The sequence below is a fragment of the Symphalangus syndactylus genome, chromosome 21 (genome assembly GCF_028878055.3).
Source record: "Symphalangus syndactylus isolate Jambi chromosome 21, NHGRI_mSymSyn1-v2.1_pri, whole genome shotgun sequence".
NCBI lineage: Eukaryota > Metazoa > Chordata > Mammalia > Primates > Hylobatidae > Symphalangus > Symphalangus syndactylus.
Window position 1 is genome coordinate 74,811,555 of NC_072443.2, and position 1,153,433 is coordinate 75,964,987.

The 1,153,433-nt window shown below is 38.8% G+C and overlaps 2 protein-coding genes, 2 long non-coding RNA genes and 3 pseudogenes across 7 annotated transcripts; 2 read left to right on the forward strand and 5 right to left on the reverse strand.

Annotated features, from left to right (window-relative positions):
- Positions 1–6,063: 6,063 nt before the first annotated feature.
- TAFA4 (TAFA chemokine like family member 4) lies at positions 6,064–215,328 on the forward strand. 3 transcript variants are annotated; one of them, XM_063630775.1, is made up of 7 exons: positions 49,800–49,912; positions 51,258–51,323; positions 58,941–59,076; positions 63,379–63,494; positions 192,871–193,026; positions 206,762–206,886; positions 212,753–215,328. In XM_063630775.1, exons 3-7 carry the CDS (start codon positions 59,063–59,065, stop codon positions 212,762–212,764), a joined length of 423 nt encoding a protein of 140 aa, XP_063486845.1. In that variant the 5' UTR covers positions 49,800–49,912; positions 51,258–51,323; positions 58,941–59,062; the 3' UTR covers positions 212,765–215,328. The 3 variants fall into 3 exon arrangements, with proteins under 3 accessions (XP_063486844.1, XP_063486847.1, XP_063486845.1); XM_063630774.1 differs by lacking the exons at positions 49,800–49,912; positions 51,258–51,323 and adding an exon at positions 6,064–6,275 and having other exon boundaries at positions 212,753–215,320; XM_063630777.1 differs by lacking the exons at positions 49,800–49,912; positions 51,258–51,323 and adding an exon at positions 12,335–12,446 and having other exon boundaries at positions 212,753–215,320.
- A 93,043-nt stretch (positions 215,329–308,371) lies between these two features.
- On the reverse strand, positions 308,372–309,264 carry LOC129471417 (large ribosomal subunit protein uL6-like; annotated as a pseudogene).
- Positions 309,265–327,860: 18,596 nt separating this feature from the next.
- On the forward strand, positions 327,861–330,159 carry LOC129471230 (large ribosomal subunit protein uL10-like; annotated as a pseudogene).
- Positions 330,160–417,008: 86,849 nt separating this feature from the next.
- TAFA1 (TAFA chemokine like family member 1) lies at positions 417,009–959,338 on the reverse strand. Of its 2 annotated transcripts, none has more exons than XM_055259744.1 (5): positions 958,883–959,338; positions 956,844–956,964; positions 545,954–546,094; positions 423,732–423,856; positions 417,009–418,144 (listed from the first exon to the last, which is right to left on the reverse strand). In XM_055259744.1, the coding sequence occupies exons 2-5, from the start codon at positions 956,959–956,961 to the stop codon at positions 418,127–418,129; spliced, it is 402 nt and encodes a 133-aa protein (XP_055115719.1). In that variant the 5' UTR covers positions 956,962–956,964; positions 958,883–959,338; the 3' UTR covers positions 417,009–418,126. The 2 variants fall into 2 exon arrangements, with proteins under 2 accessions (XP_055115719.1, XP_055115721.1); XM_055259746.2 differs by having other exon boundaries at positions 545,954–546,091; positions 958,883–959,330.
- LOC129471305 (uncharacterized) lies at positions 718,282–719,733 on the reverse strand. Its single transcript, XR_008653548.2, has 2 exons — positions 718,591–719,733; positions 718,282–718,355 (listed from the first exon to the last, which is right to left on the reverse strand). It is a non-coding gene; the product is annotated as an uncharacterized lncRNA (long non-coding RNA).
- Positions 821,230–824,494, reverse strand: LOC129471300 (COP9 signalosome complex subunit 8-like; annotated as a pseudogene).
- Positions 959,339–1,133,527: 174,189 nt separating the features above from the next.
- Positions 1,133,528–1,138,188, reverse strand: LOC129471304 (uncharacterized). The gene is made up of 3 exons (XR_008653547.2): positions 1,137,949–1,138,188; positions 1,137,278–1,137,743; positions 1,133,528–1,133,914 (listed from the first exon to the last, which is right to left on the reverse strand). It is a non-coding gene; the product is annotated as an uncharacterized lncRNA (long non-coding RNA).
- Between the last annotated feature and the right edge of the window lie 15,245 nt (positions 1,138,189–1,153,433).

Below are 1,153,433 nucleotides of genomic sequence, written 5' to 3' on the forward strand. Positions count from 1 at the left end.
TCTAATCCAAACTCATCCAACCCATGGCCTATGGGCTGCATATGGCCCAGGATGGCTTTGAATGTGGCCCAACACAAATTTGTTAACTTTCTTAAAACATTATGAGATGTTTCTGTGATTTTTTAAAAAGCCCATCAGCTATCATTAGTGTTAGCGTATTTTATGGGTGGCCCAAGACAATTCTTCTTCTTCCAGTGTGGCTCAGGGAAGCCAAGATTGGACACCCCTGCTCTAGTCCCTGGCAACCACCATTATACTTTCTTTTTTCTTTTTTGAGACAAGGTCTCACTGTCACCCAGGCTGTAGTACAGTAGCATGATCATGGCTCACTGCAGCCTCCACCTCCTGGGCTCAAACAATACTCCCACCTCAGCCTCCCAAGTAGCTGGAAATATAGATGAGCACCGTCATGCCTGGCTAAGTTTTTAAATTGTTTTTTGTAGAGATGAGGTCCCACTATGTTACCCAGGCTAGTTTAGAGCTCCAGGGCTCAAGTGATCCTCCTGCGTTGGCTTCGTCATTGGCATGAGTCACACGATTCCACTTTCTGTCTTTATACATTTGACTAGTGTCAGTACCTCACATAAATGAAATCATACAGTATTTGTCTTTTTGTGAATGGCATATCTCACTTAGCATGATGTCTCCAAGTTCATCCATTTTGCATCATGTGTCAGAATAGCCCTCCTTTTAAAGGTTGAATTATATTCCATTGCATGCATGTATATATCACATTTTATTTGTTCATCTATTGATGGACACTTGGGTTGCTTCTATCCAAAAAGTAATGTTGCTATGAATGTGGGTGTACAAATATCTCTTTAACAAACATAATGTTTAAACAAATTAGCAAAAGAATCAATGAAAATGAATTAATGAATGACATCACCAGCCTTCTGTATAGCTGAGTGTTATATTATCATATTGGGAGACTCTCGAGTGGAAGGGATGGACAGAAGAGAGGGTACCAAAAGGAGCATTATTTCTTTGATGATTCTATCTGGGGTTGGTCCTGCTTGGAACCTAGCTTGTATTGCTCTGTGCAGCAGCTCTTGTATGATTTCTAAAAGTGCCCTCCCACTGTGGTTTCATAAATCCTTCTTATGCTAATTTGCCCTGAAGTGCTGATCTTTTCCAGGGCGTAAATTATTGAAGCAGTTGTGGTCAGCGAAGGGAATGATAGTGAAACCCACCTGAGCCTTCCAAAGCAAATATCCCGACACCTTGTCTGAGTTCCAGAAGTCTAAAACAAGTCTGACCAAGCCATCCAAGGCAGGAAGTCATTTAATGGCTAAAACGGTTACCCACTTCCGGGGCAAGGTGGGGGAATCCAGGATGCAACAAGAGAAGCCTCACATCTTTTCACTGTTGCAAGTTCTCTGGGCTTTTTCCCTGATCAGGACTGTGGGGAAGCCAGGAGAATAGAAAGTTATTCACAAAGACTGGCCGAAGCCATTTTTAGATGTTCACTCTCAGGCAGGAGGATCTATTAGTATCTGTGTAAAGCGGGCCAGAGCTGGCATTACAAAATTGTGTATAGCATTTGGTCTGGCAAGGGACGTGATGTTCTTTACTATTTGAATAAGGGGAGGGACCCGTTAGTGTTGGGGCACTGTCAATGTGTGAGATAGGATGTCTGTCAAAGTAGGCTGAGTGCTAAGAAGCTGGACTTACATTTCCTTAGAGGGTGTTGAAGAACAGACAGGCTGAAAACAAAAAAAAACTGTATATATCAGTTGTTTCATTTGTAAAGTCCCTGCAGTTCCTAGTTTGAAGCAAGGGAAAACAAAGCAAATATCCGGCTAGAAAAGTGTACTTGAAAGCTAGAAGACTGGGGTAAATGAAAAGTTAGAAAACGGTGCTTTGAAAATTTCAAAGACAAATGTAAAGGAATGGACAGATGCTTTTAAAACATTTAAATTTATTTTTATATATTTAGGAGGCACAAGGGCAGGTTTCTTACATGGACATGTTGCATGGTGGTGAAATCTGGGCTTGTCATGTACCTATCACTTGAATAGTGAACACTGTACCCAACGGGGAATTTTTTAGCCCTCACCCCGCGCCCACCCTCCCACATTTTGTAGTCTTCAATGCCTATTATTCTACATAGTATGTCCATGTGTACCCAGACAGATGCTTTTGCTTTTTCTCTGTTCTTTCTTCACTTGTTTCACTGTTCAACCACTCGAGCACAGAGCTGACAGTAAGCGAGACTGTGTCAAGGCATAAGTTGGCCGTTTAAAGGTGGTTTCAACCATGGGCATATTAGCCTTGTTTGAGCGTCAGTTTTCTCATCTGTAACGTGGAGATTATAATAAGAGAATTTACCTTGTATTTACCTTTACTTATATTTACGCGGATTATAAAGATGATAATCCGTGTGAAGTACTTAGTATAGTGAGCCACACACAAGCCTCCAATTAAGTTAGCTATCATACTTATTAGTCTCCTCAGAAAAATTAGTAAGTGCAAAATTGTGTTGCAAAATTTTAAAACTGAAGCTTCGCTAGAAACAAGAGGATTTTTTAAACAGGCCCAGGAGAGTCAGGACGTTCCTTTCAGGCATAGTCAGTCATCAGCACGTATTGATTAAGCACCAGGACATGCCAGTAGTGTTCTGGATGTTATACAAATGAGGAAAGTAAACACAGTGTCCAAGTCACGTGGTGTCACTACCTACAAATACAGAGGCACGTCCAGGGGTGTTTTGTGAATGTGTGGTGTGTGCAAAATACTGTTGGCGTGACCTTCACAGGTTCTTCCATAAGAAAATAAATCATTTGACCCCATTTTTAGGAAACAGATGTTGATTGATTTTATACAACCTCAAAGGACCCAAAATGAGTTGCAAAGAGAGAGAGAAAGAATGTTACCGAATGAATGACAGGAATGTTTTCTTATAAGAGGAACTGCTATCTCTGCCTGCAACAATTTTTGCGCAGATATTCGCTTGGATGGCTTTTTGTCAGTTAGGTCTTGACTCACATGTCACTACCTCATAGGGACTTTCCCTAGGCAGCCAATCAAATTAAACCCATCCTCATATCCTTCTAACACTATAGCCTTCTTTTATTTTCTTTTAGCACTTATTCTGCTCTGAAATTACCTTATTCATATGTTTGTTGAATTATTTACTGTCCAACCTTCCCCACAAGAATACACGCAAGTCACATGTGCCTTGTTTGTCACCATATTCTAGAGCCTGGCTCACGGCGGGCACTTGATAAATAGCTGAATGAGGAAACAATTGGATAATTGGGGCTTAGTGGCTATTTTTTTTTTAATATAGCTTGCCTTTTTTGTGGTGATTTGGTTAGTAAATCTCAATTTATCAGATCATTCTGGCTGCTTGCTACTGCACAAGAGACATCAGGTCATTGGAAACTTACAGATGAGTCCCTTAACTGTACTACCTTACTTTAGAAACAAATGCACTTTTATGCTTGTATGAATTTGCCAGGGCTGCCATACAAATACCACAAACCAGGTGGCTTAAACAACAGAAGTTTCTTGTCTTACAGTTCTGGAGGCTAGAAGTCCAAGGTTAAGGTGTTAGCAGGGTTGGTTCCTTCTGAGGGCTGCAAAGAATTTGTTCCATGCCTCTCTTCTCCCTAGGTGGTTTGCTGGCAATCTTTGGCATTCCTTAGCTTGTGGAAGTATCACTCCATCTCTGCCCTGATTTTTACATGGTGTTCTTCCTGTGTGCATGTCTGTCTCCGAATTTCCCCTTTTTATAAGGACACAGTCATACTGGATTTGGGCTCATTCTAAAGATCTCATTTAATTCCATAAAGACCATATCTCCAAATAATGTCACATTCTGTGGTACTGGGGGTTAAGACTTAAACATATAAATTTTAGGGAGACAAAGTTGAACCCCTAACAGTACTGAACATCCAGGATGGAAGAACATGGTATTAGGTTGAGCCAAACACAGTTGCTTACGTTTTGGTTTTCCTCACCAGGACAAGAAACCTCCAGTGAAGGAAAATTGGAGATATGAAAAACAGGGCTTAAGTAAACACACAGATCTTTGCCAGAACCATGTTTGTCAACACAATATGGAAGCAACAAATATTTGGTGAACGAATGAATGTGGACTTGTTCTTCTGAATGACTTGCTCCCTCACTTCTTCCAAGTCTTGGTTCAGATATTACCTTCTCAGTGGGAACTAGCCTAACTACTATTCTTAAAACCACCATCTCCCCAGTACTCACCTTCTTTTCTCTTACTTTCTTTCTCTCTATAACACTGACCACTTTCTATCAAACTCTGTAATTCACTTATTTGTCATGTTAATTGCCCATCTCTCCCTACTAGAAGATAAGTTCCATGAACTCAGGAACTTTTCACTGTTGTGTTTCCTTCTGTATGTACCAGCACTTGTTACAGCGCCTGACACAGAGTAGGCCCTCAGTTTTGCTGAGTGAATGAATGAATGAATGCTGTTGAGAAAGAGCTCTGGAATCTCCTGGCATGCTATTTCAGGTTTTGCTTGGATCTCCCCTTGGCCATCACAGAATTTCAATGCTCGTCTTTAAAGGAAATCTCAAAGATCAAGCCCCTATCTCCAAAGCTTGAATTCTCTCTTAAACTGGTGACATCTTGATAACAAATTGCCTTTGAATTTAGAACCCCCATTTTAATAACAGAGTAAGAGATTGAAACTGTTTAACAAGTAAAATGTGCTATGGTATGTGTGGTACGGGGAACAGAAGCAGAAAGCCTGCCATAGGTTAGTTCAAGGGGTAGACTCAGAGAAGGGCGAATACACTTTGGAGTGCAGCAGGGGCAGGATGGCACATAATTGTATGTCAATTCAGAGTAAAAGGACCAGAAGATGATAAGCCAAGCCAATGACAGTGAGCAGCATAGTGGTACAGAGCAACGTTTTCTAACTTTATGCATGTACCAGCCACTTGGGCATCTTGTTAAAATGAAGATTCTAGTTCTGGGGTGGGGCCTGAAAGTCCACAGTTCTAACGTGTTCTCAAGGGAAGGCTCTACGAAGCCATGCTTTGAATACTAAAGAGCACGGATTTACTAGTTACCTGTGTAATCTTCAGTAAACGATTTAACTTCTCTGTGCTTCAGTTATCTCATCTATAAAATTGAGATCAGATGAAGTAATCCCAGTAAAATGAATACCATTAAGTGTCACTGATTGATATCAGTTACTTCACTTGCGGAAGAGTGGAGGGCATGACTGGGGATGGGGTGGGAGGAGGGAGTCAAAGAAGTCTTAGCTGTATTTTTTTTTTTTTTTTTTTTTGAGAGGGAGTCTTCGCTCTGTCGCCCAGGCTGGAGCGCAGTGGTGCGATCTCGGCTCACTGCAAGCTCCGCCTCCCGGGTTCAGGCCACTCTCCTGCCTCAGCCTCCCGAGTAGCTGGGACTACAGGCGTGCACCACCACACCTGGCTAATTTTTGTGTTTTTAGTAGAGACGTGGTTTCACCGTGTTAGCCAGGATGGTCTCGATCTCCCGACCTCATGATCCACCTGCTTCAGCCTTCCAAAGTGTTGGGATTACAGGCGTGAGCCACCGCGCCCGGCCCCAGCTGTATTTTATACATTAAATAAGAAAAGTATTTAGGTATTGATACGTGGGCCGACTTTTCTCCTCTCTCATATAAGCACATTACACGCGAAGCCAGATTAGTTCATGAATGTGCTACGGCACAGGGTGGCTAAGAAATCCTGCTTGCAAACTGCTTTGGGTCCTGCGTGGAGAATGGTTTCGACTGAGAGCCGAACCCTAAATCCCTCTTCCTTATGCGGAGCTCAACGCGACTCTCAGGTGTTCAGGAAGAATACCTTTTGCTCAGCACCTGCGGAGTGGTGGCCACAGTGAGGCGCTCGGGAGAGGCGCCTGGAGGCCGGCAGTGGGGACGCGCCGGCTGAGCAGGGGTGCGGGGCGGGGAGAGGGCCGGCCCACGTGGACCGCGGGGCCAGGCAGGGGCAGGAGCAGCCGGCCGGCCCGGCCAATCGGCGCGTTCCGTGGCGGGCCCGGCCCCTTCTGGTCAGCGCGCTCGCTGGGCTCGGCCCCGCACTGCTAGCCGCGCGCCGCCCTGGACGGGGCGCACCGACTGCGCGCGCGGCTGCGGGCGAACATCGGGAGTCCTGCCTCAGCCGCCGCTTCTCCAGCAGCAGCTTCGGGCTTCTCCCGCAGGAGTTTCGGGCTTCTCCTGGTAGAGACGTGGGAACTTTTCTTCTCCTGGCGAGGCCGCAGAGGTGATGGGCCGCTCCCGGGGCTCCCGCGGGGAGGCGGCAAGGTGAGCGTCCTCGGGCTCCGGTGCGGCAATCAGTGCCTAGTTCCGGACGCGCCGGTCCGACTTGGATGCCGGCTCTAGTCGAGTAAGGAGGGTTGGAAAGGATAAGCAGGGGCGAGAGGATGGAGTGGGGGTGGATTTGGACCCTGTATTTTGGTGTTGTCTCGTGGGCAGCCGCTGCCTCTCGGGCTGGTACCGACTTAACTCAGCTCGGTGCAGCTCCCCTCATCCCGGCTCTCTGGGGCGCTGGGGAGACTGCCTGTGCTGAGGTCGGCGTGCAACCTGAAGTTGGAAGCGGCGCTCCGAAGTAAGGATGTCTGGCTGGAGAGAGGCAGCGGCCGCTTCCAGTTTCGGGGTTCGTGTCTGACAGAATCCCCGGGGGTGTTCTCCTGATGCGGAGGAGGCCACTCGATGAATTGGTATAGGGGGTTGTGAACTCACCGTGAGCTGTTTTCTGGACGAGCCGATCTTAGCTCTTCATCCCTTTAATGTGAGCTAGGATCTTTCTAGGAGCAAGCAGGTGGGAGCCGGTCAGCGTCACCCCGCCCCCACCCTGAAGCTCTGGTTGCTAGGATCTTGCTTGAAGGGCGCCGCGAGCGTTCGGGACGCGTCTTCCAGCTGGGAGCGCAAAGCTTCCCGCCCAAGTGGAGAACTGGAACGGGTCTGGAAGTTGCGTCTCTTTCCGCGGGAGGCACGTCAGATTTGCCCACCAAGGCGGCATCTCTACATTTCTTTCGCTCGTTTTCCCTTTTAGCCCTGTTAATCCGCTCCTAGAAGAGAGGGTATCCTTGACCCTAAGCAAGGAGCTCGGGGAGGATTGGAACTGGAAAGCATGATCTCCTGCACCTGGGGAGGCTGCCCAAGCCAGACACAGTGCCGCTGGTGCGTTTTCTTCTCGAATCAGCATCATTTAACATTTAGGGGCTCCACGGAGCCTTAGTAAAGCTGTGAATCAGCTCCTAAGCGGTATGTACATGCAGGGGTTCACGGACTCGCGGAGACCTAGCCTGGTGCCCATCCCCCCTCACCGAGATTCAGGGACCCCCTTTGGTGTAACGTCTTTATCCCTGAACTCTTTTCCCTTTTAACTTTTCAATGGTCTTCCCTTTGAGACAAGCAAGGTTGATGTGATGTGACAGGCGATTCCCGTGTGTGGGGATGGGCGCCTTCGAAGCCTTGGTCTGTTTCTGTCTCTAATATCCTTGGCATAAATCTTGTCCACCATAACCCGGAGCTGCCACCTGCAGGCTCGGTCACCGGCAGACTCGGTCACCCAAACTTGTGCACATTGATGGCCTAGCTTCCTAATCACACGCATCTTCGTTTGGCCCGCTCTAGAACACTCGCTGAGGAGGGAAGAGGTGGGGGCAGTTTGTGTCTGAGCCCAGTTCAGGAAGGCCTTGGATTTTTTTTAAAGGCTAAAATAATTTAGGAACAGCCATTTTGCAATATAATTAGTGTTTCTACTCAGTCACTGAGAACAAATGTATGACTTGAAGAATTCTTCAATAGCTCGCGTGGGTTTTATAGTGAGAAGAATTTCTGCTAAGTTTATAGTCGTATCAGTGTGAAAGCCCAACACTTTAAATGGGAAATACAGGCCTTAATAAGGTAGTGTGAGAGCAGTTTTCAGAATCATTATGACTAATGATGACTTGTGTCCTCCCAAAATGACCGAGTGAGTTGGCATGGCTCGTTTGTGGGAGAAGCTTTCTTCATATGCGTGGACATTTCTTAATCAATATTCTCATAGCAGAAAGCCATATTTCAAGGTCCCCTTCCTAAGTTCTTCTGTCTTATTGTTCTGCTTTGCGTGACTTCGCTTTCATCCCTCAGTACCATCTTAACTGCCCTTTGACACTTTAAAATTTATTATAAGGCTTCAAGTCACAATTTGACTTGGCCAGTTTTCCCTGCTGAAGATAAGTAAGTTGCCCTGTCCAGAAAAGCAGTGGCTGCCAATTTATCTATCTTTGAATGACTTTAATTGTATTACTTGTTCCCTTAGCACACACAAAAACCCCTACAAATATCTCTGCTCGATTACTGGATATTTTTCATTGAAGGCAACCATTTTTATATTTCTAGTACTAGAATGTTCTAGGTCACTTGAATTTCAATATTCATTTTCTGATCTTTTTAGACATGTGTGTTGTTTGATGACCTAGTTCCATTTAGTAATCAAAAAAGAAAAAGAAGAAACTCCTTTGCTCCCCACCACCACCTCCTTTTCAGTGGTACATAGCCTTTTCCTAATAGCTGCTTTTTTCTGCACCACTCATTTATTGTTACACTTAATATAATACTTTGCTATGTAAGTGGCGTGTTGATGCATGTGATATTAAAACTGCATTCACTGGGGATTAACCATTGGATATGACATCATCAGCAGCCAATCCTTGATCTGATTTGAAAATGCATTGACAAAAGTCACATTATCATATTGAGCAAGTGATTCTGTATTGCCTGTGATGAATGAGGGAAAGAAGGAAGTCTTTTTGGCGCTTTCTAACTTTCCATTAGCTGCCCAGTTTGAGAGTTTTGGGTATTTCTATACTAAGAGGCTTAGCTTAATAATGAAATTCTCAGATTGCAGTTTTATAGATCTCTTTAGAATTTGCATAAGTAGATTTTCCCCCTTATGCTTTCTTCCTCTTTGGGAGTTTTTCACCCTGTGTTCTGGCTCTGTTTCTTTACAAATATGTAAAGACATCATAGTAAATGGACTAATCTTTTGCTTTTGTTTTTTGTTGTAGAGATAGCTATGTAGGTGATGGGCTAATTTGTTTGAGTATGTGCGTTCATTTCTTCAGGTGTTGGCTATAAATCCGTCAGGCTTAGCAAGATGACTTAAAGTCCTGAAGCCAATCAATCATAAATGATTGGGAGGCCATATAGTGTATTTATCCTAATTTGTCAAGATTCAGGATTGAGGGTGGGGGATTGAGGCAATAGGAAACAAAGATATCCACAAAGGTATTGTTGAAGTGATCTTGGCCACATTAATCACGTCATAATTATTTGTTTTGAAAATGTTATTTCTAAAAGCCATGTCAGAACCTAGGCAGCCCTGACTTAGAGACTTAAGCTGTAGTATGGCATTGCGTTTTGTAATGCCTCACTCAATTTGTGATCTCCTGCAACCCACCTCTCATAAGATAAAATTGACCTTGACTTCCCATCTATTTGATATCTGCTGAAATATAAGAGAAATTCTTCCTGTTTTATAGTCGCTATTCAATTCATTTCCCTTCAGTCAGTCAAAAGGGCTCTTTTTTTTTTTTTTTTAAATAAACTTAATTGTAAAATCTGGTTTAAGGAAACGCTCAAAGAATTTTAAATCTAGGAAAAAGTACCTCAGATTTCACCTTTCTAGAAGATCAGGGGTAGGAGGTGTTGCGTACCTCGGATCTAGTATGTTATTTAAAAAACCTGGGATTAGAATCCCGGAGTCCTAATTCCTAGCCCAGTGCGCTTTCCAGTGAAGACTGGGAGAGATGACTCCTGTGATGTGGTGGGACCCCTTCCCTTGGCTGTCTCTGCAGAGGAGGGCCACATTGGCTTCTTGCACCATCGGTTTGCTGGGCTACCATGCTAGTTGAGCCCAGCTCAAGGATTGGACAGCTGTATGCACCAGCTAGCTTGGGTTACTTCCTAGTAGCCGTGGCAGTATCCACAGTTATAAACGAAAAGTTTAAAGGGGAGCTGGAGATGGAAGAGGATTGGGCAGGGTGACTCAATTTGAACCTAACTGAACACATGGAAAGACATGGATGTTAAAATGATGGTCAGGCAGTTTAAGATGATTTATGGTTTATTTGTGAAAGAACTCAGAATATTAATCTATTAAGTGATAGGCTGCCCTTTCATACTTAGTGCCTTTTAGTTGCTATAAAAGCCAGTACTAGCCAATAATTTGGTATAACATTATTTTCTGGCATGGTTGTGAACAATGATAATGGTACCCTACATTTGTTGAACACTCAGTATGTGCCAGCTGTAGAGTGTTGATGTTATGGAAACATTCTGGTTAGTAGATGGCTTTCTCTGTATGGATGAACTACTGATTTTCAGAGTTATGAATCTAAGGCAACATTGAATCTTTTTTAGTCATTCTTTTTAATTCAAAAGCTGTGAGGATCTTAGAGTAGCAAATCATTAACACAAGCATAAATAATTTTAATTCAGAAGTATGGTAGCATCAACTATTAGGGAGTTCTTGCTAATAGAATGACAAATAAGACACCATTTAGGAAGATAATAAAGACATGGGTAATTTGTTTCCTTTTATGAGATTGTGGTATTGTTAGTCCAGAAGAGTAAAATATCCTTATTGGAAAAATAGCAAGATATCATTGTATTTTTTTTTTTTTTTTTTTTTTTGTGAGATGGAGTCTCTGTTACCCAGGCTGGAGTGCAGTGGTGTGATCATAGCTCTCTGCAAACTTGACCTCCTGGGCTAAAGCAATCCTTCTGCCTCAGCCTCCTGAGTAGCTAGAACTACAGGTGTGTACCACCACGCCCAGCTAATTTTTTATTTTTTCTAGAGACAGAGTCTCAGCATGTTCCCCAGGCTGGTGTCGAACTCCTGGGCTAAAGCATCCCTCCTGTCTCAGCCTCTCAAAGTGTTGACATTACAGGCATAAGCTACTGTGCCTGGCTATCCTTGTATTTCTTATGAAGTAAAGAGAAAACACTAAGCTTTTTTTAAAAAGATAAAAATATGGCAGTACACACAAACTACTCTGTTGGCTTTGCTAGTGCTATAAGTCATTTTAAACTAGAAAGCAATGGAACATTCTACAGTATTTCAGTTACCTTAACAAAAGGTGGGGCTGTCAAAAGCTAGTTATTATTTATTCGTTTTTTTTTTAATGACCACTGTGTCTGCTTGGATTCTTTTAGTTTCACATCTGTGCCATGTGTTCTAAAGTTTTCTCTGAAAATTAGTAGTTTTATTTCTTGATTTTCTTCATTTCCATTTCATCTTTCTCTCTAGTGTGATGAAAATATTGATGAGTCTGCGGTACACTGTAGTTACTAACCTGGGAGTCACTGGGCCTAAAACCACAGACTTTAAATACAGCTTCTAAAAATTAACAAAGGTTTTCAGCAAGGAAGAAACTTACAGACCACGAAGTGCAGGGGAAACTTAAAATTGCTCCAATGTGGGGCAATTTTGCTCCCCAGAGGAGTTTTGGCAATGTCTGGAGACATTTTTTTGATTGTTACAATTTGGGTCAGGATGGTAAGGGAGAGCAGTCTCTCATGGGTAGAGGGCAGGAATACTGGCTAAATAAACATCCTGTGGTGCACAGGGCAGCTCCCACAGCAAAGAATTATTATTTTTTATTTATTTTTTTTTGAGACGGATTCTTGCTGTCACCCAGGCTAGAGTGCAATGGCGGAATCTTGGCTCACTGCAACCTCCGCCTTCCGGGTTCAAGCAATTCTCTCACCTCAGACTCCTCAGTAGCTGGGATTACAGGCACCTGCCACCATGTCCGGCTAATTTTTGCATTTTTGTAGAGACGGGTTTCAACACGTTGGCCAGGCTAGTCTCAAACTTCTGACCTCAGGTGATGTGCCCGCTTCAGCCTCCCAAGGTGCTGGGATTACAGGCCTGAGCCACCACGCCCGGCCACAAAGAATTATTTGATTCAAAATGTCAGGAATGCTGCAGTTGAGAAACTCTGCTCTAATGGTAACATTTAAGGTCCAGAGTAGTGAAAAATGTCATATCCAATGTCCACAGCCCTTTATTTCTGTCAGGGAACCCAAGTATCTTGATGCACAGGCCACAGTTCTTTTCATCACCCTAGGCTTCCGTTTTGAAAATTTCTTTTCTTAATTTATAAAAATAGTACATACCTGGGGTAGAAAAATTCAAACATTGCAGAAAAATATAAAAAGGAAAGTTAAAAAAAAAAAAAACCCATCCAATTTTGCCACCCAGAGACAATTCCTTTTGAAACTTTGGTAAACCTATTTCCAATTCCCTCCTGCTGCTTTCATTCACATATATTTAGACCTGATTTTTTTTTTTTTTTTTTTTGGAGACAGAGTCTTTGTCACCCAGGCTGGAGTGAAGTGGCATGATCTCAGCTCACTGCAACCTCCCGCTCCTGGGTTCAAGCAATTCTACCTCAGCCTCCTGAGTAGCTGGGAGTACAGGTGAGCGCCACCATGCCTGGCTAATTTTTGTATTTCTAGTAGAGACGGGGTTTCACCATGTTGACCAGGCTGGTCTCGAACTCCTGACCTCAGGTAATGTGGCTGCCTCCGCCTCCCGAAGTACTGGGATTACAGGCATGAGCCACTGTACCTGGTTTAGACCTGACAATTTTGAATAACGGGGTTCATACATCATATGATCTGTGTCCTGCTTTGTTTACTCAGCAAAGGCCCATTAGAGGGCTTTTGATGAACCCGTGGCTAGGGAAGGAGGCCGACATTCCTTGCCTGTAGAGACCTCCTACGTTGTGGTGATCGTTTTACATAAGACCCAGATGTGCTCTGGGGTGATTCCAGGAAAGATGACACATCAGTGAAGAGAGCTATATGTCATTCTTTTTCATGGCTATATGTTATTCTACCTAAAAATTTACCTTAATATTAGTCATAAAACATCTAAAAGTTAAAAGGGATTTTGAGTTGCTTTGTAATGCATCCTGTTTACCAGACATCAAGTTTCGTATGTCAGTAATGGAGTAAGTCCTTCAATTCTACCTTTTAATGTGGTGTCTAGTTTAAGATTTTAAGTAGTTTGAAAGCCATAAATATTTTGTACAGTGTGATGTTTAATTAAGGCCATCCAAAGAAAAAATTACTGGGGTGAATTCTTCTCTGTATGTATCGTTGGGGGCAACAAATCACTGGAATAGTAATCTTTGTTACTATTTAAATCATTTGGCAGCTCTTCCAGTAGGAGCCAGATTGTAATGTAAACATCTGTTACCTTTTCTCTGCCTTCAGAACTGATTATGCAACTCGGCTTCACATCAGAGACGCAGCTTTCTTCATCTATATTTTTGGATTAATTCCTTCTCAACACACACTCACACGCACGCACACACAGAGATATCCATGGACGCAAATCAAGAGAGCCATAAAATTGGTTACCGTGGGCTCAGTCCTCCCAGGATAAAAAACTCACATCTTCTTTGCACTCTGTCCTGCTCTTTGCAGACTCTAGGTCTGCTTAGAAGCACGAAACTCCATTAAGCAAGCCAGAGGATGGCTGTGAGTCTGCCCCTTGGTACCAATCTCATTCTCCTTGTATGCGGAATTTCCCCCACCTCAAAGCTTAGGTGCTGATATGCAGCTGAGGAGATTTAGAAAACTCATTGGTTAACATTTAAACATCCCCATTAAGGTCAAGGAATACCTACCAGTGGGGGTTAGAGAGGCAGTGGGAAGTGGGTAAGGAGATGTTTAAATGGAATTGAACCTTACTTAGCAAGTCTCTTTCATCAGAGCTTTCTCTGGATGCTGGCCATTTTTACGTTAGAGAATGTTTGTTAATATTTGCCTTGTTGAGCTTTAAAAAAATTATAGTGACAATAGTTATCATTTGTTGAGTAAGGATGTTGCTGGGTGCTATACTAAGCATTTTTGTTTTAGTTTGGGTAAAAAACATAAAATGTATCATTTTAACCGTTTTTAAGTGTCCATTTCAGTGGCATTAAGTACATTCACATTGTTAAGCTACCATTGCCCATTCCATCCACAGAACCCTTTTCATGGTGCAAAACTGAACTCTGTACCCATGAAACATGAATTTCGCATTTCCCCCTTCTAGTTCCTGACAACCACCTGTCTACTTCCTGTCTCTCTGATTTTCACTCCTCTAGGTACCTTACATAAATGGAGACATACATTATTTGTTCTTTTGTGTCTGTCTTATCTCACTTAGCATAATGTCTTCAAGGTTCATCCATGTTGTAGCATGTGTCACAATTTCCTTTTTAAGGCGGAATAATCCATTGCATGTATAGCCCACACTTTATTTTTTATTTGTCCTTCAATGGACATTTGTTTTTTTCCACTTTTTGGCTATTGCACGTCATGCTGCTATGAACATAGGTATACAAACATCTGTTCAAGATGCTTTTAGTTCTGCCTTTAGTTCTTTTGAGTCTATACCCAGAAGCGGAGTTCCTGGATTGGATGATAATTCTGTGTTTAATTTTTTGAGGAACCACCATGCTGTTTTTCTAGGGTGGCTGTGCCATTTTATTATAATAAGAATATTTTTGTGCTATCTGATTTAATTCCCCCGAAGTCCTAAAAGGTAGACACCATCATCATCTCCCTTCCTTGCATGAGAAAAATGAAGCACTCAGGGTGGAAGCCGCACTGGTAGTTTGTGGCAGAGATGCAGTCTGAACCCAAGCAGTGTGGTCCAGAGACAGAACTCTTAGTAGATTATTCATTCTTTGAACTCAGGAAACGTTGGACAAACTCCTCATGCATATGGCCCAGGCACGGTTGGGAAGAAGAGGTAAATAACAAGTGTGTTTACCGTAAGGAGAAGCTCTAACAGTCCTCCTCCTGCCACACAAAGGAATTTCAGTGAGATTTGGAGTTCCTGTGGGTCAGATGTTCATTGTGAAATTGGTATTTTATCAAAATAATAGGCAATAAATACACACTGTGGATATTGAGGCTGTTCATATTAGTGCTGCCTCAAATCCTTTGGCAATTAATCATGCAGCCCATGATTTTTTAAATGCCATGACAATTTTTGCTTGTCGTTGGAGTTGGCGGGGAGAGGTGGGTTGAGACAATATGAGGAAATAATCAAGATTAAGACAAGCCTTAGGTAGGATCTGACCGATGATTGCATTTTTGTTTTACAGAGACAGTAGGCAGAGGACATGGGCATCCTTCCCACCCAAAACACGCTTGATGGAGTCATTGCAAAGGAAGGCACGTTTAGTCACTTTATAGAATTAACAATGGATCAGTTTTGTGGTGCCTCAGTCCTTTCTAAGCACCCCATGTTTATTCATTATTGTGATTACACAGTGGAAGCGGCTCTGCTTGATGTGATGAGCAATAGCAAGATGTGAAGACATTTAAATACACTTGAAATTAATGTTTGCACAAATAGGTGTCTGACAGGGTGTTCTAATTTGATTCTAAAGACCCAGAAATAAGCCTGTATGGGGAAGGGGAGTGGGAGGGCTGGGTCTCATGGAATCCTGAGTCAGATGTGTGTGGTTTATTTGCCAGGTTTCTTTGCTATTTTAAAGGAAAATGGCAATGGTTAGAACCATGTTCCTCATGGGTGAGTCGGGGAGCAGACAGTGCCAGTAAGCTCTCCATTGATACTGGCCTAGCATGTTAGTTAATCCTTTTACAATGGAGCACCAAGCTCTGGTGTTCTCAATAGTAGGGGAAAAGTCACGAGCCAGCTTGTCCTGATGTACACATTTACACAATATACTAATCATCCTATGAAGTATTAATCAGGAAAGGAAAAAATTCCTCAAGACTGAAAGTTAAGGTCCTCCTGAGAAAAAGGACTGGCAGGATTCCTAGAAAACTGTTTCTTCAAGACATTCTGATTCCAAATTTACTCTTTTCACATTTACAAAAGACTCAGGATCCCAAGTGTAAACTCAGATTCTGGTTTGATGTGCAAATATTTCTGAACCACAGCATAAATAGACATGAACTTACAAACGATTGACGATATCCATATGTAAGTTTCATGATCCTCATTTACTTAGAAGTAAGGAAGGAAGGGAGATGAATATAGGGTTTATGCTGATTGCAATTTTTTTTTTTTTTTTTTTTTTTTTTTTTGAGACGGAGTCTTGCTCTGTCCCCCAGGCTTGAGTGCAGTGGTGCAATCTCGGCTCACTACAAGCTCCGCCTCCCGAGTTCACGCCATTCTCCTGCCTCAGCCTCCCGAGTAGCTGGGACTACAGGCGATTGCAAATTTTTTTTGTCCTCTGCAAATTCTGAATTTTGTTGGATTTTAAAAATTGATTTTACATGATCAATCTTGTTTGGTATACCAGTCCCCAAATTCCAGTATTCTTGACATTCCTAGTATTATCCTTTAGACCAGTGCTGGAGCACCTGGAAGCCTTATTAAAACAGATTCCCTGGCCTCACCTCCAGAGTTTGTGATTCAGTAAGTCTGGAATGAGGCCTGTGAATTTCTTTTTCCAGCAGGCCCCCATGAGGTGGTGATGCTTCCAAGCTTTGGACCACACTTTGTATAACACTTTCTTACACAATACATTTTTCAGAGTTTAAAAGTTTTAATACAGAGATTTTTATAAAAATAAGGTTGTTTTGATTAGGTTGAGAGTTTCCCATTTTGTCATATGTTGGTAAGCTTGTCTAAATAGTATGATTCAGAAGGTTAATTTAAATTACTGAACCAAAAGTACAAATTAAATGTTCGTTGGATCAGTGTTGTGCCTGAGAAACTGATTTTGATAATGTCTTGACGTTTCTTTTAGATCATAAGATGCATTTTCTGTAGTTGAGGCCTTTTAAAATGAATGTTGTTTAAATGAATGTTGAGGCAGGTTTGCTGTATGTAGCATGTAACCAGGCTGTTGCCAACTTCCGTCATCTGTCTGATGCCTACATTGGACTGGGAAAAAACATGGCTTCCATTTCCACATATTTTGAGTCTGATTTAAATTGTAATCCTATTGGCAGGTGACATACAGGAATTTCGTTTTTGTTCCTGTATAGTTAAGACTCAGCAGATGTTAAAAGCTGATGTGGGTTTAAGATTTCATCCGTTCTGGGAATAATCGAAGATTTAGTCAGGACCAGAAGATGGAGTTGTAGACAGAGTTATAGGACTTGAGGGGGTATGGAAAGTTTTTGCACAGATGCCTGGCTTATTGCTTTCTCCTGCCACTTGGAGGAATAAATTATCTTCTGCGTTTGCTTAAATGAAAAGCCTTCAGTGGATTTTACTTTGTCTTGCACTGTCTAAAAAAATTAAAAGTTTTCAAACTGAAGTCTCTTTTGAATAAGAAAACACATGTGAAGAGCTTGCTTTTTTTTTCTTCACTTGTTTAAAAAAATTGGAAGTTTGTGAAATATTTTGGAGATAATCTGAGTTATAGAAATGTGTGGGTGTTGGCAGGAAGGTTAGAATTGGCAACCAACAAGCAGAGCGGATGGACTGGGTCAGAGTCCATTTAACCTCCTTCGTCTCCAGAGCTGTGTTTTAATTACGTAGCTGGTTTGTGGAACTGTGATCCCGTCTTGCGGGCAGCAGGGTGTTGCATGTGACTAGGTTTGTACTAACACTTCCTTAGGACCCATCAGTCACTGTTGTCCCCTCGGCAGGTTTTCACGTTGGTCATCTCTGCCCAACTGTCAAGATGCTACAGTTCTCCTCCCTGGCTGCCGAGCCTTTTGGCCTTTGTCCCCACAGCACTCAACCCCAGACAGTTAGAAGATGAGGTTTCCAAGTTGAGTGGCAGACGAAGGCCCTGCTGGAGATGGCTTCTGTGGAAGACTAAACAGCAGAAGCATCCAAACAACAAAATTGTCCTAATTTTTTTTAAGAACAATATCTACTTTTAGAAACCCGTGGTCTTTGATTTACTGTAGAACATGGCATGTGTGGGTGGTACTCTCTGCTGGCTGGGAATGGCTGCTTAGTGTTATTACAGCTACTCAGGCTGCATTGTAGAGGATAGTGGTGCCACTGGTCATAATACAGGGTCACAGTGACTTTGTAGAACACCTGCAGGGAATACACAAGTTGTAAAAAAAAAAAAAAAAAAAAAAAAAAAAAAAATTAGAGAAAAAGTAAAAATCACCTCTAACTCTCTCTACAACCCATTTCTATCTCTCCCTTCTCAGATACTATGAAGAGTTTGGGCTGTATCCTTCTGCACATATTTAAAATATTTAGTATACATTATGTTTCAAAGAAATCCAAACATAAACAGGAAGAATGGACTGATGAAGACCTGGTAGATTCTCTCTTATCATTTGAAGTTGATTTGTATCAATGCCAACTAATCAACAGAAATAGGAAGCATATTTGGCATTTAACTTTATTTAAAAAGTATAATGTGAAAATATCAAAATATATTAAACTTTGCTATTTATGTTAGTTATGTATGGTTACTAAATATACAGTCTTGTGTGTGAATTGTTTCACTTAAATAGTGTCATTTTGTACATCTGACTCTATAGTTTGTATTTTTTTGCTTGCTGGTGTCTTGGAGACTATCCACATCTATACATACACAGGTCTCACTCATTCCTTTGACTACCATGTAGTGTTCCACTATGAATGTACTGCATTTTATTTAGCTGTTTCCCTACAGATGGGCGTTCAGATTTTTCCCAGTTTTTTCTGCTATAGAGAGTATGATGATACCATTCTTGAACAAAGTCATATATGGTGTTAACTGACATGCAGTGTTTACTGTTTAAAGCCTTCTCATAATTACAGTCTGTTGGTACCCATGTGTTTGCATTTTTCTAGGGTAGAAGTGTAATTGCCTGGTCAGAGGGTGTGTTTTAGGGCATTAAAAACACCAATGCACCAGTGGCTTGGGAATGTGTCTGGAAAACGTGGGTACTGCAGAAAGTCTCTTATCATTATATTCTGTTGGAATTAAGATATGTTAACTCCAGAACAGGTCAAGTCCTAGACATTATCAATAAAATCTGTAAGTAGAATCTTACAGATTCCTGTATGTTTCAATAGAACTTCCCCATGATGGTGGAAATGTTCCAAACTTCTTGCTGTTCACTGCGAGAGCCACTAAGCGACATGTCACTTTTGAGTACTTGAAATGTGGTTAATGTGACTCAAGAAGCAAGTTTTAAATTTTCTTTAATTTTAATTAATTTAGCTTTAAACTTAAATAGCCACGTATGTGTAGTGGCTGTCTGATCGGACGGCGCTGGTGCAAGGTATGCGTCATCATAAAAGGTAAGGCCATTGTAATTTACTACAGTCCCAAAAAGTTTTAGAGAGTGACTCATGGAGAAATGGAAGTGTAGTCTATTTTGTTCAATCAGGGGCTCAAGACTCTTGAGCGGAAAATAAGGTGATAAGTAAGTGAATGAAAACAAGACGATGTCATTAAGATTTATCAGGCATTTTCCTCCTTGTTTAGAGACTGCTGTCTGCTCTGTCCTGACGGGGCCCGCCTGCTGGAGCTGCACAGTCCTACTGGGGCAGTTCTTTGTAAAGTGAATTGATGGCTATGTAAATACAGCCATTAACCTTAAGCACCTCAGACAGCTCCTTGGGCGCCGCTGTTTTCTTGCCCTTGAAAATGCTGGTTGATGGATGCCAAGATGTTTTTTTTAAAAATTGTTTTTCCTAGCTGGTTGAAGCAGTGGACTTGGGAAGCTGCAGGGAAGCTGACAGAATTGAAGGCCTACTAAGTGTGAATCCTATGGCAGGGGTTTGGAATTTCGTTCTTACAGAGGGATATTTTGAAGGTTTACTCTTGGTATGCAGGAAATAGGACACTGTATATGTCTGTGTATATGGTATTTTTTAAAAACACACAAAGTGAATTGCAATTTGAAAGTGCTGGTTACAGAAAGTTTGTAGAAAACCTGGTTTCAAAGCAAATGGAAGAGGCTGGGCATGGTGGCTCACACCTGTGATCCCAGCACTTTGGGAGGCCAAAGTGGGCAGATTTCTTGAGCCCAGGAGTTTGAGACCAATCGGGGCAACATGGTGAAACCCTGTCTGTACAAAAAAACACAAAAATTAAGCAGGCATCGTTAGATGCATGCATGTAGTGCCAGCTACTTAGGTGGCTGAGATGGGAGGATTACTTGAACCAAGGAGTTCAAGGCTGCAGTGACCCGTGATTGCACCAGTGCATTCCCACTTGGGTGACAGAGCAAGACCCTGTCTGGAGAAAACAAAAATCAAGTGAAGTTTTATAATTCAGGAATTTTGTATATATTTTAAAGTTAGACATAGCTTGCAATGAAAACAACAGCTTCTTTTTCGTTTCTTGAAAGACATTTTTAGAGGTAGATTGAGTGAGGATGACAGAGGCAGAAGATGGATAAGATTCCCATGTTGAAAATCTATCTGGAGGTAGGACAAGCAAAAGTTATATTAGAAGTAGGATCAGAGGATGATGGTTGCCGGTGCGCTGATTTTTTCTCCAGTGTCATTTGCGACCTCTCCCCCTTCCTCTGAGGTAACCACACTGACCATCTCTCATTTCTTACCATACAGTGAATGTGTTCCTTCCTTGTTCAGTGGCTCTGTACCTTATTTCCTTTCCCTGGAATGTGAAGTGTGTGTGTGTGTGTGTGTGTGTGTGCGTGTGTGTATGTATGTGTGTCTGACTTCCTCTCATTATTTAAGTCTCAAATGTTGTCTCATAGGAGAAAACCTTGAGTAATAAATCCCTAACCTACTCAAAGCTGCAATGATCTGGCCTGCTATAAAGTACTGGTGGGAGTTTCCAACTGATGACTATGTGAAAATGCTTCGAAAACTACAGCTCATTGTATAAATGCACATTATCATTATTCCTAAAGATCTGCCTGAAGCCACGTTGGCATCTACCAACTTGTCCTGATTGTCCATAAACTGGATGTCAGAGTGAAAACTCAGAAGTGTTGAATTCAGAGCGTAGGTTTCTACCTTCCCACTTGGTCCTAGGTAAATACCATTGTTCCTGGGAACTTTTTTTTTTTTTTTTTTGAGACAGAGTCTCACTCTGTCGCCCAGGCTGAAGTGCACTGGCGCGATCTTGGCTCACTGCAAGCGCTCTGCCTCTCGAGTTCAAGTGATTCTCCTGCCTCAGCCTCCCAGGTAGCTGGGATTACAGGAATGCGCCACCACGCCGGGCTAATTTTTTGTATTTGTAGTAGAGACGGGGTTTCACCATATTGGTCAGGCTGGTCTCGAACTCCTGACCTCGTGATCCGCCTGCCTCGGCCTCCCAAAGTGCTGTGATTACAGGTGTGAGCTACCATGCCCAGTCGTTCCTGGGAACTTTCAGTCTGTTCCACACTGACACACAGGGGCGGAGGTCTCTGATTCTGCTCTTGGGCTTGGATGATGTAGAAACACCTGTGAGATTTTAAAGCCCTAAAAACTCAAACTGTAGAACCACCGCAGTCTCATAGTAAGTGCAGTTGAGGTGCTGTTTATATCTGAAATCTGTCATTACATTAACCTGATGAGGAAGTATGAAATACACCCCCGTGTCCAATCTGAGAAGTACATCAGTGTTTCCTCACTAGTGGTGAAAGTTGCCCTCCAAGAGGATGGGGTGGAATCTTCTGGAAGGTTCCCTTAGGTGATGAAAGGGCCCATGCTGGAGACATTTCTACATTTCTTTCAATTATTTAATTGTTGGTGGTCCATCTATACAAAATGGATATATGCAATACAGGGTGGAAGAGATGCTAGCTGCGTACATCACATCTATTCTTCCCCCTTCCTTGGTAATGGAACTCTGATTTCTAGTAAGACACAAGCTGTACAGAATCAGGACCATGTTTTACAGACTCTCTTGCACCAGGGTAGCCATAGGACATATATGTAGAAGTTTTGGGCGGTTATTTCTGGTGAGTCTTCCAAAATCCGGGGGTAGAGCCCTTTCTGGATCTTCCTCCTTTCTAAGTCCTAGAATGTGGTATAATGTTTCTCCAACAGCTATTTTGGGCTATGAAATAACCTTGAGGATAAGAGGCAGAAGGGAAAAAGGCAGAACAGAAAGCCAGAAGCTGCCTGAGGCCCTGTGACTCTGTGGTGCCGAAGTACCTGCCTTGACCGTTCTACCACTGGGCTTAATTTTTGCAAAAAGAACAACATTTTGTATCAAAGCTTTTATTTTCTAGGGCATTGTTACATGTGGGGTGAAATGATACCGGCAGAATGCAGTGATAAATGAAGTTTGGACCTTAGTTTTAATGAGGTAATAATCTGTAAATCCAGAATACTTCGAGTTACATGTAGATCTAACTTGAGTTCTGTAAAATCTGAGTGATGGGAAAGAAAACCACATAACGGATTTGGAATTGGAGGGATGGATACTACGAAGATAGATAGTGAGGGCCATTTCTGGGAAGGATCAAATGGAGAGATGCTCAGTGGTTTGGGGGCAAGAGAAGAAAACTGTCAAGGCTATTAAAAGCCATCAGAGAATCCTCCAAATTGCCAATAATGAAGTGAGTTACAACTTATTCTCAAATAAATTGAAGTCTTATCCATTTGATATGTTTTGACAGGAAATGTATATTTACTGCCTGAAATGACTTCAGTTGCTGAGCTCTGAACCACAGTATTTCATAAATGATTAACATTAGATGGAGTCAGTGGGAACCTCACAAGTTTTCTTAAACAGCATTCCACAAGAAAGAATTTCTCACAATTGTAAGGTATTTACCCTATTTCCAAAAGTACACATTCACGCTGGTAGATTTTGAACTTGTCTGTCAAAAATAGTTATTGCCTTTGCAGATAGAAAAATAGTCACTTAAAGTCTAAGGAGATGAGCAGATAAATTCAGCATATCTTGGTCAATTCAATATTTACTGAATGGAGATAGAAATTTCTCTTATAAATTTTTCTTCACTTCATATGTATCTTAAGTGCCCGTTTTGCACAGTGGTGGGATGGGTATGATTATTAATTCTAATATGTATTTCATATTCAGTGAACTATCAGTTTAGTAAGGGAGATTTAGCTACAATGGAGACAGGAGGAAGGATATTCTCATGTGGAGGAAAAAATGCGGTCCCATAAAGTCACCTCCTTGTTCTAATTCTTTCTTACTAAGAGGCTATTCTCAAATACCCACCATGATTAACTCCTTGGCTCCAAATTCTGAAGCCTCTTGAAAGTTCAGAGGTGGGAAAATTCATCTTCCATTGCCATTTCGAGAGTTAAATTTTCTTATCACCTAATTAGCAGCCCAATTATTTTCTATCTGTACATTTCCAACAATGACCCTAAATGTTTCTACTTTAAAGATGTAGTAATGACTTGAAAACATAGAAGAGGACTCTACAGTTGGTTGGTTTTAATGCAAGAACTAACTTGAGGGCACAGTAAAAATTCCAGAAAAAAAGGACACTTTTTCAATGTGATACAAGAGACTAACTCATAATGTTTGCTTGTGATAGTTTGTAATTGTATTGTCTTTTTTGGCAAAGATCTTGTAATAGTGTTCTAGTTGCCATTGGGCCAGAGGTTGTCGTAAGAACTCAGAGCTTGGACATTAACTGGGCTTCAGAATTTGGAGCCAAGGAGTTAATCATGGTGGGTATTTGCAAATAGCCTCTTAACACGAAAGAATTAGAACAGGGAGGTGACTTTATGGGACCGCATCACTGACAATGATGAAAGGTATCCACTTGAGCAGCAGGGGTTGACAAACTTTTTCTATAAATGGCTATGTAGTAAATATTTATACTTTGTGGCCCCATGAACTCTGTTACAGCTACTGTTATGGTGGGAAACAGCCTGGGATGGTATGTAAATGAATGTTGCATGACCATGTTCTAATAGCATTTTATGAGTACTGAAATTTGAATTTTAGTTAACTTTCATGTATCAATAAATACTGTTTTTCCCCCAACCATTTGGGAAGGTCAACACGATTCTCAGTTTACAGGGTGTACAAAACCATGCAGTGGGCTGGATTTGGCCCATGGACAAAGTTTGTTGATCCCTGCTGGAATAAAGGACTGTGTGCCCCCTTCTCCATAGTCTAGTGAAGTCCAAACGTCACTAATTTGCACACTGCTTCCATGGTTTTTTTACTGCATTATTTATTAAATATGCTTATTGAAGTAGACATATTTGGTCTTAATGAGTTTGATGTTCTGGCTTAATTGATGAAATGCATCACTAATGCATCACAATTTAAATAAACTTTAAAACTCTTAGTTACTAACTTTACACATAAGGTCACATCACATATACTGATTTAATACATTTTGCTTATTAAAAAAATTGAGGTGCAATTTACAATAAAGTGTCCAAATCTTAATTACTAGAGCTTAGTGAATGTTCACATAGGTACACAGTCATGAAACCACAACTCATATAGGATGCAGAATTTCCAGCACCCAGATGGGTCCTCTGTAACCCTCCTAGTCATACACACCACTACCAGTAGAACTTAGTTTTTTCTCTTTGACAGCTTCTTATAAATGGAAATATACAGTTTATATTCTTCCCTAAGTTTTTTGCCCAACGCTATGTCTGCCGTTACCTGTAATAGTAGTTCTTCTTCATTGTTGCGTAGTATTTCATTGTAAGAATAGGCTACTTTATTCTAGTGTTGAACATCTATTTTTTTTCCCGAGGTTTTGGCTACTGTGAATAAAGCTTCTATGAACATTCTCATACATGTTTTTGGCAGATGCAAGCACTCATTTTTGTTGCACATCCTTGTTTTTTTCAGACTGTTGGAGTCAGGACTACTTCTTGCCAGAATTGGTAATTAAAAGAAAACGCAGCTACCACATATATAGCACTTATTTTATGCCAAGCACTATTTAAAATCCTTTAGATATATTAACACACTTAATTGGGATGGGTAGGATTATTGTCTTCATTTTATAGGTGAGGAAACTGAGGTAAAGAATGATGAGGTATTTTGCCAGGGTCACACCTAGTGAGTTCTAGAGCTCAAATTTCTTTCTCTCTCTGTCTCTAATTGAGACTGTCTTTCAGACGTTGATCAGATTAGTAACAGATAATTTCTCCAAATGCTTCTCATTCTGTAGGACTGCATGCTGGAGAGAGGGCAAGCAAGGAACAAACAGCACTGTAAATTGAATCCCAGCAGCTCACGACTCCAACTGCCATTGGAACCCAGGTGGTCCGGCTTCAAAAGCTCTGCTTTTAACCATTCTGCTAAATAAAACACACTTTGTCTTTGGCAGCCTTTCCCTGCCCCTTCCATCACATCTTTCCCCTTCTTCTTGGGCACTTTGCTGCCCTAGCTGGCGGTGCCACCTCCTCCATGCCCTCCTTTCTGTTCCCTGATGGCCAGCTTTATTTTGCAACTCCGCCCAGCCACCGGGTATACAAGGAGATGGAACTGGGTGGCCTTTAGGAAACTGGCTCTGGAGTCATTCTCCTGGATTGAAATCTTGGCTTGAGTCCTATCTGTGCAACCCTGGACAAATAATGTTAGCTCTTTCAGGTATCCTCTGTAAAAGGAAGAAAATAACAGGTGAGGATTAGATGGAAGATGCATGTACAGTACACAGCACAGTGTTTTGACACAGGAAGTTTTCATTAGGTAGAAGCAGCCATTGCATTCATTATTTATTTTGGTGGTTATTCACATAAGTAATTAGGGCAGTTTAAATGAATTAGCAGCTGAAAGTCTTTTCATGTCAATTCCTCTAGGACAGGCATTTCCTAAATAACCCCAAAGAATTGATCTCTAATAGTATAACCCAGTTGGGGAAATATTTTGGGGCAGAATTCCTATCCCCTCATCACCTTCAGTAACACTTCTTCCAGCAGCCACCTTCTGTTCAGGAACCTGGGTAAACACCTTGAGCCTTAGAGTAAAATCTGTATCTTACTTTTTATTAACATCCACCAAGAGGAAAATACTAGAAAACTCAGTTTTTTCTTTCGACTTTGTTGCTCTCCAGTGGCTTTCTGAAGCCCCAGAGAGGGTATTCTTGGGGCTTTGCAATTTTCAAGCTATCACAGAAGTAAAACTGAGTTTGATCTCTTGGGGCTTAAAAGAACAGCCACGAATCTGGGAGCATTTGAACCGGAGCCAGCAGCACCTTGGTCCTCCCGGTTTTCAGCTAAGCCGGTTATTAATTCTCTTTGAATGCAGCGGCACACACAGATGAGTAAGACTTGATTAACGGCATGCCGCTCGCTCACTCGTCTGGTCCCTAACACTTCGAAAACACGGCAGGATCGGGGAGGGAGCCAAGGGGGGGGCTCATTTTGCAGCAAAAAATAAAAACCCAATATAGTGTGGCTCATCCCATTTCAAATTAATGCTCCTGTTTTGCATTTAATTAGCGGCCAGTAGTGAAGTCAGGCTTCTAACATTTTGGTTCTGTCCTTGAGCTGCAGCGGTCTTTTAATCATGGCTATTTCCCCCTTCTCCCCAATCTTTCTTTTGATGTACTATTCTGCAAGCAAATAAAAAGACCCAGATTAGATGAGACTGGTAAAAGTGGAAGGGGGATTTTGGTTTTCAGGTCTTCCCTGTGGTTTCATGATTAAAGGGGCCCCGGCAGGTGTAGAAAAGCAAAACTGGCTCATATTCCCCTTTAGGAGTTGGCTCCTCCTTCGTGGGATACAGACAATGGGGAAAATAACAGAATGACTCTCCCAGTGAGTTGGGGGTGGTGTCAGGTGAAAAACAGAACGAAAGTACGGGAAATATTCTGTGAGCTCGGACCCAAAGAATGGAGAAGGGTCAGTGATTCACTGGAATGCAGAGGATGAAGCATTGATCCAAGGGGGCTTATGAGGGGAGTGATGATTTGGAGGTGAGGTGTGGAGAACTGAAATGATTTCCCAGTGCTTGGGCTGATGATCTGGGCATTAGAGCCCTCTGTGTGGGTTGGAAACATATTACCACTAATAAGAGCTTTGATCCCAGGCAGCCCCACTGGCTGACACACACCCAAACATATGCACACCCTCCCTAGGAAGGTTTGTGGCATTTTATTTTTGTTTTACTTTTTCTGACCTACCGACTTAAATTAAGCAGTTTTCCCTCCTTATCCCCTCCCTGCTAACTCAAGGTTACAGGTGAACTTGTATTTTTGTGTCTCCCTTCTTGATTTGTTCTCTGATTTAGGTATAAGCCATGCAGTGGCTGGTGGTGCCCAGCCCATAGAAGACTCAAATATTTTTTGAACAAATGATTGGTTTGGGGGATTTGTGTGGCCTTGAGCAAATCATTTAACCTCTCTCACAGCTTCTGTTTCTGTATCTGAGTTGATCATACCCATCACCTGGGGTGTGTGAGGTGTAAATGAGCTAGCATGGGACCTTGTTGAGCACAGTGCTTGACACATAAGTCTTTGTTAGTGTCCCTTCCATCAAAATACACAGGGAATGTAAATCTCTTGGAAAAGTACATTTGATTCTAATTGGACAGTACCTTTCTGTGGTTGATGTTTTGTCTTTGCCTTATGAGAAGAGGATAGAAACATGGGGGAAATCTGTTAAATCTCCAAATGCAGTCTTTTATAGGAAAAAAATGGATTATGGAGGATTCATCTTTACAGTTCATTTTATCGGTTGGCTTGGCATAATTGCTCTCCTCCCAAACGTCAGCAGTGTCTTTGCTTTCAGCAGCGAGCTGTTTGAATGTGAACAGTGCCCTTAACGTGTTTTGGGGCTGCAGTTATTGAAATGTAAATTCAGCAGAAGAGAAAAATTCAAAATTTGACCCTCTTTTGGAGAATGCAAAATTAAAATGAGCTAATATTTCAGGCAAAATCTATCATATCTTTTTTACATGCTTTGTAGTTTAATAGGAGGTAAGAGTTAATATATATCAAGCAGTTAACTACAAAGCATTGTGTTAACCTTTTATTGATGTTTTATTAGAACAAATCTATGAGGTTGGTACAATGGAATTTGATTGCATATGAGATCTGGTGCTGAACTGTGCAAAGGAAAATCATATATAGTCAGAATAACTCCCTGCAAAATCCCATAAAATATTTTTGTGTACAACCCTGTAGAAGAATTCTTAGCCCTAAAGTTTGAGAATTGCTGAGCTTGTCCACGGGAAGGAACAAAAGGAATGTCTACGTGCAGAAGTCTGGGCGTTCAAATTTGTTGAATAAATGAATGTTGAATGAATTCTGCTTCTATCAAAGTTCTATAGGGTGGATGATGGCTTGAGAATTCTTAAGTATATCTCTGGCTTAAAGAGTTGGCTCGCCTCTCTTTTAATCTTAAGCCTCTTTAACCTAAATCTATCTTACTATATTTATTGTTGTGAGGTTTCAATGCTGTTGTGGAGGCAGACCTCACTCTGGTTACATCCTAAAGTGAGTTTGCATATTAAGAGTGCCTGTCATGATTCCACTGTACTATTAGTTGCCTCATTTTTATAGATGAGAAGCTGGAGTGTGTTAAGTGACTTGCTAAGGTAACTGTCACAGACAGATACCAGGGTGGGCCTGTATGATCCCCACATCTTAGTGTTCTCACATTTGTATAATCGCATCCCCTTGAGATGGCTGGAACCTGACTTGCTTCTAACCAATAGAATACAGCAAAGGTGATAGGATGTCACTTCTATGGTTATGTTATATAAAACTCTGCCTTGCTAGCTGCCTAGCTCTAGAGACTCTATGATGGCTTGAAGAAGTGAGTGTGTGTGTTGGGGATGCCCATGTAGGAAAGGACTGCAGGTGACCTTTAGGAACAGCTTAACCTCTGGCTTAGAGCCGCAAAAACCCCTGAAGCACTCCGTCCTACAGTTACAAGGGTGAAGGACTGAATACTGCCGACAACCCTGGGAGTATGGAAGTCTTACTCCAGCAAGCCTCCAGGTGAGAAAGCAGGCCTTCCCGGTGCCTTGAGTGCAGGTTCTTGAGACCCTAAACAAAGCATCTAGATAAGCCATGCCCAGACTTCCGACCCAAAGAAACTGTGAGATAACAAATGTGTATTACTTGAAGTCTCTAAGTGCATATAATCCATTATGCAGCATTAGATAAGTAACACAGTCATGTGAATTACATGTTAGGATTTGAACCCAGTCCCATCTGATAGTAGAGGCAAGAGGCTTTTAGCAGATCTGGAAAGCACTTAAAGGCCATTTAGTCCAGCTACCTTTTGGTAGAGCCTGGATCGTCCGTAGTATCCCTAGCAAGTTGTCAGCCAGCTCCTTGGGGCTCCTCCAGATTGGGGAGGGGGGGAGTTTGTAGTCTTTTGAGGTATTTATGTTCCATTTGGACAGTTTCCTATTTCATGGGTTGATTGAGCCATTCACTCATTCAGTAGATATATTTACTGAGAGCCTTCTTGGTGCCAGACACTGTGCTAGGTGCTAGGTGGTGAATATGGTGACGACAGCTCTGCCCTCATAGAATTGACATTGTTGTAACTGTTAAGCAGTTACTTCTTCAGTGCCATGAATATTATCTTACTGTGATTTCTCTAAGTCCTAATTCTGCCCGATGGGTTGCAAACAATATTTCTAGTTCCTCTTCCACAAGACAGAACTTCAGATACTAAATTCTGTTGTCATTTTGTCCCCAAATCCCTTTTTTTTTTTTTTGAGTTTGCCATCCTTTGAGTTACTTCCACCATTTGGCATATGGCGTTGTCTAGAGCTATGCAGCCCTACTTGGTAGCCCCAAGCTACAGCAGATACATAAATTTAAATGAATTAGAATTAAACAAAACTAAAAATTCAGTTCCTCAGCTAAACTAGTTACATATCAAGAGCTCAGCAGCTACATGTGGGTAGTGACTACTGCACTGGAGATAGAGAATGTTTCATTGTGCTTTGAAGTGCTGTCAGATGGGGCTGGTCTGGCTCTTTGACCATCTGGGCCATGGATGCTGAATGAACCCTGGATTGTTGTCATGCTTATTAAATGGAACTGAAAAATAGGACATTGTTGATTCTGGTCTAGCTACTTCAGAGTATAACTGAACTATCCCTTCTCTAGTTTGGAGTAGTATTACTTTTGTTAATGAAACATAAGATGAATGTTTTTAACAGCCATATTGTATGACTTACTTATCTTGAATTTACCATCAAGACATTTTATGTGCAGTCCTTTTCCATGCAGAGAGCAGTGTTTCTTCTCTCCACAGTTTGTCCACTTATAGTTTTAAACTCATGCTTAATGTTTTGCATTTACCTCTGGAGAATTCCATCTTACTTTCAGTGAATTGGTCACCTTGATGGATTTTTTTTTTTTTTTTTTTCAGTTTGCTTCTGATTTTTTAGAGTGGCTGTTTCCCTTCTTAGCTTCAGGTCATTTCCAAATTTAGTGGAATGATGGCAACATCGCCATCCAAGTTATTGATAAGAAGGTGAATAGCACAGGCTCTGGATAGAGCCTAGTGGCTTCCCACTAGAGATTAAGACTGATTTAACAAAGCCCTAGAGCTGTTGTTAAGAGAAGGACTCTGGAGGCAGACCCTCACAGGTTTAAATCCCAGCTTCCTTGCTTATCAGCTTTGTAACCTTCCCCAAATTATTAACCTTTCTGTCTCTTAGGGAGTCCCTAAGAGGGACATTCTAAATTGAGGTAGATATGGTTAATCAGTACTTTTAGAGGGTTATTTAGTCTACCTATTTTCATTACTTCCAGTTTACATTTTAAAATATTTTTGCATTGGAGTTAGTTGTATGAAAAACTTAGTCAAAATGCCTTGCTGAATTCCAGATTTTATAACCATAGTAATCTCTTGATCACCAGCTTCAGTGAGTATGAAAAAATGGAATGAACATTGCCTGGTATGAATTATTTTTAGCGAATCCATGCTGATTCCAAGTAATCATTGCTGCATTGAGTGTTCACCCTGTTCCCCTTGTTAATAATGCATTACAGAAGTCCGTCTGGGTTTGGCATGATGCTTACTGATACATGATTGGCACAACTTGTATTTTTATTCTTTTTTATTTGCTGGTACATCTCCTATTCTCCGGGATTCTTCAGAGTTTACCACCGATGTTGTGGCTACTTCAGACTTCATGCCATGAGTAGCCTGGGCTTTAATTCATCAGGGCCAGGAGCCTCAGACTTACTTAGAGAGGGCAGGCACTCTGACAATCGTGGCACCTTATTTTGGATCTCAATTCCCTGAAACAGTGTCCCCCCTCCCCTCTATGGAAAGCATCTCCTCTATCTTGAGGGAACACAGATGCAGACTGGAGGCTGAGTAATTGCACTTGCTGTCACTGTTAGTATCACACCACCCTCTCCGGGCAGCAGACCTATGTTGTCTTGTTGTTCTCCTTGCCCTGAGCATAACAAAAATAGCCCTTTTGTAGCTCTTTGCATTTTCTGCCGGGCTCAGCTCATTCTAGCCTTTTGCCTTCCTGACACTTGTATCAGCAGCTGAAGAGTTTTCATATGAGGATCGAGGCATTCTCCAAAGCAGAGGACTTTAAAGAGCTGGCTAGAAGGAAAGCTATTTTACTGAGAATGACAGTTGGTGCATATCTTTGCCTCCACCTTCTCTTTGGACAACGAGCATTAATTTCTTGGCTACTTTGGATATTAGCAGACAATCAATTTCTCTAAATCTTCTCTCCCTTGCTTTTTTGCTTCCCTCCCTCTTGGCTAAAATCACTTTATTGAAACCTTTTCATGATGTCAGGATGGCTGTAATGTACTGTGGAAACTGATTTTTATACAGCAATGAGTTCTTTCTCCCCTCCCACCCCCGGTTTTTTTTTTTTTTTTTTTTTTTTGAGACGGACTCTCACTCTTGTCACTCAGGTTGGAGTGCAGTGGCGCAATCTTGGCTCACTGCAGCCTCCACCCAGGCTCAAGTGATCCTCCCACCTCAGTCTCCCAAGTAACTGAGACCACAGTTATGCACCACCATGCCCAGCTAATATTTTGTATTTTTGGAAGAGATGGGGTTTCTCCATGTTGTCTAGGCTGCTCTGAAACTCCCGCACCCAGGTGATCCACCAGCCTTGGCCTCCCAAAGTGCTGAGATTACAGGAGTGAGCCACCATGCCCGGCCCAGATGACAGTGAGTTCTGTACAAGATAAAGGGTGCTGTCTACATACAGGTGGGTTTTAAAGGCAGCACCTTTAAAACACCAGCGCCATGGAAAGTCCACTCTCTGGTTGACACTGGTTTAACAAAGCCCTAGAGCTGTTGTTAAGAGAAGGACTCTGGAGCCAGACCCTCACAGGTTAAAATCCCAGCTTCCCTACTTATCAGCTTTGCAACCTTTCCCAAATTATTAATCTCTCTGTCTCTCAGGGAGTCCCTGTCTCAGAAGGCTGTTGCAAGATTTAAATGAACTAATGTTAAAAAGTTTTCAACATAGTATTTGGTACATCGTTAGTGCTAAATAAAAGCTGTCTCATAGCAGCTCTTATTATTTGCATACCAAGTCCCTCAAGGTTAAAAGACCCCAAATAATTGAAATTAAAGAGCAGTCAACTGGCAAGATCTTCAGTTCTAATGCCCAGGGAGGGACATGTGAAATCAATACCTGATTTTCTGTTACGCCAATCAATGTATCATCGCCCAGAACGTGAACAAGGGACAGAGAAGCAGTGCCAGCTTTGCCATTTTGAGGAAGGACACTTGTTCCTGTGAAGAATGTCTACTCCACATGTACATACGACATTATTTCACTTCATGTCTATGCATTCCCACTTGCTCCTTTTCTTCCTCAGATGTGAATTTACTTTATTTTTTACTATTGCTTTTTGCTTTCCCAAATGCCCTGGGACCCAGTCAGTTTGGGATTTTCACTTCAGTTTAGGCCCAGTTAACACAGTGGAACTTCGAGTTCAGTGATCCATGGATGGCAACTTAGCAAGAAACAGTCTTGATCATGCATTCTTGTGTTAAGTCCTTGTCCCAGGCTCTGCTTTGGGGAAAACTTACCCTAAGACCCCATTCATATTGATAATTTCACTTCCTTGTTGCCTGTCCTTTGTCATAGCCTGCATAGACACTTGCAATATAAATTGGGAAACTTTTATGAACCTCTTTACTATTATTTGCCTGCTTACACATTTTATCTTTTTTTTTTTTTTTTTTTGAGACGGAGTCTCGCTCTGTCACCCAGGCTGGAGTGCAGTGGCGCGATCTCGGCTCACTGCAAGCTCCGCCTCCCGGGTTCACGCCATTCTCCTGCCTCAGCCTCTCCGAGTAGCTGGGACTACAGGCGCCCGCCACCACGCCCGGCTAATTTTTTTTTTGTATTTTTAGTAGAGACGGGGTTTCACCGTGGTCTTGATCTCCTGACCTCGTGATCCGCCCGCCTCGGCCTCCCAAAGTGCTGGGATTACAAGCGTGAGCCACCGCGCCCGGCCTATTTTATCTTTCATAATGACAAAGATCTCTTTATCTGTGGACTTCTGACACCTGTCATCCTAAATATCTTAGAAACGTCATCTCCTTTTTCTCACAGCTGTTTACTGAGCAACTCGCTGGCCTACGGCTCTCCCAGTTTCCTTCTTAAAGATGCAATCATGGAATCAAGCTTGCTGTTGCCTTCCCAGGGCATGCGTATTTATAGCACAGGCTTTTAGATTGTGGGCTAACTTTCAGAGGTGCTTGCTTTGAAATAGGCTTTCTGAAGGACCTCTGTGGGGATAATGAGGCCATTTCTACAGTAGCAAGTTGGAATACATTATAGGATAGTGGTTGCAAGAGGCACTTGAAACGATGGAGCTTTCTATACATGACAAATTGTTTCTTTTTTTTTTTTTTAACTTTCTAAAAACCATTCTGCAACAGTTTTCTGGTGCTTTTGTGACTGGTGTATGCCTTATACAGAAGTCATTACATCATCTGTCAGTTTTCTTTCCAACTTCTGGAAGAATGAATAGGTTATAGGTTAGACTCACATGGGATGGAAAGGAGGAAAGAGGGAGGAGGCAGCTGTGATATTGCACATCAAAGGTATAGTTTTGTCACCTCCAAGGATGGAGAGTCCTGAACCTTTTCTGTGCCATCGGTCCCTTTGGGAGTTTGGTGAAGCCAGTGGATCCTGTCTCATAATAATTTTTAAAAACATATAAAACAGGGTGGTGAAATAATGTGTCCACCAAACCCCTGTGACGCACAATCTACCTATATAACAAACCCGTGCATACACCTCTGAACTTAAAATGAAAGTTTAAAAAACCCACATTAAACAGAATTCATTGGATTTCACTGGAAGCCATTATATGGAAATGTAGTGATCAAAACATTAAAACATTTTATGCTATAGAATATGTGTGCTTCTGTATTCACTTAATAACATGATCTTCAAGCAAGCCCATTAACTACATACAATTATGAGGTTGTTGATGGACACACATTTTGAGGTCTTGCTGATAAACTTTAATGAGATTTGCAAATACCTATGATTTCTATTTGTGGCCAAGTCATAGGAACTGCTAAATGGTTTGTTGCTGACATTTATAATTGAAGGAACAGATGAATTTCAAATAGAGGCTCATAAATATTAAGATGTCATTTTTTATTGTCATCCCAGTTTATGGACCCCTGATTCTGTGCAAGGACCCCAGGTTCAGAATCCCATTCTCAAGGTTGGCAGTTGCATTATAGCCTGTGCTGAAGCTCCTGTTTTCTAGGTGGGTGGGTGACCCTTTGCTCCAGCTTCTGGCTACCAAGAGATGCTAGGAAAGAAGACGTTGGTTGAGTAAAAGCATTGGCTAGCATTGTGCCTGCCATTGTTACAGGACAGATAAATGTTAACAAGAAGAGCCAGGGTGCTGGGATGCTCTCCAGAGCCCTGTCCCTGATTATTTTTTTTAATTTTTTCGGTTCCTTTCATCTATTATAGAAATGGCCATTGATTGGGAGAACCAATGATGTCTGAAATTACTTATTAGATTGAAAATACTTTGGAAAGTGATTTTACTAACTTGGGTTGTCAGGTTTTCTCAAGCAGGATCTGTTTGCTGATTGCTACTTTGCATAATGTTGTAGGATGAACAGGCCTGCTTCTTGTTTGGATGTCAAGTGTTTTCATGTCCGGTAAGGTTCTGGTTGTTTCTCATACCCATGTACAAAAATATATACATATAAGGGAAACATGTTAAAAGAGGATGACCAAAAGACACGGTTGTAACTAGAGTGTGCTTACAAAATACGAGGGAGGCTGGACACAGTGGCTCACGTCTGTAATCCTAGCACTTTGGGAGCCTGTGGTAGGCGGATTGCTTGAGCCCAGGAATTCGGGACCAGCCCGGGAAACATGGTGAAACCCTGTCTTTACAAAAAATACAAAAATTTCTCAGGCATGGTAGCATGTGCCTGTAGTCTCAGCTATTCTGGAGGCTGAGATGGGAGGATCACTTGGTCCTGGGAGTTCAAGGCTGCAGTGAGCCATGATCATGCCACTGCACTCCAGCCTGAGCAACAGAACAAGACCCTGTCTCCAAAAAAAAAAGCGAATGATATAGGTATTGTCTGAAAGAAAATGGTGGTATGGGTAAAAGCGAGGCAGGAGTGAATGCATTGATTGTGGAATACCCGCTTTGAGATCTTAGAAAGACCGAGTTGCCTGATGGTTAAGAGGGCAGACTTGGGAACCTGGGTTCAGATTCCAGCTTTGTCACTTGGGAGCTGACCTTGGACAAATCACATCACCTCTCTGCCTCCAAATATCCTTCTTTGTAAAATGGGGATACTGAGAGCAACTGCCTCAAAGTATATTAGGGGGATTAAATGAGTTAATGCACTGAAAGTTCTTATAGCAGAGTTCTTATATAGGCTCTAGAAATGATTTTAGCTGCTGCTATTATTAATGATAACAACTATTGTTAGTACAGGTGCAATTTACAGAGCCCTTCCCTGTACCATGCCTCATTTGAACATTGGAGTGACCCAGGTAGTTATTTCCAAATCCATTTTCGGATAAAGAGCTTGAGGTTCAGAGTGGTCTAATGATTTGCCCACTCAAAGGATGTAAAGAGTGAGGACAAGAACCCAAGCCTTGGGGTGACAAGATCTGCCCTCCTTCCAGTGTGTTCCACTGTGTTTGGTATCAGCCAAAGTCAGCTTTTGCAGTTTGTTTCAGATTTTACAAATAGAGAGGGCTTATCCTTCAAGGATCTAGTGCTATTCAATATAACTTTCTGCAATAGTAGAAATAGATGTTCTAGAACGGTACTGTCCAATATGACAATATCACCATATGGAGCTATTGAGCACTTGATATATGGTTCCTGGAACTGATGAACTTGATTTTAAATTTTACCTCATTAAATGTAAATTTAAATAGTCACATGTGGTTAGTAGCTACTAATTGAGTAGCGTAGACAGAGCTTCCCTTGTCTCAGAAGGCTTGGGTATAAAGCGCAGCTCTACAACTAATTAGCTTTGTAACTTTGGGAAGGTAATTTCTGGGGGCTTATTTCTTCCAATCTATGAAATGGGCTAATTCTATTTAGATCAATACAGAACTCCAGCGAGGCCAAGCAAAGATAAGAATTTTTTTTTTTTTAAAGTGAAATAGCTGTAGGAGTTCTTGAGGAATTCAAGGGAAGGCGCAAAGGCAGGCCAAGGAAAGTCTTGGAACTAAAAATAGAATGACCTTCAGGGACCTGGATCATCCTCTTCTAGTCTCATTTCTGTTTCGTGTGCATCTGTGTCACTCTTGTCTCTGTGAAGTCTGGCTTTCTTTGTATCCCCTGCATGGATGAGGGAAAGCTGGCCACCTCATACCTCCTAAATTTATATATTTCTCCCTTGACAGCTAATTCTGGAATTATTAGCTGTTTGTCAATCTCAATTCTAAGTTGCAGGAAGAGGAAACTTCCTTGGCTTGGCTTGAATTAGCCATGGGTGGCTGAACTACATAGCAAACTATGCTGCCTTGCCCTTTCTTAGAAGGTTCGATGGGGGCTGGGGATGTTCCTTAGTGAAAGCAATAGTTGTGAACTGGGTCAATGTCTAGGAAAGTATCTTTGGTTAAAAATTTCACTGCAAGGTGGAAACTGATTGCAAAACCAAATTTATTAGGTAAAGGAAATGGGATAGCCTGATTAAATTTAGGTGTTCAAATTCATTCATTGATTCAGCAAGTATTTGTTGAGTGCTTTGAACTTGCTCTGTTAAGGGCTAGAGATGAGAAACAATACTGAGAGAAGAGGCCTGATCTTTGCCCTCATAGAGCTCCAGTCTGATAGGGAATTCTCGCGTGAGTATAAAAAGGCAGTTCTAGAGAGTACCAAGAAGAAAAGACTAAAATTTGGGATTTTAGCTAGTGAGTAGAGAGTGCTTCTCTGAGGCAGTAATATTTGCCCTGAGATATGAAGGATGAGTAGGAGTTAACTTAGTGGAGGACAGAAGAATGTGTTTGCCTCTGAACAGAAGGACTGCCATGTGCAATGACCCTGTGGCAGGAAGGCTGGAAAAAGCTGGATACTATTGGAGTTATATTGCTTCTGTTCCTTCTGGCCCCAGTTACCAAAGTTACTTTGGAATTAATGGTTTCCAGGCAGCTTTATTATTATTTTTATTATTATTAAGAGAGAGTCTCGCTCTGTCACCCTGGCTGAAGTACAGTGGTGCAATCTTGGCTTACTGCAACCTGTGCTTCCCAGGTTCAAGTGATTCTCATGTCTCAGCCTCCCCAGTACCTGGGATCACCACACCCAGCTAATTTTTGTGTTTTGTGTGTGTGTGTGTGTGTGTGTGTGTGTGTAGAGATGGGGTTTTGCCGTGTTGCCCAGGCTAGTCTTGAACTCCTGAGCTCAGGCAATTCCCTGCCTCAGCCTCTAAAAGTGCTAGGATTACAGGTGTGAGCTACCATGCCAGGCCTATTATTTTAATTAAAGGTTAAATGTCTTTTAGGTGGTGAAAATAAATTTGCTTTCCAGATATTAATTTTTATGTTACACTGCATATTATGGTGATCTGAGTTTTTATATGCATTTCTTCTTTTGGGGATGAACAGTACATTTAATACCTTGAAGGCATAAACTAGGAAGAGAGGTCATTCTCCCTAGTCTCTTGTGTTTTTCTGCTTTAGAAGTCTCCTAAAGCGTGTGGTGCATCTCTTGTGTGTTGGAGTTATGGGATCATGACCTAATATTTCCTGATGTAGGCATACTTCTGCCAGGATGTTTCCCTGATGCCTGAACAAAGCCTTGATGAGTGAATTTGTGTTTGAAACTATGGACTCGACATAGAAATTGCTTAGGCCTCAGGTTCTGGTTGTAATGCATTATAAATGTGAGCTGCTGCTTTTTTAGATCTTGAATAAGAGGAATGGCTTCCTAGGCCTTTATCTGAGTCAATGATGTCAAACCATGGAAGAAGTTTAAGAAGCCTTCCACGAATGCCAAAACCTTCTTTTGAAATGAAAAACAAAAAAAATCCAGGGTATATTATTGTCTGTGGAAAACCACTTTTGGTTATACGAGTGTGTCTGAATTTTATGTTTAATTTTCATTTTGTATTTTATTTAGCTGGCTATGTCTAAAATAATGTTTCTACATGGAATATTAAAAATTATTAATGAGGTAGTTCTTTTTTCTACTAAGGCTTTAAGATTTGGTGTGTATTTTACACTTAGTATCTCAGTTTGGATGCTAAATTTTCATTGGAAATATTTTAAAGGTATTTCGTTTATTTCATAAAGTTTACACATGAAAAAGTAGGTATGTGGCTGAAATTTATGTGACGTATTTCCTACACAACTACGGCCAGTGTTGGGAAGACTCCATCTTTAACAACTGCATCCTCAACCCGAGAAATATTCTGAGTTGGGCTTTCTGTAGTGTCCAGACTTCAGTCTTCAGAAGGTCTTGGCTGACCACTTACTACCCTACTTCAATCCCCCCTCTTGTTTTCTCAAGCTTTTTTTCTGGTCGACACTCCCTTTTCTTCCCAGGTAGCGGAATCTCCCAGCCTAGTTTGGAATCCTGAGTCTACCACTTATGTTGTATACTTGGGTAAGTAAATGGGTTTACTTATTTTCTCCCATGTTAAACAGAGATGTAAGCAAAACAAAACAGACTTCCTTATAGAAAGTCAGAAACGGGGAGTCTACTGCAGCCATCCAAGCAAGAGATGGTGATGGCTTGGAGCAGGATGGTGACAACACAGCCCAAGAAAAACTGATCTTCCAAGGCCAAACGTAGCACCGAGCACACAACAGGTTCTCAATAAATCTGTGAATGAATGAATGCTTGAGTAAGTGAGCAAAATGTTATTACCAGTCTTGCAATATGCCACTCGGTTTTTTAACCACTCTCTAGAGCTGGTGTCTGTCTCATGGGCAAATACAACAAATCCTTATATTCTAAGGATTCTAAGGATTCAGTAAGATGAGAGATAAAGTGCTTGACTGGTCCAATATTTGACCCAGAGTACACATCTGCTAAATTATTATTTTTTATTTTTTTGAGATGGAATCTCATTCTGTCACCCAGGTTTGAGTGCAGTGGCATGATCTTGGTTCACTGCAACCTCTGCCTCCCAGGTTCAAGCCATTCTCCTGCCTCGGCTTCCCTAGTAGCTGGAACTATAGGCACGTGCCACTATGCCTGGCTAATTTTGTATTTTTGGTAGAGATGGGTTTTCACCATGTTGGCCAGGCTGGTCTCCTGACCTCAGGTGATCCGCCCACCTTGGCCTCCCAAAATGCTGGGATTACAGGCATGAGCCACAGGGCCTGGCCCACATATGCTAAATCATTATCATGATAACAGATTCTTTGATTCTCTTCTCTTGACTTAAACACCAGGGCAAAACAATCAGATATGCCTTTCAATATTTTCTAGGGCCTGTGAAAACTTTTCTGGATTCTTGGATCACACATAACATGTTGATTTTAATCTCAGATAAAGCGACTGGTTCTGAATCACTGCTGGTGACGACTGACCTTTGCTCAAGCTGTAACATGTGTCTCCTTGGGGTCCCTTCCCATCTCACCCCCTTTTCACATTGTCCTTCTCCAGCTCTCCTGATTGTACTCACTTCCCTGTGCCACATGTCCTGGACCTTGTTTCTCCCATTCCTATTTACCTTAAATCAAACCTGACCAGTCCTTTATCTCATTCCCTCACAACCTTACTATCTACCAGGAAATCGGTCAATGAATTCCAATGTGATCTGTTGTCTGTGACTTCCTGTGATGCACAGTCTGGGTAACATTTTTCATTTGGAAAGAATGCTTTCACCTGAGGTAACCATGTCAAGGGGGAAATTTTGAGTTTTGTTCTGGCAAGTAAGATGGGTAGAGAAAAGGAGAGTCAATGAAGAGGCTCAGGACAATCTGAACTTTGGACCGGTTACAGCGTGTGGTGTCTTGTTGATATATTCATTTATTTGTGTATGTCTTCATCAAAACAGATTTGAGAGCGACTTTAAGAATAATCATTGAAATGAGAGATAAAGGGAAAAATAAGTATTTTTTTTTTTTTTTGAGATGGAGTTTCACTCTTGTTGCCCAGAATGGAGTGCAATGGCATGATCTCAGCTCACTGCAACCTCTGCCTCCTGGGTTCAAGCAATTCTTCTGCCTCATCCTCCCAAGTAGCTGGGATTACAGGCATGCACCACCATGCCCGGCAAATTTTTGTATTTTTAGTAGAGATGGGATTTCACCATGTTGGTCAGACTGGTCTCGATCTCCTGATCTCAGGTGATCTGCCCTCGGCCTCCCAAAGTGCTGGGATTATAGGCATGAGCCACTGTACCTGGCCAAAAATAAGGATATGCAAAATTAAGCATAAGATTAGCATATAAAAGGCATGATGAAAAGTCCTGTTCACTTACTGAAGACGAACTATAGATTTGGCTGTCAGCTTCCTAGCAGCCAAAGTGAAGAGTGAAAAACAATAGATTAGGCTGGGCGTGGTGGCTCACACCTGTAATCCCAGCACTTTGGGAGGTCAAGGCGGGTGGATCACTTGAAGTCATGAGTTTGAGACCAGCCTGGCCAACATGGCAAAACCCCATCTCTACTAAAATACAAAAATTAGCCAGGCATGGTGGCGTGTGCCTGTAGTCCCAGCTACTTGGGAAGCTGAGGCAGGAGAATCACTTAAACCCGGGAGGCGGAGGTTGCAGGGAGCCGAGATCACGCCACTGCACTCCAGCCTGGGTGACAGACTGAGACTTCGTGTCAGTAAAAACAAAACTAAACAAAAACAACAGATCGTATGAAGTACAGTGTCCATAAGATAAAAATGAGTATTATTGAAACTTGGACCTTATAGTTAGTTCGGTAGTTTGCTCCCACATGGAGTGTCTGAGATACCCAGCAGGGATGTGAGAGGACCCCATTTAGAGGCCTGGGCTTCTTAGGTACCCTACTCTCCAGATAGCTGGCCAAATTCATTCTCTTGTACTTCTCGTCAAAACCTTAGTCTGTGAACAAGCAGTCAATAAGGTGTTTTGCCACTTTTTTCTTCTTTTGAGGCCATCTATTTCACTATTTGTTGTATTTGCCCATGAGACAGACACCAGCTCTAGAGAGTGGTTAAAAAACCAAGTGGCATATTGCAAGACTGGTAATAACATTTTGCTCACTTACTCAAGCATTCATTCATTCACAGATTTATTGAGAACCTGTTGTGTGCTTGGTGCTACGTTTGGCCTTGGAAGATCAGTTTTTCTTGGGCTGTGTTGTCACCATCCTGCTCCAAGCCATCACCATCTCTTGCTTGGACGGCTGCAGTAGACTCCCTGTTTCTGATCCTGTCCCCACATAGGGACATTCTCTACCCAGCAGCTGGAGGGCTCTTGTGAAAACCTAGACCATCTCCTGTTTCTCTCCTGCTTACAACTCTCATACCAGATTTGGAATAAAATTCTAACGGCACACTATGGCCTACAAGCTTCTGCCTGGTCTGTCCCTGGATACCTCTCTGCCATCACCTGCTACCTAACATTACCTCCTACCTCTCTTTGCCTTGCTTACTCCCCTCTGGCCGCCCTAGCTACCTCTCCGCTCCTGAACACACCAAGCTTATTTTAGCTTCAGGCCCTTTGTGCTGTCTGTTTACCTGGAATATGCTTCCCTTGGAAGGTCACATTATGTAATTCACCATGATGTCACAGTCACCTCAGTGAGGCCAGGCCATCCCTGAACACCCGCTCCAAGTAGCTAACCTCTTTTCCTCCAAGCTCAGCTCGTCTCCATCACATTGTTCACTTTTGTTTTCTCTGTAATGCTTCTCTCAGTCCACAGGTACCTTATTTATGCTTGCTTACCTTTTTGTCCCCACATACTATAATGCAAGCTCCAGGACACTGGGGACCTTGTTTACCCTCTGTGTCCAGTACTCAGCACAGGCTCTGGTACAGAGAGTTGATAAAAAAAAAAAAAATCCTTGTTGAATGAATCATGCAGAGGTGACCCATTGAACACAGAAATAGAGCATGGAGGCTGTGCTAGCTCTTCTAACTTCCCTGTTTATAGCTAATTACCCCCACCCACTGTATCTCTCCTCCTCTTTTCTCTATGTGAGTTCTGTGGTTTCCTTTAGTGTATCTTCCACTTCCCCCACCTAATCAAATCAAAACAAAACAAACCCACGCACGTAGACAGACCTTTCCCGTCCTAAAGAACAACAAACAAAACCAAAAACAGCTGGGCACAGTGGCTCACACTTGTAATTCCAGCACTTTGGGAGGCCAAGGTGGGTGGATCACCTGAGGTCAGGAGTTCGAGACCAGCTTGGCAAACATGGTGAAACCTCGTCTCTACTAAAAATACAAAAATTAAGGCTAGGCCCAGTGGCTCACGCCTGTAATCCCAGCACTTTTGGAGGCTGAGGCAGGTGGATCACCTGAGGTCAGAAGTTTGAGACCAGCTTGGCCAACATGGGGAAACCCCGTCTGTACTAAAAATACAAAAATTAGCTGGGCATGGTGGTGGGCGCCTGTAATCCCAGCTACTTAGGAGGCTGAGGCAGGAGAATTGCTTGAACCCGGGAGGCTGAGGTTGCAGTGAGCTGAGCCTGGGCGATAGAGTGAGACTCCATCTAAAAAAAAAAAAAAAATTAGCCCAGCATGGTGGTACGCCCCTGTAATCTCAGCTACTTGGCAGGAGGATTGCTTGAACCCGGTACGTGGATGTTGCAGTGAGTGGAGACCACACCATTGCACTCTAGCCTGGGCAACAAGAGTGAAACTCCATTACAAAAGACAAACAACAAAACAAAACCAAAAACACCCTCAAACTTCTCTTTACTCCTTTCCATCTTTACTTTTACTGTTCTGTGCTGTTGCCTCTTCCAGGAAGGTTTCCTGGATTACAGCAGTCCCCAGTGATCTTACCCTTTTCCATATGGTTAAAGTCTTTGTTTTCATTATGCTAAAACACACTGCCAAATATTGAATGGCCTACTCTGTTGGCTGCTCCTTGTGTGTTTTTGTCTTTTCCGGTTAGATTTGTCTTGAATTGACAAGAATCAGTCTTCTTAATTTCCCCCAGCATGTCCCAGTATAATGCCAGTGCTGAGTCTGCTTTCAGTACACACAGGTTGGGTGTTTGAACGTCTTTAAATAGCTTAGGACCTTTGATAGTTCATAGCATAGACTTGTGTTACAGAAGTAACAGGGCCAGGCGTGGTGGCTCACGCCAGTACTTTGGGAGCCCAAGGCAGGAGGATCGCTTGAGCCCAGGAGTTTGAGACCAGCCTGGGCAACAGGGCAAAACCCTGTCTCTACTAAAAATACAAAAAATGACCCAGGCATGGGGATGTGCGCCTATTATCCCAGCTACCCAGGAAGCTGAGGTGGGAGGATCACATGAGTCCCAGAGATTGAAGGACGCAGTGACCCCTGATTGTGCCACTGCATTCCCACCTGGGTGACAGAGCGAGACTCTGTCTCAAAAAAAAATTAGTCGGGCGTGGTGGCGGGCGCCTGTAGTCCCAGCTACTCGGAGAGGCTGAGGCAGGAGAATGGCGTGAACCCGGGAGGCGGAGCTTGCAGTGAGCAGAGATGGCGCCATTGCACTCCAGCCTGGGCGACAGAGTGAGACTCCGTCTCAAAAAAAAAAAAAAAAAAAAAAAGAGTAACTGGTAGAACCAACAAATACTGAATCTCATTAAGCCTGCATTTATTAGTATTCCATAGAAATAATTACCATTTTTTTTTTTTATTATACTTTAGGGTTTTAGGGTACATGTGCACAATGTGCAGGTTTGTTACATATGTATCCATGTGCCATGTTGATTTCCTGCACCCATTAACTCGTCGTTTAGCATTAGGTGTATCTCCTAATGCTGTCCCTCCCCCCCCCCCCACAACAGTCCCTGGAGCGTGATGTTCCCCTTCCTGTGTCCATGAGTTCTCATTGTTCAATTCCCACCTATGAGTGAGAACATGCAGTGTTTGGTTTTTTGTCCTTGCGATAGTTTACTGAGAATGATGTTTTCCAGTTTCATCCATGTCCCTACAAAGGACACGAACTCATCATTTTTTATGGCTGCATAGTATTCCATGGTGTATATGTGCCACATTTTCTTAATCCAGTCTATCGTTGTTGGACATTTGGGTTGGTTCCAACTCTTTGCTATTGTGAATAGTGCCGCAATAAACATACGTGTGCATGTGTCTTTATAGCAGCATGATTTATAGTCCTTTGGGTATATACCCAGTAATGGGATGGCTGGGTCAAATGGTATTTCTAGTTCGAGATCCCTGAGGAATCGCCACACTGACTTCCACAATGGTTGAACTAGTTTACAGTCCCACCAACAGTGTAAAAGTGTTCCTATTTCTCCACATCCTCTCCAGCACCTGTTGTTTCCTGATTTTTTAATGATGGCCATTCTAACTGGTGTGAGATGGTATCTCACTGTGGTTTTGATTTGCATTTCTCTGATGGCCAGTGATGAGGAGCATTTCTTCATGTGTTTTTTGGCTGCATAAATGTCTTCTTTTGAGAAGTGTCTGTTCATGTCCTCTGCCCACTTTTTGATGGGGTTGTTTGTTTTTTTCTTGTAAATTTGTTTGAGTTCATTGTAGATTCTGGATATTAGCCCTTTGTCAGATGAGTAGGTTGCAAAAATGTTCTCCCATTGTGTAGGTTGCCTGTTCACTCTGATGATAGTTTCTTTTGCTGTGCAGAAGCTCTTTAGTTTAATGAGATCCCATTTGTCGATTTTGGCTTTTGTTGCCATTGCTTTTGGTGTTTTAGACATGAAGTCCTTGCCCACGCCTATGTCCTGAATGGTATTGCCTAGGTTTTCTTGTAGGATTTTAATGGTTTTAGGTCTAACATATAAGTCTTTAATCCATCTTGAATTAATTTTTGTATAAGGTGTAAGGAAGGGATCCAGTTGCAGCTTTCTACATATGGCTAGCCAGTTTTCCCAGCACCATTTATTAAATAGGGAATCCTTTCCCCATTGCTTGTTTTTGTCAGGTTTGTCAAAGATCAGATAGTTGTAGCTATGCGGCATCATTTCTGAGGGCTCTGTTCTGTTCCATTGATCTATGTCTCTGTTGTGGTACCAGTACCATGCTGTTTTGGTTACTGTAGCCTTGTAGTATAGTTTAAAGTCAGGTAGCGTGATGCCTCCAGCTTTGTTCTTTTGGCTTAGGATTGACTTGGCGATGCGGGCTCTTTTTTGGTTCCATATGAACTTTAAAGTAGTTTTTTCCAATTCTGTGAAGAAAGTCATTGGTAGCTTGATGGGGATGGCATTGAATCTATAAATTACCTTGGGCAGTATGGCCATTTTCACGATATTGATTCTTCCAACCCATGAGCATGGAATGTTCTTCCATTTGTTTGTATCCTCTTTTATTTCATTGAGCAGTGGTTTGTAGTTCTCCTTGAAGAGGTCCTTCACATCCCTTGTAAGTTGGATTCCTAGGTATTTTATTCTCTTTGAAGCAATTGTGAATGGGAGTTCACTCATGATTTGGCTCTCTGTTTGTCTGTGATTGGTGTACAAGAATGCTTGTGATTTTTGTACATTAATTTTGTATCCTGAGAGTTTGCTGAAGTTGTTAATCAGCTTAAGGAGATTTTGGGCTGAGACAATGGGGTTTTCTAGATATACAATCATGTCATCTGCAAACAGGGACAATTTGACTTCCTCTTTTCCTAATTGAATACCCTTTATTTCCTTCTCCTGTCTGACTGCTCTGGCCAGAACTTCCAGCACTATGTTGAATAGGAGCGGTGAGAGAGGGCATCCCTGTCTTGTGCCAGTTTTCAGAGGGAATGCTTCCAGTTTTTGTCCATTCAGTATGATATTGGCTGTGGGTTTGTTGTAGATAGCTCTTATTGTTTTGAGATACGTCCCATCAGTACCTAATTTATTGAGAGTTTTTAGCATGAAGGGTTGTTGAATTTTGTCAAAGGCCTTTTCTGCATCTATTGAGATAATCATGTGGTTTTTGTCTTTGGTTCTGTTTATATGCTGGATTACATTTATTGATTTGCATATGTTGAACCAGCCTTGCATCCCAGGGATGAAGCCCACTTGATCATGGTGGATAAGCTTTTTGATGTGCTGCTGGATTCGGTTTGCCAGTATTTTATTGAGGATTTTTGCATCAATGTTCATCAAGGATATTGGTCTGAAATTCTCTTTTTTGGTTATGTCTCTGCCAGGTTTTGGTATCAGGACGATGCTGGCTTTGTAAAATGTGTTAGGGAGGATTCCCTCTTTTTCTATCGATTGGAATAGTTTCAGAAGGAATGGTACCAGTTCCTCCTTGTACCTCTGGTAGAATTCAGCTGTGAATCCATCAGGTCCTGGACTCTTTTTGGTTGGTAAGCTATTGATTATTGCCACAATTTCAGAACCTGTTATTGGTCTATTCAGAGATTCAACTTCTTCCTGGTTTAGTCTTGGGAGGGTGTATTTGTCGAGGAATTTATCCATTTCTTCCAGATTTTCTAGTTTATTTGCATAGAGGTGTTTGTAGTATTCTCTGATGGTAGATTGTATTTCTGTGGGATCGGTGGTGATATCCCCTTTTTCGTTTTTTATTGCATCTATTTGATTCTTCTCTCTTTTCTTCTTTATTAGTCTTGCTAGCGGTCCATCAATTTTGTTGATCTTTTCAAAAAACCAGCTCCTGGATTCATTAATTTTTTGAAGGGTTTCTTGTGTCTCTATTTCCTTCAGTTCTGCTCTGATTTTAGTTATTTCTAGCCTTCTGCTAGCTTTTGAATGTGTTTGCTCTTGCTTTTCTAGTTCTTTTAATTGTGATGTTAGGGTGTCAATTTTGGATCTTTCCTGCTTTCTCTTGTGGGCATTTAGTGCTACAAATTTCCCTCTACACACTGCTTTGAACGTGTCCCAGAGATTCTGGTATGTTGTGTCTTTGTTCTCGTTGGTTTCAAAGAACATCTTTATTTCTGCCTTCATTTCATTATGTACACAATAGTCATTCAGGAGCAGGTTGTTCAGTTTCCATGTAGTTGAGCGGTTTTGACTGAGTTTCTTAATCCTGAGTTCTAGTTTGATTGCACTGTGGTCTGAGAGACAGTTTGTTATAATCTCTGTTCTTTTACATTTGCTGAGAAGAGCTTTACTTCCAACTATGTGGTCAATTTTGGAATAGGTGTGGTGTGGTGCTGAAAAAAATGTATATTCTGTTGATTTGGGGTGGAGAGTTCTGTAGATGTCTATTAGGTCCACTTTATGTAGAGCTGAGTTCAATTCCTGGATATCCTTGTTAACTTTCTGTCTCGTTGATCTGTCTAATGCTGACAGTGGGGTGTTAAAATCTCCCATTATTATTGTGTGGGAGTTTAAGTCCCTTTGTAGGTCACTGAGGACTTGCTTTATGAATCTGGGTGCTCCTGTGTTGGGTGCATATATATTTAGGATAGTTAGCTCTTCTTGTTGAATTGATCCCTTTACCATTATGTAATGGCCTTCTTTGTCTCTTTTGATCTTTGTTGGTTTAAAGTCTATTTTATCAGAGACTAGGATTGCAACCCCTGCCTTTTTTTGTTTTCCAGTTGCTTGATAGATCTTCCTCCATCCCTTTATTTTGAGTCTATGTGTGTCTCTGCATGTGAGATGGGTTTCCTGAATACAGCACACTGATGGGTCCTGACTCCTTATCCAGTTTGCCAGTCTGTGTCTTTTGATTGGAGCATTTAGCCCATTTACATTTAACGTGAATATTGTTATGTGTGAATCTGATCCTGTCATTATGATGTTAGTTGGTTATTTTGCTCGTTAGTTGCTATAGTTTCTTCCTAGCCTCGATGGTCTTTACAATTTGGCATGTTTTTGCAGGGGCTGGTACCGGTTGTTCCTTTCCATGTTTAGTGCTTCCTTCAGGAGCTCTTTTAGGGCAGGCCTGGTGGTGACAAAATCTCTCAGCATTTGCTTGTCTGTAAAGTATTTTATTTCTCCTTCACTTATGAAGCTTAGTTTGGCGGGATAGGAAATTCTGGGTTGAAAATTCTTTTCTTTAAGAATGTTGAATATCAGCCCCCACTCTCTTCTGGCTTGTAGAGTTTCTGCTGAGAGATCAGCTGTTAGTCTGATGGGCTTCCCTTTGTGGGTAACCCGACCTTTCTCTCTGGCTGCCCTTAACATTTTTTCCTTCATTTCAACTTTGGTGAATCTGACAATTATGTGTCTTGGAGTTGCCCTTCTCGAGGAGTATCTTTGTGGCGTTCTCTGTATTTCCTGAATATGAATGCTGGCCTGCCTTGCTAGATTGGGGAAGTTCTCCTGGATAATATCTTGCAGAGTGTTTTCCAACTTGGTTCCATTCTCCCCATCATTTTCAGGTACACCAATCAGACGTAGGTTTGGTCTTTTCACATAGTCCCAAATTTCTTGGAGGCTTTGTTCATTTCTTTTTATTCTTTTTTCTCTAAACTTCCCTTCTCTCTTCATTTCATTCATTTCATCTTCTATCAGTGATACCCTTTCTTCCAGTTGATCGCATCTGCTACTGAGGCTTCTGCATTCTTTACGTAGTTCTCGAAACTTGGCTTTCAGCTCCATCATCTCCTTTAAGCCCTTCTCTCCATTGGTTATTCTAGTTATCCATTCTTCTAATTTTTTTTCAAAGTTTTTAACTTCTTTGCTATTGTTTTGAATTTCCTCTCGTAGCTCAGAGTAGTTTGATCGTCTGAAGCCTTCTTCTCTCAACTCATCAAAGTCATCCTCCATCCAGCTTTGTTCCGTTGCTGGTGAGGAACTGCATTCCTTTGGAGGAGGAGAGGTGCTCTGTTTTTTAGAGTTTCCAGTTTTTTTGGTCTGTTTTTTCCCCATCTTTGTGGTTTTGTCTACTTTTTGTCTTCGATGATGGTGATGTACAGATGGGTTTTTGGTGTGGATGTCCTTTCTGTTTGTTAATTTTCCTTCTACCAGACAAGACCCTCAGCTGCAGGTCTGTTGGAGTTTACTAGAGGTCCACTCCAGACCCTGTTTGGCTGGGTGTCAGCACCGGTGGCTGCAGAACAGCGGAGTTTCGTGAGACCACAAATTCAGCTGTCTGATAGTTCCTCTGAAAGTTTTGTCTCAGAGGAGTACCCGGTTGAATGAGGTGTCAGTCTGTCCCTACTGGGGGGGTGCCTCCCAGTTAGGCTGCTCAGGGGTGAGGGACCCACTTTAGGAGGCAGTCTGTCCTTTCTCAGATCTCCAGCTGCGTGCTGGGAGAACCACTACTCTCTTCAAAGCTGTCAGTCAGACAGGGACATTTAAGGCTGTGGAGGTTCTCGCTGAGTTTTTGGTTGTCTGTGCCCTGCCCCCAGAGGTGGAGCCTACAGAGGCAGGCAGGCCTCCTTGAGCTGTGGTGGGCTCCACCCAGTTCGAGCTTCCTGGCTGCTTTGTTTACCTAAGCAAGCCTGGGCAATGGCGGGCGCCCCTCCCCCAGCCTCGTTGCCGCCTTGCAGCGTGATCTCAGACTGCCGTGCTAGCAATCAGCAAGACTCTGTGGGCATAGGACCCTCCGAGCCAGGTGCGGGACACAATCTCCTAGTGTGCCGTTTTCCAGGCCCGTTGGAAAAGCGCAGTATTAGGACGGGACTGACCCGATATTCCAGGTGCCATCTGTTTCCCCTTTCTTTGACTAGGAAAGGGAACTCCCTGACCCCTTGCGCTTCCCGAGTGAGGCAATGCCTCGCCCTGCTTCGGCTCGCGCACAGTGCGCTTCACCGACTGTCCTGAACCCACTGTTAGGCACTCCCTAGTGAGATGAAACGGGTACCTCAAGCAGAAATGCAGAAATCACCCGTCTTCTGTGTCGCTGGGGCTGGGAGCTGGAGACCGGAGCTGTTCCTATTCGGCCATCTTGGCTCCACGACCAATAATTACCATTTTATTTAGAAGCTGTTAGTATATTTTGATTTAACTTTTTCTTTTGGTAATACTATTTAGTGTGATAGTGTTATTTAAATTATATCTTTTGTTTATTTAATGATAGTTTGCATTCTATTTATAAATATGGTTTTATTAAAAATTTAAATACGTAATTATAATAATAAAAACATGCATATTGTAAACCAGTTAAAGTGTTAGCACGGTCAAAGATTTCCTTGTTTTGCCCACAGGAGGGCACCATTGTCAAACAAAAGATGATTTTAAGGTTGAAATGTAATTACAGGTTTAGATTAAGCTTTTAAGAAGCCTTTATCCCACTAATAGATTAGAATGGCCAATATTGTCTGCGATGGGCTTTGTCTTGCCATGTAATCCACTCATGGCTGAATTTACTGTGTATATATGTCCGTGAGCTGTTTGTTAACGGTAGCTAAATCACACTGTACTTTTCCTAAAATGCTCTGCGAGTTATTGTTACAGCTGGAAGGCACCTTGGAGATCATCCAGTTAAACTATATTTGTTTACTGATGAGGAATTTGGGAAGCATAGAGGTTAAATGACCATTAATTTGGGAGTGAAACTGGGGGCTTACATGTATTAATTTATTAACAAAACATATTTAACTTCCACGGTATGCAAGGTATTATACTAGCAGTTGGGGTAGAAGAGAAATAAGACATTATCCTCCCCTGAAGAACTTTACATTCTGATTATAAGTAAATAGACTCCCACCTGCCCATAGTAATGATGATAATATTAGAAGACCCGTAATTTAATGTTTACGAATATTTTTTATGTAGGAGTTAGATCCTATCATGTAAAAACTTTTCAGATAAAATTCAAGTACTTGGCAACTTGTAGATAATCTCCAAAATTTATGTTGTCTATTGATTATGTTAAATAAAATCCTTAGACATTCTGTTTTGAATATTTGAAAAATGAGAAATGAGAGGAAAATTTCCAATTAAAAACTGGTCTAATGAAAAGAAATAAACCCTCTGCAGTAAGGATAATTGGGCCTTGAGAGATTTATGGCTAAATTGTCATTACCGTTTACATTTGTTCAGCCCCAGACCTGGGCAATTTCACTTGGACAACAAGCTGTGGAGCCATGCTGGGTGCTGCTGATTTTGGTGAGCGCATTTTATTTTATGTAACTTGCCAGCTAAGTTTTCAGTTTTATGTATACCGGATCTCAATTACCCTTTGTTACTTAGCAATGATTGCTTTCGTACTTCTTACCTCACAGTCACTTGAAGGCTAGAGTTTTTCTTCGTTAACAAAATGCGTGGTTTGACCATATATCCATTAGGAAGGAATTTATCAGTGCACTTAAATGAAGATGCTGTGTGGTTTTAAGGAATTTCTCAGTTCTTAAAGTGACAGAGTGTAAACCATATATAAACATAGTATGTCTGTTTATTTAAATCATTTCTGACTAGAAGGGCCTTTTTTAAAAATGGGAGAAGAATCTTATTTCTGTCTTTGTACATATTTATGGGCACATGTACAGTTTTGTTACATGTATAGATTGTGTAGTGGTCAAGGCAGGGCTTTTAGTGTATCCATCACCTGATTAATGTGCATTGTACCCATTAACTGATTTGTCATCATCCACCCTCCTCCAACCTTCTCACTCTTCTGAAACAACTCTCTACCCCCTAATGTAGATGAGATGGTATTGGTAACACTTGAAATTGAAATGCCGTTTATAAAATTCTTTAATATGTAATAGACAGTTATTGTCTTTAATGGCTCATTTACGACAGGCTTTAGCACATTGTAAAATGGTTCAGTAGTAAGTTCTTCACTGATGTTTTTAAGGAAGCAATAAAAAGCAATTTATGACAGGTGTATACCACATATTGGTGGAAAAACATGTCTGCTTTAACATATGACAATGAATATTCTCTAAATTACAAAAGTAATTCCACATATGTGGTAATTATAAATGATGGCTCAGCGGAGGTTCTGCCATGTATCAGTGCTTGAAATATATTCACATAAACATTGGTAACTTATTAAGTACATTTACTTTCATCAGCACACTCTTTAATATAAGAAGGTCATTAATACCTGCCTTATTTCAAGATATATTTGTCAAGAGAGAAGTTACATTTCATTTTGCATGCTTTGGTGGAAAAGCTGTTTGCAGATTTCTAAAGACAATTCAGTGTGATTGTGTTATTTAAGCAACTGGAAATGGAAACATCTTACCTCATTTCTGTCTAGAGAAATGATGAATGGTTTTATGTAGGCAAGTTCTGCTTCGAGATTTCTATTGATTATCCCAGAATGGAGAGACATCACTTAGTGGGATAGTCTCCCCGCATCCCTACCCTTCCGCTCATAAAACCCTCTAGTTACTCCCCAAACCCAGACTGCTGATTTCTGAAACATTTCTCCCTTCCATCATCTTCTGTCTGGGTGGAAATTAGTGTGGAAAAATGATTTACCACAATGTCTAAACTCTTTAGGGTGTCACTTCTTACATCATTAGCTGAAAAAATCATTCCTACTTGTGCCCCAGTACCCAAGGGGCTGAGTACAGAAGGCACCAGGCTATCCCGGTAGATCCCAGCCCGGGAGGTCAGAGATGAACTGATGGTGAGTCTGGAAATAGCTAATTATCCAAACCTCCTCACTCTGGAGGTGATGCAAGATGCGCTTGGAGATTTCCCTGGTGAGTGGGCAGGCGGGAAAGGGCAGTGTGGTTTAGTAGCACTTGGGCTATTTTTTTGTTATTAAGCACATTTTGTTTTGCTGTGTATTGTTGCAAAAATGCTTCTGAATTCAAATGTGTTAGGAGATGAGTTTGAGTGGATGCACAGACAAAAATCCATTTTTAATGTTTTGATGCTGAATTCCTTCATAGAAATCAACCGAAGTAATTTAGCCTTCATGTATGATGTTCTGGCTCTGGTATATCTTCACTGAAACGTTTTAGAGAGTTCTATTCAGAAGTGCAGCTGTTTTCCATGTTTAAAAAGATGGTGGCGAAGGCATTCAAGCTGTATATAATTCTTGCATACTTGGTCTTAATTTGGGAAATGACATTAGTTAACCTTTAATAAATCTGTAGCAAATGAGAAGCCTGTGCCACTGTTTTTCACTAGCTTTTCAGAGATGAGGCAATATTTATTTAGGCATTAATGTAAACCATCATAGGCACAATCCGAGGATCTGCTAACAAATTCAGTCCAATTGTCTACACAAATTCAGCCACAGACAGAATTTTTAATGTCAGATTAATGACCAATGTCTTCAAGTCCTGAAGAAAGACAGATTTATTTTCCTCCTGTTTACTAAAGCATGAAAAGGGACTGATATTTTTTAGAAATACTTTTACTAGAACTGAAACTGTAGGTACCTTGGTAGAAATTAGAATCTTGGCTCAGTCACTTACTAGCTAAGTGAGCTTGGACAAGCCACTTCTACCTATGCCATATCGTGATGTAAATAAATCCTTCTTTTAAAGTCAGTGTATATTTTAAGATGACTAACAAGTGCATGGTTCCTAGCAGGCGCTATGTAAGTGTTTTTAAAATAAAAACAAATAAACCTTCTCTGGAGGCTTGGGTGAATGCTCAGAGAGTTGAATTAACCAGAACATTCAAACTTTCACTTTCGTTATTGTTTAGAATTGGCAATAAGCTCTCAATCATTTTAGTATGTTTGATAAACTGAAGCCTTTTAAATATGTATGTAATGTCTTAATTTAGTATAATTTCCAACTTAATGAAAAGTTCATAGAATAGTACAAAGAATTCCCATATACCTTGTGCCCCTATTCACCAACTGCTTACTTTTTGGTTATTAGTTTTTGCATTCATTAATTCCCTCTCTCTTCTTCGTTCCCTCTATCCTGCTCTTCTTTCTCTCTCTTTCCTCTTGGCTTCTTCCTGCCCATGTTTTCTTAAAGTCATTTGAAAATAAATGGGAGGCATTTGCCTCTTTATTCTTAAATATTTCAGGGTGTATTTAATAACAAGGGCATTTTCTTTCTTAACTACAGTATGAGGATCAAAATCAGGAAATTTAATGTTCATAGAACACTGTAATGCAATTTACAGGCTACATTCAGATACTGTTGATTTTCTCAATAATGTCCTTTATGGCTACGTATATGTGTCCTTGTTTTTGTGTGGGCGTACAGTTCATTCTGTGAATGACTATTTTTTCCTGGTCCAAGATCCAATGTAAGATCACAGTTGCATTTGGTTGCCATGTTTCTTGCCTTTATTTGAGACAATTCTCATGGTTATTTTAATTTTTTTTGTCTTTCATGACCTTGATACTATTTAAGAATGCAGAGAAATTATGTTGCAGGATGTTTCTCAAATTTGAGTTCATCTGGTTTTCCTCATAGTTAGATCCAGGTTTAAGGTGAGTGTGTCTTTCAGTTTTAAGAGGAACTGGTATTTCATCATCGTAGAGTTTTAGAGGGAAAGATGGGGGAAATGTGATGCCCTGCAGATTCACATGTGGAGTGAGGTGGGTGTAGCAGACAGAAGAGGTATTCTGAAGGTGTTCATCTACAAGCGAATGACTGTATTCTGGAATAATAGTTCTCTGAGGGAATTCACCCCACCAATAATGGAGGCAAGTAGATCAAGAGACGAGGAAGGCACAGCCTCTCTATTTTCCTTGATAAGAAATGAAGTGTAGGTAGAATTCTTTCTTGTGTAACATAGAAATAAATTAAACATCTGAAGAATGGTCTCTTCTGCCTGGGAACCTCAAAGTTTCTTGGTACCAGGAGACATAAATAGGCTTTCTGCTCTTTTGTAGTAAGTCAGTAACTGTCTCCACATAATACCCACACATCAGGCAGAAGATGAAAAATGCAGCCCAGCATCCACCATCTTTTTAGTTCATTCCGAGAATGACCGGACATGTTCTAAAAAAATTTTCTTAGTCTAGATATGGGCAATGTCTTTCATCATTGAAAACACTGAGACTCTTTAAAAACAAATGACTTTTGAAGCAGACTGATAGAAAGGAGTGTGTTATAGTTGGGAACAACAGAGGAATAAAATGATTGCAAGTAAATGCTTTCTTTTGGTGCCATGCACAAAGCTGTTGATCTTGAATGTACTGAAGTTTAGAAGTGACACAGTTTGGTTTAAGTGTCCCTTCCAAAACTCATGTTGAAATTTAATTGTCATTGTGATGGTATTAAGAGGTAGGATTATTAAGAGGTGGATTAGGTCATAAGGCCTCCACCCTCATGAATAGATTAATGTCATTATCTCGGGGGCTGCATTCCTTATTGTGAGAGTGGATTGTTATACAAGCAAGTTCAGCCCTTTCTCACTCTCTTGAGCACTCTTTCCCTTCCATCTTCTGCCATGGGATAAGGTAGCAAGAAGGCCCTCACCAGATGCTGGCACCTTGATATTAGACTTCCCAGTTCTGGAACTATGAGAAATAGATTTTTTTAAAGGTATTCTGTTTCAGTTTCAGGTATTGTGTTACAGCAGCAGAAAACAGACTAAGGCAAAAAATTGGTACAGAGAGTGGGGTTATTGCTATAACAAATACTTGAAAATGTGGAAGCAGCTTTGGAGTTGGGTAATGGGTAGAGGCTGGAACAGTTTTGAAGTAAATGCTGAAAAACTGTATTGCTGTGAATGGAGTGTTAAGGGTGGCTCTGGTGAGGTCTCAAAAGAGAATAGCTGTAGGGAAAGTCTGAGACTTCTTAGAGATCACTTAAGAGGTTGTGATCAGAATGTTGTTAGAAATATGGATGGTAAAGGCCGTTCTGATGAAGTCTCAAACAGAAATGAGAAACATGTATTGGAAACCAGAGTAAAGGCAATCCTTGTTTTAACATGGTAAAGAATTTGGCTGAATTGTATCCATGCATTAAGGTTTTAGAAGATGGAAGTGTTTTAGAAGATTCCATTAGAAGATGGAATTTAAGAGCAGTGATCTAGGATATGTGGCAGGAGAGTGTTCAAGGTGCTGCATGGCTTCTTTTGGGTACTTACAGTAAAATGAGTGAATAGAGAAAGTATTTAAAGACAGAATTTACAATTAAAGGGGAAGCAGAACAGAAAGATTTGGAAGACTCTCTGCCTGGCCATGTGAAGAATAAAACAGCATATTTGGGAGAGAATACTAAGGGTGCGGTCAGACAAAAGAGATTGCTAAAGTGATTGATACAGCTGGAATGGAGCCAGGTGCTGTTCAAGACAATGAGAAAATTACCCTGACGATATTTCAGAGATCTTTTCAGGCAAGCTAGCACCTTGAGGGCAAGATTTCAAGAGGGGTACCTGCAGGACCTCAGCATTCAATGCCCTATGCAGCCTTGGAATTCTCCCCAAATTCCAATGCAGCACTCCTTAAGCAGGCCCAGGTACAGCTAGTGCCAGAGCTTCAGAGGGCACAAGTGGTATGCCTTGATGGTGTCCACATGGTGATGATCCTGTGGAAGTACAGAGTGCATGAGCCTTGGGGCCATGGTCACCTCCACATAGATTCCAAAGGATGTATCAGACAGTCTGGGTTCCTGGCAGAAACTTCTTACAAGGGAGGAGCCACCACAGAGAGCACGTATGAGGGGGCAGTCCTTAGGTGGAGCCATGCGAGCGAGGCTACCTCAGAGACTCCCGAAATGTAGAGCTGCCAGTGTACAGCTCCAGCCTGGGAGAGCTGCAGCCATAAGACTCCAACCCAAGAGAGCTGCTGAGTGGATGGGGTCCAGCAAAGCCACAGGGCAGGGCTGCCCATGGCATTGGCAACGTAATTCCTGCTGTAGCATGTCCAGGATGCAGGACATACAGAGCCAAAGGACATTATTCTCCAGCTTTAAGACTTAATGTTGTTTTACCTGTTGGGTTTTGGACATACTGGGAACCAGTCACTTCTTTTCTTTTCCTATTTCTCCCTTTTGGAATGGGAATGTCTGTTTTATGCCTGTTCCATCATTGTGTTTTGGAAGTAGATAACTTGTTTTGATTTTATAGGCTTACAGCTGGAGGACATTTGAGGTGGGATGAATCTTGAGTCTCATATGTGATTTAGATGGAACTCTGGACATTGGGCTTTTGAATTGATGCTTTTGGGCTATTGAGATGGAATGAATATATTTTGTATGTGAGAAGAACACGAGTTTTGGGAGGCCAGAGGTGGAATGTTATGGCTTGAATGTCTCCTCCAAAACTCATGTTGAAATTTAATTGCCTTTGTGCTATTGGACTTCCTAGCCCCTAGAACTGTGAGAAATAAATTTCTTTGTAAATTACTCAATTTCTATTCTGTTATAGCAGCAGAAAACACACTAAGACATGACAAGAAAGAGTTAATTCTTTCAAGTAAGTGCCTCAGGTACACTCTGGGAAAATATGACTGAATGAGTTACTGCTCAACCTAAAATTAAACTCCTGGCTTCTTGTCTGGTGTATGAACTATTAGATCACATTACTTTCCACTGATGGATCTATTTTTTTAATGAATTGAAGAAAGAATACCCAGTGGTTCCTTTTGTGTGAAGAAAATAAGATAAATATTAGCCAGGAAAGGTCATTTTGGTTTCCAATATGTGGGGAGTTCATTATGATGGGTTCTGATAAATTATACTGTGTAGTTCTTTCTGCTAGCAGAAGGTCACATCATGCCGTTGGGTGGACATAAGGACAAACATACTTAATAAAGTTGGAGGATCTGGGAGATGAACATTTTCAAGTTGTTTTTTTTCTGAGCAACTGTTATTTATACAGTTATTTAAAGCCATTTCCCTCTTGTTGAACTAATTTCTCAAGGCCTATACTCTCTTATGTGCAGCCCCAAAGTGGCGAGTCTTCAAATTTATCACCGGAAGTGTTCTCTAATCAAACTTGTGGAATTATCTTTGGGTTCTCTAAGAGAAAAATCTCAGTTGTGCTTGGTGGTAGATTCTTAATTGGTTCTACAGGATTCTAAAGTAATTAGACTGCATTTCAAAAATCATTTTTATGTTATATTTGTAACTTGAATATTTATTAACACATATAATTTTTCTCTGATCTCTACCACTGAGAGGGATGTATTTCACTTACCATCATTACAAATGGTATAGTTTCATGTTCTATTTTTTCTTAACATGTCTTTTCTTTAGGGTCATCTCAGTCCTTTTACAAATGTGTTCACTAAGTAGAAAAATCCTTTTAGGTTTATGCATTGAGGGAGTGTCAACTACAGTATTCACAAATGTTCTTTATATTTTGGTATGGTGGATTATATTGGAAACACTTTTTCTCTTGGTGTCGTATTAATATTTTTTCAAAAAGCAACCTTGTAGATTGTCTAGCATAATCTTCAGGCTTATGTCACACAAATCTAAGAATTTAGATCTTCGTGTTGGCTTTTCCACTGCTCTATGGGCTTGGGCAAATTGCATGTCTTGAGAATGCATTATCTCCAACTTCCATTTTTGCCTGATGGTCAATGAAATGGGAGAGTGAAATTTGTGCATTTCAAATGATTTGGGGCCCTCTGTTAAATTTTGAATACCCTTCCTGCTGCAGGAAGTTCTTTAAAACTATATCGTGTTAACTAATATGTGGCTAGTTAATGACTGTAGAATTCTGTATCTTTTCCTCCCTAATAGTAGGACACCTCACAACTATGGATATATTTGGCTTTCTGCCACTTGCCTGAAACTGCAGGTGTCATGGTTAAAAGCCATTATTTTGCTACTGGAAATTAATTTCATTTTAACATTAAAATGCTAATTGATCCTTTTTTTGGCCTTTTTAACATAGGTCTTCTGAGCTACAATAATTTTTTGGAACGGCAGAAATGATTGGTTCTAGCAACAGATGGGAATTTGGAGTCACTCTGAAATATATCCTGGAATAATTGTGTTTGACTAGAACCAAATCGTATGAGGTCCCCAAGGTAAGATTATTTTAACGTTCACCTGGACATAATATCTTTACAGAGTATTGAGAATTTAGCAAAAGTGAGTATCCTGGAGTTGATGATCCTTTTTAGAAGCCTGCTTTTACACTTTTTGGGAATTTGGGGAAATGTTGATCTTTTCATTTTAGCTTTCATCTGTGAAAGGAAAATTATTTCAGTTTGCAAAATAGTACTTTGGTTTATTCAGTAGGGGAAAAGATGAGGAAATACAAATCTATTGCTGAATAGCTTTCTGGCCCCACCCCTACCACTCTGACCTGGCATTTCTCTGTGGGAATTGTTGTTGAGCTATTGTTAAGTGAATCCTTGTTTTAGGGACTGGGAACTTATTGCTGCTCACCCAGCAACTTGTTACATAGAATTGTCCATGTAAGAAGAAGATAGATTAGGGATCATTGTCCAGGATTTGGAATGTGTGCCCTTGAGACTTTTGATTTAAGGCATTTGTTGTTGGAATCCAACCAGGAAAACAAACCATTCTGCTGGCTTTTTCACTGCTCCGTGAGCTTGGGTAAATTGCATGTCTTGGGAATGAATTATCTCCGACTTCTATTTTTGTCCAATGGGAAGTGAATTCAGGAGACTGGTTATACATATGATGGGAGAGTCAGAGAAACTGAGCAGAAGATACACAGGAAGTCACTGCCGTCTCCTGGCTGGGGACCGTGGAAGTAGTTAGTCCGTGCGGAAGCAGTGCCTAGAAGAAGGAAACTAGAGTGGAAGCTAGAACCACAGTGGGCCCTTCTGGCAGGAACTGGAGCCATGGTGGAGAAATGGCCACCCCACAGATCCTGCCAAAGACAGAGAAGGCAGGGAGAAATGTCCTGGCCTATCCCTTTTCCTAGTTTCCAGGCTCCACCTGTTGCCTTTCCTTGACTGAACCCAGCCAGTAACCAGCTGACCTGGGAGCCTGGGAAATGCAGCCTAGAGGGCCCTCCAGCCCTCATTACAGGGGAAGGGGGAAGAATGGATCTGAAGGCAAAACAGGCCCAGGCTGTTATATAATTCATATATTTAAAATAAACTTTTGTTTCTTTTTAATAAACTTTTATTTTCATTTTATAATGTAACTTTCATTACTGAAGAGCATCCCATCTCATGGCTGTGTCATAATTTGTTTAACCAGTCTCATACTGTTAAATATTTGGATCATCATTTTTTTTTGTCTTTCCCTCCCTGCCTCCCTGCCTTCTTTTTTTGAGACAGGCTGTCACTCTTTGCTCAGGCTGGAGTGTGGTGGTATAATCATAGCTCACTCCTGCCTTGAATTCCTGGCCTCAAGCAATCCTTCCACCTCGGTCTCCCAGTGTGCTGGGATTACAGGCATGAGGCACCATGCATGGCCAGATCATTTTCAGTGGTATAAGCAACAAAAAAAGTCCCATACATTGCTGGTTATTTCTTTAGGGTTAAATCCCATAAGTGATCTGTTGGATTGTAAATGTTTGACACATATGATCAAATTATCAATCAATTTATGGTTTTATCGAGTTAAACCCTTTCTTTTTGTATTAGAGATATTTCAATCAATTATTGCCAACGGTGGGACATTATTTTAAATATTTTAATTGCTTTCCTTTGAGTGTGGGTGGCATTGTGGTTTTGATGAGTTTCACATCTTTGATTAAATTACACCTGTAAGGCATAGATGAAGGGATTTCACAGGTGTTTTTAAGGTTCCACTTACACTGAATTTAGTTAATCAAAGGAGAGACTATCTTGGGTGGGACTGACCTAATCAGATAAGCCCTAAAAAGGGACTGAGACTTTCCTGGAGGAAGAGATTCAAACCATGAAGGAGCATATGCAGGGGCCGTGTGGCAAAGACGTGAAGGGCTTGAGAGCAGTTCCTGGTCGATAGCAAGAATATGCGGAATACAGAGAGTCCCAAGAAAATGGCTTTTGCCAACAACCTGAGAGCGCTTGGAAGTGATCCTTCCCCACTTGAGCCTCCAGATGAGGACACACCCAGCTGACACCTTGATTTTAGCCTGTGAGTTTCTGAGCAGAAGACCCAGCCAGAACATGCCAGACTCCTGACTTTCTACAGAAACTATGAGATAATATATTGGTGTTGTTTCAAACTGCTCCTTTCCAAGCACAAAGTAGGCCCGACCCTGCTTAGCTTCTGAGATCAGGTGGGTTGAGGGTAGTATGGCTATAGATTGTTGTTTTAAACTTCTAAGTTTGGTAATTTGCTTCAGACATTGCTAACATTCTAAACTTACACAGAAACATGGGGCCTTTCTGCTTTGAAGGGCCTTTAGTTTCTCAAAGCATGCCTTCCATCTCCACCTCAGTGTACTCACATGAAGGGGACAGAAACTCTAGAAGCAGCTTGAAAGGTGGCAAAGAAAATAATATGTGGATCTTACATGAGTTCTAGATGCTATTATCAATCACATAATTTGGGGGAAGTCCAGAGGCTCAAATTCCGGTATTTGATGATTTTTTTTTTTGTTAATGGAACACTCTGTCTCACACATAATGTTTTAAAATTCCAGTTACTACCCCAGTATCAGCTATCGATCTATTTGTTACAAAGGCTTATTCCTCTTACCCAAGGATCAGAAGTTCAAATGGCCACATGTAAATGAGTCGGGCTGGTTGGGCCCAAGGTACTGACTAGTGGGAGGGACTGTGGAGCCCCATCTAGGGGCAGTGGCAACCACTCCAGCCTCTTACTCCCATGTGGAAATGTGAGCCCAGGGATGCCAGGAATAATTTTTCAAGAGAATCTGGATTCTGATATGCAATCTGGACATTTTATGTGTTGGCAACCAATTCAATTTATTTATTTTTTTAAAAGCACCGATCAAACAAAACACATTTGCAGGCTGGATCAGATACCCTGGCTTCCAGTTTGTCATAATTAGTGGCCCCAAAAGGGACAATTTCAAGGCATCACATAAATGAAAGATGAGTTTTCTATTGCTGCATTGCAAATTACCCAACATAGCCGTTTAAAACCATTTTGAAACAGTTTAAAAGGGCAAAAAGAAGCCAGTGCTTTTTGTTACTTTTAACACCAAGTTCTTCAAAGATGATTGGCCTGGCTACTTAAAAAGCAGACCAAATCTCAAATCAATAAGCAATACACCCTTTAACAAGATCTATTTAACTGAATTGTGAGAGGTCACGGAGAGAGAAGGTTGGCAGCAGAACATGTGTGTGCCTCGGGGTATGGCGTGGGCATGCAGTTACCCTGAGGCTTTGATGTGTTTTCCTGGAACAGGGAACTGGGACTTTGGTAGAGGCACTGCTAGGTTGCTGGCAGCTGGAGGTGCTTCCTTATAGGACTTCCTTAGGGGTCTTGCCTATAGTGTGACTCAGACAAGAAACCAAACTCAGGTACCATGTTTTTATTGTCGGCCCATAAGTGTGTATATATTTGCATATATTAAACGGGGGTTTCTTTGATCCACTGTGGTAATAATAGATGCCATGAGGCATGTGTGAGGAAGAACCTAATATCACCGGAATTTCAGATGCCAAATGCAGTGACTTTTGCTTCAAAAGTTAATATCAAAAAAGCAAACAAAAAAAGTTAGTCAAGTTCTATCTACTTAATTCCCTTGTGATGTTATAAAACGGTAGAAAATTAGGCAGCTGGGAATAATGTTTTTGATATCTTCCTTTTTTTACTCTTTTGTTTTAGAATAGACCATGCAACCATAATGTAAACTGAATTGTCTTTGAGCAACTGTTTTCATACTGTCCATCATACGAAGTTAAATTCATTTTATATTCACTTGTATTTGTCCATACTCCTCCCCAAAGGAGGAGCTGAGATTGGTTTAATCAACTATGAACCTAGTCTTCCAGACCAGAAAGTCTTAGTGTACAGTCAGAGAAACCAGGAGAAAGTTCTTGGACCACATGTGCAAAATCTCCATGGATTCTTTCAGATCCAGAAACCATATATATTTTATTTGGATCTGGCTCTAAGTGTGTTGCTTTTACATCTCATGGTATAAAATAGAATAAAATCCCCATGCTCTATTAGGGTAACTCAAGCAACAACTTGCAGATTCATAAATAAGCTTCTCACTGATGCATAGTGCTAACTTGGAAAACTCTTAATTATCAAAGTTTTTATTGAAAATTTAGTTAGTGCTCAGTGCAAATAAGGTTCGATTGGTCTTCTGTTTTCTTGGGAGAAAGGAATTCCAGCTCCAGGGATCTGCCCCTGCTTTCTCCCGCCTTCCTAGGATGGTGCTTGCCAGGGAGTCTGGCCTTCCTCAGCCCTCACTGACTCCAGCCCTGCTTTTCCTCCAGGATGAGAGTCTGTGCTAAGTCAGTGTTGCTGTCGCACTGGCTCTTTCTAGCCTACGTGTTAATGGTGTGCTGTAAGCTGATGTCCGCCTCAAGCCAGCACCTCCGGGGACATGCAGGTAAGCCCTTTAAGCTCATTATGCACTGCTGAGATAACAAAACCCCTCCAAACGTCAGAGTCCACATTAGACACAGATAACGGATGTGAGCTTCTGATGGGGTGTAAATAACTAGAGGAAGCATGAAATATGGCGGAGTAACACAGTTTAATGGTTTAGTGCTTTAAGAGTCCTTTAAAAATATTTTTCAGGCTTTTAAAAACTTTTGTTTTCTTGGGCACACTTTTATTTTTATAGCAGTTTTTCTCAAGGAATCCCAGAAAACCAGCAGCAATTTGTGTGGTTGGCGTGTGTGTGTGTGTGCATACATGTCAGTCCATCTGCCCATCCATCCATCCATCGACTCCTGCAGCTTCCTTAGAAGTAGAATATCTTTATGATAAACTTAAACTAACACTTATAGGGCTGTAGTGAAGGGAATAGTCAGATAATTTAAGATCTTTTTGAGAGATGTGGAGAAAATATGCTACATGATTTTTTTAAAAAAGAAAAGAGAAAAAGCTGTGTTAACTTTCGTAAGGGACTTAAAATGGGTGTTGTCTAAAGATTTAGAGGCAGTCATTCTGATAACTTCTAGTGAAACTCATATCTCTGCATTGCTGATTTTTAAAGGCGAGATCAAAACCATCAGCTGCTGATCAGTTTGCTTTTTTTTTGTGTGTGTGTGTTTCTGTCCTTTCTTACATCAACATTTAAAGTGACACAGTGGAAACTGCCCAGTAAATTATGTTTTCCTGAATAATTCATATGTGTCAATGGACTTGTTGTCAATTAATTTGCTCTCTCAGCTTTCGTAATCTGAGACATGGCAGTGCCAGAAATGTTTTGACTTCTTTGGGAAAGAGTGATGCCTGAACCCTAAATCACGTATGGGTCAGAATTATAAATTCTGTCTCCAAAGGTCTTGTGTGTGGAAACTTCATGAGATATTCTTACCAACAAATATATAACATGTCATACTTTCCACTTTGTTATTCTGATATTTTAAGGTTAGTCATAATTTAAGGCTCAAGATAATTTTTAAAATCTCACACAACTCAATTTTCCCTCCTCAAGTGACAGTTCCAAGAAGATGAGAAAAATAATGATTGAAGTTTCAGCAAATCAGCATAAAATCAATACCATCTGGCTGCTGTGAAGTGCCCACAGCTAGTTGGTTATTGTGCTGTGCCTATTTTTATGAGTTTGTTCATGAGGATAGTGTTTGAGGTCCTCAATCTTATCTCTTTTCTTGAGTGGAGTTTAAGAGTCAGATTAGTTGACAGGTGAAGCATTGCAGTGGGATTACCACCCGCTCCCATTCATGCTGTAAATTTTCTCTAGTGATCTTCAGGGAATGAAAGTCCATGATCCTTGCAATGTCCATGTGGCATTTTTGTCCCAATTTAGTGCATAGCTGATGGAGAACTTAGGATCACCAGAATTAACTGGGGCAGTGCACCGAGATCCTGAGAAACTCTGGTCAGATTTTCACTCTACTGTGGGTATATTATAGGAGGTCTGACAGCGGGAGCAAGTTGCAGAGGGTTACCTGCAGACGGCTGTGTCTGAGTGTCCAGAGAGGCTCCTGGCACTGTCCCATGGGCTTCATGGTTAGTGCTGGCCAATTAAAGAAATGGTGGCACTAGGAAACCCTAGTTAGAAGTTGGATGCTTTTTATGGCTTGGATTAGAAGAGTGGATGTTGATTGCTGTGTGTAAACAAGGAGGTATTTTACAACCCTATCTCCACCTACCTGGCTAAGAGACACAGAAGAAGGCGGGAATCTCCCCCCAGTTTTGGGAGATGGGTGTTATGGTAGGTGTGTATTGAAGATTTAACTTTAGTTTAAGCATTAAACCATATAAAAACCCACCTAATTTTCACAGGTTGGGTGGTGAGACTCTTGAAGACAAATGGCATTAATACATTTCCACAGAGTCCAGAGGTAGTATTTTTAATCAACTAAAAAACACAAGAGACTGCTTTTGTTGTTTTTAAAGTCTATTTTCCATCATAATTGAGCAGGAGATCACATATACATATAGGACTGTGTAGCTTCAAGCTGTAGAAAAGGTGAAGGGGCCAATTGGCAGGTTCGTTTCTTTTAAAAGGAGGCCAGGGCTAACTCTTGTTATTTCTTCAACTAGCAATGTCCTTTTGTTCCCTTTTTTTTTTTTTTTTTGGCTGTAAGCAGTGCATCATTTTCCCACAAGAGGGCAGCAAATATGTTTTGTGCAGTGGAAAGATGCCATCTGGAAGGAAGTTTTGGAAACTCGACTCCTGTGGAATTAAAGATTTAGGGATCTTCCTAGAAATTTCATCTGGTGTAGACACGAGTGTTTGGGACAGAAAGCACATTACAACTTTAAGATTTATTCCTGGGAATACTAGGAGACTTCAAAAATTCAGATTTTTGTACTTTAAAGATGAAATCATAGCTAGTTTTCTGATGGAGCTGAGAGAGTTGAGAACTTGGGTGCTATTGATTTATATGTTCACTTTAATAGTTCCATTTCCCTAGAGAACTTTGAATATAACCTGGACTGCACTATTTCAATTCCACAAAATGCTGGGGTGTTTATTTAATATAATGTGTTGGCATAAAGTCCCTGGAAAAACTGGGGCACACCTGGACATGAGGCAGGAGAGGAAATCAAATGTTGGGGGGTCTAAAGTCAAACCTAATTCTGGTTCTGGTACATCCTGGCTGTGTGGCCTTATCCAGGCCACTTAACCTCTCTGAACCTGTTTTATCATCTGTAAAGATGGAATGATATCCATGCCTATTTTATTTGGAGTTACTGGAATAACTAAATAAGGAAAAGTAGGTGAAGGGATTAGCACATAGTCAACATTCCATAAATGGCAGATATTTTCACACTTGGAGGCATCTAGAATGAGTGTGGAAAGGTTTGCATTCCAGGAACGGCTGAAGACTATAAGCATGGGTAGGTAGATGTGATCAGAGCCTTCAGGGTTTGAAGATTTCTCATGTATAAGAGAAAAAGGCTTGTTTTTTCATCGTTCTAGAAAACTGACTATGGCCAAGAAAGTCGCTTTATGAAGACTGAGGTTTCAGCTCAACCTTAAGGAGAGAAAGGCTTCAACAAGCTGGGGAACAGAGTGAACCAGAAGGGTGTTGAGAGCCCTTTTATTTGCTGGCCTTGAGCTAAATCTGCTGTAGAGAGGATGTCTCACTGATTGGGAAGTAGTTAGATGTCAAGAATTGTGAAGGGTCTGAGCTTTTACCCTCCTCGCAAGCTAGTAGTTTAGCTGGTCATAGTTTCGTGAATGCTGGGCAGAAGGCATGAGATGATTGCGTCAGAGACAAAAGATTTTATTTTAATTAATCAATTTTTTTGAGGTGGAGTCTCCCTCTGTCACTTACGCTGGAGTGCAGTGGCGCAGTCTCGGCTCACTGCATCCTCTGCGTCCCAGGTTCAAGTGATTGTCCTGCCTCAGCCTCCTGAGTAGCTGGGATTATAGGCGCCTGCCACAATGCCCAGCTAATTTTTGTATTTTTAGTAGAGATGGGCTTTCACCATGTTATCCCCCAGGCTGGTCTCAAACTCCTGACCTCAAGTGATCTACCCACTTCGGCCTCCCAAAGTGCTGGCATTACAGGCCTGAGCCACTGTGCCCGGCCCGAGACAAAAGACTTTATTACTCATGGCACAGGAAGCAGCGTGAGCTTCAGGTTTGCTTCAGTTCTTCTTTCATTCTTGGGCAAGTTATGAAACCTCTTCGGGACTCAGCCTCTTTCTGTGTAAAATGAGAATAATAAAAATAATAAAAAATAAACCTCAGAGTTATAATAAGGAATCAATTAATACCTGGGAAATGCTGACAACTGTGTTTGCTTAGTGAGTGCTCAAATGCTAGTTATCCTTATTTAGACCTGTCTTCTTCTTTTGAATGTTATCTGTTTTGTATAGGTTCTGTACTGTTTAAATTTATGGAAATTTAGGTTTTCTGTTTTTTTTCTGTTATAAATGATTATGCAAAATATGCATGTTGTGATTGTGTGTTTTGGTGGTTTATGTTGTTTTTAACTTACGGTAAATTTTTTGAAGAGCAGTTGTTGTAATCCAAGTTTGAGCCCATGTTTTCTGTCCCCTATCATGGCTGAAATTTATAGGAACCCTGCAAATACTCTTGACTGTATGGACTGTTTTAGTTCTAATTTTCTACAATAAACCTGGTAATTTCAAAACTACTAATTGAGTGGGGCATATAACATCTACTACAGGAGTCTCTCTGAGGCTTAAATTTGAGATAACATTTGTGAAAATGATAAAATCGTATGTACAAGCGGCTATTTGTACTTTGCCGGCAGAAATGAATTGTACTTACACAGATGTGTTTGAAAAATGATTTGCCTGCATTGCCTAAGTTCTGACACTAGGGGGTAGGCAAGGCTTATCATAGCTAAATAGAGCCACGTAATTTTGCATGTTATAAAAAACGCGCTGAAAAAAATCAAAGGAAACAGAGGAAATTAATTTTACTAACACATTTTATTTAACCCATTATATTAAAAATATTATCATTTTAACATGTGAACCTAGCCACATTTCAAGTGCTCAATAGCTACATGTGATTAGAGCCTACTATAATAAGTACCATGAACTAATAATGAGTTAGGTCTTAATGTTGCTTTTTTAAAGATTAGAATTATGGGTTATTTTAATTTTCATGGGTCAGTCATAGAGCACATTGTTTTATCTCTCTTTATTTCACTTAATTTCTTTTATGTTTTATTTAATTATTTAGTTCTCTCTTTTTTTTTTAACAAATGACTACTAAATTCAAAAAAGTACCAGGTAAGTGGGATTTGTAACATCAAGTAATAAAGAAAGGGGAAGAGTTCTGTTTCCTGATGAATTGCTTATGCTATTATTCTCTGCAAGAGCATATTTTTAGGGAGAGGGAAGTGGCAAAAGTAATTTGACAGTGTGTGTGTGTGTGTTTATGCATGTGATATCAACCATTAAGTCTTAAAGTTACCCACTAGCAAACTTATTTTGATCAATAATGAGCACTTACTCACTGGGGTAAGTGAAACTTGATGATACTGTTTTAATATGGTTTCTCCTGTACTTTTCTCTGTCTTCCTTCTTCCTGTCCCACTTCCAATGAATGGTTATTTCAGTAAATCTATGGATGTATTGCTATGTAGGCAACTGCACAATAACATACTCTATTTTATGAGCAAGAAAAAGAAAAGGCTGTGGAATGGTTTAAAGGGCCTATGTTTTGGTAGCGATGAAAAAAGGCATCTATAAGATAGTGGTTACTTTATTCTTTCCCTGGGGAGTTTTTGCACTAAAAACACAGAGGGCCCACAGCAGCTATATTCCATCTGAACCTTACAAAGTAGAGTGCAGGCACCTGTATTATTTACCAACTGAACTAGTGATTACTCAGACCTGCAGCTAAAGATGGGAACCACTGATTCAGAAGAAAAAAAAAAAACAACTGGAAGTTTGACTCTAGCTCCTATCAAGGTACAGTTTGATCTGAGTGGTGATGAGTCTCCATTTCAGTCTTGATATGACATGGTTAGGCTGAGGAGAGATGTATTTCACCCATCAAGGTGACCTACATCTCCACTTCTTGGGAAAGACTGTGACAGTACTTACTCATTTTGTACCAGCTAGGCTTTCTGGATGCTAAAAGCTTCCATCGTGAGGGATTCCATTGACCTCCCTTGTACCCCATATTATATTTCTTCAGTGCCATCTTGATGGGCTCATCATAATCTTGGCTTTTAATAAGAAGGGAAAAGAGCGCATTATATGAGGTGTTAAGATTCGGCTTCTTCTCACCTCCTCAGCTGCAAGTTCAAGTCCCAGTGCCACCGGCAAGGTCAGCTTTGTGAAATGTCTAACAAATGAGCATGCTTTACATCCTTTTTTGTGTCTGTGTGTGGGAAGAAAGGATTGTATTACCGATGGGAGTAAAGAATTTCCGTTCCTCAAGTGAGCTTGTGAGCCACCCTACTTGGCAGAGCAGGCTTTTTCACCCTTCCCTCTTTGAGTCCTTAAGGCAGAACAGGCAACCGTCTTTGAAGAGTTCTCTGGGTAGTCTGGGAAAAGATTCTCCTTACCCTTGAGAAGAAACTTCCCTTTTTCTTCTTTCAAGCTACAACCTTAGACTTCTCTAAACAAAGCCTGCAATTTGGGGTTTAAATTAAAATGCTACAGGTCAATACCTCATCTGTATGCCAGTGCTATACGAGGAAATTGGAATCATTCGTTCCATATAAGGAAAATAAAATCATTGGTAAAAAGAAACAGCAGGGCTGTAGAGATGGGGCAGGAAGAAAAATGACGTTTTGTGTTTTCCTAGGTGTTGCTTGGATACTTTAAATATTTTGGTCCATATGGTAGTCTCAGAATAGAACTCTGGAAATAATATTATTGAAGGGACATTTAAAAACCCATTACAAAGGATTGATTGTGAGAAGACTGTGTTTGCAAGAGTTAAAAACAATTTGACTACTAAGGCCAATTACCATCAATGCTTATATTTTAGGGTATGTCTGGAATCAGATAAGAATGATAACTAAGTCCGACAGGGTGAGAAGGTCCTGAGGTGGTTGGGTGTCTCCAACTGGGCTCTGTTTTTTTCTTACCTGTTGGGGATTGGGTAATGGGATCCTAGAAGCAGAGAGGGAACAATAGAGAAATTTGTTTCAGGAAAAATATAATATAGGCATGAAATGAAATAAGTGAATAGCAACAGTGTTGTTAGCAGCAGGCAATTTTTCAGTAGCTCATCACCGACGTTGCACAGCTACCTGTGAAAGGGTTGGGAATAAATAGCAGCCATCCAAGGGTGTGGGAGATTTGAGCAATCTGAACTTGGTTGTGCATAAAGGAGTCAAGAGGTGTGTCTTCTTCCTCAAAGTCAAACAGTTACAGATTTTGGAAAAGTCTCCTTTGCTCTGGAAAGTCTTATTTGTTATTTAGAAAGCATTTGCAAGAGATGGTGGAAGGCTTGTCTTTCAAGCAGAACTTTCAAAGCCTGGTTGGATTTGAGCTAGAGGAATGAACATGTGAACATGTTGCTGTTTTCTGCCCTCTCTGCAAGTGTCCTGTGATCATTTTACAGGCTTTTCAAGTAAGTGTTGCCCCGTGGAGGACAGTGATTTCTAACTAGGCATAGTCTCTGTGTTTGAGCTGTTGCCGGCTAAACATATCCAACAGGAAATATTGCCGACATTGAAAGGGAGAGGGCAGCTATTAATATGTATTACTTGTCTAGTTAGTTGCTTTCAGGATACCATCTAGAAATTGGAAACATTCACAGAATGGCTAGGTCAGCATTTTTCTAGCCCAGAGTGTGTGTGTGTGTGTGTGGTGTGTGTATGTCTGTGTGTGTCTGTCTGTTGTATGTGTGTCTGTGTCTGTTTCTGTTTGTCTTCTCCTGGAAAACACGTATGACATTGTCTGATCTCTCCAGGCGAGAGCAGGGTTGTTAGCGTCTCTTACCTTATGTTGTACTGATCTGGAATTTGTTTTCTAATGAGCCTGATTCATGCCTTATACGTGTGTGATGCATCAGAACCTGGATTGTTTCTATAAGTCACTGAGACCTGAACTTGAACCCTACTAATTTTAGAATTTGTAATGGAACGTGTGATGAAAGATCAGCCTTGAAATGATAGGGCTGATATTTACCCACGCTGTCTATGAAAAGGGATTTGCTAAGCAAATAAATGGTGTAAATACATTTACCCAGGAGCTGTTCCTGTTATCTTAAAAAATTGTCAAGTGCTTTGGGAAGCATTTGTTTAACATGAAGTCAAAATGCTTGTGCCTTCTCTTTGCAAAGTCCTACCTATGTGACCCTGGGCAAAGTTGTTTAATCTCTCTGAGCCTCAGTTTCTTCTTCCTGGAAGAAGAAATACTTAAAAGTATTTTTGTGACATGAAATGAGACAATTTATCTAAAGGGCTTGGTATTATGTCTGGAATTTAATGCATTTTCTTATTTATTATTGCTATATAATAGTTGTACATATCTTTGGGGTACTTGTGATATTTTGATACATATATACAATGTGTAATGATCAAACCAGGACAATTGCAACATCGATCACCCCAAACATTCACCCTTTCTTTATGTTGGGAATATTATGATTCCTCTTCTCTAGCTATTTTGAACTAAAACCAAATTCTTGTTAACTATAGTTGCTGTACCGTACTATTGAACACTACGTCATATTTCTTCTCTCTAACTGTATTTTTTTATCTGTTAACGTCTGTTCATCTCTCCCTCCTCCCAACCCTTCCTAGCCCCTGGTAACCACCAATCAACTTTCTACCAGTATGAAATCTACTTTTGTAAGCTCTCATATATGAGTGAGAGCATGCAGTATTTATTCTGTGCCTGGCTTATTTCACTTAAAATAATGACCTCCAGTTACATCCATATTGCTGCAAATGACAGGATTTTATTCTTTTTTATGACTGAATAATATTCCATCGTATATATGTACCACATTTGCTTTATCCATTTGTCCACTGACGGACACTTACGTTGTTCCCATATCTTGGCTGTTGTAAATAGTGCTGCAATAAACATGGAAGTATAGTTGTCTCCTTGATATTCTGGTTTCCTTTCTTTTGGATAGATAGCCAGCAGTGGGATTGCTGGATCATTTGGTCCTTTTATTTTTAGTTTTTGAAGGACCGCTATACTGTTTTCCACAGTGGCTGTACTAATCTACATTCCCCCCAACGATGTATGAGTGTTCTCCTTTCTCCACATCCTTGCCAGCATCCATTTTTTTTTGTCTTTTTGATAAAAACCATTTTGGCTGGGGTGAGATGATATCTCATTGTGGTTTTGACTTGCATTTCCCTGTTGATTAGTGATATTGAGCATTTTTTCACATACCTGTTGGTCATTTGTATGTCTTCTTTTGAGAAATGTTTACTCAACTCTTTTGCCCATTTTAAAACTGGATTGTTTTTATTTTTTGCTGTTGAGTTGTTTGAGTTCCTTATATATGCTGCTTATTAATTGATTGTTGGATGGATAGTTTGCAAATATTTTTGGCCTTTTCATAGGTTATCTTTTCACTTTGCCGATTGCTTCCTTTGCAATGCAGAAAACTTTTGCTTTTGTGACCTGTGCTTTTGAAGTCTTACTAAAAAATATTTGCCCAGACCAATATCTTGAAGCATTTCCCCAGTTTTTGCTTCTAATAGTTTTATAGTTACAGGTATTAGATTTAAGTCTTTACTCCATTTTGATTTGATTTTTGTATATAGTGAGCAATAGGGATCTAGCTTTGTTCTTCTGTATATGGTTTTTCAGTTTTCCCAGCACCATTTTTTGAAGAGACTGTCCTTTCCCCAATATAGGTTCTTGGTGTCTTTGTCAAAAATGAGTTGGTATTGTAAATAGTGCTGCAATAAACATTCGTGTGCATGTGTCTTTATAGTAGAATTATTTATCATCATTTGGGTATATACTCAGTAATGGAATTGCTGGGTCAAATGGTATTTCTGGTTCTAGATCCTTGAGGAATTGCCACACTGTCTTCCACAATAGTTGAACTAATTTACACTCCCACCAACAGTTTAAAAGCGTTCCTATTTCTCCACATTCTCACCAGCATCTGTTGTTTCCTGACTTTTTAATGATCGCCATTCTAACTGGCGTGAGATTTTGGAACCAACCCAAATACCCATCAGTGATAGACTGGATAAAGAAAATGTGGCATGTATACACCACGGAATACTACGCAGCTGTAAAAAAGAATGAGTTCATGTCCTTTGCAGGGATATGGATGAAGCTGGAAACTATCATCCTCAGCAAACTAACACAGGAACAGAAAACCAAACACTGCATGTTCTCACTCATAATTGGGAGTTGAACAATGAGAACACATGGATACAGGAAGGGAAACATCACACATCAGGGCCTTTTGGGTGGGGAGCAAGGGGAGGGAGAGTATTAGGACAAATACCTAATGCATGCAGGTCTTAAAACCTAGATGATCAGCTGATAGATGCAGCAAACCACCATGGCACATGTATACCTATGTAACAAACCTGCACATTGTGTACATGTATCCCAGAACTTAAAAGTAAAATAAAAATAAAAAAAATGAGTTGGCTGTAAATGTGTGGATTTATTTCTGGGTTCTGTATGCTGTTCCACTGCTCTATGTGTCTGTTTTTATGCTAATACCATGCTGTTTTAATTACTATGGCTTTGTAGTACATTTTGAAGTCAAGTAGTGTGATGCCTCCAGCTTTGTTCTTTTTGTCCAATTCGGATTGTTTTGGTTATTTTGGGTCTTTTATGGTTCCACATGAATTTTAGCATTGTTTTTTCTATTTTTGTGAAGAATGTTATTGGTTTTTCGTAGAGATTGCATTGAATCTGTAGACCACTTTGGATAGTATTGATATTTTAACAATATTAATTCTTCTAACCCATGAGTATAGGCATGTTTCCTTTTTTGTGTGTCTTCTTCATTGACTTTCATCAATGTTTAATAGTTTTCTTTGTAGAGATTTGTTGCATCTCTGGTTTAATTTATTTCTAGGTATTTTATATTCTTTGTGTCTATTGTAAATGGTATTGGTGCCTCGATTACTTTTTCAGATTCTTTGCATATAAATGCTATGGATTTTTGTATGTTAATTTTGTATCCTGCAACTTTACTGAATTCACTTATCAGTTCTAAGTGTTTTTTGTTGGAATCTTTAGGTTTTTCTAAATGTAATGTCATGTCATCTATGAACAAGAATGATTTGTCTTCTTCCTTTCCAATTTAGATGCCCTTTATTTCTTTCTCTTGTCTAATTGCTGTGGCTAGAACTTCAAATGTTATGTTGAAAAAAAGTGGTAAATTTGGGCATCCTTGTCTTATTCCAGATCTTAGAGAAATGTCTTTCAGTTTTCCCCCAAGCAGTATGTTAGCTATGGGTTTGTTACGTATGGCCTTTTTTGTTTTGAGGTGTGTTCCTTCTGTACCCAATTTGTTGAGAGTTTTTATCATAAAAGAATGTTGAATTGTGTTGAATGCTTTTTAAACATCTGTGGAAATGATCATATGGTTTTTGTCCTTGATTCTGTTAATCTGATTTATCATGTTTATTGATTTGCATATGTTGAACCATCTTTGCATCTCTGGGATGACATTGATTATTTGATCATGGTGAATGATCTTTTTATTGTGTCATTGAATTTGTTTTCTAGTGTTTTGTTGAGGACGTTTACATCTGTGTTCATCAGGGATATTGGCTTGTAGTTTTCTTTTCATTGTGTGCTTATCTGGTTTTGGTGTAAGGGCAGTACTGGCCTTGTAGAGTGAATTTGCACATAATACATCTTCTTCATTTTTTTTGAATAGTTAGAGTATAATTGGTGTTATAAATAGTTCTTTAAATATTTGGTAGAATTCAGCAGTGAAGCCATCATGTCCTGGGCTTTTCTTTGATGGGCGATGCTTTATGACTGCCTTAATCTCATTATTTGTTATTGATCTGTTTGCGTTTTCTATTTCTTCCTGGTTTAATCTTGGTAGGTTGTATGTGTCCAGGAATTTATTCATTTCTTTTAGCTTTTCCAGTTTGTTGGCATTTAGCTGTTGATGATCCTTTGAATTTCTGTGGTATCAGTTGTTATGTCTTCTTTTTGTTTTTCTTTCTGATTATATTTATTTGGGTCTTCCCTCTTTTTATTCTTAGTCCAGCTGAAGGTTTTTCAATTTTTTTATCTTTTCAAAAAAACCGTTTGTTAATCTTTTGTATTTTTTAAAGTTTCAATTTCATTGTTTCTGCTCTGGTATTATTTCATTCCTTCTACTAATTTTGGATTTGGTTGGTTCTCTTCTAATTTCCTGAGATGTATCATTGTTTATTTGAAATTGTTCTACTTTTTTGAAGTAGGCATTTATTGCTATAATCTTCCCTTTTAATGCTGCTTTTTCTGTATCCCATAGATTTTGGGATGTTTGTTTACATTTTCATTCCTTTCATGAACTTTTAAATTTTCTTCTTAATTGCTTCGTTTTCCCATTGATCATTTAAGAACATGTTGTTTAATTTCCATGTGCTTGTATAGTTTCCAAAGTTCTTATTACTGATTTCTACTTGTATTCCAATGTGATCAGAAAAAAATACTTGATATCATTTTTAGTTTTTTGAATTTGTTGAGACTTGTTTTGTCACCCCACATGTGACCTGTCCTGGAGAATATTCCATATGCTGATGAGAAGGTGTATTTTGCAGCAGCTGGATGAAATGTTCTGTAAATATCAGGTCCATTTTGTCTAGAGTGTAGTTTAACTCTGATGTTTCTTTGTTGATTTTTCTGTCTGGATGATCTGTACATTACTGAGAGGGGGGTGTTGAAGTCCTCTACTATTATCATAATAGTCTCTCTCTCTTTAGATGTCAATGTTTGCTCTATGTGTTTGGGTGCTATGGTGTTTGGTGCATATATATTTACAGTTGTTTTATCCTCTTGCTGAATTCACCCCTTTATCATTTTTTTTTTTTTTTTTTTTTTTTTTTTTATTATACTTTAGGGTTTTAGGGTACATGTGCACAATGTGCAGGTTTGTTACATATGTATCCATGTGCCATGTTGATTTCCTGCACCCATTAATTCGTCATTTAGCATTAGGTGTATCTCCTAATGCTGTCCCTCCCCCCTCCCCCCACCCCACAACAGTCCCCGGAGCGTGATGTTCCCCTTCCTGTGTCCATGAGTTCTCATTGTTCAATTCCCACCTATGAGTGAGAACATGCGGTGTTTGGTTTTTTGTCCTTGCGATAGTTTACTGAGAATGATGTTTTCCAGTTTCATCCATGTCCCTACAAAGGACACGAACTCATCATTTTTTATGGCTGCATAGTATTCCATGGTGTATATGTGCCACATTTTCTTAATCCAGTCTATCGTTGTTGGACATTTGGGTTGGTTCCAACTCTTTGCTATTGTGAATAGTGCCGCAATAAACATACGTGTGCATGTGTCTTTATAGCAGCATGATTTATAGTCCTTTGGGTATATACCCAGTAATGGGATGGCTGGGTCAAATGGTATTTCTAGTTCTAGATCCCTGAGGAATCGCCACACTGACTTCCACAATGGTTGAACTAGTTTACAGTCCCACCAACAGTGTAAAAGTGTTCCTATTTCTCCACATCCTCTCCAGCACCTGTTGTTTCCTGATTTTTTAATGATGGCCATTCTAACTGGTGTGAGATGGTATCTCACTGTGGTTTTGATTTGCATTTCTCTGATGGCCAGTGATGAGGAGCATTTCTTCATGTGTTTTTTGGCTGCATAAATGTCTTCTTTTGAGAAGTGTCTGTTCATGTCCTCTGCCCACTTTTTGATGGGGTTGTTTGTTTTTTTCTTGTAAATTTGTTTGAGTTCATTGTAGATTCTGGATATTAGCCCTTTGTCAGATGAGTAGGTTGCAAAAATGTTCTCCCATTGTGTAGGTTGCCTGTTCACTCTGATGATAGTTTCTTTTGCTGTGCAGAAGCTCTTTAGTTTAATGAGATCCCATTTGTCGATTTTGGCTTTTGTTGCCATTGCTTTTGGTGTTTTAGACATGAAGTCCTTGCCCACGCCTATGTCCTGAATGGTATTGCCTAGGTTTTCTTGTAGGATTTTAATGGTTTTAGGTCTAACATATAAGTCTTTAATCCATCTTGAATTAATTTTTGTATAAGGTGTAAGGAAGGGATCCAGTTGCAGCTTTCTACATATGGATAGCCAGTTTTCCCAGCACCATTTATTAAATAGGGAATCCTTTCCCCATTTCTTGTTTTTGTCAGGTTTGTCAAAGATCAGATAGTTGTAGCTATGCGGCATCATTTCTGAGGGCTCTGTTCTGTTCCATTGATCTATGTCTCTGTTGTGGTACCAGTACCATGCTGTTTTGGTTACTGTAGCCTTGTAGTATAGTTTAAAGTCAGGTAGCGTGATGCCTCCAGCTTTGTTCTTTTGGCTTAGGATTGACTTGGCGATGCGGGCTCTTTTTTGGTTCCATATGAACTTTAAAGTAGTTTTTTCCAATTCCGTGAAGAAAGTCATTGGTAGCTTGATGGGGATGGCATTGAATCTATAAATTACCTTGGGCAGTATGGCCATTTTCACGATGTTGATTCTTCCAACCCATGAGCATGGAATGTTCTTCCATTTGTTTGTATCCTCTTTTATTTCATTGAGCAGTGGTTTGTAGTTCTCCTTGAAGAGGTCCTTCACATCCCTGGTAAGTTGGATTCCTAGGTATTTTATTCTCTTTGAAGCAATTGTGAATGGGAGTTCACTCATGATTTGGCTCTCTGTTTGTCTGTTATTGGTGTACAAGAATGCTTGTGATTTTTGTACATTAATTTTGTATCCTGAGACTTTGCTGAAGTTGCTAATCAGCTTAAGGAGATTTTGGGCTGAGACAATGGGGTTTTCTAGATATACAATCATGTCATCTGCAAACAGGGACAATTTGACTTCCTCTTTTCCTAATTGAATACCCTTTATTTCCTTCTCCTGCCTGATTGCTCTGGCCAGAACTTCCAGCACTATGTTGAATAGTAGCGGTGAGAGAGGGCATCCCTGTCTTGTGCCAGTTTTCAGAGGGAATGCTTCCAGTTTTTGCCCATTCAGTATGATATTGGCTGTGGGTTTGTTGTAGATAGCTCTTATTATTTTGAGATACGTCCCATCAATACCTAATTTATTGAGAGTTTTTAGCATGAAGGTTGTTGAATTTTGTCAAAGGCCTTTTCTGCATCTATTGAGATAATCATGTGGTTTTTGTCTTTGGTTCTGTTTATATGCTGGATTACATTTATTGATTTGCGTATGTTGAACCAGCCTTGCATCCCAGGGATGAAGCCCACTTGATCATGGTGGATAAGCTTTTTGATGTGCTGCTGGATTCGGTTTGCCAGTATTTTATTGAGGATTTTTGCATCAATGTTCATCAAGGATATTGGTCTGAAATTCTCTTTTTTGGTTATGTCTCTGCCAGGTTTTGGTATCAGGACGATGCTGGCTTTGTAAAATGTGTTAGGGAGGATTCCCTCTTTTTCTATCGATTGGAATAGTTTCAGAAGGAATGGTACCAGTTCCTCCTTGTACCTCTGGTAGAATTCAGCTGTGAATCCATCAGGTCCTGGACTCTTTTTGGTTGGTAAGCTGTTGATTATTGCCACAATTTCAGAACCTGTTATTGGTCTATTCAGAGATTCAACTTCTTCCTGGTTTAGTCTTGGGAGGGTGTATTTGTCGAGGAATTTATCCATTTCTTCCAGATTTTCTAGTTTATTTGCATAGAGGTGTTTGTAGTATTCTCTGATGGTAGACTGTATTTCTGTGGGATCGGTGGTGATATCCCCTTTTTCGTTTTTTATTGCATCTATTTGATTCTTCTCTCTTTTCTTCTTTATTAGTCTTGCTAGCGGTCCATCAATTTTGTTGATCTTTTCAAAAAACCAGCTCCTAGATTCATTAATTTTTTGAAGGGTTTTTTGTGTCTCTATTTCCTTCAGTTCTGCTCTGATTTTAGTTATTTCTAGCCTTCTGCTAGCTTTTGAATGTGTTTGCTCTTGCTTTTCTAGTTCTTTTAATTGTGATGTTAGGGTGTCAATTTTGGATCTTTCCTGCTTTCTCTTGTGGGCATTTAGTGCTATAAATTTCCCTCTACACACTGCTTTGAACGTGTCCCAGAGATTCTGGTACGTTGTGTCTTTGTTCTCGTTGGTTTCAAAGAACATCTTTATTTCTGCCTTCATTTCATTATGTACCCAATAGTCATTCAGGAGCAGGTTGTTCAGTTTCCATGTAGTTGAGCGGTTTTGACTGAGTTTCTTAATCCTGAGTTCTAGTTTGATTGCACTGTGGTCTGAGAGACAGTTTGTTATAATCTCTGTTCTTTTACATTTGCTGAGAAGAGCTTTACTTCCAACTATGTGGTCAATTTTGGAATAGGTGTGGTGTGGTGCTGAAAAAAATGTATATTCTGTTGATTTGGGGTGGAGAGTTCTGTAGATGTCTATTAGGTCCACTTTATGTAGAGCTGAGTTCAATTCCTGGATATCCTTGTTAACTTTCTGTCTCGTTGATCTGTCTAATGCTGACAGTGGGGTGTTAAAATCTCCCATTATTATTGTGTGGGAGTTTAAGTCCCTTTGTAGGTCACTGAGGACTTGCTTTATGAATCTGGGTGCTCCTGTGTTGGGTGCATATATATTTAGGATAGTCAGCTCTTCTTGTTGAATTGATCCCTTTACCATTATGTAATGGCCTTCTTTGTCTCTTTTGATCTTTGTTGGTTTAAAGTCTATTTTATCAGAGACTAGGATTGCAACCCCTGCCTTTTTTTGTTTTCCAGTTGCTTGATAGATCTTCCTCCATCCCTTTATTTTGAGTCTATGTGTGTCTCTGCACGTGAGATGGGTTTCCTGAATACAGCACACTGATGGGTCCTGACTCCTTATCCAGTTTGCCAGTCTGTGTCTTTTGATTGGAGCATTTAGCCCATTTACATTTAACGTGAATATTGTTATGTGTGAATCTGATCCTGTCATTATGATGTTAGTTGGTTATTTTGCTCGTTAGTTGCCATAGTTTCTTCCTAGCCTCGATGGTCTTTACAATTTGGCATGTTTTTGCAGGGGCTGGTACCGGTTGTTCCTTTCCATGTTTAGTGCTTCCTTCAGGAGCTCTTTTAGGGCAGGCCTGGTGGTGACAGAATCACTCAGCGTTTGCTTGTCTGTAAAGTATTTTATTTCTCCTTCACTTATGAAGCTTAGTTTGGCGGGATAGGAAATTCTGGGTTGAAAATTCTTTTCTTTAAGAATGTTGAATATCGGCCCCCACTCTCTTCTGGCTTGTAGAGTTTCTGCTGAGAGATCAGCTGTTAGTCTGATGGGCTTCCCTTTGTGGGTAACCCGACCTTTCTCTCTGGCTGCCCTTAACATTTTTTCCTTCATTTCCACTTTGGTGAATCTGACAATTATGTGTCTTGGAGTTGCCCTTCTTGAGGAGTATCTTTGTGGCGTTCTCTGTATTTCCTGAATCTGAATGCTGGCCTGCCTTGCTAGATTGGGGAAGTTCTCCTGGATAATATCTTGCAGAGTGTTTTCCAACTTGGTTCCATTCTCCCCATCATTTTCAGGTACACCAATCAGACGTAGGTTTGGTCTTTTCACATAGTCCCAAATTTCTTGGAGGCTTTGTTCATTTCTTTTTATTCTTTTTTCTCTAAACTTCCCTTCTCTCTTCATTTCATTCATTTCATCTTCTATCAGCGATACCCTTTCTTCCAGTTGATCGCATCTGCTACTGAGGCTTCTGCATTCTTCGCGTAGTTCTCGAAACTTGGCTTTCAGCTCCATCATCTCCTTTAAGCCCTTCTCTCCATTGGTTATTCTAGTTATCCATTCTTCTAATTTTTTTTCAAAGTTTTTAACTTCTTTGCTATTGTTTTGAATTTCCTCTCGTAGCTCAGAGTAGTTTGATCGTCTGAAGCCTTCTTCTCTCAACTCATCAAAGTCATCCTCCATCCAGCTTTGTTCCGTTGCTGGTGAGGAACTGCGTTCCTTTGGAGGAGGAGAGGTGCTCTGTTTTTTAGAGTTTCCAGTTTTTTTGGTCTGTTTTTTCCCCATCTTTGTGGTTTTGTCTACTTTTTGTCTTCAATGATGGTGATGTACAGATGGGTTTTTGGTGTGGATGTCCTTTCTGTTTGTTAATTTTCCTTCTACCAGACAAGACCCTCAGCTGCAGGTCTGTTGGAGTTTACTAGAGGTCCACTCCAGACCCTGTTTGGCTGGGTGTCAGCACCAGTGGCTGCAGAACAGCGGATTTTCGTGAGACCACAAATTCAGCTGTCTGATAGTTCCTCTGAAAGTTTTGTCTCAGAGGAGTACCCGGTTGAATGAGGTGTCAGTCTGTCCCACTGGGGGGGTGCCTCCCAGTTAGGCTGCTCAGGGGTGAGGGACCCACTTTAGGAGGCAGTCTGTCCGTTCTCAGATCACCAGCTGCGTGCTGGGAGAACCACTACTCTCTTCAAAGCTGTCAGTCAGACAGGGACATTTAAGGCTGTGGAGGTTCTCGCTGAGTTTTTGGTTGTCTGTGCCCTGCCCCCAGAGGTGGAGCCTACAGAGGCAGGCAGGCCTCCTTGAGCTGTGGTGGGCTCCACCCAGTTCGAGCTTCCTGGCTGCTTTGTTTACCTAAGCAAGCCTGGGCAATGGCGGGCGCCCCTCCCCCAGCCTCGCTGCCGCCTTGCAGCTTGATCTCAGACTGCTGTGCTAGCAATCAGCAAGACTCTGTGGGCATAGGACCCTCCGAGCCAGGTGCGGGACACAATCTCCTAGTGTGCCGTTTTCCAGGCCCGTTGGAAAAGCGCAGTATTAGGACGGGACTGACCCGATATTCCAGGTGCCGTCTGTTTTCCCTTTCTTTGACTAGGAAAGGGAACTCCCTGACCCCTTGCGCTTCCCGAGTGAGGCAATGCCTCGCCCTGCTTCGGCTCGCGCACAGTGCGCTTCACCGACTGTCCTGAACCCACTGTTAGGCACTCCCTAGTGAGATGAAACCGGTACCTCAAGCAGAAATGCAGAAATCACCCGTCTTCTGTGTCGCTGGGGCTGGGAGCTGGAGACCGGAGCTGTTCCTATTCGGCCATCTTGGCTCCACCCTACCCCTTTATCATTATATAGTGAACTCCTTTGTCTCTTTTACAGCCTTTGACTTGAAGCCTATGTCTGGTATAAGTTTAGCTACTCTTGCTCTTTTCTCATTTCCATTTGCATGGAATAGCTTTCCTTCTTTTCACTTTCAGTCTATGTGTGTCTTTATAGGTGAAGTGAATTTCTTGTAGGCAGCATATAGTTGGGTTGTGTTTTTAAAAAATCTACTCGGCCACTCTATGTCTTTTAATTGGAGAATTTAGTCAATTTACATTCAAGGTTGTTATTGGATGTGTAACTACTGACCACTGTCATATTGTTATTTTCTGGTTGTTTTGTAACTCCTCTCTTTCTTCCTTTGTTACTGTCTTCTTCCTCTCTGGCTATGTGATTTTTTTCTCTGGTAGTATGTTTTAATTTGTTGCTTTTCATTGTTATTGTATCTATTATAGGTTTTTGCCTCGCAGGGGTTACCATGAGGCTTACGGAAAACATCTTATAGATATAACAAGTTATTTTAAATAAACAATAAGTGATCACAAAGAAAAGAAACCAACAAATGAAAAACAAAAACCCTGCACTTTAAGTTCATCCCTTCCACATTTTGACTTTTTTGTTGTCTCCATTTACATCTTTTAATATTGCCTATCCCTAATAAGTTGCTGTTGTCATTATTATTTTTGATAGATTTGTCTTTTAGTTGTCTTTTTTTTTTTTTTTTTTTTTGAGACGGAGTCTCACTCTGTCGCCCAGGCTGGAGTGCAATGGCGCAATCTTGGCTCACTGCAAGCTCTGCCTCCCGGGTTCACGCCGTTCTCCTGCCTCAGCCTCTCCGAGTAGCTGGGACTACAGGCGCCCACCACCACGCCCGGCTAATTTTTTGCATTTTTAGTAGAGACGGGGTTTCACCGTGGTCTCGATCTCCTGATCTCATGATCCGCCCGCCTCAGCCTCCCAAAGTGCTGAGATTACAAGCATGAGCCACCACGCCCGGCCTGTCTTTTAGTTTTCATATTAGTGACATGAGTGGGTTACACACTATAATTACAGTATTAGGATATTTTGAATTTATCTGTGTACTTACTTTAGCAGTTAGTTTTTTACCTTCAAATGTTTTCTTTTTGCACATTACTGTTATTTTCTTTCAGATTGAAGAACTCCATTTAGCATTTCTTGTAAAGAGAAGTATAGTGGTGCTGAATTCCCCCAGCTCTTGTTTGTCTGGGAAAGACTTTGTCTGTCCTTCATGTTTGAAAGAAAGCTTTTCTGGGTGCAGTATTCTTGGCTTATGGTTTTTTTCTTTAGCAGTTTGAATATGTTATCCCATGTTTCCTGGCCTGCGTGGTTTCCATTGAGAAGTCTGTTGCCAGACAATTTAGAGCTCCTCAATATGTTATTAGCTGCTTTTCTCATGTTGCTTTTAGGATCCTCTCCTTTTCCTTGACCTTCGAGAGCTTTTTTCTTAGTCTTATTTGGGTTGGTTATATTTGGTGATCTCTGACCTCTTTGTACCTGGATATTTGTATCTTTTTTTTTTTTTTTTTTTTTTTTTTTTACATATTTTAAGATTGTATTTATTTGACATTCTGGAAAAGGGGAAACTGCAGGAATGATGAACAGGTCAGTAGTTGTCAGAGTTTGGGGTGGGAGGGGAAAGAAAAATAGGATAGATAAGTAATTGAATAAAAAAGAAAAAAGCACAAAGCGAAGGGCATGGGGAAGAATAAACAACTTTACAGACTATTTCAAACAACAGGGAAACCACAGAATTATGAGGAGGGCAGATTTACCTGGTCATGAATACCTAGTGTGAATTACTCATGTAATAATACATCAGTTCTTGGCCACCATATGCAGTGTAAATTAAGAAATTCCTGTTGCTCAGTGGATGGAAGACTAAGAATGTGAGGGTGTGTTTACAATTCTTTCATTTGCCCTTTACTGAAATGGTGATAGATGCTATAACATATTTCACAGAGAGAATAAGCCTGGATTAGTTGTAGACTACATGATGTTTAAGTTTAGCTATCAAGGTTCAAGAACGGTAGGGATATAAAACAGACTGGCAGAGTGCTAGATATGATGCAGAGTAAACAAGTGAAGGATTCAAAAACTGAGAGGTAGATAGAGAATGGCTACCTAAGATACTCTTGATTCTCCCTCACTAAGCAAATAGAGAAATGTTAACCATATTACCCTCCATAAAATCTATCTCTATTACAACATTTTCTAAAGCTTAAGTTTTTTTGTTTGTTTGTTTGTTTTTTTGTTTTTTACTTGAGGTGGAGTCTCACTCTGTCACCAAGGCTGAAGTTCAGTGGCAGGATCTCGGCTCACTGCAACCTCAACCTCCCAGTACCTGGATATTTATATCTTGCTCTAGGTTTGGAAAATTTTCTGTTATTTTCTCTCTGAATAAGGTTTCTACTATCCCTTGCTCTTTCTCAATTCCCTCTTAGACACCAGTGATTCTTAGATTTGTTCTTTTGAGTTAATTCCTCATATTCTGTAGGTGTTCTTTGTTCCTTTTCATTCTTTTTTTATTTTTTGTATTCTGACTGTGTATTTTCAAATAGCCTGCCTTTGAGCTCACATACTTTTTTCTGATTTTATTCATTCTGCTATTGAGAACTTCTAATGCATTTTGCAGTCCAACACATGTATTTCTCAGTTCCAGGATTTGTTTTTTTTGTTTTTGTTGTTCATCTGATACATTTCTGAGTTTTTTTTTGTGAGTTTGCAGAGTTGGTTTTTTTGTTTTCTTTTTTTTTTTTTTAGAACTGCTGTTTTGAATTCTTGATCTGAGAGCTCACACATCACCATCTCATTAGGTTTCATCCCTGGCTGCTTGTTTTGTGTGCTTAGGGAGTTCATGATTCCTTGTTCGCGGTTGTTTCTTGTGAATATATGTCTATTGCTTTGTATGGAAGGTTAATTATTTATTTCCATCTTTGCTCCCTGGCTTGTTTTGGTCTTTCTGGGGTATGTTTTTTTACAGGTTCTTTGCAGTTGCCAGTTGAACTCCCTTAATCCTAGATTGCTGTTTCCTTTTTGGCACTAGATGGTGCCTTAAACCCAGATTTGCCTCTACTCTCACTAAGGTTCAGAGCTCTGCCAGTCCTGAAATGGGAGTGTGGGTCCCACTGGGGATATCCTGCCATGTGAGAAGTATAGCTAGGGGTTCATGCCCAGAAGAACCGTGGAATGTGCCTTCTACAGTGTGGTGCTGCTGAACAGCCACTCTAGTTTGGCATCTTTTTTGACTAAGATAAAGGGCTGAGTTTTGTGAGCTGAGGTTGCTAGTCTTACATCCTGTATTTGTTTCTAGCACCCTCAGGGGATTTTCTCCCTACAGGGACTTGCTGTGTTTCCTGTGGGTTGAAGCAGGAATGGTTTCCCTGCGCAAGAACCCAAGATGGTTTGGAAGCTGGCTGTCCACCTCAGTCTCACTTTTTTCCAGTGTAGAAATCATAAATCTGGGTGAATTTTTTTGCACATGGTGCTTGGCACATTTGAGGGAGGTGCACTGCAGATAGAAAAGTCCATTTCTCTTACCATCTGTCTGGAGTTTTTCACCTCTCTGTGGTTTCAGGGAACATCTCAGCCTCAAATTTGAGCTCTAGGTGGTGTGGTATGTGCCTATAGTTCCAGCTACTTTGGAAGCTGAGGCAGGAAGATCACTTGAGGACCGGAGTTTGAACCAGCAGCACACTATGATTGTGTCTATGTATAGCCACTGCATTCCAGATTGAGTGTATTCATCCATTTTCATACTGCTATGAAGAAATACCCATGACTGGGTAATTTATAAAGAAAAAGAGGCTTAATGGATTCACAGTTCCACATGACTGGGGAGGCCCCAGAATCATGGCAGAAGGCAAAGGAGGAGAAAAGGCGTGTTTTACATGGCAGCAGGCAAAAGAGATGTGCCAGGAAACAGCCCCTTACAAAGCCGTCAGATCTCGTGAGACTTACTCACTATTGTGAAAACAGTACAGGGAGAAACCTGGCCCCATGATTCAATTACCTTCCATCAGGTCCTTCCCAGGACACATTGGGATTATGGGAGCTACAATTCAAGATGAGATTTGGGTGGTGACAAAGCCAAACCATATCAGCGGGCAACATAGAGAAAGCCAGTGTTTAAAGAAAAATGAAAAAAACACATAAGTTGTGGGATATTACTGGTGATAATCTGAGTGCTGAATATTTGTTTTTGGTTTCTTGTGGAGTAGAGTGAAGCCAGATTGCTTCTGCCACTGTCAATGCACATATTTTATTTTTGTTTTTTAACAGCTCTATTATATACCTAATGCTAAATGAGGAGTTAATGGGTGCAGCAAAACAACATGGCACATGGATACATATGTAACAAACCTGCACATTGTGCACATGTACCCTAAAACCTAAAGTAAAATAAAAAAAAAACAGCTCTCTTAAGGTATAGCTGACATACAATAAACTGCACAAATTTGAAAGTGTACATTTTGTTAAATTTTAACCTATTTACACCCATGAAACCATCTGAATGATAAAAGTAATAAACCCTTCACCCCCAAAAGTTTCCTTATACTCTTTTTGTAATCAGCTCCTCTTTCCTTCCCACCATCCCTAGGCAACCGCAGTTTTGTTTTGTTTTGTTTTTTGGTCACTGTAGATGAGTTTGCATTTTCTAGAATTTTGTTTGTGGGATCATCTTCTCTTTCATCTGGTTTCTTTCTGCATAATTGTTCTGTGATTCTTCCATGTTGCTGCAGGTATATAGGTTCTTTTTTTAACTAAAACATTTTAAATTGACACACAAGCTCATTTCTTTTTATTGCTGAGTAGTATTCCATTATATGCCACACATTGTTTATCCATTCACTTGTTGATAGACACTTGGAATTTTTCTAACTTTGTCTATTACAAGTAAAGCTGCTGTGAACATTTTGTACAAGTGTTATACAGACATATGGTTTCATTTTTCTTTGGTAACTACCTTGGGAGAAGAATGGCTGGTTCATATGGTAGGTATATGATTGATTTTTAAGAAACTGTTAAATATTTTTAAAGTGGTGTACCAACGCGTGCTCACCAGCAGTGAATGAGAGTTTCAGTTCCTTCATATTCTTGCTAGCACTAAGTATTGTCTGTATCTTTAATTTTAGCCATTTTTAATAGGTGTGTGGTGATATCATATTGCAGATATAATTTGCATCAACCTAATGGCTAATAATGTTGCACATCTTTTCATTTTCTTGTCACCTGTCTATTTTCTTTGGTGAAGTGTGTTCAAATTATTTGGCCACTTTTAAAAGTCACGTTGTTTGTTTTTTCAATATTGAGTTTTGAGAGATCTTTATTTATTCTTGATACAATTCCTTTATCAAATAACCAAATTGCAAATATTTTCTCCTGGTATGTGGCTTATCTTTTTATTCTCTTAACAATGTTTTTTGAGGAGCAGAAGTTTTTGTTTTGATGAAGTCCAATATACTAGTTTGTTCTTTTACATATTTTACTTTCGGTGTCTTAGAAATATTTGTCCCAATCCAAGATCACACGGTTTGTTTTGTATATTTTCTTTGAGATGGTTTTTAGTTTTTGGCTTTATATTTAGGACTGTGATTCATTTTGAGTTAATTTTTGTGTATAACACATTTAATGCATTTTTAGTAGGTAAAAAATTGCTCATTTTAAATTCTTGTTACTTAGGTGAAGTTGCTGCGAATACTTGAAAGTAATAGATTTATTATAAAATGCCTTAGGCATTTTAATAAGTCAGATTGGTATTCCTAGACTACTTAGTTTGAATTAGTGAATTAAAATAAAGGATGTGATAATTTCAGCCATAGAGCTTTTCAGATAATATTTTAAACAGATCACATCTGTGCAGCTCTGAATAATAAGAATATCAACCCAGAAGCTGGAAGACTGGCATTTCTTCCACAATAGTTGGGTAGACTGTGAAAAATTACTACAGCAAATTGTTTACTCTCTTGGTCTCAGTTTTTACAGCTGTAAAACACAGAAGTTATGTGAGTTTTTAAGTTCACAGCATGTAGACTTTGGACTATTTGGGATGGGGCAGATTCTTAAGAGTCCTCATGTCCATCTTGGGATGAATAATTGACTGGATTGGATAGTGTCTCTTGTCTATACATTTCTCATTTTCCAAGCATGTGTTGATGGCATTTTGATGGAAAAAATACAAATAGACTTAAAAGGACTTATGACTTCCTATCAATGCTGTATCATTCATCCATTTTTGAAATCATTGTTTAAGAATGCAACTACTGTCTTATTGGAAATATACTGTGAACTTTATTCTTATTTTTCTATCTACTTTTTTGAGACAGGGTCTCACTCTGTAACCTAGGAGGCTGGAGTGCAGTGGTACAATCATAGCTCACTGCAACCTCCACCTTCCCGTGCTCAAGTGGTCCTCCCACCTGAGCCTGTTGTGTAGCTAGCTGGGACTATGGGCACGTACCACCATGCCTGGCTAATTTTTTTTTTTTTTTTTTGTAGAGATGGGGTTTTGCTATGTTCCCCAGTCTGGTTTTGAACTCCTGCCGTCAAGCGACTGGTCAGCCTTGGACTCCCATAGTGCTGGGATTACAGGCATGAGCTGCTGCGCCTGGCTCGTGAACTTTATTCTTACTAGTAAAATGTACTCTTACTCATTTTAGCTGGGGAACCTTCAGCAAAATGAGTGTTTTGTGTGTGTGTGTGTGTGTGTGTGTGTGAAAATTCTTTTAAGCTTGGAGGCTGAATGAGGCCATGATGTAACAAATTGCTCAGCAGTTGTGGCTAGTGGTGGTTTTACTAGCACTGAGATAGATGTCAGTTTCCAGACATCTCAGACGGTTCCAGCCCAAGGGGGTTTAAATGGCTTGACTCTGCTTCCAGGCCCTTGACAGTGGTCCTCACCCTGCTCAATCATGCTGTTGATAGCTCAGAAGGTGGCAAGGGTGGTAGAGTGGTGCACATCACTATTGGAAATACATTTGTAGTTCAGGCCTTCCTGAAGGGGTAGAAGAGATATCTCTGTCTATGACTACCCTATGTTATGTGCTAAACTGGAAATGCTCATGAACGTGTTAATAAGCAGGTTAATTAGGCTAAAAAGAGACATCCTGTGAGAACAATTATGTGGTATGCTGCTAAATGCTTGTTGGCACGAACAGCAACACATCTGCCTACCCACAATCACCCTATAAATGGCATTTATAAATTGCTTAGATTCTTAACTTGGAGTGTTTTAATGTAACCAGTTTCCTTTTCAGTCCTCTGAATTTTGTTTTATGCACTTACAATATGTGTTTTGAGAAGTTCATAGGTTTCATCATGGCATAAAAAAATGAAGAATTACTGTGAGTGTTTACAGGAAATCTTAGCCTACTTGCCTTTAGCAAGTCCCCTAACTTGTTAAGTATCAGTGGTGGCCCAGACATCTAGTGGCATCATCGGATAAACGATTTCCCCACAGGGAAAGCATGTGGTGGTCACTTGGGAAGCTGTCCTGTCATAACCTCAAGTTTGCCAGCTAACCTATGTGGCTGGAAAAAAGGGAGAAGAGGAAAATATGGTCAGCAGGAGGCAGCTGTGGAACAAATTGCGTAATATTGCAGTGTGGGGACCTGGAGCTTGCATGTGAATGATTTGGGGATACGTTAGTGAAGGTTTTGTGGCAATATCCCCTTTCCCCAACACTATGTCTAGTAAATCACATGTCCATTCACCACATTCGTCTTCTCAGTGTGCATTTCCAGCCAGTGAGAATCCAATGACAGGTCACGGGAGGCTTGATTTTCCACTGTCTTCTACTGCCCTTTTCTCCCTGCTTGTGGAGTGAGAAGTAAGTGAGTGTTTGAAGACTTCTGGGGCTGTTGTATTTTTCTCTGAGGGTGTTGAGCTGGGATGGGGGGGTTGGCTCACTCTGCTCTGGGGTGAATTCAACCATGTCATCCTTTGTTTGTGTCCTCTGGCACAGGCAGCACCTTGGGTGCTTTGACTGCATGGGTCCATGCATCTTTTGTGGTCTTTATTATAATATTATGTGAAAATCATTTGTGTCTGTCTCCCTTCCTGGACAAGAGTTTCTAAAGGTTAGGGGCAAGTGTCTTAGTTTTGTTTCATAAGATGAGTGGCAAAAGAAGATTAAAAAAATGAAAACTAACTGAAAGAGAGAATATTGAATCAAACAGGACGTTTTCTTTCCTAAATTAATTTTTCCTGCGGCTTGTCATCTCAGGTTTTCGTATACAAGTGGGAAGGTTTTTCCAAGTTAGTTTTTGGTAGTGAAGGATATGCTAAGATTCCAATTGCTGCAGAATATTCCACAGTGAACACTCATCGCGGGTAACTTCTGGATTTCCTTAGCAATGGACACTTAGGTTGCTTCAGCTCCCGACTACCCCTGAGAGAAAGACAACTGGAAACCATGGCACCAACAAAAATGCTTTGGTGATCATCCATGTAAGTGTCCCTTTAGGAAACTGTTCAGGAATTTTCCTGGGATGTACAGATGGGAAGGATTGCTGAGTCCTGGGGAGGGTGCATATTTAACATGACAAAATGCTAACTGATGGCTGACCACAGTGACCATTCCACTTTACAGTCCCAGAAACTGTATGTGATATTTCTTCTTTGAAAGGAAGAAATTTAAAGGCAAATATTTTAGAAAATAATTTCTCTGCTTCACTTAGTTTTAGGGTCACAGCCCAATGATGATGTGATTTAGCTTATTGGGTTAGAGACCTACGTGTTAAAGAAGTACTGTGGACTTGAACTTTTATTTTTATTTTAAAATTTTCATTTAATTTTATTTTTAGCTTTGAAATGCATTTTTTTTATTCTTGGAATTCATCTTTCATGAAATTTTTGAGTAGTGTATTTTAAATTAAGCTCAAAAACATAACTGCAACCCAGTAGCAATACATGTAAGTGGTTTCCATTCAAATTTACAAAATCATTATTTGTTAGTAACAAAAATGTAGAAGGGATTCAGTTTTCCTTTTAATCCACAGTTTTTATTTTTAAAAGACCACTTACCAACATCCTACTATAGATCGTTCAACAGAGAGAGGAAAAGGAGCATTACCTAACGAAGATTATTATAGGTGCATCATCCAAGTTACCCAGTAGCTTGGTGGTTGGATATTTCGAGAGTCCACTGTGGTTTTAAATGTTTTATTAGCAAATACATTCATTTGTATACTAGATTTTTAATGTTTTATAGGTGAAAACCTAAAAAGTGACAATAGTACACTTGATATTCATAACTAATAATTAAATGAATAAACCCTTCTGTTCATTAGGTAGGTGCCATGTGGAGCAAGTTTTTGCCTCATGAACTTATTTTGTTTTCAGAGAAATAGATTCACTAATGACACAATAATGGGAGCATTTCAGCAGGTTACCAGGAACTATTTCAAGGGAAAAGGAAATCGATAAACAATTACAAATTGACTCTGTCAAATTCTAATTTGACAGTTATAATTAACAATATCTTAGGTTAAAAAGCTCCAACACTAAGGTGGGACCTTACGTCCTAAGGCCAACTCCCCAGTCTAAGATGTTCAGGAAAGGTCCTACTTCCTAAAAGTCATGGGTACAATGGAGTACATGTTACTGAGAGTTGAACTATCTTGCAGAAAATTCTTTAAAACCACAGGATTCAAGGATCTTACCTAAATACTAGGCATACAATTTTTAATTTTGTAGTATTCTAAGAAAACCTCTTGCTAGGCATGCAGTTGGTGGATATTTACTATTTGTGTTTGAAACACTGGATCCTGCTTTTATTAGCATTCTGGGTGTCCATCCTGGTTGGTGAGCTCTCCTTGCTAAACCCAGGCTGCAGCCTTAGCGCTGCTTTGCCTGCATGGCATTCCATTCAAGGTTGATGCATGGCTGAGAAGTTCTCCGCCTAAATTATTTCCCAAGTCTCAGTCCATTAACCAACTTGGTCAAAAGGCCAGAAGAGAAACGGCATTCTCGGAATATTATTAGCATTTTGTGGTGAATGCTAACTACTGTACATTTACAGCTGATTAAGTTTTGCTCTCTGTTTTATTATGGATTATGACAGGGATTTTGAGACTGAGTTCTGTTAAACAATAAACAGAACTAGCAAGGTCATTTTCTACCTGATCAAAGGAAAACTTTACAGCAAGAAGACATGAATTAAGAAACAGGTTAAATGTCTCGGGGAGCAAGGGATTCAAGTTTTTCAGAGCTGCTCAAGCAGATATTTGCAATGAAATGTGAATATTACCAATTATTTATTGTCAGTGATACATAATTTTTCCACAAAAAATTGGTTCAAGGCCTGGTTTAAAGCAAAGCTCTCAAAGTGGTGGCCGATAGGTAATGTAGGCCCACAAATATGTTTTGTTTGGCTCAGATTATGTTTAATAACTGTTTTTTGAATTGGTTGCATTGTTTGAAAATCACAAGATTTGACATAATAATCCTAATTTGGTACAACACTGAAATAATAACAGATTATTTCTTTTTTTGTAGCAGTCCGCTGCAGCTGGCTTCTGGCTGCCCCCCAGCTCCCCACCCCAACTCTTGCAGATGGGATATTTTTCATTCTCTATGTCACCCTCAGGCCTGTCTCATTTACACTGACCCCTTGAACCTGCAGTATAAGCAAGTGAGTTTGAGACCTTTGACTCAGATATTCCAGAATGAAGATAAAAATAATTAGATTATATTCCAAATTTCAAGTTTCTTTGTCACCTTAGAACACAGTGGTTAAGAGTTTGGGCCCTAGGGTCAAAATAGCCAGGGATCAAGTGCTGGTTCTGCACAGACTAGCTGTGTGACCTTACACAGGTTACTTAACCTCTCTGAACACTAGTTTCCTCAGTTAAAAGGAGACAACAGTTGTACCTACATTTTTATGTGGTTGCTGTGAGAATTCCACTTGCATCTATGTGAATGCATATGCCTGAAACACACACACACACACACGCACACACACACACACACACACACATCACTTGGAATGGTACCTAGTACATGCTAACCTGTCAAATATTTTTATATTTGGTTGAAAACAATTTTCTCTTGGTCAAAAAAGAAAATTGGTAAGTAAAATGATGATTTCTCTTCCTTTTCCCATCATTTGGGAAAAGCAAGTAACATTTTGCTTTACATAGACATTCATTAAAATAGGAGGTACACTGGGTTAATGGTGTTATTAATTTGCATTCCAGCATTAATAACTACAAAAGAGAAGTTGTGTAAGCTGATGGATACTATTCTGTTCTTGATGTTTCTCATAGCAGAGAGACTTGAGGGGGTGGTGCATGTAGAATGGATGCCATGCATTTCCACGATGGATTTGCTCACGAGTGAGCCTTCTTTCTTACTAGTGAATCACATGACTTCACTTGATCTTAGCCAAAAGGTGGAGAAGCAATGAATCGGATGACTTAAGTGCTGGCTCCCTGGCTCCGCCTGGAAAGATGGCGACACTGCCACACTGACTGCTGAAGTGAGTGGCATCTGACGGTCCAAAGAGGGGAGGAAAAGCAGGGCCACTCTTGTTGGAGACTTGATGTTTGATAAGCAGATGGAGAACCAGAAATCAGATTTAAGTTACTGAATGATGGGATGAGATGGAGGTCAATTGGCCTGCTGTAGGCATTACAACCTGTCTTAACTACAATCAGACCTTAATATGTTGTATTTCATCAGGTAATATGGCTTTCTCCCACCTCCTCTTTTCTTTTTCTTCTTTTTTTTTTTGTTTTGAATGATGTTAGTTTCCAAAGCTATTGAGTGCTAAAGCCATGTCCAGTGAAATCTGCTTACATTCATTGGTCCGAACGGTCTTGAACACTTTGGAACAAATTAGGTTTCTGATGACCAGTGCTATGGCAGAGTGGTCTTCATCTCAGCAGTTGTAACATTCAAGGAAAATTAATAACACTTTAATATATGTATATGTATTTACATTTCACCATGTATTTCTACACGTATCTTTAGATAATGATAAATTAGTAAAGTATTCATAGTTTTAAAAAGCTGATTGTAATTTCAATGATTTCTAATCATATTGATGGCAATTGAGAGCATTTTCTGAGTTATCAAAAGTTGCCATCTATTGGTCCTCATTACCTAACACCTAACATTATTTCCTGTTTATCTTCTTTTCAAATTATCTCCATCCTCTAGGGTACAGGCATTGTTTTTCCATGTTTGCAGTGCTCCATATGTGCTTAATGTACTTAGCAAATCAACAGGCCCTGATAGTCCCTTATTAAGAGGAATTATTGTCCTTTAGACATGCTATATTATTTAACATTTGTGCCACCTGGATAGCTGCATGTTTTCAGAAAGCCTACGTGACAACATTTGGCAGTTTGCACAAATTGGGAGAAATCGTTAAATGCTATTGTGAAAGGGAATCTGATTGCCACATTTCGAACATACAAGGATAACAAGAATGCTCAGGATATTTAATTCAATAAAAGTGTTTTAAACATGACAAGTTTAATAGTAATTATTATTTTAGTATTATTAACAGGCACTGGGTCAAATCCTCTACCCTGCGTGTTGTCCCATTTGACTTTATCCTTGATCCTGGAGGTCTGTTCTATTATCCTGTCATGTTTATGTTGAGGCTCAGACACATTCTGTGTGTAGCTCAAGGTCACCCAGCCAGCAGATGGTGGAGCTTGGATTCCAGGTGTACCCATTTTCTTCCAAAGCTTTATCCTTCCCCTCCATACAACAGTGCTGCTCCAGCGATAGGTTTTGATTCTGTGTTGTGGTTCCTACCTGCGTGTCCCTGAACAGGAGTGAGGTATAATTCTTGTTGTTACTCCTTGCATATGAATGTGGAAGCTATAACTTGGGTTGAGTGACTTTCCATGTAATCATTAGTGCTAGGAGTGAAAGTGGAACCTGTAATATCTGCTTTTTAGCTCAAGGTTCCTGCCTCATTATCACTATTATGGAGCTAATTTAAAGATCACATGAAGGTTATTGTACATATGGAGCCTGATGAAGTTACCCCAAGAGGCTGCCTAATGGGTTGAAAATATAGGCCAAGATGAAGACTGAAAGACTCTGGAAGTCTTTTCTAAGAGGGAATAGGTAAAATGTTTGGGAATATAATCTTTGGAGAGTAATGTTGTATAAGGCAACTGTGGTGCCTGTCTACACTTTTGTGCCATTTAGACATGGAATTTCAGAATGACATGCCTATTTTATTAATTTTAAAATGACACAAATAGTAAAGCATTCTTATTTTAAAACATTTTAGAGAGTAGATAAAGCTGCCTTAGACCTCTCAATCTTCCTCTCCCACCATCCTCCTACCTAGTTTTCTCCTCAGGGGTAACCACCACCCTGTTTGGATTGTTAGTCAGTTAGGGTTGTGTTCATCTGCGTGGAATCAACTGAGTAGTTTGACCAAATCAGCATGTTTTTTCCTTACACCAAGGAGTCTGGGTGAGGGTAGTTGTACCAGCTCTGGATGGGTAGTCCAGAACTGGTACAAATATTAAGGATCCACACTCAATCTTCGTTTCTGCCTCACCATCTTAGTTTCGGACTGTTGTTCTCGTGGTGGGAAGGCAGCTCTCTAGTTTTAAATATTGTGTCTGCATTCCAGGAAGAAAGACAGGAAAGGGCAAAGGAAAACAGGTACACGGCAGTGAGCTTGGCCCTTTCTGTCAAGAGAACGGTAGCTTTGTGGAAGTCATGCCCAGTGAAAGCTGACGGCATTCAGTGGTCAGAACAGGGTTACTTGACCACTTTGGAACGAATAATGTTTCTGCTTGCAGGGAAGATGGGGAGAAGGGATGTTGGGTTGGCATTTACCTGTGTCTGTTTATCTACTCAGTCGTTTTCAGTGAATTTATATACATGTATATATACATATAGAAGTCTCTCTGTCTTTTAAGATACATGACGTCACTCTAGATGTTGTTTTGCAACTTTTTTTTCCCCCTACTTATCAGTTTGTCTTAGGGATCAAATGCTACGTCAGTACATGTTTATCAGTTTCATTCTTTTCAGCAGCGGCTGTTTTTCTATAGTATGTGTGTACTGTAGTGCATTTAACCCTTATTCTCTTGATGGGCATTTTGGGTTTGCTAAATTTTTACTATTATATAGAATGTTTGAAAGTACATTCTTATAACAGTTGTGGAATTAAATGAAAAGTTGACTCCCTGACATATGTTCTATGTTAGCAGTTTATTGGGCTTCATTATCGAAACCAAATTATCTTCCCATTGTGTATAAAGTACAAGAATAAATCAAGGTGTTCTTACTATATACCAAAACTTTGCTGATTTTATCCACTTTGCATAGAAGTAATCTAGATTGTATTTTTTCTTTTTTGTAAATTAGAAGATAGAGAACATAATTGAACTCTTTGGTGTTGGTTACTTTAGAAACATTTAATTTTGAGTTGAGTTGTATAAGCCAGCATAGTTCTGTTGTGACTTACATTTTTTATTTCTTACTTAGCTTTCATATAGTCATTTGTTATTTATCATTGTCATTGTTCTGGCCCCTAAGAGTTCCACTGTCCCTTATTATGATTTTTACTCTGCTGTGGGTTTGGAACCAAGGGTGTTAGAATTATATGTTAACTAAGAGTGAACTGCTGTGTATCCAGACAGGTGCAAGTAAAATATAGAGGCTTTGTGTTAGGAAGTTGTGATTGATTTTTGGAGAGCTCAGTAAAATGTTTCTTTTCTGTTTTTCAAGTCTGTTTTCCAGAAGCCTAAGGTTGTTGGAAAGCACACCTCTGTGAAGGTAGAATTACTGTTCAACTGTCTTTGCAAATTGGTTAGGTAAAGAAACAAACAAATAAAAAAAACTAATAAAATACACAACCAGAGAGAAGAATGTATTAGAGGGTACTTGGTGATTTAAAAAAAAATTAACAAAAACAAAACCAAGTCAAATAAGAGGCTAAGGCCACTCATCCAATTTGTAAGGCTTTAACCATATATTTGTTCTTTATTCTGTGGAACTGTATGACATTGCAAGACTCTTAAGACTTGGTGCCTGCCCAAAAAGGAGCTCAGATAACTCACAAGAGCAGCTGTGAACACACGGCCTTTTGACCATTAGTGAAAATGTACATGAATCTAGAATATTTTCCACACAGCTGATCATGTCACCTCCCCTGCTTGCAATCCTCTAGTGGCTCCCATAGTCCTTAGAATAAAGTCTGTAGTCATTTCCATGACCTCTAAGGCCCTGTGCAGCCTGAGTCCTGGCTCTGTGCCTGATGTCGTTTGCCATTCTCTTCTTGTTCACCTCGTTTCAGCCACACTAGCCTTCTCGCTGTTCCTCAGAGAACATTCTTGTCTCAGGCCTGTGTTCCCTCCACCTGGAGCCCTCTTTCATGGTCATTCTTCCATTCCATTGAGAACTTGGCTTAAATGTAAATGTCATCTCTTCAGGTGTCTCCTCTTCCACCAAGTCATTCTCCCATATTCCTGCTTTATAATTCTTGATATAAATCATAATTATATGACATCCTATTATATTTTCATTTATTTTTCCAATGACAATAATTATATTTTCATTTATTAGTTTCTCATTGAAAGAGGATTTTCCTAATTATATTTCCTGTGCCTCATACATAATAGGTGTTCAGTAAATATTTGCTAAATCACTGAATGAGTTTGAAAATATGACAGGCATCATGCCCTGTTTCTGTATGCTCTGAGCCTAGGAATATGCTTAGCAATAATAATAACAGTAACAGCTGATGTTGATTGAGGCTTGCTATATTCTAGACCCTGTTCTAAGTGCTTTGCAAGTATTCATTTGTTTAAAAAGCCTTTGAGGTGGGTCTTGCTATCATCTCTGTGTGCACAGACGAGGAAATGAGACACAGCAGTTGAACAGCTAGCCGAAAGTCACACAGATAGTAAGTGGAGGATCCAGAATGCCTCCAACTTGGGGCCTTCTTACCTGCCATTAGCTACCTTGTTGTGCCTTTCTTTGCCTCTAGCAGACAATCAGTAAATATTTATTACATTGAAATGGACAATTAATAAAGGGGGCATATTATGGGAAACAGATGGTAAGACACTGGAGGAAAATGTAGAAGGGTGCTAACTGTATTGTATAAATAAGAAGTAGGTTAGGAATTAGCAAAGAGAGTGACCCAGGGAAGGTAGAGACCCATCCTCTCCTCGTTCCCAGACCTTCTTCAAAAGAGACATGGGACTTGCCTGGGTTTTAAGAACAAGTCTCTACCAGTAGGCAGAGAGGAGGAAAAGTAGGCATTTTGGGGAAAATTAATCATAAATGATAAACCATGCATTTAAAATATTACTTAAAATAAATTTGAAGGTAAGGGAAGGAAGATAGATATTACAGAGTCACACTTTCCCATATTCAAAACACAACTGACTCATGTCTATTAACACTTGAAGATTTATTTTTAGAATACTAGCAGAGAAAGAAAAGTTTTTTTTCTTGACTCTACAGTAGATAATAATAGCAATTAAAGCTAATAAAGATATAAGCATTGTGACACTCTGTTTATATCTATCTGACATCATAAAGTATAATTTACTTATTCAGGAATCATTGCTTTGTACTTTATTCCTCTGTTCTTGCAAATGATTCAAGTGAATCACAATTGAACCTTTGCATTTCTTGTTTAAGAACCCTCAGTTTTCCTGAGAAGGGAGAAGAGTTTATTAAGGAGGAATTATTTCAGAACACTATTGGGAAACGTAGGATTTTAAGTCCAAAAGGATTAACTCGTCTGATCTTGAATATGAGATGAGGTAGATGAGGTAGGTTTTCTTTTTCTTTTTTCCAGTGCTCACAGGATCCCAGGGTTTCAGTCTCATTGGTTTGCTTTATTTACATATTATTTTATTTTTAGTAGGTGACAATACTAAGATAAGGGTGACATAATAATGTTGGGAACTTTGTTAGTGAATTTCAGTGACTAAGGATTTAAGGCTAATAAATTGGAAAAGAAATTGATCTTGGGTGTGTGTTGACTTTTATGCTGAAGCTAAACTTGGCCAATTCAACTCAAAACTTTTAATTGAGGTTTTGGGAGGCCTGGTAAATTACACCCCCTACCCTGGGTTCTCCATCCCCTGAGTTGGTTGAGACAGTCACGGAGTCAGGCAGGTGGAGGTGAGTACATCACCTTAGGCACTGTTGAAACAGGCTGCCTTTAGGTTTGCAGCCAAGGAGCCTCACTAATGCTTCTCTCTGGAATTTGATGGACTTTTATACCCAGTTGCTGGCAGAGATAGGCAGCCACAGGCCTCCACACAGGAATAGGCCCCAGTTGGCTCAGAACTGACCAAATACGAGTATGCTCTGGGAATGCAAGCGCCAAAGAGGGAGAAGAAAGTCCTAGGCTCAGTTTATCCTCCAAACTCATTAATTCTGTCAGTCATTCCTCCTTTAGATGCATGGTCCCTCCTAGCATTATATGGCACAAAAGAGTCCTCTCTCTCCAAACTTTGCTCCTACAGATCTCCTTCTTTCTGTATTGGCCTCCCTCAGTCTTGAGATGCAAGAGTCATTTCTTCTCATCTTCATCACCTATCAGTTGTTAAGACTTCAGGTAGGGACTCTTAAAGTGTGGTCTTTGGCCACTTGCATCAGAATTGCTGGGGAGCTGTTAAAACACATATTCCTGGGCTCCCACCCAGACAGATAGAGTCAGAGTCTCATGGTGGGAGCCCGGGAATCTGTACTTTTAAGGAGCCCTCCTGGTCATCTGAGGCATGCTAACCTTTGCTCACCCTTTTCCTATAGATCTGATCTCAGTATTGTCTCCACAGTTTGTTTCCCTACATTTCTGGTACCACCATCCCAGGGTACAGCCTCATTGATCTCTCTCCCATTTTGTTTCCTCCTCTGGTCTTGTCTTCCTTTGATTCTTTCCCGCTTACTATAACCTTTCAATGAGTTTTGAAATTCCAGTTTCTAATCTTGTTAGCTACCAGGTAATGGCAAGTTGTGCAATCTATGGCTGGGAGAGTGTGCATATTGATAGATTTGAGATGATAATATTTGCCTAGCAAGTATATAAAAACTTCATTTTCCTTAGGGAGGCTTTTCCTGGCTAAAATCTCTCTCTCTCTTCACCCAGTTTCTATGGTCACCATGCTCTGTCCTTTATAGTAGCATAATTTGAATTTATGTTTATTATTTTTATTTTAAGTTCTGAGGTACATGTGCAGGCATAGGTAAATGTGTGCCACGGTGGTTTGCTGCACCTATGAACCCATCACCTAGATATTAAGCCCAGCATGCATTAGCTATTTTTCCTAATGTTCTCCCTTCGTACACTGCACCCCCCAACAGGTTCTAGTGTGTGTTTTTCCCCTCCCTATGTCCATGTAATTTCATTGTTTAGCTTCCGCATATAAGTGAGAACATGTGTTTGGTTTTCTGTTCTTGCATTAGTTTGCTGAGGATAGTGGCTTCCAGCTCCATCCATGTCCCTGTAAAGGACATGATCTCTCCTTTTTATGGCTGCATAGTATTCCATGGCGTATATATACCACATTTTCTTTATCCAGTCTATCACTGGTGGACGTTTGTGTTGATTCCATGTTTTTGCTATTGTGAATACTGCTGCAGTGAACATATGGGTACATATATCTTTGTAATAGAATAATTTATATTCTCTTGGGCATATACCCAGTCTACACAATACCATTCAGTACATAGGCATGGGCAAAGATTTCACGACAAAATTGCCAAAAGCAATTGCTACAAAAGCAAAAATTGTCAAATGGAATCTATTTAAACTAAAAAGCTCCTGCACAGAAAAAGAAACGATCATCAGAGTGAACAGGCAACCTACAGAGTGGGAGAAAATTTTTGCAATCTGTCCATCTGACACAGGTCTGATAACCAGAATCTATAAGGAACTTAAATAAATATATAAGAAAAAAAACCTGTTAAGAATGGGCAAAGGACATGAACACTTCTCAAAAGAAGGCATTCATGCAGCTAACAAACATGAAAAAAAGCTTGACGTCACTGATCATTAGAGAAGTGCAAATCAAAACTGTAACGAGATAATATCTCGCACCAGTCAGAATGGCAATTATTAAAAAGTCAAGAAACAGATGCCGGTGAGGTTGCAGAGATACAGGAACGCTTTTACACTGTTGGTGGGAGTGTAAATTAGTTCAACCACTGTGGAAGACAGTACTGTGATTGCTCTAAGATCTAGAACCAGAAATACCATAATTTGAATTTTTCATGTTTTTATTTTACTTATTGTCTGTTTTGTCCCTCACTAAGACATATACTGCATGGGGATAGGGGCTATATTTTATTTACCTGCTGTGTCCCTTGTCCTGAGAGCAGTGATGGGTACATTGTGGATGCTTGGTAGTTATTGTTGAATGAATGAAAAGAAATGAGCAACAGAAGCAATGCATGGAGTCCTCAATTCCCTACCTTAGGCAATATTATTGTTGTATGATACCTACCCCTGAGTGTTGAGTATAAATGAGTTGCATTTATTTGAAGGTTTAAGAGTGCTTTGTGAGTCAGATAGAATTTGAAGAAGAGGAGGGTATAGATTCCGGTTGTTTCACGGGGAAAGAGGCAATTTTGCAACTCAATGGTAAATGGCAACTGGCAAGCCAAAAACCCTGACTGTGGTAATCATTTCTCAGTGTGTACCTTTATCAAATCATCATGTTGTACATCTCAAATTTATAGTTTTACTTGTCAATTACACCTCGTAAAACTGCAAGAAAAAAATCCTTTGAAGGACTGAAGAATGGGGCTGGCATGAGATTAGAGGAACCTGTTGAGGGCTGTTGAACTTGAGTGAACTGTTCAGTAATGGATCCTTTGTGAGAGAAGAAACTCAGTAAGATACAATGTGAATGAAGGCTGCGGTTTTGTGAAAGGGCTGGTGTTCAGTGTTTCATTGCTATGTAAGCAACCACTCCAAAACTTCATGACTTAATGTTGTATTATATGTCATGATTATAGATTGGGAATTCTGGCAGACCTGGTTAGGTGGTTCTCCACAAGGACTGGATTGCTTGGTGATAGTCAGCTGACAACTGGGCTAGTCCGAAGGGTCCAAGATGGCTTTACTCATACTTCTGCTACCTTGTCAAGGACAGCTGGAATGCTGGGCTCAGCTGGGTGCCTCTGCTGATCTGTGTAGTCTCAGGGCCTCTCAAAGAGTCTTTCTAGCAGGGTGACTGTACTTCTTGTTAGTAGCTCAAGATTCAAGAACAAGCATTCCAGAGCCAAGAAGTGGAACCTGTTCTCTCATGCAGCCTGGGCACAGTGTCATGTCTGCCATATTCTATTAATCAAACCTTTCACAGAGCCCATTCACATTCAAAGGAAGGGGGTATAGACCTCATGTCTTCATCAGAGAAGCATAGAAAAATTTGTGTCGATCTTAAATACGGCACAATGAGTTACTACCTTTTACATCAATCTACTGGACAAAAAGAGTTTAAGAGATCTAAGAAGAAAATATGTGTTATTGGGCAAGAATCTTACTGCTAGAAGAGCCAAAGAAAAATAGATCATGGAAAACTCTATATTTATCATTATATTTTTATCAGCAAGAATTTTTTATTCCATTCTAGAAGGATAGCTTATGCTAGGTGTAGGAAATCTATTTATTTTAGGGAGAAATTTCAGAGGAGTGTGTTTATTTTTCTCGCTAGGTACATTTTTTTTTTTTTTTTTAAAGTTAGCATTCTCCTTGGTGAAGCATTCCAAAGAATCAAGTTGATTTTTTTTGGGTGACCTAATGAGGTGGAAAGGAGACAGCCTGTCACTTTGCATGCACCATGAGCTGTGCATGTTCCCACCCCAAGATGGTCATGCCGGAGGACATGGCAGAGGGTCTAGGGACTTTATTTTGGGGTAGGAAGTGGTGCAGGATAGATTTCTATTGCTCTGGAGTTGGCAACAGAAATTACTGTCTGAGCCACTGGTACTGGGTGTGGGAAATATTAAAAGGGCGTGGGGACTACTGGGAAGAAAGTAATGATATTAAATATGCTTGTCCATTTATACTTTTAATCCAAGTGCATGGTATCATTGCCACCAAGGTAAGTTGATCAATCATGGTCCATGGAAAGGCTGTAAAGTAGGTTGAAAAGGCTGCTGAAAGTTTTTACTGTATTGATTTAAGATACCTCCTTCCTGGGGAAAAAGGCATATAGGTCACAGGAAAGTCCAGTTATATCTTGTGTCTAAAGAACTAAAAAATAAAAGCAAGACCATCGTTTTTTATTTGTTGATACATAGCTATCTGAGAGCAGAGAAGACTCTCAGTGATTCATTGTCTCTCATCCCTTGCCTAGCCTTAGAGCCATGTGTGAGGTAGGACATCAGGAAATGCTGGACAGGCTAATTTCGTGTGTGTTCTACTTAAGTATGGAGAAGACAGATTCTCACAGGTATTGCCAGGCGGTATAGTGTGACAGTTAATGTTGCAGGCACTGGAGTCAGACTCTGTGTTCCAAGCTTGGTTCTGCTATTTAAAAGCTGTGGAAACTCCTCAACTATAAAACAAAGATAATAATAGCATCTACCTTTTAGTACAGTTATGAGGATTGAATGCATTATTGTATGTAAAGTGGATATAGTAAATGCTACAAAAGTGATAGCTGTTAGCAGCAGTAATATTTATCTTTTTGAGAGCTGTTCCTAGCATTAGGTCTTGACACAAAGTAGAAACTTGAAAATGTTTGATGAATGAATTCTGCTTGGATTTATTTCACTTAAACTTTGGATAGCATGTTCAAAGCAGGGATTGTCCACAAGGGTGGTAAATGTTTCTAAAACATGCTACACACCTGAGAAATTTCCATGGATTTTATGACCAAGTGGTTTCACACCTTACTGTGTTCATATCTGCTAATTTGTAACTGGTGGCCTTTAAAAAAAGTTCCTCTTGGATAGTGCAATCTGGCCCAGATACCGTGCTTTTCCCATGGTCTTCTCAACCTGCAGACCAGGAGATTCCCTCGGGTGCCTACGCCACCAGGGCCCTGGGTTTCAAGCACAAAACTGGGCAGCCCTTTGGGTAGACACCGAGCTAACTGCAGGAGTTTTTTTTTTTTCCCATACCCCAGTGGTACCTGGAACATCAGTGAGAGAGAACCATTCACTACCCTGGAAAGGGGACTAAAGCCATGGAGCCAAGTGGTCTAGTTCAGCGGATCCCACCCTGACAGAGCCCAGCAAGCTAAGATCCACTGGCTTGAAATTCTCGCTGCCAGCACAGCAGTCTGAAGTTGAGCTGGGTGGGATGCTCAAGCTTGGTGGCAGGAGGGGCATCTGTCATTACTGAGGCTTGAGTAGGCCGTTTTCCCCTAACAGTGTAAACAAAGTGGCCTGGGTGTTCGAACTGGGCGGAGCCCACCGCAGCTCAGAAAAGCCACTGTAACCAGACTGCCTCTCTAGATTGCTCCTCCCTGGGCAGGGCATCTCTGAAAGAAAGGCAGCAGCCCCAGTCAGGGGCTTATAGATAAAACTCCCATCTTCCAGGGACAGATCACCTGGGGGAAGGGGCGGCTGTTGGCACAGCTTCAGCAGATTTAAATGTTCCTGCCTGCTGGCTCTAAAGAGGGCAGCGGATCTACCAGCACAGCACTTGAGCTCTGCTAAGGGACAGACTGCCTCCTCAACTGGGTCCCTGACCCCCATGCCTCCTGACTGGGAGACACCTCCCAGCAGGGGTTGACAGACATCTCATTCAGGAGAGCTCGGGCTGGCATCTGGCGAGTGTCCCTTTGGGATGGAGCTTCCAGAGGAAGTTACAGGCAGCAATCTTTGCTGTTCTGCGGCCTCTGCTGGTGATACCCAGGCAAACAGGGTCTGGAGTGGACCTCCAGCAAATTCCAGCAGACCTGCAGCAGAGGGGCCTGACTGTCAGAAGGAAAACTAACAAACAGAAAGGGATAGCATCAACATCAACAAAAAGGACGTCCACACAGAAAGCCCATCCGAAGTTCACGAACATCAAATACCAAAGGTAGATAAATCCACGAAGATGAGGAAAAACAGTGCAAAAAGGCTGAAAATTCCAAAACCAGAATGCCTCTTCTCCTTCAAAGGATCACAACTTCTTGCCAGCATTGGAACAAAACTGGATGGAGAATGAGTTTGATGAATTGACAGAAGTAGGCCTCAGAAGATTGGCAACAACAGACTCCTCTGAGCTAAAGGAGCATGTTCTAACACAATGCAAGGAAGACTAAGAACCTTGAAAAAAGGTTAGATGAATTACTAACTAGAATACCCAGTTTAGAGAAGAACATAAATGACCTGATGGAGCTGAAAAACACAGCACAAGAACTTCCTGAAGCATACACAAGTCTCAATAGCTGAATCAATCAAGCAGAAGAAAGGATATCAGAGATTGAGATCAACTTAATGAAATAGGTGTGAAGACAAGATTAGAGAAAAAAGAATGAAAAGGAATGAACAAAGCCTCCAAGAAATCTGGGACTATGTGAAAAGACCAAACCTATGTTTCATTGGTATACCTGAAAGTGACAGGGAGAATGGAACCAAGTTGGAAAACACTCTTCGGGGTATTATCCAGGAGAACTTCCCCAACCTAGCAAGACAGGCCACATTCAAATTCAGGAAATACAGAGAACACCACAAAGATATTCCTCAAGAAGAGCAATCCTAAGACACATAATTGCCAGATTCACTAAGGTTGAAATGAAGGAAAAAATGTTAAGGGCAGACAGAAAGGTCAGGTTACCCACAAAGGGAAGCCCATCAGACTAACAGCAGATCTAACTGCAGAAACCCTACAATCCAGAAGAGAGTTGGGGCCAATATTCAACATTTTTAAAAGAATTTTCAACCCAGAATTTCATATCCAGCCAAACTAACCTTCATAAGTGAAGGAGAAATAAAATCCTTTACAGACAAAGAAATGCTGAGAGATTTTGTCACCACCAGGCCTGCCTTACAAGAACACCTGAAGGAAGCACTAAACATGGAAGGGAAAAACTGGTACCAGCCACTGCATAAACATGCCAAATTGTAAAGACCATTGACACTATGAAGAAACTGCAACAACTAATGGGCAAAATAACCAGCTAGCTCATAATGACAGGATCAAATTCACACATAACAATATGAACCTTAAATGTAAATGGGCTTAATGCCCCAATTAAAAGACACAGACTGGCAAATTGGATTAAGAGTCAAGACCCATTGGTGTGCTGTATTCAGGAGGCCTATCTCATGTGCAAAGATTCGAAGGCTCAAAATAGGCTCAAAATAAAGGAATGGAGGAATATTTACCAAGCAAATGGAAAGCAAAAAAAGGTAGGGGTTGCAATACTAGTCTCTGATAAAACAGACTTTAAAGCAACAAAGATAAAAAAAAAGACAAGGGTGTTACATAATGGTAAAAGGATCAATGCAGCAAGAAGAGCTAACTATCCTGAATATATATGAACCCACTGCAGGAACACCCAGATCCATAAAGCAAGTTCTTAGAGACCTACAAAGAGACTTAGACTTCCACACAATAATAGTGGAGACTTTAACACCCCACTGTCAATATTAGATTAACGAGACAGAAAATTAACCAGGATATTCAGAACTTGAACTCAGCTCTGGAGCAAGCAGACCTAGTAGACCTCTGCAGAACTCTCCTCCCCAAATCAACAGAATACACATTCTTCTCAGCCCCACATTGTACTTATTCTAAAATCAGTCACATAATTGGAAGCAAAACACTCCTCAGTAAATGCAAAAGAATGGAAATCATAACAAACAGTCTCTCAGACCACAGCGCAATCAAATTAGAACTCAGGATTAAGAAACTCACTCAAAACCACGCAAATGCATGGAAACTGAACAGCCTGCTCCTGAATCACTACTGGGTGAATAACAAAATTAAGGCAGAAGTAAACAAGTTCTTTGAAACCAATAAGAACAAAGACACAACATACCAGAATCTCTGGGACACAGCTAAAGGAGTGTTTAGAGGGAAATTTATACCACTAAGTGCCCACAGAAGAAAGTAGGAAAGATCTAAAATCAACACCTAACATCACAATTAAAAGAACTAGAGAAGTAAGAGCAAACTCAAAAACTAGCGTAAGACAAGAAATAACTAAGATCAGAGCAGAACTGAAGGAGATAGAGACATGAAAAAACCTTCAAAAAATTAATGAATCCAGGAGCTGTTTTTTTTAAAAAGATTAACAAAATAGGTAGACTACTAGCCAGACTAATGAAGAAAAGAGGGAAGAATCAAATAGACATAATAAAAAGTGATAAAGGGGATATCACCGCTGATCCCACAGAAATATAAACTACAATCAGAGAATACTATAAACACTTCTATGCAAATAAACTAGAAAATCTAGAAGAAATGGATAAATTCCTAGACACATACACCCTCCCAAGACTAAACCAGGAAGAAGTCGAATCCCTGAATAGAGCAATAATAAGTTCTGAAATTGAGGCAGGAATTAATAGCTTACCAACCGAAAAAAGCCCAGGACTAGATGGATTCACTGCCAAATTCTACCAGACGTACAAAGAGGAGCTGGTACCATTCCTTCTGAACCTATTCCAAAAAATAGAAAAAGAGGCACTCCTCCCTAAGTCATTTTATGATGCCAGTATCATCCTGATACCAAAACCCGGCAGAGACACAACAACAAACAAAAGAAAATTTCAGGCCATTATCCCTGATGAACATTGATGCAAAAATCCTCAATAAAATACTGGTAAACCAAATCCAACAGCACATCAAAAAGCTTACTCACCACAATCAAGTTAGCTTCATCCCTGGGATGCAAGGCTGGTTCAACATATGCAAATCAATAACTATAATCCATCACTTAAACAGAACCAATGACAAAACCATATGATTATCTCAATAGATGCAGAAAAGGCCTTTGATAAAATTCAACAGCCCTTCGTTCTAAAAACTCTCAATAAACTAGGTGTTGATGAAACATATCTTAAAATAATAAGAGCTATTTATGACAAACCCACAGCCAATATCATAGTGAATGGGCAAAATGTGGAAGCATTCCCCTTGAAATCCGGCACAAGACAAGGATGCCCTCTCTCACCACTCCTATTTAACATAGTACTGGAAGTTCTGGCCAGGGCAATCTGGCAAGAGAAAGAAATAAAGGGTATTCAAATAGGGAGAAAGAAAGTCAGATTGTCTCTGTTTGCAGATGACATGATTGTCTACTTAGAAAACCCCATTGTCGGCCAGGTGCAGTGGCTCACGCCTGTAATCCCAGCACTTTGGGAGGCTGAGGCGGGTGGATCACGAAGTCAGGAGATCGAGACCATCCTGGCTAACATGGTGAAACACTGTCTCTACCAAAAACACAAAAAATGAATTGGGCATGGTGGCAGGTGGCTGTAGTCCCAGCTACTCGGGAGACTGAGTCAGGAGAATGGCCTGAACCCAGGAGGCAGAGCGTGCAGTGAGCTGAGATCACACCACTGCACTCTGGCTTGGGAGACAGACTCCGTCTCAAAAAACAAAAACAAAAACAAAAAAAACCCATTGTCTCAACCCAAAATCTCCTTAAGCTGATAATTCAGTAAAGTCTCAGGATACAAAATCAATGTGGAAAAATCACAAGCATTCCTATACACCAATAACAGACAAATAGAGAGCCAAATCATGAGTGAACTCTCATTCACAATTGCCTCAAAGAGAATAAGATACCTAGGAATATAACTTACAAGGGATGTGGAGGACCTCTTCATGGAGAACTACAAACCACTGCTCAAGGAAATAAGAGAAGACACAAAGAAATGGCAAAACATTCCATGATCATGGATAGGAAGAATCAATATTGTGAAAATGGCCATACTGCCCAAAGTAATTATAGATTCAACGCTATCCCCATCAAGCCACCATTGACTTTCTTCAGAGAATTAGAAAAAAGTACTTAAAATTTTATACGGAACTGAAAAAGAGCCCATATAGCCAAGACAATCCTAAGCAAAAAGAACAAAGCTGGAGGCATCATGCTACCTGACTTCAAACTACACTGCAAGGGTACAGTAATCAAAACAGCATGGTATTGGTACCAAAACAGATGTATAGACCAATGAAACAGAACAGAGGCCTCAGAAATAATGCCAGACCATCTGATCTTTGACAAACCTGACAAAAATAAGCAGTGGGGAAAGGATTCCCTATTTAATAAATGGTTTTCGGAGAACTGGCTAGCCATATGGAGAAAACTGAAACTGGACCCCTTCCTTACATCTTATACAAAAATTAACTCAATGGATTAAAGACTTAAATGTAAGACCTAAAATCATAAAAACACTAGAAGAAAACCTAGGCAATACCATTCAGGACATAGGCATGGACAAAGACTTCATAGCTAAAACACCAAGAGCAATGGCAACAAAAGCCAAAATTGACAAATCGGATCTAGAAAGAGCTAGACTAAAGAGCTTCTGCACAGGAAAAGAAACTATCATCAGAGTGAACAGGAAACCTACAGAATGGGAGACAATTTTTGCAATACATCCATCTGACAAAGGGCTAATATCCAGAATCTACAAAGAACTTAAACAGATTTACAAGAATAAAACAACTCCATCAAAGAATGGGTGAAGGATATGTACAGACAGTTCTCTAAAGAAGAGATTGATGCGGCCAACAAACATATGAAAAAAAGCTCATCATCACTGGCCATTAGAGAAATGCAAATGAAAACCACAATGAGATACCATCTCCTATCAGTTAGAATGGCGATCATTAAAAAGTCAAGAAACAACAGATACTGGAGAGGATGTGGAGAAATAGGAAGGCTTTTAGACTGTTGGGAGTGTAAATTAGTTCAACCATTGTGGAAGACAGTGTGGCAATTCCTCAAGGATCTAGAACCAGAAATACCATTTGACCCAGCAATCCCATTACTGTGTATATACCCAAAGGATTATAAATAATTCTACTATAAAAACACATGCACACGTATGTTTATTGTGGCACTATTCACAATAGCAAAGACTTGGAACCAACCCAAATGCTCATCAGTGATAGACTGGATTAAGAAAATGTGGCACATGTACACCATGGAATACTATGCAGCCATAAAAATGGATGAGTTCATGTCCTTTGCAGGGATATGGATGAAGCTGGAAACCATCATTCTCAGCAAAGTAACACAGGAACGGAAAACCAAACACTGCATGTTCTCACTCATGAGTGGGAGTTGAACAATGAGAACACATGGACACAGGGAGGGGAACAGCACATACTAGGGCCTGTCAGGGGTTGGGGGGTAGGGAAGGGATAGTATTGGAGAAATATGTAGATGATGGGTTCATGGGTGCAGCAAACCACCATGGCATGTGTATACTTATGTAACATATCTGCACATGCATCCTAGAACTTAAAGTATAACAAAAAAAATGAGAAAAATAGTTCCTCTTAAACCCCTCTAGTAAATCAATTGGAGGTGACAGTGTATGGATTGTGTAGGGTGATAGTCATGCATTGTGATTTAGCTCTGGGTCAGGTGGCCTTGTCCTGTCAGGAAAGAAGGTAAGAACAGTACCAGCCAATTGTGAAACCACAGGGACTTAACGCAAATTAAAAGTTTTGTGGAGAATGCGTGTGGGTTTTACTCTTTAATATCACCTTCCGTTTAGCCTTGTAGAGGAAAGATGGAAGCCTTTTAATGATGTTAGATTTTTGCACAGATTATAGTGCTATCGTATTGGTAGCAGAGGTACAGAATGTGAGATAGGGTAAGTCCAGGGTTAAAAAGAAACTCCATTTAGTTCCGTATTACAGGAAATAATAGTAGCTGAAGCAAGAGCAGTTGGTTGGTCTAGCCATGGGCAAGTGCAGTAAGCCCAGTGTGGTCTTTGGCAGACACGGTGCCACCCAAGGACAAATCACTAAGTGTTCTCCATGCATGAAGAGCGTTTACTCCTAAACTAGGTGTGGAACTGTACTTTTTCCATATGGGAGGGGCCAGGGCTTTATTCCTTCTCCATGGCTATATTCTATATGTGTGAAGGTCATCAGCCAGCTTCTGTCTTTGGGTATTGAAGGAAACAACCTAAGAGTTTTTATTTACCTTTTAAAGGCACGTGTTTGTATTTCTTAAGTATTTCTCAGGGAGACTACTTACAAATGATTTTTCTAAAACTAATAAGTGGGCCGGGCATGGTGGCTCACGCTTGCAGTCCCAGCACTTTGGGAGGCTGAGGTGGGTAGATTGCTTGAGCTCAGAAGTTCGAGACTAGCCTGGGCAACATGGTGAAACGTATCTCTACAAAAAATACAAAAATTAGCTGGGCATGGTGGCACGTGCCTGTGGTCCCAGCTACATGCGGAGCCTGAGGTGGGGGGATCACTTAAACCCAGGAGGTTGGGGCTGCAGTGAGCTGTGTTTGCACCACTGCACTACAGCCTGGGCAACAATGTGTGACCCTGTCATAAATCAATCAGTCATTCAATCATTCAACCAACCAACCAACCAAAAGTGCCAACACCTTGATTTCTGCCCAGGGAATACTCACTGACATAGCTCACATTTGCCATGGGGTCCTTGAGTCTCACCATCTCCATCTTTTCTGGTGACTTCAGCCTGACGGAACAAAGGCATCTCTTTGGAGAGAAGACAGTGGCATAGACAACTTCTCCTTGGAACCCAAGGGAGGTTAAGAGGAGGGTGTAAGACAGCCACGTTTCTCTCTAAAGCTTTCTGCCTGTGTATTAAATCTGTCTGTGGCTAGTGCTTCATTTCCATGATAGACCCAGCAAAGGTCTCTCCCATTTTCTTCTTAGCCCAGTGCCTCTGTTCCTACTCCAGCAGCTGCTCTCTCCTACCTAGGAAATCTCTAGCCAGTTTACCAAGTTGCTCTCGTTATGCTTTCCCCTTTAGCTGTATCCTCAGAGACCCAGCACCTCCTCTGCAACAAACTTCTGTAGTGAGGATCAACTCATGTCAAAGTTAACTCCTCTTATGGATTAAGAAGAGGTTGGAAAGCAGATCTCCAGGCCATATGTCAGGGAAAAGAGGAATTCAAATGATTTTTTCAGAGACAGGTTTACGTTTCTCAATGTGAAAAAGTTGTGAATCGCATCTGGGTGTTAATGAAGTTTGAGAAGATGCTGACTTTTCCAGTAGCTGTTGGAATCTTTCCCATTTACATCATGTGGTCAGAGGGCCATACCTGCCTTTACTACAATATTTGGGGGACTGCAGGCCATTTTATTGTGAATTACTTTTGTTTGTTCGTTGTTGTTGTTTTGGACATTATTTCTAATGTGCTCAAATGGTGTTAACACTATTCCCCATGTAATAATGTAACTTGAGAAGTCTTGCTGTATCTGAAACCAGAGTGCTCATTTACTCACTTCGTTCAGGTCTTTGCTTAAATGTCACCTTCTTTGGCTACCCTCTATTAAAAGTTCTCTCCTATCGTTTTTTATGCCCTTACTATTTTCCTTTGTAGGACACAATTGCTCCCCATTTTATAGCATTTATTTGCTTATTATATGTGTCACGCTGCTATAATATAATCTCCACATGGGCAGGGAATTTTTGTTGTTGTTGTTTGTCTTTGAGACAGGGTCTCGCTCTGTCTCCCAGGCTGGAGTGCAGTGGCATAATCATGGCTCATTGAAGCCTCCACCTCCTAGGCTCAAGTGATTCTCCCACCTCAGCCTCCTGGGTAGCTGGGACTACAGGTGTGCATCACCATACCTGGCTGATTTTTGTCTTTTTTTTTGTGGAGACAGGGTTTCACCATGTTGCCCAGGCTAGTCTCAAACTCTTGGGCTCAAGCAATCTACCTGCCTTGGCCTCCCAAAGTGCTGGGATTAGAGGCGTGAGCCACTGCGCCTGGCAGGCAGGGACTTTTGTCTGTTTCATTTCCTGCTGTGTCCCTGTCACCGTGAATAGGGGTTGGCAAACTATGACCCACAGGCTTAATCTGGCCTATCGTTTGTCTTTGTACTAACTGAGAATGAAGAATGATTTTTACATTTTTAAAGGGTTAACAAAGGGGTAAAAAACCTGAAAGAATAATATGTGACAAAAACTATACATGGCCTGCAAACTCAAAAATATTTACTGTCTGGCCCTTCACAGAAAATGTCTGCTGACCCCTGACCTAGAACAGCGCCTGGCTGTTGAGCAGGTCCTCACCAAATACTTGTCAAATGAATGAGAATGCTGCTTGGGTCGCTCAGTTTTGTATTCTACAAGGGTTATTTTTCATTTCTTAGATCCTTGCTCTGCCTAGAAGGATGCTTCAAAAACATTTGGTGTTCAATAATTTCTTGAATAAGGAAATGAAAACATAAAAATGTATTCTTGACATTAAAAATCGTAATTGTGGTAAAGTATTTTTGGTAGCTCAGTTAGTGCACTTAATATCTAGCCATGGAGGCACCATGAATCATTACTGTACAAAATTTCAGTTAGACAGGAAGAATGAGTTCAATAGAGCTATTTTATTAGGTTGGTGCAAAAGTTATGGGGTTTTTTGCTGTTACTTTCTATGGTAAACACTGCAATACTTTTAAACCAACCTAATACAACGCAGTTGTGACTATATTAACTATAGTCATACAGTGATTATAGGTATTAACAATATATTGTATACTTGAAAATTGCTGAGAGTAGATTTTAAGTGTTCTCATCACAAAATGATAAGTATGTGAGGCAATGCATATGTTAATTAGCTTGATTTAGAGATTCCACAATGTATACATTTTTTAAAACATAATGTTGTATACCACAGATATAGGTGAATTTTTCAATTAAAAAAGAAATAATAAAAAACAGATCTTGAACTAAAAAAAACACAAAACAAAAAAGTCATTAATATAAACTATTGCTGACAAATCTCACATTGGTATTTTATATATCCAAAAGAAAAACATTAATAATGATGAACATGGAGGATATTTCTTAATTTTTGTCCCAATCCTAGAGTATATATAAGTGTACTTTTTAAAAATAATATTTCTAAAGTGATATCCTAGGGTCACTTGTGTTTGAATTTCCTTTGGGTATTTGTTTTAAAAATGTGGAATCTTTGACCCCCACCTCTGATTCCTTGAATCAGAATCACTGGAGTGGGGGGGTGCCAGGAGTTTGTATTTTTAGAACTCTCCATATGTGATTCTGATGTTTACTAAGTTGGAAAACAATCATTATTCTGAACTTAGCTATTGGCTGAAATGGAAGGAAGGGGAGGGTTGAAATTGACCATATTGGTGTAGAGCAAGATCACTTTCGTCCTCATGGGCACACTTCCTGGCAGTGTTTCTTGGGCTTCCAGAGATCATATGGATCACACCTGGGTATCTTGTTAAAATGTTGATTCTGATTCAGGTCCGGAGTGGGGCCTCAGATTCTGCAGTTCCAACAGGCCAGCTGGGTGATAGTGATGATGCTTTTTCTTGGACATCATTTAGCACAGCAAGTGATTAGAGCCAGAGCTGGTAAATTTTATTTCTTCAAGGGGTCACATAGTAAAATTTTTAGGCTTTGAGGGCCATACAGCTTCTGTTGCAACTACTCAACTCTGCCGCTGTAGTGCGACAGCAGCCGCAGATGATACATAAATGAATGGGTGTGCTTGTGTCCCAGTCACACTTTATTTATTCAAACAAATGGCCAGTCGAATTTGGCCTGTGGGCCATAATTTGTCAATTCCTGTGTTAGAGAACCATACTGATTGTCATCACTGTTCTCAGAGTTATCAATCATTTTCCACACGACAGGTAATTTTCTGGGTACTTTATTTCATTCATTCGAATCCTAGTATAGCCACAAACACCTGTCGAAAATGCCAAAGACAAAACTAAAGATCTGGGAGCAAGCATAGTCAAGACTTGAACCCTGACCCCTGGACTCCAATCTGAGTGTTTTCTCGCTATACAAAGTGGGTTCCAAATTAGTAATAAATCTTACTATTGTAAATAAATTTTCTATTGAAGGACTACTAAAATGTAACTTCCATGAGAACAAGGATTTTTATGTTTCGTTCTCTCTGGATTTCTACGGCCTATAAGAATTCCTGGAATATAGTTGGTACTTAATAAACATATATTGAATGAATGGTTATTTTATGATTTCTGACTTCTAGTAATAGCATTTTTCTACAAAAAGATTTCAGAGTAAAGTAATATAACCAATGATACAGTTTAGTGACCCTTAGAGGAAGTTCTAGAAGCCAGACTTTCCTACACACAGCTTTCGTCATAGTCAGCAGTTCACTTAACTGTTTGATAAGTACCGTTTGTAGGGACATAAATGTTACTTGTGGTTTCAAACAGCTATTATCCCCTGTTAATTTTGAGCCACCACTCTCTTCTCAGCATTTGGAGTAAAGCTGTGGTTTGGCAAACAATCCTGGTGACTGGCGGAACTGAGGATTATTCCCGAGGCAAGAGAATCCAGCAAAAACCCCATCTCCTCGTGATGGGGGGTTCCTCCAAAACAGAAGCAATATTCAGTTCTTAAATCACCCACCAGAAAACATAAGGGGCCCGAAGAGGGAGATTGGGTATTATGCCTTCTTCTTTCTTCTCTGTAGTTTCTCATTTTAGAATACTTCATGAGATTTAAAAACTGAAATCAACAGACCTAGCTGGGGTGGGTTTCTTCGTAATAATATTGCATATAATGAGAAAATATTCTGTAATTTGCACACAGTTCTTCGACACAAAGTGAAAGGGCAATTTGGTAGGTGTGTTTGAAACATCACACATAATTTTAAAGAGGGATATGTGAAGATGACAAGTAAAATGGCAGCCCTGAAGTGAAATTATCTAGAGGAAGGAGGCTGCAGAAAGGCTGAAGTTGGCATTTGATGCTTAGGAACTAAGAAGGCACATCTGCTGCAGCTACACAAAGACTCATTTGAGAAATCATACAGATTTCTTTATCATTTCTAAGCATTCTTGCCCCCAGTGACCTAATTATGTCACCTGTAAGCTGCACAACTTTGTACTTTACTTTGTATGCATGTTAGACAGCCACATGGCATCTGGGCTTTGTAGTGAAGTTTTTCACAAAAACATCTGTCTCTGTTCCACTTGAGCAACTAACCCAACTAGTTTACCTTAGATGGAGAAATCATAACTTTACAATTTTGGGGTTTATTTATTCATGGCATGTATTACTTATTATGCCTTCTAGAAGCCAGCTAGCAAGGAAGAAATGCATTTGTTCTTATCATATACTCCTACCTCATTCATTCATTCAGCAAATATTTGAATACTGACTGTGCATCACGTACATACTGTTCTTTTTCTGTGGAAACATTTTGCCCTCAAGGAGCTCTTAGTGATAGTGAGTGGAGGCAGACAGTGAACAAACAGAAAAAAGTAAATGTCAGATGGTGATTAGTTCTAAGGAGAAAAATAACACAGAGTCAAGGAATTGAGGGAGCAAGATGGGTGTGGGGGAGTTTGCTATTTCAAATAAGGTCGCCAGGGAAGGCCTTACTAAGCAGATGCTATCTGGATAAAGACTAAAGGTAACTGGGGGCCAGGTGTTCCAGGTGGAGGACACAGCAGGTGCAGAGGCCATGAGGGAGGAGGGAAAGGAGTAGGTGATAAGGCCAGACTGTAAAGTAGAGGGAATACTGCACTTCCCACCCCCGCAAGTGTAGGCCATTGTGAAGATTTTGGCTTCTATCCTGAGTAGGATGACCATCTATTAGAGAGTTTTGAGCAGGGGGAGACATAATCTGACCTACACTTTACATAGGAGGGCAAGAGCAGAAGGAGACTCACTGGGAGGCTTTGAAAGTAATCCTGTCAGGAAGCAAGGGTGGGTTGGAAAAAGGGAATAGCAGCAGAGGTAGTAAGAATGGAGTAGACTGTGAAAATGTTGTGAAATACAGCCAGTGCCATTCTGCTGACAGATGGGAATGGAGAGTGTAAGAGAAAGAGGGGAATCAAGGAGGATGCCAGTCTTTTTGGCTTGAGCAGCCAGAAAGAAGGGGTTGTTGTTTCTGAGACGAGGTGGTATATGGGAGGAATAGGTGTGGGAGGTGAAAGAGGAACTCAGAAGTTTCATTTGGGATATGTTAAGTTGAAATGCCTATTAGCTATCCAAATAGAGATGTCAAAAAAGATAAAAGATGGTAAAGATCAAGTAGGAGGATACAGAAGAAGATGATGATGATAATGATAGTAATAGCTGTTAGTATTTTGTATTGATTGTTTCGGTTGTATGAGCACAGTAAATGACACTCTTTTCTATATCTGAGTTTACAACCAACAGATAAGAAAAAAGTTATATAGATAGTTGAAATTTCAGCTGTATAATTGATAATAGGAGGAGTAGAGACCATGGCTTTGGGTATGTGGGAAAGTGGACTTGGTCATTCTACCAGGCATGGCTAAAGCAGTTATTTTCAGGCATGGCTAAAGCAGGGTAGGTTCTTTACTACATGGAACTGAACAGATCAAAATGTTAGCCTCTGCTCAAGTAGGCAGACCCTAAAAGGGATCCTACCAGGGAATGATCTTTGAATGCTAGGTTCCTTTTCTCCAAACTTGCCAATTAACCAATTATGTAAGTCATTCCTCTTACTCTACGGAGGGGCTCCTGAGGTTTGGGGAGAGAAGTCAGGGTGAGCATCAACTCTGGCTAATGGAGCACAAAGAGTTGGGAATATGTGTCTGCCTCTCCCCTCCAACTGAGTGTTAGGGGCTTTACACTGTTTCACTGAATCTTCACATTTTGGCCAACATTTTACAGTTGAGGCAACTGAAACTTAAAGAGAGCAATTTCCTAAGATCTTCTAACTTGGAGTGATAAGAGCATAGTATGCCTTTGACACTGGCCTCATGTTCCTCTGCTATATTTTATGAAACAATAAACTGAAAGGGGTGATCAGTTCATGTATTCATTTTTAAAACTTATCCATGAAAGTGTTTGTTGTGGATCAGGTGCTAAGAGTGGATGTCAGTTAAAAACTTTAAAGTTATAAAAAGAAAATGATTCTTCCAACCAAATTAACTATTTACATGCTATTTAAGTTAAAAAAGACTATTGACTATTCATTCTTATTGGACTTATTTTTAGAAAAACTTCTTTTTACCTTTTATCCCTAAGTGCCTAAATGCTTTAGGTAGTCAAAATAATCTTTATATTGGTCCTTTTATTGGAGCTTCTCAGACATACTACAATAAAGTTAAGTGTTGTATTTCACATAAACTCCATTTTCATGCATGGAAGATTCTAGACTCTGGCTGTACGTTCACTGAATCTGCATTCTGTGTTGCTTTGAGGAATAGGTAACTTTCTTTAAAATAGAAATTTTTTATAGTCGCTTCCGAGATGGCTGAATAGGAACAGCTCCAGTCTACAGCTTCCAGCGAGATCGACACAGAAGATGGGTGATTTCTGCATTTCCAGTTGAGGTATCAGTGGGACTGGTTGGACAGTGGATGCAGCCCACAGAGGGCGAGCTGAAGCAGGGCGGGGCGTCGCCTCACCCAGGTGCAAGGGGTTGGGGGATTTCCCTTTCCTAGCCAAGGGAAACTGTGAGTGACTATACCTGGAGGAACGGTACACTCTGCCCAAATGCTAAGCTTTTCCCATGGTCTTTGCAACAGGCAGACCAGGGGATTCCCTCCTGTGCCTGGCTTGGCAGGTCCCACGCCCTTGGAGCCTTGCTTGCTGGTAGCGCAGCAGTCTGAGATTGACCTGGGATGCTGGAGATGGGTGGGGGAAGGGGCATCCACCATTGCTGAGGCTTGAGTAGGAGGTTCTATGCTCACAGAGTAAACAAAGTGGCAGGGAAGCTTGAACTGGGCAGAGCCCACGACAACTCAGCAAGGCCTACTGCCCCTCTAGATTCCATCTCTGGGGGCAGGGCGTATCTGAACAAAAGGCAGCAGACAGCTTCTGCAGACTTAAATATCATGGCCTGACAGCTCTGAAGAGAGCAGTGTTTCTCCCAGCTTGGCATTCAAGCTCTGATAATGGACAGACTGCCTCCTCAAGTGGGTCCCTGACCCCTCTGTAGCCTGACTGGGAGACACCTCCCAGTAGGGGCTGACAGACCCTCGTACGTTGGGTGCCCCTCTGGGATGAAGCTTCCAGAGGAAAGATCAGGCAGCAATATTTGCTTTTCTGTAGCCTCTGCTGGTGATACCCAGGCAAACACAGTCTGGAGTGGACCTCCAGCAAACTCCAACAGACCTGCAGTTGAGGGGCCTGTCTCTTAGAAGGAAAATGAACGAACAGAAAGGAATAGCATCAACATCAACAAAAAGGACATCCACACCAAAATCCCATCTGTAGGTCACCAACATCAAAGACCAAAGGTAGATAAAACCACAAAGATTGGGAGAAACCAGAGCAGAAAGGCTGAAAATTCCAAAAACCAGAACACCTCTTCTCCTCCAAAGGACCACAACTCCTCACCAGCAGGGAATAAAACTGGATGGAGAATGAGTTTGACGAGTTGACAGAAGTAGGCTTCAGAAGGTGGATAATAACAAACTCCTCCAAGCTAAAGGAGCATGTTCTAACCCATTGCAAGGAAGCTAAAACCCTTGAAAAAAGGTTAGACAAATGGCTAACTGGAATAACCAGTGCAGAGAAGAACTTAAATGACCTGATGGAGGTGAAAACTACAGTATGAGAACTTCGTGAAGCATACACAAGCTTCAATAGCCGATTTGATCAAGCAGAAGAAAGGATATCGGTGATTGAAGATCAAATTAATGAAATAAAGTGAGAAGACAAGATTAAAGAAGAAAGAGTGAAAAGAAACAAAGACTCCAAGAAATATGGGACTATGTAAGAAGAACAAATCTACGTTTGATTGGTGTACCTGAAAGTGATGGGGAGAATGGAACCAAGTTAGAAAGCACTCTTCAGGATATTATCCAGGAGAACTTCCCCAATCTAGCAAGGCAGGCCAACATTCAAATTCAGGAAATATAGAGAACACCACAAAGATACTCCTTAAGAAGAGCAACCCCAAGACACATAATTGTCAGATTTACCATGGTTGAAATGAAGGAAAAAATGTTAAGGGCAGCCAGAGAGAGAAAGATCGGGTTACCCACAAAGGGAAGCCCATCAGACTAACAGCGGATCTCCCAGCAGAAACCCTACAAGCCAGAAGAGAGTGGGGGCAAATATTCAACATTCTTAAAAAAACAATTTTCAACCCAGAATTTCATATCCAGCCAAACTAACCTTCATAAGTGAAGGAGAAATAAAATCCTTTACAGACAAGCAAATGCTGAGAGATTTTATCACCACCAGGCCTGCCTTACAAGAGCTCCTGAAGGAAGCACTAAACATGGAAAGGGACAGCCGGTACCAGCCACTGCAAAAACATGCCAAATAGTAAAGACCATCGACACTGTGCAGAAACTGCATCAATTAATGGGTGAAATTACCAGCTAGCATCATAATGACAGGATCAAATTCACACATAACAATATTAACCTTAAATGTAAATGGGCTAAATGCCCCAATTAAAAGACACAGACTGGCAAATTGGATAAAGAGTCAAGACCCATTGGTGTGTTGTATTCAGGAGACCCATCTCACGTGTAAAGACACACATAGGCTCAAAATAAAGAGGTGGAGGAAGATCTACCAAGTAAATGGAAAGCAGAAAAAAACAGGGGTTGCAATCCTGGTCTCTGATAAAACAGACTTTAAACCAACAAAGATAAGAAGAGACAAAGAAGGCCATTACATGATGGTAAAGGGATTCAAAAAGACAAGCTGACTATCTTAAATATATATGCACCCAATACAGGAACACCCAGATTCATAAAGCAAGTCCTTAGAGACCTACAAAGAGACTTAGACTCCCACACAATAATAATGGGAGACTTTAACACCTCACTGTCAGTATTAGATGGATCAACGAGACAGAAAATTAACAAGGATATTCAGGACTTGAACTCAGCTCTGGACCAAGCAGACCTAGTAGACCTCTACAGAACTCTCCACCCCAAATCAACAGAATATACATTCTTCTCAGCACTACATCTCACTTATTCTAAAAGTGACCACATAATTGGAAGCAAAACACTCTTCAGCAAATGTAAAAGAACAGAAATCACAACAAACTGTCTCTCAGACCACAGTGCAATCAAATTAGAACTCAGGATTAAGAAACTCACTCAGAACTGCACAACTACATGGAAACTGAACAACCTTCTCCTGAATGACTACTGGGTAAATAACGAAATGAAGGCAGAAATAAAGATGTTCTTTGAAACCAATGAGAACAAAGACACAATGTAGCAGAATCTCTGGGACACATTTAAAGCAGTGTGTAGAGGCAAATTCATAGCACTAAATGCCCACAAGAGAAAGCAGGAAAGATCTAAAATTGACACCCTAACATCACAGTTAAAAGAACTAGAGAAGGAAGAGCAAACACATTCAAAAGCTAGCAGAAGACAGGAAATAACTAAGATCAGAACAGAACTGAAGGAGATAGAGACACAAAAAACCCTTCAAATAATCAATGAATCCAGGAGCTGGTTTTTTGAAAAGATCAACAAAATTGACAGACCACTAGCAAGACTAATAAGAAAAGAGAGAAGAATCAAGTAGATGCAATAAAACATGACAAAAGGGATATCACCACTGATCCCACAGAAATACAAACTACCATCAGAGAATACTATAAACACTTCTATGCAAATAAACTAGAAAATCTAGAAGAAATGGATAAATTCCTCAGCACATACCCCCTCCCAAGACTAAACCAGGAAGAAGTTGAATCTCTGAATAGACCAATAACAGGCTCTGAAATTGAGGCAATAATTAATAGCCTACCAACCAAAAAAAGTCCAGGACCAGACGGATTCAAGCTGAATTCTACCAGAGGTACAAAGATGACCAGGTACCATTCCTTCTGAAACTATTTCAATCAGTAGAAAAAGAGGGAATCCTCCCTAACTAATTTTTTTCAGGCCAGCGTCATCCTGATACCAAAGCCTGGCAGAGACACAACAGAAAAAGAGAACTTTAGGCCAATATCCCTGATGAACATCAATGCGAAAATCCTCCATAAAATACTGGCATACCGAATCCAGCAGCACTTCAAGAAACTTATCCACCAGATCAAGTTGGCTTCATCCCTGGGATGCAAGGCTGCTTCAACATACGCAAATCAATAAGCATAATCCATCACATAAACAGAACCAATGACAAAAACCACATGATTATTTCAGTAGATGCAGAAAAGGCCTTCGACAAAATTCAACAGCCTTTCATGCTAAAAACTCTCAATAAACCAGATATTGATGGAACGTATCTCAAAATAAGAGCTATTTATGACAAACCCACAGCCAATATCATACTGAATGGGCAAAAATGGGAAGCATTCCCTTTGAAAACCGGCACGGGACACGGATGCCCTCTCATACCACTCCTAGTCAACATAGTATGGGAGGTTCTGGCCAGGGTAATCAGGCAAGAGAAAGAAATAAAGCATATTCAGTTAGGAAAAGAGGAAGTCAAATTGTCTCTGTTTGCAGATGACATGATTGTATATTTAGAAAACCCCATAGTCTCAGCCCAAAATCTCCTTAAGCTGGTAAGCAACTTCAGCAGAGTCTCAGGATACAAAATCAATGTGCAAAAATCACAAGCATTCCTATAAACCAATAACAGACAAACAGAGAGCCAAATCATGAGTGAACTCCCATTCACAATTGCCTCAAAGAGAGTAAAATACCTAGGAATCCAAATTACAAGGGATGTGAAGGACCTCTTCAAAGATAACTATAAACCATTGCTCAATGAAATGAAAGAGGACACAAACAAATGGAAGAACGTTCCGTGCTCACAGATAGGAAGAATCGTTATCGTGGAAATGGCCATACTGCCCAAGGTAATTTATAGATTCAGTGCTATCCCCATCAAGCTACCACTGACTTACTTCACCGAATTGGAAAAAACTACTTTAAAATTCATATGAAACCAAAAAAGAGCCTGCATAGCCAAGACAATTCTAAGCAAAAAGAACAAAGCTGGAGGCATCACGCTACCTGACTTCAAACTATACTACTGCAAGGCTACAGTAACCAAAACAGCATGATACTGGTACCAAAACAGATGTATAGACCAATGGAACAGAACAGAGGCCTCAGAAATAACACCACACATCCACAACCATCTGATCTTTGACAAACCTGACAAAAAACAAGCAATGGGGAAAGAATTCCCTATTTAATAAATGGTGCTGGGAAAACTGGCTAGCCATATGTAGAAAGCTGACACTGGATCCCGTTCTTACACCTTACACAAAAATTAACTCAAGATGGATTAAAGACTTAAATGTAAGACCTAAAACCATAAAAACCCTAGAAGAAAACCTAGGCAATACCATTCAGGACATAGGCATGGGCAAGGACTTCATGACTAAAACACCAAAAGCAATGGCAACAAAAGCCAAAATTGACAAATGGGATCTAATTAAACTAAAGAGCTTCTGCACAGGAAAAGAAGCTATCATCAGAGTGAACAGGCAACCTACAGAATGGGAGACAATTTTTGCAATGTATCCATCTGACAAAGGGCTAATATCCAGAATCTACAAAGAACTTAAATTTAAAGGAAAAAAACAACCCCATTAAAAAGTGGGCAAAGGATATGAACAGACACTTCAGAAAAGAAGAGATTGATGTGGCCAACAAACATGAAAAAAAGCTCATCATCACTGGCCGTTAGAGAAATGCAAATCAAAACCACAATGAGATACCATCTCCTACCAGTTAGAATGGCAATCATTAAAAAGTCAGGAAAAACAGATGCTGGAGACGATATGGAGAAATAGGAAGGCTTTTAGACTGTTGGTGGGAGTGTAAATTAGTTCAATCATTGTGGAAGACAGTGTGGCAATTCCTCAGGGATCTAGAACCAGAAATACCATTTGACCCAGCAATCCCATTACTGTGTATATACCCAAAGGATTATAAATAATTCTACTATAAAGACACATGCACATGTATGTTTATTGTGGCACTATTCACAATAGCGAAGACTTGGAACCAACCCAAATGTCTGTCAATAATAGACTGGGTAAAGAAAATTTGGCACATATACACCATGGAATACTATGCAGCCATAAAAAAGGATGAGTTCATGTTTTTTGCAGGGACATGGATGAAGCTGGAAACCATCATCCTCAGCAAAATATCACAAGGACAGAAAACCAAACACCACATGTTCTCAGTTATAAGTGGGAGTTGAATAATGAGAACACATGGACACAGAGAGACGAACATCACACACAGGGGCCTGTTGCGGGGTGGGGGTCTGGGGGAGGGATAGCATTAGGAGAAATACCTAATGTAAATGAGGAGTTGATGGGTGCAGCAAACCAACATGGCACATGTATACCTGTGTAAAAAGCCTGCATGTTGTGCACATGTACCCTAGAACTTAAAGTATAATAAAAATATAGAAATTTTTTGAAATTATACAAGACCTGTTATTTCTTCTCATATCTGATTGCTCTCATAGTATTCCTGAGTAAGAAAGAGGTTGGAGTAGAAAGGTATTAAAGTTTCAGAAGGAATATGGGTTCTCCTGATTCTTGAGCCTCCTTCCATTGTTTATAATACTATTTTGTGCCTCCTCTTCCCCTTCCTTGCCAGGTAATCCTTTCTGCCTACTGTTCTACCCTCAAATTCAGAGGAACATTTCTGCATGCTCACTTACATTATTTTACTTATTTTGCATAATATCCTTCTGAGTTAACCTTCTTCTTCTTTTTTTTTTTTTTTTTTTTTTTTTGAGGCAGAGTCTCGCTCTGTTGCCCAGGCTGGAGTGCAGTGGTGTGATCTCGGCTCACTGCAAGCTCTGCCTCCTGGGTTCACACCATTCTCCTGCCTCAGCCTCCCAAGCAGCTGGGACTACAGGCTCCCGCCACCATGCCTGGCCAATTTTTTTGTATTTTTAGTAGAGACAGGGTTTCACCGGGTTAGCCAGGATGGTCTCGATCTGCTGACCTCATGGTCCGCCTGCCTCGGCCTCCCAAAGTGTTGGGATTACAGGCGTGAGCCACGGTGCCTGGCCCTGAGTAAAACTTCTTATTATCCCTTTTTATGCATGAGAAATCTTGGTGTAATCAAATACCTATGGTTACATAGGTAGTGGCTGAGGTGGCTTCTCAAATCTGGGCCTTCCGACTGCAGGTCCAGTGTTCTTATGGCACCTTCTCCCTTTGGTGCAAATAAAACTTTCCTGCCCTATGCCATGATTTCCAGCCTCTGTGCTTTTTAATTTTTATTTAATGCTCAACAGCCCTCCCTCACCTTGCAAAACTCACTTCGTTCTCTAGAGCTCTGCAGCATCCTTGCTGGTTCTGAGGGTCCTCCTAGTTTGGCTTCTTTTATTATGAAAAACCTGGTTGTGATGTTGACCTTTGGCCTGGGTAACTGACAGTGTTGCTTTCTGCCTGAATCATGTTTGAACTGATGAAGTTTTACTTATTCCCTCTTCACATCCCTTAGGTTATAAACTGTTTGAGAGGAGGAATAGACACCTCTTTGTGTCTTCAATGGAATCTAAGATGGAGCCTTGCATAGAAGGGCAGAATGGTCACAGATTTGACCTGAGATACGCTTTGGAAGGCCTCAGAGATAGGGAAAAGCTGTCCTTTCAAAGGTTTCATTTTCATTCTTATGAGTTATGCTGGAGACTAGGTTTATTAAAGAGTAAAGAAGCTGCTCAGTGAGCCTCTCCTTTTTATTCTCCCTGTCCCGAAATGTGTTCATTAAGGTAAGGTTAATACTGGATAAATAAAAATAAAATTTGGTGACTGCATACACTCTAGTGAAGGCCCCAGAAAGCCATTACAGAAAGTGTTACTTTGCTTTTGTAATAGTGCTGTAATGAACATACACGTGCATGTATCTTTATAATAGAACGCATTCCTTTGGGTATATACCCAGTAATGAGATTGGAGTCAACCCAAATGTCCATCAGTGATAGACTGGATAAAGAAAATGTAGTACATATACATTATGGAATACTTTGCAGCATAAAAAGGACTGAGATCATGTCCTTTGCAGTGATGTGGATGGAGCTGGAGGTCGTTATCCTCAGCAAACTAACACAGGAACAGAAAACCAAACACTGCATGTTCTCACTTATAAGTGGGAGCTGAACAATGAGAAGAGATGGACACAGGGAGGGGAACATCACATGCTAGGGCCTGTCAGGCAGCAGGGAGAGGGAGAGCCTCAAGAAAGATAGCTAATGCATACTGGGCTTAATACTTAGGTGATGGGATGATCTGTGCAGCAAACCACCATGGCACATGTTTACCTGTGTAACAAACCTGCATGTCCTGTACATGTACCCCAGAACTTAATAAAAATTAAAAAAGCATTAAACTTTGTCCCCAAGAGGTAAGTGAGAGTTGACCATGCAAGCATCAGACAGCGAGTTTAGAAATTAAAGGGTAAGAAAATCCTGTACGCTTAAAATGCCTGATTCATAGTAGGTGCTTAAAAGTAGCTGCCGTTAGAGTCGGGCGGCTAAAATGACTGAATCCTAGTTCTGCCCCTTGCTGCCTGCATGACCTTGAATACTGAAGTCGGAGCTTCAAAATTGTTATCTGTAAGCCTGAAGATATTTCCAAAAAGATTGCATTCTGTGTCACATAAAGCATAATTTCTGGTATTTAGTGTGTGGTAGGCAGAATAATGGTCCCTTAAGGAGATGCATATTTGAATCCTTGGAACCTATGAGCATGTTTACCTTACATGGTGAAAAGGGCTTTGCAGATGTAATGAAGGATCTTGAGATGGGGAATGATCCTAGATGATGTAAATGGACACACTGTCATCACCAAGGTCCTTTTACATGAAAGGAAGGGGCAGGAGAGGTGGAATCAGAGAGGAGATATGATGACAGAAACAGAGGTTGGAGTGATGTACTTTTAAGATGGAATGGGGCCACAGCCAGGCAACATGGGCAACCTGTTTCAGAAGCTTGGAAAGGCAAAGAAATAATTTTACCTTAGGGCCTCCAGAAGGCATGCAGCCCTGTGGACACCTTGAGGTTAGTCCAGTTAAACCCATTTTGGACTTGTGACATGCAGAACCATCATAAATTTACATCATTTTAAGCGACTAAATTTGTGGTAACTTGTTACAGCAGTAATAGAAAAAATTATAGGAAGTATTCACAAATGATTTATGTTGTTGTTACAATTTTTTTTAAAAAATAACTTAGGGCAGTTATTTAGCCTCTCCAGCTTTCAGCTTCCTTCCCGGTATTTGGGCATGGTCACTGTGGCATACCACTGGTTCTTTCTCTGAGTCATGGATCCCTTTGGCAGGATGGTGAAACTGATGGACCCTTCTCATAATTATGTTTATAAAATAAAATCAGAAATAGGACAAAAGAGACCAATGATATTGAAATAAAATGATCAGATATTAAATACAAGTGTGAGAGTAATATTTGTACTTTATTAACACATTTAAAAAGATCTTGTATATGTACCACATTTTCCTTATCCGGTCTATCATTGATGGGCATACATGCAGCCATAAAAAGGAACGAGATAATGTCCTTTGTAGGGACACGAATGAAGCTGGAAGCCATTATCTTCAGCAAACTAACACAGGAACAGAAAACCAAACACTGCACGTCCTCACTTATAAGTGGGAGCTGAACAATGAGAACACATGGACACAGGGAGGGGAACAGCATACACTGGGGCCTGTTGGAGGGTGGGGTTTGGGGAGTGATAGCATTAGGAAAATTAGCTAATGCATACTGGGCTTAATACCTAGGTGATGGGTTGATAGGTGTAGTGAACCACCAGGGCACATGTTTACCTATGTAACAAATCTGTACGTCCTGCACATGTACCCCAGAAATAAAAATAAAAATTAAAAAAAAGATCTTGTAGCAGGCTTCAAAACTACCATAATTTGAAGTAGTGATGATCATTCAATGACACTTCAACGTATCTGCAATAACCGAGATGTGAGATGAAGAATGTGTTTGATTTCTTTTGATGACAAGTTTGCGGGTACTGCTAATACTACTGCATTTTAGTGCTTGTACTCATCGTTGAAAGAAATGTTAGATTTTTGTTGGAGTTTAATGGAATAAAGATGTAATTTTTTGTCTCATTCAAGTTCAGCACCCCATTTCCCCAAATTCTTTCGACCCCTTAAAGCCTGAAGACCTCAGGTTTGAATCACGGGCAGGGGCATTGTCAAAAGACCACCAGAAATCATGGCGAAACCTGAAGATCTTGATACTTACTGGTATCTTGATACTTATTGGTTGGTATTCTGTAAATCATTAGGGGTTGAAGGGGCAATAGGACTGTAGGAAGAGGAAATGACTGCTCCTATTCATTTGGGAAATGCCAAAGCCATTCTTACAAACCCAACTGAGTTTATTTGGGCTTCATAGTTTGGAATGTTATTTGTAAAGCAGACTTACCAGAATAGAGGAGTTAGCAAATTAACAGTTTTAGAGTAGAATTGAGAGTGGTGAAGATAAAATTAATTCCATCTTAGAAAGCATTAACACAATGAAAGAAATGGCATGATAAGAATTTTAGCAGCCAGGTGCAGTGGCTCATGCCTACAGTCCTGGTACTTTGGGAGGCTGAGGCAGGCGGATGGGTTGAGTTCAGGAGTTGGAAACCAGCCTCCCTGAAACATGGTTAAACTCCATCTCTACAAAAGACAAAAATTAACTGGGCATGGTGGCACTCATCGGTGGTCCGAGCTACTCGGGAGGCTGAGGTGGGAGGATGGCTTGAGCCCAGGGAGGTCAAGGCTGCAGTGAGCTATGATTGCACCTCTGCACTTTAGCCTGGGTGACAAAGTGTGACTTTATTTCGGAGAGAGAAAAAAAAAGAATTTTAGCAATGTTGCCTCTTGGAGGTAATTTTGGATAAAAAAGAGTGGATAAGACAAATTTCTTGTCCAGGAGTGAATAAGAAAAAAGGCCAAGTAGATTGTGCTGGCCATTGTCACTCAGCAGGACACACAACTGAGCTTCAATCAGAGTTCATAATAGAGTAGCTTATTGGAGAGCATATCAAATAGCTCATTTGGTGAAAGTTTTAGGCTTATATCTGGCTTATGGCATTGCACATAGTAGGCATCCAAATGCTCGTTAAATTGTTTTGACTCAATAACATTTTGTATCCCATTCAATGTTTGGGTTACATTTTTTTTTTAAAAGTCAATATTTGTTTTCACTGGATAATTTAGAAAGACAGCTGTGGCAGCCACAAGTAAAGAAGTAGCTTTTCAAAGCTGTCCACACCTGCCATATAAAAAGAGCAAGCATAATACATTTTTATTTTGTTAACATGAGGCTTGATAGGATTGCAAAATTAATACCAGTAGAGATTTTCTACAGGCGGTTTCCATCGCAGAATTACTGGAGAAGCATTCGCAAATACCTTTTTAAGTGATGGATTTGGCAGCACAGTCTTTAAATAGAAGACAGAGAGCTGTTAGGTACTTACCATGGTTTAGATACGTCAATATTTTCTCATTTTTCTTTGAATAAAAAGTAAATAAGGATAAAATACCTGAAAGAAGTATAGTAATTGGGAATGCGCCCTTCAGACTTCACTCTTTATGGCGAGGTTGAAAATTCAGGGTAGCAGTGGTGTTTATTGCCAAGGTAGTGCCTTGAAGAACTCATATAATTCACAAAGCATATCATTCAGGACTTGTTTTCTCTTTTAAAAAAAAAAAAAAGCAGGGAGGTTGTCTACATAGTGTATAAATCTACAGCCATCATATCTTATTGTTGTTTTGATGCTGTGTTTATATCTTAGGATTATCTCTAATAGCTGTGAGTCTGCACTTAAATTAACAGCATGGTATATTTTGGCAGTGGTTCAAAAGTTATTGATTTTTGGTTATGTTTTTCAGCATCACTGAATGTATGGATGACATTATTATAGAATTTGTAAAAGGTTTTAACCTGGGAGTATTGGCTATTAAAACACACAGCACAATAGTGACTAAAATGATTTACAGAATCCATTTCCATACTACTAAGTCCGTGGGTATTTGTACACTACATCATTTGGTACCACCTTGTAGTACAGCATAAACACAGTTTGTGATTCCTTTGGTTTACAAATTTTGAAATAAAATTCTTTGCATTTTTAAAAATTATGGTGTTTTTACATTTTTAAAATTCTGTGCATAACGTGAGACTTTAATAATTTGTTTAACTGACAACTAAAAGTCATATGTATTTTTGGTGTACAAATGATGTTTTGATATAGCTATACATTGTGGAGTGGCTCAATCAAGCTATGTAACATAGGTATTCCCTCACATACTTACCATTTTTTTGTGATGAGAACACTTAACATCATTTCCCTTAGCAATTTTCTTTTTCTTTTTTGAAACAGGGTTTTTTTTTTTTTTTGAGACGGAGTCTTGCTCTGTCGCCCAGGCTGGAGTGCAGTGGCGCAGTCTCGGCTCACTGCAAGCTCCGCCTCCCGGGTTCAAGCCATTCTCCTGCCTCAGCGTCTCCGAATAGCTGGGACTACAGGCGCCTGCCACCACGCCCGGCTAATTTTTTGTATTTTTAGTAGAGACGGGGTTTCACCGTGGTCTCGATCTCCTGACCTCGTGATCCGCCCGCCTCGGCCTCCCAAAGTGCTAGGATTACAAGCGTGAGCCACCGCGCCCAGCCAGGGTTTTTTAAAAATAATAGTAAGAGGCATATTTTATTCAGTTTCCCAGTAAGTCAATTAGAAACATGCACTATTAAAACACAAGTTACAATTCAAATGGTACCATAAATAATTAGAATATACACTGAGCATTTTCAGAAATCAGCTTCCATGTCTTGATTACTAAATGGAAAGATTCTTTAGAAAAGTCCCTTACCCTATATACAGAAGGAGGAGAAAAATTAAGGATGCCATAATGACATCTATCAGAATTACTGGAAAACATTTTAATTTAGCATACATTATTTTTTATTTTTATTTTTTATTATACTTTAAGTTTTAGGGTACATGTGCACAACGTGCAGGTTTGTTACATATGTATACATGTGCCATGTTGGTGTACTGCACCCATTAACTCGTCATTTAGCATTAGGTATATCTCCTAATGCTATCCCTCCCCCACCCCCCACCCCACCACAGGCCCCAGTGTGTGATGTTCCCCTTTCTGTGTCCGTGTGTTCTCATTGGTCAATTCCCACCTATGAGTGAGAACATGCGGTGTTTGGTTTTTTGTCCTTGTGATAGTTTGCTGAGAATGATGGTTTCCAGCTTCATCCATGTCCCTACAAAGGACATGAACTCATCATTTTTATGGCTGCATAGTATTCCATGGTGTATATGTGCCACATTTTCTTAATCCAGTCTATCGTTGTTGGACATTTGGCTTGGTTCCACGTCTTTGCTATTGTGAATAGTGCTGCAGTAAACATACGTGTGCATGCGTCTTTATAGTAGCATGATTTATTATCCTTTGGGTATATACCCAGTAATGGGATGGCTGGGTCAAATGGTATTTCTAGTTCTAGATCCCTGAAACAGGGTTTTGTTCTGTTGCCCAGGTTGGAGTACAGTGGTGCTATCATGGCTCACTGCAGCCTTGACCTCCTATGTTCAAGTAATCCTTCCAAGTAGATGGGATTATAGGCACATGCCATCATGCCCAGCTAATTTTTTAATTTTTGTGGCAGGATGAGTTTTCACTATGTTGTTCAGGCTGATCTCAAACTCCTGATCTCAAATTCCCCTGCCACAACTTCCCAAAGTGCTGAGATTGCAGGTGTGAGGTACCGTGCCCAGCCTAACAATTTTCAAGTCTGTAATATATTGTTATTAACTGTAGCCACCATGATGTGCAGTAGATATCTTGAAATTATTCTCCCTGAAATTTTATGTCATTTGACAAATAACTTATCCCCCAACCTCTGGCAAGCTCCATTTTACTCTCTGTTTCTATGAGTTCAACATTTTTAGATTCCACAAATAAGTGAAGTCATACAATATTTGTCTTTTTGTGCCTGACTTATTTCACTTAACATAATGTCTTCCAGGTTCATCTGTGTTGTTTCAAATGACATGATTTTCTTCTTTTGTAAGGCTGAATAGTATTGCATTGTGTATAGATGCCACATTTTCTTTATTCCTTCATTCATTTATGTACACTTTTAGGTTAATTTCATATCTTGGCTATTGTGACTAGTGCTGCAATGAATGTGGGAGTACAGGTATCTCTTTGACATATTGATTTCATATTCTTTGGATGTATATCTGATAGTGGGATGGCTAAATCATGGTAGTTCTATTTTTAATTTTGTCAAAGGAATGTTGTACTATTTTCCATAATGGCTTTATTAATTTACATCCCCACCAACAATGTGCAAGGGTTCCCTTTTCTCTGCATCCTCACCAACGCTTAGCCTTTGTCTTTTTGATAATAGCCATCCTAACTGGTATGAAGGGATATCTCATTGTGATTTTAATTTACATTTCTGTGATGATTAATGATGGTGAGAATGACTTGTCAGCCATTTATATGAGAAATATCTATTCAGGTCCTTTGCCTATTTAAAAAAATCAGGCTTATAGGTTTTCTTACTATTGAGTTGTTTGAGTTCTTTATATATTTTGGTTATTAGCTCCCTGTCTGGTTTTTGGTTTGCAAATACAATCCATTAGTTGTCTCTTCCCTCAGAACAATAGAGGCCATAGATGACAAATACCCAAACTCAATGGTGAAAGGTTGAAAGCTTTTCCTATAAGATTAGGAACAAGATAAGGATGCCCACACTTACTGCTTTCACTCAACATAATACTGGAGTTGTAGACAGAGCAGTTAGACAAGACAAAGAAACACAGGCATCCTTGTTTTATTGCACTTTGCTTTGTTGTGCTTTGCAGATGCTTTTTTTTTTTTTTTTTTTTTTTTTCAAATATAGGGTCTCACTGTGTCACCCAGGCAGGTGTGCAGTAGTGCAGTTTCAGCTCACTGCAACCTCCGCCTCCAGGCTCAAGTGGTTCTCCCACGTCAGCCTTCAGATAGCTGGGACTGCAGGTTTGTGTCACCATGCCCAGCTGATTTTTGCAGTTTTTGTAGAGACGGGGTTTCACTATGTTGCCCAGGCTGGCCTTGAGCTCCTGAGCTTGAGTGATCCACCTGCCTTGGCCTCCCAAAATGCTGGGATTATAGGCATGAGCCACTGCACCCAGCCTAGATATTGCAGTTTTTACAAATTAAAGTTTTGTGGTAACCCTAAATCCAGCAAGTCTATCAGTGCCATTTTTCCAGCAGCATGTGCTTATTTCATGTATCTATGTCCCATTTGGGTAATTGTCATAATACTTCAAACTTTTCATTATTATGATTATCTGTTATGGTGATCTGTGATCAGTGATCTGTGACATTACTACTGTAATTGTTTTGGGGAACACCATGCACTGTGCCCAGGTAAGATGGTGAACTTATTTGATAAGTATTGTGTGTATTCTGACTACTCCACCGACCAGCCATTCTCCCATCTCTCTCACCCTCCTTAGGACTTCCTATTCCCTGAGACACAAGAATATTACAGTTAGGCCAATTGATAACCCTACTTTGGCTCCTAAGTGTTCAAGTGAAAGGAAGAGTCACATGTGTCTCCTTTTGAATCAAAAGCTACAGATGATTAAGCTTAGTGGGGAAGGGATATTGAAATATGCTGGGATATGCTGAAAGCTAAGCCTCTTGCACCAAACAGTGAAGTTGTGGATGGAAGGGAAAAATTCTTGAAGGAAATTAACAGTGCCATACCAGTGAACATATGAATGATTTCTTTTTGAAGCAAAACGGCCTTATTGAAGATATGGAGAAAGTTTAATCTGGATAGATCAAACCAGCCTCAGCACTCTTGTAACATGCCTAATCCAAAGCAAACCCCTAACGCTCAAGTTCTGTGAAGGCTGAAGGTAGGTGAGGAAGCTCCAGAAGAGAAGTTGGAAGGTAGCAGAGGTTTGAGGATTAAAGAAAGAAGCCATTTCCATAACATGAAAACTGCAGGATGAAGTAGCAAGTGCTGATATAGAAGCTGCAGGAAGTTATCCAGGAGATCTAGCTAAGATCATTGATGAAAGTGGCTACACTACACAACAGATTTTCAAGGGAGACAAAACAGATTCCTGTTGGAAGAAAATGCCATCTAGGACTTCCCTAGCTAGAAAGTAGTCAATGCCAGGCTCCAAAGCTTCAAAGAACAGGCCGACTCTCTTGTTACAGGCAAATGCAGCTGGTGACTTTAAGTTGAACCCAGTGCTCATTTACAACCTGAAAATCCTAGGACCCTCAGAATTATGCTAAATCTACCCTGCCTATGAGTAAAGCCAGGATGACAGCACATATATTTATAGCATGGTTTTCTGAGTATTTTAAGCCCGTTGTTGAGAACTACTGCCCAGAAAAAAAAGAGATTCCTTTTCAAATATTGCTGCTCATTGATAATGCACTTGGTCACTCAACAGGCCTGATGGAGATGTCCAGGGAGATTAATGTGTTTTCATGCCTGCTGACACAACAACCATTCTGCAGTCCATGGACCAAGGAATAATTTCAACTTACAAGTCTTATTACTTAAGAAATACATTTCATAGCATTATAGCTGCTTTATATAGTTATTTTCTCTGATGGATCTAGCCAAAGGAAATTGAAAACCTTCTGGAAATGATTCACCATTCTAGATACCACTAAGAACATTTGTGATTTATGGGAGGAGGTCAAAAGATCAACATTAACAGGAGTTTGCAGGAAGTTGACTCCAGCTCTCACGGATGACTATGAGGAATTTGAGACTTCAGTGGAGGAAGTAACTGCAAATGTAGTAGAAATAGCAAGAGAATTAGAAGACGAGTCTGAAGATGTTACTGAATTTCTGTAACCTTATGATAAAACTAGTGGATGAGGGGTTGCTTCTTATGGATGAACAAAGAAAATAGTTTCCTGAGATGGAATTTTGTGAAGATTCTGTGAACATTGTTGAAATGACAATAAAGGATTTAGCACGTTACACAAATTTATGTGATAAAACGCAGGGTTTGAGAGAATTGACTTCAATTTTGAAAGAAGTTCTGTGGATAAGATGTTTTCAAACAGCATCACATGCTACAGAGAAATCTTTCATGAAAGAAAAAATTAATTGATGTATCAAACCTCATTATTGTCTTATTTTAAGAAATTGCCACAGCCACCCCAGCCTTTGGCAACCACAACTTTGATCAGTCAGTAGCCACCAATATTAAGGCAAGACCTTCCACCAGCATAAAGATTATGACATATTGAAGGCTCAAATGATTGTTAGCATTTTTTAGCAATAATATATTTTTCAATTAAGTTTTTTAGACATAAAGTTATTGAATAGACTGCAGTAGAGTATAAATATAACTTTTATATACACTGGGAAATAAAAATTGTGTGACTTGCTTTCTCGCTACATTTGCTGTATTCTGGTGGTCTGAAACTGAACTTGCAATATCTCAGAGATATGCCTGTAAAAGGTGCCCAAGTCAGAAAGGAAGAAGTTAAATGGTCTCTGTTGGCAGATCATATGATGTTATATGTGAAAAACCCTGAGGATTCCATAAAAACTATTAGAACTAATAAATAAATTCAGTAAAGTTGCATAATAAAAATCAACATACAAAAATCAGCATTTCTGTACAGTAGCAACACATCTGAAAAGAAATCAAGAAAACAATCCCATTTATAGTAGCTACAAAAAATATATAAGAATAAATTTACTCAAGTACATAAAATATTTTTAAACTGGAAACTACAAAACACTGATGAAAGAATTTGAAGAAGTGGCAAATAAATGGAAAGATATCCCATGCTCATGGATTGGAAGAATTACTATTGTTTAAATGTCCACATTACCCAAAGCAATGTGCAGATTCCATGCATTCCTTATCAAAATTCCAATTACATTTTTTATAGAGATAGAAAAAAAAAGAATTCTAAAATTCATGTGGAACCACAAAAGACCCTGAATAGTCAAAGCAATCTTGAACAAAAAGAACAAAGCCAGAGGCATCATGATTAGAAAATCTGTTACCCGATTTGAAAATCTGCTACAAACAAGTAATTAAACAACCTGGTACTGGCATAAAAACAGATACATAGACCAAGGGAACAGAATAAAGTGCCCAGAAATAAATCCACACATTTACAGACCATTGATTTTTGACAAAGGTGCCAAAAGACAATGCCAACACACGGTGGGGAAAGGGCAGTCTCTCAATAAATGGTGCTGGGAGAACTGGATATACACATGCAGAAGGATGAAATTAGATTATTATCTCACACCATGTACAAAAATCAACTCAAAATGGAGTTAAACATAAGACTATGAAACCAGAAAACTGCTAGAAGAAAAAACAGGGAAAAGCTTTATGACATTGATCTGGGCAATGATTTTTTTTGGCTATGATCCCAGAGCACTGGCAACAAAAGCAAAATTAGAAAAAGGAGATTACATCAAACTAGATAACTTCTGCACAGCAAAAAAAAATCAACATAGTGGAGACATTAATAATATTTTAGATTTCACTATTTAAAATTTGCATATTTCAAAACTACAAGAAATTGCAAACAAATCATATTGGCAACAAATTATATTTCTAGACAAATAACTATTCCCATACTGTTATAGTGAACTTTAATGTTCAAGTTATTTTGTTATACTGGAATTTCATTGCATTGGTAAACCAAATTTAAAAACTGGTGGCTTCAATGAAACATTTATTTTGATTCATTCTGTGCTTTCAGTGTTTTGATCTTTACTTTAAAATGTGTAAGCTCACTTCTATCATCATATTTGAGTAGAATACCTGTAAATGGATTGTAGCTAACCAGGAAACTTGCACTGTTTTCTAGGGTATACGGGCATTCCTTGGAAGCAGTTGTTAACTATGAAGTTGATTTGATTATTATAGATTTTAATTTTGTTTGAAAATATTTGTTGCTCCTCCCTTCTCTGCCTCATTGACATGTTTGATCATATGAGTTGCTTTAACCAATGAAATCTGAGTGGAAGTGACATATGTACCTCCTGGACAAAAGTGTAAAGTTAGTGGGGGTTTCTATGTTCTTTTCCTACTATCATGATAAGCAGCAATGTTCCAGGTAAAGCCTACTCCCTTGATTTGTGTACTAGAATGAAGATGACATGGAGCCAGAAGCATGGCTCATTTTCAGTAGACATTTGACATTAAGTCAGAAGTAAACCCTTGTTGTGAGCCACTGATATTTTGGGCTTTTTTGTTATTGCAGTGTAACTTAACCTATTCTGACTGCTATGCCACACTTAATTGTTATCTCTAGGTTTTTAGAGGAAGAAATGCTCACTAAGGGTGTGTGTATGTGGAAATTGAATTGAACCATAAAGGAAAGTCTAGAGTTTAGAGTATTAGAGATGAGAGTGGAATTTGTCATGGGGAGATCAAAGAAGTCAAAGATATGAAGATAGAATTTGGGACTGCTCATAACCTATTAGGAAAAAAGTAGGCTATGGTAGCTCATTCAGAGGGTTTAAGAAGGCAGTAGATTATTTTTTTAAGGTAGGTTGGGTCTAGATTATCAATACTTGAAGATAATTTGGAAATTTGGAAAGCTTTTGCATAAGATGAAGACATTAGTACTGCTTCATTTTAGGACAACTGTTATGATAGAAGGATGGATTAGAGAGGTGATGAGACAGGAGACAAAGGATGCTTTCCAATGGCTGGACTCAGGTGGGAGGGTTGAGGGCCCAGGACCAGCTGGAAGCTGCGAATGGAAAGGTCATTTTTAGGGGCTTGCTCATGTATGTGAACAATTCTGTCTTGTGAGACTCTGCTTTCCTGTGTGTTCCTTCTTCTCTATTGTAGCACTTCCTTTACTGTTCTGTGCTAAATTTTACACATAATATAATCTATATGCATATGTTAAACATCCTTCCAATATAATGCTCTACTGTATTATAAGGGAGACACAAAAGAAGACACATACAAGAATCTGTAGTTCAATATGTAGATGCTCTGGCATGACAACGTCAGAGGACATATTGTTGTTACCAGATACTTGCAATTATATGTCAAATCTTTGTGAATGACACAGCTTCAAATGCAGCTCAGCAAAAGTGTGTTAGGTTGGTGAACCTAATACAAAGCAATCTTATGTAGGTGATGCAGCTACATGAATTGGTGAGTGTCTCTTGATAAAGCTCTGAACAAAACAACTCTCTCTGGATTGACATAATTGCACTCCTAACTTTAATAGACAGTGATTTCTAACACTGTATAAACATACTTTGTATTCAGGGGCAAAGTCAAGCCAGGCTCTCAGCTCTTACAATTACGAACGTGTTTTTGCCTATGTGAATGCCCTGCAGGTCATTAAGAATAGTGAAGATTTTGGGATGATTCTTCATTTTGCAGGACTCCAGGATCATTGTAAGATATCAAATGTCATTGTCTACCCAATTCTTGTGACAAGCTGCAATGCCCTATGTTTCAAAAATGTCTACTTGTGGGCAGTCTGGCTTGGATTTGGGAATTATCGTTCTTCATCATTGCTTCCACTGCATGGTAATATCAGCTTGTATATGCCTTAACAAGGCCTCACTGTCCTCCCTAGAGATAGACAGACAGGAACTATCAGCTTCGGCTTCTATTGCTAATTGCCTTGTCTTTTGGTAATCTTTGTTCAAATTCTAAGCACTGGAAGAGGATAAACCCAACATGGCGGGTTTTTGTTTTGATTTTGTTTTTGAAATTTCAGGCACATGATCCAAGTCACTAGCCAGCTTGTCTATTAGCTGCCCTAGACCGATCAGCTGAGGCAAACAAGGGGCAGGATTGCAGAGAAAAGGAGTTAGCATGCTTCCTGCTGGACATGTCTGATATGCCTAGTTATTCATGTTCATCAGTAAAGTAGAAGTGCATTGGCAGGACTTCATTTGGTTCATTCTCCTATTTCCAGCTCCTAGACTAGTTTCTGGTACATGTTAGCACTCAGCAAATGTCTTAGTCCTTTCAGGCTGCTGTAACAGAAAACCATGTACTGAGCGGCTTGACAGAAATTCATTTCTCACAGTTCTGGAGGCTGGAAGCCAAGATTAGGGTCCTAGCATGATCAGATTCTAGGTTGCAGACTGCAGACTTCTTGTTTTTTCTCATGGTAGACAGTAGAGAAGGGAAACTACAATCATGACTCCTATAAGGGCACTGATCACATTCATGAGGACTCTATCCTCATGACCTCATCTAATTCTAATTACCTCCCGGAAGTCCTACCTTCTACCACCATCATATTGCAGGGGGTAGGGTTTCAACATATGAATTGTGGGGGATGTAAAGATTTAGTCCATAACAGTAAACAACTATTGAATGAATGTTGATGACATTTGTATATCATTGCTATCTTATATACTCTTGGCCAACTCTTGTACATAAAGGAGTTAGGGTAAAAACTTTTATTACAAAAAGCTTAACAACAGAGTATGTAATATGTGACATAAATATATAACATAGAATGATGAACCAAATGGCTTAGGCTTACTTGTACTTCCTTAGAAATATCATTTGAATTAAAACATTTTTCTTGTTTGTTGCTTTTGACAATTTTTAAAGCAGGCAATTAGAATGTGTGGAAACTGCTAGAAGAGTGTCTTCTACGTACTAGTAAATTTGAGGAAAACTATTTTTTCTCCTTACTTAACAAGAAAATGCCATGTCACAAACTTCAGGGAAAGTATTATTGTTTTTTCTGTTTCCTGACTACGGAGGCATAAACTATAAAATGAAATACTGCCCAAGTCCTTGGCATATTGCTTTTTACAGTGTTCACAATGTTGTCAGGTACTTAAAGTCACCCAAATTCAAGACCCAACTTTTGTACTCAATTTGTTGTTTTTGAGTTATTTTCCAATAATTTATAATGTTGTTTTATGTGTAACTGATACCTTTTATATAATGATTTATTCAGAGATGCTTTAAAAGTGTGGATTCGTGATTTTCTTTTATGTTTTCCTTAAAAAGTTGAATTGAATTCATGTTTCCTGGAGCAATGGGCTACACCTTGTTTCTTACTTACGGTTTAATTATATAAAGTTTGAAAAATAGACCAGGCATGATGGCTCACGCCTATAATCCTAGCACTTTGGGAGGCTGAGGCAGGCGGATCACCTGAGGTCAGGAGTTCGAGACCAGCCTAGCCAACATGGAGAAACCCCATCTCTACTAAAAATACAAAAATTAGCCAGGTGTGGTGGCACATGCTTGTAATCCCAGGCAGGAAAATCACTTGAACCTGGGAGGTGCAGGTTGCAATGAGCTGAGATCACACCACTGCCCTCCAGCCTAGGTGACAGAGCAAGACTCTGTCTCAAAAAAAAAAAAAAAAAAGAATCAGAGATGTAGAGACCCTTGAACGCCCCGAGCCTCTTGAGGGCGGGAATCTTATTTGGTAGGGCTTTAGGAAGACAATGAGTCGGATCCCTCTTTTTTTTTCCCACTTACTGAAGCTATTGAAAGCAAACACAGGGTCAGAGAGGAATCAAAACTTCAGTTTTACCACTGGTAAAACTGGGTTAGAGAACGAGAATCAACCCTTGAGCCTAGATGGACTTCTTGGTACTTCCCTCCCTGCCTTGAGTTTTCTCCTTGGGACTTACACATGGCAAAACAGGCCCCTATGAACGATCATGTCTGATCATGGCTTTCATCATGTCCCTTGAGCAAAGCAAGGCCACATAAACACAGCCACTGGGAATGAATCAGCCTTGCCCAGGACAGAATTAAGGACCAGTGGATGTTGGACTCTTGTCATTTCACCAATCAAATCAAATCTCCCTCTTCCCATTTGGAGGAGCAAGTGCAACCAGGCAGCAGTTTCAAACACATTCTGTAGAAACACACGGAAGGAGGAACTGTTCTCTTTAAATTACTCATCTGTTTATTTCTCATCTAGCAAAGAACATAATAAGCATTAACAAATAGATAGATGGCTCTCACATGTATTTATTTACTGAAGCCTGGTAACTACAAAATATTATAACTGGCTGCAGTAGATAGGAAATGAGCTACGTTTGTAATTTGGCAATGAAGGACATTTTCAATAGCGATCATTTTGGATGGCATTTCAGATACTCAATTACGAAGAAGGGAACAAGGGAAAAAAAGCTAGAACAAACCGTCTTCTTAGAGTTCTCTCTTGCATTGTACAGCTCAGCATCCCGGTAAGCTTGAATTTTGACAGCAAATTGCCCAACAAGAAAGCACTCGAAGCTCCACTTCAGGTTCTATATTGTGAAAATGTGGTAATTTAATTAAAAGGCCAACTTCCTAACCATGTAACCTTTAAAAAACGGGGTTGCAATATGCATTAATTCTACATGGAGAAGCTAAGGTGATTTCTCGGATGTTCTATGCTTAGAAATGCTACTGTGCGGTGGGAAGATTCTCATTTCTCTATATGTGTCAGACAGTTCTCTGTGTGCTCTGTGTTGTTCAGCACTATTGTGTTTTGGCTGCTCTTCAATGCAGAGTACTTCTAGGGCTTACATATTTATGATAACTTCAGGCCATCTGCCGCTCAACTACTATCAGAGAATGAAGAACAATTTTCAACTTCAACAAAGCCATACTCACCACACCAAAGCACTTCTCATAGTATTTATCTTCTAGTGCACTAAATTTTGGTGTTCTAAACTCATGTTGAAACTTGGTACTTTTTTTTTTTTTTTTTTGAAACAATTATCCTTCCTGCCAACCCCCCCCCCCGCTCCCTAAAGAAATCAACATGTGCCGGGCGCGGTGGCTCACGCTTGTAATCCCAGCACTTTGGGAGGCCGAGGCGGGCGGATCACGAGGTCAGGAGATCGAGACCACGGTGAAACCCCGTCTCTACCAAAAATACAAAAAATTAGCCGGGCGTGGTGGCAGGCGCCTGTAGTCCCAGCTACTCGGAGAGGCTGAAGCAGGAGAATGGCGTGAACCCGGGAGGCGGAGCTTGCAGTGAGCCGAGATCGCGCCACTGCACTCCAGCCTGGGTGACAGAGCAAGACTCCGTCTCAAAAAAAAAAAAAAGAAATCAACATGCTACCTTTTATTTCTGGGCCAATGATCAAGGTTCTAAACATGACAGATTGATTTTGACCTTCTGATTTAGCATGTAAATTAGGATACTTGAATTAGAATGCTCCATATTTTCTTCCAGTTTGTGTGTAATGCCAACAGATTGGTATGAATCAAAATGGAACACTTAGAAAAAGATACCATTTTTAAAATGTCAATTAGAGATGGCAAAACTGCATATGAAAGTTAGCTAACTGGTGATATCAATTAGAATAGTTTTTCCTATTGCTTAATACCACCATTATTATTTTGTAACAGAGTAAAAATTTAATGTAACCTCCACTTTGTTATTCTGAAAAACTTAGTGAACATAGATGTGTATTAATATTCCTTTGCTGCATTTACTTGGAAGAAAAATCTGAAGATACCAGTGGCTGGCTTGCATCTTGTACCACACTGTAGATTTCTAGATTCTGGAAAAAAAATACATCGAATTTTATGTAAATTATTTGAATGATTAGGGGACAAGTTCAAAATTCAAATTAATGGATTTTTTTTTCCACCTATAAATAGGCTTTCTTAATTATCTTGATCAGAGGTAGGTAAACTTTGGACAAATCTGGCCCAGTGTATCTTTTTGTAGGGCACGTGAGCTAAGAATAATCTTGATATTTTTAAGTGGTCATTTTTAAAATGATTGTACCAATATAACAGCCTTGATTTTGCAGTTTGGCCTCTAAAGCCTAAAATATTTACTGTTCGGTCTTTTAAGAGAAGGTTCACTAACCCTTGAGCTAGATTATGGTGATAAGACCTAAATGAATTGCCACGATAGATGTGTAGTGGTAAAAATGTCTTTCTGAGTCACATTCATGTTGTGTCAACAGATATTTGTAGTAAGAAAAGCACCACTGCAATTTGTACTGTGTGTGGAAATGCTTTAAGAACTGAGAAGCTACTTAATCCCAGCTTTTTATGTAAGCCACTGAACAGCCATCCAGTGGAAAAGAGATTTGGGTGGTTCTTAACCTGGACCTATATATTTCCCCCCAAGGCCTGTAGCAAAATTCACAGGGATTCTAGAGCTAGTTCAAAGCTATGATGGCCAGTTAGACAAAGACAGAATAAAACAGGAATGCATCAGCAAAACAATAATCCATTTCGATATTTTGGCAGGGGGACATGGATGAGAGTTTCACGTGGAAACCTACATGTCTATGACCATCAGAAAAGCAATATTTATTAAATCTTCTATCTCTATAAAAATAAAACAAATAGCCCTGGCGTGGTGGGTGAACTTTCTTGGGATTTAAATCCAGAAGAAGTCTGGCTGTGAAATTCTGGAGTCTGGAGGGAGTTATGCAAGTTAATGATGGGCTTTTTCATCCAGGCAGCTATTGGCCATTCAACACTTGAAAGCCCAATTAGCTTTGCAACAGTCAAAGGGGTGGCATCTTCTGTCTTCTCAAATTTCTGCCTCTTGCCCACAGCTTTGGTACAAAGCTGATGTCCCATCATTTTGATCTCATAGCTTTGCCTTTTCCTTAGCCTCATTTTCAGTTCCCTGTCTTGTTAATAAAGATTCCAGCTTAGTTCTTCAAGTGCTTCGGTTCTCATTAAATATGTGGAATATGCACCCGTAGAAGAACTTGACTTTCTTTACTCCCGAGTTTTGACAAGCTTTCAAACGTGCCTTAATGAAATTCTTCAAGAGTGATCTCCCCGTTCTGGTGCCAGTCCCTGGCGAGCTGAGAAGCAAGTGTGGAGCAGACCAGTTAGGGAGGTCAGTGTGGACAGGAAGGCAGAGAACTCACACTCTCTAAGTTGGGGCAGTTGCTTGGCCACTGTGTGGCTCAGTTTTCTTCATAAGCAAAATTGAGGGGCTGGGTAAGGTCCTCTCCATGTTTCTATCTGTTTCGACAAGTTTGATTCTGTAAGTGACTGGGATAGAATCCCTGTAAGAAAATGTGTTTTATACTCAGATTGCTGTTGTGCTCACTGGGGTTCAGGGTCAGCCCTGTTATTCTGTATTAATTTCCTACTGCTGTTGTAACAGATGATCACAAACTGAGTTGCTCAAAACAACACAAATTTGTTTTGAGTGCTGGAGTATTGGCAGGGCTGGTTCCTTCTGGATGCTCTAGGGCAGTGGTTCCCAACATTTTTGGCACCAGAGACTAGTTTTGTGAAAGACATTTTTTTCATGGACTGGGGAATGGAAGGATGGTTTTGGGATAATTCAAGTGCATTACATTTATTGTGCATGTTATTTCTGTTATTATGTTGTAATATATAATGAAATAATTATACAACTCACCATAATGCAGAATCAGTAAGAGTCTTGAGCTTGTCTTCCTGCAATTAGTCCCATTTGGGGGCAATGGGAGATAATGACAAATCATTAGGCATTAGATTCTCATAAGGAGTGGGCAACCTAGATCCCCCACGTGTGCAGTTCACAATAGGATTCACACTTCCATGAGAATCTAATGCTGCTGCTCATCTGACAGGAGGCAGAGCTCAGGCTGTAATGTGAGTGATGGGGAGTGGCTGTAAATACAGATGAAGCTTTGCTCACTCACTGGCTACTTACCTCCTGCTGTGCAGCCTGGTTCCTAACAAGCGACAGACAGGCACCGGTCCATGGCCTGGGGGTTGGAGACACCTGCTCTAGGGGAGACATGATCTCTTTGCCCCTTTTAGCTTCTAGAGGCTATCTTCGTTCCTTGGCACGTGGCCTCTCATCACTTTGCCTTTTCTCCTTCTGCTTCCTTTGTCACATTGCCTTCTTCCTGACTGATTCTCCTGCCTCTTCCTATAAGGAGCCATGGGATTAAATTGGGACCACGTGGCTAACCAGGGATAGCTTTCCCATTTTTGTCTCCTTGATTTAATCACAACTGCAAAGCCTCTTTTACCAGGTGCTATGGTCTGAATGTTTGTGGCCCCCTCAAAATTCATGTGTTGAAATCCTAACCCCCAAGGTGATGGTATTAAGAGGTGGAGTCTTTGGGAGGTGATTCGATCATGAGGGCAGGAGCCTCATCAGTGGGATAAGTACCCTTATGAAAGAGACTGCAGAGCTAGTCTCTTCCACCATATGAGGACACAGAGAGGGCTTTGTTCCAGGGCCAGGAATCAGGCCCTCTGAAGACACGTTGATCTTGGACTTCCCAGCCTCCAGAACTGTAAGAAATAAATGTACGTTGTTTATAAGCCACTCAAATTATGATATGTTGTTACAGCAGCCTGAGTGAACTAAGATACCAGGTAAGGCAACACATTCATAAGATTCTGGGAATTAGGATGTGAATATCTTGAAGGAGGGGGGACATTATTCTGTCTACCACAAACTCCTGATACTTTGCTGCTCAAAAACTCTTCAGTGGCTCCCTGTTGCCTAGAAAGTAAAGCATTTTTCAAGGTATGTCTTTCTTTTACATAAACCAGGACTGCAATAAAACAGATTGCAGTTTCCTTTTCATCTTAATTTACCAGTGACATATTTAAACTTAATTGCAATGACCATGCTGAAATTTAAATTTGCATATTTTATTTTTTTCTTGTTCCTTTTAAATTTTGTATGACTCAATTTTACTAGTTCAGCTTCTCTTAAAAAAGTTAGTTGATGGTTTTTTCTTGTATGTAGTTTTATTTTAGTAAAAAACAGTTTTACAAGTTTTAACAAGAATTCAAACATAGCCCAACTCCGAATATATCATAAACCACTGAATTGTACACTTTGACTTAATTGTATGGTATATGAATTATATCCCAAGCTGTTATTCACACATTTATATGAATCTAAACAACAAATGATTTTATATTTTTGTGCTCTTGGCGGTGTGCATACCCCAAATGAGCAATGTCCCTTGAATGCAACTAAATGTTCAACAGCTGCCATGCATGAAGCTGGAATATATCCCTCTTATAAAAATTAAGTCCAGATTCCAGATACATTTCTAATAGGTTCTACTTATTACTTCTGGTTATTTTGATTTTGTTTGCACTTATATTGTCAAAACACCATACTTTTGAAAAAATTGATGGCTCATAATTTTGCTGAAGAGAGGAAGCCGTTTTCTTTGCTGCATAATTACAAGACATTTATATATTTAGATTTATAAACACCAATTAACATGACAAATTGGGTGAATATTTTTTCATTTCTGCATTATCTCTTCCCTTCCATTCACCTTCGTACACACCACCTGCCTTCAGCATATCTCCATTTACCAATTGCATCAAGTAAATTTCGGTTCCTAGGTATCATAAAAGAGGAAAGAATATTGCCATGCCACTTTTTAATAAAAACGGGATGGTCTATGTTTTTCTTGTGAGATACTGTGTGATGAAATCCCTAATGCTGAATGACAACTGGATGAAGATATACCTATATTATATCCTTTTTGAGAAATATGTTGTTCATTCATCAACTATTTCTTTAAACATTTAAAAAATTGTAGTGAAATGCACAAAGCATAGAATTTACCATTTTACCAATTTTTAAGTGTATAGTTGGGTGGCATTATGTATACTCACATCGCTGTGCTACGGATCTATCCGTGGAGTGCTCTTCATTTTACAAAGCTGAAACTCTGTACCCATTAAACAATAACTGAGGGTGATGGTATTCTTCACCTTCAGCCTCTGACAACCACCATTCTACTTTCTGTCTTTATAAATTTGACTCCTCTAGGTACCTCATATGGTATTTTTCTTTTTGTGACCAGCTCATTTCACTTAGATAATATTCTCATGTTCTTCCATGTTGTAGCATGTGTCAGAACTGCCTTGCTTTTTTTTTTTTTTTTTTTTTTTTTTTTTTTTTTTTTTTTTTTTTTTTTTGAGATGGAGTCTCACTCTGTTGCCCAGGCTGGAGTGCAGTGGCATGATCTCAGCTCACTGCAACCTCTGTCTCCCAGGTTCAAGCAATTCTCCTGCCTCAGCCTCCCAAGTAGCTGGGACTACAGGTGTGTGCCACCATGCCCAGCTAATTTTTTGTATTTTTAGTTGAGACGGGGTTTCACCGTGTTAGCCAGGATGGTCTCGATCTCCTGACCTCGTGATCCACCCACCTCAGCCTCCCAAAGTGCTGGGATTACAGGCGTGAGCCACCATGCCTGGCCCTGTCTTCCTTTTTAAGCCTGAATGACATTCCATTGTATGTAGATACCACATTTTGTTTATTCATTCATTGGTTGATGGGCATTTGGGTTGCTTCCGTCTTTTGGCTATTGCAATAATATCACTATAAATATGGCTGTACAAATATCTGTTCAGGTCGTTGCCTTCAAATCTTTTGGATATATCCAGAAGTGGGATTACCAGATCATGTGGTAATTCTGTTTTTACATTTTAAGGAAATGCCATATTGTTTTCTACAGTAGTTGTACCATTTCTGCCAGCAGTGCACAAAGGTTCTGTTTTCTCCACATCCTCAATGACACTTGTTATTTTCTATTTTATTTATTTACTTTTTTTGATAGTAGTCATTGTAATGAAAGGGAGCAGGTTTTTCTTTGTGGTATTGACTTGCATTTCCCTTGTGATTAGTGATGTTGAGCATCTTTTCATGGGCTTGTTGGCCACTTGTATATATTTGGAGAAATGTCTATTCTAGTCCTTTGGCCATATTTATTTATTTATTTATTTATTTATTTATTTATTTATTTATTTTTTTGAGATGAGTCTCACTCTGTCGCCCAGGCTGGAGTGCAGTGGCGCAATCTCGGCTCACTGCACGCTACGCCTCCCGGGTTCACGCCATTCTCCTGCCTCAGCCTCTCCGAGTAGCTGGGACTACAGGTGCCCGCCACCACGCCCGGCTAATTTTTTTGTATTTTTAGTAGAGATGGGGTTTCACCATGGTCTCGATCTCCTGACCTCGTGATCCACCCGCCTCGGCCTCCCAAAGTGCTGGGATTACAAGCGTGAGCCACCGCGCCCGGCCCCTTTGGCCATTTTTAAATTGGGGTGTTTGATTCCTTGTCTTTGAGTTATAGGGATTCTTTATATATTCTGGATATTAACCTCTTATCAGAGACATGATTTGCAAATACTTCCTCTCATCCTGTGGGTTGCTTTTTCAAGCTGTTATGTCTTTTGATGCATGGAAATCTTAAACTTTGATGTAGTTCAATTTATTTTTTCTTTTGTCGCTTATGCTTTTGGTCATATCCAAGAAATCACTGCCAAATCTAATGTCATGAAGCTTTTCCCTGTTTCTTCTAAGAGTTTATAGTTTTAGGTCTTACATTTAGGTTTTTGATCCATTTAGAGTTACATATATAGATTTTAAAAATAGTGGGTAGCAACCCTGCCACATTCTTTTGGAATGTATAATTCCAGTATATATATAGTTGCACCGTGTCTTTTTGGTTCCTAAGGCCAAAGGATTTCTTCTGTCCTTTAAAAGTTGAGAGATATCGTCTATATTAGAATTATATATACTGTGGTAGTTTATGATTTCTTTAAATCTGAACCTTATAATCAGGTGTTTGTTATTCTACAGTTTATCACTAATTTTTCATTTATTTCTTTATTTTCTAATTATTGTTATATATGCCCACTGCAACCAGCAAGTGGTTTATTTAGGGTCTGTAGAACTCACCCTGAGTTTTTAGCAACCCAGTGCAGTCCAGTGGTGATGGCCACAGGGGTGCTTGTGTCACCCCACCCCTAGCTCCAAGCAGCTCAGCACACAGAGAGACTCCATTTATTTGGGAGAAAGTAAGGGAAGAGAACAACAGTCTCCGCTTGGTAATCCAGAGAATTCTTCCAGCTCTTCTCTAAGACCACCAAGGTGGTACTTTACAAGTGTGCAAGGATCACAGTGTTACTGGACTTGGGGTGCCCCATAATACAGATACGGCTTAGATCACAACACTCGCATCTGTTTGAATACCTGGAAAGCCTTCCCAAAAGAGGACAGGTACAAACAAACTCAGACAGCAAAGACTACATTAAATAACTAACCCTTCAATGCTCAGACACCAACGAACATCCGCAAGCACCAACACCGTCCAGGAAAACATGGCCTCACCAAATGGGCTTGAGCTTCAAACAGTAGCTCGAGGATTCAGTTTTTCTTTATCTTTTGCCTCTACTTTCCTCTGGATTTTGTATTTATTTTTGGGTTCCATGTGGGGGCAAGATGATGACAGTAGCTCAAGCATGACATCCTTGTAAATTTTGGTTTAGCAGGATAGAGCAATGAACTGTGGTCATTATGGCAGAACACTCTGAGTTAGCCCTAACTGGGGTCTTGCTTGGGTAAGCTTGAGTCAGTAACTCATGACTAAATCAGTGGTTGTGGCTAGGGGTAAGTGCAAGGCGTTGGCCATCTTAGGTTGGGGTCATATGATCTGTAGCTGAAGCTGGAAGGTAGGGTCTCATGTAAACCAGAAGATTGAGAATGGGGGAAGGGTGTTTTACTAAAGGGAAATTGGAGGTGTTACTAGCATTGAGGGTAATGGATACTGAATGGCCCCAAACTAACAATTGTCAAATCTCTCTCCATCTAGAATGTGTTGTACCCTGTTATCAGTATCTGAAGCTCTTTAAGATCTAGCTAAGATCTTCACCTCTTTGAGTCTTTCCTGCTGAACTCCCAGCACAAAATAATCTCTAATTTATCTGAATAACTGTGGAATCTGTCCTTTATTTTACAAACATCTGAAGTATTATTTATCTCTCAGACCGTGTATGCTGAGTACAAAGACTGTGTGTGTGTGTATGTTTATTGAGACACAAATGTGATTCAGAAACAGGCTTAGTTTAGGCTTTCTAACACTTGGTAGGGTATGTTTCTTCACCTATATCTACTCTTGGTTCTGCAACAGCTATATTTTTTTTTTCTGTTTGTCTTTTTGACGGGAGCAATTCCTATGACTTACCTCTCTGCATTAGTGGTATTAATAGGATGGCTATTAAAAATAATAAAGGGAATCAGAATTGTTGGGTCATATTAAATAATGGTGCTGCATCATGCTTTCTGAGGTATGGAGTGTATATATTTTACCCCACCAAAATGATTGATAGAGATGTCTTCTTGGCTTATTGGGCTGCAGTCAGGGATGCCAACTGTGGCATCTGCAGGTAGGCATAGCCGTTCACTAGTGAGATCACTACACAGTGTGGAATTTTGAAAGCAATGTGATGAAAAGAGGGAGTCACAGAAAATAGAAGCAATATGAAAGTGCTAAGGAGAGGGGAGAGCTGAGCAGCTGTGAATGGTGCGGGGGAGGAGAGAAAGTCATCTGAAGGCTAGAGCTGTCCCTGTTGTTTATATTTATTTGAAAGTAAGGGACTTTAAAGCCAGGTGTTAGATTACTTTGTAATAATGCAGCATGTATTTAACATGAGTGAAATACAATGATCTTTATTTACCCTGTGGCTTTTGAAATTATGACAGGAGAAATGAAAGTGGCCAGAGTAGAAAACAAACCTCCGCATGTTAATGATTAGTTCTTCAGGAAGGGTAAGTAGACGGGAAAAAAGTGACACAAATTAATTGGTGTAATCTTTCCTTAGCTTGGGTTCATGGACAGTGACTCCTTAAAACATGAATTCTATGTTCTCATCGATGGCAAAATAAATTCTCATGTATCTACCAAAGCTTGGCAAAAAGATATTAGAATTTTCAAGAATACCTTTTATTCTAAAGAGAGGAGTTTGAAAAAAAATCAGGGTTTATACAGGTCAGGATCCTCGAAGCTCCTCAGGGAATAGAAGATGTTTATGTCCCATTGATTCTGACAACCTGCCCACTTGTAAATGAGTCATTAGGGATGGGTTGTACGTGGAACAGCTTCAAAATTCCAGTGTCTTAACACATTTTTTGATTACACCATTAAACACAGTAAGGTTACATCTTGAGTTATTATATAGACCGGCAGGTAAAGGGATGGCATTTTCTGAATTTCGCTTTATCTCTATGTAATTCCTCTTTCTGCACCTACATTTGATTCATTGTTACAGGGTGAATTAAACTTGCATGAATGAAGCAGTTTTTAAAGTCCGTAACTGAAGCACAGCAATAAAAATGGCAGCTCCATTTTAAAAAAAACCAGCTCAAAGTTTCACTCGTTCCTTTCACGAAAGATCGTAATTGTTACTCTTCATGAAGTTCAGTTAACTGTTACAGGAGAGAGCATTGATTCATACTAAATGTTTTTAATGTTCTGTTGCTCAAATATAAGCTCAAAGTTAAAATGCCATTTTTGCAATTTGGCTTTCTGACTAATTATTGCATAAGTGGCAATTGGATTTCCAAATTGGGCTGCCTAGCTATGAACCACCAAATAGGATTGCTTATCTGAAGCAGTTTTCTGCAAAACCAAACCCTGAAATGAATTACAAGCAAACAATTAAAACGGAGGGTGTTTTCAATAGAGCAATAGCCATCTGAGTGCAGTTATTGGCCATATATTCTTTTAATTTTTCAGTCTGCTTGGTGGAATTTAAAAACAATATTACATTCTCCTTTTCTATTTAGGAAATGTTGGGCTCATGCCAGTGAACCATCTTCTTTTTTTCTGAATGGAATCAGACGATCTCACTCAAAGATCGATCTCCCAGGGTACATTTGGATAAATCAGTTTCTATGTCCCTGAAATCAGAGAGTGATTAACTGCCTGTATTTGCCTGCCAAAATTGAGATGCTTTGCGAACTCAAGAATAATAAAAGCAGAAATATAGGAAAAATGTAATCCCGCCATTAAGAGACAACATAACTCCTTGATCTCACAGAAGCAGTAGCACAGCTGTATAAGGATCATGAAGAGAATAAGAGGGCTTTTTACCTTTGTGTAGATGGCCATCAATTTAATAGAAATATGAAAGTATCAAACTGATTTTAGTGCTTGAGATTTTGCTTGAATTTAAGATGAAAGGTCTGAGTTTCATTAGGAATGGAAGCAAAGTTGTTTCTATCTTCAGAATGTATTTTGTTCATAAGTGGCATTCTTTTAATCTAGCTAATTTGAAAAATCTTAGATGAAGATTATTGCTGCATGAACACTAATTACAAAATTACATGTACAACTGCAGACCAATTTAGGAACACAGAAGATTTTTGTCAACGAACAGCAGGGCAAGAGATAGAATAAATCAATCTGTTCTGAAACTTTGAGAGCTTTGAGGGGATTATCTTTGGAGTATGTGTGTGTCATATTTTGTATCTGAAATAGAGAAAGAATACTATCCTAATGTTAGAAAAATTTCCTTTTTTGTCTACTGTGGAGGTTTGCATACTGTGCGGCATGCTAAGATACTGGGGAAGCTTTTAAAAATCTGAACACCTAGGTCATATCCCAGCCTATGAAATCATAGTATGTCCCTCCAAGTTTGAGACGTCACCTCTCTTTCTTCCAAAAATTTTCGTTGACTCATTGAGGGAGAACATGATTGTCAATGGGTGAGTCCATATGTATAATCGTAGCTAATTTTCTCAACCAAAAAATAGAAATAAGATTAATAATTGATGATTTCCCTCCACTAACGATGAAAGGACTTTTTAGTCTGCTAACCTCTTATTCTTGATAAGTACTATTTAATAACACGGTATTAGTTCAGCCTTTCATTTTGCGAATGAGTGAAATGGGCTTGCAAAGATGGGTGTCGATGGCACGTTTCTAAGAACAATTAGATTGTTTAATAATTTGAGAAAATCTAGAAAACTAATGAAATCCATTATTGGCCATTACATATTGACAGTCCTCTGAATTTTCTGACCGTCTCAGAGATGTTTTTTAGGATCTAAATCTCTGCCTTAGGGTGCAGGAGTATGATTGAGAGCAGGGATTATACACTGGTGGCCTGTGGGCCAGGTTTGGCCCCCTGTGTTGTGTTTTAGATTCTGGAAATACCGCATCATAATTTAACAAAATAAATGGGGAAAAAGGACCATACTGAGGATACTCAAATGAGTAATGTTATACAGTAAATTCTCAGGTAGAAGGTCAGCATCATATTCATACGGATATGAGAATCCCCTGAATTAATAGTGCAAATGACCTCAAATCAGACATTTGTGCAGAGGCATCCCAACCAGGGAACAAAATGGTACAATGGCATAGTAACAAAGGAAAATGTGCCAAGTGGGGAGAACACAGGAGCAGTGAAGTTTAGTTTCTAGTTTCTAACAAAAGTTTAGCATATCTAGAGCTGAAAAGCTGCTGCTCCTCTGCGACAGGGCTCCCTTTTGCTTCTGTGTCCCACTAGGTTACATCGCTGCCTTTCTTATTTACCTTGTAGTCTTTGAAGTTTGAGATCTCTGCTTCATGACAAGAGAGTGAGACACAGTATGGTTTATTTCTTGGGCTTCCTGACAGAAACAAAGTCATTTATTTTCTTATTTTCTTTGCCTTTAAGTGATGATACATTATAAAGAGAAATATAGTCCTCTGCTGCATTAGCTTCCTAAGGATGCCATAACAAAGTGCTACAGCTGGGTGGCTTAAGACGATAAACATTTATTCTCTTACAGTTCTGGAGACTGGAAGTCTAAAATCAAGGTGTTGGCAGGGCTACACTCCCTCAGAATCCTTTAGAGGAGGATCTTTGTTGCGTCTCCCAGCGTTTGGTAGCCACAGGCATTCCTTGGCTTGCGGGTGGAGCACTTCAATCTCAGCCCCCATTGTCTTACTCTCTTTGTCTCTGTCTTCACATGACATTTTCCTCTTCTTACAAAGACACCAGCATGTTAGATTAGACTTCATCTTAACTTGATTACACATGGAAAGACCTTATTTCCAAACAAGGTCACATTTACAGGGATTAGGACTTAAACATATCTTCTGATGGGACACAATTCAACTTCTAATACTTGTGCAGACAGCATGGACAGTGTGACTAGTGCCCTAGGGCCATGTGTGGTCAGATAGTTAAGGTGGTTCCCTTTTGTGGACCAGGTGGCCTGAGATCAGTCCATAGGAGAAAGATGACTCTATCTTCCATGACTTTGTTTTAGTTCTTTACCATGTTTCTTCCTGTTTGGTCACATGTGCTTATAAGAGTTTGCATCCATCCATGTTTGCCTTATCCTTCCACTGACCTACTACACACATTGGGGGTTGCCATAAATACTTTGAAAGGAAATAAGTATGTTGAGGAAGTGGGCCAGAGAGCAAAAATGGCCAAAGTAGGGTTCCTGAGACTTGCTTCCTTCCTTCATTAGTGCTAAGGGTGGTACAAAAGGTAGGAGAGTTCCTTTCACTCTTCACTGCTCCTGTGTTCTCCCCACTTGGCACATTTTCCTTTGTTACTATGCCATTGTACCATTTTGTTCCCTGGTTGGGATGCCTCTGCACAAATGTCTGATTTGAGGTCATTTGCACTATTAATTCAGGGGATTCTCATATCCGTATGAATATGATGCTGACCTTCTACCTGAGAATTTACTGTATAACATTACTCATTTGAGTATCCTCAGTATGGTCCTTTTTCCCCATTTATTTTGTTAAATTATGAGTATTCTCACTTTAATCTGATAATCTCTCTTTTAATTTGTATGCATAGATCATTTACATTTAATGTAATTATTGAAATATTTTGACTTAGGCTTACCATTTTATTGTTTTGTTTATCACCTTTGCCTTTTGCTTCTTTGTTCCCATTTCCTGCTTTCTTTTACTTGAGTAATTTTTAGTATTTAATTTCATTTATTGACTTTTTTATACTTCTTTTTTTTCTTTTTTAGTGATTGCTCTAGGGCTTAAAATGTACATATCTGATCTTTCAAAGTCTACATTACAGTTAATATTTTGACACTGAGCAAAACGTAGAAGCCTCACAAGCATATAGATCTCTTTATCCTCCTCCCTTTATATGATAATTATATATATTACATCTACCGGCACTGAAAACTCTATTAAAAAATGTTATAATTTTTGCTTTCAACGGTTATACATATTTTTAAGAACCTGAGACGAAAAATAGACTACATTTACCCAGATATTAACGATTTTTGTTGTTCTTCCTTCATTGATTTTCTTCCTTCAGGTTTCCCTCTGATGTGGTTTCCCTTCAGCCTGAAGAATATCCTTTAGCATTTCTTGTAGGGCAAGTCTATTGCCGGTGAATTATATCCTCATTTTAGAGGTGAGAGGTTACCACGGTTTTATTGATGTGTGTGGATATGTGTTAAATGTGTGCATTTCTTTTGTTTTCTGATGAGAAACAAAGTTAATTCATCCAATGGATATTTTTACAGTGCTTACTGCATGTCAGGCACTAGTTGAAACTAATTATATGGCAGTGAATGAATCAGAAATTTTTTTTTGCCCTCTTGAGCATCATGTGTAGGGGGATAGACAGTAAATAAGCAAATAAAGCATAATATGTCATGAATTCTATGGGGAAAAATAAAGTTGGGGTCAGAGATGTGCTCCCCCAGCTTTATTAAGGCACAATTGACAAATAAAAATTACATATATTTAAGATGTCTAATGTGATATTTTGGTATACATATACGTTGTGAAATGATTACCACAATTGAGCTAATTAACATATCTGTCACTTCACATTGTTACCTTTGTGTGTAAGTGTGTGGTAAGAATAAGATCTACTCTCTTAGCAAACTTTGTCATTAAAACAGTATGATACAGGCTTAAAAAGAAGTGCATAGGCCAGCAGACTAGAAAGCCCAGAAATAAACCCTGGAATATATGGTCAACTAGTGCTTGACAAAAATCAACTCCAAATGGATTAAAGGTTTTTTTTTTTTTTTTTTTTTTTTGAGACGGAGTCTCACTCTGTCGCCCAGGCTGGAGTGCAGTGGCACGATCCCAGCTCACTGCAAGCTCTGCCTCCCAGGTTCACACCATTCTCCTGCCTCAGCCTCCCCAGTAGCTAGGACTACAGGCACCTGCCACCACGCCTGGCTAATTTTTTGTATTTTTAGTAGAGATGGGGTTTCACCATGTTAACCAGGATGGCCTCAATCTCCTGACCTCGTGATCCACCCACCTCAGCCTCCCAACGTGCTGGGATTACACGAGTGAGCCACCACACCAGGGCCAAATGGATTAAAGATTTAAACATGGCTGGGTGTGATGGCTCCCATCTATATATAATCCCAGGGCCTTGGAAGGCCAGGGCAGGAGGATAGCTTGAGCCCAGGAGTTTAAGACCAGCTGAGTGATGTAGTGAGATCCTGTCTCTACAAAAATAAAAAAAAAAATTTAGCCAGGTATGGTGGCATGTGCCTGTAGTCCCAGCTACTTGGGAAGCTGAACTAGGAGCATGGCTTGAGCCCAGGAGTTGGAGGCTGCAGTGATCTATGATCATGCCACTGCACTCCAGCTTGGGTGACAAAGTGAGACCCTGTCTCTTAAAAAAAAATATGTAAACACAAGGCCTAAAACTGTAAAACTCCTAGAGGAAAACGTAGGTGAAAAGCTCAGTGCTTTTCACCAAAAACACTGGCAACAAAAGCAAAAAGTAAATGAGTGGAGACTGCATCAAACTAAAAGTTTCTGCACAGCAAAGACTTGTGCTTTTAAATAGCATAGTCAGAGATGACCTCTCCGAAAAAGACAATGTTGGAGTAAAGATTCAAAGAAGATGAAGGAGCCAGTCCTGATGATATCTGGGGTAAGAATGTTCCAAGTGAGGGGACAATGCGGGCAGCTGTCATGAGGCAGAGGTGATTGGCATGTTTGAGGAGCAGCAGTAGTGTGGGCAGGGTAGTGATGGAGGTGGTGGTAAGGAATACAGTCAGATGACTGAGGCTGGAGCTATAGAGATACTGCCATGAAAATGAGGTGAGAAAGTGTAGCCACTTGTTACACAGCACTGCGCAAGATTTACGTAGAGAAAGCTCTATTTTATTTTTAAATGTTTACTCTTCTGGGGTTATAATGGATCAAAACCCTCAAATACCTAAAGGAACTAGTCTTATCTCTTTCAGAAATATGCAAATGCACATCTAGCATTGCAGTCTTCCAATTTTGCCGGACACACTGGAGAGAGATGATTGAGTTACATCTCTTGATTTTTAAGTACTAACAACTAAAACATTTTCAGAGCCTTGAGCCAAATGAAACACCTGTGGGTTGGAATCGGGTTACAAGTTGCTAGTTTTGAGTGCTCGTCTAGAAGTTTTATTACACAACATGCAGCTCCAATCCATCATTCTTTAAGGAAAATAATGGTTTGTGCATAGATTGCTTTAAATTTGATTTGTATACTTTATGCCTTCTTTTGTTTAATTTGCTGCAGTCAGGGACTGTGTACCATAGTGAACGACTAGGAGAAAATAATTTTATTTGCAAGTGTTGCTGCTTGTGGTGTAGATCAGATGTGACCTGGTGAGATGAGCCAAAGGGCTCCGATTTGTAAGTGGCTCAAGGACAAGTCCCATGATGCTGATGGACATTCGCCCTCCTCCCTTCTTTCCTCTTTACAATGGCAGACTTTGGACATGCATCTGACTTTATTGCCTGAGAGGCTTATTATATTTAGCACAGCTTTCTCCACAGCCTGGTGATATAATTATGATTGTTATCTTCTCCTTATCTCCCCTCTTTTTCCCCTTTATGAGATGAAAACCTCTGGTATAAATATGTGACAGCGAGGGCATGTGCTTTTTCTTCTTCTCAGCCTAATGGATGAACAGCTGGGAGTTAATGAGCTTTTAATAGTGAGTGTAGGGGGTTAGTTTGTTGCAATTTCAGTCTCAGCTGAATACTCTGAGGTCTCGTTGTTTTTCTGTTTCCCCTTAACATTAGCTTTATTGATACCTGCAAACACCTGTTTGAAATTCACTCAGCATGGAGGAGACATATTTCTCTTTGGATCACCTTGGCCTCAACTGACTCTTTAATTATGAGGCTCCTGTGGAACTTCATGTGAGGTTTTATATCTTCATTTTTAAGGAACTAAAAATGTTACATAGGATTACATTTTTATTTAGCACAGAAATAACTTTCTGCATGAGCTTTGTATATTTTTTCCTGACTCTTTTTATTTTTTCTCCTCTGTCCTTAAAGGCAAAACAAGACAAAAACCTTCTTCCACAAATACATTTTGTAGCAATGTTCTTAGCCTTTATTTCTCATTTATCCTTCCCCAGTAAATTAAAATTTTCTCAGACCTACCCATTGTAAATCCTGAGTCATAAAATGATTTCTTGTAGATGAAAAAATAATCATGATTAGCAATAATACCTAACTTATATGCAGTTTGTGGATCACCCATATAAAGCTTACAAATCACTTTCATGCATCTGTATTTTCTCATTTGGTATTCACAATTACCTTCTGAGATGAGCTAGACAATTATTACCATTTTACAAAGTAGAAAACCAAGATACAGTACATTATTAAGATTAAGTGATTATAAAAGCTGATACTTATATGTGGTAAGATTTCAAACAGTACAAAGTGTATAAAAAAATTTACCTACTTAGAGGTAACCATAGTTAACTCTTTCCTTCTTTGAAGAGATGGAGTATCACTATGTTGCCCAGTCTGGTATGCAGTGGCTATTTTGCAGTGTTTACTCATAGGTGTGATTGTAGCACACTGCAGCCTCGAACTCTTGGGCTCACCTCATCCCCCCATCTCAGCCTCCTGGGTAGCTGGTACTGTAAGCACATGCCACCTCACCTGGCCTCATAGTTAACTATTTTCTTGTGTTTCCTCCAGTAATTTTCTTTTTTTTTTAATTTAAGTTCCAGGATACATGTGCAGGATGTGCAGGTTTGTTATCTATATAACGTGTGCCCTGCTGTCCTCCAGTACTTTTCTAAACATATCTACTTTTTTTTAAAAAACACAAAGTAGAGAATGCTCTCCCTGTCATCCAGCAACTTGCTTTATTAATTTAATTCTATAGAATGGAGAGTAAACATATCTGATACCAAGTCATATAGATCACCTTCCTGCATTGTGGGGACTTAACGTAGTTTATTTTTAACCCCTATTGATGGACATATTGTGTCCGGAATTGGTGGGTTCTTGGTCTCACTGACTTCAAGAATGCAGCCGCGGACCCTCACGGTGAGTGTTACAGCTCTTAAGGCGGCGCGTCTGGAGTTGTTCGTTCCTCCCGGTTGGCTCATGGTCTTGCTGGCTTCAGGAGTGAAGCTGCAGACCTTCGCGGTGAGTGTTACAGCTCATAAAAGCAGTGTGGACCCAAAGAGTGAGCAGTGGCAAGATTTATTGCAAAGAGCAAAAGAACAAAGCTTCCACAGTGTGGAAGGGGACCTGAGTGGGTTGCCACTGCTGGCTTGGTAGGCCTGCTTTTATTCTCTTATATGGCCCCACCCACATCCTGCTGATTGGTAGAGCCGAGTGGTCTGTTTTGACAGGGTGCTGATTGGTGCGTTTACAATCCCTGAGCTAGACATAAAGGTTCTCCACATTCCCATCAGATCAGTTAGATACAGAGTATGGACACTAAGGTTCTCCAAGGCCCCACCAGCGCAGCTAGATACACAGTGTCGATTGGTGCATTCACAAACCCTGAGCTAGACATAGGGTGCTGATTGGTGTGTTTACAAACCTTGAGCTAGATACAGAGTGCCGACTGGTGTATTTACAATCCCTGAGCTAGACATAAAGGTTCTCCACATCTCCACCAGACTCAGGAGCCCAGCTGGCTTCACCCAGTGGATCCTGCACCAGGGCTGCAGGTGGAGCTGCCTGCCAGTCCCGCGCCGTGCACTCGCGCTCCTCAGCCCTTGGGTGGTCGATGGGACTGGGCGCCATGGGGCAGGGGGTGGCGCTCGTCGGGGAGGCTCGGGCTGCACAGGAGCCCATGGAGGGGGTGGGAGGCTCAGGCATGGTGGGCTGCAGGTCCCGAGCCCTGCCCCACGGGAAGGCAGCTAAGGCCCGGTGAGAAATCGAGCACAGCGCCGGTGGGCTGGCACTGCTGGAGGACCCAGTACACCCTCCGCAGCCGCTGGCCCAGGTGCTAAGCCCCTCATTGCCCGGGGCCGGCAGGGCCAGCCGGCTGCTCTGAGTGCGAGCCTGCCAAGCCCATGCCCACCCGGAACTCCAGCTGGCCCACCAGCGCCGTGCTCAGCCTCAGTTCCTGCTGGCGCCTCTCCCTCCACACCTCCCTGCAAGCAGAGGGAGCTGGCTCTAGCCTTGGCCAGCCCAGAAAGGGGTTCCCAAAGTGCAGCAGTGGGCTGAAGGGCTCCTCAAGTGCCGCGAAAGTGGGAGCCCAGGCAGAGGAGGTGCCGAGAGCGAGCGAGGGCTGTGAGGACTGCCAGCACACTGTCACCTCTCAATATGGGTTGTTTCCAGTTGTTGGTATTTTGAAAGAGTACTGAACAGCCTTGTACATGGTCATTGTGTATGTTTGCAAATACATCTGTAGAACGAATGCCTAGAAGTGGAATTGCTAAGTTAAAGAGCATGCGCATTTAACATTTAGGTGCCTCTTAAGAAAAGTGCCCTAGTATTTTATTGCAATATTTTCACAACGTGGCCATTTACATGAAAAGTTGTGCCTTCCCCTCATAATCTCTCTTAATACTTTGAATCATAAAGCTTTTCAAAATTGCCAGTCAGAATTATTTTAATTTTTGCTTCTTTAATTATTAGTGAGGTTGAGCATCTTTTCATATGATGACAAGCAATTTGTGTTTCTGTTCACGTGTGACCCTTTGGTTTCTTAACCTTTTCTTAATTGATTTTTAAAAGTCTTTATGTATTGAAGAACATAGCTGCATCTGTCTTGCTGCACATCTTTTCCCTAATTTGTCATTTGTGTTTTGACCTTTTTTTTCCATTTAAGACAAATGTTTATTGCAAGAGTAAACAGGGTCATTATAAAAATAAACTTGGGAAAATCTGAAAAGCAAAAAGAAGAAAACTGAAGTCTCAACAATCTTTTTGTTTAGTGACAATCACATCTGTTATTTTGGTATCCAGTCTCTCTCTCTCTGTGTGTGTGTGTGTGTGTGTGTGTGTCTGTGATTTTTCTTTGAAGTTTATCTTGAAAACTCTGGAGCCATCTGGAGAGTCAAACAAACTAGGTGGGAAACTCTGAAACAGATAGATCCATCATTTTTTGGATCACTGTCCCCTTTCCATTTTCTTTGAGAGAAGTCCTCAGTGTTTACAAATATCTTTTTCTTGTTTTCCTAAATTTATTCTTGGAAGGCCTCTCCCCATCTCAGTTTGGTCTTTGGTCACAGTGCCGAGGCCCCCAGGCTGGATGAAGCTCCTCTGTGCTTGTCTATCTAGTTCTGAGACTGTCTGCCTTTGTTGTGGATTTTCTACATGAATGGCCATGTAATCTGCAAATAAAAATAGTTTTATTTGCTTTTTATTTCTTTTTCTTGCCTAATTTTCACTGGCTAGGACCTCTAGTTCAATGATGAATGGAAGTGGTGAGAGCAAATATTCCTGCTTTGTTCCCTGTCTTAGGGGGAATGCATTTGATCTTCATAGTTGTGTATGTTTGCTATAGGTTTTCTGTATGTGCCTTTTATCAGGTTGAAGAGATTTCCTTCTATTTCTAGTTTTCTGAGAACTTTATTTCTTATGAATGGATGTTGAATTTTGTCAAATATTTTTTCTGCATCTACTGACATGGTCATATTGGTGAGTTACATTGATCTATTTTTAACATTAAATCAACTGCATTCCTTGGATAAACCTTACTTGGTCATTACATATTATTATTTTTATATACTGCTGGAATTTATTTGCTTTTCTATTGTAAAATACACATTTTTAAAACAACTTTAAGGTGTTCAATTCAGTGGTACTTAGTACAGTCACAATGTTGTACAACCATCATGACTGTCTAGTTCCAGACTGTCTTCATGACCCCAAAGGGAAGTCTCATATGTTTTAAACTGCTACTCCTCATTCCCCCACCCTCTATTTAGCCCTGGCAATCACTAGTTTGCTCTCTGCTCTGTGGAATTTCCTGTCTTGGTCATTTCATATAAATGGAATTGTACAATATGTGGCCTTTTTGTCCATCTTTTTTCTTTTTTCACTTAGCATCATGTTTTTAAGGTTCATTTATGTTGCAGCATGTATCAGTACTCATTTTTTTTCAATCACTGGATAATTTATTGTATGAATATATCACATTTTATTTATTCATTCATCCATTGATAGACATTTTAGTTGTATTCACCTTTTGGCTGTTTTGAGTAATGTCACCATAAACATTCATGTATAAGTTTTTGTTTGAACATCTGTTTTGCACCATTTTACATCCTCATCAGAAATGTATGAAGATTCAATTTCTCCATGTCTTTGCCAACACTTAGGTTTTCCTGCTTACAGCCATTCTCCTGGGTGTGAAGTGGTATCTCATTGTGGTTTTGATTTGCATTTTCCTAAAGACTGATGATGTTGAGCATCTTTTCATATGCTTCTGGACCATTTGGTATCTTCTTTGGAGAAATATCTATTCAAGCCCTTTATAAGTTGGGTTGTTTGTCCTTTTTTCTTGTTGAGATGTAAGAGTTTTTGATGTATTCTGGATACTAGACCCTTATCAGATATAGAATTTCTAGATATTTTCTCCCATTTTCTCTGTTGTTTTTCTACTCTTGAAAGTATCCTTTGATACTTAAAGTTTTAAATTTTGATGAAGTCCAATTTACTTATTAGTTTTGTTTGTTTGCTTGTGTTTTTGGTGTAACATCTAAGAATTCATTGCCAAATTCAAAGTCATGAAGATTGACCCCCATACTTTTTTCTAAGACTTTCATGGTTTTAGTTCTTACTGATTTGCTTGTGTTTAAAAGGATTTTTGCATCCATTTTATGAGAGATACTGGTCTGTAATTTTCTTTATTTTTAATGTCTTTGGTTTTCATATCAGAGTAATGCTGGCCACATAAAATGCGGTTGTAAATGTTCCCTCCTATTCTTTTTTCTGGAAGAGTTTGTGTAGAATTGATAATTCTTCTTTAAATGTTAGGAACAATTCAGCAGTGAAGTCTTTAGACATGTGGTTTTCTTTGTGGGAAGGTTTTAAAGTATAATTTTAATTTATTGACATAGAGATACTCATGCTGTCAATATCTTTTGGAATGAGCTTTGGTAGTTTGTTTTTCAGGAATTTTTCAAATAAGTTATCAAACTTACTGGCATGAAGTTGCTCATAATATACCATTTTTCTTTTATTATCAACATAATCTGTAGTGATGTTTCCCTTTGTTTATTAATATTGGTAATACATATTTTTTCTCTTTTGTTCTTGATTAATTTGGGGCAGTTTATCAATTTGGCCTTTTCAAAGAGCAGACTTGTTTCATTACTTGTTTTTAATTATTTTTCTCTTTCATTGTTTCATGCTGATGTTATTTTTTTCCATTTTTTGCTTTGAATTTAATTTGTTCTTTATATAGTTTTAAGTTATATGGAATCTTAAGTTTTTGACTTAAGGCCTTTCTTGTTTTTAAATATAAGGATCTATTTTTGTATATTTCCCTTGGTCACTGCTTTAGATGTGTCTCACACATTTTGATATGTTCTATTTTTATTTTCATTGTATTAAAACATATTCTAAAACTTTTATGATTTCTCCTTTGAGCCATGAATTATTTAGGAATACATTGTTTACTTTTCAATAGTTTGGATTTTTCCAAATACTGTTCTTTTATTTACTTTTAGTGTAAATCCTTTGCAGTTAAAGAACCTGCCAGGTATGCCCTCTAGGTTTCTAAGATTTTCTTTTTTAATGTCCTAGAATATGATCTGTCATGATGAATATTCCATATTGTACTAAAAATATGTATTCTGATGCTTTTGGGCATACTTGTTCCATAAATACCAGCCAGTTGCTGATTGTTTACTTGTTTTATCAATTACTGAGAGTCAAGTTTTATGGTCTCTGTATTAGTCTGTTTTCATGCTGCTGATAAAGACATACCTGAGAATGGGCAATTTACAAAAGAAAGAGTTTGTATTAGATTTACAGTTCCATGTGGCTGAGGAAGCCTCATAATCATGGTGGAAGGCAAGGATGAGCAAGTCCCATTTTACATTGATGGCAGCAGGCAAAGAGAGAATGAGAGAGCTCGTGCAGGGAATGCCTCTTTTTAAAACCATCAGATTTCATGAGACTTATTCACTGTCACAAGAACAGCATAGGAAAGACCTGTCCCCATGATTCAGTTACCTCCCACGGGGTCCCTCCCACAATACATGGGAATTCAATATGAGATATGGGTGGGAAACAACCAAACTATATCATTCCACCTCTGGCCCCCTGGCAATTCTCATGTCCTCACATTTCAAAACCAATCATGCCTTCCCAATAGTCTCCCAAAGTCTTAACTCATTTCAGCATTAACTCAAAAGTTCACAGTCCAATGTCTCATCTGAGACAAGGCAAGTCCCTTCTGCCTATGAGCCTGTAAAATCAAAAGCAAATTAGTTACTTCCTGTATACAATGGGGGTACATGCATTGGGTAAATATCATCATTCCAAATGGGAGAAATTGGCCAAAACAAAGTGGCTACAGGCCCCATGCAAGTCCTAAATTCAGTGGGGCAGTCAAATCTTAAAGCTCCAAAATGATATCCTTTGACCCCATGTCTCACATCAAGGTCATGCTGATGCAAGAGGTGGGCTCCCACAGCCTTGGGCAGCTGCTCCCCTGTGGCTTTTTAGGGTGTAGCCCCCGTCCCAGCTGCTTTCATGGGCTGGCATTGAGTGTCTGCAGCTTTTCCAGGAGCACGTTGCAAGCCGTTGTTGGATCTACCATTCTGAGGTCCTCTTCTCATAGCTCCACTAGGTGGTGCCCCAGTAGAGACTCTGTGTGGGGGCTCCAACCCCACATTTCTCTTCTTCACTGTCCTAGCAGAGGTTCTCCATGAGGGCCCTGCACCTGCAGCAAACTTCTGCCTGGGCCTCCAGGCATTTCCATACATCCTCTGAAATCTAGGCAGAAGTTCTCAAACCTCAATTCTTGACTTCTGTGCACCTGCAGGCTCAACATCACATGGAAGCCACCAAGGCTTGGGGCTTCAACCCCTTGAAGCAACAGCCCGAGCTGTACCTTGGCCCCTTTTAGTCATGGCTGGAGCAGTTGGGATGCAGGGCACTAAGTCCCTAGACTGCACACAGCAGAGGGACCCTGGGCCCAGCCCATGAAACCATTTTTTCCTCCTAAACCTGCAGGCCTGTGATAGGAGGGGCTGCCACAAAGGTCTCTGACATGTCCTGGAGACATTTTCCCATTGTCTTGGTGATTAACATTTGGTTCCTCATTACTTATGCAAATTTCTATAGCTGGCTTGAATTTCTCCTCAGAAAATGAAAATGGGATTTTCTTTTCTATGTCATTGTCAGGCTACAAATTTTCCAAACTTTTGTGCTGTTTTCCTTTTAAACCTGAATGCCTTTCAGAACACCCAAGTCACCTCTTGAATGCTTTGGTTCTTAGAAATTTCTTCCAGTAGATACACTAAATCATCTCTCTCAAGTTCGAAGTTCCACAAATTTCTAGGGCAGGGGCAAAACGCTGCCACTCTTTTTGCTAAAACATAACAAAAGTGACTTTTCCTCTAGTTCCTGACAAGTTCCTCATCTCCATCTGAAACCACCTCAGCCTGGACTTTATTATCCATATCGCTATCAGCATTTTGGGCAAAGCCATTCAACAAGTCTTTAGGAAGTTCCAAACTTTCCCACATTTTCCTGTCTTCTTCTGAGCCCTCCAAACTGTTCCAACCTCTGCCTGTTACCTAGTTCCAACATCACTTCCACATTTTTGGGTATCTTTTCAGCAACACCCACTCTACTGGTACCAATTTATTGTATTAGCCTGTTTCCATTCTGCTGCTAAAGACATAACCGAGACTGGGCAATTTATAAAAGCAAGAGGTTCAATTGGATTTACAGTTCCACGTGGCTGGGGAAGCCTCACAATCATGGCGGAAGGCAAGAAGGAGCAAGTCCTGTCTTTCTTGGATGGCAGCAGGCAAAGAGAGAATGAGAGAGAGCTTGTTCAGGGGGACATCTCTTTTTAAAACCATCAGATCTCGTAAAACGTATTCACTGTCATGAGAACAGCATGGGAAAGACCTACCCCCATGATTCAATTACCTCCCACTGGAACCCTCCCATAATATGTTGGAATTCATGATGAGATTTGGGTGGGGGCACAGCCAAACCATATCAGTCTCCAACTGTAATTGTGTGCTTGTCTTTTTGTTCCATGTGTTTTGAAACTCTGGTACTAGATACATACCCATTTAGGATTATGTTTTTATCTTGATAGATATTCACCTCTTTATGAAGTTCCTGTTTTTACTTCTAGTAATAATCCTTTTTTCTGAAGTTTACTTTGTAATTTAATATTAATGTTGCCATTCAAAGTTACCTGTATGAGTGATTCAGTGGTGTATATTTTTCATTCTTTTGCTTTTAATTAATGTATATCTTTATAAAGTGGGTTTCTTATAGACAGCAAGTAGTTGGGTTTTGTTGCTTATTCATTCCAAAATCTCTGCCTTTCTAATTAGTGCGTGTAGATGATTTACATTTAACATAATTTTTGATATGGTTAAATTGAAATCTACAGTCATGTGTTGCTTAACAATGGAGATGCTTTCTAAGAAAGATATTGTTAGGTAATTTTGTCATTGTGCACATATCATAGAGTATAGTTACATAAACCTAGATGTTATAGACTACTACACACTTAGGTTGTATGGTATGGGCTATTGCTTCTAAGTTACAAACCTGGACAGCATGTTATAGTACTGATTACTGTAGGCAGTTGTACACAATGGTAAGTATTTGTATGTCTAAACATAGAAAAGATACAGTATTATAACCTTATACTTCCACCATTGTATATGTGGTCTGTCATTGACAGAAACATCATTATATAGCACATGACTGTTGCATATTACTATTTGTTTTCTACTTCTTTTATATATTCCTTATTTGTTTTTCTGCCTTCTTTTGAATTGAGTAGTTTTTATGATTCCATTTTCCCACCATTATTACTAATTATCGATACCTTCTAATTGTGCTTTTTAAAAAATGGTTATGCTTGGGCTTTACTATCCAGTAAGGCTGCCACTATCCCTATGTAGCTGCTTAAATTTAAATTTTTAATTAATTTACAATTAATGCTTGAAATTTCATATGCTTAGGTAAACTAATGACATTTCAAGTGTGCAGTATCCACGTTTGGCTAATGGCTACCATATTGGACAGTATAAATATAGCACATTTTTATCTACACAGAATGTTTTCTTGGACAGTGCTACCCTGAAGCTTAAAATATGTCACTTTGTCTCACAGTCTACCTTCAAATAATATACTGCCTTATGTATATCATAAATATGTTCCCGCAGTGTGCTTTTGTTTCATGCCTCTATCTACTGTTTTAAATTCCATAGTGTATTACTATTTTGCTTTAGACAGTGAATTATAGTATGAAGATATAAAAATAAAAAAAAATCTTTCATATTTGTATAATTTCCAGCACTCATTATTTCCATATATATATATAGAAATGTCCATGCAGTGTCATATTCCTTCTGCTCTGCCTGAAGAAACGCATTTATTATTTCTTATTGTGCTGAGTTGCTGACAGTAATTTATTTTAGCTTTTGTTGGTCCAAGAATGTTTTCATTTTGCCTTTTAAAAAATTATCACACACACCAAAATATAATTTGTTTTGCTATTTCTTCTTTGACTTGATGATTATTTAGTAATTTGTTGCTTAATTTCCAAATGGTTTTTCTGATTTTCTTATTATTGGTTTCTAATTTAATTAAATTGTGTTTAGATATCATGTTCTTTGTGATTTTGATAGTTTTAAATTCACTGAGACTTAGGAAGTGGTCCACAATATGGTCTATTCTGATAAACTTACCACATGTGCTGAAAATAATGTGTATTCTGATGTTGTCAGTTGTACTGTTCCATAAATAGTAATTAAATCCAGCTGGTTGATAGTTCTGCTGTGATTGATGGTGGTGGTGTTAATATTGTCTAGTTACTCTATTAGTTGCAGAGAGAAGGGGGGAATCTCAAACTATGGATGTAGAATGGTCTCTTTGTCCATTTAGTTCCAACACGTTTGCTTCACATATTTTAAAGCTTTACAGCATACGCTTTCAGGGCTTTCTATATCTTTCTGTTAAACTGACCCTTTTGTTATAATGAAATGTTCCTCTTTATCCATGATAATGCCTTTTGTTTGGAACTGTGTTTTATCTACTACTAATATAGTGATTCCAGTCATTTTATGCTTGCTTTTTGTATGGTGTATCTTTCTTTCATCCATTTACTTTTAATTTTCCTGTTTCTCAAAGTGAACCTATTATAGATAGCATATATTTGGGTCTTGTTTTTGTCTATTCTGACAGTCTCTACCTTTTAATTGAATTATTTAGTTTGTTACCCTGGATTATAATTATTATTATGTTTAGGTTTGAGTCTACCAGCTTATGTTTTTGTTTTCTGCTTGCTGCCTCTCTTTTTATGTCCCTCCATTCCTCTGTTACTCTGCCATTTTTGAATACTTTTTGAAACTCTACTTTAATTTTTGTACTATATTTGGCCTTCATTTTTAAACATAAAATTTTGAGTGGACAGTTTTTTGCTTTTTCCCTCTTAGTACTTCAAAGATCTTGCTCCATTGTCTTCTGGGTCATTTTTTCTTGCTTTCTTGTGTGAGTCTCATCATTTTTTATTGAATGCTGGACAGTATGTGTGGGACAGGAGACTGAAGTAAATATTATTTATGATTTATGATAGGAAACAGGCCTATCTCTTCTGCTATGGGGCCAGGAGTTGGGTCAATCTAGCCAGCAGTTAAGCTGGATTTGTTTTTGGTTGTTGCTATCTTTGCCCGGGTCTCCTACAGCCTTCCCTTGCCTTCAGCTCTGGAGTGTTGCTACTTGTGGTCAATATGGGACCTGTGTTACCAGAGCACATTTTTAAGGTTTCCTGCTTCACCCTCAGCTTTGAGCAAACCCTGAACACCCTGCAACATGGAAGAAGTCTCTCTCTTTGCTCTTGTCCCCTCTCCAAAGGTAGGCTGGAGTTGCTTGTGCATAAGTTCAGTACTTGAGTTGGGAACAGGGGTACTATTTCTTGGCTCTTCTGCTTCCAAGGGTGTGGCTTTCTCAATGCTCCTGGTACTCTCTCCATGGCAGCTGAATTTTCCCTTGTATGAGTAGCAGTAAGGTGGTTTAGGGAGGGAACAGGTTTCCTGCCACATTACTCTCCCCAGCATTGTGTTTTGTGCCTATGTCACAGTGACAGCTTATCCCCAGTCTAAACCTACACTGCCTAGTGAGTCTCTCTCTCTCTTCTCTTGCCCTGTCTCCAAGCTTTCTCATGAGCACCTAGTGGAGGAAATTGGAAAAGAGTGAGTACAAATTCCCCCAAATCCTGTTGTGTCAGAGGCTCCCAGCTTACATAAGGCCTTTAACAAATAGCTAAAATCTGAGTTGTTTTCTGATTATCTGCCTGTATAGCAGCTACCGTTTCTTCCCCTGGTCTGACAAATGTCAGTTAACATCCTCACATCCTTTGGAATTTAGTTCACTCATTCTTTGTTACTTTCTGAGGGTCTCAAGACAGTTAAGATTTTGTGCATTATCTAGCTTTTGTTGTTATGATGGGAATAGCTTTCTTTTTTGCAGCTTTTTAATATCCCGAGAACAAATGTAGAGCCTCCTCCTATGTTTTGACTTTATTTTTATTTTTATAAATTTTAGCTACACAATTTCCTTTTCACAGAGTCACTTAGTTTTCTTCCCCTATGCCTCTGATTTCATGTTTTGATTAGAAAGGGCTTTCTTACTACTAAATGAAAGAATGAAAAGAGGATCTCTCATGTTTTCTCATAGTGCATTTACAGTTTATTATTTTACATTAAAATTCTTGATTCACCTGGAGTGTATTTTGATATATAGCATTTTATATAAATTCAAATTTATTTCTTTCCAAGTGGCTACTAGTTAACCCAATACCATTTGTTGATTAATTCATCTTTGCTCTACTGTTTTTCTCATATGTGCTATTAGAAAGTAAAAGGCAAGATTCAGGCGGAATGCTCAACCTTTACTGATATTCCATTTAATTGTTTTTCTTGGTTTTCTTTCTGATGTTGCTTGAGAGTAGACAGTGTGGAGAGAATTTTCCTTTCCACAAGCAGCGCCTCTGTGTTCATGGTCTTATCTTTCTTTCCCTCTGGTTCAGGAGCCATTTCAAAGGAGATAATGTGTATTAAATAGTCAATGAAATGTAGTCTCTTACAGAAGTGTGGGGTAATTTCCATCTATCTAACACTTGCAACAGAATGAAATAATTCAGTAGTATTAACATTATACTATAAACATTTGGCCTTGTTTATAAATTCCAGGGTTTTGTTGCTATTGATTTTAGCAGGTATTTCCAGGAGTAAACTACTTCTTCCAGAGGCTACCTTTCCAAGTATTGCCACCTCTCCTAGGACTGGAGCTTGGGAGTAGATCCCTATTTCTATTGTTAGCCTCTCTAATGTCTACCCCCAGGCCTAGCTTGACTGCTGTAGTTCATCTCCTGGATGAAGAAGGAAGGTCCATTTCTGTTTGGTCTCTCGCTCCAGAGGCTTTGTTTCTGAATGAAAACTACTCTTTTGACAGACGTGTTGACAATATGGTTCTAATCTTAGGCTGTTGGTTACTGCTTGAGTAAGTCTCACGCTTGCTTTAAGTTTTTTTTATTGCTGTTTTCATCACACCTTATTCCTTGTTTCCCTGTCCTTCTCATGTCTTCTTAAGAGCCTCTGCTCTTAATCTTCATCTGTCAAACCAAAATTTTATTAGAAACTTAACTAAATTGTCGCCATTCCACCATTTTAATTTACCTGATATGGCATAATAAATAATGTATCTGGTTCCTGGGACAGAGCTTTGAAAACCCTTGGAATTTGCTGAGTGACAGGAGTGTCTTTGATATGCCACTGAGGTGACTCAGTGAGTCATATCCTTACATAGCTTCAGGTGGGGGCAGGTCATCAGAAAGACCAAGCACAGGATTGGAGGGATGGAACTTCCAGTGTCTGCATGGGTAGAGGAGGGGAGCTGGAGATTGGGTTTAGTCACATGGCCAGTGATATAATCAATCATGCCTAAGTATTGAAATCCTGATAAAAACTTCGGACACCAAAGCTTGGTGGAACTTCCTGATTGGTGAACACATTGATGTTTCAGGGGGGTGTTGTACCCTGAATCCAAGGGGAGAGGGCATGGACACTCCACATCTAGGACCCTTCCAGACCTTGCCTGATGTGTATCTTTTATAATAAAATTGCAACTATACATAGGGAGCTTTGCTGAGTTCGGTGAGTCATTCTAGTGAATTATCAAAGCTGAGGGACTTGTGGGAACCCCTGAATTTGTAGTCAAGTTGGTCAGAGGTGCAGATGGCCTGACACCTAAAGTGGGCTTAGTCTTGAATATTTACACAATATGCAGTTAGGTTGCATAATTCCAGCTGCTTATAATATCCCTTATTATAGGGGACCTTTTTGAGAATGACTAAGCTGGAGTTAATCATGACTTTTAATTTTAATAGATGCTCTCTCATATAGATGATTGGGATCAATAGTTGTCTGGTTAACAGAGAAAGTCATTTGGAGAAGGAGTTACTGTTTTAAAAAGGTGAAACATGCAGTATTATTCAGAGTTCTCCAGAGAGACAGAACCAATAGGATAAGTGAATGGATGGATGGATGGATGGATGAGAGGGGATTATTAGGGGAACTGGCTCATGTGATGATGGAGGCTAAGAAATGACAGGCAGTCTGCAAGCTGGAAACCCTGGGATGCTGGTAGCATGCCTCAGTCTAAGTCCAGCTCCCCTCCCTCTACCCATCCAGACACTGGAAGCTCCAACCCTCTAATCCTGTGCTTGGTCTTTCTGATGGCCTGCCCCAACGCGAAGCTATGTCTTGGAACCAGGGAAGCCAATGGTGTAACTCTCAGTGCAAGGCTGAAGGCTGCTAATGTTAAGTCCCCAGAGTCCAAAGACCAGACAGCCTGGAGTTCTGATGTCTATAGGCAGGAGAAGATGAGTATCCCAGATCCAGGAGAGTGAGGGAGAGAATTCACCTTTCTTTTGCCTTTTTGTTCTATCTGGGCCTCCAGCTAATTGGATGGCACTCACCCACATTAATGATGGCTCTTCCCTACTCAGTCCACTGACTCACGTGCCAGGTCCCTCTGGAAATGTCCTCACAGAAACACCCAGAAGTAATAATTTATCAACTAAGTATTCCTTAATATCCAGTTGACACCTAAAATTAACCATCACACATGCCTTAATATTTTATTTGAACTTAATGCCCATAAATGAACTTATTTACCATCATTTGATGTAAGATCAAGGATCTTCGCTGAACGTGGATCGAAAATCTGAATTCCATATGGTCTTGCTTCCATAAAGCTCATCTATTTTATGTCATCCCTGAATTTCAAGTTTTCTGGTTAAAATGAGGTATAGGCCTTAGACACTTGTGAAGCCTTACAGAATTAAAAAAAATCTTTCTCCCTCCCTTTTATACTTATTTTGCCCATTCCTCATTTGGTTGCATGTTTTTTTACAATTTGCTTTTGGGTCTTACCAAGCATTTGGATTTCTTTTTGAAGAAGCAATTCTCTTGGTTACACAATATTCAATTAGGTTGCATAATTCCACCTACTACAAATGATGTAAGCAAGTTTGGTAACACACAATTTTGGTGAATGTGAAGCTCACGTCTTGCTCTTCCTATGTGAGAGCATTCATTATGCTGTGTCATTCTATTAGAATATTCTAGAAAGGCGTTGGGTGGTTAGTGGTCTTCACACCTCTGAATCCGTTTGCACATTTTAAGTTGACATCTAAACTTCTTCTGCATTAGTAAAATTTTACTGGAGTTTCATCTTTTAATGAAATAACTTTGGAGGGGTGGTTCTTTTGATAATATGAATTTTTAAACTGTTTTTGTTGGGTTTTAATCTGGAAATGTTTACTCCTAGTTCCATAGTAATGAGATGGGAGTGTTTCCTTATTCCCCTCGCAGGAAGTGCGACAGGGGTGTGGCTCATATTTTCAGTGCCTCACTGCTCAAACCCCAAAGGGGAGCATGCAGATGGGCAGGTACAGAGCCCATGGGGAGCACTTTTTGGGCTCCAGTCCTATGGCAGTGTCTAGGGGTGTCACGTCTGCGATTCCCGAAGCCCCAGTGGATGTGTGTTACAGTGTGTTCTTTCAGCTTTTCTGTCTGCAGGTGGCTTGTGTTAATCAGCTCAATTAGACATTCTGCCTTATCACAAGGACAGAGGGCTTTCTGTATCCCAGGGTTCTTGCCCTAGTGTACCAGAAAAATCGGGTCACATGCGGGCTTGGAGGATGAGTGCAAGGTTTTATTGAGTAGTGGAGGTAGCTCTCAGTGAGATGGATGGGGAGCCAGAAGGGGGATGGAGTGAGAAGGTGATTTTTCCCTGGAGACAGGCCACCCAAGGGCTGAACTCTTCTTCAACCACCCCCAGCCAAACTCACCTTGGCGTCCGAGTCGTTCTGCTGTTGTTGGTCTGCCGGTGTCTGCTGGTGTGTTCTGCTCCTCTTGATGTCCAGCCGCTTGTGTGTGTGCCCTCTAGGTCTCAGGCTTTTATGGGAACAGGATGGGAGTATGGCAGGCCAAAAGGCAACTTTTTGGGCACAAAAACAGAAATGCCTGTCTTCATTTAGGCCTGTGGGCACAAGCCCGAGGGTGGAGCCCTCGCCGGGGACCCCCCCTTCTCTACCCGGCACTTCCCTGCCCTCCTCCTGTACCAGTAAGAGATGGGTTGTTGCACAAAAAAAATTTTCTTTATAAAGTGGAAGAAGGTGAGGTGGGTCTTGAGAGCAGGCATGTGCCTCCATCATCATCCCAACTTTTAAAAATGTATGAAGGATAATCTGGAGGTTGATTCCTTAAAAACTGTCTGTGGATCTATCCCTTGGAAATTCCTTGTATATTTCTAGGGGTTCATATACCCTAGTTTGAAAACTGGTGTTTTAGAGCATTGGTTAAGAGAGCTTCTGCTTTGTTTATTTCCATTTTTATAATTGCTTTTATTTTTATAAAGCCAGCCTTTGCTTATTTCAGAAATTTTCTCCTCAGTCTCATTCCTCATAGATAATCACTGTTATCAGCAATGGTATTTCCTGCTAGACTCTTTCTGGGCATTTCAAAACATGCTATCATCAACCTGTCCTGAGCTGTGACAAACTTTTCTACCCTTATAACAGCATGTAAAATGCATAACCCCTACAACTGACCCAATTTTGGCATCATTCCTAAAGCAGTCATGTTTTTAGGAGGGAGATATTTTTGACAAAGTGTTTTTCCCAAGAATTGTATTAAAAACAAACAGAAAACAAAAATGAACCCACAACCCAAAATCTGGGATGTAACAAATTTAGCATTTCAATGGGATTATATTTAGATTTTTTTTTTTTCATGAATCTGATTTCCTGACTAGCTTGGAGGTTGGGCACAGTCCTATGCAAGGATATTTTTTCCTGGGGTTTCATCATAGTAAGGTAGCCCTGGCGGTTCTGTGGCCATTGATAGAGGTTTTACATGGCAGTTGTTTTCTGTGTTAGTGTAAGCCATGTATGAAAAAGAGGATTAAAAAGATTAATTCCTGAATTTGAAAAGAATTTACTGACTGTTTACTACAGGGATCCATCCACAAATAAAGGAGTTGTGTTCCCTGCCCTTGTAGAGCTTAGAGCCTAAGAGATGGTGTTCAAGAAAAGATTGTTAATCAATTAAATATTATGAAGATGCTACTCGGTGGGATTTCTGCATTTGTTTTTGGGAATTTTTTGGTTTTTACTAACACACAATAATTGTACATATTTATGGGGTATAGTGTGATGTTTCGATACATGTATGCATTGTGTAAAAATCAAATCAGGTTATGGTAGCGTTTCCACCACCTCATGCATTTATTATTTCCTTGTAGTAAAAATGCTCAAAATCTTTTCTTCCAGCTATTTTGAAATATACACTACTGTTAATCATAGTCACCCTACTGTGCAGTAGAACAGTGGTCCCCAAGCTTTTTGGCACCAGGGACTGGCTTCATCAAACTTGATGTTTCCATGGACTGGGGTGGGAGAATAGTTTGGGGATGCCTGAAGCACATTACATTTATTGTGGACTTTATTTCTATTATTATTACATTGTACTATATAATGAAATAATTATATAACTCACCATAATGTAGAATCAGTGGGAGCCCTGAGCTTGTTTTCCAGCAACTAGCTGGTCCCATCTGGGAGTGATTGGAGACAGTGTCAGATCATCAGGCATTAGATTCTCATAAGGAGCGTGCAACTTAGATCCCTCCCATGTGCAATTTACAGTAGGATTCATGTGCTCCTATAGAATCTAATGCTGCTGCTGATCTGACAGGAGGCAGAGCTCAGGCAGTAATGCAAGCAATGGGGAGCAGCTGTAAATACAGATGAAGCACTTGTCTGCCACTTACCTCCTGCTGTGCAGCCCAGTTCCTCACAGGCCACAAACTGGTACCTGTTCATGGCCCGAAGGCTGGGGACCCCTGCAATAGAACACCAGAATTTATTCCTCATCTCTAACTGTAACTTTCTAGCCATTGACCAATCTCTTCCCCATCTCCTCCTCCCCTCTCCTATTCTTAGCTCTGGTTCCCACTGTTCTACTGTTATGGGTTCAACATGGTTAGATTGCACATATGAGTCAGATCATGCAGGATTTGTCTTTCTGTGCCTGGTTTATTTCATTTAACGTAATGTCTTCCAGATTAGTCCATGTTGTCACCAATGACAGGATTTCACTTTTTTAAACGACCCAATAGTATGCCATTGTGTGTATATACGATATTTTATTTACCCATTCATCCACTGATGGACACTTAGGTTGATTTTGTATCTTGGTTCTACATGCTGTTGCAATAAACACTGCAGCTATTTTTTTTGGCATATAATTTTATTTCTTTTGGATACGTACCAGGTAGTGAGATTGCTAGAACTTGAGATAATTTTTTGAGAAACCTCCATACGGGTTTCCATAATGGCTGTACTAGTTTGCATTCCCACTGCAGTGTATAACCACTCCATTTTCTCTACATCCGTGCATTTGTTATTTTTTGTCTTTTTGATAATAGGCATTCTAACTGGAGTGAGGTGATGTCTCATTGTGGCTTTGATTTACATTTCCCTGATGATGAGTGATGTTGAGCATTTTTTCATGTACCTGTTGGCCATTTGTATGTCATCTTTTGAGAAATGTCTGTTTTGGTCTTTTGCCCATTTTTCAATGGATTGTTTGCCTTTTTTACTATTGAGTTGAGTTTCTTATATATTCTGGATCTTACCCATTATCAGATGTATGGTTTGCAAATATTTTCTCCCATTCTGTGGTCATCTCTTCACTCTGATTGTTTCCTTCGTTACATAGAAGCCTTTTAGTTTGATGTAATCCTATTTATCTATTTTTGCTTTTCTTGCCTGTGCTTTGGGGATCTTATATTTTGGAGGTTTTAACAATTGTTAGTCAGTATTCTTATAACAAGTGGTGTGTGCATGTGGGTGTTTGGCTGCTTAAGTAAATCTGAAAAATGTAGCAAATAAAGATTTGATTTTTTTTAACCTGAAAATAACCTTAGCAGTATAGGAAAAAAAGTACTAAGGATAGAAAATGTACAGATTTTTAGAAATATTTATCAAATGCAAAGGAATCAATTCTTGTGCGTGTATGCATATATGTATGTGCACATATGTATGTGTGATATGTGGAAATATATATATATGTATGTATACATATAAGGACTAACCTATGAATGTAAGATAGTATGGCTTGAAAATCATCTGTCTGGTTAGATTTTGAAATATATAATCAGATTTATCAAAATTATGCTGGTATATATTTGAAGAATTAACTCCCTCATCTTTCTGTGTCCCATATTCCACTGTTCAGTTGCAATTACTGCTCTCTTTTTATATATTGTATATTAACACCATATTTCTCATCAATATTTATACATTGCAATTTATTGATACATCAACTTTAGATTTTACTTATAACCTCTTGTTAATATATAGTGTTTCCTTTCTTGGATAGTTTTTCTGTTTCTAACTGCTTTATTTGCATGTTTAAATGTTTGTAGCTTATGCATTTTATGAAATTTCCTATTGTTCCTGAGATCATTTCCATTCTGGCTTTGTTTTCTATTCTGGCTTTCTCTTCTATACTGGCTAGTTGAAAAACTGAGTCTGGGGCTTCTTTTCACCACTCTTTTGAATTGGATTCCTTGATTCCTGGGTCCCATATCTCTCTCTAACTCTACCCTTTTATTTTGCTATAGCATATCCTCTGGTAAATTCTTAAATAATTGTGTTACTGAAAATAAAAGTTTTGAGTACAGTACTTGGGTGACAGGTGCACTAAAATCTTAGACTTCACCACTATACAATTCATCCGTGAAACCAAAAACCATTTGTACTCCAAAAGCTATTGCAATAAATAAAATATTAAAAACAAAAAAAAAAGTTTTTAGGCAGGATCTAATATATTTGCTAAGTCTCATGCTTTATTGATAGTTTTGTTGGGTGTGGAAATCTTTTTCACACTTTTAAAAGCATGAGTGCATTGTTTTTTAGCATACAGTGTTACTTTTCGTAAGTATAATAAAATTATTTTATTTCTTTTTCACATGTTAATATTTGTTTCCCTTGGCTTTTCAAAGCTCTCACAATTTTCTTTTTATTATCCCAAAAAATTTGAATTCCATAAGGAAACACCTTGGTGTAGGTCTGCTCTTCATGCCATGTTTCTGGGCACTAACTGAATTCAAGTCTTTCTGATCTTGGATATGTATTCCTTCTTTGGTGGCATCTTTACTCTGCTTTTTATAGTTGTTCTTTATCTCTGAAATAGGATTCGGGGTCATCTGGATTGTTTCTCTAAGTATGTTCTGTTCGCTTTCATAATTTTCATCTCTTTGCTTTTGGAATTTTCTGAGTTTTTTTTTAGGAAAAATTTATTTTAGCTATTAAAAATTTAAGAATGCTTTTGTATTATTGTCTGATTTTTTTTATCATAGCATTTGTAGTATCTGTACATACATCTCTCTCAGAAGTATCATAGAAGAAAGGTTAAGAGCATTGTTTGAGAATCCTTATTACCTGGATTTGATGTGTGGGATTTTTTTTTAAGAGTATTTGACGATGACCTTATGAAACTTTGTCTTGTTCCCTTACCGTCCCTATTATCAAAGACTTAATGAGATTATATATGTGTGTGTATGTGTGCAGGTGAGTGTATTCATTCTCTATTTGATTTCACATATATAGAACTCATGAGGAAGTATATATAAACTTTAGGTACCTGGCATATTGTAAGTGCTAGTTATTATCTCTTTCTCCTTCTCTTTCTCTCCTTTTTGAGTAGTACTACTATTATTGGTATGCTTAGGTGCTTTTCTGTTCCTTGTCATTGATTCTCCGTTCTCTAGTTCTATCTTTTCTGTTTACTTATTTTCGTCTCTTTCATATTGGAGACTTTCTCCCAGCATTGTACCTTTTTTATGGAAGCATGGACTCTCTGAATATGGACGGGAATGGTGACTAATGGACTTATTTTTGAGTACACTGATGGTCAGCCAGGCTTCTTGCTGTCCGCCCCATGCATTGAAGCACCTATTGAGGTCCTTTAACGTCAGTCAGGCTCTTCCCCTCAGTATCCACTTCTGCCTATCTCAGTAGTCACTCCTAATCCACCTGCTTTCCATCCTCCAAAAGGATATTAAATGTCTGTCAATAGCTGATGTATCCACTTCTGTACTTTGCTCTTCTGAGTTTGGATCTTATGTGTTCCTTTTCTTTGGTTTTAGTAGGGTCTTAGGAAAGAGAGAAGATACTCACAGGTGGTTACTCCGCCATCTTTAACTGGAATTAGAAATTTAAAAATAAATTGAAATCTGGTTCTGCTAAGTGCTATTAAGGAGAGATTCATGGTGCCACATGAGAGTAGCATTCTCATATTTTAATTCTGGACTTAGATACTTAATGACATGTATAGTGTGTAAACAAAAATAGTATTTGTAAGAGAGAGTTTAACACCTAAAATATTGTTTAGGTTATGATAAAAAAAATGCAGCTTATTGCTGGAGACTATTTTACTTAGGGCTAAAATAGAACAAAATTTCCTAAGGGAAAATGTTAACAATACAAATATACTTTTTATATTTAAAATGTACAAGTGGAAACTTATCACCAATTTCTACATTATACGTACAGAGATTTATTTATTTTTGTTCACTGAGATGGTCCTGCATACAAATTTAGTAGAAGAACAAATAAGAAGTCTATCCAACTGTGGATGAAATGTTGCTGAAATCACAAGTGCACATATTGAAAAGGACTTATAAGGACTAAAACAAGTCCTTTTGTTTATTTTTATCTTCTAACTCTCCATTTGGCTTTATTCTAAATATGATATATATAGTTTTTTAACAGTTCTTTAAAACTGAACACAAGCAATTTCACTGCTCCTTCTGGCTTCTTTGTCTTTTGGTTAACCACACACTTGGCTGTCACTCTGCTTTTGCAGGGATGCTGGGAAAGGGGGATGATTAGGGTAGAGGGAGGATGCCAGTGAAGGGCAGTGTCAGTGCGCTGCTTGTCAACTGCCTCCAAATGGAGAGTTTTTTGCAGTCTTTTCTATGTCTCTGCAACTATCCTCTCTCGGAAGCAAGGTACTCACTGTGATGGACTGAGCATGGGAGCCACTTCATTTGATTTCCTCTCCACTAGTGGCCCTGCTGAGTTTGAAACCTTTACAAGCACTAGGCAATAGTAAAACCAGAGCCAGACAAACAGGAAGTGGAGTGTCCAGTACAGTCCATTGCAACAGGGATGAGAGTCATGATGTTTCCTAGTGATCTACAATGAATTGGACTAAAAAGCCAATTTACTACATATATAAGCACACAGAGAGAGACTTTTCAGAAACATGAGTGATTTGTTTTGCTCAATTATTTTTCCAGGGTGATACTCCCTAATAAGAAGCATTTCACCTTTTTTCAGCCTATGAAGTTATAATTACTAAGTGACAGTGTATTAGTCAGTGGGGGCTTCCATAAATACCATAGTCTGGACATATCATATCATTGGAGATACCCTAAATTTGGCATGAGTTGGCTCCTGGTGAGAGAGCTGAGGGATTAATTCATTGACTGAATACCTGGGAGGGAAATAAAGGAAGTAATGCACCAGGTGGGGAAAAAAATTAAAGATTGCCACTATCTCAAATCTTAAATTCAATGAACAGCAGTTGGGTAAGGGGGCCATTGTAATTTTGATTTTTTTTTTTCTGCTAGAAGGCATTTACTTTTCTTTATTCTGAGAAATATAAACAACCACCAATTTAATCAAATTCTTTTTATACTTATTTCCAGATCTTACCAGTTTAGTAGTTTAAATAGCTTCTAATAATAATGTGATATTTTTATTACTAATTTTATTACTATTCTACTATTTATTGTGCACTTACTACATACCAAGTGCCATTTCAGCATATTATCTATATTAGTCTTTACCCTCACATCAGACCTGTAAGGTTTATTATTTTGCAGCTATGGAAACCAAGGCAAAGAGAAATGAAGCCACTTGTTGAAAATCTTGTAGAAGTACAGAGATAGCAGAGCAGCTATTTAAACAGAAGAGCCTGGGGGTTTTATTTTTATAATGGCTTCTAGGTATATTTTGTAATGTTAACTTTTCTCCCCCAACTCCTTATTTGGAAATTTCTCAAATTTAAAGAAACATTAAAAGTACAATGAACATCTTTATATTCCTTACTAGATTTGCCACTTGTTTACATTCCACCATATTAGAACTACTAATTACATATCTGCCTATCTAGCTTTCTTTTTTTCCTGAATTTTTTGAAAGTAAGTGACAAACCACATAAGTTTTTCAAGAATAAGACCATTCTCTAATACAACTTGCTATGGTGATAATCTATGTTGATACAGACTGAGGCAGACTTGGTTTAAACAAAGATTATATCTTATTGATATTTTCCAGTGATCTACAATGAATTGGGCTAAAAAGCCAGTTTACTACATATACAAGCACACAGAGAGAGACTTCTCAGAAACATGAGTGATTTGTTTTGCTCAATTATTTTTCCAGTGTGATACTCCCTAATACGAAGCATTTCACCTTTTTTTAGCCTATGAAGTTATAATTACTAAGTGACAGTGTATTAGTCAGTGGGGGCTTCCATAAATACCACAGTCTGGACAGCTTAAACAAAATAAATTTATTTTATTATAGTTCTAGAGGCTAGAAGTCTGACAGCTTCAAGAAGTTGTTGATCTTGGACCTCTGGCAATTCAGTTTCTGGTGGGGGCTCTCTTCCTGGCTTGCGGATGGTTGTCTTTTTGCTATGTTTTCACGTAGCCTCTTTCTCTATGTGGGCATGGGGAAGAATGAGCTCTCTGATGTCTCTTCGCCTGAGGACACTTGTGCTGTCAGATTAGGACCCCACCTTTATAACCTATTTAACCTTAATTACCCCCCTAAAGCTCTATCTCCAAATACAGTCCTACTGAGGGCTAGGGTTTCAACACATGAATTTGTAGGGGATAAATTCAGTACCGTTCATAACATAGTTTGATGGAACATTTACAAAATATGAGTGGATTAGGTTCACTAAGAAGTAAGTTGTATCTCAGTATAACATTTGAAAGTATATGTTATTTATTTAAATCAACTCATAAAGAGGGAGCTATTTCTAGTTCATGTGTATGCATACTTGTGTGTGTGTGTGTAGTCTGTCATACATACTAAAGACCAAGGTTTACCTAATGATGAGATCCCGTCAGAGCATTTATTCCGTGGTGTCTATTATCTTGAGATACTATGAACCTTCAAATCTATGATATTATTAGCAAAAAAGTGGTAAACACATAGTAGATTTCTGATTAAGAAAACTGACAAAGTCCTTAGAAAAGATAGTGTTTTGGGTAGTAAGAGAAGATGAATTTTAAGACTTCTTAGAAGTGATGAGCTTGGGAGGTTTTTAGATATCTTAAAAAGTAAGGTAAGCGACTGAGGAATGTTGGTTAGAATATAGTATTTTTTTGTGTTGATTTTTGACCCACTGAATAACTTTTCTTGTAATATCTATTAGAATCAAACAATAATAGTTAATCTCACAAAGACAGAGTGTTCCAAGCAGTTGAGAAATTTTCCTTGAAATATATTAAAGTTAGGAAATATATTATTTCTTTTGGGTATAGGAAGAAGGCTCTGAGTGGAAAAGGGAAAGAGAGCTGGGATGTAATTCTTAGACTGGATTTTGCTACGTGGCTTTTCAGGGGAAAGAATGTAATACAGTCTAATATATCATCCTCCGTTTTACAATTATCTTTTGCCACATGATCACAGATGTTCACAAAAGCATTCAAGAGCTTCACTGATTTTCCTAAAGTTCTCTCTTTAGGCCTTTGCTACTTAAATCACTCTCTTTTGAATATTTCAGTTGACTTTCTCATCTTCAGTTGTTGACCTAAATCTGCCAAATTCTCAGTTAATAGCTATGAATGGTGTTCAAGCAGCTCTCAAACATTACTCTGTCTCGAAAAGAAAAAGGAAAAAAAAGGAATCTCGCTCTGTTGGCCAGGCAAGGAGTGCAGTGGCACGATCTCAGCTCCCTGCGACCTCCACCTCCTGGGTTGAAGTGATTCTCATGCCTTAGCCACCTGAGTAGCTAGGATTTCAGGCATGTGCCACCATGCCTGGCTAATTTTCATATTTTTAGTAGGGACGGGTTTTGCCATGTTGGCCAGGCTTGTCTTGAATCCCTGGCCTCAAGTGATCTGCCTGCCTCAGTCTCCCACAGTGCTGAGATTACAGGCGTGAGCCACTGTGCCCGGCCCCAACATCACTTTTATTGACTTTATGAGATTCTTCATCTTTTGTAATATTTGCATCATAGGATATTTTAGACAGTCACTGAGATAGACAGACTTAACAGGACAGCACCTGGTGTTGAGTGGGGACTAGTTTTATGTGGGCAAGGCGTACTTCATTTTGATGAATTTAAGAAGTACATGGCAAAAACCATACTCTGCAAATAGACCATCCGCTGCAAGTGTAATGTATCAAAAACTGGGGAGAGGAAGATTGTAAATGAGCCATCTATGCTCCTATAAAGCCTTTCCTTTGATGCTCTACCCGTTTCCTTTTACCTATTCAGACATGTCTATGAGATTTTCCCCTATAGCGTACACATATGCTGTAATTTCCCACATCTTAAAAATGTCGGCTAACATCTGTATATCCTATTGGTGGCATTCTCATTTCTCTCCTTCCCTTGATAACACCATTTCTCAAATAGTCACTCTAGTTAATGTCTACAATTTCTCAATTCTGCTGTCTCTTAAACCCATTCCAATCAAGATTTACCTCCATTCTTCTGCCACTTTTTTTTTTTTTTTTAATTAAGGCCACCAGTGGCTTTCCCAGCCTCTTAACATAGAGGTAATCTTTTTCTTTATCCTCCAGCTACAGTTTTTCCCTCTGGGATTTTATCTAGTCTCATGGCTTTAATACTAGATACATATGCCAATAATGAGCAAATGTCTTTCCTAAAGCCAGACTTCTCTCTTGAACTCCAGACTTAAATGTCTGGACTTCTCTCAGTTAGGTGTCTAATTAAAATATGAAATATAACAACCAAGCTCCTAGTTTTCTCTGGTTTAAGGGACGACCCCATTTTTCTTGTTCAAACCTGGAACTTTGGAGTTAGCCTCTTAACATCCAGAATCTCCATATCTAGAAGCCTCTACATCCACAATCTAACCTCTTCTTCCTACCTCCACTGCTACCACATTGGTCCAAGCCACCACCAGCTTTCCAGGGATTACTGTGGCAGGAGCTGCCTGTGCTTCTTTCATCCTTGCCCCTGTTTAATCTGCTCTGATCACAGTAGATTCTTTTAAAATATATGTCACATTAAGTCATTATAAGCTCAAAATATCCAGTGGCTTCTCACCCCACTTTGAGTAAAAGCCCAAGCCTCTATAGTGATCCATGGGGCCCATGTAATCACCCACACACTTTTCATTATCTTTCTGGCATCATCTCCTTATTGTTTCTTCTCTGACACAGCTCTAGTCACAAGGGCATTTCCCCTCAGATTTTACAAGGCTTTTTTCTTTTCAACAGCTTTAATGTCTCACTCAGTACTCAAATGTTAGTTTCCTAGGCTCTTCCTATTTTAAATTGCACCTTTCTTGCTTTGTGTTTTTTCTATCACTAAAATATGAAAGATCTTCAAAGAAGATTTTTTTTTGCTCATTTTGTTCAGTGTTATATTAGCAGGTGCTTGTCAAAGAGTAAATTTTTAGCAAATAATTATTGAATAAATATGTAATAAAAGCCAAAAGGCATTTATTCAGTATCTACAGTGTTTCAAGTAGTTCACTGTGTTCATTAAGCACTTTTTTTAAACTTCATAATTGTCATATACTACTTACATATGCGAAATACAAGATTGAGAGGCTTAATCAAATTACCTAAGTCTGGAAGCCAGTATTCCAGCTCAGTTCTTTTGACTCTTAAGTTCAATACCCTGTCTTTTGTTACCAGCAGGTAAAGATAAATCCACTTCCATCTTAGGAGAACAGTCAGATAATTCCATTTGGCATCTCTACTTGTTGGGACCACAGGTGTCTCTCTTTTCTACTGTCCTATCCTCAGCACCTGGCAGAGGCCCTGGCACATAGTAAGGGCTCAGTGGATATTTGTCTTCACAACTAACCTACCAAGTTTGTCTATCAAATGGCTACTATCGTCTTCTACACTGCGATGTCTTCCTTCTTGATTAAAAGCCAAGTTGGGATAGGGATACGAGAAGAAAGTTGAGAATTACGAGAGAACTGCAACTAGGAATACTGGGCATGTTTGCCAAGGGAAGCCACTATCCGTGGCCTCATTTTCTGCTTTCATTTCATGAAATCTTGTATTTAGCCTTCTCTTTCCTCTGTTCTGCTCCCGTAGAGAGATAGGCTGAAAATGCCATACAGAAAACCACACTCAAATCAAACAAATGCCTTCTAAGAAGATCAGTGGAGTGTGAGACTTCTGTTTGAGGGTGTATTTTCTAGTGCTGGGCAGGAGGAGGAAGGGGAAAAAGGATTTGAACAAAAGGAGAAGGATGCAAGGGAAATAATAGCGTAAAGAAAGTCTCCCTAATCTGATGCTTTCTGTGTCTCTATTAGCTTTCAAGTAGTTTCAGCTGAAGAGCTTCTATTGCAGATGTGGTTTTGTATTTTATCCCTTTCACGATGGAAAAGCCCTGTCTGCACTGGGACAAATGGGTAGTTTTTCTATTGTTTGAAACTTTTCTTAAAAGTATATTTAATAAGAAAAAAATGATATTTATTTAAGCTATTTACTCTTCAGATAAAATTAATCCATCCTCTATAGCAGTCCTGAAGCTATCAATTTTTGTTGTAAGGATTATGATAACACTTTTAATGGTGTCTACATCAACTATTCTGGTGAATGAGGAAACAGGCATCTCACATGTTACAGCCCTGCCAGTATTTTAAGTCTTCATTTTTGAACAGAAAATATGCAACCCGATTGCAATTTCAGAAGTGTGGAAAGGAATCGAGTAACAGTTTCAAGTTTCCCCACTTAAAAAATATGTCTCAAAGAGCACCAAGAACAGTCTCTGGCACGTAGTATGCTGTACGTAAGAGTTGGTAAAATAAATAGAAATAAGTACCTACCCATCTACCCCCCATCTGCCCACCCAGACAAAGCCAGAAGGGAAGTAGCTTAGCCACTGAAAGGATTAACAGCATGAAGGGGACAGTGTTTTATTTTTTGCTTTGTCCAGTTTCTCTCCTAGGAGCAGCCCCATTTCTGGATAACGCACTCTTGCCTGCTCCAATTCACACTTCAAAACTTAAAGTAAACTCCATATGAGAAGTTTCATCTGCAACTTCTCACTTATTGCATGGGCCTCATGTTATGTTCTCAATATTTAGCTTCAGTTTTCAAGATGGATCACCACACCATTATGTTCCCCTGCTGTTGCAGAGGAAAAATTCATCTTTGTTCTAAGTGAATTTACTTGAAGTGGCCACTTTCTGGTACCAGGCTTATTGAACAAGGCATCCCCCCTGTACCTTTTCAGAGAATTAAGTTTATAACAAGAGCTTCTAGTTTCTTGTCTGTTTCAGCTTTCATTTTTCTCCCATCCTACAATAGTATATGTCATACATGGTTGTAAGATATCTGTGATGGTTACTTTTCTGTGTTATCTTGACTGGGCCATGAGGTACCCAGATACTTGGTAACAATTATTCCCAGTGTATCTGGGAGGATGTTTCTGGATGAGATTAACATTTGAATCAATGGATTGAGTAAAACAGATGGCCCTTTCAAATGTGGGTGGGCCTCATCCAATCTGCTGAGGACCTGAATAGAATAAAAAGGCTGCTCTACCCCTAAGTAAGAGAGAATTCTTCCTGCCTGACTGCCTTTGAGCTGGGATATAAGTCTTTTCCTGCCTTCAGACTTGAGCTGAAACATCAGCTTTTGCTAGGTCTTAAGACTGCTGACCTTCAGATGGGAATGACACCGTTGGCTCTCCTGATTCTCAGGCCTTTGGACTTGGACTGAAACTAGACAGGTGGCTCTCCTGAGTCCCCATCTTGCAGACTGCAGATCTTAGGACTTGCCTACTACCATAATTGCATGGGACAATTCCTTAAAATACTACTCTTTTTCTCCATGTGTACATCCAATTGGTCCTGTTTCTCTGGAGAACCTTAACTAATACAACGTTATAACATGAGCTGCTCAAACAATTATAAGCAGCAATTTCTATGTGCCATTCACACGGGATCCTTATTTTCTGCCATCAGGCTTTGAGCAACTTTAAGGACCTGTTGCTGAGTACCTACCGCCTGTGCCAGGAAATTACAAAGAAATAAAAATATGTCCTTATTCAAAGATAATAGTTGTATTAGTTCATTCTCATGCTGCTAATAAAGACATACCCAAAACTAGGTAATTTATAAAGGAAAAGATGTTTAATGGACTCACAGTTCCACAAGGCTGGGGAGGCCTCACAATCATGGCAGAAGGCGAAGGAGGAGCAAAGTCACGTCTTATGTGGCAGCAGGCAAGAGAGTGTGTGCAGGGGAACTCCCCTTTATAAAACCATCAGATCTCGTGAGACTTATTCACTCTTGTGATCAAGAACAACATGGGAAAGACATATGCCCATGAGTCAATTACCTCCCATCAGGTCCCTCCCACGACACGTGGGAATCGTGGGAGCTTCGATTCAAGATGAGATTTGGGTGGGGACACAGTCAAACCACATCAGTTGTCCACTGTCACCAATACACAAATTTCTAAAAAGACTGTATGGAATCACACAAACACTCTCTTCAAATAGAAAAAGATGTTGTCAGTGGGAAACTGAGCTATGTCCCATGACTTGCTGAAGTGGCGATGCCATTTTTGGCTCTACTTGGTAAAATACAAGCTATAAAGCAAGAGGGGAACCTTTCCTTCAGCTTTTGGTTTGAATCTCACCTCTTCTCAATCTCTAGTTATGAGGCCCGGGCTGAATTAGTTAATTTCTGTATATTTTCTTAAAGATAAAATCGGAGTAAAAAATACTACCTACCCCACAGCATTTTTATAAGATTGCACAGAATATTTGTAAAAAAAAAAAAAAAAATTCAAACAGTACCTAAAACCTATATTTATCAAATCTAAGATGCCATCGGTTGTGAAATATGCCACTATTATGCGTATTCCTAAGAAGGAAAAGCAGTGTCAATTATAATTGTAAGGTGCTATTAGTTATGTCACCTCCTGATGTATTAAAAGGTGAAAAAAATATGTATCTTAAAATCAGTGAAATACAATAGTTGGTGCTGTATAAATAATTAAAATTCTGGATCAGGCAAGCTGATAATTCAGGGCACTGTGGCCCAGTTCTAAGTTTGAATAGAAAATAATCCATTTGTACTTGTGGATGGTTATATAGCAACAGAGTTCTAAGTAAATCATGGCATTACTGAACATCCAGATCATTTCTTGACTGCTCCAAGAAGTTACTGACACATGTATTTTTCATTTTCTTAGTGGGGTTTAAAGCTGCTTTCATTACAGACTCTCAAGGGTCATTTAGTAATCTAACCAAGGCATGATGGTTTGTTATGGACTGAGTGTATCCTCTCAAAATTCATATGCTGAAGTCCTACCTCCAAATGTGATTATATTTGGAGAGAGGGCCTGTGAGGTGGTGATAAAGAGTAAATGAGGTCATTTAAGGGCATGGCCTTAATCTGACAGGACTGGTGTCCTTATAAAAAGAGGAAGAGACACCAGAGCTTGTTCTGGACACAGCAAGAAGGTGACTGCAAGCCAGGAAGAGAGCTCTCATCAAGAATTGAACAGGCTGACATTTTAAGTTTGGACTCTGTCTCCAGAGCTGTGAGAAAATACATTTCTGTTGTTTAAGCCACCAAGTCTATGGTATTTTGTTATGGCAGCCCAAGCAGACTGAGACAGTGACCAATGGGAGGACATTTCCTGAGAGGGAACTGTAAAAGAATCATCCTGGCCCCTGCTCATGGCTAGTTATTAGCTGTCAGGGAATGTTTGACTGAAAGTTGCTGATTTGCATTTGCAAACCAAAGACAGGCTCTCCCTTCCAACCTTTCCCAGCCCTTACTTTTCTGCTCACTCAGTGCTAAAGTTTCATCCTACTTTACTGACGTTATAATTACTATTTATTTAATTTTACAATTGTATACAACTACCTATGGGAAATCAATGCTCTTGTTATGAACATTTAATTAGGTTTATCATTTAAATCACTTCTCCATATTCATGCTTTCCTAAGTAGTAGATTGAAAACTTTCTCTCTTGCTGGTAGTTTGATTCTCTGGGTACTGGTTCTGTCTGTGTGCATTTTACAAATGAAACTTTGCCTTAGCATTTGTTCTCACCAGTAATTGAATTTTCCTGCCATCAGCGTTGAAGATGGCATGACAAGGATGGTCCAGAAAACATTCAGAATAATATTGAGGTTATTGTTTGGAAAGCCTGTCTTTATGGATTAAAAAGTCTGAATCATGGAATATTTTTAAATTGGTTTTATTTTGAAACACATGCACCAACAGAAACCAAGCAAAGCATTATCCAGTGGGAGTCCTCGGGGAAACCTCTTTTAATGAGTAGATGAAATTGCTTACAATTCACATAACAATTTATATGTAAATGGATGTATCTGAAAATCATGAACACACTTGAGGGTACTTGAAAAAGTTGTCTTTCCTTAGTAATTTCTGAACAGAACCTCTACAATCTTGTTTATGTTATTTTTATCAGAGCAAAGGTAAGTCTCCCCAGCCTGGTATAGCTAGAGTTGGTGTATTAGTTATCTACTGCTAACAAATTACCCCAAATCTTGGAAACCTAAAACAATCAACAGACATTATTATCTCACACACAGCTTCTGCGCATCAGGAATCTGGGAGTGGTTTAGCTGGGTGGTTCTGGCTCAGGATTTCCCATGAGAGTGTAGTTATGCTGTTGGCTGGGGCTGTAGGATCCACTTCCACACTTATCCACGTGACCAATGGCAGTAGACTGTGGTTCCTGGCTATGTAGGCCTCTGCATAGGGCTGCTGACAACATGGTTTCCCCAGGACGGATGATGAACACGTGAGTGAGCATGCCATTGTCTTATCACCTAATCGTGTACATGGCAAACCATCACTTCTGCTGTGGTATGCCGTTGTCACACAGACCAACTCTGGTTTAATGTGGGAGGGGCCTGCGCAAGGAGTCTGTTTGCAGGTTTACTGACTCGGCTGTTGTCGGGACACTTCAGTTTCTTCCCACCTGGGCCTGTCTGTAGGCTCATGACAGGGTTTCCCCCGAGTGAGTGATCTGAGGGCCTGGAGAAGACAGCCACCTAATTTTGAACTTGACAAACCAGCACATCTGCTGCATGCTTTTGGTCATATAGACCAACCCTGGTACCATGTGGGAAGGGACTGCACAAACGTGTGAATACTTGATGGTGGGGATGACAGGGGAGCATCTTAGAGGGTGGCAGCCACAGTTGACATGTGACCTAAGCCAAGCCAGTCAGATGCACCCTTTCCTAGAACTGACACGTGGAGCAGAATGACAGATTCAGAGTGGAATTACTCACTCAGGTTGAGCCATGAGAGTAGTTCCACTTATGGTTAGCTACATTCACTCTTTCTTCTACAAACTCCTGATCTTCCAGTAAAGTCTCTTTGCATTAAGTTAGCTCAAATCAGTTTCTGTTGTTCTAACAAAAGACTCCTAACTGGTAAATGGATTCCATTGTAAATTACCCTTAAGTACATGTGCAATACAGAAACTATTTTATCACAGGATGATGGAATTCAGGTGGTTGGTGATGGGAGTTATAGAGAGTTCCTGGGAGAGTAGCAAGAAACTGTGGTGCTAGATTGGAATTGGAGATGCCAGTGTGTACTTATGCTGTACCCACACACATATTTCATTGACCTATTTGCTGAAAGGGCCTGAGTCACTTCCTAGTTGTGATGAGTAAACCTATACATTGAGATTCGGGTTTCTAAGTCTGATGCCCCACGAAAAGTAATCAAGGATTCTTGAAGAAATTATGGGGGCAGGGAAAATACCAGGTAAGTCTGGAACATCTTGAGGGTCAGAAGGTTAGTAAGTTCTCAAAGAATGATGAGAATATGACACAGCTCCTCCTGCCTAGATCTGGGACAGTTTGAAGGGTCTCCTCCTGCCCAGATCTGGGACAATTTGAACATTAACATAGAATCAGTCTTACAACTATCATATTGATAATTGATTCAGGTGGAAATCATCAATGGGTACTAAAACTAGTAGGTGAAAGTTTGATAAAGAATGAGATATATTCATAGTCTCACTAATATATCTCCCTCAAAATGCTTACTAATATAAAGGGAAAAATAATACCTTTACAATGGAGAAGGCTGACAGATACCATCCTAACCATTTAATTAAAGGTAAAAGCACTGATAATGGGATGAGAGGACATTGGGTGTTTCCTGATACGATGCACTAAGAATATAGAATCACTTCTGGGACAATCTGCCAAAAATGCATTGCTTGAATCTAATCAAGAGGAAGCATCACGCAAATCCATACTGAGGGACATTCTGCAAAATAAATGGCATGTAACTCTTGAAAAATGTCAAGGTCAAGAAAGAAAGACTGAGGAGGAGTTTCTGAATAAAGGAGGCTAATGAAATGTGACAATTGAATGCAATGCATGCACCTTGGTTGGATTCTGAGCAGGGGGAAAATAGCTATAAAAGGCATTAATGGGACATTAGCAAAATTTGAATGTAGATAGTACGTTACATAGTAGCATTGTATCATGTCAAATTTTCTATTTTTAATCATTATGTAACCTTATGTCTTTGTTTTTAGAAAATACACAGTGAAGTAGTTAGGGGTAAAGGGGCACCATGTCTGAAATTTACTCTCAAATGGCTTAGAAAAACGAGAGAGTGAATGATAAAGCAAATGGGGCCACGTATTAACTGGTGAACCTCGGTGAAGTCTGTTACAGCAGCAATTGCCAACTAATAACAAAGTACCACACATTTAGCACCATGTTTCTGCATGTCAGAAGTCTAGCACTGCCTGGCTGGATTTTCTGCTCAGCGTCTCACCATGAGGTTAAATTCAAGGTATCAGCAGGCTGCATTCCTTTATAGGGAGGCTCTGGGGAAGAATCAGCATCCAGGCTCACTCTGGTTATTGGCAGTCCTTGAGGTTGTAGGACTGAGATCTCCATTTCCTTGACATGTGGCCCCTCCATCTTCAAGCCAGCCATGGCACCTGGAGCTGTTCATCTGTCTGCTTTTCAGGGCTCATTTGAGACCTGAAAGGCCCGACCTGGATAATCCAGGCTACGCTCCCTCTCTTAAAAATCAACCAGTTGGCCAGTCACGGTGGCTCACATCTATAATCCCAGCACTTTGGGAGGCCGAGGCAGGCAGATCACTTGAGGTCAGGAGTTCGAGACCAGCCTGGCCAACATTGTGAAACCCTGTGTGTACTAAAAATACAAAAATTACCTGGGCATGGTGGCACACACCTGTAATCCCAGTTACTCGGGAGGCTGAGGCAGGAAAATCGCTTGAATCCAGGAGATAGAGGTTGCAATGAGCTGAGATCGTGCCACTGCACTCCAATCTCATTGACAGAGTGAGATTCCCTCTCAAAAAAAAAAAAAAGTCTATCAATCTCAGTCACATCTGCAAAATATCTTTTATCATGTAATTAATGTGACATAACCATGAGTGTGACCCCAGGGGTTGAGGATCCTGGAGGCCTCATTTCTGCCTAGCACAGGTTCACAGAAGCTTTTTGCACTCTTCTCACCACCTTTATATAAATTTGAAATAATATGTTATCAAAATAAAATGTTACAAAGACTCATAAGCATAGCACAGGAAGTTGGAAAATGTCATCATGGCATCATTTTGGTTTTGGTGGTGTCATTTCCTTCTAACAGCACTGGGTTTGTTTTTCTCCCCCATTACCTACTAGGTCACCACCAAATCAAGCAAGGGACCTGTGAGGTGGTCGCTGTGCACAGGTGCTGCAATAAGAACCGCATAGAAGAGCGGTCACAAACGGTCAAGTGCTCTTGCTTCCCGGGACAGGTGGCCGGCACAACTCGGGCTCAGCCTTCTTGTGTTGAAGGTAAGACCTCTCTGGTCAGTATCTCTGGTATTTCAAAAAGGCCAAAACCCACCAGGAATTTCCCTACTTCACTGTCTTTGCAACCCAAAGAAACCTAGGGTTGCTTTGAGATCAGTGTCAATCGAAAAGTGAACATAAATACAACTCCAAAAATGTCTTGATGGTAAGATAAGTCTTCAATAATGTCCCACAAGGGGTACCAATGGGGAGTTGTATTATAGGGCAGTTGGGAAGATATGCTTCAATTCCTTTTGCCCACCTGTCTCCAAACCTCACTCACCAAAGCAATTGTTTCCACTGATGCCCTGTTCTCCTTCCTCTTATACTCTGTACTCAAAATTAGCAGCATGACTTTCTCACTTCATGCTTGGTGTTATAGGTTAGTATCCTCTCTTTTATTTCTAGTTGATCATTTTAACAGACATTTATAGGACAGTCTCTTTGGAACAACTTCCCTGGGAATAGTTTGGAATCATGTATCATTCATTTGTAATCTCCAAATCCCCTAGCAGAGTGCTGTGCCAATAGTTAAAAAATATATATGAATGTTGATGGTTGTAGGTGGAGGCCTGGGATTGATTTCTTTTGATACCCCTGGCTTCTTCCAGCAGACACCGTGTTAGAAACAAGTGTCAGTCCCCAGGGGAACAGATACACGGGGTTAGTCCTGTAGCAGTTGCTCTGCAGTGTCACGAAACCTCCCTGAAAATGAACATTTCCAGTCTCATTTGATGCATGTCTAAAGGTCAGCAGTTAAAACACACACACATTCTTAACTCCAGATCATATTGCACAGCGAACAAGAATGGCTGATTTACCTGCATCCCATTCCCCCTACCAAACACACATATAGACATACACAACTATATGGGCTCTGTGGTTACAGTGGTATATATTAGCACCATCTCAGCCACCTTTAAAACAGGAAAGTGAAAGTGGAAATTTTCCACCTACAGTTCTTTATCAGAAACTTTGGGGGCCAAATGTGTTTCTGAATTCAGACTTTGCTCATATTTTATGTGGGTAACATAGTAAATATACCATCTATTACCTTACAGACTTACTGGACTCTCCACTTGCACCCCATAATCACAGAAATATTACTATATCTGCAGTGAAATGTATGAATATTCATGCAGGATGGGATAAGGCTGGATAAAGAACTTCATGTTAATTCAAGTCAGGTTTTGCTGTCATCTTACAGAAAACCTGTCAATTTCCAGAGCTTTTTGGATTTGGGGATTATTGATAAAGGATTGTCAACCCATAAAAAAAAGATGAAGATCTTTAACATTTAAAAAATGGCATTTAAAAGAGATATGCTGAGTTTCTGTATCTCCAGCTGGGGAAGTCTAATGTATTTATCATCTCTATTAATTGAATCCAAATCACATCACAAACATTCTTTCTCCTGGCTGTCTCTCAAATCAGCCCACTTTTTTCCATCCCCACTGCTACCTCCACAGTCTAGGGGCCACCCTTAGATCTTGCTGAGTGTGCCACACCTCTCCTTCCACTTTCAGTCCTGTACCCAGAATGATCTACACAAACAGAATGGATTATGTCACTCCCATACTGAAAACCATATTTTAGTGGCTTCCCACTGTCTTTAAGATAAACTCCAGGAGTTCTTTACCGTGGCTTGCAGAGCCCTGCAAGATCTGTGTCTCAGCTCTCTTTCAGGTACTCTACCCTAGGCAATCCAGAGTTCTTCCCATTTCTTTTCATTTCTGCACATTACTAATTTATATCCCTTGCCTGAATCATTGCCCTCCTCCCCATGACACACACCTGGTCTGCTTAATTCTTCTTATTCTCCTTTCAAATCTCTTGTAAGTTCTTGCATCACCCTGGACTTCCAGTTCATGATATTCATCCCATGTTATTGTAAAAACGTGTGCCTTCCAGTTAGTTGAAGGTAAGACCTCTCTGGTCAGTATCTCTGGTATTTCAAAAAGCTTGTGGATAGGGATGTGGTCTCTTACTTTCATCTTTCCCCATTGGCTGGCCCACAAACAAGTTTTAGTACAGTGGAGAATGGACTTTGCTAATCACAGATTGCTCTCTACAGACAATGTGTTTGCTTGCCTCTGTAGGCCTTAAACGTCTTCCAAGAAACTCTTTTTATATTCTGTCTAACCCAGAATAATGTTTTACAATATTCAAAGCACTTTTATTGGTACCTAAAAAGTACTGATAGGGCAGTTATGACTATTAGTATCTTTATCTTAGTAAAGAAAATATGAATACCTTACCCCAAACTATCTTGTTTTAAATTTTATGTATGGGCAAATCCCCTTTGACCACGACCTTAGGAGTAACTATGTGTATCTGGTCAATATATTTTTCTGTATATTTGTGTATTTGCAGATAGGTTTAGTAGAAAACAGTGGTAGATTTCAATATGAGTGTGTGTTTTACACAAATGCTATCACATTGGATATTTCACTCATCCTGCTTTATTCCTATCAGTATTAGGTTGCAGAAGTCTTTGTGTGCTGGTACATACTGATCTAACTGGGTGTTTTCAGTTGCTCCATAGCATTCCATGTATGGATAGGCCACAATTATTTAGCCATTCGTCTTCCTTTTTAAAAATAATGATAAGGTCTTGCTCTGTCATCTAGGTTGGAGTGCAGTGGCATGATCATAACTCGCTGCTGCCTTGAACTCCTGGGCTCAAGCAATCCTCCTACCTCTGCCTCCCAGAGTGTTGGGATTACAGGTGTGAGCCATTATACCTGGCCACCACTCCTTTATTAATGGACATTTTGGTTGTGTTTATGGCAAAACAAACAGACTCTCAGGTTAATTAAATGGTTTCCCTTGTGTCACAGGATCAGTGATACGGACCAGTCATGGAGCATCTGAGCAGAGTCTATGCAGTGCTGTCTACTAAAATGTTCTGTGACGATGCACATGTTCCCTCTCTATATATTTATGGAGATAACCTGTGTAGATAGATATCTTATAGCTATATGTGATGATATATATGTCCAGTGTGGCTAGTAGCCATTAGCCACCCGTGGCTATGGAGCATTTGAAATGTGGCTAGTGTAAATTTAGATTTAATAGGGACTTGTGGCTTAAAGCTTCACATTGGACAGTGCAGGTTATGCTTGATGTAAACATGTAACTCGAGTGTAACATTTGTTGTCACAGAGTGCCAATACCCTGGAAGGTGAGATTGTGTCTTTCAACTTGTGTCTCCTATACCTAACATTGTCTGGCAAACAGTTGGTGTTCAGTAAATGTTTATTGGATCAAAGTCACTGAGAAGTGTAGGAAGTTTAAGCTTTGGTTGGGATGTATGTCTGATTTCCTCTCTCTTTGATCTCTTCCTTATCTGAATATGTTTCCATTAGGGCTTTTTAGCTTTACCTGCTTAATCTTTATCCCATAATAATTATGCAGTATCATGCCCTAATTGGAATGTGAGAAGACCTATTCTCTGCTGATATGTTCCTCTTATCTTATTTGTCAATAAGAATAGAAAGGATCTAAAATATAAAATTTACCTGAATTTACATTTAAATTAAAACAAAGGCAAGAAGATGTTGGCATGGGGCACTAATTAATGCTGACATAGAAACTGGAATATCCTTTTGCATTTCTGTTAATCCACACCACAGATACTTATCTACTGTTTTCATTGCTTTTTGGTAAAGCCATAGATTATATTATATAAACAGGGAAAATAATTATCTGTTCCCCTTCTACCAAACTTTAACTTATGAAACCTCCCCTGAGTTATTGAAGTGGGTCTTTAATATACATTGGGGATTTGGGAGACAGTACAGGGAATTATTTGATTGTAAGACTGTGGTTACTTGGGTCCTAAAACAGACAGCTATTCAGCTGGTAAGCATTCTTCTTTTTGAATCTTCGGCTGGCATATACAGGTCTGTTTTATGGTGGAAACTATATTCTACACATTTATCAAAATACTGCTCTATAGAGATAATGCTGAATGGTTTTATGATAACATGAGACAAATGTGTAGTACAAGGAAGTTTATTTTGTGAAAATGGTTTCTAAATATTGGGTTTAAAAGATTAATAAAACAAAAGCTCAGAAATGGAAAGTAGTTACTTTTCAAAGCTATTTTAAAATTTTTTTTGATGTCCCAATTTCTACCACTTTTTTTTTTTTTTTTTTTTTTGAGACGGAGTCTCGCTTTTTCACCCAGGCTGGAGTGCAGTGGTGTGATCTCTGCTCACGGCAACCTCCACCTCCCGGGTTCAAGCGATTCTCCTGTCTCAGTCTCCTGAGTAGCTGGGACTACAGGTGCGTGCCACCACGCCTGGCTAATTTTTTTGCATTTTTAGTAGAGACGGGGTTTCACCATGTTAGCCAGGATGGTCTCAATCTCCTGACCTCGTGATCCGCCCGCCTTGGCCTCCCAAAGTGCTGGGATTACAGGCATGAGCCACTGCACCCGGCCCACTTTTTCAAGATGTCACTTCATTTAGTTAAGACGGAGAGTTACTGTGTGGACTGCAGACAACTTTCATGGCTTCATGGGCTGTGTGATGAGACGTAGGGTCTGTCTTTACAATGTGTTTTCATTCAGCATGTTCTCCCTCCACTTAAAACGTATTTTTCTCAGTGCAGACACATGAATGACAGAGAGGATGGGAGTTGGGAGGATATGTATGTTGTATATGTTGGTTCGTTCATCATTTTAATTTGGCACCTTTGTGCCTGATCTGCCCTAGATGCCAGATGGAAGCATGATAAGGAGACTCAGGTCCTGGTTTCAAGGAACTCAGTTTACTAGTTCAGAGAAAGAAACTTTTATTAATGAAGGACTCAAAGGGAGAACAGAGAGGTGGTCAGGGATGCTGCCCCTTGAGAAGCAATGGGTCTGAATTTAGTAGGTAGAAGGATATGATGGTGGAGAGAGTTAGGGAACCACGCAGCACAAAGCATATGAGAGTGAGTGGGGCTAACTCGGGAACTAGAAGTAGCCTGGTCTGGCTTGGAAACAGTAGAAAACAAAACTGGAAAGGTAAACAGAACCCTTGATATGAGAGGCCTTAGAATAAGTCAAATTTTAGGATTTAATTCCTGCTTTCTGGGAATTTGCATTTTAAGAGAGTGTGCCAATGAGCAAGAGTACGAAGTATTATAAACAAAGTTTATATAAAGCACTGTAAGAAAGATTCCTGAGAAGGAAAAATCTGATGCCTAAATTTGACAGGTCACCTCGTCAGCATAGGTTTCATGGTGAGTTCATAATCAGTCAGGATTTGTGTGTGCGAGCATGCGTGTGTGTGTATTAGTCTCACACTGCTAATAACGACATACCCGAGAACGGGTAATTTATAAAGCAAAAGAGGTTTAATGGACTCACAGTTCCACGTGGCTGGGGAGGCCTCGCAATCGTGGTGTAAGGTGAAGGAGGAACAAAGGCATGTCTTACCTGGCAGCAGGCAGGAGAGTGTGTGCAGGGGAACCGCTCTTGGTAAAACCATCAGATCTTCTGAGATTTATTCACTATCACAAGAACAGCATGGGAAAAAAAAACCCACCCCCATGATTCAAATACCTTGCACCAGGTCCTCCCATGAAACATGGGGCTTGTATGAGCTACAATTCAAGATGAGATTTGGGTGGGGGCACAGCCAAACCATATCAGTGTGTGTGTTTGAGAGAGAGAAAAAACTCACAAGTGGGTGTGCAAAAACTTTAAATTCATGGAATTGCCCATGGTAGGGGCAGGAAGGAAGACATAAAATAGAGGTGGCATGGTGTTTATGATGGATTAGAATTATTTTCATAAGTAAGAGCTTTGAGCAGGTCTGATGAACTAGCACAACGTCTCATTTTGAGTTAGTATGCCTTCAAACTGTAGATCAATGTTTCTCAACCAGGGGCAATTTTGCCCCCTTGGGGATATTTGACATTGTCTCAAGACAGCTGGGAGAGGGTGCTACTGGTGTCTAGCACGTAGAGGCCGGGAAGTGCTGCCTTACATCTTACAATGCACAGGATTGACCGCCACGATAAAGAATTAACCAGGTTCAAATGTCAATGACATTGAGGTTGACAAACCCTGACTTAGAGGTTCCCAATATATGTGGATATGCTTGTGTGGGGCTGCATTTAGTAGAGAGGACAAACGTAGATCACAAAAGATCAGTGTATGTGTACTCATGCACTGACTCAGTACTCTGTGTACGTTGTGGAACTAACAATGTTGTGTTATTTGCAGAATGTGTGAACAAGTAAGATTCTTTGAAAAAATGGCTAGTGCTCTAACTACTGCTCTTATGCCTGTTAGCTGGGTCAAGTTGGTATGGCTTCTCTTCTTAACAAGAAATATAAAAGTTAATGGCTTATTTTTAAAGAACACAGAGTCTTGAAATAATAATATGATTGAAATAACTGAAGACACAAAGTGTTAAAATCTTGGAGCATATGCTATAAAGCATATATTCTAGGAAGATGTTTTCTTAATTTTTCTGTTCATAGTTGCAGTAGAAACATACATTTTTCTTTAGAATATCTTTCACCACGTGTATTAGGGTTCTCTAGAGGGACAGGACTAACAGGATAGATGTATATATAAAGGGGAGTTTATTAGGAGTATTAACTCACACAGTAACAAAGTGAATTCCCACAGTTGGCTGTCTGCAAGCTGAGGAGCTGGGAAGGCAGTCCTAGACCCAAAACCTCAAAAGTAGGGAGGCCAACAGTGCAAGCCTAAGAGCCCAGAGCCCCTGGGAAACCACTGGTGTAACTCTAAGAGTCCAAAAGCTGAAGAACTTGGAGTCTAATGTTTGAGGGCAGGAAGCATCCAGCACGGGAGAAAGATCTGTTCTTCTGCCTGCTTTTATCCTAGCTGTGCTGGCAGCTGATTAGATAGTGCCCACCCAGATTAAGGATGGGTCTGCATTTCTTTGTCTACTAATGCAAATGTTAATGTCCTTTGTCAACACCCTCACAGGCATACCCGGGAACAATACTTTGCATCCTTTAATCCAATCAAGTTGACACTTAATATTAACCATCACACCATGTAAATACAGCTAAACTAAATCAACAAGTGTCCAACTCATGAAAAGTGAGCGTGTTCTTGGTTATTATAATTTGAAGTCTGGCTTATCTAAGTAACTGTATGAATACATAATTGTGTTCTGTTTAACCGAGTGATGTTTACTTGGGAAAAGAATATAAAATAAAACTCATTTTATACATCAGAGAGTAAGGAAAATGTACCAGAAGCAAAACAGCTAATTATCACATGAAATTTTCACCTCGACAACAGCATTATAGAATATATATCAGTTGCTACCACAAAACCAGGAAGGGCTTCACTGTCTTTTTATTTTTTTCTTTCTTTCTACATAAAACTGGAAATTCATTACAGGTTGGCAGCTTGAAGATAGGGGTATTATGTGTTTTCATAAGTCAGGAAGCATGGGGCTTTTAAACAAATTTTACTTTAAAAATAGAAGTGACAAGACACTTTCTCATTTAAAGTGTATTATGATATTTTGTAACAGGAAAAAAATATCTATGCCTCCTACAAACCTATTTTCCTGTGGAGACAAGGCTCAGTAAAGTGGGCAGATCTTCTCACCAGTAACTTTAATAAAATCCTACTTCTGAGTCCTTTGTCCCTGCTAGTGAGGCTGAAGGTGCACTCGAAGGTTAAATTTCCTGGCTGCTTAATCACCATATTCTCTGTCAGGTTGGGTTCTCACCTTTGCTGTCAGTTTCTTAGTCAATGCTTAACTCATAACGGAATTTGCAATGTGTCTTGATTTACTGTGGTATTTCCTTCTACATCTGTCATTTCTGAGAGAGCACTTGCCATAAAGCCTTTCACAAAGAAACTCCATCATGGGTAACACATTGACGAATAGGGGCACCTCACAATGTGTTCTTCTGTGAGATGGGAAAATATATATTTGCAAATAGGACTCCTTTACATTTCAGGGCAGCTTGCTATTTTAAGGAATTTGAAGCAAATCTGTTTTTAGAAGAAAGCATCACTCCATATTTTCCAATTAAACGAAAAACCTGGTAGATAATCTCATAAGAGTTTTGTCTTGGTCTTTCAGGCTTCCTTTTTAAATGTTTTAATTTAAATCCCTAAACACTAGGTAAATGCTGATTTTTTTTCCTGTAGTTAAGAAGTGGCATAGTGTTCTGTGATACACATCCGGATCTGTCATTTTTATTTCCCCCTCCAGCTCCTTTTGTAGGTTTTGGCATCAGAAGTACCTTGTGCCCCCATGGGTTCAGTAAGTAAGTGCTGGCTGGCATTTATCTGCCGAAAGGTTGATATTATCTGATTCATTCTTTTTCTCTGCAGGGAATTTATTCCACAGTTTCTCACTTCACTCCCACCTCAGTTGCTCTTCTGTTTTAGAGTTTGTTCTTCCCAAACTCTTCTGGCACCCAGTTTTCTCTACCTTATTGCACTACTTGGCTCAGGTTCCTTCCCTGGCTGTCTACTGCTGAGAGACCCAAGTCTAATCTTGAATTTTCCTCGAGAGCCCCTAATGGTTCCTTCCCAGACACCCTCCTAATCTGGGTGTCCAGGGCTTCACTGACGATCTCTCACTTCAGCCACATGCGTCTGCTGGCTGCCAGGTGCACCCGTCACTGTTGCTCCTGTCTTCAGTCGTGGACCTCTGGCCACCTGTCAAGACTGCTTTTGAATCTTTCATGAAGCTCTGATACCTTTGCAAAGTACATGGGTTCTCACTCCTGAGTGGAAGAAAGTTAGTCTAAGGAAGAGTTTTGAAGACAAAGTATTTTAAATTCAGCTCTAATTCTATGTAAATACAACTAAGCTCTGTCAACATTTAAGAAACTTTTCTAGTCCTGCAGATGGTATTTTAAATTGAGGTCTGGGGACCATCTCTTATTTATTTTTATATCCACTTGGAACCAATCTGTGGTATTCAGACAAGAATGAATGGTCAACACTATGAGTATAGTAAAACTCTATGTAGTACTTCCTAATCTAAAATATTATTGTAAATTGTGATAAAGTAGAGACTACTGGATAGAGAAGAAGAAATTCTAGATTCTAGTACCACCCTCCACCCCTTTACTAACTCTGAGGGAAGCTCTGGTTTTTATTTGTGATACCATCTGGCTCCCCTTTCTGGCTTCTGAAGGTTGTTGGGACAATCAAAAGAGGAACAGTAAGTAAAAGTGCTTTGAAAGTGACACAGCTCCATGAAGTTGCAAGGGGAAATTGTTATGATATGAGGCTGCAAAGAATCTTTTTTTTTTTTTTTTTGAGACAGAGTCTTGCTCTGTCACCCAGGCTGGAGTGCAGTGGCGCGATCTCGGCTCACTGCAACCTCTGCTGCCCGGGCTCAAGTGATTCTTCTGCCTCAGCCTCCTGAGTAGCTGAAACTACAGGTGTGCACCACCATGCCCGGTGAATTTTTGCATTTTTAGTAGAGGCGGGGTTTCACTATGTTGGCCAGGCTGGTCTCGAACTCTTGACCTCAAGTGATCTGCCCGCCTAGGCCTTCCAAAGTGCTGGGATTACAGGTGTGAGGCATCATGCCTGGCCAAGAATATAATTTTATTAGGCTTTACCTGCTATGTACATCCATCTCAGTTTAGTGGCAGTCTCTGGCACAATAAATAACCAATTTGGCTAGGTTCCTTTCTTGGTATTGGCAATGCCTGATTTAAATAACAAGTGGTTACCCTAGATCACAAATCCACCTGACTTAGGTCCTATTTATTTGTTTTGATGGATATCACTAGATAGTAGCTCAGTATATTCGGCCAGAATCAGGGACAATGTCTGGCCCCTTCAGTGAATAATGAAATTGTCCTGTGCTCTCATCAGGCCACATAGTGTTTGTCTGACTGGGGAACTGTTTGAATGCACTGGCTGCCTCCTTCCGTACAAGGATTCCATATAAGGGCACTGGCTGCCTCCTTCCATAAAAGGATTTGTTTCTAGTAGATGCATAAGGGAGGGAGGTATGAATATAAGCGTTAGCACCTGGGCTCTAGCATTAGACTGCCTCTCTTCAAAAGCTTGTTTGACGGTTTTCAGACTCTGTGACCTTGCCCTAGTCACTTGAGGCCTCTGGACCTCAGCTTTTTCATTTCAATGAAGTACAGGAAAACGTTTTTAAAAATATTTTTTATTTCAAAAGTTTTTGGGGAAAAAAAGTGGTTTTCTATTACATGAGTAAGTTCTTTAGTGGTAATTTGAGATATTGGTGCACCCCTCACCTGAGCAGGATACACTGTACCTCATGCGTAGTCTTTTATCCCTCACCTCCCTGCCCTGAGAAATAATTTTTAACCTCCGGTTTGTAGTGAGGTTTACATTAGAAAATGCAGGAAGGAAATTAGAAGGGTGCCTGGCCCTCAATAAAAAGTACCTGTTAGGATTTGTAAAGCTTTGTTTGAACTAGAGTTTCTGACTTCACAGGCAGCATAGTTTGAGTCAAACCTATCAGGAAAGCCTTCAGGGCTTCCTATATATAAGACCATGTTGTCTGCAGAGAAAACTTAACTTCTTCCTTTCTAATTTAAGTACCTTTTATATTTTTTTCTTGCCTGCTTGCTCTGGCTAAGACTTTTGGTACTCTATGGAATAGAAATGGTGAGCGTAGATATCCATGTCTTGTCGTATATGACCTTTATTATGTTGAAGGTACATTCCTTCGGTATAAAATTATCTTTGTTGAGAGTTTTTATCAAGTATACTACTTCTGTATCAAATTATCTTTGTTGAGAGTTTTTATCATAAAGGGATATTGAATTTTGTCAAATGATTTTTCTGCAGGAGATGACCATATGATTTTTATCCTTCATTCTGTTAATGTGGTATATCACATTTATTGATTTACTTATGTTTAAGCATTCTTGCAGCCCAAGGATACATCCCACCTGATCATAGTGGAGGTGGAGGATGCTCTTAATGTGCCGTTCAATTCATTTTGCTAGTGTTTTGTTGAGGAATTTTGATCTATGTTTATCAAGGATATTGGCCTGTACTTTTCTTTTTTGTAGTGTCCTAATCTGGCTTTGGCATGAAGGTAATGCTGGCGTTGTTAAATGAGTCTGGAAGTGTTCTCTCTTCTTCGATTCTTTGGAAGAGAAAGTGGAGAGTTAGTTACTTCTTTTTTTTGAGACGGAGTCTTGCTCTGTCGCCCAGGCTGGAGTACACTGGCGTGATCTAGGCTCACTGCAAGCTCCAACTCCCGGGTTCACGCCATTCTCCTGCCTCAGCCTCCTAAGTAGCAGGGACTACAGGCGCCTGCCACCATGCCTGGCTTTTTTTAATTTTTAGTAGAGATGGGGTTTCACCTTGTTATCCAGGATGGTCTCGATCTCCTGACCTCATGATCTGCCTGCCTTGGCCTCCCAAAGTGCTGGGATTACAGGCATGAGTCACTGCACCCAGCCTAGTTCTTCTTTAAATGCCAGGTACTAATAAATTCAGTAAAGCTGCAGAATGCAAAATCAACATCCAAAACTCAGTTGCATTTCGCTAACAATGAACTGTCCAAGAAATTAAGGAAACAATCCTATTTTTATAATACCATCAAAAAATAAAATACTTAAGAATCAATTTAATGAAGGAGGTAAATCTGTACACTAAAAACTGTAAGACATTAATGAAAGAAATGGAACAATATCCTGTGTTCATGGATTGGAAAAACATTGTTAAAATGTCCATACTCTCCAAAGCAATCTACAGCTACAATCCCTAACAAAATTCCAGTGGCATTTTCCATAAAGATAGAAAAAAAGTCCTAAAATTCATATAGAACCACAGAAAACCCCAAATAGCTAAAGCAATTTTGAAAAAGAACAGAGTTGGAGGCACACAGTCCGATTCAAATTATATTACAAAGCTATAGTTATCAAAACAGTATGGCACTGGCATAAAAATAGACATGTAGACCCATGGAACAGAATAGACAACTCAGAAATAAATCCATGCATTTATAGTTGACTAGTCTTTGACAGGGTGACAAGACTACACAATGGGGAAAGGATAGTCTCTTCAATAAAGGGTGCTGGGAAAATTAGATATTCCCATGCAAAAGAATGAAGTTAGGCCTGTGACTTAAACCATATGGAAAAGTTAACTTGAAAAGGATGTAAATGTAATCTGTGAAATGAAACTCCTAGAAGAAAACATAGGGAAAAAGGTCCTTGATATTGATCTTAGACATTTTGGTTATGACACCAAAAGTACAGGCAACAAAAGCAAAAATAAACAATTGGGACTACATCATATGAAAAAGCAGCCTAGAGAATGGTAGAAAATATTTGCAAGCCATATATCTGATAATGAGTTAAGATCCAAAATATAAAAGAAACCTACCTGCTCAATTGCCAAAAATTAGTACCCTAATTAAAAAGTAGGAAAAGGAACTGAATTGATATTTTTCCAATGAAGACATACAAATGACCAACAAGCATATGAAAAGGTGAAGGAATGCCAGGCCCTCCCACTTTCCCATGGCTTCTTGTAATTGACTTTAAGTGGTTGCTGGCCACTCACTAGAATGGCATGGAGAGATGAATACCATGTATGATGGAAATTTTTAGTGCTTTTAGTTTTTGCTATTGACAGAGACCATCAAACATAAGAACCAGTTGCAATACCATTGTAACCTGCAATCAAAGATGATGACCATATTAACAGCTGACATTTTCTGAGACTATTGTGACTGACTGGCTCAAAGTCAGCAAAGACTTTCACACATGGATTAACTTTATCCTCTTAACATCCTGGGGTGAGGATCTACTTTTCACATGAAGAAATTGACACTAAGAGAAGTCCGAGAATTAGTCTAATCTAGACAATGGCACAGTCAGATTCATACCCAGGCAAGCCCACCACAAAGCCTGAGATCTCGCCAGCTATGTTTTACAATTGGGCAGTCCACTGCAAAAGTGATCTGTTTTATATTTGTATAAATTTAAGGGTACATAGTGGTGAAGTCTGGGCTTTTAGTGTAGCCGTCACCCAAATAGTGTACCTTGTACCCCTTAAGTATCTTCTTGTCCTTCCCACCCTTCCAAGTCTCCAATTTCTGTTGTTCCATGACTCTATGTCTCTGTGTTCACATTATTCAGCTCTCATTTATAAGTGAGAAAATGACTGACTTTTGACTTTGACTTTGTTTCTGGGTTATTTCACTTAAGATAATGACCTCCAGTTCCATCCACGCTGCTGTAAAAGACAGGATATCATTCTCTTCTGTGGCTCAGGTAGTATTTGATAGCGTATCTATACCACATTTTCTTTATCCAGTCCTGCATTGATGGACACATGTTGATTCCATGACTTTCCTATTTATTACTAGTGCGGTGATAAACATATGAGTGCAGGTGTCTTTTTGATGTAACAGTCTCTTTTCCTTTGAGTAGATAGCCAGGGATGGGATTGCTGGATTGAATGGTTGATTTTTAGTTCTTTGAGAAATCTCCATACTGTTTTCCATAGAGGTTGTACTAATTTACCTTCACACCAACAGTGTATAAGCATTCCCTTTTCTCTGCGTTGTCACCAACATCTGTTGCTTTTAAAATGTTTAATAAAAAAATGAAACATTTTGTAGAGTATATGCCTGATTGGATTCCTTAAATTTACTAACAGTAAACTTAATAGCAGTCTTTGAACTCAGTGTACTACTCTGTATTGAGTTTTATTTTGTCCATCTTTGGAGGAAGAAACAAACAGTGTCATAAATATTATTTGGCCTTTGTTTTCCAGCTTCCATTGTGATTCAGAAATGGTGGTGTCACATGAATCCGTGTTTGGAGGGAGAGGATTGTAAAGTGCTGCCAGATTACTCAGGTTGGTCCTGTAGCAGTGGCAATAAAGTCAAAACTACGAAGGCAAGTATAGACTAAATGCAACAACTTATCAACTGTGGGGCTTTCTCCCCTTGATTTTATTCTGCCATCAAGAACACATTATTATATGTTGATAAACCTTCTTGGGCAGTGCTACCTTAAGGCTTTGGCCTTTTTGAAAAGTGCATTTCCCAGCATCATTCTGTGTGTCAGATTTTATAGAGCAGTGATTTGGTGGGAGAATTCATTATTTTAGGCAGGGCCACTAAATTCATTTCAGCTAAAGTAAAAGTTTCAGAGTTGACAGGCCAATGTATCAAAACACCATGGCAAGAATCCACATCCAGATGATTTACTCAAGTAGAAATACCTATCGCTTTAAAGGAGATTTAATGGTTGGAGATTCTTATTCAAGAGTTAGAAGCCAACACTTTTCTCCCCAAATGGTCCTCTTTTCAATTCTCACTGTCGCTGAAGAACATCACTGTCTACCCAGTTCTCCAGCCAGAAACCTACCTTCTTCCTATGTTCAGTTGGTTACCTTGTCCTTAGGATTTTTACTACCCAACTTTTCCATGATTCTTCAGCACTGTGCTTACTCCTCTTGTCCACTCTGCCATCTCATATGGAGATGCATCTAGACTGCTACATTGCTGCCCTCCAGTCTGGTCCCTACACAGTGGCTACAATAATTTTGTAAAATGCACATCCTCTAAGCTAGTCCACCTCAAAATATTCCACTGGCACCCTCTGCTGATTGGTCCAGTAGCCTCTGCCTGGTCCTTAATGAGTAACATGGCCAAACCACCTCTGCTTCCTTCTTGCTACTCTAAACATCCTGGCCTTTTGTCAGTCCCTCTTACCCTGGTCCTTTTGCACGGGCTGTTCCCTCTTCGTAGAATATGTTTCCCTCCTTTCTTTTCTGGTTCATCATCATTTTTTCCGGGACTTCTTTCCTGACTGAAGTCATGCTCCCTGGATCTCTGAGCATTTATTATGGTTACATTTTACATAGATTGCTATCCATATTTTGCTTAATACCTAGAGCTTTCTGTCTGGTGGGAGAACTTTGATGTTGGGCCGTGGCTTTGTTTTTGCTTTCCCTGCTAGTCCCAGAGGCAGCTGAATGCCTTGGTAACTATTTCTTGAATGAAAAATGACATGACCAAGGTCATTCTAAGATCATTAGAGTTGGACATACTGGAATGGAGTGACTCTTTGGTTCTCATTGCTATTGAGCTTTGATCCCTTAGGAAGTACATACAGGGAATGGTTTCCTGCCTTTCTTATGTCGTCCCCTTTATGAATGCTTTGAATGAGAACTCTTGAGTGTTTAGTAATTCATCTTCAGCCATGGAGGTCAAAAACAGGCCAGTTCTCCTTCTAAGTGTGAACATGAACTTTTACATTAAGATTTTGTAAAATATATTAAAATATAAAGATATTAAGTCTAAAACAAAATATTAGAAAATATGATTCTACAATACTTTTTAAATGGGAACTTTAGCTGATATTATACCCCAGATTATCAGTGGAATAGTTGTCAGTTGATTGTCTAGGTAGAACCAGACTGTTTTCAATGTTAATTGCGATTGTCAACTAACTTATCCTTGTTAGTGATACTGAGATGACTGGGATAACGACCTGATATCTGCTTTTATATCCAGAGCAGCAGAAGTCCATGGAGTCATTTACTGGTGGTGCAAGGAGGTCAACACTCTAAGCCATTCCCCGTAAACTTCCATGCTATATAGACCCAGTGCGCTTGTTAAGCAAACCCTGCCTTAAGATAATTTCCCTATCCTTCCCTTGGCCCATTTCAGCTATTTTTTCCTAATTCCTTCCTAAGTGAAAATCTTGGAGTAACCCGTGAATTAGGTTATTACATCCATCAGTGATAAAAATTTTCTTTCATCATATTTCTTGTAGGCTAAGGAATAACATTTTGGAAGATTATATTTGTATTGATTTTTATATACAAATATAAAACAAGATCATGAGCAAAAGCCAACTGTTGTTCTCTTGGTAGAACGGCTCTCTATTTATGTGTAGTTAGAGAAGGCATTTGCAGGAAGCAAACCTTTAGGGGCATTTTGGCTCTGTGCTGGGAATGTAAGTTTGCTCTAGCTAAATCCTCAATGGTAGTGACATTTCATTTAGCACTTTGAAAAGTTGTAGAAAGATGATAATACAGTTCCCCAAGCCATCATGATACTTGGGCTGCCTTTTTAGTGATATGTCACTTGAGAATAATCTTGAAGTCATAAAACTTTGTTTCCTTTATTAATCTAAGTCAATGTGACTTGAACTGCATAAAACATTTTATGTCTTTTATGGATCTTATGCACATAGAGTAAATTCATTTGTGGATCTGTGACTAGCTTCCAGTAGTATCTTTTTCTTAAAATTGTTACTGACCATACACCACAGGTAAGACAGAGGTCCTAGAAAAGCAGAGCAATTGTCTCCCTAGAGAATGTATTAACTAAACTGTATAACAAAATAGTTTCCATTTTCTTTAAACAGTTCATGCACAGCAACATCAAAACACAGAAAGGCTAAAGTAAGATGGTCTCCAGTAAGCCAGCTATGTCAGAATTTTATTTTCCATTTAAATGCAAATATGAAAATAGTTGGCAGTTAACTTGAATATTAATAGCTTCAGATGAAGATACGAAAAGAGAGAGGATAATTCCCTAACTAGTCATCTTTTCTAGGTATAAAATATTGCCATTGAGTTTACTCTGCCGACATAGTTTTCAGTGTCTCTAGAAGGGATGCAGCTACTGCTTCTTGTGGGAAAATATGACTTTCTCTGTGGACCTGCCTGAATTTTTTTTTTCTTATTTGAAATCTGGTTTTTGCTGCATTCTCTGAGCTAAAGAGTTTTTTACTATCTGGGGTTGCCATTTTAAGCCTTCTAACAAAGGTATGATGTCTTCTTAGCATGGAAGCCAAGCATTTGCCATATCTTGTTTGTGAGCAGAAGCAAATCACTTTGAATCTTGAGACTTTTTAATGTTCTTATTTTTGAATCCTCTACTAAGGGTGAAAAGCTATGTCTTTAGAGTAGCAGTTCTCAACCAGAGGCATTTTTGTCCCTGAGTAGACATTTAGCAATGTCTTGGCTATTTCTGGTCATCACACATTGTGAGGATGCTACTGGCATCTTGTGGGTAGAGGCCAGGGATGCTTCTAAACATCCTGCAAAGCACAGACAGCCTCTACAACAATTATTTGACCCCAAATGTCAATAGTATGAAGGTTGAAAAGCTGCTTTGGAGAATAGTGTATTTTTTTCAGTAGCTCTTGGCAAACTTCCTACTTGATTCTTTTACTTCATTTTGTTTTTCAGAGTTTCTATTGTCTAAATATTTCCGATATTTCATATTGGAAAATTTCTACAGAATGGAAGCAACAGTTTTGTCTTCAGTATCTTCCTCAAATGGCTCTCTAATCTGCCTGTCTCTTGGGCCATCACCATGGGTCATTGTCAATATAATAATAATTTAATGCTATCATGGGAACGTGTGAAAAACACGGTTTTGAACTCTACCTCTAGGATATTCTGGTATAGTAAGTCTGGGATAGGGCTTAGAAAACCATGCTTTTAAAAAAGTTATTCTTAGGGTGATTGTGATCAACAGGCAGTATGAGGGAACCATTATAGTCTAACTGAGCTCTCTACCTGTTCTCACCTTTAATTGGCTTATACCTTGCTTTCTCTGAATCAAAGGTAAACTCCCTGCCTAGGTTCCCTCCCTGTTGAGAGATCATCAATGGATCCCCATTGGAAACTGGTGCAAAATACAGATTATAAGCATCTTAAATGGGCCTTCACTGCCAATCATTGTACAGGCCATGTATTTCCCCATACCATTGCTGCCTCCTTTTTCCACTTCCGCTTCTAAAAGTCCACTTGTCTTTTAATATCCAACTCAGACGACTCCTTTACCCTCAAGTTTTGTCTTCCCTGATCTCTATAGTCGGACTTGAAATGCCTCAGGGTACCCTGATGAATGGGAGTAGAGCTAATATCCATCAAAATTCAGAAGTAGCAATGAATCTTCCACGTGTAATCAGTACAATAATAATTTTAAAGGAAAATAAGTCTGAGAGCATTTTATCATCCAACTTCAGTGAAGTTGTCCAAAATGAACTGGGCATGGGGAATAAGTTGCCTCAAAGAAGATGCTTTTGACAATTACATCCTGGATGTAGACTGATCCAGAAAGAGCTAACATCACAATAGCCACCATTCCCTGAGTACAAACCATGTGTCAACCACTGGGCTGTGTCATTCAAGTCACATATTTTATTTACTCTTTGCTACAACTGACGGGGGCAGGTACTATTATCTCTGTTTTGCAGATGAAGAAACTAAGGCAGAGAGAGACAATCTACCCCATCACAGAACATGGCCAACTCCATCATTCAGTGGCTCAAGCCAAAGATCTTGGAATTGTCCTTGATTCCTCTTTTTCTTACATGTTTGTTCTATTTGTCACAACTCTTTGACAGTTCAGTCTTGCCATGCATTCCTCATCTCTTCCTTGAACCTCAGAAAAAGGCCAAAGTCTTTGCATTTACCTCTTTCTCTCTTCCTTCAACCTTCCTTGACATCCTGTATAGAAGAGCAGCCCTCTACCCTCCCTGCCCCAGCCTTTCTTTCCTCTATTATACTCCCTTACTTTTCTCCATTGCCCATATTATTAATTTTACCTGTTTGTCCAACCTCTTCCTCTGGAATAGGGATCGGCAAACTGTGGCTTACAGGCCAAATCCAGCCCTTGGCCTGCTTTTGTATGGCTCATGAGCTAAGACTGGGTTTTACATTTTTAAGTAGTTGGAAAAAATCAAAAGCAGAATATTTCAGAATGCATGCAGATTATATGAAATTCACATTTCACCATCTATACATAAACTCTGGAACAAAGCAATGCCCATTCATTTATTTATTGTCTATGGCTACTTTTTTGAATGAAATAAAGGCAGAGTTAAGTAGTTGCTATTGTGACTGTATGGCCTGCAAAGCTGAAAATATTTACCATATTTAGTCCTTTCCAGTAAAAGTTTTCCAGCCCCTTCACTAGAAGGTAAGCTCCATGGGGGCAGGGTTTTTGTTTAGTTTGCTGTAGTTACCCAGCACAAACAAAAGGGGAGTAACATTGTTGAATACATAAAGGCCATATGTCAGTTAATAGCAAGGCTGAGGTTTGCATATACGGCTGATTGGGTCTAAAGCCCGGGTATGGTGACTATACTATCAAACAATTTGCTTTGAAAAAATATTTTTGTGGTGTAGGCATGTTAAAGTCTTATGCTTTTTTTTCCACCTGAGCTGGTATATTGACTAACACGTAAAATTTCTTACATGACCAATCAACTATAGAAACTGCTGTTCTATTTTCTTAGATCATAAGCAATGAGCCTGGATGTCTGAAAAATACAACCACTGCCTTTTTAATGGATAATATAGCAGTTTTACAAAATAACCTATTTTCAAAAGTGAAAGTTAACTGCATAAAAAATAACATTACAAAGGCAATATTTTTATCTTGACATGCGCTGATTTTAGTCAACCATTTATTTGAAAAAATTTTACTGCCATTAACAAAGCATGCTCAGCATGCATGAATTGATGGGCGATGAGTGTACCTAATCAGATGGGATTTTTATAACCTCACAAATACAAAGCCAGACTGCGTAATACCCTCTTATGGAAGTCTTTGCGCATGTATTCTTTATATTTCTTGCTTTTAGGCTGCAAAGCAGAATTTGAACAGTTGATTTGGTGAGGTCAGTTAAAGTCTTCACAGTCAGTACCTTACTGGTCTCGGGGGCAGGAATGGTTATTTTGGTGCGCATGGAGTGTTGAATATTCCCTTATTTATTTTGATTTGTTTAGGTAACGCGGTAGCGAAGAGAGAGGTGTGCTTCAATCCTGGAGGGGCAGCAGGATGCGGAGCGCTTTTGCTGGGATTCCCATCCTGGCCCCTTTGCAGAAAATTGTCTAGGATTTCAGCAACTTCATATTTGTATATGTGAGCTGTGAGAGGTGGCATTCACTTAACTGGCCGAGCCCTCTCTGCTTCGTGATTTTATTTCATTGAATTATAACCAGAAGCCGCCACACATTTGACATCCTATCTATCTGGATTCCCAAGGAACATACCTCCAAAATCCGAGAAGAGCAAATCAGAGTCTTCAGAATGGTTCACCACTAAGGGCATGTTCATTCTTCACTTTCTTTCTGCTTTTACAAAAGAACTTGGATGTATGTTCCAAGGGGTCCTCATTCTGTTCCTTCTGTTCCTCTTTTGAATTTTTCCTTTTGAACTTGTATTAAAGTGGTTTTAAAGGGGGTCTAAAAAGATTATTAACTGGTAAAGAACGTTTATTTTATAACCCTTGAAGAAGGACATAGTTGGATTATTGTGTGTGCATTGTATTTTTACTATTAATTTTTTTGCTTTCCATTGTCCAGTTAGCAGAGATAAAATGAGAGCGTTTTAACTTCAATGTACCATTTTACTGAGTGCTAAGGAAGTATATCAATTCCAATATTTTATAACCAAAGCTCTGTCAGAACGCATTTATAAAACTTGTTGGAATTTTTACGGCTTTTGTGTAGTCATGTAGGTAAATCATTTAAAATATAAAACTCAAATTAGATTAAGGGTTATTTCTTAGATCAAATTTATGCCAATTATATGAAAATATTTTAAGACAGGAGTCTTTCAGTGCTGAATTTTTAGACTGTAAATGAGTTCTTCTTAACTTAGCTGTTTCCCTACTTCTGTGTTAGCCATCTTATTTCTTTAAAATCTGAGTCCTGATTGGCTTAATAATGATTTTGCAGCAGACATGTCTGCACATATTCTCAGAGGCTGTCATGCAGAAATGTACGAAGCAGATGAAGAATGACTGACCCAGATTTTAAATGTATAATGTTATTAAAGTACGTACTACTGTAAAAATATGGGATGAATTTTATATATTAAGAAATGCCAAAAACATAGTTTCTGCACCAAGTTAATTAATTATCCGTGTCCTTTCACATTTATGGGGGGAAAATAAATCAATACTTTGATTTTATTCTTGCAGAAGGAATGGAAAGATTTGTTGGCTAAATTTTTGAATTTGACTAGATGCTTACTGAATTTGTTATGATCGCATGAATAAGTAAAAAAAATTCATCCAAAAACATACATGTTTTTGTGATTATATGCCTTAAGACTTTGTGTTAACATCCTACCTAGGCTTGCACATTTTAATTAACATCCTACCTAGGCTTGCACATTTTAAACATGAAAAACTCACTCCTTTAAAAAATAAATAACACATAACTTTGGGGATGTGAACTATATGGCAAAGTTGGCACATACATTTGGGTGGCTTAGTTTCTTCTCCCAAACCTATGGAGCATTAAGCTTAGGCACACTCATGATATTTTATGCATACTTTGCTCCCTTTAGTATTGAGAGGTATGCTTCTTTATATATAAATATATAATGGAAATTTTATGATACATGAGAAATTTTATGATACATGAAACAGTGACTTAATTTTTTAGCCTATGTGTCTGATCTCATACCCCAAATAAGATCAAGTAACTATGACAGTACTTCACCTTAAGGTACATCTCTGGTGAGTAAACCACTTCCAGGGAATCAGTGGTCCATTTGGGAAATAATTGGGGTATTTTTACAGAATTTAAAACAAACATACCAGGATAGTTTAGTTTTGAGGCTGCTAGTCACAGCGTGTTAGGACTCTGACTGCCACAGGTAGTCTCAACATCTAAGAAACATTTGCTGCTTGTATCTGTGTGGACACAGCCGAAGTCTCTGTAAAGGAACAGTACCTAGATTTTTCTCTCTCTCTCTCCCTCATATCTGGATGTGCTGCTCTAAACCATATACCCCTTTGCCTTCATTTCCACATTGGAAAGCTGGAACTCTGTTAATAAATTACATTTAAGGAGCCTCTACAAGACCATTCAGAGTTATTGGCAAAATTCTCTATCCCTCTACAAACCTATTTTTCTACTCAGTTTGGGAGATATTTATGAGTATTATTTCCATCTCACAGAGGAGAATTTAAGACCTACAAGATATCACACCGACCCAAACTCACACAGGGAAATTATACAATGAAGGTCATGATAAGATACAGAAAATCCTAGATTTATTTTTCTTTGAGAGTACTTTTAAAATACTATTTTGTATTCTAGGTGTCCGGGTGATGGGCTAGCCTTAAATCTGTAGCCAGATTCTGTTTGCATCCAGCACCTGCGCTCTTTGCCACTATCCCCGTGTCAACAAACTGATGAAGAATATCATGTTGCTACACATTTTTTAAAAATGGGTAAAATAATCATAACTGAATTTCTGCTTGAGTGTAAAAGAATATTTGTATTTTAAAAAATTCATTTAAAGGAAACCTGGCCAGGAACAATATTAAAAATATTGAACTGCTGTGTAGTTGGTCTTGGACTATAAGCTGCCTGTAAGTTACATATACCACTGTGCTCATTGATAGATCACCAGCCCCTCCTCATGCCAGAGGCTACCTGAGAGTGTAACAACTGAGCAGTCTAGCTTGAAAATGCATTTTTAAACTTTTTTCCCCTCCTTTTTTCTCAGTCTCAAGATGTAACCCCAAAACAAACTGTAGAAACTTTTCCTTAGTCTTAAAATACAGCCTCAAGACATACTTTCAAACTCCATTCCCTTCCCTCTCCCACTATGTACTCCTTCTTTCCCCCATGCTCATTTATCTAACTGTATGCTTTTATCTAATTATGTGCTTAATTAGAAGTTCCAGGGGCTAATACTGAGACAGACCAAGCATGGAGACCCAGCTGCAAAATTCTAGACATTACCTCAAGGTGGTTAGTCCACACCCCAGCCATTTTAAGATGACAGCTGCCCATGCTCTTGGTAGACAACAGTTCGAGATAGCCACCAGAAGAAGACACGTGGACCTTGTATTCAGCACCATTCCCCCATGCCTTCCATTCCAAGTTCCCCCTTTAAGCCCTTCTCCCCAGCCGAAAGTTTGAAGTGGTTCTGGAAAGGGTGAGCTGGCTGTTTCCCCAAGGCTAGCTCTGGAAATAGAATCAGTTTCCTTTCACTACACTTCGTCCTTGTTACTGGTTTTATAAGTGGTAAACAGCTAAGCCTGCACTTGATTACAAGAGCAGATACAATCTAGCATATGTTTTGTGGATTTCCAAGGTTGCTTAAACAAGCAGATGTGGCAATTTTGAACAGCCTATGTTATCTCACATCAACACTATTGGATGCAGAGGAGAAGCTGCCCCTTTTATGGGTCTATACACACTCCTCGTCCACCACCATCACTACTTGGCCAGCTTCTTTCATTTGAATTTTTGCAAGAACTTGGTGTGTATATAAGGTTGAGCATCGACTCCTGAAGTGGCAATGGAAACACCGTATCAAAAGTGCCTATTTCACAGGTAAACTGGAAAATGCTTCTGTGAAAAATTCTTTGTGCACTATTAGGGACACATTGACCAAGGATAAATCCAATGCTAGTCTGTTGATTAACTTCACCATTGAGTGAAGCAGTCTAGCCTCAACAAACTGGCGTAGTATCTGCATATAACCTAAGCACATCCTCCTATAAACTTTAAGTCATCCCTAGGTTACTTATACTACCGAATACAATGCACATCCTATATAAATAGTCATCATACTGTATTTAGGGAATAATGACAGGAAAAAAGGTTTATACATGTTCAGTATAGACACAACCATCTTTTTTCCCCCCAAGTATTTTTGATCCACAGTTGGTTGAATTTACAAATGCCCATGGACTGTAATCAGCTCTTAAGAAAGTTGTGTATTATTTATGAATAACCTGTAGTCCAACTACTCATTTCATGCCAAAAGAAAACCCAAAAAGCCTTGCCTGAAAACTGGGGCTTAAGGTTTAAGTGTATGCAGCTGATAGAAAATTCTGAACAGGTAAGACCAAATCTTTTCATGTTTTTTCCTTGTTTCCAAGTCAGTGAGAAATTTGAGCAAGTAAAGAAAGGACAAACTCACTCAAGAAGCATTGCTTCCTGTTGCCCTTAGCTGTCAATTTGGCAGAATGTTGAAAAACCCTTGTGCTTTCTTCATGGACAAGTAAATGCCTTGGCCTGTAATACCTATCTAGTGGACATCAGAGCACCACTGGAAAGAAAGATGCAGAACACAGGTTATCCCGATTTAATCTGAAACATGAGATGACAGACACACACACACACACACACACACACACACACACACACATTCTTTCAGGTTCGTCTTGTAAAAAACTCAAGCCCCATTCAGCAGCCATATGAGCGGAAACAATCATTTCAAGTTACAAAGTAATCTTGTAAACAGAAACTTAGAACAAAAGAGCCCAGTAAATAATTGATGAACAGTTACTGAAGCATGTTGGGCGTCTTTGTAGTATTCATTTTTGGCTATGAAGAAAGCAGGGCTCTGCAAGCTCATACTTTCGTTTCTTCTATTCGGTACTATCAATATTCATAGCCCACTTACATGTTAGGAATGTAAAATTATGCATCTTCTATGTTGTTCATTTGGGCCCTTGCTCTCTGTGGATGAGGTCTCTGACTCATTCCTTAATTATCAGCTTTGATTCTCTTAATGAGAAGTTATCAAAATAGTTCAGGACACTGAATTATTAATTGGATAACTGTAATTAATGATCAAGAAATGGAAGCAAGCAAATAAACTTTGGTCTTCTACTTCCAAGTCTGAAATACTATTCTCAGAAGTTCTGTTGGGTCTCTGAACTTCTCTGCCTTCTCTTTGAATTGCATCTTCACCATTGCTTTGTTACATGTATTAAGTTCAGTGCTCAGTGTTTTATAGGCCATTCACAGACAGCACAGAAAAATAAAATCATGACCTTGCTATTTTAGCATTGCAATAACTGAAAAGAAAACATAAAAAATAATCCATAGTTTCTGTCTCACACACAAGTCAATAGAGTGGAATGCTTAGGTCAGCTCAGTGGGGGCATAGGTTGAATTAGGAATCAGGACAATACTTTGGAATATTTAAATCTTTATGAGTGCTATATATCTGACAGAGGACCAAAACTGATTCTGAGTGTTACAGCAAAGAAACTAAGGTAAAACCACGAGGTTTCAGCTTGAGAAAGAGTTAGTGACAACTCTTGAAACTGTCAAAGTCCGAAAAACTGGTATTTGATGCTGCCATATGCTATTTCAATCACTGTCTTTCCTGATTCACTACTAGAGCACAGACAAGGAGTAGGAACCGAGGAGGAAATCTGTGAAAGATGCTGTGTCTGACGTTCCCAAGGGAAATGGATTTTGCCTGTGGAAAGTCAGTGCAGATGGCTCTGATTTGGCCATGTATGCATTTGGCTTAGGTCAGAGTGAGCGAAGTAGTGAGGGATTTGCATGGGTTTTTGGGGGGCTCTTATTTTACAAAAAAGATTGGGAAAAAGTAACCTTAAAGACCTTTCTCATGTGTTACTCCATTCCTCTTCTTTAAAAAGAGCTATGTTGGTTTTTCTCTTCCCTCTTGATATCTCAAACACAAAAAGGGGAGAGAAGAGAGTAGGGAGCTATTCGGGTTCAGAATAGGGCTTCGAAGAAAGATCTGCCCAATAGCTAATTTGTAAAAATTGATAGATTTGACTACATAAAAAAACAAAACGTTGTATATGGCACAACCACATAAACCAAACTAAACTCAAACTGGGAATAGTATTAATAGCCTATATGGCAGACAAAATACTGATATTCATATATGGAAAGCTTTTACACACCAGTAAGCAAAAGATGAACATCTCAATAGAAAAGTGAACAGGAGAGAGGCCGAGATGGCTGATTAGAAGCAGCTGCAATCTCCGGCTCTCACAAAATGGTGAGTGAATTCTGCACCTGAGGTATCTAGGGTCTCACATTGGGACTGACTAGGAGGATGGCTCAACCCATGGAGAGTGAGGAAAAGCAGGGTGGGGTGATGGTCCACCCATAAGTGGCAAAGAGCCAGGGAAACCTCCACCCCCAGCCAAAGAAGGTGGTTAGTAACTGCGTGACCCTTACTGGGAAACCATGCTTTTCCTATGGATCTTTGGAACCAGTGGATCAGGACATCCTTTCATGAGCCCACATCACCAGAGCCTTGGGTCCAAAGCACAGAGCTATGCAGAGTCTTGGTGGAGTGGCTGCCTACCTGCTCACTGGGGTATTTAGGGAAACCCAGGAGTTTTGCGTAGTCCAGCCCCAGGAATTCCAGCAAGGCAGGAGATCCTGTGCATTTGCCTAGGAAAGGGGCTGAATCCAGGGAGCCAAGCAGCCTCATTCTGTGGGCGCCACACCCATGGCACCTCATAAGACTCACTGGCTTGAAATTCCAGCTGGCCAGCAGCGGCAGGCTGGAAATGGCCTGAGATGGATGGATTTCCCAGGGGGAGGGGCAGGTGCCATATCTGCTGTTCCAGTTGGCTGCTGTAGCCTGCCAGTACTGGGGACCAGGAGGAAATCCCCACAACACAGCACAGCTACTGTGTCTGATCATGGCCAGTCTGCTTCTTTAAGTGGGACACCAATCCATCTCTCCTCACTGGCAGGGGCGTCCCGGTGGGAATTTCAACAACTGCAGCCAGGGTTCCAGGGACAGAACTCTCATCATTCCCTGGTGCCGCTGATCCCAGTGGACAGGGGCAGCCGCTATGTCTGTGGTTAGCAGACTTAATCTTTCTAGGCTCCTATCTCTGAGAAGGCCAGGTGGTCAGTGCAATGCACCTGCTCTGCCAAGGAGCAGCCAGACTGCTTCTTTAAGTGAGTCTCTGATCCCATGTCTCCTATCTGGGTGAGACATCCCAACGGGGTCTCCACACACCTCCTACAGGAATGTTCTGGCTGGCTTCAGGTCGGTGCCCCCCTGGGATGGTGCTCCTAGGGGAAGGAACAGGCTACCATCTTTGCCGTTTCGCAGCCTTCACTGGTGATACCTCCAGGTATGGGAGGGATGAAGGCAACTACGGTCTGAAGTGAACCCCCAGCAAACTGCAGCAGCCCTATAGAAGAGTGGCTTGACTGTTAAAACAAACAAGCAACAACATTAACAAAAAAGACCTCACAAAACCCCATTTGAAGTTTGGCGACCTCAAAGATCGAAGGTAGATAAGCCCACAAAGATGAGAAAGAATGCAAAAATGCTGAAAACTCAAAAAGCTAGACTACCTCTCCTCCAAATGACTGCAACACCTCTCCAGCAAGGGCAATGAACTGGGCTGAGGCTGCTGAAATGAATGAATTGACAAGTAGGCTTAACGAGGTAGGTAATAATGAACTTCACTGAGCTAAAGGAACATGTTCTAGCCCAATGCAAAGAAGCTAAGAATTATGATGATAAAACATTACAGGAGCCGATAACAATAGCCAGTTTAGAGAGAAGCATAAATGACCTGATGGAGCTGAAAAACACAATATGAGAACTTCACAATGCAACCACAACTATTAACAGCTGAATAGACCAAGTGGAGGAAAGAATCTCAGAGCCTGAAGACTGTCTTTCTGGAATAAGACAGGCAGGCAAGAATAGAGAAAAAAGAATGAAAAGGAATTAACAAAACCTCAAAGAAATATGGGATTATGTAAAAAGACTGAACCTATGACTGACTGGGCTACCTGAAAGAGATGGGGAGAATGGGGCCAAGTTGGAAAACATACTTCAGTATATCATCCAAGAGAACTTCCCCAACCTAGCAAGATAGGCCAACATTCAAATTCAGGAAATCCAGAGAACTCCAGTAAGATACTCAATGAGAAGATCAATCCCAAGACACATAATCTTCAGATTCTCCAATATCAAAATGAAGGAAAAAACGTTAAGGGCAGCCAGAGAGAAAGGTCAGGTCAACTACAAAGGGAAACCCATCAGACTAACAATGGACCTCCCAGCAGAAACCCTTCAAGTCAGATGAGATTGGGGATCAATATTCAACATTCTTAAAGAAAAGGATTTCTAACCCAGAACTTAATATCCAGCCAAACTAAACTTCATAAGCGAAGGAGAAATAAGATCCTTTTCAGACAAGCAAATCCTAAGGGAATATGTTACCAGCAGGCCTGCCTTGCAAGAGCTCCCGAAGGAAGCACTAAATATGGAAAGAAAAAACCATCACCAGCCACTATAAAAGCATACTGAAGTACACAGACCAGTGACACTATGAAGCAACCACATAAACAAGCCTGCAGAATAACCAGCTAGCATCATGATGAGAGGATCAAATTCACACATAACATTATGAACCTTAAATATAAATGGACTAAATGCCCCAATTAAAAGACCCAGAATGGCAAGCTGGATAGTGTCAAGCCCCATTGGTAACCTGTCTTCAAGAGACTCATCTCATATGCAGACACACATAGGCCCAAAATAAAGGGATGGAGGAAAATTCACCAAGCAAATGGAAAACAGAAAAAAGCAGGAGTTACAATTCTAGTTTCTAATAAAACAGACTGTAAACCAACAAAAATCAAAAAAGACAAGAAAGGGCATTATTATAATGGTACAGGGTTTAATTCAACAAGAGCAGCTAACTATGCTAAATACATATGCACCCAATACAGGAGCAACCAGATTCATAAAATAGGTCTTAGAGACCTTTAAGAGACTTAGTCTCCCACACAGTGGCAGACTTTGACACCCCATTGACAATCTTAGACAGATCGAGAAAAGAAAATTAACAGATATTCAGGACCTGAACTCAGCTCTGGATCAAGCAGACCTGATAGATATCTACAGAACTCTCCACCCCCGGACAACAGAATATACATTCTTCTCATCACCACACGGCACTTACTCTAAAACTGATCACATAATCATAAGTGAAACACTCCTCAGCAAATGCAAAAGAACTGAAATCATAACAAATAGTCTCTCAGACCACACAGCACAATCAACTTAAAACCCAAGATTAAGAAACTCACTCGAAACCACACCACTACATGGAAATTGAACAACCTGCTCCTGAATAACTCCTGGGTACATAATAAAATAAAGGCAAATATCCAGAAGTTATTTGAAGCCAATGAGAACAAAGAGACGATGTACCAGTCTTTTTGGGATGCAGCTAAAGCAGTGTTGAGTGAAATTTATAGCATTAAATGCACACATCAAAAAGCTAGAAAGATCTCAAATTGACACCCTAACATCACAACTAAAAGAATGGGAGAACCAAGAGCAAACAGACTCCAAAGCTAGCAGAAGACAAGAAATAACCAAGATCAGAGTGGAACTGAAGGAGACAGGGACATGAAAAACCCTTCAAAAAAGAAAAATCAATGAATCCAGGAGCTGGTTTTTTGAAAAAATAAAATAGACTGCTAGCTGGATTAATAGAAAAGAAGGAAAAATCAAAGTGACTCAATCAGAAATGATAAGGAGGATATCACTATTGACCCCACAGAAATACAAACAACCATCAGAGAATACTATAAACATGTCAAGCACATAAACTAAAAAATCTAGGGGGAGTGGAGCCAAGATGGCCGAATAGGAACAGCTCTGGTCTACAGCTCCCAGTGTGAGCGATGCAGAAGACGGGTGATTTCTGCATTTCCGTTTGAGGTACCGGGTTCATCTCACTAGGGAGTGCCAAACAGTAGGTGCAGGACAGTCAGTGCAGCACACTGTGCACGAGCTGAAGCAGGGCCAGGCATTGCCTCACTCGGGAAGTGCAAAGGGGTCAGGGAGCTCCCTTTCCTAGTCAAAGAAAGGGGTAACAGATGGCACCTGGAAAATCAGGTCACTCCCACCCTAATACTGCGCTTTTCCAACGGGCTTGGAAAACAGCACACCAGGAGATTGTGTCCGGTACGTGGCTTAGAGGGTCCTATGCCCACGGAGTCTCACTGATTGCTAGCACAGCAGTCTGAGATCAAACTGCAAGGCGGCAGCGAGGCTGGGGGAGGGGCGCCCGCCATTACCCAGGCTTACTTAGGTAAACAAAGCAGCCAGGAAGCTCGAACTGGGTGGAGCCCACCACAGCTCAAGGAGGCCTGCCTGCCTCTGTAGGCTCCACCACTGGAGGCAGGGCACAGACAAACAAAAAGACAGCAGGAATCTCTGCAGTCTTAAATGTCCCTGTCTGACAGCTTTGAAGAGAGTAGTGGTTCTCCCAGCATGCAGGTGGAGATCTGAGAATGGGCAGACTGCCTCCTAAAGTGGGTCCCTGACCCCTGAGCAGCCTAACTGGGAGGCACCCCCCAGTAGGGACAGACTGACACCTCACTCGGCCAGGTACTCCTCTGAGACAAAACTTCCAGAGGAATAATCAGACAGCTGAAATTACGGTCCACAAAAATCCGCTGTTCTGCAGCCACCGCTGCTGACACCCAGCAAAACAGGGTCTGGAGTGGACCTCTAGCAAACTCCAGCAGATGTGCAGGTGACAGTCCTGTCTGGTAGAAGGAAAACTAACAAACAGAAAGGACACCCACACCAAAAACCCATCTGTACATCACCATCATCAAAGACCAAAAGTAGATAAAACCACAAAGATGGGGAAAAAACGGAGCAGAAAAACTGGAAATTCTAAAAAGCAGAGCACTTCCTCTCCTTCAAAGGAATGCAGTTCCTCACCAGCAACGGAACAAAGCTGGATGGAGAATGACTTTGACGAGTTGAGAGAAGAAGGCTTCAGACGATCAAGCTACTCCGAGCTACGGGAGGAAATTCAAACCAATAGCAAAGAAGTTAAAAACCTTGAAAAAAAAAAAAGATGAATGTGTAACTAAGATAATCAATGCAGAGAAGGGCTTAAAGGAGCTGATGGAGCTGAAAACCAAGCTTAGAGAACTACGTGAAAATTGCAGAAGCCTCAGTAGCCAATGCGATCAACTGGAAGAAAGGGTATCAGCGATGGAAGATGAATGAAATGAAGCAAGAAGAGAAGTTTAGAGAAAAAAGAAAAAGAAACAAAGCTTCCAAGAAATATGGGACTATGTGAAAAGACCAAACCTACATCTGATTGGTGTACCTGAAGGTGATTGGGAGAATGGAACCAAGTTGGAAAACACTCTGCAAGATATTATCCAGGAGAACTTCCCCAATCTAGCAAGGCAGGCCAACATTCAGATTCAGGAAATACAGAGAACGCCACAAAGATACTCCTTGAGAAGGGCAACTCCAAGACACATAATTGTCAGATTCACCAAAGTTGAAATGAAGGAAAAAATGTTAAGGGCGACCAGAGAGAAAGGTTGGCTTACCCACAAAGGGAAGCCCATCAGACTAATGGCTGATCTCTCGGCAGAAAGTCTACAAGCCAGAAGAGAGTGGGGGCTGATATTCAACATTCTTAAAGGAAAGAATTTTCAACCCAGAATCTCATATCCAGCCACACTAAGCTTCATAAGTGAAGGAGAAATAAAATACTTTACAGACAAGCAAATGCTGAGTGATTTTGTCACCACCAGGCCTGCCCTAAAAGAGCTCCTGAAGGAAGCACTAAACATGGAAAGGAACAACCGGTACCAGCCACTGCAAAAACATGCCAAATTGTAAAGACCATCGAGGCTAGGAAGAAACTGCATCAACTAACGAGCAAAATAACCAACTAACATCATAATGACAGGATCAAATTCACACATAACAATATTAACTTTAAATGTAAATGGGCTAAATGCTCCAATTAAAAGACACAGACTGGCAAACTGGATAAGGAGTCAAGACCCATCAGTGTGCTGTATTCAGGAAACCCATCTCACATGCAGAGACACACATAGACTCAAAATAAAGGGATGGAGGAAGATCTACCAAGCAAATGGAAAACAAAAAAAGGCAGGGGTTGCAATCCTCGTCTCTGATAAAATAGACTTTAAACCAACAAAGATCAAAAGAGACAAAGAAGGCCATTACATAATGGTAAAGGGATCAATTCAACAAGAAGAGCTAACTATCCTAAATATATATGCACCCAACACAGGAGCACCCAGATTCATAAAGCAAGTCCTGAGTGACCTACAAAGGGACTTAAACTCCCACACAATAATAATGGGAGACTTTAACAGCCCACTGTCAACATTAGACAGATCAACAAGACAGAAAGTTAACAACGATACCCAGGAATTGAACTCAGCTCTGCACTAAGCAGACCTAATAGACAGCTACAGAACTCTCCACCCCAAATCAACAGAATATCCATTTTCTTCAGCACCACACCACACCTATTCCAAAATTGACCACATAGTTGGAAGTAAAGCTCTCCTCAGCAAACGTAAAAGAACAGAAATTATAACAAACTGTCTCTCAGACCACAGTGCAATCAAACTAGAACTCAGGATCCAGAAACTTACTCAAAACCACTCAACTACATGGAAACTGAACAACCTGCTCCTGGATGACTACTGGGTACATAATGAAATGAAGGCAGAAATAAAGATGTTCTTTGAAACCAACAAGAACAAAGACACAACATACCAGAATCTCTGGGACACGTTCAAAGCAGTGTGTAGAGGGAAATTTATAGCACTAAATGCCCACAAGAGAAAGCAGGAAAGATCCAAAATTGACACCCTAACATCACAATTAAAAGAACTAGAAAAGCAAGAGCAAACACATTCAAAAGCTAGCAGAAGGCTAGAAATAACTAAAATCAGAGCAGAACTGAAGGAAATAGAGACACAAAAAACCCTTCAAAAAATTAATGAATCCAGGAGCTGGTTTTTTGAAAAGATCAACAAAATTGATAGACTGCTAGCAAGACTAATAAAGAAGAAAAGAGGGAAGAATCAAATAGATGCAATAAAAATGATAAAGGGGATATCACCACCGATCCCACAGAAATACAATCTACCATCAGAGAATACTGCAAACACCTCTACGCAAATAAACTAGAAAATCTAGAAGAAATGGATAAATTTCTCGACAAATACACCCTCCCAAGACTAAACCAGGAAGAAGTTGAATCTCTGAATAGACCAATAACAGGCTCTGAAATTGTGGCAATAATCAATAGCTTACCAACCAAAAAGAGTCCAGGACCTGATGGATTCACAGCCAAATTCTACCAGAGGTACAAGGAGGAACTGGTACCATCCCTTCTGAAACTATTCCAATCAATAGAAAAAGAGGGAATCCTCCCTAACTTATTTTATGAGGCCAACATCATCCTGATACCAAAGCCTGGCAGAGACACAACCAAAAAAGAGAATTTCAGACCAATATCCTTGATGAACATTGATGCAAAAATCCTCAATAAAATACTGGCAAACCGAATCCAGCAGCACATCAAAAAGCTTACCCACCATGATCAAGTGGGCTTCATCCCTGGGATGCAAGGCTGGTTCAACATACGCAAATCAATAAATGTAATCCAGCATATAAACAGAACCAAAGACAAAAACCAAATAATTATCTCAATAGATGCAGAAAAGGCCTTTGACAAAATTCAACAACGCTTCATGCTAAAAACTCTCAATAAATTAGGTATTGATGGGACGTATCTCAAAATAATAAGAGCTATCTATGACAAACCCACAGCCAATATCATACTGAATGGGCAAAAGCTGGAAGCATTCCCTTTGAAAACTGGCACAAGACAGGGATGCTCTCTCTCACCACTCCTATTCAACATAGTGCTGGAAGTTCTGGCCAGGGCAATCAGGCAGGAGAAAGAAATAAAGGGTATTCAATTAGGAAAAGTGGAAGTCAAATTGTCCCTGTTTGCAAATGTCATGACTGTATATCTAGAAAACCCTATGTCTCAGCCCAAAATCTCCTTAAGCTGATAAGCAACTTCAGCAAAGTCTCAGGATACAAAATTAATGTACAAAAATCACAAGCATTCTTGTACACCAATAAGAGACAAACAGAAAGCCAAATCATGAGTGAACTCCCATTCACAATTGCTTCAAAGAGAATAAAATACCTAGGAATCCAACTTACAAGGGATGTGAAGGACCTCTTCAAGGAGAACTACAAACCACTGCTCAATGAAATAAAAGAGGATACAAACAAATGGAAGAACATTCCATGCTCATGGGTTGGAAGAATCAATATCGTGAAAATGGCCATACTGCCCAAGGTAATTTATAGATTCAATGCCATCTCCATCAAGCTACCAATGACTTTCTTCACAGAACTGGAAAAAACTACTTTAAAGTTCATATGGAACCAAAAAAGAGCCCACATCGCCAAGTCAATCCCAAGCCAAAAGAACAAAGCTGGAGGCATCACGCTACCTGACTTCAAACTATACTACAAGGCTACAGTAACCAAAACAGCATGGTAGTGGTACCACAAGAGAGACATAGATCAATGGATCAGAACAGAGCCCTCAGAAATGATGCCGCATATCTACAACTGTCTGATCTTTCACAAACCTGACAAAAACAAGAAATGGGGAAAGGATTCCCTATTTAATAAATGGTGCTGGGAAAACTGGCTAGCCATATGTAGAAAGCTGAAACTGGATCCCTTCCTTACACCTTATACAAAAATTAATTCAAGATGGATTAAAGACTTACATGTTAGACCGAAAACCATAAAAACCCTAGAAGAAAACCTAGGCAATACCATCCAGGACATAGGCATGGGCAAGCACTTCATGTCTAAAACACCAAAAGCAATGGCAACAAAAGCCAAAATTGACAAATGGGATCTAATTAAACTAAAGAGCTTCTGCACAGCAAAAGAAACTACCATCAGAGTGAACAGGCAACCTACAAAATGGGAGAAAATTTTTGCAACCTACTCATCTGACACAGGGCTAATATCTAGAATCTACAATGAACTCAAACAAATTTACAAGAAAAAAACAAACCACCCCATCAAAAAGTGGGCGAAGGACATGAACAGACATTTCTCAAAAGAAGACATTTATGCAGCCAAAAAACACATGAAAAAATGCTCATCATCACTGGCCATCAGAGAAATGCAAATCAAAACCACAATGAGATACTGTCTCGCACCAGTAAGAATGGCGACCATTAAAAAGTCAGGAAACAACAGGTGCTGGAGAGGATGTGGAGAAATAGGAACACTTCTACACTGTTGGTGGGACTGTAAACTAGTTCAACCATTGTGGAAGTCAGTGTGGTGATTCCTCAGGGATCTAGAACGAGAAATACCATTTGACTCAGCCATCCCATTACTGGGTATATACCCAAAGGACTATAAATCATGTTGCTATAAAGACACATGCACACGTATGTTTATTGCGGTGCTATTCACAATAGCAAAGAGTTGGAACCAACCCAAATGTCCAACAACGATAGACTAGATTAAGAAAATGTGGCACATATACACCATGGAATACTATGCAGCCATAAAACATGATGAGTTCATGTACTTTGTAGGGACATGGATGAAACTGGAAACCATCATTCTCAGTAAACTATCGCAAGGAGAAAAAACCAAACACTGCATGTTCTCACTCATAGGTGGGAATTGAACAATGAGAACACATGGACACAGGAAGGGGAACATCACCCTCTGGGGACTGTTGTGGGGTGGGGGGAAGGGGCAGGGACAGCATTAGGAGATATACCTAATGCTAAATGACGAGTTAATGAGTGTAGCACACCAACATGGCACATGGATACATATGTAACAAACCTGCATATTGTGCACGTGTACCCCAAAACTTAAAGTATAATAATAATAATAATAATAAAGTAATATTAACTAAAAAAAACCCTAAAAAATCTAGAAGAAATGGATAAATTCCTGGACACCTACACCCTCTAAGACTGAACCAGAAAGGAATAGAACACCTAAATTGACCAATAAAAAGTTCTGAAATTGAGGCAGTAATAAATAGCCTACCAACCAAAAAACAGCCCAGGACCAGACAGATTCACAGCTGAATTCTACCAGAGGTACAAAGAAGAGCTAGTACTATTCCTCCTAAAACTATTCCAAAAAATTGAAAAGGAGGCACCCCTCCCTAACTCGTTTTATGAGGCCAGCATTATCCTGAGACCAAAACCTGGCAGAGATACAACAAAAAAACACTTCAGGCCAGTATCCGTGATGAACATCAATGCAAAAATCTTCAATAAAATTTTGCAAATCAAATCTAGCAGTCCACCAAAAGGCTTATCGACTACAATCAAGTTGGCTCCATCCCTGGGATGCAAGGTTGGTTCAACATATGCAAATCAATAAGTGTGATTCATCATATAAACAGAACTAAGGGCAAAAATGACATAATTATCTCAATAGATACAGAAAAGGCCTTTGACAAAATTCAACATCCCTTTATGTTAAAAACTCTCAATAAAATAGGTATTGAGGGAACATACCTCAAAATAACAAATCCATATATGACAAACCCATGGCCGATATCATACTGAATGGACAAACCTGGAAGCATTTCCCTTGAGAACCAGCACAAGACAAGGATGCCCTCTCTCACCACCCCTATTCAACATAGTATTGGAAGTTCTGGCCAGAGCAATCAGGAAAGAGAAAGAGATAATGGGTATTTAAATAGGAAGAGAGGAAGTCAAAATGTCTCTGTTTGCAGATGACATGATCCTCTATCTAGAAAACCCCATCATCTCAGCCCAAAAGATTCTTAAGCTGATAAGCAACTTCAGGAAAGTCTAGGTATAAAAAATCAATGTGCAAAAAATTGCTAGCCTTCCTATACACCACCAACAGGCAAGCACAGTGCCAAATCATGAATGAACTCCCATTCGCAATTGCCACAAAAACAATAAAATACCTAGGAATACAACTAACAAGGGAAGTGAAGGACCTCTTCAAGGAGAACTACAAACCACTCTCAAAGAAATCAGAGAGAACACAAAAGGAGAAACATTCCATACTCATGGATAGGAAGAATCAATATTGTGAAAATGGTCATATTGCCCAAAGTAATTTATAGATTCAATGCTATTCCCATTAAACTACCATTGACATTTTTCACAGAATTAGAAGAAACTATTTTAAAATCCTAAGGAAAAAAAAAGCTGGAGGCATCCTGCTACCCAATTTCAAACTATACTACAAGGCTACAGTAACCAAAACGGCATGGTACCGGTACAAAAATAGACACACAGACCAATGGAACAGAATAGAGAACTCAGAAATAAGACTGCACACCTACAACCATCTCATCTTTGACAAACCTGACAAAAACATGCAATGGGAAAAGAATTCTCTATTTAATAAATGGTGCTGGGAGAACTGACTAGCCATATGCAGAAAACTGAAAGTGGACCCCTTCCTTACGCCTTACACAAAAGTTAACTCAAGATGGATTAAAGACTTACATGTAAAACACAAAACTATAAAAACCCTAGAAGAAAATCTAGGCAATAACCTTCAGGACATAGGCACAGGCAAAGATTTCACGATGAAAACATGAAAGGCAATTGCAACAAAAGAAAAAATTGACAAATGGGATCTAATTAAACTAAAGAATTTTGCACAGCAAAAGAAACTATCAGAGTTAACAGACGACCTACAGAATGGGAAAAAATTTTGCAACCTATTCATTTGAAAAATGTCTAATATCCCAAGTCTACAAGAAACTTAAAAGAAAAAAACAACCTCATTAAACAAAGTGGGCAAAGGACATGAATAGACACTTCTCAAAAGAAGACTTCATGCAGGCAACAAACATATGAAAAAAAAGCTCAATATCCCTGATCATTAGAGAAATGGAAATCAAAAACCACAATGAGATACCATCTCACACCATTCAGCATGGCGATTGTTAAAAAGTCAAGAAACAACAGATGCTGGTGTAAAGAAAAAGGAACATTTTTACACTGTTGGTGGGAGTGTAAATTAGTTCAATCATTGTGAAAGACAGTGTGGCAATTCCTCAAAGACTTAGAGGCAGAAATACCATTTGACCCAGCAATCCTATTACTGGTTACATAACCAAAGGAATATAAATCATTTTATTATAAAGATACACACATTCATATGTTCATTGCAGCACTTTTCACAATAGCAAAGACATGAAATAAACCCAAATGCTTATCAACGATAGACTGAATAAAGAAAATGTGATACATATACACCATGGAATACTATGCAGCCATAAAAAAGAATGAGATCATGTCTTTTGCAGGGACATGGATGGAGCTGGAAGGTCTTATCCTCAGGAAACAAACACAGGAACAGAAAATCAAATACTGCATGTTCTCATGTATAAGTGGTAGCTGAACAATGAGAACACATGGACACATGGAAGGGGGAACAACACACACTGGGGCCTGTTGGGGGTGGGGCAGTGGGAAAGAGTACATTAGGAAGAATAGTTAATGGATGCTGGGCTTAATACCTAGGTGATGGGTTGATCTGTGCAGCAAACCACCATGGCACATGTTTATGTATATAACAAACCTGCACATCCTGCCCATGTATTCCAGAACTTTAAAGCTGAAGAAAGAAGAGTGAAAAAATGTTATTAATAATTCACACAAGGAATAGAAAAAGGCTAGAGGTTTGCCATTCTTGATGAGTAATCCAGACTGAACATTCTTTCATGTATCAGCTTAGCCAGTATTAAACAGAAAGATAATATCTAGCAAGAATTACAGGGGTACAGTGTTACATGACACATATTATGTATCAAGAGCTGTAACCGTGTATTACCTCTTGACTTCAAGATTTCTACCTGCAAGAATTTATCTCAAGGAGTTAAGAGGCCAAGTGGTATGTGCAAGAATATGAATCACAGTATTGTTCATAAGAAAAAAAATCAGAAATCCTTAATAGCCATCCCAAAGGAATTGGTTGTACTTCCAGTTCCAGGCAAAGTGAATTCTATTTTACACCTTCTGCTAATCAAAACCAAGGTCCCCGAACGAAATACATAAGTTACCCAGCAGAGGACTCTAAAAGGTGGAGGAAAAGCAGACTGCCTTGGGTTGTTGGAACTGAATGAGGCCCTGGGTTTTGTTTTGTTTTCTCTTTTTTTCTTATCTCCTGTATATCTCAGATTGGGCACTAGAGAAATCTGAAACTCAGCAATATCAATAGATGCAGACAAAAAAATACCCCCAAGAAAACCCTGTTTTCTCTTGCCCAAAGAACTGGGAAAAGTGCAACACAATAGTCCAGAAGCCTTTAATGAACATCTATCTGTTCTTGAGGTAAACACCATGAAAAAAAACTACACCTACCCTCCGCCACAACAGGTGTTGCAGCAGTAGTGTTTGTGGGTGGAACACTTTCTTTCTTCCATCTCTTTGCTCTGCATGTGAGGCTGTATCCTTCCTACGTAGAGCCTGTAAGTCAACTCTGACTTCCACCTTCTTGTTACTCACCTCCCAGACACCACAGATATGAGGAAGCACCCTTGCTCTCTGGAGCTGGTGGGAAGAATTGTACATCCATCTGCTCTGCAGGACGAAGATGACTCCCCCTCCCCAGCTGTGTCAGTGCATAAAACCCTGTCTTCTGTCTCCTGCAGTAATGAGTGCCCCTGCCTTCCCCACTCTAGCCATTGCTAAAGAGACGACAGGGTATACTCCTGTCATCTAAGTTGGTACACAAGTGTGACTAACCAGAACAGCAGAACTGCAGACTTATGACTAGATTGACATTTGAATCATGAGCCACAAAAGTGAGCTGGACGTGCATTTTGAATTTACATGGTTGACTAGCTGCCAAAATAGCTTTACATAGGAATCAATCTGACAAAATAATATTCAAAATATCTAGAATACAGCCCAAAATTACTCATTATATTAAGAAATAGGACAAGCCAAAATCATATAAAAATGTGACTGACAGATGCCAGAACTGAGATGACACAGATGTTGGGGTGTTTATATAAAAATTTTAAAGCAGCTATCATAAAAATGCTCCAGAAAGCAATTACAAATGCTCTTGAAACAAATGTAAAAATAGACTGAGCAATAAAATAAAAATACAAAGAACCAAATGAAATTTTTGAAATGAAAAATACAATAAATAAAAACAAAATTAAAAGCCTCACTGGATGGGTTTAATAGCAGAAGTGAGATGAAATAGGAAGGAATCCATGAATTTAAAGATAGACCAATAGAATACATCCAGTCTGAACAATTGAGGAAAAAAAATAGATGGAAATAAAATGAACTGAACCTCTGGGACTTGTGAGACAATAACAAAAGATCTAACATTCATGTCCTTTGAGTCCCACAAGAAGAAATAGAATATGAACCTGGAAAAAAAAATGGCCCCAAACTTCCCAAATTTAGCAACAAGACAGAAACCTACCATTTAAAGAGCACATGTAAGTAAGTTTTCGTGTCTCTGGGGGTAAATACCCCAAAGTGCAATCATTGGCTTGTATGGTAAATCTAACTTGATAAAATGAGTTGCCAAACTTTTTCAGAGTGGTTATACCATTCTACATTCCCACCTGCAATGTGTGAGAGATCCAGTTACTCTGCATCCTCACCAGAATTGTACAATCAATTCTTGTTATGTTTTATAATGTTGCCACAAACACTAAATTAATGAATACTGAATCAAGGCTCCTAGGGGAAATACAGGGTAAGTTTCCTACCAGCCTCTGGTCAGAATATTTTCAACCAATCGATACACAACCTTGTTTTATGTGTGTTTCTGTTTAAAGGCACCTTATTTCATACATTATTGTTGATTCATTAGCATTGTACTCATGGCCAATAGTACTATAACTCACGTCTGAACAAAGCTTGTCTAACAGACTTTTTTTTTTCTCTAAGCCTGTTTGTTATTCAAACTAGCCAATACTAAACTATTTACCCTGGCTTGCCTTGCTGTTGAAGAAATCCCAATAAAGGCTCTGGTCTTGTTTTTTTCTCATTCCTGCTTCTGTCTCCTGACCAAAGCTTGATGCTCCCACTGTGGCCTTGTGTGGCATGGTATGCTCTCTTCTCTTGGGAAATGTAAGTAATCAATTCTTCAGTGGCATTAAGGTCCTCATGTCAGGCATCTCTGTAAATTACAGTCTCTCTGGTACAAACGAAACGGGTTTAACTTCCTTGTTTAAACTGTCTCTCTTTGAAACACGTTCACCAGTATATTTAACCTCCAACTGAACTCCCTTGAGATACTCCCGTGGCATACCCGGTCATCCTAACTTGGACTGAAGTATTTCTCTTGAGGAGGAAGAACAACCCAGAGAGCTAGAAATGCCATTCCGTTTGACTGTCAAAACTCTGAGATTATAACTCGCTCTTTCCACTTGATCTCTCATACATAATAAGTCTTGCCAACCCAGAGATTCCATGTATCAGAATGTGTGGAAAGAGATTTGTGTATTCATCAGAATTTATCTATTACCTTTTCCTCTGATCTCCCACATTCCAGGTTTTAGTGTAAGCCTGAGACATCTTTGACTTCACTGTGCAGAAATCATGACAGAGAGAAAAGCAATGTTTACTGAGCACCCACTGTAAGTAAGGCACAACACAGTATTTCACCAGTACTTCCCAGACGAAAATCTGAGTCTTAGAAAAATTCAAAAGCCATGCTGAAGACACAGATAGTAAGTGTTAGAGTTGGAATTCATACCACTTGGCATGTTTCTACTTTGTCTCTCTCAGAGATTTGCAATTTGAGAGTAAATGTTAGTAAATAGTAATGTCAGCAACCACAATTCATTTTCAAGGCCTTACAGATTGAGCAAACAACCCCAGAGAAGGCATTGTAAAAATAAAGCCTTATCAGGCTAGTGATAGTGGAAGTCAAAAGGAGATTTAGACTCTAATGATATAATAAAATTTGTAATTATACAAGACTGTCCAGAACTGGGAATTAGAGTTCTTAGAAAGTAAACAGATTTAAATGAGAATTACTTAACTAAAAATTTGATAAGACACTAATTGATTTCAGCAGTGAGACATTATGTAAAGTAGTCAGCAAGACTGCTAAAATGAGGAAGTACGTGTCTTGGAGTTTAATGGAACATTATCCCAATTGCCAAGACATCCTCTCAGCAGAAAACAGGAGGCAACAGGATGCTATTAGATAGGAGAAGGTTGGTTTTTTTTTTATAGCTAAAAGGAGGGGCAAGCAGCCCCTGATGCAATACTTCTTCTGGTTTTGGCTATGCATGTGATAACTATTTTCTGATCTGACTTCCAAATGCAGAGTTTTGTTGGTTGGTCCAAAGTTTCCCTGGGTTACAGACTCATGTCTCTTAATACTGGACCAGTACTCCAGGCAATGCTCCAGAGATGCAATGACAAAATCAAAGGCTGAGAGGAAAAAAAGGAGTATCTTCCATTTGATCTCCTAAGGAGGCTTGAAGCCATATGGATTTTTCAATAAATGTCTTCATTCTACTTTCTTACAATCTTTCTCTGACAAAGGAGAACTCCCTTTAAGTTTCCGTCCGAAAAGGTATGTTTGTCAGAAATACAGTAAGAATTGGGCTATCATGAGCATTATCAAATCAGTTCTAATGACTGTATTTTGAATAAAATATGGATATTAAAAGGACAAATTATAAAACCAAGCTCATTTTATGGCATCCCTTTGGGAGAACCCTAGGGGATGTTGATTTACTGAATCAAAGTAAAGCCTTTGTTGTTAAAAGTGCCTAATGATATAATTAGACATTTGATCAATTGCAGTATTAGAGCTGTTTTAGTCTTTCAATGAACAAGTGGAAGAAATATTAACCCTTTAGTTCACATTAAAAAATAGGAAGGGCCAGGAAACAAAAAAGTTTCTCTTTGTTTCCTTTTGTTTTCTTCTGCTCTTTGGGATATCTGTGATTTGGTGCAGATCAATTGCTAGAGATGCCTTTATAAATCAGATATATTCAACAGGTAAATTGATCCAGTCATTGAGAATATATCTGTGCTCATCTAATGGGAGGTTAAGATACTCCAGGGCATCAGGTTCCATTTTCCTGTTTTCATCCTTCAACTGTATCTGAACTATCATTGCCTAGATAGCCCCAAGACACTGAAAGAAACATACATTTTGTCTATTGGAATCTGAGGTATTTTGAAGGGTAGGCAGATTATCCTCAGGAAAGTTGACTTTTTAAATAATAGACTTGTTAATAAAATAGCATGTTTAAAATCTGTTCCCAACAGGATGAATGGTTTTCCCTTGGATTTAACTTTTTAATTTGAAATAATTATAGGAAGTTACAAAGATGGTACAGAGAAATAGATCTCTGTACCTTTCACCCAGCTAACTGGTTACATCCAACATAACAGTAGCATAATATCAAAACCAGGAATTTGGCCTTGATACAATGTGAGTATATAGTTTTACATCTAGAACTATTCCATTACTACAAAATTCTCCCTTATATTAAGCCCTTTACAGTCACACCGCCTTCCCTGCCACCCACCACTGCTAACCAACCCTTAACAACCACTATTCTATTTTCCATCTCCCTAAAAACTCAGCAAAATGCCCTGAGATTCATCTAAGTGGCACATGTCAATAGTTCATTCCTCTTGATTGCTAAGTAGCATTCCATGGTATGTATGTGCCACGGAGTTTTTGCTTACCCATTTACCTACTGAGGCACATTTTCATTGCTTCCAGTTTTGGCTATTATAAGCAAGGTTGCTGTGAACAATCGTGTCCAGGTTTTGGGCAAACATGGTTTTCATTTCTCTGGGATAAATGCCCAGAAGTACAACTGCTGTGACATCTAAGTGTATTTTCATTTTGTTTATTTGTGTTTTTAGCGGCCAAGTTTTTTAGGAGTGGCTGGGCCATTTTTCATTACACTAACAAAGTATATGTGATCTTTTTCCTCCACATCCTTAGAAGTCCTTTACCAGTGTATGTTTTTGATTTTGAGTTCTGAGAGCTTTTATATATTCTAGTTATGAATCATTTGTGAGCTATGTGGTTTGCATTTTTTCCCCAGATGCATCTTATCTTTACTGATCTTTCACAGAGCAAAAGTTTTAAATTTTGATGAGGTCTAATTTATCTATGTTTTTCTTTGATAGATTATGCTTTTTGTGTCATGTCTAACAACTTTTCATCAAGCCCCTGGTCCTGAAGACATTATCCCGTTTTATTCCTGCAAATTTTATAGTTTTACATTTAAATCTATTTGTATAATATGTCAGGTTTAAGTTGAAGTTCATTTTTTGCCTATGGATGTCCAATTGCTCCAGTACTATCTCTTGAAAACAGTACCCTTCCTTCGTCGAATCGCTTTTATTCCATGGTCAAAAATCAGTTTGCCATGCTTGTTTGTGGCTCTGAGTTCTCTATTCTGTTCCATTTATCTATGTGTCTACCCCTCTATCAAACATGCAGACATGATTACTATATATTAAATACTGAAAGTGATAGTGATTCCTTCATTTTTTAAGAATTATTTTTGTGATTCTATTTTGCCTTTCCAAATAAGTTTTAAAATAGTCTTGCCTATGTCTACAAAATTTATTGCTAGGATTTTGATATAAATTGTGTTAAACCTTATTTAGGTTGAGTAATCCTAGAATAATTTTAAGATAATTAATGTTTACTAAGTTGTATTTTCTAATCCGTGATCATGGAGTATTTCTCCATTTATTTAGATATTTGATTGCTTTCACCCAGCATTGTGTAGTTTTCAGCATACAAATCTACATAGATTGGATAGATTTATACCTGAGTATTTAATATTTTTGGAGTAATTTTAAGTGGTATCTTATTTTTAATTTTTTTATGTGCTCACTGCTAGTGTATAGACATACAATTGATTTTGTATGTGTAGCATGTACCTTGAGACTTTATTGAACTCATTTGTAAGTTCTAGGAGGTTGCTTTTTATACGTTCCCTGGGATTTTCTATATATGAATTAGGAAAAAAGCAGTTTTATTTCTTCCTTTCTGATACGTGTGCCTTTTCTTTTCTTTCCTTATTACACTGGCTAAAACTTTTACTTTCATTTTAAATAAGGCTGGCGAGAGCAGTCATTCTTGCCTTGTTTCTGATTTGGGGGAAAGCACTTTATCTTTTACCATTATGTTTAATGTGAGCTGTAGGGTTTTTTTTTATAGGTGCTCTTTATCCATTGAAAAAGTCCACCTCTATTTCTATACTTCTGAGTATTTTTAGTTAGAATAGGTGTTGAATGTTGTCCAGTGCTTTTTCCTGCAATAATTAAATGATCCTGTCATGTTTCTTCTTTAACTTGTAAATGGGATGACTCATATTACTGATATTTGAATATTCCAAGAATCTTGCATCCCTGGCATAAAGTCCATTTTGTCATGATGTATATTTCTTTTTATATTTTACCGATTTTTGTTTTTTTGGGATACAATCTCCCTCTGTCACCCAGTCTGGGGTGCAGCGGCACGTTCTCAGCTCACTGCAGCCTCCACCTCCTGGGTTCAGGTGATTCTCCTGCCTCAGCCTCCCAAGTATCTGGGATTACAGGTGTGTACCACCACGCCCAGCTATTTTTTTTTTTTTTTTTTTTTTTTTTTATGTAGAGACGGGGTTTCACCATGTTGGCCAGGTTGGTCTCGAACTCCTGACCTCAAATGATTCACCCACCTCGGCCTCCCAAAGTGCTGGGATTACAGGCGTGATCTATAATATAGTTACACTTGGCCTATATTACTGAATTCTGTTTGTAAATATCTAGTTAAGGACTTTTTTGTGTATATACTGGTGTGTAGTTTCCCTTTTTTGTGTTGTCTTAGTCTGGTTTGTTATTAAAGAATACTAGCTTTATAGAATGAATTGAAAAGTGTTCCCTTCTACGTTGCTCTCTGGAGAGATTGTTTAGAGTTGGTGTTAATTCTTCTTTAAACAATTCTTTTGGTAGGCTTCTCTAGTGAAACCACATGGGCCTAGAGATTTCCCTGTTTATGACCATTGGTGTTCCTGGGTTGCCAGTTTCTTCAGCACCCAGAAAGCACCCCTGGGTTTGCTGAGGCAGAAAGCAAACCCAGGGAATTCACTATCAAGTTGTTCCCTGGATCCTGAGCTTCCTTGCTAGTCTGCCTTCTTCTACCTCTCAGACTTTTATCGTATTTGTTTAGAGTTTTTATTTGTACTTATTGGGAGAAATAAGGAAAAGTACGTATGTTCCAACTTCCCAGGAGTGGAAGTTTTCCACAGGATTTTAACATGTTGCCTAGTGAGTAGCCAAGAAGAAAAATGTTTAGGAGAAAGGGGAAAGGAGATCAAATTCTTGAAATGGAATTCTTGGAAAAATGATCAGTGAGGATTTGGGTTCTGATAAACAACCTACTTTTGTTTTCCTTTCTATTGTGATGTAATTCCAATACCATAAAATTTATTCTTTTAAAATACACCATTCAGTGTTTTTTTTTTTAATATATTCAGAAATTTCTGTAACCACCACCACTATCTAATTACGGAACATTTTGGTAATTCTAGGATGAAACCCCACGCCCACTTAGAGTCATGCCACATTCCCCACTAATATACTTTCTTACTAATATACTTTCTGCCTCTGTAGGTTTGCCTATTCTGAACAATTTATATAAGTGGGATCATACAATTTATGCTCCTTTGTGTTAAGTTTCTTTGAGTTAGCAATATTTTCTAGGTTCATCCATGTTGCAGAATGTATTAGTGCTTCATTCTTTTTATGGCTGATTTATTAGTATATTCCATTGTATGGCTATACCAGACTTTGTTTATCCATCCATTAGCCGACAGACTTTTGGGTTGTTTCCAGTTTTTGACTATTATAAATGATGCTGCTATGAATGGGTATTCACACAAATTTTTGTGTGAACCTCTGTTTTCAGTTCTCTTGGGCATATCCCTAATATTTAAATGGCTAAATGATATGCTAATTCTATTTTTAACTTTTTGAGAAATTGTCAAATGTTTTCCAAAATACCTGCACCATTTTACATTCTCGCTAGCAATGTATTAGGCTTCCAATTTCTCCATGTCCTCATTTTAATTTTTTAAAATCACAGCTCTCCTAGGGAGTGTGAAGTGGTATCTCACTGATTTTATTTGCATTTCTCTAATGACTAAGGATGTAAGTACATTTTCATATGTCTATTGGAAATTTGTATATTTTCTTTGGAGAAATGTCTGTTCAAATAGTTTGTCTATTTTAAAATTTTGTTGTCTTTTTATTGTTGACATGTAAGTTTCTTTATATATTCTGGATATTAAAGTCTTATCAGATATATGATTTGCAAATATTTTCTCCCATTTTGTGGGTTGTCCTTGCACTGTCTCAATATTGTCTTTTGATGTGTAAAATTTTTAATTTTGGTAAAGTTCAACTTATCTATTTTTTGTTGTTGATGTTTGGCTTTAGGTGTCATATCTAAGAAACCACTGCCTAATTGAAGGTGATCAAATTTACACTTTTTTTTAAGTTTAATTTCTGCTTGACACAAAGTGCTATTGTACATATTTATGAAGCATACTGTGATGTTTTGATACATGTATATATTGTGTAATGATCAAATCAGCATATTTAACATCTCTATCACCTCAAATATTTATCTTTTTGTGTGTGTGGTATAAACATGGAAAATCCTCTCTTCTAGCTAGTTTGAAATACACAATATTAACTCTAGTCACTCTACTGTGCAATAGAAACCCAAAATTTATCTTTCCTAATTAACTGTAACACTGTCCCTGTTAACCAATGCCTCCCTATGCTCCCCAAACCTTCCACTCCCAGTCTCTGGTAACCACCATTCTACTTTCTATTTCTATTAGATCAATTTTTTTAGATTCCATGTATGAGTAAGATCATATGGTGTTTCACTTTCTGTGCCTGGCTTACTTCACTTAACATAATGTCCTCTGGGTTGATTCATGTTGCTGCAAGTTAAAGGATTTTATTCTTTTTTATCCTGAATAATATTTCACCATACACACACACACACACACACACACATTTTTCTTATCCATTAATTTGTTGATGTACACTTAAGTTGATTCCATATCTTTGTTATTGTGAATAGTGCTGTAAGATAAGTGTGGATGCTTAAAAAAAACAGTATGACTGTTCCTCAAAATATTAAAAAGAAAACATATGATATGGCAATCTCACTACTGGGTATATATTGAAAGGAAATCAGTATGTCAAATAGATATCTTCCAGAAAATTGAAGAGAAGGGAATTCTTCCAAATCCATTCTATAAGGTCAGCATTGTTTGACACCCAAACCAGACAAGGACACAACAAAAAAGAAATTGTCAGGCCAATATGTCTGATGAACACAGATGCAAAAATTCTTAATAAAATATGAGCAAATGAGATCTAGCAGCACATTAAAAATATCATTCACCATGGTCAAGTGGGATTTATCCCTGGAATGCAAGGATGGTTCGACATATGTAAATCACTAAATGTGATTCATCGCATAAACAGAATGAAAAACAAAAACCCCATGATCCCCTCAATGGATGCAGAAAAAGCATTGGATAAAATGCAACATCCCTTTATGATAAAAGCTCTCAAGAAGCTAGGTATAGAAGGAATATTAAATGCCATATATGACAGACCACTGCCAACATCATACTAAATGGGGAAAAGTTGAAAGCTTTTCCTCTAAGATCTGGAACAAGAAAAGGATGCCTACTCTTGCCATTTATATTTAACAGAGTACTGAAACCCCAGCCAGAGCAGTTTCACAAGAGAAAGAAATAAAATACATTCAAATAGGAAAGGAGAAAGTCAAATGGTCTCTGTCTGTAAATGACATGATCTTAAATATAGAAACCCCAGAGACCTCACCAAAAACTCTAAGAACTGATTTTTAAAAAATGCAATAAAGTTGCAGGATACAAAATCAACAAGCAAAATTTAGTAGCGTTTCTCTATACCAACAATGAACTAGTGGAAAATGAAATGAAAAGAGCAGTGCCATTTACAATAGCTACAAAAAATATTAAAATACCTAGGAATTCTCTGAGGAGAAAGATTTCTATGAGGAAAACTATAAAATGCTGACAAAAGAAATTGAAGAGGACACAAAAAATGGAAAGACATCCCATGTTCATAAATGGGAAGAATATTGTGAAAATGACCATGCTACCAAAAGCAATCTAAAGACTCAACGCAATCTGATGAAAATACCAATTAGATTCTTCACAGAAATAGAAAAACAATCCTAAAATTTGTATGGCACCGCAAAAGGTCCTTAATAGCCAAAGCAATCCTGAGCAAAAAGAGAACAAAGCTAGAGACATCACATAACAAACTTCAAAATATACTAAGGTAACCGAAACAGCATGGTACTTGCATAGAAATAGGCACATAGACCAATGGAACAGATTTCAGAACTCAGAAATAAATCTACATATTTATAGCCCACTGATTGTTGACAGTGGCACCAAGAAAATTCATTGGAGAAATGATGGTCTCTTCAATAAATATTGCTGGGAAAACTGGATATCCATGTGCAGAAAAATTAAACTAGGCTCCTATCACTTACCATATACAAAAATCAACTCCAAATGGGTTAAAGACTTAAACATAGGACTTGAAACTCTGAAATTACTAGAAGAAAACAGGAGAAATGTTTCAGGATGTTGGTGTGGGCAAAGATTTTATGGAGAATACCTCAAAACCACAGCAATAAAAGTAAAAATAGATAAATGAGATTATATTAAACCAAATAAGTTTGATAAAACCCTTTACCTTTTTACTTCTGTAAGTTTCATAGTAACAGTCCCTATTTCAGTCACGATTTCAATAAGTTGAGTCTTTTTTTTTTTTGTTAAACCACGTGTTTTTCAATGTTGTAGTTAATCTTTTCCGAGAACCAACTTTTGATTTTGTTAAATGCCTCTATATTTTTTCTATTTTCTATTTCAATTATTTTAGCTTTAATCATGATTCTTTCTTTGGTTGCACTGAGTTTAGCTTGATCTTTTTTCTTAGCATCTTAAGTTGTAACATTAAGTTTATTGATTTGAGAACTTTAAAAAACTTATTGTTATTTGTTGCTATAAATTTCCCTTTGAGCACTACATTAGTTGTAGCCCATAAGTTTTGGTATGCTGTGTTTTCATTTCTTTCTTCTCAAAGTATTTTCTAATTTCCCTTGCGATTTTTTTAACCTTCTGGTTAGTTAGAAGTATACTGTTGAAGGTCCGCATATTTGCGAATTCCCCAAATTTCCTTCTGTTAATTTTATATATAGATAAGAGAGAGAGAGAGAGAGAGAGTATTGCTCTGTCACCAGGCTAAAGTTCAATAGCATGATCATGACTCACTGCAGGCTCAATTTCCTGGGCTCAAGAAATTCTCCTACTTCAGCCTCCCAAGTAGCTGAGACCACAGGCACATACTACAATGCCCAACTAATTATTTACTTTTATGTAGAGATGGGGTCTCCTCTATGTTTCCCAGGCTGGACTCGAGCTGCTGGGCTCATGAGATTCTTCTGCCTTGGTGTCACAAAGTGCTGGGACTACAGGTATGAGCCAATGTGCCTGGCATACAGCAATATTCTAAATGTATGTTGTATGCGTCTTTAAAAGGATAATTTAAAAACTAATGTTCTAGATCAGGGACCAGGAAAGTTAATTGGCAAAACACCAAATAATACTTTAGGCTTTGTGGGTCATATATATAGTCTCTATCACAATGGCTCAACTCTCCACTTACAGTGAAAAAACAGCCATGGCTCATGTGTAGACAATTGAGTGTGACAGTGAGCCAGTAAAACTTTATTTACAAAAATAGGCAGTGGCCTGGACCATATTTGCCAACCTCTGGTCCACATTAATGTTTTTTGTCAGTGTGATTTATTAAGAGAGTTGTTTTATCAATATTATCCTCTGTGCTCTTTTGGGATATTTCCTCTGCATAATTTCAGCAATGTAATTTGATTTTATAAACTTTACTCATATTACAGAGATTCTAATCGACCAATCCATGATGTGTTTATTTTCAAGAAATAATTCTTTCTTTTTTAATGTCTTCAGTTCTGAAACACAGATACGAAAATACCTTCCCATTTTCTTTACCAGTCATGTCTGTGTTACTGGAAACTTTAATATTGACATTCGACATATAATGAAACAGACACAGCATAATATTCTCATCCCAAACACAAACTATCTGATAACAGACTCAAATGAGTCACATCTGTGTTCAGAGCAAATCCCTGCAAATCAATTATAAAAGAGCATCGTAAGATATATCATATTTGGCTGAGAATACATGAAACTATGCGTTAGAAAGTATTTGGCAAGTACCAAGGCTTCAAGATTCCAAGAATGCTCCTGAGATTTCAGTGGTCCAGGACAGGGAAACTGTGGCCATTCCAACATACAGGTGTGACAACAGAAAAAACTGAGCATTAATTGATTAGCAGCTGCTCAGTGGTATGAAGCAGTCTGTAGCAGAGTCTAAATGAATAAATAACCAAATCCAGGCTATAAAGTAATGGAATGATAGATTGCTCAGGAAGTTTCTGTTACCAAGACATCTTAGTAAGAGCTGCAAGAACACCTTTATGCCCTGGGAGGAGATGAGAGATGTGGATGTAAGGTATTTATCACTATATTATTACCCTGTGGCACGTTTCTTCTAAGAGCCTTGAATTGCTGCCACAAACTTCCCCAGTAAGGGAAAGCAGATGGGGAGGTTATCTCAGTTTAACAGACTCAGAAATGATGGCCCAGAGTGGCTTAGTGACACACTGGTGAGCTTGTTTTCTTCAGCTCTGGAGCCCTCTTGGGAGAAAATCTGGACAGCTTACCAAGCTGCCTGCCTTCAGCTGTGTTACAGCAAGTATTTACCTAGCTCTGGCTGGGCCTGGTGAGGAGGATAAGAATAATAGCAGTTTCTGTTGTTGCAAGCATATTAGGTACCAGACTCTGTGTTAATGGTTTGACATATGTTATCTCATTTATTCCTCACAAATAACACTGTGCAGATAATTAAAATGATCTCCAATTTAAAGATGAAGAAACTGAGGCTGTGAATGGTTAAGGGACTCAACCATACTGAACCCTGTCCCTGATTCCAAAACCCTCTATAAATATTTCCTGTAGTTTCCTCCGTCAACACAATGGTTCTGGTCTGCCTGGCAGCTATACTTTGTGCCAAAAAATAGTGATGCTCCTCTGGCTCCCTGACCAGTCTTTTGTGAATCTGGGCAGCCTGAAGTAGGCTCTCAGAACTGAATACATTCCCAAATTAAATTGTCAGAAAATGATAGATTGTGGCTCACACGAATCAACTGGTTCTTAAGGGCAAGAGTTGCCTACTTCTGGTTCATTCTTCCCTGGAGTACAGATAATAACTGCTGTGGAAGGTTCTAGGAGGTCAAATGCTATGTGAGCTGGGAAAGCCAAAAAAGCTGTGGCATGCAGAATTCTTTTTTTTGAGATGGGGTATCCGTCTGTTGCCCAGGCTGGAGTGCAGTGGCACAATCTCGGCTCACTGCAACCTGCGCCTCCCAGGTTCAAGCAAAGGCAGAATTCTTTTTTTTTTTTTTTCTAGCTTTTAAATTCAGGGGTATATGTGCAGGATGTGCAGGCAGCTTTGCTACATAGGTAAACATGTACCATGGTAATTAGCTGCATAGATCATCCCATCATCTCAGTATTAAGCCCAGCATCCATTAGCCATTCTTCCTGATGCTCTTCCTCCTCCCACCACCCACTCTCCAAAAGGCCCCAGTGTGTGTTGTTCCCCTCCCTGTGTCCATATATTCTCACCGTTCAGCTCCCACTTATCAGTGACAACATACTGTGTTTGATTTTCTGTTGCTGTGTTAGTTTGCTGAGGATAATGGCTTCCATCTCCATCTATGTCCCTGCAAAGGACATGATCTCATTTCTTTTTATGGCTGCATAGTATTCCATGGTGTATATGTACTACATTTCTTTAGTCTATCATTGATTGACTTTCAGGTTGATTCCGGGTCTTTCCTATTGTGAATAGTGCTGCAGTGAACACACGTGTGCATGGATTTTTATAATAGAATGATTTATGTTCCTTTGGGTATATACTCAATAATAGGATTCCTTGGTCAAATGATATTTCTGCCTCTAGGCCTTGGACGCACACTGTCTTTCACAATGGTTGAACTAATTTATACTCCCAGAAACCGCATAAAAGTGTGTCTTTTTCTCCATAACCTCGCCAGCATCTGTTGCTTTTTTGGTTTTTTAAAAATGGCCATTCTGATTGGTGTGAGGTGGTATCTCATTGTGGTTTTGACTTGCATTTCTCTAATGATCAGTGATGTTGAGCTTTTTTTCATATGTTTGTTGGCTGCATGATCTATCTCCTGGGCTGGAATGCAGTGGTGTGATTTTGGCTCACGGCAACCTCCACCCCCCGGGTTCAAGTGATTTTCCTGCCTCAGCCTCCCAAGTAACTGGAACTACAGGTGCCTGCCACCACGCCTGGCTTTTTTTTTGTTTTTGTTTTGTATTTTTAGTAGAGACAGGGTTTTACAATGTTGGCCAGGCTGGTATCAAACTCCTGACCTCGTGATCTGCCCACCTTCGTCTCCCAAAGTGCTGCGATTACAGGCATAAGCCACCATGCCCGGCCGAATGTGTTCTTTTGAGAAGTGTCTGTTCATGTCTTTTGAATACTTTTTAATGGATTTTCTGCTTGTAAATTTAAGTTCTTTATAGATGCTGAATATCAGACCTTTGTCAGATGGCCAGATTGCAAACATGGTTTCCCATTCTGTAGGTTGTCTGTTCACTCTGTTGATAGTTTATTTTGCTCCGCAGAAGCTCTTTAATAAGATCCCATTTGTCAATTTTTGCTTTTGTTGCAATTGCTTTTGATGTCTTCATGAAATCCTTGCCTGTGCCTATGTCTTGAATGGTATTGGGTAGGCAGAATTCTAAGGTGGTCCCTGAATTTCCTGCCCCTTGGTGCTCAGGCTTTGTAATCTCCTCCCCTTGGGCAGGAGCAGGACCTGTAAATAAAACATCACTCCCATGATCAGGTTATATGGCAAAGGTGAGGGGATTTTGCAAATGTGATTAATGTCTCCATTCAGTTTTTCGTTTTTTTTTTTGAGAAAGGGCCTTGCTCTGTCACCCAGGTGAGAGTGCAGTGGCATGATCTTGGCTCTGAGCTCAAGCAATCCTTCTGCCTCAACCTCCTGAGTAGCAGGCACTACAAGCACATACCACCATGCCTTGCTAATTTTTGTATTTTTTTGTAGAGACAGGGTTTTACTCTTTTGCCTAGGCTGGTATTGAATTCCTGGGCTCAGGCAATCTGTCCAGCTTGACCTCCAAAGTGCTGGTTTTATGGGCACTAGCCACCCTGGCTGCCCTCAATTCAGTTTGTCTTGAGTTAATCAAAAGGGAGATCATCCTAGGTGGGCCTAAATAATCAGATGAAAACCCTTAAAAGCAGATCAACTCATTCGGAAGAGACTGATTTTCTTGCTGATCTCAAAGAACTGCCATGCTGCAAGAGGGCCACACAGCAAGAAACTGGGGGCACTGAGAATGACCCCCAGCTGACACCTATTAAGAAAACCGGGATCTCAATCCCATAACCAGAAAGAACTGAATCCTGCCAAAAGCCACATGTGGTTGGAAGAAAACCCTGAGCTCCAGGAAAGTGTGCAGCTTGGCCAACACCTGAATTGCAGCCTAGTGAGACCCTGAGCAGAGGACTTAGTGACACTATACTAGGACTCCCCACCCATGGAAACTGGGAGGTAATAAATGGGTGCTGTTTCAAGTCACGAAGATTGTAGTAGTAGCAGCAATAGAATATAGGAGACTTCCCAGAGGAAAGCCTTTCCCACTTCTCTTTTATCCTCTCCAAACCCTTGTCCAAGCAGCAGCTGGGGTGATTTTTCAACACTGTGCATGAAATGATGTCTCTCCTTGCATCAAACTTTCTAATGGCTTCCCTTTGATGAGAGCCATCTCTACACTCCCACCAGAGCTCACAGGGTTGCATATGACTTGGCCCTTGCTCTGCCTGCATTCACTGTGCCATTCTTCTCCCTAGGTCTACACTCCATCCAGCAGGGCCTTCCTTTACTTCCCAGAAGACATGACCAGGTGCTTCCCAAATCTGGAGCCTTCACACATGCTTTTGTCTGGAATATCCTTTACCTCACTCTATACTACTTCATTCTCATTATTTAGATCACATTTTCATAGAAGTCTTTCCTAATTCCCTATTTAAACTACAAGCCTTGATTTCCAAAAGAGTTATTCTGCCTTAAAGGTTTGCAGTCATATATTTGTGTATTTTTAATGATCGTCTCCATCCTTCCTTCCGTATTAGACCCTAAGATCCTTGAGGGCAGGATGCAAGTCTATTTTATTTCATACTTAATATGTAGAACCCTGAACAGTCGGTGGTGTGTAATTCATTAAAGCTGCTTACTGAGAGTTTTTATTCTCCTTCTGTGAGATCAAGGTAGGACTGCTCTACTTGACCTGTGGAAGCTCGACGTGGACACATGATTTACTTTCACCCATTGAATGTGAAAGGGCATGATGACTATTACTTCTGGGTAGAAGATTTTTAGCATCAGTATATAAATGTCCATGCTTCTCTGTCCCTGGCCTAGCAACACATGATGTTTTGAATCTGCCTTGTTCAGTATAGTAGCCAGTGGCCAAATTTTGATTATTGATATTTATACTAATTAAAATTAAATAAAGTAAAAATTCAGTTCCTCAGTCACATTAGCTGCATTTGAAATACTCAATTGCCACCTGTGACTAGTGGGTACCATTTCGGGCAGTGCAGATATAGGCCATTTCCATCATTACAGAAAGACCTATTGGCCAGAACTGCTGTGGATGCTGGAGGCTTGTGTTTCTGAGTAAGGAAGACATAGAAGAGAGCCACCAGTTGCTTTAAGAGGCATATTATTTGAGTGTGAAATAACCTGTGTGTCAGCAACTTACATTTCAGGTTTGTTTGCTACTGCAGCAAAATCCAGGCTATCCTCACTGTTGAATGTAGTCACTAAATAATTACTTGCTAAATACCTTAAGGATTAAATTTCATAAGGGAGATTTGCATAAAGGATGAGGAAGGAAGAGCTTTTAAGGGGGCTGAGCAACCTCAGCAAAGGCTTGGATCTGGGAAATTAACAGGACCTCTGGGAGTCCTAGGGTTTATGTGAGGAAGCTTTAGACATGAGAGAGGCCTGGAAGGAAGCGGACAATACAGAGTTAAGAATCAGTGCACAGAGCATGAGGGAAGGTCAGTGGTAGACCAAACCCACATCTGACTCCTGAATCTCTTGAGCAGTTGTGATTTTCAGAGCCTACAACCTGAACTCATGTCTGATGCTGCTTTGCCCGTTTAACTGCTATGATATGCTACCTCCCCAAAAGTCACAGCTGTCAAATGGGGTATATTAGTCTACTCTCACATTGCTGTAAACAAATAGTGAGACTGGGTAATTGATAAATAAAAGAGGTTTAATTGGCTCATGGTTCTGCAGGCTGTACAGGTAGCATGGCTGGGGAGGCCTCTGGAAACTTTCAATCATGGCAGAAGACAAAGGGGAAGCAGGCATGTCTTCACATGGCCAAAGCAGGAGGGAGAGAGAGAAGGGGGAAGTGTTACACACTTTTAAACAACCAGATCTCATGAGAACTCACTCACTGTTACTAGAACAGCAAGGGGGAAATCCACTTCCATGATCCAATCACCTCCCACCAGGCCACGCTTCCAATGCTGGGGATTACAATTCAACATGAGATTTGGGTGGGGACAAAAATTCAAACCATATCATTGAGATGACAAGCTTAGTTCAGAGCATTACTAATTTGCTAAGCAGAGCATACATGAAGAACCTGGAGGGTGGTCAGTAGCCAGGAGGCTGTCCTTGTTGTCCCAGAATTGGGACATTAATTGTCTCAGAATTGTCCCAGAATTGTGGGTAACAGCCACAGCCAAGGAAGAACCTGGAAATACACTATGTTCTAGTCAGAGTGAAAATGGCAGTCATTTCTGGCAACGCTTGCTTAAAGGTACCATTGAAGAAGGACTAGTCCCTTCTCTCCAACTTGACCTTGCCACCCTATTAATAAGAAGAATGTGCAAGAAGAGCTATGACCTCTACTTCCCCAAGGGGCATGAGGTCACAGGTACTCCCTCTCCCTGGAGTCTGGAGACAGTCCTCCAGGAAACTTACTCCTAAAACTGGTGAGTGGCGCTACTACTCCCCTCACGCACCTGCCAGGTAGCGGACAGGAGATTGACTCCCTCTTAATGGTGGTGAGATTTAGGACTGGGCATTAACATGGTAGAGAGGGAGAAAGAATGACATTTAAAAGCAAACAGGATTGAATCTCAAAATCTAAAAAGAAACAATTGGAATAAGTAGAAAGCACCCAAACTTCATGGAATTGGGCTAAAATACAAACGGGGCTGTTCCTTGGCTGGGAAAGAGTGGGGGAGGCTTGACATGTGCTCCTTGAATGATATTATTAGGAAAATGTTTTTCTTGTTTCTATTCCAATAACTTGGAACTTCTCCATGAGCCAGTTATCCTAAGGTCATGGCTGGGACATAACAAGCCCCTGATGACCTTCCCAGGTGCCACAGCTTATGAGATGTTTCAAGAATGGGCTCTTGAGTGCCCTTCAATTCCCCGTTTTGAGCTCCAAGTTGATGAAACATAAAGTAATCTTTAAAAGAAAGTATGGGGGATACAACTTGATATTCTTAGAGTATTTCTAGTTTTATAATTAATTCACGGATAAGAGAGCCATTATCTGATAGCATCCAGAAATGTGGAAATTATTCATTTCAGACAAGCAACCCTGGTCCTGTTACAGTTTTTGATTAAAATGAAAACTTACCAAGTTTTATTTCTCAAAATATGATAGCTTCACGGGCAATTGAAATCAGCTAGTTCCATTGTTGGGTTTCTAATTGCAGGGCTTATAATAATATTTTTTGGAGTCAAACATGACATAATGCTAGGACTCCTGGAGCTAGCAAAGATGATAAAGTATTTCTGCCACAGCAGGTACTCTGCAAAATCCTTTATTAAAAAGAGCTGCCATACACACGCTCAGAGTGTGATGGATTGTATAGAAATGAAGAGTGACATGCTACGAATTTACAACATTAATTTTTTCCCCCTAATTAAAGCAATGGGAATGGCCTCCAAACAGAATCTGGCTGGAGCTGGACAGGAATGATTGTATTCCCTAGCACTCCACAGGATGGATTCTTGACCCAGTGTTCTTACAAGAGTGTTTGAATTAAACTATCAGTTGATGGCAAAAGGTAACTGACATTATTTAATTAAAAAGCTTCTCTACCCTGTTATACCTGACTTCTACTTCCACTTGATATGTGGACATTTTTCTTTTTTTTAAAAAAATGTATAATTAGGCTTGGTAATGTAGCTGTCCTTTTGACAGAGTAAACTCTCCTAACAGTAAGAGTGGCTGACTTCTAGACATCAGAAAGTTTCACGGAGTAATTCAAACTGTGATGATGTGTGTGTTAGCAGCAATGAAGAAAATCTTGACAAACAATATCTACTAACAACTCTGACTGCCAGGGAAGGTGTGAATGACTTTGCTTTTTCTGCATGTTTCTTGCACCGAGGGAGATGAAGGCATACATATGTCTCCAGTAGGAGGTATTTAATGAGTCACAACGATGGTGCAGGAACAGACTGACATATTTTTCAAGGCTTTTGGAAGAGAAAGGGTGAGTGGCCATGTATTCGTGACAAGTGGATCACATCTGGAACAAAGAGTTATTCAGAAACAATAATGTGCCCCAAACAAACAGTAGACTCTGTGGCTGCACCAGCCCATTGGTCCCCAGCTGTTTACTCATCTCCTGTCAGTCAAGTCTTTCCCACACTGATCCATACAGGACAATGGGAGTGTTCCTTTCATCTAGCAAATTTATAGCTTTCCTCCTTCTCCCAGAACCGACGACATGACTAGGAAAATACACAAATTCCTCCACCTCTTTCCATGGCCTCCTCCCACATTAGACTTTAATTTCTCAGTGTTCTTTAAATACCAGTATTTCTCATCCCAATAAATTGGTTTTATTCTAATATTTTTCTGTATAGGGTGAGTAGCATCATTATTAACAACATGAACTTCAGAGCCTAGCAGCTGCATGACTTCCTAACTGAATGATCTTGGGCAAGTTCCATAATTCTCTTCTGCAAAAGGGAACACTAATGGTATCTATCATCAAAGAGTTGTTCCGAAGTTCTGAAGATGAATTGAAGTTATGTATATGTGCCTACCATATGGGGTGCACTCACTAAATGTTAGCTATGAATATTTACCATCATTATAATTATTATCAATACACTAAGACCTGATATCACTCAAGCCCATTAAAAATTGCATTTGCAGAATGCTGGAATTGATAATAAATTATAGAAACATAAGGGGGTTCAAATTGTTTTAGCAAGAAGAGGAGAGGCCTCTTTATTATTAAATTCCTCTTGTCAACAGTCTTAGTGAGGAATGATATCAGAAAGGCAGAGTTAAAAAAGTGAGAGGAAAGAAAAGGGGAAAAAGAAGATGAAGAGGAAGAGAATTTCAGAATGCTGAGAATAAGAAAGAAGGGGTGAAGATACATAATTCTAAAACTACATTCTTACCTTTTCCCCCCAAAACAAGTGGTGTGACAGTTCTACTTCATGAGACCTCAAATCCCTGCTCACATGCCTTTGTAATCTTCTCCAAATACTTTCCTATCACTATGATTTAACTGTGTCCCTGCTGTACTAGAAATCTCCTTCTTGCCATGAAAATCCCATCCACTTATTTGTACGTTCTCTTCAAACCACTGTGACTTCTTAGAGTCCACAGCCCAAAGATGACAAACAGAGTTCACCTCAGGTACCATCTTCCATGGACTGGTTATGATCACTTGCTAAGCTATGTTAAAAAGATTATAAGTCCATGTCTGAGTTCACTTACTCATGACTTTCCTCCTGCCTTGAGTTCACTCTTGTGCAAGATCAATTCACTATCTCCCAAACTTTCTGAGGAATTCAATCACAAGAAGTTATTTTGTGTTCTTCCTTCTATTAAAAGTTCCACATGAATGCTTTGCATGCTGTAAATACTTGGTAATTATATATCGAATGATTGACATCCAGGAGTAGAAATTAAGGTATTTGAGTGAATAGAGACAGGCCCCATGACATCTCTTTCTTTCCTCTTGAAATTTGGCTCTCTGAACACCTACAATGTAAAACCTCATCAGCTCCTTTAAGCTTTTCAAAGGAAAATACTCATACATTTCCATACCTATAAAGGAAGATGTGTCTGGCACAGTCTGCAGAATTAGTCTCTGGAACACAGAATTACTGGATTTGTATTATTCAGTATCATTTTCTCTGTCCCGCAAACCCCTGGGAATGGCAGGCCAAAACAGCAGGCCTATTGAAAGTAAACACATATCCACTCATCTCCACAGGAACTACTTTGAAAAGGGTGTTCAAAGCCAGGGCACACAAGAGCTTAGACTTGGCAAAAATCACAGCTAGCTTGGAAAGAAAGTGACTACTCACAGTGGTGCCAGTGAACTTTCCCTATTCACTATTGCTTCTCTCATTGGGTTCATGAAAAAGCCACAAAGAACCAACATGGCAGGGCATGCTGTCTACAAGTCAGAATAACTATTGCAATTTTGGGGCTGCCTAGATGTATGTGAGAGAGACAGGTTCTATGTTGGGGTACACAGAGTGAGGGGATGTATGCGTGTGTGCATGTGTGCCTGTGATGGTGCAGATGGGATTAGCTCAGTCAACTCAATTTTTCAGGACCATTGCTAATTTATTTAGTTTAAGCTAGAGAAGTATTGAGGTATTCACTTACCAATTAAGCAGGAGAGATGTTGCTTGGGTAGCTGTAACAAGGGCTAATATAGCTACAGAAACATAGATGTCCACACCAAAGGATATGAAAGGGCTTTACATTCACCAGATTAGACCAAGGTTTCCCAATCTTGGCAATATTGACATTTTGGGTCAGATAATTCTCTGTTAGAGAAGGGGGCTGCCCTGTGTACTGTAGAATGTTTAGCAGCATCCCTGGCCTCTACCCACTAGTGGCACCCACTCCTAGCTGTAACTACCAAATTGTCACCATATATTGCCAAATGTTACCTGGAGGAAAATGCACCCTTTCTTGAAAAGTACTGGACCAGACCTTTCTTTTAGTTTCATGAAGATGAGAGAGACATCAAATCAACACAGAATCCCTTGGTGATATAGTTTCACAAATTATACACAAGTACCTTATGTTTTATCACTCAGCACTGCCTTAAGAGAAATTTGTGTGTTCCAATCAGCAATTGTGTTAAAAGTTTCTTCAAAGTATTAAATAATTTTAAAGAACATAGATTTTTAATTTGAAACATATTAGCCTACATTAATCATCATATTTTATGCAGATAGAATTATATATCCAAAGACAAACTAGCTATAATCATACATAAATCGTGGCAAAGCAGGGAGTATAATTAAATTGGAAATGAATCTACAAATAAAATACAAGCACAAAAACATATAGAATAAGTATGTCCCTTGCTGCATCATTTTTGGTATTGCTACAAATTTGGGGAAAAAAGAAATAGGTAGAGTGGGAGTTGGATATACATTTTGCTTGTCAAAATACACTAGCACAAATAGATTTGTGAGCAGGTATAGTTCACTGCTATCATCACTAATCTGGATTTACAAACATCTTGGCTTCCCAATGAGAAGGTGAAGGAAAACAAATAAAACCTCATTGGCATTAATTGAATGACAAAACAATTGGAAAGATACACTGTATTACAAGTGTTGACTAAAAATCTTCATGCCATTCATTCATACGCATTCATTCTATTTAAGGTTGGCTACTACTCATTAACTTATTAGACAGACATGGTGTGAAGAAAGGAAAACCACGGACAAGTGACTTTTTTTTTTTTTTTTTTTTTGAGATGGAGTCTCACTCTGTCACCCAGGCTGGGGTGCAGTGGCATGATCTCGGCTCATGGCAACCTCTGCCTCCTGGGTTCAAGTGATTCTCCTACCTCAGCCTCTCAAGTAGCTGGGACTACAGGTGCCCACCACCAGGCCTGGCTAATTTTTGTATTTTTAGTAGAGATAGGGTTTAACTAAATTGGCCAGACTGTTCTCGAACTCCTGACCTCAGGTCATCAGCCGGCCTCGGCCTCCCAAAGTGCTAGGATTACAGGCATGAGCCATCATGCCCAGCCAACAAATGACTTTAGGCAAACTTTCCAATTCGATATTTTTTCCAGCACAAAGAGAAGCATTTAATCAAATTGTTTCTGCCAAGCAAATTGACTATTAATTTATCAGATCCAAGACTTGATTGAATAAAGGCAGTTTTAAGTGTAGTCCTTATCACTAGGAAAAAGAGTTAGAAACACATAAAGTCACCTCAGCATTATACTTAAGATTGGATAATTTAACTAAGTAGTATTTTCATGAAGTTCAGTCATTATATTATCATTTTCCATTTTAAAAGCAAAGAAATTTTAAAATCAAACTTATTTTTAAACTCCTGACAGCTCTCTCTTGCTCACCGTTTACATCTTTTAGTTTAAGGGAAAGGCTTCCTACTTCATTTGATAAAATGTGGCATCTTTTATTCTTAGTGTATTTTGTATTTTGCTTGGTAACCAGGCATCTTCAAAAGAAGAAAGTCATTCCTGAACTGTATTGGCATTCTGTGCACACTTCTATTGTGAAAGACATTCCTTTGTTTGCTGAAATACCTCTGTGTCTCCATTCTAAGAATCACCACATGAAAATACTGATGGAATCTACTCTCTGTATAAAATGTAGCCAGCTGGTGCAAATCAGCTCCTAATATACTTATGAAAACATGAAGCATTTTATTTTGCAGACTGATATTAACATCTTCTATGAATCTACACATGTATTCAAATGACTGGAGTTAAAAGCAAAAGCCAATCCTCCAAACTCAGCCCAGAGAATACTGCCTCTAGAAGCCACCAGGAGCAGCCAGCCCCTCCTCCCTATTGCTACAGTAGTTTGAACACAGTTCCTGTTAGCATTCAGCCTGCTGTATTAGGATGATTTATTTTCATGTCTTTCTCCCCTAGCAGACTGAACTACTTGAGAGCAATGAACACTTCTTATTCATTGGTCTAACTTTCAGAGATTGTCCTTTCATGATACTGAGCATATTTACAGTAACTTATCTAGTGCCTGCCTTCCCTGCTGGACTGTTAGTAGGTGGCAAACACTGATAATAATGTACATGGAACTGAAGATGTGCTAGGCCTTGTTCAAAATGTGTTGATAAAATCCTTTTTATTACTTACAACTTCATGTGAAGTAACTACGACTATTATTGGTGCAAATGTAATTGCAGCTTCTTTCATTACTTTCAACGGCAAAAACTGCAATTATTTTTGCACCAACCTAATATAATCTTTACATCGTCACTGAGAAACTCAATAACTGAGAGGTTAAGTAACCTGCCTGAAGTAATAGAGCTGCTAAGTCAAGAGCAAGGATTTGAACCCAGACAGTCTGGTCAGAGGCAATTATGCTAAATCATTATGTTATACTACCTATACACAATATTTGGTAAATGGATAAAAGGAGGAAGAGAAAAAAACGACGAAATGAGGAAAGAAACAAATGAACAAGGAACATATAGTCATCAAATTTTTGCTGAATAACTGAGGAGTAGAATCTAATTTTTACAGCAAGAAAAACTAAGTATTAGTCAGCATGATGGCTCATGCCTGTAGTCTCAGAACTTTGGGAGGCTGAGGTGGGCAGATCATTTGAGGCCAGGAGATTGAGACCAGCCTGGTCAACATGGTGAAACCTAAAAGCAATGGCAACAAAAGCCAAAATTGACAAATGGGATCTAATTAAACTAAAGAGCTTCTGCACAGCAAAAGAAACTACCATCAGAGTGAACAGGCAACCTACAAAATGGGAGAAAATTTTCACAACCTACTCATCTGACAAAGGGCTAATATCCAGAATCTACAATGAACTCAAACAAATTTACAAGAAAAAAACAAACCACCCCATCAAAAAGCGGGCAAAGGACATGAACAGACACTTCTCAAAAGAAGACATTTATGCAGCCAAAAAACACATGAAAAAATGCTCATCATCACTGGCCATCAGAGAAATGCAAATCAAAACCACGATGAGATACTGTCTCACACCAGTTAGAGTGGCCATCATTAAAAAGTCAGGAAACAACAGGTGCTGGAGAGGATGTGGAGAAATAGGAACACTTCTACACTGTTGGTGGGACTGTAAACTAGTTCAACCATTGTGGAAGTCAGTGTGGCGATTCCTCAGGGATCTTGAATGAGAAATACCATTTGACCCAGCCATCCCATTACTGGGTATATAACCAAAGGACTATAAATCATGCTGCTATAAAGACACATGCACACGTATGTTTATTGCGGCACTATTCACAATAGCAAAGACTTGGAACCAACCCAAATGTCCAACAACGATAGACTGGATTAAGAAAATGTGGCACATATACACCATGGAATACTATGCAGCCATAAAAAATGATGAGTTCATGTCCCTTGTAGGGTCATGGATGAAACTGGAAATCATCATTCTCAGTAAACTATCGCAAGCACAAAAAACCAAACACCACATGTTCTCACTCATAGTAGGGAATTGAACAATGAGAACACATGGACACAGGAAGGGGAACATCACACTCTGGGGACTGTTGTGGGGTAGGGGGAGGGGGGAGGGATAGCATTAGGAGATACACCTAATGCTAAATGACGAGTTAATGGGTGCAGCACACCAACGTGGCACATGGATACATATGTAACAAACCTGCACATCGTGCGTGCACACATACCCTAAAACTTAAAGTACAATAATAAAAAAAATTGTTTTTAAAAAATCATAATTTCAGTATAAATAAATAAGGGTATACTATCAAAAAAAAAAAGCAAAACAAAACTTATCTGGTGGGGGAGGTGCACACCTGCAATCCCAGCTACTAGGGAGGCTGAAGCATGAGAATCACTTGAAGCATAACAATCAACTTTTTGTCTCAACAACAACAATAAAAAAAAGGAAAACTAAGTGTCTCATACACACACACACACGCGTACACACAAAGTTTCTAGATGCTACAATGTATAGTATCCCTAAATGATTTAAGTTGAATAGCTATTAAAATAGTAATCTTGAAAAATTATTTGTGGTATGCACAAAGCGCCTGTGCTAATGTTGGCTGAAAAAAGAATATAAAATAGCATATATCAGCACTATCTAATACAAATATTATGAGAGACACAGACGTGAGTCACATATGTAATTTTTTTTTTTTTTTTGAGACGGAGTCCTGCTGTTGCCCAGACTGTAACCCAGTGGTGTGATCTCCACTCACCGCAAGCTCTGCTTTCTGGGTTCACGCCATTCTCCTGCCTCAGCCTCCCAAGTAGCCAGGATTACAGGTGCCCACCACCACGCCCGGCTAATTTTCTGTATTTTTAGTAGAGATGAGGTTACACTGTATTAGCCAGAAGGGCCTTGATCTCCTGACCTCATGATCTGCCCGCCTTGGCCTGCCAAAGTGCTGGGATTACAGGAGTGAGCCACCGTGCCAGGCCCACATATGTAATATTAAATGTGCTAGAAGCCACATTTAGAGTTAATAGGTGATGTTAACTTTAATAATTTATTTTGTTTAACCCAATAGAGACAAAATTTTATTTCAGTAATCAACATAAAAATTATGAGGTATTTTATAGTTTTTAATAATAAATCTTATAAATCTACAGTATATCTTCCTCTCATAGCTCATCTCAAAAAAGACTATATTTTAAAGGCTCAATAGCTATATGTGGCTAGCAGCCACCATCTTGGACAGTGCAGTTACATAATATTATTTCTTTTAAACAAAGTCACTTGGTTAGCCCTTCTGTCTATGCCTATTTACATGGAAAACTGTTGGCAGAGAATACGGCAACTTATTCATTGCAGTTATCTTTAGGTTGAAGAGATATAGGTACCAGTTTTTTTTTTTTTTTTTTTTTTTGTTAAGACAGTCTCACTCTGTTACACAGGCTGGAGTGCAGTGGCACAATCTCAGCTCATTGCAACATCCACCTCCTGGGTTCAAGTGATTCTCCTGCCTCAGCCTCCTGAGGAGCTGGGATTACAGGCACCTGCCATGATGCCCAGAAAATTTTGTATTTTTAGTAGAGACAGGGTTTTGCCATGTTGGCCAGGCTGGTCTCGAACTCCTGACCTCAAGTGATCTGCCCACCTCGGCCTCCCAAAGTGCTTGGATTACAAGCATGAACCACCGTGCCTTTCTCTTCATTCTTTAAAAAGTATGTTCTTTTAGAATCAAAGAAACAAAATAAAATATTACAGTCTCTACTTACAGTCTCTCAAGAAATACAAATATTATTAAAAGGAGTAAAATGAATATGTAAGACATGGGAGTGAATTCAACATGGGATTCTTCTATGTTCTGAAACTAGCACAATGGTCAACGTTCTGGTGGAATATGAGAAGAGAATGAAAAAGACACCAATGGCTTTGAGACAATGGCCCTACAAAATGGAAATGCTACTAGAGACTCCAGCTTTTGTAATGGGAAGCTAGCTTTTACATACAAATCCTCCTATGGAAAACAACAAGTGCTAGATAAACGATCCAATAAGTCTTCTTAAAAACAACAAACAGAATAGTAAGACATTAGTAAGCCAAAAATGGAAGAAAAGCTGAAAAGGCAGAGAATTAAACATGGAATAGAAGCTATACTCTGAGGGTATTTGCTGGTCTTTTCAAATTTAACTTTAAAAGGCTCTCAGGGAGAAGTCAGAGCCCACGGAAACATACACATTGGAGATTCTGATAGGAGACTCTCCATGACAATCTAGAACTCTAAAGGCCTCCATCACCAGGGAAAGTGTAAAGTGAAGATTAAATAAAACCCAAAATAAGTAGAATGAAGAGAGTAATTAAGATAAAAGGGGACACCAATTATGTAGAAAACCAGCAAACAATAGACAAGAAGCAATGAAATCAAAGACTGTTCTTTGAATGAAATAATAAAATTGATAAACCTCTAGTCAGACTGACGCTGATGAAAGAAAGCATGAATTACCCATAGCAGGAATTACAAATCCTACATTATTAAATGAATAGCAATGCAATGTTATAAACCATTTTATTTCAATAAACTTGTTAACATAGAAGAAATGGACAAATACTTTGAAAGATGCAAACTACCAAAACTAACTTAACATGAAATATACAACTTGAAATAATTCTCTATTAGAGATATTCTATAAACATACTGCAGGCCCAGTTTTATTGTTTAGTGTTATCATGAAATTAATGAAGAATTAATACCAACCCTACGAAGACTCCATCAGAAGATAAAGGAATAATGAACACTTCCCACCCTGAGTCCAGTACCAGCCTAATAATAAAACCAGAAAAAGACCTTAAAAGAAAACTAGAGTTGAATACTCTCTAAGATAAAAGACACAAAAATCTTCAACAAAATGTTAATAAATCCAGACATATGTAAAAAATCATATATTTTGACCAATATTATGAGAGACACAGACATGAGTCACATATGTAAGTGTAAATGTGCTAGAAGCCACATTTAGAGTTTAATAGGTGATGTTAACTTTAATAATTTTGTTTAACCCAATACAGCCAAAATTTTACTTCAGTAATCAACATAAAAATTATGAGGTATTTTATATTTTTAAACAATAAATCTTATAAATCTAGAGTATATCTTCCTCTTATAGCACATCTCAAAAAAGACTGTATTTTAAACGCTCAATAGCTATATGTGGCTAGCAGCCACCATCTTGGATTGACCCCAGGAACTCAAGATTGGTTTAATCCCAGGAACTCCAGATTGGTTTAACATTTAAAAATCAATTAATGTAAATCGTTGTATTACTAGTATACAGAAGAATGGTCATCTTGATATGCATGCAAAAATATATCTGGACATGATTCGATGCCCATCAATTATAAAAACTCTTAGCAAGCTAGCTAGTGAAAAAAATTCCTTCAACCTGGTAAAGGGAATTATGAAAAAAAAGAAGCTCTTAAATAACCACTGGGTCAAAGAAGAAATCAAAAGGGAAATTAGAAAATACTAAGAGATGAATTTAAATGAAACCCAATAAACCAAAGCTAACAGGATGCAGCAAAAGCAACACCAAGAGGGATGTTTAGAGCTGCGAATGTATACTTTAAAAAAAATCTCAAATCAATAAACTGTATACCTTAGGACTAGAAAAAGAAGAGCAAAGTAGACCTAAAGGTAGCAAAAGGAAAAAAAATAAAAAGATTAGAGTGGACATAAACTAGAGAAGAGAAAAACAACAGGAAAATCAAGGAAACAAAGTGTTAGTTACCTGAAAAGATCAACAAAATTGAAAAACCTTTAACTAGACTGACAGAAAAAAGAGAAGAATCTTAGAATTACTAAAATCAGAAATGAAAGCAGAGGCATTCTTACCGATTTTACAGAAATAAAAAGGATTAGGCTAGCCTGGGCAACATGGCAAGACTCTACCTCTAATTTTTTTTTTTTTAATTACCTGGGCATGGTGTCATGTGCCAAGAGTCCCAGCTACTTGAAAGTCTGAGGTGGGAGGATGCTCGAGCTCAGGAGTTTGAGGCTACAGTGACCTATGGTTGCACCACTGCACTCCACCTGCAGTGACAGAGTGAGACTCTTTAAAAAAAAAGGATGGAAAGAGAATACAATGAACAATTGTACACCAAAAAATTAAATAATCTATATGAGATGAGCATATTCCTGGAAAGACACAAACTACCAAAACTGACTAATAAAGAAATAGAAAATCTGAATAGATATGTAACCTTTAAAATAATTGAATAAAAATCTTCTCAGCAAAGAAAAACCCAAGACTGGATGGCTTCACTCTTGACTTCTAGCAACAATTAAGAAAGAACTAATGCCAATCTTTCTTAAACTCTCCCCCACAAAAAGTGAAAGAGGAGAAAACACTTTCTAGTTCTTTTTGTGAGGCCAGAAATACCCTGATATCAATACAGCACAAAAATACTACAAGAAGAAAAAAACTCCACAGACTAATATCTCTTAATATCTCTTAATGTAAAAATCCTCAAAAATACTAGCAACCTGAATTCAGCAGGATGTCAAGAGTGAGATTCATTTCTGGGATACATGGATAATTCAGCATACAAAAAATGATAAATGTAATACATCACATGAACAGAATGAAGAAAAAAATAACAGGCCAGGCGCAGTGGCTCATGCCCAGCACTTTGGGAGGCCGAGGCAGGTGGAACACGAGGTCAGGAGATCAAGACCATACTGGCTAACATGGTGAAACCCCGTCTCTACTAAAAAATACAAAAAAACAATTAGTTGGGCATGATGGTGGGCGCCTGTAGCCCCAGCTACTTGGTAGGCAGAGGCAGGAGAATGGCGTGAACCCGGGAGGTGGAGCTTGCAGTGAGCCGAGATTGCACCACTGCACTCCAGCCTGGGTGACAGAGCAAGATTCCGTTAAAAAACAAAAAACAACAACAACAACAACAACAACAACAAAAAAAAAAACAGAATCATCTCCATTGACAGAAAAATCATTTGACAAAATTTAACACCCTTTCATGATAAAAATACTCAATAAACTAGAAATAGAACGGAATTTCCTCAACATGTTAAGGGCCATATATGAAAAATATTACACCTAACATTATACTCAATGTTGAAAGCATGAGAAATTTTCCTCTAAGATAAGGAGGAAAAGAAGGGTAGCTTTTGCCACTTCTATTCAGTATAGCACAAGAAGTTTAGTCAAAGCAATTAGATAAAAGGGCATACATATTGAAAAGGAAATAGTAAAATTATCTCTGCTTTCAGATGACATGATTTTATCAATGGGAAACCCTAAGGATTCCACAAAAAACTTTTAGAACCATTAAATGAATTCAGGATTGTTGCAGGGTACAAAATCAATTCACACAAATCAGTTGCATTTCTATACACTAGCAATGAACAATCCAAATAAGAAACTAAGAAAACAATATTTTTACAGTAGCATCAAGAAGAATAAAATACTTAGGAATAAGTTAACTGTGGAGACAAAAGATCTGTACACTGACAATTATAAACTGCTAAAAAAAATTAAAGCTGACATAATTAGGTGGAAAGACATTCTATGTTTATGATTTGGAAGAATATTGTTAAGATGACAATATTACCCAAAGAAATCTACCAATTCAATGTAAGTCTTATCAAAATCACAATGGAGTTTTTTACAGAAAAGAAAAAAAAATCATACTAAAATTCATATGTAATCTCTAGAAACTCCAAATGACCAAAACAATCTTGAAAAAGAACAAAGTTGGAGACATCATACTCCCTGATCTTAAACGATACCACAAAACTATACTAACCAAAACAGTGTGGTATTGGCATAAGGCACAGACTAAAGGGAAAAAACAGCCCAGCAATAAACCCTCATAATTATGGCTCATCGATTTTTTTTTTTTGAGACAGAGTCTCTATCACCCAGGCTGGAGTGCAGTGGTGCGATCTCAGCTCACTGCAACTTCTGCGTCTGAGGTTCAAGCGATTCTCCTGCCTCAGCCTCACAAGTAGATAGGGTTTTGCCATGTTGGCTAGGCTGGTCCTGAACTCCTGGTCTCAAGTGATCCACCCGCCTTGGCCTCCCCAAAGTGCTGGGATTACAGGTGTGAGCCACCATGCCCAGCCCAGGACTTGTCTTTTCAACAAACAATACTGGGAAAACTGGATATCTGCATACAAAATAATAAAGTTGGACATTTATGCCATATACAAAAATGAACTCAAAAGGAATCAAAGATAATAGCTACAATTATAAAACTCTTAGGAGAATACAAAGCAGAAAATCTTCATCACATGAGATTTGGCACTGATTTTTAAAAATGTGACACCAAAAGCACAAATAGATAAATAAATAGCAACAAAAAAGCAAATAAATAAATAGGACTTCATCAAAATGTAATGCTTCTGTGCATCAAAGAACACCAACAAGAATGTGAAAAAGGAATTCAAAGAATGGGAGAAAATACTTGCAAATATTACCTGATAAGTGATTAATATCCAGAATATTCTATGACTCAAAAACCACACAATTAAAAAAACGAGCAGAAGACTTCAATATGTACCTCTCCAAATAATCTATACAAATAACTAATAAGACATAATATGCTCAACATTATTGATCATTAGGGAATGTCAAAATCAAAATCACAGTGAGATATCACTTCACACTCATTATGAAGGCTATTATAAAAACTGGAAAATAAGTATTGGTGAGATACAGGGAAACTGGAACCCCTGAGCATTGCTGTTGAGAGTGTAAAATGGTGCTACTGCTTAGTGGCAGTTTGGCGGTTCCACAAAACCTTAAATAAAGAATTACCATTCTATTCCCATACAACTATCATATGATCCAGCAATTCTACTCCAGGTATATACACAAAAGAAATGAAAGCAGGTACTCGAACAGATATTTGTACATAAATGCTCATAGCAGGATTATCCACAATAGCCAAAAGGTGGTACCAACTCAAATATCCATCAACAGATGAATGGATAAACAAAATGTGGTATATCTATACAATGGAACAGTATTCATCCATAACAAGGAAACAAATTCTGATTTGTGCTACTACATGAATGAAGCTTGAAATTATCATGTTCAGTGAAATAAGCTAAACACAGAAGGACAAATATTTTATGATTCCACTTATTTGAGACACTTACAACAGGCAAATCCAAAGACACAGAAAGTTAGAATTTACCAGGGTCTGGGGGGAGGGACAGATGGGGAATTATTATTTGATGGGTGCAGAGTTTATGTTTGGGATAGTAAAAAAAGTTCTGGATAGAGATAGTGGTAATGGTTATACAATATTGTGACTATATCTAATGCCACTGGGCTGTACACATAAAGAGTTAAAGAGGTAACTTTTATATTAAATATGTATTTTACATGGCAAAAATAAATTTAAAAAATACTAGCACAAACATAATAAAGATAAAAAACTAAATGCTCACAGAAGGATGTCCAATATCAAACATGGTACTGGAGGTCCTAGCCAGGGGAAAAAAATCCATAAAGCCTTTTTGGAGACCTGATGTACAGTGTGATGACAATAGTTAATAAAAACTTATTAAATCTCTGAGGCTGGCAAGATGGCTGAATAGGAACAGCTCCAGTCTGCAGCTCCCAGCATGATCAATGCAGAAGGTGGGTAATTTCTGCATTTCCAACTGAGGTACCTGGCTCATCTCACTGGTAGTGGTTAGACAGTGGGTACAGCAGCCCAGGGAGGGTGAGCAGAAGCAAGGCGGGGCGTTGCCTCACCTGGGAAATGTAAGGGGTTGGGGAACTCCCTCCGCTAGCCAAGGGAAGTTGCAAGGGACTGTGTTGTGAGGAACAGTGCATTCTGGCCCAGATGCTATGCTTTTCCCATGGTCTTCACAACCCACATACCAGGAGATTCCCTCGGGTGCCTACACCCTGGGTTTCAAGCACAAAAGCGAGCAGTCATTTGGGCCAACACCAAGCTTGCTGCAGGAGTTTTTTTTTTCATACCCCAGTGGCACCTGGAATGCCAGTGAGACAGAACCATTCACTCCCCTGGAAAGGGGGCTGAAGCCAGGGAGCCAAGTGGTCTAGCTCAGTGGATCTTACCCCCATGGAGCCCAGCAAGCTATGATCCACTGTTGTGAAATTCTCACTGCCAGTACAGCAGTCTGAAGTTGACCTAGGATGCTGGAGCTTGGTGTGGGGAGGGGTGTCCACCATTACTGAGGTTTGAGTACGTGGTTTTCCCCTCACAGTGTAAACAAACAGGCTGGGATGTTCAAACTGGGCGGAGCCCACCACAGCTAGGCAAAGCCACTGTAGCCAGACTACCTCTCTGGATTCCTCCTCTCTGGGCAGGCCATCCCTGAAAGAAAGGCAGCAGCCCCAGTCAGGCGCTTATAGATAAAACTCCCATCACCCTGGGACAGGGCATCTGGGGGAAAGGATGGCGGTGGGCACAGCTTCAGCAGACTTAAATGTTCCTGCCTGCTGACTCTGAAGAGGACAGTGGATCTCCCAGCACAGTGCTCGAGCTCTGCTAAGGGATAGACAGCCGCCTCAAGTGGGTCCCTGACCCCCATGCTTCCTGACAGGGAGAAACATTCCCAGCAGGGGTTGACAGACACCTCATACAGGAGAGTTCTGGCTGGCATCTGGCAGGTGCCCCTCTGGGATGAAGCTTCCAGAGGAAGGAACAGGCAGCAATCTTTGCTGTTCTGCAGTCTCTGCTGGGGATACCCAGGCAAAAAGGGTCTGGAGGGTCCTCCAGCAAGCTGCAGCAAACCTGCAGCCGAGGGGCCTGACTATTAGAAGGAAAACTACCAAACAGAGAGGAATATCATTATCATCAACAAAAAGGACATCCACACAAAAACCCCATCTGAAGGACACCAACATCAAAGACCAAATGTAGACAAATCCATGAAGATGAAAAAAAAAAAAAGAAAAAAGAAAAAACAAAACAGTGCAAAAAGGCTGAAAATTCCAAAAACCAGAATGCTTCTTCTCCTCCAAAGGATCACAACTCATCGCCAGCAAGGTAACAAAACTGGATGGAGAATAAGTTTGACAAATTGACAGAAGTAGGCTTCAGAAGGTGGATAATAACCACAAACTCCTCTGAGCTAAAGGAGAATGTTTTAACCCAATGTAAGGAAGCTAAGAACCTTGAAAAAAGGCTAGAGGAATTGCTAACTAGAATAATCAGTTTAAAAAAGAACATAAATGACCTGATGGAGCTGAAAAACACAGCATAAGTATTTCATGAGGCATACACAAGTATCAATAGCTGAATTGATAAAGCAGAGGAAAGGATATCAGAGATCAAAGATCAACTTACAGAAATAAAGTGTGAAGACAATATTAGAGAAAAAAGAATGAAAAGGAAGGAACAAAGCCTCCAAGAAATATGGGACTATGTGAAAAGACCAAATACACGTTTGAATGGTGTACCAGCAAGTGACAAGGAGAATGGAATCAAGTTGGAAAGCACTCTTCAGGGTATTATCCACGAGAACTTCCCTAACCTAGCAAGGCAGACCAACATTCAAATTCAGGAAATACAGAAAACACCACAAAGATACTCCTTGAGAAGAGCAACCCCAAGACACATAATCATCAGATTCACCAAGGTCAAAATGAAGGAAAAAATGTTAAGGACATCCAGAGAGAAAGGTCGGGTTACCCACAAAGGGAAGGCCATCAGAATAACAGCAGATATCTCTGCAGAAAACCTACAAGCCAGAGGAGAGTGAAGGCCAATATTCAACATTCTTAAAAGAACTTTCAACCCAGGATTTCATATCCAGCCAAACTGAGATTCATAAGTGAAGGAAAAATAAAGTCCTTTACAGACAAGCAAATGCTGGAGGATTTTGTCACCACTAGGCCTGCCTTACAAGAGCTCCTGAAGAAAGCACTAAATATGGAAAGGAAAAACCAGTACCAGCCACTGCAAAACATACCAAATTGTAAACACCATCAACACTATGAAGAAACTGCATATACTAATGGGCAAAATAACCAGCTAGCATCATAATGACAGGATCAAATTCACACATCATAGTATTAACCTTATATATAAATGGACTAAATGCTCAAAGTCTGAGGATACAGAATCAATGTGCCAAAATTGCAAGCATTTCTATATACCAATAACAGACAGAGAGCCAAATCATGAGTGAACTCCCATTCACAAATGCTACAAAGAGAATAAAATACCTAGGAATACAACTTACAAGGGATGTGAAGGACCTCTTCAAGGAGAACTACAAACCACTGCCCAAGGAAATAAGAGAGGACACAAACAAATAGAAAAACATTCCATGCTCATGGATAGGAAGAATCAGTATCATGAAAATCATCATACTGCCAAAAGTAATTTACAAATTCATCACTATCCCCATCAAGCTGCCATTGACTTTCCTCACAGAATTAGAAAAAACAACTTTAAATTTCATATGGAACCAAAAAAGAGCCCGCATTGCCAAGTCAATCCTAAGCCAAAAGAACAAAGCTGGAGGCATCACGCTACCTGACTTCAAACTATACTACAAGGCTACAGTAACCAAAACAGCATGGTACTGGTACCAAAACAGAGATATAGACCAATGGAACAGAACAGAGGCCTCAGAAATAACACATATCTACAACCATCTGATCTTTGAGAAACCTGACAGAAACAAGCAACGGGGAAAGGATTCCCTATTTAATAAATGGTGTTGGGAAAACTGGCTAGCTATATGCAGAAAACTGAAACTGGACCCCTTCCTTACACCTTACACAAAAATTAACTCAAGATGGATTAAAGACTTAAACATAAGACTTAAGCCATAATAACCCTAGAAGAAATCCTAGGCAATCATTCAGGACACAGTCATGGGCAAAAACTTCATGACTAAAACACCAGAAGCAACGGCAACAAAAGTGAAAATTGACAAATTGGATGTAACGAAACTAAAGAGCTTCTGCACAGCAAAAGAAACTATCATCAGAGTGAACAGGCAACCTACAGAATGGGAGAAAATTTTTACAATCTATCCATCTGTCAAAAGGCTAATATCCAGAATCTACAAGGAACTTAAACAAATTTACCAGAAGAAAAAACCAGAAAAAAAAACCCCATCGAAAAGTGGGCAACAGATATAAACAGACACTTCTCAAAAGACATTGACGCAGCCAACAAACGTTTATAAAAAGAAAGCTCATCATCCCTGGTCATTAGAGAAATGCAAATCAAAACCACAATGAGATACCATCTCACACCAGTTAGAATGGCCATGATTAAAAGATCAGGAAACAACAGATGCTGGGGAGGTTGTGGAGAAATGGGAATGCTTTTAAACTGTCGATGGGAGTGTAAATTACTTCAACCATTGTGGAAGACAGTGTGGTGATTCCTCAAGGATCTAGAACCAGAAATATTATTTGACCCAGCAATTCCATTACTGGGTATATACCCAAATAATTATAAATCATTCTACTATAAAGACACATGCACACGTATGTTTATTGCAACTGTTCACAATACAATACGTATGTTTATTGCAACTGTTCACAATAGCAAAGACTTAGAACCAACCCAAATGCCCATCAATGATAGACTGGATAAAGAAAATGTGGCACATATACACCATGGAATACTATGCAGCCATAAAAAAGGATGATTTTGTGTCCCTTGCAGGGACATGGATGAAGCTGGAAACCATCATTCTCAGCAAACTAACACAAGAACAGAACACCAAACACCACATGTTCTCACTCATAAGTGGGAGCTGAACAATGAGAAGAGATGGACACAGAGAGGGAAACATCACACAGCAGAGCCTGTCGGTGGGTAGGGAGCTAGGGGAGGGATAGTATTAGGAGAAATACCTAATGTAGATGACAGGTTGATGGGTGCAGCAAACCACTATGGCATGTGTATACCTATGTAACAACTCTGTACGTTCTGCACATGTATCTGAGATCTTTAAGTTTAATTAAAAAAAGTATTCAATCTTTGTAATTTGCTGAGAATAAATTTTAAGTATTCTTACTGCCAAAAAAGAGATGATTGTGAGGTGATTAATATTTTGATAGCTTAATTTTGTTAATCATTTCTCAGTGTATATGTATATCAAAATATTATGTTGCAAACCTTAAATACACACTATTTTTATTTGTCAATTATACCTCAATAAATGTGGAAAAAAAATAACATTCTAAAATAAGTGGTAAATTTCTTTTTGAAAAAATATAAGACCTTATAGGAAAAGTGAGAAAATAGTGAGATGATGCCAAGAAAATTGCCAAATATTTTCAATGGTGGGAAAGCAGCAGAAGCCAGGAGCACAGCTGATATTTGACCAAGTAGAGAGTTTCACCAAACACTCACGTGTGTATATATTCCATTCTCAGCTGCCCTTGAAATGGCCCATGCTTTGTGATAATGATAACATTTTAAGAAAATTCACAGCAAGTTATGTAGAAAAGAAATCAAAACCAGAATGAATCAAATTCTTATTGCCAGTAATTAGAGGTTGAGTAACTCACACATTGAGATAAGTTGGGGAGGTCTTTGGGCTGCATACAAAGAACTTGAATTTATAGAGAGGTTATATTAAGTCTGTGTATCTGAGTATTGCTGGTTATTTCACATATGTTTCCCCTGCACTGGCTCAATTACAACCAGAGATAAAGTGTTAAGTAGCTATAAAGACATTCTGTTATATTCCTACAAACAACCATCACTGCAAGGAAGCATTTGGATGGAGAATGAGAAGAGTCATTGTCTTGGTGGTCTGTAGAGACCTGCCCCTTGAGTCTGCACAGAGAAAAATAGGGATACTATACTCAAAGAAGACAGTAGAAAATTTCCAAATAGTCCCTGAAGCAGAAGCAGTACAAGACACACCTAAGGGTAACATAGTAAAAGTTTAACCTATTGGAAATGAAACCTTCTAATGAACCTTGAAATCTTCTAATGAATCTTATGTCAAAGAGTCATCATTTATAGGTAACATGAGAGGTACAGCCATTTCAACAGTGAAATCACAGACCTTTGGAAAGTATTGTTAATGAGACTTGTACTTAAAGTGTATAGTATGCAGGAATAGAAATCTTCAAAAGAAAAAAATATTCTAGTCTTCAACAGTTCCACTGAGAAGCAAAAAATAGCAACAAATAAACATTCAGTTCAGTAATATAAAAAGAATAAAACTGACAAGGAGTTTGAAAGAATTAAGATTAAAGAACTAATTAAAAATCAAAAATGGAGATTTGAGAGAAAACTGTGAGAGCTGCATATATGTAAAAGGACAAAAAAAATAGATTTTTGCTAGTTTGAATTACAAAAAAGACAAGACAACTTTGGAATGAGAAGGAACTTATTAGTATATCTGGAAAAGATTTTTAAATTATAAAAAATGCTGTATAAAGCTCATGTCTATTTAAAAATCTAAATTAAGTGATTATTGAGATAAATATTTAAAATAGATTCATGATCAGCATACTCACGAAGTAAGTTGAAAATGGTAGAACAGATCTATGCCCTACAAAGGAGCAGGAGAAAAATATTATGTTGCTGAGTCTACAAAACTACTTAATATGTTTTAGAGCATGTGTGAGGATGATGCTGTCGACTAATTTTGTTTTTCTCCCACTTCATATGTTGAAGTCCTAATCTTCAGTTTTCGTGTATTTGGAGACCGGATCTTTCAGAGGTAATTAAGATTAAATCAAGTCCTAAGGGTATGGCCCTAATCCAGTAGGATTGGTGACTTTAAATAAGAGACAGAGGGCTCTCTTTTTCTCACTGCCACATGAAGATACAATAAAGAAGGAGCCATCTACAAGCTGGGAAGAAAGCCTTCACGGGAAACGGAATCAGCCTGCACCCAGACCTTGGACTTCCCAGCCTCCAGATGTGTGAGAAATAAATTTGTTGTTTAAGCCACCCAGTCTGTGGCAATTTGTTATGGCAACCTGAGCTAACCAATTACAGATGGGAACCTTCCCAATTTATTTTCATTAAAGTAACAAAACTAATTCCAAAACCTATAAATAGTACTGAAAAATTATGGACCAGTCTCCTAATAGTTTAAAAATCCCAAAGAAAATATTGAATGAATTCAGCAAAGTATTCAAAGAATTAACTTTTTCTACAATTAACATTGTAGTTTTACACTAAAGCAGGATCAGAATAGTTGAACATTTGTAGTTTTATTAATCTCATATGTATATAAATAGGCTAAAAGAAGGGTCAAAAAACTTTTTTCTGTAAAGGGCCAGTGAATATGTTAGGCCCTGTGCAAAAGCAATCTCTGTTGTAAGTACTCAATTCTTTCATTGTGGCCCCAAAGTAGTGTGAGGTAATATGTAAATAAATGGGTGAGGCTGTGCTTCAATATAACATTATTAAAACAAGAGTGGGTTTTGCTAACCTCTGGGACAAGGAAGAAAAAAAAGATTTTATATATCTAGAGGCTAGAAAGGGATTTGATAGAATTCCACATATAGTACTTTAAATAGAATTCTCAGTAAAACGATGAATAAAATCAATTTTATGAGCATAGATAATCTTTTATAAGGAAACATGAGAAATGCAGCTTTTACAGTCAGGAAAAAAGTTACTGATGCCTCGTATTTTATTGCTATTATTCAGTGTTGCACTAGATGTCTTAGTCAATGCAACAACACAAAAAATAAATGGCAGTCTAGCAGAAAAGATAATTTCTATATATTTTTTTATCCTAAAATGCAAGAAAATCAACTGAAAAATTATTAGAACAGATGCAGATTTGAATTGTGTGGTTAGATAAAAGATAAATATACGGAAAGATCAATAGTGTTCTTTATTAAAACTGAAAGAGACTCCCAAATAATATTATTCTCCTGAACAGTGACACATCCTGCTAAGTGATTAGGCCCTGCTGAAGGGAAACATGGCTGTTGTGAGCCACTGTTAGGGATGGGAGTTGATGGCATCATTGGAGTGCCACCATATATATAAAGATATATAAAGAACATATATATATATATATCAGATATATAACGAAGTAACTATTGAGTCTCACTGAAGAATGTAAAGAAGTCATGAATCAAGGGAAATCTATCTGGTCCCCCTGGATGAAAAAGTTGGTCATTGTCTGAATACTTAATCTCCAATAAAATCAGAAAAGCATGAATTTTAACTAGAAAAGTCATTCACTCATTCACCAAGTAAGTAGTCTAGGCACCCTTCTAAGGGCTTGGTTTCACCAAAGAATAAAATGCAAAAGTTCTTGTCCTTGTAACTTCTTTCTGGCCCTTATCGAGATTACATTCTAGCCAGGCAACATAGGCCATAAGCTATAAGCCTAATTACATATCTTAGAAGGTGGTTAAAGAGGCATAAAAGCGAGAGAAGGAAGATCAAAAGTTTAGTAGCAGTCAATTTTAAAAAGTGGGGTTAGGTGTGCCCTTACTGATGAGGAGACATTTAAGCAAAAGCCCAGAGGTCCAACAGGATTCCTATAAGGCTATCTGGGGGAGAAACATCTCAGGTTGAAGTTAGTGCCAAGGCTCTAAGACATAGATAAGAATTAGAAGGAATACAGGTAAGAGCAAGGAGCCAGCCTGACTGGAGTTGAATGAACATATGAGGTGGTAAAAAGTAAGACATGATGTCTGACAGGTGCAGGAAGAGGTCATGTAGATGCAGCATTCATTGTGTGAAACTATAGTAAAATGCTAATTATTAAATAGTACAATGTTAGTATTACTGGAATAGGTTTCTTCAATTATATAATAATTGAACCTGCTATGTAGCAGGTCAATAAAAGAGCCTCAATAAAATAGAAAAAATCATTTAGAAGAGCTAAATATTTGATAATTCACATAAGATAGGTTTGGTGTTCCAAATTTAGAATAGTCATCTTTGCAGGGAGGAGGGTTGGTAAGGGAGGGGAATGATCTAGTTGAATCATGCCATGGAAGAGAGGCAGGAGATTTGGATGGCAAGACGGACTTGGCCTGTTATTGCTAGCTTTGAATACAGAGGAAGCAGTCCCCGGCAGGAGTCAGAAGGCTGGTATCAGTCTTCGTGTTGTCACTGGTTGGTCCTGTGAAAGTTATGCAGCCTCTCTGGGCCCTGATTTCCTCAGTCCCTGTCACTGTTTCCTTTCCAGAGTGCCACTGAACACGTATCAGTGCACAATAGTGAATAAGATCCTAGGGGTGCGGGGTCCAAACTTTAGTTCAAATCCTGACTTGAGTAGAGAGTAGCTGTGAGACCATGGCATTTATCTAACCTCTGCTTTTCATTGTTCCCATCTGCAAAGAGGACCACGACGCCTATTATACAGGCATGAATGGAATAGATATATAATACATATTATGTAATTTGATACTTAGGTGCTCAGTAACTTTGTCCCCTTTTCTTTAACAGAAGTAAAATATTCTTGAAATAGGAGAACAACAGTAATAAAAGTTTACTTATTTGTGTGCTAGGCACTTTTTATTACCTACAACTTCATAAAATCAGTGTTATTATTCCCATGTTACTGATCAGAAAACTGAGGCTCCAAGGGATACAAAACTTGCTGAAATAGTAAATAGACTAGTAAATAAAATAAGTCTTATAGTAAATAGAATAAGTCTAACTTATTCTAGAGCTCAGCTTTCAATTGCTACCATTTAATGCCTTAATAATTACCCATATATGTAAGACATTTTGCATACATTACATATTTTACCTAAAAATGACCCTGTTAAGATAAAGCCTTGATTTTCCTTTTTGATCTTAAATTGAGGCAAATAGTTTGCTGGCACATAAAGCTGGTTCCTTAGAGAATTAGAACAATTATAAGCTTCTCAGGAATCAGTAAATGGTGACGTCTGTCAAAAAGTGAAATATTGCAAAGGCAGTTGCTATTAATTTTTAAATAACTGCTGGAGCCTAGTCCCGACAGCAAGAAGCTCCATATATATATTCTGCCTAATTTGATGGGGATGAACTTCAAAAAACAGATTAAATCTTTTCAGCTTTTTACCTCAAACAAAGATAATTAGCTTGAAATAGATGAGAATAAATCACAAATACTGTTATTTCAAAGACATTTCCTTCCACTTAATCCTGATTTGCTTGATGCCTTGATTCATAAAAAGTAATATTCCATCTGTATATAAGTTTTGCATTTTGTTCAGAAATACCAGTCTTGTATTTTAGCCCCTAGATGGTAATTTCCAAGATTTCAGCTCCTCTCTTTTGACAGCTATTCACAAACTGCTTGAAATCTCATGAGTATAAACAACAAATAAAGAAATATGGTAAAACTGAGAAATATCAGGAGGTCAAAGATAAAGTGAGGACATTTTTCTTTACAAGCCTGAAAGAAGTAGTTCGTTCAATTCTCCTTGCTGCTTTGAAAGATCAAGAGTCATTCCTAAGTCCTTTTCCTATAGCTTGCTTATATCAGCTGGAGCTCTCATTAGCCTGGAAGGGACCTCAGGAAGACATATATGCCTGCCTGATAGTTTCAAGCAAGGTTTTACCCAATATAGCAACGCAGGCATCTGGGCAGTGCTTGTAAAACTGAAATAAACATTTGTCGATCAAACCCGAAGTTTGCCCTAAAGGACTACATTTTTTAGTATTATTTCATTTCCAGCAAAACCTCTACCTTGGGATCATGTCTAGAGGCCTAAACGAGGGCCAAGTCAATTTCCTTTTGTAACTTTGGCCGACGTGCCTCATGCATCATGTCTTCTCCTAAGCTGTTTACCCCGAGTTATCATTTATTTTAACCATCTACAAAATTACTCCTAATGCTACCCAGGTATTTGGTTCTACTGACCAATATCAAAAACAAAATTCTGAATGGAATAATTTTCTTATTTTGTCATTCCAATTGGATCCACCAGCCACAGGGGCAAAGTGTTGGTATTTGGGCGCCGGAGTAGACAAGAAAGGGAAAGAACCTGTATTTGCTTTGGAAAATTATTCGTCCTTTTACAGATCATGGACTCTGGCTGCATATCTCTTAATGAAATGTTTCTAAACCTAACCAAACTGCCAGGAAGTAATTTGTAATAAATTACTGGCCTTTTGTATCACTTTCTGTTTTCTTTTTTTCACCTCATTACTATGACAAAAAGTGTATTAGTGTCTGAACATTTCAACAGTTCCAAGAACTGTAGCTGTAGGCACTTCATAAAATGGAAATGGGTGACTTGGTTGGGTTCTTTATTGCATGTGTACCACACCCATAATTGTTTAGTTTGCATTGCATTTGCACACTCAAATCTTATACATGGGGTACCAGGCAGGGCTGGGGAGCTCGGTTGGTGATAGCAGAAGTTGTTGTCTTAAAATGGTTTGAGAGGTGATTTAGTGATTTGTGTTGTGCAATAGGTAAAAAACTAAAACGTAGTAAAATATTGAATTATTCTAAAATAATATCTTAGATATCCTCTTCCAATGTCACTGGTATTTGTATTCTACGGTTCCGGAACCATTTGAGTAACCAGAGCCAATTCTCCAAAACTGACCCCACAAAACGACTGACTGGGGCAGACACAAAAATCCATGTATTCCCTAGGGAGCAAGCCACCTCTGCTTCTAAAGCAGTCTAGGAAGGTTCATTTTTGGGCCACATATGACAGTGATGGAGAATTTTGTCAGAGGGGGAGTTCTGAGCAGCTGGGATCTTCATCACGGCAGATGAAAACAGGATTGATACGCCAGTAATAAATCTTCTATCACTGAAGAAATTGGTGATCTGTTCTGCTATTTTTTGCTTTGACAAACTCTCAAAAGGGGGAAAATCCACCTTAATAAAAGGACTTTTTAAATACTAGGATTGGACTAACAGATTTAAGGGAAGAGAGCCAGGGTCCACCTGGGACGCATGTTTAGACAGACACCAACACACTGTTTATCTTAGTGTTGAGAAAAAATGATTTTTTTTTTTCAAAGATTCTGTGTTGCTTCCCTGCCCCGTGCCATTCAATAGTCAGGCCACAATCCTGGCTGACTGAGCCTTTGGTAGACCCCAGAGACACACTAGGAAATACGAAGCCATGGTACTCTAAGGGATTACATCTAGATGGAAAAGGAAAACTCTATTCTCAGAAACAATTAGTGAACAATTATGTTTTATGAATATTTTAAGAGATCGTTGCATTGTGGGGTAGCCAAAGAAATTTCACATAGTGGAAGGATTAAGCTTTAACGCTAAATTGAATTTAAATAGCACTTTATCTATTTGAATATTTGACTGGTTATGTTGTGATTTATATGATTTCTCTTACCTCCCGAAAAAGTGAGCCTCAAACTTTGCGAGTGTTAGGATCACCTGGGGAATGCATTAGAGGAACAGTTGTGGGTGCTCTCTCATACACACACGTGCCTTCAGACATTCAGAACTGAGCCTTTCCTTAGGTTACATCCTTTTTAGAACAGAGTCAGGTATAGTTTGTAAATTGTAGCAATTTCTCCTCTTGTGAACATTTAGAAATATTAATTTATCTCCACTTCTAACAAATGAATTGGAAATCTAATTAGGATCCAAATAAAGAGCCCGACTCAAGGCTGGCCATCTTGGGCAGCTGGCATAGGGCTGGGGAGGGGTCTCTGGGTGGGTATCTGCTGAGAACAAGAGGAGATGGGCTAACTGTGGACAGCGGGATCTGGGAGAGATGAAAGGGACAGAGAAATTTGGCAGGTTTCCCATTATGTTGGGAAGTGTGGATACTGCAGTTTCTTTGGGCTTTGGGTCCTGATTCTGCCACATCCCAGCCATGTGAACCTGCACAAGTTCCTCAGCCCCTGTAAATGGTAGGTCTTCAGCTAACTTGGATATCAGTGCTGCTTATCTGAATTGGTAATAATATGAGCAATATGAGCAATATTTATTTACTTAAGAAGGTTGTTGTGTGTGTTAAATAATTTAACATCTGTGAAACTTGGTAGAATAAAAGTCAATTAAATATTCTTTGTGCATTTAGTTTAAAATTTTCAAATATTCCATATCATTGTTTATATTGTCTTATTAAAATAGCCTATATGGTATGTCATAAATATGTTGCATTTTTAATAGTTCAGACTTTCTAAATTTTAAAATGAAGAAAAATTGAGTACCATTTCTTGGGCCTTATCCTGAGAGGTTTTTAGCTCAGGAGCTGTGGGGTGGGACCGAAGAATCTGCATTTTTGAAGCACTCCTGGGGATTGTATTATAGATAACACCTGAGCTACCTTTTGAAAAATAGTGTATACACCCAGAGTTCCTTATTGCAAAGAGAAATATTCTGTATATTCTCTATATATATGTGGGGAAATCACACATTTTTGGGTGCTCAGTAAATGTGTGATAAATGAAGGAATGAACAGTTAAATGAAAAGGAAGACTCATTCTACATTTCTCACCTTCAGTACTGTTGACATGTTGGGCCGAATAATTCTTTATTGTGGGAGCGTCCTGAGCACGGTAGGGTGTTTAGGAGCATCCCTGATTTCCACCCACCAGATGCCAATGGTACCCTCTATAATCATGACTGAATTGTCACCAGAGATGACCGAATGTCCCCTGTAGGCCAAGTCATCCTGTTTGAATCAGTCTCATAGGTTGATGCAACAGCATAAGGGAAGACCCCTAGCACTGTGTGGAGCACATAACATGCATTAAACACTCACACCATCGTGTAAATCATGGCTATTTCTTAAGACCATTTTGGATGTTGAATTTTTAAAATGACCTTCAGATGAATTGAAGGAAGCACAGACTAGATAGAACATTCCAACAGAAAGGGTTGCTTGCTGGTTCTGCAGGCCTTCTTGTAAGGTTAGATAATTATTTTCTTTTTCAGAATATCTGAATATGAACATAGGAAAAAAATTAATTTGATTTTGAGCATCCCTAGTGGATGTCTGGCCCTTAATTTGAAAAAAATGTTATGGGTTGTAATTTATCAGTGTGATTCCCATTAATCCCATAGGGAGTCAATGAATAAATCCATACACAAGATTTGAAAATATAACCTTGGATAGGATCCACTTGTTATATTCATGAGAATTATGATTGCCTACACATAGACACATTTCTCCCTCTCCATTAAAATTTTAAAGCCACACACTTAGCGAAAGGAGCTCATTTTGTCAAGAAAGTAGAAAAATTAAAAACGTTACTGCGATAAACATTGTATTTACTTCATTATTTAAACATTTGGCCACTCCTATAGCTTTAACCAAACAATTGAGTTTCCCTGGGGTCAGAGGCAAGTGAGGCTGTGGTGTGAACTAGAACTAGGTGACTTTGTGCTTTCTTGCATCGCAGGAAACAGTGAGGATTAGTATCCTCATAGAAGCACACAAGGATGTGTACACCTCAGACTGAATTCTGCCTTTTACCTGGGGTTCAAAATAATGAATTAGGAGCTTTAGTAAGATAGGTAAAATAAAAGAAATACTCATCTTGCCTTCCTTCTGCCTGAATTCTACCATGTCAGCAGCTATCGCTGTAACAGCTATGGCAACTACAACACCAACACCACCACAAAACAATGCCTATTTCTACTACAAGAACTGCTACTATCACTACAAACCTCTTCTCTACAACTGCTCTTACAATGCAGTAACAACTACCATTGCTACCACATAGCCACAATGGTAACAGCTACAATGACAACAATAACATTACTACTATTACTATGCTACTCTTTTACTAATTCTGGAAAATAACTCTGTTGAAAACTTACTGTTTCATGGATTTCACCACCATCCTCTGACATAGGTATTATGACCCCATTTTGAATAATTAGTTTGACTCACGTGCTCATAGAATGCAGTTTCAGGGTCCCAGAAGGTCCACTCAAGGTGTAACTCTGGATCTCCTGTTCAATGATGTGGGGCTTTACATTGTCTCCCAGGTGGCCATTCAACCTTGGGCAGGCAACTTCACCTTCCCAGAACTTGGCCATCATGCTTACAGAATGCAGAGGATGGATTAGATAATTCATAAATAGATCCCTCTATTCCCTCTCAGACTATCACCATATTATGTGAGCTGAGAGCACTGTGGCATCACACAGTGCCCTATAACTGAATGTTCATTTTGTCCTCTGGGTTCCCATGGGGATGGCTGCCTAGTGCTGTGGTGTAGCCAACAGGTGATAATTGATTATGTCCTCTCCGGGCCAAGAGAACATTAAGATCAGGATCCCCAGCATCTACATCAGGAATGGTGACGGAGTAGAACATTCTTATTTGAACTTTGCCTTTCTTTGCGGTTCAAAAAATGATGACCATGGAAACCCCATAAGTTAGACGTCCTTCAAAAGCATATTAACTCAAGAGAAAGACTGAGGGAGGATTAGGAAGTGGGAAGAACAAGTTCAGGCCTTTTTGTAAATAAGAGAATTGTGAATGACAACCACATGCATAGTTTTGTTATTCATAATAGCAAAAAAGTGAATGTCACATATACGCCCATAAGGAGGGGGCTGGTTAAATGAATTATGAAACCCTTCTACAATATGATACCCAGCAGCCATTAAAAATGATTCCATATTTGATACAGAATGATACCCATTTAAGTAAATGACAAAATAAAATTGTTATATAGCATAATCCCATTCCTCCTCAAATTCTCAACATTTCAAACTCTACAAATAGAAGCAAACTTTAAAAAAATATACAAAAATATCAGTCATAGGTACTTCTTGGCAGTGGGATTAAGTACAATTTTTGTCTCTATAAATTGTTAATAAGTAGAAAAATATAAAGCTATTTCTAATTAGGGAAAATTTAGATGTAGGGGGTTACAAGTATATTCTAGTGATAGAGCCCTTCTTTGAAATGATTTTCCTCTCATCTCAACTTTGCAAATTGTCTGTAAATTTACATGCCACACTGGAGTATCAGGCCTCTTCTTGTTAGAAACCCAAATCCCCTATCTGATCAGCCATGTTATTTGGGAGCTTTGATTCTAAACAACTTGTGGCTTCTTATGAAAGTTAAATCCTCCCAGATGGAAATGGGTTAATACTGGCATGTGCAAAAGGATGCTCCATGAGTTCTGACAGCACCTCCTGTGAACATTGCTAGAACAAGTGCCAAACTTCAAAGACAACTATTTTGAAGGAAACAATGCTTATTTAGACATATACATTATAAGGTGTGAACTAAGAAAAGTACTTTTTAAAAAGCACATAAGTGAACACACAGAAAGGCAGCCCTCTTTTTAGCATAAGTTTATGCTAAAATTGTATACAATTTTCAAATTAAGTCCTTTCAACCTCTAGTCTTGCCTCTCAGATTCAATTTCATTTGCTAATCTATTTTCCTCCATCAGTTTTCTCTTTGTGCACAGTGCATTCTGGGCTCATTTTTTTTTTTCCTACAGGCCTGGAGGCATTTTAATAGGCTGTGTCAACAAATGAGCTTAATTGATCCTGTTGGGCCTTCATTCATGCAAGGATGGTGAGGAGCGGATGGCTCAGTGCTCTTTTGAAAATTATAGTTTTGGAAAAATGCATTTCCATCTGATTTTATTTGCTGAAGGAAATATTCGCTTCTGTGTTATTCAACATATATTAATCACTATATTACAAGCATCCCCACTTTATTTTTTTGAGATACTCTATCACCCCGGCTGGAGCGCAGTGGCGCGATTTTGGCTCACTGCAACCTCTGCCTCCTGGGCTCAAGCCACCCTCCCACCTCAACCTCCTGAGTAGCTAGGACCACAGGCACGCACTACCATGCCTGGGTAATTTCTTGTATTTTTGGTAGAGACACGGTTTTGCCATGTTGGGTTGGTCTCAAACTCCTGAGCTCAAGTGATCTGCCTGCCTCAGCCTCCAAAAGTGCTGGGATTACAGGTGTGAGCCACTAGGCCCAGCCTATCTCAACTTTAATAGACATGTTTCCCCAACTCTGCTGGTATGAATGCTAGACCACCATTTGGAATTTATGGTAGCTGTTCTTCAAAGAGGTTCAATGGCTATCAAAGACCTTCTCGCAGTCTTCCCCCCAGAAAACCCTGGTGGGGTGAGAATGAGAAGTAAAAGACCTATTTACCAGAGGACTAAGAACTAGCCCAAGAGCCATATCAAACTTGGGTCAAACATTTTTCTCGAGTGCCTCTTAACTCTCCCAGCCTAGGTTTGTCCTCTCCACTATTCTCTTAGGCTGCCAAAGACTTTCCTGTCTGTCTGTCTGTCTGTCCTAAACACATTCCTTAAAACAATCTCCAGTGCTGGCAACTTCATTCTGCCGGTAGTCTCCCAACACACACACTGCAGAAAATGCTTTGATCACATCATTTTTCTATCCTCTGACCCACCTTCTGGTGTTCAGCCGTGCTGCTTGGCATTATTAACACATCGGTTCAGTCTCCCACATGCTTCCTGACACCTCCTCCCTTCTCAAAATGCTAACATCTCCTTCTGCTCATCATTCTTTGATGACTTAGCTGTTTCCTTCAGAGACAATTAAAGCAATAACAAGAGAACTTCCACAAACTCCCATCTCCACAACCACTTACCTTTCAGCAGGTGTGTCTATATGCTGTGTCTTCCTTCTTGTCACCGTAGGTGAACCAGCCACGTTTCTCCCCAAAAGCAACACTTTCCCTTCTGTACAAGAGCCCATCCTCTCTGCTGAAAAACCCTGCTCCTGCAGTTAATTCCCTGCTTTCTTCCCCCTACGTCATCAATTCTGGCTCCTCTACTAGATTGTTCCCAGCTGTGTAGAACACGCTGCACTGTCTGCCACCTTTAAACAATCCTCCTTGATTCCATTGCTCCCTCCAGCTAAAGCTTCCTTTATCTGCTCTGCTTTTACAAACCTCCTCTAAGAATGATCTGTGCTAATGGTCTCCACATTCTCCCTGAACTTATTCAACCAGTTTTTTCAGGTGTTCCTTCAGACCTCACTGAAACTACTTTCAGCAATGTCACCAATGAATTCCTTGTTGCCAATTCTAATAATCACCTAACTGGTCTCTCTTTTCTCATTTTCTCCCATTGAGTATTCTAAATACAGCAACCAGACATCAGTTAAATCATGTCGTGCCTCTGCTCAAAACTCTTTCCTGGCTCCTTATTGTATGAAGTCCTGATAATTTTAGATAACATCTTGCATGACATGGCCCTCATTACCTCTCAGCTCTCAACTCATCTTCCTCTTCCTCTTGCTCACTCTACCTCACTCAGTCATGTCATCTTCTTGCTACTCCTTGAATATGTCAGGCGGACATCCATCTCAGGGCCTTTTCGTGGGCTATTTTCTCTCTGACATTCTCTTCCCCCAGTTACATGCATGGCACACTTCCTCAAAGCCTCCATGTATCTGCTCATATGTGACTCCATCATTGAGATTAATTCTGTCTACTCTATTTACAAATTTACTTTATCCCTGCTCTTGACAATCCCTTCTTCCAATTAGGTTTGTCACTTATTTGCTATTTATTATGTTTCTTGTCTGTCTTCTCCAGTATGAAAGCTCTTTGAAGGATGTGATTTTGTGTACCAGCTTTGAGGACCACTCTTGGCACAGTACACACTCAGTAAATCATGTCTCGAATGAAGGAGCTAATGAGATAATGACCAATATTACTTTTTGAAGCTTGTTTTCAAAAGACTTATAAAAATGCATATTTTTTGGCTTCACATATGACTCCTTAATTATAGTCTCTGGAATTGGGCCCTGAGAATCTAGTTTATTCTTATGCACAATAATTCCTTGTAGTAGGAATCACAGCGACAGAATACTGAATGGCTAGTTTGTAGTAAACCAATAATAGATAAGACACTCAAATAACTAGGCCAATGGTTTTGAAACTAGGGCTATTTTGCTCCCCAGGTGACATTTGGCAATGTCTGGAGACATTTTTGATTGTTCACACTTGGGGAGAGTGGGTGTGGAAAGGGTGTGCTGCTAGCATCTGGTGGGTAGGACGCTGCCAAACAACTTACAATGCATGGCACATCTCCCAAGAATAAAGATTTGTCTGGCCCTAAAACACCAAGAGGAATAAAGTTGAGAACCTTGGACTAGGCTCATTTTCTGTCCTGGACAGCTTCTGATCCCTAGCTCCAAACAAGAAGCTTGTCAAAGATTTACAGAAGGAGATCAAAAGGTAATAAGGCAAAGAGAACATTGTTTTAGGAGTTATGATGTGATTTCCAGCCTCAGCCCTGCTTTTAATTATTATCTGGATTATATCACTTATTTATTCTATTTAATTTTATGACCTTAATTGTTGTATCACTTATTCATTCTATTGATGAACTTAATTTTGTCCCCTAAGGTGCATAAGTTGAAGCCATAACCTGTAACAGGACTGTATTTGAAGATGGGGCCTTGAAGGAGGTAATTAAAGTTAAATGAGGTCATAAGGGTGGGGTCCTAGCTGATAGTACTGTTTTCCTGATAAGAAAGAAGAAGAGACCTCAAGAGTGTGTGCACACAGGAAAGAGGCCACGTGAGGACACAATGAGAAAGGAGCCATCTGCAAACTAGGAACAGAGACCTCCTTGAAAACGAAGCACCCTGTCACCTTGATCTTCTTGCCTCAAATTGTGGGAAAGTAAATTTCCTTTGCTTAAGCCACCAGTCTGCAGTATTTTGTTATGGCAGCTTAAGCAGACCAACACATATTGCAAATTGGCTTTGCTGTTCATGCTGCCCTTTATTTTCATGACAGCATCTTGCTTTTCCTTTGGAGAAGACCTTATCTCTTGCATCGCACACTGTAGTTCAGGTAGGTTGACTTCACTTTCTGGCTCTAATGACCTATGAGCTAGGTTTGGCCAATCAGAGTGCCTTGGTCTTTTCACCCCAGTGACTGAAACTAAGCCTGTAGAAATTATGGGATTTTATTGGATCTACTGGAGGAGATCTTCCTTTCTCCTAGCTTAATGTTTGGAAAATGTGATCCTGTAGCTGCAAGGCATCTTTGCTGGCTATGGGAAGCTGCCTGAGAGTGAAGCCAGCACTAAGGAAAACAGAACCAAGTGGTGGAGAGAAACTGAGTCCCAGTGATACTCAAATCTTTAGCTCTAACTTTGCATGGGGGCAGATGGGAGGGAGGAGCTGGAATTTTCATTCATAGAAGTCAACAAATTCTTATTTCCTTAAGTCTGTTTGAGTGGATTGTAAAACTTCCAACAAACTATGTCCTGTTTCAAATTTCCTTGAATATAACACAAGGAGCTGGATTTGCCTTATAGCTAAGAATGTGTGGTATGCACAAAATGGTCTCAAAGAGCCAATTTTTTTTTACATCTGATAATAACCAATAATGATGAAAACATGCACAACTTAAACCTTTGCCCATAAAGAAATGTTGCCTGTGAATCGAGTTTGAGGAATACAGTGGGGATCAGAATCCATCCTAGAGTTCCTCCCTTTGGTAAAAGTTAAATTGGAAACAGCAGGGGTCTTATCACATTTGGGAGAAACTGAAGTTCTGGTGGTGAGGCAGGCCAACTCTGGCCTAGGGGAAGAAGAGAAGTAGAGGAAGAAGTACAACTGTAAATCAGTTTTTTTTTTTTTTTTTTTTTTTTCAGACAGAGTCTCGCTGTCGCCCAGACTGGAGTACAGTGGCGCCATCTCGGCTCACTGAGGGCTCCGCCCCCTAGGGTTCATGCCATTCTCTTGCCTCAGCCTCCCGAGTAGCTGGGACTACAGGCACCCGCCACCTCACCCAGCTAATTTTTTGTATTTTTAGTAGAGACGGGGTTTCACTGTGTTAGCCAGGATGGTCTCGATCTCCTGACCTCGTGACCCGCCCGCCTCGGCCTCCCAAAGTGCTGGGATTACAGGCGTGAGCTGTAAATCACTTTTTAATGTGTGCAGGCCACTTGGCTTTGCTGGTAAGGAATCATGTATTACATACATTCCGTGATGCACCCAATGTGGAAATGGGGTTTATCATTCCTAGGAGGAGACAGTCATAATTCAGAGCTATTAACAAAAATAACAGGGCTGAGGCCCCGAGCAGCTTTTCTTAGAACGCAGGCGCACATTCCACCTAACCCAATTTATGCAATGTCATGAGTCAGAACAGATCCCCATCAAGTCTGTCATGCTTGTCATAACATAGCATTTGAATAGAAGACATTCCTTCCCAAGAGAAATTCCTGCTAAGGAACTGTGTTATTTAATGGGGTTTAAAGATATCCTTTTAAGATTCAGGGCCTGTTTGTATGAAATTTACATGAGAACAAGCAACTGTTGGCTGAGCTCCATTTAAAGGGAAACAAGCTTTCTCCAGGCAAGGATTCAGCGGGGTAGACTCTGTGGCTATAATTAGCTAATGATGGCAATGGAGCATAGAAGAGAAAGAAGGTGGGGAGTGGGCTTTGGTTTGAATTTGGAATCACAAATACTTTTTTTTATAAGCTGCCATCTGTGAATTTGAGTTACCTCCAAATTAACCCTGTGGCTATTAATGACAATGTTCTCATCCATAGTGTCACTGTTCTGGCTGAGCTAATTGGACCAGAGGTGGACCCCTGGCTCAACACTGGCCATCACATTCTCTTGGGATTTGAAAGTGGGGCACAGAGACATTCTATGGTTTATGGTTGCCGTTGATTGTTTTTTCTTGAACTTGGGACATGTACGTTTCAAGAGACATAGGCTGATAGGACAGGACTGTCCCAGTCCTACATTTTTATTTAGCTTGGAGGAAGGAACAGAGCTAGCTTTGAATCCTTTGGAGGAAGCCTTGGGAAAAACAGCAAGTGATTTAGAAAAAAAGGATCCGGTGAGGTCTATTGTTTCTAGACACATGGCAGATGCCTTAACAGGTTATTAATTTCAAAACTAGGTGATGTTAAGAAAGAATATAGCTCATTATCTAATCCACTTTATGTTTTTATTTCAAAAGTAGCATTCCAAACTTTCTGAGCTCCTACAAGTTTAACAGTGAGAGAGTAATAATGTTGCTGGAATTATTTAAGCAGAAAATTATTAAGGCATTGAGAATATTAGAATAAAAACCAAACCAAAGTGCTTTTCCCATTATCTCAACAATCAACACAGAAGACTTCTGTGGCCAGATGTGTGGGCTTTTTTTTTCCCTACACACCAAGCAAGCAAGCAAGCAAGCAAGCAAGCAAGCAATTTTGCAGCAGACACTAGCTGGGTGTTCTCTAATTCAATTCAGTTCTGACACTATCTCCAGGTAGACAGTGTTAGAATATCACAAGCTGAGGACTTAGTCCCCAAGACGGCCCCGCACTTCTTCTGATGCCAATCACAAGCTCCAGGTTGTTTAACCTGTGCTTCTAACCAACTGATTATAAATCAAAGTTCTTTCCTTGGGCTTAATTAGTTTCCTAGAGCAGCTCACAGAATTCGGGGAAACAGTTAAACTAACTCGTTTATTATAAAGGGTATTACAAAGGATACAGATGAGGAGTGCATCCGGTGAGGTATGAGGGAAGAGGTGCCAAGCTTTCAGGTCCTCGCTGGGCTCACCACCCTCAAGCAGCCTCCATGTGTTAAGCCATCCAGAAGCTCTCTGAACCTAGTCCTTTTGGGCTTTCATGGAGGCTTCATTACATAGGCATGATTGGTTAAACCATTGCCCGTTGGTGATCAACTTAACCTTGGGGCCCCGTTCCCTTCCCCCTACTCTTGCTTTGGTCTTTTGGTGACCAGCTCCCATCCTAAAGCTACCTAGGGGGCTGCAACCCATCATTCAACACATTAGCAAATGAAAAAACACATCAGTTTGAAGACTCCAAAAATTTTAGGAGTTGTATGCCAGGAGATGGGGACAAAGACTACATATATTTTACAATATTACAGGCATCTTGGTCTTACCCATCTTTAAATTATTTCCTTCTTCATTGTAGACATTTTCAAATAATAGTTACACACTTGCGGAATATTTTTTAATTGAAATGTAGAGAAATTAACAAAAGGTATACCCAAATAAGACATATTGCCAAAATGGCACAATATGATTTACTGTATATAATTCATAGAGAAGGAGATCATCTCACAGGAAAGTAGACATATAAAAAGGCAAGATTGGTGTGTCAATCATGTATCCAAATATATTGCTAATTCCTAAATATCTGCACTGATCTCGATGCCATGGGTTAGGTCAGTATCCAAGTGATTGATTCATTATTCCTATGAATATGTTTTCCAAAGTTTATTTTGCAGTTAACTAGCAAAAGAAAGTCACAGTTTTTCACATCAGGAAACAATTTGTGAATAAAAAGAAACCTCTCCTTAGTGACATTCCTTTCTAAATGCTGTGTTGCCACAAATAATGACAGCAGATCATTCGGACCCCTCATTTATACTTCAGTCTCCCTTGCTTTCTTTTCCTGCCTACTGTTACCTCTTTTACTTCTCTGATTAGAAAAACTTGTCCAGTGCTATTTTAGTAAAAGTGCTGGCTGAGCCTTTTGGAAAAGAACATGGCTAGGGTAGAAGGGACAGAATGAGTTAGCCCTGAATGTTTCACGTTTGGGGGACTTCAAGCAGCAAGTAACAGCTGGAAATTTTGTAGCTGGATAAAATTAGATTCTCCCTGAATTCCTCACTCAGTATCACAAGAAATGGGGAAGGATTATCCCTGTCTATTATGAAGGGATGGCTTAGTTCTAATAGTATCAGGAGGACTGAGGCGTTGTTCCTTTTTTGGCTGACAGTGAAACAACTTTACAGTTAGCTCTAAGACAATGGCTGTGGTCAGGCTCCTAGATGTATGCAAATAATGGTGGCAGCTTGGCCTTCCCTACACACCTACCCAACAAATTAGTCCTGGGATGGTTCAGATGGCATTTGACAGCAGCTACAGAATCTCTGGCTGGGAAATCTAATTCATACACACAGGTAATTTCACCCCAAGGCAATTTTCAGAAAGACTTAAGGGAGGGTATGTTTATCAGGAGTCTGTCTGTAGGGAGTAAGAGACACCTCATCATTCTGCCTTAAACATAAAGGGGTTTATGACTCACATCCCTAAGAAGTCAAGGGATCTACTAGCTTCAGGAATAGCTGAATCCAGGGGAATTGTACTGTCTGTCTCCATCTCTTACCTCTGCTTTCTTCTGCAGTGACTTTTAGTTTCATACAGGCCTTCTCATCCTGGTGGTCCCTGAGAGCTCTGGGATTATACTACATGTGCAACCACAAATACCAGCAGAAAGTGAGCTTCTCCCTCCCCATTAGTTCTAACTATTGCTGAGATTTCTGACATGGATTCACTTCAGTCTGGGGCGGGTATTGTTTAAGAAATTCATTGGCCAGACCCAAGGAAGTATTCTCTCCAGGAGTCAGGTGTGTGTACATGTATGAGATGGGGTATCAATGGCCCCCACTGGCATAGAAAAGAGGTGATTTCTCAAAGGAGAACCAAGATGATCTTACTAGAAGAATGAGGGCTGGAAGGTGGGTTTACAAAACCAGTGTTTGTAGATATTTACCACAAGGAGACACCTGCAAAGACTAGTCTTCATACTTGAGTACGTAAGGGCTGGTGATTTATCTAGATGAGGCATAAATGTTCACATGTCTTCATTTATGCTCACGGACTAGTTAAACCTGGAACGTTCAGATTTGACTTATTTTAAACTGACCAGGGTGAGGTTAGATGGGAGTGGACTTGGGAATAGGAGGGGAACTTCCCTTTACACCTAGTACTTTCATATATGTCATATATGTACGATTTATTCTTTTCTTATATTATTTCAAGGCAGGTATTATTATTGCCATTTTAATATGGAAACAAACAAAAAATAACACAACAAAGAAACCTGTCTATGGTCACATAGCTAGTAAGAATCTAGCTCCTGTCTTCAACCTAGCACATTATTTTCATGTTTATATAACTCAAAAAACTGATTTTATATAGAGGTCTTGTGTTTGTGGTGCTGATGAAGGAGGTCACTCCCTGATACTCAAAATGCGTTAGTATCTTTCTACCTTTTGATATAATTTCTGTGGTTTGGTTGCTCAGCTCTTGGTTTGTGTTGCTGATGAAGGAGGTCACTCCCTGATACTCAAAATGCGTTAGTATCTTTCTACCTTTTGATATAATTTCTGTGGTTTGGTTGCTCATCTCTTGGTTTGTGTTGCTATAAGAGCATACCATAGACAGGTTGCCTTTAAGCCACACACATTTATGTCTCACAGTTCTGGAGGCTGGGAAGTCCAAGGTTAAGGTACTAGCATGGTTGGGGTCTGGGAGAGGGCTCTCTTCCTGGTTTGCAGATAGCCACCTTCTTACTATGTCTTTGAACGGCAGAGAGTGAGTGTGCTCTGTCTGGTCTGTTCCTTCTCTTACAAGAACACTAATCCCATCATGGAGGACCCGCCCTCATGATCTCATTTAAATTTAATTACCTCCCAAAGGTCCCACCTTCAAATAACACACTGGCGGTTAGGGTAGCAAGATATGCATTTTGGGGCCTACAAATATTCAGTCTATAACACCATCCTAGCCTTCCATCCTGGATAATCTTAACTCATGGTCATTTATTCTCTTATCCTTTCCTCCGTTCTGCCTGCCTTCCTGCCTGCAATGTCTCTCTTTGCCAAACCTATTCATGCCAAAATAAGAGTTTCTTTTGGAAAATGAGCTGGAATCTCTCTCTCTTTCTCATTCTTTTGAATGTAGGCATCCTTTGGCTGGCACATTAACTCAGAGAAGGAAAAACTTGGCTTATAGAGGCTGCTTTTGTGCCCATGCCCAATAACACCCATATCTTAGAACCAGGGAAGGCACAGAACTCATCCTTCCCTTCTATCCATGCTTCACTGCATTTCCTTCTAAAACACCTTGCAATTTTTGATGCAGCAATAATTACGAATAGGATCCCCGGTTAAATTATCCAAGTAAGGAAGGGGGGCAAGAAGCTATCCCACTCAATTTGATATAATGTTTTATTTGGTATCTACTGAGAGTAACAGGCATGAGGTGCTAGCTGGCTGGGCTGAGCAGATTAATAACTTGCCTTGGGTTATCAGCTGAGTTTCATCCAGAAATAAATCCTGTCTGATCTCTTGGTACAAGCCATGAGATTATTCCATCTAGTCTCGAGGCAAGGATTTTTTGCCTCATAATTGAGCAGCAGAATGACACTGACTAAAGCATAGTTTGTGTATCTCAGGGTTTGGCTAATTTATGAATTAGGATCGTGGGAGAAAGATGGCTTGCTCACTGTCATCAGAAATTTTATAATCAAGGAGGATATGATCATACTGGAGCAATGGTTCTCAGCCTGGGAGCAATTTTGCTGCCCTTCCTTCAAACAGAGGACATTTGGCAATATCTGGAGACAATTTTGGTTATCACAGCTGTTGGGGGTGGGGGAGGTGCTCCTGGTATCTAGTGGGCAGAGGCCAGAGGTGCTGCTGAATATCCTACAATGCACAGAACAGCCGCACGATAAAGAATTATCTGACCCAAAATGTTAATAGTGCTGAGGCTGAAAGACCTTAAAGTAAATCACAAGTAGCCAAAGGTAATACTCAGACTTCTAAGCAGGTAGAATATCTTCTTAGACTCATATAAGAAATATTTCTCTCTCTGGCAGAAGCTGCTGCTCAGGAACTTAGTCCTTGTGTTAGTTTCCTATTGCTACTATGACAAATGACCACAAACTGGATGGCTTAAACAATACAAATTTATTATCTTACATTTCCAGAGGTGAGACGTGTCACGACATCCCTTCTCTGGACTCTAGGGGAACATCTGTTACCCACAATTCTCAGCTTCTAGAAAGCTGAGGAATCTAGTTGCCTGCATTTCTTGGCTTGTAGATCTCTTCCATTTTTTCAGAGGAGCCATTTCATCACTCACCTCTGTTTCCATCACATTTCCTTCTCCAACTCTCTAGAACAGGAGTCCCCAGTCCCCAGGCCATGGACTGGTACTGGTTCATGGTTTGTTAGGAACCAGGCCACATAGCAGGAGGTGAGGGGTGGGTGAGGGAGTGAAGCGTCATTTCTATTTACAATCACTCCCCATTGCTTGCATTACCGCCTGAACTCTGCCTCCTGTCATATCAGTGGCGGCATTAAATTCTCAGAGGAGTGTGACCACTATTGTTAACTGTGTATGTGATGGATCTAGGTTTTGTCCTCCTTATGAGAACCTAATGCCTGACAATTTGTCGCTGTCTCCCATCACCTCTAGATGGGACCCTCTAGTTGCAGGAAAACAAGCTCAGGGCTCCCATTCATTCTACATTATGGTGAGTTTATAACTATTTCATTATATATTACTGCTTAATAATAATAGAATTAAAGTGCACAATACATGTAATGTGCTTGAATCATCCCCAAACCATCCCCCTACCCAGGCCCATGGAAAAATTGCCTTCCATGAAACTGGCCCCTGGTGCCAAAAAGGTTGAGGACTGCTGCTGTAGAACATGACTACCTCTCTCTTACAAGGATCCTTGCGATGACATTGGGCCCACCCAAATAATCCAGGATGTGCTTAACAGAATCACACTTGCAAAATCCCCTTTGCCATCTAAAGATAACATATTTACAGGTTTCAGGGGTTAGAACATGAACATCTTTGGGGAATCATTATTTTCCCTACCAGAGTGCCCTTTCCCTGCTAGAAGAATCTATTGCCTATCCCTGTTTTCTGAGATACTTTCTCCCCAAACTCCTTTGTATTACTAGAACTCTGTGACCAAAGAAAAATAAAAATCAGTTCTGGAAAATCAAAACAAAATAACATCCCCAATCTCAAAGAAAGATAGTTCTCTTAAAAAAGCTTCTGGCCACTTGGTCAAGCTTCTAAGCTAATTCCATGTAAAGGTGAATACAACAATTATAATAATCTCAAGATTCCAAGAAGACTGGAGAGTTGAGCTATTTTGATGGGCTTTCATTATTTTTTCTTTCCGTATATGGATTAGAACTCAGTGGGGTCTTGCTTTAAGAATATGAATCTGTAATCTTTATTCCCTCAATTCTGCTCAGTCAAAATTTCCAGGAATACAGCTACCATTGTGGTCTAGATCCTTGTCAACGTCCAGCTTTGTTCTTCACAGTCCCCCAAAATGCTGATGCTGAACTTGAAGGTCACTATAACAGATTCTCTGTGAGGGATGTGTTTATTGCACTATTTGAGCACCTACATGGTTACCATTGTGTTTTGGAGGGTAAAGTGGGTACCAAAAACTACCAGACACTCTACCAGCGTTCAATGAACTTAAAATGCATTTGGCTCCACCTAAGTGATTTGGGAACTAGAAGAAAAAAATTCAAGCCAATTGAGTGAACATCTATGGAGCATGTACTTTGTACCAGGTTGGCATAAAACACTACCATATAAAGATAAATAAGCAAACACTTCCACTTAGTACCTAGGAGGGATTTGCCATAATCTACCTTTTTATAAGTATTTCCATAATAGCAAGACTTCAATTTGTTCCCACCTCTAAAAAACTTACATCCCTACCTATATGTGACATTGTAGAAAGAAAATAAAAGTTATTTCTTCATAACTGAGCTGTATTTTTTCACTTGTGTTTTTAGAGTGTCAACATGACACAGTGAAAAGCACATTGGCTTTCCAGTACACAGACCTCAGTATGAACCCCACAGTTTAGCCCCCTTCCCAAGAAATAGGAACTCTGGGCAAATTGCTTACTATCTCCTTGGTTCAGTTTTCTCATTTGTAAAATGAGATTAATAAGGGTCCAACTAAATCACTTTACCAAGAACCAGAAAAAAACATAAGGGCTTTACACAGGTGCAGCGGATGGGCCGGTGGGTGATGAGTGGTGGTCATGATCATCACCCTCCTCCAGTGACCTGGTTACCAAACATGCTGCTCCGAGTTGGAAGTACTGTTTCAGATGGGATGCATGCTTATCCTTTATAGCTCCTTCGCCTCCCTCATGGGCTCGGAAAGAGCTTAATATGAGGACAAATTAAAGTTGATAACACTCTTCAGTTCATATTTGGAATATTTTTTTCAATGCCTTTAAATGTAACTCACTTGTCATATAATTGGATGTCATAAAAGTCTCCATTTTCTAAAAAAATTACCCAGTTGAGTATCTTCTGCAAGATGTTGACTCTGTAGTTTTTAAAACCTATTGCTATTACAGCTTTTCACTTTGGAAATAATCCCTCATTTTCAAAGAGCACATAGGGCTGGCCATACAGCCAATTGTGAGCTTTTAAAACTCTCCATACAGGCTGGGCGTGGTGGCTCATGCCTGTAATCCCAGCACTTTGGGAGGCTGAGGCAGGCAGATCACAAGGTCAGGAGATCGAGACCATCCTGGCTAACATGGTGAAACCCTGTCTCTACTAAAAATACAAAAATTAGCTGGGTGTGGTGGCGGGTGCCTGTAGTCCCACCTACTTGGGAGGTTGAGGCAGGAGAATGGTGTGAACCTGGGAGGCGGAGCTTGCAGTGAGCTGAGATCGTGCCACTGCACTCCAGCCTGGGTGACAGAGCAGGACTCTGTCTCTTAAAAAAACAAAAAACAAACAACAACGACAACAACAAAAAAACAAAAAAACCAAAACCCTCCATTGATATAGCTCCCATTTGGAATCATTTTTCTGAGAGGAAGAAACGATATCAATGTTTTGGATCTATCCTATGATTCTTGAAAATTTGAACACTGACATCTTTCTTTTATGTGATTTTGAGTTGGTGGGCAGTTGAGAGGTTGGGACATGGCATCAGAGACGACTGGATATGAATCCCAGCTCTGTCACTTACTTGCTTTCGCAGGAGACTTAACTTGTTGTGCCTCAGTTTATCCATCTGCAAAATGGGGATTATAATAGAACCTCCCTAATAAGGATGTTGTGAGATTTGACAGAATACTTATATACTGCCTGTTGCATATATTATTATTGCCATCATTAATATTAGCAATACTATTTATTCTCATACTACTGTACTTCACTGATTTATGGGTGGAATAAATTTAGCTGTTACATGTAAAGTGCTTAGCGTAAAGTCTGGCACAAAGTTCTTAGTAAATGGCAAATATTATTCATTATCATTCATATTTAAGGGTTTTATAAACATTAACTCATTTAATAATTATAATAATTCTATGTGTTGATTCCATTACTTTATTTTATAAATGGATAAACTAAAGCACTGAAGGACCAGAAAAAAATATATAAGGGCTTTTATACAGGCACAGTGGGTGGATGGGTGACTGATGAGTGGGGTGGGTGAAGAGTGGGTGGCTGAGGAGTGATGATCATAATCATCACCCTCCCCCAGTGCCCAGGTTACCAGATGTGCTGCTCCCAAGCATAAGTATTAATTTTCAGACAGGTTGCACATTTATTCTTTACGGCCCTTTCACCTCCCTCATGGGCTGGGAAAGAGCTTAAGGGCTAAATATCTTGCACAAATCACACAGGTATTAAGTGGCAAAGCTGGGGTTTGAACCCAAGAGCCATTTTATATCATTTGGCTGTAAGATTCTGTTCCTGGACCAAACTGAGGGTTGGGCTGCTATTTCCTGTGGCCCAGTAATAAGATGCTGATGAACTGAGGAGGAAGAGAGTTTTTATTTCTGTAACCGGTTACAGGGAGAAGGCCTGGAAATTATCACCAGGCCAACTCAAAATTATAAAGTTTTCCAGAGCTTATATACCTTCTAAGCTATACATCTACATGTAAGTGTGCATTTATCTCAAGACGTAAGTGATTGACTTCTTTTAATCTATAACTAAGGTCTGAGTCCTGAAGACCTTCCTCTGAAGCCTCAGTAAATTTACTTACTCTAAATAGGCCCAGGTGCTGGGGTAATTATCCTTATCTTGTATCCTGCTAAATACAGAGGTTTGGGGAATTCCTTCAGACCCCCAATAAACTTGTTTGTGGAGGCTTGGGGAGTTTCTTCAGACCCACAATAAAACTTGTTTACTCCTAAATGGGTCCTGTTAAGAATTCCTTTGTTATTTTGTCATGCTTTAAGGCCCAGGAACGGCCTAGGCAAAACTCTTGGTGGGCTTTTGTTACATTCCAGCCTTTGTATACGGGCACTGGCTTTCAATATTTAACTTAACCACTCAGTCAGTACTGAAACAGTTGTTATGGAGGCCCACATGAGTGAGACCTGGCCTGCAACAATTCTACTCCATTTAACATCTATCACAAAAGTGCCACTGGTGTATCACTCAAGTCATGGCCATGCTGAAAGAGCAGTTACATTATCTAGAGCAAGGCCAGATAATTGAGACTGCAAAAATTTTGCTGGACTTTGTATGGTGGTTCTCCTTCCAAGGTAGCATACCACCCACCTGGATGCCTGAGAGAAGGTAGGAAGTCAAATTTTTTTATTAAATGGCTAAGTGGGAACAGCCAAAAATTAAGCAAGGTTGGAAATGAATGAGACACCCACTGATTCTAGAAGAGCTGTTCTTATAGTAAGAATGACTAAACCTTTTCATTGTTCTGGTGGTGATTAAAACAACTTAGCAACAGCAGCATCACCCTCTTAAGAAGAAAGAAGGCCTTAACAGGGAAGATGTGGCTGAGAAATACGGCTTCTCATAGGAAGCTGAAGTGTGAGATTACCTTATAACGCTGACCCTATAATAAGATGCTCTAGTTCAGGTGTGAGGCTAAGGTGATTCAGAGGGTCCTTGGAAATAAGCAGGCTGGATTCAGTGCATAACTGAGATACTGCTTCTCCTAAATAACATGCTCAATGAGATCTTCTTTGTGTCGATTGCATTTTACAGGCAGTAGGGCAGAGGCAATGATGTGATGAATTTGACAATATTCTTACTATACAATTTATTGAGCATTTACCAAGCCCTTCATTCTTTCCATACACATTTTCACTGGAATGATGTGAATTCTTACATCAGCCACCTAAAGTAAGTAGTGCTGTTTCACCATTTTACAAATAAGGAAACTGAGGCAAACAGGCTTGAAATGACATGCCCTGTGTCTTACAGGGAGAGTGTAGTAGAGTCAGGGTTCAAACCCAGGTTTGCCCACCTGTTTCACCTGCTGGTCTAATCACTCAGCCTCATGGGCTGCCAAGAATGGGAGAAAGAACCAGACCAGAAGCATTTTAGCCAGTCAGAAGACCTACAGGAAGGCACTTGGTTTCCTCATCTCCACAATGAGGAGTTTGTATACAAAATATCCTTGCTCAGTTTGTGTCCTTCATAAAGATGTCCTAAGGAACAGATCTCCTCATCAGATAAGCCAGCGTGATGTAGGGAAGGATTATAATTAAGATAACTCATCTAATTTTCTATCAAGTGTTAGAACAAAAAGATTGAAGCTGGTAAGAGAAACACACAAACCAAGTTCAGACTGGTTTTACTAAGAAAGAAATGGACACATGGTACTAAAAACTCTAGAATAGTGATACTTAAAACAGCTGATTTTCTGTCAATTTACCGTATAGTTAACGCGGTTCTCAAACTTTAGTGCAACCATAATCACCCGGAGAGCTTATTACAATGCAGATTGCTGAGTCCTGTTGGGCCAACCCCCTATTAACCTCAGTAGGGAGGCACGAGGTGCAAGAGGCTAAAGAAGAGACTCAGAGCCAGCAAATGAGACCTGGTTTCTTATTAGGGGTTTCCATACCAGGAAGAGAGTCCAGTGCCAGTGGGCTGGACAGGAGAACTGCCTTAATTACGTGTCCAGCGGTGGCAGGCTGGATCACATGACCTCACAGCCCAGTGGCGACGGGCTCAGCAGGAAAATCACAACCACCTACAAATATCATGCAGTTTATATAGGATTTTCACTTAGCACCTTCTCACAAACAACCTCCACCTGGCTACCTTCATTTACCCCAAAACTCAGGGCCTCTATCCCGTGTATGGTCCATGTTCCATGGGACAGGCTAGAGGCTCAGATCTTCCTCATAGACAAGGAACAAATCTCCAGGTTGGCCACTCCTGGATTCCCTAGCTTGGAACACACATTTAGGTGCCTCTGACATACAGGGTCATTCTAAGGGTATGCTTAAGTTATTACTGTCAAGGGCGTTTACTCTACAGACCTGATGCACAGAGTTCTGTTTCAGGAAGTCTAGAGTGGGGACCAAAAAATTTGCATTTCTGATGAGTTCTCAGGTAAAGCTGACTCTGCTGGTCCTCACATGGGAAACCACTGGCCCAGAGAATAGGATATGTCAGGTGAGGCTTGATTCAAAGGTATATATGTTACCTATGTCCAAACTGCCCTCCATCTCTTTGTTCTGACATCTGTAGAGTTTTCTTCAGCTTTGGGCTCTGCATTTGCCTTGTCCTCTAGAATGGCTGCAGTATTTCAGTAGCAGCACTATATTCCATTTCCCCACACCACATGTTTTAGGGGCTGGGAAAGCAAGGGTCCCTCTTTACCTGGGAACACAGCTTTTCTGCTAGGCTGTTTTCAGTATCTTACTGGTTCTGATTGGTCAGGTGCTCTCTGTGACCCAAGGCCTGGGGAGGAATGGCTTAAGCCAATCAGAAACTCTGGAAATAAAGATGTGTGGTTAAAATACATGGCTAAGAAGGGCTGAGGGATAAATTCCGCATACAGAAATCAGAAACCTGATTTTGGGTGGGATTAAATACGTATTGGAGAGAGAAACAACATATTCTCCCAATTTTATAACATGATGAGATGTCTTGTTACAGCCAGTGCTGTGGCCAGAGCTGGCTTTTGCCTGAACAGTTATTTCAGGACAGGAATTATTCCAGGAGACATGTCTGACTCCTCTCAGAATCCTAGCTGTGCTCTAGTGGGGTTCTGTTCCATTCTTCTCACTTATTAAGTGAATATCATATGCTCAAGATAAATTTTCTCTCTTCCTGCTTACATGGCTACAGAGCACTATGAAAAATAGAGACTTTAAAAAAACCATGGCAGTGCAACCAATCTTTATGCAAAATAATCTCAGAGTCTTAAAGCAGTAGCCATAGCCCTAATGATGACTGGGTATAAAGGGAACTCATTGCTGAATTCCAGGTAATTGTTTAGGCAACAGGCATCCTTACCATGCAGCGCAGGAGTGTCCACAAATCTCCAATTCACTGTCACAGCAAGGAGAAAAAATGCTTCCCTGCAGACAGGACCTTGGGTAAAAGGAAGGATTGCAGTTTGCTTTCTGTATACATTGCACCTGAGGTGAGCCCCTCGGGGAGGAGGCCCTGGGTGGGAACAGCTCAAGCCAGCAAGGGCTGATTTTTGCTCCATTTAGAGGGCACCTGAGTTAAACAGGTGGAAGGCCTTTACTGTAAAAGGCCTCAGGGTCAGGAAACAAATAGCTGAGACATATCACTGTGTGTGAGTGAAATGGGAGCAAATAAATGAAGGAGGTGATGTGAGAGTGGAGATACATATAACTTGCCCAGTCTCCCAGTCTCTTGGGCTGACCCTGCCTGGTGCTGGGAATTCTTGTTATATACCTGATCCCCCAGCACCTAACACGCTGCTGGATACAAGCAAGAACTCAAAATAAAAAAGTACTTGCAATGTTTGGCCATTTGGGCTGGACTTGTGTTTCTGGTTAATACTCTTGTGGGCTTGTCATACATTTTGATATGTAAAGTGCTCATCAATCTGGCGGCTGCTGGTGTCATTGACCGCCAGAACTTAGGAAGCATTCTTGGGGCTTTAGTGTGATTAGTAGGAGGAACAACCTCAGGGAGGGGAAGGAAGGCATTCTCTCAGTAGGAACCACTGTGTGTCACAATTATTCATTGGCATATCAAAGACATAACCTCATATTAGACCACAAACTGGTGAAATCACGTTAGGAAGATAAAGATAACAACAATAGCAACACTATCTAGGATTTTATTTTTTTTGAGTGCTCACCATATGCCAGGCACTTTTAAGGGCACTTAACACCTTTTAGCACTTGCTCATCTAACAAATAGTATGACTTTCCCTGTTTCCCAGATGAAGAAATTAAGGCAAAGAATTTAGGTTACTCGTTCGAAGTTACACAGCTAGTAAGTGACATATGCTGCTTTCAGTCTTCAGATTGGTGGTTCTCAGACGTTAGCAAGCAATAAACTCCCCTGCAGGGATTGTTAAGAAGCACAAGGCTGGGCCCCAACCCCAGGGTCTCTAATCATATAGCTCTGGGATGGGGCCTAAGAATTTGTATTTCCAAGTTCCCAGGTGATGCTGATGGTGTTGGTCCAAGGGCCACACTTAAAGAACCAAACTCAGCCTCTAGAGTTTACACACGACACATTTTGAGTTAAAAGAATATTCATTGAGAAATTGTGGCACATGTCATTTTGACTTTTACACTTCACAGTCTTGTCATAGGATCCAATTTTTGTGCCCAGATATGGGACATTTTCTCTCTCATCTCCAAAACCATGAGCATCTGAATGGTGTATGATGAGCATTTTGTGTAGATTTCCTACAGCTGTGGTGTGGAGGTTGACTTTTCTTCTCCTTATTCCTTCCCAGAGTAATTTGTTACCATGGCTTAAGGAGCCCTATATCTAGTAGCCATCATTTAGTGATTGGCTAAATAAAGTATATACATTGAAACAAAAGAATACTTACAAATTTATGGGGAAAAATGGTGGTCCTCATAAAATTTATTTTCCCCTTTTTATTGGGTATATGGCTGGCCAGTTACATAAGTTATTTCCCAGCTCTCTATGCAGCTAGGATGTTGTATGAGTCCATTCTCACACTGCTAATAAAGACATACCTGAGACTGGGTAATTTATAAAGGAAAAAGGTTTAATGGGTTCACAGTTCCACATGGCCAGGGAGGCAAATCATAGCGGAAGACTAATGAAGAGCAAAGTCACCTCTTACGTGGCGGCAGGCAAAAGAGCATGTACAGAAGAACTCCCCTTTATAAAACCATCAGATTTCATGGAATCATTCAATACCATAAGAACAATATGGGAGAAACTGCCCCCATGATCCAATTATCTAATACCTGGCCCTGCCCTTGACATATGGGGATTATTACAATTTGAGGTGAGATTTGGGTGGGGACACAGCCAAACCATATCAGGTAATGATGTGATTAATGTTTCCCTAAATGAAATGGATGCATTTTTCATTTTACTTTCTTCATAAGAAAGTTTCTTGCCTTGAATTTCCTTGTTTTCTCCTTTTTGCTAGCTGGAATACAGACAGCATAGCAACCTAGCTTTGATCTTACAGATGATGACAATACCTTAGAGGATAGTGAACAAGATGGGAGGAAACTGGGTCCCTGAAAGACTGCATGGAGCAGAGCTTCCCTGCCATCCTGAACCTCACATCGCTAAACTATTTTATGGGAAAGAATCTTATTTAAATCTGTAAATTTTTAGATTGTTCTTTGCTACAGCATCTTAGCCCTGGCAATAAATAATACAAATAACATATGATGGTATACATATATTGGTTATCTAAAATTACTCCCCCCCCCCCCCAAACTTAGTGGCTTAGAGCAATTAACATTTACTATCTCTTTTTCTGGTCAGGAATTGGGAGCAAGTTAGCTGAGTGGATCTTGATTGAGGTCTCTCATAATGCTGCAGATAAGATGTTGGTTGGGGCTGCAGTAGTCTGAAAACCTTATTGGAGCTGGAAGATGAATTTCCAAAATGTCTCCCTCACATAGTCATTGATAGGAGGCCCCAGTTCCTTGCCTTTCCATGGAGCTACTTAAGTGTCCTTAAAACATGGCAGGTGATTTTGTAAGTGACCTGAGGAAGAGGAAGGAGGAAGCCACAGTGCCTTTTATGACTTCACCTTGGCAATCACGCTGTCATTCCTATAGCATTCTGTTGGTGTGCTGAGCAGCCCTATTAATGTGGGAGGGGACTACATAGAAGCATGAATACCAGGAAGAAGTCAGCCAGATGGCTGGGGGCCATCTTGGAAGACTGCCACCACATGATATGAAAGTAGCTCCAAGGTGAACTCGGTCGGGAATGGCAGGCACAGGATGCTTTAGATTGTTAAGGTTTTATGGATATATATACATACCTATGCACACATACACATGTATATGCTGAGAGTCTTTCTAAAAGGACACCTAACAAACTGATAGCAGAGAGGGTGAGTTAGGGTACTAGGGTGTGAAGAGTAACGCCTTTTATGATATATCCTTTTGTATAGTTTGACATGTATATTTGTTTTTAGCTAATGTTTAGTCAAAACATGATTTTTTTTCCTTTCCAACTTTCATTTGAGGTTCAAGGGGTGACATATGCAGACTTGTTACATGGGCAAGTTGTGTGTCACTGGGGTTTGCTGTACAGATAACTTTGCCACCCAGGTAGTCATCAGTACCTGGATGGCAAAGGTAGTTTTCCAATCCTCACTCTACTTTCACCCTCAACCCTCAAATAGGCCCCTGTGTCTACTGATCCGTTTTTTGTGTTCATATATACTCAAAAAACATTACTTTTGTTAAAAAGCCAAATAAAATTGAAAACTAAAACCAAAACAAAATGACAAAAGAAACCCAAACAATTGTTGTACAAACTTGAGTCCAATATACAACCAATCCAAAAAAAGCAAGCTTGCATCAGAATTTGATATTGCTTTTGCTTCTTAGACTGATAACTGACTATGAGTTAAACAGTGTTTTTTTTCCTTTGTAAAAAGAAATTTTCCAAAGCAACAGTTTTCGTGAATAGTTAATATCTTTTCTGAGATGCACAAAAATTTGGAGGTTTAAGTGGGAAGTTCAGGAAAGTACACAGTGTCATCAATAGCAAATGTATTCAGTAGGCAGAAATAACAAAGCAACGTAATGAACTCAATTTTTCTCTTTTAGAAGAACAACTTCTTTTACGTAACCAAAGGCAATTAAAATACTAATAGATATGGCTTGTGTCTTGAAACAAGGCAGTCAATGACTACAGAATTGCAAAGTTGTTTGCAAACAATGAACAAATCCTGTTCCCTGAAATATTTTACTCAATATCTAGACTGTGTTCTTCAAAAGGAAATGGGAGAATTTTTATGTTAGCTAGAACAATTGTTTAACAGAAGTAATAACATTTCTTTGTTTAGGACCCAAAGATTGGAGCAGTAAACTACTAAAAAAATGGGAGGTGGCAAACTTTTTCTCCATTTTTGACCATTCACAGCCGGTCAGCCACATCAGTGCATCTCAGATGATGCGTGGTGACCAAAGTTTCAAAACTTTACAATCTATGATATGACCAATATGCAGCCCATGCCACATGTGACTCATCAGATGAGTTAGAAAACATCCAAAGCAGTCTTTTCCCTTTTAAACAAGGTAAGTCAATGGAATACACGCTTGGATATTATGGCAATTTCAAATTGCAATGGAAGTTTCTAAAAACTTACTTTCCATTTTTTTACTAATTCCATCCCAGACCTATTGAGACAGTTCACAAAAGGCATTAGTCACCAAGTCAGACAAATAATACTACAGTAGATTATAGTTAATGGGGAGGAAGTGATTTGAGACAAATAAAGTATGATTGGAGGTATTTGTTTTGTTTCTTTCTTTTTTATCTTTTTTTTTTGTTTGTTTTGTTTTTTTGAGATGAAGTCTTGCTCTGTTGCCCAGGCTGGAGTGCAGTGGTGTGATCCCAGCTCACTGCAACCTCTGCCTCCCAGGTTCAAGTGATTCTCCTGCCTCAGCCTCCTGAGTAGCTGGGACTGTAGGTACCTGCCACCATGCCTGGCTAATTTTTGTACTTTTAGTAGAGATGGAGTTTTACCATGTTGGCCAGCCTGGTCTCAAACTCCTGACCTTAAGTGATCTTCCTACCTCAGCTTCCCAAAGTTCTGGGATTACCGGCATGAGCCACCACACCTGGACCAGTGTTTGTTTCATATGCACTGTTGTGGGTTGAACTGTGTCCCCAAAAAAGATATATTTCAATCCTAATCCTTGGTACCTGTGAATACGACTGTATTAGTCCATTCTCACATTGCTATAAATACCTGGGACTGGGTAATTTATAAAGAAAAAGGGTTTGCTTGGCTCACGGTTCCACAGGCTGTACAGGAAGAATGGCAGCATTTGCTCAGCTTCTGGAGAGTCTGCAGGAAACATATAATCATGGCAGAAGGTGAAGGAGGAGCCAGCACTTCATATGGCCAGAGCAGGAGGAAGAGAGAGAGAGGGGGTAGACGCTACACACTTTTAAACAACCAGATCTTGTGCTAACTCATTCACTATACAGTACCAAGGGGGGATGGTACTAAACCATTCATGAGAACTCTGCCCCCATGATTCAATCACCTCCCGCCAGGCCCACCTCCAACACTGTGGATCACAAGTAAACATGAGATTTGGGTGGGGACACAGATCCAAACAGTATCAGCAACCTTATTTGGAAATATGGTCTTTGCAGATGTAAGCAGGTTGAAATGAGATCATACTGCATTAGGGCAGGTCCTAAATCCAACAACTGGTATCTCTATAAGGTGAGAAAGAGTTGAAGACCAAAGGAGACATGGGGAAGAAGGCCATTTGAAGATGGAGGCAGAGATTGGAGTGATGCAAATCTGTAGCTGCAAATCAAAGGAACACCAAAAATTGCTGGCAACTACAACAGGGTAGGAAGAGACAAGAAGGATCCTCCACTTCTAGAGCCTTCAGAGAGAGATAGCCCTGCCATTACCTTTTTTTTTAAAAGATGGGATCTTGCTCTGTTGCCCAGGCTGGAGGGCAGTGGTATGATTACAGCTCATTGCGGCTTTGTCCTCCTGGGCTCAGATGATCTTCCTTCCTCCCCTGAGTAGCTGGGACCACAGGCAGATACCACCACATCTGGCTAATTTTTGTATTTTTTGTAGAGATAGGGTTTCTCTATGTACCCAAGGCTAGTCTTGAACTCCTCAGCTCAAGTGATCTGCAGGCCTTGGCTTCCCAAAGTGCTGGGATGACAGGTGTGAGCCGCTGCACCTGGCCAACACCTTGATTTTAAACTTCCAGCTTCCAGAACTATGAGAGGTTAGATTTTCATTGTTTTGGCAGTTTGTGGTACTTTTTTTAAAACAGCAGCCCTAGGAAACTATACCAGCAGTGGTGTATTAGTCCATTTTCACACTGCTATAAAGAACCGCCCGAGACTGGGTAATTTATAAAGAAAGGAGATTTAATTGACTCACAGTTCCATATGGCTGGGGAGGCCTCAGGAAACTTCCAATCATGGCAGAAGGGGAAGCAGGCATGGCTTACATGCTGGCAGGTAAGAGAGAGTGGAGTGTGAAGGAGAAACTATCAAACACTTAGGAAACCATCAGATTTTGTGAGAACTCACTATCACGAGAACTGCACAGGGGAAACCACCCCCATGATCCAATCACCTCCCACCACACCTCTCCCTTGACATGTGGAGATTATGGGGATTACAATTCAAAATGAGATTTGGGTGGGGACACAGAGCCAAACCATATCAAGTGGACTCTGTGGAACAACTATATTAAGAATTAATATGTACTAGGTAACAAGTGGTTTTTATAGCCCAATAAGTTTAACATGAATAAAGTTAAGTATTTTATCCCTATAAAATTTTCTTACAGCTTTTGACCTAAAATTAGCAGCTACCACTCACTAAACACTACCCTTCCTTCCAGAAAGTATGTTGAAGACATCAGGCACATTAATGCAGTTGATTATCACAGCAACTCTATGAGGCTGGAGAATATTACTCTCCCCATTTCAGAGATAATAAAACTGAGGCACGGAATGGTTAAATACTTGCACAATGGGCAGAGAATAGTGGAGCCAAGATTCAAAGTCACACAGTTGAGTCCAGAGCCTGGGCTGTCCTGTCATGTAAGGAGCCCTGGGGATCTCCAAGTTTTCCCATCATGATGGTGAATCTATTTTTCGTGTGTGCAGAGAATTCATGGGATGAATGTTCAATGGAAGATGACTGCTGACCTGTCACTGGACACACATTCTACTGCTTAGAGTGGTATTTCAGGATTCAAGCAGTTTAGGATTCCTGGAAACATTAACTGAAACAATTATCAGTGTCCTCCAGTGGTGGCAGACATATTCGAAGAGCTGAACAAATTATTTTTCTAACTTAATAGTCTCACTTGGAATCACCTTTTTTTCCCTGCAGAACTCGGGATTTGAACAGGAAGGCACACATTAGTTAGTGACAAAAACAGCCTGACAAAAGCAGAAGAAAAAAAACCCACCCCAGCAAGTGGAAAAAGGAGCTAAATCAATGGGCTGTGAGAATTGAAGGAAAGCTGATTAGGGTGTGAAGAAATGGTGTGGTTGTGAGGCATGCCACGTTGCTGAGAGGATGAGCTTGTTTAAAAAATGAACAACCCAGAAGAAGTCAGGGAGACCTAGACACAGAACCAGCGGGATGCAACTATTGGCAAAGGGAAGGAAAGCGGGAAATGGTCAATCTCAAGCATTTAAAAATCCACACATTCAGAGAATGGAGTGGGTGGCTGACTGCAGAGGAGTAAACGATGGTGGTTCTGGTGTTAGAAGGTCAAGATCTGTTTTCCCACTCTCAGAAGACGACTCGCTTCTTACTTTATTGAAAATAGTGGAGCCGTCAGAAAACACTTCCCTCCTATTTTCACCACCAAATCAACCACCCACCTGCATCTGTGCCCATTGATTTTCCTTCCCACCTGGCACATGGAATAAATGGCCCCTTCTCATATCTGCCCCTCATCTAGGCCCTGGAGGGTGTTCCCTCTCACCCTCCCTAGGACTTTCCTTCTGTAATCTTCCACTTTTCTTTTTGTGTCATTGTTTTTTCACTCTTTACAGGATCATCCAATCAGTTTATAATCATGCTAAAATTATTTCCCTCTCTGAAATGTTTTCCCTCAAAGCTACAATCTTCAAGCTACAACCTTATATTTTCCCCGCCCCTCCTTTAGAGCAAAACTGAAGAATTCCTCATATTCTCTTTTTCCACTTCTTTACTTCCTGTTTATCTGGAAAGCGCTCTAATCAGGCTTTTATCTGGACTGTTCCACCGAGTTATTCTCTGTGTCTTTGTTGTCATCATTAGAACGACTTTGGGTCACCCAACACTTTTCTAGAACGTATCATCTCTAGAGCATTGTATCTTAGTTTAACATGCAGTCCTTTGGGAATCCAGGTATTTTGCTTGTTTTGGATATTTTATCCTACAAGCTACAAGTATTTACTATGTAACATTAGGACATTTCCCCCTCTCCCAAATCTGCAATGATTACATTTATGATTTCTCCAGCGCCACTGCCTACTTTATTTTATTTCAAAGAGACCTTTAAAAGACCCATTTATAACACTGAACTTTTGTAATTGTGATGATCATCTCTCCAGAAATAAATACTCCATCTGTATATAAAGAAAAGCAAAAAATAAATGTAAGAAATCAATTATGTTTAGGAGCCTCTCTCTACACGTATCTTAAACTAGAATTGACTGAGTATCTTTCAGGTGAGGTTTTCCCTAAATTACATTTGGTTTTTCAAAGTAAAGTAATTGAAAAACTTTGTAAAGACTTGCACGTAAGATGATTCCCTATTCTCTGAATGGTGAGTTTTGGAGAAAACAACTTACCTCATATTCAGGCACGTATGTTGTTTAAGGCTACATAAAAACTAGACAGATTGGTCTGTCACAGTGGTTGAAGTAAACCTTGTGAGTATACTCACAACAATTTCTCATAGGCCCAAACAACTAAACCACTTTTCTGCGAAGCAACACATCTTGATGAAATCCTGCATTCCCTGTCTCATCTCTTTCATTTTCTATATAAAGCGCCTCTTGAACACACAAGTGCCCCACAGAAAAAGTGTCAGAACTTTAATTCCAGGTGCAAACTTTAGTATTCCATAACTCATGGGCTCATGAGACTCATTTCATATTTGTAACCTGTTTTTAGAAAATTTGGCCTGTCCCCTCTTTCTGAGGTTGGTTTCCTCATCCAGGACGTTCAGGTTGTCGTCTCAAATCAGAAATAATAATGAGAGTGCCTGGAGGTATGTTTCCGTTAGCACAGGTCTCTGAAGCCCACACATAGTATGTTCTCATTCCATTGGAATTTGTGGATATTTCTGCCATCTCATTCTGCTACCTCACAATTTTTCAAGAGTTCAGAAATGGATGAATATAGATTTGAGAAGTGAACATGTAGAGTAGACATGTTCCTGATTAGTAATTTTCATTTTAAAGAAGTTCAACACATGAAAACCTTTTAGGTGATTTATAAATCTTTCTGTCAATAGAGATAAGATTTTTTTTTAAATGTTTAATTCCTGCTGTGTTTCCGACATCACTTTGCCTTCCATTACTAAAAACATAAAAAGTACTGCCACAGAGAAGAATAAGTAATATGGTCTACCTATATTCCATGATTTATAGAGTTGGCCCAAGGTCATATAAACCACCATGTGGCATGACTTCAGTTCACCAATACATAGCCTTCTTTCTATGTAACTGGCCTCCTACTTAAATTCTCCCTATAACATCTTTTGGCTTAAAACATTTAAAACCACAGCTATTATTGCAAAACAACAATAGCAACACAAAGAATATCAGCTATTATTTATTGGATATATATTACCTTTTAGGATATATCTAAGTGATCTACCCAAATTATCTCCTTGCAAGTTGGACACTATAATTAACTCAATTTTTCAGATAAGAAAACTGAGGCTTAAAGAAGCTAAGAACTTCCTAGACAAAGCTATTTAAGTGGAGGGCTTGATGAAAATCCATGCTCTTCCCCTCTTTGTATATCACCCCATTCTCAGAGCTAAAATGCACCCAGTAGATTCTCTCATCCAACTGCCTCATTTTCAGAATACACAATGGATGCCAAGAGAGGTAGAGTGACTCATTGGAGGTTACACAATAGCTGACTCAAGATCATAGCCTGGATCCTTTTCATTTAAGTCTGATGGTCCAGGTGCAATATGATACTGCATCCAACATGATTACGATTCTGGAAGACAAGGGACTCATACTGATTTTCCCTGGCCTCAAACCCCAAGATGAATAGAGGCATTTTATTGCATCATTAAAATATTGCAAATAGGTCTTAGGAATTATCTAGTATCTTGTTTCTGTAGCTGGATGACTTTAGATCTTATTCACCAGACTGCAAAACTGTTCTGTTTTCAGTGACATAGATACCATCCCCAAATTTTGTGATAGCCTTGTTTTTAACTGTTGTGATTTGTTCAATCAAAACAATTGAATTTGAAACAAGTTAAATGTTTACTTCAAGGATTAACTCACCTAGCCTGGCCCAGTGGCTCATGCCTGTAATCCCAGCACTTTGGGAGGCCGAGGTAGGCAGATCATGAGGTCAGGAGATCCAGACCATCCTGGTTAACACGGTGAAACCCTGTCTCTACTAAAAATACAAAAAATTGGCCAGGCGTGGTGGGGGGCACCTGTAGTCCCAGCTACTCAGGAGCCTGAGGCAGGAGAATGGCATGAAACCTGGAGGTGGAGCTGGCAGTGAGCTGAGATCCTGCCACTGCACTCCAGCCTGGGTGACAGAGCAAGATTCCATCTCAAAAACAAAAATAAAATAAAATAAGGATTAACTAATCTTTCTGGGCTTGAGATACTGAACAAGCAACACTTGGCCTCATCCAGACCCTGCAGATATGTTTTTCACCCAAGAAAGTTTGGATTTCAACAACAGACCCATTCTCCTGGATAAAAACATTGATGGGGGAGTGAGTATACACAGACACCTTTTAATGAATGCCCAGTATAACACCCTTGATCATGTTTTGTACCTGACTACAAATAGTGCAAATGGTAGCCAGTTCCTTTCTATTTCCCCACTATTTGCCAACCTGGAGCTGCTTCTCTTGCTCTCTGAGGAGACTGAGTTCTACACCGATGTGACTGAAGTTCCTTTGCAGGGTTTCTCTGAAGCTCTTCATAGTTAACTGTGCATCCCTTCAGAGTGATGTCCATGTTTTCTGGAATGTCAGCAGGCAGATTGCTGAGAATGGCCTTCATTCTTGTAATAGATGCAGCAAAGAGACACACTGGCTTTTGACTCAAAGGAAACAGACTTGAAATTGTAGTAGGGTTATGTACAGGCACACACTTAGGAGAGAGAGTAGTGAATTCTTAGTTCCAGTTACTTTTCAGCTTGTTTTAGTTCATTCCCAACATGCTAAGTGGCAACCTTCAGCCTACACAAAGTGCTCCCATTGATTAAGTGTCTAACCACGTGGTTGTTTGGATAAGACTCAGGAGGAAATCCCTTTTGTTCATCTCATCTTCCTGAACTTTGCTCTAACTTCAATCATCATGTTCATATGGAAAGTGAGACCAATAGACTAAGACATATTTAGAGATATTTTGTATACTGCATTTTCATGTTAGTTATTCAAAGACAAATAGAACATTTTCTCTTTTCAAGCTTCACTTCTCTATCCAATGTCTATCATACATGTATCTATCCATCCATCTATCCATCTATCTAATCTCTAATTAAATTTTTATTTCTATATCGATCAGATGAAAAGACATACACCAAACCAAACATGATAAAATAACTGTTTATCTCAAACAGCTAACAGCTGACTTTCTATACACTCTGATTCCAACTATGCTTTTGTTAGGGTTTTGTGAAAACATTTCTCTGAGCCTGAGGTAGGATTTTAGAACCAGTCCTGAGGTTGACTGCCAAACCTACAAATGAATAAAATTAACGGGGACATTGACTTCATGCAGTGGTGGCACAAAAGAGTCAATTGCACAAAGTATGCCAGAGATTTTGATCAACAAATTTCTTCTAACAGATTGCCTGGCTGGAGTTTCAGTCCTTATTTGCCATGGTACTAAAGCATACTATTTTTCATGGATGAAAACAAATGATAGTTTTGAAGAATAATTTGCCACCTCTTCTAGTGGTGTTTGATGGAACTATTCAAAGCCAAGTGATCAATGAATTATTTATAAACTACAGTACTAATGTCTCATAGCAGTGCTATTATTAAGGATATGTCAAGCTTTCCAATAGATCCTGGCCTTTTTTTTTTCCTTCCTGAGCATGGATCTTTTGCCCATTTTAAATTGTAAAAAGTAGAAACTTGGTAGAGAGAATGACATTTTATAACAAAAATCACCAATGGCCCAGTAGACAGCAAAGAAAATTGCCCTTTCCCCAGTTACATTTAATCTCCAGGGACAAAAATTTGGAGGTAAGGGAATTGGAATAAGCATACATTCTCTCAACATAAAGCCAAGATGGCTTAGTATCAATAAGAATGATACAATATGTTTTTATGTAAGATTTAAGGTAAGATTAACATATGAATAAAGTTCTGGGCAAGCTAATGGTTTTATCAGCTCACTTTCACACTATCTTTTTCACATTTATGGGGGTCTTTGTCCTGTCAGAGTCAGACCTACCCCGCAAGTCCTCTCAAGACAGCATTTCCTAATATCCCTCTATCTGAACAGACTAAATCGTCCAGCTTAAGGATGGGGAATATGTGGTGCTCATGGCTGTAACAGACATCACTAATGAACTGCAGCACTATTACAGCACTCTGCTGCTGAACCTTCTTGGCCAAAGCATACTTAAGTTTTGTTAGTTATTTATGCACTGGTATTCTCGGAGAATGCATTTTACTACCCTCATTTTATAGGAAGGGCAAACAAGTTTTCAAAAGTTACATAGCCAGGACTGGAAGCAGGGTCTAAATTCTACTTTAAAACAGTATAACAACTGTTCCAGGCATTGTGGGGATAGTGGTAGAAAAACAAAATACTACCTAACCGTCAATTAACTCACAAGGCCACCACTAAATAGATATATATATATATAATTATATTTTATATATAAATTATATATAATTATATTACACGTAATATTATATTACATATAATATAGCTATATGATATATATAATATGATATAATATATAATTATATTACATAAGGTTATTCAGGACTAAATAGGATTTGGACAGAGAATCTATGTCTTGGGAATTTGATTTTTTGAAAAAGTAGCCACTGTACATTAGAATGAATTGGATTTCCCTCACTGCTCCCTAAATCACATTAAGCCTACCATATCTAAGCCATGAAACATCTCCTACCTGGAATATTGCAATAGCATTCTAACTCACGGGTCTATAACCTGGGTCCATGCATAAAATTCAGGGGGTCCTTTGAACTTGGCTGAAAAAAGCACTTCATTTTTACTAGCTTGTAACTAAAATTGAGCATTTTCTCCAATTATGCCTACCTGTGGCAAACCACGGTGCTATAAGTAGAATGTATGACTTGTTACCAATAAAAATCATAAAAAAATTATACATTACAGATATTGAAAGTATCTTGAAAATATTTGTGCTCATCATGTTTTGGAAATTATGGTGGATTTACCACTAGATTCTGTTATTTAATAAATTCATGAAGAGACATATATTTTCCTAAATGGCAGTTTTCTTTTAACATTTTGCTAACTGCATTTTGTATAACTGTTTCCTTCACAGTCCTGTGTATTTTTTCTCCACTTGAAAACACTTTCCTGAGGAGGGGGTCAGATGACAAAGGAACACAAAAAGCTCAAACTCTTGTTCTTACTTTTTTCCTTGCTTTCACCTGTGCTCTCCATAGTGTGTCCTCCGTGCAACATCTCAGTAATTCTTGACAAAGATAAGTTTTATCATGTCTCTCTCCTGCTTTTGTCCTCCGATGGTTTCTAATGAAATCTAGAGTCCTTGCCATAAGGACCTATGCAACCTGTCCCCACCTTCCCCATGTTCTCAGATCTCATCTGCTCTATCTCCCCCTCACTAATCACTTCATGTGGGACCTCCAAGCTGAACTCTTTGCTCTTGCCTTGCACTTACACTTCCCTCTGGCTGAAAACCTTGTTCCTGGTTATTCTCATGGCTCTCTCCTGACTTCCTTCAGGTCTCTGCTCAAGTGTCACTTTATCAAAAGGACCTTCTCTATTGTCTTAGTCCATTTAGTGTCGCTATAAAGGAATACCTAAGGCTGGTAATTTACAAAGAAAAGAGATTTATTTTAGTCATGGTTCTGTAGGCTGTACAAGAAGCATGGCACTAATATCAGCTCCAGGTGGGAGTTTCAGAGAAAGGGGAGCCAGCGTGTGCAGAGATCACAGGGTGAGAGAGGAGGCAAGAGAGCAAGCAGGGAGGCTCCAGGCTCTATTTAACCCTTTTCCTGTTTAGAAAAATAAAATGTGCAGCTCACTGCCAGCACTCATTTAATTTTACATAAACACATTCTTTGTGGCTGAAGTAAATCTGACTGATTTTCAAGGTGAAAATAAAATATAGAAACTGTTCTTGGAGTTATGTATAATAACTAACATCAGGATCATCTGAATGATCAGAATTGTCTGTTTCAGAAACATTGGATTCATGCAATGAATCTTCAGCCAACAACTGTCCAAGAATGATGTTAACATCATTGGCATGCTGTGTTTTCTAGGATTTGACATTTTCAGCCATCGAGAATTACTGTATTTTGTAAATGGAAATACCACTACTAAAAACAGAATGCTATAAATAGAATGATGTCTTTTGTTTCCAAAGTCTATTTGCTAAAGTGATGTGAACATAATAACAAATGTGAAATATTTTGTGGCAAAGTTATTTTGGGGTAAATGCGGCAGCCGCAAGCACCACCTGCAAGTATTCTCGGGGCAAACGGGAAAAGCATTAACAACCAGTTCTTGCAGGAACTAACAGAGTGAGAACTCACTCATCCCCTCCCGACCTCGCCAAGGAGGATATTCATCTCTTCATGAGGGCTTCAGCCCATGAGCCAAATACCTCCCATTAAGCCCCTCTTCCGATATTGGGGATCAAATTTCAACATGAGGTTTGGAGAGTCAGATATCCAAACCATTGCACCTATCTTATTTCAAATGTTACTGCCAAACTCAACACTCTCTTTTTCCTAAACTTGCCTAATTTTCCTCATTGCTCTTATCACCGTGAATGTATTGTATACTGGTGGTCACCCCATTGGACACTGGAGACTCAATTTTGTGTTAAAATAATGAACAGGTAAATAGTAAATAGTGTGCAGGAAAATGAACAGATAAGCAATGCACACGTAAGACATGGCCACGAGATGCCCATGGGTCAAGCCAAAGAGTATTCAAGGCTACTGATTATTTCTCCGGAGTCCCCTTCTTTCAGGGGAAAAGTTAAGGTGATCTGTATGGTTTGACAATAGGCCAGGTAATTTTACTTTAGTCTTCAGCAAGGGGAACTCTAAGAGGTGTGAGCAAAATCAGCATGTGGCCTGAGAGAAAGAGGTTATTGAACTGGGGCTAGCTATATGGCCTCTCAAAGGCTTGTGTTTCCCAACCATAAAATGGAGTTAATAATGATACCTACTCCTCAGAGCAGTACAAGGGTGAAATGAGATAAAGCAGGTAAGAAGTTTAGACCAGTGCCTGGCATGTGGTAAGTGCTCAGTAAATGTTAGTTATCACTTTATTATTGTTTTCATTATAGAAATGAATCATCTAGCTACACTACTGTAAACTTTAAACTAAGGCCTCCTCACCTAGGAGCCCTCAAAATGCTTCACAGGAGTTGTGAGGCCCCCAAAAGTAAATACCAAGTACTTTTTGAATGAGCATATCTAGATTTCTCTGGAAAAGAGACTCTGATGAACTCCTTCCCATGTGTCCCCTCCTCAACACCAGAGTGATCCAGCATCAGGGTGAAGACATAGAAGGCTGTGAAGAATGGCATGGTGAGCAATGCACAAAGCTGCTGCCTCAGCAAAACCATTAAGCCTCAATTTAACCAAAAGTTTAGGGGAAGATATTTGTCTTAAATGGAGCAAACACGTTGTAGAATAGAAGGTTAATATTCATGAACTTGAGAGAGAAAACACTAGAGTTGAAGGAAATTTCCCACCACAGAGACTTAGAATGGTGAACCCATATTCCCAGAAAGTACAGGATCACTCACATCTGCTAATGGGTGCTGGTGATATATACAAAATAGTGTAAAACTTTGAGAAACAACAGTGATGTTTAAATTAGTGTGCATCAAAATTCTCTGAGATGTCTGTTAAAATTGCCAGAGATTCTGATTCAGGGGGTGAGCAGTAGATTGAAAAACTTGCATTTGTAAGAAGCACCCTGTATTAGTCCATTTTCATGATACTAATAAAGACATGCTTGAGACTGGGTAATTTATAAAGAAAAAGAGGTTTAATAGACTCACAGTTCCACGTGCCTGGGGAGGCCTCACAATCATGGCAGAAGGCAAGAGGCACATCTTTTTTTTTTTTTTTTTTTTTGAGACGGAGTCTCGCTCTGGCCCACAGGCTGAAGTGTAGTGGCATGATCTCTGCTCACTGCAAGCTCTGCCTCCTGAGTTGATGCCATTCTCCTGCCTCAGCCTCCCGAGTAGCTGGGACTACAGGTGCCTGCCACCATGCCCGGCTAATTTTTTTTTTTGTATTTTTAGTAGAGACAGGATTTCACTGTGTTAGCCAGGATGATCTCGATCTCCTGACCTCGTGATCTGCCCAACTTGGCCTCCCAAAGTGCTGACATTACAGACATGAGCCACTGCGCCTGGCCGAGGCACATCTTATATGGCAGCAGTCAAGAAAGAATAAGGGCCAAGTGAAAGGGATTTCCCCTTATAAAACCATCAGATCTCATGAGACTTATTCACTACCATGAGAACGGTAGGAGAGAAACTACCCCCACGATTCAATTATCTCCCACCAGGTCCCTCCAACAACATGTGGGAATTATGGGAGCTACAAAACAAGATGAGATTTTGGTGGGGACACAGCCAAACCATATCACATCCTAAGTAATTCCAATACAGGTGGTCCAAGGCCCATTCTAAAAAACATGAGTCAAAAGGAAAGAGGTTAGAAAACAGTCCTCTCAGCAACTTTCAGCTCAGCTCACCAGGATCAAAGAGCATAGCATTCAGGACCAATGCTTTAGGAGAGGTGTATATGCATGGTGTATCTTTTGTATCTAAAGTGTTGGAGATCTGTGCAGTGACCGGAGGCTAGTTGAGGCTTAGAGATCCTTACCATTTCCTCTTTGGGAACTTGGCTCATATCCTCTGAACTTCCTATGATTCATCCATCATGCTTTTATCTTAGAACACTGGTTTCTATGTCCAGAAATCCCCAGGTAAGTTCTGAGTTGTCTTCTGGAATCCTAGATTTGGAAGGAAGACCTAGTGAGCGAATGCTACCAAAGAAACAAAACAAAGTGTGGTAGATTATTATTCAACAAAAAATCACTTGCTTTCACTCCTCCCTGACCTCCATAGGAGTAGTGTACATCCCAGCTGCATGGGTACTGGGCTTGTCCTGGTGACAGGTTTTGGCTAATGGAAGGTAGGTGGAAGGGACAATGTCTGGATTCCAAGCTTATGTTGTATGATCTTCATATGTTTCTATTCATCCCTCTGTGTATTGGTTTTCTGTGGTTGCTGTAACAAATTACTGCAAACTTGATGGTATAAAATAACTGAAATTCTTTCACTGTTCTGGAGGCCAGAATTCCAAATTCAAGAGGTCAACAAAGCTGTTCTCCCTGCAAAGTGTGTTCCTTGGCTTCTGCTTGCCTAATTCTAATCTCTGTCTTTATCTTTCCACAGCCTCCTTGTACCATCTTCTCTTCTGTATCTTATAAGAACACTTACTTGGTCATTGGATATAGTACCCACATAGATTGCAAATGATTATCTCATCTTAAGATCCTGGACTTAATTACATTTACAAAGACACTGTCTTAGTTAGCTTGGGCTGCTATAATGAAATACCATAGACTTGGTGACTTTAACAACAGATATTTATTTTTCACACTTCTGGGGGCTGAAAAGTTCAAGATCAAGGTGCTAGCAGATGCCATGTCTTATGAAGACCGTCTTCCTGGTTTGCAGATGGCCACCTTCTTGCCACAGCCTCACATAGTTGAAGAGAGAGAGAGAGAGAGAGTGCTCATGTCTCTCCCTCTTCTTAAAAGGGAACCAATACCATCATGGATGCTCCACCCTCATTTAAACCTAATTACCTCCCAGAGGCCCTACCTCCAAATACTATCATATTGAGGATTAGGGCTTCAAAATATGAATTTGGGGGGAAACAAACATTCAACTTATAGAAGACTTTTTTTCCTAAATAAGATCACATTTACAGGTTCAAAAAGTGTATTAGTCCATATTCACGCTACTGATAAAGACATACCCAAGGCTGGGTAATTTACAAAGAAAAGAGGTTTAATTGACTCATAGTTCTTCATGTCTGGGGAGGCCTCACAATCACGGTGGAAGGCAAGGAGGAGCAAGTCACATCTTACACAGTGGCAGGGAACAGAGAGCATGTGCAGGGGAATTCCTCCTTATCAAACCATCAGATTTCGTGAGACTTATTCACTATCACAAGAACAGCATAGGAAAGACCCACCCCTGTGATTCAATTATCTCCCACCGGGTCCATCCCACCACACTTGGGAATTGTGGGAGCTAAAATGCAAGATGAGATTTGGGTGGGGACACAGCCAAACCATATCAAGGGGTTAGAACACGGACATATCATTTTGTCGGGTGTGGGGACACCTTTCAACTCACTATACTGGGAGCTTCTAATGTCTAAAGTGAGAGGAACATGCTCCAGTTCTTCAGTCTTGGCCTCAGTAGATTTGAGCACAACCCACACCCTGAAGCAGAGACACCAGCTCAACTGCCCAACTTGAACAGAGATAATTGCTGATTACTGTGTGCTGCTGAGACTTAGTGATAGCTTGCTATAGAGCAAAAGCTGACTAATAACCTGGGTATGAAGAGCATGCCCACTTAGTCCCCTCTTGGCAAAAGGGAATTTTGTAAATTATGTCACAGACACAGTAACAGTAAGAAGTGACTTTGTGTTATGGAAGTTATTAGGGAGGCTGGTTTTGGTTTCTTTTACCAGATAATTTACCCCCAAATTGGCCTGAGAACATTCATTCTGCCTCAAGATTCACATATAGTGATTTAATTGCCAACTTGGAGAGAGTGGAGAGGGGAAGTGGAAATGATTTTAGCATTCCTTACTTGCATGCTCCTCAATAAAGCAACCCACAGTTGCAAATGATCATAAGATTCCTTTGGATAATTTGCATTTCTCTTTACAGAGAGAACTTGGCTTTTTGAAATCTGATGAAATACATTTTGAAACAAAACACTTTAACTTGAATATATACCAGCCTTGATTTAGCCATAAGAAAGAAATTATTAGGGGAAAATAATGGATGAGGCTGTGAAAAATGGGCTTGGCACCAAGAAAACAGAAGGCAATATATGGGAATGGTTGAGGCACTCAGCAGTGGAATAAAACTATAGCCTCACTCACTCACAACCCATGGTCCTTGCCCATGTACTGAATTAAATAAGACATTTAACTCATTTTCACAGCAACCTGTATAAATAGCTGCAGCAGATTCCATGAACTGAAAGAAAAAGCCAAATTTTGTTTAACTTTGTGTCCCCAATTCCTGGCGTCAAGCTTGATGCTAAGTATATGCTCAATAAGTGTTTGTTACATGAACACATGGGCGCAAGAGTGATTCTCTTAAAATTAAGACAGACCATGTAATTCCTCCACTCAAATCTTTGAGTAGTTCACATCTCATCCAGACACAAACTCAAAGACTTTTTGATGCCTGTCAGAACTTTACGTGGTATGATCCTGAGCTCCACGCTGACCTCATCTGTCCACTACTGCTCTACAACACACTGATTCCTCCCCAGCCACTTCATCGTCTTCTCCTTGTTTGTAAAACTCACCAAGCATTCTCTAGCCTCAGGAACTTTGCACTGCCTAACTTCTCTGCCTGGATTGCTCTTTCCCTACATATCTGTATGTCTTTTCAGTCTTTGCTCACACGATTTCCTTCTCCATTTGGCCTCCCATGACCATCATATATAAAATTGCAATTCCCATCCTCACTGTCCAACACTTCCTGCTTCCAGTCACTGCTTTATTTAGTCATTTATTCCTACTCCAATTTAACAATGAATATTGATATATTTATCTCTCTCTCCAGCTAGACTATAAACCCTTCCAAAGGAAGAGTTTATATATATAAATTTATAAAGAAAAAGAGGTTTAATAGACACACATACACACACACACACAAACATATATATATATAATCTATCTATCTATCTTAAAACAGTGCCTGGCACAGAGTAGTCACACAGTAAAGATTTGTTAAATGAGTGAAAAAATGGCAGTTTGTGCCGTGCATTGAGTGATTCCATGAACAAGAAAATGCACTTTGGTAATGAATGCTGTTGCTACAGCTTTGTACCAGAACCGTCTCTTTAAAATTTACCTGAAAGGGCCCTTGTTTCTGCTACTCTGTCTTCTGACCACACTGAGGCTTCCTGAGGTTTCCTTACATGGCCTGCTTGGCATGCCATGCCTCCTATTTCTAGGTCATAACACTTAAAATCCACTCTCTTATAAATTTTCAGGAAGAAGAACCAAGATGGCCAACTATATGCAGGCAGGAAGAACATCTCCCACAAAAAGACCAGATAGAGAAGACTGGCACACTCTGAGCAGACCTTCAGAAGGAGGCATTGAGAATAGACGGAGGGAGGATGCAAACCCTGAGCTGCACGGGGAGTAAGGTAGGAACCCTGCACAGGGCTGCTGAGTACCAGGACTTATTCCTGGTCTTCAGTGGCTCTTGGGGAAGGAGTGAGTTAAATAGGCAAGGAGTGGCCTACTCTCACCATGGATCTTCAGAATCCTAGCTGTAGGAGACCATATGACCCCCATGAACATTTGAGCTGACAGGGACAGCTGCTTGGAGAGGTGGCAGGGACAGAACTCTAGCCTATGTGGAGCCCAGAGGGTTTGGCTTGAGAATGGCTACAGTGGAGCATGGCCAGGGATGTCATACCCCAAGGCTTGCCATGCTCCTCTAGGTGGCTTTGGCTTTTGTTGACTCTTGGACCTAGACAAAGCAGGGTGGTCTTGCCTGTGGGACAGGACCAGTCTGATCTGAGCAGCCCCCTGTTTGTTGGTCTCTCCTGTGGTCCCTGCCTGGCTGTATCTGCTTGCAGCGCAGCCTTGGATGCACTTTCTGGCAGCCATCACCATAGATTCTTTGCTGGTAGTCCCCGCCTAACTGTCAGAGAGCTTCAGTAGTTGGACCCCAGAGGATGTGCACTTGCCCACAGCCTCCTCCCACTGCTTTGCCAGCATGTGTGGACCTCACCATGCTATTGCCACCAGTGCACATGTGAACCTCGCCACTGCTGCCCTGCCCCTGCCAGTGTAAGTGTACAGTACATGTGTGCGTATGGATGCCACCACCCCGCATTTGCTGGTGTGTGCACACCCTCCTACACCACTGTTACCACCAGCATATGCACACAGACACCACCACATCAATGCTATTGGAGGGAGCACACACATGTGGTCTCTACCACCCCACTACTGCCGGCATACATGCACAAGAGCATGGACCCTGCTGCCACCACCCCAATGAAGCGCTTTTGCCAGCACCCCATCAGGGCATTTTTACCAGTGGAGTGGGAACACCTCAGCCCCTCCAACACAGCAGGTGCTTAACCTCAAGGGGCCAGAGAGTAAAGCTATAGGCTTGGTCCCAGCCCTCCAGGGTTAGAGCACACAGCCTAGGAGTGCTGAGCTGAGTCTTGGCACCCTGAAATAATCCAGGAACAAAGCCAGTCAACTGGGTCAAACCCTCAAGGGCACTGAAGAATACAAAAGCAAAAAAATCCTATCCGAAGAACAGCAACGTCAAATATTAAAGGAACATCAGCCCACACAGATGAGAAAGAACCAGCTCAAGAACTCCGGCAACTCAAAAAGCCAGAGTGTCTTCTTACCTCCAAACAATCACACTAGCTCTTCAGCAATGGTTCCTAACCAGGCTGAAATGACAGACATAGAATTCAGTATCTAGATAGTAACAAAGATCATTGAGATTCAGGAGAAAGTTGAAACCCAATCCAAGGAATCTAAGGAATCCAATAAAATGATACAAGAGCTCAACCAAACTGATCTGATAGAGCTAAATAACTCACTATAAGAATTTCACAATATAGTCAGACACTGGATCACCTAGATTCATAAAACAAGTTCTTGCATACCTATGAGGTAACTTAAATAACCACACAATAATAGTGGGGGACCTCAACATTGCAATGACAGTATTAGATCATGGAAGCAGAAAACTAACAAATATATTTGGGACTTAAACTCGACACTTGACCAAATGGGTGTAAAAGACATCTATACAATATATGTTCTTCTCTTCTACATGTGGCATGCACTCTAAAATCAACCAGACAATCACCCATAAAACAATTCTCAACAAACTAAAAAATACTCCAAATCATAAGAAACACATTCTTGGACCACAGCACAATAAAAACAGAAATTAATACTAAGATGATCTCTTAAAACCATACAATTACATGGAAATTAAACAGCCTGCTCCTGAATGACTTTTGTGTAAACAATGAAATTAGGGGGGAAATCAAGAAATTCTTTGAAACTAACGAGAACAAAGCTATAATATACCAGAATCTCTGAGACACATGTAAAGCAATCTTAAGAGGAAACTTTATAGCATTAAATGCTCACATCAAAAATTAGAAATATCTCAAATTAACAACCTAATATGACACCTAGAGGAACTAGAAAAACAAGAGCAAACCAACCCCAAAGATAGCAGAAGAAAAGAAATAAGAAAAATCGAAGCTGAACTGAATGAAATTGAGATGCAAAAATGACACCAATGATCAGTGAAACCAAGAATTTGTTTTTTGAAAGAAGAGGACTAATAGGCTGCTAGCTAGACTAATAAAGAAAAAAGAGAGAAGATCCAAATAAACACAATTAGAAATGACAAAGGGGACATTACTACTGACCTCACAGAAATACAAAAACTACTCAGAGACTACTACAAACACCTTTCTGCAGACAAACTAGAAAACCTACAAGAGATGGGTAAATTCCTGGAAACATACAACCTCCAAAGATTGAAACAGGAAGAAACTGAAAAGCCTGAAGAGACCAATAATGAGTTCTGAAATCGAATCAGTAATAAAAAGCCTACCAACCAGGAAAAGCCCCGGACCAGACAGATTCACAGCTGAATTATACCAGATGTGTAAAGAAGAGCTGGTACAAATCCTATTAAAACTCATCCAACAAATTGAGAAAGAGGAACTCCACCCCAACTCATTCTGTTCTATGAGGCCAGCATCATTCTGATACCAAAACCTGGCAGGGACATAACAAAAATAGAAAACTTCAGGTCAATATCCCTCATGAACATGGATGCAAAAATCCTCAACAAAACACTAGCAAACCGAATCCAGCAGCACATCAAAAAGCAAATCAAACACAATCAAGTCGGTTTTATTCCTGGGATGCAAGGTTGGCTCAGCATGTGTAAATCAATAAATGTGATTCATCACATAAACAGAACTAAAAACAAAATCATACGATCATCTCAATAGAGACAAAGAAAGGCTTTCTGATAAAATTCAACATCCCTTCTTGTTAAAAATCCTCAACAAACTAGGCATCAAAGGAAACTACTTCAAAATAATGAATCATCTGTTATAAATTCACAGTCAAGAGCATACTGAATGGGCAAAAGCTAGAAGCATTCTCCTTGAGAACTGTAACAAGACAAGGATGCCTGTTCTCACCACTCCTATTCAACATACTACTGGAAATCCTAGCCAGAGCAATCAGGCAAGAGAAAGAAATAAAAGGCATCAAAATAGGAAGAAAGGAAGTCAAATTATCTCTCCTCATGAACAATATGAATTTATACCTAGAAAACCCCATAGTTTCTGCCCCAAAGCAGAGACTTTCAAAAGTTGGAAAGGAAAAAAAAAATAAACATATAATATATTGCTTTTATCTACAGTCACCATAATTTTAAAAAAATCTGTAACTTAAGAAAATTCACCTGAAAGGAATACTAGTCTTGAGATAGGTGGAAGATTTGTAGGAGGTAATTCTTTAAGTTGTTTGTGATTATCTTTGACAGCTGGAATAATAAACCAAAATAGTGCTAATGTGCAATATAGAGGTAGCAATTGTGTCTTAGCTCTATATTACATATAGTCTGCAACTGTGTATTGGTCAATAGAAAAGAACCAGATGATCATTGTGATTTATTAAATGTGTCTTCTTAATTAAGATGAAACAATTGATTCATTACTATTATCTGCTGACTGGAAAAAAATCCAGTGAGAGATAAACCCTTCAGGTTCTGGTAAAATGATTTGGGTTGGGACTTATGAAAAGCTAGTTCTTTTCCAATGGAGAGAAGTAGGGAGAGATACCTTAAATTCTGAGCCCTGGAATAGACTGTGGCTGCATCTTTGGCTTTATAACCAGCCATTAGAGTAGGGCCCTAAGAACCAATGATACACCTTTGGCTTTCCCTTGGATGGAAAATATAGGGAACCAAGTCAATGGTTCAGGAAGTGCCATTAACATGGCATTATCCATAAGTCAAACCGCTCCCTAGGTGAAGGAACTCCAGAGTGAGAGCCTTGTCTATCTTGAGTGTGTTCTATCTTGGGGTCATGATAAGAGGGGAGAGGAGTGGTTGAGATATGGGTTTCATGTACACATCCATATGTCCCTTAAATAGGCTTTCATGAATATTTGGATTAAAGAATGTTTAAATCTGGTCAATCAAAGGGTGGCTAAAGAGAACTCAAATATACTGTAAACCAAAAAATTCTGAAATAATTCAAATGAGGGCGCTATGGTTTAAATGTGTTCCTCAAATTTCATGTGTAGAAAACATAATCCTGGCCAGGCATGGTGGCTCACGCCTGTAATCCCAGCACTTTGGAAGGCCGATGCAGGTAGATCACTTGAGGTTAGGAGTTCAAGATCAGCTTGCCCAACATGGCAAAACCCCATCTCTACTAAAAATACAAAAAATTAGCTGGGCATGGTGGCAGGCATCTGTAATCCCAGCTACTCAGGAGGCTGAGGAAGGAGAATCACTTGAACCCGGAAGCCAGAGGTTGCAGTGAGCCGAGATCAGTAAAATTGTCTCAAAAAAATAAAATAAAAATAAAGAAAACATAATCCCCACACTCATATGTTGATTGGTTGTGGAGCCTTTGTGAGGTAATTGGGATTAGACAAAGTCTTTAGGGTAGGGCCCTCATGATAGGACTGTTGACTTTATGAAAAGAGGTCACTTAAGCTGAACTGCACTCACTTGCTTTCTCACCATGTGATGCCCTATGCCATGTTATGACACAGCAAGAAGGACTTCACAGATGCTGGTGCCATGCTTTTGGATTTCCCAGTCTCCAGAATCATGAGCCAAATAAATTTCTATTCATTATAAATTACCCAGTCTCAGGTATTCTGTTATAGCCACAGAAAAGGACTAAGACAGAAAATTGGTACCAAGAAGTGTGGTTGTTTGTACAGCAGATACTTGAAAATGTAGAATTAGCTTGAGAACTAGGTAACTGGTAGAGGCTGAAAGACTTTGGAAGAACAAGCTAGAAAAAGCCTGAACTTTCATAAACAGAATGTTAAGAGTGATTCTGGTGAGGACTCAGGAGAAGGATAGACTAGGAAAAGTCTGAAACTTCTTAGAGATTACTTAATTTGTGTGACAAGAAGGTTGACAGAAATATGAACAGTAAAGGCCATTCTGATGAGTTCTTAGATGGAAATGAAGATCAAGACATTGGAAACCGGACTAAAGGCCATCCTTGTTATTCTGTTGTAAAGAACTTAGCCGCATTGTGTCCATGCCCTAGGGCTTTATGGAAGGCAGAATTTAAGAATGAGGAAGAGGAATATTTGGTGGAAGAAATACATAGGCAGGAAAACATTCAGGCTGCTGCATGGCTACTTTTAACTGCCTATAGTAAAAGAAGGAGATTAGTATTGACAGAACAAAGTTAGAGGCTATTCATCAGGACAATGGGACACCAATACATGATATGGAATTCAGAGAAATGCTCTTTTCCTAGAAGCAGATGAGGCAATTTTGTATTATAAAACTGAATAATAGGTGTAAGAGTCAGGAGGCCTGGATTATAGTTCCAGATATACTACTCTGGGCACATCGCTTAACTTCACTGAGCCTCAATGTCCTCACCTATAAACAAAATCAATTGTATTTTGTCTGTCTACTTTGGGGGGTAATTCTTAAAATCATATAAGGACACATATGTCTGATCACTATATAAGCATAGCTTAAAAACATTTTTTTTAATAAAAAAAACTCATAGCTTTTGTTAAAACAATCTTAATCCCATAAACCCCAGTATGGACTGACCAATCAACCCAACAGACAGCTGGGATGGTGTGGGCAGAGGACACTTAAGTCTATCAAAAATCAGATTTCTTTTGAAACAAGTCATTGTCTTATTTCTGAAGTTGCCCATATGCTAGCAATACCATGAGATTAAAATTCACAAAAGTTCTTTTTTTTTCCTTTTTTTCAGGATTTAAATATTTCACAGTTGAATTTTGAGGAAAAACAACTCCATGTTTAATGCTTTTACTGCTCCTTAAGGCTCCAAGTCAGGATTTAAGACCCTGCCTTGAAAACCTGAATGGAAGATGAAACCATGCTAACTAGGACAATGGAAATTTATGTATCTATGTGGAAGGATCCTTTGCGTGTGTGTGTGTTGGTGGGAATCTCTACTGGGTAGCTCCTCACTGTAGTGGGAGAAAAAAATACATTAAAAATAATAAAGAGGCCAGGTGCGGTGGCTCATGCCTGTAATCCCACCACTTTGGAAGGCTAAGACAGGCGGACCATGAGATCAGGAGATCGAGACCATCCTGGCCAACATAGTAAAACACCATCTCTACTAAAAATACAAAAATTAGCTGGGCATGGTGGCACGCACTTGTAGTCCCAGCTACTCGGGAGGCTGAGGCAGGAGAATCACTTGAACCCGGGAGGTGGAGGTTGCAATGAGCCGAGATTGTGCCACTGCATTCCAGCCTGGTGACAGAACAAGACTCCACCTCAAAAAACAAAAATATTAAAATAATAATAATAATAATAAAGGATGCTACTCTGTGAAAATATATTTAAAAGACACTATTTTCTCCTCTGCTTGGGGAGCAGAGTTAAAGCTGTTCTGAGGACTCTGAAAAATTTCTCAGAGGTCTGAAGTCAACAGGCACTCCCCTATGGCCTCAGTCTCACATGTAATTTTTCTTTTCCATGCACACATGTCCCTCTGCAATGCCCTTTGAGACTCAGTTTCCCTTATAAGCCTGCCTGCATGAGGCTGCATTTCATACAGAAATTGTTACCTCTCTTTATCACTCTGTTACTCTTCCCAGAAAAAGGGAATACTAATTTTATTGGTCAGATTTTGGTATAATTTACAGAAAATTTACTACTGTATGGGGTCACTGCAAATTAAGAGGTTAAACATATGATATTGAGGTATAGCATTGAAACTCTTAAAGTTCAATGTTAAAACAGACTTTGAATGAATGAAATAAAACAGGTTCTAAATCTACAGTTCTTTCCCTAATATTCATCTCAAGTCTTCAAAACTAGATTCCATGTAATAGTCAGACAATGGCATGGTGAATTTTCTTGTTTTTCTTTTCTTCCCAGATAACTAAGTTTTATTTTCTCTGTCATTCATATCTTCAGCCCAGAAACCCAGTTCCAGACCACTGTAAGCAAGGCTATAGGTATAGATAAAATAAACTTTTTTCTTGTCTAGGAATTTATATTGTTGTTTTTATTATAGGTTACCAAAGAGTTTATTCTTATATCTTTTGACATATTAAATGCTAAGCTTTCTCAGTTCTCTGCCTCCAGCCATTCTGTCTTAGGGATGTGAGTATTTACGGCTTTTGGCTGAAATTAGCGAGAGCAAGTTTGTTACTTGTTGTCATTTTGGAGTTCATGAAATTCTTGCGAAAGTCTTTCTCTCTGAGTCAGCCAGGACCTGGGACTTTGCTTGACTCTCATGACATGGGGTATACCACATGGGAAGATAAAATACCTTAAAGTTCTGCCATGATAATGGTCTCTTTCTAAAGGATACTGACTAGAAGGCAAAGGGTGCTGCATAGGATTCATTAGACATAACAGTTGGCTGTAGCTCTCGCTCTGCTCCTCTCTCTTCTTTATCTTGCTTCCAAAATAAATGTGCATACAATCACTGAGGGGTTTTTGTTGAAATAGAGATTCTGACTCAGTAGATTTGGAAGCCACAGATTCTGCATTTTTAACAAGTTCTCAGGTGATACAGATGTTGCTGGTCTATGGCCCACACCCAAAGACCGACCCATGGGAGGACACTTCAGCTCAGCTGGCCAGAGAGTGCAATCCACTAGTAGTGTAGCAGGCACAAATCTACCTAATAGTCCGTTGGTATTTTGATTCATTCAGCTTCAATCCATTGTATGCACTACTTCCTCAAGCTCTTTTTGTAGAGAGGTCATTGAGAAAGCAGGTAGGATCTCCTAGTACAAAAACGATACCAATTCCTTCAGGATATTACCACTCTTCCTACCAACAACCCATTTATATTTCTAGATTTAAAACTGCAGTAGCAAAGTTATCCTCCAGAGGATAAAGACTAGTGGCCAGAAGGATGATTACTGGTGGCCAGAAGGTCACTTTTATTCCCTTTTCCTCCTTGATTTATGTTTAATTTAACAGTCTTAAGCTATCCAGTCTCCATGGATGGCATCATCAGTTAGGCTGCCGATATTTTTCAAGACATCTGTGAAGGGGCTAAGTAAGAGCTTTTTCAAACTAATGATACCTGCATTAAAATAACATTCACCAACACAGCTTTAAACAAGTGGAAACTCAACAAAGCTGCAAAGGCACATTAGCCTGTTCAACAAGGCAGGTGGGCAGGATGGTAGAGAATTTTTCTAGTTGGACTGAGGATGCTTACAGCCTCTGTTGATGATCTGTTCCTGGGGATCAGCAATAATATTGAATTGTATTCCTTCATGAGATGATTCTTCTATAAACACTACTAAACATTTGCTTTGTATTGGGGACCACATGAGGTACTGTGGGAATGGCAAAGATAAATAAGACAAGTGTTGGCTTTCCAGAGATCTAAACACAGGCCAGAACAGACATGTTAATGACTAGATTTTAAAGGATTCACTAGATGCCATTAATGTATGCATCCAATAAATATTTACTAAGCCACTACCACGTGCCAGGCAAAGTGGTGAAAATAATAGACATAGTCCCTTCTTTCATCGGAGCTCATTAAATAGCCAATTACACAAATAAATATGTGATGACAAATTCATATAAGTGTCATGAAAGGTAGATGGGCTATAAGGAAGAAAAAAGAGACACCTGGTTGAGAATGGAATTAGAGAGAGCCTCTCTGAAGAAGGGACATTTCTCCTGAGACTCTGAAGGATAAGGAGGAGTTTGCTAAGTAAAGAGATGGGAAGACCCGTACAAAGGACAGCACAGCATGTACTAAGGCAGGAAAGAACTTGAGACATTCCAGAACTAAAAGCAGACCAGCATGGCCAAATGGTCATGAGGGCGAGAGAGAGGGGAACAAGATGAGGCTGGACAAGCAGGCAAAGAAGCTCACATTGAAGCACCCTGCAGGACCAGACGCAGCATTTTCTTCTAAATGCAGTGGGAAACCACCAACACAATTTGTATTTTGAGAAGCTGACTATGCCTTCAGACGGGAGAGAGGCAAAATTCTTAGTTGAGGGACCAGTTGGAGCTGTCAGTTGGGTCATGTTCATTATGTTCTGAGTTCAGGGACACACTGCTGGCCAATAAGGTGCCAGCTACCACCAATGCTGGTGCCACTGCCCCATGTGAAGTCTCTGTGCCCAGAACACCATGCTGGGGCCAGAGAAGACTTCCTTCTTCCAGGCATTAGGCATCACCACTAAAATCTCCAGGGGCATCACTGAAATTTTAAGGGATGTGCAGCTCAATGAGACTGGAGACAAAGTGGGAGCCAGTGAAGCCATACGGCTGAACATCTTCCCTATTCCTTGGTGGATCATCAAGCGTCTGACAATGGCAGGATCTACATCCCTGAAGTGCTTTACATCACAGGGGACACTCTGCATCCTCGCTTCCAGGGTGTCTGCATGGTGCCAGTGTGTCTGCATGGTGCCAGTGTTTGCAGATTGGTTACCAGCTGTTGCATCAGTACCCCATTTTATCATCAATGAGTACAAAGAAGTCCTGGCTTTGTCTGTGGAGACTGATTGCACCTTCCCACTTGCTGAAAAGGTCAAGACCTTCTTGGCTGATCTACCTGCCTTGTGGCTGCTGCCCGTGTGACCTCTGCTATCACTGTTGCTCCTACAGTGGCCACAGCTACAGCCAAGGTTAAACCAATGAGGAATCGAGAGTTGGACAAGGATATGGAGTTTGGTCTCACTGATCACCAAAAAGCAACCAACTTAGCCAGCTTTTTTTTTTCAAAACAAGTAAATAAAGACTTCTCTTAAAAAAAGAAAAAGAAGTTTCAACACAGAATAAAGTGCCTGAGGTCAAGATGGAGACAAATTTGGTCAGAATGTTTCTCTTATATTCTAAGGTGCCCTGAGGGGATGTACTTGGAGAAGAAATTTTGGAGCATGTACTTCAGAGAAGAAAGTAGACTTCAGAGATGACCTAAAAATATACAATAAGTTAATCTTAATGTATCCTTTTGTGTAAGACAATACACTAAGTGTTGTGGGACTTGAGTTCCCCTCCCCATTTCACTATGTGTACATGTGTATACACAGTACACATGTGTAAACTTGGGCCGAATGCTTATTTTTCTCATATACAAAGTAAAAACATTGATATGATCTCTAAAGCTCCTTTTAGCTATATGTTTATTCTGTGGAAATGAACATGGGATTTGAATCAGAGGAACTGGGTTTTTTGCTCACTCCTGTGATCTTGGCCAAGTCACTTCATCTTGCTGAAACCAGGTTCCTCATTTAAAAATAGAGAAATGATGCTATCTAGAATTGCAGACACAACATTGAACACAATGCCTGGAACTTTGTAGGAAGTATTTGTAATGAATGAATACTTTGCTACCTCGTGAAGATTAAACGAGATCTGACTAAGTTTGGAAACTATATAGCTCTGTTTCAATACTCACTAAGAACTCAAATTTACATTATTAAAAAACTTTACTGTGTCGGGGGCTGAGCATGGCTCTTTATCCTGCATTATTTGTTCAAATGAGGGTACATCTCCAAATTCCTCAGCACATATGAAAACAGCAGAAAGTGAGGCTGGATAAAAATGAGAGGGTATGCCATTTAATGAGCTATTAAACTTCCCACGAGAAAGCCAGAAACTCAGAAGGAGTTCAAAATAGCAACTGCTACATAACCAGCCAAATAATCAGTTACATTTATGAGCCAGCAATCCATTCTTAACACGCCTACAAGATAAACAGGAGAAACAAAATAAAATTAAAAAGCTGGCTTTGGCTCAGACTTCCCTGTAAGGTAACTTTATCGATCATCTTCAACACTTCCAATTTCCAGGCAACAGTTTCTTAATATGGACTTGCAGGTTTCATATGAGAATGACAAGTAAAGTATAAAAAGTTGCCTCTGCAGAAGAGTCAACTTTTTACATTTTAAACCACTTCACCTTATGTTGGAATTTTCTTTAAATGATTGCTTGAGTTTAAGCTGTCAATGTTATTTAAATGCCAGAGTGGTTGTTCATCCTCACCCCCACCCCACAGCCCTCCATTCTAGATTTTCCGACTGCTGCTTTCCTATTCTTGAGAGTTGCAGGGGGTACCAGCTGCGATTCAGTTTGGCTTTGAAGTTCAGCAGCCTTCCCCTGTTTCCCATGAATGATTTCTCTCATTGAGAGTTACTTTGAGCTAGAGGTAGAATTTAATGTTCTCAGAAGACTAAAAAAAAATCCCTTAGGTGTGCGATACGAAGAAAGAACACTGCCTCCTTATTTCTGCTCCAGTTCATCCATCTACAAGGCAGGCCAGTGGGAAGGCTGGAACAAAGTCTAGGCTAAATTAATACTCTGGTTCCAATATTTGCTATTTATATATTGCATGAGGAAACCTGCTGGTGGCCCCATGGAGTGATCAGAAGAGGATAGGAGACAAAGACGGCTATGAGTACAAAGGGCATTGTGGACAAGAGCTAATGTTTCCTCAGAGGGAGTATGAGCGAGTAAGAACGTTAGTAAGAATATCAGCAAAAGTAGCAGCAATACCAGTAACACTAAGGTGCTACCATTTAATTGAGTGCTCCAATGTGTCAGGCATAAAAGGTCCATCATATACATTGACTCTTGCACAGATGACGAAATGAAGGTAAAGAGAAGGTCAGTGATTTGGCCAAATTTATTTAACTAGAATGATGAGGGAGTGGGATTCAAACCCAGGTACATCTCAGTCTACAGTCTTTTCATTTCATCAAGCTAGGGTGTCAAGAAGGATCTCAATAACTCTTTCATGGTGGCCTTATTTTTCTGTCCTCCCTGATTTCCAGGACTTATGTGAGGGTAGATGGAGCTTGCTCAGGGCAAACGGAATGACCATGTTTTGCTAAGAGAGTGAGGGAGCTTTGATTTTGTTTCTTGTTTAAAGCTAAAATGAATCTGAATTGTGATGTGTTGGCAAAAGGAAAGAGGAATGGTACTAAAAGTAGAAAATATCGTGGGATGTTTGCAATCTACTAGTAGGTGCATAGAGACCCAGCACCTACATGCCCCAAGAGGAAACACCAAGCCCAATGGGGCATTCAGATCACAAATAAATTATATCTGTTTGGGTGGAAGAGACGGACTCAGAAAAGGCTTCATGGAGATGGTGGCTTTTGGTCTATGCTTCGAAAGGCAGAATTCTAGAAGGCAGAGATGGTATTCTAAAAAGCCTAACAGTGGAATTTTAATTAGTTGCATCTCAGACTACGGAGTGATTTTTAGGGCAGGAGAAACTTAAGCAATCTTCTTGGTCAACAAAGAAGGTCTGACTTAGCAGTTTGCTAAAGTAGATATTATAATACTCTAGTAGAAAGAGATTTGAGCCTGGAGTAGAGGGCCTGGTTTCAAATTCTAATTCTGGCACTGAGGTGGGACTTAATCACTCTGAGACTTCATCCAGCAACTATAAAATTCTAATAACTTATACCCTGCCTTTCTCCTAGCTTGTGAAAAAGTTTAAAGTAGATGACAGGGTTGTAAATGTGAGAAATTATCATTTCTTTTGGAAAGTTTACCCCTCCATTCTGGGGACAGGGGTTCCCAGTTGAAAGTTTTTGAGTTCCATTGGCTAACCAATTTGCTGCAGGCCGGTTAACTGTCTAAGTGAAATCTCTCATGAAATCTCTCACGGTGTTTGAGTTTCGTGAACTAGTAAATGATCAAGATAGAATTTAGACATCCAACTTTCTACATGTCACAATAGGTCATAAAAAATCCATCACACTTGCACACCAAGCACACACACGCACACCAAGCACACACTCACACACCTGCCTTCATTTGTCTTCTAGTTTTAAAAAATAGTTTGAACAACCAAAAAAGTAGAAAGAACATAACCTCAGTAAAAATTCAGGTTTTTAAATGGAATAAATACAGCTTTAAGAGAAATTTAATTGCACTGTGCGTCTGCCACAGAAGGTGAAAGCATCATACTGTGATGGCATAAGATCACATGGGACCTAATTTCCCTCCCACAGATACTTGCTAGGGACAGGTTGTTTTTTAATTAATTTATTTATTTTAGTTGTTCTTCCACAGACTAGAGGATATAATTTCTCAGTATGGTTATTCTGTAGGCTGAGGCAAAGTTTAAGTCTCTTACGATATATTTTTCATGTGTCTACCTTCCTAGCCCGCAGCTTAGTATCTGAGATGGCACACTGAGGACAATGTGGGAGTATAGGAAATACAAAGGAGAATTATTTTGCGTATTATTTGAAGTTGTTCTGGGTTTAGCAGGTAAAGTAGGAACTATGGTGGTCATTACAAAGATACAAAACCAACCTAAGTGTCCATCAGTTGGTGAGTGGATAAAGACAATATTATGTATATATAATACACATATTATATATATAATTATATATAATACACATATTATATATAATTATATATAATACACATATTATATATAATTATATATAATACACATATTATATATAATTATATATAATACACATATTATATATAATTATATATAATACACATATTATATATAATTATATATAATACACATATTATATATAATTATATATAATACACATATTATATATATAATTATATATAATACACATATTATATATATAATTATATATAATACACATATTATATATATAATTATATATAATACACATATTATATATATAATTATATATAATACACATATTATATATAATTATATATAATACACATATTATATATATAATTATATATAATACACATATTATATATTTAATTATATATAATACACATATTATATATAATACACATATTATATATATAATTATATATAATACACATATTATATATATAATTATATATAATACACATATTATATATACTTATATATAATACACATATTATATATAATTATATATAATACACATATTTATATAATTATATATGATACACATATTTATATAATTATATATGATACACATATTTATATAATTATATATAATGCACATATTATCTATATAATTATATATAATACACACATATATAATACATATATATATATATAATGTATACATATATACACACATACCATGGAATACTCCTCAGCCATAACAAAGAATAAAATAATGCCTTTTGCAGCAACTTGGATGGAGCTAGAGGCCCTTTTTCTAAGTGAAGTAACTCAAGAATGGAAAACTAAATACCATATGTTCTCACTTATAAGTGGGGGCTAAGCTATGGGTACGCAAAGGCATATAGAGTGATATAATGGACTTTGGAGATTCAGAGGATAGGAGGGTGGCCGAGGAGTGAAGGATAATAAAACTACATATTGGGTACAATGTACTCTAGTCAAGTGATGGGTACACGAAAATTTTAGTCTAAAATTTAACCAAAAACCACTTGTACCCCTACAACTATTGAAAAAATGTTTTAAAAAATTAATTATGGTAAAGGTGGCCATGAACACGTTTAACCTACAAACTGAATTTAGACCTAAGATTTTCCCAGACCTGTTCTCTGCAATCAGATCCTGCTCTATCAAATCCTCAAACAGGTTAAGGTTAGAGATCATAATGGAAAAATGGCACAAACTCTGAGCACGTAGAGAATGTTTAGAGTTTTCACATATTTCTGACTCACTGCTAGGGATTTTCTAATTATGTTAAAAGCAGAAGAGTTTGAAAGTCCAGGTATCTGCATAGCAACCCTGTTTTTGTTTCTTTCTTTGGGGTTTCTTAAACTGGGATCAGCATACATTTGCAGAGCTGTAAACACAAAATCATGACTCTGAACTTTGGGGATAATTTGCAAGCTCTTCAAGAGTGTTTTTGATCAGTCATAACTTCTACATTACACACTGACTCTAACACCTGTCTTTTCTCTTCCAACCAAATGAAGGGTCTGTACCAAGAATCATTGAGCTAAACAGTCTAGGACTTGAAACTTTGCTGGCAAGTAGAGGAACTGTTGATTCTATGTTAGGTGACCCAGCAAGTTCAGGAGGAGAGGACTGAGATACAACCATACAGTTTACACAGAAACTGAAAAAGAACCTCTAGTTTGTGTTTGTCACAGTGTACTGGTTAGCAATAGCCACAATAATGCCATGTAACAAATTACCTCTAAGCTTAGTGGCTTCAAATAACAACCACTTGTTATCATGCACTTGGGTCAGTGACTTAGCTGATGTAGGCTATGATCACCTGGGCAGCTCTGCTTCTACCTGTGGGTCAGCTGGGTTTGGCTCTAGCCTTTTGGTTGGGCTCGGAACATTCTATTGCTCAAGCTGAAAGGGCAGAAGCTACCTTGAGCATGCCCTTTTCATGCAAGAGGGCAAGCCCAACCCTGAAAGCACAATTCAACTGTATGCTCATATCATGTTCACTAACAGCCCACTGTTAAAACAGGTTGTATGTCCAAACACACAGTCAAGGGCTGGAAAATATATCACGACTACCAGAAGGCCACAGAAGAGGTGTGGACATATAATTCCACTGCAGAGGGCTAAAGAAATTGGGATCAATAGTTTATGCTACCCCAGTGAGGAAGTCCAGACACACCACGGGAGAGTTTTAGAGGACAAAAGGACAAAACTCTGTTTAGCCAGTTAAGTTCTTTTCCAGGCTGCTAAATAAGCATCCTTTCCCAAGGCAGTGACTTGATGTTTTTCTATTAAGTTTACTTTTGTTGCCAGATCTGGGCGCTGCTGGCCACAGTTGATTTCTCTAGAGCCAACACATGACACATAGGCAAATGCAGAATAAACGTTAACCATCAGAATGTGAAAAACTTAACACTTCTTCATTTCTGTGACTGAATTCCTAGCTCCGAAACAGAGCACTGATAACTTGAGATAAGTTGCTTAACCTCTCTATGCCTCAGTTTCCGTATTGATAAAACTGGTTTAATAATGGTATTTACTGAAAAACATATTTGAGGGACTAATCAAGGAAAACGTCCTCAGCCTTGCTAGAAATCTAGACATCCATATAAAAGAAGCTCAAAGAACACCTCAGAAATGTTTCACAAAAAGATCATCACCTAGGCACATAGTCATCAGGTTATCTAAAGTCAAAACAAAGGAGAGAATCTTAAGAGCTATGAGGCAAAAGCACCAGGTAACCTATAAAGGAAAACCTATCAGATTAACAGCAGATTTCTCAGTAGAAACCCTACAAGCTAGAAGGCATTGGGGTCCTATCTTCAGCCTCCTTAAACAAAACAATTACCAGCCAAGAATTTTGTATCCAGTGAAACTAAGCTTCATAAATCAAGGAAAGATAGTTTTTTTCAGATAAACAAATGCTGATAGAATTCGCCAGTACCATGCCAGCCCTACAAGAACTGCTAAAAGGAGCTCTAAATCTTGAAAAAATCCTTGAAATACACCAAAATAGAACCTGTTTAAAGCATAAATCTCGCAGGACCTATAAAACAAAAATGCAATAAAAAAAATCCTCAAGGTTTTCAGGCAACAAGTAGCATGATGAATAGAACAGTACCTCACATCTCAATACCAACATTGAATGTAAATAAACGAAATGTTCCACTTAAAAGATACAGAATGGCAGAATGGATAAAAATTCACCAACTAAGTATCTGCTGTCTTCAAAAGAATCACCTAACACATAAGGACTCACATAAACTTAAAGAGTGGAAAAAAGATATTCCGTGCAAAGGGACACCAAAAAGCAGGCAGAAGTAGCTATTCTTATATAAGACAAAACAAACTTTAAAGCAACATCAGTTAAAAAAGACAAAGAGGGACATTATATAATGATAAAAGGACTAGTCCAACAGGAAAAACATCACAAACCTAAATATATATACACCTAACATCGGAGCTTCCAGATTTATAAAACAGTTACTATTAGACTTAAGAAATGGGATAGATGTCAACACAATATTAGTGGGAAACTTCAATATTCCACTGACAACACTGGACAGGTCATAAAGACAAAAACTCAACAGAGAAACAATTGATTTAAACTATACCCTAGAACAAATGGACTTAACACATATTTACAGAACATTCTACCCAACAAATGAAGAATATACACTCTATTCACCAGCACATGGAACTTTCTCCAAGATAGACCACATGATAGGCCACAAAACAAGTCTCAATACATTTAAGAAAACTGAAATTATATCAAGTACTCTCTCAGACAACAGTGGAATAAAATTTGGAATCAATTCTAAAAGGAATCCTCAAAACCATGCAAATACATGGAAATTAAATAACATGCTCCTGAATGATTATTGGGAATTTAAAAATTCTTTGAACTGAACAATAACAGCGACAAAACCTATCAAAACCTCTGGGATACAGCAAAGGTGGTGTTAAAAGGAAAGTTCAAAGCCTTAAATGCCTAAATCAAAGTCTGGAAGAGCACAGACAGACAATCTAAGGTCAAACCTCAAGGAACTAGAGAAACAAAAACAAACCACACCCAAACCCAGCAGAAGAAAAGAAATAACAAATATCAGAGCAGAATTAAATGAAATTAAAACAAAAAAAGCACAAAGAGTAAATGAAACAAAAACCTTTTTCTTTGAAAAGGTAAATAAAATTGATCGACCATTAGCAAGATTAACCAAAAAAAGAAGAGAGAAGATCCAAATAAGCTCAATTAGAAACAAAACAGGCAATATCACAACTGAAACCACAGAAATACAAAAGATCATTCAAGTCTATGAACACCTTTGCATGCACAAACTAGAAAACCTAGAGGAGATGGATAAATTCCTGGAAATATACACCCCTCTTAGATTAAACCAGGAAGAAATAGAAACTTTGAATGGACAAATAACCTGCAGCAAGATTGAAATGGTAATTTAAAAAATTGCCAAACCCCCCCCCCAAAAAAAATCCAGGGTCAGATGGATTCACAGCTGAATTCTATCAGACATACAAAGAATTGGCAGCAATACTATTGACACTATTTCCCAATATAGAAAAGAGAAAATCCTCCCAAAATTATTCTATGAAGTCAGTATCACCCTAATCCCCAAACCACGAAAGAACATAATAAAAAAGAAAACTACAGACCAATATCCCTGATGAATGTAGATGCAAATATCCTCAACAAAATACTAGCAAATTGAATCCAACAGCATATCAAAAAGATAATCCACCACGGTCAAGTGGATTTTATACCAGGGATGCAGCGATGGTTTAACATACACACGTCAATAAATGTGATAGACCACATAAACAGAATTAAAAATAAAAATCACATAATCATCTCAACAGATGCAGAAAAAGCATTGGACAAAATCCAGTCCTTTATGGTTAAAACCCTCAGCAAAATTGGCATAAAAGGGACATACCTTAATGTAATAAAACCCATCTATGACAAACCCACAGCCAATATAATACTGAATGGGGAAAAGTTGAAAGCATTCCCCCTAAGAACTGGAACAAGACAAGAATGTCCACTCTTACCACTTCTATAGAACATAGTACTAGAAATCCTAGCCAGAGCAATCAGACAAGAGAAAAAAATAAAGAGCATCCAAACTGGTATAGAAGAAGTCAAACTGTTGCTGTTTGCTGATGATATGATTGTATTCGCAGAAAACTCTAAAGGCTCCTCCAAAAAGCTCCTAGAACTGTTGAATAAATTCAGCAAAATTTCAGAATACAAAATTAATCTACACAAACCAGTAGCTCTGCTATACACCAACAGCGGCCAAACTGAGAATCAAATTAAGAACTCAACCCCTTTTACAATAGCTGCAAAATAAAAAAAGCAAAAAACAAACAAACAAACAAAAAACTTAGAAATATACCTAACCAAGAAGGTGAAAGACCTCTACAAGGAAAACTACGAAACACTGCTGAAAGAAATCATAGATGACACAAATGGAAGCATATTCCATGCTCATGGATGGCTAGAATCAATATTGTGAAAATGGCCATATTGACAAAAGCAATCTACAAATTCAGTGCAATTCATCAAAGTGCCAACATCATTCTTCACAGAACTAGAAAATACAATCTTAAAATTCATGTGGAACCAGAAAAGAGCCCACATAGCCAAAGCAAGACTAAGCGAAAAGAACAAATCTGGAGGCATCACATTACTTGACTTCAAACTATACTATAAACTCATGGTCACCATAACAGCATGGCACTGGCATAAAAATAGGCACGTAGACCAATGGAACAGAATAGAGAACACAGAAATAAAGTCAACTGATCTTTGACAAAGAAAACAAAAACACAACATAAGGAAAGAATACCCTATTCAACAAATGGTGCTGGGATAATTGGCAAGCCACATGTAGGAAAATGAAACTGGATCCTCATCTGTAACCTTATACAAAAAACACCTCAAGATGGATTAAGGACTTAAATCTAATACCTGAAAGCATAAAAATTCTAGAAGATAATATCAGAAAAATCCTTCTAGACATAGACCTAGACAAAGACTTCATGACCAAGAACCCAAAAGGAAATGCAATGAAAACAAAGATAAATAGATGGCACTTAATTAAAGAAAAAAGCTTCTGCACAGCAACAGAAATAATCAGCTGACTAAACAGACAACCTACTCAGTAGAAGAAAATCTTTGCAGTCTATATATCTGACAAAGGACTAATATACAGAATGTACAAGGAACTCAAACAAATCAGCAAGAAAAAAACAAATAATCCCATAAAAAAGTGGTCTAAGGCCATGAATAGACAATTCTCAAAAGAAGATACACAAATAGCCAAGAAACATATGAAAAAAATGCTCAACATCATTAATGATCAGGGAAATGCAAATGAAAGCCACAGCGTGATACCACCTTACTCCTGCAAGAATGGCCATAATAAAAAAATAAAAAAATAATAGATATTGGTGTGGATACAGTGAAAAGGGAACACTTTTACACTGCTAGAAGGAATGTAAACTAGTACAACCACTATGGAAAGCAGTGTGAGGATTCCTTAAAGAACTAAAAATAGAACTGCCATCTATTTGATCCAGCAGTCTCACTACAAGGTATCTAGCCAGAGGAAAGTAAGTCATTATACGAAAAAGGTGCATGAATGTTTATAGCAGCACAATTCACAACTGCAAAAATATGGAACTAGCCCAAATGCCCATTAATCAACGAATGGATAAAGAAATTGAAACAGCCCAAATGCTCATTAATCAAAGAATGGATAAAGAAAATATATACTTTTATATGTATGTACATATATACATACAGATATACATATATATGTGTGTATATATATATACACACACACACACACACACACACACACACCCCATGGAATATTACTCAGCCACAAAAAGAAATGAAATAATGGCATTCACAGCAACCTGGATGGAATTGGAGACCATTATCCTAAGTGAAGTAACTCAGGAATGGAAAACCAAACATCGTGTGTTCTCACTCATAAGTGGGAGCTAAGCTATGAGGATGATGTAAAGGCATAAGAATGATACAATGGACTTTGGGGACTCAAGGGACTAAGGGTGGGGCAAGTGAGGGATAAAAGACTACAAATTGGGTACAGCATATACTGCTTGGGTGATGGGTGCACCAAAATCTCACAAATCACCACTAAAGAACTTATTCATGTGGCCGGGCATGGTGGCTCACACCTGTAATCCCAGCACTTTGGGAGGTCATGCAGGCAGATCACTTGGGGTCAGGAGTTCAAGACCAGCCTAGAGTTTCCTAGTAGGGAAACTCTGTCCCTACTAAAAATACAAAAAATTAGCCAGGCATGGTGGTGCACTCCTGTAGTTCCTGCTACTTGGGAGGCTGAGGCATGAGAATTGCTTGAACCCAGGAGGCAGAGGTTGCAGTGAGCTGAGATTGTGCCACTGCACTCCAGCCTGGGTGACAGAGCAAGACTGTCTTAAAAAAAAAAGAACTTATTCACGTAACCAAACACCACCTGTTTCCCAAAAGCCTATTGTAATAAAAAAAATTAATTTAAAAAATTTTAAAAAACTAAAAATAGAAAAATATAAAGAAGACATTTTTCGTACAACTATGCATTTTTTGTGTATTAAGCTAAATGTTATTACAAAAAAGGCAAAAACTTAAAAAAATGAAAAATCAATAAAGGAAAAAAGTTAGAAATAAAGGTTGATTTATTATTGAACAAATGAAACAGTTTTAAAATTAAAAAATAATGGTATTTACTTCACAGAATCGTTGAGAAAAAATAAGAGAATTCAGGTGAAGCACTGGCTATAATTTCTCAACAAATGCTTTTTTTTTTTGCTACAAATATTAGAACAACTCTTAGAAAGTTTAACCAATAGATGGACAAAGGAGGATGCCCCTGAACATGCCATATCAGTCTCCTCAAGACGACTGAAGAAGGAATATGTGAATGGTACTTTCAAGCGATATTTTCTGAGAATAGAGCAAAAAGGATATCAAAATACAGGGTCTCAGTTCAGCCTGGCTGCTACATATCAGCAGCTTCCCATTTCCGCACTGCATTGCTATTTCACATGTTGGCCTCATGGTCACTTCAGGGAACATTTGCCGAACATGCTGTCAGGAATTTCACTGAAAGAACAGAGTGGCATCTGGAAGTACTGTTCACAGGAGTTCTCAACTTCATACTTTATTTTGTCAGGCTCTGAGCTGCCATTAGAGCTCTAGAAGGTGTTCATTAGTTTATATTTGCAAGAAGTCTTATTTTGGGAGATCTTTCTGTAAGTCACAAACCTGTCTGGACACAATTACTTAGGACATAGACAGTTCTCAGGAAATATCAGAGTGTCTTTTGACTTTGCAAAATTTTGACCAAATACTAGGCTGGGGATTTTGTGCAGTAACAATATCACAGTCTATGTGGTACTATTCCAGGAGCAATTATTGCTGTTTGAAATAAACGTCAGATGTCTGGTGACACTCCTTACTTTAGTGGTTCTCAAAAGGGATGTCTCAATTTTACTGGTGTGCCATGTATCCTTCGAATGTATTTAAATACTGATTGATGTGTACAATTTTTTTGTTTTTGTTTGTTTGTTTTTTTTGAGACGGATTTTATTATGATGATTTCTGTCAGGTAACAGGTTGTGCTGAGTGAGGCTCATGAAACCGTGCAGAGCAGAGAAACCATGCTGACAGGGAGAAGAGGCTAATCATGATATCAAGTTATCATCAAGGAAAAAAGCCTGTTTTGTGGAATATTTAAGAACTTTGCCTTACAAGTATTAGAGAGCTTAGTCAGGGAAGTAAACTCTTCTAAAAAGGTCTGCATTTGCTTGAAGGACAATCAACGCGTTTAAAACTACGATTATTTTGGTAGACACTGTGAAGTATTATCCTCTTGTAATAGAATTGTACTGTAATTTTTAGTCTTGTTTATTGGCTTCAATCTCTTCATTGCTTTAATGTATGGTCAACATTTCTGGTATTTTAGATATTGAGAACAACTAATTTAGCATCATAAAACCTTATCCTTCACATGCTGTGGGGAGAGAAGGTCAGTATTCACCAAATGAATGAGAATCTAGGATTTATGTGCTCATTTCAGGTTCTCAGGAGGGTTTAGGGATTCAAGGAAGCACAAAAATATCTGAGAAATAGCAAACTGGGAACATCCTCATATTAAAAAGTTGTGGGGTCAGGGCACGGTGGCTCACACTTGTAATCCCAGCACTTGGGGAGGCCCATGTTGGCGGATCACCTGAGGTCAGGAGTTCAAGACCAGCCTGGCCAATATGGCGAAACCTCGTCTCTACTAAAAATACAAAAATTAGCCGGGCATGGGTGTCTGTACTCCCAGCTACTTGGGAGGCAGAGGTAGGAGGACCCCTTGAACCTGGGAGGTGGAGGTTGCAGCGAGCCGAGATTGAGCCATTGCACTTCAGCCTGGGCAACAGAGTAAGACTCTGTCTCAAATAAATAAATAGAATAAAATGTTTTGGGGGCATTACAGGAGTTAATAAAAAATATTAGACGGATAGAGTGGGTAAAATAGTCCTCTCTAAAGCTTTTTCTTTTAATAAAAAGCCCCCACGAAAACATTTCTTTTCTAACAGAAAGAGTCTTGAAAAACCAGACCAGCAAGCATTGATATGCAAATACTGGTGGCTAACAGCCCGGTCCACCCAATATGGAGGTTCCTACCACTTTTTCTTTGTTGCCACTAGTGGAAGACATCATGGCCACCAGCCAGGTACAGGCCAACTGGGTAGGACAACATGGCGGCCAGCCAGGCATGTTAAAAGGCTAGGGTGGGAGGGCCAGTTTGCTCTCAGGCTACGTGAATGACACGCCTGGTCAAACCAATCCTCTAGGCCCTATGCAAATCAGACATCATGTCTTCTAGCCTCCCAATAGAACCTACTGATTTCCGCTGCATGTGGGATTTTCCATTTGGAGCCCTCTTCCCTCTGTATCGGGGAGCTGTTTTCTTCTTTCTTTCCTATTAAACTTTCCGCTCCTTAAACCACTCCACTTGTGTCCGTGTTGCTAATTTTCTTGGGGTGAGACCAAGGACCCTGGGTGTTTCTCCAGACAATAGAGCCATATTGGAGGAGTGATGATAACAAATCAAATGCTCCAAAATAATGAAGAATAATATGCAGCTAACGAAAGAAGGCGAAAAAAGTGCTGCATGCTGGACTTTGAAGGGGCAGAATACAGTGGTTGAATACACATCTGTTGAATAGACAAACATGTAAAAAAAATAAAACAATGAGTCAATGAATAAATAACCTTACCATATATTGTGGATTTACTATGTGTCACACATGTATAGGACCTGACTTAAGAAGGCAGGTATTTTCATGCCCATTTGGCCACTGTAAGTTATAAGGCTAGAAATTAAATAACTTGCCCAGGGTGAGCTACTAAATGGTAGAGCTGGGATTTAGACTGAGAACTATCTAATCACCATAACCCAATTCTCTAAAGTGATTATATTTTAGACAAAAAGTTATAGATCTATTCACTACAGAGTAGCCAAAATATAACCTTTAAGAAAGTTAAACCAGGTCACATCCTTCTTCTACTAAAGCCTTGTGATAATTTCCCATCACTCAGAAAATAAAACCCCAACTCCTGACCTGGACTGATCAAGAATGTCCCACAGAATCTTGCCCTGTCTATTCCTTAGTCCTTATCTTTTTATGCTGGACTCTCTGTTTTTCTAACCAACCACGTTTATTCCTGCTTCAGAGGCTTACATTTGCTGTTCCATGTGTCTGGAATATTCTTCCCCCAAGTCTTTTCAGATCTCTGTACAAATGTCACCTCTTGAAAAGATATTCAATGGTTACCCTGTCTAATTGTATGTCCTATTTCCTTACTTCCTTCATTGCTGTATTCACTCTCTGAAATTAGGTGTTTTCGTTTACTTGTTTCTTGTGTCTGAGCTCCAGTAGCAGGTGGGCTCTAAAGATCCCCTCAGGATTATCACAGTAGCCCAGTCCCTAAAACAATACCTGACACATAGTAGACACTCAACTGATACTAAATGAATGAACAAATTCATCCTTTGAAGCAAAGACTGAGTGCTACTTGTCATCGTGAAAACATTTCATTTGTCTGTAAGACAGATGATACCTTGAAGGGTAGGGAGGTAAAAAATAATGTCTGGGTAAGATGTTGTCACTTTAGGAAAGCACAAGATTGATCATGGAACATAACCCCCCAGCCTGTACGAACAAAGCAGCAGAAAGATGAAGGTGAAACAGAATCGAACGGGTTGAGAATTTGTGGTCATATTCTCACTGGTCAGGTTAAACTTCATCACCACAAAATGGTGCAGGTAAATATGAATTTTGGTCAAAGTTAGCCGATGACAAATTTGGCCACAGGGTCACAAGGCAGTCATAATTTTAATGTAAACAACCTTCCACAGTGAGAGCAGTATCCTATTTGTGCATGTGATTCCAAAGTAATATTTTAAAGGGCTGCAGCAATTTTGGCCAGGCACAGAACTGTACAAGTCTGTAGCTAACTTTAAACCACTATCGAATTCAGAATATGTTTGTGTGAGTGTCAGTTTGTGAACTCTTAGCTCTAGCAAGTTTTAGAAGATGACAAATTGATTCCCATTCAGCTACCTGTCCCAAGGTTAAGGTATCTCTGAGGAATGATCTCCAAGACTAAGATGTAGTTTGGAATTTAACAGTTCTTGTTTCAGGTTAGAAGTATAATCTAATGAAGTGTGCAGTAATATCCTGTGGTGAGCAGCTGAACGTTAAGCTGCTTGGGATGAGGCAGTGGATCTCATCCGACCTTGTCATCTATATTGAATTTAACACTCCCAGTGAACGCATTTGGAACAGCCCACCTCAAACGGATGCGATCTATTTCGATTTTCATTCTTCCTCCTAATAGTTTAATACAGCTGAGTAACTCCAGGGACCTTGGTACAAATCAGAAGTGTTGCTCCCTGCTGCCAGTTAAGGGCTGGTGCCTGAGGTAACTAGAAATTGACCTTCATAAAACACCTCTCTGTTTCTACCACTGATTCTAATTCCAGGAGGTGATTGAGAAACCCAATGGCCAATTCTCTCCTGAGAATCTCCCTGCTCTAACTCATGGAGGGCCTTGACAGATGTGGGAATTGTGAGAGATGAGAACTGGCAACATCTGTTTCCTTTTATAATTAGAGCTTAACTGCTCTGAGAAGTGGTTTAATGCTGTGGGGTAACATTACACAGTAGTTTCTGGTTTCCATATTTTATAGACCATAGCAAGTATGACATAACTCAATGCTGATCAATTCCATTTTCCTAGATGAGCTGGTTACTGCCAAATGGTAAGAAATGGCATTTCTAGGATATTTGCATGAATTTTATTTTGACAGTCCATTGCATTCCCCATCTAAGGTGTGAGAAGACTGGCAGCAGTTTCTTATACTCCACCCAAGTAAATACTACACAATTATTTAACATTATTACAGAGGCAACTGGATAATCTAGGTCTTGGGAAGGGGGCTCAACTTCAAGCTCCGTTGAGAATGAATGCATTAATATAGAAAATAGAATGGGTAACTTTGGGCAAAATATCCCATTTGGATTTTAAGGTATACATAGTCTCTTTGTAGAAATCAGACTAAACTAGGTTAACTAAAAACCTCTATTTCTTCCTAATATAGTTCACATAGCTTTGGTCTCTCAGGAAAACAACTGAAAAAACCAACAAAAATGGGGCAAACGTCACCTTAAACATTTATGGAGAGCCTGAAATGTGCTGGGCTCTGGGCTAGATTTTACAGCCAAGTGTCATAACATAAGGCATTTTAAAGATGAAAAGACTGAGGCTCAGAGAGGCTAAGTGACTTTGGCAAAGTCCCACAGCTTGTCAGTGGCAGAATAAGGATTTGAAGCCAAGTTCTGCCACTAAATTTCCAGCTGTTTCCCAGCATCTATCTGCAATCAGGCTTTGGGATTCCATCCTTTCTAAATGGATAAGTTGCCCGAGGTAGGGGCTCCAAGACCTCCTTCTGAGATAATGCCATTTGGTGCATCAAGCACTGGAATGCTTTAAGGATCATCTCTGTACTCTCTAAATTCCAAGAGGATGGGACTTATACCTGTATTAAGTACCACTACTTCACTATTTTATTCCTAGTGCCTGGGAGGAAGTAGGTGCTTAATAAATGAGTGCATGAATGCATAAACTGATGAATGAATGGTCCATGCAGTTAGAGTCTAAAATACTTCCCTAAATAGAAAGAAAATTATCTGGATAAGGTACACAAAAGTCAACAGCAAGAAGCCATCAAGAGAATCCCCAGTTCAGGAACTTTGCACTGGCTTCTGTCACTGCTTGGATGATACTTTCCACAGATTATTGCACGTTTGGCTCCGTCTCTACCTTTATCATCTCCAATGCCATCTCCTCAAAGATGCTTACCTCACTATCTCCGCTTCGTGTAGCGTTGACCTTAAATCTAGTAACTTTCTGTTCCCTGACTCTACTTGATTTTCTTTATAGTGCTCATCATTGAGGCTATCTTGTTTATTCATTTGTTTGTTTATTTCTTTGTTTCCTACCTTTAGAAGGCCAGCTGGCTTGTTTCACCACTGCATCCCTACTGCCTAGACACATAGTAGGCACTTAATAATTATTTCTTGAATGAATGAATGAAGCCAAGAAAAGTGAGATCAAGTCAGGACTTCAGAGGTCAAGGTCCAAGGGGAAAGGTCAAGGTCTAAGAAGCCAGAGATTAATATAGCAGCACATAGCTGATCCCCTGAAGCCTTATAAGTCTGTCTGTCTTGGGGTTGGGGGTCTACATTCCACCCAAACGCTCTCCTGGAGTTCAGCCGCTTTCCGGCAACCCTTCCCACAAAGATTGCTTGGACTGAACTGTTCTCAACACTTGGCCCTTCAAATTAGTCGTCAGTAACTGAATGCAGGGGTATGATAGAACAGATTCTACTTTTCTCCTGACTTCAGTTCCAAGGGGATAAGGCAGCAGTCCCCAACCTTTTTGGGAATAGGGACTGGCTTTGTGCAAGACAATTTTTTCCATGGAAGGCGAAGGGAGGGGATGTGATGGTGGTTTCAGGATGAAACTGTTCCACCTCAGGTCATCAGGCATTAGTTAGATTCTCATAAGGAGTGCACAGCCTAGATCCCTCACATGCACAGTTCAAAGTAAGGTTTGTGAACCACTATTGTCCACGGCCCGGGAGTTGGGGAATCCCCGGGATAAGGTATCCATTTGGTCCCTGGTTGGTGTTCTCATGTCTCAAGCAAAACAAAAGAAAACCTCCAAAAACTTACAATGTTATCTCTCAATTTTAAAAAAAAAGTATATATATTATATAATTTTATGGTGGCATTTTGCATTTTCCTTTAGCCCTAACTCCCTAAAAGCAGAGGTCTTTATATCTAGTCAGCTGTGAGGCCTGGCTGCTGTAAAGTAGGGGGTTAAATGACTAAAAAGCCCCAATATCAAACAGACAAAGGGTAGTTTGGAAACTTTTCCCAGGCATGATTCACTACAAATGATCCAGCATCAGCGGCTGACTCCTCATGGAACAAAGCCCACTCTTGTGACTTCCCTGACCCTTGTTTCCTACCCAGACAGATGGCTTCATCTTCCACTTCTGCCATCGCACTGCCTTCCTCACCATGGGATTCAATCAATGAGCCTAACCAGAGTAGATGTGATGTAGGCCGGCTTGGCTGTCTCATCTCAGTGCAGTAAATGCCACCGTCGATCATTGTTTGGGCTTTTCCTGGAAAGGCCACAGGTTCTGGGACAGTCTGTCATTTTCTAAAAGGCACATTCTGTTCTTCAAGGTAAGAAGAGACATTTGTCTAAACTGAAAGTGCCCGGGAAATATATATATTTTTTCTGGGGCCTGACAGGATAGGAACAACTGAGAATGTGTCCGCAGCGCATCATTCATGCAAAGTGAATTAATACTAATAATTACCGTGGATAGAGTTACCATGGCTGCCATTTATTGAGTGCTTTTTAAGTGCCAGTCTGCACTTTACATTATGTCACTGAATCCTCACACCAATCCTCTGTGGTAGGCCTTATTATTCTTTCCATTTCCCAGAGGCTCAGAGATATTATGGAATTTGTCTAAGGCCACACAGGAAAAAAAGCAGTAGAAGTGAGACTTGAACCCAGATATTCTACAGCAGTCGTTCTCAACTGTGGGTAATTTTGCTTCCCAGGGGACATTTGGCGGTATCTGGAGACAATTTTTAAATTAGCTTTTTATTTTAGTATAGTTTTAGATTTACAGAGAAGTTGTGAAGATATTACAGACAGTTTCCATATATCTCACCCTATGTTTGCCCTACTATTAACATCTCTCCTGGGAAGCATTAGTATGGTACGTTTGTAACAATGAACCGATATTCATACACTATTTTTAAATACATTTTCTTCTTTATTCAAGTTTCTTTAGGTTTTACTTGATGTCCCTTTTCTAGGATCCCATGCAGGACATACACAGTGTTCATCAGTCTCCATAGGCTCCTCTTAGCCATGACAGTTTCTCAGAATTTCCTTGTTCGTTTCTGTTTTTTGTTTTTGAGACAGAGTCTAGCTCTGTTGCCTAGGCTGGGGTGCAGTGACAGGATCTCGGCTCACTGCAACGTCTGCCTCCTGGGTTCAAGTGATTCTCATGTCTCAGCCTCCTGAGTAGCTGGGATTATAGGCATGCACCAAAGCGCCTGGCTAATTTTTGTATTTTGTAGAGATGGGATTTCACCATGTTGGTCAGGCTGGTCTCGAACTCCTGACCTCAAGGGATTCGCCTGCCTTGGCTTCCCAAAGTGCTGGGATTACAGGTGTGAGCCACCATACCCGGCCTTTCCTTTTCTTTTTTTTTTTTTTTTTGATGACCTTGGCAGTTTTGAGGAGTACTAGTCAAATATTTTGGAGAACGTCCCTTGATTTGGATTTGTCTGATGCTTTTCTCATGATTAGACTATGGCTATGGTCTTGGAAAAAAGACCACAGAGATAAAGTGCCATTCTCATCCCGTCATTTCAAGGGTACATATTGTCGAATATGACCTATCACTGTTGATGTTGACCTTGATCATGTTGCTGAGATCGTGTTTGTCAAGTTTCTCCGTGGTAAAGTTCCTCTTTTGATTCCTTTCCGTACTGTACTCTTTGGATAGAAGTCACTCTGCACAGCCCACACTTAAAGAGTAGAGAATTCCACACCATCTCCTTGAAGGCTGAATATCTACATACATTATTTGGAATTTGTCTGCACGGGAGATTTGTCTGTTGTCCCTATTTAATTAATTACTCATTTATTTATATCCTCATGAATATTTACTTTATACTTTGGATTATAATTCGATCCTACCTTACTAATTTTATTGCTCAAATTATTTTAGATTTGGCCACTGGGAATGCTTTCAGTTGGCTCCCGTGTGCCTTTGACATAGGCCTACCATTTGTGTGTGTGTATGTGTGTGTGTGTGTGTGCGTGTTTTGATAACTTCCTTTCTTTCCAACACCACAAGATGCACTAGGCTCATTTTGCATATTCCTTCCCCAGCCATAGAATCAGCTCTTTCCCTGGAAATATTGTTGATTATTATGACTGGGGGAGGGTCCTCCTGGCATCTAGGGGGTAGAGGCCAGAGATGCTGCTAAACATCTTGCAATACACAGAACAGACCCCACAATGAAGAATTATCCCGTGGAAAATGTCAACAGTACCAAGGCTGAGAAATCTCACTCTATTATCATGTAGAAGTTGAAATATGCCATGTTGACAATTACTGCCTATTCTTTATCCAAAGTTTCTAAGTGAAAATGTAGCAAAGGTGAGGGCACAACCAATGAATGCCACACAATGTTTCAACCAAAATGAAAACACCAGGCTAACGGATTCAAAGATTCTTTTTTTTTATTTGCATGCATTTTCCTTGCTTTTCTGCTTGCCTTGAAGAAGGAAGTATATTTGCCAATAGGAGGGAAGGTTTTTTTAAGTACAGCGCACAAGACAGAAGGAGCAATGAGTGAACACATGAATCTAGCATCTGCTAAACTAAAAATAAAAGTCTGTGTCCCTGGGTAGCTCCATTACCAATCCATATTTTCCTTCTAGCAAATTATCCTTGGTATGAAGGTAAAACTCCTTTCCCAATCCTCTGTAGAAGGATATTTTAGAATTCAGTTTAAATAAATTATATGCCTGGAAAATATAACACAGTAACTGGTAAGAGAAGCAGATCTGTCGTTTGTGTCTTCCCTTGATTAAGCATAGTTAGTTTATCTTACACTGGGACACAATGACTGCTTTGTATGCTTGTCACAAGTTCCTGACACTTGTTCATGTCAAATTTCTGTTTGTAATTGATTTTTATGTTGTAATAGTTTTGGCTAGTAGAGTTTGCATACTCTTTCCCCACGTGTGATTTTTGTCTCTCTTGTTTTGAGGTGGGATGGGTATTTTATCCGTCTTACTTCCACCACTGCTCCCACTTGGGACTATAGAACACACAAATTCTTGAACAAAGGAAATGAAATAACCAGCCTATGAATGAAGACAAAGCCAGGTCATTCAGAGAAAGTCAGTGCTTATGAAGTATGCCAGTTCAGTCTCTGGGATAGCCAAGCATGTCCTCAGCAGACCAAAACAGATTCAGAGAATGAATTACCACTTAATGTGGATCTTCCTGAACCCTGACCCTCACTTCAACACACATAATTTTTCATTAGAGAGAGGTAGCCATGTACAGGGAAGGGCACTAGACTTAGATAATTTTTAATCCTGGCTCAGTCATTGCCTAGCTGTGTGACCCAGGGCCACTCTTTTAATCTCTCTGAGCCCCCTGGATACTCGTTCATAAAAGTGGACCAATTTTGGCTACCTCATAGAGTTGAGGATTCAGTGAAATAGTGAATATAAAGCACTTTTTATAGTGCTACATATCGTAGATGTTCCACAAATTAGTCTGATTAGACATACCTCTATACACCCCATGACATTGATATGTTGATTAGCAGAGAATCCTGAAATTACTGGAAAAAAGTGAAGCTCAGACAAATTAGTTCACTGCTATTGATCTTGTTTTCTTTTTTCATATTTAAGTGATAGGGTGGGACAAGATGATCTTTAAACTTTCAGAGTTGTTAAGATTCTAAAATTCTAGGGTTCTCTTAAATAGGCATTGAAATATGAATTTTAGCCCCCCAAATTGACATACATACATATATACATTATTATTATGGCTATTATTTACCATAACGGAATCTATAGGCTTCACCCAGCCTCATAGGATCCCAAGAGAATGCATAATTTCCTGCCCCAATTCTCTTCTCCTCCCCTCTCCTAGTAATCCACTGCTTGCTCTCACTCAGCCAGTGGGCCCAGGGGTGCAGATCTGGCAAAGGGCAAAGAAGGGCAGACCCAGGGGGGTCAGATGGGGAAGAGGGACAAGGTGAGAGGTTCAGTTGGTCTCCACGATGAAGACATGGAGAAGACAGAGGATGGGTGTATAGAGAATAAAAAGGGGATGGGTCATGGCAAGAAAGAGCAACAGCAATGTGCTGGTGTAGAGAAGAGCAACGGAAATACAGTAAACGTTGAAACTCTTGAGTTGGATCTCTTGAATTATCTAATGAATTTAAGTAAAGAATAGACCACTCCCTTTGAGTTTCAGACAAGTATATGCAACTGCCTGCTCTACACTGCCACTTTGATAGCATTTTAACACAATCCATCCGAGACTGAATTCCTAAACTTTGCCCAAATCAGCTTTACTCAACATCTTTCCTATCTCAGCTGGGGCAACTTGATCCTTTAAGTTGCTCAGGACAAAATGTTAGAGTCCACTTTACTGGAATTTTTCTCCCACAGTCATATCTACATAATCGGAAAATTTAGTCAATTGCTATTGTCAAATAAACAAGCAGAATCTGATCATTTCTCATCACTCTTATTGCTATTACCTTGCTGAAATCACCATTATCTTTTGCCTGCAATATTGAAATAGGTACTTGCTGGTTTTTCTGCCTCTGCCTTCGTACTCATGCCACAGTGTTATAGTTAACATGTAAAGCAGATTATGTCATTTCACTGCTCAAACCCTTCAATAGCTCCCAATCCTGTGCAAAATGTGATGCTTAATTTTATGTGTCAAGATAGACAAATGGGATTACATTAGACCAAAAAGCTGCATAGCAAAGGAAATAGTGGCAAGTGAAGAGACAACCTGTGGATTGGGAAGCATATATTTGTAAAATGTACATCTGATAAGGGGTTAACATCCTATATCTATATCTATACATTTATTTTTATTTTAAGTTCCAGGATACATGTGAAGGATGTGCAGGTTCGCTACATAGGTAAACATGTGCCATGATGTGCCATGATGGTTTGCTGCACCTATCAACTCATCACCTAGGTAGCAAGCCCAGTATGCATTAAATATTTATCCTGATACTCTCCCTCCCTCTGTCCCCCACTCCTGACAGGCCCTAGTGTGAGTTGTTCCCCTCCCTGTGTCCATGTGTTCTCATTGTTCAGCTCCCAATTATAAGTTAGAATATGCGGTGTTTGATTTTCTCTTCCTGTGCTGCTTTGCTGAGGATATTGGCTTCCAGCTCCACCCATGTCCCTATGATGGACATGATCTCATTCCTTTTCATGGCTGCATAGCATTCCATGTTGTATATGTACCACCGTTTCTTAATTCAGTCTATCACTGATGGGCATTTGGGTTGATTCCATATCTTTGCTATCATGAATAGTGCTGCAATGAACATACACGTGTGTATCTTTAGAATGGAATAATTTATATTCCTTTGGATATATGTCTTGTAATGGGATTGCTGGGTGATATGGTTTGGCTGTGTCCCCACACAAATCTCATCTTTAATTGTAGCTTTCACAATTCCCATGTGTTATGGGAGACAACTGGTGGGAGGTAATTGAATCATGGAGGCAGGTCTTTCCTGTGCTGTTCTCATGGGAGTAAATAAGTCTCATGAGATCTGATGGTTTTATAATGGGGAGTTCCCCTACAGAAGCTCTCTTGACTACTGCCGTCCATGTAAGATGTGGCTTTGCTCCTTCTTGCTTTCCACCGTGATTGTGAGGCCTCCCCAGCCATATGGAACTGTGAGTCAATTAAACCTCTTTCCTTTATAAACTACCCCATGTCAGGTATGTCTTTATTAGCAGTGTGAGAACAGACTAATACAGTAAATTGTTACTGGTAGAGTGGGGTGCTGCTGTAAAGATACCCAAAAATGTGGAAGCGACTTTGGAACTGGGTAGCAGGCAGAGGTTGGAAGAGTTTGGAAGGCTCAGAAGAAGAGTGAAAAATGTGGGAAAGTTTGGAACTTCCTAGAGACTAGTTGAATGGCTTTGACCAAAATGCTGATAATGATATGGACAATGAAATCCAGGCTGAGGTAGTCTCAGATGAAGATGACGAACTTGTTGGGAACTGGAGTAATGATGACTGACTCTTGCTATGTTTAAGCAAAGAGACTGGTGGGATTTTGCCCCTGCCCTAGAGACTTGTGAAACTTTGAACCTGAGGGAGATGATCTATGGTACCTGGTAGAAGAAATTTCTAAGCAGCAAAGCATTCAAGAGGTGACTTGGGTGCTGTTAAAAGCATTCAGTTTTAAAAGGGAAACAGAGCATAAACGTTTGGAAAATTTGCAGCCTGATGATGTGATAGAAAAGGAAAAACCCATTTTCTGAGGAGAAATTTAAGCCAGCTGCATAAATTTGCATAAGTAATGAGGAGCCAAATGTTAATCACCAAGACAATGGGGAAATGTCTCTAGGGCATGTCAAAGATCTTTGCAGTAGCCCCTCCCACACAGGCCTAGAGGCCTAGGAGGAAAAAATGGTTTTGTGGGCCAGACCCAAGGCCTCCATGCTGTGTGCAGCCTAGGGACTTGGTGCCCTGCATCCCAGCTGCTCTAGCCATGTCTAAAAGGGGCCAAAGTACAGCTTGGGCTGTTGCTTCAGAGGGGTCAAGCCCCAAGCCTTAGCAGTTTCCACATGGTGTTGAGCCTGCTGGTGCACAGAACTCAATAATTGAGATTTGGGAACCTCCACCTTGATTTCAGAGGACGTATGGGAATGCCTGGATGGCCAGGCAGAATTTTGCTGCAGGGACAGGTCTCTCATGGAGAAACTCTGCTAGGGCAGTGTGGAAGGGATATGTTGGGTTGAAGTCCTCACACAGAGTCCCCACTGGAGCATTGTCTAGTGGAGCTCTGAAAAGAGAGCCACCACCCTCCAGACCCCAGAATGGTAGATCCACCAACAGCTTGCACCATGCACCTGGAAAAGCTACAGACACTCAATGCCAGCTCATGAAAGCAGCTGGGAGGGAGGTTGTACCCTGCAAAGCCACAGGAGCAGAGCTGCCCAAGACCATGGGAACCCACCTCTTGCATCATCATGACCTGAATGTGAGACATGCAGTCAAAAGAGATTATTATGGAACTTTAAGATTTAACTGCTCCGCTGGATTTTGGATTTGCACAGGGCCTGCAGCCCTTTTGTTTTGGCGAATTTCTCCCATTTAGAATGTCTGTATTTACTCAATGCCTATGCCCCCATTTTATCTAGGAAGTAACTGAATTGATTTTGATTTTACAGGCTCATAGGTGGAAGGGACTTGACTTGTCTCAAATGAGACTTTGGACTATGGACTTTTGAGTAAATGCTGAAATGAGTTAATAATTTGGGGGATTGTTGGGAAGGCATGATTGGTTTTGAAATGTGAGGACATAAGATTTGGGGGGGACAGGGGCAGAATGTTATGGTTTGGTTGTGTCCCCACACAAATCTCATCTTGAATTGTAGTTCCCACAATTCCTACATGTTGTGGGAGGGACCTTGTGGGAGGTAATTGAATCATGGGGCCGGGTCTTTCTCATGCTGTTCTCATGAGAGTGAATAAGTCTCATGAGATCGTATGGTTTTATAAGGGGGAGTTCCCCTACACAAACTCTCTTGAGTGCCACCATCCATGTAAGATGTGACTTTGCTCCTCCTTGCCTTCCACCATGATTGTGAGGCCACCCCAGCCATATGAAACTGTGATTCAATTAAAACTCTTTCCTTCATAAATTGCCCAGTCTTAGGTATGTCTTTATCAGCAGTGTGAGAGCAGACTAATATTCTGGATCAAATGGTATTTCTGGTTCCAGGTCTTTGAGGAATTCACTGTCTTCCACAATGGTTGAACTAATTTGCATTCTCACCAACAGTGTCAAAACATTCCTATTTCTCCACAGCCTTGCCAGCATCTGTTGTTTCTTGACTTTTTAATAATCACCATTGTGACTGGTGTGAGATGGTATCTCATTGTGGTTTTGATTTGCATTTCTCTAATGATCAGTGATGTTAAGCTTTTTTCATGTTTCTTGGCCACATAAACGTCTTCTTTTGATAAGTGGCCATTCATGTCCTTTTACCACTAATGGGTTTTTTTTTCTTGTAAATTTGTTTAAGTTCTTTGTAGATTCTGGATACTAGACTTCTGTCAGATGGATAGACTGCAAAAATTTTCTCCAATTTTGTAGGTTATCTGCTTACTCTGATAGTTTCTTTTGTTGTGCAGAAGCTCTTTAGATTAATTAGATCGCATTTGTCAATTTTTGCTTTTGACATTTACAATTGCTTTTGACATTTTCATCAGGAAACCTTTGCCTGTGCCCATGTCCTGAAAGGTATTGCCTAGATTTTCTTTTAGGGTTTTTGTAGTTTTGGGTTTTACATTTAAATCTTTAATCCATCTTGAGTTAATTTTTGTAAGAGGTGTAAGGAAGAAGTCCACTTTCAATTTTCTGCCTATGGCTAGCCAGTTTTCCCAGCACCATTTATTAAATAAGGAATCCTTTCCCCATTGCTTACTTTTGTCAGGTTTGCCAAATATCAGATGGTTGCAGATGTGCAGTTTCATTTCTGAGTTCTCTGTTCTGTTCCATTGGTCTATGTGTCTGCTTTTGTGCCAGTACCACACTGTTTTGGTTACTGTAGCCTTGTAGTATAGTTTGAAGTTGGGTAGCATGATGCCTTCAACTTTGTTCTTTTTTCTTAGTATTGTCTTGGCTATATGGGCTCCTTTTTTGCTTCCATATGAATTTTAAAATAGTTTTTTCTAATTCTGTAAAGAATGTGAATGGTAGTTTAAGGGGAATAGTGTTGAATCTATAAATTACTTTGGTCAGTATGGCCATTTTCATGATATTGTTTCTTCCTATCCATGATCATGGAATGTTTTTCCATTTGTTTGTGTCCCCTCTGATTTCCTTGAGCAGTGGTTTGTAGTTCTCCTTGAAGAGGCCCTTCACTTCTCTTGTTAGCTGTATTCCTTGGTATTTTATTCTCTTTGTAGCAATTGTGAATGGGAGTTCATTTATGATTTGGCTCTCTGCTTGTCTGTTGTTGGTATATGGGAGTGATTGTGATTTTTGCACATTGATTTTGTATCCTGAGACTGTTGAATTTGCTTATCAGCTTAAGAAGCTTTTGCGCTGAGATGATGGAGTTTTCTAAAGGATTATATCATCAGCAGATACAGACAGTTTGACTTCTCTCTTCCTATTTGAATACCCTTTATTTTTTTATTTTGCCGGATTGACTTGGACACTGTAATCCCAGCACTTTGGGAGGCTGAGGTGGGCAGATCATGAGGTCAGGAGTTCGAGACCAACCTGACCAACATGTTGAAATTCCATGTCTACTAAAAATACAAAAAATTAGCCAGGCATGGTGGTGTGCAACTGTAATCCCAGCTACTTGGGAGGCTGAGGTAGGAGAATTGCTTGAACCCAGGAGGCGGAGGTTGCAGTGAGCCTAGATTGCACATTGCACTCCAGCCTGAGTGACAGAGCAAGACTCCATCTTGAAAAAAAAAAAAAAAAGAACAGGAATGGTGAGAGAGGGCTTCCTTGTCTTGTGCCAGTTTTCAAGGGGAATGCTTCTATTTTTTGCCCATTCGGTATGATATTGGTTGTGGGTATGTCATAAATGACTCATTATTTTAAGGTATGTTCCATCAATACTTAGTTTATTGAGAGTTTTTAACAGGAAGGGATGTTGAATTTTATCAAAGGCCTTCTCTGTGTCTGTTGAGATAATTAAGTGGGTTTTGTCTTTAGCTCTGTTATATGAATTATGTTTCTAGATTTGCATATGTTGAACCAGCCTTGCATCCTGGGAATAAAGCTGAGTTGATCATGGTGGATATACTTTTTGATGTGCTGCTGGATTTGGTTTGCCAGTATTTTACTGAGAACTTTTCATCAATGTTCATCAGGGATATTGGCCTGAAGTTTTCTTCTCTCTCTCTCTCTCTTTTTTTTTTTGTAGCTCTGCCAGGTGTTGGTATCAGGATGATGCTGGTTTCATAAAATGAGTTAGGGATGAGTCCCTCCTTTTGAATTGTTTGGAATAGTTCCAGAAGAAATGTTATCAGCTCCTTTTAATATCTCTGGTAGAATTCAGCCGAAAATATCTCTGGTCCTGGGCTTTTCTTGGATGGCAGGCTATTTATTACTGCCTCAATTTCAGAACTTGTTTTATTGGTCTATTCAGGGATTCAACTTCTTCCCAATTCAGTCTTGGGAGGGTGTGTGTGTCCAGGAATTTGTCCATTTCTTCTAGATTTTCTAGTTTATTTGTGTAGAGGTGTTTACAGTATTCTCTTATGGTTGCTTGTATTTCTGTAGTATCAGTGGTGATATCCCCTTTATCATTTCTTATTGTGTCTATTTGATTCTTCTCTCTTTTCTTCTTTATTAACCTAGCTAGTGGTCTAGATTTTATAAATTTTTTCAAAAAATGGGCTCCTGGATTTACTGATTTTTTGAAGGGTTTGTTGTGTCTCTGTTGTTGTCTCTTTGTTCTCACTGGTTTCAAAGAACTTGATATCTGCCTTAATTTTATTATTGACCCAGGAGTAATTCATGATCAAGTTGTTCAATTTCCATGTAGTTGTGTGGTTTTGAGTGAGTTTTTTGATCTTGAGTTCTAATTTGATTGCATTGTTGTCTGTGAGACTGTTTGTTATAATATCAGTGTTTTTTTGCATTTGTTCAGGAGTGTTTTACATCCAATTATGTGACCTATTTTAGAGTAAGTGTTGTGTATTGCTGAGAAGAATGTATACTCTATTGTTTTTGGGTCAAGAGTTCTGTAGATATCTATTAGGTCCACTTGATCTAGAGCTGAGTTCAAGTCCTGAATATCCTTGCTGATTTTCTGTCTCAATGATCCGTTTAATATTGACGGTGGGGTGTTAGAGTCTCCCACTATTATTGTGTAGGAGTGTACATCTCTTTTTAGGTCTTTAAGAACTTGTTTTATGAATCTGGGTGCTCCTCTATTGGGTGCATATATATTTAGGATAGTTAGCTCTCCTTTTGGAAGGAACTCCTTTACCATTATGTAATGCCCTTCCGTGTCTTTTTTTAAATCTTTGTTGGTTTAAAATCTGTTTTGTCAGAAACTAGGATTACAACCCCTGCTTTTTTCTACTTTCCATTTGCTTGGTAAATTTTCTTCCATCCCTTTATTTTGAGCCTATGTGTGTCTTTGCATGTGAGATGGGCTTCTTGAATACAGCACACTAATGGGTCTTGATTCTTTATCCAGCTTGCCATTCTGTGTCTTTTAATTGGGGGCATTTAGCTCATTTACATTTAAGGTTAATATTGTTATGTATGAATTTGATCCTGTCATCATGCTTTTAGCTGATTATTTTGCTGACTTGATGTAGTTGCTTCATAGTGTCATTGGTCTTTGTACTTCAGCGTGTTTTTGTAGTGACTGGTAATGGTTTTTCCTTTTCATATTTAGTGCTTCCTTTGTGATCTTTTGCAAGGCAGGCCTGGTGGTGACGAATTCCCTCAGCATTTGATTATCTGAAAAGAATTTTGTTTCTCCTTTGCCTGTGAAGCTTAGTTTGGCCAGAAATGAAATCCTGGATTGGAAATTCTTTTCTTTAAGAATGTTGAATATTGGCCCCTAATCTCTTCTGGCTTGTAGGTTTTCTGGTGACCTCTGTGGGGGAGTCTCACCCAGTCACGATGCATGGGGTCAGGAACCTGCTTAATGAAGCACTCTTGCTGCCCCTCGATGTAGGGGGAGCACTGTGCTGGGAGTAATCCCACTGGTTCAGAATTCCCAGATTCCTCAGGGCCATCAGTGGGAAAGACTAAGTCCACTGATCCATGAAGACTGCGGCTGCCCTGCTTCCAATGACTCCATCCCAGGGAGAACAGAGTTCTGTCTGTAAACCCCTGGCTGGACTTGCTGAAATTACCACAGGGAGGCCCCATCCAGTGAGGAGGGATGGGTCCAGGTCCAGCTTAAAGAGGCAGTCTGGCCACAATCTGCCACAGCCACTGTGCTGTGCTGTGGGAAGTTCCTCCTGGGTCCAAACTGCTCAGTCTCTCCAGCACCAGCAGGGGAAAACTGGATACTGGAGCAGCTGTAATGGTGGCCGCCCCTTCCCCCAGGAACTTGGTAGTCTTAGGCAGTCTCCAGTCAAGCGGTCACCGAGAATCTGCACAGCTCTGTGCTTGGGACCCAAGACAGCAGTGGTGTGGGTTCATGAGGGGATCTGATCCATAGGTTGCACAGATCCATGGAAAAAAGCATAGTTTCCTGCGTGGGGTAGCACAATCACTCACCACCTCCCTTGGCTGGGGATGGGAGTTCTCCTTGTGCTGTGTGGCTCCCAGGTGGCCTTCGCTGCACCTTGTTTTACCTTGATCTCTGTGGGTCACGCCAACTGCCTAGTCAGTTCCAGTGACAGAACCTGGATACTTCAGTTGCTGATGCAGGATTCACTCGCTGTTTTCATTCTTCTTGTTGGGAGCCTCTGACTGTGGCTGTTTCCATTCAGCCATCCTGGCTCCTCCCAGGCTTCTTTCTATAACAATTTTTCTTCCTAGCCTCTATTCCATTCTTGGGATTCTCTCTCTCCACATGCCACTCTAATACTGCTACAGTTATTATAAGACTTCAAGGCCCTGGAGTAGCAGGTTTCATTCAGATGGCCATCGTCCTTGTAGGCATGACTCCTTCAGGTCTGATGATATCCAAATTATATAAGGAACTCAAACAACTCAATAGTAAGAAAACAAATCAGCCAATTAAAAAACGGGTGAAGGATCTGAATAGACCTTCCTCAGAAGACATACAAATGGCCAGCAGGTATATTTAAAAAATGCTCAATATCACTAATCATCAGATATATGCAAATTAAAACAATGAGATGTCAACTCATACTTGTTAGAATAGCTATTATAAAAAAAGATGAAAGATGACAAGTGTTGGCGAGGTTGGGGAGAAAAGGGAACCTTTGTACACTATTAGTGCAAATGTAAATTCTTGCAGCTATTATGGAAAACCATCTGGAGGATCCTCAAAAGTTAAAAATAGAACTATCATATAATCCAGCAATACTGCTACTGGGAATATATCCTAAGTATATGAAATCAGTTTGTCAAGTTGATATCTGAATTCCAGTGGTCACTGCAGTATTATTCACAACAGCCAAGATAGGTGATATTGTTTGCATGTTTGTCACCTCCAAATCTCATGTTGAAATGTGATTTTCAATGTTGAAGATGAGGCTTGATGGGAGGTGATTGGATCATGGGGCAGTTCTCTCATGAATGATGTAGCACCATCGCCTCAGCAATAAGTGGGTTCTTGCTCAGTTAGTTCACAGGAGAGCTGGCTGCTTGAAAGTCTAGGACCTCCTCCTTCTCTCTTGCTCTGTCTTTTGCCATGTGACGTGCATGCTCCCATTTCACCTTCTGCCAGGATCGTAAACTTCGTGAGGCCCTCGCCAAAAGCTGAGCAGATGTTGTTGCTATGCTTGTACAGCCTACAGAACTGTGAGCCTCTTTTGTTGATAAATTACCCAGCCTCAGGTATTTCTTTATAACAATGCAAAAATGATCTAACACAATAGGAAATCGACTGTCCATCAATGGATGAATGGATAAACAACATGTGGCACACACATACAACAGAGTACTTATTCAGCCTTTAAAAAGAAGGAAATCCTGTCATTTGAGACAACATGGATGAACCTGGAGGACATTATGTTAAGTGAAATGAGCCAGGCACAAAAAGACAAATATCCACTACCTCAGTTATATGTGGAATCTAAAAAGTCAAACTAATTGAAACAGAGTACAATGGTGGTCATCGGAGGCTAGGAGGTGGGGAAATTGGAGAGATGTTGACCGAAGGACACAAAGTTTCCATTAGAAGGAATAAGGAAGATCTATCGTGCATCATGGTGACTACAGTTAATAACAATGCATTGCATACGAAAATTGCTAAGAGAGTAGATGTTAAGTGTTCTCATTGCCAATTTACACACTTACAACCACATATCTTTCACCAAAAATAAGCATGTGAGGGAATGCATATATTAAATAGCTTGATTTAGTCATTCAACAATGTATATATATATCAAAACGTTATGCTGTACACAACAAATACAAACAATGTTTACTTGTTGGTGAAAAAATAATTATGTATTACCTTGACTGGCCCATGGGGTACCTAGATATTTGGTCAAATATTAGACTGGATGTGTCTGTGAGGACATTTTTGGCTAGGTTTAACCTTTAAATCAGTAGACCGAGTAAAGTAGATTGCCCTTGCTAATGTGGGTGGGCCTCATCCAATCAGTTTTGAAGGCCTGAATGGGCCAAAAAGGCTAACCCTCCCAGAAAGAAGAGACATTTCCTCCTTTCTGACTATCTCTGAGCTGGGACATTTGTGTTTTCCTGGCTTAAAAGACTTAAACTGAAACATCAGCTTTTCTTGGCTTTTGGCTTTTGGAGTGGAGCTTTCCTGGTTTTCAGGACTTGGACTAGAACTACATGGTGAACTCTTTTGGTTCTCTAGCTTGCTGACTGCAGATTTCTGGACTTGTTGGCCCCAATCACCTGAGCCAATTTCTCATTTTACGCACACACTCACACACACACACACACACACCATTCTGGTTGTGTTTCTCTGGAGAACCCAGACTAATACACAAAGTCATTGGGCATGGTGGCTCTTGCCTGTAATCCCAGCACTTTGGGCATCGAAGGCTGGAGGATTGCTTGAGCCCAGGAGTTTGGAACTAGCCTGGCAACAAACTAAGACCCTATCTTTGCCAAAAAAAAAAAATAGCTGGGTGTGGTAGCATGTACCTGTGGACCCAGTTACTCAGGAGGCTGAGGTGGGAGGATCGCTTGAACCTGGGAGTTTGTGGCTGTAGTGAGCTGTGATTGTGCCACTGCATTCCAATCTGAGTGACAGAGCAAGACCCTGTCTTCAAAACAAAACAAAACCAAGGTGGTTACAAAGATGTATAACGCCCTGCATCTTCAGGCCTTATTATTCCCTGTTCATTCCTTTAGTCCAGGGGGTCTACAAACTATGGCCCATAGGCATACAGCCTGATTTTGTAAATAAAGTTTGATTGGAGCAGTCTCGCCCATTCATTTACGTATTGTCCAGCTGCTTTCATATCCCACTGGTAGAGCTGAGTGGTTGTGATGGAGACCATATTGCCCTTAAAGCTGAAAATCTTGTACTATGTGGTCCTTTACAGAAAACGTTTGCTGACCCCTGCTTGAGACCCATACCGGCCTTTTTGCAGTTCTAAGCACACCCCAGGCATAGCACCCTCCCACCTTAGGGCTTTAGCACTTCCTGTTCCCTCTGTCTGACATATTCTGCCCTCAGATATCTGCACGACTCATTCCCTTACCTCCTTCAGGTTTTTGATCAAAAGTCACCATCTCAAAGAAGCTGCCCCTCCCAAGTATTCTTTCCTGCTGTTTTCCTCCATATCAGCGATCACTATCTTAGTTATCATACATTTTATTTATTCTGTTTATCATCTGTGCTTCCCCACTCAATGTAAACTCTGTGAGGTCATGCTTTTGTTTCATTTGTTCATTATTGAATCACTAGTGCCTAGAATAGTGGCTGGCACAGAAAATGTTCAACGGAAATGTTCAGTGAATGCAAGGAATTCATCTTAATCTATTTCTAGACTGTTGAACTGTGCCTCTTGAATAAGACGCCATAGACTGAACTACATGGATCCAAGATTCACAAGGGTTTCATATGTTTACCTAGCCCATGTAATCATGTATCAGCGTAGAATGGCATTGATTGAAATAGCCTTCTGAACAAAACTATAATAGAAATATGTTTTATTTCCTTAGAGGACAAAAAAGGGGGAACATATGCTTTAGGCATTGAAATTTTTTCTTTTAATCTTTTTATCGACACTGTCCCATTCTTACAAGCATATGCCACCCTTTGCTCACTCCTTTGACTCTTTGACTTTCTCTGAAATGACTACATTTGATTTTCCTCGTCTTATTATCTTCTGATCCCCTTATATTTGTCCAGACCATTTCAACTCTAATCCTTTAATTCATTTTAGCAAGTAAGAGTGGGAAGAATGAAAAAAGAGATAAACCTCAAGCACAGAGGTTGTGGACAAAAAGAAGTTCTCATGAGAAATAGACATTTGTCTTTTTTATTAAACAGCTTCTGAGAGTCTGCTGGGCAATGCACAATTGCTTTGCTTCACCAAAGCAGATATTCATGGCTTGCATGTTGTGGATGAATGGAAAGATTGTGGGGATCTGATTACCTTTTCTTGAGACCTTCCTTTATATTCTTATTTAACTATCTGTGCATGATTAAGAACAAACATATTTTTGTACCTCTTTCCACATGCCTATATACAGATACAGGTGTAGACAGAGATATGGATGATATAGATGTAAGATGTTGATCAAATACATTTTATATATGAGCTCCTATATACATACAGAAATTGTATATATTCTAAAACATTTATCAGATTGTATGATGAATCAATGCCAGTAGAAAATAAATTCCAATTTCGTATGTGCTTTATTTAGTCTCTGTGGATCTGTAAGGTAAGAAACTTGACTCAAACTGGTTTAAACAAAAATAAAATTTGTTGGTGCATATAACAAAATGTCTATGGGATTACTTCAGTCACAGTATGATTCAGAGGCTCAACCTGAGTCAAATAAGCCCTTAGTTTCTTCTGAGCTCCAATAGGGAGACTAACCAAACTCAGCATAGCAAATGCTATAGCTATCCCACCCACATCCCCTTTTGGACTCTTCTTTAGTGCAATGGGCCCTGACTCTCAAAACCTAACATCTGTATCTCTTTGCCTGAAGTCATCCTTCAGTGGCTAAAACATTTACTCTGTTAATGCTCAGGGCAGACCAGAAGTATCAGGGAATTAACACCCCTAGGATCAGCCCTCTACCAATGACTGACAAGAGTTAGTTTCCACTCGTGTGTCAAGTTAACTCTGAGGCTCCTGTTCTACATGGGTTCCCAGAGTTTCCCAGAAGGATTAAGCTACAATTCCCTCAGTGGTAACTTACTTGATGGTGACACATGCTTTATTGGCTGGCCTTTCTTCTTCCTTCTCTACCACATTTCCTGGGATCATTTCTCGAATAAACCATTTACACTGAAATATTTATCTCTGGGTCTACTGCTGGGAGATTCTTCCTGGTTGAACTCGATGCACACTTTATCCTGATTGGACAAGTTGGGACCACTTCCTATCTCTGCACCAGTAACTGTGGCTAGGGGGATTAGGGTGACCATTGGTTAGATTTTGATCCCACTGTCTTCCCATAGGGCCCAGAGTCCAGCTCAAGAAAAAGCATGTGGACCAAAGGATGTCAAGAGAAATAGATCCCAAGTAGCCCAGAAAACAAAACCAACAATGCCACGATTACTCATCTCTGCCACATTGTCATCAGGCAAGTATATTTGCATACCCAAAGTTTGGGCACCAGATGTTATGTCTAATGAACAGACAGAGCTTCTTTAGTGCAGACGAGCTAGAGCAGAGGTTGGGAAACTATGGCCCCATGGGTCAAATCCAGTTGCTGACTGTTTTTTGTAAGAAAAGTTTTGATAGAACCTGGCCATGCTCCTTTATGTATTGTACATGGCCATTTTCATGCTCTAACATTGAAGTAAAGTAGTTGCAGCAAAGACCTTATGGCTCACAAAGCCGAAAATATTTACTATCTGGTCCTCTACAGACAAACTTTGCCAGCTCTTGTATGACAGTAACCACTTTTATTTCCAGAAGCTGTCTCCTAGATCCCAAGTCAGCACACGAAGAATTATTATTCTCAACTCCTCATTCTCCTTTTCTGTTCCTTCATAGTTCCCCCCATCTGAGGGGTATCACCTGAGCAAATGGCAATTAATTTAGCAGATTCAACTTGTCATACTTCCCTAAGCAAGAACTATATATTAAATCACACAACCCTGCAGCTAATCTTTTCAGTAACTCAGTACCCATGGCCCCGCTAATTGAATAAACTTAATACAAAATGCAGCTCAAGCGCTTCTAAACACAGTTGTCACAAGTGTGAGTAATTCAGTGAAATTGCCTATACACAGCTGGAGAGAATGAGAAAGGCAAATGTTGATGGGTTCTGAACCTTAAGTGACAATCTCAGTTGTGCAAAAATTAACTTTACTTCTACAAAACTCTTTGATTTTTTGACTCATCAGTCCCCTCTGAGAGAAGAGTTAATTCAGTTTTTTTTTGAGAATTTTTTCAGTCCAGTCTAGAGATTTTCATGAAGCTACTTCTGGGTTTAAACTCATTACCATTCAGAAGATGACACAAGGCATCTTGAGATTTTCTTCTTCCCTCTAATTCAGTCTTGATTTTAAATGCCTCAGGACTAAGACAATTTCTGCAATGCCACTGGGGAGCCAAATCCAGATCTTGGTCCTTTGCTAGAGTTTGTAAATATGTAATTTGTCTTGTGTGAGTCTTGACTATGCTACCCTTTCCATGCTGGCACTTGACCTTCATGGCTTATGGCCATTGACTTTTAGCTGCTCTGCCCTCTGAGATGTTCAAGATTTTGCCCTAGCTTTGATCATCAGGTCCTCAGGTTATTCTCCACCCTCCAGGTCCTTCTTCAGTCCTTCCAGGTCTTTCCTATAGGGTTGATTGTTGTCCCTCATCTTTAGGAGCACCACAGGAGTTGCAGAATTACTCTTCCCTCACCTCTTACTCCCATCTCTGTATGACTACCAATGACCACAGTTTGAAACAGAATGGACAGAGGTCCAATCCTCTCTATTACCAGGTTCCCAAATTAAAAGCCATTGTGAGGCAGTTTTCCCTCTCCATCACAGGATTTATTCCAGGAGAGATGATAGAATAAGTCTCCCTGGTACTGGGTTTTTTCTATTCTAATCTAAATTCTTTTGTCCATCTACAGCTCAGAGGATCTTTTCTTGAGTCTTGGGGCAGGAAGAAAACATTATTTTTTTTTTTTTACTTGTTTGTCCGTTTGGAGGCTAAGGATGTCACATTTTTTCTCAACTGCGGACTGTCTCTTCTGCAATAGGTGTTCATCCATCCGGGTGTCAAAGATGGATGGTGAGCAGCTACACTGGGAGGTAGTAAGTAGTACTTCAGTTAACACTTTGAAATATTATTACGTCACATTAAGGAATAGGTTGTTGCTGATATCCAGAAAGGCAAATAGTTGTCATAAATAATAATTATAGTTAGCATTTCTTGGATGCAAAGAATACGTTAGGTGTTATACTGAGCTCTTTTAAAACATTTTCTCATCTAATTCTTACAAATCTCTATAGGATAGGCAAGCTCATAATCCCTGGGGAAGAGTTTGAGATTGAGTTAGGTCATTTAAACAAGACCATATGACCTCTGTATGGCAGAGATGGGGCTTCATCCCAAGTCTCTGGCTTTCTAATGAGTGTCTTTAATCACTAAGAGACTCTGCCTCCTCAGAAACACTAACAACATAGGTTTCTCTCTCTCCCTCCCTTCCCCACCCCACTCTGTATCCTCTCTCTCTCTGTCTTTAACAGAAGCACAGTTTTGAAAAGAGTCTGTGTGGCTTCCAGCAAGACCTGACAAATGGTTCTCCCAGATGTGAGAGTAGCATATATTACTATTGTATAATTGTTGAGTTCATATATGTCGGCACTTAAAAATGTCAGTTACTTAGTGGTAAGACTGTAATTTACCTTTATGACCCTGGGGCCCAGCAGTTAGTAGGCAGATAGCATGCGAGTCTTGCCTGAATTAAGAAATCAAGCATCAACAGCAAAAGGCACGCTCACTTCTTGCAGAACAGTGTTTACTCCTGACATGTATAAACTTTGGTAACATCCTTTTGGCTAAATTAATGTATTTGTTTAAAATGGCTATTAAGGCCATCATCTTAGGATAGGGATGACCATGATTTTTACACATTTCATCCTTCCATCCATCCACCTGTCTACCCAGCTTTCAGTAAATGCTCCCTGTGAATTCCTGTTCTAGGCTGGGTGCTGAAGAGTTTTGCCCCACAGGAGCACCCATTCAACTGGGGGGAGCCAGAAATATGAAGTATTAATTTCAGTACAATATGGTGAGTACAAAAGAAATACGAATAAAGAGCTATGGGAGGAATCCAAGGAAACGGGTGGCTACTTGTCTGTGGAAATTTTCATGGAAAAGTTAGAGAAGGCAACTTTCCCAGAGAAAGTTGACAAAATAATATAGAAGTCAAGAGAATTACTATAGTAGGCTCCTCAAAGAGATCTGTGTCCCAATCCCAGGAATTTGTGAATATGTTACCTTACATGGTGAAAAGGACTTTGCAGATGTAAATACATTAAGAACACTGGGATTATCTTGAATTATCCAGGTGGGCCCAAGGTAATAACCCACATCCTTATAAGAGGGAGGCAAGAAGGTCAAAGTCAGAGAAGGAGATGTGATGATGGAAGCAAAGTCTTAGAGAGGAAGGGAAAGGAAGAGGGTAGGAGAAGGGAAAGAGAAAGAAAAAGAAACATTTGAGATGCAATGCAGCTAGCTTTGGAAGTAGAGGAAAGGGCCATGAGTGAAGGAATGTGGGAAGCCTCTAAGAGCTGGAAAAGTCAAGAAAACAGATTATCCCCTAGAACTCCAGAAGGAAGGCAGCCCTGCCAGCACCCTTATTATAGCCCAGTATAATTCATTTTGGACTTCTGACTTTTAGAACTGAGAGATAATAGGTTTGTGTTGTTTTAGGGTACTACATTTGTGATGATTTGTCACAGCTTGATAGGAAATGAATACAGCAATTTTGGAGCCAGAACATCTTGATTTCTCTGCCACTTCGTGGACATAAATCCTTGAGAGTGCATCACTTTGTTGAGCTCCATTTTGCCAAGCCTTAGATTTCTTCTTGTGCTGAATAATACTACATCATAGAGTGTTGATCATCACCATGCTGGGCATACAACATGCACTTAATAAATGTAAGCTAATAAGGTGACCCTTGGCCAGAGCCTTGAGGGCTCCACAGGAACGTTCCAGGCAAAGGGAAGAGTATATTCAAGGCATAATATTATGACCAGGTGGTGTACAGTGAAAATTTTGCTCTGGCGGCAGTAAGACATGCAGGATGCGAAGAAGCCAGATATGAGTCTGAAGAGGTGAGACTGGAACAAGTTGTGAATACCTTATATAGTATCTTAAGGAGTTTAAGCTCTACTCTGTTAACTAGACAGGCAGGAGCAATCTTGAAAAGAGTGACGGCCACAATGAACTTGGGTATTTACAGACATGGCTGTTTTGTTCATAAAGAGTCTAGGGATGGAGAAGCTTGTTTGAGGGAAATAATGTAAAATACCCATTGGTCTTGCAAATGATCATCAAAATTCCATGATCAAAATTAATGTATTGGGCTAGGTGCAGTGGTTCCTGTCTTTCGTCCCAGCTACATGGGAGGCTGAGGCAGAAGGATCAGTGGAGCCTGGGGTTTCTAGGCTACAATGAGCTATGATCATGCCACTGCACTACAACCTGAGTGATGGAGAAAGACCCTATCTTCAGAAATAAAATAGGACCCTATCTTCAGAAACAATGCATTTCCACCAAACTATTTTCTCCTTTATGCTAGCCTATATAGCTGTTTTTGAACACAGGAAACACTTTTCAACCTTATGAGAAGAAATGTAATACTACCACATAATTCATCAAGCTGTACACTGATAAATGTGCAGTTATCTGTGTGTATGTATATATATTACATTTCAATAAGAAGTTTAAAATATTAGCTTGAAAGTGATGCTACCAATATGTATACATGTATAGTTTGGAAACACAAAAATAAGGGTATTCTAAGAAGATATGTTCCTCCTAGAATTTAGAAATATGATTATAGCAGACATATATTTCAGACCCTAGCTTCAGAAACAAAATGCAAGTATTTCTTGAGTGCTTAGTTTGTGTCTGGCACTGTAATAACTGCTTTTCAAAGGTTATCTAATTTAATGACCCCAAGAATATTATACCTCGGTATATTATTAGACCCAAGAGACAGAAGAGAATGTGTACTTAAAAAGGTTAAGTGGCTAGCCCAAGGTCAACTAACTAGCAAGGAGCAGAGGGAGGATTCAAGTCCAAGTCTTTCTGATGCCAGGGGTTATTGTTTTACCTACCGTGTAATTTTTCACTTCTGTCTTTTCCAAGCAATTTCATAAGTGAAGTCATATACTAATGAGGTCTTTGGGTCCTTAGAGACTAAATTAGGTCTCCATAAAGTACTCTCATTCTATCTATTAATGTTATTTCTTCTTGAACTGTACCAGAGCAAGTTTCCAGTATAATAGTTTCTCTGTGAGTTCATTCTTCAATCTAGCAGTCACATATACTAGAGACTATTTAACCACCGAATGTCTTTATTACTATGAATTTATGCCCTCCTCTCCATTTGGCAGATGAAATAATAGCCGATGATGACCCAGTGAAGCACTGCTGATGTTGGCATTCTAAAAGTACAGCCAATTAAGTTTGTTGGGTAGAAATGAACCTTATCATAACTGTTGCTGATGTCAAAGATCTGTTTGTCTTGGTATCAGAAATAAATATAATAAGCTTTTGCTTTCTAAAATGGCATCAGAGATAACACATGCCTTGCTGGGTGCAGAAGATGTTGTGATATCAACTCTGGTACTTTTCTTTTTGTGGAGTGGATGAGATAGGAGATTGAAGGAAGACTTCAGGTTGCGATAATCATATGAAACATCCCTTGTAAGAGATTATTAAGGAGATTGGCACACCTTCAGTTATACACCCTTGAATATAAAAAGTATCCACATCCCAGATATCAGAACAAGAAAAGACATTCTAGAATCTGAGGTTGATTACATACTGGGGCCACTCAGGGAGTAAGGTGGTGGGAGGGAGAGAATTGGGAAAAATAGATAACGTATGCTGGGCTTAATACCTAGGTGATGGGTTGACAGGTGCAGCAAACCACCATGACATATGTTTACCTATGTAACAAACCTGCACATCCTGCACATGTACCACAGAACTTAAAAATAAAAATAAAAAGGAATATGAGGTTGATAACATGAGACCAAGAGAAATTGAGGGGTGACTTCAAAGGCAAGGGAAGACACTTGTGATGCCTAAAACTGAAACACGTAGGATAAGATGAAAAAATAAGTAAATACGGGAAAAAAGGAGAAATATGGAATTATGGACTTCGAGAGCTGGGAAATATTAGCTTATCTAGTCAGGAGTTAGCTAATAGACAGCATTTGGTCCATTATATCTCAAGGTAGCCCTATAGGAGGGACCTGGGAAATTAATACCTTGACTTCCCTTGTCTCCCTCCTTCTAATTTCCTACACACGCTCTCCATTGGCTGAACCCAAATGACAACCAGAAAGTAAGGAAACCTGATGATGTCATACATACAAGTCAGTCTTGAGGCAGAGATGGGTGGTAAGTAGATAGAGGGGCAAAAGTGAGATATCCACCACATTGGGGTGGGAAATTAATCTCTAGACTAACAGTAAGAAAGAGCTCCTAAGATCCTAGTTAATAGTAAAAGAACGGGATGAAGCCATCCAATGATATGTATATATTAATCCCCCCTAACCTGCTGGGGATGCATTTCAACATCCCTAGTGGATTCCTGAAATCACATATCGTACAAAACCCAGATATACTATATTTTTTCCTATACATACATACCTATGATAAAGTTTAATTTAAAAATTAGGCCCACTAAGAGACTAACAACAATAAATAATAATAAAATAGAACAATTATAACAATATACTGTAATAAAAGCTATGTGAATATGGTCTCTCTCCCAAAATATCTTATTGTACTATAGTCACCCTTCTTGTGATGATGTGAGATAACACAATACCTATGTGATGAGATGAAGTGAGGTGAATGAAGTGAGGCATTATGATGGAGCGTTAGGCTGCTATTGACCTTCTGATGATATGTCAGAAGGAAGATCATCTGTTTTGGGTGATCCTGGATCACTGAGCCATGACGATGTCAACTGTTGGATGTTGGGAGTGAATGTCAATGACTAATGAGCAGCTAGGGATATAGCATGGAGAAACTGGACAAAGGGGACCTCATGTCCCAGGAAGGACAGAGTGAGACAATGAGATTTCATCATGCTACTCAGGGTGGTACATGATTGAAAACTTACGAATTGTTTATTTCTGGAATTTTTCATTTAATATTTTTAAAACATAGAAAGCAAAACCACAGGTATGTAGGTACTACTATATGATGGATATGTAAGCTGGCCACACCAGAACATGGACTTATCTTCTTGGTAGCATTTCCCCATACACCTGTAGATAACCAGTTGCCTGGAGATTTTCTATTATTAAGCCAATGGTTCATCTCAATAAATACTTGGTGACCAGGATGGTCATAAATGAGCTAGACCCAAAGCCAAACACAACTGGAGGAAAACCATGCTTGGTAAGTTACAGGGCCAGCTTGCCTTTAAGCTTTGATAGTCCATGAGCTGCAGACATTTAGTTCCCATTGTCTTGCTCCTCAAATCTACTTTCTTGAATATTTCATCCATACATTTCCACCAAACAATTGTCTCCTTTAAGCTATAGTCTGTATAGCTGTTTTTGAACATAGGAAACGCTTCTCAATCTTATGAGAAGAAATGTAATACTACTACATAATTCATCAAGCTGTACACTGATAAATGTGGAGTTATCTTTACGTATGTATGCATATTACACTTCAGTAAGAAGTTTAAAATATTAGCTTGAAAGTGATATGACTAATACGTAAACATACATTGTTTGGAAACACAAAAATGTAGGTATTCTAAGAAGATATGTTCCTTCTAGAAACAAGAAATATGATTATAGCAGACATATACTTTTATCTCCTCAATTCTACTTTATCTGGAGAATTATCCCTCCCACTTTCTGTATGGTTTTGTGGGTGGCTGCCCTTGCTCCCTGAGCCCAAAGATGAGCATGTAATCCAGTTCTGGCTAACATACCCCACCCCTCTGGCTGCAGTGACTGATGTGGCAATAGATATTTAACCTAGATAAGCCAAAGTTCTCCTTGGAACTTTCTGCTGGAACTATGGAGATGTATCCTCTTAAGTTTGGATAACAAATTATAAGAAAAATGATGTATACATGGGACTTCTCGTTGTCATCTTTCCAATTACATGACAGGAGAATAAAATGAGTCCAACACATACTGGAAGTAGAATGGAAAATTAGAGAAAGAAAGGCAACCGCTATCATCTGAGCTTCCTGGAATCTGCTATGCCCAGCGTGTAAATGTCTTGATTATGCCATGGGTCCATTTTTAGATTTTACAGCTAGATGAGCCAATACATTCTATTTTGAGTCAGTTTGTGTCATTTTCCTGCCATTTGTCATCAAAGGAACCAATCAATATAACAGTATTAGTAGTAGATTTTTTTTCTCCCAAAGGTTGAAACATATCTTGGGCTTCTTCTTTTCCTTGGAGCCAGGAATTAAACAACATTGTCCTGACATCTTCCAAACTCACTGTGTGTCTCATTAAAGAAATAATGATTTTATATACCTTAGCATATGCAAATCCCCGTTTGCATATCCAACATAATTATGATGTAAAGTTAGGGAAAGCTTTAACAAAGTCATAAGACCATCTGGGTTTTAGATTCTCTCCTCTTCCTTTCCATCCCCTGTCTCACTGTCCCTGAGACTCTTGAGTTAGAACTAATCCCTGGCACTATGCCTCTGAGAAGGCATTTCAACTCTCTAGACCTCACCTCAATTTTCTGGGATTTGCAGGGATAAAGAAAAGAACAATGCTTCTCTCATTTGAGAAGCAGAGAGATACTGATACATGGCCTCCGTTGATGGCTGCAGGGAGCCAACAAGACTCCTGAGTGACCAGCAGAGCTGTCCCAGCCTGCTGAAAATCAGCCCCCAGGGGACTGGCCAAGAGCCTGGTATGACCACAGCTGGCTGTTTCCTTAGGGTCTGTTCTCACTCACCTCACGTCTGCTGCCAAAAATCCCTGCTCTCTGAAAACTTCTTTGTTCTTTGGCCTAGACTCAGACTCTCTATTTTTCTGTTTAAAAACGCAGGTACTGGCTGGGAGCGGTGGCTCACGCCTGTGATCCTAGCACTTTGGGAGGCCAAGGCAGGCAGATCACGAGGTCAGAAGATCGAGACTATCCTGGCTAACACGGTGAAACCCCGTCTCTACTAAAAATACAAAAAATTAGCCGGGCGAGGTGGCGGGCACCTGTAGTCCCAGCTACTCATGAGGTTGAGGCAAGAGAATGGCGTGAACCCCAGGGGGCGGAGCCTGCAGTGAGCCGAGATCGTGCCACTGCACTCCAGCCTGGGTGACAGCGAGACTCCGTCTCAAAAAAAAAAAAAAAAAAAAAAAAAAATGCAGATACGATTGGACTCTTCCTTGGAGCAGTTGCAAAGAGAAACGTAATTGTCTTCTCCCAGCTTGACTGGTTGTACAGTGAGACCTACAACTAAACTTCTAAGATGACACTTCCTGAGAATATGGCCTTGATCTTAAAATAATGAATGAACACTTACCTTAAGGGTGTTTGTTCCATGTAAGATGTGATCTTAGACACTAAGATTTATTTGCTAACCTGACCTCGGCCTTTCCCTGAGACCTGAAGGTTCTACTTGTAACAATTTTCATTATTTTTGAAACAAGAGGGAGTTACGTATTGATCAGTATGCCTCAGTCTCAAAAGTGGCTTTTCCCTTTTGTGTACTTTTATAGTGTCCATTTCTTACTCGTTCTATGTCCACCCCTGTCTTCTGGGCCACCATCATGTCTCGCCTGGATTGCCATCACAACTTCCTAACTTGTCTAGCTGCATCTACTTCTGTCCATCTGCCCTTTTGATCTATTTTCAACAAAGCAGCCAGAGTGATTTTATTGAAAGGAAATCAGATCACATCACTCTTCTACTCAGTATCCTCCGATGGTGCTCATCCCTTACTTGGAGTAAAAACCAAAGTCCTTAATGTAACCCACTGGTCCCATAAACTATGGGTCCTCCTTCCCTTTCTAACTTCCCTTTTCACTACTCTTTTCCTCATTCACTCTGCTTCTGCCATATGGATCTTCCTGCTGTCTTTTGCCTTCCTCAGGTTCACCAGGCATGCATGTACCTTGGGGCCTTTGCACATGTCCATAGTGTTCTCCCTCAGATATTCTCATGGCTAGCACCCTCATTTCCTCAGGATCTTTTCTCAGAAGTCACTTTCTCACTGTGGCTATGTATAACACCTGACCTAAAATTTCAACCCTTACTACCTGTCACTTCATACTGCCTTTCTTTGCCTCCAATTACATTTCATGTATTATTAATAATTCTTTTTGTCATCTGTTTCTCCTACTAGAAAGTAAGCTCTACAAGGGCAGGAATTTTGGTCTTTTTTTTTTAAAACCACTGAATCCTCAGGGTCTAGAAGAGTACCTGGCACATAGTATGTGCCAATAAACATTTTTAGAAAGAATAAATGAATGGATGAATATTTAAAATGGAAGACAGAGGCACACAGCTGAGAACTAAACTGAAAATATGTGTGGAAGATTTTTCAGAGAAGATGTTGCTCCAAAGTGGGGAGAGGCAATGGCTTTATAGAGGCAGGAAACATAAAATATGTATAAACTGCTACTTACGAGGCAAAAAATAAGCAGTTGATGTAAAAATACATGAGGCCAGTCGCGGTGGCTCATGCCTGTAATCCCAGCACTTTGGGAGGCCGAGGTGGGCAGATTATGAGGTCAGGAGATTGAAACCAGCCTGGCCAACATGGTGAAACCCCATCTCTACTAAAAATAACAAAAATTAGCTGAACATGGTGGCACACAACCGTAATCCTAGCTACTTGGGAGGCTGAGGCAGGATAATCACTTGAACCAGAGAGTCGGAGGTTGCAGTGAGCCAAAATTGTGCCACTGCACTCCAGTCTGGTGACAGTGAGACTCCATCTCAAAAAAAAAAAAAAAATACTGACATGAGACTATCTACAAATATCCTATATACATATATACAAATACACTATTAAGTAAAGCACCTCACAGAATAATGAACAAATAAAATCTTATATCTATAAACAAATCAGAAAACAAACTACAGACTTCTGTATATGTGTGTGTATGTATAGATGCATACCTAGAAAAGGGTCTAGAAGTCTACACCAGTGGTCAAAATTGTTTTCTGTAAAGGGCCAGACTATAAATACTTTAGGCTTCGTAGGCCACACGTTGGTCTCTGTTGAATACCTTATTTTTCTTCTTTTAAAAACAACCCTTTTAAATGTAAAAAGAAAAATTTATTTTACATAATGTGCAAAAACAAAATCCAGCCTTTGGTCCTTCAGATTATTGACTCCTGATTTAGATTTTTTTTTAGTTATGGCAAAGGCAGTGACATTGGGAAGAATGAGGAAGACTAGTTTTTGCCTTTAGATGCTTTAGAACTATTTTGAATTTTTAAAAAATTATTGAATTATTTTGAATTTCAAATGAATTATGTTTTCAGGATGTGTATTCCTTAAATTTATGGGTAAAAAGAAATTAGGAGTTATTTTTTTCATTCTAAGATGGCTGAATATTAACAGCTCTGAGTTGTAGCTCCTAGCATGATCGAAGCAGAAGATGGGTGATTTCTGCATTTCCAACTGAGGTACCTGGTTCATCTCACTGGGACTGGTTGGGCAGTGGGTGCAGCCCATGCAGGGTGAGCTGAAGCAAGGCGGGGCATCACCTCACCCAGGAAGCATAAGGGGTTGGGGGACTTCCCTTTCCTAGCAAAGGGAAGCCGTGACAGACTGTACCTGGGAAACTGGTACACTTCTGCCCAAATACTGCACTTTTCCCATGGTCTTAGCAACCGGCAGGCCAGGAGATTCTCTCCTGTGCCTAGCTTGGCAGGTCCCACACCCATGGAGCCTTGCTCACTGACAGTGCAGCAGTCTGAGATTGACCTGCAAAGCTGCAGCCTGGCAGGAGGAAGGGCGTCCACCATTGCCAAGGCTTAAGTAGGTAAACAAAGCATCTGGGAAGCTCAAACTGGGTGGAGCCCACCTCAGCTCAGCAAGGCCTACTGCCTCTATAGACTCCACCTCTGTGGGCAGGGCTTAGCTGAACAAAAAGCAGCAGATAACTTCTGCAGACTTAAATGTCCCTGTCTGACAGCTTGGAATAGAGCAGTGGTTCTCCCAGCATGGCGTTTGAGCTCTGAGAATGGACAGACTACCTCCTCAAGTGGGTCCCTGACCCCTGTGTATTCTAACTGGGAGACATCTCGCAGTAGGGGCTGACAGACTCCTCGTACAGGTGGGTGCCCCATGGGACGTAGCTTCCAGAGGAAGGATCAGGCAGCAATATTTGCTGTTCTGCAATATTTGCTGTTCTGCAGCCTCCACTGGTAATACCCAGGCAAACAGAGTCTGGAGTGGACCTCTAGCAAACTCCAACAGACCTGCAGCTGAGGGACCTGACTGTTAGAAGAAAAACTAACAAACAGAAAGAAATAGCTTCGACATCAACAAAAAGGACATCCACATCAAAACCTCATCTTTAGGTCACCAACATCAAAGACCAAAGGTAGATAAAACCAGAAAGATGGGGAGAAACCAGAGCAGAAAAGCTGATAATTGTAGAAACCAGAGCACCTCTTCTCCTCCAAAGGATTGCAGCTCCTCACCAGCAATGGAACAAAACTGGATGAAGAATGACTTTGATGAGTTGACAGAAGTATCAGAAGGTTGGTAATATTAAACTTTCCTGAGCTAAAGGAGCATGTTCTAACTCATCACAAGGAAGCTAAAAACCTTGAAAAAAAGTTAGATGAATGGCTAACTAGAATAAACAGTGTAGAGAAGACCTTAAATGACCTGATGGAGCTGAAAACCATGGCAAGAGAACTTCGTGACGCATGCAAAAGCTTCAATAGCCGATTCGATCAAGTGGAAGAACAGATATCAGTGATTGAAGATCAAATAATGATATAAAGTGAGAAGACAAGATTAGAGAAAAAAGGATAAAAAGAAACCAACAAAGCATCCAAGAAATATGGGACTATGTGAAAAGAGCAAATGTACATTTGACTGGTATACCTGAAAGTGACAGGAAGAACGGAACCAAGTTGGAAAACACTCTGCAGGATATTATTCAGGAGAACTTCCCCAATCTAGCAAGGCAGTCCAACATTCAAATTCGGGAAATACAGAGAACACCACAAAGATACTCCTTAAGAAGAGTAACCCCAAGACAAATAATTATCAGATTCACCAAGGTTGAAATGAAGGAAAAAATGTTAAGGGCAGCCAGAGAGAAAGGTCGGGTTACTCACAAAGGGAAGCCCAACAGACTAACAGCGGATCTTTCAGCAGAAATCTTACAATCCAGAAGAGAGTGGCGGTCAATATTCAACATTCTTAAAGAAAAGAATTTTCAACCCAGAATTTCATATCCAGCCGAACTAAGCTTCATAAGTGAAGGAGAAATAAAATTCTTTACAGACAAGCAAATGCTGAGAGATTTTATCACCACCAGGCCTGCCCTACAAGAGCTCCTGAAGGAAGCACTAAACATGGAAAGGAACAACCGGTAGAAGCCACTGCAAAAACATGCCAAATTGTAAAGACCATTGATGCTAGGAAGAAACTGCATCAATTAATGGGCAAAATAACCAGCAAACATCATAATGCCGGGATTAAGTTCACACATAACAATATTAACCTTAAATGTAAATGGGCTAAATGCCCCAATTAAAAGACACAAGACTGGCAAATGGGATGAGTCAAGACCCATCAGTGTGCTATATTCAGGATACCCATCTCAAGTGCAGAGACCCATATAGGCTCAAAATAAAGGGATGGAGGAAGATCTATCAAGCAAATGGAAAGCAAAAAAAAAAAAAAAAAAAAAGCAGGGGTTGCAGTCCTAGGCTCTGATAAAACAGACTTTAAACCAACAAGATCAAAAGAGACAAAGAAGGCCATTACATAATAGTAAAGGGATCAATTAAACAAGAAGAGCTAACTATCCTAAATATATATGCACCCAATAGAGGAGCAACCAGATTCATAAAGCAAGTCCTTAGAGACCTACAAAGACACTTAGACTCCCACACAATAATAATGGGAGACTTTAACACTCCACTGTCAATATTAGACAGATCAATGAGACAGAAGATTAACAAAGATATCCAGAACTTGAAGTCAGCTCTGCACCAAGCAGACCTAATAGACATCTACAGAACTCTCCACCCCAAATCAACAGAATATACATTCTTCTCAGCACCACATCACATTTGTTCTAAAATGGACCACATAATTGGAAGTAAAGCACTCCTCGGAAAATGTAAAAGAACAGAAATCACAACAAACTGTTTCTCAGACCACAGTGCAATCAATTAGAGCTCAGGATTAAGTAACTTACTCAAAACTGCACAACTGCATGGAAACTGAACAACCTGCTCCTGAATGACTACAAGGTAAATAACAAAATGAAGGAAGAAATAAAGATGTTCTTTGAAACCAATGAGAACAAAGACACAACATACTAAAATCTCTGGGACACATTTAAAGCAGTGTGTAGAGGGAAATTTATAGCACTAATTGCGCACAAGAGAAAGCAGGAAGATCTAAAATTGACACTCTAACATCACAATTAAAACGACTCGACAAGCAAGAGCAAACAAATTCAAAAGCTAGCAGAAGGCAAGAGATAACTAAGATCAGAGCAGAACTGAAGGACATAGAGACACAAAAAACCTTTCAAAATATCGATGAAGCTAGGAGCTGGTTTTTTGAAAAGATAACAAAACAGACCGCTAGAAAGACTAATAAAGAAGAAAACACAGAAGAATCAAATAGATACAATAAAAAATGATAAAGGGTATATCACCACTGATCTCACAGAAATACAAATTACTATCAGAGAATATTATAAACACCTCTACACAAATAAATTAGAAAATCTAGAAGAAACGGATAAATTCCTGCACACATACACCCTCCCAAGACTAAACCAGAAAGAAGTTGAATCTCTGAATAGACCAATAACAGGCTCTGAAATTGAGGCAATAATTAATAACCTACTAACCAAAAAAAGTCCAGGACCAGATGGATTCACAGCTGAATTCTACCAGAGGTACAAAGAGGAGCTGATCCCCTTCCTTCTGAAACTATTCCGATCAATAGAAAAACAGGGAATCCTCCCTAACTCATTTTATGAGGCCAGCATCATCCTGATACCAAAACCTGGCAGAGACACAACAAAAAAAGAAAACTTCAGGCCAATATCCCTGATGAACATTGATGCGAAAATCCTTAATAAAATACTGGCAAACCGAATCCAGCAGCACATCAAAAAGCTTATCCACCATGTTCAAGTCAGCTTCATCTCTGGGATGCAGGGCTGGTTCAACACATGCAAATCAAAAAATGTAATCCATCACATAAACAGAACCAATGACAAAAACCACATGATTATCTCAATAGATGCAGAAAAGGCCTTTGAAAAAATTCAACAGCCCTTCATGCTAAAAACTCTCAATAAACTAGGTATTGATGGAACATATCTCAAAATAATAAGAGTTATTTATGACAAACCCACAGCCAATATTATACTGAATGGGCAAAAACTGGAAGTATTCCCTTTGAAAACTGGCACAAGACAAGGAGGCCCTCTCTTACCACTCCTATTCACCATAGTGTTGTTGGAAGTTCTGGCCAGGGCAATCTAGAAGGGGAAAGAAATAAAGGGTATTCAATTAGGAAAAGAGGAAATCAAATTGTCTCTGTTTGCAGATGACATGATTATCTATTTAGAAAACCCCATCGTCTCAGCCCAAAATCTCCTTAAGCTGATAAGCAACTTCAGCAAAGTCTCAGGATACAAAATCAATGTGCAAAAATCACAAGCATTCCTACATACCATTAACAGACAAACAGAGAGCCAAATCATGAGTGAATTTCCATTCACAATTGCTTCAAAGAGAATAAAATACCTAGGAATCTAACTAAGAAGGGATGTGAAAAACTCTTCAAGGAGAACTACAAACCACTGCTCAACAAAATAAAAGAGGACACGAACAAATGAAAGAACATTCCATGCTCATGGATAGGAAGAATCAATATTGTGAAAATGGCCATACTGCCCAAGGTAATTTATAGATTTGATGCCATCCCCATCAAGCTACCAATGACTTTCTTCACAGAATTGGAAAAAGCTACTTTAAAGTTCATATGGAAACAAAAAAGAGCCCACATAACCAACACAATCCTAAGCAAAAAGAACAAAGCTGGAGGCATCATGCTACCTGACTTCAAACTATACTATAAAGCTACAGTAACCAAAACAGCAATGTACTGGTACCAAAACAGATATATATATACCAATGGAACAGAACAGAGGCCTCAGAAATACCACCACACATCTACAACCATCTCATCTTTGACAAACCTGAAAAAAATCAAGAAATGGGGAAAGAATTCCCTATTTAACAAATGGTACAGGGAAAACTGGCTAGCCACATGTAGAAAGCTGAAACTGTGTCCCTTCCTTACACCTTATACAAAAATTAATTCAAGATTGATTAAAGACTTAAATGTAAGACCTACAACCCTAAAAACCCTAGAAGAAAACTTAAGCAATGCCATTCAGGACATAGGTATTGGCAAAGACTTCATGACTAAAACACCAAAAGCAACGGCAACAAAAGCCAAAATAGACAATGAGATCTAATTAAACTAAAGAGCTTCTGCACAGCAAAAGAAACTACCAACAGAGTGAACAGGCAACCTACAGAATGGGTGAAAATTTTTGCAATCTACCCATCTGACAAAGGGCTAATATCCAGAATCTACAAAGAACTCAAATTTATAAGAAAAAATAAACAGCCCCATAAAAAAGTGAGCAAAGGATATGAACAGACACTTCTCAAAAGAAGACATTTATGCAGCAAACAGAAATAAAATGAAGGGAAAAAATGCTCATCGTCATGGGTCATCAAAGAAATGCAAATCAAAACCATAATGAGATACCGTCTCATGCCAGTTAGAATGGCGATCATTAAAAAGTCAGGAAACAACAGATGCTGGAGAGGAGGTGGAGAAATAGGAAGGCTTTTACACTGTTGGTGGGACTGTAAATTAGTTCAAGCATTGTGGAAGACAGTGTGGTGACTCCTCAAGGATCTAGAATGAGAAGTACCATTTGACTCAGACATCCCATTACTGTGTATATACCCAAAGGATTATAAATCATGCTACTATAAAGACACATGCTCATGTATGTTTATTGTGGCACTATTCACAATAGCAAAGACTTGGAACCCACCCGAATGTCCATCAATGATAGACTGGATTAAGAAAATGTGGCACATATACACCATGGAATACTATGCAGCCATAAAAACGTTGGGTTCATGTCCTTTTCAGGGACATGGATGAAGCTGGAAACCATCATTCTCAGCAAAGTATCACAAGGACAGAAAACCAAACACTGTATGTTCTCACTCATAGGTGGGAATTGAACAATGAGAAAGAACACTTGGACACAGGGTGAGGAATATCACACACAGGGGCATGTCATGGGGTGGGGTGCAGGGGGAGGGATAGCATTAAGAGAAATACCTAAGGTAAATGATGAGTTTATGGGTGCAGCAAACCAACATGGCATATGTATACCTACGTAACAAACCTGCACTTTGTGCACATGTACCCTAGAACTTAAAGTATAATAATAAAAAAAAGAAATTAGCAAAATAATAAACAAATTTGGAAAAAACCTGATATGTAGGACGTATTCAAGAAATATTTGTTGAATGAATGGATTTTTTTTTTTTTTTGAGACAGGAAATCTCGCCCTGTTGCCCAGACTGGAGTGCAGTGGCATGATCTCAGCTCACTGCAACCTCCACCTCCTGGGTTCAAATGATTCTTCTGCCTCAGCCTCCCGAGCAGCTGAGATTACAGGCACCCACCCATATGCCCAGCTAATTTTTTTGTATTTTTAGTAGATGGGGTTTCACCATGTTAGCCAGGATGCTCTCGATCTCCTGACCTCGTGATCCTCCTATATGCTACTATAAAGGCACATGCACATGTATGTTTATTGTGGCACTATTCACAATAGCAAAGACTTGGAACCAAGCCAAATGTCCATCAATGGTAGACTAGATTAAGAAAATGTGGCACATATACACCATGGAGGCCTCAGCCTCCCAAAGTGCTGGGATTACAGGCATGAGCCACTGCACCCAGCCATGAATGGATTTTAAATAAATAAATAACTGAATGTTCAAATGAATGAATGAATACATGGACTCACATGTTTCCAATTCTTTTGCTATGTTTTGTGTAGAGGCAAGTAAGTAGTTTGCGAAATCTCAGAGCTAACAGAACAAGCCCTAAGGCATGTCCTATAAGATTCAAAGTCCAAGGTACTGACTTCATATTTTTCATTATTATCAATTTTCATAATATTAGTACTGAAAAACTTGTTAATAAAATCAATTTCATGGACTTGAAATTATTTTACCTAATGCATTCATCTTTGGTTTTCATGAGGCTTTACTGGAATACAGCACAGCAAAACTTGCAATAATATTTAGTTACTTCCACATTTTGTAACAAGTTTAAGTGGGCATTGAGCCACAAATATGTATTCATATTAAACCCACTTGTCTAGGAATTAGCTGCTTTTCAGGCTCAATATGTCAAACTTTTTTGTAGAATAAGCATTTTAAACCTTTTTGGAGTTTGCAAAAATCTATTGTTTAATGACCTCTTTACAAAGAAGCAAAAGAAAACACATGCACATCTGTGTCCTTGTAGAGAGATGATACCGTCTTCACTTTTGCCTTTAAATCCTTTTTATACAATAACAAAAACATAAATTTTAAATTGTCCTTGAGATTACTGTCTAAATTGCTAATAATTGTTTAAAACACCCCTTGCCACGCTTTAGTACCTATCCCATGTGTTTTCACAAAATAGCATATTTATCATCATCAATATAAATCTCATTAAAAACACACATTAGGCACTCATCTGTACATTCTATTCTGGTCCTATACCAAAGGGTTTTAGAGAAAAGAAAAGCAACAATTTAAGTCTGAGAAGTCCTTTAAAAGTTACTATTGAAATTTATTTTAATTCTTGCAAGATTTCATTCTCTTAAATATCTAGATTCTTCTCCCTCTCTGCCCCATGTATGTAGAAGATTTCACTTTCTACCAAATTTATTACCTAATCTGATTTTCAAAAAAGTATTTGAAAGGGCAGCAATCATTGTCCTGCAGAAGCATCCACTTAAACAACTCTCCACGCAAAAAAATACCTTTTGTAAAGAGCTATATGGCTATAGCATAATAATAAGAAAAGACACACTGAAGAGGGTAGAAGGAACAGCTTTATATTACCTGTGTCATCTTTTCCCCAATCCCACGCAACACAGCACACAGAGAGATATCATTCCCTTAGGAGAAAGAGAGGAAAGTGAGCATCAAACTTTGCCTTGGTCCCCAACACTGAGACTACCACAGAAAAACCCAGCACCAGGCAGACCCTCATCATCCCTAAATGCAGTCTTATACCCATGGACTGAGCCCCAGGGTCAGGTGGAAACCCATAGTCCCCATGAAACTGATTCAATCTCTGGCCTGTACCACAGCCGGCTGACTACAATGGCCTTGGATCTCAGAAAGACTTCGGCAGCAGGCAGGCCTCAGCAGCTGTAGACTTTGGCTGTGCTGCATGCTATGCCAGCCTCAGCAGCCAGACAATTCCAACTCAGCATTGTGCCAACCACAGCAGTTCTGGGCTTAGGGTACTACTAGCACTGCAACAGTTGCAGTGATCACAGACTTAGCAAACATGCTAGAGACCTACCCAGAATCTCTGCAATCACAGGCATTCTGTGAAGGGCATTCCCAGACAAAGCCAAACTGTGAAGACAGAAATAAGTACTTCTTCAGTGTGCAGACACCTATCCATGACCACAAGAATCAAGAACAATCAGAGAAACATGAAAAAACAAAACAAAACAAAGACCAATATCAAAGTGACAAAATAAAGTTCCAGTGACCAACCCCAAAAAGATGGAAACGTATGAACCACTTGAAAAAGATTAAAAATACTATTTTAATGAAGCCCAGCAAACTTCAATAAACTACACAGAAACAATTAGACAAAATTAGGAAAACAGTAAATGACCACACTGAACAATTTAACAGAGACACTGAAATAATAAAAAATATTAAACTGAAATTCTGGAGCTTAAAGATACAATAAACAAAATGAAAAATGCAGTAGAAAGCATCTAGAGCAGAATTAATTAAGCAGAAGAATCTGTGAACTTGTAGACAGGTTGTTGAAAATACATAGTTATAGGAGAAAAAAGAAAAATGAATGAAAGCGAATAAAGAAAGCTTACAGGATTTATGTGGCAGCATCAAAAAAGCAAAGGTCTGAGTTATTTTGAGTTAAAAAGGGAATAGAGAAAGACAAAGGGGGTAGAAAATTTATTTAAAGAAGTTATAGCAGAAAACCTTCAAAACCTGGAGAAAAATAAATGTTCAGGTAAAGAAAGGTCAAAAACCTGATTCAAATCTAACAAGACTACTCCTACCCAAAGGCATATTGTACCCCATGACATATTACAATCAAACCATCGAAGCTTGAAGACCAAAAGAGGAGCCTGAAAGCAGGAAGATAAATGAAGAAAATAACACATAAGGGACATCCAATATGCCTAGAAGCAGACTACATAGCAGAAATCTTACAGGCCAGTGGGATGATATATTCAAAGTGTTGAAGAGAAATAAATGCCAAGCAAGGATTCTGTATCCTGCAAAGCGATCCTCCAGAAATGAAGGGGAGATAAAGACTTTCCCAGACAAACAAAAGATGAGAGATTTCACTACCACCACACCTGTCTTAAAAGAAATGCCAAAAGAAGTTATTCGAGCTGTAAGAAAAGGACACTATTAACATAAAAACATCTGAAAGTATAAAACCTACTGGCAAAAGTAAGTAGACAGTCAAATTTAGAATACTCTAATATTATAACAGTGATCTGTAATTTATTTATATCTCTAGTATAAAGGTTAAAAGAGGAAACTATTAAAAACGATAACTACAATAATTTTAGAGATATGCAATATTAAAATGTGTAAATTATGACATCAAAAATTCAAAATATAGGGGGAGAGTAAAAAAGAGAGAGGGTTTTTTTTTTAGATAATTGGGCTTTTAAAAAAAAAACTTTTATTTTAGGTTCAGGGGTACATGTATAGGTTTGTTATATAAACTCATGTCATGGGGGTTTGTTGTATGGATTATTTTATTACCCGGATACTAAGCCCAGTACTCAATATTTATTTTTTCTGATCCTCTCCATCCCTCCACCCTCCACCCTCAAGTAGGCCCCAGTGTCTGCTGTTCCCCTCTTGTGTCTGTGTGTTCTTATCATTTAGCTCACATTTGTAAGTGAGAACATGTGGTATTTGGTTTTCTATTCCTGCATTAGTTTGCTGAGGATAATGGTCTCCAGCTTCGACCATGTTCCCGTAAAAGACATGATCTCATTTTTTTTTATGCTGCACAGTATTCTATGGTGTACATGTATCACATTTTCTATATCCAGTCTACCATTGATGGGCATTTAGGTTGATTCAATGCCCTTGCTCTTGTGAATAGTGCTGCAATGAACATACGCTTGCATGCATCTTTATGATAGAATGGTTTATATTCTTTTAGGTATATACCTAGGAGTGGGATTTCTGGGTCAAATTGTAGTTCTGTTTTAGCACTTTGAGGAACTGCCACATTGCTTTTTACAATGGTTGAACTAATTTATACTCCCACCAACAGTGTATAAGCATACCTTTTTCTCTGCAACCTTGCCAGCATCTGTTATTTTTTGACTTTTTAACAGTAGCCATTCTGACTGATGTGACATAGTATTTCACTGTGGTTTTGATTTGCATTTCTCTAATGATCAGTGATATTGAGCTTTTCTTTTTTCATATGCTTGTTGGCCATATGTATGTCTTCTTTTGATAAGTGGCTGTTCATGTCCTTTGGCCACTTTTTAATGGGTTGTTTTATTCTTATAAATTTGTTTAAGTTTCTTGTAGATTCTGGATATTAGACCTTTGTCAGATGAATAGACTGCAAAATGTTTTCCCATTCTGTAGGTTGTCTGTTCACTCCAATGATAGTTTCTTTTGCTGTGCAGAGCTGTTTAGTTTAATTGGATCCCATTTGTCAATTTTTTGCTTTTGTTGCTATTGTTTTTGATGTTTTCATCATGAAATCTTTGCTCATGCTTACATCCTGACTAGTATTGCCTAGATTTTCTTCTAGGGTTTTTATAGTTTTGGGTTTTACATTTAAGTCTTTAATCCATCTTGAGTTAATTTTTGTATATGGTGAAAAGAAAGAGTTCAGTTTTAATCTTCTTCATATGGGTAGCCAGTTACCCCAGCACCATTTATTGAATAGGGACTCCTTTCCTTATTGCTTATTTTTGCCAGCTTTGTTGAAGATCAAATAATTGTAAGTGTGTGTCCTTATTTCTGGGTTCTCTGTTCTGTTTTGTTTCATTGGTCTATGTATCTGTTTCTGTTGTCTATTTACCACTGTTTCAGTTACTATAGTTCTGTAGTATAGTTTGAAGTCTGGTAACATGATGCCCCTATCTTTTTTCCTTTTGCTTAGGATTGCCTTGGCTATTTGGGCTCTATTCAGGTTCCATATAAATTTTAAATATTTTTCATAGTTCTGTGAAGAATGTCATTAATAATTTGATAGGATAGCATTGGTTTGGGCAGTATGACCATTTTAATGATACTGATTCTTCCTATCCACAAGCATGGAATGTTTTTTCATTTGTTTGTGTCATCTCTGATTTCTTTGAGTAGTGTTTTGTAATTCTCATTGTAGAGGTCTTTCACCTCCCTGGTTAGCTATATTCCTAGGCATTTTCTTCTTTTTGTGGCAACTATGAATGGGATTGAATTCCTGATTTGGCTCTCAGCTTGGCTGTTGTTGGTGTACAGGAATGCTAGTGTTTTTTTATGTTGATTTTGTATCCTGAAACTGTTGAAGTTGCTTATTAGCAGAAGGAGCTCTTGGATCGAGGCTATGGGTTTTTCTAGATATAAAATAATGCTGTCTGCAAACAGAAATAGTTCAACACCCTCTCTTACTATTGGATGCCTTTATTTCTTTCTTTTTCCTGATTGCCCTGGCCAGGACTTCCAATACTATGTTGGATAAGAGTGGTGAGAGTGGGAACCCTTGTCTTGTGCTAGTTTTCAAGGGGAATGATTGTAGCTTTTGTCCATTCAGTATGATGTTGGCTGTAGGTTTGTAATAGATGGATCTCATTATTTTAAGGTATGTTCCATCAATACTTAGTTTATTGAGAGTTTTTAGCATGAAGGGATGTTGAATTTTATTAAAAGCCATTTCTTCACCTATTAAGATAATCATGTGGTTTTTGTCTTTAGTTCTGTTTATATGATGAATCACATTTATGATTTGCACATGTTGAAAAAGCATCCCAGAAATGAAGCCTACTTGATCATGTTGGATTATCTTTTTGATGTGCTGCTGGATTCAGTTTGTCAGTATATTGTTGTGTATTTTTGCAATGTTCATCAGGATTATTGGCCTGAAGTTTTCTTTTTTTGTTGTGTCTCTGCCAGGTTTTGATATCAGGATGATGCTGGCCTCATAAAATGAGTTAGGGAGGAGTCCCTCCTCAATATTTTTGCTTAGTTTCAGTAGGAATGGTACCAAGTCCTTCTTTATACATCTGGTAGAATTTGGCTGTGAATTCATCCTGAGCTTTTTTTGGTTGATAGACTGATTCAATTTTGCATGTCATTATTGGTCTATTCATGGATTCAGTTTCTTCCTGGATTAGTCTTGGGAAGGTGTACGTGTCCATTTCTTATAGATTTTCTAGTTTGTGTTCATAGAGGTGTTCATAGTAGCTTCTGATGGTTATTTGTATTTCTATGGGGTCACGGGTAACCTTCCCTTTACCAGTTATAATTGTGTTTATTTGAATCTTCTCTCTTTTGTCCTTTGTTAGTCTAGCTAGTGGTCTATTTTATGTTATTTTATTTTTCAAAAAAACAGCTCCTGAATTTGTTGATCTTTTGAATGGTTTTCATATGTCTCAGTCTCTTTCCTTTCAGCTCTGATGTTCATTATTTCTTGTCTTCTGCTAGCTTTGGGGTTGGATGGCTCTTGCATCACTAGTTCTTTCAGTTTTAATATCAGGTTGTTATTTTGAGATCTTATTGGGTTTTTTTTTTGTTTTTTTGTTTTTGTTTTTGTTTTTGACAGAGTTTTGCTTTATAGTCCAGGCTGGAGTGTAGTGGCATGATCTCGGCTCACTGCAACTTCCACCTCCCAGGTCCTGGTTCAAGCAATTCCACTGCCTCATTCTCCTGAGTAGCTGGGAATACAGGAATGCACCATCATTCCCAGCTAATTTTTGTATTTTTAGTAGAGACAGGGTTTCACTGTGTTAGCCGGATGGTCTCGATCTCCTGACCTCATGATCTGCCTGCCTCGGCCTCCTAAAGTGCTGGGATTATAGGCATGAGCCACTGTGCCTGGCCAAGATCCTTTTCAGACAAACAAATGCTAAGGGAATTTGTTACCAACAGACCTGCCTTAAAAGAGCTCCTGAAAGAAGCACTACATATATAAAGGAAACATCATTAGCAGCCACTACAAAAACACACTGAACTACACAGACCAATGACACTATAAAGTAACCACACAAGCAAGTCTGCATAATAACCAGCTAACAACATGACAACAGGATCAATTCCACACATATCAATACTAACCTTGACTCTAAATGAGCTAAATGCCCTCAGTTAAAAGGCAAAGAGTGGCAAGTTGCATAAAGAAGCACAACCCATTGGTATGCTATTTTCAAGAGGCCCATCTTACATGAAGTGACATACATAGCATCAAAATAAAGGGGTGAAGAAAAATGTATCAAGAAAATGGAAAACAGAAAAAAACAGGAGTCGTAATCCCAGTTTTTGATGTAACAGACCTTAAACCAACAAAGGTGAAAAAAGACAAAGAAGGGCATTACATAATTGTAGACGGTTCAATTCAACAAGATCTAACTATCCTAAATACATAAATACACCCAACACAGGAGCACTCAGATTCATAAACAAGTTTTTAGCGACCTTCAAAGAGACTTAGACTCTCACACTATAATAGTAGGAGGCTTCAACACCCCACTTACACTATTAAATACATCATCAATGCAGAAAATTAATAAGACATTTAGGACCTGAACTCAGCACTGGACCAAATGAATGTGACAGACATCTACAAAACACTCCACTAGAAAAACAACAGAATATATATTCTCATCGCCACATGGCACATAATCTAAAATCAGCCACACAATTGGAGATTAAAAACATCTTCAGCAGAGACAAAATAAATGAAATCATACCAATCATTCTCTCAGTCCACAGTGCAATAAAATTAGAAATCAAGACTAAGAAAATGACTCAAAACCATGCATTTATATGCAAATTAAACAACCTGCTCCTGAATGGCTTTTGGGTAAATAATGAAATCAAGGCAGAAATCAATTTCTTTGAAACTAGTAAGAGCAAAGATCCAAAATACCAGAATCTCTGGAACACAGCTAACACAATGTTAAAGTGGGCATTTACAGTACTAAATGTCCACATTGGGCAAATCATGAGGTCAGGAATTCAAGACCAGCCTGGTCAACATGTTTAAAATATACAAAAAAAAATGAGCTGGGCGTGGTGGCGGGCACCTGTAGTTCCAGCTACTTGGGAGGCTGAGGCAGGAGAAGTGGTGTGAACCCAGAAGGCAGAGCTTGCAGTGAGCTGAGATCATGCCACTGCACTCCAGCCTGGGCAACAGAGCGAGACTCCATCTCCAAAAAAAAAAAAAAGATCTTATTTCTCCTTCACTTATGAAACTTAGTTTGGCTGGATATGAAATTCTTGGCTGGAATTTCTTTTCTTTAAGAAGGGTTGAATATAGGCCTCCAATCTCTTCTGGCTTGCAGGGTTTCTGCTGAGAGGCCTGCTGTTAGTGTGCTGGGCTTCCCTTTGTAGGTGACCTGTCTGTTTTCTCTAGCTGCTTTCAACATTTTTTCTTTCATTTTGACCTTGGAGAATCTGAAGATTATGTGTCTTGAGGTGATCTTCTTGTGAATTATCTTGTAGGGGTTCTCTGCATTTCCTGAATTTGAATGTTGGTCTCTTAGCTAGGTTGGTGAAGTTCCCATGGATGATATCCTGAAATACATTTTCCACATTTCTTCCATTCTCCCCATCTCTTTCAGGGATACCAGTGAGTCATAGATTTGGTCTTTTAAATAATCTCGTATTTTTTGGAGATTTTGTTCATTCTTTTATTTCTTTTATACTCTATTCTTGTCTAATGTCTTATTTCATATAGGTAGTCTTCAAGCTCTGAGATTCTTTCCTCAACTTGGTCGATTTTTCTATTAATACTTGCAACTGCATTATTAAATTCTTGTAGTGTGTTTTGCAGCTCTGTCAGGTTTGTTACATTCTTTTCTATACTGGCTATTTTGTCTGTCAGCTCCTGTATTACTTTATTGTGTTTCTTAGCTTCTTTGGATTGAGTTTTGATGTTCTCCTGAAATTCGATAATCTTCCTTCCTATCCATATTCTGAAATCTATTTCTGTCATTTCAGACACTGCAGCCTGGTTAAGAACCCTTGCTGGAGAACTATGTCATCATTTGAAGGAAAGAAGGCACTCTGGCTTTTTGAGTTGGCAGAGTTCTTGTCCTGGTCCTTTCTCATCTCTGTGGGCTGATGTTCCTTCAGTCTTTGAAGTTGTTGTCCTTTGGATAGGTTATTTTTCTTTTATCCTATTTGGTGACCTTGGAGGTTTGATTGTGGTATAAGATGGTTTCAGTTGACTGGCTTCATTTCTGGAAGATTTTAGGGGACCAAGGCTCAGCTTAGGATTCCTGGAATGCATGCTGTAACTCTGGGGGACTGGTATTGGGCCCCAGCTTTGTTCTCTGGTTCCTTGAGGTTAGGAACCTGTTAGACTGGAAGGGCTGAGGTGCTCCCAGCCTGCCAGTCACAATACTCCAATGGGTGGTGCCAGCCAAAGTGTTTCATAGTGTGGTGGCCGTGGAATCTATCCTCATTTGTATGTGTCAGCAGCAGTGGCAGTGGCAGCATGGCAGGGTGCACACTTGTCAGCTGTGGCAGGGCGCTAGCAGGTGCTGGGGTGCTGGCCTCCATGTAGGCATTCACAGCAGTGGTGGTGGCAGTACAGCATGGGGTGACAGGGGCCTCCAATGGTGTCTGTGTGTTCATGCTGATGGTGGTGCTAACACAGTGGTGGGGTACTGGTGGATGCAGGATTGTGTGAGCCCTCTGTGTGCATTTATGCAGGTGGCAGTGGCTTCTCAGGGTGGGGGTGGGTCTACTGTTCTCCACGACTAGTTTTGGGCAGGCAGTAGTGTCACTGTGGGGTTGGGGGCTGGCAGTTGTGGGGTGCTGGTGTGTGTGGGGCTGCTGAGCTCTGGACACCAACACTCTAATAGCAATTGTGATGTGTGGCCGGTGGGAGTATGCACTCACACCAGCAGCAGTGGTGTGTCAGGGAGCATGTGCCATGCATGCTAGTGGGAAAGGGGAGGCAAGGTCTGCCTGTGCACATACTCACCATCAAAGAAATTTGGGGCATGGCTGTGGGTGAGTATATGCAGGTAAAGTAGCATGAGGGGCACTGCAGTTGGGGGAGGGAATGGGCAAGCTGGTGTGTGTCTGTAGGGGCCACTCTGCTGCAGCTCTCTGTTGTAAGGTGTGATCTACCAGCACAAGAGCTATAATGTGGGCCCCTAGGAAGTATTTCCTTGACAACTGAGACTGTACTGCAAGCAAAAATGGCCAGGCTGAGGCCAGTAAATTGAGGGTTGCTTGGGTTGGAGCGGCCCCATCTCCGAGGCAAGACCATCCTGCAGAGTTCAGGTCTGACAGCTCCCCCTAGGGCTAAAGTCTCTTATGGGGCAAGTTAAGCCTAGTGGGTTGGCCGTTCCTGGCTGTGCTCCACTACAGATGTTCCTGCACCAAACCCTCTGGGCTCCACTCTGGCTGGAGTTCTGCTCCTACCATTTCTCTAAGCAGGTCTCCCTGCCAACTCAAGTGTCTGCGGTGGTCATGGGGTCTCCTCCTGCCTATATTCCAGAGGCCTTTGGTGAGAGTGGGTTGCTTCTTGCCTGTTCAACTCACCCTTTCCCCAGGAGTTACTGGTGGCCACGAATAAGTCTGGGGGGATGGTAGCTTCATGTATGGTTTCCAGCTTTGTCCCCCTTCAGCCCAGCATCTGTGTCTTCCTTCTGTCCAGTCTCAATGCCTTCCATCTGAGACCTGCTCAGAGTGTACCAGTCCTTCTGATGTTCAAGTCCTTCAGTGGCACAGAATCCCTCTGGCTGTGTCTAGTTGGCCATCTTGCCCCAGAGGGGCTTTTTGCAATTAAAATTAAGTTGTTTTCAGCTTAAAGCAATCTGTTAAAAGACGTTTTTGTAAGACTCATGATAATCACAAAGCAAAATCCTATAATAGATACACAAAAAATAGAAAGCAAGGCATCAAAACATACTACTACAGAAAATCACTGAACTATAAAGAGAGGAAGAGAGGTGGAAAGTATCTGCAAAACAACTAGAAAACAATGAATAAAATGGCAATACTAAGTCCTTACCTACAAATAATTACCTTGAATATAAATGGATTAATTTATCCAATTAAAAGACAAAGCATGGCTGGATAAATTTTACAAAATGAGACTCAAGTATATGCTGCCTACATAAGGAAGGACACACATAGACTAAAAGTAAAGGGATAGAGAAAGATATTCCATGTAAATGGAAACCAACAGAGAGGAGAAATAGTTATACTTAAACTGGATATAAAATAGACCTTAAGCCAAAAACTATAAGAGACAAAGAAGGTCATTATATAATGATAAAGGGGTCAACTTAACAAGAAGATATAACAATTGTACATATATAAGTATCCAACATTAGAGTACTGAAATAGAGGAAGCAAATATTAATAGATCTGAAGGAAGAAGTGGACTCCCATACAGTAATACCAGGGCATTTCAACACCTCACTTTTATCAATGATAGATCACCCAGACAGAAAATCAACAAGAAAACATTGGACTTAAATTACAGTATAGACCAAGTGAACTTAACAGACATGTACGGAACACTCTATCTAACAGCAGCAGAATACACATTCTTTTCAACTGCACATGGAATGTTCTCAAGGACAGATCATATGTTACGCCACAAAACAGATCATAATAAACCTAAAAAGACTGAAATCATGTTACTATCAAGTATATTTTCTGACCACAATGGAATAGAACTAGAAATCAATAAAAGAAAGAGTTTAAATAATTCATACATACATGGAAATTAAACAACATGCTACTGAACAGCAAATGGGGCAATTAAAAAATTTAAAAATTTATTGAAACAAATGAAAATGGAAACATAACATACCAAAACCAATGGAATACAGCAAAAGCAGTTCTAAGAGGTAAGTTTACAGCAATAAATGCCTACATCAAAAAAGTAGAAAGATCTTAAATAAACAACCTAATGATAAACCTCAAGGAACAAGGAAAGCAAAAACAAATCAAAACCAAAATTAGTAGAAGGAAAGAAATAATAAAGAACAGAGCAGAAGTAAACTGAAGAGACCAGAAAAACAATAGAAAATATCAATGACACAAAGAGTTGGTGTTTTGAAAAAATACACAAAATTGACAACACTTTGGCTAGACTAAGAAAAAAGACTCAAATAAATCAAATAGATAAAAAGGAGACATTATAATTGATACCACAGAAATACAAAGGATAAGAGAATACTATGAACAATTATATGCCAAAAATTAGATAATCTAAAAGAAATAGATAAATTTCTGACATGTGTAATCTACAAAGATTGAATTATGAAGAAATAGAAAATCTGAACAAACCAATAATGAGTAAGGACATCGAATCAGTAATAAAAAGTCTCCCAACAAGAAAAGCCCAAGACTTGATGGCTTCACTACTGATTTCTACCAAACATTTAAAGATGTACCAATTTTTCTAAAACTCTTCAAAAAATGGAAGAGGTAGGAATACTACCAAACTCATTTTGCAAGGCCATCATTACCCTGATACCAAAACCAGACTAAGACATAACAACAACTACAACAAAACTATAGTCTAAAATCCCTAATGAACATATACGTAAAAATCCTAAACAAAATACTAGCGAACAGAATTCAATAGTGCATTGGAAAGATCATTCACCATGATGAAGTGAGATTCCTTTCAAGGATGCAAGGCTGGTTCAACATACACAAATCTGTAAACATGATACGTCACATTAAAAGAAGGAAGAACAAAAACCACACGATCATTTCAATAGGTGTAAAAAATGATTTCACAAAATATAACATTCCTTCATTATAGAAACTCTCAACAAATTAAGTATAGAAAGAATGCGTCTCAACACAAATAAAGGCCATATTTGACAAACTCATGGCCAACATTTTACAGAACAGGGAAAAGTTGAAAGTTTTCCTCTAAAATCTGAAACAAGAAAAGGATGCCACTCTTGCCACTTATATTCATTATAATACTGGAAGTTTTAGCTAAAGCAATTAAGAAAATGAAAGAAATAAAAGGCACCCAAATTGGAAGGAGGAAGTTAAATTGTCCATATTTGGAGATGACTTGATCTATACACAGAAAACGTAAAAGATTCTATTAAGAAACTGTGAGAACAAAAAACAAATTCAGTGAACTTACAGGATACAAAGTCAACATACACAAATCAACATTTCTATACACTAACAGTAAACTCTCTAAAAAAGAAGTCAAGGTAAGGCATGGTGACTCATGCCTGTAATCCCAGTGCTTTGAAAGGCCGAGGTGGGAGGATCACTTGAGCTCAGGAGTTCAAGACCAAACTGGGTAAGACGGTGAGGCCCTATATCTACAAAAAATTAAAAAAAATTTAGTCAAGCATGGTGGTGTGCACCCGTAGTCTCAGCTACTTGGTAGGCTGATGTAGGAGGATCCTTGAGCCCCAAAGTGCAAGGCAGTAGTGAACTATGATTGCGCTACTGCCCTCCAGCCTGGGTTACAAAGTAAGACACCATCAAAAAAAAAAAAAAAAAAAAAGTCAAGAAAACATTTATAATAGTTACAAAAATAAAATTCTTAGGAATAAGTTATCAAAGGATGAGAAAGAGCTCTAAACTGAAAATTATAAAACATTGATGAAAGAAATTAAAGACATAAATAAATGGAAAGATATCACATACTTATAGATTGCATGAATTAACATTGTTAAAATGTCTATACTATCAAAAGCAATGTACAGAGCTAATGCCATCCCTATTAAAATACCAATGACATTCTTCACAGAAATAGAAAAAACAATTCTAAAATTTATATGGAACAACAACAACAAAAGACTCTGAATAGCAAAAGCAATCTTGAGCAAAAAGAACAAAGCTGGAGACATTATACTACCTAACTTCAAAATATACTGCAAACCTATAGTAACCAAAACAACATGGCACTTGCATAAAAACAGACACATAGGCAAGTGGAACATAATAGTGATCCCAGAAATAAACTAATACATTCACAGCCAACAGATTTTTGACAAAGGTGCCAAGAACACATCATGGCGAAGAGACAGTCATGTCAGTAAATTGTGTTGGGAAAACTGGATATCTACATATAGAAGAATGAAATTAGACCTTTATCTCTTACCATATACAAAAATCAATTCAAAGTGGGTTAAAGATTTCAATTTAAGTCCTGAATCTATGAAACTACTCAAAGAAAACATAGGATAAAATCTCCATGACACTTGTGGGCAATTATTTTCTGGTTATGACCTAAAAATCACAGGCAACAAAAGCAAAATTAGATAAATGGGATTACATAAAAAAACACCATTAGAAAAATTAAAAACACAAAAAAATCAAACCTAAATAAATTTAAAATCCTTTGTTGTGCAGAAACACAACAAAGGAAATAATCAACAGAGACAACTTACAGAATGGGGGAGAATACTTAGAATCTATACATCTGGTATGGAGTTAGTAATATCCAGAATCTAAAAGGAACTCAAACAACTCAATAGCAAGAAAAAACCTGATTTGAAAAGGAGAAAAAAAATGAATAGACATTTCTCAAAAGAAGACATACAAATGGCCAACAGTTATATGAAAAAATGCTCCACATCAGCCATCATCAGGGAAATGCAAACCAAAACAACAGTGAGATATTCCCTCACTCCTGAAAAATGGCTATTATAAAAAAGATAGAAGACAACTGGTGTTGACAAGGATGTGGAAAAAAGGGAACACTTGTGCACTGTTGGTGAGAATGTACCGCCATTATGGAAAACAGTATAGAGGTTCCTCAAAAAATTAAAAATAGAACTACTGTGTAATCCAGCAGTCCTACTACTGGGTATGTATCCAAAGGATATGAAATCAGTATGTTGAAGAGATAGCTGAACTCCCATGTTTATTGCAGCACTATTCACAATAGCCAAGATTTGGAATCAACTTAAGTGTCCAACAACAGACAAATGGTTAAATAAAATATGTTGTATACATACATAATGGGGTACTATTCAGCCATTTAAAGAGAAGGCAATTCTATCATTTGTGACAACATGGATGAACCTTGAGGACATAGTATGAAGTGAATTAAGCCAGGTACAGAGGGATAAATACTGCATGATTTCATTCATAAGCAGAATCTGAAATAGTTGATCTCATAGAAGTAGAGAGCAAAATGGTGTCTACCAGTGGCTGGGGTGGTTAGGAGGAAGTGGGGTAGGGAAATGTTGGTCAAAGGCTATACACTTACAGCTAGATAGGAGGAATAAGTTTGGACATCTGTTGTATAACGTAGTGACTAGAGTTAATGATAATATATTGTATTCTTGAAAAGTGCTAAGAAAGTGGATTTTAAGAGTTCTCACCACAAAAATAATGATAAGAAGTAATTCATTTGTTAATTAGGTAGATTTAGCCATTCCACAATGTGTATATAGATACTCCAATACCTCATGTTGTACACAATATGTATACATAATTTTTATGTCAATTAAAAAATAAATTTGAAAAAAGTATGTGAAGCCCACATTTCACTGTTTTCGGCTAGAGTTGTTATTGTTACGTGGTTGTTTATTTTGACTTTATTTAACGCTATCACATTTAACTGCATTGAATGCCATTCACAATAAATGCTAAAACACAACTCTAACTATGAGCAAATATCCTACTACAATATGTGAACCACTCAATATTTTCTTATCATACTAAAAAGTGTGAATTAAATTATAATATAACGAGAAACTAGTAGTTTGAAGTCATTCCAAATGTGGTGAATCTTCACCAGTGCATAAAATTTTTCACTGATTGTGAAAAACATCAGAGAGATTTAAGCCTTGAAGCTTTCACCCAATAACCAAAAAAGGGCCCAAAACAAACAAGCACAGCTAAGCATTTCATCCTGGAAGCAGCTTATTGAATTAATAAGACAAGTCAATTAATGTAATGCTCTGTTGCTTCAGGATAAAACATGAAAATGGAAAAATGTGAGCTGTTTACCACATTGGGATCAAGCAACTAGGAAGAATGAACAAAACATCTTCCCTTCTCTAATTATTAAAGAAGTACTTAACATGGCTTCTGCCATGGATTGAATTGTATTTCCCCCAAATTCATACATTGAAGACCAAGCCCCCAGGGTGACTGTGTGTGCTCTTTCTCTCTCTTTCTCTCTTTCTCTGCCACATGAGGACAGAATGAGAAGGCAGCCATCCACCAGCCAGGAAGAAAGCCCTTGAGAGGTAACAAATTGGCCAGCACCTTAATCTTGGACTTCCCAGCCTCTGGAATTGTGAGAAAATAAATGTCTGTTGCTTAAGCTACTTAGGCTTTGGTGTTCTTATTGGCAGCTTGAGCCAACTTATATGGCTTCCCATAGCTTTCTGGAGAAGAGTACCCTGGAGAGGAGGTTATAGTGGGCACTGAATGGGCATTCAGCAAGCTATCTCTTTTTCTTCCTACGTGTACAATTGGACTTTTTTTTTTTAAACCAGTTTTCCCTATAGTTAGGTGGGGCCATAAGCCAGAGTTCTGCTTAGTGGAATGTGGGCAGTTGTATTTTATACCACTTCCAAGCCTGTCCTTTAACATCTCTGGAGTGGTCCTCTGAGCTTGCTCTCTCTTCTTTGCTTGCTGATAGGAAGCAGAGGCTCCATGGAAGGTTTCATAGGCTCTGAAATGTAGAAACCTCTCAAGTATTTTTAGCTTGGAATCCAAGGACCCCTTTATCTATGGATAAAATTCAAGGAGTTCAACCATTTTCTAAGCTTGGTTAGAAAATTCTGCATCTGTATTTTCAGGAGACACTAACTTGAATTTTGCACTTCCTTCTATTATGAATGTAGGCAAATCACCATGATGCTGTTACAAGTACCTATGACTTTGTCACCTAGAGAAATTACAGATTTTTCATATCACATTATAGTTGTTGCAGATATTTCGAAGTATTTTTACCCTCAAGACTCCTTAAAAATTATGATAGTTATGAAACTTGCTTCTAGGTTTTGTTATTTAATACTTTAATAATGAAGCATGTATATTACTATATATTAAATTTGTTTTTAAATAGTTTGATCACTGAGTTTTAATATAATTTTCTTTAAATCCCATGAATTTTATTTTACGCATTTTAAAACTACTACTGTGGAAAAGCATTGACAGACTACACCAGACTGCCCAGTATCCAAGGCAGAAAGAGGTTAAGAATTTTGGAGCCAGATGGAAGGAACCTGTGTCAGTGTTACATGGCGGGTGGAAATAAACATTTGTTGGGTTAACCTACTGAGATATCAAAGTTGTTTGTTATATTTGTTAGTCTTCCCTCTAAAACATGGGTTGGCAAAACTTTTCTGTAAAAAAAAAAAGATAGTAAATATTTGGGGCTTTGTGGGACTCACAGTCCCTGTTGTAATTATTTAACTCTGCCATTGTAGAGTGAAGGCAACCATAGATAATACACAAATGAGTGCACTTGGCAGTGTTCCAGTAAAGCTTTATGTATAGACACTGAAATTACGATTTTATAGAATTTTGACATGTCACTAACTGTATTCTTAAAAAAAATGTTTCCCAATCATTTAAACATATAAAAAATATTCTTACCTCAGAGGCCATACAAAAGCAGGCAGTTGCCAACCTCTGATCTGAGACATGGGTCAGGTGATCCTTTGGGGAAGGGTTAGGGAGCGTCATTGTCGTTGACTGTTGAACTTCCTGGATGATTCAATTCCAAAACATATCCTTACTAGCTATGTCACTTAATAGCAATCTGAAGCAATTCTGTGTTGTCTACTCTTCCTAAATCCAAATCCTAACACTATGTATGTTTAGTTTAGAATAGTGGTTCTCTGGCCTGGCTGTGCTTTAGAATAACATATGATACTTTAAAAAGAAATATTGAAGTCTGGGCCTCACACTGTATCCATTAAGTCAGAATCTCTGGAGTTTGGGACTCGGGCATTTTTACAAAGCTCCCCAGCTGATCTCATGCAAAAGAATGTTAGTATAGATGTGCTGAGGGCAAAGATAAACACTTGTCCTGTGTCTCACAGTGGGGGCAATGAACAAAAATAGAGATTTCTTCTTTCACCATCTTGGACTTCAATTTATTTCATTTCTATTAGATTGAAAACAGCACTTATCATTTTGGTTAAACAAATATAAAACATCTCCTCTCTTCTAACACATACCATGTCATCAGGCTAGAGCTGTTACCAAATATGAATGACTAGCGTGTAACCTCTTGCCCAGAATTTAAAAACTGTTGTTTAGGGAATGGTTTTGGCTGTCTGTCTCCTTTTCTTTTTTCTTTTTCCCTTTTTTCCTTCTCAGCCTCATTCCCTCCCTTTCTTGTTCCTTCCCACCCATATTCCCTTCCAACATACTCAGAACCTACTATGTGTCTCCTAGGTACTTTTCTGGATGTCCTGAGATTTGTTTCAGTTTGTCTGTACATTGTTTTAAAAATTTTCCATTATTTTCCAGCATCTAAAAATAGGAAGATTTCATAGAAAAATTGGAGGAGATGGTGATCCTGTACATTTCCACATGGTGACAATCAGGTGCATCTGAGTAACAGGATTCTTTGACACTGGGTTCTTTCTGCTTAGATGCAATTCTGCCCCTTCCGAATGTCTCATATGCACCTACATTTCTCATGGAACTAAAATTCTTCAGCCTTTAGAAATTTGAGCTGTGGCCCCTTAGGTAGCCCAGTTCTTTAAAAAAATATTCTATAGTCTGCACCTTTACTCTCACCCTGCAACTAAGTGCCAAATTCTCAGATGAAAGTACACTCTTCTGCTATCATCCATATCGGAGGTCTGCAAACTATGGCTCCTACACCAAATCTGGCTTGCTGCTTGTTTTTGTAAACAATTTTGTAATTAAGTTGTATCAGAATACAGCCCTGTCCATTTGTTTTTGTATTGTGTATGGCTCTTTCACATATTGATGGCAGAGTTCAGTAGTTTCCTGCGAAGTCTAAAATAATTACTATCTGTTCCTTTGCAGAAAATGCTTTCTAACCTATGATCCAGACTTTTGGTGGAAGACATTTGTGCATCAAGACATCTGTTACAACCTGGCTGATTTCAATTTTAGCTTTTCATTCAGATATTTCATATTGTTGTGGTATCCACTTAATTTCTTGTAGCACAAACCAGAGGCCCCTTTCTATTAGAAGAGACCAGCTTTAGTAAGAGGAAACAAACGTGGAAATAGGTTATTGACATCTGTTATTCTTTTGCTAAAATACTTTTGCCTGGATGTTAATTTGAATCATGCTTATTATTTTTTTAGTCAATTGTTTCTTTAAACAGTCATTAGGCGGAATGTTTTATTTCATCTTATTATGTAAATGTTGTCAGCTTGCTTGGAGAACAAAATCACTGCTTTACTCTTCAGCAAATTCCCACTTACTCCCAATCGCATTGAACCCTACAGTGTAATAGGAATGGTGATGGAAGAAAGAAGCTAATTATTTCAGAGCATTTGACCATTTTGAACACTACAATTGCAGCTAATCTACTTGAAATATGCTTAAGATATTATGCTCATTTTATGTCTCCAGCCAGCAGGAAAAAGATCCAGTTTATTGGGTTAGAGCCAAATGTACAACAGTGGTAAGACACATATCAAAGTTGCTAATCTTTTTCCGGAAAAGATTGTCTGAAAAAAGAATAATTTAAAAACTCTTTTCTTTCACCTTCTCTGTACATTTGCTCAAACAACTGACTAGAGTTTTTTAAAATAAAATTTTCTCTATGTAAAATGCTGACTTGCAACACTTTCTTAATCTTGCTCTGTCCTGGAGAATGGACTTTTTGTTGAGCTTTATGTACTGGGTTCCAAACAAGAGAAAATATAACGTAATGTATAATTCACCATGGTAGCCTGTAGCATGAAAATGTTCTACAGAAAGGGGTATCAATGTTCTTGTCATTCCACATGTGTTTTGTCAAGTACCTAGCAAGTGCCTAAGATTGTTCTCAAGTATAAAGGAATAATAAAAAATAATAAGCGTGAGGAAAATGTGGCTTAGCTTTATTAAGATACAATGTTAAGAGCCCTGAAATTGGACCTGATAGCTCATCACAGCTTTACTATCAAGAAGCCCTGGTGACACAGGCAGAATGGCTTCAATTATCTGGGCTGTGTGTACTCTTCTACATAATGTGGACACCACCATCGCCCGAAAGCTGACCGCCAATGTTATTTTTACTTTGGAGATGACCAAATAAAATGATAGAGCATTTGTGCTCTGTAAAGGACTCTACAAAAGAAGGGAGTTTTTAATGTGCTGCTCAGGAAGACCTTGACATTTCTACCAGAATTTCTTCTGTAGTTTTCTTTTAAAAGTCCTTGTCAAGACCTCAGTAAGTTTCAGTTGGCTGAAGATGGGGCCATTTGAGCATCAGTAAAGATAATACGTGCAAATGAGAGAAACACATCAAATATGTTTACTTCCATAAAGTCATTATAATACTAAAAAATTCATTAGCTTCTTTGAAGGTTGCTGGTGGAAGAATTCCATATTTTGAAAGCTGATAAACCAAGAGAATCAAGCATTTATCACGCCTTCTTATAAAATCTGTACCTCTGGATAACGATGTGAGAAAATTTCTCTTTAGAGAAGTATTCAGCTAACAAACAAAGGAAGAACGATAAAATTTAAAATACCACCCTTTGTAACTGCTAAAATACTAGTGTATCTGAGAAGATGTCATCAATGGCTGATAATGTCATGAAAAGAGACAACCAGACATTATGTGCCTCTACAAGGAAACACACATCTCCACCTATGAAGTCTTGCCCGAAAAAACAAAGAACAAGAAAATCCAACGTAAATCTGATCAAGCCTTTAGATTTAACTACTAATTTATAGAAAATTCAAGAGACAAAGCAACATTTTAAACAACACCATGGAGATGTTATCAACAAAATGCAGACTTTGGGAAAACTTCACAGAACAGAGATAATTCACTTCTTCAAAATTTTTTCAAAGAAGAAGAAAAGAAAGGCAGAAAGGAAACATGTCCGTTAAAATGGACATTAAGAGACATCTCAATCAATTATAATATATGGAACTTATTTGGACTCAAGCAATTTACTGAAAAATTGTAAGACAGTAGAACGTGGGAAATATCACTGACTTGGTAGTTGATAGTATTAATAATGTGTTTATTTGTTTTGATAATTGTATTATGGTTAAGTTTGAGGAAAATGGCTTATTTTTTAAAGATACAGTGTGGTATATTTACAGAAGATATGACTTGCTTTAAAATAATCTGGGGTTGGGAAGTGGTTGGGTATATGGATGAAGCAAGATGGGCCATTACTAGCACTTGTTGAAACTGAGTGATGAGTACAGAAGAGTTATTACACAATTCTATCTACTTTTAAGTTTGAAAATTTGGATTGTCTCTGTTCTGTAAAGTTTTCCTGAAGTCTGCATTTTGTTGATAATATCTCTGTGGTGTTGTCTAAAATGTTCCTCTGTCTCTTGATTTTCTGTAAGTTAGTAGTTAGATCTAAAGGCTTGATCAGATTTACATTGTATTTTATCTGTTCTTTGTTTTTTTTAGGCAAGACTTCTTTATAGGTGGAGATGTGTATTTCCATCAAGAAGCACATAATGTCTGGTTGACTTTTTTCATGACATTGTCATGCTGACTACTTTTATGTTTGAAATTTTCCATAATTAAAAGTTAAAAAACATGAAGCAAAAGAGTTCCAACATGAAATGATGGTAATGAACCTCCTGCATGTTCAGGGGTTTTGGCCTGGGAGCTGGCAGTTCTAATAGCAGATAGGGCAGAGTGAAGGCCTAAATGAGTCACTTTTCTACAGATTATTAAATTATGTTGGGATCAGTCAACTTTGAAACCCACAGAACTTTAAAGCTGACTCACTAAAATCCATCTCTCTCTCTCTTTCTCTCTCTCTCTCTCACACACATTTCAAATGTCATTAAAATCTGTTAAAAATCTCAGAAGTTATAAAAACCAACATAATACCACCAATTCTATCCCCACTGAAAGACTATCCCCAAAATAGACTTTTAGTCTATCTTGAGTTTCTTTAATAGTGTGCTCAATCTGACCCGAATCTATTATTCTTTTTAGATACAAGCTTAAACCAGTGTGAAAAGCTGAGTGGTCAACTTGAAGGCTAGACTTCATTTTATTCAAAGAGAGAATTAATTGTACGTTAAGATTAAAATATTCAACAAAAAGGAGTTTTTATTTCCAGTTGTAGAATTCATAGTGCTTCTGTTAAGAGGTCAAATGGAATTATCATAGAAAAATACAAGACATGTCTCTAATCCTACTATGGGATTTTAAAATCTTCACTTGATGTTTAGAATAAAGAATGACATTTTTGAATAAAATACATTCCTTTCCTCTCTCTTTGGGACTATGGTCAATGTTTAAACTTAATGATTGTTTCATTAAAATCCCATTTCACAAGTAAAAGTGATTTGCAGGAGGTTACAGAAGGCATTCTTGCAGTGATATCAGCCAGTGGCCAGCAGGCTGGGATATCAACTTTGTGAAGGTCTACGCTGCATTACCCACGTCTTCTAGAATGCTCTGGGGGGATATTTTATTTTGGAAAAAAGAAATGAAGTATTTTAAGAATTTTAGATTTTCCTTGAAACCATTAGAGACATCCCTGTGTATGCCAAAACTTGGTTGCAGAATCACTGACTTAGATCCTTGTTTTAAGTCTTCAGTACTTGGAAGGGGCCAATTACTGAAAATAAAAACTGGAAAGATTGTTTGCTGTTTTTGGTGACACCAGTAGCCCATAGTGCTTCTATAATTCTGCAAGCACTCTGCTACTAGGTTTTGCATTTGAAGCCCTTCCCATGCCTTGAGGCCCTCTTAGCTGCTATTTGTTTGTGTGAGACAAAGTTTCAATCTCGCTGCCCAGGCTGGAGTGCAATGGAGCCATCTGGCTAACTGCAACCTCCGCCTCTGGGGTTCAAGTGATTCTCCTGCCTCAGCTTCCAGAGTAGCTGGGATTACAGGTGCTCGCCACCAAGCCTGGATAATTTTTGTATTTTTGGTAGAGACGGGGTTTCACCATGTTGACCAGGCTGGTCTTGAACTGACCTCAGGTGATCCACCCACCTTGGCCTCCCAAAGTGCTGGGATTACAGGCGTGAGCCACCATGGCTGCTGGCCCTTACCTACTGTTTTAAATGAAAAATAAAAAATTAAATATTTGAGAAACAGGAAAACATCTAGCTTGGAACCTTTTTTGTGTTTTTATCCTCTGCCTTGAAGCACATTGCTGAACTTTTCCTCTTTGAGAAACATATTTTTGAACCTTAAGGGATATTGCAAATTCTCAAAAATACTGCACATCCTTGTCATATTTATTTAGGAAAATAACCCAGAATCCTGCAAATATTACATAGATTACTGCACAAGAAAACATGCCACACTGCTATCTTAAAAGTTGGGATGAAATATGACAGATAGACAGGTGAGGGGACCAAATCACACAACTAGGACAGCCCTTGAAGTGCTCTCTAAGGGGTGAAAAGTCGTGGCTATTTGTCAATTTAGAAATCCAGGGAATTGCACTACAAACTATTTATACATTTTGGTTATATTTGCATGCTGCTAGGGCCATGGTTCTCAACAAGCACAATACCTAAATCTAAAAATACCTTTGAGGGCCACATGGAAATTTGTGCAATGATTTCTTGGTTGTTACAGCAGTTGTGGGATGCTGCTACTATGTGGTAGGCTGGGAGAAGTGCTATATGTCCTGAAGTGTACGATGTATTTCTGCTCAAGGAAGAGTTGTTGTCCCACTGAATTGTTAATGTCTCACTGAACATTAACATAAGTGAAAAACCTGCTCATAATGATATAAGCCCAGAAATGAACTCAGTTTATAAAAAGTAATTTTTAAAACTTCAGACATAATTAACATTCCATAAAATTTACTCTTTTTAAGTGGTCTATAATTTGGTGGTTTTCAGTATATTCATAAGATTGTACAACGATTACCAGTATCTAATTCCAGAACATTTTAATCTCCAATTAGCAGTCACTCCATCATGTCCCCCTTCTTTCTAGCCCTCAGAAATTAAATTACTTCTGTCTTTATAGATTTACCTATTCCAGACATTTCATAGAAATGGAATCATATAATATGTGACCTTTTGAGTCTAGCTTCTTTCACTTAGCATAAGGTTTTCAAGATTCATCCATGTTGTAATACGTGTCAATATTTCATCCCTTTGTATGCTTGAGTAATATTTTATCATATGAATATGCCCTAGTGTCTTTTATCTATTTGTCAATTGATGGATGCTTGCATTGGCATTATTTTGATTTATGTTAAAATTACCCAGGAAGGCAACTACCATGTAAATGGGGGAAAGATTGTACTCTTTTGTTCTAAATTTTACTAAGAATCAGTTATCATTTTAGAAAAATCATGTCAGCAACAGTAGCCTGGCTTGTGGATTTGAATCATCAATAAAACAACTTGTTTTTATTTACAATGTTGTATTCTAGAGTTTATATCTACACACTTACACCCATGTGCACACATATTTTTACTTAGCTTGTGTTTTCAAATATAAAACATAATATGGCAACTGTATCTAGGTAAATTTACTTCCCTTAAATCTAATACTTATTCATTATAAATATGTGCACAACTCTATATCATTATGTCTTCTGGCATTATGTGCCGTACTATTTACAAATTAAAACAAACATTTTTAAACAGATTTTCTTATACTTCTCCTTTATCTCACATTTGAGAGTTACACTGATTTTTCTGAATTACATATATAGGGATATTATACTATTCATGAATTTCATTTCGAGAGAGTAAGGTGATATCAGAAAATATCTGTTATCAAAAGGCAGTATTAGATCTTGTAAAGTTGACAATCACTGTATTAGGGCAAGACTGTGATGAGATATCTTTGTGAGAACTGTCCCTCTGACATAGGCTACACATTTCTTCAGTAGTATTTGTACACACATAGGCATTGTTTAGCTCCTCAGGGTATTTGAGACAAGTGATTTGCATATTTCTGTTCAATTCTGCAAATTTGCCACAATGACAAATTAATTAACAATGGACATTGCACCTTTGAGTTAGAGGTGACTATTCCTATTTAAAAATTTTCCCTGACGTAAGAAACACAAAACTTGTAATGAGACAAAAAAAAATCTGGTGTCTTCTTTTTCGACATTGCTGAAAAGATTGTTGAGATTTTAAATAGCATGTTAAAGCTAGAATGCAAAATAGAGTTGAGAGATTTTTGTCTAGATGAATTTTCATTAATTGCATATCCGATAACTCATACGTTATTGCTTTATAAACCTAGTATATAATTAGATGATATCTATAAATCTGATAAAGCATTATCTGTAAAGGTAGTGGTGAGATCTCTGGCTAAAATATTAAGTTACTTATTCAATTTTACATTTTTTAACCAATTCATGCCTTCAACCATTTTATAGTTTTGGCCAATTTACGTCTCACCTATTTGTATTTGGTCTGCTTCCCTGTTATCAAACTCTTGGCAGGTTCATCTTTGCAGTTATAGTTGTATCCGATTGAATATCTCTGAAGTCTTTCTGCCAGTCTCCATGAAATAGGCCATTGGTTTATTATAAAATTCCTATGACTCCAAGTCATTTCCATTATCATCCTGTTACTGATGTAACTGACTAATTAGAGATGGAGCTGGCTTGCCTCAAGAGTGGCTTATTTACTCTGAAGAAACAGATGCCATTGAAATTGGTTAAAAAAAAAAAAGAAAAAAGAAATAGAAAAGAAAAAAAGAAAAAAAACCACCCCGTTTTTGCCAGGAAGCAATGCTGTTAGACAGTTAAGGGATATCTGTATCTCTGAACAAAGCAACCTCCTTATAGATGGTATGAGCTGCTCTTCTGAATCTAGAATTCATTGTGTCAAAAGAATCTGGCATTAGAGAGTATCTCTAATTTCATCTTCATTATACAGATAATGAAACAGGCTCAGAGAACCACAAATTCTGGGAAAGAAAAGACTGTATAGGAATTAATCCTTCTACAACGTTCATAACGGTTCTTCCAGTTTATGTTTGAACACCATCAATAACAAGAAACTCACTACCCACCAAAGAAAGTCTGCTGGGTGGTTCATTCTTATATTAAACTGAAATGTGTTTGGCTATAAATTCCATGCACTCTTTAAAAACTAATTAAATTCCTTTTCTAAATGACAGACCTTTAATTACTTAAGTGCAGCTCTCGTTCTTGATCCAATTATTGCTTTTCCATGAATCTGAACACTGTGTTCTTAGACCATTTCTAATCATCACAGCTGCTTTTATCTGCTTGTCTAATTTACTTGAACTTGCTTCAACCATGCAAGGTAGTCAATGGCCATTTTGAATGTAGATCACCTGCAAAATTGGTCTGCATGCCACGCCAATGCCCTCTTTCACATAGTTGGTAGTAAAACATTGCATAAGACCTAGTCAGGACAGAACCCAGGATTCTGCTATGAGAAATCTTTCTCTAGCATGTGATTAGTCCACGAATTAAAAACATTTAAATATGGCTATTCATTAAGATTATGAACCTACCCAATGTTTTACTAACATCCAGCCTTCTCCATAATAGGCCAGGTGTCAGCAAACTTTTTTTTATAATGGATCAGATAGTAAATATTTTATGCTTTCAGAGCGTTAAAGTCTCCGTTGCAGCCGTTCTACTACCATTGTTGTGCAAAAGCAGCTAGAGTCAGTATGTAACAAATGGTTGTGTTAGAATAAAACTTTATTTTTAAAAAGTCAGCAGCCCAGATTTAGTGTAAGAGCCAGTTTCCCAATCTCTGGTCTGGACTTGAACTTTCCTAAATTCTAGATGTATTATGTCCATCATTTAAAAACTTAATCCCTCAGACTAAAAAATGAGGCCAATGGAAAAGGTGTCTGACATGATTTTTTTCTCAGTGAACTCAAGCTGGCCTCTAGTGATTACTGTTTCCTTAATTATTCATAAAAATTCCCTTAAAGATACATTCTAGAATATATCTCAGGGTCACTAGTCTACAGTTTTCAGAACCTACTTATTTTTTAAAATAATTATAACTATACTTAACTGATTCTAACTTCTGACACCTCTCCTTGGTGCCTCAAAATTCCTTAGCATTGGTGTGGCAATATTTCGATAGTTTTTTTTTTTTTTTTTCCTTCTGGTTTTAGGAATGTAGTTCTTATGCAGGGAGTGATATACAGGACCTGGCTCTTACCAGCTTGTGAGAGCCGGCTGTGTACATCTCTTCCCATCTCCACACTGGTATCTTGAAATCAGCTGTAGTGAAAGGATTTACACCACAGGAATCAATAGATGGTACAAATCAGGGCTTTCCCTTTCCCTCTGTCATGCATCCTGGGTAATTCAATCATTGAGGAGAGCAAGATGCTGTCTTACAAATCTCTTCCCCTGTCTTGGGTTTATTTTTCTCTTGACACTATTTCTTCTAGGCATTTTAGCAAAAACAACATAGTTGCTTGAGAAAAATCTGAATTCTCTATCACCTACACATTATTGGATTCAGGCAGTAGGTTTGTCCCTTCCTTGTTTTTCTTGCTTTGAACTTAACTACAAAAAGCTGTTTAGGTTGCTCTTAGCATTTTTGGGAAGCCATAAGTCACTGGGGGAATTTAACTTTCCTTAGTATGTCCTTCCAGGTTTCTGTCATTCTTATATATAGTCTTTCTTGATGGTTTGCTTTTGCTAAATCTTTTGCCAATGTCTTTTAAAATTCCAAACTGTTTCTTTAGCTAGCTTACCATATTTCCTCATTGTTCTCATTTGCTCTTGCCTGCATAGGATGCCAGTTCTAAGAACTGATTTGAGAAATTTAAGTGACTCCCTCAGTGAGGACTAAAAATTAGGACTCTTTTAACCCAATGCATTTACTGGGATGCTGTGCTTTCTTTAACATTCAGTAAAAGAAGATACTGGGATTAAGAGACAAATTTGAAACCTTCTCATTCATAATTCAATTTGAACTTTGTTCACTGACAATGAGGCTAGGTCTCATGGGAGTAGACCGAATCAGATGAAATTAAAGCTTTCTCTCTACGAATAACCTCTAAAAGACTCAGCATAGTCTTAGGCTTGTTTATCAAGATGGCCTTAGATAATTCAGTCCACTGAATGGCAATTGATTGATATAGCTGAGGCTTGAATCTAAGTCATCATCTCCTCCATGAAAGGAATAGTATTATTCACTGCTCTGTCCTTAGGCTTTGACATGGTAAGTCTTCCATGTGCATTACTAAATAGCACAAAAACATCCTTACTGGTCCTTTCAGTTTACTTGGGTGCCCTTCAATCTGTTCTCCATTTTGAAACGAGAGTTGTCATCTTAAAAGCTGCCTTAGGATTTTATTTGAAAGATGAAGCCAGGAAGCACTGATAAAGAAGTAAGGAAATAAGACAGGAAATTAAGGGAAGCCAATAAAGTGTGTGTTTATGGGCAGGCTGCAGCTTTGGGTAACTTGGGATCAGTCTTATTTGGGAATTCTTAAATGCCGAAGAGAACTGTGCAGTACGATATGATGGCCGCTGGCTGAATGTGGCTTTCTAAATATAATTTTAGGTTAAACATTTAAAATTAAATAAAACTAAAAATCAGTTTCTGCATTGCAACTGCCACATTTCGAGTGCTCAGTAGTTCCACGTGCCAATTGGCTAAAACACTGGATAGCTCAGATACAGAATATCTTCACATTGCAGAAAGTTCCACTGGGTAGCACTGATGTAGAGCATACCTCAGTGTTGCCCATCTGGGAGCAAGGAAGCTGGAAATTGATATATCAGTCTTATTTGTCAATGGTTGCTCTCCTAATTCCCTGACATGTCTGGTTTGCCCTGCATGTATAAGGGAACAAGGACAGAATGTGGATAGACACCAATAGTATCTGCTGTAAGTATAAATCAGATTGTGTCACTCTTGGCTTAAAATTCCTTTTTCATGGCTTCCTGCTACAATTCAGATAAAACCCACACTCTTTATCATGCCCTACATGCCCCCATAATCTGACTTCAAGGTTACTTCCCCAATCTCATGCCACTTTGCTATCAATTACTCTGCTTTCAAATCAAACTGAAAGAGACTTTCTGTAAGTTTCACAAACACATTGAGTTCTTCCTTGGCTAGGGCAGTGGCACATGCTAATTTGTCCACTTGAAACACCCCCACTGGTTCACTCCCACTCCCCCTCAGCTCTCTGCATGGCTGTATCTTGCTATCCTCTAGTTCTCAGCTAAATGCCACCTCCTCCAGGAGATGTTCCATGGTCATCTTACCTAAAGTTAGCATTTCCCTCCCATTGTTTACTTCCTTGGCTTGTTTTGAATTTCTTTCATATCATGATTTTTAATTATTTGTTTACTTTTGTTTTTGTCTGTTTCCTCTAGAACAATGTAAGCTCTGAAGTCTCCCCCAGTATCTAGTAGTGTACCTGACACATACTAAGAACTCAACAGATATTTGTTTATTGAGTGAATAAGTGAATTAATGAACAAAAAAAGTCTTTACCAGTGAGGTGGGTGTAAGAGAGGCATGCAAGGTCACACCTCTGCAGTATGCAGGGTTATGTGTGAATCTGCTTGGACAGTTAGCCTGAATGACAAACGGGCTGAGTGTGAGGGAAAGAGTGGCCTGGCCATGGCATTGTGTATAGTTGCTGATCAGGGTCTCACACACCAGATGGCGCAAGTCATTAGCAACTCAACTTCTGAATTAACACTCTGGACACCAGCAGGGTGCATTCTCCAACATGCTATTACTTGCTTGTGTCAATGGCATCACTCAAGTGTGGGTTATACTGGCATTTTACAGTGGCTTAAAAACACTGTCTAGCAGATGGAGAATTCTACAAAGTTGAGCAAGCATCTGTCTAGTCTTCCAGCTTTCTAGAAAAGGAATATGAAAAAAAAATTTGGTTGTTTTTGCTAAGTTTGTCTGTCTTGAGTGGAGCTAGCAGAGACACAGGGAGCACCTAGGTGACACGTTAGTAATTTGAGAATAACACAGTAACAGTTATCTGGGAATAACCATTGCTTATGTACTGCTTTATATTTGTATAACATTCCCACTTGATCCATTTCTCTAATCCTCCCATAACCTTTAAGTTTTGTATAATGATTTCCATTTTACATGCAAAAACTCTGGGAGAGAGGTTGCAAGCTTTTCTGGGTTGAATTTTTAAATGGAAGGCAGGGACTTGAAACTTTGAGGAGTTCTTTTCAATACACACAGTGCCTTTTAGGCATGAGATGTAAAGGGAAGAAGAGAGGAGAAAATGTGATAGTGGTGAGATGAGCGGTGGGCAGGGGGTGGTGGTGAGAAACCTTGAAAGCTTCTCGGTATAGCCATCTCGGGAGGAGTCAGATCAGGATCCAAACACAGCGAGAACTCACATGGAGTCCAGGTATGAATGTAGACAGCAGCAGGAGTCATGAAATGATTTTATGTGACTCAACATAGAATCAGAGGGGGAGGCCATTTTTATTGGGGAGCCAGTACCTAGCATTGAGTAGATGTACAAGCATCTCGGGACTTTTTGCACTAACTGGTAGGCTCTGCCAACCTTATACTGCTTCCTTTTGGTCCCCAGTGTTTGCTCCTGCACTAACTTGGTTACCCCAAAGTTGGAGCCCATGGAAATGCAATAATTTTACTTCATTCTAGCAGAGAGTTTGGCTCCTTTTTGCAACCTTGACATTTCACCCAGCAGATGACAACTGATGTGCCCATAGCATTCTCGGTGGCATAGGTAAGACAGGCTGTAGGTTACGTGTAATGGCCTGCAAACTAGCCTTTTCTGCCACTTTTTCTACCACCAGAGGAATCACATGAAAATGCAAATATATGAGAATAATATAATTTTGGGCCAGATTTAACAAAATTTCAATGGGTTATAAATATGTGAGATTTGGACATTTCATATTGTGATATTGTGAAATATATTTTTGGTTTTCAACATGGTTCCCTGGCATACAACTCTTAAACTCCTTAGAATTTCCAAGTGATGTCTTTTTATATGCTAACGAGCTGACTGATGATGGCTGGCTGCTTCTAGTTAGCTTTAGGATAGGGGTTGGTCTCTGGAAGGACCATTTATCCTAAAGGATTAGATCCAAGGCAGGATTAGAGGGTCAGGACTTCAGCCCCACCCAAAACATCTAGGGAGAGGACAGGAGCTGAAGGTTGACTTGATTACCAATGGCCAATGATTTTGTCAGTCACGCCTATGTAAAGAAGCCTCCATAAAAACCCAGAAGGACAGGGTTTGGAGAGATCCTGGACAGCCGAACACGTGGAGGTCCTGGAGGGTAGTGTGCTCAGGGAGGGCATGGAAGCTCAGTACCCATTCCTATATTTCATACTACGCATCTTTTCATCTATATCTTCTGTACTATCCTTTGTTATTAATTGGTAAATATAAGTAAGTGTTTCCCTGCATTCTATCAGTCGCTTTAGCAAATTAATAGAACCCAAGTAGGGGGTTGTGGGATCCTCAGTTTGTAGCCAGTCAGTCAGAAGCACAGGTAAAACAACCTGGGGCTGTGACTGGCATCAGAAATGGAGGCCAGTCCTGTGGGACTGAGCCTTCAACCTGTGGGATGCGACATTATCTCCAGGTAGATGCGTCAGAATGGAATTGAATTAGAGGACATCCAGCTGGTATTCACTGTAGAATTGCTTGCTTGGTGTGCAGGGAAAAACTCTCACACATCTGGTCACAGAAGTCTTCTGTGTTGATTATCGTATGATGTGGGAGCAGAGGAAAAATATTTTGAATTTGTTTTTGTCCACACTCATATACCAGCATGTGAATTTCTGGATAGTCCTAAAAATAAGTCAGAAGAATATGGACATATGGCTCCTTAATGAGCAGCATTAAGCATGGTGCCATGCATGGCAACAATAGGCTGAGATCAAATTCTGGCTACTAGTGCCCTGCAATGTGCCAGGGTTTCTACCTTCATCTTGGTATTTTAGGCACTGTATGTGGCACTGCTTAACTAACTTTTGTTATCTGGCTAGCTTCTGTAGGCTTATGTGCCTTTTAGGTCATGTTTGAGAACTACCCTTGAACCAATTATAATGCCTTTAAAAATTTATTCACAGTCAGCTGGGCATGGTGGCTTATGCCTGTAATTCCAGCACTTTGAGAGGCCAAGGCAGGCAGATCACAAGGTCAAGAGATCGAGACCATCCTGGCCAACATGGTGAAATCCTGTCTCTACAAAGTACAACAATTAGCTGGGCGTTGTGTGGCACACCTGTAGTCCCAGCTACTCAGGAGGTTGAGGCAGGAGAATCACTTGAACCCAGGAGGTGGAGGGTGCAGTGAGCCGAGATTGCACCACCACACTTCAGCCTGGGGACAGAACAAGACTCTGTCTCAAAAAAAAAAAAAAAAAAAAAAAAAAATTATTCAGAGTTTTTCTGAAGAAGCCATTTCCAACCCATTCCATGATCTATGGCCACATATCCATGTGCCATGGCCTCAAGGCTGCAATACACTGTCTTATGGGAAATTTGGCTGCAAGTTTTCTTCATAGCATGTCAGCCTATTCTTGGGTTATAGCATCTCTAAGCAGGTGGGAATCAGGGCTAGACAAACATTGCCTGGTATATCAAAGTCAGTTAGGGCTGGGATCCTGGCTTTCATATTTGGTAACCAATTATTATTTCTTTTAATGATGTAACTAGCTACCAGAATGAGAGCTTAAACTTTTTGAAAATGAAGCAAACTACCTAAGTAAATAAACAAATGAGAGCCACTTGTGGACCAATGATGTGAGCATGTCATGACATCCATTGATATGCCCTGAGCTCTTTTACAAGGAAAAAAAATCCTGACCTATTCAACCTCAAATCTCTAAACCTTTAATAGGGGATATAGTAAGAGGCGTGTATGTACAATTAGTGGCCTCATCTTTAATTTAAAGTGTGAACCTGATTCTATTTCATCACTTTTGTATTATTCCCATGGGTAGTATGAAATTAGATTCCATTACTGCTCCCACTAGTCCTGAGTTCTCACATTCCACAGTAGTGCCTTTTATCATGTTTCCTTGTATTTATAAACTAGCTGGAGATGGCTCGAGCCCTACAATTCACTAAACACGCTGTCTTTTATTTAGCAGGTAGACAGCTCACAAAAAGACATGACACACTTCTTTGTCAAGCAAACTCTAATAGCTTTTGAAGTGGGGTTGTCAAGCTTAATTAAAAGAAAAAGCCATATTATGACATGATATTTAACCTCCCAGGGAAGCAGTGTATGCCCCGTGCAGGTGAAGAATGTGGTGGATCTCCTCAGATAAACAATTTTTATGCCTTCCATAACTTACCGTATCAGTGACAATGGCAAGGTGACGTAATATACTGTACTATAAAACTACTGTATTGCTTTGTGAAAGTTATACTCAATTTGATCGAAAAAACATGTTGAATTCTGTCTTGGTGAAAACATTCTTCATCATTCTACAATGGAAAAAAGCCAAGTAGTAAACTTCTCAATGTGCTTGCCTAGTCCATTAATAGATTAATCTAATCACCCCAAAATGTGAACAAATAAGATTTACACTATTTGAAAATCTTCATCTTATGAAATAAGCTACATTTTCACTTTTTTACTAAGAGAAGGGCTCTGGATAAAATTCTTTGCATTTACTCAGTTATGTTATAACATTATTCATCGTCCTGGATGCACAAGCTCAAAATCAATATTAGTCATACCACACTGAGCTCTTTATTACCAGAAATACGTGATATAAGTTTTTACACCATAAATGTGCAGATTCAATAGGCAGATGGTAGCTACTGAATTCCCCAAACTGGAGCAAGTTAAATTTAAACACAATTTGATGGTTCACACATTTGTGTAAGGGACTTGGATAAATCCAAATTGAATTTGACGACATTTACAAATATTTGCACTGTCTTATTGGATGGTTTCCTGATTCTGTTGTGATTTTTTTCTCCAGGTCTTTTCATGAAAGACTAGCATGAATTGACCGATGGGAAATGAATGAACAGAGGTGGACCTCTAGACCAGCCCCTTCATTGACTTAAAGGCTCTGGTTACAGAAAAGGAAAAGCTGTGACCATGATATCTTGGGAGTTATGAGAAGTGTCTGCATGTATGAGGCCATACAAAAGAGAATAGCCTTCTTTCTTCACATTGGATTTTCATTTAGGATCAATGCTTTTAAAAGAGTATCCTAGGGAACACTAATAGTAAAGTCCACATGTTCAGAGAATTTGGGGCAATACTAATGCTGGCATCGTTTAAAACGTCGAATTAGTTCATCTCACTTTAGGCATGATAGAAACTTTTATGTAAAATCTAGATTTCTGGTTCTTTTGAAAAAGTGAAGATGTAACACTGCAGTCATTAAATCCTCACATAGAAGCAATTTCTTAGTTTCCCATTATGCAGGGCATGTGTGCTCCATTAGCCATGTGACCAGCTAGAGGTTTCTTACTTGACTTCCCCTCCTCTAGTCTTTCTTAAAGACACACAGTGCCTTTTGGTTTATTAAAGTCTCTGACAATTCCCCCAGTAAATATCTCTATTTTGTTTAAAAAACTTTCCCAAATATATTTGATTATAGAAGTTTTTTCCTTCACATTTTGCATCTGGATCATAAATTCAAAATATTTTTATTTTCTGGTGTGAACTTTGTGCTACCTTCTGGCAAATATTTTGTGAAAGCATTTGAGAAGCCTAGATTTTGCAGTCAGGATTCTATTTCTGTCTCTGGATGCTTTTATAGGCCTTCAAGATGCAGAATCAGTTTATCTGGTTAGAGTGTTTGTATGTTCAATCAGACTTCAGGCTATCTTGGTAGAGATGGGGGAGCCTCTGAATTTGACCTGAGACTTAAATTTAAAAGTTGAGACTATGGGACCCAATGTGCTACTAACCTAATAAGAAGCCATAACAATATTTATTCCAGAGAATATATTTTGCAGAAAAAGGGATACACTTACAAGATGACTGGAATGGAAAGTATGATTATGCTATCTCCAGGAAAACTAGAACTTAAGTAGTTATTTCCTTCTTATAAACATTAGCTGAGTAACTCTCAAAAAAAGAAGAAGATCATTTTTTGGTGGGGTTAGCCCCATATCTATTACTCCAGTAACCACGACGAAAGCCCAGTAATGGGATCTGACATTTCGGCTTGCTGACTGAGGACAGTGCAGTTATAGTAATGGATTTCTGATTTTCAAAATATTAACATTGGAAATAGTAGCTACAATGGAAACAAAGACCTTATGGGAGAAGTTCTGGCTGACTATGAGTCTCTGAGCAGGGCATTCTCTGGATTTGGTTAAGGTTGATTCAGTAAAAATAAATGGCAAAATAAAGAAGACAAGTAGGTTTAGAAAGAAATTGTTTACCACTTTAATAGGGCTGTCCAACATTTGGTCACATAGATCATCCTGAAATCTAATTGTTTTCATAGCCTTCCTATCTCACAAGAGGAGATCTGAATACTCTTGGAAAAAGCAAACCAAACATAGAAAGAGATGCCATGATAAGACTTGTTGCTACAGCACTATGTAGTTAACGATGCCAGACTTTGGATTTAATCAGAGGACATTTCTGCAGTCTAGGACAGCTATACAAAGCCCTAAGACATTGTATTTACAGGACTTATTCATGTAGGGATCCATATCCTACCCATAACTCTGCCAGAGTCTTTATAGCATGGTGGAATGGCTCCCTTAAGAATCCTCATTTTCTTATATGTGGAAAAGCTAGTAGTTCTAAAAATATTTTCCTGGAAGAGGTTAGAACGGTTATTATATATCAATTGAATATAAAGTATGATTATGTAAGCCAAGCTTGCATGCTAATATTGCACACGGTAGAAAGCAATAAAACAGGACGATGTGCTTCCTTGGGCCATCTGGTAGAAGCAGAAGGAAGTTCTTGATTCAGTATCATTATGATGCCTCAAATTCCAGGAGTCCACCTGTAGCTGGCCTTCCTGTGTCAGTGCCATCTTGAATTCTCAAAAGGGCACATGTCTTCCTTGCCGTTAGGAAAAGAAATGACTAAGAAAACAAAGCAAAACAGACAAAACATCCAAAACTCAAAGGGGTACACCAGCCGTCTCAAACTGTGGTACTGTTCATTTCTTGAAGAGAATAGATAATATTTCAAAATATTATATATATATATATACATATATTTCAAATGGTACAAAGTAACTATAGATTCAAATTAGAAGATAGTTGATCGTTCTTCACGATGCCCAAAAACTTCACTGAGAAAACCCTTTTTTAAGCCCACTTTCCATGGTGTTGCCAAAACGCTGCGTCTTCTCACTGTAGGATATTTCGTTACACACAGTAAATGCACTGTGATTATCTGGTAGCCAGTCAAAGTGCAAGTAAGAAATCCACTTGGCTTGTATATATGTGAGATGTTTGAGATTCTCAAAATGTATTTTCCAGAGGGTTGGTTTTCCTTTGCTACCACAAATGCTTCTGTTAGGTTCTTGGGTGAATCTGAAACCAAAGAAAGACAGACATTTCAGGGAGAACAGTGCAAAATGAGGGCACAAAGAAATGTGATTACGTAGAAAACGAGGACGCCTTGAATCTTTAGGTTGTTGCTTTTTTTCAGGTGATCTGAAGTCAAAAATCTCAAAGTTTAGAGCCGTCATTTTCAAATGGTGATCAAAGCATATTGATAGGCCACTGTATTTTTATCAATGCAATAAATTAATGATGTCACTCCTGAGGACTGAGACTCCTGGAGCAATGCCTATCCAAGATTGGTTTCCTAGGCATGTGACCTATGAAGTTGCACAAGGCCCTATCCTAGAAAGAGCCTCCTACTTGGTTTAATGTTCTTCTGTTGCCATCTTGAGAGTATTAATAATTTTTAAACAAGGGCCCTGCACTTTCATTTTGCACCTGGCCTTGCATGTTATGCAATCAGTCCTGTGTCTATCTGATGAGAATTTGAACGGAGTAAGTTATTCCGTGGTCTTGTGAAGTTGGCCTGTTGTAAGATGTAGAGGGCTGGCATGAGGTGAGGTCATTGCCAAGGTTAGACCATATCTGTGTAGGAACACACAGATGAGAAACTGTTCCTGTGCAAGGTGAGAAACTGTTGCACTCAATGACACAGTGTTCAAGGGCAATCCAGATTACATTTCTGTTGCTGTAGTTGTCTTTTAATCCACTTGAATAGGGTCTCAAAGGCTCAAATATTCAAAGGGACACATGTACAGAGAACCATTAGCTTCAAGCATAAATAAAAATTCTAATAGAGTTGAAGCCTCTACTCTAGAGTTCTAGGAAATATGGCATTTTTTATTATCTCTTCTTTATAGTTTTAGAAGTTGAGTGTTCTGAGGCTAGAGGTAGAAGTCCATTTACGGATTTTAGAGTTAGGCAGGTGGATTTGTGTTGGGCCAGTTACAGAAAACACTGATTTGACAAGATGGCTATCGTGGTTAATTGTGCAATCTGGGGTCTTCTACCTCCTTGTTTTACGGAATAAAACTTGACTTTACATTGTGTACTGTTGATTTTCTCACTAGTCTGAGAGACGTTCACGTACTGGAATGAAGCAAATCCAGCATGGTTTGCTACTTCCCAAGATATTACACCAGATTATGTTCTGCTATTTTAACCTGTTAATTTGTCTTTTCCAGGGACTGGTTTTCTCCTCATTTCCTCCTCTTCCTCTTCCTGCCTCCAAATAACTGACATTCAGTTTTTAGCTGAAATTATTCTATCATTGTCAAATAACTTATTTTGTCTTTGAAAGGCAAGTAAATCTAGGGACTCCAAAATCACTAAGCCAAAGGGAAATTCAAGCTGAGAATGACGTCAGGCAAACCTGCCTCTCATTTTATTCCTAAATAATATAGCTACAAAGATTTTTCAAAAGCCACATACCTCCCTCACAATTTTACCACAAGGAAATTCCTTGTGGATCCCAGATCTTTACCCTAAAACCTTTCTGTTGAATTTTATCCTGGCAATGTAAATTGATAGCTTATTTTTTCAGGTGCAGGACAAAGGACAGAACTCTAAGTCATCCCTCTGCTCACCTGAGACAAATGTATATCTGATGGCATCCTCTGACATAAAAATATAGATTCACTGAGCTACATGAAGGTCTAAGTGGCTCTTCCTCTACCCCCTTCCCACATGTAAATGGTGTATTTGGTAAAAGGCTGGTCAAAGACCAAAAGAATGCAACCATCATTTGTCTCTTATCTACCCACACCTTTAAAAATTTGCTTCTTTCCCCAATATCCACGCTTTTCCCTTTAAATATTGAAACCCTCAAAATCATCTCTGGAGAAGGGCACAGACCTACCTCTAGGTCATGCATTCATAACCTTGGCCAAATAAACTTTCTAAATTGAGTAAGACCTATCTCAGATACTTTTCATTTTTACATCTCTAAGGGGAAGCCTGTCTTTCTAAATTAAGCCATTGTTCCTGAATATACAAGGTATAGACATGTATCTGAATACATGGGATAGAGCCTCCACAACTTTCAGACTTATGTATTTGATATAGTTTAAAGAAAAGACATAAATAAATAGGTGTCTAAAACTGCAAGAATAAAATCTCTAGTCAATATTTTGGTTGGTTAGTCTTGCTCCTAAGTACCAACAAAGCGATTTAATAAAGCAATTGAAGCAATGATCATGCAGACACAGGGAATAATTTGGCCATGAAACTTCACCCACATGTACTGAGATTCTCACCAGAAGTGTGTGTGTTGCCAGATTTATTCTACTCCAGGCTGGGTCTTGGAAAACCTCCCAAGGTGAATACTTCCTTTCTATAGGGTGGCAGCCAGGAGTCTTCCTCTCTTAAAAAGTTATTCCACATCTCCTGAAAGAAAAGCCTTTGCCTAATTCCACCTATATTTTCTCCTTCCTTCTGGGGTAATAATGTCACTCAGATCCATTGTTCCTGAGGTTTTTCTTTAGACTGTGGCCTGTTACCTGGGCTACTCCAGACGTTCTAGGGTGTCTGGTAGTTTAGATGAACCACCACATTTCTACTCTTCACAATCCTTAAAACATGCATACCATAAAGTTTTAAATTAGATCAGACTTTGAAACATTATTTATCCACATTTCGAAGAGAATTTTGTTCAGGATGATTATTTTGGAAGTAACCTACAAAAGATGAAGGTTTGGAACAGTCTTTTATAGGAAAGAGAATGAAGTCCCAGGAAACTTTCCTGTGATTGTCGTTATATTGAAGTTACTTTTAAAATAATAGTATGAAAGAAACTCTCATTTGCTATTAACAATCTGAGTGTGTTTCTCCAACTTTTTTTTTATCCTGAGTGAACTCTCTTTGAATTATTCTTACACAAAAAAGAACAAAAGAGGTAGTTTTGTTTTTTTTATCCCATTGATAACAGCAGAACGATGAAAACATTTGACTCATAATAATTAAAGAACATCTGTGAATTAAACCATTTTTAAAGTTAAATTGTTAGAATCAGTATTTGAAGTGAGTAAGCATATTTGTGCTCTGATGGAGAAGAATACATAAGGTGTAGGAGAAAAATTAATACAAAATATATTTTCAGAGCACATGATCTAAGGACTGGCGTTGACACACCATTTACACAGAATAGATGGTTCCTATATCTATCATCTGGACTTAATTGCTGCCTTTTGTGTTTAAAAGTGCTTATTTCATTGCAAATTTCCTGAGAATGAGCGGGGAGGGAGGACGTATGTCAGTAGGAGCATTTGAGTCCTCTGAAGGTTTAAAAAGTACAGCTTTTCCAGGGTCTTCTTTTTCATTTTCTAAGGACAGACTTGAGAATTCTCAGCTGACTGATGTGCAGCTCACATGGCTGTAGAGTAGCCTCCTATTTCCTTGCTTGAAATGGATGTACACGTCAGAACAGGTACATCCTCTGCTTTCAAACCGACTGCAATGGCAATTTATTGATCTCATCCATTCAACTGCTTGGGTTGAATTCAGCCCACCCAGGGAGGCAGCAGATGGTGTGCTCCAGTCTCTGTTACTGTGATCAGATCCTGCACGATACTCCTGTGTTGTTGGAAAATGTCTAGGGTGCATCTGCAACATGCCTGATGGTTTTAAAATGTACTCTACAGAGGCCAAATAAAAGAAAGTTACGTTGGTCTCAAAAAAGTAGCATTAACAATTTATGTTTCTGCTCTCGTTTTGTTTAACTTATATTCTATCTTCCAAAGAGTCTCCTACTTGGTACTCTTGGAATTTCACTTATTTAAATCCTGACCTGAATTATTTTTCTTTGCTGTGTTTCAGGTCTGGAGACTCCATGAGAGTAAGGCTTGCCTTCAATAAAAGGCAATCAGTTATTTAGAACAGAGAAAAGAGATATGGCAGGAAATATATCAGTAATGTGTTTAAAACAAAGGTGGTTAGATTCCAATCATACTGCCCATAATTCAGAATAGCTTAAAACAAACCAATTTGTGAGGGCAACTCCAAATTATTGGGAAGAATCATTTTTAGGCAAAAGGTAACTAAAGGGAAACCTAATTTCCCACCTTCCACTAGTTAATTAAAATGGTTTCTGTGGATAAGTTGCATGAACCAGGTTCATTTCTGAATAATGTCTTTTGCAGGTGTTTCATTAAAATGAAACAGGATAATCCACATTAAGCTACTCAGGCACAGACAGATGTACGTTAGCAAGCTAGGGTGCTTCAGAGGTTCCTCCTGGTTGCAAGCCGGAAATGTATGGCCATTTACTACTGGTCAACGGGGTACAAAAACGCAAGGAAATTTGATACACAAAATGTTTTCACCTATTTTATATGTGAAAAATAAGTTTTATATAGTATTATGTAGCATTAGTTTTGTCTTCTGCATCACAAAGACACAAGAACCAATTTTATTTATTGAAAAGGTGAGGCTGAGAAGAAAGAGTAAGTCAAGATTAATAACAAGGGGTGGGAAACAGAGACATCCTTTCAAATACATCAGACCTTTGGTAGAATAAAACTTCAGCATACTAGGATTTGTAACTGATGGAGCTTGCTTTAACAAATACTCCATAGGCTGGGTATGGTGGATCAGTCCTGTAATCCCCGTGCTTTGGGAGGCTGAAGCAGGAGGATAGCTTGAGGCTAGGAGTTAGATGCTGCAGTGAGCTATAATCACACCACTTCACTCCAGCCTGGGCAACAGAGACTCTCCCTCTCTCAAAAAACATACCCGTAAATTAAAACACACACAGGCATGCACAACCCCCACCCCCACACATGCATACACACACCTACCCACCCACCCCCACACACACACGGAGAGAGAGAGAAACAAAGAGAGAGAGAAATGGGGCTGATACTCAATTGGTACACATACATATGACCACACTTGTTGTCAAATTGACATACTTTGTTATTAGTGGATATATAATTAGTATCTTAAGCATCTGGAGCATCTCCCACCCCTGGCCCCTTTAGGATTCCAAGGCTGTCCAGTAACTACAGGGTTAATATCTAGCTAGCTGGGCCTTTCTGCCCTGTTCCAGCATCAGGGCACCAATTCTGATGGGTTGGATTAACCCACCCTGAAGGTTGTTATTTATTTAGAAGATCACTCCTGATTTAACCAGAGAAATCAAAGAATGATGTATTCACTCCCCAAAACCCTTTTCAGTTCTCTGAAGGATCATCACAGAACTCTTTTAAAGAACATTAGAAAATAGCTTCTGTAGGTATACTTAAATGCAGACCCTTTCAGCAAACCTTCTGGATGAATTAGGGAGGAACTTTATTTGATTATTATTCTGAGCACTATAGATGTTGGATGAATTATCTGAATAATTACCTCACAATTCCTCTCCCCTCTGGCTGGAAACTCAGCTTAATTCATGAGTCTGTGACAGAAACACTAAACTGCTCAGTGTGGAAAAGTCAAGTTCAATCTCTAACATCTCATTCATTGATGGACACTGATCTACATAGTTAAGAATGCTTTCTGTCACAGGAGAATCTTTCTTCTTTCCTGTGCAAAGCTTCTGTGGATGCTGTTTGCACAGCACAAACTCAAATAGTACAGTCTGTAACATGCAAAATACATTTGAAATAAGTGCACTTACTCTCGTGGTCTTAATTTTGTTGCCTGTTGCGCACATCCATCCAGAATTGTCAGGGAGTGTCTTACATTCTTCTCCTTCTAGGCAAGGCTCCATCTCACACCACCATTTCCCAATCACTATGGAGGCTGTGCAGAAACAGGAAACAATCGTGTTTGCAATTCATCCAAACAACCTGAACACTGACGTGTCCCTCTGCAGATTTTCATGTTCTTGGAAGCACACTAAGTCCTCTTTAATCCTCCAAGACTAGCTAAGAAAACTCTATTAAGAAAAATAAGACTTTAATTTATATGTCTTATAATGCAAATATAATTATGTGTATTGGTTTCATCAAGCAGCATTTTTGTTGGGGATTGAGACTGCCTTTTCAAAATTATGACAGTAAGAGAAACCTAACGTAGCTGACTCCATCTTGCTTCTAACATCCAAGCTATCTTTGGTCATTCCTGGGCATAGACCAAGCTAACTTTGGGAGGAAGTTAGTTTAAACTTACAGCAAGGATAATAATAACCCTTCCCAAAAGTAAACTGCCTTTGTAAAACTAGTGAAGGGCCACAAAGTTAGGACTACAAGAGGGGGCTGAATTCTCTTAAGATATAGAAGTAGTTAAATGATAATCAGCTATTGTTCTGGAGGCTGAGAGATTTGTAACTTTTCCAATTATTCCTGTAGATAATATCACTATTGTAGAACCGAAAATTGACTGAGATGTTTTTCAGACTTTTGCATTCTAGCAACCGACTCCACTGAGACCCACACACTCAGGACCCAACCAGTCCTGTGGCCCCCACCTGGAGGCTGACTTAGCACATGAGAACCATTTGCCACACCTGTATCATTGCAACCCCAAACAATCAACATTCCCCATTCCCTAGCCCCCTGCCCACCTAACTACCCTTGAAAAATCCTAACCTCTAAGACTTCAGGGAGACTAATTTGAGTAATAACTCCAGGTTTTCCATGTGACCAGCCTTGTGTTAATTAAACTCTTTCTTTACTGCAGTATCATGGTCTCAGTGAATTCGTTTCTGTCTGTGCAGTGGACAGGAAGAACCCACAGGCAATTAAAACGATCTTTTTGTTTTTATGTTGAATGCATATGGAAGAGGAAGACTTATGAAGGAAATAAAAATATTTTGCTCAAAAATACACTTCTTTGACATAGTGTGAGATGGCTGTTCAGAGAGCCGGCAAACAGAAGTAGCCCAGCAAAGTTTTCTTTCACGGGGGAGATTTGTATCTATAAAAAAAATCTGCACTGATACAACCAGGCTTTCTCTGAAGCCCCCATTGTCCAGTCTAGGAAAAATTAACTGAGAGTCTGACACTTTTAAAGGCCTAAAAGAAATATTTACCATCTATTTTCTCTGAGGGCTGCTACCTGTGAGACTAACGTTGCTAGCCAGGCCTCCTTTTCTCTCCCTTCCCTAACCTGTCTTGCCATATAACCTGATTTACCATCATAACTTGTTTTGGGCCATGCACTGAGTCCCCATTCTTTACGTAACTTCAAGATGGTATATAAGCTTTTACACGCCGTTAGGGGGTTAGTGTACTCACTGTGATTCTCCCTCATGTACACATTAATAAATTTGTATGTCTTTTCTCTTATTAATCTGCCTCTTGCCCATTGATTTTTCATCAAAATTTCAGAAGATGAAGGGGAAGTTTTTCTTTGCCCCCTACACTTAATTTTTGGGTCTTGAGCAACTTTCGTGCTGTTAGCTTTTGTAGAGCACAGATCTTGCACTATTTCTGTTCAATGAATGGGACAAAATGCCTCAGTACTCTTCAGAATGACTGAGGCATTCTTCCCAGAAAGGCAAATTTATCCACCAAGCATTAGGGTTTATCCCCTAGCCTAGGACCTTGAAGAATTTCAAAGGCCTGGCAAAAGAAAAAATGAATTGACTGAAAGTACAAAAGAAAAGTTGCAAAATAAAAGTCAAGAGTAATATTAGATGAAAATATATCCTTCCTGTCACGCCTCTGAGCCCAAGCTAACCCATCATATCCCCTGTGACCTACACGTACACATCCAGATGGCTGGTTCCTGCCTTAACTGATGACATTCTACCACAAAAGAAGTGAAAATGGCCGGTCCTTGCCTTAAATGATGACATTATCTTGTGAAATTCCTTCTCTTTGCTCATCCTGGCTCAAAAGCTCCCCTACTGAGCATCTTGTGATCCCCACTCCTGCCTGCCAGAGAACAACCCCCCTTTGACTGTAATTTTCCTTTACTTACCCAAATCTTATAAAATGGCCCTACCCTTATCTCCCTTCGCTGACTCTCTTTTTGGACTCAGCCCGCCTGCACCCAGGTGAAATAAGCAGCCTTGTTGCTCACACAAAGCCTATTTGGGGGTCTCTTCACACGGACGCGAGTGAAACTTACCATCAAGAGTATAGTTGATATGAGTTGTGGTTACCTTTTAATATGTTTAATATGATATGGGGGGAACTATCAAAAGTTCAGCCTCTGATAAAACAGCCCTAATTTTCAGGGGGATATCAAGAATGACCACAATAGGAAGCTGGCAATGAATTTACTTTATGTATTACATATTTACAGCACATGTTTTCTGATAACAAAATTTTATAAAACCAGTGACTAGATTCACTCAATGCAAATCAAGAAACTCTAAATTTCCCTTAATGCCTTGATTGAAAAATGATTTCTACACAAGCACCAGTCATTTCTGTAGCTCCTCCCTGTATCAGCTCTTCCCAAATCCACCTGGGCATTTCCCATTCAGAATCCTCAAAATGTCAGCCAAGTGTTTGTCTCACGATGCTTTCTGGTTGGCTGTTTGTACACGGGACCAGAACCCTCGTTCTTTACTCACTCCCCTCCATCCCCCATGTCCCAAAGATGCTCTCCACCATGATGTTTAAGTCTCACAACAACAAAGAAGCCAAATGACATATGATAACATCACAGAGGATTAACATTAAAACGGGATGGAGTAAACCCTGAAGCAAAGCAGGAGCACATTAAAATTCTCTCTCTATCCAGTATTCACTAGAGGGATGAGACTGCTGACTTAAAGGCAGAATGGTTTAACCATCCAGACATCTCTCTGCACTTAGTCTTTCCTTCTATGCTTTTCTTACTTCGGTCTTCCCCTTCTTTAGAATTCAGTGTTCCTCAATCTTTACTTTGAATAAAATTATTATGTAGTGAGGAAAGAAAAGAACTTTTATGTGACGAATGTGAGCCTTTTGAAATTATTAGGCCCAGGGAGGTATAAAATGAGATAGCAATCACACCCTGCTTCCTCTCTTTTGAGGCACACATTCATCTAAGGAGATGGCTTGCAATTGCTGCAAACAGCTATGCAGCAATACCTAATAATGCCTCAGTGGACACCATATCACATGCCCTATAGCTTAACAATGGATAGCCAATCATTAATTAATGTTATTTCTGTAAATCAATGAGAATTCCTAATAAAAACTTTGCCCCCATCCCCATTTTTTCCCCTTTAAAAATCTGCTTTTAACTATGGCCAGTGGAGCTCAAATCAAAGGTTACTCTGGTCTGAGTCTTCCGGGCAGTTATACTTATTTTGGCTCAAATAAACTAATCAAATTACATTTTGTGCTTCAGGCTTTTCCCTTTAGGTCGACAGTAGGATTCTATATGCAAAGTCATATCTACTCTATTATATTGTCAATTTAAGAAACTTCTCAAGGGTAATTTTGCCATATTTATTTTTTGCCTTATATGTGGACCAGACCAAAGTATGTATGATGAAATTCCACTGGATATGGCCAGCAAGCATAGGTGGTAAAATCTTCTAAATAGCTGTATTCATGTGTAAGACAATGTAATATTATGGTAAAACATAGAGTTCAAATAGAAGACACAAATCCTCCACAGGGTATAGAAAGATTGAGAGTTTAAAGGTGTTTTTTATTTTTTTTCTTTTTGATGGCAGTGCTCTGTATCTGGGCATGAAGTGAAGGAAGCAAAGGAAGATTCTTGCCATGGGTAAACATACTTATTTATGTGAATGAACAGATGACAACATTACATAAGAGAAGCAAGAAAAACATACACTATTGAAAGGGAACAAAAATAAATTGTAAAACTTCCAGGTACATAAGATACAAATCAAGTTTTGCCAGTGTTTATTGAAAATCTATAATCTGAAGTTTCCTTTGGGTGAGTACTCAATCAGAAACAGTCCAGGCACATTTACTACCATTTCTGATGCTTATCCACTTAAAGCCCACCTAATATTTCAATATTGTTGCCCTGAATCTAAACCATCAAGAACGGAAACCTTTTGATCTTAGCATGAGAAGAAATTGCCTTTCCCAACAATCCTTCAACTTAGCATTTTGCCACCCTTTTTTCACAGAAGCTAGTGAATAATGCACATCCGCCAGTGGGGTCAGCTTTTTGCATTTTTTTTTGTTGCCTCCTTCTAAGCCCTGTTCCTTCTCCTCCTTCAGGCTGCTCTCTGCCCTCTTGGAGCTCATCTACTTTGTTGCAAGCTAACAAAGCAGTTTCCTTTTGTCTTAAGCATTAATATCTCCTAAATGAAAATGTAGACATTAGGGAAAAAATAAATCTCCAAACCCATGCATCACCTTTAATTCAAGGTTGTAAAGATCCACTGGCTCATAGGGGGAAAAGAAGAGGCTTTCTAAGAAGAAAAATGTCTTCAGACCTGTTACGACATCTAAAAATTCACATTAGAGTTGCTTCTTCTAAATAGAGTTGAGCTTCTCTAAATAATGCCTCAGTGGACACCATATCACTTACCCTATAGCTTAACAATGGATAGCCAATCATTAATTAATGTTATTTCTGTAAATCAATGAGAAGTAGAGCTCTACCCTTTGGCTTATTAGAATCCAATTCATTCCTCCAGTTGTAGAGAAGTTTAAACCTGAAGATTTGCTAATTTGAGTCTATAAAACAAAATAAAAATAAACAGATTAACAGGAAAAAAAGGCATACAAATTATGTGCACACGTGCAAAAGAGTCATTCAAAACATAAAAATTCAAAGAAAGGCAAGATGATCGATGTTTTTATGCCATCTTGAGCTTACAGAAAGAATAGGGGCTTGGAACAGGTTATGGAAGAAGACGAAGAGAAATTTGGCTAGCAAAGGTAGTCCTGTTACGCAGATGAAACTTCTCAGGTAGCAGCCCTCAGAGAGAACAGCCGGGTGTCAGACTCTCAGTCAATCTTTTCTAAATACTGACAAGGTGGGGGCTTCAGAGAAAAGCTGTTTGCATCTGTTGTTTCCTTCACTTTTTTTTTCCTCTACAGATGTAAATCCTCTCCATTAGAGACAGATTTGCGGGGCTACTTCTGTCTATAAGCCCTCTGAACAACCATCTCAAAATATGTCAAAGACACATATATATATAGGGGTGAAATATTTTAGTTTTCTTCACGGTGTTGCTTTTCTGAAGATGTCATTAGACCAATTTTATTTCTGATTGACACGTTACATGGCCATCTTCATATATATCCTTTTATACTCCAGGTCAAGGTGTGAAAGGAAAATAAAATCTCAGGACCACAAACTCACTATGCCAAAGGGAAAAGTTAAGTTTGCAAAGTGAATCACACACACACAAATCCTTCGTTTCTAAACAGATAGCTGCAAGATAGAAGGCCACAGGTCTCTCTGCATGGTCTCGCTCATCTGACAATGTAAATTAACAGCTTATCTTCACAGGTACAGGACAAAGGCAGGAGAGAAATCATCCCTCTCCCCACCCCAAGAAAAATGCGTATTAGACTTCTTCCTCTACTCTGTTTACTTTATCTCCTGTAAAATGCAGATTTACTGAACGCACAAGATGAATCCATAATTTACTGTTCCTCTGCCTGCTCCTTTCACATGCAACATGTAGATTTAGTTATCACTCATTAAAGCCTCTGATATGGTTTGGCTGTGTCTCCACCCAAATCTCATTTGGAATCACAGGTCCCATAATTCCCATGTGTTATGGGAGGGACCCTGTGGGAGATAATTGAATCATGTGGGTGGCTTCCCCCATACTGTTCTCATGGAAGTAAGTCTCATGAGATCTCATGGTTTTATAAGGGGTTTCCCCTTTTGCTTGATTCTCATTCTTTCTTGTCTAGCACCATGTAAGATGTGCTTTTCACCTTCTGCCATGATTATGAGGCCTCTCCAGCCCCATGGAACTGTGAGTCCATTAAACCTCTTCTTCTTTATAAATTACCCAGTCTTATGTATGTCTTTATCAGCAGCATGAAAACAGACAAATACAGCCTCATAAGGATGCGACCGCTCACCTTACTACATAACTTCCTTCTTTTTTTTTTTGTTCTCCTTACCACTCTGCCCACTTTTCCCCTTTAAATACTGAAGCCCTCAAAACCCTCTTTGGAAAAAGTGCAGGCCACAGTACTATGGTGACTGGTGTCTCTTTTTCCCAGGTGTGTTCTCATCATTGGCAAAATAAACCTCCAAATTGATTGAGACCTATCTCAGACTTTTATTATTATTATTATTATTTTGGTTTACAAAGCTACATTCTCTAATCATAATTTTCTCATAAACTCATTTTTTTCCGCAGTTTAAAAAAAATTTACAATGAGAGAATTTCAAAATTGCCTCCTTTTCACCCAAACTGAAAGCTACCTAAAAACCTTCAGGTTATTGAAAGAGAATTGATCCACTAGATTTAATAAAATGAGCTAATATGAATGCTAGTTAACTGTTTTAACATTTTTGTCTCATGGAGACACTTACGATGTGATGGAAACCCAAATATGCACCCTCCCCAACTACTTCTTTGGTATATTTTGAGATGGCTATTCAGGGGGGCTGTAGACACAGAACTAGCTCTGAAATGCCGTGTTTTATGGTGATGATTTGTAGCTAAACAAGAAATCTACATTAGTGAAGAGTGGATGCAAATGGGCTTTCTCTGAGCACTGCCCACCCTCTATATCCCCCCTTCAAAAAAAAAAGACTCAACGTCTGACACTTTTAAAGTCTGACAGAGAAACTTTTACCACAGGCTTCCATTTATTCTTTCTGAGAGTGCTCCCAGATACCTGAGGGGCTTTTATCTGCATCAGAAGGCAGTCAGGTTTTGCCTCTGCCGTTCTCCCATAACCAGTGACACCACCTCCCCCTCCTCCTCCTGAGAAGCCCCAAGCCCCTATTCTTTCTGTAACCTCAGGGTGGTATAAAAATTTCAGTCATCCAGCTCTTTTGGGGTCTCACATTTGTGGGACTCCCATGTCTATGTACATGTTAATAAATTTGCATGCTTCCCCTCTGTGGATCTATTGTCCATTCATTTTAACATACAGATTTGAACGTTCAGAGAGAAGAAAATTCTCCTCACCCCTACGTAAGAAAAATATAAATAATTCTTAAATATTTTGAATTAAGAGAGTCAATGCAATAATAAAAAGGATAATTAACATTTATTGAGTGTTCCTATGTGTTTCTCCGTTAGGTATTTTAAATGTATTACCTCAGTCTTTGGAGTAACTCTGTTAGAGTAGGTAGTTAGGTTGACATTAGCAGGGCAGGAGAGGGCCCCCATCAAGAATGCCTGGCAACCATCAGGTGATAGTCAGGTGGTTGTTAAACTGTCTCTTTAAAATAATAATTGGTCACAGCCAGTGCCAGGAAAAGGCAGTCTCCTAACAGATAGAAAACACCTGAAGCTGGTGATCTGCAGCTTCCCCATAAGATATCAGGGGTTGGATGAGTGGGCACAAGCACGTGCACTAAGAAGCAAAATGATGGAATTTAACGGACCTTTCTCCAGGAACACTCAACTGATAAGGGAAAAATGCCTCAAATGAGCATGTGCACAACTTCCCAAGGGCTGGCGGGTCACTACACATGTGGACAGCCCCCCAAAGGAAGAATCAGGGGAGACGGGACACAACCCCCGAGAAGTAAGCCAACTTATAAAACCCCAAGTCAAAGGTCAAACTGTGCGCTTGGATCTCTCAAGTCACCCGCTTGTCCCTCTTTCAAGTGTACTTTATTTTCTTTCATTCCTCCTTTAAACTTTTAAATAAACTTTCACCTCTGCTCTAAAACTTGCCTTGTTCTCTCCCTCTGCCTTAAGGCATTCGGTCAAATTCTTTGTTCTGAGGAGGCAGAATCTGAGGTTGCTGCAGACCCAAATGGATATGCTGCTGTTAACAACCCTATAAAGTAGGTATTATCACTAACCCATTTTAAAAGTGATGAAACTGAAGCCCGAAGAGACTAAGTAACTTTCCCAAGCTTACACAGGTAGGAAGTGCAGAAATTAACACTGACACCCAGGCTTGCTGCACCACCAAATCCATGTTTTTTTGTTTTGTTTTGTTTTGTTGTTGTTGTTGTTGTTGCGAATCATTATAATGCTAATTCAGTGCCTTCTAGTTTTGGATTCAGCATTCATAGAATTAAAAAAATATATTGACTTTTGAGTCCATGAGTCCATGAATTCTCTATGTTGTATTACTATCGAAAATAAATTTCATATCAAACACAAATACTTGCAGAAAACAAAAACGTTTAGTTTCTTGTAAAATTGTTAGCTTTAAAAAAAATTTCAAGCAAGAGCCAACTCATCATACTTGCTTTTTTTTTATCTGAGCTACAAATTACTTGATTTCACTAGTTATAGCATTTTAATAGAAATTCCCACAAGGGAATCATTTTTGAAGCCACGAGAAACTTGTGAGGTAGATGCGTAACTGCTCCGAGGACTTTTTATCCCCTAGAACTGAGTTAATTAAATATCAGCCACCAAAACCAACTTCTCTTATCTGAAGTGATTATGAAAGAAGATCTTTAAGGTCCCTTTTAACCCTGGGGTTCTAGGACTTGCTCTGTGAATTTGCCATGCTTAGGAAAATATTTGGTCTTCGACTCTTTCCAGAATGTTCATCTTTCTTTGAGAGATTCTTAAAATCACTAAAGCTTCTTTAATCATGAGTCTTGATGTCTCCCTTATACTAGGTCATATTGCTATAGAGCAAAAGAGAGGCTGTAAAAGGAGAATCAATCCTTTATTTCAGTATAATTCCTAAACAGAGCAGAAATCTGTTTTTCATTATGGTGGTTGTTCACTCATGAGGCATTTTGCCATGGAACTATAGCAAGATACTAAAAAGCAATGGGCTTAATAAAAACAATAAATAAACATTATATTGACTAAGAACTGCACTCCCTTGCTATTGTTTCAGTAGATAATCAAATTCAGCAAATGTTTATCAAAACATTACCTGCTTTACCAAGAGTGACAAAATAAAGAAGATGACATAGTCCTGTCCTCAAAGCTGACAGTTTAGATCAGAGTTTCTCAATACAGGTTATTGGCATTTTGTCATAAATTACAGGAAAGAGGTATAGATGAGCAAAGTGCTCTTCCCCTAGTAAATATGTTGGGTTAAAAGAGCAGGCTCAGTTTGGGGAATAAAAGGAGAAAACCTGCTGTAGTTTGGATGTTTGTCCTCTCCAGAGTTCATGTAGAAATTTGATCCTCAATGTTAGAAATGGGGCCTAATGGGAGGCGTTTGAGTTATGGGGTGGATCTCTCATGAACAGGTCAATTCCCCTACAGGAGAGGGTGAGTGAATTCTCACCGTCTTAGTTCCCACGAGAGCTGGTTGTTTAAAGGAGCCTGGCATCTCTCCTGTCTCCCTTGCTTCCTCTCTGCCATGTGGTCTCTGCACACACAGCTCCCCTTCACCTTCCGCCATGAGTGGTGGCAGCCTGAAGCTTTCACCAGATGCCCAGTCTTCCAGCCAGCAGAACTGTGAGCCAAATAAATATTTTTTATTTATAAATTACCCAGCCTGAAGTATTCTTTTATAGTAACACAAGCAGACTAAGACAAAGGCTTAATAAGACTATGGAAGTTCTTGAAAGCAAGCAGCTTGTGCTATTTTTTTTTTTTTTTTAAGAGAATGGTGAATCTAGATTCCACGAGCAAAGGGAAGATATGATTAAAGGGTTGGTAGGGGAATATGCATTGGTGTAGTGTGTAAGATGGAAGAAGAGGCAGACGAAATGCTAGTTAAGTGTCACTAAACTCCAAGAGAAAAGATAAACTCTTAATTTTAGATGCTTGCACTAGAATTGTGAAGAAGGGCAGGGTTGAAGGCAATGTTAGGAATAACAGAGGAACACTTTAACCAGTAACTCGGTCATCTTAGCTTTCACTCCAATCACACTGGACTCATCTGCTTGCCTACTTATACTAGGCAGTGAACTCCTTAATGGTAGGATTAATACTGTACGAATCTTTGAGTGGCATGAGGTAGCTCAAGATGGATTTCCAACTTACGAATGAATAAAGAAAATGAAACAAAAAGAGAAAAAAAATAGTGCCTATATCAAAGGGTTGTGAGGATTACATGAGAAAGTACATTTGAAGTACTTAGCAGAGTACTGGGCATTCAGTAAATCTTCAATAAATATTAGCTATCATTATCTTCATTGGCATCATCAATTTTATTACTCTAAAGAATAAAATCATGCCAAACCAAAAAGGCAATTCTTCACTGTTAGAGTAAAACATTATTCTTCGATATGCCAAACTCTCAGCTTGCTTCTATGACTTATGAGAGTTTGAGCATAAATTAAATGGTTGAACATATGATTGCATTCGTGTTCCCAGAAGTAGGTTATAAGTACATCAATCAAGACAAATCTCCAGCCTTACTTTTGTGCAACCTGTCATGCAATTTAAAGCAATGGCTAGAACTCCACCGGAGGGATGGGACAGCTCTCCAGTCTCCCTTTTTGCACAGGTTCTTGGAACAGCTGTTACAACCCTTTTCTTCAAAAGACCTGCAGTGACTCCCTGTGTTATTGTCTTTATCAAAGCAAACAGGAAATTAAAGGCATTGGATAACCTTCCCTGCAGTTATTTCAAACTTCTGCTTTTCTATGAGCACACATTTAAGGATAGGATCCAATTTTGAGACATTATGTATTGGTTAAGACTCTAAACTCTTGGGTATGTGATAGAGGGACCTGGGTTTGAATTTTAGTTCTACCACTTTGTAGTAGTATGACTTTGGAAAATTGCTTAGTTCAAGATTAAGTTTTCTCAGTTGTAGATGAAGTTAAAAGTCACAACTGGTTATTGTGAATTTTAGATAAGGCACTTACCATAATGCCTAATAAATTTCATACTCAGCATGTGGCAGTTATCACTATTATTTATCCATGTGTTTATTATCCAGCTCTGTATGCATCCATCCCCTCACCTTCATACAGGGTTAATGCCTTATCCTTAATGCAAGATTATACTAATACTGAAACGCATATGATCATTTTTTACAGGTCAAATTGTATTTCTTTAGAGGATCTACATTATATTTCAAAGACATACATGAAGTTAAGGGCTGATGATAAGATTGATTAGGATTGCATTCCCTCTACAAATTCTATTCTAGTGCTTTTCAAACAGACAATCTTATCTTGGTGAGGGTAGAGGGGAGGATATGGATTGTGAAATGGGCAGGACTGAAAGTCACAAGTTAAATGTGGTATAATTTCCTTCAGTCGGTAGATTTTTTTAAAGGCATTTGAGACAAAAGTTATCTTTTATTCATTCAAAAGCTAATCATTTACTGCAGTGCTGGACATAAAATCAAGACACACAGTTCCCACTCTAAAGCAGCACACAGTCCTTTTTTGGAACTCTGCGCCAAATATAAAGACCAGACATAAATATTGACAAGTTGTGATGCATAAAAGGATACAGTGTGCTATCAGAGAAAAGAACAAGTGGATATAATTTAGATTCTCAGAGTGTGACCATAAGAAGACTCCTCATTGATGAAGTAATTTAACCATTAAGTAATTAACAAAATTGTTTTTGTATTAAAACAAGTAAGCATATATATTATGATATAACAGGCTACCTTGACATGAATTTTAAAATACAACACAAAACAGTTAGAAATCTTTTACTTGTTATGGGCTACTCTAAGCTGTCTTATTGGAACACGGGTACATGTCCTATGAAAAAAGCTGTATGCTCTGGTGACAAGGAATTTTCAGAGACCTTTTGCAACTGAAGGAAGCTCTCCTAATTCCTGCCACTAATAATACTCTTTGTCTTAGGCTGAATACCAGTCCTGGAGTCCCCGGCCTATTCGATACTTTTAATTTGTGATAACTTTATCCTTGATTCTATTTGTAAATCAAATCCCAAATGTTGGTCTTGCTTTCACTAAATACATGGTTTTATTTTAGAATTCAGCTTTATGTGACTTTGCATTTGTGTAGAAAATAATTTTTAATAAATGGTTAGCCAGGAACACAAGGAATCATGCTTATTAAATACATTTCTTACTGTATATACCTTGTATCTTAAAATTTAACATTCTACCTTCAAATTATTTAAGAGCAACCCTAAAGTTTATTTATAGTAGATAGTAATTTGCAATTTTGTTGAACAACAAATGTTTTTTATGTATCTTATTTTGCCAACTTAAAAAACCTTTTTTTTTCTAATTCTGAAAGTAACACATATTCTTTTCTAACATTTAAAGCATATGGATAATTATAAAAAAATAATTATCACTCATGATTCCATTTGGCAGAGGCGTACTTCTACATTTTGGTATTTTTCTTAAACTTTAGAAATGGCTCCTTGAAGGAATATGTTTATATACAAACATTTCCCCAATTTTAAAAAGTACTTTATGAGAGTACTATTAGACTGTATAATATAGTTTTTGCTGGAATTGCTACAAATTTACCATAATCAAATAATGTCAGTTAAGTACTCTTTCCTCTTTTTATATGTAATCATTTTTAAATTTATTGAGGTATTAAAATATCACTTTTGGTTGATTCCACTGTGCAGTTGATCCCAAATATTAAATTATGCTCAGAAAATTCCTGGTATTGAGTTCATTTGCAAAACTAGTGCTCACAATTTTGGCAGTAATGGGAAAGTTGTACACTGATTGTAAGGTCTTTCATTTTAATCCTACTCCCACTAGAGAAGACTGATATAAATAAAATTTAAATAGAGAACACATTTTACATGCCAGCACTGAAAAAGACTTTGTCAGACTAATGAAAAGGTATCAATTTTCTCTACTTTATTCAATGAATTGTGAGGCATTTTCTAAATGGATTAGATTAAAGGGAAGTTCAAACTCCCAGGGAGATGCTCTTGGCATTGATGGAAACTTTAGACAAAGGAGAAAGCACAGAGCATGCAAAACCTCTTAGGCCACTTCAGATCTATACAAATGGATACCAACTAGGAGAGAAGTGTCTCTAAGTCTGAACTCACCTATTGCCTTAGGAGCCAAATCCTAGGGAATCGAATGAGATACATTTTTTCTCTTATTTTATTAAGATGTCATAGGTGGCTGAGTGAATCACAACTGAGAACGTGGAAAACTCAGGAGGACTAAGGTCTGGATGAAAAGCCTGTGGTTCTCAGCACTATTTGCCTTGCTCACAGACACTTGAGAATGTGTTAATACAGGTGTTTGATTAAAAAAAAGAGAGAGAATAACATGATATAATACCATTGTGCTCTTGCAGTCTCTAGGGGAGACTGATATCTTCAGGTTTGCTGTAATTAACTTCAAAAAACATAACTTGACTCTCAAGTGAAGATGAAATATGGACTCCTTAATCATAGAGCACTCTTGAAACTAATTTGATGAGTGTCTGTATTTGAAATGGCAAAATAATTTGATAGTTGATTACTTCAGTCATTTGGCAAGAACTTCCCAATATCTCTGGAACATGCCTTTGACCCTCACCTCTTAAAAAGTGGAAAACAACAACCAACAGCGTTGTTTGCCTATACAATACTGCACAACTAGCATGGTTATTTTTGTGGAATTGTCTGGACTATTTGGAAGAGTTTAGCTTTACTTATCAGAAAAAATATTTATAGACCATCTGCTATATGCTCGGCACTACTTAAAATAGGCAGACTGAACTACATAAAAACATAGCAGAGCCTTCACCTACGAGTTTTAAAGCAGATGAGAAAAATGAAGGATGATATAAGGATTCTTATATTTTGAAATACATAATTTCACTAATACCAAACCCGCTAAACCACAATGAATCTGCCAACTGCCAACAAACATGGGTAAAAAAAAAATTTCCATACTGACGCTTCGAAATTCATTTTGTTGGTGTCAGTGATGGCATTAAGAAAGCTAAAAAAATAATCAAAGGAGACCAGGAATAAACATGCAGCAATGTTTCAGATGGATCTGTTTGCAAAAAGTTCAACATCTTAGTTCTACTGCCTTGAGCCACACATCCCCTACACTTCTGACTGTATTTATGGCTACACATTTAGCTAAATTGAAAGTCGAGTGGAACACATACCCAAAGTTCAACAATAAAACCTAGAAACGGCCGGGCGCAGTGGCTCACGCCTGTAATCCCAGCACATTGGGAGGCTGAGGCAGGAGGATCACGAGGTCAGGAGATCCAGATCATCCTGGCTAACACGGTGACACCCGTCTCTACTAAAAATACAAAAAATTAGCTGGGCGTGGTGGCGGGTGCCTGTAGTCCCAGCTACTCGGGAGGCTGAGGCAGGAGAATGGCGTGAACCCGGGAGGCAGAGCTTGCAGTGAGCCGAGATCGCGCCACTGCACTCCAGCCTGGGCGACAGAGCAAGACTCCGTCTCAAAAAAAAAAAAAAACCTACAAACATAGAAAAGAACTTCCCAATCTGAGGGCTCAGGATCCTGGGAGGTGGGGAATCTTGTGGTAGCTTAAAACCTTACTTTTCTAGCAATAGTGGTTTAATAATGCTGATTCATTTTATTTTCTAAATGTACTGCCTCTTTATGTCAGGTAATACTAAATTTCTATTTTCTGATTGTAAGAACAATTACGAATGCTTCCTCTTCTACACCTGCCTCTGTGCACTGACTTTGCCTGTCCTTGCATTAAGTAGAGTCTATTTTGCTGGCCCTTCTATCTGGGTTTGGTTATATGATTTTTTCACCCAATAAAAGGTTAGCAAACAAGAGACAAGAAGAGATTTGAAGGTGCTTGTATTGGGGCTTACTGCTCTTTAGAAACCTGTCATCACCATGCTGAAAAGTCATGCGGAGCAGAGAGTAGCTACCCCAGCTGAGGTCCTCCTGGCATCATCAACTTGCCAATCATCAGATATGTGACAGAGGCAATCCTGACTCTAGGTCCAATGGAGCCAGCCCAGACCAGAAGAAACCACCCAGGCAACACACAGAATTGTGTGAAATGGTACATTTTTGTTCCTTTAAATCATTCAGTGTGTGGAGATTTGTTATACAACAAAAGGCAATGGGAAAGTAGTCAGAAAATATCTTGTTAAGATGAATACATTTAGGTAAATTTAAAGAAAAGCACCAAGCAAGAAATGATAAAGACAATGTACTGGTATAGCAAGAAACAGGAAGATGGTATGAGACTGACAGAAGTTTGGGAAAAAATGACATAAAATATTGGGTATTCTGCACCTAAATCCAAAACAACAAACCCCAATCTATAAATGCATTTTCCCCTTGGATTTACTGGGAAGCAAGAGTACGGGCAAAGAAAACCTAGGCCTTTGAAAAGAAAAATAAAAACAATCTTATCCATAATGCACTTAAATAGCAAAACACTAGGAACATGAAAATAATCTGTTCTACTGAATAATTATTAAGAGTGTTATTTTAGTATTTATATTTTGGGGGATATTTTATTTTAATCAAATTCAGATACTGTATTTATGGGTTTTTGCTTCTAAAAGCACGGATGTAAGAATCAAGCAATTGATGACAGTGCATTTTTTCATGGCTTCTTGATCATTGACTACTCATTTTCCTGATTAAAGGAGATGTCCTGTTCTCCAGTCAAACTGATCCTGAGAAATTACAAAACATTTATTTAACACAAAGGTCAAAAATTGGCAGCTTATGTGCTAAAACTGAAGTGTGGATTCTTTTTTTCTCCCTACACAGTACTTTTAATAATTGAAATGAATCACCAATATTCAAATTAGGAGATTTTACATTAAAGTTCAAATGTTAGGTTTCTGGGAAAAATAGGAAGACTAGCAACACTGGGGCTGCATGTTTATAAAAACAACTGAGCAGTGTTTTCTCCTTTGGGTGCGGTTCATGTTCTCCAGTTTGCCATAGTCCCTGCCACTCCCTATCATGCCTGGCATTCCATTCACTCATCCCATAGACACACATACACTTCTTTCAAGTGCTTTTTTTTTTTTTTTTTTTTTTTAATGAGACGGAGCCTCGCTCTTTTTGCCCAGGCTGGAGTGCAATGGCATGATCTCAGTTCAGTGCAACCTCTGCCTCCTGGGTTCAAGCAATTCTCCTGCCTCAGCCTCCTGAGTAGCTGAGATCACAGGTGCATGCCACACACCTGGCCAATTTTTGTATTTTTAGTAGAGATGGGGTTTCACCATGTTGGCCATGCTGGTCTTGAACTCCTGACCTCAAGTGACCTGCCCACCTCAGCCTCCCAAAGTTGCCCAGGCTGGAGTGCAGTGGTATGATCTCGGCTCACTGCAAACTCCACCTCCTGAGTTCAAGCAGTCCTCCTGCCTCAGACTCCAAAGTAACTGGGATTACAGGCACACACTGCCATGCCTGGCTAAATTTTGTATTTTTAGTAGAAATAGAGTTTCACCATGTTGCCCAGGCTGGTCTCGAACTCCTGGTCTCAAGTGATCTGCCCACCTAGGCTTCCCAAAGTGTTGGGATTATAGGCATGAGCCTCTGTACCTGACCTCAAGTGCCTTTTATGTACTCAGATCCTGACTTAGGTGCTGCCTCTGAAGCACCGGTCCAATTGACTAGAAAAAGACCTGGAAGCCTTTCTTTTTCTGCTTCAGCAAATCGGAATGGCCATCTAGTTCCCTGAACCATTCCCCATCATTTCTCTGCACATTTATGTATGTTGCTAACACCACTGGAACTGCTCTCCTTCCACTGGCCCATCGAGTAGAGACTTTTGACATCTTACAATCTCAGTCCAAATACATGTTCTCACTGAGAATTTGTAGTGAGGAAATGATTTATATCAGATCTCACCAAGTTAGACGGAAAGACACTGGAAGACATTACACAAAATCAGCCTATCATATTCAATCCACAGCTAAAATCTCAGGATATTCTAGAAAAATCTATAAATAACTGAAAACTTTTTGATATTTTGGTGGCTCACACCTGGAATCCAAGTACTTTGGGAAGCTGAGGTGGGAGGATTGCTTGAAGCCAGGAGTTGGAGACCACCCTGAGCACCCATCTGTGAAAAATAGAAAATAAAAAAATTAGCTGGGCTTGGTGGTGTGCTCCTGTCATTGCTACACAGGAGGCTGAGGCAGGAGGATCATTTGAGGCTGCAGTGAGTCATGATCATGCCACTGCACTCCGGCCTACATAACAGAGTGAGACCCTGTCTCAAAAAAAAAAAGACAGAAAAGCCCAGACTCACTTCTATGTTTCTGCCACAACAGAAGCAAATTTCACTTTTCCCACACTGTCTATAGGTTTTTTCCTTCCCTATCCCTTATGAGTTCTGTGTCATTGTTACTTGATTTAGTCTACCACTGACTTTCTCAAATACAAGAAAATCATTTGCATGAGAAATAAATAAACCACATGCCAAATAACTGTCTCTAAGGTATTCTTTGATACTGTACAAATTTCTTGATCAATTCCACACTCAACCAAACTGAAGTCTTCCTTCTTTTAGGCTTCTATTGTATTGTGCTCCTATTTCCTCATGTATTTTAAGTGTTTCTTCATCTGTCTCTCCACTAAGCTGCACACTTTGTGAGGCCAGTGATTGTACATTTCCAGTTGTGTGTTTAATGCACCAAGCAGAGTGCCTGGCACATAGAAATTGTGACCAGTGCTGTAAATTGGCTACAGAAAAGCCATTCCCAACTCCTTCTCCCTTGATACTTCCCAATCCAGCAGTGGAACTTAAAAATAATTACTTTACTAGCTTTCCTGGTAGCTGAGTTTGGGCATATGATACGATTCTGGTCTATGAGAGCAAGCAAAGGTCTGCCGGGGAGGGCGCTCTGGAAAAGTCTTGATTTCCTGTTGAAAAGACAAAGTCACTGCTGGCCTAGTCCTTAAGTCACCTACTTACACAGTGTGAAATACGTATATGACAGCTGCAGCTACTATAGCCATCATAAAAGACAGTTCAGGAAAATTGATGCAATGCTGGCACTTATGTCAACAACCAATACCTCCATACTTTCTGTTATGCAGGAAAAAATCAATTCTTATTGTCAAAGCTGCTTCAGTTGGGCATTCTGCTACTTGCCACCTAACACAATCCTATGTTACACTGAAGGTGCTCAATAAATATTTGTGGAATAACTAAATGATTGAATGAATCCAGGTGTTTGACTGCACCAAAGCCAGATTGCTGCTATTTTCTAGCCATTTAGTACTGAATATTAACTATTACTGAAGAATGAGATTTTGCATTAATATTAAAAAATTTAGTTGACTAATAGATAATCCTGAGAGTAGATTTCTGTCCTTATTATGTGTCTCTCCACTTTACATGCACAATCACGCTGTCCCTCAGAGCATGCCAGATGCAGAAGTTACAGAACTGGCATAGATCTAAGTAAATTAGTCATTTTCCTAGCATACTTCCGTGTCAGTGGTAATGTTGGGTTTTCTTAATTATAATGCAGATCTGCTCACAATGCAGTAATACTAACTGTTATGGCCTAGAGAAGCCAAATTCAATTTTACTCAACTATTAAGATTCATTTGGATGTTTCTGACATGATTTCTGCAAGAGGACGAGAGCATATAGAAATTGCTCTTATAGTGAAGTATTTTTCGAGGCTTGCTGTAGCACAATAAAGAAATTGGGAGAAAACTGAACATCAGCCATCAAAAGAAAAAGGGAAAAAATAGCAACTAAAGAAAAGGCTTCTAATATTTATTTATTGTTCTTTTAAAATCATTTTCTGTCCTACCTGTGGCAGGCTGAAATCTATCTCTACCTGAGCCTGAGCCACAGGGACAGAGTCTGAAAATCTTCGTAAATACGATTTGTGGAGAAGACAGGTCTAAAGAAAAAAATTTTTTCTCATGCTCTGAATTTTCAAGTTGGCTCTAGCCCAAATGCCAAGCTCAAAAACCATTTTCATTTCACTTTCTGAGACGACAACTTTTCCCAAACAAAAAAAAACAATCACCAGTGCAACATTCTGAGTATAGGAAAACTGATTTGTATTTTAGGATTTTGTTGGTCATACGATCCCCTTCCTACAAGAAGGAATGCACCCAAATTACTTCCTTTCATTTCATCTCATTATGAGACTCTTCTTGAATAACATTCCCCCTCAATTCAGAAAGGTAATATATAAGCTCATGTTATGAACTAAATGTTTGTGTCCTCCCAAAATCATATGTTGAAATCCTAACCTGCAACATGATGGTGTTAGGAGATAGAGTGTTTGGGAGGTAATTTGGTCCTGAAAGTGGAGCCCTCATGGATGGAATTAGTGCCCATATAAAAGGGTCCCGCAGAAACTCACTCTGCTTTCTGCCATGTGAGGATACAATTAGAAGCCAAGAATATGCAACCCAGAAGGGGGCCCTCACCAGAACCTGGCCATGCTGGCAACCTGGTCTCAGACTTCTAGCCTCCAGAACTGTCAGAAATATGTTTCTGTTGTTTATAAGCCCACCCAGTCTATAGTAATTTGTTACAGCAGCCTGAACTAGATAAGGTAGCCTATAGCACATATATATGAATTTATTTATGAAATGCGTCATACTAGGCAATATAGTTGATGCAAAACAATGAGGTAATCTTTAACAATTGGCTTTGTCCATTTGGGCTATTATAACAAAATAATATAAACTAGGTACCTTATATAGGACAGAAATTTATTTTTCACAATTCTGGAGGCTGGGAATTCCAAGATCAAGGCAATGGCCAGTTCTTTGTCTTGTGAGGGCCCGCCTCCTTGTTTACAGATGATGTCTTCTCATTGTATCCTTACATGGCAGAAAGAGACAAGGTAGTTCACTGGAGTCTCTTTTATAGGGACACTAATTTCATTCATGAGGATTCCACTCACATGAGGCCCCCATCTTCTAATATCATCATATTGGTGATTAGGTTTTAACATACGAATTGAGGGTGGGAGAGACACACACATTCAGACCATAGTAGCAATACTCTAATTAGCCTTTTATATATTGTATTATAGACCAACAAGCTCAAACACCTTGATATAGATAAACTAATGTATCAACTCATTCTATTTGGGAATGGAGGAAGGATCATTGATACTTAAAATAAACTTTAATCTTATCACTTAAATTAACTGCTAAGTTGTTGCCCTGGAATGATCCAAGAGGCAGACTTTATGGACCAATAAAAATTACTCTGAAACCAGCGTTGTACTCATCTGACATTTTGGTCTCCCCAGCAGTAATCCCAATTTTTTTCCCTCTGGTTGTGGTATTTGAGTTTATCTTTGGGGAAACAACCTTCACTCACTCTCTCAAACCATGTGGTCATGGGACCTTGTCTTAACCCCTCTGCATGTTCCTTTCCCCTTATCTCAGTGATTAGTTTAGATGTGAATGAAACAGCCAATTAGTTGGTTTGGGGACTTTGATTCCCTGAATGCCTAGTACAAAGTAAGTGCTCAATAAACTTGCTGCTGTTATTGTTATTATGAAAGTAATCATCAGTAATTAGTAATTAGTAACCATCAGTTGCCCTCATCCAGATGCAATTCAATGCAGTTCAATTAAATATAAATATGTTATATTCCTAAATATGTTGAGGCTGAGGACAAATTTAATAAATTTCAGTGCATATCCTTAAAGAACTATCAGCTTAATAAAGGACACTATTTAATTGCAATCAGTGTAGTGAGGGCAATGACAAAATAAATAATACTTTGAAATCACAGGGAGAATTTAGGGAGAATTGACTGTGGATCAGACACTGCACCAAAAAAATTGTATTTATTCCATAATTTAATCCTCATAATAATCTTGGATGTGGGCACTACTATTATCTCATTTTAGAAAGGAGGAAACCAATCAAAAGGAGGCTACATAACATGCCCACGCTCACACAGCTAGTAAGATGCAGGATCTAATCCAGAGCTGAGAGGAGGTTGAAAAAGGGATGTCTGCAATGAGTGCTAAAGGATCAGTAGGAATTTGCAAAGGCAGTAAGGTAGAGAAGGGGAATCTCAGTGGAAGTAATGCTTGTGCATGACCCAGAGGTATGAGTTAGAATGTTGTATTCTGGCAACTATTCAGCATTTCTGGAGCAAAAGTGTGCGAGTGTGTGTGAGTGTGTGTGTGTGTGTGTATGTATGTGTGTGTGTTTATCAGCAAGTGGGAGCAGCTAAGGCTGGGTATATTTTAGGAACTGTGCTGCTTAAATTTGATCACAGTCCACAGTCTTAATTAACTAGGCTTTATACAAATGCAATTGCTGTGACAAATCAAAGATACCATGAGAATAATAGAAATGATCACTTTGGATCCAGAGCAAGTTCTGTCTCATCTCAGCAATGCTGTTTCTCTGCCAGATGAATGTCTCCTCCTGGGCCATAGTTCTGCTTTTGTGGAGTATAATTTCATAGAGGGAACTGAAAATGAATTAGTTCATTTGACAGGATTAAGGGGTCTGTCCTCATCAAATATTTTCTTCAGTACAGATCTCCATCAGATGCTGCCCAGAGGAGGCTTATTCAGCATTTGTATCGCTCATCTTATTACAGACCACTTGACTACACATTTGCACGGCTTTCCCTGCACCCAGGTCACAAAACAGACTGGGTAGTCTTGGTTTATAAAGAAGCAGCCAGGGCGAAAGGCACTACATAAGGCCATGACTAAAAGAGCTCCATCTGAGTTTTAAAACAAAGGGTGTCACTTTTAGGAATTCATTCTTTTAATTCAATGAATTTATGTAAAAAGGAAACATTATTACCTGACTATAAGTGGAAAACTGGTATTACATGCTCTGAAGTCAACATAAAAATAAATACAACAACACAAAGGTTACTGATTGTAGTTAGACACTATTGTCTTCCTAAGGTGAAATCCTCAGTTTCTTTTAAAAAGTTGGAGATGAACATATTTTTGAGAGGTGTTAAAGACATGATAATACTAAATTGAGATTTTCTCCTTTAATGTAGCAAAAGGATAGAAGGAAATGGAAAGGGAAACAATTGGCCAGGCGCGGTGGCTCACGTCTGTAATCCCAGCACTTTGGTAGGCCGAGGTGGGCGGATCCCTTGAGGTCAGGAGTTTGAGACCAGTCTGGTCAGCATGGTGAAACCCTATCTCTACTAAAAATATGAAAATTAGCCAGGCATGGTGGCGCATGCCTGTAGTCCCAGCTACTCGGGAGGCTGAGGCAGAATGGCTTGAACCCAGGAGGTGGAGGGTGCAGTGAGCCAAGATGCTTCATTGCACTCCAGCCTGGGTGACAGAGCAAGACTCCACTCAAAAAAAAAGGAACACTTTATTTACTCTGTACTTCAGTTGCTATTTGGTGTCACCTGTACTATTATCTCAAATGATTTTATTTAGCAGTGGTATGACCCCTATACACTGAATACAATGAAACATTCCCCTTCCTCTCTTGTTCTTTTATTGCCTCTTGTAGCAGCAGGAGAGAGAAAGAACCAGTGCTCTCCTTAATGCCACACAATATCCTGATAGCTTTCAATCCAAGATCACTTTTATTTAGATCTGATTCAAGAACTAAGCACACTAATTGAAAATATACACAAAGGAAACTATAGAATATGAAGGAACTGTAACATATGTAGCCTAACTTTTTCAGTTGGCATTCACATTAAAAAATGTACAAACCTAGGCAATACCATTCAGGACATAGGCGTGGGCAAGGACTTCATGTCTGAAACACCAAAAGCAATGGCAACAAAAGCCAAAATTGACAAATGGGATCTAATTAAACTAAAGAGCTTCTGCACAGCAAAAGAAACTACCATCAGAGTGAACAGGCAACCTACAGAATGGGAGAAAACTTTTGCAACCTACTCATCTGACAAAGGGCTAGTATCCAGAATCTACAATGAACTCAAAGAAATTTACAAGAAAAAAACAAACAATCCCATCAAAAAGTGGGCAAAGGACATGAACAGACACTTCTCAAAAGAAGACATTTATGCAGCCAAAAAACACATGAAAAAATGCTCATCGTCACTGGCCATCAGAGAAATGCAAATCAAAACCACAATGATATACCACCTCACACAGTTAGAACGGCCATCATTAAAAAGTAAGGAAACAACAGGTGCTGGAGAGGATGTGGAGAAATAGGAACACTTTTACACTGTTAGTGGGACTGTAAACTAGTTCAGCCATTGTGGAAGTCAGTGTGTCGATTCCTCAGGGATCTAGAACTAGAAATACCATTTGACCCAGCCATCCCATTACTGGGTATATACCCAAAGGACTATAAATCATGCTGCTATAAAGACACATGCACACGTATGTTTGTTGTGGCACTATTCACAATAGCAAAGACTTGGAACCAACCCAAATGTCCAACAACAATAGACTGGATTAAGAAAATGTGGCACATATACACCATGGAATACTATGCAGCCATAAAAAATGATGAGTTCATGTCCTTTGTAGGGACATGGATGAAACCGGAAAACATCATTCTCAGTAAACTTTCACAAGGACAAAAAACCAAACACCGCATCTTCTCACTCATAGGTGGGAATTGAATAATGAGAACTCATGGACACAGGAAGGGGAACATCACACTCCGGGGACTGTTGTGGGGTGGGGGGAGGGGGGAGGGACAGCATTAGGAGATACACCTAATGCTAAATGATGAGTTAATGGGTGCAGCAAAACAACATGGCACATGGATACATATGTAACAAACCTGCACATTGTGCACACGTACCCTAAAACCTAAAGTATAATAATAAAAAATAAAAACAAAACAAAACAAAACAAAACAAAACAAAATGTACAAACCAAGGCTAACATTTCTTGAAGGACAGCTCAGTTTCTACACTGTCCCCTTGATGAAAAGCACCAGACTGAGAAGTCATCAGTCTAGTATCTTAAGACACAGTTAATCGCTGAATTTGGAACACAGCTTTCAGCACCTGGATGCTCAGGAAAAAATATTAAGCAATCAAGTTTCATCAGTGATGACCAATAAAAGAGAAAAAGCTAAATTCAGCCCTAAGTTTCATTATCAAGATGGGTTGAGCAACCTCCAATATTATTAAAGGACCAATGACCTTGACTGCTTTGGATTGCGAGAGAAATGAATTTCAAAGATGAAATAGGAAAGTATGTCACTGCAAAGATGCATAGATGTACTCTCTCATGTGAACAGAGACCAATATATCTGCTTTTACTGATCAAAGTGAAAATGTAAATTGCCTTTGGGCAGTAAGGGCCAGTGCAGCCTGCAAATAACGCTTGGTTTCTACACACTTGAAACTTCTTAGGCTACTAGGCTTCAGGTGGCTCTAAGAGGGGGTGCTAATTTCAAGAGGAGCTCGTGCTCACAGTTTAAGAGGTTTCATAAGGAAAAGAGGGGGATAATTTTTGAGTAAACCCTAAGTGTATAGCATTCCATCTAATGCTTGTGGCAATCCTGGGAAGAAGATCATTATTATCCACATTTTACAGATAAGGAAGGGAAGGTTCAGATTTTAATTAGCCCAAGCTAGTGAATGGCAAGGTTTAAGGTTCAGGCTTTACGGATGCCACATTTTGATATCTTTTTTGATTTCATAATGCTTGCTAGAATTATTATATGAGGCTTGATGATGTCAATATCAATTTGTCACATAGCTCTTATTTCTACATACCTAGCATCTGCTCCCTTCTCTTCTGGGAACAATACTTTAATTTTCCTTTGGGGAGCTACTCTCCCTACAGTGTTAGTCAGATGCTTCAGGTGGAGCTAACCATACTCCCTGGAAACAGAGGTGGCCACATGACCAGGCTGGTCCAATCAGATCACTCCATCTCTTTGTAGCTTAAACACTGTTGGAAAAAACAAATAGCTATGCCTCTCCTTGAGAAGTATGATTCCTCTCCTGCTGAAGCTGGGCTGGCTCTAGTTACTTGCTTGAACAAATGAATGTAACCCAAGGAACGCTCTAGGATTTCTTAAGGTAAGTCATAAAATGTCTTGCAGCTTCCACCCATGCTTTTTAGACTCTTATTTCTGGGAGTCCTGAGCCAGCCTACAAAAAAATCCAACAGCCCTGAGACTACGATCCTGGGAAGTGCACATGCAGATGCTACAGTCGATCATCCCAGCTGATCCCAGCCTTCCAGCTGTCTCCTTCAAGCCAAGGTAAATGAGTCATTTTGAACTTTCACAACCAATCCAGTCACCAGCTGAACACCATGGACCTCTGTCCATGAGTAGTTTGAAACAATAGCCATTTTATGACATCTCATGTTTATTCTGAAGAATCATCCTGCCAAACCTTATCCAAATTGCTACCAATAAAAACATGAGATGTTATAAAATGGCTATTGTTTCAAACTACTAATTTTGGGGCTGTCATATACAACTAAAAACTGGAACAATTTCTGGCCACAGTGACTCAGAAATAGGCTTGTAACCTAAGCCAACCAATAATTTTCAATTCCAGGATTTTTTCTAATGATATTGGGAAAAAAGATGTTTTTTTTTTTTTCATTGCTGGGTGGTACCCTGGTGTGATATAAAACTAGGCCTGTTGGTAGCATTTTTATTACTACTGAGGCACAGCTTGTTTGAGATGGAACCCAATGTAGAAGAAAATAGAATAGAAAGATGGAGAGAGAGATCGTGATGTCTGAAGTAAGTCATTGCCTTGGCCTTATGTTTCATGGCCAGAAAACTTTTTGTTTAAATCAGTTGAATGGTGTTTCTTGCTCCTGAAAGAATTTAAACCAAGAAAAGCCATACTGGGGGAGAAAAGTAAAATGAGAAGTAAATGGTTGCAAACAATGAAAGGAAGGCTCTCTACACATATATATTTATATACCTATGCATATTTGTAATTCATGTCAAAGGCACTGTTTCAAAGTTGGAGGTATGCAAAAAGAACAAGATAAGCTTAAGGACCACATTTAAAAATATTTTGCCATATCTATATAAAAGGGCTCTCAGTTCAAAGGCCATTTTAATCTTTCCAAATATACTTCTGCAATGGACTGATGTTTATGTCCCCCCAGAATTCATACCTTGAATTCCTAACCTCCAAAGTGATAGTGTTAGGAGGAGGGCCTTTTGGCAGAAGGATGGAGCCCTCGCAAATGGGATTAGTGCTCTTATAAAAGAGATCCCAGAGAGATTCCTCACCCCTTTTGCCATGTGAAGTTAGAAAAGACAGCCACCTGTGGGGAAGTAGCCCTCACCAGACACTAAATCTGCAAAGCACCTTGATCTTTAACTTTCCAGCTTCCACAACTGTGAGAAATAGACGTTATTTATAAGCCACTTCGTTTGGTATTTTGTTATAGCACCCTGAAAAAACTAAGACAATTCTTAAACAGAAAGAAAAACTGTACAGTTTGATCAAAAGCTACTTGAGAAAAAATAAATAAGCAGAATAGTATGGTAGTCAAAACTACCAGCTTATGTCTCAGTGGGCAAGTTACTCTGATGACCTGAGTTTTACTTTCTTTATCTGTAAAATGGAAGTAATAACTGTCCTGCTTTATAATCATTTTTGTTTTTTAAATTAAATGAGTTAGTGTTTCTTGAGGCAATAGGAAATAGGCAAGTAAAACCATGTTAGGGCTCACATTTTGGAGGGACTTATTTGGATGCATCAGGCTTTATGAAATAGGTAGTGGTCTGCATCCACAGAAAAGATATGGATGTGAATTCTGAGGTTGATGCTAAAAAAACTAACACTATTGCTTTCAAATAAGATAACTACTAGCCACATATGGATATTTAAATTTAAATTAATTAAAACTAAATAAAATTAAAAGTTCCTTCTCAGTCATACCAGCTACATTTCAAGTGCAAAACAGCCACATATAGCTAGTGGCTACCATATTGAATTGTACAGAATGGAACATTTCCATCTCTACAGAAAGCACTATTGGACAGTGGTGATCTGGTATACCAGATCATTCTATCTGCGTGGCATTTGTTAGCCATCACTTGGCACAAACCCACTACTCCTTCACTCCCAGCACTCCTAAAAAAGTTAGAAGATCTGACTTTCACTTCTTTTCATGTCTTATGTTCACCACTCTGGAGGCACCTGTGGATGAAAAGTGGAATGGAATCATAAAAAAACCTGGGCATTGATACCATGTTTGCCATCGATATTGGTGAGAACTCCAGATAATCCCATCATGTTAATGAGCCTCAGATTCTCATCTGTAAAGTGAGTCTACAACACACAACGTGGACCTCCATCCATGACATGTAGAACCACCCACTTTGCAAGGTTGTTGAAATTGCCTGAGAGAACACTGGTGCTTTGAAAAATGTACAAAGATGGAGATGGACTAAGTTCTCCAAAGGTGAATTATTTTCTAAAGAGGAATTTCTCAAGGTTTAAATTAATGGTTCATGTAACAACATAATCAAGATCATGAGTTCTGACACCAGAAGAAACAGGTTTTTTTTGTTTACTTAAATCCTAATTTTAGTCACTTACTAGTTATAAGGAATAAAGTTTTAAGGAATAAAATCCACCTAGCAGCAATGTTGTGCTGATTAAGTAAGACAACATGCTCTTTCTATTGTATCTGGAGCACAGAATGAAGTAAAAATTGTTAGCTAATTCTCCTGGCCCTGAACCTTCCACAGGCCATTGCATGAACTTCAATCAGTACATATGCAAGATGGTAACAGGAGTGTATCTGTACTTTTTGCGGCAGGTAGAGAAAACTGCAGACAGCTAATAATACCAGCATCTATTTTCTTTTAAAAGTACATTATTTTAAAAGGCTCATTATTCTTTGTGTTGAAAAAAAACAGTTTCTACTTTTAAGTTAATGCATACTATTTTTTAGAGTAATATTTTGGAAGCATCTCAGTTCTACATTGTGGGAAGCAAATACAAAAGTCCACTAAATGATGAAAGACACAGATTGAACTTAGTAAGTAAATCGATAAGTGTAGTTATTGATGCACTCCTCTATGCGTCACGTGAAGCACTTAAGCGAGTGAAGTGGTTAAGAACTTCATCACTGGAGTTGGTGAGATCTAGGTTTAAGGGACCTTGATCAAGTGATTTAACTTCTGTAAACCTTGCTGCCCTTTTTATTAGATAGGGATAATCATAATGTTCTTACTTCATTGAGTTGTTGAGGTAATGATATATGAAATGAGTTAATATAGAAAGACCTTAGAAGAGGACTTATCATATGTAAGCGCTATCTATGTTATTGGTGATGATAATGATGGCCATTATCATCACTTATATTATGCAGAACAATTCCAGATATGCAACAAGTGTTCAATTAAATATTGTGTATTACTTACATTTATCTACTATAATTTTAAAATAACATATTTGATTTTAGTTTGAATAAGTAAATGATGTTGACAGTTGTAATAAAGAGGTTTACAATCAGGAAATTAAGTTTATCTGTGGTAACTAAGACTACCAGGAAAACGTTCAACTATCATAAGCCTGGTGACTATTAATCTATATTTAATTATATTATGTTAAAATTTTAAACTACTTTTCAACCAAATTGCTTTTAATATGTAGTTATTTAAAGTAAGATATACCTTAGAATCATTTTAAGGCATGAAAACCTCACGGTGTTTACCCAGTTCACACCAGATTGTCTCAATTCAATACAGTTTAGGTTTTTATCATTTTGATATAAGAAAAATAGTTATCTTCTCCAGTGTAATTCTAACCAAGATCTAGAGGAAATAAGTTATTTCAACTTGTCTGCTAGTAGAAATATATGATGAGAAATCTACTGAAGCTATGAAAATAATTAAGTTAATAACATTTATGGCAACTACATCTGCTAATAGTAGTATTTGCACATTTGTTTTCATACCTATTACTTCATGTTTAAATTCATCACACCAAGGCTGAGCCTTATTTCCATATTTATTGCTACTCAGATATTTATACTATATATTTGTTTAAAAAACAGCAATGGTTGTAATCTTGAATGGGCAAAGCAAATAAAATACGATTGCAAAAGTTCTAACGAGTTTTTTCCCCTTTCAGGGACAAGAAAATAGCTAGCATAGTTGAGAGGCGCATTTGCATTTGTGTCTTCTTAATATATACTCTGGAAAATCAATACAATAGATACCTGACCTTCCTCCTGTGCTTTTGAATAAGCAAGAACAGACAGAAATCAAAACGTGTAAAATCTTTAGGAATGTAATGAGCTGGTTTATAGCAGAGGACACATTTCTAACTTACATTTACCTGGTAGCCAAAGAAGAAAATCAACTTGCCTATGTCTTCCTGTTACATTTTTTTGTAGAACCCAATAAACCTGTCACCTTCTTGCATTTTTACTTTTGTTTTATTCATTTTACTCTTTACTATGCAAAATGATACAGTGGGAAGAAATTGAATTGGGAGTCAAAATTCTCCAGTGTACATCTGCCCTCTGTTGTCGATTAACTGTGTCACCCATTTGACTCACTCAACTTTTTCGTCTCAGTTTATCCTAAAAAGTGTGCAAATTCTAAGTTCTAGATGCAATATAACCTATTAGCAATATTGTGTGGACTGTTGACTACATAGGCAGCCGAGGCTTACAGCTCAGGCTTTTGCCCCAAAATATGCAAATGGGAAATGTGATACTGTACCCAGTCAAGCATGCACAGTGGTTCTACTCTTCAGGAGATGGGAGAGTTAACATTGTGCTTCCTGTAGTTCAAGATGATATGATAGGGCCTGAATCCTCACCTCTGAGATGTCCATTTTCTGTCCTTTAAGCAATGGACATACAATGATGGCCAAAGCACTGTCCATTCCTTTCTCTTGAGCTGCTCTAATGGGGAGACGGCCAAGTTAACAGGCGATTATGGTTGAGTACAATACGTCCTATTGCAAAGACAGCAATGGATACTAAGATAGCAGAGGTGAGGGGTAACAGACTCTGCCTAGGAGAGTGTTGAAGGAAGATTTATGTTAGTGGACAGTGATGCAAAGCAGGACAGGAAAGAGCACTGCAGGGAGAGGGATGAGCCTTTGCAAATGCCTGAACCCGGGAGGCAGCATGGAGCAAGGAGATGGGGACAGACCGTTAAGGATCTGATAAGCCATGATAATGGCATCGAACTTTATCCTGAGACAATGGGGACTCAAAGTTGGGAAGTTACACACAACATGCGTCTTTCTTAGCTTCAGTCGAGAGGGCATAAACTAGTTGTAATAGCCCACTCTGAAGCCGTTGCCTCAGCAAAATGGATCCAGTTCCCTTCGGCCCCTTTTCATTCTCCCTTTCAGGAGCCTATTTCCCTGTGAGGCATTTCCCATCCTCTGCTCCCTGGCAGTGTCTGTTCTGGGAACCTTCCTCTGCTCTTCTTGTGTAATTCCTTCCAAACAGAGAGAGTTCTGATATCTGAAGAGGATCAAACTAATAAATTACCTTTACATAGCTGGTAATGGCTGGTAATGACAGGATATGTTACCCTTTCAGGAGGCTTTGGGTTTTAAAAATAATTGGGATTATAACAGTGATGCTTAAAAAAGTCTTCTATTTTTTTCATGGCTTCTACTAGTCCTTGCCCATAAGCATATCTATTTTCACACTGATTTACATGAAAATCCAGATAGTATTTTGAATCTTTTTTGTTGTTCCTATAAAATTAAGAATTAGTTTTGTCTTGATAATGGCCTAACCTAGTGGAAGAGTGGAATTTTGCATTTCAGGAGACAGGCCTGCAAAGGAAATACACACAGACAAGACCAGGAGGGAAATCTTGTCAGTGTCCTTCAACGAACTCCACAGCTGCTTTTTTCTCTACCTCGACACAGGGTAGGATGGACAGGAAATGAACTCTAATGAGGCCACATGTGCTAATGACATTTCATTAATTAACTTGATACATTCTTTCTTTTCCCATGGGACCAACCCACACAGAATTTCCCCAGTCAACTTTGCTAATTCATGACAATCAATAATACATATAAAGTACCTAGCACTGTGCCTGACACTTACCAAGTGGTCAATGAATATTAATTTTCCTTCTTTATCATAGAGATTGACAATGGTGCATCAACACTTGGAGGCCGATGTGACAGAAATTACCAAGTTGGACTCTTGGGTTAGACAGAACGGAATTTGACTCTTGGCCTCATTGCTGTTTCTCAAACACACCCACACCATGATGCTATCTTTGGGCCTCTGCTCTTCTTCCTTCTGTTGTCTCGATTCTCTTCCCTCATGCATTTACTTGGCCAGCCTTCTCATCTTCTTCTAGTGACCATTGAACTCTTACTTGCTCTATGAACTCTATCTATGCCACTTTATTTAATGTTGTTACTTGCCTCTACTTCTTCCAACACTATGAATCTACCTTAATCTACTATATTTTTCCATGCGCCTATAATTTCCTGATTTTATATGTATTATGTCTATTGGTGTTATTTTTGTCTGATTTCCCCCATAAGAATCTAAGTTTCTCAAGGGTGAAGATCTTTTTCTGCCTTATTTATGCATGCATCTCAGATATCTAGGATTGTTTTTAGCACAGAGAAGGAGCCAAAAATCTTTGTCGAACGAGTTAATGGTTACTTCATGAGTTGTGTGATCACTGGACAAGATGCTTGACCTTCCTAAACATCTAGAAAGTAGGAAAACTAACAGTATCCACAACATAGAGTTGCTAAGAAGCATAAATAAGATAACGAAGAATTTGACACCCAGTGAAAGTTCAATAACTGTTGTAAAAGATTTAAGGCAAACTTAAGATGTCTTTCCGAACACTAAGATTTTTTTCAGGTAGTTATGGACTGCATGTTTATGTCCCCTTGAAATTCACATGTCAAAGCCCTAATCACCAATCTGGCAGCATTTGGAGTAAGCAAGTAATTAAGGTTAAATAAAAGATCATATGGATGGGGCCCTGATCTGACAGGATAAGTGTCCTTATAAGAAAACACATCAGAAAGCTCCACTTCCACCTTACTGCATACACCAAGGAAAGGCCATGTGAAGCCATAGTGAGAAGATGGACATCTGCAAGCCAAGAAGAGAGCCCTCATCATAAATGGAATGGGCTGGGATCTTAACTTGGACTTCTAACCTCCAGAACTGTGACAAAATAATTTCTGTGTTTAAGCTGCCCAGTCTATGGTTATTTTGTTATGGCAGCATAGGCTGGCAAATACACCTGTTTAGATTTTTTGGTGTATCTTGCAAAGGAGAACTGACATCTAAATAAATACTACTTTGTAATAACATGACATCATGTTTCTTGTGAGGCCAAAACACTTTCTCATTACTTAGGTTATATACCATCACCATCATCCCAAGCACAATAGGGGTTGTGCAGTTTTTGTTTTTTATCTTCTTTGCCATTTTGCATGTAGAGAAATGGGTCTGGGTTGGTTAACAGGTGTACATAAAATCATACAGTAAGATATGCTAAGAATCTAAGTGTCTGACTCAAAGATGTCTTTATCACACTACGATGCTTCCCAAGACCAAGTCTTATTGAAAATATAACAATTTTAGAGCCTAAAAATCTTGTGAGCTCCATAATCATTTAATAGAACAATACCTGTTTCTTCATTGCAAACACAACTTAAGTATAGGTAGAGGGTACTTCAAAGGGGAGAAGGGGTGAAGAATTCTAGCTGCTAGTTTTAATCAACTGTTTTTGCCCTGATCTGACAACCCAGTAATCATGTTATATAGTTTAAAAAGCATGCTAATATATTTCATTGTTTCCATATAAATAAATAATATTTTAATATAACCTTTTAAAATTTTTGTCTCAATAGTAGGGATCTCTTTCCCTATCCTGTCTCACCATGGTTCTCCATTAGCCTATGTTTTCTATTTGCTTTTGAGCAGATAATTTCATCTTTAGTTTAGTTTTGGGGCCCAGTGGTGGCTCTATGGTAAGATAAGTTAATTGGTTATCCAAGGGCTGGCCAACAGGCTTTAATTCAAGTTCTAATCCAGCCATTGCTAGTGGCTGCCTAAGGCATGGTGTTTAAGGTTCTGAAGCTCTGTCTAGATTTCACGAGCAAGAGTACTGTGATTGATTATCAATGTCTGCCCTGGTGAGAAGGACAGAATGGCAGCAGGAAAGCTATGAATTTGCTATGCATGGCCCAGAACTTAAAATATCGAAGACCCTTCCTGCATCACAGGCCTTGCATGAGGCCATAATAAACACCCTTCCAGCCCAGAAAAATAACGTAGAATATTCTATTGCCATGGAATATGTATTTCTGATTCATTTGCACTGTGGCTGCCTTTGAGAATAATTTAAATGAAATGAAAGGGTATGTTTTAGTCATTTTGAAAAGAAGGGCATTTTGGGGAACATTTCACCTGACAAATGTGTTGAAATGGTCACTGTTAGGTACTAAGCTAGAGCACCCAGGAAAAATGCCTTCTATGAAATATGTTAAAATATATTTAACATTTTCTCAATGTTAGAGCAGTTATTTCACCTTGAGTTATGGGGCTTCGATGACTAATATTTCAACCAATCAGACCATAACAAATGCATACTCGTGGAGCACAGCAATGGTCTGATTTTGCCCACACAGTGTTTCCACCAGCTTTCATATCCTGGTAACAAACCTGTAGTGTAAATTGATAAAGCATATTTGCTATGTGTGTGTGTGTGTGTGTGTCTGTGTGTGTGTGTGTGTGTTGAACACACCCTAAGGTGACCCCTAATGATTTATGTCCTTGGGTCATCTCTGCTTAAGTGTGGGCAGGACCTGTGAGTCAGTTTTAAGAAATACAATGTGGCACTGCTGATGGGAATGCCACTGTGTTCACAATAGCAAAGATTTGGAGCCAACCCAAATGTCCATCAGTGATAGACTGGATAAAGAAAATGCGGCACATATACACCATGGAATACAATGCAGCTATAAAAAAGGATGAGTTCATGTCCTTCGCAGGTACATGGATGAAGCTGGAAACTATCATTCTCAGCAAACTAACACAAGAACAGAAAACCAAACACTGCATGTTTTCACTCAAAAATGGGAGTTGAACAATGAGAACACATGGACACAGAGGGGGGAACATTATGCACTGGGGCCTATTGGGAGGTGGGGAGGTAGGGGAGGGATAGCATTAGGAGACATAACCTAATGTAGATGACGGGTTGAAGGGTGCAGCAAACCACCATGGCACGTGTATATCTATGTAACAAACCTGCATGCTCTGTACAAGTATCCCAGAACTTAAAGTCTAATAATAATAAAAAAAGAAATGAATGTGACAGTAGTGATGAGAATGCCACTCCCATGATTATGTTTTATTGTATAAGACTCCTTCTTGGTAGACTGCAGAGATTTTCTTGCTGGCCTTGAAGAAGCAAACCACCATGTTGCAAACTGCCTGTGGGAGGGGTCATGTGGCAGGGAATTGCAAGTAGCTTCTAGGACCTTGAGCAGGCTCCATCTGGCAGCTAGAAATAAGCTGGGCCCCCAGTCATACATCTGCAAGGAAATAATTACTGCCAACAGCCTGAAGGAGCTTGGAAATGGAATCTTCCATAGTTAAGCCTCCAGATGAGAACACAGCCCACCTGGCACTGATTGCACTCTGGTAAGACACTGAGAGGAGGACTCAGCTAGGGCATTCCTGAACTTGTGACACACAAACATTTTGAGTTACTAATGTGTGTTGTTTTAAGTGCTAGATTTGTGTAATTTGGTTTGCAGAAATAGAAAAGTAATATAAAGTGACAGAAATGAATTTAAAATGTGACCCTTAAACTTGCACAATGTGATTGTAAGGTTACAACCATGCTCAACATGTCAATGAGTGTGAGAGAAACTGTTAAAAGAGAAAAGCTAAAGACTTTCGAAGAATACAGCTTGCATCATATGTGACTATTCCCAGGACAGTAGTTTGTAACTTTTTGTGTTTGGTTGAACACTTGAAAAGTGTAAAATATTTCTCTCTCCGCAGTTACTTATTATTATCCACCTGGTTATCCTCCAAAGGATATCCTCCTTGTCCTTGTTTGAGTAGAACCATTTACTGACCTGGCTGCAGTTTTACATACTCAGGAGGTAGCTCTTGCACATTTCAGCAAACATGCTTTGATCTTTGGTGTCTGCTTAATAGGCTGCCATACTTCTCACCTCCTACTCGCAAAAAGACACACTCTGTTCTTACCATTCTGCATGCCCACAAATATTACAATCTGACAAACTTTTCTTATAAACTTGTTTTTGAGTAGATATCCTCCTCACTTTTAGCAGCAATAACTTGCATTCTTGATCATACTTTGATCCCTTTGAAAGGGTCATGGTACGCCTGTGTACCATAGCACAGGTTGAAACCTGGCCCCACTACTTTTGGAGTGACTTTTACTTTTACTGACCATGGATATTTTTGTTGCGCAGATGGAGAAATTTTAAAGCTCATTAGCTTAACTGTTAAGAGGTTGGATGGTAAATTTGTGGTGAGGGGATAAGAAAAAGATGAGGTACAATTTTGATTTGGTAAAGGATTCCTTTTCTATATTAAGGGGCTGAGTCAGATACGAGGACACTTGATACATAGTGACATGACAGGGATAACTGCAGATCTCTTACAATTGTGCACCTGTGTGGACCAGGTGAAACTAATCAAATCAATTAAAAGCCCCAGTGGCAGACAATGCAGGAACAATGTGGCTGTCATGCTTGGATCATGGTATCAGCCCTAGTTAAGCTCCAGGAATGCATGCCAGAGTCTAGGGAGACCCCTCATGGTGCAGTGGCAGGCAAATGCATACTGCTTGCTCTGGGAACAATTTGTGCTTGGAGCAATTCATGTTAGGATGGCAGCTAAGGGGCCCGGCTGGCTTTCAACACAAAGGCCTAGCGAGCAGTTTCTCTGTGGCTCAACTCAGAGAGCTGGACAAGAGGGACTAGGTTTTATGGGAAAGAAAGATCCTTATGGAATAATGTTTATGACAGACTAAGGGGACATACAAACTCCAAGGCTGGAAATATTTACTGTTTGCTTTATATTTGGTTATACATAAATGAGACTAAAATGTGATTATTAACATTTTTCTTGTCCCTTCACCACATATATTATGCTTTAAAAAGATATAATCCTCCAAAAAAGCAGTCAATTAGGTATGCACTAAAACTCAGTTTCTGTACATTGGATTAATTATTTCTGTGGTTCCCAAGTTTATCCAAATTATATGATTATGATAATATAATGATGATGATCACGGTAACTGTCATCATAATTATCATCTTTTTACTTAATCATTCTCTTAGCATTAAGCAATTTGTTCAAATATAAAAATAAATCTATGAATGCTGTTCCATTAACTCTCTTTCCAAAATATTATTAGAAAATGATGCCCTTTCCTGGAGAAATGGAATCTTATTAGGTTTTCATCAGAAAGGCCTCCTTTCTAGGAATGATTTTTCAAAAAACGATTTGGTAAAATTCCCGTAACTAAAACTCATGACTTCAAGTATTTTAAAGCGTACAAATCCAGTGGCTTTGAGTATATTCAGAATGTCAAATCATTGCCACAAGTTAATTCCAGAACATTTTCAGGATCCCAAAAGGAAACCCTCTTCCAATTAAGCATCATCATTTTCCTCTCCTCACAGCCCCTAGTGACCTCTAGTTTGCTTTCTATCTCTATGGATTTACCTATTCTGGACATTTCATATCAGTGGAATCATACAATATGTGGCCTTTGCACCTAGCTTCATTCACATAGCAGGATTTTCAAGTTCATTCATTTTAGTGCAGGCTAAGTATCCCTTATTTGAAATGCTTGTGACAAGAAGTGTTACAGATTTCAGGTTGTTTGGGTTTTGCAATACTTGCACATACATAATGAGATACTGTGGGGATGGGACCTAAATCCAAACACAAAATTTATGCATGTTTTATGTGCACCTTATACACAGCCTGAAGGTAATTTTATTTTTCCCTTGGGGACACTGAATAATCTATGTGTGTTGTTCATCTGTATTTTGACTCGCTTGACCTGTCATATGAGATCAGGTATGGAACTTCCCATTTGTGCTGTCATGCTGGCACTCAAAACACTTCAAACTTCAAAGTAGGTCAGATTATGGATTTTTGGATTAGGGATACTTGGGCTATACATCATTCCTTTTTATGGCAGAATAATATTCCATTGCATGGATACATCACATTTTGTTTGCCTATTCCCCCGCTGATGGGCATTTGGGCTGTTTCCACCATTTGGGGATTATGAACAGTGCTGCTGTGAACATTTGTGTAAGAGTGTTGGTCTGAATACATGTCTTCAATACTTTAGAATCTTAGAATAATGCTTGGTTTTGTGTCTTTTGTGGGGAAAAACTTCAGACCTGGTCAAAACTGTTATAGATGATGCCATAGCTCTTTGCATATTGTGTTCCAGAGTATTAAGAAAGAGTTGTTTTACTTGGGAGGGTGAAGGTGAATGTGGCAGATCAAAGTACATGGGGCTGGGGAGAATTAGGGAAGGAGAGGCAAGCAGAAAGAATAACTGGGTCCTCTCTGAAATAACTCTAATTTCTCATAATCTGCTATATTGGTAGTATTGACATGGTGTCTATTGTCTGTGATTATTGGTATGACTGTCTACTTTCATCTGTGTTTCCAGAAGCATAATCAGTTTCTACCCAGTTAGTCAATCTTTAGTAATCCATCAACGGTCTGAAATAATTAGGATATTAATGCCCAAAATAGTATATTGGGGCATGGTAGCTGAGGTTTCATAAATAACTATTTTGTGTTTGGTGAAAGTCTTTTTTTTTTCTCTGTGTGTTCCAAAGCACAAGAAGGCTCAAATTTATTTTTCCGAGTAAGCAATAAAAAGAATGATTATAAACCTTATCTGTAAATAGAATTAATTATAGGGTTGCTATGAAGATTAAGTAACTTAATATGTTTAAATTGCTTAGAATGATGCCCTTGCTATGAGCAACCATTATATCATGATTATTACTCATTTAATATAAGAGAGCAAAAATGGTACTGTAAAAAGTAAATCAAACTACGTCCTCCACTTGCTTAAAAGCCCTTCAAGGTTTTCCCACTTTGCCAAATCAGTAAAGAATTTCCACGCACTAAAGCCCAGCTTGAATGACTGGGTTTCTAACCTCCCAAATAGTTTTGGATTATTTTTCTTCTAGCTTACTTTGATTTTCTTTCCTGGAGGAGACCAAGATTTTCCTGCCACAGGGCCTCGCCACCTGCATTTCCTATGCATGGCCACACTACACCTCTCTACACTGTGTCCAAACTACACTTCTGTTGGCTAGTTGCTCCTTCTCTTTCTTATGGGACATGGCTTCAATATCACTTTCTCCTGGATACTTTCCTTGCTAAAAGAGATTCATTCTCTCATTACTAATTTCTATTTCTTCTCCTTTTGGCTATAGTCAAATAATAGCCTAATTATAACCTGCAGTTTGTAAATTATCCACTGACTACAGTTTTGTCTATCCTTCCAACTCTCTACAACTTACCTGTCCACTCTCATCACTCTTGTGGTTCCTGTATTTAGCACAGTGTTTAGATATTCATGGTATATATTGATTAAATATTTGTTAAACAAACATAATTTCTAAATAGTTTTCATTTCCATTTCTGGAAAGTAAAGTAAGTATTTTATAAGTATGATTATTTTATACACTCTCATGGTAGGTATTATCAATTCTCTTATTTTAATAACATTTTCAAATTATTTATTTATTGCTTTGCATATTTCGTGGCTTTTTTCCTCAAAGGATTTGAGATGACAAATTCTGTCAAGCCTTGGTTATGACCTGTATTCACTTACGGCATGTTTTGACTTTGCAGTATTCATTTTATACAGTAATTCAATTTTAAATAGAGTCAGCAAAAGATGAGAGAATTAAGAGTAAAAAGATCTAAGTTTGGAACTAGGTATGTACAGATTTTTGGCTCCCTAAAACATTTTCCCTTTCTTTTTTTTTTGAGACAGGATCTCACTCTGCTACCCAGGCTGGGGTGCAGTGGCATGATCTCAGCTCACTGTGACCTCTTCCTCCTGGATTCAAGCGATTCTTGTGCCTCAGCCTTCCGAGTAGCTGAGACTATAGGCGCTTGCCACCATGCCCGGCTAATTTCTTTTGTATTTTTAGTAAAGACAGGATTTCAACATGTTGGCCAGGTTGGTCTCAAGTGATTCACCCACCTCAGGCTCCCAAAGTGCTGTGATTACAGGTGTGAGCCACAAAGCCTGGTCCATTTTCCCCCTCTTTTGATAGCTGAATCTCAATTTCCTTTGGAGAATCATCTAGTTTCTACTCTCTATTCATGAGCTTCTGAGCTTCTGACGTGGGGGTGTGCTCATCTTGATTAATCATAAATCATGATCTTCTGATCACAGTGATTGCTTAGGGTAGGAATTGGCAAACTTTTTTTTTTTTTTCCATAAAAGACCAGATAATAAATATTTCAGCCTTGTAGGTCACATACTCGTTGTCACAGCTACTCAATTCTGTCATGACATCACAAAAGCAGCGTAAATGCTATATAAACAAATGGGTGTGACTATGTTACAATAAAACTTTATTAAAAACTAGTGGTGGACCAGACTTAGTCAGTGGATTGTTGCTTGCTGACTCCTAGTTTAGAGTACTGCTCCTCAAAGGGTGATTATCTGTTTGTTATTGCTGGTCTGTAACAAGTCCAGAAATTAAGAAGCTTTTATAACAATTGGGCAGGGCAATTTTATGTCTGAGAAGTCTAATAACAAAGAATTTGGGCTTATATTTTATGTCCTTTCATTTTATTTTCATGCTAATTCATTTTTATTATATTTTATAGAAGTATTGGCCCATGACAGATTGGGTATTTTTTAAAAAGAATAAAAAGCACTGGTTTAGAACACAACATAACTTAAGCCAAGCCCATTAACCCAAACCAAGCTGATTCTACGACTTACCTAAAGAGACAGATTTCCTCCATTGGCACTCAAACCCAGAAAAAATGTGAGCTTGGAGCTGTTTAGAGCCATGTCAAAGAGCCTAGGAAGGAAGCCAACATAGTAGAAGGCACAACCAAAAGATGGGATGGAATGGGATGGAAACTGAGCACGGATGGCATCACTTGAGGCCATGCCTTAAGAAAACCTATAGTTTATTATTGTGTACTTGCAGTCTGCTTCCCTCACTAATAAGCTTTATCCCTGGACTTTGCTTGAATATAAGACTACAATTCCTTCCTGCTTCTTAAAAAAAAAAAAAAGGAGAAGAAAAAAAATCCAGTTTGAATTGGGTTTTCTGTCACTGATAACCAAGAGAATCTTGACAGACATACATTTTCAAAACTGCCCTTTGCTTCTAATAACTACCTATGAGATATTAGAAAAATCACCTCCATTATTCATACGTTTATTTCCACCACTATAAAACTAATGGGGTTTTATCAAATAATAGCTTAGTTCTACTAGAACTTTAAAATGTGTTTTTGGTGGGGTTCACTCACCGCACACTGGCTCACAGCCTGGCCCTCGCCCATAAGATAAATAAATACATCAAATAAAGTGAATCTTAGCTTAACTTTTCATGGTTAAATTGAAGATATTTATGATCTACATTTAAAATGTGAATTCAGAAATTTCAGTTTGTAGCATGTTTTCTCAAAAAAAAAAAAAAAAAAGAAACGAAGACAGACAGAAAGAAAGAAAACAAACAAGCAAGCTAGCTCCAAACAATAAACAAAAACAAAAAGCAAAAATACCCTCTCTACTAAGAATTCAAGGTTCGGTTCAGTCTGCCATTTTGGTAATGGCAGGCTTAAGAATGATTTGAATGCATCAATAAGCACTAAGTAATTTTTTTTCTTTTAAGTTAACATATAAAGAGTTTCTATCTACCTTAGATATTTGTTATTCATATTAGTTTGTCCCTGACAAACAAAATGAGTTGTTTAGTATAAATGAAAATTCTGCACAGATCTCAGAAGATATTTTAATACCTAGGCTGCTTTAAAAGAGTAAGGAGAAAACGTATCTCTCCGATGATTTCTCCAGTTCCATTTTAATGACAAGAAGTTGACTACTTTAGCTTCTACCAGGATAAAGGGAAAAGACTGTTGCAAAAGTAGGAGAGAGAAAATTTACTTCTAGGCCCCAGCCTATACATGTCAAAAATCCCTTTTGCCGGAGACAGGCTTTCAAAGCTCCATTTCCCAGTAAGTGTTAAAAAAATATCTCCTTTACTCATGAAAGTCCCGAAAGACCATTTTAGTCAATCACGCTAGCAGCCAACAATCTATACACAAGAATTACTTAAAATGTTTCTTTCTACGTGGTGGCCACTAAAATAGTTTTCTCTCTCTCTCTCTCAAAAAAAAAAAAACAAAAGCCACCAAACAGCTTTAGGAGGAATTTTTATAATCCCAAATAGGCTTTTTCTAATCCTCTACTTGAATCAACCTTCGAAGGAAAACTATCTTTGTGCCCTCAAGCTGTCTTGCATTTTCAGTGACATCTTGGGCTCTGTAATTACCATGTTTTCAGACAAGGTCAGACATGGTCTTTTTTCCTTAAAATAATAAATTTCTCTGCTTTAGGGAAATGCAGCTACTTAGACCCACTTAGCCACAATATGCTTTTCTAATTTGGTATTCATATTTTGCACGGCTGTGGCATTGTACTCAGCCCCCAGCTTACGTTTAATCTCCGTGATTTATAACCCTGCCTCCTAGATGTATCTTTGAGAGTGGGGACATTGACTAATTCATCTTTGCATCCCCAGTGCCTGGCTCAATACATATGGGTGGCTTAAACGATTACAAAATAATATAATAATTATTGAGGACTTTCTCCATTCCAGGTGCTATTGTAAATACTTTTCATAATTCTCATCCTCATTGCAACTTCATGAGGCAGACACTACCCTTATGCCCATTTGACAGATGAGGAAACAGAAGCAAAAGTTTATACAACAACCGGTAATAGCCCAGCTAGGATCAAACTCTGATCTGGAATCTCTTAACTATTTGACAATACCAAGTGCCTCAAGCTACGTTGGTAAAGAACATACTTAGTATCAAGCAAGGGTTTGGTAATGGAAGTCACCTATTCTCCCCAGAGTAGCATCAGATTCAAGTAGATCCTTTGGAAAAAGTTCAATTAGTGGGTTACCAGGTGGAGATAATTTTCCTGTAGCAATGACTGCTGAGCATTTTTCTCTATCCATGCCATCACTCCCAAGGAGAAGCTATTATCCTCTTCCTCCTGGGCTACAGCTATTTCTATGCACAGCAGTCAAAGCTGTCCAAAAAAACAAATGAACAAACAAAAAACCATTCTGCCTGTATCATACCCCTACTGCAAAGACTTTATTATATATCCAAATAGGATAAAATCAGGATCCTCCTCTGATTGTGGAAGGTCCTTTGTGAGTACTCCACTTGTCATTTCAGGCTCCTTGCAAGCTCATTTCCCATTCAGCACACTCTGTCTACCTTTGTTTCCTGGAAGGAACCAGGCTGTTTCCTAGCTTAGGACATTTGCTCAGGCTGATGCTTCTGCCAGGCACATTACCAACCTCCCACCCTTCCACCCTCCCAACTGATATATTTCTACTCATCCTTCCTTTAGGTCTTAGCTTGGCTAGGAAACACTTTCTTGATACCTCTCAATCTCAGACCACATTAGATTATTCTAATGTGCACAGTCATAGGTGTGTCTTGCTCTTCTAATAATTACTTTTTAAAAATCTTCCTACCAGCCTTGCCATACTGCTAGTATCTATCATAATGTCTGCCATGTTGCTGACATTCCAGTGGCCTACTAACCAGAATGCATTAATGAATGAGTGGACATGTTAAAGCTGGGTTAATTCTTAGAACCACTGCCTTAGAGATGATAAAGCGTCTAGAACATATCTTGAAAACACGATTAGCTGGTAGAGTACTGAAACAGTTTAGCCAAGGACATTGACAATCAGAAAAAAAGGTGGTATTATAATCATGTCTAATACATGCCAAACACTGACAATGTACAAGGCATCATTCTAAGCACTGTACCAAGTGGCAATTTTCGTTTTTCCACTGGGCTTTTTCATGAAGTCAATTCAGAGGTCAATCTCTCTCTACTAAAAGCTGACAAGAAGTAACAACAACAGTAGTAGTAGTGTTGATGGTAATAGTAATGATGATGATGATGGTGTTGTGGGGATAGAATCTTACTGTATGCTATATTATTTACATGCAGTATAATCAGATGTGGTCCTAAGGACCACCCCATGAGATAGGTAATGGCATCACCCCCACCATAGATAAGAAAATGACACAGAAGGGTTAAGGAACTGTCTAAATTTACGTTCATAATAAGGACAGAGCCAGGACTCACATCAACCCAGTCTTGACACTCAGGGCCCATATTCTTAACCACTGTGCTTGACAACATCTGCTCCAGTTATCTTTCACTCGAAATTAGATAGCTCAAAACAACATAGTATCTTGATTTCATGGGTTGAGTGGGCTTAGTTTGTGGTTCTTGCTTGGAATCTCTCATGAGGCTGTACTGAAATGTTGATTGGGGCCTTTGGTCATCTAAAGGTTCCACGGGGTTGGATGGACACATCCAAGATGGCTTACTTGTAGGACTGGCAGTTGACACTGCTGTTGCCTGGGAGCCCATTATGTTTGTCAACTGGAGAACCTACACGTAACCTCTCCAGGTAGCTTGGGCTTCTCAGAGCATTGAGACTAGCTTTTGACAAGAAACAGCCCATAGGGACCATTGCAAGATACTAAAAGAAGCTGCAAGATTTCATACGACCTAGTCTTGGAAGTTCAGACTTCACTAACATTTTATCGGTCAAGGAAGGACTCAGGACAGCCCAGGTTGAAGGGGAGAGGAATTAAACTCAACCACTCAATATTAGAAACAGCATCTTCTGGAAGGTATTGATAAAGGCCATCTTGGCAACTATCTACCACAACATCCTGGCTCTTTTCCTAATTTATTCACATTTACAACTGATTCTCGTTAACGCTGATCTTCCTGGGTAAAAGGGTAGGCCTTGCTACCCTCCTTGAATGTCTCACTGGGGAACTACTTTTGGTATGCTTTAGCCAAACCACATACACAGTGATATTTGATTTGAGAAGGTCTGTTGTTGTTTTTTTTTGCTTCAGGGAAAGAAGGTTCACTATCATTGATATTTCAAAAGGCAAGTGGGAAAATCCTGCAGAATAAACAGAAGCACTTCAAAGGACGCTTCTTAAATCACTATCTGCACACATCGCTTTTCCTTTTAAGCCTGTGAAGGAAGTTTGTTTGGCACTGCCTAACTTGCTTTGATGTAAATTCCTTCCTCGGTTTCCTTTCTTTCTTGATCCACATGTGAGCCTGGAGAGCATGTGTCTTTCTGCACCCTCACAATCAAACCTGAGTGGCTTTAGATACCTGTCCTCGGGCCATGCCTGCAGCAGTGTGGACTGTGGATCATTCAAAATGATCAAGAAAGGTAGTTGGTAGGGTAGTTGGAAAACTCGGTGGAAGCAATAAATGACAAGTTGATCCACGCACCTTGTATACATTTCAGTCTAACTAAAAGCAATGAAACGTACACTTATCTGCCGATTTTTAAATGTTAAGGCCAAGGACTTTCCTTGGATTAAGAATTCATATATTGAGGTCCCAAGCAGTCATTCTTGCATACACTAAATATATTATGCATCATCTTTGATGCCTAGTTTTTATGTAAAATGACAACTTAATGCAGAACATATAATACTTCCAATTGTTTTTAAATGATTTTGTAAACCTGCAAAACAGAGAAAAGAAGTTGCTCTTTTTATCTAACCTTCAGATTTAACTCTTTTTCTTCTCCAACTCATATTCCATTCATTTGTATAATATTTAATTAAATTATGTATTTCAATAGTAAGTGCTACAGGCACAAATGGGTTTGGAAACACCAAATGTTGCTAAGTACACAGCTCAACTGCTGAGAACAGAAGTGGTCAGATGAACTAGAAAGTGTCCTACAAGCCTGAAGCCTGTGTTGTGGGTGTCCACTGGGATTTTTATACATAGAATGGAGAACATCAGTTAACCTGTTGTATTGGTTAGAGGTCAGTTAATAGAGCTTCTGTTGTTTTCTTTTTCTTTTTCTTTTTTTTTTTTTTTTTTACTGTAGTTGTCTCTTAATCTCATTGATAACCATGTTGTCCACAGTACCGAGAAGAATCTAGACTTTCAGCCTGATCTTTTTGTTAAAGTCCTATGGAATCCAAGACAAGTTTAAACAAAATTGATCATTTTTAAAGCACATTATTTGTGCCAGGCACTATTTTAAGTGCATTGTGTGTTTTATCTAATCTTATCCTTATAATAACCCTATGAGGTAGTGTGTCAGTTAGGAATTGCATTAAGCTGTTAGTGCAGAAATAACAGGGGCTTAAAAATAGTTTAATTTTCTTGTAAAGAAAATGATAAAAAGTAATCAGCCCAGAGCTTGTGAGGTATCATTAGGAATTAATTCATCATGTGTGACTTCCATTTTCGAGAGTGCTACATGATCCAAGATGATTATTGGAGTCTTCACATCTGTATTTTTACCAGCAAATGATAGGCAGAAGGAAAGTTCTCTGGGAGACTTATTAAGATCTAGAACTTTCAGGCCACACCTGCCTGTGAGGGAGATTGGGATATATATTTTTCAGCTGTGAAGTCTGATACTCAGCATAACATCTGGGTTATCCTACACAGAAAAAAGAGGAGAATGATACTGGATATCAACTAGCAGACTAGGAACCAGACAGTTCTTGTTACTATCCCTATTTTACAGAGAAGAAAATGGGCTTACCAATGTTAAGATCCTGATCACCAAGGTTGTAAGTGACAGGTCTAAAACTTATACCAATTAGCCAGGCGTGGTGACGTGCACCTGTAATCCCAGCTACTCAGGAGGCTGAGGCAGGAGAATCACTTGAGTCCAGGAGGTGGAGGTTGCAGTGAGCCGAGATTGTGCCACTGCACGCCAGCCTGGGTGACAGAGCTAGACTCTGTCTCAAAAAAAATTAAATAAACAAACTTCAGGTGTGGTGTTATGTTTAACCCTTACAAACAACCCTGGGAAATTGATATCATTAGTCCTAATTTTCAAGAAACTCAAACTTAGAAAGGTTAAGACCATGATTATACAGCAAGCACAGCAAATAAGATCAGAGACTGAATAAAATCCTGGTTATCAGATTCCGAAGTGGAAACTCCAAATCAACACACCATTTGGCACTTCTGGGAAACAGTCAATACAAATTCCAGATGCTGTCTCACCCCGCTGTGCATGAAGCCTCCAGGGAATGGGGCAGGAAAATATCATGAACTTATAAAAGTAATGTTTCATCAGCCTTCAATTTCTTTTTAAATTTTCTGATCATTCATTGTCTAAAATTTGCTTGACTGTAGAAGTCACCTAAGTTATTTGTTTAAAAAACCAAATTTCCTCTTACATCCATTAGGATGGCTACTATAAAAAATAAATAACAAGTGTTGGTGAGGATGTACAGAAATTGAAACCCTTGTTCACTGTTGGTGGGAATGTAAAATAGGACAACTGCAACAGTGATGGAGGTTCCTCAAAGAATTAAAATTACTGTATGATCCAGCAATTTCAATTCTGGGAATACATCCAAACAAATTTAAATCAGGGATTCTAAGAGATATTTGTACACCCATGTTCATAGCAGCATTATTTACAGTAGCCACAAGGTAGTAGCAACTCAAGTGTCCATCAACAATGAATGGAAAAACAAAATGTAGGGTATACATAAAATAAAATATTATTTAACTTTAAAAAGGAAATTCCAACCCATGCCACAACAGAGATGTACCTTGAGGACTCTATGCTAAGTGGAATAAGCCAGACATACAAAGATAAATACGGTATGATTCTGCTTATATTTGACTGCCTTCAGTAGTCAAGTTCACGGAGACAGAAGTAGAATGGTGGTTGCTGAGACGAGGAAGAGGGAGAAAGGGGGAGTTGTTGTTTAATAATTATGGAGATTTAATATTACAAGATGAGAAGAGTTCTGGAGACGATTTGCACAACAGTATGAATGTACTTAACGCTACTAAACTGTACACTTAAAAATGGCTAAGATGGTAAGTTTTATGGTATGTGTATTTTACAATAAAAAACAAGAAAAAAGAATTTTCTGGCTCTTTTCCCTAAAGATTATATTTAGTACATCTTGGATGGAGCCAAGAAATCTGGATAATCAAAAACCACCCCAGCTCATCCTTCTGATCAGACTAATGTAGCAAACAGACCATTTACATGGCTTAATCAAGTGCTTTCTCCTTTAATGCTGAACTCACAGAGATTTTGAAAGTGAAAATGTCTTCCCACAGTAGTTTTTTTAAAGCTTTTCCTTCCAAGAAGAAGAAGAAAAAACTACAAAACCTTGCTTATTCTTGATCTTCCGTTTTTTCTACAAAATAAATACAGAAACACTGCAAGCAAACTATCAAACTCCAAAGATACTTATCTTGAAACTTCAGCATTAAAAACTCATCCATAAAGTCAAGAATCAAAGACTACAATAAAACAACAGAGAAGTTGGGCAAGCAGTCCTTTCTGATTCATTCATTGGTTTCTTCTTTCACTCATGGAGAGATCAGATGAATTCAGGGAGAAATGAGGGAATGGAGAATATCAGAGAAGCAGCTCACTCAGAAATTCTCTCTGAAGTCCGGTTTCCCTAGGCTTTGCTGCCTTAACTTTTATAAAAGACAGTCTCAGTGATATAGAAGCCTCCATTGAGTATTTTGGAAAGTACTTGATGCAAAAAAAAAAAAACAAAAAACAAAAAAACCACTGGTTGAAATAGATTGGGTCCATAAGAAGGCAATGCTGCTTAATTTATCAAGACTTAATCACAGTGGGAAAGGGAGTTTCCACAGAGTTTTTAATCCTTTTATGGAGCAATGCAATTGTAACCAGGGACCCACATGGACCAGTCTCCATATAGAGGTGCATTGCACACAACAGCAAATATCTTATCTACTAATTTCTATTTTTTGTGCATGTTTTAATTTTTTGTGTACTGATCATAATATATAAGTACAGAACTGCTTGTATGTAGACTAAGTAAATAAGTACACATAAATCGAGGGCATATTCTTAAATGTTTTTTACTATTGAGGTAGGTGATTGATACAGTTTGAGGTAGAACAGAGCTCCTCTATCTTTGGTGGGCTTCAGAATTATCTGGAAGTCTTGTTAAGATGCAGATTTCTGGGACACACAGGCAGAGATTCTGATTTGGTAGGTCTAGAGGAGGGCCTGAGAAATTATATTTTTAACTATTTCCCATGTCGTGCTGACAGTGCCCATCCATAAACATGACATTGGGTAGCACTATTCCAGAGTAGTGGTTATCATACGATTTGGTCTCAGGATCCCTTTCTACTCTTTTTATTTATTTATTATTTATTTATTTATTATACTTTAAGTTTTAGGGTACATGTGCACAACGTGCAGGTTTGTTACATGTATACATGTGCCATGTTGGTGTGCTGCACCCATTAACTCGTCATTTACATTAGGTATATCTCCTAATGCTGTCCCTCCCCCTTCCCCCCACCCCACGACAGGCCCCAGTGTGTGATGTTCCCCTTCCTGTGTCCATGTGTTCTCATTGTTCAATTCCCACCTATGAGTGAGAACATGCGGTGTTTGGTTTTTTGTCCTTGCGATAGTTTGCTGAGAATGATGGTTTCCAGCTTCATCCATGTCCCTACAAAGCACATGAACTCATCATTTCTTATGGCTGCATAGTATTCCATGGTGTATATGTGCCACATTTTCTTAATCCAGTCTATCATTGTTGGACATTTGGGTTGGTTCCAAGTCTTTGCTATTGTGAATAGTGCTGCAATAAACACACGTGTGCATGTGTCTTTATAGCAGCATGTTTTATAATCCTTTGGGTATATACCCAGTAATGGGATGGCTGGATCCCTTTCTACTCTTAAAAATTGTGGAGGAGGCCAGCTGCAGTGGGTCATGCCTGTAATCCTAGCACTTTAGAAGGCCGAGGCAGGAGCATCGCTTGAGCCTGGGAGTTTAAAACCAGCCTGGGCAAGAGGATAAAATCCCATCTCTATAAAAAGTACAAAAGTTAGCTGGGTGTGGCAGTGTGCAGCCATAGTTCCAGCAACTCCAGGGGCTGAGGTGGGAGGATTGCTTTAGCCTGGGAAGTCAGGCTCTAGTGATCTGTAATTGCATTAGTGCACTCCAGCCTGGGTTGACAGAGTAAGACCCTGTCCCCCCAAAAAAAAGAAAAAAAAGAAAAAATTGTAGAGGATTCTAAATAACTTTGTTCATCTATTGATATCTATTGATATTCTAAATAACTTTGTTCATCTATTGATATCTATTGATATTTACTGCATTAGAAATTAAAAGTGAAAAATTAAAAATATTTTAAAATTTATTTAACAATAAACCTCTCATGTTAATATAAATGGCATATTTTAAAGAAAAATAACTATATTTTCCAAAACAAAAAAAATCAGCAAGAAGAGTGGCTTATTTTATGATTTTTAAATCTCTTAAATGTCTAGCTTAAAAGAAGAAAGTTTTAGTTTCACTATATTCTTCTGTATCCAAACTTTTATGATATGTTGTCTTGCTTGAAGTATATAAAGAAAATTTTCCCTTACATAGATACACAGCTGGAAAACGGGGAAATGTTATATTATATGATAATATTATAGTATTATAACAGTCTTTTAAGATAATCATGGATATTTTTCTTTGGTATTAAAATCTCAAAATATAGTAGTTTCTTAAAATTTAGTTGCACTATTTCTCTGAAACCTTATCAATGGCTACCTGAAAATCCACTGGTCTATCTTCCACTGTGAGTGGTCTTATATCCTTGCAAGATTTTGTAATATCATGAACTATTCACTGGAAAATATTGGTTCACTGAATTAAGCAGACTTTTGAAATGTTCAAATATTTCACTGTCTAATAAAAGTAGTGGTTTTTAAATATCACTACCAATAACAGCAGAAAAGTTCATAAGTATTGGAAATCTGTCAAGCTAAAGTTTCCCAAAATTTTAATTTTTCACTTGAAAGCTTGAGCTCTATCATTGGCAACAAATGCTATTGCTTATTTTCCTTGGAAGTGATACTCTCACTTTTTATTTTGTTTTGTTTACAAAAGGGTTGCAAAATACCAAATCTGAATAACCATAGTTTGTCAATTTTTCATTTAAGTAAAAAAGGTGGCTCATCCAGCTTGCCATTTGATTCACAATCACAATATATGTACTTTCCGTTTTGTCACATGAAATATTACATGTGCTCAAGAGTTTAGATTAAATAAAATTAATAACTTTTCACTGGTTTCTTAATAACATTTTTAAGAAAATGGCCATTCTTTTATTTTACCATGTGCACATGGCAGCAAATAAAACAATGGCTACTAGTATATTTTGGTGCCACTGCCTTGATTTTGTGCTAAGGAAACAGCAGTACTACTTATCATAGCTTTTGTAGCATTAATGCAAATGTCAACACAGTGAAAAAGAAGAATGTTTTATTATTTTCTGAAAATAATTTTGAACACGACCCTAAATGAGTCATAGAAAAACACCAGGGGTCTACGGACCACAGTATGGGAAATGCTTTCCTAGAGAACAATACAGAGTAGACACTGAAAATCAATTTGCAAATAGAGTTTGGCCTACAGATATATTTTATTTGACCATCACAGTGCTTAAAAATTAAATTGAATTAACTGTAAACATTTAATAATGAAAAGATTTCATATCAAAATATGGCTTTCAGACTTTTCTTGGTAGATCATAGAACTGGTAGCATTGGCTCCTCATTCCTTCATGGTGATGATAGGTATTTGCTACCCCTTTTGCATGAGGCAAGCTTCTCCTAAGTTGCTACAGTTCCCATTTTCATTCATTACATTTACCTTCCTAGGTGCAAAGCAATCTGAGTCTGCAAATCCTGGTATTATGACAAAATGATGAAAAGCAAAGCCTTTGTGTTGGATATGCATGAGTTAAAAACTGCAACTCTTCTGCCTTACTAGCTATGTGACTTGTGACGTTAGCTCAATTTTTCTTATTCTCAGTTGTCTTATGTTCCAAATGAGGATAATAATACGAAAGTTGCCAGGATTAAATGAGATTCTGAAAATAAAGCACTTAGCTCAGAGCCTGTCAAATCTATAAGTGCATAATAAATGTCCATTCTGTCGGTGGTACCAGTTATAACCGAGCCACATGTTTACTTAATCCTCATAATAACCCTATGAGGTGATTCCATTTTAGAGATGAGGAAAATGAGGCACAGAAATCTTAAACAGCTTTCCCGAAATAACACAACCAATCAACACCAACAGCTTTAATGCCACTACTAATAAAAATGAGACAACAATGCCATATATTGAGCACTCATCATATTGCAGGCTCTACACTAATAATCTTCTATTTATCATCTCATTTAATATTTACAAAACCCTGTGGTGCAGGTATCTTATTGCCATTATGCAGATGGAAAAATTGAAGCCTAGGGAATTTGAGGAATTTTCTCAAGATCAAAAGCAGATCTCAAGATCAAGCAGACTTGAACCCAAATAGGACCCCAGAGCTTTTGTCCTTAATAGTCCCAAGTCTCAGTGCTTTTTGTACACTGCGATGGTTAATACTGAGGGTCAACTTGATTGTATTGAAGGATGCAAAATATTGTTTCTGTGAGGATGTTGCAAAAGAAGATTAACATTTGAGTCAGTGGACTGAAGGTAGACCCACCCTCAATCTGAGCGGGCACCATCTAATCAGCTGCCAGAGTGGCCAGAATAAAAGCAGACAGAAGAACGTGAAAATATTAGACTGGCCTAATTTTCTGGCCTACATCTTTCTCCCATGCTGGATGCTTCCTGCCCTTGAACATCGGACTCCAAGTTCTTCATCTTTGGGACTCCGACTAGCTTCCTTGCTCCTCAGCTTGCAGATGGCCTATTGTGGGACATCACCTTGTGACTGTGTGAGTCAATACTCCTTAATAAATTCCCCTTTATATATATACATCTATCCTATTAGTTCTGTCCTTCTAGAGAATCCTGGCTAATACATACACATACTACTAGGTGCTGAAATGTGGTTATATCTGTCTCTACCGACACTATGCTTATTGCTATGTGGGGGCATCTGTAAAGAAGAAATTTGTGCTACTTACTGCAACCTGTAGATGCCAGATCACATAGCGGCTTCTTTCTGTGAAACCCTCCAATACATGCCAATAAAAAGAACTAGCAAAAACATCTACAACACTCTAAATGTTTCAATATGATGAATGTATAATTTATCACTTTACCTTTTTTTTTTTTTTTTTTTTTGGTACAGAGAACAGTTTAACACTCACAAAATTTTTTTTTTTTTTTCTTTTTTTTTGAGACAGAGTCTCGCTCTGTCCCCCAGGCTGGAATGCAGTGGCGCGATCTCGGCTTACTGCAAGCTCCACCTCCCAGGTTCACGCCATTCTCCTGCCTCACCCTCCCGAGTAGCTGGGACTACAGGCGCCTGCCACCACGTACAGCTAATTTTTTTTTTTGCATTTTTAGTAGAGACGGGGTTTCACCGTGTTAGCCAGGATGGTCTTGATCTCCTGACCTTGTGATCTGCCCGCCTCAGCCTCCCAAAGTGCTGAGATTACAGGTGTAAGCTACCACGCCTGGCCAACACTCATAGAAATTTTTTTTTTTTTTTTTGAGACGGAGTCTCGCTCTGTCACCCAGGCTGGAGTGCAGTGGCGCAGTCTCGGCTCACTGCAAGCTCCGCCTCCCGGGTTCACGCCATTCTCCCGTCTCAGCCTCTCCGAGTAGCTGGGACTACAGGCGCCCGCCACCACGCCCGGCTAATTTTTTGTAGTTTTAGTAGAGACGGGGTTTCACCGTGGTCTCGATCTCCTGACCTCGTGATCCGCCCGCCTCGGCCTCCCAAAGTGCTGGGATTACAAGCGTGAGCCACCGCGCCCGGCCCACTCATAGAAATTTTAACATTTGTAGAAATAAACACACACTTCCATCTTTACAAATATGAGATGACTTATGAATCATAAAACATAATTAACTTGCTGTGAAAAATTAAGAGATGATGAACTTGGCTATTTTTTTCTTTTGTCAAATCTAGAGCTTTTAAATAATAAAAGAAATTTACAGTGTGTTATAACAAAGATGATGCTGGTTTCTGACTGTAATTAGAACCATCCGATTTTGCTAGCAAGTACTATCAAGTTTCCACAAACCTTCCCTGACATTATAATATTTTGGATTAAGTCATATTTCTAGACAATTGACATTCTCTCTTATTTGCAATTAAATTCTGATGTTTCAAACACTCTCTGGACCATGATAACATTTCCCATCTTTTCATAAGTTTAAGAACGATCTGGCTTGGATTAATTGGATCTCAAAGGATAAAATTACTGTTATTTCTGGTATTTTATTTCATTTTATCTTTATTTTGTTGTCAAAACTTACTGGCAATGAAACGTCACAATAAACTCACATTTTAAATGGTTTTAAATTGTTTTAAAAATGAGCATACCAATAACACATAGTGATACCAGACTGCCCCCAAAACGTTGTAGAAAGCACTGATTAGGACAAAATGCTAAGATATTAAATGAGAAGTGGATAGCTCAGTTGTGTAATTGCCCAGATATCAAGACATCCGGGTAATTAACTGAATGCTTACCTTTTTAATGATAATTAATGCTGCACTGACACCATCAAACAAGGGTTCTTTTCGCAGACCCAGAGGTCATCATTATGAAATGCTTTGCTATGTGTCTCGTATTGATGAGTACAATGCATTATCTCTTACAACTACCCTGTTAGAAAGATGAGTTATCATCATCATTTTATAGATGAGGAAACAGCCTTAGATCAGAAAGCTTTCCACAAATCACAGAGCTAGCAACTGGTAAGGCTGAGATTTGAACCCATTTCTGTTTGTGTTCAAAGTCTAAGCTTTTCTCATGTTGGAGGCATGGCACAGATCAGTTGCTGCAAATGGGAACGGCCAGGGTCCAGATAGACGGCCTGAATTTGTGAACATGCTCATGTTTCAGACCACAGGGAGTGGCCAGATAAGTGAAAAACTGGAGATTGCACTCCTTACCTGACAGCTTTCAAATCCAGAGTTATAAAAAGCATGATGCAGGCAAACAAAACATAATCAATCACCTTGTCTTGCCAGTTCTTTAGTTTGTCACTATGATGCAGGCAAAGCAAAAACAATCCTGTATATATGCCTTTCTTTCTTTATTTAGTAACTAGATGTTCAGGCTGCTGAAATCTTTTTAATAAGAATTTATTAGGCTGGGCATGGCGGCCCACATCTGTAATCTCAGCACTTTGGGAGGCTGAGGATGGCTTGAGCCCAGAAGTTTGAGATCCGCCTGGGAAACTTATTGAGACCCTATCTCTACCAAAATAAAATAAAATAAAATACAAATAAAAAAATTAGCCAGGAATGGAGGCTACTCACTCAGGAGCTGCTTGAGCCCGGGAGGTTGAAGCTGCAGTGAGCCATGAGCACACCACTACACTCCAGCCTAGGTGATAGTGAGAACGCATTTTAAAAAATAAAGAAAATTTTCAGTGAAGGAGAGGTCTCCATTTTACTGGCCTTCAGTGAGTTACAGATTAAATGTTTAAAAGCAGTGACTGGAGAGATAGTCAATGATCCCAAACTTTCCTCTTAAATGCTTACTGGCTTTTTACTATAGCAAAATGTATATTTTAGTATTTAAAGTTTCCTAGAAATTATAGTTCAAGGTGTGAATCAGTGGTGAACTACCATCAGGCAAGTAGCCAGTAAGAGGGTCTGAATCATCTATTGGTATAAATAACTGGGCATTTGAATTTAATTGACTGAATATAGAACTCTTCATCAGGTATATGCAAAGCCTTTTATAGTAACTACAATTTGCTTACATTTATTGGAGTGTCAAAGGAAAGAGAAGAATTGAAATATCCTAGATGCTTTCTGATAAATATGGTGAGTAAAACTTGGGTTTCAATATTGCATAAAGAGTGGCTCAGAAAAATTGCATCAAGTACACTCATCTAAATTCGGACTTTGTCAGCAGAGGCAAAAAATTGATGGACTTTTCCTAATTGTCTAAGTAAGCCAGTAGCAAAGTATGACAAAAACACAGAATTATTGAGGCCACTGTTAACACATGTAGTGTGGGTTGGGATAGAGCAACTTAGCACAAACAAGTGGGTTGTTTTGAAAACAAATGGCTGGAATCAGACATCTGGCAAAGCCAGCCGGCGAGTTGACAACATTTACCCCTGTGTGTGATAAGGTAGTGGAGTTGACCACCAAGAGAGATTCTGTAGCCTGTAGCTATGGAAATTGTTAAGAGAAAAGACAGTTATTTGTTCTGGGTGGATTAGAGGCCCCAGAGGCTGGAGACTGTAACCCATGAACCTTTTCATTGCTACTCTGTGGGTAGATACAGCCACATCCACCTCCTTAAAATCCCAATAATCTTTCTACTTTTGCAAGAGCATGTGTTGCTATGAAGGTAATCAAAGGACGGGTTAAAATAGCCTTGATTATGATTCTTGCCTTGAAATTAAACCCCAGCAAGAAAATTGTTTCCCTTTTCCCTGAGAAGATTTTAAATCCAATTTATTTGAAGTTTCTATTTAAACTGAAAATACCGTAGCATCTCATGAAAAGTGAAATCAATCTCTTTAGAAAAAGGGAAAGCAGTAAGTAGAAGGGGAGAATGTGGGCCAAGTGTATGAAGATTAAAACTTGCTTTTTCAAAGATTTTGAAATATGAGAAACTACTTCTGCCTCTAAGATTAATGATGGATCCCTGGGGCAGAATCACTCTGTTTAACTGCTTTCCTGGTTGCTTAATAGGCATCTTGAACTTGATATATCTAAACCCAAACTCCTCATTCTGCTTCTGCCCAGCTTCTTTCTCTCCTAGGCTTTGATCATTCAGAAAATGGAACCAACAACCTAGTTGCTCATGCCAACCTCCAGGAATCTTCCATTCCTTTTTTCACTTCACCCACCAATCCAATGCATTGCATCTTACCTCTATGACACATCCCAAATTAATTCCTCTCTGCTTCTCTTACCCTGGCTCATCCCCTTTCACCTAGACCACTGCAATAGCCAATAACTCTTGCCCTTGCTCCCACTCTTGCTGTACATATTCCATTCCCTCCTCAGTAGTCACAGTGATCTTTCTAAAACTATGCTGTTCAACGTGGTAGCCACTGGGCCGAGTGCCTTCTGAGCCCTGGAAAGGTGGCTGGTTCCAAACGAGATATGCTATAAGTCTAAAATATACACTGAATTTTAAGATTTAGTGCAAAGAAGAAAGAATGTAAAATAGCTCATTAATAATTTTTTATTGATTACACGTTGAAATGACAATAATTTGGATGTATTTGGAGTAAAGCAGTATGAAAATTAAGTTTACTTGTGCCTTTTTACTTTTGAATGTGGCTACTAGAAAATGTAGAGTCACATGTGTGATTCACATTGTATTGTCGTTGGACAGTATCATTGTAAAGTGTGTGTATCAGATTGTGTTTCTCCCTAGCTTAAAATCCTTCCATGGCTTCCCAACGCATAAAATCAAGCTTCATACTTCAGTCTAAACAGCTATAAGTGACTTGGCCTCAACCTCCTATTGTTTCTCTCTATAAACTTCGGGCTCCAGTGACATTGGCCCTTTGCCTGTTTTTTAAACATGTGAAAGGCATTGTCCTCTTAAAGTCTTAGCTCTTGCTGTTCCCTCTGCTCTGAAGGCTTCTCTCCCCCATGTTTACCTATATCAGCCCCACAGAATCTGTTTCAGGGAGGTATTTTTCAAACCATCCTAGGTAAAATAAACCCCTGACTCTTCCAACCACATCTCCCTGTCTACCCTTCTTTATTACAACTAGCATTCTCTGAAACTATCTTGTTGCTCATTTGTATTTTGTCTTCTTCTCCCATTCTACCCATGCCAACTGGGACAAAATCCCTCTAAAGCAGGGTAGTGGATGAGCTAAATATAACTTCTTAATCAGAGGCTACAACTGAGCACATAATGAGTGTTCACTAAATATTTGCTGAATGGATTAATGAAGAAGATGTAAATGGGTTTTGTAATCCATGAAGCATTGTATAGATCTGGGTACATATTGTCTATGATTAATTCCCTGCTACAAGACTACAGTTGAATAGCTTTGAAAGAGACCATATGCAGACTCTTGGTCAACAAAGCCAGAAATGTCTGTTCTTTACAGAAAATGTTTGTTGATCCCTGATATATAACCTATTTTTTAAAGTTATGCAAGATCCTTATGAGTTGGGCCTTCTCTGTCTCCAGTGTGTGCTTGGTTACTTCCTCACTCCTATTCTGTGGTGAAGCTGAGCTAGACTACTTGCTGAGGTCTGGATGCACCTTTTTATTTCAAGAGCACGCCTTTTTATTTGCTGATTCCTCAGTTGGGAATATCTGTTTTCCCTATGTCTGGCAAAGACCTATGTTGATTGCAAGAAACAATAGGACTGACCCCAACTGGCTTAAGAAAGAAGTTGAATTTAGTGGCTCCACGAATTTAACAGTCCAGGGACAGGACTAACTTTAGACACTTCCAGGACCAGAGGCTTAAACGATGTCAGCATAATCTAGTTTCTTTCTCTCCATTGCTCTGTTCTTCCCCTAATGTTAGCTCAAATCTCAGGCAGATTTTCTACTTGTGGTGGCAAGAAGGCTTCCACGAGCTCTGAAAGGCTTGAATCCATCACACTGGCTACAAGAATGTGTTGTTTAAATTGGCTCAGAACTATGTTAATGTCAGCCTGCTGGGTGAAGCCCACAGACAGTTCTACTAAAAGGCAGAGAGTAGAGGAATTAATCTTCTTGAGGAAAATCAGGACTTTTAAACCAGGAGAAGCAGGAAATGAAACCTGTGTGGCAAAACTCATGGATACCTGCTACCTCATCCTTTAAGACCTAGGGGAAATGTTATCCCCTTTTGTAAGTTTTCACTGACAACTTTGTCACTTTTCTCGGTGATCTCTGCACCCATTCTCATCTCCCTGGCCTTTCCTCTGTGTCAGCACTGCCAACCCCATGTGGTAATCATTGGTTAACTTGCTTCTCTTTTGCAGAGGCTTCCAGCTTCTTTTCTTCTTGGTGTCTACAATATCCAAATACAGTGCCTGATATACAGGAGGAGCCCAGTAAATGCAGAATAAATGTTTAAGAATTTCACACCTGTAATCCCAGCACTTTGGGGGGCCGAGGCGGGCGGATCACGAGGTCAGATAGAGACCATCCTGGCTGAAACGGTGAAAGCCCGTCTCTACTAAAAATACAAAAAATTAGCCAGGCATGGTGGCAGATGCCTGTAGTCCCAGCTACTTGGGAGCCTGACTGGCGTGAACCCAGGAGGCAGAGCTGGTGGTGAGCCAAGATTGCGCCACTGCACTCCAGCCTGGGCTGGAGACTCCATCTCAGCAAAACAACAACAACAACATCAAAAAAAAAAAAAAAAAAAAAAAAAACAGAATGTATGCTGTATTTTGGATCTCTTTTCTTGAGTAACAGATTATGTGTAAAAGTTTTGTCTTGGGAGAATTACTCTAGTAGGGTGCATTTGAGAAGACTGCAACTAGAAGACAATTACTGTGTTTCAGCGTGAATTGAAGAGGAATGAGTCAAAGATGCTGGGCCATGGCAGTAGGAAAATAATGAAGGAACTGATATTAAGAAATGCTCTCTCTGAATCAGTGATTTGGAGACAAATCTCTAAATTATTGATCAAAGCTTAGACCAATTAAAAAAGCTACCACATACTGATATTTGCCTTCGTGCCAGGAACTGTATAATCTGCTTTATATAAATTAACAAATTAGAGTCTCTCAATACCCCTGGAGGTAAGGTAATAGTCTAATTTTAGAGATAAAGAGTTTCAGTAATGTTAAGCAAGCTGTTCAAGGATATGTAGTGAGTTAGGGTAGAATTTAGCTCAGAATGAAACTCTGCCTCTAAAGGGTATGTTGTCATGAAAGCCAAAAGAGGTATGTCATGTCATCCAATTCTTCTAACACTCTTTTAGATCCCAAGATGAATGACTTTGAGATTGAAGGTCTATATTAGTTTTAGCAGTTTGAGCAAGACACCACTTGTTTGTGGTAATACTCTTCCGACACTTAATAGATTAAAACACCACTGTTTACAGACCCCAAGTCCATTGTCATAGTAAGGTCTCAGTCGATCTCCCTGATGGTGCCAGATAACATCAGAAGTCAGATAATAGTCAAGAGTTGAATAAACAGCTCATGGCTTTGTTGTCAAAGAATCGAGCCTCAAATCCAGCAGTCAGGGAGATATTGAAAGTCAACCACATATGTTCAAAAACATGGTAGTTTATATATTAGTTTGTTTTCACACTGCTGATAAAGACATACCTGAGTGTGAGTAATTTATAAAGAAAAGAAGTTTAATGGATTCACAGTTCCACATGGCTGGGAAGGCCTCACAATCATGGCGGAAGGCAAGGAGGAGCAAGTCACATCTTACATGACAGCAGGGAAGAGAGAACCAAGCAAAAGAGGTTGCCCCTTAGAAAACCATCATATCTCGTGAGACTTATTCACTACCATGAGAACAGCATGGGGGAAACTGCCCCTATGCTTCAATTATCTCTCACTGGGTCCCTCCCATAACATATGGGAATTATGGGAGCTACAGTTCAAGATGAGACTTGGGTGGGGACACAGCCAAACCATATCAGTTTATAAGGTGACCAAACTTACAGGGATTCCTATAGTACTTATGCTCTCATTATTTGCTGTATGAAACAATAGCTACTGACAACTGGATTTCTGGCCTACTCTTTGCTCTCAAAGAGTTTATAATCTAAAAACAAGGAAAGAGAAACTAGGGATCTGAGGATTTGACAGGTTCATAAAATCCTAGAAGGGATATTACAGATCATTTAGGTCAGTAGTTCTCTAATCTTAATATGCTTCAGAATGACCTAGAAGACAGTGTTATAACACAGATTACTATACTCCATTCATAGACTTTCTGATTCAGTTGGTCCTGTGTAGACCTCAAGAATTTACATTTCTTTCTCTTTATTTTTTTTTTAGACAAAGTCTCACTCTGTCACCCAGGCTGGAGTGCAATGGCACGATCTTGGTTCACTGCAACCTCCGCCTCCCAGGTTCAAGTGATTCTCCTGCCTCAGCCTCCGGAGTAGCTAGGATTACAGGTGAGTGCCACCACGCCTGCCTTTTTCTTTTTTTGGGGGGGCGTGTGTTTTTAGTAGAGATGGGGTTTCACTGTGTTAGCCAGGATGGTCTCAATCTCCTGACCTTGTGATCCACCTGCCTTGGCCTCCCAAAGTGCTAGGATTACAGGTGTGAGCCACTGCACCCAGCCAACCCCAAGAATTTATATTTCTAAAAAGCTTCCACATCTTACTGATGCTATTTGCATGGGAACCACACTTTGAGAGCCAATGCTTTAGGCCACATATTTCACTGTGCAAATGAGAGAATCCAAGCTTAGAGAAGTGAAAGACTTGTCTCAAACCATGTTAGCTAATGTCACAGCTGAAAATGAGGGCTCCTCCCTAATGTGGTGACGTGTGTTTGTGTGTGTGTGTGTGTATGCGTGTGTATGAGTACGAATGTATATGTGTGCATGTGTGTATATATGTTTATTTTTCTGGCTATGAACCATCCATTACTCCTTGTTTTAACTGTGCCTCCCCTCTTCTTAGACCCTATGATTTGAAAGAAGCTGATATCATAGCCACCTGCAGAGAAAAGAGTGTGAAAAATGTTGGAAATACCTTCAGAATTCACATAGCCCTTCTGATTGAGCATGTACATTTTCCAGAATCTATCCTACAAATATAGTCTCATGTTATATAAATATATCAAGTATTGTGTTTATCCCAGCCTTGCTTTAATAGGAAGAAAATAGCAAAATAACAAAAGGTCCATCAAGAAGAGACTGTTCAACTGAATCATGGTAAATGCCTATAATGGAAACTCATGTAGCCATTTCATAAAATAAGAGAGACGTGCTAACATTGATTTTTGGAAGTCTTGCATTTAGGACATTGAAAGAGCTGTAAGATCTAAGAAGTGAGAAAAAGCAAGATGTAAACAATGTCTAAAGCTGTCATTTATACAGAGTGGAAATATGTATATTCACATATATGTACAGCAAATATATTAGTGTATATGTGTGTATGGAGCTACAGTTTATAGGCTATAGCCATATATATATGTATATGTATGTATATATGTATATGTGTGTGTGTATATATAAATATGTATATGTATATATATATATATTTTTTGAGATGGAATCTCACTTTGTCACCAGGCTGGAGTGCAGTGGCACAATCTTGGCTCACTGCAACCTCCATCTCCTGGGTTCAAGCAATTCTCCTGCCTCAGCCTCCTGAGTGGCTGGTACTACAGGTGCGTGTCACCACGCCCAGCTAATTTTTGTATTTTTAGTAGAGACTGGGTTTCACTATGTTCGCCAGGATGGTCTCGATCTCTTGATCTTGTGATCCGCTTGCCTTGGCCTCCCAAAGTGCTGGGATTACAGGCATGAGCCACTATGCCTGGCCTGCAGATGTATATTTTTGTGTATATGTGTATATATATATATACACATATACAACATAAAAGTGTATATGTGACTACTAGAAGATATTTCAATATTTCATAAAATTGATTTTATTTTTGGAGTCTTTAATAATATAGAAATATAGAATTGGGTATTTCCATATACAACACATACCTTTTTCAAATAATCATTTATTCATCTAAATAACATTTTTTGATTTCTTGTACACTTACATGTTATAGTTCAGGTTGTTCTTATGTTAAATTTTATAAATTGCTAGTTGTTTCAAAGTGGAACAGAAGTTGAGGACCACTTGCAATAATGTCTTAGAATTGATAGACTCAATCTACAAAAACTTATTATTCATATTTTATAGCTAATAAACTACCATGGCACAGAAATGATTCCAGCATGTAAGGCAAGAGTCACTATTTCAGCTTTTAGCTTCTTATGGAAGGTGAATAAATATTCATTGAGACAGGGTCCCATATTTTGCAGACTCTAAGCCTTACTGAAAGTAATTTTTACTTGTTTTTTTTTTCTTATTTCCACTTTCTGTCATAGATGCTGTTAGATGTTTTATCTCAAACAGATTGCTGAAAGTCTTCCAGATCTCTCATTTAGAAACGGCCTACTGACTTCCTTGCTGAGGACCATGAGCAGACCACATAAATATGCACAGGTGCCTTGAGTACATCACTGAGAATTCTTCTCAGCTCTCTGTCAGCTTGCCATACTGTGTTCCAATTTGTTAAACAAAGAGAGTGGCAAAATTGGGAATACCTAATGAGACAGCAAATGCTGCTGCTGTTACCTGTGAGAATTCAGGAATCACAAGGAATACATCTGCCCATACCTCCAAGGACCAACTTCAGTCTTGATCTCTAATAGTCCTTTTTGCTGTAAATTTCACCCCACGATTTAAAACACTTTCCCCTTTTCTGCTGGATAAAGCACAAGCTCCAGATCTCTCATGAATAGGTGAATGATTTCCAAGCCATTAGTGAAACTATTTACACGTTACTGATGATCCATGCACCTCATTCTAAACTCAAATTATAAAACTCAAGTTAAAATCACAATGAGTTACCTCTATACATCCAGTAATATATATTTTTCGAAGCCTAAAATTGATAATACCAAGTATTGGTAGAACCTCTTTGGAAGACTGCCTGTATCTTCTAAAGCTGAAAAAATATATATTTTCAGAAATTCCACTGTTAGGCTTACATCCAACAGAAATATTTCTATATGTTTGCCAAAAGATATATAAAGAATGTCTATAAAAACATTGTTTATGCCTGTAGTCCCAGCACTTTGGGAGGCTAAGGTGGGCAGATCATTTGAGGACAGGAGGTTGAGACCAGCCTGACCAACATAGTGAAACCCCATCTCTACTACAAATACAAAAAAAAATTAGCTGAGCATGGTGGCACATGCCTATGATCCCCACTACTTGGGAGGCTGAGGCAAGAGAATCACTTGAACCCGGGCGGCGGAGGTTGCAGTTAGCTGAGATTGCACCACTGCACCCCAGCCTGGGCAACAAGAACAAAACTCCATCTCAAAAAAGAATTTTTTTAAAAAGCACTATTTATAATAGTCCCAAGCTGGAATCTACTTGAATGCCCATCAAAAGTAAGTTTTAAAAATGTACATTCCTTCTGTGGAATTCTATATAGTAATGAGAAGGAAAAGAAATAACTATTACATGCAACAATATGGATGAATCTCATAAACAAATTATGTTAAAATATATAAGAGTATATACTATATATATAAAATATATAATTGTGTTGTATAATTTATACTTCAAAAAGAGTCAAAACTAATATATGGTGTTAGAAGTCAGGATAGATACCCTTGGGGGAATGCAGCAGTTGAAAGGAGACACACGGGGGTCTCTGAGATGTTGATCATGTTCTGTTTCTTTATCTGAGTGCTGGATACATGGGTGGATTTACCTTGTGTAAATTCCAGCAGCCTTTTAATATTTATGTTATACATTGATCAAAATAATAAAAATTAGCCATTATGATAGAAGGTACTCATTTCATCCTATTACTAATAACTATAATATTGGTATAAATTACTAATAGTTATAACTAATATTGGTATGAAAATTTTCTGGTTACAAATGGGTTCTATATATCCTTTAAAAAAAATCTTGGATCCTGGTAACAAATCCTATGAATGTAAAAAAATGGGTATTAGAAAATAATCCTCAGGATTAATTTAGGTGTGGCCCCAGGTCACAGCATATCTTTTAGCCAGAACTATTGAATAAGCAATAGAAATCTATGAAGCCACCTTAAGTCAACTTGAAAAATGACAATTATTAGGCTTCTTTAATCATGTGAAACAGTTCATTATTACTCTACACTTTCAGATATGTAAAAATAGATGTAAAATTTCAGGTGGTCAAACTGGAATTCTTCACACGTTTGTATATCACCTCAAAATCCCCAATGTCATCTCTGCATTTTTAAAGACCAGCTGAGTTCCATGCTTCCCTTTCATAACCTTTGAACTAAACAGGACAGGTCCCGAGCACTTTTCTCACTGTTGAATGGCTGCAGGTTTCTGACAACTGTGGCTATCTCAAACTTAACAGCTTAAGGTCAGGCCCTTTAAAATTAGAAGCCAGCAAAAATTTTCTCCCATTCTGTAGGTTGTCTGTTCACTCTGATGGTAATTTCTTTTGCTATGCAGAAGCTCTTTAGTTTAATTAGATCCCATTTGTCAATTTTGGCTTTTGTTGCCATTGCTTTTGGTGTGTTAGACATGAAGACTTTGTCCATGCCTATGTCCTGAAATTTTTGCAATCTACTCATCTGACAAAGGGCTAATATCCAGAATCTACAATGAACTCAAACAAATTTACAAGAAAAAAACAAACAACCCCATCAAAAAGTGGGCAGAGGACATGAACAGACACTTCTCAAAAGAAGACATTTATGCAGCCAAAAAACACATGAAAAAATGCTCATCATCACTGGCCATCAGAGAAATGCAAATCAAAACCACAATGAGATACCATCTCACACCAGTTGGAATGGCCATCATTAAAAAGTCAGGAAACAACAGGTGCTGGAGAGGACGTGGAGAAATAGGAACACTTTTACACTGTTGGTGGGACTGTAAACTCATTCAACCACTGTGGAAGTCAGTGTGGCGATTCCTCAGAGATCTAGAACGAGAAATACCATTTGACCCAGCCATCCCATTACTGGGTATATACCCAAAGGATTATAAATCATGCTGCTATAAAGATGCATGGACACGTATGTTTATTGTGGCACTATTCACAATAGCAAAGACTTGGAACCAAGCCAAATGTCCAGCAATGATAGACTGGATTAAGAAAATGTGGCACATATACACCATGGCATACTATGCAGCCATAAAAAATGATGAGTTCATGTCCTTTGTAGGGACATGGATGAAGCTGGAAACCATTATTCTCAGCAAACTATTGCAAGGACAAAAAACCGAACACCACATGTTCTCACTCATAGGTGGGAACTGAACAATGAGAACACATGGACACAGGAAGGGGAATATCACACACGGAGGACTGTTGTAGGGTGGGGGGAGGGGGGAGGGATAGCATTAGGAGATATACCTAATGCTAAATGACGAGTTAATGGGTGCAGCACACCAACATGGCACATGTGTACATATGTAACAAACCTGCACGTTGTGCACATGTACCCTAAAACTTAAAGTGTAATAATAATAGGAAACAAAGAGATTAAAAAAATTAGAAGCCAGCATTTAAAAAGTGGCTCTGGAGGTTGGGACCAGGAGTCATTTCATATCTGACCCTGAGCAAGAGAGATTTTCAATTTTATCATCAATGGTGAACTCAAAGAACCAGAGCTTCTTTGATAAAGAAATAGGACCTTAGCTAATCAGTTTAGCACATCTCATCTCAGCTGTGGGGAACTCTCCATTTTTGTAATATAAAATAGGAAAAACACAGCCACTCTGAAAGAAACAAAGCCACTCTAACGTGATAAACAAGAACTTTGTCCTGGTAGTCGTGAAGTTATCTTTGTCATTTTCATTGCTTCTCTCTTGTGCTATATTTCCCCCTCTACTAGAAACCACATATTAGTGATGATTTATGTGGCTCACTTTGTCTTAATTTCTTGTATGCCTTTTCAGGTATGACCCCAGTTTGAATTTGCTTTCCATGAGAAGTAATAGAAATGGTTGGGAATATAGTTAGATAATTTCCAATGATTTATAAAACCAAGATGCAGCACCTGCTATACTCTCATGTAAACTTGGTTCTTTTGACAACCACTGCATTGAACTACTTCAGGTTACTAGAGACCAAGTCTGCACATTGAGTTCATACCTTAGTGAGTTTGACTCTGCTAGATTCTACCAGATAACTTCCAAAGCTTTTGAATCAAGCTCTGACAGCTGAATAGCTCTGGCTTGCTTCTATGGATGGTAGAGCCAACTCACCATAGTTCTTAGTAATGGGGCACAGGTGTGGAAATCGGCCTCCAGGCAAAGCTTCAGATTCTCGAATGGAAGAATGGACAAGTGTTTCATTCCTATTTCAACCCGTTTCTAGCCCCTTTAGAGAAATGAAGAAGCCTGGTATAGTGGTGAAAATGAAGGCTCTGGAAACATACAGACTTATATCCTGAGTCATCTTAGTAACTTTGATTTACTCAATTTTTGTTTCATTGTCTATATATGGGACCAATAACAACATACTAGTATTATGGCATTAGAAAACAGTTCTATAAACTGTCTAGAAAATTATTTGATAGTTAAACTGTAGTCAAGAAGTAGGATAGCTTGGCATTTTATTTACTTGGGGTGATACATTTTCTTGCAGATACACAATTAATACTAGATTCTGAGCTAATTCACTTTGCTCATGTTGACCTTTATCTCCTTGAAAACTTTCTTCATTCCACAAGTGTTTGTTTAGTACTTTCCATGTTTCAGGCACTATTAGGCCCTGCGGATATAGTGTAGAACAAGTTAGCAAAGGTTACACCCCTCTTGGAGATTATATACAACAACAAAGCTAGTTGATGGAGTAACTAGAGATGGGGAATGAGCATGCTACCTTAAGTAGGAAAGGCCTCTCTGGAGTCTTTTCTAAGCACAAAGCACACTAGAAAGCCAAGTGATCAAGACTTGGAAAAACATTTCCTTTGCATGACATTACTTGCCTGCACTGGGCCTATGAGGGCAGACAACTGCAGAGACCAGAGGCTTGGTATCTCAGGTAATCATTCTACCTTTGACAAATTCTGGTTGGGAAGGATGCAAACCAAACAACAAGGCTACTGCTGTCTGGCAGCAAGTTTCATGATGGAAATAATGCTACCCGCTAGTAGGACCACTAGATTTTTGGTGTCTGGTGATGAGTGCTATAAACTTAAAAAAAAAAATAGACTGGAAAGTTAGGACAAGAATCCCATGTAGCAAGTTACGCAACTAGAGGCATGGCAAAATATTCTTCATTTTCTATCTGTCCTGGATTGTCTGTCATCACTTCACATCATAATAATCACTGTAGTCAATCATCATACCCTTCCCATTTCCTCTAGGTTAATGGGAAGAAGCTTACCACTGTATATCCTAGAATCCTATTCCTCATAGATTCTCTAGCTACAGTCAGTGAGAGGCACCTGAGCGAAGTTTGGAAGGTGGAAGGGAAATACCTGCCATTATTCTCTGGTGGAAGTTTTAAGCACGCAGTTCAAGTCAACAGTTTCCCTGAGCTACCAAAGATTCCTAAGTGGCTGAGGTAATGGGCAGTGCTTTCCCTCATGATTTGTGGTTTCCTCTGAAAATCAATCACTTTGATCTTGAAAGCAGCTGGGATCATTGACTCCAACTTGTTGGCAACTACTTCGAGATTTCTTGAAAGTAATCTCCTAAAAATTTCCTCACTCCTCCCAACTCAGCCCTCATGCCAGTCATGTAAGCCTGTCATTCCTGTATTAAATGTTTAGCTAATCAAAATGTCTAGAGTGCCTTCTACATTTCTGTTCAAAGCTTGAATGATGTGCCATTCCTTATTCTTCATTAGTCAAAGTAACTTATTAGACAAGTAGACACTTCTTCAAAAAGTTGCTATCACTTATTAGGCATATATGATATTCCACACATTGAGCTAACTGATTTATAGGCATTTTATTTTTTTAATTGAGATAATTATGTATTTACATGCAATTGTAAAAAATAATAGAGAGAACTCCTATATACCCTTTATCCAGTTTCTTTCCATAATAACATTTTGCTAAACTACAATATCACAAATATATAGATATATATCTATAGATATATAGATATTGATACAATCTACTTATCTTGTTCAAATTTCCCCCATTTTATCTGTATTTGTGTTTGTGTATTTAGTTCTAAATAATTTTGTCACATGTAGAAGGCTTTTATGTATACCACCTGTATTAGTCCATTCTCATGCTGTTAATAAAGACATACACGGGACTGGGTAATTTATAAAGAAAAGAGGCTTAATTGACTCACAGTTCCACATAGCTGGGGAGGCCTCACAATCACGGCTGAAGGCTAATGGGGAGCAAAGTCATCTCTTACATGGTGGCAGGCAAGAGAGCTTGTATGGGGAAACTCCCATTTATAAAGCCATCAGATCTTGTGAGACTTATTCAGTATTATGAGAACAGTATGGGGGAAACCACCCCCATGATTCAGTTATCTACACCTGACCCCACCCTTGACGTGGGGATTATTACAATTCAAGATTAGATTTGGGTGGGGACGCAGCCAAACCATATCATTCTGTCCCTGTTCCCCCCTAAATCTCATGTCCTCACATTTCAAAACCAATCATGGCTTCTCAACAATCCCCTAAAGTCTTAACTCATTTCAGCATTAACTCAAAAGCCCACAGTGCCAAGTCTCATCTGAGAGTAGGCAAGTCGCTTCAACCTATGAGGCTGTAAAATAAAAAGCAAGTTAGTTACTTTCTAGATACAATGGGGGTACACTCAGATAGGGCTCCAGAGTTTTTGTCCTTAACAGTCCCAAGTCTCAGTGCTTTGTATACACTGTGATGGTTAATATAGAGTGTCAACTTGATAGGATCGAAGGATGCAAAGTATTGTTCCTTGGTGTGTCTGTGAGGGTGTCACCAAAGGAGATTAATATTTGTGTCAGTGAATTGGGAGACACAGATCCACCCTCAATGTGGGTGGGCACCATCTAATCAGCAGCCAGCATGGCTAGGATAAAAGCAGGCAGAAAGTCATAGAAACACTGGACTGGCTAAGTCTTCTGGCCTCCATCTTTCTTTCATGCTGGATGCTTCCTGCCCTTGAACATCAGACTCCAAGTTCTCACATCCAGGGCATGCTGATACAAGAAATGGGCTCCCATGTCCTTGGGCAGCTCTACCCCTGTGGTTTTTCAGGGTGCAGCTCCCCTCCTGGATGCTTTCACAGACTGATGTTGAGTGTCTGTGGCTTTTCTAGTGCATGGTGCAAGCCATCAGTAGATCTACCATTTTGGGGTCTGAAGGATGGTAGCCCCCTTCTCACAGCCCCACTAGGCAGTACCCCAATGGAGACTCTGTGTGGGGGCTTGTACCTCACATTTCCCTTCTGCAATGCCCTTGCAGAGGTTCTCCACGAGGGCCCTGTCCCTGCAGCAAACTTCTGCCTGGACATCCAGACATTTCCATACATCCTCTGAAATCTAGGTGGAAGTCCCCAAATCTCAATTCTTGACTTCTGTGCACCTGCAGGCTCAATACCACATGGAAGCTGCCAAGGCTTGGACTTGCAATTTCTGAAGCCATGGCCTGAGCTGTACGTTGGCCCCTTTTAGCCATGGCTGGAGAGTCTTGGATGCAGGGCACCAAGTCCTGAGGTGGCATACAGATGGGGAGCCCTGGATCCAGGCCAGGAAACATTTTTCCCTCCTAGGCTTCCAGGTCTGTGATGGTAGCAAGGGTCTCAGAGGTGGCCTGGAGACATTTTCCCCTTTGTCTTGGTGATTAACATTTGACTTCTCATTACTTATGCAAATTTCCACAGCCGACTTGAATTTCTCCTCAGAAAACGGGCTTTTCTATTGCATCGCCAGGCTGCAAATTTTCCGAACTTTTATGCTGTTTCCCTTTTAAAACTGAAAGCTTTTAACAGCACCTAAATCACCTCGTGAAAGCATTGCTGCTTAGAATTTTCTTTTGCCAGATGCCCTAAATTAACTCCCTCAAGTTCAAAGTTCCACAAATCTCTAGGGCAGGGGCAAAATGCCACTAGTGTCTTTGCTAAAACATAGCAAGAGTCACCCCTGCTCCAGTTCCCCACAAGTTCCTCATCTCCTGAACTTTATTGTCCATATCACTATCAGCATTTTATGCAAAGCCATTCAACAAGTCTCTAGGAAGTTCCAGACATTCTCACATTTTTCTATCTTCTTCTGAGTCCTCTAAACTGTTCCAACCTCTGCCTGTTACCCAGTTCCAAACTAGCTTCCACATTTTGGGGTATCTTTACAGCAGTACCCCAGTCTACCAGTACCAGTTTACTGTATTAGTCTGTTCTCACGCTGCTAATAAAGACATACCCGAGACTGGGTAATTTATAAAGAAAAGAGGTTTAATTGACTCACAGTTCCACATGGCTGGGGAGGCTTCCCAATCATGGCAGAAGGTGAATGAGGATCAAAGTCCTGTCTTGCATGGCAGCAGGCAAGAGAGCTTGTGCAGGAAAACTCCCCTTTATGAAACCATCATACTTTGTGAGACTTATTCACTACTATGACAACAGTACAGGAGAAACTGTCCCCATGATTCAGTTATGTTCACCTGGCCTTGCCCTTGACACATGAGGATGATTATAATTCAAGGTGAGATTTGGATGGGGACACAGCCAAACGGTATCACCACCACAGTCAAGATACTAAACAATTACTTCCATCATGTTCTTAAGTGGAGCTGTAGATGTGCTTTTAAAGTTCAATCCTTTAGTGTCCCTATAGATTCTATTGTTATCTCCACTTTGCAGATAAGAAAACTGAAGCTTAGACAGCCCATCACTGGTACAAGGTTGTGTAATTAATACATACCAGAATCAGAATTTGAATACAAGTTATCTAACATCAAAGCCAGTGGTCTGGCCCAGTAGGCCAGTGGAGCTTCCAATGTCTCAAATAATCTCTCTCTGACTTTTCTTTTTTTTCTTTTTTTCATTTTTTTTTTTTTTTTTTTTTTTGAGACAGAGTCTCACTCTTTTGCCCAGGCTGGAGTGCAGTGGCACTATCTCGGCTCACTGCAAGCTCCGCCTCCCAGGTTCATGCCATTCTTCTCCCTCAGCCTCCTGAGTAGTGGGACTACAGGCACCCGCCATCACATCCGGCTAATTTTTGTATTTTTAGTAGAGACGGGGTTTCACCTTGTTAGCCAGGATGGTCTCGATCTCCTGACCTCATGATCTGCCAGCTTTGGCCTCCCAAAGTGCTGGAATTACAGGCGTGAGCCACTGTGCCCGGCCCTCTCTGACTTTTCAAAAGAGGAAATAAGAGAGCCAGTCTTGAAAGTGAGCAACAAATGGGAGATGAATTATACTTTTCACATACCTCCTTCCCACAGGACAGCAATGACGTCTCCTGAGTGTTCCTTGTCAAATTTCTTCTTTCAACATCCTATACTACTAGGATACTCATATTTTAATATTTTATTAAATATTATTTTATTTTATATACATTTATATTTATAAAATATTTTAAATATTAATCTTCATTATTTTAATGGTATTTTTAAACCCTAAAAATACTCCAAATGCATTCTTCTCTCTGACCTTTTAAGCCTTTGCCAGCACTGATCTTAACAATTGCTTGGAAAGGCGCTTCAGTTTGAACCACTGAGATGTATTACTGATTTCTTTTTCTTTCTTTTCTTCTGGACTTTCCAATGAACCAACCACTTTGACAAGGAGTAATTTGACACCTCGTGGAATTTATTTCTTACTAAAAATGATGTAGCTTTTCATGAGTTGGCAGTTTCTAAAGTCATGCAGACAGCAAACATATGTCTTTCTTAGAAACTAGATTTGCAGATAATAGAAAAGTGCTGATAATGTGGGCTTCAAGTTGGATATAGCTACCCCGTGAAGAAATCCCATAAATCTCAAAAATCTCAACAATATTTCCAACTCTCAACTACTGATAGTAATGGGGGTCTCAGAGAGCACAAATACTGTAATTGAAATCCACAGATAATCTCAAAACTTCATTCTATCCAATCGTTTCAGAGCCCTCTTGGGCTATACTCTTGACAGGAAGGGGTAACAAGTGGTCAATGTGACCGATTTGGGTTTTATCTCTGTCTTCCTTTCTTGGCCCAGCCTAGCAGTGTGGGTGCTCTGCTAGGGAAAACAGTAAATGCAGGAAGCAAAGCCTGTAACTGAGGGACCAGGAGAGGAATTTGGTTCACGTCTCACAAATACAAAGAACTTCAATGACAACTTTTGATGATACTGTCAAATAAAGTTTTGTATACTCTCAGAGGCACATGTAGGATTGAAAGAAAAGTATGCTCTTCATGCATATTTCAACCTTTATGCCATTTTCAGAGCACCACTTCTCAAGTCTAGGTAGTCAATTAACATTTTTTTACCTTCTAATATTATGGTGTGAATAACACAATTATACTGTGTTACTTTCATTTTGAAATGAGAAGTTTAAATTTGTTAGATGTATATCCTTAAAATAGTCAAAAAGTTCGAAATCTTTCACTATCTCTTGGTTTTGTTTTGTTTTTGTTTTTATATGTATCAGGGCCCTGTCAAAGTGCATGTGGTTTGTGGCACTGGAAGAAAATTTCAGAGAATTTAAGAAGGACTAGATAATCATATCTTGACATCACAGTAACGTACATGGTTATTTTTACTTTTAAAAGACAGAGGCTGCCTATTAAATGTTTACTATAATGTTCACAACTTTATCTCGTTTCTGGAACATTCACTGAAAAAGATTCTGTCATTGATCAAACTCTACTCAGGCTCCCCTGAACTCTTTTTTCAGCTGGGCCTGACTTTTGGATTTCCATGTTTGTCTCTGCATTTTCCAGTTTTAGCAGGAATTTGCTAAATCAGTTTAACCAGAACCCCCTACCCTTGAAATCTGCTCACCCGTGAAACCAGGTTCCTCATCCTCCAGCATCTCCTAGGTTATGTCTGAGGAACCTGGTCTGCCTTCAACAAGAATCCTGTTAAACCAGTTTAGCCAGAATCTCCCCTTACCCCTGATGTTTCCTCTTGGTAATTTTCTATCTGCTAACCTCACACCGCTCCTTGGCTGTAAATTCCCACACTATATTTGAAATCGAGTCCAAGACCCCACTGCAGTGGTCTTCACACCTATCATCATGGCCCCCCTTGAATAAAATCTTCCTTACCACCTTTGACAAGTGTCATTGAATAATTTCTTCTTTAATATCACCTACCCATAACCATTGTTGAGGGAAGTCGGGGACCTCGAATGGAGGGACCTGCTGAAGCCATGACAGAAGAACATAAATTGTGAAGATTTCATGGACATTTATCACTTCCCCAGTCAATACTCTTATAATTTCCTATGCCTGTCTTTAATCTCTTAATCCTGGCATCTTCATAAGCTGAGGATGTATGTTGCCTCAGGACCCTGTGATGATTGCGTTAACTGCACAAATTGTTCGTAAAGCATGCATGTTTGAACAATATGAAATCTGGGCACCTTAAAAACAGGATAACAGCGATTTTCAGGGAACAAGGGAGATAACCTTAAAGTCTGGCTGCCTGTGGGCCGGGCCGGACAGAGCCATATTTCTCTTATTACTGAAAACAGGTAAGAGAAATATCGCTGAATTCTTTCCCCAGTAAGGAATATTAATAATTAACAGCCCTGGGAAAAGAATGCATTCCTATTTATACACTCCCTCCCCTTTGAAAACTGATAATAAAAACTTGCTGGTTTTCTGGCTCGGGGGCATCACGGAACCTGCTGACATGTGATGTCTCCCCCGGACACCCAGCTTTAAAATTTCTCTCTTTTGTACTCTGTCCCTTTATTTCTCAGACCGGCCGACACTTAAGGAAAATAGAAAAGAACCTAAGTTGAAATATCAGGGGTGGTTCCCCCGATAAACCATGGTCTTAGTATGACTGCCCCTTGGTCAATGAGCTAATGTTAAAATTAAAATGTTGAAATCAGGGGCTATTAGGGTCTGAGAGGACTTGAAAACAGTGTTTACCATTAGGATATAAGCAGTTCAACATTAGGATAGGAGTGTGGATAACTGGGAGGCCTCAAGATTTTATACTGGGACCCAGTGTTTCAAGGGATGTTCATACAGGACCCAGTGCTTCAAGGGGTATGGGCTTTGGCAGGTCGTTAACTTCTCTGAACATTTGAGAAGTGGAGATGGCAACATTTACATTTTAGTATTGCTATAATTTAAGAGAAAATACATGTATCAGTCAAGACAGGCTGAGTCACACCATCAGAATAAACAATCTTCTGACCTCAGAGGCTTAAAACAAAGGTTTATTTCTCACTTCCATGCCCACTGTAGATTAGCTGGGAGTTCTGCTCCATCTCATTTTTGTTGATACTCTGGAAATGAGAGCAACAGATCAGCCACTATCTGCAACATTGCCAGCTACTGTGGCAGAGGAGAAACTCTCTGTATGGTCACAAATGCATAAATAATGCTTTGCCAAGAAGTGAAGTATGCCATTTCCACTCACACCCAGCCCAACCTCAAGAGTGCCAGGAAATGCGTAAGCCTATCATGTGCCCAGAAGTAGAAGAATAAGTGCAATATTTAGCAACAAGTTCAAGTACAAAGCCTGACACACTCAACAAATGATAATGTCTGCCATAACAATTATACAATACAGTCAGTTCTCAATAGGCTGATATCCGATGGTCTTTTGTTACAGTTGTCTGTGGAAGACAGGCTGCCTGCAATTCCCTCCCCTATCCCACCCCTTACTCCCCTGCCTGGTGTATTATCTTCTTTTGGTAACTTATTCCCCAAGCTTTTGTTGTATACATAATTTCCTAGCAAACAGACAACATTTTTCAGTTAGGAATGTTCATGTGACTAAGAGCAAATGGCTATAAGTGGAATGGTTGTCCTTGAAAGGCCATGGCCATATCCTTCTCCATCTTTTCTCTTTCCTGATGGTTAGAGTATGGACCTGTGGGGAGAGATGAAGTGGCCACCTTGTCCAGTGAGTTAACTTTGGAACAGATTTCACCAGTAGGAGAGCAAGATAGAAGACCCACTTTTCTAGTTCTGAAATATCTGCATCTAGACTTTAACTTCAGAAATAAATTTCTAAGTTATTTCACTCACAGCTACTTTGGATTTCATTGCTTCTTTCACTTTTCAATTATGAACAACTGGACAGGACCTAGCAAATTTACACACAGGTGTATTAATTAGAATGCATTTGGCTGCAAGTAATGGAACATCCAAATTAATAATGACTTAAACACTTTAGACACCTAGAGTTGTCTAGTCATAGATGGTTATGTAGTTTTGATGCTCAATAAACTCAGTTTCTTTCTGTCTTTCTAATCTGTGATCTTTAGCGTGTTGAGTTTGGTCACTATATGGTTACAAGGTATCTGCTGCAAAGCTAATTGTTCCCAGTAGTATTCAAGGTACAAAGGGGAAAGAGGATCTTTGTTATCTCTATTTTTATCAAGAGATAATAACATTTGCTGATCTTTATCACTGATCTCTGCTCCTCTCCCCTCCCATCCACCCAGCAAGGAAATTTCTTCTTTAGTGTCTAGAATAAAGTCACATGCCCACGCCTAAGCCAATCACTAGCGAAGGGGACTGGAATTATTATGTACAGTTTAGGACATCATGACTTATCTCCCAGGCTAGAGAATGGACTGTCCTTTTCTAAACATGCTGCTGCCCAAATAAAATCAGAATTCTATAGATTAAGGAAGAAGGAGGAAACAGTATCTGCCTCAGCAGTTAAAGTATCTCTGATTTCTTGCCTCCTTTGGCACTTAGCAAGTCATGCAGTGTCATGCTTATTCTAAACATATGGAACTACAAAATGAAAGGGTAGAGAGGAAGGATATCTTACTACTACCCTGTCTTTCATCCACCCTCCTACCTTCAGTTTATTCTCCAACAGCAGGCACTGGCTACATTACTTTTAAAACAAATCATATAATGTCACTACCATTGCTTAAAACCCACCAAAAATGTGCCACTGCCTAGAAGAAAATATCCACAGTTTTGACTGTCCTCTACAAGACCCTGCACTATGTGACCCTGGCTTTCCTCAGTTCTACATCTCATGCCACTGTCTCCTTTCACTGCTCCAACCAGAAGGGGCTTCTGATGGTTTTCCAAGTGTTATGGACTCATTCCCACCTTGGAGATTCTGAAGCTGCTGTCATCGCTCCCCACAAAACTTTACCAGATGGCATCCTCCTTCTCCATTCCAAGTACCTTCTCTAAGAGACCTTCTCTGGCCATTCAATCTAAAGGAGCTCCCTCCGTCCCAACTCTCTCTTTACCTGGTTTTGTTTTCCTCATTGTAATTTCACTATTTGAAATTATCTTAGGAATGCATTTATATTCTTTTTGAATTTTCATTCACTGTTCTATCCCCAATAGGCTGCAAGCTAAATGAGAGCCAAGGTTTTGTCTGTTTTCTTTGTCTACAAAGCTCCAGCAAATAGACCAGTCCCTGGTACACGGTAGGTGCTCAGCAGATGAACAGAAAGTTGGGCTGTGCTGGAAGTATTCTTCCCTGCTTGGCTAAAGACAATGGCATAAAATCAATGCTCCCTTGTCTACAAAAATGAAATAACATCCTACCACATCAAGAGTATGTTAACTCAAATCTATAAAGGGTCCTATAAAACAGTTATTTTGAAAATAATGTAAAAAACTATCCATTCATTTAATAAGTAGATTTTAATCCATGTAGCTCACTGAATTTGTCTAAACCTGACTTAAAAATTTTTTTATTATCATAGTCTCCATTTTACTCAAGATGGCTGTTCAGGAGGATATTTAATTGCCTGTGAATGCTATGGTCCATAATTCAGCAGATATGGAACAAGGAGAATAAAAATTGAATACCATGCTGCTTCCAAATTTATAAAAAAACTAAAAACTGTCATCAGATTTTGACTTCACCCAACACGACACCCAACATCAACTGGCAAAGCTTCTTCTTGGGTATGTGGACATGCTCACTATTTACATGGAGCTTTTGTTTTCTATGAAAATTTGGGACACGGGACATGGATCCAGATTCATTGTGGACATGGAAAGGGAGTTTATAAGTAACAAAGATGGAGTAGAGACGTTACACAATTCAACAGGCAAGGATAGGTGGGGGCAGATCCTGAGAGAAAACCAAACTGATTACACAATGATAATTCCAATATGCTTGTCAAAAAAAGGGCTAAGGAAAAAACTGAATAAAATAAAACCTTTTGATAAAAACCTTATAGGTGACAGCATTTGAGTTGCAAGTTGTTTCAATCAGTTCTGAAATGAAACAGTGGTTTTTCCACTATGCTCCAGGAAATAGATGCTTGCTAAATAACTCCTTTAACTTTTTTCTGGCATCTATTGATTATATCCATAGCGATTAAGAGGAGATGGCAATTAAGTTTAAAATTTAATGGTGTTCTGCTGCTGTTAATTTACTGGTTGACTCTACCAATGCGTCAACTTGGATAGAAATCTATGCCCCCACCACCCATGTGCTAGAAAATTCTATGATGCCCTTTCAGCTAAAATTATAATAATCACAAGCAACCAAACAACTAAGAACCAGCGATCACACAAGGTCCCTGTAGAGAGTGACAACATTTGCCTATATGAGTTGCCTAATCTACATTTTTAAAGAGGCCACTTAAATTGAAAATAACAAGCCTTGAGAGTTGTTTTGTTTACCTTACTACTTGCCAATTTTGGAATTCACTAAATGGTATACATACCACACTCATAACAAAAAGGAAGCTTTTCCTACCAATGACAACTAAAATATGCATATTCCATGGAATTTCATTTTGCTTGTCAGGCAATGAAGTCTCTGATATATGTCATAATTAAATATGGAAAAAACCTGGTTACTATCAAAGGAGATAATTCCGTGTAACATAAAACAGCATATTAGATAAGCCTAAAATTATCAGTTTACTCTATGACAAGAAGTATCCTGATGTATGACTTAAGACAAAACTATTAGTAATCAGATATACAGTAATGAAAAGGAACTAGAAACATCTTATTTTCTATAGAATTTATCTGGAATCAGTTACTATATTAGTCTTTTCTCACACTGCTAATAAAGACGTACCCAATACAGCATAATTTATAAAGGAAAGTGGTTTAATTGACTCACAGTTCCATATGGCTAGTGAGGCCTCACAATCATGGCGAGAGGCGAGTGAGGAGCAAATTCACGTCTTACACGGTGGCAGGCAAGAGGGCATGTGCAGAGGAACTCCCCTTTATGAAGCCATCAGATCTCGTGAGACTTACTCACTATCATGAGAACAGCACAGGAAAGACTTGCCCCCATGATTCAATTACCTCTCACCAGCTGCATCCCACGCCATGTAGGAATTATGGGAGCTACAAGATGAGATTTGGGTGGGGACACAAGCAAACCATATCAGTTATCTATTATGTTTGTCAAACTTTTATTTCTTTTTAATTATATATTTTGAAAAAAATAAGTGTAGATACAGATTTAGGAATACTCAAAATACACCAAAATACAAATAAAAAACCAAAAATCTTGTAACCTTTTTCTCTTTTTTATCTGCCATTTTACTGAGAATTTTCCAGAGTTTTCCAAAGTGTAACTTTTAACAGTGAGAATGTATTCTGTTTTTATCAATGCCTCACAACCACTAACTGCATTATTGCTGCATAGTTTGATTTTTCCCCCACTTTTGCTAAATAAACATCTTTGTTGCAACCCAGACAACAGCTCTAGGAGTGACTGTTTCTTTTCTCCAAAGGTATTTAATCCATTATATATTAATAGCTGAAATTGCTACCAGAACACTGGGCGTAAGTCACAGAGTGGAGTATCAGAAAATCAGCAGAGATGGACATGTCTATGGTCTTGTCCTGAGTCCTAGGACAGAGCAGGCAGAATTGCCTTCTACAGGAAAGACAACTGGGACCACAGGCAACTGTCTTCTGCTTGAGGACAGATGAACATAACTGAGACAGGTTTTCATTCTTACTGACATCATGGTGATATGTTGTGGTAGGCTTGGGTTCTGCCTAACACTAGAGTTTCCTTATGAAAGGAACATAGAAATATGGCAAGGGTGGTATACTAATTGAAAGCTTCAGTCCCTCTTTAATTTGTCACCTCTACTAAGATTCAGTGAGAACAGCCAGAGCGACTGAGAAAAGATTGGATACTGGTAGGGGAAAAAGAATTGGATCACATAGCCAGGTCCAACTAGCTAAAAATCTCTAGATGGGATAGAGGTATATATATAGATATGCAGCTTTCATTGGCCTGGGGGGTTCCTTCAGGATATCCTGGCCAGGTTTTCTTTTTTTCTTTTTTTTTTTTTTTTGGCAGAGTCTCACTCTGTCACCAAGGCTGGAGTGCAGTGGTGCAATCTTGGCTCCTTGCAACCTACATTTCCTGGGTTCAAGTGATTTTCATGCCTCAGCCTCCCAAGTAGCTGGGATTACAAACATGCATCACAACACCCAGCTAATTTTTGTATTTTCAGTAGAGTCGGGGTTTAACTATGTTGGTCAAGCTGGTCTCAAACTCCTGACCTCAAGTGATCCACCCACCTCAGCCTCCCAAAGTGCTGGGATTACAGGCATGAGCCACCACACCTGGCCATGGCCAGGTTATCTGGACTCTTATCTGCCCTATCTTGGGCTCTAAGAGCTGATCTTCTTTATCTGTTTCTGGAGGAAGATTTCATTCTAAGATATATTTCTTTTCTTAAATATATTTTTTAAAATTTGAAGGAAAAGTTCTACTCTAATGGTGTTCCCGATGTGTGATCCCCAGACTAGTAGCATCAGCATCACCTGGGAGCTTGTTTGAAATACAGATTACTGGGCCCTAGCCCAGGTCTATGGAATCAGAACCTTTGCTGATGGGAGGCAGGAGGCAACCTGTGTGTTAACGAGCCACTCCAGGTACTGCCTCTTCTCATCCCTGGCATCTATGTGGGTGAATATTCACTCTCTGTTTCTCTGGGTTCCACTCTTAGGAAGGAGCTAGAGATGCTCTGAATCTATAACACAGAGAAGAGGAGGAGGATGTGCTCACAGAGATCTTACCTCTGAATTCAATACTTAAAAATATAGTTCAATTGCTTTTATTAGGATAGTTATGTTCCTGCTAGCATGTACCCTATACCATATTATGCTAAAAGTCTGTCTCTTCGCTGGAACTGAGTGGCAGTATTAAAAAAACAAAAATCCTTTATTCAAAAGGAACCAGATCCTAGGTAGTGGATGCTGAAGAAAAAAACAAAATCTCCTGCCATCCTTGTATTGACATCTTCCATGAGGTAAGAAGAGAGGACCTGTATCTATCAGATGGTCTAGGATGGAACAGGATGCTCTAAAGTTTCCTTCCAAAACTGGAATTCTGAGATTTGAAGGGATGGGTATATTTTGTCCCATCCCTTTTTTAACTTCACTAATGCCACCTATAGCCAATTTTCAGCTAAAGTTTTGTTGTTGGGAGAGAAGACATTCTTTTTTAAAAGCCTCACCAAGAAAAGCTATTTCTTAGCCATACCGAGAGATTGAAGGAACAACCATAAAGTAATTCTTTCAGAGATGATATGCAGTTGTCCCTCTCTCAAGCCTCAATAAAGGGCCTTAACACATGTTTCCCTCGTGATCTACCTAAGTAAAGCAGCGGTTAATTACTTTGTGAATCTGAACAAATATTAAAAGCACAACCCAAGTTTAAGGGGAAAAAGCACAACATCTTTATTATAGTTTCTAAAGCTTCAGGTATCTCTGATTATACATGAGAAGTTTACCTTTGTTTATCAATTTCTTTTCTTTCACTGGGGGTGATATTCATGAGTATTTTACTGGGACATCTTAAAATGAAAGTCTTATATGGGTAAATAGGGAATTAGGGAAAAGGTGGCAATGAGCTCTTTGTATTGATTTTATCACTCATTTCAAAGATGAGATGATACTTTCTATCAACTGCAAATACTTTCATTCAGCTCCCATAAAACTAGTATTAGTTTCATTTATTTTGTCCTCACAGGATTTAGTTATATTTATTCAATTCTCAGAACCTGTATTTTACAAAATGAACAGTTTAGTCTGAATCATTGCTTATTTCTCCTAGTGCATTAAAAAACAGAACAAAAATATCATTTCTTTAAAATTAGTCACTACTTAAAATTTTTTATTTATTTCTAAGATATAGCTTCTGAACTCAAGATCAAAGTACGGGAAGAATTTTTCCAATAACTTCAAGTGCTCTTAATGTTATAAAACCTGTCTACTATTTTAAAAAATAGTGTTATTGCTTATTGTCCTACAGGTTAAGGAACTTATTACTCATAATGGATGTTGTGGGGTGCCACCTGATCCTCCCCGCTCCCCTCCCAGGACAAGACACTCATTCCCTCAGCTCCTGCAATGGGAATTGCCCTCAGCTGATGAGCACCTCCTTGCCCAAAATGGCACCCCCCTCCCAGAGAGCACCCTGCACTCAATGACAGGCAAATGTGGGGATAGAATGGCTGCTTCTTTGCCTAAACGAGAAAAACTCTGAAGAACTCTCGCTGTGAGAACAAGGCTAAGGCTTTGCAGTGACTGTACCACAACTCAACTCCTTTTTTCTGTGGATTGCTGCTTCCTTGCCCTGCCTCTCCCACAGATGTTGATCCTGAAGACGTTACTCAATAAATCTCCTGAAAGTAAATGTGTTTTAGAGTCTGTTTCCCAGGGAATCTGCCCCAGATATTACTAAGTATAACTGGATTTACAGTCAGGTTTGCCCTTTCTTATGGAAGTAGTGATGCAGTTAAAAAAAAAAAAAGTGGGAAGCACTGTTTAAAAATGTCTCTACTCCAAGCATGAAACATTGTTTCCCGAGCAGTTCAAAGTGACCTTCATATGGAATGTTTGTACATAAGACATCTGGAAATGTCATAACAGTAGTTGCCAACATGTTATTTATTTCCTGTTGAGAATCTATAGAGCCACTTTGGGAAAAGTGGGGTGACTAATAAACTTAGAATCAGATTCCTGTGTCTTAGTACTCGATTCTGAGTTGATGACTTCGGATAGACCGCTTAACTTTCCTGAGCCCTCTTAGAAATTATAAAACAATGAACAGGTATATGGTACTCATGAAAAACAAGCTGCAATTCTGGCTTATCAAATGTCCATGTACTAATTCATAAAATGCTCCTGTAGTAGAATAAGACCAGATGTATTAGTTAGTTCTTGCATGATATAAAAAAACTACCTGAGACTGGGTAATTTATAATGAGGTTTAATTGGTGTATAGCTCCACAGACTGTACAGGAAGCATGGCTGTGGAGGCCTCACGAAACTTTCAGTCATGGTGCAAGGTAAAGGGGAAGCAGGCATGTCCTACATGGATCGAGAAGGGGAAATATAGAGCGAAGGGGGAGGTGCTACAAGCTTTTAAACAACCAGATCTCATGAGAACTCACTTACCATCATGAGAACAGCAAAGGGAAAATCTACCTCCATGATCCAATGACTTCCCACCAAGCCTCTCCTCAACAATGGGGGCTATAACTCAACATGAGATTTGGGTGGGGCCATAAATCCAGACCATATCACCAGATAATTAAAATGTTTAATGGATTCATCCCATGAGTTTACACATGAGTGATAGGGTAAACTCTTTCAAAGTATTTCAAAGCATGGTCCATGGGACAATGTCATCAGAATCACAAGATGTTTGTTAAAACATCTTGGATCTCATTTATATGTGGACTGTAAAAAAGCTGAACCCTGAGAGAGAACATAATGAAAGTCTGGAAGGATTACACCATTGAAAATGGTGTTACAGAAAAAGCTGTTAGAGCCATCAATCCTGGAACAATAAATTCCTGCTGCAGAATGTGTAATGTATCCAGATATTGTACATGACTTCACAGAATTCACGACAGGGCCAATCAAGAAAATCTTGAAAATGATCATGTATATATATGGCAAAAAAAAATTGGGGGATGAAGGGTTTTAAGATATGGATCTTGAAGAAACTCAAGAGCAAATGCACACCAGACCAGAGGAATGAATAGAAGACAAACTGATGGAGATGAATGCATCGAAACCTGATGATGAGGAAGAAGATGGAGAAGCAGTGTCAGAAAACAAATTGACCTTGGACAGTCTGGCAGAAGCATTCCAATTATTGAAGACTGCTTTGACTTTTTTATACCGTGGGTACCAAAACTAAAGCAAGTGGTGGGAGGATAATTGGTTCTATATAGAAACATTTTTAGAGAAATGAAAAAGCAAAAACATCAGACAAATATTATGATGCATTTCTGTAAAGTCACATCAAGTGTGCCTGCCTCTCCTCCCTCCCCATTCCACCTCCTCCACCTGCCTCTGCCTTTTCTACCTGAGACAGCAAGACCAAGCCTTCATCTTCCTCCTCCTCCTCAGCCTAGTCAATATGAAGATGAGAAGAATGAAGAATTTTATGATGATCCATTTCCATTTAATGAATAATAAATACATTTTCTCTTTCTTATGACTTTCTTAATAATATTTTCTTTTCTCTAGCTTGCTTGATTGTAAGAATACAGTGTATTATATATATATATATATATAATTTGCAAAATACATGTTATAAACGGTTTATGTTATCAATGAGGCTTCCAGTCAACAGTGGGCTATTAGTAGTTAAGTTTTTGGGGAGTCAAAAGTTATAGATGGATTTTTGACTGTCTAGGGGGTTGGTGCTCCTAACCCTGTGTTGGTCAGGAGTCAACTGTATACATTTATTTGTCAATTAAAAAACGAAAATAAACAAAAAATGCAGATTCTTGGATGCCAACCTAGCCTACTGAATCAGAATAGCTGGGGGTTGGCCTTAGGGACAAAACATTTTAAGTGAACATTTTTGGTAATTCTTATGCAACTTGTAATGAAGAGTAGAAGAATAAGAGTGGGTGTGGAGGCTCAAGGAGGGAAAGGAAGATCTGAAACAGCAGCTGTTACGGACCAGCAACAACAGTAACAAAAACTTGTCACTAAGAGCTCAGATGAGGATGGAAGAACTGGTCCTTACACAGTGTCCGAATGGCTCAAGATTTCCAACCCTTCTTAGAAGCTCAGGAATAGGCATAGAGGTAAGGGTTTCCTCTATTAACCCAGAGCTGGGGGCTATATCAAACAGGATACAGTGGAGAAATATAGATATGGGCTTCCAAATTCGCAGTTCTTGTACAAGGCTGTTTGAGAAAGCTGACCCTAAAATCTGAGAGTGGGAAGGAAGGACATCGAGGCCAGCTGGGATTTGATAGGCTAGGGAATAGGGTGGGGATAGGCTGGGGAATAGCGTGGGGACAATGAGGCTCACAATGCTAGTAAAATCAAGTTCAGTAGAAGCAACTGAATAGATGTGGTGAAAGGAAGAAGAATTCAAAGACAGGGAAGAATATTTAAGAGACTTAGTACATACGATGATCCTGTGTTTCTTTTAGAAATAATGCTGGAGAGCCTGGAAAAGCTGCCACTATTCTTTTATAGTTCTTGTGTCAACTACAGTAGGTTTTCATATTGTGAAGTTGCAGAATCTTCATTTAACAACATAATTGCAGCCAGCGCTATAAATTTACAAGTTGCTGTAGGTGCCCCATTGGTACAGAACATCTGTTAACCTGCTTCAACTTCCACGGGATGTGCAAAGAATTAATTTCTCATTTCAGCCCTTCTCCTTAAGCCTTTATTTACTCAGATTCACCCAAGAGTGAAGTTCGGATTTCCAGCAGAGTGTCAAGGTGAGAGGCCCTAGAAGTTACTGCATCTTTATCAATAAAGAATATGCATGCAAAGGATTATGGGAAATATGAACAGCTCAACTGCAATGTAAACCTTGTAGCTAATTGTCATTTAAATCACGGGGTTGATGAATAACATCCCAGGAATAATGAGCATTCAGCCTGACAAATAGTTCCTCAAAAATTATCTAACACAATTTTGGCATATTGCTATTTGTCAAATTATTCCTATGCCAGATGCTTACACAGAATCTGTTGCCCATTGCCAAATGGGCTAGCTGTACATTTCCTCATTAGATAGAATTGATATTCTATGCAGAGAATGTATCAAATATAATTAAGAACAAAGAGATTTGTATTTGCATTTTCCATCTACAAAACCACTGCATACCTCCACTCACCTGGTGGTTCAAGCCCATATATATGCCATCCTCCTCATTTGGGGCATTCAGAAGCCTCCAGACTTGCTGAGGATAGTGTTACAGCTTGCATTTTGATCAGAACAGGAATGAAAAGTGACTTGAAGAAGAGCTGCATTTAGAACATGCAACATTTTTGTCATTTTGGAAACATGATGTCTTTTCTGATTGCAGACATTTTCACATCCTAATATAGGACCTGTCAGTCCCCAGCACAAATTAAACAAGGGTGAAAGGAGTCTGCACTGGCTCTCTTGTCAAGACAGAGGGTTGGGGGCACTACCACTGACCTACCCAAACCCCATCATTTTTAAAAAGAATTCAAAAATCTGGAGTCGGGTAACTCTCAAGGTTAGTAAGTGCTTATGTCTCTGGAGATTAATTCATTTTTTGAATCTTACTGAAATAAAGCAATTCTATAGCAGCAAGGAAAAAAGCCCCGAGTATCTAGCAACACTGTAGTGTTTCAAATGAATTTATATTATCATTCAAAGAGGCGAGTAGATGAGCCTGTGATTGACAACTACAGTTTTCAACATTTACAATTCCCTCTTCAGGGATATTCAGAATCGATTGAAAAAGAATGCAGTGTTTAGGAACTACTCAGGGGTACTTTCAGTAAAAATGCCTTAAGTAATGATTGTCCAAAGCTTGCTAGACACTTTGTAAATGTCAGAAACACATTAAATATGTTAAATGGGCATGTTCAATATCTAGAAAACAACACAAATGATTTATAATCAATTTCACACATGCCCTGGATATCTCCCTGATAGAAAACAAAGACGTCCTCTTTGACTGGGGCACATGATTCCAAGTCTTCAATGTTGGTATAGAATTCAAACTCACATGGCTGCTTGACACAATACGGGCATTTTCTGAGGGGTAGGTTGTACTCTTTAGGGCTGAATAAAATCTGATGTTGAACATATTTTCCATGGCTGAGTAAGCATAGTAGTAGACATGTTCTTACGTGGTTTTTTGTTTGTCAGTTTTTTTTTTTTTTTTTTTTTTTTTTGAGACAGAGTTTTGCTTTGTCACCCAGGCTGGAGTCTAGTGGCATGACCTCAGCTCACTGCAATCTCTGCCTCCTGGGTTTGAGTAATTCTCCTGCCTCAGCCTCCCGAGTAGCTGGGACCATAGGCGCCCGCCACCATGCCCAGCTGATTGTTGTATTTTTAGGATTAGGATTGACTTGGCGATGCAGGCTCTTTTTTGGTTCCATATGAACTTTAAAGTAGTTTTTTCCAATTCTGTGAAGAAAGTCATCGGTAGCTTGATGGGGATGGCATTGAATCTATAAATTACCTTGGGCAGTATGGCCATTTTCATGATATTGATTCTTCCAACCCATGTGCATGGAATGTTCTTCCATTTGTTTGTATCCTCTTTTATTTCATTGAGCAGTGGTTTGTAGAAAAAATGATGAGTTCATGTCCTTTGTAGGGACATGGATGAAACCGGAAAACATCATTCTCAGTAAACTATCGCAAGGACAAAAAACCAAACACCACATGTTCTCACTCATAGGTGGGAATTGAACAATGAGAACTCATGGACACAGGAAGGGGAACATCACACTCCGGGGACTGTTGTGGGGTTGGGGGAGGGGGGAGGGACAGCATTAGGAGATATACCTAATGCTAAATGACGAGTTAATGGGTGCAGGAAATCAACATGGCACATGGATACATATGTAACAAACCTGCACACTGTGCACATGTACCCTAAAACCTAAAGTATAATAATAATAATAAAAAAAGAAAAAAAAAAGACTTGTACATATTAGATAACTGATAAATATTTGGTAATGTAAAAATTGCTATAAACGGACATTTATTCTTGAGAATAAAAAAAAAAAAAAGAAAGCAACGTGGCTCCTTAAAACTACATTCTCCTTTTAGACCACAACCGCATGTCCTTCAGGCCTTCTCAGGCCCTCCTTCTGCTCTTACTTAGTTTTCACCATCATGGAAGCATTCAGGCCCTTGGTCCTTTTATTTTCTCCCAGCCATCCTCCCCTCTCTTGGCCTCTCCTTCTATCCTGGGTCATCATCTGAACACCTCCCTCAGAAATCCATCCAGATTCCTTCATGGTTCCATCCTGTCATCACAGTGTCCAGGAAAACCTCCATGCAGAACAGCACAAAACTTGCTTGTCACATTAAATGTATGGTCTCCCACTTAAGTTAGGCCATCAGAACTGACCTTTAATCCTTTTGTTATCAGCCAACTCCCTGTCTCATTTTGGAATGACCCATTTCATATCACCACCTCTCCTCTCCAGTCCACACAACTCTTTCATTCTTAACAGATGGCTCTGATCCCTATGGTGTGGAGAGAGTCTCATCTGTCAGTTTGGTCTTGTTGACTTTCTGTCCAGTGTCTTCTCATGTCATTATACCTATATAAATCCCACTTCTGTTTTCGCTGTTACACTTTTTTTTTTCCCCAAAATCAACCTCTTTTGTGCTGAGAATATTTTTGAATATACAGATGGAAGGGGAAGATGACAGGGATATGGGGATATCACTTCAGGAAAAGGCCTAATAGCCTTTTTTTCCCTTGTGATGCAGGAGTGTCTTCAGCACCATCTCTTTCTCCCTCTTTTGAAACATCACTAAATTAGTCATTTACTTTGTCTTGCATTCCTTCAAGTTCCTCCTCTACTGACAACCTCCCTTCAGTCTTATTAATATGCTCTAGTCCTTACCCTCTGGATATCAGTCAACTTCTCTTATAATGAACATTTCTGATGTGTTCATTCAACAGACATTTATTGAGGACTTACAAATTATGAGACACTATGGTAAAAAGAACTGTCTATGCTTACAATATTTATTTTCTTATTGTCCATTCATTGCATGAGTGGGGTGGCCAGATGTAATTTTTTATCTAAATCTGGAAAGTGACTGCTTCATAGCCTGGATATTGGGACAACGGGCATAAACTGGGCTACCCTATTTGTTACTCACTGCAATATGAAAAGATCATTTCATAGTAATGAAGTCAAGAGCCTGGACTCTGGAGCTAAACTGCCTGAATTTGAAACTTTGGCCCCATCACTTATTTGCTGTGTTTCTTCAGGAAAGTAATGTAGCTTCATTTTCGTTCAGTTTCCTCATTGTAAAATGGGGATAACCAAGGTGCCAATCTCATAAGATTGTAGTTCCAAATGAGTTACAATGTAAAGGGAGTTTCGTTGCAGTAGAGATATAACCACAACACCAGGTCATAATTACATAACACCTACTACACGACTACAGGCATGACTACGTTACTAGAGTCATGTAGTAAGCGTTATATGTAATTATGATCTGGTGTTGTCCTTATAACTCAACTGAAATTCACTAAGAGCAACTATACATTTCAAATTTCCAAAATGTTAGGACCCCCTTTTCTTCATCTTTTATTGCATTTAATACTTCCTAAAAATCTACTTCCTTGGTCTCCATAACACCTTCATCTCTGGATTCTTTTTACTCTTGTGCAGTGGTGTTTGGGGGGTCCTTTATATGGGATCTGATCCTTAAAATACACTGTTGCCTGGGCACCTGCCCATGAGCCATTCTTGAGCCTCAAGCTCTCCTTGAGTGATGGAATTCACTTTCATGGCTTCACTTACCAACATACTGAGGCTCACTAGTTAATTTCAAACTTGTAACCCAGACCTCTTTGCTTTCAGGCTCATATATCCAATTTTCTGTTAAACATTGCTACTATATGTCCCAACATTATCTCCAGCTCACCATGTCCACAACAGATTCCACCCTCCTCACCCTAAATCTGCCTTTCCTTTCCTACTCTTTTAGTTGAATGAATCATAAACAGCCTCCAAGTACAAACTAGAAACTAGGCAAATCACTCTTTTCCTCTATTATCCTCAAAGCTAATGAATGATGAATCCCATGGTTACATCGTTTCCAGTGGATTGTTTGACTGCATCCCTCCTTTCCATCCTCAGGACTACAATTTTAACTCCCACTCTTATCATTCCTTGTGTGGATCATGGCAATCATCTAACTGTTCTACCTGCCTCCAGTTTTGCCCCAAAAAACCCATCTTCCATGAGTCTGACAGCCTGTGCTGTGCCTGGCAAAAGGGCTGCAAACACAATGTCCAGCTCCAGGCAGGTCCTGTGAGTGAGAAGAGAAGGCTAGAGTAAGGAAGGAAATATCTCTTCCGTTTTTGTTGAAGCATGTGGACCTTTTGTTTATTCACTTTCCCACTTTTACCAAAAGTACTTTGTACTCATGTAGACATGAATACAAAGAAATATATCTTCACCATAAGAAAAATGTGCTTTAAGCTTGATGATAAATGGTCACACTCATGTGGGCTCAGCATTGGCAAGGAAACAGGAAGTGGGGAGATTATAGCCACCTGAAGAGCCCATGTCTGCTCCGAATGAGACATCATTACTCAGATGCTATGTGCAATATGGACTCAGAGATATTAGATCTTTCTGTCTTTTTGGAGAGAGGTAGTCTTCTTATTTTTAAATACAGGAAGAAGAAATTCAATATATTGGCCTAACACATATGTAAATTAGATTTTTCTAGGTCACCAATTTGCAATTTCTTTCTAAAACATAAGTTTGATCACGTAAATCACCTACTTAGAAGACATTAGAGTCTCGCACCCTCTGTAAAATACTGCCTACATTCTCTAACATAGCAGGTGGGACCTTCCCTATTCTCGCCCTTACCTCTCCCCTTTTATCTTTGGTACTTCATGTTTTGGAAATGATGAAATGAATCTCATTTCCTACATACAAAGCCCATATCTTACTTCTGTGCTATGTATGATGCTGTTCCCTGTAGCTGTAACATCAATACTTCTTTCTTTGCCTAATTCCTACTCAACCCTCAAGGCTTGCTATACCGCCTCCTGCAGGGAGCCTTCCCTGCATCTTTTCCTTGCATTTCTCTTTCACTGTACTTCACTATTTTGTGGAGATGTGTCTGTTTCTCCCACAGTAGACTCCAATCTCCTTGAAGGTTGTATTTCCACCTTAGCATGGAAATAAACCTAGTGTGGACACACAGTAGGCAGCCAATGAAGTTGTGTGTTTTTTTTTTTTTTGGAAATGGAGTCTCGCTGTCGCGCAGGCTGGAGTGCAGTGGCGCGATCTCGGCTCACTGCAGGCTCCGCCCCCTGGGGTTCACGCCATTCTCCTGCCTCAGCCTCCCGAGTAGCTGGGACTACAGGCGCCCACCACCTCGCCCGGCTGATTTTTTGTATTTTTAGTAGAGACGGGGTTTCACCGTGTTAACCAGGATGGTCTCAATCTCCTGACCTCGTGATCCACTCGCCTCTGCCTCCCAAAGTGCTGGGATTACAGGCGTGAGCCACCACGCCCTGCCGAAGTTGTGTTTTTTTAAACAGCACTAAAGAAAGCTGAGTAACAGGCAGCTCAAATTCTGATACTACCTTGTGGCTGCTTCTCTAACAGTTATTAAGATCTCTTAGAATTAGCAGTGTTTTATAGCCCACAATGTCATTCCAACTAGATTATTATTTTTTCTTCTCTACATCAGTCTAATAAGAGAGGTTTAGTCCCATTTTACAGTGAGAAAATGAAAACTCAGAGATGTTAGCTGACTTATTCAGGTTACACAATTACAGAGAGGTTATGAAATTTCTTTCCACTGCCTTTCATATCCAGTTTTCCTCTTACAACACTAGCAGTTGAAGTACTCGATGTACTTTGAAGTTTCAGTGGATAGACCCACAGGGTCTGTGGCCTTAAATAGAAAAAAAATCACCTCTTTCCTTTCATTAACCTTTAAATGCAATTTAGCATCTCCTTCAATTATGAAAGAATGCCACAAACTACCCTTGAATTAGCAGTACCTGTGACTTTGTCACAAATGGAAATCACAAAGATTTTTATTTAACAGTACAGTCGTATTAATAGAGTCATTGAAACGTTGTTTATGCTCTTCATTATTTTAAAACTCTGGTTTCAATTAGACTCCTAATGGATCTTGTTATTTACTGTATTAATAAAGAAGTATGCATATTACTCTCACAAATTTACATCTAAAAATATTTTGAAAATCAGATTTCAATATAATTGATTTTATTAGTTGCCATATATATTTTTGCTTTATGCATTTAAAAACATTATCTTCAGAAGGTGTCTGTGAACCTTGTAACACTGTTAAGGGCTCCATGGCACAAAACAGATTAAGAAGACCTGAGAACTCTTCCTCATTTCGTCCTTTTACTAGGAGATGACCCCAACGATGCAAATGTCTCTCACACAGCCTACGGCTCTCTGGCAGAACTGCTCACACCCTCCACCAACTGCAGCAGAATTCCTGAGCTCATTTCTCAGCTCTGCCACTTAATAATACTGAATGTGCTGTGTGGGTAAATTATTTAACCTTGGTGCTTTAGTTCTTTCCTTTGTACCTATCTTATAGGATTATTGCAGGATTAACCAACTTAATAAGGTGTTTAGATCCATATCTGGCAAGTCGTGCTGTACATGATGATCCTTTTGCTTACTGCTTACAGCATTCTTTCCTAAGAACAGAATATAGCTTTCCTAGGCAGAACATTGCTTCAGAATACTTCCCCACACAGGCTTGCAGCAGCTACTAACAAGTGATCACAGTTCACTTAAGAGATGAAAATTATTTGCCAGCCTTGGCATTATTCAGTTCATGAGTCTGGGTTTGTTTCCTGTGGTTTTTAGTTACACTACTCTATGCAAATGTATATAATTTTTTAAATTTCAACTACCATCCACGCCCATCTAACTGTTGTCTAGAGCTTTGGAATAAATCTTTGGCTTGTCAATGATCAGATCAGAAACTGGAGAGTTTTGGAGCAATGGTCCTGGAGCAAGGACAATTTCTGTAGAGCAGACAAGAGGCTCATTGGGGGAACGAGTAGATCCTGAGCAAGTGATGCATAGCGGATGAACTGAGTTATCAAATCTAGCAAATTTAGGGGAGGGAACTGCAGTGGACAGAATGGAGTAGCCAACAGTTCGGTTTTTAGACAGCCAGTCAATGATTGACAACAAGTCAATCCTGGTTCTAGCACTCAATAGTGAGATGAACTCGAGAAAGTTCTTTTAGCTTTCTAAATCTCAATTTTCCTCTCCATAAAACAGAATAATCTTACCACTAATCTTAGGAGGCTGCCATTGTGTGTGTTGGAGCTGACAAACATAAATGCCTACAATAATACATGGAACATGTATGGATATTTAACAAATGCTAGCTCACTTTTCTTTATCCACTTTTAAAATATGGGGCATCATTCCAACACTATACAAATCCTTTAAAAATATCTTTTCCAAATGGTGATAGCAACTGACCCAACATTATGAATGAGAATCGGATTCTCCAACTTTCACTGTTGGAAAACTCAGAAATGCAATGGACAGATAATTAGTGCCCCTAAGGTAGAGCACAGTGATCAAAGCCAAGAAGTTACTGGATTGATACAGATCTCTCCCTTCTGACTACTCCACTCCACTGAAGATGGCCTCATTAAGTAGTGATTGTATTCAGATTATTTGGTTCTACGCCATAGACACTTTGTTTCAGTTTCTGTGCTTTGGATGCATTTGAGAGTGTGTGTCTAATCAACTGGACATGCAGTGAACCATTCATCAAATTGATGGAGCTTCTTTGTCACCTCAAAAGGGAAAGTTAATCTCTATGTCTTTTCTAGAAGCCGTGGGTTTGAGATGAAAGCTGATTTTGTGATTCTTTTTAGACACAAGTCTTCTATCCATCTAGAATAAACTGGGTACTGAAATGGGTAATTCAATTACCTTTAATTTTTATTATTTAATGACAGGCATATATAAATGATTTGTCCTTATAATCGAATATGCTGCTGGCAAACTCCTGCTAATGTCTAACTCAAGGTATTGAAGGGAATTTATGTGAGGCTCAGATAGAAGGGAGGGGGCCAGGACTCTTGCTGTCTTCTTCCACACTCACCTTCCTATTCTTTAGCTAGCGATCAGCAAACTTTTTCTGTAAAGGAACAGATATTAAGTATTTTTGACTTTGCAGGCCATATGGTCTCCATTGTGACTATTTATTCCTGCTGTCATAGTGTGAAAGCAGCTATAGATAATGCATAAATAAGGAAGGCTGTATTACAGTAAAACTTTATGTATAAAAATAGGCCAGGCATGGTGGCTCATGCCTGTAACCCCAACACTTTGGAAGGCTGAGGTGGGAGGATGTCTTGAGGCCAGAAGTATGAGAACAGCCTGAGCAACATAGCAAAACCCCATCACTACAAAAAAATTAAAAAGAAAAATTAGCTGGCTATAGTGGTATGTGTCCGCGGTCCCAGCTACTTTGGAGACTGAAGAGGGAGAATTGCTTGTGCCCTGGAGTTTGAGGCTGCAGTGAGCTGTGATTGTACCACTGCATTCCAACCTGGGCAAAGAGTGAAATCCCATCTCTTAGAAAACAAATCAAAACAAACAAACAAACAAACAACAACAGCAAATGGTAGGCCAGATTGGGTATGCAGGATGTAGTTCTCCCAACTTCTGCTTTAGGCTGTGGTTCTCAGAATGTGTTCTCAAGTACAGCAGCAGCATTTGGAAATTGTTTAGAAATGCAAAATTTTCATCCCTGCCCTCGACCTCTGAAGAAACTTTGAAGATGAGGCCCAATCATCTGTTTAAATAAACTCTCTAGGTGATTCTGATACATGCTAATACTGGAGAACCACCGATTTAGGCCAAGGGGTCATACATCTTATCCACATAGAAGAATTCCCTCCTAGTCAGTTTACAGCTGGAACTCATTTCAAAACATTTTCATGCTGAATGTTAATTTCAGTGTCTGCAACTGCATCAGTATTTATATATTTGTTCAATATAAATATCTATGGAGAATTCTTCAGAGAAAATTAGTTTGTCTATACTTCATTGCATAAATCATTTATTCATTTGTTGACTAATTAAAACAATATTCTTGTAAAGTAGATAATCCTTCAGTGCTAAATTCTACAAAAGTGCACGTCCTACCACTACACAAATTTGGATCAAACACTGTGCAATCAGAAGGCTTTCTTCCAACTAAATTGGAGTGGTCGTTATCACTTTCCCAAAATGCAAAAATAAAAATGGCAGAAATAGAAAAGGTACTATACATAATCTGCTAAGCAGATGTCACAGTAAACCAGCTAATTCTGCAGCAAAGAAAATAAAATGCTCAAAATGCAAAGTTTATAAAGTATGAAATGTCTTAGAGATGTAAATATCAGCGTGTCTAAGTTTTGTCTAATTATCTTTGGATTATAACAAAAACTGAACACAGATATGGCCTCTATTCTCAAGATAACTGTCCATATTCTTTTTGAATTACTCAACCATCATTGATCAGTTAAATAAATATGTAATTTAATTAAACAACCCTGTGAAGTAAGTACAGCTACCAATATTTTGTAGATAACAAAATGTGGCATTCAGAAGGAATAGAGAAGTGCTTGAGATCACAGGAGTTATAAATGGAGAAGGTGGGATTTAAATCCAGATCCACTGTAGTTATTTATTTATTATATGTATATATATATTTTATAAATATATATTTATATTTATATATTATAAAATACATTATATATTATAAAATATATATATAATATATATTATATATAATATATATTATATAAAATATAATGTATATTATATATAATATATATTATATAAAATATAATGTATATTATATATAATATATATTATATAAAATATAATGTATATTATATATAATATATATTATATAAAAAATATATAATATATATTATATAAAAATATATATACACTATATATATTATATATATTATATATATTTTATATATATATGTATATGTAAATATATATGTATATATACACACACACTATATATATATTATATATATAAAATATACATAATATATATTATAAAATATATGTAATATATATTTTATAATATATATTATGTATATTTTATATATATAATATATATATAGTGTGTGTATATATATATATATATATATTTTTTTTTTTTTTGTAAACACAAGGTCTCGCTATGTTGCCCAGGCTGGTCTCAAACTCCTGGCCTTAAGTGATACTCCTGACTTGGCCTCTCAACGTGCTGAGATTACAGACATAAGCCACCACACTTGGCCCTGAGAGCCACTGTATATAAAAGAAGAGCTAGCAGCAGCATTTTATATTACATGCATATGGAATACCCATATTCCTCCAAATATTCTTAGGGAACTATAGTACAATGATTAACTATTCACCCAAGATTTGTACTTCCTTACATGGTGTAGCATTGTTACTGGAAAGCTCAGCCAAGTGCTAAAATTCCCAGGGTCCCTTCAATTAGGTGGGGTATTGTGACTTCACCTGGACAACGGTATGTGAGAAAATAATGCTTGTCACATGAGAGTGACAGAGAAAAGAAAGAAGACTTGAGGACTCTTTCTAGGGAGTAACATTGGATGTGATCATTGGTAGGTATAAGTTATGGGAGAAAGAAAGACTAGGGACTTTCTGAGTACTTGAGAGAACTATTTTACTCAAAAGACAACTAGCACAGGTTTTTTTTAAAAACATATTTCACTGTTTGAGGCTACAGCAACCCTTGGACTTCCACATTTGTATAAAGAAGTAGGTTATGAGAGCTATGGAGCTCCAAGGTGGGAACACTGCCTGACACTCCCTTCAGATGAGGCCATAGAGGATGATGAAAAAGAAAACCTGTGGAGGCGGGAGAGCCAGGGCCATGGAGGAAATGGACCAAGGTCTTCCCCAAGTGGGGATCTTTACAATGCCTGCCTGGCAGGATCTTACTTTGTTAGCAAATGGTGATCGCTGTTTCTTTTCCTTTCTTCCCTTCTCTGAAAGGGGGTTTTAAAATTGCAGTTATTCTGCTCCTGACACAACACGTATATGTTTTGTATTTGGGATGCGGTGAGGGAGAGATGACTCATGTTGTGGTTTATAGGAAGGTCAGACTATGAGGAGGAATCCCATTTAGACCTTGATACGGTTTGGTTGTATCCCCACCCAAATATCATCTTGATATGTAACTCCCACAATTCCCATGTATCATGGGAGAAACCTGGTGAATGGTGATTGAATTATGGGGTCGGGTCTTTCCTGCACTGTTCTTGTTATCGATAGTGAATGAGCCTCAGGAGATCTGATTGTTTGAAAAATGAGAGTCCCTGCACAAGCTCTCTCCTCTTGTCTGCCATCATGGGAGACACACCTTTCACTTTCCACCATGATTGTGAGGCTTCCTCAGCTACATGGAACTGTAAGTCCAATAAAGCTCTTTTTTTTTTTTTGTAAATTGCCCAGTCTCTGGTATGTCTTTATCAGCAGCGTGAAAACAAATGAATACAGAACTGATGGAGAAACTATTCATGACCTGGAGATCCTACACCGTGAGCTAGATGTTTGAAGGGTAGAACTTAGGGCTGTCTCTTTTTGGGAAAAGTAGGCACAAATATTTGGTGGCCAGATATAAGAATAGTGAGGGAAATAGGTAGCTGCCTTCCAGGGCTCTGTGCTTGTGCTTCTTAGAGGAAGGATGTTACCAGGAAGAGGCTGTCTTACCCAGGACTGTAATTTTCAGGCCCCTTGCAACAAGGCGGAACCCCTTACCAATGGAATTTGAGGGTATGCAATTTGAGTCATTTCCGAGCCAAGGTAATTAAGAAGCAGATGGGCCTTCTCCACTCTCTGCCACTTGATGGGGATGCCTTTAGCAGTCACACGTAACAGAGCCACCATACAGAGGTGATTCAGAGGCTTCCTGAATCACCACATGGAGGAGAGCTACCTGCCATTCAGGTACACCTGAATCAATTTTTATGTGAATGAGAAGTAAATATCTATTGCATTAAGCCACTGAATCAAGAATGTGGAGGCATATAGGACTATAACATGAAATTACTGACCCTCAATCCTTATCAGCTGTCTGATGGAGAGAAACAGTTTACTGTAAAGATTACCTGTGAGATATTTCATCTATTCTTTGCTGTAGGCACTAAAATCCATTTCTGGTTTCAGTCAGACTAGTTGAGTGCTGATGGCTACACTGAGCCATTTTGGGTGTACTACCTTATTGTTAGCAAAGCATCCCATAAATTTTGTAGATTTAGAGTATAGATTTCTCCTCCTTCCTTTCCTCCTTGCCTCCCTGTTTTCCTCTTTCTTTTTTCCTTCATTCACTCACTAGTAGCCACTATGTGTCATATACTCTACTGGGGTATTGAAATGTGGTAAGAATATTAGTATTGCTATAGTTTGAATGTCTCCTCCAAAACTCGTGTTAAAACTTAGCAGTATTGAGAGGTGGGGCCTTCAAGAGATGACTGAGTCACATTAGTGGTCTGCCCTTATGAATGAATTAATCCCCTCATGGATAAATGAGTTGTCATTGGAGGGGAATGGATGGCCTTAGAAGAAGAGGAAGAGAGAGCTGAGTAAGCACATTAGCTTAGCCCCTTTGCCATGTAATACCCTTTGCCACGCTGGGATTCTGGTCCAAGTCCCCACCAGCAAGAAAGCCCTCTCCAGATGCAGCTAGCCCCTGGATGTCCACAACTGTAAGAAATAAATTCCTTTTCTTTATAAATTACTCAGTTTCAGGGATTCTGTTATAAGCAACAGAAAATGGACTGATTAAAAACATTGATATAAGGAGTGGGGTGGTGGTGATCAGGAATACCTGAAAATGTGGAAGCAGCTTTGGAACTGCATAGTGGGCAGAGGCTGGAAGAATTTGGAGGAGCAGTATTCTGGTGAGGGCTTAGAAAACAGGAAGACTAGGCTACATCCCATGTATCAGTATATAATCACACATCTGGCCATTTTGTAAAGTGCACAACCAGGTACACTGCTCAAAGTTCTGCCCACTGGGAAGATATCTCTTCACTGCTGTCCTTCAGGGATATCCTAGAAAGGGGCTATAGTGCTGCAGCTGTCCACTTTCAGACGGTGCCTGCATATCATGCAGAACCATCTGTGAACCAGGCCCTAGTCTTCCCTTCCTCTGTCAACTGATCATAGGGAACTCCTCATGAGGCCCTCAGTGCAGGCTGGGGGAGAAAAGGCAGGGTGGCAGAGGTGGAGACCATGGGCATTTGAGACACTTCCTGATGTAACTTACTTGTGCCTTCAGGACCTTCTCAGGCCAATCACGTATATACCACTTCTATTTGATGATGGAATGCTAGTGTGCACAACCCACTTTATGGCTAGATGAGTCAGAAAGTACCCAGTTCATGATAGGCAGTACAGGTTGCATGGTGAGTTGATGACCCATAGTTAAACGTTCAGTTTCCACCAAAGCCAAGTAACAGGCCAAGAGCTGTCTCTCAAAAGGGAAATAGTAATCTGCAGAAGATGGCAGGGCTTTGCTCTAAAATCTTAGAGGCCTCTGCTGTGATTCACCTATGGGGGCTTGCCAGAGGCTCCAAACAGCATCACTATCTGCTACTGACACCTCAAGCACCATTGGATCTGCTAGGTCATATAGCCCAAGTGGCAGAGCAGCTACAAAGCAGCCTGCACCACCTGTTGCAGAGCCTTCACTTGTTCTGGACCTCACTCAAAACTGGCAGTCTTTCAGGTCACTCGATAAATGGGCTAGAGTAACACACCCAGATGAGGAATATATTTCCTCCAGAATCCAAATAGGCCCACTAGGCCTTGTGTTTCTTTCTTGGTTGTAGGAGTGGCCAAATGCAGCAACTTATTCTTTACCTCGGAAAGAATAGCTCAACAGACCCCGTGCCACTAGAGCCCTAGAAATTTTACTGAGGTAGAAGATCCCTTAATTTTAGTCATATGTAGTTCCAGAGGGAGGAACACTGCCACCAGGAGACACAACAATGATTCCACTAAACTGGAAGTTAAGATTGCCACCTGGACACTTAGGGCTCCTCGTACCTTTTAGTCAACAGGCTAAGAAGGGGGTTACAGTGTTGGCTGGGGTGACTGACCTGTATTATCAAGATGAAATCAGTCTACTACTCCACAATGGAGGTAAGGAAGAGAATGTGTGGAATACAAGAGATCTTAGTATTACCATTCCCTGTGACTAAGGTCAATGGGAAACTACAACAGCCCAATCCAGGCAGGACTACAAATGGCCCAAACCCTTCAGGAATGAAGGTTTGGGTCACTCTACCAGGAAAAATTCATGACCTCTTGAGGTGTTTGCTGAAGGCAAAGGGAATACAGAATGGGTAATAGAAGAAGCTAGTCATTAATACCAGCTATGACCACGTGACCAGTTGCAGAAACAAGGGCTGTAATTGTCATATTTCCTCCTCCTTTTGTTAAAAACATCTTTGTGCATGTATACACTTGTGCTAAAATAAATCTTCATTTTGTTTCCTTTTTCCTTTATCATGTGACCTAAGATTTATTGACTTCTGTATTAGTCCGTTTTCATGCTGCTGATAAAGACATATCCAAGATTGGGCAATTTACAAAAGAAAGAGGTTTAATGGACTTACATTTCTTTGTGGCTGGGGAGGCCTCACAGTCATGGTGGGAGGTGAAAGACATGTTTCACATGGTGGCAGACAAGAGAAGAGAGCTCTTGCAGGGAAACTCCTGTTTTTAAAACCATCAGATCTTGTGAGACTCATTCACTATCATGAGAATAGTGCAGGAAAGATCTGCCCCCATAACTCAATTACCTCCCACCCAGTTCCTCCCATGCCATGTGGGAATTGTGGGGGTTACAATTTGAGATGAGATTTGGAGGTGGGGAGACAGCCAAACCATATCAATTTCATATCAGCATTTAAGTGTTGTTAACTTTATGTAATAGCGTTTGAGTTGGGGATTGGTGCAGTTCCAGTTGTTCAAAGGAAGTCGTATTATGTTAGGCATAATTATGATCTTATTATTGTCTTTGTTTGAAGATTATGTATGATCTCAGGGTTGTATATGCATTCAAGTTGACAAGGAGTGGACTTGTGATGGTTAATAGTGAGTGTCAACTTGATTGGATTGAAGGATGCAAAGTATTGATCCTGGGTGTGCCTGTGAGGTTGCTGCCAAAGGAGATTAACATTTGAGTCAGTGGGCTGGGAAAGGCAGACCCACCCTTAATCTGGGTGTGCACAATGTAATCAGCTACCAGTGCAGCCAGAATAAAAGCAGGCAGAAGAACCTGAGAAGACTAGACTGGTTTAGCCTACATCTTTCTCCCACGCTGGATACTTCCTGCCCTCAAACATCGGATTCCAAGTTCTTCAGCTTTGGGACTCAGACTGGCTTCCTAGCTCCTCAGCCTGCAGATGACCTGTTGTGAGGCCTTGTGATTGTGTGAGCTAATATTAGCTGATAAACTCTCATATATATATATATATATATATATACTATTACTTCTGTCCCTCTAGAGAACCCTGACTAATAAAGCTTTGTAGAAGGCCAAACTCAAGAGTGATATACTAGGGTATGTGGCAGAAGAAATTTCTATGCAAAATATTGAAGTTTCGTGGTTACTTTTGTCCACTTACACTGAGATTTGGGAGGAAAACGAATAATCTGAAAACAGAATTTATAAATAAAAGGAAAGAAGAATAGAAAGATTTGGAAAACTCAGCCTGGCCATGTAAAAAGTGAAAAAGCATGTTCAGGAGAGAAAAACCAATGGTGTAGCCCAGTGACTGTTTGCGAAAGAGATTAGCATGGATAGAAGGGAGCCAAGAATTATTCCACAAGACAATGGAAGAAAGATCCCAAAGGCATTTTATAGATCTTTGAGGCTGCTGCCCCCATCACAGGCCCAGGGGGCTAGGAAGGCAGAATTATTTCAGAGGACAGGCCTGACATTCTCTACATGGGCTTGCTGCTCAGGGATACCATGACACTTTGCTTCCAGAACCCTGGTACAGCAATTTGTGGCCACCCTAGCTGTGGCTCAAGTGACCTTAATTGAGATGAAACCCACTCCCCAGAAGATACAAGCCATAAACTTTGGTGGCATCAAAGTGGTGCTAATTCTGCAGGCTTGCAGAAAGCAAGAGCTATGGAAGCATAGCAGCCTTCACCTAGATTTCAAAGAATGTGTCAGACAACCTGAGGGCAAGGCAGAGACTTATCACTGGGGTGGAGCCACCACAGAGAACTTCCTCTAGAGCAATGCTGAGTGGAAAGGTGGGTTGAAGGTGCTCCAGAGAGTCCCCACCAGAACAACGCCTAATGGAGCCATGGGAGTGGGACTAACACCAAGAACCCTAAGTGTAGAGACAACAGTGTGCAATGCAACCCTAAGCGAGCTGGGTAGACTGAGTCCAGCCAAGCCACAGGGATGGGACTGCCCAAGGCCTTGAGGGCCCAACCACAACTGATGTGCAGAGGATGCAGATATGGAGCCAGAGGAGATTATTCTGTTATTCTGGAGCCTTTTTTTCGGAGACAAAGTCTCACTCTGTTTCCTGGGCTGGAGCACAGTGATACAGTGCTGGCTCACTGTAACCTCCCACTCGGGGCTCAAGTGCAACACCCACCTTACCCTCGCAAGTAGTTGGGGCTATTGGCATATGCCACCAGACCTGATGAATTTTTGTATTTTTAGTAGAGACAGGGTTTTGTCATGTTGCTCAGGCTGGTCTCAAACTCCTGGGCTCAAGCAATCTGCCCAGCTCCATCTCCCAAAGTGCTGGTATTACAGGCATGAGCCACTGCACATGGCTACTCTGGAGTCTTATTACTTAATGTCTGCTCTTGGGTTTTGGACTTGCTAGGGGCCTGTTACTCCTTTCTTCTAGCCTATTTCACCATTTTGGAATGGGAATGTGTACCCTATGTCTCTCCCACCATGTGTCTTGGAAGTAGATGCCTTATTTTGATTTCACAAAAAAGTAGATGGACTTTTGAGTTGATGCTAGAACAAGTTAAGACTTTAGGGATATGGAGTTAAAATGAATATATTTGTATGTGAGAAGGATATGAGTTTTGGGAGGCCAAGGGTGGAATGCAATGGTTTGAAAATTTGTACCCTCCTAAACTTATGTTAAAACTTAATCCCCAGTGTGGCAATATTGAGAGGTAGGGCCTTTAAGAGGTAATTGGGTCATAAGGACTCTGCCCTTATGAATGAATTCACTTTTTTTTTTTTTCTTTTTGAGACGGAGTCTTGCTCTGTTGCCCAGGCTGGAGTGCCGTGGCATGATATCTGCTCACTGCAAGCTCCGCCTCCCGGGTTCACGCCATTCTCCTGCTTCAGCCTCCCAAGTAGCTGGGACTACAGGCGCCTGCCACTACACCTGGCTAATTTTTTGTATTTTTAGACAGACGGGGTTTCACCACGTTAGCCAGGATGGTCTTGATCTCCTGACCTTGTGATCCGCCTGCCTCGGCCTCCCAAAGTGCTGGGATTACAGGCGTGAGCCACCGCGCTCGGCCATGAATTCATTTCTTAATGGATGAATTCCTTAATGGATTCATGGGTTTTCATGAGAGTGAAACTGGTGGTTTATAAGAAGAGAAAGAGAGAATTGAGGTAGCACATTCTGTCCCCTTGCCATGTTATACCCTGTGTTGCCTTGGGACTTTACAGAGTCACTCCTAGGAAGAAGGCCCTTATGAGATGCAGCCCCTTGGCCTTAGGCTTCTCAGCCTCCAGAACTGTAAGAAATAATTTTATTTATAAATTAACCAGATGCAGATATTCTGTTATAAGCAACAGAAAATGGACTAATACAACTGTTTTAAACAATATTCTCTTTATGTAGACCTGGATATATTTCTCTTTAACACTGTGCCAAGAATAGCTGTTTCTCTCCTAAGCAACAGCCTGGATTAAGCTGGGAACATTCTAAATCTTGTAACCAATCTTGTTTCCCTCTTTGCATTGCCTGTTAGAAGGCTTACAGCCAAATTTGCGATGCATTGTTGGCATATTTATAGGCTTGTGTGACCTTCTCTCAGTTCCCTCCCAGCTTTCTCTTAAACTTCTTACCCTCATTTCCCCTGCCTTCTTACTTCTTTCATGTCTATATTACATTTTATGTTTACATTGCTGTGTGGGATTCGTCCATGTAAGTTACATTTGCTCTTTTATAAAATATTTATAAATAAAAAGAGAAAGAACAGAAACAGTTTTCGGCACTATTTAGAGTTTTCTAATAAAGTGGGCAAAATCTGGACAACAGAAGTGGAATTGGCTCTATCTGCTAACAGGAGCCAAGGTGTCACAAGAAAGGCATCTGCCTTCCTGAGTGCCAGGGGTTATTCATATCCAGTGACTCGCTGTTCGTTTGTGAAGCTCTACCCTGATTTAATCACAACTTTCCACAGAGGCATCTGTTGGTTCCACATTTGGGTTCAATTCAAATCAGAGCCCAAGTTTTGGAATGGACTCTGAGCAATCCTTAAATTTATTCTATTTTGTACAATATACACCTGCTGGTCTCACCTGCTTGGGGACTACATTATTAGATGACCAATTAATGAACACTTGCTCAAATTTCAACATTAGCCCAGAGCTCAAGAAAGCAATTTGGCCCCAACTTGACTTTGTAAATTTTTTACCTATTACTCCCTGAGGCCTCAGCCAAACTAATTGGTGTCTTTGAAACACGCTTTGTGATTTCTCTCCTCTCTGTCCTGTTTCTCCTATGAACTTCACCTGAGTTAAGAACAATAGCTTACATCTACCAAACACTTATATGCCAGGTACTTATAAATCTTTTTACTTATTAACATGTTCAAAGCTTGCATAGATCATATAAGGTAGATACTGTTATACCCACCTGAGAAATGAAGAAACTAAGGGCAGGGGATAAGACTTGAATTCCTTTCATGTCTATATTACACTTTATCTGGTTGTGTTGGAAATATCCATATAAGTCACCTTTAATGCCACATGGAATGTTTATAAATTAGAAATTAAAAGAACAGAAATAATTTTGTTTTCAGCAAGAGCCAGAATTTCAATCCATTCTGCCTTATTCCCCAGCCCATGCTGTTAACCACTACAGCTTTTGTTCTCAACTCTGGTTATCCCTTAGTATACCTCATGGAGCTTTTAAAAAATGCAAATGCCCAGGCCCTGCTTCAGCTCAATCAAGTAAAAATATCAAGGGGTGTGGCCAAGCCATTGATATTATAAAGAACCTCCCTAAGTGCTTCTAATATGTAGTCAGGCAGCAAAGGGCTTCCTTTTTACATGGTTAAGATATGTTAATCTCAGTCCTTCTTACTTTTTCTGCATAAGTAGAATGAACGCTCCCCTTGCCATAACGATCCTTGATGCAAAACCAAAGCATGCGTTCACTGTCATGTGGCCAAGTTGCCAAGATATCCTATAGGAGATACTACTTCTTTCATAATCTTTACTCTAGTTTTTGACAGCAAAACTCTGATGTAACTTTGTTATCCTAAATATCAGAGCATTGACCTAAAAGTCAGAATAGACTTGTATCCTTTCTGGCATTTGTTGGGTTTATTCTCTGTATTGGTTAGAAATTTGGGCTCTAAGTACAATGAACAGCAATTATACTAGAAACAATTTAATTCCTGTGCTATGTAGTGAGACATCCAAAGACAAATCTAACCATATCTCTCATTGACACAAAACCCTTGAGTGCCTGATTCCACTGCTCTTGGGCAGTTTCAATGTCCACCATGGCTACGAGGCTGCTGTATGAGTTCGTTCCTAATGAGATTTCCAGTCTCACTTCTTTCCAGACCCATCCCACACCCTTCTCTACCCAGGCACATTGAACTTCTTGCAGCTCCTTGGATTCATCAGGATCCTTCTTGTTGTTGCTGGGCTTTTGCACATGCCACTGTGTCTGCCATGGACATTTGATCCCATCCTCTTACCTAGTCACTTAGAGTCCCAGACTGGATGTTAGTTCTGATGAGAAGCCATCTAGAACACCCTCCCCCTTCCATCATTTAATGCCCTAACCTCTGCTCTCAGAGCACTCTGGGCTCATCTCCATCACAGCACACATCACACAACTTTGCAATCACCAATTTGCCTGTCATCTCCCTGGAACTTTATAATCATTGAAGCAGAAATCATGTCCTATTGGTCACTCTACCTGATGCTCAGTATCAGAGAGGGTTAGTAAGTATTTGCAGAATGAATCTTCTGATTTGGCATTTTCTTGGGCCTTTTGTGTATCATTTTTGGTGTAGACAGGAGGTAGTATTAGAATGTTTCTCTTGAATTCCACAGACAATGCAAAATGAAGTCCTCAAAAATGACTAGCTTTAGACAAATGGTGTTAACTCTGAAATGTATACCAAAATTCTGTCAGTCAGCAGGCTGGCAAAGCCATTTGCAGTGTTTTCCCATCAGAATAATCATGTAGTATATTGAGTAATTCTACCTTTGGTCAAAAGTGCTGTCTAAATTCATCCTCATATGTGTTTTGTGCCCTCCAGGAACATTAGAAAAAGTCATAGATAAAACAAATGTCTGCTTGAGATCGTCTTTTTTTTGGACCAAAATGGAAGACAAAAATTCACAGCACATGAACACAAAGAAGGGGGCAAAAGCTCTTCAATGTACTGTAAAACAGACATCTTAGGCATGATATCTAACAAAGTTCTATGGTTGAATCTGTTTATATTCAGTTTCTTGTAAATAGCAGCCAAGAAAATATTTACATTTTCTTCTATTGCTTGTAACAAGCTCATCGCTAGAAAAGGCTGTATTTAGACAGAAGTACAGAGAAAATTGTTGAGCCTTCCTCAGAACAGTCCTCTAATTGCTGCAAAAACTAACTTAGTCCACACCAATCTCAAGTTACCACTTCACATAACACCAGCAACTCAAAAATAAAACAACATAAAAACTTATGTTTATTGATCTCAGATGATACAAATGCTTAGAAGAGTTCATTGCCAATTCAGTTTTGTTGATAGAGATTATTGTAGCCTCTGTAACATTAAAAGCATAAGGTTTTTGACTGGGTCCACCAAGTACAAGGACTTCAACTTTTCTCTGATATCCTTTTACAGAAAACTTAAGAGTATAGGTAGTTCAATTGAGTCTGTGATATACTCAGGACAAAACAATGTCCTTTACACATAAACAATGCTCAAGTGTAAGTCTGGGAATCGTTCCTGTGCTGTCTTCATTTCTCCATTTTAACAGTGAAGAGTTTGAGAGGTGGCCCACCAAATCTGCATCTCACATCAATCCTTTCAATTGTTAGAACTAATACTTATTGAGAACGAATTCTGTGCTAAGTGCTCTACATGCATTTCTTAAATAATTCTCATGATTACATTGTGAAGTTAAGTTCTTGTAATTCCTGTTCTCAGATTTGGGAACTTAAATTTAGGATTATAGTAGAGCTGGAATTGGAATATAAATCCATCTTTGATTTGATCTTGTCCCACTACATAAGTACTAAAGACATGAATTATTTGAGCATCTGTACCAGGCGTTGTGCTGGGCACTGGCATGCAGCTGTGAACAAGACCTTCATGAACTTTGCCTTCATGCAGCATTTGTTGTACAGAAATAAAGATAGTATTAAAATGTAATTTAAAGTGGGAATCTGTGTTCCAAAAAGGGAAAAACAAGATGTATAGTAGCCTACATCAGGAGGACTTAGTTTTTGGAGGCTGTGTATGATAAAGACTTTAGGCAATAAGAATGAAGATCCTTCAGTAATCAAAGTGAAAAGGTGACAATGGCTTGAGCTTGGTTATTGGATAGAAATTGAGATGGAAAGAAGGGAAAAGATGAAAGAGAATTAGTCAGAGGAACTAAGGAGGTCTGATGACAAAATGGACATGGGCCATGAGGAAGTGAAGAAAGGCAAAGATGTTTTCCAAGAGGCTGGCTTGAATAAAGAGTAAATGCAAATGCCACTGAGTGATGCTGAAACCATGCTCGAGTAATCAGACTGGTGGAAATATGTGCTCCATTTTGAGCATAACGAATTTGAGGTGTCTTTGAGAAATCCAAATGGAGATGTCTAATAACAACATGAACAAAATGACCTAGAGTTTGGAAGAATGGATTAGTCTAGGTGCATAGACTTGGGAGCTATTTGGGTCTCTGAAGCCATGAGAATGAATGAAGCAACCTAGGGAGTCTCTATAGTGAGAAGAGAAAGGCAGCTCTTGTGTGAGGGCTAAGAGAAGGCCAACGTCAGGGGTAAGTCACTCTGTACCTAATGTGCCCCATTTTCGTGAAATGCACACTCCTAGTTCCTTAATTCCATCATGCATATGAGATATTTCATTTCCAGAGATACTGTGAGTACCAATGGGAGCTTGGAAAATGAGTGTCTTCTCTTACTTGAACTGGGATTAGAAGATGTCCTCAATATCTTCACTTCTGAATGATAGAACGACATGGCATGTCACGTTCAACTTGTCTCCTCTCATCATGCCTGATGGGATACAGACTTCTATGTCATGGCCAGCTTCCTTTTGTTTCTCTGCACACATTTCTGGAGGCTTGGAAGTCTTGTTTTATGGTTGGAGGTAATCAAATGAGGAAAAGGTGCACAAATACAGGCATTATGATCAAAATTGCAGTTCTAACTCTTTATTTCTTATCTTAAGCTCTAGAAATGCACTTATTAATGAAAATATAAATTTAATATATTTTCTGAGTGCATTATTGCTAATATAATTGAGGGCTCACAATATGCATGGAGACTAGATTATACATTTGTGGTTTATATGTGTTTTCTTGATTAGTATTCCCTTCAACTCTTTGATGCTATATACTTTTCATTTCCTTTTTACAGAAAAAGAGACTGTGGTTCCAAGAGGGTAATATGTTTAAGAACACGTGACTAATCAATGACAGAATTAGGGTTGAAATTCAGGCCTCTGTGTCTTCCAAGTCACAGTGTTTTTATATTACCATAACAAATTTCCATTTGTCTATTTGAGAATGAATGCAGTCTTAATATCTTTCATGAGTAATACTACCATATTGCTGAGGTTGAATCTTGACTCTCCAACCTGGTAGCTATGTGACCCTGGGCAAGCCCCTTCTCATCTTGAGCTCCAGTTTCCTTATCATTAAAATGGGGATAATAACAATAGTACCCATCTCATGCATTGTTATAAAGATTAGGTATAATAATGTTGGTAACATTTTCAGTAGGATACATGACATGCTGTCAGTCCTCAACAACTCTCAGTCCCTGTAGTTATTATAATTCTTGCATAAGGGCTGCTAAGGTCAATAGGTAATTTCTATAGTACAAATGTGGTTTTATCACATTGTTTCTCAAACTTATGTGCTTGAAGATTTTAAAGGGAGCAGGACTTGGTAATGTGAGAAACAGCCATTTCTCCATCATCTCTTTCTTCACAAAGTAGACTTATAACACCTGCATTTGAATTTGTACTACACTATACTACCCCAGATTTCATGGAAGGTTGGTCAGGCGTCCTTTGGTATAGGTGTTACACAGGCTTTTGTGGGGAGTTAGGGAGAGAGCTACATACAACATGGTGTTGTCAATCCATAAAGAAATAAATTGGAGTTGAAGAACTTAAGTGCCAATCAAGAGAAAAATAAATTGACATGAGCCTGTAGTTATCTACCAAGTGAAAATAAACCCCAAATGAGAAGCCTTTACCCAGATGCCCTTCCCCTGTATAAAGAATCTCCTAGTTAATACAGTATCTTAAGACTGCTTCAGACAGTAAGCAGAACTGAAAAGAGCAGTGATTTAAAATTTCCATCTGAAGGTTTTGTTTGTTTGCTGTGTGTGTGCAGTTGTGAGGACTCTTTGTAGCAGTGTGAGTGGTTCGGAGTAGAGAGTGAGTGAGACATTCAGGTGACAGCAGCCCTGTGTGGGTAACAGCATGTGTGGAGGCTGGTAATATCAAAAAGACAATTTGACTTGCTTTGCTTTGGCATTGTCTGAAGTGTTAGTATAGAGGTTTTGAAATCTGTTGTCAGACACTTCATAGGAGATGTTTGTCTCTATAGAGGGCTCTCAGTACTGTCTCCTCACTCACAAAATTCTAAGTTGACTAATTTACACAATTTCCCACCGCAGATTCCTTTATTGCCCCCTCTAAGTACATGATTAGCATGACTCAGTTTTAAGAACTATGTTAGGTAACAGAGACACACAGCTTAATTACTACACTACTTATTGTTACTTCTTGTTTGGCCCTATCTAACTTTTCAGCCTTCTGTCTCATGCAATTTCATTGTCCTACGGGTTTCCATCACCATGGCTTTCTCTCAACTTTTTGATTAAAACCCATGGCTTTTCTGCATGCTCTCTTCTATGCCTGCAATGCTGCTTACCCACTAGCTTGAGCTGTACCTCACATTTCAGGCTTCCTGTCACGTCTTCACGGAAGTCTTCTTATCTCCCCAATCTCCTTTATATTCCTCATTGCCTCCTCTGCAAGGACAGAATTCTGTTCCTTCTGAATGTGTGGTTTACTTGTATATGTTTAGGTATGATTAGATCATGGTCTGTCTCTCCTGTTGGACTGTAGGTTCCATGAGAGCAAGGGGCTGTCTTTGTTCAGCATTATGTGATTGAGTATTTGGCATAATTCCTGGCACATAGTCAATGCTCCAAAAATAATTACTGAATGTATGAATGAGTGAATAAGTCTCTCTAGCAAAGGAGGTCACAAGTCAACAAAGATTATAGTACATTACAGTGAGTTATGAGAAATGTTATACAGGCTGTTCCAAGGACCTAGAGGTGGGTATTATTCACTTTAGGCATAGCGGATTCAGGAAGGACCTCTGGAATTAATGATCAAAGTTGAGTAATGAAGAGTCAGATAGTGTGAAGAAGGGGTTTTGAGGATGCATTTTAATCAGAGGGATTAACTACGGTTGAGATATGAGTCTAGATAATGGCAGTCTTGAAATTTGGGAATGAGGAGAAATGGATGGATTTGGAATGTAAACATATGGAACATGAATGATGATGGTGTGTATGTTGAAGGAACTTCTTATTCAGGAGGCTAGTGTGACTGAATTGTGTTATTGTTCTCCTAGGGAGCAAATATAAGAAGTGAACTGGTGCTCTGAATCTTTCCTACCCTTGCTTCTGATCCTGTCTTCTGCCCATTATTTCCAGCAGTTCCTGCATGGGGTCCCATATCTATCCCTACCATGTCCCAGAAGAAATGATCTAACTTCTCTAAGGCATCAGGTTCCTCCCTTGTAAAGTGGGAATAATAGTACCTATCTTATAAGGCTCTTATGAGGATGACATAAGTAATAAATTCAATACACAGAGTCTGCCACGTAGTAAGAATTCAGTAACTACAAACCAGTAAAATTACCGGTTTTAGGCTACTACTCTAAGTAGTGTCCCATTTAGTTGAGAAGATCATTGCCAGCTGACATGGACAGACTTAACCTCCCTGGTTTATAAAGAAAAGAGAACAAGGCAAATATCCAGAATGAGCCCAAGATGAAAGGCAACATCTCCCATGAGAAAGAGCTATGGGGAACACAGAGGGGCTGCCTCCTGAAATCAGTATTTTAGTTTCAGGTGCCCTGAGGCAGGCTGCAGGGCAATCTCTGCCCTTGAATTCCATGACCGCAAGTATGTTCTCACAATAACTTTTTGACTTGAACCTCTATTGAGAAGCTTTAGGTTTCTTGCACCCGGGAGAGCATTGATGAGAAGAGGCATCCAGCATAAAGCAAAATTAGTGTGTAGGCACCACAGGAGACCATGTTAGCATGTACAGGTCATTCTAAATTTAAAGGATGTGACCTTCCTTTGAATGAGTGGCTAGTTAATTGCCCAATCATTTTACAAGCCTAAGTAATATTAATTGATAGTCCAATAAATTTTACCCTCAATTTTTAAAATGATGCAATAATGAAAATACCAAGTAATATCAGATATTATTGGACTTGCTTTTCATTTCATAAGTGAAACAGGTGAAATGGGGAGGGTGAGAGTGTTCCACCAATGTCCTAGGTCAGTTGGTGATCTCAGACCCATCTGTTCTTACATAGTTGGTGCATTAAGATTTCCTTCCTATGACTACTCCACCCATCTAGGAACCCAGGTTTCTCCTCTTGTTTCCTGGGGGTCACCTATGCAGGGTAGGAGGCTAAAGAGGTCTAAGGATGCCTGTGTTTACGACTCTTGTTGGAAAATCATTGTGCAATACCTAGCTGCTATTAGTGGATGGTCTTCACTTGCAGGCAGCTAATAAAACGGCTTGAACAAAGTGTATTGAGCTGTCAAGTACAGTGTTCTCTTGGCTGGAGGTTGGAGATATGGATCTTTAGGTAAAGTCACATCTCTCTGGTACTAGTCACAGATGGCCTTTACTCTAGAGGGCCATATTCCTGCTACCCATGTGGTCCTTCCTTCCTTCCTCCTCTCCCTCTGCTCTCAACAGTATGGGTAAGAGGAAAATACTCATTCTTCAATTTTAAATCTGAGTACCTTAACAGGTTTTGAATTTAAACTCCACATGTTTGGGCCTCTCTTCTCTGGTTAGTGGGTGCGTTAGCCCATTTTCATACTCCTATAAAGAAATACCCAAGACTGGGTAATGTATAAAGGAAAGGTTTAATGGACTTATAGTTCCACATGGCTGGGGATACCTCATAATCATGGCAGAAGGCAAAAGAGGAGAATTGGCACAAATTACATGGTGGCAGTAAGAGAACATACGCTGGGGAATTGCCCTTTATAAAACCATCAGATCTCATGAGACTTATTCACTATCACAAGAACAGCATGGGAAAACCTGCCCCCATTATTCAATTACCTCCCACTGGGTCCCTCCCATGACATGTGGGGATTATGGGAGCTACAATTCAACATGAGATTTGGGTGGGGACACGGCCAAACTGTATCAATGGGTAATTCATATCTTGTTGTTTGGACTTGTATGGGGGGCGGTAGGTTTTCAAAAATTCAGGGAGCTTCAGAGGATGGAGGAACATATATATCATTAATTTTTTAAAATATTACTCATCTGTATAAGTTTATATACAGGTCCCAGAAGGGGATACAAGTTTTACTACTTCCTTATATAAAGTTATCAGATTCTTCCACATAGAAATGTACAGGTATCCTCGGCAGCTTCCAGTGTTGTTGCAGGACAGGGTTATAGATTTTCCTAGAAGTGTGAAATAATTCACAAGATTTGCTCGTTATTCATATGGACAGCACATTAATAACACAGGACCCTAGAATCCTGCCTTATCTAGGCTGGAGCCCAGCTAAAGGGATGAGGAGCTGACTCCTTAGATTTAGAACAACATTTTTCCCACTTTCTGGAAAAAGAAAGGATGAAAAGTGCTATCATATCAGAGAAGACCAGGTCTTTGAAAACACCTGAGCTCTCTAGAGATAAATGAAAACCAATGACTTGGGGGCTACTTTGGGGAAATTTCTTTGTGAACTTGAGGTTATGTGTAAACAAGTTTATGGCAGCTATTTAACCGACAAGGATTTTGGGTGTACTGTGCCATCACCTATCTCTCTCTCACACACACATGACATACACACCATGACAGATGTTTATGCAGAGAATTTTGCTTCTCTCAAGTGGCTATATAGATGGGCTTTACAATGAGACTTGCTACATTAATCCAAGTATATGCACTAAATCTAATTTTACATAAAGTTTTCACATTAAAATACCATAAAAATTCTTGAAATATTTCTTAGATGATACCCACAGTCATGAATCTGATCCTGTTAGAAAATGCAGAGAATTAAACATTCAAGAGATGTTGCTAAAGTCATTGCAATTATAATGCACATAATTTGTATTATGTTCCCCAAACAGCCAGTCTCATCACAAAATTTCCTATTTATCATCTTCTTTTTTGGTGAGCCCCATAGAGATGAGTGGCTAACTAATTGAGTTTGTAAGCCGTTTATCACCGAGTATGATTTAAATGTAATTTTTCTCTCTCTCTTCCTTAAGTCTGGGTATTACCAAACTTTTCATCTCTGCCTATTTGATTGATGAAACACTGTAGTTCAGTGTTTAATTTACATTTCTTCATCTGAGTGATGGTCAGCATTTTTTTCCATGTTTACCAGCCATTTTTATTTCTTTCAGTGAACTACTTAAGATAATTCCCTGCGCTAAAAAATTTAGGTTCAGACCAGTCTGTACAATATAATATCATTTTTATTTATAAAGTTTTATATGTCTATACCTGTAGGCCTGCATGTACCAAAATATTTTCTGTAAGGATATGTAGAAATATGACAAGGATAATTTCCTCTGGCAATTATGATGTGAGAGGATTAGTGGGAAAGAAAAAAATGAAGAATTACTTTAATTTTTATCCTTTCTTTGTTAGGTTTATACATATATATTTCTTTTGTAAAAATTTTTAATTGATAAATAATTATGGGGTACAATGTGATGTTTTGATGTATATTTCTATCATGGAATATATGCGTACATTTATATTCACAACAAATTATATATATTAGTTTTATTAAAGAGTATTTTTTTCTACAAAATTAATTTTTTAGAAAAAAATAATGTATTCAAAATTAGTTTATTCACTTGACATTAGTAGGAAACGACAGTATGAGCGAGTTACCACACATTCCATTATCTTTAAGGATCAGGCAGGAACATCAACCTGTCAGAGCCTAGTGCAATAATAAGAAAGAGTGAGCCTTGTGGGAAACTGGAGTGTCCCATTTAAAGGCATGCAAAGTCAATTTTTTCAATACTCTGCTGACCTCAGGAACAGGTCTGAGAATGGTTTTTGCCAGTGGGCTGGCAACTGGCAACTGCTGCTCTAAACTAGAAAACAAACAAACAGAAAGATGACAACATCTGGTATTGGACAGACACATATGATGACTGAATTCCAGTTGTCTTCATTAGGAGGAACAAATGTAGACACCTATCTTTTATTAGGCAGTATATAAAGTTTTGACAGTTCTTGTACATTCATCCTCTCATTCCTCTTATGAACGCAGACTTGGATCCCTCACACACCTGTACATACTTAGGTGCCAAGTTGGGGACTAAATGCTGTTTCAAAGAGGATTTATGTATGATTCACAAAGTATGCCTGAAAATGCCATCACTTCACTAAAGATGCTATGCAAGATCCTCTTCTAATAAAAACAATTGAATTTCCCTTTATAAATGTCTTCTGATAAAGTCAAATGCATTCGGCATTCCATCTACTAAACAAGCTTTGCTGTGTTTAAAAAGAACAAAGCAGGTTTCAGACAGAGACAGTAATGAAGGAACCACAGCCAGCCTTTGCGGCATACATCCCTGATCCACCACAGCAATTCATTATCTCAGTATTTCATTGTGTATGGATGACAAGTAACAAATGGCAGAACCAAAATAGGTCATCTTCTCTGTCCCCCTAAAACGTTTAATATTTGTGAATATAAATAGGGGCTTAAGCTTTTTCACACTATGCTTGCTCTGGAAGCTCTCTAGATGATTTCCAAGCTGCAGTTGAGCCCGACATGTCACTGAGATACTGTAAATCACATCAGTATAGGATCAGTTGTGTACTGTCTGGCCAGCCAGTCTTAGGAAACACGCTGAGCTATCTACGGGCATCACACTATCCATTAACTCGGAAGACTGGAAAGACACTCCTAAAAAACAAATCATAGTCCACAGACTCTACAGCATCATAGCCCCAAGTCTATTGCATGGAACTCTGGGGACTAGAGGAGATAAATAAATGTTACAGTTAAAAAGTTTCTAAAAAGTTTGGGAAATATTGTGTTCAAGTTTAATAGGCTATTTGTCTGCAGAACTTCTCAGAGCCTTTAATATGCTATCATGTTTTGGAAGGCTAAGCAGAGGCTATCATACATAATCCTTCTCACATATATCTCATGTTATCCTATGAAAAACTTGCTGAATTTCAAACTTCCTTCAATTCTCAAACCTTTTTCTCTACCATGGCTGTCTCTAGGAAATATGATGGTATGTGGTCAAGAAAATTGTATCATGACTTTTCCCAAGGAGCAATCACCAGAAGAAATTTTTGCAGAAGTTCTTGTTCTAGAATCTCATATAATGCCACTTGAAAAAAAAATTAAAGTTACATCTGTCAAATTTTTTTTTTGTTAAAAAATAGTTATAACTGTAAGACTGAATACAAACAGTTCTTGGGAAAAATGAATCAAGCCATTTTATGGATAGATGTATTAATGTTCCTTCTAAGCATTTATATATTAACTACTCTCTTTTACTACCCTTAACCTCTGACCCTGTGTTTCTCATATGCTTTGTATGTTTCTTGCTCTCACTGTCTGGTCTGTCTCATCTCCTTCTCTGTCAGTCTGTTTTCCTGGGTCTAAGTCTTTATGTATGTCTTCTCCGTCTCATTTGTGCTTATTGTGGGGACTAAGTATGATGAGCCAGGAGCAAAATGTTCTGTCATGTTGTAAGTTTTGTTTCTTCACAGAAATAGCAGGATGACTTTTTCATTGTATTAACTAAAGTTTTTTGTTTGTTTGTTTTGTTTTGTTTTAAACTTGGGTTTTCACTGCCGTGAAAGAAAGTTTTCTGATGTAACCTGGCCTTTTTGTTAACACTTTCTCTTGCTGGTGATCCAGTATAAGAAGGCAAGAACACCAGGTGAAGGTTGCCAGTAATCAGTCATCGAAATGGTCATAATTTACATGGAATGAGAAGAAAGACATGAACTTATCACAGAGACTTTTTCTTAATTACAGTGATGCTAAAATCCATAATGCATTAAACGACCTCCCCTACTAACAACTAGTTAAATGCCCCCCCATATTTGTCCATGTTAGAAACAGATAAAAATTACATGACAATAAAATCCTAAATAGAGAAAACTGCACGAAAATTTCACCACTCCCACTATGCCTTAAACAATGAAGCTTCAATCATTCTATAAAAATGAAAGCACTGAAAGAACCGCTTCTAATTGCTCCATAACAAGGAAAGTGCAATCATCTTTATGATGTAGAAAAAAAAGGGGCAGGTATTGCCGAATGAACTGGGTGTTTCTGTAAGTATCCACATGGTTGGACTTACTTCCCTCTCACCCAGATATTTTGCATCTTACAAGAATGCCCTTGGAATATAACTTGTGTTCATGTTAGTTAACGGTTTGCCTATGCTTGATGAATGGTGAGCCCTGAAGACAGCCCAGGCTGACCTTCTGGCTATGCCATGACCGGCTGTGTGACTTTTGAGTCAGTCACCAAATCTCCCTGATCCTCAGTTTCCTGGCAAATAAAATGGAAATAATAGGAGGACACACCTTATAGGGTCAGAGTTAGAATTAAATAAGTGTATAGACTTAGAGTAATTGGGAGAGTCGCACATAGTAAGCCTTAAAAAAAGGTAACCATTATTTTTATTATTATTACTGGTATTAATTATATTCCATTATTTTTACAACTTTGAGATCGATACTATTTTCATGCCATTATAGATTAATTAGAATCATAGAACGTAACTTCATAAGCCCTCCAGAAATTTATTTTTGCTTGTTTTAAATCATTTGCTTGGAAAAATTGTTCTCAAATAAATAGGTGTGTTTTGAGTCATCAATCTCTTGTTTATGAATCTTTATTTGATTTTAACTTTTAGTCCCTGAGAAGTACTTGGAAATTACTGAAAGGCTGTAGGTAATATTTTTAGTTTTTCTCAACTAAAGATATTGAGTAGCATGCTCCCCATTTCCATTTTGGGTTATAGATTAATTAATAATTAGGGTATAATGATTTATATTCCTTCAGAATAGTGCTAGGCACAGGTTCAAGGATATAATGCTTTTATAAGTATTTATAAATGACTACTTCATAACTTAATTTGGCAAGTGTGTAATTTGGTGTTTTCAATTATTAGAAAATAGAATATCATTTTTGAAACAAAAGATCACCACTTAAAATTGTCTCCAAATATATATTATATTTTTGAATAAGCTGCTAAGGTTTTACCCCAAATTTTCTGTTCCATTTTAAATAATCTGCTCTCAGATTCTCAATCTTAAAGCAATCCAATATATGCTTCTTTTAAAATGATAGCTATTCTCTTATTTTTGAAAACACTGTAAAAGGCAACTGACCTGAAATTTCAGAGGAAGGCAAATAAGAGTAATTGGAACACTTACCACGGGAAATTCACTGCATTAGACAGAATATGTTTAGGACAAACGTGGTGTATAAATTATCAACTGCTGTCATGCAGAGAAGTTGATGCCTGTCTATTCTTAGGGAACTGAGATTGGGAATGCAAGAAACACTTTAAATGCCAAAATCAAATAAAGTGGAGAGGATAGTTAAGTAAACGGTGGTGTATCCACCTCTGAAAAACCCATATAGCTATTAACAATAAGTTTTTGAAGAATATGTATTTACTTGGGAAATGGTCATCATATATTAAGTGAAACAAGCCATCCATAAAACTTTGCTACAGCATTTTAGTTCAATAAAATATCTACAATGTGAATTTGCTTTTTAGTAGGGGGTTAAGACTGGAAGGACATATATTAATATGTTACCTTACAATGTAGTAATAGTCCCTGGGCAATGATATCGTGGGTGATTTTAGCGCATGGATGTATCTCTGAAATTTTCAAAATTCCTATTATAAACATGCATTCCTGAAGATGACTTACCAGTATTAGTAATATCCAGGATAATTAGTTGGAAGCATTTCTAAGAAAAGATGATGGCTAAAATTCCACCGTATTCAATTAATATGAAACAAAACTCATTAAAAAAGTTTCTCTTTAAGCTTTAACCACATTTACTAGTGAGATAGAAAACAGATATTATCATTTAGTGAGCCTCTGACGGGAGTCAGACATTGTGCAAAAAACATTATATAGAAGGTTTTCTTAATCCTCAGCACAATCTTAAAAAGTAGAAATGTCTATATCCCTATTTTACGGATGAGCAAACTGAGCTTAGGAAGCAAATGTCATTCTATCAAAAATACAGACGAGGAAGCTGAGGTTAGAAAGTAAATGTCGTTCTATCAAAAACGTCATTCTATCAGTAATAGGTACAGCTGTGATTCCATCTAGGTATATCAAATTTCTCTGTCCATGATGTTAATAATTACACTGAAATTTTAATTTATAGTCACTTTATATTTAATTTTCATTTAGAGATCTAGGCCACCAAAACAATTTTGATCATAGCAACACAATAGACTTGTCTGTACATGCCAATGGATTGAAGCATTTTGGAGTAGAATGTTACCAAAAATATAAATAGTCAACATGAGAATAAAGAACACTCAATACTTTATTGACTTTTGCCTGGAAGACAGAAAGGATAGCCCTTTTGTTTGAACCAACCACACCAAAGAATTCAGAGTTTCCAAAGTCGAACAAAGTTTTCCTGAGACAAAAATATTACTGTTATGTGGCTTAACTTCTCACAAATCTTAGGGCTAGATACCATTTCCCCCTCTGTCAGCATAAGCAATGCATTGCACTTTGTGTTTTGTATCCAAATCCTAAAGGCAATTCTATTTCTAGATCATTAGACATAAAAATGAACTGGAAACAAAATGAAGATTTATAGTTAACGGCTTCAAGGCTTTCTTTGGCAAAGAACATGAGAAACCATCATGGTTTTGTTTTATAATGCTTATTGGCTTCTAGGGCCAAGAGTTTTTCTTTAAGAGAGAGGGAAATGGCTTTACTTATCTGACTGCCTGCCTTCCCTGCACTAGCGGTGCTCACTGTGTTGACTGTAGTGTAGAGTAAGTAAATAATCTTAGTAAATAATCATAGTGCTAGTTTTTCAACCTCAGCACCATTGACATTTTGAGCTGGAGAATTCTTTGTTGTAGGGATTCGGAGGGGGCAGGGGTTGCCCAGTGCATTGCAGGATGTTCAATAGGATTCACGGCCTCTACCCACTAGGTATCAGTAGCAGCTCCCTTGTTGTGACAAATGTATAGACCCAAATATCTCCAGACGTTACCAAATGATCCCTGGGAGAAATTGCCCCAGTTGAGAACTAGTCTCAGTATATCCCCAAACTTGACTTTTTTACATTCTTTAAAAAACAGTTTGACCTGGCCAGGTGTGGTGGCTCATGCCTGTAATCCTAGCACTTTGGTAGGCCTAGGCAGGAAGGTTGCTTGAGCCCAGGAGTTCGAGACAAGCCTAGGCTACAGAGCACGACCTCATCTCTATGGAAAAAAAAAGAAAAATTAGGTTGAGGGAGAATGGTTGCTTGAGCCTGGGAGTTTGAGGCTGCAGTAAGCTATGATGGTGCCATGACACACCATCTGGGTGAGAGAGCAAGACCCTGTCTCTAAAAAATAAAAATAAAATAGCTTGACCTTCCCAAGGCATATAATTGACAGCTGTATATGCCACATAAGCTTGCTCCTCTGGCTGTGACTAGTTGGGCAAATGTTGACACATTGGCCTAAGCTGGGCCAATCACATCTGTCTTCTCAGATAACGTATTAAGACACAGAAACTGAGTCAAATATATTTGTGCCCTGAAGCAATACAATCATGCTGAGAGAGATTAGAGTCAGTACCACAGAAGTAAAAGCCTTATATCATTCTCTAATTTATGAGAAGGTAAAAATGAAAATCTTGAAGAGAGACAGTCTACACAGGAGAGAATTAGGTAAACAGAGATCAGAGACAGTATGTTCCATGAACAAAGAAAATGAGATGACAGCTGCCTGAAGAATTTACAAATTCCACGAGGTTTGGCTGAATTTCCTATAATTGGTTCACCGAGATTCCTTTATTTTCTTAAAGTACTTCCTCTTTACTTAGCCTACCTTGAGTGTGATTCTCTTTCTAACCACCTACTGACCCACAAGGAAAATAAATACATAACATGAATCGATCTAGAAAGTGTCCTTCCTTATCTATATCTAGAGGAAGAACAATGAACACCAAAGCCAAGGGATTCAGGTTCAATGTCCTGTTATGTGAACTAAGCAATTGACTCATTTCTTTGAGTCCATCTCCTGATTTCTTAAATAAAGGATTTGAAAATCAACTCACATCCAGCTCTAAATTAGGAAACATAAAGATGGGAGGAGAGATTTATAGTCCCTTTGCACCTTGGACTCATTGTTTCACAGCAACACATACAATTGTCTTAAAGATGGTGGTCTAAATTTGGTATTAGAGTCCATCATGCTGGGCTGAAGAGTCATTTGAGCCAGGGCTTATCAACCATGGGATGAATGGAACACTATTCAACCCTTCCAAGCCTTGGTTTCTACATGTTGAAAATGGTAGATAAAAATGTATCTCCTTATGGTAATCAGCTTCCATGGTGCCCCACAATGATCCCTGACTGCTGGTCTTCCAGCCCTTGCAGTCTACCACCACAATGAATAGGGGCTGGTGGGTATAACCTGTAGGATATTGTGGAAATGACAAAGTGTAACTTCTGAGGTGACATATAAAGGCTTCTGTATTGTTTTCTTGGATTACTCACTCTGAGGGAAGCCAGCTACCATGTTTTGAGGACACGAAGCTTTTTTTGAGAGGTTCACAAGGCAAGGAACCAAGACCACCTCTCAACAGCCATGTGAACAAGCCATTTTAAAACCATTCTGCCATATCAGTCAAACCTTCGGATCTTGACTGCAACCACATGAGAACTCTAAGCCAGAACCTCATAAGTTTAATTCGTGACACACAGAAACTGTGACGTAATGTCTTCTGTTTTAAGCTGCTAAGTTTTGGGATTTGTTATATCACAATAGAGAAAAAATATACTGCTTTGTAGAATTGCTTAAAGGATTAAATAAAATAATGCATGAGAAGTGTTTAGCACAGGGTTTGACCCATACTGAGGACTCAGGACAATTCTATTTGTTCATCAGTTTTTCTGGAGCACCCAGAGTGGTACCTGGAATATAGTAAGTGCTCATTAAATACGTGCTGAATGAATGTTAGGTATTGTTATAGTTATTATCATTATCACCATCATCATTCTCTATAGCCTCAGTCCAAAATCATTTCCCAAATGAGCTGCACCTTCATGTTTCTTGACCTGAAAAAAATTCCTTTACCCTAATTTGCTGTAAAAAAATTAAAAATAAAGCTATTTGAAACCCCAGACCCAGAAGTTTTAGTTCATTTTGTGCTGCTATAATGGAATATCTGAGACTGAGTAATTTACAATGAACAGAAATTTATCAGCTCACAGTACTAAAGGCTCGGAAGTACAAGATCAAGGCATCAGGTAAGGGTCTTCTTGCCGCACCATCACATGGTGAAAGGCAGAAAGGCAAGGGTGCAAGAGAAGCATACACTTACCCTTTGATATTAGCATTAATTCCACCCATAAGGGCAGGCTCTCTGATATGATTTGGATTTATGTCCCTTTCCAAATCTCAGGTCAAATTGTAATCCCCAGTGTTGGAACAGGGGCCTGGTGAGAGGTGATTGGCTCATGGAGGCAGACTTCCCCCTTGCTGTTCTTATGACAGTGAGTGAGTTCTCACAAGATCTGGTTGTTTAAAATTGTATAGTACCTCCCCCTTTGCTCTCTTCCTCGTTTCCTGGCCATGTAAGATCTGCTTGCTTCTCCTTCACTTTCTCCCATGATTGAAAGTTTCCTGGGGCCTCCGTAGCCATGCTTCCTGTACAGCCTGTGGAGCCATGAGCCAATTAAGTCTCTTTTCTTTATAAATTACCCAGTCTCAGGTTTTTCCTTATAGCAGTGTGAGAATGGACTAATGTAGTTCTTCACAGCCCAAGTACCTCTCAAAGTTCCCACCTCTCAACGCTGCAATGGCAAGCAAATTTCAACATGGGTTTTTTGGGGAAAAAACGTTCAAATGATAGCACCAGAGAAAAAAGAATTCAAACTCTGCTGAGGCTGGCAATTGTATAACTTTCTAACACTTTGGATGCACCTTGTTCATTATCTGGAACCATATTAGATAAAACAAGAAATTACATTATGTATAGTGAATGCCATGTGAACTTTTCAAGAGGTAAAACCAGGTACCTACCATCGACGCAGGAAGGCCGGTTTCTTGTTGTTCCAGCCACTTTTCCAGGTAGACACGAACACTTTACTGTTTGTGATCGCTCCTCAATGCGATTCTTGTTACAACATCGGTGTGCTGCTATCACTTCACACGTCCCTCCTTCTGGCAAGAGAGAAAGAACAGGGACACTGATTAGAAATAACTCAGTGACTATTCGAGCCTCTGGGAGTACATGTAGAGGGGTTGAGGAAAGTAATTGAAATTATAGAAACAGTTTCCATGAAATATAATTATGAAAGGACTCTCTTCTACTATGTGTAATCACGGAGAGGACAGTGCTGTACTTCCAAAGCAACAAAGAATACCAATGGATAGCCCTCAATATGTGGCAATTCTGGGCAGTGGGTATTGAGAGGCAGTAAAGCAATGAATGCCTGGAACTAACACACCCAATAAAGATGCTGCCTGATTTAAATGCATATTTTGGGAGCCATCTTTTGTGTTATCATCACATTTAAGATTCTCTGAGCTCTATTGACAACAAGTGACACTCCAGTGATACAGAAGCTACAGTGCCAGAAAAACTGCCCAGAAATCAGCTCTTCCTTCCACTGCCTGCCTACTCTCAAGGGGGCTAAATAGAAAATCTACTGGGGAGATATTTCCCAAAGCTAGACTTCATTTGCAAATGAAGGAAAGAATTCCTAGAGAAAATCGGTAGGTGCTTTAAACAATGTCTCAAATTGCAGGCCTGGTCATATAGCTTGACCTAATTGTAACAGCTCATCCACACATTCATCAGAATTTATTGGCAAACTAATGTATGTCACTCTCCACTAGGTTCTTAGCAGGTGAACTGCCAGCTCTGCGTAAAGGCTGGGAAGCATCCAAGTGGGTCTTTCGCCAGAAATCAGCGAAATCAGCTAAGTCAGATCTCTAGGGACGCATAAAAGATACACCAAGTGACCAGAAACCAGGAATCAACTTTCTCAACATCAAGTATGGAATTCAGAATAGACCCAGACCATTTAGGATTCTTGGCATTAGGACGCAGTTGGCAAATATTCACCAAGCATTTGTTAAGTAACCTCTACATACAAATTACCATGTGATAAACTGTATGGATGAGAATACATCCCCTGTACATACAGGATACATATGGACACTTAGAAAACATTGTAAAAAAGAAAAGGAGGGAGAAAGGAAGGAGAGAAGACTTAAGACACAGCTTCATCCTTTCATCCTGTCCTCTGAGAACTGTGTAATGCAGAGATCCTCAGTGCAGTTGTGGCGGGGTGTGATGTTGCTCCCTCCCCCATAATAATAGCTGCTGGCCAGTTTGGAGATATTTCTAATTGTCATCATTGGTTGGAGCACACAGCTACTTGCATCTTTCAGGTAGGAAGCAGGGCTGTGTTAAACATCCCACAATGCCCAGGATGGCCTCCCATAGAAAGAATGATCTGGCTCAAAAGATCGATATTGTGAAGGTGTTGAGAAACTCAGGCCTAACATGAAAGAAACATAAGAGTCTCTGATTTTGAGTAGACTAATTATGTTTCTCTCCATGGGAGGGAAGAGTTAAGGCTTTCACATCAGCCTCTTTTAGTTTGAATCTCAGCTCTGTCACTTACTGAATGCCTTAGTTTCCTCATCTGTAAAATGGGAATAATAGTAACATCTGTATCCCAGGGTTGTGTGAGTATAAACAGAGAGAACACACGTAAAGGGGTTAGCGCTGAGCCTGACATATAGTGAAGAGTCTGTATATGCTTCCCATAATAAGAATACCAGAGTGACTGGATATTATTTATATCTTTGTAGGTGCAAACAAAGGTATAAATTTGTATCTTTGGTTCCAACAAAGATATAAATAACATATTTTCTGTCTTAGAGGGATTGAAAATACGGTTTCTCCTGGAATACTCACTCCTACCTCCCATCCCTCCAACCTCCTCACTCCAACACAAATGATTTTGCCAGTTAACTCTCCTTAGAGCTCAACTCCAAGGTCAGTTCCTTAGAGAATGTTCCTCACTTCCACCATTGTTCATTCTATTAGCACCCTACACATTTCCTGTGTTTAGTTGTTCATGTCTGTGCCCCAACCAAACTGTAAGCTTGACTGGGGTCAATGTTGTTGCTTGTTTCCTCACAGAAATGAATGGGAATTTTTGGAACAAAGGACCGGTGTGGTACAGGTATTTCTCTAGGGCAACCACCTTGGTAAGCTACACGCAGGAGTTGGAGAAGTACAAGGTAGCAAAGGAGAAGAAATAAATGGCTCGTGCAAAACACTAAGTAGAAGAAAGAAGGCTGCAACTTGCTCATGGAAGAGTGCCTTACTATCTCCACATGCACAACACTGGGATTCAAGTCAATGGAATAGGGCTAATCATATATTACACTGTTTAACTCAGACACCTGCAATCATGTCACTTTAGCTTATAATTGTCAGCTACAAATACCCTCGGTCAAGGCAGTAATAGCTAGTTCGACACTTCACGAAAATGCCACTAATTTTAAAGTCACCCCTTGGCTCTAATACGAGAGTGGAGCAATATTTATGATTGAAAATGGCACAAGGCACATGAAAGCTCTCAGGATGTATTTTGAATCTCATTTGATTTACAGTCAACAGACACAATGACAGACATGCCAGATCGCCTGAGTTACTGCACTGAGTTTAATAATACTGACAAGGTGGGCACTGAAGGTCCAAAGCCTGTCCCTCTTGGCACTGTTGTCAAAGAGCCAAAGGAATGGTTCTCTGCTACTCTTGAAGCTTACTGCCATTTCTGCAGCTCTGATTTGCGTGCTGGATGCTGTATTAATTATACACATTCCAGCAACTTTACAAGGTATTATCCCCACTTTACACATGAGAAGCTGAGGCTCAGTGGGGTGGAATAACTTGCCCAGAATCACATAAGTGTGACCCCAGTCTACCAGATCCCAAAACTCATGCTTTTTGCATCTTTTCACAAGTTGTTGTTCCTTGTGGTTGAAAAACTTCCAAGAAAATGTTTGACACTTGGCTTAGAAAGGTTATCAAGGTTAAATATCCAAGCCACCCCTCCTCCCCTAGTTGTGACTCTGACCTTATTTGTTTTGCTTGTTTGTTTGTTTTGAGACGGCGTTTCGCTCCTGTTGCCCAGGCAGGAGAGCAATGGCGTGATCTCGGCTCACTGCAACCTCTGCCTCCCAGGTTCAAGTGATTCTCTTGCCTCAAGGCTCCCAAGCAGCTGGGATTGCAGGCATGCACCACTATGCCCAACTAATTCTTTTGTATTTTTAGTAGAGACAGGGTTTCTCCATGTTGGTCAGGATGGTCTTGAACTCCTGACCTGAGGTGATCCACCCATCTCGGCCTCCCAGCGTGCTGGGATCACCGGTGTCAGCCACCGCGCCCCGCTGATTTGTTATGACTCTCTCTCTCCTTGCCTTTCCTCCATGGACACTGGTCACTTTCACAGTTACTGCATGAGCACCCCAGGCATGTACCCCATGAGGGTCACTGTATCACCTGAGACACACTCCCAACAGATCTCTGGCTCACCCACTCCCAACTCCATCATTGCTCAAATGTCACTTAATCAGAGGCACACTTGATTTGTCTGCTTAAAATAAATCATACTCTTCTTAGCAAGCACTCATGAGCTCCCTTGCTTTATGTCCCCTCACCCTCTGCCCCCAACACCTGTAATTTTCAAACACAATATACAATTTTCTCATGACATTATTGTCCGTGTGTCCCATTGGAAATCAAACTCCTCCAGAACATGGATTATTATTGTTTTGTGTATTCAACAATGTCTCACATATTATTATCAAGGTTTAAAATGTGCTTTTAATACATATTTCATTTAATTTTCAAAGTAGTTGAAAGATGGAGATAGAACTATTGTTATTTCCATTTTCTAGACATGATGCAGACTTAGAGCAAGCAATATAGCCATGCAACCAATGGTAATAATAATAATATTAAAGAAATTAATCATTTATTGAGTTTTTCCTATGTGCCCAATACCATAATAAACACATCACAAATCTTTATTTTACAGGAGAAGCAAATGAGACCAAGAGTGACTTAGAAACTTGCCCATGTTTCAACCTACAGCATGGGAGAAAAAATTTACAATCTACCCATCTGACAAAGGGCTAATATCCAGAATCTACAAAGAACTTAAACAAATTTACAAGAAAAAAATCAAACAACCCCATCAAAAAGTGGGTGAAGGATATGAACAGACACTTCTCAAAGAAGACATTTATGTAGCCAACAGATGCATTAAAAAAATGATGCTCATCATCACTGGCCGTCAGAGAAATGCAAATCAAAACCACAATGAGATGCCATCTCACACCAGTTAGAATGGCGATCATTAAAAAGTCAGGAAACAACAGGTGCTGGAGAGGATGAGGAGAAATAGGAACACTTTTACACTGTTGGTGGGACTGTAAACTAGTTCAACCACTGTAGAAGTCAGTGTGGCAATTCCTCAAGGATCTAGAACTAGAAATACCATTTGACCCAGCCATCCCATTACTGGGCATATAACCAAAGGATTATAAATCATGCTGCTATAAAGACATATGCACACGTTTACTGTGACACTATTCACAATAGCAAAGACTTGGAACCAACCCAAATGTCCATCAATGATAGACTGGATTAAGAAAATGTGGCACATATACACCATGGAATACTATGCAGCCATAAAAAATGATGAGTTCATGTCCTTTGTAGGGACATGGTTGAAGGTGGAAACCATCATTCTGAGGAAACTATCACAAGGATAGAAAACCAAACACAGCATGTTCTCACTCATAGGTGAGAATTGAACACTGAGAACACTTGGACATGGGTGGGGGGGAACATCACACACTGGGGCCTGTTGTGGGGTGGGGGGAGGGGGGAGGGATAGCATTAGGAGATATACCTAATGTAAATGACGAGTTAATGGATGCAGCACACCAACATGGCACATGTATACATATGTAATAAACCTGCACGTTGTGCACATGTACCCTAGAACTTAAAGTATAATAATAATAATAAAATATATATCCAAATTTAAAATGCAAAAGAAAAAAAAGAAAAGAAACTTGCCCATGTTTTACCTAGCAAGGAGCCAACAGCATTGACACCAGAACCCAGACCCTCACCCCATATACAGTACTCTTTCCCCTGTCCCACCCTGACATACATGCTGTCATTTCTTTGAAAAAGGAAGAAGAGCTTGGTAACTGGGAGATGACGAATGCTCCATTTTCATTAAAGACTTGTATATAAAGTCAGTGACCCCAGGTCATATCTTCCTTAGGCTCACAGATGGTGGATTTGCACACAAGAGGCCAGGAAGGTGTTGCTCTAAATAACAGGCTCATCAGTTTTGACAAGTTTGAACTGTGGCCTCAATAACACATATTGCTCAGGTACACTGGTGCAGAGCCCAGAACTAGGTCTTGGTGGACACAGTGGAACCCCACAGGACCCCAAAAGTTGGAAGATCTGATTGGCCCATCATACTCAAATCTCCTTCCCAAAGTTTACATTGTAACAGACCTAGCCATAGTCAAATGGAGCAATTTAATCTTTCAATCTATCCTGCTCACGGAAGCCTGGGTTTGTATTAAAAAAGTAAAAATATTAGATCTTTGGCAGGAAAAGTCACACTTACATAACTTTGCTCTGAAGATACGTTTTGTGGGGCTTTATGGATTATCCAAGGGGGCTCAGTTACCTCCACTCTAAGAAAGGAGATATTCTATTTTTAAAATTCAGTATAATAATCTATTCTTTACAGAGATTCTTCTGCTAAGGAAAAAGTGAAATCAATCATAATTAGGTGATTATCAGCTATCTAAAGGTAGTATTAAATGACAAATATTTGATTGATACATTATTAACTAAAGGCTAGGCTTTATTCAGATTCTTTTAGCTTTTACATAATATACTTTCCTGTTTCAGGGTCCCATCAAAGATATCACATTACATTTAGATGGGTAGATGATTTAAAAAAATGAAAAATGAATAACAAATCTGCCATGGATTTTTGCATGATCAAATAATATGGAACCTAACCGAGAAGGGTGTATGCCTTTGGTATAGCAGAGTATATATACAGAGTATAGTAAGCTTGGAAAATACACACCTTCCCCAATTCCTAAGTGTTTTTTACTTCTTGGCTATGTCAAGAGACCACCTATACTTGGGCCCACCCATGATACAGTGAGAAGGTGATCAAATTCTATAAGGACATAAAAGGACATAAAATTCCTATTATAACCCAGAGATAAAATTTTTCAAGACTCCCTCAGACAAAAAGCTTCTACTTATCTATTGTCCCAATCAGCTGGCTTCTTGGAAAAGGAGAGAGGAAAACAAAATGTCTCCCAGAGTTGCTCCCAATGAAAGGGAAGAGTTAAGTTTGTCATACCCTTTCTGGAAATTAGAAAATGTCCATTTTAATCCAGTGTATTTGCATTTTAAGGTTTACCTTGTGAACTATCCTTTCAAACTTAACTGCCAGGGTCATTTCAAAATGATAATATTTGTCATGGAAATATCTTTCAGATTTTCCTTGGTGTCAGTGCCTATCCATTTCTAAATTTCATCTCAATCCAAGTCAAAATGATTTCAAGATGGTCTATGGTTTCTCAAAGCTAAGTCATCTAAATGCTTCCTTAGAAAATGCAGCTTTTTTTTTTTTTTTTTTTTTTTTTTTGCTTATGGAAAATGGTCTCTTTTTTGGATTTCACCCAGGATCTGTAGATCTAAAAAACAAGACAGATGAAGTAAACTATTATCTAATGGCAGAGGATATAGAATAAAGAACAGGCTAGTATGGAGGTTATTTGTACTATTCAGATTTTCCAGATTATTGTTTCTGTTATCAGTTAATCTGCAGAAAACATATAACTAAAATATCTATAAAATTAGCCCAAAACCCTACATCTAGCATTATAAGGGATCCCATTGTTCTTTCCAACTAGGAGGTAAATGCCGTAATTATCTGGCTAATGCACACCGATCTGGAAAAGTTAGATGTGTTAAATGTACTCTGCTTCCCAGTTCTCTTTCTGCCACAGATCTTCAAAACAGTGGCCTTTCTTCTCATTCCTTTTGCCCATGTTGGCCTTGGTGTTAAGGGGAAGGGCCCCTGAAAAAAAAAAAAAGCTCCATGGGGCATCTCTCTAGTTTCCCATCTGCTCTTTTCTCTTGGGTTTGTCAGAGCCCTGAATACATTATCAAACCTATTTTTAACAGGAAAAGAAAGTTTCTAATATCCAAAAAAGAGAAAAAGATAGCATTTCAAGATTATTTCCGGCAGCAGCAACTCTGAGCTGGAGAAGTTAAAAAAATGCCAAGTCCAATATGCTCCTAGCAATGATCCCTCCTTCCCAGCTCAATGCATCACTGTCTTGACCTGTACAAGTGAGGAAACAAGGAAGATAAATTGCTAAGGATAATGTTTCTTTTAAAAGGTTCCCCACCGGTGACAATTATGTGTCATGATGGAAAGGGAAGAAGAGGTTAGGAATGACTGGCAGGCAGATGACTAAAAGCTTGACAACTGGCATTGTAAGTCAGGGTTTGCCCCCAGATCTGATATTTAATAGAAATAGCTCATACCAACCAACTGGATCACTCTGGGCTACAAACTGGGTCAATTTTCTAGAATGGACACCTATGGGAACTTGCAAATGTCCAGTCCTTTTCATCTGCCAGGGAATTGGACATTCAGTAGTATCTTCTGCTGTTGGTGATTGTATTAGTCTGTTTTCACACTGCTATAAAGATACTACCTGAGACTGGGTAATTTATAAATAAAAGAGGTTTAACTGGATCACAGTTCCGCATGACTTGGGAGGCCTCAGGAAACTTACAATCAGGGTAGAGTGTGAAGGGAAAGCAAGTACCTTCTTAAAAACGTGGCAGGAGAGAGAGTGCAGGGGAAACGGCCACTTTTAAAATCATCAGATTTTATGAGAACTCCCCCACCATCATGAGAACAGCATGGGGGAAACCACCCTCATGATCAAATCACCTCCAACCAGGCCCCTCTCTTGACATGTGGGGATTACAATTCGAGATGTGATTTGTGTGGGGACATAGTGCCAAACCATATCTATCAGTGGTTTCATGTCCAAGACCAAGCACAGCCAAACAATTCAAAATTATCACAACAGCAGGTTTTCTGGGAAAGAAGAAAAGATGCTAAGGGGGGAGTGTAAATTGGAATAGAGAGAATTGCTTTAAAAATAAAAAGAGATGGAATGTAAGCCTAAGCCCTGTACATGTACGTGTGTGTGGGTATTGCTGTAGTGGCCTTCCTGAACCATACTGTGAGTTATATTCTCCTGTATATGAGCCGACATCTCCTACATAATTCTTGTACAATAATATTTATAGTGGGCATGATTTTGATTTTTTTAAAATAATGTCTTGCTTTTCCTATAAGGAAGAATGACAACAATTTTTTTCTCTTTTACCACTATTCCAGTACTAAGCTTGAAATGTGGCACTTGTTTGGTCTGTAAATAGTTGTTGAATGAACCTTTTCCTCAAAGACTTACTTTTTACCCCCATTATATGTTCTCTTAGCAAGCTGAACTTTTCTTTTTCAGCATAACTCCTAACTGGAATTATGGGCTTGTTGTCTAGCCTGTTTGGCTGGGCACTCCACCCTGGCAGGGGAACCACATCTTGTTTAATTCTTTACCTCTTATGCCTGGAATAAGAGCGGGCAGTCATTTACTAAATGATTAAATGACTGAATGATGAAAGGAAGGAAGGAAGGAAGGAAGGAAGGAAGGAAAGAAAGAGAGGGAGGGAAGAATAGATGGAATGTAAAGGGAAAGAAAAGGAAAATAGAAAGGAACAGTAGAAGAAGAAAGACAGAATATATAAATTAATCCTTTTTTGGGAACTTTTTCTGAATATCCATTATGTGGATATTTTCACAAAGATGAATTTGAATGACAAGTGTGTGCTTTTGCAAAGATGAGAACTTCCAATATAGCTTCTAGAGAAATCAACTTGGGATTTTGGTTTGGGATAGAGTCAAAACATACAAAGGTAAAGCTTTTTACTGTAAGTGAAATAGCTTTAAAAAGAAATAGCAATTAAAAGTAACTATGAGGAAACTTCAGTTCTCATTAATAGGCCAGGATACATGCTTATAGCAAAAGGCAACTTTTGGAGAAAATGAATAAACCGTATTTAAGGAAAGTTAAGACGGACGTGATTATTAGAATCCTTGCATTTCCACTTTATTACAAACGGTTCCTTTCTTTAAAAGCTGTAACATGTAAGAAAAATCACAAATGTTTTTCAGAGTCACTTTTACAGGACGTTTTGATCAAGGTTTTAGAAATAGCTTTTTTGGAATTCATCGCAGCCGATGTCAGAAATGCATATTTAAGACTGTGTTAAAAATGCTTTATTGACCCAATGGACTGGAAAGAAGCTCTGAGTGTCTTTGTCTGTAAATCATTGACAAGAGAGACACTAATGGATCTTTAAGCATGTTTTGGTTGAGGAGGGCAAAATAGCTGCTTGATTTGTTTATGCTTGAGATTAAAAAATTCCCATCCTTTCTCTCCCAGGGTCCTCAGGTATGCAGAGGAAAAAAGTACGAAAAAGGAAGAAATTCTGGGCAGGACAACCATGTTTGAGGGAGGGTAGCATAAGGGATAGGATCACAGATTCCAGAGCCAGGCTGCTGAGACTCAAGTCCTGGGTCTGCCGCTTCCTATTATTTTCCATTCTATATTTCAAGGTTCTCACCTGTAGAATGTGGATGACAGCATCAACTTCACAGGGTTGTTTTAAGAACTACACTATTGCCTAGCTGGGTCAATGGTCTTGGCTTAAGAATAGGGTTGAGGGAGATCCAAAGGGGATTTAGGTCAAGAATATTGCATCCTATAGTGAACAGTAGACATATTATAGCTATTTTTCTAAGCCTTATTTCATTTCAATTCTTATCCTAATCACAGTAGAATACAACTTATTTATTTTAGATGTTAGCTCAGGGAAGCTGAAGGGCATTGATATTGTGATTCAGTTTCCAGAGACTAACATTGACATCCAGGGTGAATGCCCTGGATTGCAATAATTGCAATAATTCTTATACTTAACAGGTATAAGAATTAAATAAATACAGGCAAAGTGATTATAATAATACCGGGTTCAGAGTAGGCATGAAAATTTACTCTGATATCACTAATATTATTGAAATTATAATCTTTGACCAGGTCAGAATTGTTGTTGAGAAAAATATAACTCTTATTTTTTCCCTTTTTTCACCAATATGGACTACTACTCACTCTTATCTTTCTACGCTCATTCCAGGCTAATCACGGAGAAACTACATTTAGGCATCATTATCTCCCTGAAATAAAATTGCTAAAAGTAAAGCAATACCACAATCAACTCAAAACCCACACACTAGATTTCTTCATTTTTTAAAAGAAGAAAATGGCTTATACATTGGATATGTTGAAACTCTACTGCAGAAAAAATTGTTAGTAACTGGTCTACCCCCATGAAAATACATTTTACTCAAAGATGCACCAATGAGGTTACAAGAACACACTTGATTCCTTACTGCTCTTTATATATTGTGGAACTTTTACTCTTTCCCAACAAGGATGCATCAGAGAGCATGAGGAAAAGGAACTCATGTAATGGATTGGACATCAGACTGCCTTTGGGCTACTCTCAGATCTGCCTTTAAATTTTTGTTAAAATAAGGCTGAGGATATATCTCCACTTTTCTGTTCTCTGTCCTCAAATTTGCTTGCTTGATGTAGACTTTCCTTCAATACATTCCAAATAAATGCAATCTCAGAAATGAAACAACTGAAGGGGAAATTTCTTCCTCAAGGTGGGGCATTCACCCTGGATGTCAACGTAAGTCTCTGGAAACTGAATCACAGCTTCCCTGAGCCAACATCTAAAATGAATAAGTTGTATTCTACCATGGTTAGGACAATAATGGAAATGAAATAAGGCTTAGAAAAATAGGTCTGTCTACGTTCATTCTAGGGTGCAATATTCTTGACTTAAATCCCCTTTGGATCTCCCTCGACCGTATTCTTAACCCAAGACCATTGACCCAGCTAGGCAATAGTTGATCAGGCATTCCTTCACCAGTGCTATCCTTTAGGGCTGAGAATGACATGGAAACAATTTCTAGAACAGACATAGGCCATGCTATTTTATATGAATAACTCCTCTGGCTATAATAATTTTTCTAAAATTATATAAAACACTGACATAAAAGATTGAATATACTAATATCTAGTATAATTTTGAATAATTAACATCACTTTGGTTACTAGCTGGATGATTTGGAGCAAGGAGTAACCTCTAAACCCTCGTCCCTCTAAGCAAAATGCCTAAATTTAATGGATACTGTGAGCATTGGAAATTGTATATGAAAATTAATAAATCAAGCAGCACATAGTAGGTATACTATAAATAAGGGCTGCCATTCTCCTTGTTATTAATATAAAAAGTGAAACCCAATTTCAAAGACAACACTGGAGGAGGATGAAAGGGCAGAATTCTGAAAGGCTGGAAAATGGAGTCATTTGCCTTTTAGGTTCCGGGTTCCAAAGACCCCAAATTTCTGAGCCCTTCCTGCAATGGTGGATGGCCTAATGTGCTCTTTCCATTGCATACTCACTTTGTCTAGTCTTTTTTTTTGGTTGTTTTTGAGATAGGGTCTCACTCCATTGCCTAGGTTGGAGTGCAGTGGCATGATCACAGCTCACTACAGCCTGGACCTCTAGGCTCAACTAATCCTCCCACCTCAGCCTCCCAAGTAGCTGGAACTGCAAGCACATGTCACTATGCTTGGCTAATGTTTTGATTTGTATTTTTGTAGAGATGGGTGTCTCCCTTTGTACTCCTTTTGTATTACTCCTAGGTTACAAACCACGCTGGTCTCGACCTCCTAGGTTCAAGCAATCCTCCCGTTCTCAACTGATCCTCCCACCTCAGCCTCCCAAAGTGCTGGAATTACAGGTTTGAGCCACCGTGCCTGGCCTCACTTTGTCTACTCCTACCTCTTTATTCATTTTTGTTCTCTGTTTCTTTATAACATTTATTTAATGATGTACAAGCAGGAATACATGCTGAGAAAGAAGCCCAAAAATAATCATTAACTTCTTTTTATTCTCTTAAAATGAGATTCTTCCATTATTGTTCATAGATAAGTGTAATGGATGTTAAAACGGACATGGGTTGTGATTACACACAAACTCCTTTATGAAGATATAAAGGTACAGTCAACAAAATAAAGCAGACACTGCAATATGATGACTCCAAATCCATCACTTCTAAACCATAACTATTTTATGATATTTCTTTTCTCCAGCTAAATGAAAAAAATGCCATTGGAATTTTTTTCCAATGGAAAAAATGGAACAACATTTTTGAGTTGGCTTAGAAGTGAAGATGAAAAGATCAAGACAAAATTTGAGATACTCAAGGAAGAAGTGGCTGGAAAATACTGTCCATTTTAGGGCCAGATGCCCGTCAGCGGGTCCTCTTGCTGAGCCATAAACTGATCTCAAACTGCAAACCCACCCATCCTTTTTTTTTTCTTTTAGAAACAGAGTCTCACACTGTCACCTGGGCTGGAGTGCAGTGGCATAATCTCAGCTCACTGCAACCTCTGCCTTCTGGGTTCAAGCGACCCTCCTTCCTCAGCCTCCCAAGTAGCTGGGATTACAGGCACCTGCCAACACGCCTGGCTAATTTTTCTGTTTTTAGTAGAGACTGGATTTCACTATGTTGGCCAGGCTGTCTCGAACTCCTGACCTCATGATCTGCCCACTTCGGCCTCCCAAAGTGCTGGTATTATAGGCATGAGCCACCACACCCAGCCCGTTCTCTTTTTTGGTCCTATAGGAGAACTGCCCATAAATCCATAGATGTTAGATTTTGCTTTCATCTATGGGCCACTTACTAACCACCTCCTAAATAAACTGTTAAATATTTTGGAAATCTGTTATACAGACACTAAAATTAGTGTTTTGCTTATGTCTAGCATATTCCATAATTGAGGATTTTCTGAAGAAATTGTCTCTACAGCATCAATGAATGGCATTCTTTTAAATCTCAGCAGGTCTGTGAGTGGTAGGATGGTTGAGAGCATAGTGTTTGAGATTGAATTTTGGGGTCATTGACTGGGTTTCAACTGCTTCCACCCTTTATTAGCTGGATTTACCTCAGGAAAATCATACAAACTTTCTATTCTTAGTCTCTTCATCTGTAAAATGGGGAAAATAGTACTATAATGCTTTCATCATGAGGTTGTTGAGAGGATGAATGAGTAAACACAGGGAAAGCACTTGGAAGAGTGCGGGAGTACAGGAGCAATGTGTTTGCTCTGATGCTGTTGCTATTATTAGTATTAGCTGGAGCAGCCATTAGGGATGCCAATGACTGTCTCCTCCTCCTGGGCTTATGGTAGTTACTGACCTCCTTGTGGGAAGAGGAGGCATTGACTGTTTTTAGTCAACTGGGTATTAACAGACTTGACATATCACTACCAAGCCGAGCTTTTAATTGCCTGTGCAAGAACTTCCGGGGCTCTCTTCCTGCTGGTGTGGCAGCCAGTGGTATTTCAGATCAAGGATCAACAAACTTTTTCCATCAACATCCAGATTACAAACATTTTCAGCTTTGTGGGCCATGTGGTCTCTGGAGCAACTACCAAACTTTGCTGTTATATCACAAATGCAGCCTCAAATGATACATAAACAAATTAGCGTACCTGTATGTCAATAATATTTATGGAAACTGAAACTTGAATTTGTGTGATTTTTATGTGTCACAATTTCCAGCCATTTAAAAGGTAAAGATCATTTTTAGCTTGTGGATCATAAAAATCAGACAGTGCACCAGATTTGGCCTACAGGCCAGTTTGCCAACCCCTATTTTAGACAGTGCCTGCTCCAGAAGTTTTAGTCCCTGAGTAACTCCTGCAAACACAGCCACACTGATGAATCACAAGGAGCTTGTTGTACGATCAAGCAATAAACTTTTGCTGTTTGAAGCCCATGAGATTTGGAGGTTATTGCTGAAGCTGAACAAAGCCCACTATACAGTCTACTACACAGTCATGCCTCACTTAATGACAAGGGTAAGTTCTAATAAATATGTCATTAAGTGATTTCATCATTGTGCTAATTCATAGAGGGCACTTAAACAAACCTAGATGGTATAGCCTACTACACACCTAGGCTAGATAGTATAGCCTATTACTTCCAGGCTACAAACCAGTACAGCATGCTATTGTATTGCATACTGCAGGCAGCTATAACATAATAAGTACTTGTGTATCTAAATCTATCTAGACATAGAAAAGGTACAGTAAAAATACGGTATTATACTGTGTTATCTTATAGGTAGGTCATTAACTGAAACATTGTTATGGGACGGATGACTGTATTATTCTTTAAGATGATGACAGCAAAAGAGATGCCTTCCACCCTTAACAGTATTTAAGTAGCTTCTGCAAATATGTTTACTAATAACTATTGGGTGGAGCCATTTCCAAGGCTTTCACTCAGTGAAATATAGTCTTTCAAATCAATGTCTTCCACGCAGAACTAGAGTGAGGTACTTCTGCTTAGCTTTTGCCTGTGCATATATACCTCATCCAAGCCAAGAGTCTGGCCCTTGTCATCTGGATATTTTATTGGTTTATCTCAGAGGTAATAACAAAAGTATATATTTATTAATATTTTGAGGGCTGTGCCCCACATCTATAGCCAGAGAGATCAGAAAACACACATTTAGGAGAAAACAAGGCAAACAGAAATTCTGATTTGTGTTACACATTGTAGATGTCATTAACTATGACTCAGGTAGAAAAATTTATTACTCCTCTTTTTGACAGTGATGACAATTTAATAGTATTTGACTCTACCGAGTTACATACAACATCCGCAGACATTGAAAGAGACTGTTTATCAAGATGATAAATAAGTTTTTCTTTTTCTCTCTGGCTGCATGGATGTGATCAAAAGTCTAAGACCATCTGAATTCACTTAGTCTGGCCACCAGGCAGAGGCTAAGCTACCTGGGACCATCTGTGCTTGAAATGAGCTTCCCTTAATAGACCCTCTCCAGGCATGTCAGCACTAACAGAGACAAGTTTGCATCAATGAATGAGCACCGGTGCATTCAGGGTGAGCTTCGGGGTGGAGGGAAGGGAGTTAGTTATACTGGAAATCCTGCTCTCTGGAAACCTCATGCTCACTAATTTCAAACTGCAGAGCTAGTTTTGTCTTCTGGGTTATGTAGCTATTGCAAAGCAGGCTGGCTAAATTCTTGACATGCCAAGAATGTAGAATGAGTTTTTATGGGGAAATTATAATAAGAAACACTTTTAAAATAAGTGTTTGATCTTAGTATTATTGCTATTGCTAGCTGTAGCAGTTATTAATGTTATTAGTTATTTCTACTCTGTAGCAGACACCTGTTCTTTCTGCCTGCCCAGCAAACAGTACTACTTTTACTGATGATTGCTTTTTCTTTCTTCTGGGGAAGCCAGTGGCCTCTCTTCCCCATTTTCAGTACGTGGAGTTTGGAAGGTGCTGATTTCACCCCCTGCTCCAAGAGACGGCACAAGACTGAAGACTGGTAATGAAGATAATGACATCTCCAGTGACCAAGTGGTTGTTAACAAGGGCTGGTACCTGGTCCAAGCTATATACAAAGAGATCCAAATGCAGAACATTTATTCTTGGGGAAGTATTACAGTGTTTTCCTGTAAGTGTTACTGATGAAAAGACGTAAGTCTGGAGCTTGCCACTATCTAAGCACCATGATGGAAAAGGCTGCAGGAGAATGGAGTCAACCCAGAGGGAAATTGAGTAGAGAGGTGGAGCGCCTCCTGACACTATGTTAGTATTATTTGATGCCACTGTGCCTGAAGCGGGGTGCTGAACTTTAGCCAGTCAATGCCTTTTTCTCTTGATTGAGTTTGAACGAGATTTTCTGCGATTCACAATACAAAGAGCCATGAGGTATAGGTGTATTCAAAGTATCAGGAAAATTCTCTTTAGTTATCTCTTTACTTGTGGATTTGTTACATGTAGAACTCTGTAAATGCTAAAGTTGACTGAGACACCACTCTAGCTCCAGTGTCACCTCCTCAAGGAAGCCCTCCTTAACCTCCTGATTGGGTCTGTGACACTTCCGCCTTTATCATCCTGGACTCATGACTTCCTCCACTTCAGCATATTCACAACTGCAATTTTATGTGTTTGTGAAATACATTGTCTGCCTCTACCAAGAAGTGAAAACTCCACGAGTTGGTGGTGGTCATGCCTGCTTTCACTGATCGGCTTATCCTGTGTCCAGCACAATGCCTGGCTGTGGAAATCACTGTTGCCAACACAATATTCATTCTCTCCTTTTTCTGTATGGCTAGAACAGTAATTTGCCCACACATTCAAAGACATTTTTGTCCCATTCACAGCTGTGGATGAACACCTGACACAGTTCTCGTCAATGGTATAAAAATGAAAGTCCGCTGAGGCCATCTAGGAAGACTGCACATTCCCAACACAGTTGCTGCTTCTCTTGTCTGTTGTCTCATTACCACCTGGTGTATTTTCCCCTCAAGTACGTAGTTAGGAATTAATTAGGGAATTTTCATGTATAAATGTCCACTAAGTTTGATAGTTGAGTTGTTACCAATAACATCTTCTATGAATCAACAGTATATATAAGATTTATACAAATATAAAAACAGATTTGTCTCTTAAAGAATCTGATTGTTTAGAGAGGAATAGAATTTGGCAGTTTCTACTTCACTCAGCCTGAATATGACTCTGTTCTCCTTATAGTTGGGAGGATTACTGGGGTTCGAATGCTGATGGTTCCTTAACAGGGCTGCAACAAGCAGCATAAGCAATAAAGCTCTCTTGAGAAGCTTCATTGTATGTATAGACTTAGTTGCTAGGAATGCACTATAGTTTTGTAATTACTCTTGAGTGTCATTGGCTGGAATATTGTCATTGTATTTTATAACTGGTGAATCTCAACAAATGAAACTTCTTGAACCTTAATTTACTTATCTGTAAAATGTGAATAATGATGACTATTACTATATGTAGTTGAAATCCACTGTTCTTGCTTGCCTATGTATCATTCCCTCTTTTGGTAACAGCACACCTGGTTTCCTTTGTAGAGTGACCACCCCTACCCCATTTTCAGTCGATGCAGTGCAAATGAACAAAGGCTGCAGGAGTGGGACTGTGACCTGGCCCAACAGCATAGTCTTTTCCCAGCCACAGTGAGTGGTTTAAGGATGGGCTTGTCATCCAAGTTGGTTAAGTCAGACTAGACCCGGGCTGTGTGGAAACATTGGGTAAAAAGCAGCTTTATTTCTGCTGAACTTGAAAATGTGAGCTCACCTTTGGAGAGACCCTGTGTGAGTGGAGATTGAGCTGACATGGAGACCAGTGCAGAGAGGTGATAGACATGAACCCAGCCCTTGTGACACCTTTGAGCACTAGATCCAAGGCCGCCAGCTCTACCTCTGTAATTTTTGTTTCTGCATGTCAATAGATGGTCCTCCTTTTATTTGCTTCATTTAGAATTAAGTTTTAGTGTTCCAGCTATGCACCTCATTGAGTAGTTATGAGGACTGAATAAGAAAAATGTTCATAAAGCATTTAGCACAGTGCCTAGAATACAGTAACCACTCAAAGTGGGTAGTCGTTTTTGTTACTATTATTAATATATATCCATTATTATGAAATTATTGGAATTTTATTATGCTAACTTGAATTATGGTCCTGCAAGAATTGTTGAATATCTTTAAATTTACTGAGAGCAATTGGGAAAGAGAATCAATTAGATACAGATTTTCTGAGACTTCTACTGAAGGTGAAGTCTAAATAACTCACCATCATTGAGTCCTAGCAATTGATAGTTAAATAGTCAATTGAACTGATTCTTAGTCAACTGGATGGTTGAGCCTCTGTTGTAAAGAAATCCCAAATAACAGAGAAATGAAATAATTGGCAAGATATTAATACTACAGTGAAATCTCCTGGGCTCAGCAATCTCCCAAACAGGGGTTCAAATCCCAACCCTACTTCTTATAAACCATGTAAAATGGATACATTTCTTAAAGTCTTTGAGCTTTGTAAAATGAACGCCTTCTTCATAATTGTGGAAAAGAAATGGAGTAATATGAACTGCTCACTATAGCTGGACTTGGATTTTAAAACTGCAGTTACTATCACTTTTGATGTTTTAATTGTATTGACTGTCATTAATAACCTAGTTCAACTCTAAAGTTATATAAATTAGAACTTAAAATTTTTATGGCCAAAAAATATTGATTAATTGTCATTTGATCAATGTAGAAGCAATGTGTGGAAACAGAGTAATTTGGATGTTAAGTTGGTTAGACTAAATGAGAGAGAAATTTTTCTACTTTATTTAAAAGAATGCAATTTTTAGAATATAAACTTATTCCTTTAGATAAGTTGTAAATAAAGAATGAGTGACTCTGCAGTGAGACGTCTGCAAGAAAATGAACATTCTTCTTGGATTAGATGTCAATTTGCCAGCAGACATTTTATGACTGATAATCTGAAGAGCAGAATATAGTTACTGAAGTTTCGATTCCCTGAAGAAACATTTACGTAAGTTAATGTTCGTAACGAAATAACATCAAGGAACAGCTAGGCAAAAAATACATAAATTTCAACCTAAGGTTAAAGTTCTCTTCTTCACAGTAAACTATATTCAGGTTAATGAGATTGACATGGGATCTGAAGCAATTGGGGAGGCCCAGTTGCTTTATACTCCACTTCTACTACAGTCAATAATGCCAGAAAGACATTTGAAGGGATGCTAGCTCCAAACAGTATTTGTGAAAATGGAAGATCCTTCTAGGGTTTTTATGGTTTTAGGTTTTACATAAAAGTCTTTAATCTATCTTACGTTAATTTTTGTATAAGGTGTAAGGAAGGGGTCCAGTTTCAGTTTTCTGCATATGGCTAGCCAGTTTTCCCAGCACCATTTATTAAATAGGGAATCCTTTCCCCATTGCTTGTTTCTGTCAGGTTTGTGGAAGATCAGCTAGTTGGAGACGTGTGGTGTTATTTCCCCAGTGCTTGTTTTTGTCAGGCTTGTGGAAGATCAGATAGTTGTAGATGTATGGTGTTATTTCTGATGCTTTTGTTCTGTTCCATTGGTCTATATATTTGTTTTGGTACCAGTACCATGCTGTTTTGGTTACTGTAGCCTTGTAGCATTGTTTGAAGTCAGGTAGTGTGATGCCTCCAGCTTTGTTCTTTTTGTTTAGGATTGCCTTGGCTATATGGGCTCTTTTTTTGATTCCATATGAAATTTAAAGTAGCTTTTTCTAGTTCTGTGAAGAAAGACAATGGTAGCTTGATGGGAATAACATTGAATTTGTAAATTACTTTGGAAAGTATGGCCATTTTCATGATATTGATACCATTCAGGACATAGGCATGGGAAAATATTTCATGACTAAAACACCAAAAGCAATTGTAACAAAAGCCAAAATTGACAAATTGATCTAATTAAACTGAAGAGCTTCTGCATAGCGAAATAAATTATCAGGAAACAACAGATGCTGGAGAGGATGTGGAGAAATAGGAACACTTTTACACTGTTGGAGGGAGTGTAAATTAGTTCAACCATTGTGGAAGACAGTGTGGCAATTCCTCAGGGATCTAGAACTAGAAATACCATTTCACCCAGCCATCCCATTACTGGGTATATACTCAAAGGATTATAACTCATTCTATTATAAAGACATATGCACACATATGTTTATTGTGTCACTGTTCACAATAGCAAAGACTTGCAAACAACCCAGATGTCCATCAATGATAGACTGGATAAAGAAAATGTGGCACATATACACCATGGAATACTATTCAGCCATAAAAAAGAGAATGAGTTCATGTCCTTTGCAGGGACATGGATGAAGCTGGAAACCATCATTCTCAGCAAACTAACACAGGAACAGAAAATCAAACACCACATGTTCTCACTCATAAGTGGAAGTTGAACAATGAAGACACATGGACACAGAAAGGGGAACATCACACACCAGGGCCTGTTGGCAGGTAGAGGGCAAGGGGAGGGACAGCATTAGGACAAATACCTAACACATGCGGGACTTAAAACCAAGATGATGGGTTGGTGGGTGCAGCAACCCACCATGGCACATGCATACCTATGTAACAAACCTGCATATTCTGTATATGTACTTGGAACTTATAGGAAAATAATAAATTTAAAAAAAAAGAAAGAAAATGAAAGATCCTCATGAGAACAGTCTTAGAGAAACAGCACGTTTCTCCTTTTTTTCCTCCATAGTTTTGTTTAAGTCTTTCGTGGTTAATACTAAGATTTTTCCTCCAAACAAAACGGCAGACAACTAAGTATGGCTGGATACTGGAGTGCTGCGGTCAAAATGAAGGAAGACGCCACTGGGGATGACAGCAACCAAAAGGGTGAAAGACAATCAGTTGTAAATTCATACTGGACCTTAAAATCCATTTTAAAATCTTCTTATTCTATTCAGAGGACACTGAGTAGCTCTTAAAAGATTTTAACAGGTAAAATAACATGATGAAAGCAGCATTTTCATATAATTGTTTAAACTTTTATGGAAGGTTTGGAAAACTTTATGTATGGATAAATTTTACATTATCCTTCTACTAGGCATATGCCCAAGAATAACAAATACATCCATCGAAGAAGTATGCAGAAATGTCCACAGCAGTTTTGTTGATTATAGTCCCAAATTGGAAGTAACTGTGATGTTTACCAATAGCAAAACTAAATTGTGGTATGTTTCTACAGTAGAGTACTGTACAGCAATGAGAAGGAACAATCTACTGCTACATGCAACACAGTCAATGAAAGCAGCCAGACACCAAAGAGGATATAGTATAGAAGCCCATTTAAATAAAACGTTATTTTTTGTTTTGTTTTTAAAGACAAGGGTAACCTGTAGTGCTAGAAGTTAGCAAGTTAGGACAGTAGCTATCTTGGGAAAGGTAGTAGAGACAGAGAAGGGACACCAGGGATACTTATGGATTGCTAGTAACATTCTAGCTCTTGATGTGAGTTATGGTATCATGGGTGAGTTCAGTTAATGGAAATCCACTGAGCTGTTCACTCATGACTTGTCTGTTTTTCTCAATACATATTACATTTCAATTTTTAAAATTTGTCTTAAAATGAGGCAAACACTAGAATTCTGATTTATAAAATCCTCATATCAACACTGTTTTTACTCTAAAATAAACAAAAACTGAATGACCAAAATCAAAAGTCCTCACAAAATAATAATGAAATATAAAGTAAACCTACAAATTTTCCCCCAGTTTGGCAAAAATTATAGAGAATGCTAATATCAAAGCTGGTGAAGGTATGCAGACACAGACACTTTCAAACACAATTGGGGAGAATGCCAATAGATATTTTATTATTGTTGTTGTTATTATACTTTAAATTCTGGGATACATGTAAGTTTGTTACATAGGTATACATGTGCCATGGTGGTTTGCTGCAACCATAAACCTGTCATCTACATTAGGTATTTCTCCTAATGCTATCCCTCCCTTGCCCGCCATCCTCCAACAGGCCCCAGCGTGTGATACTCCCCTCCCTGAGCCCATATGTTCTAATTGTTCAACTCTAACTTATGAGTGAGAACATGCAGTGTTTGGTTTTCTGTTCCTGTGTTAGTTTGCTGAGAATGATGGTTTCCAGCTTCATCCATGTCCCTGCAAAGGACATGAACTCATTCTTTTTTTACAGCTGCATAGTATTCCATGGTGTATCCAGTCTACCATTCCATGCAAATGGAATATTCATTCCATTTTCTTTATCCAGTCTATCACTGATGGAGATTTGGGTTGTTTGCAAGTCTTTGCTCTAGTGAACAGTGCTGCAATAAACGTATATGTGCATGTGTCTTTATAGTACAATGATTTATAATCCTTTGGGTACATACCCAGTAATGGGATGGCTGGCTCAAATGGTATTTCTAGTTCTAGATCCTTGAGGAATTGCCACACCATCTTCCACAATGGTTGAACTAATTTACACTCTCACCAACGGTGTAAAAGCTTTCCTATTTCTCCACATCCTCTCCAGTATCTGTTGTTTCCTGACTTTTTAATAATTGCCATTCTAACTGGTTGAGGTGGTATCTCATTGTGCTTTTAATTTGCATTTCTCTAACGACGAGTGATGATGAGTTTTTTTTTTCCGTAAGTTTGTTGGCTGCATAAATGTCTTCTTTTGAAAAGTGTCTGTTCATATCCTTTGGCCATTGTTGATGGGGTTGTTTGTTTTCTTCTCGTAAATTTAAGTTCCTCGTAGATTCTGGATGTTAGCCCTTTGCCAGATGAATATATTGCAAAAATTTTCTCCCATTCTGTAGGTTGCCTGTTCACTCAGATGATAGTTTCTTTTGCTGGGCAGAGCTCTTTGGTTTAATTAGATCCCTTTTGTCAATTTTGGCTTTTGTTGCAATTGCTTTTGGTGTTTTAGTCATGAAGTCTTTGCCTATGCCTATATCCTGAATGGTATTTGCCTAGGTTTTCTTCTAGAGTTTTTATGGTTTTAGGGCTTACATCTAAATCTTTAATCTACCTTGATTAAATTTTTTATTTTTTTTTTTTGTATAAAGTGTAAGGAAGTTATTTTTTTGTATAAAGTGTAAGGAAGGGGTCCAGTTTCAGTTTTCTGCATATGGCTAGCCAGTTTTCCCAACACCATTTATTAAATAGGGAATCCTTTCCCCATTGCTTGTTTTTGTTTGTGGAAGATCAGATGCTTGTAGATGAGTGGTATTATTTCTGAGGCCTCTGTTCTGTTCCATTGGTCTATATATCTGTTTTGGTACCAGTACCATGCTGTTTTGGTTACTGTAGCCTTGTAGTATAGTTTGAAGTCAGGTAGCATGATGCCTCCAATTTTGTTCTTTTTGGTTAGGATTGTCTTGGTTATATAGGCTCTTTTTTGGTTCCACATGACATTTAAAGTAGTTTTTTTTTTCTTATTCTGTGAAAAAGTCAATGGTAGTTTGATATGGATAGTATTGAATCTATAAATTACTTTGGGGAGCATGGCCATTTTCATGACATTGATTCTTCCTATCCATGAGCATGGAATGTTTTTCCATTTGTTTGTGTCCTCTCTCATTTCCTTGAGCAGTGGTTTGTAGTCCTCCCTGAAAAATTCCTTCACACACATTGTAAGCTGTATTCTTCGGTATTTTATTCTCTTTGCAGCAATTGTGAATGGGAGTTTACTCATGATTGACTCTCTGTTTGTCTATTATTGGTGTACAGGAATGCTTGTGATTTTTCCACCTTGATTTTGTATCCTGAGACTTTGCTGAAGTTACTTATTGGCTTAAGGGGTTTTTGGGCTGAGATGATGGGATTTTCTAAATATGTGTTTCTTTCTCTTGAATGAATGCCCTGGCTAGAACTTCCAATACTATATTGAATAGGAGTGGTGAGAGAGGACATCCTTGTCTTGTGCCAGTTTTCAAAGGGAATGCTTCCAGCTTTTGCCCATTCGGTATGATATTGGCTGTGGGTTTGTCATAAATAGCTCTTATTGTTTTGAGATACATTGCATCAATACCTAGTTTATTGAGTATTTCTAGCATGAGAGGGTGTTGAATTTTATCAAAGGCCTTTTTTGCATCTATTGAGATAATCATGTGATTTTTGTTATTGGTTCTGTTTCTGTAATGGATTATATTTATTGATTTGCATATGTTGAACCAGCTTTGCATCCTCGGGATGAAGCTGACTTGATCATGATGGATAAGCTTTTTAATGTGCTGATGGATTCAGTTTGTCAGTATTTTACTGAGGATTTTTGCATTGATGTTCATCAGGGATATTGCCCTGAAATTTTTTTTTCGTTGTGTCTCTGCCAGGTTTTGGTATCAGGATGATGCTTGCCTCATAAAATAAGTTAGGGAGGAGTGCCTCTTTTTCTGTTGTTTGAAATAGTTTTTGAAGGAATGGTACCAGCTCCTCTTTGTACATCTGGTAGAATTTGGCTATGAATTCATCTAATCCTGGCTTTTTTTTTTCCCATTGGTAGGCTATTAATTACTGCCTCTATTTGAGAACTTGCTATTGTCTATTCAGGGATTTGACTTCTTCCTGATTTAGTCTTGGGAGGGTGTATGTGTCCAGGAATTTATCCATTTCTTCTAGATTTTCCAGTTTATTTGTGTACGGTTGTTTATAGTATTCTCTGATGGTAGTTTGTATTTCTGTGGGATCAGTGGTGATATCCCCTTTACCTTTTTTTTTCTCTCTGTGTGTGTCTATTTGATTCTTCTCTCTGTTCTTATTAGTCTGGCTAGTGGTCAATTTTGTTAATCTTTTCAAAAACCAGCTCCTGGACTCATTGATTTTTTGGAGGATTTCTCATCTCTCTATCTCCTTCAGTTCTGTTCTGATCTTAGTTATTTTTTGTCTTTTGACAGCTTGTGAATTTGTTTGCTCTTGCTTTTCTAGTTCTTTTAATTGTGATGTTAGGGTGTCGATTTTAGATCTTTCCCACTTTCTCATGTGGGCATTTAGTGCTATAAATTTCCCTCTAAACACTGTTTTAGCTGTGGCCCAGAGATTCTGGTACATTGTGTCTTTGTTTTCATTGGTTTCAAAGAACTTATTTATTTCTGCCTTCATTTCGTTATTTACTTAGTAATCATCCAGGAGCAGGTTGTTCAGTTTCCATGTAGTTGGGCCATTTTGAGTGAGTTTCTTCATCGTGAGTTCTAATTTGATTGCACTGTGGTCTGAGAGACTGTTATGATTTCTGTTCTTTTGCATTTGCTGAGGAGTGTTTTTTTTCCAAGTATGTGGCCAATTTTAGAATAAGTGCGATGTGGTGCTGAGAAGAATGTATATTCTGTTGATGTGAGATGGAGAGTTCTGTAGATGTCTATTAGTTCTGCTTGGTCCAGAGCTGAGTTCAAGTCCTGAATATCCTTGTTAATTTTCTGTCTCGTTGATCTGTCTAATACTGACAGTGGGGTATTAAAGCCTCCCCCTATTATTGTGTGGGAGTCTAAGTCTCTTTGTAGGTCTCTAAGGACTTGCTTTATGAATCTGGGTGCTCCTGTATTGGGTGCATATTTATTTAGGATAGTTAGCTCTTCTTGTTGCATTAATCCTTTACCATTATGTAATATCCTTCTTTGTCTTTTTTGATCTTTGTTGGTTTAAGTTCTGCTTTATCAGAGACTAGGATTGCAATCCCTACTTTTATTTTTTTTTTTGCTTTCCTAAATATTCCTCCCTCTCTTTATTTTGAGCCTATGTATGTCTTTGCACATGAGATGGGTCTCCAGAATACAGCACACTGATGGGTCTTGATCCTTTATCTAATTTGCCAGTCTGTGTCTTTTAATTGGGGCATTTTAGCCCATTTACATTTAAGGTTAATATTGTTATGTGTGAATTTGATCCTGTCATTATGATTCTAGCTGGTTATTTTGCCCATTATTTGATGCCGTTTCTTCATAGTGTTGATGGTCTTTACATTTTGATATGCTTTTGCAGTGGCTGGTACTGATTTTTCCTTTTCATATTTTGTGCTTCCTCAGGAGCTCTTGTATGGCAGGCCTGGTGGTGACAAAATCCCTCAGCATTTGCTTGTCTGTAAAGGATTTTATTTCTCCTTCACTTACAAAGCTTAGTTTGGCTGGATATGAAATTCTGAGTTGAAAATTATTTTCTTCAAGAATGTTGAATATTGGACCCCACTCTCTTCTGGCTTATAGGGTTTCTGCAGAGAGATCCACTGTTAGTCTGATGGGCTTCCCTTTGTGGATAACCCGACCTTTCTCTCTGGCTGTCCTTAACATTTTTTCCTTCATTTCAACCATGGTGAATCTGATGATTATGTGTCTTATGTTTGCTCTTCTTGAGGATTATCTTTGTGGTGTTCTCTGCATTTCCTGAATTTGAATGTTGGCCTGTCTTGCTAGGTTGGGGAAGTTCTCCTGGATAATATCCTGAAGAGTATTTTCCAACTTGGTTCCATTCTCCCTGTCACTTTCAGGTACACCAAACATAGGTTTGGTCTTTTCACATAGCCCCATGTTTCTTGGAGGCTTTGTTCATTCCTTTTCATTCTTTTTTTTCTCTAATTTTGTCTTCATGCTTTATTTCATTAAGATGATCTTCAATCTCTGATATCCTTTCTTCCACTTGATTGATTTGGCTATTGACACTTGTATATGCTTCATGAAGTTCTCATGCTGTGTTTTTTAGCTCCATCAGGTCATTTATGTTCTTCTCTAAACTGGTTATTCTAGTTAGCAGTTCCTGTAACCTTTTATCAAGGTTCTTAGCTTCCTTGCATTGGGTTACAACATGTTCCTTTAGCTCAGAGGATTTTCTTATTACCCACCTTCTGAAGCCTACTTCCATCAATTCATCAAACTCATTCTCAGTCCAGTTTTGTTCCCTTGCTGGCCAGGAGTTGTGATCCTTTGGAGGAAAAGAGGCGTTCTGGGTTTTGGAATTTTCAGCCTTTTTGTGCTGCTTTTTCCTCTTCTTCGTGGATTTATTGACCTTTGGTCTTTGATTGTGGTGACCTTCAAATGGGGTTTTTGCATGGCCATCCTTCTTGCGATGTTGATGCCATTGCTTTCTGTTTGCTAATTTTTCTTCTAACAGTCAGATCCCTCTTCTGCAGATCTGCTGGAGTTTGCTGGAGGTCCACTCCAGACCCTGTTTGCCTGAGTATCACCAGCAGAGGTTGCAAAACAGCAAAGATTGCTGCCTGCTCCTTCTTCTGGAAGCTTTGTCCCACAGGGGCACCTGCCAGATGCCTGCTGCCTCTTCTGTATAAGGCGTCTGTCAACCCCTGCTGGGAGGTGTCTCCCCATCAGAAGGCACGGGGGTCAGGAACCCACTTGAAGAGGCAGTCTGTCCCTTAGCAGAGCTCAAGTGCTGTGCTGAGAGAACTGCTGCTCTCTTCTGAGCTGGCAGGCAGGAATCTTTAAGTCTGCTGAAGCTGTCTCCACAGCCACCCCTTCCCATAGGTGCTCTGTCCCAGGGAGATGGGAGTTTTATATATAAGTCCCTGACTGGGGCTTCTGCCTTTCTTTCAGAGATGGACGCCCCAGAGATGAGGACTCTAGAGAGGCAGTCTGGCTACAGTGGCTTTGTGGTTCTGTGGTGAGCTCTGCCCAGTCTGAACTTCCCAGAGGCTTTGTTTACATTGTGAGGGGAAAACACTGTACTCAAGCCTCAGTGATGGTGGATGCCCCTTCCCCCACCAAGTCTGAGCGTCCCAGGTTGACTTCAGACTGCTGTGCTGGCTGTGAGAATTTCAAGCCAGTGGACCTTAGCTTGTTGAGCTCCATGGGTGTGGGGTCTGCTGAGCAAGACCACTCACCTCCCTTGCTTCACCTCCATTTCCAGGGGAGTGAACGGTTGTCACTGGCATTCCAGGCACCACTGGGGTACAAGAAAATGTCCTGCAGCTAGCTCAGTGTCTGCCCATATGGCTGCCCAATTTTGTGCTTGAAACCCAGGGCCGTGGTGGTGTAGGCACCCAAGAAAATCTGGTCTGTGGGTTGCAAAGACTTTGGGAAAAGCGTAGTACCTGGGACGGATAGCACCATCCCTCACAGCACAGTCCCTCATTGCTTCCCTTGGCTAGTGGAGGGAGTTTCTTGACCCCTCACACTTCCTGGGTGGGGCGACACACCACCCAGCTTCTGCTCACCCTCCGTGGGTTGTGCCCACTGTCTAACCAGTCCCAATGACATCAGCTGGGTACCTCAGTTAGAAATGCAGAAATCACCTGCCTTCTCTGTTGGTGTCGCTGGGAGCTGCAGACCGGAGCTGTTCCTACTCAGCCATCTTGCCCGGGAATCCACCAAAAGATAGTTTTTAAAGGAATATAATTTGGCAGTATTTACCCATATTTCAATGGACATACCCTTTGACCCAGTGGTATCAATTCTTAAAATCTCTTCTATTGATATTCTTGCAAAAGTTTACAAAGTTATGCATACAAAGATATTAAATGCATTATTCATAATAGAAAAAATGGGACAGTTATTAAAGATAATATAAGAAATGAATACAATATTTTTAGTCACAAAGAGGCCAGGCTGATAAAAGCTTTTTGTGTAAGGCCAGTGTTTCCTCTGATAAAAAACATGAGCCTAGAAAGCCCTGTCAAATACATATTATATTTAAGTTGACATGCGATCATTTATAAATCAAGGCAAAGCATGTCATGGTCTTACAGATACAAAGTCCCCCCTGATGCAGAATAAAGACTGTCTAGGCATGTTTCCCAAAATATCAACCTACATGGATGAACTTCAAAAATACAGAACTCTCCTTATAAACATGGACAATGTACTGCTTAGCAAACCCACAGTTTTATTTTAATTAAATAGTAATTTGACCTTTAACCCACGGTCAGAGGTACTTTTCTTACTTTCATTGTAAAAAAAAAAAGTGCATTCAAAAAGTATAAATTAAGTGAAAATTACAACTTAATCTTGTAAGAAACAGATTTCAAAGTAAAGCTGAAGTATTAATGGCTAATCACATGGAGATCTCTATTCTATTACAATAGAAATGTTGGCTAATTATTAAGGTTTAAAAACACCATCTGCAAGTCCCCTTCTGACCCTGAAGTTTACATTCAAAAGAAATCAGATGGCCATAAATTCTTTAAAAAGAAGAATGTCTTTATTAAGAATGATTCATTTCAGTAGAGTTGTCAGTTTCAGAATTTTGGAATATAGGCCGAAAATGTCTGACAAAAGAAAGATCCTGTTAGCACTTCATCTAACTCTGTAGATGTGGGAATTTGTCGGGAAAAGCAAATAAAAAGGATGCTGGTGGTTAGATAAAAAAAATTCATAGGTGGCAAAATGAGCCGAATACAGCAAAAATGGAAAATTACAGAGACAAATGTTAGCTACGCTATATTAGAGAAAAAATGCATAAATATAGATGAAAAACAGGCTTAGAGCAATAATGTTTAAAAAACTAGAAAGGCCTAAATTGACAGTGAATGCACATTGAGGCCTCTGTGTAATATGGTTACTAAATTTGCTAATGTGCTTTGGAGCTTTATTAATAAAAGTTTGTTACCTAAAGCAAACAAAATTTAATGAATGCAATCTTTTTTTCTTTAAATCTACACTACCTTTTTATAAACACATAGTTCATATCTAGTGATTCTAACGTGTTCAGTCAATGCCATGTCCTCTAAAACCCTCTGGTAAAAATTGTTATTTTTCTGCATCTCTCCAGCCGCCAAGATTTCTCTGACCCTAACTTTTTCTAATGTGAATTAAAACAAGAGGAATTTTACTGTGGTTTCTAAAAATGACATATTGAAATACTGAATATGCCTTTTCAAACTATATGGAATATGCCTATTATGGAATTAAGGCTTAACATTCATTCATAAAGTAACATGAGTTATTTTACTGGAATAGGGAAGTTCCACTTTGAATCTCAGGAATTAGGTTTAATGATATAGTCAGAAATGGTTTAGATACTTTTGTTAAACACAATAATAGTTGTTTTTCATAAAAACCTAGAGCTGAATGAAGTGTACATTATAAATAACCTTCCAAGGCTGTGGTCTCAGAAAGTAACCATGAGTTCCTCCTCCATGAAGGGAGAAAAAAAGTTTTTTGCATCCCAGTGAGAGCCTACATGTACTACTGATGGACCTCATATGGGGAATCCTTGACTACAGCAGAGAATTGCCTTTCAAATTATGTCCTGAGTGAGAGCAGAAAAACGACTCACTAAAGGAAACAGAAAATCTGCGAAAATAAATCAATCTAATACATTATCATGCTTTTATTTCCCCAGCACCCATCATAATGCCTGGCTCAGAGTTATTTATTAGTAAATGCTTGTTCAAGGTTGAACATGGAGTAAACTCATACCACAATTCTCTGTTGAGATAAAACATTTCCATGGCACAGAATAGCATGAATAATAATTGCCTGAGTGGCACTATTTAACGTAAAAAATAAATAAATATCCTAGGCTCCACAAACATTACGTTTAACCAATGACCTTAAGGGTAGGCTTATGTGTTACTGGAGAACTCCAATAATCTCTTCTTTAGTGTCTTAAAATAGTCCCCTTTTGCAAACTGAGCTATAGACTGCCATTTTGAGTCTAGCCTAGAGAATGTCAGATCTGTGAGAAACCTAATTGTCACTGAAAGTACAATGTCTGGATTTATAGTCACCAGAATTTTTAGTCCTGCTTTCAGCCAACAACAAAGATTTTTGAAGCTGTAGATTTGAGATTTGTTCCATCACGCTCTTCTTGTGCTTAAGGGCTTCATCCTTAAGAAAGTGTCTGTATGCAGACACCAAAAAAAAAAAAAATTAGGCACAGAGTATATGGATTTAATTTTGAATTTTACAAAGAAAATTCTGAGCACACTAGCAATCTAGATGTAGGGCAAGTATATGTATTTCCATATCAAACCAATACACACAAGAGAATGATCTTTCTTTCTAAACTAAAGAGTCTTGCAAATTGATCTCATGGGAAATTGTTCCTAGGACCTAATTCTTATGCATATAATATATTTCAAAAATGAATCAAAGGGAAATGGTATTGTCTCAAACAAAATAATCTTCTGGCAGGCAAAGCTGCAGCTACACACATTTCTATAAGCTTCACACCTACTAGCTACAGAGCAGACACCCAAGAGACCAAAAGAAAAGAAAGCAATAGTCTACAAAACTAATTCATCAGCTACACAGCTGGCCTTCTGGAGCCAGCACTCTTGGTGAAGGCAAACAGTTCCCTCCAGGGAAGGGAAGGATAGTTGTCAAAAAAGATGGTAGCAGAAAAACCTATCTGTAGCTAGGCCAGTCTCCTCCAGGATTGTCAGGCTAGATCATGTGCATAGCACCCTAGATGAGTTCTTAACACTTGTAAAATGGAATTGATTGACCCAAATGTGGACTTCTCAAATATGTGCTCTGCATGCCATCTACATAGGATACTAGAAACAACTAAAACAAACAAACAAACAAACAAAAAACTCGTAACCACTTCAGTCACTACACATCACCAGAGAACAACCTAACCTAAACTAAAAATGTGATATGATTATGATTGTGAATTGTAGTGTCATATAAAAGTGCTTCAAATTCCAGCTGTGTCATTTGTTAGTTGTGTGACTTTGGACATTTTAAGTAGTAAATCTGAGTCTTTGTTTCTTCATATAAAAAATAAGGATAACAACAGTATCTATCTGGTGTTACTGAAAAAATATTTTTCATGGTATGGAGAATAAATTTGGCACAATGTCTTGTTCATAGCAAGTCAGCAAAGTTTTTCTGTGAAGGGCCAGATAGTGAAAGTATTAGGCTGTGGGGGCCATGTGAACTCTGTGGCTACTTGTAACACAAAAGCAGCCAAGTTTTAGCACTGTAGGATGGCCAGAGTTAACACTAATTTATTATACAGTTTCAGATAACTAGAAAAAGGATACTCAATGCTCCCAACACTAAGAAATAATGAATGTTCAAGATGATGGATATGCTAAGTACCCTTATCTGTTCACTGCATGCTATATGTATCGAAACATTACTATATACCCCATAAATATGTACAATTGTATGTCAATTAGAAAAATTTGAAAAGACAAATAATTTATAAATGAGTAAGCGTGACTGTGTTCCAGTAGGAAACTACTTAAAAAAAAAGGCGGCAAGTTGAGTTTGGCCTACAGGCTATAGTTTGTAATGGTTTCCAGATATATTTAATAATAATATTAGGAATAAATCCAATCATAGCAAATACTTGAGATTGCCTACAACGTGTCACATATTGCACTAAGTGCTTCATGTGGATTTATTCAGTCTTTATAACAACTTTCAAGGTAGAAATGAATAGTGCATCCTTTTAAAAAAACATAAAACAGGCCCAGAGACTTTAAGTGCCCTCTCAAAATCCCACAGCTAATACGATGAAAAATAAGGATTCAAGTCTAGGTCTTCAGGTTTTGAAATCTGGTTTTCTTAGCCACTTACTCTGACACTGACTATTATCTGCTAATAACCTGGTTTAGCAAGTACTTTAGTCTTTGATCAGGATTTATGCTGGGGAAACGCCATGTCGTTTACACAGTCGTTGGAAAAGTTTTCAAAATAAGTAAAAGTTTATTCCACCTATGGGAAACAACTTGAGAACAGTTCTTTCCATCTTCCTCGTAATAGTCTAGATGCTACATTATCTCATTTAATCCTTAGGGGTGAAAACCCAGTGAGGTAGGCTGTATTATTACTTCCATTTAACAGATGAGGAATGTGAGGTTAAGAAAGGGCAACCATCTTTCCCAAGGTCCCACAGTTAGTAATTATAGAACCAGAACACACATAGGTTCAAAATAAAGGGACACAGAATAATCCAACAAGCCAATGAAAAACAAACAAAAAAAGTAATGATTGCAATCCTTGTTTTAGACAAAACAGACTTTAAACCAACAAAGATGAAAAAAGACAAAAAGGGCATTACATAATTGTAAAGGGTTGAATTCAACAAGACCTAAGTATCCTAAATATATATGCACTCAATGCAGAAGCACTCAGATTCATAAAGAAAGTTCTTGAACACCTTAGAAGAGACTTAGACTCCCACACAATAATAGTAAGAGATTTTAATACCCCATTGACAATATTAGATAGATTATTGAGGTAGAAAATTCACAAAGTTATTCAGGACTTGAACTCAGCACAGTACCAAATGGAACTGATAAACATCTACAGAATTCTCCACCCCAAAACAACAGAATACATATTCTCATTGTCACATGGTACTTACTCTAAAATCAGTCACAAAATTGTAAGTAAAACACTTTTCAGCAAATGCAAAAGAACTGAAACCACAATAAACAATCTTTCTGACCACAGCACAATCAAATTAGAAATCAAGACAAAGAAATTCACTCAAAACCATACAAGTACATTTAAATTGAATAACCTGCTCTGAATGGCTTTTGGTTAAATAATGAAATTAAGACAGAAATCAAGTTTTTTAAAACAGTGAGAACAAAGATACAACATGCAAGAATCTCTGGGACATAGCTAAGGCAGTGTTAAGAGGGATTTACAGCACTTAAAATCCACCATAAAAAAGAAAGATCTCAAGTTAACAACCCAACACCACAACAAAAAGTAGGAAACCAAGAGCAAACCAATCCCAAAGCTAGCAGAAGACAAGAAATAACTGAAATTAGAGCTGAACTGAAGAAGACTGACACATGAAAAGCCATTTAAAGTATCAATGAACCCAGGAGGCAGTTTTTGAGAAAATTAATAAAATAGCTCTACCACTAGCTAGACTAATAAAGAAGAAAAGACAGACGATCCAAATAAACACAATCAGAAATGAAAAAGGGAATATATTACCACTGACCCCAGAGAAATACAAACAACCATCAGAAAATATTATGAATACCTCTATGCACATAAACTAGAAAATCTAGAAGAAATGGATAAATCCCTGGACGCACACATCCTCCCAATACTGAACCAGGAAGAAGTTGAATCCCTGAATAGACCAATAATGAGCTCTGAATTAAATCAGTAATTAATGGCCTACCAACCAAAAACAGCCCAGGACCAGATGGTTTCACAGCTGAATTCTACTAGATATAAAAAGAAGAGCTGATACCATTCCTGATTAAACTATTTCAAAAATTGAAGAGGGACTCCTCCCTACCTCCTTCTATCTAGTAAGCATCATTCTGATGCGGAAACCTGGCAGTGTTACAAAAACAACAAAAAAACTTCAGGCCAATATCCTTGATGAACATCAATGCAAAAATCCTTAACAAAACACCAGCAAACTGAATCCAGCAGCACATCGTAAGAGCTCTCCACCTGATCAAGTAGGCTTCACCCCTGGAATGCAAGGTTTGTTCAACACACACAAAACAATAAATGTGATTCATCGCATAAACAAAACAAAAGACAAAAACCACATTATCTCAATAGATGCAGAAAAGGCTTTGATAAAATTCAACATTGCTTCATGTTAAAAACTCTCAATAAACTAGGTATTGAAGGAACATACCTCAAAATAATAAGAGCTGTCTGTGATGAACCCATAGCTGACATCACACTGAATGGGCAAAAGCTGGAAGCATTTCCCCCCAAAACCGGCACAAGACAAGGATACCCTCTCTGACCACTCGATTCAACATAGTGTCGGAAGTCCTGGCTGGTGAAATCAGACAACAGAAAGAAATAAGAGAGTAAGTCAAACTATCCCTCTTTGCCGATGACATGATCCTATATCTAGAAAACCCTATAGTCTCAGCCCAAAGGCTCCTTAAGCTAATAAACAACTTTGACTAAGTCTCAGGATACAAAATCAATGTACAAAAATCACTAGCATTCCTATACATCAACAACAGTCAAGCTGAAAGCCAAACTAGGAACACAATCACATTCACAACTGCCACAACATAAAATAACTAGGAATATAGCTAACCAGAGAGGTGACAGATCTTTACAAAAAGAACTATAAAACATTGCTCAACAAGATCAGAGATGACACAAACAAATGGAAAACATTCCATACTCTTGTATAGGAAGACTCAATATCATTAAAATGACCATACTGTCCAAAGCAATTTATAGATTCAATGCTATTTCTATTAAACTACCAATGGCATTCTTCACAGAACTAGAAAAAAGTATTTTAAAATTCATATGGAACCATAAAAAAGCTCAAAAAGGCAATCCTAAGCAAAAAGAACAAAGCTGGAGACATCGCGCTACCTGACTTCAAACTATAATACAGGGCTGCAAAACAGCATGGTGGTACTACTACAAAAACAGAGACATAGACAAATGGAACAGAATAGAGAAACCAGAAATAAGGCTACATAACTATAATAATCTCATTTTTGACAAAGCTGACAAAAACAAGCAACAGGGAAATGATTCCCTATTAAATAAATAGTGCTGGGATAACTGGCTAACCATATGCAGAAGATTGATACTGGATATGTTCCTCACACTATATACAAAAATCAACTTAAAATGGATTAAAGACTTAAATGTAAAAACCCAAACTGTAAAAACCCTGGAAGACAACATACATTTAAGGTTAAAGACTTAAGTGTAAAACCCAAACCTCTAAAAAATCCTGGAAGATGACTTGGCAATACAATTCTTGACATAGGAACAGGCAAAGATTTCATGATGTAGATGCCAAAAGCAATTACAACAAAAGCAAAAGTTGACAAAAGAGATTTAATTAAACTAAAGAGCTTCTGCACAGCAAAAGATAGTATCAACAGAATAAACAGGCAACCTACAGAATGGGAGAAAATATTTGCAAACTATGCATCTGACAGTGGTCTAATATCCAGCTTCTGTAAGGAACTTGAACAAATTTACAAGAATAAAACAATCCCATTAAAGGACATTAACAGACTTTTTTCAAAAGAAGACATACATGTGGTGAACAATCATACAAAAAGAAGCTCAACATCACTGATCATTAGAGAAAGGCAAATCAAAACCATGAGATACCATCTCACACCAGTCAGAATGGGTATTATTAAAAAGTCAAAAAATAACAGATGCTGGCAAGGTTGTGAAGAAAAAGGAATGCTTATACTCTGTTGGTGGGAGTGTAAATGTGTTCAGCCATGATGGAAGACAATGTGGTGATCCCTCAAAACCTGAAAACGGAAATACCATTTGACCCAACAATCCCTTTACTGGGTGTATTAGTCTGTTTTCACACTGTTATAAAGAAATACCTCAGACTGGGTAATTTAGAAAGGAAAGAGGCTTAATTGACTCACAGTTCCACATGGCAGAGAGGTCTTAGGAAACTTAGAAACATGGCAGAAGGCAAATGGGAAGCAAGGACCTTCTTCCCATGTTGGCAAGAGAGAGAGGAGTGTGTGAAAGAGGAACTGTCAAATGCTTACGAAAGAATCAGATTTCATAAGAACTCACTATCATGAGAACAGCATGGAGAAAGCCTCTCCCATGATTGAATCACCTCCCTCCCTCAACATGTGGGGATTACAATTTGAGATGAGATTTGCATGGGGACACAGAGCCAAACCATACCATCCTGCCCTTAGCCCCTCCCAAATCTCATGTCTTTTCACATTTCAAAACCAATCATGCCTTCCCAAAAGTCCTCAAAGTCTTAACTAATTCCTGCATTAATTCAAAGATCCACAGTCCAAAGTATCATCCAAGAGAAGGCGAGAAGGCAAGTCCCTTCTGCCATTTTTGATTTTATGAGCCTAAAAAATCAAAAGCAAGTTAGTTACTTCCTAGATACAATGTGGTTACAGGCATTGGGTAAATGCTCCTGTTCCAAGTGGGAAGAATTGGCCAAAACAAAGGGGTTACAAGCCCCATGAAAATCTGAAATCCAGAAGCTCAGTCATTAAATCTTAAAACTCCAAAATCATCTCCTTTGACTCCATGTTTCATGTTCTTGGCATGTTGATGCAAGATGTGAGCTCGCACAGCCATGGCAGCCTTTTCACGGGCTGGCATTGAGTGCCTGCAGCTTTTCAAGGCACATGGTGCAAGCTCTCGGTGGATCTACAATTCTGGGGTCTAGAGGATGGTGGCCCGCTTCTCACAACTCCCTAGGCAGTGCCCTAGTGGGGACTCTGTGTGAGGGCTCACACCCCACATTTCCCTTCCACACTACCCTAGCAGAGGTTCTCCATGAGGGCCCTGCCCTTGAAGCAGACTTCTGCCTGGACATCCAGGTGTTTTCATACATCCTGTGAAATCTAGGCAGAGGATCCCAAACCTCAATTCTGTGCATCCACAGGCCCATCACCACGTGGAGGCTGCCAAAGGTTGGGGCTTGCACCCTCTGAAGCAACAGGCCGAGTGGTACGTTGGCTCCTTTTAGCCATGGCTGGAGGTGGAGCAGCTGGGATGCAGGGCACCAAATCCTGATGCTGCACATAACAACAGGACTCTGGACCCAAACCACAAAACTGCTTTTTTTCTCCTAGGCCATGAGACCACTTGTTACTTTTAGGCTGCCAGGCCTGTGATGGGAGGGGATGCTGCTAAGATCTCTGACATGCCCTGGAGACGTTTTCCCCATTCTGTTAGTGATTAACAATTAAATCCTTGTTACTTATGCAAATTTCTGCAGCTAGCTTCAATTTCTACCAAGAAAATGGGATTTTCTTTTTTATTGCATCATCAGGCTGCAAATATTCCAAACTTTTAGCTCTGCTTCCTTTTTAAACATAAATTCCAATTTCAGATCATCTCTCTCAAGTTAAAAGTGCCACAGATCTCTAGGGCAGGACAGAATGATGCCAGTCTTTTTGCTAAAGCATGGCAAGAGTGACCTTTGCTCCAGTGCCCAGTAAGTTCCTCAGCTCCATCTGAGACCACCTCAGTCTGGATTTCATTGCTCACATCAGTATCAGCATTTTGGTCAAAACCACTCAACAAGTCTCTAGGAAGTTCCGAATTTCCCACATCCTCCTGTCTTCTTTTAAGCCTTCCAAACTGTTCCAACATTTGCCCATTACCCAGTTCCAAATTTGCTTCCATATTTTCAAGTATCTTTACAGCAGCACCCAACTCTCTGTGGTACAACTTTACTGTATTAGTCTGTTTTCACACTACTATAAAGAAATACCAGAGACTGGGTAATTTAGCAAGAAAAGAGATTTAACTGACTCACAGTTCCATATGGCTGGGGAAACCTCAGGAAACTTACAATTGTGGTGGAAGGCAAAGGGGAACCAAAGACCTTTTTCACAAGGTGGTAGAAGAGAGAGGAGCATGTGAAGGAGGAACTGTCAAACACTTATAAAACCATCAGACCTCATGAGAACTCACTCACTATCATGAGAATAGCATGGGGGAAAACCTCCCCCATGATCCAATCACCTCCCTCCCTCAACATGTGGGAATTACAGTTAGATATGAGATTTGGGTGGGGACACAGAGCCAAACCATATCACTGGGTATATACCTAAAGGAATATAAATCATTCTATCATAAAGACACATGCACAAATATATTCATTGCAGCACTATTCCCAATAGTAAAGATATGGAATCAACTTAAATTCCCCTCATGGTAGACTGGATAAAGAAAATGTGGTACATATACCCCATGGAATACTATGCAGCTATAAAAAATAATGAGATCCTGTCCTTTGTAGTGACATGGATGGAGTTGGAGGCCATTATTCTTAGCAAACTAATGTATGAACAGAAAATCAAATACTGAATGATCTCACAAGTGGGAGCTAAATGATGAGAACACATGGACACATTGAGGGGAACAACACACACTGGGGCCTACTTGAGGGTAGAGGGTAGGAGGAGGGAGAAGATCAGGAAAACTAACTAATGAACCAGGCTTAATACCTGGATGATAAAATAATCTGTAAAAAAAAAACAAAAAAAAAAACCCATGACACAAGTTTCTGTATGTAACAAATCTGCACATGTACCCCTGAACTTAAAATAAAAGTTAAAAAAAAAAAAAAAAGAACTAAGATAGAATCCCAAGTTACTCGATTCCAAGATTAAACATTGAACCACTTAAACGCTGCAATGAAATGTCCCTTTTCAGCTCAGGAATATCATAAAATTGATTCACATTGAGGAACTGGTGCTCAAAAGGCATATATCCTGATCAGTTTTGCAGACCCTTGGAGATGGGCTGATACAACAAATACTAGTGCAAAGACAAACAATAGATAAAGTTTAAAACAGAGTAGATGGTCAATGAAAACCATCATTTAATTAGGAGAATGGTTCTCAAAAACTCCTTGGCTGTGCCTTTGGAAGGATTTAAAAATATATAAATACTTCGGCTGCTTCTTTAGAGATTCTTACACTTTTGACTGGAATAGAGCTAAAATCGGAGGTTTTCTTTCCCCTCCACTGTACATTAGAAGCCTCTGTGGGATATTTATATATGCACATACAAAAAATAGGCTATAGCAATGGTCTCAAACTTGGCTGCATATGTGAATCACCTGTGTATGTAAACTACTTCGCACTGAGCCTGATACACAAAGAACATTCGAAAGGTATTAGTTATTACTGTTAATTAAGGATGTTAAGAATGAAAAAGCAGACTTCATATCTGTTTTAATGAATTGAATTGAACAAAGAAAAGAATGATTCATAGCAGTCCTTGGAAATCATCTATAAGTTAATCTGATATTGACTTTTCCCAGGCATGAAAGTTGATTGGGCTTATTTATATACAAAATGTATAGATCACGACTTCCTTAAGGTCAGGGGCGACATCTGATTCATCTCCATTCTTTTTTGCCCACTGACTTCTGTGGAGTAAGTATGCCAATATGTACTTTCTGAATGACTCCGAATATGCTTTGTTGGATAAGCCAGCACTTAATGATTTTAATCAACTACGTTTGAATCAAAATAGGTTTAAAACTTAGTTGCATGGTAATAAAAAGTCCTGAGAGATATTGTCAAATGATAACACCACTGTCTGGAGTGGGATACACAATAGAAAACAGTCCTCCTCCTAACAAAAGCAAGCTCTTGCCTTTGATGACAAGCACTGATCCAAAAGCAGAGAGAAAAATGAGGCTAGACGCTATTTATGATTGGGAGAATTACAATTCAGGTGGGAACACACAAAAAAATCTGGTAGAATCATGCCAAAAGAGGATCTTCTTATACAAAGATTTGGTTTTGATAAGATCAGCACCAGATAAATTCATCCCCAAATACCATTATTCTGAAATGTGATTAGCCTATGGAGAGTTGACGAAGCCATTACCAAGAGAGAAAGGTGGTTGAAGATAATGCTCTTCTTTTACTTTTGCCCTGGAGGATGATTTTGCAGGCAGAGAGATAAGAGGTGTTGAAAGTAATGCGGTCCATGAAGAATGAGTAGAGACAGAGCGTCTGAGATCATTGAGATAATATGAAAAGGCTAAGCTGGAGTTCTTAGCAGGGATGGAGACATCTATCTCACAAGAAAGCATAATAAGTAACTTAACAACAAGGAGACCTGGAAGTAAGCGACTTTCATCAATACCAAATCATAAGATCAATGCTTAACGTGATGCTGGCATAGCACTGTGGTTTTTAGAAATACATGGGATGGGGTTATAGATGATGGAATGGTTACAGGAGTTTTAAAAGTCATTCTGTGCATCAAGGTATGCTGAATTGTAGAGTACTCAAAGAGCCAATTTATTGTCCTAAATATTAATCTGTTAAAACCTTTATAATCAGTGAACTCTCACTTTAAATTCCACCTTTGCATTTGATTGTACACAGAAGAGTTATTTTTCTTTGTATCAGTATTTATAGATAACAGTACAGAAGGCAATTGAGAGTGGTTAACTTGCTCAGAACTCACTCCCCCTCACTCCTTTCTTCTTTACAGAGACAAGCCCTTTTCAGCTCTGCTCCATCCATATGGTCACCGTGTATATAAAGTATGATCATGTTTATAAAATATGACCCTTGCCTACCAAACCTCAGTGGATTGGCCAGGAGTGGGAAACTGACTCAAGCTGCACCAAAGTGGATTTAGAATTCTCACACGCATCTGACTGATCTCTTAAATAGCAGCATTTAATCACTGGAGTTGTGGGTGGCTACGTTTCACCATGTGGGATGAGAAGCAGAGAAAGCTAATTTGCGGGTAGAGATGCAAAGAGGAGAGTGACACCATCTTTGGTCTATTTCTGAGTCTCAGATGCATTCCTGCCCTCAGGTTCCGGGACACATTGTATTTCCTTATAATAAATTTCCTCCTTGTGTTGTATTCTTGCCCAAGTGTGTTTCTATTCCTGTCAAACAGGAGTCTGAACTAATACAGAAAGGAGCTCTAGCTGTTTGCAGAATGGGTTCACTTTTACTCATGATAGGGAGTCCTAACAAAATGAATGTTTGCTAGGCAGAGTGACCCTTCAGTTTGAATACTGATAAGCATTTCCCTCACATTGGAGTTAGATTTGAAAATCTGGTCTCAAATTAAGATTGGCATATCTGGTCTTCCAGATGGTGACTCGTATCTTGATGTAAAATGAAATGACTTCTGTCTCTTAAGGTAGCTCTGACATCAACATTTATTATACTGTAGAGCGTGCTAGTGTCTGCTGTGTGAAACATGCTCAAAAGGTATTGTTTGCCAAGGGCTTCGATGAGGAAAACAAAGCAGAAAGAGGGCATGGGGTACCTTAGAAAGGGCAAAGTGGGTAGAGCAGATAACCTGGATTTAACTCTTACGTTTCTTTAAACAGTTTGAGTCCCTCTCCCTGAGTTGATATGGATGAAGCTAAACAGAATGGCATAATGAAAGAGTATGTTTTTAGGGTTAACTAACCACATATTCAAATCTCACTTTTGCCACTTACTAGTCATGTGACTTTAATTTAGTTACTCATGCTTTCTGAACCTCAGTTTTTTCCTCTGTAGAATATATGTTCTTCTTCCCTTATAGAATTAAAAAATAAGGAATAACATAAAAGCTGGGCACTTAGTAGGTGTTCCTTATATGGTAGTTACCGTTATTAAGCCAAATCAAACTGTTGGATTTAATTCCCTTATTAACTTATTTATGTATTCATTCCTCCCACAAATATTTTCTCTGTGCCTGCTATGTGCCCGGCACTGTGTTAGGGGCTGGAATTGCACCAGTGGGAAAAAAGCGGTATCTATGTCTTCATGGTGCTTACAATTCAGTGAGTACTAGAGCAGATGTAATGGATGATCAAATTTCTTGGTCTTTGGAGACCTCATCTAGGTAAAGGCACCCTACATGTTCCTGTCTGAACAGGCAGTGGCCTTCCTGTTTCCTATCATTTTAAGTGCAGTGTTCGTGAACACATTTTCTTCCTCATGCTTCCACAACCTGTATGAGGATTTAAGCATGTGGGTAATTGTCTGCTGGCCACAATTTGTAAGGCTATGATGTGAATCTTTGTTGTAGGCAACATCCTGGTACTCAACAAATGGTAGTAAAAACTTGCAATTTAAAAGCAAAAGATATATTGACTGTGAACTTTACATATTGTGGGAACAATTTTTTTCCCCACTGAGATTGAGGCCAAACCAATCCATTTCCATCCCCAGTAGAAAGTCTGCCCAAGGACAGATTGGGGGCCTTGTACCCTGGCTTCCTTTATAAACCTTGACAGTTCTTCAAATATGTTTTGTACTTTTCAGCAGATTCCTTGCCTTAGCTTCTTATTGGGGCTACTCTTTAGTGGCTTTCACTTTTTTTTTCTTAATGGCTGATTTGTTTTCTTAGTGCTGAATGTATTGTTTTCCATCTGACTGATTCTGCTATTTCATTTTATTAATTCAAACTTTCTTGCATGTGGGCCTTTGCAGTTTATTCCCCAAATTGTGTTTTTCCAGCTCAGTTTTGCCTTCTTCCTTAAAACAAGGCTATACTGCATTATGCTCTGAAATTTCTTCACCTGCAGTTTCATATCACCTGCTGGTTGCATACTAGGCTATTGGTCATGTGATTAACAATTAGTAAAGATGGCATTTTGACCACATGCCCAGAGAAACACCAAAGTTTGGTAGTCCATTTTCAAACCCACCTGGCTCTCTTCATCAAAGTGCTCATTAACACAGAGTTTGAGCTTCCAAACTGTCAGTTTCTGGGATTGATTATTCTCCATTAAAGTCTGGATCCACGTCCACAACAGTCTTGTCTTTACTTGCATGTACATTTTCAGCTATCACTAAACCATCATACTGCCATCAGGGGCCAGAGAAGTCCAAATAATGCAAGGCTATATTCTTCAGAGATTCCTGGGAGTTTGGCCAGACCACAAAAGTAGACATCACTGTCCTTATTGTATTTCAAAACCCAACCGATAACTACTAATGTCTATGGTTCTTTGTTCACTTATTTTCAACCTCTGGGGCATCTTAAATAACTTAAATATTTATTCAAAAGTTTGGATAAAAGTGGGAGAAATAAGGAGGCACTTTTATCAATACTTTCTATGTGTTAGACTGCAGATCTCAAACTGCCTACAAAGTGTTGGCCCATTACATACCAGCCTACATCGAGATGTTCAGAAGTGTAAATTAGTCACAATAGAATTTCACATAAGAATCTAGATTTCTAGTTTCTCTGAAAAATATCAGGTTGAGCAAAATTAGATCACCATGTCCCCATGGGAACAATTAGCTGGTACTGACACTGACCAGTAGCACCATTCCCAGTTAAAAATGATGTGTGCTTACCAGTTCCCAACATTCTCTAACACTCTTCTCTGTCTCCAACTTGGCCACTTTTGTTTGTTTTTAAATTTTATGCATCCCGTGTGCATTTGAGGTTGCAATATCTAGCTTAGGTGATTTCAAGCATTTTAACTTCACAAAAACCCATTTATTGCAGCACTATTTACAATAGCAAAGTCTTGGAACCAACCCAAATGCCCATCAATGATAGACTGGATAAACAAAATGTGGCACATATGCATCATGGAATACTCTGCAGCCATAAAAGAGAATGAGTTCATGTCCTTTGCAGGGACATGGATGAAGCTGAAAACCATCATTCTCAGCAAACTAACACAGGAACAGCATACCAAACACCTCATGTTCTTGCTCATAAGTGGGAGTTAAACGATAAGAACACATGGACACAGGGAGGGGAACATCACACATTGGGGCCTGTTGGGGGGTTGGGGGCAAGGGGAGAGAGAGCATTAGGACAAATACCTAATGCATGCAGGGCTTAAAACCTAGATGACAGGTTGATAGGTGCAGCAAACCACCACAACACATGTATATCTATGTAACAAATCTGCACGTTCTGCACATGTATTCCAGAACTTAAAATAAAAATAAAAATAAAATAAGAATCATCTGCAGTTTACCAATGAAAAAACAGAGGCTCAGATAAGTTTTCTTTATAATAAGAGTGGATCCATGCTTATTTACATTGCATCAATGGGGAGAGGGGGAAAAATTACAATCTTTTCTTAACAGAAGAGTCAGTAACAAAAATAAAGAATTTCTGACTTGTTGGCCTGTTGTGCATTTTGTCCAGTGATTTCTAGATTATTATAGTAGTTCAATTTTATAGTTAGAAGCAAATCAAAAACAGTTAAAGGTAGAAAAAAGGCAAAGCAATGTTCTAGAAGATTATACCCCAAAATATCTTCTCAAACTGATTCAACCACATGATCATAGTTAATTAAGATTATAGATTATTCCCTGGCACTCCCCAGGTTATTCAAGGATTATGAGTCCAGACAATTAAAAAAAAAAAAAAACAGTGAAATACAAAACACCCGAGGAGGTTTAACAAAGAGAACAGTCATTCTCCAATTGTCTAGGAGTACTTTTGTGGCTCTTACATGTGGTTTCATGAAGATAACTTCTAATTCTCATAAGGTTTTCAATTTCCCACACACTTAAAAAAGGAACTCCATCATCCTACTTGTAACATTTCTTAAGTAGTTAACAATTCATTTTGAGTTTTCGCAGTAAAAGTTGAGCTATTTCACTGGTTAACTTCAGGCTCCAAAACACTTTTTTTTTTTTTTTTTTTTTTTTTTTTTTAGACGGAGTCTTGCTCTGTCACCCAGGCTGGAATGCAGTGGCACGATCTCCACTCACTGCAACTTCTGCCTCCCAGGTTCACGCCATTCTCCTGTCTCAGCCTCCTGAGTAGCTGGGACTACAGGTACCCGCCACCTCACCCGGCTAATTTTTTGTATTTTTAGTAGAGACAGGGTTTCACCGTGTTAGCCAGGATGGTCTCAATCTCCTGACCTCGTGATCCGCCCACCTCGGCCTCCCCAGGTGCTTGGATTATAGGTGTGAGCCACCACATCCGGCCCAAAGCATTTTTAAAAAAATTATCAATCATCTATATTTTAAAACAAATATATATTTAGGCATTCAGCTTCCTGAGTGTCTTAAAAGCACATGGGTGGTCTTGTTTTCTTTTCTGTTGTCTGAATGGAGGATCTCTCTTATCTTTTGAAGGTGTGGCACTTGCAAATATTTTGAAGGGGAACCTGGTTTTTTCCTGATAAGAATGTGCAAACGTGCACACCATTCTAAAAACAGGAGATCTCGTTTAACAAGAAGAGTATTTGGAGAAACAACACAAGAGACAGCATCAATTTATATTGAAATTGAAAACAATGTGAGAGTGAGTGATGGCAAATCCCTAAGAAATGGAGGATTTAAATTGAACAAGGGCTATAAAATGGAATTGGCTAAGGGAAAACAATCATTCAGATACTAGATAGAACAATATCATCTTTGAACTGTGACTACTATTGGCTAACAACCAATGGGGTGACAGGGTTGATAGCACCAATTTTAAGATGTGGACCTCATAAATATTTTGCTAACTTCAATCATTTGTTTAAATACATATATCCTTATTGTAGGCCTGATTTCTTTGCAAAGAATAAATTCAAAATTCACTTTAGCAAATTTTTTAAACTTCAGCAACAATATATTGATACATAATGCCAGCCAATGCATCACCTTTTTCTTCTTATTAACTATAAAAGATACTCTGATCCAAGGATTTGTCAAAAGCTCATCTTACCTATTACAATGGTTGGTGGCCTTTGTTAGCCTTTCATTATAAAACAATTTATATCCAAGACGCATTAGATTTATTTTGGGTGGGTGTGTGTGTGTGCCTGCACCAACATAAGTGTGTGCTAGACAAGTGCTCCAGAACATCTCTCTTCTAACTAGGCATGAAAGGTCGATATTATAAAACCTGTTTTAAAGAAGTGAAGTGCCCGCTATGGCAAAACATAGGCTATTCTGACAATATCGTAAGGTCATATCAAGTAATAAAATAGTGATTTCCATATATTTTTGATATATTCTACATAATAAATTTTACGTTCATCAGATGCTTTCATAATTCTCCCTCCACCCACTAGTCCAGGACCTACTATCAAGTTAATTCACAGAGAAAACATCAGGAGAGAAGTACTGGTATAAGAAATGAATTCAGAATACATTCTTGTGTGATGCTGCCTTGCTTCTGAATAGTAACTACTCCACAGATGTGTTGCCCCTCACTTTCCCTTGGGTTTAGATAGAGTAAGTTGGTGGAGATTTTGGTGGCACAGACGGAATGGATTTTTATTTTGTGTTCCCCTTCCCACATATACCTGTGCAAAGAAGTCAATACAGAATGATATTGAGGAAATGAAGGAGGGAATAGGGGAGATAAGTAGAATCATCATGGTTTTCTTTTTCTATTAAAGAAAACAGTAAAAAAAAAAAAAAAAAAACTCAAGATGGCCTCTGGTTAGTGGACAGTCTAACATCCCTGCTGTCCTTATGATGTTCTGGGTAATGGGATTTCTTTTTACTGAGACTGCATTATCTATATGGGCCACGGAGATGTAAGGGCTTCAAGGTCCATCAGAAATGATTTTGCGGTCTAGTGATAAAGTCACTAAAATTCTGGCCCCAAAGGTGAAACCTCCCACCAGGGACTGAAAAACGCCTATTCTCTTTACTGGATCAAATTCCACACTGCTCAGCATCTCCCTTGTTTAAAAACTAACCAGAGTAAACATATATTAATCTAACATTAATGTATTGGGTTTATTTCATCTCATAATTTTAATTTGATTAAGAGACAACGGTGAGGTGGAGCACACTTTTAAAGATTACACAAGTTGTCTGTTACTTGAGGACAAAAAAATCCTGAGGTTTTTCACTTGGGAATGTGGACAAAACGAAAATTCCAGGCAATTAACTGGCAGAATTGTATGTATATTTACACGTAGAATGGCTTATTTTTCATTGTAATTAGCTTTTAGAGTATCACTGGGGATTCAAATAAATGTATGAGAATGTGTACATATAAATAAACTGTTTGCATTTGACTTAATTTGTTTCACCACTAGACATGGGCAGCAGCTAAGTGAGCCATGAATGTTGAACATTAGTTTTACAAACAATAGAACCACTCCCTTCACCCAGGCAGCTGTCCTTTATTTTTGTCTCCTTCCTAGAACCTGCCTTATTAGAACTTTTATATCCCACTTCTCAACCTTGGCTTAACATTAGAATCACCCAGGGAGCTTTAAAACAAACAAACAAACAAACAAAACAAACAGGCAACACAAGTGAGCAGATGCATGGGTCCTACCACAAAGAGCCTTTTGTCTGGGGTACGGTTGGACTAGATTTTTAAAATCTTTTCAGGCGATTCTAATGTGTCTGAGGTTGTGTATCATTGAATCGCAACATGAGTTTCGTCAGATATTAGAAACATCACTTTGATGATCACAGCTTTTCCAGCCCTGTCTCTTTGCTTACAAGTGACCTGTGTGGTTCTTGACATGTTTAACCTTTGCCTCCCAGTGGAGGAAAATCATGGCATATGACCGCTGATGGACACTGAAAGTTGTTACTAAACAACTTGAAAGTGCATTTGACCTAATCTTTGTTTCCTTTCGTCCCATTAAATCTTACCACTGCAAGATTATTAAAGCCTAAAGAGATCTTGCACATTTTATAAGACAACTTTACCATGTTAAGCAGGAAGCTGGTAAACAGGTTGAGATTACTGAAGAATGACACTGTCATTTACAAGAATTCTGATTTCCAATGAGGGACGTAGATTACATTACACTTGAAGAGACTTCTGTGCTAGAAATATCCCACTTAAAGCTTCAGGTGGGTCTTAAAAATAGGCAACCTCATCATTTATGTGCGGGCACCATCTAAAGTGCTTTGCATGAGGTAATTTACTACATTCTCAAAACCAACCCATAAGGGAATGTAGCACCTTATAATGATCTTAAATATGATCACTATTCCTGCTTAAGGGGTAATGAAACCAAGGTTAACTTAAAACGAGGGGGTAAGGACAGTGAGTTCTGGAAACTGAGTCTGGGTCAATGTCCAGAGTGTCAGAATTGACAGGTCAGAATATAAACACATTTGAACATGATCAGGATCTAGATAGACAGATAAGATTCCTGGCTTTTCATTCTAAATCTTGCTTCTAATAATAAATGTGAGTTCTGTTTATTGAGCACATACTATTCAATCAGGCACTTCACTGGACACATCATTTAATTCATTTAAAACCCACAAAACCTAGATGAGTAAAATCATTCTTTTTGGTGTATAGAAGAGACAATTTATGCTTAGAAAAGTTAAATAACCTGCCCCAAGTCCAAAGCTGGATTTGAACTATCTGGTCTTGAAACCTCTGTTTTAAAGCCCTGCCACATATTGCCTACCTGTAAGGAAAGGTATTACATATGTTTGTATCCACTACATTACACTACTTCATGGTTCTTTACATTTCCACCCAGCGAAGTCCCTTTCTCCATTGTAGACAAATATGCTTAAAAAGAATCAACACTACATTGTGTAATGGTTTGAAAACACAGACTTGGTGTAAAGATAGTAAAGGAGGACTATGAATTGCTGCTTTACACAAGAATCCTTGTGTTCTCTGTTCTTTCTGAAAGTCAAGATTTCAAGCTGTTTTCCTTCACACTCCTCCTGTGACAATTCTGTTGGACTCAGCTACAGACGAGAGGGAAACTGGAAAGGACACTCACCCATTGATATTATTGGGCTGCGTCCCCCCTCCAAATCTTATCTTGAATTGTAGCTCCCATAATTTCCACGTGTTATGGGAGGGACCCCATGGGAGATAACTGAATCGTGTGGGCAGTTTCCCCCATATGATTTTCATGGTAGCGAACAAGTCTCACGAGATCTGATGGTTTTTTTTTTTTTTCTTTGAGATGGAGTCTCGCTGTGTTGCCCAGGCTGGAGTGCAGTGGCACAATCTCAGCTTGCTGCAACCTCTGCTTCCTGGGTTCAAGTGATTCTCCTGCCTCAGCCTCCCAAGTAGCTGGGACTACAGGCATGTGCCACCATGCCCAGCTAATTTTTGTATTTTTAGTAGAGACAGGGTTTCACTATGTTGGCTGGCTGGTCTCGAACTCCTGACCTTGTGATCTGCCCGCCTCGGCCTCCCAAAGTGCTGGGATGATCTGATGGTTTTATAGGGGAAACCCCTCTCACCTGGCACTCATTCCGTCTTGGCTGCCGTCATGTAATGTGTGCCTTTCGCCTTGCACCATGATTGTGAGGCCTCGCCAGCCACATAGAACTGTGAGTCCATTAAACATCTCTTTCTTTATCAATTACCCAGTCTCAGGTTTGTCTTTATCAGCAGCATGAAAATGGACTAATACACCCATCTTTATTTGAAGTGTCCTATGTGGTAACTCACATCCTTGACTTTTTGAGTCAACATCCCTTCTCCCTCCTTACCTCCTCATCCTTCTCATTGTCAAAATATCTTACACATTCTACTGTTGGAGCATCCAAACCATATTTCTTACCTTCCTCTCTAATTTGGAAGTTCTATAAATACCTTTAGCTGTGGTCCTTTCATTAGAAGTCACATGTAACTTTCAGGTTTCAACTTCTCTGAGTACAAATAATGATTCCATAAGCAGCTGCAGGTAGAGTGGCCAGAAAATGGGTTTTACAGTCAGAGAGACCAATGTTCAAGATCTAGATCTATCATTTACTATCTGTGTATCTTATGAAAACTATTTAGGATCGTAGGTAAGAAGCTCAGTTTTCCCATCTGCAAAATGGACCTCAGCATACTTACTGGGTAATTCATTATACGATGTATACGAAGTGCTGATCACATTGCTTGCTTAGTGCATGTGAACCGCTACAACAAACACAACTACTATTATTATAACAAACTGTGCCCCGCTCCAATAAAGGAGTTTTCAGCTTCACGATCAAGGGCAAAATCATAAGGTCCCTTACAGACAAGCCGATTATCACCTTAAATAAAGGATGCAGCGCAGATTCTCCAGACAGATGATTAGGTTCAAATCCCTGCCTTGCCACTTTCTGACTGTGTGACCTTTGATAAGGGACTGAACTCTGTGCCTCAGTTTCTTCATTTATAAAATGAGGATAAAAATAATATCCATATCATAGGGTTGTTGGAAAGATTCAGAAGTTAACAGAAGAGTTAACATATGGAAAGTTCTTAGAATTCTGCCTGGCACATATGAAGGAGTATTTCAATGTTAGTTATAATAATTATTTCAGTTAACTTCACCCCAAATTTACAATGAAAAAACAGAATTGAAGAATATATAGTCTATGCTTTTCTCAGATCTATATCACAGTTTCCCTAGAAACTTTTATGTTTATACATTTTAAACTTAGATGTCCGTAAGTTTATAAGATAAATAAGTTTCTCTAGAAACGTTCCCCTTGAAATGCATCCTTCTCTTTATTATCTTTACCCTCTTTAATTAAGTCTTTATACCAAATCTCTCTTTACGGTGCTCTTCTTTATCACTTTTTAACTTCTTTTTTGAAATTTTGGAGATATGCCTCTCGAATCAAACACAGTATCCAAGCTATGGAGTGTAAATAATAACTGCCATGAATCACAGTTTTCTAAAGTTTCCTGTGAGGAATCACCAAAAGTACCTGGTGAGTGCCTAGTTATCTGGCCTCTCCCTGGGAAGCCCTAACTCAGCAAGTCTGGATTGAAGTCCAGGGATCTGTATTTTAAAGAAATATTACAGGATATTCTTAGAGCTATATCCTTCTGTCCTAAGTGCTGACTTAAAGCTGAGGTGGGAGATAGCAACAAGGCCTCCAGTTACACTTAATTCTGATTTCACTTTCTGTTGTCACTCCTCCCAGCCCCAGAGGGTAAATTTCTCAGCTTTTCTCCTGTGAGCAACTACTCTCAAACACAATGTGCAATCTTCATTTCTGAGATTCCTAACCTCTAGTAGCTCATGCTTTCAAGCCACCAAATCTATCAGCTGGAAACAGTTTTTCACGGCATGTTGAACAAGACAGAGACAATGTGACCCCTGAGACACTGCAGAGTAGGGTAATGGGTAAAAACTTATGTTCGCAATGTTGTAACCTTGAGAAATCCCACAAGGCTGCCTGTGTCTTTAGTCTGTGTACTCATAAAGAAAAAAGCTATAACTTGCCTTTCCTTTTGGATATATTGGGAGATTTCATTGGTTATTCCAGGCAAGAAAAGGAGCCAATGCATAATGATTTACTTTTTTAAAAAGAACCAGGATGAGTCTTCTAAAGAAAATCAGGCGGGATACATTTTTAAAATTGCAAAACTTTTTCTTATTTATGCTTCCTTCAAGTTGTATTTTCTCAGGAAAGGGTTAGAAGAATTAAAAAATGCCTTGGACTTTCTCTGGATAGGGCAAGATACCCTAAAGATCAAGAGTATATCTTTCAGACTCTGAATTCCCATTTTCCATGTATTAGCTGGGAGGCCTTAGAAAAGTCATTCAGCCTCTTTGAACATTGGTGTTTTCATCTATCAAGTGGGAACACTCTACCTCATAAGATTTGCTCCAAAGACTAAATAAAATAATTTATGTAAGCCATTTAGCACAGGTCCTAGCACAGAGGACAGAAAGGTGCAACCCAGGACCCATCGTGGTTCATTTTCTCTGCCTCAGAGTCACTTCCCATCTCATTTTCATGTGTGCTGCTCTCATTCATTCGCTGAGCCCAGCTCAAATATTTATTCCTTCTCACTATTCCCAAATTAACAAATGTTGAACACCTACCATATGCCAGGCATGCAGTCCAATACCAGCTCTCAGGCTTTGTAATAACACGAGCCAAGGATTGAGTGGAAATCATAAACTAGTGGAAAGAGTAACATCAGGAATTCCCCATTAGGTAAGTGGCAATATCATCCAAAATAGACAAAAGTTTTATTCAACCAATTTTAAAGTCAGAACAGTTAAACTGTATTAAAAAAAAAAAAAAAAAGCCCACAAGACAGGGCTTACATCGTTTAAAAAAAGAAGAAAGCTAATTTGGGATTAAGGTGCTTTAAAACTGTTTATATTCTCATTCTATTACTCATTATCTACTAAGACATGCCCCACATTTAATTTCAGAGTAAAATGTGTTTGGAACTACACACATTTGTAGACCCTACTGTATCATCTCTTTCCTGGTGAGTGACATCATCCACCAACCACTTGTCTCCCTGATTTTTGGTTCTGCCTTCCAAAACCCTCAGACAGCTTGCTGTTATGTAGCCCCTTCTTAGAAACTCCTTATGACTTTATATTCACTGCAGGAAGGGTTGAACTGCATTTCCACTCCATTCCTGTAAGGAACTTAACCTCCTATTATTTATTTATTTTTGGCAAACAAACCAAACAAAAACCAGCTCAGAAGCTTGTGCATTGAGGTGTCCATTAGATATGTATTAAATCAAGTCCATAAACCCCATACCAATAAAACCAAACCCAACATTATAGCTTGATTCTCTGTGGTTTTTGCCTATGCTGTTTCCTGAATCTAACATACCATTTCTCCCTCTTCAGCCCGTGAGAATGCTTATCATTCAAAGCCCAGCCAAAACGCCACCTCTGTGGTTAATGCTTTGCAAGTCTCTAGGAGCAAAGTTAATAATGACATCCCCTTTTAACTCTCACAGCATTTAGTATAGACTCCGATTATGGCGTGTGCCCAATACACCTTGCATTCCCTCTAGGCCTGTAGCACAAACCATGTTTCCATCCTTTTCAGAAACCAGCATGGCACAGTTTGTGCACTGAGAAAGTGTATAATAGGTACCTGTTAAATTCAATTTCTAAATTCCATATCAACAAAACTCAACCCAACCTTATTGCTTGATTCTCCATTGAAAGAAAGAAGTAAAAGACATTTTCTCTCTCTCCTAGATAGCAGCCATTTTAGTTTTCAAAATCATTTAGTGCTATGTTGGGAACTGGTTGGAATGGTTAGTAGATGAGTGACACCATGTTAGTAAAAAGATCATTGATTTTGGATTTATACAACTCCGCAACTCACTGCCTTTGTGAGCTCAAGTAAATTCATTACCCTCTCAAGAGATTCAGTGCCACCTGTAAAATGGGCATAAGATACATCTCACAGATTTTTGTGTCACAAGTAAATTAAATACTGTGCAAAATCACCTAACACAAAAGGTTACAAATAATACATGCTCATGAAATGTTGGTTCTCTCCTTTGCTTTCTTTCTCATGTCTTACCCAGTTCTGTTGGGTTACAGTTTAATCTTGTTTCTTCTTTTGTTTTCCATTTTAATTTTTTAGTGATACAAAATATTCTACACACTTAGGGGGGATATGTATTTGTTACATGACTACAATGTATAATGATCAAATCAGGAATATGGGGTTATCAATTACTTTGAGTATTTACCATCTCTATGTGTCCATCACATTTCAAGTCCTCTCTTGTAGCTACATTGAAATCTGCAATTCATTGTTGCTAACTATAGTCACCTACTCTGCTATTGAACATTGGGGCTTTTTTGTCTAACTATGTTTGTACCCACTAACCACCCTCCCTTTTTCTGTGCCCCTACTCACTCACACACCTTTCTCAGGCTCTGATATCTATCATTCTATTGTCTATCTCCATGAGATCAATTTTTTTAGCTCCTACCTGTGAGTTAGAACGTATGGCATCTATCTTTCTGTGTTTGGTTTTTCACTTAACATAAAAACTTCCAGTTCCATCCACGTTGCTGCATGACACAATTTCATTCTTTTTTTTAATGCTGTTTTTTTCTTGCTCAACACTTAGTGATGCAGCCAATTGATTCTGATTTCCCACCTATACAATAATTATTTTAATACTTGAAGGTCAGTGTGAGGTCATCCTTTAGATATCAGTAATTAGAGTTTTCAGCAAAATTGTATTTTGCCTTATTATTTCTTTAGCATAAAACTATACCACACTTTTATCCATCATCATAACAGAAGACTGAAATCATAACATGTATTTCTTATGAACATTAAACTTAGTGATTTAAAAGCCTCTCGCCAGCTTAATATTCAATGAATAATAACTGATATTAATAATTTCTAGTTTTCATTAGAGTACCATAAACTTTTCTCATGACTGCATTATGTTGTCAAAATGCTAATGTATAGTACAGTGATTTTGTTTCTGCATAAAATGTGAGCATTTCCATATGACTCAGTGATTTTAGCATTGTTGTATCTTCATAGGAGGCCAAGCTGTGAGTTTAAATAGAAGCATATGTCATACTTATATGTACAGACAGTATTTAAAATGACTAACTGTGGCAATATTAATGGTATCAACTTGAAATTTTCAATCTGCTGAGTGAGCAGATTTGTGATTTTAAAAAAACCCAACAACCATACTAAATGACATAACCACCAAGTAGCCACTACTCTAGTTTGTGCCCTTTTCCTTCTACTCATCATTCCTTTGCCTCTAACTATTGGGTGAAAAGTGAATTTGGCATCCTGCTCTATGATGAAAACTTAGTTATGCCAACATATACTGGAATACCACAATGTATAACATGTTATATTATGGCTGTAACTAGGCAAACAGCCTAGAAAGGATAAGCACCTATATTCTACTAAACAGTTAAATTGTTAATCATAAAAGTCTTGCATGTGCTCAAATGGTTGTTCCAAAGGGACGCTAATACTGGCGCAGTCAAACTATTCTCCACACGTCACGCTCCTCTATGAGGATCTGCGGAGTAAATATTCTCTGCCAAATCACCATGACATTTAGCATGAGGAGGCATGGAACTGAAGTGCCATCAAAGTTGGTTATGTACTTTTATTGTTCAAGAGGGAAAATCTGTACCATACTTCAATCATAGCTGCAAATAATGGAGAGGCATTGACTGATCCTGATAAATATAAGTGGGGGTCTAAAAAACATACACCACCAGAATGGTGAATCCATGACCCCACTTCATATAAGACCTTATAAGGGAGCAGATGTATTTTTGTGTTCAATTTATACATGTTTTATTCAACGTGTCTCATATCAAGGTCCTCACTAATAGATTCTACAAAATGGTTCCTTATAAAACTAGAAAAGTGGTTCCTCTGATGGAAAAAGTCCTCTGTTTTGACACCGAAATAAACTTCAGCTTCATGAAGGGGCATTTGGTGGCTTAGTTTCCTATTGCTGTTGTAACGACTTACCACAATCTTGGTGGCCTAAAACAACACTAATTTATTATTTTACAGCTCTGTAGTTCAGAAGTTTAACATGGGTCTCACTGGGTTAAACTCAAGGTGTCAGCAGGGCTGTGATCTTTCCGGGAAGCTCTAGTGGAGAATTCATTTCCTTGAGTTTTCTGGCTTTTAGAGACGGCCCACATCCCATGGTGAATCGCCTCCCTTCCTTGATCTTCAAATCCAGTAATGACAGATTGAGTTCTTCTTACAGCGTATCACTGCACTCTTTCCTTCTGCCTCCCTTTGTATTTGTATTAGGCCAAGCCAGATAATTCAGGATAATCTCCCTATTTTAAAATCAACTAATTAGCAGGCTTAATTCTATCTGCCACCTTAATTCTCCTTTTGCCTTGTAAGGTAACATATTCATAGGTGCTAGGGATTGTGGGGGCACAATTGGCCAGGAGCATTATTCTGCCTATCACAGTGGCCAACCCAAGTATTACTGAAGTCTGTTCTGCAATTTTTGATTAACATGATTTTAAGAATATTGACCTTTTGCCATAGAGCATATGGGAAGAACTTCACATATTTGCAGTATGATATGTGAACAATAAAAAAGGAGATTTCTCCACGGAGAAGGGTAGCATAAATAATATGATATCTGGCCCAAGAGTAGGCAACAGTGCTCTGGGTACAAAGCTTACCAAACAAATTCATGCTTGTCAAACAAATTCATGCAAGGAAAAGACATTTTCTTATAGTGGTGAGACCCAGGTATAAAAAGTGGTGGATTGGCCATAGCCTTGACAGAAGATGATACCTGATTAATTCTAAATCATGTTGGATGATTATTGCTTTAGGTGGGATTAAACTTCTTAGGTAGATTGAGGTAGATTCTGAGAAACAGAAAATCAATTCAGATCACTCAATTGGTGACAACAGTTTACAAAAATGGTCATAGAAGGATTATCATCTTCTGCATTATGCTACATGTTTACCTAAGAACCAGCAAGATATCACTAATACATGCCATAGGCTCTGTAATTCTGAAGGCTGCAAGTTTTATTTTAAAGGAAGGGCAGCATTTATTCACCAGCAATAACTCCATCTGAGGGCTGTGAGTGGCTGCAGGGATGGGGAAGGAGAGTAGACCATAGATTTGCGGTATGGGGGGAAGACAATCAGTCTACCTTGGAGGTGGGGATAATGAGACACGCAAATGATGGAATAATACATAACCATTTAAAAAGGGAAGCCATATTATACAGTGTCTGAGAGAGTCCACCTGTTACTGGTTTTTCTTGGGCAAGTTGCTTGACCTCTCAAGCTTCAGTTTCCCTGCCGGTTAGATGAAAACAATGATAGAACTGGGATAATGCCTCAGATTTGTTGAAATGTTAATGAGATGTAAATATCTTGGTACAGAATTTGACATATGGTATGCCATCAATAATAAAACTGGCTATAATTGTAAATATTATTAGCTCAATGAGATGACACGGAAGATCTCCAGGATATAAAAATAATAAAAATCAATAGAACTAGAATGATTCAGTGTTTTAAATGAAAACAATTCAAAATTATGTATACACAAAGTCATATAAGCATAGAAAAATGCCTGAAAATACATACATCTGGTTGTTACCAGTAATTCTGGGAGCAGAATTTGACTTTTAGCTTTATTGCTGTGATAAGAATAAACAGCCTTGTTGTATGGTAGTTCCCTGAAAATACTACCAAAACAATCTGCTGATAATCCATTTAACGAATAAATAATACTTTTGTAAGAACAGCAAGAAGGCACATGAACCAACATGTAAAGTACATTTAAACATTTTGTGTAACATCTGAAGGCTTCTGTAATCTGATATTATTCTATCACCTTTTAAAGAAAAATTATCTCTCCAATTTCCAAGATCCCAAATCTAAACTAAAACAGACCATCTTCCTCATAATTCCTTGGGAACTTGAACAGGTGTAATTGGGAATCTCCAAGCTCAGGGACACTTACATCTCTAAAAGGGATATAAAAAATGCTTGTCAGTCCACCCTCAGGCTGCCTTTTGCACAGCATAACAAGAATCAGAATGCTTGGAAAGAATATAGTTGACAAGAGCCTTTTTCTCCCCCTGTGTCTAGTCTCAGCAACACTTTAACCAATTGTCAGCTAATTGGAGTTTTCTACTTAGCTGGCTTAGCAGAGAAACACTACACTGACTAGTGTGGGTAGCTCCATCTTCACAATAGAAGGGGTGGAAATGGCCTGAAAGTTCACAACTATTACCCTAGCTTCTTAAGGAATTAAACAGCAGTCACAACTAACAAATCAAACCAAAAAATTATTTGGTTTTCTGAGAGATTTGACATCAAGTGCTTTTTGCCTTGCTATTATAATCCTAGTTATTTTTTTCTGAGAACAAACAGACCCTTCCACCTTAACTGCAGGCATCTATCAATGATTAAAGTGATAACAAATATATACGTAATGAATACTCGCTTTTCTTCATGAAGATAGACAAGGTTCCACTCAAGTAAGTTGCTAAATAAGAAACGTTTCTTGTCAATCTGTTTTCCGAGAATATTTACCTCTATTCTAATTAGGCAAATAGTGATTGAATCCTTTGTAGTCCGTGAAGTTCTTGGAGACTTAGAAGAAATACATGTTGGAGATACGACCCTTGTCTCAAGGAGTTTACAGTGTCATTGGCAAGAGAAAACACATACGTGGCATCTTTATCTCTGCATGACAAAGGCCATAGTAACATCAACCCTTAAAGGTTTTGTTCACCTGTCTTCTAAACAAGGATGCTAGCCTGGGAACACAGCTGTAAAACACCTGGCACTAGAGAGCCTTGGGTCCAGATACTAGCTGTGCTAGTTTCTGGGTAGGTTCTGGGTAGGAATTGTTAAGCAAAGCATTTAAATTTTCAAAATTTCTTCACCCACATAGTACCTGTAAGGATTAAATGAGATGATGCATTAATGTGTTTAACACAATATATATATGTATGCATGTATGTATGTATGAATATGTAATATTCCGTATATATCAATTTTTATAAGTAGCAATCATCGTGAGTCAAAAGAAGCTGCATTTGAATTCTGTATAATTGAAGAAGCCCTTTATAATCTTGGGAAATCATATAATCATATAATCTCTCTAAGTTTTAGTGTATTTGGTGTGAGAAATCATCTCACAGGATGGTGGCGGGAATTAAATCAGATACTGCATGTAATGAGTTTAGCTTAGAGCCCAGTACATGGTTAAGTGCTCACTGGTGGTAGCTATGGTACCTATTGATTTTGGAAAGATCTTGCTCTTTGGGAGGCTACATAAAATGGCTGTGTTACTGTACCTGAGATTGTTGACTCTACATGTTTCCTTTCCTTTCACAGAAAGAAAGAACCCAAGCATCCGTGCACGCTGCCTTGTGCTGCATGCTGAGCTTGAGTTTTATCCCTTTATACTCACAACCACCCCTAGGGACAGGTTTTAATCATATAATATATATGAGGAAACTGAGGCTCAGGAACAGTTTCCTGGGGCCACGCATAAGCCTGAAATCATGGAGTCTGCAGGTAACTGCTATATCACCCAGTATATCAATTTGTTTTTTTTATTCCCACCCAAGTACTGGATTCAGAAATCTAGTGCAGGACATCCCTCTATAATGATGGTGTTCAACAGAACTTTCTATGATGATGGAAATATTCTACATTTGTGTTGTCTAATAAAGGAGCCGCTAGCCACTTGTGGCTATTGCTATCAGCACTTGAAGTGTAGCTATTGTAATTGAGGAGCTGAATTTCTAATTTCATTTCAATTTTTAAAATATTTATTTCTTTTAGCTAGGATTTGAACTTAATTATTTAATTTTAAATAAATTTAAGTAGTCACATGTAGCTTGTGACTACCAGTTTGCCCTACAACCTGCCTAGCTACAATCATTCAGTCTTTGCCTGAACACCATGAGTGACAGGTTGCTTATCACCTTACAAGGAGTCACTTCATTGCTTTTTAGCTTTGAACGTAAGAAAAGCCTTCTTTATGTTGAATTAACATCTGTTTCCCTCTAACGTTTACTTACTTGGCCTGCATCTTTCCCTGGAGCTACATAAAGTATGCTCAATCAATCTCACAACATTGTATCCCCTAGTGCTCTTTACCACGTTCACAATTATGATGCAGTCTGGGATTGGGGGATTTTTATAAGGCTACTATGGGGATTTAAAACACTGGGGTGATGCTATAATGGTGGTAACAAGAATCATTACTATGCACTAAGCACTCACTACATGCCAGGTATTGTTCTAAGTCCTTTACATATATTAGTGCATTTATCTATCATTGACAACCCTACTGACTCGGTTCTATTTATTAGCCCAATTTTATGAAAAGGGAACTGAGATAAAGGGAGGTTAAGTGACTGAACAGAAGTCATATGCCTCTGAAGTGGGGAAGCTACCATTTGAAATGTGGTAGTCTGAATTCAAAGCCCATATTCTTAATTGTGCTGCAACCTGGCTTCCCAAGCCCAGAGTTACAGGAAATAAGAGAGCCCAAAAGTAGGACTATGTTGACTGAGGGTCTGGGGCTCAAAACCCTTACCCTCAGTAAGAGAGGGTTGAAGAAGAGAGCATGATAGACCCCATCTGCAAGACCCTCACAGTTTTTTGCAGAACTCTGGTCTGGCTACCAAACACCACTTCCCATATGCCCACAATGAAAAAAATGGAAAAGGTGCTCTTGTCCAGGGATTTCACACCAAAATTTCCACAGGGATCTGAACGACCATATAAATGAGTGAAGTGGACTGTTTATAATGATTTGAATGTTTATGTCCCCTCCAAGCTCACGCTGAAACTTAATTCCCAATACAACAGTATTGAGAGGTGAGGCCTTTAGGAGGCAATTAGGCATAAAGGCTCCACCTCATGAATGGATGTCTGGCTTATAAAAGGGCTTGAGGGGACAAGTTTATCCCTTCCATCCTTTTCATCACGTGAAGACGCAGCATTCATCCCTTCTGCAGGACACAGCAACAAGGCACCATCTGAGAAGCAGACAGCAGCTCTCACCAGAGACTAAATCTCTTGGTACCTTGATCTTGGATTTTCTAGCCTCCAGTACTGTGAGAAATAAATTTGTTCTTCATTAATTACCTAGTCTAAGGTATTTTGTTACAGTAGCATGAATGAACTAAGTCGGTTATTTGAGTGTATTTTTATTTCCTTAAATTTGTTCTTGCTCAATTTCTTTTTCTAGACGTTTCATATTCTCTTCACTGTATAGCAAGAGGAGGTAACACGTGATGGTAATGGCAGCTGTCACTTGGTCTCATTGTCTGGGAGGCAATAGAGAGTAGGGGAGATTGGGGAAAATGGAGGCACATGTCATGCCTAAAACAGCAGTAGCATCTCAGCTCCAGCTTATCACTGCTAGATGGAAACACAGGGCTTTTGTTCTCTGAGCTGTCAAGGGAAGTGTGAAATCTGCATCAGATCACCTGAGCTTTCAAAGGAAGTGTGAAATCCACATCTTTTATGTGAAATATTTCACCTTTTGAATATTTACAATTCCATTAAAAGAAATCTCCCTGTACTAAAAGCACTGTGGTATCCTACATTAAATCTTGGGATAGAAAAAAAAAATTAGAAAAAATAAATGAAATTCAAATAAAATGTAGAGTCTAGTTTTTTTTGTTGTTTGTTTTTTTAAAAAATGAACAAAAACTCCTATAGTCAAAACTCGAGGATCAGTTAGTATATACATAGAGAGAGCCCACTGGCTGCTAATATGTAATCTCTAATCCAATCCAAGCACAACATTTAATGGTGAGAAAGCTGAGGCCCAGAGATCAGAAACAATTTGCTTAAAGTTGTATGAATTAGTTGCAGCATTCTGTCTAAAAACTCCATTTTGTACTGCTCAGGACAGGGTTGATTAATTCTGGAATTATAATAGAGCTTACTCTTTTTTAGGCCATACGTGGAATAAAGCAAGCCTGGTGGATCTTGCTTGCGGAGTTCATCACGTGTGTTAAAACGTTAGGAGACTGAAATACTGTGCGACCTTTGACAAGAATGCTTCCTCTTCCTTCCCTACTGACCTCCCTCCCCTGCTGTCTGCCTCAGGCTCGATTTTTCTGTTTCCTGCCTTTTTCTGAATATTTAGAGTTTTCCTTCTATTGTTCCCTACTTCCCTGTAGCCATTGTTGCATGAACAGCCAGATTGTACAGCAAATAGTGGCTATGAATACAAAACGATGTACTTGTCCACAAACTTAGTTCAGAAACACCTGGTCCGTTAAAGCATCAAAAACTTTTCAAACCCACCAAATAAAAATTACTACTAGAGTGCTCATACCACAATAATCACATGATGTCCTTGTGCAGCTGAGCATAAACCGACAAGGTGAGAATCACCTATAAATGGCTTACAGGCTATATCAGGCTTTACTTAAGAAACAAAGACACAATCAAGTCCATCTTCACAATGTGACTTCTAGGAACTGAGACAACCAAAGAAACAAAAGCTACAGACTCCTTGTTTGTCCAAAGACGGACCAAAGACTACTAGTGTTGGTGCTTGGATGAGTTGCACAAAGCTGGTAGGAGATAACTGAATGAAAAATCAGAGTTGGAGGTAAAATGACTTAATTCCAGCCCAGTGGAGAGCAACAAATCGGTGAAGTGTGCTTTTTTCTCCAGTGAACACAATTTAAGGACAGATAAGGGAGTCATTTCATTTGTTAAAAGGCACAATTTTAGGGGAGCAAAAAAGCCATTTTCCTGGCATGATGGTTTAATACTGGGTCAATTTGGCTTCTTTGCTTTTTGATTCTGTTTTAGATTTGGTCAGAACAGAAGTCTCCAAAGGCAGCCCTATACCCTGAGGAGGTCATCATAGGCAGAGGAGGTAAATGACAGATGTGGGCTCTAGGTCATCCTCACTTTCCCTTGCTTTGCTTCCAGGTCTTCTTCCCAACTCCTGACCCTCTAATCACCAGTGTCCCCACGCCTATCACTGACAATGGGACAACAGCCTTCCATGCACTTCTGTCAGTTTTCTTCTGCCATCCCACTGTAACAGTGACATCTGCCTTCCTACTGACAGAAACCAGAATATGTCATGCCAAATAGATCTCTTTGACATAAATATTGTTGAGCTAAAGACAACTAGGCAGCAGCAAACAAAGGAAGAATGCTTTCTGTCCTCCCTTCTTTTCTGCAGACAGATAGAATATAAATTCTCTTTTACAGGAGAAAACTCTTATCAGCTCAGATACGGCACCAGAGGAATCTACAAACAAACCTTACTCCATTAGTTTACTTCTATATATTTACCTTTCCATAGTTGTTCACCTCTGGAAGCCTAAAACTACTTTCTTTGCCTTGTCACTTCTCTAGAATTTATTGTTATTTTGTTGAAGATGCTATAGGAGCTGGAGCTCTAAGCCATTGCCTCAATTACCTTTCACTGAGGTTTCCCCTGCATGATGTCTACTGCATGCATTAATAAACCTGCTTGTTTTCTCTTGTTAATCTGTCTTTTATTACAGGCATCTGTCCCACCTACAAATTTATGACCTGAGGAGAAACTGTATTTCCTTCCTGATATCATATTCCTAGGCAAGCTCCTACTTGTTTACCTACAAGTGCTCGGGAGGGTGGTTAGTGACTTTTCTCAGATCTTCCACCTCCTTCAGACCCTTACTTTCCTGGCATCTCCCACAATTGTCTCCTATTTCTATTATACATCTCTATTCCTTAATGCTCTTAATAGAGAATTCCACACTGCTTTCCAGTGTGGAAGAATAGAACATGCTGCCCCCAAATAGGAATCCCAAATAGGACTGTTGAGCTGAAGACCATTAAGACGAAGCAGATGTAGGATGGTTCTCCGACCTCACTCCACTTGCCTAAAAACAAGACAGGGCTTTGCAAACACAAAGGTAAACTTCCCTGTCTCTGCTGGGGAGAACAAAGGTTAACCACTGAAGACAGCTTTACACCCTCATCAGCCTGGAGATGATAGCAGAGGAATCCACATTAACAAGCTTTTCTGTTATAAGTAGCTTTTCTCTTCCAGTTATTTGTCTTCTCCCTTAAATTGCCACCCCTAGAGACTCAAAGTTCTTTTCCTTTGTGTTATCACCTCTCTAAAAATGTATTGTTCCTTTTTGAAGATGCTATATAAGCTGGAATTCAAAGTCACTCTTAGCTACTCCCTCTGAGTGTCCCCCACGTATATATAAAATATACATGTTAATAAACTTTTATTTTTCTCTTGTTAATCTATCTCTTATAACAGGTGTCCATTTTAACTACAAACCTATGGGGGTTGAAGAAAAACCCCTATACTACATTGCACCTGCTTAATACACTAAGAAATTCTCTGGTGTGGTGATTACCCCAATTTATCTGATCCCCACAATCGTCTTGGTTGCTCATCAAAAATACAGATTTCCAGAGCCCATCCTACGCTCAATGAATTGGATTGTTCAGGACAGGGACTGAGACCTTGTGCTTTCAACAAGCAACCCAGGTTACTCTTTTAATTAAGTAACTTTGGCTACCATTGCTCTAGTGCTGCTGTTCTTACCTGGGTGGCACATTAGAAACACCCAAGGAATTTTAACAATGCCGATGCCTGGGTTCTAGCACCAGAAATTTGGATTTAGTTGATCTGGAGCATGGCCTGGACATCAGGAACTTAAAAAGCTCCCTGTATGATGCCAATGAGCATCCAAAGGTGGGAAGCCCCACTCTACTGGAATACAGGTAAGCCACCTGTTAGGAGGGAATACTTTCCTTCCATCTCACTAATCAAGTATGACAGTATCATATGCTTCAGCATAGGAATTGTTTAATAGAATTTCAAAGTCAGTTTTCCAGCTACAAGGGTCTTGGTCGTTTAGCAATGCCCTCATTTCTGCCCTCAGATTAGAATATAGAGACCAGAGCAGTTAAGTGGCTGGTCCACAGCCACACGACTACTTATTAGGAGACCCAGCATGGAGCTGTTTCTGACACAGATAAACAACCTCTTCATCAATGCTTAATTGTGTCTGGAATAAATGTTCGTACATGTAATTGACTCCGTCCTGAAGATGTATCCCGCTGCTTTTCTCTTAAAAAGGAATTTAAATTACATCCAGTAAACAAACAGGAAGTACAATACTTGTCCTTGTTTTATAGGAGCAGTTCTGCTATTTTATAGCGTATAAGAAATGCCTTGGGGCTTTTTAAAAATGAAGATCCTAGAAGGCTAATTCAGGAAATCTGTGGTAGGCCTAGGTATCTGTAGTTCTAATCTAATTGTAAGCATGTATCCCTCCCATCCCTCATCATTCTATTGCAAATAGTCCAAGGACCAGCCTTTGAGAAGCTCTGTTCTGTTATTTGGTAGAAGATATTTAAATAAGAACAGCAGGTATAAGATGCTGGCATAACATAATTAAATAAGAACAGCATTTATCTCTCATTGTATATAACACACACTCAACATTTTTTTTTTTTTTTTTTTTTTTTGCATTTGTGCAGAACATTAAACTCTGAGGTCTTCCAGAGCAGGGATTATATCCACAGCCTCTTAAAGCAGTGCTTCACCAAACAAAGCCGATTGAGGAACTGAGTACCAATTTCTTTCGTACTGCAGTCTTGTCATCCACACTTTGGCCCACCAGAGTTTTTAAGATAACATTTGCTACTTATACCAATAACTATACATATGCACGGTTCAGTTTACAACCCTTAAATCAGAGTTATAGAGTCTAAATTATACAGAGGCCAGATAAATACTGCTAACGACTGAAGTAAACTGGGTTGGGAGTTCATAGGGAGTAGTGGGGACTGTGGCAAACAATACAGTTCTTGTGTGTGAAAAAAGAACAGTTGTTAATTGGCTCAAGGCTATTATGGTGAATATGGACCCAGAGATGCTGATCTTCTGGGCTCCCTTCCCCATCCCCACTAGGGAAGGTGATAATCTAGATCAGATGTTCATAATCTAAGACCTAATGGCCACACCTGATTCCCTGCCTGCTTTTACAAATAAAGTTTTATTGAAACACAGCCACACCCCCCATTCATTTGCATATTGCTCATGGTTGCTTTCTCCCCACAATGGCAGAGTTAAGCGTTTGTGATAGAGACCTGTAACCCTCAAAGCCTAAAATATTTACTATCTGGCTCTTTCCAGATACAATTTGCTGCTTATCTAGACTTCTTTTTCCTATGAAATTTTAAAATGCCAGCTGAAAATTTAAAAACACTTTACGCCCAAATAAAACACACATGCTGAAGAACTAAACATCTGTTACTGTTAACTCTTCCTCTTGTCTATATGGGTGCGGTGGGACTTTATCGTACTTTATTAGCCTTTGATGTAGTCTCTAAGGGATCTTTATTTCCATAACACCTTTTCGTAAGAGAATATCATGTCCAGAAAAATGGGGACTTATGTGCTGTGATTTCTGGTACAAATTTTTAGCAATTAGAAAGCATTTTGCTTGTGAAAACGAAGAAAAAAGTAGGCACAGATGACTTTGAATTTGAAGATGGTAAAGGCTGATTTAAACACTCCAAGCCAAAACCCCCCAGAACATGAGAAAAGAGATAGTCAAGATAACAGATCCTGTAGGAGAACTGATCTTAAATTTTATGATGCCCTTAGAAAATAGCAGAATTTTCTGAATCCATAGGAAATGATTCAGGAGAAATTTCCAGAAAGGAAAAAAAAAAAATCAGTCTCCTATAAAGAAACAAGCAGGAGATTGGCATCAGTTTTGTAATAAGGTTTTAGCATAAGAAATCCAGTTTGTTTTAGAAGCAAAAAGCTTCTAGACCTTGTATCAACCACGTTTTAAAATTATTAAAAGCCATTACTTTTGCTTTTGCCCCAATCCCCTCTTTAATATGAATCCTTGATCCTCCTAGCGCAGTTTTTCAACCATGCTACTTTTCATGAACTAATGGTGATCTCTTTGACTGATTGCAGTAATTCATTCTTACATTGCATGTGGAGTTTTTAAAATTGCTTTCAGATGTTCTTGGGGTGGAGGAGCGTGGGAAGAAAACAAGGATCATAAAGAAACTTTGATTGAAATATTACAGAACTGTAGCAAGTTGGAAGCCCTTTGCAATTTATTGGTGTTTCAGGAGTCAAGTTTAATTAATAGCTCAGAGAGAAACAGGATGCCTGAATTGGATCTTACAGCCTAAATGTTCCCACCTCTAACATCTCAAATGTATCTACAGGAACAAAATTAGGAAAATAGGTCTCAGGTAGCTTGCAATGGTTTTCTATCACCGAAATTTCTACTTCAAGAAAGCATATGAGTAAGATGAAATAAGCTCTTTTATTTAAGTGGCCAAATATATTTGATGGTAGAAGATAAGGTTAGACATTGTATGTAACTGTGTACTCTGGCTTGGAATTTATGAAGCAGTCCATAAGTATGGTGATAAATGAGTATAATGATACATAAAAATACAAATACTAGTTAGTACAGACTTACTGCGTGCAAAGCTCTGCAGTGAGCACTTTTACATACATTATGTTATTTAATTTTTACCGGGTCTCATTTCATCTTACAGGCAATGGCACTGAGGTATAGAGCAGTTAAGTAACTTGCTCTAGATGACACAGCTAGCAAGAAGTAGGGGCCTAAGTCAAAAGCTCCCGCGGGTGGCTCTTTTACCTTTTCAATAACCCCCTGAGGAGTGTCTGCTTTACAGATAAGGTATGAAAAGGCTCTGAGGAATCAACATCAGGGAGTTAGTAAATGGCAGCATCAGGACTAGCACTAAGTCTCCTGATTTTGGTTGCCTTTCAATAATGCCACACTATTCCCCACCTGAAACCCTTGCAGCCAGGAATTTCAAATGGAGAGAGATAAAGAATCCAACAGGAGAAAAGACCCAGTAGGAGAAAAGTGGCTCAGAGGCATTATCCTGAACAAGTTGCAGAGAAGGATAAAAATAAAGATGCACCCTTCCAAAAGGCATATTGTAGTTGACTGTTGCTAGAATATATGATGTGATTAAAAGGTAATCTCTTGCCTCTACTCTTTATAAAAGTAAAGGCAAAGCTAGTGATTTCTGAGCTGGAATCAGAGTGGCCCTATGGGCCAAACGCAGTCTAATATCTGTTACTGCAAATAAAGTTCTTTTGGAACACAACCATGGTCATTGATTTTTATACTGCCCATGGCTGCTTTCATGTTGCAATGACAGAGTTGCACAGTTGCAACAGAACCATATGACCTGCGGAACCTAAAATATGTACTGTCTGATCCATTAGGAAATAAATAAGTTTGCCAAGCCCTGTCCTAAAATGCTAACTATGTTATACAGAAAGTGTTATGGTGCTGCACTACAGGAGAACCATTTCCAGCTTGGATGAGAAGAAAGTGAAATTTCCTGCAGACAATAACAGAATTTAAAACTCTTGCCTTTGCCCCGGAGAATACCCAGTCTTGGTAGATCCAGAATGAGAAAGCAAGGGAGAGGATAGCAAGAGAGAGAGGAAAGAGGTGTTGTAGCATCATTCAAGGCATCCCTGTGAACTGGTAAAGCAGACAACTAGTATTTGCAGAGTATGTTAAAGGGAAGCAAAATCGTTCAGAAACTCAACAGCAAAAATCACACTTTCTGCAAAAGTATAAGCAGTAAGAGAATTCCAGATGAAAATAATGTATAATAATGGCCATGATTCAAGAATTGGTCATCCCAGAGTAGGTGACATAAGATGAAAGCAAGATCCTACATGTGGGATCACAGTGGGAGAAAACAGGCTGGACCAATGCAAAGAACCTTCTGAGAAAAGGGATGGAACTAGTTCCCTCATAGAAAGATCTTAGGACCTTGGGCATTTGCGTCACTTAGGTTGTATGTCATGATACTGATTCCATCAACCCTCTAGCCTCTGCTATTTGCTTGTAAAATATACCCCAGCATGCTAAAACATTGTTTTTCTTGTGTCTTGTATCAGAAAAAGAAGTTGGGAAGCACCGGTACATCTCATTATTGAAGACTATGGAACAACTCTAGACAGAAAATTTAAACTTGTACAAATTACTTTGTCACTTGAAGCCTCTGAAGTCTGCTTTGGCACTTAAAGGAGTAAACCTATAGCAAGTTCTGTGTACAGCAGTGGTCAGATGATAGAGCCTCAAAAATATTAGCAATCATTCTCAATCAATGCTTCTGTTGTCACCATAAAGGCCATGAGTTAAAGAACACACCCAAATACTATTGCTTTAAAATGTTTGAGCTGGTAGAGACCTTTATGACTACAATGGTCAAGATTTTGGGGCCCAGAGAAGGAAAATGCCAGATAAGCAGCATCTGCTGCTGAATATTAACACAAGATTGCCTGTAATGTCAGCACTTTGAGAGGCTGAAGTGGGCGGACTGCGTGAGCCTAGGAATTCGAGACCAGCCCAGGCAACATGGTGAAACCCTATCTCTACAAAAATACAAAAATTAGCTGGGCGTGGTGGTGCACACTGGTAGTCCCAACTACTCAAGAGAGGCTGAGGTGGAAGGATCACCTGAGCTTAGGAGGCTGATTCTGCAGTGAGCCATGATCATGCCACTGCACCACAGCCTGGGTAACAAAGTAAAACCCTGTTTCAGAAACAAACAAAAACGACAACAAACACACACACAAAACTTAATTCCATCCGAGTAGGCTGCCCATCCCTCTAGTACTTCTAAATATTTTGGCTTCTCAATTAGACAAATCCGATCCACATGCAGATAGTGAGGTCCCAAGGAAACAGTGTAAAAAAAAAACAGCTGCCAAGCAGCCAGCCATTCCTTCTGGAAAAATTCTAAGCAGACTGTTAGTTGGCTGGTAGAGCCAGGCGTGTAAGTTAACAAGCTTCTCTCTCCGGCCAATCTTTTCTATCTTTATCTCTAAAAAAGAGAATGGGCATCTCATTACCAAGTATCCTCAGCATATCTTTTCATCCACCCTTTCCTATCCCCATCTCAAAAAATATGGTATAAATTCTCAATGGGATACCTCTGGCTTTCCAAAAGCTTCATTTATAAAACAAATTCCAACATTATTCCACGACACTTTTTGCAAAGGCCTTCTTATTTATTATTATTATTTCTAGCGTTAAGAGTGTTTCCCAGGCAATAGCAAAGACTTGAATGAGATGGTATCTCTCTGCCTTAGAGAAATGCTTCAACATGATCTCCTGGGTCTCCTTGGCCAGCTTAAATGTGACTCTACTGTTCATATCAACGGATTGCTGATTTCTCACGTTTTCCCGACTTCTTACACCTTCAGCACTGTTAATCCCCTTTTCTATTTTCCTCGAGTCAGAGGATTTTCCTGTGTAAAAGAGCAGCTCTATTTCTATATTCATTGGATTTCTTTGGAAATTGCATTCTGTTATGGAAGGAAGGGCTGCAGGGATGATAGCTACAGGCAGATGAGAAATACACAGCAGCCACTCACTGGTCCTTGATTCTGATTTCTTCTTCTAGGCCTCTCTGCCTGAATGAGGTAAGGATTAGATCTGGCCCTGGTTGCTCACTTTCATTCCAATCCATTGTGACCTCCTGCCTTGATGACCAATCTGTGGGAATTTGGCAGGAAGTAGGGTGTCTCCAGAGGTTAACAGTTGGTCTGGTTCAAAATGGTGATCTCTTCCAGGATGTAGACTGTGAAGGTGGACATTTTATTACACTCCATGTGATGCCAATCTCCTGAGATCTGAGATCTAAATATGAATGAGACACTAGATTTCCTTGAATTTTTTTTTTTTTTTTTTTGAGATAGGGCCTCACTCTGTTACCTAAATTGTGGCTATTTTGAAGACTGTAAAGGAACTTAAATAAACTTATTTATAACTTTTGTAGTCAGTGATTAAGAGCATAATTTCCAGTGTTGGATAACCTGTGCTAGCTGTTAGTTGGCTGGTAGAGAGCTTCACCTCTCTATTTCTCAGTTTGCTTATCTATTAAATACAAATAATAAAAGAACCTAATAAAATAACTCAAGGATATTTGAGAATAAAAACAATGACACAAAACACTTAGCACAGTGCCTGGCAGCTAAAGACTGTGTAGATATTTATAACTACCCTCTTCCTTATCTCTGTTGTTAGGTAGCCAAGCCCAGCTAAAACCCTAAAACACAGAGAAGTAACCTACCCGAAGTTGCACAGCTAGGGGACAAAGTTAGGGCTAGAATCGAGGTTACGTGATAGTAAGTTCAATGTGACCACTTTAGAGGAATGAGAATAATGAACTCTATGTTAATGATGCAGTCCTGAATAGCAGTTCACACCCAAGCCTGTCCTCACACACGTCTGTACTCTGGAATTCCTTGATGAGATTATGATCTAAGAAGCATCATTCAACATACATAGCATTTAGAGCCATGTAGGCTTGGGTTCACAATTTACTTCCACAAATTCATGACTTAATCCAGAGGGTCCCAAACTTTCGTAAGGTCATGTGGTACCTTAGTGTCCCAGTAGTTTTTCACTGTGTACAGTAGGCCCCCAAAACACTTAGTATTTCCATTTATTAAGTAGTTCAAACACCTTAACAGATGTTTATGTTCTGATGTTTTAACATCTGTTTGAAAAAATATACATTATTTGAGAGATATTATAAAATGTCACATTATATGTGAATGTATTAAATATTATAAAAATATAATAAAATCTTATGTGGCCCATGCCTGTAATCCCAGCAATTTGGGAGGCCCAGGCAGGCAGATCACCTGAGGTCAGGAGTTCAAGACCAGCCTGATCAAAATGGAGAAACCCTGTCTCTACTAAAAATACAAAACTAGCCAGGCATGGTGGTGCATGCCTGTAATCCCAGCTACTCGGGAGGCTGAGGCAGTAGAATCGCTTGAACCCAGGAGGCAGAGGTTGCGGTGACCCGAGATCGTGACATATCACTCTGGCCTGGGCAACAAGAGCAAAACTCGGTCTCAAAAATTAATAATAATATTGCTGCACACTTCTTAAATGTCAGAATCAGATTGGACAGCAGCATTCTTTTTTCTTGTTCTATATTGATTTTCACATGGGTCAAGCTTTTGTTCACAGCAAGTACTACAAACCCGGCTACCCAAACATGACAACATAAAAAAATACATGGCAACAAGTGCAACAGAGATATAGTTTGAACCTGAACTGCCTTGAACTAGTAGCTGCCCAACAGATGTCAAGTATCATTGTACTTTACCAGAAAATTTAAAATATCCTGCAAAGCTCTGTGAGATCACTGTAGTATCCATGGGTACCTCAGCATGGAATCTGAGAACCCCATGCTTAAGCCAATCTCTACTTTATTATCTTTACCTACAAGACTGAAGAGACTACTATTATACATAACATTTGTAAGAATAAAATTAAATAGTGAAACTTCAAAGCACAGAGACCAGTATGTCTCAAACTTTAGCGTACATAAGAATCACATATTATTCTCTCTTTAAAAATGTAAACTACTGGCCCTATCCCCAGAAATTCTGACTCAGTAAGATTGGGGGTACCTCAGAAATCTGCATTTTTAATCTCACCAGGAGACTGATACGTGGGTGGTCTAAAGACTTATTATACTTGGAGAAAAACTGCTTGAGATGTAACATTATTTATTTGGGATACATTAAAATGCCAGCAATTTAGAAAAGACAATTAACCTATGACATTTGCTTCTTAATGGGTAATGAGAAAACTTGAAATGATGCCAGTGGGTTGCTAAGTAAGTTGCTTTCATCCAATTCCCCAGGTAATCAATCTATAGATCCTCACCCACCTCTACACAGTGCAACCTGACAGGCACTTTGTTAAAGCAAGTAAACCTATAGGAAATTTGATCTTTGAATAAGAAAAGGCCTTGCAAGAGAAAAATATACTTTGTGTGTATGAAGAATCCACTATTAAATCTTAAAGGCTGTGCTGTATAAGGTAAAATTATTGTTATTAAATTCTCCACAGATTACAAGGTAGCAGCAGCTCATATTGTAAAGGCCAGATTGGGCCTTTGTGATACCTAACTCACTAAGCACAAGGGATGTAGACTTTGCCTCTTGAAGGATATTTGCCTACAGCATAATACCAATAATGGAAATAATATCTGATCATATAAAGTTGAGGCTTTTATTCTCCATAGAACTGAGAAATGATGAGAGAGGCACTCTGGGAATTTTCCCTTTAGATTAAATATTTGAATCATGACTGTCTGAGACAATCACATTCAGCTCGAAAATTACTTTGCTATCTCAAGCATGCTGAGAATAAAAGACACTTTAGGTATGACAATTAAGACATGAAAATCTTATTTTCTGCAGGATTTGTGGAGTTAAGAGAAAAAAGTATTTGAATGGTACTTAATGTTTAAGCTAAATTTAACTGACTCCATCTTGCTGCACTGATATGGGAATAAACAAGTTCACAGCCTTTTGGAGCTGATTAAAGAAACTCTCCAGAAGCTCATCAGTTCTAAGCAGGAGGAGACGAGAAACAAAAGCTGACTGGACAACCACTTTGTTGTTCTGCATCAAGAGGGCAAATCTTAGATTTTCTAGTACCTTCTTACATTTACTTCCAAACTGGTTTGGATCTCACATGGGGCTGATACATTATGGAGGCTTTGGAGGACAGGGGTACCTTTGTTTTGTGAGTTCATTCCTTTTATCTTATTTTTGCCAGAGTCAGTGATTATTTCCAGGGAGGCCACCCAGCTTTCAGCTGGTCAAAAGGGTGGAAGCCTTCCGTCCATTCATAGCTCAACTAGCTTTAAGAGGAAGATGGTAACCATTTGATGATGCAGTTTCTTCAGCAAGATCCCATTTTTCAAACGTGCCTTCATTCCACCACCAACTCAAAATGCCACTAGTTCCAAAACCACCTTGGTACTCAAGGCCTTTTCAGGCTAAACTTTCATTCCACATCTCCCAATTTTCCCTATCAAGCTCCAGCCAAACTGAATAACTGAGATTTCTTGGTTTATACTCTGTGGTCCTCTATCTCTAACTTTTACTTCTGTGACTCCTCCTGAAACTAACTTTGCAAAAATTATAACTCAGGAAATTATGACAGTGAAAGAGATCAGACCTAACAAACTCCATTTTGTTCTAACCTTTGAGCTGTCTTTGTTCATTCCTGGGCAGAGGTTGAACTAACCTTGAGAAGGAACGTAGTTTATAGTTGAACTCTGAAAACTCTGAAACAAAATTGGTAATAGCCTTTCCCCCCCCAGAAAAAAAACACCTTTCTTTCCTGGGGACCAGCCTGCCTTTGTACGACTAACAAATTAACTACAAAATTAGAAATTATGGTTTAGGAGCCATGCAGTCTCTAGCTGCAAGAGTTTGAACCTCCCCAGATTTCTTGTGGGAATAACATCACTATTGTAAAACCTAAGATCAGTGTTTGAGATATTTTGCAGACCCTGCACTGGGTGCACCAGCTGACACCACCCAGACAGGTGGTGTCTAACCAGTTCTGCGATCCCACCTATGAAAAGAAGACAGCAAGAAAAACTCACTTCGACCCCCTTTGATTCCATCTTCAACCCGACCAACCAGTACTCCCCACTTCTTGAGCCCCTAACCACCAAAGTATCCTTAAAAACTCCAATCCTGGAATGCTCAGAGAGACTGATTTGAGTATTAATAAAACTATGGTCTCCCACACAGCCAGCTCTGTGTGAATTACTCTTTCTCCACTGCAATTCTCCTGTCTTGATACATCAGCTCTGTCTAGGTAGTAGGCAAGGTGAACCCATTGGGTGGTTATTCTCTTATTCTGGAAAACTAGCTCACTCTTTCCTAACTTTTAGACATCGACATCTTACCCATTATTTAGTGCTATCTCTTCCAGGAAGGCTTCCCTGACTCTCAACGTCTCCACTGAAAGTCTGTTTTCTTTTATCTGAATTCAGAGAACAGATCTCAATTTGCCCTTCAATTTTTCCTGAGATTAAGGAAATGTGAATACAGGTCAGATTTCTATCTTCCTCATTAAATTGTAACTTAAAAAAAATAGTTTTGTATCCATCCCAACATGTAAGACAAGGCATGTGACCCTATCAATGCTCAGTACTTGAATTAATTAGAGAAAAGGATGGACGTGTACTTACTCCTGGAAATCCCTCCAAGAATCTAATGTGCCTAGGGTAGAAATGATTGAGCTTTCCTGTTCAAGGAAATATCCATAGGAAAAAAAAAATGGGAGAGGAAAATACACAGAATATGTGCCCATCACTCAACTCTAGGGGGAGAGGTCAGTTGCTAAGGAGTGGAGCGGGATGGTGAGTCTATTTAAAGGAAATTTTACCCAGTCTCATTCTTTTTCATAATGCTTGGCAAAGGAGAGACTATTTCTACCATTCATATGCTTTCTACATTTAAAGTCATTTCATTCACATGACATATTGACATATGATCCTGTTAAGTACATTCTCCAATGCAACCACAAAGGTTAGTTATCTGGATTTCATGTAGCTTATTTCAGATGGAATCAGAAGGCAGGGAAGGAGATGCCTTTTGGTCCACTGAAACCTTGGCTATTTAAATTCAAAGAGAACCTTAGATTCCTTTCTTACACCATGAGGAACATGTAACAAATGATAGGCTGGGATCTTTTAGGATTCTATGCTGTCTTCCACAGTAGAATACTCAATTTGCATGTATGTCAAAAACATAGTGGCTTGTTTTCAGTTTAAAGCACCATATTTTCATACTAGTTTTTGAGAATCACTTAAGCTTAATTTATTGTTTTGATGGTGTATGAGAACAAACTCAGGCAGTATGAAAAAACAATTAGAAGAAAATAAAAAGGATAAGAAACTCCTTGGTGGAACAAATAGTATTCGTATCAGAAGATGGTTGTGGGAGCTGTCTCATAGCTGCATTTTGTGAGCTGATTGTTAAGCCATTGGCAAATCCAAAGCAGCCATGTTGGGAATATTTACACCTTACAGATTGGTGAACAGTACAAATCATAGCCCCTCCACCCCTCTCTTTTAGAGATGGTTTACCAGCATACCACTGATCAGAGGCTGGCACAGTCATAGTTTGCAAAGAGGTGGGGAAAAAAGATAGCAATATCTTAGTGACTTTTCTTTCCTCAAAAATCTACATTAAGAACAAAAGTGGTAACAGCATATTCAAAAACACTGGCAATGTTTAAGTAGAGTTGTACACATTGCAAAAATATGGTTCTATCTAGAACAAAAGGATTGTAAGTCACAGCTCTACCAAATAAAGCATCAAAAGAGCTATGAATAAACTTTTTGAATACACAAATTGCTTCTGTTTCTCATGTAGTATATATTAATATAATGTCCTCAAAAAATAAATGAACCTTAACTTTGTCTTTCTCTCTCAAATTGGGTTGGCTATTACTATCCATATTGCCATAATCATTTACAAACAGTAATCACAATCTATACTGAGCCCGTGTCTCTAATCATACAAGTCTCTGTATCTTTATGATTAAGTTTAACATAGCAAAAATGTTATGAAATTATAACTTTAATGAGACATAAAAGTAAAATCTTGTTTAAATTTGTAGAAAAATTAAGTTCTTTTAATGCCACACTCAGAATCCAATGACATTTCAGTGACCATGAGAAGAAAAGGAAGGGTGACCATGGTAGATGTAAACACTGCTGCGGTTCTTTACATGCCTACCCTGCTCTCAGCATTCACACTAATTTCCATACTTCTCGTCACACTGATGTTGGTTTTGGCCATGCGACTTGCTTTAGCTAATTTAATGTGGGTGAAATTGATAGTATGCCTGTTGTAGTCCATATTCTTGAGAGATATTTCATGTTTCTCTTGTCTTGTTATTGACCATGAGAAGACTATGCCCTAGGAAGCTGCTGCCCGTTAGCCTGAGCCTCAGAAGGAAAAACTTGGCCTGTAGTTGAATCCAATCTATAGCATGCATCCAAGCCTTGCTTAGATCAAGGTCCAGACAACTCACCAACCCATAAGCAAACAACAAATGTCTCAAGGCAGTGAGTTTTAATTTAACTTGTTATACAGCAGTATGGTAGCAATAGCTGATTAATACAGTTACCAGATGTTAGGCTAAAGTGGAAATTATTAAAAACTTTCTTCATGATAGTTTATGTAAATCAACGTTGTATAGGTTTGGAATAAGAAAGCAAAGTTTTGAATCCTGGCTCAATAGTTTCAAACCCCTCTAGCCTGTTTTGCCATCTATAAAAAGAGGACAACAATATTCATAAGTTTCTGGTAAGGATAAATTGAGAATCCTTAACACAAAGTGCTCCATTATAAAGGGCTCAACGCAGAATATAACACATAATAAAAGCTCAAAAAATGACATCTGTGTTATTTTTATTAGAAAGCATTTATCGAACATTCACCCTTTAACAGAAGCATGAATACTAACTGAAATCTAGAAGACAAACAAAGCATATTTTTGTTTAAACTCAGAAATCACTAATAAAACAAAACCACCTGCAAGGCAATGTATTCAGTACTGACTGTAGAACATAGCCAAAGGCAATTGCTTTGGAATTAAACACAGGTTTTGAACAGGGATTTATTTTTTGAACGCCGATAAGCACTGACCGTATCAAAAAGCCTCTGTAAAACGTGATGGATGAGTTCCATTACATAAGTAAAAATTAAAGCATTGCCTCATCCAAGTGTTGTTAACAACAGGCATGAAAGATCCACAGCAGGTAGTCCAGAGCTCACCAGGGAGAAGAGTTTTCAACATAACCTTGCACTGCAAAAACAAACATCCACATCTTTAAATGAACTCCAAGCCAAAGAACCTTAAGCTTTGCACTTGAACACCAGCTAATCTAATTTGACAGAAACCCACTAAGTGATCATAAAATTCAACCATGTGGTCTTCAGTGAATTAATGAAATTGGTTGGGGACTCAATGTCTCAGGCATGCCACACTGCTCTTTTTTCAGGTGGAGGAGAGAAGAGGGGCAAATGGAAAAGAATGTGAAGCTTAGGTGGATGTGTATCTCACTTCACATACCTAGGGATTCCCTCAGAAGCCACGATGTGCCCCATCCCTGTGTCTTCCTGATACCATTTCATGGTTACTTTAAGAAATGCAGTACTTAAACATTTAAGAGGGTAGATCTTCTAGTAAGTGTTCTTACCATAAATACACACAAAACGAAAAACAAAAAGAAAAACACAGGGACACAGGAAGCTTTTGCAGGTGATGGGTATGTTTATTACCTGAATTTTGGTGATAACATGAGTATATACACGTGTCCAAACTCACCAAATTGTATGCATCAATTATGTGCAGTTTTGTGTACCAAAGCAACTTTTTTGTATACCAATTAATATCGTTTGGATTTGTGTCCTTGCCCAAATCTCATGTCCAGTTGTAATCCCCAGTGTTGGACGTGGGGCCTGGTGGGAGGTGATTGCATCACGGGGGAGGATTTCCCCCTTGCTCTACCCGTGACAGTAAGTGAGCTCTCATGAGATCTGACTGTTTAAATGTGTGGCACCACCACCACCATGCCCCCCTGCCCCGTTCTCTGTCTTCTTCCTGCTCCAGCCATATAGGACTTGCTGCTTCCCCTTTGCCTTCGACATGATTGTAAGTTTTCTGAGGCCACCCCAGCCATGCTTCCTACATAGCCTGTGGAACCATGAGCCAATTAAACCTCTTTTTTAAAATACGTTATCCAGTCTCAGGTAGTTCTTGCTATAAAGAAGTGTGAGAACAGACTAATGCACAAACTATATCTCAATAAGCCTGGAAAACAGGGTAATACTTCAACTAATCTAAATTGTCAAACATTAGGCTGGGCAAGGTGGCTCATGCCTGTAATCCCAGCACTTTGGGAGGCCAAGGTGGGCGGATTACCCGAGGTCAGGAGTTTGAGACCAGCCTGGACAACATGGTGAAACCCCGTCTCTACTAAAAATATGAAAATTAGCTAGGTGTGGTGGTGCATGCCTGTAATCTCAGCTATTTGGGAGGCTGAGGCAGGAGAATTGCTTGAATCTGGGAGGCAGAGGTTGCAGTGAGCTGAGATCATGCCACAGCACTCCAGCCTGGTGACAGATCAAAACTCCATCTCAATAAATAAATAAATAAATACATACTCAAACATTAAAGAACATAGAATCACCTGGAAAGCTTGTTTAAAATGCATATCCTGCCCAGACGCCAAATATTCTGATTTAATAGTCTGCAGTGATGACTGTAACTTTCCTTTTCATCCTCATACCTTTCAAGCAGATAGTTTGAGGATCACACTTTGGGGAATATTAAACTACTCTTAACAGAAAGTCACAAACTTTGGTTCTTGGCCAAAGATGTGTTTTCTCACAGATTTGGTGGTGGAAAAGAGGAAATTTCACATACATATTTAGATTTCTGGATTTTCTTTAAAAATAAGATATAGATAATTCTTGAGCCTAGCTTTTTCATGATAAAAGCACATCAGAGGTAAATAGTGTCAGAAGAGTCAGTTAGGAGGATCCCAAAAGCATGAAAATGAGAGATCAAAGTCACTGAGGAAAGGATGTCAGAATTAAGATTTTCAGATACTGAAGCCCAGTTCCCGTGGCTTCATAATAATCATAGTCAGCATTTAAGGAATGCATGCAATGAGAGGACCCTTCTGCTAGGTGCCTTTTACATATATTGCTTCTAATCCCCACAACAACTAGACAAAGTAGATATTATGTTCTTTATTGTCAAATTAGCCAATGATCAGAGAGAGGAAGTGTTTTACCTAACACCACACAGCTGGCAAAAGGGTAGTGCTGGGCTTCAAGCCCAGGTTTGCCAGGCTCCAAGGCTCGCCTCTTTCTTAATAACCTGCCACTTTTCCAACTCAGTATACTAAGGTGGAAGAGATGTATAGAACAAATGTTGAAAGGAGTGTGCTGGGATCTGGGAACCATTAAGAAGGTGTACAAATGACAACTTGACAAAGCAACAAAGGAATGTTTTCCATAAGTAAATCTTCTATGTCACCAGTAATATCATGAGATTTTCTTCTAAGGGCGTTTTTACTTGAGCACATAATTCGGCGGTAACTGGGTGTTCATTCTAGCTATTGCTATCATCCATTATTTATCCAGTAATTTTTATAATTAATGGAAATTCTTAAAAGTGAACTCAACCCAGCAAATTTGGAATATCATTATATGTGTCTGATACCATTATGTATATGAGTATAAAAACATGCCTCATATTTTATAGGATATCCTCTCCAATTAAAAAAAAATTGGTCCCACTGTTTCCATAAACCATTGGAATGGCCTAGAAATTTGAGTTATTCAGCATCTGAAACCCATTTTAATCCAACTATTTTAAAACTTAGAGGAGTATAAAGTTCTACGTAAGATCATGTGTATAATCATGAGTATGGAAAAGTTGATCTCTGTATGGATAACTGATTCATTGCTATTTCCCAGAGGGAAAAATGGTCAGTGGTACCATAGAAAGACTCAGAGGTGAAGCCCAAATAACTAAATAATAGACATGATATTCTCGTCCCTGGAAAGCAAAGTGCTTATCATTTGTTATGCCTCTGACTCTCCATTTACCAAATAAAAGCATTGGTGATAACATCTATAATTCCTTTCAGCTGCAAATTCTATCAGTCTAAAAGAATTATTAGCTTATCCTATGAGGAGAAAGAAAAATCATACCAAACACTCTTATAAATAAAAGGCATGTAACAAAAGCCATAATGCAAACACATTTCTCATGAAGCTTGTGAATAACCATCATGGTCACATGATAAAACCCCATGCACAACCACCTTGACAAGTTATTAAGGTTCACTAATCTATGGTTCTGCTCTGCTTCAGAATATACACAGAATTACATTTCTTTATTCCCTTGAAGTTAGGTATGCTCTTGTGACTACTACTGGCTAATGAAATGTGATGTAACTGACATGTGACACCTTGGAGTCAAAGTATTTAATTGCTGGGGCTCTGTTTTCCAACCCTCTCTCTTCCTATCCCTCAGAAGATACAACAAACAGCAAGATGATAGACGCTTCATTGATATGGGTGCCTGAGGAACCCATATCAGTGTGTCTCACTGACTTGCCTCAGACATGTAACATGAATGAGACATATAGCATGAGTGTCAAAACGCTGGGCTTTCAGGGTGAATTTCCTTCCACAGCAAAAATCAAAGTTGGTGCCTGATCAAGCAGCACTGGTATCAGTTTAGAGATTGTTAAAAATGCAGAATCTTAGGCCACGCCTCAGAACTAGTGAGTCAGAGGCTGCATATTAACAACATCACCACTTGATTTGTATGAAGATTGAGACACACTGAGAGTCTATCCTGACTTATATACTGCTTAAGTAACTGTCCAATGTAGATATATTTGAAAGATCTAGCTTTCCCTACTGTTCATGAACTCCTAGGATTTTCTTCAACATGTTCAAAAGCTGTTTCACAAATCGACAAATGTAACAACAACAACAAAAGAAATACAGTATCTCAGCACTGCTTTGAACTATGCCTAATAGTATGAACGTTCTCTGTTCCTATCTTGAAGAATGAAGAAACGAAAACACGTAAAAATGGCCCTACCCATGCCATTTTTTCTGTATATAAATGCATAGTAAAATCATTACCACAATCAAGCTGATTAGCATGTTCATCACCTCATAACATTATTTTGTATGTGTCGTAAGCTTACCATCTACTCTGTTGGCAAATTTCAAATATACAGTATATTAACTATAGTTTCCATGTTGCACATTGGGCCTCCTGAGCTTATTCATCTTATAACTGAAAGTTTTGTACCCTTAGACCAAGATCTCCCCATTTCTCCCACCTCCTGAAATCCTGGTAACCGCAGTCTTATTTGTTTCTATGAGTTTGACTTTTTTAGATTCCACATGTAAGTGAAATCACACAATATTTGCCTTGCTGTGGCTAGATTATTTGATTACAATAACATCCTCCAGGTTCATCCATGTTGTAATCGATGGCAGAATTTCCTTCTTTTTTGTAAGGTTGAATCATATGCCATTTCCTCATTCATTCATTAATGAACACTTGGGGTGATTCTGTGTCTTGGCTATTGTGAACAATGCTGCAGGGAACATGGGAGAGCACATCTCTCTTCCATGAACTGATTTCATTTCCTTTGGTTATACACCCGCAAATGGGATTGTTAGATAACATGTTAGTTCTATTTTTTAAAAAACTTTTGTTTTAGGTTCAGGGGTACATGTGCAGATTTTTTATGTAGGTAGATTGTGTGTCACAGGGGTTTGGTGTACAGATTATTTCATCACCCAGGGAGTAAGCATGGTACCCAATAGTTTTTTGATCACCCTCCTCCCACCCTCTACACTCATGTAGGTCCCTTTGTCTGATGTTCTCTTCTTTGTGTTCATACGTACTGTGTTTAGCTCCCACTTATAAGTGAGAACGTGTAATATTTGGTTTTCGTTTCTGTGTTAGTTTGCTTAAGATAAAGGTTTCTAGCTTCATCCACATTGCTGCAAAGGATATCATCTCACTATGTGCGGTAGTATTCCATGGTGTATACTTACATTTTCTTTATCAACTTTACTGATGGTCATTTAGGTTGATTCCATGATTTTCCTATTAATGGTGATGTGATAAACCTACACATGTATGTGTTTTTATGACAGAATGATTTATATTCCTTTAAGTATATACCCAAGAATAGGATTTCTGAGTCTAACAGTAATTCTGTTTTAAGTTCTTTCAGAAATCGTCAAACTGCTTTCTACAGTGGCTAAACTAATTTATATTTCTACCAGCAGTGTATAAGTGTTCTCTTTTCTCTGCAACCTCACCAGCATCTGTTATTTTTTGACTTTTTAGGAATAGCTATTTTGATTGGTGTGAAATGGTATTTCATTGTGGTTTTGATTTGCATTTCTCTAAATGATTAGCAATGTTGAACACATTTTCATATGGTTATTGGCTGTGTGTTCTACTTTTAATTTCTTGAGGAACTTCCATACTGTTTTCCATAATGGCTCTACCAATTCACATTCCCACCAACAGTGTTCAAGAGTTTCTCTTTCTGCATATTGTCATCAACACTTATTTATCTTTTGACTTTTTGATAACAGCCATTCTAAGAGGTGTGAGGTGGTATCACAGTGATTTTGATTTATATCCATGATGAGTGAGGTTGAGTACCTTTCCACATACCTGTTGGTCTCCTCCATTTAATACACATGTCTTCTTTAGGACAATGTCTATTCAAGTCCTTTACCCAATTTTTATTTAAAAAATTTTGTTGTTGTTGCTGTTGAGTTGCATTAGTTTCTTATATTTTGAATATTAACTCCTTGTCAAATACATGGTTTGCAAATATCTTCTCTCATTCTTGAGGTTGCCTTTTCATTTTGTTGACTGTTTGCTGTACAATAACTTTTTAGTTTGATGTGATCTAATTACTTATTTTTGCTTTTTTTTTTCACCTGTGCTTTTGGCCAAAAAATTATTGTCAACACAAATGCCATGAAGATTTTCTACTATATTTTCTCCTAGGAGTTTTATGGTTTCAGATCTTAAATTTAGATCTTTAATCCATTTGGAATTGATTTCTATGTATGGATCCAATTTCTTTTTTTTCTGTTTTCTTTTTGTGTATGGATATGCAGCTTCCTAACACCATTTATTGAAGAGACTATCCTTGGCCGGACGTGGTGGCTCATGCCTGTAATCCCAGCCATTTGGGAGGCCGAGGTGGGCGGATCACGAGGTCAGGAGATCAAGACCGTCCGGGTTAACACAGTGAAACCCCTTCTCTACTAAAAATACAAAAAATTAGCCGGGTGCAGTGGCAGGAGCCTGTAGTCCCAGCTACTCGGGAGGCTGAGGCAGGAGAATGGTGTGAACTTGGGAGTGAGAGCTTGCAGTGAGCCGAGATCATGCCACTGCACTCCGGCCTGGGCAAAAGAGCGAGACTCCATCTCAAAAAAAGAAAAGAAAAGACTATCCTTTACCCACTGTTCATTCTTGGTGCCTTTATTGACAATTAATTTACCATATATGAATGAGTTTACTTCTGTCCTTTCTGTTCTGTTCCATTGGTCTGTGTATCTGTTTTACACCTGTAGCTCTGTAATATAATTTGCAATCAGGAAGTGTGATATCTATTCTGCTTGCTCAAGATTGCTTTAGCTATTCAGAGTTTTTTGTGATTCTATGCAAGTCACACAAATTTTGTAATAACTTCCTAAAAGGTGCATGATTTTGGCTTCAAATCATTACAATAAACATCTTTGTAATGGTAGAATCCTAGTAACCACCTTATTTATTTTTTAAAAAGTCTATTATCTTACTAGCATTCATTCATTTATTAAATATTTTTCAAGTACCTACTATATGCCTGAACTATACAATATAAAATTCATCATTTAAAGTGAAATTTAGTGGCATTTAGTACATTCACAGTGTTGCAAAACCATCACCACTATCTAGTTTGAGAACATTTTCTTCAGCCCAAAAGGAGAACTTGTACCATCCAAGCAGTCACTCTCCATTCCTGTCTCCCCATAACCCTAGCAAACATTAATCTACTTCCTGCTTCAATAGATTCGCTCATTCAAGGTATTTAATATAAATAGAATCACACAATATGTGATCTTTGTGTTTAGCTTCTTTCAGTTAGCATCATGCATTTTAGGCTCTTCCATGTTATTGCATGTACTAGTACTTAATATTTTTAAGATTGAATAATATTTCATTGCATGGATATACCACATTTTGGTTACACTTCATCAGCTGACAGACATTTTGTTGTTTTTGGTTTCACCTTTCAGCAATTGTGAATTGTGCTGCTGTGAACATTCTGTAAAAATTTTTGTTTGAACACCTATTTTCAATTCTTTTAGGTATGGAACTATTTCTAAGCTGTGAGAAAAATGCAGATGAAATTCCCTGTCTTCAAGGTATTTAAATCGAGTAAGGGCAATACAAATATTTATTGAGAGTAGAAAATATCACAGCCAGATAGACTAAGACCATTAAGGCAGCCTTTCAGGTAAATATCTCAGAGCTAAAAATTTCCAGTTATACAAACCAAGTAAATTAACAAAACACAGTCATGAAGCTTAGTAGTTTATTATATCTGATTCCAATCCCAGTTCTACCACCTACTAGTTATGTGACCCATGGCAACTTAATTTCTCTAAGCTTTGATTTCTTCCCTTGTAAATTGTGAATACTGATAACATACCTTGCATCCCAGGGTTGTTTTGGGGATTAAGTGTGATAACACACATAAAGCACAGCAAGAGCTCAATAAATTGTCGTTTCTATTATGTGCATTTCAAAGCAAAATAAGACTTAAGACAAAGTAAAAACGTATGAAGGGGACCTGGTATAGCTCTCCAGATCCCATTGTGTGACTTTATTATTGAAATAATCCATACAGTAAGTAACCCATTTATGTGGTTTGAAGAAGCTGGCCTTACTCTCCAGTTGCAGAAATAAGCACCTGGACCAGCTTAGTTAATAGAGGACTCAATCACATGGCCAGATTGATGGTTTCAGGAAAGGGCATGCAACCCAAACGAAATCAGAATGTGAAGTGTGGTTTCTTATAAGAAGCCTGGAAGAGAAAGACTTCTTTGCATCTAGAACTATGAGGATGTAACCCGTAGCTTCTTTTGGCCATTTGCCCATGATACATGGGCAAAGCCAGTTTCTGTAAGAATTAGGCCAACACACATATATAAGTGGTACTGATACACAGTCACACAGTCACATATCTATTAACATTCTCTGAGTCCCTGGACCAGGCTATCCCTGCAATTAGATACACAGGAGTACTTCAGTTCAAGCGTGCATGTATGTATGTACTTATGTATTTATTTTGCCAACTTGACTTGGGGTTTTGTCATTTTTAACTGAAAAAACCAAGACTAATGCAAAATTTAACCCAGAACCAGGTGAATTAATTTTTATATAATTCTAAATTAATAAGGCGTGAAAACCCTGCCATTTCTCTATCTCTCAGCAAAGAATTTCTTCATAAACATGATAGGACTTGGGACAAACCCACAGCCAATATCATACTGAATGGGCAAAAACTGGAAGCATTCCCTTTGAAAACTGGCACAAGACAGGGATGCCCTCTCTCACCACTCCTATTCAACATAGTGCTGGAAGTTCTGGCCAGAGCAATCAGGCAGGAGAAGGAAATAAAAGGTATTCAATTAGGAAAAGAGAAAGTCAAATTGTCCCTGTTTGCAGATGACATGATTGTATGTCTAGAAAACCCCATCGTCTCAGCCCAAAATCTCCTTAAGCTGATTAGCAACTTCAGCAAAGTCTCAGGATACAAAATCAATGTACAAAAATCACAAGCATTCTTGTACGCCAATCACAGACAAACAGAGAGCCAAATCATGAGTGAACTCCCATTCACAATTGCTTCAAAGAGAATAAAATACCTAGGAATCCAACTTACAAGGGATGTGAAGGACCTCTTCAAGGAGAACTACAAACCACTGCTCAATGAAATCAAAAAGGATACAAACAAATGGAAGAACATCCCATGCTCATGGGTTGGAAGAATCAATATAGTGAAAATGGCCAAACTGCCCAAGGTAATTTATAGATTCAATGCCATCCCCATCAAGCTACCAATGACTTTCTTCACAGAATTGGAAAAAACTACTTTAAAGTTCATATGGAACCAAAAAAGAGCCCACATTGCCAAGTCAATCCTAAGCCAAAAGAACAAAGCTAGAGGCATCACGCTACCTGACTTCAAACTATACTACAAGGCTACAGTAACCAAAACAGCATGGTACTGGTACCACAACAGAGCCATAGATCAATGGAACAGAACAGAGCCCTCAGAAATGATGCTGCATATCTACAACTGTCTGATCTTTGACAAACCTGACAAAAACAAGAAATGGGGAAAGGATTCCCTATTTAATAAATGGTGCTAGGAAAACTGGCTAGCCATATGTAGAAAGCTGAAACTAGATCCCTTCCTTACACCTTATACAAAAATTAATTCAAGATGGATTAAAGACTTAAATGTTAGACCATAAACCATTAAAATCCTACAAGAAAACCTAGGCAATACCATTCAGGACATAGGCGTGGGCAAGAACTTCATGTCTAAAACACCAACAGCAATGGCAACAAAAGCCAAAATTGACAAATGGGATCTAATTAAACTAAAGAGCTTCTGCACAGCAAAAGAAACTATCATCAGAGTGAACAGGCAACCTACACAATGGGAGAAAATTTTTGCAACCTACTCATCTGACAAAGGGCTAATATCCAGAATCTACAATGAACTCAAACAAATTTACAAGAAAAAAACAACCCCATCAAAAAGTGGGCAAAGGACATGAACAGACACTTCTCAAAAGAAGACATTTATGCAGCCAAAAAACACATGAAAAAATGCTTATCATCACTGGCCATCAGAGAAATGCAAATCAAAACCACAGTGAGATACCATCTCACACCAGTTAGAATGGCCATCATTAAAAACTCAGGAAACAACAGGTGCTGGAGAGGATGTGGAGAAACAGGAACACTTTTACACTGTTGGTGGGACTGTAAATTAGTTCAACCATTGTGGACGTCAGTGTGGCGATTCCTCAGGGATCTAGAACTAGAAATACCATTTGACCCAGCCATGCCATTACTGGGTATATACCCAAAGGACTATAAATCATGCTGCTATAAAGACACATGCACACGTATGTTTATTGAGGCACTATTCACAAGAGCAAAGAGTTGGAACCAACCCAAATGTCCAACAACGATAGACTGGATTAAGAAAATGTGGCACATACACACCATGGAATACTATGCAGCCATAAAAAATGATGAGTTCGTGTCCTTTGTAGGGACATGGATGAAACTGGAAAACATCATTCTCAGTAAACTATCACAAGGACAAAAAACCAAACACCGCATGTTCTCACTTATAGGTGGGAATTGAACAATGAGAACTCATGGACACAGGAAGGGGAACATCACACGCTGGGGACTGTTGTGGGGTGGGGGGAGGGGGGAGGGACAGCATTAGGAGATATACCTAATGCTAAATGACGAGTTAATGGGTGCAGGAAATCAACATGGCACATGGATACATATGTAACAAATCTGCACATTGTGCACATGTACCCTAAAACCTAAAGTATAATAAAAAAAATAAAAAAATAAAAAAATAAAAAAAATAAAATGTGGCACATATACACCATGGAATACTATGCAGCCATAAAAAATGATGAGTTCATGTCCTTTGTAGGGACATGGATGAAATTGGAAAACATCATTCTCAGTAAACTATCGCAAGGACAAAAAACCAAACACCGCATGTTCTCACTCATAGGTGGGAATTGAACAATGAGAACTCATGGACCCAGGAAGGGGAACATCACACTCCAGGGACTGTTGTGGGGTTGGGGGAGTGGGGAGGGACAGCATTAGGAGATATACCTAATGCTAAATGATGAGTTAATGGGTGCAGCAAAACAACATGGCACATGCATACATATGTAACAAACCTGCATATTGTGCACATGTACCCTAAAACCTAAAGTATAATAATAAAAAAAAAACAAAAAACAAAACAAAACAAAACAAAAAAATCTGATCTGCCCAGTGAGGTCAGGGGCCTGGCTGACTAGGGTTGTTCATGATCTGTTGGAGGTTTTTATGTTTTAATATGATTTTTTTCATTATAAAAGCAGAACAAACGTTTGTGAAAATGTAAGAAAGAAAGAGAGAAGGAAAGAGAGAGAAAGGAAGAATTAAAAAAAAAAACATGATAGGTCAGATATTATTGATACACAGCCACAGGCTGCCTCTGTCTCTCCTGTTTACAACTTTATACATGTAAAACTCTTCCAAAGTATAAGGTAAACCAGCAGCTAGTATTGAAGATGTGTTCCTGGAGCTTGTAGAAAGCCAATGGTCAACATATGAGACTGTGGGCATTAAAACAAAGCAAAACAACAAATTCACAAGAGTTTTGTTTGAGTAGAGCAAAAAGGCTCGGATAGTCAAGAACTGTGGCCTCTGCACTTGGAAGCCAATCTCTAACATGTCATTAACCATCACCACACTGAGTAAAGACTTATCCCATGACAGAACTGGCAATGGATAGACATGCTGGCACAGATTATCCTTGAGGGGCAGTCTTTGAAAATATAGGCACCAAAATGATACATTTATCATCAAGAGTGGTCACAAGCAGCCGGGCGCGGTGGCTCTCATCTGTAATCCCAGCACTTTGGGTGGCTAAGGCAGGTGGATCACGAGATCAGGAGTTTGAGACCAGCCTGACCAACATGGTGAAACCCTGTCTCTACTAAAAATACAAAAAAATAAAGGTAGCCAAGCATGGTTGTGTGCACATGTAATCCCAGCTACTCAGGAGGCTGAGGCAAAAGAATCGCTTGAACCCGGGAGGCGGTGTTTGCAGTGAGCCAAGATCGTGCCATTGCACTCCACCTTTGGTGACGGAGTGAGACTCTGTCTCAAAAAAAAAAAAAAAAAAAAAAAAGAGTGGCCACAAGCAAGACTATTTACTTCTCCAAGGAGGCTTGGGAGAGATAAGGGCACAGATAGAATCACAGTGCTTAGTAACATCATGGGGTTACTTTTTTTTCAGTTTTGTACATGGCTTGGAACCATGCTGCCATTTTGTTTTTGCCTTCCTATTTGATTTTTATTTCATAACATTTTTAAAATCACTCCTCTTGGTTTACCACTAGTCATCTTTCTTCTTAGCTTCCATATCATTGTTTCCTACCATTAAGCTCTAATTTCTAGTTCAAGTTCATCTGTTTCTGCTCTTCAGAGATGAAAGGCCATATACACATTCATTATATATAAAGAGTTTATTTTTTAAAATGAATAAAAAAATAAACAGTATACAGAAATCAGTGCCACTTGTGAGTTGATACTCAGGCAAAGCGAATTCCAAAATAAACTAAATAATAAAAATGAATAGGTAACACATCTATGCCTCACGTTAGCCTGCTGGTTTATGCAAGCCCCTGGAAAATGCTGTAGGCAAGTTGTGATAATCCACCAAGGTTGAAATGTTTGTTAACATCTCTCAGAAAACAGCTGAAATGCTTAGACTAGCTTCCCGGCCCAGCAGACACTTTCCCCAGCAATTTTTGCTGAAGGGGCTTCAAAACTGTGTAATAACTGCTTTCCCCAAACACAAATCTGAAACTAAATAGGATCATCAAGAAGAAGAGACTGTCCTTCTGAAACTGGGACGGCAATTGCTGTGTTCAATAAAAATAGCATCTTACCCAACATCAAAAGCAATTTTATGAAATTGGTAATTTCAACACTCCACACAGCCCAAGCCAGGCACTGGGGAATGTATTTGTGAGGGCAGCACAAAATCCCAGTTGATCACCAACCAGCTGATTCATGAAAACTAGGCATGTAGAAAATATAAAATTTGAGGCTGGCTTTCCAGTTTTGCAAAATGAGAAAAATGAGATCCTAGCCAGTGTCAAAATGTAACATGTTTTTATACCAACAGATTCATAGGCCAACGTTATCCAAGCTGAACAGGAGATATGCCCTTGAAGGTACCATATTTTAAAAAAGTTAACACACATGTAGTCAATTAGTAATCTCAATACCCAGAAGCCTCCATTAAAATTTTCTCCATATTATAAAATGCTACAGTAAGAACTCAAGGATTTGGAGAGTGTCTGTTTGTAGACCACCTGGGTCCATATCTTTTTCATTATGGACACTAATAGTGAAGTAAGGCAGCTCTATGCCTTGCTTTAAAAGATATAATCCATTTGAAAAGCCTTCATTAATAAAACAACTCTCAGCATTCATGAGATGATGGAGATTTTTATGCATGTTAATTATGAATAAATGATACTGAACTGTGCACTGGACAGTAATACCCCAACTAATACCTTTTGTGAGTACTCGCTTTGTGCCCAGCACTGAGCCAAGGATTTATATGAATTAACCCATCTAATCTTCTCAGCAAGCCTAAGAAGTTAATATTGCTAGCTCAATTATACTGATAAAAGAATTGAAGCTTAGAGATGTTTCATATTTTGACCAGTTTTATGCTGCTAGCAAGTGGTGATCTAGTACTTGAACCCAGATTGGTCTAACATCAAAGCTCATAGTTCACTCATGTTGTATCTCCTCAGTTATACAACCATTTTACTTTCAAGTTTTTATAAAAATGCATTTCTTACAAATACATTTTTACAAAAAAGTCTGCTAAAACTGTAAATGATAGGCCTCAAATTTCTGAAATAGTCTCCCTGTTAATATTCAAATACATCTGAGAAAGAGATAAATTTTGTTTTATTCTGTTCTCATGATGCTAATAAAGACATACCAGAGACTGATAATTTATAAAGGAAAGAGGTTTAATGAACTCACAGTTCCGCATGGCTGGGGAGGCCTCACAATCATGATGGAAGGTGAAGGGGAAGCAAGGCATGTCTTACATGGTGGCAGACATGAGAGCTTGTGCAGGGGAACTCCCCTTTATAAAACATCATATCATGTAAGACTTATTCACCATCACTAGAACAGCACAGGAAAGAACCACCCCCATGATTTAATTACTTCCCACTGGGTCCCTCCCACAACAAGTTGGAATTACGGGAGCTACAATTCAAAATGAGATTTGGGTGGGGACACAGCCAAGCCATTTCAGCAATCTAATCTATAATCTAGAATTTGGAACTCTCTATTTAAAGATGTCCAAACTCTGTTTTGTGGTTTTGGGTTTGTCACATAACATCTCTCAGCCCCTATTTATTTATCTTTTCAAAGGAGATGATAATGCTTATTTCTCAGAGCCATGAGGATGAAATGAGATAATATTGAGAGATAAGTGTGGTATTGTGTCTACCTCATAGTAAGGGCTTTTCAAATTCTGATTTTCTTTCCTTCTGCCATGACCATTTTTTTTATTTTATGGCAAAAAATGTATATATTCTTTCAAATACCAAATTCTGATAATGAAATGGCCACATAGATTCTGATAACACAATGACTAACAGACAGCATGGACAATGCAGGATTTTGCAGGACAGAAGAAGGGGTGAATTGCAAGCAAACTCTCAGGTCAACATGTCCAAGACTGATGTGAATATATGATATCTTAAATGGGAAATACCAATGAGGCACAGATATGACCAGCGAACCCAGCAATTTCCCAATGGTGCTTATTCTGTCACAGTTCCTCCCTTTCCAGGCTTAATTTCCAAAGATAATTGTCAATGACACAAACCAGAGGCTGCAGTAAACGGTCATTTAAAACAACTGAAGACACATTTGAGTTTCAAATATGTGACACAAGGAACATGTCAAAAGTTGGTTTTGTTCAATAATAGTATCAGTAAAAAGGAAATCCAGCATTTTCTATTAGTCTGAAAATGTTAATTCCTTGTTTGTCAAGTAAAAATAAGAAAATACGTAGCTTTAGGGAAACAACATTTGGGACTTAGCAGCACAGTGAATTCCAGGAAGTCCTAATATTTTCTTTAAATTGCCATTTGTTTGAATTCTCAGACATTCTAATGTATTCTATTTCAAGTTTATTTATAAACAGCTAAGATCAAAAAGTGTTTACATCTGCTGCCCTGTAACGAGCCCTTTGTGTAACAGCTTCCCAGTCACAAAGGAGTGATTGAGAATTTGGGATCTGGATTCCAGTCTCTGATTTATCACTAGCAAGATATGCGTCATTGGGCAGATTATTTAATCTCTCTCAGATCCCAGCTTTCTCACTTAAAAAGCGGGCTTAGAAGAGCCTCTGGGATTCTTAGAGTTATGGGAACTGAATAAGCTTATGAAGAATTGAATACATGCCAGCTATTATGATTAACACAACTATGGGTCTTAAAATCTTAACTGGTTTACCTCAAAGCCCACAGCCATTTCAGCTCCTAGAGGGGAATTTTCTAGTTTGTTCCTAAGTTTACTCTTCATTTTATAGAAAATGAAACCTAAGTAAAAAGAAGTTATTTGATATGTCTATGTAACATAGGCATTGACTATAGACTATAGACTATAATTAATAGTTGCAAAATTAATAGAGTGATAAGCATAATCACTACCATGATAGTAGATACAAACATGCACTGAGCATTTATCTCATGCCAGGCACTGCTCTAAAATCTCCATGTATGTTGCTGAATTGAATCATCACAACACTCTGAAATGTAGATACTATTCACCCTTAGTTTACAGATGAGAAAGAGATTGAATAACTAGCACAAGGGTCACATAATTAGTATTTGGGGGGCTAAGAATTAAACCCAGATCATGTGGCTCTTAACTCAGGCTCCCAACCACATCGCTCTACAGGGAAAGACATGTGTTCAGCTTAATCTTCTACAAATGATGACACTGATGTCTTGGTGCTGTTAAATATTTCTTTTAGGGTCACATAACTAGTAAGGGACAAACAGGCACTCTAGTTCAGACCACTTCTTCTATTGCAATGACTTCCAAACTTCTGGGATTTTTGTGAATAAATTAAAGAGAGAGAGACAGACACACTCTTGACTGGTGTCAGTGTGGAGGAGATCTGGCAGTAGACCATGATGCCCTGCTGCTGAATACAAACAATTTCATAGAATACCCACCCACATTAGACAAGGCCACTCTGTGACTGTGATAAAGACTGGCAAAATGAGACAACTTTCTAACCACGTCTGAGCATAGACCATAACACAGACATGAGACAAACTACAAAAGGGAACAAACCATCACTTTCCTGGCTAAAAAGTGACTGTTATTTCTTTGCTAATTACTGCTTTAGCTCCCCTTCGTTTGTCCTACCTACTTATAAAAATAAGATACCTAATCTAGAATTATTTCTACAAGTTGGTGCAAAAGTAATTGCAGTTTTGCCATTTTAATGGGGGGAGGACACATGATTTAGGTTTAATTCTTAGCCTCCCAGATACTAATTATGTGACCTCTGTGTTTTGTAATGGCAACAAATGCAATTACTTTTGCACCAACCGAATACTTTGTGAGCACTCAATTCAGGGCAAAACCATAAAACCTCTCCAAATTATGTCACAAGCCAAATCCTACAACAAATCCTTCCCCACATACCTTCTGTGACTCTTTGCGCTTCCAAGGTGTGCTCCCTCCCTCTCTGTTACAAGCAAGAAATTCAACATTTATTGACTACAAGTGTGTTCCTAGTACGCTTCGGGGCTTTTTGGTTGTACTGACATAGAATTTTCAAACATATTTTGTATTATGAGAAGACGTGTATATATAAATATTTAAAATTAGCATCTAACATCTATGGCCATTGTTCTTAAAAGAAAGTATGTTTATCAACAAGGCTATATTTATCAACAAGGCATAGAAAAATATCAAAAACAAATACAATCCACAAACTGTAGTGAATATTAATTTAGCTTTATGTAAAAAATGTCTGTATTATACTTATTTTCCTTAATTCATTTTGGTCTGGGAAAAGCTTTTTCATGGCCCAGCACTGCCAGGAAGAAATCTGGGCTTTGGAAAATCGAAAGCATATACTACGATTTGGAGATGGTGGAGGCTCTTTAAGAAAAAGACAAAATAAGGTAGGAAAGTTGGTATTTGTGGAGAATGAAGAAAGAAATGCAGTAATTCCTGGAGTCTTGGAGACATAGGTGCCCTTCTTCTGATATTTCCTTAGGCACTTTACCAGAGACACATAGACAGATTATTCCTGATTGCTATCTGGCTTGCCCTCCCAACCTGGAACGACAACATAAAACGCCTGTACGAGTGAGGGCTCCAAGGCTAAAGTTTCATATGTTTCATAGTAAATCTGTCTGTTGCTAGCATTTGGTAACACTGCCTCACGTCATGCTGCTTCAGAGAATTGTTTTTCAAGAAATGAATTCTAATGAATCTCACAGGTTAAAGGAATAAACAATATTTGTACCATTTGGTTCACTATCTGACTGTTGGCTATTCTTCCTCCTTCCCTTTCAGCTTAAAACTACCATGCACATTTTAGCCTTGAAAAATCATAATTTTGAAGGCTGAAATTACAGAGTTACACATACGAGGACAGTCCATTCAAAACCTTTTGGGCAGAGAATTGTCAATCACTGACCTGTAGTTAACTCAGATGCTGTTGCTTCCTTTCCTCATAAAACTCAATGTTTTATTTGGTTTGCTTTCTAGTTCCCCTTCAGCTTTTCTTTACATTTGTGTTGCCTCCTCTTTCCTGACTCCTCAACCTGTTCTCTAGTTCTGGCCACGTGAATCTATTCATTTCAGTAAATTTTTCACAGCTGGGTAGGTCTGCAGGTGGCAGCTAATGTATTGTACATGTGGCTGCATAAATCCTGATGCATTTCAGCTGGAGGAGGTAGTGTTCTCCCTGGAATATGCTTAGTTCGCCTGGGTCTAGGGCAGACAGCCCTGGTCATACCAAAGCCAGTGTTTAAGGTGAGATGATATATGGCAAAATCACATTAGCATTTTATGTAAGATTTATTTTTCAAAACATCTTTTAAGATAAGCCATGGCAACCCTTTCCAGCAATTGTGATTATGATTATTGACCACAACTGGTCCTGATTTTCCTGGGGGTAGGGATATTGTGTGCTGTAGTGGGAGTGTCCTGGTACTCAGAGAAATACTTTTTTTTTTTTTTTTTGAGACAGAGTCTTGCTCTGTCCCCCAGACTGGAGTGCAGTGGTGTGATCTTCGCTCACTGCAACCTCTGCCCCCAAGGTTCAAGAGATTCTTCTGTCTCAGCCTCCCGACTAGTTGGGATTACAGGCATGCACCACCACGCCCGGCTAATTTTTGTATTTTTAGTAGAAATGGGGTTTCACCATTTTGGCCAGACTGGTCTTGAACTCCTGAGCTCAAGTGATCCACCTGCCTCGGCCTCCCAAAATGCTGGGATTACAGGCATGAGCGCCCGGCCCCTGACTATTACCATCTTTAAGGGACTTTGTCACAGCCAACTCCTGGGCTCAGACAGTCCTCCCACCTTGGCCTCCCAAAGTGCTGGAATTAAAGATATGAGTCACTGTGCCTGGCCACAGAGAAAGACTTTTAACACTTGTCTGAACTTGGTTGGGCAAGACATGTAACTTCTCCAAATTTGGACCTCCTAATAAAGTGGGTACAACTGCACTGATGTCTTAGGATTGTGAGAATTAAGTAACATACTTGACTCTCTGGCTTCCTTGAGTGAAGTATGTGTCTTCCTAAGGGTATAGATGATTTTGAGAGGAATCAAACGTCAAGGGCACAAACCCAGCAAATCTAATAGAAGCATTAATTTTACTTAAGGATTGAGCTTTAAATAAATTAATGAGTATGTTAAAATACTATTTTGTGTCAAAATAATTATGGAGCTGGAAGCAAAATATGTATGCTTTCTTGAAAGATATCTATAATATAAGATCAGAGAAAATTTGTACTTGTATATGTAATTTTAGCTTATGGCCCCAGGCCCAGGAAATTAGGAAATTAGCCTCCTCTGCCATTAGGCCTAGTTTGGTTTAAAATTTAAGTATGTAAAATTCTTTTGTATTTATAAACTGCACAGTAAGGTTTTGGCACAATCTTAGTGTATATGCCGCTGTGGGAAAAAAACTCTTTGGGAATGGATAGAGCTGAAATGCATGGGAACTTCTTTTAAGGTGAAAATATATCTTTTATGAATGATATTAATGGAAGAGAGAAGAAAGTGATTATTCATATTTTGGGCCTTTTCAGGAAACCTTGGAGATTTCAGCTGGCTGTTTCCTTTAAAATGGCAGACTATTGTCCTCTTGTGGTTTTCATTGCCTCAAAGTCCACATGGAGACTGAAGTGGGCTGACAGAGCTAATAAAACTTAGAAAGCAAGGTGGGAGGAGGTGATGGGGATGGATGAAGGTAGGGAGAGGAGGGACGTGGTCCGGAAAAGAGAATGGAAGATCAATGATGGCTTCCTGTTAGCCAAATACTTAGCAAGCACACATCACGCAGCATGCAGCTTCCTGAAAAGCCCTAGCATTTTAAATTTCAGACTTGTTTTATTATTATATGCCATTTTCACCTAATGACTCTTAGAAAAGCCAAAGCTGAAAAAGAAAGGTCTTGAATACTTGGTTCTTACATATTTACGATTTCATTTATTTATTAACTTCCCTCTTTATCTCCAACATCAAAGGAAATATTAATTAAAGACACCCCAGATGAGATGGCCATACTAACAGCTAATTTATTGAGCCTTTACTATGGCACACAGGCTTATTAAATCTTACAACTAAGCTATTGAAGTAGGGGCTATGATTATCCCCATTTTATGGGCATGACCAAGAGGGGTAATAATAATAGCAGTTAATGTTACAGAGGGTTTCCCATGTGCCAGGCAATGCTCTTATTGCTTTTGTATATTAGACTACATCCACCTCATAATAATCCCAGGAAGCAGACCATATTTATCCCCTATTCGAGAGAAAAAGATACTCAAGTAAAGAGAGATTAATTGACTTGACATAACACAGTCGGCAAGAGGTAGATCAGCTATTTCAACCCTGACAGTCCAGCCTTGAAGCCAATTCTGTAATATAGTCTGTGTGGCCCCCAATGTAGAAAAAAAGTGGAAACTTCTACTCTGTTCTGCTGGAGGAGATATTAGGGCTAGACCATGCCCAGTGCCGCCTCAGCACCTTCTCTCTTTGTCCCATTGGGAAGAGGGAGTCTATCTGACTGCAGACCTGGGGAGAAGGAGGTAAGCAGGAGCACTGCTTCGGCTCCCTCTGGGGTACACCTATTTTCAGGTTGCATGCTTTCTCAAATTTCTGCGTTGTGGCACAATCTAGAGTTTGAGATGAGAGTAAGAAGAATCTTTAGAACATGGTTTTCATCAGAAAACTGGCTACAGAGGTGACAGAAGAGCTTTGAAGCCAAAAAAGAGATGGGTATTAGCAGTAACAGGGAGCCGCCTCTGGCCCTGGGTCAGAGGGAGAGCCCAGGCAGGTAAGCCTACTGGGACTAAGTACCAGAGTCCAACAGTAGAAGGTGGGATCCTGACATGCCTTTCTGCCAGGATCTGGAACCAAGGAGGAGATAGGCTTGCTGCAGATAACATGACAGAGAGGGAAAAACACCCCTGCTTCTCCTTTCCCAGTACCTTCCCATCTCCCATCAGTGAAGCCCATTGGCTAGACCCAGCTGGCACAAGAGCCTGGAAAGTGCAGTCTGCAGTGGACAGCCTCTCATTGCCCAGAGCAGAACAGGGCATGGATAATGAGTGTATCTGAAAGGATGAAGACTCAGGACACACCCCTGCATCCATTCAACTTGGAGGGGAAGATACAAAGAAGACAGGTTGTGGCCACAAACCAAAGCCTTGTTCTCAAACTGCTTTACCAGTAAGAAAGCCAAAATGTTATTTTAATCTTCATTTTTAAAACATATACCATCTCTCAATGACTTGGATTTTACTGGGAAGAGAAAAGGGGCTTGATAAGCAGTATATTCTACCCTCACCTCAAATGGTGGAACTTAAGGTTAAATGTAAATATTATATATATATACATATATATGTACACATACTGTATATTTACTCAAACTGCACATAAAATATTCAGGTAAAATTATCATTTTAGGAGAAACACTGTTTTAGTAGTATTCTCATCACTTGCTTTATCAAAGCTATCAAGTATTCTAGTGTTACTACGAAAATAACTAATTATTTTTATGATAATGAAGAATTTAAATAGCTCAGTAAGATAAAGTAGATTCAAACCATGGATTAGTTTTCCCCATCTTTGGAATACTAAACTGGAGTAAAGGATTTAATGCTTCTAATATGAAAACATGTCTTTTAAACTTTAAAGAAAAAAATTTATTTCTCAATCCATTTTGAGCATGATGAATTCATTTTGGGATGGGGATATGAAAAAGTGATTTTTACCTAAAGGACAAAGCCAAGAATGAATTTAACTTAGTCAAAGTCCTAAGTGGTAACAATGGCAAACAACAGCAATGCATATCCATGTGACGACATTGGACAAAACTTGAGCAATAAGCCATTCGGGCAGGGTTTCTCAACTTTGCAGTATTGATATTTTGGACTCAATAATTATTTGTTGGGGATGAGGATTGCTCTGTGTGATGCAGGATGCATCCCTGGCTTCTACCCACTAGATGCCAGTAAGCCTCTTCCCTGCCACCCTCAACCAAGCATCAGTTATGACAACCATGTCTCTGCTATTGTCAAATGTCCCTGGGGTGGGGGAATGATGAAGGAAGGGGGCAAAATAGCCCCTGGTTGAGAATTGCTGTTCTAGAGATTTATATTTCTCACTTACATTATCCTTGGTTGTGACTATTCTCTATTTTGTTTGAAGTAATTCAAATTTTAGCTTTAAACATCACACACACTGAACTGTATTCTACTAGTGTAGAGGTAATATCCAAGGATCAAATCTCTTTGTGGGATTAAATATTTTTATAACAATCTCTTTTATGTCCTTAAGGTGAACCAAATTATAGTCTTAATATGCCAAATAGGACCCAAGTTACCTCAAGTACATTGTGAAAGGAATATATTTTCTGAGGAGAGTAGAGGAGGAAGAGAAAGAATCATTTCTAAATAAAATGCTATCTTCTGAGTTATCTACATTAAGGTAATATTTTTAAAAAATGGATGTTTATTAGTGTTATGAATTCTGTTTCTAGTTATGAATTTAACTATTGGGATCCCTTTCTTTTATTAGTAGGTATATTACACAGTGTTTTTTTATTGAAGAGGACATGATTCAGAGGGTTTAAATTTAATTATTTTTTAGGTAAATAAGCCTACTTAGACCAGATTACTTTAAAATCTTTTAAGTAATCATAAGAAAAGAACTAGGTTTCATGTTTTCATGTAACACAACTTTCTCAAACAGTATAAGAAAGAGATTTATCCTCTTCTATCACTTGTAATAAAGACTGGAAACAAAGTAATTTAAACACTCAAAGAAGAAGAAAAACATAACAAGAAATCAAAACAATTTAAGATTGGATGGATGGCCAGGAGAGCTGGATTCTGATCAAGACTGTAGGAGTGCACTGCAGTGCAACCTAAGCTTTGTCATTTCTGTGGCTTTCCATTCCTCAGCAGAAAGACATTCAAGCTTGGTGACTTTAAAGATCCCTTATACCTGAAGGATCTATGATTCTATTAATAAATGTCTGTCTAACATATTACCTTCCTTTAGATTTAGGGCCTTCCAATTTCTACATGTAATGACTTCAAGGATATTCAAAAACTTTCCATAAAGCTCAATCATCAAAAAGTCCATCACTGACAGCCAGGAGAGGGAGAAGCATATGGTGCATCCCATCCCTTGAGCCGAGGTGTGTCACCATTAGAAGGGCACAATTTGCCTTAGTATTGGAGGTTTCATCACCAGAGAGCTAAATCAGCCTCCGTGTGTGAGTGTCTGTAAATGTATGTAAATTTCTATCTTACTGACAAACTGGTTGGCAACACATGTACTATAAAACTAACAGAACATTATAATTCTATTAGAATTAATATTTCATTCATCCGTATTCTCAACTCAAGGTGGCTTCAGGTGCATGTGACCAAAGCAATTGCAAAGGAGCCCAGGCTTAGTGTTTAATGTTCGGTAGTTATCATGTTGAAGTTATTAGAGTTGTATCATAGATTCTGTTTTGTAAGTGAAGTTTGATGAGTCAATGGAACATGTGCCAAGGACTTAGAACCTTAGCTCACACATGGTGTTGTCTCACATCTCCTGCAGATTTTGATAGGCTACCAATCCGCCATGATGCCTTGAATAAAACCTACCTTGGGATGGGTCCTTGTCCATCTGCTTCCACACACATTGTTCCCTGGACCCCTGTCAGCCTCCCCATCTCTGCCTCACTCAGCAGCTAGTGTCTCCTCCAACTCACTGGTGCCACATTGGTCTCTTCCTCTCTGTTCCTGCTCAGTGACTGCTGCTACCCTCTGGGGATCAGAGCACAGGAAGGGTTTGGGATGGGAGTGTGTACCTACATTGTTTTGGGGTGGGGCACAACCACCACCACAGGGGTCATCCCTGTCCCCAGCTGGCAGCAACACAGTGAGTTTGGCAGATGACTTGGCCACCTCTGATTCTGGTACCAAACACATTGCAAAGCCTTGGATTTGAAGGCTGGGGAAGGATAATTTACAGGCTCTCAGGCACTTGTTCACATTTGTACTCATCAGCAAGTGTCTCTAAAACCTGGACAAGTACAACATTAAATAATAAATAAAAACAGCAAATATAAAAACCACCACAACAGATCCAGAAGAGAGACAGACAACAGAAGAATGAAGTGTGAACTTTCCCCCTATTTTTTGAATAAAGGCTCCCCATTTTCATTTTGCACTGGGCCCATGAATGATGTAGCTGGTCCTGTAATCAATAATTATTAAGCATCTGGCATATTCCAGGGACCATGATAGGTATGGGGGACCTGACAGTAGGCAAAACAAAGCACACTTCAGCCTGCAGGGAGTTTTCAATGATTTCATCATGACTTTCCTGCCTTCCATCCCTGAGATTCTTTCAAGACTCTTTTTAAAGGCATTTCCTATACACTGGTGGGAAATTAGCAAAATCAATTATGATAGCGTGATTTGCTAGCTTATCAAATGTTTGAGTTTCCATCCCTCGGTATCCCTCCCAATGGCAGGACTATACATCCTCTCCTTGGTGATCTCAGGAGTGGCCACATGACTTCTCTGGCCAATGGAATGAGGGTGGAAGTGTTGTGTGTCCCTTCCTGATAGGCATTTTAAGAGCCAGCACATAGCTCACCGGGTCTCTTTACCTTCTATTGGAGTAGCTGGCAATGTTCTATATGAAAGTTGGTTCTTTAGCCTTAGATTTAGGAAGGAGGGCAACATGGAGAAAAGCTACAGCTGACATATAGCCTAAGTAAGATGGTTGTGGCAAGTAACTGAGACAGGAGTTGTTTGTTAATGCAGCATACTCTGATCTGTTCTCACTAAGCCATCAATTGATAACCTTTCACTTGAAGGGGTCTCTGTAAAATCTTTGGAAATTTGGTCTGAAAGGCAGGACCTATAAACACATAATATCCATCATTATATCCAGAACACAACAATCTTTTAAATGACACATTGGAACTCTTTTTCCTAATACTCAATTTCCATTCCCTTCCACAACTCATTGCCAAATTATTGACCCTTCAATTAATATGTATTTAGTTTGACTTACTTTTTGTCTTATCCTGTACCAGCTATTCTGAATATTAAGTTGGTTTTGAGTCACTCATATACTGCTATCAAAAAAATGAATGAATGCAATTCATTGCATTGAAAAAAATAGAGTCAGAAATAATGGAGGCATTGGGCTATTTTTGTCATTAACCAAAACACTTTAGAAACATTCATTCATTATGCTGTCTCTACTTTTTCTCCATATCTTAGAAAAGTAGACCAAGAAGTAACCAAATCCGCTGAATTCAAATATTGACACATAGTTCAACTTCACCAACTCATTCAACACCTATTCATTGAGACCTACTATGTGCCAGACATTGTTGTAGGCATGAATCCTCTAGTACCTAGTATAGCATCAGGCATGTACAAACTGGTCAATAAATATTTATTATAAAAATGGGAATCTAATGAATTCAGTATTCACTCAAACCAGCTCATAAAAACTATAAGGTTTTTATTATGTTTTCTGGACCCGTTACTTTTCTTTGTCTGAAAGGAGATGCCAAGAAAAAAGAGAGAAAAAGCCCAGACCACTGCAAGTTAGCAACTAAAAGGCAGAACATTATGAAAAGCCCAAACAACATTATAAACACATTATTCTGCAGAAGATTTAAATCTAAAGCTACATGAAACTGTATTGGCTAAGAATTACTTCTATTTCCTTTTTTACCTGAGGGTACATCCTGAGATATTTTAGGACAGGTAAATTTTCCAAGCCACTCTAAATTTATTTAAGCAGTCCATTTCTAAGGGAGGGAGTCCTCCCCAGTGGACTGAACCTCCTCCTCACCCCCTGGGTATTATCCAGTTTTGTCAACTTCACAACTCAGGCGGTAAAAAATGCACATTTGAAATAAACCATTTCATTATGTGCATTCGTATAGTTATGGAACAAAACAGTCTTTACTCAGCTTAGGCCAGTGAATCCCTCATTTAATTACAACTGGAAAGGTTAGAAACTTTTTATTGTGCACACATATTCTCTGGGAATTATCTGGCTCTGAAGTATAATTAATCACCCTCTGTCATGCTTTCATTATATGCCGGGCCGTCCAGAGCCATTGCTTTCTTCTTTCTTCATTCATATTCCTCTGACCTTTCTCTTCACAGACCTCAGGTGAATTTCATCGACTGCTCAGAAATGACTGGATATTGTTAAACCCATTTGTCAACCACATTATCAGCTCACAAACATGAAATCTCTGCATATATTTAGCCTTTTCCATATATAGCAGCCCAAGTATTAACATGGAAGGCGTCTGTCAATGTTGACAAAAATTAAATTTCAAAACTACTGTAAATAATAAAGCAGTCATATAAAGATTATTTCTCTGGAGCATAAGCTACTAGTAAACACAATTTGCATATTGTGCTTACAGCTGTTTCAACATGAGATGTTTGCTGTGCTTCATTAAAATGATTTGATTTGTCAGATTCTAGGATAGTCAAAAGTCTATATAAAGAACTATATAAGGAAGTTTAGTGACATTTTTGATTTTTAAAGCTAGGCACATATGGCATAGGAGGAATAAAGTGAACTGAGTAACGTATCTTTAGGAGAATTATTAGGGTGTGAAGGTGGGGAAGTCCACCATTAGCTCAATTCCAAAACTATTTCCCTGTCCCAGTAAAGCCATTAATACTTTCCATGCACAACTCAATGGAAGTAGAATGGCCATTCCCAAAGCAAGCTGAGAGGACACGATGTCCTTGCACACCAACAACTGAACATGACAGAATCAAGCATGTACTTGGTAACTAAGCATGTCTCGGACAAGTTTTCTGTGGAACTGATTTAATTGGAAAATTCTATACCTTTCCTCTTTTGCCCATATCCAGTCAGAAAGCATAAAATCCAATTGCTCAGTGGGACTGGAAAAGGGCGTGTGAATTGGCATTCTCTCTTCCAGGAAGAGAAGAGCCAACCGTTCTTAGAAAAATGGTTGGGGCCTCTGTTTCTTCATGATTTCCATAGGAGAATATTCCATGAACCTCTACTTATTGAAGTTCTCTTTAACAGAGAAGAAAGTCTTTATTTTGTATCTAGTTGATGATTTTCTTATTTTCTTTTTCTCTTATTCAATGTTATATAGTGATATATATTAATATATATAGTATTTATAAGAATATATCAATATCTGTATAAATATCTTATGACTCAAGAATAACTATGATAAGTCAATCTTTAGCTAACTTTCTCAAACTATGGACCTGAAAATTCCTTTAAACATAATTTGTGACCTTTTTAGTCCTGAAGCTCCTCCTGTTTCATTAAGACGGAGAAGCTGGGCTGAGCATCTCTTACTACAGGTTATACATTTAAAAAGAATGTTTAAGATTTCAAATATAAAAGCACTTGCTAAACGCACTCACAAATCAAGCACTAGTGTCAGTGAAAAGGCGACTTATTCATTGACTAGTAGTCATCACAAATCGTGACCTTGTGTATGTGCAGACACACAAATATGTGTACTATATAGTGATACTTTGTCAAAAAGCAATCCCATCAAAAGAAAAAATTTGTCAATCATTTTTATCTTATCTAATGATGTATATTTGACAACAATCTGTGGAAAATTAATAGCAGGAGAATCTGTGTGTAGGGAACTGGGGAAGTGACAGGAATGATTATGTGTTGGTGGTATGACTTTGCTGTAACTCTGCAGCAAAGTGGCAGATATTAATTCCCTTTATGAATAAGTCTCCAAATAAAGCTCAGTTCTGAACATATGATTAACTCTATGGACAGGAACAGGTGTTCCTATTTGAATTTTATGTTTGAAAAAGTACACTTGCCTATGCATTCACAGGTCAACTATCGCTACCTAATTGGACCAGGTGTTCAATACAAAGGGTAATTTCCTCCTAAAGATTTTTCACAGACTACCGTAGGAAAAACAACAACCGAACACTAACTGAACAAAATCCTAAAGCCTAGCCAAATAAACAAGAACGATGGGAGCCATCTTAATCTTATTCAAGGGTGTACTTAGATATTTACCTTTAGGCAGAATAATGGAGTGAAAATTGTTGCTTGGATGAATGTTGAAAAAAAAGGATTCCTTTTTACAGTTCTACTTATTTTTATAATCAAACATGTAAGGGATATTTGATATCTGCAGGCTAATATTCATACCCACTTCTTAAAATAAAATTAAAACACACATTTTTCCACTTCTAGCTTCTGTGGAAATTGACTTTAACTCCAGGGCCTGAGAGTGAGGCAAGGGCCATCAGAATAATTCAAGTTCCAGTCACAGTGATTGATTGAGGCAAACAACACAAGTCCATCTGGTTAGGGCCAAAGAGAGTGAGGATTAGGGCTTTTTTTTTCTGTACTCTTTTCAGGAGAGGTGCATACCATTGTCCAGGTGTACACTGCAGAAGGACGATACATCTGAGGGGATACAATTCATATTGATATATCTTCATTATTTTGACTTTTTTCTTATTTTATCAGAACTTTGTCAACTCCAGCATACATGGTTTCCGTATTTATTTGAACAATTTTTTGGGGGGGTAGATGATGCTAAAATGTCTTGTTTTAAGAAAATCAGCACATTTGGACAATTTTCCAACAGATGAAAGTAAAGACTGTTCTTCTACAAGGTATATGCAGATAATTATGCTTGGACATGGGATAGACAAGTTTCAGAATCAAGACCGAACCTATCTAGCATCTAGCATGACAAAAAATAGCCCATGATTTGAAGCAAGGAGTTTAAATAGATAGGTTTTAGAATGCAAGGCAATGCTACACTTTCAAAACTATTTGCTTTCAAATGTAATTTTTTACTGTTAATTTGGTATAATGTTTTAAGCAACATTAATGTTATAAGCAACATGATGAGAAATATGGTTTGGCTTTGTGTCCCAACCCAAATCTCATCTTGTAGCTCCCCTATTTCCCATGTGTTGTGGGAGGACCACGTGGGAAATGATTGAATCATGGGATCAGGTCTTTCCCATTCTGTTCTCATGATAGTGTATGGGTCTCACGAGATCTGACGACTTTAAAAATTGGAGTCTCCCTGCACAAGCACTCCTTTTTGCCTGCCCCCATCCATGTAAGATATGACTTGCTCGTTTTTGTCTTCCACCATAATTGTGAGGCTTCCTCAGCCATGTGGAACTGTTAGTCCAATTAAACCTCTTTCTTTTGTAAATTGCCTAGTCTCAGGTATGTCTTCATCAGCAGCATTAAAATGAACTAATACAATAAATTGTTACCATGAGTGGGGTGTTGATGAAAAGATACCTGAAAATGTGGAAGAGACTTTGGAACTGGGTAACAGGCAGAGGTTGGAACAGTTTGGAGGTCTCAGAATAAGACAGGAAAATGTGGGAAAGTTTGGAACTTCCTAGAGACTTGCTGAATGGCTTTTCCCAAAATGCTGACAGTGATATGGACAATAAAGTCCAGAATGAGGTGGTATCAGATGGAGATGAAGAACTTGTTGGGAATTGAGGTAAAGATGACTCTTGCTACGTTTTAGCAAAGAGACTGGTGGCATTTTGTCCCTGCCCTAGAGACATGTGGAACTTTGAACTTGAGAGAGATGATTTAGGGTATCTGGTGGAAAAAATTTCTAAGCAGCAAAGCATTCAAGAGGTGACTTGGGTGCCATCAAAGGCATTCGGTTTTATAAGGGAAGCAGAGCATAAAAGTTCAGAAAATTTACAGTCTGACAATGTGACAGAAAAGAAAATCCCATTTTCTGAGGAGAAATCCAAGCCTGCTGGAGAATTTTGCATAAGCAATGAGGAGCCAAATGTTAATCCTCAAGACAATGAGAAAAATGTATCCAGGGAAGCCCCTCCTGTCACAGGCCTGAAGGTCTAGGAGGAAAAAGTGGTTTTGGTGGGCTGGGCCCAGGATCCCCTTGCTGTGTGCAGCCTAGGGACTTGATGCCACGCATCACAGCTGTTCCAGCCATGGCTGTAAGGGGCCAATGTAGAGCTCAGGTCATGGCTTCAGAGGGTGGAAGCTGCAAGCCTTGGCAGCTTCCACATGGTGTTGAGCCTGTCAGGGCACAGAAGTCAATAATTGGGGTTTGGGAACCTCCATCTAGATTTCAGATGTATGGAAATGCCTGGATGTCTAGGCAGAAGTTTGCTGCAGGGGCAGGCCCCTCATGGAGAACCTCTGCTAGGGTAGCGTGGAAGGGAAATGTAGGGTCACATCCCCACACAGAGTCCCTACTGGGGCACTCCTAGTGGAGCTGTGAGAAGAAGGCCACCATCCTCCAGACCCCAGAATGGTAGATCCACAAACAGCTTGCACCATGCACCTGAAAAAGCCACAGACACTAAACACCAGTCCCTGAAAGCAGCCACGAGGGAGGGTGTATCCTGCGAAGCCACAGGGGTGGAGCTGCCCAAGACCATGGGAACCCACCTCTTACATCAGTGTGACCTGAACGTGAGACATGGAGTCAAAGGAGATTATTTTGGAGCTTTAAGATTTGACTGCCCTGCTGTATTTTGGACTTGCATGGCGCTTGTAGCCCCTTTGTTTTGGCCAATTTCTCCCATTTGGAACAGCTGTATTTATCCAATGCCTGTACCCCCATTGTATCTAGGAAGTAACTACCTTGCTTTTGATTTTACATGTTCATAGGTGGAAGGGAGTTGGCTTGTCTCAGATAAGACTTTGGACTATGGACTTTTGAGTAAATGCTGAAATGAATTGACAGTTCGGAGACTGTTGGGAAGGCATGATTGGTTTTGAAATGTGAATATATGAAATTTGGGAGGGGCCGGGGCAGAATGATATGGTTTGGCTCTGTGTCCCCACCCAAATCTCATCTTGTAGCTCCCATAATCCCCAGGTTTTGTGGGAGGAACCTGGTGAGACATGACTGAATCACAGCAGTGGGGAGTAAGTCTTTCCTGTGCTGTTCTCTTGATAGTGAATGGGTTTCATGAGATCTGATGGTTTCAAAAATGGAAGTCTCCCTGCACAAGCTCTCTTTTTGCCTGCTGCCATCCATGTAAGATGTGATTTGATCCTCCTTGCCTTCCACCATGATTGTGAGGCCTCCCCAGCTATGTGGAACTGTAAGTCCAATTAAACCTCTTTCTTTTTAAATTGCCCAGGCTCTGGTATATCTTTATCAGCAGCATGAAAATGGACTAATATAATAAGCAACCAAAATTTAGCATACATAAACACTTGACGGCACTAAAAAAAAATTCTCTGAATAAAAAATGAAGCAATCTTTTAAAAGCCATACAACTGAAGCTAAATAAATTTCACTATCTTTTAGCATTAACATTGGCTTCTCCACAATAGAAAATATTAGACTCATTTCAAATATAAACAGCATGATTATTTCAAATATAAACAGCATGATTATATTGATCATAGAAATTATCCAGAACTAAATTTTAAATTTCTTTCTTCACTGTATTTATCATTAACATACATCCCTTTAAGATTCAAGTTTATGATAGTGCTTAGATGAAACATAATTTGAAAAGTTATAATGAATATGAATATGAACTACAAATATGAACTATTTCAACAATATAAACTATAAATCGGAAATTTACCAAGGAATATAGTCATGTGATACTGGGGGAACATCAGGAACATGAGGAGCTAAAACTTATACACAGTTTTCTTACATTTAGAACATCTCTCGTTGAAGTACTGAAATATTCATGGCAATAATTCACCAGAAAAAATTCCAAACACTTTTATTTAAAAATATTTAGGGTATACTTGACGTAGTTGATACTGGTAATTGAGAAGCCAAGACCTTTGCTTCTCAAAATTAAACAAAAACTACTTAAGATCTCCATTCCTACTAGAAAAAATGGCGAAGTCTGTGGTTTGGTTATTGGTACAAGTAAGCTTTGAAAGTATCATAATTTGTTTTCCTGAAAAAAAGACATGAAATTTTTACATAACATCTAATATGTGAGTGTACTTGAATCTTAAAAATTTACATATTCTACTATATTAATTCTAACAATATGATTTGTATAATTTTGTAGAGTAGCTTATATATGTTTCAATATTTATTGATAAATTAATCATAAACTAACTTTGGAAATTTCCTCAAGAAAGAGTTACCTTTTACTAATTTGCACAAAAGTGCCATGTAGGCTGGCAGTAGTCTTTACTACTGGGGAAGCAAACTTCCTCCTTCCCACTGACATAAAGGAATATATAATCCCTGCAGCTGCTAGAACTAACATCCTGCCATATTAACACCAGGAAGTGGAGTATGAAAATCAAGAGAGAACCTGGGTTCTGGTGACATGATTTGAGGACTATGTTGAGCCCCCTTTGAAGCCATCCCTCCCATCTGTTCAACTCTGTGGGCCAATACATTTATTTATTTTATATTTTAGCTCAAGTAGGTTTAGGTGGCAGTTTCTGCCACTGCCAACAAAATCCTAAATGATACAAATCCTGAGAAAATTATTCGTGCACAAATAGCTATTTCCAGCATCCAAATAGAAAAGTGCTAGTCAGGTAAATCTGTATTTGGGTCTCTCGGTGCAAATATTTTGGGATTCTTCCAATATTTGTGCCCAATGGCTAATTACATGGTTTTTTTATAGGATAGACATAGGTTAAATTTTCTCTTGGCTATTTATTAGTGCTGTGGTACAAAGTTTGTGTTAGTATTAAATGAGGTAAGAGGTATAATACCTTGACTATTGTAGGTGTTCAGTAAGTGACAATAATTATTATAGCTTATTTCTTCCCTTTCCCTTCAAGGTACTAGATATCTTTGGGCATATTATAATTATTATTTCACTTTTGTATTTTATAATTCATTATTGTATTTAGAAAATATGCCTTGGACACCTATTGTATGCTTTTTGTTCTAGATTAAGGATCCAGCGGTAAACAGAATAGACAAATTATTCACTTTTACAGAGCTTTCAAGATTGTGGGATTCAGAGTACCAGGGGTAGGGTAAAACTTGAATTAGGAAGACTTTTGAGCTCAGATATAAGTGATGCGGAAGTATTAGCAATGTGCAGATCTGTGATGAGAGCATTCCAGATCAAGGGTAAGGGTTCTGAAGCAGGAACCAGCTTGGCTTCTAGGGATGTGAAGCAACTGGTATAACAGTAACATACTGGAGAAGCAAGGTGATAAAGATTGGAGCAGTAGGTAGAAAAAAGATCATTCAAGCTGTGTAGGCTAGAATATTAAATTAAGATACTATTCCGGTGAAACCAAAGCTTTTCAACCACCTGCTACTTTTAGGTGAGTGAGTGAGTGTGTGTGTGTTTGTGTGTATGAGATGGGACAAGCTATTCACTACTCTGTAATAGCATCTCTTTCTCTGTGTCATTAATAAGCATATGATCAAAATAAATGAGCATTATCTTCATGATGAAATCATTTGATGAGAATGATGAATTTTTGATGCCAGTGTAAAGGAGGAGGATGATGATAACAACCTCACTATTGTTGACTATAAAGTGCATCATGTAGTTTTACATGAACAAACTAGTAAATATGAAGCCTTTTTTTGTAGTTCCAGTGGTGCAATTGGTTAGCTTGTGGAACTTATAAAAAGCTTTTGTCCCTCTGAATTGTTTGTTTTAAAGGCATCAACTTACTAAGCCATCTATTCTGGGTAATAGATCTGTACAGGAGATAGCAAATTCACTAAGACAGGTAAGAGGTAGTATAGGGAAGCAATAGTAGTAGCAAAAGTATTTCTAATTTATTATAAAATGAATACAAATAACTCTTTTTAATAAAACTAAAATGAAAGAGCAATAGCTTAGAGTATGACCACTCCAGGGGTGATAGCATTTTAATGAAGACAGAATGCAACAGATAAAGTGAAATTTTGGATGTCAAACAGTGTATATAAGACAATTGCTTTCAGTATAAAGCCTTCCGGGGTCCTCTGAATTCATACAATATTATTAGTTTATAAATCATAGGTTTTTAGCACGTGAATGCTCCATCATTTTGAGGATCCTTTTCAAATTAGGAAGTAAAATTTTCATTATGTCACCCAATTGATTACTATGCTTGGCATTTTGGGGAGTGATTACACATATTTATTCAACACTTGGCAATAGTAAAAATGAGCGTTTTTTTCTTTAAAATATATAAAAATTTTAGAACACTTAAGAAGGCTTAAACAGTCATATTAGAAACCAGTGAGGTAACAAGGGCAATTATGAGTCTCTTTCACACTCATTAGCCGTTTCCTATGCGTCTTTACATATAACTAATCCTGACCTCAGCTCACCTTCTCACATGGAGCTCACCCCTTATTATGTCTTTCTAGTTCTTGGAACCCACCTTCTCATGAATACTTAAAACTCTCCAGAGGAAACTAATATGCTAAATCAAGAAAGGAGTCTAGAGTACTTTAAATCTCCAGTTTTTTCAAGTGCCTTGCCCTGTGCAGCTAAACGAAAGTAACAATCACACAGTAGAGATAAAATACAAATATTGTTTCTGAAAAAAAGTAGAGGCAAATCTTTAATAAAACCACAAATAAGAACTGGACAAAGCCATATATCCAGTAAGTTTGAAAAAATTAGCATGTTGTATTATTCATGTATGTAGTTAAGTGTTACTGCTGAATGTAGATGTTACTGATCCAAATATCAGATGGCTGGATGTGTAGAATTTGGAGCTAGTCTATATTTATATACTTGCTGATTACTTTTCCTATAAGACCACTCTAGACCAGCAATGGGATGCTAGAAAAAATATATTTGAACTATCTGTTTCTCAGTTTGAATCCCAAGATTGAGCAAATGATTACTTAAGTTAACAAAATAATTCTCAACTTTTGAAAAATGAGGTACAAATAAACATTCTAAGTAACTTTTTTCATCATTGTATTATAAAATGGACTCTGGTCTTAGAAAATGTGTAATGAGAAATAATAGCTAAATTTAGTGATGCTGATTAGGCACACTGCTATGTGCTAGGGCAACGTATTAAATTCTTAACATACATTATCCCAATAATACTATCATTATTCACACCTTATTGATGAAGAAACAGAAGCTAATGGTAGTTACATGGATTTCCAGAGTCATATGGTGGATCTGATATTTGACTAGTCCTTGCTGGAGCCAAAGATCATGTTCAAAAACACTACAGGTTTTGATGTTTTGAAATGTTAGTAAAAGTTTACAGAAAAGAAATGTAGGTATTTGTCAGAAAGTCATTAGAAATATTAGAATTAAGCTATAATTGGTCTCAGGGGAAGCATGGTATGAGGCTGTTACAGGAATGTGGACACTAGAGAAAGAGCCACCCCTGCTCCTGTGTAGGGGAGATTCAGCACCAAGGACAGCAACCTAGGTGGCTTACCCACTGGAGACCACAACTCAGTCCAAAGACCCAGAGACAAATGACTGTGGTTGGGACAGATTTTTACACAATGTAGTTCCAGAGACCAGCTTTAGCTCCTCTGAGATCTAGATCCATCCAGGGGGCGGAGGGGAAGGGGACACTCAACAAATTTGTGTAAGACCAAATTGAAACTGTTCAGTCAAAATCTATTTTTGACAGCATGTAAATTTAAACATATATATACACACACAAGCACAACTGTATATTTGAGTTTAAAAAGAGTATTTCTGAATATGTGAAAACTAAACTCAGACAAACCCTCTAGGGTAGCATGCAAGCCTTAGATGTTTCAAAGTTAATAACAGCCTGATAATTACTGTCACTTAATTAAATTTTTGCAAGGTCAAACCCAAAGAGAGATGTGTTATTTCCCCTTAGGCACTAATCCCACTGGAAAAAAATCCACTGAGTAAAGGGGAGGTACAAAGCTATAATGTAATAAAAGTTTAAAGAAATACAACTGCCTGGGTAAAGACCATGAAGGTCACACACTAGACAATTATCAGGTAGCATTTAACCAACTCTAGTATTCTTCTAACACCTGGTCTTCCTTTTGGAATCTGAAGCTCCCTTGTTTGCATTTTCTCTGCAATAACAGTTTCAAATATCTAGCCCTTGCATGAAGTCATGGTTTTGTACTTTTTTCCTCCTCTATCTTTTCTTTTTTTTTTTTTTTTATTATACTTTAGGGTTTTAGGGTACATGTGCACAATGTGCAGGTTTGTTACATATGTATCCATGTGCCATGTTGATTTCCTGCACCCATTAACTCATCATTTAGCATTAGGTGTATCTCCTAATGCTGTCCCTCCCCCCTCCCCCCACCCCACAACAGTCCCTGGAGCGTGATGTTCCCCTTCCTGTGTCCATGAGTTCTCATTGTTCAATTCCTACCTATGAGTGAGAACATGCGGTGTTTGGTTTTTTGTCCTTGCGATAGTTTACTGAGAATGATGTTTTCCAGTTTCATCCATGTCCCTACAAAGGACACGAACTCATCATTTTTTATGGCTGCATAGTATTCCATGGTGTATATGTGCCACATTTTCTTAATCCAGTCTATCGTTGTTGGACATTTGGGTTGGTTCCAACTCTTTGCTATTGTGAATAGTGCCGCAATAAACATACGTGTGCATGTGTCTTTATAGCAGCATGATTTATAGTCCTTTGGGTATATACCCAGTAATGGGATGGCTGGGTCAAATGGTATTTCTAGTTCTAGATCCCTGAGGAATCGCCACACTGACTTCCACAATGGTTGAACTAGTTTACAGTTCCACCAACAGTGTAAAAGTGTTCCTATTTCTCCACATCCTCTCCAGCACCTGTTGTTTCCTGAGTTTTTAATGATGGCCATTCTAACTGGTGTGAGATGGTATCTCACTGTGGTTTTGATTTGCATTTCTCTGATGGCCAGTGATGAGGAGCATTTCTTCAAGTCAATCCTAAGCCAAAAGAACAAAGCTGGAGGCATCACGCTACCTGACTTTAAACTGTACTACAAGGCTACAGTAACCAAAACAGCATGGTACTGGTACCACAACAGAGACATAGATCAATGGAACAGAACAGAGCCCTCAGAAATGATGCCGCATAGCTACAACTATCTGATCTTTGACAAACCTGACAAAAACAAGAAATGGGGAAAGGATTCCCTATTTAATAAATGGTGCTGGGAAAACTGGCTAGCCATATGTAGAAAGCTGCAACTGGATGCCTTCCTTACACCTTATACAAAAATTAATTCAAGATGGATTAAAGACTTATATGTTAGACCTAAAACCATTAAAATCCTACAAGAAAACCTAGGCAATACCATTCAGGACATAGGCGTGGGCAAGGACTTCATGTCTAAAACACCAAAAGCAATGGCAACAAAAGCCAAAATCGACAAATGGGATCTCATTAAACTAAAGAGCTTCTGCACAGCAAAAGAAACTATCATCAGAGTGAACAGGCAACCTACACAATGGGAGAAAATTTTTGCAACCTACTCATCTGACAAAGGGCTAATATCCAGAATCTACAATGAACTCAAACAAATTTACAAGAAAAAAACAAACAACCCCATCAAAAAGTGGGCAGAGGACATGAACAGACACTTCTCAAAAGAAGACATTTATGCAGCCTCCTCTATCTTTTCAACCACCAAAGTGTTTTCATTAGTAACTTACTCCAATTCATTGTTTTTCAAACTAAATCTATGCCTCACCACAAAAGGTATTATTCTAGGTGCTGTATTTGCTTATTTAATACTTACAGCTGCCTTGTAGTGTTATTATGTCCATTTTACATGAAGAAAGTGAGGTGTGGAGTCATCACACAATGTGCCACAGTTCACACAGCTAGGAAGTGGTGGAGCAGGGTGTGAACCAGCCTTTTGCCTCTTGAGTTTTTGTCCTTAACAACTTCACTGATGCCTCTCAATATTCATATTACATATCTTCTTCCCTTGGTGATACTTGAAAACCCACTAGAGGTATAAGGCACTTTCTTTCCATCCCCTCATCCCCACCCCACTGGAGAATCTTTTAATTATTTACTCTAGCTAGGAAGTTTATTAGTGTATCCCTATAATTCCCAGAGATCTAAAGAGATCTAAAATGATTACTACTTTAGAAAATTATGTTTCAAGGAATTCTCCCTTACCCTGAGCCTTTATAGGTTGAACTGTGTCTCCCCAAAAGATAAATTGAAGTCCTAACCCCTACTACCTATATATATATATATATAGTCATATATACAGTCATATATCTATAGTCATATATATAGTCATATATAGAGTCATATATATATAGTCATATATAGAGTGTCATATATATATATATGACTTTACTTGGAAATAGTGTTATTAAAAATATAATCGCATTAAGATAAGGTCATTAGGGTGAGCTGTAATCCAATATGACTGGTGGCTTTATAAGAAGAAAACATCAGGAAAAAAAAATACATATGGGAAAAACACCATGTGACAACAGAGTCAGAAGCTAGAGTTATGCACCTGAAAGCCAAGGAATAATGAGGATTGGTGGAGCTAGAAAGAGACAAGGAAGGATGCTACCCAGAGACACTGCAGACAGATTGATTTTAGATTTCCAGCTTCTAGAACTTAAGGAGAGTAGATTTTTGTTGTGCTAAGCCACCCAATCTGTGGTACTTAGTTTTGGCCATCCTAGGGAACTAATACATTATCTCATATTCTATTTTTACTGCAGTTTGCAGGAGGAGAGGTAAAATGGAGCTATCCTGATAAAAACAGCTACTATGTGGTCTACTGGGGTGACTTTTTGCCTGGCCCATTAAAACACACACGAAAAATGAAAACACTCAATTAAACAACTATATAAACCTTCCCTGGACAACATTTTCCTTGATAACTTCACTTTTACTTCCTCTTACCAACTGACCAAATAGTTAACTAGCATTAAAAGGAATTTTATTTGCTTATTTCTCCATTTTAAAACTCTGACCTTGCCAAATCGCTCTTTAGCTTCTCTACGTAATTAAGTATTTTTCTATTATATTTCAGTGGCTGTTTGACAATAATAGTCTGGAAAAACGGTAAAGAATTTATCTCACTTCCTGGGTACCATAGGAATGGTTATCACTTATTAGTACAACTCCTGGGAATAAAATAACATCTGCAAACTTTATGAGTGTCTCAATATCTCAAGGTGGGAGGTGGTCATAGTACATGATACAGATTCAAATCACACCCCTCATTCAGATTATTTGGAAAAATCTTCCATACTGAAAAATATAGCCGTACTAGAAAGGTAAAGTGATAGCCAGAAAGACCTTTTGCTAGGTTCAAATATAAAGAAAACTTTATGAAGAAGGTTTCTCACTGTGCTTACCTATTTGCTTGTATTAACCTGGGCTTTAACAAATAAAACCCTCTAGTATTTTGAATTGTGGATGATTTCTTCCATATGCAACCTTCTCCTTTACATTTTTTCATATCAGGCATATATCATTTAAATCACACAGCTATTGTGTATTTTCTATTTTACTATGCAACAGGATGAAAATATGGTTAGAATACTTTCACATGCTTTTAGACACCTTCATTTTCCCACATTTAAATATCCAGTTTCAGATTTCTATCATTTTCAAATAGCTCTGCCTTACTCTTTGTGGGTAAAACTATTACTACACTTCAATTTCCACTAATGTAATGTCTACTTTTGTTAAGCAAGCACTGTACGGTGGGTGCAGTACTAATATTTGAAAGTCTAGTGAGTATATTTCCAGTGTAACACAAGTAAATAAAAAGCTTTTATTTTTCTCTTAATTTTTTTTTTTTTTTGATAAGGGAAAGGGCTGTGGTTTCCTGACTGCTTTTCAAATACATGTCAGCAAATCAGTGGCTTCCTTTAATAAATTTGTCACTTTGTGATGTGTTTTTAATCCTTCTAAAGAATTTTCAGGCCGGGCACATTGGTTCACGCCTGTAATCCCAGCATTTTGGGAGGCCAAGGTGGGCGCATCACGAGGTCAGGAGCTCAAGACCATCCTGGCTAACACAGTGAAACCCCGTCTCTACTAAAAATACAAAAAAATTAGCTGGGAGTGGTAGCTGGTGCCTGTAGTCCCAGCTACTCGGGAGGCTGAGAGGCTGAGGCAAGAGAATGGCGTGAACCCAGGAGGTGGAGCTTGCAGTGAGCTGAGATCGTGCCACTGCCCTCCAGCCTGGGCAACAGAGTGAGACTCTGTCTCAAAAAAAAAAAAAAAAAAAAAAAAAAGAATTTTCATAACAAGGATAATTGGACCAAAAATCATTGTTTTGTTTCCTCTTTAGGCAGAGTAAATGGCTAATTTTTGAAGTGTTATGTTAGGGTCAAGCAAAAGCTCCTCCTTTGTAAAATCTGCCTTTATCACTATGCCAGCATTTGGAAGGATCTTTATTATATCTATAAATTCGGTTAAAAGCAATCTGGTTCTAGAAGCCTCCTGCTAGAAGACAACTGTCTGTCCTTGACAGAGTAACATGGAAATCTGGAAATAGTTGTCTGTGTGGCTTTTTGTATGTAAAAGTACTTTCATTCATGACATCTCACTGATTTCTCACAATAATGCTGATAACAGAAGTGGGTCATATTTATTGAGCATTTTTTATGTACCAGGCACTTTGACATATACTTCTTTGAAAAAAATATGTAGTCATCACAACAATCCTATGAAGTAGATTATTAATATTTTTCCCATTTTAAAAATGAGAAAACTGAAACGCAGAGGTTCAAGTTGGCTAAGGTCACACATGGACAATTAGTAGTAAAACTTGGATAGAACTTAGGTGTTTTGGCTCTACAACCCTTATTTTGAACTTTATTTTATAATTAGCCCCATTTTATCAATGCATAAACTGAGGCTTAGGGAAAATGATTTCCTTGCTGGTTTGTATAGTTAGCAAATGTCCAAGTGGGGATGAGCATTCTGGTCTCCCACACTTCTGGCCAGGAAGTCTTTTCTATAGGAGAGACCGCTTCCTGTGTCCCAGTCATCCAAAGGTATTTAGTTAGCACCTTCGATACCAGACATTGTCTTAGATGCTGAGGATGCAACAATGGAAAAGACAAGGACTCCATTACCCTTGGAACTTTTATGAAAAAGAGAACAAAGATTCAAAATTTAAAAAAAAAAAGATTAACCAGACAAGAAAAGGGCAATGGTTAAATAGTTGGGAGCGTTCATTGTCATTACCAGCTATTAGCATATGAGCTGTTTATTTTTCAGAGTAGCTTAGCTGTCTTTTGGAAACGTTCTGTGTGAAGAGTTCATAATAAATTCTAATGGGAGAGACCAAAGGCATTCTCTGAGTGGGAAGTGCCATTCTGGACATGTGTATGGTGTTTAATACATAAGAGATGGTCAGTAAATAGTCACTGAATTTAACTGCCTTTCTCGGGAACTGTTGGAGTCTCTAAAGCAGTTAGAGGTCACTGGACTGGCCTGGAAATAAACACCTCTCTATCTCTAGTAGTTTTATTTAATCTAATTATGACTTTGTAATGTAATTATTACTTTGGCCTTTCAAATTCCAACTACAAATATTTCTGTCTTCCTAAATTAGGGCAAAAGAAAACACCTGATCTTCTGTAGTGATCATTTTATCAAATACTTACATAATATTTCATCATTTTATCAAAAGGTAAAATAACATGATATAAAAATGAGTAATTAATACAAAAGAACTAGGATAAAATGAAATAAGGCTAAAAAGCTGAATAAATCTACCAATGAACTAAGAATACAAATATAAATAAACTAAGAACATAAAACTGAATAAACTTACCAAAACAAAATATATTTCTAAAATATGTACATTCAATCAATGTTATCATTCTGAAAAACAATCCTTCAACTTGGTCTAGACAGTGAAATGTTGTTCTTTCTTGATTTCCCACATAAGCACCAGTTGTCAGTCATCTGACAGACTTCTTACAGATTTTAGAGTATTGGCTGAGTCTCCAATGCTAGTTTTTAACTCAGTTATGACCTCACTGTCTTAAATAGTTCAGATGCTCTTCTCTTTGACTTAAAAAGAATCCATCTTTTCAGTGCAGAGAGATGTACTTTCTGCTTTTAGCTCTGCTTTACTTTTCCCAGTTCCAGACCGGGGGCCACTTTGCTCGTCACCATCTGGTAAACTTGCCAGAGTTTACTGTCCACATTTGGACACCTTCTTTTGAGCTTTACTGAGACTCTTGTTTTGTGAGACATATTGTATCTTGAGTTTCTAACTTTAAAAAACCACTCAAAGATTGCTCAAGCAAATTAAAGGTGCAGGGTTTATATAACAGGATACTATGCACCTATAAAAAGAATGAGGAAGCTCATTGTGTGAGGGTATAAAATGATCTCCAACAAGATAAATGAAGATAGGTGCAGAAAAATTCATGTAGTGAGACAACTTTTACATAAGGGGGATGAAATTTATAATACATGTTAATTTTGCTTTGTATTTTCAAGGAGAATTAATGGAAGGACAACAGAAGAAAACAATAAAAGTGACAATGGGACAGGGAACAGGATGAATTGGGGGTGGGGTTAGGATTGAAATGTTTCATTAAATATTTTTTAAATATTGTTTTTTAAAACCATGTGAATGTATTACCTTTAGAAAAGGTGCTAAATATTTTGTTTAGTGGTTACATGATTCTGTATACGTGATAAAATTCCATAGACCTATTGTATTAGTCTGTTCTCATATTGCTATTAAGAACTACCTGAGACTGGGTAATTATAAAGGAAAGAGGTTTAATTGACTTACAATTCAGCATGGCTGGCGAGACCTAAAGAAACTTACAATCATGGTGGAAGGGGAAGCAAGGCACCTTTTTCACAAGGTGGCAGGAAGAGAAACGAATGCAGGAGGAACTAGAAAACACTTATAAAACCATCAAATCTTGTAAGAACTCACTATCTCAAGAACAGCATGGGGAAAACTGCACCCATGATTCAATTACCTCCACCTGGTCCTCCCTTGACACATGGGGATTTGGGGGATTACAATTCAAGATGAGATTTTGGGTGGGGACACAGCCAAACCATAGAATTCTGCCCTGGCCCCTCCCAAATCTCATGTCCTCACGTTTCAAAACCAATCACGCCTTCCCAACAGTCCCCCAAAGTCTAACTTCATTCCAGCATTAACCCAAAAGTCCAAGTCCAAAGCCTCATCTGAGATAAGGCAAGTCTTCCTTCCACCTAGGAGCCTGTAAAATCAAATGCAATTTAGTTACTTCCAAGATACAATGGGGGTAGAGGCATTGGGTAAATGTTCTTGTTCCATTTGTTCTCACATTTGGCTAATGTGAGAAATTAGCCAAAACAAAAGGGCTACAGGTTCTGTGCCAGTCTGAAATACACCTGGGCAGTCATTAAATATTAAAGTCCCCACATGATCTCCTTTGACTCAATATCTCACATCCAGGTCATGCTTATACAAGAGGTGGGCTCCTACAGCCTCAGGCAGCTCTGTCCCCATGGCTTTGTAGGGTAAAGTCCCCCTCCTGGCTGCTTTCATGGGCTGGCATTGAGTACCTATGGCTTTCCCAGGTGCATGGTGTAAGCTATCAGTGGATCTACCATTCTGGGGTCTGCAGGATGGTGGCCCTCTTCTCTCAGCTCCAGTAGACAGTGCCCCAGTGGGGACTGTAAGTGAGGGCTCCCACCCCACATTTCCCTTCCACACTGCCTTAGCAGAGGTTCTCCATGAGGGTTCTTCCCCAGCAGCAAACTTCTCCTGGACATTTAGGCAGTTCCATACATCTTCTGAAATCTAGGCAGAGGTTTCCAAACCTCAATTCTTGACTTTTGTGCACCTACAAGCCCAACAGCACATGTAAGCCACCAAGGCTTGTGGCTTTCACCCTCAGAAGCAGTGGCCTGAGCTGTATATCGGCCCCTTTTAGCCACAGATGGTATGCAGGGCACTAAGACTGCACAATGCAGCAAAGCCCTAGACTTGGTCCACAAAAGTATTTTTTCCTCCTAGACCTCTGGGCCTGTAATGGGAGGGACTTCCATGAAGACCACTGACATGGCCTGGAGACATTTTCTCCATTGTTTTGGTGATTAACATTTGGCTCCTGGTTACTTAGGCAAATTTCTGCAGCCAGCTTGAATTTCTCCTCAGAAAATGGGTTTTTCCTTTCTATTGCATTGTCAGGTTGCAAATTTTCCAAACTTTTATGCTCTGTTTCCCTTTAAAATGTTAGTTCCAACTCTAAACCATCTCTTTGTGAATACTTAAAACTGAGCACCCAAGTCACCTCTTGAACTCTTTGCTGCTTAGAAATTTCTTCTGCTAGATACCTTAAGTCATCTGTCTCAAGTTCAAAGTTCACAGGTCTCTAGAGCAGGGGCAAAATGCTGCCTGTCTCTTTGCTAAAGCATAGCAAGAGCTATTTGTCTTGTTTATTTTTCAGAGTAACTTAGCTGTCTTTTGGAAATACTTCGTATGAAGAGGTCATAATAAAATCGAATGGGAGAGACCAAAGGCATTCTCTGGGTGGGAAGTGCCATCCTGGACATGTGGAACTTTGCTCCACTTCCCAAGAAGTTCCTCATCCCCATCTGAGACCACTTCAGCCTGGACTTCACTGCTTATATCACTATCAGCATTTTTGGTCAAAACCACTCAACGAGTCTCTAGGAAGTTCCAGGCTTTCCCACATCTTCCTGTCTTTTGAACCCTCCAAACTGTTTCAACCTCTCTGCCTGTTACCCAGTTCCGAAGTCACATCCACATTTTCAGGTATCTTTCTAGCAGTGCCCCACTACCTAGGTACCAATTTACTGTATTAGACCATTGTCACACTGCTATAAGAAATACCTGAGACTGGGTAATTTATAAAGGAAAGAGCTTTAATTGACTCACAGTTCAGCATGGCTGGGGAGGCTTCAGGAAACTTACAATCATGGCAGAAGGCAAAGGGGAAGCAAGGGATCTTCTTCACAAAGTGGCAGGAAGGAGAATGAATGCTGAAGGAACTACCAAACACTTATAAAACCATCAGATATTGTGAGAACTCACTATCACAAGAACAGCACAGGAGAAAATACCCCCATGATTCAACTACCTCCACCTGGTCTCTCCCTTGACACATGGGGACAATGAGGATTATGAGTCAATATGAGATTTTGGGTAGGGACACACCTAAACCATGTAAGTGTTTTTGTCCCTCCTTTTATCCATTCCACTCCCTTAGCTACAAGATTTTTTTGATCACTGCTGCAAGCCCTGTCAATGTCCTCCTTTTTCTGTTGCTTTCATTTCACTCTTTTTATGTCCCCTCCCCAAATGGCTTCTCAGCATGACACACACATTCACTTGTCCATGGTTATTTATAGTCCCTTCAGCCTCTACATGGACCCTCACTTCCGCAGTCCAAATCAACTAATTCAATATGTTGGATCCCTGGTTCAAACTCCTGCAAGAAATATCTAAGTGGCTCCACTAGAAGTAGTGTCCACCTCTGGCTGCTACCAAGATGGAGTGTCATTAGCTTGCCCTGTGTTCATCAGGGACTGAGGGCACAGGCTCACTGGGGAAGATGAAAGGAAGTGCAGACACTTCCTCTGCCTAATGGATGATAAAGAACTAATGGACAGGGAAAACATCTCCAAGTCCAAGGAAACAATTTTGTCTGAGAGGGAAACACTTTTATATTACTTCTGAAGTGTTCAGAAAGTATAAATTATATCGATTGCAAGACAGCATTAGGATCACAGTAAGTTCTTATTGAGTGAAAAAACAAGATAAATACAGCACTATTGGAAAATGCTAGACTTACTGAGCTTGTTGTAATAATTGATCTAATAAAGTTTCCAAATAAATAGAATATTAACTTACAAAGAAAATTTCACAAGGAGGAAAGCAAAAGAAGGAATATGAACATACAGAAATATTCTTAATACAGAAGACCCCAAAAATGTAAAAAAAAAATGAATGATCAGAAATCCCACTGATATCAGGAGAGGAAGATCTTGCTGTAAACTTTCCTCTTCATTAAATAATTTTCAAAAATGACCAATAATATTATCTACTTCACTGAGGTTGATAATATCTATCATTAAAAGAGGAAAACACAAAATTGAATTTTGAATGTAATAGTTCCCAGACATTATTGCCTATCAGAATCACTAGCCGAATGTTTAAAATATAAAGATGGCTATGTCCCACCCTAGATCTGTGGAATCAGAATCTCTAGGAATTGGGGTTGGAGGTAGTGGTGGTGTCTCTGTCATCAAATTTGTTGTAAATCTTCCCAGGGGCTCAGGGTGAAGACCCAGAATTGAGAGTGGCTATTCTGAAGACTTAGGAAGGTTCCATGCTAACTGCTGGCTTGTGTGGAAAATTAAAGATAGGCTAGTGATGCTTTAATGCTTTAAGTAGTCCCTACAACCTTAGTCAATGAAGAGAAATACCCTAATCAAATGGGTACTTACTTTGGTTTCACTTAGAAAAAAGATGACCATTGGTGACAGGGTCCACTGTGTTTTGCAAGGTCTGATACCCTACTACCCCTTCGGTGCCATCTTGTGTTATATACCTGCTTACTTTCCAACCTCCAGCTACCTGGGCTTGCTCTGACCTCCTTGAATGTCCTATTTTACCTTCTACCTCAGGGTTTCAGAACACGCTGTTCCATCTACCTGCAAGGTCCACCCTTCTTCTCTCCTATGGGCTGGTTAACACTCTTTCATATTTTGGGCTTCAGTTCAGTTATAGAAGCCTTTGTGACATCTCCAATTAGGCCACTTTCCCGAAACACTCCAATATCATTTTTCCCACCTTTATGTGCTATTTACTACTGTTAATTTTTCCATTAGGTTATTTGATGAACAGGTCTCCCCAATAATAACAAGCTCCTTAAGGGTAGCAGCCATGTCTGTATCTTTTCACCATTGTATCCCAAGCACCTAGCACCGTGTCTGCACATGGTACACTTTCAATAATTATTATGTATATTAATATAAGGGCACACAAGTGGGCAGCTTATATGTTGAAACAGGAAGTGTATCCATAGAGACTAGTCAGTTCAAGAGAGACCCAAAAGCCAGTTTGTTATGGGCCTATGCAGGAGATATTATCTTTTTTTTTTTTTGAGTAAGTATGTTTTTGAGCCCCTAAAAATCACTTGATACCTTGTATTATTTTTAAGGATAATCTAAACATATTAAGTTGATTCTATCTTTCTGTGGCTGCTTAGCATGAAAACATCTAGATGAATTTGCATCATATTCCAAGGGTATGTTTAGGATTATGTGTTCTAAATAGAGATTTCAAGGGATATGTGACAGAAATTCATTTAAGGGGCTCTTGGGAACAATTCATCCAAACAGGCAGTAATTCTCCTGAGAGGCTAAAAGTGAAATTCAACAGGATACCATGTGGAGAGACAAGTCACATGTTTTAAAAGGCTACAGATAAAAACAACAATATGGATGTCGAATATGAACCCAAACAAAAAGTCATGAGGGTAGGTGGTCCAGATTGCTGGTGTTGACTTTAGTAAAGTTGTAGCTCACATGGGCGATTCTCTAGAGCAAGGATCCCTGATGAGAAGTAGCTATGATTTATTGGTTTATCTATATTAATTCTCATGTATAATAATGGTGCTCATTTTCCAAAGAAGATTAACTTTATCTGTTGTTGACAGAGAATCAAAGCTCTTTATCTTGTATAACATGATTTTGTTTTCATCTATACTGATTTTTATTTCAAAAATAATACATATCTTTCTGTTCAAAACTGAAACATAGCTGGTCTCAGCTACCCAGGAGGCTCATGCTTATAATGCCAGGAATACAGGAGGCCAAGGAGAGAGGATCACTTGAGGCCAGCAGTTAGATACTAGCCTGGGCAACACAGCAAGACCCTGTCTCTACAAAAAATAGAAAGAAAATTAGCCGGGCATACTGGCACATGCTTGTAATCCTGGTTATTTGGGAGGCTGAGGCAGAAGGATTGTTTGTGCCTAGGAGTTTGAGGCTGCAGTGAGTTATGATGACATCACTGCACTCCAGCGTGGGTGACAGAGAAAGACTCTGTCTCAAAACAGAAAATAAAACAAAACTGAAACACCAGGGAAATCAATGAAGCAAAACAAGTCTCTCTCGTTTCCTTCTTTCTCTGTGGGGATAAACAGGCTTGATAATTTTGTGTGTTTCTTTTCCAAATACACACACACACACACACACACACATACACACACACACACACACAGCGCTAAGACTGTGTTGTCAATTAAACTTCTTAAAAAGACTTAAAAAGTCTTTTTCTTTAACTGAAAAAATAGGTCTTAGAACTTAGAGTCAAGATAAAAGCACTGATTTTCCTAACGAAGTACGAAAAAGAATTGCTTTAAAAAGCTACCAACCCACTGCATCCTAACTTTAGGGTTTATAATCATCATTGGCAATACTTAAAGGAGATGATTTCCTTCTGCCTCCACAAATGTCATGGAATCTGATTCAAAATCCCTAAATAATTAACTATCTCTATATTATTAAATTTAAAATACCTTATGTTTACATTTCATTTTACGGTTCACTGGTCCCTTTCCCTTTATATTATCTCATTCAACTGTCACAGCAACTATATGGGCTCAGGGGGTTGAGTGAAGGGGACAAAACTGAGGCTTAGAGAACACAGTGAGTTGTGCAAAGACAGAGAACAAATGGGAGAAGCAAGTTCAAACCTAGAGCTTCTGACTCTAAATTCAGATTCTTCCCTGTGAACCGGTGCTGCCTAATATAATCATTGACCATTCGTGGCTACTGTACACACGAAATGTGGCTGTGTGATTCAAGAACTAAATTTTTTCTTTTTTTAATTGAGATCTCTCTCTGTCACCCAGGCTGGAGTGAAGTGGCACGATCATGGCTCACTGCAGCCTCAACTTCCCAGGCTCAAACAGTGCACCCACCTCAGCCTCCCAAGTAGCTGAGACCACAGGTGTGTGCCACCATGCCCAGCTAATTTTTTTTTGTAGAGATGGGCTTCCACCATGCCCAGGCTGGTCTCGAACTCCTGGGCTCAAGTCATCTGCCCATCTCAGCCTCCCAAAGTGCTGAGATTACAGATGTGAGCCACCATGCCTGGCCCAGGAGCTGAATTTTTAATCTTATTTAAATGTAAATTGAAAAATGGAAATAGTATAAAACATTTTTTTCTCTAAATGTAACTTAATTGTTTTGGCAGAACTGCATTTTACTTTTACTGTTGAACGTTTATTGTCAGAATATAGATACACTGAAAGTGTCATAGATACACTGGATTTGAAGAGTTGGTATAAAATTAAAAATACAAAATATCCCATTAATAAATTTTTACACCAATTACATGTTAAAATGATATTGGGGATATATTTGGTTAGATAAAATATATTATTGCAAGTAATTTCACTTTTTTTACTTTTTAAAATGTGGCTACATGAAAATTTAAAGTAATATATGCAGCTTGCATTTTACTTATATTGGGCAATGTTGTTTGGAATTACACTGTCCTTTTGATTCCTTGACCAGTGGAAGAATTGTGTATAGAAAATTAAATTTTGAATTACTGTTGTTGTTTATTACATAATTTGACAGTTAAGAATATTATAAAATATTCCCTAAAATAAAGAAGGACTCAAGAAAGCATCAAATCAGAGGCAATTTTAACTGCTGAGAGTATGTTTTAGTAATGTTCCTCCAAGTGCATTTCACAGCAAATGAACAGAAAATCCTAAATCTTAATCAATAGCTTTGCAGAGAGATTCTCTGTGCTTTGATCAAGTTCTGCTTCTTTGTGTTTTTTGACAAGGTTCTCTTTTCTCCCTGACCTCATTCACAAGAGGGATAGAGAGAGCAGTCCCTCGGTGGGCCTCAAAATGAAATCAAAAGGGCCTTTCTCACCACAGTTCTCGACCTGGAAATTGCTCTTCAATTTCCCCCAAAGGTCTCCAAAGACCAACTCCCTTGCCCTGACTTCTGTTTCTGCTGAAAAACCTAAGATATTAAATACAAGTGCTTTATGAAGAGAACAATAGCTCACATTGATCAAGCACATGTACCAGGCACTATGCTAAGTCCTGATCTGTGCAGTATCTCATTAATTCTTACAGAGACCCAAGGATGCAGATGTTACTATTAATCACAGGACTGGTTATACAGTTTGCCTATGATCACATATCTAGAAAGAAGTGACAATAGGGTTTGAGTCCTTGTTTATTTGATCCTGAGTACACACTCTTAATTAACCATTACACTTAATTCAGTCCCCAAGATAATTGATGGGGTTGATCTAAAACAGGGATTTTTTTTTCTGTTTTTATTTTACTTTAAGTTCTGGGATATATGTCCAGAATGTGCAGTTTTATTACAAAGGTATACACGTGCCATGGTGGTTTGCTGCACCTATCAACCTGTCATCTAGAGAGATTCTTCATCTGAGGTCCATGGGTGAATGTCAGAAAGCATGTGAAGATCCTGATGCTATTTCAACATGCTGCCAGCATATGATTATTTTTCCCTGGGGAGAGGATCTATACTTTCATTATTCTATTAAAGCATCTCATCAACTATGAAGGGTTAAACACCTTTGGTTTACAGAGGTAAATCTCCCAGTGAACTTTTCAGCTAGAAGGTTGTAGCTGTTAGTACAAACCTAAGGCATTTTTTTTTTTTTTAAAGAAAGTCATCCTTTTATATCAACAGTCTAAAAAAGGTACAGGATTGAATATGTAGCTTTTGAGAATTCACGAGAGAATAGAAGGGAAGCAATCAATGAAATGCCTCTTAATCTAACCCGTGGATAAGAATAAGGAAGTGGTTGTTTTTGTTTGTTTGTTTGTTTGTTTGTTTTTCTAGCAGCTCTCACAGGATCAAAATGAAAAGAGGCCAGATACAGTGGCTCACACCTGTAATCCCAGCACTTTGGGAGGCTGAGACAGGAGGATCATTGGAAGCCAGAATTTCTAGACCAGCCTGGGCAACATAGCGAGACCCTGTCTCTACCAAAAAGTTAAAACAAAACAAAACAAAACAAAACAATTAGCCAGGTTTGGTGGCATAGCACCTGAAGTCCCAGCTACTTGGGAGGTTGAGGCACGAGGATCACTTGAGCCCAGGAATTTGAGGCTGCGGTGAGCTGTGATTGTGCCATTGCACTCCAGCTTGGGCGACAGAGTGAGACCTTGTCTTTTAAGAAGAAAAAGAAAGGAAAGAGGCAAATGATTATGGAAACACTTACATGAAACCTAAAACATATGAAAATGAAAATCTTAAAAAGTGTTTTTGTTTTTGTTTTTGTGTTTTTTTGGCAGTCTCACTCTGTTGCTCAGGCTGGAGTGCTGTGGTGCAATCACAGCTCTCGGCAGCCTCGATCTGTCGGGCTCAAGCAATGGGAGTATGTATGGTAAATAAGTAAAAGAAGAATGAGAGGAAAAGCCATAAAGAAGATGGTTTGGGAAAAGAGGACAGATGCCTTGTTCTTCCTTAAATCTCTAGGTAGATAAGACACAGCTACGAAGAATTATATATACATAGGTAAACTAAATGTTCTAAATATGCTTAACTGTATAGAGTAGATAACATCTAATGCAATATGTGAGGGGAAAAGCATAATTGATGTCTAGGTTGATTTTTGGCTAGGAGGGGAGATGGTGATGAGAGAGTAAATGACATGAGTGAAAACTGAAATCATATTTGCTAAAACTGTGGTTACATAAATGTTTTACTCCACTGGTTTAAAATTCTCTAATTCTGGCAGCCACCTCCCAGATATTTATAGAGAAAATATCAGATGCCTTATACTGTATTATTTCCCACTAGATGATTAGATTTTAAAGACAGGACAAAGTATTTCATTTCTGTTATCCCTTGTATGGCAGGTGACCCAGGATTCTCTAAATAAGCATGCATTTACTTGGAAGGGAGTATTCAGTCTAGCATGATTTGTGGTTTTAGGGACATAAATAACATTTTGATTCAAAATACTTTGAAAATTTTTTTAACATGATCTAGATTTTTTTTTGTGGGGAATGAACATTCTGTGTTATATTGATTCTGCACTACCTTAATGTGTGGATCGTTTTTTGGCCTTCACTCCCATTTTTATGCAATGACTCGTTTTCACAAGATTCTGTCAACAGTAGTACGTAGAGTAGTTAAGAGTGTAAGTTCTGGATGTAGACAGTCTTAGGTCAAAATCTCCCTCCACCACTTAATAGGTCTTTGGTCTTGGGTAAGTCTAGACCTAATATATTGTCATAAATGGGACCTGCAATACTATTCACTGTGTTTTGGGGATTAACTGAGATCGTTCCTGTAAAGCGTTTAGCAAAGCACTGGGCATGTAAAACAAATATGTAAATGCTATAACATTATTTTCTAAAGTGCCTTCTAGATCCATCAATTGTTCACAGTTGCACTGCCAATTGTGTTTGGGCCTAGACAACATCTTATAGTCTGAGACTCTAGCTCTAAATATCTCTTATTCTATTAATGTAATAAGGGAAACTTTAATATGAGCTGAAGTTATTTCGATTCAACACCTATATATTGAGTCCATATTGCTGTCAGATCCAAAAATCTTCATAACTGAGGTGGACAGAACTAACATTTCTTGAATGTTTTCTATGGGTCAGATCCTGTTCTAATCCTTTTACATGCATCATTTTTATTTGATGTTCACAGTGACACCAAGGCTGTTATTTTCCCCCGTTCTACGGATGAAAAAAAAATAAAGCTTAGCAGAGTGAAATAAAACATGCAAGAATTTATAGTTATTAAATAGAAAGTTAGATCTTGAGGAAAAATTTTTTTTTTTTTAAAAAAAGGATTAAATCCATTTTGAGCTGAGGCTTTCAGATTTATCTATTCACAGTTAATAACAGGTAATTTCTTTTTAAAATTATTTCCCACATTAAGATCAAAGGTTATAAATTAATAGTTAAACATACTGGAGGAGTGCATTCTTTTTAAAGCAGCAATATAGATATCAATTAAGGAGAAAATTAGATATATCTTTTGACTTATGTGAAGAGAAGAGAATTGCTATAGTATTAAAGGGTTTTTAACTACAGGATAGTAAGGTAATTAGGAAGCTGTCAAAGCTTGTTATGTCATCTTGTAGCAGTTGGTGTTCAGAATATTTCTTGTTACTCCTGGTCTGAATGGGATGTGGTTAATATGCAGCTTCAGTCAACAAAGGTTCAAAGCGGACAATTTAATCATGACTCTGTAACTTCTTAATTTTCAATTATTATGACACGGGGGAACTGCCCTTGAGAAAGGGTAGTTAAAAGACACTAACTACTCGTATAAGATTACAGAAATAGACAGACGTGAACAAGAATAATGATTACTGTTTGTGTATTTTAAGAGTAGTGTTTTACATGTTAACATGGTAGTAGATTGAATAACAGTTTTTCCTAGATTGTTCCATAGAATATTAATACTAGTATTGTGTGATGTTTGCAGGTTCTTCCTTTAAGAACACTTTTATGGAAAAATAAATTTGAGAAATATTGGGTTAATTAAAGCTAAAGAAGTAATTTTTTCCTGCAGAATTTCTTAGAAATGTAAGTAATATATACAGTAAATTACCCAGAGGGTTGTTACATCAAATATGCCAAATTATTTGACCAGGGAATCTTTATTTTTCCATAATACTATGAAACTGAAGTTCAACAGAATATTCTCTGGGTTACATTTGTATAATGGATAAAAATCTTAATTTTTTTTTTTTTTTTTTTTTTTTTGAGATGGAGTCTTGCTCTGTCGCCCAGGCTGGAGTGCAGTGGCGCAATCTCGGCTCACTGCAAGCTCCGCCTCCCGGGTTCACGCCATTCTCCTGCCTCAGCCTCTCCGAGTAGCTGGGACTACAGGCACCCGCCACCACGCCCGGCTAATTTTTTGTATTTTTAGTAGAGATGGGGTTTCACCGTGGTCTCGATCTCCTGACCTCGTGATCCACCTTTTAAACAGAAGAGTCAAGGCACCTGGGTGCCTAGTTCTACCACTTACTTGCTTATTTATTACACAAGTCCATTGGTTTACTCACTCATTCATTCATTTCCACTTAAATGATTCATCTCCAATTAACCTGAGCAAACAGAATTATTCAGTTTGCTCCACAAATCTCGTCTGCTCAATCTTAATTAACAGTACCATTACTCAACCAGTTGCTGAAATTAAGAACCAAGGAGACACCCTTAATTTCTCTTGTTCCTTCATTCCTCATTCTATTCATCTGCAAAATTTGAAGGCTCAATTTCTAAAACACAGCTCACATCCAACTACTCATTGCCATCTTCACTCACATCCTAGCCATAATCATTTCTCACCAGGAGTACTGCAGCAGAACATTCTAAATGTTCCTCCTGCTTCAACTTTGGTCCACAAAGCAGTCAGAGAAGGTCTTTATAAAATAGCAGCTAGCCCATATCAAGCCTCTCCTAAGAATATTCCAGTGTCCTCCTGTGACTCTCACACTAACACCAAAATATGTTTCTGGGCAGATTTAGCTCTAATTATGAATGTAGTAATGCTTCTCCAAAATAATAACGGAGACTATCTTTATGACCTTGGGATAAGGAGAGATTTTAAAATAGGACACAAAAAAACACGAACCATAGAGGAAAGAGTCATAAGTTGGACCACATTAAAACGGAGCACTTATAGTCAACAAAAGACACCATTAAAAGAGTGAAGTGCAACGTATATAGTGGGCTTTTATTAATACAAATAATGAATAGAAAATTCATATGCAACATATGTAAAGACTGTATATAAACAATACCTATGTATTAAAAAGCAGAAACTAATAAATATGGGTTAGAGACATGAACAGGCACCTTAAAAATATACTATTTCTTCACCAGGCAGTGGTCATACACTTTGTGAAAATTCATTGAGCTGTACATTTATGATATGTGGTTTTCACTTCAATAAATGTTACAAAAATGTATGTACCCAAATACTTCAAGACATGAGCTAACCTCCTTGGAGACTGAAGTAACTTGGCCTAGTTTCAATACTTAGTTATTTCTACAATGATCTTCACAAAGCTAGTCATTTTTATCTTTGAAAAGATAGGCATATTTCATTTTTTCTCCCTACAGGGTACTACTAGCAGAACATTTTTGAATAAGAATTGCATGATTATATAAAGCCCTGGCTCTCCCATATCATGAAAGTCATTAATAAGTCATTGAATCTGCCCATACGGTAGCATTTAGTACAGATGGAGTTCTCACTGTTATGTTTTGCATAAGATGAATAAACAAAGAATCAAAGAACAAGGGGTATTAATATTTTAAGTATGATATTTAATTTGAAAACAGGACAGAGAGACATTAGCATTGAAAGCAGATAGGCAAAAATGTCTGGATAAGAAAGAGAAGATAGAATCATTAAAAACGTGGGCGAGGTAAGAATACAAAAAAAGGGAATCTAGCCTTGCTTGACAAACAGCTGCACCAACTTGGTGCAAAGGGCGACATAATCTTCCATGGGCAAATTCTCCAGGAAGCTGAGCCAATGAAATGGAAGTTTCCCAGAGTCAGTCTGCATTTTATTTGGCTCATTTCTGCTTTCACTGACTTCTTGGAATTCAACACAAATATAAGCCCAAGGATAGCTTTACCTTAGCAAAGTTGCTTAAAAAACTAAATGTTCTTTTTGCGCCTATGGCAATGTCAGGGATCCACGGGGGCCTGGAACCACGCTCTGTTTTGGACTGCAGAGTGAGCAGCAGCATATCCGGGAGTTATTACCGCAAGGAGCAGATTTTTCTACTTCTGCTAATTCTGGATTAGAAACAGCCGTGAACTCTCAGCCATGAAAAGAGAGGGGAGATCACCCATGACCAGAGAGCAAAGTAATGAGAATTGAGAGCAAAGGAGGCTTCCGAACCCAAGGAAAGGGCTTCACTAACAGGAATGTACCATGGCTCCTGGACAGTGGCCTGTGAAAATCGATATTTAAGAAAAATTAAACAAAATGGATCAATCATTTCGGGTACTCAGAAAAAATTTTTCAAAATGCCCCCCCTCAACAAAAACAAAAAGCAAAATCCCCCAGACCTGAGAGGTAGGCCTGTTGAAAGATCTAAAAACGTCCTTCAATCCAGGCAAATAAGGAGATATCATTAGATTTCACAAATAGGCCTTGCTTCGGGGCATCACGGAGGGAAGGATAAATAGCCCTAATTGGAAGTTTATATAGTGCGCAATGCAAGCCAGGAAACATCCACTGTTAAAATAATTTCCTCAGATGTATTTTTGAAACACTTAAAATGCATACGGAAGCAACAGGAGGTACCTTTAAAGCCACTGGGAGGAGAAATGATGCGAAACTGAGGTCAGTAGGACTGAAGAGTGTGGTGAGATGGTTCTCGCGGGGTGCCAGATACACGCTTCTGGACTTCAAGGGACAGAGAGCGGTGCTTAATGCTCCCTGTCCTGTGAAGGCAAAGAAAACAATCTCATTGCCCCTTACGGTGATTTTCATGCACAATAACTTCAACCCCAAATGGAACTCATCTGTTCTCCCAAGGAGGAGAGTGGGGGAGCAGCAAAGGTCAGAGCAGAACAGCTGCCATTAAAACAAAGCGGCTGGATTAGGTTTTCATAGTTAGCAGGAGATGAATGAAGGGCAAAGAGCAGCCTGTTCCTCATGTAATAGGGTGATAATGGGAGTCACATTTGGACTGCTATATTCTACTTTGGCTTGTGTCAGCTTTTCCATTACACACGCGGTTTTTCAGGAAGGTGATAATTCAATTCAGGAGTAAGGAAAAATAAAAGGAAAGTAAATTAACTGAGGGCTGAGACTTGGCAAATAGGGTCTCCACTTGGACATGCAGAGCCCCAGGAAATATGAAAGCTGATCACTTTTAATTCTAGGCCTGAGAACCGACTGTTCTCTGGCATTTTTCTTTGTACTGTGGCAGACTGCGGGGGCCCCACAACTGCTGTGTTTCCCTTGCTGGAAGTGCGATGAGCCTCTGTTCCAATCGTACAGCACCAAGGATGGCCCTGTTAAGAGCTTGACGTCAGGGGGCCTGGCTCTCCTGTTGAGGTGTACTCCTTTTGTTATACCAGCACAAATAATAAAGAGGTTTTCTCTCACATTTCCCGTACGGGTTTTCTCTCTTACCCTTCCAGTCAGAGTGAATACTCTGTATCTTGATTATTCTCTATTACTACAACCTTGTGCTTGTCCCCTCATATTCCTCTGGGACAGCCTCAGGAAGATGTCAGCAATGACCTCTCCAAACTCAATTCCAGTGCCTACATGGCAGGTACTCAGAAAATACTTGCTTAATGAAATTCAAGAGATGGTTTTTGCAATTCCTAACTTTCTTGGGTGTTTTTCCTCCTCCCAATTCTTCCTTATTAATCCTTCCTTGCATCCTCCAGGGTCTCTAGTTCCTTTGTCTACTCTCTGAGTGTTGAGGGTCTTGGCTTCTGCTAGCTCTTTTGCCCATTCCAAATATTTTCCTGATCTGATTTCTTTCAAACTCAGAGCTGCAACTTCAGAGACAGCCTGACATCTTTCTCTCCAGGCCAGACTTCAGGGAGGAGCCCCTGCCTCACACAGTCAACAGTTTTCTCTTGGATAGCCCAATGGACTAATGTAGACTCATTCACTCACCCGTCAGCTCACCTAATACTGGTCTATTTTTAAAAATATATTTTTAATTTTTTTAATTTTAAATTTGTTTATTTTTTATTATTATTTTTTAGATGGAGTCTTGCTCTGTCACCAGGCTGGAGTGCAGTGGTGCAATCTTGGACCACTGCAGCATCCACCTCCCGGGTTCAAGCGATTCTCCTGCCTCAGCCTCCCGAGTAGCTGGGACTACAGGTGCACGCCACCATACCCAGCTAATTTTTGTATTTTTAGTAGAGATGGGGTTTCACCATGTTGGCCAGGATGGTGTCAATCTCTTGACCTCGTGATGTGCCTGCCTCAGCCTCCCAAAGGGCTGGGATTATGGGCATGAGCCACTGCACCCGGCCTGGTCTACTATTTTTATGCTGCATGTTTCAGTCTCCTAATTCATAAATCTGGGCCGTATATTCAATGATTGGCCATTCTTGCTTCATCTCTTTGCTCTCACGTTGTTGGTTGAAATATTTAATGCAAATCTCATTACTTTTATCATTTCAACCTTAGTGACAATTGCATGATCACACTCAAAAATCTTTTCACATTTAAAAAAAATCAGGACCCAAACAAAATCCACATAAATTGCATGTGATTGATATGTCTCAAATCATTTTTAATCTGTAACAGTTACTTCTTACTCCCCTTTCTCATGCAACATATTTGCTGAAGAAACTGGGTATTCAGAAGGTTTTTTATATAAAGTCATTAATTTCCTGTGGTACATCTTACCTTATATTAATAAATCTCTTCTAGCATATATATATATATATATATATATGCTAACATATATATATATATGCTAACATATATATATATGTTGCTATATATATGTTGCTATATATATATGTTGTTTGAAATTTTTGAGGCATATATGCACATATAGTAAAATCTACAAATCTTAAAAGTACGTCTTCATGAATTTTTACATATCTGTATATAAGCACCATCCAGATCAATATTTACAACACTTACAACACTTTCATCCTCCCAGAAAGTTCCTTTATGTTCCTACAAGTCATCAGGTACTCTCAGAATAAATACTATTCTGACTTCTACCAGCATAGATCGGTTTTGCCTATTGCAATTCATGTTAATGGACTTATATAGTATAACTCTTTTTGCCTTACTTATTTCACTCAATATAGTGTTTTGAGTTTCATCCATGATGTTGAATGCGTTTGCAATTTGTTTGTTTGTTTTTTATATGCAGGATCTGGCTCTATCACCCAGGCTGGAGTGCAGCGGCACAATCATAGCTTACTGCAGCCTCTAACTCCTGGGCTCAAGTGATCCTCCCATCTCAGCCTCCCTAGTAGCTAGGACTACATGCATGTGCCATGCTGGCTGGCTAATTAAAATAAAAATTGTAAAGACAGGGTTTCATTATGTTTTCCAGGCTGATCTCAAACTGGGCATCAGCAGTCCTCCTACTTCAGCCTCCCCAGTAACTAGGATTGCAGTAGCATACTATAGGCATATGCTAATTTAAAACAAAATTTTTTTTTTGGTAGAGATGGGTTTCTCACTATGTCACCCAGGATAGTCTTGAACTCTTGTCCTCAAATGATCCTCTTGCCTTAGCCTCCCAAAATGCTGAGTTTACTGGTGTGAATCACCATGCCTGGCCTGCTGTTTTGTATTGTTGGGCAGTTTTCTGTTGTATGAACATAGCACAATTCATTTCTACCCATTCTCCTCTTGATGGACACTTAGGTAGTTTCCAATTTTGGCTACTGTGAAGAAAGCTGCTAAAAGCATGATTGGACAATCTTTTTGAAGACATATGCTTAGTGAAAGAATTTCTGGGTCAGAGGAAAGACATATATTTTATTACAAATTGCCAGAAAGTTTTTTTAACATTGTAACACTTGACAATCTCACCAAAAATACACAAGAGTTCCATTGGTTGCACATTCTCATCAACACTTAATATTACCATTCTTTTATATTTTGGCCATTCTGATGGATTTGCAGTGATAGCATGTATTTTTAATTCCCAAATCCATGCAAGAAAATTAAGAATAATCCAACAACTTTCAGAAGCATTGAAACACTAGTAGGAGCCTACTATTTAAAGTGATATCTTCTGACATCAATAGAAGTTCAATTAAGGATAGTAGGGATGAAAAACACAGAAAGAGAAAGATTCCAATCTCATTTAATTCTTCCCTCTTTCAAAATAATTTGGCCAAGGGGGGCATCTATGCAGATTCAATATCAAAAGCCTAATGACAACCTGGTCAGTTGCAGATAACATCATAAGGAGCAACAGGCATTCTCCATTGCAGGAAATATCAGTCTTGGCTTCTGATTAAAGTTGATGTATCCTTTTACTTATGGCATTTACTTAACTTGACAGGATGTGCAAAACTGCACAACGATTTATCCAGGAGGATTCAACTAATCAATGAAAATTTTGCCAATTATGCAGCCATGCAATGTATACAAGGAAGTTGAGGGCTGATAAAAACAGACACATGGTCTTAAAGGCAGGAATGATTACCCATTCCTGCTTTGTGCTGTGGGATGTGTTGTGGGATAGGATGAGCTAGGAAGGGAAGTAATGTTTGCTAGATACTTGTAATATGCCAGGCATATGCTAAGACCTTTTGTGTAGATATAATTTTGAATCTAATTAGGCCCTCACAAAAATACTTCAAGGTGGGTTTTATTACTCCATTTTACTGAAAAGGAAATTTATGCTTAGAGGCATTTAGGAGTGCTCACTGCAAATGCTCAGGGCCAGGATGCACCCAGGAATGTAGTAATGTCATGGTGTTTTATCTTACAAGAATGATGAGGATTATATTAGATTTAGAGATATAAAAATTATGCATAAATTACTTTAAAAATCTTTTTAATTGCCCTCAAACTAGGACATACCTGACTTGGTGTGTATAATCCAAAACAGTAATACATATGCATACTGAAGCTTGAGAACCAGCTAGTTAGACTATAAGAAAAACAGTCATATGCAGATTCAGGGCTCTTGCCCCCTGTGCATTTTAAGATAGTTGTCAAACCTCTAGGGTGAGAACGTATAGCAGAATGGCCTCAAGCATTCCTGCTTGTGTGGAGGGTTTACTTATTTGGTTTAGGTATTAATTCTCTATTATCATAAAGCACATTACATCTCTTTATTGTTCTGAGAGTTTAAAAATATAGTAGATTCAGAGCTTCAGTGAGGAAGGTTACCTTCCAAAATCAGCCATAAAGTAAAAATTATGCAATAGGATTCCTTTGGATTCCTATTGTATCATGAATAAAACTGAGTTTCAGAGAAATTTAAGATATGTACCCAAAACCCTAGTATAATTCAGGACCAGAAAGTAATCTCAGCTCATCCGATTACAAGCTCCAAGGCCCCTTTCATGGATCAGCTGACCAACAGTTTAGCAAGAACAGATCTGGAATCAATTAACCTGGAATCTGATATACTTCAGATCATCTCATTGAAATAAAAGGTTGGGAGACTTAACCCATAAAATTACTGTATACATCAGGCTTGATTCACTAGAGAATGAAAGCCAGTAATTTCCCTCTTCACAGACAAGATGCTTTAGGATAGCCCTTCCCAGACTTGATTTTGCTATGATACTCATAACAGACGATGCTCTCCAGGGAGAACACACTCCCTGGGTTGTACCCAGGTGTGGACTCCATGAGTTTGCTCTAACTGTGCTTCCTTGTCTCACATTCAAGGAAATGCATCAGAATGCAAGGTAGTTAAAATGACATTGCCTGGGGAACCTTGAAAGCTCTTAATTTTGTATTAAGAAGTAAGTCATACACAAATGGCTGTGTTTTACTGTTACTTAGAGATTTTTTTTTTTTGTGACACATTTACTGTCACAACTCCACAAGGTCATTGGGAGGATTATGCACAAGGATGCACAAAGTACTCAGAACAGTGCCTGATCCATGGTAAGTGTGCAATGCCTATTGTCCATGATCACCATCATCAAGAATGAAAAGAGAGCAAAGTGATTGCGATGGTTGCGCTGTGTCCCGCACCCAAATCTCATCTTGATTTATAGTGCCCATAATCCCCATGTGTCATGGGAGGGACCCGATGGGAGGCAATTGAATCATGGGGGCAGTTACCCCCATGCTGCTATTCTTGTAATAGTGAGTGAATTCTCATGAGATCTGATGGTTTTATAAGGGGCCTTTCTCCGTTTTGCTCAGCACTTCCTCTTGCTGCCACCTTGTGAAGAAGGACATGTTTGCTTCCCCTTCCACCATGATTGTAAGTTTCCTGAGGCCTCCCCAGCCATGCTGAACTACGAGTCAACTAAACTTCTTTCCTTTATAAATTACCCAGTCTCAGGTAAGTCGTTATTAGCAGCGTGAGAATGGACTAAAACAATGATTCCACTCTCTTCTGTGGATCAGAAATAATATCAATCCTTTATTATAAGGAAGTCAAAGAAGTGAATAATGGTGCCACAAATGCATCCACTCTTTTAGGTATCCCAAGCAATGTCAAAACTTCCCATGGGACCAGGCGCGATGGCTCATGCCTGGAATCCCAGCATTTTGGGAGTCCAAGGCAGGTGGATCACTTGAGGTCAGGAGTTTGAGACCAGCCTGAAATCTGTCTCTACTAAAAACACAAAAATTAGCTGAGTATGGTAGGGTGTGCCTGCAGTCCTGGCTACTTGGGAAGCTGAAGCAGGAGAATTATCTGAACCCGGGAAGTGGAGGTTGCAGTGAGCCGAGATCACATCACTGCACTCCAGCCTGGGCAACAGAGTGAGACTCCATCTCAAAAAAAAAAAAAAAATGATTAATGTGGAAATTGGTGCCCAGCAAAATCAAAATATCTTAAATAACTACTTCTAGAGCTTGATATCCTACCATGTTTTCAGCATTCCTGATTTTTAAAACACTGAAAATAAAATATTAACATGGTATAAAGATAATCTCAAGAAAAACATGGTATAATGTTTTCTTTTTGTGGAATTTTAAGTCGTTTTGTAATGTATGAGACTGACAGTTTATATCCATTCTTCCCTCTAACCTTTTGAGACTTAATTTACTTATCTATAAAACCTCAGTTAAAAGATTTATCAGGCCTATCATACAGAGCTGTTGTAAGAATCAAAAGGAACAATGTAAATAAAAAATTAAAATAACTTATTGCAAACTATTTTATTAGAAATTTAATGGATTTCTTATTCCATAAGAATATTCCATAGGAACAAGAAATAAGTTGCATATCATCATAAAGAATATTATTATAATTACTGTTTATTAAATATTATCTCATTTAATTATCTAAAACACTTTTAACAATAGATACTGTTGTTATAATCATTAAAAAGTAAGGAGATTAGGTGTCAGAGAGGGTAAGCTAATTGCCTAAGAACACAAAGTTGAGAAGAACCAAGATCTGAACTTATCTGAAGAAATGGGTTATTATCCTGAGAGTAAATGCAGTTTTATTATTATCATTTGATTCCTATTTCTGGCACAACTTAAGCAAATTGCATCTCCATTTTTGCAATTCTTTCCAATCCCTGAAGTCCCACGACTCAAATTTTTAGATCCATGAGAATGATATAATTTGGTTCTAATCATCCCACTGTGTGGAAGGGGGAAAAAAAACCAAAAGTCCACTCAATGCATGGTCAATTCCTTTAAAAGTGGAGGTAGAGTTGTTTTGTAATGATGTGAAGCCTCTTGTTTATACCATGCTTCCCTTTAACCATATGATATCCGGCCTAAAACGCAGTCTTTACCATCTGAAATTTTTCCGAATTCACTTGCCAGACTTCACTCATCAAGACAGAATGTTGAGACTACCTAACAATGAACCACCAAATAGGGCAGAATGAATGCCACTAACTTTGTAACTTACAAAGAAAGATTGCCAGCCAGGGTTGTTAAAGGGATCAGTGATATTGAAAGAATGAGTTGTGGTGAGCAGAGTATTGACCATTGAAAAGAGTGATGGACAATTATAGTCTCAGTCCAATATCAGTGTTGTAAAGGTCACTGTTGAAAGATGTCTCAGTTCCACTTTTAAAAAGTCCTTTTATGCTTGATTACAGCTCTTTCTCTTCTCCATTACTGTTTTCTCAAGTGCTTCTTTCAGAATCTTAATGACAGTGAATAGCCCCATTCAGCAGACAGTAAATATATGACCTACACTATTAGCTTTATCAGAATTTTTACATTTTGTATAGAAATGTTAATTTGGGAATACAAGAATTTGGGAATTTTGTATAGGATGAGAATTTGGGAAAATAACTACACTATGCAAGACTTCAATTAGCACATTACTTAAAATGGAAAAATCTACAGTTGTATATCATTAAGGCTACAAACTGAAATTTCTCCAAAGTCAAGAAATGAAAAAGTTATGGTTCTCTAGGTGGCATTCGTTTCCCTACTGTCGTATGTACTGTGTAATGCACACGTTGTGTTATACTTACAAACATAGCTAGTAACTGGGAAGACAACACAAGAGCAAAGCCCACATTATGACTTAATATTACATAGAAAACTATCTCCTTAGCATTTCTATGCTTTTATGAGATTTTTATTTGAAATGGGAAATTTCCTCTTGAGCAAATGTTTTTAATTTAAGTTTCAGGAAGGAGGATACCGAGAAGGAGAGGAAACAGTTTTTCTGCTCTGACTTCCCATAGTAGTGACTATGTATTATTATGTCAACCTCTTTCACCAGATTATCAGGTCTAGAGAAGTAGAATCTATCCCTAATTCATCTCCGTATGACCCACAGCATCTAATGTAGTCATGTAAAAAGTCAGTGCCAACATTTGTATCTTGATAAGATGAATAATTAGGGGAGGGATCAGATGAATCCAAGAATGAACACCTGTGCATCATCCAAGAAGCATAAAGTAGTGGCTACCGCACTTACCTGGGCTCCAAGGTTGGCAAAAGAACTGTATAAAGAATAGATTCCTGGATCCCTCCCCAAATTTCTCATGAAGGACAATTTCTCATTGTACAGACTTGAAATCTAAATTTTAAGAAAAGTTTCTCAGTTGAATAATTTTTAGCTAACCTGGTTCTATTCTATGTAGTGATATTTAGGAAAGTTTGAGGTCAAGGAAGGCCTTGGTTCTAGGTCAGACATGGCTGATTAATTTCACTTCACAAGCCAGCTCTGCATAGTAGCGGCCATTGAGGACCTGATATTCAAATTTAGTCTATGATCCAGCAGTATCACCTGGAACTTATTAGAGAAGCTAAATATCAGGGCCAGAAGCAGACCTACTGAATGATAATCTGCATTGGAACACAATCTCCAGTGATTCATATATACAATAAAATTTGGAAGCACTAGTCAAGAACAATGCTAACAAACCATGGTGTGTGGATAGGCAGAATCTGTGTCATCTGGCAACTTGTTAGAAATGTAGAATCTTAGTTCCCATCCCAGACCTACTGAATGAGAATCTATGGGGGTGGTAGGTGTAGGAATGTGTATTTTTGACAAGCTCTCCAGGTGATTCTTAGGTATGCTGACGTTTGAGAACCATAAGTATAAAGCACTGTGCTAAGAAAAGGTGCAAGGGGACACCTGGGCTTACAGCAAAGATATATTGATCAATTAATACTATCTACCCAGGTGCAGAAGGGGAAAGTGATGGCACTATCTCTGCACCAGACAGAAAACTTCATGCATGGCTGTGAGCTTTAAGACAAATATATAGGACTTATGAGGAAATCAAAATTCTTACTAGAATAAGAAGTAAAAGATGAACAACAACCTGCCTCCCTCCAAAAAAAAAAGGGATGGTAGCAAAAATAGAAAAATGATTAAATTCTGTGCAGATAAAACAAGTGTGGCAATATATTGGTAATTATTGAAGCTGGGTGACAGGTAATGGGATTCTCAGTTTATATTATTTGTTCTACTTTTGAGTGTACGTGAAATTCTTTATATAAACAGTTTGGAAATAAATCCATCTGGAGACGTATTATTGCCTGAAAAGTTAGGAAACATTACCAGTCTTTTAAGACTGATAATATCCATTGTCGGTGTGAACGAAGAGAAAAAGAAACACAGCTACTGTTGGTGAGACGGTAAATAATTACGGCCTTTTTGAAAGGCAATTGAGAGTACCCATTAGAGTGTTTAAACATGCTTCACACATATTGACCTGGCAACTCTATTTCTAGCCTATCTACAGAAAAAGTCACTCATTTGTGTAAGGATACTATATAAAGATGTACTGGGCTTTATTTGTAATAACAACAATTTCGAGAGAATCTATGTGTCTGTTACGATGGCACAGTTTTGTAATTGTGATTTACTCATAGCATGGACTATTGTACAATTATTTCTAAATGATTTATGGTTAAATGTATGGACCTGAAAAGTTGTCATGATATATTGTTGAGTAGAGGAAAATGTCTATCATCCCCTTTTAATAGGGATGGAAAGATGACCTTAATGCTTTTGTGTGTATCTCTCTACACTTCGACAAGAATCTAGAAGTCTAATACTAAACCTTTAGTTGTTATCTTAGAGAAGGAGGTAGAGATTATGTCTGTTTTTGGAAGGCTGTCCATCACTTTTAACTTAATGTAAGTTTGTACTATTTTTTCTATCTTTTGCATCTTGGGGTCCATGTGAAATAGTTCCAAACAATAACATATACATGGATGTTATTGAGAAAACCCTTAAGTTTGGAGAAAGCTCTTTTATGAGCTCAGATTCAGGGAGCACCTGCCTTTTTTTTTTCTTTGCCTTCTCCCCCTTTTCCAGTCTGGAACCTGGACAAATACCTTAAGAAGGAGAAGCCGTTTTGCAAGCTTGGAACCAATGGTTCCATGCTTAGAAGTGGCACAATAGAAAGCCAGAAGGATCCTGAGTACTTGATAGAAGTATAAATTCAGAGCATCAGCCCTGGTTGACTCTCTTTCAAATTTCTTATGCAAATGAGACAATATCCTTAACGTTTAAGTTAATGTTTTTCAGGTTTCTTCACTGACAGCCAAACAATTGCCAGCCAAAGCGTTACTGAACTATCTAAGCGTCCTGGTATGAATCTAGTATGAATAGAGGTGGAATACACATTCTAATATATGCACTAATATAAATGCAAGTAGGTTTTACATAAGGAGATAACTTATATATCTTGTTCTTGTGTATTTCCAGCCTTAGCACAGTGCCTGGCACATAATTTCATGGAGGAATAAATAAATCCATGAAAGAATAATGTACATACTTATCTCTCAATTGTGGGATTATAGATGATTTTAATTTCCTCTTGTATACTTGCCTATATTCTTTGAATATTTAAAATCAGAAAAAAGTTATTTTTAAAATTATTAAAACTGTATAGGAAAGCTATGTGGTACAGCTTGATGAAGTGGAACTGTGTTATTCTACAGATTTTAACATATTGCATATCAAACATTTTCCTCCTCTTTCCCTCCCCAAACTATTTTAAAAATAGCATAAAATCCTGGTAAAACTCAAGACAGATACTAGACTGATCCTCCATCAGGATGATAAAGGAGGTTTACTCTACAATTATATTACATATTTATAAAGTAAAACTTAGAAGAAACTGGTTTCTTCTACATTGATAAATGTCTGATCACAAACCATAAGAAATAATAAAATATTAAGCATCTTTGTTTTCTGCTAAGAATGCATGTACGATATACAGTATGTCAACTCAGGGGACATATTTATCATACCTCTTGGTAAAACTTTGCACACAAATCAACTGAAAACCCACTGGGTGGCACAACAACTTCTGCAACATTTTAGAAAGTGGTATGGCATTAATACTTTCATACCAGCGTTCTCAATAGGGCCATCTGGCAATGTCTGCAGACATTTTAGGTTGTCGCAACAGGGGGTTGCTACCAGTAACTAGTGAGTAGCGACTAACGATGCCACTAAACAATGCTCAGGACAGCTCCCGTGACCAAGAATTATTCAGCCCCAAATGTTAATAGCACTGATGTTGAGAAGCGTTGCTTTAATTTTTTTCCTTCCTTGTTATTTAGTCTGTAGCTACTCTTAGAAATGGTTTGACTACGTTGTCTTCTGGGTTTTTTTTTTTTTTAATTGGGTTATTAAATTACCAATTGGCTGACTGAATTTCAACATTTAAATTGTTTTTTCTAGTCTTAGAATTTTAACAGTAGATATACAGTCACTGTATTGTAGAGGTGTCTTCATTCAATGAATATTTACTGAGAGTCTAACAGGTACTAGACAGGGCCCAGATACTAAGTTTGCAGAAATAAGTGGGAAGACATGGTGCCTATGCCCAGGTACTTGCCATCTAGTGAAACAGAGAAAGCCCCTAATCCTCAGCAAACAGCAGGCTCAGTTAGGTAGTTGCATCTGGGGGCAGCATAATTAACTTTGAATTTGAACTCAAGTCCTGAATCCAAATTCCAGTTAACCATTTCTTTCTTTCTCTGTATTAAACAAATAGCACAGCCCTGCTTCCTGGTTTTTGCCCTATTTACTCTAATGCTTGAAATGCTCTTTCTTCAGATCTCTTCTCCACTAGCCCTTTTGTCCCATTCAGGTCTCCGTTCAAATGTCAGCTCCTCAGAGAGGACATTCCTCATCATTGTCTCCTCTAAACTTTCTCTATCCCATTGTTGTTTCATATACTTTATCTGAAATTATCTTGCATACCTGTTTAGTGTTTGATTCCCCCACAGTGATTTCTTTATGACTTATGCAAAAAAAAAAAAAAAAGTCCCCTAATCTTACAAGGCCTTGGATGATCTGAAGTCTGACAATGCAGATGATCTTGCTTGAAGCCCGTTTTCCTTCTTTCTCCTTTCCAGCCACACTGGTTTTGCTCTGCACCTTCAACAGAACCCATTCTTTCGAGGCCTTTGGACATCTCTCCTCTATTCCTACCCCTTGGCAGTTATCTTTAAATATGGCGTCTTCCACTCCCCCACAAAGATTGCCCTCCATATTTCTCCCCAACATTACTTATTACTTATTACATTTTAATTATTTGCTTATTTTGCTTACCTTCTCTTTTAGTCCTAGACCTATAAAGGAAGGACTCTTGCCTTCTAGTTCACTGCTGTCACCCCAGTACCTGCCATAAATTCTTCCTTAGATGTGCTCAGCGAATAGATATTTATATATATATAATCAATTAAATTTATCCTGCAAACTTAAAACTAATTTTTAAAAATAAAATTTAATACAACATGTAATATAACTTACATCTTTTTTGCCTGCCTATGTCAAGAAATATTAACTTCACAGTCCCACCCAGACCATGCTTCTGCTTTTGCAGATTGTATATGGTCTATGTTAATTTTGCAACAACAACAACAAAATGACGAAAATAATGTCCTTTGGTAATAGAATCATTTCTAGAGAAAACAACTAAACAAGAGAGAGAGAGAAGGCGCAAGCAGTCATATCTCATTAAATTAAAGCACACATTAGACTTTTGAGTAAGGCTAATGATACATATGCTAGCTAGACTGCCCCCAGCCCCCACCACACACTTATATGTGGGCGGGGGCGGGGCGGCAGAACAAACACCAAAAATCGTCACTACTTTAGTGAAATCTTGATGATTTGATTTATGGGTGCTATGACTATCTAGGCTCCAAAGTCCTCCCAGCGGAAAGTATCGCTTCCCACAGCAATTCAGGCAAACTCTGAAGAGTAGCCAAAGCAGGCTGTGTCTTGTCCTTGAGGATATTAGCTGCAGAACGATTTTTGCAAACCACACTGTGAAGCTCACATTGATCTGCCAGCAGTGTTTGAATCTGCAGGCAGAAATGAACTTTGGCTTTTCTTGAATGTATTGGCATCCCACACTGTTTTGCTTTTCTATTAATTTACCATTTTTCTCTGAACACTAGACAGAAAAATGTTGGGGGAGGTTTGGAGAGTTTTCTCTTTTGAATCCCTCATTTAATAAAACTTTCATCGTAGCTCTTTTTAATCTTTTGCCCTTCTTCATGAAAACCATCATCCTAAGCACCATAAAATGAAACTTAACATTCAGAATCTGGGTTTATGAAATTTGTAGTTTGAATTTGGAATTGGAAATTCATGTACGCAACTGAATAGACTGTTTTGAAACCACCCTAAGTGTAAAACAGAAAATATAATGCCATTTCAAGGCCAGCCAACTCCCACAGTTCTTAATAAGACTTGCACTCATTTCTTATTTCTTGGCAGGTAATCTCATATCTTTACTTTAGGGCCTGGCAAGAAAGCTGGTAAGAGCAAATTAGTGCATCAAAGCCATGTGAATTTAACAAAAGAGTTGGTCTGGCTTAGAGATTTTTAGAAATTAGAATAAAATGTTGACATACGAGTCCCTTAGAGGTTGTGTTGTACCTGCTCGTGTTATGGACAGTGAAACTGAGTCCTAGGGATTTAAAAAGGAATTTGGTGTCAGTCACACAGCCAGGGATAAGACTGGAATATTTCTTCCTGTGCGTTATACTATTACCACCTAGTTTAGCTCACCATTGTCTCTACCCTGGATTTCTCTGAGAAATTCCTAACTGATCTTCCAGCTTCCATTCGTATATTCTCTTGTTTATTTACAGAAGCAAGAGTGGTTTCAAATCACAATTTCTATTACTCTTAGGGAGGCAGAGTAGTAGCAAAAGCTTAAAATGTGGGCGTCCATCTGCCCTCAGGTTGTTCTCTTGCTTGGCCTTGTCTTACCTTGGTGACCTTACCTGCTTAGCTTGTCAAACCCAAGCTTCCTTGTTTCTTCAATGATTTGACAAATTTACCTAAAGCATATGGAGTTATGAGGATGAAACAAGATAAAACATTTTATTTTTTAAATGTGTCCTTTGCAAGACACGAAGAGGACAGTGCAAGCTCTGACAACACATTACAAGGCCATGTGTGATCTGGCCTCTTCCTTTCTCCAACTGCAACTTCTACCACTGTCCCTGACTTACTAAAGTTTAGCCATGCTGGTCATTTAGTCTTCAAATACATCTTACCCCAGGGCCTTTGCACTTGCTTTCCCTTCTGTTTGGAGTGCTTCCCTTCTTCCTCTTCACATGGTTTTACTCATATACCTTAGCTTATCACCTCCTTTTAAAGTCCTTTCTATATGAAAATGAGGCTGGCACCATTTGTATTAATATTTGTTTGCTTGCTTGCTTGCATTTTTTCATAGGCTGTGACATAATTTGCAGTTATTTATTTTGGGTTACATATTGTTATTCTCCGCCACCACCACCAATTAAAATACAACTCCCATGGACAGCATAGAGATAGGGAGAGAACAGGCCAGGCCAGGCCCTCAGTTCATTCATGTAGAATAAAAGAAAAAAGAAATAATGGGATTTGAATCCAAAGCTTTGACTGTCCAGCTCAGTTTCTAACTATATGAAGACACAGGTATTAAAAGAAATGCAGTTTGAATGTTTCAGTAGTTTCTGCCACTACCTGCTCATTGCTTGGCCTGACTTTAAGCTTAGCTTTGGCTTGAAACCATTTAGGATGTCCTTACAATGTCTGAAAACTAAATCCACAGGAATGTTTTCCTGAGAATTTTAGATCCTATTTGAATCTTTTCTTTCATAGATGAGGAAACTACAGCCCAGGCAGATGAATTACCACAAGTGTTACAAAAACTGCTGGTATTCTTAATACCTTTCTTTTTAAAAAGTCCAGTTTCTCAAAAATAGAATAAAAGTGCTGTTTTCCCTAATTTGCATTGAATCATTATGTTCCATTTACTGCATCCCATTATACTCAATAACCACATATTCACCCATCACCAATTCTTTAGTGATTTTATGATATGCCAGGCCCCATGTTACGTGTTTTATCTTATTTCATCCTCATAACCCCATATGCTTTAGGTAAATTTGTCAAATCATGGAAGAAACAAGGAAGCTTGGGTTTGACAAGCTAAGCAGGTAAGGTCACCAAGGTAAGACAAGGCCAAGCAAGAGAACAACCTGAGGGCAGATGGACGCCCACATTTTAAGCTCTTGCTACTACTCTGCCTCCCTAAATGGAGCTCCAGCAGCACACAGAAGCTAACGTGGTTTTCCAGAGCATTGTGTTTTATTACAAAAGAGCAGCTTTTCACCTGGTGGGAATAAGGCTCTTTTTATGTAAAGTGATTTTTATCTTTGGCAGAAAGCAACTGCAATACGAAGTCATATTTCACTCTGTTCAGAGCTCGGATCTTCACATACATTGCCATAAGTCAATAGGATTGCGGAAAGAGAATTTTCCCCTGAGCATCTATTTATAGTTACACAGTGCAAATCACTGTATACTTGAAAATCACTTAACCGTATTTCAATCATGTTAGTGAAACCCTCCAGCTGGTATCACATCCCTGCTTCTGAGGTGAATAAACTCACTGTATATATTTAAATGTGTGTGTGTGTGAGGGAGAGAGTGAGAGATAGACAAAGAGACAAAGAGAGAAAAATCTAATATGGAAGGCGGGAGATGAAATACAGTTGGATGTTATCCAAATGTTTCCCCAACTCCCATCCTCTGAAATATTAACTCTTTGGAAGCTGTAGGGTATTTGGCACAAATACCTTGTTTGTGATCGTGACAAACATCAGAAAACATTTCTCAACATCATAACTTTGTTGCAAAACCCAGGACTCTCTATCTCTTGTCCAAGTTTCTTTAAGGAATGTGTCATTTTACTCCCTTTGGGTTCTCAGAAATCGGTTTTTCCCACCCAGCATTCTTTCTTTCTTCTTGGAATAATACCCCACTTTTACTAGGGAAATCATCCTCGTTGCATTCTCAGTTATGTGGGTTGAGTGGGGCTGATGTGGCCCAGGCCTGGCCAATCAGAGGTAGACAATTCCTTCCCCTGGACCATATGATTGGTTATGGAGTGTGAGTAAGGCAAAGCCAGGCCCGTGAAATGTGATCCTAGGGCTTCTGTGGGTCCGGCTGGGAAACAGGAGTTGTGTGTTGGAATGAATGACCTGGAGGAAAATAGGCCTGGAGGAGTGGCTAATTGTCATCCTTGCCCCCTCATGAAGAGATGTTTTCTGAATTTAAAACCAATCTAGGAGAAAGCAGCACCAAGAGAGGAAGGGGCAAGGTGGGGTAGAATTTGATGCTGTTTTACCCCTTGCCTCCTGTCATGTCCCAAATCAGCTACAACTTTGCAAACTTCAGTTAGTTAACCCAATAAATTTTGCCTATTTTTCTCAGCTTAAGCAGTTTAGATTGGGTTTCTATCATTTTCAACAAAGACTCTTGATTAACATGGACGGAAAATCAATGTTTTTAAGAAGTCTTCAGTAGAAACAAAAACTGTTATCTTTTCATCACTCTGTGAGCTTTCTTAAAAAACAAAAGCTCATATATGCTAAATGCCCCCCCATGTGCTTCATTAATAAACTTTAAATTGAGGCTTGATTTTTCTCTACTGTTTAATCCATGATACATCCCATAGCTGCCAGTGGGCCAGTCAGGCACACCCTCTAGAAAATGAAGTTATATTTGACCTTCCCTCTTGTTCCTTCATCCACAGGATCAGCTCTAATTAATGAGGGTAGCTCCAGCCAAAAGGAAGGGTACTTGAGTTTGGAAGAGCCTTTTGGTAGACCCAGGTTATACTTTCATCCTGGGTCCACAGATAACCTGGTCCTCTTCATAAATTCTTTACATATAACAATAAGCAAATCCCAAATGATTGCCCTGACAGGGGAATTGATGCTGCATAAAAACATCAATGAGTCTTTAGATTGTACATGAGAATGATCTGGTTTTTGGTCCACATAAAACCAAATATTTTCTAACTTCAAGTGTGGGCAACATAAGAAGTTTGAGGATGCTCTGTCTTCTTCTGGATACAAACACCAAATGCAACAAGAGTCATCTCAAAATATTAGAAGCTAGCATTTATAAACCTCCATGTTCTGATAATGTCATAGAAGCCCCTCCACAACCCCACTGGGTACCCACCATTTCAACCTCATTCGAAACAGGGGCTTAGAGGGATTAAGAAAGTGATGAAGCTGGAGCTCCAGTGGCACAATCAGTTAGCGCCGGAAATTGTATACATAGTGATGAAGCAGATATTGAAATTTACTTCCGTCAAGATCTAGAGTTCTAAGAAACTCCAACTCTTTGGCACAAAGAAAGAGAGGAATACATTTGGATGTGGTTTCCTGCAGCATGCCTTTTAGCCTGAAGAAAAGGGCACAGACTTTCCAAGGTAGGCATAGAAATTGTTTCACCAAATGCACTTCTGAGTAACAGGTTCGACCACAGAAAATGTACTCAGAGGAACAGAAAAGGTAGAACTGAAAAGTTACAACATGGATAGAGCCATACAAGGCTTGTATCTTTTCCTTCCCTTAAATATTAAGAAAAGAATCCTTCAAATTGGTTGGTTGCTGTGCATTAAAACTGGTTTTCTCTCTTTAAAAAATTTACCTGTTTTTAATTCTCTTAAAAAATTAAATAGGGCCTTGCTATTTTGCTCAGGCTGGTCTCAAACTCCTGGCCTCTGGTGATACCCCCATCTTGGCCTCCCAAAGTGCTGGGATTATAGGCATGAGCCGTCACTCCTGGCCAAAAGTCATTATCTCCAATCCCACTGGAAATGTGTGGACCATTGTCTTGAAACTTCTGGAAGTGTTGCCCTGGTGTCAGTAGCATCAGCATTACCTGGAACACTCATAGAAAGGCAAAATCTCAGGTCTCATCTCAGACCTACTGAATCAGAATTTGTATTTTTTATTTTTTAGAGTTGAGTCTCACACTATCCCCCAGGCTCGAGTACAGTGGTGCAATCATAGCTCACTGTAACCTCATCATTATAACCTGAACTTTTGGCTCAAGGGATCCTCCCACCTTAGCTTCTGGAGTAGCTGGGACCACAGGCATGTGCCACTATGCCTAGCTAGTTTTTTTAAAAAAAACATTGTAAAGATAGGGTCTCGGCCGGGCACGGTGGCTTACGCTTGTAATCCCAGCACTTTGGGAGGCCGAGGCAGGCAGATCACGAGGTCAGGAGATCGAGACCACGGTGAAACCCCATCTCTACTAAAAAATACAAAAAATTACTGGGCGTGGTGGCGGGCGCCTGTAGTCCCAGCTACTCAGAGAGGCTGAGACAGGAGAATGACATGAACCCAGGAGGTGGAGCTTGCAGTGAGCCGACATGGCGCCACTGCACTCCAGCCTGGGCGACAGAGCGAGACTCCATCTCAAAAAAAAAAAAAAAAAAAAAAAAAAAAAAAGATAGGGTCTCACTCTGTTGCTCAGGCTGGTCTCAAACTCCTGGCCTCAAGCAATCCTCCTGCCATGGCCTCCCAAAGCACTGGGATTACAGGAGTGAGCCAATGCACCCAGCCAGAATCTGCATCTTTAATAAGACCCTCAAATGATCTATACGCACATTACAGTTTGGGAGAATTAGCCTGAAACAGTTCAGCAAAACTTTGTTCTTTGGAATGCTGCCATCAGCATTAATGGGAATGTGTTAGAGATGAGAAAGAAGGGAAGGAAAGAAGGGAGGAACGAAGGAAGGTAGGAAAGAGTTGGGTAAGGAAATGAAGGGAAGAAATATCCACATTAGTTAGAAATTCTTACATGCCAGAATGTAATGGGGTATTGGAATTAATGTTAGCTCAGTCAGGCAAGACAGCTTAGTGTAATGAGTTAGTGTCAGCCACTCTGAAAGTTTACATCTTTTTTAATTATCATGATTACCCAACTGACTGGTTTCTTTCTAACAGCAGAAAAGTGCAGGGAGCATGTGAGTTAAGCAACATTAGCAGCCCCTACAGCACATGCATAAGGCAAGCAGAGTGGAAATGTCAATCAGGCACGAAGTGGATATTTTTAGGTTTCTGGAAGAAAACCAAAGGGCTTCCTTTGACCCTGTTTTCCGTGTATCAGGGTGCCTGGTCTCTACCCACTATTCATCCATTCTTTTCTTTGCTATCCCTTTCACCTTCCATTTCCTTCACCGTATTTTCTCCCAGTAGGGGAGAAAAAATGATGATAATACCCATCAAAAAGAGGTCAAACATCACAGGAAGAAAATATCTCAAGGACTCTAATATTTAGCTGACAATTGAACTGCCTGGCTCCCCACCTCCATATCTCCACACCCACAATGAGTTGAGTCACGGGGGCCACACGTTTTTGGTCTCCCGTTTGAATCTGCTAAAACTCAAAATGTCAAAGTTTCAGCAATATCTTAAAATATGTCTTTCCTCCTTTAAACTGAAATGGTGCTCTCTCTCCTCTTATTTTCTTATATCCTGAAGTAGCTGTCCTTTTTTAGAATATTCTCTCTCAGAGCCAAAACTTTGGTCATGCTTTCAGAATAAGGAGGACTCAGAATGGCAGTCAAATACCTTAGAACTTTATTTTTGGAAGCTGATGTTATAAAAGAGACTAACAGTATGATTCCGAAAACATGCCTCACCTCTTAACACCTCTTTGAAACAAATTCAGAAATTTTCAACACAAAGAACAAGGAAAATGCATTCTCTGGGCTGTCAATGGCAAGAGACTATAGCTCTTCTAATGAGTTCATGACTAAGAAAAACTCCAGAACTAAGTTATCTTTGCCAGTTCGTATTTATAGTAGCATCTAGCAGCCTTAAAATTATCTGACAATTGTCTAGCAGAGATTTATCGTGTGCAAGTAGTCTTCCCATTGTGGACTACCTATTTGAAGAAATAAGAGGAGTCATAAAAAATGTACTTACAGGAAAAGAATAAGAAGAACTGCAAAGTTACAACATGCATAGAGTCATATAAGGCTTACATCTTTTCATTCCCTTAAATATTAAAAAAAAGAATCCTTCACATAACCTGTTCAGGATAGAACAAAACTTTCAAGACTCAACAGAGAAATCTCAACATAATCAGTTAACTTTGTGTGAAGGAAAGATTCCAAAAATTCCCTGCACAAATTTACTTGAATCAAGGCACCAATCAAAAGCACTTCCATCTATAGGGTGGGATAATTCTTGGGATCACTAGGTACACGGGCTTGGTTTCCCACAGCTGCACCTCATATTTTGGCTTCACACCTCATTTTCCATATAACTTATATGAGTTACTAGAACTTCTGGAGTTTGGTCTCCTTGTCGAAATGATAATGATGTGACAACCATAGAAGCTACGTAGAACAGTTTTGTTTGAGTAAAATGATACTTGTTAAGGGCTTAGCATACAATTATGGGTTCAGTAAGTTTCTTACAAATGTTTTAAAATTGGCAAATAATGCTTGTATTTTGGGGGTACGATGTGATGTTTTGATATATGTCCACAGTGTGGAATGATTAGATGAGGCTAATTAACACAGCAAGTCTTAATCTGTGTGTTCCTATAGACCAGCTTACACAAATGAGTCAGAATAAACTTGACTTGTTGTGAGGAGAAACTCAGCTTTCTCTTGTTAATGCTTTCCCTGGGGAGGAGGATTATTTGCATGCAGGAAGACAATCAATGGGAAATCTGTTTTTATTGGCACCCAAAGCCCCCTGTACCTTTGGCAATATTCATAGGAGAAACTGGAGTCTATTAATCCACAGAAGGTTCTTTTGTTTGACTGAGGCCAAGACTGGATGTGCCTCATTAAAGACTAGTCAGGCAGGACACGTAGCTTCAAATTATGATAACAAGCCAATTAAAACCACATACTTATCCCTGAGAGTTGGGCAGCATCCTCTAGAGAGCTGGAACACAGAAGACAGGTTAACTGCTGAGCCAGAGCTGCCAGATTCTTTGGCCTTCCCTTTCCCATCCACGCCATGTGCCAAGCATCTGGGAACTGTGTCTTTCTCTGCTCTCACCTGGATCGTTTAGTATGTGTCTCCTGCAATGCCCCATTCTCCCAAATCCACATCAAATAGTTTGCAGCCCTATGTTCTAGAAATGCGGAATTTCAAATGTGCAGCAAGTCTTGGTAAAGGGAGAATAGAAACACTGTATCCTCCAGAGAGGTATAAAGATCAAACGAGCTTCTGTTTGTGAAAACTCTTATAAACCATAAAAAACAAACCAAATGTCAGGATCATGCGGGATGGTAGTGAAGGGGTGTCAGAGATTTACTTAGGACCGGGCTGTTTATAGACCACTCTTCTGGGTAAAGACAGCAGTTATGTTTCGTATAAAACCTTCAACTTCACAACACTTGTGATACAGATCTCGTCAATTAAAGGTATTTTATATCTCAATCTCATTCTTTTAAGCCAAAGATCAAGCTTCACTCTCTACCAACTGCTGGGACACCTTTATTACAGTGTGTAAAAGCTTAAATGACCATCCTGGCTGTAAATTAAAGTGCACTACATGAGAAAGATGATATTCCACTCCTGTCTCAACTCAGCCTGAACACTGACCACTTTTCCGGAATAGTATCCTTATCACTGGTGCTTTCTTTCGCCTATGAAGGAAACATTTTATGTCCTAACACGCAGCAGCCTGGCACAGGCAAGAAGAATAAGAACTTGCTGACTATGTTGATAGAGCCTAATCTAACAGCGCCGTTCAATTTAGAAACTCAAGACATTAGCATTCCAGTGACTATACAATTTTTTTTGTTCTTAATATTCAGAACTTTTACTTTCAGGCATAAACCTTTTAGGATGACATGCTAGAGCTGTGAAGTGTCCCAGAGAAACAGCCCTATACCACTAAGGTCTGGCATTTTAATTAGCCATGTCTGGGCTACACCTGCAGCCCAGATGTAGAAGGCTGACTGAGCTTCTGCAGTACGCAACAGTTCACAGCCAGGGGAATGAAGGGATCTGAGTGTCTTGGGCCAGTTCTGTAATGAACCTCGGCAAGACAGCCTCCTTCCAACCAGCTGTAAGGCCATGATTTTCTGGTTCATGTCATCTTTCTCAGGCCTGGAGGTGAACCCAGTTACTTCAGGCATCATATTACTCTGTGCCCTGGAAAAGTTCCTTCCCCTAGTGGGACAGATCAAAACATCTTTCTGAGGCTTCAGAATTCATAGAAATTCCCACCAGGAATGTCAAGTGTGATGTGGATAAACCTTGACAAAAGTAAAAAAGCTGGTCTTGGTAGGATGCTGGGTGAGTGTGCTAAATTACCTTTAATGAATGAGGTGACTCTGATGATGAAGAGTCATTTTCACATGAAAGGACCTCACAAATTAGGTTGATGTAGAAAGAAGCCAGGCCAGGCCCCTTTGGAATACACAGCAAGAATGCTGTGGTTAGACTTCCTAGCAAGGAAGACAAAGAAAATGAAATCAACACCTGTTAATGGCTGAGGGCAATTAAACAGGAGATCAAGATCTAAGGGATCAGCGCCTCAGAAAAGGTTTTGGATGAAATTATTTTAAAAAGAGCTTCCAAGTTTAACAGAATCATGATGAGGTGAAAATAAAAATTGGGATTATGGAAATGATACTAAACTGAACACATATCTTGCTTTGCCAGCAAAATTGTATATGAGTTTTTAAATTTCATATATTAAAAGCCACAATTTTTGCATACATTTTCACATAAATATGAGAATTCTATATGCAGAAACATATTATTATAGCAGATCTTAATAGTTACCAATAAAATCTTAACATGTCTTTTTAAGTAAATTTTTTTAAAAAACTGACCATCTCTGTCTTCTCAGATGCAACACTAAATTGCTCAAATTGTGAAGGTCTTGAAATAAACAATTATCTATCACTAAAATATGTTTTAAGCAATTTAAGCAGATTTTTGTCAAAAGTTTTGCTCTGTGATATATAATTTCTATAAAGACTTTCACTGATAAAGACTTTCATTGACTGTGTTAAGCTCAAAATAGGTAATGCTAGTTTACTTCTATACTAATAGGAATTCTAAGATTTACTTTAAAATGATAACATTGAAACATTTCTCAGAATGTATTGTGTTCTAGCAGTCACTACCTACCCATCCTCTGTCATTGAACTTTTATAAGTTAACTAGCATAGTTTTCACATAGTTGCTTCCATTTCCTTGGCTGTAGTGACTGTACGAGAACCACAGCCAGGTAAGTCTTGCAGACACATAAATGGTGATGAAAAGGTAAAAGATATTAGGGATGTAAGTTGACAGTTTCCAAACTTCAATAATCTGTGTGCCCAATATTTGCCATCTCCACAAATGACCTGAACTATTGTTTATTTTTTCAATCTACTTTATTTATTTATTTTTTTGAGTCAGAGTCTCACTTTGTCGCCCAGGCTGGAGTGCAGTGGTGTGATCTTGGCTCACTGTAAACTTCACCTCCCGGGTTCAAGTGATTCTCGAGCCTCAGCCTCCCAAATCGCTGGGATTACAGGTGCCTACCACCATGCCCGGCTAATTTTCTGTGTTTTTAGTAGAGATGGGGCTTCACCATGCTGGCCTCAAGTAATCCGCCCACCTCAGCCTCCCAAAGTGCTGGGATTACAGGCATGAGCCACCGTGCCCAGCCTCAAATCTACTTTATTTTGAACGAAATGAGTATATTTCAAAAAAATAAAATTCTATATAGCTGTTATTTGGCAAATCATTCTCATTCGTAAATAGAAGATACACAGACATTAATATGCATTAAAATAAATGCATAATTTCAAAATCAATGTTTGTCTATATATGGTATTCCCCAAATCACCTTGTGTCCTTGGATACACGAAACAGGTTTATAGTATGATAAAAAGACCTAGACCATAGACTGAGGATGCTGGATGCCCAATGTTGTGCTGGCCTGGGACAGAGAACGGCAGGGGATGGTATACTGGATTGAGAGGCAAGAGAGGTGACTTTGAGTCCTGACTGTCCCCCCGCCCCCCAACTAACTTGCTGCAACTCTTTGAGCAAGTGGCCCAGCTTCTCTCAGCTTCATTACTTGTTCTGTAAGGTGAGGTCATAGGATTAAATCTCTATCATCCCTTCCAGAGCCAAATGCCAGTAATTTCATGACTATGAGTAAGTCCTTGGGCCTCAGTATCCCCTTACAAAATGTGTGTGTGTGTGTGTGTGTGTGTGTGTGTGTGTGTGTGTATGTGTGGTTAAAGTATCTGTTCTACCTAAGTGGGATTATAGTCAAATTTTGAATATGAAAAATTTGAATTTTTGTGTATGTTCCACAAAAAAATGACAAAATATAAAGATGAGACTAGTCTCTATTCAAGAGACTAAACAGCAGATTGTACGTCAGGTATTAGCGAATCTCAGTGAAATTCCATAGTATAATATATTGGTTTATACCATAGAAATACACCAATTTTCAGAGGTCAAAACTCCATGTGAGGGATATTAGAATCTCTGAATTGATACTAAGAGTTTAAGTCCAACCTGGGTATCATAGTAAGACACCATCTCTTAAAAATATTTCTGAATAAAATCAAACTTCCAACCCCATGACTAATACTCTAAAAACCTGTATTATGCTGACTAACAGAAAATGCTATGTTCTATCAGGGGTGACTGTCTTTCTAGATGGATATAACAATCCATGACTCAAAGAAGCAATGTCAATGTTTTCAATAAAACTACAGAAATTATTAAAACTTTATAAGATCTGAAGATTTAAAATGCATACAACATTTAATGTCTAACATCATTTGAACCATGACATCTGGCCTAACCACAGTCACAAAAGTGTTCACAGCTACTGTTCGACCCAACAACCCCATTACTCGGTATATACACAAAGGAATGTAGCTCACTATGCTAAAAAGACACACACACTCATATATTCATCACCACGATATTCACAATAACAAAGATATGGAATCAACCTAGGTGCCCATCAATGGTGAATTGGATAAAGAAAATGTGGTATATATATACCATGGAATACTACACAGCCATAAAAAAGAATGAAATCATGACCTTTGCAGCAACATGATGGAGCTGGAGGCCATTATTCCAAGCAAATTAACACAGGAACAGAATACCAAATAATGCATCTTTTCACTTATAAGTGGGAGTTAAACATTGAGCACACATGGACATAAACATAGGAACAATAGATATGGTGGACTAATAAACGGGGAAGGAAGAAGGAGGCATGGGTTGAAAAACTGCCTGTTGGATACTATGCTCACTACCTGACTGGGTTCGATATACCCATGTAACAATCATATATATATATATATGTATGTATATACCCTCCATATCTAAAATAAAAGCTGAAATTTAAAAAAAATCCTAAATCCAGGACTTAGGGTTTGGGTAGTCACTAGTTAGTGAATCATAAGGGGAGGAAAAAGCAAGAATACAAACTCTGAGAGGATTATCTAACAAATGGAAACAGTCCCTAAATTGGATGGTATTTTGGTCAAGTTGACAAAGCCCTTAGTTCACTTGGAGATTGAGCAGAGAGTGTTTCTCAGACTTGCTCAACACAGATCACAAATGATTCTACATAAAGAAATAAATCATTTTATAAAGTCAGTCTGGTAGCAGGTAGGTGATAGAAATTCACTTTTTCTATCAATTTCTTGTGAAGGGACATCTCAATTAAAACTAAATCGCTTTTCTTGTTCATTTTGCATCCTAACTTGTGGAGTTCCACAAGTGTTAAATTGTTGAACTAAAGAGGTTAAATTGAAAAGGAAAGTAAAGCTGTGGAATATCCAGTTAAATCCCTAATGGCATAATTTCGTTAGGATGCCATTAAAAATATCCTAGCACCTTTCCATTCAAAATGCAGTCCCAAAGACCCACAGTGGCACCTGGGAGCTTTCGGAAATTAAGAGTGTCAGGCCTCACCCCACACTCACTGAGTCAGCATCTGTGGTTTATTGACATCCCCAGATGATTTGAGAATCCGTGCCCACGTGTGCTTTTGGTAAGAGCTACATGTGAGTCCTGGCATCCTGGTCAGATTCTAAGTTACTGTGTGGGCACTCTTGATCAGAATCCAGCAGAATCTGATATTTCCAAGTGTGTAGAGGTGAGATCTGTAGGGACTTGAAGATGGCACTTGTTGGCTGTTTCTGACAGAAGATGCAGAAGAGAATAAAACATGCCCTAGCATATTTCTAATAGAGTTCAGTTCTGTGACTTCCCAAGGAAGAAAGTGAACCTGGAAAAACATATTCAACCTCTTCTGATACTCCAACAAGTACCAAGTAAGGTTGGACTAGAAGGTTTCCAATATTAGGCATAAATTGGTATATTTGTTATGTGGCTCTGAGAAGCCACACCATTGACAGCTGATCTTTCTTTTGCTGTGGCATAAGCATTATCAGGAGTTTCGATTTGAAATTATTCTCTGAACACTTAGATTCACCATGGTAACCACTCAGTTAAATAGAATGACTTAAAGTCACACACAGTTTGTTATTCTTCTGAGAAAAGAATTATTAAAAAATACTTTTGAGTGAATAGAAAGTTGATCATAATTTTGTAAAAAGGGAGCATAGTTAGTAATTCTCAATACAGTTAACAACATGCCATGCTCAAGTCCTGACCAACTGAAGCCAATATATCACATCAACTTGAATACATCAACCACCACTGTATGCTGACTAAAGGTCAGCCCTGGTTTCCAAACCAATGTAGCCATTTAAAGGAAAATGTTTTGAAATATTTTAGATTTACAGAAAGTTGCAAAGATACTACAGAGAGCCCTTCCATACTTTTACCCAACTTCTCCTAATATGAACACCTTATATAACCACACTACATTTGTCAAAACTAAGAAATTAACATTGACACATTACTATTAACTAAACTTTATTTGGATTTTACCAGATTTTTCACTTTAGCCCTTTTCTGTTCCAGGATCACACATTGCCTTCGGAACCCATATCTCCTTAGCCTCCTCCTGATCTATGACATCTTTCTTTCCTTGAGTTTCGAAGAGATATTTTATTGAATGTCCATGAAATTGAATTTTTCTGATGTTTCCTTATAGTTAGGCTGGTGTTATGAATTTTAGAGAAGAAAACCACAGAGGTGAAATCAGGGGGTACACGATAACTTATCATTGTCTTACACTGACAAAGCCATCAAAATGGGAAGGAGACGGGAGAACAGCAGCATAAGCAGCTGGCAGAGGCAGCAGAAAGGAAGGAAAGAAACAGGAACCATGGAGAAAGGGGAATGCTTATACACTGCTGGGAATGTAAATTAGTTCAACCACTGTGGAAAGCAGTCTGGAGATTTCTGAAAGAACTTAAAACAAACTATCATTTGACTGAGTAATCCCATTACTGGATAATATCTAAAAGAAAATAAATTTTTCTACAAAAAAGAAAAAAGAAAAAGAAAGAGACAGAGAGGAAGTGACAAAGAAGAAGTCAGAGAGAAAGAGGGACAGACACAGAAAGTCAAAGAGAGAGTTAAAAATAGAGGAAGAGACAAAGAAGAAGTCGAAGACAGAAAGAGAGAGATGGAAGTAGTAAAGAAAAAACAATGTATCCTATTCCTTTAAAAGCCAGGGTAAATTTCTATCTACCCAGCCAAGGCATATTCTACTTACGTGGATCTTCAACCCATATCTGCTTCTCAAACAGTTTGCAAGAAATAACGAAATCTATCCTTACTTTCCAATCCCAAATAGACTCTTTGGCAGCAGTGACTCTCCAAAACCACCGAGGCCTAGACCTCCTCACTGCTGAAAAAGGAGGACTCTGTACCTTCTTAGGGGAGGAGTGTTGTTTTTACACTAACCAGTCAGGGATAGTACGAGATGCCACCTGGCATTTACAGGAAAAGGCTTCTGAAATCAGACAATGACTTTCAAATTCTTATACCAACCTTTGCAGTTGGGCAACATGGCTTCTCCCCTTTCTAGGTCCCATGGCAGCTATCTTGCTGTTCCTCACCTTTGGGCCCTGTATTTTTAACCTTCTTGTCAAATTTGTTTCCCCTAGAATCGAGGCCATCAAGCTATAGATGGTCTTACAAATGGAACCCCAAATGAGTTCAACTAACAGCTTCTACCGAGGACGCCTGGACTGACCCACTGGCACTTCCCCTCGCCTAGAGAGTTCCCCTCTGAAGGACACTACAACTGCAGGGCCCCTTCTTCGCCCCTATCCAGCAGGAAGTAGCTAGAGTGGTCATCGGCCAAATTCCCAACAGCAGTTGGGGTGTCTTGTTTAGAGAGGGGATTGAGAGGTGACAGTGTGCTGGCAGTCCTCACAGCCCTTGCTCGCTCTCAGGGCCTCCTCTGCCTGGGCTCCCACTTTGGCGGCACTTGAGGAGCCCTTCAGCCCACCGCTGCACTGTGGGAGCCCCTTTCCGGGCTGGCCAAGGCCAGAGCCAGCTCCCTCAGCTTGCAGGGAGGTGTGGAGGGAGAGGCGTGAGCGGGAACCGGGGCTGCATGTGGCACTCGTGGGCCAGCTGGAGTTCTGGGTGGGCATGGATTTGGTGGGCCTGCATTTGGAGCAGCCGGCCAGCCCTGCTGGCCCCAGGCAATGAGGGGCTTAGCACCTGGGCCAGCGGCTGCAGAGGGTGTACTGGGTCCCCCATGAGTGCCAGCCCACTGGCACTGCACTCGATTTCTCACCGGGCCTTAGCTGCCTTCCCATGGGACAGGGCTCGGGACCTGCAGCCTGCCATGCCTGAGCCTCCCACCTCCTCCATGGGCTCCCACCCCCTCCATGGGCTGCCCGGGCCTCCCCAACGAGCGCCACCCCCTGCTCCACGGTGCCCAGTCCCATCAACCACTCAAGGGCTGAGGAGTGTGGCATGGGACTGGCAGGCAGCTCTACCTGCAGCCCCAGTGAAGGATCCACTGGGTGAAGCCAGCTGGGTTCTTGAGTCTGGTGGAGATGTGGAGAACCTTTATGTCTAGCTCAGGGATTGTAAATACATCAATCAGCACCCTGTGTCTAGCTCAGGGTCTGTGAATGCACCAGTAGACACTCTGTATCTAGCTACTCTGGTGGGGCCTTGGAGAGCCTTTATGTCTAGCTCAGGGATTGTAAATACAGCAATCGTCACTCTGTATCTAGCTCAAGGTTTGTAAACACACCAATCAGCACCATGTGTCTAGCTCAGGGTTTGTGAATGCACCAATGCACACTCTGTATCTAGCTACTCTGGTAGGGCCTTGGAGAACCTTTGTGTCGACACTCTGTATCTAGTTAATCTAGTGGGGACATGGAGAACCTTTGTGTCTAGCTCAGGGATTGTAAACGCACCAATCAGCACCCTATCAAAACAGACCACTCGGCTCTACCAATCTGCAGGATGTGGGTGGGGCCAGATAAGAGAATAAAAGCAGGCTGCCCAAGCCAGCAGTGGCAACCCGCTCGGGTCCCCTTCCACACTGTGGAAGCTTTGTTCTTTTGCTCTTTGCAATAAATCTTGCTACTACTCACTCTTTGGGTCCACGCTGCCTTAAGAGCTGTAACACTCACCACAAAGGTCTGCAGCTTCACTCCTGAAGCCAGCGAGACCACGAGCCCACTGGGAGGAACAAACAACTCCAGACGCGCCGCCTTAAGAGCTATAACACTCACCACGAGGGTCCACGGCTTCATTCTTGAAGTCAGTGAGATCAAGAACCCACCAATTCCAGACACAATTGGATATATTAACCTTGGTCACTTGGTTAAGATAATGTCTTCCAAGTTTATCCAGTGTGAGGTTACTATTTTTACCATCTTATCAGTTTCCATACTCTATTCCTTGGAAGCAAGTTACTGAGTCTAGCTCATACTCTAGGGGAAGGATGCCCACTTTTAGAGGATGTAACAGTCCCTTCTAAGCTCACTGCATGAAGAAGTATTATTTCCTCATTTGTGAATGACATTAATGATAACTCAAAAGGTTATTGTGAGGATTAAATAAAATCATGGGTATTATGCACTTAGCCCAGTGCTTGTCACATACTAAGTGTTCATTTGTTGATGTAATCATTGATTCAACAACTATTAATGAAGCATCAACCACATCTTGTCTGAGGCAGAGTACAGTACTTAAAAAAAAAAAAAGATGGACACAGTCCATGGCTTTATGAAGTTAACTGTCTATTGGGGAAGACAGAGGTTAAACAAGCATATAGAAAACGTGACACTACAAATTATAATAAGTTATACAAAGGAAAAGGTCAGTATGCCATATTGGAAATTAGATTAAGGATGGGGAGAGGCTAATTTAAATTCCAGGGTCGGGTGGCTGGGCTTTAAAGGAGTGCCATCCAAGAAAGTTATGTTTAGCTGAGATCCAAGGGATGAGCAGGAGTGAGAGATAGAAAGTGTGAATGGCAGATGTCCTGTGTAGCAGAACAGCAGGTTGCAAATACCCTGAGGCTGGAAAGAACTCTGTACAGTCAAGGGCCAGAGAGAAGGCTGGCATAAGCAGAGCGTTATGAGTGAGGGAAGATATGAGATGAAGCTGGAAAGGAGGCAAGAGCTTGATGCTTTCTGTTTATCCAAAGTCCAACCAATGAGTGATGCCAAGTGTAGGAATGACATGAACTAGTAGAGAATCATAAGAAATGATATTGGCTGCCATGTGGAAAAGAGACTGGAGGGGGCACAAAGATGTCCCAGGGATGTGACTATTGTGGCTCATACAAAGGTTTTGGGCCAGATGGTGGCAGCAGAGAGTGAAAAGCAGATGCAATCACTTGATAAACACAGAAACATATATCAGATTTCCTCCAGTCTTCTCCCAATTACCTGATTGATTTATAATTAACCCTCCAGTCTTATAACCCCAGAATCAAATTTGCTATCCTCCTCTTCCAGAGTGTCCAAATAACATTTTACACAATGCCAAGGCCATGTACATTAAACTATGTACAAGACTATGTGAATTTAAGAAACCCCAAAATAATTTTACAGATGGAATTCTTTCAACGACACCTTTCTCTCTTAGGGCAGACACCTGAAAGTATCATCCTGGATCAAGCACTGTCATAAATATGACTTTGTACTACAATGTGTGGAGATAGGTACTATTATTACCCCACTTTACAGATGTGGTAACCAAGGCACAAACATGTTAGGTGGCCTAATCAAGGTCTTGGTCTCCCAGCCAGTCTACCTGCTGTGACCACTATGACACACCTCAGAGCTAAGGAAGTTCTGGTTTGAAAGAACCCCTCATACTGAAAAAGCAGCATTTCCTCTGTGGCTAAAGGAAGACTTTTTGAGGTGAGGAAGTGTATTTACAAACTGTGGAAACTCCTCAGTAAGTAGGCACTAGGACCTCCCTCCAGAGTCATCCAATATCAAGTGGGAATAAAAATTCCTTTATTCTACTCACACCTAAAAGGAATGTTATGATGCCTCAATCTAAAGGTGCTTGGAGTAGCCATCTGATCTGATGTTAGAATCTAATATTTGGAAAGTATTTCAATGTACTTTTCTGGCTTTGATAAATAGTATGTATTCTAGCAGAGTTAGCATTCTGAAAGGAAACAATTATTAGGAAATAGATTCATTAACAAATTAATTCATTCACAAATTATAAGTAAATTGATTCATTAGCTCCTCTTTCTGTTAATTAAAAGCATTTGTTAAAACTGAAATATCAGGGTATTACAGACTTAACTGCCTATTAGCCAGAGAAATGGACTAGTCTTTCACTTCCTATTAGCCCATCTCCAACCATCCCCACTTTGGACACTTTAGTCAATATCTTCAGAAGAGAGAAAATCCTAAGAAACCTAGGGTCCCTTAAAAAATAAATCATTATCCTTCACAAAACAAACAGGCAAACAAATAAATTAAGAAAAAAACCTATAAAGGTCTCAAGAATGAGCTTTGGTTTTCTATTAGTGACCTGCTGTGCTGTGGCCATTGACCCTGGCACCACCTGAATGGATATAGAGACAATATTTAGCTCCAAACCCCAGAAATAAAGTGGGATATATAGGTCCCTTCACAATAGATGTCACACTGAAGGAAAAATGTGGTGATTACTGATTGTACAATAAGACCTTAAAAAAAAGTTCTCAATTCTCAATACTTCCTTGGTACACTGAAGAGTTGGTGAATATTTTTCATTATCCAGATATAATGATTACTGCAATCAGAACCAAACCAATAAATGTAAATGGATTATGTTTTTCTAAATTGAACACAAACAAGATTTACAAAATATAGGTTTGTAAGCCAAACCTAATAAAAGAGAAAGAATAATATTTAATAAAAAGTCATTTGAGAACTAAAGAGTATTCTTTATTCCTTCTCTATCCATTCACATTTCTCAGATTGAATCATTCCACTTTAATCTAATTGTTTGGGTCAGTAGATGACCTAAAGATGAATGAATACTCTTCATCTGTTTCACTAGCACTTATTTGATTTATTGCTTCCTTTTAGGCAAAATGGCCACTCTTCAGAATGATTTTTATTTCCTGTTGTAAACCAAATATCTTTTGAGTGACAAGTAATTCATTACAAAATTCATTTTCTCCCTACTTTTCAATGAGGCCAAGTGGCTGCTACTTCCAAGGCTAGTTTTTTTGGGCAGAGTGTCAAATTACCTTTTCTATTTATTGTACTGTGTAGGCTGGCACTGTGGGTTTGGCTCACTGCTGGCAGGATTAATTTAGCATTCTCTAACCAATCAAACAATCTCATTGCTCTCTTCTGCCTATATAATAGAATGGCCCTTAGTGAAGTAGAGTCAGACATGAACATCCTAGAAGGTCACTTTCAGAGAACTGGGACTTAATTGTGGTAGATCTACTGCTAAATCTTGGGACCATTTGTAGTATTCCTATATATCTTTACCCTTCCTTTACCTTACCTTTATCTTTATTTCCACAGAGGAAATAACTTGGCATCACAGCATCTCTTTGGTTCCCATATGAATAGATTCCAGCAGTATTATTTAGAAAGTGACCTCAGTAATTATAGTCCCCCTCCCCACCATGAAAGCCATATGGAAGTGTTTCATTTCAGAGATTAATGCAAATGATGGTACAAGTATCTTTCTTCCAGGTTTAAAAAAGTCTTCTGAGATTACACTAAATTTTAGGTAGGTATTAGATGACATTAATGAAAAAGCACATCGAATTACTTTACTTCTACTAAAAATCATCTTAGGTGGTTCAATTTTGATGAAATTGATTTTCATATTTTTCTCAGTAATTATTTCACTGTCTTTATCCCATATTCTATTATTGAATTCTCATGTTCTGTGTTTTATCCATGTTGAAGACCAATGCCCAGTAGGAAGTATACTCATTTCTCAGTGGATAGAGAGATTAGATAGATAGATAGATAGATAGATAGATAGATAGATAGATAGATACATAGATACACACATACATACATACATACATACATACATACATACATAGACAGGTAGATAGATAGGCAGGCAGACAGACAGACAGACACACAGATAGATAGATACAGAGTTCCCTGCATAACTTTCAGAATCCCAAAGAAACTAATGCTGTAGTCATTTTTACAGATTTGCCAATTATGTTTGCAGCTTCTATAAAGTAGGAAAGCACTGAATCAAAACCCAGTTACCACATGATAATGACCTTCAATCTGAAACTAATGTCACACAATAATGACCTTCATTCTGCATTAACCTGTATTAGAAGGGGCACAAAACCTGTTTCAACTCTAGAACCTTGTTATTTAAAACATACTACCTGTTTCAATATTGCACTCATTAGACAAACATCCGACCTTCTAATTTAGTATCATTGACCAAAAAAAATGTCATGATAAAATCCTCCCCATGAGAATTCAGAGAATAATCATGTACTATCTAGCATTGCTGCCAACTATCTGCCAGAAAGTTGAAACATAACCCAATCATCACCTGCCATGCATCACCGTTAGGGTTCTTCAGTCTGGTTGGAGAGAGAAAATAGTAACACAAGACAGCAATGCAAAGGGGTAGATGAGTATGCAGTAAGTAGTGCACAAAATCAGAGCTACAGAAATGGAAAGAAGTGAGAAACAATATCTATACAGAGTGGCCAGTGATGGTTTCACAAATGGGTGAGATTTGAAGTAGGCCTTACTTAAGAGATGGATAAGATTCTGTGATCATAGAAGATTGGACCATCTGGGAAAACCTTTTGGGAAGCAAGATTAAAGTACACAAGAGCAAGGAGATGGGATTGTAAAAGACATGTTCATTTTGACAAATATACCAACTTACCTGGTATACAGTGGGAATTATAAACAGCAACCTCAAAAGGTAACCTTTATCGGTGCTATATCCAGCTATTTTTTCTAAATGCTTTTGTAAGTATTAGCGCATTTAACCATCACACCAGAAATATGAGGTAGTTATCATAAATACCTACTGTATTAGTCTGTTCTCACACTGCTAATAAAGACACACCCAAGAGTGGGTAATTTATAAAGGAAAGAGGTTTAGTGGACTCACAGTTCTACATGGCTGGGGAGGCCTCACAATCATGGTGGGAGGTGAAGGAAGAACAAAGGCACATCTTGCATGACACCTGGCAAGAGAGCTTGTGCAGGGGAACTTCCCCTTTATAAAACCATCAGAGCTCATGAGATTTATTCACTATCACAAGAACAGCAGGGTAAAGACTTATCCCCATGATTCAATTACCTCCAACTGGGTCCCTTCCACAACACATGGGAATTATGGGAGCTACAATTCAAAGTGAGATTTGGGTGGGGACACTGCCAAACCATATCACCTAAATTTTACAGGGCAGCTACAGAGATTTTAAGTAGCTGGGCAATAACATAAGTTTAGTAAGTGGTAGAGCTAGAATTGGTACCCAGGCAGTTTAGCTCCAGAAAGTACTTATAGCCACTATTCTTAACTGCATCAATGCCTGCAATGGTAAGAGAGATGCCTGAAGATGTCTGATTATACAGAGTGGTGGAGACTGTGGGGAACTGGAGAGCTCTTGCCCCATCCAAAATGGGCAGCCACTACCCAGCTTCAGCTTTGTGGGACCGTGGGCCCAGTAGTGTCAGATTCAATTTTTTAAAGAGATATCAGAAATATAAATTGATGTAATTTTTTTTAAGAATAGCATATAGTCAAAATATAGTCTGAAGGTGACCAGTTTGAGACATGAGAGAATAACGAGAAATGAAATTGAACATTAGGCTAGTGCTGGATCATTGAGGGTTCAGGAATCCTGGGAAATGAGAGCAGACAAGACTTGAAACCTGAATAGTAGCAGGAGCAATGGAAAAGAAGGGTTACATCTGGTGAATTTCATAAGAGATAATTAATTGGACCTGTGACTGGAGAGGGAGATTTGCTGACATTTAGGATCAAGGAAGAAGGTGAGAAACAAGCCAACTGAGATTATGAGTGAAGAGATCTCAAAGAGATCTCATTGCCTTTATAAAGGCAATGACAGAGCACATATACATGGAATTATCTGTTGAGTCACTGAGAAGCTGGGCTGTGATTATAAATGACTGAGCCTAGGGAACTGCATAGGCCCCAGAGTGAGTCCCGATGATGGGGCTTCCCACATATGTGACATGGATGAGTTAGTTAACATTCCTTTAGCTTCAGTTTCCTCACAGGTAAATCACGTCACTCCTTTGCTGGCACCTACATATGGCTGATCAAAGGAAAGAAACCCAGTGTTTTTTCCTGCCCTCTAAGGCTTCGGCACTCTCTATCAGCTCATATTCCTCCAACCCCTCTCAGCACATTTCACTCACAGAGGCCCTGCTGTGTTCTTCACAAGCACTGATTCTGCCTCAGGACCTTTGCACATGATGGTTCTTCCACCTGAAACACTTTCCCCCTGAGCTCACAACATCCCTTCTTTTAGGTCTCTGCTTAAATATCATCTCCCTGATGTCTCCTCCTCCTTCTCCTCTTCTTTCTCCTTCACTTTCTTCTTCCACATATTGTCTTTCTCCTCCATTGAAATGCAAATCTTTGTTTTCTTCATTACTATATCCATAGCACCTAGGCTGTTGCCTGGTCTAGAGTGGGCATGCAATGAATGAATGAAATGAAAATGACAAAAGAAGGGAATATTGTAACTCCTAACAGAGAAGCGGCATGTAGATAAAATGAGGATATGTGTCTTAGTACTTAGCATATAGCCATAGCAAACTTTTTTTTAAGTAGCTAAAAAGGATAGGAAATGCCAAACTGTGGGCAGGGAACTGGAGTTGAGCCCTAGAATTTAGAGTCTGAGACTGTGAACAGGCTTCTGGGCAGCTCAGTCTGTATCCACTGCCACCACTCACACTCTCAAGGGTCTATTGTCTGAGTTCTTGAGGAGACTTCTGAATGTTACCCAATGAGAAGTAGATTAGCCACAATGGTGTGTAATAGAGTAATAATTTATTTTGTTTATTTATTTATTTATTTTGCTTGCCTAACAATAATCTACAAGCTGCCATTGATCACTGCTTGCTGGTAAGTTGGAGATTTGGGAATGGTACGGTAAGAAACTAAAAGCAATGAAAAGTTGAAAGAAAGCAAATGCCATTTCTATCATATGTATTGTAGTTATTTTAAAAATTACTATTACATTACCATAATAAGAAAAATGGGGTTCCTTTTCTGATTTTGTAGTTAATTATATCCCTTAGGAATTGTAATTGACTTGAAAATAGACCCCTGTCCTGCAGGATCAGGCTCCAGGGAAGAAGGAAATTGCTAAAAAAAAAAAAAAGCAAAAAACAATAACAAATGACTAAGAGATCATTTAGTCTTGCCCAATTTAGCTAATTTTTTTTTTTTCTTGGAATCCCTGTCTAAATCTCCGCTCAAGTAATTTTTGTTCTGTCTTAGAGACTGGTCACCTAAAAAAATAAATAATAAGTGGGAATTTTAAAGCATGCAAGGTACCTCTTCGCTGACTGAGTACATCAAGATTTTGGGAAAAGAGCTAGTCTCTTGGGAATAGGGAGTTTTGTGGGTTATTCCTAGGAAGCCTCGATCGCTGCTGTGGGGACACCGTGGGGACGAAATATGCAATGGAGATTAGTTCAAGGGGCCAGGCTGATCCAGGAGTAATGTGATTCCTAGTTTAGTTTCTAAACTCCTAGTATTAAGCATTGGTGTATTGCACTTTCTTGGAATACTATAAGCAAGTATGTCTTATATGATAAGCTCATTCTATAATCTTACCCTATAAGATCAGTTCTGAGACCATCTCCAAATGAAGCCCAAATGTATAAACAATAATAACAGCCCTGTGTACCTCTGCAGGGTATATTATTGTCCCCTTTGGACAGATAAGCAAACTGAGAGCCAGTTTTGCCCAGGGTTCCACAGTTAGTACATGGAGAAGTCTGGATTAAAATCATCACCCTGGATGATGAGGCAGGGACAAAGCTATCTATAGGTGATGAGAGCGTATAGTTACTCCCTGGAAATGCTTTTCCTCCCAGAATGAATTTATCATATGACTTAACATTAATAAATTAGTCTCAATATACGTTTGGGAGATAGAAACAGCTGAAGGAACCGTAAATGTTTCTAGAGCCATTTTTCATTGTTTGGTGCTATTCTAGACACGTGGCCTTCAGAGGCTGTGTGATTCAAACACATGAATCACACTGAAGTCTACCCAAGAGGAGACACTCCACCTCTGGCTCTGGAGAGTACTCACAAAAAACCCCAACAAATCTCCTTGTCAGGGCTTCATATTGGGTCAATGGTGTGCCTTCTCTACTTTTAGCAGCCTTAATTTAATTCTGCTCTTTTATGACTGAGGGGGTGAAATGGACCCCAGGAGGGCTTTCTGATTTTCCCTTTCAGTTTTCTTCTTCTTTCTTGGTGCTACTTGCTCTTAGTCCTGACATTCTGCTGTCCCGTGCCTTTCAAATCCAGATTTGGTAGATGGGTGGTGGAGGGTACCCAAGTTTTTTTTTGCCTCCTGAGCAGCCATTCCCCTTTCACTGATAACAGAATCTCAATTTCCTCTGGGGAAACACCACTCTTCTTATGCCATTTGATACATAGGACAAATGACACATCTCAAGTCCTGACAGTTGTGATTTTGTCAGTGACGCCTTATGACTCAAACCAGGTACTGAGACTGAGTTGTCAGAGCTGTGACTAAAACAGCTGGGGAAGACATTTTCTCCCAAGTAGAATTGCTGAGCTAGTGGAGTTGAAGCCTGGAATTCCCAAAGCGATCTTGACATGGTAGAAAGGGTCTGCCCGGTAGTGAGGGCAACATGGGAAAGGTAGAGTCAGGGACTGAGGGAGATCAAGTCCTGGGGATAACATCCACATTCCTCCATCTGACTATTTCCTGGGTTATTTTAGTCACCTGAGCAAATCTGTTTCTTATCGTGCTTATGACCATTTGATTTGGGTTTCTGAAGGCAGGTGGCCTATGTGTGGGTGATCTGTTGTGCTAAGCCCCTATTACCTTTGGTAGGGAAGGCACCAGGTTCAAGAGGCTGAAGAAGAGACCCAGAGCCAGCAAATAAGATCTGGGGTTTTATTAGGGGCTTCCATACCGGGGAGAGAGTTCAGTGACAGAGGGCTGGACAGGAGAACAGCCTTAATTACAGAAATGGTCCCTTGGCGATGGGCTGGACAACATATTCGCCTTCCTACAGTCCAGTGGCTGTGGTCTGGACAGGAAAACTACAACTGCCTGCAAACATCATGCAGTTTATACAGCGTTTTTACTTAACACCCTCCCCTAATGACCTCCACCTGGCAAACTTCATCTACACTCCCCACCCCACCCCGGCCCCCGCCCTCCACCCACCCCGCAAAACTCAGGACTCAGATGTTTATCATAGATAAGGATCCCATCTCCAGGTTTGCCATTCCCGGATTCCCCAGCTCTGAACACACATTCAGGTGCATCTGCCATACAAGGTCATTCTCACAGTATGCTTAAGTTAGTGATGTCAGGTGCATTTACCGTACATTGTCTTCCAACCAATCAAGTCAACTGTCATAAGATGTTTACTTTAAGATCTGGTTTCTGTCACTTTATGAACTTTTTTTCCTCCAAATGGTTTATCTCATTCTTAATCTTTTCTCAATAATTTTATTTCTAGAAACATCAAGCCTAAGGCAAATTAAAGTCTTCTCCCCACTAATGATCTACAATTATATAGCTTTATCAAGTGTTTCTACTTACTGGTTCTTGTTAAGGTTTTGTATTAACCAAACTGGGGATTTCTTGCATTATAAAATAAGTCCCTACCTTACACTTTACAAACAAATATTTATGCAATATTGCCACTACATAAAGGTTATGAGAAATTAACATGATGAATATTTTTAGTGTTTGAATCATTTAGCTTTTTTGTTTTTAATGAGCATGTATTGAAAGTCAGTTATGTACAGAAGGCTCACAATCACCCTATTCTCAAAGTCTAAGCCTTAATATGAGAATTTTCCCCCAACAGTCTGCAACTAAGTACTCCAAGTGAGGTCATACCTAATTCTGCCTTTTAGCCAACAGTGGTTCAATATTCAAATTATCTTTACTTTATGATATAAACCATAGCCTGGAAATCTAAGTTACCTTTCCAAAATTACCCTACATTATTAACACAGACAGAATTCCTACTCATTTCTACACAAGTAAAGAGAAACGGAGATCAGACCAATTGATTCAGGCTCAGAGCCCAACATACTCACCAGAGCTTGATTCAATTAGCCAATTGAGAGACTTGCTCCTTCACATTCTTCAACAGAGTCATCAATCATGTTGCTGTTTTAAAAAATATATACATATGATATTCCTTTATCCCATACAGGACTACATTCAGATTGCGGCTAAAAGGAACTTGCAAAAGTGAAAAGGATGTATAAAGTACAAATAAAAATGACACGGGTGGGGGAGATGGGAGAGAGTAAAGTACCACCACCCTTACAGCCCTGCCGCACCCAGGCCTCAGTGTGCCTGGATGCAAAACAGCCTGTCACCTCCAGGCCCCTCAGCATACCTGCAGCATGAGGGACCTGAGGTGGCTTCAGGCAAAAAGCACTGCAAAACTGACAAGGTTCCTAATGCTGTCCACTTGAGCAGTTCTGCTGGAGTTCACCAGAGCTGGAACTAGGACAGGTGTTAGTGCTGGTGACATCCGGGGAGAAGAAGAAATAATTCTTGCACATGCTTTTTTTTTTTTTTTTTTTCCTAAAGCAGGAGGAAAAGAAATGAGACAATTCCTAGCAAAAAGGAAGAGACTTTTGTCCAAAGGATGCATATGAAAGAGATTTAGTTAATATCTGAGGGAACATTCAGGTGGACTTTATCACAATAAAATTTTGTTTCTAATCACACTCATCTTTTAAGATCCAGGGAAGGAGGAAGAGAGGAAGGATAGGGAGTCAGTATATAGAGTAGGTGGAGGTATTAATAATAATATATCGATGTTTACTATGTGCCAGGAATGTTGCTGATCATTATATGTAGTCATTTCTTTCTCACATCAAGCCAATGAGATAAGTCATTTTATCATATGGCATTTAACTGACAGAGAAATTGAGGCACCAAGAGTCTAAGCACCCTGATTCCATGTTCTAACATTTATCATCCTTCTGAATCCTCAGATTTCCCCAACCTTGAACTCCTTTTGACCTAGGAAAAATGAGGCTTTGCCCATTTTCAAAATGTCTTAAATCCTGGCAGTATAGCCAAGATTTTAACCAGTCAGTCTGAGCAGAAACAGCTGTGGAACTACTTCACTATGATGCAACAGAAGCGATACTCTTAGCTGGAGATCGTGCTTTGTCATTTGGAGAGTTCTTTCACTGTATCGTCTCATTCTGTATTAGCAATAGACCAATGAGGTCCGTAGTTACCTTCTGAATTTTTTTTTTTTTTTTTTTTTTTTTTTTTTTTTTTTTTTTTGAGACGGAGTCTCGCTCTGTCGCCCAGGCTGGAGTGCAGTGGCGCAATCTCGGCTCGCTGCAAGCTCCGCCTCCCGGGTTCACGCCATTCTCCTGCCTCATCCTTCTGAGTAGCTGGGACTACAGGTGCCCGCCACCACGCCCGGCTAATTTTTTTGTATTTTTAGTAGAGACGGGGTTTCACCGCGTTAGCCAGGATGGTCTCGATCTCCTGACCTTGTGATCCACTCGCCTCGGCCTCCCAAAGTGCTGGGAATACAGGCGTGAGCCACCGCACCCGGCCACCTTCTCAATTTATAGAAAAAATATTGAGACCAAAGGACGGAAAGCAGATTGAACAAGATTATTAGAGATTCTTTATTCTTGGTTCAAGTGTGTTTCCCCAGGATGGTTGGGACCCCTGGGAGGTTTATTTGGGCACAATGAAGGCAACGGATGCCAACAGTTCTAAGGCTCATTTCATTACCTTACAAGCTCCACATGGAGATGTGGAAACAGGCGTGGAAATAGCAGACAGAGGATGGTACCAGACATCGTCGTTGACTCTGAAGATAGAGCAGGGAACAAAACACACAGATCCCTGTCCTCAGGGAGCTTGCATTATTGGAGACTGTTTTGAGTCACTTTATAATCCATGCCTGTGTCTTATACCATACCCGATTTATTACCCTGGCTGTCCTAGATGAGCCCTCTCTTATGACTCTTGTAAAAGACCAACATATTTCCTCTTGCTTCCAAAAGACCAGCTTATACATTTCGCAAAACAAGAAAACAATAAAAGCTAATCCTCAAGAGCAAAACATTTATTTCCTTTGTGATCTGTACTTGTAGGACGGGCAGGTTTAGAATTAGAAGCCGCTCAAGGTCATTTAGCAAGTAATCAGTAGAGGAAGCAAGGCAATTCATCTTCTGATTTTTGCTCTATCCATGAGATTTTCTACTTGCTAAAGGTGACCAAAGTATCAAATGTTTACGAATGAAAATGGAACTACGGTAAAACTCTATCAATCCCCTTCCGAGGAACATATGGTATCAGGTGACCCTCTTGTTCACTTTGTCTTAGTATCCATATCTATGCAAGCCTCCATGAAATGAAAAGTAGAACATTAGAAATATATGTAAATTGAGGGTGTAACATGTAAATCACAAAGAAATCATTACTACAGGTTAATGTCCGGGAAAATAGCCTATCAAGATTTTAAAAAAGAATTAGAGACTCAATAAATAAAGTCATCCTTAGCTACATGGCCTTTTCAAAAAATCAACACAGCTTTGGAAGAAGCTCTGTTAAATACAAACCAAGTAAAAGGGAGCAAAACTGTGCTAGATGCTCAGGCTGTAACTACTGGCACGACAAAGTGTATTGTCAAAAACTGATTCAGGATGAAGACTACCATTTTATTTTTTAAAGTGGACATAGATAATATGTCAAATGCCTGGTCAAATTTCATAACCAGTCTCCAAACCTCCAGCTGAGTTCTTGAGATAGGAAAACGTGTTTTTAAGGGTCTTCTAAAGAGGTCATCGGTCCTGACTATACAACAAAATAAAGGCTTGATAGATGAAAAGTCTTAATTCTGAGCTTCGTTTGGTAAGAAAACATTTTATTACTAAGCATATTATAGGCTTTCAAGTCAGACAGACATGGATTCTAGTTTGTGTCACACTGTCTTTAAGACTTTGGGCAAATCACTTAATTTTTCCAAAACTTAGCTTCCATATTTCTAAAATGTTCATAATAACAATACTCTGCATGCATTTTTTTCTACAAATAATAAATAGTTAATAATGCAGGGAATGTGTTTAGAAATATGCCTGACACACGGTAGGTGCTCAAACACTTCTAATTATTTTTATGTAGGACATGTAGTTTATTTAAGGACTATGTACCTTTAAATAAATCATGCTGGCTAGGGAGAATGGCTCACATCTATAATACCAATGCTTTAGGAGACCAAGGTGGGCGGATTTCTTGAGGCCAGGAGTTTGAGACCAGCCTGGGCAATATAGGAAGACTGTGTCTCTACAAAAAATAAAATAAAATAATCATTCTTTGATTCAACAGGGGAGATATACTCTCTTTAACAAATTGTGCTGTAGCAATTGGATATCCACAAGCAAAAGAAATAAGCATAAACATAAATCTCACACCTTATAGGAAAATTAACTAAAATGAATCATGGTCATAAATCTAAAAGATAAAACACTAAAATCTCTAGAAAAAAATAGGAGATCTTCTAAATCTAGGACTTTGCAAAGAGTGCTTAGACATCAAAACAACAATCAATTAATGGAAAAATTGATAAATTGGACTTCATCAAAATTAGAAACTTTTGATCTGCAAAAGACCCCTTGAAGTGGATGAAAAGGGAAACTAGAGTTTGGAAGAAAATATTTGCAAATCACATGTGTGACAATGGACTTGCACCTAAAATAAAGATTTCTCAAAACTCAACCTAATTATAAAATAGGTAAAAGACATGGACATTTCACTGAAAAGGATATTTCTATAGCAACCAAGCATATGAAAAGATGTTCAACATCAGTAGACATTAGGAAAATGCAAATTAAAACCACAATGAGATTCCACTACACATATATCAGAATGACCAAGCTGAAAAAGAATGACCACACCAAATGCTGGTGAGGATGCAGAAAAGCTGTATTGCTCATACATAACTGCTAGAACTGTAATATGGTACAGTCACTCTAGAAAATAGTTTGGCAGTTCCTTTAGTAACTAAAAATGGACTTACCATACCACCCAGAAATCGCACACTGTGGTATTTCTCTCAGAGAAGTTAAAACTTACTTTCCTCAGAATGTCCGTGGCCTCTTTATTTATAATGGTCAATAACAGGAAACTACTCAAATGTACTTCAATGGGTGAATGGCTAATCAAAGTGTGGTCCATCCATAACTCCGAAATATTATTCAGCCATAAAAAGAAATGAACTATTGATACACACAACATGGATGAACATCAAGGAAATTATGCTGCATGAAAAAAGCCAATCTCAAAAGGGTAAATACGATATGATTTCATTTATATAGTATTTGAGAGATAGAGACAGAGAAGAGATTAGCAGCTGTGATGAGTGGGGCAGAGGGTGAGGAGGTGTAGGTATGGCTATGAAGGGGTAGCTTAAGGAAACCCTGTGGCAATGTTACATTAAATGTCGTAATTCTGGAGAGTGGTTAATGAAGGTACCCATGTGAGCATAGATCTACACACACACACATGCAAATGAGTACAAGTATAACTGGTAAAAACCGAATAAGCTCTGTAGATTTTAGCAGGGTCAGTTTTCCGGTATTCCTTGACATTATACTGGTATTATGCACGATGTTAATTCACACTGGAGGAGGCTGTGCAAAGAGTGCATGAGACATCCTAGTACATTTCTTTGGAATTTCCTGTGAATTTATAATTATTTAAAAATAAAAAGTTAAGGAGATTATTACAGCCTAGGCGACAGAACAAGACCCTCTCTCAAAAAAAAAAAAAAAGATCATTAAAGAAAGATAAAGCTCACTTGTAAGATTAAGATATATGATCCAATGCCAGTAGCCACTCCCAAATCTAGTTTTCAGCCAAAATCCAGGGAAGACTAATAATCATAAAATCATATAATCCATCAGGGATACGTTGATCTTTTTTCTGCTCTCTGTTCAAGAGGATAAATATCAACTTAAAATGCTTCTTAGGAAATAGGAGATAAAAAATGTAGTTTATTTCATCACACTTTTTCCAATGCACACACACACACACACACATCTCACATCATTACTTAAGAGTCACCATATGCTAAGTGTTACATACAACATACACACAGATATGCTATGTAGTCTACATCAAAATGACAGTTTATATAACAATATATGCCTGCACTTAATTCTTAGCAATAACACTTAAGTAGGACAAATAAATGGCATTTTCAGTTCCCAAACTAAATTCGTGACGTTAGGCAAATCAACTCTCAAAATAGGTTTTAATACGGCAGTTAAACTAGGTGATGTTAAAGACTCTAACTATAATTAAATAACATCTAATTGCTAGGAACAAAAATTCATCAGGCACAGGTGCTAGAGATGTATTATATGTTAATATACAGTAAAACCTCCTTAATTTAGACACTGCTAATTTAGAACTTGTAACCAGTTGGCATGATTGCTTTATATGCCACATTTTTAATATTTAAGAAAAGGATTGTTTAGACTGTGCAAAGAAGAGTCTAAGAATATTTATGTAAATAGAGCAAACTTTTAAAAGGATCAGTGAGTACTTTATTAGTTTTCGTGTATGTAATAGACTGGAAGAGTTCATTAGAAACATTCTTATCTAAACACAGAGTCACAGATGGCCTTAGGATAATGCCACAAGCAGGGCAGAAAAAGGGACTAAACCTTTGCAGAGGATCTCCTGAGCTCATTCATTTCAACAAAAAGCCCTTACCAGCTCCCATCTGAAGCTGTGTAAAGTATCTATACAGCTTGCTAGTATACTAACCTGATTTTACGCTGTATTACCGCAGACTGAGGCAGGGCAAGGTGTTGGTCAGGCCAAAGCTGAGAGCTAATAGTTTACAAAACAAAGTTAACACGACAGAAGGTGAAAATGAAATCTCTGGAATTAAATTTGTATGTGGCACTATTCAGATAATTTGTAAAACTTCAAGACTTTCCAATTACAGATTTTATGTCTTTCTCACATCCTGTGCTTTCTGTGAGTCCTGCTTTTGGCTTTGGCTCCAAAGTGAAGTGGACTTTTTGGGTTTTTGGTTCCATGCGGGATGAAAAATAAAATCTTTGAATGAAGCATTAAATGGGACGCTAGTGTGCCTGCTACACATCCTTTCCTCTGCCCATTCATAGCCATCTATCTATTGCCTGGAAAAGAGGAGGAGAAGTTGGGTCATTTGTCTTAAGAAAGTCATAAGGAAAACTAATGATCCAGTTCAAACGAAATTAAAAGGCAACAATGTTGCTCCCAAGACACCATGGGAAGTGACTTAATACAGCCTAGGAAAAGCACACTTAGCTGGAGTTCAGAATTTGTGTTCTGTGTTTCACTCTAAAGTACTATTTCTCTTTGCGCTGATTCATTTGTAAGCTGAAAACACAATTCTTTAAAAGTCTTGAAGAGTTGGACTTCTCAACAGTTTCTTCCATTATATGTTGAGTCTCCTGTGGAAATAGTATTGTTAGTCCAAAAACATCCCCAGAAGGTAATTGGGCTAATCTCAGGGTATCTGGAAAAGTAATACAGAACATCACCAAGCAAATGCTGCATTCTTTTCCTTCTATTTAAATCTGCAACAGAGACAGACTTTATTCATTTTATACTTCTTCCAATAGGATCAAGTACCAAAACTTTCAGTATGAAATAATTATTCTTATTTGCAATTTTGTGAAAAATATAAGTACTATTTTGCAACCCTAATTTTTTTCTTATAACCGCAGATAACTGACCTAACCACTGTGAAGACATACAAAATTCATTCTTTAGTTTAAATAGGTAAGCCCAAAATATACTGTGATGATTTATATCTATAGTGGTGTTTTTCCCCCATCTCAATCAAATAAAAATATCAAAATATCCCACGAGAGCTGATTTTATCATCGCAAAGCTTTCTTTGGCAGAAATAAGTGTTGTCAAAACAAAATTACTTAATGCTACTTGCCATTCTGTGTCCATGGTTAAGTTGCTTTCTGTCTCTGTATAGCAAAGCCTAGACTGATAAAAGGAGGTATGTCTGCTTATTCCCTGACAGTACAAATCAGTAAAGGAATATACATGAGTTCTTTTGAAAAGACCTTGTAAAAATTAGAGCTTCAGAGTGCATGCTGACCTCTGAAGGAGGGGAAGGAAGCAAGATTTTTCTCTCCTTCCTCCCTGTCCACTCTGTGTCTTTCCAAAGGAGAGTGATACACACTTAACAGTTCAGATGCTAGGACATACTAGGTCTATGTCACAGAATGGTTCCTGCTTACTAGTGGGCAGGGTCACCGTATAGCCAAAGGTCACATAAACGTGATGCAAGGGTGAGCATGGTGCTCCTTCTCTCTATGCAGCTGGAGTGATTTTTAAAAGGGAAGGGTTATGCTATGTTCTAAATCATACATCTTCTGGTGCTCTCTTCTCTGCCCTCGCTTGTGCTCCTATGGAGTTGACCAATGACAACAGCTTGAGATTTGCCTTTGTGTTCAAGAGAGATGGAAGAGTCTTGCATTTGGCGAGATGACATTCTTTGCCCCCAGTTTACAAGAGTTCTGACCTGCTATTTTGTACATTCTTAGTTACGTATGCAGTGTTACTGTGCTTTCTTAAACAGCTTTTCTTGTTCACTGGTCTCCTAAGGGGACACCATAAAGTGGAGTGGTATAGTTGGGAAGAAGATATGAGTAATCCTAGATCATTTGCCATAAAATATCCAAGAGTATCCCATTCTCTTCATCATTTCTAAAAGTGTAGTAGAGAAAACACCGGATTGGCAGTCAAAAGACTGGTGGTTCTAATCTCAGCTCATATATAAACTTGGGTAATCACTTTACCTCTGTAATACTCTATTGCCTTATGTGTAAAACCACCTATTTTTACAAAAGAGCTCCTGTGAACATCAGATTTCAGAACGTATAAGAAAGCCTTTTACGCTATTATGTATAAACACCATTTATTTATAAGGTGCTATTATATATTTAAAAGGCAAATTCACTTCCAGTGAAGCCATCTGTCTTCTCATCTATAAATGTGTCAACAAGGTTGTTACAGGGACATGGGTGCTGCAAATGGTTCTGACTAATTTGTCTGAGGGATTCAGTCGATCAGTTGGCTGTTTGCTCTCAGTGGCACAAAAGAAGCAGATGGACTGCTTCCTTCTCCCTGACTAAACCTGCTAATTGTTTTGGCAACTAAGCCTTCAAGAGATTAGAAGTTAAACTAAGCACTACTTAAAATCATCTATGTGTGACTTGAGAGCTATCCAATAAGTGTAGACCCTTCTTCAAATGCTAGTAATATCATCACCATGGTGACTGTTTTTGTTTGGGGCTGGGTCAGGCTGGGGGTGTAGTTCACGTAGAATTTCAGGTGACTGTCCTGGATAGAGGGTGAAATATTGGGAAAAAAAATCATCTTACCAAACATTCAGGAAGAAAGAACTGTATCTGTTTTACCATAAAGTGGAAGTTCAACAGAATGAATTGACGAATAGAAACTCAGGCACATTAATTGTAAATAAGTTTCTGAATTTAAATTCAGTGCTCCTGAGTTCTAATAACTTATTGATAAACTTTGCAACATGAGCTCACGTCAATGCAGTCATAATTCTTAGTTCTTACTTTCTTCCATAATATACATATTAATACTAAATTCTTGACAAATGAAAAGGGAGGTAAAAGGAAGAGAGAAAACTAAGAAGATTCCTTACTATTTGAGGTATATGTAAAAGTTAATTTTTGTCTAAAAAGTATAAATACACACATCTCTACCATGATTCAAATCTGTGCTTCTCAAAATTACTCTCCAGTAAAAATTTAATATTCAAAAAGTGGTATTTTGCTAAAGTATTTCCATCTGGGAATACCTGCTTAGAAATTAGCCCAAGTAAATCCATAAATCAAAAAAGTGGGATATGTTTTAAAGCCTTCACCCCCAAAGAATTCCATAGATCATTAGTTTCTACAAGTTTCCAACCTAACTATTGATCTAAAGCAAACTAACCTTAGACTTTGGGTTTAAATACTCATTAATAAGGTAAAATTTTCATTTGGTATAAATGTTCTCTTATATAATTATGCATTGATTGAGGCTATGGAGAGAAGAGAACTAGGCAAAAAAGTGAGTTTAAATATTATGATTATCTGAAATGTCCATGTTTAAGATATGACAAAATATTTAATCATCAGCCATCAATTTGGCAAAGGAAAGGATTAACAAAACAATTCCACCATTTCTTTTGGTATTTAGCCACTTTGTGCCAGCTTTTGATTAAACAGCCCCATTTAATCCCCTACCAAGTTGTCATCATCAGGAAATAAAATTTTCAAAATTAGCTGACTATATAGGTCATATACTATGCATGGAAAACTAAAGTTTCGTTTTTGCCCAATTTAGCTGAAGGAAACCTGTAAACTGCTTCTTCCAGATCTTGCATCTGGCATCACACTGCCAATTCTTCAGAGAAAATCCTGAATTTCTTTATTCAGTTCATGTAACCAATAAGGAAAATTAACTGGTAAAATCAAGAAGGTCTGAGAAATCCCACAAGGTCCAGGTCTCAGCCTGAGGGAGGAAGGTTCTTCCTGGGGTTCCCTATCTCAGCCCTAATGGTAATGGTGTTACCAGCCCTCTGATGTCAAAAGACCACCTCTTGGACACTTGTACAGGCCCAGTTGAAGGGCTGTGTCCCAATGGGTGTGAACTACACAGAAGCTGACCCAAGTTCCTGAAAAAGCAACTGAAGCGAACATTACCATGGTGGCCTATGAATGTTATCCATAAAGTGACCAATGAAGGTTAGGTTTCAGCATTTAGTGGTTAGGCCTTCAGCTACCCTGGCCTTCACTTTCATGGAAAAAGGAAAAAAAATTAACAAAAAGCAAATCACCAAAAGCAAGGAGGGCAGACAGATCTGATCAAATTAACCCCTCAGTTTCAGTGATGCCTCTTTATATCTGCTATTATGATATTTTGTAAAATTCTCTTTAATTCTTGGCAGTCAGTCAATCTCTTGATACTCTAATCTCCTATTACAGTTCATAATCTTTATATTCAAATTTCTATCCCAATTACTGTGTGATTTTTCATTTCTGACTGGGCTCTGGCCAATTCAACATCTTTGAATACACTTTGACTTTTTAACAATAAGGAATAACTTTGTAATTGAACAAAAACCAATAAAATTTTAAGGCAAAAAGTGTATAGGTAAAAAAATTCAGAACCCTATTATATGTTGGTTACTTTGAGATAAACTGCGTCCAAGTTGTGTCACCCCCTCAGGATGCCAGGAGGTAAATTCATGAAAACATGAATTCATACATACATGCCTTGTTATCCATTTGTACCTGATGTGTGCATAGCATTAAAAACCAATGGAGTCAACTATCTACTTGAGGATCAGCAGTGCATGTTATTGCTATGGTCTGAATGTTTGTGTCCTCCCAAGCACCCCCCACGCCTTCCAAATTCATATGTTGAAATCCTAACTTCCAAGGTGATGATATTAGAAGGTGAAACCTTGGGGAGGTGATTAGGTGATGAGCGCTCTGCCCTCACAAATGTGACTAGTGCCTTTATGGAAAAGGCCCCAGAGAGTTGCCTTGTTCCTTCCACCACTGAGATCACATTGACAAGACACCATCTATGAACCAGAAAGCAGGCCCTCACCAGACACTGAATCTGCCAGAGCCTTGACCATGGACTTGACAGCCCCAAGAACCTTGAGAAATACATTTCTGTTGTTTATAAGCCACCCAGTTTATGGTATTTAGTTATAGCAGCCTGAACAGATTAAGACAATGATGTATCTTGTATATCTTGTCTTGTAACGTTACATATGTTGAGATATTATTCAATATCTTAGTGTTTAGCAAACATAATCTAATTTTCATTAGAACAGCTAATTCATGTCTGAGATCTTTGTTGAAGCACCATTAATTCCAGCACATGTTTTATGAGCTCTTATTGATGTGCTGTCAATAATTCTCCACAAAGGATTCCATGATTACGATCTCATGAGAAGGTGCTACTCCAGCCAACATAACTCAGCCAGGAAATTGGAGGAAGGTTTCAGTGATGACTTCCTTCCATGAAGCCATTTTTATATGACCAGGCAGGGACATTCTAACGGATATTTAGTTTCAAGAATAATTAAAACCCACTTTAAGAAATACATTTTCCCATGAATAATATTAACACACTCTGAATATGAAAGACTGCAATTGGAATATTCGGGTTAATAGAGTTTTTCAACAACCTCAACCTTTCATTTTTTCCCATCATGCAGTTGGTTAGTGAATGTCTGTTTTCTGAGTAGGTTCAGTCCATTAGTACCTCCTTTCAGTGCATCTTGTTAGAATAACTCTGTCACAAAGTACATTATAAAATAATGAAAGGGAATGAGTTTAAGGGGCTTTAGCCAAGTATTTTGGCCTATATGAGAATGCCATTTCTTAATCTCACTAATGATAGTAATTTATAAGTTCATTTTGAATGGACTGGCTTGTGGAAATATATTTTTTAAAGTATGAATTATTGAAATCCAGCTATAACTAAAATAATTTTTGAGTTTTCTTTTTAACAAAAAGCTTAGAATATTACCTAGTATGCCCTGGGAAATCAGAGGTGTGAATAATGAAGTGGCTCAGAATGTCTGCCTTTATTATGAGTGGCCCTTTTCCTTGGTTCTGTCCTACTTAAATATGAGCCCTTAGGTGTTCCGCCTTTATTGAGTATCAACTTTGTATAACGAGGTAGACTGGCCCAGATGGGTAGTGTTGTGGTAGTTTTACTCTCAATAATTACATTAACGAGAAACATGTTAATTGCGACTTCCAGTTGCAGATGCCAAAAGCTAACTCAAATCAGCTTAAACAAATAAGGAATATTTAGAGCACCTCTTGGTGGAAAAGTCCTAGAATGGTGCTCATTTCAGAGATGGCCATGTAGATACTCAACCGATGTGAGGAAGATTTCATCTTTCTCTTTCCCATATCTCAATTCTACTCTTTCCTGCTTTATTTTCACTCTCAGGAAGTTTTCATGTGTGAAGCGGTTCTTTGAAGCACCAGGTTTGCACTTGGCTAGTCTTAAGTCCAGCAAAAAGACGGTTTCTTTTTACCAATATATGTACCCAGGTTCCAGGTCTGAGTCTCACTGGACTACCAGGGGTCACAAAACACTTTGATTGACCAGCCATACTTGATCTACAGAGCAATGGGTAGGATAAGCACCAACCAGATCATAATGACCCCTCCAGAGAAAAAAATGAGCTACTCTATGGGAAAACTGGAAATAGAAATTGAGCCGATACAAACAAAAGTTCTCCATTCCCAGAAGCTGTTATTTATTTTAGCGAAGTATGAACCTAGAATGCAATATTTAATCCCCACAATACCACCTATTTCTTAGAATCATTCTAGGTTATTTGCATATGAGACATTTGGTGCTGAAAAAAAATTAAATAACATGCCCAGAATTTTATAACTGGTAGGTGTTAAGGCTGCTATCAATATAATAGAGACAAAGTTATTCCTCCTGAAGAGCACCAGTCCATTTAGTCATAGTCTTTAAGATGGATTTCATAACTAATGTGTGAGATGTGGTAAGATATGGTGAGTGGAGGTGTTTAACTCAAAAAAATGCATCGGTTGGAATAAAATAAGATTTCTACCTAATTTGCTGAACTCAAAGTCCCTCCACAAAGTTGCCATATGTGAGGAAATAAAATAGTTAAGATCCTTAGAGGGCAGCAAGTAGCCTCTTCGCCTTGAACTGAGGTGAAAATGCATATTGGCTTCTAAGAGCGATACCTTCAGAACTCCAGCAAACATGTATATAAACATGTGTGCATAGAAGGTGGGGGCAGGGGGCAGGAATGAGTCAAGCATTTATTACAGGCAATGGAGTTCATCTGTGCTCCTCACTAATTCATTCAAGGATCTCTACTGAGCATGTACACTGCCAAGGATTCACAGAAAGTTGCATCAAATAGACATCGAACTACATTGCTTGAATCAAAAGTCACCTGCTCTGCCACTTTGCCTTTATGTGATTTTCAGTGACTTTGTAATCAGAGGAAATCTAAGTATATTTACAGCAAACACCAATGACATTGGTTTTTTTGTTGGTTTCTTTGCTTCCCAAGGCCGAGAATAAAATGTGGGAGAAACCAGCCAATGAGTGAAAATGTGGGTAGTGATGACTCGACTCTATCTTGAAAGGCCAAGCAGAGCTTTGGTGAGCCAGGTGAAAAGTCGAGCAGTGTCACTTGAGAATGACTCAGAAACCAATCTTTTTGGAAATAGAAAAATGGGAACTGTGGGTGCACAGCATGTTGGAAGAACTGGTGCTTTTTTATACTTTCATTGCACTCAGAGTTGATGAATCCTAAATACTCTCCTTTGGGTTAGCATTGACAGTTTTATCTCCAAAAGAGGAGATACTCAACATATGAAGGTGGCATCCCTGTTGCTCCCCACTCCCCAAGCCCTATATATATCTTCAGGGATTTAATGTGAAAGAAACCTAAATCTGTGTGCTTGGAAAGCTGCCATAGAAGCAACTTCCCTCTGAGAATGCTGTCGACTTCTCTCATCACCCACGAAGTCAGTATCTAGCTTCTTTCTGTAGGAGGCCAATTCCAAATGCAGTTTCCAAACACCTGCCACTGCTGTTCTTTGATTTCACTCTCAAATGCCATAGTGGGGAATCTGTTCAAGCAATCACCACCCCAGCTGATAACCCACAGAAATATCAGCTGCTGGATAATCTGTATGTATTCTTCCATCCCGTTATGTTTTGTGGAGGTACAGTGATATTCAGCAAAGCCAGACTCAGCAGTGAGCAGTGATAACAGCAGGGACCTCCTGGCTTGAATTCCACCATTACCATTGCTTTTCTGCCAGTTTCGGTCTTTTCTTCTTCCTCATATTTCCCCCATTTTTTCTTGTCAGTAAAATGGGAATTTATTTAGTGCTCTAGACATTAAAAATTAGAGTGAGACCAAAGACAAAAAAGATACAAGAAGATGTATGTATGCCCTATAACCTTTGCTTCATTAAAAAAATAAGGTCCTTCTGGTATAGACAGTTTCAAGACCTTTGTAATCCTGGAAGTTCCAGTATAAAAGCACTCATGAATTATTATTATGCTGCTTAGACATGTATGGCTTTTTCAAACTACAGATTCAATGCAATTCTTTTCAAAATACCAATGACATTCTTCACAAAAATAGAAAAAAATATCCTAAAATTTGTAGAAAACCATGAAATACCCTGAATAGCCAAAGCAACATTGAGCAAAAAGGACAAAACTGGAGGTATCACACCACCTGACTTCAAAGCTATAGTAACCCAGACAGCATGGCATTAGTATAAAAACAGACACATAGGCCAGTGAAATAGAATACAAAACCCAGAAATAAATCCATGTGTTTACTTCAACTGATTTTCAAGAAAAGCACCAACAATATACATTGAGGAAAGAACATTCTCTTCAATAAATGGTACTGGAAACTATATTAGACTAAAAAGCTTTTGTACAATAAAGGAAACAATCAACAGAGTAAAGAGAGAAGCTATAGAATGGGATAAAATATTTGCAAACTATTTATCAAATAAGGAACTAATATCCAAAATATACAAGGAACTCAACAGCAAAAATAAAATTAAATAACCTCATTAAAAAATGGACAAAGTATCTGAATAGAAATTTCTCAAAAAAAAGATATATAAAAGGCCAGCAAATAAACGAAAAAATGCTCAACGTCACTAATTATCAGGGAAACGCAAATCAAAACCACAATTATATATCATCTTATCCCAGTTAGAACAGCTACTGTCAAAAAGACAAAAATTAACAAATGCTGGCAAGGATGCAGAGAAAAGGGAACTCATACATTGTCAGTGGGAATGTAAATTAGTAGAGCCATTATGGAAAGCAGTATGGAGATTCCTCGAAAAACTAAAAATAGGCCAGGTACAGTGGCTTTGTCTGTAATCCCAGCATTTTGAGGAGCCGAACAGAGAGGATCACTCAAGCCCAGGAGTTCAAGACCAGACTGAAAAACATAATGAGACCTCATCTCTATAAATAATAAAAAATTAGCCAAGTGTGGTAGTGAGTGCCTGTAGTCCTAGCTATTTGGGAGGCTAAGGTGGGAGGATCACTTGAATCCAGGAGTTTGAGGCTACAGTGAGTTATGGTTGTACCACTGTACTCCAGCCTGAGTGACATAGCTACTAAAAAAAAGAGAAAAAAACAAAACAAAACACTAAATATGGAATTACCATATGATCCAGCAATCCTGCTACTGTGTTACTAATGCAAAGGAAAGAAAATCAGTATACTGCATATCTGCACCCCCATGTTTATTTCAGCACTATTCACAATAGCCAAAATAGAGAAGCAACCAAAGTGTTCATCAACAGATGAATGGATAAAGAAAATGTGATACACAATGGAGTACTCTTCAGACATAAAACAGAATAAAATCCTGTCATATGCGGCAATATGAGCCTGGAGGACATTATGTTAAGTGAAATACGTCAGGCACAGAAAGATAAATACCACATGTTCTCACTCATATGGGGGAGCTAAAAAAGCTGAGCACATAAAAGTAGAGTGTAGAATTGTGGTTATTAGAGGCTTGTGAGAGTAGCAGGGATAGAAGGATAGGGAGAGGTTGATCAATAGAAACAAAATGACAGCGGATAGGAGGAATTTCAGTGTCCTATAGTAGTATAGGGTGACCTGAGTTAATAATTATTTATTGTTTATTTTAAAGTATCTAGAAGAGAGTTTGAATGTTCCCAACACAAAGAAATGATAAATGTCTGAGGTGATAAATATGCAAATTAACCCGATTTATCACTGCATACTGTATACTTGCGTCAAAAATATCACTCTGTATCCTGTAAATATGCACAATTATTAAGGGTCACAACTAAAAATAAAAGGAAAAAATGTATGGCTTTTCCAGTCTATAGAGACAGAAAATAGATTAGTACTTACTTGGGCTAAGGGTAAGAAGAGACAGTAATTGCAAAAGGGCACGAGGAACCTTTCTGGGATGATGGAAATGCTCTAAAGCTGAGTGTGGACATGGCTGCACCCTCTGTAAATTTATTAAAAGTCATTAAACTTTACCTTTAAGACAAGTGGATTCTATGGTATATAAATTATATCTCAATAAAGCTGTTAGCAACAATCAAATAGATTAAAGCATGGGTAGATTCACAATTTAATTAGTCTAATTTCTTCTTCCCACCTACCAAAAAGCAAATACAATAAAAGGTTAATTGTGTAAGCTATGTGTTGGTAATGAGTTGTTCATTTGTTCAATTTTCTACCTTTTTGAGTATTTAAACGTTTATAATAAAATGTCAGAAAAAAGACGTGTACAAAAATTTGTATCTCTATGCTTGGTAGAAGGGATGGACCTTTCAATGTGTATATCCCGTGAAAATACAGGAACGTGCATGTGCATTTAAATAAACAAAAAATGTAAACATATAAAAGCCCTCATTGTCTTTGATAAAAATATACTAAATATGACTAGTGATTAAAGAGGGCACTCAGTAAATAGTGAATGAATGATAATTAAATAGTTATTTATCTGTTTGAAAAATGGGCAAAAGATCTGAACATTTGTTTCTCAAAAGAAGACATAGAAATGGTCAACAGGTATATAAAAATATTCAACATCACTAATATCAGAGAAATGCAAATGAAAACCACAATGGGATATTGTCTCACCCCAGTTAAGATGGCTTTTATCAAAAAGACAATAAATAACAGATGTTGACAAGGATGTGGAGAAAGAGGAACCCTCATACACTGTTGGTGACAATGTAAATTAGTACAATCACTATGGAGAACAGTATGAAGGTTCCTCAAAAAATTAAAAGTAGAAGTACTATACGATTCAGCAATCCCATTGCTTGTTGTATATCCAAAGGAAGGAAAACCACTATATTGAAGAGATATCTGCACCCACACATTTATTGCAGAACTATTCACAAGAGTCAAGATATGAAATCAACCTAAGTGCCCATCAATAGATGAATGAATAAAGAAAACGTGGTACATATACACAATGAAATACTATTCAGCCATGAAAAAGAATGAAACCCTGTCTTTTGCAACAACATGGATGGAACTGGAGGACATTGTGTTAAGTGAAATAAGCCAGGCACAGAAAGACAAACGTGGCACATTCTTACTTACGTGTGGGAGCAAAAAAAAAAAAAGATTGATCTCATGGAGATATAGAATAGAATGACAGTTATCAGAGTCAGGGAAGATTCATGGAGGGGTCGGCAGGGGGATGAAGAGAGGTTTGTTACGGGTACAAAAATATAGTTGGATGGAATAAGATCTAGTGTCTGGTAGCACATAGAGCAACTACAGTTAGCAATAATTTATTATATATTTAAAAATAACTAGAAGACTAGAATTGAAATGTTCCTAACACAAAGAAATCATAAATATTTGAGGTGATGGATATCCCAATTATACTGATTGGATCATTATTTATTGCATGCTTATGCTAAAATATCACATGTACCCCATAAGCATGTACAACTCTTGTGTATCCATAAAAGTAAAAAATAAAAATCAAAAAAAATAGTTACTTATTAAGCCATCACCATAGGTCCTGTGCTATTCTAAGGATTTTACATACATCATCACATTTACCTGTCATAAACGGCTGTTTGAGGCAAGCATTATATATCTCTCTCCATTATATAGACAAAGAAATTGAGCCTTAAAGGGGTTAAACTACACATGTAAGCAGAGAAACTGGAATCTGAAACAGGTCTGACATCAAAGAATTGACAACTACGTTTCGTTCTAATGAATGCACATTGAGAGCTGTTCATATGGCAATGATTACAATTTAATTAGTCTAATTTCTTCTTCCCACCTACCAAAAAGTAATGATTAACCATGCGAAGAAAACGTCAACTATGTTATAATCATCTTGGCCATGCTATAGTTCCAGCCTATGTTTCCACATTTCTGATTTCTACATTAGAAAAGCATTTTGCACCATTTGCCAAAAAAAAAGCCCACCCCAAAACAAAACAGTGCCTTGTGCTACTACTTTGATTATGTTGGGATTTTTCAAATCCCATCTCAACCATAAACCAGTGAAAATGGTTGAGCGATGACATTTTAGACAGTAAAGCAGCAGGTATTTTTTCTGTTTTAGAATAAGATATCTTAGCAATAATTTCTATTTTTCACATAGCATATAAAGATTTCTTATATATGTTTATTTCACAGAGGTAAAATTCTTATTTTTGAACGTTGTAAAAACATGAGAAAGAGCAATATAGCAGATCTTAGTAATCTGCTTGACTGCCAATGAAGAAAATAAGTGAGGAAATACTCACTATGACTTCCAAATCTACTCCAACACAAAATGCTGCTAAGACTATTGTGCCTATCTAGTTCAAAAATCACAAGTCCATAGCCAAGATTTCTTGAATTTGATGAACATGAAGCCTCCTGTTTTTTAAAAGTCGAGCCAGATGCCATATTTGGAGGGGGCAGATGGTGGGTGGTCAGGGAATCAGAGAAGTGAGTGGAAAACCATCTTGGGCAGAATGAATTCTTCAAGAGCAATCTTTGCTCTTTAAATCCCTCCCCCAGTGTCCCTTTTTTCTCCTACTTTCTACCAAATTTCTTCCTTCAGCCTTCACTTAACCTTAAGTATTTGAACAAGGGCTCAATATAGGTGGAGGAAGGGTGCCATTCTCATCTGTTTCACTTGCAAGTTCAACACCAGATGAGATGTGGTTTTATTCCAGTCTTGGCGTATTTCCCAAAGCTGGTTTTACCAAGAGGCAAAGAACTGTTGCTTTTAAGTCCATTAAACTTGTGTATATTGATAACTATTAAATTCTAAACTCTGTGCTAGGCACCAGGACTATAGAGACAACAGGTAATAAACCTAGTTCTTGAAACATTCATAGTATAGCAGGAGAGATGAACAAGCAAGCAAATCAATGACGGAGCAGTCGAGCAGGAGTAAACGAAACAAGTACACAGCCAGATGGTACTGCTAGAACAGAAAATATACAGTAATAATGTATTTTCTGCAGAAATATTTTTGAGCCTGATTATCACGCCTGACATAGCAGTTGATATTTATAGAGGTCTGCCAGGTATGGTGGCATGCACTTGCAGTCCTAGCTACTTGGGAGGCTGAGATGGGAGGATAGCTCAAGCAGGAATTCCAGGCTGCAATGGGCTTTAATTGTGCCTGTAAAAGCCACCTCACTCCAGCCTGGGCAGCATAGCCAGACCCCACCTCTGAAACAAATTAATAAACAAAAATATAAAAATTGGGAAAAAGAAGAGTGTTTACAGAGGGCTTACAATATGCCAGGTGATGTAATGATGCTTTCCATGCATTATCTTGTTTACTCTTCATGATAACTCAATGAGTAACTACTTTTATTCTCCCAGTTTTCACAGATGAGCAAACCTCAAATGCATCTGCTGAAACAGCCTGTGTTCTATCTTTCCATCCTGAGAGCTCAGCTACAAGCTACTCATGCACTAGTCAGCCTGTCTCCAAGTTGCACCCTTGGCTGTTTTCTCCACAAGGCAGCTTCCAAAATAAAGTATATGCTCCACTCCAAGTTACAGCCAGTGATAAAAGATTTCCTTCTGGGGAATCACTTTTAACTTACAATGTACAGACCTTGCTCCACGGAGCATCTGTAGTGGGAAAAAAATCATTTTAATAAAATGAAAAGCCCCAGATACTCCCAATATTAAGTGATAAATTCACACCCTGTTTGGGAATTCACCACGGATTCAAGCCAGATCTGTATAGAGAAAGTTAATATCTCTGACCAAAGTTGGGAGAAAAAAGCCAACACTCTATTCCATAATATATAAGTGGTCAGCATTATATTTTCCATCTTCTATTCAGCCTTTCACTTAATTTCTCCCTTTGCATTTTGTGGTCTTTTGTGATTCAGTATTTTCCCAATATGTCTGTATGGAGCCTTGCTACATGGAAAGTGGTTGAGTTTGAAGTACTCATCTTCCAGGTTTACCTAGAGGATGGAAATAGGATGTCACCAACTTGGCAAGGCTTTGAAGAGCCTGGCTGAATTCCAGCCCCCATAATTATGTTCTAATCTGTCTTGATTCCCTTTCCTCATTTTTCATGTAATGTTCTCAACACAGCCCAAACCATAATTTCATTGCTTTTTAGCAGGAAGAGAAATTAACGGATGTACTCTGAGATTATCTAATGACATATGATATATTTTTAGTTCTATTCCTGTTAGAGGAAACCTAAACAGAGATTGCTAGGATACAAGCTAATCCACATTCAAGAAATACAAATTTTTATGTGAATATTTGCATATGCTAGAAATACTTGCCTTGGGTTAAAAAACAAAAAAGAGACATTTTGAGATGTTTAAGGACTTACCAATCCACCCCAGTAACAATGACTGCTTGACTCTGGGCTTTCAGCAGCTCATTGTTTCATTTGTGTGCATCTGGGCTCCCTTATAATAGTAAATGTTCTCTAGAGGACAGAGGCCGAATCAGCTTCTCTTATGTGCCCCACAACCCCTCGGCCAAGGCTACGTACCCTTTACTCCTCTGAACTGCTAGTCAGCTTCCTGGTGGCACTCATTGCTGGTTGCTACCTTTTGTAAGATTTGTCTTCCCAAGCTTGTGCTTGGCAGATGTGGAAGGGAGGAAAAGCACTGGCATCAGGATGGGGGCTCAGCTGGGAAGTGACCAGGCTCTGAGAACTATTGGTTCTCTGACTTGAGCCAAATCACTTCTGAGCTTTCGTTTGTCTGACTTCAAAAGAAAGCTAATAATTCATGCTCTGCCTACATCTCAGGGAGGTTGAGAGTCTTAAGTTGTATAATATACATGAAAGTACCTTGTAAAATGTGTTATACAATGAGCATTAACATGAAGAAAAGGAGGGCAAGAAATGATGAGGCTGCCTCTCCCCATTCAGATTAGGTCCTTGAGGCCAAGGAGAATTTATCTCAAGTTTTATTTTCATTAACCGCTTGGGTCTCCTATATTGGAACTTCACCAAAAGGCATGACAGACATGGGAGTATGTGACAGTGCAGTGGAGAGGAGGGCAAGTAAATATTTTGAATAGATAATTTACATATGCATATAAAATGATGTCCCTAAGAAACATGACAGTCATTCATTTGAACATGAAGCACAGTGGTGGAAAACCTATGATTGTGATAATATGGTTGTTTCTCTCCTATGACAACCTATGATTGTGATAATATGGTTGTTAATAGGCATGAAATCATATCAGACACTTTGGAGCACATCAGCCTGCCCATGAGTGAATAGCATTGGCATATGACACAAAATCATTTTATTTTCAGCTATACCCTGACCCCTTGTTTTTAATTGTCTGATCAAGCAGCTCTAAGGAACAGTGGGAAAGGCAGACCCTTGAGACTGAGAAAATCACAACACTTTTCCATCAATCAGTCAGTCTTTCTTTGAACAAGGAAACTGAACTCTGAAAATGGGACCTGAATTTCAACTCTGCAAATGACTGCATGCTGCAGAAATATTCTGTTTTGTGAAATATGACTCTTTAACATCATGTCTCAACTACAGGCTATAAATGTATGTATAACAAAATCTTATCTCTCCATATTGCTGGTTTGCAAAGTGTTTTCATATGGATTAGGTTTTTTTGTGATGGTCACAGCAAACCTGAGATAGAGATATTGTTTTTGCTTCATTTTCACAGACAGGTTATCTGAGGCTCAGAGACTTCAGGAAACATGCTCAAGATTACACAATTTTCCAAGTAAGAATAAAGACAAAGAAGAATTTAAGATGTGGAAATTCAAGCTTAGAGAAGTGAAATACCTTGCCTGACATTTCATAATAAGTAAATAATAGAGACAGGACTTGAACCTGAGGAATCTGACTCCACTCTGGCTACCTACACTGCATGTTGGGTACCTGAGCACGTAGTAAGTGGTCAGGAGATACATATTTCCTATCACTATCAGTATCCACACCTTGTGGTAGAGAGGGCAGACAAGATGAGAGGAGACATGACCTCTCCAAGCTTGCTATCTGGCCTTCCTTCTGTGGCACCGTATTTCCACCACAGGAAGGAATTATTAGGTAATTTATTTTGACTGTTGCTCTCTATGGATTCCTTTGGTGTGGGTAAATTTATTTTAAATAGATGACCCTATAAAAGTTGCTACGAATAAATGGGCACAAGTTCCGATTCGACATTGCAGATTGTTGAAAACTTCCCATTCATGTCACCCCTTGACGTGAGAGTACACTAGGCTTAAACCCAGGAAAATAAACTAACACTGAAACAAGTAATAAAGTGCCACGAGCCAGCCAGGTGTGGTGGCTCATGCCTGTAATCCAAGCACTTTGAGAGGCCGAGGCGTGTGGATCACGAGGTCAGGAGTTCAAGACCAGCCTGGCCAACATGGTGAAACCCATCTCTACTAAAAATACAAAAATTTGCCATGCGTGGTGGTGTGCGCCTGTAGTCCCAGCTACTTGGGAGGCTGAGGCAGGAGAATTGCTTGAACCCGGGAGGCGGAGGTTGCAGTGAGCTGAGATCCTGCCACTGTACTCCAGCCTGGGTGACAGAGCGAGACTCCATCTCAAAAAAAAAAAAAAAGAAAAAGAAAAAAGTGCCACAAGCCAAAGGTTTTGGAAAAGTCGAACAGCAAGGGAGGCAATCACAGGCCCACACCTCCTGGCTCGTAACCCCCTCCCCAACTAAAAGTTTAGAATCTCCTTTTGCTCTTATTGACTATTTATATGAGCTAAAAGTATTTTAGAAGTTGTTTGGTGTAAATGCCTAATTTAAAAGATAGGGAAACTGAGGCCCAGAGAAATGACAGGAACTGCCATAAATGAGAGCCTATGGGCCTCAGCCAGGAGGGTGACTCTGATCACTAGCCTCTCTGTCCAGTGACCTTTGCTACCAACCGTGTACAGTCCCTCAAATGAAAGGCCACAGGCTAGAAAGCTTTCAGGAAACAAACGCACTTCTCCAGGTTAATAAACCTCTAATTTCTGGATTTCTAGAAAGCCAAAAAGTTTGCCACAGAGACTAAGATGAGATTAGAAGTCCTTCGGCACAGGTTGCAAAATTTTTACAAACAGAGAATTAAAATTTATTAACTGACTGTGTTTTTCTCTGTCCGAGGCTGGGCCCTACAGAGCGGACAGATCAGTGTAACCCCTTATCCTTGAAGAAAAGTTAAATCAGCAGGTGTGTGGAGGGGGAAGGTCAGAGTTCTGAGGTGGAAGACACCCACTTGAAGGGCATATCAGTACTCCTCTTAGTCTTAACTGTTTCTTATAGGGATGTCTTAAATTTGCCCACATTTACCTTTATTTACCAAAGACAATTCATACATGCATTTAAATCTTTCTAAAATATTTTACATTTTATGTTGACTGTGAGAAGCAAACCAGAAAACATCAGTCAGGGAGGAAGAAATAACCCACTCCCACCAAATACTAGCAGTTTCCCACTACTTGCATGCTTGTTGGCTATAAAATCTGGGCTCAATAAATTTTATTCTCATTAACTGCATTCTAGATAAACAAAAAATCTGGATTAAGGTTTAGTCAAATTCATATACTTGATGTTGAAGTATTCACATAAACACGGCTGTATAGCATTGCATTCAGTTTTAACTGTGGAAATTAAAATAAAGCATGGTGATTCCCAGAAGGCATTGATCAGTCACAGATTTCAGCCCAAGATTGCTAATAATTTCAGGCATGCCATAAATTACTTTTGTCCTGATCAGCATTCATCATGGCCCTGGACACATAGCCACTACTGAAGAGACCCTGCCACTTGTCTAAATTTCCTCATCCCAACAATGAGCATGGGGAATAATCCCTTGAGTTGCTAAGTGTTTGACTTCCAAGGCTTGGAGGGTTTCTCACAGTTGCATATTGTGGATCTCTGTAGGTAAAATTCTGGGAAGGCTTACATTTTTATTAGAAGGACATGGTGATAATAAAAAAAAAAATGGTCCTAACAGGCTTACGTGCATATAGGTGTAGACACATACATACGTATGTACATACACACATACTCTGAAAAAAACTAGAAATTGTTTTAAGTTAGTTTTATTTCTATGACTTAGTTAACTTGGCTGTAAATATTCAATGATACTACTGAATAACACAGTGTATATAAAGTATTTAACATAGAATCTGAAACATAGTAAGTGCTCATTTATTGAAAGACAATTTTGAACGACAACTCCAGCTTGCTTATTGGCAGAGATTTCCTTTCAAGTATAAGTGGAAATACTGAGAGGCTTAATAAGCGATCTCAACCTTAAGTATGTTGGAAGTGCCAAATAATCCTTTAATAGGCCCTCAAGGAAATCACACTGATTATTTTGACAGGAAAGATGTTCACCCACCTTGAATACCTACCTAAGTCACCAAGCTGGGCTCTGAAAGACTTGCTTTCTTCCAAAAAAGAAATCAAGCCTCAAAGCATTGCCACATTTGTGGGAAAAAAATGCCATAATGAAGAATGTTCAATAGAAAGTGATATTTTAAAAAACAATACTGGCCAGGCACACTGGCTCATGTCTGTAATCCCAGCACTAGCACTTTGGGAGGCTAAGGTGGGTGGATCGCTTGAGGTCAGGAGTTCGAGACCAGCCTGGCCAAGATGGTAAAACTCCATCTCTACTAAAAATACAAAAATTAACTGGGTATGGTAGCAGGCGCCTGTAATCCCAGCTACTTGGGAAGTTGAGACAGGAGAATCCCTTGAACCTGTGAGCCAAGATCACACCACGGCATTCCAGCCTGTGGACAGAGCGAGACTCCATCTCAAAATAAACAAATAACAATAATAATAATAATAAAAACAATACTCTCCACTCTCCCGAGAAACAGACATATTAAGAAGTATGCTCGGCCGGGCGCGGTGGCTCACGCTTGTACTCCCAGAACTTTGGGAGGCCGAGGCGGCGGATCACGAGGTCAGGAGATCGAGACCACGATGAAACCCCGTCTCTACTAAAAATACAAAAAATATTAGCCGGGCGTGGTGGCGGGCGCCTGTAGTCCCAGCTACTCGGAGAGGCTGAGGCAGGAGAATGGCGTGAACCCGGGAGGCGGAGCTTGCAGTGAGCCGAGATTGCACCACTGCACTCCGGCCTGGGCGACAGAGTGAGACTCTGTCTCAAAAAAAAAAAAAAAAAGAAGTGTGCTCAATGATCCTCCATTAGAAAATATGTTTAATCTGCCACATTGAGATGGAATAAAGATCCTGTACAAATAAACTTGAGAAGTTAATTCAACCAAATTTATTGATCAAATAGATATTGAATACCTGCCAAGTAGAAACATAACTAAGCTAGTAACCCTGAAGGCAAGAGGAGGTGGATATATGAAGAAAAATGGCCTCACTCTTCACAGAACTCAGAAAATGTCAGAGACAAGCAGGTAAAAGACCAATTCTTATTTCCTTACTTTTAACTCTGCAAATAAAGATATATCAGAAGAGGAAATAGGAAGGACAATATAGTGCTTTCCTGTCTGGCACAAAATTCATCTTGTGAAAGGAACAATAACCTAATGGCAATGACATCAGATGAAGTTTGTGCTAAAGGGCAAGACAAACGACGTCAGCTGTTTTTTAGGCTTGGTTTTGTTCTTCTAAAAATGGGTGGCATTACATGTGTTAACTTTTAACTTGTAAATCAGAACCACGATCATAAATAAGTCAGGCTTTCTCTTCCACTCCTCTCATCCTCAATAGAATTATGAAAGTATAATAAAATGAAAAAGTTAGAGGATTTTTGGTCTGCTCAGATGCAACAGTCATTAATCTTGAGGGAGTAAGCTCTCCACAGTTGACCCCAAAACACCTTCCAGGTGCCATTCCCTATTATATTTCAGTGTTCAACAAATACACCATGGATTTTCATTCTATTTCACAAATAAGTATCCAATTTTTGTGTTCAAATTATATTGCAAAATGTGATTGTTAGTGGTGTCTCTGAAGGGATTAAAAGAATCAAATAGCGGCCGGGCACAGTGGCTCACGCTTGTAATCCCAGCACTTTGGGAGGCCGAGGCGGGTGGATCACGAGGTCAGGAGATCGAGACCACAGTGAAACCCCATCTCTACTAAAAATACAAAAAATTAGCCAGGCGTGGTGGCGGGCGCCTGTAGTACCAGCTACTCGGAGAGGCTGAGGCAGGAGAATGGCGTGAACCCGGGAGGCGGAGCTTGCCGTGAGCCGAGATGGCGCCACTGCACTCCAGCCTGGGTGAGAGAGCGAGACTCCGTCTCAAAAAAAAAAAAAGAAAAAAAAGAATCAAATAGCACAATCAAATCATATTTATTATAGATCATATTCATTGAGAATCTCCCCCACTGTACATTTGCTCATTCTATTCTCTCTACCTAGCTACCCTGCTAGTTGCAATACTATTGAACCTTGTTTGAAAGGATTTTCAAAACATAAATATGCTTTTTCTCTTTTCACTTTCTGACTTTTTGGAAAATTTACCCCAGTTGTTCTAGTGTATCCTTCTGTTTGAGGGTGAAAGAGGAGGAATATCAAGAATTGAGGAACAGAAACAATATTGGGAGAAAGGTAACTTTTTGCTTGTGACATTTAAAAAAATGATATTGTTGCAAAACAAGCACCTTAAAAGCCACCCTATTTGCTTAAGAAAATAGTATCTAAGTTGTTGTATTCCTCATTTGATATATCAAGAGCCAACCTACTCTCTTATCACAGAGTTTTATATAAGGAAGATCCAGATAAGAGGAGGAATAGGGGCAAACCCATCCCCCCCTTTTTAGACCCTAAGAAATAACGGGAAGGAGAAAAGAGAAGGGAAGAAGAGCAAAATTGGGTCCCAGTTTTCTTTATCCTAGGTCAAAGTCCAGTAAGTAAAGTTAATTAGATGAGCAACAGTAATACTGAAGTCAACAAAAGAGTATTTGTTACTGGACCAAAATGGTCTACAGGCTACTTCCTGCACCAGTGAGAGGCCATAATGAAACAGAGGAGTGGCCAGAAGGAAGTCTGGAGGCTTTACATCCCTGAGCTACACTTGTGTGACCCGTGGGACTTGAAGCTGCTAAGGATGTGGTTGGAGGCTTCTACAGGGGTGCTCTAACAGAAGTAAGGTCATTCTGTTTCTAGGAACATAAAGCAACCCAGTTCAGCCAGGTCTTGATGGAGATCACAGCCAATCCTCAGAGGCATCTGTGGTGCCAGTGGGGACGATCTGAGGATGAGTCAGCTAGGGAGCACCATGCACCCAGGGATGCTTAAAGAGATCTACTCAAGAATACTGTGAGTGACCCTTAGAGACAGCAGTGCAGCAAGAAAAAGATGAAGGAATAATACTCAGTGAACAGGAGCCAAAGAACACTGTGACCCAAAGACCGCAATCCATCTTCTCCACAGAGACTGAGAGAGCCATACTCTTTTACCCATACACCTGATGGCATTTTGAAGAGTATCTCGGAGGTGGTGATGGAAATCTGAGATACTGATCACTTTGTACAAGATAATAAACTCCTTCAAAAGAAATTGTTTGAACTGACAGATTGGACAGAGCTGTAAATCGGAATGGACATCCATCAGTAGTTATTTTTTTTTCTCTTCACTAATGAGTGGGTCTAAAGAACTTAGGGAGAAATAAGACCATATTAATTGTAGACAAATTAAAAGAACTGCACACTAAAGTCATAATATGTGCTAAAGTTGTGAGCCTGCTTTTATCCCAGGCTCAGCATAAATGCCCCCTTATCTGTGAGATTTTATTCAGCTTGAATTAATCACTTTCTCATCTAAGTTCTGTAAGAGCTCACTTTAGAACTGGCTTCATTCAGCCTTATTTTGCAGACAATCTTTATATATCTTTGTTACAAAATTAAAAACTATTTGAGGACATCTATCCCAGTGATCATATAAATTTCACATCTTGAGTTAATGAACCAACTGAATTTAGAAGCTAAGTGACATTCTTTTCTAATTAAGAATGTTTTGTTTCAAAGGTCTAATCCATGCTCTACAGTTCATATTTCGACTTACACAATTAATTGGGGACCTATGAAGCTTATAAACCAATTTATCATATTAAAACCTCAAAGGATTGGGGAGGACAAAACCCTCTTTTGTACTGATTACTGATTATTATCTAGCTATTGTTTTTATTGGCCTAATATGTATAAGGTCTCTTATTTTTTCTGGCAACAAACTATAATCTGCAAACATATAACCAGTGCTGAGACAAACTTGGTACCCATCCAGGACAGGCAGAATTTAAGATGCTCCCGAGGTTTCTGAACTTGGGCGTATACACCCTGTAAAATCTCTTTCCCTTGAGGGTGGGCAGGAAAAGTGATTATAATGAGATATCATTCCCTTGATTAGGTTACTAATCAGTTAACTTTGACTTAATGAAAAGCAAGATTATCCTGGATAAATGTCAATCAGGTGAAATGTTTAAAAGGTGAAGCATCAGAGACATTTTCTCTGGAAGGCCTGGAAGAAAGCAAACAGCCCTGTGTGAGAAAAGGGGGCCCCTTGAGTGCTGCCTCTAGAAGCTGAGAGCGATCCCTGGCCAACAGCCAGCAAGAAAGCTGATTGGATGGGCCTGGATGTAGAGGCTGAACTAGAATGAGAGTTTATAAAGACACCTGTGTTTATACACAACTGCTGTTGGCAAAGGCCAAAAGATAGCTTAACAGAGTACTAAAACATGACTTCTTAAGCACTGTGAGTTCTAAAATATATTTCGATATTCAATTCAATAATGTCTGTATTAGTAAACTATATATAAACGTAGACCTAACTCCTCTAGGTTTTATTTTGCTATCGTTTTTGTCAAATTAAAATACTTTTAAAAAGTGTCTTTGGGTTATAAGGAAATCGTTACGGAGGGGAATATAAATGCATTTCTCACTGTCAAGCTATGCCTAAGATTTATTTTTTTTAAGATATAATAGCTGTAGCCATATTTCCCTAGTGATAAAAAGAAATCCCCTTAGTAATCCCTACAAAATCCTAAAAGTCTAAAAAGCAATGAAGAGGATTTCTAATGGTAAGTTATAAATCCTTTTAGAGAACATCTTGGTTTAAAATAATTTCAAAAAAAAAAAAAAGAATGCTTAGGAACTGAGTAGTACTATTTAGATATCCTTCAGCAATATCAAGGACACTCAAAAGGATTTCACATTCAGAGCTAAGATGAAATGAAGTTACATTTGTGATGGTCACGGATAGTAAGAAACTAAACTTATCGAAGAAACAACACTATGGTCTCTCAGAGCTTGATGGAAATTCAGCAGCCATGTATTCAGCTTAACCCAAGTCCACACTCTTCTCTACATGAGTGGTAGCAAGGAATGATCTCATCACCTCACGAGTCAATGTGTTTCTCAGGTTAATTAAGGAGAAATTTAACTCAATGTAAATTTTGATCTTTCTTACAAGTTCTGTTCTCCGGTATTCCAGAGAAGCTCTACCTTTCTTCTGTCTGGATGCTTTTCCAGTATTTGAAGGTAGCAGTTACTGGTATTAACTTTCATAGACTGGAACCTATAGGACCAGGTATGAAGTACAAACAGACATAAAGATATGAGATATAAAGACACAATGGAGTGGTGATCACTGTGAGACTGATGACCCATTGACTCATTCCTCATCCCCACACCGTGACCTGGGAATCAATCACAAGCCAGAAATCTCGATTATCAAGAATAAGAATATACTCGCTTTTAAAATCTGTAATTAATTAACCTGTATATTAAGAAATTACATTTGATCCTTCTAAGTACATCATTACATCAAAACATGCTATAAAAATGGAGACTTTAGAGCATCATTTATATCTTAAAGCTGTTTGCCAGTCTATGCTGAGAAAATATTCTGAAATCAACATCTATTTAAATACAAAGAAATGAAAATCTTGGGACCTTTCATCGAATTTCTGTAATTGTGACCTGAGAGGCTGTAATTTTCTACATTGAATTAATCCTGGAAATTTGAAACTACATTGAAAATCCTGAAAAATCAAATCACATGGGATGCCAATTAAATCTCCAGGAAACATATTGTATAAAGATCCATTTGTCATAAAGACCTGAAGACATGAGAAGTGCTTCAGATGCTCTTCCCAGGAAGGCACACAGCATATAGCATTTAGTATATAATTTCAGAGGTTCATCTAAACCTTTAAAGGTATTTATTTTATTCAAATCTAAATACCTTCAATAATAATAATGATGATAAAATCTAACATATTAGGCAAGAAAAAATGAATTTACTGTGAAAGCTAAATGAGATAGTAAGTGTGCTATCTCAGCTTGTCTTTGTAAGAATGAAATAAATCAATACATATAAAGGGTTTGAAAAACACGTTATCTTAATTGTCACAACAACCCTGAAATTTAATAAAATATTTTAGAGCAGTATTAGATTTGTAGAAAAATTATGAAGAGTATAGAGTTGCCATATCCCCACACAGAAGTTTCCTCTATTATTAATGTCTTACATTAGTATTAGTGTGGTACACTTGTTACAATTAATGATTCAATTTCAATATATTATTAACTAAATAAAGTCCATGCTTTATTCAGATTGCCTTAGTTTTAACTTAATGTCCTTTTTTTTCCCCTGTTCTAGGATCCCATCCATCCAGGATAATTGAGCCATCTGTCTCTTTAGCCTTCTTGGCTGTGACAGTTTCTCAAACTTTTTCTTGTTTTTTATGATCTTGATAGTTTTGAGAATTACTGGTCAGATAATTTATAGAACGTTGCTCAATTTATATTTATCTGATTTTTTTCCGTAATTAGACTGGGATTATGGGTTTGGGGGAGGAAGACCACAGAGATAAAGTATGATTTTTATTTCATTATATCAAGGGTAGATAATATTAGGTTGGTGCAAAAGAAATTGCAGTTTTTGCCATTAAAAGTAATTAATAAATTACATTAAGAATAATGGTAAAAACTGCAATTACTTTTGTTTGTGTTAACTTGGCTGCAGTAATCTTTGCCAGGTTTCTCTATTGGAAAGTTATTCTTCCCCTCATCTACTTTTCCATCCTTTACACTTCTGAAGAAAGTCACAAGGCAGAGTTCATACTTAAAGAGCAGAGAGTTGTGCTCTCCCTCCTTGAGGGTAGATTTTCAATCTAAATTATTTGGAATTCTCCTGCATGGTAGATTTGTCTTTTCTCCTCCATTTATTTATTTGATCATTTCTTTATATCAATAAAGCCAATGGATATTTATTTTTTACTTTGGCTTATAATTCCATATCACTTAATTCATTTTGTTGCTCATTGCTCCAGTGCTGGCTCTTGGGACCTCTTCAGTTGGTTCCCGTGTCCCTTTGACTCTGCGATTGTGGAGTGATGTCTTTTTTGAGCCTTTTCTTGCTTGCTGGTACTACAAGATGCTTCAGGCTCATCTTGTATATTTCCTGTCCCATTCCTAGAATTATCCAATTTTCCAAAAATCTCTGGTCTTTATAATTGAATAATAGTATTGGAAAGTATGATCTGGGCACTAAGCGTGCTCACTGCTACGTCAAGGAAATATACGTGTATAACAATCCCACATATATACATATTTAACCCATGCTCCTGTGGAACACAACTTTATCAACCCAATCTCAGTGCTTATGCACAGTCTCATTTTCCTTTAGTTTTATAGACTACACATTTCCAAAATTACTAAAGTCAGCATTGTTTTCCCCCACTGCCTTCAGTGAAGGTGTCTGATATATTTTAATAGAGTTAGGATTTTTGGTCATATTCTGCATTCATCTGGGATTCCCCTGTTCTTAAAAATGGTTTTTTAAAATCTGCATACATTAAGGTACACTGTCTGCGCATTCAAGTTCAATGGGTTTTGACAAATGCATTTTGTCATGTGTCCACAGTTAGACTATCGTACAGAATAGTCTTTCTGCTTTAAAAAAATCTTCTCTGCTTCAACTATTCAACCTTGCTTCCTCCTGAACTTCTGGCAACCACTAATCTTTTTACTTTCTCTGAAATTTTGTCTTTTCCAGAATGTTTTGTGGTTGGAATAATATAGTAGGTAGCCTTCTCAGATTGGCTTGTTTTACTTAGTAACATGCATTTAAGTTTCCTCCATGTCTCTCTATGGCTTGATAGCTCATTTATCTTTTTGGCTGAATAATATTCCATTGGATGAATGTACAACAGTTTGCTTATCAATTCACTGATTGAAGGGCATCTTGGTTGTTTACAGTTTGGGATGTTTATGAATAAAGCCACTATGAACATGTGTGTGCGGGTTGTTACGCAGACCCAGGCTTTCAAATCAGTTGGGTAAATAGCTAGGAGTGTGATTGCTGGATCATAAGGTAAGATTATGTTTAGCTTCTAAGAAACTGCCAAACTGTCTTCTAAAGTAGCTACACCATTCTTTATTTCCATCAAAAATGAGGTCCTGTTTTCCATATTCTTGTCAGCATTTGGTATTGCCAGTTTTTAAGATTTTTGCCATTCTAATGACTCATCATCCCTTATCAGAAATGTATTTTGCACGTATTTTCTCCCCAGTCATGGCTTGTCTTTCCATTCTCTTAACAATATCTTTCACAGAGCAGAAGTTTGTAATTTTTAATGAAGTCTAGTTTATTGATATTTTCTTTCATGGGTCATACTTTAGGTGTTATATCTAAAGACTTGTCACCAAATCAAAGCAAGATTACCTAGATTTTCTCTAACCCTCCATTTTTCAGAAATTATATACTTTTTCAGACGGCAAAATTGGGACATGAAGATTAAGTGGGCCAAGGCCACACAGCCTAAATTTCAGCTTAGATTGTCTGACCTCCAAACCCTGTACTCTCACATTTTTATGCTTCTTGAGCAACACACTGCTTAGTGTGAAGATTAAATAGAATAATGCATGGAAAGTGCTTGGCATATATTGAGTATGATCTATTTATTATTATTGTTCTTGTTATTCCTCGTAGGCATATACATTATGTCAGGTTTCGATTTCAGTTATAACCGCATAAATTCATAGTGAAACCTCCCTGGCATACTGGGCTAACGATACTTCATTGAATTTAAAGTAGTTTTATGGAGCTTTATATTGATATGATTAAATAATGCAGAAATCTGAGTGTCCTTCATTTCACAGTTCAGCAACAGTATATACAACCTCTAAGCAAAAGTATAACTTTCTTTCTTATTAAGACACTTGGACTAAGATTGTAGGGAACTCCTCACTCACTCACTAGGGTCTCTCTTTTCTTCCCACTTAAAAAAACTGACGTGTATTATTTAAAAAACAGGGACAATAAATTCTCCTTTGAATGTAATAAATAACCAAATACAGTATATGTAAGAGGAGGAGGCAGTTTGAAAGGGCAAACTGCAGTTGCTGATGATAACTGTTAACATTTTGTGAGCTCTTTGTGTTAGACACAGAATCAAGAATTTAGTACATAACATCCTACTTAACCTCATTTATTTTTATTATATTTATTTGAAAACCAGGAAATAGAGGCCCAGAAAAATTAAGGAACTTGCTCAAAGTCACACAGTGAGAAAGAAATGGCATGAGAGTGTGAACTCTGGTCTCTCTGAACCAGGAACCTGAGCTCTCAAGCACTATACTCCTCCAACCAGTAGAAATCACAGAGTTAGGTGGCCAGAACTTAATCACACCAAATTTTGTGCAAAGGGAAAGGCCTTATCGTACCTAAGAAATTGAATGGGAGAATTTTAGAAGACTATATTAAAAGCTATATCTATGCCATGTGGCCAGGAGAGTATCAAAGCATCACAGCTTCTGTACTCAGAGATCAATTCCTGACTGGTTTAATAAGGAAATAATATTGTTTCAAGTGTGCTTGGCAAATTAAGGAAATGCCTGAATTCTACAATAACTAGAAAGCATGAAAATGACAGACGAAGCATTTGGACCATGTTGAGTGTCAAGAGTTGTTGATGTATGTCAAGGAAAAGACCAATATCCCAGCTGATCCATTCCTTCTAACAAGCGAACCCAAGAAACCAATACTAATGTGTTTTACTAGGATACTCAAAATTAACTGAGAAACAGCTTTGACACAGCCCAGTGGCATACTGCAGTAGACACATATATACATAGGTAATATTGGGAACAGTATTACCTACTTTGTAGTTAACTCTTCTTTATATAGTCTTTTTTGTGTATAATAACCATCTGCGGTTAAAGCAAGCAAAAATCAGATAACTTTTTATGAAAGTCAAGGTTGAATTGATTCAATATTGGAAGAATGTGCTAAAGGCTCTACCGGCTTTAAGCAGAACTTTCCCACTGGCTCCAATGGTAAGAAGTTCTAAGCTGGGTACACTTTCTGATCACAGAAATTTACTGTGAGTGCAATTACTAAACTGGAGGTCATTATGCAGAAAGATGTGGCATGTGACTTACTGTAATATACTGATCAAATTACTTGGAACACGTAAGTTGCGCATCTTCCTGGCTGGGTGTGGAATTTATGGAATCCACACAGGCTTGATGACATTTCTACAACGATCTAATATCTTTCATATACTCCAGGCCCTACCCCCTGACTCCACAGGGAGCTTGGGGATAGAACACATGAAAGTAAAGGGAAGGTATCACTTTTGGTAATAGCACTCTGATTTCCTCCCAGGATATTACTTCTCTTAGCTACATACAGCCAAGCTAGATCAATGAGCTCTCTTTTGAGATTTTTAATATTAAGCAGAAGGATGCAAAAGAGAAAAAAGACAACAAGAAAATGACGATGGCATTCATTCATTCCAGAAGTGACAACTTGAAGAGACTATGAGCTAGATCTGGGTGCTATGTCTTAAATTATGGACACAGTTTGATTTTTCCCTTCTAAAGTTATTTTTCCAACATTTCCTCCAATTTTTCAAGTCTCTTGGTAGTCATCCAATAAATTCAGTTTCCACTTATATTAGCTGGAGTTGGTTTCTTTTTTACTGGCAACAAAGTGTTATAACTGATTATATCATCCAACAGAATCAAGTACTGAATTCTTGGGAAGTGCAGAGGGGCTAATAATCTCACTACCTGTGTTATGTTTTTACTCTCTTTAAAATGATTTTTTTTCAAAAATACCACCATTTGTAAGTTAAGTTAGCTGAACCCAGAGGAGGGTTAATGAGAGGGAATGTGGCATATCCCAAGAGTTTCTAAAGATGACTTTTCCTCTTTTGGCTGGGACAGTGGGCTACAATCCCACCCAACAGCTTAGTGTGTGATTCAACCACATAGCTGAGGGTGTCAGTGCAGCACCAGGTAAGGATTGCACATGGACCAGGGATGAATAACTCCATGGCAACCATCTCCTTTCTCCAACCCTGCCCACCATTGCCTCAACTTCTCACTCTGGCTGGCCTTATTTAGACATACTTTAAAAAAACTGATTGGCATATTGTATGGATAACACCAAGAAAAGGAATCCCAGGGAAAGTACAATTCTGAAAGTGGATAAAAGCTGAGAAAATGTAATAAATAGGTGAATGGATACACACTTACACTGTATGAGTGATTCATGGTTTTAATGTTTATTGGGAGGAAAGAAAAGTGACTGCTCATTGCAGGGGGAGGATGTCTCATTTGAAAGCCAACGTCATCTGGACCTATAAGGAGATAAAAAGGGGAACAAAGATAATAGCAGCTGAAACTGACCCTCTATTTTCTAACTAGTAGCAAGACTGAGCATCCCAAAACACAAAGAATAGTATAATAATAATAAAATTAAAAAAAAAGAAAAAGAAAATACAATCATTGCCGGGCGTGGTGGCTCATGCCTGTAATCCTAGCACTTTGGGAGGCCGAAGTGGGTGGATCACCTGAGGTCAGGAGTTTGAGACCAGCCTGAGCAACATGCAGAAACCCCGTCTCTACTAAAAATACAAAAAAAATTGCCAGGCGTGGTAGTGCATGCCTGTAATCCCAGCTACTCGGGAGGCTGAAGCAGGAGAATTGCTTGAACCTGGGAGGCAGAGGTTGCGGTGAGCTGAGATTGCGCCATTGCACTCCAGCCTGGGAAACAAGAGCAAAATTCTGTCTCAAAAAAAAAAAAAAAAAAGAAAAGAAAAGAAAATACAGTCATTTCTATCAAATGCCAAAACTCAGGCCAAACTCCCCCATCTAGTTGCCTTCTATTCTTTCTGAATAAAATACCTACTCCTAACTGTGGAAAAAAAAATAAAGATTATCTTGTTGCTTCTCTACTAAAAACTTCTTGACGGCTGCCATTAAATTTAGAAGTGACTCACAGAGCTCTGTGTGATCTGGTCTTTTTCTCTCATTACATATATGTTGGTCATGAGGGTGGATTCCTCATAAATGGCTTGGTGCTCCCCTCACTGTGAACAATAGCCAGAGTTCTTGCTCTGCTAGTTCCCATAAAAGATGGTTGTTAAAAAGAGCCTGACAACTTTCTTATCTCTCTCTTGCCTCACCTCTCTTTATGGATCTCTGCACACACCAGCTCCCTTCACCTTCTGCCATGAGTGGAAGCAGCCTGAGGCCTTCACCAGATGCCAGCACCATGCTTCTTATGCAGCCTGGAGAACCGTGAGCCAAATAAACCTCTTTTCTTTATAAATTACCCAGTCTCAAGTATTCCTTTATAGCAACACAAATGGACTAAAATAGAGTTTATCCACTCTAGACTATATGCTTCATGAGGGCTGTCATTCTGTCTATCTCAATCACCACAGTATTTTTGGTACCCAGAAGGGTGACTAGCAGATGGTAGAATGTCAGTAAATATTTCCAAATATCCAAATTCAGATGGAATCATTATGAAAATGAAGGCATTAGTCAGTATGTTTAGAATCTTCTCTCTTAAATATATCCTTCGCACCAGGAAAATGATTTAATAGTTGAGAATAGCATATAGAAAATATACTTTATAAGTGTAAATTACATGTTATACCTACATATTGGAGCCTCCAAGATGGGCACCAGTGATTATTGCCACCTGGTATTCATGCCCTTGTGCAGTCTTCCCCCACACTGAATGAAACTAACCTGCATAGCCAATAAGATATTGTAGAAACAATGGTGCATGATTTTCGAGGCTAGGTCACAAAATACACAGCTAAGGCTGGCTTGTTCTCTCTTGGATCACTTGCTTGGGGGAGCCTAGATGCCAAGTTGTGAAGAGACTCTAGCAGCCCCATAAAGAAGTCCAAATGATAAGGGACAAAAGTCTCCTTTTAATAGCCAGCATCTGATTGCAAGTTATGTGTGTGAGTTGTGGTAGCATTGGGTCCTCCAGACCCATAAAGCTTACAGATGTCTATAGCCACAGTCAATATTTGAATTACAACATCATGAGACAATGACCACAGCTGGAACCACCCAACAAAGCCAGTACTGGAAACTGTGTGAGATCATCAATCTTGTTTTAGCTGCTCAGTTTTGGAGGTTATATGTTATGCAGTAACAGATAACCAATATACTACCTCCGAGTGTGTGGAATATAGTAAACGTTACAAAAAGGTTAACTAGCAGCAGGAGCTGCATGAGTAGTAGCAGCATCGGTAGGGTGGCTCACTGAATAGAGCTTGGGAAGAACGGGTACACATGTTAGGCAAAAGACTGTTGAATATTTATAGTCTTTCTCAGCTCTGAAAAATTGAGACATTGTGTATTGCACATCAAAACAGATTCCCTCCTTTATGCTAGACTGAAGGGTAAACATTGGAACTTTGAGATGATTCAGTGAGTCAGGTAATCCTGGAGGATATGATCCATTTGGTATTAAGTCCCAAGTCTATACGCACCAGACTTTACCTAATGGAAGAGCAGCTAGCAAAGCCCTTGATCACAAGAGCTTATGTGTATTCACACTGATAACCATGGTGAGAATACCTGGTCGGTCAGGATGGTCCCCAAAGGCATCTGTAGGACCAACTTTCATCTCAGAGGAAAATCTAAAAACCAGGCCTGAAGACAGCTTTGTTTTCCTGACTTGAGTCACGATATTTATGATGAAATCTTATAAGTTAGATTTCATTTTCTTTGGGTTTTGATAACTGAATCACACTTCTAAGGTAAAACAAATGGAAGGTGTTAAATAATAGAAAAACCTTTGAAAATAGGAGTTAGTGGTAACAGGAGAGACAGTTCCAATTATTTTCTCCCTTTCTCTTTCTCTCAAACACAAGCTCATTACAAACTCGGGCCAGGAAAAAAGGGAAAAAAATTGTGATGAAGTTTGGCACTTTCAGACCATCTTAACTGTGTTTAGGAAAAAAAAATTAAAAGTGATGCTGATGAGTTTAAAATATAGGCCCACAATTTCAGCTACTATGGGCTCCACATCTATAGATTTGAACTATGTATTTTTGATTTTCAATCAATATAGTATATATAAAGTATATATAAATTGTGTGGGTTTTATGCCTCTTATTATAGCTGTATTTGTATTATAAAATGAGAAAAAAATAAGTTCCCTAACTTAACAGCAAACATGAACAATATATAAAGAAAAAAAGTCTTAGGAACGTTGTAGCATTTGTTGATAGAATGATAGCATTTTAACAATTTTAAAAAGCAAAACCTATGACTGCAATTTTGAATCAATGTCTAAACACATCAGAAGCCAGAAAATCACAGGCTGAAACTGCTGAGAACACATATAATGTAATAATGCATGTGGGAGACAGCAAATAAACTGGTTAAGAAGCAAGAAGGGACAATGATAATATGATATGCTACCCTCTTAACTTAATTGTCTACGAGACTCACAACATTTCTATGTTGCTTTCCATTTGTTATAGAGCCACATTATCCATTTTTTATCTAACAGTCTTGGAAATTACTACTGCATAATGTAATATTCTGCATGGAATGTTAGGCATGTTCCAGGCTGTATTAGTTTTCTGTTGCTGAATTAAAAAATCACCACAGATCTAGTGGCTTAAAACAACACAAATTTGTCACTGCACTGTTTCTGTGTATCAGGAGGCTGGTATGTTTTAGCTGCGTCCTCTGCTCAAGGTCTCACAGGGCTGAAATTAATCTGTCAGCCGGCTGTGTTCTCATGTGGAGGCTTGACTGACTAGGTGAAGATGTGCTTCTGAACCCCTCAGGTTGCTGACAGAATTCATTTCGTTGCAGTTGTATGGCCAATCATCCCACTTTTTTGCTACTCAGTGGGTGGGTTTCCCTCTTGGCACCCAGAGGTTACTCACAGGCCCTTTCCATGTGGCCCCATCCATGAAACGGCAGTTGTTCCTCCAAGGCAAGAGAGAAGACATCTCTGCAGTGTGGAATTTCTTAGACATTTTGTCTCTTCCATTACACCTGCTTTTTAAAGGGCTCACCTAATTAGGCCAGGCCTGCACACGCTCAAGAGGAGGTGCTTATTCAGAGCACACTAAGTAGTGAGAACCTTGGGGGCATCTTAGATCCATGCCTACCACCCAGGCATAAAACTTGGAGGAAATTCTGCACAGCAGGGCAGCCTGAGCTACAGGCATATGCAAACAACCAGAAGGCCTGGCTTGGTCCTTTTTTTCCTGTGGGGTGACGAAATCCCTGGGGTACTGAAAAGATAGAGGTTAAAATATTGTTCAGGCCAACTGGCCTTACTTTCTTGCCAAAATGAGAATGAGCCGTTGCTGGATCTGAGTTTGGTTCAAAAACCAGAAGGATCTATGTTAGAGCCAATCCCTTAATGGAAGAAGCCAGATTGAGTAGCCTTGTTCTGATTGGTGACATAAGCCAGACTACAAAAATGCAGTGGTGGAAAAATCAGTCATTTCTTTTCTTAAATCTGGTGGGACCCTACATACACAGAAAATGCATCCCAGAAGTTTCTTGGGGTCAAAAGGAAAAGCTGTGCCCAGGCTTGTTGCATGAAGTTACAGCTTGCTGTAACTACTTAGCTGAAAGAAATAGGAACCTGGCTAAAACACTGCTCCAATCAACATGGCGAGCTCTAAGGCTATAAATGCACAATGGACTCTGCTGATGCTGCATGTTATTGAAATAAAATGACCAGGTTTGTAGTGGTGCATGAATCATAGGCAGAAGGAAGGAATAGCTTCCAAACTTCCATGTCCTTCACACAGCAGTGATTGGAATATTACATCTTATCAAGAAAAATACTGTAAGGTTTTTAAAAAATAATTTCATCTTCTCTTTTTTCATACAATGAAAAATATAAACGGGCAGGGTTTACATTCAAATGAATATAAAGCAAAACAGTGAAGGGTCTTACTATTTCTAAGTCTCTGAGTCTATTGTTAATCCATTGCTACCTGCAGAAGGTACTTTTCCAAGTGCCAAAATTGTAGAATGAGACTGGTGATTAATAAAAGGAAGCATTCTTTATTTATTGTGTGGCCTTGACTAAGCACTATGTTTTCATCCTCAATTCTCTCTTTTGAAAAATGGGAATAACAAGGGTATCTAACTTCCAGAGTTGCGGTCATCAACTGAGATATGCAGTGCCTGACATATAGTAAGGGATTAATAAACATTAGTAATTACTACAACTACTATTACTAGTGCAAGTACTATCAGAATAGATATTTTAATGAAATTTTTATTGCTGTAAAATTGTTGGCAACAAACTGTGTGTCCATGCTCATTTGGTAGTTCTTAAATCTTAGCATGCATCAGAATCCTGCAGTAGGCTTGATTAAACAGTGACTGCTAGACTTACCCTCACAGTTTCAGATTGTGTAAGTCTGAGGTGGGTCTCTGTGAACTGACATGACACACTCATGATCACTGTCTATTCTGTGAAGTTTCTCACTTTACTAACAAAATTTTAAGAATAGTCAATCCAGTGGTTAAAAAATACTCTACTGCACAGGTAACATGTGGTCATGTTTTTCACTTTCATGAATTTTTCTGATAGTCTATAAAAATAGCACCAATTAACTATGATATTTTGATATCATTTAATCTGGAAACACTTTAAAAAGCATAATGTGTAGGATCTTGAGGCTCTGCTTCAAGAATAAGAAAATTTCAGAAAACAGTAACTTTATGGGTCTTGGTTACCAAAATGTCACTCCATATTAGTCAATAGAAAGCAGTATCTCCATTTTTTGCTAACATAGGGCTGAAAAATACTGTTTTCTAAAAACCATTCATCATTCAATTTGATAATATTCAGGGTAGTCCCTACCAGGCAAGTTGATATTATTAACTCTGACTTCAAACATTTAGTTTACTACATATATAATATTTCTGGAACTTTTTGATGTTGAATTACCCTGCCTTCTTGATAAAAACACCTTATCACTTTAGGGAGTGTCAAGTCATTTCTACTCTTCATCACTGTGCTGTGGGGGTGATTAACCTCAGCTCCTAGCTTCTGTGGAGATCATGTGACTAGGTCTAGCCAATCAGCATAGTTCTTTCTCTGGGCTAGGGTAACTGGGCATGCAGTCCAAGTTAGTCCAATGAGATACAACTGCAACACTTTGCTTGGAAGCACTTGGAAAACAAGTTAGCTTGGGCTTAAGGTATTTAAGATGATAGAATGTGAATCAGAAGCTAGGGGTCGCTCTCTTGTCTGCACACAGAAATATTTTGCCAGGCATGACCAATCCAAATGAGAGCAGAGCTCAGAGAGAAAGTGTAATTTATGGTGACATTGAATAAATGAATCCAACTATGCCTGAAGCCGTGACATCATTATTTTTTATTCTCATATGGGTGTCAACAAATCCTCTTTTTTACTTAAGCCGTTTAAATTGATGTTTATATCCATAACTGAAAGAGCCCTCAATAATATCGTTTGGGAATTATTATATTTTTTATAAAACATGAGTAACAATATCACCATGTATTTGACGATATTTTATAATATTTTATGACAAATCAGAGACATATCAAAGAGAGAAAAAAAGAAAACATCTATCTCATTTTAAGGCTGTCAACATGCTATTATCTGTTTGCCATTGGTTGTTATTCTACATATTCTTTTTTTCTGACAAAGTATCTTACTGTCTACATTGATATAGAAGTAAATTCAAATCGGCCATCATTTTCTCCCCTTAATAAATACATAAGTATCTCTTTCAAACTCTTTCATAATATTGACATAGTTTAAAACCTACCCCCAAATTCTTTAGCATTCAACAAAGACTGCTGGTTTTTTATGTGTAAATCTGTGGTTTTTAGAATAAAGCACACAAAAAAGAATAAAAAAAGTAAAAATCATTTTAATCTCCACAGGACACATGGAATGATAAAGGAATTTTAGGTTATATCTTTAATCAGGGGGTGACTATGTCATGGTGACCATACTTTCATTTCTACTGCAATAAATTCTAAGGCATTATAACCACTGAATATTTTTGCACATCTCCTGAAAGCTCAGTTAACTGAAGAGAAAATCCATATAAAATTTAACTTTTCCCTTTTTTATGTTAATATTTTGCTACCTAATATATTTTCATATTAGTGTAAAGAAGACCAATTTTGTGACTAATTGTTCTTTTTCCTTTATCCATCCTTAGGTGAATGACAATGTTGGTTTTCTGGGACATCGCATCTACTTATTTGTACTTTATTAACAGTCTATTTCTATGGAAATTCATGCCAATTGCAAACAAATGTAGTAGTTGAGGGAAAGATCATCTAGGGACATTTTCTAGTCTTTAGGAGTCGAAAGTCGTGCTCAGTCCACTTTTGTCTCATTGTAGTAACATAGCTATCAAATACTGTCAGAATCTCTCACCTTTTGAGCTCTAAATATCCACATTTCACCAATGTGGAAAGTGGGACAGAGAGAATTTGTGTCTTCCTTATGATCACAGAGTCCTGACAGACACCTGGCCCTATGTTCTTTTTCATTCCTCATATCCCCTCATAGTCATTTTCTTCTTCATAAAGTTGTGAGGACAACATCTAGAATATCACAGTGTATACTGGCTGCACAAGAGACACTGTTAAGAGGGGTTCTGAAATGAACATCACCAGGACCTCAGTGCTTGTAATGATTTCCAGTGGGTTTATCAACCAAGAGTTTCAGCTCATAAAACACCAACCCTTGTTACTGAATGAATTTAAAGCATCTCTGAAAAAGTGTGATGCCTAAAAATCACCTGTATCTTACAGAATACATTAAAAGAAATCCTTCCTCACATAATCCTTGTGGTGCAGTGCTATTAAAAGTCATGGTTCATTTTCTCGGGCTTACCTTGGTTATGGAATTCCAACACATTACATACAAGGTCAGTTTTATACTGTATGCAGATCTGCAATTGGCCAATCTACTTTATAATTCTATAATAGGATATGATTTACTAAATGGGAATAGTTATGCTTGAGATAAAGGGGAAAAAAAGGAAGTGGGTTTATAGGACATCTGGGAGGCCAAATGATACAGTGAGAACAGGCTGTAGACTAGGTAGCTGTAGATCTTCGTTATCTCGTAGATTAGTCATTAACTCGCTGGATGACCTTGAGCAAATCACTTCAGCCTTGAGAATTTCAGTTTCCCCGTAAAGGGAGTTGAAAATTTTCACCATTAAAATAAGTTAGAGCTCTATAAGGGAAGCCTGTTAGAGAGAATATAGTGAATATTTGAACATCTGTGGCTGTTGCTTTTAATCTGTCCTTTCTTTAGGGATTAGCCCCCATTTCACTCCATATGAGTCCCATAGGCTGCCAATCCTTCTTGGCCTCTGCAAAGGCATGTGATTCAGAACTATCTGTAAAAATATCCCTTCCCTCCCTCCCTCAGGACACAACTATTGGTCCACAGCTGAGCACATCATCAAAGAACAATCAGAATCACTTTTGGAAATTCTGTGGACAAAGGGGTTGGAAGGTTAAACTAATTTTTCTGGGGTTGCTAACTGAAAGGCCAGTGTAAGTGGGGGCTTTCCTATGATCATCTCTGCTACCAGGTGAAAAGTTCCTAAGAATTAAGCCAGCTCAAAGGAGAGTAGAGATGAAAAATGGAAAGAGACTTCTGGATTCATGTTCCACATCTTTGAAGCTTGGAAGTTGCCACTTCACCCAAACAACAAGTAAAAAGCTGAACGAATGGAAAAATCACAAACTAATTTTACGTCCATAAAACAGATGAGGTCACAGGGCAAAATCCTGTCCCCAAAATTGGAAAGACAGATAGGTGGATACAGAGAATCACAATATACCAGGGCGAAAACCTCCCCAGTAACAAGTGCTGGGTAGGAAAACCTTTACTGTAATCAATGAATTGCTGAAGGCTTGGTGTAGACAAGTCTGAGAGCTAAAAACTGCAAGGGGACATGGTCATGGGAGGTGGGGGGGCCTTTGACATTTTTGTGACTTTAACCTTCAGGAACTCAACCAGGTTCTCACAGTGAATACTGGAGAAAAATCTCCTGGTGCTTCCCACCAGGAGAGGGAGAAAAGCAACCATTTTGAAATATACCAGAGCACTATGTTCTTAACCAGGTATACCATTAGGAGAAACTCATTACCTAGAGCCTAACTTGATGGGGTTTTATCAGAGCCTAACTGACATGGGGAAAGGACAGTACCCAACTTCAGTCAGCTCAAGTTTTCCATGTGAGAAAAGATAAATACCAATTCCAGCTCACTCTAATCACTCAAAGGGGAAGGAAAAAAACTGAAAAACATGAAGTTCACAGTACAGAGCATAGGCTTACTAAAATCCTGAAACCCAATCATAGGACACTTCCCCTCTTCTCACACTTTGCCACCACTTTATTAAGATCTTTTTACAGCAGTTCCTTTTACCCAGTACATAATGTCTGGTTCGCAAGCAAAAACTACAAGGCATACTAAAAGACAAAACACATAGTTCGAAAAGTCGGAGCAAGCATCAGAAACAGACATATCAGGAATGCTGGAATTAACAAACAGAAAATGACTGCAAATTTCATTCAAACCACAGATCTAGGAAGGTCAGAAAACACCAAGCAGAATTAAAAAGAAAAGAAAAAAATGCCTACACCTAGGCACATCATTTTCAAACTACAGAAAAGGAAAGATAAAGAAAAAGTCATGAAAGAAGTTAGAAGGAAAAGACACCTTACCTGCAGACGAGCAAAGATAAGAATTACACCAACTTCCCTTCAGAAACTACACAAGCAAAAAAGAGAGAAAAATGAAATATTTGAAAGGTTGATAGAAAAAACAGAAGTGTAGATTTTTGTACTCTGCAAAATTATTCTTTAAAGTGAGGAAGAAATAAAGTTTTTCCCAACCACAAACTGAGAGAATTAGCAAACATGCCTTAAAGAAGTGTTAAAAGTTCTTTATAGAGAAGAAATATGGGTCAGAAACTCTATTTAAAAAGATCTATTAAGAAAAGACAAGCATTGAAGAAAAAATAAGTGAGGGTAAAATAAAAATGTTTGTTTTTTTATTCTTCATCGATTTAACAGAAAACAGTTTGTTCAAAATAAAAGTAACAACGTATAAATTACGTATGCTCATATTACCATACATAGGATATCTAATACTTATTTTTGCTTATATATAAGTAAATTTCACTAGAGAAATGATAGAAGGGATGGGAGGAAGAAATTAGTATTGTTTTGTTATTGTAAGTTACAGTACCCATAAAGTAGTATTTTTTTTTTATTTTTATTTTTATTTTTTTTTTTTTTGAGACAGAGTCTCGCTCTGTCACCCAGGCTGGAGTGCAGTGGCGCAATCTCGGCTCACTGCAAGCTCCGCCTCCCGGGTTCACGCCATTCTCCTGCCTCAGCCTCACCGAGTAGCTGGGACTACAGGCGCCCGCCACCGCGCCCGGCTAATTTTTTGTATTTTTAGTAGAGACGGGGTTTCACCGTGGTCTCGATCTCCGGACCTCGTGATCCGCCCGCCTCGGCCTCCCAAAGTGCTGGGATTACAAGCGTGAGCCACCGCGCCCGGCATAAAGTAGTATATTTTATTTAAAATTTGGCTTGATTAATTGTGAATGTGTATTGCAAACCCTAGAATAACCACTAAATAAGTGAAAAAAGAAGTATAACCACTAAATAAGTTATAAAATAAGTCTTTAGTATAGTGTGCTAAAGAAAGGAGAGAGAGTTGAATTATAAAATATGTACAATTAAAACCACAAGGCAGAGAAAGAGTCACAGACAAAAATAGGAACAAAGAACAAAAGCAATAAATAGAAATAGTAACAAATATGGTACATATTAATGAAAGTATATCAAAAATCACTTTGAGCAACAATGGTCTAAATATACCAATCAAAAGACAGAGATTGTCAGAGTGGATAAAAAACAAGACCCAAATAGATGTAGTCTACAAGAAACCAACTGTAAATATACAGATACCCGAAGATTAAAAATAAATGGAGAAAAATATACTATGCTAATATTATTTAAAAGAAAGTGGGTGTGACTGCTGTGGTCTGGATATGGTTTGTTTTGTCCTCACCAAAACTTTGTTGAAATTTGATCCCCATTAAGGTGGTGGTAGGAGATGGGACTTAGTGGGAAGTGTTTGGGTCATGAGGCTTCTGCTTTCATGGGTGACTTTGTGCTGTTTTTGCAGTAGTGATTGAGTTCTCATTTTGGTGAGACTGGATTAATTCTCACAAGAATGAATGATTTCCCATAAGAGCGGGTTTACAGAGCCAGGATGCCTCTTGGGTTTTGCCTCTTCCTATGTGTCAGCTTCCCCACCGACCCTCTCCATCATGTTATGGCACAGCACAAAAAGCCTTTACACAGAAAGCCCTCACCCAAAGCCAGCAGATGCTGCTGCTATGCTTCTTGTACTTCCCATCTTGTAGAACCATGAGCTAAATAAACCAGTTTTCTTTATAAATTACCTAGTGTCAGGTATTCTGTTACAGAAACATATAAGATAAACTAAGACAGTGGCTATATTATTTCAGATGGGGCAGACTATAATGCGTGAAAGTTACAAAGGATAAAGAGGGACATTGCACAATGATAAAGAAGTCAATTATCCAAGAAGACATAATAATCTTTATCTATGTGCCTAATAACAGAGCATCAAAATACATTAAGCAAAAACTGACAGAACTGCAAAGAGAAATACATGAATCCATTATTATGGCTGGAGACTTCAACACCCTTATATTAGAAATGAATAGATCCAGCAGGCAGAAAATCAGAAAGGACATAGTTGAATTCACCAAAACCACAAGTGAACCAGAAAAAATTCACACCTATAGATTTCTTCATCCAACAACAACAGAACACACATTCTTCTCCAACTCACACGAAACACTCACAAAGATATGCCACATGTTAGGTCATAGAATATACTATAACACATTTTCAAAAATATAAATTATAAAAAGTCTGCTCTCAGATCACAATGAAATTAAACTAAAATTCAATAACAGAAAAATAACTAGAAAATCCCAAAATACGTGGAGATTAAACAATACATTCCTAAATAACACAGGGATCAAAGAAGAAATCTCAAGATAAATTTTAAAATATTTTGAACTAAATAAAATGAATGAAAACAAAAACACAACTTACCAAAATTTTTGGGGCACAGTCAAAGCAGACATAAGAGAGAAGTTTACAGCATTGAATGCATATATGGAATGTATATATTAGAAAATTTTAAAAGATCTAAAATCAATTATCTAAGCTTCTACCTTAGTAAATGAGAAAAAGGAGAGCAAATTAAACCCAAGTAAGTAACAGAAAAGAGATAACAAACATTAAAGCAGAAATCAATAACATTAAAAGCATGAAATCAATAGAGAAAAATCAATTCAATCAAAAGCTGATTCTTTGAAAAGATAATTAAAATGATAATCCTCTAGCGAGGCTAATTTAAAAAAAAAGAAGAGAGAGAGAATGGATACAAACTGCTAATATTAAAAATGATGTCCTTTCATTTTTAATATTAGTACATGCTACAGATCCCATGTACATTGAAAGGATAATAAAGGAAGACTGTGTACAACTCAATGCTCACAAATTTAATAACAGATGAAATGGACCAATTCTTTGGAAGACACACTCTGCCAAAACTCACACAGGAAGACATAGACATTCTAAATAGGCTGATATCTATTAAAGCAATTGACACAATCATTAATAACTTCCCTAACAGAAAGCACCAGGCTTCAATGGGTTCACTGGTGAATTCTATCAAACATTTAAGGCAGAAGTTATATCAATTCTTTACAATCTCTTTTAGAAGACAAAAGCTGGAGAAATACTTCTTAACTCGTTTAATAAGGCCAGTACCACCCAAATACCAAACCAGACAAAGACATTACAAGAAAACAAATCTACAGAACAATATCTCTTGTGAACTTAGAGGCAAAAACCCTCAACAAGAAATTATCCAATCAAATTCAATGTATAAAAGGAATTCTGCACTATAATCAAGAGGGATTTATCCAAGGTATGCATTGCTGATTCAATATTTGAAAATCAATTAATATAATTTATCGCATCCACAAGCTAAAGAAAAATCACAGGATCATATGAGTAGATGCAGAAAAAGCATTCGACAAAATCCAACACCCATTTATGATTAAACACTTAGTAAACTAGAAATTGATTTTAAAATGTACAACTTGATTTTAAAATGTACAAAACACCTACAGCTCACATTATATTTAGTGATGAGAAACTAGAAGCTTTCCCACTAAGATCAAAAACAATGCAACGGTGTTGCCTCTCACCACTCCTTTTCAATGTTCATACTGGAAGTCCTAGCTAATGGAATAAGATAAGAAAAGCAAAGTATACTGGTTGAGAAGGAAGAAATAAAACTCTTTGTTCTCAAATGGCACAATTATGTAGAAAATCCAAAAGATTTAACTGAAAAACACACCTGGAATTAATAACGGATTATAGAAAGGTTACATGATACAAGTTTAATATGCACAAGTCAATCATTTTCCTATATACCAGCAACAAACAGGTGTAATTTGAAATTAAAAACACAATACCATTTACATTAGCATCCCCCAAAATGAAATACTTAGTATAAATCTAACAAAATATCTTTATATGAAGAAAGTTTAATATTCTGTGGAAAGAAACTAAAGAACTAAATAAACGGAGAAAAATTCCATATTCATGGAAAAGAGGACTTAATATTGTCAAGATGTCAGGTCTTCCCAGCTTGATCTATAATTTCAATGCAATCCCAGTCAAAATCCCAGAAAGTTACTTTGTAGATATTGACAAATTGATTCTGAAGCTTATACAGAGAGGCAAAAGAGTCAGAATAGCCAATACAACATTGAAGGAGAAAAATAAAGTTGAAAGACTAACACTATCTGCTTTCAAGACTTACTATAAAGTAATAGTAACCAAGACAGTGTGGTATTGGTAAAAACAATAGACAAATAAATCATTGAGACAGAACAGAGAACCTAGAAATAGATACATAAATATAGTCAACTGATCTTTAACAATGAACAAAGGAAATACAATAGAGAAAGATACTGTTGTTAACAAATAAGATTGAAACAACTGGACATTTATGTGCAAAATCAATCAATCAAGGCACAGACTTTATACTCTTTACAAAAATTAGCTCAAAATTGATCACAGACCTAAATGCAAAATACAAAACTATAAAAATCCTAGAAGATAACATAAAAGAAATTCTAGATGACCTTGGGTTTGGTGATTACTTTTTAGATATGACAGCAAAGGTATGATCCATATAAGAAAAAATTGTTAAGTTGGGTTTCAGTAAAATTAAAAATGTCTATTCTCTGAAAGACAATATCAAGAGAATGAAAAGATGAACCACAGAATGGGTGAAAATATTTGTAGAGGCACATCTGATAAAGGACTGTTACTCAAAATATAAAACAAACTCTAAAAAAAAAACAATAAAAAATCAACAACCCGATTAAAAAGTGGACCAAAGAGCTTAAGAAAATATCACCAAAGAAGGCATAGAAATTATAAATAAGCATACGAAAAGATGCTCCACATCATATGTCATCAGAAAAATGCAAATTTAAAAAAATGAGATATTACTACACAGCTATTAGAATGGCCAAAATTCAGAACACTGACAACACTAAATGCTGGGTGAGGATGTTTGGAACAACAGGAACTCTTAATCACTGCTGGTGGGAATGCAAAATATTACAGACACTTTTGAAGACTGTTCGGTGGTTTTTGGACAAAACTAAACATACTTTCACCATAAGATTCACCAATTGTGTCCCTTGATATTTACCCAAAGGATTTGAAACTAATGTCCACACAAAAACTAATGTCCACACAAAAACTTGCACACACATTTACAGTAGTTTTATTCATAATTACCAAAATTTGGAAGCAATGAAGATGTTGTTCAGTAGGTGAATAGATAAAACTAAGATACACCCAGACAATGGAATATTATGATGTGCTAAAAAGAAATAAACTATCAAACTCTAAACAGACATGGATAAAACTTAAATGCGTATTATTAAGTGAAAGAAGTCAGTCTGAAAAGGCTCCACATTGTATGATTTCAATTATAAGACTTTCTGGAAAAGGCAAAACTTTAGAAATCGAGATTTTCATTTTTAATGACTAATACCACACTTCATTCATTCATTAAATGAGTATTTATTGAACAACTTTTACATGGTAAGCCCTCAGGGTACAGTAGTAAACATAACAGACAAAAATATCTACACCTACAGAACTTACATTCTAGCAGGACCAGAGTTACATTATATTTAACTACATACAATTCAAGTCTTAGAAACTTCCAACCCACCTATATACAGGAACAATTAAACGCAGAGTGACAAATAACACTATATACCTTACAGATCTCAGCTTTCCAAATGCTTTTTCTCACCAGTGAATTTGGAACTAAGTTTATCATCAGAGCCTGAAGGTACATTTGTTAAGTTTTTAAACAAGGGCTCCTGCTCGCTGTTTTGACAAAGATATATTCACGCTTTGCTTGATTGTACATTTCTGTAGGAGAGAATTTTGAGTAGTCCCTGTCAACTAAGGTTACATTTAATACAACCACCAGCCAGCAATTAAAAAAAAGGCATTGACATTTCTTTCTTTATAATTAGATGTTGCCACTGATATGGAGAATAAAGGCACTGTGGTCCTGAATTCTGAATGTCGCCCGGTGGAATTTTCATTGCATTTCCCAAACCCCATAGGAGCTTGTCCTTCTGATTGAACTGTCATAAAACCTGCCAGGTAAAAATCAAGTCATTCTAAACGATACACCTGATCTTATAAAGGCAGATACTCCATACCATACCCACTTATTTCTCTTACATTTCATCCTTTTATTTTAAAAAGCAATATGATATACTCAGGGAATATATATTTTAGCACAGTATAAATGTTCTATTTATGGGCAAATCATTCTAAATAAAAGAAAGCTGACAAATCAATCTAAATAAACCTGTATTGGAAATACTTAACATAGTAAATTATTACACATTTACTTCAGTTGGTGATTATATATATTTACCAATTACTGCTGGGGTTTAAAGTATGTCTAAAGCATGACTCTAGGCCTTCTAGAAGAAAGTGACACATGTTGGGGCTGTGACGGGTCATCTAATATATTGGAGTTCTGCTATATTTTCTTGTCCAGGATGTCTTCTCACACATTATCCTGGTAACAAAATACCTCTTTCTTCTGTGAAATCCATTCCATGCAGGTGGCAGAGACTATCTTCACTTTCATTGACCAGAAGGATGTGATTGGCACTGATCAAATAATCCAATTCCTTTGGCCAAAGTGATTAGTTCAGTCGTTGGTAAATGAGCTAAACAGGGCCGATTAAAATTCTTCCTAGGACTGTTCTAAAGAAGCTATGGGGCATGGTCACTCAGCAGGCATGGATGGTGGCCATCTTTCTGCATAGTGAAAGAGCCAGTCTGTGAGATGGACGGGGCAGGAGCACTCACAACAGCAGTTTGAGCCTTTGTTCCAATCACAAATGAAATATAACACAGAAAAATAGAGCAGGAGTAAGAATGAGAGACAGAAATATGACAACATCCTTTTTCTCCCTATATGCAATATTCTGAGGCTTTGAAAATATTTAGGCAATAAATTTCCCTTTATTTTTCCTTATACTAATTTGAACTGCATTTCCTGAACTAAAAGAATGGTGAATGCACATTGGAAAGCAGGTGAATCAGAACAAATATAGATCCCACGTAAGTATCACCAAAATTGACTGATTTATAGATAGATAGATTGATTGATTGCTAGATTTGGTCAGTATTTGGTCAGAAAAATCTAGAAAATCTGAGACCATTAGAAAATGCTTCCAGGAGGACTGGAGACACAGAACAATGAACTAAATGCAAATTGCCCATTGGTATGAACATACTATTAACCATTTTACCACTTTTGAAGACTTAGGGGAAAGTTACAAGTTATGTGAACAGAAGAATGTCAAGGCCAGATGGGAGCTGCTTATACACAGATGCAAAGGGCAGAACCAGGACCCTGATTCTTAACGAGTATCCACTTAATATATACCTGTCCTTAGATGAGGATTATTTCTCAAAACCTCAGCTTTGTGACCTGTGGCCCATTTTCTAAAAGCCCAGCTGTCTCTAAAACTCTATACATTTCTGATGCTATTGAGACCAGAAGAAGAGAGAAAATATTTTTAGATATGTACATTATAAGTGACATGGGTCCAAGACATCTTCACAGCAGTAGATTCCATCCATAAACATTTTATCAAGAACCTACTACTTTCCAGGGTGGGTGCTGAGAGTTAAAGGAAATACAAAGACATATATGATATGGATCTGTGTGGAAACACAGAAGAAAAAAGAAAACATTATAAGAACCCTAATGAAAAGTAGAAATCTCTGTGGCCTGATATATTCAAACACAGCGTGATCATACGAGGGATGGCTGAAAACAGGATTTCTCAGCCTTAACGTGGTTGAAAAGTTGGGCTGAATAACTTTCTGCTATGGGGGTCTTTCCTGGACCTTGTAGTACACTGAACAGCATCCCTGGTCTCCACCCACCAGATGCCAAGTAGCAAAACAGGTTGTGACAGCCAAAAATGCCTCTGGACTTTGCCAAATGTCCTTTCGGTGGGGCAGTTACCCCTGGTTTAGAACCAGTGGTCTAGAGGTACTGAAGTTTAGAGACAGAATGGTCATAATCTCAAATTTCAGATAAGACATGATCATAAGCACCTATATATAAAAAGTCCTCAGACTCAAACTGTTAATCTAGGACCCCAATAATCCCAGAATTCTGTGGCAGTCTACCAGGGGTAGGGGTAGTGTAAAGGCACAAGAAGCCTTATGTTGTATTTTCCTGGAGCACAGACTTATTCCTTGAGGATTCAGAAAGAAATTAAGCATTTTAAGCGTAATTTAAACATCCATTTTTATATTTAAACAAATGCACATATATTACAAGGCAAACCCAAAATTAGAGTAAGGCTTGGAAAATGCCTGGGCTATTTAAGGCTATAGTCACAACCTCTTCAAGCACACATTCAGCCTCTGATATGAAGAGAACACTGAAGCAGCATGAGAGAAACCAGACATGGATGGGCATGTAAGGGATATATCCACTTTAAACAGGACTACAGGAAATTAAATGGGCATACCTAAAAACTGACTACTACAGAGAAATGTGGGAGAAGACAACTATTACCAGTTAATCCTGATAATGACAATGATGACGCTCACTCACCTGTAGGGAACACTTCCTATATGCCAGTCTCTATGTTATACACTTTACCAACAAAACCTCACACCAACCCTATGAGACAGCTACTGACGTCACTGCCATTTTAAAGATAAGGAAACGAAGACTTCATACTTTGAAGTATTTTGTCCTAAGTTGCAAAGCTAATGTGTTAGTTTGCTATGGCTGCCATAACAAAGTACCACGAACTGGGTGGCTTACAAGAGCAGAAATGCATTCTTTCACAATTCTGGAGGCTGGAAGTCTGAAGGTACATTATTTCTTACATGGATATTATGTACTCCCTGCCAACAACCACAACAACAAAAATATTGCTTCCATATTATTTAGTTAAAATTTTAGTACAATATATCTTTCATAATGATTGCATAGCAATTGATGTTGAATCAATTGTCATCAGGTATCCCATCAGCATATTTGTAAAGAAAATTGTCTGGTTAGTCTCATGTTTTTAATTTGTTCTCAGTGGTTATGGAATTCCAATCTTGCACACTGGAAAAATCTACGTGGGGAAAACAATGGAGACTTCCATTTGATGATACTTCAGCCACCAAGGTAGATAGGAATGCTGCTCTTAATGCCTCACTTTCTCCCCAGGGTAGAACTGTACATGCCCTTTGTCATTTGGCTTGTTAGTGACTCCTCCCAGTGGAGGGACAGTATGCATTCCTACCCCATTGACTTTGAGGCTGGCCATTCTACTTGCTTTGATCAGTGGGCAGAAATGACTGTGTTCCAGTTCTAAGCCATAATTTTAAGAGTATTGTAAGATTTCACCAGTCCTGTTGAGTTTCTGCCCTTTGCTGTGGGAAAAGCATGCCCCAGAGAGTCATTAGTCTTTCAGTCCAAGTCTTAGAACAAAGACACATGAAGTGGACTTGAACCTGACACAAAGCCTAAATATATGTAGGCCTAAAGTTTAAAAATATAACTTTGCTCAGCCAAATTCAGCCAAGGTCAGCAAGACCACAACTGAACTGCAAACCCACAAACCTACAAATGTGTGCAGTTGTAAGAAACTGGGTTTGAGGGTTGTTTGTTACACAGTATTAGGGCAGCAGAAACCTGACTAACACAGCTACCATATATGATAGATACAGAAGAGACCTGTTCATTTTTTTTTTTTTTTTGCGATCCACTTTAAAGCCTAGGCTTTTTAAACCTGAAAAATGTGAAAAACATAATTTCTCTAAGAAAAATTTTATTTTTCTATTGATTTGCATAATAATATCAGAAACATTTTTGCTTAAGGAAAGATGTTTTCTTCAAAATGATAATGGAAGCTTCACTCAAATATGCAGCAAACTTAACAAAAAAACTGTGTTCAATTCTCTGTTGTTGAGAATGCAAGAAACTACTGAGCATCAATACATGAAAAGGGGAGACACTGAAAGGAGACATCTGACTTTTCTGTTTTCTTGTTGTTTGCTGTTTTAAGTTTCAAAGGCAGTTGTTTTAGATAAGTATTATTTCTGTGAATTCTATTGAACTTCTTCCTTTTCTTGACATTTTTGGTAAAAATGTTACAGTTAGGGGACAATGCTTTATTATCTCTTAAACTTACATTAAAATACCTTTTTATTACAAAATAATCCTTTTGAATAATAGAAAAATACCTAAAATAAAATGTCTCTCCTATTAGATTCCACTCCCTAAATACCACAGTTAGCAGCATGGTATGTATAATTAATATTTTTCCAACTTTTCTGCTATCCCAACTTACTTTGGAGCTTATTTTTTATTTAGGAAGAAGAGGCAGGTACTGTGACTAATTCCTCATACTTAAAACACTTCAGTGATTTTTTCATCCTCTTAGGATGGAGCTCAGCATCTTATTAAGGTTTAAGGAGACTACCATATCTGTCCATGCCCACCATTGGGCTCAAATAGAGACACCCTCAACTTTAATTTGTACATTTTCCTTTTCAGCCCTCCTGTGCCTCTATAGACACATTTCCACACTCTGTTCCTTATTCTGAACTATACTATAGCCTCTTCCATTCCTGAGTAAATTCCTAGTCAAGTTTCAGGTCTCAGCTGATCCATCACACCCTCCAAGACTACTTCCTTTACTTCCTTAGACTAGATAACATCCCTTGCTATATGCTTGGAGTGTCCCTTTTATTTCCCTACTAAATCATTCATTAAAATTTTATTTTATTTTTTAATACTAATGATTTAACATAAAGACAAATCACAGGATGTGAAATATTTCAAGATCAATGGGTAAATGATTATTGTTCAACAGAAAGGATATTGATATACAAAATAAGGATAGCACAAGAACAACTGCATTCCATTTCTCTTAACTTCTTAGGTTTTGTTTGTGAACTATACAGGTCTCTAGAGATGCTCCTGTCAAATTCAGATTCCATTCAATGGGATGATTAAGGCACATCATAATGGTGCTCAATGAGCAACTTGCAGTATTCCCATCAGACACATTCAGTTTCTCGTCTGTTTTCATTTGTAACACACAGGCAGATGCCATGACCACATAATGGAGACATGGAGGCCAGGTGGTCAAGGAGGTAGAACTTTATCCTGGAGTTACCTAGTCTTCAACCTTTTGCCAAATGCACCATTTTGGAGAGAATTACAGGGCAGGAGAGGGGAAAAGACCTCATTTATCATAATTTTAATCACTCGTGTTTAGTTTTAATTGTCGTAATCTCCAGGACAGCAAAAGCTGTATCACTCGGTCCCTTACAGCACCTGGATCTGGTACAAGGTAGTTAGTAAAGTTGTTGGACTAGAGCAAATAGCGCTCTTAAAGCTGAAAAGACAAGAAGCACTTAGGAACTAAAGCTGATGATATATGTAGGCAGGACTTTGGAAAGGAAAGGGAAACCAAAGCAAAAGCAGATAAACCAAGAATATAGAAAGAGATCCTATACTTAGAACTCACTTAAGAATGGTTGAAGCAAAGAAAGTGAATAATTTATTCAACATTGATTGAATGACATTGAAGTGATTGAGTGACACTGAAGAGTTTACGAAAACACCATCAAATTACATCTTAGATAATGACTATATCAATCAGGCCTCCTGAATTACCCACAGTGAAAATCAGGTGCCCATTATCATGTGGCTTATGGGCTTGTATTTGTACAAAATCTATATAAAAGCAAGTTTACCTAATATGTTGTAACCTTAAGATGAGCAGTGGCCCTTTTTTAAAAAAGTCTTCTCTCCCTTTCTTTGATTCTACTCTCTTTGCTGTGATAAAAAGTTTTGTGGCAACTACAGAGTTAGGATGAACTGATGAGCACAGTCCAATTTGACCTATCCATAAGCATTTCCTCAAATATTTCAATTCATCAATCCTACAGGTATGTACTAAAGCCAAACCAATTGAGACACAAAGAAAGACAAAAATAATTGGATACACTTTTAGCTTAGAATCGTTAGTGTGCCACAAATTTCAGCTTCAGTTTACCTGTGAAGATAATCAGCTTCACTCTGACCACAGTTACATTTTTCCATTGCTTGAACCAGCTTAATAAATACCAGCATGCTGAATAGTCCTACATGTCTTGCAGGAAATGCCTTTAAGCTCTAAATTAATATATACTACTCTGAGTACACACTCAACTTTTTGCCTTGTTGTTGAGGATTCCATATGATGAATATCAGAAGAAAAAGTACCATGAAGAAAAAATATATATTATAATGTGTCTACCACAGAATTTAAAAATGGAAAGACAGAACAAAACAAAACCAAGATAGACACATAACAGACTCATCATAAAACAGCATTCACCCCTCCCATCTCTTCACATGGGGATTTCATGTAGGGTTTATTTTAAGTCCCCACCTGAGACCAGCTGAATCCAAATATCTGCATTTCACAAGCTACGCAGATGAGTCTTAAGGTTTTTAAAACATAAGTAGTACAATGTAGGCAGTATCCAAAATGATTAGGAAATCAATGTGGGGTGAGAGGTATTTGTTAAAATTGTGCCTCAGGATAGATACTTTCTTTATTTCATTCATGCTCTAGTCTCATTGGAAGTTCACATTACTTTGCTTGGACAAGCTCAAGATACATAGTTAATTAGGAATAAATGAAAAATTTATCTTTCCATGGTTCATAAAGATATTTCAAGAAAAATAAAACTTAACAGCCCACATGGTGTATTTCCTATTCTGTTCTCACAAACTCCTCCCAAAACACATATCTTTATTTACCACAATAAGAAACTAAGGCTATGGATCTCAAATTTAATGTGCAGCAGAATCCCATGGCACCTGCTAAAAACACAAGTGTTCCCACTGACACACAGCAAAAACAGGAAGACGGAGGAACTGCCTGGGATTTACATTTTACCCAGATTCCAAATGACCCTGAGGTTAGTGGTCTAAAGAGCACATTGTCAGAAACAGAGCAATGAGGTGATGCACCCTAAAAGGGTACTTTTCCGACTTCAATATTTTGTATTCAGAAAACAATGAAATGAACAATGAAAGTCAAGTTCAAATGGGTGTGTGGAACCATTTTCAAGAAAGGCTTAAAAATGTGTTCCCAGTGACATGTTGCTATCACCTTAAACTTATCCAGAAGTATAGCCAGGCTCCCAGCATCAGAAAGACTGCTAGGCTGTAATGAGTGAAAGCAAGATAAGCTGTGATCTAATTAATAATCTCTTTCACTACAGGGTAATGTAGACATAAAAGAAGCTTTTGGTGACTGACAATGAATCCTGAATGAAAAAAAGAATGACAAAATGTTAGAATTCGTTAGTATCTCTTTCTGACACCACTCAAGAAAGAAATCAGGCTGATTTCACATGACTGATAGCAGTTCTTTTGACAGAATTTCCCTCAAGTGAAGAAAGACAATTCATTCAACCACAGTAGCTTGATATAAATATCTATGAGGCTTGCCAGCTTCCTTTGTTCAAATTTATCCTCACCAAGCAATCTCCGTAACTGGGTCTTCAAAGTTCACTAACACACTAGGAGAAATTCCCCCATGTCAATGACTAATAATATCAATGGTGACAATAAGAATTCCAGCAGTGACAACGGCAATATTAATGGCAGCTTCTTTTGTGCCAGGCATAATGCCAGACCCTTATCCTGCATGATCTCACTTTATATTTGAAGCATCCTATGAGAAAGGTATAATTACTATCCGCATTTTAGAAATGAAGAAACTGAGGCTCAGAGACTTTAAATAGTTCAAATTAAATAGACAAGCTTTGATTCAGGCCATTTTTATCTGAACTGAGAACTTACCCACTATACTTCTCATCTTGCTCCCCTTTCTTGACAGAGTACCAGTCATTGGCTCAGGGTGTGAACTTCTAAAGGCCCAGAGCTGGAAGTGGGAAGGTCTCACTGAGGCCATGAAATGAAGATGATGGGCAGAGCTCTGAGAGGGCAGGCATATTTGATATGTGCACAAAAGGTAGCTAAAATGGCTTGCCAACCCCAGAGCTGACATTTAAGCAGGGAGTACAGAGTCAAAAATTTTAAAAATGGAAATAAGAACAAGGACAGGGTTGAATGGTTGTAAACATCAGTCTGAAGCAACATTTAACAAAAGTTGCTTTCTAGGGCTAGATTTCTTGTACCAGAAAACAGGGGCATGTAGGTGAGTCTACTGAATGGAAATAGCCAAGGATGAAATGGAAAGTGCTGGTTATTGCACTCAGTACATCAGTCTTCCTCTCTTTCAGTAAGCCAACACCAACTGAGCATCTACCATGTGCCCAGCCATGGGAATACGATGATGAACAACATTAGTCCTCACCTTCACAGAACTTCCACTCTATGATTTTACCTTCCAAAATTTTGGGTCACACTCCAAGGATTTTATTTGGTGCAAATCAGTCCCTGAGAACATAATCACTAGTGTACCTCCAATTGGAAAGTCTGACCATCTAAAACTGCTGACCACTCTGGACCTACGAAGACACAAGCATGGTCGCAAGTCTTCCCCATTCAAATTGCACACCTGGCCTTGCATCCATGAAGGAAACAGCTCCAAAACAAATGAAAAAACAAACAAACAAAAAACAAAAAAAAAAACACCATTCTGGATGATAAAAATTAATCAACAGAAGCATCACATAAAATGTTGGTCAGCATCAAAAGTCATTGTTCCCTACCATGGTTTTGTCCTTAGTGCAAAACAGCATGGAATTCAGAGTTTAAAAAAAACAATTTTCCTCTCTCTCTAAGACACTTAATGGCCTAATGGAAACACAAAGACTGAATTGCAAAAGCCAAGGTTGGTTCTGTAAACATAACATAGATATAAGAGATACTAGTTTCAAATTGTTATAGATACATAAAAATAAAATTAGATGCTAGTTTCTGATGGTACTCCCTCTCTCTCTCTCTCTATATATATATATACATATATATATATACACACACATACATTATATACATACATATATATAATTTAGAGAGATACTACTTTCAAATGTCTGTACAGCAAAACATTTAGAAAGATAGCTAAGAAATAGAAAAAAACCTTTAAGACATGCAGAATAGATGCAAAGAGAAAATCATCCATTTTAAAATTCTGTATTAAAGCCAAATGACTATTTAAAATAGCAAACTTAGCAAGTGATGTGGTGGAATGAACCTTGCAAACTTACTCCTATCAATGTCCAAAACAGTTACACAGTATGGAATTTAGTGTTCTCTAATTTAGAATTTCCTAAACAGAATGCAAATAGCACTTAGAAATTTAATTACATTAAAATTAAGACTTCTATTCATTTCAAAAGCAAGGAAGGAAATAAACATCCTTAAGAACATGAATAGGCAATCCATAGAGTAGAATATGGAACAGAGATAACAAGGTCTTATATTCAGAATATAAAATAACTTCTACTCATCTATAAGACAAAGCTAGACAACCCAATAGAAAAACAGGCAAGAAATGTAAACAAACTTTATTAAACAAAATATCCCAATGGCAAATAATCACACAAACAATTGCTCAACTTCATTAGTAGTTAACAAAATGCAAATTAAAGCCACAATGCTACCATAATACTCACTAAAATGGCCAAAATTAAAAGGACTGACAGAACCAAGCACTGGCAAGAATTTAAGATGAAAAAGATTATCATACATTGCTTCGGGGATAAGTATAAGCTGTGTAACATGTTAGAAGACTGCTTGGCATTTTCTACTAAAACTAAACACTGCTTTGCATATGATGATCCAAAATCCCACTCCCAGGTATGTGCTTAAGAGAAATGCATGACACATGCTCCCAAAACACATGTAAGAAAGTTCATGGCATTGTTACTTGTAATAGCCTCAAATTGAAAACCAGTATTACAGAGGATTTCTAAAATTTGTCTTGTAATCATACCATGCGATGATGAGCTATATCACCCAACATAATCAATTTCACAAACCTGCTGTTGAACAAGTGAAGCCACAATGAGTGTATCAGCCCACCATAGAAAGTTCAAACATAGACAAAGCTAATCTCTAGAGTTAAATAGAATCATACCTTTGGCCAGGGGTGAAGGTGATTAGATGGCATGAGAAAGCCATCTAAGTCTGATAAGATATTATTTCTTTATTTTTTTATGTTCACTTTGTGATAATCCATTAAGTAATACATTATATTTGTACACTTCTTTTTTTATATGCTATACTCCCCTAAACACAAAAAGATAATGAGAGGCTGCTTATAAACAGAAGGTGATGTCAAATTTTGTGTGGAGGAGACACATAAAAGAAAATACTCATGTTTTATTTTTTATCCACACCAAATAATAACAGGTAAAATGAATTTACTCAGAATTCAAGGCTTCATTATTGACAAGGTACTCCTAATTTCCATGAAAGTTTGGCTTGAAACTAGGAATATAAACTTAAAGATGGAATGGATATCTAAGAAAAGCAAACTGCCTTTTTTTTTTCCCACAAACTTCACACATTCTCAAGAAACTGCTAATTACCCACAGAGATAAGAAGGACAGATGATTTTCAGAAAAATCATATGTGGGCTAGGCCCATGGTATGTTTTGAAGGGACATCTCCTAGCAAGGTGAGAAATTAAAGGCCATCCCAAAAGCTTGAGCTTCCTCAGCAGCCTGGAGCAATTCAATGCATCCTGAGCACTTACTAAAGAGCCAGGCACACACCAATGTTTGACAAATGAATTAAAGAGAGGGAGGTGGGGAGGAAGGAAAGCCCAGGCAGGTTGGGTCCCTGGATGAAGAACGGTAAGTAGACAGGTAGAGATACCTACAGAAGAATCAACAATAAACTTATCTCCGGGTGGGGATGGGATAAACATTCTTCTCATATATTAATCGTACAACTAGAATGTGTCTGTCCCCGTACAAGAGATGAGGCATACAATGGTGAAAGAAAAGGGAAAAAAACAAATGACTAACTTTGGTTCTCACGTCTTAGTAAAACATAGGTTTCATTCAATGATCTATTATTACAATGAGAGAGGGGTTGTATTATGCTTTGGAGCACATCACATTGGAATGCTTAAAAGAGACCATGGGAACTTAGAGCATTTTCAACTTACTGCTTTGGTTTCAGGCTGTTCTGGGTACTTCTGTGGAAACGGTTAGGGAAGCACACCAGGACCTGTTTAGAAGTTATCCACTGGTTTGTAATTGCCCTGGCAACAAAACTCAAAATCCTCATGATGAATAATAATTATTGCCAAAGAGTACAAATGTATTATGAAAGACCCCCAAGATGATATTCCCTAGCACACCAAAGGGGGAGCTAAGGCAATAAACATCTGAGTTATACAATGAGAAACTTGTTTTTTCCAGCTTTCTTTCCAAGGAGAAAGCCTCATGTTGCTGGTAGGGTGGAGGACTTCACCTCCTAACACTGCTAACCTCCCTTTTTGACAAGGAGCAGGCTTCATGCTCAGCATCTTCTAATGAAAACAACATTGAGTTAGGATTTAACAAATTCATTTTGTTTCCTATTTATTTATTTATTTATTTATTTTATTTGAGACAGGTTCTCACTGTTACCCAGGTTGAAGTGCAGTCATGGTTCACTGTAGCCTCGACTTCCTGGGCTCAAGGGATCCTCCCATCTCAGCCTCCTGAGTAGCTGGGACTAAAGGCAGGCGCCACCACACCCGGCTAGTTTTTGTATTTTTTCTGTAGAGATGGAGTTTCTTTATGTTGCCCAGGCTGGTCTGGAACTCCTGAGCTCAAGTAAGCTATCTGGCTTGGCCTCCCAAAGTGCTGGGATTACAGGCGTGAGCCACAGGACCTGAGATAGTTCATTTTAAAGGTGACCTTCTACTAAGGTTAGATGATACTGTGGTTGCATTTACATAGCGACACAAAGTTTTATTTTAAAATAAATTCATTTAAGACAAGAAGTGAATAGATTTAATGCAACAAATTAAGGAAATAACAGTACAAGCTGTACTCTGGTAGAGCAAACCATGAAAATGTTATGAAAATACCAAAGACTGGAAAACACAGGCTTATACCATCCTTGAGGTTCCAGTCCCTTCCACCTCCTTACATAACACAAACTTCTACTCCCTTTACCTGCCATTAAGGCTTCTGTATTTCAAGTCCATTCTTCTTTATTGATGTTGGCTCCCCAAATGTGATTTGCTGTATTTGGAAATGTCCTTTCCCTTCTCTTTCCCTCCTTACCCTCACTTTACTGGCTCCTACTCATCCTTCCAGAGTCCCTTTAAATGTCACTTCCTCAGGAATGCCCTTCTTGCTGTCTCCCATGCTGACTGGTTCCTCTGGCTACACATCTCCACTTAGTGCTTGCTCAGATGTCTGTCTTCCCTGATAGCCTAGGAGCTTCATGAGAACAGAGGCTTTTAGACAATTGTCTTGGCAGAGTCCTGACATATAGCAGGGTCAAATATTTATTGATTTAAACTGAATGAAGAAAAACAGCATTTCAAATGAGAAATTGAATGTATACCAGTGATTGTTCAAGTGAAGGATGTAGAATAACACCCCGGGTGTTTTTGCAGAACACACTTTCCCATATCTCGGCCCATAGGAATCTGCTTCATCACATTGGGTTGAAGAGTGAACATTTTTAACAAGTAAAACGGTGGTCCACAGGCCACTAGAAAAATATTAAGTCTATACATATGGCAGTCAACATTCTTTGGGCCTGGTATCTTTCTTTCTCTAGAGCAATTTCACATAAGTGAATAGTTAACCTTTCCTCATTTAATCAAACCTAATATTCGTTCAACACCTGCTTTTGTTAGCAAATGAGAGCTTTCCTGTTCCCAGTATATATTGGAGCTAATCAATAGTCCTGCTTTAGGGATAGAAGGGACATGCCAAAAAATACTTATGTAGCATTTCAGACTGTTTTCAGGGAAAAAAAAATAATTTTTATCCTTACAGAGGATAAAAATCAGCTCTCTTTCCTTTTGCTTTGACACACACACATGCACACAGCACTTATCATCATAAATGTAGAAAATATGTTGGTATACCTTGTAGCCACAGTGTTTCCAAATACAGACTTTAATAATTTTCTAAGCCTCCAGCCCTGCAAGGTTTATCAAACCTGATATTTGATTTCATATAGGACTTAGAATGCTTTGAAATTGCTGTCATGTAACTTGTGGAGGTGATCTACTTCATTACCATATCCATCCTCTGTCAATCATCTGAATTATTATAAATGTTAATGTCAACGTAAACATTTGATTCCTTACTCACGGAAATTCACAGAAAATTTCGGTGAGAATATGGCATGTACCACACTTTTTGATGTCCAGTTCCTCTCTGAGGCATATAAATGTAAAATGTCATATCGATCTCCTGGAGAAAAGCAGCTTAATGTTAGTGTTTGGATAAGACATTTGAGTTTTTTGTTCAGGTTACAGATTAGGAACAATTACATTAAATCATAATGAGGCGGAATATCTTTTTGAATATATTAGCTTTGCATTACAGAAGACCAAGGTTAACTCACATCCCTCATTTTGGTTATCTCTGAAGCACATGGCATTATATAGTACACATTTGTGCATTCATTTTCCCTGACATGTTAACTACAGTTACTACTGTTTTGTATGTGTCAATTCCCATTCTCAGAGCAAAATGAGAACTATAGAACTGACTCTGATCTAAATAGAATGTGCTTAGGAGCAAATATGCTATCACAATCCCTTGTATTACCAAAGTGGGTTGGAAATCACCACACAGGTAATGAAAGAATGAACAGTCCCTAAATTCAAAAGTGATGCATGAACAAAATTCTGTGTTTCAGTTAGACTGCATAAGCTGTGAAATGATCCAATAACCTTCTCACAGTTGAGGGCAGCTAATAAATAATAAGAAAAGATAAACAGGATCCAAGAGTCTTCTGATCATAATAGTTCCAATCAAAGTCTTTATTGCATCAAAAATATAGTTTGTCTTAAAATGGGAACTTCATCAAGCTATTAATATGCACCTCACTTTTATACCTCACTAAAGACAATGCATCTGAAACATAATAAGTTGCTAGAGTGTTCCAATTCATGACAATGCATGACTTCTAGTTCATTATTTCCTGATGTTATGACATTGCTGTCCAATCCTGGGGCATAATGAGGAGCTCAAGATCTTATATTATCACTTAATGAAGTCCAATTAAGAATCATTAACCTTTGCTCCACTTCTCATACTTGATGCACAATAAGTGGTCCTGGGAAAACTTTAAAAGGTGAACTTGGGCAAAACTAGTCAATGGATCTTTTGAAGAATTAAAGCCCTCTCAAACCACCATTTCACCCAAAGCAATGGGGCAGGTATACTATTGATTGATGATAAAACTACACACATACAGCTCAGGTCAAATGTATTGAGTAGTGCAAGAATTTTCTGATAGGATAATTATTTGGGAGGGTTGGTTGAACCAACTGAAATAAAGATACATGACTTTGATGATTTGCTTCAACATTTTATCTATGAATCTCTGGAACCTAGACACAAATTATATTTCTTTTTATTATATTTTCAATGCAATCCAACCTATTCTTATCACCACCATACACATAAAATATAAACAGCATCCATGAAACATGACATTATCACTAAACAATAAACTAAATTGGCTGAAATTGCTAATAAATGTGTATAGTGCATAAAGCAATATGTCTTACATAGGGTTTACAAGAATGCAGTTTCTATACAGAAATGACTTAAGGGCTGTAAGACATTACGTTAAAACACACATTAAAACGCGTGTATGTGGATAAGCACTTTAAAAGCGTGCTGTACTTTAAGTACTTTAAAAGGGTGTTGGATGTTGTTCATGTTAATGTGATAAATTCAGTATTCTATAGGATCAGATAAATTAGTAATAACAAAAGTACCAATTGAAGCAAAAACCTAGTACAATAATTTCTCATTCCCATTTCTGATATTTAGATGTTAAACTGTTAATAGTTTTGAATGAAATACTACTGCATTGTAGGTAGCACATAAACCTTAAATGTCACCACCCCAGAAGCTGACAGCACCATGCATCACACTATACATCTCATTCATTTTTATCTCCATACTGAGCACAATACACAGTACAACACTGGGGCTTTTACAAAGCTTGCTGAACAAAGAAATGAATACTATCCAATTTTCCACCTGGTAATGTAATACTGAGAAATCCACTAAGGGTTACACAGTTTGTCTGTCTGTCTGTTTATGAATTCATTTATGTTTGAGACAGGGTCTCACTCTGTCACCCAGGCTGGAGTACAGTGGTTTAATCATGGCTCACTGCAGCCTTGACCTCCTGGGATCAAGTGATCTTCTTGCATCAGCCTCACCAGTAGCTAAGACTGCAAGTGCATGCTACCCACACCCAGCTAATTTTTTTTACTTTGTGTAGAGATGGGGTCTCACTATGTGGCCCAGGCTGGTCTCCAGCTCCCCAGCTCCCCAGCTCAAGTGATCCTCCTGCCTTGGCCTCCCAAAGTGCTGGGATTACAGGCATGAACCACCATCCCCAGCCTATAAACTATATTTATCATATAGTTTAAAAGTAAGGAATGACATCCAGATCTTTAAGACAATGTTTTAGCTCTGCCCTGCTTCTTTCATAACTTAGATTTCACCCTATTTTACAGATGAAAGAGTTGCAACCTCCACTCTTTTCCTTTCGATGTGTGCTAAGAGAGCCCACAACAGATGTCTAAGCCATTTCCAGTCGTCTCCGTTAGGAGTCTAGTATTCTGGGAACTTGTCTTGATCAATAGTTTCTAACATTTTTGTATCTAAGACATACTTTAGATAATCAGAATATTTGGAACCACATCTGAAGGGAATTTTTAAAAGATAAATTCAAACAGTGCATAAAAAAAATAATTACCCTATTAGCAGCATTATCAGTATAACAGTCTCTCACAACAGCTAACTCACCGTTGGTTACCCTGAGTTTACTTCATAGTTACTGAGTACCTCCAACATCACTTATTAGACCAAAACTACAGTCACTGGAACAGAAAAATTTACTGCCTTGACTTACATAATTCTAAGGAAGCTTTTTTTTTTTTTTTTTTTTTGTATGTTCTAGTCAGTGCACCATCTTTCTCTGGAGTAAGGTATATTATTTACCTACTGTTGCATAACAAATTACTCTAAATTTCAGCAGCTTAAAACAACACACAGTTTCTATAGATCAGGAATTGGGGCACAATTTGGCTGGGTCCCCACTAGCCAGCCCCACCTGACTGAGTCTCTCACCAGGCTGCAATCAAGATGACAGCGGCAGTTATAGTCTCATCTCAAAGCTCAACTGGAGAAGGATCTACTCACTTATGTGCTTGTTGGCAGGGTTCAGTTCCTTGTAGTTTGCTGGACCAAGGGCCCATGGTTTTTGCTGACTGTTGGCCAGGGGTGGCCTTCTCGTCCGTACTTTGTGGGTTTATGCAGCATTGCACCTTGTTTCATGAAAACCAAATAGGCTAGAGAAGGGAAGACCAAGAATACCAGCAAAATGGAAGTCACGACCTTTTATAACCCAAACTCAGAAGGCACATCACTTCGTTTATGCTGTATTCTGTGGTTGTTTTTTCCAGAATAAAGTGACTAGGCCTAGCCCACACAGAGACAGAGGGGACACAGAAGGGCATGAAAACTAGGAGGAGAGGATCATCAGGGGTCATATTAGAAGCTGCCTACCACATAGATGATGTTGCTATTCTGGTGACCACACACATAAAGGGCTGTGGAGGCCAGGGAAGAATTGTAAATGACTGAAGCATGTCAGTTGCCAAGAAAAATAAGGGGTTGTAGGGACTGGGGCAAACTAGGAAGTATGTATCTTCTCTAGAAGGGGCAGACACTACTCAGCTCCTACTGACTTTTGCCAACTGGCTGATTTTTCAAAAGAAACCATAAATCCCAGTATTTATGATAAATCATCTGAACTTCTTATGTTGGGACAATATGGGCTAATCAAACGAAAATTGCCTACAGGTGCGATGCTGTTCTTGTTCAGTATTCTTTATCTCTTGCTACTAGTTATCTAGCTCCTCTGCCATTTCAGCTCGCAATCTGAAAACCCAGCTCAACATGAGTCTGACATATATAAATAAAATAGGCTGGATGTGGTGCCTCACACTTGTAATCCTAGCACTCTGAGTGGCCAAAGCAGGTGGATAACCTCAGGTCGGGAGTTCAAGACCAGCCTGGCCAACATAGTGAAAGACTGTCTCTACTAAAAATACAAAAAAAAAAAAATTAGCCAGGTGTGGTGGTGCATGCCTGTAGTCCCAGCTACATGGGAGGCTAAGGCAGGATAATTACTTGAAACTGGGAGGTGGAGATTGCAGTGAGCCCAGATTGTGCCACTGCACTCCAGCCTGGGTGACAGAGTAAGACTCTCTATCAAATAATAGTAATAATAATAAAATTATGTGTTGTAGGCAGGAAAGAATCTTATGCAAGTGTCAAAATTTGGTGTACACTAGCTGACTTGTTCATAGAGTTTAAGCATAATTAATAATTTATTTGCATTCACACAAGCATACATACAAATAAATGGGGTCAAGTAAATGAAGGACAGATGGGAAGGCTGTCCTCCCAAATTTCAGGAGCATGCATTCAAGCAAAGTCGCCTTATTTGACAATCCAAAAGAAACTGTTTTCTACTTCACATGTCTATTATCCAACTCATTTATTTGATAATTAATAAGTGAAAAATTCTAGCATTGTGTGGTTACATCAAGAAGAGGCAAATTAGCTGATGTTACTTTGGAAACTTTACAAAGAAAACATTTTCAGTGTTCTCCAGGGCTGGAGTTGCCAACAAGAGGTTCTTTAATAAATCACTAGATAAGTGCTTGTTATTACATTATTATTTAATAATTTAGAAACACAAGGAGTACAGAAAATAAAACCCCTAGTTCAATTTTTACAACTTCATTTTCTTTAAAGATGCAGGCCAATGTTAAATAGGAAAAATGGAAAGATGAACCAAATGAGCAGGAACATCATGATCCAAATTTTAAAATCCTAATGAGGATCAGAATTCCACTTTCATTCTGTGATACTTATGCACTTAAATTAAGTTCTGGAGGTCATTTAGTAATATAGGGTTGTAAAGCCTAAAAATATTTTCTACATACAGAGAAGAAAAATCAAAGAAATATGCTGATCTGGTATATGTCCTAGAATTTTAAATTTTAAAAATGCCAAAAGTAGGGTTTCTGTTCAGGGAAGATGAGGTGATATAAAATATAGTTTTCCTGGAAGTAAGTTATAACCTAATGAAATTATGAATGATGATGTGTTTTTCAAAATAGCAATAATGTAGTCTTGAGTGGTTCTGCTATAAAAAACTGCTCTTATTCATCAAATAAGTGTGTTCTGAGCACCACTTCCTCTCCTCCTTGATGTGTTAACAGTAAAAACATATAATATCTCAGAGTTTATCACAGAATGCACTGGCTACAAAATAGTCCCAGATACGTGTGTTTGGGGATTTCCCCTTTGATCCATAAGGAAGCTCAGAGAGATACTACTGACTTTCTTCAAGCCATTCTCCACCACCAGCTGGAAGCACCTCCTTAAACAGTGTACCTTATTACATCATCTCTTCTAGGGATCTCACTATTCTCTAAATTGAATCTAAACTCCTTACGTGGATAACAAAGCTTTGTGCTGCTTTGTCCATTTTTCCTTTTCCCAGCTAATCTCATTATTCTACCTTACCTTCCTTGTGGTCCACCCAAGTAGCTGTCTTTCAGATCCCTGTGCATGCCAAGCTATTTCTGCCCCAGGGCATATATACCTGTTGCTCTTTTAGCCTGGAGTGTCTTTCCTGAGCTTTTTTTTCCAGCCCGTTTGTCAGTTAGGTAACAGTTTTATACATACCTCCTCCTGGATGCCTTCCCTGAACACTCTGAATTAATTCTCATACCCATCTCTCCATTATTAATTTCCATCTTAACCCCTTGCTTGCTTCATTCCTAACACCTATAAAAAATCATGATCATTTTACTTCTTTGATAACGTTTTTGGTCTGTTCCTTCCACTACAGTATTAAATAATAAGAAAAGGATTATGGCAACCCTGCTCACTATTATTTCCAGCATTGAATCAGCATGTCTGGCACAGTGGAAGCAACTGATAAGTATGTATTGTATGAGTGAATGAATGAGGAAATAGATGACAACTTGAAAATAAATTTTGGTTAGGCCATCACACAACTTAACATAATAAATAGCCACCATGTACCAGGTATGGTGCTTTGCAGGGTTATGTTTTTGTTTGTTTGTTTGTTTGTCTTTTGAGATGGAGTCTCGCACTCTCACCCAGGCTGGAGTGCAGTGGCACCATCTCGGCTCACTGCAAGCTCCGCCTCCTGGGTTCACGCCATTCACCTGCCTCAGCCTCCCAAGTAGCTGGGACTACAGGCGCCCACCACCAGGCCCAGCTAATTTTTTGTATTTTTAGTAGAGACGGGGTTTCACCATGTTAGCCAGGATGGTCTCGATCTCCAGACCTTGTGATCTGTCCGCCTCGGCCTCCCAAAGGGCTGGGATTACAGGCATGAGCCACCACGCCCAGGCCAGGGTTATGTTTTTAATTTGATAACCATCCTCTGAAATATCTACTATTATTACCATCAGAGTATAGAAGGAGAAACTGAAGGTCATAGGTATTAAGTCATTTGCCCAAAGCCAAGACAGATTATAAAAGGAGTAGGAAGAGCATGTGAACTTGGTTCTGTCTTCCTCAAGACTTTCGGCTTGTAACTATTATATTCATCATTAATAGTTAAGCCCTTGTGGAAAATCAGGAGTTTGTAATTGTTTAGATTGGGACGACATTTTAGATAACTGCCTACAACTACATTTAAACTCGTACCCAAGATGACAATGTATCTAATCACACATTGAATATAATAGGAGCTTACTCCCATTACATTCCTGATTACTACAGCTAGAAGTCTCAGGACGACAAGTTTCTCTCTTCAAAAGAGCAAGGTAGTAGTAAAGAAGCTGAAGAAGCACAGAATTCCAGGACTTTTTTCATTAGTGAGGTTTTCCCTTTAGCCATGAGATCTGTAGCTACATCTAAGAGAAGTCAAGCGTGAATCTCAGTTTTCTAAAAGAGCTGGTTCTAAACTTCTCTGATCATTAATGTTGATTTACCAATTAAATATCCCAGAGCAAATTTGAGGGAGCATGCTTTGGTGTCTGCTTGGCAGAAATATATAGGCAACTAAGGAATTCTCTGCATCCTACTTTGATGAAATATGTTACCAATTCTGCCTAATTAGAATTACTCCTTTTCTCTTTTAATTGCATCCCTATGCATATTTGTCCTCATTCATAGAATATAAACAGTTGACACCATCTGAGTTTCTGTAATATTTACAGTTTCAGTAAGGTCTATGAAGTCTTCAGTGAAATTACCAGTTCTCCATGATCACCAGTCTATAAAACATCTTAATTCAAATGCCACCAAGAACCAGATGAGCAATATAGTGAATCATAAACAACTGAATCAATTTCCCCCCACATTCCTCCCAGAACTAGTAAACAGTCTACTCCCAGGCTGAGCTTTTGTGCAGAGTTTCATCCCAGAGTACAACTTTACAATGGAGTTTTACGCCCCAAAATTGCTGATGTAGCCTCAATTATAGCTATGCTGGTGGCACCATTCTAATGAACTCTTTGCTATTTTATGTGGCCTGGGTATCCCAGGAGGGGCATTGTCTAAATGAACAAACACATTGATCAGGGTTTAGTGGGAATGGGGAGGTGGTAAATATGTATGTGTGTGTGCATGCAACATGAATTATGCAAATTTTAATGAGCATGATATCAAAATGGTAATAGCACTTCCCACTATGGGAAGTATTTGAACTAATGCAAATCCTGTCAATTTAATTGACAGGCTTTATCAAAATTATAGGAGAGACTAAATGATCTGTAAACTTTATTACTGATTTGGTGGAGTCTCACTCTGTCACCCAGGCTGGAGTGCAGTGGTGCGATCATAGCTCACTGTGAGTTGGAACTCCTAGGCTCAAGCAATCCTCTTGCCTCAGCCTCTCAGATAGCTAGGACCACAGGGACCTGACACCATGCTCACCTAGTTTTTTCAATTTTTGCAGAAACAGGGTCTCAATATGTTGCCCAGGCTTGTCTCAAACTCCTGGCCTCAAACAATTCTCCCACCTTGACCTCCCAAAGTGCTGGGATTGTAGGCATGAGCCGTGGCATCCCGCCTGTAAACTGTATTTATAATGTATTAGTCCATTTTCATGCTGCTGATAAAGACATACCTGAGACCGGGAAGAAAAAGAGGTTTAATGAACGTACAGTTCCACATGGCTGGGGAGGCCTCACAATCATGGCAGAAGGCAAATAGGAGCAACTCACATCTTACGTGGATGGTGCAGGCAAAGGAAAAGCTTGTGCAGGGATACTCCCATTTTAAAATCATCAGGTCTTGTGAGACGTATTCACTATCACAAGAACAACATGGGAAAGACCTGCCCCCATGATTCAATTATCTCCCACTGGGTCCCTGCCACCACATGTGGGAATTCAAGATGATACTTGGGTGGGGACTTAGCCAAACCATATCATTCCACCTCTGGCCCCTCCTAAATCTCATGTTCTTACATTTCAAAAACAATCATGCCTTTCCCACAGTCCCCCAAAGTCTTAACTCATTACAGAATTAACTCAAAAGCCCACAGTCCAAAGTCTTATCTGAGATGAGGCAATTCCCTTCCACCTATGAGCCTGTAAAATCAAGAACAGGTGAGTTATTTTCTAGATACAGTGGGTAAATAGACATTGGGTAAATACAACCATTCCAAATGGGAGAAATTGGCCAAAACAAAGAGGCTACAGGCCCCATGCAAGCACAAAATCCAGCATGGCAGACGAATCTTAAAGCTCCAAAATGATGTCCTTTGAATCCATGTCTCACATCCAGGTCACACTGATGCAAGAGGTGGGTTCCCGTGGTCTTGGACAACTCCGCCCTTGTGGTTGTGCAGGGTACAGGCTTCCTCCCAGCTGCTTTCATGGGCTAGAATTGAGTGTCTGTGGCTTTTCCAGGTGTATGGTGCAAGCTGTCCGTGGATCTACCATTCTGGGGTCTAGAGGACAGTGGCCCTCTTCTCACAGCTCCACTAGGCAGTGCCCCAGTAGGGACTCGGTGTTGGGGCTCCAACCTCACATTTCCCTTCCATACTGCCCTAGCAGAGGTTCTCCATGAGGGCCCTGCCCCTGCAGCAAACTTCTGCCCAGACATCCAGGTGTTTCCATACATCTACACTAGGAAATCTAGGCAGAGGTTCCCAAACCTTCGAGCTCAGCACCTTGGGGAAGCTGCCAAGGCTTGAAGCTTGCACCCTCTGAAGCCATGACCTGAGCTCTTTGTTGGCCCCTTTCAGCCATGGCTGGAGCAGCTGGGCTGCAGGGCACCAAGTCCCTAGGCTGCACACAGCATGGGGAACCCTGGGCTCAGCTCACTTTTTCCTCCTAGGCCCATGGGCCTGTGATGGAAGGGGCAGCCATGAAGACCTCTGACATGCCCTGGGGAGATTTTCCCCATTGTCTTAGGCATTAACGTTTGATTCCTTGTTACTTATGCAAATTTCTGCAGCAGGCTTGAATTTCTCCTCAGAAAATGGTATTTTCTTTTCTATCACATTGTCAGGCTACAAATTTTCCAACTTTTACGCTCTGCTTCCCTTATAAAACTGAATGCCTTTAACAACACCCAAGTCACCTCTTGAATGCTTTGCTACTTAGAAATTTCTTCTGCCAGATACACTAAATCATCTCTCTTAAGTTCAAACTTCCACAAATGTCTAGGGCAGGGGCAAAATGCTGCCAGTCTCTGCTAAAACATAACAAATGTCACCTTTGCCCCGGTTCCCAAGTTCCTCATCTCCATCGGAGACCGCCTCAGCCTGGACCTTATTGTTCTTGTCACCATCATCATTCTTTGTCAAAGTCATTCAACAAGTCTCTAGGAAGTTCCAAACTTTCCCACATTTTTCTGTCTTTCCTGCCCCCATGATTCAGTTACCTCCCACTGGGTCCCTCCTACACCATGTGGGAATCCAAGATGAGATCTGGGCAGGGACACAGCAAAACTGTATCAATTTACTTATTTCCTCTGTTGCAATGGACCACACTTGTCTTTCAAACCAAAATACCAACCACCATTTTTCAGTTCCATGCAAACGAATGCTTTTCAAAATATAATGTGCCTATAAAGCACAATCTAGTTAAAATTCAGATTTTGATTCTGTAGGTCTGGAATGGGGCCTTTTTTGCATTTCTCACAAACTGCTAGCCCACGTCATTGTTTATTTGGAATGAAACTTCTATAAGAGGTTTTAGTTATCATTGCACTGTTTTTATAACATTCAGTAACCACTTTTAAAATATGTCATGTGATAGATTCATATCCCAAAATATGCATTTTCTTGCAAGTTAGAAATCTAATTTTTTAAAAATTAAATATCCTGTAACCCTGTTATTTGAACATTGTTTAAGCTGCAGTTCTACTGCTGTTTCAAAAACCAAAAAGCTTCTGAAAAAAAATCAATGACTTTAAAAATGAAGGGAAGGGCTCTAAAAACACTATTAAAGAAGGCAAAAAAAAACCAACACAATACACCACGTTGCTTATTTACAAGGATCCTGTGAAATATCAGAGTTAATGCTGAGAAGACAAAAAGCAGTAAGAGAGTGAAGACTTGTCAGTCTCCATGCCCCGTTCTATAAATGTACTCTCATAGGAAAATGAGTCTTGAATTCTGCAAGTTTCTTAAGTGTTTGAAGTTTTTGAAATAGGCCGTTCATATAAATATATGTCCCCTTACACATTTAAAATCTAGAATTCCAATTCGTGTATGTGTGGCTGTATCACTGACATTTCATCAGATATAATGTCAAAGTTGTGAATCACACAAATCATTCAAGAGCCACTTTGCAAGTACTTGAGTGGCAGCTCACATCCAGAAATGTATGTGTTTTTTGACAAGTTAGAGTTGTAGTTCATCCATTAAATATGACAGCATATATATTTATTTATATAGGGCTCTTAAGTGGCCTCTTCATGTTTCTGTGGCAGTTTTTACATCTTAGTACATTTGAATAAGGTACATATTTCAAGTAAACCCGCCAAGCATAATAACAGTATCTCATGTTTCTTGTGTTTTCTTTGATTTTTTTTTCAGAGTAGGAATTGGAATCATTAGTCATGGAATGCAGCCTTTTTATATAATCTTTAGTCACATATTGCGGCTTATGGGATACTTTTTTATACTGAGCTCAAGGACTATAGCTCTTGAGCTAACCCTCCATTTTTCCTTAAAAAAATCCTCAGATTTTCCCTAAAATTGATACTCTCACGTTGCAAAAGAGATGTGGCTTTGAGTATATTCACAGAGTTGTGCAACCATCTCTAATATGTAATTTTAGAACATTTTACCACCCTAAAGAGAAATCCCTGTCAATTAGCATAGCAGTCACTCTCTATTCCTCCCTACTATCAGTCCCTGAAAATACTAATCTATTTATGTCTCTATAGATTTACCCATCCTGAACATTTTTTTATAAATAAATAATCTATTATACAGCCTTTGGTGACTGCCTTTATTCATTCAACATAAAGTTTCCAACACTTATTTGTGTTGTACCATGTATCAGTATGTCATTCTTTTTTATAGCTGAGTAATATTCTCCTGTATATATAAATTATTTTATTTATTCATTCAGCAGCTGATGGACACTAGGGTTGTTTCCACTTTTCGGCTATTATGAATTATGCTGCTGTAAACATTTTCAAGGTTTTTTGGCATACACCCAGCAGTGGAATCGCTGGATGACATGGTAATGCTATATTTAACATTTTGAGGAACTACTGAACTGTTCTCTAAAGTTTCTGCAACCTTTTATAATCCCACCAGCAATGTATGCATGCATGAAGGTTCGTTTCTCTACATCCTTATCAACAGTTGTCACCTTTTTATTTTAGCCTCTTAGGAGGTATGAAGTAGTATTGCACTGCGGTTTTGATTTGCATTTCCCTAAGGATTAATGATATTGAGCATCTTTTCATATGCCTAGCCTCCATAATTTCTGATGAAAAGTCATCTGTTAGTCTTATTGAAGAGGCTTTGCATGTGATAAGTCATGTTTCTCTGTTGCTCTCAAGATTCTCTCTGTCTTTGTTCTTCAAAAGTTTGGCTACAACATATATAGGTGTGAGTTTTATTGAGTTTATCTTAGTTGAAATTCATTGAACTGCTTCAATCTGTAGATTAATATTTGTCATCAAATTTGGGAAGACTTAGACCATTATTTCTTCAAATTTTTTTCTTCCCCTTTCTCTCTCTTCTCTCCTTCTAGACTCAGTCATCTATATAATGGTACACTTGATGGGATTCTAAGGTTTAAAACTCTGTTAATTTTTCCTCATTTTGTTTTCTTCAGTTTGCTCAAACTGGACAATCTCAATTGACCTATCCCGAAGTTTGTTAATGTTTTTCTTCTTTTGTCCCCTCCAGTAGCTACTTGATTGGCCATTGATTTTTTTTCATTACAGTTTTTGTAATTTTCAACTCCAGAATCTGTATTTGGCTCTTTTTAGCATCTCTTTGCTGACAATTTGTATTTAGCAAGACATTGCTCTCATACTCTCCACAATTCTTTAGAGATAACTTTAGTCCCTTAAACATATTTGTAATTGCTTGAAGTCTTTGTATAGTAAGTCCAACATACATCTTCCTGAGAGATAGCTTCGATTGGCTTCTTTTCTTGTGTATGGGCCATATGTTTCTTTTTTGGTAGTGGACTTTTAAAATATATAATCTGGACACTCCGAAAATCAGATCCTCCTTCACCCCATATTACACTTCTATTGCTGTGAAACAAATCACCACAATTTAGTAACTTAAAACAACACAAATTTATTATTTTGAAGTACTGCTGGTTATAAGTCTAAAATGTGTCTCACTAAGCTAATATTATCATGTCAGAAGGACTGCATTTCTTTCTGGAGGCTTTATAGAACAATCTATTTTCTTGTCTTCCAGCTTCTAGGGGCTGTCTACATTCCTTCACTCACAGCCCATTCTATCTTCTAAGTTATTAATAACTATTTCAGTCTTCCTCACATTGTATCACTCCAACACTAACTCTTTTACCTCCCTCTTCCACATTTAAAGAACTCTTGTGATTACATTGGGCCCATCTAGATAATCCAAGATCATATTTCTATTTAAAATCCAGCTGCTAGCAACCTGAATTCCTCCTTGTCATGTAATATGTAACATAAATTTACATGTTTAGGGATTAACACATGGGCATCTTTTGGGGAGCGCATTATTCTGCCTATCATACTTCCCCAGGGCTTATTGTTGCTATTCGTTCTTGTTTTGGCTGTTGCTGCTTGTTGGCTTAATGAGTTTACTGGATGAATTCTGTAAAGTGTATATTTGTGTGTGTGGACGTGTGTGTGTGTGTGTAGCCTGTATCCATAGAAGTCCCTATGTCTCTGCTTAACTGGCTTAGTGGTCAGGCAGTGATTGAACAAAGATTTCCTTAAATGACTTGAATCAATAAGTCCCCAAGCCTCTGCTGAGGGGCTGTGTGTTTATGAGCATGCCTCCAATGCTCTGGTAGTTTACAGCTCTTCCCCGGCCTTCACTTCCTACTCCTTGCTAAGCCTCAATGTCAGTCAGAGATTAAAGCTTGGGGCATTTTCAGTTTACTTCTGGGGATAAGCACAGCTCTGCACATGCATGTTGCCTTCTGGATTCCCAGAAATATATTGGAGCATTTCAAATGCCTCTATGGATATCTCATATCCCAGATTTTCCTTTAAAATTTTTTGGTCAGCCTCCTTTTGTGCCACTTGTACGGCTGCCTCAGAAAGCTGCAACATTAAACAACTGCAATTGATTATTTTTGACAAACACCCTGGGGATAGGGCTGTTTGCACAGAGAAATTTCAGTGAGATTGTATAAAAACAAGCCATGGACTTTGGGCATTTATAGGGAGCCACTGCATAAGTAAAATAGTAAAAATTTTCTGGGAAGAGGGCTTTCGGAGAGCCCCAAAACTGTTTTTCCCTTGAGTGGCTGCTAGACTGTTGGTTTCTAACAAGTACCATGGCTGTGAATCTACTGGTTTTCAAGGATACTACAGATTTGAGGACAGGGTGATGAGAATAAGGCACACTAAAATTCCATAAATCTAGCTCTTCTTACTGATACTCATGTTTTTTTTCTGAATAAGTACTCCTTAGACTGTTATAAGCCTTTAGTTAATTTCCAGAGCTCTAGAAAACTTACATTTGAGGAGTTTTGCAAGTGTTCTCATTGCCTTTATGGAGAAGCAGATTTTGGGGAGTACTTATTCTATCATTCTGGAAGGGTTTCTTGAAAGGTCTTTCTAAACTGTCAATATCTCTCTACCTCTTCTGTAAGTAACAAACTTTGTCATTACAAGGACATCAAATCTTCTGGCCAGCTGCTGAAGGCACTCAGCCATCAATCTTTTAAACATTTGCTACAAATTGAAGTTGCCTTTCTCTAACTCACCCATATAATATTCTTGTAATGCCTAGTTAAAAAGTAAGTTTTCTCTAAAAATATTCACATCACCTACAGAGTGAGACACAGACTCATTGTCATGAAGTTTGGTGTGCATCAAATATTTTGAACTTTCATTTGTTATAATCTTGCCTTTAGCCATAGAATTCTACATTCATTATTTATTGCAGAGTAATGAACTTCCTTAAGACTTATGAGCTTAAAGCAATGATTACCTACTGTCTACTAAATAAGATGTTCAGGGATATGTGATCAAGCAGCTATTACTGCATGGTTTCTATGGGAAATGAAGTAGAATTTGTTTGGTTAGGAGACTCCAGTTCAGGTTTCCTCATTTGTAATCAGATATTGACTAGGTCTAGAAGACTCACTTCCAAGGTGATTCAATCATAGAGCTGGCAGTTTGGCACTAGCTTTTATTCAAGGGCCTCAGTTCTTCTCAACTTGGGTATCATCAAAGGGTTGAATGTCATCATGACACTGCAGCCCGTACCCTCCAGAGCAAGTGATCCAAGAGAGTAAGGAAGAAGCTCCAGTGCCTTTTATGACTTAGCTTTGAAAGTTGCACATCGTCACATTTGGCACATTCAATCAGTCATACAAGACCAGCCTTGATTCAGTGTGGGAAGGGCACAGATATGTGGAGACATAAATCATTTGGGAACATCCTGGAGGCTAACTACTATAGTATCTATTTTGTCTAAGACTCTGTTTAGCATATAAAAAACTTATAAATATGACCATTCCTTAAAGAAGAGCAAATTTATTTGCAGAGGAAATGGCATGCATTCCAATAACAAAAATACTACTACAGATAGCTGATGTGTCATAAATGAAAGAAAGACAATATACTTCAAAAGTTCAGAGAAGATAGAAATTGCATCCAGCTTCCCGAACAGGGACTTTGGGCTGAGAGAGACTCCCAGCTATAAATAAGAAATCAAAAAGCAATTGTCTATTTTTTAGTCCCAATAAATTCTTTTTTTTTTTTTTTTTTTTTTTTTTTCTTTTTGAGACAGCGTCTTGCTGTGTCACCCAGGCTGGAGTGCAGTGGCGAGATCTCGGCTCACTGCAAGCTCTGCCTCCCGGGTTCATGCCTTTCTCCTGCCTCAGCCTCCCAAGTAGCTGGGACTACAGGTGCCCACCACCACGCCCGGCTAATTTTTTGTATTTTTAGTAGAGATGGGGTTACACAGTGTTAGCCAGGATGGTCTCGATGTCCTGACCTCGTTATCCACCCGCCTCGGCCTCTGAAAGTGCTGGGATTACAGGCGTGAGCCACTGCGCCCAGCCGTTAGTCCCAATAAATTCTTAAGATAAAAAAGAAAATACGCACATTTGAATTGCTGAGGTCAAAAGTAAATTTAGACTTCTTGTGTAGAAATAGACTTGCAACCTCATGGCAAGCAACATAACTCCAAAATAATCAGGAATAATTTTTAGCTAAACCATTGATACAAGAATGCATTCATGACAATTATAATTTGCTACCAGGATCTAAAGAAAAGACAGTCATTTCTGGATTTCAACTCCTAGACTGGAATAGAATTAAGAAGACATTATTTATAACCAGTCGAGATCTACATTATGACTATTTTCAGAAATGTAAAGTTATATCACTATCAACTATTAATACTTGCTTTAAAAGCTGGCATATGTGTAAATATACAAGGGAGAATTAATGTATGGTTACTAAATACACATTCTGACATTTCAGTGAATGATTTGCACCATCATTACTAAGTCTGTTGAACTTGATTCATAGCACATATTTACTCAAATTTTTAAAATTCATAGACACACATTTATTCATCAAGTTTCACTGTAATTACAGCAATTGCCACTGGGCTAGAAAGAATAGAACCCAACACAAGAGATAGTGGTTCCTGTGATTTGCTGTTGAGCAAAACAAATCAAGCCTTTTTTTTTTTTGTATCTGAAAAGAAGCTTATTAGGACAAATAAATAGACACAGTTTCAAAACTCATATAATAATCAGTGGCCCCTAAAAATGGGAAATTCTGAAGTCGAAACTGAATAACAAATAGAGGACACTATCACAGGACAATGACACTGAAAGTGGCTTTTATGTTTATGTGCAAAGTTGCCTTCACAGATTCTTAAAAAAACACACGGGTTCTCTTGTTTTTAAGCTTTGTCCTGGGAATTAATTATTTATTTAATATTTTGGGGGTAGGAGGACAATGGCTGTATTGCACAGGCTGGAGTACAGTGATGCAATCTTGGCTCACTGCGGCCTCCACCCTATCTTGGGAGTAATTTAGACTTCTGTAACTTTTATTAAACTACTTCAGCCTGTGTTAGGCGTTCTTTGGTACAGTGGTTCTCAAATATCTTTGTCCCTGGTGCCCTTGTTAAAAATGCAAATTCCTTAAAAATGCAGATTCCTGGCCGTGCACGGTGGCTCACGCTTGTAATCCCAGCACTTTGGGAGGCAGAGGCGGGCGGATCACGAGGTCAAGAGATCGAGACCACGGTGAAACCCTGTCTCTACTAAAAAATACAAAAAAAAATTAGCCGGGCGTGGTGGCGGGCGCCTGTAGTCCCAGCTACTCGGAGAGGCTGAGGCAGGAGAATGGCGTGAACCCGGGAGGCGGAGCTTGCAGTCAGCCGAGATCGTGCCACTGCACTCTAGCCTGGGCGACAGAGCGAGACCCTGTCTCAAAAAAAAAAAAAAAAAAAGCAGATTCCTTACTACGTAGTGTGGTTGATTGAGTGAGGCCCCCAACTCTGTATTTTTACCTTTTTTTTTCTGAGACAGAGTCTCGCTCTGTCACCCAGGCTGGAGTGCAGTGGCTTGATCTCGGCTCACTACAAGCTCCGCTTCCCATGTCCAGGTCATTCTCCTGCCTCAGCCTCCCGAGTAGCTGGGACTATAGGCACCCGCCGCCACGCCCGGCAATTTTTTGTATTTTTAGTAGAGACGGGGTTTCACCATGTTAGCCAAGATGGTCTCCATCTCCTGACCTCGTGATCTGCCAGCCTCGGCCTCCCAAAGTGCTGAGATTATAGGAGTGAGCCACTATGCCCGGCCGCATTTTTAACTCTTATGCAGTGATTCTGAAGCAGTCATCTGACAAAACTTAGAGAACTGGGGTATTACTGTATGGGAGTTATGTTTTCAGAGCATAAAGGAAACATCCCACATTTTCATTCAGCAGACCTGAGTTTATGTCCCAACCACAGCACTAACCAGCCAAGTGACCTTGGTGGACTCATTTAACCTCCCTGAGGCTCATCTGAATAATAGTGAAAATTCCTGTTTTGTGCTGAATAGTGCTAAAGACGAAAAGAGGCAGCGTTTACAAAACGCTTTATAAACCTTAAAGCCTCCACCAACAATACTGAGAATATTCTTACTGCTGAAGCAACTGCCTGAGGTGGCCAGTTTACATCCTTGATCTCATTTATCATTCAGAAGATATTTACTGCATGTCTACCGGGTAAGGCTTCACGGCGGATGTACTTCCCCTGGCCCTTATACAAGCCTATAAGGGGATATCAGGACTCACAAATGGGCAATTAAACCTCCAGCCTCTTCCTGAGAGTTCTGCCCTCCATTTGATTCGCAGAACTTTCTTCTGATGATTAAATTGGCACCTCTGTACGAAAATGTTCCCTTCCCATCCTCCAGGGAGGGGTGCTCTCCCATTATGCGCTTCACAAGGGAGGAGTGTGGCAGGCTTTGCTGTATATTGCACACTGTTAATTTTTAATGTGAAGAGTCAGACTCCGTCGGCTTCCTTTATGGTACGGATTGTGCTGCAGGCTTCTCATCCACTGTGCAACACGCCCCATTGGCTGTTGCAGAGGTAGCTTTACCTTTCTAGGGGTGTCAAAATGGCAAATGATTTAGTTACTGTCTAAATAAGGGGGAAAGAGGACTTAACTCTGCTCATTGTAAGGGACTAGTCTGAAAAAGCCTCAAACGGATGATAATATAATTGGATGATAGACTGCCTGACAAATGAGAGGAAAAAGAAAGCACTAATAGGAAGGAGGAAGACACAAACAACTACGGGGAGAAAAGTGGCTCAGGAAAGGGGGAACCAGAAATGTAGATGGGTTTAAGGCCCACGACGATCAAAACTTTTAGGTATCCCCATTGTCCATAGGATAGCAAAATCTTGTCCCTGCAAATAAGACCTTAACAACGAAATTTCAACCTACTTGTTCAGTCTCCAATCTCTGGCCACACTGAATTTCAGTACTGGGAATGTGCTGTGCTCTTTCTCATACCTCCATGCCTTTGCGCAGAATTTTCTATCTTCGATCTGGCATTGCTGTGTCTACTTACATCACTTGTCAATTTCCTATAGACGGTTCAAGGTTGGGCTGGAGTTCTCTAGCTCTTGTAGCCAGAATGAACTATTCCCTTCTCAGTCCTCCATGACCATTTAAAATATGGAAATATTGTACTAAATTAATTTGATTCACGTTCCTAAATATTTGAGTGCACACCATGTGCAAGGCACTGCAGTAGATGCTGGGGATATAGCAGTGAGCAAAACGAAGCCACTTGCCTTCTAAGCTTAACTACTGAGGTATTGTCCATCTTTCTTTTTAGACAAGAGGGGAGGGTTTTGTCTGTTTAGTTCATCACGGTATTCCCACAGCCTTAGAAATGTGCCTGGCACATAGAAAGCACTTGATGAATAAATATTTGTTAAATAAACAGCCTTTACCGTAATACTAAATTCTACTCTAGGATGCTAGTTAATTATGCTTTTCAACACAGATTTTAGGCAATCTGAGAGTAGAAGCCATACCTTCTTTGCCTTTTATATCTGCAGAGTAGAGCAAAATAACTGGTATGTAGCAAATGTTCTGGAATGAATTAAATTATCCAAGCTTATTATTTTAGCTGCTTCTATATACTTCATATTCAAAAGCTGGGTAGCTATGTTAGACAATTATTTCTCCTGAGACAAATTAAAACCAAAGTGTAACCCTAAGAAATCTTTCTCTAAATATAGGGCTTCAGACAGAATCGCGAAGGGACAGAATCTGTGTGCATGGGAGTTGCTTATTAGGCAGTTTTGCTGGTGAAAGAATAGGTTTTGGGAGTTCCCACCTTATGCCAAAGAGATTGCTGCAAATTTACTAACGTTTTTCATTGTTAGAGGTGTTGATACAGAGAGTCACTCATCAGATAAGAGGTGAGATTCTAAAATTCCAACAGTTGATAGTTCTCCATGCACAAAACATCATAGACTTCTGAGCTATCATCTATTTTCAGATTCTCTTTTGGGTTGCTGTCCCTTGGCCTGAACTTTATCCTTCTTAAACAACTGTTCAAAGAGTTCATGTATGAACAGCTATTCTTTGTTTATGCATAACATAGAAGGAAGGGGATTCATGGACTTCAAAATACAGGCATATACATAACAGCATTTAAGTAATTGGCTTTAAATATATTTTAAGGAGTTGGGGTGGGGGAAATACATTCTTAAAATGATATATCTCAGAGGATATGCAAAGGTGTTTACACAGTCACTAAATGTGTGTTGGAATGAGAGAAAGGAATCAATTCGGTTACATTCCAAGTGGATTGGGAAAGTAGAATTGTAGGAAAATACATCATAGGTAATCCACAAAGTGGGTAATCATATGTGAAAACTTGAGAGCTAACCCTAAGAACTAGATTTTAATTTCCCCATGTAACTACCTCACACACACACACACACACACACACACACACGTTGCAAAAGGAACAAATGTGGTAGATGAGATCATGAGGCAAAAGCTGGGTAAAAGCAAAGGTGCGTAAAAAATGGGAGGGAGAATGTAATGAAAAAGAAAAGAGTCTGCAAAAATGGAAATTTGTCAAGTTTACAAAAACTGGGAATATTCTACAGAACATACCCAGGGCAATTACCCAAGGGGGGAAAAAAGGATTTATTCAAAACTTGCCTGATGACACCACTATGAAGTATCAGTATTTCAGGTGATAGCATAAGTTACAACACCTTAAAGGCCCTTTTCAGAATTCTACTTGAGTGTGTGTGAATTCCACAATAGTTCATGTACATTAAACAGCTTACTTTGAGATTCTGTTTGAAAAAATACCATTCAGAGGCAAGACCTATGTGAAGTTTCTACTCTGAGTGAATTTTTATGGCCAAATTAGGAACCCGGGAAGAGAGAGATTGTAATAAACGTGCTGACTCAGCAGTGAAGTGCAGAATGGCGATGGGATATTATTTTAATGATGTTAGAGCTGAAATGCATCATTCCTGAGATTAGCATATCTGTTAAAAAATACATTCAGCAATCCAAGCTAAAGCATTTTGCCAGTGATCAGCAGAAAGAGGGTTTTTGCACAAATGGGAAGACAGGGATATAGGATCAGCTCAGAAAATTTTGAAGAGATTATGCAATTTATACACCTAAGAGTATAAACTGCAAAAGTCTAGACGGGATTTAGTTTCTTTTTGTCCTGGAAGTGTGTTCTTTAGCAAGTTCCCTGGCAGAGTTTGGTTCCCTGGTTACATGGTCTACTTACACGCTCCTTCCCATCCTTCTAGTAGATCTTCCAGTTTATTAGTTAAAAATTAAGTCTCTTTAATTAGTTCATCTATCAGAAAGTTATTTAGTACTGATGGCAAACCAGGTACTTAGGATACTGTAATGAACAAAATCCAGCTTCTACCCTTAAAAATGTCATAGTTTAAAAGGGAATACAACCAAAACCGCTAGTAATTTCAGTCCAGGGTAAATTATGCCATGATAGAGATAAATAAATTTAAAAGACTATGGGAGCATCATAACACTGTGGGGGCACAAACATGTCTGACCCTCGTTTGGGAAGATCAATGAAATCAAAGGTTTAAGTCTTGACTTAAGGGTTGACTCAGCCTTTACTCTAGAATACTTTTCTAGAATAACTAATACATTCAAAGTGCAGCATCAACTTCATCAGACACTAAAATCAGTTTAATTTCTACGTATGGGCGGAACCAGTGGATGAAATAGAGAGAGCAAGTACTGGCCAAAGGTAATAGAGCAAGGACATTGCATATCTTTTTTTTTTCTTCCTTTTTTTTTTTTATTATACTTTAGGGTTTTAGGGTACATGTGCACAATGTGCAGGTTTGTTACATATGTATCCATGTGCCATGTTGATTTCCTGCACCCATTAACTCGTCATTTAGCATTAGGTGTATCTCCTAATGCTGTCCCTCCCCCCTCCCCCCACCCCACAACAGTCCCTGGAGTGTGATGTTCCCCTTCCTGTGTCCATGAGTTCTCATTGTTCAATTCCCACCTATGAGTGAGAACACGCGGTGTTTGGTTTTTTGTCCTTGCGATAGTTTACTGAGAATGATGTTTTCCAGTTTCATCCATGTCCCTACAAAGGACACGAACTCATCATTTTTTATGGCTGCATAGTATTCCCTGGTGTATATGTGCCACATTTTCTTAATCCAGTCTATCGTTGTTGGACATTTGGGTTGGTTCCAACTCTTTGCTATTGTGAATAGTGCTGCAATAAACATACGTGTGCATGTGTCTTTATAGCAGCATGATTTATAGTCCTTTGGGTATATACCCAGTAATGGGATGGCTGGGTCAAATGGTATTTCTAGTTCGAGATCCCTGAGGAATCGCCACACTGACTTCCACAATGGTTGAACTAGTTTACAGTCCCACCAACAGTGTAAAAGTGTTCCTATTTCTCCACATCCTCTCCAGCACCTGTTGTTTCCTGATTTTTTAATGATGGCCATTCTAACTGGTGTCAGATGGTATCTCACTCTGGTTTTGATTTGCATTTCTCTGATGGCCAGTGATACTGCCCAAGGTAATTTATAGATTCAATGCCATCCGCATCAAGCTACCAATGACTTTCTTCACAGAATTGGAAAAAACTACTTTAAAGTTCATATGGAACCAAAAAAGAGCCCGCATCGCCAAGTCAATCCTAAGCCAAAAGAACAAAGCTGGAGGCATCACGCTACCTGACTTTAAACTATACTACAAGGCTACAGTAACCAAAACAGCATGGTACTGGTACCACAACAGAGCCATAGATCAATGGAACAGAACAGAGCCCTCAGAAATGATGCCGCATATCTACAACTATCTGATCTTTGACAAACCTGACAAAAACAAGAAATGGGGAAAGGATTCCTTATTTAATAAATGGTGCTGGGAAAACTGGCTAGCCATATGTAGAAAGCTGCAACTGGATCCCTTCCTTACACCTTATACAAAAATTAATGCAAGATGGATTAAAGACTTATATGTTAGACCTAAAACCATTAAAATCCTACAAGAAAACCTAGGCAATACCATTCAGGACATAGGCGTGGGCAAGGACGTCATGTCTAAAACACCAAAAGCAATGGCAACAAAAGCCAAAATCGACAAATGGGATCTCATTAAACTAAAGAGCTTCTGCACAGCTAAAGAAACTATCATCAGAGTGAACAGGCAACCTACAGAATGGGAGAAAATTTTGGCAACCTACTCATCTGACAAAGGGCTAATATCCAGAATCTACAATGAACTCAAACAAATTTACAAGAAAAAAGCAAACAACCCCATCAAAAAGTGGGCAGAGGATATGAACAGACACTTCTCAAAAGAAGACATTTATGCAGCCAAAAAACACATGAAGAAATGCTCATCATCACTGGCCATCAGAGAAATGCAAATCAAAACCACAGTGGGACATTGCATATCTTACAGGGAAATAATGTTGGCTAACTCCCAGACCACAGGCTTAACCCAGTGTACTAAGCTGGAGTCACCCTGTGACTTTTCACCATTGTCAGTACTTAGTTAAAATCAAACTAACACACTGGAAAAGGACGATCAATACATAGAGAAGAGTAGTCCTTCAGAAGATTACATAGAAAGAAAAATAAATTGTTATGCCCTTGAAAGAAAAGATACTTTTATTTAAGTTAATAAAGCTTTATTTGTTCTCTAGTCGTTAAGTTTACAGAAATTAAAAGTCTTGACTATTCGTCTTTTGCCAACATGAATTTAAAAGTGGTTTTAAAAAATCTCATTAACAGTGTGTTTTTTTTTCTGTCCCAAGCTGATTCAATACAAAACAGATTACCTCCTGTCTATGCCACTAAAGTGCACATAAATATTTCATAAACCAATTTATCTAAAAATTTTGTCATTTCTCCTTCTGAATCTGGACATAGAGTGCACTAGAAAGCACTTCAGGTTTTTCAGATAACATAATCAGAGAGGCAAGAGTATATTATATTTGCTTTTCTGCCTCTTGTCTGGGCTTAAAATATTTCTCTTGGAGTGTTTTCAGAATTTTATTATGTCAGATTGGCAAACACACAGTTAATGGGACTCCCAGAAAATACTTAATTGAGATAATTTAATAGTCAAAATAAAGTCCACACTATTGAGCCATAGGGGAAGGAGAGAGAGAGTAAACTTAGTTTTACCAGTTATGGTAGAAAAAAATTATAGTCTTAATGAGCACAGTGGTCCAGACCAGGGGTCCCCAACCCCTGGGCCATAGACAGGCAGTGGTCCGTGGAGGTGAGCGGCAGGCAAGTAAGCATGACTGCCTGAGCTCTGCCTCATATCAGATCAGCTGCATATTACATTCTTATAGGAGCCTGAACCCTATTGTGAACTGTGCATGTGAGGAATCAAGGCTGCACACTCTGTATGAGAATCTAACTAATGCCTGATGATCTGAAGTGGAACAGTTTCATCCTGAAACAATTCCCCAACCCCATCTGTGGAAAAATTTTCTTCTACCACACCAGTCTCTGGTGCCAAAAAAGGTTGAGGACCACTGGTCTAGACCACTGAGAAATACATGCAAAGAAGAGCTGAGGAACCTTTGATCCTGAAGTCAAAGTTAGGAAACTGAACGGCCCTCTTCTGCTATTTATTATCAGGCTTTATGTGAGAAATCTATTGCTTCTAGACCAGCAGTTGGCAAATGTTTTCTATAAAGATCCAAAGAGTAGACAATTGTGATCTGTAGGCTCTACAATCTCTGTTGCAACTCTTCAGCTCTGCTGCTGTAGTGTAAAAGCAGCCACTCACAGCTGATAAAAAAGAAATGAGCATAGCTGTGTTTCAAAAAAAAGTTTGCAAAAACTGGTGGTGGGCCAGTTTTGCTGACCCATGGTCTAGAGAATTAATAATTATGAATCTGAAGGTGAAACCCAAAAGGTACAAGGGAACACTAATCAAGGAGAAATGATCAAGTCTCCATGCCAATAAGACTATGTAAGTAAACAAGGCCCAGCTTGAGGAAAAATATGAACTCAAAATAATAACAAAATGGGCTCTGAGTCTGAAACCTTAGCTTTGCTATCAAGATCTATGAGTGTCTAGTTTTCTCACTAGCAAAATGATATAAGCAAACATTTATTTCCACCCTACTATCCTGCCTACCTTAAAGATTATTTTGAAGCTGACAATGAATTATATTTTTAAGTATTTTGGAAAAATGTAAGGTGCTATACAAGTGATAGAAATATTATAAAATGATTTACACAACTCCTCCATTGCTGGGTTCCATCACCAAATTCTGGGCCCTCAAGTTTCTAATTGAGCAGGTCTGAGGTGGGGCCCAAGGTCTAACATCTCTTATCATTTTCAAGAGATACTGATACCGCTAGTTTGGAGACTACTCTTGGAGAACCCCCACTGTACCCTCTTAAAATACAACATAAATCCAGTGGTATAAGTGGAGATTAAGTACACTGATGAAATTCCGAACTAGAAAATTGAGGATTAAGTACAGATTTACATATAGTGAGTATCCCTAATCATAAGCCTAATTATTTTGGTTCAGCATATCATAGAGTTATACCTTGTATGGAAAATTTATGTCCTTGGGATAGAAGTAAACATTGTTTTTGTAGCTTCCTAACAGATTCAGAGAAATACACTTAGATTGTATTGACATCAAAGTATTATCATAACATTATATATATGTATAGTAAATATAGTTACATAGAGTTTCAGACAAAAGCAATTAAAGGCATGGTCCTGGTTTCTTTTAAGATGTGGAACTAAATGGATAGTGACCCACACACTTAACACCCTGGGTATTTGCATTTTGACCCACTTGAAATCTACACGCTGTCATCATTGAGTGTGTGGACCATTATCCATTGAGTGTATGGTCAGAAAGGCCAGTTATGGCAAGGCAGCATGGGCTTTGGGGTTAGCCAGACCTGACCTAAACCCTTTCTCCTCCAGCTCTGAGAGGGCATTGGAGATAGAGTTCAGACAAAAGCACAGGCTCCAGACCCTGACCCTCTGAACGGAAATCCTGTCCCCACTTTTTAATGACTATGTGATGGTAGGGAAATTGATTAATTGCTGAGTATTACCAAAAATGGCTAATGAAACAAGAATTGATTAAGTGCTAGGTGCTATTATAATTGTTTTGGAGATGTTACATTTAATTCTCACAACTCTGAGGTGGATACTATTATTATGCCCACATTATAGATGTCAAACTGATGAATAGGGAGATTAAATATCTTCTGTAGAGTCACTTAGCCAGAAAAAGACATATCTGGGGATATTATCTTACAGGCGGTTTGACTCCAAAGCCCATTATGCTCTACTATAAGAGTTGGCACACTAAGACCCCCTTGCTAAAGCCAGTCACTGCCTGATTTTGCAAATAAAGTTTTATTGAAACACAGCCACATCCATCATTTACAATATAATCTATGGCTTCTTTCATATTACATTGCAGAGTTGAGTGGCTGCAACAGAACAAAGAATATATGGCCAACAAAACCTTAAATATTTATTATTGGTCCCTTTATAAAAAATGTACACTTACTCCCGCTCTATGAGGCCCTACAATTAGCTGTCTTAGCTGTCTGGCAAGTTACTTCATTTATTCCAGTCACAGTTTCCCTGACTGTAAAGTAAAGATCATACCACTGACCTTGCAGAAGCCCAAGAGCTTTCCATTTCTACTATACAGTTATTCACTCTGCCTATTAGAGGAAATGTAATCTAAACACAGGTTTGGTCACTTGATGCTTGCAGAGTCCGATTAACAAGAACCAGGTCTGGTATAAACAAAGCTAGCTAAGGGGAAGAAGTACAGCCTTCTTCCCTTAAGAGGACTGCTTGGCTTTTGGAGCAGAAAGAGGATGCTTTTAAAAGGGGTGACTATATAGTGATAGAAATGAGCACGTGGGGGTGGTCCATGTGCTAGTTTGGTGCCTTATCTACGGAGCAGCTGAGCTGGTGTCTTCATGGGCATAAATAGGTTTTAATGGTGGCCAAAAGCTCTCCAGCTGGGAGAAAGTTTGTAGTGGGCATACGTTAGGTTGTAAATCAACTGTTATCTCTTGAGGCAACCTCCTGGTGGTTGAGAGTTCTGTTCTGGAATTTGCCCTGTAGGGAGTGTCCAGTGAAGAGGAAGTAAAAGGCTATTATTTGCATCTCTAAAAAACTAAGCAGGAAGGGGGGAATGGAGAAATGGAGAAGAGAAAAGAAGAAAAAATAATTTAAAAAATAGTAATTCATTCTCTTTTCTTAGAAAAATGGGGATACTCAATTACGGAAAGTGTTGCTAATAATTTCTTAAATTGTTTGACCACAGACGTTCTGGCATGTTTTGCCATTAATAGCATGAAGAACTATTTTTTTCAAGGAGCACAATTTGGGGAATTTTAATAGGCTCATGGTCCAGCTGCCTCATTTTCACATAAAGAAACAACTCAGGCATTTTGCATGGGATTTCACTGCCAATCAGGCGATGAGGGGATTTGAATCAGCTCTCCTGATCTCAGAATGGGGCTCCTCACCCCTGCAGGTGGTGTGCTGTCATCTACTATCCAGTCCTCCCCAGGTTCTTTCAAGTCACATGGCTTTCCTGCTGTCTGTCAAACCTTTCTTTCTCAAGACAAGACTGTGAGCTCTTCGAAACTAAAATTCATACCCTTCTCATCTCAGCCCCCAGTAAATTGAACAATGCTTGTAATGCGGTTGGCATTCAGTAATTGCATATTGAATGAATAGGAGATTGAACAAAAGCCATGCCCTTCCCCAGCATTTGGGATTTCATTTCTTCCTTCAGTCACCATCTTCGTCTAACTTTGATATAACGTGCAGATTTTCCCCATTCAAACTACAAGAATTTCTCTTTACCTCAGTATATGCAAAATGCCCTCTGTCACAAAATACATATATGATGCTGTAGCTTGCATTTATTTCAATTAAATTACATGAAATCAAGGGCATATTTTTGTAAAAGAAAGACGAAATATGCAAATGGCAAAGGATCCAAAAAATGTTAAGGTCATCACAAAGTGAGGCCTTCTCATCTCAGAGTACAACTCTAGCATTTAATGATGTATTCTGCACATGGCATGGCCCTCTATTCTAGCCAATGACTGTACCTTATATTCAGCTGAATAAAGACTAATGTTTCCTAACCCTGAAAACTTGACTGGGTAGGACTTTTTGATTGATGAGACCCCATAGCCATCTCCAAGCTGACACGAAAAATGGCCACAATGTATCTAGTATCTATGTCATCAAGATTCAATAAAGAGAAATGTATACCAGCTTCATGAGAAAGTCATACAATTTACACCTCACAAGTTGAATTTGAAACCAACCCCTACCTGTGATGCCCTTTCACTATACTGTATGCTGCACACCTTCATTGCTTGCAGAGTTCTGAATAAGAAAGTAGGGATTCCCAAAGCTTGCTGGGAAGCTAGCTGCCTGGACGACATCACAGAGTGGGGAGGCACTTCTGAATCGGAAATGTGGCTGAGAAATTTCAGCAATATGAATGCCAGTGTAAATGATTTACCAAAATCTGAAGGCCACTTCCTCTCAATCTGGGACTGTCAGGCAAATAAAAGGCGAGCAGAGCCATTGGACTGGGCCTCAATATTTGGGTTGCTTTCCAGGGGCAGATTTTGTAAGGGAGTTGGGTGAAGCCTCATCACAGATTTTAATTTCCGCTCATTCTAAGAGAAAGCTATTGATCTCTGGAACTCGTTAAATCTAAGACTGAGGGAATAGATAGAGAGCAAAGGGACTCAAATGTGAAAGTTGGCTAGACCTCACAGCTTTTCTTCATAAGCCAAAAAACAAGACACAGTTTTTCATTATTATAACTCAAGTCCTTCAACCCAAGAAGACTTATTTTTGTTAATAATAAAACCAAAGGTGATATCTGTCTACCCACCTAGCAGTTGATAATGCTAACAAGAGTTCTGAAATGAAATTTGTAGCCAGAGCCATTTGGAGATAAACTGAAAAAGCCAGCCCTATTTGGAAATGACTAAAGAGACCACATATGAGTTTTTATTATCTTGGTTAAATAAATGGGAAACATAAAACCTGGGAGATGAGACCATAAGATTTCTTAGTCTTTTCTATTGATTAGAAAACAGCTCCCGAGAAGACTCAAAACTGTTTAAAAATAAAACTGTATTTTTTTTTCCTGTTTGCTCCTGTGCCTTCCAAGCAAGGCAAGGCTTTTTCTTCTCCTCTTTACAGCAGTTGGGAGAAACGAGTTTCCAGTAAATAACAAGCATACTTATCAGATGTTCTTGATAGAGCTGTGATCATCTTTATTGCAATTATTTTTAATATCTCTTGGCAATGTTCTGCTTTCTGATTTAAAATTATGGAACTATTAAAGTTTCCTACCTGCCACTTAACATTGACCTCAGCATGAATTTCTACAGGCTGCTCAAGAGCATGTTTTAAGCACAAAGACAGCAAACAAAAATAGAGAAATGCAATGAAATAAAAAATAAATGTAACAAATAATAATAATAGTTTTCCCAGGTCCTTTCTGAATATGCTCCAAACATGTTTTCTATATCACGTTTATTGTTTAAGTCAATCTGAATTAAAATACAAGAGCTAGGCTAGGATAATCTGGCATTAAAAAATAAAAGTTTATTAATATTGTCAGAAAGAACCTGAGAACATTTTCCCCAGGGCTTATAAAGGCAGTAAAGCACAGTGGTTACTGGGGACAGAATTAGGATATCTGAGTTCTAACTCATCTTCCTCATTTACTCTCAGAGAAGTAACATAACTGTCTGTGCCTCAGTTTTTCATCCATAAAATAGGGATATTAATATCAACATTAAAAGTAAGGATGACATTAATTAAAGCTAGTACAAGACTTATTATTTTCCCTGGCACAGAACACATGCTCAGTAAGTTATAGTTATTATTAATATTATAAAGATGAAAATAATTCTGTTCATTTCAAAGTTATATTCATTGTTAAATACCCAATTCAAAATGTAGGTCACTGAACTGTTTTCCCTTCTAGACACAATACAGATAAAACAGGTTAACATTAATGGATCATTTTATTGCACAACAGACATGTGCTGAGCAATGTTTACGCATTTACTCATTTAGCGGGCACAACAGCCATAGTATCTGTTCCTATTTGGCAGATGAGGAAACTGAGGCCTAGCAAAGTCATGTAGTTTGCCTAAAATCTCACTTAATACGAAGCAGATCCAGGAGAAAATAAAACAACCAAGCAGACAAACAAGAACATCTACCTCATTTCAAATCTGATGCTTATGACTACCAGGCAACGTTACTTACAAATTCAGATTGCATGCCTGCTTTTGGATCTTCATTCCTTCTTATTTCCTGGAGACCTGGTTAGAAGGGCTAGCCTGAAAGCCAAAATCTCAGAAATATCCCGACTGCTGCTTTAAGAGTCTGTCCCTTTCTCCAGACCTTATTCGGGATGCTGGATCCTCCTCCCTGATTCTGCTGCAGTAAGCCCAGTTTGGTGCTTGTAGTTTTTTACCATGTTCTGGGCTAGTATATTCTGCCACTGCACTTAGTTTCTTCAAAAGAACTCAGATGTCAGAAATGGTACCCTTGAGCCAAATACAGTCTGCCTGACCCTGGGGTTTGGACCACCTGGTACTTGAAGGGGGGAAAAAAAGTAATAACCTAATTATTGCAACCACCTGCCTGCAACTGCTGTTGTGTTCCTGACTGCTGCCAGGTGCTATGCTGGCAGGCTTGGATCAATTAGTAATTGTAACTGAAGCTGAATGCAATTAATTATATAACTTTAAGCTGTTGAAGTTTGACACCCTGCAATCACTTCATGAACCTAGGATATAATGGAGGTTTACAAGAAATGAAAAGAAATTATTATGAATAAGATTTCCATCAGTATTTTCTTCTGGTTTGGATCATACTCAATCTTCACGTATCATGTTCACATCCAGCACTTTTCATTTTCCCTTTATGGATGGAATGACTTGTTAATTTCCAACTTGTGGCCCAAGACTTTTAAAAGGGGTGGCTATTACGCTCATAGATCACAAGGGACAACCACTTCCCCTTGGGCCACACGGTGACAGGCCTTCTACAAGGCATAAGAGAGTGCAACAAATTGTGAACTAAAGAGTCACAGAGATTAGGGTTTGAGACATGGCTCCACTTTGAAATAACGGGGCAGGCGATATCCTCACTCAGCTTCCATACCCTCATCTGTAAGTTAGGGATGTTTTTAATGCTGGAAAAAGTAAGCAAGACAGAATCTACAAATTGACTAACATAATACCTGGCATAAGGTAAAGGCTTGGTAAATGCGAATGTGCTATCCCTGTCTGCTACCGCTGCACAGTTCTGGGGGTTGGCAAGCCTTCTACGGAGACTGTCATAGTTACAGCTTCCCCACTGACCAGGCACTGCAGAGTGACGTAGTGGCTAATGACCCAGGATTTGGAGTCTGCTGTACATGGGTTCTTGTCATGAATGCCACCTCATGAGGAGCATGCCCAGAGATGAGTAATACAACTTATTCAAGTCTCAATTTCCACATCTTAAAATGGGAGAAATGTTACTTAACTCATAGGACTGGTTTGTTGATAAGGCATGGGCCTGATATAACTGGTTTGTTGATTAACTGGGTTGTTGATAAGGCATAACCCCGATATAAGTAATCAATATAATCAATGCATTTCAACTTTTATTTATGGCAAAATTTTAAAATTATGATTTGTATTTTTCTCTTCATCTTTGTCCCTATCTTCATTGCAGAATGGTAGCCAAGCCTTTCTATGCTCTCTTCCTCCATTAGGTTTGCTGGGGGGCAGAAAATAGAAGTTGAACAATGTCCCAAGGGCACTGGGGAGAATAGAAGTGTGTGTGTGGGGGGGGTGTGTGTGTTGAAGATGGTTGGGGGAGTTATGTGAGAATGACAAAAGTTCAAGTTGAGGGACAGGAGAACTACCCCCAAGGCAGGGCCCCCAGAACAGGGAAAGTCACAGGTGTTCCCTGGCAAAGCCTAGAGTATTAGCAAGAACACTGAGCAGATGGCTATATGGCTTCTCTAAGAAAGGCGGACCTGGTCTCTGGACTCCCATGTGGGGATGAAAGAAGAGACACATGAGCCTCAAGGAAACAGGGGTTTGGAATAAGGGGATTGCCAGCTGCAATGTAATAAGCTAAAGAAGCTCCACTTTGCAACCAAGTTCCCTAGATTTTACTATAATCTAGAAGCAAAAGGAAGCCCCAGTAATAATTGTAGCAGGAGGTGGATGAATGCTCACCAAACCCACTTTCCTGCTTAGGTACACTGGGAAATTACATTTATCAGTTTTCCCTGCAGTAAAGGTGGGATATTGCAGGTGGATCTTGCAGGTAGATCTGGCCAATGGATTATGGGAAAAAGTGATGTAGACAATTTCTAGGTCTCTAAAACCCTTCAGGTGATGTGCCGTGCTCTTTCTCTTTGCTTATTAGCTGACTGGATGCAGAGGATGAAGGAGGGTTATCTTAGGATGTTTTAGAAAATACTGGCAAAAAGAGATGGACAGATCCAGGATCCCTGAACATCAAATGAAAAGTCACCTGCCAAATAAGCAGACAATGGCGACACTAAGAAATTAATTTGCTATTAAACCACTAAGAATTGGATGCTGTTCATTAGGCTGGCTAGCATTAATTATTCTTACTAATAAAAGGCCTGACATAGGATTTTTCAACAACCCTAAAGGATGGGAGTTAGAAAACAGAGTTAAAGTGATTGAAGGGAACAGAATATAAGGAAACTCACACTTAAGTTTGTGCATAGCTTTCTTATTATAAAAATTGAACTTTTCACGCAGCAATCTAAGCAACATGTAGGCAATAGCAATGAAAAAAGGCAAGTATTTCTTATCATGGATTGTTCTGATGACTAATTCAGGGGAGTCATATGACAGGGTTCTCTCGCTCAAGGAAAATGTCAAGGTTGGAGTGGCTGTCTCTTAGCCATGAGAACACCATGGATTCATCAGACGGAAACAAGAATCTTAACCAACCCATGAAGTTCTCCCTGCAAATACAAGTGATGCTAATTCCTGGCAGTTTACAATAAGTAAAACATGAACAAATAAAATAAAATGAGTCTTTGAGAGCTCAACTCTAAAGACCTTCAAAGCCATAGGAGAGCTTTGCAAATGCCAGCTCAGAAACATCCTCATTTCTATACACATCTTTCAGCTTTCCCAACAAAATTCCTATTCTTTCCACTCTCTCATCTACCACCTTGTCAGCTTCTAATCATGACCTCAGAGCTCTCTCCAAACTGCAGCACTTTTTAACTGGTCCTTGAAAGTGTCCTGTGACCTGTCATAAACCACTTTATTCATTTCAGTGATTTAAAGCATCTGGGAAATAAATTTTATTAACTCCACTAATTGGGTCTGATATGAATAGTTTGCTATTGGATCTATATATAGACACACCTGGTTGAGCACTGGATCATGTTAGATTTTGTATCATTTAAAAATATTTGCTGAGAAAATTATGCTACCAATAGTCACCTAGGGGGAAATGATAGCTTGACTATGAGCAAAAAGAGTAACTAACTAATTTTGTCCATTCATGGGTGAGAAGGACATTCGTTGATTTGTCTGCCCAACATCCATTCCCTTTCCTTGTACTATTAAGAGTCAACTTCCCTTTGGGGACCAAGGCTCCCTTACTCTCAGTTCATGTGGCTTATAAGCAGCTGGTCCCACTCTCCATTCCCTCATTTCTCTAGTTTCAGGACTTTGGAAAAGATTCAAGTTTGCCCAGGGCATGCCAGCCTGCTGACTTCTGCTTGGTTCGGAGAGGAGTTACCTAGGCCCAAGTCCCTAGGACTTCTCAAGGAATTACACTGAAAGATGAACTCTTTCCACTGGGAATTCAAACCCGGCAGAATATAAGCCTGGAGATGGTGGGGGCCACCTCATCACCACTTTGGAAATGCTGCTTAAGTATAAAGCCAACACAGAGGAGAGGTGAGCCAAAACGTGAAGAGAAGAGAAAAGTATCTGTGATGATTATGGTTGAGCACCTAGATCTAGCTGTATTTTAAAAGAGCAATTAATGGCCTTTTGAGCTTCAGCTACTTTGATTTGGGTTTCTCTAAAAGCATCAAGTCTTCATATCATGGGACTGAATTTAACTGATAGCATTAGGGTCAGATTTCTGTGGTATATTCAGTCATCTTCGACTTTGGACTGTCAAAATCATCTTGCTCATTGACTTGCACCAGGGTTTTACAGCACTATCACTGTGTTTGCTTCTTACGGAACTTGTCAAAAAGTCATAAGCTTTTTACATGAGTAAAAATTATATAGATGTCTGGGAGGTTTGGGAAAACTGCAAAAAAAAAAAAATGCAGATTCCTGAGCTCTGCACCCAAAGAATCTGACTTAGCAGGTCTTTTGAGCGTTCCACAAACCAGCATTCTTAACAAACAGCCTAGATGATTCTGATGCGGGTAGACACACTTTCAGAAACAGTGCTGTGGCAAAAAGATCAGAACTCAGGGCTCTGAGTCATATAGAAAAGAATTTCAAATCCTGCTTCTAAGGCCTACAAAATTATTCTTTGGTCAAATTTCTTAATCTTTGTGTCCCTCAACTCCCTAATTTATAAATGAAGATAATGCTACCATAGAGGGCTTTGCAAGATAATGTTTATAAAGAATTTAGCACAGTGCCTATCATGCAGTAAAACTCCATTAAATGATGTCTATTGGTAATTCATTCACATGAATGAGCTTCTCAGATAAACTAATCATTGCTAATTAGAATTCAGTAGCATATAAGATTTTGTAGCAATGAGACGTAGAATTTGGTGTAGAACAGGGGAAGCAGGCTATATTTCTCAGTTCCATAGTTTGAATGTGTTCCCCAAAGTTCATGTGATAGAAACTTAATCCCTAATGCAACGGTGTTGATTATGGTGATTACATCATAAGGGATCTGTCCTTATAAATGAATCAATGTCATTATCACAGAAGGGGGTTAATTATCTTAGTTGTGGGTTCGTTATTGCTGGAGTCAGTTCCTGATGAAAATCGTGAGTTTGGTTCCCTTTTCTCAGTTCTCAAGCGTTCTTGCCCTTCCACCTTCCACCATGGTATGACTCAGCACAAAGGCCCTACCTTGCCTGGAACCTTGATATTGGACTTCCCAGCCTCCAGAACTGTGAGCAATAAATTTCTTTTCTTTATGAATTACTAAGTCTGGTGTATTCTGTTATAGCAACACAAAGCAAACCAAGATATTTAGCCTAATAAATGTTCTGGTATACAAAGGACAGGAAAATGCCAAGAAAAGCTGCCTACCTTACTTTATAATCTTGCCTAAAGCCACTTAGGACATTGTTTGTCAATATAATTTTAGCCTTCACAATGAACATTTTTGTACATTACATAACAATAGCCTAAATACCTAAAAGAGTAAGGCAATGGAACTGGCATAGTATTACGAAATATGTTGCAGCTTCTATAAAGGTTATGGCTGTACAAAGGAGAATGTTAATGGTGAAAGGTGAAGAGGGAATCAAAAGGATAGCAGTATGAGGTATAAGTCTATGTGGCATTGTTATATGAAATACAACTTTTGAAGGATGGCCGTCCTGAGTTTAACTTATAGAGGACCCATGTCAGCAATTCACTTAGTTTCTTTAGATTCTGGTTTCCAGCGTATAAATTGGGGAAAATAAAGCCAATGTTATTAGGTTGTGTTGAGGACTCAACAAAATGACTATGTAACACTCTTAATAAAGTGCTAGGCATAGGGCTAATGCTCAACAAAAGTAGCTATTACTATTATTTCTTATTATGATTTTACGAAGATCTTGTTTTTTAAAAGCTGGCAAAAATGAGGTTTTTTTTCTGAAAATAAACATTTTAAAATATTTTTACAGACATGACAGTGAGGAGAGGAAGCAATCAGAAATAACCTAACTCATCAATTTCAATAGGTGGGAAAGAAAGAAAGAAGTAAATGAAGGATTAAAACAAGTACTTCCTGCCAGTACCATCTTATAACACCTCATTTCTCAGATGAGGCCTTGGTTAACATTCCTCTTGGTGAAGCAGCAGGAACCCACTGGCACCACTCACGGCTCTCATGTTAAGGAATCTCCAACAGCTACCTCCAAAATCCTTTTAATGATTTGCCTTTGTTGCCATAACAGTTGCAAAAAAATAAAAATCAATTCTACTAATTTCTTAATTTCCAAACTGCCCAGGGCTTTGGCTGATACAACAATGATTTAAGGCAATGGCTGAGGTGGGAATTTGAGTATGTTCTTCAAGGATAATCGCCAGCCTCCTCCTTGAGATGCATTTATTTTTAACCAATTACTCAACCTCTGAGTGTGGTGATTACACAGAAAAGTGTAGGAAACACAAAGAGTGGGAACTGCAAACCAGCTTCATTCGTCTTTGTATCTTAGGAAACTGCAGGTGTGTGTTAATGAATTACATGACTGGTAAAACAAAATTAAAGGCAGCTGCGTGTGTTTACAAAACTGCAGCAGCAAATTACAGGTATCTGTAGCATCCATAATTCATCCATAATTTGACAATTTTCATATTACTGAAATAAAGAATCAAGTCATGCAGATGATTACAGTATTTGCCTCTCAGCACAAGAGACCTTGCTTCATTACCTATGCAGTATCTCAAATGAAATGAATACAGCTTTTCAGGTGGAGGTGGACCTTAAGATAAAGGAAGAAAGTACTGCAGACAACCCAGCCCCAAGCTCCATCCCCTATGCCTCTAACTTCTATTTCGTTGTCAGTAGAAGAAAGAGTTTGCACACAACCTTTAGAAACACAAGTGCTAGGTCTTCTCTTGACATTGCTTCCTAAATCTAAAATCCTGAGGTAAGTTTCTTAAGACTCTGCTGTAGTTTTGAAGTTTGTCCTCCCAAATATCATGTTGAAATTTTATCCCAAAGCTGAAGGTGGAGTCTAATCCGAGGTGTTGGGGTCATGGGGACAAATCTGTCCTGGCGGGCTTAGTACCATCCTTGTTGTAATGAATGAGTTCTTGCTCTATTCATTGCCACAACAGCTGGCTGTAAACTACAGCCTTGACACCCCTCTCTCTTACTTCCTCTCTTGCCATGGGATCTCTATCTCCATACACTGGATCCCCTTTGTCTTCAGCTCCTTGAGACCCTCATCAGAAGCAGATGTTGGTGCCATGCTTCTTGTACATTCTGCAGAACTGTGAGCCAAATAAGCTTTTTTTCTTTATAAATTACTCAGTCTCAGGTATTCCTTTATAGCAACACAAAATAGACTAAGACAGACCTTATGCCTTCATTTCAATTTATTTATCTGTGAAATGGGATAGCCTTAGCGACTAACAGAGTTTCTACATTTACTGTAGTTAATTAAGACTAACTGACCTCATACACTTAAAGTGACTAGTGTAACGGCTCACATCAAGTAAGCACTTTGGGAAAATTTAACTATTAATATCTCCAAGCTTCAGTTTTCTTAACCATAAGCTGGGGGTAAAAAACGTTGCTTACTACATATGGTCATCAGGAGGATGGAATAAGATAATGCGTGCAAACAGCTTACCTTACTTCCAGGCACACTCAGTATTACAGTCAGTAGTAGACATAATAATAGCAGCAGTTGTATCTCAAATAGGCAGAATAAAATTATATTGCTAATCATTTAAAAATTTCTTTTATGTATACATTCCAAGACAGGCTTATCATTTCTTTGAAAAAAAAATTCATTTTGGTATTCTTTATTCCATTTCAGAGTGATGTAGATATTATTGGGGACTGGATTTTTACAAAGCATCTTGTACTTGAATAAATATAATCTTGATAAAAAATCCCTGTATAAAGGGATGTCCTGTGCCTTGGAGGGAGAACCCTTAGCTCTGCCTCCCCAAAGAAGGCTGAGCAGAGCCGCACCTGGACTTCTCTGCTGCTTGATGAGGATGAATCAGGAGCTGCTTTGGAAAGCTGCCGGAATTGGGAGGAAGGCTGAACACAGCACGGAATGTGACAGAGACAGCACTGAGAAGCTACAGAGACACAGGCCAAATGCTTTTCTGAAATCTCTCTGACATTCCCCAGAACCAACTTTCTCAAACACCCATCATTGCACAGATGAGATCAAGGGCCTGGTGTTAACTGTTACAATTACCATCACTGAAATTTTGGAAGACAAGACAAGGAAAATGTATAGTAAATTGAAAATAAACTTTCTGAGCCAAACTGATCTCAACACGTGTCAAAGCTTGTTGCCCATTTATAAGGGCCTCTGCAGGCAGAATACATTCATGCAAAATGATATGAGAGAAGGAGGTTAAATACATAAGGCTTCTTGCAAAATACAGACTGCTATGCTACGTCAAATAGTTCAAAAGGTTCTGTTTTTACCAGTGGTAGGATAAACTTGTGGCACAATATGTAACCATCTTCAGATAGGACCCATTAGTCAAAAAACAGCAAGTCATCTATGAGAGAAAAAATGACAAGCAAATCCATCTGTGGCTATTAATTAGACAAACTAGGTAACAAAGTTTCTCCTGCCTCTTCTACACAGAACCAATTAGCACTGAGACTCTGAGCAGAGGTCAAAGACAAGAACATTGGCAGAAGCAGAGTCTTGCTTTTTCCCAAATTTCTGTAGCATATAATCAAAGGCACCAAACAATTGATTTATTTCTCAGAAATTGAGGCAACATTTTTCTCTCACAACAATAAAGATAATTTGTCATATTTTATATGTGTTTGGCACATAATTTTACCAAGTGTGTTTTGTCTGCCACATTTAATGCTTACAATAAGTCTGAAAGGTAGGCAGGGCAGGTGTGAGGCCTGTTTTATACACAAGGATCAGGACATCTAGAGAAGTTCAATGTCTTTGCTCAAAGCCTATCATTAAGCAGAAGAAAGAGCCAGGGACAGAACTGATGTTCAATAGAGCTACATAAAAAATGTTTTGCCTTCAAATCTTTCAAGTGTTTCAAGAAAATTGTCTCCGGTTGGAGCCAGTGGTAGACACAGATAGAGACATGCATTCAATGCCATGGGTGGTTTTGAGGAGTGTTTCATTTTCTTTTATGTGATGGTCAGTCAGGTGGGGCCACTAGAAGAGACAGGAGAGGCTGTCAGGAGAGGAAAGCAAGCTTAACATATTAACAGGCCCTAGAGATTGAAGGCATGGCACGTCACATGGGGCCACATGAGAGAGACACTAGGGTGGACAAGAGGCAGAGGCAGGAGCAGAAAGTTGGGAGGTGGGGATATTTTGCAGCCTTTTTTGGAGTTTTCTTGGGAAAGGCAGGGGTAGGTAAACTATTGAAGATCAATTATTTTGGATAATTTTGGCTGGTTCTAAACTATAGTAGTGGTCCCTAGTTGCCTGATACCTGGCCCTGGAGTGGTTAAAGCAGAGGAATGTTGCCTTCTGGGTATATGGGCCAGGTTAAGGAGGTATGGCTCAGGATTACTTAGTTTCCATAACAAGGGTATGCTCCTGGCTGAGTCCACTAAGAACCAATTAGCTCTAGGAGGGGCAGTCTCTCCCCAACTAGAAAGGTTTTGTTGTGTAAACCAAAGAAATAGTTTCAAAATGGAGGCTATACCCTTTGAAAGATGAAGACTTTTTACGTCAATTTTGTCCAGGAGCTTTAATAAATTCAAGTTTATCAGTACAAGTTAATACTTTTTGCGTACTTCATAGGGCCTAGGCATCTTTTTTTTTATTCTATATGTATTTTATCACATACTCAGCAAGGAATGCTGAGGTGCTTAAGCCATCCAATAAATTGAAAATACAAAGTTTACATTTCTATATTTGTCAGTATACAGGATTCTGAAGATGAATCTTGAACTCAGAGTGATAAATCAGTTTTCAAGGAAAGCCACATAATCCGTCAGTCTGGCTAACTGCTGTTCATTGGGTGTTGGGGGAACTGGAGCAGGCTCTGATAAGGGAATAAACTTGTTAAAGGAAACATCCAGGGCCCCTGCAACTGGCTTTCTGGGCAGAACCATTCTTGTGATGGAATCAGCTTGTCATCCTTGTTCTAATATGCCTTTCACAGCCTCTTCTGCAGGAAGCCCAAGAAAGGCTGCAAAATCATTGGCGATGATTGAAGTATACGCTTGAGAGACCAGGGCAAAGGCGTGTCTCGTTGTTGCGTCTCTAAGTGCTTCCATAATTGGCTGGACCGTCTCAGACCACTGGTGAGTGTTGATGGTTGTATAGATCCCAGGGAAATCTCTCTGCCGGATTCTTTTTCCTACTGACCAAATTCCCCCAAGTTCAGAATTTGCAGATTTTATAGCAGGTGGTATTCTTTTCCAAAGATATCTTGCATTATTCGTGTCATTATGGAGCAAATATAAAGCTAGAAGCTGACCATACACTGGGGGTGTAGCAATTCCTCCAGGGGCCTCGAGCTCCTGGTTCTCTCACTGATCCAGCAACTTTTTGAAACTAAAGGTGTTTTTTGCCATCACCGCCAATGGCATCTTCATGGCCGGTCTCTGGGCCTAGGCATCTTGATGCCACTTTATAGTTATTATTTTATATTATCATCACAACAACTCTCTAAGATATGATCTATTATCATCCCCAATTCTTTGATGAGGAAATGGAACGTGAATGTAAAAGACATTGTGCTCAGGTTAAAAGTCAAAGAGCATGGAGTTAAAAGAAGCAGAAGTTGGGATTTGACCCTAAGTCGAACTCTGAAAACTGCACTTTTACTACAGAAAAACTAGGTTAAAAAAATTGTAAGACGGACTATTGAAGTGGGAAATTAAAGAAGAGTTCAGGGATCACATTTGAAGAGAGATTGCTATAAAAGGTGTGGCCAGAATGTGTTCTTAGGAAACATATTCTTAGTTTTGCCTAATTTTAAATAAACCCTACATAAGTAGCCAGTGGGGAAACAAACATTTGCCACATGATTACAACGTCCAATCATATTAACAAATAATTTTCATAGCAATTTTGAAATCCACAAATAGCTACCATCTTGTTTTGTCCCCACAGCAGTTCAGTGGAGAGTTTTACCATCCACATTTTTAAGTACGAATTAAAGCACAGAAGTCCTGAGATCTCAAAGTCAGGAAGTGATGGTCATAAGATTAAAAGTCAGGTCTTAAAACATTCAAATGCTGGGCTCTTTATACTTCAGTACAGCCACCTTCTCAACCATCAGATAAATAGTAGGTTCTTCAAAATAAAAGACAGTGCATACCTCAGTCGGCCAGCCCAATACGGACAGGCAACATACAGCAAAGGAAAGGGCTCATAGAAATAAATGGATAAAACAACAATAACAAAATTTAGAAAATGCCTTCCAAGAATTTTTCACACTTTAGCAGACGCTCGATACTAACAAATGGTCGGTTCTGGTACCTAGGAGCACAGAAAGTTATTTTCCCACAGCCCTTAAATTTGTTTTTTGGGTTGTTTTTTTTTTCCCCTCGTTCAAAAAGAATGTTTCTGCCAAGTTTTCTCAAAAAACAAAAAGAACTTAAAAAAAAGAAAAAAAAAAGACTCCTCCAAGGTTCCTGCTGACATAAAGGGCGTGTTGGATATGCAGCTGCCTGCCAGGCACAGTCATGAGGGTCCACAGGGACAGGGACACAGACGAACCAAACTAGGTTATGGGTAAAAGTACCCAGGAATTCTAGGATTGGCAGGGATCTTAGGAGGTCATTTAGTGCATTCCTTTGTCTCCAGGAATGACTCATCTTTCTCTATTAATTTAGAACAAGATTCATTCTATTTTAGAGAATCGGTGAAACAACTACCATTACTCTTGGTTTGGCTCAGTGGCTCTCAACCAGGGGTGATTTTTCCCACTCTCTTCCCCACCCAAGGAACACATGGCCATGTCCAAAGACTCTTCTGGTTGTCATAACTGGGGCTGTCATAACTGGCATCTGGTAGGTTGTGGCCAAGTATGATGCTAAGAACCCTACAACGGACAGAACAGTCCCCACGACAAGGAATTATCTGGCCCCAAAGTAAATATGCTGAAGTTGATAAATTTTACGGAAGAGAGAAAGGGAGACCATCATGCTTTATATATTGCTGTCAGAGTGTTAGTAGAAGGATGGATAATGTGATGTTTAAGGCCGGGCGCAGTGGCTCAAGCCTGTAATCCTAGCACTTTGGGAGGCTGAGGTGGGCGGATCATGAGGTCAGGAGTTCGAGACCATCCTGGCCAACATAGTGAAACCCTGTCTCTACTAAAAATACAAAAGAAAAATTAGCCGGGCATTGTGGTGGGCGCCTGTAGTCCCAGCTACTCGGGAGGCTGAGGCAGGAGAATGGCGTGAACCCGGGAGGCGGAGCTTGCAGTGAGCCGAGATGGTGCCATTGCACTCCAGCCTGGGGGACAGAGCCAGACTCTGACTCAAAAAAAAAAAAAAAAAAAAAAAAAGAATACAAGGGCCGGCCGGGCGCGGTGGCTCACGCCTGTAATCCCAGCACTTTGGGAGGCCGAGGCGGCGGATCACGAGTTCAGGAGATCGAGACCACGGTGAAACCCCGTCTCTACTAAAAATACAAAAAATTAGCTGGGCGTTGTGGCAGGCGCCTGTAGTCCCAGCTGCTCGGGAGGCTGAGGCAGGAGAATGGCGTGAACCTGGGAGGCGGAGCATGCAGTGAGCCGAGATCGCGCCACTGCACTCCAGCCTGCGGGACAGAGAAAGACTCCGTCTCAAAAAAAAAAAAAAAAAAAAGAAAGAATACAAGGGCCTATCCTGTAATGGGACTAAATTTCTTATGATTCAGAATCATATTTCTTCATAAGCTAATGTAGTACCCTTTTTTTTGTATGTGTGGCCAGACTGTCATAAATCCCTACTCAGCTATTAGACAGTAAGTGCCATGAGGATAGAAACTATATATGGTTAATCTCTGTTCTTCCAGAACCTACCACAGGGAATAGCACATAGTAGGTATTTAACATATGTTTTATATTTCTCTATCTAAAACTTTAAGTCATCTAGTTATGTAAAAATAGCAAGATGGATTTTCACTAAATAAGGAATATGTACTTGAGATTTTTCTGTCTTGAACTTAAAGACCATTTTGTGTACTCGATATTTTGGGGTTCCCTAGGTGAGGCATCTTAAAGAGTCTTCCAGAGCAATTGAAACCAAGAAGTTTTTGTGACTGTAAATGGGGCACGACATGTTATATATATGAAGATGTTGTACACTAAAAAAATAAATAAATAATGATTTCCCAAGTGAGTCGCAAAGTGAAAATCACAGGAGCAGATTCTCCAAATTGTGAATGTTGCTTTGCTTTCCAGAAGGGCAACCCTGTTTAATTATGCACCGGTCCGCTCCATGGAAATGAGCTGCCTCTGAGAGGAATGTCTTAAAGTGATTCAGAGCTGAGCAATTCAAGGCATGGGGAGTATTTAAAGTGCTCTTGGAAAGCTACCAACTACCACTATCATAGACACAACCCATTTCTGTTTTAACAGGAACTTCTTTAGCCCACCCTGTTAGAGTAGGAGGTTTTGCCAACTTCCTTTAGACTTTAATTGATAACACACAAATCTGTTGCCACAGATGGCTGGGTGGGCAGCATCTGAAGCTGAGATCTGGAGAAAGGCTTCCCACCTCCAGCAAATGCAAGAACGTTCAAGGACTGCACATGCACAGTGCACCATGGAAACAGAATTGAAGGAGGAGCTCTGGGTGCCACACTAAAGCACAGGGGGTTTGGATTAAAGGCGCCCTTAAATGCAGAAGGTTGCAGGTTCCCTTCTTCCCTTTCCATCACATGCAAATAAGACGACATGGTTTTGAATCCTAGTTATACCAGCTACTAACTGTGTGATCTTGGGCACTTTAACTTCTCCAAGTTTCACTTTTCCCATATGCAATAGAGATTTATATTAACATTTTCCTATGGAAATTTAGAGAAGCTTGAATGAGAAACAAAGCAATTTTTTTCATTAGTTATTAGCATTTCCTCATGTATGGAACAAAACTACCCTGGAGATAATCTCTATTCTTTTTTATCTTTCCCCAATATGTCATGTGGGATCTAGGTAACTCCGCTAACCTAGAGGTAAAAGGGCAGAAACCAAAAGTCAAAGAGTTTGGTAACTTCAGATTCTTCAGAGATTACTGATGGAGATTCACAACATGCCAAGTGCTCACAAGAAGCTCAAAGTGACCTGGGAGGGAGAACATCTTAGAATGGGGATAAAATTTGCTGAACTGGTTCTTTTCAGTGGCAGATGACTGAAGTCAACCAAAACTGCCTTAAGGAATAAATAGGAAGACATCTGTCAACCCTCATCAGAGATGAGAAGTGCAGTGGAAAGCTTCAAGCCGGGTGGTATCCAATTGTTCAAAAGAAAGGATCAGGATTCTATCTCTTTCAATGTTTGGCCTTGCTTTCTTCTGTGTTGACTTCACTGTCAGCAAGGTTCCCTGAAGCAGTGGCCCCAAGGAGCTCCAAGCCTACATCCTTTCACTGTCAAGGCCAGCAGACCAAAACTTATCTTTCCCAATAACTGTGTTATAAGTATTAGGATTTAGTCTGATTTGATCAGGCCTAGGTCATGTGTCTAGCTGGGCAGTGAGCATCCCACCAGAACTGGGTAGATTGCGAGGGCAGAGGAGTTACCAATAAAAGGAGAGATAGAAGTCAGTTAGGCAAAAACAGAAGCATCCACTGCACTTGCTGACCACCTGAGTTCTCTCTCTTAGTAAAGGGCTTACCTACCTCTTTCTCTCCTGTCATATAATGAGGATTATTATGGAATTGAGGTGAACAAGTCCTGGAACTGTGAGTATATTATGTACAGCTGGGCTGAAAGGAGATTCTTGTGGGGTATATACATCTCATTAAAGAAGTGTCTACCTTAGACATAGGGGCCACGTAAATGTTGCCTATTTCTTGTGCAGCAGTTTGGCTACATGAGAAAAGTAGATGCTCACAAGCTGCTGCCCACCATTGACCCGTGGCACCCCTTTGGTTATTCTTAGACTCCAAAGAGCTAAGGTTATTAATGCTAGAAGGGGAGACTAGCTTAGGTACAGTATTTTAAGTATAAATTCAGTCTGATAACCTCACAGGCAAGCAGAAATTTGTATTCATTCTAGAAAATTGCTGCCATGTCTTTCTCTAACTCAGGTTTGGTATGTTTCTTTTTAAGCTCATTGCAGTCACTTTAACAAATTATACATGGTTTTAAAGACAACAGAACACCTGGGATTCCTAGGTGTATAGAGTGAATGATAGGAAGCAGCAGGGCAGTAAAGGGGCTAAATGCCAAGATTTTGAAGGTAGTCATAGTGGGCTCTAAAGCCCTGGGCAAATTATTCAACTCGCATGAGACCATTTGCTCTTCTATAAATGAGAGATAAGGTTAATACTGACTATTGCCACTGAGCACTTTCAATGTGTCCTAGTCTTAGTGCTTTATGTGCTTTAACGCACTGAATTCTCATACGCAACTCTATGAGGTAGCCATCATTACCTTCATTTTACAGATGGTGGCACAAGAAGTTTAGGAACTTGACCAAAGCTGCAAGTCAAGTAAGCAGCAGGAAAGTGTTCAGCCGAGGACTCGTGCAGAGTAAGCACTCAAAAAATGTTTGCCGCGGGAGAAGAGTTGGTAATACATGCACTTCCTCTTTTAGAAACGTACAGTCCAAATGTAGAGGATATCATCCAAGATGAGTGAGGAGGAAAAACGTATGATTCTTCATTGGAAAATGCAGTAGCTTAATCTTTCCAGGAGAGGAGGTTTGTTTTCAGATTCTAGTAACTGAGCGTCATACTCAGCTACCTCTGAAAAATGCCCAAGCTTCTTCCTTCAGAGTTTTAGGAGCAGATCACCTTTATATGCAACAGGCGAAGAAAGGCATTGGCCCCAAAGCCTGCTGTATTTTCTGAATCAACTTTGATAACCAACGTCAAGTGCTGTTGTCACCAAATTACCCTCCCACGTAGGCTGTGAATAGATGATATGACAGGCTAAAACCTGAGGCCACCTCATTTAACCCACTGTGTATTCTTCACTGCAGTTTCAGATGCAAGAGTGAAACTGAGCGCAATGAACCACAGGAAAGCCAACTTGGGTGACATCTACTATTTATTGACATATTTAGAATCTCACTCCAGTATTTCATTTAGTCTTAACAACCACTTCATGAGGTACTATTATTATCTCCATTTTGCCGATAACAAAACAGGTTCTTTGACATTGCCCAATATCACATACAGCTAGTAAGCCATAGAGCCAGCCAATAATAAAGAACTTATACTCTTAACCACTATATTCTCAGTTTCCCACATTGACATGGGTTGAAATAGAGCAGGAGATGAGTTCAGATAAGTGAGATGAGGCTTGCTATTGATTGCTTGGGATTCCTGTAACAAACTCAAGGCTTAATCAAAATGCAAAAACTAAAGCTGGCATAATTACATGATCTTAACTTTTTCATGCCCTTAGGGTATTCAAGTCATGAAAAAATTGCTGAGGCCCAAGAAATCTCCTAGTTCATTCTATAAAAGGAAGCAATCTAAGTGTCCCAATTATAATTAGCAATTCCATATATTTACTTCTTTTTTTTAAGAAGAGAATAAGGAAAGAAATGGCCACAGACTCTGTCTTTATTATAACAAGACCCACTGTGCCCAAAGTGAGTCATTTCCCCATAATGTTACTTGTTTTCCGTTGAATTCTTGGCAAATTATACAGAGAAAAGCAATGCTTACAGTACATTATTACATTGGTGTTAGGTGGGGAATTATTCATTTCCACATATTATTGAAACAGTGTTCACTCTACAGAAACTATTCCCAACTCTAACTTCCAATGGTGTGTATTTCTCCTCTTACTGCTATTTAAATACACAATTGCTTTCTAAAGTAAATTGACGTGATATTTGATATGTCAATGTTTGCAAGTGCTAACATAAAAAATTATGTATATAATGATGGATATAACAATGCAGTAGAAATTCATTTCCTAGTGGAATTTTCTTACTTAGAATATGTTGGTGTTTCCAGAATTCCAAAGGCACATCAATGCACATCTAAAATATAGGACAAAAACAATCTGCCTGTTTCTACATGGTCACACTCAAGGGCAGTAATTAACAAAGCAGAGGAACTGTCGATATGCTGGTTCATTCTTAGTTTCTCCCTTTGACAGAGGCACATAGAACCTCAGTTTCACTACTCCTGGCAACTTCCAGTAATGTCAAACATATCCTAACTCTACCCTGAAAAGACTTGTAATGATTTAGTCCCTTACTAAAGGCAACCTCATTGTTATGAAAACCAACTATCAATAGTAGCAAACAACAAGGGCAACTTCCAGTATTACTGAATACACACCATGTGCTCAGTTCTGTGCTAAGTGCTTTATACTAGTTATTTTATATAAACTGCTCATGTAGATGGAGTTTCCATCTTATACATGAGGAAACAGAGGCCAAGATAGTAAATAACTTGTCTCATGTTCCATCAGCTCGTAAGTGGTGGAGTCAGGATTCTAATCCATCTCTGCTTAATTCCAAAGCTCACAGTTTTAACAATTGCTGCACCACCTTTTACATAAACTAAACACAATGGCTAAAGAAAATCAGCCTTGATAACAAACATTTCATGTTTATTAGTCAGGATAGAAGTAGCTGTGCTGTGGTAACAGACAATCCCAGAATCTTTGACTAAACATAAGCCACAAAACCCTATGTACAATATGGAACTTTCCTAGAGCTGTGTATTCATTGCAGTGCTCCTGGTGACTTTTTCCTTGTTGCTCCACCACGTCAACATGTTTCTCATGGTGGGGCACCTAAAATCTGAAGAGATCTTGCACTAGCTCTTAAATGCTTCAGCCTGCAAATAGCACATCAGTTCTGCTCCTGGCCACTCCTTGTCACATGGCTCTGCTCAACTCCAGAGAGGCTGAAGAATATGGGGGAAAACATGGATATTCACTGAGCAGCAAATGTCTCTACTATGTAACTCTTGATGATTGTGAAGTAGGAAGAGACCTAATGGGCTGCTCTCTCACCTTAGGCATATACAAATATATTCCATTAGGCATTTTCAAATTCTTTGCCCTAATTTTCGGGAAGTAAATATCTACTCATTGAATCCACTTTTTTTAAAAATAGTAGCTAAGATTAGTCATCTGTGATAACAAAGAATTGGGATATTTGGCTATAAGAAAATACTTTTCATAAAGGTAACTGTGGAGTAGCAAGGCCTGGATTTGGACATCTTTAGTGCTTTTGGGCTACTAGCATAACATTGCTATTTTTCTCTCAACAGTTTTTACGGGAAAAGATCAAGTTTAAGTGCCAGCCAGATGTGAAGATGACCTATTTGGGCCTTTCCTTACCGGCCTCTTGTGATTCACTGTTTATGCTTCACTTTCTGGCAACAGCCGATCAACACAACCACAGGTTCAAAGGACGTCCACATGAAGGCAATGACTTGTGTGATAGGCATCTTTCCTTTTATCTGTTTGTACTTCACTCAAACCTAGAGGTAAGATTTCAGAGTGGGAAAACCTCTGCATCTATACAATTACTAGTCTTAGTTTCATTTGCGTTTTCTGTACTCCAGGAACCTATCAAGTTTCTAGAACTTTCTATCATGCAGTATTGCACTGTCCCACTTCTTACTGCTGCTGTTACTCACAGGTATGCTACAATTTAGAACATACTTTCTCGGCTTAAAATCAAACTCTCATTTTCTGAATATAATCTGGTGGGATAACTTATTTAAGAAAGCCAAAACATTGAAGGAAGGTCAATACTTGTCAAGGCTTGCTCTTTCATTTAATTATAAAATTGAAAGAACAACCAAAAATAGAACCTTTGGGAACGAAAAGAAAAAAAAAAAGCAGGGCATCTATATGAAATAGTTTGAAGTGACTGAATGCTTGAGGTTTTTTGTTTTGCTTTGTTTTTCTGTTTAGAGGAGTCTCTTAACTTATTCCGTGAGAACAGGAGAGAGATTTTTCCCATAAAGTACTCCTATTTCTAGATCTTCAGCAAAGAGTTTAGAAAACAATATTCCCCAGACATAATAGAAAAATCATTCTGGTGCTCTCAGTCTTCTCTTTTAAAAACTTATATTCTTGAAAAACTATTCTGAGATTTTTCCCTCAGCCAAATCCTTTGGGTCTGAGTGGTTGATGACAGTCCTTAATGAATAGGTAAAAAGAACACTGAAGTATCCTTTGAAATTGCAGCAAATCACTGGGCTAAAACTTAGTATCAACTGCAATACAGATTAATTGATCCAAACCATGTCTCTCCAAGATGCACACTGATGGAAGAGAGAATCCAATGCACAAAGTGAATTTTAATCATTTCTTTTTGACCCATATCCATGGAAGTAGGAGGCAAATTAAGAAAAAGGAAAAAAAAAAAATCATCTGCGCTTTCCCTGGTGTCTGTTACTCCCTCCCTTTTTCCATTTAGAAACTCAAACACACATATTCCACTTCCTTCCCAATGTGTTCATTTTAAAAAGAGAGAAGCAACGAGTGCGCCCTGTGAAGGGGTTGCCATGGAGAAGCCGTTCCAGGTAAAGAACAGTCACTACGGAACAGTGGCATGCAACTTGTCAGCAGAAAGGCTGCAGCGGCGCCAGAGCGATCATAATTTCTGTCCCCACTAATATAAATACAACCGCATTTCTGCTAGTCTCCAGAAAAGGCTCTGTCCTTTTGTGGGTGTACCTTTACTTTACAGCAGAGCTGCAGCCTGACTATTTGCATTTAAGTCAATGTATATTTCAAATGCATGCACAGGGTGCCATATTTAACAGAACCCTAACGACAATGCTTTGTTGAAAGCCTTTTCTCCTCCTGTATAGCATTTCTGTTTTGGGGTTGCTTATATTGGGTGAAACTGATGGAATTCTGACTTCTGACCTCTGCCAGTGTGAAGGAAATATAGGTCTATCATGTGTTGCCTTAGTTTGCCCTCATTCTTGAAACTCGGCTATCAGTCAAAATCAGAAGAATTTTGACTGGTAATTGATTGATAAAAACAAAACTGTTCTATTTGCCCTCATTCTTGAAATGAGCTATCAGTCAAAATCAGAAGAATATGTGCAAGTCAATCTTTCTGAAATTCAATCTGTTTTTCTCTGCTGGCTGAGAACTATTTAAGAATATGTAAGTAAATTTAGGCTTGTTTATTAGACTTCAGGAAAATTTCCCCGGTTTTAATGAAAAGAAATACATTTATGTGCACATGAGATTCACCTCCCCCCAAATATGTGTGAAACATACATCTGGCATCATATCTACAGTTGTTTAAATGTAAAAGAAAAAGGGAAATTTTGATAAATTAAAAGAAATTAAAAAATGGCTATTGTCATTCAGTAACAGCTCTTTAAATAAACTGCTATTCAGAAAGCCAAAATGGTTTAATCCTTAAAGGATCGACTTCCAACTTTGAGCATACAACAAATACCACTGATCGTTCTTAAGCATCTATTGTATTCCAAGCATAAGCCTAGGTATTTTCACTGATCCTCAGAGCAACTCTATGAGATGGTGGTTTACAAGTAAGAAAATAGAGGCTTGGAGTTGTTATGCAACTTGCCAAGTTAATTCTATTGTGCTAGAACCAACCTGGGGGTTTGAACCTGGATCTTATAGACTCTAGAGTCTGTGCTTCTTTTTCCATGCTGCCTGGAAATCAGGAAATTCCCAAATTCAAATGCAGGATCTCAGATATGCAAAGCATGTGCCTGCCCTACAACTGAGTCCTGGGACAATGTCAAAGAAGAAATTATAGGCTTTGTTTGGCCAGAGCTAGCTACCCTGGAGATGTATTACAGTAGATGTTGTTTGATGACTACCTGAAATCGATTTTCCCTTCCTCTTTACTAACAGGTGGCAACGTGCCCAGTTAAAAAACTGCATTTTCCAGGCTCTCTTACAGATATGTGTGGCCAGTGGAATGTAAGTAATTCAGCAAAGCTTTTTAAAAGAGTCTTACTTGGCTGAAATGAGACCTTTTTGGTTCTCCACCCGCCTTGTTCTTCCTACCTGAAACACCACCTCCCTAGCCACCAATAATTGAAAAATGAGCAGTAAGTCATAATCAGAAAGCAAGCCAGAAGATAGAAATCACATACTAAGAAATTTCGCACACCTAAAGACAGTGCTTGAAGTTCAAGCATCATGTTATGTAAAAGAAAAATTAACTTCTATCTTATTTAAGCCACTATTATTTGGGGTTTCTGTTAAATGAAGCCAAAACTAGTTTCAACAGAAACTTACATATTGTTTGAATAAGAAAGAAAAGGGAACTGATTCATGTCCTTATCTTCCCAATGACAGTAACCTCCTGGAGGCTAGAGACCCTATTTCTTATATTTCCTTTTAATATCTCCCCAGCATCTAGAATTTTCCCAGACAAATAGCATGGAGTCGATAGGTATTTGTTTACTTGACACAGTGGACATTTTAGAAGAAGCACTGAGCAAAGTCTAACTTTCTGGATGTCAGCTTTTTTTAAAGCTAAACCCAACTTAAATATTCTAACTATAAGAAAATGTATTCTGGACAGATTCCAGCAGGCCACTGACACTGACTGACAGTAAGAACCAACTGTTCCTCAACCTGAAGAAAACAAGAACCCAAAATTAAATTTGTCTCTCTAAATGTCAGTGGCTAACAAAGGAGCTATATGGATCTTTAAATAATTACAGTTGGCAAAGAAACAACCATATGTACATGTATATATATAATACGTATATACACACACACGCACGCAGTACTTTTAGAAACTTATCCTATTAAGAATTTGAATGTGACTTGAGTGTTGGTCTCCTGATTTAACCTCCTTTCCTTTCAGAACTCACTGTGTCCTTGTTCATCTTCAGAACATTGAATCCATTCACTATCAAATCTCCAATCTCCCTTCCACTCTTGTGCCCACTTTGCATATTCACTCTTCCCTTTTGCACAGGCCATTCTAGAAGACTTTCCTCTCTAGCCAAGGACTCCAATCAATCAACGATTTTTTTTTCCAGTTGTCATCACACTTGTTATTTCAGCTGAATCCTATCTCTATTCTGAGGTCCAGTCCAACTCCCACACTTTTCAAGAGTCCAGTCCTGACAATTATGGCCTCAGAAATATCTTCATCTTTTGTGAGTCCCTCTTTCTTTAACTCTGTCCGATTAATTGTATCTTTACTTAGAACTACCCTTTTCTCATATGGATATTATGTCCCCTCAGCAAGTTTCTAAGGTTTTTGAGGGCAAAGACTGTGTCCTCTGCCACTTTGGCATCCATTGACTGCCATGCTCCCTAATATCTAGTAAGCTTTTGTTAGTGAGGGTAGCTTGGTTGTTTGCCTTTGGGGTTTGGATACAAAATCAATGTGCAAAAACCAAAAGCATTCCTATGCACCAATAATAGGCAAACAGAGAGCCAAATCATGAGTAAATTCCCATTCACAGTTGCTAAAAAGAGAATAAAATACCTAGGAATCCAACTTACAAGGGATGTGAAGGACCTCTTCAAGGAGAACTACAAACCACTGCTTGAGGAAATAAGACAGGACACAAACAAATGGAAAAACATTCCATGTTCACGGATCAGAAGAATCAATATTGTGAAAATGGCCATACTGCCCAAAGTAATGTATAGATTCAATGCTATCCCCATCAAGCTACCATTGACTTTCTTCACAGAACTAGAAAAAAACTACTTTAAATTTCATATGGAACCAAAAAAGAGCCCATATATAGCCAAGATAATTGTAAGCAAAAAGAGCAAAGCAGGAGGCATCATGCTACCTGACTTCAAACTATACTACAAGGTTACAGTAACCAAAACAGCATGGTACTGGTACCAAAAGAGATATATAGACCAATGGAACAGAATAGAGGCCTCAGAAATAACAACATACATCTGCAACCATCTGAGCTTTGACAAACCTGACAAAAACAAGCAATGGGGAAAGGATTCCCTGTTTCATAAATGGTGTTGGGAAAAGTGGCTAGACATATGCAGAAAACTGAAGCTGGACCCCTTCCTTACACTTTGTACAAAAATTAACTCAAGATGGATTAAAGACTTACACATAAGACCTAAAACTATAAAAACCCTAGAAGAAAACCTAGGCAATACCATTCAGGACATAGGCATGGGCAAAGACTAAAACACCAAAAGCAATGGCAACAGAAGCCAAAATTGACAAATGGGATCTAATTAAACTAAAGAGCTCTGCACAGCAAGAGAAATTATCATCGGCATGAACAAGCAACCTACAGAATGGGAGAAAAGTTTTCCAATCTATCCATCAGACAAAGGGCTAATATCCAGAATCTACAAAGAACTTAAACAAATTTACAAGAAAAAAACAAACGACCCCATCAAAAAGTGGGCAAAGAATAAGAACAGACACTTCTCAAAAGATGACATTTATGCCACCAACAAATATATGAAAAAAAACTCATCATCACTGGTCATTAGAGAAATGCAAATCAAAACCACAGTGAGATACCATCTCACACCAGTTAGAATGAGGATCATTAAGAAGTCAGGAAACAACAGATGCTGGAGAGGATGTGGAGAAATAGGAACACTTTACACTGTTGTGGGAGTGTAAATTAGTTCAACCATTGTGGAAGACAGTGTGGCAGTTCCTCAGGGATCTAGGACCAGAAATACCATTTGACCCAGCAATCCCATTACTGGGTATACCCAAAGGATTATAAATCATTCTACTATAAAGACACATGCACACATATGTTTATGGCAGCACTGTTCACAATAGCATAGACTTGGAACCAACACAAACGTCCATCAATGATACACTGGATAAAGAAAATGTGGTATGTGTACACCATGGAATACTATGCAGCCATAAAAAGGATGAGTTCATGTCCTTTGCAGGGACATGGATGAAGCTGGAAACCATCATTCTCAGCAAACTAACACAGGAACAGAAAACCAAACACCACTGTTCTCACTCATATGTAGAAGTTGAACAATGAGAACACCTGGACACAGGGAGAGGAACATCACACACTTGGGCCTGTCCGGGGGATGGGGGGCTAGAGGAGGGATAGCATTAGGAGAAATACCTAATGTAGATGACGGGTTGATGAGTGCAGCAAACCACTATGGCACGTGTATACTTATGTAACAAACCTGCACGTTCTGTACATGTATCCCAGAACTTAAAGCATAATAATAATAAAAAAAAGGTTAAAAAAATAGAGAGGTTCTATAATCATTCCTATTTCACAGGTAAAAAAAGCTGAGACACAGAAACTAAGCAATATACCCCATTCTACGTCTGCTAAACAGCAGAGCCAGGATTCCTGGTGAGGCTCTTGGGCTCTAAAAACTGAACTCCAGCCAGGATACTACAGTGATTGTAAAGCATGAGCCTTGAACACTGATGGCTGTATGCAGTCCAGCCCCTCTGCGGCAGGGCTCACAGAGCATCCGACTCTGCCTGCTCAGTAGCTAAGGTCTGGACTTATTCTCTGTGGATGTTAGAGCTCACAGCAACAGCTAAAAAGTTTGCTTAATCTACTTGGGAGCAGCACTAATAAGGATAGTAGCAGATTGAAGAAGAGCTGAAGCATGGCAGTGGGGAGTCTAAAAATAAAAATAAGGATGCAGGAAGGGTAATACTTGAAGGTAATTAACCGGTGCTCTTCCTCACTCTGGGGAGAACAAAAGCCAACTAATTGGCCAGCTTAAACAGCTCTGACAGCACCTTAGAGCCCAGCTCTCCTCTTGTGTGTGTGTGTGTGCGTGTGTGTGTGTGTGTGTCTGTGTGTTCAGAGACGATTATGGCAAGAGGGTATTACACATTACCCAGATTGTGGGAAAATATGGGATCTTCTGAGAGGAATTATAATAGAGTCACTGATAAGTGCAAAAAATAGCCATCACTAGCTATGGTTTCAAAGGTCACATGCATGACTAGTTATATATGGTGCAGGCAATCTCTCTGGGACAACATAACTCACCAATTCACTCATTCCTTATGTGCTTATTTCCTAAAATATTTAATAAGAGCCCACTATATGCCAAGCATTATCCAGTTACTAAGGATGAAATGGTGGAGTCAAAAAAGCTCCCTGTTTTCGTGGAGCTTGTCTTTGACACTGGGGAGGCAGACCACAGGCACACCAACCAATGAATGAACAAGAAAATAACAAGGAAAGAGACAGTGCAATGAGCTAGAAAAGGATAAGAAGACTCTGGCCAGAGAGGACAGGGAGGTAGCTGATGGAAAGGTAATACTTGAGCAAAGGTGTCCAGGATGGGAAGGAGGCATTCCTACAAATTGCTGATGCAAAGGGAGGCTTTCAGGCAGATGGATCCAGAGGTGCAAAGATCCTGAGGCAGAAAATAGTCTGATGTGCTCGAGGAAGGGAAATGTAACTGGAATGTAGTAGGAGGGGAACGTAAGACGAGAAAAAAGTTGGAGAAGTGGAAAAGAACCAGACAGAAAGGGCTTTGTAGGCAGTGGCACAAACTTGGCATTTTATTCTAAGAAAAGAGAAGCTTTTAGAAGGTTGGAAGAAAGAGAGCACACGGTGCTGTGCTGTGGAGAGTAATTTGATTGCTGGGTGGAGAAATGGTATTCAATGGAATTGGATGAGAAACAGGAAACTAATTGGGAGACTGCTGTGGAAGCCTGGGAGGTTTGGTTGAGTGTGGTAGCAGCAAAAATGGAAATCAATGAAAGGGTTAGAGCTGTATCTTGGAGCAAGAACCACATTTGCCTTTTACCCAAAGGCTCCACTGCCCCAAATGTCAGCAGCAAACTGCTCTAGCGCCTAAAATTCTTGGAATTAAATAATTAAAAATTAATGGGTTATGTTAAAAACTAATTCAAAAAGTAATTTTAGGTAGTTTTCTTCCAGCCCTAGCTTCTTAAATGAATGGCTGCAATGCTGTCCACTAATTCTTTACCTTCACAGATACCCTTTGGGCTCTTCATTCCAGGGCAATGCCTGCCCTGTTTTCCTGGCAAGGTTGTCATGAGAAGTTAATTAATTAATACTAAATAAAATAAAAGCCTTTAAGGCTTTATGCCAGTTTCCAAACTGAAAAATGTGTATAAAATTTTGCTCAAAGAAATGTGAAAAATAAGTGTTTTATAGTCAAAGACACATATAGGCTTCTATAGTGCAGGACTTATCAGAGCCTTTAATGAGCTAACATGTATGAGAGTCCCCAATGAATAAGAAAACAACAAGGAAAGGAACAAGGAAAACAAGTCTGCTATATTTCTCAAACTTACTTCAAGAAGGAACTTTTTTCTTTCAGGCAATGTGGTTACAATTCCCATGGAAGCCAGTATGTCAAACACTGTATTACAGAGATGAGAAAGACTACTATTGAGACACACTAGGAGATCTTTCAGAAGGTCTTTTGAATTTTAAAATTGAAAATCTCCCATCAAGGAAAAATATATATATATAATATGTTATAATATATAACTTATAATTATCCATGCTTTGAAGAACAATTATCATGTTATGGAACCAGCATCTTGCCTAGGTCCAAGACATAAGGCATTGGTCTCAGAATAAAATGGAAAGGGATGCTTATGAGAGACACCTTGGAAATGTTTTCTCCCTTAACCTACACAAGAAACCCGTGAGGTAGTAATGATGATCCCCATTTAACAGATGAGAAAACTGGAGCTTGAAGAGATTGTGTATCTTGCAGTAGTTCACCCAACAGATGTGTAACCAACAAGTGTACTTCTAACCTTTATACAATACAGCCCTTTTTAAATGCTGGGATTGGGTGTAGCATTCCTTCAACTAGTGTGGCTTCTGTTCTAATTCGAACTGCAAGTAGCAGCGGAGAACAGACAAGACAGTCACAAGGTTTACATCCCGGCTTTACCACTTACCAGCTGTCTGATGTTAGGCAAACTCCTTAACCTCTCTGATTTCTGGCTAACTTATCTGTACCAGACAGAAGACAACAATCCCCCTCCTGCCCCACTCGCCTTTAGATTTGTCATGAGTATTAAATGGGACAACACCAGTCAAGTACTTAGCCCAAATCCTGATAAGTGGGGAGCCCCTGTGAAATGTTTAGACTAGCTTGTCACTTTGTATAATATCATTTGTAGAAGTCGGGATTTTTTTTTTTTAGAGAAATGACCTACTGAGGTAATTTTATGTCTAGTCCAGTTTAAATGACAGAGGATAAAAGCTGAATATTTTCACTTCATCTAGGAGCACTACCTTGTTCTAGAAATCAGTTTTGAGTAAAGGCTTCCTTTTCTTTCTTTCTTCTTTGTTTCCTGGAAGCACTCAGTTTGGAGTTAACTCGCTGAGCCTGAGTAATAAGAGAAAAATTGGAATCCCAGTGAGACATAAGGACTTAGTTGCTGATGGCTAAATGATTCCCAGAGTCCTGCTCTAAGTACCAAATATTTCCTCTCCGCAGAGCATATCCACATTGCATCTGGTGGGGAGAAGAGCAGAGAGGACCAATCATAAGAATTTGGCAGACAATCAGGTACAACAGTTATGCATGTTTTGGTGGGGAAGTCTGCTCTAACTACAAATCAAGCTTCTGATTTAAAACCACACCTTATTCTTGCCTTAGTGAAATCTGCAGGAAATCAGTTTTTGACCTTTAAAACACAACATCAGCTTGTTCATAGTCCCCTTGTGAGTTACTTGTCTACTTAATGAAATTGTTGCCTGGCTAATAAAGTTGTGGTTGGAGTCCTGCCTCATAGCCATTAACCTCAGGATCTGTGCACAATTTCCTATTTATCACACTCTAAAGTCCCTTAGCAGTGGGATGTAGAGTCTTGCTTAGAACTGAATTTGGATGGCCTCTAATCATGATGAGTTTAAAATGGGATGCAAGATGTTAGATTAGTATAAAGACTACATGGAGTTAAGTGTGTAGCCTCTGGAGAAAGCCTGCCTGAGTCTGAGTCTTGGCTCCACTGATCATTAATGGTGTGATCCCTATAAGCTTGTTCTTTCAGTTTTAAAACCTCAATACCAATTATGATAATAATGATACCTACCCTACATCAGTGACTGTTTATGAGGACTCAAGGAGAGGTAGAGCTTCCGAACCATAATAAACACTAGCTATCACTATTATTACCAATACCATCATCATCACCACCACCATCACCACTGCCATTAGCATCACCACCACCACTGCCATAAGCATCACCACCACCACCATCACCACTGCCATCAGCATCACCACCACCACCTTCACCACCACCACCACTACCACCACCACCACCATCACCACCGCCATCAGCATCACCACCACCACCTTCACCACCACCACCACCATCACCACCACCACCACCATCATCACCACCACCACCACCATCACCACCACCACCACCATCACCACCACCAGCATCACCACCACCACCTTCACCACCACCACTACCACCACCACCACCTTCACCACCACCACCACCACTGCCATCAGCATCACCACCACCACCTTCACCACCACCACCACCATCACCACTGCCATCAGCATTACCACCACCACCATCATTACCACCGCCACCACCATCACCACTGCCATCAGCATCACCACCACCACCTTCACCACCACCACCACCACTGCCATCAGCATCACCACCACCTTCACCACCACCACCACCATCACCACTGCCATCAGCATTACCACCACCACCATCATTACCACCACCACCACCATCACCACTGCCATCAGCATCACCACCACCACCTTCACCACCACCACCACCTTCACCACCACCACCACCACTGCCATCAGCATCACCACCACCTTCACCACCACCACTACCATCACCACTGCCATCAGCATCAAGACCACTAACATCCTCACCACCACCACCACTGCCATCAGCATTACCACCACCATCATCATCACACCACCATCACCACCACCACTGTCATCAGCATCATCACAGCTACCATCATCCCACCACTATTACCACACCACTACCATCATCACCACCACCATCATCACCAGCACTACCATCATCACCACATCATTACCATCACCACCACCATCATCACCACCACCACCACCACCACCATCATTACACCACTACTATCATAACCACCACCACTAAGATCACCACCACGACTACCATCATAACCACCACCAAGATCACCACCACCACTACCATCATAACCACCACCACTACCATCAATACCAACACCTCCACCATCATCCACTACTACCATCACTACCACCACCATCCTGATCACTGTCACCTTTGTCCACAACAGCAGCAGCCGTGCCATGTTTCACCCAAACCCATTAGCCAAAATCTTCAAGACCTGCTCAATATATTATACAACATTACAACCAAACAACACTACAACATTATAACCAAAAACAGCCTGAAAGCTAGCAAGATATTAGACAAAACCTTTACTGGCAGCAAGGTTGAGTCATTAGTGCTGTTCACTTTAGTCTCTTTTAGATAGTTTAATTAAAATATTCTGCCCTTTGTCCATTTGCTCTCTCACACACATTGCCAATGACCTTAACATTTTATTATTAGTCATTAAACAAGACTCATTCTCTTTTTAAAGTTTATCTGTACAGACCTCCTCCTCCTTTTCAATGACCAAGAGGAGGCAGACTTGCTCAGGAACTCCATAATTTGGATTGGTGAATTTTGCTTGTGTTCTGATTGAGTCAAAAGTCCGCTAAGATTATTCATGAGTTTGCAGTTTCTACTAATTGTTCTTGCAGTAAAGCTCTAGTGTATGCGTTTTATCTTTTCAGGCTACATAGTAACATCAATTGTTCTCAATCAGTATCTGGAAACCTTGAGTTCATCAGATTCTGCAGATTAAATGCTCTAAACCTTAAGTGTTTTCCTCTAGAAAAGATGAAATTACGAACCCATTGCCTTGAAGAGTTCATGCAGACCACCTTTGTGTATTGAAAGCGGGTATGTGTCCACACATTGAAAGAGCATCCCACATTCTCAAGTCAGCCTAGGAGGCCTGTTGTGTTATTATGTTTGTAAGTAAAATGTGTGGCCAATTGAATTTCCACATAACATGATGTGCCTCTGATACCAGCTTCCCTTATTGTGCCCAAATATTGCCCCATGATGTAATGTTAACTGTGCATCTTTTCATAAGCTCCCTCTTGAAAGGTGTGTACCAAATAGTTCACCTTCATCTATTATCCAAACCTGGAGTGGGCCCCTAACAGGATCAACAGTGTAGCTGACTTATAAAACATTTATATGCTTGGAATATATACATTTTTGAAAAGATAGAGAATCAACAAATTTGCCAACTTTTTCTTCTTCAAGATTTTGGGGGAAAACTGAATACTTGCCAGGACTAAAGATAGACGTAACCTGGCACGACATAAGAGCCCTCCAAGGAAGATTTTGACATCCTTTACCACATTGCTGGTGCCACATTTAGTAAGTAAAATTGAGCAGTACCCTACTGATCTTCTCATTATCAAGTTCCGGGAAGCATGTTTATTCATTCACTCATGGACTCCATCATTCAGCTAGCATTTGCCAATGCTTATGGGTGGCCAGATGCTGTGGTAGGCACTAGTGAGGCAGCATGGAACAGGACAAATGGAGTTTACAGTAGATTTGCACAAAGACATCAGTTTGATCAGTAGGGTTTTGGAGCAGTTTATGTCTTACTTTGGGTCCCCAGAAATCAGAGCCTGAGACAAGGACCTGAAAGGTGATTCTAGGAGACAGGAGTGAAGGAGCAGAGAGAGTGATACAATTAAGGCTCAAAATCAATTAATGGATGTGTTTTGAAGGCCTCTGTTGCAGGCATCAGGGGTTCCTGAGAATCCACAGAGCCACTGAGAAGCACACGGAACACTTTCTAGAATCGTCTACCTGGAGGATGAGGGGCTGCAGAATTTACCTGCCAGTCTTTATTCCCACTGGTGAAGGTTGCATTGGGGCTGCTCTTACACACAGGCTAAGCACACTCAGTCAGTGTTGAAAAAGGCCCTTGAAGAAGAAAGATAATTGAAGTAACCCTGAGGCAGGCACTACATGTATAAGGTGAGACTGAGCTGCCACAGCACTGCCCACCACAGCAGTGGCTAAAATGAGGGGGTGAGCTGAGGGGATGTGATGTGGGACACCAGAGACAGTCACAATCATTCTTTTAACAAGCATTTAAGCCTGCTTCCAGGGCTTTCAGTGACTGGCCCCATGCTAGGATTCCATACGTGAGCTTAATAAGACAAAGGGCTTCCACATCTCAGATATTACAATGGCTCCAGGCAGGGGCCGTGTCTCTCTCTAGCGTATTTGGAACACCATTTAGCTCATAGCCACAAACCAAATAAACAGATTTGGTGGTGAGATTCACTTTCGCTTTTTGAAGAGTTTTAAATATTAGTTTTCAAAACAACGAGCAGCAGTAGCACTCGTAATAATAATAATAGCAAAACTCACAATAGCAGCACAGGTAGCTCTTGCTACATACCAGGCTCTCTTCTAAGTGCTTTATGAATATCAGCCCTTTTCATCCTCACAATAATTCAGTAACGTAAGTACCGTTATTATCAGTCCAACTTTACAGAAAAGGCAAGTAAGGCACAGAGAAGTACTGTGCTGAAATTCACCCAGGGTGAAACAGACAGTGGGATGCAGGATAAAGATTCAAACCTATAAACTCAGAATCCAGATTCTGTGCTCACTACATTCTACTTCTCTAGGCCTAAAGGAAAACCTCAGCATTTCTTCTACCTTCCAAGTATATGCATCCTTTTCATGTCTATTTCGAGCACATTAAGGTACTACAAGAGTCTCAGTCAACGCCAAGTGGATGACGATTTGGTTTGCTTCTATTCCAAAGCTGAAAGAAAATGCAGAGCTTATCCAAGGAAACCCCAGCTCTAACCTGCCTCCCCTTATTTTTACCCCCTTACCCATACTTATAGAAGCTCTAAGACAGCAAAAGTTCTGCCTTTTGGACAGTGACATGTCACAGGTGGGTAGTGAATGAGCAGGTTTCAGAACCTCTGTTCACTCAAGGGGCTAGGAGCACAGGCTCTGGACCTAGACTTACTTGGTTCAAATTCTGACTCATATAAATTCTCCAGGCACTGGTTTCCTTCTTGGCAACATGGGCACAAAAGAGTGCCTAATGAATTAGATAATATTTGTAAATTCCACAGTACAGTGTTTAAGACACTGTGGAATTAACATAGTAGAGCACTGGCTATTATCATTATTTCTCCCCACTACCATACACTTGCATGGGAAGAGCCCAAACTATTAACTTAGATGTTCATGATTCCATTTAAGAATGAACAAAATGCTATGAGTAGGCTTCCCTCACAAATGCACATATCGCACAATTTTATATACAGTCTCAGAGACATTATAACCCACTGAGCATCCTTATGGGCCACATACAGACATCTCTAGGCAGACCATGTAAAGTTATCTGATAACTCCCATATTAGCTGGGAAGTTTCCTCAGAAAGTACAGAGTGGCAAAAAGCTGCATCAACTGCTAAGAACAGTGAGACCAGACAGAAAATAGAAGAAGCTTCTGCGATGTTTTATCCCCCAATAATTATAAAATCCCTGTTACCATTAAGTGACAAGGCTTACAGCTAGCACATTTAAAACTTTCATTAATTAAGCTGAAGGCAACATTAACTTACTTCAAATAAAAAAAAGAAACTCTCAAACTCTCTATACATGAAGGCTAAGACAGATAATCAAATCAGCAAATGCTTCAAAAATTTCAACATTAAAAGGACTCCAGACCCTCACACCTAACATAGTCCAGTGGTCTGACCTAATGAAGCTTTTTAAAAAACCCAAGATTACTGAAGGACAGTGATAGCTAAAGTTTCCAGTGAATCAATAGAAAGCTTTTTTTTTTTTTTTTTTGGAAAAAAAGTGTTGTTCTTTGTCAGAGTATAAAATCAGGGTAGATATCTTCCTAGAGCATCTGGTTACAGAAAGCAAAAGTGGCTTATTGCAGTGGGACAGATAACCAGTTTATTATTCAATCTGAAACCAAATTTCAGATGAACAATCACATGGATTTAGAAATACTTCCCATGGACACGATGTTAAACCAGTTGGTTACTAAAGGCAACTTTAGACCAAGCCACTGTGTTAACTGGGAAGAGATGAAATCATGCTGAATGAAATAGATTCAACCATTTCATGAAAACTATCAAGGGCAGACTATCCCTTTTCAGAAAAGAGAAAAAGTCTTAGCAGACTGGAGATCACTGCAAACATGTCAACCCACTATGTCTCCTTGGGCAATACAGTAGGGAAAGTTCTATGTTATCTCAGGCAGGACTCCTCTACATTGGGGCAAAGTTATGCAAGAGGAAATGACTGTTTTGCATTCTCTCCATGTTCCTCTTCAGTGTCCTTCATCCATGTGTTTTTATTGGACAACATCCCTCCTCCCCAAATACTTTGGGAAATATGTAAACCAAGTGGACCCTTTGCCAAGCCCTTAAATGCTATTCTGAAGGCAACAACCAAGTCTCTGTGCTCCTGTCGCCCCTTCTGCCTGGTGAGTGCCTCTACTGTCCTCCACTCTTCTGCACTCACAATGCATCTTAGCATCTAAGGATGCGAACCTAAGAAGGAGCTTGATGGAGAGTCATCAAGAGAGAAATCATGCATTTTCCTAAGGCAAGAGGAAACATTTGTGCAAGAAATGTCTGGGGTAGGGAGGAAAAGAAGGAAGGGAGAAAGGAAGAAATCTACAGATTTTTGAAAGAAAAGGGTAGTTTTTTTCTTTACTGCTCTTTCTAGTAGGTTAGCCGCCTCTCCCTAATAAGTCATGAAAACTTGGTGGATGTGTGTGTGTAAAACATATACATATTTTATATATATACATGTAAAATACAGATGCACATATGAAAAGGTAAAAATCTGGTGTAAAATACACACACACATATATATGTATATATACATATACACAAATGACATGAAGCAAGTTATAGTAAGAGTAACTGAAATCTTCATATGAAAATAAATTTCTTATTTATTTCAAGTTCTATTTATGAGATTATAAGCAACTTGCTTTTTTTCAGGCTTTGCCTTTTACAGAACAAATGTAAAGTATGCCAATGACAGACTATTAGGTTTATCTTGACATTGAATTTCATTAGGACATGGTCCTAAATTCATATTTAACTCATTTTCTCTCCTCATACAGGATTAACTGTTCCTGTCATGTGGATTGCTTAAGTTGCACATTTACATCTAGATCCATATAATCTTTTCATTCTATTGTCTTCATTTGTGATTCTTTTTCAATCTTCACTTCCTCTAGAATGCATGTGATTATTTAATTTTTGATAACTGGCATTACACAGAAGATAAAACATTCTTCTGGTCAAGTGTGTTTATAAACATTTGGAAATGTGTACATTACAAGGATCACTCCTCCTAGTGTTGGTGTCATTGCCGATGGGAACATGAAATGCTGGCCATATGCTGGAATGGGAAATCCTCAAAATCATTAGGAAAGTTAAATTATATAGAAAGCCTCAGAACTAAATAATATAAAGAACAGTCATATCAGAGACCTAGACAGAGAAGAGTATCACGAAAATTTGACTCTTGAGTTAGACAGAATGAGGTTTGAATCCCAGATTCAGACCTCCATTTGTTTCTTGGTAAAATGGAGTTAAAAAGAGTACCCACCTCATGAGATAGCTGTGAACATAAAAGAACAATATAACGAAGGGCCTAGCAGAGAGCTTGATTTTGAGAGTATATTGAGTGTTCTATAAACATTAGTTGGCGTTATTAATAAATGCAAAATACCTCAATATAGTTATAAACATCCTGCAATTAATCTTCCCTCCTCCCAGCAAAATTACAGGACTTATTCCAGGATGCCTGCAAAATTACAGATACTTTAAGTAAGAACCATACTTAAACCTTGGAAGGGATGGACACCCCCCTTTGAATTCATTACCAATAGCTAGAAATGGCAGTGTATGCTACATTTTGATAGCTCTAGATGACAAAGATATGACGTTGAACAAAATAGTAAATTATGTACATTTATATATTAGTATTTTTATATTCAGCCATGAACACTACATAATTTTAAAAGAATTAGAAAAACTCATGTTATTGAATTAGGGACACCATGAGAATTTAGTAACCCAGCTGGTTCATTTGCACTCCAAACACACTCTGTTCTTATTCAGCTACAGCCTGTACATTCAGTTCAAGAGTGTTCTTCAAAAACCTTGTTAGTGAACTTCAGATTTCTTGGAACACCAAAAATAAGCTTGCATATGTGAAAGATCCACTGACACAGAATAATGAGTTCTGCCAGGGTTTTCAAAAACACAGGGAAATCATCTTATTTTCTCTCTATCATTTAAAAATTATTGAGCCAGAATGACTTGAGTTAACTCATAGGAGCTCTGGTTAGGAATATATACATAGTACACACACACACACACACACACACACACACACACATTAATGTACAACATTTGAGAAGTCTAAATTAAAATGTGTTCTGTGAATAATTAGAATAAGATGCATTATAAAAAAGCATTTTTCAGCCTGCATTGAAACATTATTAGCAAAGAGAAATAAAATATACTTTTCCTTGGAGAAATCTATATTTTGGCTTTTCATCCCAATGCTGATCACTCAGTAATGAACATGAGCTGAGACAAAAAGCAACTGTAAGAAAGAAGAGACTATTGATTCCAAACAGGATTTGAATTTGTGATTTAGCCCTCCATCTAAGTCATGTATGAAGTTCTTAAATGGTCTTTAATTAGCCTCCTCAGGTATGTGTCCATAAAAACTGGAAATAATCATCACATTCCTAAAGGTGATAGGTACCTGGGAAAAATATATTAATGCCTTTAGTATTTCAGACAGTTCTCTTTATTTTTTTAGGAGAATGAAATCCCCTGAGAAGATCCCCTACCATAGGTTTCTAATGACGATCCCCAAAGACTCATGAGAAAACATGCTTCTTCCATAAACTTTCATAAAAGAGCAGGCACACAATAAATATCTGTTGCACAGAAACAGGAAGTTAGGCAGTGATTTCTCTTCATGTGGCCCTTTTCTTTAAGTTTATGAACCTCACCTCAGGTAAGATGAGGCTGTATCATCTGTGTAACCCTCTCACTACAGCAAGAGATTTACTTAGAAATACAGAGGTTGGCTACGCACAGTGGCTCACACCTGAAATCCCAGCAGTTTGGGAAGCTGAGGTGGGTGGATCACTTGAGATCAGGAGTTCGAGCCCAGCCTGGCCAACATGGCAAAACTCTGTCTCTACTAAAAATGTATAAGTTAGCCAGGTGCAGTGCCTGTAATCCCAGGCACCTGTAATCCCAGCTACTTGGGAGGCTGAGGCATGAGAATCACTTGAACCCAGGAGGCAGAGGTTGCAGTGAACCGAGATTGCACCAGTGCAGTCCAGGCTGGGCAACAGAATGAGACTCTGTCTAAAAAAAAATGAAAATGAAATATGGAGGCTTACTATGAAAACCGAATGACAAAATCTTGCAGGTAAGCAGGACCACTTGAATATTCTTTATTGCTCTCCCACATCCTACCCTACTCTGCCTTTTAAGGATTTCATAGTTCTCTTAAAGGAAGGATGGACTAAAAACGCCTAGCAGACATTTGCATATGCATGCTCCTTTTTTCCCCTTACTTTAACCAAGGTCAATAGTTCTCAAACTTCAGTATACCTAAAATTTACTTTATAGAGTTGCAAGATGCTAGGGTATGTATGGGTAACCCAAATAGCCAAAACAATCTTGAAAAAGAAGAAAAAAGTTGGAGGTCCCACACATCCTAGTTTCAAACTAATTACTATACAACTACAGTAATAAAAACAGTGTGGTACTGGCATAAAGATGGATATATAGACCAAAAGAACAAATTAGAGCACTCAGAAATAAGCCCTCACGTATCTGCTCAAATGATTTTTGACAAGGGTGCAAGATCATTCAATGTGAAAAGAACAAACTATTCCACAAATAGTATTGAGAAAACTGGATATCCACATGCAAAAAGAAAAATAAAACGACGTTGGACAGTTACCATATACCATATACAAAAATTAATTCAAAGTGGATCAAAGACCTAAACTTAAAAGCTTAGAAGACAGAATAGGGGAAAGCTTCTTGACATTGGATTTTAGCAATGATTTCTTGGATATGACACCCAGGGCACAAGCAACAAAAGCAAAAGTAGATAAATTAGACTACACCAAAATTAAAAACTTATATGCACCAAAGGAAAAAAATCAAGAGTGGAAAGGCAATGTATAGAATGGGAGAAAATATTTGCAAATCATGTATCTGATAAAGAGTTAATAGACAGAATATATAAAATACTCCTACTGTTCAACAACAGCAACAACAAAACCAAACTATTTGATTAAAGATTAGGCAAAGGCTTGAACAGATGTTTCTCCAAAGAAGATATACAAATGGCCAATAAGCACATGAAAAGATGCTCAATGTTAGTAATCATTATGGAAATGCAAATCAAAATCATAATGAGATACTACCTTATATGTATGGCTACTATCAAAAAAAAAAAAACCCTAAAAAACAGAAAATAAGTTTTGGCAAGGATGTGGAAAAATTGGGTCATTTGTACACTGTTGGTGGGAATGAAAAATGACATTGCCTCTATGGAAAACAATATGGTGATTCCTCAAAAAATTAAAAATGGAATTACCATAGGACTTGACAATTCCATTTCTGTGTATATACCAAAAAGAATTAAAGCAGGATCTCAAAAAAATATTTATACATCTGTGTTCATAGCTGCATTATTCACAATAGTGCACAGGTGGAAGCGACCCAAATGTCTATCAACAGATGAATGGATAAGTAAAATGCATTATATACACACAATGGTGTATCATTCAGCCTTAAAAAGAAAGGAAATCTTGCTATATGTAATAACATGGATGAACCTTAAGTACATTATGCTACATGAAATAAGCCAGTCACAAAAAAGACAAATACTGCATGATTCTAGTTATTTGAGGTGTCTACCATAGTCAAAAGTATAGAAAAAGAAGGCAGCATGGTGGTTGCCAGGGGCTGGGAGAGAGGAGGAAATAGAGAGTTGTTGAAAGGTATAGAGCAGGAGTCCCTAACCCCTGGGCCACAGACCAGTACCATTCCATTACCTGCTAGGAACCAGGCCACACAGCAGGAGGTGAGTGGCAGTTGAGCAAGCGAAGCTTCATCTGTATTTACAGCTGCTCCCCACGGTTCGCATTACAGCCTGAGCTCCACCTCCTGTCAGATCAGTGACAGTATTAGATTCTTATGGGAGTGAGAACCCTATTGTGAACTGCACATGCAAGGGATCTAGGTTGTGTGCTCCTTGAGAATCCAATGCCTGATGATCTGTCACTGTCTCTCATCACCTTCAGATGGGAGTCTCTAGTTGCAGGAAAACAAGCTCAGGGCTCCCACTGATTCTACATTATGGTGAGTTGTATAATTATTTCATCATATATCACATTGCAATAATATAAATATAAAGTGCACAATAAATGTAATGCACTTGAATCATCCTGAAACCATCCCACCCTCGGTCCATGAAAAAATTGTTTTCTACAAAACCAGTTCCTGATGCCAAGAAGGCTGGGGACCACTGGTACAGAGTTTCAGTTTTGCAAGATGAAAAGCTCTGGAGTTTGGTCACACAACCCTGGGAATATAATTAACACTACTGAACTGTACATTTAAAAATGGTTATGGTAGTAAATTGTATGCTGTGCGTATTTTACCACAATTTTTAAAAATGTATTGGCCACATAAATAAAGATCAAAGGTAATTTTAACTACATGAAAAGTTTCATTATAAATTAATGAAACTTTTTAAGACATAACACTTACATTAAGCTGTGATTCCACTATACTTTTGGGCTATTTGTTATTTTGTTCCCTATTTATAAAGCAATATACTTACGATAAACTATAAACATCAACTAACCCAGATTTTTCTGGTTACTAAAGAAGAAACTGTGAAACTCTCATTTGCAGAAGTAGCCCACTGCCCAAGGTTATATAGAGAGTTAATGGGATTAAAAACCCAGAAATAGTTCACTGTGCTTTTGCTATCTACTGAAAGATAGTGTACTTTATCCCTGAATGTTGATAACCTATCATTAAATTCAGTTGGGGATTATAGCAAATCATACCCGCCACTCTAATACACCACATCCCATCCTTATTAACTTGGCTTTCCATTTAACTTGTAATCTGATACAGTGTTGCCACTCCTCTGAGAATGAAAGCGAGCTTGGGAAAAAATCTCATAGTATGTAACTAATGTGCTCCTGAGAAGTTTTGTGTAAATTGATTCATATCTTCCCATATCTCATTGTACTTTAGCATAACCAAAACCCCTGACTGGCTCCAAGGGAAAATGAAGGGCACTGAATAATGCAATGAGGGGAGTAAGTTTCCAAGAAGACACCACAGTGTAATAAAACAATTAATTAAGGATAACATGGAAAAAGAAACTTATTTGCGCAAAAGAGAGCTGCTGAGAGGCACTAATAAATGATTATTTCATTCATTCAACATTCAACACATGTAGAGAGGCCACTCTATGCTAGCCATTTTTCTAATCAGAGATCAGCATGTGGTTTCTATAAAGGCACAGACAGTACATATTTTAGGTTTTGCAGGCCAGATGGTCTCTGTCACCAACTACTCAACTTGCATGGTGGCATGACAGCAGGCATAGACAGTAAGTAAATCAATGGGCAATGCCGTGTTCCTATACAACTTTGTTTATAAACCCAGGCAGGTGGGCTGGATTTGGCCCAAAGGCCATAGTTGCCAACCTTTGTTCTGTGCCTTGGAAGACAAGGGTGAACTAGGTCCGAGGTTCTTGTTTTCATGAAGCTTATATTTTAGCAGAGAGGAGGGGGCAAGCAGACAAAGATAAATAAGTAAACAAAACAATATCATGAGATATTGACAAATTTTGATGACCTGAAACTAGGGTAGAGCTTGGAGAGCATTACTTTTTAAAAAGTTCTCCAGGTGAGACCTCTGGTCAAACAACCTCTGTTTCTACAACTATGGTTGGGAATAATTAGATTGTTAATGTTAATTTCATTGAAAGAACAACAGAGAAATAGCGAAGTTGAATGAATGATCTACAAATAAATTCGCTTCTTCAGTATACAAAGGCCAACATACGTGCATGATAAGTAGTATGGCTGATTGAGATGCTTACATTTCATTTATATAAGAAAGCCAAATAAAATTGCCTTACGTCTATAATATAAATATCATGTTAATCTTTAAGGATTTCTCAGTTTTACATTTTTCTTTTTTTTCGACAGTCTTGCTTTGTCGACCAGGCTGGAGTACAGTGGCGTAATCTCGGCTCACTGCAAGCTCCCTCTCCTGGGTTCATGCCATTCTCCTGCCTCAGCCTCCAGAGTAGCTGGGACTACAGGCGCCCGCCACCATGCCAGGCTAATTTTTTGTATTTTTAGTAGAAACGGGGTTTCATCGTGTTAGCCAGGATAGTCTCGCTCTCCTGACCTCGTGATCCACCCACCTCAGCCTCCCAAAGTGCTGGGATTACAGACATGAGCCACCGCGCCCGGCCCAGATTTACATATTTTTATTAGAGGGTGGTCTTCCATATCATTACTAGAGGGTGGTTAATCCCCAAATTTTATTTTTACAGAAATGTTTTGTGGTGACAACAGGACATGTGTTACACAAGGATTACAAGCAATTCTAATTCATCCCTAGATACACTGAGCAGGCTTTGAATTAGATAAACAATCTTCTTGTCACACACAAAAAAAAACAGGATGGGGAGCAGCACATGGGAATAAACCAATAAGGTGTAGGCATCTCCTGGTTAGCATTCTGCTGTGTTTTCTGCTGACCGGTCTGCAAAACTGAGAGACAGGGCCACACCTCCGGCATGACTGTGACCATTCAGGGAGCAAGGAACAAAGCACTCTAAGGAGCACCTTAGCTAATGTGGGTTGCTACTCAAATCACATCAAAACCTCAACCTGTTCCATTAAATGACTGTGAGAATAGTCATTTCTCACTAGTCCTAGGGCTCATTATTTGGTCTGTGTGCCAGAACTATTGTACTGGCATTCTACTTTTACACTTAACACCCCAAAATGATAAAGTAGGATTTAACGCTTATCTGGCCAACACATTTTTTGCTTCACAGATTAAATAGTAGCGGTATCATCTGGGAAGCAATAATGGGCTGATTGGGTTGTAAGCAACAGATTCACAAATGCCACTCTTGAACTCCCATGATGCCTCTCTCTCTTTAACAGTTTGATTATGGAATACACCATGCTAACAGTAAGTGCGTAAAACATAAGTGCACTAACTAATTAATTACCGTATAGCAAACTGTCATGTAACTGCCACTCAGGTCAAGAAATAAAACTTTGCCAGTGTTCCAGAAGGCTCCTGGCTGTCCCTTCCCAATTGTAATCTCCTCTTTTCCTTCTAAATGTAACCAGGGGTTCTGACATTTTTACTTATCGCTTCCTTGTTTTTCTTCATACATTTGTCTTCTATGAACTATAAATTATGTTATTGTATATTTTTGCCTTATTTGCCTTGTTTATTTTTAAGCATTATATAATTGGAATAATACAGCATGCATTCTTTAAATCTGACTTCTGTTGCCCAATATTCACCATGTGAGTGAAAAATTAACTGTAATTTTTCCTTTTCACTGTTGTATAGGATTCCATTATATGAATATATCACTATCCATTTTACAATTGATGGACATTTAAGTTGCGTTAAGTTTAGGGCTATTATAAATAATACTGATATGAACACTCATATATATTTCTTAGTATACAAATGCACATAGCTAGATATGAAATTGCTAGTCTGTAAAATGTTTGTATTTTCAATTGTATTAGCTAATGCCAATATTTATCAAAGTGTTTCATACCAATTTACACACTTACTAGCATCATGTAAAAATCGAAGTTGCTCATATCCTTTTTAGCACTTGGTATTGTTAGGCTTTAATTTTAGCTATTCTGGTAGAGATCTCATTGAAGTTTTATGTTTCCCTAAGGATCAATGAGATTGAGCATCATCTCATAAGTTTATTAGCTCCTGTATGCGCTCTTTTGTGAAGTAACTTATTTTAAGACCCTTGCCTATTTTTATCATTTAGCTGTTGCGGAGTGACAAACTATTCTACAAGTTAGTAATTTAAAACAATAAGCATTATTTAGCTCATAGTTCTTCTGCTCTAGGCTAGGTTTAGCTAATTGTGACTGGTCTGTGGGGTATATACAGGCTGAATGGGGGCTGGATGGTCTAGGATGACCTCACTCACATGTCTGGCAATTGGCCAGCTTAGGATGGGGCTTTGGAGAAGACAAGGCCACGTCTCCTTCATCCTCCTGTAGGCTATCTGGGATCCAAGAGATCTAAGGACACAGAGAGATCTGTACCAGACCAGCCTGGCCAACATGGTGAAACCTTGTCTCTACTAAAAATACAAAAATTAGCTGGGCATAGTGGCGGGTGCCTGTAATTCCAGCTACTCAGGAGGCTGAGACAGGAGAATTGCTTGAACCCGGGAGGCAGAGGTTGCAGTGAGCCGAGATTGTGTCACTGCACTCCAGCCTGGGTGGCACAGTGAGACTCCATCTCTTAAAAAAAAAAAAAAAAACCATACCCCAAGCTGTCACACTGTCACTTCTGCTGCATTTTATTGGCCTAAGCAAATTACAAAAGACTCTACCTTTTGATGAGAGTTACTGCAAAGTAACAAAAAGTATGGTAAAGGAGGAAATGAATGGCCAGGGCCATTACTGCAACTAATCTACAAACCGCTTTTCTATTGAGTTTCTTTTTTTCTTAATACTTTGTAGGAACCCTGCATAGGATCTTTATACAAACCTTTTGATGATTATTTGCATTTCATATTTCTTCTTCCACACTGTGAGAACCTTTTTATTTTCGTTATGAAATCGTTTAATGAAGAGAGGTTTTAATGTACCTAAATGTGTTGATATTAATATTAATGAAAATATTATGAGTCCTATTGATTAAAATCTTCCTCTATCCAAGCTTATATTCTCCTATATTTTATTTTCAATCATTTACTGTATTACCTTTCACATGTAAGTATTCGATTCACTTGGATTTGATTTTTGTATAAGGTGTGAGTCAGATGTGAAGTTTGCTTTTTCCATATGGATTTCCAATTTTCCCAGCACCGTTTATGGAAAAGATCATCACTTTCCTACTTCTCTGCAGCACCACCTTCCTCTTGAATCAAGTGTCCTTATGTGTACATGTTTATTGCAGAAATCCATTCTGTTTTATAGCAATCTTTGCCTATCCTCACAATAACATAACACTGCCTTAGTTACTGTAGTGTTCAAGTAAATCTTGGGATCTGGTGCGAAAAATTGCGCTCAGCTTATTGTTAATTTTCAAGAGTGTCTTGATTAATAGGGCTTTGTATTTCCATATACATTTTAGAATCAGCTCACCAATTTCTAAAATTCTACCTGTCAAGTTACTGACACCCAATATTGAGTATAAAAAGTAATCTAAAAAATTAATTTGAGGATAATTGATAGCTTTAAGATTAAATTTCTTCCAGTCTATGAATATATTATATATTTATATTTAGGTCTTTTTCATTTCTTTAAATAATGTTTTATCATTTTATTGATAGGAACATTCCATATCTTTTATAATTGTATTCTTAGTATTTGATTATTTTGATAATATTATAAATAGTATTTTTAATTCATTTTTTTCTGTTTATTTTTGGCATACAGGAATTTAATTTTTTTATATTTACCTATTCAGCAACCTTGCTAATATCACCTATTAAGTATTTTAACATCTGTCAATCATGAATGTATTATTTCTTCATTGCTAATCCTTATTTTTTTCTTGCACTACTGAACTATCTAGGGCCAAGGATACAACATTAAAAAATAATGTTTATAGCAGGCATCTTTTGTTAGTCCCAGACTCTAAGGATATGGGGAGGGGGTCAATATTTAAGCATTAAATAAAATATCTTTTTATGGTTTTGGTCAATATAATGTATTAGATTAAAGAAATTCTCTTGTTGATTAGTAAGAACTTTGAAACTCTGAAATAATTTTATCAAACACTTTTTCTGTATTAATTGAAATGATTTTCTTCTTTTATTCCATTAATGTGGCACATTACAGTTAAAAATTAAGAAACATTAAACACCTTTGAATTTCTGAATAAGCTCATTCAGCAGGATGCATAGCTGAATTCGATTCGCTAATGATTTGTTTAGAATTTCTACGTCTACTCTCATGAGTTAGACAGTCCTATAATTGTCCTGTCCCGTAATTCCTTTTTTGAGTTTTGTTGGGAGGGGCCCACTGACCACAGGGAACAGATGCCCACTGTTAAAGCTTGCCTTGCTCTGTCTCTTCTCCATATGAGTAAAGAATTTTTTTTTTTCATCTAGTGCTTCACTGTGTTATTTTTCCTTGGTGACTCTGATACCAAGATGCAATGGACAGAAGTGCTTGAACTTCTACTCCTGATAGTACGCAACAGATGTTGATTACCCAACAGTTAGTGTTTTTATGGAGTATCTTTTCCTATTCTTTTAGTGAAATAACTATCTGAAAAATAACTGGCCTTTAATTGGGGCATTTAATGCAATTATTAATGTATTTGTAAACAATCTACTAAGAATACTACTAATGTCTTAACAATCTACCAAGAATTTGTCCTGCCCTACATTTCTTCTCTCTCTCTCTCTCTCTCTCATGTGTGTGTCATGGATAATTTATTCCCACTATTCTTTTTAAGAATTATAATACACTTTTTGAAATTATTTTATTTGTTATCCTAAAGATTAAAACATATTTTCTTAGCTTAGCATAATCTAATGCTGATTAGTGTTTTTATTTTTACCATCTTCCTCAGAATTTCAAGAAACTTATAACACTTTTGCACAATTAATCTGATGTTTATGCTGTAAGTATTATATATTTTAATTCTGCCTATGTCATTTATATTCATAATTAATTTACCATTTTACTCTGAATCCCTTCTTAATTCTTTAAGTTTCTCTCTGGGAACATTCTTTTTCTGTTTGTAAGATCTTTCTTTTGTTTTTACGTTGGGTATTATTGACAAAAATCACTCACTCTTCATCTATATATATTTTTGCCCTCCTTTTTGAAGGTTATTATTATTGGGCATAGAATTCATGGTTGGCAGCTTTCTTTCTTTTGGAACACTGAAAATATCAGCTTATTGTTCTTCTAGCTTCCATTATTTCAGCTGAAAAGTCAGCTGGTAGTAGATCACACCTACCCAAAATGTGGTCTAGGAAATAGCAGCACATTATACCTGGTTATCTTTGATTATGTTTTGGAAATTTTATTTTAAATGTTGCTTGAAAAAAACAGTTTGATCTATAGTGGTAGCCTATGTTTCTATAGGAAAGATTATCATTTTGTTTCAGCTTGGCAGCTATGCCCTAGCAGCTCAGGATCACATTAATTCTAGTGTTACAGATTGAGATTTGGGAGGAGCAGGGCATTCAAACAACTCTTACTGTGCTGAAGTCTTTGTGATGTCTGCTTTACCTTCATCCTTGCACCCAGGGAACCACCCACCTTTCAGGATCCCAGACCAAAGTAGAAAGGGTTTATAATAGAACCCAGCGCTGGTAGGCTCTGGATTCCAAGTTTTTTTCATTTTCCAAGCACTATGAGCTGTCAAAATTACTTTTATGCCAAAGAACCGCCTCTTTTAGATAGGAAGATAGCCATAGTTTATCCTTTCTTTCACGTTGTACATGCAATTCATCACCAAGCCCTCCTGGTCCTACCTCCAGAATACATTCTTAACCCATGATGGCTCTCAATCTGCATTGTGTGACCTAAATATTGTCCTACCTTGCCTCCTGGTTTCCACCCTTGCCTTTCTTAATCCATTCACTAAACAAACGTTTAAAATTAACCACATATGATTCCTCGAATATCTAGAGGCAGAAATACCATTTGACCCAGCAATCCCATACTGGGTATATACTCAAAGGAATGAATATAAATCATTCTATTGTAAAGATACAGGGATGTGTATGTTAATTGCAGCACTATTCACAATAGAAGAAACATGAAATCAACCCAAATGCCCATCAATGATAGATTGGATAAAGAAAATGTGGTACATATACATCATGGAATACTATGCAGCCACAAAAAGGAATGAGATCATGTTCTTTGCAGAGACATGGAAGGAGCTGGAAGCCATTATCCTTATAAAACTAAAACAGGAACAGAAAAACAAACACCACATGTTGTCACTTAAGTGGGAGCTGAACCATGAGAACACATGAACACATGGTAGGAGGAACAACACCCACTGGAGCCTGTTGGAGGGAAGAGTTGGGGGAGATCATCACAAAGAATAGCTAATGGATGCTGGGCTTAATACAAGGTGATGGGTGGATCTGTGCAGCAAACCCCCATGGCACACGTTTACCTATGTAGCAAACCTGCACATGCTGCACATGTATCCCAGAACTTAAAAGTTGAAGAAAAAAAAGAAAAAATAATAAAACTAAAATCGGCCACATAATCACATGAATCGTATTATGAGGCTCTGCAGTTTAAAAGTCTCCAACAGCTTCCAATTGAACTTGAAGTACTTTGTTTTTCTAACATCAGACTTCTTACTCTGGTACTCAAGGCATTCCATGGTTTGGCCTCTACCGTTCTCTCTAGACATACTGGAATAACTTTTGTTCTATGAATAAACCAAATTAGTTCCTTCCTTAGTTTATTTGTACTCATAGTTTCCTTTACCTGAAAAACAACAACAACAACAATTTTCTTAGTAAATCACTTTCTTCATAAATCAAGAGGAGCAGCCTCCTCTTGGTCATGCGGTTTCTCCTTGAATATTACCTCTTCTAAGAGGCCTTCACTCATCATTTCAGCTAAAGTCTTCCTCCTTTACCAATGCTCTTGTGCATTACTCTATTTAATTTTTTCATAGCATTTGCCCCTTTGATATTCTTTTTATTCCATGCAATAAACTTCAGTCAAAGATAACCTGAAAATATTTTTTTTCCAATTTAAAGAAGTGTGCCTGAAAATGGCATAATTGATTAAAAAATCAAGTCAATATGAAGAGATAACACATGAAAGTGTGTTGCACAATGATGCCACATTGCTGAAACGGAGAACACACAGCACTGGATCTTACACATAAATCATCAGCCTTCCTATAGCAATCTAATTTTCTTCTTTTCTATCCTTCTATATTAAATCTCCAATTTAATATTACCCAATTTCCTTCTCAAGAAAACATCTTTTTTTCTTTTCAACTCAAAAATCTGCTTCTAACCTATCCAAAGCGACTGTCACAGAAGCAAGCAAATAATTGGGTCAACAATACGTACCATAATAGAGAAAAACTTTGAATATTCATTAACAGGGCTTTGGCTAAGTACATTTAGAGCTTCATTACATGCAGCCTTGAGGAAGATCTGTAGGTATTTTCATGGAAGAAGTTAATGACAGATTAGCAATTGAAAAAAATGTGTAGAATATGACAATACGATATAATTTTTATTTTTAAAATCTCTCTGTATATACACATATAAGTCACCTCTACAGAGTGAAATGGGATTGGTTAAATATTATTATTTTCTACTTCTAGATCTCTGTTTTGTTTTAGAATTTCATTTACATATTATATTTTTATAATAACAAAAGACAAATTAAGCTACTCAGAAATTTAAAAAATCATATTCTATTTTGTTTTGAACATTTCATTTAGGTATATTTTTATACCTTCGGCTAATCAGCAATGACAGTATTCTCAAGATGTTAAAAATTACTAATGTGCTTGTCAAGCTTTATGCTGTCTAAATTAATTTGTTCATGTCTAGTTTGGCAATAATTTCCAGGAACCTTAATCCCAGGGCATTCACCAACAAATGTTGTGGAATCCCAAGCCTAATACCATAGGCACAGTAGCCAGTGGCTAGAGTGTATCATAATGCTTAATTTACTACTTTATACACACACACACACACACACATACACACACACACCTTCAAATAAAACACCTTTCCTACTATCTTATCTTGGCTTTATTACATTGAATGTTTCATAGAGAAAAGTCACTTCATGTAAACGAACATTTTTGTCTTTTTTTTTGTCTTGGGACCATTGATGCATTAGAAAAATAATATTTAATACAATTCAGTTCAACTAGTTTGTTGCATTCAAAAGGAGCTCTCACAGCTCTTATCTAACAAGTTTCTACTATTCTGACATGAAATAAACACTTTAGAGGACAAAAATAATAAGCTATTATATACCATTTGACACATCTCTCTCATAAACTTATATAATAATGAAAGGTGAAAGGTGACTTCTGTAAAAGGTGATTTTTATAAAATCCTTAAACAACCTGGGCAGAAATATTAGAATATAATGTGATTAGAAAAAAAATCCAATCAGCCCATCATTTTCTGCACTTCCTCACCCGTACATTATAACATTGAATCACCAGGGTTTGGCATGAGTAGCTAATTTAGTTCTTAACAAGTATTTAGCAGAATTAGTACCCTAATGACTAGGGCAGAACCATCCAAGGGCCTCTGTAAAAATCAATAAAAACACAAGTGGTAAATTGGAATAGACATTAAATTATGTGCTAAAAGACACTTGCTCTTTGAATTTGGATTTAAAACTAGACTCTGCTAATTGGTGCTATGTCAGAGTATCAGAAATCATATTAAATGCAGCCACTCTTGGAAACTTAATTGAGAGGGAGAATTCTAAGCTCTTTAGTCTCATAAAAGATATGACATATCTCTAAAATTCATTTGATGGACTAATAGCAACTATAGCTCGCTTGGCAGTTCAGAAGTGCCTTTCATGTCCAAACAATTGTGACAATTGAAAATGTTGGAAGAAAATATTGCAGAACCAGGTCCCAAAGAAAATATTTAGCTTCATTCATGTTTGTGCTTTTATTTTTAAAGGAAAGAGAGTGTGTGCTTTTGCATATATCAGTAGTTCATTATGTTTGTTGCTGAGTAATATTTCATTTATAAATGTAATACAATTTGTTTATCTATTCACCAGTTGATAAACATTTCATTGTTTCCAGTTTGGGGCAAGTATGAATAAAACTGCTATTAACATTAATGTACATGTATCTGGATGAATATGTTTTCATTTCACTAGGACTAGAATTGCTGGACCATATGGATTGCCTTACTGGTAAACATTTAATAGTTGACTCTTCCTCTTTCCCCAAAAAAGTCTCTGATTTCTAGCATTTGCTAATTCCTGCAGTGTAAATACTCCTACTCTAACCCATTTCAGTCTCCCAACATGGCGTCACTGAATGTGGAGTTAGAACAGATGTGCATAATTGGCTCCTATGAACTGGTAATGCTTGGCTGCAGCACAATGCTAGCAATACGGTAAATGTGTATTTTACTTTATAAGAAACTGCCAAACTGTTTTTCAAAGGTGTTTCGACAGTTTGCATTCCCACCAGCAATGTATGAGAGTTTCAGCTGCTCCACATACTAGCCAGCATTTGACGTTGTTTATGGGTATTCCCCTTTATTTTAGCCATTCTTTTAGAGGTATAATGTTATATCTTGCAGTTTTAATTTGAGTTTCCCTAATGACTAATGATGTTGAACACTTTTTCTTGGGTGTAGTTGCCTTTTTCTGTATTTTTTTTGTTGAGGTGTATGTTCAAATCATTTGCGCATTTTGTTTTCTTAGTATTGCATTCTGAGAATGTTTTGTAAATTCTGAATACAAGCCCTTTATCAGATATTTCATTGTAAGCATTTTCTCCCAGTCCATTGACTTGCCTTTTCACTTTCTTAACAGTGTATTTTATAAAGCGTAAGATTTTTGTATTCATAAAGCTTAATTTATCTTTCATCTTTCATTGTTTGTGCTTTTTCACCCTAAGAAATCTTTGCCTTACTCAATTTACAAATATGTATTAGCTATAATTTCTTCTAAAACTCTGATGTCCAACAAAACAATCACCAGTCACATATGGTGCCTTAAATTTAAATTAAATCAAATCAAATTAAATTAAAACGTTAGTTCCTCAATTATACTAACCACATTTCAAGGGCTCAATAGCCTCTTTGGCTGGTGGCTACTGCATTGGACAGAACAGCCACTGATCACTTCCATCATTGTTCAGTGTTCCACTTGGATAGCACTTTCCTAGAAGTTTCATAGTTTTAATTTTATATTTAGTGTTTTATATATTTCAAGTTAATCTTTGTATATGATGTGAAGTATGTCTAGAGTGTTTGTTTGTGGTTTCGTTCTTTCTTTGTTTTTTGCATATGAATTCCAAATTGTCCCAGTAACATTTTTGAAATCTACTTTTGTGTTTATCACCATGTGATTTTTGTATATGAAAGTTAGATACAAGGGCTTTCTTTTGGCATTTTAAAATTTCTTTCAAACAAGCATACCTGGGAATAAAATATTAGATATTGAAAATTGTGGTTAAATTAGGCTCATCAAATTTACCAAGCAACACACGCATTACCTACAGTAGGCTGTCTCTCAAGCTAACACCAGTTTCTGACATATCCTGTCCACAAGTCTTTAAGGGATGAACCTGTGAATACCGGGTAGATTGGGCCTGGTTTACATAGGGAGGCAGCTGAAATCTCTTGCAAAGAAATTATTGAATAATCTAATCAAGGTAGGAAAACATCACTGTATCCCCTTAATAGAGACATAGAGACAAGCCTTCGCAAATGATCCTCTTAGTGGCGAAAAAGCGTGACTGTGTTTTTTTAATAAGTTTACTTAGCAGAAAATAGGTATTTCTCACATGAAATTTGGTATCTTCTCCCATTTTAATTCTGCTTTAGATTAAACAAAGTAAATACTTGATTCTCTGTTTTATCACAATACCTTCTATGGTTTTTATTGTTTTTCATCTCTTTTGCTTTATTTGGTCAATTTTGAAAAACATATTTTTTGCTTAAAGAGCAGTCATAGGATTGAGATAACCTCACCTTGATTTTGTGATATTTTTCAAATTCTGATAACAATAAAATAAAACATGCTTGTTTAACTGGTTGAACATTTTAGAGTCTAAAAATTATTTTGACACGACTGTGTTTTTGTCCATTTGCAAAGTCTCAAATGTTAGGGGACTCTATGGTACTACTGGAATGCATGCCAACCAATATTTTAGTTTTGACACTGATATATTTTGAACGTTTGTCCCCTCCAAATCTCATGATGAAATGTGATCCCCAATGTTGGAGGTGGAGTCTGGTGGGAGGTATTTGGATCATGGGGCAGGTCTCTCATAAATGGCTTGGTGGTGTTCTCACAGTAATGAGTTCTCATCCTATGAAGATTCACGTGAGATCTGGTTGTGTAAAAGAGTGTGGCACCTCCTTTCTCTTTCTTGCTCCTGCTCTTACCATATGATACATCAGGTCTCCCTTTGCTTCCACCATGACTGGAATCTTCCTGAGGCCTTAACCAGATGCAGACGCCAGCACCATGCTTCCTGCACAGCCTGCAGAACTGTGACCCAAACTAAACCTCTTTTCTTTATAAATTACCCAGTCTCAGGTATTCTTTTATTGCAATGCAAAAGCGGACTACTACAGACACATAGTTTAGAGCAGGGGTCATCAAACTACTTTTTCCCCCAAAGGATAGACAGTAAATATTTCAGTCTTTGCATGCCCTAAGGTCTCTATCACAACTATTCAACTCTGCTATTATAGTACAAAAGCAGCCATAAACAATATGTAAACAAATGAGCTTGGTCATCTTCAAATAAAACTTTATTTATAAAGGCAGGCTCTGGGCCAGAGTTGGCTTCCAGGCTGTAGTTTGCCAATTCCTGGTTTAGAGTTACAGATCTTTATTTTCACTCCCTCAAAACAGAGAAAATTCATTTGAATGTAATTTGTTTAAGAATAAATAAAATTTAATGACAATATATTCCATTTAAAACAGACTATATATATTCTAGGAATGTCATATTTTTAACCACAATAAAAGTAATCAAATATTGTTTTTATATAAATAAAAAGTAATAAATTTTTCTGTTAATATATTTTACAATTTTTATATATATTTTTCACATTTAAAATTTCTATATTTTACCATACACTTGAAAAGATAATAAAGACTTAATTGAATGATGTAAGAATTCTTAGACAATTGTCCTTGTAATTATTTTATCTAAGTTCATCACCCTAGTAGTTAGCTAAATAAACACAATAGACCCATATTAATCTGAGTTTTTTTAATCCCCTCTGCCTCTTAATGACCAGAATCAGACTGGTATAAAGTAGCCATGAGTACAGAATGTGAGAGTTATTATTATAAGAGCAATAAAGACTATTATACACAAGATGATCTAACATTACCCTTTAAATTCCTGTGATGCACTGGAGACACATAAAGGATGAGTCAGTAAATCAGGCTGATGAAAGACACATGCAAATAAAGTGGGACACTTAAGTCAATAGGAAGAAGCTGTCTGAAGACCTGGGTTCAAATCCTGATGCTACCTTCATAGGTAGGAACTCTGAGATTCGAGAAAATCATTTGTATTCTCTGTGGGTTATTTTTTATCATCTGTGTGATGAGGTAATAGAAGTACCCACTTCATAGGTTCAATGAGGACTGAAGGTTATGATTCATGTAAGGTGTTTAGGACAGAGCATGGCACATAACAAATGCTCAGTGAGTATTAGCTACTGGTATTTAATTATTTTGATGATGATGATGGTGGTGGTGGTGGTTGTAGCAGTGGTGGTGATGACAATTAGAGTGCTGAAGCTTAAAAGCTTAGCAGATTCAGGGAATTCTGATACTCTTTCAGACACTTATTAATTCAACATGAGTGAATTATACTATCTTGTGACTTTTCCTCTGAGCTTTGCTAGGTGACTGGCTAATAAAACAAATGCATACAAATATGTTAATTGGTACTGCTGAATAATAAAGATGTATTTTCCCCTTTAATAATTATTCATATTTTAACAACAATTTTACGTCTAAACTTAGGAATGAATGGCTAAGGCTGGAATTACTGTGACATACAATTAATAAGCATGTTTAAAAACAAGGAAACCTTTAACCACACTTACCACCCAACACTTCCTCCTCAAATATGTTGGGTCAGCCCTTCCTGCAGCCTGCAGCTAATTCCCCTGCACTTTCTCCTAAAGGGTGGGAATTAACAGTTCTAACCAAATCTGCCTCAACACTCACGGGGCCTGAAGCAAGAGTACAAATTGAGACTTCTGAACCCACCTCCCCTCATCCTCACCTCTGGCTCCAGCCTGCACTGCAGGGAACTGAACACATGACTTTGGACACCAGAGCCCTTTATCTCCAAACCTGGGTAATGCATAGTCCTTGGTCACTCCATGCATGCATGCACACTCCCAGCATTCTTCTCTGACCTTAAGAGAATAAACTCAGAGAAGAAAGAACCTGGAAACAGATTCAGGGCCACTTATGCTGAGAATCCTAGGGTCTCCAGTACCCAGAACATGATGTGAGTAGGAGGACACTGGTTCTGGATGGACACAGCCCTTGGCCCAAGCATTCATAGTTCATAGGAGCACAACCATAAGAAAGCCAGAGCTGGACCCTTAAGCCCAAGACCTTGTGCCAGGGCTAGGTGGCCTGGTCTAAAGGTGGTACAGACTATAACTAATTGAAGAGAAATCTAAGAATCCGAGAGGTTGTATAACTTGCCTCCTGGCCAATGGTAAAAATAAGTTAAAAGCAGAGATAACCTGCAAGTTCAGGCATCCTTTTCCTATCTACTTAGAAATGTATCAATAAACTTATAATAATCATAATATATAACAGCAAGTTCAACAATTTTTTATAGGAGTGCTGATCTGAGCCTCACCCCTGGGTAAAACTCCAGGAATTCAGTATCGGAAAAAAATGAGAACCAGCCTTCTATGCATCTTAATGGTTAACTCACGTTAATGTTTCTACTTGGTTCCCCTATTAATTATGGTAGGGTAAAAATCTTGCTATATACATAATTGAATGGTTGGACAGAGAAGCTACAGGATGTTGCAAAATTGTAATACCACAGTTACCTGGGAAGTAGATAATTAAATGGTAGTAAAAAAGTAGCCTTTTAAATCTTAATCAGAGTATTTAAAGAATTGGAAAGGGGTTTTAGAACTTTCATAGTAGGAGAGTTAATAGACTTTTAAAAGTTAAGAGATGCCATCAGCCTCACATATTAGGCCAATCTTGACGTTTCTACCTAAAATGAATTAGCATAAGAGGAAATAAAGGACGCATTTCTACTGAATCTAAAGGCATAATAACTCCCAGGGTCAAAATGTCAAAAAGGTAACAGCTACTCTAACACCTTCACCTTTATTCTTGTAAAAAATGAAACAAAATCTGTAATGCATTTTTATTTTTGACAAGACACTTGATTAAAAAATTGGTCTGACCCTACCACACCTTGAAGAATCTAGACCTACTTAGCATTCTTCATGCAATTTTCTGTATCTGGAACCATCCACTTTGAGATCTGTGTTAATTGGTCTCAAAAACATGCTTAAGGAGTAACTGGTCACATAAGCATCAGGAGTTGTCCAAAAGTAAAGAAAATTTCTGCTTGGATATAGGAAGAATTGGCCAGTTTTTGGAGAGCACTCCATGACATGACTCCACTCTAAAATGCCTGAAGTCTTCCCAAGAGAAACCATCTCCAATAGAACCTAGCAATGGTCTCATTTCTCCATGGCATTTCTCAGCCTCAGTCTTCTCACAAGACATGGGAAGTATTGCTTTTTAGTACTGCTTGTGCACTCCTCTTTCCTCTTCAAAACATGGAAGGCTATTCCTACTGAATAACTTTTTGACTTGTCATTCAAAGCCTTTGAAATCACACCTTCATCCACGTCCCTACAAAGGACATGAACTCATCATTTTTTATGGCTGCATACTATTCCATGGTATATATGTGCCACATTTTCTTAATCCAGTCCATCATTGTTGGACATTTGGGTTGGTTCCTAACGCTAAATGATGAGCTAATGGGTGCAGCACACCAACATGGCACATGTATATATATGTAACAAACCTGCACGTTGTACACATGTACCCAAAACTTAAAGTATAATAATAATAAAATTTAAAAAATATAAAATAAAATAAAAATAAAAAAAGAAATCACACCTTCAAGCCTTTGAAATCACACCTACCTTGAGGGCCTGACCTCTCCCATTTCCCATATCTAAAATAGGGGTCCGGATCAGAGGATGGAGGGTGGGAAGAAGGAGATGATCAGGAAAAATAACTAATGGGTACTAGGCTCAATACCTGGGTGATGAAATATTCTCTACTACAAACCCCCATGACACAAGTTTACCTACGTAACAAATGTGCACATGTACTCCTGAACTTAAAATAAAAGTTAAATAAAATCAACCTCCCACCAAAACAAAACAAAATAGGTGTCTAAACCTCTAGTGGTTAAAGTGAATGAACAGGTAACTAAACATGCGATGGTGGCTAGGTGTGCCAACATATATTGTTTTCCCGCCTTTTGTTCCTGCTGATGGCTTTACCATGTTTTGTCTTGTGCTATTGTAATGTGTATCTTTCCTACATCATTTCCTAGGTTGGAGGATTCTTAAGAAGAGGGATGAAATCTCATTTATTCCTGATTTCAGAGTAGAGTATCTGAAACACAAGGTATGTTCAAAAAATATCCCTTTATTGAATTATTGAAAGAGATATCAGGAAATATGCCTTTATTGATTAATAGATTTATGTTGGGTCAATAGATAGCTGGAATCATTGAATGATAAATGACAAAAGAATGCTTAGAATGGAATTGAGCTGAGTGGAGTCTAAATATGCATGAAAGACGTAGTGAGAAGCAGTATCAGACACTAAATTTGGAATTGAGATTCAGAAAGCAAAAAACCCTTCCGGTGGCCATGACAGTCCCATGCTAAACCAACACCCTCTGTTGCCCAGGCTGGAGTGCTCTTGGCCCACTGCAACCTCCACCTCTCAAGTTCAAGTAATTGTCCTGCCTCAGCCTCCTGAGTAGTCAGCATTACAGGCCCTGCCACCATGCCCAGCTAATTTTCGTATTTTTAGTAGAGAGGGGGTTTCACCATGTTGGTCAGGCTGGTTTTGAACTCCTAACCTCAAATGATCTGCCTGCCTCAGCCTCCCTAAGTGCTGGGATTACAGGCATGAACCACTGTTCCTGACCTTTCTACATGTTTATAGCTTTTGGGTTTTTTTGCTTTTTTTAATTAAAATTTTATTTTATATTCAGGGATTGTATGTAGAGGTTTGTTTCCTGGGTATATTGAGTGATGCTGAGGTTTTGGTATGATTGATCCATCATCTAGGTAGTAAGCATATTACTCAATAGGTAGATTTTCAGCCCTTGTCCCTCTCCCTCCCTCCCCTTTCTAGTAGTCCACAGTGTCTATTATTTCCACCTTTATGTCCATGTGTACCTAAGTTTAGCTCCCACTTATAGGTGAAAATATGTGAGATTTGCTTTTCTGTTTCTGTGTTAATTTTGCTCAGGACAGTGGCCTCCAGCTGCATCTATGTTGCTGCAAAGGGCATGGTTTCATTCTTTTTACGGCTGTGTAGTATTCCATGGTGCGTATCTACCAAATTTTCTCTATCCAATCCATTCTTGATGGGCACCTAGGTTGATTATATGTCTTTGCTATTGTGCATAGTGCTGCAATGAACATAAAAGTGCATGTGCCTTTTTCATAGAACAATTTATTTTCCTTTGGGTCCATACCTAGTAATGGGATTGTTGGGTTGAATGGTAGTTCTGTTTTTAGTTCTTTGAGAAATTGCCGAACAGCATTCCACTATGACTGAACAAATTTATTTTCCCACCAAGAGTGTGTAAGTGTTCTCCACAGACTCGCCAGCACCTGTTGTTTTTGACTTTTTAATAATAGCCATTCTGACTGGTGTGAGATGGTAGCTTATTGTGATTTTGATTCACATTTCTCTGATGATTAGTGATATTGAGCATTTTTTTCATATATTTGTTGACAATTTTTATGTCTTCTTTTGAGAAGTGTCAGTTCATGCCCTTTTCCCACTTTTAAATGGGGTCATTTTGTTTTTGGTTATTGAATTAACTTGCTGATAGATTCTGGATACTAGACCTTCCTCAGATTCATAGTTTGTGAATACTTTATCCCATTCTGTAGGTTATCTGTTTACTCTATTGATAGTTTCTTTTGCTGTGCAGAAGCTCTTTAGTTTAATTGAGTCCCCCTTGTCAATTTTTGATTTGCTACAATTGCTTTTGAGAACTTAGTTGTAAATTCTTTCCCAAGGTTGATGTCCAGAATGCTATTTCCTAAGTTTTCTTATAGGATTTTTACAGTTTGAGGTCCTAAATTTAAGTCTTTAATTCGTCTTGGGTTAATTTTTGTATATGGTGAGAAGTAGGAGTTCAGTTTTATCCCTCTGCATGTGGTTTGCCAACTAGCCCAGCAACGTCTATTGAATAGGCAGTCATTTTCTCCAGGGCTTATTTTTGTCTGCTTTGTTGAAGATCAGATGGTTGTAGGTGTGCAGCTTTATTTCTGTGTTCTGTATTCTGTTCCATTGGTCTATACATCTGTTTTTGTACCAGTACCATGTTGTACCAGTTACTGCAACATTGTAGTATAGTTTGAAGTTGGGTAATGTGATACTTCCTTGTTCTTTTTGCTTAGGATTGCTTTGGCTATTAGTAATATGCCCATAGCATTTCTACCATAGCACTTACTACCCTCCACTGGAATAATTTGCACAAGTCCATCTCTGCCCACCACCCTATCTTGTGCTCCTCCAAGCAGATATGTCATCATTTGACTGGCACAATGCATTGCATATCACCAGAGGCCACTAAATATTTGGTGAATAGATGAATCAAAAAAGAAGACCCTAGGCAGACACAAGCCTAGTAAAAACTCACTAAGATATAGAAGTTAATGCCTTTATATATTTACTTTTATTCTTTCCATTTTGTGGTTTTGGAAACTGAACCTCTGGGAGATCTAGCAACTTCCCCCAAATCAAAAGACAGAAGTGGCAGAGCATAATAGAAAATTCTGCTCTTCTTAAGAAGACAGCAGTCATTTAGATGCATATAACAGAAACATTAACAAAAAAAAAAACCAGTCACACCTTAAAATATCTCGAGTTGAGAGGCTGTGCTTTTTTTTCCCCCATTTGATGCATTCAATGATTAACTTCCATCACGATTCTGTTAAAACACTGAATCTACTGCAAAGTTTCATTTGAAAGGAATAACATAATTCTGCACAGTGAGACCACAACAGGTTCTTTGCAGTCAACAGTAGCTACAGGTATTGACTGTCCATCATGTGCTGGTCACTAACAAGAGCATCATATGGATAATTTTCTATTTCACAAATGAGAAACCTGAGCCTTGGGAGGAATAACCTGCCAATGCTTTCAGGCATGGCAAATGTGGAAGTAGGATCTATACTCTTATTTACGTGACAATGGAGGCCATGTTTTATTGCACCATGCTGTGAGAATTCTCTTTCTGAGAGCGTCTGCCTCAACTCTTTATTCCCTTCCCTGTGGGAAATCAGCCCAGCACTGTACATTTCCATGGTCCTCTAGTAATCCTTCTTTCATAGATCTTAATCTATTTTATTGTGCATACACTCATTCAACAAGTGTTTATGGAGCACTAAGTCCCAGGCAGTGGGCATAGCAGTGAACAAGATAGACGAAATATCCTGCCTTACCCCTCTGCCAGACTACAAGCCACATACAGGCAGGGGACATGTTTGCCTTCCTTCCTCTCATATCTTATTGAATGAATAAGATCATTAAATCGACATGGATTCAAAACACTAAATAACTGCTTTGAGACAACAGAATACAAACCCATATTATACATAGAGCCATCTCATCTAGTGCTCACTTTAGGACAAATGAGAAGTGTTTAGTATTGGTGTGCCATGCAGCGAACACGGAACCAAACACAAATGGGGAAGGAAAACAGAGACAATAATTTGTTTTGTTTACTGTCACATAAGTAGAAACTAACTACTCTTCAACCTGAACATAATTGTTGTGGCCTTGAAGCTGAAACGTGTTCATTTCAAATAAGGGCTACTATGAGAAAAAAAGTTTCATGTATAAAAACCTATGTTAATGAAGCTGAGATTCTGTAATTACAATCACGTGAAACCCAGCTCCAGGTTACACTTCCCATTGCTTGTGTGTCAGGCGATCATTTCTCTTATGATATATTCATGGTGAACACAAGGTCGGAAAATGCATCTACAGTGACAAAAGACAATTCTTTTGCTTAGGAATGATCCCAGAGCATCTGTTATTAAATCTCTCCGCTCACAGAAGCACCATGTAGACAGAAAGGAACACCTAGTGAAAGAAATATTCAATCAGGCCCCAGATACCATTTCACCTGCTGAAGGTGCCTAGGGGTATAAACCTGCTGGATGGTAATTAGGTGTTTTCAAAAACTCTCCAATCTCTCTGATTGCTTTCCACCATTACCTCTGAGAATACTCTCTCAGTTCCCAAACTCTCACTCCTAAGCTATATAAAAGTGTTTTGCGATTCTAATTCTCTTAAGGTGCAGGGTGTGTATGCATGTGTATTTGTGTATTATCTAGACATACTCTATGTTAATGACAATGTCTTTCTTGTTAGACATCATGCCTCTATAATAGGCGTTAACTTAGCCTGTAATTTAAGAGTTACAGGCTTTGTTGTCCTATATCCCAGGTTGGCTGTGAATACAAGCTGTCTGACTTTGGAGAAGTTACCTAACTTCTCTGAGCCTTAGTTTCCCCAGCTGGAAAAATGTAGCTAATACTCCTACCTTACAGGATTGTTGAAAGAACAAAATAAGATGATGTATCCAAAGCATTCTTAATAAAGGAAATTCTCTGAAGTCAGCTCTACTATCTTGGCAAGTAATTTAGCCTCTCTGACACCAGTTTCCTGACCTGTAAAATGAGAACACTCATTCATGGGCAATTTTGCCAGGATTAAATTAATTAATATGTGGATGGCAAAGATACGGAATCAACCTAAGTGTCCACCAATGGATGAATTAGTAAAGAAAATGTGGTACATATATACAACGGAATACTATTTGACCATAAAAAAAATGAAATCTTGTCATGTGAAGCAATGTGAATGGAACTGGAGGTCATTATGTTAAGTAAAACAAGCCAGGCACAGAAAGACAAATTGCATGTTCTCACTCATATGTGAGAGCTAAAAAATTTAATCTCAAGGAGGTAGAGGGTAGAATGATAGAGAGTAGAATGACAGTAGAATGGAAAGTGTGTGTGAGTGGGAGGGGGAGAATGAAAAGAAGTTTGTTAATGGGTACAAACACAGTTAGATAGAACAGTTAAAAACAACGTATTGCATATCTCAAAATAGCTAGAAGAGAGGTTTTGAAATGTTCCCAACCCATATAAATGATCAATGCTTCTGGTGATGGATAGCCTATCTACCATGACTGGATCATGACACATTCTATGCATGTAACAAAATATTCTGTGTACCCAGTAAATATACACAAATATTATGCATCAATAAAAATAAACAAGTAAAGTTAAACATGCTTCCTCAAAATTAACTAATTAATGCATGAAAAGTGCTTAACACAGTGTCTGAGATGACACAGTAAGTGCTCAATAAATGTTACCAATTAGTAGTCTTGTTACTTTTATTATCATCACTATCATCACCACCATCATCATCATCACCAGAAAATCTGATTAAGGGTGAGGACCGTGTCTTACAAATATTTCCTCAGCCCATATTTTGGGAAGCTAAATATTCCTTAAAATCTGCGAGGGCTATCATAAGAATTTTTGGGTGAAATTTCTGCAGCATGAAGACATACCACCATGGAAAGTGGGTCCTGATTTTAACAATAAGACATTAAACCTATTACATTAAAACCCAATATTCCAGGACCAGCATACAAAGCTTTTTATGTCTGAGTGCCTACAGGCTTGAATAGCACGAAGCAAGGGTATCTCATTGCAAAAATATTTCTGAATAGCATTCTTTGAATTAATAAAAACTGTTTTTTTAAATGACACCACTTAAATGAAACTCAGAGATATTTCCATTTCAACTGATATCAAGATCAAAGGATTGCATCTCATGGGATGTCAGAAATGAGAGAACTTGCAAGTGGCAGAGGTTAGAACCTAAGAGCTATATCAAATGTGGGAAGAATAGGAGTGTCCAGGGAGCTGTAAAGAGACTTTGGAAAACAGCCAATCAGATCTCTCTGGCTTGAAGACAAAGAACCAGAATGCTGCCTGCCTGAAACGAAGCCACTTGAGGGCCTCTAAGAGGGTCACAGGCCATTTCCATGATGGGTGACCTTGTATAGCCTGCCATAGGAGTAATTCTCTGGAACTACCAACAGTTATTCTACAAGATGACTCCTTGTTAATCAGAGAAAAATGACCAACAGGAGCTAAAGCAACTTCCAGTTATGATAGAGGACCAAGTTTGTGTTCAATTTCTTTTTTCTCCCTTCTCTTCTCTGACTTTTCATGTCACCCTGTAGGTTAACACCTGTGACAGTGAAGCAGCAAGAACACTAACATCCACTCAGTACTTGTGATATAAGTACAACACTATAGGGTAGGTGGCCATATCTCTATTTTACACGTGAGAATACTAAGGCTCATGGAGGTTAAATAACTTGCCAGAGCTAGGATTAGAAAAATTGATCTCTCTCCTATCCTTCCATGAGAACTGGCTCAGTAGGTCTGTACCCTACTGTAACCTCAGCACCTAACTGATACTTTCTAAGCATTCTTCAGCAAATATTATTAACAATCCACTTTCTCAGATACAAACAAAACCTGACTTTCTTAATATTTGTCATAAAATGCACATAGGAAAGTCTGTTTCTTTTATTCCTAAATTTAACAGATAGTTACAAGTCCCTACTGTGTTCCAGGAACTGAAGATACCTCTGGGAATATAATAGACTAAGAGCCCTGCCCTGTGAACCTTATCTTCTAACTGAGGAAGTGTGACAGTAAGTAACAAGGTCAATAAATGAACAAATTACTTAGGATGCCAGAGAAGGATTCATTGGCTCAGAGAAGATGAAGAATAAGAAGTGTCTGTTCATGTCCTCTGCCCACTTTTTGATGGGGTTGTTTGTTTTTTTCTTGTAAATTTGTTTGAGTTCATTGTAGATTCTGGATATTAGCCCTTTGTCAGATGAGTAGGTTGCCAAAATTTTCTCCCATTCTGTAGGTTGCCTGTTCACTCTGATGATAGTTTCTTTTGCTGTGCAGAAGCTCTTTAGTTTAATGAGATCCCATTTGTCGATTTTGGCTTTTGTTGCCATTGCTTTTGGTGTTTTAGACATGAAGTCCTTGCCCACGCCTATGTCCTGAATGGTATTGCCTAGGTTTTCTTGTAGGATTTTAATGGTTTTAGATCTAACATATAAGTCTTTAATCCATCTTGAATTAATTTTTGTATAAGGTGTAAGGAAGGGATCCAGTTGCAGCTTTCTACATATGGCTAGCCAGTTTTCCCAGCACCATTTATTAAATAGGGAATCCTTTCCCCATTTCTTGTTTTTGTCAGGTTTGTCAAAGATCAGATAGTTGTAGCTATGCGGCATCATTTCTGAGGGCTCTGTTCTGTTCCATTGATCTATGTCTCTGTTGTGGTACCATCATTCTCAGTAAACTATCGCAAGGACAAAAAACCAAACACCGCATGTTCTCACTCATAGGTGGGAATTGAACAATGAGAACTCATGGACACAGGAAGGGGAACATCACGCTCCGGGGACTGTTGTGGGGTGGGGGGAGGGGGGAGGGACAGCATTAGGAGATACACCTAATGCTAAATGACGAGTTAATGGGTGCAGGAAATCAACATGGCACATAGATACATATGTAACAAACCTGCACATTGTGCACATGTACCCTAAAACCCTAAAGTATAATAAAAAAAAAAAAAGAAAAAAAAAAAAAGAATAACAACACCCACAAACCCACCAAAGTTGGAAATCATGATGGATGGAATTAGAGTTTTTTTAGGTATTATATTTTTGAAAATGTTAAACTGGTATATTTTTTATATTTTTCATTCATCTTAAATCACAGTATCGTAGGCATCCACCCCCCACTCTAATGGGTTTCAGCACCTGAGAGAAAGAACAGGCATCATCTACAATAACAAAATCCTTGTTCATGTTGACTGTCAAATTAGATTTATTTTGAGTCCATAACATGAAAATAGTTTTGACAGTCAGGCGTTGTCAAAAAGAGAAAAATATATGTAAATTGCAAAAACTTCCTTTCCATATCAAGAGACAGGCCTGGTGACCATATCTATGAGGTTTTTCTATATGCCATGGGTAGAGGAAACTCAGGTTAGAATATACTGTAAGTTCTCATCTAAGGGGGAAACAGAGAATGCTTCTAGGTGATAAGAAACTTGGATTCTTATTTTTCATCAACCTTTAGCCAACTTTGGTAGCCAATCCTCAGGGGGAGTAATAAAAACACAAGATATATTGATATGGGATGCCCTAAGCAGCTTTCCACCTATAGCTCTGGGGGAATGCAACTAGCAACGTGCAACCTTCTGACCTGGAGCAGCTGCAGAAGAATATAAATGGCCACATCACACAGTCAGACAGAAAGTGACCCATTAGACTGACCTACCTCCCCACATCCCACCACAGTGTTGCAAAGATTGGGACGACTGGGATAATATAAGAAAGATCTAAAAGTTTCTGGGATCTCTTAGGCACAATAAATAGTAGTTGAAATTTAAGAACCAAGAAGGGCCTGCCATGGGTCTGCTAGGGAAGTTTTTAAGGTCTTCCTCAGAGCTGAAATAAGGGGGATGGAAACTAGTTTAACATCATCATGGCTCAGACCCAAAGGTAGTGAAATTAGACCAAGTTATGGGACAGGAAAGAGGAAGTAGGAAGGAAAGCCTTGGTGGGAAGAACAAATTCATCAGCTGTGAATTTGAGAGACATATACACAAAGAGGCTCAGTGACCAGGCCAGACAAGAATTAAACTCAGTGAAGGCCCAGAAGAGCCCAGGTAACAGTCCAGCTACTGCTCACTCCAGCATTCTTTCCTCCATCACTGCAAGTACACAAAAGCTTTTTTCTTTGTTTAATGCCACCCTGGATTTTGAGGAAGGACAGGGAAAACTTTTGAGAGGAAATAAACATACATAAAGTGAATTTCATTTATTAATCTGACTGATTATGTATCCAAAAGAAACTGAGCTAACCTGAAAGAGACTGTTTAAAACTAGCAGGTAATAAAATACTTAAAATTAAGTTTTTCCCAGACGGCCTTGTTCAGCAGAGACGATAAAGCTAACGGAGTTGTAGTGTGTAAATCTTGGTCTCTGGGTTAAAGGGATACTAACTCAGCCATTATGATTTATCCTGCCTTCTTCTGTATGCACATGGAGCCCGCTGATTTTATTTTGGTGCATTTGGGGAGTGCGATTGCTATTCTGGTGGGTGTCCAGATATTAGGAGTTGCTGTTTATGACTTCTGAGAGCTGTTTGTTGGAAAGAAGTGTGCTTTCGCCTGCTAATGTACCTATAAACTCTTTAATGAAAACTGCTTAATAAGCCCCATGAAAGATTTACCTGAGATGGAAGGAGGAATTTATTGGCAGAACATGACTCACTTTCCTTCCTATTTTCTTGTCCATTTATCACTGGTCTAAAACTCTTCTTGAAAAGTTGAAATCTCTCCCCACACTAGTATCTGTTCTTCATAGCTTCTTCCCAAGAAGTCGTCCTTCTCCCAAAGCATGTAAGAATACACGCTGCTGACCTCCACCTTCTCAGAGCCTTTTTCTCTAAATACCACTTAGGCTTCTAGACCTTTCTGACTTTTTCTCTATAACAAGTCACTGTTGACTGAGCTATTTTCCTCTTCAGGTATATTTACATTTTGTCAGGTTTTATCCCAAATCTAGAATCAGCAGTTCAGTCAGGGATAAGGTGTTTGGGCATCAGAAAAAAAAAGGTGTGTGTTTCATTCATTAATGCTCTTAAGCCAAAGACTAATAAAAATGCACCTTAATTTGAACAATGTTGGGTTTATTCACTTGCTGCAATGAGGGAGAGCTGATGCCATTGGGACTGAGGTGAGTTGGGTATTAGAGAGGGCTTGTTACAGAATTTGGGCTTATGTTTTGTGATTTGGGAGAAATTCCACGAAACGGGACATTGCTTTGAACTGGATGTTGTCTAGAAGCTGGGATAATTCTATGACTGAGTATCTTAATAATTCTTACCTAGGAGATGAAAACATAGGACAAGGTGAAAACTGTTAAGGAAACCAGCAGTCATTCAAACTGTTATAGGAGATACTTGGTCATTTTTTGTGGTTTGGAAAATGTTTATGATTTTGTCTGTGTTCTTAAATGATTAGAGTTCTTGTCTCAATCCCAGCATCTCAGCATGGTCTTGTGTGATATTGATGTTCTGTGAAATCGTTTGGGTTAGCCAGGTGAACAACATGGCCCCACTGCATGTGTGAGGCTGGCTCCTGCCTCTCATGGCTGCTTTTTTTCATCCTCGGTTTGCTCATTCATTCCTTCATTCATCTGTAGTGGTTTATCAAAATTAATCAGTATATAATTCATTGATCTGCTTGCTTGATTTCGATCTATTCCTTATATTAGAAAATAAGCTCTATAAAGTCAGATACCATGTTTGCTTTGTTCATTATTTTATACCAAGTGACTTTTCAGTGCCAAGAAACAAAGCGCCTGGCAGACTGAGGAATCTTGGAAGGTCTCAAGTCAGATACTGATAATTAAGTTAACTATTATGATTTAAAGCACTGGAGGAGTGAGAATGGTTAGAAAGTCAGCCAGCTGTTTTGTGCTCCAAAAACCCGAATTTTTCAATGGAAAAAACAATAAACATACTAATTTTAAGATATACCATTTGTTCTCAGGGCAAGCCATAAGGGCATGCTTCTTTATTAGACTACTTGTTTCAGATAACCTGCCAAGCTATTTAAAATGCCCAATTTTCAATGCTCCATTATGCCCAGAGAGAAGTCTGTAGGTGTCCTGGGTGATGAAAAGAAAGGTTTAGGGAAATACTATGGTCATTTTATAGGGTAAATCATTCAGCTAAGAGTGTTCTGCTGATTTGAACAACATTAGACAACAAAAAAGTGTTCCTCATCAAGAAAGCTATTCTGAAGCAGATTATTTCTTCAGACTTGATTTCAAGACATTTCGGTGCTTTCCTAATACTTAGCTCAGATTGGACTGTTTTAAAAAATAATATTTCTCACATGTGTCTGAACACATAAATATTTTGGTTGTTTTGTTAGCTGGGAATCTTTCTGAAGATAACAGATTTGGATTCAAAGAAGCAAAAGTCTTACTAACATTGATTTTCAGTAGCATCACCACTAACATCCTAGTCATCTTTGACCTGTCTTTCAGAAATGCACTTCTCTCAGCTGGGCAGATTAATTGATTCTCTCACCCAAGTAAAAGTCATCCAGCCTCTTTGAGTGCCAGACACTTTGCCAGATTCCATAAAAACAGTAGTAAATAGCAGGTATAATTTTTGTCCTCTGTGGTTATAGTCACAAAAGAAAGCCAACATTGAACAGTGCATCACTGATGAACTGAGTATCACCAATGAGAGGCACAAAACACCACTAGACATGCAGAATGCCTATCCAGACCCACAGAGTCACAGGTGGAGGGGAACAACATGGGGTACAAAGCAGGAAAAACAGCACTGGCTAAGATGTCTTTGCATGTCTTGTGGTTTTGAGTTGTGGTTTCCAGTCTGACATTTATAATTTTAATGATAACAAATCTTAATGTAAAAATGAATTGTTAGTATCCTGGTCGTGATATTATACTATAGTTTTACAGGATGGTACCATTAGAGGAAACTGAGTAAAGGGTACATGCAATCTCACTACATTATTTTGTACAAGTGCATGTGAATCTGTAAGCATCTCAGAATAAATGTTTGATTCCAAAAGACAGAAACGTATCTAGCAGGGATTTGTTTGTTTTATGTGTTGGAGAGAAGACTCTTGGGTTATTAACCAATGACAACTCTGCTGTCACAACTCCAAAAGTACTGAAATTCTCAGCTATTTGGATGCCTGGCTCACATTAATTGCTCTTCACATCTTTGATGATTGAATGAATGAAGGAATTCTTAGTGAGTAGAAGGGCTCAAGCTGCTAACCTCAACTGCAAAGTCTTGGTCATTATAGTGAAATATTCACTTCACGTTTAAGAGGCGATCTTAGGAGGTCAGCCAGCCAATTTCATTCTCGGAGATCACATATACAATAGCTCTGTGAGTCATGAACATGTTTTTTAAACTAGAAATTGTAATTCAAGCCAAGGTTGTTTACATTTGTCCCTTTAATATTTTATCCTTTATTCCTAACAAGACCTAGCCCAGACATTGAGGGACCAGCTAAATACAGATGGCTGAATTATTAAAAAGGATTCTCTCTGAGTGCCTCAGGAACTACACGGGATTCTCTAGTTAACATTTCCATCTAGGCAAGAGGGGTCAGGACCACATTTCAACCACAAAGATTGGAGTTGGCAGAGTCAACCATGATAATATTCCCCTGGAATTCATGGCTTGGGTTTCCCTGGAAGGTGTAATTAATAACCCGCATGCATCCAACCACTAATATAAGTAAATGTCTAGTATTTGCCTTCTCTCTTATACCCTACACTGAAAGCAGATAAACTTCTTTTCTATCTTTTCCAAGATAGGCCAAACCTCTGAATTAGATTTAAGGAGTGTTCATGTTTATTAACTAATTAATCACCAATCTGTCCACCTATACTTCCATCATTGTAATGAAGAGGAACAGCTAATGTTTATTATCTACTTACTACATAACAACCAGTGCTGAAAATTTTATAAAATTCCTATCATATCATTTAAACTTCACAAAAAGTATTACCTCAATTTTACAAATAAGTAAATTCAGGCATATCAAGATTAATTGCCTTACGATCACTTAGCCAATACTGAGAACTCCCAAATTTAAATTGCTAGCCCTGAACTTTCTCTTGAGTTTCAGGCTCACATATCCAGCTTCATATTCAAACATCTCCAGTTGTATGTCTAATAGATGCCTCAAACATAGCACGTGCAAAACCAAAATGTTGACTATCCTCCCCCACTCATCCTCATGAAAACCTCAGGACACTCCACTCAGTGAATGGCAGCCACCATATAGCCAGTCGATTGGGCCAAAAACTGTAGAGTTGTATTGAACATCTCCTTCCCTCTCCCCCTACATCCTATTTATCAGCATGTCCGATCAGCTCTACCATCACACAGAGCCAGAATGTGGCTGTTTCTCACCATCTCCAGTGAGACTACTGCAATCTCTCACCTTGTCAACTGTAATAGCCTTCCAGCTGGTCTATCCACTTCTGCATTTGACTTTCTACAGTGTATTCAAACACACATAGTGAGGATAATCTTTTAGAATTTTGTATATCAAATCACTCCTTGGCTCAGAGCTCTCATTGTATTTATTGTTTTGCCATCCCTACCTCTCAGCTTGGCTGTGACAGATGGAATCAATATTCATAACAGGGTCCTTGACCATTTCACTGTTAACTTCCAGTAAAAACAATGAAAAAAGCACAGGTTCAAAATTACTAGACTGACAGAAACTAAGGAATTATCCAGCACTGTGCTCTCATTTTCAGAGCAGGAAACTGAAGCTTTGGAATATTTGATGACCTCCAAAGGTCAAGTAGCTAATAATTAGTTGAACTTGGTTTCATACTGAAAATCCCTGGCTCCCAGCCAGTGTTTTATACATGATGTCACACTGTTTCCACCTTCCTGGTTGCTCTGAGCAGAAACCTCTATATGTGTCAAAACCACAAATGATCAATGAAGCCAAAATCTATGAAAAAATAAATTCTGAGCATTTGCCTGATAGCACCAATTTACTGTGGCTGTGGAGGCAGTCTGACAGTATGATTGCTATATTATTTTTCAGCTAAATTAATATAGGCTATGGATGCTTTGTGAGTACGTATTATAATTTCCAAGTCCACATTATGGTATTATTTATGTAAAATATTTTAATAGCCTTGGGAAGTAACAGCCAGCTGTGTTAACCTTCTCACTGATGATAAAGACTGTCTCAAAAAATAAATGTTGTTACTTCAAACTAAATTTAAATGATCTTGTTTTATTTATTTATCACAGAAGTACAGAAAGACAAAGACATGAGCTGTGTCTAACATGGTTGTAGTCCCAGAACCTGGCACATAGTATCAGCTCAATAAATGTTTATTGAATGAATAAATAAATAAGAAAATAGTGTTTATACAGAAATGCCTATAATAGAAAAAATTTTTTTAAATATATAAATTCCAATAGTAAGAGATTGTATATATAATTCAGGGGACATTCACAAAATGAAATAAAATTCTCATGAAGTAGAGGTATATTTATTGGCATGGAAAACGTTCAAAGTATGTTGCTTCATTTAAAAAGTTGGTTATGAAAAGTTGATGTTTAATATAATGCTACGTTTTAAACACAAGGATAGATGGATATATGGACAAAGAGAAGAAAGGAAAGAAGGGTGGGAGGGAGAGAGGGAAGGAAGAAGGAAGAATGGAAGAAAGGAATGAAGGAAGGAACGAAGGAAGGAAGGAAGGAAGGAAGGAAGGAGGGAAGGAGGGAGGGAGAGAGGAAGGAAGGGAGGGAAGAAAGACAAAAATCCTAGGAGGACATTTTCTAAAATGTTTTCTGTAGGTAGTAGTTATAAATAATATATTTTTATATATTTTTGTGTTAATAAAATTACTTGTATTAACATTAATTATTACTTTTTAAATGTCTGGCACAGATAGTCAAATTTCATTGGCAACCTCATGTCCTCTAACTGAGAGTGAAAATATTGATAGTAATTATTTGCTTTCACCACCACCACCACCAACAAAAAACCACCCAAACCAAATTAACATCTATTTCCCAGCATTTTCAACTATTGTCTCAAAAGGATTTCTACTGAAGTAGCTGAGTATGAGAGCGTTATAGATTTTATAAAACCGATTCTATTCCTTTCTAAATGCAATTCCTGTACAACAGTAGGTATCCAGTGGTAACTAAGCAGGGTTATTTGAACAACGCATACATATTTCATAGTGTGCAAAAAGCCACAAATGCCAAACTCTAAAATCTCTGCAAACATGCACGATTTCCAGTCCCAAGAATGTAATTATTGTCTTGGGATTTGCAGGGTGTCTTGTTGAAGACCTTTTTCATTTTGATAAAACGATGTTGCGAGGAGAATAATGCTCTAACATCCTATGTTAACCTCAATGGTCCTGATCAAGGGGAAAGATTCTTTTTGTAAATGATTTAAGAGAACACTACCTAAAGCCTTTTGTTATCTGTTAGCATAAAGAATGCCTCTCTACTAGTCCACTGTCTGGGAAAATAGGTTTATATCACAATAGGATGTGTGGCCACAAGTCTGACAATTTCAAAATCATTATTATTGGCAAAAGCTGCTATCACCATTTAGACTACATTAAAGGTAAGTTTTGGTATTTCATCTTCCTTTCCCCTCGTTCTCATTATAGAATAAAGATATTTTTAAAATATCCCAGTAATTCAGATATAGATTTTAAAATCAGAAGGAAAAATTATAGTCAAAATGTTTTTATACAGTTCTATAAGAAGTTTATTTTATAAGAATAAGTGAAAATGCAAAGTAAGAATGCTTTTTTAACATGCAACAGAGATGCTTCCAAAAATCAGACAATTGAGACATACAAAATACACATGCTGTTGAAATCAGAGGACAAAGAGAAAGAAGAGAACCTCTCCAAATTGTAAAGGACCGCCCAGAAATTCACTTGCATCTCCAAGAAGCCCCAAAGATACCCCGGACTCTACACAGTTACTGACACCTGACCCTGGTTAGACACTTTCCTGGATAAGCTCAATGACCAAATGCCCTCAGTAACCTGGAAAATATGGTGGAAGTGTCTGTGACCCTAGTCTACTTTGAGAAAGGAAAGGAAGTGACCTTAGGTGGTTTTACCTCATAGACCATTACTCACATCAGAACATCAGGTAATTCTCCACTTCCACATGCTTGGTTAATAACTGCCTATTTTAGTATTAATATTTACAAATGGGCTGTACATCATGTAAACAGAGACAATTTCTTCAGGGCAGAGGGGAGAATCGTGGGCTCATCAAGCGTCAGATGTTGATTTTCTAAAACACCAAAATTACTGAGTGCTCAGCTTCTGCAATAAAGATCCAGACCTGTGGCTAGAACCTTCCATGTTGGGCACACCTGTTCAGGCATGGCTGGATATTGTGTTGCAGATTCACTACATGAACTGTGGAAAGAGATCTGGGGAAATGCTTCAGAAGAATACTAATGCCCTTACTTTGAGGGAGTTTATTGAAAACCCACTCAGCTAAAGAATATGCTTTCCCTACTCTCTGAGTGGCTGGGTAGTCCCAGTGATTTCTAAATATGTGACAGGAACTTGGATTATTGGAATATGCAGATATACTCTTCGGAGTGGATAAAAATCAAAAACAAATAAAAGCCACTTCAAAGCTCTATGGAAGGCAGCAGGTTGATCTTCAGTCTCTTATGAAGATCAGGAGTGATGATAACCATCAAGAGCCATATTTGACAATGTACCAAGAAACTCTGTCATGTTTGATATTACAGTCACATTTAATCTCCAGGAGAATCACTGAAATGCCCACTCTAATTCAGGCATTATTATTCACCTCGGCATGCTCAAAATGTGCTCCTTTGTGCACTAACCCTACAAGTTATTCCTCAAAATATGCAATCATAATCAAATAAGTTAGGAAATGTTGCATACTATGTACGCTTAGGGGTTTCTAATGAGTGTTTCACAATTAAGGCCTTGGTAAGTCCTGTTGGAGAGAAAACTGTTAGCTTTCTTTAATTGAATGTCTCCAGATTTCTTTAACCACAGAATCCTTTTATGGTTACTGACTTTAGACTTATTATCCACTATCTATAAAATAAAGATAGCAATGCCTTACTCTCAGGAATTATAAAAAGGGTTAAGTGAGAAAGTCCCTGACTCACAGTAGGTGAGAAATCCTGTTGTGAGTCCATTTTATCATTCATATATTGTAACCCCAAAGTGTTTCATTTGAACACACATGTTTATAGTGTGCTACTGATGCATGGATAACGAGATAAAATTTTTATGACCTGGAGTTCACATTACAATGGGGAGGAAAGTACATACAGCAGTGACTCTAACATAAGGACAGATATTTCAAAGAGCTGCAACAAAAGTACAAAGAACTAAAGAGTATAGGAGAGAAGGCAGCCGATTCCCACTGAAGTATGGGGGCTACTTTTTCTTTTTTTGAGACAGAGTCTTGCTCTGTCTCCCAGGCTGGAGTGCAATGGCGCTATCTCGGCCCACTGCAACCTCCACCTCTTAGGTTCAAGCAATCCTCCTGCCTGAGCCTCCCAAGTAGCTGGGATTACAGCCGCCTGCCACTGCGCCAAGCTAACTTTGCATGTTTTAGTAGAGATGGGGTTTCGCCATGTTGGCCAGGCTGGTCTCAAACTCCTGACGTCAGGTGATCCACCTGCCTCAGCCTCCTAAACTGCTGGAATTACAGGCGTGAGCCACCATGTCTGGCCAGGGACTAATTTTTTAAAGGAAACAAGACCAAGAGTTAGAGATGAAACCTGAATTTTGGAAGCATCCTGGCAGAGAAATTTTTTGGACTGATCTTCCAAGCACAAGGTATAATATAAGAAAGGCACAGCAGCAAAAAAATGTGGCAGAAAAGAGCTACTGATATAAAAAGACATACATAAAGAGAAATTATTATCTTTTCTAAGCTGGATGTGAACAAAATTCTTCTAATAATCTATTTCCAGTGCTAAATATATATTTTAAACATAGAAAAGTAACATAACAACTCCACTAAAGAGGTGCCTGCCACACCCATATTCCTCAATTGGGGAAATTTCCCAGCTGATAGTCCTTACTTAGGGATGGCCCTAGACTGCCATGTAGTATACCCATCACATCACATGTTTGGTCACCTCCAGAACTGAGGGTACCCAGCCAATTAGCTGGCCAGGAGCCCATGTGGTATACTGGCATGAATAGCATTGCCTACAGAGAAATGAGCTGAGCCATTAAGATTTTCACTCTCTGACATGTAAATAGGGAAATATGGAAAGAAGAGTCTTTGCAGTGATGTCTGAATTTGAATGCATGCAAAGAAAAAAGAGGTTCCTGTGGTAATATACAGATCGGGAGGGACACTAACAAGATACGTGGAGAATGTACTGCACTTTTGAAGAAGCAGTGATCATGAAAAATCAGAAGCTGAGGGAGAGAAAAAAAAAATATCAAGGCTGAATATCAGCTAGTTGATAACGGAACAGAAGCAAGAAAAGATGCCAGAAGAAGTCAAGACCAAGAAAGTAGGTGAAGCTGGGAATTGCTTCAGGATCTTCTACTGCTCAGATCTGCAGTGATACTTCCCATTTAACTTCATTTCCCATGAGCCACAACGGTGTCAGAATGCCTGTTCACAGATTGTCAAGAGAGCCCGTCGGCCTAGTGACCATAAACATCCATGCACTTGTGCTGGTCTGAATGACTCTGTTCCATGGCACTAAATGAGCTAAATTAAACCAAGTTTGGAATAAGGAAGAACAAAGAAATCATCTACAGTCTCAGTGCTCACACATAATGATCACTTTGTGGTGTTCTTCCCTGGTCCTTTTAATGTATTATTTTACTTGAAATGTTTTTCACATAAAATCTATAGAAAACAGGCAATTAAAATTCAGATAATTCAAACAAAGGCAAAAGTGATTATCACCTAAAATATTTAACTACTTAGAAGTTAATAGGTTGGGGCTGAAGGCTTCCTGCAGTTGATTGCCTGAATTAATTTCCTTACTGCCCAGAATGTATTTTGTTTCTAGATAGAGCCCTTCTCTGATTTTAGAAGCTCTCTCTCATTTGGTATGTGCATGACATAAGACCTAGCCTTCACATTTCTCCATTCGGGCTCCATTATGCTGGTGAGTACTTTGCAACTACAAAGAAAGGAGTGAAATAGAAGGCTGTGAACTTCATTAATATTAAATATTAATCCTTCACAAATTAAGGTACAATTTGCCATTAAATGTTAAATGCATTCTTATAGCATCCCTAAAGGGTAGGTGGAATACTTCCTCCTTGTATATGGAGAAGTGGATAAACCAAGAAGGGCAATGGCTTTCTCAATGTCAAATAGCATCATAATTAGTAGTGACAACCAGGACTCGATAGCTCTGAAGCTCCACTTCCTTCCATTTAGTCTTACATTTTTAGATGCCTCCAAAGTAGTTGAAACCGTGTCAGTCTCTGAAAGACACAACATAAATACAATTCATTCCTCCCTTCAAGGCTCTCACTGTATAGTGTGACAGGCAGACATAAACAAAGTATTATAACACAATATAAAACTAAACTCATCATCATCATCGTTATCATCATGATCAACAGCAACAGCATAGCGGTTGCTTTGGTACTAACTTAAACTCTTTCAGTGCCCAAACAACCAAAATAACTAAGTGCTATGCATTGGTCCATTTTACAGATGTGGAAATGTTATATTTTAGGACCTGACCTCATGTCTATCAGAGAGCAAAATTCAGGCTTATAACCCTATGTTGATGTGCCTCTTATATTTAAGGTTTCTATAAATTGCTTCAGGAAAAAAATCAGGAATACATTAATTAGGAAGTAGGAACAATGGAAAAACCCCTTATGGCTTGTTGGCTTCTGTGTGGGCTACTTTAGAATTCTCTTTTATCAGACTCTCATCTCCAAAGACCACTACACCACAAGTAAAAACACTGGGTTCAGGTGCTTGCTTTTCCATTCAGCTTTCACCAAGAATGCTTAAATAACAGTGGAACAACCCAACAAAAATCTCACAACATTTCTATGATGCTCACTTAATTCTGATAGAGATTTTTCCTAGATGATTGGGATGGATTTCTTTTTCCTATGAAAGATAGTGGATCAGCCAGGCACAGAGGCTAATGCCTGTAATCCCAGCACTTTGAGAGACTGAGGCAGCAGGATTGCTTGAGCCTAGGAGTTCAAGACCAGCCTGGGAAACATGGTGAAACCCCATCTCTACAAAAAATGCAAAACTTGGCTAGGCATGGTGGCACGTGCCTGTAGTCCCAGCTACTAGAGAGGCTGAGGAAGGAGGATGGCCTGAGCCTGGAAGTTCAAAGCTGCAGTGAGCTAAGATTGCACCACTGTACTCCAGCCTGGGTGACAGAGCAAAATCTTGTCAAAAAAAAAAGGAAAGAAAAAAAGATAGACAGTCGTTCTTGGTCCATCACCAGTGGTGTTGACATTGGCTTCATTTTTCTACCCACTTGAGACACTTGGGAAACTCTAAGAGTTAGAAAGTTGACTAACTTAGACAACATCTTATTTGCTGCTTCTTCATGATATGTAATAAAGTGGCATTTACTTTCAACAGCCCCCTTGTTAAAGTCATTGGGATTCAAAATGGTGTAAAATGAAAGCAATTCATTATAATTCCACTGAAGTAGACCTTCTTTGTGGGGTTGAATGTAATATCCTAGTCAGGTTGTCAATATTCTTATCACAAACTACAAGTTGGTTTCTGAATCAGCTTATAGAAAAGAACAAAGAGGAAGGAAACTCATTGAAGGTGACAAATAGTCTATTAGCCTAGGAGTAAGAGTCGGAATCTCAGAGGTCACAGGCTTCAATGGAAAGGCAAAAGGCAGCTAATTTTACCACCCGATGCCAACAGTACATCTATACAGAAGGTCAGGCAATCACTATGCAACCTGTACAAAGTAGGCACCACTTCTGGCCAGTCTCAATGCAATATTGCATACAAAAGAAATAGGCAAAAGTTATAGTTTCAGATACTTTTCCAATAACAGTGTTTATTGACCCTGGCTCTGTCTTCTGTGATTCTACTTTGTCTGGTCCTCAGGCTTGCAAACCAAAGGTACACTTTTGTCACCTGCCAGGTTCATGGGGAAGGTTAATCATCCATGATCCAAAGGACTACTGTTTACAACAGAAACATCTTTTTGCAACAATTTCAGAGAATTCAGAAATGCAACATTCTGTATGTTGACAACTATCCTGGAATGGCAAACACAAAAATGACCTAAATAGCTTGTTTTTCAAGACTCAAGAAGTAATTTTCAGGATTCAAAATTGAAGCAATTTGTCCAAAGAAAATGTATATGGTGATTACGAGACAAGCTGAAGAGTCAGATAGACCTGATAATGAATTTCAGCTCTGCCATAAAATAGACTTGTAGATTATTTCATCTCCCTGAGTCTCCATTTCCTAATATGTAAAATGGAGGTAAATAATCAAATCTCTCTCGCAGTCAGAGTTACAAGTTTTGTCAGAAGCCTTATATACTTTTTTCTTTTTCATCTTAGTGTCATCATATCCCTTTGCTGTGGGCACTTTTGTTTTCCTTCTTTTTATTGATGAGGAAATTGAGACTTCAAGAAGTTTAATATTTGCCCAAGGTCATAGAGCAGGAAATAGTTACACTGGGATACAACCTCAGGAATTTGAACTTGAGCATCACAGTTTTCCGTTAAGCTTCTATACAGCCTCTAAGGCAGAGGTTCCCAATCCCCAGACCATGGACCAGTACCAGTCCACGGCCTGTCAGGAACTGGACCACACAGTAGGAGGTAGGCAGCAGGCAAGCAAGTGAATTTTCATTTGTATTTACAGCAGCTCCCTGTCACTCTCATTATGCCCTGAGCTCCACCTCCTGTCAGATCAGTGGCAGTATTAAATTCTCATAGGAGCAAGAACTCTGTTGTGAACTGCATATGTATGAGATCTAGATTGTGCAATCCTTATGAGAATCTAATGCCTGATGATCTGTCACTGTCTCCCATCACCCGCAGATGGGACTGTCTAGTTGCAGGAAAACAAGGTCAGGCCTCCCACTGATTCTACATTATGGTGAGTTAATAATTATTTCATTATACATTATAATGTAATAATAATAGACATAAAGTGCACAATAAATGTAATGTGCTTGAATCATCCTGACACCATACCCCCTACCCACCCCAGGTCTTGGAAAAATTGTCTTCCACAAAATCCATTCCTGGTGCCAAAAAGGTTGGAGACCACTGCTCTAAGCACTCACTAAATATGTATCATCATCACCATCGCCATCATCGTTACTACCTCCATCCCTACCTTTCTACCGTAGCTACTCCTACCACTGCTGTGGCTGCTGCTACTACAGCTGCTGTGCTACTCTCACCACCAGTATAGCTAAAATACATTGGAGAAAAAAAAAATATTGTGCATAGAGATGCAATACTTATCTTTTAAATATGGAAACATTTTAATCCCAACAGAATTTTCCAACTAAACCTTTTCAGACAGTTTGAGAGTAATAGGCTATGTCCTGCTGAGGAAACTTTTCCCATACAACATGTCCACCCTCATAGTGCTATATGTATTCTTGTGTTTATGTTCCCTTTAGCAAGATAAAAAGGAAAAAGAAAGAATTAGGAGGTGGGGGATATATTTGTTAATGCTGCAGAATGAGAATCAGCATAGAACACTGAAGAAGCCCAATGCTCTAGTCCCGTGGACCTTTGCTAGGGCTTGGCTCTGTCACGTGTTGAAGATGAAACCTGGAGTAAATCACTCAACCTCGAGGGACTTCTTATTTCTAACATGTAAGATCAGGTTGCCTCTAACTCTAATATTCAGTAAATCTATAAAAATATCTTCATATAAAAAAGCCCTAGGTATAAGTAATCCTCCAAGAAACCCAAAACAAACAGAAAAGCCTACCCAAAGGAGGTCTCTTCTGCTGGTTTATCCACTTATGTTCTAATTAACCAAGAATAAGGATAGCCTGTCTTGAAATTTTCTTTGGAAGCCTAGAATTTAAATGCGTGTCATTGCACACAGTATTTTCCCTTCAGAAATCCTTCTAATGAGCCAAGGGAAGAGTACATTTTTCCTTTGTAGGTAAATTTCATTGGAGTTCATTGTATTCTAACAAACTAATTAATGCTGAAGACTACAAGAGCAGAATAACACTGCTCTGAATGCTTTATGTTTGTAGTGTTCTTTTCAGTTTACCCAGAGCTTTTGTTTCTACCAGATCATGTGTTTCAAGCTTCAGACAAAACCAGTCATTAAACTTTAGATCCATAATGTCCAACTGCCTGTAGGCATCCCTCTGGGGACACCCCACAGTTGTCACAAACTCCACAGCCCAAAACTGAACTCACTAAATCTGTAAAAACTCCATTCTGCTTTATCTCTGTGATGTCACCATTCACCTAATTCCAAAACAGAAACCTGGCTGTTCGTCCCTCTCTTCTTCCTAACCTCTCCCTTTAAAATCAGGACGTGCGTATTTTATCTCCTAAATGTTTCTTGGCCATCCTTTCTATCCTTGTTCTCTCCCTTCCCCATCTGTCACCTGGACTCCTGCAGGTCTGCTTAACTTGTCACCCTGTCTCTGGTCTTATTTTTCCCAAATCCATTTTCCACATTTCTACCCTGGAAACAACTAAAACACCACCCTCTGTAACTCCTGGGAATGGTTCTCCATCACTTCAAAATTCACAATATAAAACTCAAGGACCTTCACAACCTGACCTCTACCTACTTCTCTAACCTCACTTCCCATACTTCACGCTCAAGCCACACGAGGCTGCTTCTCGTATCCATGCTGTTGCTCATGATATCTACTCTGCTGCAGAGGCCACCTGCTATTGCCACATCTAGTCCTTCACTAGGCTGACTCTTCCTCACCCTGTAAGCCTCAGTTCAAGAACTACAACCTCCAACCACAAAAATATAAAGAGAGAAAATATTAAACCACTCTTAACAATGTTCCTGGACATGTTCTAAGTAAATTACAGGCATCGGTCTATTTAATACTTGCAGTGACTATATGCATAAAATACTATTGCTATTCTCATTTTATAGATGGTGATATAGTTTAGATATTTGTCCCAACCCAAATCTTATGTCAATTGTAATTCCCAATACTGGAGGTGGGGCCTGGTGGGAGGTGTTTGGGACCTGGGGGTGGATCCCTCATGGCTTGGTGCTATCTTTGTGATAGCAAATGAGTTCTCCTAAGATCTGGTCATTTCACCATGTGATGTGCCTCTTCCTTGCTTTGCCTTCTGCCATTAGTAAAATCTTCCTGAGGTCTCCCCAGAAGCCGAGCAGATGCCATCACCCTGATTCCTGTAAAGTCTGCAGAACCATGAGCCAATTAAATCTTTTTTCTTTATAAATTATCCAGCCTCTGGTGTTTCTTGCTAGCAATGCAAGAACAGCCTAATACAGAGGGGAAACTGAGGCACAGAAATGCTAAGTGGCACAACTAGCAAGTGGCATGAAAGCTGGAGCTCCCTGGCTCCAGAGTTCTGTTTCAAACTCCTATACCACACATCTTCCCGTGAGCCTTCCCCGATTTCCCTCCATCACCCCATTCTCCCCACTGATGATGTGATTTCCATCTGATATAGTTTGACTGTGTCCCCACCCAAATCTCATCTTGAATTGTCTCTCCCACAATTCCCATGTTTGGGAGGGACCTAGTGGGAGGTTGTTGAATCATGGGGGCAGGTCTTTCCCAGGCTGTTCTCATGACAGTGAATAAGTCTTATGAGATCTCATCTGTAAGGGGGCATTTCCCCGCACAAGCTCTCTCTTTGCCTGCTGCCATCCACATAAGGTGTGACTTCCTCCTCCTTGGCTTCTGCCATGATTGAGAGGCCTCCCCAGCCACATGGAACTGTAAGTTCATTAAACCCTTTTTCCTGTATAAATTACTCAGTCTCGGGCATGTCTCAGCAGTGCAAAAATGGACTAATACAGTAAACTGGGACCAGGAGAATGGGGGTCTGCTTAAAAGATACCTGCAAATGTGGAAGTGAATTTGGAACTGGGTAACAAACAGAGATTGGAACAGTTCGGAGTGGTCAGAAAAAGACAAGAAAATATGGGGAAGTTTGGAACTCCCTAGAGACTTCTTGAATGGCTTTGAACAAAATGCTGATAATGATATGGACAATGAAATCCTGACCAAGGTGTTATCAGATGGAAATGAAGAACTTGTTGGGAACTGGAGAAGGTGATACTTGGTACATTTTAGTGAAGAGACTGGTGGCATTTTGCCCATGCCCTAGAGATTTGTGGAACTTTGAACTTGAGAGAGATGATTTAGGGTATCTGGAGGAAGAAATTTCTAAGCAGCAAAACATTCAAGAGGTGACTTGGGTGCTGTTAAAGGCATTCAGTTTTATAAGGGAAACAGAGCATAAAAGTTCAGAAAATGTGTAGCCTGATAATGCAATAGAAAAGAAAATCTCATTCTCTGAGGAGAAATTCAAGCTGGCTGCAGAAATTTGCATAAGTAACTAAAAGCTGAATGTTAATCCCCAAGACAATGGGGAAAATGTCTCCAGGGCATGTCAGAGGTCTTCATGGCAGCCTCTCCCATCACAGCCCCTCCCATCACTGGCCTAGGTGGAAAAGATGGTTTCCTAGGCTTGGCCAAGGGGCCCCCTGCTGTGTGCAGCCTAGGGATTTGGTGCCCTGCATCCCAGCTGTTCCAACTGCAGCTAAAATGAGCCAAGGTATAGCTTGGGCTGTGGCTTCAGAGGGTGCAAATCCCAAGTCTTAGCAGCTTCCATGTGATGCTGAGCCTGCAGTTGCACAGACATCAAGAACTGAGGTTTCGGAACCTCATCTAGATTTCAGAAGATGTATAGAAATGCCTGGATGTTCAGGCAGAAGTTTGCTTTAATGGCAGGACCCTCATGGAGAACCTCTGCTAAGGCAGCGTGGAAGGGAAATGTAGGGTCAGAGCCCCCACACAGAGTCTCTGCTGGGGCACTGCTTAGTGAAGCTATGAGAAGATGGCAACCATCCCCAGTCCCCAGAATGGTAGAGCCACTGACACCTTGCACCATGTGCCTGGAAAAGCCATAGACACTCAATGCCAGCCCATGAAAGAAACCAGGAGGGAGACCATACCCTGCAAAGGCACAGAGGCGGAGCTGCCCAAGACCATGGGAACCCACCTTTTGCACAAGTGTGACCACAATGTGAGACGTGGATTCAAAGGAGATCATTTTGGAGCTTTAAGATTTGACTGCCCTGCTGTATTTTGGATTTACATGGGGCCTGTAGCCCCTATGTTTTGGCCAATTACTACCATTTGGAATGGCTGTATTTACCCAATGCCTACAACTTCATTGTATCTAGGAAGTAACTAACTTGCTTTTGATTTTACAGGCTCATAGGCAGAAGGGACTTGCCTTGTCTCAGATGAGACTTTGGACTGTGGACTTTTGAGTTAATGCAGAAATGAGTTAAGAATGTGAGGGAAGACATGGCTGGTTTTGAAATGTGAGGACAAGGTTTAGGAGGGTTGAGGGGTGGAATGATATGGTTTGGCTGTGTCCCCACCCAAATGTCATCTTGAACTGTATCTCCCACAAGTCCCATGTGAGAAGGACCCAGTGGGAGGGACCCAGTGGGAGGTGGTTGAATCGTGGGAGCAGGTCTTTCCCGTGCTGTTCTCATGATAGTAAATAAGTCTCACAAAATCTGATGGTTCTATAAGGGGGAGTTTCCCTGCACAAGGTTTCTCTTTGCCTGCCACCATCCACATAAAATGTGACTTATTCCTCCTTGGCTTCTGCCATGATTGTAAGGCCTCCCCAGCCAGATGGAACTTTTCTGCTGTATAAATTACCCAGTCTCAGGTATGTCTTTATCACCAGTGTGAAAATGGACTAAAACACCATCCCAGAGATTTATCCATTATGGGGCATACAAACCATGGTTTTCCAAAGTCCAGTCTTAGCAACACCTTCATTACAATGTTCCAGCATATGTATTAAAAATTGCAGTTACTCCTTTTCTTAAAACCATCCAAAAATGCATAGTTCTGCACCTCCCCCAGATCTCTTGAATTAAAACTCTCAAAAGGCAGAGCACAGGAAACTGTGTTACTAACAAACTTCGTATTAGAGTCTGTGCACATACAATAATATAGGGATTAAATCAGATAATGCATGTATGGTACTTAGTCCACAAATTCTCACATAATAAGTGCTCCAAAATGTTAGCCCCTGTTGTTTTTATGGCCGTCCTTATTGCTGTCTCATACAAAGGAACAAGACTAAACAAGATCTAATGAATTTTCTATTTACGAAGAAAAAAAGTAGAAGAGAGATGACAAACCACGCTACTAGAACCATAACACATGAGGTGTTTTGTGATCGGGAAAAGAATAATTTTGAAGGAAATAAGAAGTTTGTGCTTTCCAGTTCCATGTTCTCTCGGGTTTGTCTTAGGTAAACCACAGGGGAAGAAAAGATACAGATATATTTTAATTTTAGCAGTTCTATTCCTGAGAATAGTGGCGCCTACTTAAGTAACATGACCCCAAGTACAGGAATTAGGGTGATTAAACATTTAAAAGCTTAAAGCCATCAGCACTGTCACACTATGAAGTCTCAAGCCTCAGAAAAGCAGAAATAGCCAGCTAATGTAAGCAAGAGAAATCCGTCTGAGCTACAAATAAGTATCTTATTCTGGAAAAGAAGATCTACAGTAAAGTTAACCCCATGAGGAATGCATTAAAGTCCTTGATAGACAAAATGACATCTTGAATATAATATCCCATAGCTTCAAAATCTTGCTCTTTCTATATGTCTTATTTTATATGTATCACTTATTGAAACCAGTTATTTAACTTATCTTTCATCTAATGGTCAGTTTGAAACTTTTTTTAAGTTAAAAGTGTTTGCTTAGCATGTATTAATTCCTAATCTCTAGTCACCAATGCCCAAAGCAGGGTGATCGGCTATGAATTATTTTCTTGAGTTGCTGGAGACATTACTGCCATGTGAAGAACTGCAAGGATGTCAAATGTCAAAGGAAGCAACAAGAAGTGTTATGGAGGCCGACGGTAACTTTTTTTTTGTCTTGTTTTTGTTTTTTGTTTTTTTTTTGTAAAGCATTTCCTAGTTCCTTCATTAGAATAAGTATTGTTCCTTATTATAATTGTTTATATATCTGTCTTTCTACTACTCCTGGACAGTAGGGACAGGGTCTCATTCAACATTGTGTCATTAGATTGAGCAAAGAATAGGCAGTCAGTAAATGCTTGTTGAATTGAAGGAAAGAGGGAAGAAAGAAAGGAAAGATGGAAGGAAGGAAGGAAGAAAAGTTGGTTACCGGATGCTCATAATGCTTAGCAGTTTACAGTTAGAATGGATGCAAATTCAAACTTGCAATAACAACACAGTAAAAATAATTCTGTAAAACCACTCCCTCTACAAATAAATAGTAAATGCCTACCACGTGCAGGAGCGTGCTAGTTCCTAAAACTAAGTGCTTGTATTACCTCTCAAGCCACGTACTAAATAAACACAGTAACCACATTCCTCACTCTCATGGAGCCTCCACTCCTGGAGGAAAAAGGACATTAAACTTTTAATAGAAAGTCAGTTTATTGTGGCCATTGGGGAAGTAATAAATGATGGAGTGAATAACAGAAAAGCTAGTGAGAAACTATGAATATATTTAATGAAAAAATGATGAAGGAATGGGAGTGTTTAACCTGGAGAAGATTAAGAAGATCATAAAAATGCTCTGGGACAATTAAAGAGGGAAATCCTTACATTAGGCATATTTAGGATGGCCATGGAATGCAAAACAAGGACCAAAATGTAGATGTCCAAGGAAGTAGATTTGGGGTTAATTTGAGGAAAACTAATCTCATTGTTGACCTCCAACTTGAATCCTGGCCAATATTATGGAGACAGAGCCTACTGCCTGGCTCTACGCCAGTCGCCCCAAATCAAATCCAATGAGAAAGTTTACGAGTTATTCTACATGGAGTTGGCCATCTTGCTTGGTACCATGTCAAAGGCTTTACCGCATTGACTATTTTTATTTAATTGCCCCTAAAAACCCTGTGCCTTACGGAAATCTGTCACTCTCCCACCCTGATAGAGAAATAGAGGCATCAGCTTATAAAAACCCCAGAGTTCCCTCCCCACGTTCTTCCCAGCTATCTTGTATATCTTCCTCTCTGTCCTGAATTCAGCAGATCTTAGTCTCAGGTTATCGTGCCTCAGATTTTTGTTACCTCTTGATGCCTTTTATGATCGTACCATAATTCTCAGAATCACCTGAAGGTTTTCTCTTGTGAAAATCAGAAATTATGTCTTCATGGTCAGCTCCTCTCATGAAATATTTGGCTAATCTACTGTATCTCAACCTACAGTTGAACTCTCCTTCTACCTGGTTATTCTGTACAACCTGGGTACTGCTCATTTCTTTGCAACCTGAAATTATTTTATATTTTCTAGAACTGTCTGAGATATATACCATTCTTGCACCACTCAGATAGAGAAAAAGATGGTGATGTTCTTTAGACAGACACACATTTAAAAGCAGAAGCACAGTGCTTACATATATCTACAGAGGGGTGTATATCCCTTCTTTGCATTTATTTATTTCCTAAATATTTGTCAAGCTCCTACTATGTGCCAAGCACATTCTAGAAGCTGGAATACAGCACTGGACCAAAGATAAACTTATCTGCTCTCATGGAACTAATTCTTTGTTGGCAAAAAAAGAGTACACAAACAATACACTCACCAACACAGAAATGTGTACATACATATATGACACATATGGCTTTATTGATATATAATAAAATGTAAATATTTCATGTATGATTTGATAAATTTTGACATATGCATTCACCTGTGAAATCACCACTACAATCAAGAGAATTTCTGCCTGCTGCTTTATAATCTCTATCCAACCCCCTCCCAAGTAACTACTGATCTGCTTCCTATCACTATTGTTTGTATTTTCTACACATTTATGTAAGTGAAACCATACAGTATGTACACATTTTTGTCTGGCATAATGATTTTGACATTTATCCATGTTGTTGCACATTTCAATAGTTCATTAGTTTTTATTGCTGAGCATCCTATTGTATGGATATATCACAATTTATTTCTCTATCTACCTGTCAATGAACATTTGGGTTGTTTTCAATTTTTAGCTAATAAAAATAAAGAGATAGATTGATCAATAGACAGAGGCATATGTAATGTGTGTGTATATACATATATATATACACACACATACACACAAACATCTATGTATATACACATATGTATATGTCATCTCTATATCTACCTATGTATATATACACACATATACAAATTCATCTATGTCTCCACTCACAATTTGTACTCTCCAGCACTTTCACTGGTTCCCTTGTGAGTTCTAAGTCAAAAGGCATTGACAGAAATAGGTTTGGCAGGCTGTGAATAGGATTCAAGCATTCATTAGGAAAGTGCTCAATAACCTCAAGGGTTTCTTTAAACATAAAGGGGAAGACACTGGAACCCTCTCAGTCGTTCATTGCGTGCCCTTGTAATGTGCTTGCAACACACCCAATACATTGCCCACCACAGCAAGATGCTCTCATTCTAGTTGAGAAAATCTCCTAGACCTCAAAGATCACAGACTCAGATTTATGTGATCAGATAAAAATGTATTCTGCAGTCATCCTTGGAAAATCCCAAGTAAAACAAATTAAAAGAAACAAAAACCCCTACAATATACCAGGAGGGCAAATCAAAACTGAAAAGCTGTGCCCCAATAAAAATTAAAGTTACAATACACATTCATAGTTAGTCGCTCTCTGTCTGTTGTAGAGGTAGAAGTATTCTGATCTCCCTAATTTGAGGGCTGTTACAGTTTAGATAACAGATGAAACAAACTGAGTATACAATCAAAATGAAACCACTTACGAAGCTTAAAATCTATAGCCTTATAGATGATTTTGCTCTTCTTGATGGGTCTACATTTACTATGAAACCACAGCTCTGGGAGGCAACCGACCATGGAAAGTGATAATTAGCTAAGATGTATATACGAAGGCAATTAGTTTCTTTTTTCTCAAAAATGCTGGTATTCCCCAGAAAGAATAAAGAAAAGAGTTTAAATGAAGATAAAAGATTCCTAGAGCTTGCATCTTTGCTGATCTTATTAAATTTACAACACAAGACAATTTTATCATTAATATTATACAATGGCATAAACCACAATAGGATACTTCTCAAGCAGAAAATGGCAAAAAAAAATTACACAAAACACAAAATAGTTTCTGAAGAGTTAAGAAGCTTTCTTGGACAAGTTATGTTACAATAAAATATTAATCTATGCTCATTTGTCATGTGTTAATTAGCAGAATAAGCTGTAGGAAGTCCGGATTACCATGCAAATGTTAATTAGGTCATAATTTATGTTAAGCATTTCTAAGTTTAGGAGCACCGCGTCTCATTTAGCAGCAGTTGAACTTTAGAAATAATTTGCATGTGCAACTGCTCGTTTTCAATTTTAGTATGACAGTCACTTCATTTTAATAAATACAAGAAACTGCATTTAAATAATAGCAAATTCTGGACTAATTTGGTCACAGCCAGTGCATTTCCCTAGGAAATTGAAACTTTGTCCTTTCATCACTATTCAGGTAATAAAAAAAAATATGCTTCAGAAGATATTTTTCCTAAAAGAGCCCAGAGAGTCCTCCTGACTCCTCATCAACTATCCCCATTTCTTTTTTTGGAGAGTATGTCCTCCCAGCTGGTTTTACACATGATCCAGGTTGGCCATCTTCCTTTCCCACCTCATCATGTTTTTACCCCTCCACTTGGGTTTGCTACACAGCAGCATTCTACCGGTTCTCCCCTATTTTGCTTTTACATATTTGAATTTATTTTTCTTTAAGTTGTCAACTTATTACTTTTTTTTTTATTCTGTTGCAGAGTAATGTAGAATTCCAGCTGAATTCCTGTAAGCCACAGGAAACTCACATTAGAAAGGTAAAAAGTCCTTTATCCCAGGTAGGAAATCTTCGGAAAGAAAAGCAATTCTGGCATCGCCAGAGTGGGTAATCTTTTTATTTACTGCTATACTGGTTCCGAACAGCCTTCCTAACCTTTCTTGTGGCATGGACTCCTTTAGTGGTCCAGTGAAGCCTACGCATCCCTTTTAAAATAAAGGATTAAAAAGAAAACTAATTATAATGAAATAACATTTCTTTTTTTTTTTTTTTTTTTTTTTTGAGACGGAGTCTCGCTCTGTCACCCAGGCTGGAGTGCAGTGGCGCAGTCTCGGCTCACTGCAAGCTCCGCCTCCCGGGTTCACGCCATTCTCCTGCCTCAGCCTCTCCGAGTAGCTGGGACTACAGGCACCCGCCACCACGCCTGGCTAATTTTTTTGTATTTTTAGTAGAGACGGGGTTTCACCGTGGTCTCGATCTCCTGACCTCGTGATCCACCCGCCTCGGCCTCCCAAAGTGCTGGGATTACAAGCGTGAGCCACCGTGCCCGGCCATGAAATAACACTTTAAAAATGTGTGATATAATAAGATGTATGCTTCTTTATTAATGCATTAAAGAACATAATCTGACTGCAGGTCTGCGGGTCTGAATAATGACTGTAATTTCAAAATACCTGTAGTAAGAACCCTAATTGATTTTTCAAGCCCTCTGCATTTCAACAGTATAAAAATACCTGAGATTTCTACTGGTGACAAAGTCACAGGACTCTAGAAAGATATTTTTAATCAATGTTTTCCTAACTTAAGTTTTACATTATAATTATGAAATGTAACCTTTTAAAAAATATTTTTACTTTCAAAAACTATTTTCATTTTATACTTCTTGTCCATGTGCAAACTTTTTTTAAAAAAACATATGTATAATTATGGTGCATGCCAAATTTATTGCATCTTTAATGGTTTCTTATTACCAGTAGCAGTAATATCTAAAACATTCTCTAAGATGAGACCCACTGTTAGCTCAAGAAGGGAAAGTCTGTAGCTCAGTGACTGGGGCCTAGGTAATCCCAGCCCTCACTCATCACCCGCAGCCCTGAGTTTATTTTACATATGGGCTTTCAAATAAGCTTTGATTCACACTTTTCTTTTTTAATGTGAATTTGCTGCCAACATTTTAAAATTCTAACTTGCAAATAAAAACCCAGATTTCGAACTTCTCATAGGCAATGCTGGTGCTGCATTTCTATGTGGCAAGGATCCACTGGAGCTGAGCCTGTTTTTTTTTTTTTTATCTGGATACAGTGTCCCCTTCTCCAAAATCATTTTTCTTTTTAGGTTACCTGTCTGGCCCCTGTGGGCATTTGAGTTGGCAACCACCTGTTAGATGATAAAGTTTAGATTTCTTAAGACTGTCACTGAAGACTGTCAAAAACTAGTGCTTTTAGCTAATTGCTTTTGAGAGCTTTTGGTGTTACTATTTCCCCAGAAATGGAATTGGTAACTTTCCCTACCATGGAGCATTTCTTTCCTTCATTCAACCCATAAGGACTGCTTCTTCGTTATGGTTATCTCTTACCCAAGCCACATCCAAATTTCAACTCATAATTCAAATATTACCTCTTCTATGAATCCTCTCCTACTACTTCAAACTGAAATATTTGTCTCCACTCTTGATGTGCAGCTAGCAGAGAATAGGAATTTCAGCTTATGGTTTAGATTTTTCCATTGGAAAAACCCTAGGGTCAGGCATATGTATAGGAACTCACAATTCCCTGTTGATTTTATTTTCATTGGTTTGGTCAAGAACCTGCTTTTCGTTTCTTGTTTCGTTCATGTTTTGTTCTTGCTGTTTATTTGTTGGCGTTCACTTTCCCACGAATAAATTATTCTCCAGAAGTCACGAACTAGTCTTTCAGGGCCTGTGCATTATTTTAAATGACAAAAAAACTTTGCTTATTTGACCATGTTTGTGGCATCTCTTGAAAAGATTTGCCTAGGATCACAATATTGGGCCTGAAGCCCCATATGGCAACTACTGGTTGAAACTGAGTAGCAGAAGTCTCCCTCCAGTTTCCTGCAGTCCTCACCATCCCCTATTGTAGTGCCCTTGATTCACCTTGATAGTCCATATTACCTACCTCCTCCCAATCCCAGAAATAGCTTGGTTTGCGACCACTTAGTCTACACAAAAATAAGATTATTAAAGAAAAAAAATAAGTGATAGTCACGAAGAGGTTTTGGCTGTTAGAAATGTAGTAGCAAAAAACCAACTGATAGCATCTAAAATAAAATACCACATACTTATGTCTAGTACATGTTTTTTGGAAGCATCGAACCCCCTACCATGTCTTTGGAAACAAAAACCGTATCGTTTGAGGTATCACTTCTACATTTCCCAATAAAAAGGAAAATTTCTCTTTGATGAGGGATAAATGTGATATATTCAGGGCAGACAAAAAGAGAGAAACCATGCTGCACCAGTGGTTCAACCTCCCCCTCCTTTCCTGACGGGTGTTTTGTGGAGAAAGATGACCTCATCCTCAAAAATAGAGATATTTCTTGAATGTTCATAATGTACCTTTAATCGTCAACTACAGTTTTATTCTTCATCTACATATCTGCTCTTTTTTGGAATCTACTTCCCTTTCAAGACACTGCACATGATCAATAGTGCTTATGACCTATGCAAAATGCACCTGTTATTCTGGTCTTAAATCACTGCTTTCAAGCTTCAAGCAAATCCCCCTTCCCAGTTTTCAGTGATGTGATAAACAAGTGTATTTTCATCCTGCCTGTACCCTCTTTAATTCTGAGGATGTATATGCCATTCCTACTCAGACCTTGTATCCCTGCACTGATTCCCACCATGCCTTTTAACCTGTTCTCATGGAGAAATCATTCTACCATGCTGAATGTACTCAGTCTCCTTTCTCAGGACTTCTTCTCTCAGGACACACAGACTGAATTACATGCAGAATTCCTGAAATGGGAAGTTTATACAAACAGAGAAATTTATCAAGCACCATAATTGTTTTTAAAATTATATATCATTTTCTTTTTTTTTTTTTTTTTTGAGACAGAGTCTCGCTCTGTCGCCCAGGCTGGAGTGCAGTGGCGCAATCTCGGCTCACTGCAAGCTCTGCCTCCTGGGTTCACGCCATTCTCCTGCCTCAGCCTCTCCGAGTAGCTGCGACTACAGGCGCCCGCCACCACGCCCGGCTAATTTTTTGTATTTTTAGTAGAGATGGGGTTTCACCGTGGTCTTGATCTCCTGACCTCGTGATCCGCCCGCCTCGGCCTCCCAAAGTGCTGGGATTACAAGCGTGAGCCACCACACCCGGCCAATTATATATCATTTTCATAATCAAGATGAAAACACAACTGTCAACCTGACACTCAATAAGTCTCCTTTTCAAAGTCTTCTAGCTGATATATAACATCTGCATATAGCATCAATGAGAGAGACAGACTCGCATATGCCATGTCATGGAGCTTTCCATGGGGAAGTTTCACAGTATTCTCATTGGCTGCTGTCCACTCAGTTTAGGCAGATATTTATTTTCTACAACTGTTATCTCCATCTCCAAACAAAGCTGAGAAAGAGATCCAGAGAGAGTCAGCGAGAAAGAGAGTACACACACGCTAAAGAAGAATATGGTCAGTACACACTTGAACCTATGTCACACCCACTGTGGGATCTGTTGAATCATCCATCCTGACAAGCTGGTTTGTGATGGTGAGACTTAAACAATCCACATTTTCATTATATAGAGCCTAACCACTAACAAGAGCAACCAAAAGCCAGCTAATTGAATTATCCACAAGCCCATTTAAAGAAGAAATATTGCTCAATAAAATTATACAGTCTCTCTCAAGCCCACCCCTCCAACTCTTTTATCTTTTCTCTAAGGCATATGTACCTGACATCCATGACAAAGATCCACAGCTCAACAGAGACAGACCCAAGAGAGATGGAGGCCAGTTTCTCCACATTCACAGGGGCCAGAATAATGTTATGCATAAGCAAACAAGAAGCTTACTGTAAAACATGATGCAAGGATTTCTGGAGAAGGGCCCACCATCTCATCTGCTGGTCTAGAATAGTCCACGCACCTGTCCGCTTCTCTGCCTGAAATTCTACCAGCCTAGTTTCACTCCTTCAGGGTAAAGTGTTATGGCCTAAAACAATGTTCTTTAAAAATATCTGCCCTAGGCTAAATTGAAGTTGCATCAGTCAATTTTATGGCCAGTGTCTACCTTTGCTTGTTTCTACCCATGGAAACCATGTAATTGGAGCTGCTGTGTGGAGGTGGTGCCACAGGAGAAGGCTGAGGAAGACAGGGATTGTGAAAAATTGTGAGGGCACTGGCAATTTAGGAAGTTGACATCCCCAGAGGGAAAAGGGAGATTCTGAAAGACACACACACACACACACACACACACACACACACACACACACATAGTTGCAATGGTGGACTTTTGAGGCGATGAGGCACATAAGTCAGAGAACAGTATGGAGGCATCAAAAATAAATTTCTCTTCCTTCCCAGTTTTTTGTGTTTTTTTTTTTTTTTTCCTTCAGTGAGCCTTGATTATACGTGGAGCGAGCCCCTTTACCATTCAGGAGTAAATTCTCACTTCAGCCTAAAGAATGCCACGTGCTTAGCTGGCTCCTCTAGCCCCCAGAGGAGGAGGCCAGGAACAAGCCTGTGGGGGCTCCCCAGCTGCCTCCCAGGAATAGATTTATTTGCACCCAGCAATTTAGGCTCAGGTGCTCTTCTAAGTAAAAACAATTATGCTCACTCCGCCGTGGCACTCGGGTTAATAATTCCCAAATGAGTCAGTAAATCAAACAAGCACACTTTTACAAAAGATCTTATTTTCTCTGATTCTTTAATTCATTTAGCTAGGGCTGGCCCTTGGCTAAACTGTGGACTAGATAAAGACTATTCATTATCGGCTCTCTATATCCCAGGCCTCTCTGTCACTGTGCAGACACACACTGAGTGCCCCTTTCTTACCGTAGAGGTCAGGGTACTGCTGTGGCTCCTTACCTGCATCTGCACTCTCTACCCAGCATTCCCCGTCTTGCTCTCAAAACCCACCTGTCCTGTGTTCTGCTCTCTCAGAGATGTGTACTATTCCTTCCAGGGTAGCTTATTAGTAGGTAGAATATAGGCTCTGCAGCCCAGCTCCGTGAGCTCAATTCCCATCTCTGCCATTTACTAACTCTGTGATCTTGAGGAGGTTACTTAGCCTTTCTGCCTCAGTTTCCTCATCTATGCATTCAAATAATAGAATCTACTTTCCAGGGTTGTTGTAAGGATCAAATGTTTCATATATATAACATTTGTGGTGTATGTGTGAGTGTGTGTATGCGTGTGTGTGATTAGTGTGTGATTAGGGCTGTGCCTGGCACTTTCCATGCACCCAACGAGCATTCACTATTTCTACTATTATTATAAACGACATATAAGTCATAGTCCTCCAATTGTATGGTCTTCTTCTTCAGGCTGTTCACACTAATTTTCTCCAATATGTCTTCTCAGCTCCTGGAGAAAGTTTGAAGTGGCAGTAAAGAAAGCACTTTGATATCATTTATACCATGAAAGTGATAGAAACAACAACTTATTACTCATTATCATGTGGGAATTTTCTATATAATAGCAAATATCTCCACAATTTGGTCTCATCTTCAGCAATCACTGGGTGGCTTCTGATCCTGAAACCTCCCAATTTACAACCTTTTTCTGCCTTGCCACCAGAGCTCATCTTTGTAAATAGTTATGGACTGAACCCAAAGATACAGCAGCCATAGAAAACATTATACAAGCCTTCGTCTATGGACTATTCATTTAAAAATAATAAAACTATAGTTTTTAGAAGTCTGAAAACGGTATCAATATACAACTCTGTTCAACAAGCAGCAGCCAGTTGTTTTCTGAGAGACATTATTAAACGTGTGTGGCTTTGTGTATCGCTTTAAGAACACTTTTTTCTTTACCTCTGGAATTTAGAAACTTACTGTATTTTCAACATTGACTCAGGAGTGAAAAACTGAGAAGTCAATCTCAGCTATGTCTATTAATAACTCAGAGATCTTGTGAACATTCATTGTCCTCCCCAGGACTCCATGTGTCTATCTGAGAAATGGTAAGGGAGAGAAGGGGAAAACGATCTTACAGAATTGACTCAAGCTTAAACACCAATATGTGAGAACACCTTATAAACTGAGATCATCACAAAATACAGATTATTATTGTTATGTTGCAATAATAGTCAATGTTTTTGAGCTGTTATCATATACTGGGAACTCTCTTAAATGCATTACATAAATTATCTTGCTCAATGTTTATAACAATATAAGATATAAATCTTTATTTCCCCCATTTTACAGATGAGGAAACCAAGGCTTAAAGTTGTTGCATAACTTTCTGAAGGCCACATAGAGAATAAGTGATAGAGCTGTGAACTTGATTTCACTAACCAGATTATTAGCGTCTACACTATAGTTCCAGCAGAAGTAGAGACATCACTGCTTCCACTTTAGCTGCAAAGATGATTGTCATCCTTTACACCTGTGATTAGTTTCTTATTGCTGCAGTAGCAAACTGCCATGAACTTAGTGGTTTAAAATACAAAAATGTATTATCTTGCAGTGAGATCAGAAGTCTGAAATGCATTTCAGGGGGCTTAAATTAAGGTGTTAGCAGGTCTGCACTCCTGAAGGTTCTAGGGGAGAATCCATTCTTTGCCTTCTCCAGCTTCTGGACGCCACCCACATCACTTGGCTCACGACCACCTCCTCTGTCTTCAAAGCCAACCATTGCATCACTCCACCCACTGCTTCTGTCGTCACATTTCCTTCTCTGACTCTCACTGGAGGCTGTATCTTTCACTTACAAGAATTCTTGTAATTACATTGAATCCACTCAGGTAGCCCAGGATAATCTTCCCATACCAAGATCCTTAATTTAAAAACACCTGCAAAGTCCCTTTTGCTGTGTAAGGTAACTCATTCACAGGTTCTGTGGATTGGGATATGGACATCTTTAGGGAGAGCCCTTATTTTGCATATCACACACTGCAATGACCAAGTTATAAAATTACAATTAAAAAATTGTTTCTAATGTATAAAAATGGAAAGGAAGCAGATTGCTTCCACCCTAGCATATTTCCTGAGATGAAGTTCCATATTTAAATGAAGCATTGGAATTGATATTGTCTCATTAATTTAGTAAAATGATTAATGTGATGTGCAACAGAGGGATGAAGAAAATACACGGGATCACCTCTTTTCAATACTGATGAGAAGGAGCTGGCCTTGGGTGAATACGGGAGTTCTGTTTCAAGTGATGAGATTTGGCCCCATAACACAGATAACTGAACTATCTCTAACTATGGACCATTAGACAGCATTTGAATTATCACACTGCCAAATCCACAAACTATAAGTTTCTATTCCTGGCTCCCAATTCAAGAGGTGAAATATACATTGATTTGGGTTCAGGAGAGGATGCTCTGCCCTCCCTGGGGAAACAGAATTGCTGGCCAAGGGCAGAGGAACCTAAAATGTGTGTTAGAGAAGACAGATGATGGGCAGAATTGTAGCTTTTCCCATAAAAACTCCTGTAATAAGTCGTGACCAGTCAGCCACTCCCTCACTATGATGATGTCAACTTAACATGGGTGACAAATGGATCTTGGTATTGCAAGGGGTGAGCAGTAACAAATGCAAATTTTCCCTACTCAGCTCATCCAGACCCCTCAGTGTCTCCCACCGAATTCCTGCTGCCAATGTCTGCATACTTAAGCCAGAATTTGCTTTTTTTCTTGGAACTACAATCAAACCATCCTATTCGTGGCTAGCAGGCTGAAAGTGCCTGGAATTTAAAACCCTCTAGGAGTAGCCCTTCACCAATGACTCTCAGAAACTGGCATGTAAATCTCCCACACCCTTGCTTCTCTACTGGGAAATTTCTGAAACATGTGTTTTGCCCTATCTCCCGGAGTTTCCCATGGGATTAAGCTCTGGTTGCTCACTGTGATATCTGGCTTACTAATGTTTCTTTGATTGATTGGCTGTCTTATCTTCACTGTAGCATATTGAAGGGTTTTGCATCTCCAAAATAAACCTGGATCTACCTCAGGATCTAATTCTGGAGTAATTACACAATTGGAACTTGGGTGACCACCCATTTGGTTTGCTAAGGACAGAGGGTGTTCCTGGGACATGGGACTTGCAATTTTAAAACCAAGACAGTCCTAGGAAAAGCATTTCAAATTTGCCTAGAACTTGAAGCTTTTCAGGATGTGGTACTTTCAGTACTAAAACCTGGGAACTCAGGATGGAACTCAAAGTGGTCCTAGGAAACAGATCTCTAGAATTGGTCTTTGCAGCTAGAAACTAGCAAAATGGCAACAAAATTACCATTGCTAGTCAGGAGTGGAATGGTGTGCTATGAATTCATAACTGCTGAGACTCTTACCTAAGATTGAATTGGGATGGGGCACAGCTGGAAGAGGATGCACTAGCTTACGCAGTTCCTCTAGCACTTGAGAGATAGGGTGGCAATGGCCATTGGAAAGATTGTGGAATTGGATAGTTGGACCAAGTACCATCAACGAGCTGAAAGAAGAAAATGACAGGCTCAAATGAGCTGAACACCAAACCAGGATTCAATATGGAAAGCCAGAGGCCTCTCCGGCATCATTTAAAGAGTCTCTCATCTTCTGCAGGCAGAGAAAAGATCAGGCTGAAAATCGGGGCTAGGACCTGATGTTAGAGAAGAACTGTCTAGAGTATTGAAGTAACAGCCCCAGCCAACATTCTAAGGCAGAGCATAGATAAAGAAGATGGGAAACCCTGAGATATGTCCAGGGAGAGGGACATCTGGGTAAATGCACCCAGACTCTTGAACTCTCAGATTCTCCTTAACCCTGTGAGACTTCAGAAGTTATCTACGTCTTATTCTTAGAGTATAGCATCCTTTCCTTGCTGGGAGACCAAGCAGAAGCTTCACCTAGGAAGTAGCCTTGGGAGATGATACTTGCCTTCCTCAAGATCTGTCCCCACATTCCTTCATGGCTTGACTAGGGAAGCACTTACTCTGCTTCAAGAAGTAAAGAATTATTTAATAACCGTGTTTCAAGATCTGGTTAATACGTAGCTATCAAAACTGGGAAAAGAGGTGTGGCAGTGAACTTTGAGAGTTCTGTGCCCTTGGGGTAGGGAAGTTCTGTACCCTTCCCCTACCCCAAAGGTACAGAACTCTCAAAGTGCTGGGTAATGCAGTTTATTGATATGGAGGCACTCACCATACAAGGCAAGCAAGGAATTAATCCACCCCATCTCTTGTTCCCCACACACATACACACACGAGTATCTACCAATGACACTTAAGAGTTGGATTACAAATACCTCTGCTCCTCAGCCCTTAGGTGAGGTGTTTCTGAGTTGTGTGCTTTGCAGATTTCCCAGAGTTACTTCAGAGGATTAAGTTTCTATCGCTCACTATGGTGGGTGGCTTGGTAATTAACTCTTTTTTGACTGCCTTACCTTTCCTTTCATACTTCCCCACTCCTGGTCATGTTTTCTTACCATCCAAATAAAATGCTTCCACCAAAATAATTGCCTGAAGGTCCGCTTGTGGGAGACCCCTGGCTCCCAAAGGGAAGACATTCATCTACTCATGAGAGGTCCATCTCCATGACCCAAGCCCCTCCCACTAGGCCTCATCTCCCAACACTGGGGATCACATTTCAATGTGAAATTTGGAAGGGACAAGCATCCAAACTATAGCAACATGGTTTGCCAAATGCTAGTGCAAATAAAAGTTAAAGCATATCAAAACTTCATATCTGTGAAGGGGAGTGCAGAAAACTTGTGATTTCTCTGATGGCTATTTTGATAGTTTTTAAAATGTAAAAATAGGTCAGTCATGGTGGCTCACGCTTGTAATCTCAGTGCTTTGAGAAGCCAAGGTAGGAGGATCACTTGAGGCTGGAAGTTCAAGATCAGCCTGGGCAACATAGTAAGACCTCATCTCTACAAAAAAATTTAAAAATTAGCCAAGTGAGATGCTGCATGCTTACAGTGCGAGCTACTTGGGAGGCTGAGGCAGGAGGATGGCTTGAGCCCAGAAGTTCAAGGCTGCAGTGAGCTATGATTGCATCACTGCACTTCAGCCTAGGTGACAGAGCGAGAACCTATCTCTAAAAATAATAATAAAATAAAATCTAAAATTATTTTCCAAGAAATCGATTTCTCATTTTTTTGTGGCCCTGCTTTGCTGGAAGCTTAATTTGCCATTTGAGTATCTCTATATCCCACAAATTACTGTGAAATGCAACGTTACAAAATGAAGAGCAGAGGCAGATTCCATAGCCTGCATAAAAGTAGATAGATACATTAAAATACAGATGCCAAGGTTTTGGAGGAGAAATGTAAAGAGAGTATCTAGTAGGTAGATCTCATTTTGTTTCCATTCCTACCAGAAAAAGTACCAGCATACTCTACAGGTAGCTTATGCTCATGCCTTAAATGCCAACATTTGTCACATGTAGATTAAGGTCTTTATCACATCTGTTAAAATTTAAATAGGCAACCTACAGGGAGTAAAAGTTTAAACAATCATCAGGGGAGTTCTCCTTGTCTCCTCCATCTAAAGAAGTCCCCACCCCCACCAACCGCTCTGTTTCCCAAGACACTACTTTATTTCTGCCATGGTACTCATCATATCTGCAATGTTCGTATTTCAAAATTGTCTGTGCTAGTGTTAGAAAAAGTTGTGAAGACTTTGAAATGGACCAGAAATGACTGTTATAGAATGCTGGATGAAATTTAACAGCTCCTCCAGGGATAATCTGATTTCATGGGGTACACACACACTTTTGATTGTCTTTCAGGAGAAAGAAGTTAAATTGCTGATGGTGCCAATGAAGTAAACATTTCCTGTCCAATGCAAGGCAAATTATTCCTGCTTGTGGCAGTGAAAATGAATACTGTCCAGTAGAGATTATAAAACTTTGTGAATCCAGTTCTCATTTGAACCAATTATAAACTCTTCCTGTTCCCCTTATTAATTAGTAAGTCACATAAATCTTTGACATGTGTTCATGTTGTATTTGTGGGAGTCATGATTTTACATTTTTGAAAATTATCCTTTAACACTAGACACAATATTCATAAGTGAGTCAGATAGAGGATGTTGTCTTATTCAATATCGTGCCAGGCACATAAGGGAAACAATAAATATTTGCTGGTGAGTGAAGAAATGAAAAAATGAATTAACAAACAAAGTGAATGCAGGTGTCCAAATAGGATGTAAAGCCAGGGGACAAACCTAGCTACAGTATAAAACTTTCAGAAATGCCAAGTAAGAGTGTAAGTTGTGCACTGATCAAGAGCTCCCAATCAGAGTTCTGTGTCCTAGTTTATGAGACGTATCTTCTCAGAGGATTTGCTTCTTTAATGAGTCCAAAGTTCCACATGGGCTAGAGGAGGATTTAAAAACATTGTGAGGACATTGGAGGACTCAGAGTAGTCACAGGAACCTGGGGATATCTAGGTGAAATTTGAGTACCATTGGGAAGGGATGGTTTGATGGAGATGGCCTATTTAGGGCCATTGTTTAATAAAAATTCTCTAGCAAATTCATCTGTCAAGTTGAGAGACGATCTCAATACTCAGAAAATAAGAGAAAGAAGAGGTCATGGTGGTTTTTTGACAGCAAAGAGCTATTAACAATCACTCCAGTGTGGTGAAATTCAGTACAGAATGCATTTTGAATGGGGATATTCCATTTCAAAAATCATGAAGTCATAATATTGAGAGTTAAACAAGTGTAAATAGTAGCTTTGCACACTTTTCATTGACAGACACCTTAGTAATTTATGGAAAAAAGACTTCCTTAAATTACAACAAAGATGAGGAAATCTGGAGTCTGTCCTTTTTCTTCTCAAATTGTCCTATATTCACAGAAATTATAGAATGCAAAGAATATCATTTGTATTCTTAAAGAGACCCTCCAACATTTAAAATTATTTTAGAAGAAAATTAATTATGTAGTTTGGTCAGCTAGCTACCTGGTGTATTTTTAAAATGATAGTGTTGTTAAAAAAATAATAATACTTCTCACTTAAATTGATGTATCTTGACAAAATATTTCCATACATCTTTTCAAAGCCTGTGAGTCAGACAAATCATGATAATTTGCAAATCATGTGAAATACTATGATATAAACAGTGCCATATATTAGAGGGTGAAAGTTCAGAAGTGACATATACAATCTAAATGAGAGTTTCTTAACCTGAAAACTAATGCCATTTTGAGCCAGGTAAGCCTTTATTGTACAGAACTGTCTTGTATTAAAGGATTTTTAGATTTTACTGGCCTCTACCTATGACATGCCAGTAGCCCACTCTTCCCTAGTTAGGACAATCCAAAGAACCTCCTAGACTGTCAAATATCCCCTAGGTGGCAAAATTGCCCCTGGTTAATAACCACTGATCTGAATCCATGCAGTTCAAATAGGTTATTCATTTTTAACTAGTAAATATCTCTGCCAGATCTGATTCTTAGTAAGAATCTTAAGAACTATTCTGTTGTCTTTTCTCCAATAGAACTGCAGTGAGTTCTGCCAGGAAGAAAGCACAGTAATAGTAGAAATTGAAATGAATATAATAGAAACATTTATTCACTTCTTCTGTAATCCACATACTCTAAGCCTAGCATATGGATTAGCCTATGCAGTCCATCTCCCCCAACAACCCTATGAGCCAGGTATATTTATCATCCCTATTTTACAGATGAGAAAACTGATGGTTAACGATAATAAATGTGTACATACAGTTGCCAAAGTAGAAAGTCATCAAGCTGAGATACAATACCAGGCAGGTTGACATAGACTATACTTTTAGTATCTGTGCTGAGAAGTAAACACTGTTTGCACTCACATTATGCAGCTGTAGGAAAAGATACTTTGGCTTATGGGCCAAACAATGGCTGGTGGGTCAAATCTAGCCCACCACCTGTTTTAGCAAATCAAGTTTTACTGGAAAGCAGCCACAACCATTCATTTACATATTGTCTTTTGTTGCTTTCACACTAAAAGGGTAAGTTGAGCAGTCACAACAGAGACTGCAGGGCTGGCTAAGATGACATATAATTATTCTCTGGACTTTTACAGGAAACGTTAGTCAATGGCTGACCCTTGCTTTAGAAGCTGAAAATCTGGCCCCTTTCATGGTAAGTGGCAGAGCCAGAACTTGAATCCAGCCCTATTTGGGACCAAAGCTCTTACCCATAAGGCTCTGCTGAGGACAATAGGAAACGCAGCCAGCACAGAGGTAGGGCTTACTATATGTCAGGCACTTTTCTACACATTCCTATCAGCAAACTCATTTAATCTTCCCAATAACTCAGTGAAGTATCATTAACTGCCATAGCAGACGATGGTGGTGCCCAGCCCAAATTCTCTCAGCATTCACTTCTACACCCTAAGGACTTTTATTTCCTCACCTCAGGAGCACACCGGATGCAAACACAGGACAAGTGGTAAGTGCCGTAGCATAAATGGCCCATGTGCAGCCTTCAAAGGCTCTGAGGGTGATACACCGCTAACTGGTTTGCTAATACATCCCTCATTGCTTTTTCCTTCTTCCCTACTGTAATTCCTCACTTTCCAATCTATGTTTCCTGGCATCACCTTCCAAAGGGACTATGTATAGTTGAATTCTTGTTTCAGTGTCTGTTTCTGAGGGAATTAAAACTAAGATACACCATTTTTACAGACAACAAAACTAAGGCCCAGAGAGGTTATGTTACCTGCCCGAAGTCACACAACTAGCAATTGGAGATTTGAGCCAGGACATCTAGCTTCAGAATCTACATTCTTATCCAAGCCACTCCCACAGAATAGCTATTTGTGGGAGTATCTGAGTATTACTGTTCCCCTTTCTCTACAAAGCAGGATAAACCCACAATCATGAGCACCATCTTTGGGAGTTTATTCAGAGAGGGATGCAAGTCATTTGAGAGTGGAAAAAAAAATATGCAGAAAATGCTCTCTCCCTGCTCCTTCCCCTCCCTACCTAAATAGGACAGAGCTTCTGTTATGATGGCCGTCAATTTCTGTGTTGTCAGCCAAGTGAGAGGGACAGAGGGAAACTTTCCTCTCTCCAGTCGTAGAAATTAACATCTGTACACTTCCTTTGCTTGTGCTTCACTATCAGCCTCAATTGGGAAATATTCCCTCCAACTCCAAGTAACCTATCAGGGCTACCACTTCCCCAGGCCTGATAATAGTACAATTCTGTCCAGGTTCCATTACTGAGATGCAGAATTCATGTGTGCCCAACAACACAAATCACATTTCTTCTTCTCTTCAGTGTTGGAAAACAAACAAATAATCACTCTCGTTTCTTTAGTGATTAAAAATACCCACATACTTGATTGATAGACAGCTACCATAATTCCTCATCTGCAGCCCACAATCCTCATATAATGAGAGGCACTGAAATCATTCTGCCTGTCACATAGACACCTGGTGGCTGAGCAAGAGCTGCTCCCCAAGGAGAAAAGCCTTTCTTCAATAGACACTCTAGACACCGTAGGCAAAGATTTAGAGTTTATTTCCTTTTAATAGCCTATGAGTTGTAAAAAAGGAAATTTCTAAGAACTTCAGTAGTCTTAGATAAAATGGGTAATTAAGCCAGGGCCACTGCATATAGTTATACATTGTAGGCTATGATTGGTGTCCCCCTAGAAATGTGCAGTAAAAAATGTGCCCAGCTATAATGTAAATTAGTATAATCACTGTGGAGAACAGTTTGGGGGTTCCACAAAAAACTAAAAATAGAACTTCCATATGATTCAGTAATCCCACTGGTTGGTATATGCCCAAAAGAAAAGAAACCAGTATATCAAAGAGATATCTACACATCCATGTGAATTGTACCATTATTCACAATAGCCAAGATTTGAGAGAAACCTCAGTGTACATCAACAGATGAACAGATTTTTTAAAATGTGGTACATATGCACAATAGAGTACTATTCAGCCATTAAAAAGAATGAGATTTTGTTATTTGCAGCAACATCAGTGGAATGGGAGGTTATTATGTTAAGTGAAATAAGCCAGGCAAAGAAAGACAAACTTCACATATTCTCACTAATTTGTGGGGGCTAAAAAAATTAAAACAACTGATTTAATGGAGATAGAGAGTAGAATGACGATTACCAGAGGTTGGGAAGGCTAGTGGGGGGAGAAGGGGAAACTAGGGATAGTTGACGCATACGAAAATATGGAAAGGGGGAAAGAATAAGATCTAGTGTTTGATAGTACAACAGAATAACAAGAGTTGACAATAATATATTATATATTTGAAAACAACTAAAAGGGTATAATTGGATAATTTATAACACAAAGAAAGAATAAATGTTTGTGGTGATAGATGCCTCATTTATCCTGATGTGATTATTTTGCATTGTGTGCCCATATCAAAATATCTCATGTACCCCATGAATATATTTACCTACCATGTACCCATAAATTTTTTCTAATTTGAAAATATCCCTCCAACTATACGTGACAGCCCTGCCATAAGCCCGTCTTCAATATTCATGAACCCCACATATATCTATTTTGCCTAATACATTCTTATAATCATAGATATTATATTATTTAATATTAATGATTTGCAGAGGGAATATCAGAATGTTTCCACTTGTCAGAAACAGAGAACTCAAATAAGAGCACTTACATTTCATAAAGCAGGAAGAAAGGAAACAGGCAGTTCTGGGGTTTGTTACCTGCGTGATTCCATGATGTCTGGGCTCTGGGTTGATTTCTCTGCAATTAAGCTTGGGTTCCTCCTCTTGGTCAGAAGATGGTTACTGCAGCTCTAAGCATCATCCCTCACAAGCATGTGGCCAACTTCGTCCATTTGCATAACCTGGAAGGCCCTTGCAGTGATTGAGTCTCCCTTTCTTGTAGGAGAGTGATGGAGTCAGAAGCTTCTGAAATTTCTGAAGTCTCTACAGCTATCATGCCTATTAGGTTGGTGCAAAAGTAATTGTGATTTTTGCAATTACTTTTAATGGCAAAAGTTGTTGTGTCTATTGGGAGATTATATTGGCAGGTGTCTTCTTCAGGTCAGGTTGTTGTGCTCCTGGGTTCCATAGATGTAAATATTGCCAATATATCCCTGCCCTTCATTACTTACAGTAACTTGAGTATCTATTCCTTATAGCCAAATAGTGTAACCAACCCACTCAACTGTTAACAGAGAAGGGTGTTTCTCCTTGACAGCTGGATCCAGTGAAATTATGTGGCATTTCCAAAAGAAAGAATAGATCCCATTGATTCTGGTTCATTTCAGAGATGAGGGCTTCCCATCTTCATTAAAAGTGGTGGCTACCCATATAAAATAAATTTCCCTTGGGGTCTTCTGTGAAAATTCAGTTGGCTGCCATGCCATCCCTTTGTGGTGAGCCCCTTCTTGAATTTATGCATTTTTCTCATATTTTATGTGAGCTTTATTTCAACTGGAAGGTTGTTCCAGAATTATTTCATATCTGGGGCCAGGTATGTGGGTCTATGTCAACATCTGAAGAAGGATATTTCAAATCTGTATAAAAGTTTCCTAAACCAAAAGATGTGCTATTGTCCCCATATAAGATCCTAAAAGAGAGAAAAACTGCTCTCCCTGTCGGTGCTTTACAAAGATAATGCGTGTAGCACCCGTAGCTTGCCTACCCTCATGGGGATGAGAACAGTTGAGCAGATAAAGCTCAACTACTTTCAATATTACAACAGTTTTTCATAGATATCACACTAAGATAATGAATCAAGCAAAAGCTTTATTCAAATATTAAACACACTACTTGCATTTTTCTAACAACTTCTGATGCAAGAGGTACATACTTGGTTTCTTAAAAAATCAATATGCCTTATGTGATACTATAATACTTGCCAGGATAAACTAATATCACCAGGTTTAACCTTATTTTAGACACAGTACAGCAGCATGTACAGTACCGTTCAGGATCTAGAGCCAGGTCTCTGGGGATGACTGGAGGCTGTGTTCAAGTCCTAACTCTATCAATAGCAGATTGTGTAGCCAAACAAGTTACTTAACCTCTCCAAATCTCTATCTACTTATAAGTTCAGTTGACATACCTACCATATAGAGTGTTATGTGAATTAGGTGAGATAATCCATGAATGACCCTTATCGTGAGGCTTGAACTCAGTAAGGACTCAATCAATATTTATCATCAAAGAATCACCTTACTCAACATTGATCTTAACAATAAGACAACTGGACTCTAACTGGACAATTTTGCTGATTCATTTCTAGGATTCTTACAGCCAACCATTTGTTTAAAAAGTTGAAAATGTATCATTGCCAACTTAGTAGCACAATTGTGAGAGAGTGTATTCATCGTGGAAAAATTTTTTAATAAGGTTGAAATTAAGTATTTTCTGGAATTAATGAAATAATAATACATTTAGGAGTCTGGTTAACTAGGTCTTTGTTTTAAGGATAAATTATTTTATACTCCTACAGTCAGAGTCACCTAAATATAACCTTATCAATATAGGCAGCAAAACAAAAAAAATAATCTAGACCCGTGTTCCAATTTTTCATGTAGTACAGAAACTAAATAAAAATATGGATTTGTTTCAAATCCTGAAAACCGCTGCCAGAATCACTATATTCCATCCAACACTGCAGTTGCAAAAGTAAGTATCCTCAATGGGAATATGGCTTACATAAATAATGGAGATAAGAGAAAAATGAAGGAATTACTGTAAATCTAAGAGGAGCTGTAAACCTATTAGGGGAAAGATACTTCCAGGGGGGCAAGTTAATTAAAACATGTCACTAAGGTAATTCCCAAAACTTTAGTAATTAATTTATGACAATATCACTAGACTGCTACTTCAGATTATTTACAGCTAATAGTCACTTATGAATAAAGTCTTTTCTAAAGTACAAAGCGTCCTCAGCCTAAGAATGTTCCCTTTGTTAATTTTCAAAATGGAATAAAACTTGAAAAATAACGAAATGAATGATGAAAGAGTGGAAAAGGACTTAAGAAATCATCTAGTCACAGAATAATACATACACATCATCTGTGCCACCACTCCCTTCCCTAGTGCCCACGCTAGACATAATCAATCAAGCCCAGTACTGTATTTGTCCTTAAAGAATGCAAGGTGACTATTCCCAGTCGCTCCATACTAGGACTCAAGTCTCAAGACCAAGCCCATTGGCCATATATCTGGTAGCAGAATCTCATCATTCTACAGATGTTGAAACCAAGGCATAGAGGAGGAGCTTCCCAAGGCTGCACAATTTGTGGTAAAGGCAGAAGAGCCCAGATTTCCTGACTATGTATCTAATTTTCTATAATACTAACTATGGTGGATTAAATTATTGGTCCCAGTCCTTCAGCTCTTCCTGTATTCTTATCTTTTGCAAGATACCTTTGTAGTTTATCTAACAAAAGAAAATGTAATGCCCCACCTCTGAACACTGGACTCGCACATATCACTTTATTTGGCCAATGGATTAGAGGGATAGGTACATTGTGCCAGTTCCAAGCCTAGGTCTTAAGAGGTCTCTTGTATTATTTTTGCCCTATTCTCCTCTGCCATTGCCATGAGAAGAGCTCCATTCGGATAGCTAATGCCCTTCTACCTAGGCCAGAGAATGAGACACAAGGAGCAGACCTCAGCTAACTGGCCCCACGACTCAGAGCAGAAACTCCCAGCCAAGATCAGCAAACTCCTAGTTGTATAAGTGAGCCAGCTGAGATCAGCTGAGGTGCCCACAGTCAACCCACAGAGGCCTGCAGAAAAAGAAAATGCTACTATTTAAGCCCTGAGTTCCCGTGGGTATCTTTCCACACAGCAATAGCTGATTCATACAATTATGATGAACATGTGATAATAATTGCTATCAAGCAAGTTCTATATGTCAGTTATTTTGCCACTTTATGTCCAACCCTCACAACATTTCTGCAGCAACAGTATTATCATTCCCATCTTAAGGACCGAGAGAAGAGACCCAGAAAAATTTTGAAGCTTGCCCAAGGTCTAACACCTAGCAAGTGGCTGGACCATAATTTGACCTCTGGCCCAATTCTAAAATTCCATGTTCATTCTTTAGTAGCACACTTTCTCTCTCCCTACTTTCATCTATTTGACTATCAATGTCAATATATCAATGTAAAACAATGAAATTGTTTTCAGTGTCTTGAATGAAGAGACTATATCTGTTTCCTTAAACCGTGAGAGAACCCAGGCCCAGGCTGGAGTGAAACAGCCAAGAGGGAAAGCAGCAGGAGGTGAAGTCAGGGAGGTGACTGGAGGCAGGATTATCCAAGGCCTCTTAGGTCACTGCAGAAAGTTCAGATTTTTTTCTGAGCAAAACAAAGAGCCATAAAAATGGACAAGACAAGCTGCTCACCATGTTTTCACTCAACAGATATGTTATCATCATTTTGTAAGACACTAGGGTTTACATGACAAACCATAAAAGAATAAAAGTCCCTACCATCATTGAGTTAAAATGCCAGAGATAAGAGCAAGATATTAATTGAAGAATTAAAAATAAAGGTAACACTATAATTGCAGTAAGTCCTGCAAGGGAGAAGTTCCTAATCCTTTAAGAGTCTGAACTAGGAGAGAAGTTGAATTAGCAAAGAATAATGAAGGAACAAACAAATGAATGAAGTAATAGAAAGGGCTCCCATCCCAATCTAAGGACACATCATATTTGTGAAACATGGTACCAGACTTGGGTCTTCAGAGAGTAGAATTCTAAAATTGAGGACTGTGATTTTCCTAGCCTTTTTGTCTGAGTGGAAAAGGTTGGCTGGGATAATGGGCAGGGGGTTCTAGGTCAGAAAACAGAAATGAATTTTTCTTTCTTTTTATTTTTTACATGTATACATATGTAACAAACCTGCACGTTGTGCACATGTACCCTAGAAATTAAAGTATAATAAAAAATAAGTTATAAAAACAGAAATGAATTTTTCTCGAAGACTCCTACATGCATTCCTAGAAATAGCCCACTTCAAAATAAATGCCCTCAGCAACAACACAGGCAGGTTTTGACTCTGGCAAGCAGCATCCAAGAGCCTGTAAAACGACCTGGGAAGAAAGAAATCTAGGAGAGAAAAAATGTTTAAATCCTGCAAGCAGCCTTAGCCTCTTTTAGAATTCAGAGGGAAAAAAGGCAAAAGTCCAGCCTCACTTTTAGATGCCAGAGAAAAAGAACTCATAGAAAATTCTATGAATAATGGACTCACTTTTTTATTTTTCATTTGTGGCTTCAGATTTTTTCTTCAGTAGCAAAAGCAAAATTGAACTACTTTGAAGAATTCTGATATATATTAAGTGAAATTAGTTTCTGAAATAGACTAAATGTTTATGTGTTTTGGTCTGGCTGATCTTTTAATTATCTATCTTGAAAATACACATTATATATATATATATATAGCTAAAAATAAAAATTTGTGAGCAATTTCTTTGAAACTCAGCAGTATTCCTTATTCTATTTGGATAGTTCTTTACTTTTAAAGGAAATAAATTACGCAAGTTAATCTTTCAATTATTTTGTTAAAACAAGTCTTCTTCCATCCCTTATAGAAAAACTCAGAGGCTCAGGGGACCTAGGTGGCTTATAAAGAACAAAAATAATAAATTATTGCAAAGACAATTTTAACAGTCCCTTTTCTCCTTCCAGTACCACCACTTTCCACTTTTAGTAGCATCAGAATCACTCAACAAAGAGTGAAGCAAAAGGCAAGCACCTGCCAGTTTTTTACATAAAGCAGGGTACTCTCTTTCAGTTAACATACAAACTCAGAATGGCACAATATAGGCTGGGCACAGTGGCTCACGCCTGTAATCCCAGCACTTTGGGAGGCCGAGGCGGGCAGATCACCTGAAGACCAGCCTGGCCAACATGGCGAAACCCCGTCTCTACTGAAAGTACAAAAATTAGCCAAGCATGGTGGCGGGCACCTGTAATCCCAACTACTTGGGAGGCTGAGGCAGAATTGCTTGAACCCAGGAGGTAGAGGTTGCAGTGAGCCGAGACCGTGCCACTGCTCTCCAGCCTAGGTGACAGAGCAAGACCCCGTCTCAAAAAAAAAAAAAAAAAAAAAGGCACAATTTAAATGGTGATTAAAATGAAAATTAATGTGCACTTGAAGGTTTGAGGAATTGAACTGGAGTCACCAGCCTCTGTGTCTGTCAACTATAAAAGAGTAGCAAAAATACTACCATTCTAAGATATGTCATGAAAATTAGTGCATAAACACATAGACTACGCGCAGCTATAGTTGGTGCTCTATTTAAATATAATACATAAAGTCTTTGTTTGTTTGAGATGGAGTTTTGCTTTTGTTGCCCAGTCTGGAGTGCAATGGCACAATCTTGGCTCACTGCAACCTCCACCTCCCAGGTTCAAGAGATTCTCCTGCCTCAGCCTCCCAAGTAGCTGGGATTACAGGCATGCGTCAGCACATCCAGCTAATTTTTTGAATTTAGTAGAGACAGGTTTACACCATGTTGGTCAAGCTGGTCTTGAACTCCTGACCTCAGGTGATCCATCCACCTTGGCCTCCCAAAGTGCTGGGATTACAGGCATGAGCCACGGCACCCAGCAATATATAAAGTTTAATGTTTTCTTTGATCAAAACTGAAAACAATATCTGCTAGGTATAATGCACAAGGATGTAATCACTAGACAAATGTAAAGAATTATTATGGTCTCAAACATTGGGGAAATTATATATTGTTTAGTTTCCCAAATATAAAGTTATGTCTATAAATATAGTACCCCACAGGCTCAAGGCAGGCAATGCAAATTAGGGTAGGAAAAAACTGAAAGTGGAAGGGTGAGGAGTCTATGATGAATGGAGGTCAGTCATGAGAAAAAGAAGGCTCATTGTGGCCAGGTCTGTCAATTTTCCCAGTAAAGTAGAAAATCTGGATATTTTTATAGTTTAAAAATATTGACAAATAATGCAAAATTGTTGAACAATATGATAACAGCACTGAGGTGTCCAGCCAAAGCTCTGTGTAAGATATGTTTGCAATCTCTACTCTAGGTCCGTGATTTTCAAGCCATGGTATGTGAAGAACCAAGAGCTCAGATAGGAAATAGAGAATTGTGTTCCACAAGCCATACCTTCTTGGGTCCTCTCTGCCCTTCCTTCACCAGCATAACTCACATTTTATCTTTTACTGCAGAAAAGATACGTTTGAATCAAAGGTGAAGAAATTGAGAAAACTCTGGTTTGTAGTGGGAAAAGTCCTAGAGAACATGGCTTTTGCCCATTCTAGACTGAAAGCTCTGGCTGGCTGTCCTGTTTCTCCATACAGCTTCAGCACCTAGCACAATGCCTAACATAGTAGACACTCAATAAAGACTTTTCAATACCTGAATGGAAAAAATGAGCAAAGTATTAGTTTCCAAACCTTTTCAATCCAGATTCAGTTTCTAAACTTCTCCACTTTGAATTATCCCTATCAGGAAAATGGGAGAAAAAAAATCTGTCCTTTACAGGGATGGAGCAAAGATGCGTGAAATAGTCTATATGATTGGCATAATGTTCTCAGTAAGAATGTTTCCATTGCAACTCAAAGGCATATATGCGTGTTCTCTCACTTTAATCCATGCATAAACTCTTGGGAGAGTACAAAAACTGAATTTTGGTAATCCAAATTAGTTGGTTCCATTATTTTTAATCAGGTCATTTTACATGCAAGAAGGGTATGTTTATGTAAAAGAATCTCAACACAGAGTCTTTCGGGAATGTAAACAATCACACAAGGTGGAGGAAGAGCAACTGGAATAAAAGGGTTTTTTTTTTGTTTTCGGATGATATATTTATTTACAGCGAAGCGCATGCCTTTATAATTACTAGCCATATTAATTGCAAATAAGATAATTAATGTGTATATTTGCAATAATCTTTGATGTTTGGCAGAAGAGACGCACTGTCTTAATGCAATTTTCAAAACAATGTTACATATCTGAGTTGCATAATGCATGAATGGGCAGGGACTGAGAGCACTGGAATCTTCATTGGCAATGTATGTGTTATTAAAGAAAAAATGTTTTGAAATGGAAAGGAATTTACTACTTTGCTCAAAACTTTTTATTTTGTAAAAATTGGTTGAATAAAATAATTGGGATAAATGTAAATTGTAAAGGACTAGAACAGTGATTCTCAAACATTAAGTGTTCATCAAAATCTCCTAAAGGGCTTGTTTAAACAGATTGCTTGGTCTCACTGCCAGAGAATTTGAATTAGTAGGTAGGTCTGGCAGAGGGAGGAAGGAAGGAATCAGGAATGTGCAACTCTAACAGGTTCCAGGTGGTGCTGATGCTGCTGGTATGATGACCACACTTCCTGAGCCACTAGACTAGAGGAAACCAAAACAACCTTCTCAGAATATGGGTAGATCATTAGTCCCACCACCAGAGCACCAGGAAAAATTACATTCTCTTTACTCGGTATTAATATAGGCACTTTCTTGGACACAGAGTTTACACTGGAGCTTCAGAGTCATTAAATCAGAGACTAGGTTTCTTGACTCTCCTCAGTTGAACCCCACCTATAGGAGCAGTGGCCCTCCCTTGAGAGAAGGTTACAGAGAGACAGACTTCATTTGTTTACGGGACAGTCAGAGCGTGTTAAGGTGATTGGCTGGCTCAGCAGGAGGGGACGCTTAAAGGGAATAGGAGCAGTTCTGAACAATGGAGCAGGTGAGTAAGATTGCCCTGCAATAGGGTTTTTCTCAAGAAACACAACAAGCCAAGACATAAGGTCCAGTTACAAATGTTAAAAGAATAATTTGAATCTCATCCCAAAAATATTTATTAAAATATAGCCATAAACACAAAACAATGTTGTAGCAGATGCCCTCGATGTCCTGTCCATATCCTATCAGAAGGCATCTCTCCACATACCAGCAGCTTCCTATTGCGCATGTCTGTGACTGCTGGAGGACTTTCTATGAACATAAATGCAGGGATGCGCTTGGCCCACCCACAGGGCAGATCAGAAATGTGTGGAGTGATTACCTCTGGGAGCATCCCCAGCCAATGAGCTGGAGTTGGCGGGTTAATACCCTGGTTTATTCACCCCTCCAATGGGACTTCTCTGAGGCATGTCCTTCACGGTCCCCCAGAAAGTCCCAGCAAAACTGAGTCTCAGTTGTCTGCATCAGCAATTCACTTATGGACGCAACACATATTGGCTGCTTTCCCTTCCCTGTCTCATTTGCTCACTTGTATCTCTAGAGGTCATCACTGACCTCCAAGTAAACTACCTGACTCAAATCCTTGTTTCAAGGTCGGCATCTGGGGTAATGCAGCTGTTCATTGAAGCATGGTTTAAAATAGTAAGAAATATAAGAGATTGTCTATCATAGGAGGGCTATAAGATGAAATGCTACACAATCTTTGACTGGAGAGAAATTTGCAGAATAATAAGAATGACATCATATCAATTGTATAAAATACACACATGTACAATAGCATACATTTTTTTAGTGCACATATATTATATAAAAGCCTACAAATGACCTAAAAAGACTCAAACTGGTTGTTATGACTCTCCTTGCACAGAAAGTTGATTGTTAAAGAGTACTTATCCCTTATCCATAAGGTTTCCACTTTTATATGGTTATTATATGCATGTATTATTCTATAATAATTAGTAAAACAATTAGAAATATGCATAATTGCTAATATTAATATGAGTAAAATCATCTATGAATACTCTGGAGAAAAACATTTTTTAAAGTCTAAGATTTCAACAATAGAAGATTAAGCAAATGAATTATGCTATATTCAGAGAATAAGAAACTATGCAATTAATACAAACAAAACAGTAGCCATCAATCAACTTGTGCTGATATGGGGACTAGCAGATGGCAGGGCTTGGATGTAAAACAGAGGACAAGAGAGACACAGCCCCTGCCCACCTGGAGTTTATAGTGTACTAGAGAAGGAAGATACTGAAGCAGGATCATGTACAGTGAAAGTTACATATGAGTTAAAATGCAGATAGATTAGTAGAAAAAATAGGCTACTGAACTGAACATACAATAGCATCCCTTTTTATGAAAATAAACGCTCACATAGAGTTATGCATTGTAAACAAGATGAGAGGTTACATAATTAAATGGTAACAGCAGTGATCTCTTTGTAGTGGAATGAATTCAAAAACATCTTGGCTAAACATCTCTAAGAAACTAGGGTTGTTGTTTATCTTCCTACTTTTAATGTCATTGCTTTTCTGACGAGTATTGACCCCTGCATAGTTTTTTTAAAGTTTTTTTTAACAATAGCTTCTACTTTAAACTGCTTATAGTTCAGCAAATGTGACTACCCCAAACGCTAGATTCTATAGATTAATACTGCAGCCATGCAGGCATCATTTATACATCCACTTGACATTCACTGAGCTCCTGCTATAGTTCGGGCTCTGTGCCATGTACTGTGGATTCAGCTGTGAGCAGAGAGGAACGTGGCTCCTAGCCTCAAATGGCTTACTGTCCAGGAAAGAAGACAGGTTCTGCAAAGCACTGGACAAACTGTTACACTGACCTCGATACAGAATTCCTGATTGGTTACCCTGAATTACACCTTCCCACCAACATTGACTAAAGATTCCTGGGACACAAAATCTTGACTTTCTAAAGGTTTTCATAATCTGTCTCCATCTTTCCAAGTTTCTTCTTGGTCATCACCTTCCCAAATTGACTCACTAAAAAATCATAAGGAAGATTTTTCAGACTCATTGTTCTGAAATATGACAATGAGAGTCATTAAAATTATGATAAAATATGATAAAGAATTCCACAAGGCAAGACAGTCCATTAAACTACACATACTGTAGACAAAATTCAGCATCGCCCTGTGATTTCCTAATTATTCTATCTGTGCTCTGTTAAGGTTACAATCAGCAGAGAATCATTTATAATATAATAATTCAAATACCATCAGGCTTTTATGCAATCTATGGAAAGGTGTCTTGTGGTTTTCTTTGTCTTTTCTTCATTTCTCTGTTTCAGAGACAGAGAGTGCACACACAATTTTCTTTGGATTGCATTTCCACTTGCATAAAATGGCATGCCGTGAAACTATGTTTTCTTCCTGTTGTCCTGTCTGGCCGAAAGATGCTTTAAAAGGATTTGCTTAAATTGGGCCTTCAGAGCAGTAGAATGCATCTTGCCAGAGACCTTCTCTCTCCACATTGCCTCTGGAGTGATCTCTCTAAAATGCAAATCTTACTGTTTCTCTTCCCTGCAGAAACCACTGAAAAAGACCCCTTCCACATACCAGAGGAAAAGATTAAAATATTTATAGGCTGATTTTTTTTTTTCCACTAAAACTGAAAGTCATTTTACTGAACTGTATTTCTTCCAAAATGGATTGCCTACTTTATTGAGTAAAAGAATGTCATTGGAAAAAAATGGAAACTGTAGTTTAGACATAAAATATTAACACCTAGACTTTTTTTAAAAGCAGCAACAAGAAGGTAACTTTCTAATCTTTCCACCTGAAGCAAGACTGTGGGCTTGGGGAGGGTCATATAGGACCCATGGTTTGTGGATGCTTCATTACAGGCTTCTAAGATAGAAGTACAAATTCTTTGACATGATATACAAGGCCTTGTACATCTGGTCCTTGCCTCTTTGGCGTCATCTCCAGACAAAAGCCCCTTCATAGGTCACCCACCGGCAATTCTGCACTCCTCAAGTTTCTCTAGACACACTGTGCTCGTTCATGCCCATTGCCTTTCTACTTGTTCTTTCTTCTCTCTGGAGCGCCCTTCTACCCTTTTCTGCCTGGAAACAAGTGCACTCATTCTTCAAGACTTAGCACAGCTATCATTATTTCTACATTCATCGCTGACCTCTCCCAAGCTATGTCTCCTCATAGCTCTATGTCATTGCTGCAGTTATCATGACACAGCTAACAATCACATATTTGTCTGCTCAACTAGACTATGGATTTCAGAGAGCGAGAATTAGTTCCTGGTGCAGGACTTAGTAGTTAATAGGTGTTAGATAAGTGCTCAAGAAGTGAATGATTGTACAAATGAAAAAGCAAATGAATAGCAACGTGGCAAGAAGGTATTCAAAATCCCATTGATCTCAGAATGGCTAAGACTAGGTTTTCCTTATTTGAAGAAATGGCTTTATTATTAAATGTTCTGGGCTCCTGAGAACCATACTGGCAACGAAATGAGAGGAATTGCCCTTGAAGTCAGTATCTCTTTGGAGATCCACAGAGTAGCCTTCAAGCTGTAATATTTATTAGATAGTGGCCAAGATTTGAGGGCAAGACAGATAGATAAATAGGAGAGAGTTAAAGGGACCCACCTTCACCAGTAATTGTGCAACTAGGCTAACCTCACGTGGATTTACCAAGCCTTCTCTGAAGGTCACCTGTAGCCAAACTTGGCCTCCAGGAATTCGTGGGCTCAGAGAGAGTTTTCCTCAACTTGAAAGAGAGGTGACAGCCTCTACGACCTTAGGCAAAACATGCAATCAACTTATAAATGATGCCAGGGGATCTTTTTGTTGTATATTTTTTTTCACTATTTTAAAATTTACTTACAGTAAAATTCCTCTTTTTTTTTTTTCTTTTTTGACAGCATCTCACTCTGTCGCCCAGGCTGGAGTGCAGTGGCACAGTCTCAGCTCACTGCAACCTCCACCTCCCGGGTTCAAGCAATTCTCCTGCCTCAGCCTCCTGAGTAGCTGGGATTACAGGTGCGCACCATCATGCATGGCTAATTTTTGTATTTTTAGTAGAGATGGGGTTTCACCATTTTGGTCAGACCGGTCTAGAACTCCTGACCTCGTGATCTGCCCATTTTGGCCTCCCAAAGTGCTGGAATTACTGGCATGATCCACCGGGCCTGGCTGTAAAATTCCTTCTTTTTGGTGAACTGTTTCATGAGTTTCAACAAATTCACAGCCATTTAACTACAGCCAGTATCCCAATATGTGGAGCATTTCCATCACCTTCGCACCAGAATTTCCTTACACTGACTCTCTGTAGTCAATGCCTACCCTCAACCTTAGCCCTTGGACACCACTAATCAGTTTTCTATCCCTTTTTTGCCTTTTCCAGAATGCACATAAGTGGAATCATGTGGCCTTATGTCTGGCTGCTTTCACTCAGCACTAATGCATTTGAGATTCAGCCCTGTTCCTGCATGTTTCTGTAGTTTGTTCAATTTTATTGCTATTACATTGTGTGGCTGCACCAGTTTGTTTATCTATCCAACCCATTAAAGGACATTTGGAGTGTCTTCAGTTCCTAGTGATTGAATAGAGCTTCTATCAATACTCACACATGGTTTTTGTGTGAAAATAAGCTGCATTTCTTTTGGGCGAATACTCAGAAGTGGGATTGCTGCATTGTAAAGTAAATGTATGTTTAATTTGATAAGAAACTTCCAGTTTTCTGAAGTGCTTGTGTCATTTTTTGTTCCCATGCAATTGTTTCACATCCTTGTTAGCACTTGGCATTGTCAGGAATTTTTTGATTTTTGCCATTCTAATCGGAATTTTTTAGATGAGATACTTGGAAATAGAAGGTGAGATCTTAAACAGATAATAATTATGCATAATGTTATAAAATAAGTTAGTATTAATGATATACTAAAAATGGAGAGGTTTTTGAACCAAATATATTAAATATTTAATCAATGTAAGGAAAAGTATGAGGGAATATACACAGAATCTTGGGTTTGAGAAGACAGAGTGTATGACTATTAGCAAAATAGGTTTGTGCTGAGTGAGAGACGCCTCAACGCTGCATGTGAGAAATAACAGTCATTGAGCTGATAGGAACACAGGCTGGCCTGGGCCACGGATCTCCCGAAATGAAAGTCTAATTATAGATCATAAATCAGAGAGGTGTTTTGTTTCTTAAAAATATATCTGAGATGAGGCAAGATCTGGGAAATAAATTAGAATTATCGACTTTTTTTAAAAGGCCAAAGTGGGGTCATGGTAAAGTAGGGGGAATATAAAAGTCCACCGGATGAGCAGCCCTATCTGTAAATATTGGGCAGGTGACCCAAAGCCATGATCTGCAGGTGGAAGTAAGGAGAATTTGTGAGCAAGCCCTAAGATGCCACCCAACTGGGCACCACTATATAAGGATGAATGTATAACCAATAATCAATAGATAATACTTCTGGTTTGGAGTGTCAAATTTTAAAATTTCCCCTTTCTAAAATAGTATCACATTTGTCAGCACATGTGTCCAGCCCAAAATTCATCTCAGAATTCTTGTCCTCCCCAATCTATAGTGTTCCCAGTACCTTTCTCCTCCAAACTGCCGGGTAGACAAGGACAGAAGAGTCCCCACACTGAGGAACAGAAAGTGTTCCTCCTCACCAAGCAATAGCAATTCTTCACTGTCCACTCAAAGGAAGACAACTACTAAAGCAGAAGTCAGCATTTTGTAAAGACACTGGTTTATGCTTCCTGCTGGAAGCTAGGTCACAATAGAGTCCATTTAAGCTAACATTGAAGAGTATGAAGTCTGAAATCAGACTGCTTGGGCTCAAATCCCTCTCCCTTACTTGCTAAGTGTGTGACACTACTGGGCAAGTTATGAAGAGCTGTGCTGCAGTTTCCTCTTAAGTAAAATGAAGTTAGTGATGATAGTACATTATAGGTTTATGGTGAGGATCAAATGAATTTATACAAACAAGGAGACTAGAGTAGTGCCTAGCACAGAATAAGTGTCTCATGTTAGCTGTTATGTTTACATTTGTCATTATCGTCATAGTTAACAGCATCCTATAGCAAGTAAAAAAAGCATTCCAGGGGCTCTCAGTCTCCTTTCATGCTAAAATCACATGGCTCATTTTTTCTTTCTCAAGCCCAAGGTACTATTTATTTAGCTTAAACTATAAATTAGATCAGGGACACTGGAGGTGGTTATGGGTAGCAAGTAGGTAATGTTGTACCTGCAGAAGACACCACTGTCTCTAGTTTGTAGGTCAAAGGTGAAGAGCAATTTCACAATGAAGATCTTTGCTCCTGTCTATACATCTTTGCTTCCTTGCAGTGTGATGATGCTCTCATTTATTTCACAGTGATCCTGTAACCTGTCCATATTTCTTCTAAATGAACTGATCTGAAAAGTACACCAAACTCCTAAGTGAAAGGTGATATGGGATATCCAATGATAGTGTCTATTTGTTCATCATGTTTGATCCAAAGGAGGTTGTAAACTGTATTTCTAGCATTTATAAGCAGATAATGACGTCCTCTAATAAAGATTTTTTCATGGGGAAAACATATATTTCAGTTCCTCTTCCTACAGAAAAGAAGAAATACTGTCTGCTTTAAAAATACTTCATATGCTAATTTTTTCATTCTATCCATTCCTTAATAATGAAATATCTAGCATGACTTAATCCAGCAAATCACAAACTGATATTTGTCATATCTCATTGGCTTACATGCATACAAAAGTACTATGCTCTCAGAGGAGGTATTGAAATTGGATGGACAATGTTCTTGTTTAAAAGATAAATGTCTAGCATAATGCAAAGCAAATATCAATGTCAGAAGCTAAATGCCTGCATTGTGAACACCCTTAAAAAACCTACAAAATAAAATGAAAAAGTACAACCTTTATAATCCAATGCTCCTAAAGGATATAAAGATATATGACTTTTTGAGGTAGAATGTTCCAGATATGTCAGGTGTTGAAAGTCAAAGTATAATCCCCAACTGTGAGGACAGACAGAAGGTGAAGATCGAAACAGCTGAGCAAGTTGGCAGAAAAGGAAGTGAGTATGAAAGCTCAGGTACAGAAAAATATGAGTGCTCACTTTTATACAATGAAATAGCAACTAGGTCAATGGAAAATGTGGAAAATTACAAGAGATGTTATCTATTTCTGTGGAAAATTGAAGGCAATTTGACCACTTTTTCATTACTGTGTTTCACAACTAGGTATTACCTTCCTAAGTGACTGTTGAGTATATATATTTTCCTTCAACCATTTATATATAAATGTTCTTGCTGCTGACTTAATTTTGGGGGAAATGAAAGGATATCATACATAGGAAGGAAGAGAATGACGAATTGGGAGGTGACAAGAGAAGAAACAAGTTGAGCAGGAGTAGGAAGCAAGTACTGAAAAGAACTGAAAAGCACAAGAGCAAATCATTAGTTTACACATTTTGACATTCCCCCAGATTCTTGGCTCTGTAGGTCCTAAGGAAGATCCTTTTATTTTCCTGGGCAGGATGATACGAGGGTGAAGCTCAAGAGGAACTGATTTCTATACAAGAAACGGCTTGAGGTTCCAGTGAAGGAAACAGACATAGGAGTCTGGGAGGGAAAAAGCAGAGCCAGAGAGAAGGAGGAGTGGGAAGGCAAGTGGAGCCAGGCGGTGGGAAAGGAGTGGTTTGGAGTCTGGAAGAACGTGGAAGATGACACAGACTGAGATATGGACAGGAGAACTTCAGCAAATTCTCACTCTGTGTTCTAGGATGTAATTCTCTTTGTACTACCTCTACAAGAGTCTGTCAACAAAGTCCTACTTTCTTCTAAAATTTTTGCCATCACAGTGGTGTTACTTTTGGATATGTGAGTGAGTTGAAATGAGCTCTGGGTGAGGGCTGGATGCCCAGAATTTATATGGCATGAGAGTCAGAGGGAAAGAGGAGAGAAATCATGAAATCAAAACAAGGGTAGACTAAATATACTAACATTCGATAATTTTAGCACATTTCTTTCACATTTCTTCTCCATACTTTAGTACACTTGCTCATCTAGAGAAAATGTTTGTCTACATTTGAAGGCATTGTGTAAAAAAAACGAAAGTCTTTTGAGAGCTTCAACTAATGAATCTCATACAGACCAGATAAGCTGTTACTTTGTTCTCGAAGATCAGGCAGCCAAAAACCAAAATGGTCTGAAAAAAACATGAAGGTACCTGCATGATATTTAAGATTTGAGATTAAAAATGCAAAGAAATCTCAGCGAATATAAAAATATCCAAACTTAGATGTCAGTGCAGTCAATAAGTAACTAGGTAAACACTGTAGCTTAGAGAAGGAAAAACTATAAGAAGATTCAAATCAGTACAATTTAGAGATTAACTATTAAAAAACGTGTCCCAAAGATTCTGGCTTGGTTTATCACAATGGGATACGATTCAAGCAATATCTCGATTTGAACAGAAAATGAAGCCAGATTTAGCAATATCTAGATTTGAACAGAAAAAATAATAGAAGATACTAGTCATCCAATCTAACCTTCGGACAAACAGTATAGGTCTGGGTTATTTTGGGATGGATGTTCACACAATGAAGCCTAAAATTTTTTAAATAAAATTTTTAAAATTGCTTGATTCATGTATTAATCATCCTTTTTAATTACTGGCCACTCTGCTAGGCTTTGTGATTTATGGCAAGCCTGCCACATAGGAACATTTCGGCAAATGGAAATGACGATTTTCATCTTTCTCCCGGCCATCTCCTCCACAAACGAGGTCTTTCCCAGTCCTTCTAGATTGGAATGATTATTCTTTCCTCTTCCTCACACCTTTACTTAGCACATAATTCTTGCCTTATGTTATTTTTCATTTATAAGCACTGCCACTATTTCCGAGTGCTTTGCGATAAAGTATCCTTTGATTCATCTTCTCCTTTGGCACAGCACAAAGTGCTAGCACAGCACCCCACAAAAATGTTTGTGGAATGAAATAAGAATCCAGATGGGATATAAGATTGGTCACCAGATGCCCCATAAGGAAAGGAATTCAACATCAATTTCTCAATACAAATAAATTCAGGCCCCAATCCATAATGAATATTTATCTTTTTATAATAATGATTGTATTAAAACATTATTGACTCAAACCTTCAGGTGTCTTCTCTTCCATAAGGAATTTTTTTTCTAAAAATTGGCTGAGAATTGATTCTGAATAAGGACTTCTAAGTTAATATAGGAAACAATCCCAAAGCTTGAAATTGATGTATAATAGCCAAAGAGTAGCAACATATTTTAGAAGCTTGATCACCTCACAATCCATGATATTTCTTTTTTGTTGGTACAATTCTTTCTGGTAATGAATCTAAACTCTTGTAAAGTAGTATGTGAGCTGACTTGTGGTCTCTGTAAAACCACTAAAAAGGGACATCCTTTCTATTCCTAAGGGTACATTGCTATAAGGAACAAACCAAAAGCATCTTATTTGGGAAAACTCTCAGGCAAATTATACTGTATGAGAGATAGACAGATGGCTTAAAACTCCATCAAGTGGGGTATATACCCAAAGGATGATAAATCATTCTGCTATAGAGACACATACACACATATGTTTATTGCAGCACTGTTCACAATAGCAAAGACTTGGAACCAACCCAAATGCCCATCAATGATAGACTGGGTAAAGAAAATGTGGCACATAAAAACCATGGAATACTATGCAGCCATAAAAATGGATGAGTTCATGTCCTTTGCAGGGACATGGATGAAGCTGGAAACCACCATTCTCAGCAAACTAACACAGGAACAGAAAACCAAACAGTGCATGTTCTCACTCATAATTTGGAGTTGAACAATGAGAACACATAGACACAGGGAGGGGAACATCACACACTGGGGCCTGTTGGCTGGTGGGGGTTAGGGGAGGGATAGCATTAGGAGAAATACCTAATGTAGATGACGGGTTGATGGGTGCAGCAAACCACCATGGCACATATATACCTACATAACAAACCTGCACATTCTGCACAGGTATCCCAGAACTTCAAGTAGAAAAAAAAAAAAAAAAAACTCCATCAAGTGTGTGCCTCTGAAAAAAAAAATTTTAAAGCATGAACTGGTTTCATTTTTGTAATGTGTTTTACTGTTGTGACATTACTGTTTGCCATTATTAATAATGTCATCCATTTTATTTCCATTTATCTTTATTCTCATGATATTTTAAGTATATTCTCTAATTTCTTCATCTTACAAAACAACAAGTTAATATCCTCAAGAAAAGTTAATTAGAAGGGAATTCAGCTTACACTTGAAGGAAGGTTGAAGACCAGATTCTACTGAGGTTCTGATCATAGGTTCTCTGCAGACTAAGCTGGCTTCTTACCCAAACATTTTCAGATGTATTTGCCCAGTGGTTTTCTTAAGTATCGTCCCATACCAATTTCTGACAGCTGGGACTTAAGCAAGGTAAGGAAACTAACATGCTTTCAAACAGAAAACCCCATGAGGTTGAGACCATGTTGATTTTGTTTATTACCATATGTACAGGTCTTGGCTCCTGTGGGCATTCAAAATACTTTCGGAATAAATTACAAAACTTAATGCTACTTAAAGTCTAGGCATTACTACATAAGAGTACATCTGCTACTTTATGTATTATAGTTCATATGCTGTAATTGAAGTGGGCTCTATGTGTGCATCACAGCAGCGTGTAAGACGGTAGCCAATGGCCACTATACAAGGAAGTCCCAGGCTTCACTTGAAATGTGGCTAGTGAGACTAAAGAAATGAATTTGTAATTTCTACTAATTTATTTATCTTAAATTTTAAAACCGATGTTTGATTTACTTACTGGAACACTTTTAAATATGGTCGAAACAACTCAAGTATGTGAATCAATGTTTATAACTGTACATTTTATAAAATCTAACTGCAGATCAAGTATTTTCAAGAAACATTGAGGATCTGAATTGAGATGTGCTGTCAGTGTTAAACACACACCAGATTTCAAAGACTTGTTACAGAAGAAAAAAGTAAACTATCTCATTAATAATTCTTTATACTGATTACATGTAGACAGAATTGCAGTGGGCGGATAGCCTCCAGAAAGATACGTCCATGTCCTAATCCCTAGAACTTATGAGTACTACCTTATATAGTAAACAAGTGAACATTACCTTATGTGGTAAAAAAAAAAAAAAAAAAAAAATGTGATAGAGAATCTTGAGAGAAGGAGCTTACCCTGGATTATCCAGGTGGCCTTAAATCCAACAACAAGTTTTCTGTTAAGAGTGAGGCTAGCTGGTCACAGTGGCTCGCGCCTCTAATCCCAGCACTTTGAGAAACCAAGGTAAGTGGATAGCTTGAGCCCGGGCATTCAAGAACAGCCTGGGCAACATGGCAAAACCCGTCTCTACAAAAAATACAAACATCAGCCATGTGTGATGGCATGTGCTTGTAGTCTCAGCTACTCAGGAGGCTGTGGAGGAACAATTACCTGAGCCTGGGGAGTTTGAGCCTGCAGTGAGCCACGATTGTGTCACTGCGTTCCCACTTGGGCAACAGAGTGAAACCTTGTCTCGAAAAAATTAAAAAAAAAAAAGAGTGAGGCTGAGGGAGATTTGACAGACAGAAGATGAACAGGTAAGATGGCAATGGAGGCCAAGATTGGAGTGATATGGCAGCCACAAGTCAGTCCACAAGTCAGCATCCACAAGAATCTGGAAGAAGCAAAGAAGGCATTTTTCTCTAGAGCCTCCCATGGGAGCGTAGCACTGCTGACACCTTGATTTGGTGTCTGGAACTTCTGTTCTCCAGAACCATGAGAGAAAAAATTTCTATTGCTTTGAGCCACCCAGTTTGTGGTAACTTGTTACAGCAGTCATAGAAGACCAATAAAGTATTTCGTGTTAAAAATAATATTTAAATTATTTTCATCGTTTTGTTCAACTTCTTTATATGTGGCTAGCTAGAAAATTTTAAATTATAGATGCAGCTTTATATATATATATATATGTATATATATGTATACTTTTTCTTTTCTTTTTGAGACAGAGTCTCGCTCTGTCACCCAGGCTGGAGTGCAGTGGCACGATGTTGGCTCATTGCAACCTCTGCCTTTCAGGCTCAAGCGATTCTCCTGCCTCAGCCTCCTGGGTGGCTGGGATTACAGGCATGTGCCACCACGCCTGGCTAATTTTTGTATTTTTTGTAGAGATGGGGTTTCACCACGTTGGCCAGGCTGGTCTTGAACTCCTGGCTTCGAATGGTTCACCCGCCTCAGCCTCCCCAAGTCCATCATATTTCTATTGAACTATAGTGCTGGAGAATAAACTATCCCAGAGTGTCTATCTTTCCAAATATTTTTCTTGGGATTTCCATCTCTTAGGTTACGCATGTAAGAAGCCTAAAACCCTCTTCAGTTCACAAAGTGATGAAATATTACCATGCTATCATCATTCCTGGAACATGGAATCCTCAATTCATGTTTGAGAATTAATTTATTAACTGTTAACTTGTAGGTTTCTTTATTCATTCAAAAACATTAAGCTGAGAACCCTAGTTAATATATTAGTTGAGAGAATTGGCACCTTCAAAGTTTCCAAGAAGATGGAAGGAAGAATGAAATCTAACATGATGGAAAATAACAGAGACAAATTTAAAGTCCACATTTAGGATCAAATAGCAAGCTGTGAAAACAGAGACAAGGAGATGTGACTTCATGGTGGCATGTGTGAAAGAGACCTGGGGGTTTTCACTGATGGCAGACTCAATCCGAGTTGGCAGTCTGATACAGCTGCCTATTGTGACCTTGAGCTGTTCAAATAAATATCAGGGTTCCACAAATGACAGTCATGTCTTAGGCCACAGCTGAGCCATTTCCTATGACAAACAATTAGGCTGGAAAAGGGACAGTCCAGGAATAACATAGGAAATGCCTTTACAACTAAATGGCTCTTCACTGAGAGATGCCTGGCTCTGTAACCTGCCACAAAAATAGAAACAATCCACAACTTCCCTAGCCCCAGTGTCCTCAGGATTCTGCTAAATATTGGGAGAAAAGTCTAATTTCAACTCTCCAGTATTGAAACAGTCTACCTCAAAAGGTAGTAAACCTCTCATGTCTTAGAGAAGACTCTCAGAAAAGGGCCCACCATGAAGTCTGAGAATATCGCTTACTTTTCTTAAGAATGAACTCTGATATAATTTGAATGTGTGTCCCCATGTAAATCTCATATTCAATTGCAAGTCCCAATGTTGCAGGTGGGGCCTGGTAGGAGGTGATTGCATCACGCAGGTGGTTTCTCGTGGTTTAATACTATCCCTGCTTGGTACCATCGTCATGATAGTCAATTTTTGATTGTTTAAAAGTGTGTGTCACCTCCCCCCTCTCTCTCTTCCTCCTACTCCAGCCATGTGAAGTGCCTGCTTCCCCTTTGCCTTCTGCCATGATTGGAAGCTTCCTGGGGCGTCCGCAGAAGCAGAAACCACTGTGCTTCCTATATAGCCTGCCGAACCCTGAACCAATTCAACCTCTTTCCTATATAAATTATCCAGGCTCATTTCTTTATAGCAACGCATGAATGAATTAATACAACCTCCCGAGGTAACTGTGCACTCTTTTTCAGAAACAAGGTACATAGAAGTGAACATACAGGACAGTAGTTAGGAGCACAGACTGCAGACTGAGACTACCTGGGTTTGAATCCTAGCTCTGTCCTTTACTAGCTGTGAGACATTGGAAAATTTAAGTTCATATCTCCTCATCTGAAAAACTGGGATAATAAAAGATCCTACCTCCTCGGGTTATTGTCAGGGTTAAGTAATATATACAGATGGATATATGTGGGTGTGGGTGTGCAATGCTTAGGGCAGGGCACAGCACATAATAAAGGCTACATAAGTTGTGGGTATTATTATTACATCAGAAGAAAAGGACATTTAAATCTGAAAAGTCTATCTTTAAAATTCTTCTGTGTTTGAAAATCATAGTAACTTGCCATTTGGATTTCTGTTAGGCGATTGGGAGAAAATGGACCCTCTCGGTGGGGATGGGATTTCTCCCTTGGCCATAATATCAGCCTTAGCCACAAAAGATCTCTCATTCCCCCGCTGCTGGACCAGTCACTTCATCTTCACAAGGATTTGCCTGTGGGCCAACCCCTGCTCTCACTCCCATGACCAAAGAGTCATGCAGTTCAGGGGACCAGGGCCACTGAAGTAAGGGAGGAATTTCATTTTTAGCAAAGAGCTGAAGACTGTGGAGGAATTATGTAAATACTTACATCAGATTTGATAGGAAATAAAAGGAATGGTCTTTATCTCATGTGTTCCTGGAATTTTTCTTTTATTTATTCATTCATTTAGTCAGCAAATATTTATTAAGAGCCTTCTTTTTGCCCTCTGACATATCAGGGATCAAAACTGATGACAATCCCTGTCCTTGTGGAACTTACATTCTTGTGGAGGGAGACAACAAGTTTGATAAGTAAGTGAGTTATAGTAAGGTAAAAGGCAGCAAATGCTACTGCACAAATAGAACAGGAGAATGGAGATGTACAGTTCTGAGATGAAAATCAATAAAGTGGTTAGTGAAGACCTCACAGAGGAGGTGATACCTGAGCAGATACTTGGAGCAGGGAGAACATGTATCACATAGACATCTGGGGAAGAGCATTCCAAGCAGAGCAAGAGTCAATGAATACAGACGTGTGCCTATCTTTGAAGGGCCAGCAAGGAGCCCAGTGTGGATAAAGGAGAGTGAGCAAAGAAGAGTGAAGTAGGAAAAGATGCTGTGGAGATAATGGGGGTAAAAGTTGAGGGCATATTATTAGGTCCCTTTGTAAGGACTTTGACTCTTACCCTGAAATAATGAAACCACTGTGTGTGGGTTTGGAACAGACGACTGACAAGACCTGATTAACTTTTTAACCTGACCACCTACCTGCTGTGGGAAAAATATAGATTGTAGAATATAGACTGTAGCAAAGGTGAAAGCAAGAGACCACCCTAGGCTTCCCCTATAATCCACCTGGGGGAAGTTGTGGCTGGGCCCAGGGTGACAGCAATAGAGGTGGTGGGAAGTGGTTGGAGTCTGAATATAGCATGAAGTTAGAGAAAGATAGCTTTTCCAATAAATTTAATGTAAAATCTGAGAAGAATGGAATGTAAAATCTGAAGACAGTGGCTGGCAATTCCTAAGTTTTTGATATGAGTGAGGAATGGAAAAGATGGCATTGCTATTCACTAAGACAAAGAAAGGTATGGATGTAAGAGGTTTGGGGATGAGGGAAGATCTGTTTTATGATTGAAAACATTTTGCCCAGGCCAGAGAAAGGAGTCATCCCCAATTTCAGTATGCCCCAAAACAATATGGCAGAAAATCCAACCAGTGAATCAACAACCACTGGCAGAGGAGGTTTTGAGGCAAATGAAGTGTCCAATGAAAGCACAGTCTTCATGGTTGCTAAGGCAACTTCCAACTCTTTATTTCCAAAATATGATTTTTAAATACCTTAACAATGTATAATAGTGTGTGTGTGTGTGTGTGTGTGCATTAAGGAGATGGTCTAGAGGGTCCTTTAAAATCTTGACAGAATAATTGCCTCAGCCTTATTCTACCCCTAAGGGATGGGAGGTCAGAGATTAAAGCCAAGTTTCACAAAACTAAACCTGATATGTAAATGCCATCTTCCTGAGCCATCAACAAGAAAGCAGCACTGGGTAATGACATTTGTGACACGGAAGTATTGGTAAACCAGGCTAGCCTTCCCACTTTTTCCTCTCTTATTTTGGCCTCACAATGTACTCTGCCCATCGAGGCAAATATTTTAGCTAATAAGAAAAACTGTTTATTAATTAACAGCTCTTAGGGAGCCTAACTTTCCCTAACACAATTTTTCTTCAGCTGGGGTCACTCTGCGCTACAAGAATGTTTAATTAAAGGAAGGGGGAGAGGAATAATATTGCCATATTCCTAGGGTTTGAAAATAAGTCATTTAGCACCTAAAATTGCAGTGTCCCCTGCTATCACTGTTTTCCTGGCTTCATTAATTTTTTTCTTCCAAAGTCAGCATCCGCCCTTACAAACTTTCGCTTCCTATCATCATCAAGGCATTTATAGGCATTCATCCATGACAAATGGATGCATTTGATCCATAACTGATTTATTACTAGAAACAGATACAGCTCTGGAAGTAAAAATACTTAGGATAATATAAAAATATCACCTACTTACTGAATATGCCCTATGAAAGTTTCATCTGAAGCAAACAGCAGCATTTCAGACAGTGTAGTATTGAATGCTTTCACCTTTTATTCCAAGGTGGCAATTTTTCTTAAAACTGGGAATCAGTTCACAGATTGCATTCACAAATGAGCAGGTGGAGAGAGGGCAGGAGAGAGTAAGCAAGCAAGACCCATACGTATTTGCTATGGTGAAGAGATTTGATGGAGAAAGGGAAAGAAAGTTCCATAGCCTCAAAGGTTTGCTTCATTTTTGCTTAAATGGAAGTTGGGTCATATGACAACTCGTTCAAAAATCAGCTATATGTAAATGAAACAAAACAAGCTTGATGTCATGTTATTTTTTGAATTCACACACTGGATTATTACCTTCTAAAATCTACACTTTTGCCTTCTTTATAGACTGAGTAAACTAATCCAACATTTGGATATTTCAGTATCCAACAAATACTGAAATAAGCTAAGATATCTAAGCTTGGATATCTAAGAATGAAAGAGTACCGTCACAAAGAAAATATAATTTTCTAACCACTAAGGTATTTTGTGGCCATATCATGAATGCTATTCAACAAATAGCTCTTGCTGTCTGCCTTCCGGGAACATGGTAGAACTGTACTTCATGGCCCCTTGCTACTGGGTTAAGCCATACGACCAGGTCTGGCCAGTGAGTTGTGATGCAAGTTACTTCCAAATCAAGGCATTTATTTGATGTTGAACCTACAAAACTCTCCTTTTTCTGCCATGGTGAACAACACTGTTTCAAAAAGATGCTGCTCTGAATTCTGGATTAAAGACAATGTAGAGCACAGCCCCCAGCCAACCTTGGCAGACAGTAGCATGAGCAAGAAAGAAGTATGCATAGAGATATGGGGCTGATTGGTTACCATAGCATCACCTAGCATATCCTGACATACATTCACTTCCATCTTAACACTGTCCATCACAACCAAAACTACTGACACTGGCAGAGAAAATTTCTGTATTGTAGTCTGTAACATTATAGGATCTGGAATCAGGTTACCCTGGTTCAAATACTGGCTTTACCACTTACTAGCTGTGCACTTTGAGCAAGTTATTTAACCTCTCTGAGCCTGATTTCCTTCACTGGTACAAAGTAAAAAAAAAAAAAAAAAAAACAAGAGTAACTTTCTCACAGTGGTAAATATAAGGATTAATGAAATAATATAGAATGATTAGCACAGGGCCAGGCACATAGTAAATACTTAACACAAATCTTAATCATATATATATATCTTAGACATAATTGAAGGAGAAAGGTGCTATTTTTTCTTCCAAAACCAGCTTCCACTCTGTCTTCTCCTACCCTCAATGCATTTACATGCATTAATCATCATAAACCAACACATTTTCCCTTATATTCTTCTGATTTTCTCTAATTCTGATTTTCTCACATTCTGCCTCTTGACTAAAGACAATGTTAGTTTCTTTGCCTAAAATTCTTTGCTACTCAAATTCCAGCCCTTACTCTTGGCATAACCCATTCCTACGTCTTCAGGTGATATTTGAAGCCCTACTTTTCACTGAAACTTTGACCCGTGTCTTAGACCCTTCCCCCCACCAACAGCCCCTCCAAGAAAGGAAAGAAGGAGGGACAGATAGTATTGGAGCTACCCAGGGGCCATAGTAGAAAGACAAGAACATCTGTCCTGTCAGGAACCCCACTTCATTTACCTAACACTGGATATAAGTTTAGAAATACCATCTGATGCTTCTGCCTCCAAATGTTCTATTATGATGACAACTTTCTTGAATTAGCATTTTTATATCATTTCCTGTTGATGAATAATACCATATCCTGTAGAAACAACTTTACACCAGATCTTATTCACATAAACAAGTACATCAATAGGGTTTTCTGCTTACGATAATAATAAACTACCCTTACTAGTTTTCAACAATTTAATTAAATACAATTAAATCTAGTTTGTTTTGGCAACCTATTAATGTCACAATTGAATATAAATAGACTCATGAAAAGATTATAATTAATAAATCCTTTACACTACTGTAAAATTATTCTGATGCTCTGCTTGCCAGAAATACTTAACAGCATTTTTGAAGTATGTTAATGAGGACAGTAAAAAAGCGATAATAAAATTTGATCAAAGCACTTGGTAAGGCTTCTATATGGTTTTTGCCCTCTTCAGTAGAGAGCTAGTGCCTGTTGGGTACAAATTCTTAGGAGACCCTGAAACACTAATTGCAAATTTATCATCATCTTATAATGTCTTTAATCCATGGCTTTAACTATATAGGCTACTCTCACACTAGCTCACATTCTCAGGAGTCTTAAATCATAAGACACTGACTATTGATAACTTCTTTTTTTCTTCTTCTTTTCTTTCTTGCTAGAGCTCAAAATATTAGACACCTTGTTAGTTCTGTAATTCTTAATACACATAGACGTCATTTTGTATTCAGAGTAGAAAATACAGGGTACATACAGCAGTATAGATGAGACACACATATGATACCTTGGGATGGACATTTAGCTACCATTGTGTTTATTAGAATATGCCTGGATTTCTTCCTTTAGTGACTGAATCCTATGATAAATGAGTGATGGATTATTGTAAGAACAACACAATTACTGAAAAGATAAAAACATCCCAAGAAGTGTGAATACACACCACAAGATTTCAGCTGACTAGTAGCTCTTTTAATAGAATTATAACACGATTATAATCCAGTCTGAGAGTCACAAGACACCAATGCTAACTTTTGGATTATTTCCCTTTAATGAGTTATTGGTCAGGTATCTTCATTAATTTATCAAACTTCCCTATTAGTGACACCACACAGACACCAGACACCACTCAGCTTCTTTTTTTTTTTTTTTTTGAGACAGGGTCTTGCTCTGTTGCCTAGGGCGGAGTGCAGTGGCGCGATCTCGGCTCACTGCAGCCTCTGCCTCCCAGGTTCAAGCGATTCTCCCATCTCAGCCTCCCGAGTAGCTAGGATTACAGGCACATGCCAACATGTCCGGCTGATTTTTGTATTTTTAGTGGAGACAGGGTTTCACCATGTAGGCCAGGCTGGTCCCAAACTCCTGACCTCAGGTGATCCTCCCTCCTCAGCCTCCCAAAGTGCTGGGATTACAGGTGTGAGCCACTGCGCCTGGCCAGACACCACCAAACTTCTTAACTAGACCAGCTTCACCTGTAATTATGTACACAATGTACTTTTGGAAGGAAGGATACAATAAGCATTGACCTGTTGATATTGACTTAGAACATGTGGCCAACTATTATGTATTCCATAGTAGAGATTAACCATAAAAATCTATATCATGTACTGTGATGAGTACATGGATTTCATTATCAGAAGACTCAGGTGTGATAATAAGTGGGTAAATAAGTCCAAATTGTAAAACTTCTATGTGCATCTTTTTATATAATAAAATATTATGAGTATACAGGTTAGTAGTAGGCAGTTTATCTCTTCCATTCTTGCTCTGACATTCACATATTTACATAAAATGTAAGAACATATCATGTCCTAAACACCTACTATATTGCAAGTGTAGAACAAACACTGTCTCTATTTCTTACAGAATACACATTATCTCTATGTCTTACTTAAGCCTTCAAGGTAGGGATTTTATAAACAGGAATCCCCACTCTATGGGTGAGGCAGAGAAAGTTACACTGACTTGCCCACCCTTAGAGAAAATAAGTGTAATAATGATAGAGATGGGATGTAAACTCCCGGTTGGCCTAGTATACCAAGTTTCCCCTGTCCCTGCAGACTCCTCAGACCCAGAGTCACTGGCAGCAAAGAGGGTGAAGGCAGGTAAAAGACCTGCAAGCAGATCAACTGTTTGCCCAGTTTCCAAAGATGTAAGTAGATGCTACATGGCCCGTTTTGATGGGACAACTGAATTGCATAAAAGAACAGCCTATCCCAGGAACAGACAAAATGTTTCATCTCAAAACAAAACAAGTAAGTCCATGTAGGGCACTTAGCCCAGTATGTGACATATAGTAGTGCTGGATGATGATTCTTCTAAGAGGAGTTATTCTGGTTGTTTCTGAATTCACTCCTGTCTCATTTAATTACTCAATGACTGGAGAACTATACTGTGCTTGGAAAGATTCAGAGGTTGAATCTGGGTTCAAAGACAAAACATATAGTAATTGATCAGCAATGTCTGCTAGAGCAAAATCATAGGAAGAATGGGCTGTGTGTCAGGAATTTGCCATCACTGGCCAGGGGGCTATTTTTGGAACAGAGGGGTGTTATTTTTGTTTTTGTTGTTGTTTGTTTTTGGTGATGATAAGAATTGGAAAGGGAAATTTCAGGTCTGATTATATAGGCAATTTCTACCTAACATGTTATTGAGCTATGGGTCTAGCAAGTTTGGTTTGAAAGACAGCAAATTCTATATTTTAGCAAAAAGACACTGCTGCAAATGATCAAATCACTTACCAGAAAGGTCAACCCATTATACAATATTCTAGATAATTTATAAAGTCTCAATATGATAAATGCCAAACAATCTTATGAAAAAGTTAAATTGCAGTTGGAGAGCATTCTTTTCCAGTGTGAATGATTTATAACTTCATTTTAAGTAAACCAAAAAATCTACACTAAGAGCAAGTCTAATAAATGTAGATTTATCCTATGCTGCTGCTTCCCTGACTAGGGCACAAAAGGGTCTATAGAGTCTAAAAGAATTTATTGGGAAACAATAACTCTGTAAAAAATGCTTGAAAATTAGGCATTATTAATCCAGAAAGGAAAAAAAAAAACCATGCTTTCAGCCAGGCCTGTTTACATAGGGAAATTAAGAGTCAAGCATTATTCAGCTGCAGTACTCAAAACTATTACATGATATAGAACAAGCTAACTGCCCAAGAAACAGATGCCTGGCTAATGTAGAACAATGCTCCTCAACATAGAAATTTTTTAATTTCAATTGACCAAGAGTAGATTGCTGATATTCCTAAAAGCAGTATTTGTTTGTAACGGAAACCTGACTGAGAGTTGTTACACAACCTAAGTTTTCCTTTTATGTGTATATTTATTATGCACATTTTGCACTGTTTTGTACAAATGGGAATACCAGTACCATCTATGTAGGGTTTTGGTTCAGACCAAATGTCATATTATAAGAAACATCCCATATTGGGGCCTGTATACAGCAAGCACTCAGTAAACCAAGCCATTATTCAGAAGCTGGCAAAACTCCCAACTTGCCCTCCCAAGCTCGGTGACCTTAAACAAATCCATTAACATATTATTTTACATTTTTGTTGTCAGAAAAATGGGAAGATGTTCTACCTCATGAGGATATTGTGAGGATTAACTGAAATATCAAATGCTTAAGATCGTTCTTTCATTTAGCAAGTATTTATTTGGCCCTCACTGTATGCCACACTGTTTCAGGCATTGTCAGACTGCTGGGTTCCTTACCCTCACATAGCTTGTGATGTGGTAGGGAAATCAGAGTTAAACCATGGACTACAGTAAAGTGTCATTTCTATTACTACTAGGTAACTGTAGTCCTCCGCACCTAGGAGGTGCAATAAACCATTTGTTGGATATAAATATTAAGTTTGTTGTAAGTTAAAAATAATTATTATCTTAGGTTTGAGTTAGAGTTATGCAGCTTCCTTTGATATAATAACCAGATGTTTGAAATCAACATTTATGACACATTTTGTCTTTCATTCCACAAAGATAATAATAATTCGAAGGTGTGAAAGGCCCCACAGGGCTCAGAGAGTCTGGCCAGAATATGGTTGCCAAGTCTTTGATAATTGGCTGACTTGTGTTCCATAGAGACTCTCATTGTGACACTGGGGCTCTTTCCATCCATCTCCAACTGTGATCATCAGTGTACACCCACAAGGAAGCCTTGACATTGTAAAACTAGGTAATTAAGAGATAGAATATTGTTTTCCCTTTAATTGGAATGATACAAAACTTTCTCTACTAGTGCAGGGCCTCTGTCCATCAAGGTCTGCTGCCCCATCCTTTTACACTTACCTGTCTCTAAGCCTTTACTTGTTCTGTTCCTTTGGGTTGAATTAACCACCCCTCTGTTCCTTCTAACTGACTTCCTACCCAACCTTCAAAGTCCAACACAAAATCACCTCCTTCATGTTATGATTACATAGTACCCTATTCAGTTACGACCCATAACACAAGCAGCTTTGCATCTTAGACAAAGAGGTAGAGAAGAATCAAGCGAGGACTCAAAACTTTCTGGAGGTAATACAAAGTAAGTTTTTCAACTCCCAGAAGTTGACAGAACTGTCTAAAGGTGCGCTATCTTAAACAGTAGCTATTGGACCCATGTGGCTCTTTAAATTTAAATTTGATTTAATTAAAGTTAGGTCATTTTCTCCTTTTTTAATGAAAAGAATTTCATGGCACACATTTTTTGGATAGAAGAGATACTCTGAAGATGGTCAGCAAATTAACCCACATAAGGGATGGTCAGTGACTCTCAACTTGCACGCCAGTGTCAATCAGTTGACAGGGAGTGCCTGGAGAAAGATTGAAAAAGATTCTAAAATCACAGCTAGGCTCTGTGGGAGCAACTGCTGTGATCGATTAACCTAAGCTGGTGATAGAAGTCTGGAGATTGGCAACATGCACGCCATAAATTTGCTTTTACTGCTAAACAATCCTGCAATCAGCTGTCAAAAATGTTGCCCTACAAATGTTCACCCAGTGACCTAGATTCTCAAGCACCTGTCCAGTAGGTGGCATCTTGCATGCTCATCAGATAAAGCGATGTAAAAAGCTACAAAACCAATTCATTTTAGTAAGACCCCCATCCGGGAATCTTCCAAGTGACATGTACTCATGTCTTATATCTTATCATTTTATTTCAGAATAGGGGATTTATTGATTTATTTATACTTTTTGCTATGCCACATATTTTTAAAGGCACAATTTTTATAAAGGGCTAACCTCTAGTTACCATTTCTCTATAGAACAGTGGTGTTCAAAACTTTCCTTGACCACAGCACACTGAGTAGGTGAAATATCTAATTCCTGTCTTCACTTTCCAGTGGAAAAATGCTTAAGTAATAAATACTCGGAAATAAATTTGTATGAATCACTAATTATTTTTCATACAATAAGAAAAACCTATTCACATGCTCTTATAAAATGATGCCCCATGAACCAAAAAATAAAAGATAAATATTATGGGTCATGAGAATATGTTGCAGACGTTTGCAGGCAGTGAATGTCACCAACAATGTCACCATACATCACCATACAAGCAAATTTTAAGATAATTACAAATTAAGTCTTTGATAATTACAAAGTTTTGATAATTACAAATTTTAAGATAATTACAAATACAGTCATGTATCACTTAACAACAGGGATATGTTCTGAGAAATACATCATTAGGCGACTTTGTCATTGTGGGAACATCAGAGTGTATTTACACAGACCTAGATGAGATAGACTACTACCCACCTAGGCTATATGATATAGATTATTGCTCCTAAGCTACAAGCTGTATAGCACATTATGGTACTGAATGTTGTAGGAAATTGTAGCACAACAATAAGTATTTGTGTATTTAAACGTAACTCTAGTACCTAGGTGATGAAATAATCTATACAACAAACCCCCTTGACACTAGTTTACCTATATAACAAACCTGCATATGTACCTCTGAACCTAAAGCAAAAGTATAAAAAGCCTAACTAAACCTAGAAAAGGCACGGTAAAAATACGGTATTATAATCTTGTGGGACCACTGTGGTATAAGCCATTCATCGTTATGCAGCACATGACTATACATGTTTTAGCAATACGAATATAGATAAAATATTTTCTGAACCACAATTAAGCAATGTCTTAAAGTCTAGTCTTCAGCAAATTTAAAATCCAAAATATGTAAATATCCATCATTACAGACTATAGAGTTAACCCAATCGTCCACAGCAAACTTAATTGATAATGATGAAACTAAACCACTACTAATTTATAATTAAAAAACAAGGACCACAGCAATTGAAAATCACTAACAACTCAAGACAACACTCATGATACCCTGACAACGAATTATCCTTCTCCACATTGCATGAATTCTAATTCTTTGCATACAGAAACTTTGCAATGTTTCCAAGAGCTGGCAGCCAGTTAAAGAATACTCAATTAAGGAAGTTCAGTAAACATCAGTTACATGTAATCTATAGCAAAATGATAACTCAGTTGTTTTACTAATAAGTAGCCTTTATTCATAGACAGAATGAATATATATGATATCATAAATCATTTTCCCAAAAGAGAACCTTGGGTTTCAAGATAAATTTATAACTCACTAGTGGGCTGCAGACTAGATTTTGAGAACTTTCATAAAGTATTAAATTAAGAGTTTTACACATGCATCTCTATGCTGCTTGATGCTTCTGTTTTATTAGATTTGCTGGTTACTATTTTTTCCCAACCATAATCAAAAAGAAAATTAGGCTGGACACGGTGGCTCACACCTATAATCCCAGCACGTTGGGAGGCCTAAGTGGGCAGATCACCTGAGGTCAGAGGTTTGAGACCAGCCTGGCCAACATGGTGAAATCCCCGTTTCTACTAAAAATATAAAAATTAGCTGGGCGTGGTGGCATGTGCCTGTAGTCCCAGCTACTCGGGAGGCTAAGGCAGGAGAATCGCTGGAACCTGGGAGGCAGAGGTTGCGGTGAGCCGAGAGCACGCCATTGCACTCCAGCCTAGGCAAAAAGAGCAAAACTACATCTTGATAAAAGAAAAAAAAAAGAAAGAAAAAAAGAAAAAAGAAAGAAAGAAACTTAATTGATTTTTAGCTGAGATTCAAATGAAGCTATTGAATACACTATTGTCTTCATTATATCAAAGCTCTCTGTTTACCAGAGCCCCAGTAATACCATTTAGCTTACAGATACAATGTTATAGCCTGCTGGGTATAACTCAGTATAGGACTACACCATGGGCATATTTTTAAAGTGGGTCAAGACACATGTGCACAGAGCATCCCCTTTTGATTCCACTTCCCTCGCTTCTCTCTCTACTCTGCTTGCATAAAGATATTTGATAAAATCATTAGAAATCATAAAATGTTAGAGTTCGAGGTAGTCTTGTCTGAGGTTATGCCCTGACAGCCTGCAGGTAGGATAGAGCCATCAGTCTTGATTTGTTTGGCCCACCTGACATTTCCAAGGTAAGAAAATTACACGTCAATTTTTAGATTTCTGGCTTGCCTTGCAATATTCAGCATTTCCTAATATCTGACCCATCATTTTGTCACCTGCCTGGTCCATGATGATGCTTGCTTTGCCTACCTGTGAAATCATCCACAAAGTTTTCAAATAGTTTTAGCACAATGCTTTTTTACATAAGAAAAGGTAATTTTGAATCCTGCTACGTCAAATAGATAAAGTTAATAAACCAGTTCCTTGGGTAGTTTAAAACTTATTTGGCAGAATATACTTCACTGTTTATGGAAGACATGGATCCCCCTCTTGGAGCTACCAGGTACAACATGAAAACTGTTGAATTCCTTCCCACTCTCTCATCTGGAGCTTTGCAATTTGACAACTTAAAGGAGATCGTGAAAGTTCCATCCTCTGACTCCTACTCTGGTGCTCTTTCCTCATTACAATGTGATATTTTTTAAAAAGGCTTAATGTGATGTTTTTCTACCACTTTCTGAATTTTAAAGAATGTAAAGTTCTCACTCAGCTAAAGCTAGGTTGATCAATAAATAATTATTGAATACGTATCCAATATTAATTCAATGAGAAGTAAGACCTGCTGGACTGCTGATCCTAATGCAGTATACTGTTAATTTCAGGAACAATGAGGTGCTTTACCCCCTGCCAGTCTATTAGCTTATCTAAATCTAGGAGCTGACATTCTGTATTCACTTGAAAGTATGTGAGTCAATTGGTCCATTCTTCATCCACAAAAGTGGAAACTAAGAAAAGTCCTTTGGATGTATACAGATTCAGCTTGGATTTATTCTTGTGTGATATGAAAGCATGCCTAGAAAAGAAGGTCTAGTAACTGCATAGTAAAGGTAAATCTCGGTAATTCCATCAGTAGAAAAATGGCCACACCTGAGGATGTAGAGGTCTTCCTCCCTTGCAAACTCAGAGAACAACCTGGTTTGACTCCTTCCCTGCGTTAAAGAAAGATCTGCTTAATGAATAGGCAGATCCCTCAGCATTCCTACCCACCTTCTTGGAGAAACCCTGTGATAATATCATTTTTCTTTTCTTTTTTGGACCTTTATTATATGAAGTTGGGAAAAGAGAAAGAAATAATGGGCCAACAGAGTTCCCTAAGTGCTTTGAGGGTATTATCTTTGGGGAATTCAATCAGGTTATACAAATTTTAAACAAAATTCATCTTCTCTTTATTCCCAAAGAAAGGAAAAAGTGCTTGCCTGGTGTTACTTTCTCTCCACTACAATGGCAAAGTGACTTTTTCTCTTGACATCGAAAGATTTGGAAAGTAAAAGTCCTTTCCCAATTTGCCAAGTGAAGCCTCCTCTTCAGTCTCTCAAGACAACTCCTATAATCTTTTCTAAACTTATAGAGGGGAAAAATCCCCAAACCTGTGACTGAAAACCTTAGGGATTTAATTTTTTACTACATTTTTAAGTATAGTCTTTGAATTATTTTGAATGGAGTAGCTGTCAAAATTGAATAGAGTCAAATATCTACATAAAGATACACACATAATACATGTATGTTATACTGACAACATAATGTTTATGTCACTCTCCATTTGAGAAATCTTGAAATTATACACACACACACACACAAATGCACATACATCCATATGTACACACACAAACACTCACACACAAGTAGTAACAACTAAGGAACAGTTTAAGATTCCACCAGAACCTTCATTCCTCCTTTCCTTAGTAATTAAACAAGTATTTTCTGAGAACCTAGTATGTGTCAACTCAGTAGAAGTGAGAGATAAAAAGATGAATAACAAAGGATTCCAGAATTATCTTGGCCCATGCTTCTCAATGCATGTAATCTGAATAGGCATGGTAGATGCTATCCAAATAAAAAGTGTCTGGAAAATTTTAATTAAACACAATCAGATTTCTTACCTGCAAATCTTTCCAGAACTTTCATCTACTTACAACCACTGCAAATCTCCAGGAGGAGAACATAACAAACAGTGGACACTGTTGTCCAAGGAGTATCTTGAGAAGACAGTGTTTCATGAAGTATAATTCTGAAATGCTGGCCTAGACATTTTACTGGATTAAGACCCTTAAAAGGAAAAGGGCCTCATGATATTTTCCTACTTATTCTCCCTTCTTTTTTCTTAAACTGGAAACATGGTTCGGTATCTTTCTAATTTTACCATTGAAACTCTCTCACTAATATTTTAAGCTTTTTGATAAAAAGCAATATATGTTCATTCCAAAAATGAATCCAAAAAATAAAAAATTATAGGAAGTTAAAAGTTCAAGTCATTCTAGACCTCTCACCAGATTTAACTACCACTGTAGAAAGGATGTTTACATCCTTTTTGACATTTTTATGTAAGTGCAAATATGATTCTTTTCTCCAAAATTATTTTGAAGCAAAGTATTCTGTTCCTTGTTTTCTCCACTCAGCAATGTATCATGGGCATTTTTCCACATGGGGAGACAGACATATTCTCATCCCTTTTCATGGCTACATCAAATCCCATTGTGTGGAGGTGCTATGATTCATTTTACCAATCCCCTTTTGACGGAGATGAAACTCCTCTCCAATTTTTTGCCATTAAAACCATTGTGGCAATAACTATAGCTTAACATACATCTTTTCACATTTGTCTAATAATTTTCTTAGTAATAAGCACCTGGAAATGGAAGCATCAGGATTTGCACATTTTACATTTTGGGAGATGTTACTAAATTGTTATCAAAAATGGCATGCCAATTTATCCAGTTAATCTTTGATACTTTTGCACAAAGTTTAAAATTGAAAGAATGTTTAAAAGAGTTCAAATTGTCTTCTTAAGTAAACGTTAAGAAATTAACAATTAAAGGCTAATCTTCATTTTTGCCATTTCTAAATGTTTTTGTTTGCAGTGTAGTATAACATCTATTTTCCCCAACTAGGGGTTGAAACCATAGGCTTTAGCTCACATAAGTAAGAGTTTTTATAGCATTGTAATAATTTTCTTATAAGTTCATGGGATCAGCAGGAAATATTTACTTGCATCTCTACTTGGCCTTGATATTATAGGGTCTGATCAAATATCAATAGCTGCACCCTGACTCTGCGATGAGGTCAATATGATCAATCAGATGATCGATGGATTATCACTAAGCACCAGCTTGCACCGAATAACAACCTGTCTGCTCCAATCCTTAGGCCAATTCGCTATATTTAGCAGCTTAGCACTGGTACACATTCTTAAAGAGCCAATATGCAACCATGGTTGTTCCCACTATTTCTTTTATATTACAGTTATAAAACAACCCTTTACTGTAATGTACTCTGGTATTCTACTGCATATTCTCTGAGCAGCTTTCAATAAATATTGAATAGTAAGGTAAAAATAAGTATAAGGCATACAAAAATGCTTAATATTTTAACAAAAATATCATACTTTAAAATGGAAGGTGATGTTCAGTATGTAATAATCAAGGCATAAATGAATATATCTAACACACATAGTTTGCTTAATATAGCTTTAAATCAGGTCAAGTATAAATTACACAGACAACTCTATTCAGAGTAATCTTTTTATATATCATTTCCATACACCCCTGTCGATAAAATAGCAGTGACTCAGGAATAAATGATTCATTAGGCACTTAAAACTTCTTGTCTCATGTAATTTATCTATATAATTTAAAATTACTGAAGAATCCCAAGGATCTTTTATTGCTAAATAATTTTGAGATGATTTATATTTTACTAAATTTCAAGGACACCCCCCACCCCCGCCACACACACACACACACATTCAAAATTAAGTAACTATCAAAATTGCTGTCCTAATTCGTATATCCATAAGGGGAAAAACTCATCCTAAAACAGAAAATTACAATTAGCAAAAACCATTCAATCTTTTTTTACCTGTTACACAAAAAAACCTGGTGATTATAAAGAGTTGAGGTGTCTATTTTATAATTACCTGAAACAACTGAACACCACTTTTGAGTTTTCATTTTTTAGTGTGTCTTTTTAAAACTAAATGTCCTGTCTATAGCTTTATAATGAAAAATAAAAAAGAAGTGCAAGTATTCTTCAAGTTGTTAGGGTAATTTCCTACATCATTCCCCAAATAAAAACTTGATCCAGCCAAATATTAAATTATTGAAATTACAAATATGTTAATCTACAGCACATTTTACTCATCAGTGTAATTTTAAAATTCACTTTCATTTGATTGACTGTTTTAATCTTCCTTAACTAGTGAGTAACTGAAAATAAATGGTGCATTCCTAATACTATAAATATGAAAAATAGGAAGTAGTTAGGGACTGCAAGCGAATATATTAAAATCAGTCAGTTTTCTAGTTAACATATTCTCATTTTGTTTGTGTACAAACCCACTGTATTGAGAAGACAGATCACAAATTCACGGCCTCACAAAAACATGGTCTCGATTTCATGTTATGACAGCAGAAATTGGCCCAAGTCTCTAACCATTTCCCCTAAAGGACCCAGGCTGGCTGGTGTCATCCAGGTGAGGCAATCTGAATGAGGGGAACATCACGTCAAATTCCACTCATCTGTCAGCGTAGTGGATTATTTCTTGAGAGACAGAAATTGGCTGTTTGCTGTCTGAGTACCATCAATATTACCATGCAAGGAACAGCCAAACTGCCCGTAAGAGGCTGGGGAGCAGAGGGAGGGGATGGGGGGGAGCCATTCCTAACCAGGTGAGGAGGCAGCTGTAAAGCTTTCATTCTCTTTCCATTCAAGGCTCTGAGTGAAAGATTTGTCATTTTCCACATTTCCCAGATACTTGGTATGCACACGGAGTCTGCCTGCTCTTGCTTTATGAAAGAGGTGATTTTTCAAGCTTAGGCAAATGTGGCAGAGCTCAGGGTCTGCGGGTGTCTCATTTTTTCTGATCATGTCACTTGTTTTAACCGATTTGAGAAAATGAGATTATGTTTTTCCTTTTTGCTCATTTATCCAGCAATTTATTTATTTATTTGTTCATTTAGGGGTGGATTGTCACAGATAACTGGCCCTGATTTCTATCTTGTTTTCATACACATTTCATTAGTGTCCCTGGAGATTTAAGACCTACAAGGGAAAACGTCACAACTTTCATCCAAAAAAAAGCATATTTTTATTCTTCAAATCAAAAGATTGTATTAAAGAGCCTGACTGGAATAATCTAGAATATGGCTATGACCAAGATCTATCACTTTAATCTTTGCAGCTATTGTCAAAAACCAAGGAAAGTTGATTAAACGTATTATATAGAACTATTGGATGTTAAGTTTAATATCATTTTAATCATTCTGCATCTAGGAAGGGATATTTATAGTTTCTTCATTTCAACAATAAAGCTGAAATAGGTCTAAGATGTATTAGCACTTGGGGTCAAAATTGGCTTCAGTGCTGCAGTTTCTTGGGGTATTTGACACACACATCAACCACGCATTGGTTGATAATACACAAATTCTAAGGAAGAAAATGGAGAAAACAAACATTGAGTTTAATTTCAGCCAGAACCTAATATGTGATTCTCAGTTTTAAAATATGGTATTTTAAAATAAGCCCTATAAAGACATAAGTTTACTTATTATACATAACCCCCAACGAAAAACTCCATATATTCACTGATTAACAGAGACAACTATGTGAAAGCTTGTTACAAACAGTACTGTATCTGTTTCATGATTATATGCATAGAGTAAAATAAGACACATAGCACTAGTAGTATATTCTAGCCATGTACCACATGGTTAACAAAACAATAGCAAGAGAAAAAAAAAAAAAGAGTTGTTGCCTTGGCTATGTGGATTACTAGCTGTGTAGACAGCAAAACTTCATTGATCAAACATCCCTGGCTTGCAGGTTTACAGTCTATTAAGGGGGGACATCAGTAATTCCCGATATTTGTGAAGAACTTTACAGCTTACAAAAGACTTATTTGAAGTTATTTTTATTATATTTACACCCCACCTCACCCCCACCACCACCATATCTATAAATGGGGAATGAGAGCAGAAAGGTCAGTTGCCCAAGGTTATGTCACTAACCTTAAGTGACAGAGACTAAGGTGGCCAGCCCTGAGCCCAGCCCTGCCTTCCCCCCTCAACCACGTGCCACTCACTAGTTCTGCCATGGCCACCTCTCAGAATGGGTGTGCAGTTCAGATGGGACCAAGTATTGACATAATGAAAGTTTTCAAAAATTATATGAAGAGGCTCACACTTCCTCAAAGAAGCTATTTGGCATGGTCACTCGATGCACCAAGAGGCATTTTCCCCTCCTGGAGACACAGGCTCTGGCCGTGAATCATGCCGGTATGACTTCCAATGACAGCTATTCCCTGTGTGGCCTCAGACAAGCCACCCAAACTTTCAGAGCTTCTGTTTCCTGGGCGAAAGGGGAGAAATCACACCCACTTGCATAAGGATTAAACTGAACAATGTGAACTAATCCTAAGAGCCCTGCCTAAAACATACACGTAATAGTTGTTTTTATTGTGAATTCTTATTCTTGGGCATCACAATGAATGCAGATGTCCCGCATTGTTTATTATTTATGACCATGTAACAAATGAAAGACATTTGTGCCAGAACAGATTGTGATTAAGTGATTGGAGGTAATGTGGGAATCTCAAATTCACTTTTGTTTTCCCTCCATCTCGGCTGCTCTGAGGCTTGGGTGGCGGTTCCCGCGCCAGGCTCAGGACACAGGATGCAGAAATACAAGCGCGTCCTGAAGAGGGCGGTTTCCATGTCCACCTGCAGGGGCACCAGCGCCCCCTCGCCTTCCCGCTCAGACCAGGGCTTGGGGAAACAGAGTGGCAGGGCCCAGAAACAGCCCCCAGCCTCAGCCCTCAGCTCAAGCCAGCCCCATCCCTTCTCCCGGGGCGGCCCGAGCTCCAGCACCCAGCGGGCTTGCGCGCTCGCTGCAGCCTGGTGCAGGCGCGCGGGAGGACCCTGGGCTGCATCCGCGCTCTGACAAGCCTGCCCCCAGCAGGGAAGCTGAGCCCCAGGAGGCAGCAAGCGGGGCCCCGGAAGATATTGCTGGAGAGCTGTACAGAAGAGCCTGGGATCGGTGTCCAGGCCGGCTGAGGAGCCAGGGAAAGGCGAGGGCGTAGACGCTGGAACGCGCAGCCCGAGGAAGCTCGACGGATGGGGGGAGGAGGCCATTGATGGGATTTGGAGAGGCGGGTGGAGGGCTGGGAGCACTTCAGAACTGAGCATCAGAAACTTGGGCGCGCAACTGGTCCCCAGAGCCCGAACTTGACCGTCGCGAGAGAGGAAGGGAGGGGAAGGAGGGAGGTGGGGTGGAGGGTGAAGGCGGGGTGGGTAGTAGAAGGATGCGAAGGCTGATGTTGAACAGAAAATGGAAGGAAATTTTTCCAAGAACCAGGGAAGGTAAGGACAATCGAGCTGGGAGGGACTGTAATGAGAAAGCTGGAGAGGCAAAGAAGGAGAGCAAAATCCAGATTGAAGAGCGAGGCCATGGAAGGGTGAGAAATATACTTTGAACATTAACAGGAAGAAAGCAAAATACGTCCGGAACTAAAAATTCAATATAGGAAAAACAAAACAAAACAAAACAAAAATCAGGTGAGAGGGACTTCGTCCCTGAAACTGCCAAAAGAGAGGGAAAGATGCCACTGAGCATACCGGAAGAACAGAAAGTGAAGGAAGGGAGAAAGGAAAGAAGGCACATTAAACCAGACAAGAAATAGTAAGTTACTTTTAAATTTCTTTTTCATTGACAACTTGCTTCCAAAGTTAGTTTGGGGACTATGCCCCCACAAAATTCTTAGCCACATATAGACCAAGATTATAGTAGGTAAAATCCTCAAGTCTTGAAAGTTATTCCACCTTTTGCAGAATATTCTGCTATTGACCAAAGCATCCAAAAACAGATGACTTCTACTTTTCAAGGTGTGTAGAAGCAGGTGGGGTGACACTTAGAAAAACCCACATTTTCTGAGAAATTAATAGAAATACCTCCAAGACATTTTGGCACACTCCCCTTCCCCCAAAGCATCCAGCCAACAATATGTCTTGGAATTCAAAGGCAAGCTGCCCACACTATAGCACTTTATGTCACTTGCATTCAACCATCTGTCAAGGAAATAGTGGTAAGACTGGAGGAGGCTGCAGGGGAGCCAGCTCCTGACTTACCTGGTCTGTGCAGGTGATGCTGCTGGAAAGTGTGCTGAAGGGATCCATGGCAGAGTAGCATTGCACAAGCACTTATCCACAAATACAGGACCCAGGACATCGCAGAGACCATTGCCATTCTCTAAAGAGAACATTCGACAGGAAAGGTTACCCCCGGCTTCAAGCCCCCAGCTCAGTCAGCCCCACTGATGAGGGAAGGGAGGTCTCAGACGTCATGTTCCTTTGCTACTTCTCTGGCTAGAACTAATGATCCAGCAGAGGTCATGCCATGAAGTGGGATTGAGGGAAAGCCCTTTTCAGATGATCATACATTCATTTTTTTCTTAATTCTGCAAAACAAAACTCCAAGGATTGCCAAAATGCAAAAATAAAGTTTTAGACTATCAGTTAGTCAGTTTAAAACAATGCATGCTGACTAAAAATCCTATTTTACACAACGATCTTTAAACTCTAGTTATCCCAGGCACTGAAAAGCTGCAGACTCCTCCTGTTCATTCTAACTTCATTGCAAGTCTGACATAAGCCTGGAAGGAAAGAGTGGGTTCTTTTTTTTTTTTTAATTCTACAGTCATGAATTTTTAATTGCAATGCTGTCTTCTAAACTAAGTAATCATTTCTCAGAGGCATGTTGTAATCTCCTGATAGAACCGATCCTTTTGACTGGACCTAAGAATCAGAAGGGATTGTGTTTAGCCAGAATGAGTTTCAGATGCAACACCTATGCTTCTATCCTAGAGCAAGCCATAATTTGCAATATTGCTCAGCCTCCTAAGATTCCATTGTAGCTTTTGTTGTATATCATTGATGAATATGCATATACAGGTGACATATGTATTTATGGATGAATATGTACCTTTTCTCGGGTGCTGAAACTTTGACAGTCTTATCTGCACCTATGAGGATCTTAGGAACCACAAAGGCTCAACTGCGCTATATATTGTCCAATTTCTCAAACAACAACTTATGCTGCATTTCATATTGCCAAATTAATCAAACTTGAAGCACCGTCCTTACTCAGCCAGTGATAGGGAAGCATTTTCTACACAAGAATCCAGTTAACTGTATGCTTTTCTGTTCAGCAGAGAGGGCTTTAGAAGAAGATTTCTTTCTTTCTTTTCCTTTTCACTGCCAAATCATACCCTTCAAAAATCTCAACTATAGGTTGAAAACGTGCTAGTAACCTCCCAGCCTGGCTTATTCACAAAAATTGATTCTTTATTAAAAACTGATGTTCAAAAAACAAAAATATACATCATATATATGCACATAATGCAGGCTAATTTGTGGATTTTAGCAGAGAGATACAGTCTTGGAAGGATTTTAGGACTATAATAGACAAATGGTGACAACTATAATTAAGTGCAAAGCAGGAAAACATTATTTTCAACAGCTTGGTGCTATTCATGCCTAAGTCTGTGATTCAGATGGAGCATTCACTTTCTAATTAGTTTCACTGCCCACTGTTTACTTTTGTATACAACATACTTTGCCTATTGTTTTCAGAACTATCGGGATAACATACATGCATTCTCTTCAGCGGAAATAAATAGCAACACCCCTCCTGTGAAACCTAAAATGAATGTATTTGGGGACTTTTTCAGAATACCCTGCAAATTACAGAAAGACAAAACAGAGGCGACTGTGGATGTATTTACTGCTTGTGAATTGCAGTTAAAATGTACTGGAAATTCATCTAAACTTGAAAAAATAATCCTGCCACAGCCAAAACTTAATAGTTTTTCAATGACTGCTTTCTCTTTCTCATTTCTTCACCCACATAGATCCTACCACTCAAAAGGATTACTGTGACTTTATGCTTGCAATATATATTTTTTTAATTTAACTTTTTTAAATTCTCAGCATTACTTCCAAGCCTCCTGCATGTCACTCTCACTGCTTGCTCCTTTAGCAAGGGTTGTCTCAATGGTATTAAGTGTCTTCCCCAAATAAAGCATTCAGCCTTGCACAGTTATCTAGATATGCCTGGATATGTTTCAGATCTGCTTTCTGAATCTTAAACCCTTTAAGATGCTTCTTACCTGAAAAATCCAGCCAAGAGCAGAGTACTCTATTAGTGTTCATTGGAAAGATCTAACACTTTTTAAAATCCATCTGTGCCACAATTTAAAATTTTTTTTCAAAGAGCTTCCCAACAATCTTCTTTATCAGGATTAAAAAAAAAAAAAATGTTACTCTCTTCCGATCCTATTTCCACAGTAAAAAAAAGACGTCGGGTTCATTCAGACTGTATTGTCAGAAAAGGAGCCAAGGTTTGAGGGGTGGAAACCTTGTCATTTTCACCTTTAAATCATTTCCTGGCGTCACCTCTCCCTGACGAGACCTTTGAAGTGATGGGGAGATAATGTGCAGTTTCCTGAGGAGAATCAGTTTATAGTTGCCGATGGACCATCCCCACTCCAGTGCATTCGGGGCAGAGTAAGGCAGCAAAATGTAGGAGCAGGGCTGCTATACGGAGCTGTAAGTAGCAGTAGTCTGTTTCAATACATCCCTCTGCTCTAAAGTATCACATGTCTTAAAGTGACATTACCCTCTATTACAGCTACAGTGAATTGTAATATCTGCCCACTAACTCTTCAACAACTCAAGCAGCGCTTTAACATTATATTGCCTGATTTATTACGTTAGAGGTCCTACTGATACCATTGATTTAACAAAAGAGTAAAGAGGGAAGGAGAAACAAGAAAAAAGCATTCTGCAAAATACTGATAGTATTAGTGGGAGTTAGACTTCTAACAGTAAATGGGAAGGTGAAATATAAGCCATTTCTTACCTCTTAATGTTCTTTTTACCAGGAAGTTAACCACAAATAGTGTCAGATTTATACTAATTTAAGTCTGCTGGCTGTTTCAGCAGTTAAATAGGAGACTAGAATTTACCTGGAATAGGACATAGATGCGTATATGCATAAGTCCAATAAAAACCTTCTGAACTTTTTGAACATGTTTAATAAACAAAAATATGTTATTTTCAGCACCAAATGAAGAAATATGCTCACAGCTCTTTTTAAAAATTTTTTCCTCTCCTTCAAATAACATTCTGGGGTGGCGAGGGAAAACACTCAGAAGTTCAACATCTTATTTCTCGTACTATGGTTTGAACCCTTTCTTCTTCAGAAATACAGTGTAATTTTGCCTAAACTTCAATGATGAATACAAGGTGACCTAGTTTTCATTTATAGATTGCACTGGTAATAATTCTCTGAAATACCCTCAGTTATTTCACAAATCACTTATAAAGCACCTACTATGTGTTAGGTGCCTGGGAACAAAGCAGAAAACATGATTAATGAGATCCCCACTGTTATAGATCATACTGTCTAGTCTTTTATGGTGTTTTCAAAATCAAGGTAGTTCTCATAATATTCTTTCCTTGGAAACATTTTGAAATTCCCTAGAATACTCTCTTGCCTTTCAGAGGCACAATAAAGAAGGTCCAATGCTGCTGCACATCTCTGCAAGTGATCCTGTTTTCTCACGTTACACACAGTGAGAGAGTGAGGGATCCTTCAGACTCGTCAATCTTGCCAATTGGTCTTTCACATAGCACAAAACACACATAACAGCTCTTTGTAACATAACAACTGTTCACTAAATCTTACCTCTAAACAGATTTCTAAGTAATAGTAAATATTAATCTCACAGTTAAAAATTAGTTAAAAATGTCAAAGTTCTAGTTGGTATTGCATGTTTCACATCTGTGCCTCATTATTGTTGTTCATGAGTATGTACAGAAGGTTTACACTGACTGTACAGCATCAAGATAAAAAAATAATAACAGCAGTGGCAGCACGTAATGTTTATCAAACCTTCACCAGATGCTAGCACATTCTATAGTATGTCTTGTAAAGTCTAATTTAATTCTTTTTACCAACCCCATAAGATAAGTATTATTATCATTATCTCTGTTTCACAGATGGGGAATGTGAGAGGAGACAGGAAGGTTAAAGAACGTGCGCAAGGTTATATGGTAGTAAAAGACAGTGCAGATTTCAAGTCCAAATGATTTGGCTCAAGAGTACATTTCTTAAACACTGGGATAAAATATTTAATGGAAAAAAAAATCCAAAAAAATAGCTATTATATTTTCTTATTTCTTTAACATTAAGATAGTCTCAAAAATGATTATTTATTCTTTCTAGAGGTACATATTAACCAGGCATTTGAAATATAGAAGTACACAAGGTAGCTTTTGCCCCATGATTGTTGTTGGTTGTGGTTTTGCTATGCTAATGAATTAAAATTAAAAGGAAGTTCACCTTTGCTAATAAAGGCTAACATTTTGAAAACCTGTAACCATTATGTTTTTCATTTCTAGAGATTAAAATAAGGGTCAAGATAGTTACTTCCATAATTCAATTTAATCCACCACCTAATGGATTACGTTCAAGGCATTCAGACAGGCATTGCTGAAAATTAAGAAAAAAATACTGGAATAAAGACTTGCCTTAAGTATCATTCTAAATGCATGTAATGAAGCAAGAATATTAACATCATTCTATTTTTTTCTTCCAAATACCTTGCAGTCCATTGCATTGCAGCCAATGATCATTTGTCCTAATAATGTAAGCATCAACATATATTGATCTTTGAGGCCATTTAGTGTATTCTCCCAACTCAAAGCAAAACTACTCTCACATTTTTCAGAAAATTCAGCCTTTCCACCTTCTGACCATGGTAGGATTGCACTTACTGATCCCTTTAGGGTTGGGTATGCCATAAGGTTCAGCCAATGAGGTGCCATTAGAACTGATGTCATTTCCCCAAGTAATAGAGCATTTAATTGCTGAAGTGACACGCTCAGATCTCTTCTTGCCTTTGAAGCAGGGACAAGCTGCACTATCAGCCTGAGTGCTTGAGCACAGGCCTCCTCTTCCCCTACCAATCCTTGATGGATCTACCTAATGAATAAATAGTTTTTTGTTTAAGCAATTGCAACTTAGGAGGTGTTTGTTATTGTAGCATCATCTAGTCTATACTGACTGATGAAAACTTTATCTTGTAATTCACTTGTTAATTGAATTTTTATGTTCCATGCACTGCACTAGGTCATGAGGAGAGCATTATACACATCAATAATCACAACTATGTCTTAAAATTACAAAGTATTCACAAGGTAAATGCCAAACAAACAAAAGCAGCAACCAAAAAAAAAAAAAACACAACAAAATAAAACCCAATTACTGCTTAAGAAAGAATAAAAATCCTCAGTAGCAACAGGGAATGCACACAGTTGGAAAGAGAGGCTAAATCATTTTCTATCAAACTGGCAATATTCAGTACTATAATTTGAACCTGGATCCGTAAGGCAGAATTTTCAGTAACTGTAAGAAAAAGAAAATGGGGGACAAGATTTTTCTTAGGCTGGAAAAAAAGATAACCTTCATGCAGGAGTCTTATTTTTCACCTCCAGCAGCCTATCTCTACAATTACTTTACCAACTATAATTCCTCATTGCTTATCTTGTCTGTCTTCCAGGCAGAAGAAAAAGAAAGAATAAGGTCATTTCTTTTGTTCTTACACTTCTCATTTCTTTATTCTTTATTCTCCTTTTAGGACAGAGTGAAAGTTGAAATCCCACTAGCTTCACCTCCTTTTCTCTAACCAAAGCAATACATGTATATTTTTATAGCAACAAAGCAGTCTCTTTTTTTTGCAAGGATATGAACATATATCAGAAGCACATAAAGGTCACGAAAATGATTGCTTTGGCAATAACAAAAACAATAATATGTTTTTTTGGTTTATAAAACTTTCAAATCCATAGCTGATTTAAGATCAGATCCCCCAAAGCTACTCAATTCCAATGGCCATTCAACAACGCAATAGTTTGAGCCAGAAATGAAGAAGACTCTTCTGGCCATGTCCCTCCCCAGAAACTTCTGCATCCAATCAGTCACTACGACCTATTAATTCTACTTCCTGTTTATGCCTCAAATCCATCCACTTTCTCCCTCTCCATTCAACTACCCTCATCCAGGCTACCATCATCTTTTACCTGAACTATAGCAAGTGTACTTGTCTTGGAGTATGTACCTGCCACCTGTGTCTCCCCGACTCTGCATCTTGAGGGAGCATATTTAAGACACGTGGTGATTATGTCATTCCTGTTACTTAAAAACCTTTCAATGGTTTCCCATTGCATTTAAAATAAAGTCCAAATCTTATGTCCATGGTTGACAAGGCTCTGCCTGAACTGACCCACCTACTTCTCTAGCCTCAGCTCTTACAAACGTTCTAATTCTTGGCTTCTACTAGACTCTTCTCTTGGATTCTTGAATAGGATGGAGAAACTTTCTTTCCAAAGCCTTCTCTAGTACTCCAGACAAGATCAGGTCGTTGTGCTATGTCCCCTTATATCCCTTGTGACAGCACCTCTAGAATCTTAAATACCAGCATTAATAGCTATTTCTGGAATTATTTGTTTAATGCCTGCTTTATCTCCTTACAAGAATCACCATGAGGGCAAGGAGGACAAGCATATTGGTCACTGCTGCATCTTCAGAGTCTAACATACTGCCTGGCATATAGTAGACAATAAAATGCTTGAATGAATAAATGAATAATAATAAATGAATCAAAAATAAAATACTAATTCACCATCAGGATGGCATGCATAATGAGGTGACTTTACAGAAAAAAGTAGCTTTGACCAGGCATGGTGGCTCACGCCCATAATCCCAGCACTTCGGGAGGCCGAGGCGGGCAGATGGCCTGAGGTCAGGAGTTCAAGACAAGCCTGGAAAACATGATGAAACCCCGTCTCTACTAAAAATATGAAAATTAGCCAGGTATGGTGGCAGGTGCCTGTAATCCCAGCTACTCAGGGGGCTGAAACAGGAGAATTGCTTGAACCCCGGAGGCAGAGGTTGTAGTGAGCCGAGATCACCATTGCACTCCAGCCTGAGTGATGAGAAACTCGATCTCAAAAAAAAAAGAAAGAAAAGAAAGAACTAAGTAGATTTTGTGACCCTCTCCATAGCCTTTGCCAGTTTTTTGGTTTTTTTTTTTTTTTGGTAGGCAATAAATTCATGTATGAAGTGGTGACCCATATTCAGGGTGACCACCCTGTCATGTGTTAGCCTATTGCAATGACACTAAGTAAAGGAAACTGGCCTGTACATCAGTGCCTACTTGCCACTAAATTTGTGTTGGATTTTTTTTGCTAGGAGAAAAAAAAATGAAACTGTCCTGAATTTTCCACCTTGGTTCTCAGTGTTTGATATCCAATATGATCCGATGGTAGATCTCACAGCTGATCCCAGGAGAATAAAAAAAGTCTACAGATGTTAAAAGTCAAAAGAAAGCACTTAAAATTTCAGTATATTGGACCTAGAAGAGACCCCCAAAATCTCCTAGTCTAGCCTCTTACTTTTAGAAGAAAGATGAAGACCTGAGAAAGGGGAAGTGGCTTACTCAAAGGAACATGGTAAATTAACTAGCATAGATGATGTTAGAACACAACTTTCCCAATCTAATGTTGCTCTTTTGTGTGCTTCCCCTCCCTCCAACATAGACACACACATACACACACACACACACATACACACACACACATACACAGAGAGAGCGGCATAGAGAGAATGAGAGAGAGCACTATTCAGTAGACCTTTCTGCAACGTGGAAGATGTTCTCTATTTCTGCTGGCTAATATGGTAGCCACTACTGACATGTAGCTATTAAGCATTTGAAATGTCACAAGTGCAACCAAGAAACTGAATTTTTAATTCTATTTAATTTTAACTATTTTAAATTTAAATAGCCACATTTGGTTGATAGCTACTGTATTGGATAGCACAGTTCTAGAATACACCAGCCAGGTCAAGGAAAATCAAACCTGTGATTTTGAATAATTTTTAGTAAGCTAGAAGAAAGATATTTAATTACCTGATAGTAACCTTCCAGGATGAGAACAGCATAGAAAGAAAGAAGTAGGATGTGTTTGGTTACAATTAACAGAAAAACAAACATGCACACACAAAATTCAAACTGGAGTAAATAATAAAGAAGATGTACAGTTTCCTATGGGTTGATAGCCCACAGGTGGCATTCACTTGCAGGTGGGTTTGATCAGCAATTCCACTAACCCATCAAAGAACTAGCTCATTTCCAACTCTCTCTGCCTTCCAGGATTTCTATTCATTGTAAGGCAGGTGTCTCCTCATGGCTGAAACATGGCTGCCAATGGCTGCCTGGGCTACATGCTTCCTCATCCACATAGGAACAAGAGAAAGGATTGTTTTGGGTTTTTCTCACATGAGCAAGGATTATTTATTCCTAGCTTCCTCCAGCAAACTACTTGTCATGCCTCATTAGTTTAACTTGTGTCACTTGCCCCTCCTTAAGCCAGTGACCTTGACCAGGGGGACAGATCACATTGTCGGGCTTAGAACTACAGTACATGCCACATCCCTAACTCAGGAGAGCATCCCCCAAAAGAGATGCATGCAGTGGGGGAGGGTGACACTTAAAGGAGAATTAGGATAATAATGGGAAAAGGAAAATGAATACCGAAGGCATAATTATAATGTTGACTAAGGCTAGTAAAGCTTTCATATGTACTTTTAGGACTAAAGGACTTTGATATGTTTTATAATTTCTTCCTACTTATAAAATAATGTATTCATATGTTAAAAGGTAGATAACTCAAGATCTAAACTACAAATTTTAAAAGTCATCTATAATCTATCATACAAATGTTACCAGTATTCACATTTAAGTGTACATACTTCTAACACTTTTTCTAACATGCCTATTTGGTGCTGTTGTTTCTTTAAAAAATTGTAATTTAATATATGGTTTTTTTGTTTAATATATGTTTTTTATGTTTTATGGTTTTTCATTGTATTTTTTATATTTTATTATTTTTTCCTCAAAATATCACATTTCTCATGTCAGTCCTCTAATGGTGCTCTTAATCCACTTAACCAATCTAAAGTACTGTACTTTTGTTTCTTGAAATATTCAACATCCATTCACTGCTTGTTAAGTGTGGTTGATTTTACTTTTGTGGTAGTAAATTTTTTAGTACATGAAACAAAAAATTAAAAACAGGAATGCCTTTCTTTTTCTATAGGATCCTACATAGTGTCAGTGGTTAACTACAAAAAAAAGTAATCATACATATATCTTATTTTCTTGGTGTGGGCTTAAGTCCTATTAACTTTTCTTGACTTCCTAGGTTTATATCTGATTTGCCTTTAAGTAAATTTCTGAAGAATAGAAGTCTTTGTCTTACTGTTAATATAGCTGATTATTCTCTTTTATCTGGCTTGAGTTTTTAATTATATGAACTAGACAATTTCCAGAAATAGTAGAAAAACACAGGAAAATAGAAATATATATATATTTTAATCTATATCTCTTTGGGTCTTCCTCCTTTTATTTATTTATTTTTTAATGTAGTCAGAGAGGCAATCTAACAGCAGGAATGAGATAATGAACTCTGGAGTCAAACTGCTTGAGTCTATTTCAGCTCTACCTCTTACTAGCTGTTGGATTCTATGTAACTTCACCTAAGTTGCCTCACTGATACCTGCTTCAAAAGATCATTGATAGATGCATATCGGTGTATCTGGTATACTATAAATCTCCATAAAGTTTTAAAATTAAATTTGATTTATTTGGTGTAATTAAGATTTTGCTCAGAATTGTAAGATGTTTTCTCACTTCTCTATACCTTTGAATGTGGAATTCTATTGAAACATTCTTTCTATTTGAAAAATCCTTGCTCTATCTTTTATTTCTACCTACCATTTCCCTTCCCCTTCCTTTTTTCTAACTTAGCTTGCTTTTCCACATTAGGTTCTTGATGTCATTCTCTATGGAGTTTCTCTTGGCCTCCCAAGACTAAGTTAGAGACCCCTCCTCTACACTCCCATAGATTCTGTCAACTGCACTTGCTGTAGCATCTATTGTTCTGTGCCATATTTCTCTATTATCGTCTCTCCCCTAGACTATCTTTTATATCCATATAATTAGGCAAAGCAGCATAGTGCCTTTCAGCTCCTCAAACATATTATACCATTCTTTTTTTTTTTGAGGTGGAGTTTTGCTCTGTTGCCCAGGCTGAAGTGCAGTGACCTCGGCTCACTGCAACCTCTGCCTCCCAAGTTCGGGGAATTCTCCTCCATAAGCCTCCTGAATAGCTGGGATTATAGGCACAGACCACCACACCAGGCTAATTTTTGTATTTTTAGTAGAGATGGGGTTTCGTCATGTTGGCCAGGCTGGTCTCTAACTCCTGGCCTCAAGTGATCTGCCCACCTTGGCTTCCCAAAGTGCTGGGATTGCAGGCATGACTCACCACACCCAGCCATATTATACCATTCTTGACTCAAAGCTTTTGCACATTCTGTTCTCTCTTTCAGAAACATTTTTCCATTTTATTATTTTCCCAAATAGCCCTTTCTTTATTCCCCCTGATTTCAGGGATACTTTCTCTGACCGTATCACTCCTTTCTTGAAAATATGAAATTATCTCCCAATGCACAGAATACAATGTCTGATTTTTAAAAAACTAGGTCCAGCATGAACTGATATCCACCGCTATTTCCAACTTAATATTATTCCACTTTTCCCTAAACATCTGCACATGCACCATGCTCCAGTCACTCTGGTCTTTTCTCACTAATTCATTTCGGCAGTCAATCATTTACCAAGGACTCACTCAACAAATGAGGTACGGAGACTAGAACTCAATTACTGGTGAAGAAGATAATCATTTCCCTGCTTCATACACTCCAAACCCTTTCCAGATTTAAGGTCTTTAATGTGCTATAAGCTCCTGTTTTATTTATCACTGTTCACTCACCATCTGGCAATGTACCTGGCACATAGTAGGTGCCTAATCAATATTTATAGAACATATGAATACATGAATGTGTGAATGAATGAATACACAGTCACTTCTCATTTATTCATGTTTTAGGTGTTTTATGAATTTGCAGCAAGATTCTAAGCAAGCGGTTGGCAGTGGGCTGAGCAGGGAGGAGGCTGGGAAGAATTTCAGATGATGTGTCTGTATGTGTATGGGTGTTTGTGTGGGAATCTGAGTCTGAGAGTGCCTAAATGTGCATCTCCAACCTCATCCTAGTGCCAGAGGAAAATGCTTTTTGCATCACTTCTTCTTTTCTCCACCCCTTTGTCCCCTTCTTCTAACACACCCTATTGACAGTACGCCTTCCCTACTCTTGGTTTCCACCCTCACATTCAGGTTTTTGTCATAGTGTAATGGAGAACATGTGGTATCTCTGGGAGTCCCAGCTCAGGGAGAAGAATCTAACAGTTACAAGTTTAGAGTAGAGAAAAGAGAATTATAAAAGGGAGTTCAAGGGAAGAGGGGATGAGAACACACCTAGCATGCTCATGTTTGGAGTCCCTAAGCCAGAAATCCTCAATCTTGGCAGTAAGTTACAATAATCTGTAGAGTTTTTAAAACTCTAAATGCCCAGGCCCCCACCCAGATCAATCAAATCAGGAACTCTGGAGATGGGACTCAAGCAATAGCATTTTTCAAAGCTCCCTAAGTGGTTCCAATTTGCAGCCAAGTTTGAAAACCACTGCATTAAAACAAAAATGTACAGCAGAAGGCCTCTGGCCACCATGGCAACCCCCAAAATACCTGCCATTTCTTGTTATTTAGTTGTCAACTGAGAGATCTGTGTTTAACAGATTTAAGGTTAGCTCAAGGTAGGCATCTTTATTGAATGCTTACTTTGTGCTTGATACAATAATAGCTACCATATAAAACCTCTATTTCATTAGTTTTTTTTCTAGTTCGTATTTAACTGTGTAGATCATATGAAACTTAAGTGTTCAAAGCCATGTTTGGTAGATTTCATGGTTGCTTCCATTACTTATGATCCTTCTTGATTTTCACTTATGTAACCATAATCTCCCTGCCAAGCTAACCACTGGTTCCAGAAGTCTTTCCTGTAGTTCACAGTAGCCCCATTCCCTTGACATCATCACAGATGTGAACAAAAGTCAGTTTAGGCCAAAGTCATGCAAGGACAAGTTTTCAGGGATCTTCTAAAAGACATTTCCTCACTTGTCTAAGACAGCCTCAGAAAGCGATTTTCTCTTTTCATCCAGAGTTGTATAAAAAATCACGACATTAACCAGGAGTCATTAACTGATATTTTCATATCCTGAAGAGCCACCAACCTGTCAGGATGAGGCCGACACCCTGGAAAGAAGAGTAAACAAGTTGGGGAAATGTCCTTTGTTGAATCAAACCTATCCGAAAGTCCACTCAACACTACGCTTTCCCTGTGATGAATTAAGACAGCTTCAGCTGGGCTTTCTGTTGTTACTTGGAATCAAAAGCACCCTAACTAACAGAGCACTAAGACACGGCCTATAACAACGGAAATATAAAACCAAGATTATCCTATAGATAATTTAATCCAAGGCCGGGCGCAGTGGCTCACGCCTGTAATCCCAGCACTTTGGGAGGCCGAGGTGGGCGGATCACCTGAGGTTGGGAGTTCGAGACCAGCCTGACTAACATGGAGAAACCTCATCTCTACTAAAAATACAAAATTAGCCGGGCGTGGTGGTGCGTGCCTGTAATCCCAGCTTCTTGGGGGGCTGAGGCAGGAGAATCACTTGAACCCGGGAGGCGGAGGTTGTGGTGAGCCGAGATCGTGCCATTGCACTCCAGCCTGGGCAACAAGAGCAAAACTCCGACTCAAAAAAAAAAAAAAAAAAAAAATTTTAATCCGGACTCTCAGTTTAAAAATAAACAGACTCAGATTCAAAGAGCTGAAGTGCCTTGTGTAAGGCAACACAGTCTACCTGGGACTGTATTACCTAGAGCTGGGCCTGGAACTCAAGTGTCCTCATTGCCAGCTCACTGCTCATTCTACTGAACTATAAAGACATCTTCATTGTGAACATTCACTTTAATTTTCCATTCTTGTTAAATTAGTTGTAATGACCCTAATTTTTGAAAAGTTGTAAATTTCCTTGGAAGGAACTCTCTCTAGAAATATATATTCTCAGCCCTCTCTCAACAGACACACCCAAAACTTATAGATACAATTTGATTGTTAAACGTAGACATCATGAAAGAATATGGAAAACTGTTGAAAATATATATCACACAGCTCACCCCCAACCAAGAAAAAAATTAAAAATTCTACCCAGCTAGGCTGCTTCACTAAATGATGTTGCTGAATATATAAAATACTTGAATCTAAATTTGAAAGTGCTCCCCCCCTTGATTAACCAGATTGTCCCCTCCCCTATATATAGGAACGCTATGTGCCTGAGCCCACTTGCCATCTGTCACCACATTTTCCAAACTTCTCTTCCACCCCCTCCTCTTACACAATCTTATCACATAAAAATATTAGATTTCAGGGATTTGTATAATTTCATCAGATTTTCTGAGCAAAGTAAAAATAGAAGATGTACTGGTATACTAAACTGACTCAGTTTTTGAGTGCCCAACACATATCTACAGCAGCCAGTAATGCCCTTTACACAGACCTTATGTGGCCAGGAATAGCAGGTGTTTTATTTTTCCCCCTGTAGTATGGTATTTCATATTAGGAATTTTCAGGCATTCCCCATATTACAGAGAGGAATTTGGATAGTTTCCAGAGAGTCCTGACTCATATGACATATATTACTTTGTCTATTAGCTTTTGTAAAGTTTGGTAAGTTTTCCCAGATCATTGGAAAATACTTACAAGCCAACTGGGGAGTATCCATATTGCTGCTTCCCCCTTACAGTCTAGGAGATGAATTCTAACCATCTAAATATATGATACCTCCACTCACCCAGGCGCTTCGGCCAGAAACTTAAGAGTCTTCTTCCTTTGCTGTATTTCTTACCGCTCACAACCAATCCATCAGAAATACAAGCTAACACTTTTGTTTGCAGACCCCACAGGAAGTCTTTGAAGAATATCCAGGGAAATTGGCTATGAAGTATCAAGCCTACTACCCAATATATATTTGTTAAGGATGGTCCTGTGAACTAGGTTCTTTCCTATTTCTCTGCATGTGTAGGAGAAAAGAGCTTGTAAGAAGCCCCATGTTATGTCTACCAAGCATCTTACTTTTTTCCATCTGCACCCCGATGGCTCTGAAAGATTCATGAATCACAGACCATTCTGTGATCATTGGGTTGGTCACATGTCTCAAGCCTGACCAGTCAGGAATTCCCATGCTCTGTCAGCAGAGATTGGCTCAAGTGTGGGCACATTACCCAAGGAAGAACACAGGGGAGGAGGGGATTTACTTCCTTTATAACAGGACTAGTGGTAGTTACTTTTATCTTTGAGGAAAAAGGTTACCTGGGGAAGCAGAGAATACAATCACACCCACAAGAGAAAGAGGAAAACTAGCATTGAAGATGGAAAGAGAGAAGGAGGAAGAGGGATAAGAATAGAGTCTAAATGAAGGTTACAGACTATGGTTTGCCTTCTGTTTTTATAAACTAAGTTTTACTGGAATACAAATATGCCCATTTGTTTATGTATTATGTATACTTGCATTCAGGCTACAACAGTAGAATTGTTGGAACGGATACCATATCCAATGGGTTATTGCTGACTGAGGGCACATGAAGTATGCTATCCTTCTCAAAGATCTTATAATTTAATGAAGGCCAAGAAATGTAAACATTAAAGCACAATAAGATAATGGGAATAAAGACAAAATGCAGGATAGAAATAAATCTAACAAAATAACAATGCTAACAACACTGATAATGTTCCTGATGATGACAGATACCATTGATTGATTGCATAGTGGCATTGTGTGGCCTCTCTAAGTATATTGTCACTCATCCTCCAAACAACCTTGCCAAATAGATGTTTCAGTTAGAATACAAAAATGTTTGCTGTAGTAACAAGCAACCCCCATAGCTCATGCTGCATATCCGGGGGGATCAGTAGGAGGATTTGCTTATTGTAAACAGCCAAGATCCCAGGATAATGAAAGCTTTCTCCATATGTTTTCATATTTGTCTCACTGGGGGAAGGGACCATTGTAAATCACACACTATCTCTAAAAATGTCTGTCCACTAGTGAAACACATCCCTTCCACTCACATTTCATTAGTCAAAACAAATCATTTAACCATTCCTAAACTGAAAAGTACTGGTGGAATGTAATGCTACCATGTGCTTAGAAAGAGAAGAGCTATAAATATTTAGAGAATGCTAGTGCATTAGTCAGGGTTCTCCAGAGAAACAGAATCAATAGGATATAAATATATTGAGAGTTTATAGATATAGATAGATGATATAGATATAGGTATAGATAGAGACATGGATAGACATATGAGGAGATTTATTAGGGGAATTGGCTCACATAATTATGGAGGCTGTGAAGTCCCACGACAGGCTGACTGCAAGCTGGAGATCCTGGGAAGCCAGTAGTGTGGCTCAATCCAAGTCCAAAAGTCTCAGGACCAGGGAAGCTGATGGTGTAAGTCTCAGTACAAGGCCAAAGACCTAAGAACCCAGCAGGTTGCTTCTGTAAGTCCTGAAGTCCAAAGGCTGGAGAGCCTGGAGTTCTGATGTCCAAGGACAGGAGGAGAAGAATGTCCTAGCTCTAGGAGAGACAGAAAGGAAATCTTTTTCTCTCCTTTTTTGTTCTATCTGGGCCCCCAGCCAATTGGATAGTGCCCACCCACATTGAGGGTGGATCTTCCCCACTCAGTCCACTGATTCATGCACCAGTCTCCTCTGGAAACCTCACAGACACAACCAGAAGTAATACTTTCCAGTTTCCTAAGTATTCCTTAATCCAATCAAGTTGACACTTCAAATTAATTATCACAACCATGAATCTTTACTCAAATGGGTATTATTAGTATTCACTTTTCTAATGAGAAAGCATAGTAAGAGAAGTTAGGAGACTTCCTCAAGGCTATCAGCTAATAAGTAGTAGTGTTAAAATTGAACCCAAGTTAGTATGAATCTAAACCCCAAGACACTTTTTTTTTTGTTTTACCATGTCAACATCCTTTCTCATCAGCTTTGAGTTAGATGATTGAATAAAATAGTAAATTTACATGACATAGGACCAAGCAAGAGATGTAAAACATTTGGGTTTGATGAGCTTGGAAATAGTAGGCCCTTTAATATTTTTAGTAAAGACATTTACATTATATAAGCAATACTTAATAAAGATATGGACAGCAGTTTTGACCAGAGAATTGGCTGTGCAGTGGGATAAGGGAGCAGTGTAAAAGTAGGAATAAGATAATGCAAAAAAAAAAAGTGAGAGAGAGATTGAAGAGTAAGAGAGAAGTGAGTAGTTAGAAGGGAAGTTTCAGACAGAGACCTTTCCTGCTCTTGAGTAGCTTAAGTATAATTCTTTTCTGAAAGGTTCAGGTTCAAATATTTATGAGACAGAGTTACTATTCCTTTTAGAGGCTTGTCAAGTGTAAAAGAGGAGGAAAAATCTGTTTGTGAAGGGAGTTTACAGTGTACTTAAAGTTTATTTTAAAAATAAATAGGACTTGATAGATAGGGCAATAAACAACAGGCCCCATCAGTAACCTGCCAGGAGCACTAACAGGAAGCATCTGTAGGCTGCCAAGAGCCAGAAATAAGAATGAACAATTCTTACCGTCAGAGTCACAGTACAAAGTCACAAGTCACAAACAAAGTGACAGGACAAAGTCAGAGTCACAAACAAAGAGGATATTTGGGATGCAGCATCTCTAAGCCAAGTTACTCTCTGTTATTAGCACACTCACAGTTATGTGGAATACACCCACACAGGTAAAATCACATCTGAATCGGATGTTGCTGGTTCCCTTTCCTATGAATTCCAGGTTTTGTTTTAGCTTGAAACTATGACACAGCACACAAAAATATATGGGGATCTTTAGAGAAATATAATAGCATAGAGATATTAAACTTTGCAGGCTGTCAGTAATTAGGAAGTATATGTGGCCAAGAAGAGTTTATGTGTTCTCTCCAACCACTTATTATTTTAATAGTTATATGTATTAAATGTACACAGGCATGACTATTTAGGTGCTCCTACAATATGCTGGGCATGATTACAGGAGCTAGGGATGCAGACGTGAATAAGAGAAACAATCTTTACCTTCATGGAGCCTCATATTTTACTGGAAGAGTAAAACGAGGACACAAATGCACAAGGTGATTAAAGATTGGGGCATGTGATCTGAATGTGAGAAAAGAATGATATCATGGAAAACCTGGGGAACAAGGAGTGGAACTGACGGTAGGTAGTGGTCAAGGAGCCCTTTGGGGTACTAAACTTTGAGGTGAGAACTAAAAGCTAATAAGCAATCATGCAATGACAAAGCATGATATATATTTGGGCTTGCTTCAATTATAGGTCAGTGCACAAGTAATTCAGTTTTTGCAATTTTACTGGTAAAAACTGCAATTACTTTTGCACCAAACTAATAATAAAGACTTTATTTCTGGAGACAAAAATATAATAGAGCTGGGTTGTGAAGCTCATTGGATTGGGGATCTGAGCTTTTTTCTGCCTGCGATCTGAGATCCGAGTCTCTGTTCTGCCACTTAATAGCTGTACGCCCTTAACTTAGCCATCTGTATTTTATGAGTGCGGATTTCTTCATGTGTAAAATGTGTGGGTTGGGCCGGCAGATCTCTAAAATCTCCTCTAGCACGAAAAGTCCATACTACTTGCTCTTCTGTTGCCACTGCAATAGTGTCATATGCTTTCTCCTGACACACCACACACACACACACACACGTAAGAATATGTGTATTAAGTCTTCCACTTTCAAACTGCTGTCAGGAATTGACCCTGGGAAAAATAGGAAATGATTTTTCAATACGATTTGAATATAAGTGAAAATCAACCTTAGACCCTTACTCCCTTTCAAACACTACTTTGCTGAGATAACATATTAGCTATTCCTTAAAGGTCCCTGGACCTTTATCTTATTTTAGGACCTTATATTAGAGGATACACCACTCCCCTTTCTCAAACTATCCGTCAGAGGCCACAGCCTTGGATGCTCCTTGTGTGTGTGTGTGTGTATCTGTGTCTGCGTGTGTGTGTGTGTGTATGTGTCTGTGTGAGACTCTTCCTCCTTACTCTCCCCTCAGTGCAGCTCGACCCCAGTGCATCTGATGGGCTGTTTGATGACCTGGGGAATAATGGGAAAAGATGAGGCAGTCCAATGGATTTGCTTCCAAGGAATTTGGATTTGGGATTGTAAGACAGTGGATGGGTTGGTTGCAGGGCCCAAAATGAAGGACACATAAAAGCCTACAGAATCATAATGATGACAAAGCATTCGAACGAAGCCCGTGGACTCCATGTCTGTTGAGGCTCCCAGACCTGTTTAAATCCAGACTCATTTACCAGCTCCATCTCCCACGAGGCCCAGGCATCATAGTATTTCCTGCCCCTGATTTCTATGAAATTTCTCCTGGTACTATCAGCAACCACATTTCTACTTACATACCTTAAATGGAATTCTTTCAGTCAAATTACATTCACTAAAACAAAGGGCAGCTCATTCAACAAATGAGATAAACTCCATGAAGATGTTAATGGTGAACAGATTTAGAAACAGGAGTAAGACAGACAAACAGGGGAAAGGCTCTGCTTTCAAGAAATAGAGGTCAGGTGGCCAGGAGCTGCTGGCACAGGGAGAGGTAAATGATGCCTGTAGCAAAAAATGGATTCCACAAAATGCAGTTGGGGGTAGGGGTGGGCAGGTGCTCCAAAACTGGCCTGGGAGGATCTAAAAGAGAAGACTGCGAGGAATAAATTTGGCGTACAATTTTGCTAATGAGAAGTACTCAATTCCACAGGATAGAAACTGCCCTCAAATCTCCCCAAAAATGTTTATCTTCTTCTTCCAGGTACCTTCCAGCATCGGGCCTAAAATATAGTAAAAGTAATAATAATACTACTTATTCATAGGGGCTTGAAATTGTCTTTCAGGTACCACATAGAAAGACATTCTCTCCTAGTCATTCTTTAAAGAACTCTACTCTTCTCCAACTGGGCCACTCGTTAAACATTTTTCTTAATTCTGTGGCTTATGATTCTCCACTTAGGAATCATGGGTAGGACAATTAAGCTTGTCATTTTTAAGAAGCGGATGGTATGGAGTGATTGCCCAATAGTCACTTCCAGCCGCCAGCTGTGATGAGTCTATAAAACTTTTCGTTTGAACTTAAAATACAGCACACTGTTACAAAAGGTAGAAATATTCTAAGTCAAGTTATTTCTCCTCATAAAATAGTACTCCACCCCCACCAGTATTAGCAATAAAGCAGAATTATTCTGTGTTGCTTGAAATGTAAACATCTAATGCTTAAGGAATGACTGAATAGATATTAAACCTAGTTTCATCCAATGCTGTAGACAGGTAAAGTTCTAAAGAGAGTAAGGCTGAGCAAAGGTCATTTAGCTGAAAGATGCTTGTTTGGATTGAACATCTTCTCTGCTCTAGGGTAAGCAAGGACAGATTGGCAATCAGCTTATAAAAGCAGGCACTGTGTGCCATCCATAATGTAGACCTATATATCTGACCTAAAGAGGCCACTGCTCATGTTTCCAGAGCGGAAAAATGCATATGAAATACCTTACCAGTACGAAAAGATCCTTCTCTTTAGTCAGAAGTGGGCCAGCAAACTGATACCTTGACAGCATGCTGGAGAGTCTAGCAAAGGGGGCAGGAGGGGATGTAGACTTCATTCCTTCCTTAGTCTCTAAAGCACAAGGACATCTTTAGAAAATGACACTTTGTTTGTGTAGGTGCAGAATTTTTAATCATGTGCAATTGTTCTCCCAGAGTAAAATCTGATTGTTGCTACAGATGCAACTTTTCTAAAGCCACCATGTTAATCACAGTTGTTATTTCCTGACCATTTGAGTAGCCCTCAACACGCTATCCAAATTTTGATGATCCATGGGGGAAGAACAAGATAAATAGGAAAGGGAGATAGATGGGGGTTTCTTATCTTGAGCATTTTATTTAATCCAGTCTCATAAAGTAATTTAAATCAATGGATGGCTTAAGTCTGATTATGAAAGGATTGCTATTGAAATGGAAGCCTTGGAAATAACCTTAGGAAGAATTTTTTTATAGTTTGGATCCAACTCTGTCCAGAGTGCTCATTCCAGGGCTGGAGAAACTTATAAATGGTTTTCCTTCCCAAACAGTCTGAATGACAACCATATCATACTTATTTCAAGACAGATGGTGAGAGCACAGTTTGCCTTTCAGTTTTAATTCACTGCCATCTTTTCTAAGCAGCATGGTTAAGCGAGCTGCTAAAGAGAACGGCCTCCCAAGCCATTCTGCCTAATTTTAACAATACTGGGATGAAACCTCATGCTTTAATATTATGGTTAACTTTCCCAAAGTGTTTTATGAAACTTGCCTTAAATTTGCCATCCGAGAATTATAACCGATAAAACGTAGGCAACCTCCCTAAAAATAAATACATGAGAAGTTTGCAATTTTTCCTATGTTCCTGACACCATTGTCTGCTTCTTGATTTGTGTGGGTGTTCCCATTTCCAGAACTCTGGCTCACATTGTTTTCATAACTCCATTTTTTTCCGTCCCATGATGCCCTGAAAGAGAAGCCAAGATCCACCAAACTCTTAAGTATACCATCTGGATTTATGTTTCTCTTGAATACCAACTTATTGACTGCTTACTGTGGACCTCCCACTGTGCTAAACCTTATATTTTTTATCTGTGTTAATCACACAATACTGAAAGATTAATGCCATTTTATAGATGAGAAAACAGCCTCAGATAGGTTAGGTACCTTTTCTGAAGTCATACGTCTCATAAATAGCAGAACAGAAATGCAAACTTGGGTATAAGGTTAAAGCCCTGCATTCTAACCTTCACTAAACAGCACCTTCATTTAATTCCATTGCTCAGGGGGATGCTTGAGCACTGACTCTAGTAATAAAGCCTGATCAATAGCAGACTTATCTTTGAAATTCCAATCCAGTCCTCTGTTTCGGTGGCTTCCCACTTGGCCACTAAATATCTGTATTCTTTTGTGCCTAGACTGGGTAAAAAGAAGTTGGTTTTCTCTGGGGTAGGTACAGAGATAGTTCAAGCAGTCCTTGCCAAATGAAAAGAGTGGCTATCATCACTTATATTGAACTTCTTTCTACAAGGGAAATTCCATAAGATCACAGACCTAGTCTTAGTATCCCAAGCTTGTAGCCCAGAGCTCAACATTTAGACATGCAAATAGTTGTTGAATAAAGGAACAAGGGTATGAACAGAGACTTCATTACCCAGGTACAAGAAACTGCAATGGGAGAGACTTTTACTCTGTCTTGCTTTGACCAATGATACTTCTGATACCAGTTCTTTCCTGATTCCTGGGTGCCAGTTCAGTTATCCAGAAATATCCCCAGAAACAAAACTTCCCTTGGGTCTTTCCCTGTTAGAAAGCCCTGTCCACCAAGAAGCTTACCATTTATTTTAGAATAAATTTAACTTTTCTTAGGTGGCACTGTCATAATACTCTCTCTGTACTTAGCCTCCTAGGCATGAAAAATAAAAATTAAAAAATAGTGCTTTCTCTGCTTTAAATTAATCAGACTTCTGAACAACTAAATGATATTGTTAGTGATCTATCATTTTCATTCATTCAACAAATATATATGGAGCCACTACTGTGTGCCAGGTATATTCTAAAAGCTATGGATTTTGTGGGTATGAAAATGAAAGGAATAAGAATCCTTGCCCTTAGGAAACTTAAATTCCAGGGGAGGGAGCCAGACAGGAAGCCAAATAGAGAAGTAAAACATAGAGTGTGTTGGGAGGTCACAAGCAGCAAGAAGAGAAACAGAGCACAGAAGAAGCGGGGTATGCCATGCGGACGGCAAGGTACAATTTTAAATAGGGTGGGAATTATAGGTTACATGTGCTCCCTCATTAAGAAAATGTATATTGATGTCCTATTTTCCAGTGCCTCAGAATGTGATCTTATTTGGAAACAGATTTGTTGAAGATGTAGCTAGCTACAATAAGGCTATACTGGAGTAGAGTGGGCTCTGAAACCAAAATGACTGGTGCCCTTCTAAGAAGATAGGGTGAAGACACACAGGGAGAGCACCATGGCAATAGAGGCAGAGACTGGAGGGTACAGAGACAAGCCAAGGAACACCAAGGATGTCTGGCTGTCACCAGAAGCTAGGAAGAGGCAAGGAAGGATTCTACCTAGAGTCTCAGAGGGAGTATAGCCCTGCTGACACCTGGATTTTTCTGGCCTTCAGAACTGTGGGAGAAGAAATATCTCTTGTTTCCTAAGCCCCCTGGTTGGTAGCACTTGTAATGGCAGCCCTAGGAAGCTACTACAGTGGGCAAGGAGGCCTCGCCTGTGAGGATGGCATCTGAGAATAGAGTGAAGTTGGCGAGGGTAGGTACAAAAATAACTCAAGCAGTCCTGGCCAAATCAAAAGAATTGGCTGTGATGCAATGGTCGTCACTTATATTTAACTGATTTTTACAGAGCAAATTACCAAAGTTCAGAGACCTAGTCTTACATCCCAAGCTTGTAGATCAGAGCCCAACATTTGGATGTGCAAATATTTGTTGAATAAACGAATGAACAAACAGGTGCATGACAGAGACATCATTACTCACGGACAAGACACTTCAGAGCATGTAGCTATCTAGGGGAGAGGGAATAAAAAATCCTAAGTCCCTGAGGTAGGAATATTCTTAGCACAGAGGTCAGAGTGGCTGGGGTAGTGTGAGAAGAATAGTAGTCAATGAAGCAAAAGGGTAAATGTGACACAAATACCAACAGTCTTCTAGCACAGCAGTGTTCAAACTGAAGCTCAGCATCATAATTACCCGGGTGACTTGTTAAAATACTGATTTCTGGGCTCAGCTCATCCTCAGTGTTTCTGGTTCAGTAGATCTGGGGCAGGGCCTGAGACAATGCATATCTAACAGCTTCCCAGGGGATACTGATCTTGCAGATCCAGGGACCACACTTTGGGAACCACTGCTGTAGGCCATCCTAAGGACTTAGGCCTTTGTTCTGAGTTGGCTAAAATATTTCTGAGGGTTAGAGCAGAGGAGCAACACAAGGTGACTTCCTTCTCAGCAGGAAACTATTTGGGTTGAGAATAGACTGTAAGGGGTAAAGAGTGGAGGCACAGTCCAGTTGTGAGATTATTGTAACAAAAAGTGCATAATGTGAAGGATCTACTAAAAAGTAGACATAAGCAAATATGCATTGCCTGTGACCCAGAGTATTTCAGGAGCGGGGAGGAGGAAATGGGTTTGTTCACAGAAAACAAATATGTAAATAAGAGATGTGACTTCCCTGGTGCCTTGAAAGTTTGGCATGCTTAGAGAAGAACATTTATTTCATAGGAATTATATTGCTTCTGAGGCGCACCGGCTTCCCCTGCGTGTGTCGCCAATTTAGCAATCAAGCTCATGTCACATCTTGAAATTTTTAATGGGCCCTATGGGCATCCCCTGGAGTTGATTGCCTGGCTTGCTTTTGAAGGAAAAAAAAAGGGTCTTTTCATTCCACCCTCACACCAACTCAGAATCCTGTGAATTTTAAGAGCTTTTGTTTGAGTAGCTAATGAGGACTCTAATGCGCATGCTCTGGTTAAGTTCTCAGATCATTCACAGGGTGACCTTTAAGAAGGTCCTAAAATAGAATATATATTATCTTTTTATATAAAACCTAGATCTCACAGTAGAAGAAATTCCCAGATATGAAGAATAAAGCAACATACCAGGATTAATAATGACAGGAAAAGGGATATTTAGAAGAGAAAAATGCGTTCAAGCTTTTTGAAAGCATTTGATTTCCATTACCACATTTCCATGTCATTCTGTGTGTGCTCCCACCTTCCCATTGATCTATCATCTTGGCAATATGCTCATAAAATCTACTCATATCCCTTCAAAAACATCATGGTTTTAGGTCTTGCCTGTTTGAAAGGAAGTCAGAATTTTATAATTTGGGTTTTACAAATACCTTAGTATTTTTTTTTAAAAAAAAGGGATATTTTGCTTAAATAACCAAAATCTTCATGGAAGATATAGCTTAGGACCTTTCTACTTCAACGTAAAAACTGAAGCATCTTCCAAGTCTTACTTAGACCACTTAAGAGCTGACATACTGTATCATTAGTGATGTGACTGTAAGCAAAACTTAATTTCTCTAAGTTGATCTCATGGAGGTAGAGAGTAGAATGATAGATACCAGAGGCTGGGAAGGGTGTATGGGTGGGGGGTGAAGAAGAGAGGTTGATTAATGGGTACAAATATATAGTTAGAAGGAGTAATTTTTAATGTTTGATAGCAGCATAGGGTGACTATAGTTAACAATAAAGTATTGTATATTTCAAAATAGCTAGAAGAGAATACTCGAAACATTCACAAAACATAGAAATGATAAATACTTGAAGTGATAAATACCCTGCATTCCCTGACTGGATCATTGTACAGTCTATGCATGTAGGGACATATCAAATATATCCTATAACAATGTACAAATATTGTGTTTCAGAAAAACAAAACTTCTCTGTTTCTTATTTCCACATCAGTAAACTAAGGGAGTTTGGGCCCTTCACTTTTATTTGGATCAAGTTGTGAAGGGCCCAGAAAATTCAAGAATTAACTAATTTAAATTGAACTATTTTGCCCTATATTTATTTTGGCTTTAAGAGAGGAAAGTTATTTTAATGCATGTCTTCCAGGATATTAAAACCGAGATCAAAATTCAAATTCCTTTGGAGGCTAGGCTAGTAGCATCAATGAGTGAAGCAGATAAGAGGCAAAGAAAACAAAGCCAGGGACCAAGAAGGTGCAAGCTAGGAGGGGGTAGTGGCAACCTCCAAATAAAGAGCAACTGGTACTCAGCTCCAGGCTGTGCTATGCATGCAATGCAAGAATAGAGACCCAGGTTTGTTACACAATCCATTTCAGAAGCTCAAAATACTCATTGTTGTTGTTGGTATTTAAAACACCTGGATTTCTTTTTTTTCTTGAGATGGAGTCTTGCTCTGTTGTCCAGAGCTAGAGTACAACGATGCAATCTCAGCTCACTGCAACCTCCACCTCTGGGGTTCAAGCAATTCTCCTGCCTCAGCTTCCCACGTAGCTGGGATTACAGGCTCGCGCCACCACGCCCAGCTAATTTTTGTATTTTTAGTAGAGATGGGGTTTTACGTTGGCCTGGCTGGTCTCAAACTCCTGACCTTGTGATCCGCTGCCTCGGCCTCCCAAAGTGTTGGGATTACAGGTGTGAACCACAGCGCCTGGCCTAAAACACCTGGATCTTTAAATCACAAGCAATTCAAATGTGAAACATTGTTATCACTATGTGGACCAAACCAACACGTCTTCTAGCTGAATCTGACCTGAAAGCTATTAGTTTGTATGATGAAAGTCATATTGGTTAAGATGTACCCCTTCAGGGATTATTGTTGCATGCTAAATGTCCATAAGGGGAGTATCAGGTCACATGAGTCCTCATCGTAATTAATTTTCTCTCTGAAAAATAACCATTAGGTTGGTGCAAAAGTTATTGCGGTTTTCGCCACTACTTTCAATGGTAAAAACCGCAATAACTTTTGCACCAACCTAATACTAACCTTATGCATGCCCCTACAAGAAAAAAGTTAAGTGTTCATAATAGGCCAAGATAGACAGGCAGAAAGACAGGCATGGGATATAATAAAAATGCTAACAAAGCAACACAAACTGGTTTTCCTGAGGGGCCTTAGACAACTGCAATTTGACCTTTCTAACTCTAAATCAAGATATTCTTTATTTCTGATCGCTTGCATTGAAATGATGAACAGACGTGCTCATGAATCACAAGAATTGTCCCAATGCCCTAAGCTAAAAAATAGACAAGTGAGGATATAATTGACAGTATAAATAGGATTTCTTTTCTTCCAAGGAAAGATTAAAAGGATTAAGTAGTAGTAAGCACCCTTAGGATATCTAAGTGGCTTTTTTTTCTTTTCGTTTTTGTTTTACTAACAATACATTTGATATGCAGAGGCCCATAAATAATTTCAAGAAACAGTATTTAGGTTTATGGATTTGCTATATAAATAAAATTAGACTTTTGTCAGCTTGTCTACTGTTCCTACATCACATGAAAAATGTCTGGATGAATTTTCACCAATTTTGGAGAGGATATTTGTGATGATTTGAGTAATAATATAGGTTATGTTCTTCATATCAAGTTGGATTCCTTCACAAAGATCTGGAAGTCTAGAGTAATTTATTTGAGAGATAATTCTGGGTAGCAGGAAGGATGGAAGGAGAAAAAGCCAAAATAGCTGCATCACTGAACTGGTGATGACTATAAGCAACTAGGCTCATTCCCACTGGGGAATGTCTGAGAACCATAACGAACGTGTTTCAGAATGGTCCCTTCAAGAGCCAGAGAGACTGGGACATTTATCCATAGACTCTCATCCTCCAGTGATTGGGATTCACCCTGGGTATTATCTTCTTTGCATATGAACACTACTCATGGCTTGGGAAGAAGTCTTGAGGCAGAAGAGCAGAGAGATACTGGGGGCATCTGATGTGGGATGACCTTACCATCATAGGAACCCTCCATCACATCAGCAGCTGGTGTGTAATCCAGGTAGACCACACACACACATAAAAAAATCTGCTAAATTATGTATGCAAAATTGAAGGTCATCACTGAGAAAGGACGCTATTCTTCAAAGCATAAGAAGTTAGGTACAAAGAGAAATCTATGCCTTTTCCAACTGAGAGAGAAAAGCTATCATCATCATATCATGACAGCCAGCACTGTCGGGCGCTGACTTTGAGCAACACTGTACCATGTGTTTTGCTTGCATCCTTCACTGGGTCTTGCCACCACTTAATGCCACAGGCAATATTTTTATTCCCATTTTATGACAATCAAACTAATGATTGGGCAGATTAAGTCATAACACTTTACTATACCAAGAGAACAAACACTATGTTACAAATACCTGCTCAAACGAAAAGTCATAGAGAAGACACCTTGAATCTCACCATTGATTTGCCACAAGCTGCTTCACACGTGGGCAAACCTAGAGAATTTTCCTGGAGCAGTAGCCTTCAGAATATATTTATTTCATTATGGTTTATGATTCTCTCCCCACCCCCACCCCCAACAATTCTTCAACTCCTTTATTTAACATATAATGACAACAGAAAAGCAGAACAATCTCAAGGTAGTAAGAAAAAATTAAGTGTACTTTTTCAGGATTAGAGAGGGTACAAATGAAAACTTTGCTTTCTCAGCAGAAATACACATACAGTTATCTCATTTAGTGCTGCCAACTAAAGAACTATTTGGATATAACACTATACTTTTCAGAAATATTTTACATTAAATTTATACATACATACATAAGTCTTTCACCATATACTGGCTTTATGATTCTCTTAAACAATGATCAGTACACCAGCAAGTCACAAATAGAAACATTTCTGAAAATCTAATTAAATTCTCTGGGTAAACAAAACTCAAGTTAGAAAGATCTCATGGCTATTGAACTTTCAAGAAACACAGCTACTCTATGTCACAACATCCGCTTATAAAAAGCAAGTGTGTGCGAACATGTATCTGAAAGAAATACACATTAAAGGGAATTAATTTTTAAAAGAGAATTTTTCTCTCCTGCTAGGTATCACCATTGCGGGCTCTAAAACAGAGGCAGGGGTTTGCAATTCATGGCTTCAGAACCACTTGGACACCAAAGATGTGTGTGCCTCATGCAGAGACCTCACTTCTCTTTCATGGTAACTAATGACTCACATACCCTCTGCTCTCTCGGCTTCCAATAAAGGTTTTGAATACCAAGGTAGAGAGAATGGAGAAACAAGTAGAAAATGGAAAAGAAACTGCTGAAAAATCATGGGTAAAGTTATATAGTGTCGCAATGTGCATTTTTATTCTAATTTATTTAATTTTGTTTCGGCAGGCCAAGTGGGTAAATGTGGGTGTGGTAAAAGGAGTCCTGGTAGGTGAAATAACATGAAATCTTCTTAATGATGCCAACCAAACTGTTAAAAACTGATACCTGGCAATTAAGATGTTTATCCCCCTAGATTATTACTACTTTCTTCTCTGTTCTTGGTAGATGTCTCCGTGATTTGAGTTTCAGTTATGGCTCAACTAAAGAGGTTTTGTGAAACTGTTTTCAATTTCATTCTATTACTTAGGTAGCTAAGTTAATTTTCTAAGTTATAAAATCATACTGGGAAACAGACATACACACTGTCGCAAAAATCTTTTCTATGTTACTTAAAACTACAAAAGTATTGAATAAAATAGAAAAGGAAGGAAAAGTAGATAGTTAGAAATTGTAGACATAAATGCCGATGGACTTGGATGTGATATGAGTTGGCTTGTCCAGCGTATTAACCTACTTTCAGAGACTCTAGTGTCTTGTTTAGTGCCTTAATTTTTCTTAGGTGGTTTTGATTTTTAAAGCATATGGTTCTGTTAACAACTGGCCAAAAAATATTTGCACATGAGATTTTGCTTTTTAAAAAAATAATTAGTGCCTACAACAGTGAATTCTTTGCAACTCATTACTTAAGAAGAACACAGTCACATGAATATTTAGGGAGGATTATGTGAAGAACATGTTTCTGTATTTTTATGACAGTATAGTAAGAGGGAATGGACATCTTAGGACTTTTGCTTGGTCTTCACAGCCTCCTTGACACCCCGATGCAGTATGTCAAATTACAGGTGGACATAAATCATTGGATTTTTCTAGGCATAAGGGCCATGGCTTTCATCAAATTCTCACAGGGTCTAGGACATCTCCCCACAGCACACACAAGAAGTAAGACCAACCAAGAGAAAATAAACAATTCTGAAGAGACAGTAGATCTTTAATTGCGTTTGTTGATCTAGTCTTAAGTGATGAACTGCTGGACGTCTTTGAGGGGCGTCAAAGAGTCACTCACTCTATCTCATGTTATCTGCTCCATACAGGAAAATCACTCTAGGTCTCTATTTAGGCAAAATGTTCCTCTGATAAACACCTCCACAGTATCCATGTTTTAGACATAGCCAGTCTTAAACCGTTGGATACTGCTTTTTGCTTTGGCTTGTAGGAGGTTTAGGGTCAACTCTATGGCCTGTTTCTAGCAACTATACCAGACTTTAAAGTCTATATGTCTGTGACTGAATTTAACCCTGGAATGTAATAGTTTTTCTAACCTTATACCCAACTCCCTCTAATATTTATGTTATTATTCTGTGCCTTACGTATTTTTAGAAGCTGCTTTAAACTCTCATGCCCATTGAAATAATAAAGCTTGTGAGGAAAATTAAACTCAGGGCAATTCAGTCACACTCCTATCATTTCCAGCCCTACCCTTGTTTTATTTTTCCTGGTAGCACTTAAAAGTAATCACCTAACAGTATATTACATATCAATTTATTTATGAGTGTTTATTTATGAGTGTTGTCTGTTTCTCCAACAGAAGAGGCACTGAGTTGGAGACATTATCTAACATGGCCAGTATTGCATCCTTAGTACCTAGAACAAAGTCTAGCCCTAATAGGACCTCAGCAGAGATTTGCTGAATGAACCAGGTGATCTGAGTTCATAGAAAAGGTTATTGATAATTGATCCACAGAGCTCAGCCAGTTAACTCCCTCCTCTGTGCTCTTTTGACTCCTGTTAAATTTTCCAAAGCATTCAAATGGAACATTTTTAAGTTTGGCAATCTCCTAAGTTTAGACAGAAATCCATTCTATATACACAAATGTTCCCTGCTTGAATAACAATATAATTATTCCCACTTGTTTTAAGTGATTCTAAAAGGAGGAAATCACTGGCTTTACAAGAATTTTGTAATTGGAAATCTGGGTACATTTTAGCAAAAGCTAATGGATACGTACTTATTTTTCTGTGGAGCTGTATTTCTGTAGTGCCTTGAAAGGAACTCTTATTAAACTTTTAAGGATATTCAAAACAAGCTTTCTTTTATGTTACTAAGGAAAATTAACATACTGTTTGTAGCCTTATACCAACGTCAGTTACCTGGCCCTTAAATCTTCATTTATATACTCTCAGTGTTCAGCAAAGAACAAAATACGAGTCTCATAGAATTCGTGGTTTGTTTTAAGGACACATGAGAGTACAATTGAGAACCATGCAATTCATAACAAATTCAATCTCGACAAGACAGTATACTATTAAATGAAGCGCCACCTATTTCTTCTTTCCCACAAGAGGCTGAAGAATGGGAGCCATTCACTCAAATATGAAAATCATGAAACTATTTAATTCTATGACAGCCATACACCAAGAAACAGAAAAAAATCATTTCATCTCATAATGTTTTAGAGACCTCAGGCAAATGTACACAGTAGATGCTGTTAGACATTAAGGATTCATTACGAGTACTAAACAGCTAAACTGAAAGTCTACTGGTTTATTTGAAATTTCATGAGATTCTAGTAGGAGTTTTATTAAATTATTTACCAAACTTCAACGGGAAAGATTACCATTTCTTCGGTCTGAAAGTAATGCTGATAGGCTTATTTGTTTCACAATGTGGTTTATATTAAGTGATAAAACGTGGTAAAATAACGTCTAGCGTCTACCATTAATTCATCAGTCATGATTCATTTAAATAAAAGACAGCAGTTCTTCTATGAGCTGACTCACTGGTGACTAAACATTCCCACGATTTTGTAATAAGATTTACCTTCTGTCAGTGAGACACGTCTGGGTCCCAGAAATCAAGGTTTAGTATTTATACACAGAAAATGGTCCTCTATTCACCAGTATCTTTTGAGGAAACTATCTACATAATTCCATCATAGCTGGTTCCATATAATTCATCTTCAAATCTTTCTGAACATACAGCACAAGTACTGGATACCATTCTTCTCTTAAGTGAGTGTGTTCTTGCTAAATATTTACGTCCACGAATTACATATAGTTATATGCATATATATGTATGTGTATATATGTGTATACACACATACCCATATATTGTGAGCATCTGTATGCATCCAAGATATGATATGTATACACACAGACATTGTGGGCATCTATACATATGGCAGAATGGAAGTGGAGAATTAGAACTAAGCCAGGTAATTCTGAATAATAGAAATTTCATGGAGAGGCTGGAAGGAACAATACCAGTGACGACACACAACTATCATGCAGAAGAAGGATCTAGCAGCGTTGTTGCAAGATTGTAAAATAACCAAAGTCTCAAGAGGACAGATGACAAAACTTACTTTATCTCAGATAAATGTGTTTCCTGGTAAAGAATGCCTCTTAGGTGATAATTGAGTCCAATAAAATGGTAAGTTATAGAAATAAGAACAATGCTAGTCTAAAGCAGGACCTGTGACTACCAAGACTTGATGATAGAGGACATGGGAAGAAAAGAAGAGAAAAGTTGAACACAGAGAAGACAGCACAAAGAGATTGTGACTTTGCGATGAAGGGTGGCTGCCTCCAGGTTCTGATAAATGGAAAAGAGAGGCAGAAGAGAGTGTGAAAGTTAGAGGTAGAGATTTGAAGATGATATTCTGCTGGCCTTTAAGGTGGAGGAAGGGGCTAGAAGACACGGAGTGCAGGCAGCCTCCAGAAGCTGGCAACCTCAAGGAAATAGATTATCCTCTGAAGACTCCAGAAGGAACGTAGCCCTGCTGGCATCTTGATTTTTAGCCCAGTGAGACTTCTGATACACAGAACTGTAATAGGACCAGTCCTTTTTTTACACCACTAAATTTGGGGTAATTTGTTACAATAACAACAGGAAATTAATATACTCATTCTTACCAGGAGTGGCCTTTTTTCATGTGAATTTTCTGGAACTATATTATCCAGTAATTTAGAAACAATATTTGGGTTTGAATAAACTTTGTTCATCTTCCATTTTACCTCAATCTCCCTCAGTTTAGGGTTGGGTGATTTATATATTTGTGGGTGTTTTATTTTCCAGCAAGAAAAATCCAAGGAATTCATGCCATTTCCAAATCAAATCTCACTGTTCAAAACATTAAGCCCCATAGATCTCATACTACTTTAAGTAAATTACTTAAGGCAAACCTTAAAACAGCTTAATAATAAATAAGAAATCTTTTTTTTCATTCAACGAGCAAGCAATTACATAATTTCAACTTTCTTTTACCCAATTTTAAAGTTATTTTAATTTATTAATACTGGTTCTGTCAAAATAAAGACTCTTAAATGTGTTTGAAAACTTGATGATTCTGTTGCGAGAGAAAAGTTAAGCTCTTGTATCTCTAGACAGAGAAGCACAGAGTCATTTTCACAGTCCATTTCACATACTCTCCCTGTTTGCCCCTTAAATCAATTTACATGTCCCTCAAGGAAGAGTGTCTATATATTTTGTCCATCATAACTCAGTTAATTCCTCATCCTTTATGTTTATTCCCACTGAAACTGAACACTTCAAGGGCCTCCCTGGGGTCTTTGCCCCAGGCTTTATAACCAGGAAATGGGCTGCCTCCTTTCCTTCTTGGCATTTGCTACAAAAGAGAGTCTAGATCTGACAGACACCTTCAATTCACATTCATCCAAGACTAACCAAAAGAGACTCTGAACGGTTACTTTGTGATTCCCTTATTGTACCACTTTACTTTAAAAACAAAACAAAACTAGTAAGAAAAACAGCAAAAACACAGTGTGAAGCCCACAACTTTGGAATCAAACTCCAGTTTATACCCCAACTCTTAGCCTGCCTGATGTGCAACCTTAGACAACTAACCCAATCCCTTCCAGCTTCCATTTTCCCAATTGTGTCATGCAAGAAGAAGCAGTATTTCTCTTAAACACTTGTTATGGGGACTAAATGAGATACTGTCTTCAAAGCTTGTATATAGTGCTGGCTGATGGCAATTGCTTGATAAAATGCCACTATCACTCTTCCATCTCTTAAATAACTATTTTAGAACAAGACCTGTTACTTAACTTCTTTGGGTGGTATCTTTTTCATCTGTTAAGTAAGGAAGTTTGACTAGATAATACCGTATCATTTCCCCTTTAGGGGTGCAATTTTACAATACTAAGAACAATAGAAATATAAAGTGCATGGTTGTAAAAGTGAAGGGATAGTTAAGTGAAAGGATATAGAAAGAGAGAATTGCATTGAAATATGTTTCTACAACTCTCTTTAAACATTTTTTTTTATTTGTCCACAGTTTATTTAACAGACCCCTATGGGACTACCTACTCTGTCAGGTGTTATTCTATGCTCAGAGGATTCAACAAGAAGCAAAACAAAGATCCGTCCCTCAGGCAGCTTACATTCTGGTGGATAGACCAATGACAAACAAATGTATAGAAACATGTCAGGTGGGGGAAAGTGCCGTGAAGTTGGATAAGGCAGGTAGGGGAGAGTGACTGATGGGATAGGGAGAATATTATTTTATTTTATTTTTTAGTGATACATATTTGTACCTATTTATGGGGTCCATGTGATAATTTGTTACATGCATATGTGCAATGTTCAACTCAGAGGATTTAGGGCAAGCAACAGAGGATTTAGGGCAAGCATCACTTCAAATATTTATTATTTATATGTTACAACTGTCTTTTATTAATAATCACTCCCATATTAGCTATTAAGTTCTATTGTGCCATAGATCATTCGGAAATATATTGACCTGTGAGGTATCTCCAATCAAATTTTATAATAAAATAAAAGCTAATATTTGTTGTTTATTCTATGGCAAACACTGTTCTACGTGTTTTACACTTATTAACTCATCTGATCCTTGAAAGACTCTAATACACACACATAGGCACAAAGTATGTGGGGAAACTCAAGGAGAATTTCCCAATGTAATTATTCAATAAAATTTTACTTTAAGTGCTCTCCCTGCAGGATAAAATTGATTTGTGTTATGCCCTCTCCCTCTGTCTTTATACTTTGTCCTTTTCTTTTTCTTAAGAACACACTTGATCCCTGAGGAATTGCCACACTGAATTCCACAATAGTTGAACTAGTTTACAGTCCCACCAACAGTGTAAAAGTGTTCCTATTTCTCCACATCCTCTCCAGCACCTGTTGTTTCCTGACTTTTTAATGATCGCCATTCTAACTGGTGTGAGATGGTATCTCACTGTGGTTTTGATTTGCATTTCTCTGATGGCCATTTATGATGAGCATTTTTTCATGTGTTTTTTGGCTGCATAAATGTCTTCTATTGAGAAGTGTCTGTTCATGTCCTTCGCCCACTTTTTGATGGCGTTGTTTGTTTTTTTCTTGTAAATTTGAGTTCATTGTAGATTCTGGATATTAGCCCTTTGTCAGATGAGTAGGTTGCGAAAATTTTCTCCCATTTTGTAGGTTGCCTGAGTTTGACCCAGCCATCCCATTACTGGGTATATACGCAAAGGACTATAAATCATGCTGCTATAAAGACACATGCACATGTATGTTTACTGCGGCACTATTCACAATAGCAAAGACTTGGAACCAACCCAAATGTCCAACAATGATAGACTCGATTAAGAAAATGTGGCACATATACACCATGGAATACTATGCAGCCATAAAAAATAATGAGTTCATGTCCTTTGTAGGGACATGGATGAAACTGGAAACCATCATTCTCAGTAAACTATCACAAGGACAAAAAACCAAACACTGCATGTTCTCACTCATAGGTGGGAATTGAACAATGAGAACACAAGGACACAGGAAGGGGAATATCACACTCTGGGGACTGTTGTGGGGTGGGGGGAGGGGGGAGGGATAGCATTAGGAGATATACCTAATGCTAAATGATGAGTTAATGGGTGCAGCACACCAACATGGCACATGGATACATATGTAACAAACCTGCACATTGTGCACAAGTACCCTAAAACTTGAAGTATAATAATAATAAAAAAAGTAAAAAAAGAAAAAGAACACACTTGAAATTCTAACTTGAAAGTAATTTTGAATATTTAAAAAGGTTTCATAAATTTTTTAAGTCATGTGTTTAGCAATAACAGGGTCTAGATTAAAGTGTCAAATGCCAAATACAGGAAATAAACAGATGATTATGTGATAATGAGGCTTAAGTACTGGCAGAAAAGTTTCAACCATTTTGAAAGGAAAAACATATTAAGTAAAGAGTAAAATCAGGAACTATGCCCAAGAAAGATTAAAAACTCTAGGGCAGAGCTGTCCAATAAAAACAGAATGTGAGGCATGCATGTGAACCATGTATATTATTCCATATTCTCTAGTAATCCACGTTATAAGAATGTTTAAAAACAGGTAAAATTACTTATAATGGTATGTTAAACACATTACATCCAAAATATTTTCAGTTCCATGTATAATGAATATTAAAAATTATTAACGAGATATTTTACTTTCCTTTTTAAAAATTAATTACTTGGCTGGGCACAGTGGTTCACACCTGTAATCCTAGCACTTTGGGAGGCAGAGGTGGGCAGATCACTTGAGGCCAGGAGTTCCAGACCAGCTTGGCCAACATGGTGAAATCTCATCTCTACTAAAAATACAAAAATTAGCCAGATGTGGTATCATGTGCCTATAGTCCCAGCTACTTGGGAGGCTGAAGCAGGAGAATCACTTGAACTTAGGAGGCAGAGGTTGAAGTGAGCCAAGATCTCACAACAGCACTCCAGCCTGGGCAACAGAGCAAGTCTCCATCTCAAAAAAAAATAAATAAAATAAAATAATTTATAATTGAGAAATAAAAATTGTATGTTTATTCTGTACAACACGATGTTTTGAAATGTTTGTATATGTTATGGAACGGCCAAATCACACTAATTAACATAAGCATTACCTCACATACTTATTTTTTGTGGTGAGAACACAAAATGTACTGTCTCAGTGATTTTCAAAGATGAAGTACATTGCTATTAACTGTAGTCACCATGTTATACAACAGATCTCTTGAACTTATTCCTCTTGTCTTACTGGAACTTTTTATTCTTTAACCAACATCCCCCAAATCTCACCCTCCAAACTGGTAACCACCATTCTACTGTCTGCTTCTATGAGCTCAACTTTTTTAGATTCTATATGCAAGTGAGATCATGTGATATTTGTCTTTCTGTGCTAGGTTATTTCACTTAACTTAATGTCCTCCAGGTTCATTTATGTTGTCACAGATGACAGAATTTCCTTCTTTTGTATGGTTAAAGAGTATTCCATTGTGTATATGTACCACATTTTCTTCAGCCATTCACCCACTGATAGACACTTAGGTTGATTCCATATTTTGGCTATTGTGAATAATGCTTTAATGAACATGGGAGTGCAGGTATCTCTTTGGCATACTGATTTCATTTCCTTTGGATGTATACCCAGTAGTGGGATTGCTGTGTAATATGATAGTTCTATTTTTAAGTTTTTGAGAAACCTCTATATTGTTTTCCATTAGGGCTATAGTAATTTACAGTCCCAACAACAGTATGCAAGGGTTTCCTTTTCTTTACAGCATCACCACCCCTTGGTAACTTTTGCCATTTTGATAATAGCCATCCTAACAGTTGTGATTTTGATTTGCATTTCTCTGGTGATTAGTGATGTTGAATATTTTTTCATATACTTTTTGGCCACTTGTATGTCTTCTTTCTAGAAATGACTATTCAGGTCCCCTGTCCATTTCAATCAGAGTATTTGTTTGCTTGCTATTGAGTTGCTTAAGTTCCTTACATATTTTGGATATTAGCTCATTATCAGACGCATGGTTTACAAATGTATTCTCCGATTCCATGGATTGTCACTTCTCTCTGTTGATTGTTTTCTTTGCTGTACAGAAGATTTTTAGTACATTCTTCTTCTTATACTAAGTTTTTGAAATCCAGTATGTATTTGATACTTAAAACACATCTCAGTTCAGACTATTCATATTTCAAGTGCTCAACAGCCACGTGTAATTAGTGACTACCATATTGGATAGCAAAAATCTAAGTATAGCAAAACCGTGACTAATGCCTAAGACGCAACAATAGGTTAATCCATGAAAATCATAGATTTACTTCTCTTTTGAGATTCAAGAATTGTTTCAACGAGGTATCTCTAGTTTATATAGAAATTACTGCTTGTTACAGGTGATAAGTTTGGGTTCCACAAGTGTTGGGATTGCACAAGGGAGGGAAGGAACACTTGGCAGAGACAGAAGGCCTAGGATCAAGCCTTAGTTTGCATAAGTCACTTAAAATTCATATATCTCATTTTCTCCAAATTGTCCTGTCTTCTCTCCATTGTTGTTTTGAAGATTAAATAAAATATTTTCAGTGAATTTGTAGAGAAGGATGTGATATAAGGAATGATAACTATAATTGCTATTGAGTTAATGTTGTTGATGATTATATTGTCAGCATTGATGCTCTTTTTGAACTAAAATCTATATTAATAACATTTCTATAGGAAAAGATTTCTAAAAAAATAGGACTTTACCTAAATAATTAAATTATAAAATGATTAAAAGTAGAATCACCAACAGTTATATAATTATTAAATTTGGCTGGACATGGTGTCTCACACGTGTAATCCCAGCACTTTAGAAGGCCAAGGTGGGCAGATCACCTGAGGTCAAGTGTTGGAGACCAGCCTGGCCAACATGGTGAAACCCTGTCTCTACTAAAAATACAAAAATTAGCCAGGCATGGTGGCACATGCCTGTCCCAGCTACTTGGGAGGCTGAGGCAGGAGAATCGCTTGAACCCGGGAGGCAGAGGTTGCAGTGAGCCGAGATCGCGCCACTGCACTCCAGCCTGGTGACAGCGCAAGACTCCATCTCAAAATATAATAATAACAGTAATAATTGTTATTATTATTATTAAATTTGCTTAACAGTTTCTCTTTATTTCACTTAGTCACCAAAATCAGATCTTTGGTTCTAAAAAATTGTCAAGAGATAAAGGAGATAAACATGAAGAACATAGGTTTATATTTCCAGGAGCTATAAAAAAGTAAAATATATACAAGGAAAAAGTTGTGTTAACTATATTATCATAGTAAATCATTACATCAACATTTGTGTTAAAAAACAGATAGATTAGAAAACATTTTATCAGGAAATTGTTAGAAGAAACAGGTGAATTAATTAGTTACTGTCAGTTGGATTAATAACAATTCATTTATTCTAGACTGGTTTATCACAAATACAAAGTGTTCTTCCAAGTAAGAATATATGATTTTATGTTAGAATATGCTAGAAAGTGTTTAAAGAACTTTGGAAAAGCATACAGCTAAAGAAGTAAATTGTAGTTAGCGTTCATTCTTGGTAAGAGTAAAGTTAGGCATAGGTTCATGAGAGAAAAATCTGAATTAACTAGTTTTTTAAAAGTTTTTTCAAAAGCTTTATTTGTCAAGGTAAAGCAGAGAATATATATAGTTGATTTAAAACACCAACAACATCAATGTTTTATAGTTTCCAGTTTATAGGTCTTTCATCTCCTTAGTTAAATTTATTTTGAAGTTTTTTGATACTATCATAAATGGGAGTGTTTCTTGATTTATTTTTGAGGTAGGTTGGTATTTGCAAATAGAAATGTCACAGATTTTTTTGTATATTGATTTTATGTTTTACAACTTTAATGAATTCATTTATTAGATATAGAAGTTTTTTGTTGGAGTCTTTGGGGTTTTCTTTATATGGGATCACGTCATCTGCAAATAGAGATGATTTTACTTTTTCTTTTCCAACTTAGATATCCTTCATTTATTTTTCTTGTCTAATTACTCGATAGTGCTTCTAGTACTATGTTGAATAGAAGTTGTGAAAATTAAGAATGTCTCCAGAGATTGCCTAATGTCCCCCAGTTGAGGGTGGGGGCAGCACCCCCAGTCAAGAACCCCAGTCAAGAGTGACTGGAAAGTGAGTTGTGCTGTTGTTGTTGTTGTTGTTATTGTTGTTGTTGTTGTAGTTTGATGGAGAGGAAAGGATTCAAAACTGAAAAAAAATACATCCAACCAAGCAATGATTTTGGAAGCAAGTTTTCCAAGCATGGTAAACAGCAAATGCTATACCTGATAATGGACTTGGAAAGTCCAAAGAACATACAAAGAATTTGTGTGACTGAAGAACACAAACGAAGAAGGAAATAGAATCAGAGAGGCAGAAAAAGACTTTCAGGTCATGACAGAGACCTTAGATTTATTCCTTTTTAAGTGTGATGAGAGGTTTCAATAAAAGAGAGAATTTCTGATTAGCTGTGAAGCAAGAAATGTTCTGACTAGACCTTTAAATATGGATAGGCCTGGATTTTTACAGCCTGGGGTGAAAGATAGAAGTATTGCAGGAATGGGTAAGGGATCGGAGATGATAAATTCTGGCTGGGCTGGCACCAGGGCTGTGCAGAAATGGGTTTTTGGAATTGTCAGAAATGTAGTCTAATGCTGGAAAAAGGGAAATCTTCCACTCCAACTACTACTGGGATGACAACTTGGAGAAGCTCTCTCAAGGAGAGTGTGTTCTGGGCAACACACTGGCAGCAGCTGTGAGCCGTGGTACCCACTGTGAGTATATGGACTCTGGCTCAGCTCCAAACATGCCCCTTTAGGGAGAAAGGGCCCAAAGCCAAAGGCAGGTGGAGCAACCCAACATGAGCCAGAGACTGACAACCCAGGGACTGACAACTAACAGCACAAAAATGTCAGCGACTTGGGTTTAAAATGTTCTTGTTAGAGGTTTACAGAGTCAACACCTTCAGACCAATGGAGACGAAGACAACAGACTTTGGGTCTTTATTCTAACTCCCTTGCTGTTGTTTTGTTACTACGGAATTGGCATGTTCAAGGCATTCTTCTAATGGCTTGCCATCCATTTTCTCACTTAATCTTATGAATGAGCCTATGGGGTGGATTCTCTTATTTTTCAGTATTTTTTAAAATAAGACACTAGAGTCTAAAAATGTTCTGTTTCTTCCCCATGCAATCTTGAAACCTCAAAAATCTGATTTAAGCACAACTTCTTTAACCACCACATAATACTCAGATAAGGCAATAAACACACTATAGCGCTCTGATGAAGCAATGACAAAAATGAAATCACCTGCCAAAAATCATATCCAGCTAATTCCTAATAATTTGAGGAACAATTACTACAAAGTTGCTAGGATTTGACCTTCAACTATACCAGCTGTTTTTCTAAGCACTGTGTATGAATTGCCTAGTTTAATCCTCATAAAAACCTATGAGAAAAGACTTATTAATTGTCCCAGTTTATAGATGAGAAACTTGAGGTTTAGAAATCTGAAGCATCTTGTCCGAAGTCACACAACCAGTAGGTGGTGGACTTGAGATTATAACCCAGACAGAAAAATACCCAGTGCTTTACTCCGATACTAAATTATTGAACCCAATTTTCTCCCAAAGAGGAAGTGTTCAGAAACTCACAGCTTTATTTGATAAAAATCAGGTGTATTATTTAAAAACTAGGCAACATTATTTAAAAGAATTTCACACACAAGGACATCTGATAATGTCATAAACCCAGGCAATACTTTGGAAAGCTTCCCTTATGTTCTTACTGTTTGTGCTGAAGTTTTAAAGAAAACACATTAAATTCATTTGTCAATTTATTTCACATGATATCTGAATTTACAAACGGGTCTATGGAAAGAGCGCTTGGTTTATTGATTCTGTAATCGTGTATTAATGCATTGGATAGTTGATGGGTTCAGATATTTCCAAGTACCTTAGGTAAGGATCTGTACCTACTCCATCTGCTCCCTGACCTTCGAATCTTCTAACCAAAAACAGTTTGTGAAACCAGCAAAGACCAAGAGTTCCAGAAGCCACTGTCAATGTTTTAGAATTTGTGTATTTATATGAGTTCCAGTGTCTGACACAGGAATGACAGAATGCCGCTATGTATGTGGTAGCACACTTCCTGTGACACCAGGGTCACGTAAGAGACTGGCCCAATCTGTTGGTGACCTAATCTATTGAAAACTGTCTATTCTTGAGCAAGAAAATTGTGAGCATTAAGAGGCATCCATGAGGCAGTGAAAGTAAGCCAGGGCTTGGCATTAGAAGTTGTAGATTTGAGTCCTTTGGCAAGTCACTATAACTGCTGAAAGATTAGGGCTTTTTATTACACAGGAGGCAGCCTAATCCTGCCCATGGCTATCAAGAAGATTGCAGTGCAGATCAATAGGACAGTAGGTGCATGAGTGGTTTATGGACTGTACAATGCTCTAACAACAAAAAGAGGCATTCATAATATTAATGTTAAACATTCAGTTACACAACTGACTCCACTAAACTAGGGATAGTGTGTCTCTTCTCTGTGTTCATGTCTTTTTCACAATGGCAGTGTGTGCTGAAGCAGAGCTGATACAAGCCAGTGTGTTCTGGAGATATAGGAGGGATGAAGCTAATGTGAGTGAGCCATTTATGCTTATGGCAGTTGCTCAAGATAGAAACGGAAAGTTCTCCATGTTTTAAGGCATTAAAAAATCAGTTTATTTACAACCAGTGGGCATGAGATAAACATTGCAGACCCAAGAGCAACTATCTTTGTTATCTTTAATATAAATAATAATTATTATAACAATAATAACAGCTCATGTATTGGTCAACTACTTTTATTAAAAAATGCTCTAAGACTCATAGGCTTAACACAATTATTTATTGTCAATTCTTCAACCTCAGCTGGGGATTTGTTAATTGAGGCCTGCTCACGCAGGCAGCTCTGTTTCAAACTGCAACCTCACTTGGGCTTAGATCCTCAGTGCAGGCTGGGCACATGTGTGTTCATTCTAGAACCCAGGCAAAAGAGGCAGCAGCTACCTGGCAGCAAGGCCTTTTCAGGGCAGTGACAGATGGGCAAGACAGCACTTGCCTAAGTACATTTCAGGCCTCTGTCTAATCTACATACATCACATTCACTAGGTGCTTACTGCATATTCAAGCAATTGTTATGAAGCACTGTATCCCCATTGTTTTATATGATTTTCATAACAACCCTGTAAAGCAATGTCCATTTTTATCCTAGTTTCATAGTGAGAAAACCAAAGCAAAGAGAAGTTAAGAAAATTTACCAATATCCCACAGTTAGTCAATGGTCGAGTCAAGATTTGAGCACAAGTTTTGTCAGTACATTCTATTGACGACTTAAATCCTTGTTCATCAACACCGCAATTAAAATGGGGCTAGTTTCAGAGTGTTGAATATATCTGGGTTCCCATATCATGACATTTAAAATATATTCTTTTATTTATATCATGGAATATTTGCTATACACAAGCATTCATAGCACACATCCACATGGTAATGTCTAATAAAATAAACACATAAAAATCTACCACCGAAGAACTCGACTATTACCAATATCCTCGTACGATCTTTTTCTGGCTCAACTTCCCGACTCCTCCCTGAAGGTAACCACTATCTTGAATTTTATATTTGTCATTCTCTTGCTTTTTGTTAAGGATAAATTAAGCATACATGTCTGTATCAAATAGTTTTGCTCAACTGTGTTGTCTCCTGTATCTATAGTTAATTTATTTTTTATTGATGTGTAAAAATAGTACAGTTAATGAATGTATCACGATACATCAGTTATCTTACCAATGAATGTTGGTTTGCTTTTAATGTTTTGCCATCATAAATAATGCTTCTATGAACAATCTCACCAGTAATGTATGAGATTTCCCATTATGCTAAATCTTCGGCCATCCTTGGTATTGTCAGACCCCAAAATTTAAGGAAAGTAAAAAAATATTCTGATCTTAATTTCCATTTCTCTGCTTATTACAAAGTCTTAGCACATTTTCATAAGGTAATTCATCATATATATTTTCTCTTCTATGAACTGCTTGTTGATGACCCTTGCCAATTTTCCTTTTGCATTATCTTCCTTATTGAGTCTTATCAGTTATGTGTCTGTTTATACAGTATATTCACATAAACTTTTTCATTATATATATATATATATATATCATCAATATTTTCTCTCACTTAATGGCTTGTCTTTTTATTCTCTTCATGGTAAATAGTGAAAGGATTTGTCAATCTTTTCCTTAATGGTTGATATGATTTGGCTCTGTGTCCCCACCCAAATCTCATCTTGAATTGTACTCCCATAATTCCCACATGTTGTGGGAGGGACCTAATGGGAAATACTTTGAATCATGGGGGCATTGTCCCCCATACTGTTCTCATGGTAGTGAATAAGTCTCATGAGACCTGATGGTTTTATCAAGGGTTTCTGCTTTTGCATCTTCCTCATTTTCTCTTGCCGCTGTCATGTAAAAAGTGCATTTTTCCTCCCACCATAATTGTGAGGCCTCCCCAGCCATGTGGAACTATAAGTCCAATTAAACTTCTTTTTCTTCCCAGTCTCAGGTATGTCTTTATTAGCAGCATAAAAACAAACTAATACAATGCTTATGCTAATTTGAATAGTGTCCCCCCTAAATTCACGTCCACCAGAATCCCTGGATGTGACCTTATTTGGAATAGGGTTGACACAGGTCACACTGGATTAGGGTGGACCCCAAATCAAAACACTGCTGTTCTCTTATAAGAAGAGAGAAATTCAGACACAGAGACAGACGAGACACAGGGAAGACAGCCATGTGACAAAGAAAGAAGACATTGGAATGGTGCAGCTGTAAGCCAAGGAATGCTAAGGACTGCCAGCAAACATCAGAAGTTGCAGAGGCAAGGAAGGACTTCCCTAGATATTCAGAGGGAGCATGAGCCTGCTGACACCATGACCTCTGACTTGCAGCCTCTAGAAATGTGAGAGAAGAAATTTCTATATTGTAAGCCACCTAGTTTGTGGTAATTTGTTATAGCAGCCACAGAAAACAAATACAATGCTTAGGAATTTTTGTGTTGTAAAAATTTTTTACATCTTAAAGCTGTGAAGATACCCTGTATATTACCTTCTGAAGTTTTAAGGACTTGTCTTCGCATTTAAATGTTTTTAATTTATCAAATACTGACTTTGCTTATGGATGTGAGGCAGGGATTTAATTTTATTGATTTTATTGTTTGGGTTTTTTGTTTGTTTTGGGGTAATAAATTTTTCCAATACTGCTTACTGAAATGTTCATTTTTCTTTTATTAATTCACAAAGCAACCATCACTTATTAAGCTGCCTCATAAGTGTGGGTTTCTTTTTAGGATCTTGAGTCTGTTTCAATGGCCAATTTGCCTACCACACTACTCTGGGCAAATTATTGTAACTTTATTATAGTTGTTTTTATGTGGTAAAGCTAGACCTTTCACCTTCCTCCCTTTGTTTTGTTTTGTTTTGTTTTTTCAGGAGTCTCTTGACTATCCATGGTCATTTGATCTTCCATTAAAATATAAAATCAGCTTATAAATCGTTTCTTAAATGTCTAGATTGTGATTAAAAATTCATTTAATCTCTAAATCAACAGGGAAGAATTAGTATTTTTACAATATTAAGACTTTGTATTCATAAAATAATCATTTTTATTGTTTATATTTTTAAATAAAGTAATAAAGTACTATATTTCTCCACGTTTTGCACATTTACTGCTAAATTTATCCTTAAGTACCATACATACTTTGCTGCTAATATAATATGACCTTCTCAAAATTATGTTTCATAAATTTTTGGTTAGTGTATATAAATGCAATTTTGGACTGCTGGTGTTACATCCATCCACCTCTCTACCCTCTATTATTTTGACATATATATAGCTATATACATGTATATATATATAGATATCTACATTTTATAGATATACATATATATCTGCTATATACATCTGATACATATATATATATATATGTATAAGAGAGAGAGAGAGAGATCTTTCAATTTTCTGTATGGACAATCACATGCCAAAAAAATGATAAGAGCATGGTGTTTTTCCTTTCCATATTTTACATTTTTTCCCCTTTCTTTCCATGCTGCACTGGCTGGGACCTGCACCATAATGTTGGATAGTAGTAGTAAAAATAAGCATCCTTGCCTTGTTTGAAGTTTTAAAGATAATGTTTTTATGTTTTACTATTAAGAATCATGTTTACTGTAGGAGCTTTTCGGTACTCTTTAGTAGATTAAAGAAACTTCCTTTTATTCATAATTTGCTAAAAGTTTCATCACAAATAAATGTGGAATTTGTTAAGTGCTTGTCTGACAACTGTTGAAATCATGTTGTTTTAATCCTTAAATACATTAATGTGGAAATTATATGAATAAACTTTTAATTTTAACTCACTTGTGAATTTTTGGAATAAACTCAGCTTAGTTTTGGTGCATTACCCTTTGTGCAGATTGCTGAACTTTATTTTTCTAAAACAGATTGCTGAATTTTATTTTTCTAATATTTGAGGTAATTTACTCATTTATATTTATGAGTAAGATCACTTCTTGTTTCCACTTTGGATCATAGAATGAAATTATGTGATAGTGTCCCTTTTTGGTATCTTATGAAAGAATTTTTATAAAATTGCAATGATTTGTTCCATAAAGTTTTGTAGAATATCCTACAAAGCCATCTAAATCTGGTGTTTTCTTGGTTTGAAAAAATAAATTTATAAAGCTAAGTTATACAAGGTTTGATGTAATTAATAAGCCTGAATCTATAAAAGACTATTTTTTGAATTACATACATGTTTAGAGTTATGTCTTGTGCCTGTCAACTAGATAAGCCACATTCTTCTTAAACCAATGTGATACTTTCATACAATCTTACCATGATCTAGGCCAAAGAGAAAGACTCAGCCCATTTTAAGGAATCAGCACTATTAAAAAGATTAACAAAACAGGCAATTCTAATGAGATGGATACCTGACAGACCTTTCAGTAAAGCATAAATTTCTGTAAATCTCCTACTGTGATGTTAGATTTGTCAGTTTCTTTCTGTAGTTGTAGCAATTTTTGCTTTATATTTTGAGACTTTTGTAAAGTACATACATATTTAGAATTATTTCTTCCTAGTGAGTTGAGATTTACTTTTAATAAATGATTTTTTGTCTCTAATATTTTAAATTAAAAAATATATGGGTACATAGTAAGTGTATACATGAGTTATTTTGATACAGTCATTCAGTACATAAAAATTACATCAGGGCAAATGGGGGTATCCATCACCTCGAGCATTGATCCTTTGTGTGACAAACAATCCTGTTATACTCTTTTAGTTATTTTTAAATATATAATTAAATTATTATTGACTATAATCACGCTGTTGTGCTATCAAATATGAGATCTTATTCATTCTTTCTAACTATGTTTTTGTAACCATTAACCATCCCCATTCCCCCCACCAAGCACCACCACTACCTTTCCCAGACTCTGGGAATCATCCCTTTACTCCCTGCCTGTCTCCATGAGTTCAATTGTTTCAATTTTTAGCTCCCACAATAAGTAAGAGTATGCAAAGTTTGTCTTTCCATGCCTGGCCTATTTCATTTAACGTAATGACCTCCAGTCCCACCCACATTGATGCATATGATAGGATCGGATTGTTTTTGTGTGTTTGTTTTTATTTTACTTTAAGTTCTGGATACGTATGCAGAACATACAGGTTTGTTACATCGGTATATATGTGCTATGGTGGTTTGCTGCATCTATCAACCCATCATCTTGGTTTTAAGCCCTGCATGCATTAGCTATTTGTCCTAATGCTGTACTTCCCCTTGCTCCCCACCGCTAACAGGCCCTGGTGTTTGTTTTTCCCCTCCCTGTGTCCATGTGTTCTCTGTTCAACTCCCACTTATGAGTGAGAGCATGAGGTGCTTGGTCTTCTATGCCTGTGTTAGTTTGCTGAGGATGATGGCCTCCAGCTTCATCCACGTGCCTGCAAAGGACATGATCTCATTCTTCTTTACGGCTGTATAGTATTCCATAGTGTATATGGGCCACATTTTCTTTATCCAGTCTATAATTGGTGGGCGTTTGGGTTGGTTCCATGTCACTTTGCTATTGTAAACAGTGCTGCAATGAACATACATGTGCATGTGTCTTAATAGTAGAATGATTTATATTCCTTTGGGTAGATACCCAATAATGGGATTGCTGGGTCAAATGGTATTTCTGGTTCTAGATCCTTGAGGAATGACCACATTGTCTTCACAATGGTTGAACTAATTTACACTCCCACCAACAGTGTAAAACCATTACTATTTCTCCACAGCCTCACCAGCATCTATTTTTTCTTGACTTTTTAATAGTCACATTTTGACTAGTGTGAGATGGTATCTCATTGTGGTTTTGATTTGCATATCTTTAGTGATCAGTGATGTTGAGCTTTTTTTTCATGTTTGTTGCCAGATAAATGTCTTCTTTTGAGAATTTCTGTTCATATCCTTTGCCCTCTTTTTGATTGGGTTGCTTTTTTCTTGTAAATTTGTTTAAGTTCCTTGTAGATTCTGGATATTAGACCTTTGTCAGATGGGTAAATTGCAAACATTTTCTCCCATTCTGTATGTTGCCTGATCACTCTGATGCTAGTTTCTTTGTTGTGCAGAAGCTCTTTAGTTTAATTATATCCCATTTGTTAATTTTGGCTGTTGTTGAGATTGCTTTTAGGGTTTTCATCATGAAGTCTTTGCCCATGCCTATATCCTGAATGGTATTGTCTAGGTTTTCTTCTAGGGTTTTTATGGTTTTGAGTTTTACATTTAAGTCTTTAATACATCTTGCGTTAATTTTTATATAAGGTGTAAGAAAAGGGTCTACTTTCAGTTTCCTGCATATGGCTACCTCGTTTTCCCAGCACCACTTATTAAATAGGGAATCCTTTCCCCATTCATTGTTTTTGTCAGGCTTGTTGAAGATCAGATAGTTGTAGATATGTGATGCTGTTTCTGAGGTCTCTGTTCTGTTCCATTGGTCTATATGTCTATTCTGGTACCAGTACCATGCTGTTTTGGTTACTGTAACCCTGTAGTATAGTTTGAAGTCAGGCTGAGTGATGCCTGCAGCTTTGTTCTTTTTGCTTAGGATTGTCTTAACTATCATATTGTCTTTTATGGCTGAATACTGCTCCATTATGGATATGTACCACACTGTCTTTATCCATTTGTCTATTGATTGGCACTTAGGTTGTTTCCAAGTCTTGGCTATTGTGAATAATACTGCAAAAAAACCTGAAAGTAAAGGTATCTTTTCAATAAACTGATTTCCTTTCTTTTGGGTATACACCTAGCAGTGGGATTGCGAGATCATATAGTTGCTCTATTTTTTAGTTTTTTGAGGAAACTCCAAGCTGCCCTCCATAGTTGTTGCACTAATTTACATTCCCTCCAACAGTGTACAAGGGCTCCCTTCTCTCCACATCTTCACCAGCATTTGTTATTTTCTGTCTTTTGGATATAAGCCATTTTAAATGGGATGAGATAATATCCCACTGTAGTTTTAATTTGCATTTCCTTATGATCAGTGATGTTGAGCACCTTTTCATACGCCTGTTTGTCATTTGTATGTCTTCTTTTGAGAAATGTCGTATCAGATTATTTGCCCATTTTTAAATCAGAACATTAATTTTTTTCCTATAGAGTTGTTTGAGCTCCTTACATATTCTGGTTATTAGTCTCTTGTCAAATAGGTAGTTTGCAAATATTTTCTGTGATTCCGTTGGTTGATCTTCACCTTGTTGATTGCATCCTTTGCTGTTCAGAAGCTTTTTCACTTGATGTAATCCCATATGTCCATTTTCACTTTGGTTGCCTTTACTTGTAGGGCATTTCTCAAGAAATCTTTGCCCAGTCCAATGTCCCCACTGTTTTTTTGTAGTAGTTTCATAGTTTGAGGTCTTAGATTTAAGTCTTTAATTCATTTTTATTTTATTTTTGTGTATGGTGAGAAATAGTAGTCTAGTTTTATTCTTCTGAATCTGGATATCCAGTTTTTCAGCACCACTTGTTGTAGAAATTATTCTTTCCCCCAAGGTATGTTCTTGACACCTTTGTAAGAAATGAGTACATTGTATGGATTTATTTCTGGGTTCTGTATTATTTTCCATTGGTCTATGTGTATGTTTCTATGCCAGTACAATGATGCTTTGGTTACTATAGATCCGTAGTATAATTTGAAATCACGTAATGTAATTCTTCCAGCTTTATTCATTGTACCCAAAACATAGGATAGCTTTGGCTATTCTGGATCTTTGCACTAAGTCTGTACATTACTTTGAGTAGTACAGACATTTTAACAATATTGATTCTTCCAATCCATGAACATGGAATATCTTTTCATTTTTTGTGTCTTTAATTTCTGATATCAATGTTTTATAGTTTTCATTGTAGAGATCTTTCTTGGTTAAATTAGTTCCTAAGTATTTAATTGTATTTGTAGCTATTGTAAATGGGATTACTTTCTTGATTTCTTTTACTGATTGTTCACTATTGGCATATAGATATGCTACTAATTTTTTATGTTGATTTTGTGTGCTACAAATTTACTGAATTTGTTTATCAGTTCTAAGAGTTTTTTGATGGAGTCTTTAGGTTTTTTTCCAAATGTAAGATCATAACCTGCAAACAAGGATAATTAGATGTCTTCCATTTTAACCCATTTATGCCTGAGGTTGCAATTTTTTGAATTTGAAAAATCAGATGTTGGCGATGACCTTGAGCAACAGGATACAAATAACTCCCACATGTTTAGTGTTCCAATAATGGAATACTAGGCATAAACGGGTTTTGAAAGCCCGTTATATCGTTCTCTTGTCTGTTTGCTCCAGCTAGGATTTCCAGTACTATATTGAATAACATTGATGAAAGTAGACATGCTTGTTGTGTTCCCCATTTTACAGGAAAGGCTTTCAGTCTTTCCCCTTCAGTATGATATTAGCTATGAGTCTGTCACTACGGCTTTTATTATGTTGAGTTATATTCCTTCTATAAACAGTATTTTTATAGTTTTTATCCTGCCAGGATGTTGGATTTTTTAAAAAAATTTTCAGCATCATTTGAAATGATCACATGGTCTTTGTCCTTCATTTTGTCAGTATGATGTAACACACTGATTGATTTGCATATATTGAATCATTCTTGCATCCTTGGAATAAATCCCACTTGGTCATGATGAATGACCTTTTTAATGTGTTGTTGAATTTAATTTTCTAGTATTTCGTTGAGGTTTTTTGCATTAATATTCATCAGGGATGTTGGCTTGTAGTGTTTGTTTGTTTGTTTGTTTCTTTGATGTGTCTTTGTCTGGTTTTGGTATTAGAGTAGTACTGGCCTTGTAGAATGAGTTTGGAAGTATTCCCTCCTCCTCCACTTTTTTGGAATAGTTTGAGTAGGATTGGTATTAATTCTTTAAATGTTTGGTAGAATTTAGCAGTGAAGACGTTGGGTCCTGGGCTTTTCATTACTGGTAGACTTTTTATTAGGACGTTGATCTTGCTACTTGTTTTTGGTCTGTTCAGCCTAATAATTTTTTAATTATTTTTTTCTGTATAGATTTACATACATGAACCATGTATTTGCCTTTTCTAGCACAGTTCTAACATCAAAGAGTTGGCCATACTGGATGCAAAAATAGACTTTTACTTGGTAAATATCTGATTTTTTAAATAGCTTCCTTATTGCTTGCTCATTTTTATTTCATCTTTTATTTCTTTAAATATTTCATAACGTAATTTTGTATTTTGTTTCTGATATTCCCATATTAAATAATTAGGTATCTAAATCTGATTGTTTGCTTGCTTTTGCTGACTCTCACCCATTGTGGCTTTTGGACTCCTATTGGTTGACCTCAGTGAATTGAAACGCTAGGGGGCTATACTGGGGATACCTTTTACCATGTGGGATTTGCTTCTGGGCTTGCTAAGAGCCAGAAGATGCTATTAGCCAGGAATAACTTTAGATCCTTCAAGGGCACAGGCTAAATCTAGGAATATAAGGTTCTGCTCATGTAGTCATCCTTGATAGTCTTGTTCTCCTGAAATTTAGAGATGAACAATACTCAAGTGTATGCATACATAATTTCTGATGATGTATCAGATGCCTCTTCTACAGTACTTTAAGTAACTTCTTTGTACTATCTCTCACTCTAGCCACTGATACCATAACGGCCTCTCCCAAGTTTCGATGAGCTTCACACTGGTGCAACCTTACAGTGACTCATGCCTTTTTGAAGTTAGATCAATTTCCAACATTTCATGCTTTTCATTTTCTGTGTCATAGAATTTATCCAAGAGCTCCTTGAAGGTGAAATTTTGCCCCACTTCATGTACCTCTTGCTTCCTGACCCAAAATTATCTAAGACACTATGGCACGGGGTGCCTACAAGAAGTTGCTTAATTCTTGGAAATGTGAGGTAGCTAATGCCATGGGGCTACTTCTGACCCCTGGGGGCTGGAAACATAAAGACAAATGTGTCTCCATCCTGAAGACGAATAGCTCATAAATGCATTTCAAAGAGTCTAGCACCAGAGTGTCCCTTAACACCAGCCAACCTTAGAAATCATCCTTATATTGACTTTCTTTATTTCCTTGTTCATCAAGCTTATCTATTTCTCCTGCTCCCTGGATCATTTCTCCAGTAAGCTTCCTGCACTCAGAACTTTGTTTCACACTCTGATTCCTGGTCAACTCATCCTAAAACAGAACAAGATTAGGAAGAAAATAAAACAGAGTAAAATGATAGAGTGATTGGAGTTGAGGAGAAGAAGCTCAGAGAGCATTTTAGGAAGAGAGGAGAGTTGACTGAGACCCAGAGGTATGAGAGGAGTCCACCCTATGAGAATGTGGGTGCTGTCTTCTAAATACAGAAACAACTGGTGGCAAACCTCTGAGGTGAAAAGAGACAGAAAGAAAATCAATGCAGTAGGAAAGGAAGTTAAATGTTTGGTCAAGGTCTACTCCCAGAAGACCCTATCAGCCACTGTAGAGAATCTGGGATTCGTTTTGATTGGATCAAGAAGCCTTTTGAGAGTTATGGGAAGGAGAATAAGATAATCTGATTTGTACATGCTCCAGAAACCTGCTAGGCAGTCCTAAGAGTCAGATCTCAGAAACTGTATTCATTTTTAAAAATACGTATAACTCGCAAAGTGGTGGCTCACACCAGGGATCCCAGAATTTGGGGAGGCTGAAGCAGGTGGATCACCTGAGGTCCAGAGTTCGAGACCAGCCTGGCCAACATGGTGAAACCCCGTCTCTACTAAAAATACAAAAGTTAGCTGGGCAAGGTGGCAGGTGCCTGTACTCCTAGCTACTTGAAAGTCTGAGGCAGGAGAATCGCTTGAACTCGAGAGGCGGAAGTTGCGGTGAGCCAAGATCACACCATTGCACGCCAGCACGGCGACAAGAGAAAAACTCTGTCTCAAAAAAAGCAAAAAAAAAACAAAAACAAAAAACAACAACAACAACAACAACAAAAAAAATATATATATATATATATATATGCACACACACACACACATAGTGGGAACAATTTGAACTTGTTCTGAATTCGTAATCTTCGTTTTGTATTTGAGAAAATTTCCTTATGTCTGTCCTCTATTAGTTTGTATCTGAAGCCACATACCTCTTCAGCTAATGTAGCAATCTCTGATGCTAAAAATAAACATCCTGGTATATAAATATCTGACTGTGTCTCTATTTACAGGTAACATGATCCAAGTAGTAAAATTACAAGGCCAGAAATGGTAACTTTTTCCATTCCCTGTTACATTCAGTCAACTTCTCCTAAATGAAGAGTTTGATTTATTAATTTCTACTCCTGCTAGCCTTGTTTGAGAATGCTCACCTCACTGCAAAGTCACCAGCACTCAGCCCAAGTGGTCCTTCCTTGGCTAGGCAATCTGAGAGGGTAAAAATGACCACACAAACTGAAACTGTACGAAGGGATCTTAATAACTAATAGAAAAATGGCAATTATTCTCTGACATTTCAAACTTTTTGTTAAATCATTAAAACTTACTCTCAGTTATAAATATATAGAGGAATTTAAAAGACAGTAAAAAGCACGTATTTAGTAGAACACTAAATATTAGAAATATTGAAAAGTAAGGTGTGCTATGAACTTAATTTTCTCCCTTCCTCAAATTCATATGTTGAAACTTTAATCCCCAAAGTGACTATATTCGAAAATAGGGCTTTTAGGAGATAACTAAAGTCAGATGAGGTCCTCAGAGTGAATCTTATCTTATGTGATGGGTGACCTTACAAGAAGAGGAGGAGAAAGAGATCTCTCTCTTCCCTCACTTGCATTAAGAGGAGGTCATGTGACACCGTGAAATAACAGTTGCCTATAAACTGAGAGAAGAAGTCTTGGAATAAAATCTATTTAGCCAGCCCTTTGATTTTAAACTTCCCAGCCTCCAGAACTGTGAGAAATAACTTCCTGTTGTTTAAATCACCCAGTCGATTGTATTTTGTTATGATAGCTGAGATAAGGTATTTTATGTCTTTGTTAAGAAGAAAACAAAAAGTTGGGCACAGTGGCTTGTGCCTGTAATCCCAACTACTTGGGAGGCTGAGGCAGGAGGACTGCTTGAACCCAGGAGTTCAAAACCATCCTGGGAAACACAGGGAGACCCCATCTCTAAAAAAACTAGAAATAAAAATACATAAAAAATTATCCAAGTGCAGTGGCGCACACCTCTAGTCCCAGCTAATTGGGAGGCTGACATGGGAGGATCTCTCGAGCCCAGGACTTTGAGGCTTCAATGAGCTATGATTGTACCACTGTACTCCAATCTGAGCATCAGAGCAAGACCTCAACTCTAAAACCAAACAAACATCAAGAGTAGTTTAACCAGTGTTTGCCTTCCTCTTCTCATCACAGAACATCTATACTTGAACCAAATCTTTTCTACACCTTGGCAAATTGTCACGCTCCATTCTAAGTCTCAATCGGCTTCCAATGTTTTGTCCTTTGGGATTTCAATGTCATGAAATATCTCCAGGAGTTTCTTGAATGTGAAAATATTTTTCTAATGTCACTTTCTGTGGGACATCTTCATACTTCCACATCAATCACTTTTCTCATTTATATTGACAAGTTCACCTTCACTAAATTCCTCTGGCTACATATGTCGAATATCTCAAATGGTGGTAGTGTCAGTGTTCCCACAGTCAGCTCTTTCTTCTCTGATTTCACCCACATTCAATTTTAATTTCAGTTCCAGTATTATCGTTTTTGGTTTCCTTCCTCCATTTTCATATTTATCGGCCAATTCCTTAATTCAATTATCCATTTCTATAAAAGGTCATGTAGTTCTATCACTGGCAGACAAGAAGCAACACAACTACATGCATTGCTGTCTGTGCATAATATAAATAACAGGTGCACAGTGACCAATTGCCAATGAGCTTTGAAAGAAATGACATCATGGGTCTCTGGTTATGATACCCACCTGTTATTTATGTAGTGATTTGTGGATTGAAAAACTAGTAAGAGAAGATTGGAATTCATACAATTACAGTTAATATTCTGTGGTAACTGAAATTTGAACTGTGTTTTTGGAGGGCTGGTGTTAGTGAATTTACTGGCGGTGAATGAAATTTGTGCAGGTCACTACCATACAAAACAAATACTGACTATATTATAAAGTTTTTCATCTTCATCATTTAGATAGACGAAAGGTGACAAGTCTTGGGGTTTTCTAAATTATACTTTAAGTTCTAGGGTACATGTGTGCAATGTGCAGGTTTGTTACATAAGTCTACATATGCCATGTTGGTTTGCTGCACCCATCAACTCGTCATTTACATTAGGTATTCCTCCTAATGCTATCCTGCCCCCAGTCCCACATCCCCCAACAGGCCTCAGTGTGTGATGCTCCCCGCTCTGTTTCCACGTGTTGTCATAGTTCAACTCCCACCTATGAATGAGAACATGCAGTGTTTGGTCTTCTGTCCTTGTGATAGTTGGCTTAGAATGATGGTTTCCAGCTTCACCCACATCCCTGGCAAAGGACATGAACTCATCCTTTTTTATGGCTGCATAGTATTCCATGGTGTATATGTGTCACATTTTCTTAATCCATTCTATCAGTGATGGACATTTGGGTTGGTTCTAAATCTTTGCTATTGTGAATACTACCACAGTAAACATATGTGTGCATGTCTCTTTATAGTAACATGATTTATAATCATCTGGGGATATACCCAGTAATGGGATTGCTGGGTCAAATGGTATTTCTAGTTCTAGATCCTTGAGGAATCGCCACACTGTCTTCCACAATGATTGAACTAATTTACACTCCCACCAACAGCATAAAAGCATTTCTATTTCTCCACATTCTCTCCAGCATCTGTTGTTTCCTTGCATTTTAATGATCGCCATTCTAACTGGCCTGAAATGGTATCTCATTGTTATTTTGATTTGCATTTCTCTGATGACCAGTGATGATGAGAATTTTTTCATATGTCTGTTGGCTGCATAAATGTCTTCTTTTGAGAAGCATCTGTCCATATCCTTTGATCACTTTTCGATGGAGTGGTCTGTTTTATTCTTGTAAATTTGTTTCAGTTCTCTGTGGATTCTGGATATTAGCCCTTTGTCAGATGGGTAGATTGCAAAGATTTTCTCCCATTCTGTAGATTGCCTGTTCACTCTGATGATAGTTTCTTTTGCTGTGCAGAAGCTCTTTAGTTTAATTAGATCCCATGTGTCTATTTTGGCTTTTGTTGCCATTGTTTTTGGTGTTTTAGTCATGAAATCTTTGCACATGCCTATGTCCTGAATGATATTGCCTAGGTTTTCTTCTAGGGTTTTTATGGTGTTAGGTCTTACATTTGTCTTTAATCCATCTTGAGTTAATTTTTGTATACAGTGTAAGGAAGGGACCCAGTTTCAGCTTTCTACATATGGCTAGCCAGTTTCCCCAGCACCATTTATTAAATGGGGAATCCTTTCCCCATTCCTTGTTTTTCTCAGGTTTGTCAAAGATCTGATAGTTGTAGACGTGTAGTATTATTTCTGAGGCCTCTGTTCTGTTCCATTGGTCTCTCTCTCTGTTTTGGTACCAGTACCATGCTGTTTTTGTTACTGCAGCCCTGTAGTATAGTTTGAAGTCAGGTATCGTGATGCCTCTAGCTTTGTTCTTTTAGCTTAGGATTGCTTGGCTATGCATGCTATTTTTGGTTCCATAGGAATTTTAAAATAGTTTTTTCCAATTCTGTTAAGAAAGTCAGTGGTATCTTGATAGGGATGGCATTGAATCTATAAATTACCTTGGGCAGTATGGCCATTTTCATGATATTGATTCTTCCTATCCATGAGCATTGAATGTTCTTTCATTTGTTTGTGTCCTCTTTTATTTCATTGAACAGTGGTTTGTAGTTCTCCTTGAAGAGTTCCTTCACATCCCTTGTAAGTTGGATTCCCAGGAATTTTATTCTCTTTGTAGTAATTGTGAATGGGAGTTCACTCATGATTTGGCTCTCTGTTTCTCTGTTCTTGGTGTATAAGAATGCGTGTGATTTTTGCAGATCGATTTTGTATCCTGAGACTTTGCTGAAGTTGCTTATCAGCTTAAGGAGATTTTGGGCTGAGACCATGGGGTTTTCTAAATATACAATCATGTCGTCTGCAAACAGAGACAATTTGACTTCCTCCTTTCCTAATTGAATACCCTTTATTTCTCTCTCTTGCCTGATTGCCCTAGCCAGAACATCCAACACTGTGTTGAATCAGAGTGGTGAGAGACGGCATCCCTGTCTTGTGCCAGTTTTCAAAGGGAATACTTCCAGTTTTTGCCCATTCAGTATGTTACTGGCTGTGGGTTTGTCATAAATAGCTCTTTTTAGTTTGAGATACATTTCAACAATACCTATTTATCGAGACTTTTTTAGCATGAAGGGATGTTGAATTTTATCAAAGGTCTTTTCTGCATCTATCAAGATAATCATGTGGTTTTTGTCATTGGTTCTGTTTATATGCTGGATTACGTTTATTGATTTCCATATGTTGAACTAGCTTTGCATCCCAGGATGAAGCCGACTTGATCATGGTGGATAAGCTTTTTGTTGTCCTGCTGGATTTGGTTTGCCAATATTTTATTGAGGATTTTCACGTTGATGTTCATCAGGGATATTGGCCTAAAATTCTCTTTTATTGTTATGTCTCTACCAGGCTTTGGTGTCAGGATGATACTAGCCTCATAAAATTAGTTAGGGAGGATTCCCTCATAAAATTAGTTAGGGAGGATTCCCTCTTTTTCTATTGATTGGAATAGTTTCAGAAGGAATGGTACCAGTTCCTCTTTGTACCTCTGGTAGAATTCGGCTGTGAATCTGTCTGGTCCTGCACTTTTTTTGGTTGGTAGGCTATTTATTAATTATTGCCTTAATTTCAGAACCTATTATTGGTCTATTCGGAGATTCAACTTCTTCCTGGTTTAGTCTTAGGAGGGTGTATGTGTCCAGGAATTTATCCGTTTCTTCTAGATTTTCAAGTTTATTTGCATAGAAGTGTTTATAGTATTCTCTGATGGTAGTTTGTATTTCTGTGGGATTGGTGGTGATATCCCCTTCATCATTTTTGTTGTGTCTATTTGATTCTTCTCTCTTTTATTCTTTATTAGCCTTGCTAGCAGTCTATCTATTTTGTTGATCTTTTCAAAACACTAGCTCCTGGATTCATTCATTTTTTGAAGGATTTTTTGTGTCTCTATCTCCTTCAGTTCTGCTCTGATCTTAGTTATTTCTTGCCTTCTGCTACCTTTTGAATGTGTTTCTCTTGTGTCTCTTGTTCTTTTAATTGTGATGTTATGGTGTCGCTTTTAGATCTTCCCTGCTTTCTCTTGTGGGCATTTAGTGCTATAAATTTCCCTCTACACACTGTTTTCAATGTGTCCCAGAGATTCTGGTATGTTGTGTCTTTGTTCTCATTGGATTCAAAGAACATCTTTATTTCTCCCTTCATTTTGTTATTTACCTAGTAGTCATTCACGAGCAGGTTGTTCAGTTTCCATGTAGTTGTGTGGTTTTGAGTGAGTTTCTTAATCCTGAGTTCTAATTTGATTGCACTGTGGACTGAGACACAGTTTGTTGTGATTTCTGTTCTTTTACATTTCCTGAGGAGTGTTTTACTACCAATTATGTGGTTAATTTTAGAATAAGTGCATTGTGGTGCTGAGAAGAATGTATATTCTGTTGATTTGGGGTGTAGAATTCTGTAGATGTCTATTAGGTCTGCTTGGTCCGGAGATGACTTCAAGTCCTGGATATCCTTGTTAACCTTCTCTCTCGCTGATCTGTGTAATATTGACAACGGGGTGTTAAAGTCTCCCATTATTATTGTGTGGGAGTCTAAGTCTCTTCGTAGGTCCCTAAGGACTTGCTTTATGAATCTGGGTGCTCCTGCATTGGGTGCGTATATATTTAAGACAGTTAGCTCTTCTTGGTGAATTGATCTCTTTACCATTATGGAATGGCCTTCTTTGTTTCTTTTGATCTTTGTTGGTTTAAAGTCTGTTTTATCAGAGAGTAGGATTGCAACCACTGCTTTTTTTGTCTGTTTGTTTTCCATTTGCTTGGTAGATCTTCTTCCATCCCTTTATTTTGAGCCTATGTGCATCTTTGCACATGCGATGGGTCTCCTGAATACAGCACACCAATTGTTCTTAACTCTTTATCCAATTTGCCAGTCTGTGCCTTTTAATTGGGGCATTTAGACCATTTACATTTAAGGTCAATATTGTTATGTTTCAATTTCATCCTGTCATTACGATGTTAGCTGGTTATTTTGCTTGTTAATTGATGCAGTTTCTTCATAGTTTCGATGATCTTTACCATTTGGCATGTTTTTGCAGTGGCTGGTACCAGTTGTTCCTTTCCATGTTTAGTGCTTCCTTCAGGAGTTCTTGTAAGGCAGGCCTGGTGGTGACAAAAATCTCTCAGCATTTGCTTGTCTGTAAAGGATTTTATGTCTCCTTCACTTATGAAGCTTAGTTTGGGTGGATATGGGATTCTGGCTTGAAAATTCTTTTCTTTAAGAATGTTGAATATTGGCCCCCACTCTCTTCTGGCTTGTAGGGTATCTTCCAAGAGATCTGCTGTTAGTCTGATGGGCTTCCCTTTGTGGGTAACCCGACCTTTCTCTCTGGCTACCCTTAGCAATTTTTCCTTTATTTCGACCTTGATGAATCTGACAATTACGTGTCTTGGGGTTGCTCTTCTTGAGGAGTATCTTTGTGTTGTTCTCTGTATTTCCTGAATTTGAATGTTGGCCTGCTTTGCTAGGTTAGGGAAGTTCTCCTGGATAATACCCTGAAGAGTGTTTTCTAACTTAATTCCATTCTCCTCGTCACTTTCCAGTATACCAATCAAATGTATATTTGGTCTTTTCACATAGTCCCATATTTCTTGGAAGTTTTGTTCATTTCTTTTCACTCTTTTTTCTCTAATCTTGTATTCTCGCTTTATTTCCTTAATTTGATCTTCAATCACTGATATCCTTTCTTCCACTTGATCAAATCGGCTATTGAAGCTTGTGCATGTGTCATGAAATTCCTGTGCTGTGGTTTTCACCTCCATCCGGTCATATAAGGTCTTCTCTATACTGTTTATTCTAGTTAGCCATTCGTCTAATCTTTTTTCAAGCTTTTTAGCTTCCTTGTGATAGGTTAGAACATGCTCCTTTAGCTCAGAAAAGTTTGTTATTACTGACCTTCTGAATTCTACTTCTGTCAACTCATCAAACTCATTCTCTGCCCAGTTTTGTTCCCTTGCTGGCAAGGAGATGCCATCCTTTGGAGGAGAAGAGGCCCTTTGTTTTTTGAAATTTTCAGGTTTTCTGCTCTGGTTTCTCCCCATCTTTGTGGTTTTATCTACCTTTGGTCATTGGTATTGGTGACCTACAGATGGGGTTTTGGTGTGGATGTCCTTTTTGCTGATGTTGATGCTATTCTTTTGTTTGTTAGTTTTCCTTCTAACAGCCAGACCTGTCAGCTGCAGGTCTGTTGTAGTTACCAGGGGAGGCTGCAGAACAGCAAATATTGCTGCCTGAGCATTCCTCTGGAAGCTTCATCCCAGAGGTGCACCCACCTGTTTGAGGTGTCTGTCAGCCCCTACTGGGAGGTGTTTCCCAGTCAGGCTACATGGGGGTGAGGGACCAGCTTGAGGAGGCAGTCTGTCCATTCTCAGAGCTCGAATGCCATGCTGAGAGAATCACTGCTCTCTTCAGAGCTGTCAGACAGGGACGTTTAAGTCTGCAGAAGCTGTCTGCTGCCTTTTGTTCTACTATGCCCTGCCCCCAGAGGTGGAATCTATAGAGGCAGTAGGTCTTGCTGAGCTGTGGTGGACTCCACCCATTTCATGCTTCCTGGCCTCTTTGTTTACACTGTGAGCTACTCCAGCCTCAGCAATGGTGGACGCCCCTCCCCCTGTGAAGCTGGAGAGTCACCGGTCGATCTCAGACTGCTGTGCTAGCAGTGAGCAAGGCTCTGTGGGCACGGGACCCGCCGAGCCAGACAAGGGAGGGGGTATCTCCTGATCTGCTGGTTGCTAAGACTGTGGGAAAAACATAGTATTTGGTCAGGAGAGTATTGTTTCTCCAGGTACAGTCTGTCATGGCTTCCTTTGGCTAGGAAAGGGAAATCCCCAGACCCCTTGCACTTCCCAGGTGAGTTGACACCCTGCCCTCCTTCACCTCACCCTCCGTGGGCTGCATCCACTGTCCAACGAGTCCCAATGAGATGAACCTGGTATCTCAGTTGGAAATGCAGAAATCACCAGTCTTCTGTGTCAATCTTGCCGGGAGCTGCAGACCGGAGCTGTTCCTATTCAGCCATCTTGGAAGCACTTTATAAGTCTCGTTTCATAAGTTTGAATCCTATCTCTTGAAACCCACCTCTCAAACATATCAGCTGTATGATTTGAACAAATTACTTATTCTAATCCCTTTGAGTTTCAACATCTTTATTTGTAAAATAGAGCCAGCAACCACACTTTATGGGTTTTTTTCTTTTGGTTATCATTCATTGGGCACTTATCATATGCCAGGTAGGATGTTAACATGGCAAATTCCTAGTAAAAGCTACATTTAATTTTCCTTTTCTTTGGGGATTTCAGTATTTTCCATATTGTTTGGTAAATTGTTTATCTCCCTCAAAGTTACAAGTTTGGCTTACAAGTTTCAAAGATATTCTGTTCATATCAGTTGCTATTCACCCATAAGATTAGAATACAGAGCCAGGCGCAGTGGCTCATGCCTGTAATCCCAACACTTTGGGAGGCCGAGGTGGGTGGATCATGAGGTCAGGAGATTGAGACCATTCTGGCCAACATGGTGAAACCCTGTCTCTACTAAAATACAAAAAAACAAAACTAGTTGAGTGTGGTGGTGCACTCCTGTAGCCCCAGCTACTCAGGAGACTGAGGCAGGGGAATCAGTTGAATGCGGGAGGCAGAGGTTGCAGTGAGCCAAGATCACGCCACTGCACTCCAGCCTGGTGCCACACAAGACTTCATCTCTAAATAAATAAATAAATAAATAATATACCTCAGAACAGTCACGACCTGCATACAAAGTCTCTTTTCATAAGGCTTATTTTAAATGAATAACTAAAACAATTAGTAGTTAATCTCTGCATTAATGTTAAAGTAATTCACACAATAAAGTCAAAACAGTTGATATTATCTGAAAATGACTATATCCTTGATTGATAAAGCCTTTTGCATTGCCACACAATACTTACAACTGAGAAATGGTGATTTTATAGTCATACCACTATTGACTTTGAGGAGTGCCTTCCTATAGTTTCTGTAATTTTAACTTTTAAATTCCTAATTTAGTTAAGCAATTCACAAGAATTCTATTACTGACTTTATAAGTCATAACTCCCAAACAAAATACTGATGAAACCTTCAATTCTCCAAAAATTACATGCCCTTGAGAGAGTTACTATTTTGAGAGACATTTTATCTTTTCAGATGCAAAAGGGAAACTTGCATGTACAGATGGGCATCTTCTTTGAGGCATATGCTAAGATAATAAAACCACAGGCATTTCTTCTGCATAGAATTGTGTCACAGGATTGTAATGCACAAGACTGCTTTGAAAATACTGTTTTCTAACTTGAGACCTTGGTCATAGTTAGGAAAGAAAACCAAAGTCACTGGACACAATGAGGAAGGACAAAGATTGTTTTGCATTAAGTGTTTTTAAATGAGTATTTTTAAATTAGTGTACAGTATAGATTAGTCATTACTAATGGTTTTACAAGATAAAGAAGACCAAAAGATACACACAAACCAGCTACTATCACTTTTAACTTAAATTTTGATTATACTGTGTCATATTTTCATGAAGGTGAGTTTAGTGTGATACTTTTAAGAGTAATATCTTCCCTTGAGTCATCAGAGGTGTCTTTTAATAATTACCTTCTTAGAGTTGTTAACCTAAAACATTGAGATTATATGTATTTAGTACAGGAAACTTCGATCATTACAATGTTTTAAGTAAGAGGAAAGCATACTAGCTAAGATACAAAAGAAGAAAAACACCAAGTACTAGGAGCTCTCAAATACTTCTGATGGCAGTGAATTGGCAACGACTTTTGAAAAGTGATGTTTCTCACCAAAGATGTAAACATGCACACTCCATAACCCAAAAGTCCATTCTTAGATATATTCACAACAGAAATATGACATGTGTTCATAAAAAGATATATTAAAGTATTTATGAAACATAATCCCCAGTGTTGGAGGTGCGGCCTAGCGGGAGGTGTTTGGATCATGAGGGCGAATCCCTCATGAATGGCTTGGACTATTCCCTTGGTGATAAATGAGCTCCTGCTCTGAGTTCACAGGAGATCTGGTCATTTAAAAGTGTGTAGCATCCCTCCACACATACACTCTCTCTTTCCCTTGCTCCTACTCGGCTATGTGAGATTGTCTGCTCCCCCTTTGTCTTCCACCATGATTGTAAGCTTCCTGAGGCCTCCCTAGAAGCCAAGCAGATGCCAGCACCATGCCTCTTGTAAAGCCTGCAGAACCACAAGTCAATTAAACCTCTTTTCTTTATAAATTACCCAGTCGCAGGTATCTGTTTATAGCAATGCAAAAATGGCCCAATACAGCCCCAAACTAGGAACTACCCAAATGCTCATCCCAGTTTAGTGGATTAATGGTGGTATATTCACTTATCAGCAATGCAAATGAACCATCTGCAATGACATGTAGTCTGGTGGACCAATCTTTCAAACTCAATGCTAAACGAAAGACCTCAGACACACACAGGAAGTACCTACTATATAGGATTCTATTCTATGAAATACAATACAGGCAAAATTAATCTATACATTTAAAAAGCCCAGATAGTGGTTACTCTGGGGAGTAGGGAGATTTGTGTCTGGAAGGGAGCATGACTGGGCTTCTAAGATGCTTGTTTGTGAGTGCTAGTCAGACAGCTGTATTCAGTTTGTGAAAACATACTGAATGTTCCACTTTCATGTGCACATTTCTCCATGTAAATTATATTTTAATAAAATTTAAACCATAAAAAATAAAAGCAGAATGTTTGAGATAAGATAATTTTGTTTGTTCACTTCAATTTATATACTGTTTTCCGCATTAACTTTATAATAATCAACAGCAAAGAATTCTTAATAACAAAACTATCATCTTCCCTGAAGAATATTTTTTAATTAACTAGTGATTCATTCATAAAACATAAAGCAGAGTCTAGTTCTTCCACAAAATGGCATTGCTGTAGACATAGTCATAGTAATGTCACTTATTTTTCTGATGTGTTTAACGAGATTAGCACACCTGAAGATTGCAGAATAAATAATTTATACCCCACTTTAGAAACGCATTTTATTACACAAACATTAAAATCCCCCTTCCAGAAAATACAACATAGTTAACTGAATTTGTATCCTACTGAAGTTTCCTTAGCTCTTAAAAGGAAAAATACATAGCATCAAAATTATCCTTGAAAATTCTCCAGTGATGTGGTACACCAGATTGAACTACAATTCATAGCCTATACAAGATAGATGGTTTTTGCTTTAACACTAATTTGATCACTTTTTCTCTGACTGAAGATGAGATAAAGGAACTAGCTTGTATTTATAATTATATTAATAAAAGGAAACAAAAGTATCAGAATCACACCAGCCTCAGAAGCACCTGGGAGCTGTAATTAACTGAGGTAATAGCAAAGTCATAGAGTCCAACTCAGAGTTCCCGTAGGACGTACACGCACTGGGTAGAGTGGCTGGTTGGACTGCCCTTATTATTTAAATTATTTTCCCTTCTGCTTTCTCCCAGTCCCCATCCCTGACCCCAGTGTAGTGCACTCATAATTGAATTCATAAATTTTTTTAGTTTAATCTTCTGAAAAATCGGAATATCTACCTTACATTGTAATGGCAAAATGTAAATGTGTCTAAAATGCCTCCTGGGCAGCATAGTATCCATCATGTTGTGAGTGCTCAGTAAATAACAGCTATTTTTATTGTGGTAGAAGAATGTGAAAATGAATAAAAGATACAAAATTATGACACAGTCCAGAAGCAAAGTTTAAAATTAATTACACTTTTTCAAACTGTGTGGAAAAATTTTAAAAATTTTAAAAATATGTACGATCCACCTCACTCAGCATCCTTTTCCCAAAGCTCAAGACCATGTGGCCACCGTGGTTCCCTTTCCATTCCCCTGACAATATGGCTTTGATGGCCCTCCATCAAGAGGTCAGGTGTATATCTCAGGCCACTGGATGATGTCTGGCTATCGAATGTTTGGCCAACTGAACTCAGCAAAATGGGCTGAGAGCCTGTTCCAGATTTAGGCCTCCAGAAGCCATGTGGGCTCTCACTTTGTCTCTGGGGACTCTGCCTCAGTCATGAGCATTACCTTGGGCTAGCCTGCAGGAGGAAGAGACACAACGTGGGTTAGAGGTCAGTCAGCCTACTTATGCCAGTTGAGGCCCCAGACACCTGCCAGACCCACATTGATGAGCAAAGCCACCAAAGCCAGCCTACAGCTCTACTGTGGTCACTCACAGCTGACCACAGACCCAGCAGAATCATGAGCCAAATACACAATCGTTATTTTAAGTCAAGATATTTTGGGTGAATTTTTACTCAACCATACCTATCTGATAGAGACTGTATATTTTCTAATCCATTCAAAATTTTTATTTAACCCTAGAGCATTAATTGCAACATGTGGTTCAGACACATTCTAGTATTCCTACACATTACGTAATATGTTCAGACATTCCATAATATTCCACAAAGACACATATATGCACAAACCTAGGGGTTGGGTGTATAAAAATGTGTCCCATTGATTCATCTCTTTCTTAAATAGAGTATCCATGGACCTACAATAAAAAAGACTTAGACCCTAACCACCAGCACAGTCTGGTCATTTTCTACCTGTCACATTATAAATAAATTATTTAACCAACATGTGTATCAGAGATTCTGGCCAATGTAGTAGGTTATGCATCTTCTTTCAAACTTGATGCACAATTAGGAAATACCTAATTGAGAAGATCAACTTTAAATACCAGCTTAGAATCATGAATAGTTACACAGGAGTAGGTACTTCTAATCTTTTTAAAATTTAAATAGGTAAAAAGGAACATATAGGCTGGGCAGGGTGGCTCATGCCTGTAATCCCAGCACTTTGGGAGGCCAAGGTGGGCGGATCATGAGGTCAGGAGTTTGAGACCAGCCTGGCCAATGGTGAAACCCCGTCTCTACTAAAAATACAAAAAAATTAGCCGGGCATGGTGGCGTGTGCCTGTAGTCCCAGCTACTCAGGAGGCTGAGGCAGAAGAATCACTTGAACCTGGGAAGCATAGGTTGCAGTGAGCCGAGATGGCACCACTGCACTCCCAACTGGGTGAAAGAGCGAGACTCCATCTCAAAAAACAAAAAAACATATACCGAAAAATTAAGTTTATCTTCTTTCGCTGCTTCATTTTAAAGGCAGTGTCATCGTTGCCAGTGTGTTATGTATGCTTCCAGAGACGCTCCATTTGTTTTGGATATATACTGTATATACATGCGTATTTGCATGTATGTTTACCTGCTCCCCTCCTTGATGCTTTGCATTTTACAGTTTGTCTTGGAACTCATTATCGGTATGTATAGATTTTAAGGCAGAGAGACTTGAAATGAGATGTTCCCAGTCCAAGGCATACAGGGGTTAATGATTGAGTGACGGTAATGGCCAGTCCTCCAGTATCTAGAAGACTGTTAAAAGCTTCCCATTTTCTCTTCACCTTTCAATATTTTTTTATTCCTTTCACTGACAGGGTATGATTGCCAGAAAGTTGGGGATCATTAGAGGCCATTTTTTTCCTCTCTCTCTGAACCAACATTTAATGAACCCATACTACATGCTTAAGCCTGCAGTCATCACTGATTTAAATAAAAAATCAGCCCCAAAACTTGAAAGGGCTGAGAGAATGAGACTTCAGTTTGGACCTAGGTCTTATAAGGGTTTAATTATTTGTTTATGGAAATATTTTATTGTCTTAATGGTATTAGTCATTATTTAATAAGAAGTCATCTATTGACTAAGACTATCTTATGTGGGGGATCAATTTACATCCTTAAAAGAAAATCAGATGCTAAGAAAAGCAGCAACCGAGTGTCACAATGTCTGGTTTATAGACCCCAAGCCCAGAAATAATTAGATCATGCAGGCAGGGATCTTACAGATGCAAGTACTGTGTTCAAAGAACAAGGCCACACTTACTCAGAAGCCAAGTTTATCCAACTCAGGATTCTGCATCCTTCAGAGAAACATTTGTGGCTTGATGATTGCCCATCATGAAATCACCTTTAAAAATAGAATAATGCACCACAAGCACATCTAAATTCCTTTTAGCATCTAGTACAGAAAAACAAGTCAGTGATGTAGTTTCTAAATGTCTGAAACAGTTTCTAGTCTGTATTATATATTGAAGAGATATGGCTTGGGTTTGGTTTGGTTTTGGTTTTGGTTTTTTTATTCTTTACATTTTTACCACCTACTTTAGATGACTTTAGCTACATCCTGAAGATATAAAATCAATAGCATAGTAGCAAGTTATTATAAGAAATTAAATCTGCCATTCTTTTTTAATAATCAGATTAAATTCAGGATACATTTCCTATCAGAATTTCAAAGTGCTTAAAATCTGGGACAGATTTTTTTTTCAGCAATGTTACAGGAACTAATGTGGGAGGAAGAAGGGGAGGGGGAGGCAGAAGAAAAGGAAGAAAAGGAGGAAGGAGAGGGGGAAAAAGGCAAGGTGGGGGGAGGAGGAGGGAGGGAGAGAGGAAGAGAACCAAGATAGCCTACTCCCAAAAGTAGTGTTTCCATGGAGAAGCAATGCTATTAGAGACACTTAGCTTGCAATATGACTAGGAGACATTCTTAACTTTATATTGGAAGATTACCATGTATGCTAGTTTTATCTCATATGAGGCAGCAAATTTTCTTAGAATACCAACAAGTGGGCTTCAGAGAGTTATATAGTGAGGACACAGTGATCACTACAAAAATAAACAAAAGCTTTCGGTTTATTTCTCACTGGGAGAGAGTCTGTAAAAAGCTGAACTTTTTGAAAAGTGAAATCTGATGCAAAAACTTCATCTAAGGAAACATTAGCTTGAACATCCGGGGAGGTGGGAGTAGAAATCGTTTCACACTATTTTTTCCTCTCTATTATATTTTCTCTTCCTGATAATTTTGGGAATAACATCATGTCCTATATTCTGCCAGCTACTGCTAATGCTCTGAACTTTCAGTTCCTGCCTGGCAGGGATCCATCAATCCACAGTCTTTTCACTATTAAATCTATTTCTCAATATAGGTCACTTGAGTCCAAATTACTCAGTTACAGATAAAATATAACCCTCCACTAGAGGTATGTATTTTTATCCCAACATTCAAAGAGTTGCCTTTTTAACATGGCCCAGTGTTAATGGAGGTTACACTCATAACTCTTCAAGAAGAGACTATAACTTAGAAATCTACTCTCCCCTTGATAATTAGCTTTAACTTCTATTAACATAAAATGAGAATTATGTGACTTAGAGGAAGTGAGATAAGGTGCCTTACTTTAAACTAATGATGAAAATTGTGATTTCTCTGTATTGTGGAGGTCTCTTCTGAAATCACACCAGCCTTTAGGGAAATGCCACTATAACCCCCACAGCTGTTGCCTAGAACCTGAATATTGAGAAAGAAATTAGGAAGCTCTGTATCATGTCTGTAGGTTGTTAGTGACACTGAACTTCCTAATTTGTTATTTTAAATCATGAATTATTGTACTTCACTGTAAGGAAGATTCAATTTCTGAGTGTATAGTTGACCACAAGCGATGTATTCATTTTTTGTTTTCTCAGTGACTCTTATCTCCTCTTACAGAAGGGCCTAGTAAAGCTTTTATGACAAATCCTGACTTGGCTTTAAGTCACTATATATGTACTATTTTATACATTTAACAAGATATAAATGCAAATTTAGACAACTATCAGATATTTAGCAAAGACCATAACACTTAGACAATTCTGATCAAAAATTTAATTTTTATACTATTGAAAAATCCACTACTTATGCAAGTGGTATATTGAGAATATTATTTAGGAAATTTTACCCTTAAATCCTAATGTTTTCCTACTAATATGTTACATAACCAAAGAAAAGTCATATTACCTAAATCACCCATTAGAAAAAATAACATTAAATAAAGACCACCAGTTGAGTTCATGGAATTACCAGAGCACTTTATAATGATCATTCATGCATATGGGGAAGTTTTTCAAGCAAATTCGTATGTGGAATTCAACTGGGATGAGAGACTAGGTTAAATAAGACCTCAAACAGAATCCTGAGGCACCGAAATGTGTAAAGGTCACCAACTAAGGTATTTAATTCTTAGGAAAGTGTACTCACTAATGACTTATTTACTTTTATCTTAGACATGTTTTTAACAATGTTACCTATTTCATTTTCCTGTACACATTATTAACAAATAAATTATAAATAGAAAGAAAGCTCTTAAGGCTCACTTTCTGCAAGAAGCGCTGTCTAATACTGAGGCAAAGTACAGAAAATACCATAGCATTGTATGCAAGTATTCAAAAAGCATACTCTTCTTGAATCAGCAAAGGTACCTCAAGATACCTCTGTTTTCCACATGGTTCGATAATAGTAAAAAAGATAACCCCTAGGCATCTTACACAGAACGTGAAATTCTGTTCAAACTGCAACTTAAGATGGCAGAGAAAGCCACAGTCCATTGTAGAAAGGTTTTCATTTTATGGCTAAAACGTTTTTTTATTGTTATTGTTGTTAAGGTTTTTCTCACAGATGATGTAACTACAACTAGCTAAGCAAGTCACCTATGACAATGTGAACTTGCCACTGTCATAAAGGAAAGAAAGTTATAGTGTATGCTTTGATTGTAAACTACTGGGAATCAATTTTATTTGACCAATATTGAGTCCCTACTCTAGGCAAAACACTTGGTATGGAAAATGCCTTTGAAAGGAATAACTTTGTTATACATATAAGTAAAATTTCTTATCTATTTCATGTAATTAATTTATTAACCTAGTGAATGACAATGGCTGTTAGAAATTTTTACACCTATGTCTTACAGACCCTTCCTCAGCCTATCAAAACACAGCTTCAGGAAGAAAAATGGATTTTAATAATAACAGCAAAGCCTTCTTTAGAATTAGCTGGGTTTCAGACGCTGTTCTAAGCCCTTTGAACACATTACTTCATTTATTCATTTAATCCTTACAAACTTTTGCAAAATAGGTACAATCATCACCCTTATTTTTGAGACAAGGAACCCACCCAGAGTTATTTGGAAACTTGCTCAGGGTCTTATAGCCAGGAAATAGCAGAACCAAGATTCAAAAGCCAAAGTTTTCTAGAGGGAGAGGGAGGATTATCAGAATGTTCATGGATATGGATTTTAAAATAATCCACAAATGAAATGTTGTAAGTATCGTGCATGCCAGCTACGCTATATTTGGAACTATCTATGGAGTACCATGGTCACTTTTGGGGTGATGGGTACACTAGAAGTCCAAACCTCACCATTAAGCAATATATACATGTAACAAACCTGCACATGTACCCCCGAATGCAAAATAAATAAAATTTTTAAAAATAATAAAAAAATAAAAGTTTTTATTTTACCTTCAGATAAAGAACTATCAACATGCTGTGGCTAAGTCTGAATACATATTTAAAACTCTCCAAAAGTTGTCATTATTTGTTTCAAAGGACTGGCCAAAGATACATGCACTGCCTATCACCACTTCAAATGCAAAATGCCTCAAAGGGCCAAAATGTCAGAAATATCAGATAGCCTTGTATACAATGGCCTAAGAACATTTTCTTTTCAATCTAGTTTATCACACAATATTCAAAATTTACTATTATTAATGAATAATGAGGACTAATGTTACAAATGCATAAGAAAATATAAGCCATAAGAGATGAATACAATTGTGTGCATGAAGAAAGATTCTTGGTGAAAGCAATGTCTGAAACAGTGAATTCTTTTGGTTACAAATGGTGGAAACCCAAATCAAACTAGTTTAGGTAAAAGGGGTGGGAGGAGATATTTTATGCACTCATAAAACTAGAAGGTCACAAGTTCAGCTGACTCAGAAGCATAAACAATGTCCCTAGGACTCTGCCTCACTTAGCTTTTATTTCTTCTTCTCATAGTATGTGGGCTTCATTCTCAGGCTCATGTTTCCAGAAGGCTCAGAAGATAGCAACGAGTAACCTCAAATATGCACCTTTATTGATGAGCTACTAAATCTCAGATAAAATTCTAATTGGCCTGACTTGGATTGAGGGCCCTTTCTTCACCTAACCACTGCAGCCTAGAGGTCAAAGAACCCATAAGGTTGTAACAGCACAAAGCTGGTCAAAACTTGGAACAGGCCATCATTGCATCAGTGGCTAGAGTGAGAGATGGCACAAAGGGGTTATATAAAGTGCTGTATGAGAGACATCTGATACACTGTCAGAGGTTATGTATGCATACGCTTGAATATTGTCTATGTCTAGATTTCAGGAGAACATGACTATCAAGGATGACTAGATGAGTAGAACCTGACATTCCTAGATTTAGCCTGTGGCCCCCGGAAGGGTTTAAATTTGTCCCAGGCTAATAACATCCTCTGGCCCTTAGCAAATGCAAAAGCAAATCCCCCATGGTGGAAAGTATCCCCAATGTAACCCCCTACGTTTCCAATGCATTAAGGTCAACCAGTAGGAGCCCACAAACCACCATGGGTGAGAGTCAGCAAAAGTAAGCAATCAGATTTAGACACCTAATTATTTAATATAGGAATATCAGAGACAGAATATAAAATTAGTTATGAATCATAGTAACAAAATCAAAGAAATTGAGGGGCTCTCCCTGAGTGCCTCCATGGGATTAACTGCTTAACAGGACACAACGGCAGTTGCCCAAAGGAAAAGTAAAATTTTTTTTATGTGAAGAAAGGGGAAGATTATGTTGGACAGGTAGAAACAACGTTTGACTGCTACTATCATGATTTCCCCATGGAAAAAGCTCAGATTTCATGCAGAGTAACAATTTCCTTGTATTCATGGATAATTATGTGTCAAGCACTGTGCTAAGCATTTCACATGCCTCTTTTCATTTAATTCTATGGCAATATTGAGGTAGACATGATTGTTATTATTTCTAGGAATGATGTGAAATTGTGTACGTATTCACCTATACCAGCTATTTACACCAAGACCTTTCTAACTGGCCAATGTGCCTTTCAGTTAATTGGTTCCTGTGCCATACTAGTTGATGTATTTCAAATAACCAATTCTGCTTTTTCTTTTGTTTCTTTTTGAGACAGGGTCTCACTCTGTTGCTCAGGCTGGAGTGCAGTGGCATGATCATAGCTCACTGCAGCCTGAAGCTCCTAGGCTCAAACGATCCTCCCACCTCAACCCCCCAAGTAGCTGGGACTACAGGAATGTGCCTCCACCCCTCACTGATTTTTTAAAAATTTTTTAGAGATGAGGATTCTCTACATTGCCCAGGCTGGTCTTGAACTCCTGGGCTCAAGCAATCCTCTCACCTCAACCTCCCAAAGTGTTGGGATTACAGGCATGAGCCACCAGGCCAGGCCTTCCTATTTATTTCCAATACTGCCATACAGCAACTGAGATTCACAGAGTTTCACAATTTAAAAATGTAAATTCAGTAAGTACAAATCCACTAGTAGGAACTCAGTAAATGTTAGTCATTATTAAGGTTAATTACTGTTAGCATAAACATGACAAATGCTACAGGGACATTATATTTTAATGGTTTAAGATATTCCTTAAAGTATAATTTTCATAAAATAAAATGCAAATTCTATTTTAAGTGCACAGCTTGATGTGTTTTGCCCAAAGTATACAGTCTTGTAACTACCACCACATAAGAAAGATAGTTCTATCATCTCAGTTTTCGCTTGCCCCTTTGCAGCAAATTCCCTCATCTCTCCTGGACAACCACCAATATGCTTCCTGTCACTATAGTTTTCCCTTTTCTAGAATTTCATATGAATGGAACCATATAATACACAATCTTTTGGATTTATGTTCTATTGCTCAGTATAACAATGAAGTATCTATTGAGAGTCGTCTAAGTTCATGCATGTATAAGTGGTATGCTCCTTTTTACTGTTTAATAGTGTTTTATTGTTTGGATATACCACATTTTCTTTATCCATTCACCAGCTGATGAAAATTTTGGCTTCCTCTAGTTTTTGGATTTTACAAATAATGCTGCTTTGAATATTCACTGCAGCATTACAAATCTAGGGTAGACAGTATCTGTTGAGCAGTTAATCCCCCACATTTAATCCCATGCATGTTCATTTTCCTTGGGTAGATAATAAACCAGGAAAGGAACTGATTAGTCACAAAAACAAGTACGAGTTTAACTTTATAAAAAACTGCCCATCTGTCTTCCAAAGTGGCTGTAACATTTTCTCATTTCCACCAGCAATGAATGAGAGTTCCATTGGCTTTACATACTTGCCAACACTTAGTATAGTGAGTCTTTTTAATTTCAACCATTTTAGTGGATATCCAGCACTTGTTTGTGAATTTAGTTTTCATTTTGCTGATGACCAGCAGTATGGGACGCATACAATATGCTTATTTGCCATCATGTATCTTCCTCAGTGAAGTGTCTGTTCAAATTTTTGCACATTCTTAATTGTTACATGTTTTCTTATTGAGTTGTAAAAGTTTTTCACAAATTCTGGATACAAGTTCTTAGTCAGATATATGGTTTTGCAAATATTTTTTACTGATCTTCAATTACCTTTTTCTTAAGAGTCAAAAATAAATGGTTTTTAACTTTGATAAAGTCCAATTTATAATTTTTTTTTCTTTTCTGGTTAATGCTTTTTGTATCATACTTAAGAAATCCTTGGTTAAACTAAGAACACAATGGGTTTTTTTCCTGGTTTTATACAGATGTTTTATGGCTTTAGGTTTTACATTTAGGTTTACAATTTATTTCCATTTAATTTGTAAATTATATAAATATAAGGGTTGAGATGCTTCTGTATTTCACCCCAGACAGATACTTAATTATATTACTTTTCTATGGCAGCTATAGAAAATTAACACAAACTTACAGTTTTAAAACAACACAAATATATTATTGTGCAATTCTACAGGTTAGAAGTTTAAGCCATCAGCAAGGCTACACCTCTTTCTGGAGACCTAGGGAGGAATTCGTATAGTTGCCCTTTCTAGCTTCCCGAGGCAACTCACATTCTGTAATCCATGGCCTCTTTCTCCATCTTTAAAGTCTGCAACATTGGACTCAGTTTTTCTCCTCTACCATCTCTCTGGTTCTTTTCTACCTCTCTCCCCTCAAAAACACTTGTGATTACAGTGGGCACACCTGGATTACCCAGGTTATCTTCCTATTTTAAAGTTAACAATTGGATTTGCAAACTTAATTCCTCTTTGCCATGTATCCAAACACATTCACAGGTTCTGAGGATTAGAATCTGGACATCTTTGGGGTGGGGGTGGAGGCATTATTTTGTCTATTGTATCAAATGTACCAAGGCGGTATATTACAAAGACTCTTTTTCCCATTGAACTAATGTGGCATCTTGGTTGAAAATCAGTTGACCATGTATGGCTCTATTTCTGGATTCTATTCTATTCCTCTGATTTCTTTGTCTATCTTTTAAACCAGGGGTCCCCAACCCCTGGCTTACAGACTAGTTTTGGTCTGTGGCCTGTTAGAAACCAGGCCACACAGTAGGAGGTGAGTGACGGGAGAGTGAGTGAAGCCGAGCTCCGCCTCCTGTCAGATGGGTGGTGGTATTAGATTCTCATAGGATTATGGACCCTGTTGTGAACTGTGCATGAGAGGGATCTAGACTGCTTGCTCTTTAAGAAAATCTAATGCCTGATGATCTGCCACTGTCTCCCATCACTGCTAGATGGGACCATCTAGTCGCAGGAACACAAACTCAGAGCTCCCACTGATTCTATATTATGGTGAGTATGTAATAATAATAGAAATAAAGTGCACAATAAATGCAATATGCTTGAGTCCCACCCCAACCCAACCCATCTGTGGAAAAATTGTCTTCGATGAAACTGGTTCCTGGTGTCAAAAAGGTTGGGGACTACTGTTTTAAACAAAACCACATTGTTTTGTTCACCATAGATTCAGGTCAGTTTTGAAATCAGTTAGTGTAAGCCCTTCAACTTTCTTCCTTCTCACAATTATTTTGGCAATTCCAGATATTTTGTATTTCCATATGTGGATTTTTTTTGGGAATTGCATTGGATTTATATGTTTATTGGAGAATGGACATGTTAACAATATGGAGACTTCAGACTGCAAACATGGCATCTTTCTCCACTTATTTCGGTCTTCTTTAATTTATCTCAGCACTGTTTTGTAATAATTACTATACAGGTCTCACATATATTTGTTAAATTTATTTCCAAGGGCTATACTTATTTCAGGTTCCATTGTCAATGAAATTGTATTTCTAATTTCATCTTCCAATTGTTCATTAATGTTCTTAGAAATGCAGTCCTTTTTTTGTATATTGCCCTCATGCCTTGTGAAGGCACTAATAGCTTTTTAAATATATTCCTTAGGATTTTCTACATATATGACAATGTCATCTGCAAACAGAGATAGTTTTTCTCCTTTCGTTCAATCTTATTATTTTTCTTCCCTTATTGGACTGATTTGGACCTCCAGAACAATACTGAATTGAAATGGTGAAAGCAGACATTCTTCATTATTCCATATTTTTGGTATAACAAATTTAGTCTTTTACTAAGTATTATGGTTACTGTGAATTTTTTATAGAAGCCTTTATCAAGCTGGGAAGGTATTTTTAAATGCTAGTTTCCTGAAATTTTTATCATGAATAAGAGTTAATTTTTAAGAATTCTTTTCTACTGCTATCAAGATGGCCAAAGAATTTTTCTTCTTTATGCAATTAATATGATGAATTGCACTGAGTGATATTTGAATATTAAGCAAATCTTCATTTCCTGAGATTAAAGCCTCTTGTATGTGATGAGCTATTCTTTTTATATAATGTTGCATTTGATTTGCTAATATTAAGAATGTTTGCATCTATATTCATGAGAGCTGTTGGTCTGTAGTTTTCAATTTTGGGAATATCTTAAACTGGTTTCGGTATCACTGTAATACTGGCCTCATAAAATCTGTTGGGAAGTGAACCCTCTTCTATTTTCTGAAAAAGTTTTTGTAAGATTGTTATACTTTCTTCATTAAATATTTGATAGACTTCACTAGTGAAGCCACCGTGTCCTATCGTTTTCTTTCTCAGAACATTTTTAAATTACAAAATTGATGTTTTTAATGGATATAGGGTTATCTAAGTGCTCTATTTCTTCTCGAGGCTATTTTGGTTAGTTGTTTTTCAAGATACTTGTCCATTTCATCTAAAGTGTCAAACTTATTGGCATAAAATTTTTCATAAAGTTTCCCGTTATTGATTTATGCTCTTATTTTTATTAATTCATTTCTTCTACTTAGTTTGCTGGTTTTTGCTAGCTTCCTATGGTGCAAGTTTAGATCTTGATTTGAGATGTTTCATCTTTTAAACACAAGCATTTAAATCTATAAAAGTGCTGCTGAACACTGATTAGCCACAATCCACAAAATTTCATATGCTTTTCTTTCATTTTTTGCCATTAGAATGTTTTCTAGTTTTACATAATTTATATGATGATAAAGAATACATACAATTTACCATTTTAATCCTTTTAAGTGTACAGCTTAGTAGCACTAAGTACATTCATACTGTTGTGCAGCAGTCACCACCATCCATCTCTAGAACAACTTTGTCATATTTCCAAACTAAAACTTTACCCATTAAACAATAACTCCTGATTCCTTTTCCTCAACCCCTGGAAACTACCTTTCTACTTTCTATCTCTACAAATTTGACAGTTCTAGGTACTTCACATAAATGAAATCATACAATATTTGTCCTTTTCGGTCTGGCTTATTACACTCAGCCATAATGTTTTCAAAGTTCTTCCATGTTGTAGCATGTGTCCAAATTTCCTTAATTTTAAGGCTGAATAATATTTAATTGTACATATGTACCACATGTTGTTTATCCATTTATCCATCAATGGACATTTGGATTAATACCACCTTTTAGCTATTGTGAATAATGCTGCTATAAATGTGAGTATAAAAATATTTCTTTATGTCACTGTTTTCATTTTTTTTGGATATACACCCAGAAGTAAAATTTGTAACTTCTTTTTGAACATGGGTTATTTATAACTGTATTTTTTATTGTCCAAATATTTGGGTGATTTTCCAGATAATTTTCAGTTATAAATTCATAATTTAATTCTATTATAGAGAAAACATCATATGATTTAAATATTTTTGTATTTGTTGACATTTGTTTTATGACCCTGCATTTGGTATATCTTAGTGAATGCTCCATGTGTTTGTGAAAAGAATGTATATTATTCTGTTTAGGCATAAACTATTTTATAAATGCCAGTTTCTTTATGTTGGTTCATATCGTTCAAACTTTTTTTTTCTGTTTTTTTTTTTTTTTTTTTTTTTTTTTGAGATGGAGTCTCACTCTGTCACCTAGGCTGGAGTGCAGTGGCATAATCTCGGCTCACTGCAACCACTGCCTCCTGGGTTCAAGGAATTCTCGTGCCTCAGCCTCCTGAGTAGCTGGGATTACAGGCATGCACCACCACACTCAGCTAATTTTTGTATTTTTAGTAGAAATGCGGTTTCACCATGTTGGCCAGGCGGGTCTCGAACTCTTGACCTCAGGTGATCCATCTGCCTCGGCCTCCCAAAATGCTGAGAATACAGGTGTGAGCCACCGCACCCGGCCTATGCTGTTGCAGGAAGTCAGGGACCCCGAACAGAGGGACCAGCTGGAGCCGAGGTGAAGAACATAAATTGTGAAGATTTCATGGACGTTTATCAGTTCCCAAAATTAATACTTTTATAATTTCTTATGCCTGTCTTTACTGCAATCTCTAAACATAAATTGTGAAGATTTCATGGACATTTATCACTTCCCTAATAATACTCATAATTTCTTATGTCTGTCTTTACTTTAATCTCTTAATCCCATTATCTTCCTAAGCTGAGAATGTACCTCAGGATGTCACCTCAGGATCACTATTGTACAAACTGATTGTAAAACATGTATGTTTGAACATATGAAATTAGTGCACTTTGAAAAGAACAGAATAACAGTGATTTTGGGAAGAAGGGAAGATAACCATAAGGTCTGACTGCCTGTGGGGTCAGGCAGAATAGAGCCATATTTTTCTTCTTGGGGAAAGCCTATGAGTGGATGTGCGAGTAGGAGAGATATCACTGAATTCTTTTCCCAGCAAGGAATAACCCTGGGGAAGGAATGCATTCCTGTGGGGAGGTCTGTAGATGGCTGCTCTGGGAGTGTCTGTCTTATGCAGTTGATATAAGGGCTGAAATACACTCTGGTCTCCTGCAGTACCCTCAGGCTTGCCAAGATTGGGAAACTCCAGCCTGGTAAATTCTAGTCAGACCAGCTCTCTGCTCTCAAACCCTATTTCCTGTTAAGATGTTTATCAAGACAATATGTGCACAGCGGGAATAGACCCTCATCAATAATTCTAATTTTGCCTTTGCCTTGTGATCTTAATTTTCCTTTGAAGCATGTGATCCTTGTGACCTACTCCCTGTTCATACACCTCCTCCCCTTCTAAAATCCCTAACAAAAAATTGCTGGTTTTGCAGCTCCAGGTTATCATCACGGTCCTACCAATAAGTGATGTCACCCCCAGAGGCCCAGCTGTAAAATTTCTCTCTTTGTACTCGTTCTCTTTTTTTTCTCATATCAGCTGACATTTAGGGAAAATAGAAAAGAACCTATGTTAAAATATTGGGGGCTGTTTCACCCAATACTATGCAATTTTTTTTTTTTTTTTTTGAGACCAAGTCTCGCTGTCGCCCAGGCTGGAGTGCAGTGGCGCAATCTCGGCTCACTGCAAGCTCCGCCTCCCGGGTTCCCGCCATTCTCCTGCCTCAGCCTCTCCGAGTAGCTGGGACTACAGGCGCCCGCCACCACGCCCGGCTAATTTTTCATATTTTTAGTAGAGACGGGGTTTCACCGTGTTCTCGATCTCCTGACCTCGTGATCCGCCCGCCTCGGCCTCCCAAAGTGCTGGGATTACAAGCGTGAGCCACCGCGCCCGGCCTACTATGCAAATTTTTTATATCATTACTGATTTTTTACCTATTTGTTCTAATTACTCAGAAAGGAGTTTTGAAATGTCTAACTATACTTGCTAATAATTGTTAAATTGTCTATTATCTTTTCAATTCTGACAGTTTTTGCTTCATGCATTGTGGAGCTCTGTTACTGGGTACACAGACTTCTATAACAGTTTTAAAGAACCATTGTTCCTGTTATACTGATCCTTTTTTTAATCAAATATCCCTGTTTGTCTACTAATACTACTTTATCTTTTTTTTAATGAATTGAAAAAATCTTGTTTCCTTTTTAAATAAGTGTTATTGTATATATTTAAAATATACAACCTGATTCTATAAAATACACATATATATATGTAGTTAAATGGTTACTATAGAGAAACAAATTAACATATCCATTAGGTCACATAGTTACCCATTTTCCTTTCTATAGCAAAAGCAGCTATAATTTTCTTATTTAGCAAAGATCCTGAATACAATGCATTATTATTAACTATAGTCTTCATGTTATACATTAGAGCTTTCAACCAACACTCTTTAAAGTGTAATTTAGATGATATTCATATATCCCATTTATATATTTTTTCCATCATATCTCTGACAAAGAGTTAATTTCTTTGATTCACAAAGGGCTCAAACAAATAAATCAAAATAGTAAGAATGGGCAGTGTTTATGAACAGGCAGTTTATAGGGGAAAATAGCATAGACCAATAAACATAAGAAACATACCTAACCTCACTAAAACCTAAAAAAAATACAAATCACAATACTAATGATATATAATTGTGCCTTAATTTGATTGGGAAAAATAATAAAGCATTGATAATAGTATGTATTGGTAAATATTTGGGAAAATAAACTCACTTTTCATGGCAGTATTCAACTATTCGGAGGAGATATTTGGCAATATCTATCAATACTGAAAATGTATAAAACATTTGCATCAACAACTTGAGTGCTAAGAATTAACTCCATAAATAATAATAATAATAAAATACTTGCAAAAGTACACAAGATATAAATATAGACATGTGCATTGCAGGATTGTTTTAATAGCAAAAAACTGGGAAAATACTTAAATATCTATTTTTAAAAATGGGGTAAATAAATTATGGCACATCCCTACAATTGAATTCCAAGTTGCCACTAAAATGAGGTACATCCATATTTCTTGATCTAGACAAAAGTCTATAATATATTAAGTGTCTTTAAAAGTTATAAAATAATAGGTTTGCTAAGTCCCCATTTTTTGTAAAAATAAAGAGAAACAAAAACTCTGTGTGTGTGTGTGTGTGTGTGTGTGTGTGTGTGTGTGTGTGTGTGAATGTATAGGTAAAAAAAAAGTCCAGACCATATGTTTTCTCTCAATAGTGGTAACATGAGTGATTGTCACTTTGTACTTTATATTGTAGCATATTTTCTGAAAATTTTACCAAAAACATGAATTATAATCACTGAAACAGGATGTATTTTTATATACATAAACAATGGGCAGGGGTGAAGGGAGGTGTCAAAATAAGAAGGTCATTTACGACAAATTAGGTTTTCTACTTTGAGAATATTTGCAGCTGTCTATGGCAGAGGGTGCCTTTCCCAAATTTTTCAGCTTCACCAGTCCTAGCCTACCCCCATAGATCACTGGGAGCTTCTGGGTACCTGTTTGTCTTGGATACTCACTCAGGCTTCCCTCTGTTGTAGCCTCTTTCTCTCCTGAGAGCATTTCTCAGGCCACCCCATTAGTTTCCTGTTTGTCCAATGTCTCGGATGATGGAGGCTGGTGGAGGTAGAAAAGTGGAGAGCTTCTCATCAAATGCAAAGGCTGAGGACCTGGCCTGCCTTCCCTCACAATCTCCTCCAGACCCTGCTTCTTGGTGTCTAACCCTCATTGGGTTTCCAAACTGCACGTCACACAATGAATCAATTTACTGTCATGGCCAGTGCTTTAAAAAACTACAATAGAACAGAGTAGAAAATATCAAAATGTATCATGTGCATTAAAGGCAAGTATTGTTTATAAAACTTTTGTTTGGGATATATATATATATATATGGGAGATATATGTAATATTTCACCATCAAAATAATTTGAAAAATACTGATATAAATTGTTAAAGTGATTAATAACAGGTCTTGAGTCCTGAGAACAGAAGTCCATCCAGAAAGCCCCAGCCCCTTTCCAATTTTGGGCTGTTTCTCCTCATACCAAACCAGAAAACCACCAAAAAAAAAAAAAAATGGTGAAAAAGAGAGCAAGACTCTGACCCCCCATGGTGGCCAGGTGACTTCTGGTGGATTCCAAGGTCTACACCCACATCCCAGCAATGATCATAGCTTAACATTGGAATATTAAAGCATAGTCTTTCTTCTCAATTGGGGAATTCCAGCATCACAAAATTCTGGATCTGAGAAGTCTTCTTTCTTTGTTGCTTGACTCTTTTTGTTTCTAGTTCAAGTTTTTCAGTTGTGAAGTATGTTGGGACTTTACTTCTGGAACAGAACAATTCACCATCAAGACTTTGCCTTCTACCACCTCCTTCTTGTCCTGCATTGTTCTGGGACTGACCACTCCTTTCACTAACACCTGGTACTCTGGTGTGGTTTTCTCCTTGTTGTTCTGAACCACAATGTACTTCTATTTCCCTGAGTCATAGACCCAAGCCTGATAAATGAAAAATACTTCTATGTTCCCTAGGGAGAAGTAAAAAGGTTGTGCCATCCTTCTAAAAAAGCACCAGGTGCTGAGGCTTGATGTACAAGGTGGTGCTGGCATCTATGACGCACTACAGGGTCAGGTTCTTCTCTGTTTGCACCAAGTTTGGCAGGATCTTCATGAGGATGCTGTTGATGGTGTAAGAGTTTTCTTGACCCTCAAAGCATGAAAAGAAAAGAAGTATCAGCAGGACTCAGGGATACCCGAATAGCATCCTGAGGTTAAAGACTGCCGGGCATAGTTAGCTCCACCTGCAGACCATGCCTTTTGGGCAGAAGACACTTCTGCACTTCGGCACTCTCCAAATTGTTCTCTCACCATGTCCTTCCTTCCAGTCCCTCTTCTTAAGCTTACTATTTGAACAGTGTGTACACTTTTTTATCCTTTTACTTAGAGTTTATTTGTGTCTGTGTTTAAAGTACAACTTTTACAGATAGATCTTGGTTTTTAAAAATCCAATCCAATATTATTTGCCTTTCATTTAAAATATGTATCCATATATTTAATGTGATTATTATATAACAGGATTTTAGTCTGCCATTGTGCTATTTGTTTTTTTGTCTCATCCCTTTTTTATTCCTCTCTTCCTCCTTTCCTAGCTTTTCTTTGGTTTTCCACAAATATTTTAGTATGTCATTTTACCCTCTGTTAGCTTTTAACTATATTTCTTTGCTTTTTTTTTAGTGGTTGCTTAGGGGTAACAAAGTACATTGTTTAACTCATGATAATTTTCTTAGATTTAATATTGAATTATTATTATTATTGTTGAGACAGGGTCTCACTCTGTCACCCAGGCTGGAGTACAGTGGCACAATCACTCCTCACTGCAGCCTCATCCCTCCAGGCTCAAATAATCTCCCCACCTCAGCTTCCTGAAAACCTGGGACTACAGGTACACATCACCACAGCTAGCTATTGTTTTACTTTTAGTTGACACAGGGTCTTGCTATGTTGCCCAGGCTGGTCTTAAACTCCTGGGCTCAAGCAATCAGCCTGCCTTGGCCTCCCAAAGTGCTAGGATTGCAGGTGTGAGCCACCACAAGTGGCCTTGAGTTATTGTTTTTATTAAAATATCAGAATCTTAAAACAGTACAGTTCCATTTACCCTCTATCTTCCATGCTGTTGTTGTCACATATATTACACCAACATACTTTATAAACTCTATACTGCCTTTTCAAAAATATTTAAAAGAGAGAACAAAATATTTGTATAATCTTTCATATTTTACCATATTTTTTCAATGCTTCTTATTTCTATCTGCATATCCACATTACCATCTGGTGTCATTTTCCTTGCACTCAAAATTCCTTAATGTTTCTGGTACTGCTAGTCTGCTAGCTATGGATTTTCTAGGTTTTTGCCTAAAAACTTCTATTTCATTTTTATATTTGTAGAATAGTCTCACTAGTTACAGAATTCTTGGCTGCCAGTGTTTTGTTTTTGTTTTTTTTTTAATTACTCAGTACATTGAATATGTAAGTTGAATGTCTTCTGGTCTGCATTATTTCTGGTGATAAATCAGAAATTGATCATATTGTTGTTTTTCTCTTGCTACTTTCTGCATGTAATGTGTTGTTTTTCTCTTGCCACTTGTAAGATTTTCTGAGGTTTTTATGTTTTCTTTTTAGGTGTCTTGCTGTAGTGTACTGAGATTGGATTGGTGTGTGTGTGTGTGTGTGTGTGTCTTTATATTATTTGGGTTTCATTGAACTTCTTGAATCACTAAGTTAGTGGGTTTTCTTTAGCAAATTTAAGAGGATATGAGCCATTCTTTCCTCAAATTTTTTTGTCCCTTTCTCTCCTTCTTCACCTTCTGGGACCCCATTCACACACACGTTGAACTGTTTGATGTTGTTCCACAGTTTTCTGGGGTTTTGTTCATTTTTGCTAAATGTTTTTTTCCATGTTATTCAAATTTGATAATTTCTACTGATCTAACTTTAATTTCTTCTTCTTCTTTTTAAAGACAGGGTCTCCTTTTATCACCCAGGCTGCAGTGCAGTGGCACAATCACGGCTCACTGTAGTCTCAACCTCTTGGACTCAAGTGATCCTCCCTCCTCAGCTTCCCAAGAAGTTGGTACCAGAAGTGCATGCCATCATGCCCAGCTAATTTTTTATTTTTTGTAAAGACAGGGTCTCCCTCTGTTGCCCAGGCTGGACTCAAACCCTTGGGCTCAAGCAATCTTCCTGTCTTAGTCTCCCAAAGTGCTAGGATTACAGATGTAAACTACTGTGCTGGCCAATTTCACTGTTTCTTTATTCTGTCATTTCAACTCTACTTTTCAGCCCATATAGTGAAGTTTTCATTTCCAGTATTGTATTTTATAGTTCTAGAATTTCCACTTTTTTTTCTTATTGCTTACATTTCTCTGTCACAATTTCCTGTTTATTTATAAATATTATAGTCTCCTTTAATTATCTGAATGAATTTAAAATTGCCTCTTTGAAATATTTATCTGCTCAATATATCATCAAGGCCCATTCAGTGTCAGTTTCCATTGACTGTCATGCATACTCAGGCAAAGAAGCACTGTCATTTTATTTGTATATCTAGTAATTTCTTGTTTTAAATTAAATGTTGTAGATTATACCTTGTAGTGACTCTGAGACATCTGAGGATTATTGGTTTGCTTGTTTTATTATTTTCATTTGAGTATGCAATTTGATTGGTCTAGATTCAAACTATGAAAATAGTTTCCCCTATTACATACAGCAGCTGGTGTTCGTAGTTCTGGGGTCAGCGAGGGATTTGGGGAAAGTTTATACTTAGACTTTGAACTCCAATACTTTTGCATCTCTCTCACTTCCAGAATTCCTTTGTAAAGGTCAAATATTCCTGTCCTCTTGGTGTTATAATCTACTTCAAACTGGTATGACTGGTTGGGGTAGTTCACTGGGGGAAATCATGTATAAAAGCCATAAATGTATAATTTTTGCCAGTCATGCCAGACATAGTAGTCCAATTTTTTAAATATTTGTTATTAATATAATTTAAATTATTATGAAATTGTAAGGAACAATAGAGATCCTACAGATACTTTATTTAGTTTATTCCAATTGTAACATTTTGAAAAACTACAGTACAATATCACAACCAGGATACTAACACTGACTGATATTATCCACTGATCTTATTTATATTTCCCTGATTTACATGTATTCATGTGTGTGTGTGTTTGTGTATGTAGTTCTATAAAATTTTATCACATACGTAGATTCACATATTTACCACCACAATCAAGCTACTCAACACTTCCTTAACCCCAAGGATCCCTTTTATGACCAAATTCACTTCCCTTCCACCCCTATCTCTCTTAGCTCCTAGAAACCACTAATCAGTATTCCATTTCTCCAAGTTTGTCATTTCAAATTGTTGTATAAATGGAACTCTACATTCCATAACCTTCTGACGTTGGCCTTTTTCACTTAGCATACTTTTTCAGAGATTCATCCAAGTTATGACAGAAATCAGTTGTTATTTTCTTCTTATTGTTGAGTTTCATTCCATGGAATAAATATACCACAGTTTGTTTGCCATTCACCTGTTAGAGGTTATCTGGGATGTTTCCAATTTTAAGGTATTATGAATAGCTGCTATGAACATTTGTGTACGGGATTATTTGTGAACATAGGTTCTCATTTCTCGGCATAAATGCCTAAGAGGGCAATTGCTTGGTTATATGGTAACTGCATGTTTAGTTTTGAAAGAAACTATTAAACTATTTCCCAGAGTGACTATCATTTCTCACTGTCACTAGCGTAAGTGATTATTGTCTCCACATTCTCACCAGCATTTGGCATTGCTATTATTCTTTAGCCACTCTGATAGATGTGTAGTGACGTCTGATTGTGGTTTTAATTTGAATTTCCCTGAGGGACTCATAGCTAGTATGTATAAGGGACTCTCAAAACGATCTTAACAAACAATTAGAAAATGGGCAAAATATATGAAGAAATTTTTCACTGGAGAAGACATACAGGTGGCAAATTCCAAATATGGGTCTTTTTACACTGTTTTCTGAAGAAAGAATTGCCTGGCATCTTCACATCACCATTACTGTATGTCCACTGTGTAACACTCTATAGTCATTTTATGATGTAAACAAAGACTTTGAAATTACATGAAAAAATATTTACAGCATAGGTATCGTGTAAAATGGAATTTCATGATATATTTTAATGTTGCACTATTAAAAACATAAACAGGCTATGTGTAGATAAAAGAATAGAAATAAATATACCAAAAGATAAAATTATCTTTGATAACAGTAATATGAGTGATTTTGAAATCTATGTTCCATTTATTTGTACTAGTAGGAAGTTAGAAAGTTAGCTTCTATGATTACTAAATTGTGTTTAGCATTTTTATTAGGTTACAACTTAATCATTGCTGAAAATGTGTTTCTCAAAGAGGTTAATGAAAATTCTAACTTGAACATTAAGCACAGTCACAAGAATTTATATTTATTCTCTGTACTCAACTTTAATAAGGCAGTACATTTCCTTAAATCTCCTGAAATCACAAGTAACTGCAGATAAGAAAAGCATACAGCTTTTTCATATTAAGCACATGTTTAAGTAATGATTACTACTAGATTTAGCAGTATCATCCGTACAAATTACATACACATAACATTTTAACTGTAGTAACATCCTATGAATAATTTGAGGAAGTTGTAACCATATTGTAAAATGAGAACTGTAAGCCTAGCCCTCTAAAATATTTAAATTAGTATGCAATAAATTAACGGAAACTACCCCAAAGGAATATTATCCAATATGAGATATATATTTTTTGAACACTTAAAAAAATTCACATACAATAAATAAAAATTAAGTAATGAACTGAAAGCTTTATGGACATTTAGGCAAAATCTCTAAGGAAAAGCTAGGCCCTGAGCAATTCGTTCTAACTTGCTAAAGATGATATTTTCAAGATATTGAGTAAATCAGGATTTCCTATGAATGCAGCTGAACATTCTGGATTAGCTTAGACAAATCCATATAATCTACTTAAAATTTATTTTGGTTCTTTTTTTTCTCCCAGAACCAACAGGGAAATCTTTCCTCCCCAGAAATCAGTATATCCAGCATATCAAATTCAGTCATTTTGACTCAATTATTGTAGACAATATTCCAGAAAGTTGTGATTTTTAATGTATAAAAGTTCATAAACACCTATAATTAAAAGAGAACTAAAAATGACTCATAAGATAATGAAACCATTCCCATGCCAGGATTACAAAATTCTGAAATCTCTAGGTGGAGAGTATAAACCTTTTATCTTCACCATAAGGCCATTAACATTTAAAAATTGGCAAGGTTGGCATTTCATGTAATAAATAATTTCTTATGATATTACTATCCACACATCAATGCCAGAGACCCATGTTCCAGCCTGACCTAGCCATGCTTGTCTGGAAGCTGCCGAATATTACTTTTAAGAACATTCTTTTTGCCTGCAATAAGAGCTAGAGAAAAAAAATCCTCAGAGCACAATATTAATAATTAGTATGCTGATGCTTAGCGTACCTTTAAGAGCTCATAAATTAGAAGTTCAAGTTATGAACACTGCAAACACTCCACTAACACATATGCTCCTAAAAACACAGCGGGCCATAATGAGGGAGACGAAAGGCGGTAGTCTTAAAAATTTATATATTCATTTCCTATTGGTTTTTATAACAAACAACTCCTCGAAGGAAATGAGCTGCCAAAGAAAAGTTACAGCGAAGTAATCCTGGGGCTGCGACTGAATCAGAGAATAAGAAAATATTTTATTAGTGTTGAACATTCTGCCCCCAACAGATAGAGCAGCGGACTGGATTTAAAAGTTCTGGTTTGCTCCTGAGGCCACAAGGGATGAGAATTAAAGATTTAACTTACTGCATCTGAAAGGCATTTTAAGTTTTTCAACAGAAATGAAAGTGTGGCAATATGGTTGTACTGATATTACATACCTCAGAAAGCCCTGCCAAAATTTCTCAACTGCCAATATCCTCAATTTACTTCATCTAGTAAAATGTTAGTTTCTGCTTGAGGGGCCTTATTTTAATTTGAAAACATCCCATTGAGTATTGAGCATATGTGATGAATTTATGCCTGAGGGGTTTTCCCCTCTTGGTGCCATTTCTATTTTGGAAAATTTTGTTGAACAGGTACATGCTGTACCTTGAAAGAAATACCTAGTTGATAGTTTGGAAGGTTGATATTCCCAGGATGATGTATTGGTCTTTTCATTTTCTTTCAATGACATATTTGGCAGGGACATACATTAACGACTGAGAACGCACAAAGCCCACTTCCATCAGAGAATTTATGTTTCGGTACATTGATCTCTCTCATTATAAACTTTTATGTTTCCCCCCAAAAAACCACATCCACTGACCTAAAGCTAGGACCCTGTAGCACACTTTTCTAAGAGACTCCAACGATAGATAGAAGGTCTTCAATTCTAGTCCTTCCCATCCCACTGGTACTGTAACCTTGTAGGCAAATTGCTGCCATTGATTGTTCTAGTAGTTTTACGGTAAGATGAAATCTATTGATTTTTGCAAAACTGTTCAGGGAGATGGCCTGTGATAGGGACTGAATATTTGTGTAACACCCCGCTTCCCAAATTCCTATACTGGAGCCCTAATCCTCAGTGTAATGGTATTGGGAGGCAGATCTTACAGAGGTATTTAGGTTTAGACAAGATCCTGAGGGTGAAGCCCCATGATGGGATTAATGTCCTTATAAGAAAAGGAAGAGGCACAAGATCTCTCTTGCTCTTTCCTCTGTGTGCATACATCAAGGAAGGCTGGGTGAGAAAGTAATTAAGAGGAAAGCCCTCACCAGAACCTGACCATGCTGGCACCCTGATCTTGGATTTTCAGCCTCTATAACTGTGAGAAATGGGTAACTCCTATTTATAAGCCATACCCAGTATATGGTAACTTGTTATAACAACCTGAACTGATCACAACAGCCTACAAAGTTCTTATTTGTTTTTGAAATTAATTACAATTCAAAATAAGAGTTAGCTATAACTATTCAACCCTGATTGACACACTTTGGACACAATTTGAAAAAATTGTGTTCACACTTTATTAAGGGAGTTTAATCCTGGGGTAGCAAGAGTAATAGAAATGGGGACGTGAATCAGGGAAGGAAGGGAAACCAAAGGAGGGTGGTGCATCAGCAAGTTGACCTTGGCTTTGCAGCAGAACACAACACCATCACTCAGTCACTCAGAAGCCACATGGGATGGCCATGTTGAAGAATGGTCCATCAGGGGGAATGGTAGCAACACTATCTGTGGCTCCTTTCCCCTCTCCTATCACTTACTGATCAAAGTTCTCCCCATGGGCTATTATTTTCCCTGCACTTTTATATTGTGGTACAAGGCCATTCTGGGCAGCTCTGGGAAAGCCAGAGCCTTGTAGGTCCAGATCCAGGAGCTGGAACTGCTATGGACCATGCCACAGTGAATACAACCAAGCCTAGGCTTTTGTCCCTAGGGAAGGGAATGTCCACAGGAACTTTAGAAACATAAGAACAGGAGCCTTCCCTGGGCCATTCCAATAGGATGCTGGGCAGGTAGCTGAGGCCCCAAGTGAGAGGGTGCAGGCAGACTGAGCAAGTATGAGGTGGCACATAACCTGGATCTAGTACCTCTCCCCTTGTGATGGACTCATTTAAAGAATCTGTGGTTCTTGCAGCAACATGGGTGGAGCTGGAGGCCATTAACTTAAGTGAAACAACTAAGAATCAGAAAGTCAAATACTACATGTTCTGACTTATAAGTGGGAGCTAAATAAAGTAAATACATCAAGAGTGTGGACTAATAATCACTGGAGAGTGAAAGTGGGAGGGTGGGAGAGGGATGCGGGATGAGAAATCACTTAATCAGAACAATATATACTATTTGTGTGATGGTTACGATAAAAGCCCAGACTTCACTACTATGCAATATAGCCATGTAACAAAACTGCACTTGTACTGCCTAAATTTATACTACATACATATGTATACATATACCTACATATGCACATATGCAGGTATATGTATGTGTGTATAAATGTATGTATATATATACACACACATATGTAGTATAAATGTATATATGTAGTATAAACGTGTGTGTGCATGTGTGTGTATATACACACACAAACCAAAACACACACATATATATATATGGTTCTTCCTCACGGATAGAAGATAGGTCAAGGACACTTTGTAAAGTATCTGAACAAAAGAAAATGTCATGACTTACATGGCAGCAAGAGCCCACTGCACTATTGTTTAGCTAGTTTAAGCCCTGGATAGAGAGAGCTGCAGTAAGATTTCAACATGCTTCTTGACCTTCAGGGTTTTTGACTCTCAGAACTCTTTCCACAAATGTGAAGAGTACAAGTCAAGCATTTCTGTTCATGATGACTGAAAGAGAGATATGGCTGCCTGGAAGCAGAGGATTGATGCAAATGACTTCGGCTACGATGTCGCAGATATTGAAATCTAAAGCAACAGGTATCATTCTGCAGAAAATATGTTTACCTGCTGGTGCCACTAGTCAGTCCTCTCTTACAACTCTTTTGCCTCCAATCCTCTCTAGGGTCTAGCTGGGCAAATATCTGATTGTGCCGTGTCTGTAATCACTTTTCCAGTTCTCCTCCCAATTAGATACTGACCCTAGCATTCTTCTGCTAATAGGCAGTTGTCCTTAACCTCCAATGGATGTGAACAGCTCACTGACTTATAGATGTGCCTGTGTATCAGCATGTCTGCCTGAGATTTCTAACTTCTTGCCTGAATCAGTCCTTTCTGCAATCAGGAGCTTAATTCCTATTTTTAAATAATGACAAGGAAGTGGCTGATGATACTGGCAGCAAAGAAAATGGCATTGAAGTGGTTTGTTTCCTCATGTCTCTCCAATTGAAAGGGCTCCTCAGGCACAGAAGTCATTTCTTTCTGAGCTTTGTATCCTCATTGTCCAAGCCTGAATTTGCCCTATTGGAAAGACTCAACAAATATCTGTTGAATAAATGAATGGCACAAGACAAGGGGAAGAAGATTGGCTCTAAAAAGCACAAACGTAAGGGACAGTGGAAAGAAAATTCGTATTTTTCCATCACAATGTTATGTGAAATATTACATGAAATACTTTTATGTGAAGAAGCAGGATGTAAACTCCGTGCATATTTATCATGGCAGTTTTGTTTTGAAAAAGTATATAATTACAAACATTGACATGCATGTATATAGAGAAACATAAAGGAAAACATTTCAATGAAATGAAGCAAAATGTAAACAATTGGAATCCATGGCCAGTGGGATTGTAGATAATTTTTGTTGTATTCTTTATATTTTTCAGATTTTTTTCTAGATGAACCTATAATTTATAATACAAAAAGTAATGCTTTAAGAAGTCCACCCAAAATTCAATAGAGAAAAGAAGAGAGGGATGTGGAATAAGAAAGTCATTTTATAATTTACTGGAAGACAGGACAAAGACTGTGCCTATTGGGGCAAAACTACTCCTACAATGGACCTTCTTCATCTGAGCTTTTGCTTCCTGTGGCGCAATTACCCAGGGTCAACCGTGGTCCAAAAATAGGCAAGTACGGTACAATAAGATAAGTTTGAGAGAAAAAGACCACATTCACATAACTTTTATTACAGCATATTGTTATAATTGTTCTATTTTCTTAGTATTGTTCTTAATATCTTGTTGTAAATTAAACTTTATCATGAGTATGTATGTACAGGGGGAAAAAAACAGAGTATATCTAGGATTCAGTGCTATCTGTGATATGCATCCACTGTGAGTCCTGGGATAAATTCACCAAGGATAAGTGCAGACTACTGTACTACCACTCACAATCCTTGTTGTCATCATCATCATCATCATCATCAAATAATGTACAGGACATCAGGGTGAGGCAGAGTAATTCCCCCTGGAATATACTTCTGCCACATGGTTTTCTAATAGTTCAAGACCTGCACCACAATATCAATGGGGATGGAAGAGACTCCTCAAAGAATCACAGGGTGAAGATTTAGGGCACCCGTAAGTCCAGCCACTAATCTTGCTACATACCCAGATAGAGACTCCATCTCCCTAAACAAAACTCCACTGTTCCAGGGACAGAAAGCCACTCTGTGATCCTTGTTCCAAACTCTTGCTCTGTGGAACTCTTTTAAACCTCTCTTTTTCCAAATCTTACACAACACAAAACTGAACAGGAGGATTGGAAAAGTTGTAGAAGCAGCCTCTATGATTACAGAGCAGAGGTTCTCAACAGGAGGTATTTGTTCCCTAGGGGACATTGAGTAATGTTGGAAGACATTTTTGAATGTCACAACTCGGGAGGAGGGCGGGTGCTATAGACATCTGACACGTAGATGATCAACATCCTACTTTGTACAGGATAGCCCTCACAACAGAATTATTTGACCCAAAATGTCAACAATACTTAGGTTGAGAAACTCCATTTTGAATATGAAAGAATGGGTCCAAAATGAGAGTTATTACCACTGTCACCGTCAACAAGGTCCACATCTTGGCAAACGACAATAGAATGGTCAACTCTAGGGACTAACACAGGTATCAGAAAACCATTGCCATCCAACTACGGGTTTCAGAGCTACACCCTGCTCCTTAGATCCACCTTGGCAGGAAAGAGAACTAACTTGATACCACAATTCACGATTGGAGAATGGCAACAGAAAACTCAAGGCTTCCCCTCGGGTGCCTGCAGCAGAAAACACAGAAGTCAAGACAGCACACCTACATTTTATTTCCGCATTCAGAACCTTTGTCTAGAGAGCATCTGGATGGCACAATCTAAATTAAGAGATGCTGGAAAATGAAACTTTTGCTTTCACAACCTTGAACTATCAATGGAGGGTAGGATGGCTTTGACTAAGTTACATTCCTACACCTGCCAAAATATCATATTTATATTTAAACACAGTCAGTGCTCCCCACCAGACTGTTTCTCATTCCTGGATTTGTCTTTCCTGATTTCTTACTCTGATCGGTCTCTCCATTGGCTGGCCTTAGTTTTCAGGAGAGATTCCCCACAGCAAGAGCTCACGGGCTCCACATTTCCTGATTTCTTTCATGTTTGACAATGTTGCTCTGTAACCATTAGAAATAAAAGCAACTTTGGTGTGCAATCTGTCATTGGGTGGTGCTCCCTCTCCCTCAAGCACTGCAGACAGTGCTTTCTGTCTTCTGGCCTTCGATGTCAACATGGAAAAGTCTGGGGCCCTCCGGATTTCTTCTCCCAGGTACATAATTTGCTTTTTCTGCCTGGAAACCTCAAGGATGGGACATGCTGAATCAGTGTGTGCTCCTGGATCTGCAGATGTGATTGTCTCTTCATTTTGGGGAAATTATTTTGTGTTATATATTTGAATGCCCTTTTTTATTTTTATTTTTTGCTTTGGGAGGAATATCCACCTTAGAGACACCATTTATTATTATGCTGCTTGTTTTAGTCTTATTTATATATTAGCATTATTACTGTTTTAATCTCATCTGGATTCACTGTAATTATGTATAGTCTCCCTTCTATGTCAATAATTAAATGTTAAATGTTGATTCTCTTACTTGATATTTCTACTTATTGATCGGTTTCCTTGAGTCTACAAATCACTCTGTTGTTTTTATAGCTAATACATGAGAAATGCTGGACTCAACAGGACACATCATGAAAAAAGTTGGTATGCTTCCTACCCATCTCCTCCAACCCATACTTTGTGTTACTCTTTTTGTTCTTACATGAAAAGTGAGATAAGACCCAAAGCTTCTCTGGTCCCTTTCAAGTCACAAGAACAATCTCATTTCAGTAACTACAAAGTCCACTTTAAAGTATATTACGACTCTAAATTTTAAATTGTTCTCCTTCCCTAATTCAAATTCACCTCAAGAGGGGAAGTTTTTAGTGAGGGCAGGAGGTGTAGTTGCTTCTCTTTTTGCCCTGTCCCATCCTCCCACACTGTGATGGTTAATATTGGGTGTCAACTTGATTGGATTGAAAGATGCAAAGTATTGTTCCTGGGTATGTCTGTAAGGGTGTTGCCAAATGAGATTAACATTTGAGTCAGTGGATTGGAGAGGCAAATCTGCCCTCAATCTGGGTGGGCACCATATAATCAGCTGCCAGCATAGCTAGGATATAGCCACATAAAGGAACATAGAAGGGCTAGACTGGCTGAGTCTTCTGGCCTCTTATCTTTCTCCTGTATTGGATGCTTCCTGCCCTCAAATATCAAACTCCAAGTTCCTCAGCTTTTGTACTTTTGGACCTACATCAGTGGTTTGCCAGAGGCTCTCAGGCCTTTGGCCACAGACAGAAAGCTGCACTTCCCTACTTTTGGGGTTTGGGACTTGGACCGACTTACTTGCTCCTCAGCTTGTAGATGGCCTATTGTGGGACTTCACCTTGTGATTGTGTGAATCAATTCTCCTAATAAACTCCCTTTCATGTACACATCTATCCTATTAGTCCTGCCCCTCTAGAGAACCCTGATTAATACACACAACTTCTTCACCAGCTCCATTTCTGAGGCCTGAAGACTCTAATCCAGAAGGAAGTCATGGCTTAGGAGTTGAGCCTTCTGGAAGGTGGCAGGAATACAAATGCAGATTCCTACACGTGGGGGCTCTTCAGTGTTTCCTAGGACACCCTCCCATGGGGGGCTTCTGACCACAGCTCCTATGACACTAGCAATGCCTTTGGTATGCTTCCTGCCCCCCATCTTATCCCTGGAATTCCTACTCTCCAACACTCTCCTGGGTCCCCTCCGCCCAGAAGTTCTCTGGGTGGAAACTCTTTCACACTGCCTCTGCAAAACCATACATCTTTCCTTAATATGGAGATAAGCACAGATGGTTCCAACTCACTATGGTTTGGCTATGATTTTTCAACTTTATAATGGTGTAACTGTACTTTAAGTACCCACAAAACCATTCTGTTTTTCATTTGTAGTACAATATTCAATAAATTACATGCAGCAATCAATATTATTATAAAATAGGCTCTGTGCTAAATGATTTCATCCAACCATAGGCTAATGTAAGTGATCTGAGGCTAGACTCAACTATGATGTTGGTAGCTTTTAGGCTAGACTCTACTATGATGTTTGGTAGCTTAGGAATATTAAATGCATTTTCAACTTAGAATAGTTTCAACTTACAATGGGCTTATTAGGATGTAAAGCCAAGAAGTATGTGAGACCAGGCGTTGTGGCCCATGCCTATAATCCCAGCACTTCGGGAGGCCAAGACATGGGGATCACTTGAGCTCAGGAGTTTAAGACCAGCCTGGGCAAAATTGTGAGACTGCATGTCTACAAAAAAATTAAAAATTAGCAAGGTGTGGTGGCACGTGACTTTAGTTCTAGCTGCTTGGGAGGCTGAGGTGGGAGGATCACCTGAGCCCAGGAGTTTGAGGCTGATTGCATCACTCTTCTCCAGTCTGGGCAAAAGAGCAAGACTCCATCAAGAAGAAGAAGAGAAGGAGAAGGAGGAGGAAGATAAGTAGGAGAAGGAGGAAAAGGAGGGGAGAAGGGAAGGAGGAGGGGAGGAGGAGGAGGAGAGGAAGAGGAAGAGAGAAGAGAAAAGAAAGAGAAAAATAATCTGTCCGTAGAGCATCATCCTCTTTGCTTTACCACCATAGGCCTAAACCAGAATGAACAGGCATTTATCTCCACTAGTGTTTTCCTTGCATCACTTAAAGTTGGGCTTAGGTTGCACACACAGCTCTCCCCTCCTCCATGAGGGAAGGTGTGAAAACAAAGGGATATACCACACCATGCATTTCCTCATATCTTCCTCCCACCTTGATTGCCAGCGGTGGGTATTCTCAGAAACTGGCCAACCAGCTTAGCATTCTCGGAAACTGGCCAACCAGCTTAGCAATACATCTCTTAGCACGTATTGCTTTGGCGACTTAGCTTCTCATTTTAGGATAAGAGGGTACATAGCATCTATCATATTTTAAAATAGCATATGTCACATGCAGTACTTGAGACATATTTATACTAAAAAAAGTAGTTGTATTAATGTTCTGTTGTTGCTGTAACATGTTACCAGTCTTAAAACAACACAGATTTCTTACCGCACGGCTGTGTAGTTTAGCCCAACATGAGTATCACAGGGCTAAAAGTAACATTTTAATTGACAGGACTTTGATCATTTCTGGAGGCTGCTGGGTTTCCTTAATGTGGGGAGCACCATGTATGTCCTCATCGTTAACACTGTGTGTCAATGTGCCTTTCTCTCCTCTGGCCAATGAAGGCCAGTCAAACCATTTTCCCCAAGTATTTGAACTGTGAGGGCAGTAATTTAAGGTTGGAATCCACTAGAGTTATTTCACTGCATCTGCAAGCACTTGAAATGACTGGTCATTTATTTATACCTTCTAGATCCCTGGCATCACTGCCTGTGTGAAACCATACGTCTTTTCTTTACATGAAGATGGTCCTGATTTCTGTCCTTTCTGAAGCCTGGATGTTTATCTAGTCTCTTGACTCTTTGAGCTATATCTTATCTCCCCAAGAAGTTTTTTGGTTTTTTTGTCTATTTGTTTTCACCCGAGTTAGCCAGAGTCCATTTCTGTTAGTTTCTACTAAATAATCTTAACCGATACCTAGTGTTAGTGTTAAACAGAAGCAAGGGGCAAAAGGCCTTTGGGCAGTGATTCTGTACTGTCAATTTCACGGGTAAGTTCGGTTGCTATGTTTCTGTGACATATTGGATCCTAAGAATTGCAGATCAATAATACCTTAGTAAAATATAATACTTCATTTTGCCTCACTCAGGGAAGAATTCACTTTGTTTGGGAGAAGTCAATGAAAGAAGGATAACTAATAAAAATTCAGTGTTTCTTTATAGTGATTTAGGTTTTTGCTGAATTTGAAATTTTCATGCCAATACTCCATGGGTCACTGATTTAGACAAATTAAAGACATAAATCATATGAAAGCTGTAATTGTCACAGTTGTTTGGTTTTCACTTCATATTTATAAAATCTATTTGTTTTGCTCTATTTTATTGCCCCTGCTTTACCTGTTTTTGTTGTTGTGCTAAAACAGTTTCTTCCTTGGAATTTCCATTTATCTATGCCCTGCTTGGAAACAGTGTGGAATCATAGTTTGGGTAAGCCGAGCTTTTCCAGTTTGCCAAACCTAACACCTTTAAAAGGGAGCCAGTTTTTGTGCAGTAACATTCATGTTATTATCAATCCCCGGGGAAGTCCTTTGAGAGATACCTGGGTAAATAAGTTCCTATCCAGTATATTACAATGTAAAATGATTCTTTTCAGGAATTTGTTCTTTAATTAATAATTAATTATAATTAATAATTAATTTTAAAGAATAGCTACTTTATTAATTTATAGGACATTTATTATATGCTAGTTGAAGATAACATTAAATTCAGTTTTCACAGTAACCCAATGATTTAGGAATTTATCATCTTCAATTTATAGATAAGGAATCTCAAACTTAGGGACCCCGAACAACATGGTTCCAATTCACACAGGGGCAGAGCTACAATTTGAAACCAGGTCTGGCTGACTCAAAACTAATTGCTTCCAACAACACTAACATTTTGGCTTTTATCAAATTTCCATTCACCTCCTAATTAATTCAAACTATGTTTATATTTATTTTTGATAATTTCATCAAAGCAAAAGCACACATTTTCTATGTTATTATAAAGAACTCAGAAATTTCAGGAGGGGGTCGACCCTTAAGATTGGACCATCTATCAACTTGGGAATGATTGTTTGGACATTTACTATGGTACTGTAGAATCCTTGTTAAATCAGCAAATGAAGGGGAGCACTGAATGATCCCTTTAAAAGCAAACTCCCAGCTTCATCCATGTCCCTACAAAGGACATGAACTCATCATTTTTATGGCTGCATAGTATTCCATGGCATATATGTGCCACATTTTCTTAATCCAGTCTATCATTGTTGGACGTTTGGGTTGATTCCAAGTCTTTGCTATTGTGCATAAGGATACGCTTTTCAAGGATCTGTGAATTTGTACCATGGTCCCACCCTCTCTTGTAGGACAGCAATTGGGAGATTTCAGTGAGCATGACTGATCTTTTTCCTGGCTGAGTCATACTCATGGGAAAACAAAAATAAAATTAAACGACAGAATGTGAGATCTGGGAAAAATCTCAATACAGTCCATCCTTTTATTTTCTATATGGTGATAGTAACTATGTACAGTTGATCCTTAAACACCATGGGGTTTAAGGATGGTGACTCCCTGCACAGTTGAAAATTTGAGTGTAACTTTTTACTACCCAAAAACTTAACTGCTATAACCTACTGTTGACCAAAAGTCTTACTGAAAATGTAAACAGTCAATTAATACATAGTTTGTATACGTATTATATACTGTATTCTTAAAGTAAGCTAGAGAAAAGAAAAAGTTATTAAGAAAATTATGAGGAAGAGAAAACATATTTACAGCACTGTACTGTATTTTCTTTTCCTCATAATTTTCTTAATTATAATTGATACCATAAGTTTATGTTTTCTGTTTGCAAGGTCAATCGTCTGTCTAAAATGGTGGGCAAACAAAGCTGCAGACCTCAATCAGGTACATATCAAGCAATTCAGCGTTTCCTTGTACCGTCATGACTTTTTTTCTGTTTCTTGGGAGCACTTCCCGCATCACTAGAATGGGTTCTACGGTGTTATTTGAGGCTTATGGTGTTGCACTAAACACCATGAAAAATACATGAGAACTATGAGAGATCACGTTTTACTGCAATATGAAATTTACTGGGGAGGTGAACTGCCCACATAGAGATGATCAGTATCACACAGCGTTTTAAGTGGATACTCGCAACACTTGAGCACACTACAATAGCAACAGGAGGTGGCTATGAAATGATTACAGTAGAAAAGTATGTACTACAGTTAATTTTTGCAGTTAGGCTTTAACACAGGTAATTAACTTTGTTTACATTTCTCTTGACTGCAAATGGCTCCATGTTCATTCTGTGTTTGTGTGGGTAAGTTCTGATACATTTTAACTTTTTATAATAGATTTGTGTATATTTTATGTTAGTAAAGAATAAAATAGACTAGTATCTACACATATTTTATACTCTCATGACATATTTAACTTTTTTCTAATTTTTATTCCTTCTAGTCTATGGGGTTCGGCTGCAAGATTTTTCAAATTGTTGCAAGGCTCCAAAATATTTTCCAATATAAATACTAAAAAAAAATGCATATAAGTAGATCCAAGCAGCTCAAACTCATGTTGTTCAGGGGCCAACTGTACTTAAATATATATTCTTCTTAGCACTTTATGCATATTTGTGTTTTGACCTGTGTCTGCACATTTGTACATATAACATAATGAAGCATTTTACATATGACATAATGAAGCATGGTGGTTAACTGCAGGCTCTGAACTCAACACTTGGGCTCAAATTCAGGCTCTGTCACTTACTACTTGTCTGGCCTTGGGAAAATAAATTTAGCTGCTCTGTGTTGCATTTTCCACATCTGTGAAAAGGATATCATAGCAGAACCAACCTCACAAGGTTTTAGAGGATTAAATACTTTAACATTTGCAAAGCACTTGTAAACATCCTTAATATATAGTAAATGCTTGATAATTGCTAGCTATTATTTTTATTTTGTATATACATTTAGGTGTGTGTCTCAAATGTTTAAGAAAACACTTGATACTGAAAGATAATGCCCTTAGAAAATGACTTTCATGTTTTTACCACAATAAAATAAAATAGAAATTACTCTTCCAGAGGCCGGGCGCGGTGGCTCGCGCCTATAATCCCAGCACTTTGGGAGGCCGAGGCAGGTGGATCATGAGGTCAGGAGAGCGAGACCATCCTGGTTAATATGGTGAAACCCCATCTCTACTAAAAATACAAAAAATTAGCCGGGCCTGGTGGTGGGTGCCTGTAGTCCCAACTACTCGGGAGGCTGAGGCAGGAGAATCGCTTGAACCCAAGAGGTGGAGGTTGCAGTGAACTGAGATCACACCACTGAACGCCAGCCTGGGCGACAGAGCAAGACTCTGCCTAAAATATTTATAAAAAAATAAAAATAAAAATAAAAATAAAATAAAATAAATTACTCTTCCAAAAGAATTGCTGCATACACATTAACCTATTGGGCTAATAAGCTTAGTTTAATTTTTACTATTGTGTAAAAACAGCCTCAAAATCTCATTGACTTGCAACAATTAAGTTTTATTTCTGGATCACACTTCACATCTATGTCAATCAACTGAAGGTGGGCTACACATCACCTCTTGTGTGCCTGATCTGTGAAAGAGCAGCTCATGTCTGGAGATTTGCTGGCCTAGGGAAAGTCTCATGGCAGAGGGAAAAGGGAGCATTGACTAATCACTCAATGACTCAGTGACTTTTAAGGTTTCTACTTGAAAGCAACACATATCATTTCTACTTGTTTTTCACTTGCCAAATCAAGTCACACGATGTAGCCTAACATCAAAGGGTCAGGAATGTATGATCTTACCATGGAGGGAGGGATGGGAGGGGAGGAGAAGAAAACACTGTGAAGAATAATACTGTTTCTACCATATCTAGCAATAACTATTATTTATTGAACAATTACTATATGCTAAGCTTTACGCTACATGCTATTAGAATTATTATAACTCATCTTTACAAAATTTCTGTAAGATACATGTTTTTGTTCCTTCTCTATGAATGCGGAAACTTAGACACGAAAAAGTTTAATTTATTCACCTACAATTCTTGCATTAAGCTCAGTGATGAGTATTTCACTTCACTGGAGACACATAACTAGAATCTTTACCCGCATGGAATATTAGTAGGACAGACTAACAATTAATTATTTGTTCATAATCAGGATTAAGTGCTCAAAGAAGAGGTATAGGATGTCATAAGAATAAATGCAGGGAGAAGTCAAGGAAAGTTTCTCTGAGAAAACGATCTTTCACCTGAAATCTTACTGATGAATAGAAGGTAGCAGGACAAATAAATACATGACTGAATTTTATGTGCAAAAGACCTGAGAAGAAAAATGATACCGTGCTGATTTTATAGCGACACAGTCAAATGGCTGATGAGTATATGTCATAACTCACAGCAGAGGAAACAAGGTGTTTTAGGGGAAGTAAAAGAGAAGTCCTATACCCTAGTGGGCACGGGTTCAAATCCTCATTTTCCTACATATCTGTACAATATCAAGCAAGTTAAACAGCCTCTCATTGCCTCAGTTATCTCATTTACAAAATGGGAATAGAATGGGGTACTTACTTTAGAATTTTTTGAGTTAATTTTTACAAAATACTTAAAACAGTGCCTAGTACACAGTGATCAGTAAGTTTTTGCTTCCCTTACTATTATTATGAAAGCACACCGAAAAGGAAACACAGTGGAATAGCTTTGGAGCAATCAGTTGTCAAAGTAGTCAGTTAGAACAATGAGCCAAAGTGACAGGAACAATCACGCCATTATTTACTCACCCTGACAGTGTAAGTAAGCGGTTCATGAGAGGTGCTGGCCCCACAGTGTGTCACTTTTCCCCACAGAACAGCGCTGGGCGAGGGTCAAGTGGATGCACTGCAGATGGGGGAATCATCGCATTGCCAAGGAGCACCTGCCTCTTCATGAGCTCATGTTGGGGCAGCGTAGGCGGACAAGAGAAGGAAAAAGGTGTAAGAGAGGAGAAAAGGTACAAAATCAAAGTGGAGAAAAATGCCTCAGCCATAGCCCCTGATAAGGAGGTATCAGCCAGGTTGCCTGGGCAAGGAAAGCAGCTGTGCCAAAGAGCATGGCTGTCCCAGTGGGCTTGAGTCCTTGACTGCAATTCCCTCCAGGAAACATCAATGCACTGCCTGTACACCAAGTATGGTGTAGGTTGAGCAGCTTCCCCATGAAGACTTCCAGGCAAAGCCTTGTATGTGATTGCCTATGGTTGGATATGAAAGATTGCACACTGGGCTTTGGGCTTGGAACCAGACTCCTGAACATTCAATCAGAGCTATAAATTTCAGGGGGCTAAACTACTCCCACAAAGTTTCCTAGCTGCTGATCATACTGTTATTGGAGTAAGAATTGCAGCAGGTCATCAGAAAGAGACTTTGCCAGTCTCAGTCATTTTTAAATAACCTTCTGCCTCATCTCAAAGGTTTTGGAGTCTGACTTTCTACCAGATGGAAGGCAACCCCGTCACCTTGCTGAGTGCCACTCAAGGTGAATGTCCCAGGTATATCAACCCCCTAGTGTTCTGAGACTTTGCCCACTCAAAGGCTAATCCTGCAACTTGTTTCAAGAAAGAAACTGAAAAGTCAGTGTTACTGAGATGAGGTTAAACGGTAGCTCAAGATGCGGCTGGAGAGCAGAAAGGGACCAGATCAAAATATACATGAATCCACCAAGGTTGTATAGCTAAATCCACAGAGAGTCAAAACTCAGTGGCATGTGCACCTGCTTCTTCAGCCTTGCTCAGTACACTGAGCTAGGTCAGAAAAAGAAATCATTTGAAGATGATGATGGTTCAGGAAACTGTTTTATTATTTCCAGGAGAAAGTAGTGATATTAAACATATGTCATTGGCAAAAAAATAGCGGAAATATTTGCCTGGGATCCTAGAATGAAATGTTGATCTTTTGGACTTAACAATAGAGGATGAAGCTCACAGGTCTATCGAGCTGGGGGGCAATGACAGTCCAGATGAACAATCTGACTCCAATACTCTGCTAGTACAAATGTGTCTAATGCCCTCTTCAATTCAGCATTTAGCTTTTCCATGCAACTTAATGAGGGGAAAAGTAAATCTGAGTCAATGATACATCTGCTCATAAACTTCCATTTGTTAAATATGAAGCAAAATTCTGACAGCCATAAAACAGGGTGAACAGTTCTGTGTTTGTATTAAAATATCATTGAGATAAGCAATAACCAGCAATCCGAGCAAAGGAACATCTGCGATATTATCATGCTATTTCTGGCTGAGTCATCTCATGCTGGGAGAAAACACAGGAAAAAGGAATTATCACTTGTGGTGTTCTTAACTGAGTTAAGAAGGGGCTCTGGTTGTTTTTTTTTTTTTCTTTTTGTGTTCCCAGAGTAGGCCCTAGAGATGCAACAGGTGTCATTTAAAAATAAATTTGTAGCTGATTCTGAAAGTTCACCACAAATCACGCACTGCCACCACCTTTAAAATAAAATCCCGTCCTGATAATTCCTATAATAAAATATAAGCACTCAAAGCCTTATAATCAATGCATCTGCTTACACTGTTTGCATATTTGAAAGGACTGCTTTGTTTGACATCTGGAAGGAAGGTCATATATAAAAACATTGGATAATGCTGGTTTTCAGGTTTTTACCATGAGAAAGCTTAACCGATAGGCAAAATTCTGCCATAATGGATTCTAATATGGGCTTAGTAATTTATTAAGCGCATATCTTGGATAAAGATAAAACAAAAAAGATGCTGATTGCACTGAATTATATTCTATACAAAATATTGAATTCATGGAATCAAGATAGTATTAATAAAATGTTGTAAGAAGCATTGGAAGTAATTTATTGTTACTCTCTTATTACACAGATGGTAAAAATGTACCCATATTCATGAAATCGCATGGCAGGAAGGAGTCATAGGTTATAAAAAGGTCCAATACACCTGGATTAAATATTAGATTTTTGGCCTTGAATAAATTAATCATTCTGCGCCTCAGTTTATTTATCTCTAAAAGGGGAAAAACATTAGTCTTATCTTATAAAGTTCTTGTATAATATAAATGAGATAATATGTTTAAACTGCTAGGGCACAACACTCTGCTCATCAGAGATCCTTAGTAAGTGGTTCTTAGTATCTGCTTGATTATAGCTGGAAAAAATAGAACTTAGTTAGCAAGTTCACTACATCAAATTATTTCTGCATATACAGTAAAAGAGAAAATGAAAGCCAAAGCATCCTAGATGACGATACATTTTGTCAAGTTTTTCCAGACCTACCTACTAACTTCATGAAAAGCATACCAGTATACCCAAGGCAGTCCACAATATAAGTCACAAGTTTTAACCAGACCTTTTTGCCAATCTAAGCAATGCAAAGAACCAGGTAATCTTAACCCTAGGATAGACTGCAAAGAACTAGATACATCAAATGATCCTCCAACTTAACTCTCTAGGCAGTGGAGAGAAACAGGTACTTTTAGCCTCATTCCCAACAAGGTGAATTTTGCCAGCTGGTTATCGTTTTGGCACAGTCATGCCTTGTGTTTAGGATGTCTGACTCACAAATGTCTTCAATCTCCCTGTACATCTACTGAAAACAAAGAGCCCACAGCCAAAAAGCCACTTATAAGGACAAAATCCAAGTTAGACATGCAGATATGATATGGACCAAATTTTAAAGACAATTGTCTCTGTGTGTGTGCCTCCATTCAACATGAAGATCCCTTTGAGAATCACCTTCAAACAGGAAAATACAAAATAAGCAGCTGGTGACTCGCAATAGAAATTTAAGTAGTGCAAACTCTAGTCATCAGCTTAAATTTGTATTATTTAATAATATCAGCTATAACTTTGTACAGTGCCTTTTATCCATACTTTATTAATCTGACAACAGCACATTAAAAGAATAAAATATTAAATAATCATCAGAAATACCAAAATTTAGAGGGGTTGTTTTACTTCTAGTACATGGTTCCTATTTAAATATAAACTACCTAATATAAATGTGTAATAAATGTATGCATTTCTCCCAAATGCTCAGCCTCTTTGCAAACAAATTGACCTTCATGACAGCTCTGTAAAATGGGAATAGACTGGCGATTTACCTTCATTTTCCATATAGTATACTATGAGAATAATTACTTTCCAGTGCGAAGTTTGTTGGTACACAATGGAATTGGTGCCCTCTAAAGGTGTACAGCATGACAGCCCTGTTTCTTCTCAAATGAGGCCTTCCTGTTAAATATGTTCGCCAAAATTATTCCAAGACTCTATTGCCTGGGTTTTCTCCTATAAATGCTTGCTCTGAAATGGACAGCATCTGCATTCTTGCTTTGCTTGAATTCTTACAGGTATTGACTTCAGCCCTTTTGATAATGCATTAGAGCCATCTACCAGTCTTCCAAGTTCTAAGAGCCATGCACATCAGGGGTCTCCCTGCCCATCCCACAGGGAATCTCAGAACCAAGCGACCTTATCAAACACAGCAACTGAGTATCAAGAGTTGGCTAAAATGAATCATCAGTACATGAAAACCTAAAATACCTTTTGAAATATCACAGGACTCACACTTTAAGTATTGGCAGCTCTTAAGGCATTTATACTCAGTTGCGGGTAACTTTATGATTACATAAAGATTTGGAGTGAGTGACAAAAAAAAGTCACCAGCATGCATCCTCTAGATTTTGGTGGTTTGGTTTTTAAGTTTTTACTTTGGATTGTTATCTTTATAAATGCATTGTTTAACATCATACAAGAACCTATTTGTCATCCTTAATTATGGTTTACATTAGAGTTTATATTGATTGGTTTTTGATTAGCTCTGAACTCTTTGTCCAGGGACAAAAAGAGTAATTTCCATGAGAAATTGTCAGTAGTTACTTTCTGTGCTCTTTAAAATATACTTTTTAACAATGCATGCTGTTATGATGATGGGGGCAACAATCATTTTTAACTACATCTAACCTCAGTTATTGGGTTGCAGGAGTAAAATAAGTTAAGGTTTACATGTAATCTAAAATAATTGAGGATCTATAGTTGCCAATTTGCATGAATGTTTTGCAAAGTCTGATTCTTCCAATAAAGAATTTTTAGTTTATATTGTCTCAAAATGTTTGAATTTATATTTATACCAAATAAAAAAGTAACATGGACTAACATGCCATTTCTCCACACATGGTTTAGAATCTCCTGGGGCTGCTTATTATAAATCCTAGGCCCCTCTCAAGTTCTCATGAATCAAACCATGTGAAAATTATTATGGTAAGTTAGTGGTTGGTTTTAGTGCTGGAAGTCACATAGTATAATTGTTGCTGTTGTTTGTTGTTGTGTTGTTTTTATTCCCATCCTAAAAGTAAGGAAACTGAGACTTATGAAACTTGCCAGAGTTTACTTAGATTATTTAATAGCAGGTCCAGGACTTCAACCCACATGAATCCAATACCACAGCCTATACACTTAACCAAGTGCTTCAAGATTATCCCAAATTTATATGAAATTGATAAATTTACACAAATTGAGCGTGTGAAAGATTTGCATAGAATATAGATAAGAGAAACAAGGGAGATGAGAACAGTGTGCAGACTGGAAAAACAGAAAGGTTAGGTTTCCTTTGGGACTTAAGGTGTAACTGATGGGACAAGCTCCATATACGGAAGCATCCAAAATTATTAGGCTGGGGAAAATGCTGGGGAGCCATAGCATGGTTTCTGACTAGGAACACTAGTGTGTATGTCTCTCTATGCCCACAATTCAGGCGGCCTCCCAAATGGGCCACGGCAGCATTGGGAGTGGGCTCTCTCCTTCAGTCTTGCTTTCCCAGTGCATCTACCAAGCTGTGTTCACAGCACTCATTCCAAATGAAAATCTTGTGTCATTACTCTGCTTGAAATCTATTTTGATGTCCTATTACCCTTAGAAAAAGGGAATCCAACATGCACATCATGGCTTCCACCGCCATATAAAATGAAGCATGAGTGTCCCTCCTTACCTCTCCATTCTCCACCTTTGATGGCGTCCTTCCTCTGTCTCTGTCTCCACCTAGGCTTCCCACTCACCCATTACCCTCTAATACCACAGACATATAACTTCTTTCATTTTATTCTTAAGGCCATGATCTTTTCCCATATTTGGCCTTTACACATCCTGGTCCTCCTGCAAGAAACATTTTTGTATCATTCATATGCATTTCATCTGCCAATTCATCTCCTTTTTTTTTTTAAAGATGGGGGTCTCACTATGTTTCCCAAGCTGGAGTGCAATGGCTATTTACAGGTGTACTGCAGTCTGGAACTTCTGTGCTCAAGTAATTCTCCTGTCTCAGCCCCCTAAGTAGCTAGAGCTACCGGTGCATGCCACCACACAGGCATGCACCTGCCAATTCTTACATATCATGTAGCTCTCTGTTTACTTAAAATCCTCTGTATCTCCCTCAAGCAACCTACCCAGACACATTTACTATTACTCCCCTTGCTTATTCTAGCATGTTTCTCACAGTGTCATAATAAGCTTTGTGCTTTTCTAGAAACCTCATCAGAAGTAGTATTCCTTAGGTGCAATCATGCTCTGTCTTCTTTACTGGGGAACTGGTATAGACTAGTCCTTACTATACTACCAGTAATTGCTTGACAAATATTATTTGTCAAATACATTAAGAGATGGATGGGCAAATGAATGGCTGGGGAAAATATGACAGAGAGCAGATGAGTAAATATAATAAAGAATACATGTGAAAAACATAGCAGTGTAATTTAATTGCCTTAGATGAAGGAATCAAAGGATAATATATTTAATACCTCAGTGTATCAAAGCACTTTTTTAAAGATAAATAAATTATCCATTTCTTCAATGTATCTCTACAGGATGTCCACAATGTCTGGAAACACAGATAGTAATTTATTTTCTGTAAAGATTTATTTGATGATATTATAATAATAATAGTGATATATTTGCCTGTTTCTAGGTTTTTTGGACACCCATAGATATAAGCATTATGCAAATGACTTTCACAATCTTTGCTGCCCCAATTTCTGCCTGATTGGGATGACTTCCAGCCCTTTTAGTTGGGGGAAGTGCAGAATAAGTTGATGTGATTAGGTGAATCAGGAACATCTCATTAATCTGGTGCATGCTACCTGTGGCTTGCTTTATCAGTAGCCTCTTCCCACCTTTAGCATCAAGGGGGTTCATGTGACAGGCTGATGAAGCATGCCGGTCAAGAGTATGGCCCATTTGTGTCACATAGACCTAGGTTCAAGCCTAGCAGAACAGTATCACCTTGGAACACTCTACGCCTGTTTCCTGATTTGCGAAATGAAGTTAACAAAGGGGCTTTTAAGAAATTTATCTGAGATCATTGTGTTGATATTTGAACTAGTCTCAATTTATCTTCCTTAATTTTTCAGGCAGTTTTTGCTTCAAGGTAAACAACAAGCCAAACTGCATCTTCTCTGTGACCTAAACCCCCTGTCTTGAAGCATGGTTCTGATGTAGTATTCCTGATAGTTTTCTACGGGGCACTATCTTAGCTCCCACCTTAGGCTTATGTTTGTATCTAGTACCCTCCTCATCCTCTTATTTTTCCACCTATTTATTATAACAGAATTACTTCCTGATGCCTAAATCTCACACACAATTCTGAATACCCAAATAATGTTTTTGTAGCACCCTTGTATTGAGAAGTGGACTCATTCCCTGATACTGTGGCCACTACAGAAAAACCCGTCAGCAAGTGACAATTTTCCCCATGGCTTTTTAAAAATCATACTTAAAATGAAACTCAAAATAACTCTAGGGTGAAGGAATAATATATAAGAAAACAAAACAATAAAAAAGCTTGCCTACTTAGAAATCAGGAGAAGTGTTGATCAAGAACAAGGTGCGAAAAGACGGCTGGTCGCGGTGGCTCACGCCTGTAATCCCAGAACTTTGGGAGACCAAGGCGGGTAGCTCACTTGAGGTCTTAAGGTCAGGACTTCGAGGCCAGTCTGGCCAACATGGTGAAACCACATCTCTACCAAAAATACAAAAAGTAACCGGGTATAGTGAGGGGCACCTGTAATCCCAGCTACTTGGGAGGCTCGGGCAGGAGAATCCCTTGAACCTGGGAGGCAAATTTGCAGTGAGCCAAGATTGTGCCATTGCACTCTAGCCTGTGTGACAAGTGCAAAACTCTGTCTCAAAAAATTTAAAAAAAAGTGCAAAAAGAACACAAGATCCAGACACTTTCCATTATGGAAGAGAAAATATGGCACACGAAGAAAAATATTCCAGTGTAAATGTTCCATATGCATATTACTATCTAAAATTATATGCAAATCATTACTAATGGTAGTTTTCCTAGTGAGGGGAACAATTAACTTCCCAAACTGTTTATTACATTTGTAACTTTTACAATGTTTTACTATTATTTAAGACAAATAGAAAAGCGTTATGGTGAATTGTTCTGCAAAAGTACAAATCCTGGTCTATTTTTAGACCTTTTGCTCCAAGCCTGAAAATCTTCCCAGAGTTTCTTAGTTTAGTATTTTGGGGGCATGATTTTGAAGTATTCTGAGACATTATGCTGCATATTAGTTTCTTTAACTATAATATTTCCATATCAAATATTAAATTCTTGAACTTTTTGTTAATGCTTCAAATATTTCAGGATTGTGTTATACTTCCCCTTTTCAAAGGAAACCACTCTTTGCATCTGCTGCAGTTAGAGCAAGAAACATCCTTCTCTCCAAATTGCCTTTTTTATTTTTTACTGTTGTGTTACAGCACAACCTTCTGTGTACAGCATACAAATGATAGGTGGTAAAGATACTGTGGTTTTGCATGCATAATAAATATGGTTCCATTTGAGTAGTTGGTATTTCATAATGCAAGAGTGGAAAATGGGGCAATTTGAATATTTTGGGAGGCTTCAATATATATTTACTGTGCATGCATATACATATTTACATACAATTTTCACCACTCTTATTTCTAAGCAAATAGCCAAACAGACAATTATTTCTATGTGGGCCCATATGACACAGTCAATGGTTTGGAAAATATAGGCTAGTTAACTAACTCATTATTGTAAAATAGAAAATGCAAGTAAGGTCTATCAGCTATTTGAAACACAAGCCACTGAAGTTAGAGTAGCTCTCTTGGAATCAAATTTAGGAGCGATGTTTGGATGTAAGTCCTCTCATTTTTGTAATATTTAAGAGAACATGGAAATATGGAACATTTGAAAAAGCCATTTAGAGTAAAATGTGGCTCAATACCTTTCTATAAAATAAGCTGGCAAATCAAAACCAACGTATTCCTTATGATTTTACATTTTCATTTCAGAGAATGTTATGTTGGTTGGGCCACAGCTTCTAATGCAGTTAGTCGTTTGAATCACAAACGGCAATACCTGTAGAGAGTGATAAAATAAACCTAATGAACTCTTACATTGGTGTCAGAGTCTCTGTGGAAGTCAACTAGTTGATATTACTCAAAAGAAGTAGACAGAGGAGGCAGGCACATAAGAACGAGTTGACTTAGAGAGTTAAGGTATCACAGGCAAGTGACGGATGCAACCAGCGCTCCATCAGTGCCCATCCTGCTAAAACAGTGAATGAAAATGACTGATCTACAATTTGCATCCTCTTTCAGGCCATCAACTGAACATTATTAAAACCAGTCAGCCAAAACCCATTAGAACAGCACTCACGTATGAAACAATGCCCAGGTCTGCTTGTTCTCCATTTTTATGCACTGCTACAGGACTATAAATATTCATCGTAATGTAACTGAAAATTATTGAAGTGAGAAAAAAGAGAAACAGGGAAGCCATTTGCTTCAATTCATAAACAGCATCTGTTGGGAAGTTATTCATAGATTGCTTCAGGGCCTGCTGAGCAGCAAGCCCACGGAAAAGGATGCCATTGCAAGCAAATTGGCGCAAACTGCATGGAGATGCCATTAGACATGATTCACTGACAGCCAGGGAGAATGATCAGGCACTGGGTTGTTTTATGTGTTCTTTTATCACTGGGACACAGAACTACCCTCCAGCCAAAGTCTCATACAGTTCAAATTAGACGAGCAACCTTCTAAGTATATTAAGGACTAACTAGTGGCTAGGGAGAGTTAGGGAAACCGCCACACTCCAGGTGATAGAACTTGTTCATCTGCCCACACCTTAGGCACGCTTCAAATCCTGCCTGCACAACCTGGCAGACGTGACCGTCCCTGGTAATACGTTGTCCATCAAAAATTAAACGTTAAAGAGAAAACTTTTGAGAAGGTTGAAGCTAAATCAGCGGTGCATTAGCCCTGAACGGAGTGAATCTGAATACTCACCACTTACCAAAGCAATACAAAGAATAAAAATTAGCAGGAAACTCTTTCCAATCTGGCACTGTGGTGAAGTCATATTTCATCAAAAACTAGATTTATGGCTTCCTAGTCAAAGCCCCAAATTCAGTTCAAAAAAATAAATAAATACAGCAAGAGCTTTCAAATGTGAAGTGATCATGAATAAAATAGATGGGTTGATTTAGTAACTGTTTATACGCATATATTGATTTATGTGTTTGTGGTTAAAAGGCATCTTCAAGACTGAGAAAGAAAATATTTATCTCAGATTTTGGGTGGCTTTTTTTTGGCAATGTGAGTGTTGTCTGTTTCAGGCTGAACCCACTGATCGATCTTGAAATCACTAAAAGACGAACAACCAGGCACAATGTGTCTCCTCATACGAGGAAATAAGAAAGTTTTACGCTTCCCTATGAAAGACCCTTGTTCACACAGACACACCACACACACACACACACACACACACACACACACACACACACGAGAGACAGAGAGAAAGAGAGAGAGAACCTAAATTGGATCAAGACTTTAGATCTAATTACCCCTTTATAGAAAAAAACAGGGGACAGGAGAACGCATTAACACCATGGAAGTGCCATCAGCAAATTTCAGTGAAAACTACAAGATAAGTGACCTGGTTTTCCCAGCAAACAAATTGCAAAGAAAATAAAAGTGGTGGGGAAGGGAAGAAGAAACTTACAGATTTAAAGAGAATTAACAGATATATCAATTAAAGTCAGTGTATTGACTTTGCTTCGCTCCTGATTTGAATAAACCAAGTGTGCATTCCTCAAAGGAATAAATAAATAAATAAATAAATACAATACATATATATGTACTCAGAGAAATCTGAACACTGACTAGATACTTACGGTTTTCAGGAATTGTTGTTAATATTTTTGATACAGTAATTGTATTATATTTTTAAAGAGTCCTTATCTTTTAGAGACACACATTGAGATACAGGCCTCAAAATAATCCAGCTGGGGATGGAAGGAGCAGGTAAGGTACAGAGAAAGGAATGTTACTTGGCTTGATAATTACTGAAGCTAGGTAATGGAAATATGGGGATCTGTTAGACAGTTCTCTTTACTCTTTGAAATCTCCCATAATCAGTTTTTATTACTTCATAGTTAACCTATTCAGTGTTTTGCTGGAGTTGGCTCACACTGGCTCAAAGAACTGACTGTCAAACTTTAAGAAATTTTATGAGCCTGTTGTTGAAGCACTGACAGCTTCCAATCAGCCATGGCAGTGTATTTATATCATGAAAATCAGCTAATGATTCAAATCAAGGTTGCCTTTTTTTTCTGAAGAATTTATTGTTAAACATGAACTAGTACACCATTGCTTCTACCCCGATGCCAGATGCAAAGAACTACACGCACACACACACACACACACACACACACACACACACACTCTCTCTCTCTCTCTCTCTCTCTCAGGAAAAACAGAATTAGGAAAACCTCATCAGTAGCAGAAAGGGCTGAATTTTCAGCTTAGTTTCCTCTACTTTCCCTCTCCATCATCACGTATTGTTAAGCTGCCTCAGATCCCAAGCTGGGGCAATCCATGGACCCGTATCCAATCATTCCTTCCTATAGCAAGTCTTTACAGTTTTTCCTCCTGTCAAAATGCATCCAGCCTGTGGCCCTTTTCCAACAGGACATACTTTGACATAGACCAGTCCTCAAATGATCAGATTAACTGATTCTTGCCTAGGTGTGAAGAAGCCTAAATCCTTCTGAAATAATTTTCTTTGAAAGGCTTCATATTCCTGGGTAGCTCTGTATCACTAAAGCTCCTTCATACTCACTGTTGCATTTACTTATTTTTTCTATTCTTGATAATTACTGACTGTGTATTTAATACAAGTTAAATTCTCACTAGCACATTGTCTTAACGCCTTCTATCAGAAATATAAGCGAACAAGGGGGCTAAAATGATCCTTCTCTGGGAAATAAGGACATAAAAAAAGTAGAGAAATTAAGTGTCTTATCTGAGGCCACTGGGCTAGTTAGGGACAAACCCAAGACCAAAGCCTAAAAATATTTTCTAACCTATTCCAAAATTCTTTCTACAAGCCACCAGTACATTGCTTGCATAAACATATGGCAGGTTTGTATAAATATGTGGACCACAAAGGAAAGAAATTGCAAAGGCATTTTTTTCCTTTCCCACATGCATTGGTAGGAAGGCCACTAGCTAGATAAGTCCAATTCATAAGCATTTATTAAGTGCCTACATAATAAATGCAGCACCTACTAGATGCTATCAGGAAATAAAAACATCCTACATTTATTTGTTTGTTTGTTTATTTTTTTTGAGACAGAGTCTCACTCTGTCATCCAAGCTGGAGTGGAGTGTCATGATCTCAGCTCACTGCAACCTCCGCCTCCTGGGTTCAAGCAATTCTTTGCCTCAGCCTGCCGAGTAGCTGGGATTACAGGGCCAGCCACCATGCCCGGCTAATTTGTGGATTTTTAGTACAGATGGGATTTCACCATTTTGGCCAGGCTTGTCTTGAACTCCCGACCTCAGGTCATCTGCCCGCCTAGGCCTCCCAAAGTGCTGAGGTTACAGGCGTGAACCACCGCGCCCAGCCCCATCCTAGACTTTAAAAAAAGAGAGATACTGGCTCCCTTAATTTGTAGTTATCCTAGATTGCCAAAAGGGTGTGTTTTGTTTGAAATACTGTGATTTGCAAAATTGTGTGGTTGTCATTCCTAGTTTCTTCCTGCATTCCAACAGAAGTCATGCCAAACGTATCCAGGAACTGTTCAGAAGACTGGGGCTATTGTTCCATAAACATCTAAATTTTCTGCGTTTGCATCCTTCTCAAACTAGATGAGTAGGACAAACAATCCCATCAGCACTCATGGTTTCCTTCTGCTTCTCTATGACAATTAATTCTAACTCTTGCAAGTGAGAAAATGGCCAGGTGTGGGGGAAAGATGTGATCTCCACACTAACACTAAATAAAATGGATGTATTCTGTCCCTGTGTGCTCTTGGCAGAAATTTGAGTAGAAATTAAGTGCTCCTAATTGCTCATTAATTCCACTATCTTTTTTTATTTGTGTATTCCTGTATTTTACTATTGACCACCTGCTACCTGTCAAGGACTATGATAAGCACATGGGATATGACTGGGAAAGACTCTGACCCTAAGGAGCTCACAGGCAAGTGAAAGGGAGACTTATAAGTAAAGATGCAAGTATATTAGAATATGCAAATTACTATAATGGGGCTAAATACCAAAGTGCTCAATGGGAACACAGAGAAGCACTTACTTACTACAGGTGAGGGTCTGTAGCCTCGGGTGAAAAGAAATATTCTTAGAGGCTGAGACACATAGGTAAAACCTGAAACCCAATGGGAAATTTTTCCAATGAAGTCATTAAACAGGGAGTAGACACTGCAGACCCTGGAAACACCATATATGCTGATGTTGGGAAGATCCCACCTTGAGGTGTTTTGATTCTATAAGTTTCAAGTGAAGCCCAGGAAAGCATATTTTTAGCAAGCATCCCCAAGAGATTCCGTGCAACTGATTAAATACTTCAAGAAGATTGATGGCAATATGATTGTAGTTTCATGTAGTTCAGAATGGGATCATCCTGGAAAATTTGTCTCAGGCATCCATGAAGCAGCTTCTTTGGCACCATTTATATTACCAACTTAAGGCATGTTACGTCTGTTGTTTGTAAGCTTCAGAGGCTAGGAATGTAGTTCAGGAGGTGGGCCAGATATCTACCAAGGTGGAAAGAAGTGTAGGAGGGTGGAATGCTTGAGGAATATACCACAAGCTGTATAGTATGAAAGGAGGGCTCCCCGGGCTGTAAGATGCTGAACCAGAACCTGAAGACAGGATGGAACATGTAAGGGAGGGTACAAGCATTTCAGGTAATTGAGATTTGAAGTTTCAAGGTCTGGACTGAACATGGGTTTGGCTCCTTCCTAGCTGTGACATTCAGCAGGCTGTATGACTTCTCTTTGCATCAGTTTCTTCATATGTAAAATGGAAATAATAATTTCAGCTTGGTAAGACTATTGTGAAAAGCATATAAAGTGATTCATCGAGTAAAGTACTTAAGGGGCCTGGTACATAGTAAGTGCTTACTCAATATTTATTGAATAAAAAATAAAAACTAGTTATCATTCCTTTGATCTACTGGGGGTCCCAGTCTTGCTACAACCTCAACAAATATTTTTGGAAGTGATGGCTCAATATGCCATCTCAAAAAAGCATGTATGTTATCAAAGAACCATTGCTCTCAGATGCAAGGGACAAGAAACCATTTTGTTCCAGTTCTTTATTTTGCAGTGGGCAGTGTACAGTGAAAGGAGCAGAGATTTTGAAATTAGATGTATCTAGGATTCTGTATAACCTTGAACATGTTTTACAAACTCTCCCAGGCTTGGTTTCTTCATAATACAATGTGTATAACTCTCAGAACTGTTAAGAGATCTTATTAATGCATTCACTCAAAAAATACGAATCAAGCATTTACAGTGTGTGAGAAACTGTTCCAGGATCTGAGGATCAGCAGTGAACAAAATAAATGAGAGATCCCTGCCCTCATCTAACTGCCATAGACAAGAAAAGGTAGGTGTATTATTTCCCTAGGGCTCTGCAATAAATTACTACTAACTGGGTGGCTTAAAACAACAGAGATTTATCTTCTGGTGGCTAGAAGTCTGAAATCAATGTGTCAGCAGAGCCACGCTCCCTCCAAAGGCTCTGGGGAAGGATCCTTCATTGCCTCTCCTAGCTTCAGGTGGTTGCCAGCAATCCTGAGTATTCACTGGTTTATAGACCCCTCACTCAATCTATTCCTCCATTGTCATGTGGCACTCTCCCAGGGCGTCTGTGTTTCCAAATCTTCCTCATCTTATAAGGACACTAGTGGTTGGATTTAGGGTACACCCTAATCCAGTATCATCTTAAACTGACTACATCTGAGAAGACTACTTCCAAATAAGGTCACATTTACAGATACCAGGGGTCAGGATTTTAAAATATGTTTTGAAGGAGACACCATTCCACCCACAACAGGAGGTAATGAACAACCTGATTAGGTAATGCCTGGTAGGAAGATCCTGGCTTTCAGAAGGCCCTCAGTAATGATAGGTAATACAGGTAACATATCTTGCTCACTGTTTACGTATAAGGCCATAGATCTGCCTTGCTCACCAAAGATCACAAACCCATTATATTAGAAACTAACATTCTGGTCAAATAACTTTCCACAGAAGGAAGGCTCTTTCCAAACACTAGTGTCTCCCCAAATAGGTTATTCATAGGCCTTAATGCTCCTAAAAAATTGCAGGGAATTAAGTGGATAATCTTTACCTTTAATGAGCATGTATTAATTCCAATATTTGTTGGAGGAACTATTACAAACACAAAAAACTTATGATTTTACAGATAAAACTTATGATGTGCTTAATAGAGTTTAAAAATTTTTAATTAGCTATTTATTGTAGATAAATTAATAGAAAAAGTTGAGGGAAGAGTTGGTAAGTGGCTATAGAAAAAATGCTTCAGTGATACTTGAGTAAAGCAAGTTTTCAGAAATACCCTGGTCCTACGTGTTATCTCTCTGTTCATCCTGTCAAACAAACCAGCATCCGTGGCTATATGTTTAACATGAATCCAATTTGCAAAATGCAGCTTGAGAAATTCCCCAGTTGGGGCATTGAGCACTGCATTAGGCCATTCTTGCATTGCTACAAAGAAACACCTGAGAAAGGGTAATTTATGGCCAGGCGCGGGTCTCACGCTTGTAATCCCAGCACTTTGGGAGGCCGAGGCGGGCGGATCACGAGGTCAGGAGATCGAGACCATGGTGAAACCCCACCTCTACTAAAAATACAAAAAATTAGCCAGGCGTGGTGGCGGGCGCCTGTAGTCCCAGCTACTGGGAGAGGCTGAGGCAGGAGAATGGCGTGAACCTGGGAAGCAGAGCTTGCAGTGAGCCGAGATTGCACCACTGCACTCCAGCCTGGGCGACAGAGCGAGACTCGGTCTCAAAAAAAAAAAAAAAAAAAAAAAGAAAAGAAAGGGTAATTTATAAGTTGCAAGCTTTATATGAAGCATGATGCTGGCATCTGCTTGGCTTCTAAAGAGGCCTCAGGAAGCTTACAATTACGGTGGAAGGCAAGGTGGGGGCAGGCACTTCACATGGCAAAAATAGGAGCACAAGAGAAAGATAGTGGTGGCAGGAGGTGCGGTACACCTTTAACGGATCAGATCTTGTGTGAACTCAGAGCAAGAGCTCACTTATCACCAAGGAGATGGCCCAAGCCATTCTTGAGAGATCTACTCCCTTGATTCCAATACCTCCCACTAGGCTCCACCTCCAACATTGTTGATTACAATTCAACATGAGATTTGGATGGAGACATATATCCAAACTATATCAAGCATGAAGACTATGTTTCCATGTCAGAGACCTGCTAAACTAATGATCATTTCCCTCAAATCCACATCTTTCCAACAAATGGTGCTAGGACAATTGAACATCCACATGCTAAAGTTCAACTCCCCCTCACACCACATAAAAACTTAACTCATTAATATCTGACAAGGGTATACATCTGACACGTGTGTGTGTGTGTGTATCTATTATTGCAAGTTATTTCTTCCATTTGGGGGCTTATCTTTTTACTTTCTTCATGGTGTCCTTGGATCTATTTTTTCTTTGATTGTTGTACTTCCTTCTAGGCATTTGATAGTTTTAGCTCTTACATTTGGGTCTTTAATCCATTTTGTGTTAATTTTCATATATGGTATTCTCTCAATTTTTGCTTAACTTGAAATGTCTTTATTTCTATTTTATTTTTGCAAACAGTTTTGATGGATTTATTGGCTTACAGTCTTTTTCTTTGAATACATTGGCTATATCATCCTACTGTCTCCGACCTTCATGGTTTCTGATGAGAAATCAGTTAATATATTTGTTGATCCCTTTTAAGTGATGAGTCACTTCACTCTTCCTATTTTCAAGATTATCTCTTTGTTCAATTTGATTATAATTGTCTATGTATGAATCTCTTTGAGTGTATTCTACATGGAGTTCATTGCGCTTCTTAAATATACAGAGAAAATTTTTCATCAGCTTTTGAAAATTTCAGCGATTATTTCTTTAAATATTCAATCTACCCCTTTTGCTCTCTTCTCTCCCTCTAGGATTCCCATCACATGTAGGTTGATACATTTGTGTGCCCCACAAGTCTCTAAAGCTCAGTTCATTTTTCTTCCTTCCTTGTTTCTTCTGTGTCTCAGACTGGATAATCTCCATTTACCGATCTTCGAGTTCAATGATTCTTTCTTTTACCAGTTCAAATTTGCTGTTTAGCCCTTCTAGTGAATTTTTTATTTCAGTTATACTTTCAATTCCAGAATTTCTATTTAGTTTCTAAAAAGTAATTTTCATATCTTTCTTGGTAGTCTCCATCTGGTACAAAATTGTTCTCACACTTAAGTTTTATAAACATGTTTCTTTTAGATTTTTAAGACATATTTAAAATAGTCAATTTAAAGTCTTTGACTACTTATTCCAACATTTGGGCTTCCTCAGGGACAGTTTCTATCAATTTATTTTTTCTTAGTATTGGCCATACTTATTTATTCGTGTGTCTCATAATTTTTGTTGGAAACTGGACATTTTACATAACATAATGTGGAAACTCTGAAAGCCAGAATTTCTTCTCCTCAGTGTTTATTGTTGCTGATTGTTGTTGTGTTCTTATTTAGTAACTTTTCTGAACTAATTCTGTAAAAGCAGTACTCTTCATTTTGCTTGGTCAGTGAAATGTTGCTCATTAGCTTAGTGGTTGCTAATAATTGAACAGATGTGTTCTTAAACACATGAAACTGATAGCTGTTCCAGTCTTTGCTGAGTGGCTCTGCATGTATGTTGGGGCATACCTTTAACACGCAGCCAGTCAGTTGACAATTTCACCTTAGTCTTTACTTCTTGCTAGCACAGAACCTCAAGGTCACCCAAAGGTGAGAGCTTAAGACATTCACAGGTCTTTCCAGAATATTCACACAGCCCTGGGCCTGTGTGCAGCTTTACACATGTGCATGGCTTTCTAAATTCCTAACAACATGTTGGAGTTTTCCAAAGCCTTTATACACTATCATTCTCCAGCTTTTTCTTTTAAGGTTTTTGGTTTAGCCTATTATTTGACCCAACTGTGGTCTATTGCATCAGGTAGTCACAAAGTTAAACATTTGGCTCTAAATGTTTTTGACAAATGTCCCCAAGAAAATAGATTTCTTCACTTGGTGAGATGGAAATCCGGTCAAATAAAGACAGCTTTGCAAGTGAGGTCTTTTCAGGAAAGACTATTCTGCCAGTAGCCCTTCCAGTGGCTACTATGTTGCTGGTTTTTACTATGATTGCGGTCTGTTAGTTTTCTTTTCTGTTTTTTTTTTTTTTTTTTTTTTGGAGATGGAGTCTCCATCTGTAGACCAGGCTGGAGTGCAGTGGCGTAACCTCAGCTCACTGCAACATCCACCTCCTGGATCCCGGTTCAAACAATTTTCCTGCCTCAGCCTCCTGAGTAGTTGGGATTACAGGCACATGCCACCATACCCAGGTAACTTTTGTATTTTTAGTAGAGATGGGGTTTCACCACATTGGCTCTTGAACTCCTTACATTGTGATCCACTCACCTCGGCCTCCCAAAGTGCTGGGATTACAGGCGTCAGCCACCGTGCCCGGCCTGTGGTCTGTTAGTATTCAATGCTACTGGGGAACTGGAGAAAGGGAGAGAGAAATAGAGCAAATTAAAATGCAAAAATGTTCACTCTTCTTATGAAGATTCACTTGTTTTTTTAGAACAAATGTGCCCCAGGTTACTGCAAGCCCTTGGTTAATTTCCAAAGTCTGAGAAAGTTGGTTCTGACCATTTTTGCCAGTTTTTTCATTGTTTTTATGGAGGAGAGAAATTTCAGAGATCCTTATGTGTCCAGAATTGGTGGGTTCTTGGTCTCACTGACTTCAAGAATGAAGCCATGGACCCTCACGGTGAGTGTTTCGGTTCTTAAAGATGGTGTGTCTGGAGTTTGTTCCTTCACATGTTCAGATGTGTCTAGAGTTTATTCCTTCTGGTAGGTTCATGGTCTTGTGACTTCAGGAGTGAAGTCGTGGACCCTCACGGTGAGTGTTTCGGTTCTTAAAGATGGTGTGTCTGGAGTTTGTTCCTTCACATGTTCAGATGTGTCTAGAGTTTATTCCTTCTGGTGGGTTCATGGTCTTGCTGACTTCAGGAGTGAAGTCGCAGACCTTCGCAGTGAATGTTACAGCTCTTACAGGCAGCGAGTCCAGAGTTGTTCTTTCCTTCCAGTGGGTTCGTGGTCTCACTGACTTCAGGAGTGAAGCTGCAGACCTTTGCAGTGAGTGTTACAAGCTCATAAAGGCAGTGTGGACCCAAAGAGTGAGTAGCAGCAAGATTTATTGGCAAAGAGCAAAAGAACAAAGCTTTCACAGCCTCCAAGGAGACCCAAGCAGGTTCCCGCTGCTGACTGGGTGGCCAGCTTTTATTCCCTTATTTGGACCCGCCCACATCCTGCTGATTGGTCCATTTTACAGAGCGCTGATTGGTCCATTTTACAGTGTGCTGATTGGTGCGTTTACAAAACTTTAGCTAGACAGAAATGTTCTCCAAGTCCCCATTCGACCCAGGAAGTCCAGCTGGCTTCACCTCTCACTTACATCAACATTTTTAGTGCTGTCACCTCTGTCCTTCTTTCTTCATCTCTAAAGGTGTGGTTGGCTTACAACCTGTACTGTATTGACTCTTCCCTTTTTCTCCCCCGGGTTTTTTTTTTCCCTCTCCCTTAATTTACTCCCAGAAAATACCACGTGTCAGGGCTAGGTAAAGATGCAAGTGTCCAGTTTGGTCAGTATTTAGAAGATGAGAATAATTGAAGAGTAAGTCATTTTTAAATTATTTTTGTTCCCTCTAAATGGTGATTATTTAATTAACTATGGTGATATTTACACTACAATAAAACTATCTACCAAAGCACACACATTAAATGGCATTTGTGTCCTGACACTGAGAAGGAAATACATAATGAGACCATCACCTGCCAAAGCACACACAGTAAATGACATTTTTGTCCTGACATCGAGAATGAGATACACAATGAAACCATCACAAATGCTCAAGCTGATGAATATAGGTTGACTTCTTCCTTTTTAATCACATCAAGAAATACATATTTTCTCTCATATGGTCTTCCCCTCTGATAACCCAACTTTCAAGTTTGACCCACATTTACCTTTATTTGGTAGTCAGTTTCTTTAAAAAGCAAAGTTGCTGTTGTTGTTTTAATAAATTCACAAATGTTACTAAATATAGGAAAGTGTCAAAGATATCAAAGCCCCATTGAGATCTTGATGCTGGGCAGTTATCTAGGTTTACTCACTAGCAAAGTGACTTATGACTTATTCTTTCACCTTACCCAAGAAATTTGAATGCTGTTACCTGTTACAGACCTTTGAGGTTGCCAGTACATAGCTTAAACTGTGAGCTTTTGAATTATAAAGACCAAGGCTTCTATGCAAACTTTGGAGATTTTTTATAGTTGCTTTCTAGAATAAAAAAGCCAGTAATACCTAAGAGCAAAAGTACCATCACCAGTTATTTTCTATGTCCTTTCCAGTCAGACTTGACCTTTTCTTCAATGCTTCCCCAAATTCCAAATTATTTTCTGCCTGAGGGAAGGAAAAGCATTGCCTCCTGCCAGAGACAGCCAAGATGCTGCAGAAGCAACAGCTGGCCAGAAGTGATTTTCTGTGATTTTCCCTTCCTGTGGAGGATGCCAGTCATAGAAGTGGATCATTATGTTTCTAGGTAAGAATCCCAGATTGGTAATTCTTTGGGCTTTATTTAACTTCTTTTGTTTGAAGAACATTACCAAGCATTTCTCTATACTCAAAGGTCTAACATTTACAGAACGTAACTAGAAAGACATCAGACCAAATAGAATGATGGAAATTATTTCAATTGAGGCTACAATGACAACATTAAGACAAAACTCATGCCACAGTACCTTACAGCAATGAACTCACAAAAACAAGACAAAATTTAGGAATGGTTATGGTCCTGAGGTCTCATAGGCAGTTGGGAAATGGGAGCTTGTGTTTCAGTATAAGAAATTATTTACTAAATGGAAACTCAGTGTTCCAAGTTTGGCCAGGTTTTGGTCACATTAGGGAATTTGTTTGCCCTTTATTTCCTAAATATTTTGGTTTAGAGACTTTGAGTAATTCTTTTCACATCTTGGAACTAAAATGTGAACAGAATTTGTTGGTTGGCTTTTTAAATCATTATGTTAAGGAAGAGCCCTTATCCTCTACCCCAACTGGAGAATAGTTCAGGCATTTCTTAACTGCTCGGTGAGGCTACTTTGATCTGCCAGAGACAAGGTCACTAGTACAAATGGTGACTGTTCCACTGGACACATTTGTCTGCCTCTGAGCATGGCCTGAAACATCTGGCTGGGACAGAAACTCACAGCCACTTTGTTCACTGTTACAGACAGATAATGAATGATATGGGTCTGGGGAAGGGAACACACACAACAATGTCCTGGCCACTTATTTTAATTCATAAGGGAGATAAGGAAGTAATAAACTTGCTCTTAATGTGAATTCCAAGGAGAGAGCTAAATAAATCGCCTCTACTCTATGCACGCCATTATTAATCTATACAAATACTGGTCAATTAAATTAGATTACACTTGAAAAGTGCTTGGCATTGCAGCCTGACACATAGTAAGGCTTTTTGTAAATCTTTGTGGCGACGAATAATAAATCATATTCTGAACTAGTGTTATTTTGCATGCACTTAACATTCCAACAGAGAAGATGACAGTGCAAAGACACAAGACAGTGCTTTTTGTAAACTCATTGGGCATCATGTAATATTTCATACATCTGAGAGGTCAGATGTTTGGCTTTTGAACATGAAAGAATGTTATGTGGGTGTGTATTTGGGAGGAGAGATAGAGCATCAGCAACTATGGATGCGAGAGGTTTCAAGAAACACAATTAATGAAAGTGTAATGTGAATTGTCTCACACTTACCTCCTTTGTGGACACTATGTATAGCCAATGATCCAGTAACATTCAAATCTTTGAATGTCTATGGGTTAAGCAATAGCACACTACTTTGTTTCAATATCCTTTGTGTAAGGACCCGCAGTTAATTTCTGCTTTGAGACTTATTTCAGGAAAATCACTGTCTTTGTAGATTAATATATCTTCCTTCTATTTTCAGAAATCACACTGCTTCACTTGGCGTCTTTTGTTGCTTTAGCCATTTTATAGTTATACCTCACTTTATCACCCAGGTGGGTAAAATCTGCTCAACCAATATGTGGAGTACTAAAAACATCAACTCCTTCTGCTTTCTCCAGACGGTTTAGAGATATCTAACCCTATCCAGTGTTTGAAGTTGCTTTAAGAATATGAAAGTATAAAGATTTAGCACAAAATAGCCTTTACAAGATAGCATTTATAAGAGAGCAATGTGGTGCTATGGCAGGTTAAGTGTAATTCTCGTTCGGAAAGCTGAGGTTCAAATACTATTTCCCCACCAATTACTTGCCTTTTCAGCTTCTCCATATGCCATGGTTCTTTGTCTTTGTTCCTTTGGCTTACCTAGCCAGAATGCCTTCCCCTGCTCTCCTCTCACCTAAGCCTGGTCATTAGTCAAAACCTTTCAGGTTCCACGTCCTTGGCAGATCCCTTGTAAGGTAACTCATGTCAATCACTATATTTCTAGCCCTCCAAAGACAGCGAATGGCTTAGGAGAATGTGTGACCCCAAATAGTCTCATCAAAGCAAAGTGCTTGAGTGCCTAGGATTTGCACTGAAACCCTTTGAGTAAGAGAAAAGAAAAGGAAAACTAACAGGCCACAATCATAGTGAAAACCAGCAACACAGTAGCCACTGGAAGGGCCACTGGCAGAATGTGGTTGCAGCTTCTGCAAAGACTCATTTCCAGAGAATTGTTATTATATGACCTTTTTGGTGGTTCAAAAAGGGGCTTGCTGGTGGCCTTGGTGATACTCAAAAGGAATAATTTCCCTGAAATTAACACCAGCACTAAGGAAAAAAGCTTCAAGAGACAGAGACAACATACACCTTTGGGTATAGATCCAGTCTTGCCTGAAACCATGCACGAAGAGACTTTCCAGGTATTGAGCAATTAGTTATCTTTTATGGTTAAGCCTGTTTCAGGTGGATTTCCCTACTGAAATGCTGAAAGCTGCTGCTGAAAGTCTACTAACTAGCATGCCCACAGCATGCACAGTACTAGGAATTCAACAGTAACTAAAGTAAATGTAGTCTCTGCCTCATCAAGTTAACATTCTTGTGAAATATGTTAAGATGTCAATAAGTCATAATAACTGCTAATGATGGACACATACAGGGGGCTGTGGGAGCACTCAGAGGAGCACCTGGTCCAATGTAGGGGACCCAGGGAGGGGAACACTTCTCCGAGGAAACACGACCAGATGAATTCCCTGCCAACTGTTCCTGGGGATTAAATTAAAGATACTAAGTTTTTGGCCTCAAACTGAGTGCACAGTGAGTAATAGTGTTGACGCCTAGCCATAGGTACCATTATTATAACTCCAAAACTACAGCTTTACCTTAAAATTCCCACCCAGGAAGATGTCATCCCTTCATTCTATTTTAATAGCTAGATTTGCATTATTCATGATTATTGCCTCAAAAACATAAATTATCTCAGCTGTTCAGCCATCATATATATAGTTTCCAACCCTACCACCCACTCCCAATCAGAATTTTGGCCATGGCCCCAGTTGTTACTGAGAGAGAACACATAAACGTTAAATACTATAACAATCTGTGGTAGAAGGGAAAAAAATCAGCAACTGACAGTGCCGCAAAATGTAACCAGGAAAACAAAAATACTTCATCCAAATGCCCATTTTTTTAAAGTGATACACGCTGACACAGCAATTCTCTCTTAGGTTTAGTAAACTCATCAAAGAGCTGATAAAATGGACTCAATAAAACCTTTCTTATGGCCCTTTTCCTGAGAAAATAGTAGAGTTGGTGAAGGCTTGAGCAGTAGATTAAATATCAGCAACTCATGAAGGACAACATGAATTTCCATGCATTATATACATATTAATTACATAGCAGAAGCTGTAAGAACGGAACATTTAACCCTTAGCTAGAAATTTCAAAGGACCAATAATATTAGAATGCTTAATATCTGGTCTGAGAGTTTTTCTTCCCAATCCATGTGCCCTTTGATAATTAGGTATAAATGATTTTCTGAGTAATTGCACACTAAGAGATCCAGGATGGAACGTTATCAAGCTGTTCTTCAAAATACCTGTATAAAGAATGAGTTCAAATTAAAAAGTACAAGAGAAAAAAAACACGCACTGAACTGTGAAATTATGCTGAAGCTCTCTTTGATCAAGATATTTCAAACTTGGAAGAATATGTGAGAAATAAATCCACAAGGGTAGGACTGATCAGCCGTGGTGGCCAATTTCCAAGGCAGTCCTCAATGATTCTTGCTTCCTGATATTTATTCTCTTGTGTATTCCCTTCCCACATCAAATAGGGCTGGTCTGTGAAACCAACTGAATATTGCAAGAACGAAGTGTGACTTCTGAGGTAAAAAAAAGGTGCCATGGCTTCTTTCTTTTGAATCAGACACTCTGGGGAAAGCCAACTGACATACTACAAGGACACTCAAGCAACCCTCTATAGAAGGCCAAGCTGGGAGAAATTGGGACTTCTCATCTGAGGCCAGCACCAACTTGCCCATCATGTGGATGAGCCGCATTGGAAGCAGATCCTCCAGGCTCAGTCAGGCCTACCAAGAGCTGCAGCCCTGGCCGACATCTTGATCATGACCTTCTGAAACACCCTGAACCAGAACTACCCAGCTAAGCCACTCTAGGATTCCAGACTCACAGAAGCCATGACATAATAAATGAACATTGTTGTTTTAAGCCCCTGTATTAGGCTTTTCTTACGTTGCTATAAAGAAATATCTGAAGCAGAATAATCTATAAAGAAAAAAGGTTTAATGCAGGTTATATAAGCATGGTGCCAGCATCTGCTCCACTTCTGGAGAGGCCTCAAGGAGCTTTTACTCAAAGTAGATGGTGAATTGGGAACAGGTACATCACAAGGCAAAAGCAGGAGCAAGGGAAGGTAGAAGGTGCCACACTTTTAATTGACCGCATCTCATGAGAACTCAGTCACTATCACAAGGACAGCACCAAGCCATGAGGGGTCCTCTCTCATGACCTAAACATCTCCTGTTAGGCCCCACCTCCAACAGCAGGGATTACAATTCATGTGACATTTGGCAGGGACATATATTCAAACTATATCAGCCCCTATATTTTTGGGTAATTTGTTATGCAAATGATGGATAACTAATTCACTAGACAGATTACCTCAATTGTTTCTCTAACTTCTAGATTGTAAAGTGATTATTTATTTAATAATAGAAGACATATTTATTGTTCTAAATATCCAACAATGGCTGATTACTACTCCATCTGCAAGGAACTGTTTGGTAAATGATGATTATACACATTCATTCATCTAGAATATCTCCCTGCACCATGGTCTTCAAGTAATTGTGAAATAACAAAACTGGCAAAAGACCACGAACATCCTTAAATCCAATCCCTCTTCAACATGCTGGCTCTAATTTCCCCAAACTAAGCCTCAACACCTTGAGTGAGAGGAACTTATGATTCATCAGAATTCATTCAAAATCTCTCAAGCAAATGAACTCAAGCAAAATCTATCTTCTTGTGAATTCCAAATACTGACCTCAGACACTAAGTCTTATTCTTTCCTGGTCAGTCTTTTTAGATTACCAAAGAAAATGTTACCTTCCAATTTGAGTTCTCTCTTACATAGGATAAAGTATCCAGCACTATCTTGTAAGATATCATTGAACCCCTGACATCCCTGATGCTCTGAACTTGCCTCAGTTTCTCTATAATCAGAGCCAATTAACTAGCAGGCTACAGATTTGTGGACCTTTTCTTGTGCTTCTGTTTGCTTGTTTCCAGAGATTTGAACTTGGACAATTTTTGATGCAGCATGGTCTTTCCAGTACCCGTAAGCCCCACAACTCTTTCCTTTTTGTAAATCTGTTCACTTCACCCATTTCTTACCTTTCTGTCCCAGGGCTCCTAGAATATAGCAAATATTTCTGACCTATAATAGGTTACAACTGCTGCTACTCCTGTTCCATATGCCACAGTGGGTTGATTCAGAAAGCTTTCCATGGTTATTGATGGGATGAAATCAGGGCTTCATCACCTTCTTGGCTCATTCTGAGGCATATTAAGTTAGTAAGTCTTCATTAAGTATGTCCTGAATGCCTCGAATCAGAAGCTATGTTGAATCATATAGAAAACAGAAAACTTGGCCAGGTGCAGTAGCTCACTCTGTAATCCTAGTGCTTTGGGAGGTCAAGGCAAGAGGATTGCTTGAGACCAGGAGTTTGAGACCAGTCTGGGCAAAATAGCAAGACTGTGTCTCTATAAAAAAAAAAAAATTTTAATTAGCCACACATGGTGATGCACATCTGTAGTCCCAGATACTCAGAAGACTGAAGCAGGAGGATCACTTAAGCCCAGGAGTTTGAGACTGCAGTGAGCTATTATCATGCCATTGCATTCCATCCTGGGTGACAGAGTGAGACCCTGTCTCTTAAAAAAAGAAAAAGACAGAAAACTTGCCAGTCCACATCTGAAGGCCAAGGAGCTGTGTCTGTCTTATTCATTCCCATTCTGGTGCACGGAACCTAGCACGTAATGCTATGCAACACACGAGGAAATGGAGAAAGCAAACAAACATGCTATACCAACTGAAAGATGGAGTCAACAACCAGCAAACCTCAACTGATAAAATATAAGCAATAAATACGTGACAAATTTAAGCAGAGGGACATTGTCTAACCTTCATATGGTTAGAGGAGGGGACATGAAAAAATATGAATTCCTTACTGGCCAACTGTGATTCTGCTCAGTCCATAGTATGAGTCTCTTTGAAGAACAACCACTTTGAGTGTGTTTAATCAGTGCCTGGCAGGAGCCACCTCTGCTTTTGCTCCCTGGTGCTGGCAACCTTAAGGACTAGATTTTGTTGTTGTTGTTTGCTGTGTGATTTAGTGATTATACAAATTTGGGAGAGTTAGCTCTAAAGTCCTTTTACCTTTCCATTAAGGAAAAAGTTATAGTGGATCAAAAATGTAGGCTGTGAATTGTTCTCAGTGAGGAATATGAGGGGGAAATAAATAATCCATGGCAGACCTTAAGAGGTCTATCTTTATTGTTTGTTTCATGGTACACACATCCCTCAAGCCTCAGGTAGAATAATTAGCTCTCTAAATATCAGCTGAAAGGGGGGACCAAACTCAGCACACAATGGCACTCGACTTTTAAGTCCAGTGACAGCTAAAACACCATTAAACGGTACTTCAAGTCTTTGAAGTACAAAAAGTTCAGCTAGAAAATAGTACATGGCCATGTATCCAATTTAACAGCTAATGTAGTTCTCTCTCTGTGTGTGTGTGTGCGTGTGTGTGTGTGTGTGTGTGTGTGTGTCTCTGCAGTTGAGAAGACATTCAAAGTACAATGGAATGGTACTGGAAGCTTTAAAGACCCAAAGTAAAGTAGTAAGGCTTTCAGAACAAGTTAAAAGGGATGTGGAAATTACAACCTCCCCTTCTCACTTCACTGTCATTATCCAATCATATTGGATAGTCTTGGGAGGCAGTAGGGATTATTGATTAATAGCATAAGCTTTCTATGAGGTCAGACAGACCTCAGTTTGCCTCCTACTCTGAAGCCTACACAAGGTTGCCTCGATTCAACCATGTAACTCCTGCGACGCTCAGTTTTCTCATCTAAATATGCAGATAAGAGTAGTACTTACCTCGTAAAGTTCTTAGAAGAATTAAATGAAGACATATATGGTAATCATTATAATTGTAAGCCATGTATTGAGAGCTTACTATGGACCAAACTCATAGCTAAGTGACACATTGTCTCTTTTAATCCCAGCAGTGGTACTTCTCTTTACCAATATAGAGAATAATGAAGAAAAACAAATAGGAGAGAGAACTACATTGGATTCCATTTATGTCTTTTATTCTATTTATAAGGAAGTGTCAGGAGGCCACAGGAGGAGAAAACATGATCTCCACATCTGAACAGTCTCTCCAGATCCTCCTTAGACAAAGCCGTTCCAGAATTTGACTTCTCTCACCTGTCAATAATGTCCTTAAGAAAGGAGTCCATGTTCTACATATAACCTGATAATATTGTGTGTAGTGACTCAAGGCGTGCAGCTGTGGTCACATCATCTGTTTAAGCAGCTATGTTCTATAGGCAGCACTTGTCATCTAGGACCTCTATTTTCCCCTTTGTAAGCAGATTTTAATCCAGATTACGCTGATATTCTAGGAAATTTTGTGCTTCTCAACTTTTATTGTTATCACATCTACACTTAATGGAATTCTCTCCCCCATTTGAGCTCATCCTGTTGGATTTTTATTTGGACTTTGGCATTTTTCACATTACCTTTCCCTTCCAACTTTGATATCACCAGTGTACTGTAAGGAGTCTTCCATGATGATCTTTAAGCCAAAAAAAAAAAAATGGCAAAAAAAAAAAAAAGAAAACTGAAGCCAAACAAACAAAACATCTTCATTGTCACTATAAAGAACATGAAGAAGCATTTCTAACATTACCTAGAGTCCAGCAAATGACATACCATATCTGACTCTATCCAATGTGCAGCAACTGACATGCTGTCTACGTTACCTTTCAGTATGAAACATTTGTATATCCATACACTAGTACTTCAATTCTCAAGCCATGAAAGAAAATTTTCCACAGAAAACACTGGAAACTTATAAGTCACAATTTACTACAGATAGAAAAACGTGCAGTTATACGGCAACAAGTTGACTTCAGGCTTTCCCTGAATTTTGAGAGTCTAACTTTGTGCAAAGCAATGTTCAGTTAATGAAACTGGAAATTGCCAGTGAAAAATGCATTTCATTATCAGGTTTATAAGTTATTCCTGTGCATGTTGAAACTTGTAGAATTAACTGTTCTACTTTGGATGTGACCAGATCCTTTCATAATATTAAATACATACCTCTCTGTTTCCTGTATTCTGACACAAGAAATTAAGCAGGAGGGTTTATCAAGGACTAATGAAAAGATGCTTTTCATACATCAAAAATGTTCATGTGAAATGTAAACAGCTAATAACTGTTTACACTGAAAGAATAGTTTCCATTTTGTATAGAATAATAAAAGTATTATGTTCATAGCTACTATATAAGGCTAAACATTTTTTAAAGTATGCATCATAACTCGCTAAATATTGAGAAATAAAGCTATGAATGGGTTATAAATATATATAGTGGTAAAAATTTAACCAGTAAGATTACATATAGAACATATCAAAGTTATTTTTAAACACAGAGAAAACATATGCCCAGAAGTTTGTCTACAAACTATGAATTTCAGAGAAGAATGTTCATTGTCAAGGAGTATTATAGGTTATATGTTTAGAAATCCACATGGACTTCTAAATGGTTTGTTGGCTCATTCCTATAACAACCTGTAGAAAAGAACTGACAAACCTTGTGGCTTATCCTTTTCTTTTCTAAAAGCCATTATTTATGACATTTTTCTCAAATCATTTTCCTAAGAGTGCATCGTGGACCAGATCTTGCCTACATCCTTGGGGCTAAGTGGATAGTAGCAAGGTTTTATATTCAGTCGCATCTAGGCTTGACTCCAAGCTCTACATACAGCTTCTTAACTCTGTGACCATTGACTCATTACTAATTACTAATTACTCATTCTCTGAGCCTTGGTTTCCTAATCTGTAAAACGAGGATTGAAATGGTTTTAGAATATGAACATTCAAAATGTTTTAAAAAGGAGAATTAACTCCTTTTTCTTTTTTCTTTATGAATTCTGAAGATTCATTTTAAGAATTTCCCTTTACTTCCTGGCATCATTTAAAGTTTAGGTTTTTGATTTTGAAGTCAAACTTAAAAAAAGTCAACTTTAAACCATTTTTGGTTGCTAATAATTTGTATTATGAGTTTAATGAATCCTTCCTGTCAACTGTGAAAGAACAAGAGAAAAAATAATTGCAAAAAGAAAGAGAAAGAGGAGGGGGGGGCAGCATAGAGATCAAAGTAAAGTGGAAGAATTACCTTAAGGAAAAAAAAAGGAAAAAAAACTCTGAGATGTTAGAATATGATCCTAGAGAGAACTTCCTTGAAAGATAAAAGATTATCCTACCCCACAAGAGCCAGCTTGCAAACTCTTGGAAGGATCATGTGGGGTGGCACTGTTCACATCTACTAAAGGGTCATGTGGGAGATAAATGATCACTCTCATCACTACCTGCCTAGCCATCACAAAAGCAAGAACCTTCCAAGTGATTTTCATTGGAAGCCAAAACAGCAGTATATCACCTGCAAACACTCTGCAAGAGTGATGCCTGTTTATGGAAAACAATTTGGTGGATCTCACCTGATTGGCCCAAGTGACACCTCACTAATACACCACCTCTCAGAGAACCTGCAGGCCCCTAAAATGATAATGAGACTCTGGACACTAATTAGGGTGGGTGGACAAGTTTCCTATCTATACTTGAGGGGTTCGTGAGGTGAGGTTAAACTAAATAATCCCAAGACCCTCATGCTGAAACCATGATTATATATTGCGTATTAATTCCTGCCTCACTGTGTTCTTGAGAAGATTAATTGAAATGACTTATATCAAGAACTTAATATTGTAAGAATTCAAAGTAATAGCTATTTTCATCATTATCACAGCTGCAGTGCCTTTTAATGTTATTGGGGCATTAAGAAACATGAACATGAAAAGAAATATGAAAGTGGGATAAATGGCAGGGTGTACTCTCAAACTTGGCAAGAGTTAACCTCCTCATCAGGAATTGCCAGAAAATACCAAGCAATATCATGGGATCATTGCAAGAAAAGCTGTCTTAAAATTTTACACTTTTGACCTGGACGTAAGCTAATTCAGCCATACCTTGCTATAGATGTGCAAACACTGACAAGAGTCGAAGGTTCTAAAAGTGTGTTCTCAATAAAAAATTATCTAGAAGTAATTTTTTACTTGAGGCATGACATATACTTCTGACTTTCTTCAGCCTAGGAGTAAGGGCTTTGCTCTCAAGAATCAATTTCATTGAAAAGTTTTAAAAAATCAAAGTGTAGTAATCAATACGCTTTTTGACTGCAAGTGAATCTCCATTCAAATTAAATGTACTAGAGAATCTACTGGCCGATACAATTGAAGTGGCTCGGGCAGAAGAACTTTAGGCACGAACGGATTTAGATACCTAAACATTATCCTCACAACTTAGCTTCTCCCTATTAGCTTTTTTGTTTGTTTGTTTTGTTTTGTTTTGTTTCTCTTGGGCATGTTCTCTTCTTTGGTTAATGGTCAATGCAGTAATCCTAGTTGAAAGATGACTTCTCTTTTACAACAGTTAGACCAGAAGTCCAAAGATTGAATGTATTTGCCTATATCGGGCTTTGTGAACATTATTGAGCAAAACACTGTGGCCAAGAAATGGTCTGTGTTCATTGCCCTGGCCTGGGTCCCATGGCCACTCCTAGAGATGGAAGAGCAGTAAATCATCACACAAATCAAAGGAATGAAACTGGGAAGTTATTCCTCAAAACAAACTGGGAAGCTGTTATCAAGGGAAGAAAAACAAAGAAAATAAATGCAGGACAAGTAAAAAAACAACAGATGCCTACTGAAACTACTTTTATGAGAATACAGAGAATGTTAGGATGGACAAAACCCAAGTATAAATTCAAAGTTCTTCAGAATACATTATTATTGTTTTCAGAGCTCAGGCAACTGTCCAAGTCTTAAAGCAATTCCACACAATACATAAGGTCAGAGGTCTGCAGACTCTTGTCTCTCATCTCTCTTCATTGACTTACAAATCCTAAATCAGGCATTTACAGTTAAATTGTGGTTCCCTTACCACCTTAATGACCAGTTTTATGCAATCATATTGGTCATTGGATCGATCCCATTCAGTTATAAAGACAACCCCAAACATCAAATTGACCTTTTTGGTCTAGCGTTTTTTAAAAATCCTAGACATTGTCTCCTTCATTCTCACTTATGGTTTTCTGATCCATTTTTTTCTTCTGCTTTCTTCTTTTCCACTCTTCTCATATACACTCTCACTCATATATATGCTTTCATATCAGATTTTTGAATTCAACTTCGCTTTGTCCTTTATTTTTTCTGCGTCAAATAAAGATATTGATTAAATTCCACTCTATTCCATTTATCTGAAAGTATCCAAATTCCAGGCACTATTCCAGACACATGAGTCACAGGAACAAATAAGTCATAGAAAATCTGTGTTCTCATGGAATTCCCATTCGGGTGGAGGAGACAGACAAATGTGCCACCTACTTGTGCTTCCTTGATTACTGCTGTCCACCATGACCTGTGATCATCATAAATTGGGTGGTTTTTCAGAACACATTATCTTATTTAACCTTGTCAACTCTTTCAGGGGAGTGGGGCAAATTCCACTGACCTCATTTTACAGATATAATTGAACAGAGAGGCAAAGTGAGATCATTAATTCAATCATTTGATAAATATCTACCTAAAATATGCCAGATACTATTTTAGACTTTTGGAAATATATCGGTCAATAATATTGACATGGACATTATCCTCATGAGTCTAGTGGGGGATATCAATAAATAAAATGACAACTAAAATGTATATAATATAACGTTAAACAGAAAATTCGTGGTGGATGGACCCGAAATAGTTTTCAGCATTTCTAACCTAAGCCTGCTATCCTCACAGACAGTAATGACTACTCCCTCCAAACGATAATTTGACTAAAATCCCTGCAAGGATGAAGCACCAGCAACAAAAGCTATTCTTATCTTCATGCCTGCTACACAGGGAAGGCCTGAAAAAAAATTCTGTAATTCCCAATCAAGACCATGCTGCTACTTCACAAGGAATTCTGCTAACCCTACCTCCTCCAAACACCTCTACTGTTCAACATTGTACTGAAGGTCAGATCAATGCAATGTGATAAGATGACGAGGACAGGACAGGACAGGACAGGAGACAGCTCAGCTTCCATCTCAGGCAGCCTAGCTGCAGAGACAAAGTTCCTAATCATTCTTTTATGCTTCCTCTCCCCCCAAAAAGCCCTTCATAAGTGAAAAGTACATCTCACAAAAGAAAAAATATAATTTTTCCAAATGTTAAGCTTATGGAGAGTATAAAGCAAATAACAAAGAGAATACAAATAGCTATTGTAATGAACGGCAAATAGGATTAAGTATTAAGTACAGTATTAAGAACAGACAAGGACTGTTACAAACTAGTTGGAAAAAATGAGCCAAAGATGTGAAGAGGCAAAATAGAAACCCAACAACCAACAAACAAACTAACAAACAAAAACAAACATAACTTGAATCAGCAACCAAAGTACTGCAAGTTAAATTAACATTTGGATACCAATTTGTACTCTTCAAATAGGGAGAAAAATATCAGACTTCACAAAGTGTTGATAACAGTATACATTTCCGGCAGGAATTAAGTTGCTGCAATCACTTCTGAAAATAGTTGTCAATATATCAATAATTTTTAAAAGAACATAAAATTCAACAATTCCATTTCTACCTATAGATTCTATAGAAACTCTTGCACTTATGTCTCAGAAGACTGCTCAAGAATGTTTACATCAGCATTCATGAAATTGTATTATAATCAAGCTAAATATCCATTGACAGTAGAACAGATAAGATGGAATGTAGTAGAATTTAAAATTGAAAAGCTATTCCTATATGATTCAACACAGACAGACATCGAAAACATAATGCCAAGTGAAAACTGTATGTTGTAGATTGTTACATAGAGCATATTATAACTTCTGGATATATTTAACACTCAAAAGATACAATATATATGTTGTGTTGCATATATATAATATTATAGAAAAACACTTTCAAGAATACAGAAAAATATTTTCTAGAAATAGAAAAACATGACCTGGAAGTAAACAAGCACAGCTCTGGAAAGAGTGGGAGAGAAAATGTAAACTGGGAGAAATAAAAGGATTGTGAACATTACCTGTTAAGTTTTGACTCTTTTACATTAAAAAAATATAAAACAAGACTGACAAAAAGCCTTTATCAATGTGAATATCCCACCAATTTGTTATATACTTTTCTATATTTTCCATTTTCTGTATTTCTCAAGATTTAAAAGACCAAACAAGACAACTATTTGTATGCTTGCTACTTCCTATTTCTACCTTTGCATCATTCTCCATCTCATCATTCCAGATTGGCAGAAGAGAATTATGGTTAAGAAATGGTACTCCACAAATCAATGAATAAAATCATGTCTTTTTCGGCAACATGGATGAAGCTGAAGGCCATTATCCTTCAAATGAAATAACTAAGTTATTTCTAAGTGGAATAATTTAGAAAATCAAATACTGGGTGTTCTCACTTATAAGTGGGAGCTTCACAGTAAGTACACATAGACATACAGATGGAAATAATAGACAATGGAGACTTCAAATGGTGGGAGCATGTGGGGGAGTATCAGCTTAAAAACGACCTATTGGGTGCAATGTTCACTATTCAGTTGATGGGCATACTAGAAGCCCAAACCTCACCATTATAAAACATATCCATGTAAAAAAAATAACCTGCACAAGTACACCCTGAATCTGTAAAAATTAAAATATTTTTAAATAAACTAACAAACAAGTATATAAATAAATAAGAAATGGGGCTCTATAATGAAAAACACTTTGATTCAAATGTCAACCTTGTTGTGTATCTGGGCAAGCTAGTTAACTGCTCTCTGCCACAGTTTCCTCATATGTAAGTGAGGAAAAACAGTAGTATCTATATTGCAGAGATGTTGAATGGAACTAATGAAATGATACACGTATTAATAAAACACTTAGCACAGAGACTGGCCCTGGTAGATCATGTCATGAAGACTAGTGGTAGGGAAAGCAGGCTGAGTGGCAACTTGTCCAGGAGCCTGTGCTGAGCCAGAATCCTTGCACACCTGAAAATGGCACGTCAGGCTTCTAGCCCAGAAGAGAGGTCATATCCATTCATCTCTGCATCTTTCACAGTGGGTCTTCCCTATCCATGGTAGGTGATCATTCAATATTCAACTGAATAATTACTATTCAGACAGCCATAAGTTCAAGGCAACGACAAGATATCCAAAGAAAGAAATCACTGACATATACATCTTAGCATTTCTTTATTTGAATTACTTCATTCAATAAATATTCACTGAATGCCTGTCATACACGAATGCTACTCAGAGTGGGATCCATGAACCAGCAATTTCAACATGAGAGCGTGTAGAAAATGCAAAACTTGGGCCCCATTCCAGGGCCACAAAATCAAAATCTGCATTTTAACAAGCTCTGTAGGTGATATAGACTCAATGTAAAGTCTAAGCACAAGTATGTAGGTCTAAGGGTGCTCACATCAAGAGCTAATTCTGACTTTTTTAATGGGTTACCTGGCTTTAAATCCTGGCTCTGCCATTACTAACTGTGTGACCTTTGAGCAAGTCATCTCTCTTACCTGAAACTCACTCCTCATATGTGCAAATGGGAATATTAAGTACTTACCTCACAGAGTTGTTGTAAGAACTAAAAAATTGTCCCACTGGAGGTATTTAGCACAGCCATGACGTTGTACTTTTACGTTAGTTTTGTTAGTAAGTGATGTCAGTTTTTGTTATTAATGTAAATATTTGGAAGAAATAAAAATAGGCAAATGAAGACACGGAAGAAAGAGGGAGAAGAACCTGCATTAGGGGAAGAAATTGAACCAGAGGAAAAATGGCTCATGGAGGTACAATGGTGAGAGAATAGGACAGGATAGAGGAACTGAAAAAAAGTTTGCTATATGTTAACCCTGAAGTAGATTTCCAGCTATATTCTATACCCACTTCTCCTCTAGAATCTAATACAATTGGCTTTTTCTTCTTCATTTGTTAGAAACAAATCTTTGGTAGTGGTGATGGTGGTTTGTTTAGGTATTCTGGATTTCATATCTTATTATTATTTTTTAAATCCAGCTGCTGCAGGATCTTGTATTTTTCAATACTTCAATTAGGAACCACATACACAGTGCAGATCTTTTGCCCATGTTGAGGTATTCTATCTACTCCTTTTCGGCACCAGAAATATAGCTGAAGCACTGAGCAAAGTCCTGCATCCTTCTGTAGGAGCTATCGCCCCCACTGCCTTCTATGATGACCTGTTCATGGCGTTCTCTCTCCTGGATCATCTTCTACTCAAGCCCTGCTGTAGTCCCTACTATAAAAAGTGCAAGCAAATGACTTGAAAATAGTAATTCTGATGTTGCCACACTGCTTACAACCCTTAATAATAGTTGCCCATTGCTTTTCAGATACAGGACAAACTCCTGCCCCCATTAAGAGTGAGTCTTTATTAGCTTAGCTTTCTAGTCTCATAATGCACACTTTCCTTTCTCTCTCTCTCTCTTTCCAGCCATAGCATGCTTTGAGTCCTTCCAACACTCCCTGGCCCCTCCAACCCAGATCTGACTCACATAACCAACTTCCACTAGGACTGCCCACCCCTGGTTGCCACTATACTCATCCAATTTATTTTTTTATTTTTATTTTTTTGGAGACAGAGTCTCACTCTTTCACTCAGGCTGGAGTGCAGTAATGCGATCTCAGCTCACTGCAACCTCTGCTTCCTGGGTTCAAGCGATTCTCCTGCCTCCGCCTCCCACGTAGCTGGGATTTCAGGCAAGCACCACCGCGCCAGGCTAATTTTTGTATTTTTTTAGTAGAGACAGGGTTTCACCATGTTGGTCAGGCTGGTCTCAAACTCCTGACCTCAAGTGATCTGCCCACCTTGGCCTCCCAAAGTGTTGGGATTACAGGCATGAGCCACTGCACCAGGCCTATTCTTCACAGTCACTCCAGGTATAGTGTCTTCTGGGAAGCTTCCATAGCAGAGGCATGGCCCACCTTAGGCCACATTATCTGGCTTGATGACTCAGAACACAATTTTGCTTTCCTTTGGAACATTACCTTAGTTTGAAGGCTTAAATACATTGTCCACTGTGTTGGCTGACTCTCACTCACAGTGACCTGTTCCCTGTTATGTATAACCTGTGAGGATTTTTCTCTCTCGCTCCACAGACAAGGCAACCTGAACTTTAGCCCACACTCCTCTCTCTAGTTTTCAGGGGTTTTTTTGTTTTTCCTTTTTTTTTTTCCTGGTCACTGAGGACTTCTCTGACTTTGAGGCATTTAGTTCTACTTTTGAAATGTTTCGTGTTTTTTTGTTTGTTTGTTTGTTTTGAGACAGGGTCTCGCTCTGTCACCCTGGCTGGAGTGCAGTGGTATGATAACAGTTCACTGCAGCCTGGAGCTTTTGGGCTCCAGCAATCCTCCCACCTCAGCCTCTCAAGGAACTGAGACTACAGGCACCCACCATTACGCCTGGCTATAAAATGTTTCTTATTATATTTTATCCAATGTTTGACATATTTTGAAACTAGAAGACTTCCTGTTATCCTAGTACATAATGTTACCAAAAAATATAATTACCTAAGAATGCAAATGCATATTATATTATTTAAGAAAACTTGTTTATTTCACGACACTGGAATCTCCATGAGAAAAGGGAATGTATGTGTTTTGGTTCATCACTGACCTCAGCGTTTTTTTCTTAATCAATGTCTGCCACAGAGCAGGCACCCAAAAAATATTTCTTGAATGAATGAACAGATCAGACCCCGAAGGGTGGGGGATTTTTCTTGGAGCACTTTGCTGAATAGCAGGCTGAATTTAACCAAAGGCTATATGACAAATTCCAAGATGTTCAACATTCCCCCAGGCACTTGCAGATGAAAGTCTCAGAGTCTTTGATCACCAGAAAATGTGGCTCTCCCACTAGTCTAATGTCATTAATCTTTAATGCATTTTTCACTCCATCCATCCTACACTTAAGTTTCCATATTCTTCATTAATTTTGACATCAGCAGTCTGAATTCCTCTGAGGCCCAAGGCACTAGAGCTCTGCCTTCAAATACCAAAGGCATATTTTTTTAAAGACAGGCAAAATTTTCGCCCACAAGATTTTGTGTAACAATATTACCAATTAGCTCCTTGTACCATCCAAATAAATTGCCTACTAGTCATCACTTTAAGGGATTAATTGACCATGCAAATATTAAGAGGCATAAAATTCTGCTGCCAAGCAGGGACCTAGTTAAGGCCTCTTTATTTCTCCTTGGGAGCAAACTCCTTTATATTTTAATCATATTGTATCATTCAGATAAAAATTACAAAGTTCACTTAAGTTTTTAGTCCCTAGGATCATCCTCAATTTATCTGCTCTTTGCTATCTGGGTTGGGCCAGCCTTTCTTCAAAGATTTCACATGAAGAAGGCAGCTGTTAGGAGGTAAATGTTAGAACTCCAGCTGGTTTTCCATCTTTCCTTTTGTGCCTTGGAGAGAGCAACCATGGCAGAATTCCCTCTGCAAACAAAGGAAGTCTACGCTTATCTGAGCTATGGACAGAATCAGAATTTTGGTCATAGACAGTCCCTTAAATATCCTCTAAGTCCAGTGAAGTGTTAAGGAAGTGAATAAGGCAGAGTCTATGAGGTAGGGCCCCAGTGGGAAACAAATGGCACAGTCAAATAGAATAATGAGGAGAGTTTTGATGAGGGAATCGTTGACAGAGGGTGCAAGAAAACTATAAAAGCAGTAACAGTACTGTGATGTTAGTGCCAGCAGAGCTGTTCCCACTTCTTAGCTGGAAGAGGACAATGGGAGGGAACTGTTATCAGAACCTGGAAAGAAAGACTTACAGAGAGGGCCACCTTCTTAGGAGCTGTGGTTTTTGTTTAAGGTGACAGCCAGTCCAAAGTGATCCCTTTGAGAAGGAACCCAATGGAATAAAATACCTCAGTCTCCCTTTCCTACCCCCAATCCCTGCCCCAAGTCCTGCCAGTGCTCCCCATTGGCTGATCCTAACAGGAAGCCAGAAAGCAAGAGAGTTCTCCAAGGTATCCCAAGTGCTCAGTCTTCTAAGAATAGAGTGTGCTGGAAAAAATAAAAGCTGAGTGTACATCTGGAGGAGAAAACAGAAGGCCTCCAATTCTGCTGGGATCAGAATCCTGTGTTCAAAGTCAGCTCTGTCTTAACAAGTTGATTAACCTTGATCAAGCTATTTAATCTCTGGGCCTCTGTTTCTTTATCACTCAGAGATTGAACACCAACAATAAAAGCCCTCCTCACAATGTTTCCGGTCAAAATACACTATTTTAAGATAAACGTCATGATTTGATTAATTGGCTAGGAAGAGCAAAGAAAGGAAGGAAAAGAAAAGAAAAAAGAAGAAAGCATTGAAGTTTAAACGAGCAGAAAAAGACAACATATTTAGATGTATATAACCATACAAATAAAATGTCATTTATGGAGCTATTATACTTCACGAAGTATATAGTAGCAGCTTTGCACACATTTAATTCTCACTGAATTAATAGGTGGTAATCTTAAACCCATTGTACTGAAGACTAAGCTAAACTTATAGCCCTGTTATTATAAATATGACCTTTAAAAATGCTTACCAGCTAGTCATTAATATCCAATTTTAGAAAAGAAAGAAAATGGCAGAGTACTGGTTTTTAGTAAGAAACTCATAAAACTACGGTACAGAGAAAGGTACATTTTCTTAAGACCTCTGTATTTACCAGGATTGGTGAAGTTCTAGAATGTTAATTCACCAGAGAGGGTCACTCTCATAAGTGCTTTAGAGGCCTGTAAGCAAAGCTATTGATTTCTTCTTCTGCAAGACTTTATTTACAAGTTTATTAACATGATCAACATCAAAGTAACTTGTGTCTCAGGAACCACAGTTATAACAAGAAAGCAGTTTCTCAGGAGATTGCAAGTTTAATCACATGATTTGGAAGCCTTTCAACTCTTTTTCATTCCCCAACTAGGTGGATTTTATCTTCAACTCGCATTGCATTTGGAAAACTGGCCTCATGGGATCTAGCAATGTGCTCTTTAATAAAGACCACTATGATGGCAAGAATGAAGGACACCTTGCTGACTCATCCATGAATAGAATAATAAGAAAGTTCTAAAAACCAAAACCACAGTGAGATACCATATCATGCTGTCAGAATGACAATTATTAAAAAGTCAAGAAACAATAGATGCTGGTGAGATTATGGAGAAAAAGTAACACTTTTACACTCTTGGTGGGAGTATAAATTAGTTCAACCATTGTGGAAGACAGCGTGGCGATTCCTCAAAGACCTAGAGGCAGAAATACCATCTAACCCAGCAATCCCATTACTGGGTATATACCCCAAGGAATATAAATCATTCTATTATAAAGATGCATGCATACATATGTTCATTGCAGCACTATTCACAATAGCAAAGACACGGAATCAATCCAAATGCCCATCAGTGATAGATTAGATAAAGAAAATCTGGTACATACACACCATGAAATACTATGCAGCCACAAAAAGGAAATAGATTGGGAGTGGAGCCAAGATGGCCGAATAGGAAAAGCTCCAGTCTACAGCTCCCAGCGTGAGCAATGCAGAAGATGGGTGATTTCTGCATTTCCATCTGTGGTACCAGGTTCATCTCGCTAGGGAGTGCCAGACAGTGGGTGCAGGACAGTCGGTGCAGCACACCATGTGTGAGCCAAAGCAGGGCGAGGCATTGCCTCAATCGGGAAGCGCAAGGGGTCGGGGAGTTCCCTTTCCTAGTCAAAGAAAGGGGTGACAGATGGCACATGGAAAATCGGGTCACTCCCACCCTAATACTGCGCTGTACAGATGGGCTTGGAGAACGGCACACCAGGAGAGTGTGTCCTGCACCTGGCTCGGAGGGTCCTACGCCCATGCCCACGGAGTCTCTCTGACTGCTTGAAGAGCAGTCTAAGATCAAACTACAAGGCGACAGCGAGGCTGGGGGAAGGGCGCCCGCCATTGCCCAGGCTTGCTTAGGTAAACAAAGCAACCAGGAAGCTGGAACTGGGTGGAGCCCACCACAGCTCAAGGAGGCCTGCCTGCCTCTGTAGGCTCCACCTCTGGGGGCAGGGCACAGACAAATAAAAAGTCAGCAGTAACCTCTGCAGACTTAAATGTCCCTGTCTGACAGCTTTGAAGAGAATAGTGGTTCTCCCAGCATGTAGGTGGAGATCTGAGAACGGGCAAACTGCCTCCTAAACTGGGTCCCTGACCCCTGAGCAGCCTAACTGGGAGGCATCCCCCAGTAGGGGGAGACTGACACCTCACTCAGCCAGGTACTCCTGAGACAAAACTTCCAGGGGAACGATCAGACAGCTTAATTTGTGGTTCACAAAAATCTGCTGTTCTGCAGCCACCGCTGCTGACACCCAGCCAAACAGGGTCTGGAGTGGACCTCTAGCAAACTCCAACAGACCTGGAGCTGAGGGTCCTGTCTGGTAGAAGGAAAACTAACAAACAGAAAGGACACCCACACCAAAAACCCATCTGTACATCACCATCATCAAAGACCAAAAGTAGAAAAAACTACAAAGATGGGGAGAAAGCAGAGCAGAAAAACTGGAAACTCCAAAAAGCAGAGTGCCTCTCCTCCTCCAAAGGAATGCAGTTCCTCACCAGGAACGGAACAGAGCTGGACGGAGAATGACTTGACGAGTTGAGAGAAGAAGGCTTCAGACGATCAAACCACTCCGAGCTACAGGAGGAAATTCAAACCAATGGCAAAGAAGTTAAAACTTTGAAAAAATATTAGATGAATGTAAAACTAAAATAACCAATGCAGAGAAGTGCTTAAAGGAGCTGATGGAGATGAAAGCCAAGTTTTGAGAACTACCTGAAGAATGCAGAAGCCTCAGGAGCTGATGCGATCAACTGGAAGAAAGGGTATCAGTGATGGAAGATGAAATGAGTAAAATGAAGTGAGAAGGGAAGTTTAGAGAAAAAAGAATAAAAAGAAATAAACAAAGCCTCCAAGAAATATAGGACTATGTGAAAAGACCAAACTTATGTCTGATTGGTGTACCTGAAAGTGACAAGGAGAATGGAACCAAGTTAGAAAACACTCTGCTGGATATTATCCAGGAGAATCTCCCCAATCTAGCAGGGCGGGCCAACATTCAGATTCAGGAAATACAGAGAACACCACAAAGATACTCCTCGAGAACAGCAACTCCAAGACACATAATTGTCAGATTGACCAGAGTTGAAATGAAGGAAAAAATGTTAAGAGCAGCCAAAGAGAAAGGTCGGGTTACCCACAATGGAAGCCCATCAGACTAACAGCTGATCTCTCAGCAGAAACTCTACAAGCCAGAAGAGAGTGGGGGCCAATATTCAACATTCTTAAAGAAAACAATTTTCCACCCAGAATTTCATATCCAGCCAAACTAAGCTTCATAAGTGAAGGAGAAATAAAATCCTTTACAGAGAAGCAAATGCTGAGACATTTTGTCACCACCAGGCCTGTCCTAAAACAGCTCCTGAAGGAAGCACTAAACATGGAAAGGAACAACCAGTACCAGCCACTGCAAAAACATGCCAAATAGTAAAGACCATCGAGGCTAGGAAGAAATTACATCAACTAACGAGCAAAATAACGAGCTAACATCATATGGACCGGATCAAATTCACACATAACAAAATTAACTTTAAAAGCAAATGGGCTAAATGCTCCAATTAAAAGACACAGACTGGCAAATTGGATAAGGAGTCAAGACCCATCAGTGTGCAGTATTCAGGAAACCCATCTCACGTGCAGAGACCCATATAGACTCAAAATAAAGGGATGGAGGAAGATCTACCAAGCAAATGGAAAACAAAAAAAGGCAGGGGTTGCAATCCTAGTCTCTGATGAAATAGACTTTAAACCAACACAGATCAAAAGAGACAAAGAAGGCCATTACATAATGGTAAAGGGATCAATTCAACAAGAAGAGCTAACTATCCTAAATATACAGGTACCCAATACAGGAGCACCCAGATTCACAAAGCAAGTCCTGAGAGACCTACAAACAGACTTACACTCCCACACAATAATAATGGGAGACTTTAACACCCCACTGTCAACATTAGACAGATCAACGAGACAGAAAGTTAACAAGGATACCCAGGAATTGAACTCAGCTCTGCACCAAGCGGACCTAATAAACATCTACAGAACTCTCCACCCCAAATCAACAGAATATACATTTTTTTCAGCACCACACCACACCTATTCCAAAATTGACCACATAGTTGAAAGTAAAGCTCTCCTCAGCAAATGTAAAAGAACAGAAATTATAACAAACTGTCTCTCAGGCCACAGTGCAATCAAACTAGAACTCAGGATCAAGAAACTCACTCAAAACCACTCAACTACATGGAAACTGAACAACCTGCTCCTGAATGACTACTGGGTACATAACGAAATGAAGGCAGAAATAAAGATGTTCTTTGAAACCAACGAGAACAAAGACACAACATACCAGAATCTCCGGAACACATTCAAAGCAGTGTGTAGAGGGAAATTTATAGCACTAAATGCCCACAAGAGAAAGCAGGAAAGATCCAAAATTGAAACCCTAACACCACAATTAAAAGAACTAGAAAAGCAAGAGCAAACACATTCAAAAGCTAGCAGAAGGCAAGAAATAATTAAAATCAGAGCAGAACTGAAGGAAATAGAGACACAAAAAACCCTTCAAAAAATTAATGAATCCAGGAGCTGGTTTTCTGAAAAGATAAAAAAAATTGATAGACTGCTAGCAAGACTAATAAAGAAGAAAAGAGAGAAGAATCAAATAAATGCAATAAAAAATGAAAAAGGGGATATCACCACCAATCCCACAGAAATACAAACTACCATCAGAGAATACTACAAACACCTCTCGGCAAATAAACTAGAAAATCTAGAAGAAATGGATAAATTCCTCAACAAATACACTCTCCCAAGACTAAAGCAGGAAGAGGGTGAATCTCTAAATAGATCAATAACAGGCTCTGAAATTGTGGCAATAATCAATAGCTTACCAATCAAAAAGAGTCCAGGACCAGATGGACTCACAGCCGAATTCTACCAGAGGTACAAGGAGGAACTGGTACCATTCCTTCTGAAACTATTCCAATCGATAGAAAAAGAGGGAATCCTCCCTAACACATTTTATGAGGCCAGCATCATCCTGATACCAAAGCCCGGCAGAGACACAACCAAAAAAGAGAATTTCAGACCAATATCCTTGATGAACATTGATGCAAAATCCTCAACAAAATACTGGCAAACCAAATCCAGCAGCACATCAAAAAGCTTATCCACCATGATCAAGTGGGCTTCATCCCTGGGATGCAAGGCTGGTTCAACATACACAAATCAATAAATGTAATCCAGCATATAAACAGAACCAAAGACAAAAACCATATGATTATCTCAATAGATGCAGAAAACGCCTTTGACAAAATTCAACAACACTTCATGCTAAAAACTCTCAATAAATTAGGTATTTATGGGATGTATCTCAGAATAATAAGAGCTATCCATGACAAACCCACAGCCAATATCATACTGAATGGGCAAAAACTGGAAGCATTCCCTTTGAAAACTGGCACAAGACAGGGATGCCCTCTCTCACCACTCCTATTCAACATTGTGTTGGAAGTTCTGACCAGGGCAATCAGGCAGAAGAATGAAATAAAGGGTATTCAATTAGGAAAAGAGGAAGTCAAATTGTCCCTGTTTGCAGATGACATGATTGTATATCTAGAAAACCCCATTGTCTCAGCCCAAAATCTCCTTAAGCTGATAAGCAACTTCAGCAAAGTCTCAGGATACAAAATCAATGTACAAAAATCACAAGCATTCTTGTACACCAATCACAGACAAACAGAGAGCCAAATCATGAGTGAACTCCCATTCACAATTGCTTCAAAGAGAATAAAATACCTAGGAATCCAACTTACAAGGGATGTGAAGAACCTCTTCAAGGAGAACTACAAACCACTGCTCAATGAAATGAGGATACAAACAAATGGAAGAACATTCCATGCTCATGGGTTGGAAGAATCAATATCGTGAAAATGGCCATACTGCCCAAGGTAATTTATAGATTCAATGCCATCCCCATCAAGCTACCAATGACTTTCTTCACAGAATTGGAAAAAGCTACTTTAAAGTTCGTATGAAACCAAAAAAGAGCCCTCATCGCCAAGTCAATCCTAAGCCAAAAGAACAAAGCTGGAGGCATCACGCTACCTGACTTTAAACTATACTACAAGGCTACAGTAACCAAAACAGCATGGTACTGGTACTAAAACAGAGATATAGATCAATGCAACAGAACAGAGCCCTCAGAAATAATGCCACATAGCTACAACTATCTGATCTTTGACAAATCTAACAAAATAAGCAATGGGAAAAGGATTCCCTATTTAATAAATGGTGCTGGGAAAACTGGCTAGCCATATGTAGAAAGCTGAAACTGGATCCCTTCCTTAAACCTTATACAAAAATTAATTCAAGATGGATTAAAGACTTACATGTTAGACCTAAAACCATTAAAATCCTACAAGAAAACCTAGGCAATACCATTCAGGACACAGGCATGGGCAAGGACTTCATGTCTAAAACATCAAAAGCAATGGCAACAGAAGCCAAAATTGACAAATGGGATCTCATTAAACTAAAGAGCTTCTGCACAGCAAAAGAAACTACCATCAGAGTGAACAGGCAACCTACAGAATGGGAGAAAATTTTTGCAACCTACTCATCTGACAAAGGGCTAATATCCAGAATCTACAATGAACTCAAAGAAATTTACAAGAAAAAAACAAACAACCCCATCAAAAAGTGGGCAAAGGACATGAACAGACACTTATCAAAAGAAGACATTTATGCAGCCAAAAAACACATGAAAAAATGCTCATCATCACTGGCCATCAGAGAAATGCAAATCAAAACCACAATGAGATACCATCTCACACCAGTTAAAATGGCCATCATTAAAAAGTCAGGAAACAACAGGTGCTGGAGAGGATGTGGAGAAATAGGAACACTTTTACACTGTTGGTGGGACTGCAAACTAGTTCAACCATTGTGGAAGTCAGTGTGGCAATTCCTCAGGGATCTAGAACAAGAAATACCATTTGACCCAGCCATCCCATTACTGGGTATATACCCAAAGGACTATAAATCATGCTGCTATAAAGACACATGCACACGTATGTTTATTGCAGCACTATTCACAATAGCAAAGACTTGGAACCAACCCAAATGTCCATCAATGATAGACTGGATTAAGAAAATGTGGCACATATACACCATGGAATACTATGCAGCCATAAAAAATGATGAGTTCATGTCTTTTGTAGGGACATGGATGAAACTGGAAAACATCATTCTCAGTAAACTATCACAAAGACAAAAAACGAAACACCGCATGTTCTCACTCGCAGGTGGGAATTGAACAATGAGAACTAATGGACACAGGAAGGGGAACATCACACTCTGCGGACTGTTGTGGGGTTGGCGGGGGGGAGGGACAGCATTAGGAGATATACCTAATGCTAAATGACAAGTTAATGGGTGCAGCAAACCAACATGGCACATGGATACATATGTAACAAACCTGCACATTGTGCACATGTACCGTAAAACCTAAAGTATAATAATAAAAAAAAATCAAAAAAAAAAAAAGAAAATGTGGCACATATACACCATGGAATACTATGCAGCCATAAAAAATGATGAGTTCATGTCTTTTGTAGGGACATGGATGAAACTGGAAACCATCATTCTCAGTAAACTATCGCAAGGACAAAAAACCAAACACCGCCTGTTCTCACTCATAGGTGGGAATTGAACAATGAGAACACATGGACACAGGAAGGGGAACATCACACTCAGGGGACTGTTGTGGGGTGGGGGGAGAGGGGAGGGACAGCATTAGGAGATATACCTAATGCTAAATGACGAGTTAATGGGTGCAGCACACCAACATGGCACATGGATACATATGTAACAAACCTGCACATTGTGCACATGTACCCTAAAACCTAAAGTATAATAATAATAATTTAAAAAAAAAGGAAAGAGAGCATGTCCTCTGCAGGAACGTGGATGGAGCGTTATCCTCAGCAAACTAACACAGGAACAAAAAAACAAACACTACATATTCTCACTTATAAGTGGGAGCTGAACAATGGGAACACGTGGTGGTGGAGGCGGGGTGTGGAGCAACACACACTAAGGCCTGTCAGGGGATGGTGGGAAGAGGCAGAGGATGAAGAAGACAAGCTAGTGGATGCTGGGCTTAATACCCAGGTAATGGGATGATCTGTGCAGCAAACCACCATGGCACACGTTTGCCTATGTAACAAACCTGCACATCCTGCACATGTTCCCCAGAAATTAAAATAAAAGTTAAAGATTTAAAAGAAAAGTACACACGGTTTTGCTGTTCATGAAAATACATTGACTTTGGCTCCCATGCTTTATAACTGGTGGAAAATTCATCACCATGACTCACCTTCTTCTAATATAGGGCCCTGAAGTTCCCAAGAGCTTTTGCCTCCTAATCTCAGGCAATCCACACTACAGCCACGTGATAAGTATCTTCCTCCTGCCCCCACTCGTGAGAGAGGTTGAGGGATTTGTCTAAGGTGGTGTCCTTAAGCGTGTCTTCTTGTTAAGAAGCTGAATCTGAGCTCCACCTTAACCTCTTCAGTCAGAATCCTGTGGCTCTGAACAAGTTCTTCAGGTGATTCCAATTGATGCTCAAGTTGAAGAATTACTATTCTATACCAGATTTCTTAAATTCACCTGATAAAACTCACCTGGGATGTTCTTCTTCAACCAGCACTTCTAGCTGGTCAAATTGGTAGCCTCTGAAAGTCCCTCCCACAGAAATTCTGGTCTCAGTGATTCTCGGATGGTGTTACAGATTGAATTGTGTGTCCCCAAACTTCCTATGTTGTAATCCTAACCCAATGACTGCATTTGGAGACAAGAACTTTCAAGAGGTAATTAAGTTAAAATGGGACCATTAGAGTATACTTTAATTCAATGCAACTGATATTCTTACTAAAAGAGGTGATTAGGACACATAGACACACCATGGGCACACAGACACAGAGACACAACCATGTAAAGAGGCAGTGAGAGGGCAGCTGTCTGCTAGTAAGAGAGGAAAATCTGAGAAGAAAACCAACCTGCTGATACCTTGATCTTGGGCTTCCAGCCTCTAGAACTGTGAATGTATACATTCCCATTATTTAAGCCATTGAACTACAGTACTTTGTTATGGCAAAGTATCCATACTTTCAATAGGCGCCACAGGTGGTTCTTCTATTCCAGCCAAGCTCAAGAAATATTCCTGCTTACGCTTTCCTTTCGGATATGGTCTTTAAAACAGCAGCTTTAACGTAACAACGACTGACTCAGAGTCTGCATTCTAACAAAATTCCCAGCTGACTTACATGCAGAGTAAAGTTTGAGAAGCATTGCCGTGCACCACAATCTATGGTTGTCATATTTAGCAAACAAATTTTTGCAATATTTGAGACATATTCATACGTACATACATACGTCTATAAGTATACATATTTATACTAAAATATTCATCATTTATCTGAAATTCAAATTTATCTGGGCATCCTGTATTTTAACAGGCAACCCTACCACAACATCCTCTCTCAGAGTGCAGAAGGAAACTGGATTGGTTCACCAGAATGATGTCAGAACAAGACGGCCAAAGACTCTTGTTCTAAAAGCATCCTTCAGTGTCGTGTGTTTCTTATTCCCAAATTGAATAATGTAACAACACTGGAAAGGACATTTCCATTAGTTAAAAAAACAGCAAAACCTGATGATATTGTCTAATCTTCAGGTACTGAAGTTTCTCACTGGAAACATCTATATCAATTCTCACCCTTAAAGCTGACAGCTTGTTTTCTGGAAGGCAGCCCTGAATTCAAAGCTCCTTATCACCCAAACATTCTCAGAAATATCACGTGGTTATTTTTTGCGATAGTGCCATATCTCTCAAAGTTAAAATACCACGTCATTTATTTTGTTACTTCTTAAAAAATACCACAGAATGCTAGCACTTGGCTCAGCTACCTACTATCAGTGTCAACCTTGGCAAGTTACTTAAACTCTCCGAGCCTTGATTTCCTCATGTATAAAATATGGGTATCTGGTACACAGAGTAGTTGTGAGGGTTGAGTGAGTTAATGTGTGTGGTGTGAAGAGTGCTTGGTACAACTGTAATTGCCATGAAGTGTTACCTATTACTAACAAGGAAGTGGAAGTTCACAGATAAGACTTTTTTCAAGCATAGTCCCTGAATCCCTTGGGGTCCCTAAGTCAGAATCCCTTAGGGTGCCTGTTAAGAAATATATACAATGGAATACTACTGGGCCATAAAAATGAATGAAATCATGTTTTCCTTTGCAGCAACATGAATGGAACTGGAGACCATCAGAAAAAGAAAGTCAAACGCTGCATGTTCTTATATGTAAGTAGGAGCTAAATAATGTATACACGTGGACATAGAGTGTGGAATGACAGACATTGGAGACTCCGAAGGTTGGGGAGGGTGAGAGACGAGAAATTCATTAATGAGCACAGACATCACCACTATGCAATATATCCAGGTAACAAAAAGACACTTGGACCCCCTAAATTTATACAAATTTTTTAAAACAAATTTAAAAAATAGATTCCTGGGTCTCATCTACTGAATCAGAATCTCAGAGATCTCTGGTTATTACAAGTATCCCTCACCCCAAAAGTGTTCCTTAAGTACACGAAAGTTTGAGAGGCTTGTCATGGAGGTTAGGAGACCTGCCCACCTCTCAGTGGCAGTATCTTTCCTACCCAGTAGTGTATGAAACAGGTGCGTGACAAAGGACTCAGCGCATTCCACTAGAGGGCGAAATACAACGGAAGTTTAAGTGGTTTTTCCAAGGTAACAAGTTACCCTAGTAACAGGCAGAACCAGGATTTCAATGCATATCTCTAACTGTAAAGGTCTGCTCTCACCCGCCCCATCAGCAGGAACACAAATCTACCCAGGAGAGGCTTACCTGCATCTGACGATAGAGGAGAATGAAGTCTTCCAAAATTGCCTCCTCTCTGAAGAGACTTTGTACTGAACAGTGGACCCCAACATCCCTGTGGAAAGTGTGGGGCCTCCCAAGTGCCCTGCTAGAGCCAGCCTTGACAGTGAAGTGCATCTATCTGCTGAGGAGAGCCTCACTTTGGAGCAGCCCACAACCTGCAAGCGAAGGGCTCACACATCCCAGAAGAAGCCTGCAACCAGGATGGGCCGTTTAATCCAATGATTTCACATCCGAGAATTTTCTTTGAGAAACAGGAGTTTTTAATGTTTAGAAGAGGAGAAGATCAACAGCTCAGTCTCTTCAGAAAGTCAGTGTTAAAGAGGAGAACAAAGGTGGAGGGGATTGCTCTTGATGGAAAGACACTGAAGAGATGCAACAATCAAACATAATAACTAGTCCTTGGTTGGATCCTAATTTGAAAAACGTTCTCACTCATAAGTGGGAGTCGAACAATCAGAACACATGGGCACAGGGAAGGGAACATCACACACTGGGGCCTGTCAGGGGGTGGGGGCTAGGGGAAGGATAGCATTAGGAGAAATACCTAATGTAGATGATGGATTGATGGGTGCAGCAAACCACCATGGCACGTGTACACCTATGTAACAAACCTGTACGTTCTGCACATGTATCCCAGAACTTAAAGTATAATAATAATAAAAATCTAAAAAAAAGTAAAAATTAAAAGTTGGTGTTCAATGTTTAAAAAAAAAGCTGAAAGTGGCATTTTGGACAATTGGGTATTTTTTAAATGGACCATATATTAGATATTAGGGAATTGTGCTTAATTTTGTTAGGTACAATAATTATACAGGAGAAGTTCTCATTTTTATGAGACACATATTTATAGTAGTAGGGTGAAATGTTATGATGCATATGTTTTATTTTAAAATACTTAGGAAAAACATACACCAAGCAAGTATGGCAGAATGTAATCAGGCTGAATATACTTGCTAGCTGTATGTTTGTGTTCATTGTACTATCCTTTCTAATTTGCTGTGGGTTTGAAATTTTCTTAATAAAAAGTAAATTTAAAATAACTGAATGGGACATTTGGGGCCAGTAAATCCACTTCTAGAAACTTGTCAATATTCATTTGTTTATTGAAAAAATATTCCAAGCAATAAGAAAATATTTAGGCAAGTATTTAAGTTGACTATTGCAGGGCTATACATAATAGGTAAAACTTTAAAAAAAAAAAAAAAAAGCTAAATATCCAACAATTAGAAGCTGTTAAATAGGCAAATTGTAATTCATGTTCACAATGAAAGGATGTGCATCTCATAAACACAATGATACAAGTATCTTCTTCCGGAGTCATATAGGAAGGTATTCAAGATAAATTTATTATGTGAAAAAAGCAGGTACATACCAGCATGCATGCTGTTTTGCAAATGATCCCTTTTTGTGAAAAGAATCATGTATTTATTTAATTGTGATTTGACAAGCTAATGTGCATTGAGAACCTACTATTTTCCAGCCCCTGTGCCACATTATAGGATCATTTTAATATCATCACAATTTTCCAGACTAGGAAGTTGAGGCACAGAATGGTTACGTAATTTGCTCAAGAGATCATACAGCTAAAAGAGACAGAACTGGGATTTCAACCAGGTTTGTGGGATTTTCAAGCCCAAAGCCCTTACTCACTGCACTGCTCTCCACCCGGGAAGACAACATACCCAACCCCAGCACATTAATATGGATTCTGATTGTGTGGTGGAATGATGGGGAATTGTTTTTTGTTATGCTTCCCTGTAGCTTTTCCTTTTTTCTATAAGATGTATTACCTGGAGCTCTTTTCATAAGTTCAGGAACAAATCATAAAAAAAGATGGGAAAAAAAATGCAACAATGAGCAGAATTTTCTGGATCTGGGCCCAGATATCCATCATCATCTGGCTGTGTAATGCTGTCTGCTTACTCTGCTACTACCCTGGGAGACTGTTTCTATTTACCTTCTCTAAATTTCTCTCTGCGTTTGCTTGTGCCTGGCTTACACTGAGAGCGTAATCTGTCTCATTTTGTCGAGCCTTCTTGCCTTGATAAACTTCCCTTGTAATAATATCTTCTACTTTGTTGTAGATTGTATTTTCCAAAGATGGTGATAACAGTATCTCCCATCCCACATGCTGTGAATATATGACTTTGCCACTCTTGTATAAAGATAGGTTGTCCATATTCCTTCCTCTTGAACCCAGTGGAAATTTGTGACTGCCTCTATCAGTAGTATACATGGCAGAAGTGATCCTACATGACTTCCAAGGCTAGATCATAAAAGCTAACACAGCTTCTATCTAATTATTTCTTTTCAGGGATGCTTGCTCTTGGAACTTGGCCACCATGCTGTAAGGAAGTCCAGGCCACATGGAGAAGCCATGTATAGATGTTAGAGCCAACAATCCCAGCTGAGGTCCTAACCAAAAGCCATCATCAACCACCAGATACATGAGTGAGACCTTGAGATGACTCTAGCCTAAGCAGGGTCAGACTGAAACTACAAGAGAGATTTGATCAAGAAGCACCAAGTTGAGCCCAGTCCACCTCCAGAACCTTAACAGATAATAATATATTGTTATTTTACATCACTAAGTTAGAGGGTTTTGTTACACTGAAATAGATAACTGATAAATAGTTGGATAGTACACTGTAATTTATAAAGCACTTTTACTTTCATTGTCATAACTCTTACAATCTTGTGAATGTAGATAAGAAGATTCTTTATGCAGAGGAAAAAGCTAGAGCTCTGAGAGTTAGGAATCTCGGATTATAAATATGACAGAACTGGCCTATATCCTATTTCAGGTACTTACTATTAATAGCTACATGCTCTTAGACAGTTTACTTAAATTTTGAAAGACTGTTTTTCTGTAAAATGGGTATAATAATATTACCAACCTTACAGAGCTGAGCAATGGGTTGTCTAATGCATGTGAAGTCATTAGCACCACCTCATCTCAAAAAATGTTTCTGGTTTGGGGGTCCAATACGTTGGAGGTAGTCTTGACTCCTTTTTTTTATCCCTCACATTAAACCCTCAGCATATTCTAGAAGCTGCAGCTTCAGAATACATGAAGAACCCCATGACTTCTCCAAGTCTCCACTGGTCCAAGCCCCTATCATCCCTCCACTTCACTAGGGCAATTGTCCCTATGGTCTTCCTGCTCTACCCTTGCCTCCACACGAGTCTGTTTTCCATACAGCTGCAGAAGTGACCCGGCAATCATGGAATCGGGTAGTGTCATGCCTATGGCTTCCCATTCAGCATATTCTAGCTGCTCCAGCTGCAGAATACATGAAGAACCATATGCCTCCTCATTCCACTCAGAGCAAAAACTCCCAACAGGAAACAGCCAGGCCTGTGTGCATAATCTGCTCCCTGTTATCTCTCCCACCCGATTTTCTTCCACTTTTTCCCCTTGCTCGCCCCCCTTCTGCCTTGCTGGCCTCTTTACTTCTCAAAAGGCCTGTTCCAGCCTCAGGTCCTTTGCAGTTGCTCTTCCCTGTACCTGAGAGACTTTTTCTCCAGGCATCTACCGGGCTCATCCATCCCTTCTTTGGAGACTTTGCTCAAATGGTAGCTCTTACTAAGGCTTTCAAAGACCATCTTATTTAAAATTGCCACCTCCCAGTACCCCAGCACTCCCATCCTCCTCCCTAATTTACTTTCACTCTAGGGCTCATCATCATCAGACATTCCATATGCTTCGACTTATTTGTCTGTCTCCACCTATACCCAATAGAGAGTGGCCTTTATAAGGGCAAAAATTTCTGCCAGTTTTGTTTGTTTCTTAAGTCTGAGAACCTAGAATAGTGCCTGGTATGTAGAAGATATTCAATAAATATTTGTTTATCATAAGTGAGCGCTTGACAACTGATTTAAAATTTTCTTAAAGGATAGCAATTGTCATATTATTAGAATTAAAATCCAAGTTTTCTGACTTCTACCTGTATATCTACTTAGTAGGTTGAATAATTGGCATCCTCAAAAGATATGTCAACTCCTAAACCTCATAACCTGTGAAAGCAGCCTTATTTGGTAAAAGGGTCTTTGCAGATGTAATTAACGATTTTAAGATGAAATCATCCTGAATTTAGAATGATCCCTAAATCCAATGACAGATTTTCTTATAAGAAGAAAAAAGGCATAGAGATTTAAGAGGAGATGACCATGTAAAGAGGGAGGCAGACATTGGAGTAATGCATCTGCAAGTCAAGAAACATGAAGGACTGCCATGCAGCCACCAAAACCTAGGAGAGAGACATGAACTGATACCTTCTCAGAGCTTCCAGATGGAACCAACCCTGCCAGCACCTTCATTTTGGACTTCTAGCCTCTACAATTATGAGAGATTACATTTCTGTTATAAGCCTAGTTTTGTTACAGCAGCTCTCAGGAACTAATACATCTGCTACATCCTGATGTCTCCTTGGACACCAAATTGGTCTCCAACTCAGCGTGGCAATCTGGACTTGAGCTTATTCTGCCATCAGGCCTCACTGTAAACTGTATGTCATTTTTCTATGTGGACAAGCACCTTGGCACAGCCTCTACTCTAGTCTGGGTACCACGTTAGCCACTTCTCTCACCAGCCTAGTCTGACCTCTGATCTTGATGCTTCCCAACTTGTCCTGACCATGGCTCACTGCTGCTGCAAGCGGCTGATAAGTTTCCTTGGTCCTGCCTCTGTGCCTGTATTTCCAATTAACATCTCTAGACCTAAGTGGGCTGCACAAAATACGGCATTCAGAACCAGAACAATTGGTCTTTTGAGTCCCAGCCAACTGTCTGTGGATCACCCAGGGCTCCATACCAGCTGGTGATCTCACTGCCCCTCTGAACCTTCTGGCCAGACTGCATTAATAAACTGCTGAAAGAACCTTTGGTTCCTGTAACTTTTTCCAGCCTGATGTCTACTGTGATGTTTAATTTATGTTGTTAAGAAATAAAAGAAGTGCACTCCTTCCTGCTTAAAATGTTTACGTCAGCCGAGATCTGGCACTGTTTTTCCTGTATCATGGAGAAAGAGCATTAGGAGGAAGATTTTCTCTCTAAATCCAGAAAGGTTTAGCAATATCCTCCTCCAAACAGATTGGGACAACATCATTTCAGATTTCCCAAAACTTCTGGATAGATGAGGACTCCCTTGCACAAACTGGTACCCAAATGTCAAAACCTCTTTCTTCCTAACCTGGAACGGAGATTGGCAACTAAACAGATAGAGTTCAAAATATCTTCTGCTTCCTGTTAACCAAGTTGTCATGCTCCCAACCTACCCTAATTTGTCAAGTCTTCCCTCAATTCAGGCAAGACGAAGCAAGGGACACCCACTTCCTTCCCACCTCCTCCACCCACCTCCTTCCTTTACTCATTCACTAAGAGGGAAGCCTTCACTTTAAAAATAGAATTAAAAAAATATACAAGAGCAGAGCTCTTAAGCACTCATCAAAGGGAGGCTTTTATCTATGAGTAGATGAAGGCTAAGAAAAATAGTTTTCTATCTAGATTGAAGATTTTTCAACACAAAAAGAAATTCCATGCAATTGGCCCAAGATGTATTGAGTATTTATGTACCTAGAATAGTATGTTTATGAAAGCCCTGCTCCCCTAGCATGTAAGTTCCTTGAGGGCAGGGATTTTTCTCTATGTTCACTAAAAATATTACTTCTAATGGTCCTGGTGCATAGTCGGTGCTCATTAAACACAGGAAGAACGTTGAATGAAGAATGTTGAATCCTTAGGGAAGAAAGCAACTGGAGATTCTGGGAGAAACTTCAGAGAGGATCCTAAAATTCCAAAGCAGCCAGGCCTTCTGGGGATGATCTAGTCTATACCTGAATTTTTATTAATGTTAATAACAGCCAGTGCTTATTATTGAGTGCCAGGCACTGAGCTGAGCTCTTTAGTTTCATTTCCTTATTGAATTGTGTTGCTATCCTTCTTATTCATATAAGGAGACAGGCGATCAAGGAAAGTAAGTAACTAATCTTAGGTCACACAGCTAGTGAATGGCCAAGCCAGGATTCACACCCAGGTTTTTGAGGCCAGTGCCTAGACTCCAATTCTTTGGTATATTGCCACTTTTTATAGTTCAGTAAACTGAGGCATAAAAAATGGAAGAGGCTACCCTAGTTTGCACACCTCAAAAGTAGCATGGAGAACTTAAACTTGGCATTATTGGATTCCTAACTCAGTGTTCTTGCTACAACACCACACTGCCTCTTATCACTAATAAAACCAGGAATTTTAAAACTTCAGCTCTTCTCATAAAAATGTTTTCTCATCCTGATACTCTTCTCTTTGGTACTTGGAAAGAAATCTGGTTGGTATATTTAAAAAAGAAAACTTCTAAAAAATCAAAAAATTCTTTTGAGAAAAAGCAACATGTTTAATGACCAAAAGAAAAAAGGCTTTTATTCACATAGAAAAAGTTAACCTGCTTAAAATATTAATATAGTGTTTATATATTGCCTTTCTTCCAGGAACTGAAAGAGTTTAATATAGCTCATTAATTCCTAGACTATTTCTGTGAGATAAGAGAACAAGCATCATTATCTATATTTTAATATGAGGAAACTGAAGCATAGACCCAACTGGAGAGTTGAGAAATAGAGCGAATTTGTATTCCAAGCCAAATGCGAAAGACATGATCATTAAGTCAAGCTACAGCTAGAATGTTTGTTGAATGTGGATCATTTCTGTGAAGCATGTTGGTCTTTGTCGAGGTGCCTTGAGAAGCCCATGGCATGATAGCTTTAATCAGCCAGCCCTATGATTAATGTAGCATTTTTTTGAAGTGACGATTTTTAAAACATGAGTCTCAAATTTGAGAATGTATCAGAATCACCAGGATGGAGAAAACACACATTGCTAAATCCCGTCCCCAAAGTTTCTGATTCACTCTCTCTGAGCAGTGGCTAAAAGTCTGCATTTCTCACAAGTCCCCAGGCCATGCTGCTGCTGCTGGTCCATGAATATGCTTTGAGAACCACCCAACTACAGTGACTCACCATTGCAGATGGCCCTGCCGGAGGTCATCACACAGACTCTGCAGTGAAAGCTGCCCAGGTTTGAATCCTGCTCTGCCACTTCCTAGCTAAATGACCACTGATAATTCATATGACTCGCTATTTTGTATTACAATTGATTTCTTTTGAAAAAAAAATCAGGCCTATGATAATTTTACACAGTATGCAGCGGATAGAAAGTGTTCAATAATTGTTAGCTACCCTCCTATTTTGTCATGACTCAGGCTACAGGCTTAGAAACCTTCCCTGATGCTACAGAAGCCCTCACTAACAAGGTATCATAAATTAGGAAATATCCCTCCCAAGAAGTTGGGCAGTCCCTAGGGAAATTAACATCAGGCCGAAATCTTAATTATGGGAATGATCATGAAATTTGCAAGGCCTGATACTTTGATCAACAGGGAATACTATTTTAGGGCATGAACTCACAAGGTTTCCTTTAAAAGTCCTATTAGCAAGGGTAGGGATATGAACTTTGATATATTTCCAGAGAGTTAAGTACTGTAACAAATTATCAAATTTTAATGATGCTGGTGAGGATAACTATGTTTGATGAGGTGTATTCAGAAATACTTAGTCTGAATTCTAATGAAAGAGATTTTCCTCCATTTCTAGTTTGCATTTGTTCCCCGCTCAGAGGAAAGGATTCTGTGTATGTGCTGAATGATAATAGTATGTTAAAAATTTTACCCAAGTTTTAACAAATCTTCCAGAGAAATAGAGGATTTATTCTCCGTATTTAAATCAAATCACCAACAGAATGCAACAGAAATGATGATATGCCTGTTCTGTGCCTGTCTTAAGAAGGTATAGCATCCTCTGCTTTTGCACTCTGGGGAAGGCCAGCTACCATGTAAGATCTGAATATGCTAAAATTGCCAGGCTGTGCTAAGACCAACCTAACCATGTGAACTGAGTCCCAGATCAGGAGCTCCAGTCAATACCCCAGCCAACAGGCAGCTCTGATTTCCCTGCCATGTGGCTGAGGCTATCTTGGAAGCAGATTCTCCAGCCTTCAACAAGCTGCTCCATCTAATCCAGTTTGGGACTAAATAAATAAAATGGTTATTGTCTTAAGCCACCTAGTCCACTGTGGCTTCATTCATGAAGCAGCAACAGATAAGTGGAATAGCTAACTTAAAGAATAGCCCGGTGCTGTTTATTATAGGCACTCTGCATAAAAGTTCATCTTCATACAGCCCTAACCAGCCCACAGTGATTTATTGGTGCTTTGTAAAACATATTGATTCCAAATAAACAATTATGCATATGTTATTTGATACCAGTTACTAATAACAATTTTTTTTTACTGTTCTGTTCACAACTTTTTGATTTTTATATCAAGGAAGAAGGCCAAGAGAAATTCTCTTTCTTGATCTTGACTGTGACAGTATGACGATCTAGACCTAACATTTCATTACTTCTCATGTTCATTTTTATCATAAAAACATCAGAAAGAAAAGCCAACTGGTCAAAAGTACAAAGGTGATGACTTAGTTGACCAGATGGTTTCATGTGTATTTAAAACTACATGCAACCCAGTGCATTTGGGAGCTGATGATAAAAAGACACTGACTGCACAGTGACACTTTCCATCCTCCAGCATTACATCACCTGCCTTGGCAGAACCACACATTTCTATAGGTGATGGGGACCACTGTGCACAGTCAAAATATCTAAGTTTGGTCATTGCCATTCACTTTTACCACTGCACCTTCCAAAATGAGACAACACACACAAAATCCAAATGCATAGATAAGCAAATTGCTGCTTCATAAATCTTTCGTAAGATCTAATTTCGTTCTATTTTAAGCCCTGAATAAAAACTCATACATATCCAGTTGTAACAGCCTGAGACTTCTCTTAAAAGAGGGTTAATTCTCAATGGAACAATTTCTCCAGATTTCACATTCCTTCTAAATCTTTCTTTTCCCCCAGAGAATAGCAGGTGGTTACATCAACGGTTTGCTATGCTAAGAAGACTAGAATATGTATGAAGATTGTGTGTTTACTTTTGAGACTGTCGGGCTTTCCAAAACTTCTGCAAACAGGTACTTTAACCTCATGAAAGCTTTCATGAGAATTGAATACAGAGAGACATACACCTACGAAAGAAATGAATTGTACTATTTGCATAGTACATTTGTCTTATGCTGTCTACAGGGAGGAAGGAAGGTAAGCACTCTGGGAAGAGAATTGTGCTTACACTGCAGTTAATTCCATGGCTTCCTGGCAAGTTATTGCATGTTGGAAGCTCAGTATTACCATCTATACAAGACAACAGAAATGCCTCCCCATGAATGAAGCAAAATAAATGAAATGTTTGGAAAAGCACATTGATATGAACTCTACAAAGGCAAAGAACTATCATAATGATATATTATTATTATTATAGTCTTAATTACCTCTAAATATTAAGAATCATTATCATTGTTGGTTATCTGTTTTGCACTCCTTGAAAGATTATCTTTACTACAGTAGTAGTTGTATGACCTTACACAAGTTAATTTTTCATCCCTAAGGCTCTCTTTTTTCCTCACCCAATATGGCAGAGTTGTGAAAGTTACATGAAATAACCTTGGAATGCATCACCACTACTTTAGCACTCTATCCTGGGAGCCAGTGCTGATTCAAGACCCTGAGTGCTTCAACCAGGGTTGCACCAACACAGGAGATTCCCCCAGTTTTATTCTTCTTGCTTCTGGCTCCCAGAATGAAGCAGCTGCTGTCAAAACCCTGCCCACCTCATATCTCCGCAGCACAGCTCTGAGCTGACCTGCCGTCACCACCATCATCATGCCATCATCTTCCCTCTCTGTCTTTCTACTTTGCCACCTGAAGACTTTCTTTATGTACCCAAGAGCTCCACTAGCCTGTGTGCTGGGAAAAATCTCAACCAATGATGAGTGGAAGTTGGTGAATAAATAGCCCCGTTTCTCACTGCGGCACTTCTACTATTCTTTCTAAAAGATTTTTGATGATTCTCGGGAAGATTGAGACCCACCTGTCCACAGCAGTAACCCACTCATTAACATTCCTTTTAACAGGCTTCTCTCTCTCCCCTCCTTCACCTTCCCCATTCCTTCACTTGAGCTTCCTGGTTGACTTCCAAAGCAAACGTATGAGCCAAAGACCTTGTTTCAAGGTCTGCTAGTGGGAGATCCTAACCAAGTCACCAAAGCCTGGGATGGATGTGCCTGATTGCCAAGCCTATCATTAGCCCTTGTCCTGACTGTACAACAGCCCTTGCCAGGATAAGTGAGTGCCTGGCATTTTCAGTTTCTATAGTGACATTAATTATATAAGCTCTGTCTCTGTATTGTCTTTATTTTCTATATTCTTCAAATATCAAAATATTTTAGATACATACAATAAAAAATTATAAATATCTGCTACTCAATATTTCTTTCATCAAGAGAAGGAAGCACATCTAGCTTTGTATTTCTCTGGTGTGTAAATATGTTGTAAAAACTCAAACATCATCTTTGTCTCTACTGCATGGTTCTCAACATCTGTTTATGAGCCCTCATAGTCCCTGAGCTCCCCATGAGACTTCTGGGGCTTTTTGATCTTATGTTACATTCAACCAGCAGGTTCACTCTTTGATAATCCAAAGACTAGAAGGGAAATTGAGACACTATCTTTAGCTCTTAACTTGCCCACAACCAAGTTAAGAAGACAATCATTTGCATACATAATTCTGATTTAAGATGAACTCTGGCTAATGCTGCAATGGAAGTACAAAAGACAGGATATTGGGGAAAGGAAGGATTCATTTCCAATGAGGGAATCAGGAAAAGATTGGGCATTTAGCTGTTTACAGATTCAATGCCATCTCTCAGACTAGGGCGACATGGCCAGCAAAAGCAGAGCACTAATCTGAAAATGTGAAAAAGTTGCTTTTGGCCCTGTGAGCAATCTGTAGCTACAGGAGTGCTCCTGTGAGTGACATGCTTTATTACAGATTTACAGGGAGCTCCTCTAGGGAAGTGTGTCTAGCAGTTATCCAAGTATGTACAAGTAAGCACAAGGTCAGGACCAGGTCAAGTAGGGAAGATGGCCACGTACTTGACACAACATTGAGACTCTTGCAGGACAGAGAATTTGTTGAGGAGATTTGCACTCACGGTCATATCCCATGTATGTTTTTCATGTTTGGGGAGAAGCAGCTTTTTATTGGCAAAGGCAGAGCTTGTCCATGTTGGCCGGCAATGTTTTCTCTTTTTCAATACCCATAGCTTACAACCGAGGTATCAGAAGCTGGTTACACATAATGCTTTGGCAACCCTTGTACAGCACTATGCAAATGTCATATGTTAGCATTTCTGTAATTGTCATATTTCAATTGCTGGTGTATCTTCTTATATCTAATTCTAACATATAACATAGTATTCGAAATCCATGTAAGAGTTTGATGGCTTTGGAGGCAAGGAACAGAAAACCCATCTCAAACCAGCTTAAATAATAAGGAAATTTACTTTCTAACATATCTGAAAATTCTAGAGATAGGGAAGACTAGTTAAGGCCTGAATTCAGTTTCTTTGTGATTCTCTTGGCTGTCTCTCTTCTCACTTAGCTTCATTCTTGAGCTGGTAGTGAGAAAGCTGCCTTAGTTCTACCATGGTGATGTCCTTGGTGGAGAGAAGCCATCTTTTCCAGTGGTTTTCACTTTTCCAAATGCTCCCTGTAAACATTGTGTCTTGTCTCCTTCTCCTCGACTGAGATGCACACTCTTTCCTGAGCTAATTCTTCTGTGCAGCAATTCTTCCAGTTGGTTGTCCTGGATTCCTACACCAGTTACTCTCAAGGAGATAGGAAATAAATCAGACCCATCCTGAAGCTGGGGACAGGCCCCCCTCCCCTGAAGAATTTGTTGCTGATATGGTTTGGCTATGTCCCCACTCAAATCTCATCTTGAATTGTAGCTCCCATAATTCCCACGTGTTGTGGGAGGGACCCAATGAGAGATCAATGAATCATGGGAGCTGTTTCCCCCATACTGTTCTTGTAGTGGTGAATAAGTCTCATGAGATCTGATGGTTTTATAAGGGGAAACCACTTTCACTTCATTCTCATTGTCTCTTGCCTGCCTTTCACCTCACCGTGATTGTGAGGGCTCCCTGGCCACATGGAACTGTGAGTTCATTAAACCTCTTTCTTTATAAATTATCCAGTCTCGGGTATGTCTTTATCAGCAGCGGGAAAACAGGCTAATACAGTTGCCACAAGGGGGAAATCTGAATACCCAGAGTAAGTCAGGAAGGAAGGAGTGAATTACAAACTACATCCACCATGTTAGTGGAGATTAAATGGCTTAAGATAGGTAGAGCACTTGGATAATAACTGTGATATGGAAAAATGCTTAAATAATATTAACTGCTCTTTTTGGAATGTTAAAATTAGTAACTAATCTATTTTTCTAAATAAAATTCTAGAAATTCAGGCAAAGAAAAATTGGTGTCTAAGCAAAAAAAATTATGATCTTACATAAACTAATTTATAGATTTTTTACTTGACCAATGATTAGGTATTATATATTTTCCAGTAGAATTTTAGTCAATCAATATGTTTTAATATCTGCACCATGAAAGACACAATTACAAATGCTACATGAGACATTAAGTGTAAAAATATAGCTTCTTCTAGACACAAGGTAGCTAACACATATATACCATATCAGTGTACAATAACAACACTCAAGGAGTCAATACTCAATAATAAGTGAAATACTAATATTTATATGTAATATAAATATGTATATATAATCTATTTATATAATAATAGAAATACTGAATAAGTGTTTCAGCACTACAGTGTTTAAGAGCCCGGTCATTAATGCCATGCAACATATGGTTTGAATTCTTGCCCTAGCATTGGCATCTGAGTGATATTGAGAAACTTGTTAATCCATCCCTAGCTTTACTCTTCTGTACCTATCCCATTGGATTATTGTAAGGGTTAAATTAAATGAGCTGATGCAAATAATTGTTGTCGCTGAATCTGGCACATATTACATACTCCAAAAACATTAGCTACCCTTAGAATCACCATCTTCATAATCTGTCAGGTTTATAAACTCAATCTCAGTTTTAAAAAAAGTGTACGAAGCTGAAAGGTTAAAAAAAAAAAAAGTAGGATATAGTTGACCACATAATCACAAGTCACACTTGGGAACTCAGTGAACAGCCAAACTGGTGCAGGAGAAGACTCCAGTTAATAACAGGTCATATTTCTACAATACCATCTCACTGAATCCTCACCCCTTTTAAATTCAAGAAAGAAGAAAGGTACCTAAGGTATTGAAGTTTCCCCATAAGTAACTGTTGAAAGGGTGATGATGGAATAAAAATCAAATAGTTGGCTGGGCACGGTGGCTCATGCCTGTAATCCCAGCACTTTGGAAGGCCGAGGCGGGCAGATCACGAGGTCAGGAAATCGAGACCATCCTGGCTAACATGGTGAAACCCCGTTTCTACTAAAAATACAAAAAAATTAGCTGGGTGTGGTGGTGGGCGCCTATAGTCCCAGCTACTCGGGAGGCTGAGGCAGGAGAATGGCGTGAACCCGAGAGGCAGAGCTTGAAGTGAGCCGAGATCGTGCCACTGCACTCCAGCCTGGGCAACAGAGCGAGACTCCACCTCAAAATAAATAAATAAATAAAATAAAATAAAATAGCTAATAAAATGACTTCCTTTTAGTGTTTGATTAGTAAACAGCAGGGATAAAACTAGAAAAGAACACAGGTATTCTAATTCCTGATCTCTTTTTAGTGTTTCCTAGGATACTCAACTCCCTCCTTGTAAAGGAATTAAGAGAGAGAAGTTTGGTAAAAAGCATTTCTGGGGAATGTAATATCCTGAAGCTGAGGTGCATCCATAAGAAACAAATCGATTATGTTCTCAGAGTCAGCACAGTGTGTGGGAAAGCACGCAGGTAGGGTGAAAGCCTCAGTTTTTCCTCCACAGCTCTGTGACCTTGGACAAATTACTTACCTTCTCTGTATCTCATTTCCCTCATCTATAAAAGGGCATAAAGTACTCATTCTCATCTCCTAGAGTTGTAAAGATTCAGTGCAGCAATGCATAGAGGACCTTTTAGGACACTGCTGGTTTTTCTTTGGGTTCTCTCCACTCTATGTTTGAATCCATGCAATTCACGGATCTCTTCTCCCTTTGTCAGAGACTTCGCTGTTTGCTTTTCTAGCTCCAGGAGCCGTGCATCCACAAAGAATGGTGGCAGGGATTGCTGTTCCACTGAAACCCCCGCAGAGAGGCAATCACCTCCCTCATCACACATAGCATTCAAACTAGAGAAAATGGCTACAATTTAATTTCCATGAGTCTGACACTCGGGACTGGCCTGAGTATCAACAACCACATATTAATAATTTGTAGGTTCCAGTGCAAAATGAAAATGTAGGGCGTCTTATTTCAAACCTATTAAGAATTTCAGTGGAGCCAAGATGGCCGAACAGGAACAGCTCCGGTCTACGGCTCCCAGCATGAGCGACACAGAAGATGTGTGATTTCTGCATTTCCATCTGAGGTACCGGGTTCATCTCACTAGGGAGTGCCAAACAGTGGGTGCAGGACAGTCGGTGCAGCGCACCATGCACAGGCCGAAGCAGGGTGAGGCATTGCCTCACTTGGGAAGTGCAAGGGGTCGGGGAGTTCCCTTTCCTAGTCAAAGAAAGGGGTGACAGACGGCACCTGGAAAATCGGGTCACTCCCACCCTAATAACTGTGCGTTTCCAGCGGGCTTGGAAAACTGCACACCAGGAGACTGTGTCCCGCACCTGGCTCAGAGGGTCCTACGCCCACAGAGTCTCTCTGATTCCTAACACAGCAGTCTTAGATCAAACTGCAAGGCGGCAGCGAAGCTGGGGGAGGGGTGCCTGCCATGGCCTAGGCTGGCTTAGGTAAACAAAGCAGCCAGGAAGCTCGAACGGGGTGGAGCCCACCACAGCTCAAGGAGGCCTGCCTGCCTCTGTAGGCTCCACCTTTGGGGGCAGGGCACAGACAAACAAAAAGTCAGCAGTAACCTCTGCAGACTTAAGTGTCCCTGTCTGACAGCTTTGAAGAGAGTAGTCGTTCTCCCAGCATGCAGCTGGAGATCTGACAATGGGCAGACTGCCTCCTAAAGTGGGACCCTAACCCCTGAGCAGCCTAACTGGGAGGCACTGCCCAGTAGGGACAGACTGACACCTCACTCGGCCGGGTACTCCTCTGAGACAAAACTTCCAGAGGAACAATCAGACAGCTGGATTTGCAGTTCACGAAAATCTGCTGTTCTGCAGCCACCACTGCTGACACCCAGCCAAACAGGGTCTGGAGTGGACCTCTGGCAAACTCCAACAGACCTGCAGCTGAGGGTCCTGTCTATTAGAATGAAAACTAACAAACAGAAAGGACACCCACACCAAAAACCCATCTATACATCACCATCATCAAAGACCAAAAGTAGAAAAAAACTACAAAGATGGGGAGAAAACAGAGCAGAAAAACTGGAAACTCTAAAAAGCAGAGCGCCTCTCCTCCTCCAAAGGAACGCAGTTCCTCACCAGCAATGGAACAAACCTGGATGGAGAATGACATTGACAAGTTGAGAGAAGAAGGCTTCAGACGATCAAAATACTCCGAGCTACAGGAGGAAATTCAAACCAATGGCAAAGAAGTTAAAAACTATGAAAAAAAAATTAGACAAATGTTTAACTAAAATAACCAATGCAGAGAAGTGCTTAAAGTTGCTGATGGAGCTGAAAGCCAAGTTTCGAGAACCACCTGAAGAATGCAGAAGCCTCAGTAGCCAATGCGATCAACTGGAAGAAGGGGTATCAGTGATGGAAGATTAAGTGAATGAAATGAAGCAAGAAGGGAAGTTTAGAGAAAAAAGAACAAAAAGAAATGAACAAAGCCTCCAAGAAATATGGGACTATGTGAAAAGACCAAACCCAAGTCTGACTGGTGTACCTGAAAGTGATGGGGAGAATGGAACCAAGTTGGAAAACACTCTGCAAGATATTTTCCAGGAGAATTTCCCCAATCTAGCAAGGCAGGCCAACATTCAGATTCAGGAAATACAGAGAATGCCACAAAGATACTCCTCGAGAAGAGCAACTCCAACACACATAATTGTCAGATTCACTAAAGTTGAAATGAAGGAAAAAATGTTAAGGGCAGCCAGAGAGAAAGGTCGGGTTACCCACAAAGGGAAGCCCATCAAACTAACAGCTGATCTCTTGGCAGAAACTCTACAAGCCAGAAGAGAGTGGGGGCCAATATTCAACATTCTTAAAGAAAAGAATTTGCAACCCAGAATCTCATATCCAGCCAAACTAAGCTTCATAAGTGAAGGAGAAATAAAATACTTTACAGACAAACAAATGCTAAGTGATTTTGTCACCACCAGGCCTGCCCTAAAAGAGCTCCTGAAAGAAGCACTAAACATGGAAAAGAACAACCAGTACCAGCCACTGCAAAAACATGCCAAATTGTAAAGACCATCGAGGCTAGGAAGAAACTGCATCAACTAACAAGCAAAATAACCAGCTAACATCATACTGACGGGATCAAATTCACACATAATAATATTACCTTAAATGTAAATGGACTAAATGCTCCAATTAAAAGACACAGACTGGCAAATTGGTTAAGGAGTCAAGACCCATCGGTGTGCTGTATTCAGGAAACCCATCTCACGTGCAGAGACCCACATAGCCTCAAAATAAAGGGATGGAGGAAGATCTACCAAGCAAATGGAAAACAAAAAAAGGCAGGGGTTGCAATCCTAGTCTCTGATAAAATAGACTTTAAACCAACAAAGATCAAAAGAGACAAAGAAGGCCATTACATAATGGTAAGGGATCAGTTCAACAAGAAGAGCTAACTATCCTAAATATGTATGCACCCAATACAGGAGCACCCAGATTCATAAAGCAAGTCCTGAGTGACCTACAAAGAGACTTAGACTCCCAAACAATAATAATGGGAGACTTTAACACCCCACTGTCAACATTAGACAGATCAACGAGACAGAAAGTTAACAAGGATACCCAGGAATTGAATTCAGCTCTGCACCAAGTGGACCTAATAGACATCTACAGAACTCTCCACCCCAAATCAACAGAATATACATTTTTTTCAGCACCACACCACACCTATTCCAAAATTGACCACATAGTTGGAAGTAAAGCTCTCCTCAGCAAATGTAAAAGAACAGAAATTATAACAAACTGTCTCTCAGGCCACAGTGCAATCAAACTAGAACTCAGGATCAAGAAACTCACTCAAAACCACTCAACTACATGGAAACTGAACAACCTGCTCCTGAATGACTACTGGGTTCATAACGAAATGAAGGCAGAAATAAAGATGTTCTTTGAAACCAACGAGAACAAAGACACAACATACCAGAATCTCTGGGACACATTCAAAGCAGTGTGTAGAGGGAAATTTATAGCACTAAATGCCCACAAGAGAAAGCAGGAAAGATCCAAAATTGACACCCTAACATCACAATTGAAAGAACTAGAAAAGCAAGAGCAAACACATTCAAAAGCTAGCAAAAGGCAAGAAATAACTAAAATCAGAGCAGAACTGAAGGAAATAGAGACACAAAAAACCCTTCAAAAAAATAATGAATCCAGGAGCTGGTTTTTTGAAAAGATCAACAAAATTGATAGACCACTAGCAAGACTAATAAAGAAGGAAAGAGAGAAGAATCAAATAGACGCAACAAAAAATGATAAAGGGGATATCACCACCGATCCCACAGAAATACAATCTTCCATCAGAGAATACTACACAGATCTCTACGCAAATAAACTAGAAAATCTAGAAGAAATGGATAAATTCCTCGACAAATACACCCTCCCAAGACTAAACCAGGAAGAAGTTGAATCTCTGAATAGACCAATAACAGGCTCTGATATTGTGGCAATAATCAATAGCTTACCAAAAAAAAGAGACCAGGACCAGATGGATTCACAGCCGGATTCTACCAGAGGTACAAGGAGGAGCTGGTACCATTCCTTCTGAAACTATTCCAATCAATAGAAAAAGGGGGAATCCTCCCTAACACATTTTATGAGGCCAGCATCATCCTGATACCAAAGCCCGGCAGAGACACAATCAAAAAAGAGAATTTCAGACCAATATCCTTGATGAACATTGATGCCAAAATCCTCAATAAAATACTGGCAAACCGAATCCAGCAGCACATCAAAAAGCTTATCCACCATGATCAAATGGGCTTCATCCCCGGGATGCAAGGCTGGTTCAACATACGAAAATCAATAAATGTAATCCAGCATATAAACAGAACCAAAGACAAAAACCACATGATTATCTCAATAGATGCAGAAAAGGCCTTTGACAAAATTCAACAACGCTTCATGCTAAAAACTCTCAATAAATTAGGTATTGATGGGACATATCTCAAAATAATAAGAGCTATCTGTGACAAACCCACAGCCAATATCATACTGAATGGGCAAAAACTGGAAGCATTCCCTTTGAAAACTGGCACAAGACAGGGATGCCCTCTCTCACCACTCCTATTCTACATAGTGCTGGAAGTTCTGGCCAGGGCAATCAGGCAGGAGAAGGAAATAAATGGTATTCAATTAGGAAAAGAGGAAGTCAAACTGTCCCTGTTTGCAGATGACATGGTTGTATATCTAGAAACCCCATTGTCTCAGCCCAAAATCTCCTCAAGCTGATAAGCAACTTCAGCAAAGTCTCGGGATACAAAATCAATGTACAAATTCACAAGCATTCTTGTACACCAATCACAGACAAACAGAGAGCCAAATCATGAGTGAACTCCCATTCACAATTGCTTCAAAGAGAACAAAATACCTAGGAGTCCAACTTACAAGGGATGTGAAGGACCTCTTCAAGGAGAACTACAAACCACTTCTCAATGAAATAAAAGAGGATACAAACAAATGGAAGAACATTCCACGCTGATGGGTTGGAAGAATCAATATCATGAAAATGGCCATACTGCCCAAGGTAATTTATACATTCAATGCCATCCCCATCAAGCTACCAATGACTTTCTTCACAAAATTGGAAAAAGCTACTTTAAAGTTCACATGGAACCAAAAAAGAACCCGCGTCGCCAAGTCAATCCTAAGCCAAAAGAACAAAGCTGGAGGCATCATGCTACCTGACTTCAAACTATACTACAAGGCTGCAGTAACAAAAAACAGTATGGTACTTGTACCAAAACAGAGATATAGATCAATGGAACAGAACAGAGCCCTCAGAAATAATGCCACATAGCTACAACTATCTGATCTTTGACAAACCTGACAAAAACAAGCAATGGGGAAAGGATTCCATATTCAATAAATGGTGCTGGGAAAACTGGCTAGCCATATGTAGAAAGCTGAAATTGGATCCCTTCCTTACACCTTGTACAAAACTTAATTCAAGATGGATTAAAGACTTACATGTTAGACCTAAAACCATAAAAACCCTAGAAGAAAACCTAGGCAATACCATTCAGGACATAGGCATGGGCAAGGACTTCATTTCTAAAACATCAAAAGCAATGGCAACAAAAGCCACAATTGACAAATGGGATCTAATTAAACTAAAGAGCTTCTGCACAGCAAAAGAAACTACCATCAGAGTGAACAGGCAACCTACAAAATGGGAGAAAATTTTCGCAACCTACTCATCTGACAAAGGGCTAATATCCAGAATCTACAATGAACTCAAACAAATTTACAAGAAAAAAACAAACAACCCCATCAAAAAGTGGGCAAAGGATATGAACAGACACTTCTCAAAAGAAGACATTTATGCAGCCAAAAAACACATGAAAAAATGCTCATCATCACTGGCCATCAGAGAAATGCAAATCAAAACCACAATGAGATACCATCTCACACCAGTTAGAATGGCCATCATTAAAAAAGAAACAACAGGTGCTGGAGAGGATGTGGAGAAATAGGAACACTTTTACACTGTTGGTGGGACTGTAAACTAGTTCAACCATTGTTGAAGTCAGTGTGGCGATTCCTCAAGGATCTACAACTAGAAATACCATTTGACCCAGCCATCCCATTACTGGGCATATACCCAAAGGACTATAAATCATGCTGCTATAAAGACACATGCACACGTATGTTTATTGCGGCACTATTCACAATAGCAAAGACTTGGAACCAACCCAAATGTCCAACAACGATAGACTAGATTAAGAAAATGTGGCACATATACACATGGAATACTATGCAGCCACAAAAAATGATGAGTTCATGTCCTTTGTAGGGACATGGATGAAACTGGAAACCATCATTCTCAGTAAACTATCACAAGGACAAAAAACCAAAGACCGCATGTTCTCACTCATAGGTGGGAATTGAACAATGAGAACACATGGACACAGGAAGGGGAACATCACACTCCAGGGACTGTTGTGGGGTGGGGGGAGAGGGGAGGGACAGCATTAGGAGATACACCTAATGCTAAATGACGAGTTCATGGGCGCAGCACACCAACATGGCACACGGATACATATGTAACAAACCTGCACATTGTGCACATGTACCCTAAAACTTAAAGTATAATAATAAAAATAATAATAAAATAAAATAATTTCAAGACAGGAACAACAGAGCATTAAATAAGGTATGGGACCCTTTTGAGCTCATGCACAGGTTGTACACTCTAAAGCCAGTCCTGCTGATACTTTAAGCACCCTCCTTCCCATATTCCTTTAGGGTGGAGGTATATTCAATGGAGACTCTGTTGCTATAACTTATCCACCTATTTGGTCAGCCTTTTGCTACTTTTGTCCCAAATGCCTGACTGTAAGTGTTCCTCCTTCCTTTGATCTTTACATTAGACTTACTTTGCACTCTGAAATCCAACTACCTAGATTCACGTTTGGATTCCACCCCTTACCAGCCTGTATGACATGGGCATAGTACCTAACTTCTCTTTACCTTTATTTTACTAAATAGAGGTAAAAATCCTGAAAATTGAGGATAATGATAATAGCAACCTTATAGACCTGTGGATTGAACAAGCCAATAATTTAAAGTTTATGAATAGCATCTAATGCAGTGGTTCTCAACCCTGGCTGCAGATTCAAACCTCTTGGAGAACTGTTTAAAACTTCCATATTGCTGGGTCCCCACACACAACCAATTGACTCAGAGTCTTTATGGGTGAGTCCAGGATACTGGTAGTTTTAGAAAGCTCCCCAGGAGATTTGAGTGATCAAGAGAGTGGAGGACAAAACTAGTCTTGTGCACGGCAAGTATTCAGTACCGTGTTGGCTAGTTAATACACGGCGTAGCTAAACAAAGAAATAAAATGTTCTGCATTTCAGTTCTTCCCTTGGATCTACTCTGCTTCTGGCTTCTTTCTTCCACTCCCATCAGCTTTTATCCAACGTGTACCTGAAAGCAATATAAATCAAAACTGAAGATGTCTTAAGATTCTCCCACTGAGACGAAGGTGCCTTTGAATACAGGTCTCCCCATTAACCTAGAGATGAGAGGGGGAAATGTCAACTTCTCCAACAGGGGTCTTTCTTTTGATATCAAGGTGGGCTATATTCCAAAAGCTTGGCACACTGGGGGCTATAGGGGAGAAGGAGGACTTCAGTCAAGTCACCAGAGATCCTTAAATAATGCAAAGCAGAGGAACAAGGCAGTGAGGAGAATGTTAATTTCTTGAGCTCGTATTTCTCTCCCATCAGTGTGGATAATCATCTTCTGAAAATGTCCTTTTGTCATATTTATGATGGTGACACATCCATTATGAATACAGTAGCTCATTTGCAACATGATCTGACAAATATTGAATGTTCTAGGCTATATTTAATTCCATGATAACTAAAATCATTTGTATTTCTTAGTAACCAGAAACAGTTCAGATTATATAAAGCATAAAATAGGAAGAACTTACGATTTGTCTTTCACAATCAATCCAACAACCAGGATGTGGCCTGGGATTGAGATAGGAGCTATAGGAGTGGAGCCAATTTGGCCTCAAGATCAAGAGGATTTCAATTTCAGGCTGAGGTTCAGAGACTCATTTTTGGAGGGAAGCTGGATGAACTAGTGACAAATGATTTTCTAAGTAAAAGTCAATGACCATCTCCTCCAGCTAGGTCAAGGAATCAGTTTACAAACCCAAGGCCTTTGAAATTCAGACTATAAAATCTGACTTGGGGAGAATCTCAGAAGCCCAAATTCCAACACCCAGTTGTTGAATAATTGCTACATTTGCTGTGATTGTGGGTCTAAGAGAAAGGAGGAAATCCTGCCTGAAAGCTGTTTATGTTCTAGTTGGATCCCCAATTCCTAAACACCTGAGAAGGAAACTCCTAAGAGGTATCACAAAATAACATAGGTTTAGATGGCAAAAGAAGCATTATAGTCAGGGCAATCTTTTCAATGAATTTTGCAATCATGGGGAGCCCTGAAGTTCACTGTGTAGCTTAAAAGAAATATTTCTTTTTGGAAGAACAGAAGAGAATAAACTGAACTAGTCTAAATCATACTGCTTTTTTTTTTTTGTTAAGTAAATTGTTAGGATTAAGTACTGTTTTCTACAAGTTTTGTTTCGTTTATATATGCTTATGTATGTGCATCTTAGATTATTATGTAAAATGGAATTTTGCTGTCGTATTCAAGGTCCAAAAAGAATGAAATTCACCATTATTAGGGGACAGAGTCTCCTCAGGGCCCTTAGGACAGAATTTACAAAATGGTGGTTCACAGGATACCAATAGCCCATTAGCAGTGGGTCGATTGGGAATTTTATCATTGTTGTTTTATGGTTCACAAAATGAGGTTTTGAAAAAATAAGACTGAACGGTCAGCAGTTAAAAGCCAGGAGGTTTCATATTTTAAAAGCACAGATTTTGGCTGGGCATGATGGCTCGTGCCTGTAATTCTAGCACTCTGGGAGGCCGAGGCGGGTGGATCACCTGAGGTCTGGAGTTCGAGACCAGCCTGACCAACAAGGTGAAACCCCCGTCTCCACTAAAAATACAAAAATTAGCTGTGTGTGGTGGCAGGCGCCTGTAGCCCCAGCTACTCGGGAGGCTGAGACAGGAGAATTGCTTGAACCTGGGAGGCAGAAGTTGCAGTGAGACAAGAGTATGCCCCTGCACTCCAGCCTGGGCAACAGAGTGAGGCTGTGTCTCAAAAATAAAAAAATAAAAATAAAAAATACAGATTTCTAGCTTTTCTTCAAATACCAGAATATTTGGAAATAATGAGTCTGTTTACCCACAGACCAGGAGAGCCCAGACAAACTTTCTTCTGAAAAAGGAAAAAGTCTGATGGGTAAATCACGTGGATCTATTCCCACATTATTCTTTATCCCTGATCTTTTGGCTCGACAATGATTGGGACCTGGTAGGTGCTCTTGCCCCAGCCTACATTTTTGACCTTGTTGCTCATCCACCTTCTGTTCCAGTCAAACTAGAGAATTAAGTATCCAAGAATAGTTCTGGCAGTCCTCTAAATGTGTAGCACTCTCTCTTCACCTCAGACCCTCTGCTGGTTGAAACCTTTGCCAAAGCCCAGGCCAAACTTACAGACCTTTGAAAAAGCTTTTCTGAATCTTGCATCTCCTGGTAGTTTCCATCCCTGAATCCCCTATTCTCTACTGCCCTTGCAGTACTCTGGAATTCCATACTCTATAATTCTCTAAAATATGTCATTCTTATTTTTCGTCATCTGTCTCCTTGAGTAGGTCATGAGCTCCCGGAATGCAGGAACCACGTCACATTTGTCTCTACTTTACCATCCCATTGTCTAGGCCAGTGAATTGTGTATAGCAGATACTCAATAATTGCTTGATGAATTGCATTACAAAAGATTTCAATATAAGCTTATTTATTTAAGCATTGTTTGAAATAGCAAAACAAAAAAAAAAGAGGAAAACAGTCCAACTGTCCATCAGTTGAGTTTGAATAAATCAATTTCAGCACCTCCAAACAATGAAATACTCTGAGACTAGTAAAAATGATTTAGATCTATATTTCATGATGTATTATAGAAAGATGCTCAGGGTATATTCCTAAGTAAGAAAGCAATTTCCAGAACCACAAAGACAGCATTATCCGAAAAAAAATTTTGAATAGACACTTTTATGTATAAAGAAAATCTAAAAATATGTTTATTCGTTCACCTCACAGATGTTTCCTGAATTCCTACTATGAGTCAGAAGTTATGCTAAGAGCTGCACATATAGGATTTAAATAAGCAAAATCTCTATGAACATGGAGTTAACAGTCCAGTATGGGAGGTGAAGAAAAATTATATGTAAGACAATGATGAGTGCAACAAGAAAAATAAAGCAGAAAAATTGGATAAAGAGTGACAAAACTAATGTGGAGAACATTTGTATATTAAATAAAGTGGTCATAAAACAACTCTTCAATTAGGGATTATTTTTCCCAGAAATCTGAATGAAGTGACAGAATAAGCCACATTGTTATCTGGAGGAAGAGGATTCCAGGCAGAGAGAATTCCACGTGGAGAAGTCCCGAGGTATAATTGTACTGGCTGTGATGAGAGACACCAAGTAAAGGAAATGCAATATGAGATGAGATAAGAAAATTAGTGTGACATCGCATTATGTAATGCCCTATAGGGGACTTTGAGCCTTATTCTGAGTTGAGAGAGAGGATGGGCAGGCATTAGAAGTATAATAAAGAGTTTGGTAATGGACTTGGTAAGTTCAAGCGATCTATTAGACATCCAAATGGGAGGTAGATAGTTTGATACTTTATCTACCATTCAGAAGGCATGTGTAAGCTGTATTATAGATTTGGGATAACATATACAATGGTATTTAAATCCATTTTCTAGGTTGGCAAGACTACTTTGAAAATAAATGCAGAAAGCAAAGGGGTCTGTAAACAAAAAATAAAATTCTAAGCCCTCCCAACTATCTGAATGGACCCCTCCTCTCAGCCAAGGGCATTTCAAAGTTAACCTGAAAGACTACTTCAGGCCATAATGGGAAGTGGTGGAGGAGAAGGTGGTCAGACATACTTCATTACCATTAACATCAACACAAACCTTAAGACTGATAGAATAGTCTCTTTGAGTCTGATAAGAAACATTTACAATCTGTTCTCTCTAAAGCCTGCTATCTGGAGGCTTCATCTGCATAATTAAATCTTGGCCTCCACAACTCCTTATCATAACCCAGACGTTGCTTTCTTTGGATAACAACTCTTTCAACCAATTACCAATCAGAAAATCTTTAAATCTACCTATGATCCAGAAGTCCCCACTTCGAGTTGTCCCACCTTTCTGGACCAAACCAGTGTATATCTTACATGTATTAATTGATGTATCATGTCTTCCTAAAATGTGCGAAATCAAAGCTGCACCCCAACTACCTTGAGCACATGTCATCAGGACCTCCAGAGGCTCTGTCATGAGCAGCGTGTCCTTGACCTTGGCAAAGTAAACTTTCAAAATTGATTGAGACCTGTCTCAGATACTTTTTTGTTCACAGGTTTGAGGACTGAGCTTCATGGCATTCCATCATTTAGGGGTCTGGAAGATTAAAGAAGCTGAAAAAACATTACTTACAAGGAGGAGTCTGAGAAAGGAGGAAAAAGGAGAGAGCTAACTTAAAGGAACTTAATGAAGAAAGTACAGTAGTAATGAATGGATGCTTACAAGCTTAACGATGGTAGCAATAGCTTTTGTTGGTGAACATCTCTGTGATAAACCCCACAGAGCCCAGATGAGGATGTCAACAGTGCTATAAGGCTATCTAGTTAATGGAATGAGTAGCAGATATTTCCTCCCTTTGCTAGTTTTCCTAACCTTCGGGTATCAGCATCTCCAGTAGTTCAACCACAGACATTCCTTTTGTCAGGTAACTGAGGAAACTATACAGTCATTGTGCTTTTTAACAGAATTCAGTAGAAGAGAGTACGCTAGTAGATGGGTTCAGATAATTACACAAATAATTTACACCTGACATTTGCATGTTACAACACTATTATGCAGAGTGCCATTCTAGATTTTTAATCTTATTGGGTTCTTATATGAGCCTAGTGAGTTAGGTTATGCAGACATTGTTACAATTATTATTACAGTAGAATTGCATCTTACTTGGCAGTGGGATTCTAAAGTACATAAAGAGAAAGTTGTACATAGTCAAAATTACCTGTGAGAATTTTTCCTCTCAAAAACTCCAACACACTCAGTTTTCCTGCAAGTATTAGGATTCGTTGCTGTTTCTTCCACTCATGCCTGGTAAAGTGGATGGCTTCTCCTGGGGCTCATGCTGTTCAAGAAAATAGAGACATGTTCAGTATAGCAAGATGCATGCTATTTCTTCATTTTTTCCCCTCCCGTTATTCTTTCTTACCTCTTTTCATAAATATTTATGACCTCTCTTTAATATCAGGCATTATCATTGGTGCTGTATATACACTCGTGAAACAGAGAGACTATATTCTTGGCCTCAGCAGGCTTACAGTCTAGCACACACTGTGAGAAGCACATGTGATGCAGGAACAATAGTCCAGACCTTTGGCACACTTGCTATTGCCATTTATGGCTAGCAGAACTCTTGCACTAATTAAATTACTTCTTTTCCTCTAACAGAGTGGTTATATTTGAATTTGCCTAAGATAAACTCCCATCAGATGTAATTCTGTATTACCATAATACAAATAAAGACATAGGCTTAGAGAGAAAAGGTGACTTCCCAAGAGTCATGCTATCATAGTAGAATTGCACTTTAAGTCCAGGTTTAAAAATTTTTACATCCCATGTTCTCCTTCCTCTGTTCTCCTAGACACCTCTTCTCTCCTCTGACATGGTTACTCTTTTGGGCTGAGTCTGCACCTCCCCTTGTCCCTCCTAAATGGGACAGCATGGCCTTGCTCTTGTCTTTTGTTTGTCTTTTGCTCTTGACTTTTCCCTCCCCAGATACAAATTTCTGTTTCTATCCTCATCTCAGCCTCACCTGAAGAAAACGTGGCTATAAATGTCTCCATTGCTTAGTCTTTTGCTATTGGTATCCTTGACGCTTGGTGAGAATTAGCCCAGGCATGGCTATTGCATAGAAAGTACTTGATTTCACTTTACTGACATCTCGACTTTCCAACTTCCCTGGAGATTCCATTATATTCCTATAAACCAGGTAGGGAATTGTCATTTTTACTGAGGATAAACATATTTAGGTGAATGTCTCTCTGCAGAATCATTTATCTTCCATTCCAATTTATACTGTAGACATGGCTCTTGTCCAAAACACAGTGATTTATTAAGGTTTCTATTTAGGACTGTGTTTAAAGGCACTATGCCCTATACTGTGAGATTGTTAAAGTAAGAAATTCCCATAAAATTAAATTTCAAGCAGAACAAATTGTGTGGGGGAGGAGAGACAAGATTGTCTGAAGTACATGAATTCTTACTGGTGAGACTGTGAAACCCTTTGTATCATGTCAGGTTGACCTCACCTATTACTTGGTAAAAGTAGAAAGTTAAAGCAATGTGACTTCATTTAGGTAAATAGATGTGCTATATTATGAAGCTGCTCTAAATGTTTTTGAAAGTTGCCACTGTAATTTTATGATATACTGACTTGGTTTCATGTCATGGTCATTTAATGAAGTTTTTACATTCATCTGAGGTAAGCTATGAGAAGGAACAAGTGATTACTTGCAAACAGAGACCTTTTACAAATTGGTTTCCAAAAATAAGGGGAAGAAAATGGTGAAGTCTCCAGATCCTTTTCTTCACTAAAGAGCCATTGGCATGCAGTCACCTTTCTGGGCTTCAGTTTCTGTCAGGGTAAGAAATGTTAGCTGCTATAAGGAGCAACCTTAAAATCTCAGTGATTATTTGCTCACTCACTCCAGTATAAGGAGTTTGTGTGGGAGGTAAGTTCTGGCCTTTCCAAATTATGGCTCCACCATTTTCAGCAAATAGTCCCAAATTAATACCATTTGAAAGTTTTGCCTGGCACGGTGGCTCACGCCTGTAATCCCAGCACTTTTGGAGGCTGAGGCGGGTGGGTCACGAGGTCAGGAGATCGAGACCATCCTGGCTAACACGGTGAAACCCTGTCTCTACTAAAAATACAGAAAATTAGCCAGGCATGGTGGCAGGCACCTATAGTCCCAGCTACTTGGGAGGCTGATGCAGGAGAATGGCGTGAACCCAGGAGGCGGAGATTGCAGTGAGCCGAGACTGTGCCACTGCACTCCAGCCTGGGCGAAACAGTGAGACTCTATCTCAGAAAAAAAAAAGAAAGAAAGTTTTTTCATGGTTACCATTATTGCCCTTATGAGAAAACCATTTTCAACAGTCAGCTCACTCTTTGCAGGACTTTCTCTCTTACCTTTTTCTTACACTACAGACTGGCTACAACTTTAATGTGGATAAACATGAAAGAGTCGGCTATCTCTTTGATACCAAATTATTACACTGGAAATAAATATTGTTATCTACCTCCAACTATGTAACATTTTAGGCTTTTTCATTACTCAAGTATGCGAAATAACAAATTTAACAACTCTTTAGTTAATTGATTTTGGATGTGTTTTTCACAAAACTTCAGCCATAAGAGAAAAGATATCTGGTTGATTCAGAAAAAAAATAAAAAATAAAAAACTTCTTTTTTCCAAAAAGTATTTTCTCAAAATAATTTCTTAATGGAATTTAATGGTGTTTAATATTCAAGTTCTTCTCTTTTTTGTTTCTTTTCTGAGGAAAGGAAAGTAAAATACCAAGTAGATTTCAGATCACAAAAAAGAAGAAACTGGCAGGAGGCTTAACATTTGGTGTCTTGGATTTTTTTTCCTACTACCAAACAGTCCATATTTTTTTCTTTTATTGTATTTAACTCCTTCTTCGTATCTACATATGACTTATTTACACTGCCAATTTTTCATTATTTGCAGTATTTACTATCTAAGGTTTGTGGTGGCTGGTTTTGCATTAGTTTAAAAGTTTGTTGTTGTTTTTGGCTGGCTATATGAGGTATATTCCTGCACTTCTCTACTTCTTGACCATTGTGTAATACCGTCTAATTATTCAAACCAAAGTGATTTGAATAATTAATGCTTGATTCCACCTTTGAGAACCTCACACATCATCTTGGCCCTACAGAAATCATCTATATGTGGAATTTCACGAGGGTGGGATTTAAAACATGTGTTATAGGAAGGAAGGGAACATGAAGAGGAAGACTTATGATGCTGAATGGGGTAATAAGTTTAGAGGTAGAAAATGCAAGGTCTATTTTTGCAGAGTTAGAGAGCAATCTGGGGAAATGGGTGAGACCCAGATAGGGATGCCTCATATAAACACCTAGAATATTTAGACTCTACAGACGGTTTCTTCAAAGTGTATTTCAGAAAGCACAGTTTCCTCACTGCTCCATAAAAAGAGGAAATCATGTATTTAAGATATGCTTCATATGACTTTTACCTCTATTATTAATGTTGAACTTTGGTTTAATGTTTATTCTTGCTCTAAACCATGGCTAAATTTATTACTTGCATTATCACTTCTTGTTTTTGTAGGTAGATACTCTCATCACCAACATCATTATCATTGTATTTGTTATTTATTGTTGTGTAACAAATTACCCTAAAAACCAGCGTAAAACAACTATGAACGTTTATTCTCTCACCTTTTCTATGGGCCAAGAGTTTGGTAGCATCTTGACTAGGAGTTCAGGCTCAATGTCTCTCAGTTAGTTGCAGTCAAGTCATCAGCCTTAGCTGAAGTCCTCTGAGAGCTTGATTATGTCCTCAGGGTGCACTTCCCAGTTGGCTTGCTCACATGGCTGCCATGTTGGTGCTGGTTATTGGTTGAAGGCTTTTTCTCTACATAGGCATTCTAATGGGCTCTTTGAGGATCCTCATGACATGGCAGTTGGCTTCCTCCAGAACAAGTTATCCAAGAGAGAGCAAGGAGGAGATACAGTGTCTTTCACAACTCAGCTTTGAATACAACTCTGCAACATCCTATGGGCTACATAAGTCAGTCCTGTCTCATGGGGGAAGAGACTACCAAGTGTGTGAACACAGTATGAGAGGATAGCTGCAGGCCATTTCAGAGGTCATAATCATTATCTTGTTTTGCAGATCAGGGAACTAAAATCAGAGACGAAGTCATTTGACAAAGAACAAAGAACATTAGGAAAGATCACTTAAACCCAGAAACTCTGATTTAGAGAAAGCAAGTTTTGAAACTATTCTATATTTATCTCCAATAGATGATTTCTTTATTAGTGTCACATGGATATTAACATAGTAGACAGATAAATCTTTCTGTAATGAAAGTACTTTCCAAACTTACGAGTTTGTCTTTTCTTTTTCTTTCCTGTTTTCTCCCTCCCTTCTTTTTCTTCCTTCTTCTTTTCTTCCTTTTTCTTTCTTCCTTTTGCTTTCATTTAAATAGAATATTAACATCTTGGAGAACATGTTTTGGGAAATATCACTGTAGGAAATAGGGATAATTAGAAGATTTTAAATAAGACAAAGAAATGAAGAGAATGGTATTGGGGTAGATTAATTTGATAAGTGGGGGACACATTGGTGGGAGAAGGAATCAGAGGCATGCAAATGTGTTTTGTTAAGAAAACAGAAACCAAACAGACAAAAAAAGGTAAACAAAAAGCAAGGGACTATTACACATGTGACTTGGAAACAAATCAAAAGAAAGAGTGAAATAATGCAGGGTGGTGAAAGGGGGAGAGCAGTCTACAAACTACATAAAGCAGAAGAGTAGAGTGGTTAAAGGAAAATCATTGAGTCAAATACGTCAGACTTTGATTCTTGGCTTTGCCCTACAAGCTAGGGGATACAGGAAAAGTCACTTCAAACCCCTCTGACCCCAAACTTATTCACCTGAATAGGCGGGCAAAATTATGGTACCTCCTGTTGTGGGGAGAATTAAAAATCACATGGTAAATATTCATAAAAGATCTTTATTATTTTTCATATTGAACTATAATTACCTGAAGAAATTCAAAATTAAATGTGAATTTTTATTATGAATAGGATATTAATTTTTTTAAACATTTTTCAAAACCTCAGAACCCTGTCCTTGAAGGTCCTGTGATTAATGTATCATGATAAATATGACATTGTTCTAGTTGAAGGAAGGAGCCCACCTTCTTGCTCCCATTCCTTTTCTATCCTGAAGTGTTAGTCAAAGAAACTGTATAGAATGCCAGGAAATTTGCAAGGTGCTTTTTGAAAATCACCACATTAAAACCAAACCACCAGTGCCAATTTTTGAGATGAACTATGAGAAGATCATGATACAAGTAGAAGAGATGTTTCCCCATACACACATATAAATAGAGACAAATGAATATATCCTAACACAAAGCATTTGCAACCCCAAAAAGCTTAATTCTAGAGCCAGAGAGGAGAAAAAGTGAATAAGCAATAAGCCTGACTACTGAGGTCAGAATTTAGTTTTCATTATTACTAATGAACATAGATTTCCATAAATATTTATCATAACTTTGCAGGGCAGGTGCTGGATCTTATTTACTGCCATATCCTCAGTGTCTTGCTCAATACATACCATTTAATGATGCTTGATAAATATCAGTGGAATGAATGAATGATGGAGTCAGTGGATAAAGGAATGAATGTTTGCATGAAAATGTTCAGTAGAAATGGGAATAAATGGATGTGAGAAATAAACACTTAAAAAGAAGAATAAATAAACAAAACGAATAATAAATACAATTTCACTACAAACTGATGCACTGAAGGAAAGAAATTTCCTGACTTATAAGAAACAAGACAACTGAACTTTATGATTCGCTTTTGGCTTAAAAAGCCCACACTTCTAATCTTTTGTGAGTTACAATGTTCTCTACATCTTTAAGCTTCATTTCAAGACTGCATCAATAGTACTGCATTTCATAGAAACTTGAATTGAGGAGGAAAAGCCCATTTGACAGAGAAGATAAAAGAATGCACATCTATTATATATCAATTACAAGACTGAAAAAGTTTTTAAAAAAGAATTTGGGGTCTGTGTTAGGGTTCTCTAGAGGGACAGAACTACGATCTATATATAGATATACGTATATCTATATATAGATATATATAAAAAGGGGAGTTTATTAAGTATTAACTTACACAATCACAAGGTCCCACAACAGGCTGTCTGCAAGCTGAGGAGCAAGGAGGGCCAGTCTGAGTTCCAAAACTGTAGAACTTGGAGTCTGATGTTTAGGGCAGGAAGCATCCAGCATGGGAGAAAGATATAGGCTGGGAGGCTAGGCCAGTCTCTCATCTTCATGTTTTTCTGCCTGCTTTAAATTCACTGGAAGCTGATTAAATTGTGCCCACCAGATTAAAGGTGGATCTGCCTTCCCAGCCCACTGACTCAAATGTTAATCTCTTTTGGCAACACCCACACAGACACACCCAGGATTAATATTTTGTATCCTTCAATCCAATCAAGTTGACAGTATTAACCATCACAGGCCCTATGATATTTGAGGAATGGACATTAAGGAAGAACTATCTAGAAGACAAGTGGGGTTACGGTAGAAGACAAAATAGGTAAAAATGAAATGCTAACTCCATATTTGCACTATGCCATGAGCGTGAGTCTTTATGATGAATAATAGGAATGAAGAGCACTGATTAATTGGGTGAATTGACAACACAGAGGTCAGTGAGTCGAGAGTCTAAAATCATAATGATAATGATAATCACTCACAATTACTAAGCATTTACAATGTCAGGTACATTGGTATTTTCTTTTCATGTATTATTATATTTAATCCTTCTGGCACTTCTGTGATAAAGGTCAGGGATTTGCAAACTTCTTTTGTAAGAACCAGATAGCAAATACTTTAGGCTTTGTGGGTCCTATCATCCCTGTTACAACTATAGCCATGCACCACATAATGACATTTAGGTCAATGACAGACCACAATGGTGGTCTCAGATATTATAATGGAGCTGAAAAATTCTTATCACCTGGAAAATTTCTATTCCTTAGTGACAACTTCCAGTCCGCAAGCTCCATTCATGGTAAGTGCTCTATACAAATATACCATTTGTTATCTTTATACCATAATTCTACTGTACCTTTCCTATGTTGAGATACACAAATACTTCCCATTGTGTTACAATTGCCTAAAGTATTCAGGACAGTAACATGTTGTACAGGTTTGTAGCCTAGGAGCAATAAGTGATACCAACCAGCCTAGGTGTGTAGTAGGCTATCCCATCTAAGTTTATATAAGTACACTCTATGATGTTCAAACAATAATGAAATTGCCTACCAATGCATTTCTTGGAAGGTATCCCCCATTAAGTGATAGACGACAGTACTTAATTCTGCAGTTGTAGGAGGAAGCAGTCATGTATAAGACGCAAATAAATGGGTGTGGTTACATTCTAACAGCGTTTATTACACAAACAGGCAGCAAGCCAGATTTGCCAACCCTGGATGTAGATCATCATTCCCACTCAGTGTCTTTTGGTCTAGAGAGCCAAGATTCCAACTCAAGTCTTTCTATGCCAGAACCCACTCTCCTAACAACTTCATTATATTGCTTGCAATCAAGTTTCAGAAAGGTAACTTCAACAGAGGATGGTAAGCTGAATTACAAAGGAAAAACTGACTCCTAGAGACATGAAGGCTAGACAGTAAAAATATAAACGGGATTCACTGACATCTAAAACTAGGGAGGTGTATTAGTCCATTTTCAGGCTGCTGATAAAGACATACCTGAGACTGGGCAATTTACAAAAGAAAGGTTTAATGGACTTACAGTTCCACATGGCTAGGGAGGTCTCACAATCATGGCAGAAGGCAAGGAGGAGCAAGTCACGTATCAAATGCATGGCAGCAGGCAAAGAGAGAGTTTGTGCAGGGAAACTCCAATTCTTAAAACCAACAGATTTCGTGAGACTCACTATCACAGGAACAGCTAAGGAAAGACCCACCCCCATAATTAAATCACCTCCCACTGGGTTCCTCCCAAGACATGTGGGAATTGTGGGAGTTATAATTCAAGATGAGATATGGGTGAGGACAAAGCTAAACCACATCATTCGTCTCCCGACCCCTCTGAAATCTCATGTCTTCACATTTCAAAACCAATCATGTTTTCCCAACAGTCCCCCAAAGTCTTGACTCATTTCAGCATTAACTCAAAAATCCACAGTCCAACATCTCATCTGAGACAAGGCCAGTCCCTTTTGCCTATGAGCCTGTAAAATCAAAAGCAAGTGAGTTACATCCTAGATACAATGGGGGTACAGGCATTGGGTAAATACAGCTGTTCCAAACGGGAAAAATTGGCCAAAATTAAGGGGCTATGGGACTCATGCAAGTCCGAAATCCAGCAGGGTAGTCAAATCTTAAAGCTCCAAAATGATCTCCTTTGAATCCATGTCTTGCATCTGGGTCACACACATAAGAGGTGGGTTCCCATGGTCTTGGTCAGCTCTGCCTCTGTGGCTTTGCAGGGTACAGCTTCCCTCCTGGCTGCTTTCACAGGCTGGTGTTGAGTGCCTGTGGATTTTTCAGACACATGGAGCAAGCTGTCGGTGGATCTAACTTTCTGGGTTCTGGAGGACACTGCCCTCTTCTCACAGTTCCACTACACGGTGCCCCAGTATGGACTCTGTGTGGGGTCTCCAACCCCACATTTCCCTTCTACAGAGGTTCTCCATGACAGCTTCAACCCTGCAGCAAACTTCTGCCTGGGCACCCAGGCATTTCCATACATCCTCTGAAATCTAGGCAGATGCTCCCAAACCTCGATTCTTGACTTCTGTGTACCTGTAGGCTCAACACCACTTGGAAGATGCCAAGCCTTTGGGCTTGCACCTTCTGAAGCCACAGATCAAGCTGTACCTTGTCCCCTTTCAGCCATGGCTGAAGTTGCTGGGACACAGGACACCAAGTCTCTAGACTGCACAGAGCAGAGGAGCCCTGGGCCTGGCCCACAAAACCATGTCCTTTTCTTAGGCTTCTGGGCCTGTGATGGGAGGGGCTGCCAGGAAGACCTGTGATGTGCCCTGGGGCCATTTTCCCCATTGTCTTGGGGATTAGCATTTAGCTCCTTGTTACTCATGCACATTTCTGCAGCCCTTGAATTTCTCCTCAGAAAATGGGATTTTCTTTTCTATCACATTGTCAGGCTGCAAATTTTCCAAACTCCTATGCTCTGCTTCCCTTATAAAACTGAATGCCTTTAACAGCACCCAAGTCACATTTTGAATGATATGCTGCTTAGAAATTTCTTCTGCCAGATACCCTAAATCATCTCTCTCAAGTTCCAATTTCCACAAATCTCTAGGGCAGGGGCAAAATGCCACCAGTTCCTTTGCTAAAACTTAGCAAGAGTCACCTTTCCTCCAGTTCCCAACAAATTTCTCATGTCCATCTGAGAAGACCTTAGCCTGGATCTTATTGTTCATATTACTATCAGCATTTTTATCAAACCCATTCAACAAGTCTGTAGGAAGTTCTGAACTTTCCCACATTTTCTTATCTTCTTCTGAGCCCTCCAAACTGTTCCAACCTCTTCCTGTTATGAAGTTCCAAAGTCACTTTTACATTTTCGGGCATCTTTTCAGCAATGCCTCACTCTACTCGTACCAATTTACTGTATTAGCCCATTTTTTACACTGCTGATAAAGACATACCCAAGACTGGGCAATTTACAAAAGAAAGAAGTTTAACGGACTTACAGTTCCACATGGCTAGGGAGGCCTCACAATCATGGTGCAAGGTAAGGAGGAGGAAGTCACATCTCACATGGATGGCAGCAGGCAAAAGAGAGCTTGTGTAGGGAAACTCCCGTTTCTAAAACCATCAGTCCTTGTGAGTTCCATTCACTGTCATGAAAACAGCTCAGGAAAGACCTGCCCCCATAATTCAATCACCTGTCACTAGAGGAGCCAGCCAAACACCTCCCACTGGTGGGAATTGTGGGAGTTACAATTCAAGATGAGATTTGGGTGGGGACACACACAAACCATATCAGGAAGTAATAGTAGCAACAGATGAGAGAGAATGGATAGAGGTTCACAGTAGATAGAATCTCCATGATTTTGTAACTAATTGGTGTGGTAGAACTAGGAATGCATATACAGTATGGTACTCTCAAGTAAGTAGAAGAGATAAACTCTATCAAATTCTGCTAAGGGGTTGAATGAAAGACTGAGAATTGACCACTGAATTTTGTAACATGAAGGTCACTAGTGACCTAAATAAGAGCAATCCTGGAAGAATGATAGGGACCAAAAGTCAGAATAAATTAGGATCTCAAGAGAAGACGAAGGCAGGGCTGAAAGTGAGTTCATATAACCTTTTTAAAGCCTTTTTAAAATTAAGAAATATCAAACCAATTGAAAGGTGTTCTAGAAATCAACTGGTCTGTTCTCCACAAAAATGTCAATATCATGAAAGATAAAGAAAGGCTGAGGATTAAAAAAAAACCCTACAAGACATGATGGCTACATTTTATACATGATTGGTGATTGAACTCAGGATCATGGAAAATTATTAAAAAGAACATTCTTGAAACAATTGATAAAATTTGAATATCGGCTGTATTTTAAATGAGAGTATTATATCAATGCTTAATTTCTCAAATTTGATAATCGGATTGTGGTTATGTAATGGAATGACTTTGTTGTTAGGAGATACACCCTGAAGAACTTCAGAGTGAAGGATTATGATAGATGCAACTGTCACTCAAATGATTTAGAAAAAAATATGTATGTGTGTGTGTGTATGTATACACATATTTTTCTGAATCATTTATGTGTACATAAATATATATGATATGTATGTATACATGTATGTATGTATATATATAAAATAATAAATACATAAAAATGATGACATACATAAGTAAAAATAATAAATAGATATACAGGTAGAATATTGAATATACACATATGGAATCACTGAGGGGAATATGGGAGTTCTCTGTATTATTCTTCCAGCCTTCCTATAACTATGAAATTATTTTATAATAAAACATTTTTGAAAATGTTCAGTAATTATTTCTGAGTATTTAAATGAGTTTTTTCTATCTCCTTACCTCTATTTCAATTTTTTTCAACAGCAAACAAGGATTGTGTAGAAACATAAATATTTTTCAGTGATGAGAGAAAAATATATCAATTAACTTTATCAACCACTCAAAAGAGAAGTGTTGTAGCAATTTTGGTATATATTAATTTTATGAAAGATATTTGTGGTATTTTTTGTAATTAGAGAAAAATATTTAGAACAGCTCTTTAATGGTGAAATTATATAGCACAGATGATATTTTGTGGGCTAATGTTCTTTGTATCAATAAAGAAGGAGTTTATAAATTGGTACATTGCTTTAAGTATTTTCATATTTATTATAATGATAAAGCACCAAGTGAACTGCCAATTTTGAATTTTCCTGAACTCAATTGTCACAACTTGCTTATGGGCTTAAATTTTTATCTCAATGTTCTATGTGTTGCTTTACCATCCACAGAAGAAAAGATTCCAAAAGCAATTAACTATACCCTTTGGTCTCCCTGAGAAATTCCTATAGGGAATCTGTGAAAGAAAGGGCAGGATTAGGGTAATCATACAAAATCAGTTTAGTCAGATTCTTACCGTTGGGAAAATCTGGCTTAACACCCCTTGGCTAGCAGAACAAGTTTGCCATTATCACAGTAACAGATTTTTGGTAGAAACTCAAAAGCCACTTGTTGATTAATTGGCAGAAATGGGAGGAAAGTTTTTATCAGAGACAACTTGATTTTGCAAGATCTAGCAAGGTTAGCATTAACTCTCACTGTCACAGAATGTGCAATATAAAGGCCACAGTGTTAGGAGACTGGGTAGATTGTTTTAAAATGTCAATCCGTCTAACAAGAAGGATAAGCCAACTTTGTTGACGGTAAGTCTTAAAGTACTTTATTGACTTAATAGCCAAAAAAGAAAGAAACATGGAGAAGGAAAAAAATGAATCAGTAAAGAAGGTTGAATTACAATAATATCGCTGCTGAGATTTGTAATTCAATGGAAACAAGTCACTTAAATTCAGCCTTTAAAAATAATTATAGAGATATTTTTTGCAATTATTATGAATATTGGGTTTTGAAGAGGTTTAAAACTGTGTGTGTGTATATATATGTATGTATGTATGTGTGTATATGCATATATGTGTATATACGTGGGTGCATATATATGTACACACACATATATATACACACATACCTGTACACACAAACATATATATGTATATCAGTCAATTAGTTTATATGGTCTACTATGCTGCCAGAAGCTGAAATTGTATCTGTGTGTGTGTATATATGTACATATATGTGTGTGTATATATATACTAAAACCAAATACAAATAAAAATAAACATCTATTTTAATGCACTGATAAACTGGCAAGAAGACAAGGATTGTCCAGAGGAATTAAGGAAGAACAAGAGCCCAACATGGTAAACAAGGATCAAAGCTCACTTTTACCCTGAGGGCATTTGAGCCCCAATGACTTTGGGCTTCATTTTTCATGGCCTCATGAGGAACGAAGAAAAGAGAAAAATATTTCAGGGTAGTAAATCTAACAGGAGATTCTACACATACACCTGGGGCTAAAAAATTTACACCCTCAGCAGACAAACTAGAAATAAAACTGCACCTACTAGGAGTAAAACATAAAATTAGGTGTCTATACCTTGTTATTGAGTGGAAGTCAGGAAAAAAAATCTAAAAATTATAAAGAAAAGACCATACAATATACTGAAAAACCAACTGAATTTCCATATGATAAGCAGTATAAATATGTAAGTTTTTTAAAATAACATTTTAAATAGTACCAACAAATCAATTTAACTAAAGATATACAAGACTTTAACAACACAAATCTTTGAAAATTTATTAAAATATATTAAATAAGGGCTAAATAAATATACAGATTTATCATCGTTCATAGATAGGAAGACTCAATATTGTAAAGATAACAATTCTTCCCAAACTGATCTATATATTCAATACCAATTGGCTTTACTTTGAAGTTTGACAAAAAGATTATGTGATTCAAATAGCAGGGCAAAGACTAATAATAGCCAAGACAGCTCATAATAGGAAGTACATGGTAAGATACTTGCCTTACCAGACATCAAGAGTTTTTATAAAAATTTAATATTTAAGATATGGTGGTATGAGCCCAGGAATAGATGAATAGAGTGGTGGAACAGTATCTGGAATCCAGAAACATATTCAGAAATGTATGGATGTTTGATTCACAGATTAGTGGGAAACATGAGTTTTTCTATAAATGGTGCTAAAACAATACAATTGAACCCCTAACTAAAACAAGACAATTTCATATGAATTTAAGACCTAAGTTTGAACAGCAAAAGGGTAGCAGGTTTAGAGGCAATGTAGGAAAAATAGCTTTACAATTCCATTCAAGGAATCCTCCATTTTATTCTGAAATTGACTTTGAAGTAGGGAAGGACCTTTTAAAAAAGATAGAAGAAAAAAATAATGAAAGAGAATTAAGTTCAATTACATTAAAATTAGAGTGTCCATTCCTTAAATGGCACCATGTGGCAGATACTGTGAATCCTCCAAAATATTCATGTACTTCCCTACACTTTCCAACCTCCTTTGCATTAGATTGGGGCTAGATGTGATTTGGACAGTAGTGACATAAGCCACTTCCAAACATAGCACTTAAAAATAACCTATGCAATTCTCTAGTTCTCCTTCCCTTGCCGCAGCAACTGTGAAGGCCATGTGTTTGATAAGGCACAGCTACTAACATCAGACTTCATTATTTCACAAAGAATTGAGACTCATTTGTTATCCCAGTTTAGTCTGTTCTATTCCGACTAAGAAACACTATAGAAAAATGACAGCTACAAAGTGAAGAAGGCATTTGTAGTACATTTAATAGACAAAAGATTAGTGTGTAACATACTTTTAAAATCCCTATGAATTAATAAGAAAGAATAAACATCTCAATGGAAAAATGGGTGAAAGATTTAACCAGCCTCTTTTATAATGGTCAATAAACACATAAAAAGGTATCCACTTTCTTTAGTTAATGAGAAAATGGTACCTTTTCATTTTCCTACCCATCAATATGACAAAATTTCTTAACACAAATGTGAAACAATAAGAATTCTTATCAACTGCTAATGGAAGTATAAATCAATACAACTACTTTGGAAAACATCTTATCATTTTCTAATAAAGGTAATGAAGCTCATATTCTTCAAACCAGTAACTCTGCTCCTAAATATGTACTCTAAGCCAGGGCTACCCAATAGACATTTGATGATGAAGAAAGAATTTTATAACCTCATTTTCTAATGTGGTAACCATTTGCTATCTGTGGCTACTGAACACTTGAAATGTGGCTACTGTGAAAAAGGACATACTTTATTTTAATTCACTTTGACTTTAATATTAATATTCCCACGTGCTAGTGGTTACTGCACTGGACAGAACAGATATAGAAGAATTCTTGTACATATCTATCAAGAGATTTTTCATAGGCCTGTCTGAGGTCTACCGCTGCCACCATGAGTGTTTGCATACTCTCCCTCCTCTTGAGGCCTGAGGACTGACCCATGAAAGTCCCTATATCCATCATAGTTGTGTCACAGCCTCCACTAACAACTGCAGCATAAGCCAATAAGGAATTCACAGACACCACTGACATTGATTACAGCCAAAGACATCATATGAAGACTACACTACTGTGCCCATCCAGAATCAAAGCCAAAGAACCTTACCCAACCAACACTTACTCCATGAAGACAAACTGACTGTTTGGAACCTAGAGACCTGAAAAATAAGACAGTAGTAAGTCCCTTGGCTGTTCTTTTTGCTTCGTATATACCAGACTTGGTGGTGAAGAACTCAACAATTAAGCCCTCTAAAACTCTGCTCTCTTTAGCCAAAGGACCAGGAAAAGCACAGCCTAACAAACCAGAAAATTTCAAACACCATCTTCATCCCATAGACAAATACCACAGAAAAAAACAAAATGTGGCTCCAACTGCACCCATACTATCGAAGGTCAAATAGAGAGCTTAAACTTTTACCCTTCCAAGACTATAAGGAGGTACTCCAACATCTCTGGCAGGGTGGTATCACATAATGCCAAGTGGAGGGCCTGAACATTCATCTCCACCCAGCAATAATGAGGTGTCTTTCCACCTCCCCACTGGGGTGGTGTCAGAGGAGGCCTCAGGAAGAGTCAAGATGTTCATTATTGCTCAGCAGTAATGAGGCCATTCCCCACCGCAATGTCAGTGGACACCTTGTGGGAGCCAGACTTACACTCCTACTCACCAACAATGAGAAGTCTCTACCACAGGTATCAACAGAGACTGACTGTGGAATCTTGATGCCTATCTCCACCTGGAAGTAGCAAGGCTATGCCTTCTCTTTCCCCTGTCAGAGTAGTTTCAGATAAAGCAAGCTAAAACAGAAGGTTTAAACAAGATTCACAGTCTCATAAAATAAAGAAAACTGCCCAGAATTTCAAAAATTTATTGACTCACCATCCAAAACCCAAGGAGGGCTTAAACTGAATTAAGAAAAAGAAAATCCATAGATGTCAACACCAAGATGACAAAGATATCACAATTACCTAACAAAGATTTTTAAGACAGCCCATCATAAAAATGCTTCATCAAACAATTACAAATATGCTTGAAAAAAATGAAAATATATAGAGCTCTTAGGCAATAAATAAAAAATCAAATCAAAGATATTTTAAAACTAAAAGCAAATTTTAGAGCTCCAAAATACAATACAGAAAATAAAAAGCTCAATGAATGGGCTCAACATCAGAATGGAAGGGACAGAAGAAAAATCAGTAAAGATAAAACAACAAAAATTATCCAATCTGAACAAAACAGTGAAAAACGACTAAACCCAAAATGAACAAATTCTCAGGGCCTTCTGGGACTATCACAAAAAATCTGATGTTGATTTCATTGGAAGGAGAGGTGAAGAAAGAGCAAGAATAAATAAGCACTCAGAGAAATAACAGCTGAAAACTTGCCAAAGTTAGCAAGAGACAAAGCTCCAAAGACTCAAGAAACTGAGCAAACCCTAAGCAGGATAAACCAAAAATAAATTTTAAAATCTACGCCAGAACACATTATAATCAATCATCTTAAAATTTTTTTTTAAATAATAAATCTTGGAAGCAATTTGAGAAAAATGATACATTATCTACAAAAGAAAACTCTTAGAATGACAGAGTTGTCATCAGAACAGGAAGTCAGGAGGAATTGGCACAACACTTGCAAGTGCTGAAAGAAAAAATATATACACTGAAACTCTCAGGAATGCAGGAAAAATCAAGACATTCTCAGATGAAGGAAAACTAAGATTATTTGGGAACAGCAGACCTACTCTAAAAGAATGGCTAAAATAAGCTCTAAACCAAAAGAAAACAACAAATGACGGAAACTTGGAATATCAAGAAGGAAGAATGAACATGACAAGCAAAAATATGGGTAATTACAATAGGCTTTCCATCTCCTGTTGTGTTTTCTAAATTATGTTTGATGATTGCAGCAGACAGTATAATACTTTCTGATACAGTTCTAAAGTATACAGAGGAAAACTTTAGAAAATTATAGTCATGTGTCACTTGATGACATGGATGCATTCTTAAAAATACATCATTAGGCAATGTCATTATTGCACAAACATGAGAGTGTACTTACATAAACCTAAATGGTATAGCCTCTTCCACATGTAGGCTATATAGTATATAGCCTATTGCTCCTTGGCTACAAACCTACAGAGCATGTTACTTGACTGAATACTTTAGACAATTCTAACACTATGGGAAGTATTTGTGACCAACATGGTGAAACCCCACCTCTACTAAAAATACAAAATTAGCTAGACATGGTGGCGCATGCGTGTAATCCCAGCTACCAGAGAGGCTAAGGCAGGAGAATCACTCGAACTAGGGAGGCAAGGTTGTAGTGAGCCAAGACTCTGCCATTTTGCACTCCAGCCTGGGCAACAAGTAAAGCTCTGTCTCAAAAAAAAAAAAAAAAAAAATCTAAACATAGAAAAGATATAGTAAACATATGGTGTGAAGGATAAAAAATGGTACACTGGATAGGGCATTTACCATGAACGCAGCTTGAAGGAGTGGAGGTTGCTCTGGATGAGTTAATGAGTGAGTTGTGAGCGAATGTGAAGTCCTAGGACATTACCGTATGCTACTGTAGACCTTAAAAAACACTGTACACATTTATTACCACGATCATTATTATGCGCTACATAATTTTATGTGCTATACCTTTATATGACTGGCAACACAATAGGTTTGTTTATACCAGCATCACTACAAACACATGAGTAACAAATGCGTTGCGCTACAACATTATGACAGTTACAAACTCACTAGGTGATAGAAAATTTTAAGCTCCATTATCATCCTATGGGACCATCATATATGAGGTTTATCATTGATCCAAACATTGTCATATGGCTCATGACTATATATTATAAATGTAAGAGTTTAAAGGGGTATAAAAGGATCCTGGGCTTTTATACATCATTTCAACTGACAAAATGATGACACAGTATAAAAAGATATATCCTCAAAACATTAACAAAATCAAAGTTAAAGTGGCTATCTTAATAACAGAGTAGACTGCAGAGAAAATTACCAGAAACATAGAAAGACAGTGATAAAATATATAATAATAATACATGATGATATATAATGATATATAATATATGATAATGATATATACATTTACTGATAAAAAGTTATATCTAGTATATAATGATAAACATATATGATTAAAAAATCAATGTATAATGATTAAAAGGTCAATCAAACAAGAAGACATAGCAATCCTAAATGTGTATGCATCAAACAACAAACCCACCAAATACAACATAGTTGATAAGAAAAACAGAAGTATACACAGTTATAGTTGGCAATTTCAACATCCCTCTCAACAATTGATAGAACGATTAGACAAAAAATTAGCAAGTATAAAGAATAACTCAACATCATCAACCAGTAGGATCCAATCAACATTTGTAAGTAGCACGCACAGTATTTAATGACTAACTTAATGTTACTCTAACATTAGTCTAACTTGCCAGAAAGTTCAACTGGCATAAGCATTAAAATTCTGTAATGACACCATTGCTAAGATATGAGCCCTTTGCTCTTGCTCTGTCTTTTTTAATCACTCATGTCTCTACCATGTTTTGTGTTACAGATAGGGGGAAAACAACTCTTTGTTGTGCTGTTGTAAAGTGTCAAGCAAGTATAATTGGGAAAAGTGCTATGAGGAGCTAAAAAAAATTCAAATTGTTACATTTTTGCTGATTGCACAAAGAGGACGTAACATGGGAAGGAAAGTGCTGATTCTGATGTAGTTGGGAAGGAAACAGATTTCTGAAGCAAGGGACTTAAGGTTTACATCATGTGAAATCGATTGTGCATTGTCTTCTCTAAGAATTTTGAAGGAGGGCAAAACCCCAACTTTCCCTGTATGTTTGATAAAATAAAAAATAGTTTGTCCAAGCAACAACAGCACACTGAAAAAGTTCTTCCCTGAAAAATGGCAAAACGCTTTCCAAGAGCACAGAACCGGCTGGCTTTTGGTTTAATTCAGCAATACTTCTATTCATTGGCAGAAATAACAGCATATTTCCTGCAGATCAAATTTGAAGTTTCTCTCGGAAAATATCTTCGGTTTTGTATATGCATATTCATAAAATGAAAATAACTTGATTTGCTGGCACTCTGGTCCTGGAGGCGAGGGGTAGAGGGGGAGCAAAATATTGTTAGGAATTCAAGTAAAAGAGCAGGGCCAGAGAAAGCAAGAAAGTGAAGTAAAAACACAGGTCAAGTCTCCAGAAAGAGCAGAAATGTGCAGATGTTAACCGTCCAGATGAGCTTGGGAAAGAAGGTGGCTTTTCCAGTCAGGATCCTATAGCAGGAGCTTGAAAAATGTTGGTTGCCTGACCCAGATGGTAGAGAGTCTCACGTATGCCAGTACAGAGCCAAAGGTGTGTCTGGATGCAAGCTGGCTGGGATTCCAGCCAGGGACACAACAGTGAAGCTCAGAATGATAGGGAAGTATCTCATCTTTTCTAACAGAGGTGCCCTTCAGAACAAGGCTCATGTCTGCTTAGGTGGCAGCAGCTTGCAGAAAAGTGAAGGAAATAATCAGAGTATTCTTTGTTTGTACCTCCATTTCCATTTTCTCTTCCTTCCTTCCTTCCTTCCTTCCTTCCTTCCTTCCTTTCTTCCTTCCTTCCTTCCATCCTTCCTTCCTTCCTTCTTCCCTCCCTCGTTCCCTCCCTTCCTTCCTTTCTTCCTTCCTTCCTTCCTTCCTTCTTCCCTCCCTCCTTCCCTCCCTCCCTCCATGTCTGTCTATCCTTCCTTCTTTCTATCCTTCTTTCTTCCTTTCATATATGGGAGGGACATCACAGTTTTAATCCCTAGCTACTTCCCGGCCAGGCTGTCAGGCTGCAGTGGCTGCCTTTTTCCAAGACCACAGCTGCTGTTTGGTGGCAGGAAATGTTCCCTGCTGTCACTAGCCATGGAGTTCTACACCACTGTTTGTGAGTTTCTCTTAACACTGCCCATACCTATGTGATGTCCCCTTCATTAAACTTAACTCAATTATCTCATTTGAATATTTTATCTGTTTCCTGCTGGGACACTAACCTAGCAAGTGAATTGGTCCTGATTGGTAAATGAGTTCCAGAAAGGTGACTTGAAGTGGAGGAAAGAGAATAGTAGCGATGATGGGAGAGAAAC

What these genes read in the sequence shown, in the direction of transcription:
- TAFA4 (XM_063630774.1), top strand. An exon ending in GCACCTCCGGGGACATGCAG is followed by an intron (nt 63,495 to 192,870) that starts GTAAGCCCTTTA and finishes ATTACCTACTAG; the next exon opens with GTCACCACCAAATCAAGCAA. An exon ending in TCAGCCTTCTTGTGTTGAAG is followed by an intron (nt 193,027 to 206,761) that starts GTAAGACCTCTC and finishes TTTGTTTTCCAG; the next exon opens with CTTCCATTGTGATTCAGAAA.
- TAFA1 (XM_055259744.1), bottom strand. Translation starts at nt 956,961, where the DNA reads ATGGCAATGGTCTCTGCGATGTCCTGGGTCCTGTATTTGTGGATAAGT. An exon ending in GCATCACCTGCACAGACCAG is followed by an intron (nt 546,095 to 956,843) that starts GTAAGTCAGGAG and finishes CTCTCTTGCCAG; the next exon opens with AAGGAGGGACGTGTGAAGTG. An exon ending in CCGGCCTTCCTGCGTCGATG is followed by an intron (nt 423,857 to 545,953) that starts GTAGGTACCTGG and finishes GTTTCTGCACAG; the next exon opens with CCTCCATAGTGATTGGGAAA.